Here is a 1126306-nt window from a genome sequence, read left to right on the forward strand (position 1 = left end):
ACACAGCAATATCCTATTTTCGTGTTGCAATGTGCCGTTTCGAGGGAGGTTTTCACACACAGGTCGCTGAACAAACCAAGAATAAACAGCTTGCTCTGACATTTGGCGTTGGGCTTGTCTGAGCTTGCACTGCAGGTTTGAACACTGAAGAAAGTGGAACATCTAGCTGATAAAGAACACAACTTTTTGGGCATTAATTGGTGGAAACTAAACCAGAACTAAAAGAAGAGCGAGTGATGAATCTCATCTCATACAGACCTTAGGCCCCAAAATACTTGGTTAGGTGCAAGAAAAGACCAATTTAGAAAAAGTTAAAGTTGTGAAACTGTCACAGATTAGTTAGGTTAGTTTAGTTTAGTTAACTTGGTTAGTTTTAGGATAAGATCATTGACTTTTGCTTTCACCTTTTGCCTTCTTGTGGGACAGGAACCCTGGTCTATTCAGTGGATTAGGCTACTGACTGCCACACGGGAGGGCGGGGTTCGAATCCCGCTTAGGACAGCATATCCAGGTGGGTCCTTAAGCAAGACCCTTTGCAGTTAGATGCCTACACCTTGGATGAGAGCAACAATAACAGATAAAGCCATAAGCTACTACACCAGCAGCCCCAGTGAGAGAGGGTATATGAAGAGGATGTGGGACCTATGGATGCTTCAAAACCCCACATCCATGAAGACTGCAAAGCAACTTGTAACTCAGTGCTCTAATATCCATAAGAACAACCTACTGTCGCAGTTAGAGATTGATGATGTGCAATGTGCCTCATCCACGGTACAAAGATGCTACGGCAAGGGGTAGCCAGGAGGACAGGTCAGTGCAGGGATGACATCTGCATCCCCGCATAATGAGATTGGGTACCAAGCCCCAAGAAGCACAGACACCCTGACCTGAGAGAACAGATAACAGAATCCTGGGGGAACACAACTACCTACCTGCCAAGGCTAAGAGATAAAGTACCAGATGAACCTCTACTGGAAGACGTGAACGTGGCACTGATGGCTATATCCACCGAAACCATCACTGAGACCAATCAGCTGATGTATGCAGCCGCAACAGTCATCCTGAGCATGCTAGGCTGCAAGATGAAGAACAGTAGACCCTAAACGAGGGAGGAAGGACTTAAGATGCTCTGAAAGGTTGCTGAAACTCAAGAAAACAAGAACTTATGTATGATATCTTGATTATGTATGCCTTCAGCAGTATGACCCATTAGTGTAGTCTTTGATAAACAGGCTCAGCAGTGAAAGTATCACTGCGATCTGCACGATGGTGCTCTTGACCTGCTGACTCTGTTGTTTTCTATATCAGGATCACCACTGTCCTTATTCATCATGCATACAAAGTGTCACATGGCATTTATTCCTCTGACACCAAATAACATACAGCAGGAATCCTGGTCAGCGAGTAGGATGTCAGTCTGAATCGTAGAAATAGACGAACAGACATTGAAATCTGCTGATCAATCCAGTTAGCAAAGCTGTCTTAACCCTGCAGAGGGAAGAGGAGTAGCACTATATATATTTATTTTTTTTATCAGTGTAGGCAGCTGTGTCCCTGCTGTGAAATGCTGCCAAACCAGGGAGCAGCAGCTGGCAGGGGAAAAGTCTTCAGCCAGCGATTTCACTGATAAGCACACCTTTAATCACTGAGGGACAACGAATCAGTGAAATCACCTGTGTGGTGATTGGTTTGTATGCGACCCCGCGGACTCTCAGCTCTCCACGGGCTTTACAAGAAGAGATTGCTTTCACAGAAGAAAAGCTCTTTGATCAGCTTTTTTCACATCAAAATTGATACACACCAAACAGAATGACATTTACAAGCCGATGGTCAGCAACTGTCAGGCATTCATTTGCTGTCTGATAAGAGTTACTGTGGCACTTCTTTTGGTTTTCATTCAATATGAAGTGAAACACTCACACGTAGGTTAAAGTGCAAATGCTAAACTTCATGTACAATCATTACCAACATTTATTTTCATTAACGTTCTGGTCTCCTGCTTCTCCTGCCCTGGTTCTCCACTTTACTATTTTATAAATACATACATATAGAATCCATTTTACACACCGCTCTCTGCTATTGACAGACTAAATGTCATGAGATTTTTGCTGCTTTCATGTGTTTCATTTTCTGCAACACTCTCAAATCTGGGCTCCTAAATCCCAGGAAGAACTGGAGTTTCCACAAAGCTGACGTGTATTTTTTTATCATGTTCAAAGTTCAGTGTGCCCCCTCACCCATTACTGTCACATAAAACAAAAACTGGAACCAGAACATGGCTTTATCAAAACTTCTGTATGGTAAGGGATTGGCTTTGTGCAACTTTTGTGTTACTGTTAATTAAATGTTGATTCCAGTCACTTTATGACTGATAAGACTAATTTTGCGGCCACTGCTGAAAAGCACCTTTGCAGGATTTGGATTTTAAACTTGTGTCTGTTTTACATCATAATTTAGTCACTGAGTGTGTGTGTGTGTGTGTGTGTGTGTGTGTGTGTGTGTGTGTGTGTGTGTGTGTGTGTGTGTGTGTGTGTGTGTGTGTGGGGATAGATTTGCATCAAATTAAAATTCTCCATCCCTTATTTTATTTTTTTTTCAATTAACCAAGGTCAATTGATCAAAGTTTAATAATTAAAAAAAAGTTCCCTGTACACCCGGGGAAAACGGTTGTAACTGGTTTCCAGTTTTGGAAACACAGCAAATAGATGCTGAGAGTGGAACTAGTTCCAATTCCCCATCCACTCAATCATAGCTTGTGAAACGAGGCAGGTTGATTGAACGGCTGAAATACAACGACAGGCTGCCTCCCGCATTAGAACGGAAGCAGCATCTCATCGTGTCCTCAATTAAATTTCACCTCAGGGGGAAATATCTGTGTTATTTGTGGGCAACGTTCAACTTCAAACTTGGTTATAAGCCCAGAGGGCATTTGTTTCACAGGCCAAGAGCAACACAGCAGCAGACGGCAGGAAGGACCGTACAAACTGGGCTGTAGTCTGTGGTAAAGTGCGTTACAATAAAGCATTACTACAGCAAAGCCTGAGTGTTTAACAAGCTAATAGCTGTTGGAACAAATGACTTCTTGTGTCTATTTGTTTTAATCTGCGGTACCTTAAAACAGTACCTGAGGGGAGAATCTGTGGAATCGAGTGTGGTGGGTGATCACCATCAACAAAGACAGCACGGGCCTCCTGCAGGGCTTGGTTCTTGAATAATTTGTGCAAACCAGCCTGTCTGATTCCTATAATCTTGTTGCAGTGCTTCACGATCTGGCTAAAAGCATTTTGTAAGAATCTAACTCAATCCTTTCTTTTATTATTTTTATTATTAAATTAGGCAAAACCAGAAACTGTCATTGCAAATTTTCTAATTATATGATTTGTGGGTCAAAGGGCCACATTTGGTGTCAGATACGAAATTTCCTGGATCCTAGAAATGACTTTTCTATCTTATCGCAGTTCTATGGAGAAATGTAATGTCTGCAAAATGTTTTGTGTGACGTATTGAACAGATCTGCAAATCAAAACTAGTTGGACAGGTTAACATTTTTTAACACAAAGAATAATGTGAAATGCTAGAATCATGCAACAGTTTCACACATTGTGGTTTAAAGGGAAGTGAAACCCTGACTTAATTTTTCCTAAAATAATGTAAACAAATGTAATTGATAACTTGTACATTTTCACAGGTTGTGGTTTAAAAAGTAGATACATCCAAACTGACAAGATCATTATTATTGAGATCAGGTCGTGCCTTTACCTTTAGGATTTTTAAGTGGTCCTAAATCACATATGCCCTCTGAGTTTGATTTCCTTGAGTGTGTAGTCTAGGAGGTGTCAGGCTGTCATTTTGTCACACATACCTGTACAAACTCCGTTATTGTGCACGGCAGAAGGACACCACCTGCCCTCCCCTGCTGCTCTGTGACCTTACGTCAGGACTCTCCCAGTTGTCCAGCTCTAATGGAGTCAGCACGGCGGCCATCTGTCAGACAGCCTGTGAGCTGTGATGTTGTGTGGGTGCAGAGCTGGGTTGGTGTAATGAGCCAGAAAAGCAGTGACAGAGGAGAAGCCATGTGGAGGAATCTTGCATCCATCTCTGTCTGCAACAGGTCACCTGGTGACCTTCACGGGCCAAAGCCTGAAATTTCATGCCTTAACAGACTTTTCAAAACGGCAAACTCAGGATTAGTTTATGTCTTCATATTTACCTGTAAACAAGACAGACAAGGTGCTGCCTGGAATAGATCAAATTCAGTGTTTCCAAGTGTCCTTCAGTCCTGCAGTGACAGAACAGTGACCGTGTTACATGTGTAACAGATGACGTGTGGGATGCACTCGTCATTCTCCACTATATGAGACATCTGTTAGAGCTGATAGAAAAGTGAGACATGGCATGTTTTGTACTAGTTAACTGCAAATGTGTACCGTTCCAGCACATGCTATGAAATAGAAAATTAGCAGGTATAAGACAAGTCAAACAAAATGACTTAAAAAGTTGATTCTTGACCTTGGAAACAATAATGTGACAAAATAGCTTTAACTCCACATAATAGCTTTTCCTGCAGCTTTCAAGTGTCTTAATCAGCACATGGAGTTTGTTTAATTATGATGTGACCTGAGTAGGAGCTTTTTTATCACATAATAACACGACTTTATTGCAGGAAACCTTGTCTCTATTAAGAGATTTTATTTATTTGACCTTTATGTAACCAGGAAGTCTCTCCAGATAAATGATCGATTTTAAAAACAGCAGCATACGAAAAGGACAATAATCTCAGACCAGAGAGGTACAAAGGAGGGAGTGTGAACATTTGAAAGAGTCCTGCTCTTTATAAAACATGTAAAAGAGGTGCTGGTCCACCGTGACACACGTCCTCCTTCTGCGATCAAGTTAGCCAGAACAAATATTCAACATCTGGTTAGACTTTCAAAATAAAGCTTGCTGAGAAACATTTCAGGTGATGGTTTAGGCTTCAACCACAACCTCCACCCCTCAGTGTACTTCGTCATTTATGCTACGTTTGGCCTTCGATCTGGTCATTATTGCCTCCCGATGGTGCTGCGCCTTCATACATGCGTGCACTTTTCATGCCTTGGCGAGGCAAAAACGTGACACTGGAACATTGTCTTCCAGTGGTGACTATGTGTTTGTTTTTCCTGTGTTCATATTGTATGTACATATGGTACTCAGTCATACCATGACCTCAAAGAATACTTGATGCCAATTGCTTGCAGGGTGTTCATACAATTATTATAGTGCTCAATATTTGATGTGTGCACTTACATGAAATACACGTTACCCCTGCGAGCTCCCACTCACGCTCACGTGACTCCTGTGACCTATCTGACCTCTTTTTGCATGGCCTTGCCTGAAGGCAGACACACACACACGCAAACACAGCACATCCATATTACTACAGTCTGCTGTATTCAGTGCAGAGTGGGGTAGTTACTTTCTCCCTTTGCCCTCTTCTTTTCTGGGGAAACCTTTGGCCAAGCTGTGTATTTAAATCTAATTAAATATGATATAGATATGGACAGGCAGACAATTAATAGACCTTGCTGTTGGTATGGGAGTGATTTAAGTGCTCTTTTATACCCTTTCACGCGTACTCTGCTGCATTTCCAAGCCACAAACAGAGCCACCTTTTAAGTCTGCAGGGGGTGTTTGATCCTCAGCTTTTGGCTTTTGGGTGGAGTAGATCATTAAAAATGCATTTTCTCTAAAACGTGGGCCAACTGAGAAAACCTTGACTTAGATCTTTAACGACAAAGTTGATATTTTGCTCTTTCAAAAGTAGTTAGAAATAGTTATTTATCCATTTATATAGAGGGCTGTTTTCAGGAACCGTGAGCCTGATTGACAGGTGTCTCAGCCTATCGCAGTGAGCCAAAGTGTTTGCTCGTCCTGCTTTTTTGACCTTAATTTGTGTTTTTTCTGCCTCCAGTAACTGATAATAATATAAACTCTTGACTTGAAAATGTCCCTTTAATAACCTGTGGATGAAACACTATTTCTGTGTCTTTCTGTAATCCTGATTCTGTGCAGGTTAAAAATAAGTATTATTTAAGGTTTTCAAAGAAGTGAGTCCCGACTTCGCTGGGACTTGATGGTATTTAATAACAAAGGATGACTGACAGCAACGTTTGACTCTTAAATGTCACTGATGTGCAGCTGCCCTCTTGTCCTTCTCTAAACTGTGATTAAGATAAAGTCAAGGACATTTCATTTCAAGAGGGGATTGAAGGTGAAAAGTTTGTTGCACGGAAGGAAAAAAGCCCCTTCAACATGTGATATTTTCTTCCATGAGGTCCGCCTGTGTGATTCTGTACTGCATGTCCTCCCCAGATATAATATCATATTTCTGGGTCCAGATTCACTGGAATGTGAAGCATCCATAAAACTCGAGCAGAAAAACAAGAAGCTTTTCCTCATTCATTATTTAGTGACTTTCTCCTCGCTCGCAGCTTCCTTTCAAGTTTAGCTAAACTGGCAGGCTGTGTTTACGTTCAGCTCCAGTCTATTATTTATGCAAGATAATCTGTGTGAGCGAGTGTGAGCGAGTGGGTGGGCGCTCTCGCCATCATATTGTATGCAGGTACAGTATTTAAGTGTTTAAGAGACTGAATGTGTACGTTTCTGTTTGGGTGAGATCTCAACATCTGTTTTACACGGCTGTGTAGTTTGGGCGTATGTGTGTGTGTTTATGACACATGATGCAGGGACATAAATCTCTAACTGTAGGGTGAAGACAAAATAGTTCATGACACTAGAACTTCCCACTGTACTTGAATTCTTCATTTTACTGTCACTGCTGGTCAAGGTGGAGTGAGCTTATATACTGTGGTCCCCTCCAAAGGGTCACTAGATCATTGATGGATGAAAAGAAGAAAAACCAAAGCTCTGATACATAAATTAAAAAATCAGTGCATTCATATGTTTTGGGTTTATTATGAAAATATGTGGATAACTAGACCTCTCTGGTTCTGGAGCAGTTATTTAATCCTGGGTTTTTTGACCCATCCATCCACCCCATCCTCCTCCATGTGCAGACTTTCTTGCTCTTTATACTACACCTGACTTTCTCCTTTGCTCCCGTCATCATGGAAGCAAAGTCCACTAATGTTTGGAGCCCAATCAATAAAAGTAAATATGGATTCTAATAACCTATTTGCACAGATGGCCTTATTGGCTGTGTTTTTTCTGGTGAATGCAGGTTTTTTGCTCTTAATGATGTTTAGAAAATGATTTGGAAAAATCACCAAGAGAGAAAAACTGGCAGCCAGCCCCATTTCCCCTTATTTCAGAGCAGGATGTGGATTTATTCTCACGATATGATGTTTTTATAGACTGAGTAAGAAACGACACTTTCACAACAGAGAAGCCCCTCTACTGAAACCACCACGTCACTTTTAAGGTATTCTTTTTTAAAGCAGATTGAAACTCAGGAGATGTCTCCTCCTTCTGTGAAGCTTGACAGAACAGAGAAAGTCGACAGACAGCTTGATATAACACTGATTCTTGTCAGCAGAGAGGAGAGAGAACAGTACCTTTGAGGTGTAAAATCAGTGTCTGTGTCGGGATGACTGCAGCTCTCCTCCTGAAACCGAACAAGCATCATCTGAATGAACATCAGCCCTAATAAACCCAAAACTTAGATATTTGGTCCTACTTTTAGCCACTCTGTGAACTTTGGGCCCAGAGACAGTTTACTGCTGGTTAGACTAAGTAACCCCATGTGGGTTCAGGCATGCTTTGCACCCTTGAGGTTCTCAGCTCATTGGAAACAGACCTGACTGTCATGCATTGCCGACAATATGTGCTCCCTCTGTGATGCTCTCTTTTGGTTTTGATTGAATTACCTTTGCATTTCCACATCTATATTCTTTTCCTACACCTGTATGTAATTCACTGTCATGAGTGCTTTAATTACGGGGCTAAAATGTTTCATCAAATTCTTTACAATCTGTCTAAAGACAGAAAAGTGCCTCTAATTGCTTCTAATTTGTAAAGTGTTTTGTTTTCTGTTTTGTTTTCTTAATCTCAATCAATGTGCAATTAAGCCTACATGCACAAGCCTGATTTTCAGTCCCAAAATTACCCATAAGTGGATGTAGAGATGCACTTAATCAACTCTTTATATATAAGTATGCCTTTCGGTTCTACCAGTCTTTAGACATACTATACATGTACAGCAGCTAATGAATGCATTGCCTTTGACATTGTGTGGTATTGGTTTCAGTTCATAGATGAGACATCAAATGCACAGTAAAACTTTTTTTTCTTTCTTATAATAAACAGGTGCATATTCAAGTATGCAAATACAGTTTTCCACCAGTACAGGTGGCTTAGAGGACCATGGTGCCTCTCCAGGGATACAGAAGAGCCTGCTTCCAGTGTTCAGTCTGCTCCATCCTCCACCCCCAGTGGTCATCCACCAACGCATGTCCTCATAGCTGCAGCGCGGGAGTGAGAGGGATATTAATTAATGCAACTGAGTAAACTTTGACGTTACCGAAAGAGTTGCAAATAGTTTTGTGCGAGTTTAAAAGAATCGATGAAATAAGGACTTGGAACCTTTGTTTTCTGCAGATCAATACATCACCCCAAGATAGAATTTATTAGCTGGTGTGAAAACCCATTTTTCTGTTCAAGGGTGCAGAGCAGAGAAGACACCATACATCAGCACAGGTTGATAGAATAATCTACCTCCACATTATTCCCAGCCCAGCCCTTTCCCTTAAAAAGCCTGGTGCAGTGCTCCAGAACTCGACTGTGCGAATACAAATATTACTGCACGGTGGTGCCGTGGTCTGCAGATTCATAAAGGCAGTCAACGGTAATGAATAAGCTTATGTGTAATTAAGCTACTTAAAAATGATGCCACACCTATTTCACCATGAAGCCATTCATCAGGGATAGCTCCAGTTTGTAGTTCGCTGCTTTCACTCATGAGTTATGAGTTATGAGCTCGGCCATTTAGGAACTAAATTCATTTTGTCAACACCATTTAGACGTTCACCAAATGAAGATGTTTCTGGTTACTGGCCCTTACTGCAGCATGTGTGCAACCAGTTGTTCCAATCAGGTTTAATGACCAAATATCACTGTAAACTGGTGTCTGATGTAGCTCATATTTAGATTAGTAATTCCTTCCAGTAAGACACATTTGAGTGTAGCATAAGAAATCCCATCTTCTTCATCAAGTTCACTATTTGGTTGATGTTGTCTGGCACTCTGAAAGTTCAACCTCTAGCTCCAGGAGAACACATGCTGTTGGCCACAAGAAACACACCGTTATGGTGTATTTGTTCACATCTAACGGCTCCTGTAATCTGAGCTCTCCCTGACAAGAGTTAAACATGACAGAAATGTGGTGAAATCCATGATTGCCAGTTTTAAACTTAACTCCTTCCCTAACTTAGCTCCTTCCCCGGAGTCTCTGTGCTTTGTCGTCTTGCAGGTTCCCATGGACAGTGGCTGAATCTGGATTGTGGATTGCAGCTGCATCTCCTGCCTTGGCCCTGCCTGACATCCACTGCAACTGCTACTGCTGTTATTACATCCACAGTCACTGTTACTGTGACTGCATGTCTCTCTGTATCTCTCTCTCTCTCTCTCTCTCTGACTGCATTTCTGTCTGTCTGTCTGTCTGTCTGTCTGTCTGTCTGTCTGTCTGTCTGTCTGTCTGTCTCACTCTCCCTCTCTTGCTCTTCCTCTCTCACCCAACCGGTCGAGGCAGATGGCCGCCCACCCAGAGTCTGGTTCTGCTCGAGGTTTCTGCCTGTTAAAAGGAAGTTTTTCCTCGCCACTGTCGCCAAGTGCTTGCTCATGGGGGAATTGTTGGTTTCTTTGTAGATAAAAGAGCTTGGTCTGTACCAGCTCTATATGGAATGTGTCCTGAGACAACTTCTGTTGTGATTTGGCGCTATACCAATAAAATTGAATTGAATTGAATTGAATTGAATTAAACAGTGGTCCTAGATCACACTGTGAAACACGTCCACTGCAATCAATATACAATCAAGATCAACATGGTCGACATATATATTTGAATATAACTTGTGTGAGAGTGCACTTTGCATTTTATTTTCCTTCTACACTTGCTGAGCATGGTCTTTAATTTTAATTTACGACTGAATGTCATCAAGCAAATGTCATCTATGAGTCATTCTTTCTCTGAAGACAACATGCTCTCGCTGACAGAGAGACTGTGCGCTGGACACTTCATAATTAACTTTACTAGCCCAGAGGTTTGAGAGTGCAGGTAAGAAACACCCTGGCACTTGCATTTCTACAGTGACAATGAATGATTTTACGGGGTTAGTGGCTTGCTCAAGCACACTTGAACGGGACACACACAGACTGAATCTGGATACAGTAATGATCTCTCAGTGGGCCGCTGAGTCCCTTCCTCACTAAACATGCCGACAGCTTTTGGAGAAGGAACACTGATGTGAGAATCCATCTTAAATTCATGAGGACTAGTGCTAATATTTAATATTTCAGAGCATAAAAAATAAGACAGCTTGTGCTGCGAGCTGTTTGTATATTTGTAAACACTTACAATTTATGGAAAGAAAATCCTCGATGTGACAGATTATCAAAAAGCTGTCAGACTGTTATGAGATACATCTACTTGCACCTATTTGAGCGTCTACTCTTCATCCCTGAGAGGATCACCAAACACTCCAAAACACATTGTTTTTTCTACAGCAATACATCTGATGCATCCTGATACAGGTTCACGTGTTGTTGTGGTTACTCCAGGGAAATTTAACTTTCATCAGTCACAGTTTCTCTCCTTTCTGAAATAGATTTCAGGCCATTACTGGAGCAGCTGGAACAGAGGAAATTGCACCAAGTTTTCGCAGAAACTCATTTGGTGTAAACGCATTTATTGAATTCACAGGACCCCCATGAGTATTGTCAAGTGGAGCGACCCCGTTGTCCTTCAGAACCCTCCTTCAGCCAAATTGAACTGATGTCAGTGAGTGGAGACAAATGGTCAGATTCCATTTCTAGCTGTGGTTATGTCGCGCTAATGAACAGAACCAATTTCCACCAAATTAAAATTCATTTGCATGAGGCTTAAGTGCATCTGGTGGGTACATTTCCATAATCCAGACAGGGCTTAGGGGCAGCACTCGAGGCGTTACTGTGCTTGTAATAACTGAATTAAAATTTTATTAGAAGCAGCTAATTTCAAGTGAAGAAAATTACTCTGACAATTCAGATGGTTTTTGGGACACTGAATGGAGGCGAGGCAGGCACATTAGAGAGGCTCTTCACTCTTCACGCTTCTTTATGTGACAGATTCCTGCTGCCGAACATGGAGCAAGCCTCTGAAGGTTACTGTGTGTGTGTGTGTGTGTGTGTGTGTGTGTGTGTGTGTGTGTGTGTGTGTGTGTGTGTGTGTGTGTGTGTGGCTTTTAGTTTTTGATTTAATGTCTGCAATGAAAATTGCTCCATGAAGGATTAATGAAATTTATGGGCTGGGTGAAACTGAACTAAGTAGGTCATGTTTACAATATTAAGTCTGAAGATTAACACTCAGCCAACATTTCCAGCGGAGCTCCTCATGCACTGGTGACGGGAAAGAATTTGTCTCAATTTGCGAAATGTAAACCTGCACAATCAGTATTTTTAATACTAACACCATCATCGAATCAGATGTTTTATACGAAAAGCTTTTGGGCTGAAATTATAGAGAAAATTATGAATCACTTCTCCCAGATTATTGAACTTTTTACCCTTATTTGACTTATAGTTTTATGGTTTGGTTCAGTTTTCATCAACCTCATTTCAGCACCAAATGGCAACAACTCATGGAGACCAAAACAGAGCTAAAAAGAGAGTTTGACTTCAATTCATGACTTAAGCTACATAGATCAAGCCTATTTAAGTAAATTTCATGAGAGAACATGGCTGGCTACAGGATTTGGAGAAACCACCAATTTAGCATTGCACTCCTATAATACTGACTCATCCTGGACAGTCTGAAAAAGAAAAGACATCAAAATCCATTCAACAGAGCCAAATATCTCGTCTTTTTTATTCCAAGCATTCTTCCTCTTTGTCGAAACCTACAACATACAGTGCTCACAATGCAACTCAATCACCGGCAGCTCAGTTGGGGATCTGAGTGTGTTATGCTAGTAATTGCTAATGTAGCCTTGAGTCGCTGGCCTCATGTGGAGATGAAGAGCGGGCTACAGAGGTCTGGTAAGCTCACTAACTATCTCTAAATCCTAAGTTTTTTTTTTTTTTTTTTCAAACTTGTAGTCTTACTATACTTATATCAGTATCCTTTTTCCCTTCAGTGACAAAGATCAGACATCGCTTCATCATCCTTTGTGTGATGTGGTTGGTCTCGTCACATCCCTGTGGGGTGCTCAGAGTGAATGGTGTGTGTTGGAGGGAAGCTTTCCTTCACAGACGCTGTTTTCTCTTGTGAAGATTTCTCTTGGATCCGAGCCCAGGGGATGAGTTTTCTGAAAACGCTCTGCTCAGCATCTACTGTGAATTGGTTTCTGAATAAACCAGTGTAGTAAATATGTTTGTTTTTTTCCACCAACTGCATTTAACTTAAGGAGAAAACACCATAACAAAGCCATTATAGCAGATGAAACAGTCAGTTCATCCTTGCCAACATCCATTTGAAATTGCAGGTTGTGATTGTTTTTCCCAGTCGCTCTTGTTCAGCAGTAACTGGTCCTATGAGACGTTCATACTGTACATTACATCTGCCATCCACTCTGCACAAGGATAATGTCTTTTGTGTGTGCTTGGCTGGTTTTGCTACGCCATCAAACTGTACCTGTGTGTTTTTGTTGTCTTCAGAGGGTGAATCTGAATGATTTTGGTCATCCCTTGACCTTTCATCTAGTGCCACTGTCAGACCAAAATCCCCCATTGACCCAAACTTTGGTCCATGCAGCAGTAACCTCGCAATTTTCTTTGGATAATCATAGCCACCAGCAGAGGAATGTCAACTTCTTTGACCTTTTCAGCAAGTGTACAAAAGAATCATAAAATTTTAATGGAAAGACCTGCCACACATTAACCGACTGCTTTAATGCTTCCCAGGCAATGAAGTCTCTCTACGTTGGACCCTCCTCCACTCAGGTCCACCTCCTTCCTCTTCCAGCCTTCATATCTTTGCACTGTCTTCCTACTGTTGGTTTTAAAAGCACTGAATGATCCAGGGTAAAATAAAAGAAATCCACCCCTGATTTGCTGTTACATTATGAACAGTCCAGACCGAGCTTGCTGTCCACACACTGTCACGTTGGGTTTCTAAGTGCTGCGTATCTGCAATAGACTGCTTCGACTCTCAGATCCTTTTAATTTAGGCTTAAAACTTTTCTGTTTACCACTGCCTTTTATTTGATTAAAATTTGGGCTATTCTGCCTGATAGTAAGATTTGCAATTAAATTTACTGAGCAAATTAATGTTCCAAGAAAATGAACTCATTTGATTTTGATGGTTGTAATAATGTATCTATACTGCTGGTATGGCTCCACAAATGGCTTAATTTGTTTGCTCTGTTCGATTTAAACAGTATATTGAACTTTGCAGTATATAGCTGGACTTCAGTTTTCTTTTCACAACTAGAACTTCTTTTCCAGATGGCTTGTGTTTAATGTTAATTACATAGCTCTGATTGCCTAAACATTGAGTTTCCAGTGCCCTGCCCAGTGTTAAAACTCGAGGTACTTCATAATATTGGCAAACTTTCTGTCGTGTTTCAGTAAAACTTATTCATCATGAACCAAAAGTGACAGAAAATAAGCACAATATGCCTTTCCTTTCCTTTCTTTTTTTTTTTTTTTGCTCTGTGGTCTGTAATGGATTTTTCAAAGCCGTTCATTATAGATTGTCTTTGATCGCTTTTTTTGAAAGAATGAATCACCATATATTACTATATTCTGTCTTTTTTGCCACCTTTGATTGATTCCATTGTTGGGGAAATGAAGCACCTCTGTGCTTTCAAGACCTGATATGAAATGAGTGGTTTATAGAGAGGCAGAAAGGAGCTTGAGAGCAACTGTAGTTTGAGAAAAGCAACATGTGGATTGAGAGAATGAATGTGGGCATCGCTCAACATCTGCTTGAGGTTGACATAAAAATGTCACCCAGGAGACTCAACAGATCTATAAACTATATCAGTTATCTAGGGAGCGTAAGGAGGGATGAGTCCTTCTTTCTAGAGCTGCCATTTTGTCCCAGTGTCCAACCGTCATTATAAACCCATTGCAGAAAAAGCACAGAGAGCATTTTTTTTGCCATGTGCTGATAGACGTCTATAAATAGCTCCTTCCCACTCCCAATTCATCAAATGACGTAGTATAAAGAGGAAGAAATGGAGGAGGGTTGGGGTAGATAGATGGGCCAAGCACAGCACCTTCATCCAGGACAGCAGTGTTTGTGTCCCACATGAAACCTGGATGATAAATGTTTATGATACAGTTATTTTAACTTGACACTGGAACCTTTCACATTGCAAAAACGATGCTGAAGGAACACTAAGAGGCCCTGACCCAGCGTCCATAAGTGATGAGCTGGGATGTGTTTAACCAGAAGTCTCTACCCCTCATCCATTTATTTCTGTGGCTGCATGTGTTGCTGAAAGCATTATCATACCAACTGTATGGAGACTGCAGAAAAGCACTCTGGGAAGTAGGGGAAATTACCAACTGAGGTAGCGGACGAATCAGGTTTGAATGTAAATGGATACACTGAGACTAAATTACACTACTTGATCACAAAGCGTTGAAATATACCAAGGTGAGATGGTGGATATTTCGTCAGTTGTGAAGAGAAACCCTTGGAGCATTCAGATAAACGCTTCAAATTCAGGATTGAGGACACCACATGCCATGAGATGTGGCTTTAAACAAGATGAAGTGGAATTAAAATGATAGGCCATCTCAGGGGAGCAGAAAGAAATGTTTCCTTTTCAGCTTTCTGGCTTTCAAGTGAGCACTTCTGTGTGATCTTAGAAACCCAGGCTTCATATCCATCTCAGCTCCACCCTCCCCGTACAAATGTGACAGTTAGGTAAGGAACGGTGCTGCTTTCATCTGCGGATTGGCCGATTTTGCAGATGTCACTTCACAATGTACTGAGAGGATTCAGAGCTCCCAATCAAAACTGACAGTCTTAATCTTTCATAATTTATACTTTTTTAAAGGTTTTACATCTCCTGCACTCTATCCAAAGGAACAACACAATGTTAAACAAACTAAAATAATACTGTTTGTAAGTATAGCAAAACCAGACTAAACATCTAAAATCTCATCAGCAGCCCAAAGAGGCTGAAAGAACCACATACTGACAACTGTGGAGGTAAACCAGACAATCATGTCCTGAGGGTGGTGCTTTAGAAAAGGCTATTTGGTCTTAAAATCAAGATACCTTTGAGTATCATGATTTTCTCAGAAATTCTCAGTAGACAGCTAATGGATTGGACATAGAGGTACAGACGGGTCAATGGACATTTCTATCCTGAACACACAGATTTTTTTCTCCAGTTTTATGATTGTGAAGATGTTCACTCACGTCTGCTTCCATGACTGTTTGCTCACACAGCTGGAACGCCATCCTTTTTCCCGTTTGCTCAGTTCTCCTCATTCAATTTGTGCTGCTCTGCAGAGGAACTGGGAATGGGAACAGACTTTGATTCTCCGGGATCTGGCAGATGCTTTACCGCTGGATCTTTTCTCCAACGTCTCTGATTCTTCATGGCGGAGCAGTCGTGGGAGCTGCTGACTCTTTTCTCTATGGCTACATGACTCTTTGTGGTGCAAGCGATGTCAAACCGGTGACGCTACCCACAACAGAGCACAGCAGGAAAAGCTTCCTGCTGCCAAAGATGTTAGGCCTCTGTCTGCTTTCATCACTCATGTGACCTTTGTCATCTTTGTCCCGGGAAAATCAGAGATGCAGCCTAGAAATCTGGGTGCAGAGCTCACCTCCTGATGGTGTTATATACTATACATGGGACCTGAGAGAGGCAACTGTACAATGCACTGAAGCAGAAAAGAAGATCACAGCTGCCTATATCTGGGGATAAGACCAATAGTGACAGCTCTTCCAGGACTATGCATATACTCATAAAGCTAGAATATGAAACGAATGATCTCTGTGAATAAAACAACAGCGACATCAGCTTGAGAGACGGATGCGCTCATATAGAAATACATCAGCAGCATCCGTTGTGGTTCAAACCTTCCCATCCTGTAATCTGCTGTGAGGAACAACAAACAGAATGTAACACATTCAGCCTTCATAAACACAAACACACCCCACACACAGTGAGGCAAACGCCTGTTCTGCAGCTCTCTGTTGTGTGTGTGCACCTAGACTCACTGTTAAAGGTTCACTTCACTTTTTCAGGAAAAAATAAAATGTAAAACTAAATTGTCATTTTTTGTCTTTTTTTCAGATTTAGCCATCTTGGTGTGGACATGGTGGGAAAGTCAGCCTGATCAGCAGGTAATAAATAACTTTAATGATATACTCAAGCAAGTTTCATGTCTTTGTGAGTTGATTTTCACATCGTATTAAAATAAAGGGAAAACAAAGGAAGTCTGGAGGCTGGAAAAAACACTCAAAAATAAATTATGACAGTTTGTTGTAGTAAATAAACTGAAAATGCAAAAAAAAGACCTTGTTATGTTATGTAAACTGTAATTTCCGGCTGACGTTCTTTATGGCTTTCTGTCAGCTGAGGAGTCGGTGAGGAGCAGTTTGGCTCCTGTGTGCGAGCTGCTTTTGGATGTGTGCCTGGTGAAGGCAGCCTGAACAGAATATATAGCATGCTGTATAAATCTGTTCAAAGACGGAGGTGACAGCAGCATGTGTGTGTCGCCAACAACCAGCGAGTAACTGACTGCAGCACAATGAGCTGCAGTTTCTGCTTGTTGCTGTCAAAACGCTGTTGTTATTCTGCAGCTCCAGCCTGCGACTTACTCGTCCAGGCTGAATGGGTTTATGTAAATATAACAACAGGTATTTAATGAAGTCACTGAGCCTCAGACAGACTGCAGAGTGGAAAAAATAATTCGCTTCACAGCCAGAAGGATGATGATAAAAAAAATATGCAGAGTGAGGGACAAGCTGTTATATTGAAGGAGAGAAAACAACAGGAAGAATGAGGTGAAAACTAGGCTTAGAAAACATATGATTTTGGTATCACATCAAACTCCAAGAAGGTAGGAGAGATCAGTATGACTCAAAAAATGTAACTTGGAAGGCTATCTCTCGCAACTCGCATAACATACGTACTCTGATCATTTACCAAGTGCACCAATGAGATGTGTAACTGTGCACATGCTACCGAACTCACAACAGAACAGAACAAAAACATATCCACTCATGAGCATGTGTGAACATGCATTTATGAAGCCACAGCATAACATGAATCAGGAAGAGAACAAGTGAAAGTTTTAGAAATAAATCACAGATAATGTTCAGTTCAGGGTCAGCGCTAATAAATAATTATTATTGTGAAACTTTGAAAAGTTCAACAAAGGTCATCCCTTTTTAGAGGCCAAAATCTGTATCATTGGTTTTTTGAAATTTCTATATTAATATTAATAATATATGTTCATTTGTAAGTCATTCGAGAAAGCCTTCAAGCCAGTGCGTGGGTGGGCTGGCATCCGTTTGCAGTGAGTGAGAGGCAATGCGAAGACACTTTGAAGGACAGACCGTGTTTTGTAAGCAGTGGTGTAAATGAATACAGGTCACACCATTTAGCATCCAAGCTGACCGTTCATGACATCTGCAGACACATGTTTGGCTGAGCAGCTAATTAGCTAAACTGATGATAGCAGTGCACGTTTGCCCTGATGAATGTTCATCAGGTGCTCGCTCAGCAAGCAAAGATGCGTGTGTCCATGTGTGTCCTAAAACAGATGAAGGATCCATTAGCTAAGAAGCTAACATACGCGGCGTTTCAGTGTCTGATGCTTTTTTGTGTTGTGTCTCTGGCTGCTGGTTGGCTGTCACCTGTTTTACGCAAAATGGTAATTTATTTGTTCTCTGTCAGTGTGGGCAGTAAAACAATGGTGCAATCTCATTAAAGACAAAAAGAAAATAATAGTAATAATAATGGTCGCCAGCGGATGTGTTACATCACCTAAAAACACCCTTGTAAAACAGCTCCAATCTGCCTTTTTAAACGCAGAGAGATGTAAAAGGATTTGACCCGAAAAAGTCCACCCAGGTCCCCGGTGACCCGATCCTGCTGCTGCGACACTGCCACGGCAGCAATTTTCCATTAACATGTGACAGCGTGGCCTTTAATAGCAGCGAGGGCCTGTGGAGAAGCAGGTTAGCTGTAATTATTCAGCTGATGAGGTTATGAGCAGAACAGGCCTGTCAGACCTCTCCTGGCTCCATGAACTGAAGGAATCACAAGCCAGGAGGAGCGTTATTAGTCAGACTGGCAGCCAGAGTCTCCCTGGGGAGAGAAACTGCATTTTCACCAAGAGTCATTTCACGTTTCGTTTGAGGACTCCTTCACTCTTATCTCTAACATGCAACTAATGCTTCTATTAGCCCAGTTAACACACATGCTAATCAGCTGCTTTTCATCCTGACCTATTTCAGGAAAAACACATTTTCCAGATATTAAAGATAAAAGTTGATGCTGAAGAGGGCAAATGGTTTTATTTTTCAGTCAGGGCAGGATTTAATTAGCATTTTCTGTTGCAGTTTTTGTCTCCAGCTCGCATCTTTTCCATTTGATGCCGCCTAATGTTCATATCGCACATCATGAAAAGGAGTGGGTGCAATTTGCTGGGTCATAATATTATGGAGGTCAGCGTGGAGCTGGATGTGTTAGAAATGGAATTTAAATGACAGTGGGCCTCTCTCCCTTTGTGAAACTGACTCAACACATTACATTTCACATGCAGCTCCAGGCTCTCAGTAATTGTGAAGATTAGCTTCCATTCACTTCTGATTGTCTCTGCATCTGTTTAGAGCCTGAGATGTCAAAGTTTCAATCACACATCTTTTTAAAACGGCACTCACAATTAAGAGCAGACAGTGAATGGAAATATCCTTTTTACTCGAAACGTGTGCTTGCCTGTGACTTCAGGCTACTTTCATTTAATTCCATGTCTTGGTGCTTGAACTGATTGCGAGAAAGCACACTGTTGTAGATTTCAGTGATCATCAAAACACATGCAGCCAGTCGGATTTATAAAGCAAGAAAAAGAACAAGGACAAACCTTTCCTTGATGTTATCTTAATTTTTTTTCATAAAACTCAATCTCAGATATTCCTTTTGCTTTTATAGCTACAAATGATGAAAGCAGAGGAGAATGTGATGCCAGACCAGGCAGAAAGGACTTTAATTAAAGGAGCAATGAAACTTCAACATCTTTAATGGATCTGCGCAACATCCAGATCCATTCCAGATCTTCAGGCATCGCTCTTCACCCCTTTACCAGCTCCACCAGTCTCTAGACTCTCTCAGGGGGATATTCCTGCATAGCTCATGGCATCACTGCCCCCTTTAGATAATGAGTTCAACTTTCCAATTGTCGTCCAAGAGTTAATGCAAAAAAGTTTTTTGCAGACGGTGGTGAAATTACAGCTCCAGGAAGATTTTTAACAATAAAGGAATGAGTGTGTCAATACCTGCTAAAACAAGATACTATGAAAATAAGACCCCAGAAACAATTGATCATATAGGTTATTGAAGATCTGATTCTGTCTGTGGTGAAACTGGCATTTGGGAAAACATTCTTTCATCAGATTTACTGTCATTGTGTCTGACAGCTGTGTCCTCCATGAGTTTTCCAGTCACCAAGACATGAGTTCAATATAATTAGAGAATAAGTAGCTTTCCAAATATAAAATATTAAAATAAAGAAGAAAGTCACTGAAAAAGGAGGAAATACTGCAGATATATAATTCAATATCAAATAGCTAAATACTGTATTAAATGTAATCGAAAATAGATTCGATGGATCAATAGAGTATTGTCTGGGTGACAGTTAGCATTAGTGCTTTGTAAAGTAAGCACATTTGTCCAAAGTATGGAAGTCTGAAGCTGCTCATACGAGTATTCATGACTGGATGTATCAAAGCAAAAAGCTCTCTTTTCTCCATGTCAAGATATTTGGTGAAATAAAACTTTATATTTCCAGAGGACTATTATGGAAAGTATGTTATTTGACTGCAAAGACATCAAGGTTGGAACAATTTCTGCAGTGGCTTCCACTGTTTGTGTGACCTTGGGTCGGGGTATTGGATTTGCCACTCAGGTTGATGAGTCACTCTATCAATAAAAAAAGTGAAAGTGGTGAATGATCTTTGAGCCTCAGCAGCTGCTGTGCTTTATGGGGAAGTGTTAGCTTGCTGTGCAGGTTTCATCCCCAGACTGAGCAGAGATGATGAGTTTGTTTGACCTCGCTTTTATCAGATTTCCAATAAGATGTCTGTGCTCATATACCGGTGCTGAGTCAAGGACCTCAGTGGCCAATTATACAGTACTGAAGTGGACACACTGTGGGTGCAGCATGTATGATGACTCCGAAAATAGAATAAATCTTTGTTTCATTACTATGTAAATGTTTCAGCTGTGGATGACATTTACCTTCAGCTCTGACAACCGCAGTTCACTTTCAGTTTTGACTGGATTCTTCATGGATTTGCTCCATATTCGCTTTAACTGTTAGCCAACTTTTTCATGTGACAGACATGAACATGTTCTTTAGTAACGGCACAGCCTGTGTTGTGTACATGAAATGTACTAAATGGATGTGTGTGGATGTGATGTGCAAAGGATTGAAGACTTTTTGCAACTCATTCACCGTACATTCAGCTTCAACTCAGACCTGACTTCAGCCTCCAGCAGTGTCCCCAGCATGGTCACTCCAATAAAATCACGTTGTGTTGTCTTGCAGTCAGAGGGGTGGCGAGTACTTTGGGCTGGTGGAGACAACCGTTCAGTGGGAATGGGATGGGGCAAAGAAGAACCTACTCGCTTGGTTTTCGAGTAAAACTCTTGACAAATGAAAACAAGCACACAAGTACATCCTGATGGGGATGCATCAACTTCACAGGAATTTGGTCGAAAATGCAGAAATGAGAAGAAACCTGTCATTTTGCAGCTTTATTGCTCAGTAGAAATATATATGTATATATGAACTTCAAAGACAGTTATGTACAAGATTAGATCCTTCCATAAAAGGCATATCCTTGCAATGCATCTGCACATTGTGCAGGAATAATTGTTTCAAAGAGGTTTGGATTTTTTCCAGGTTTCAGAGTTATAGTTTGCAAAAAAAAGTCCCACATAAGTCACCATATGCTGTTTTGGTACCTTGGATGAAAGCACGTGGAGCAGGTATTCCCCTTTGTTGGAACTGTTAAGGCAACAATTGAAGACAAGGTGAAAAGAGGCAAAAGATCAGACAATCCATTGAATCCAGCAGAGTTTGTCTTTGACAGATTTAAACTGGCAATGAAAGACAGGAGCAGCTTTGCAAATTTTCCACTCTTGGAAATTCTTGAGGTCCAAGCTTCAGTCTGTAAGAACTCCACAGGACAATCCGGTTTCACCGGGGTTCTCCCATCTGAGGAAGAACTGAATACAGACAGTTTGAATCAGTATTTGAACTTCAGCTGACAGTAGACTGACTGACTGTTGGTGGCACTGGTGCTCAGGCAAGCGTGTCTTTCGTTTACCTCCTTCCTCATCACAAGCTCACGGTGTATGATTGTATTCTGGATGTTGTTGTGTGTGGTTCGACCAACCCTTCAGCTCTCAGCCAGCACGCCGGATCACTGCGGTACCACGGGGAATGTTTCTGAAGCAGCACCATATTCACTTGTAGCTTCTTATCTGGTCAGCAGTGAAGCAGAGGCAAAATTAACATCTTACTGCAGCTCAGACAGTCAGACAGGTTTGAGAATGAGGCTGCTGTAGTTTTGTTTTTCTTGTTGTCAACAAATCCCGGAAAAGAATGAAAAAAACATGTCATTTCATTTCTTTATCATTTCCAACCTTCCTACCTTGCCTGTGGCACTCAGCCCCAAGCCCATCAGACTGAAAGACTGAAATCTTTAAAGGTCACAAATAAAGTCTGAAAGTCTCAGTAATAAAATGTGGCACCATAGTTTTAAGCAAATGTTACTCAGGGAGGGAACAGCGCGTTTGTCGGATGGATTAATACACATGGTGTTTGTGACAGTTTTGGCAGCAGAACGGCGTGTGTGGGATTTAGTAAACATAAAGTACACTGTTTGTGTTCATGGTAATAAAGGACCCAGTGCAACAGGGGGGCTGATTGATGCGTTTAGTATCTGGACATGGAACTCTAGAATAAGACGATCAATCCCTTTTGGTTTTTGTCTTTTCATGGACTTTGTTGACAATAAGGAAAAATTACTCTCCTAGACTTGAATATATTAGCATCCATTAATTGCACTACATGAGGTCAAAATTCAGCATGTATTCAAACTACATGAAGAGATCCTTAAAGGACTTCCAGACGTTTGACTGAAATTACTTCAGTGTGAATTGAGGTATCATTTTGTTCCTGGCAAAACAATCTAAAGCAAAAGTTATTATTGTATTTTTCACCTGATCAAAGGTGATCATTGCGCATTGATCTTTTTCTTTGGAAGACGCCCCATCTCACCGCCCAGAGGCCTCAGTTGGTGCCCTGGTTGAAGTGCTCCAGCACGGTGGCGTTGGTCCTCTCAAAGAGCCACTGCTGGCTAAGAGAGGAGGGGTCACACGTGTTCATGAAGACCCGCCGCTCACTCGGGCTGCTGTCGATACAGCTGTTACTGACGGGGTGATACAGACTCTTGTCCTGGAGGAAGTGTAAAGAGGACAGACCTATTCAAATATATGGTAAACTTATTTTGTGCAAAGGGTGTGCATTACATTCTTGCAAGTAAATACAGTCCATATAGACAGACATTATATACCACTCATCTATCATATTTCTAAAACTGTCTATCTGAATGACAAAAATCTAAAGGAGCAGTGTTCTGAGGTCAAGATTTAGCTTGAATTTTAAATTAAATGCCTAAAATCCATGTAAAAACTTCACTCCCGATTTAGCTTTTTTACTTCAAAGCTTAATTGTTCACTTTTTGTCTGTGTGCCTTTTTACTGCCCTTTGTCCACACAGTCAACTCGGGACCAAAAATCCATTTGTCGGACAGCAGGAAACCCGTTTCTAATGTTTTTCATTGAAACTAAAAAGTAAAATGAAAAAAGAAATTACATCAATATGGTTTTCATGAGTCACAGTACTTGCAGCGCACAAAAAGAAACTTTCCTCTAAGTGATACAGCACAGACGGACATATTTTTTCATTTAAGTGCTGTTTGTCATCTTGCAAAGGCCTTCATGTTTAGCTTTGAAAAATAATAATCTCACAATAAACAGATGAAGTCCAAATTTAATGTTAATGGGCTCTTTGCTGTCAAATAAAGAAAGACCATCTGTGGCCTTAAGCTCTGTCTTTGGACCCAGATGTGGTGAGGGATGTGATGTCCTTGCATTAACAAACTGGATGTTTGCTTGTTTTCTTCAATTCAACAAAATGATAAAGCACTGGCCGCATCAAACTATTATGAGCAAAGGTTTGATGTTTTTCAACCACGACCTTATTAAAATGTTTTTTCGGCATGATTTATAATGGTGCATGGTGCAACCTTGCTGATAGCAATAAGTCTCACCGCTCTGCTGCAGCTCTGCATTTACAAGCCGCACAATGATGGACAGACAGTGAGGCCTCACGGCAGAGTCAAGCAGATGTCTTCAGATATTTTACTGTGGACAACGCACAATTCTGTTTTACAAACCATTCTTGTTACATGCACTGAGGTTGACATATTGTCATTTGATCCATTTCTAATTGAGAAACATTAACTAGAGCAGGTTTAAAGCCACTGGATGTTAAAAATTTCAGATTTTAGCTCCCCCAGTGGTAGAATCAGAAAATACACTGTTGCGGTGTATTTCTGTCCAACTGCCCATACAGTGCACTTTTTTTTTTCATTAAACAAGATTGTCGCATTTTTGTACAAGGAACAGGTGCCATGAGAACAACTTCAAAGATGCTAGGATCTCATTAAAATTCTTCACATATATTGGCTTTAAAGAAATAGGAACGTCTGCTGTTTATGCATCCTTCCATTTTCGTTCACATTCATTTAATTAGATGTTTAACAGATGGTCATCATTAAGTTGAAATGATTCACGAATTAGCTTAAATGATGCTTAACTGACCAAAGAAATCACAACAGCAGCATAGTTGGAAGGTTGACAAGAGGATGCCGCAGTGAATATCACCGTTTTCGTGAGCTGAAACGAAGTAATGAACTAACTCCCAGTCTCCTCTCTCATACCTTTCTGTAGCGCCACAGCTGGTTCCCTTTCATGCCATGACAGTCGTACAAGGTAACTGGGCTGTTATGGGAGACGGCGTCGAAGCAGACCTTCCGAGTGTGCATGGGGTCACCCACCCGAATATCCTCCCTCCAACCAAATGTTAACACCTGCAGGAAACACATCTGAACTGTAACACATATTGGAGTGTTGGTTTCTATCATTTTTGCCTGTTTAAGTGTTTCTTTTTTTTTCTTCCTTTTTTAAATTGAGGATATGAGGATACTGTGTCACATATTGTGCAAACTAGAAAGCCCCTGAAGAAAACTTGTAATTTTGGGATGAACTATTTTGACTTTTTTGTGCACTACAGCATTTTTCTAGGGAGCATTGCTGTTGGTAAGCACGTCTTCCTGCACGTCATCACCTGCATTTCCAAATGACAGTTAGCATCTCTAATTTAGCATATTACCATGCAAATGTTAGCATGTGAACATTAATGTTTAGTTGCCCGAGTACTGTTTAGTATAGTAGCTTGTTAGCATATTTGCATATTAACATTGGAAGGTGCGTTGCATAACATTAATTTTGTATATCTGAATCATCAAACAATCAATCAGGATTCATCTGCCAGACCCTGAACGTACAATATTTAATGGCAAGCCATTTGGTCATGAGTTTTCATTTTAAATATTTGAAATATATCCAAATAAATTAGCAAAGACACTCAGATTTGTGTCCCCACTGCACTTGTGAAACTGTGCTGCTCCTCCACTGCACAACAGTGCAATAACTGGCGAATGAGGAAGCCATTAACCGCTGTTTGAGTGTGTCATGGTCCTGTCAGATGCTACATATGCTGCACTGTAGTGTGCTCCACCCTTACAGCATGACTGGAGTGTTGAAAAAAAAAAAAAAAAAAACCCTCCCAGGTCAGGAAATGTGGAACCTCATAAGCCGTTTTACTGGCAGAACTGACCCTCACCTGTCCATGACTCCAGCCCACCTCGCCCCGCCCTTTCACACAGCTCTCCAGGCGGATGGGGCTCCCTGACACAAAGTGTTTGCTCTCCATGCACATCCCGCTACCCACGTTCCTAATCTGCAAATCACACACAAACAAAACACAAGGACATGGAGTGCTTGCTCTTTAGCTATGGACCAGAAACACTGGTTTATTGCAGATCATGCGTGTTGTGACCCTGCATGGTGAACATTTCACAGTGTGTTTCATTGCACATTATTACAGTCTACAGTATAAAATGACATGGGTAATGTTGACTTTGGATGTGCCCAAAATAATCCTATTTCAGTTTCCACTCTTACTACTGCCCATGTTGATTTGACTACACTCAGGTTTGCTGTCAGTGCCCACAGCAGTCCGCTGTTTTTGGTTTGGCCCCTGGGTGTGTACCCAGGATGCCGAGATGGTAGTCGCAGCATGCAGGAGAAGGCAAAAACCCTGTGTTATTGCAAACATGTTTCATCACTGCTTCTTGTCTGTTGTTACCACTGGGAATCGCCATCTCCAGCTCGATGCACACCCCTCTGCTTTCAACTTGGAAAGCCCCCACCAGTATTTCATTTTTAATAAGCCAAAAATCTTGTGTTGAGTTAAACATGATATTTGCCTTGCCAATGGTCAACTTTGTGTCTAGTGCATGTTAGGGCATCATGCAGTGTTTGTCCTACATACAGCCCAGTTCAACCTATGTACACAGCAGTGAAACTCTGCTACAGTATCACCTGTAGAGAAACTGTTTTCCTGCCTGTGTCCAGCTTTAGGGGGACAAGCAGATCTGCACAACTCTTGCATTAACAACATAATACTTTTAACAATTTATATGCATGAGGTGCATTTCTGTATAAATCAACAACGTTAGACTAATGTAAAGGTAACTGTACTCGTGTGGGTATTTTCTGGATGGATGGATGGATGGATTTTACTCATGATTCTGTAATTGCATAACCCATACATGCACAAATTTTGGCATAAAGAATGAAGAGGTCCATAGATTTGTAAATACTGTACTTTCATGACTTGATTCTGAATATTAATGATAAGATCAAAAAGTACAGTCACGCTATGCTATTTTCAATCGCAGCTGGTGAAGGAGCCTGTAGGCATAAAGAAAAGTTTTCCAGAGAATTTAAGGGGAAGTCAAAACTGCTGACATTTTTAGACAAATTAATGTTGGGTAAAAACACTGTTTAAACTTTGGTTTTAACTAAGGAGCAGACTTTTTTCATGCTCATGCTGAAATGCTACACTAAACCAGTGCTTGCCTCTCCCCAGGCTGCAGCAGGAGGCTCCACCGGCGGGTAGTGTTTGGGCAGATCCCAGGCCACCTCGCTCATGAACCACTTGAAGTTCTTGCAATTGAGGCGGTTCCTAAGTTCCTTCTGGGCCGTCATGTCCCCTGCTGACAGGTGGCGGTACTCGGGCCGACGCTGGTAGACGTACTCGGCGTATTCGTCCATCCACACCTCCGCCACACGCTTGAGATTCTGAATTCAAGTCAAAAAGAGTCAAGCACATAGATTCATTCACTGAACAGCCTACTTTTGTTAGCAGGCATCTCATGTCTCCCAGAATGTCTCTGAGCCTCCACAAACAAACAAAAAATCCCACAGCCGCTGGCAGTGAGGGTGATCTGGAACCACATTGGACTGTTTTGTGAACATAAATGTTTACATTGTCTGCTGTTAGTACCATAGATTGGTCTCAGAGAGTCTGCTCCAGCATCCATTTCCTGACTCTGCCTCCGAATAACCCAACATAAGCAACATTTTGCTACTGTGAAACATTTCACCACGAAATCCATTTAGAGCCTTTATGATTCAAGCTGACCACATCTGTTGGTCTTCATCAATGCAGTTATAGTTGGAGTACTGTAGCAATTCAATATGTATATTTATTTATAAAACAAGTATGTTTACGTAAATGCCCTTCATCTGCACAGTCAGGTCGATTCAGGACTATCAGCATTCCACTGAGGTCCGGTTTAAAGACTGCTGGTCAGAATAAAAAAATCAAAACAAAGGCCGGTGCCTTTCAGTTGCACACTGATCCAAACCGAGCCAAGTTCCAGGCTGCGGCAGAGGCATACATAATGAATGGTGTTCGGCTACACCCCAGATGATTTAGCGCTTTTAGACAATTTCTTATTCCGTGTAGGTACTTTGAAGAGTACAAGGACCAAAGAAACTTAAGCTCATTCTTCACAGTAACGCCTGCAAAGGCTTTAAGTCGTAGATAGTGGATAGACTACATACTGCTGCCTCTCGTCTCGGTGGTCTTTTGTTAGTGGATGCTGAGCCGACTGTAAAGTGCTCTTGTGCATACAGGAGAAAGAGGAGAGTGCTTAGCAAAGGACGTAGGAAACAAAATCGCTGCTATTTGTTATACAGCACCACTTGAACAGTACCTCAAATGATGCTTGAACGTATGTGTGTGTGCAGTATATGTTTTTGCATGTGTGTTGTGTGTGTATGTTTGTTAATGTTAATGTTAATGTACATGAACTTGATTATACAAAAGGTCATTCACTCCTCGTGAGCTGAGGTGTTCAGTTACATGTACGTTTAGTTGGGTGCAGTTCAAGGACACAGAGGCTGTTTTTACAGGGTCTCTCTCTCTCTCTGTCTCTCTCTCTCTCTCTCTCTCTCTCTCTCTCGCTCTCTCTCTCCCTCTCTCTCTCTCTCTGTTTTTTAAACTGTAATTTAAATGCTGAGAGACCCCTCTGTCATTATTGCAGAATACTTATAAAGTTAAATCGGTTTTGCTGATAAGGTGTCATTTTTTTTTTAATTTCGCCACAGCATAATTGGATTTTGCTCCATTTATTTGTTTAATCGAGAAACCTTACTGATAAGAGCTTTTTAAAGAGAACAGAGAAAACAAAGAGAAAACAGATGCAATAAAAAGAAACTACTAATACACCAAATGGACTATTATAAACATGGGAGATGTATTGTTGCATGGATGAGCTTTGCAGTCTGTTCCATTTAATAGCTACACAATACCTAACAATGGACTCATAACATTCAAACCTGATGAATGGAACATTAAAATGAGCAGTCCCTCAGCTTAAAAAGAACGTTATTCTGCATACATATAAAGGAAGGACAAACTATCATCCTACAAGGACTGGACACTGCACTGAGCACACTTATCTTAAAATAAATGCTGTGCATTGTATAATGTCTTATCAAACAGGCACCATCCAACAAAAAAGACAATACTGAGTTGCATTATCTGAAGTGTAAGATCCATTGTTGTTGGAGATTGATCAATACAAAATCAAGGATATCTTGACCTCAGTGGCATCAAATTAGACATTTGCCATTTTTAGCCCTGCAACGTTATGAAAGTGCTATATAAAAGCAGTGGGATACAGCTAATCAAGACACAGAATATATAAATATATATAGCCTACATTTGCATCCTTTATTGGTTTCCTGTTACATTTTGCACAGTGTCACATTGTGCCAGTGTGTGGACCTTTGAAAAGGCAGGTTTGGCCTCTGTGATGGTGAGAAAATGTTGCTAAAAAAAGAAGCAAGGTGACTATTTGTTTGTCTTATTAACCCAGTTTGACACTGCTATTGTAGCTTGCGGGCTATCTTTTATTCAGACTATTGGCGGCTGTTCACGTATTCGTTCTGATCTGTGGTTCACTCAATTCCACCCTGTTCATTACAAATACTGTCAGTTCCGCTGATTCGATGGAGATCAAAGGCGTGGCGGACAGCAGGTGTACCCTTTGTTTTATGCCCCCTGAGCTCACATGATTTTAAAACATATGATCTGAATGCATCGGACTTCCATTATGCCTTGACTGGCCCTGCTGTCAATCTAACAGATTAGTTTTGCTCACAACATAATGCAATCAGTGTTGTGTTGTAACAGAGGTTGTGTGACACTGAACCCTTGTACCTGTTAGAGCATATAAATCTGTGAGTGATCTACTGTATTGTATTTTGTCCTGAACCGTGGAGGCACGCAGTGTGAGGAATTACCTTTGCCAGGCTGATCCCACCAGGGACTTTGTAAGGGACGTACTTCCTATAGATGTGTCCTACCCTGGAGCAAGGGATGTCCTCCATCCTCCCGCCGCACATCCACACCTATGGACACACACAGACAGAGAGACAGCTCTTTCATCACATGAATCTACAGTATTAAGCAGCTTTGTCCGCCTCAACGTTCAAAGGCAGAAAGTTGTGGGTAGGTGAAGTAAGGAGATGATCAAGGAGATGAGCTGGAGACTGATGGCAAAAAAGAAAAGGCATGAAGTACAGTGGTTCTAACAGGCTTATCAATCCCAGGAGACTAAGAGGAGAGAGGAGTGACTTCAGAGAGAGGCAATAAAGATGAAATGGCAGGATAGTGGAGGAAGAAGAGAAGACACCAAAGCCATATACTAATATGATGGTGACCTGACTTCACCTGAGCAGCATGGTCAGATTAGAGGGAGACTGAGCTGCTGGGTTAAGTCCTTGGTACAGTATATAATGACAGTGTTTAAACTCCAAAAGCCTTTCAGGAAAACAAGGTGTCTCTTTGAAATATTGCAATTATGCCCTAATGCACTTGTCTTAAATAAACACAAACCTTCCCTTATAGCAATTTCATCTTTTCCTTCCCCTTGTCTATCTCACATAATGGAGACATCCAGCAGAAGCTCCTCAGTTTAATCCCCCAACTATAATGAAGACAACAGTGATGATTCTCTTTCTTGGCTTGCCATGTAGAAAATAAACCTTGAGAAAGAAAGGGAGGCTCTGAAGAGGATGTGGAAGAAAGGAAGACTTAGAGACAGCAGGCGAGACGGTGAAAAAGAGGGTTTGTTTTGAAGACAATGGCAAAATTAAAAGTGGGAAAATGAAAAGCTGGATTTAAACGTGGAGACAAACAAGTATGGGAAGAAAGAGGTGTCGGGCTTCCAAACTGTTTCACTCTACTTTATTGTAGAGTAAAGTCCTTTAATATGTAAATAAGATGTTTGCTGGTTGAAGGTTAGAGGCTGGATAAAGCGGCTGGAAGATGGAAGAACATGGACATGAAAAATGGAACATGAAGTCTACGCATTTTACTTCAAGGTGTAAACACGTACAACACAGAGCTCAGGAAGTGGTGAAAAGGGAGTCCAACCTTCTGTCTGCCAGCCATGACCTGACTTTAAGCTGACAGTATGAACAGATGGTCCTTCCAATACATATAAACTTGATTATAATCAAGGGTCCATCTATGAAATGCAGACAAGAACAAAGCTGATATGAAAATGTGGAATTTCACAATGGATGCTTGAGGAGACGATCTGGCATCTTCTGGTCTCACAGAGGAGCCACCTTAAAACTTCACAGAAAATCCAAAAGCGAAGGACATCTCAAAGCAGAGGTGAATGCAATGGCTGAGTCATGTCTGGACTCATCCAGAAAACCTGGAAGACCAGAAATGACCTGCTGCACAACTGTTCAAGCTGTCCAAGATGAACTGAACTTGGGATGTGGACCAAGAGCGATAGAGGGAGCTGATGGAGACTTCATGTCAGGGGAGGTGAGGGATTGGGTGAGTAATTCTTCATGTTCCTCATAAGATGATCCCAAAAGTTTTGGTGACAGTCTAACCTAATTTACATCTTGAGAAGGAACCAACTGGGCTGAGCAATCACAGGCTGGATAGGGAAGTGAGGTAATATTAAGAGACAGAAACACAGCCTCTATGTTGAAAATGTACAAACCCGAGAGAGCTGCATCATTTCATTGTGCAGATTAGCCAAAATTAAAATCTTTTTAAGCAAATCATGGTTGCTACCAACAGCCAATCCAGTCTGCACTTGGATCAATTGCACCCGCTGACATTAGACTACGCATTAAAGCACCCAGGCATAACCAGCAAGTCCTCACGACCCTGTGCTGACACCAGTGTCGCTGCAGCATAACCACAGTCTCTCTGCTCTGTTGTTCCACCATCAGCGAACCAACCCAGATCACATGAGCCTACACAGCTCATCTGATGGAGAGCAACTATAAGAACAACAGAATTCACTCCAACTGCATGAATAAAACATTGCTGCAAGATAAAATCCAGCAATGACTAAAATTTCGACTAAAACTCGAGTTGTCTCCATTGGTGCCTTTGGATAAATAAAACATTAATGCATACGGCTCGGTATAAACTGTATTTCAGTGGCTCCGGTCATGTGTTTGCTTCCGCTGCATGAATAATAATGATCCAAACAAAGCCTGGCAGCAGTAAATGTAACGCCCGGATAAAGGAGGAATTTAATGCTTCAAGGTTAGAACATCAATCTGAATGGACTGACCCTGTTTTTCAGAGAGGAGATACAGAAGATTTACATGTTCACGTTTGTGTGCAGGCTGGTTTGACACCTGGATCAGAGGTGAAAGCTTGTACACAAAGCTTGCTGTGAGCGGGATGCCAAAAATTGCCTGTCATTAACCACAAGGTCCAGTTTCTTTGGCCAGCCTTGTCTGTTTGATGGTGTAGTCATGGAAACACATCCAGTGCATCATCACGTTAGCAATTCTGCAGTCATGAATAAAAAAAAAAAATCATGCAATTTATTTTTTAATGTATGCTTTCTGAAGAGTTTTGCTCTGCCAACTGTTTGCCAGTTAGCTAACTTTTACTCTGAATAACGACTTTTTTTGGCTTCATCCACGGAGGTTTAATTATTTCTTCCTCCAGAGCTGCTCTGTCTGAGAAATGTTTGCTTAACTCAAACCCCAATCTGCGCTAAAAAAAAAAAAAAAAAATCTGCTATCCTCTCGCTCGGCATGTGAGGTCATATTGCCTCTGTGCTGTGTGCGCCTGCATGTACTGACATTATTTCACTGTGTGAGCTGGAAAAACCTGATGTTCCCAGACCAGTATGACCAGGATGGAGCTCCAGATTAACTGTGCCAGTGCATGGTGATTGTGTTTCACATGCAAGCGGGGTCTGGCCGTCTGTGGGAGCAGCAGTTTGGTTGTAGGGATTAGTATGAGAGCCTGTTAATCTTCTCACCTCAGGAGACTGGCTGTCTGAGCTGTATCAGCTAATGGGGATCTTAATAAAAAGGAAACCAAATTGAATATCTGAGGTTATGAAGTAGACTTAAGAGGCACAGCTAGGCATGCGCTGATAGCAAAATTTAATAGTATGGTAATCTTGGCCAAAATAATAACCTTGGAATGGGATATTATCTCAGTAATTACTTAAATAAGATGAAAAGCTTCAAAACAGTATTAAAACATAAGAGGGTTTCGCACCAGGCAGCCCTGGGTTACTGCCAAGGTCACACGCCTATTTCACACTCACAGATTTAAATGTAAGAGATCCCCACCTGTTGCTCAAGCACAGGGTTATAATTCACTTTGGGGTTAAGGTGGAATTACATGTCTGCATCACACTGTACGGTGGTCCGGCCATGTTGTCGCTGCCTTCCTAAACGACCTGCACGAAAATTGTCTGATCTAGTTTGTTTCGGCAGGATGCCACAGCACTGCTGATCAGTGTCTGCGAACAAGTATTACAGACTACGCTTAAAATATAATTCAGATTGTGTATGTGTGCAATTGTATATGTTTATGATTGTATGGTCACATGGGTGTAAGTGAGCATGTGCAAACGTATGTTTAGGTGCGTGTATTTTTTGTTTGTTTTCTTTCTTTTATGATGTTTCTTTGTATCAATAGGGACACTTCTTGGTTAGGATTTGTATCCTTTTGTCTCCTCATAACGACTTGTTATATATATATATATATATATATATATACACACACACACACACACACACACACACACACACATATACATATACATATATAATTCAGATGAATGTCTTGTGGTCTTGCACGCTGGTCTGAGACCATTACTCAGTTGATGTCCCAAATGACTGAGATGGATTTACTATCAGTGCAGTAGAGAGTGAGGGGTTCAAAGAGGAAGTGCAGGGATTACATTGCAGCACTCTTATTATTGGAGTAATCAAAGAAATGTCTCAACTGGTCACTTAGACACAACAACATGGGACAGACAATGTTTGACCTGAATTTGTCTGGAACACTGAAATCTTTCAGGACACGAGTAACTGGTAGATGTAGTCCAGTATGCTCCTCAGTTAAATATGAACTGGTCAGTTAGCGATTGATGGTTGTCGGTCTCTTGAAAGTAAAATGAACCAAAACCGACCCTGGTTAAATAAAACAATACTGACTGGAAACAGGAAGTGAAACAGGAATCATGCATCTTGACATTTGATCATTTTTACCTTGAAGGAGATCTCGTACTGTTCTCCTCCCCAAATCTCCAGACCGACATCGTATCCTCCCAGCTCCCAGAACCACTTCCTGTCTACGGCAAAAAGCCCGCCTGCCATCACCGGCGACCTGCAGGACACGCAAAATACAACACATAAACATCCTCACTCCTTGCAGTCCATTTTGTCCAACAGCTGTACACAAAGCTTTTCAATTTACATGCAGAGCCACGGCACCACTTTCCACTTCTCACCTGGCAGAGAAAGCATCTAAATAAATGAAAGACTGACTCACATATTCTCTATTCACAAACAAACAATGGCAACAGCTAACAAGATCTTTCAGCTCATCACTTCTTCAGAGTCAAAGAAATAAAGATGGAGAGACAGAAACCAAGGAGACAATCAGGATTTGTCACCTCTAACAACTGAAATGTCGAAATGTCTACAGCAGCAATTTATGGTTCATCAGGAAAGAAATTGGAGGAGACTGAAGCAGATGACAGACATATTGATTTGTGGAACAGAAACAGAATATGCTAGAGGAGGGGCTCTTTCACAACGTTAAATATGACAAATATGCAAATGAGGTTTGGAATAAACCAAAGCTGCATACCTATTGTGACATTACAAAGAATTATTGTACTGGAAATCAAAAAGAAGAGGGTCTATTTGTGCTCAGTCATTGTTATTCACATTGAAACAAGTGGGGATGCTGCTTTGGAAGAAGAAAGTTAAATGTGTCAGTGTAATTTCAAGGTGAGGGGAAATGATGGTTTTGTTTTTTACAGTCCTGTGTACTGGAAAGCTTTTTGTCCTCTTCTGTTTAAATATAAAAGGAATGAGAGGTATGAATGTCTCCCAATGTAAGAAGTCTTATCCAATACCTTTATATCATTGCACAGGTGTCACCACCACATAAAAAAAAGATCCCAACCTCATGTCCTGTATTTACACTGCTGCCTCTTGATAACTCCACTGGATTTAACATATTTAGCAATATTTTGCAAAAGTGAGGACTGTTTGAAACAACCTGAGCATACCATATGGGTGGAAGGCGGAGGAGTGGATTAAGCTGTTTTTATGCATTATGTTCTTTACCATGACTCTGGGTCACTGACTACAGCTGCTGTCCAACATGAGGTAGCAACCAACTTTTCCGAGCCACCTTTTTAAGCCTACAGGGTTTAAAACTGAAATGTCAGAAAACAAGTGAGGAAAGCGAGGAAACCGCACACAGAGACTCAGACAGTTCATGCAATATGGCGGCACTATTTCTCACCAGATAATGAAGACGCTCTGAACAATGTACAACCAATTAACCCACAGTGGAACACTGTGGCTTCTGTCTGCTCAGCGCAGGGCTGTTAGTTGTTGTATCGCTGCTGTGCTTGATTGTAACTGCAGCACACCTGAGGCCAACAAATTGGGGCAGCAGGTGCAGACACACACACGTTTCTATTTGATTTCTTGCAAGTTTCTCCACCGCATGCCTCACTTAAACCCAATTAATGCAACGCTGATGTCAGCCATCAATCAAAACTCAATTGGATTTTTCTCATCTTTTTATCACCCAGTAGAAATGCGGCGTGGTACAGTGAAGAAATACCACATCACGCACTTGTGGGTTGTCATAGTTACGAGCTTTTCATTAGGCAGGCAGCCAGCAGGTAGTCTGTTCTTGCCAAAGTCGTCCCTGAGGAGGATCAATTAAAGGCAAACAGGGCAGCTAGTGTACAGTCAGCAGTGAGGAACACTCTGGGGCTTCCCACGCCTCGTGAGCAGTGAGCACAGATATGAGTCCCGTGGAGAGAGCAGCCAGGTTTCTGCAGTTTTCCTTCTCCAAGGGTGAAAGGGATGAAATGAAAGCAGCGGTGATTACAAAACCCTTTGTGCTTCTCTCCAACACTTTTCCTTTTGAACTTGAACGCTCACAGAGCTTGTTTAGCGCATGATCTTTTATTATAATTGAAGTAAAAACAATGTGAAGTGATGAAAAGTAATCTGATCGGTTTCTAAATTACCACGACAGCTGTACAATGTGCATGCGTGATAAATGAATGGCTTTGTTTGCCGTGTGATGGATTTACATAATCCAAATTACTTTCTCAGTGACACTAATGTTCTATATTCAACATCTGCTAATAACAGAAAAATGTACACATATGCATATATCTGAACATTGCACTCGTGAATGTTTACTCCAAAGCCATGAGAGTTCATCTGCTGCTGTAACAGCCTCCACTCCCCCGGAAAGATTTTGGAGCTTTGCTTCAGGAGTTTGCTCACATTAAGAACATTAATGAGTTTGTTGAGCGATAAGGCCTGGCCCACAGTCAGTATCCCAAACACCTAAAAGGTGTTGAGCTATTCCACGCCAAACCATGAAAACAGTTCTCTGTGGATGCAGCTCTGTGCACAGGGACATTGTAGGTGTAGAAACAGGAGAGGGCATTCAACAAATTGCTAAATAAAAGTGGGAAACACACTAGTATTTGAAATATTTACTGCTGACCACACTGTCCTCATACTTTTGGCCATATGGTAGACAAGCATATATTTACAGCAGCTTTTATCAAGCAGCGTTCCAGACAAAGTCAAACAGACTTCCCTCCAGAGATGTTTCCACGTTTCTTGCTTTGCTTTTGCTGCTCTTTGCATAACAACAGCAGTCGTCTGTCAGTGTTTACCAGGGATCTTCGGCCACAGTGCTGCTGTACACTCAGAAGAGTTTTGAAAGAGCTCAGAGCCAAGTACGTGATTAATGCTACGCATGTGCATTGGAAGAAGATAGACTCAAAATATGCTTTGTGCCACAGCGACGTGAGAGAAACATGGGTAGGTGTTCAACAGGTGTAGACAAGTGTCTTAATTAAAACTGAAGGGCAAGTGGGCATGATAGACATGTGGACTGGGTGCTTCACTCCCTCTGGCTTTTTCTCTGTGAAGCAGCTGCAGTCAAGTGTTAGAAAAATGTATAACTTTGGCTGGAATAATTATAATAACAACCGATTGCACCAGGAATTGGTTTAAAATCTATATTAGTATAAATTTGAGCACAAGGTTCAGTTTGAAACAATGCAGGGGAATGGAAGTCAATTACCACTGAGACAAAGAGAAGCAAAGAAGTAGATGAATTTTCAGCTTTTGTGCTTTTATGATGCATTAATTAAGAACAAAAAAACACATTGTGGAGCCCTAGTTACCTACCTAGTTATAGTTCATTGTGCACAGAGAAAATAGAATTTCACACTTTAAGTGGTAATATTTTGTATTCCAGACTGATATACATCTTCCTTCCTCCCTTCCCATACTGCCACAGGAGGCAATGAGGGACAGCTGAAGGACATTATGGTCATTTAATTTGCTGTCTGCGACATAAAAATGGTCTTCCATTGTGGAGAAAGTGACATGAGCCTACATTGTGCAAATTATACACACTGATAGAGGAAAAACAAAATCACAAATGGGCATTTGGCACCTGTTTCTAAGTGTTACAGTGTGGCTGTAAGTAGGGGAACCGCTGAGCACAATGTTTAATTCATGTGTTGACACAGTCTCTACATTAGAAGAGCACTGCAGTGCACCAGTGAATTGGCTGCTCAGGGGAGGTTTGACTTGCACTGCGCTGCCTGGTGTACGAGCACACGGATTTCACCCTGCAGGGTTCTCGGTAGAAAAGTTAAAAGGTCATGAAAATGGGAATGCCATGAACTGTGCTACATTGTGTCCAAATGATGAAACTTAATGACTTCAGTGATGCAATTACTTTTGCTCTAGAGCAACCAGCCGGTCAAAGATTTCACTTATTTGGTGAAAATGTGATCTACGAAAGTTTGTGTAGACATTCATGGTTTTCAGACAATGAATCCCAGTGAAGCTTAGCAGAAGGTCAATCAGAAAGATTACACAGCTGCATTCTTACTCTAATGTGCACAAATATATGAATTCATTCACTCTTTAAGCCTCTTTTTCAATTAAGTCCCTCCTGATTGAGATGAGGGACTTTGGTAGTCCACTGACTTTTCCTCTAGCATCACCACGAGGTTGGTATTTGTGGTTTTGCAGTAGAAGGTTTGGGTGAATATTATCTCTGCTAAACATCGCTAGCATGGCTCTTCTTAGTCTAAAGCTCGTCTTATTTTGTGTTTAATTTCTCATATTTTACAGTGTGATCACGGACACCTCTGATATGTTTAAAGGGCATCAGAGTAGGCTGATGCACACTCTGGCTCTGGTTGCATTTCTCTTTTAATAGGTCAACTTTTCAGCCTTTCCAGCCATTTTCAAGATCAACAATCAGCTTCAAGGACAACACCACATCTGCAGATATTACGTGTCAGAACACCTGTGCCCATTCTGCTGATGTGAGCCCACATGCTGACATGCATCAACATGTCGAAGTACATCCGTGTCCTATTTTTCTGCCTCAACTCCCAGGGAAAGCAGCAGTTTTATCATAATCGCTCCCCTGATGGCAGGTATTGCACCTGGACTTCTTCAGCACTGTTTCAGATATCAGTTGCATCAAATGATGCAACACTATACGTTTGTAGCCGTTTGTGTTGCACCAACTAGCACAACCTCGTCCAAAAGTCAAGCCAGTACAGCTATTGTGACTTTGGTTAATGGAGCATTTAAACAAGGAAAGCAATTACATGAACATCAAGACAAAGTATGATATGTTGACTTTGTGAGACAGAAGCTTTTAGAGCATCAGTGGGGCTGAAGGGGAGATGATGCTAAATTAAAGCCTGCTGGAGGAGTCTGAAAGTAAAGATACCGCCATTAAACTCAGCTGGGCTTCAGGAACTGTCATTCTGCTGCATTCACAACAAAAATGCTGCTATTATGACGATGAGAAACACCTATCACAGTTTAAGAAAAACCTCTTAGACTTTTAGAAAGCTGATATTGGAAAGAAACAAGATGACTGGTAATCTTCTCTTCATGGCAAAATGGCTGTAAGCTCTCCAAAGTGTAGACTCCATCTTTGTTTCAGTTTGATGCAACAGTACACTGACGGCATTGTGATTCAATCTGAGTAAAGAACTTTGTCACTTACTCAAAGGGTTCACTGGGGTCATCCCTCTGCAGCTCTGGAGGGATGGGGATCCGTTTGTAGTACATTTCCCAGTCAAACGCCCCTCGCATGGCGTCCCCCGCCTGAGTGTCATAACCGAAGTTGTCGTGGTCGATCACGTCAATCATCGGGCACACGATGATCTTCCTGTTCTGGGCGATTCGGTCTGGGAGACACAGAGGGAGGCAGATGGTTGGTTAAAAAGAAAGAATAAATGATCCCACTGTTTTTCAGTGAACCGGGGGGAAACACGAACACCGTTTGTGTTGCTGTGTGTGAGAGTGTGTCCCTGAGCCGCAGCGGTAAAGGAGGAAGTGAGTGGGTGTCCAGGAAGAAGTGTTTGTGCACTCTTCCCCATCACTGAAGAAGGCTTGCCAGTGTGTTGACACAGATAACTCAGAAAAAAAAGGTTTGACGAGCAGCTGATGTAACCTCTCTGCTCCACAGCTCAAACCATTTCCCCTGCAGTTTGCCAGCAGGGCTTGGAAATTGTTTTTGTGTGACCTGGAGTTGCGTAATACGATTTTTAATAAATTGCTGGAGTCAAGATGTTTTGGCCACATAGCCGTCCCTCATTTTGGCTCTTAGAGCTTTTTCTGATCCCGCATCCCCACTCTGAATAAATTCTTTGAAAAGTACTGCTTTATGTCCGTTTGAATCATTTCTTACAGCAAGGCAAGCCCGCTTCCCGAGCTAATCTGTAACACAAAGTGTAAAAAGTTTCAAGGAAATTTATGAGTGAGGGTTCAGTTTCTTACAGGCCCATGTAGTTATGTCCTTCATACCATCCTGTGTGCCACATGTGATGCATACCTGTGAGTCAAATGTAATCTCACTCCTCATTTTGTTTCAGTCTCCACGACACAACTGCCTGTTTATGTTTTGCACTGGCAGACACTCGTTCCCTTTCCAAGTACTGCACGAACAGCTTGACGCGGAGGTAACACGGGTCATAATGTTTGCCGGGAAATACTTCAGTGTGGGATGGCACCATGCTGGCAGCCAGAGCTGAACATGGGCCCTTAATGGGAAAAGGGTAATTGAGAGAGTGAGACTGTTTGTGAGAAAGTCCATCAGCCAGAAGATGAGGTGCTCAGTCTCACAGTAGGGGCGCTATGTGTGTGTGTGTGTGTGTGTGTGTGTGTGTGTGTGTGTGTGTGTGTGTTCTGTTACTCCAGTCTTTGAGGAGACCTTGAGAGTGAGGACATTTTTTCAAGACTGGAAATTTGAACTTTTTGGAAAAATAAGAAGATCTTGAGAAGGACCATGAAGATTTTGGACAAGGGTCAGCTTTCAAAGCAGGAGAAAATACTGGAGTTTGCCACTGACGGTGAATAAATGCTGGATGTCGTATGAAAAGTATTTAGGAAAATGTGGTGTGTGGAGAGAGAGAGAGAGAGAGAGAGAGAGAGAGGCGCGTGTCGCGGCCATTGGAGAGGAGTCAGCGGACGTTCTGTACGAGCAGCATTTGGTCAGAAAGTAAAAGCTGCAGTTCTTCAACAGCAGCTGAGCATCATGGCGACTTGAACACCTTTGACCTGGACCTGTAAAGTCTCCCCATTGGACCACAGACTGGAGGTTGAAGCAGGTGGTTTGAGATGGGAGGACATTTTTGGAAAGTGAAGGATTTAAAAAAAAAAAAAAAAAAAAAAAAAAAATGGAAAACATTTTTTAAAATGAGGACGTTTTGTAAAGTGTGGACAATCATAGCCTCGTCAAAGTGTGATTTGATGGTGTGTGTGTGTGTGTGTGTTTACGTTTGTGTGTGTTCCTCACCCAGCAGCGGAGGCAGCCAGTTGACGTTGGCCTCACAGTGGGAGTCCAGGAAGGTGATGACTTCTCCTTTAGCGGCGGCGGCTCCCAGCAGGCGCGTCCTGATCAGCCCCTCCCTCTTCTTGGTCCTCAGGATGCGAACCTTCGGCGTCCGCGTCATGTACTCCTCCAGCGCCACCTTTAGGTGCTCTGCAGAGATGGGGAGGGAGAGGAGGGAGGGTGAGATCATCTGCAAACATATTCAGTGTTAAGACTTACTTTGTGAAGTGAATTTAGCACCACAGGATAGTCGTGACTAGATTCAGGCTGCATATTTTTTGGCATTTTATTGTCATAAAATCACTAAGCTTTGTAGTTTTAAGGAATTGTGTGCTGCACAGTATGAACACTCTACTGCAAATCCTTTCTCTTCTACAGTACTACTTTTCATGGTAGCAGTGCGCACATTTATCATCACGAATGACAAATAAGAAACAACAGTGCTGATGCGGCATTTGAGGGACATATCTGATATGTTGGAACTCAGGACTGACTTTTCCTTTAAAGTGTGTCTATTTGTATTTACAGCATAGAGGGCGCAGTGCAGTGGTCACTGCAGTACCACGTGATCGACTGGCATGCATCCAGGGTGTACTTCTTGCCCAGTGCATGCTGGCACCTGGGATAGGCTCCGACCCCCTGCAACGCTGCGCAAGATAAATGGTTTATGAAATGGATGGATGGCTCCTGCAGTGGCAGTGAAGAGTAGAGTGTACAACTTCACTGATTTTTGTAAATATTGGGTTATTCTGAATTTGATGCAGCAACATGATTCAAACAAGTTGGGACAGGAGCAACAAAAGGCTGTGGAGTGCTCCAAAAACACCTGTTTGAAGTCATTAACTGTAAATCACTACCTTTATAACAAGATAAAGGAGCACATAGCTTTAGTTTACTGTCTCCAGGATTTTCATATCATCTGACACTACAGACAGAGCAGTAACATTACATTACAGAACATCAAACCATAGGAGGCATGAATCAGTCTGACAAACTGCACAAAAGTGTCGCTGTATCGATGCATGAGAAATGTCATCAGATGAGAGCATGAATGTCAGTTATCTTGCATCAGTAAATACTCTGAACAGCTCCCAACTCTGTTACTGAGGTGGACATGTATTGATTTAATGACCAAGAGCAGACAATTTGCCTTGTGCACAATAGAGGCAGAAACAAATCAAACAAACCTGAATCTCCTCTTTGAGGCCTAATAACAATATGATTATTCTCTATCTTTCTACATACCTTCATGACCTGTTTTCCTGAATGGCATTTGCTCGTTTTTGCAACTAACATGTGCTCCTGCAGAGTAATTCTCTTAACAGTCTAAAATTATCACACTGAACCTGTCATCCCCCACAAATGCTGCAGGCCTCCTTCTAGCCAAACCACAACAAGTAAACAAAAGCTCCAGCACATGATAACCCAAAGGTTTGTCAAAATTATCACTGTCAGTCAGATGGACATTTAATTTTGTGGCCACTGCAACCACTTCACATCCATCACTGCATAAAGATCTGTATGTGCAAAGTTCAGCTATCATTAGTCACAGACAGGTTGGTTTCATGGTCTCACTCAGGAGGAGAAGCCCTCTTTTGTTTTTTGATGTGAAGCACTGTTTGCACATTGCAATACATTTGGTACGATTATCTAAAAGGCCCATGTAGGGTTTGATGCCACCTCGATACTCTTGTGAAAATGGTGCAAACCTATTGTGTCTCCATTAAGGAGGATGTTGCAGCCGCCCCTCCTGATTTTCAGAGGGCATCTGAAAATTGGGTTTTTTAAATCTCATTCTTTCGGATAAGAGCTCGAGTCCTGAGTGCTCTCACTGGCTTGAATAGAAGTCATTTCTGAAGCAGTCAAAACATAAAATAAAACTGACAGCTTCTTCACAGAAAGCCTGTTGACTGCAGCAGGGAAAGAGAGAGGGGCTGTGAGACGTTGAAAAGTTGACCTTTTAACGTCATCTGTTGGAAACTATTTACTTTCAGTGGCAGATCTAACTGAGATGAATTTGACAGTGACAAAGAGAAAGTGCTCTGAAAGGCGAGCCTTTGAATGCACATGTTGACGACCTGCAGCAAAGGAAAACATATCTGCTAATTGTTTTGTGATTTATTAGACTGTGAGCAACCCTGTCTCCTAGAAATTCTGTTTCTATACAAATAATTTGTACTTGTAATTATGTTGTGTTGTCAAAAGTAATCACTGCCTGAATATATATGATCATATTCAGCTTTGCACTGGAAACATGGTTGGAAACGGTGTTGTCAGTGCTTAAAAAACCATAAAATAAAATAAAATAAAATAATGCTGTAGTCGCCACAAGGGGATAGTGCTTTGCAAGATCGCCTATTTTGGTGGAAAACAAATGAAATATGTAGCCAGTAAACATACATTCAGTATCAACAGACTTGCATCTTCACAGCTGCATTACTTTTCCCTCAAAACATATTTCTGTTGCTAATTTGTTATATTTAAATGTCATTTTTAGGAGGGAGAGCTGATTGTGAGGGCCGGGGAGAAAGAACAGGAGAGACGGCGATGAAAAGGGTAAACCTGATACCCTCCCTCCCTCCGCTCTGCTCTGTCTGTTTCTTCTATTTCGACCCATAATGAGTGTTTTTTTTGCCACAGAGAAACGTCACGCATCTACAAGAGCGACAGGGAGGAAGTGACAGGAATCATTCATTCTGACCTCGATTTTCTTCTCGCTAATGACTGCTTATGATATGTAAGGATTTTATGGACTCATTTGTTAGACATCTGTTTTCTCTCTCTCTCTCCTTTGGTTGGACTGTGCCTCAACATTTGGGCATTGACAAGTAGCACTGGTTTGAACATCTATTTTTCCTTTCCAACCAATCTGCATATGTACGTCCTTATTATATCCACACATTATGTGCAGGGCCTCAGGGAGTTGGAGCCCCCCATCACAGGGCTGACGCATATACATAAACAGACAGCCCTTCACACTCATATTCACACCTATGGCTAATTTGGAGATCCAGTTAACCTAACCTCCATGTCTGTGGATGGTAGGAGTAAACTGAAGCTGGAGGAAACCAGCCTGTCGCCGCAACCGTCCCGACCAATGAGTCCGATTCCACGACCAGGAAATGCCGCCATTGCTAATGAAAACAATTTGAAACGTAAATTCTATGAGGATAGAGCTCCTGTGCTAATCAACACAGCAACTTCTAGTTTCACACTTTGGCAGAATTGCACCATGAACAGTCGTGCTGCAATGTAACCATTGACACACATGCAGTTATCAGCTGGATTACCTTTGATGCTAAAGAAAAAAGCCAAAGTGACGTCTAACCAGATTTATCCTCGCCAGACATCAAAGATACACTGATCAAAGCTTTATTTGTATAACATGTCGGCGCTCTGGTTAGACTGTTAGGACCGTGGAGGAGAGGTGACTGGTTTTGAAGCAAAATACATGATTCTGGTGCTTTCAGCTAATGCATGATTCTTTGTGGAGGTGGCTGCTGTGTTTCTCTCTCAGCCGGTTTAGATGGGACACAGCTGCTCTTTGTAGTCCCAGCGTCCACTGTGCTGCATGAGGATGCAGGTTTAGTGCTGGACGCTGAAACGAGGATCAGCGATCAGTTCTGCAAATAACCAACTCTCACGTCATCTACTGTAATCCCTTAAATCTGAGTGTCTGTGACGCTGTTTAAAGCCATCCTCTTTTTTAATGTCTTACTGTCTCCCTCTATATCACCCCATCAAAAACATCCCAAATCTCATCCTTCCATCTGTGATTTCAGACTTATGCACCGTTTTTGTCCAGATTCTCTCACACTCCGGTGAAGGTCAGCCATCTTTATTTTCTGTTGCCATGTTTATTGTGTGGCACGGCAGCTGATCTACATGCTGTAAAGTGTGACATTGCAACAAGGGCGGAGAGGCTCCGTGAGGTCAGCGTCAGACTGCGAGGGAAAGGCGAGCCGTCCTCCCTGTGAGCTCCTTCAATTAATCAACGCATTAAAAACTGACCACTGCGGCCCTGACTCAGGCCCTGTAAAAACGCTCACCCCACAAAATGTGACGCTTGCATCATTCCACTAATGAAAGGAAGCAAGGCAAAATTAATCAACGAACATTCGCCCTGTGTGTGAGGAGAGCTCGTATGGCGAGAGGTGGGGGAGAAAGATCAGAGCATTTAATTATGATTGGTTCATTTTCGCTGAATAAATTGGAATACAGCTCAAAGTGTTTACCGAAAGCAAGGAGGCAATTAATCATGCTAATGAGAGCGAGCTGATGTCGGCAAACACATTAGTCTTTATTAGAATGTGAAGCGGAGGAGATTTGAGGTCTGAAGCATCCTGGACATCGGGGGTCATTTCACAGAGTGAAGCAGAGCGGTGAATCGCTCATCACACACCAGTGTGGTGAAAAGTCCAGAACATTTATTCAGCACGAGTTCACTCAACCTGAACTCGTCCACTATACCATCCGACCGTTTCTGTTTTTCCACCTCCCTGCAGTCCGTCACTCACTCCTTTCTGCTGTGGACGGAGTTTGAGCTGCCCGGCCAGCTTTCATCTGCTCACATGGGGCCGTATTCAAACATGAATTAGCGGTTAGCAGATGAAAGGCATGGCAGTCATGGCCACAGGCTCTTGTCAAAGTCTTATTTCATGTACATGCGTTTCAAGTATTAAGATTCTCAATGAACATGTCATTCAAAGGCATTTGAACTTATGTCGATGTAACCAACAGCAACGTCCCCGCTTCTTCCGGTCACGCGCCTGCAGCGCCATTAGTAGCACATAAATGTGGTGGCGCGCCAGCCGATGTCTCTCTTTCTGCTTCCCTGTAGTGCAGGTACGCTTCGAGAAAAAAGACTGCGACGACACTGCCCGTGTTCGTGTTCACTACGGCGAGTCAACTTGAGCGCTGATCGGAAGTTGTACAGCCAAGGTAATCTTGCTGTCGTGTAGTGGTGTTTCAGTGACTGCCACTGCTGCTTTGTTGTTTGTGGAACTCACTCAGTTTTTAATTTTCTTTTCATTGGGTTTGAGTGCTAGTGATTTTAGTGTATTAATACGTTTTTTTTTTATCATTCATAATTTCTGTGTATATTCTTGATTTGTTTTACTTTTTACTAAAGCTTGTAACTTTTAGACTAAAGCTTGTAACTTGTTTCAGTATTGTGGGGCTGGGTTTTTTGTGTAACTACATTTTAAGATTTGTTGATTCATACAGAGTGGTGGTGGCTGTGTGAATTTACTTATTTCTTCCTTTGTGTCTTCTTTTATGACCTACAGTAGTGTGAACTGGTTGCAGTGTTTCATTTTAATGCCCACATAAAAGCATGACACCTTTGTATGTTTCCCTTTTTTTTAGTCAAGCCCTCCACCTCCCTATTTTATATATGTTTTTAGGTGCTTCTTGGCATGCTTTTAATTGTTCTAAAATCACTGAGGCCTAGGCGCTGAATAATCTTCCTTCAGTTTTTTATGTTCTTTTATGTCATATATAGTTTTTATTCAAAACCACGTCTCTGTTGAATTCTTGTGAAGCTTACCTGTGTGGTCAAACTAAAATGATGTATTCCCTGGGTGAAATTCCCCAGGTGGCGTTATCGAGTTTAGCCAAGGCCTCATTGGGTTACATCTAGAATTGACTGACTTACACTGCCACAACACAGCCCCTCAACGTCATACTTACAATTACTCATACCGGTGGTTTCTATGGTATGGGCATACCGGTCAACTTTTGGATTTGATAATAAGGTAAATTTTCAGGTGCACCTCTCTGGGCCATCCCATCACCCTTACCACTGTCCACATACCCCTTACATTTAGTCATGGGTACGTGCAGTGAATCCTAAAATCACCACGAGGCAAACGCTTTAAAATATCAGAGCAACAGGGATTGGGTTATCTAGTCCCTATGTTCAGTAAGTGACGACGGTTAGGTGGTCAGAATCAGACACCTGGCTGAAAGTGAGATGCTGTGAACATCCATTGAAGTGTATGCACACTTACACACTACACTTCGGCTGTGATTTTTAGAGGCTACAGCAAAGTGAGACTAGTGGTAAGAGAGGGTGATTTTGAAAATGGATGGCAGAGATAGTACAAAGGCAGTCATCGGTGGAGCATGTTCCTGAGCCTCTTGGGAGCTTTTATGCTTGGTAGATTTGTCGCTTTTTCCTCTGTGTGATGCACTAAAATCCCTGTGGCGTATACCCACGTTGCTCCTCAGCGCAGGTAAGCTTCCTCCCAGATACTTGTGAAAATTTTCGACTGGCAGGTTCTCCATCAACCTTCATGCTTCTTCTTTAACTGTCAGGTGCTGCTCGATTGAACGACTGCTCATCACTACGTGTTACCGCTAATGGTTGGCATACTGCCACCTGCTGTACCGGAGGGTAATGCAGCAAACACGTCAAATTCATTTCAGAGGTTATACGTCCCATCAGTGTCACGTGGACCTCACGTTGAGCTGGTTTTGCAGTGTTAGCATGTTAAGCCCTTCCTTTAGTTCTTAAGAAAGTCATTATACATATGAGTCATAAAGTACTTATATAAATACATTTCAAATTTATGGCCAAAAATTCCGAACTGGGTCTTTAAATTCAATAAGAGCTTTAAACCATATTAATTAATGTCAAATGTGACATGAGCCGTTTGGCATTACAAGTTGGCATGCACTCACACAGAATCATGTGCACACACTCATACACACACACTCAGACAGATACACAGACACACCACAAACACCACTGGCAGCATGCTCCCTAATGCATTAAAAAAAAAAAAATTCAATTAGCGTTAAAACACGGGGGATCCAACATGGCATGCTGAACTCTGTTTCCAGGGTGGTGGATTAATCCCAAAATGCTCTGGCACACCACCAAAAGACAGGAGCTGCTTGTTTATTCCCTCAGCAAAATATTCCAGTGCCCTTGTGAACTCCATCACATGCTATCAATTTCCTTCCAGCCCCAATTAGAATTTTAGCTGCTATCATTAAAAAAAGGTTCTCGGGGGAGCGTCTGAGCATGTTGCTGGTCTGTGTTTGCTGCTTGTTGGCTTATTGTTATGAACAGGAAACACAGAAAAGGCTGTGGATGTCAGGCAGCGATGCCTTCACATAGTTTTAACATCGTTTATTCGTTCCCTATGACTTATCCCTGATATATTTAAACTTAAAGACCCCCATCAGCCTATATCACAATGAAAGGAAAGACCCTGTATATAAAGGGACTGTAGTTAATTCCTTAACATCACATACATTTCCATCTTTACACCCAAAACCCCCAGCGTGTGCTGGAGGTTACAGGTTCATAAATGGTAAATGGAGTGTATTTATATCGCACTTTTCTTGAATTAACGATCACTCAGAGCGCTTTTACAACATGAGACGGCAGTTACCCATTCACACACACATTCATATACTGATGGCGAGGCGCATGCACATGCATATGCACATGCACACACACAACACCAAAGACACAGCATTGCGAGCAATTTGGGGGTCACGATCTTGCCCAAGGATGCTCAACATGTAGACTGCAGGGGCCAAAGATTGAACCACAATAAGTGGACGACCGCTCCACCACCTCTCCGCCTGATGATGTATGTTTATGTATGAAGCCACTTCATAACCAAAAGCAGCCACTCGATCCTGAGACAACCGAATCTGACGTCCTTTTCTCCTCGGTCGCTATTACAGATTCTGTCCATGAAAATCACACACAGAATTATGACAAGGACCAGCCACAGCAAAGTGCACTGAGTCAAACCGAAATGTTAAAAAAAATAAATAAAAAATACTATTTCTATTTAGACCAGCTGTCACCAGAATCACAAGGGAGCTTGGAAAGCAATCTGTTTTATATAAAAGAAACTGAAGAATACTTTCCTTCAAGAACTCAGCGAATCTTTTTCAGCCTTTTGTGAGACAAGGTCTTTGACCAAGTGTTCCCCATCTACAGGAGAAGGTTTACAGCATGTAGCCGAGTAACACCACCACAGCTGGGCACAACACAGGAACAACAGGACAAATGACTCAATCTACTGTATATTAGTCTTTAGAAATGTGGAGACGTTCATATGTGGTACCTCACAGAAGAACTGCAGTAGTTCTAAACAAAACAGGGAAAACCAACAAAGACGCCTGGAAACAGGAGACGAGACGCTCTCAAGGGCAGGGCCTCAGATATGAATTTGATATGATGGTGTGCAATGAGACTAGAAGACCTTTCAGTCATGTTCTGTGCTCATTGTGACTTGTCCTACTGGAGAAATATAGTTTTGATACAGTGGAGGACAGAGGCAGAAGATATGTCTTCAACTCTAAATAAACATGCGAAGGTCTAAACTCAGCAGTTGGTGGGGAAGATGGGAATAGAAAAAGTAGAATATAACATCTTATCCTTTATGAGTGGATGGTTTTATTTTGGAAGCTTCAGCTGTTTGACTCCTACATATTATTTATATCTATGTATGTATTATATCACCCTTGCATGCGTTAAGCTCTGCTAAGCTCCAGACCCAGATGACCTGTGGGGGCAGAAAGTCAGATTGTGTTCTCCACCTTCTCCACTGAGCTCCTCTGATGTTTGCTGTTGTGCCACCTACCTGGAACGAGTCAAATATCGCACACTAAACACCAAGAGATGACATATTCCAAAAGTTCAGCTTTATCACAGAGTTTTGCGGAGAGATTTTTCAGGTTTGAGTGCACATCATACGGAGTTCAGTGGAGATAATTAAATCCCTATTGTTTGCTGATTTTCTAAATATAAGCTCTTGCTGAAATTGAGTATCAAATAAATATGCATGAGCAAAAAAAATTTGACAGCAAAAACAAACAATGAAGTGTGGAGAAAGAAATACTTTTTATCTAATAAAAACACCTGATAAAAACACCTTTATGACTTGTCCACTGGGAGCTGTATGTGTGCTGTGTTTGGACCCAGGGGCTGGCTTTCTATCTGAAAAACCTTCCTGAATCCAAGTTGCTCAGCATTATGTTTCACCTTTTCATAGCGTCATAGCCTAAATTTTCTAATGACTCATCAGCCATTGTCATCTCACATGACCTCCACACGCATTTTGTTTAGCTTCTGAACCTGAAGTCAAAAGTGGTTAAAACTCAACTTGACCCTGCATATAACAGCAGCACTGACGTCAGTGCCTGTAGTCTGTCTGTTACAAATATTTAAGATAGTCATTATTTAGAATGCAAATGCTGATTTGTACTTTTTATTCAGGATTGTTCCAAACCAGCAAGATGGAAAGTTAGCAAAAAGTAAAGTTTAACAGCTAGTTTATCACCCTCCCTGCACAGGAGAGAACGGTGGAGACGCCACATAAATTCAAATTCAAGTCAAATAGTTATTAAAATGTTTTGCAACATTTTTGCAAAGATTAAACGAAGCTCCAATTTTTTTCAGTTCATAACTTAAAGCAGAAGCCAATAAATACACCGCCGACAGGACAGTAGACGATCTTTACTTTGTCCTCACACAGTATATGTGACTCATCTGGTCCTCTCCTCTTCAGAAAGATGTTTGGATCGATCGGCTCCCGCTGACGACTCAACATCTCTAAATGGCAACACTTAATTAGCTCCTTTTGTCCTCTGTCATCTGGCTCCCTCTCAACCTCCCTCTTCATATCGCTCTCTCCCTCGTCTCTCCGTCACACTTCACTGAGCACCATTACCTCATTATCTCCCTACACCCTCAGTCACATACACAAACAGATACACGCACGCTGACATGAATGAATAAACATGCTGAACCGTGTTCAGTTTTCTGCATTGCCGCCTCTCCCTCCCATCCTTCTTGTCCTCGCCGCTGTCTGTCCAACAAATCGTCTCCCATCTCCTCATCGCTTTCTCTCCCAATCTCTCCATCATGCAGATGGTCGGGCTGCTGGTGTTGATAACACCGTTCAAAGCAGCTCCATGCTGCTGACAGCAGCGCTGTCGTGCAGCCAAAGCAACTAAATCATTAATAAACCTGTCCTGAAATTAAATCAGTCCATTAAGCACTGATTAGAAACTTGCCGGGTTTATAGAATGTATGTTTATTTTTGCAGGTTAATGGGCACGGCCAGAGGATACTGATGTCAGTTGGTCATAGGTCTGTCAGTCTGTCCGTCCATCAATCACAAACACTCTGCTCCAGAGCAAGACTCTCTCTCTTTACAACTACTGGCCAGATGTCTATGAAATTTGCCATGAATGTTCATGGTCCGGTTCTGTTCATTTTTATGGACAGAATTTCTAGGCACAGCCAGGGGCTGGAGGGGGTTCGGTTCGATTTCGTCTCTGCTTTTTGCAGATGATGTTGTCTTTTTGGCTCCCTCGAGCCAGGACCTTCAGCATGCACTGGGGCGGTTCGCAGCCGAGTGTGAAGCAGCTGGGATGATAGTCAGCACCTCCAAGTCCGAGGCCATGGTTCTCGACCGGAAAAAGGTGGCTTGCTCCCTTCAGGTTGGGGGAGAGTTCCTGCCTCAAGTGGAAGAGTTTAAGTATCTTGGGATCCTGTTCACGAGTGAGGGAAGAATGGAGCATGAGATTGACAGGCGGGTCGGTGCAGAGGCTGCAGTAATGCGGTCGCTGTATCGGTCTGTCGTGGTGAAGAAGGAGCTGAGCCGAAAGGCGAAGCTCTCGATTTACCGGTCAATCTACGTTCCTACCCTCACCTATGGTCATGAACTTTGGGTCATGACCGAAAGAACGAGGTCCCGGATACAAGCGGCTGAAATGAGTTTCCTCCGCAGGGCGGCGGGGCGCAGGTGTTCCAAGCATGTCCCACCGGGAGGAGACCCCGGGGAAGACCCAGGACACGCTGGGGTGACTATGTCACTCGGCTGGCCTGGGAACGCCTCGGGATCCCCCCGGAGGAGCTGGGGGAAGTGTCTGGGGAGAGGGAAGTCTGGGCGTCCCTGCTCAGACTGCTCCCCCCGCGACCCGGCCCCGGATAAGCGGGAGAAAATGGATGGATGGATGGATGGATGGATGGATGGATGGATGGATGGATGGATGGATGGATGTTCATGGTTCACAGAGGATGACTCCTGAAGGGAAACAAAATGTCCATGACAAAATCCTGAAAAATGCACATGAAACTTGGATATTCTTGGTCTCTAGAGGATGCATCCTGATCCTGGTTTTGTCCTTTCATTAGCTTTCCTCAATGGAGGTGGTTCTCAAAATGTAGGTCCATCTGCTGGGGGTATATGAAACACCACCCTTACAGAAAACTAATGAAAAGACCAAAACCAACGGGAATCAGATTCAAGGATGAACTCATGGATTTCAATGAGCTTTGGGCCTTTCTCATAGTGCCACCCTCAGAAATATGATAATTCTAGCCAGATTAGAGTTCAATTAAATAATCACTATGTTGTTGGTTGTTGATTTCACTCTTGTTACTTGGGGGATGATCGTCTCTGCTCTCAAGATGAACTGTCTGGAATTTACAAATTAAAGAACAAAGAGCAAATAAGAGCTGGTGCAAAAATGTCTGTGCCTTCAGTCCACAAGTAGCTGTCATTGGCAGCTCTGTGCTTCAGCACTGGCAGAGGGTACAATCATTTCCCTTTTGAATATAATGACATATTTCTGCACAATTAGCAGTAGACCTTTTGTGGTAAGCTCTGTGATGGCTCCAGGTTGGAGGCTGCGCTGAGGCCTGCTGGGAGCCGGGCTGTCTGACCGCCAAACTGCCTCTATATCTGACTGGGAATACATCAAAAGTCACTCTGCATAAGAGCAGCGTACAGGCCACTCCTTATTTGAAATGAAGTATTGCAGCCATTTGTTCAACTGATCCCATCGGGGAGCTGAAAGTTGGAAAGTAATTGGACGATCAATCTGCCAATGGCAGGTTTCCATCACAGAGTAGCTGATAGTGCAGTGTGCCACTGTGGTCCCACTGAGTAAATACAGGCTCTGCTACAGGCTGTGATTACACGACACAAGTCTTTCTCATTCTGAATAAAAATCAATGATATTGACAGATACGACAAAAGTATTACACGAGTGCTAAACAAAATAATGGAGAGTTTTTACTACCACCGCCAACAACTAAGAACTAAGAAACCAAAACAGCTGCCAATGTTAGATGAACAAGATCAGAAGAGATCAGAAGTTTGTTTTCATTTGGTAGTTGATAGGAATCTGTTTTCAGGGCAGATTGGGTCTCATGGAAGCTTAGTGATTTTAGAGAATTTATGGCTTTTACCAATTTTCTTCTGTTTGCATTTTTCACTTAAACACCAATAAAATGTATGAGGGGTCTTGACCTGCTCTCTGGGTCATGTACAGAACGTCTGCATCGCTCCACAGTGGCAGAAACACTTAAAAATGGTAATGCCTTAATGTTGCATTTTGGCGCAGCAACTTATAATATAGCATTACCATGGAACTACAGATCAATACCAACTGTCAGCTGTAATCACAGCATAGCCTGTGGCAGACTTCCCAAATCAAGTGCTGTAGTAAATGGGATAAAAAATGCAAAAGACACCAGGATGATCTCTTAATATTGTCTATAAAATATGCAAAAGTAAAGACGAGGAAACAGTGAATCAGTGTTATGTTTTCCAGTACTTGGCAGCACTGGTGTGAGGAAAGTTAACACAGAGACTTTTTCAATAGGCTTAAGCTCTAAATTGAGAAATGCAATGTGTCTTTCAGACAATGAATGCTGCCCCCTAATGTTCAGAGAATATTCATGACTGGATTAAACACAAAAATAAACCAGCTACTTGGCAGCTCAGTTCACCTCTTCGAAACCCCACTGTGACACGGCCAAGAGAAATGAATGAATAACGCCTTCCCTGTGTCGTTAGCTCCTGTCAGGCTCCAGAACAAAGCCCAAAACTGCTGCACACTCACTCAGGCGCTGACCGCGCTGGCCAGCTCCCAGGTGTCTAGGTGTGAATGTGTGCAACACTCCCCTGCAGCTATGGCTGTAAACAATGTTTTTGGTCAACTTGCTTTCATTAATAAGTCCCAAAGCGAGTGTTCATGTGGTGTCAAAATCACAGACGTGATAATGTGATGGTGATGCGTCTGAGAAAGCAACAATTGAATATGCCATCATGCAACCGTGTCTTATCTTATCTTAAACAGTCCAGCAATTTTCTCATTGCATCGTGTTTCAGTGCCACCTGCTGGACATTTTCATGGGCAGAGCTACAGCCAGCTGCGATCAGTTAGGACTAATTGGTCAGTCCGGTTGTGCTGCAGTGTTCCTGTCTGTTCCTGCCTTATCTTTGTTATTCAAAGTCTTTCTGTATGCAACAAAGTATAAATAATAAGCATTTTGTTTGTTTTATTTAAGAAATTATTGGCTTTGTATCGTGAACTCTGATGTTCAGTTCATGCATATGGCTCTTGTTTTTTGTAACTGCAGTATATTTAGAATGAGCAGTTGAAAGCAGTCATAGCAGTTAAAAGCGAAATATGGAAGCTGTGTATTTGGCCCCATCGCTAAAAGGCTATATGGTATTTAGCCATATAGCTGTGTTTTGCTGTGTCAGAAGCAACGTTTTACTCCATTGATAGGTGATGAGCAAAAGTTACCACACATACAAAAGGAGTTTGACGAGTTTCCTTTTTATGTTTTGGTACTGCTTTTCCTTGAAAATTGGCCCCAGTTGAAATCCAGTGTAACTAAATCCAAGCTGACTGCAGCTGCTGTCCACCATGCTACAGGAGTGAGAGCAGAGATGAGGTTTGATAATGTGAGTACTGAGTCCCTGCAGTGGCTGAACTGATTCTGTGGGATCTGTGAGAGTCAGATTTAGGAGTTTTGTTGATCAGATCCCAGGAAAAGCTGATATGAGGCTACTGAAACTCACACTCTTCCATACAGCATTCCCTCTCCTCGCCTCCCATGCACCATTTCCCTTCCCTGATGTGTTGGGGGAGGCGGCTTTCTGTTCTTTTCTGTTTACGTACAAGTTAGAGCTACTTTCTCTGCCTCGTCTGGCCATAAATCCGTGAAATGACTTGGGCTCCACCAGCAGAATTCATTGCTCATGCTCATTCACCACTGGTAAGCTGCCAGACGCATGCAACCATTTTCCCAGTGTGACCATCTTTACACAGCAGAGGGGAAGCACTCTATTGTTACAATCACATTAGCAGAGTTAGGCAACATTTACAGAAGAAATTTAACCTAATTATGATGATATAAGGGTTAAGGTTGTGGTTAAGGTTAAGCCCTTTTATGCTGTAAAGAGCTAACTCACATGATATTTAACAAGGGAAAAATTATCAAAATAAGACGACATGGAGGGAGAGCACTGATCTTCTACAGTATATGACCAAATATTTGCAAATCCAATACAACTAAGAATTCTTCATTCCTTTCTTGTCTGACAGTTTATGGCAGCCAGACAAATCCAGCAAATAACTGCAGACAGTTTAAATATGAAGCCAGTCTCTCACTTTAAATTAGCCAATTTGCATGTGAGGTCAGGTCTTTTTTCCCAGTTTGCAAAGTGGATGAAAGCCAAGTTATTTTAATTTTCTGGTACCTGATACTATACTGACATCAAACTCAAGTCAGCCCCACCTTTCATCCGATATTATTAAACCACGTTCAGATAGCTCGATGTTTCAGCAGAAGAATGTTTCAAAGAGAAGTGAAATAAATGGAGGCAGCGAAAATTCAGAGTGAGAAAGGTCCCATTTGTTTGGCAGCACAATGGGGTCTGAGATGGCTTTTTCAGGAAAATATTTGGCATGTGTGGGTTTGAATGTAGATATTCACAACTTCTGAATTCTCATGCTGTCTATAGTGGAGAGGCCGAGAAACGAGGGAAGAAAAGAGTTGAAATGAGCAGATATAAAGAGCCGTTGTCAGGTTTGATAGCAACACTTGCTCGCTGTGTGCAGCTCAGTGTCACGCTTGAGCTGCTGGCGGTAAATCGGAGCTGCCTGCTGGTCAGATGTGGTAACAGAGTGAGCGTGAGAGAAGCAGAACGAGCGATAAACAGAGAGGCCGAGACCGAATGATGGGGGTCGCTCTCCCTGCCATCGTGAATGTAATTAAAGAGAATATGAAACGTCTTGCTTTTAAAAGCCTCTCCGTGCTCAGTTCTTTGGTTTGGAGTTTCACTCGTGTTCCTGTTTGTACTTTCGGCTTTATTGTGCTGTTTACTGATTGCTTTCAGCCCTATTGGAGCTGCAAATTACTTGTAGCAGAGTGAGGGTGAGAAGGGCAGAGTGAGGAATGAACAGAGAGACTGAGACTGAATGGCGGGGGGTCACTGTCCTCTGACATGATGAAATGACCTCAGCTGAAACCTGTAATTAAAGAAATATGAGGAAAAAAGGAAGGACTGAGCCGGTTTTATTATTTACTCTATAACACGAGTGAAGGACCATGACGTGTAGGAGGGCAAAGGACAGCCTCAGTGCACAATCTGCAACCTGCCACAGGCTAAAAATGAAGAGAATAAGAAGAAAATGAAGATGCTGCCTCCTGATTTTCCACTCTTATTTGACAGCAGTGGCTAATTTCATGTAAAACTTCTTTTTAGTAGAAAGCACTTTTGGTGATTTGCAAGAGAAGCACCTTTCTAATTCAGATAGGGCCAAATAAGCGTAATGAGACAATCTCCAGTCCTCATCTAACTAAAAAAATAAAATGGTTGAAGAATCTAATTATGAGCAAGCACAGGAAATGGCACTGAAATGCAAAATGTAAGAGAATAAAAGATAAATATGGAACTTGACTGCTCGCACTGGTTGATTAGTTGAGGGGGAAATAGACTAAGCTTAATGTATTCTTTATACACTCTGAACTAAATGGAACCGGCACGTGTGAAAAATGCAAACAGCTTGTCCATCATGCTTACCGAAGGTTGGAGTCTAAAATCAGGTCTGAAGCTCACAAGTTTGTGTTTTAAGAGGCACTCTATTGTATTTAAAGTATGATACTGGAATAGCTGTATAATCCACACAAACAAGGAGACAAAAAACAAAACAAAACAGCTCATGCCATGACGACATGAAAAAGCCATCAAAAAGAGTTTTAAAATTGGGTTTCTCTCACTCATTCATGAGCCGGCTCATTCATTTAGAAAAGGAAATAAACTGGGCTATGACATTTGGAACAAAAACTGTGAGGACACCTGCTGGACTGCCACAACTCACAATTAACTGAAGTGTGAGCACTTCACTTCACTTCGCTTCATGAATCATAATACGAAGCTTTGGGTGAGCTTGTGTGTAGCGTTTTCCAATCCTTCTGTTCTGTGGGTCAAAAGCAGTCTTCAGTTTCTCTTTAAAAGGTCTTTAATTTACACCAACATGGCAACACAGGCGCCATATTCCACTGCTGCACCTGCTAATTCTGTTACACTCATAACTGTCCCTCCTAAACATGGCATGTAGGAACTAACATTAACTCTTAGCAAGAGGAAATGAATAAAATAGAATATAAATAAAAAACAGTTAAAGTGCTATAAATAATAATGAAATGATTATTGTTTTAGTTAATAATTCCTACTAAAATATATGTAATTTACCACAGTGTAATGTACAGCCCAATAAGCAACATAAATTTGTTAACTAAGTGACTAAATCAACCGAGAAATGTAATGTGCACAGGAACTAAGATTACACCACTATAATAAGACAGCAAAAGCTCTTACTTTCTTATTTTATCAGCGAGGTGAAGCTGGTAATTAAATTGATGCAGCAATGAGATAAGGAAAAATGGATCTGATTCAGTCCAGCAGAGAAGTGATTGATCGATCGCATCGTGCATTCACAGCAGCATCACCTCCACTAAACAGGTGCCTGAGGGAAACTGGTGCACAAACAAAGCTAACAACCAACAGCTGGACTCTAATCTCAACCCAACTGTGTTCAACTCTCAGTGCTTTTTTGGCTTCTACCTGCATCTCTGCGGTTTGGAGTTTAGTTTCACTCATGTGTTCGTGTTTGCACTTTCACATATCTGCCTTATTTTTCTGTTTACTGATCGCCTCCAGCCTTGCTGTATCTGTTCTAAGTTGCTGCAAATGCAAACCTTTCTTGCTGTTGCTGCTTCCCCTTAAAAGCTTTTCACCGCTGAACTGGAGGGATGCTTTCATGGTGAAGAAGTTAGAGGAAATGCAATATGCCTGTCACCAAGTTAGCAGCGCGTCATTAGAGGTGCTCAATAGAAACAGGTCCAATCAATCACACATGGAGATATTCTGCACTGTTTGGTCAGCAAATAAAAAAAAGAGCCCCAGGTGTGAAACGATAGAAGGGTGGTTCAATGAATGGAAGGACAAGAGGTTACTCCCACGGCCACTTTTCCCACAATGCAGCACCTCCAGGGCTCTTGTTGCTGTGACACCTCTCCAACATCACTGCCACCTGACAAATAGCATTTGTCAACTGCAGCTTGCCGTGAAACAGACGGCAGCTAAACCTGAAGTCAGCGACTGAGGAGATTTTCTTTTCTTGGCAGGAATTTGGTAAACAACAGTTTTTAGTGACCTACATCTTCTTAGATTTAATGTGTGAATTACAAATAAAAGGATTAAAGGATTTGCCTGGTGATGGTAGACTTAAAAAAAAAAGGTCTTGTTACCATTAGCTGGATCGTTGAACAGAAATGGCGGAAAAGAGGCCTGATCCCGACCATGAGGGTCGATGTAGGGGAGGATGACATGATTCACGCCTCTCTACAACCTGACAAAGCGATCCTCAGATGATCAAAAAACAACAGTCTGCTGGAAACTAACTGAGCCATGCAAGGAGGGTTGCCAAGCCTCAAAACTGCAGCTTCTAGTGCAAGACTGCAAAGATAACGGATGGCAAGCTCAGCGGTTCCCCACTGAGGTCGACTGCAGCATCAATATGGCGACTGCTGACACCTCTGAGCAGCGCGGAAAGGCGAAGAAGATGTAACTCACAGGATGAGGCATAGAGAGCCTCAACTGGAGGATGTTATGGGGGAAGACAGCAGCATCTGCCCTAGTGTTGACTCTACAATCAATGTATGCTATAATTGACTCTCTTTAAAACCCACATACAAGTAGTTTAACCTGGATTTTACCTTTTACTATTTTGAATCTACCCCTTCTTCAGAACTGTAAGGAGTCTTTTTGTCCTGAGAAGTTCAAAGTAGGGCTGCAATAGCATTACATTTCGTCCATGAACAACATAACGACTGAAGTTTAGATCTAAGCTAACAGGGATGTGAATGAATGAGGAGTGACACAAATGGGACTGAGGAGAACAGCTGTTTCATCTCAGCTAACTATGTATAAACGGCCTCAAACACCGGCAGCAGGTTGATAAGGGAGAGAGAGAGATGCTGATATGGAAAATGACGCTGGCTTTCATCAGCACTGGAGGGATCCTTTAACGACCACATTAATAAAACTGGAGGTCATTTCTAGAAAAACATGTGTAATCTTACTCACCTTGAAGGCAAACTTCACAATGTTCCAAAAACCTGCCTCATCATGAGTAACTTTGCCTCAGGATAACACTTAGAAGCAGCTCAGATGCATAATGAAGTGGTATAAATATAACGGGGCATTAGTATAACTGCGGGATCTGTAGATGTTGAGTCGAGTGAGGTAACTCAGCGTCATCATCAGAGCCGACTGGGAGGGTTTCTCATCGTCTGTGTGTGTTATGAAAGGAGACGTGCCTTTGTGGGCTAATGGCTCACACATTGATTATGTAGTATGAATAAGAATTAGATCCCAAGCTGTTTAAGAATCATCATCTTTTATTTCAACTCTCAGCAAAGACGATGTCTCCAGTCAGCACGGCTGGTACGACAGGACCGGAGGGCTGTGTTAAATATGATTACATGCCTTCATGTGATGCTTGTGGTTACGTTTTATAGTTTGTTAAATTAGCTAGCTGTATTAGGCTAGCTAACCTGGAGAAATCTGGACATCCTTTCATTTTAACACATTGTTTTTGTTTGCACATAATTGAACTGTATTTACTCCTCTGCTTCGACTCTCCAACGCCGGTGCAGCAGAAGCTCAGCCATGTTGGGAACTGCCTTTGCTCCCATTCGATAAATTGCATAAAAAAGCAAAAGTGCTCATTCTGTAACTTCAGAATCTGTGCTGCCCTGTGGTTCAGTGGCTCCTCCTTTAGAGGATTAATTAGGCAGTTTGCCAGGTAAAGCGCACTGACCCTGGCAATGACTTCCTGAGGATTTATTGCAACATTTAAGGCAGGTTCAGTTTACAGGAGTTTAAAACATCACGCACATGTGGAGAAGTTTCACCGTTGTTCTCTCTGATCTGAGATTATCAGGGCAGAGGGAGCAATGCACTGCCTCACGTCAGCTGCTTGTAGACCCGTCTCTCTCATTGGCTACTGTGGCCCCGCTGGGAAAGTACTGACAGTTTGCTAACACTATTTTTCTTTTGTTTTTAACCGAGTGATTTGTGTTTTGGAGTTCTTTGTTAAGCATATTGCTTCAGATGTATTTTGATTATCTTCATGGGCTGTGTTCCCGCCTTGAAGCCGACTCTCCTTTATCTCTGGAATAAAAAATCTTTAAGGACTGAGTGCTAATCTTTGTTGATTGTTTTCAAAAGCAGGGAGAAAGTGAGAAAGCCACAGCTAGAGCGAGACACACAATGCAAATACACAGGCAGGATTTAGTCACACCCGCATACTGCCAGCTCATTTTCCTCCTTTTTACAGGAAATTGTCTCTCAGTTTGGTAAATTAATGTGTGAACCAGAAATGAAAAACAGCACTGTAAGTTTGAAACACACTTTATAATAAATCTCTTCTTCTGTCCTCCTCTTTAATGCACTTGCTCCTTAATTTATTATACAAGGGTTCAGTGCTCTGCATTGATTTGTCGTATTCTGCACAGAAACTGTTGTGGATTATTCTGGGTGACATTGTAACTCCAGCTACTCAACCAGAGACCAGAACTGACTGAAGTTCACTTCGTCCTCATGTCTCTTAAGCCTTAATTACAGCCTGACTCATTTCTTATCAAAGGACAGGCAGTGAGAGGGAGTGTTAGAGCAGGCGGCCCACAGAGGTTAAATCCCTTCCCTGCAGCTGGGTAATGTTCTCCCATTCATCCTGACGACAGAGGGCTCAGACCCATCCCGGGATCCAGACTAATTTCACACAACTCAGTTGTTCTTTACTTCCCACCCATTGGGACTGTGACATGTGAGGTAGAGGGGAAGCGATAATGTAGGAAAAGAAGGTTTCCTAATTTCTTTGTCTGAATCCTAATGTAAAAGTTTACTTTATTCATTTTGAGATATAACAGATAATCCTTTATTTATCCCACAGAGGGGAAATTTCCAATGTTCCTCATTTCTTTCCAGTTGGGATTTGCCTAATGAGAACCTGTATTTGGTCAAAACTTGATTATATACAGTATAATACATGATAATATGCTAACATGCGTCTTCAGACTTTAGTAAATTTAGTACATTTTCTGTATTTACTCTACTGTAAGTTCCTATATGATTCCAGAGTCATGTCATTTCGTGTGCACTTAGTAACTAATATCAAAATTAATTTGGTTATTTGTTGACCTGAATGTGGAGAAATGCAGTTTTCTGGCTTCAGCTGCTATCGCCACTGTTGCCGCTATTAAAACCACAAACATGTCTATTGCATTATTCAACGACATGTTGACTGTGTCTGGTGATAAAGAGCCTTTCTGCTAGGCTTATCTGAAGACTCATGGTGATTTTTAACAGTTTTGTGATGTCTTGTGTAACACCAAAAGCTTTACGTGCACATAACGTGTAAACACACGTAACGTGTATTAAGTGTCCTGTAGTGAGATTATAGCTCTGCTTTCACCACATTTTGTTTCCACTCCACTCAGCAGCAGCAGGGGGAGGGTTTGGTCTATGAGCTCTGATGGGTGTTAACCTCTAAATGAGTCTGAGGCAGCGGAACGTCTCATTACCGTGGAGACGAGAGGTAAACACATCCTTCAACGAGGGACCGTGACAGAGAGCACTAATTAACAGGGAATTAAACACTTTCTTAAGAGGGCCGGTGAAGAGAGTGTGAGAGAGAAAATAGCACAGACAGGTGCGCACACACACACACACACACACACACACACACACACACACACACACACACACACACACACACACACACACCCATGAAGCTATGCAACAATGGAAATGAGATGTTTGTTGCAAAGAGCTGTAGAGGAGTCACAGATACACAAACAAAACCAAACCCACACATGCTGAACAGAGCGAACCAGAGCAGCACACACCAGCAGAGAAGCCTTTTGTTTCCTTAGATATGATTATAGCTTCATCATCCCTCTCCAAACCGAGAGGCCATTATGAAATGACCAGTTACTGCAGGCTCAGCACCAAGAGCACCTGTGTCTGCAGACACTGAGCACACCTGATGTGCGTCTTACTTCCATGTCCAGCTTGAGCCTTGAGACACAACTGCCACAACAGTAGCAGGAATGCATACGTGCCACACATGGAGTCTTCTGGATGGTTCAGGTCAGTGATTTGCTTGCACGTCTCTGGAGGTGCACTGTCTATGCAAGTGTGTGTTTTGATCAATGATGTGCGTGTGTGTGTGTGCGCGTCCTCGGTACCTTTGTCGCTGAAGTCGTCGACCAGGATGACCTCTGCTATGAGCTGTGGAGGAGAGCGGTTGAGCACGCTGTGAACAGTCCTCAGCAGCGACGACCAGCCCTCGTTATGGAACGGGATGATGATGCTGGTGTTGGGCAGCTTCTCTGCATACAGCTTCTGCTTACAGCTACACACAAGCAAAAAGGCACACGGCACTTAATGGTTTTGTGGTCGCCATTACAACAAGTCCTTGTTTTTCTCCATCCACCTTATTGAGGGAAGGAAGGAAGCATCTCATACACATCCCCTGCGCAGCAACCCTCCTTGTGGTTCAACCCGTTATCATTCCAAAGCACGTCACCCACCCGCCGCTCCACCGTCCTCCTCAGCAGATCTTGGGCCACTGAGGTGACATATGGATTCAATACTCAGATGGATGCATTAGAGGACACAAAGGTTCTACTGAAATACACATGCAATCTTGTCTGAAACGACTACTCAGCCCATTTTCTATCATTTCCTTTTAAAGTGAAAATTGTATTTGCTCACCTCTCAGAGAGAGAGAGAGAGAGAGAAACAATTTCAAAGACCCCATTGCATTTCATATGCTGTATATAAACATCAATTCTAGGTTCAGATTGTCTCCTGGTGTACACAAACTAATACAGATAAAAGAAAAGCACGATTATCATATTCTTTAAAAAAAAAATGCTGAGAGTCTTATGAGGTTTAGTTTAGGCACACTATGACCTGGTTTGTGCTCCTGCTATAGTTTAAATAACTGTGGTCATTGTTGCACTGTGTATCCAACCCAGCCTCTTCCCTACGTGGACTTTGAGGTTCTATAACAACATCATGCTACTTCTACTGTCCGGTGTCAGACATGATCTATAATAATAATAATAATAATAATAATAATTTAACATATAATAGCTTTCAAGCAAGGAGCACAACATGACTTCCGCTGCAAGGAGACATCATATAAAAGCAATCACGGATAAAAAAGAAAAAAAACAAAAGCAAAATACAATCAAGCATCTAAAAAAACAGCATATTAGACAGTTTTATCAAATCATCCATGACATAAAAACACCCATAACATCAGGCAGTAACACATCACAGCTGTTATTTTTAAACAAATAACTCTAGTTGTCGGACAAGAAGCTGAGTCGATTTCTCATGGCCGCTGGAGGAATTTGTTCGTTTTTAGGCTTTGAACAACTGAAGCTGACATTTTTACTTTTCCTCTTCGTGGTTCAAAACAAAAATTCTACAGATTTTATAGGGCCAGAAGTGCAGTGGTGCCACTGACGTGTTCCTCCTGCATCACAGGCAGCTGTTATCTGCCGCTAGCATGTGCTCCGATGACGGGTTACAGCGATCACCTTGTACATTATGATCACAGCAAGCAGCGGAAGCCGTGCAGAGGCGCTAATCGAGGCGAGGGTTATGTTCCCTCCCTGATGGAGGGAAGAAAGGGAGAAAGAGTGCAGTGAGCTGTGTCAGTTGATCAATGTCTGTGTTGAACATCAGTCTGCGTGTTATTCATTCAAATATGGGAGACAGGCAGGCAGCGTGATGGACAGGCAGTCATCTGCTGACTATTAACAAATCCTGTCCAATTCCAAAGGGGATGGAGTGTGTGAGTGTTTGTGTAACTTGATTATGAGGTAAGCTGACCAGAGATGGTTGTCTTTGTTGTTGTGGTCATGGTGCACAGCAGTTCTAGAGAGAAAACTGTACAAGCCTAAACTAGGCCAGACTATGCTACGCACTGTTAAAAGCTGCAACTAGCTCCTCAAACCAGAAGCAAAGGTAGCATCAAAATAACTACTTCAGTAGAATTACTGTATGGAAATATCTACAGAAGAACCCTGATAACCACACTTGAAAGGTGTTAGACAAGCTTTTTTTCTTTTGATTGGTAGTACAACAAGAATTAAGCAACAAGAATTAAGCTAAGCCTTCACTGGCTGAGGACTTCTTTCCATCAATGGTCCACATGCATAGCACAGCCTTAGCAGGAGGAGGACTTGGAGGCAGTGGAACCTCCTGAAGTTGGGTTGCTTTGTCTCAGTGTCCTCATCAAGAGAAGGAAACGTAAAGTTTTTTTTTAAGTCCAGGTACTTTTCCTCAGTGTCCACCATGTGAAGAAAAGCCTCAGTGGGAGGAGGGCTTGGAGGGAGTAGAACATCAAAAGCCATCACACTGACACGCTGGGAGTTCAGGCAGGACAAGTCTTCATCCGGAGCCTTGTGAAGAACGGCCTCAGCATGTGGAGGGCTTGGAGGTAGCTGAATATCAGCCAGCTTGCCATGGATCATTAAATTGGGCACTGCATTGTCAAGAGAATGAAACCATGTCCAAGACAAACCCGGGTGCTCCTTCTCATGGACGTCTCTCACGGGACCTGCAGTATCAGCAGCTGGTGGGCTTGGAGGAAGCGGAACATCACAAGCCAGCTCTATGCTGAGAGGGTGGGATGTAAAATAGGCCACTTCATCATCCAGAGAAGGAAACCCTGTGTCTTTCAAATCTCTGTACTTGTTCACAGCCTCAGCAGGAAGAGGGTTTGGAGGCAGTGGAACCTCACAAGCCATCACGCTGACAGGCTGGAAGATCAAGCAGACCTCTTCTGCTTCCATAGAAGGAAACCCATTAAAATGTGGATGCTTTTTCTCATGAGTATCTCCAATTTGAAGCAGAGCTTCAGCAGGAGGAGGGCCTGGAGGCAGTCTCAACCTCTCACCAAGAAAGAGTACAGAGCGAGAAGAGAGAGAACTGCCTTTTGAAATCGGCACACTCTGCAAAAATAGTGACAACACTTGATTTTGGCATTAAACAAATAAAGGATTATTAGACAGACGAGTTCTTCTTTTTTAATGTATTGACAGAAAACAACATAATGTTCAGTGCTGAGTCACAATAATGCTTCCATGTATAGTATAAAAAACATTAATATTGTCATTTAGATTTAAAATTAGGCGAGGAAGTCTTTGCACATAAAACAACGACTAGACCTGGAGCACAGAAGAATTAAACCATCCTATGAGAGACAGCACTTTAAATGTCTTACTCTGCTGAAGACATACTTTATGTCATAGCATTCAACAACTCCAGTCCCGTTACCCTCTCGTTGGCTTCCTGCCGCTGGTCTTTGGTCCTGAGACACCTCACTGGCTTTTAGAACGGACCAGCTCCAGCCCGACTTCCACAAGGGATTCACCTTCGCCGCCGGGCTCCAGGTTTCCTGGTTTGCTTGGTTTTATTGTTTCCTGTTTTATGTTGAAGGTTTATCTTATGTGTCTCATGTTTCCACCTGTGCCTCATTAGTTCTCCCTCCCCGGTGTAAGTCCATGTGTTCCCCTCTTGGTCAGTCTTTGTCAGTTCATTCCTTGTACATGTGTGTGTCAAGTTTCCAGTCTGTTGGTGGATGTTTCTCTGGATATCACGTGTGTTTGGACTTTTGCTTTGTTTTTTCCCAGGGATTAGCTTGTTTTTTTGGATATTTGAACTCTCCTCCCTTTATTCCATTGGATTTTATTTGAGTATTGACTTTTTACTTTGGCTTTGACCCTCACCAGCCTCACCCTCCCATAAGTCTTTGTTTGGTTGCCTTTTTGTTAACAAATTTATTGTGCAGCTCCACCTCTGTTAGTCTGCATTGGGTTTGATACCATTTCAACATCTATTCTATATTGTAGCTCAAGAAGGTCAGATAAAGTTTATACTGTCAAAACTATACAGTGTTTTAAAAAATACATGTTATTAAAATGCTTAAGGCCCAGATCCAGTAAAGGAGCAGGCCTACACAAAATATGTATTTAGTCTAATAGCAGTTATATTAAATTAGAATGGCAATTATATGAAGAATTAGATTTTTTCAAAACAGACAGAGAGGCAAGACTTTAGCCTCTGTAGCAACTTTAATAATGGTTGAAATTGCCTTTGATTAATAATATGAAGAAGGCCTTCATTTCTCCTCATCAGCCATACTAATGAGTCATGCTCATCTGATCCCCAGCATACTTTTATTTTCCTGTTCCTGTAAATTAATCTAATGTCCCTTAGAAAGAGAAGAAGCAAAATAATAAAAAAAAAAGCAGCGTGGCTCAAAAACAATCAAAACCTTCATTTTATTGTAGATAAAAACTGCAAAGAGTGCAGAGAGAGAGAGACAGCAGCAGAAGATGGAAAGGTGAACAGTGCTCACGCTACACTGCATGAACTGCATCTGAAAGGTATGTGCGTGCATGTGCGTGTGTGTGTGTGTGTGTGTGTGTGTGTGTGTGTGTGTGTGTGTGTGTGTGTGTGTGTGTGTGCTTCAATTAAATCTTGTCAGCGTGCAGAAATCGAATGTGTCAGTCGCCGCTCTGGAGCGGGTTGCCTCTGAGGCACAGACAACATGCCAATCACAAAGAGGCAGGCGCTGCATACTGGACAGACAGGGTGAAGGAAGTCAGTGTGGGTGGGTGGGTGGGGGGTGTAGCCACAGGTCGGCGGGGAGAGTTGGTGTGTCCATCTGATTGGTTACAGGAGGGTGACACGTGTCTGGCAGCAGCGGGGGCTACATCAGTCTGCAACATCACTCATTCATTTTGCCTGTTGACATGCTAATAATTTCATTACAAGCACACTGAAGCTTGACTGTGATTATAACAGCTGTCATGTAAACACTTCCTGTTTGCATGACAGCTGCCTCTCTGCTGTCCTAAACCTAACCGCTCTTAAATGTAGCAGCAGCAGATAAGAAAGCAGTCATATTCATTCACTTTGTACGCCTCATATGCATTTTGGAAGAAGCTAACAAAAGGTGATGTCCAGCCAATGGGCACCAGCTCAAAACATGCTCATTGACTCATTTGGAAGGCAATGAAAAGGAATATATCTGTGATCTATCTGCTCAAAACTCGACACAAAGGGACTTTAAAATGTGCTAATTATCTGTCATCAGCTCGACCTACACCTGAGTTGGACTTGGTTGCAGCACAGTGGTGCAGCATTCAGCATGGCCGAATCCACTGATCTGTTGAGGCCTTTACAACTACCTTGCCTAGGAATTACATTTTCTGTTTACACGTCTAATTTGCATGACCAAATAAGATGTGCTGATGCTGATGATGTGATAATGATGATGTTACACTGTAGTTGCTCATAGCAGGTTGGAGAAAGAAAGATCCGGGACATTAAATTTATCCCAGTTTAGGTGTTTGGGACACTCATTTGGCATTTGGGCAAATGCCAAATGAGTTTGGACAGGCCTTATATTGTCGCACACCTTGCATATTTGCTCATTAAGCCTTGAACAGATGCTGTGCCGTTGTAATGGGCAGCACTGACTGTGGAGACCTGAAGCACTTGACTTGAAATCACATGAAAGTTCTTGGACTTGCCCTGAAGGTCTTGAGACAGCTCTGACATCTGCATGTACGAGTGTTCAAAATGAATATTTATGAGAAGCGGACACACCACCATTCCCACCATCACTGCACTACAACCGGGATGCACATTTTCACATGCATCTACATCATGTACCTTTCAAACTAAATTGCAGGCTTGTACAAAAAAAAAAAACTTGTGATCTATGGTAAAATATTTTGAGACATTTCATAGAGAACCTGTCAGCACAGACAAGTCATGGCAAGACTTGTGTAAGGTCAAGGAAGGCCTGCTTTTATAAACACTGATAAAAAGAATCAGTCCTCCTGGGGAAACTGGCAGAGAGGAAGCGTTCAAAGCTGCTTTCCACATGAAAGAGAAGGGAAGGTCAAGTGTCAGAGAAATGTTCTTGTCAGGCAAAAGAAAAACTGTGATTAAAGGCCTTCCACAATACCATTCTGAAATTGGAAGGGAGCGCACGGTTCACAGGAGTCTGGACAGGTTCTGCTTTCCTACAGAGAAATCCTAAAACTTTAAAAAGATTTTGAAGTTGTTTTTTTTTTTTCCGATACGGCGCAGTAATCCTTGACAAATGCAGTACCAAACATTCTCTCCATGACCTGCAGTTCTCACAGGTTTTTAGAGACTTAATAACTTCAGCTTTTCACTGAATGAAGTCCCAGTATTTACTTGTGCCCTTTCTCCTGCATACGTCCTGCAATCTAAACATCTATATCAGTAGAATTTTATTAATTATTACAGAATTAATTGCAGGGATTAAAGGGATTCCAAAAATGTTTCTATGTCTGGACATAGAAATTACAAGAATGCCTTCATACCTGGAGGTACAAACACACACACATACAGGACTCACTTTGGATGGCGGATGTCAGGGAGGGAGCGGTTGAGCGAAATCCGGTCGCTGACGTAAATGTTGAAGCCGTTCTCCCTGTAGGCCTGGTCCACCCGATCGGTTTCTGTCAGAGGGAACGGCTTCCCCTGTTCGCCATTCCCTGCATCCAAAACACACACAGGTCAGTGAAGTTTTTCTAATTTATCTCTTCATCAATACACAAAGCTATGCCCACCTCACAGCAACCTCAGCTTTCTATGTATGAGGCTGAAATTTGTCATGGAGGTCGTGTGGTTAGTGTTAAAAAAGTGTGTTTTTAAGGCTGTAATGAACCATCATTCTCATAATTGATTCACTTGCTCATTAGTTTCCTGATTAATCAGTTAATTACCTGACCTGTAAGATGTCACACATAGCAAAAAACATCCAGAACAGTCTCCCACATCCACTCAGTTATAGAACTGGTTGCTTGATATGGGAGAGAGTTGGCTGACTCTCATTTGTTAAGAAAAGTCTGCAAAGTACAAAGAGCGATGGACCGGGGATATATGGAGCACTGTGGTGCCGCAGTCTGGAAGAGGGAAAGTGGATTTGTTCAGTGTGCTTTTTGTCTGATATAGAAAATGAGTTCATTTTATTTCCTATTGCCCTTTTTACTGGGAGCTGTGCAGTACTTTGTTTAGTGAGATAAAAACGGATATTGATTTTGTAAATATGAATGATGCACAAAGTTTATAGTTTGTAATGGGGGGGGGGGGGGGGGGGCAGTACCATCAGAGCGCAGGCAAGCAAAGCTTGGCAGAGACAGCTAAGCAACAATGAAGTTCAACTCCAGTCTCTCAATGGGATACAGACACTCTAGAAATGTTTGATGAACCAAACATCAGATAGTCACAGGCAGGCAAAGATCCAGGAAGTGCATAACATCAAATGTCAGAGTCTCTTTAAGTGTTTGGTGAAGCACACGCCAAACAGTCACGGGCAAACAAAGATCCGGGAAATGTAAGGTAAGACTCCTGGTCAGAAACAAAAGGCGGAGAGGAGAACAACAAGCAGCTTCTGCGACGAGAGATCAGGCCAGTAGGAATTGCTGATAAGTCTTGCATGGAAACAAAGAACAGTCTGGCACTGAGTGAGTGTGGGGAGAGCAGCTTAAATACTAGACTGATTGGGAATTAATCTCAGGTGTGTGATCAGGTGAGTGGGCAGGTGGGCGTGGCTGGTAAGGGGTGAGAGTGGAAAAGTACTGACTGAGCGTGTGAACAGATGAAGGAAAATGGCAACAGGTAAGAGACTCAAAATACTGTGACAATTGTTAGCTGCTGACACAGGAAACATTTAAATAAGCCATGCACTGCTCTGGAAAATATGGCACTTAGCTTACATGACTTGTGACATGTAGCCAGACGCTCTCTATTAACCCTTTTCCACATACAAAAACTGAGCGTGCATCAAATACACCGTGCTGCGTGTTTCATTAGCCGCTCATCAACACGCTCCACACAAACACACAAAGCCACATGCACGAGGCTGATCCACAGTCGGAGGAGAGCATCAAATTAAAGTGAGCTGCCTTGTTCCATTAGGTAGAAATGATCCATCCTGAAGGTAATAACTGTGGAGAATAACTACTCACTTTAATGGCTCATTTCAAAGATAAACTCTTCTACCTCATGTTGTACGTTTCCCTGCACAATAAATGTGTTATGCATATCACTTAAATTATGTTTTCGAGGCCCCCTCATGCAAATCTGACCCCCACTCTTTTTGACTGACTTTCTCTGACATCTGTAATCCCTCACAGAAAACACACATTTTCTTAACCGCTGGAGTCCTCTTAGGCCTGAATGATGCTCTAAAGCAGCGGGGGTTACATGCACCGGCTCGGCTCTCTCTTTCTGTGCTTCTCCCTCTCTGTATGCAGCTAAGCCTTTCAAACTCTGAAGCATACAAGCTGTTTCCCGAATTTATACTACACATTTCTCAGCAGGTTCTGAGTATGAAGTGTGTGTTTTCTGACTGATGTCCAGCTGTACACGTGTTGTATGATTTCCTGTTCGGGTAGAATGAAACACAGCAGGAGGCTCTGCTTTACACTTTACAGCCGCTGTAAAGCAGGAGGTGCAGCAGGTTCCTGATGTCTTTCCCCTGCTCGGAATTCCATTTCATTTTTTTGTTTTAATGGCGTTATCAATGTTTCTCAGCATAGAAACACACGAGTCTCCGTGGTTTATTTTATGGCCACCCTCATTTCATACTACAGCATTCACGAGCCTGAGCCACTGATGCTATGGAGAATCAGACATCTAAATGAGAACTGTAGTGAATTCAAAGCACATCTTTATTGCAGTTGGGAACAGAATTTGGCACCATTGTTGGAGATCTGACCCAGAACTAAAAGCTATTTAATTTAATTATTTAAACTCCCAGTTGTGTTATCAGTTTTCTCAACAGCGTAATCTTCATGTGATAGAAGTTTAAGATCTGATGTTGGATGTTAGGCCTCGCCAAAGGCACCTTGGGAGCTGACGTTAACTTCTGGCTTTACATTTTTATGTGCACAGGCTTGTATTTTCTGCTCTTTCTCAAAGGCAGTTGATTCCAGTGGTACGGGTGTTCATCTGTGGAAGTGCTTGAACTGTGAGTCACCCGTCATTGTCTATAGAGAATGGGATTTTACTTATGGAACCAGGGGAACCTGAAATAGCTCCACTCACTTCACAACTCTATAGTCTCTGTGAGCATCCCTCCACGGTGCTTAAAACAAACCCCACACTATTCTGTGCACAAAGTTTACCGCATGATATTTTAGAGCCCCAACCCCCTTCCTAGTCTCTCACAAATCCATCTCATTTGCCACTTTAGTCCCACCTAATTCCAAATAAAAGCCAGTTAAATTTGTTAGATTTGTTATGAAAGGGCAAAAGTATGTTTTCCATTCAGGGCCTGGGGCTCAATCAATGCGTATTGTGGAAGATTAACTGTGTTTAATTATGAACTCAGAACTGTACTTGCAGAATTGATTCACGCTGCTTCTGAGGAAGAGAAATCCACTTGGAAGGAATTAACAGACAAAAGAGTTTAACTAGAATACCGCAGTGTGTGTGCGCGTGTGTGTGGCCTTGTGCTAAAACAGAGCAGATGCGCCCAAACAAAACAGCAGCATCAGCAGCATCAGAGTTTGGACGTACCCGAGCGGGCAGCATCTCTCCTCATTGCCTCGTAGTCGTGCCAGTCTGTCCGCCGCACGCCATCCAGTCCCACCTGGGCGACCTTCCTCATCTGGTTCAACCCCTGCAGGAGCACACAGATAAAAACACAGACCATTAAGACGTCCATCATGTCTTTTCAGCTGCTCAGCCAGTCAGTTTGCCAGTCACAAGGTTTCCATCTCGATATCTGGAGATTAAGAGTTTAGAGCATGAGTACTGTTTCTGAAAACTGGATTAATCATTGTCAAGACAATAAAGAAGATTTTGCTTTTATATCAAAGTTATGAGTTATCTTGAAATGTGTCCTTGAAGAGAAGCATTGTATTTGACATTAAACAGAAGCAGATACAGGAAGAGACCTGGATAATAGAAACTGGATAATATAAACTCCTTCCATAAATATAATCTATGTAAAAATTAATTGGTGCAGTAAAATTTTTTCAACAAACTCACGTAGAAGAAAAAACAGACTTTATATCTACTTGATCCTCCTCCTGGCTGTCAGTCAAAATCTGCACCAGTTTTACTTTTCTTCCTAAAGTGTGCTGCTGTCAGCTGGGGGTTTGCACATAGGAAGAAAAAGTCTGTTTTTTGTTGGTGTGACATCTAGAACATGGCATTCATTTTCACTGCCGTTATGCACATACACAGACATACACATGCTCCACACCCTCATCACCATAAGCTATTATTCTCGACTCACCGTTACAATGCAAAAGCAGCCGTTTATGAAATTTTCTCTGCTTTTGGAATTACTTTCAGCGACTCAAGATATTACAGGATCACAGCACAACGGTAAATTAATTAGCTCCATGGGAGGATGCAATTAGTGAAATGTTGTTAATACAAACAACACATCTGACTGCATGGAATGCTATTAACCAGGCCGTTAGCTGATACCACAGTACAGTCGAACAAACCACCATGGCGAGCATTGGGAGTGTGTTCATGGGAGTGTTAAGAGCCTGCAGCATCTGCTTCTACTTCCTCTCAGAGACAACCAAGCCAATGAGTCAAAGTGGTAGATCCGATATAAAAGGAGAATAAAACACTGCGTCAATATTCTATATCACATCCTAGTTGTATACAGTATACAATATACTTTACATTCCTGTAAAATTTGCATAAAACGCTTATTTCAAGCAGACCAAAAGTAATTGAAAGCTGTTCTTGAAAAGTACCCTGTTTATCCTCAGCAGCCAGAATCACTATAAGTGCTACTGGCACTGAGTAAAGCTGTTTGAATACACTGAAGTACAAGGTTTTGTACTATATATGCTGTATATACTAAGCTGGAAAACACAATGGGACTCCAGCATGAAGTCTTATTCTTATCCAAGTCCAATAAAAAAAAAAAAAAATACCACAAGTTCATACAATACCACAGAATAAAGAGTTTACATGCGTTTTTCCAAATGGTAAGTTTATGTTTGAGCTGTTGCATTGAATTGCATTAGATGAACAGGTGTACCTAATAAAGAGGCCATGGAGTGTATACTTAACTATTAGCTATGTACATAAGTCAAATTAATATGTAAGCCGACTCAGTAATAAGAGTAAAAATACAACCACAGCATGCAACCAAATAAAAACAATTCATTCCTATATGTGCAAGTGTGATGAAAAGTAAAAGTTCCATGCAAAAAAAAGGAAGTTCATGAAAATGTCTGTAGCAACAGTTGAGCTTGACAGCTTTGACTGAACTTGATGCACCGAAGCAGGTAATAACACAGCCACTTCCCTTTAATTAACTGTGGAAAATCAGCATCCCGATTGTTCTGCGCTGCCTCTTTCAAAAAGAATCAGTGGCTAATTATTAAGATTGCTGGTGTTAGCGATGTGGTCAATTACGAACGATTTGCATGAGGAGGTCATTGAACCGGAGCAGCCGCCACCACCTTCCTGCGAGCTGAAATGAACGATGGAGCGTATCGCAAAGACTTTCTCAGCATTGATCTGGATTTGCAAGAAAAATAGCTTCCTTCACGTGATTCAAGCTAAAAATGTGAGTATCAGGGTGTCATGATTTTCTGTTTCTAAGTCTTTTTAGCTTTTCTTTCACTGAGTAAAATACCACTGCACTTGTCTCACAACCTTCTCTTTTGCTTCATGTTTCCTCTCGTCTCACACCGGACCTGACAGGAATCTAGAGTCCATGTATGTTCTCAACTAAAAGAAAGCGACTGTGCCAGCAGATGTAGAGGACCTTGCAGAGAACAAACAGCCAAGGGATTTTAACTCCCAGAAAAGCTGTCGTAATCACTCAACACTAATACGCATGAAATGAGAGTGGACACCGCATTAACCCAGCATTCTAGTGGAACATCCATTTCCTCCCCGCCATAGAAGCACATTCATTTTCATTCAATTCATTTCACTTCAATTGAATTCAGTTCAGTTCAGTTTGAATTTACTGTCATTCTGCATCACGCTGGCGCACAACCACAGGGAGCACCTTTTCACTTGAGGTTACAGTGGAAGGCAAACCAGAGCTGAGGAGTAACAGGAAAATACAGCGGAACAAATCCATACAAATAACTGCAAAATAAGAAATAGCGTAGTGCAGTTTGAACATACCAGAGCACGGCCGAAGTGGTGTTTCATATTTGTCAAAATTAAGTTTTGGGTGGAAAGAATTTTTTTATTTTTTTCCTCCAGAGCTGACGTCATCATCAATCCTGTTTCCAGTAGCAACAGCAGCTGTTTTCAGCAAACAAGTTCTGGTAAACCCAGTCTATGACCTCACTCTCTGCTATGAGCAGGCCTGCAACTATGCAATGAAGAGTGCGAACATTGTGCAGCTGAGGAGCCAAATATGTTACTCAGGATTACTGCAGACCAAACCAGACCTGAAAGGAAAGTAGATATTTGATGTACATATGTAGTCATCTAGTAATGTGCTGGATGTGTAAATCCTGAAAGTGTTTGCCAACATTTGACTTGTATGTTATCTTGTTTTGATGTTTTTCTGCCCCCTAGTGGTTGATCAGTTAGTGCAGCTCTAAACATTACTTGCATACAAAAAAACAAAACAAAACTGCCTTCAGTATTAGAAACACCTCTTCACAAAGCTGTGCAGCATGTGGCTTCCCTTTAACCCAGGCTGGGAGGAAAGTTGCAAAACCAAGTCTGATTAATTGCCAATGTCACTATTTTTGTCTCAACGGGGTGTTAATTACCATATAGCACCTGGAATTTCATCCCAAACATACAGACATCAATCATTCCACAGTCAGTCAATCTACTGTCGCAGTGACGCAAGCGAAGCTAGCCAGTTTTCTTCCATCTCATGATGCCTCACCTGCAGCTACCTCACTAAACAGAAACCCAGGGGTAGCCTGACCCTTTCTCATCCACTCAACACTTGAAACAGATACAGTTCACCTGGTAAGACGAGCAGAGCAGGATTTCAAACACAGCACTGAATCTACGCTGCTGCAGGCCTGTGTTGTGTGGCACATCACCAGTACCCACCTCATAAAAGCTGGTGTACAAAAATGAAAAAAAAAACTAAACACAGCATCTTTAGTCCACTCTTTGTGCCTCCCCGCTGTGCGCTCTGCTGCTTCCTTCCTAATGGCCTCATCACAGGGACAAAGCTTCACGCTGCCACAAACAAATTTCTGCTCTGGGCACTTTTCTACTCGATCAATATTCAAGGTGCAGCATAAACTAGCTAATAGGGCATGACAGGAGCACACCATGAGTCACACAGCCCATGTTTTATCTCCACCAACTGTTCAATCATTAATTACAAAGCACGAGTCAGATAAGTGACAGGACTCAATGGAAATTCATACTTTATCGAGAAAAACATTCCGCTTACAGCAGAGAGACAAAGGGACAGAGAGACGGAGGGAAACGGCCAATTTCACCTGCATGAGTGATCACTAATTAACTTTCATGTAGCCTTTTAATGGCCTATTCATCTATTCATTGAATGTTTGCTGCTTACAAAGTATCTGTCCCTCGATGGGGATAAACATTATGAGTTCCACTTTCAAGTTTTTTTATGCGTGTGTGTGTGTGTGTGTGTGTGTGAATGCAAACATGTGTGGGTGTGACTCTTTCAGCACCATGGACAGTGACAGGGCTTCATTTTTATGGTAGAAAAAGTTGTTTTAATTGATGTACTATGTATCAGTTTTTTGCTTGTAACTTGTGATATGATGTTCAGTTGTAGCCGTTAGTTTGTGTTCATGTAGAGTGACCTGAATTAGTGATACATGTCTTCTATGTACATAGATCATCAGCTCGTGGCTGGAACATGCAGCTTTAGCTTCATGTCTCAGCCTCGTATCATGTATGCAGTCTTCAAATTCATATTTAATCCCCTGAAGGGTTTTCATTTTAAAACGAGTGAGCCTAAAACATTAAAACGCCAGCTGGGGAAGTCATTTTCAACCAATTTTATGAAGATAGCTTAATTAGCTAGCTTGCTACACCTGATAAAATTGGCCACTGACAGTTGCCAGTTCAGCGGACAGAATTGGCAGCTGTTACCTCGAAATGAGAAGCCTGTTTTAGTGTACATCAGTGAACAATGAATGACCTGTTCTGTCAACACGTTCAAAAATCTTAATGTTAAGTCTGCCAGCATAAACTAAATATGTGACATTTAAGAAAAGAAAGCTGAACAGTAGCTAAGAGGGGTGGGGCTAAGCAAACATTCAGATGCACTGTGGGAATATGAAAGATGTAGCCTGCTGCATGTTTTCCAGCTCTTCTCCACACTTCTTATTCTTAGCATGTCTGCAGACCATTTTGTGCCATCTCCCACTGGTTTCTGAAAATGTCTTACACGTCGCACCTGACCAGGCCTGAAAAGGTCTTCAGCAGCTCAAAAACGAATGAAAGTCACAATAAATGGAAATGCCATGCTAACCTCTGAGGCATCACCTTTTCTGAAAAGAGTTACCTCATCGTGCTTTGTGGCAGTGGCTTTATTCTTCAGTGGATGTATTATGGCACAAAGGGGAAACTTTTCTGGGGAGAAATAAGTGACGGCAGAATCAGAACAAAATGCCACTGACCTCTGAGGTTTCACTTGTACCTTTTAAGTTCTCTGCTGAAGCACATTGAGAAATTGCCTTGTATTCCAGGCTGTCATCACTGCAGTGAGAAGAGCACAACCTAACTGCCGCATCAACACGCACAGTAAATATTTCAGCTAATGACGAGAGTGTTTTTTAGCAGAAATGAGCATTAAATCACAACATTGCACAAAAGTGTGTTGACCAGAAGCTTGGTTTATAGTACAAGCTACTGCTGGCTCTATCTCCAGGGAATTGTCTCTAAAATGCAAGCTTTGCTTTCCTGTCAGCTACTTAACTTTACACAAAGTTTACTCGTGTAGGTCAAGCATGGCATTAGTAATGCCTGAGACTGGCTCAATGCCCAGCGGGACAGCATGCAAAAATATATGTACCCACTGTGAAATTATGATAATGAATAATCTAATAATTGATTGATTTGAAATAGCATTTTACCATTTCACATGAAGATATCTGAATGTCTTTCAATACACTGTGTATTGTAGGATCATCTTGTATCTAGATACTGACTTCCCCAAAATCTCATGTGTTTTCCCGTGTGTTAAAAAATAAGAAAGACTGCCGTGCAACACGTAGATGTGTTTACTGATCTGTCGCCCCTATTGGCAGGAGGCCATCATTTGTTTGTGCCTTCCAATGTCGTTTTGTTCACGATGCGACAACCATAAAGTTTAGGCACCAACCACATGACAAACCTTTTTGTCATCATCTATTGCTGACATTTAGTTGAGTTGGTTATTGCCTGTTTCAAGTCGTTCATTGCTGCTTTTCCTTCAGCGTGCACCAACGAACAACAAGAAGTAAGAAGTAGGTTATAAGACTGAACGTTGCCGAGCTTTATGACACCTTTCGATAGCAGCTGATGGCTCGAAATCAATTGCAGCTTCAAAGGCTGTTGCAGCGTTGCAAGGCATGTTACTTTCTTAATTCCAGCACCCGCTTTGAACAGACTTGGCTTAGCTTGTTTTCAGCTGCCTTCAGATCTGTTGTGCTGAACAAAGACGAAGGGTGTACAAGGAGAGATAGAGGACTACTATTGGACAGCCTTTGTTTGGTGTAGAGGAGAAGCTGGTATTACCAGCAGTGCGGTAAGTCTGATAAGAACAGCGCTACCCATTCATTCTCTGAGGAGGATGAATCAGACCACCTTGGGTCAATACTTCCCTTTTCTGTTTCCTCTCCTCCTGGGGAGTGAGAAAAGGAAGCTTTTCTGTTCTTTTCTCTTCCCCTTCCTGTTCTGTCAGATCGCAGACAGATCCACCTCGAACCCCAGAGACACAATTACCTGTCTTCTCTCTTCCACCTCATCCCTCTGCTCCTCCTCCTCCACCTTCAGCCACTTCACAGACAAGTCAATCTGTGCTGGAGGCTCACAAATTCCCTGTTACCTCCTCTAGGAACAAGAGACTTCAGCATGCACTAACTGACCTACTCCTGCATCAGTTCAGTGAGAGGACAGGCTGGAGACAGATGAAGAAGTTTCAGGGATGTTAAAGCTGCATTCATGGTTTTTTTTGGGCAACATGTTAGGAAAAGATTCTCGACTAATTCTTCCAGTAGGCAGGGCATAATTATCATCCAATATGAGTCACAAAAGGAACATCAAAAAACAGATTGTGTCTTCTTTCCCCACACCTTCAGAGAAGCAGCACATAGAACCCTCTTTCAGGCACAGCAGCCCTGTTGTGATGTATATGCATATGCCTCTGGGCATCCATTCTGTGTGAGCTAGACATGAGCTTGAGGCAGAGGACCTCCAGGCGGAGGCTCCTGTGGCGAGGCACTCCAAACTCCCCTCACAGAGGAGCTCAGTGAGGCCACTGCACAGTCCATTATCTCCCAAAAGGAGTCATTATCCACAGTCGTGCTGAGAGAGAGAGAGCAGGCAGAGAGGCCAGGACTCGTGGAATCCTCCGCCTCCTGAGGTCTCAGGCTTTCTGCTCAGATATTGATGGATTGTGCTGTGAACACGGGTCTTAAAAAATGTTTGGGCCACATGCTGTTTCCCTGAAATGGCCAGAGATGAATCCAGATGACAGCTCTTGCTCCCTTTTGAGTTTAACCGTCAAATCAGAGTAAAGATCAAGGATGAAGATGGGGACACGAAGACATTGTGGGATTCATGCTACACACAAAGTCTTTTTTGTTGTTGTTGTTGTTGTTGTTTTTCCATAACTGCACTGCGAGCGATGGAAAGCAGCCACGAGGCAAAGTGCAGCTGCAATTTTAAAAGGCCCTGCAGCCGGTGGCTTTTTTTGGCAGAGGATAGCAGTTCTCGTGATACATTTAACTTTCCAGAAAACGTCACATCGAGCACCTCCCAGCCCGTCAATCCTAAGAGTGGTTTCATTTCGTTGTACAAACAAGCACAAATTGAAACAAAGTGATCATTGCAAAAATGTGAATCTTGATATGTTTATCTACAGTTGGATGATAACCACATCAAGATCAATATCAATGTCATTTTAGCGCCATGGCCTTACTTACAAACATGACAGTCTGCTTGATATTATTATTAGCATGTGCTACATGCTACATCATATAATGACATTTTGGACGAGAATGAACTTCCAATTTTGTAACAAGAGTTTGCTGGAGGCCCCTTTCTGTTTCAACATTACAGCAGAATGGCTTCCTCAGTCTGCTGGGGAAGAACTTGATTGGCCTGCACAGAATCCTGATCCCGCCCTCACTCAACACTTTGGGATGAACTAGAATACTGACTGCAAGCCAGGCCTTATCGCCCAGCATCAGCGTTGGACCTTTCTGATGCTGTTGTGGCTAAACGGGAGCAAAATCCCTGCAGCCAGGTTCATAAATCTGGTGGACAGACTCCAGAACAGCGACTGCTGGCTTCTGAATGAGGTGTTCAGCAGTCACATATGGGTATAATCATCTGCGTACTTTCGACTGTGCAGTGCACTTTCGCCCTCTCTCTGTGCAGCACACTTTGTATCTGCACAGATGTACGTGTACCTACACACATAGTAAACAAACATACAACAACAAAAGAAACCCATCAAGAAAGCACACACCAAGAGGGCAGACACACAGATGTATATTTGCATGAACAAAAAGTGAGGACCTCACAAACACACAGTAAGAAGGACAAACTGCACAACTGTGCACAAACACCAGCTAAAAGCAGTCCTGCTATCACCTGCCAGCAGACGACCGCAGAGAGCCCACAAACGGCTTAAAGGTTATTAATACAACTTGTTGTCGGATAAAGCTAGGAAACATGCAGATTTCTGAATTTAAACTCAAAACACAGCTGCTGAACACTTTGATATATATGCACACGCTGTTGCTAACAGACGCCTTGTTTGGTTTTTAAAAGCCTGTTCGGTACAGACCGTAAGGCTGACCTGACTGCTTCAAAGCTTCACAGCTTCCTTCCTTGACCTTGCAATAGTATTAAACTCAGTGCTGGAGGAGGTTGTTTTTTGTTTACAGGATTCTCATACAGGTACTCAGCAAACTGCAGCCTCCTTTAATATGAGGAGGAGCTGAGATGAAGTCCAGAACTGTGCAGAGTTCAATCTGACTGAACCATGTGAGGCTCTCAGCAGTGGTGACAAACTGCTGAAAATTATTTCAGCTATAATTTTCAACTGGTGGAAAGTGGTTGCTAGGTGGCTTCACCACGTCCACATCATTTGAGATGTTGCTTGTAGTGTGTGAGAAACTGAACAATTTTCACTGGGGCTATTTCCACTGAAGAAATAGCCCCTATATGAAAACCGCATAGAGTGAGATCTGTGCATTATTCAGAATAAATATACATTTAATGTTCCAATTTTTCAAACAGAAAATTCAAGAAAAAAAGAGGTTTTATGCACCTCTGTGCAGGATTCTGCCTTGCCAACAAAGGAACACACAAAGACACATCATGAGCTTTGAGCATGTTGTGATGGACCTGCTGGGGGACTTCAGTGGTCATTTACAGCTGTGTTGGCACTGCTGGGATCACAGCCTCCACTGGCTCCCATCCAAACCCATCTGAGCTGTTCAAATAAGCTCCTTATTATCATGTCTGGGGGAGACCAAGTCAGAGGAATAACAGCTCAGAAATACTGTATGGTGGCCATTAAGTGCTGAGCTGTGCTGCCAACTCAAACGACGCTTCCTGTCCCATCCCAGCTGGAGGCGAAGCTGACAGACAGGCGTCGCTAACAGCCCCCGACGTGCCGCTAGGCGCAGGCTGCACAGAGCAGCTGCAAACTGCAGTAATCCACCAAGCTTTCAGATGATTAATTTTAACTCCATGTGCAGAAAATGTGTATTTCTACCCCCTCATGTAAAAACTGCAGTGCCAGTGCAATGACTCAATACAACACAGACATTACAGACTTAACAAAAAAATACTTGAGCCCCTGAACCTGAATAACCGGAGTTCTCGTCTTGTCTCTTGATTCGATGTCTGCCTAACCATGATTACTTATTGTTAGTGCCCAAACCTAAACCATAATCATGGTACATCAGAAAAAACACGACTCCTCCTAAGACAAGCAACAGCAAATTATGTACAGAAATTATGCTTTGTCATTGACAAGCAGTAGTTTCAGCACTACATGAAGACTTGGTGCTTGGCCTCAGTTTTTATTTTGTATGAAAGTGGAAATAAATGATTGGCGTGGCTACACAACAGAACCTGCATCCCATTGTCAATGTCATGTCAGATGAGTGACTTGTCTGCTTGTTGCGTCTGAGCTTGGCTCAATTCAATACGGTGCTACTATGAGACAGATGTGGCCTACGCCGACTCACCTGAAGCTCCATCCCTCCATACATTTCTCCATCTAAACCAGAGTTAAGCTGCTCTGCTGGCCCTGAGCTGTGCTGTGTTGTACTGAGCCCATCAGCCATAGACAGGCTGCTCACTACCACAGCGACCAATGCTCAGTATGGTTACGAGGAGCAAATAAATTGGTTTAACACAGAGAGCTGTCAGGGTGCTGCTGAAAGGCATTTAGCCACACCAGAGTGTGCAATGCGGGGCGAGATACCCCGAGGCCATTTTCTTTAAATAAGCGTGAGCAAAACCAGCTTTTTGCGTCTTTACTTTTCACCTACTTCAAAAAATCGAACATATGCAAACTAATAATGGAATCAACTCAAAGTCACCTCACATACACCTGTAAAGCACCGCTGCTCAGCTCTGTTTGAGATGAAACTTTGAACATTTTCACACATCTTTCACAGTTGATCAGTGGATGGTTTCATTGTGGGGTGTGGCCAACTCAACAATGATCATTCAGCTCATTATTCTTCCTCCAAGTCCTCGCTCCTCCGTTATCCAGGCTGACAAATCAATTGAGGTCCAATTCCTTGAATGCATCCTGCAGGAGACGAGGGATGAGGAGAGAGGAGGCTTCAGAGGAGCTTGGCAGAAGAAGGGGTTTTTTTGCCAGAGGGCCACACCCATTCAAAGTGAATCTGTTGAGGGATTGGTCTGATCTGACAGGGCATTAAAAGGACCACTGCTGACTGTTCAAAAACAGTGAGGGGATCTACAATCAGTAATGCAACAGCAGCCACCATATGAAATGCTTTTTAGACATTAAAGGACAGTAGAGATGCTGTGCCTCATGATTAATTGCAGCCTCCTCTAAATGACACCGGAGTGAGCGAGCATGTCTCGCTCTGTAAATACATTTTCTGCATCCTTGCATCTCCTCTTTGCATCTCTCACTGAATCCCCATTTGGAGGAGCTGAAATCAGAGGCAGGGATGCAAATGAGGGCGTAAGATGCCATGTTAGCCAGCGCCCATTTTCAACAGACTGAGAAAAATTGCTACACGAATACAGTTTAGGTATTAAGTCTTGAAAAATGGCATCTAAAACCACATGCTCCTTCCTCTGGATAATCAACAGAACACATTCTGGTTGCCAGCAGCTCCAATGAAGCAACAGCATTTTCAATCTCCTCAGAACAGCTTCATGTCAGGCAGTCATGCGCGCTCCAACCTCAACTGCTGCTGCTGCTGTTTCCCCAAAGGGAATACTCCAGCAAGAAAATAAATAAATAAAAAATGTGTTTTCAATATAAAATCTGAACCCAAGTGTGAAACGAGTGAAGCCTGGTCCTGTGCAAACGACAGCAGCTCTAGATAAACTTCTAAATGCTCTACTTTTGGCTGAGCTTCAGAGCTATGAGGAGATGATTTATGTAATAATGGTGGATTAAGAAGTGGATTAAGCTGCGTTTTGAGAAGTTTCAGTGGATGTTTGGATACTTTATGACACTTGTTTGGCACGACTGGGAGTTGCACCTCCTGCGAATCCCAGCTGACTCCTGCTGTAGTTCTCCATGAAGGAGCAAGAGAGAATCAAACATCAAATTCCTGGAGCGAAAATGCTCCAGGGCGAACAGCAGAAAACTGGTTGTGGAAAAAGGGCAACCAAATGAAAGCCTCCACCCGCCTTCTCTGGGTAAATAAATGTTTAATAAACAATATGTATGAACGCTGTTCATTTATATTCTATTTTATCTAATACATCAGTGGGAGAGATTGTGTATGAATGAGACCGCAGCTCATTCTGTTTGCTTTTAATCCGCTCTGATCTCATTCTGATCGTTTAAGCACTGTGTCGTCTACAAGTGAAGCAGACAGAAACCAACAAGGGGAACAAAATATCCACTACAAATGTCTCTAACAAGACTTATGTGGGAAAAGGCTGAATGGGATAGGGGTATTGATTTTTATCTACTTCAGTGAAGCCATAACAGCCCACAGGGAGCACTCAAACACAGAGCACAAACACACATATTGTTTCTTTCTTTTTCCTCATTTGTCCTTTGTTACGTTTGTCTTTTGCTATTAAAAGTTCACAAAGAAATTGAACATGGATGCTTGCAGCCAGTTTCCAGCCATGTAAAAGAGGTTCTGTGCTATACTGAAGCTAAAATAAGATAGAGATGTTAGCCAGCCAGCGCTAACAATTGCTTCTTAAACCATTTTCTTACTAGCCAACAACATCTAAGTCCTACAACTCAGATTTTTCCAAGTCCAGCATATAAAACTTTACATTGGTACTAAAAAATACAGAAGTGCATGAAAAGGCAAAAAAATACTGATGCCTCACATCAGCCAAACCTCCCATCATAATTAGCTCTGCCAGGCGTAACCGTGGAGGGAACCATGCATTTGGTCTTGTGTGTGTGTGCGTGTGCATGTGTGTATCTCACATACCACTGGACCAGCCTAACATATTTGTGCATGTCTATGAATATGATCAAGGACCTCTCTATAGTGATTCACAATTGCTGAAAACCCTTTTTTTATTGGCTGTTCTGTTTTATAACCCCATTTCAGCAGTATTCGCCGTTTTATGACGTGTTTCATGACACAGCAAAAGGCACGTTGGCAATCAGCTTGGCTGAAACGAGGCTTACCGAACCTGTTGGCTCAAAAACTGACACGCGTAGAAAAGTTTGGCTTCATGTTCAATCGAAGCATCTGCAGATTAATCTCTGATATGTTATGAGACACTAAAGTGAGGCACAATACGAGATGAATAAAGCTCCTTTTTTGTGCTTTCTTCACCAGCATTTTGACTGTTAGGGAGACGGGACGGACAGCTGAGTGAAACTCAGCTCTTCGCCTTTAGTGCAGCCATCGTACAGGACAGACATCGTAAGACTTTAGAAAGGAGGCAAGACAAACTTCAGCAATGATTTGAAACGTCTCGTGTAACCAGCTATTAAACAAGTCCTCCAAAGTAAATGACAGACCATGTTTTTTGTAATTACCCTCCAGAGTGATGCTCTTTTTGGCAGGATGACATTATTTGTCAGTGCTTTCCAAAGCCATCACAAATCACTGCACACCAATCTGTCGTGCACCTTCCAGGACGCCGCACAGCACCCCGATGCAAAGACTAGCATGTCAGATTTTTTTCGGTCTTGACACGCCTAGTGTGACATCTCCTACAACACGTTCCTGAGCCTTGACCAAACAGGTTTTCTCTCCATAGCACAGCCAGGAGAAGTATGGTGAAGAGGAGGAAGAGGAAGAAAGATGTTGAGGTTACGGCTGTCAGGCGGGAAAAGTTCGTAGAGCTGTGGCAACTATACTCCTGCCTGTTTGAAGTTTCCTTGAGGGATGAAGACCGAGTCAAAAAGACAAATATTGGCAAGAAATAGCGGAAGCGCTTCATCAGCCCGGCGAGTAGCTAGTGGCTATGTGGTCACGACATCATCCCCGGTCCTAACTGCAGATGCTTATCATTACTAATTCCAGCCTGCTCCTTGCAGAATAAATAACTGGAAATAAAATGACTGCATGTGAGACTCGTTGTACCTGTCGAAACTGTTATCTGGATGCTACCCAGCATCCTCTGGGAGTCTAGAACCACCGCTGGAACAGAATAAATGTAAATGTGATCTGAGCGTCTCAATATTCAACATGAAAGCCCTCATGTTGAAGATCATACCGAATGAAATTCGTTCCACATCACAGAGACGTAAGACTTAGTTAAACATCAGCAATACATTAACGATATATAGCTAATATGAATAAAAATCAACTGAAAGGCTTAAAGGAATCCACAGCATCACTCAGGGGATGGTGAGGAACAGTGGCTTCTTCAAAATATGTTATCTGCTTTTCTTTGAAAAAAGGGACCTTGTTACATCAACTGAGCCATAAGTTCTGATGCCGCGATACAGAGAATGAAAAGACCTACATCTCACCTTTCAGTAAATGAACATTTCATCAGTCTCTCTCATCTGACTGTTATATCACACGAAACGACCTGCCTTTACTAATAGTAGTTTGATCGTATGCTGTTGAATCTGCACTCCGTCCCTCACGCAAATTGAAATCACACAGCTCTTTATCATTTTCAGCTCATTTACAGTGGAAAAGTGGCTTTCACACTTTGACTGTGAATCAGATTCGGAGCCACGGGTGGCATGTCTTCTCATGCATACAGCATGAATAAACACCTGGCTGAGAATATCAGTGATCTTCAAGATGTGAAAAGTGTGTAAGAATTAATGGTTTAATAAGAGCATTTTCTCCTGTAGGGACACATCCAGTGTCCAGCACCTGTCAATGATATTGCACTACTATTACTAAACAATCAGTAAATCCTGTCTGGACATCAATTAGATCGAGAAGCAAAGAACCAACAGCTGAGATTAAGTGGAGATGAACGCCTAACCTCTACATCTGCTTGCTTTAGCATCATTTTCTATCTTTTAAGTCTGTTATGACTTCATGCTTAATTAACTCTCATTTGTGTATCTGCTTAGCGTGTGGCTGTTTAATATCTTAAGTTGTCTGTAGTTCAGGTCACCAGTGAGACACAATGTGCTTCTAATGAGGATCCTTAACTAAGCATTAGCTTAAAGGGCGGCTGGAATCAGCATTACTGCTTTGATTATTGCACTATAAGATTAAAAAATAATGTTAAACTGTGTGGAGTGACTGGACGTTTCCATGTTCTGTCACTGAGAAACCAAGACGCCTCTCTGCCTGCTCTCCTGTAGTCTTTGCGCTCTCCATGGTGCTGAACCCGAGCCGCGCTGGAAGTACCGGACGCTCTCCATGGTGCTGAACCCGAGCCGCGCTGGAAGTACCGGACGCTTTCCATGGTGCTGAACCCGAGCCGCGCTGGAAGTACCGGACGCTCTCCATGGTGCTGGACCCGCACCGTCGGAGGGGAGATCCGACCTGACACACACTCTCTACCGGTCTGCACTGATTTCTACTGTCATTACTGACACTTCTGAAGTCGCCTACATGAGTGTCTTCTTTGTCTCAGATTTTGGAGCCCTGATCAGAGTTGGCCGTACTGAGAAGAAAACGAGGAGAACAACTAAGAAAAATATGTCGCATTTATGACTTTTTTTTTTTTTTTTTTCCCGGACCCAAGTCTCTAAAGATCCCAGCACGCGGGTTTGGAAAAGAGTACAAAAGGAGTGTTATAACCGAGCTTTTCTACCTGTATCGGGAGGATGCCGCCCGGTCCGTCCGCCGTGCTGGGCGAGTTGTCGAACACTCGGTCCCGGTACAAAGACCACAACCCGACGTTGGGGAGGAAAAGGAGAGCCGCGATGAGCAGCCCGGCGAACTGCAGCAGCCGCTTCTCTTTCCGCCTCATCTCCCCGTGAGAAAACGTGTGAAGCAGCGGCGGTGGCAACCAGCGAGTCCAGACTCCTGCTTCACCGAGCGAAGACAACTTTCACTGTCACTGCGCGGACGGACTGCTTTCAAGGTAGTTGAAGTACTCTCAGAGACGCCACGTCCGGTCGTGACTTTCAGAATAAAATCCCTTACACTCATAAGGTACTTTGAATTTTCAACTAAAAAAAAATAGATAAAGAAAAATAAAGGACGAGTAAACAATAAATATAATTCGTGTTCCCTGTGAAAAGAGCGCAGTAAAATTGCTGCATTCAGTCAAGTAATCTGTAAAATAGCAGGGAAATATGACACTTTTGAGGATGTATTCTAGTTTCAGAATTAGAGACATTTGCCTCAACAACTCACAACATTCTCATGAAATTAAATGTGCACATAAACCAGTTAGGTTTTTTTTTTCTTTCTTTGAATTCACAATGGCACATTAGATTCAATTCCACAGTTTGAAATCAAATTAATCTAAGTAACTCAGTACTAACTTTTTAATCAAAAGCTATGAACAAAGCAAAGGACTGTGGTGTTTTTTCGGTCCACCAGCATTCATTGGGGTGAAGACAGGCTTTTGATGTGTGACTTAGATATGTGAAAATACAAACTAAAAAGAGTAAACTGTATCACATAAGCATTTTTTTTCCCCAAGGAAACAGACAAGGTTGACAGCAGAAGTATGAAAAATATGTAAAGTGATTAAAGAGCAGCATAAACAATAAATAAAAATAACCTGACTAGAACTAAAATGTCCCTAAATCAGATCAATTTTAGATCAATAAGGCGAAAATAAACATCCTCCCAGCATTATATGCATACTGACAGTATGCACAGCCGTGCTTTGTTCACAGACCTAGTCATATATTGTTTTCCCACAATACAATACACACAATACAGCAGGCAGCTTGAGGGTCTACTGTCTCTAAAATGTCTGTTTAAACCCAGCTGTATGGCATTTGTGCCTAAATGCTGTGAAACGGGAGCTTAGCTGGTGTCAAAACAATCCACCAAATTAACGCGCGCACACTCTGTGTACCCTGTGTGTAATTGGGCTGTGGGAAGTCACAAATGTCTGCCTTACAATTTCAAAGGAGTCATGCTGTTAGTTATGGTTCTGCACAGCAGCCATTCTGTAGCAGTTTCTCACATTTTGGCACCGTGGGACTGACACTGAATACATTCCTGCCTGTATGATTAATTCAGTCAATATATATATATATATATATATATATATATATATATTACAGGTTTTACACATTTTGTATTGGCACAACTTTAGTATTTAACCATTGCAGTGTCAATATTATTATTTTTTATTACTTTCAAGTATTTATTTTCATGTTGTTCTGCACGCCATGTTCCTGTTCCTCCTCTCGAGCAAATGACATAATTGATGCTTTTGTTTTGAAGGGTAAATTGCCTGACGTCATGTGGTTTTCTGATTCTCTTCATCAAGTTTGATGCTTTTATCATTTTGAAACAAGACATGGAGGAACAAACTTTGTGCTCTGAATTCAGTGTTTGTTAAAACTAAAAAAGTGTCCTGATGTGTTAACAGACAAACATGTCGAGATACCAGCTGGGTGAAGGTACGCAACAAACAGGAAATGAAGCAGGTAAGATCATATTCAGGCTCTGGACTGTTGTTAACTGTGCAAAACATTTCTGATCAACACAATTTGGCAACAAAGAATCTATGAATCCATTAATAGTTGATGCAGCAGCTCTAAACACATTGAGACTGAAAAATGGAGAAATGATCTTGAATCTTTTGGTGGATGAGATCATCTCAGCAGCACAGACGTGGATTCACTCTCTCTTTCAGTCAGTAATACCTTATTGCAGCTGCTTTTTTTTTTTTCCAAAGCATGGTGTCATCATCCAGCTAGCCAGTGATTTCCATTCATTTCTGAAGAAAGGTATTCGTATGAGTGATGCAATCCCCCTTTGTGAACATCGTGTTTACTTTGCTGTTGTGTTGTGTTGTGATGCAGTGCAGACATTTCAAATCAGTCTGCACTGACAATACAGCCCCAAATCACACAATGATGGTCTCCATGATGGTTAACTAAGCACAAAGTTTTCTAATGAATCTAAACTCTAAATCAAAAAGAACTGTCAAAAACACAAAGTGTTTATATGTATTTATATGAACTCTGCAGTAATGACATCACTGCCAGTTGTGACCACACCCAACAGAAGTGACACAAACTGGAAACGTTCGACCAGGGAGGGCAGTAAAAGACTGTGCTCCAGCCTGGAGTTAAGTTAGCCCTTAAAGGAAACGAGAACAGACCGGTTGTGACAGCTCTTCTGTGTCATTTTGTTGCTGCTGCCTTCCAGCGTGTGTGACTGTCCTAATCCCAGAGTCTCTTTGTATTCACTCCTTCCTTTGGTGCCTTAATAGAAAGCTGAAACACTTTCTCAGATATCTGTTCGTGCCTCCATGTGGAGCGTTTTGTTAAATGTCTCTCAAACCCTCCTCCGCTGCCTCCCTTCCACTTCTCTTAAGCAATCTCTCACACTTGTAGACACGGACAGTGATAATTACTGCGTTATAAAGTGCATTGTGACTGCGATCCTCACTTCTTACTTAAAACCACCAACGCCTGACTCCCGTCTCTGAATGAGGGATTTTGCCAATTTAATTTATGGGGTCTTTAATGCAATTAAGAGGCACTTGAGTCAAGACAAACCTTGGTGTTTTCTGTAGTCCTGTTTATGTTAAGTACAGTCTGCACTTATTACTTACGAGCACTTTTTTTTTCTCTTACACCATAGGAATAATTAGGCTGTTGTTTTAGTGATTATGATAATATTTCACACATTAAGTCAATTGTATCCTGCACCAAAGACCATTGCATTATCATATTTGGATCTTTTGTGTTTGATTTGGTAATTTACACTGTGCAAAAAATGAATTGTTGCACAAAGTTTTCATTGTTAAGTCTTCGCTAGTCACTTGGTGACACAAAATTTATGGAAATCATGTGTGGTGTCTGTGAGCATTCTCAGTCATCCACGTCATGGTTGGAGGATTGAATGCAGGGCGATTGGACTTGGTTGTAGTAGCCAGCCGGCCGGTCGTACAAAAGACAAAAGTTTCCACAACCCAGTCCATCTGCCCTACATTCAGCGCTCCTGGGATATCCTGTGTGAGGATTTAAATATGGAGTCTGCTCTTTTGGTGCATTTTTACAGACATTGAATACAAATGTTGTCACATATGATGTACTGACTGTGTAAAATATTCTTCTTTGGTCGACCGGCTTACAAGAGGATCACTGCCATCTACATTGTGCTGCAGCAGATTGGCACAAAAAAGGAAACAGAGAGCTTAATTCTCTTTGCTAAAACTTTCTTTGAGTAGTTAATTATGTTATGTATGTATAGTATTTCCCATGATGCTTTCCCAAATTGATTTCCTAATGTAACGCTATGCTTTGCTTTCTTTAATGCTGATACTAGTTTGTTTTGTTCCAAATGAGTTTTTCTTCTTCTAATTGTTTCGTGAGTTATTACTTTATATATTTCTACATGTATTGATATGATTCATTATTATTAGGGTTAAAGAACCCAATTGTTTGTTATTATTATTATTATTTGCTATGAGATTGAATGAGCAGCAGATATGAAACTAACTGAAAATGATGTGTAAGTGCTTCCCAAGAAATATGAGCCCAATCGGCCAGATGGTTGCACTATAATTAAGGCTCAAAAATGCTATTTCCATCCCTCTTACACTGTAAGCCCGATTGACTTGACATTGGACACACAGTCCATCTCAACATACTGTACAAAAAAAGTCTCTTGGACCATGAAAATCAACCATGATGCAAGTTTCAGCACCGAAACAGCTGCACATCATTGGAGGATCGACGTTTCTATTTTAAATGGAAAAAATATCTTGAGTGCACAGTCAGTGAAGTGCTGCAGGCTTTGTATGACGACACAAGTGCGCGACTACTGTCACTCCTTGTTTGAACAGAACTAAACTTAGCTGAAGTGGCTTTACTCAGCTTTGAGTAGCCTTAAACCCACTTGTTGCTGCTCACAGCTTCAATTATACCTGCTTCCTTCTGTTGAAGCTTACGGCTATATTGGTTAAAGTGCACCATTTGGGAGTTCCATTAAAAAGCAGTCTTAGACTCCTTTATGGTCAAACTCTCTTACACCTGCAGCATTATATAAGCTCCTTTAAAAGCTTGTTCTTGTATGCATTTCTTTGTATGCCTGTGTTTCTCTAAAGAGTCTTGATGGAAACTATCCATTTATTTGACCTGTAGGAACAGATTTTACAGCTCAGTTCATTGGGAGAGAATGACGCTTCAGTAATTGCTTATCAGGGAAGTCATGGCCTGGCTCTCGCTGAATGAGCTCTGCTAATGGCTTTCAGCACAGAGGAGTGAATCAGTGGTCTGCCATCAGAAGATATTAATACTGGCATTTCCTCTGCTTTGATGCTCTGCGAATTACCTTGATTCTTTTTTTCTCCCGACCTCTTTCAAATCCACGCTGAGCCTGTGACACGAGCAGGAGGAGTTATCAAGCTTAAATCCCTACCACATTCAGAGGTTGCAGGGTTCATCCATAATTCATGCAGGATGACGGTGAACAGATTGAATTGTCACAACTCAGGCTGGCACAGATGGAGAGAATGAGAGAGGAGAGAGCTGCTCTCCCTCCATGAGCGTCCGGAGCAGGAATAGAAAGAGCAGGATTAGCAGAGGGAGAGACTCCAACGCATCCTCGGTTCAAGTCCACTCTTAAACAATGCGGCTAATCTTCAGTTAACCCACACTCATTCTTACTCTGTATATGCATGTCTGTCAAATGCAAGGGTTAGAAGAGATTAGGGAGATGCTTGACTGCTTTAGAAATGAGGATTTGTTCATCGTGTGTCAGAGGTTGCAGCGAAGAGGCAAATCGGCTGCCACTTGAAACAATAATGAGTCAAGGGGCAGCTTGAGGTCAAAGGGGTCAGTTTTTTTTTTTTCCTTTGCTATGTGTGATAGTCAGACTATGCCAATGATTTCATACAAACTGAATGTATGAACTCCCATGTGGGAAGTTTCCACCAGTCTGCTGGCTGAGAGTCTTTGGCACCTGGAGGACAATCACATGTTAATACAAAACTAAACACACAGGGCAAACAGAGTGGTGTATATGCTGATATTACAGGAATTATCCTCAGTGCAAATATCTGTGCATTCCTGACACAAGCTCTCATGGTGTGCTCACACACATAGAGACAAAGTATGAGCCTGATTGTGCTAAACTTGGGCCAGCAATTTGACGGCTCCTTTTGTCAGAGGGTCTATTAAAGCCGTTCAGTGCAGTAGAAAACAACTTGTCCAACTGCCTCTAAAATTAAAAACTAGAAATATGTTTTTACTGTCTTTGTCCTGCTCAGTATCCATTTTTGTAATACATATATGTATATAATATACTGTTTACATCATCAGAGCAGGCTCATTAACACTTTGTCTATAATAGCCGTGTGTGTGAGATCATTGTTGCACCTAATGAGCAGTTCAGTGTCAAGTTATGAATATCGTCCATTAAACCTGCGACATGCACACACAGTTTCTGTTCCTGCTTAACGTGACAATGCTGGTTTTTAATTGAGCTGAACTGCGATTAGCTGAGCATTACTGCTGGCATCGTTTTCCCGGAGACAAAACAGATAAATGTGTGCAATTATTTTTGCTCCAGCGGCTTTAGTCAAACCACCATCTCACCTCGCTGCAAATGAGAAACTCAGATTCTCCCTGTGGAGAATTAAGGATGATTCTGTCTGCCTTGCAGCATAAAACGACCATAACATACACTGTCTGCGGTGATTTGATAAGGTGTGGATCGATACCAGTGACTCAAAAATTGCTCCAGGTGATGAGTCATCTGCTCTCCAACCTCAGTGCTCAGCCTGCAAACCCTGTCCTATTGTCAGCTGTTCAGAATGAATATACGAGATGGGCTGCATCAAAATGATTATTTACTATCAATTAATGTCTTAATTATTTTTTAGCAACTGTCCAGTTTATAAAATGTTGACCAAATGATAAAAAATGCACATTATACTTCCCTAAAGCCCAAAGCTTTTTTTCCTGCTTTTTTTTTTTTTTTGTCTTACCAAGTTCCCCCTCATGCCATCAAAACAGCTCTGACCTGTCGAGGCATGGACTCCACAAGACCTCTGAAGGTATCTTGTGTCTAGCTCGACACAAGCACTTCAAGCACTGACTGCTCACTTGCTGCCTCATATCCCACCCTTTGACAGGTGGTTTTAATGTTGTGGCTGATCAGTGTACAATGTAGAATAGTATAAAATAGAGAAAAGTCTCACATTTGAGAAGTTGGAACCTAGAAATGTTTCTGCTTTTGCTTGATAAAGTGTTTGATACCAGAAAATAAATCATTTAAACCAGTGGAACCTGAACTTTTTTGCTTGCGAACCATAAAACAAAGTGATGCTATGACCTGTTTTCTAGGGAATGTGCACCAGTTCAGCCAGAGAGCCAACGGACACTGAGCAACTTTGGGTGATGAGAAAAGAGTAAGGACCCGAAAAACTCAACCTCCTTTCTGCCATTAAGAGAGGATACAGATGACGAGATACAGACAAGAGGCAGAGCTCAAAGACACCGTTCACACTGAGGGCTGGACAGACAGGAGGGTGAAGCTCCACATCCAGGAACATTCAGCATTTCTGGCCAATTAAATCCATTTTCAAGAGATAAGATATAAAAAAGATAGAACTTTATTGATCCCACACCAGGGAACTTAAGATGTTACAGCAATAACAGAAAGAATAAGAGCAAGAATAAAAAGGAGGTGTAGAAAAAGAACAAATAGACAATAAAAAGGAATACAAAATAAAAATTAACTATATATATTTACTTCGTGTACAGGAAGAGTATAAAAACAATACTGCCTTGAATATTTGAAGTGCTCATTAGATTAGATTAGATTAGATTAGATTAGATTAGATTAGATTAGATTCAACTTTATTGTCATCATCTGAGTGCAACACAGAGACAATGAAATGCAGTTTTTTAGATTAGATGTGGAAGATATGGATAATAAAATACAGCGTTTTGTACTATTGCACAGTAGAAATAATAGGAAAAGAATATAAAGCAAAGTAAAAATATGCAATATGTCACAATATATTTGCACAGACATATTGCACATTTGCAAATGTTAAACATAAATAACAGAGTAATAAGCAGCAACACCCCCTGAGTCAGCTGCTTGAGGTACTGGTTAATATTTACCTGAAGCCTGGGCTTTATGTATGTGTTTCAGCACACACTGTTACATTTTAATGAATGTCAGTGATGGCTGTTCGAATGCCGTATTGCTGTTGGTGGTAAGAAGGCAGAAAAACGTTGCATTTAATCACTGAGCCGTTGAGGCTGGAAAAGAAGCCTCCCATAATGGAACTCCCATGCCGCCTTTGCTTTCTTTCTGTTGGTGATAAAGCAGCTAGAGAAACACTCTATACACAATTTATGTGTGAAAGTGCCCTTTCTTAATGCCATGAAAGGTCAAGAAGTGGTAATTCACCAGAAAAATTACGGTTGCACATGGCAATACAGAGTGAAATAATATCAGGCATGACCAGTATGCTGAGTGGGAGAGTGGAACTGAAGCAGAGTTGTTTTATGGTTCCACTTTGCTGGTCTCATCTGATGCTTTCTATGTAATTGCTCAGCTTTTCTGGCTAAATCTGTAACAGGGCAGTCTATCATGTGTTTAGGAAGGAGGCTCATGCCAAAGAGGAAACCATAAAACCTCTACATGCTCTAAACAGACTACTCGCTGTGAAACTGGCTGTCGTACCTATTCAGGACTAGCTAACGCTGACAGACGGCCAGAAACAATGCTTTCAAGCTTAATCTCCAGCATTATGGCGCCATTGTATCTGGCATCGACTGAACGAGGAAACAAACTCATCTACAGGCTTTCAATATGGACGTAAGGACTGTCGCTATTATTCAAATTTATTTTAATTAAAGACTTCCTGGAGCACAGTATTGACAGTGAATGGATCACATATTGAATTGAATCACTCTAATTAGAGTGCTTTTTAATCAGTCGTCAGAGACTTCACACGTCATTGGAGTGACAGGGAAACGACTTATATATAACCATTTATAAGTCTCCTATGAAGCATCCGTAAAGGGTGTATAAACAGTTACTGGATGATTGACAGCACTGTATAAAATAGCTGAAATCATATTTAAGTGTTTTATGAGACACTGATTTACTGCTAATGATTAAAACTTTTTTTCAAAAGTCAGGAAATCATGCTGCGTTTTAGGGTCAAGATTTTGGATTCACTGACATTTTTTTAACATTTCATCCGGGACGTTCAGTCACATCTAAAGGCCTATGTGAGCAGATATATTGGGGCTCTGAATAAAGCATTCACAACTCTTCAGGGTGGGCTGGCGGTCGGCATTGTGGGACCAGAAGGACCTCACTACACAAGGCAGGCTGAGTGAAAGTAAAACCATGTCAATCACACACTGTATCATGTAATAACTCCTGCAACGCACTGAACGTCACAGATTAAAATCACATTTGTCACTTGAATGCATTCATTTATTCACGTTATGAACTAAAAGTCTTCCAGCTTGACTTTATTATAAAAACACATCACTCTGTTTTGTGGTGCATGCCAGCCAAATCAAACATTTTCCACGCAAGGATCCTTCTGTGTTGACAATAATGGAGTCTGCTCTCTTTGTGTATAAATTAATTATAGACCATCAGTATTCCCTCAGACTCGTGGTATAACTGGCAGAGTAAGAGAGATTAAGCTGTTACACTCCCAGGGCTGTTCCTGGACCAGTGCCCTCCATGAATCTGTCTCCTCTAGTCCCACAGCATCCCTTACATTAACTCTTTCAGTCTTTGTTTATTTGCCCTGACAGCCTTGGCTGTATGCTTTTGCTACTTTGCTTGGAAACATCACAGGCACTGCCAGGCGGTCGTACAGTATATCCATATTTCTCAAAGTCACTCCTTTGTTGCCTAAAAGATTGTCTTTTGGGGAAAAAAAGAAAGACCCCATCATCTGAGTTTACTGTTGGCTGTGCCCATGTTAAGACTTCTGATGCCTGTTGTTGCTTTTCGCTGCTCTCCAATGTGTCAATTCTGGCCCTCCAGCAGTTCATTATGTGCTTCTCTCTCTTGCAGTGATGTGAAATTGCCGACCTCAGGTTTTTTTTTTGGCAGGCTTGTTGTTTGTTTGCTTGAGTGTGTGTTTCAGAAGTAATCATTGTCTCTATTCTGTCTCTCTTTTTGGTGCACCAAATGCTCAGCCTATCTCTCTGATGCATGTTCTATTGCACAATATTGCCAAAAATCACATTCTTCAGAGTTTTGATATACAAGTTAGATGTCATATTTCCTTGTTTTTGTTTGTTTTTCATGACTTTCTTAATGTTTACACTGACTGTCTGCTTGCAAGACAGAGTTGCTGTCTTACATAAATGTCTGTGCAGCTTCCTGTTTATTTCTGAAGCTCAGAAATTGTATTGAAAAGCAGAAAAAGCAAGAGGCTTCTGCATCCTGTGGAAAATTACTCTCTTTTATACACAAGGTGTAAAACATGGGACAAATCTGAACAGGAGCTCTTTCCCTCTCAGCATGCATTTACATACTTTTGTATGAGGGCTTTCACTCCTCATCCTGAGAGTTCATGGGGATTGTGAAGAAAGCGATGAAAGACAGACAGAAATAAAATGTGGAAACAACCTTAAATAATAAATAAGGTTTTGGTTACACTCAATGTTAGAAAGCAGTTTTCACACCACTGACCACTATAGTCAACCACCAGACCATAACCAGAAACACTGAATTCTCTGCAAACTTTACAATATGTCTGCAAGGACGGGAACTTAGTCATTCATATGAATTATGTATAGGAAAGGTGATAGGACACAGCCCGGTGGCAACCCAGTGGAAGAATGCTGCAAATCAGACATGGTGCCATTCACCCTGACGTGCTGGGATGTGTTTACCAGAAAATCTCAAATGCGTTGAGCAACTGGGCTCCGAACAAAATTAGAAAATTTCACAACAAAAACGTGGCTGGTTTGTGTTTAAGAGGCCATATTGTGCTCGTTTTCAGGATCATACTTTTATCTCAGGTGTCTACTAGAGTAGATTTACATGCTTTAATGTTCAAAAAACACCTTAGTTTTCTCATACCGTCCATTGGTGCAACACCACTTTTCTCTCTGTTCTCGTTTTAGTTCCAGTCCTCCTTAAGGTCGCCTCCTGAAAGCCCAGTCTGCTCTGATTAGTCAACTCACACAGGCTAGAGCGACCACCACTCACCATGTTTCCTGTCAGCTCTGTTGGTGTTTTCAGCCTCCAGCTAGCCGCACTTCTACCATAAATATCACCACAAACATAAACTTCACCACTGCACATTTGATCAGCAGTCTGAGCTGTATTAGCCTCGAGCTAGTTGGAACTCAGCGGGACACGAACAACTTTGTAATGGTCTTTGTATGATCTGAGCAAGCTAGCCGCTGGGTGCTAATCAAAGTCGCACAATGAGCAAATTAATTCCTGCAGGTTGTCCATTTCTTTTTCACACGTAGCCACATCATTACCTCCAGGGTTTATGTCTACTAAATGCATTTACATACAGCAACACATGCACAAAGACAGCCAAGGTTCCCTGAACAGAACGGACTTTGCATAACGTGCACGCTAGATGAGCTAGCACTGCAGTATTAACACGGAAAAAGCAACATGAAAAGCAATAAAAGCATTACAGTAAGAACCAGTGGCTGATTTGTGACAGTTTAACAAAGGGAATGATTGCCTGTGCAGGCAATTGAGACTAAACTTCATCCCAAATTATGGAACTGCAGCAGCTGACCGTGGTGTTAAGGCCAGTGAATTTCCTCTCTTTACCTGCTCAGGTTACACCAACCATCTACAATAAAACTGACACCTGTTGTCAGATCTCAGGTAGGCCTGCTCCATACCTCACAGTAACGGGAGACAAGACTATTAAAGTACCAAACATCTGAAGCAAGAGCATCGCTTGCAGTGGTGTCGTTGAGCTTTTCACTAAAACAGCGATGCGTTTAAGTGTTCTCAGTAACAGTGAGAGCTTTTCCTCCTCTTAACTCAGTAATAAACTATGCAAGCAGTGTTTTCATTATGAGTGTCACCTTTGACAATAGTTAGCCTTGAGTTTGATGTGATCATTTGCCTCCATTAGGAGCAAAAATGGATTTGCATCCAACAACATGGTTTTTCAGTCACTTTGCATCTCTGCTTTTCTCTGCTGCTGATGATGCTGATCCAGTCATCCATCTCCATTTTAAAAAGTGTAGTCGATCTGTCTCTGTCTCTCTCTCTTTCTCTCTGCCATTGTTTGTCCATCTCTGTTTCCGCGGTTTGTCTCTTCGTGCTGCTTCATCAGCCACTCTGAGCGGTGATCATACCCTGGCAGCCAAATCATTTCTCTGCAACCCAAATACCTTCATAAAGCCTCCCCCTTTTCCATAAACGCGGCCATCCCATCCATTTTCCTCTCATTTTCTATCTTATTTTGTCCCAACTGCTCCCTTTATAACTTCATCAGCTTCTCAACAAACGGCGGCCTCAATGAGCTCGGCAGATGGTGTCGAATTTCCCCATAATGGAGAGATGAAAGAAGGAATTAGACTAGTTTCAACCAAGTTCACCTCCAAAGATAAAGATTATGAACAGTATATCTAAAGGATCACACACGTGATTATTTCACATTTCACCCAATTAACTAGAGATGATGCCAACCATTTTAATTGCCTTTATTTAATTGCCTACATTTGTAAATTAATTATGCATTAGCTACAGTGTAGCTACAGTTTGATTAGGAAACACGTAAAATTGGTATAACACAACGTGTTTGACTGCTGAGCTTACACATTTGGATTTCCTGTATGTTTTTATTGTTAATTTCAAACCGTACTTTTCACTTTCTAGTAAAAGGGAAGAATCCTGTAGGATGAGGACTGTCTCATGTCTTTGGCAGACATAACAATATGCTGTAGCTGTGGTTGCTGAAGTGTTTAAATCCCTTCCCATCCCTGTTCAATTACTCTAAAATGTTTATCCAAGGCTTACATAAGGTAACTTGAAAGTGGAGTACATGCATGGTTTTGTCCTCAGCAGTCAGGATCACTGTATGTGTTACTGGTGCTGCTGATCGAAGTTTGAACACACTGAAGCAGGTATTTATTTTTGCCTGAGTATGTTTTTTGCAAATAAGATGCCTGCAGATGATTATAGACTCTGGACCTTATTAGCTGGAAAACTCAGTGGCACCAAAGCATGAAGCCTTACCCTTGTCCAAGTTAAAAAAGAGAGAGTCAGAGAGATTATAATGATTTACAGTCTCACGTTTGCGCTGTGTGCAGGTGCTCTGTTTGTTTTTGCCCTGACATTTTATCTATTATTTTCTGACACTTGCTTGATGAGCAGGAACAGCTAAATGTAGCAGTTTAAAAAATATTTTATTTACCATTTTATATGCATTATAGCAATGATGCACCTGGAATAAAATGCATAAAGAGCGACATGTGATGGGCATCGTACATGTGAATTGCACTAAACATTGACTCGGCGCCCAAATACCATGATAGAACCGAATGAGGAGATAAGTGAGAGATGTGGTTCCAGCCCTATTCCCATTCCTTTCGCTCTGGTGTGTGACAGGCCTGCAATCTAATTGTGATTTTTAAGCGGTGATTGGACGATCACTGTTCGGGTGAGTGGTTTAGCAAACAGATTCTTATCATTCAGGATGTCAGTGAAACTGAGGTTGAACTTTAAATTATTATTGTTATCGTGCATCCACAAGTCGCCTAATAACAAACATGTCAGCATAATGCAAAAATCATTTTAAGCTCTGTTATTTCCCTGTGACAACCTGAGGCATAACCATGTGTTCCCACCATCAGAATATATAAACACCATTCCGGGGGCTTTGTATGCCTAGCCAAGAGGCAGAGGGAGGAAACAAGAGTGCTCTGTGTGAGTTACAAAGTCTGAATGTGAGACAGAGCAGACTGAGGGAATAAAAAGATGAGAAATAAGATCATACTGTACAGCCACACTTCACTGCCTTCTTGCTCCAGCCCTGCTAGTGCCTGTCTTTGTAACAGAAGAGACATACCATATATTTCAAGTCAAAGAGAATGGAGTGTGTTCAGCTTGAGCCTCTATCTATTATTCATTAAAGTCAAATAATGCAGGACCTCATCCAACACTCAAGATGCCCGTGGGGCCAAATGCTGGAACGGCGGCTCTGCTTTCATTCAAATGGCTAAACTAAAACAACTTCAGAAACGTTAAGCATAAAACAAAAGTGACTGTTAATTAAACGTGTTTCTGTGAGCTTATCTGAATCGAATTGACTGGTTTCTGTAGTACGAAGGCTTTGAGAGGAAAAACAGAGGGAAGGCTGTCTCCTCTGTGCAGAGACGCGGTTTGATATTTGAGAACGTTTGGTGGTTTTTCACAGAAAAACATCTCAGAATGTCGTTCGCTGTAAACCGTTTGTCAGGCTGATCAGGCTGAGATTAAGTCATTTATTGGGCTGTTGTTTATCTTTCCTTCTGAGACTGATTACACATTTTGATTCAGAATAAACATTTTGTTGTCTCAAGGACAAATCACAAACAGTCAATATGTAATATTTGACTTCATTTTGTCTTCATGCTTCAAAACAGGCTCTTCTCCCTCAAACAGTGCATTTATATATAACATATGCTACACCAAAACTGCAACTGCAAATGCATAACATTTATTATGCTTTATATATTGTTTATGTTACATTTTTTTCGTCATAATGAAGTAAAATTGTCAAAGCTGAGGCTGAGAAGTCCTTGCTTTTAGTCCCCAGTGTGAGTCCAGCTCTGAAACCACTCGTTCCTACATCTGCCATCAGGTCACATGATAATTTCTTGTCTGGTAAACTTCTTTCAAACCCTGTGCTCCTGTTTTTTAACGTCGGCTGTTTGTGATTCATTTCAAGTCTCAGATTTTAAAAAGCTTTTCATGTGGGTCAGTGCAATCTTAATTCATTAGTTATTAGTAATTCTTCACTCAGAGTAATCTTTTCATTTATGATTAACACCTTGTTGCAGTAAGAACATTTGCTTTAGTGACAAATCATGATAGTGCAAAGCTGGAAGCCACTGCGGTTTAAAAGAAAATGGTCTCGTTTTCCCACAGCGAGTCTGGAATATCTAATGTTTTGTGCATAATAGGTTGGTGCTCCTGCTTCCACTGCTCAGGCACTTTTTCACATTGTCACACTTTTCCAACTTTCCAGCTTCTTTTTAAAACCCAAGGTGCTTTTTGATTTGCATTGCTAGTGTTTGGTGTGTGGCTGTGTTTGTTCTCCAGCTGTCAACATTTTTTGACAAAACAACTGGGACATTGGGCGACAGAGCCTTTAAATGACAGGTGGCTGTGCGCGTGATGTGAACCCTCGCCGGGCGGATGAGGCTGACAGCTCACAGCTCAAGCTCACGGGCTCGGGGAGAAAACATATTAGATGACATTTTTAGAAAGTGGAATAAAGAGAAGATTCATGTGTGATTTCTGCAGCTACAGTCAGTGTGTTTGAATCAATGCAGCCATGTCTTACATATTAAAGCCAAACAGAAACACCCTTCAGTGCTCCTTCAGAAGCTGATCCCAAATTCATGGATGTGCACTTCCAACTTAACTACACTAAAACCACCTTTTTCACTAGCTATGTTGTTTTGTTTTGTTTTGTTTTGTTTTGTTTTTTGTTTTTTTTACTCCTTTTGTATAGAATGTAAATGCATAGTTAATTTTTGTTTATTTTTTATTCTTTCTCTCCTTTCCTGCTGCTATTGCTTGCTGTCTGTAACACCCCACTTTCTCCAGCGGGGGATTAATAAATCTCTTATCTTACCTCGATAGCTAGTTAGCCTCAACAAGCAGCTTCACTCAGGTGAACATGTGTAATTCCAAGGGAAAGAATGTGAGGTTTGTAAAATATTTTTATACCAAGGTAATATCTCAGATGTTATCTGTGCTTCCTAACGATCATGGTGTAGCTCCGTTTCTTCATCGGGGAGGATGTGGCTGAGGGAGAGTAGCCTGCAGAAGCAGAGGAAGAGGCAGAGGTCAGAGTGCATCTGTTTCCCTTATTGGTTGGAGTAGTGAGGGGGCTTCCCGTGTACAGGGGGAGCAGAGTGTACGACCGGACAGCTAGCGGACCATTAGGAGACATTTGCTGAATTTGAAGTGTATTGATTAGAACTGCTGACTGCACCTTTAAGAGTGGAGCACTTGAGTCAAATTAATGTGTTTGTTATTCAGCAAATGCTTTTCCATCACTACTTTTATGTCCAGTTTACAAATTGATTTTTTTCAGTAATTTAAAATCTCATACATTAATACTAGCGGCAGCACTAAAGGACGGTGGTTGTCGTTGGTTGACCGCTCAATTCCTCAACATTTCTTGTTGTTTTCGTTCTTGCCGCCTGCACAGATATCTCCAGGTCCTGTTTCTCTTTCTGATTGAGGCTGCGGGTGACTCATGGTATCTACTGTTGTGCAGCTTCTTTTACATTTAACAGCTCCAGCTGCCTCGTCTGCATGAAACCACATTAAGCAGAGATATGAACTTCTCAGGCGCAGGGAGATACGGTCAAAATGAATTCATGAATTCAGTTTTTCCCCCTCTTCCATCTTTTCTTTTAGCCTTTATTTCCCTTGTGATTTTTCCTCATGAAAGCTGAGCAAAGCGATCGTTTCCATATTGATTGGCAGTGAAAGACATACAGATCGCTGCTTTAACTGCTTATTGAAGTAGCTTTCATGCTGCCACTGCTGGATAGGCTGAAATGAAGGAATATGAATTTCATTTTGCAGACACAAAGATCCTTACAGCTTCAAGAGATTTCGTCATTGAAAGCACTTTCACAAAGCCTTCAGTATCTGTAATCTTCTGTATTTACCTCGGACACATATGCAAATGAATATGTGTGGATAATGGAAAAAGATGTACATATGTGTCCTTGTGCATACATTTATGCGTGCATATCAAAGTGATTTACTTGCTGTGCAGTGATGTTTGAGGGAAACTAGAGCTCTGAACAAAGAAAATCTCTCTTCTAAAGTTCCAATTTTGTGTTGCAGAGTTTAAAGAAAGAAATGAGAAACATCTACATAATCAATATTTTCTCTTGCTCAGTCATCAGTCTTAACTGATGAAACTGATGAAAACATTACTGTTTCTGGAACAAACGCGATTAATCCAAATGGTTTGATTGTCTCAAACAGAGTTACATGTTAACAGAAAGAAGTTAGTTTTCTATTCCATCCATCCATCCATTATCTTCCGCTTATCCGGGGCCGGGTTGCGGGGGGAGCAGTCTGAGCAGGGACGCCCAGACTTCCCTCTCCCCGGACACTTCCTCCAACTCTTCCGGGGGGATCCCGAGGCGTTCCCAGGCCAGCCGAGTGACGTAGTCACTCCAGCGTGTCCTGGGTCTTCCCCGGGGCCTCCTCCCGGTGGGACATGCCTGGAACACCTCCCTAGGGAGGCGTCCAGGGGGCATCCGATAGAGATGCCCGAGCCACCTCAGCTGACTCCTCTCGATGCGGAGGAGCAGCGACTCTACTCTGAGCTCCTCCCGGGTGACAGAGCTCCTCACCCTATCTCTAAGGGAGCGCTCCGCCACCCTGCGGAGGAAACTCATTTCAGCCGCTTGTATCCGGGACCTCGTTCTTTCGGTCATGACCCAAAGTTCATGACCATAGGTGAGGGTAGGAACGTAGATTGACCGGTAAATCGAGAGCTTCGCCTTTCGGCTCAGCTCCTTCTTCACCACGACAGACCGATACAGCGACCGCATTACTGCAGCCGCTGCACCGATCCGCCTGTCAATCTCACGTTCCATCCTTCCCTCACTCGTGAACAGGATCCCAAGATACTTAAACTCCTCCACTTGAGGCAGGAACTCTCCTCCAACCTGAAGGGAGCAAGCCACCTTTTTCCGGTCGAGAACCATGGCCTCGGACTTGGAGGTGCTAACTCTCATCCCAGCTGCTTCACACTCGGCTGCGAACCGCCCCAGCGCATGCTGAAGGTCCTGGCTCGAGGAAGCCAACAAGACAACATCATCCGCGAAAAGCAGAGACGAAATCTGCCGGCCCCCGAACCGAACCCCCTCCGGCCCCTGGCTGCGCCTAGAAATCCTGTCCATAAAAATGATGAACAGAACCGGTGACATAGGGCAGCCCTGCCGGAGTCCAACATGCACTGGGAACAGGTCCGACTTACTGCCGGCAATGCGGACCAAGCTCCTGCTCCGGTTGTACAGGGACTGTACAGCCCTCAACAGAGGGCCTCCAACCCCATACTCCTGGAGCACCTCCCACAGAATGACGCGAGGGACACGGTCGAATGCCTTCTCCAAGTCCACGAAGCACATGTGGACTGTTTGGGCAAACTCCCATGAACCCTCAAGCACCCTGTGGAGGGTATAGAGCTGGTCCAGTGTTCCACGGCCAGGACGAAAACCGCATTGTTCCTCTTGAATCCGGGGTTCGACTATCGGCCGGATTCTCCTCTCCAGTACCCTGGAATAGACTTTACCAGGGAGGCTGAGGAGTGTGATCCCCCGATAGTTGGAACACACCCTCCGGTCCCCCTTTTTAAAAAGAGGGACCACCACCCCAGTCTGCCAGTCCAGAGGCACTGTCCCCGTCTGCCACGCGATGCTGCAGAGGCGTGTCAACCAAGACAGTCCTACAACATCCAGAGACTTGAGGTACTCAGGGCGGATCTCATCCACCCCCGGCGCTTTGCCACCGAGGAGCTTGCGAACTGCCTCAGTGACTTCAGCCCCGGTGATGAATGAATCGACCTCCAAGTCCCCAGTCTCTGCTTCCTCTACGGAAGACATGACAGAGGGATTGAGGAGATCCTCGAAGTATTCCTTCCACCGCCCGACAATATCCCCAGTCGAGGTCAACAGCTCCCCACCTCCACTGTAAACAGTGTTGACAGAAAGCTGCTTCCCCCTCCTGAGGCGCCGAACGGTTTGCCAGAATTTCCTCGAGGCCAACCGGTAGTCCTCCTCCATGGCCTCCCCGAACTCCTCCCAGACCCGAGTTTTTGCTTCTACAACCGCCCGAGCTGCCGCACGCTTGGTCTGCCGGTACCCATCAGCTGCCTCAGGAGTCCTATGAGCCAACCAGGCCCGATAGGACTCCTTCTTCAGCTTGACGGCATCCCTTACTTCCGGTGTCCACCACCGGGTTCGGGGGTTGCCGCCACGACAGGCACCGCCGACTTTACGGCCACAGCTATGGACGGCTGCATCAACAATGGAAGTGGAGAACATGGTCCATTCGGACTCAATGTCTCCAACCTCCCTCGGGATCTGGTTGAAGCTCTCCCGGAGGTGGGAGTTGAAAACTTCCCTGACAGCGGGTTCCGCCAGACGTTCCCAACAGACCCTCACGGTACGTTTGGGTCTGCCAAGTCTGTCCCGCTTCTTCCCCTGCCAGCGAATCCAACTCACCACCAGGTGGTGATCAGTTGACAGCTCAGCCCCTCTCTTTACCCGAGTGTCCAAGACATACCGCCGAAGGTCAGATGATACGACTACAAAGTCGATCATTGACCTCCGGCCTAGGGTGTCCTGGTGCCACGTGCACTGATGGACACCCTTATGCTCGAACATGGTGTTCGTTATGGACAAACTGTGACTAGCACAGAAATCCAATAACAGAACACCACTCGGGTTCAGATCGGGGAGGCCGTTCCTCCCAATCACTCCCCTCCAGGTGTCACTGTCGCTGCCCACGTGAGCATTGAAGTCTCCCAGCAGAACAATGGAGTCCCCGGTTGGAGCACTTTCCAGTACCCCTCCCAGGGACTCCAAGAAGGCCGGGTACTCTACGCTACTGTTCGGCCCGTAGGCCGAAACAATAGTGAGAGACCTATCCCCAACCCGAAGGCGCAGGGAAGCGACCCTCTCGCTCAGCGGGGAGAACTCCAACACATGGCGGCTGAGCTGGGGGGCTATAAGCAAGCCCACACCAGCTCGCCGCCTCTCACCGCGGGCAACTCCAGAGTAGAAGAGAGTCCAGCCTCTCTCAAGGAGTTGGGTTCCCGAGCCCAGACTGTGTGTGGAGGTGAGCCCGACTATCTCTAGCCGGTACCGCTCAACCTCCCGCACCAGCTCAGGCTCTTTCCCCCACAGTGAGGTGACATTCCATGTCCCCATAGCCAGAGTCGTTGTCCAGGATTTGGGTCGTCGGGGCCCCCGCCCACGACTGCTACCCATTCCACATAGCACCGGCCCCTTCTGATCCTTCCTGCGGGTGGTGGGCCTACGGGAAGGCGGGCCCACGTCGCTCCTTCGGGCTGTGCCCGGCCGGGTCCCGTGGGCAAAGACCCGGCCACCAGGCGCTCGCCTGCGAGCCCCAACCCCAGGCCTGGCTCCAGGGCGGGGCCCCGGTGACGCCAATCCGGGCGACGTACGCTTCCTTGCTTTAATTTCTTTCATAAGGGGCTTCTTGAACTGCTCTTAGTCTGACCCGTCACCTAGAACCTGTTTGCCTTGGGAGACCCTACCAGGGGCATTAAGCCCCGGACAACATAGCCTCTAGGATCATTCGGGTACTCAAACTCCTCCACCACGATAAGGTGGCAGTTCAAGGAGGAGATTAGTTTTCTACTTCTGGAAATTATTTTGTCCTACACCAATGAACATTTTCATAACTGCAGTGATCAGTGTTGGTGGTAATACATTAAAAAAGTATTATGGGTAGATTACATTAATATATTAAGATTAGTTATAATTGCCCTTTCAAGTTAAATGTTACCACTAACAACTAGACATTCAGCAGCTATCAGTGATGTCACTCCTTTAATGATATTAAACAAAAGAAACCAAACTTCAGAAAGACAGTCTTTAACTACTGGTGCCATAAAGAAATGCAACAACAGATTAAAACTATAAACCAGCATGAAATTTGCATTTTGGGATATAAAACAGAAAACTCCACCTAGGTGGCGAAAAAGTTTATTCTCTGCCTTTTTAGTGTGCATCAACCTTGTGTTTATATGCAGATTGTCACAAAAAAAAAAAGACTCCAGATATAAAGGAAGGCTTTGTTGCAGTGATGTCGTGAGATATTGCTAAGGTACGATCCTGCAGCAGACAGACAGCTGCTCAGATTAACACGGGAGTTTATCTGTTGTGTGAGACGTGCAAGTAAGAAAAACACATTTTAACAAGCTGATAAGTGGATAATAATATTGAAAAGTAACCTATTACTTTCAGACAAAAGTAACTTGAATACATTGGGCTCTATTTTCGACTCCGCTGCCGGCGCGGCGCAGGCGTGGCGCAAAGTCAGGTCCTCTTCGCCGATGGGGTGTGGCGGCGCAGACTTGGGTATTTTCGTGAGCTGCTAACCCTAACCCGGCGCATCTCCTCCTCCTTCTCATCTCAGTCCCACCCAGCGGCGCAGCTCTGAAGGAGGGAGGGTGGCGAGGCGCATAGCAAGCTTTGAGGATGACTGAGCCCGCGCAGGAAAGTGTCCAATGCCCAAACTTCTCCCAGGAGGAGACTGACGTCACTCATGACGCAATGATGTACTCCATCTTTGTAGATAACGTTAAGCATTACAATGATAACATTTGTATTTGGAATAAAATGACGTGGGTAATAGCGGACAACGATCATCACTTACGTTTTTTCCATGTGTCTGTCTCTCTCTGTCTCTCGAGTGCTCTGAGATAGATGCAGTATATATACTCTGTAGGGTGCCATGGCTGTTTCTGGTTGGCACAGCGACGTTAACCGATTTGTTCGCATCCCTGTTTCACCTGTGTACATTCAGTCAGGGTGAGTGATCATTACGCGTGCCAAACGCGCTTGCAATGTCGGCAGATGAGATGCTGATCAAAATATAGGTCTGACTGTATGTGCTGACTCAGATAGCTGCATTGAATCGTGGCTGTTGCTAATAATTGATTGCAGTGTGCGTTCGATGACTGACCCAGCATTGCTGAAAACACCGTTAAAACCACGCTGCCGTCTTGTTGACGGTGTGATATATGGCGTCATCAACCACGTTTTCAGTGGATAGCCGTTATCACATAACAGCCACCCATCCAGAGAGGTGTCCCCCTGAAAGACTGTGGGGATGCTAGAATTCGCCACGATGAACGAGTCATGTGCCGACCTGGGGAAAGTGGCATATACGTTTGTCACCAGGCAATTTGAGTCACAGATCACCAGACATCCCTGTGTAACCTGTGTACATTCGGTGTCAGTGAACGCAGCATGCATGGCCGTCTATTGTATGTTATTTTCTTAGAGAGAGAGAGAGAGAGAGAGAGAGAGAGAGAGAGAGAGAGAGAGAGATCAAATGTTCAGAATGTTCAGTTTTTTTTAATTCGGTTTCAGCATTCTGTGATTACATCACTGATGACATCACTGATGTGTGCATTGATGCCTTTGATGCCTTTGATGTGTGATGAATTAATCTCTGTATATGAAGACATACAGAAGACTCTGTATATGAGACACATTCACACTTAACCCACTTTGTCTTTGATTGCATAGTAGTTTGTAGTAGTAGTAGTAGTAGTAGTCGTGAACAATTGCACATATTTCCCGATGGAGTGTTTGTTTGGAGAAAATAATTGCAACATCTTCTTAGGACTCAGTGCTGTGGGCACTTTAATCACTGAAGGTGCCAGAAAGTTCATTGAGTCCTGCTTCGTCAAACATGAGGAACCGTCAGATGACGCCAACACAGGACCTCCTGTTCCCATCCTCATCCAAGCAGAGGCTGCTGGAGATACAGACACCAACACAGGACCTCCTGTTCCCATCTTCATCCAAGCAGAGGCTGCTGGAGATGTAGACACCAACACAGGACCTCCTGTTCCCATCCTCATCCACGCAGAGGCTGCTGGAGATATAGACACCAACACAGGACCTCCTGTTCCCATCTTCATCCACGCAGAGGCTGCTGGAGATGTAGACACCAACACAGGACCTCCTGTTCCCATCCTCATCCACGCAGAGGCTGCTGGAGATGTAGACACCAACACAGGACCTCCTGTTCCCATCCTCATCCACGCAGAGGCTGCTGGAGATGTAGACACCAACACAGGACCTCCTGTTCCCATCCTCATCCAAGCAGAGGCTGCTGGAGATGTAGACACCAACACAGGACCTCCTGTTCCCATCCTCATCCAAGCAGAGGCTGCTGGAGATGTAGACACCAACACAGGACCTCCTGTTCCCATCCTCATCCAAGCAGAGGCTGCTGGAGATGTAGACACCAACACAGGACCTCCTGTTCCCATCCTCATCCAAGCAGAGGCTGCTGGAGATACAGACACCAACACAGGACCTCCTGTTCCCATCCTCATCCAAGCAGAGGCTGCTGGAGATACAGACACCAACACAGGACCTCCTGTTCCCATCCTCATCCACGCAGAGGCTGCTGGAGATACAGACACCAACACAGGACCTCCTGTTCCCATCCTCATCCACGCAGAGGCTGCTGGAGATACAGACACCAACACAGGGCATCCTGTTCCCATCCTCATCCAAGCAGAGGCTGCTGGAGATACAGACACCAACACAGGACCTCCTATTCCCATCCTCATCCACGCAGAGGCTGCTGGAGATACAGACACCAACACAGGACCTCCTATTCCCATCCTCATCCACGCAGAGGCTGCTGGAGATACATACACCAACACAGGACCTCCTGTTCCCATCCTCATCCACGCAGAGGCTGCTGGAGATACATACACCAACACAGGACCTCCTGTTCCCATCCTCATCCACGCAGAGGCTGCTGGAGATACAGACACCAACACAGGACCTCCTGTTCCCATCCTCATCCACGCAGAGGCTGCTGGAGATGTAGACACCAACACAGGACCTCCTGTTCCCATCCTCATCCAAGCAGAGGCTGCTGGAGATGTAGACACCAACACAGGACCTCCTGTTCCCATCCTCATCCAAGCAGAGGCTGCTGGAGATGTAGACACCAACACAGGACCTCCTGTTCCCATCCTCATCCAAGCAGAGGCTGCTGGAGATGTAGACACCAACACAGGACCTCCTGTTCCCATCTTCATCCAAGCAGAGGCTGCTGGAGATACAGACACCAACACAGGACCTCCTGTTCCCATCCTCATCCAAGCAGAGGCTGCTGGAGATACAGACACCAACACAGGGCCTCCTGTTCCCATCCTCATCCAAGCAGAGGCTGCTGGAGATACAGACACCAACACAGGACCTCCTGTTCCCATCCTCATCCAAGCAGAGGCTGCTGGAGATGTAGACACCAACACAGGGCCTCCTGTTCCCATCCTCATCCAAGCAGAGGCTGCTGGAGATACAGACACCAACACAGGGCCTCCTGTTCCCATCCTCATCCACGCAGAGGCTGCTGGAGATACAGACACCAACACAGGGCCTCCTGTTCCCATCCTCATCCACGCAGAGGCTGCTGGAGATACAGACACCAACACAGGGCCTCCTGTTCCCATCCTCATCCAAGCAGAGGCTGCTGGAGATACAGACACCAACACAGGACCTCCTGTTCCCATCCTCATCCACGCAGAGGCTGCTGGAGATACAGACACCAACACAGGACCTCCTGTTCCCATCCTCATCCACGCAGAGGCTGCTGGAGATACAGACACCAACACAGGGCATCCTGTTCCCATCCTCATCCAAGCAGAGGCTGCTGGAGATACAGACACCAACACAGGACCTCCTATTCCCATCCTCATCCACGCAGAGGCTGCTGGAGATACAGACACCAACACAGGACCTCCTATTCCCATCCTCATCCACGCAGAGGCTGCTGGAGATACAGACACCAACACAGGACCTCCTATTCCCATCCTCATCCACGCAGAGGCTGCTGGAGATACAGACACCAACACAGGACCTCCTATTCCCATCCTCATCCACGCAGAGGCTGCTGGAGATACAGACACCAACACAGGACCTCCTATTCCCATCCTCATCCACACAGAGGCTGCTGGAGATACAGACACCAACACAGGACCTCCTATTCCCATCCTCATCCAAGCAGAGGCTGCTGGAGATACAGACACCAACACAGGGCATCCTGTTCCCATCCTCATCCAAGCAGAGGCTGCTGGAGATTCAGACACCAACACAGGAGCTCCTGTTACATCTCCCAATACATCAGATCTGCATGCTTCACCGTGCACCACAGCACAAAAGGTCAACAACAAGCGCTGCAAGAACATTTGCAGATTTCCTAATCGCTTCAAAAATTGTTGGATGAATGCAACGGTACAATCTGTTGCACATCTGCCAATTGTGAAACAAAAATTGAAGCACCGATCCTCAGAGGCTTTGGTAGAATTATCACCAGCACCAGCATTTGCAAGGCTTTTTCTAACAGCCCTCAGAAGCCCAGGGACGACTTTCGGTCGCAAGCAAATCTTTAAGGCGTTGAACCACTTAATTTCAGCCTTACCAGAATTGACCCCTTGGGCATTTAATGATTCTGCTGATTTATTAGAGCATGTATTGCTCTGGTTAGACGAATGCGGGGTGCAAACGATGGTGACGACAACAGAAACCAGCAGGTGTGAACAATGTAAAGTCACCACATCTAATGCCTCAGTCGTGGGCACAACTTATTTTTTACAAGGACAAGGAGAAGACATTAATTCTCTCCTCAAGGCTGTTTTCAGTCCAAGCTTTGGAAAATGTAAGACATGTGGATCCACTGTAAAGACACGCCAGGTCTGGAATAGCCCAGACATTTTAAGCCTTTATTTGCCTCGCCTTCATGGACGGAAAGATAGAGTACAAGTGGCTCCTTCTGACTATGTTGAGGTTCCTGTGGACAAAGACGTAACGCAGCTCTACAAACTGTCCTCTGTCATTTCTCACGGCGGTCTGCACATTTGGTCATATTTGTTTTTTGATGATATTACCATCAAAGCAGACGATTCAAAGATATCTGTCGAACCAGAGCGCTACCCAGATGACATATATGACACAGGGATAATCTATCTCTATGAAAAGGTGGACATGTACACCTAAATGCCATCTGAATGTTCACAAAGACCAAAACAAAACATGGACAGAAGTTCACGCCAGCAGCTATATAATCCACAGATCCTGCAGCTTTGGTAGCTTTCAGCTGCATCTTTCCTGCTCTTAGTTTGGGTTTTCTCTGGGTGCTCCAGTTTCATCCCAAAATAAATATTACAAATTATTATTAATTTGTAATATTTATTTAAAAAAAAAAGAAAGAAAAAATCTCAAAAGAGATTTTTCTGTAGAAATGAATGTATTTAATGTATGTTTGCTACAATAAAATAAGAACAGAAGCAACTGAAAAACACTGAATGTCATATTTCCAACATAAATCAGACAGACTTGATAAAAACCTTTGAAAAACACAAGCAGAATCAATTGTTTTAGCCAATATTGAGAGTTTAAATTTTCCTTACCTGTTTTCTCTGATGAACGTCCAGCAGCAGAACGTCTTGGCTTTTTGTCTCCACCAGTTCGGTTTTCTTTTCTTTCCATTTCATTCATTTTCATATTATTTCTCATTTGAGAGGCCAGGTCACAAGCTGTGTGACAAACCATCTGGAGAATCAGGTTGTATTATTATTTATTATTAATATTATTTTCCTGATTTCTATATTTACAGATCACAAATATATTCGATTGTTGTTCATTTCAAATGACATCAAGCTCGTCCGTGCCTTGTAGCTCTGGCCTCAGGAACAATCGGTAGGTTTGAGTCAGATGATCTCAGCGACGTCGCAGGCACATGTGTCTTAACCATGTCGGACATATAAGACGGGGCGACGCCGTTCAGTAGTTGCCTAAAGTTTAAAAGCAGTTGTTTGTTGTAGCCGTTTGCATCAGCTGAATCACAGGAATCTCAGCTTTCCAGCGATGTGTGCACGAGTGCAAACGCAGTGTTTGCGTCAGAACATTTAAGAGGGTTTTAAAACATTTTACATATCTGATTGTACTAACATGAATGAGACAGAACTGTTGGTGAGTGCTGCTGCTGCCTCCAGCGCTTCCAGCGTAAATATGATGTTAATTATGCATTAATAATTTTAAATGAAAGAGAAGATGAGCTGCAAAGTGTCATCTCTTCAGTGTGCCATCGTCCTGACCAGCACCTCATCTTTGGTGTGTATTCACCAGACTGTTCTGGCTGGATAAACAATCACCAAATTAAAGAGGAGGGAGACCATGAGGAAGAGGACCCGATATGAAAAAGCACTTTAATCTATGAATGAAAGTTTGACATACCACAGAAACAATCTCAGTAGTATTTGAATACAGCAGAGTTGCTTTGACACTGTTGTTTTACCTGCTGGCTCATTACCACGGCTCGATGGTGCGTCGCTGGCGCACAGAGTTGACCAGGTCTGGGGTGGCGAGCTTTCAGAGCACTTTTGCGCAGTCAGCGCAGACCGAAATGGAACCAAAATCCAAATGCGCCGGCTGATTATGCCGACACCTCCCCCTACTGAGCCGTAACGCCCATCCTGGCGCACCTATGTAGGCCTCGGTTTACCAAAATATCAAGTGTGCCGTGCGCGTGCCTGCGCTGCGCAGCCTGCGCCGAGCCGGCGGCGGAGTCGAAGATAGAGCCCCTGGTCTCGCTGGCTGCAGAAGCCTCCCATGCTCCTGCCAACAGCACGACGCTTCCCCGGCTTGATCCCACTGTAACTGATTTGTGGATTCCTCTGACTCAAACCTCTTGATTGTTCCGTTTGTTAATTACACCCCAAAACTCTGAAACAGCCTCCCTGAAGGTCTGAGGGGTTCTAAATCTGTTCATGCTTTTAAACAACATCTGAAGACACGTCTTTTTTACATCACTTTCTCCTGAAGTGGCTGTTTGTTTTTGTCTTTTTTGTGATCTTAATGGGACTTAGCTGAAAACATAAAGGTTTTATTATGAAAAAATGCATCAGTAATCAATCATCTGACTGTCTTAGAGCATCTGTCCTTGCAACTGGTTCAGTTTAGCTTTTTTCCAGCTGTGAGGATGCTCGAGATTGGCCTTTTTACATCCCATAAAGTAGACACACTGGCCTGACCAAAAAAATGATAAATTATCTATTTGTCTTGTAAAACGTGACTTTTCCCGTCAGTCACCATGAAGCATGTCAGTGAACGCAGCATGCATGGCCGTCTATTGTATGTTATTTTCTCAGAGAGAGAGAGAGAGAGAGAGAGAGAGAGAGAGAGAGAGAGAGAGAGAGAGAGAGAGAGAGAGAGAGAGAGAGATCAAATGTTCAGAATGTTCAGGTTTTTTTTAATTCGGTTTCAGCATTCTGTGATTACATCACTGATGACATCACTGATGTGTGCTTTGATGCCTTTGATGCCTTTGATGTGTGATGAATTAATCTCTGTATATGAATATGACACACATTCACACTTAACCCACTTTGTCTTTGATTGCATAGTAGTTTGTAGTAGTAGTAGTAGTAGTAGTAGTCGTGAACAATTGCACATATTTCCCGATGGAGTGTTTGTTTGGAGAAAATAATTGCAACATCTTCTTAGGACTCAGTGCTGTGGGCACTTTAATCACTGAAGGTGCCAGAAAGTTCATTGAGTCCTGCTTCATCAAAAATGAGGAACCTTCAGGTGACGCCAACACAGAACCTCCTGTTCCCATCTTCATCCAAGCAGAGGCTGCTGGAGATATAGACACCAACACAGGACCTCCTGTTCCCATCCTCATCCAAGCAGAGGCTGCTGGAGATACAGACACCAACACAGGACCTCCTGTTCCCATCCTCATCCACGCAGAGGCTGCTGGAGATGTAGACACCAACACAGGACCTCCTGTTCCCATCCTCATCCAAGCAGAGGCTGCTGGAGATACAGACACCAACACAGGACCTCCTGTTCCCATCCTCATCCACGCAGAGGCTGCTGGAGATGTAGACACCAACACAGGGCCTCCTGTTCCCATCCTCATCCAAGCAGAGGCTGCTGGAGATACAGACACCAACACAGGACCTCCTGTTCCCATCCTCATCCAAGTAGAGGCTGCTGGAGATATAGACACCAACACACGACCTCCTGTTCCCATCCTCATCCAATCAGAGGGTGCTGGAGATACATACACCAACACAGGACCTCCTATTCCCATCCTCATCCAAGCAGAGGCTGCTGGAGATACATACACCAACACAGGACCTCCTATTCCCATCCTCATCCAAGCAGAGGCTGCTGGAGATATAGACACCAACACAGGACCTCCTGTCCCCATCCTCATCCACGCAGAGGCTGCTGGAGATACAGACACCAACACAGGACCTCCTATTCCCATCCTCATCCAAGCAGAGGCTGCTGGAGATATAGACACCAACACAGGACCTCCTGTCCCCATCCTCATCCACGCAGAGGCTGCTGGAGATATCGACACCAACACAGGGCATCCTGTCACCATCCTCATCCAAGCAGAGGCTGCTGGAGATATCGACACCAACACAGGAGCTCCTGTTCCCATCACATCGGATCTGCATGCTTCACCGTGCACCACAGCACAAGAGATCAACATTAATCGCTGCAAGAACATTTGCAGATTTCCGAATCGCTTCAATAATTGCTGGATGAATGCAACGATACAATCTGTTGCACATCTGCCACTTGTGAAACAAAAATTGAAGCACCGATCCTCAGAGGCTTTGGTAGAATTATCACCAGCACCAGCATTTGCAAGGCTCTTTCTAAAAACCCTCAGAAGCCCAGGGATGAATTTCGGTCGCAAGCCAATCTTTAAGGCGTTGAACCACTTAATTTCAGCCTTACCAGAATTGACCCCTTGGGCATTTAATGATTCCGCTGATTTATTAGAACATTTATTGCTCTGGTTAGATGAATGCGGGGTGCAAACGATGGTGACGACAACAGAAACCAGCAGGTGTGAAAAATGTAAAGTCACCACATCTAATGCCTCAGTCGTGGGCACAACTTATTTTTTACAAGGACAAGGAGAAGACATTAATTCTCTCCTCAAGGCTGTTTTCAGTCCAAGCTTTGGAAAATGTAAGACATGTGGATCCACCGTAGAGACACGCCAGGTCTGGAATAGCCCAGACATTTTAAGCCTTTATTTGCCTCGCCTTCATGGACGGAAAGATAGAGTACAAGTGGCTCCCTCTGACTATGTTGAGGTTCCTGTGGACAAAGACGTAACGCAGCTCTACAAACTGTCCTCTGTCATTTCTCACGGCGGTCTGCACATTTGGTCATATTTGTTTTTTGATGATATTACCATCAAAGCAGACGATTGGAAGATATCTGTCGAACCAGAGCGCTACCCAGATGACATATATGACACAGGGATAATCTATCTCTATGAAAAGGTGGACATGTACACCTAAGTGCCATCTGAATGTTCACAAAGACCAAAACAAAACATGGACAGAAGTTCACGCCAGCAGCTATATAATCCACAGATCCTGCAGCTTTGGTAGCTTTCAGCTGCATCTTTCCTGCTCTTAGTTTGGGTTTTCTCTGGGTGCTCCAGTTTCATCCCAAAATAAATATTACAAATTATTATTAATTTGTAATATTTATTTTAAAAAAAAAGAAAGAAAAAATCTCAAAAGAGATTTTTCTGTAGAAATGAATGTATTTAATGTATGTTTGCTACAATAAAATAAGAACAGAAGCAACTGAAAAACACTGAATGTCATATTTCCAACATAAATCAGACAGACTTGATAAAAACCTTTGAAAAACACAAGCAGAATCAATTGTTTTAGCCAATATTGAGAGTTTAAATTTTCCTTACCTGTTTTCTCTGATGAACGTCCAGCAGCAGAACGTCTTGGCTTTTTGTCTCCACCAGTTCGGTTTTCTTTTCTTTCCATTTCATTCATTTTCATATTATTTCTCATTTGAGAGGCCAGGTCACAAGCTGTGTGACAAACCATCTGGAGAATCAGGTTGTATTATTATTTATTATTAATATTATTTTCCTGATTTCTATATTTACAGATCACAAATATATTCGATTGTTGTTCATTTCAAATGACATCAAGCTCGTCCGTGCCTTGTAGCTCTGGCCTCAGGAACAATCGGTAGGTTTGAGTCAGATGATCTCAGCGACGTCGCAGGCACATGTGTCTTAACCATGTCGGACATATAAGACGGGGCGACGCCGTTCAGTAGTTGCCTAAAGTTTAAAAGGATAAATGGATAAACAATCACCAAATTAAAGAGGAGGGAGACCATGAGGAAGAGGACCCGATATGAAAAAGCACTTTAATCTATGAATGAAAGTTTGACATACCACAGAAACAATCTCAGTAGTATTTTAAATACAGCATATAGTATGCATACAGTATATAGTAAATACAGCAGAGTTGCTTTGACACTGTTGTTTTACCTGCTGGCTCATTACCACGGCTCGACGGTGCGTCGCCGGCGCACAGAGTTGACCAGGTCTGGGGTGGCGAGCTTTCAGAGCACTTCTGCGCTGCCGGCGCAGACCGAAATGGAACGAAAATCCAAATGCGCCGGCTGATTACAGCCTGATACACCTCCCCCTACTGCGCCGCAACGCCCATCCTGGCGCATCTCTCTGCACCTCGGTTCACCAAAATATCAAGTGCGCCGTGCGCCTGCCTGCGCTGCTGGAAAATACCACTCCGCCGGACGCGCAGCCTGCGCCCAGCCAGCGGCGGAGTCAAAAATAGAGCCCCCTGCGTTTTGAATGTAACGCTGAAAACAATGGATCATGTGACTCTGTGTAATGTGAGAGCAGTGACAAACGCCTCCCTCACCAACTCTCATCAACCTCAGATGTTGATGAAGAACAAACCTAAATTAAAGGTGAGGGAATGTTAGGCTTACATTTCTGGCACATTCACTCAAACGATTTTATAAGGCCCCCAAGTGGCCAAAAAAAGGCAATTAATGCTGCTTTAAACGAGCTCACGCCTCTTTTTTATGTTAAGGTTTTTCCAAATAATACAGGCCTGCAGCAGGGAATGGTCTTATGATGTCTTCAAGCATAAATCCAGAGCAGTGTAACAAATGAGCCTCTAATGGACTACGCTATAGTGTACCTCCCTCACACGCACACGCACACACACACACACACACACACACACACACACACACACACACACACACACACACACACACACACACACACACACACACACACACATTCTGCTCATTCATTACACATTAGAGAAGAATCTCACTGCTTATCAATTGATTTGGCTCAGGCCAGTTATCAATCAACTTATTGATGATACAGTAGATTATTGCTCTTGATTAATGAGCTGCCCTCATACAGTGTGTTCTTTGTGCTAACTCCACACACACATTACATAGATTAGTGATGCCAGTTTGGCCTCTAGCTGAGCTCTATTGGCAGTCTGGACAATGGAGCTTTCACTATCAGCCCACACTGTATCAATGTATCTGACTGAGAGCCGGCAGGAATCAAGTAATTGATAATACGTTAGACTGCTGGGAGATTCAGCTTCTGTCCCATCCATTAAACAGAGCAGTCAGTGTGACAAGATTGAACCAGGCTAGATTCATGAGCAGATTGATTGTAAATACCAGCCGACACCTTGGAGGAAATATTCACGTCAGCCTGCTGGTATTTACAAAGAGGACGTAAAGACAGCGCTTCAGCGTGTCTCACAGAGCCAGACTCAAAATGTATAATACCATGAAACTCACAATGATGAAAGATCTCCAGATAGTGACTTCTTTTGCACAGTAACCCATCACTTAGCTGTTGCTTTCGACTTATTGAGAGTGCATTTTTCATAAAAACTTGACTGGATTTTAGTTTTGGAGTGCAGCATGAAATTCTTTGCCTGATCTGAAAATGTAAAAATCACCCACAGTGAAGGTACAAGGTTTGCTCTGGATGAAAATTAAATGCTCCGTTTGAGATAAATAAATAAAACTCTCTTAACTACCTTCATGCATCCCAGAAAGCATTTATTAACTGTTCATAAACACCTTTAAAAAAAACAAAAAACAGACGAAAACAGGTCTCCTTTTCTTTAGTGTGAGAAGAGATGCTGGGATTTCATCATATTAAAACTGCATATTTTGGTATTTTTGGGAAAATATGTTGATTTGCTTTTTCTCCTAGATGTAGATGGAGAGATTAATACCACTTTGTCAGCAGCTGGTTAGTTATCTTAGCACAAAGACTGGAAAAAGGTGGAAACAGCTAGTTTGTCTTTGACCAAAGTTGACAATTTCCTTTTTAGAGTCTCTGCTGTTTGCCTGGCAACTGCTCACAGCCAAGAAACAGTGCAGCACATAATCCCAAACGGCACCTTAAAGCTATTACACCTCAGTTTCTGTACAGATTAAACAACATGTGAACAGAGAATTTGAGAGCTTTAGAGGTGCTTCTCAAGCCTTGTTTGCACGGGACTAGTATTACCAAGGGACCTCGTGTGATTTAGAAATTCCTCTGTTTTTGGCGAAATAAATAATTTGCAGTGGAATTTTTACCTTACAAATTATGGAAAAGGCAGATTTGCATGGGATTAAAATCACAGACGACCTCCGTAATTATTGCAAATTACTAGAGATCCCCAGGTAATACTAGTCCCGTGCGAGTAGGGCTGATTTTATTACCTTCAGATGGATTCTGAGAGAGGAGGCTCATTATTTGCAAAACAACAATAACAACATAACAACCAACAGAGGATGCATTCTTCCAGTGAAGAAGTCTCGACACGATATCATGACCAAAATATGTGTCCCCTGTAGGATTTCTAACAAACTGTGCAGGACTGACAAAGGAAGCGATTCCTAACTGAGACGTGAAGAGCAGTGCATCGCTTTGAATGAACAATGCAGAGCTGCTCGAGATGACAGAGAGGGCGACCACAGACGGCACTCGACTTCCAGCAGCTGTACCCCCTTCAATAAAATGCAAAAATAAACCTTTGATGGAGGGGGAGGGCGCAGAGCTGCAGAAGAATGTGAAGGCAGATTCTGAAAGGATTGTGTTTGAAAGGATTGTGTGGTCAAAATACACATTTCTGCGCCTTTGTTGACTTACATCTTGACAACAGTTGACTTTCACAGTGCTCCTTTCACTAATTTTTGTGTAATGATAAATAAGGCAAAATCCGTCACCAATCTGTGTTTACTCCAATCGAACATATTGTTGTCTGAGACCTTTCTGTTTGTGCGTGTGCTGTAATGCTCGTGTTTGCTCTGAACAACCTGTGTTTTTGTTCCAGTGCATGTCAGTTTCCATGTACATTTCATACTGCATGCGTGTATGTTTGTCACGCAGTGTGTAATCTGGCGAGGGCCTGCAGGACTGCAGGTGCTGCTGCAGTCTGCACTGTCTCTGTTTGCATGTGTGTGTTTCCCTGGTGTGTGTCGGTGTGTAACCTGGCCGGTTTCTGTGCTGTGATAAAGGCCAGCTGCCACCTCAGCTCTCTGCCACATGGAGCCAGACCAAGGCTGCTCCTGGACGGAGAGATTAGAGAATAAATGACTGATAACTGGGAGCCAGAGGGGCTCGGAGAGCAGAGAGACGAATCACGACCTACAGCCACCAAAGACAGAAATAAGTAAAAGTGAAGAGGTAATTTACAGACGGCGATTGGGTCGGCGTTGCATCAGCAAACTGCATTGTGAGTATATAATTATGCATTGATATGGAGGCTGCAAATAACAAGCTTCTCGTCAGAGTCCTGGATTTATGCAAATGTTTATTTGACACATTTGAAATTGTAACATGTAGAACAGTCAAAGCCACGTCGTCTAATTCAGTTTGATAGCATAATGCACCGGCAGTAAAAATATATAATACATTAAAAAATTAAACCATATCACAGAGAAAAAGGGTTCGCTCTGTGAGTTCAAGGCTCTGAATGCACGCTGTGCAGGATGAACGTCCAGCATTGTCTCGCTCTACATGAACAGTTTGAATCTGTTTAAAATGACTCAGGTAAAATATTTGGAAAAACAAATGCTGCAGTAACTCTACAAATCTTCAATGAAGCATTAAAATAAAACTTTGACTTTAGAAAGAGCAACTGTTGCGACAGCTAATGTTCACTGGCTAAGCTAACTTTAAACTGGAATGGTCGCAACTAGCTGCCTGGTGGGATGTAAAGAAATCCAGGCTATAGAAAACATTAAGGTTAAAAAAAAAATGCAATTAACTCAAGTTAAAGGCAATAATTTTGATCGACCACTTGAAGAACACTGCATCCCTCTGTGGCAGTGCTTTAGCCAGCAGCTGCTGCAGAAAAAGAAGTGGCTGATGTTTGTTGATTAACTAATTAGAGATCTTTACTATAATATCGTCTATATGCAGCACATTCTTCAGTTGGAGGAGCTCCTGTATGGATCTTATAGCCCTGAAACAAGTCATTCTACATCTCACAGCTCTGCATGGCAGAAGGAACCCCAACTCATTTATATCTGACTCTTTTTCTTTTCAGCTCTTGCTTTCTAAAGTCTATTCTATCATATTTGTAACTGCAGCAGCCTTTCCTCTTTCTTGCTTTCTTGCTTTCATGCTGCATTTTCCCAGGGGATGAACGGATATAGATTGGTCATTAGTTCCCTGTTGATGGGAACACGGTTGTTGCTATGGATACTGTTCACTGCTATAGCTACATATTTCTTTCTTTCTATTTCTTTACATTGGCTGTCCCTACTGTACATGCTGTACACTGAGGCAGGAGTGCAGAAGAAGTCACAGAGAGGTCGCCGTGAGTTGATTTCTTCCCATTTTGCTGTTGATTTCGAAGGAGGGAGTCGCTGTGAGCTGTCGTTTTTGTTAGTGATTTATGTTGGGTTACTATTTTAGGTCACATTTTCATTTAAAGCTACAGCTCATTTGTATGACTTTTAACATCTGAAATGGGTCCAGGCTTATTTTCTGTTTAGAAGAAGTAGAATTAGAAACAGAGGTCTTGGACATGATGACGCTCGAGGAGACTGAGTGATGTTAAAATAGACTGAGCGGAGTTCTTAAACTTATTTTTGGTTTGTCATTTTTTCCAGCATTGTGCTGTATACAGAAAAATCTGCATCATTACTTTGGTGATACATTATTTATCTGCAAGGACACTGAAGTTTGATGGTCCATCTGTTTGTTTGTCTCCCACTGTCTTCCAGTGAACACCTGTATGACAACGCTTCACCTCAACACCTCGCTTATAATCTGAGACTTAAGTGCTTGCTAGTATTGACAGGAAATAAAAGGGGACCCAAGCTGTGTCTTTGCAACAGACTTTCAATAATTAAAAACAAAGTTTACACAGTGTAATTTAACAAGTATACTGTACAAGAAAACTAATGTTTCCCATCTCAGCGGTTGCCAAATCAACTTTATTGCATCTGAAAGAAGGCCAGTCTTGACTTTCCCAATTTCTTCTGAGGGTTAAGTGAAAGTTCAGCTCTAGTTTTGCAGGCTTGCAGTAAAAATGTGGGAGCAAAGGCTACATCTGTCCAAGAATTTATTATTCATTACATTTTTTTTTGAGCCAGGGTACTGGCCTGTAAATGTTACGAGCCGGTGGGTTCTGTTTCTCAAGTTTTATGTCTATGCTGGCCTTCAAGCTACAGATTCACTGGCAGTCAACAAGTACTTGGCTGAGCTGCAGCGGTTTAGAGCCAAGCAAAAGATTTGTTTGTCTGAGACAAAAAGCATTATTTTTGTTTTATTGTTTCATTTTGCAGTACAGCAAGGGCTGCACATTACGGCAGAAGCATTACTTTAATTGGCCCATCATACAGAGATGTATGAGTGGGTGTGTGTGTCTGTTGGTCATTGCTGTAATGGAATGGACACATCTTTTCAGAGTCACAGATTGCAGGATTTAAGTGGCTGCTATTTTCTCGCCGATGTTAGCTGCCATGTAAAAAGGGTCATTTAACTGATGCTGAGCATTCAGTTTTCTCATTTCCTCCCGTGCTTCGCCTGTGATTGGTGGATCCGCAATAACCTGCCAGTATGAGCCTGTTTCAGTGTGTTTATCACAACCAAAACATTTTTGCACTTTGCACTCTGCTGTGATAATGTGGCGACTCCATGGAGGGTCCTCTGGTTTTTGCAAGATAATTCAAATGTGCTTTGCATGATTCATACATTATGTATGTCTAAAACATAAAAAGCATTTTTTTTCCCACCAGCTAAAAGAGCAACATATACTGTGGACCATACTAAATGAAAGCATCCAGCTGAAAACCAGAATGTAAGCATATAAGAAGGATGCACATAAGAATAAGAGTGGATATCGACACATATTTGCAGTGGAGACTTTAAAGGTTTGTTTTCGACAATCTTTGTCCTTTTGACGGAGACAAAGACAAAGACAGGCAATGTGGGAAGAGATAGAGAGAAATGACATGCAACAAAGGCCTCCTGGTATCAAACCAAGGACGTGGCAGTTATGTGGCATGCACCCCAGCTATTAGGAGGTGTCCTACAATGGATGCTTTAAAAGTAACCTAAGTGGAAAGCCATCTGGCATCTGCACGATCATTTGTATGCTTTTAAGGAGGAGAAGAGCCCTTTTGTTTTTTATTTCATCAAAGCCTCTTTGAATGCCTGTGCAGAATGTTAATGTTATTGTGGCTTTATTCTGCTGGCAAAAAACAATGCCAGCACAAATTGGTGTAGACTGTAGAAAGTTCAAATTCTACACACTTTAATGCATGTTTAAACACTCCACCTTTACGCTTTAGAGAAAAATAGGCTGGCCTAAAGGATAAGCTCAGATTTTTCCAAGTTTGTCTTTATTGAAAATCATGATCGGTCTAATTCAGCGTGAAGAGAGGGAGTGATTACAGCTATCAGTAACTTAACTTCAGTACATTTACGGCATATAAGCATTGTTTTAAGGTGCTTACGTCAGCCAAAACATTAGAAATGTGGGATGTTCAAAATCAAGTTCTGGATCTCGTTCGTAGAACAAACTGTTGATGAACAAACATTGAAAAAACAAGCAGGATTGAGGTTTAACCTGAAATAATAACCTAACAATCAGTTTGTGTCTGAGTCGTAGTGGGTTCAAACTTTTCCAGCCCTCCCTGAAGTGTTCACTGGTCATTTTAATGGTCTTCAATTTTCAAATAATCCAAAATGCACGGAAGAAAACAGTGAAACAAAAAGGTGCGTCATTGTTGCATTATTATATGAATTATGTGCTATAATGACTTTGATAAGAGTCATCACAATCAGGCATGGACACAAACTACAAGCAGAGGTTATTCATCTGAGGGTCACAAGATAAATCTGTGGTGTGATGACATTGTTAATAAGATAGAAACAAAAAGAAAAAAATACTTGTTTCACACAAACGATGACTTTTCTGACATTTCTCTTCTCTTCCCTTTTTCATTGTAACATGCTGGATAGTTTGATCTTTTCAGGCCTCTCAAACCTTTTCAAATGAAACAGTCTGAGATGTGAACGTCGCTCTCTGGTACAGCTGCTCATCATTAGTGAGTAGACATTGCTTTCCAAGCTGGGAAATTTGCAATTTGCAACACGCAAACTGTGATCAGAGCATGACATCATTTTGCTGTGATAAAATATTTCACGCCACACGTGCAGCCTATGCATGAGCGTACAAAAACCAGGAGGGAAATGAGATGTTGCCAACGTTTGCAATCTGGTTGTAAAAAATGTTTCCATTTTGTGCTGTGAAACAAGCCCAGTGCTGCAAATGATCCCCATGATTCTCACAGTCCTGAGTTTTATCAGAGCTGTGATTCAAAATTGATGCTAAAAACAGCTTCGGTATGAGTTTCCTTCCTGTCAGCTGTTGGCTTTAGCAAATATATTTGGATTCATTTTCGATTTCAAACAAACAATGGATTCAGTTCAAATGAATTTAGGTCCTGGGGAAAAGCACTCAATGTATTTTAACATTACAGCGTATTATTAAGGACCCACGGGGTGACCTTAATTTCACAGTCATTGCAATTCACAGATAAAACTCCATACAGAATGACCATCATTACTCAGCAAAACCTTGTTAGAAACCACAAAATAACCCTCCCTCTACTTTTAAAAACCCATCTGAGCTCAGCTGATAGAAGTCAATTCTTCTAAAACAGTGCGAGGCTCAGTCCTGGATCGACAGAACGACTTTCAATTCGCATTCGAACCCTGCAGAGAGAAATCTGCTAGTTTAGAAAGAGAACAACGAACCAGTCCAAACGAAACAGAGTGAAAGTCATTCCCTCGTGGGGTGTAACCTCTCTCCAAAATGTCGTGCATGCATCTTTCATGCCGTGTTACACCCAACAGTATGTGGCAGAGATTAGGTCCGCTGCTTCTATACAAGGACTGCAGGTGGTGAATATGCATGAGTGTATGCCAGAGTGAGCATGTACTGTGTGTGCATCTGTGTATGTCTGTCAGAGTGAGGAATTAACTTTTTAAGAGGGCGCTTTTGCCTCCTTGTTCTGACTTTCAGGAGTATTTATCGACTCGTTTAACGGAAGTTTTCATTCAGCATGAAAAGGAGCAGTAAGATTTGATTTAAAGACTTCTTTCATACAGTTTTTGCTGATGAGGTGGTTCATTTCAGATTGTTTTTTCTTCTGCTGGTGCCAACGTTTTCTCCTGTTTGAGGGTTTATAGCAGCCTGTTTTCTAAACGCTTTTGGCAGGTATTACATGCTGTCTCTTTTTTTAATTAGAAGGCAATTTACAAGATGTTGGCAATTTAGAGGACTTTGCACAAGCATGCCTGTAAATGCTTTTTAAGATATTTTATTTTTACCTAATTTTAAGTTCAGCATATTACTTTTAAGTCTATGAATGAATCAAGTAGTTCAGGGAACCAATTGGTGATCATTTCACAGAAGCCATGTGTGAGAGAGGCCTCATACAGACACGTGACAAAACATCATGACCTGGGAATGACAAGAGTTTGCTATCATGACAACAGTTCAGTGTAACTGTTGTGGAGCCAAAGTCACTACAGCTACACTACAGCTCTCTGTGAGGCTGCAAACTGCAAACTTTCAAGTTTGTAACAGGTGAGTGTTTGATACTCAAAAAGCTAGAATTTGGGAGGAGTATTGCTTCGGGAGTATTGCAAAAATGAATAGTATAAAGGGGAATCAAACTGATAAAATCCTTGGGTTGGAGGATAAGATAACAGATAGATACAAGTTTTCTATTTTGTGTAGTGAACTTAGTGAGAGATACTTGATTCTCAGTCCTGGTGTTAAAACAAGCACAAAATGTGAAATTTAATGTTTAGCATTCAATAAAACATAAAGAACTGTTTCTATTTATTAATTTCTTTTCCTTCTGGTTTTATTGCTCAGTTATCTGCACTCAAGATGACAGAACAAGATACACAAAAAACACCCAGCTATTGGTCATAGTAATAAATGTAGTTTTTATCATTATTAATTTATTTTACTGTTTTCTCCTTCATCTAACTTGAAGGAATAACCATACTAGTTGTGGTTGACAGTTTATCCATTCATCACTTCAGTCAGTACTTTATATATTTTTTCCTATGCTATTAATCTTAGTGCCTTTGATATGACGGTAGAAAAAGTTTCCTGATGCACCATGAAGTAACCACAAAATATTAAATGTTCCAGTTAGTAAAAGTCATTTAATTCTAAGGTTTAAAAAAAAAAAAAAAAAAAAAAAAAAACGATAAAAGGAGATTTACGTCTTTTCCAAGGAGATATTCTTGGCTCAGTTCCGATGGGAAGGTGAAGAAGGGGCCCTTTTAGTAGGCCAGGTCTATTTTGGGTTATGGGAAATGGTGAGAACAATGTTTCTCCAATTTTTCATCTGACTAACAGATGGAGAGGGGGGACGTGGGGGCAGACAAAGGGAGCGAGGAAGAGGAGGATTGGGGGTGGAAAGAAGAGAAATAGAGGGCACTGGAGCTCATCCACCATGCATCATGCTCAACAGCAAAGGGTTGGTTACAGAGTGGGAGGAAAGCGGGCCTTGGGTTGACCGATGCTCAGCTCGGCGTGGATGTACGTTCACTGACAGGAAAATACAATCAGCAGAGTCGACAGGCGAAAAGAGCTGGCTTCTGGAACATCCTCAACGTGTCCCATCCTCTTCTCAAATAAGTATATACGACTCTTTTAATGGTAGAATAAGGTTGAGAAGATGAGAAGCAAGAGAGGCAAGTCATCACTGCTGTGGAAATACAGTGTGACCTTCACAGTCACCTTCAAGTCTGCATACATATAGAAATAATTGAGTTGTTGTCAAGGGGAAAAGGCTTCAGCATGACGGAGAGTCTCAATGAGAAAAGCTTTCTTAGAAGTCCTCATCATCATGCATGGAAGCAGCTCCCTTCAGAGTTTTGACTGTTGACTGTTTCTGTTCAAACTGTTGTCAAAGACAAAAATTTAGGGAAAAGTCAGAAGAGACTGACAATGTTAATTTTAAGAATCGAGATATGTGGTGGAGTCAGCACAGAAAAGAAGGCATACTAACAGGCCGATGACTGCATGGGACAAAAAGTGGGAGCTCATAGTGGTGAAGAAATACAGAGTAACCCCACTTCCTGCAGCTCGATACTCTTTTAGCCTGTTTTCGTTCATTGTTTTGGTTTTACAGCACATCTAGCAGCAGCAAACAGCTTGGATGAGCCGATATAGTTGATACTATATACATATATATAGTATACATTAATATGTTTGATAGAAATGGAAACTAATGGATACTGTAGTCATTACGATAAATATTAATATAGAAATTTAAAAAATCCTGATTAAAAACATGTAATAAAACAGCAATTTATGCAAAATAAAAAAAGACTGAAGCACAGAATGCCATCTTATTTGTAGAAATACTGTTTAAAAGTAGAAAAGGATTAATTTACATTGAGATCATGGGTGAGGAAGAGAGATGGGAAGAAGATGAGGAGGAGATGGAAAGGATGAAGATGAGAGAAAGGAGGAGGGTGGAAGAGACGAAGAAGAAGTTCGAAGAAGAAGAAGAACTGAGAGGAAGGGAAGATTTCTGAAAGTAAAAAGGGAGAAACATCTGTTCAGCTGCAGCAGAGAACGTTTCAATTTGAACTCGACGTTCGTGTTTACTTCGTCGTGAAGCCCACATCTTGTCTTCACATGCACATGTGCGTCAGTCATGTTCCATTTTTAGCTCTTTTTGATTAATTCAACTCTTGTCTTTTCACGACTCAAAAGAAGATCAGATGATAATGAAATGCTTTCCTGGGCTGTGTTTGCAGGCAGCGTTTTTCTGATGGATGTCAGATATTGTTTCGGATGCAATATGTCAGTTATTTGTGTACGGTTACGCGGCAGAAACTTCAACATGTTTGATACCAATTTTCTAAACAGTAGTGCCTTCTACTACCTGCAATGCTAAGATTCAATGCTGATGAAGGCCTCAAGCTGGCCAATTCATCTGCTTATTTTCATTTATCTTTAAGTCATGGTTACTCATGAACTGTAAATAACAAATGAATAAATATAAAATCTTTGCCAGTGATCACAATCCAAACAGCAGTTACATTTCCCATCAAAGCGTAAGTGGCAAAACAAATTACCAGTGTAGAAACCTAATGTGTAGGAGAGAGGAATGAAACTCAGCTAATGTCAGGCGGTTGTGTTCTGAGGACTAAGCTGTGACTTAATGTTTCTCACATTGTACATTAGAGCAGAACTGTGTGTCTTAAATGCCTCAGATCCTCAGTGACCTGGGACTGTAACGCACCCTGTCTAATTCACCCATTTCATTCAATGAAGGACTCCACGGTGTCCAAATCCAAAAATAATAAAACGCACCATTTTTCTAATGTTTTTCTCTAAAAAGTTCATAGGGCTAAGTGACTAAAGGCGTGTAGGTGTGATTATTACATTTTCTATCCAGAGTGTGCTTCATGATGGCAATTTGTCTCACTGTTACTATGAATAAATACAGTGATGAAAGAGTTGGTTTATCTCAGCTCTGTCACGGTAACTTGACAGTGCAGCAGGGTGTCAGGTAAAGTGCAGGGCAGCCTTGTCTTTGAGGGTTTTGATGATGATGGCAGCTCTGGAAATAAAGACGTGAACAAGGCCAGTGATGATGAGGAATTAGTTTTTGTGCTATTTATGAATCAGATAAAAAAAAAAAAAAAAAAAAAAGCAGAACAGGAGCATGACAATGAACAAGATGCTGTCCAACTAGTGGTCCCATGAGAAGTTAAGGCCCATTGAGCAAACCTCATGTATTACTGCCTCAATCTTACTGCTATAAACATTTAATGTTCAGCAGCTACCTGGTGAACCCAAGTGCACACACAGACGCACAGAGACAGGTGAGAGATTTAATGTAAGTCACTGCAGGGCAAATGGCATGGGAATATGAGCCGAGCCGAGCCGAGCAAGGGGAGCTGGACAGACAGGGTGAAGAGGTGGGAGCCAGAGGAAGAGCAGACCCAACTGCAGGAAGAGGAGAAATAGGATTATCCTGGAGGACAGACAATAACTGAATGCAGAATAGCAAAAGTGATAAATAACTGTCTCGAAGCATAGCAGTACTTTGCACAATCTCCAATCTGGCAAGATGGAAGCGGCAGAGCTGAGTCTTTGTCGGCGGCTTGATTACAGGATGGGATGCAGCTGGTGATGCTCCGCTCGTTCTTCAGCACACCTGTCTCCACTCAGACAATCACACAGGGAGAAAGCGACAGACAGAAAGACTGGGACAAGGCATTGAAGTAGTTTTCCAAATTTCTATGAATTCCAAAAGCTGGTGGATGCTCAAAAGGTCTTTGGTTTTTCCAGAAACAGAACCTCTTCAGCTGAGGAACTCCTGCAGATACACACAGCACCTCCGGCCATCTTTCTTCCTCTTCTTCTTCTTCTCTATACTTGACATCAGTAGCTGCGTTTCCATTACCCATAGAAATGCGCAAAACCTAAATATCGCAATAAAATACTGGTAATGGAAACACCTATATTTCGAAAATCCTCTCAAATATCGCAAAAACATTTTTACGCTCTCATGAGGTGGTTTTTCAGACGTGTCGATATAAAAGTGTATCGCAAAAGTGTAATGGAAACACTTTTTTCGCATTTACATGTCACCGAGGTCAACGGACCTGGGGTATTTTATGTGCCTCATAATTACGTTGCGCAATCTCTAGAGCCTCATCCACGTCCGGCAAATGAATTTTTCTTTTCATGAGCTTGCTGCATATAGCTTGGCAAACCCCATACACACACCTGTGTACGGTGGTTTTGCTGACACCAAACGTTTCCCCTATTACCCTGTACTCAGAGCAGGTTGCCAGTTTATAAAGGGCAATAGCCACTCGCTTCCAAGTAGGAACAGCCTCCCGGGGGCATGACACATCTGGTGCCACAAGAGGTTCAAGAACATCGCAAAGCTCGTTGAACGTGGCCCGGGTCATCTGAAAATGTTGTATCCACAGTTCGTCTGTGAATTCCTCATTTACAATCTTCTCCCAGAAATCCCTTATTCGTGGCCGCTGCCACACATAAGGGCTTCGCCTTTGAACAGTTAAACGTTGCCTCCGCCTTCTGTTCATAATAAGTACAGCAACAGCCGTAGCGGCTCCTGAGATCAGTGTACCGAGACGCATAACGCTTTCGGCCATCTTCCTCAAAGTGAAGTCTCGCGGGACGGCCGAGAATTTACGAGAATTTCGGTTAGTTCGCAAAACACCGTTCAGTGGAAACACCTGCAAGTAGCACTTGAACTTTGTCGAAATTTCAGAAATATCGCTTTTATTTTGCGAACAACTGTAATGGAAATGCAGCTAGTGATTACTGCTCTGACCAATTTGTATTCAGGATGTCCCAGTGATGTGCCAAAAAAAATGAAACCTGAGAAACCAGAGGTATATAAGAACGTTTGACAAAAGCACTTCAAAACATTTAAAGCTGAGAATTCATCATAATTAGTTTGGCAATTTGCATCGAGAGTTTTGAAGATTGAAATAAGCACATACATTTCTTGACATTTAGAGGCTGAAACAATGAACGCCAACAATTGTAAGAGAAAATTCAATTTCAAACCACTTATTCCAATGAGGACCATTTATTGGTGGTTTATGAAGAAGACAGCACAATTACATCCACTTGTTCTTACCGGATAATTACAGAGCAGCGAAACAATGTCAAGTTTGCTTTTGCAAAACGTTTCTTTTGTGAAATCTTTTGGATGTCTCAGCTTCAGAAAGCAGGGTCACTGTAGACTAAAGTAACAAGCAGGATGCCATCAGGGAGTAGGCTGTCTGACAACACTGAAACCTTGATTAATAAATTCAGTTTGGTGACATTAAATAGAAATGCATTGACAGTAATTCTGCAAAATCCTTGGGGTGGATACTGAGTTTTTTGACTGAAATAAGGACTTTGAATTATTTTTCAGTCTGATGAACAAACCTGTAATTTTTTCAAGCAATTACATCTGACCAAGTCAGCAGCTGCGGCTCAGCCACTTCACCTGCCTTGCTTTGTACTTTTTCAGGAAATTATTCTCATCATGTAGAAGCAATCAGCTGAAAAAAGAAGGACCTTTAGTTTGCACTGCAGGTACATTTTAACAATGTAATTTGAAACAATTGAGCCGAATTCTTCAGAGGCTGCTGTGTTCAGACATGGAAACAAGGTGAAAATCATCTTGCAAGACATGAAACTTGCCGAAGTCTCCTTGATGGTGCTTTCAAGGACACTACAACATCTAATATTTAGGAGTTAGCTTCCAAAAAGCATTGCACTCACACATCATATTGTCAGAAAGTCAACCTTGAAGTCAAGCAAGTAAACATGGACACTGTCAAAAAAAAATAATATGTTTTGGTCATGCATTAAAAATGTTTCTGTTTGGAAGCTGAGTCTCAAATCTCCTGTGCAAGCGGTGCCACTGATAGCGAAGGGAACAAAACTGGTAAATAAAAGCTTAAAAAATGAAGGGAAACTGGATTTTTGCATTCCAGAGGAACATTTGGAAAAAAGTCAGAAGGAAAATGTTTATTGATTGCCTATTTAAAAGAAAGTATTTGACATATTAACTATCTATGTTGAGAACATGGGTTCAAATAAATTTCCAGTGTAGTTGCAGCCATCATTGTTGAGTTCTGTAGTGTTACTAGAATTATGTGTGCATGTCTGGGACAACAATTACAACTTTTGGAAGAAACAATATTCCACCAAATTTCATGCAAGCTGTTTAGGCTCTTGGTATTGACTGACAGATGAAGTTTCTCTCCTCCTGAAATGCTATGAAGTGTTTTGGAATTTTTCCTTAAGGAAGTTTTCTTGAATTGAGCTAAAGCAAGTTTCATGAAAAGAACAAGATCTTTTTGCATAATGAAAACCCTGAGACGACCCGAGACTCTCTGGGGTTTAAGTGTGCCACAGAGATGCTAATTGGTCCCTGTCTATCTCTTTCTCCCTGCCTCCATTAGTGTGTGTGGGATGATAAAGTGCTCCATCGCCACGGATTTGGAGGAAGCAAGAACTTGTGATGAAGCTGCTTTCAGGGAGACAGACAGACAGAAAGACAGACAGACAGTTCATGCGGGGGAGGAAAGTAAAAAGAGCAAAGGAGAAAATTGGCAGAAATGTGTGCAGTCATTGTAGTGGAGTGTGAGTGCGACCATCTGAGAGCAGGTGCTAAAAATGAGACTCCATATGTAATTTTTGTTGGTGAGTAAAAGGTTTTCTAAAACGGCAAAGACAGTGTGGGTTTGCCAGGATTCCCGTTTCAAGTAGTCCACCAGTGTCCCTGTCACCAAAAAGGACCAAAGCCCTCTGCGTGAGCGACTGCCACCGGAGAGTTGGACAAAATTTTTCAGGTATCATCCAAAATTAAAAAAGTCACCAGTTAATGATCCTAACACCAGACAGACCACACTTCCATCAAAACTGGTGCTCTCAAAATTTGCAGATTTTCCCATACTGATGATGTGGACCTGAACACGGTCAGCAATGCCTCAGCTGATCAGCTAGTCGGCCGTTCCCATCAGAGGGAGCGCTGTGAAACCCTCATAAGCAAAAAAAACCTCCTGATACACGTGAATGTAGTTATTCCCACACTCAAAATTCATTCTCTGGGATTGATTATCTGCTTTTCTCACAGTCCTTGCTTGGTAATGTAATTGATTGCAGTCCTCTTCACTTGTACTGTAATTAACAATGAAACCGAACAATGAAGAATTACTAATTCTCCATTGAAAGACAAAGATTTGTATCTGTGGTAGAAGAAAAAACACATCAACCTTCATCTTAAATCAATCCAGTCAGCGCAGACTGTGGGAAGCCGTTTGATCTGATTACTGAGCTTAAGAGTCTTGAACAAAGGCATGTTGGACCCCAATAAATTCAACATGTCATGTCAAAAAAGAAAAATACAAACAATCCAACATGAGCAAAATGCCTTTGCTCTCTTTTCAGTTATGCAGAAGATATTTTGATCTGGTAAAATGCTTACCCAAAGCCTGAAACAACAACAACTGCACCAGTCAATTTGCAGGATAAATGATGAAGATAGGTCATCAATATTAATTCAACAACAATATTATAACAATAGCTCATTGGACAAATCTGAATGCATGAGTGAAAACAAAATGGGAGACCTTTTCGAGATACATTTCTTCTAATCCTCAGTGAAGAAGAAAGCGAACTGTTGAAGCGCCTGTTGTAAAAAACAATGTCACAACCCCTCCTCCATGACACCTGCCTGAGTATATTTGTTATTTTCAGCCTTTTTAGTGAGTGAAGGCTGCTTGGTGTGTTTTGTTTCTCTCTCTTCGTACCTCTACCTGCTTACCCTCTGCCTCTCGGCACACCTGCCTATAATCTGGAATCAGCACACGGGCCTGTCATCAAGCGGTCATCATCTCACCATGAGAACGCCGCACCAATGGTCATTCCCCACCAGATCATCGATGTTCCAGTCACGGTTCATCGATGTGCCGTGCTTCTAGCTCTAAACACCAGTTTACCTGCCTGTCTGCTTAGCTTTATTGTTGGTCAGTTTGCCCGCCTGCCAGTTTTTGTCTAACACCTGTTCTCCCTGTCTCCAGGATTGCCTGCCTACCTGCCAGCCTCGCCAGTCTGTTACACCCGCCAGCCAGCTCACGTCGCTGGGATTCCCTCTGCTATGCTTACCTCTGGATTTCCTTCTCCCCCAGCTCAAACATTAGCCAGCCACCATGTCCCCATCTCTGCCAGCATAAAAGACTCTTGCTTTCACCATACCTGCTTACTGTGTCTGCATTTGGACTCAGACTTGTGGTGTGGTGTTTCAGTCAGAAATTTGCGGAAATGGGAGAAAGGTTGACTTTCAGAAGCTTAAATGGATTCTGTACAATTGAATCTCTGTTGTTCGATTCTGCAGACAGGCATCACCACATGCTTCAGCCTGACCTTCAGAGCTGTGTGCACAACTCTCTCCTAGAGGAGTCAGAGCCCTGACATCTCACAGGCAGGACAACAGGCTCCATCTCAACATCAGCAAAACAAAGGAGCTGATTGTGTCCACAGAGAGGACATGGCCCCATCACCATCAGTGTGACTATACGGGGGAGAGAATCAGCAGCTTCAGTGAGGACCTGACCTGGACTCACCACACCGACAGCAAGACAGCTCTCCTTCCTCTGCATGCTGAGGAAGCTCAACAAGGACTCCAGGATACTTCTGCAGACGCAATGACGAGAGTATCTCAACTGGCTGCATCACCACCCGGTATGGCTGCCATCCATTTAGCACCTCTACACCCAGCGGCGCAGGAAGAAGGATAGCAGGACCATCAGAGCAGCGTATTGTTTAACATGTTCATGCATGCACACCTCACTGTACACATATATATTCACCTCACTACAGTTTACAATCTTTATGTCTTTGATTCTGTTTTTCTTATTTCTCATTTGCTTGTATTTTTCTTTTTGGTGCATTTTTGTATGAGCACTGTCTGAGGGAGCCTGAGAACAAGATTTTCATTGCTAACGACTGCTTCATTGAAATTATTGTGCACGTGACAAAGACCTTACAACTTTCTGTAATTCAGTCTAAGAAGTTCTGTTGTTTGACTGTAGCCTGGTTCGAGTCATAGCTGTATTTCACCAGATTAAAGCATATCTGAAAGTTTATCACTGATTGATGTTGGAAAGCGCAGCGTGTCCCAAGGCAACTTAGCTTTGTTTCAGCATCCCGCTGCAAGGCAGCACCAATCAATTTCCATGCGTCTGTGAACAAAGGACTGCAAAAGAGTTGCTTTCTATTCCACACATCACATGACCATGTTGATTTAACTTTCTTTCATCTTTTACATATTGCAAAGTGGTAACATTGAGCCTAATGAAATGCAGATGGCAAACTTAGTTGATAATATAGATGAAAAAGCAACAAAATTAGCTTCTGTCTCGCATGTTATTGATTCTGCTGCATTTAAAGCAGGGGCCATTTGTCATTGGAAAGGGCTTAAATCTCAGCAGATTCTGCACATGTGAGAAATTATGGTGTTGATTTAGGCTGCATATTTGCTGTGAGTTATTACATTGGCCACGCATAGGCAAATTGTGTAAACAGCCTCCTCAGCCGTGCAGACTTGGAAGGTCCATTTGTTTTCTAGATGAAGCTCTAAAGCAAACCTTCGTCTTTGCCATAATGACATTTCCACTGCGTCCTCCTCCTCCTTTCTTATTCCCTCTTCCCTCTATTATCTCCTTTGCGGTTGTCTTGCTCACCATGTGTTTACCTCTGCTGCTTGTTATTGTTCTGGATGACTGTACACCGCAGATGCTCCAGTCTGTTCTCGTCAACACTTTGATTTAAAATTCAGCCTTCCTGTCTCCTTTAACCACAGCGCATCTAAAGGCCATGGTTTGTAACACCGCTGTCACATGAAAACCACATGAAAATATTTTTTGGGAAGGTGATACTTTTACTTAAACTAATGTCAGGCATGATCAGTGTGCCTTTAAACATTTTTGTGAAGTGATCATAAAACGTTCCCTTACCCTCAGTGGCAGCCATGGGACTTGAATGCTCCTACTGGTTAAAAACAGCTGTTATCAGATGAAATCATTGCACTGTATATCCATAGCATTAAATCAGCGCTTTGAGTTCATTGTTTCATTTCATATCCAGCCCGCTAGAGTGTCAAAAAAAAACAAAAAAACATCCACATACTGGAAACAATTTGGGAGGGGTTTGAAATCTTCACTGCAGAGATTACAACACATAGAAAACAGTAGGGACAAATTTAGTATAGGCACTATTATTGAGCCAAACATGGGCTGTTATTCTTATTTCCTGAAAAGTTGACAATCTGGAGATAAAACGACTTCACCAGTCAGCTGTAACATCGATTTACAGTGGTTCCACGACCCCGCACTTCTGCATTTTTCAGTAATTATATAAACAGGGAAGCATGCATTATACATGTTGTCACATATGTACGCTCATTTTCAAGACCATACATATATTACAAGACATAGATGCACATGTTCACACACACACACACACACACACACACACACACACACACACGTACAGCCACAGTACATCTATACATGCAGTGTTCTATATAGGTCTGCTGTTGTGCTCACTGAAAGCTGAATCCACAGCTGGAAAATATTCTGAGCTTTCTAGGCAGGATTAAGCATGTGAGCATCGCAGTCCTGTGCCAGAACCAGAAATGTAATGGAGACATAAAAATGGGCACAAAAAGCACAGGCATTTGTGTGTAATGATAACAATCCCTCTCAAACATAAAGTGACCACAATGTCAGACTTAAAAATGAAGTGAAAGCTAAAATTCTGTCTGATTATCATGCAGGTATCAATTGGATGCTTCATTATTTTTGGTGTTACCGACCGTTACAATGATCACCTGACCAGCTCTCAGAACTATAATGGCTGTAATAACAACATATTAATGAATAAACAAGACATTTCAGCTTGAAGGGAACTGCAGCGCTGCTATTCTTCCTCCACTTTCCCGAGATGTGAGTAACCATCAGAGTGCTGTCAATCAGTTGGAGGATGTTGTCTTGTTGTTGAGTATTTCCTTTGGTTTGAGCATGTCATGTAAAAATTCAGGAAACAAGCAGTATCACAGCTCTTCAAATCAATGTAAATACATAAAAGCAGAAGGATGCATTATAATCAAAGTCTATTTTTGTGTATCAGCTTTGATTTGCAGAGGGTGAGTTGTTATACTGCAGATAGCCATCCTTGGGAAGTGAATGCAGTCCTGAAAGGGCCTTCCAAAGAGGAGGACAATGAGGCCTGATGACCTGAGATATGCCCGCAGATATACCACACCACCTGCTGCAGAACTTGTCAGGAAAAAGCTCCCCAGAGAAGAATTATGACTATGCTATAATAATGACTATTTTTTGTTTTTTTCCAGAGTATATAGAGATAAATTACATCATAACAAGCAGGCTTTCATCATTATCATTATCAGTAATTTATCTTATGTAATACACAAGGCTGTGGGATAATTAACAACTTGCCAAACTTGCATTTGCATTTTACAATCTAAGACATGAGCTTATTTCCCCACAGAACTTGGCCCAAACTATTCGTGGAGATGCCAAACTGCTGCCATCCCTTGGAGGACAGCATGCACCTTCCAGGTATAGATGAGAATGTATCTTCTTGCCTTTATAAGGACTTTTTCTGAAGCACTGGACCTTCATTGTGTTTCAGTGATTTGTTCAGGAGTCAAAATTTAAAGTTCACAACAACCATATTTTTAGTGATGTAGTTTAGTCATCGCAGTAGTTCAAACTGCAAAAAGACTCACACGAAAAAATCCTTGTCCGTGCACCCAAGTATTCCAGAGGTGGTGTTACTGAGTGCTTTGCATACTGCTAATGAATGGGTTTGGCACGTATCTTGTTGGTCCTGCATTGCTTGCCTGGTTCTTTCATCAGAACATGCAGATAAATCAAAGATCATCGCGTTCATGCTGTTTGTAATCTTCTCAAGTAGCAAACCACAATCAGTATTTCCCACATGTTCTTGGGTCGTTTGAGGTATGCAAGGCCAAAGCACATCCGCCTTTTATTCGGTTGGGAAACACATTTGTGGAAGGCCATCACACAATCATATGTCTTATTGTGAAACAATGGCATGTTTCCATCGTGTAACTCATCAGAGTGCATCTCATAATAATTTGTTTGGTGGTCTGGGAGGTCTTATTGCTTTATGATAAATGTGGAACTACCACATTTGCATGGGCAAATCTGATGGCACACTACTTACACTGAAATTCAAAATCCGCTTTAATGTACCGAGGTACAAGAAATCTTCAAATTGAAGTTCAATGTGACAAATGAGACTTTCAGAGGAAATAGGGGTTAATTTGTTGGGTGAGGTCAATGATAATGTTGCATCCTCCTTGCCACTTTTTCCCTCTTTATTAACTTATTCAAATTGTAGTTTAATGACGTCTCTCATGACTTCTGAATATATTGAGATGCAGGTGCTAATCAGTGTTGATAATAAATTATAATGTCAACCACTTAATATGTTGATATATTCCCCGAAAGCCCTGGGATAATAGATTGAGCCCTTGTGTGTTCTTGGCAAAGACCGCTTGAAAAGTCGCATTAATTACCAGCAATAAATTTGGCTCATAACTTTGATAATGACCTTGCTCTCTGTCTTTTTCTCGCAAGGATCAGTGATCTCAGTCTGTTTTCTGATAATATTGCACCAGCTCAGGTACTACAGTATCAGCATAATGCTAATCGTTTTATTAATGCCAAGGTAATATGGTTAGGAATACCTGATTCATCAAGTCAAAAAGAGGTGACAGCAGATGTTAAAGCAAAACATGTATCATGAAGGCGAGCTAGCAGGGTATTTGTTGAGTGAGCAGCTCATGCCGCAATGGGTTGACAGTTTGGCCTGAGGGTGGCGCTACAGGCAGGTTCATCGACTTTCATCCTGTGGGAAGCATAAACGTGCTCAGTAAATATGTGGCAGAAAAACATTTTCAATTGCCAAAAATTAAGTAAAAGGAACTGGAACAGGCCATGAGTTTGTTTGTTTTGTTTTGTTTTGTTTTTTTAGCTTTCTGCTATCCTTTATTCTACTTTTCCTTCATCGAGCCATCTTTTTCACTTCAGCCAAATATAAAAGCTATGATGCAGGATTTGAAATTGCTTGTCTCCAGTTGTCTTATGCATAAATTCAAAATATAGGTAAAAACAAGTGCATGGAAATCTGCTTAACACCCTGTAAAGGACATACCCCAACAGAATGAGTCCAACAGCCATATAATGTGTTTTTTGGGTTCTATTTTAATTGACTCATTATAAATCTGCAGCATCAGTCGCCACTAGTCTGGTCACGTAGAGAGAAGCACTCAGTGCTATCAAATATAATTAACAAATTCGTTCACACAGTTTTTTTTCTCTTGATTACACCTGCTCTGTACAATCGCCTCCGATTGAGATTTTTTGCTTTTTTCTAAGCAGACCCTGGTAGCTGAGCCAGAAAAAGTTCCTTTTCAACACCGTGTTAAGCTCTCAGAGGTTTTTATCCGTCTGCCTGTGCTGGAGATTTGATAGAAATGATAATGTTGACAGTCCATGCGACATAATGTCCTCCATGTGACGGCATGCAGCACACTTTTATCAAAGGTGATTGTAGAAATCTTCTTCAAGCATGCAGCCATTGAACCCACAAATACCTTACACGAGAAGGAATTCATTAAAGACATTTCATGTTGCATGACATGCTTTATGTGGCCATAATAATGCATCTTACACCGTAACTGAGAGTACTTAGGAAGCACATCTCAACAACAAGACCAGCCTGATACCAAAAAAATGATGTAGTAATTCATGTACAGACAGTATTTTAAACAGCGCAGTACTATTTCCACTGTGAAATCATATTTATTGTGACATTCACTGTTCTTTTCCCTGATGAAAAGACCACTAGAATACAGGTGTTGTGTTGTGTACAAAATTAGCTGATTGCCAAGTGCCTCCACAAGAGAACATTAAATCACAGCGCTATTCATCACTAATGCATAACTGAGCTGGTTGAGATACCCAGAATCAATCATCTAAATGGGACCATGAAAGCATAGAGCATGCTATTAAATGAGTTGTATCGGCAGCTAGGCTCACTGCTCACCTCACAGTGTAATCAGCGTCACTGCTGGAAGGGAGAAAAACACTTTAACATCCAGCATCTGTTTAATCACTGAACTTTAAACTAGTTTTCAAAGTGCGAGCTGTAGTGATCCGTCTTGCTTTTTCAACCACGCTTATAATGGCTTGTAGTGAATATACATTATTTATTATTATTATTATTAAACCTTTTATTCCATTAAAGTTACATCCAGATGAAACAGCACTTCCATATTGTGATGTACGCCTGAGTGAAACAGGGAAGGCGGGCTCCTAGAAATGATGTTAATATACAACTAATTAGCAACAGCAAATATGAAGTAAAAAATAAGGCACACCAAACTCTGTTTTTATCAACATAATGAGGAAAGGTTGATCATTAATGGACAAGTTGCAAAAGTGTGGACACTGAACATATGTTTACAGATGACGTATTTCATTTGTTTTCCACCAAAATAGGCAAAGTTGCCATGTGCAATCCAGTCACAGTGATGACAGCATTACTCAGCCTTCTCCATGACAGCAACAGCTGAGGCTTGTGGGTAGTGTAGTGTTTTGATCCCTGATACCAAACAGGTGAAAAAAACCATCATTTCTCAGAAACCAAGATGAATCAGGATACTCCATGTGTTTCTATGTTGAGGAACATTAAGGACTCCATTAAAAGAAACCTTTGAAATGGGAATTTAGATTTTACTTTGCAGCTCTGCAGTTTGAGGTTCTCTCGTCATCAATCTAAGTTTTCTTCTTCTTCTTCTTCTTCACATTTTCTGACTCTTTTCCTCTGTTCTGTAGTGACAGACACGGGTGGTGGGAGGTGTCTCTGAGTCTCTCACTGCATTCATGGGGGTGAGTGAGCATTCAAGAGAGCGAAGAGTAGTTGGCGTGCGTGCGTGCGTGCGTGCGTGCGTGCGTGCGTGCGTGCGTGTGTGTGGTGGGAGATCAATCACGAGCAGTCAAGTAAAACAAAGTGTCCCCTGTTGCAGTGGAGCTGAGATGATTGCATCTGACATGCTTTATTATAAGTCACAGCACTTTGCTCTGTACTTCACCACCAATTAGGAATGCAGTCTTGACCTCTGCAGGAAAAATCCTTCTTGGCCCACACTGACGAGATCTGAATCTGACCTGAACCCCCATACTGGACCCTCGGGTCTGACGCATCAGATTTCTGATATCGGGTTGTTAGTCCGCCTTGCCCCTGGGCTCCAGTTTGTTGGCTTTACTCCACCCGACTTCCACTTCTTCCAGCAGCCTAACTGTTTACTGTAAAGAAACTGTAGCCAGCCAGGATCCCAGTTCAGTTAAAATCCTTACTGTCTCAGTGGATAAAAACAGGTTCGCAAGCAAAACAGCAGATCTGAAAAATTTAATCCCTTAAACAATCCAACTGTCAAAGAGCTGTTCACTGACTCCATGGAAATTTCTGAGACCATTTTTAGAGCACTGAACTGAATAACTTCAGAGATCAGCAAGAAATGAGTGTCTGAGGAAACTTTTTGTAAATCGACTAATTAGTGTGTTAAATATGATGTTTCCTCAAGTAAACTGTACCCTTGATTAATGATGGAGGGTGGCCTTAGTACTCATAGTGATTGGTGAATTAACAAAATAGTAACAATAAAATTTTAAATGATTATCTTAATAATAAAAACAGGACACTCTGAGGCCTGGTCAGACACAACCTGCCCTCTTGCCTCCACGTGTTATATTTTGTCTCGCTTCCCCAGTAGTGATAATAATAATAATAATAATAATAATAATAATAATAATAACTCTAGCTTGTTCACTAAATGCCCCAAAATTACATGTTTCAGGCCCAGGTGGGAGAAATGTTCAGCAGGAAAAACATGCTCACTGTGAAGAAACTTCTCTCTTCCTTTGGGCCTCTCATTTTCCAGACCCTGCTCTTCCTCATTTGTCAACCAGTCACCCTTGAGTTTCCAGCGCCTTCCAATCACCTGACACAATTACACACTTGTCCCTTCTTCCTTCATTTAGCCGGTATATAAATGACAGTCACCACCCTGCTTCCACTTGCAGTTGAATTTGAAACTGAAATTGAAATTGATTTGAAATTGAAATTTGAAGTTAAGTAACTTCTTCTGTCTGCGTTTGGCTTTTCATGTCCAATTGTACCTGAAATATGAAACAGTATATAACATATATGTCCTGTGCTGTCAGTCAGTCCTGACTTTTGTCCATTTTTAACCAAGTATTTTGCTGATAGACAGGAAAATAACCCACAGTTTTGATAGCTCTTTAAGTCTTTATGAAGCAAAACTGCCAGATATTTACTGAAGCTGTCAGCTTTGTTTGTGGGAACTCGTAATGGGCAGCTTTTCCTATTTATGGACAAAATATTGAATAATCGTTCAGAGTAATCATTAGTTGGAGTCTACGGAAAAGCTTCTAGCTGGACTTAACATAGCTGTCAGGTTTGTGCAGTAGTTATCTCTGCTTCACTACCTTCACTGCCTTCAGAGTGTGATACAGCTCGGTCCAACTTAACAAGCTCATCAGGTCCAGGTCAAACCCATCTGGCTCCTCATATTAAGATCAGTTCCAAGGATAAGTCGACAGAAGTCATCCACAATTACTTTTACCCGTTGCCATTGTCTGCGCTCCTTTGGGGTTGAAATCCTCACCTTGTTAAGAGAAATTCACAAAGGGATCTTGTTGCCAAAGAGTATCTCTGTATTTCTTCACTGATTTCCATCAACCAGTCAGCAAAGATGACAACAGAGATGAGCAAAGGGAAGTAGCCATGCCTCAGATTGTACATATAATCCGGGTAAAGATATTATATGTTCAATGTATGTTGCGTTATTAGTGAAAATAAAGTGTTAGAAGTGTTGTGTTATATAGAGGTACTTTCAGACTTTGGCCAGTGCAAGCTAGATTCAGCACAAATGTAATTACAATGGGCTTTATTGAGGTATTTTCTTCTCGGGGCAGCTCAGTAGATCACCTGATAAAGTGTGCATGTGCCAAGGTTGTGTACTTAGAGCAGTGGTCTGGATTAGATTCCAACCCTGAGCCCAGTGCTGTCTAATATCCCCTCTCTCCCCTGTTTGCTGTCTCTCTCTGGCTGCACTATCCCCCCACCCCCAACTCTGTGTGTTTTATATTGTAGGATAAAAGCAATGTATAGCGGCCATGGTAAAATACAAAAACCCACGGAAATCTAGAGCATCGCATTCCTTTTAGCCGTCATCAAAATCTACCGCTGAAAGTTAAGAGCAGTTTTGTTTGTGGTTTTGCTGGCTAAGCGATTCATTAGTATTCCCCAGCAATTATATTAAAAAGGTTTCAAGGTTTAGTAAAGCAGGACATAATCATTACTTTTACAATCCCAGAGCAGCTCTGGGCACATCTCTCTCTTATTCCTCTCAGTTCCTTTATTCTGTTTTCATTCAAGCTTCCCAGAGACTAAACAAAACAGACATTAATGCATTGAGTAGATTTTCTTTTTCCCAACGCTGCAGCACGGGGCCACGATGAAACCAGCAGTGTCCACACAATACATGTAAAAACACTCCATGTCTGGTCACACAAGAATCATGTTAATGGGTCGCACTGTTTTGTTTTCTTTTTAGTCTTAAGGTGCAAGAAAGATTTTTTTTTAACAAAACGACAGTCTCTGAGGAGAAGCCTTCTGTGGCTGATATTCATTTCTAGCTCATTTTGCAAGCAAAGAAAGCGATAAATATTCTAAACAGGCAGATAAATCTAATGGTTTTTGGGTGATAAATTGGCACAAACACACAAATAAATGCATCCACTCGTAAATGCGATCACATGCATCAACTCACACGCTTAAGGACATTTGAAAAAGCAAAAGGAGGTCAGTTATGTTTTCATCATCAACACCCAAATCAACAGGGGAGGAAAACAAAGCCAGATGAGCACATGGTGCTACGAGCAGTGATGGATGGCAGCGAGGGATAGAGAGGCTGCAGAGATCAAGATGACAAGGCTGCATGCTTCCCCTGTGACTTTTTTCTCACCTGACAAACCTGTTGACCGTATAATTATTGGACAAGATCCCTGGTTCCTCAGCTCTGCAGGGAATAAATGGATTAGTGTGCTGCTTCTTCTTGTGCCTCTAAATCCTGAATTTCATCTGAAAATGTTCGCAGAAATCAGATTGATCTGTGAATGCTTTTAAAGCTGCACCTGGTTCACTTTCACCTTCCTTGACTGACATGATGGCAGGGTGGCACATCGCAAGCCCTGACATCTGTCATGGGAAACTTCCAAGACTTCCTGTCGTTCGGGAGCCGAGGTGGTTAATGTTTAATCGATGACGAAAAAGGCATCTCTGTAAAACGCAGGGGTTGTCTGTCACACAGCATCTAGAGGAAAAAAAAAAAAAAGAGTGAGGGAAAAGCCTGCAGCCTTGTCATCTTGATCTCTGGAGCCTCTTTGCCTCTATCCCCCGCTCCACTCGCTGCCATCCATCACTGCTCTTAGCACCATGTGCTCATCTGGCTTTGTTTTCCCCTCCTGTTGATTTGGGTGTTGATGATGAAAACATAACCGTCCTCCTTTCGCTTTTTCAAATGTCACAAAACGTGTGAGCTGATGCATGTGATTGTGCTTAGGAGTGGATGTGTTTATTTCTGTTTGTGCATAAAGAAAGGATGACAGTATGCATCCACACACAAGTGTGTGTGTGTGTAAATATGAACGCTTAGAGCTGCGTGCACTTCACAGCACATATGGCGCTGAAGTAAACAAAAGCTAGCAGGCCATATGTCTTCCTGCAGGTGCTGCTCAGCACTGAAGTGCCTGAAATCCTCCAGATGTCATTTCAGTTCTGCTGATAGTGATTCTCGACTTTGCATGTCTCTCTTTGATTCTTTTCAAATTGAACTCTGGGGGATAAAGAGACAGCGTCTAGGATGGGATTTAAGGAAAACACATACCTGTACTTTGAAGAGTCAGTGAGCAGTTTTGGCCTTAATGCTGCTCTCTGTTTTTGCAAGTCTAGACTTGTGGCGAAAGACCAAATCCTCCTGTCCACTTTATCCTATTTAAGTGTCTCTGGTATAGCTTTGAGTCCTACTTCACAGGACAATTGTCCAAAGTGGCAGAGCAAGGAGTAGTGCTTGAGCATCACTGCCTTTCTAGTGGGAAACCTCAGAGATCGGTGCTTGGACCCCTTCTCTTCTCAATATACACTACCTCCACTGCTACACCAAAGATACCCAGCTCTATCTGTCCTTCCCATCAGACAACCTTACGACCTTGCCACAGATCTCAGTCTCAGCTCCTTTTGTTCCCTCCAACAAGGCCTCCAAGAAGTCTGGGCATCATAAATAATGACCAACAAACTCTGACATAGCACGTTGCATCTGTCAACCTCAGAAAGGTCTTTTCCACTCAAATCCTTGTACAGGCACTTGTCTTCTCTCACATGGGCTACTGTAATACTGATCTGAAACAGACAAACTCCATGTGTGTGATACTTTTTTTGTTTCTCCATGAGAGCAATAATCCCCATTGGAATCCATCCTGTGGATAATGTGACTACAGCTGCCGTCCTCCACAAAAGGAGCAAACTTTTTCTTTTTTAGCTACTTTTCAGGCCAACAGGGGATATCTGATACATCGGATGTTTTCCGGTCAGCTGAGTGATTACAAAGTTATTAGTTTTTGGCTACCTTGAGAACACCTGTCTTATATTTTAAAGAAGAGGGAGACTTGTCAAAAAGCCTGAAGGGGATTTTTCACGTGCAAATGTTTGCCACGTCCCTAACTGTGAAAAAAGCAATTTCTAACATCAAAAGATTTTGTCCTCATTCAGAGTGTGGCTCTGTCCAATTGCTGTTTAAATTAACACATCTGTTATGGATCTAAAAAGAAAAGCCACATGCTCTGATCAAAGGAGAATTGTCACCCTTTGATTAAGTCGGACCCAAACAATAAGAAAGACCTGGAGTCCTTTCATCAAAGGATCAGTGACAGCTTTTTGAAAGACAAGCTGTAGGTCACAGCACTTCATTACTGCCATTTTTAATAGTGTTGACATCTACACAACGCTGTAAAATGGCTCCTTGAGGAATCATTTACTTCCAACATAACAGTGAATCAGGAGGCAGGCGATACAGGATAGAACTGAAAGTGATCTAAAAAATAACAAAATCAATTTCCGCAGTCCTCCACATTACAATTCATGAACTTGGGTTTTGAACACCACAACTTGGAGGCACCAAGAGCAAAGATTTATCTTGGATACATGAAGGTGAGGAAGATTTTAATGATTTGCATGAAGATAATGTGAAATGTCCATGGTTACATATACAAAGGGCAAAGGTGTAAATGCTGAAGCGTACATCATTAACATCCTAAAACCATATAAAATGTCCTGTCAGCATTTTGCATGAATAATTGTGTAACTTGGCGAGCTAAATGGAACAGCTTCAGGCCTCAATGTAAGTTTTGTGACAAAATAGTGCTGTGCAAAAAGGCTGCTAAGGTTTAGGTCTCAGATGTTCAGATCCTTTGGTGACACATGAAGGTTCACCATTTCACCTTTTGCAACTTTGCAAACAGAAACAGAAAACGTTTTGAAAAGAGTGAAACGTGACTTGCTTGACTTGATATCTTCTGCTTTACTGTTGCCATCGTTGTTGACTTGCCACCTCACATGCTGATGGGTTCCTTACATATGAAACCCTGACTGTCTGAATGCATGTTTGTGACACTGTCATTGGTAAACTATGGTGGAAATGCTGAGTCATGGCAGGCTGCTTATTTCACTCATAATATGTCTTGTAGCATAAAACATACTTCTACTTCATAGCACCTCTGCTGCTTCAACACTACAAATTACCCCAAAGGATTACCTTATCTTGGGACAGTTACCTAGATGATATTTTGACCATTGTCCCATTCAGAGCTCACGCCATTTAAGATAACCTCGTCATCCTCCTGCTCCAGTTCTGCCTTCAAAATGATCTGATTCATAAACACAAAAATCCATCTTGTCATAATCCGCACTCTGCTGCTCTGCACTTTGCCTGACACCCGGGCGCTGCTTCAACATGTTACTATGACAGTAAGCTAATATAAACAAACTTTTTCATCATTGTGTCTTAATTTATTCATAGCAACAATGAGACAACAGTGAACACAACATTACCTGCTATCACTTGTATGGAGCTTACTGTGAATATAAAAATGCTAGTGTCTCAAGTGATCCTATAGACTTTTTAGAGAAAAACAATGTTTCTGACAGTGTCATAACAGAAAATCTGTTACGTTTCGACAGTCTTTGGACTCAATAGCAGACAAACAGACATGGAGCAACGGTAAAATAGGAATTTATTGAATAGATAATGAAAGGAGACTCCAGGTATGCAGGAATCTAGTAGCTGGGGAATCCTGGGAATAGCTGGTGAGGCACGAGGTACTGAGGTGGAGAGCAGTTCAGGGACACGCTGGAGCACACAGAGCTCAGGTGCTGTGAGCGCTTGCATTGAGGGCACATGGTGGTGGAGGCACAGGTGGAACTAGGTTGCGATGGTTCTGGTCTGGAGGCTCGAGGCAGGTGGTGGCACAGACACTGGAGCGGGAGCTCGGTGCAGGAGAGCTCACTGAGCAAAAAGGAAAAAGACACAGGAGATCAGGCACTGATAACTGACACTAGAGAAACAAAACTAAATATACACTTATAGTGGCAGGTAGCACCAGTAAACAGCCAACTATACCACTAAGCAGCAGAAACTATCTGGCAGCGAGTCCTCTGCAGTCCACAGTCTTTATGCTGTGCTTGATTGTGATGAGTCCCAGCTGTGCTGAAGCCAGCTCCCAGCCACCTGCAGAACCACGCCCAGCCTCTGCCAAAAAAGGAAACACAGGAAACAAAGCCCCACACCTCTCCTTCCAAACCACCACAAAATTTTCACAATTAAAGAGTTTGAGGAGTTGAGCGCTATGAAATAAATGAATTATACTTAGTACTTGGTTGCTAAAGACCTGCAGCATTTAAGGGTTATTTTTGGTGTTACATTAAGCATTATTACATCCACTCGTACTGTTTGCACTTGATCCCTCATCAGCACGAAAAACTAAAACTAAAAGCTGCCAACAGCTCTTAGGTAGAATGAGAATAACAGTGAGTTAGAGTTTGTTGAAGGTCAGATCAGAAATCAGCAAAAGAGCAACCAAATTCAGCTCAACACCTCACAGAGTCATTTTACCAAAAACTTCATCCCTCTTTCACTGGCTTCAAACAGACAGACAGACAGGGATGTTTCTCTACCTGTTGGGATTCTCGCCATGTTTTGACATATGTTCTGCTCCTGAGGTTGTTTTTAGGGAAACGTGTGGACTTGTTTAGCTTGCAACTTGCTGACGATTCTTGGTACATGGCAATTCAATTTCAGGATGGTGCAAATGACATTTTAATCCAGCACCATCACTGCTGTTGCTAAAAAAGCAGAGGGGGAAAAAGGTGATAAAAATGTGACGTCTGAACATCACATCAGCATTCAGCGTGCGAGCCCCCCTCAGGCCGCGCTCATAAATATGTTATGAGCAGGGTCTGCCGTTACTATACAGTCCGACAGTAATGGATATTCAGGGTGAAGGGATTCTTGTGAGAGCAGCATGTAAAGGATGACTGGGCTGGAGTTAGTAACGCACCATTAACTGACTCCTCAGGATGCTCACAGACTGGGAAGAGAAGGAAACCCAGCCGGTCAGGAAATCAATATAAAGCACATCAGTATGTGAGTCGGTGAGAGAGGGAGAGGAGGGTGTTAGCAGAATCAGGATCACTTTAAACACAGAGCGCAATAAACACACTGGAATCTTGTAGATGCTTGTACTAAACAAGTTTGACTTTGCATGCTGACACAAGTTTCAAAAGACAACAGGGCTTCCATACTGCAGGTGAACAGACAGGCTGTATAAGTGATGCCTGCATCAGCACAGTACGTACATTTTTATCTATTTTTTTCTATTATTTAGAGACTCTGCATTTCGAATCTTGAAGTTAATGTTTATTAAGTAATGTTAAAGGCTAAAATCCAGAGTCCAGTAATTAATATTTGGTTCAATATGTATCTTCCCACAGTCCAGGGCCCATGTTTCACAAAGTGGTGAACCTCGCTCCATCCTCGCTTGTGAAGAGCCTTTCCAGGATGCCCCTTTCATACCCAGTCATGATCCTCTCACCTGTTACCAGTGAGCCTGTTTACCTGTGGAACAATCCAAACAGGTGTTTTGGAGCGTTCCACATCTTCCCCAATTTTTAGTTGCTCCAGCAGCTTGTTTGAAACATGTTGCTGCATCAAATTCAGAATAAGTTGCAAAAATCAATGAAGCTGAAGAGGTAAATGATTAAATATATTGGTTTTGTACCAGTTGAAAAGTGCTATTATGTGTTAATCTTCCTTTAATAAAAATCTGAATCTTGTCATCCTGGCAGCTCCTTGAACAACATCTGTGCTCCCTCATAGCATCCACAGGAACTACCAAATCTACTAAAAATTAAAATATAATCTCAATATCTCTGTGCTCAAGGCAGACTTATGTAAAATCCTTCAAAAATCACAATGTGGATAGGTGCTCCTGAGCTCCTCCATCGCCAGTTGGCGCAGCTTCGAGCCGCCTCGTCTCGTCTCTCCATTAAATAAGCATGTTCAGGCTCCTAATTGGTTTTACTATCTCAGCGGCTCAGTAGTCTGTTAATGACATCCAAACCTGTGGTGTGACGACATCAGAGAGCTCCTGGCATGTGAGTGTTTTTCATGAAGAAAAGTGCTGTTCTTGTGATGCGCTGTAGGTGGTGCAGGGCAGAGGAAATGTGTTCAGAGTGTGTGTGTCTGTGTGTGTGAATGAGGAATGAGCGCGAGGCTGTCTGCTGTTTACGGGTGGATGGTTTTGCTTAAGATTTTGTTTACACAAGCTGTTGCTCCCATGTGGCATTTCTCCTTGTATAAAAGCTTCCCGAAAATCTCAACGTGTTAAAAGTGCTGCCAAATGAGCAGACACACACTGACAGCGTTTGTCTGCAGTGCCATTCAGCTGCAGGACTCAAAACGATAAAACAAAGCCGTTACAGCAGATGAGATGCATTCTCGCCAAGATCCATTTGAGTTTTGAGGGTGTGATTTTTCTCATTCGGGGAGTCACTGGAGCTCTGAGGTGGATGAAAACCTTGAGTAAAAATAATGTCCTAAAGGGTAGAAATCCAACATCCAATCTGGAAGAAAAATGGACTGATGTGTCTCTGCACAAGCGAATGGTTTTGGTCTTTTCAACGAGATTCCCGTGATTCAGTTCGGCCTATTGCCACGTAAATTAATTGACACTAACAGAGAGAGGCCTCCCACGTTTTCAGTACAGTTTGACATGAAATAAGACGTTATATAAATTGTCAATGTCATACAAGAGCAGCCACACAAGGGAGCTTAATGAGAACATCAGAGAAATGAACCCAAGGCTGTAGACGGTGGAGAAATGAAGCATTAAAATGGTAGGACGTCTCCTGTGTGCGGAGAGGAAAAGACAGCTTTCTCTCAGCTCTCAGAGTGAGACAAGGGCACTCGCCTTTAATCTTAAAACCCGAGCTTGATATTCTTCTCATCTGCAGCCATCTTCCCTGCATGAGTCCGCGCAAATAGCCCTGCCATGTTGGAGAGAGCGGACAGCTCAATTTAAAAAGTTTTAGAATTTTCTTCCCATCAAACTTCAGTGGGATTTGAGGGAATGTTGTCACAATACGAGAATTTTAAAGTTTGAGTATAAAATCAAGCCTCGGTAATTAACAACGTGCACACAGTGCTGGCACAGAGATAATCACTCCAACATATTTGTCATAATATTAATAGTAATGGATATTATTAGTATTCTTAAATGTGTTCCTTTGCCCTGTGGGCCTACGCATTCTTCATGTCGTTCTTATTTGTTTTAACATCGTTTTCTTATCATATCACCTTCTTCTTTTGTCTGATGTTCCTCAGCTTGTTAGCAGGTGTTCTGACATTCACTGCAGAGTCGTGCTGCCTGCTTGTGCCTCTGCCTCCGGTCACCTGGTGGGTTTGTTGATGGATCGAGAATGCCATAACAACCACAGGCTGAGGACAAGTTGATTTTCTTCCTCGTTGTTTCATCTGTGCAGCCAGGTCTTGCTGCAGCTTCCTTGCCACTGCTCCATCAGACCTGTACCATCCTCACTTCCTGTTTGTTTAAGGGTGTTTTTGCTTTTCTGCTCTAATGGCCTACAAATGAGGGACCAATGTGGATGTGAATTACTTCAAATTAAAGCTGAGAGACAGGCGGCGTATTCATTCTGTAGCCATTGTTTCATTTTAAATCCAATATTCTGCAATACAGAAACAAAAGAATAAAAATTTATCACAATCCCAAAACTAACACACATGTTCAGACATAGTAAACTTATTAAGGTGTGTCATGTATGTCAGGATTGAGCGCAGACAGCATAATTGATTTGCCATGACCTACATATAACAAAATGTTATCGCCCTGCAGCTTGTATGTATGTTGGCAAGCCCTAAACTAATGCTATGTAGCCTGGGACTGCCTCTGACAGCTTGTCTTAGACTGATTTATGTAAATAGGTTATAACCATAGCTAAAATCCTCCGTTTGAATAACGTCTTGAATAGTAACTTGCAGTCAGTATACAGTAATGCCATCCAGTAACCTCCAGTCTTATTTCACAGAGCAGCACATCCCACCCGTCCGGGAAAAGATGGAGGAAGTAGCTGGTCAATAAATATTTCATGAGTTTCATTATTGCATATTTATAGTGTGTCTGCCACTCAGTAAATCTGTCTGAGTTCGTGCCATGAAACAAGTTTTCTTTAACCCAACAGCCACAAAGTCGAGCCGTGCAGCACAGATGAGGCCGAGTCATCTAATTTAACTGTCCTGCCAAGCGAAGCCCACAGAGCCGCTACCGCCAGCAAAATGACAACAAGGGCAGAATCTTGTTAGCTGATCTACTGCGGTGTGAAGTTTGTCTTTGAGGGCATCGGGACGCAAGATGTGCGACACAAGTAAAGCCACAGCAAATGAGGGGAATGAACTCGGTAAACTGCGATGAGTTTGGGTTTTTTGTCTGTGTTGCTTCTTTATGCAGCGCATGTCTAATTGCTCAGCAGGAGAGCGAGAGAGAAATGATATGGGAATATAAAAGAGTAAATTGAATGTTAGAGGAGAGGGCTCTTTGTAAGGGCTTGAATGGCTGAGCAAATCTGTTTTAGGGGAGAAAAAAGAAATACTCCCCCTGAATACAACACACATTAATAATCATCATGAGAGCTGTCCGAGCCAAAGGATTATGCTAAATGAACACCAAGATGAAAATCAGCTTTAAAAAACAATGGTGGTGTAGTTGAAATGCAATGATATGGGGCAGATGGCTCAGATGGTAGCTTAGCTTGTCTGTTAATTGTAGGGTTGGTAGTTTGATTTCCAGTTCCTGTTGTCCACAGTGAACCCTGAAATTGCTCTGGGAAAAGCTGCTTTGGACGAAAGTGTCTGCTGAATCGATGTAATGTATGAAAAGCTGAATAAGCGCACACAGCCATGACTTTAACTGGAGGACATTAGCTAGTGTTTTTGTAAGAGCTTCATCAAGGCCTAATAATCCCATCATTACATCTTTAGACTGGTCACAGAGTTCGGCCTGTAATCACTGGGTTTCTGTCTCCAAATTAAAGTCAAAATGTCCAATGAAAGGCATTTAATACTCGAACAGCTCTACACAGAAAACATCTTGACCTGATTGTTAGACTGTATTGTTCACATTTTCCTGGCAAGCAGCACCTTGTATTTGTGCAAAAGATGACTGCGGTCTCTGAAGAAAGTACCATGACACGATTAGCAATGTGAAAACAATGGAGGGGCTGACAGTTAAAAGTGCTAACTTTATGCATGTAAGGGCAAAATTTGTTTGTTTTTACCTTCTGTGGAGGAAAAGATCATTATTGTAGCTTCTTGGATCCTTGTTTTGTAGTGATGGTTGGCACAGAGTCATGGCAGTTGCTGCAGAGCTTTGTAGGAGGCTTATTTACACAGCGTTTGCTAACAATCAAGCTAGTTACTTTCAAATGTTGGCACGTCCACAGCGAGCAGGGAGAAGTGGGGCGATGAGGTGAGATTTGTTCACACCCAGTGGGTCTTCGCTGTGACGGTTCGTGGTGTGTTCAGGAAACCTTAACCACAAAATTTGACAATTCGGCACTCATTATTCATATTCATGCAGTCACAAGTGTAATTTTGAGCGATGACAACGACCTATTTTGCAAAAGATTCAGTCGTCCAAATCACACACAGATGCTGTCATTCGGATAGTTTTGGCATCATTTGCTTCAAGAGGAGTTTTGCCGCTCAAAGTGCTTTTTAAAAGTTTGATGTGTCTTTGTAGAGCCCTATCTCCTAGAAATTATTTTTATATAGTATATGAACTAATTTGCAGCAGTGTTCTGGTTTCTTTTGTCAGATTCAAGCGTAAAAGCGCACGGATGGAAAATGAAACAGCTGCTCCAATGTGGATGAAATCTGAATAACAGACCTGCCTGTGATGACGGGAGGCTGAAGGAGCAGGATGTGAAGCCTGTGGGATAAAACAACACCTTTTCATAACCAGAGCTGTATCACTGGAAATGGAACACAATAAAAGTTATGTGTGCTCAGCTGAACTTCGGCGGATGAATGATAAATGCGAAAATAGCCATGTGGCATGTAGAGTACAGTAACTCAGCTGAAACCTTTGAAATTGCAGACTGGGGCGAAGGACAAGCGTCACAGAATTCCTCATGATTGCTTTCGCTGGCTTGAAGAATGATGAAGGATATGAGGGGACCTCTGCGGCAATTTCTCCAGAACCCAGAGCTTTAATTCACAGCACTTAACGATGGTCTGACAAAGACACGTGTAATGCAGCAAATTATAACCTGCAGCAGGCTGCGTTTGCTCCGTCGACACTCAAATTGCTCTCGGTGTAAAGAAGTGAGGTCCTGAGTGGAGGCAATTTCCTGCTGCAGCTTTCTGGAGGTGAAGAAAGGCTCATTAACGATACCTAAAAGTTTTGACTACAGCTTGAACCAGACTTCTTCAGGCTTAATGACCATTTTATCGGCATCTTTTAGCGAAGTTCACCTCAATGTACTTCTATGATCCAAAGTGTTCCAGAATTGACCTGAACGTTTTTTTTTTTTTAGCAGCAGCCACAATAAGAACTTCTGCTTTTCTAACACCAACAACCAATAAAAAACAGGATCCTCCCTCACGAAAGGAAAGCAAACAACACCCTCAAAATGCCACCAAATTCCAATAGATCCACAATGTGAGTGTTCCCAACCAGCAGACTGTGTGTGAAATTGGTTTGATAATTCAGATGCACTATTTTTGGTTTTTGGTTTAATATTTAATATTTCTCGTAGAAGTAAAACTCTGATTACTAATATTATAATATATGTGTATATTACTGCCATGCAGCTGATGCAAGACTGATGTTTGTGATTGATATATTAAGTGATTTTACCTTTTGATTCGATGAATTCACCATGATGCTATAAAGGTTTTCACAGCCTTGACTAACACTTCCACATATCCTACATGGTTATATTTTTTAACTCATTCATTCTCTTTATTTCATGGGTCCACAAGCAAGCAGTTTCCCAGGAAGAAGTATATTATGTAGCGTTCATATGTGAAATTCACACACTACATTTATTAGAAATGCATTTTGAAGTGCAGTTAGACACAGATCCGTGACTGTTATGCTGCATTTTTTATAAATCTTGTGCTGAGACTGGGAATTCAGTACCTTCGTCAACATGATTTCATTTTGTTATGCATTTATTATAGAGAAAATAGAGTGTTTAATACACCCCTGCAGTTGATTAATTCCAATTAATGGTAACCATGAGTCTTAGAAAATGCTAAATTCAGCAAACACACAATTCAGCATATATAGAAAATAAAGTTCCCAATAATAAATGAACAATGAATGTTTAATTACTTTGGTTTTAATGAAGCTTTTATGTCATGACATTTTCCTACTTGTCCACATTGCGTAAGCCTTTAAACAAAATTATTTGGACATTAGAGACCCATAAAATGAAGCATTAAAGATTTCTCCTTCACATCTGTCCTTGTTTTACATCAGTGAGGTTAGACTGGCTGGGAAATAACTTCTCACACTTACCCAGAATCAACCTCACTGACTTCCTCCTTGTCACAACCTTTCTGTACGACCTCACAACTTTCACACTTTGCCTCCAGATGTTTTCTCTCTGTGCAGCATGTATCTGTCTGAGGATGCAAGGAGCCGTCAGAAGATGTGACCCCAATACCTTCACCCCAGTCCCCAGCTAGCCCAGCACGCTGCTGTGATGCTGCTGCAGCCATTATTTCCCATTAGTGCCTGACAGCGGGGCCGTTTGTAACAGTGAGACCCTGCAGAGAATCAGGTCAGCCACAGTGCCCCCGTCCCGTTGCTAGCTCTCGTGCTGTTCGACCTCACCTGGACCACCGCCGGGTGCAAGTTTTTGTTGGAGGTTATCTGAAAATAAATATATATAAGTGTGAAACCTAGATTTTCTGCCAAAGGGTTGCTTTGCCTGAATGCAAATACTAAAGAATATAGTTGAAACGATCTTAATGTAAAACCAAAACAACAAATAAGCATTTAAACTTTATCATATAGCATTTTTAAAAAACGCATTACAAATAAGTTTTCATTTAAGAAAAGAGAGACGAAAGAAGAGATGGAAATGACGATGAAGAGCAAGAGTCTATACATGCCAGCAACACTCATGGACAGCTGAGGCTGATGGGAATGTCGTTAGTTGTGCAGGTGTTTGGTCACAAACCAAAGTATCGGACAGATTAGCCTTCACCTGATGATGGTAGACGAACAGTCAGGGGTCACCAAAGTCAGTCGAACTCATCATGAATGTCAATGTGCCAAAATTTGTGTCAGTCCATCTCGCAGATGTTGACATAGTTCACTGGAAAAGAGAAAATTCTGACATGCTGGTGGTTCTACAAAGAATCATGTGATCACCAAATTCAGTCGGTTTAGTCTATTACCATGTGGCCATGTGTGCTTTTGGGATGTCCTTGATGCTGCAAATGTTAAAAAAAAAAAAATCCCTGTTTAGTGTGCACTGGCCTTGCGAGAGCCCCAACCTCAACCCCATCCAACAGCTTTGGGTGTTCTATCCACGCCTTCGGGTGTTGGATGGAGGTGCCAGCCAGGACAGCTGTGAAAAAAGAGGCCATATTTCAAGATAAACAACATCTTTGATATAGCAGGAGCTACTGTTAGACAACAGCTAACGTCAGCATTCAACCGCTTCCTACCATTTGACAGTGTTACAAGATATCACAGGCAATGCATCATCACTCCTGAAATATCAAAGCAGATGGTGGAATCAGTTATTTGAGCCTGTCCCTGTCCCTCCAGATTTTCTCTTTCCATTGTCTTTTCAGATGCTGATCAATCGGGAGGCGGTGAAATGATAACGATTTGTCAGATTCCCTGCGTTTAACCGATTTGCAACCTGGAATACGACGGTAGGATGTTCTCGTCCTGATGACAACATCTGCGTTGTCCACCCCGAGCAGGACATCAGAGGGATTGTGAATGTGGTTTTCTCTTTGCAGGGAAAAAAAAGTTTGGAGTGTTTGTCCTTCAGTGTGCAATCCAGCTCAAAGCTAATAGAACAACACTGCGTTTGGGATCATGCCAGTATATCAGGAACACACACACATATACACACACACACAGTCAGAACAGGCAGAGCTAATCACGGGTGCAGCATCTGCACCGAGTCCTCTCATCTAATGAACAGATATGATGAGCACTTCTCTCTTCTCTCATCTTAGTCATCATCTACTGTCCTTGGCTTTTTTTTTTTTTTCTTGTCTTGTTCCTTCAGGCTGATTGGAAATAAAATGCAATTAGCAACAGTTTTCTTCTGACAGGATTTTATGAGCAATTTAAATTCAAGACGCCTACATTTAGTGCATGCCCAGGCTTCATTAATTTATGGAACAGCATGAAGGGGCAACAACTTATATTTCATTGTGCAACCATGTGTCGTGAAATGGCTAATAAATTACCTTGATTCCCTGATAATCAGACTCATGCGCTCCAGTCTGTGGAATACTGCGTCTTGCTTGGAAACACACTCAACATACACACTGCTCAGTGTGAATGTATCCTTTAAGCTGATTAACCACTCTCACATACATATATTCTACATATTTCTTTGCCTCACATGCACACATGCGATATTTGTCCTTTTAAACCCAATCAATTCGTTCAGTTTACCTCGATGACACTGAGGGCTGGCTGAAAATATCCTATCTGTAAAATCTTCCTTCCCTCTCCCCTTAAACGTCTGCTTTGGCTCAGCATGATGAATGATCACTCGCACCAATCAATTCTATTTAGATAAGCTCGCCTCCAGAGAGGACAGGAAGGGGAAGAGGGATGGATTTTTTGACTTGTTCAACACAGAGGCCCAAGGTTATTGTTATTTGGGCTGCTCTCCAACCTGATATTTCTCAGGTAGGCCAGGCTGGAGCACTTCGGGAGCTGTATTCCAGGAGATTAACCTTTGGGAAAGTACTGTGAGTACAAAGCAGCAGTGTGCACGATGAGCTTAATGCAGCCCGAGTGCATCATTCGCTCTCAAAGGTTAAAAATGCAATGTTTGTTGTGTGTTATTGCAGATAAATCGCAGCCAAAGCTAAAATATTCACTGCAGTTATTTTTAATATATGATTTGAGGCTTGCCTCTAAATATGTATGTGCATACACATTATTTCTTCTCTTGATGCTCATGGGTAGATCTCTCTTAAATACACTTGTTTTTTTAATTTATTTCAGGTTAAATTGTATGTAAATGACTGATTTTAGCTGATGAGTAGTGAAGCATTTTAAAGTAATGCTTTAATGTCTCAGTTTTGGTGACAGTCATCAACTCTGCTGGACGGTCCAGCATCACAGATACTTTAGTGTAAATTATCGAAGTTCAGCCTGCATGATGTTTTTAACTTTTGTTTGTTTGGCTGGACTTTGGATCGACTGCACAGTTTAGCTTTATCCACATGTAATGACATTTATCTGATGTGAGAAGAAGCACAAAGAAGCACTACTGCACATTTTCAAACTGTATTCAACCAAGCAAGACGCCAAGAAACCGTGCTCACACATCAGATCTCTGCAGGTAATCTCCGTCACTGATAGAAAGTTTTCATCGACAGCTGTTCATGTGCAAAACGACCCTTCAGGAGTGCTCTAGAACGCACTGATGCTGTGCTCATATAAAGAGGTGATGTTTTGTCCAACAGCTCCACTCAGAGGCTCAACAGCTGTGTTACCTGACAGGGCAGAAATAAACAACAGGCAAACATTTGCACGTTTTTGATTGTATTTATTTTACTTCATTTTTTTATTTTCAACTGTGGTCCAAAGAAAAAAGGACCACTTTGAAATATTTCAACACACAACAACTGCAGCTACACAGACAAAAGATTCAGTTAAGTGCATAAAAGTATTACAATTAGTCAAAATGACATTGTTCAACTATAGTTTTCAAGTTCCAAAATTCACAGTTTACGCACCTTACATGACACAATCTTCTCACACATCCTTCTGAGACACAGAAAAGAAGGGAATGGACAGTATGTGTATTCATACTTGCACCAAACGAGTCAGTATTGACCTTCCATACATCATTCATTTACTTATTAAGCGTGTCTCAACAAATACAACTCACAAATATCACTACAAGCACAGAGGGAAACTGCACCACCTTCATGATAAAAAAATGAAAGTCCCTTACTTTTCCAGGCATTCACACAGCAAAATATGATAGATTACGCCTGCATATTTATGAGCACAATTTCACATATTTTCCACCACTGCAGACATGCTTTGGAGCTGTAATGTAGAAATAATCACATTTATATTTCAGCTCCTCTGCTGCCTCTGAGAGGAAAACGTAGCTGGAAGCTTGGTGTTTACTGTACAACTTTTTTAATCAAACATTTTGTGTATTTGCTTTTTTTAATCTTATGTTGTTGAAACTGTCACTCTGAAGCTAACCTGTAATGACTGGAAACGTCATGAACTGGCATCGGATGTGCACGGCTCAGAACAGGTGGGCTCTGCAGTGGGTGATTAAAAGCACCAAAACATTATTGGTACCCCTCTGCCAATCGGTGATATCGATGATGTGATCACACAGTGATCACTCGCCCCAGCCGCAGCCTGTTCACCCCGCTGCTGTATCACCACACTACAAACCAGTGTCTTTCCTCAGGCTGAGACTCTTCAACTGATCCTCTGCACTCCATCACAGATAAAAGTTCATCTATGGTGAACTTATTATTTATTAAACCATTTATGTAACTTTTGTTTTGTGAGTAGCATGAAGGGACTTCAGCTAGCATTTCGTTGTACAGCCCTGCATTGTAAAGAGGTAAATAAATGAGCCTTGTGCTTTGTACCAACTGCTGTCCTGACTGACAAAGACCCAAATAAAGGGACATGAAGATGGCAATCAGGTCTGAAGTGACAAGTTTCTGAGGCATTACTTCAGTCTTCTACTTCTTACAGAGTGGAAGGCGACTGACAGGAAGCGAAGACATGAAAACAATCGACACAATGAAATAAGGATATTTCATTACAATATTTTGTTCTGCGCAAGCTAACTGACTGTCAAAACGAACAATCGTGATCGGAAGGAAGGAGGAAAATGATCTGCTGCTGCACTTCCTGTGTGCAGATAAACCCAAAAGATAAACCCTACAAACATGAAAACTAAAAATAAAATGTGTTTAAGAAAACAGGAAATACAATTCTGAGCTCAGCTGATGCAGTTCAGCTGTGGTCAAACTTACGAGCACCATTAGTCGATCATTATTCGAAATAACAGGATGAAAAATGAACAGCAGATGTTCGCGGGGAGGCAGAGATGAATATCACATAACTGCAAAGTCACAAATTCAAATTTGGCTCGGAAAGTTGAGTCAGTTGAATCCAATTTGCTCATGCCAAGTGAGATTACATCTTTATTTTACCTTTAGCCAGGAAGGATCACATGGTACTCTGGATTGTTTATCACCTTAAAATGAAGCTGCTGTTCTTCTTCCTCAAACAATGGGACAAAATTTGAAGCCGGGATTCAATAAGCAGAACCAGAACTGCTAATATCGAAAAGGTTTTGATCTCTCTAAAACACGTGCGACTGGACACATTACACTTCTGATAATGTGTTTCTTCTGATGGGATTTGGGGTGACAGAGGTTATACGTTGCTCTCATAGGTCACGCTGGTTCGTGAGCCTGGTACGAGCACATGGAGGCACATCTCAGCCTCTTCATCCTCAACGACGACCTCCTCAGAAGCCGTGTGCTCTGACACTTTGGGGTCAACGGCGCCTCCATCGCTCCCTTGTCTTTCACTGGCCAGCAGTGCCTGACACACTTCCTCCTCCTCCTCCTCATATTTGTCGGAGGAGGGCGGGCCTATGGCTTGTCTGTTCCCACACATCGACGTCCCGACCTGCTCTGGGTCTACCGTTTCGGCGACCTCCTCCCCGAACGTGCGGCAGTTCAAGATGAACGGCGGCAGAGGAACGCTCCGCGCCAGCTCCTCCATGTGACGGGCGAACTCCATGGTCTTGAACTGCGTGACCTTGGCGAGCTCCAGCGTCTTGGCCGACGTGATGATGGGAATCCTCTTGGCGACCTCGAAGGCCTTCTGCAGCTTCTCTGCGCCCTCGGTGCGGAAGAACTCGTTGATGGCTCTCTCGGTCTTCTTGAGGTGGCTGCTGACCATGCAGAGCCGAGCCACGTTAAGGATCATGGTGATGACGAAGGATACCAGGCAGACGATGACGAAGTACAGGCCCAGGCCGCTGTCGGTGTGGGCCACACGCAAAGTGATGGTGTAGTTTCTGGTGCTGCCGGCAGCGGTGGAGGCGACGCAGGTGTAGCGTCCGCGATCCTTGAAGGAGACCACAGTGATGTTCAGGACCCCATTCTCCTGAATCTGCCACTTCCCACCTGGAGTCAAAGCACATAAGACAACAAGACTGTTTTAGTTTCACCAAAAACTTTACTTAACGTCATTTCAATCCAACACAAAACAGTACGTAATAACATAAAAGCAGCCTTATATATCAGATTTGATTGAGAAAACAATATCATTGTGTTCTAAACACATAACTTTTGGACCGTTTAACCAAATTTTGTGTAGTTTCAACCTGGAAACCTCGATGTGTTTTACTTGAAATTCACCAAACCGATGTTTACTGGGTGTTTACAGGTGTGTTGACACACTAGGATGTTTGAATTTGTCCCAGTGATAAAAGAAAAATGCACCTTTGCAGATGGTATGTCATCTGACACTTACACTATGATGAAAGCTTTCTGATGACATGCTGTCTTGGGAAGATCCTGAGACATATACATGATACTGAGACTACAACTCTTTACTCTTGACAGTTTCTGCCTTGGCAGACACGTACAGTTGCTTCTTTCAGAGTGCAGCAAGACTCAAAGACTCAGCGCTGCATTTTCTGCTCTTACCCGAGTTCTCGCTGAGCAGAGGTCCTTTAGAGTTGTACCACTTGATGTCATCACGGCCACCTGTCACGTTACACTCAATCAGCGTGCTGGATCCCTCCTTAACCACGATGTGGGTGCTGGGGGAGACGCTGGTCAGCCGCACGGAGGACGCCGCCTCTGGCTCTGACCCGTTCTGAGCTCCATCTGCTGTCCAGCCGCCGAGCAGCAGGACTGCGAGGAGCAGGTGTGACAGGTGGCGTTTCTGAGCTGAGGACATTGTCGAGGGAGTTACAGTCGCGGCTCACATCTAGACGAGACAAACCTGCCAAACAGGAAGCGTTACGGTTATGGCTCATGCATTCACTGCAGTCTTCAGTATTTTGAAGTACACAAATGGATCCTCAGGACCTTCTACTTACATGGATTTCTTCTTAATTAATATAGAAATCATTTGTAGCTGTGAAATTTAAACCACATTCACGATCTGGAAGTTAAAGGCCAAAACTTTACATTGTTCAAAAGTATTTTTGTCCTTTTTTTCATCACTAATTTTGAGCTTCACTTTTCCCCTCCCATATTTTAAACTCCAGTATCTTATGTGTTGTGTTTTCATCTCCTTCAATTCTCTTATTGCATCGTTTTTGGCTGAAATGATGTTAATTGACTGGTTTCTTTGACTTCAGTGCAGCTGTCCCCTAAAAATAAGCTGAAAATGATCATGTCCAGGTAGCACAGAGGAGAGGTAGAACTGACCCGCTACAAGAAATAAGAATAAAATGATGTAATCTTTTAATTTATTCACAAAATTTTAATCTGGTAAACCAATACTGTAAGTAAAGAATAGTTTCTAATATTTTTAATTAATTCTATAATGCAGTCGTTAAACACTGACTGCTCCTCTGGAATAAGACTGGGCGCATTTACCACATTTACAAACACCAAATTCACCAAAACCACGAACAGACTGAGTCACTGATTCCCACCTGCTGCTCGGACAGCGACCAAACCGTCGAATCCTCCACCGAGTTACACGTCAAACAAATGCTGTATTTTCAGAGACTGTCCTCAGGTGTTGAAGCGAAGCTAACACGGTCCGTCCTGTCAGATTACTTCCTGCTTCAGGTGCGACGGAGTGGGCGTGGCTTGGTTTCAATTCTCACATAGAAAGAATGGCATACGTCTTAAACAGTAATTCATTTCAGATGCAGTTAGCTTGTGTAATATTTAAACATGGTAATAACAGTAACCAGTAACAGTCCCAATATTTTCATCCAATAGGCCTGTTACTATTTATTAATTTTTTTTCTAATTATTAATTATTTGACATATAAATTATAGGCCACGTAATTATTTTATTTTGTTTTTTGCTGTGCTTTACCGAGTTGATTATTGTAATTGTCATTCGTGTTTGTACTTTCTAGACTAAATCAATCAATCGCTTTAAAAACAGAGTAGCACGACAAACGACATGTCTTTTATTTTTTCTAGATCCAAAGGGGCTTTTTAAAATAATTTTATTTTGACGGTTTCGGAAGTCTTGCTTTGTTCTCATTTGCGTTACTTGACACAGGTAATTATTGCGTCAAGCTGCCTAACGAGCGCTAGACGGAGACTGGCAATATGGTGGACTTCTATTCAAAATAAAATCGTTACGCCTGCGACCCTCGGAAAAGTCAGTAGATTTTTTAAAATATGCACAAAAATCCACAAATGTAAAATCGTTCAAAAACAATTCCACAGAGGACGTTCAAGATTTTTGGTGATATATATTGCCACTTAAAGGCATTTTTTTTTCATTTCACAGAAACTTTGTTGAAAGCCCCATGTTCTCAACATACTTTTATTTTGAAATTGCCAGCCGGAACTTGTGTTTCTCAGTGTAGCTAACGGATGGACCTGATCGATGAAAACAAACTGTGACGTGGCTAATCTTGGTGGACAAAAAGAGCGAGAAAACCTAAATCCTTAAACTGTTTGCTGAAAACTAAAAGGCGTTTAACGTGTAGAAACAAAAGTGCAAGACGAAATAAAGAAGCTAACCCTTACTTGTGTTTGATTTTGGGAAGGAAACCAGCAGCAGACTCGGGTAACGTTAACTGCTAGCATCAGACTTTGACAGGAAAAGAGGTGAGTTTGTCGCAAAAGTACAACAGCGTGCCTTGTTTCATTTGGAATAACGTTAAGTCATGCTTAGATAAATATTTAAACAACTTATCCTGTTAAAATATTAAGATAAGCTAACAGTCCTCCCAGCCATATTGTTAAAAACATGAACGAGTCTTTGGCTTACCAAAACTCCTAGCTAAACACAGTACAGCATGAATACTAATGCAACTAACGCTAATTTAATACTACAGTAATGCCAATTGCTAACAGATTATGTGACTCACAGATCTGAGTGTAAGATGTATGTCTTGTATTTCTCGATATAAATCCCTGTTCCGGATGTATTTGTGAGGTGTTTCCTTCTGGACTTTATACTTCCATGCACAGATATGCAGTATGTGAACATGCAGCCACATTATAAACCTTTAACTCTGGTATTTGTGTGATTTGGACCCCTTTTGTCACAGTCTGGATTTCAGAAAACTTAGACTGGACTCTAAATTTACACTTTCTCCAGCTGCACCGACAGACAGCTTAATAATAGTTGACTGCTCTCGCTGTGGGTTGTCGAAAAGCACCCTGGGAAATGTAGGATACCACTGGTTTCACCAAAACAGTGAATTACAGCATTTGTTACAAAGTGATCCTTTGAGTGAATGTGTTACATATTACAGTGTTTGGAGCAGAAGAAGAATAATTTTCCTAAAACATCTCAACTGAGCACTAGCAGTGTCCCTGTGTTTACTTTGTCATGTGTTACAAAACTCTTGTCATTTCAATTTTTTTATGATCTATTGTCACATTGAAGGCATGAACTAAGACTTCAAGATGTCAGACAGTGAAGCTACAGCAGCGGAGGGTCCAGAGGTGGCACCAGAGACTCAGGATGCGTCTACCGTCGAAACGCCCGACCTCTCCTCGTCGACCATACCTGACACCTCGACTGACGTGGCGCCGACGAGGAAAGCCAGGAGGAGACCAGATGCCGTACCAGCAGCCAAAGTCCAGGGGGTGGCGAAGGCAGAGGAGCAGCCAGCACAGGCACTGATCAGATACATGATGTTTATACTACACAAAGTACAAATAATGGGAAAAAGAGTACTTGTGCTGTACTACATAAACATAACCAAAAGTTATGTTCATGTAGCTTTTGGTCCCTGGGTGGCGCTACAGGCCTCTGTCCATCAAAACAACCTGCTTCAACGATGTTTCTGTGCTACTGCATGAAGCATTTGTGCTTGCGTAACTGTTCAGGTCTTAACTGTCGGCTTTAAGCAAGCTGCTGTTGTTCTAACACTGCTGATAAGCCTTGTCTTGTATCAGCTGAACTCTCCAGGTGTCAGACTGAAGGTCACTTCTTTTGTGTACAAAAGTCATTGATTTAGTCTTTTTATTTTTCTTACTCATTCAACCTCTCTTTCTGCTTGCCATGTCTTTTCTGTCCTTCCTCCGTCCTCATCCTCTGTACTCATGTCCTCTCTCTCAGACATCCAGTGAGTCCACTGTGTCTCAGGGTGGTTGGGGATACTGGGGCAGCTGGGGCAAATCCATCCTATCTACAGCAACAGCTACTGTGGCCACTGTGGGTGAGTACAGAGACCTCACCCAGCCTCTCTGTATTACATCCAATGTTTCTGGAGGTCTTTTAGTTATTTACATGGAGAGCTGTCTTAAAATGCTACAACCAGTCGTCATCTAATCGCTGACTGTCTCTCCTGTCCGTCCAGGCCAAGGGCTCACTCAGGTCATAGAGAAGGCAGAGACGTCACTGGGAATCCCCAGTCCAACCGAACTCTCGGCACAAGTTGAGGAAGAGCAGAAAAATGAGGGTGAGGCATGACTGTATGATGTGTCTTCTATAAATAAGGCACGACACTGGATTAGCTGGTAAAATCATCACAGATCTACACTTCTTGCACACAGAGAAAAATAAAAATGGGACAATTTACCACACATTTTGTTAAGCTTGTATAACAGTAAGTATTGTGTTTGTTTCTCTTCCTGCAGGTGAAGCCGGCATTGAGACAGACAACGCAGCAGCAGATGGGTCGGCGATGGTGGGAAGTGCGATGGGAATGCTAACGTCGCTCACCAGCGTCGTCCAGAGCACCGTAAGCACAAACATTCTCAGTTTTCTTTCTGTCATGATTGAGTAGAAAGAAGGTGAACTCTTCATGTTTTCTTTTCCTCACAGGGGAAGACGGTGATCACGGGCGGCCTGGATGCTCTGGAGTTCATCGGGAAGAAGACGATGGATGTGATAGCCGAAGGTGATCCCGGCTTTAAGAAGACCAAAGGACTGATGATCAGGAACTCCACTCTGTCTCAGGTTGGCAGACCAGGGTCAGATATGTAAATGAGGAGCTCAAGGCAGGATGGAGGTGGATTAGATATGTTTAACCAGAAATACAGCTGAACAAAGGTTTAAGTAGCCAGTTTGATTGATGCTGAGCGACATTTGGAGCAAACAGCTTCGAGGAGCCTTCCTACAACTTATGCTGAAGCCATGCGATAGGGCAGTTCTCGCTTGACAGGATGAGACTGAAGAGGGTTTTCTCCTTGACTTTATTAGCGAACAGTTAAGCCACACTTAAACAGACACAAAGTTCAGCTGGTTTTACTCCTGATTTACTGACATTTTGTCCCGTCTCTTTCTTTCAACTTTTCCTCTGTGTGGCAGGTGTTGAGGGAGGCGAAGGAGCGAGAGGAGCTGCAGACTGCAGAGAAAGACTCTGATTCAGAGAAGAAGGTGGTCGCTCACTATGGGATGCTGTTTGATGAATTTCAGGGTCTGTCACATCTGGAGGCTCTGGAGATTCTGTCTCGGGAGAGCGAGTCAAAGGTACGACGGGAGCTTCATTCAAAAACATGACACCAGCTGGGGCTAAAGAAACACACTGAGAGATTGTTTTAACGTCTCGCAGGTGAAGTCGGTGCTGACCACTATATCGGGAGACGAGCTGGTTCAGCTCAGGGACGAGCTGGAGCTCATCAAGGACTCCTTCTCCCTGGTGGAGTTTGATGATGAGGAAGTGGATGAGAAGAAAGGTAACACCTGATAATGGTTATAAAAATACTGCACTGCAAGAGGAGGACAGCATCATATGCACCAGAACTGATGCAGCGCCTGAAATGATTCATTGTACGTTTCTAATTCCAGATGAGGACGGCTCAGAGTTTGAGAGGGAGTTAATGGAGGCCTTGGAGGGTCTCAGTGTCACTGCCACAGCCGATAAACTCAGCAAGGTACACACATGGGATTCAGGTTCAGTTATTTGTGAGGATACAGTTTGTAGCAGAAATATGCAGCAGCACAATCCAGTCAAATACAACACTACAAATTTCAGCCTCAAAATGTCCATAGAGTTGAATCAAAACCTCTCTGACAGAGCATAGATGGAAATAAAATCCCATTTTAAGCGTCACTGAGGTAGTATTTATTGTAGTATGTATATTATTTATCTACCAGTGCTTCACAAACCAAAGCAATGCATCACAAACTGGGTGGCAGTTATGTTAAGAGCGTGCTCTCTAACCTCCAACAGGCCTGTAAGAGCACCTGCAGCCAAATCGCTGCCATGACCAAACCAGAGGAGGAGGAGGAGGAGGAGGAGAGTGAGGAGGCCGTGAAGAAAACACTCCCAGTCGAGGTATGCTGATATTACTCATCATCAGTATTTAACATCACAGAGGAGGAGGTCATTTGAGGTTGGAAGTAGACTGACTTGTTTACTTCAAACAGGTTCAACTTGGAGCGTTATTACAAATCAAAGGTGACGTCTTCAGATCGCTTGTTTTGCCCGACAGAGAGTCCAAAATCCAAAGATTTACAATGAGATGAAAAGCAGAAAATCCTGAAACCTTCAGTGAAACAGGTGGAACTGACACATTTTCTTTTAAGAAATCCATCCATCCATTTTCTATACCGCTTATCCCTTTCGGGGTTGCAGGGGGTGCTGGAGCCTATCCCAGCCGTCAACGGGCGAGAGGCGGGGTACACCCTGGACCGGTCGCCAGTCGATCGCAGGGCCTTTTAAGAAATCTAAACATTTTAACTTATTATTTTGTAGAATCGCTCATGTCTCAGTCCCTGTGGTCTCCTGCACTTCCTGCTCTATTCAGCTGAGTGGTGTGTATGTGTGTGCTGAATTTTGTCAGGAGGTTCATGCCGCAGCCATCCGGAGCCTCGCTGAGCTGACGGCTCGATCCATCGAGCTTTTCCACAAACTGGCTGAAATGATCCTCTTCTCCAAAGGCAGCGCTGAGGCCGGCGTCCTGTCACAGTAAGACCACACTGCTTTTCAGTTTGAGACGTGTGGAGACGCTGCAGCAGCGGCTCACAGTCGAATCTCAGGCTAAGCGTCTTCATTGTCCTCGCTGTCTGTCCTCAGGTTGACTGTTGTCCTGTGTAAAGAAATCTCACTGCTTTCCAAGAAGTTCACCTCCTGTTTAACAACAGCAGGGGTAAGTGTGATGGTCGTGACTGAGCTCTGTGTGCCAGCTCAACAGTTTTCATGTCAAAGTCGTTTTCATACCAGCAAATGTTTGACAAGTGTTCGACATCAGTGGTTTGTTTGAACGGAAGAACTGAGAGCTGATTGTAATTTAATGTAAACATTCTTTTTTACAGTCAAATGAGAAGGGAGATGTCCTCAACCCGCTGATAACAGGAGTCTTTTTAGAGGTTTGTCATAGTGCTATGGCACTCTCTGTGAAATTCCACTGGAGTTCTAACATAAGAGCAGTTATCGTAGTGATGCAGATGATGCACAATTCTATATTTCACTGTCCGATTACAGACTTTTAGAACTGGGTGCAGAGGAAGTAAATCTGAGCATATTTGGAGTCTAAAATTGGAAACCTGTTGAAGTCAGTGATGCTGACTTTATTCACACATCAGCTTCGTCAGTCTTTCATCATCTCAGGAGTATTTCTGTATCTTTCCTCTCAGGCATCCAACAGTGCGTCCTACATCCAGGATGCTTTCCAGCTGCTGATGCCCATACTGGAGATCTCCCACATCCAGAGGAGAGCTGAGTCCACGGAGCAGTGACCGGCCGACGTCGCCTCTGCCCTCCATCGCTGCCGCGATGCTGCCGGGATCCTGTCACAGCAGAGAACTGCCGCGTCTATCAAACTTTTTGGAAACATCGTCTGCGACAGCGCTTTCTCTGTCTTCAGCTCAGGACAAAATCTGTGTCACGCCCGGGAGGAGAAGTGTGTTTTTGTCAAACAGTGTTAACTTTTTCAGCATTGCCAGTTTAATCATGAAGCCCGTTAGATGGACTCATTGAGGTAACGTGTTGGGAAGCTCTGTATCTACCAAACGCATCTGTGTTAAACAGGGAGCAACGTATTGTTCTAACATGCACACTTCTTTTTTTTTTTTTTTTTTTTACACTTTTTTTCTGACAGCACTTGCTCATAACTGACAAATCTAAATTCTGCCTCAAAGAACACTTTAAAGAAAAGACATCCAGGATGGAAACACCAGTGCTGATGTGTTTAAAAAGGTGCATCTCACAATAAATATTAAGATGTATTGATAATGTATTTTTCTCTTTCTATACAATAGTTGGAAATTGGATTTTCTATGCATATCTGTCTGAAACATTGCCGTGCGACACGTGGCTGGCCGTGGAGCAGTTCAGTGTCTTTGCTCAAGGATGCTGGCAGGTATTGAACAAGTACAAAGGTTCGAACTTAAGCATGTGATTGGTCAGTGTCTGTACCCACCAGGCCACCATTTATCTGACAAACTGGGTTCCAGCTGTCGAAAGAACCTTGATTTACATCTTTACATCTCATGCTGCACAGATTATTGTTCTTTTAGTTTCTGGCCACTTCTGTGCCAGACTGGCTGTAATCAGTCTACAGTAGTGTAGATCTACTGACAGCTGTTTGCAGGGAATGAAGTTTTATTGCTATACTTGGAATCTGACTTTGGTGCTTTCTTTATCATCACTGGCTTTGTACCACACGGCTTGTGTATTTAATAATTAGGCATTTTGAAAAAACACTATTGACAGCTTTGAATGTTCAGATGACATTTTTCTTTCTGAGTCTTGAAAGACCCGAAACAGTTTGTTTATGAAGACTTGCAACTTGACCTGAACCTGTCCTAAAACAAGAGCTCAGACAGACCCAGAACCTGTATTCCCCTTCCTATCTGCTTCTTTCATTACCCTCTATACCCTGAAAGAGCGGCTGCCTCCAGAGAAATCCACATCCACATCTCTATATACATATACATCTCTAATATACAAACATACAGACTGTAGATTTCAGTCCTTTTAAGACCATCCTGTCATCTAACTCACCCTAATCCAACATGCTGTGCTGTATATTTGAGATGGTTTTCAAATAAATGTGCTTTCGTCGAGGCCCAATCTGTTATTTGTGTGCGTGTGAGTGGGAATGACACATTTGGTTGACTGTGTTTAAAGACACGTCAGGTGTCTTTTTGGGAGCGATTAAAGGTTAAAACCCTGACCGGGACTCGTGCCTTTATGTACCTTTGGTCTTGTGTTATCTAATGTTGAAGTGAAAGCATAAAGTGCTGTTTTAGTGTGTAATTTCAACTTAGTGGCAACAGTCCCTTTTCTGTTTCAACATGACAACAGACTCCTGACCTCAACCCCATCCGACACCTTTTGGATGAACTGGAATGCCAACTGCAAGCCAAGTCTTATCAGCCCACATCAGTGTCTGACCTCACTCATGCTGATAATGCTATTGTTCCTGAATAAGAGCAAATCCCTGCAGCCAGCTTCCAAAATCTGGTGGAAAGCCTGAAACCAGATGTGTGGAGGCTGTAACAGCAGCTGATTAATGTCTGTGGTTTCGGAATGACACGTTCTGCAATCATATGAAATGTAAAACGCTTCATTACAATTAAAAGTGCTGCATTAAAACTTTACTTCAGTAAAAGTAGCAAGTATTATCAGTATTGAAAGTACATTGTTACCGCTCCAATGCAGCAGGAGGCGGTGTGCCCGTTTACCGTCTATTGCGATTCAACAATATAAACAAAGAAGAAGAAGGAGGAGCAGGAGAAAACGAAGAAGAGAACAGGCGCTAGTTACTAGCTTGACAGGCTACGTCGAGGAAATTCTGCGGTAAACCTACTATTTCATACTTTCACACTTTCCACAGTTATACGCCGCCACCCATAAAACTGCTGTGACATATTGAGGAGTAAAAAAGCAGATTGGCTTCATTCAGTCTTCGCTCCGGTAACGTTAGCTTTCTGGAAAACGCGAGGATTAGCCTGCAAACGTTAGCCGTCCGTGCTAAACACCGAGCTAGCTAAACGTTTGTGCTTTAGTCCCTCGCTACAACGTCGTTAGTTACTTTAAACAGTAACTCAAAGTTTGCAGTTACTGAAGCCTCCCAAGTTGTTAAACACAATGAATGTTTTTTAAAAGACTTTCATTTAAGAGGAAATTCTGTCATATGTGGTGATTTTTACTTTTAGTTTGATATTGTAGGGTTAACGTTAGTTAGCCCAGTGTTATAAACAACCGCCAGAGGTATAAAGTTAATTCATGTTGATGTCATGGTAACAGAGTCAGTTAGTTCATAATGGAATCACTTTTCATAACGGTCGAGATTTCCATCAAAGTCTTTTAAGTCTATACTGCTAATGAAGAAACAAAACGCTAGTTTTAAGGGTAGAGGCTAAGTACCACTCTGTATAACTTATTCCAACTCTGCAGTGGCAGGCGCAGTCTAATTTACAGCCTCCAGCATCACCGTACAACTGAATTAACGCCTCTTCAACAAACACTGAGCATTATAACCTCCATGAAGGCAGGTTTGATTCCCCTTCACAGTGTGTTTTTACGGCTGTTAACTTCAAAGTGGGCAACATGATGGACGAGCCTTGATGAAACTAACAAAGCTTCATTCAGTCTGCGTTAATAAAAATAACAAAGTTTTAATTGATGAGTAGTCAGTTAATATTAATTAATTTATATGTAGCAAATTTGAGAATGAAAATGTATTTTTCAGTTTTTCTCACAATCCTGCTCTTCTATGTGTGTTCACTTTGTGTATTTTGTGATTAACTATTCAATGTTTTTATGTTTTATCTTGCATTCTGTGCAGTAGTGCATATTATTGTCAGTGATAACAGCTGTATTGATCTTCATTCTTGTATTCACAGTATTATCCTTCCATCAGTGTTGTGTGGAGATGGAAATGCATCCACTAACTCCTCCTTTTCTTTTCATTTTCAGAGTTGTCTTTCTTCATCACGCCGTCTCTGCTTCGTCCCCCTCGCGAGCGCTGCAGGATTGTTGGGGTTTTAACTCTCTTCCTGACCTGCCAACATGCCAGCCGCACTTACAGATTCCAGTCAGATAATCTGTGAAGTCTGGGCGAGCAATGTGGAGGAGGAAATGAGGAAAATCCGGCAGATTATTCAAAGCTACAATTATGTTGCTATGGTAAGTAATGGGCCATTTTGAGCAGAGTTGGACAGTGATGGTGGAAAAGGAATTATATCTTTAATCAAGTTAAACATAGATCAGGCAGTTTGAGGCAAAGTGGGAACAAAAAGAGTTCAATTCTAAAACTTAAATGCACTCAAGTGGTTGAGTGATGACCAGCACATACTGATAAGAAATAACAGCATATTGAAGGGTTGAGCTTTCAGTTCATACGTTTATTTTTCATCAGGACACAGAATTCCCTGGAGTGGTTGTCCGGCCAATCGGTGAGTTTCGCAGTACGGTGGACTACCAGTACCAGCTGCTGAGGTGCAACGTGGACCTCCTGAAGATCATCCAGCTCGGCCTCACGTTCATGAACGAGGATGGAGACTATCCTCCTGGCACGACGACATGGCAGTTTAACTTCAAGTTCAACCTCACGTAGGCCGACTGTTGTCTTCTAAAATTCATTCACATACATATTGATGGATGATACCTAACTATTTTCTGTTTTTTTTTTTGCTCTTCACAGAGAAGACATGTACTCACAAGACTCCATAGACCTGCTACAGAACTCCGGCCTCCAGTTTAAAAAACATGAAGAGGAGGGAATCGATACGCTGTACTTCGCCGAGCTCCTCATGACGTCTGGTCTGGTGCTGTGTGAAAACGTCAAGTGGCTCTCCTTCCACAGGTTGCTTGTTTGTTCTCATTCAGTTTTTTGTGTCGTTAGTTCCAGTTCAGAGACCGTGGATCCAATGACAGTATCTGTGTTCCCTTTCTAGTAAGAAATGTAGTTAGGCTGGGTGATAAAAAAAACAAATGATCCCATCATAATGATTGATGGACCATCCCTGAAGGGCCCCTTTTTTTGTTACTCCAAAGACCACATTTATGAAAACAAATTAACAGAGAACGTTTTGCTGTTACTTTGTTCTGTATGCGTCTGTGCTGGTGACAGCTGATTCCTGTCAATGTGATATAGAACAAGGATGATTTTGGTGGTCACTGGTCACTGTGACCACACAAGATGAAGATGTGTGGGTTTACTAGTAACTGCACTGAGTAGAGGTACTGTACTTTAACATTTAGTCTGAGCCGTGGTGACTTACCAGTTGGAAGCCAGTAACATCTGTATAATCCAGTCCATCCTGACCCGAGTTGTCCTGTTCTGTGTTTCTCAGTGGCTACGACTTCGGCTACCTGGTCAAGCTCCTGACAGACGCACGGCTCCCTGAGGAGGAACATGACTTCTTCCAGATCCTCAACCTGTTCTTCCCCGCCATCTACGATGTCAAGTACTTGATGAAGAGCTGCAAGAACCTAAAGGTGTTGTGGGCTGGATTCAGACTCACTGGGGAGGGCAGAGTGTAACTACCGAAGGCGTTGATTCAGCTCAGCAGTTTGAGACATGTACATAGGAGACAAAATCCATCAAATCATGTAAAAACAAGACATCTGACTTTGTGTGTGTTTGTGCAGGGAGGGCTACAGGAGGTAGCAGACCAGCTGGAGTTGAAGAGGATCGGGCGGCAGCATCAGGCTGGATCAGACTCGCTGCTCACCGGCATGGCTTTCTTCAGGATGAAAGAGGTACAGTCACACAAACACCCAGTGTTTTTTTTATAATTATTTTAATTGTGGGACTGAAGATGATCTGCAGCGTAATTAGATTCTATGGATTTTCAATTCTTTCCTGCCCTCACTACTACTGTTGTTACTATTCACGCCTCATAGAGAACGAATGGGAGCTCTGCCTTCTGTGTGTTTCACCCTCACTGTTAAATTCCCCACAACAGCATGTGTGTTTCAGGAACGCAGCAGTCGCCTCAATGACATCTTTTATTTTGTTCAGCTTTTCTTCGAAGACAACATCGATGACGCGAAGTACTGCGGCAGATTGTACGGCCTGGGCTCGGGCTCCAGCCAACCCCAGAACGGCATCTCCAGCTCGGGTCAGGAGGAGACGAACAACAAGCACTGACTGAGCGCTCGAGTCGCCGAGTGGAGCGCGCACTTGTTTTAAAACCCGACCAGCAGATTTTCCCCTCTGATCTCCCTCAACGCCCGATCCCTGAAGAAGACGAAACTAAACACATTTCTTTCAGTTTTGCTCCTGAGTGACTGTAAAATGGACTCACGGTGACAGTGGATCCTTCACTGCCTCACTCGTTTCTTTTTAGTCGCTTTTACTGAGTTTATGGCCATATACTCAGAACATTTTTTTTTTAATCTGTTGGATTTTTTTTTTTTTTACAGCGTTATTGTGACACCCTTCTTTAACAGCATGGGACCAGCTCCTGTATCATACTGTGATTCCAGACCAAACCTTGACAAAAACAGTCCAATCTTCAGTTCAGACTATCCTTCAGCCGTGGGACTCGTCTCTTGTTGCAGGGATTTCATTTTTTAAGTTCATGTTGGAAGGGCCTGTAAATTAAAATGTATAATTTTGATGAAAATAAAAAAAATGTTTTAGCTCTTTTCCACTTTCAAAGCTTTTAACAGTGGGCGTCAAAGTGTATAACTGTGCTTGGTTATGCATGTGTTTCAATGGGCAAACTACTGTCGATGTGTACATTCACCCACCAAACCAAACTGTCCACCGTCAGGTTTACAGATGTTGTGGTTACTGTTGTTTTTACATTTGACATTGTTTTAAACAGTTGTATATTAAATTGTTTTGTATTTTCAATGTAAACGTTAAGCATTTGATCTTCTTTACCAGCTGTACACTGACACACAGCTCGTCCAACATGTTTGAAAAGGTTCATTTCAGAAAGGATGCAACTGGAGCTCAACGATCAGCCAAATGAAAGAAAACTAATTATCAATCGAATGTTTCAGGTGTTCTGTTTCCAGCTTCTGAAATGTGAGGATTTTCTGTTTGTTTGTTTTTTTTTTAATCCTGATTTGAATGTATTTGTTCTGAAATGTTTGACTCAGGCCCTGGTGAATTTAAATTGAATTGTTTTGTCAGTAAAACATCACAACGCCTGAAAGTCATGTCTTAACGTGAGGTTTGAAATCTTGGTCTGACAAACCAAACATACTTAAATTCAAATGTTCTAGAAAAGCAGCAGATGTTCATGTGAGAAGCTGGAAGCAGAATATTTTACGTGTTTCCTGATCAGTTGTGAAGCTCGGCTCTTGGTGCACAGCATTAACTGTTCCCCTGACAGTTTTCATTACAGCATAATCAGATATTTAAGTATTACATCTACAGCCCAGTGATCCTTTTTTTGGTTATTTCATTGGAAATCTGACTTTGTTGTGGGTGCAGACAGGCACTGTGGGTGATAATATCATCATCAAGCATAAAGTTGCTCAACAGGCTGGAATCTAAAGGCACATCACTCAGCTGTTTCCTGGATTTTCTCTCATGTAAGAGCGTGAATCTCTCCCACCTTCCGGGCCTGCAGCTCAGAGGGACGCTTTGAGCCTCCTTCAGGCTTTTCTGGACTCAGACACATGCAGGAGGTTTGCCAGTCATTTTGTAATGAAAGTTTTTTTTAATTTCAACAAAAAGCTGTACAGTGGAAGTGCTTTTCAGTCTGCTGACGAGGGATTCAGGTGAGGAACCTCTGCGAGGCTCTGAGGGTGGAGGGGCTCGTGGCGTATTTGCGGAGCAGACCTTTGGCCTCGTCCTGGAGGGACTCGCAGACGGACGGTGAAGCCTCGCTTAGGTGCAGGAGAACCAGGCAGCATTCAATAATGTCTGGGTGAGGATACATCTGAGAGAAGACACGGACAAAGAGGTAACTGTTGATTGGCGCTGACGATTAGGTAAAATCTGGTAGCAGATTAGCTTTGGCACCATGAGGTTAGCACTTCTTTAACAAAGTCTGACCACTTCAAACTGCCAGAAACTGAAATCCTTAACGAGTTTATGGCAAGTTCCAGGACCTCAACTCTGAATAGCAGAAATAAAGAACTTCATACTGACGGTAAAAATGGAATTAATGTGGATCATCATGTCAGGATCCACTGAATAAGGTCAGCATCGGCCCAGGTACCAGTCAGGTGGACTGGATCAGTGCATGTCTACTCTGCTCGAAGTCAGTTTTCTGTCCTATTCGTGCTCTTTGGCTGTGTCTTTTTTAAAAATTATTTCCATAAGTCAGTCTCATGGCTGGACTTCTGGCAGTGGTGGACTAAGTACTCAGTTTTGATACTTAGGTACAAGTATCACACTCTGAAAGTACTCTACTACAAGTGGAGTAGACGTATAAAGCTGCTTAAAATGGAAATACGAATGTTGGCATGTTCCACCGCTACCCTCCTTCAGTCACAGCCGGCTTTTCCAGACAAGGCTGCGCCCCGGGAGGCTGAAGCCATGAGCAGCTGCCTCGCTCTCCTTCCATAATCTCACACTGTGTGTGTTGTGAAGGGAGCTGTACCTTGATTGTGTCAGGCACATCAGCCAGCTGTTTCTGGTGTTCAGACATCTTGGCAGACAAAGAGAGCAGAGTCTCCTGATCCTCAGTCCTGAGGGGAGGGAAACAGATGGACATCACATGGTTCAGGATGAGACACGACGGCAGGAAACTGTCTGTTACAAACATATCAATCAGGCAGCTGAAACATCCCAAAAAGTTCGACGTTTGACAGGTTTCACATTTCAGATAAGTTACCTGCTGAGTTCAGTCACCAAAGTCCATTAACAAACAGTCAAAAGGGAGCTTTTAACACTGCTGGAATGTAAGTACATTTGCTCAAATACTGTTCCTCAATACAGCTTTGAGGTACCTGTACTTTACATAAGCATTATATTCTCTATTTTACTACATTTCAGAGGAACAATTGTACTTTTTACTCTGACAGCTTGCAACAGATTCAGATTTTACATTCAAAACGTGACCAGCTCACAAAAATGATGCCATGTTACGGATCAAACTACCCAGTAAAGTAGTAAGATTTAGCTCCAGTAATATCATGCAGTACAACACTCAGAAGGGCATTATCCTGCAGAGAGTACCTCTGACTTTGATACTTGCTAATAACTTGATGATCGTGTGAATATTTTATTTTATACTTTATTATTGGATAATTAATCCTCAATGTGAAAGGAGCATTTGACTGATGGAGGTGGTAGTTTCATCCATAACAACGCTTCATATCTTACAGAACGACAATATTTCGTATGTGAAACTGTGAGATAAGTCTAGTATAAAGTACAATATTTCCCTCCTAACTGCAGTGGAACAGATATATTAAGTACACTATTTGATTAAATACACTTAGTGCACCGCTGAGTCAGTCTCACATCACAAACTCAAAAAAGAGCAGCTAAAGAGTCAAACATCAATAAGTCCTCACCGCTGCCCGGCACCAGCGGACCCCTGGCTGCCCAACGACTCAGCGGTGGTGGAGATCTGCGTAGGAGCGTCCGCCTCTTTCTCCCCAGAGTCGAGCTGCCCTCCCTGGGCTCTGCTGTGCTGCAGCACCATGGCTGCCAGCCGCTCCTGGATCTCTCTCACTGACCTCTGAACGGCCTGACAGGCAGCGTGACGCTCGGACAGGAGCAGAGACGCATCAAAGTCCAGTTTGTCAGACCTCCTGGTCGCCGGGCAGACGCTCTCTTCTGACTCTGATGCACCTCCGTTCACCATTTTGTCCTTCACCTCGTCTGTAGGATTGGAGTCAGCGGCTCTGTTCTGGATCTGGGTGGAGAGGCTCCACCAGTGTTCATACAGACGCTGGTAATGGATGAAAGTCTGCAGACTGCTGGCAGCAGCTTTGGCTTCTTCGTCTGTGGGATTGAGTGTTTTGGAATGTTTCCTGGAGCAAACACTGACGTCACCTGATGAAAGAGAGAGAAAGAGGAGTGAAAAGTGCTGTGATGGCTCCAGATACAGCTCAGAATATAACATAATACAACAACGCAGGTAATATTGACTGATGAAAATCATGATGTGATCAGTCACCACTAGGTGTCGCCACATCAGCCAAAGCAGAAATCTTTAAACATTTGAAGCTTGATGACTTCGTCTTACACTGAAATAGCATGCTTGACACCGTGAGCCAATATGTGTGTCTGATTAATGCCAAAAGGTGTCTTCAAGACTGAAAAGGTGAAAGAATTGTGCTACACCACTCCAGAAACGACTGCTCGATTAACAGACAGACAGATGTACCGTCAGGGAAGAGCAGCCTGCAGAGCTCTGCAGAGACACAGAGGTGTCCGGCGTCTCTGAAACAGGCCACCGCCCTCCACAGCTCCTTCATCAGCTGCCCATCATCGTCTGATAACCAGCTCAACACAGCCCGGGTCAGATGGAGGGATGAATACAGCTGAACCTGAGGACGACAGAGCAACAGGCAGGAGAACAGGCTTGAGGGAAGGGTCGGAATCATGAAGAGGACAGTTCATCAGACTTACTTCACCTCTGCGAGGCCATTTTTTGACCAGCATATATCTGAAAACACACTGTCTGAAAAGCAGAAAGCAGTCTGAGGCCTGCGCACCTGTCTGAGGGGAACGCTGGCGGTGGGTGACGGACTCTCCACAGACTTCAGCTGCTGCAGCAGAGCTCCGGCGCTGCAGTGTCCTCCTGACTTTTGTGAAACCCCAAAGTGCCGCTCCCACACGTCCCTCACTTTGTCCTGGATGCAGATGTGATGCTCGCCCGGCGACGCCCACGAGTGACCGGAGACGGCGGACTGCGATACAACCTGAGAGTCTGCCAGCGTCGCAGCCAGCAGCTCAGCGACACAGAGATGCAGCCTGTGGACCTGCAGAGGATTCAAACTATTCTTTCTCTGATTTCACAAAAGGTACAAATCAGACTTTGAATCCAAAAAGGTCAAACTTGCTTAGAGAGGTCTCTTTGTGATGCATGTGGGCAACAGAGTTTGTTATTTTCAATATAAAGAACGTCACAATGCAAAACATGATGCTCCTAAATGTGTAAAGACTTGAAATGCAGATGACATCAGACTTTGGACCGGCCTCACACAGTATATTCTAACATTGGAGAACCCAGATAGTGATGTCAGGCTTTAATAGTCCTGTTTTGTAGGTCAGTGAAGCATCCACTTTGCACCAAATCAACATTATTTGTGATGCAGAAATGCTTTTGCCACTGACCAGCAGGCTCTCCTGTGAGCTCAGGACCTCCTGGGCCCCGACCCAGTCCAGAGCAGCAGCCAGGTCTTTAGCGCAGCGCAGCGCCAGCGACTGACCCAGAGCCACCTCTCCCGAGATTCTCGCCACGCTGGCCGCCGTCGTCAGCGAGGGGACGTCATTCTTCCTGGCGATGACTTTAGCAGCATCGAAGCTGGCACCAGTGGCCAGGTGGCTGGAAGATGGGGTCAAACAAACAGGAGAGGGCTAGTTTAAATAATGTGTTTGCGTCAGTGATTTAACGAATCCATGAATCCTTCCAGCTCTCACCATTTGGCAGCTGCAGAGAAATGTCCGTCCCTCTCCAGCACGGCGGCCCAGCAGGTGTACAGCTCCTTCAGGACAGGCTCGTCTGCTGGCAGCCTGGCTTTGACCAGAGCTATGGCCTCCCTGACATCAAACACACACACACACACACACACATAGCTTTCAACACTGGGATTTAAAAATACAGGGAATTTTCTGGCGCCCCACCCTGGACCATCCTGCTACCCTGACCGCTGTCCAACACTTTCATTCAGTAATGAAATTTCTGGAAAAAATGGCACCTGTAGAGTTTGTGAGAGCGCAGCAGGTCCACGGCCTCGTACAGCTTGTTGATCGACAGCAGGTGGGACGCTGCCTTCAGGTACAGCTCCTGCAGACACAGCTGCTTGACGAAGGCCTCCACCGTCCGGCGCCACACCTCGAACCCAGCTGGAGGAGGAAACAAACAAGTGTTACTGTTTCATTTCAGGTTTACTCTGCCGAGTTTTCACAACAGGATGTAAAAGCTCTGTGAGCGATGCCGAAAGTCTCATCATTTTGACTGAATTCTGACTGTTAGATTTGAGCTAAAGTCAATCTGTATCAGAGGTTCAGGTGTCAGTACCCATCGGAGCGATGGAGAGCAGGTGGTCGTTCAGCTCTCCTCGCTCTGTGGCGAGCTGCAGCGCCCCCTGCAGGTCTCCACTCCACAGCCGCAGGTACACGACGGAGTCGAAGTGCCCCGCCTCCACATGACCCTCCTCTGAAGAAGAGACAGCGAGAGGATGACTTCACTGACACAACATGTGAAAACCTCACTCCATTCAAGGCTTGTTCCAAGAGCTGGAACAAGGTGGACATTAGAATTCCTGACATGAGCACTGGTTTAGTGATTTCCATCAGGAGCACATGAAGCGTTTCAATCTGTTTCAGTCTGTGTGCATCACGCTCAGGGTGTCTTAAAGGTGCCTGCTGTAATTATGAGCTCACTTTAATTAAACTTTGGGAACTGGAAATGGGCAGATTAACATAGTAAACAACAGAAAATGAATCCCCGAAGGACGTGAACATGTTTTATTAATTATTCTGTGCTGAGCAGACAGCGAACATACAACACGAGGAAAGCCAGGCTGAGGAAAGACAACGTACCTTCAGCCTCAAACATGCGGTACAGAGCCTGTCTGTCAGAGAACAGGCCCAGGTGGATGTGCTCTCCCTGGCCTGGGACACAGCCTGCAGGGGGCGCTGGAAACCACACACACAGTTTAGTAAGGAGCTAGCCACATTCACACACTTTCTCACAGCATCAGGAGCCATGGGGTGTTCAGTATCGAGCCTCCAGCCTTCTGATTGGTGGACAGGCCGCTCGTGGTTATCTTTTCCTGTTCCGTGGCATCAGGCAGGCACAGCTGCAGAGTTTCAAAAGGTTAAACGTTCACTGATCTAAAACTAACCTGCTGTGATTACATCGACCTAAACCCCTGGTCCCACGCCAGAGGCTAAACTGCTGTTAGCATCTTCCGACCAGATGGACACACAGTTTGTCCTCCAAAGGTAATCAGTTATTCCAAATCATCATAAACTGTCTTTCTCGGTATTATAATCACCAAACTCGTCCATAGCAGACTCATTCTCACCGTTGCTGTGTTTGATAGAGGCCAGACTGATGCAGTCTTGCAGCAGATCCTCTTTGGGTCGGTGGTCCATGGACGTACTGACGGGCATCATGGAGCGAGGCTTCTTCTTCTTCAGTAAGTTTGAGTCTGGACAACAAAGCCATACTGTTACCAACAAAACCATACAAACACCCACCAAAACCACCAAAAACACACTGAGCTGAAGCTGCTCTGTCAAATCAAAGGACGTACCTGCTTTGTCTTTGCTCTTTGAGACAGTCGAGGATTTTCTTTGCGTCTCAAAAGTGGCTGAAGCAAAATTTCAGAAGAAAATTAGCTTTTCACTGAAAAGGTCACCACAATCTCACTGCTTCCAAATCTGTAACAACTGATGTTTTCTACCCTGTTACCTGGAGGCACAGGGCTGTTTGTTGAGCTGACTTCATCTTCCTCATCTTCCCCAGACAGCTCCTGTTCCGTCGCCGCCTTCTGTCCCCCTATGCCTGGCTTTCCGTTCACCTCTAGCGGTGCAGCTCCTCCAGGCCCTGAAGCCTTCTTGTTCTTCCTCTTCTGCTTGGGATTAGCCTTCATCTTCTCCTTTAGGTCGACCATCTTTTTCCCTGAGAGGACAAGCATGTGAACGTTACAGTCTGCTGGTTACACCAACAGGCAGACACCCGATCTCGAGTGATGGAAGACGTGGTTCTCGCTGTTTCAACACTGCTGCAAAGACAGATGCTCACCTTTAGGTGGCTTTGTAAACTCTTGTTTGGAGACCCTCCACTCCTGCAGGGTGAAGTCCTTCCCTCCCGTCCAGATCACATCCGGATCAACAGGGGACCAATCCACGGACAGCACATAACCAATGTGACCGCGGTAGTTAGAGACAGCCGCCGCCTGCAGCACGTCCCACACCTGAACACAAGAATGCAATAAGGTGGCACCAAACTATACTTACAAACTGATTCCAAAAAGGTTTGGACAGTAAGTCAAACATAATTATAGATAATATGATAACTTGCCTTTTGACATAAACGCAAGTGAAAACAGTAGAAAGACAATATGTTTAACGTTTTTCCTCATCAGCTTCATTGATTTTTGTTAATATCTGCTTATTCTGAATTTGATGCAGCAACATATTTCAAACAAGAACACAACAAGGAATACGATCATGGTTTTCTACCCATGATGCTGGCCTGGTACTGACCTGGGCTGTCCCATCGTATGAGACGGTGACCAGCCGGGCGTCGTGGTGTGGACTCCAGGCCATGCCGGTGATTTTAGCAGTGTGACCACACAGGCTGCGATACGGCTCTGTCAACACCACGGGGCTTTCTGGAGGATTCTCTGTTCCAAGGGAAAAACGCACATGTCAACACCTACCGAGTTTTTAAGATGTAATGTTCCCCCCAAAGTAACTACTGGAAGTCACTTGTACTTGGTGTGTCCCACCTATGACAGAGCGGAGATCGTGCACGTAGACGGTGGCATTGCTGGAGCCCGAGGCGAGGAGGTAGTGCAGCTCTGACAGAGAGCTGTGCTCGTGATGCCACCGTAACGTGTTGATGATTTTGTGGTGCTGCTGGATGCTGCACAGCAGCTTCAGACTGGGAGCCTGATACACATCGATACACCTGCAGCAGAGAGCATGTGGTCAGACACGTGGAAAAAGGAACAGAATCAGGAATCAGTGTGTTTTACTGTGACTGGTTTCGATGAAGTGATCAGTTTTATCCTCCCTGATATGGAGGAATTTGGAGAAAGAGTCTATGGAGGCTGTAAAAAGCCTTTTAAAAACTTTGGAAAGCTTTGATTAAAGAAATCTTTCCTGGTTCCTGGTCCCATGCTAAAGCTAGCTGACTAGCTAGTTACTGCTAGTTTTTTGACCAGAATTAGCTTTTTGCTCTTCATTGACTGTTTTTCCATTTATATCATACATTTGTGCTTGTGTCACTTACTGGAAATTTACATAAAAATACCATTTTGATGCTCATTAAACCTGCATTAACTTAATTTCTGCCGCTTGCAGCAGAATGCTGAAAGGTTGTGAAACTTGCTAGTAAAGAGTTGCCTGTGCAGCAATCCAGCAGATGTGGATACGTCAGCATTTATTTGGAATTCTGTTTCAGACGACCTGATGAATGTTTAGTCCAATCTTCACCCTCCCTCTAGCTCTGGTTTTGCTCTCCAACTCCTGAGGGAAAAATCTGGCTCATTTTCTGCTAAATGTTCTGCCGTGTTCGCCGGCTGTTTGCTAACTTCGCCTGTCGTTTGGTGGAGCACAGTGGATTTGTTAAGGGCTTTTTCCTTGGAAACAGCTGCCAGCTACATCTGGAAACTGTGCTGATGAGAGCGTTGAGACTGACCCAAACAGGAAACTTGCCAGCAGTAAACCAAAACAATGACCTGAGAGAAGCTGACAGGCAGACACGGGTGATAATTCTCCGTGTGGTGGGAAATACACTTTTTAAAATGTGAATCCAGCAACCACTTCGACATTTTACCAGCATTTGGCTGGTGCTAACTTCCCACAAACAGTGTCACAAACGTGCAGAGATTTCATCCATTGTTAATATAAAAACACTGATAACATTTTTAATATTGACTTCATCTTTGTATGATGTCATTGCTCTTAAAAGTGAATCAAATCAGTGATGCTACAAACAGAACTGAAGCTCAGACTTCACAGACTAATGGTATTATTGCCCCTCAACAGTCAGCCGAGCCTGTGAATCTATGAATCTGTCGATTTTTTAGGATGTTTAAGTGTTGAGGTGAGTCAGTGGGACACAATCAGAAACTCAGAATGTGACCTAGTTAGCAGAGTTTAACAGTTCACACAGAAGCAAATCCATTATTCTTTAGCCTAAAGACTGCACGCTGTCAGTGGACAGTTGGTCCCTCGCAGGACTCCACAGGCTGATGGTCTATAATGAGACGGGTCAGGCCCGGCCGTTCACTCACCCGTCCTCGTTGCCGATGGCAACCACTTTCCCATCTGGCTTCCAGCTGAGGTCGGTGTGCGGAGACAGCTTGTGCTGTTGAGAAGCAGAGCTCACCTTCGTAACCTATTCAAATCACCGCCATTTACATTCAACAGCAAGCGTGGAGCAACCTGGAGCGGCAGCCGTAATGTCTGCATGATTAAAGCTTTGACACTGTCCGTGAACGTCTCCTGAATTTCCCTGGGTTTGTTCTCCACCTGGAGGCGTGTTTGTCAGGTTTTACTGCGGCTGACTGGTGCTTCTAGTTCACTAAAGGCTTTCGAAAAAGTCTGCGGAGGTCTGTGCGTGGATGTAAGCCGACAGTGAGAGCAGACACACTGACACCAATTCATTTCTCTGTGTGTATAATGACTGTTTCACTGCTCATCCTGGAGTCAGCAGCATCAACAAGCTTTATTTGCTTCTGGGTTGTAAGAGCTCAGTGGTGGGAGTCAGATTAGGTAACTGCTGCCGTCTTGCTTCTCCTTAAGCCTGAAGGAAAATGTGATTTTATGACTATTTCTGACCCCTGTTGTAATAAAACAGTCTACAATATGAAAACTACTTAAATCCATTTGAAAACAGACAGTTCATGAGTGGTCCTTTGTGTTCAGATGCCGTCCACTGCTACAGGGACGATGTAGACGCCAAATGGATGCATGCAGGGAAAACCTCCTTTATTTACTTTGTTCTGCGACACTGTCGGACGAGAGCATCGAATCACATGCTGCGTGCCTCAGTGAGCAGATCATGGCACTAACCCACACTGAAGAAGCGTGTATCTAAAACTTAACCAACTAAGAGAATGACATCATCATCGCACCTTGATGTCGTTGGTGTCTCTGATCAGCTTGTCGATGTCGGACGCCTCTCCGCTCAGCTTGGCCGGATCGTGCTGCAGGATGACGCCCTCTCCGGCGCAGCTGTACAGGCTGTAGGACGGCTTTCCTCCTGCTGCACCTGAACGTCACACACACACACACATAAACACAAAGCTACAGGTGGCTTCAAGGTGGCGGGTTGTCTACTGACTCTGAACTTTTAACTCTTAAGGACATTCTCTCATTCGACTTAAACCTGAAATGTTCCCACACCGGAGCTGTGGAGTGCGGCTTTGAAACTTTTACTTCTTCTAAACTTTCTGGCTGAAATTACGCAGTCGTCGGGACAACCACCGACTCGCCTCAAGTGACATACTGCCGTCACCTGGTTCGCCGTCGCTGCGTGAGCTGCCTGAGCTGCCTGAGCTGCCTGAGCTGCCTGAGCCTTGCCCACGGTGGAAGTCATGGACACAGTGTGACCAGAAATGACAGCAGAGCGTGTCTCTGCAGAGTGTTCTTCTGTTCATTCGGCTCAGGCGCTGCACCCAAATGTAATACTAGGGAAAATTTATTTGCTTGGCTAAATATTTGGTGATATTCTTTTATCAACAAACACACAGGAGCTAATATCCAGTGATCGAGGTCATGTCCATGTATCGTCTAATTGAGCTCCTTAATTGCTGAAACGGATGTTTCAGGTGTTTTTATAAAGGGACTGGAGTCATCAGCTGGAGGAACAGGTGGTTTTAAATGCTTGCTTTGGTTGCATTTGTGTGCACTCACCATGTATAGTTGAGAAACAGGGAGGAAGCAGCTGGTCCTAATCTCCTCTGCACGCCTATTGTGAGACATCCCGCCGATCTGAGCCAATGAGATCACTGTACCTCACCAGAAACGTGAACTGAGCTGAAGCTTCTAAGATGAGTGACTGAGACGCTAATCAAAACGTCATCTGCCGACAGCTGCCAAAAAAAAACTTCCTACGTCTTGATTTCCCCACGAGCGGCTGAAGGGGGGGGAGCTCATTCAATTACAAAGTCGATTACAAAACGGGCGTGCAGAGATTTTTGGGCTTTTTAGCTGACACCGCCTGTGTTTCTGCTGGGTCAGAGCGTTCAGAGCAAACAGCAGCAGTTGCTAAGAGTTCATTAGGAACTTACCAAATGACATCGGGGGGACTGGGGGTCCCCAGGCCAATGTGTACACTGTTTTGCGGTGATAGGAGCTCGATATCTGAGGGGGCCTGGGAAGAGATGAAGCAGAACAAATGCCCAGTCAGGAGTAGCTGACGTAGATAGCTGCAGGAAAATGGGACTCAGGGGCCGTGAGGGATTATGAGAGGAGTCCACGGGGCCCCCAGCATTAAAAACAAAAACAAAAAACAAGCTGCTCAGAAAAGTGTCCAAACTCAGTCCAGTTGAAACCATTTCTTTTCACAGAGCATGGAGTCATTTCTAAAAGGTGCCCTGTGGAGTTTTGTTGGAAAAAAACACGTTATGTGGACATTGTTTCGATCGTTGGCGTCCAGCAAACGTGTGGAATGCATTTCTTTTCTTTTCTGAAACTTCTGCATGATGATTTTTTGGAATATCTTAAGTGTAGTGTAAAAACATTTCTCCAGAGCGCAACTAGTGGTCAAAAACCCCCATGCGATACCTTTAAATTGGTCCATATCTCTACTGTTACTGAAAAAAAGGGGTGAAGAAAGCCTTTTTGCTTTGTGCATGTGTGCTTGCTTGTGGATAAGAAGGAGACATTAGATAGAAAGCTGTTTAGCTTCTGTCTCAGGTCATCAGCTAATATGGATTTCAAGTCTGAGGCTCTTGTCTGGCTGCTCATGAGTGTCACTGTCAGCTAATCATTAGGTCTAAAAATAAATTGATTTTAGCGGCAGAATGCACAGACAGCGCCCTGCTATGAAACTAGATAATCAACTTACTACTTTTGGGTGGATTCCTTCTTAAAACTGAGCAAAGGTCATGTCACTTGTACAGAAGATCTGTATATTGTAGCAGATATGAAACTAAAGTGAAGTGATAAAATACAGGAAACTACTAGATAACATCACTTAATCATTCATAATTCAAACCATAAAAAAAAAAAAAAAACTTTAAATAATGACTCTTACTTGTTCGAGAAGACATCGTAGACGCCAACTTTCCCGTCGTCTGTTCCGAAAGACAAGGATCCTTCTTTTTTCGGGTGCCACGCCAGCTGCAGTGAACGAAAAAAAGTTTCTTGATGCACTCAATCTTATCTCAAGTGCCACTTTTGTGACATCTAAGAGTTTCTAAATGAGTAACGGCCGTTGATAATGGAGGACGCTTCATAACGATCAGACTAATCCTCTCCACAGGATGGAGGCTTCGGCGCAGATGTGTCGGGTTGATACTGGCTCTTCATTAGATGCCTGATATCATTCAGCCATTGTCGCCGCGCTCAGAGACAGAGCGGGTCTGAGGATTCCAGTGAAAAATTAAAGGATGCTCGAGCTGATAAATCACAGCTGAATTATAGCAAGTTTACAAATGTCGCTCTTGAGTTGTGCGGCTGCGAGCGGCTGATAGGAGTGTGTGTGGTCTTATCAACAGCTCAGTGGAGGATTTTATTAAAAAGCAGCCATTTAGACAGGAGACAAATGTCACAGTCTTCTTTGTTTCTTTGTCTCGCTGCTCTGAGACTTTCTAACACAATTCAGAAAAATTCAAGCCATACAGACACGTACTCTGTAAATTCCACACATCTTACCGCTGTGACTTTGGACTTGATGCCCTGCCAGAAGGTCCTGGTGTCGTACTGGTTCTGGGTGGTCAGAGTGTTCCACACCCGGATCATGTTGTCGCCGACGCCCAGCGCCAGACACCCTGCACCCACAGGGGAGAAGGTGAGGGCGTAGACGAAGCCGCCCAGCGTGGGCAGAGTCCAGCAGCAGTCCAGAGAGGCCATGTCCCAGCATTTAATCTGGACGGTTAAAAGTCAAGAAAGCTGCATGTTAAATATTTCAAGTGCGTTTTGTTCTGCAGAGTTCACAACAGACCGAACATCTCATTCCTCCTGGCAGCTGCAACAGATATTCAAACTTAATGAAGCTTCCACAGGGTGAAGTTCAGCCTCCAGCAATTAAAAGTTCTTATTTAACGTAGGTTATTCTTTACCGAAATTCAGCTGATTCAGGCTTTTCGCCCTTTTATTAGAAACTGTCGAGTTTCTGTCTTGAAAAAAGCTCAAATGCATCCTGTTCCATGCAGGTGTGGACGTGCAAAAACAGCAGAGCGAGCAGGGCTGAAACTGCTGAGAGCGTCAAGCGAGGCCCGACTCCAGCCCCAAAGCGCCAGGCAGGATGAAACATTAGCAGAGAAAACCTGCTCGATAAACAAGCTGCTGCGGCTGATTCCGCGTCAGCGTGATTAGAAATGAAGCGAACTTTTCCAGAACGTGTCCGCCCAAAGAACGGCGACCCACCTCTCTGTCCATGGAGGTGCTGATGAGCAGCTCTCTGTCGTCCTGCAGGTGGACAGAGCTCACGTTGAAGACGATCCTGCTGTGGTTCTGGCCCTCTGAAGACGTCCCAAACAGAGTCCATTTCTGCTTCCCTGTCCTGGTTAAGTCCCACATGACCAACTCACCACTGGGGACACACGCACAGACACATATAAGTCAAGCATGTTCATGCAGTAAGCTAAGCATTTGAAGGTCAGTAGTGATGTCCCCAGATTTTGGTACATAAGATATATACATGTAAATTCCAGTTCACAGCAAGTGAACAAGCCAAACATACAGACAGACAACATACATATAAACATACAGTGAAAACGGTCTAAAAAGGGAATTTACTGGCGAATTGACTCGTGTGTACCTGAAGCAGCTGGACACCAGTTGTGTCGGTCGTCCCTTCGGCCAGTGGACGTGAAGCCAGAGCCTCTCTTTGACCCCGGGGTCGACTGCAGAGCCTCTTTTCTTCACATACGGCAGCTTCAGAGTCATCACGCCTGCAGGGGGCAGGAGAGGAAACAGTTCCAGCGTACCTGAAGGCATCAGCCGAGAGTCTCCGTGGAGCCGTGTGGTCTCTCATGTTTATACTACATAATTCTGATTATGTGCTGAACCTTTTAACTGATTGTTAACTTTTCTTCAAGATGTTATTATTGTGCAATAACATACACAGATTTAGGCCTAAAATACATTTTGAATTTGTATATTTTGCATCGTTTCCCCTGGAGCCCAACCCTTATTCCTGACTAATACACAGTTATGAAAACCAATTTAGATTTCTTTTATTATTAATGAATGTTTTGTGGCTTCTTAACTGTCTACAGATACTTTATAAAGGCATCTTAAGACAAATAAATGAAAGTCGAAAAGCATAAAATCCTTAATCCTTAAAATTTGCAGCCTTGATCCAAAAATCCCCCTGACGACACTGATGCTGGTCAAACTGCAGCTGAACCTCTGACCTTTTCCCCTTGCTGAGCTCCAGATCCTCACTGTCTGGTCCTTGCTTCCAGATGCGAGATAGCAGCCCTTCTCGTCTCCCGCAGACACTCCACTGGTGGCTGTGATGGAAAAAAGTCCACACACCACAGAAATTTTCCATCACCACTTTAGTTTCTGTAACTGACTTCTTGTCAAATTGCAAAAAACATTCACAGTGAAAAAAGAAAAGACCAGCTGCGTTGACCAAGTGTAGAAGAGCTGTTTTTCTGAAGTGACTGCACTCCGCTACCTTCACTGTCCTCAGGTCTGCTGTACAGGGTGTCCTCCCCGGCCAGCGGCGACCACGCCAGAGAGTGGATCTCATCATCGTGTCCACGGAGACGGTGCATCACCTCGCCTTTCTTGCTCACATCAATCAGCACGATCATCCCATCTTTGTACCTGAGACAGAATAATGTCACCACTGATTAAGATTCTGCTTTGGTATACAGCTTAAGGTTGAGTTTCACTACTACGACCATGGGAACAGGCCATCTTCAGATGGCAGACTTGAATCAAATGGAAAGTAATCTATGTTTTATGGATTCCAGGATTTATTTTTACTTTTTGTTTTAGCCTGGGCTCCAGGGAAGCGTTTGGATTTATTTCAACAGTTGAGCATAAAGGAAGTGTAGAGGTAAGATGCAGCATACAAGCATGAAAATCAGCCCAGAGGGAAGCATTGCTTTGGCTTTGGGTTGTGTCAGCTTACCCCACGGCCACGGTGCTCCAGGTGTGAGGGGAGCAGGTGAGGCAGAAGATGGTCCTGGGCTCGGGGAAGAAGCTGGCGGTGTCTCCTGTGTGGTGCCAATGACAGACCACGATGCCCTTCTCATCCCCCGACACCACCAGATTTCTATCTGCCGGGGACCAGTGCACCGCCGTGACGGGGGTCTGTGCGTGGGGAAAAGACAACTGTGGTGACATCCTGTTGATTCTCTATTTCAAATGTATTTTACTAGTCAGGCTCCAGTGGAGGGTTTTTCTTATGACGGTGTTGATGATGCTGCGTCCAGAGCTTCTCTGCCTTCACAGGAAATCAAGTGGAAATACCTGATGTGAGTGTCTTAGCCTGAAAACATTCACTTGTGCTGTTCCCATTTGGAGCCTGAATCTGTTCTCAAAGATGAAAGCCCAACTGCCCAGTCAGTCGCTGGCTTTTTTTCAGATCAACCTACAGAACAATTATCCCCGGAAGGCATCATTTAAAGCAAATAATGGAAAGTAAATAAGCAATGCCCTCGCTAACCTTGACAACTGTTTTAAAAATGCCCTCAGGGGAGTCACTGAATTGCTGCAGAGGAGCTGTTTGGAAGCCGGCAGCAGGAATCTGTGCTGTTCGTCCCCCTGCAGAGTGTCCTCCACATCCTGTCGAGTTCAGATGGTTAACAGTCTCTCGACAGACCGGGTCAGCAGCCCACTCTCGCCGTGACACAACAGGTGAAAGGAAAATGTGTGACAGTGAAGCTGACAGGCTAAACTATCTGCATCATCACTTCAAGCAGACGAGACGAGAAAGAAAGCTTCACAACTGAGGAAGCCGCCTCCGTCTTACCTCTGCTGCTGGTGCAAAGCTGACTGCAACCCACGGGGGGCGCCAGCATGTCACAAAATGCACGTTCCTATTTTAATGGCACCTCGAAACATCAAAGCCAACACTCACCTGATGAGCTGCGTGCTCCTTTATAAGAGCCTTGCTGTCCGAGTCCCAGAAGCGAACGCTCCCGTCGTTGGAGGAGCTGACGCAGATGTGACTCTGCCCTGCATGCTGACAGAACGAAAAGCCGGACACCACGTCTTTATGGCCCACGAGCTCGCCTGAAAAACACGGAGAGAGCTGGAGATCAGCAAATAAAATAAGCAATTTGAACACATGAATAAGACCATGGGAAATCTAACTGGCACTTTTCACTACTTTCTGACTGGGGATGTGACGTTGGGAGGGTCTAATGAAAGATGCTATTGAGTTGCATTGTGGGAATTGTAGGATCCAGTGCATTTGGAGATACATTCATTCTAAAGGTCGAAATATTTGGAACTCTACTGCCTTTATCTAAACCTTAAAAATTATTTAAATCTCTTGCAGACACCCAAATTTAAAGAAAGTGCAATAATAAATTACTGGAATAGCCTTTTAATTGACCCCTTTAATTGATTAATCATTGTCTGAAAACAGTGATGAATGTCCATCATAACTTCCCAGTTCAGTGTGATGTCTTCAAATTACTTGTTTTATTGACCAACAATGTAAAACCTAAAGATAAAGAGAAGAGCAGGAAATCTAGGATTATTCAGTTTAAGTGCTCAACGAATCAATTGGATTACCAATCCAGCCATCTGATGAGACTTGATATTTTCTTTTAGCACACGAGTCCTGGAGCTGTAATCATCACACCTGAGATGATCTGATCACCATGATTTGGACAAAAACACGGTTTGTGCCTGACTGTAAAGTAACTTTTAGGTTTAAAGAGGCTGGAGGATGAGTGCCAGAGTGAGTGACCCTGTATAAAATGCCCTCCACTGACAGCAGACTTACCTACGACCCTGCAGGAGGATGCGGACACGTCAATCAAATAGATGATGTTTCTGGCTCCGACGCCCAATAAACCGCTGCTGTTGACGTCACTGCAGCGCGAGCAGTACCAGTTGGGAGAGGCGGGAAGCGACCTTTCGTGCATGATGCCTCGGACACTTTAAAGTTTATCTATTCTTTAATTAAGCCTGATAAATCAAAACCAAACTTCTCACATGTTACCTGCACTGTCGTAGTGACTACACTACCGGCCGTACGGCCAGCGTGGTGTCGTAAATGCTGCCGGTGCCGACTACGGAATCCGAATAAGGTCCAACATGTCAGATTTTCTGTTTCAAATCACAGTTTTATCCCTTCTGCCAAATACAGTTGAATCATTGTAAAAGTGAACTTTATATGAACTATAATAAAATTTATTACGACAAATGCGTAGTGAAGAAGGCAAATAAAGGTTTCAATTTGTACATTGTCGCTGTAAACATTACTGCCGTAAAACGATCCCAGTAGTGTCGTAAAAAATGCAACATGGCGACTGCAATGACAGGACGTGGTAAGAGAATGCAGTCTAATTGTAATTTTGCTATTATATGGTATAAATTCTGTCTATGACAAAGTTTTGACGGATTAATATTTGTTTTCAGGTGTCGCTTTTATTAGGAATATATCTGGGGTGTTGCACTCAAGGTAAGAACATCGATGTGAGCGTCTCAGCTAATGCTATCACTGCCTCTGTAGAAGGACAAATGTATGTGGACTGGTTTCACGTTAGCTCATCGATCATCATATCAGCGTGCAAACGACTTCATTGTAAATAAGTTCAAAAACGATATTTTTGGAATGTAACATTATGAAGTAACGATACAAAGCTAACGTTACACTGTGACGTTTGCTGTGGATGCTGTCATTTTCTAATGTATACGTATGTGTTTGCTCTTTCTTCTGGTTCTATCAAAATGTAAAACGTGCATTCATCAGTCCTTCATATTATAACATAGCACTTAGAGTGGATAGTGAGTACATTGAGATGGGTCATATATGATTGTACCTGCTGTACAGCGATTCAAGGCAGGAGCCCATTACATTGGATGATCTGTTGATAATGCATATGTGAGTGTCTGAGCTGGTGGTGCACACATGCAATTAACTGAGTTTTTTCCTCTTCCCTAAACGTCTGTCCAGGTTACAAGCTCTGGGTGGTGGTTCTCTGCAGCTCTCATGTTTCCACACCAGCGCTTCACTGGAATCAAAAAAGTGGGAGAGGAGGAACCGGATGATGTATCCACCTCAGCTACCAGATGAGCCCCGCAGACCAGCGGTGAGTCTTTCTGCTTGTTTATTTAATGAAGTGCAGAGTGACAGGATGTCCTGGTCAGGTATCCCCTGCAGGAAACTGAGTTGTGTTTCTTTGACTTGCAAACACAAAGTTATGCATTTGTGTGCACATATATTTGAGTCAGATGAGCGATCATTTCCACATCATTTAAACAGCGCAGAAGTTGACTGTTGTTACTACAAACATGTGAACACCCTGGTGTTTCTTTTCTTTAGGAGGTCCACCACAGCAGGAGGCAGATTAAGTACAGCAAAGACAAGATGTGGTACCTGGCCAAACTGGTGAGACCTACAGCACAATTTTCCTCCTCAATATCATAACTTCAAGCTGCTGAATCACATCAAGCAGTCAATCATATCTGTCCTCTTTCGTGAGTTACTTTTGCATCACTCATCTATTAAATGCTAAAAAAAAAAAGAATTTAATGTAACTTTTTCCATTAATTCCATTAAAAAATCCTCGAGTCCTTGTTAGTTTTAGTATACGGCATGCAGCATTTACATTTTTTTGTTCAGTGTTGCCTGGTGCTGCAGTTGAAAAGCCGTTTCATCTCACCGTTCTCCTTCACAGATCAGAGGGATGAGCATCGATGAAGCTATTGCACAGCTAGAGTTCAACAACAAGAAAGGAGCGAAAGTCATGAAAGAGGTTTGATGCTGCACATTCACCCCTGGCTTTCCATTTTCACATCACCCCTCCACACACACTTACATATGTACAGATGTTATAGCTCTGCGTTTGTTTTCCTCTTCAGGTTCTTCTGGAAGCTCAGGAAATGGCCGTCAGAAATCACAACGTAGAGTATAAATCCAACCTGTATGTCGGTAAGTGTCTGCAGCACTTCCAGGTTTCACTGTGGAAATAATTGCACAGTATTAACACAACATAACCTCCTGCAGCTGGATGAGTCTGCTCTGTAAGTGTCAGTTTTGTGATAGTGAGTCATGCTTTGTGCAAAATGTGTTGAGTATTATTTATTATTTTTTATTATTGATTTATTTATTGAGTAGTCTCTGTGAAGTTCTGTCAACTTTCAAGCAAAAATAGAAAGACAAGCCTGAAAACATAACCTTGTTGGTGGAGGTAATAAAAATGATGTTTTTGAAAGATTTAGACTTGCAAATGAAAAACTTCTGCTTGCCAAAACTCCTCTGAAATATCATCTTAGTCATCACATGTCATCAGCTATTGTGCCAAAAGCAAGACAATAAATTTCAGAGTCGGGAAATGACCTTCAGTAGGAGGGGAAGCAGATGATGAATATTTTTTTTTTAGTTCAGATGCTCTGCAGAGTGACTAATTTATGTGCACTTGCAGACGTTATTACAGATAAGCCTACTCGGCCCAATCTTTGTTATTTTGACCAGTTTTCATTCAAAGGCACCCCTACAAATGAAATGAGTTATTCTGTACCTTATCTCTCTCTGGGTTTATCTCATCCCCTCTTTATTCGCACACCGTCTCCTCCCGTCTCCCCTCCTGCAGCTGAGTCTTACTCCGGCAAAGGGCAGTACCTGAAGCGGATCCGTTACCACGGCCGCGGGATGTTTGGCATCATGGACAAAGTTTACTGTCACTACTTCGTCAAGCTGGTGGAGGGCCAGCCACCAAAAGTAGAGGAGAAGACGAGCTTTGACCAGGCCAAAGAGTACGTCCAGAGCCTGAAGAACCGAACCATCATCCACAGCCTGTAGACCACATTTCACATTTATCTTCTACTGCATGTCTGTGTGTCTGTGGACATTTGTAAATAAACAAAAGAGTGAATTGATAATGAGACCACATTGCGTTGCTTGTTTTTGAAATTTATTATAATAATTACTTTATAATATTGACTGCAACCGGCGCTGTAGCTTTAAACATAGTTATGACAAATGTCTGAGAACGGGCAGTTACTTATATCATGTTCTAGAGCAATCAGCATAATCAAATGTTATCTCACATAGATATGACACAGAATTAAGTTTTAAAAAGGTGTGTAAACTTGATGTCTCACACACACTTACACAGTTTGCTTCAACCTCATCTCCATTGGATGTTTGGTGCAGTAGTTGGAAGATCATAGAATTTAGTAAGAAGCTTGCACAGCGTCAACTCTTGGAAACTCTTGGACCCATAAGCCCGAGGATGCATTTCACAGAATCTTGTCCAATCAGGCTAAGAGGTCTTTTCTGCTTTGGTCACCATTAGTTAACGTTGCAGGTCTGTCTGTGCTGATCCCCAGAAATTGAGAGGGTACTGAAAGGAGGTAGTTAAATATTAAAGAATGCAAAGAAATACGACCTAAAGGAAGGATAGGTATAAATTAGAGAATGCAGCAGGAACACATGCTGTACATTTTACTTATATGAATAATGTGATTCTGTAACAGCGCCCTTCCACCAATTAGAGTGATTAAAAAAGCACAGAAAACAGAGTGCGCTGTTGACTAGGGCCCATATTCATAAAACTATAATAACACTTAAGAATGTCCCAAAGAGCCAGCTTGAGTTAAAAATGTTCTCTGAGTGAGCAACAAGACACTTTTATCAAGTGATTCATACAGCACAGCATGATTGATCATATACAGTTTATGGTCAAGGCAGCAGTAGCCAATCAGACACAAGGATTCACCTCGCATTGTTCATTCTCTCTCTTCACTCAGTTTATTTTTAGAAAAGTATTCTGCGTGTGTATACTAATTAACTCCTAATTAACTCCAGCAGCAATAATAATAATAAAAAAAATCTGCTAACCATTTCGTACATTTCTAATTCAGAAATATAGAAATAGAGAGGAAAGTTGAATGAAACAGAAACAAAAAGCAAACCAGGCTGGAGCAGAGGAAAGTGAGCTGCTGGTAGAGGAGGCACAGTACATCATAGAAAACATCAATATAAACAATCAATACCAGCTTTATTCTTTTGTTTGCAGCGCTGCCAATGTGCATTTGGAGATAACGGTTTACAAGAAAACAGCAGCTGCAAATAGAGGCCTAAAACTACCCAGTTCTGAATCCTATGTATTACTTCAGGAAACGTTCTGTTTATAATGACCAAAGTTGTATTGTGAAGTCATTCCAAGACATATCTCAGAGGGTGCGTGCTCACCTCTGCGTCTGTACTGCAGCATATCAAGGACCCCGACGGGCTACATAACCGATTGAAGACAACTCTGGAGCTCTCTTTAAAGTTTGTGAGTGGGAGTAGAAGTGATCGAAGGAGTTTACTTTTATCTTTCATTCAATTCCAAAATGTCAGTTTTATCAGTTTGATGAATAGTGGCTGGTGCAAACCACTAGAAACACCTGGCATCAAAATTGTACTTTGCAACTGGTCTGGGGGTGGCACTTTCTGTACTGCAGTGGTGGGAAATGAGTTGGTCTGTATTTTTAATACAAGGGTGGAGTACCAATGCTTTAAATCTGAGTTCCATAATAAGACAGTTTGAATCTTAACCAGGACTTTGTAAATGCATCATGACCTTCTCCATGCTGATGTCCCACCTCATGCAGCAGGTCCCCCCTTTCTTTGGCCCCTGGCCCCCAGACAGCCCGCGTCTGCCCCTGCTCTAGTGCACCCCTCCTCCCACTGCAGCACACAGCAAGTCACCGAAACACCTAACAGGCATGGGCAAGGAAAAACATCCCACTGCAGCTCAGGAAAATATCAGTGTTTTTCTGATGCATGGCCACATGAAAACAGAGCCTTAAGTGTGTGTGTCTGTCAGGCTGTGACGGCTTCACCGTGATGGGTCTGCGAGTCGTGTTGAGGTGACAGCAACCACCGCAACTCCTCCCCTGTGTGCAGACCTGTCAGCTTCACTGTTCTTCATCCCCTCACTTCGACCACAGCTCTGTGAGGAACTGGCCTGCAGACATCCTCAGAGCCGCCTCAGCGCCTTTATGAAACACAGGAAACGATAAGCTGGAAGTGATTGGCTTCGCCAGGAGGCTTCAGCCTGGCGGAAAGAGGAAGAACTTATGTTTTTAAAATGAGATTTCATATGTAACAGCGGCCTCCTTTAAAATACCTTTTTTTTTCTGGATGTAAAATCAGATTTAACAGTAATTTTGTTAACGTTCGTCTATACATCACAGTATCATTTGAATATTGGAGGACAGACATGCAAATTGGTATTCATTAAATTTGTTACTTCCTCATGCTTTGTGTTGTCCTTGCTTCCTTATCTAAAAAACTCCCGCAGAATGTAATTATGTCCGCTGAACACGGCGTCTTTCATGCCTCCATCTGTTTGGTATTTGCATTCTCTTTTGGATTTCTCAGTCTTTTAGTCATCATTATTATCTGTTATTCTGCTAATAAATTGAATTTAGAGGGAAAGAAAACATCCTTAGAAGAACAAACTGAGGAGGAGACATGAAGAGACGCGTCCTCTTTGGGAATTTGTATTTTCTAAAGGTCACAGTGTCTCCGTGTTGTCGAGGCCCACAGCTTTGGTCTCCTCTGTTCCTAATTGGCCTTTAGTTTCCTGTTCCTGATGCGAGTGATCCAGCTCGTGTATCTGCCTGTCACCACATCCCTCCAAAGCCCTTGTCAGCTCTGAGCAGCTTTGAGTGCGTTTTCAAATAAAATGCCATCTGCTGGCCCCAATTTCAGCAGACAAGTGCCCTCAATCTCAGGTTGGAGGCCGGCGCGGTCCCACAGCACAAAGCAGCACCGACTTCTGAAAAGAGCAAAAGGCTTCATCTTCCGCCTTTTTTCTTCTTCCTCTCTCTTCCTGAAACTTTCACTACCTGACTGTCTCTTTTTATACCTAATCTGCCTCCACCTGTATGAGCACAAAGAGAAAACATTCAGTGGACTGTTCATTATCGGCCAAAAGAGCCGTAGATGCAGACTTCTTGCCCCTCAAAAAAAAAACAAACCTTAATTAAGGTACACATATTCACTATTAGGTAGTTGCTCATTAGCATTCGAATTAGTGGCATACTGGCTATTTGTTAGTCATCATAAAGCACTTATTGATGCCTCATTCCTCATGACAATATTCTACAACTCCTAGGCCATGAGTTAAGACTTTTTCCGACATCCCCAGAATAAGCCATAAATAAGTGCTATATAATGACTAATAAAGGGTCAGTATGCTGCTCATATGCATGTTATATGCATGTTTGTTTGTGTTCCTTTAAATACCCTGAGACTAATTGGATGATTGAATGGATCCATGAGTTCAGTAAAATGAGCAATGATGCATTCAATGGCATTGAGAAAAGCGCCCCCATCCACAGAAAACAACAAAATACTGCACTGACTTTTATTTTCCACAAACCGCCTTCCTTCTCGCCAACTGTATGCAAAGACGGGCAACAAACGTGCGCGCACAGATGCGACTTCTGTAATGTCTTCACCAATTAGTCTGCACTGTACAGATGACTGCCTCCGCCCGGCAGCTACGAGCACACAGACACACACTGAGACCGAAGTGGAAAATGTCTGGCAAAGCTTCGGCCAGCAAACCTGAGAGACTCGTGGTCCATCTGGGCTTTCTGTCAGATAAGAGCATGTTTCTGTGAGTCATGTTAGTGAAGCGGCAATACTGCTGATTAATGGATGTGTAAATGAAAAGGGTGTCTGTGCACGAGAGAGAGCAAACAACCCCTTCAGAGACTGTGTAGTTTATCACTTAGATCTTGTCCTGTACATTATTGATGACCTTTCATGAAACTACAATGAAGTAAAATCAGTTGTCAAGTCAATCTGCACTTTTAAGTGTGGCACCACACCATCAAAATGCAGAGCCTAAAAGATTTTCATTACTTGACACTAACCCGAGGTCCACTTATTATGTTTTTAACAGGCTTTCAGCTGTGTCATACAGTGAGTATACTCTGAGTAATGATTACTTTGTCAAAATACCATTTCCAACATCAAGAATCAACTTTTAAGCCAATTCAGAACTGTTAATTAGAAAAGTTTACATGACAGCAGACCCATCTCCATGAAAACAAAGTAAATTTCAACAAGTAAACAAAGTAAATTTCTGTACTACTGCAAAATTTCCCCATGAGGAGAGGCGTTTTAATGAGACGTAAGTGTAATATACGGCAAAAAATATCGCAATCAAAAAAATCCTCATTTGATCTCCACACAGACCATTTCTAGAGTCCAAATGTCGTTTGCCAACAGTCACTGGTGCAGTGAAACATTTATTTTCCTCCATTGTGGTTTTCATAAGAAGTCACATAAATAGATAATCAAAAATGAGAAACTGAGCTGCTATTCAGCTCTGCTGCCCCCCACCTTCCCTCTGCAGGGACACCACGGTGGAGTTCAGTGCTTACATGAAATTAATTATGTATTGTTTCATTCCAAGCATGAGCTCATCAGGCAGCAAGACAAGAAAACGTGCCACCAGCACAGAGAGGAAAGATTCACATAGTCTGGACTTTATTATTCATGACGGGTGAAATTGTGCATTGAAAATATTCTGTACACAAGTGTATGCCGGCGCACACACATACACACACCTGGCTGAAAGAATGGGATGTCACGATGCTTCCTTTCATTTGTTTTTAATGTCGGTTGTCGGTCAACGTGCCGGGCGGCCAAGCGGAGGCTCAGATTGAGAAACAAATAGAAATCAGAAGCCAGTTGAGTGGGGAGTGCCTCAGGGTGTATTCATTTCCTTTTAACTTTTCCATTTCTCTCTCTCTCCCTGTCTCTCTGTGGCAGCGGTGTGCAGAGAACGACATCCGCAAAATGGTGTTAGCTCCCAAATGAAATCTTCGGCACAAACACCTCAGAGCAGGCTGCCTGCTGGCTCACGCTGGATGCTTTGCCCTTGAGAAACAAATCCAGACATGAAACACTTTGTTAGCTCTCTGGACAGCCTCCAATAAAGCCACACTCACCTCTTTTTCCCCAAAAAAGCTCACAGTCTTTATCTCTCTGACAGGGACACATCTGTTTTTTAAAAGAAAAGAGAGGAAGGAAGTAGCAGAAACAAAAGTACTTGTCTGTTCTTGTTGCAGTTCAATATTTTAGTTGATTTGTTGTTGGGAAATAAGAGTTTCCAATAACAGCAGTTCTGACTACACACATTCTCCAACACAAGTGTTGCTCCACCTAAACTTTTGTGACCTTTCAGATATTTTGAGTATCAAACATGCTGCGTAGGCTTGAGAGGTGGCTGTAAAAGGTGAACAGTTTCCCACTTGATAATAGTGACTTTTGCAACCTCAAATTCAGGTCAGCTCCTGCCTCTTATCTGGGCTGCAGCAGCAGTAGGCTAAAGGCTTCCATATGAAAGACCACACTGGAAGACGGACAAAAAGCTTGTTGTCATAGAAAGAAGTGAGAAGTTATGAATCACAGAAATTTTGATAACCACACACACTTTAGGACAGTCTCTTCTCGAAGGCTTGTTTGACACAGACCCCCAATTCTACTGTTGTTTCAGACGCCGTTAGATGATCCAACAAGTGTGTTGTTATACCGAGCCTTCAAGCAAGGCGTCTTTGTGCCCAGCCACACCCTCCAGCTCCTCCTGTGAAGATGTCATCTGGGCTTCCTGTCAGAGAAGAGGGAAATGGCCATGGGAACGGTGCTGAATACATCTCCAGTGTGTTCTGGGTCTTCATCGTAGTCTCCTCCAAGCTGGATTCATCCAAAGTTCCTCCTGAGGGTACCTAAACCACCTCAACAGGCCGACTGAGCTTCTTCTGCATGTCCAAGCTTCTCACCTTGTCAATGGACTCAATATTCAGTCCTGGTTTGCAGATTAAACTCAAGAAAAAAGTATAATTCCTGAAGGAAAACAACACTGAAATGCTTCATGTTTCATGTATCTTTATTTGAACACAGACAATGCACAAAGAACATTAACCTTATATAAACAAGGAGAGATGTAATGCACAGAGATTTGGCACATTGCTCTTTTCTGCTCACATTCCTCGGGCAGGTCGAAAGAATAGTTGAGCTGGAGAGGCTGAACAGCAGACCAAGGTTTAAAACCTCAAACCTTTGTCTAAGAACATGCACGGATGGAGCCAGGTGCTTAGCGGCGCTCAGGGTGACAGTTGTGACCGTGAAGAGATGGAGGTGATAAAAATTCCGCTTTTTGTTTGTAATGTAAAACCCATTCATATCCTTCTGGATCCACACTGTCAGGGTTGACAGACATACACGAATGATACGTGATATTCAAAGTGGAAAACACTGATATAACTGACAATGAATCATTTTTGTGTTATCTATGATTTCCATCAAGGCGTTGATGTAAATGCATCGTGATACGAGTATCCCTGCGTTTCAGCTGCACTGGGTGTCACTGTTGCATCACGTCTGAATGCTCCCGCTCCACACTGCATTTCAGAGGCTTCAGCAGCAGCAGCAGTCGCAGCTCAGAGCCAGAGCATCACGATTCACAGGACACACAGGACGGCTTCCCTTAACATGTCTGCAGTCTCCTCCAACACATCCCATTTGCAACCTGAGACCAAGAGACTCAGAAACCAATCTGACACAGTCCTGCTGGGTGTGTGCACTGCATGTCTTTCAAATCATCAAGACGAATTTCAATATTTCAATTTGTCACGCATGCTGCAGCTGTCAGCACAGAGTCGTGCAGTGCAGGGACGATGTGCAGCAGGCTGAGAAAAAGACTGCTATAAAAGACTGCTTCAGTAAAATTGACTTTCTGTAATTCTGATATTGTGTGTGCATTCCAATATTTCATTACAGCTGTACAATAGTTAATCAAATGTCCAGGCACACAGCCCTGAATGACAAGCACCACTGCATTTGCATTGATGCCAAAACCCCACAGTGAGTCCTCTCCACACAAATCCACTGAAAGCTGAGTCAAAGCAAAGCGCATTTTGCAGTGACAAAGGCACAAAGTCTAACATATAAGACAGACAAACAAGTCTGAAGCAGCTGTCCCACCCAGCCTCCACCAGCACTCCTTCCCATTGGTGAGTTTTCTGGTGTATATTGTGCATAAACATGGTGCAACTGAAGAGTGGTGTGCTCAAAATGCACATTTGTGGTTGTAGTTAATCTCTGGTGCTCTTGAAGAAAAACAATCTTAAAATGCTTACAAAAGGCCTGAACTGAAAACTAATAAAACTTTTTCTTCTTTTTCCTGTATCATCACCACTGCTCCTGGTTCTACATGTGTGACTGCCTGTTTACTTCTTTGTGTGTTTGAAGCTAAAGTTATGTTTGATGATTACTGGCACCCTGACTGTCGGTGGAACTTAGTATCAATAAATGTTTGCAAACTATTTGCAATTCACTCAATCACTACTCACTGTGTAGAGAGTTCTACGTAAAGGAATAGTGTGACAGATGAAAAATTGCTTGCACACTACTTATTTTTATTGTTTATTGACCTTTTTCTTCTGTCTGTGCATGCATGCTGGCTCTTGTTTGGTGACCATCAGTTGTACTTTTTACGTTACACCTTGAGTTACTATATCAGTGTCATAAGAGTACATCGTCAGCATAATCCACAATTAGGTGATTGGGATCATTTGAGGCTGCACATCCACTCTGCATACAGTAACAACAGCATTTTCTCAGGTTATTTTCAAGCAATTTTTGTCTTTAATTGATTGCTGGTAGTAGAGAACAACAGACAGAGAAAGGCACCAAACTGAGAGATCAAAGCAGGGATGCTGTTATTGCAAGATATGTCAGACTTGTCCAGCAGGACAGGGCAGTATTTACTTAAGGTCTTCAGAGCAAAGGTTTTGGACAATCATCCTGATGAATAAAAATGTGACTCTGCACAGATCAAGATGAACCATGAGTAATAATATATTAACTACTTCTGCCACCCTCACCTCGCCTCAGAAAGTCTTACCACAGTAAGCAGTGATCCATTGATACTGGCTTCACAAACACAAATACTAAATTCAATAGAGATGTTATTTCTGCAACACTATTTTCTAAAGTGCTGTCAGTAAATAAAACTCACCAAAATCCACTTTAATAACATGGTTTAAAGCTACAGTAGGCCATGAATTTTAGACGCATTTTTGGTTTTATTTATTTATTGTTGAATTTCTCTTCACATTCCAACAGCGATCAATAAATCAGATGCCCTGAAGAAAATCTGGTATCTGAGGCTGGAAAAGGCCTGTAATGAACCCATCCAGTCATTCCATTTGACCTGAATGACATGATTGGATGGCCTAGCTGCCTGTCTACCTGCCTGTCTACCTGCGTACCTGCTTACCTGTGCAAACTTGATCTACACCAACAGCAGCTTGCACTAAACAAAGCATGAAAAGAAAGACTATGACCAAAAAGAGATTTGATAAAACGAAAGGTCAAACCAGAACCGACGATGGCGAGATGTGAGGAGGTGAAAGGGCCTGAAAAGTCACATCACGGTTGTTGAATTTCTGATGGGATTTTGCCACAATGCCAGGTGTTTCCCCACACCTGAATGAGACAAGAGGTAGTCGGATATGATGAGCAAAGACATTCATGTGCCATGCTACCCCCCAGCAGGAGTCAAGCAGTGTGCATTCATGTGTTTTGGAGGGAGGCACTGAAGGGAGCGGATTGGATTTTCCGGTTTCTTGCAGGTATTTAAAGACGGAATATCTGATCCAATTGTAAACAAGCTGAACAAGAGAAAGAGAGAAACAAGTTACTTTCTTCCTGTTTTGAATCTAAGATTTGAACATGAAGCCGTCACAGCTGTGTTATATTAATATCACGCCCCAAATTCCAGCCAATCAGATATGAATAATGAATATTACCAGTCGTCTTAAATCAGTCCAGTTCTACATGACTTCAAGTCAGCTCTTTAAACGTGATCTATACGATCTCTCTCCAGGTTAATTCTGTCCAGAACCGCGCTCCGTATTTACAGCATTGTTAGCATGGTGGCTGCACCTTCTCTGTCACTTGAATTAGGGCCAATGTCAGAGGAGCTCCTGTTTGTTTCCCTCTGTTGCCGCGGGGAAAGTCACCTGATGCCTGGCGACGCTGGAGATCAGAGGCGCTCTGGTCATAAAACGGCCCATAAACACAGAAACAATCAAGGGAGGACCAGGCCTGTGTGTGTGTGTGCTGTGTGCAAAGTGTATGTGGGCCAGGTGGAACATAATTGCCCACCTCCCTGCCTGAAATTCACTAAAGCTAAACGTTAACTCTGCACTGAGCCAAACCTTCTTTATTAACAAGGAACATTGCACCTCTATCCAGTTAATGAAATATTGATTTGGAAATTGTATTGTAAGACGACGGAAGGCTTTTAAAGCGCTTAGTGCGTTTGCTCAGAGCCAACTTCATCAATTATTATTTTTTAATGGTATTCTTTGAAAATGCTCCTAAAACAGAGAGCAGTTTTCCACGGGCTTGGCGTGCGCTGTGTCCATGATTAGCATCATATTTCCGTACCGGGGGAACTCAGGGCCCCAAATGGCGGCATGTTTTTTTAATGAAAGATGTTGGCATCAAACCGAGTTTCATAATGATGACGACAGTGGAACATTGCTGATTTAATGATGTGTTTGTTCCTTTTCCAGTCGAGCTGTTAAAAGAGAAATAAAAAAGAAGAGAATTAGTCACATTTCCAAATGTAGTTCACAATCAACGACTCAGTATAATGGGATTGTGTGTCTCTGGTGTCCGAGCCGGGCCAATTTCGAGAACCTCATGAATCAAAAGTGACAAAAAAAATTCCAATGTGTCTGCACTGTAGTATCCATCTGTACAGTACAGATAAGAAATTAATCCAAACCAAATGGAAACCACTTGCTGCCTGAATTTGGTTATTTTGGTATCAGTGTTGAACAGCAGACTTTGGTGAACATCACGACTCAAACTGTGAGATAACTGTGCGGTGACTTAAAAGCAGAAAATCTACCACAAAACAGACACACACTGTTTCAATACTGTGCTAAAAACTACGACTCTGTTCACCTCTATTGTATTCTGTGTGTATTCTGTTGTCACATATAAACTATGTATGGCTAGACACAATTTAGATGAACTGAGCCTTGAAGCTTCTTTACTTCCTGTAAAGTTTACCTACAATATTTTACAATGAAAAAATCATCATGTAAACCTTTAAGTAAATGATGTTGTATTAAAAACAGTCAAATATCCACCTTGATGAGCACCTGCAAGCATGAATTCAGCATTTGTGTTTTATGATTTCGGATCATTGCGCTTCTTCCACACAATGACAAATCAGTTTTTGAAAGAGGCCCAGACTCATTTAGTTGTGAATTAAGTTTTGTTTTCTATTTTCACTTTGTATCAGAGGTACAGATGGTCTAATGAAGTGTCCTTCCGCTGCTGAATTTGGTGGTTTACTTGCCCAAAGCAGGCACTGACTGGCGACCGGGCAGCCCTCCATTCATCGGCTGTGCTTTGGTGACTCTGGGCTGCAGTGTGTGGATTAACAGGAGGTCATCATGGTTTATTACACACAGTCCATCAGAGCCATTTCCATTCAGCCAACCTGTAACGCACGTCCAGACTAATCAGGACCACGGACAGCACCTCTCACACTTCACTCAGCTCGACCACCACTTCACACAATTGAAATTCACAACGCCATTCACACTCCAGTACACGAAGCCCAGCCTTTGTTTTCACTCCACGCATGAGCAGCCCTCCACCACTTATTTACCATTGCAATACAAGCTTTAATCAGGTTTTGTGCAAACAGAGAAATTCATTTTTTTGCAGTGAAACCCGACATACTAAAGACAGGGTGAACAGCCGCTAGCAACATATTTGGCATGGACAGTTGCATGGATGTTGACATGACAGTCTGCAGCAATGCTGGAACCCTGCTGGTCAGGGGGTGCACAACATGTTGTTTAGGTAAAATCAGGCCCTGAATGTCTTTCATGCATGAGTTCAAAGCATGGAAAGCATTTTTTGTGTAATTCTTTCTCATTTTTTAAATCCTCTAATCATTTGTGCACATGTTGAGCTTTCCACATGATCAAATATGAACTGTCAGGTGACATTTCAGGCCCCAGGTACAGTATAAAGCACCGCTGCAGGATTAGCTTCTGCTGCAGTTGTTTTTTATAAAAAAAAAAGTTACCATGGCACTTAGACTGTGCTTCTGTGGCTCAGAATTATGGGATATGTTGGACTAATGGCTAGCTTGAATGTAAGGAACATAATGTGATTAGTCTGATGGAGGAGCTATTATCAAAGTCTGTCATAAAGTATACTTAGAGGGGCGATACAACTTCTTCCTTGCTGTCCAAAGCATTAGCGTCTCGTTAAGTGAAGATACCACATTTAATGTGTTTGAGGCCAACTTCTAGAAAATGAACCTTAATCAACGACGTCACAGTCTGTACTGACTGTTAACAGTATAGAAACTCCTTTAATTTCAGAATAATTGATCAGTCCAGTTGATCTTACCTGACGGCATCAGCTCCTCAATCACATACAGTAATGACTTAGCCCTCCATGTGTTTTGCAGCTGTCATAGATTGATTGATTTCTGTCCTCCACTCATTTTGGTTTAAAAATCAGCTTGCAGAGACCTGAAACTGGCTCGAAAGGGCTCCATCACTTTACTTTTTTGGGCATATTTAGAACTGTTCAGACTCATGGTTTCAAGGATGCCACAACAGCTGAAAGACGACGGAAACCTTTGCAATACATGAAATGACCAAATTCACATGATCATTAATAAATGCACAATATCAGTGTTTGTCTTCTGGATTTGATTTTCCATCACCGTAACTGATGAATGCAGTGCTCCTCTGCAGCTGTTTGTCTCTCTGAAATCCAGTATGAGAAGTAAAGAATTGGGGTACTCTTTCCACATCTGCTGTCATCCTGGGCGGTGAGGGAATTAATGAAACAGTTGCAAATTTTCCCCCAAATCGTCTAATTTCCACAACTTCCTCTGCAGGCTGTGTGTGCTCACCAACAGGACCACCACCGATTCCACTGGATGTACGACGCAGGGCCAGATGTTGTTGTTGTGTTACTGCTGCAGAGTCACTCACATTTTCATTAATCATTATCCCAACACCTCTCCTCTTAAACAATTGAGCATATGGGCTGCCTTGTCTGCCACTGTGCCCGCAGCAAATGCGGCGCCCGGCCCGCGGTTCATCAAGGTCCCACATGATGAAACAGCCCGAGCCGCTGATCTCCCTCTAATTTAATGATAACTATCACCTGTTCTCCGAGAGCGGCGCCACACTCTAGATGGTTTGTTAGTAATTGGCCTGTGCCTTTTGCTTGATTAATTTGATTGCTACATTTTTCACTGTCCCCTCTCTGGTGATTGCTCCGGCACTACAGGTGCTGGGTTTCATTAATTATGTCCTTAATTGGTTTGGAAATGTTGCACGCAAATTTGTTTTGGGGGAAGGTTGAGGTTTGTTGCGAGCCACAAAATCATCGCAGTGTGTTTCTCCCACTTAAAAAGATAAATGAACCTCATCTTTCAAGCAGATTGTGGCGAAGATGCGGGACGCATCCAAACTGAAGGAGCTGCTGGAACTGTTGGGCGTAAGATGGAGAGGTCTGGAAACTAATACACAGTCCTGCCCTCCATGATGTGTTTGATGTGTTATCTTAAGACTGATAAATGACTCTAAAATAACTGAAAGTCAAGATGTTAAGACCACAGGAGTTAACCTGCCGACGGAGGAGGCCTTTGATGGGGATTGATTGTGAGTGCAACTCTTGATGACACATCGTGTCAAATCACCTCTTCAGCAGCTTTTTTAGAGGCAACGGAAATAAAATACACATCAAGCAGAGATGTTGTGTTCACTTCCCACATTCAAACTGGTGACCAGCTGCATCCCTGCAGTGGATCCTGTCGTGCTGGTGCTGAACTTGGCATTTTTAATTTTACTTTGTTGTGGTTCATCGGTTGGTCAGTGGGAAATAGTTTTTATCACATTGCTGCTACTTTTAATGGTTAATTTTACATTTGGATAATTCTACTCATACAATTGTTCAAATTAAAGAATCTGATTTAGGCAAATTTCTCTGTGGTTTAACATTTTCAAGTCATTATAATGATGTGTTGTAAATGGTTGTGAGTAGACCTTGCTTCTCTTTAAGGGGTCAGATCCAATGAAAGTTGGAATAATGCTTTATCCCGTTGTTTCTGAACAGCAGAGGATTTAACTGAGCAGGTATTTTCTCTCATCTGTAATTAAAGCACAACTGTTTTGAAGGATAAAAATCCTGTTTTTTGTAGAATTAAAGCCTAATATTGGCATGTTTTCCTAATGTTTCACATGTGAAATACAATAAAAGATATTTGACATGAGAAAACACAAGCACAAGCTCTCTCTCTGTTCCAGCTCTGTGCTGGCTTGTGTTTGGGATTGTCTGATGATCTATTGTCTCCTCTCTTTCTGTAAAGCTGCTTTAGAAATATAGAAATCCTTCACAATACAAATTGTTTACCTATCACACTTACCTACTGTACATAAAAGTCTCCCCTCCAGCCTCCATATGAGGAGGAGGCGATTGTGGCAAAACAAAACTACGATGCTTGAATACTGTATTCACACCAGATTGGTATTTTATGCGCATGGTAGATTCTAAAGCCGCATTTGGATTAAATTCTCTTTCCATCTCTTCTCAGCTTTCACAGGGACTGTTTCTTCCCAATATCATCCAAAATACAAGCCAGTGAAATGCTGACAATGAGGTCTGTTGATCATCCAAAGCACACTATGAGTTAAACCCAGTGATGCACATGGGCCATGTTGCAGACCCTTGCAGATGATTGTGAAATTCACCAATGCGTGTGACTTGAGGAGGCTCAGATTGATTGATTTTCCTGACCCTCTGACGGTGATCAACGTGTAAGACATACGACACCGACAGGGTCATAAACACAGACCTATGGTTATATTGGGTATATGGGGGACAGTTTACCCTGGAGGTGTTTTTTAATGTCAAAGCTTGAGAGTGATAAAGGTTTATTTGTGGTTTGATTGCCAAGCAGTATTTTGCTCAGTCATTATTAAAGCAGATATGTGGAGCATCTCAACAAGGAAGTTTAGCTCAACCAAATCTGAACAGGTACCCGCCTCTCCTTCACCTCCTAAGTCTGTCCTTGTCATTCTCTCCCCTCTCTGAGGTTTCCCTAAATCTCTTCCTCTCTGTCCAGTCAGTCAACCATCTTTCATTCCCTCTGTCTCCAATATGTTTCTGTCATGTCTTTGTCTCATGCACCCACTGTGACAAGCAACAAGTGTCTAAGCGAAGTCTAGACTTGGTGAAAGTGATTTTCCTGCTGGTTATGTAGGGGTACTGCAGTTTGGGACACGCACATCAAAGCCTATTGTGAACTTTGCATGAGCCTTCTGAACAATGTCATAATAAACCTACAATCATTATTTTTAGATATACCCTATCAATTGATCCTTTCATATTAAATTCAACTTTTTTTTTGTTTGTTTGTTTGTTTCTAATATCAGCCACACTTTGTGCAACACCTCGTTCACTGCAGTGGCAACACACAACACGCGTTGTCAACCCATTATTTAGTCAACCAAATGATTTGTGTTGCCTGGCTTCAGTCTCCTGCACCATGACTCTCTTCTGGTTCATGGCTGTTCCTGAGTAAACTCATTTGTGCTGGCGTTATATGAGGGGAAATTACAAAGCAGCTGCCATCAGTTTAAGCTGATTTTGTAACAAATTGATATAACTGACTGAACTCCAAATGCAGAGCACAAACAAACAAGAGTATTGGAGGGCTAAATGGGGATTTATTGTCACAAAAGTTTGGATAATGTTCACAGAGAGATCATCCAAGGTGATCCAGACGAGGAGTGAGCATGATGCAGCATTTCGCTCAGGTGGTGGACTGGAGCTGGACAGTAGCAGCAGACCTGAGATACAAGGAGGTGATCCGGAGTCACGAAGAGAATCGTATTAGTCATACAGACAAGGAAAACTCAAAACCAGCAAAAGTACAGAGGCTAGCAACATGACCGAGACCAGTGAGAACAATCTGGCAAAGACTGCTGAGGAGATCCGGGTCTTTATCCTGTGGTTGATGAGCGTGGATTGGCTGCAGCTGTAGTTGCTGATTGGTGCTGGGAGCATCTGTAGGTGGGCCGAGATTGCAGTCCAGACACACACACACACACACGCACAAGGACAAATACAGGGACAAACTGACATGACAGAGGGGTAGAGGAAACACAGAGGACACAGGGAAAGAGAGGAGGAAGGACACTTCCTGACAGATTTGAGATTTATGGATCACAAGTTGTAAATGAAGCACAGTTTTTTTTAATGCTCAGCATCTTTTATGAATTAAATGTAAGCCCACTGTCGGAAATGATTTCCAGAATAAATTCAAGTATAAATCCAAAAACATTTTTTTTTTAGAAATGAGGCCTTTTTTATGCTGATTTTGATTTATTTGAGTTTAATATGTACGCAACCTGCAGAGATACATATTCCCTCCAATGAATCAAAATTTACACTAGGTGACAACAACCAGGAAAAGTTTCCAGCACCGTCTGCGGATTAACACTCATTTTTTCACAAAGACACTTTTTGGTGTTTTAAGCAACGCAAAAAAAAAAATTCATTGACGTTCATTGGTATGTGTACTTTGATGGTAACACAAATCTCAATTATGGATATCTCAGAACTGTAGCAAATAAAACCAAAACCTCTCTGCATGGTCGGGTAGCATAAAATTGCTGGCACTACACACGCTCCTGTTCTGCCAATGTAGCCACTGTACAGATGCAGTTAGCTAGCCAACATATGTGTGTCTGTGAGTGTGTGTGTGAGAGAAAACTCTGACTCTGATCAGTGATCATAAAACTTATAAGAAACTACAACTTCTTTGTGGTACTCTCCTCCACTATCTCTCCCTTTTCCTCTTCTCACTGTATATTCATACAATTCATACCGATCAGTCACACAGCCATGAGAAAAATATCAACTTTTTGCTGAACTTGAAAGATTTTCCTGCACAGATGAATCTTTACACTTTATCAGTCTGTGCCACAGAGTAAACCTCTCTCTCATTGTGTCCACTTGTGTCTTTCCATCGACTTAGCCCATCAATCAACCTCCAAAATTCCCTTCATGTTTAGTCTGAACACACATGTATTGGGTCAGTTACAGTCTTCCTTGGAGAGAACCTGTTCAGAGATGAATCTAACTTGACTTTGCACGCATCAGGTGATGAAAACAATGAAAAAGAAGGACTTGGAAGATTTCAGGTGTGTTGCAAGATGTAAAATATGCTGCAGAGCAGTTGCAACTTGTGTGCAGGGAGGTTTTTTTTTCTTTTTTTGGAAGGCTATTGCCATGTGTAGAAAACCCCTGGATCGATGTACCCTTCCCCACACTCTAAATTGGATGGCCACGGATTTATTCATCTGAAAGCTCAACGAAACGCTGTGCTGCTGAAGAAACCTGTACTCCACACACACACTGGCACACACACTCCACCTGTGCAGCATCTTAACTCCTCTTAATCATGTAATGTGCTCTGTGTCTAGACACCTGGATCCTCTGCAGGCTGATCTCAATAATGGATCTGTGGTTCTCCAGCACTTGACCCTGAGTGTAAGTGTGTGTGTATGTCTAAATGGTCATTTGTCTGGCCTGGCCTGAAGTGTCACCTCAGCCATTCTCCGGAGGGGGGAGGGCAAGCAATTTGCTCTCTCACACACAGTCACTGTACAGATGCAGCCATTGTTAAAGTCCCACAATTAAGTGATTTAGCTGTGCTGTTACTGCACCAGAGCAAGCTTGTTTTCATTCATTCATTCAAAATTGTGTATTTCAGACACAGAGAGGTCATGAGTTAATTTGAAAGCAAATTGCATTGTATTACAGCGTATTATGCACTTTTCTAATTAATCACATCAGATGTGCATTCAACAGACATGTTTGGAAACATCAGTGTATGGGTTGGTTATGGTAGAGTTAATTGAGACATAATGTATGAATGTTCTCATCTGCAGAAATTACAATTTTCTGCATTATACTAATTTAAATATGGACAAGTGTTTTAACCAGATAGCCTACTGAATTGGAATGGTAAATATGAAATCACATAAAACAGAATCATGTCAAGGCTCATGCTGTTATTCAACTTATGTCTGCATAAATTAGTTTGACAATCAGGGGTAGTGCTAGTGGTCCAACACACTGTATACAATGATATAACAGAGAGAAAAGTTAGATGACCGTGCTCCATTTGTCTTGTTGCAGTGCAGATTATTCTGTTTTCTTCTGATGTGGCTGAGAAGTTAAAATGCTGCACAGTTTCTTTTGAAAATCAATAGGAGCAGTTAGTGTCCTTGAAGCCAAAAGAGCTGAAATAAATGTCAAAAAGGAGAGGCTTGGTAATCTCTTGTTGTTAACAGCTATTAATAATGTTTTCTCCCTGATTCTGTGAAAATGTCTCATATTTTTGCCTTTGGATATCTTCAGCAGCCATTACCTGTTTTCAGCTGTGAGGGACTTTGTGTTGTACGGAGCAAAGTCATTATGCTCCCTGCCTGATCTGTGCTTACTGTGGCGTGCAGCCGTTAAGGCGGCTGTTTGTGGGTCTGCCATTCAAAAACACAGATAGTCCCCTGGGGTTGAAAAGGACGTTCTAGGGAGTCAGTTTTTGTACATACCTGCTTCTCTCTTTCAAATCCACCAGTTAACAACAATCAGCCAGCCTTCAGCCTGCAACTAACCAGCACAACAGCAGCAGCCAACCAGAACTGCAATGCTGCTGCTGCTGCTGCTGCTGCCGCCGCTGCTGCCGAGCATCCATTGATTTCTGTGGGTTTTGTCTGTCCCTCTGCAAAGCTGCTGCTGTCACACACAGTCTAAGCTGTGATGGCACCCCCAGTCTCCGCCTTGCTGCAGCAGGAGCCCGCCGGACTCCGGCCTGTCACAAACTGTTTAGGAGGCGGCGGACGGCGCCAGCCTTTAATCAGCTTCAGGGTCTCCATCGTGCGGCTCTCGGCCGCCGACACGCTGATACAGACAATCCAATAACCCACGATGCCCATCAAAAGAGAGGATCTGGTGTGGCTGCTGACTTTTCTGGTTGCTCTCTTTCAGACGCTCCAGGGGATAAAGCCGTGGAGTCATTCATAGAGTCAGTGTGAATTAAAAGCAAAGGAAACTGATTGTTTTTTACAGGGGTGCATCTATCTAATTATATATCTATCTGTCTTGGACTATTGTGTCAGGCATTCTCCAAGTCTAATCCTTTTTTTTTTTTTTAGTACAATAGGTCAGCTACAATTGTACAAGTGCTTCCCGTTATTTATTCAGACGTGTCTTTCTTAAAAACAATTTAAATTATTAATGAGGTGTTGTCTTCTATTTGTCCATCTAATCGAAAGTGAAGTTAAACTTAAAATCCCCCCCCCCCAAAAAAAATGACAAAAGACAATAGACAATAGTAAAGAGTAGGAAAAACTTTCGATGAAGAGAATCAGCATGTGATTGAGGGCTGCACAGGGAAACCCATGAACCTGTTTGCAGATCTGCTTATCTATCACTTTATTTTTTTGCTGAGGTCCTGTGAAGTAAGAGCTGATCTATTTTTCATGCAACCTCTTTTTCTCCTCAATCATTCAGCTCTTTTTCCATGATGGCTTTTCATTCCCACATTAACGGTCCAGTGTGAAAGATTTAGGGGGATATCATATTCATAAGTATGTTTCATTAAGGTAGAATCAGCTGAGAAAAACAATAACTGTCTTTTTGTCACATCTGAATCACCTCTTTATACCTACAGAGTCCGCCATGTTGCACGGCTGTGTTTCTACAGTAGCCCTAAAGAGACAAACCAAAAACTGGCTCCAAAGAGCCCCTTTCACATTTTTACAAGTTTCACAGCCACCATAGTTTATTCTACATACTTGGAAAAAGAAAGTGAGGTGAGGAAGATTGGGTCAATCTGCAACCTCACCAAACAACCTCACCATTAGATTACACTAAAGCCGACACACTGGACCTTTGAACTGCTGAGTAGTTTGCTGAAATTGCTAACTTCAGCTGACACCACTAGCAGCCAAATCGTGTATTTTCTTATGCTGCACTTCAATTTTCTTAATTTGATAATAATAATAATAAAAAGTCTGCCTGCAGTAATCTCAATTTTTAGACATTTTAAGGAGACCCGTTATAAAATAATAAAAGCATGTATCAACATTTCAGAATCATTCTGAATTAAAACTTGTCTAATTTCTTGGCGATGTGCCTCAAATGAAAAAATGGTGTTTTGCAACCTTCTTAAAATGACTTAAAAAAACTCTAAAACCACTCTCAGATCTGTAACGTGTTGTTGCATGTGTCTGATGAAAAAGAGATATATAGTTGTGTATCATCAGCATAACAGTGACGCTGATGTTATGACGTGACGAGTTTTCTAGAATGAGGTCTAAAATTCTAAAAACATTTAAATCAAACCAAAAGATAAAATTCAGCACTGACTTACAAAGAAGTTGAAAGAGATTAATACCCATACTAATATTTAACTATCATAACATAAACATTTGCTGTAGTTTTGGATTTTAGATTTTGCACAATCAGTCAAATTGAGATTGTTGCCCTGGAGATATTTAAAGTCTGAGACTCTTGACTGTAAATCAATTTGAAATTACCCCGAAGGTAGATGAATAGATGAATGGTGTACAGAAAACATTCTTTTGGCTGCGGATCTAAAGGCCTGTTTGATCAGGCTATGAGCCAGCCGTCTAGAAAATTGGTTCAAACTCTGCTTTTTATATTAATTTTCCATCTCGATTATACAGGTGGTGCAGAGTTCAGCAGCCAACAGACAAAACTCCAATCAGCAAAACAGCTGCTGTAAATGATCAAAACCAAGCAGACATTAGCAAAGGTCTGACAAATTCAACAGTTAAAGCTGTCAAGAAATGAAGCTCCATGAAGCTCAACAAACAGGCTTTAACTGTGCAAAGGTTACAGATAATCCCACTGGGGCATGAAGGAAAAGAAAACACAAAGTACAAAGAAGAACAAGAGCCTGCTGCCTTCCCCTTCCTTCTAATCCCACTTGATGAAGTCCAGATTGTGAACACCTGGTAGAACCATGAAGTGTTCATGAGCCCCAACTGTGAAGTGGACCTCGCAGAACACTATTAATAGAAATCAAAGCAGCGCTCTGTCATCTGCTCCCATTAAACTTTTATGTTGAGTAACTCGTGTTCAAAGTTCTGATTAAGCTTCTTTTTGTCAAGGAAGGACAAACCTAAAAGACTGACCTCCTTTTTAAGTTGTGTTCCTTCACTTCTTCTTTGGTCTACTTTGGAATCTGTTGCCTTAGCCTTGAATAACATTTCCAACATTCAGGTTGTGCAGTTACCTTTGTTTTAAATAGCCTTGGAGGAAAATCAGATGCAGAACAAAGCATTTAATGGTGCTTCAGAGATGGTGCGAGTGGCTAAATCTCAAACGCACCGAAGCCAGAGATCTGTGCAGAGTTTCAATTAAGGAAAATATATACAAACCAGACTCTTGTCTCTGAGGAACATCAGTTATGTACGGACTCTGTGACAACTTTCATTGTCGGAAACTTCTGTCTTGTAGGATTACAAACTGCTTTAAAGTGATTTGGTGTCTGATAAGCGTACAATCTCAGAAACATTTTAGTCAAATTAATGCAGGAGCATATCATTTCATTGTCTCAGAAGTACTTGAAAGAACACCAATGCAGCCTTGAGCAGTCTTTCAACACAATGCTGTTTTGGATATGATGCAGCTGTCCACTGATTCGCTCAGCAGACACAGCTGGCTGAGTTTCATGCTGCTTATTGATTTTCAGCGTTATTTCATGTTTTGATCTAATAATTTTAGTAATCTTTCCTTTCTTCGTGATTCCAGAGGTCCGCTTTTAGCGAGCAGCTCTTGGTCTTAAGGTTACGGTGGCGTTTTGGCCTGTTGTTTCATAAATCAGGAGATAATGTGATTGGCTGAGATCGAGTCAGGGAGCAGATTAATTCTCCCGACTCCTCCAGCAGCACTTAAGGTGGCATTACTAACACTCCAAATGTATTATTTCAATCAGAGGACTCTCTCTGCTTGTGAAAACTGGATGAAATAATGAGAGGAAGTGACAGAGAGCTACTTGTTTCTTCCTCCTCCTCCTCCTCCTCCTCCTCCTCCTCCTCCTCCTCCTCCTCCTCCTCCTCCCCCTCATCATTCTTTCTTTATCTGGTTCCTTCAGGGTCTCTGATGAAACTCTATGTCTTTTTCTTAAATTTGCTCTTTACTTCTGTCTCATTCAGTCTTTTCTCTTAATCCTGCACATTTCCCCACTGTGGGATTAATAAAGGATTATTTTATCTTTATTGCCTTATCCTCACGCACTCAGCAAACGCTTCAAATGGCCTCTCTGTGGCTTGCAAAGTGCCATACTGTACTCCATTTTAATGTTTGATGTTTATGCATGTTTAATGTTTATACACTTTGTTATGAATAAGAGAACTGAACCACTTCAGACCACCATTACCAATTTTCCGCTTCTATGTGACTCCTCAGAAATAAGTCCATGCGGTAAAAGGTTGTTTGCACACATGCTTGACAAGTTTGGGGATAAAGTCTGTAATCCAAGACGAACTAGTCATCCTTTCAGACATTTTTTTTTTTCACTGAAGCTCATGCTTTATTTAACATGTGCAGTGACATTTTTTCGTAGGCCATTTGCACAGTTTGGCAGAAAAGAATTCATACACTCAAGGCCCCCCCGCCCCTAGACATAATGCATCTGAGGATATAAAATGTGTGTTCAGACTGCTTGTACTTCAGCATCAGCATCAAACATTGCATGCAAAGTCAATGAAAGGATGTGAATGAATGTGAAGAAACACAAATCCATTCGGGTGGCTCAAATTGAGACACAGTCAAGCAAATTGTGAGATCATTCATTCTCATCGTTAGTGTAGCATACAGCAGCGGCTGTTGTTAAACTCCACGCACAAGGGTACGTCCCTAAACATTTCAGTTGTAGCCTGTCTTGTTGTTAAATCTGTGTGAACGAAGCCAATTCAAGATCAGTCTAATCTCAGTTTAAAACCATTCTCAAATTTGGTTGCTTCAGTCCCAGATCAACCACAAAGCGACGGTCTGGAATTCACTTTCACTGCGGTCCAGTGTGATCCAGCCACACCAGATGTGAAAGCCAACCTCTCCACATGCTGGTAGCTGAGGAAATACATAATCTAAACAACATTACTCCATCTCATAAACATCATGAAACAAAAGAAATAAGTGTGAAAGCAGGAAAAAAAGCAGTTCAAAGTCACCTGACATCAAATCTGAAAAAGACTGATTTTTTTTCTAGCGCTTTCAGAAGTCACTCGACATACATGTGGGATATATTCACTGGCACATCAGCTCACAATTAAATCAACATAATATCCAGATTTAATTAATTGCACAGCCTGATGTAAACATAGTTAGCGGTAGTTAGGATAAAACAAATAAAATCCTCATAATCTCTCTCTGCTCACTCTCTTTCCTTCTTTCACTTATTTGCCCTCTTGCTTCTCTCTCTCTCTCTCTGCAAATTGTGGTTCCCCATGGCTCTCCGTTTGAATTAAGCAATTTAACTGATTGCAATTACACACTGTCAAGGGCTCTTATATCGCTTTGATTGAATAACAATTTTAATTCAATGCCACCCCTTAACAAATTTCCTTCCATTTTATGCAATATGGCGGGAGTCAGTTGCAATTTTCCTTACCCAACTTTCATGTTAGTTAATTTCCCTCCTTTAAACTATGCTGTTTTTTTTTCTTCCTGCAGAAAAATTGAGCTCACTCGCTTCCTCTCAGTTTAGCCACGGCCAATCATAATAAAGCTTCCCATGATCCATCATGAAAGGGCAGTGTCCCCTGCGGGATACAGTATTATCTGAGTGACATTTGCACCCTCATGCTCCCAGTTTGCTTCCAGTTTCCAGCTCTCACTTGCAATTATCTTTATCATCATCTATTCAAACAGAATCTCCAGGGAAAGGAAATTAAATTTAGCCCCCGCTGTGTGCTTTCTGCTCCTCACAGTGGGAACCAACACATCTTGACAGTCAGAGGCCCCTTTCAGACCCTTATTATGTAAATGTGATGGCAATTTTATATGTTGGTCTTGTGTTTGGACAAGCAACTGAGGCATTTTTCCATAAATGTCACAAAGGCAATCATAGACAGCACAGATCAGACCTTTGAACATTTCCGTAATATATACAGAACAGTTAAGGCTCAATTTAAACTCATTTCTTATATTGTGTGCAGAATGGAGGCCGTCCTCGCTGGAAAAACAACCGCTTAAGTCAACATTGCAGGTAGGCCCGAGTTATTACAAAACGTAGTTACATTTCTTGTGCGGCTACAACCTCTAGTGGCCGTTGTAATTGAGAAAGAGGCAAATGAGGAAATCAGCTATGAAGTCTGATGTGGTATAAAGAGCAAGAAAGTCCATGGATGGATGGGTCAAACAAACACAGGACGTTCACCCAGGAGACTGCTGTTGGTGTCCTCCCACTTTAAGTTGCAGAATGCTAATATGCTACAGTAACATCTAAATCTAAACCCAAGCAAGCTGTGACTGTTTCACAATGTCACTGGCAATCGACCTATTGAGTCGTCCAAGGACGTGTTGGCAGAAAGAAAGAAAATCAGCTTAAGAAACCACAAATTACTGCTGAGAAGAAGAAAATTCTTCTCATGTCAGATCATTTTATCTCCACAGTCTCTGTCCCAAAATATGAAGCTGAATTCAGTTTAGCTGCTTCAGTTTCAGGGTCCTGGTCTTGTGCATGGTGGCTCACTGTCACTCGTGTCTTACTGGGACTCATTCCTAATATTATTGCCATGACAAATTAAAAAGTCTGCTGTGAAAAAGATGAATTGATTAATTTTGGCTTCAATCGCAAAATCCATTTTAATTGATGTACATAATTGAGTAAAAACCTCTTTCTTGATAACATTACTGTGTAAATCACAGCTGATGGTTACTGCATCCATCATGGAACATTTGCCTGTGTCTAAAAGCGTGAAGGCCACTCCTTTTAGAGGCAGATAAAACCAGCAAATATGTCTGCATAGGGCTGTGTTCACAGTGACTTTCAGCAGCCCTCTTGTTCGTTTGACTGTGTCCACCCTGTCGACGCAGCGGAGGAGCTGGATTGATAACTTTTCTCAGAATATTCTGAACCTTTACACAACCTTCGTCCAATCCAGCAATGTGTCGACGTCTTACAAGCCTCAAACTCATGGATCAATTACTCAAACAGGCCTTCTTGAATCACTTTTCATGTGTCACTGGTACCTGAACGCCCTCACTTCTTTTTTAATGATCTGATCAATCCTTCTGTTCAGGAGGAGGGAGGAGTCTGGGTGGGGCTTCTGAGCTCAAAGCACAAACTCTCCCCTCCTCTGTCACTGACAAAAGATGCAGGAACCGAAGATGTCCAGTCCAGGTTTGATGACGCTGACCTTTTCCCTGGCCATCCCCTGAAGTCAAACCTGAATTTGAGATGAGCTCATATTTATTCAGAAGAGCCTCATCACCCTCCTGGTGCTTTGGAGATCATTGACTCATCCAGAGCAGCTCCCCCCTTCTCCTCTCCTCCTCCCATCAGCACCAGACTGACCACTGAAATAACAAGTGTGAAAGTTTAATCCCTGCTGGTGTCCTTTACGGACCACAGTGTTATTCAGACCACACTACAACAGCTTTGGATGGACCGAGCGATGTATAATTCTGCTGTTTTAGTAGAATCTTTGTTTGGGATTATTAAAAGTCTTCTATCTTCTGGTGATTATGAACATGCACACCAGATTTCAGAGCAAAGTGTCTTTAGGATGCTGACAAAAGCTGTTTTCTGAATTGCCTTTTTGGCCTCACAATGGTGCAGAATGAGGGAATTGAAAGGGTTCATCCTCTGGGGGAAAATGCACTCGTTCGCTCAGTAGAGTTAATGTCTATCAAGGACCATGAATGTCTGCTGTGATTCTCATAGTGATTTGGCCAGCAAATAGGGACAGACAGAACAGGCAGATTATCAACTGACCTCACCTTCATTACGCTCTGCTGCTAGAATACAATCATTATAATTAATAATAATTTAGATAACCCTTAACTTTGCAATCCTCTTATTCCCAATTGAGACCAACAAAGTGACATGGAGCAAAGCCTCCTCTGTTGCCTGCATGGATATTTTATTCCCACACATAATTACTGTTGCACTATAACATTTCTTCAATAAAAAAGCCATCTCTACATATCTCTGTTTTTGTTGCTCTCTGTGGCTGGACGGGGGGAAGACTGGGAATACACAAACGTCCACAAGGATATCATCTAAAAATCAATGACTTGTTTCTTTGAAGAGGGGAGGAGATGGTGTGTTCTCGGCGGATGCTGTCAGCGAGAGGCAGCGTGACCTCTGAGCCTCTGGGAGTCCACTCTCTTCATTAACAGTCAGGCAAATATGTTATTATGGCCCAAGGCAGCCACTCACTTCCACCTGAGCAAGGAGCCTGGGCTGCCTGGGGCAACAATGAGGCCAGCATGTGAAATGGGATCCAGTCAATGAAAATACTGTTATTGTAGTATTAAACTTGTTTTTGTCGGTTTGCAGTCATGAAGATTTTGATTGCCTCTCTCTTCCGAAGTTTCGTCCCCTCTGTATTGTCTCACTTCGTCTAACTTTTCACCTCTGCTCTTCATGCCTGGTGCTTTCTCGTCCGTCCTCCCTCTGCCCTGTCTGCTCACTCAGGATCTCAGAAATGACTCTGGTGATGACAACGTTTTAATAGCTGATTGAACTGAAAATGTAGTTGTGCATTGTTTTGGAAGACAATGCTTCTACGCTTTAAATGTGACATGATTAAAGGACACAATCAAATAAAACACGATTCAAGGGAAAATAGACAGAACAACTGTAAAAGTCAAAGTTACAGCCATTAAAAATACGTCCTCCAGCGCAATGTGTTCCTCTCACTGAAGCCCGTTGCTCCAGCAACGACCTCACATAATTGGCTCGCCCTTCCTGACTGTCACACGACGATCAACGACCTTAATGCCACTTGATGACATATTAATCCGGATGACAGCGCTAAGCCGCTATATAGGCATCATCTGCTCGCTCTGAAGCCACTGGACATTTTCAGTTTTCCAGCAAGAAGGCAAAGTCCTGAATTTGATTCAGTGCTGAGCTGTGACCTCTGCTCTCCTGCCTGTGAGTCACACATGAGGGGAGACTAATGGGGAGACAGAGGAGAGAGAGGATTCAGCAGTTCCTGCTGTGGAGCACAATGCTGTGTGTGTGTGTGTGTGTGTGTGTGTGTGTGTGTGTGTGTGTGTGTGTGTGTGTGTGTGTGTGTGTGTGTGTGCTGTGTTTTAATGTGTGTGCATGTGTGTGGGGAAGTGTTGATCTCTATTGTGCATGTTTTTCCAGGTTTTAACAGTGAATGATCGGGCTCACTAATCAATGAAATGATTGTAAATATACTTCATATTTACCAGCCATGTACATTTGCAGCATTTCCATATATTAAAATCATGCTGCTTGCAAATTTCCTAACAGTAACTAACACACAAAGATGAATTTGTAATTATTGGCATTTGTACAATCCTTTAAAGATGTCAGAATTGATTTTCTTTGAAATTCATTATTATATTTCAGCCTTTTACGTTTCAGGTTTGCACTGCGCTGTCTAAGCATCGGCTCAAATCACAGGTTCATGCTTTGCACACACTACTGATTTGAATGAAGAGATGCCATGACAGCTGAAGGTCAAGCTTTTCCCGTGTGCTGACTGTTGTCCCATTTAGAGCTCATGTAGTCTCGGCTAGCATGGAGTCCACAGTTCAATGCCTGACAAATGTATTTTCTTGAGATTAAACATTTTAGAGTGGTCTTTAAATGTGTGCACCCAAGGAACACCTGTGCAATCGTCAGGCTGTTTAATCAGCGTCTTGATGTGCCACACCTCTCGGGTGGAGGCATGGTGTTGGGGTTTACTAACATGGATTTCATGTGCACAGAAAAAAGTCTTTTTACTTTAACTTGTGAAAAATGTGATTATATATATATATATTTCTCATTTCTAATTTATTTTGTATTTCATTTCCTCTGTTAAAATATCATCTTTGCAACCTGAATGCTTTAAGTTTTAATATAACCTCTTACCAAAGGGTTGAGGGTAGTCAAAACAAAGCATCACTGTATTTTGGTTTTGATTGTGTCTCAGTACTCGATGATTCCAGTACTGCATCCAGCCTTATATCTACATTGTGTCCGCTTAGATTAAACTACTCTGGAGTGTAGTGTCTATTGTCTGAGTTCCAGTTACCCCAACAAACATTTCTCTATTGTACTGCAGTAAGAAGGTGTTTGAATATATAAGGAAAAGATCAGGTATATATAAGCATATGAAGACATTCAGTATGCACATCTGTTACTGTTGTGGCAGGTGTGTCTTTCTGGCTACAAGGTGTGAGGATTCAATCAAAATGGAGGTAAGACGCATATCAAACGTGCTCAGTCAGATATTTTCCAATAAATAAAGAAAGGTTCAGGGGGATACATCTGTTGTTACTTGGAAGAAGACAAGGTGTGTGCAGACGGAGATGCTCTTGGTGCTGAGGCCTGCAGTATCTGTTCGTTTAAGGATGGCTGCTCAATTTGGACAAGAATGATGAAAGTGTCACATCTTACCAAACCGAGAGACTTCTCTGCTGTAGTGTGTGCTGCTCTGGTTCACTCTGTGCAGCATGTGTGGGTTTGGCTCTTGTTTGTGCATCTGCGACTCGTCTGCAGCAAACATCTCATTTCCATTGTTGCATAGCTGTGTGTGTGTGTGTGTGTGTGTGTGTGTGTGTGTGTGTGTGTGTGTGTGTGTGTGTGTGTGTGTGTTTGCATGGTGTTCAGCTGTACCGGCTGTAAGCAGGTGCTCTAGTGTCCTTGGCTTGAACTTGACACTCGCCTCATGAATCAATCTCCACTCTAGGGTTATCTGGCAGTAGTGTAGGCAACAGTGTGTGTGTGTGTGTTTGTGTGTGTGTGTGAGAGAGAGAGAGAGAGTGTGTATAAGAGGCAGGTTAAGACTGGCCAGGAAGGTATTAACTTCTGATTGATTCATTTGGCTCTAATCCACCTGCCAGTGAAAGGTGCAGCTAGACTCCCTCCTTTTCGAAACATTATTTACTCGATATTCTCACACAGCAGCGCTGGACGTCGAGGTGCTCAAAAATCCGTCTGCAGTCATAGTTGGTCTTGACTTGATTCATTTTCCAGTATGAGTCATTCATTATAATCCCTCCAGCTCCTACAGTCACTGTTCCTGCAACCTGCAATTTTGATTTAAAAAAATCAATCATGAACCATTTTTGTTTTGGTGCCATAACACAGGTAGCCCACCTGGAAGAGTGAGCGCCTCATGGACTGGGGGCCACGTCCTTACCGCAGCACCCGTCCCCACTCTGCCCTTTTCCATGCTGTCACTTTCCTCTGTCAGTACAGACAAGAGGCAGTTATAAAAGAAACATAATGCCAGTCACACACCAGCAGATGCTGGTCAATAAATAGCGAGCTAAGTAGCGATGGTAACCATTCACATAACCACAATGCCTTGATTTTATCGTTCCATTTCTGCTAACCCTGTCGATGTTCACATGCAGTCCTGATCTGATGAAGAGGCTTGCACGTGAACATAATGGTCAATCTCAAAATATCAATAGCCCTGGTCTTTATAAACGAAACGAGTCATCGCGCCTGATTGTCATCCCTCCTTCTGTGTTCTCAAATCGATCTGAACATCAGACATTGGTTGTGCACCATTCAGCTTAAAGGGGGAAGAGGCTGTAAAGACATCGCTCTGTTGTTTATTGGTTATCATGCTTTTGTAAATAATTCACATTATAGGAGATGACCCTTGACCTCTACAGTATGAAGTCAGTAAGGTTAGTGACATGGTTTGGTTTGAATTAAACTTGAGTTAAAGTCACTTTTGTTTTAGACCTGACCTTTTTTACTAAATTTTCTTCATCTTCATCCTCCATTTTTTTTTCTTTCTTCTTCTTTTTATTGTTATCATTATGAGGCAACTGTGAGCCCATGGTTCCTGAAAGTTTCACTAATTAGTAGAATTATTGTTCTATAATGAGCTGCAACTACACTGTTTCGGTAAATTATATGTGTATGTATAATTAATCATAAATCATAATGAACCTTTCCCCATCAAATGCTGTAAAAACATTGTCAAACAGATTCCTGATGCAGTGAGTCCGACAAACTGAATGGATGCAGTGGAAAATGCAGGTTATTCTTTCCACATCTTGCTTTGCTCTCGCAGAAGCGTGAGAGGTGGAGAGAAAAGGATAACCTTGTGTATTTTTTATTTCTGCCTCTTGATTTTAGCTGATTGTCTGCTTTTAATATTAACTGCTCTGTCTCTTATTTGCTTTTTGTTTTTCCTCTTTTCCTTCCCTAAGAACTTAGTGATATCTGTTCTTAGAAGGTGCCAACTTGTTTTTACAGTGCTCTATAAAATGACTTATTATTATCATGATTAATTATCTGCTGCTCATATGTGCACGCAGGAGTGTTTGTGTGTGAGCGTGTGTGTCGCATATTCATTAGATTTTAATTGATGAAGCAGCCTTCATCACAGGCGCTCTTTTGTCGTGTGTTGTGAAGTCATGGACATGCTTCTGCAGGAATGTGTAAAAGCAGCTGGCTGACATACTTTTTTTAATCACACAAGTAATTTGCAACATAATTTTCAGACTTTTTCAGGTCTTAAGTGAAAAAACATCTCCCACATACCAATCTATGTATGTGCAAATGCAAATTATGACACAAGGACATGATTTTCGCCTTTAAAGTGCCGTCTTCACATTGCCTGTTTTGTCCAATCTGCAGTCCAAAACAAACAGATTTAACTGGGATGCAAAGACCTCACATTCTGGACAATCAAGCTATAGGGAACATTTGACTCTTTTGGCATCAGCCATGAATGTCGGTTAGATAGATCAGTCTTTCATCATCTCTTGCATAAATCAGAGAAACTAGAAGCAATCAGAAACCAAATCTGTTGATTTGACAGACAACCAACACAGGAAATAGCAACAGGAAAAAATTTGAGTTTTTTGCCAACAACCAATCGATTTATCAACATTTTGTGACAGCGGTAGTTAATTTGATCCAGCTTGTCCTCACCAGAAAAACGGCTGTATCGGTTGTTCGTGCAAGCAGGTTATCACGACCTAACAGTCGTGTTTTTAACCCAAACTATGATCTTTTTCTCAACCTAACCAAATACTTTCGATGCCTAAACCTAACCAACCATTTTTGTTGCTACACCTAAACAAACTGCAACCGTTTTACAATGTTAACCACGTGACTACTGCATCCGCGAGCATGTGATGCCCCCTGGATGTCCACTGTGTGTGTGCATGTGTGTGTGCATGTGTGTGTGGTCAGGTGATTTTGCATGTGCAGCTTAGCTTAGCTAAGAGAAAAATTGATAAAGACAATCAGGCGAGGTGGAGCGGAGGATGGAAGCTGGAGAAGAGGAGGAAATGTAGAGTTTCTCACTGAAGACTTCATATCTGTGGACGAAGAGGGAGGATTTAGAGAGGAGGTGAGAGGGATTTATGCTAATGAACAGAGTGAACAAGAAAGTCTGGCAGTGGGCATGGCATGAGTCTTTCGACTGACAGGTATGGTGTGCATGTACGTGTGTGGTCCAGAGGAAGGTTGTGACACTGACGCCTCCTTTAGATTCAAACGAGGTTTCCCTCTCAGAATACTGATAGGAAGCCACAACACAGAGGGTGAGAGAAAGTGGAACAGAGACAGAGCAGAACATGACCCCACAGGACCTCACCAGAGATGGACCCTCCAGGTTTGATCGGGATGAGATGCTGAATAAATGAAAAAAAGAGAAACTCCACATGCAAACAGCTGAAGCGAGTTTCCTTCTCAGGGTGGTTGGTGTCACTCTGAGAGGAGGTTTAGCATCCGATCAGGATGCCTCCTGGACGCCTTCCTGTGGACGTATTCCAGGTGTGACTGCAAGGCAGGTGCTGTACCAATAAGACAGCAATGAAAACATGAAACAAAGGTCTGCAATTTAATGGAATATCCATCAGTGACATTTCAAATTAGCTTTCAATGTAGTCTGAAGAGGAACCATTGCATTGAATTGCATGCACTGAATGCATCCGTTCATTGACACTGGACGTCTACATGAGTCAACTGCCTTCACAAAGTGTTTCTATTGTAATAACTGTACCTATCTTACCCCCGACAAAGCCTTCCAATATTACAATAATAGTAAAATAAAACTAAAACAAATACTTAAACTAATAATTTCTAAACAAAACAAACTAAACTCAAACACAAACCCACTCTGGAAACTTGCTGAAACTAAACTGAATTGAAAACAAAAATTAAAAACAAAATGAAAATAAAAACTAATAAAAAAGACAAAAGTGTAATAACTGTGTTTCCATTTGCATTTACCATAAATCTGCTCACTTAATGTTCATTCCATAAATTTTCTCCTGAATACCCATAATTTGAATGAAATGGGATCTTTTCTCATTTTGTCAGACAAAAGTTAGTAATTATTCATTAACCTCCTGATAAGTGTTCCTCAATGCGCATCATTAACATTTTCCCTGTTATTTTCCTGCAGCTTGACTGGCAGTATATAAAACATACCCCATTTGCTGCTCTCCAGGATGCGAGGCAATTAAAGAACAGTATTTCTCCCTCTTATGAAGTAGGTCGCGGCTAATTGCATTTGACGATGAAGAGCGGGAACATACTGCGGCAGAAATTACATGCAAGGCTTGTCACAACAGCTGTATTAATAAACATGAAGACAAAATGCCCGCGGAGTTTGTCTTTGCATGGCTTTCGACAGACTGCATTTGGCTTCTAACAAATTAAAAACGCAGATCACACTTTCTTGAATGTGTAACTTTGTGTATTATAGAAAATAAACTGCAGTAAAGCTGATTTATTTAGGGAAGTTAATACAGCATTCTCCCCGTATTGGATTAACAACAACAAGGCTCAGTTGCTGTCATTTTAATTTCCTGTTAAGAAAGCACGGTGCAGTATGGAGTGATTAAAACGTTAATAACGTGCTGTGGTAATTCTTTAAATGAGCTATGACATAATAAGATATCTTCTTTCATGAATGTCCGCTTGCTAAGCACGCATCAGCTCTGTGTTCTCAGATTACGGGTGATTGTTTTTTTCCTTCTTAATGGACCCTGGCAGGGTTTTAGCTCGCAGGCAGTGAAGATTTAAATGTTATTATGGTCAAATGTATGAAACTCTGTAATTAGGTTAGAAAAATTAGTTTTGTCTGAAGCTAAACAGACCGTCTTTGTTTATAATTAATCACCTGATAAGACTGGCTCCCATAATTTCCTTTATTTAAGAAGGTAAGTTTCACTGAGACACAAATCTCTTTTTCTCGAGAGAGATCTGACCAAGAAGGCAGCATTAAATCAATGTTACATACAAACAGTGTAACCTGTGTTCCAAAGAGCATGAAAACAAACACGCAAGAAGCACAAACAGCGATTTTCTAAATTAACCATATGAAGTAAAAGTCATCAATTATGAGCCAAAGAGTTCTAACCTCTGACAATTTCAAGTCCTTCTGTGCGCTCTTAAGTGTTGTTCCCTGCACACATGTGGTGAGGAACCAGGCCAAGGACAAATCCATACCGCATATAAGAGCCACATGCGGTGAAGGCCATCCAACAATATACTGAATGAAGCACTGCGCTGTCAAAGACAATACAACAAAGAGCACGCTGGATCGCCGACACCACACAAAGGGATTACAAGACACATCCGAGCAGTGGCGTTGCTAGGGTCTCTTAGCAAGAAATCCATGGGGCCCCCACCACACCTGTGCATGCCACAAAAATTTTGTTTTTGCGAATATAAATGCACAATTTCTGGGATGTCTGAGATGAACACTGAAATAATTGATCAGAGTGAGGTCCAGGGACCAACAGAGGTCCCTGAAAGCACAGGCCTATCAATACTGGTTGTTGTAAATAAGTGGCCGGGCCCCCTCTAATCGCCGGGAGCTGCAAGCAACTGCCTGACTTGCCTGTCCGCAAGCCCTGCCCCTGCATCCGAGGGGCTGAAGGTGATTAACAAAATAGAAAATAAGAAAGGATCATTTCTGCCACACAAAAGTTCTCTCAGCTTTGCTTTTTATGTGTGAAATTCTGCCTAGTTTTCCCTCGGCGGTATTCAAAAAACTTGACCTGCTCACAGCTCAGACACATGCAGCCTGTGAGTTGGTGCGTTATCCAACATTTTCAGGCACTGGGCAGGTGCCTTCATGAAGAGTAAACCACCAGAATCTGGAAAAAGTAAGCTGCCAACACGAGGTGCTGGCACCTGGAGACGGCTGATCACATCTAATTCTCGTCAGTTGCTGCCCTGATTGGCGATATGTTGTGCAGATAATAGCTTTGTTGTTCTGTGTCACGTTGATGTTTGTCTGTCTGTCTGTCACACGTCTACCTCTCAACTCATTTACAGACACTTTTAAGATAAATGGCTCCTGTGCCACTCCGCTGTCTGTCCTCTGAACTGTTATCGTCCACCATGAGTTATGACAATGGCGGGAAAATGTTGGCGAGCGGCAGGTGGCTACATGGCTCCATTATTTAGTCTTTGACCCGGAGAACAAAATAATGGCACAAACACAGTTGGTTTCCAGGCAGCCGTCACAGCGCAGGACTCTCAGAGAGACAGACAGTGAAAGACATCAAAGACAGAATGTACAAAGAGGCATTGTCAAGGTCCATGATTTGCTTGCTCACCTCTGATGTCTCATGACTCATTCCACTGTTGGGCTGAGGAAAAGCACACAAACATCCATAGTTGCACAGCCGGGGTTCAGGGAAACGGTTTCATTGACTGTTAAAACCTCAACAGGAAGCAGACAGTTTTGGTGTCATTCCGTCGGAATTGAAGGGCAGCAAAGGGCTCCTTTTGTGGAGCATTCATTTTAAAGTGACGCTCAACTGTCATACAGGGAAAAATTCATAGTGGAAAACACAAAGAAACTCCTGCAACCACATTTACAGAAAACAGCCAGAAGGACATGGCAAGTTTTGTTTGCTTCCTAAAGACACATCAAAATCAAACAAGACTGATAAGAAGAGCACTTCATAGACGACACGTCTTTAATGAGCTTTAACAGTTTGCTCAGACGCAGACTGCTCTTCACATTGTTTAGTTTGCTGCTTCCAGAACATAAATGTGCATTTTCATGTCAAAATGCACTACATTTTGCCACTTAATTACACTAAAAATCTAAAATCGTACTAGTGCCCCCTTGAGGCTATCCTGATCACTAAAACCCAGAATATGAACAGCGTAGTGAGAGATAAACCAACACCGTCTGTGCAAGCACTGGATTGTTTTCATGCCACTTTCTACTTCTACTCACTTCAGCTCGAAACCCTGCACTTTTCACTTTACCTCAACTATCTGACAGCTTTTGTTACCATTTACAAATGCATCTGAAATGACTTGCCGATTAATTGATTAGTCAATTGACTTGAATTAAATTGTCGTCTTATTCTTGCTATTTTTGCCCTGTTATGCAGTTTACAACTGAATGGATGAGGTCAACATGACAGCTCACAGAGAGAAAGAGTTCAGACAAACAGAGTTGTGTTGATGGTAAACAGAATGAGGAAGAATTTGCCATTTCAGTGAGACCGATGCAAAATGAGTGACAGCGGAAAGCATCTGGAAACAAGCTTTGTTAATCACACTGAAATGCAGATAGTCTGCTAATTAATGCAGGAAACTTCAATTTTTGATCTTCAAAAGGTCAATATTGATACTTCTGAATCAATGCCACCACATTTCATGAGTGTTCAACATATTTTTTTCATTTACTGTATATAAATCATGTATTTTCAAGCATTCAGTTTTAGATCCTGAGAAGGATACGAAAGGATATTGATATCACGGGACACTATGCAGTAAGTCCTCTGATACAATAAATTGCAGCTAGTAAGCTAACATGGCTTTTGTTAAAGCAGTGTTCACATTTAAGGATTTTGGATATCGTCAGCAGCTCTGGTGTGAAAATATCAGAGATGGCCTTCTGAATTAAAAATATCACATTAAAAAATGAGTCTGCTGCAATGAATAATCTCCTGTTTATGATCACAGCTGCCTCCGTCTGCTCTGCATCCGTGTACTAGTGAATGTGCTGACTAATTGGCCATTAAACACATCAATATGCTGCTTTATTAATTGCAAGCAAACCGTGAGACATTCAGCAGAGTTCAGTACTTGTGTGTTGAACAATCAGCATATTGATCAATGTGCTTTAATAGAGAACAGCTTGGTTGAGCAGCTTTGAATTTCAGGATGAGTAATCAATCTGCTTCTTGTGAAGAAATAAGAGTCCTCAACAGGAAATTATTCTGGTTCTTTAACTCCACCCATTAAGGCCCCACTCAACCAATGAGATTAGTTTTTATATCAGCAACTTCTCCTCTGAGAAACAGGTGTATCAAACCTAAAAATGCAGCTTGTGGGGTAATTTTTCTGACACTGTGTGAACAGGTGAGCTGCACATACACAGAGTTAGCAGCTAATGTGTGTGGTGTGTGTGTGTTTGCGGCTTTGGGTGGGTCATCATGGTGGTCTTCACCTTTTCTTTTATAACGGTGAGTGTTCCTTCAGCCGAGTGCAGGACTCACACAGTGTTGCTCTGATGGCCCCCTGCTGCTCCTCGGTTCTCTCAAATGACCCTAAACATAGAAAACATCAACACCTGCAGCAGCTCTTTCGACGGTGTGAAGCCTATAAACATTATGAATTATAGATAAGATAACGCTGAACTGTATTTATCCCGAGGGAAGCTGTTGTGCAGCAGATGCATATTGCAATATAAAGAGTGCAAATACATCTGTAAAGGTGCAAGTATAAAAATATCAATAGAAAGGTATCCAAAAGCCCAAATCTACACAAAGACAAGAAATAAACCAGTAGAGATAATAAGTTGCTTAAATCTCAAAATGCTTCTCAGTGAGAAGATTTGTATGAGAAGTGGAATATGGCTGCAGTATGAATGGACAATATGAAATCTGAAGCTCAAAGGTTGGTGACACCAGTCTCTCAGTCCAACATCGTGACCTCTCCTCTGGCGCTACCCTCAGGATAAACTTTAACCTTGTTGCCACTCTGGTGGTAAATACGAATAGCAAAATTGCTTTCGTTTATCCAATAGCTGCGGTTTCTGGTGAGTAGTGAGCGCTACAGCTTCACAGGGCTGCCAGCAAGGTTACAATGTGTTTAACATATTGTCCAATGGAATAAAAACAACAACAATAAAAGAAACAAAAAAAGACGGCTAAAGCCCAAATGCACATGAGAGCAGCAGGCAACTCTTAGGCTGCTGTAAGTGTAAAAAAGACAAAGAATCAAACAAAACTAAACAAATAAAAGCACGCACACGCACACAAATGCTTTGCACACCATGCTTTCTGTAGTTCCCTCCTCATCCCACTCTGCACTCACAGCTCCTGCTCCCAGTGTTCCTGGCTGCTCTTCTCCTTGCTGTCTGAAGTGCAGAGCAGATGAAGGTGGATCAGGGCAGCAGAGAGCAGAGCAGAGGCCAGCACAGGGGCTTCTCATGGACCGATCCCTCATTCGTCTTGACAAGTCCAACAGTCTGAGCGAACAGCCTGTTCACACGCCTCATATGCTGCGCCCATCAGTAGCACTGCACACACATTCAAACAGACAGACGCGCATCGCACAGTGTCAAGGGTACACGTATGTTTTGAACTTTTATTTATCCAGGGAACATCAGCTCCTTTCAGCAACACCTTCTTCACATCCACCCGTGTGCGCTCGTTCAGGCCAGTCAAACTCCAGCCGGCAACTGGGAACAGCAGAGCAGCTTCACTTGAAGAGCTGGAAGTTAAATGCCTTGCCCTTAGGCTCTTTAACAGTAGTGGAGAGTATTACTTATTCATTTTATTTACCACATTTCCCAAACACAACAGGAATTCAGAATGATAGGCGATTTCTGAACCAGAAGTTCGGAGCTCAGGAACTCCCCAGAGGTCCATGAACTGAACGCAAACACAACTGTAGTAAATTCCACATTGGAAGTTTTCCTCTTCCTTTTTATGCACCTCTGAGGCAGTTGGGATTTCTGATCTAACTGAATCTAACCCTATTTTACTTCATTCACTCTCTGCACTCCATGAGCCACATCTCGTGAGACTTCCAGGCTTTTTCTTCCAACTTGCACACATAAGGATATTGATTGAGCGTTGGGCTGCAAGGTCCACTGGTTCAGCTCGGATCTTTGGTCTTTATTGACTTGGGCCACTTGTGTGTGCTTGACCAGTTACCTTTTTGCAACAGAACTGTGCTGGTCACCAAATTTTCAAAGTGTAAAAAGGCTTGAGCAGCATTAGTCGTTTATGGAAAGGAAATACATAATTCATTAAAATAGTTAGGGTTTGTGGATACACAGTGTGTTTTAGTGAGAAATGTGTGATGCAAACAAAACATTTTTACCTCTAATGAGAGCTCCACCGTGCATTGTTCATTGTAATTTATTAATTAAGCTACACGCCTTATGCAAATAGAGACTGTTAATGAAACACTCAAACTATTCCTGAGTGCTGGAGGTATTTACTCAACTGAAAGGAACAGGCCTTGTACAGCCTAGAAAGAATCGTGGATGACACGACTAGTAAGGAGTAATCATCAGGGTTTAGATTTATGTCCTGCTTGATTTGGTGACACCTGGTGGTAACAGCAAACTCAACGTAACGCCACAGGTTACAGGATTCCGGGGGCGCTGTAATATCCCACAAGGTACCCTTGAACATCTGTATGAGACGCACCAGGATTTAAACTAACTCCCATCCATGGCAATGTTTGAGGCTCAGGGCACTGTGATGTAGTCCAAAGAGCAAGAGTAAATGGAGGAAAGAGGAATGGATGGATGGGTCAAACAAACTCACAGTTTTTACCCAGGAGACCAGGATTCATGTCCCGTGAGAAACCATGTGATCAATCTTTTCCTTTACCTTACCAAGTACTATTCCTAGTGCCTACACCTAACCAGACTGTGACAAAGCAGCAGTATTTGACCCTCTGGGAATGAGAACTGGTCCTAATTACGTAGAGCTGCTGGCATGGCTGTAGACTCCTAGTCTTAACCTTAACCAGGTGGTTTTAGTTGCCAAATTTTTCACAAGTTAACCATGGGTGGAAGATCACAAGTATGGCCATACTTGTTGGAAATTGGTTGCCTTTTCTCATTTCACAAATCTGTTGAAACATCAGTAAATATCAGCATGTAATGTTATCGTCGCTGCCTTGCATAAAGCACTTTAAAAAAGGGGGTCAGCTATGTAATGTGAGTCTAGCTGATGTGAAAAATGTTTGTCAGTGAATGCACTCAGCTGCCTGGTTTCATCTCTGTGTTAAACATAAATGTGGTCATGTGACTCCACAGGGTGCTTTGGATAACAAGGTTCAGTGAAGGTCAGCGCAGATCAGAGCTATGACAGCAGACGGAGGCTTCATATACATCCTCATGACTGTACGCCTATACGACCGAAAGGCCTGGGAAGAAAGTTTTCAGTGAAACACACACACACACACACACACACACACACACACACACACACACACACACACACGCACGCACGCACGCACGCACGCACGCACACCTGTCGGTTGGCTCCTCTGCCCAGGTCATCTGTGCTCATGCTGGAGGAGCTACCAACAGAGCTGCTGTTCACTCTTTGAATTGAATAATACAGTGACCTTGTGCAGCGGCATTGTGGGACATAAAGATGTCACCGCTGCCACAGGAACATCCAGTACCTCCAAAGTAAGGAACAGTCCATGGTCATGTTATTCATCTTCTTCACATGTGAATCAGGACTTACACAGGAACTGGAACCCGGCAGTCGGGCACATCTGTCTGGTGATTCTGGGCTCAAACCTTCGGTGTTTCAATGGTGGCTCTCAAACCACAAGGTCATCCTGTCACTCCTCTTTCAGTCCACCTCATTTTGTGAAATGACAGAGCAGCTTTAAGCTCCTTTGACACATACAAAGTGTGAATTGAAAAGAGAGCAAAGAAAAAATGAAAATACCGTCAACTGCATGTGACGCAGGTGATGATGATGATGCACTGTTTCGGATAAGCATTTAAAATCATGTTAACCCAGTCCTTGTACAGTATAAAGAACAGATGAGCTCTTTGGATTCACCTGTGCTCTGTCATTTGCATCACCAGACAATGATGAATAATGCATTTCATCACTGCTTTTGTACAATTCACAATAACTGATTGATCCTGCAGGCTGTTGCATGATCTGCAGTCAAATTCTTAGTGCAGATATGAGTCACAGAGAGCACAACATTCAGTTATAGCTCAGCTCAGACATGCCTGGTTCTATTCAATGCAAGTTCTGAGAAGGAAAAACTTAAGCCATGTCCAGGTGCTTTGAGCTAACATCAGAATATTAACATGCTAAACATGGTGATATTTAACAGGTATAATATTTACAATATTCAGCATTGTAGATTGTTATTATTTTTCACTAACCTCATATCCACACACCAGTGGTTCATGGGATTTTGGCCCCTCCACCTCCACGATTTCAGTGCCTTGCAGTCAATTATCAGAAAGACATCAGTCGTGGAGTCTCAAGGCTTTCGCTTACCAAGGTAAACATGAATTCTTGATGACTTGATGTTGCGTAATGAGTCTGACTCAGTCTTTCTCCCACAGGATTCTTGCAATGAGACCGGATGACCTCAGATAAACATAAACTAATTTATAAGTAAAAGTGAAAATTCAGCAGCATTTGGCTTCTGGCTGTTCTTAGTTTTTCAACCTGGCTAAGAAAGTGATTTAGTATTTATATCTTCAAAAGTTGGCATATCACTTCAATCACAAGAGAGTTTGATGGCAGTCAGATGCCAGTTCAGCCATGCCAGTTTTCTGCCTGATGTCGCTTTGCATAGATGATGTATCCAAGTCCTAAAATCAAAATATACTGAAAAGCCTTGAACTTTTTTAGCACTTTTAATTTGACCAGTTATAAGTTTTCATTTTGTACTTTTGATGGAAAATGAGAACAATCTTGTCTTTACATCTTACAGAGTCAAGCACTGAAGACCAACAGTCTTAAAACAAAAGCAAAGTCAATAACTCTTAACTGTTTACATCATAGTTGTTAGAGAAATCTTACACAAACCCCACAAGAGCCGCAGCGGTTTAATATATGTGCCTGTTCAAGCATTTAACAAAATCTATGCGGTTTCAGATTTCTGACACAAAGAATAACTCATTCAATTTCATCTCTGAAATGAAAAACATGTGACAGAGAAAACTAAATTATCAACCCTTGATGGAAAACCATTAATATTTATTTTGACACATTAAGACTCACAGTTGACATTTTGCGTTACAGAAATAAAGAAAGAAGAGAGAATGAACCAGGAGCTTAGCGCTCGAAGATGAACCTGCACACGGACCAGAGAGACTTTAATCTTTCGGAAACTCTTCATATGCTTTTCATGGACTGATGAACAGGTGGGAAGACCAAACCCAAGCAACTGCGTCTGCTAAATTTGTTTGTACACTACTAAATGGTTTTTCTGAATATGTTTTGGAGGACATTATTGTTGTATGGATTATGTTATGCATGAAGTTGCACAGAAATGGTTGGGTTGGATAATTGGCAAACAACGCACAAGACTTGAGATGCTGTTCATGTCCTGTGGTCAGGTTGAGGACACACACACACACACACACACGCACACACACACAAGACACGTTTAAGGTCATAGGAAATTCTTGATCGTTTGGAGCTGCGTTTTTGTGCACTTGACAGATACAACAAATCCAATATTCATTGTTCTTTTTGCCCTGTTTGAGTCTCCACTGATTCCTGAGACAACAGCTAGCTGCTCTCAGGGTTTGTCTGTGGGCTGTTTGTTGTCACACAGGTAGTATTCAGTGGGTCTTTAGATCTTTTTCAGAGGAAACAATGTTGAGGAGTAGTCATTTGATTCATTGTTAATATACAGATATTGATTACAGAAGCTTTGACCAAGTGAAACAGATGAATTTATTTAAGAGTAGAGAGGCTCTACATGAATTGTCTTGGTGCAACGAAACTGTGCAGGTCACCAAATTTCTAAGTGTAAAAGAGGCAGGGGGTGTGAATGCCTTGTCAGCTGTTCAAGTCAGCTGTTCTGCAGAGCTTTATCACCTCATGAGCGAGGCAGTATGTCAGCTTGACCACATGTATTTAAGCAATTCTTCTCTTTGACTGCACAGTATAAGTTCCCATTTTGCCACGACTTAAAGCTACTGAACTCATCACTTTAAAAGTGACGTTACTATTATGATGACAAGAGCCAGATTTGATTTTTATGGCCCTCCACCTTGCTTAAGTAAATTAGTTTGAACTATGAGTCTTGGAGGTGTTTGACACTTCCCCCTCTGCATATGTCTCTCATTTAAGGCCCGCAGTCAAACTGCCTACTCGACAGACTCGCCCATGAACTTTAAAGTCACCTCAATATCGTGCCTCAAAAAAAGAAATCTATTTCAACCAGGAGAGAGAGAGAGAGAGAAAAGAAGACAGAGTGTAGAGGAGAGAGAGAGACAGCGCGAAAGAGTCTCAGCGTGTCAAACCCAAATACTATTATACTTGTTATAATTCATTATTATTCCAATGACAGGGGTCTTGGTCTGAAGGTGACTTCATTACATTACAGGTTATTGCCTCATATATCAAACTTGGGTGGCCCCAATTTTTAGGCAGCAGAAGTGTCTGGCTGACTGTGAAATTGACTGCTCTCCATCACAGAGTAATTAGATTAGCCTGCTGGTTATGTATAAAACAAGAGCAAACAGAGCTAGCTGCTCTCCTGAGGCTGCTGGCAGGGAGGAGGACGGCGATATGGTGATGAGGGCACACTGTACTGTGGTATTCTGTACAGGAAGACACGCTGTGTGTGACTGTGTGTGTGTGTGTGTGTGTGTGTGTGTGTGTGTGTGTGTGTGTGTGTGTGTGTGTGTGTGTGTGTGCAGGACGGTGGGGGGAGGCTGTCTTTGCTAAACGACATTTGGGGACCAATTTCAGACTTTAAACCTGTAAGTTGTTTAAATTTTTAATTACTTCATTATTCTGTTAATTATTTCAGTTAAAAGACATTGGGGACGTGTGACGGGGGACAAATTTTGGTCCCCTGTTCGTTTTCAACCAAGAGCTAAGTTAAAAACAAGCCCCTGCCCACTGTGAGCCCATTTATTGGGACCCCATGCAAGGTCACATGACAGGTCCTGGTGCAAAGGTGCATCCAAGCTGACGTTAAGCTAAACATGGGACGTCAAGAGAGGAAACTTCGCCTCTCAAAAGCATTCATGGTGTTACACGCACAGAAGTGATGAAAGTGGTTGTGTGAGGACTGAAAAAAGTGTGACGCCACTGTCGGACGCCCTCCCCACAATTCAGCTGTGAGAAAGGTGCGGGCGGCGGGGAGTGGTTTCCGTTTGACAGACAAAAAGGCACTTTGTCTCCGGCTTCTGTGCTGGCTTTAACATTCAGTGGTTGTTGCCACGTGACAATTAATGGCTGATGGCTTGTTTACTGATGTCCTCTGAATTCAAATAGATACCACTCAATTCCACAGTCAGTATGTAAACAGTGCAGCTTTAATTACCTGGACTTTAACTGATTGTGATTGTTGGCTAAAAAAAAAAAAAAGAAGAAGAAATTTCACTTTTTCATCCTTTTTATTTTCGGTTATCTCTTATTGCTTAAACCCTTTCATGTCTTAATTAGGCCTCCTTTGTGAGCCCGACTAATCAGCGCTATTTTGCATTATTTGACGTTGCGTTTGCAGATAGGATCATTTTGTACGCACAAAGTTTAAATTACTTTTGCACAGAAACTTTACTCAACCATATTTCCCCAGAGGAACGCCACGCTGCAGGTTCTCCAGCGCTGTGTGTTACCTGCGTGTCAATGAGAGAGTGAGCATCAGTGTAAATGTGCTATGTGTTGTTGCATGTACTCATCGGCCTTGTTTTCACAGGCAACTCGCATTAAGAGCAACACCAGCTATAACTAGCTCATGCATTTTGCTGAAATTGCTGCATAATTCAGGCTTGCTGCCTTTGTTCAGTACCACCCATTAAAAACAAGATCGTTAACCGGCTATGTTTCCGCTCTCTGCTGATAGAGACATCTTATTTGTAGTGTTTACATGATGTAGATGTCTGTGTTTAGTCATTAATTTTTCAACGCAGTGTCTAAGCTCTCTGGTACAGCCTTGATCCTCCATGCTTCATCGAACTGCCTGTCTTCAAGCCAGAGGGTAGCGGAGTCATCAGGCGCTGTGCAATACTGGAACAGCATCTTTAAAGATGAGAGGTGAATGCGTAGTTATGTGCATATTGTATTTCATGCTTGTGTATGTTTGTGGGAATAAATCCATAAATGTAACAGATTGCATTTATACTGTATGACTGTGCATGTGGGTGTAAAATCTGATGAAAAATCATTAATCCCTGCAGGAAAACTGTGTCACTGCTGAGGCCAGAGAGAAAATCATTAATTTATGGAGAATTTAACATTCACTCAGAACGCCTCACACCCATAACCTCCTCTCTTATTTTGCATGTTTGGCAACTGCAACAATGATCATTTATATTCATTTTTATTTATTTTGTCTGTGGGGCATTGCAGCTTTAAACATATCGTGTCGGAAAATACAAAGTAAAACATGACAAAGGTAAATGAGTTCTAGACATTTGGACATATTTGCAGAATGTTTACTGCCATATTTTGAACAAATGCTAATAATTGTGTTCATATTGAACATATCTACTAACTATTTCATTAGTTTTCCCTTTCCTAAAGTATCTGCAACTATTGGCAGCTAAAGCATGATTAAGCTGTTTACATTTAAGGTGAAACACTCGCACTTTTTGGGTCTCTGTAATTAATGCTGCCCTATATGAAAGTGCTATAATATATATAATTATTACTTTAAAAAGTAACAGCGACAGTAAAACTGCGTTTCACACTGTGATGGTTAAATTTTACAGTTAATCAACTACATGCCACCTCTCTGTGCACGTGTATCTGCGTTGGTGTGTTCCTGGTCGTCTGTTCTTCCTTTAGAGGTCAACAGGCTGTTTGTAGTAATGGTGCTTTTTCTGGATGAAAAGACAGGAGTGTTGTGAGGAAACGTATTGATGAGGAAGCCAACGGAACGATTCGTCTTTCCTGAGTCATTGGCCCATACATCAAAATTGGGAAGCCTCAGCGCTGATGGGGTCACACTGCCCTTTTTATGATTTTGGACCCCTCATTCGACAATGCACACACACACACATGCACACAAAAGTTAAAAGCACTTAAAAATTCAATTATGAAACTCTCCAGCTGCTTTTACTTCACATCAAAGTCCATTTCTGAACATCAGATTCTCTCTTTTTTTGGTGATTTATGGCGTGTTTTGTTGCTACCTGCTGAAGTGAACCAACAACTTCGTCTTTGGCTAAGGTTTGGTTAAGTTTGGGCAACTAGGTCAGATGAAGCCCACGGTTTAAAAAAACTTTTGTCAGGAGCAAATGCAACAAGAGTCTTTGGGGTCGAGGTGACACCTTTTGTACACCCACTGACCCAGACTTTGTAATATCCACACAAGGTCCTGCTGCATCCACCGCTGGCACTGAGATGAGATATTTGCAGGACCTTGAGAGCTGGCTTCACAGGACATTTTTCTAGTGACCTTCCACAGTTATAAACCTGTGGGGCATCTTGACAACCATTCAAACGTCCCTTTTACAAAGCAAACCTGAAGCTCCAAGAGTTCTTAAGTGACTTGGATTTTGTGCAGAGTTCAGGAGAGTGAGTCTGGAGCTGTGCGACTTTGAAAAATAAATGGTTTATGGTTTTCTTATTGAAGTGGGATCACGCCTGGGCGCTGAATAAAATGGCAGAATACTTTTACACATTTCTAAACATATGTTGTATAATAATAGTTAAGTTGCTGCCTGAGCAACTCGCTGCACAGTGCGCGTTTGTTCCTGGAGAAGAAGAAATTGGCTGCTCATTGTTTGCTCAGTGACCTTTCCTTTCCTTGTTTGGTCTTGCTCTCCCTTCCCTTCTTTCACTCCTCTGCCGTTCCCGTCCACTCCTCCCACTTTGCTTCTAATTTTTCAGTTTCATTATTCCCATCTTTCACTGCTTTTCCTTTCAATCCCTTGCCTCTCTCCCTTTGTTACCTTTCCCCTTTTCATGTCCCGACCCCTCACGCTTTCCCTTACCTGCCCTGTCGCATTCGCAAAGAAAGCGTTTGAAGGAAGAAGGGATGGAGGGAGGGATATGTACGTTAAAGCACTGAGAATGAACTGGTCTGCATTAGGAGGAAGAGGGAAGAAGTCACGGCACCGCAGAGCCAGAAGAACATGATGGGAAGATTCCCTCCTACACAGGAATGCTTTCACCTTTGTCCATCTGTCTCACTCATGCATTCAAGAAAGAAAGAAAGGGATGACGAGGATCACCGTGAAGAAAAGCTTTCCACCACACTTTGACTTTCAGTTTGTATGATTGTGATTATTAGAGGTATTTATAATGACATGATGCAGGAAAACGCTCTGCAAGTCTGACATTTTATCCAATCCACTTTACTGACTGTGATGTGAATAAAAAAAACTGAGACAAAGAAAGAACTAGAAAAACCAGGAAGAAAAGACACAGAGGATAAGAAGAGGTGAATGTGAATGAAATATTACACTGCTGTCTAGTTTTTTTTCTTGACATTTATACTCCCAGCTGTCCCTTTTCTTGTGTGTGTCATCAGATAGTCGATGTGATATATTTTAAAGGTCTCTGGTCAGTTCACTCCACTTACTCTCTGTCTCAGCAACAAAATTAGTGAGACAGCGAAGGCTTCAGCATGATTTAACTGGAGGCCAGCGAGGGCTCATGTGGGTTCTACATCCGTCGTAACTTAACGATCTATAAAACCAATTGATGAACTTTTGAAGTGGTGAACAGAGAATTCACAGCTGAATAGTCCAGAGGCATTAAGTAACTACAATGACATTTTCTAATGTATTCAACTGTATAAATCTAAGGCAAGCATTTCAAATTCACTTATGCTGTCACTTAATAATCCATGATAGTTTCAAATAAATCACATTATTTAGGTAAAATCTCTTTTAATGACTGATGCAGCATAATTATGATCCCATCTTTTACCAACACGTCAAATCATTTGATGTTTTAGTAGCCCTTGGTGCACACAGGACAGGAGCATGGTAGTTTACATGACATGTCCAACAGAGCTGTGGCTTCATCTCCACAAGCAATCCATGCAAGTGTCATGTGATCCACTGTTAAAGGTAGGAGTTTCCAATGTAGAGACTCATACAAAAGTAATTCCTCACAATCATCAGTTATGACTGACTAGATGTGCGTGGAGGTGTATTTGCCTGTATTTTCTTATTTCAGTCTAATATTGTTTGAGTCAGGACGTTTCTGGGCTGAAACCTCTCGCCAGCATTCAGGTGAGTCTGGGACCTCAAGAGGAGGAAGCAACCAGACTGGCTCTGTAATCTGTGCTGTCCATGTTTGAAGCTCAGGAAGTTAAATTCTCCTGTCTGGACAAAAACTATTAGCTCATGTTGCTGTTGGCTCGCTGACTGCTGTCTGTAACTTGGCAGATTACGAGGAATTGTGATGATTATCATGACACGCAATTGTTTTCTACAACAATGCCTACTAACTGGACTGAAGATCGCTGGATACTTAGAGCCAGTAGTCCAATAATTAGCATATCTATTCATTTATTTGCACAAACAATTCCATTACCTCACAATTAACACATTATTCGATAAGATAAGTTGCCTCATTGCTCATTTTCTCGCAGGTATTCAGGTACACCTCTTGTGTTCGCCGGATGAGGAGAGCTGACCTTCCTCCCTCTGCCCTCACCACTTTTTACAGGGGTGCCATTGAGAGCATCCTAACCAGCAGTCTCTCAGTCTGGTATGGCTGCTGCTCTGCTGCAGACAAGAAGGCCCTTCAGAGAGTAGTGAGGACAGCGGAGAAGATCACCAGATCACCCAAATCCAGGACTTAAACCCATCCCGCTGTTACAAGAGAGCAACCAATATCATTGTCTCATAAGACCTCACCCACCCAGCACACGAACTGTTCACCCTCCGCCCATCTGGAAAGCGTTACCGCAGCAAAACTACCGGACTCAAAAACAGCTTTTTCCCCTCAGGCCATCAGCCTACTCAACTCAGTCAATAAAATCCCATGATCATTACACAAACAAAGACCAACTGACTGTCAGAATAACTTAAAATAACTCAATGTTTGCACTATGCTCTTTATATGCACAATATCATACATGTTTACAGTTGCATCCCCATGCTGCTTCTGCACTTGCACTTTCTATACTGCATCTTTTATTATTGCAATAACATACCTCAAAATCTGACTACACTCTGGCACACTGTGAGTATTTTATATAAATCATATGTCCATTGTCTGTCTGTAGTGCTGTTGTCTGTTTGCACTATGTTGTGTGTTATATATTACTTTGGTTGACAGTAAAGTTCACTTTGACTTTGAGTTGCTGCCCTTTGCAGGTGTGATGCAGCAGGTGGTACACTAAGAGGGGCCATGTTTGAATGTGGTGTTTACAGACCTGCATAGCATACCTTTAATATGAAAATATTGATTGAAGCAGCTTTAAAGAATCATTTTACATTGAAATGTAACAATTTCAAGATTATTTTTTGAAAACTAATAAAATAACACAGTCAAGTCACAGCCTTTGTCATGGAAGGCAAATTAATTACGGCTGAATGCCATTTCGCTGCCTTAGTTTCAGGGTCCTGGTATTGTGAACGCTGGCTCACTGTCACACTGTCATGGCTTACTGGAACACTTAAATAGAATGGATGAGCCATTGCTAATGCTATTAGTAACACCAGCGCTTTTCCTTCTATGACAAGCCAAAATGTCAGCAGTGAAAAAGGTCTAGTGTGGCATCAAACATGCTAAACAATTAGCTCTTTAGCACTGGTGCTAGCTTGGCTACCAACATGACCTTCATATTGCATGACATAATGATCCCTCTGAAGTCTCCAGAGACAAAAGCAAAGCAAAGGAGTTACACATTTTATGCAGGAGGGAAGTGGTCAGAGTAACATTGTGAAACCAGTGAAAAACCAGCGTCACCTGCCATCAATCTGCTTCCGGTGGGATTTCCACCTGCTTGCACCCTCTTTTAATGTTATTCTTCAGCAATGATGATGAATAACAACAATTATCCAAAGCCCCACAAAACCATGTGTTATTGATGGCGGATGCTTAGAGGAGCAAAACAAAGCAAAAAGAAAAAAAAAGAAGAGCTTTTCTCCTGTATTCATGAGTGTTGCTTTATCTGAAGGAAACACACAGATAAAGGCCTAACATTAAAGCCCGGTGAAAGAAAAATTGTTTCTATATATACGCATATCCCCACCAGAGCGCAAAATAACAAAATAAGCAAAAAACTATATCTGGAGAAACTCTAAAATAGGACCTTGTGTGCAGTTTTAGAGGTGAGAGGGAGGCGGTACAACACAGCTTTTAGTCAGTCATCAAAAGGTCACACGTTCAATGACATCCAATGTTTCCATCACCTTTTAGTTCGACACCCTTTTTCAATTTCTTGATGGAATTTGGTTGGCAAAGCTTCCCGTAAATTTTTCCCATCCCCTTTCGCACACTAAAATAATGCCAATGTGTGTTGTTATTGGTGTTAAAGAGCGAGAACCACTCCAGCATCTATCCACTGTGACATTTGCAGTTCAATTTCCCCGACGTGGGATTAATAACGTTTCATTTTATCTTATCTTTGACAAATACAATGATTTTACCTCTACACTGATAGTCCTGTAGCTTCTCCAAACTGGGCGCATGCCAACTGCCATCTACTGTTAGTAAAACACTGACTACTGATAAGTACCTCTTACAACCCCACTTCAAATAATCCAAATTATCCCTTTAAAGTGATGTCAGCTTTACAGGCCCTTTATACTTCTGGAGGACTACATTTAAAAGGGCATCAGGTTCTGCATAGATCAGAGCTGTGCAAAAGAGGATTTCCTGATTCCAGAGATTCCGATAGGAGTTTAGTATCTTCAAAGACATTTTTCCGTAGTTGATAAAGACTAAACGTACACACACCAATATGTCACTTTCTTAGATTTTGGGGGAAATCAATGCTATACTTTTCAGCCTTCAGCAAAGTTCAGACTTATGTGCATAACGCTGAATTGTTTTAACTTTCAGCCCCTCTCCATTTTCTCACATTTTAGTCCCGCTATCCCACAATGCCTTGAGAAGCAGTTCTCTCCAAACAGGACGAAATATTCAGCTCATCTCTCCTGGAAGATGGTTATCTGAAATCCACTTTGTGAGCACTGTCCCTGCAGCCGCCTTCCTTCTTCTCCACGTCTGCTTCCCCACATCAAGCTCCATACTGAGGGAAAATACAGTTATGTATAATAACTTTATATATATCTATATTTTATATAGAACCGGGGAAAAGGTGACCCACATGCCTTCAGCCTTCTTTTCTTATGTCTCATTTTCTCTCCTTCTCTTGTTTCCTCTGCCCTTTCATGGAGAGAGCACACCCACCATTAAGTGATAAAAGCGGAGAGGGGGGTGGATGAAGGAGGAGAGAAAAAGAGGGAACACCAAAATGATGTAGACATGAAGGGTGGAAGAATGCGAAGCAGGCAGATATCAGGGGTATGAGGAGGATGTAAAGAGAGATAAAAATCCATTTGAGCTGAAGTGGGGTTGGGAGGAAGCTAACAATTTTCTGCATGAATCGGCTTGGCTCATCATAGCTGTCGGGGGAAATGTGTCGGTAACATTGTGCGTGTGCATGTGTGTGTGATATGATAAACATTTGCTGCTGTTTCCAGCGTTTCTCCAGCAGCACCCTCCCCCCGAACCCTCTCCAAACCTCAGGCTTCCGGTAGATTCTCATTCAAATTTCACAAAGTGGGCTCACACACAGGTGCACACACCACGTATAAGTGATTACATCAGGTTTCTCCCCCAGCGCTGGACTTCTCCTGAATGGAGGAGGAGATTTGATTAATTTGGCAGCTTCTTTTGAGGACATCATCCAGGTTTGGCTGGCATAGGAAAAGCCTGTGGGAGTGTGTTTATTCTATTTGGTTTATTGACCACAGAAATGAAAGCAGGCATAGGAATCTGGATTGCTGGCTTTTCATGGAGACCTATGATGACGTTTCTTTGACCTAAATAGATAAGGCCACTGTGGAAAAAGAACAATTGGATCACAGATATTGTATGGCTCCTCAAAAGCATTAAATCTGGACTTTGCGTCAGGTTGTAAGAGATGTTTTACAGCTGAAATTTGGCTACACAGCCATAGAGATAGCATCAAGCTGACAAGAACTGTAATTAGCAAACAGCATGTCTGATCATAGTTAGTGCAGAAATCAAACTAGGCGACAGATGTGGAGCCGTTGGGAACACAGATTTGCATGCAAAGACTTGTTTTAGTCCAGTTAGTGTATGGAAGTGGAAGATGTGGATTTCTTGGCCCCATCACTCGCCTGATTTGACAGTTTCTACGATGTGTTCTGTTGCACTGACCTACAGGAACACAGCACGCTCTTCCATAGCCAAATGTAAACATGGCGAACAAAATGTCTCAAATGTCTGCCGCCTGGCAGTCTCGCTGTCACAACACCATCATCCCCTCCACCTCCTGTAGAGAAAACCTCTGCTCACATACATGTACCAGATAACTGGTACATGTATATGAGCAGAACTGCATCACTTTTCTACGTTTGTAGAAACGTTGATATGACACATATGAAAGATACAAATTTAACCTTTCTGTGGTTTGCAGACTGTGCTGAAATCAGTGTATAAATTGGAGAAGCACCTCAATACCATAACATTTTCTTTCATCAACCTTTTTCTGAAACAGCACAATGCCTTCATCGGGGGCAAACAGATGTAATGGCTTGAAACCACTTTACTACTTTTACTCAACATAAAAAGGTATTCCATATGATGCTCATATCATTCAGTAATCAATCCGAGTCACCTGATTTCTAACCTCTGCTTCAGAAAAGACTTTACACTGTGTCTGCACAGGAGATGCAGTGTGAGCAGCACGTTAGCAGCAGCAGCTTCAGTTCTCACACAGGATGCATTCAGGCACAGTACTGAGTGTAGGTCAGTGCTGAGCGCACTCTGAGAGTGCTCAGAGAGTTATAGCTGAGAAGCTATAAGAAAATAGGAGCCTGTCCTCAGCAGAAAAAACAGCCGTTTAGGTCAACTAACAAGTGATGAATAGCATGATGAATATTTTAGTTTAATGTTGGGTGGCGCCTTCTGAAGGCCAGAGTAATTACGACAGCGGCAAAGGAGGAAGTCAGGTGATACAGTATAAAGGGCAAGAAAGTCTGCACATGGTGGAGTGGATGAATGGGTCAAACAAAGCTGTATGTCCTTAAGTTACCTTACATACCGAACAGTAACATCCTTATTTTCACCCATGATCTTCTTTCAAGTAGCCAATCAAGTAGCTACAAGGAAGAAGAGACCGTTTGTTTCATGATGTTAATGATGTGAGGTGGAAGGTTTGCCTTCATGGTCCCGGCTCGTCGCTGCTACTCTCCAACAGTCATTGGCAATCTATGCAGTGGTTGAGGTATGAGGATGTGTTGTATCTGCTTGTATGAAATGTGAGACATTACACAACCTGTATGGAGTGCTTGGATTAAATGATTAATGATTAATTTATGATTGAATTATTAAAATAGAAGCACCCGTTTGCAGTACATGCCTCTTGAGTGGCCTTTTTACATTTCCTGTACCATTTTTTTTTACACTGTTTTTATGCAGTTTATATATATGAGCAAAGAAAGAGAAAAAAGTGTAGGTGACAAAGGCTCTGTAGCCATCTACTTTAACACTAATCTATAATTAAAAAAGCCATTTCCAGTGGAGACAACCTCACAAAGCGACACAAAGAACTTAAACACAATTGCTTTGAATGTATAATCGATGCGGGGCATGGCACGCATATGAATAATGCATCAAATGGCTACCAAGGTGGGACTGAAACAGAGAAAGCATAAATCCAGTTTAACATACTTCTTTATCATATGCTTGTTGAACGAATGCTGGAATTTGGAGTCTGTGGCCTCACAGGAATTGCTTTGAAAGTTTCTGAAGTCTCAAGAAACAGATTTAATTCACTAATAGGTTGACATTTGTGCTGAAAAATGACTGTGGTTGCCTCAGTTTATATCGTTTAAGAAATTAACAGGCATGCAAAAAGCTGTGTAAACTCATTTAAATTAAAAAATACAAGGCAGTCTCAAAACATCGCCTCCATAACATTTGCCCCTAGATACTCGCTTTCCTTCCTTGAGCGTTCAGAAACAGTTTTCTACCATTTGAGCCCACATTTCCTGCCTGCCTCCCTTAAATAGGTCAACGGAGGTGAGACAAATCCTTTGAGTTTAAGAGCTCTTCATATACAGTTTTCTACTTTCAGAATTTATACGGATTGGGGCCCAGACCAACAGCGCTGAAATTGGATGTATATGAGAATAAATAACCATTTGCAGATTTGTTTTCAATCAGGTAAACACATTTTGTCAGCAGAATGTCTAACCTCACCATGGCCCCCGAGTGCGCAGCAAAGCTATTTAACTTACACAAGAACCACATCAGTCGAGGCATTCACATACACAATCGTACCCTCTCACACACCGACTGTAAAAACTCTGACATGCGCTGTCTTGACAGAATGAAAACCGCCATGGGGGCTTTAGCCCACAAAACTCCAGACTCCCAAACATAAACACTCTCATTTAAGCTCAGGCATTAAGTCCAGGCAGTGCTAAAGCTACCAGACAACAGATAAACAAAAGCAAATTAAAAGCAAGAGCCCCTGGCTGATACTAAATACTCCATAAACCTCCCTGAGCAACCTCTAACGTCTTCAATGATTATATGGCAGTCAGACTTAAAACAAGAGGGGGTGGAGGCCGAGCGAACGGAGCAGAAGAGATTGGGGAAACAAAATTAGGGATTTCTTTGGGAGAGGGAATAGAGGAAGCGGAGCAAGAAAAACAGAGATGAAATGAAAATAAAGTAATGAGAAGAGATCAGAACTAGTAGTGACAACCAAAGAGCATCAGCCCAACAAAAGCTAGCCAGGCCATCTGCCAGTGACACTGCCAGTGGAGACACATGTTCATGTTCTCAGATATTCTTACCAGCTCTTCTTCTGCTCCACACTGCTGGGTTCTTTGGATGTGATGCATCACTCTGGCAGTGAATCTTGGGAGCTTCCAATCGAGTCTCAACCAAGTCCAAACCAGAATAATCTGTGGACGAGTTTGTTGCAGAGCTTCACTCTGACCGGTCCTTCTTATGTGAATCACATGGAAGACACAAGACCAAACCTCTGAGCAGTGCACAAAGCCAGACCGAGGCTTAAAGGTGAGTTCAGACTAAACAGGAAGTGGATTTAAGAGCATGCACGTGCCTGCAAATAGATGTGGGTTCGTTCCAAATGGCAAAAATATCTGTTTGTGATTAATAAACACATATCACCAAAAACACTGCAGTGTGAAATACACAAATGCAGACTGTGATTTTACCCTCTAAACACACCCAAGCTTAAATTGTCTTATACAGCCAAAAAGCTGGCCCAGCTGTAGCTGTAGCCAACAATTATTGCCATTTGAGTGTACCAAATCTGAAATAGTAGCTTTAAGCATTGGACCTCATGGCTCTGTCAGCTTAGTCATGATTATAAACAGGGTACTAAGCAGAGGGTTGTGCCACTTGTGTATTCACATTATCATCTTTTTCTCGAGACAAAAGCCCGCTGAAGAACACTACATGACACTTACAGCTGATTTACAAGGTATTTCCAGAATCCTCCAGGATGTGATGTTTCCCATGTTGATCCAATGATGCTGTTGAAAATGGAAGCTGGAGCTGGAATTGACGTGTCCAGGCTTCAATTTCATCGTTGGGTATAATTATCGACGTTAATGTTATTTTCAATTATTTCACATTTTCATAGACATATTGTGCATTTATACTTTTCTTGCACAAAACAAGCAAGGGGATGTGTCATTTGCAGATCTTTAGATTAGGAGGTTGAAAATGGTGCAGCAGGTGGAGCCTTTTTTTTTTTTTTTTTTCATCATGACTCTAGAAATACCAGACCAGCGCTCAGGGTAGTTAAACGACCATCTGGTATTTTAAAGATCACCGGGGATTTAAGTCTCATAAAAAATGCACAAGTGTAATTGAAACTTCGGGCAGAGAGCAGCATGATGACACCCTGTACAGTCTCAACCCAGCACCTCATGTGCCCCCAACCAGCAGCAGCACCACCTCTCCCTGCAGAGCTGTTTCCTGGTGGATCGATCATAACGAAGGTGGGGCTGTAATGGAACACAGGCCTTGAGTACGGCATGCTGGCCTCAAGACGCTGCCTGTCAAACCAGAGATAAAGGATCAGGGATGGAGGTCTGGTCTGATTCATCACCCCCTCCCACCTCCACCTCCACCTCCACCTCATCTCACCCCTCCACCCGAGCTGCTCATTAACATCCCGGTTGGATTACTGATGGCTGCGCTCGGCCAGGGCCACACACAGAGCAGCCTGCTCTCTAATTCTTCTTCTGTCTTGTTCCCACTCCTCTTTGCTATCATTGCTTCTCTGGTTTTCCTTTTATTTGCGCTTTCTACCTTCCTTCCTCTACCTCCCATCCATCTCATTTCATCTTCTTCACTCATGTAACTGTATTCCTCCACCTCGCTTGCTCGACCTCCCCTGTCGTTTTTTTTATTCTCTATTCCCTCTCATCTGTCTCTTTCTCAGCCTCTGCCCTCTCTCCGCTTGAGTCAGCTTGTTAACAGTCTCATCCCTTCGTCGCTCCTTTTTTCTTCGACTTCAGTCACCCCCCTCACCTCTCAGCATTTGTCTAACCCCATCATTGCCTCGTTCTCCATCCATCTAATTTTCCCGGCTTCCACCATGTCACCCATCTCCTGCTGCTGTTGTTAACCATTTCTCTGCTCTGCCATCTCCATTGCATCTATGTTATGTGTCTTCCAACTGGTGTAACACAGTTTCTGGCATATTTTATTAAGGATGAGCCTGGCGTCATCGCATCTTTAACAGAATTTATCAACATTTTCCCTTGATGATGCTTAAACAACAATGAATTTATTCTGCTAACAAGTGTATTATCTTTGTAGCCACAGCATGAATTAAACGATTCCTCCATGGCATAACACAACAGTGCCCAAAAAGTATTTAAAAACACATAAAGGAGCCATATTGTTGCACTGGGAGACATACTGTATTCCTTCATTAAAATGAATAGTATGGCAGCATATTGTGAAACAACTCAGCGACTGCATTTTTGATTTCTACGCCAATGAGCACACCCCAGGGACGCAGTTAACATGTTTGGTTTAGTTTTACGAGCTGAGACGCTCCGCTTTGTTTATTTATGGCTTTTTTATGTTTATATGTTCAAAGACATGCCAGGCAGAGCAAAACTGAAGAGATTTTCCTTCACGGATTTCACAACAGCGGCACTTTAAAGGTGTAATAGCCACAATATACTTCTGGACTTGAGGAAAAGTGTAATTACGGAGGGAAATTAGGGACTGTGGACTTTTGGTGGTTCTCTGTTCTCACTGGCTTGCAGGACCATATGGTCAAATAAGATCTAGTGTAATATCTTGACAGTGTGTGTTTTTAGCAGCTGGTGCAGCTAAAGAACATTTGGTTACAATAAAAAAAAGGATCAGGATTTGTATGGTCGGAATAAAACCAGTAGCAGTCGATTGGAAAATGTGCTGATTTGCAAATTGTTTCTGGGCATCTTGCATCAACAACTTCCAGCCCGTAGCCACCTCTGAATACAAAACCTCCACCTCCTAGCTTTAATTTAATCAATCAAACCGTACTCACTCACTCGTCTCAAGCCCAATACACAAACTTACACTGAAATTTAAATATCAAAATAAAACCTGGCGACTAAACCGTTTAATTGCAAAGCTCCCTGAACATATTGACAAATGACATGTTTTCAATATGTTAATTGTCAATATGCTTATGAAGCAGCACAACAGAGAATACATAATGTTTACATTGACTGTATTTGGTAAATACAGCAAAAACTTGGCTGTTGGGAAAGTCACGGCAGACCCGCCGTCATAAGATAAGCAGGACGACTGCCATTTATTTCAGCTCATCTGTTCTCACCTCCTCACGCCACACTTCTTGTTCTCTCCTCTCATCTTATCTACTCCTCTCTAATTTCCTCTCCTCTCATCGTCTCACATCACCTGTCCTCATCTCAGCAACACCTCTCCTTTGCTTGCTTTTCATTTCCTCCCCTCTCCTCGCCGCTACCATCCTGCTCCTGTCATCAACTCCTCGTTTAGCCTCCTCTCCTCCTCTTTCATATGTCTCTCTTACCACTGTCCTCCTCTGCTGTGCCTTCTCTTCATGTTTTCAAAGTGGCACCCACTCATCATCATCTGCATGATGAAATGAACAAGGTGAACTTCTACCTGTGATACATTGTAGAATATAGCTTGCATCTAGCTCGTACCATACAGAAGAGTTTCCCTCTTTTGCCACAATAGCATCATTATACATAGAGTATCGAGTTAGTGCTACATTAGTTGCTGCAGAGGATTGTTGATCCTGGATCTGCTTGGCTGCAGATCTGCTAAATATTGTGCTACTGTAATTTGCTGTTTACTGTTGCATATCGTGCAGACTGTTACTCTCAATTAATGCAGAACACCTGGGTCAGATCCTGAATTGGCCTTGGCGTTGGTTGATCTCACATCTTTAATAGAAAAAAAAAAGGGTGCTCCATCAGTTACATGTTGTTTTGACTTTCAATCAAAAAGTCTAAACTCCAGATCGTCAGGACTTAAACTTAACAAACCTTCTGTGCTTTTGTGAGGATTATGATTAAACTGATAACAGGCAGCAGCCTTTTTTTTCTTGTTCTTTTCTATTTTTGTCTCTTGTCATATCTGAATGGATGTTTGAAAGGAGACAGGCAGAGGTATAGAGTGTGTTTTCTGCTTATTTCTCTACTTGAGTGTGAAACTGCGATGAAACAATCCGCAAGTTAAGTGACGTTCCCAAGTTTATATTGCTCCAGCCATGCCAGGCCTGACCACTGGGAGCGTTTAGCATCTTTCCCAATGATACTTTAATCCATGAACAGGTGGAGCTGGGGATTAAACCACCAACCCTGCAATCAGAGAAGAATCTCCTCTACTGTATCTCCCGAGCCATAGCCGCCTGACTCTCTGTTAGCTCCATTAGCTTCTGCAACTCAACATTTTTTGCCTTTGCAATAGCAAACAGCAAAGGCAAAACAATTATTTTGGTAGCATTTAACATCTAAATTTCAGAGCTGCAGAGACTGACAGCGATTCTGAGGGCATGCCACCAACTCATGGCAGGATCACACCACATGATGTCAGCCTGTATATGACCCAGTCCAGTGGACATAGTGCCTCAGGCATCTAAAGTGTGTTATGGAGGAATTCACTCTGTATCTAGAGGAGCAGATGAGGCCTCAACACAAAGGCTGTCATTTAAGAATTTTTCTGCCCAGTTTGGCAATGTCTGCTGCATTTTCTGTGCCACTGTTGACATGTTTGTCTCAATGTCTGCACGTCGAGCAGGCTGTGAAAGGCCAGTGTTCAGGGGCCACCTGCAAATATAGAAATGTGCAATCTGATCTTGGACTCGTGGAATTTGTTGTTGAAATCTCGTAGACGGAAAGAGCAAAAAAAGTGACTGAATTTCTGCTCTCTGTAACGATGATGTCTTTGTTGAGACAGACAAATTGGAATGTCACTTTGGTTTCATGGTGGCTACTCTGCAGGAAAACAAACTGTGGTTGATGTCTGGCTCATTGATCTCTCTCTGCTCCTGTGTTTGCTGGCTTTAAATTACACTTTCTAAAAGGTAAAATGAAACAGAATATTGATGCTAAAATGTCGGCTCCAGTTGACTGACTTTCTGCGTCTGCTCTGCTGTTCTCTCCCCTGCTTTGCTCACCTGTCTCACTTTTCATACGACTGTTTCCTACAAGGACTTTATAGCTGTCGGCATATGATAAACACTCTCTGCTCTCTACTTGGATATGAAACTTGAAAAACGATCAGAGAAGAGAGGAGTTTCAAACAGAAAAGAGGAACAAAACTTTAAGAAAGAGACAAACGTACACAGGCACGCAGCTCTGCATACAGCTATTACCACATCATTTCTTCTTACATCAAGCAGTGCTGTGCCTAAATTATTTTGAGTCCATATTTGCCTGGAAACTGCAAGAGAGGAATTAAAAAAAAAAAAAAAAAAAGAGGATATGAAGGAAACGAAACCCCTCCAGGAGTTTCTCTGTTTCACTGAGGATAAATCATATGAAGTTAAAAAAAAAAAAAGACTAATCTCAGACTTCAGACACAATACATGACTGCGCCTTGGAACCCAGTCACCAGGCAGCTTAAAGTTTACTTTTAGGGGTGCAATGTGCATAACATTATGTCAGCACTATTTATTCCCACAGCCAGGAGTCTGCAGAGTGTGTCCTCAGAAACAGTGCCTCAGCAGCTAATGTATAAATTAGAGCGAACAGGAGCCAGTGGATGAGCCAAGATAGGCACCCTGCTTGGGGTTATTTTTCATTCTATTTCAAATTTTGTTTTTTCTCCGTCACTCTGAAGAAAGTATACCAAAGTCGCCTTTTGCCATTTCCTTTTTTTTTCTCCTGCTGCGCCTATCTCTTTCAATTCGCCATTGCGAGGTGATTTACATTTCTCCTCAATGATGCAATGCAGCAGCGTTTTCAGCAAGACGTGGAGACATGCTATATATGCTTTATGTTGTCATTCCGCGTGGAGAGGGTAAACATAAACACAAGACCCGAACATTTATCGAAAGTGATCAAGCTCATCTTGATCTTCGCTCTGCTGGTTCAAATTTATTTTGGTTGCTGGCTGGAAACCATCTCTCATGAAACAATTCAGCAAAACTTGAAAGTGAAACACAACCTGTTACCTGAACAGTCATTCGTTTTGGTTTTATTTTGTCTCTCCCGTTTGAGTAACATTCCTACACATTCCTAATTCTAACAGCAATGTTTGTCCTGTTTCCACCCGGCGCACGACAAAAGATGTTTCAATAAAATGGAATCTAAAACATGGTTGGTCTCCGTAGGGAAATTTTGTCTTGTTATTTCCTGTATTGGAGGTCCCCAGCACTGGGAAATAAACATACAGTGTAATCAGGGCTGTAGTGGTAAAAAAAAGAAGAAGGTGCTCTTGTACAAGGCAAGGGCCACTGAAAGGATATCTTAAACTGAGGGATGTCCATGCCAGTGGGTGTGCGTGCATGCCGCTGTGCTTTAGTGTTCTGCAAGCACTGAGGCCACACTGTCTGCTTAGGAAAGGATGAGAGGGGAGAGGAGGGTCAACATGCTAGCCGGTGCTATGGAGGAGGGGGCCAGGTGAGGTGAGGTCATCTCATGCACAGTCATAGTCTGCACAGGATGAATCCTAAAGTTTTTGGTGGTTGAGACCTTTCTTCTATTGATTGAGGCCAAAATGTTTCACTTGTTCACTGGAAAATTTAATGGCCAGGCTGCCATGACATTCAGTGAGTATATTCATGCTCTCCTGAGGACAAACCAATTCCAAAATGTCAACTTAGCCTTCAGTATGAGAATATTAATGATGTCAAGGGAGTGAACTCTTCATTTTAATGACCACATGACCTTTCCTGTTGTGCCAACTGCAGTAAAAGAAGCCTCGCGGGGCTGCTCGCAGTGCTTTTCAAGTTTCAGTCTAATGTCCAGTTTTCTCTTTGTGAAGAAACAACTTATGGCCTATGAGACTTTTTTTATCATAACAGACCCCAAAGGAGTCTGAAGAAACCTAAAAAGGGGCGTTGGAGCCTTCTCTGGAGTTGGATCTGATGTCATGCACTCGATTGTGAGACTCATCATCTTCAGTCTCTTACCCGAGGTGTTCTGGTACCCTCATGAGTCGCGCTATGCTCGAACATGTTTGTGAGAGGCAATTCATGACAAGCACAGAAGTCCAACAGCAAAACACTGCTCAGGTTCAATCGAGCAGGTCGATCACGTCACTCCGGGTTTCTCCACGGCTGCACACGTGAGCTTTGAAATCCCAAAGGGGCGATACCCAGAAACTCCAAGAAACCTGGATACTCCTCACTGCTGTTCAACACACAGGCGCAAACAACAGTCAGAGCCTTCCTCTCTGCGACGTAGAGGTGACCTTCTCAATCTCTGCACTCAGCCAGGGGCTCGTCAGTGTCAAAGCAGATGCCCAGCGCCCCTCACCCCGATCAAGAATCCAACCAGTCTCCAGGAATTTCTTTCCGCACCCAGCGCCGAGGTGAGCCCAAAGTGATTTTAAGGGAGATACATTTGTAAAGGAACATTAGTGTATATAAAAAAATCTAACTAACTTTGTCATTTATATGGCTTTATGATGATAATGGTCCATTTGAGCTCTTACACAGGGGTGAATGCTGTAAAATCTCATTATGGGATGCATGATTATCCTACAGTTCCGAATTTATTTGCTCATAAAAAAAAAAAAACAAAAAAATTAATAATCAAACATTCAGAAGCATCTGCTTTCAATCATTTCACTGTGCAAATCCTAATGAGTCCCAGTCACTCATAAACAGGAGTCACATTCACACGACCTTAATTATCATGAATCTGAACAACAGCTTCGGAGGCACAATGCTAGGCAGAGCGGCGCCTGTTAATAATCTTGCAGATAAAAATTACAATAAAAAGCGAGAAAGAGAAATGTTGGTAACCTAAACTGTGTTCATTTAAATCCTCCTCCCTTGTTGCAGCCCAATACTCAGCTGAAACGCTTCATGGAGGAGGTCACCATCAGCTACAAAGGAATATAGTCAACTACATTATCAAGCATATTTTCCCCCTGAAATATCTACATAATATGTGATTTACATTATTCACTCCTTACATTTCTGTTACTAACCTTGCTCTGACACCTTTCCTGAGTTACTGAGGGAGTTGGGTGTACAGTGTCCTCCTTAAAAGGAAAACAAGGAATAAAAGTTTGGCCGCAAAAATCCAAAGAAACACAGGATCTGCACCTAAACCTGACTTTATTTCTGTAGAGCGAGTTAGTTCGAATATTTGATGTTGTGGTCAGTGATTTCAATCCCGGCCTGGAGAGCATATGTCTGCTATTTGTTCACTCTCTACTCAAATAATTACAGCCTGAATAATCTACTGTTTCTCAATGTATGTGCTGGTGTTTCTGTAATTTACAGAAAGTGCTGTTGGGAGCAAAACGATGCAGTTTGAAAGGGTGTCTTGATGTATACTGTTGCATTAAATTATGATCAAGGCATTGTAAACTGCTGAAATCTACAAAGATTTGAAGGTGATTTCTATTTTGAACAATATTTTATGAATGTATTTTCATATAGTTAAATATGTTTTGTGTAGAGTTTATAAACTTTTCCATAAATGCACTTCAGCTAATCTCTTTTCTCTGGGAAGGTGCACATTTTCTTGATTTGCTTATTGAGGTATTTATGCTACTGTACATAAGTGACATTAAGGAACTGCAAAGAGAGTACATTGGTATTTCTACATTTCAGAGTCAAAGTTTTATTTCATTCTCAAATTTACTAATTCGAAGATAAGTCCTGTCTGCAGTCTGCATCGGGCTCTCTTTTTGTTTGTTGAAAGCTGAGTTTATTGTTACTGACTTTTATCAGCTCAGAGCAGATTGAGTTTTATGTAACAGCTTTAGAGGTAGAAAATGATTTTGACAAGCTGATAGATGCCGATCGCATCCTGTTGCACCTCCGACGTTTGAGTCCATATGTGTGAACAGGGGGTTACCGCAGCAGTCTCCCAGTGGTGATGTCTTCCATGAGCACCCTGCACAGACAAAACTGCTGAAGGAGTGATACTGCCAACCTCCGACTGCCTGTAAATCAAATAAACCTCCCCAAACATCTGGAGTGGCATGCAAATAATATGATCAATATTCTGCACAGCATGCCGTGTGTGCCTGAACAACACCTTGCAGGATAATCAATACCCCCTGCACCCACCCAAAACTCCTAAAAAATTCTCTGAGTACACGCTCCCCACCGAATAAAAACTTGAAGAATAAAAACTTTGCGAGAAGCCGGAGCGATGTTTCTTTCTACGATGACAGATGGGAAGCCCAGCACAGATACCCTGTATAGCTTTGGTTAATTACAGTGGCATACAGTATATCGTACATATAAAACTCTCCAACAGAGGGGTCTGCTCTTCTAGGCAGCACAAGGAAATAGCTGACGGGTGCATATGGTCTGATCACAGGGGAGTTATTCTCTGACTCCTTTTTTCTCTCACTGTCATGATGTATGCAGGGCTGATCTTTCTTTCTGTGCAGCCAGCCAGGGAGTTCTCCACTGAAGTGATAGGAAATCTGGCAAAGCTGAAAAATCAGCAGTGTAAATGCACTTAGACTGAATAGAAGAGCCTTTTCTTTTCCGAATGTGACACAATATGTCCTCAGCAGTCAGCTGATTAACATCAAATATTACAGTAAAATCTTATAACTTAGTGAAGTAAAGTGATAATTGGAGCTGTAAACTTAAAATTAAGCCTTTGACTTGACTGCTGTGAGACTTGGGTCAGCTGTCATTTTAATGGTCGCTGATCAGGATTAGTGGGCTGCTGGGTATCAAATCTCAACTGAAGTGAGTGAGTAGTGTCTGAATGTCCAATCAATCAAATATCAAAAGGTCACAATTCCACCTCTTCCTGTAAATTTAAGCCAGCCAATGCTACAAGTCATAGCTGTCACAGTTCTTACCTGCTGCCATTGTTTCCTCATCTGCTCACCAGTGCCCTCAGTACTCTTCCACTCCCAGCCACACCCACCTGCCTGCTCACCTGATCACACACACCTGAGACTCATTGCAATCAGTGCATTATATAAGCTGCTCTGCTACACATACTGGTTGAGGATCGTCATGCTCCTCATGCAAGACTCTCCAGCTGAATCTTGGACTGATCTCCTGTTGCTGACCCTGCCTGTCTCTGACCACACCTGTTCTCCTGTTCCCTGGTAACTGCCTTAGCCTTTTGTCCTGGACCACGAGTCTTGCCTTTTGTTTACTGGACATTGTTTGCTGTAGTGTTTGACGCTGCGATTGTGGCTGTGAATCCTGCCTATTCAAGATTAAGAAGTGGATAAAAGCTTTACCCATGTTGTTGTGGTTCTGCACTTGGGCCCTTGCACGAGCAAGTCTTCCCTCATGTCTACGGCGTTGCTTCCCTTGAGCTAGGACTCGCCATGCTGACAAGTTCTCCAGCTGCACTTAACTCATTTTCACATTAAGATCTGGCAACAGTGCAGGCAGAATGGAGATAACGTGAAGGCTTATTAATACCAGGTGGAAATGCAAAGGTTGGGTGGATCAGAAGCCATTATGGAGATAATGTATCCAGATGCAGATCACATACCAGGTGTGAATGGGGTCAAAAAGTGCATCCAAAGTTAGCAGCAGATACTTGGTGAGATTCTTTGTCCTATTATTTGATGATGATATATTTGGAAGTTTGTTAAATAAAAAAACAGGGTTTGAAAGGGTGAAAGGGTTCGGGTTAAGGGTTCATTCCTCTGAGAAAAATTCTGTTTTTATGAATTAATCCACATAGTTGTCCCACTCTGATCTTCCATCCAGGAGCTTTCTTTCACTTTCTTAGCCTCTCTTGTCCTACTGTATTCCAATTGTTCACTTTTGCATTAGCATGCACAAAGTGACTTTCATTCCTCTTTAGTGCATGCAGATCAGTTTCCAGGAACACACACACATGCGTCAGTGCTTGCAGTGTGAACACATCTTGAAAGAAACACTTCTGGAGTCTTGTTTCTGTGGCTTTGTTCCTTTCGCATATGATAACATTGTACTCATGTTAATTGTTAGGCTCTGGGAAGAGCAGACAGAAACAACAAAGCATTAACTACTTTACGGCACTCTAGTTTCTATTACCTCAACAACTCTTGAGACTACAACCACTAATAATAAATGTATGATCATCCTATAGTCACTACAAATAGGTCATAAACACTGCAAGCATTTTCCCACACTGCACTGTAGCAGCTGTGGCCCTTTTAAAATGGCTTTACTCTCGCCTCCTCTGCTCCAGCCACAACCAGTGTGTCATAAAGCCTTCACTGTGCATTTACAGCCCGCAACGCTGGGAAGCAGCAGCACAGATGCCTGCCAGAGGCACCTGTGTGTGTATCTATGCACCTCCCTGTAGGTGTGCGTGTGTGTTTTGGGCTTCACGGCGGCGACACCCTGTGCTGGAGTCAGATGTGAACAGATAAGGTGAGTTGCTGATGGTGAAAAGAAAGATAGTTCCTTCCTAATAAAATAATGAGTGAGTGTGTGTCACAGTATGGCCACAATCATTTTCTTCCTGACACACACACACACACACACACACACACACACACACACACACACACACACACACACACACACACACACACACACACACACACACACACACACACACACACACACACACACACACACACACACACACACACACACACACACACAGAGGCAGCAGCAGCATCAGTGTGGTGGTGAAATCAACACATCACAGGTAGTGACAAGGTAAAAGGTGAGCGCAGGGTGACATCGGCGTCGGCTGACAGGACGAGCTGAAGAGCTGCTGTCACGTGGGAGGTTTGAAAGAGCAAGGTGACAAATACACTGAAAGAGAGAGAACCGCAGTGACAAAAGGTACGACGACTGTGTCCTCTGTTGTCTGACAATGAACTGTCACTGCAACGGAGAGAAGACAAAAATAGAATAGGACAAAAGGAGAGGATGAAGAGATGGAATGATGGTGAAAGGTAGAGAAAGAGAGGAGAGGGATGGAGGAGTGGTGGTGAGAAGGAGGAATAAAGGTATGACCATCGAGGGATAGATCAAAGATGGAAGGATGAATTGATGGATGGAGGATCACAGGCATGGACAGATGGAGAGGGATGGAGACATAGAATGATGCATGGGTGGAGAGATGTACTGTAAGGATACAGAGGGCAGAGATGAAGGATTGGTGGGCGAGAAAGATGGAATGACAGAGTTGAAGGATGGTGGGATGTAAGGGTGGAAAGATGGAGGGAGAAAGGATGACGAGACAGTGATGGATCAAAAACACAAGGTTGAATTTGATACAGGAAGAGATGGACAGCTGGAGAGTGATGAGAAGAGAATGATGAGACATAGAGAAGGATTCAGGAATGAGTGATGACAGGTAAAGTGATGTAGGAGAGATGAAGAGCTACTGTACAAAAATGAATAAATACAGTGAAGAAAAGACGGGGTGATGGAGAGATAGAAGGCTGGGATAATGTACAGGGACAAGATGGAAGAATGCATGGATGAAGAGATGGATTTGATGGAGGGACAAACAGAAAGAAGGTAGAGATAGAGCAATGCCTGGATGGAGAGACTGAATGACTGGTGGAAGAATGGTGAGATACTGGGTTGTGGAAGAATGGAAATATGGAGGGATGGAATGATGAACGAGGAAATTAATGGAGAGATAGACGAGCGTGAGAGGAGTGCAGAGCTGAAAAGATGTAATGATGGTGGCCTGCAGGGTTGGACAGATGGGTTGAGGGAAGGATAGAGAGATGGAGGAATAAAGAGAGTGAAAGGTAAAGGGACAGAGTATCGTAGGGATAGAAAGATGAAATCATGGACAGAAGTGTAGGAACATGTAAAGATGCAAAGGCACCAGGACAGGAGAACACAGGAATGATGATGGAGGGACTGATGGATGGAAGATTGACAGAATGGAAGGATGGATTGATGGAGAGAAGGACGGAGAACTGCAAGGACAGACCTCTATATCAGTAATTACCGTCTCTCCGGTCATAATGTTGAAAAGAAAAAAAAGATATTTTCCCATCGAAATCAGTAAGTTAAGGGTTTATTTCCAGCAAACCAGAGCCGGTGGTGATTGTTGGAAAAGTGGAAAGATGAACCAAAACAGTTTTGGTGAGTCTTTTTTTCTTCTTCTGTTTGTTGAATGAAGTGTTTTACAATGATAAAACGACAGTTTCTGAGTCTGGTGGCCTGACACAAGAGGCTGTTCCTGGTCAAACAACAAGGATCTTTAAAAAGGTCTGCCTCTGTATTGGCCCTTTTCATAATGTCGGAGGCAAAAACAAACCCCTTTAGTGGAGCTACATTGGAGGTGTGCAAACACCCTGAGGGATTACATTGCTCCCCGTTTTGCAGCTGCCAGCTGCAGCGCTCTTGCTCAATACCGGAGCAATGTCAAGAACTGCTGCCTTATTGGTCACTTAGACACAAAAACAGGGAAATAGGGTCCAGAGCATATTTGAATGGAATTTCTCCCATTTGACTGGCACACTGAAATCTTCCTGGACTTGCAAGATGGAAAGATGTAATGATAAAGAGATAGAGGGACTTGAGAATGCAGAGATGAAGAGGCGACCTGATAGAGATGAAGAGGCGACCTGATAGAGATGAAGAGGTGACCTGATAGAGATGAAGAGGTGACCTGATAGAGATGAAGAGGTGACCTGATAGAGTTGAATGAGAGAACTGGAGAAGAATGAACTGATGGATGGATGGAGGACCGTAGAGATGGAAAGCTCGATAGTCATGAGGAGATCCTTTCATCTCTTCATCGCTTCGTTCCTCCATGTCCCTCTCCGTTCCTTCATCTATCTTTTACAAGCTCCTCTCGCACTGGACTTAACATCTGTCTGCTCGCTGAGTGAGACACCAGCTTCACAAAAATCCTCCCCTCTGTGATATACGTCCAAATTGATCGCCGAATACAAACCAGTCAGACGTGGCATCATCTGTATTCACACGACAACCCTCCGCCACCCCCGCTGTGGCTATCCGCCGGGCGGTGAACGGGATCGTAGTGGGCGCGGCACAGATTTGTCACTTCAGTCGGGCCCTGAAGCCTAATGTTCCGGCTAAACTGTTACAGAATAGATGTTGACACAAAAGTGGCAGGTTCAGAAAACTGACATGACCGCGGGGATTTGGCGAGAGGATGCCGGAGGACTGCTGTAAGTAAATGTGACGTGGCGTCGTACATCAGAGGCTCTGTGACACAAAAGAGGGACTGTCGAGGGACAGAAAGAGGGAAGAGTGACACCGTTCTCTCTCCTTTTGTTTTCCCTGCTTCTGCCTTCTCTCCACTCTCATTCACACTTTCATTCTCCCACTTCCCCCCGTTCACACATACACAGTCCCGTCGTATTCTTTTTTCTCGCACATCCACGATCATCTTTCTCCTTTTGACTCTTTCTCTTTCATTTAATCAACAAGCTCATTTTTGCCCTTGTATCAACAGAAGTACAATATTCACTGAAGTACTATTTCTAGCATTACTGTAAGAAGTGGTAGTAGTAGACTGCTGGTAGGAGTCATAGTGGATGAAGCATTAGCGTTAGCAACACACATCATGCTTGATTGATGCTGATGTTAAAGCTGAGCTAATCAACATTTTTTAATAGAGGGACATTTTGCATTAATATTAACAATGACAGAACCAATCCTGTAATCCTGGATGAGTTAATGGGCAACTGGCTCCCAACATGTTTGCTGCATCACCTGCGTGAGGTGATAATGGCACAGTGGCACGGTGATAACACTGTCGCCTCACAGCTAGAAGGTCCCGGGTTAGATTCCCGCTGTGGGCACTGGGGGCGTGTCCTCCACCATGCCTTCGGTGCCTGCTGCTCGAGGAAAGGGGGCCTTTCTGTGTGGAGTTTGCATCTCCCCGTTTCACCTGGGGTATCCTCCTAAAAAAACCCCACTAAAAACATGCAAGAAGATCACCACCTGACCAATGGTGACAAAAAGGAACTGGGTCCCCGGGCGATGCTGTCGGCTGGCAGCCCACCGCCCCGGTCTGCCGCAGAGGAAGGACTTGCTGCGATGGGATAAAAGCGGAGAAAAGAATTTCACATAAGCGTGCCGTGTGCAGTTCCCCCCAGCTTTAAGGTTGGACATGTTAACCTTTTGTCCGTCTCACTGTGTTACCAACAGCTTGGTGACATGTCATTTCCAGAAACCTTCGGAGTGGCATTGTCGACTGAAAGTGCTCGAGAGTGTATAAACGTGCAGAGCCTTGCATGAAAGTTTGAGAAGGATGACAAAGACATTTCTGGAACGCTTCAAAACCCTGATGATGGTTTTTACAAACTCTGTGACATCTGCACTATCATAAGAGTTTTTATGGTGAAACAGTCCCATAAAAACAATGCTGTGTTTAACGGCCCTACGCATGTCTGCATAGTTCAATCCAAGACCAAAACAAATCTTAAAACCCAACCAAACATAAAGATAAAGATATTTGTTGTAATCCATTCTTCTGACATACAAAGACAAACTGTCTGTAACAGAATTTGTGTGGTTGCAGTCACATGATTTGACTGAAAGTTGGCAGTTTCTGGCAGTGGCAAGAAATCTTGCGCCTGGTCGGATAAAGTGGAGTTACATTGGCTTGTTTTTCAAATTTATGTTGAGGATACTTTAAAATAATAAAATAAAAATCATAATGGAGTGCCAGAGGCTGAAGGAGCCTGCTTTAAATCATCCATGATAAGTCTAAAGAGCACAGGTGAATGGGAGAGGGAAGTTAATTAAAAGCATCATATTTATTGGAGGCGTGTGTGTGTGTGTGTGTGTGTGTGTGTGTGTGTGTGTGTGTGTGTGTGTGTGTGTGCAGGACGCGTACAATAGTCTTCTTCTGCAATAAGGCCAAGCCGTAATTGGGTCCTAATGACTCTCAAGAAAATTTAATAAGAGCAAGCAAAAGATTATATAAAAAAAAAAAAAAAAAAACTATTTATGCATAGGAAGGAGGAAGATGAATGAAGATGAATGGAGGAAGAGGAAGACAGCTACATCTTGAGGGAGGAAGATAAAGGAAGAGGTATATATCTACAGGGTGAGAGAGGGAGGGTGGAAATAAAATAGATGTAACGAGAGAGATAGTACATGTGTGATTATGTGTGTGTTTCTGTGTTGATAGCATTGTCGGGTCTTATTATTCCAGTTAATCTCCATCTTGCCGGGGCCCCTCCCTGACTGCCCTCCTCTGTTGTTTACATGCTACATTTCCAGACATTTTCCATCTAGTTGCTTTTTTTCCCTTTTCTTTCTTGTGACAGAAAAGTCTCTCGCCCTCTCTTATTTTTTGCATTTTGAGCTGTCCTTGACTTGTCAGCTAATTAGTTTTGGAGTAATTATCTGCTTCAGCGCTTTGTAATAGTCTCTCTTATTGTTAAAAAAAAACCCCACACAGTACAGGTACAGTGGGAGAAACGACTCTCACATTTTGATTGAGTTGTTGTTTATTAACTTGCAGGCAGGCAGAATGTCAAAATTGTCATGCACTTTCACACTTCGATGTGAAAGGGCGAAGAAATGGAAACAGCTAAAGCCTTCCTTACTCAGATAGCTGTTGTACAGTGAAGGGAAAGCAAGTTCCTGGATATTAGATGAAAAAGCACTGACACCGCCTGGAAGTTATAGAGCTTGGTTTTAAATGCACTTTCCACCAAACTTTCAACACACTGCATCATCTGTCACTGCCTTCCAAAGTCCATATGTGTATTTTTTTTGATTTGGCGCTCTGTTTGCAGGATGAAATCATTTGTCAGTGTCTTCGAAACTGTGAATGGCTGCTACAGAAAACATTTATATGATCGTTTTATGACCTGCCATTTCTATAGCTGAAGTTGAAGACAATTCTTGGTGAAGGTTAGAGGAAAGGGGAAGAAAACAGTGGTTTCACGTGATTTGTCGACCCATCCATCCACTATGATTGCATTTTTGTAGTACAGATTTTTGTGGTAGACAAACAAGACTGAATACTCACTAAGGGTCAAAATACTGCTCTCAATATCATTAATGAACTTTCACACTGATATAAATCATATTTGTATAAATTAGCATAGGTTACTGGACTACCAACATGCTGGAGCAAATCATTTATTTTATTTAAGGGGTACATGAGGCAAAATTTTGCTTCCCAGACAACAGATATGGTAATTATTTTGGTCCTTGGCTGTTCTGTGCCTTCCTAACTACTTCTACAACACTCCTCACGTGTTCCTATCTGACAATCTGTATTGATGTATTAAAATAAACAGCTGAAATAACTGGTCCAAAGTTGTTTGTTTTCCAAAAATGACCTGTTCAAATGTGTTTTAGCGCCCACTTAGCTGCCTCAAAGCAGACAATAACTGAACTGAACGCACATGTGGGTAGTACATTTATGAACACTGAAGTCAGACAGCGAGGAAGTGAGTCAAATATATATATTTTTTTTAAAGATGAACATACACAAAAACACATTTCCCTGTCTCCATTTCCTTTGCGTCTCTGTCTCCCCCTGACTCACAGCTTTTGTATTTTCCTCTCAGCAGTGCAGTCGCACTGAAACAGATGACATGCATTGTGTGTGTCTGACTGCCATTTGAACAAACACTGCTGGCACCAGTGTGTGTGTGTGTGTGTGTGTGTGTGTGTGTGTGTGTGTGTTTGTTTGCATGCACTCATAAATTGGCACTCAGGGTGTCAGCACTCTGGCACTGAAATGGACTCTTCATGAATTCACAGGATTACTAGCTGCTGTTCATTTATTCAGGGCATCATACTGAGTGCTGGAAGAGGAGGAAAGGAGCATGTTGGAGCAGAGTAACCTGCAAGAAACTGCTGTATGCTGTGTATGCAAGCAAGCATGACTGGAAGGCAAGAGAGAATGAATATTGTTTAAAGCTCCAAACAACCTCACGCCCCAAACAAAAGAGTCTGCATTCAAAAGCCAAGCACGGCAGAGGTAAACCCACACAGGTGATTTTAATTATTTTGGCTGATTAGATGTCTTCTCAGAACTGTGTGGGCGTGAACAGACTATGCTTGATTGATTGACATCTCCCCGACTCTGCTCTCCTCTGCCCACCTTCAACATGAGCACAGGCATAATTAGAGAGAGAAACAGAAAACACCTGTGAGTGTGTGCAGGGCCTCTAAATGTGGACCATGGCGAGCTGTTATGCTTCACAGACATTTGCAGCAGAAATGCATTTGAAGCTGCAAGTCAAAGCCTCAAGCATCACTGACATTCAATGAAGTGTGTACATTTACATGTATCATAATACACACAGAGGTCTGTGGTGTGTTTAGCATGGTGGCAGCAAGAGGGGAGCTCTCTAAGAAGTAAAGGAATCGGATCCAGCAGCTCCAGCATTGTCATATTTACATGCAGTCTACTGAGCAGCGTGCAGACTCAAACTGAAAAGGATTTGTTTGTGTGACTGTACAAAAGTTTACAATGACTTCATAATGACTTTATCCCAGTTTAATGGATTTAATCCCATACTGCTTCACTGTATCTTTGCATAACTGTTCTCAAGTACACCAGTTTTCATAAAATACTTGTTTCTTCGTCTTATTATAGCCTGTATTCAACCAGGAAGTGTTATAAAGATGAGGACATTTTAATAAGATTTCTTTTCCAAGAGAGACTTGAATATAGCAGAAAGAGTCGTTCATTCGTGTGTCTATGAGCATCTAATTCTGTTAGCTGGTAAGTTAATGTCTCAGTGTCATATTTCCTGTTCCTGCAGGTCCCCACATTAGTGTAAATAACACAACTTTTACAGTGGTTGGAATGCACCTTTGATGGAGCTACGCTTCCCCCCTGTTTTTTTGTGCTAAGATAGCCTAAATACCTCACAAAACTAACTTTTTTTTTTCTTTGTCAGTAAAAACAAATATGCTAATAATGTTTTTTTCACAGCTGAGTTGAATAAGCCCACTCACTGCCTCCTTCAGTGACCTACAGGCAACATGAAGACTGGAACATAACGAGCACACAGTTCAACAGGAGCATCACGCTGCTGGACATTTGCTGTAACACTGTGTCTCCATTGCAATTCAGTGTCAGCCTCTGTGAATCAACTGGCTATAGCAGCGAGCCTCCCGAAAAGGAGCAAGCTGCAAACATTTTAGACGTTTTAAGCCTACAGAGGTGCGTATTGTAACATATATTTTTAGGGGACTATTCCTTTAGAAATGACGCTCTGTGGGTGTGGCTTTGCCTTGCAGAGCTGGAAGGAGTTTCAGTTAAAACCCAGGCAGACATTGTTCACTTTGTGTTTGGTGAGGGATCATTGTGTCCTTATTTCAGGAACAGACTCCCACCGTTTTCTCCTGGCTCCTCTCTTTCCTCCTTGTTATCTTTGCTTCTTTGCCTCGTCTCCTTCTCCTCCTCATTACAGTAAAGAAAGAGGTCACCATCTGTGGCAGCAGTAAGGCCAAGTCAGACACCTCATCTATTAATCAGAGCTACATTTACTCGCATACTTAATACAGCCTGCCAACTGCACGCAGGAGCATAATGTGAGTAAATATTTAAAAAGCTCAGCGTATGTCAGTGTGTGCCAGTCTCTCCTCCATTGAACTGCGGATGCGAACAACTTGTAGGTGTCGTGGAAAATCAAATAAGCAAACAGGTGAGAGGATAAAAAGCTGTTCTATCCTGTGTGGACAGAGGAGCAGACGAGCACCTGTTGATAGGTAACGGTGAACACAATATCCACGGTGCAGTGACTTATGTGTGTAAGATTTAGGGCATCTGTTGGATACTGGATGCAGGATATGACAGAAAGTGAATATAAACAACAATCATATGAACAATCATAGTATGTATCAACATATTCAGGAACATTTTCAGCACATTTCCTTGCACTAGAGTTTCTTAACCTTGCTGTCTTGACCTCCACGGGTTAAAACATTCAACACTTAGCAGTTCAAGAGCTCAAGAGACATTTATTGTCGTAAGCTCACAGCAGCACTGTGTAAAAATCCATGGCTGTATCCATGGTGCTGAACCTGCAGCAACCTCTGGAGCAGACTGACACTCCCTTAAGAATATGCCGTGTTCTTGTTAGAGCATATTCCCACCAGTGGGTGACCAGTACAACCAATTACCAGACTCAAGTTATCAGCATCAAGCACAGACTGCTTAGGAGGAGCGTAAAGATAAACTCTATAAAAGGATACAACTGTTGACTGTTGCATGATTAGAATTTGAAATGAGATTAAAAAATTTGAAGACACAGCAGAGGATCCTGAACCATGAATGGTGAGCAGACGTTGTCATATATCCACTCGTATTGTCCGCGGGAACCTAATAGTTATGTCAACAAGTGAAGGAAAGTGACATTATTAAAAAAACAATATATACAATTACATGTATGGATGAAATGGATTAGAGGAGGGTTGTGGAGTTTCTCTCACCTTTCACAGGTCACACAGGTCGTGTAGTTGTCAAACAGCCATTTCGATCACGTGTTAAGATTCACTGCCATCATTCCTGCTTTCCTCCGCTGGGAAAATGCCGCTGTAATTCCCTCCACATGTTAAATATCTCATAAAATACTGGCCTTTTTAAGAGTGCCTGATTGCTTGACATTTGCAGTGACAAGCAAACTTGTGTCAGCGCGCTGTTACAGGACAGGATGCAAAGGAAAATCAATGTCACACGTACAAGGGCAGAAGGCAACAACCGTGTGGCTCGGCAGTAAAAAGCAGATCCGCTCTCACATTCTGGGCATGAGTCAAATATGAAGAGAAAAATAAGAGGAAATGATAGCAGCGGTCGTTTCACACAAGCGTTTTTTATGTGTGCGCCAAGATGGACATCAATACTGGTTGTGTAAAAAAAAAAAAAAAAAAAAGAAATTAAACATATTATATGAAAAGATTACTTTTATATTGAGACCTCAGGGGAAAAGGTTAGACCAACCAAATCAGACTTGATCGTATGTGGTCTGGCAGCAGATGCGGTTGTCCGTGCATTTAATGGCTCTGTTAGGATGGGTGTCGCCCAAAACTGAGACTTTAAAGTGACTATAATCAATATTATTATTACTTTTTTATACGGATGTTTTAAACGACAATGTGATCAATCGTATCAATCGTGACTTTTCCTGTTGTAATTAAATCTACTTAATGGTTAAAAGAATCCAATGCTAACTGTTGGTCAAAGACAAGATGGCGATTGTGTTTTGTTGTTGCAAACTGTTTACAGACAACCATCTACCCCCACCCGAGAGGCTGTGTGGCTGTATATCACGCTTCTATTTTGCCTCTTAAACAAAGATTTTATAAGCTCTTGGACAAACAACCAATGCCAATGCTGCAGTGAAATCTCTACAATAAACTGGTGACAGCATTTCTCTGCAGTCAGTACATGCCCTCTTCTGAAGCCCAAATGTTCACAATGCTGGAGTGTCTTGTGGTAGGTCCTCTCTTAAAAAGCTGAATATATCAAGCTCATAACTGCTGCTGTATGTTACTATGGGCTATCAGCTACATCAAAGTGGCTCAAAGGGGATAGCAGGTAAAAAAGAGACCCCAAAGAATCCTTTGATCTTAAAGAAATGATAAAAAGCGAATGAGAAGTGTCTCCTCCACCCCAAGGCATTGATTTTGACTAGCACGGGGCTATGGTGGATTTAAGAGGCCACTGGTGGCCTGTATGTCCCTGAAAAGAGTAAATGGACTGCCTGCAAACAATTGTTTCTGGAAGGCGTGGACCTATCCAGTTGCCTCACCATTTATGCAAATTTATACTCTTTACGTAGAGTACACTTTGAACTGTTTGTGAGTAATATCTGCCATTGACAACATATGACTATGAGTCATTCATCAGGAGAGGGAAATGGTCAACTGACCACTTTGTCACCTCTCCTCCTGCTTTGATTACAACCACCTATAACACAACCACAAATAAGACCATCTCCGCCTCCATCTCTGCATCCATCTCAACACTGGAAGAGACACTGAGATAATGTGGATATTAAACGGCGGCCTCATGGGTCTCTTCTGCAAAGCATCCTCCACACCTGAACAAGAAAGGGAGCTATGTGAGGTTATTGTTCATCGACTACAGCTCAGAATTTAACACCATAATTCCCTCCATGCTCATCACAAAGTTCAGGGACCTGAAATGAAACACCTCATTGTGCATGTGGATCTTTGACTTATAACTAGACAGGTTTAGTCCAGTGTGTGTGTGTGTATGTGTGTGTGTGTGTGTGTGTGTGTGTGTGTGTGTGTGTGTGTGTGTGTGTGTGTGTGTGTGTGTGTGTGTATGCAGGCTGCTTCTGAAAAGGACCGTGTTTGTCTCTTTCCTCCCTGGAGGAATTCAAAAATACCCCTAAAATCCACTCTGTCATGAGATTTCTGAACACACACATGGAGCAGCTCCTGCCTGGCGGGAGGCTTGTGTCCCCCAGGGTGAGGAAGAAAAGGTTTGCCTCCTGTCGGCGCATCGCAACAGCTGTTGTGGTTGACCTTCGGGCCTTGATCAAAGAGGCCTGCTTTGTCTGGTGTTAATATCAAATGATGAACATTCAGCTCCCGCGCTGCCCTTTATTTTTGCTGCCAAACAGACAGCAGGAACACATCAGCCGGCCCTGATCGGTATGCAGAGACGCTTGTATAAATGATTACGAGGCTGCTAGATGCTGCTGGACAGTAAAGAGACGAATGGCTTCTCTCAGTACTTCCAAAGGACCATATCAATGTTTTTGAATTTTTTCACCCTTTAACAAGTCATACTCAATGCTCTGAACATTTATTCATTTTCAAATGATTTCTAGAACGTGCTTTTCCTTCTTTCCAGAAAGGAACTTGTTTCCTTTTTTGGCTACAGTATAAAAATCAACTTGTAGCAACTTGAAAGTCTCTTGATGTTGGTGTGTGGACACAATGTTTGTTTGTGAAGGAATTTAAGATGTCAGATCTGTGTGTTTTCAGTGGGTGCAGCCACACCGTGCCCCATCACCTCCTAAAAGTGTAAGTAAGTGCAAACGATTTCTAGATTTTTACAGTATTATAGGAAAGGTGATTATTATGAGATATGTGAAAGCAAAAGCTATCAGACATCACAGAGATGGATTCAACTGGAAAATGCTTCTCCTGCAAAAGGATTTCAGAAACAGGACAAACAATCAATGAATGAGGCATAATTCAGACAAAGCGTGCATGTTCGCACACACACAGACACACTGCTGTTTACCTTTCAGCCAGATTAAAATCTAGGCAACCACGGTTTTGCACTTTCCAGCCAATCAATACCTCCACCTGATCAATCACGTGAGAGGAAAACAAAAGCAGTGGTGGCTGTATTAAATTTTCTTTTTTACACTTGCTGCTGCTGCTATGTGTTACATACGGGGAAATGATTTGCCTCTTGGGGATGTTTTCAGAAGGAATAAATCGCAGTGAATTATCAGACACAACTGTTCGCCTTTTCTCTGAAGTCACAGCACATCTGTCACCTACTGGTAGCTGAGTGTTTGGTTTCCAGATCAATCAAACGTGTATTCCCCACAGAGAACAGAAGGTGGGATTTAAACTTACTTTATACCAGAAAAATACTCAAAGACTGAATGAATAACCTCATGAATGTCTGCAGTGGGTGAACCAAACCTTTGATGGTGCTCTAAGGTCTTTACAGCCATGGTTCAAAGTGTTGGATCACTTGTGCTGTAGATGATTTTAGAAATAGTTAAATGTCTGCTGTGGGACAATGGTCCTTAACATACAGAGAAGACAAACAAGCAGCAGCTGTAGTCTGGACTGTCACATCATCAGCAGTGTCTGCTGATGCCTGTCGGGGTCAGAGACTTCAGACTGGATGTGACTCCAGCTGTAATATCAAATATTCGGAGTGACTGCTGAATTGAAATTTTAACTCATCCAGTATATTTAGGTTCTGTATATTCATTCATCTGATGCGCCTCAACCTGGGAGTTATATAAATGTCAAATGACAGGAAAGTTTTTGAAATAGCTTAATTTCTAGCCTGAAATGTGGAGAAGTCCACAGTGTCAGTGGTTACCTGAACTACAAAGAGGCTCTCTTCCCTTAGTTTTCCTCTCATTCGCTGGCAGCCATGTCATCATTATGTCACTCCTTTTAATTATCACTCTCGGTGAACACTCTCTGTGTGCGGTTGCCCTTTGTGCTATACCTCACCACCCCAGGAAAGATGTTGCAGTTTCTGTTTAAAGCGACCCGGGTGTTGCCTGCACTGCACTGAAGTCAAGTTAGGTTCTTTGCATGAACCTTTGATACCTTGCGACTGAGTCTCCCTGTTTCCATGAATAAACCAATTAACAGAATTTTCATGTTCACAAGCAGAGCAGTGTGCCAGAAAATAGGATGAAACATACCAGGATCCTGACTCGCCCTCCCTCCTGCTGAGCACGGTGTTACTCCGAGTACCAGTGCAAGAAATTAGGATCCCAGTTTTAATAACAAGTTCTGCATAGCTCCATGTTTGGTTGTGTTTTTGTAGCAGACATCAAAATCAACCTTTAATGCCTTAGGAGTCTTTGCACAGGCAGCAAAAGAGATGTTTCCAAGCCGCAGGAACACGTTTAATCTGACAACATGTGAACCTGGTTTCTCATTATCAGAGTATAAATGTAGCTCACGTACTGTTAGAGGCACATTAGACATTAGAGGCACATTTGAACACACAGGTTTTTGCATGATCCAGTGAGAGTCTGAAGTAAGCAGAGGCTGTATCCAACATTTCCTCTGAAAAAAAAAAATCTAAATTACACTAATAATCATTAGTTATAATAATTACGCTAATTCACAATTATCATATTGGGATTAGCAGATATGAGGGGCAGTTATTGATACCAATAACTGCATTAATATCAATAAAATGAATGTTGGTTCTTATATCCTTGATGACGTCATGTCCATGTCGCTGGGATTCCCCTCAGATTCAAACCATAATATTCATGTTCTGTTCATCTTTGTCTTTTAACACTAAAAATTTGGTAAATCTGAGTATTTGTGAACAACCTGTCCGATCCTCTGACGCTTTGTGCTTCTGATTTAGTTTTGGTTTGCACAGTGTTATACTAACTAATGGAAATTTGTCCCAAACTATTAAAATAAGTCATGTCTATAAGTCTTAACTGGGATTTCCTCTTAAAGTCGCAACAAAACAGCAGAAAATGGGAACAAAATGTGAAAATAACAAATCAACAATCAATCAAAATGTGTTCCTACTCGTACGATCATTATTGCACAAACGCAAATTCCTACTTTCTGCAGCCGTGAGGGGACACGTGACAGGTGACAAGTTTGCCTTCACAGCCTCTCAATGCTGATTGTTCCACATCCTCACTTCATCTTCAAAGTGACTTACTGTTCACTCGAGAGGGATCTGAAAGCTGGTGCTTTACTCTATTTACTGGTTGATTTATTACAACATAACAGCTGAATTTCAGGCCCTAAAAGATCCCTATGAATAAGACCATAACCAGCACAGACCCAGTGGCAGGGTGACTCCATGCATGTTAATGCAGCCGATGTCAGAGTGAGTCATGTACCTCTTATTTGAGTTATTTCCCTCAGTGCAGAGGTCTTCATCACAGCAGCTGATGATCATCTCCAGATGAGATTTGATGTCACTTTTTCTGCGTTTAACATTAATTTAAATTTCCTCTTACAGAGCTCTTCCTTATCATCTCTGCTTCGGTATTAAAAATCCACTTAACAAGTTCAGCTTCCCTCTTTTCATTACAAGATAGCACACTTTCCGTCCTGCTTTCATCACTTCAGAGTCCCATTAGTGTGTGGGCCTCGTCCGGGTCTTCATCTACACGTCATCAGCAGACATGATGTCCAATATCCCTGGCTGTGGGCACCTAACACATATCCACAGTCCATACGTCTAACATGTATTTATGTGCGCTTGCAGATCTCTTTGTTGTGAGCAGCTGCCTCAGATCCATCACAGCCTATCTGCAGATTAGAAAACCAAGTCATTACTGCAGCCGAATTTCTTTCATGTCAGTCACCATTATGAGGAAACGTGTTGACTGTAAGTAATTCGACAGCCCAGAATGAAACTCTGAATTGTGTTATATATTACAGCTAAAGCGGAGAGAGAGCTGCCATGGCGTGCATGAAGATTTATATTTTGCACCACGCTTTGCATCCATTCTGGACCAACTCATTACCCAAACTTCATCATTCAACATCCTAACAGGTGTTTCAGGTTGTGGAAGGTTTATCTTTATATGCAGTGATGATTCAGCTTACTGAAGCTGAGGACAATTTTATTTAAAACTTTCTTTGTAAAACATTTGGCTCAGAAACAGTTCATTTTCATTGCTAACTGTATCCATTTTAGGGGAAAAAATGCATTAGTTTTACTTCAGTCAGTGTTTCCCTATGTCAAAGCAGCATCAATTAGTCAAAATAGATGGCTTCTAAGAGCACTCGCTTCAGTTTTGTGCCCTCAGTCGATGTGAAACCGTCACAGTTTTTTCAAATATTCATGAAACATCTCAATTTTTAGAGCACAGTCCTTTGAGAGTGGCAGTGCTGAATCATCATGTAAAAAAACATCTGATTGTCGCAGGTTTGCTGAATTATTATGACTTTTCTGGAATGAAACCGGCGATGCATGATCTCTCTGGCAGGCAAAACACATCCCATGCACGCACGCTCATAAGCTCATTCACACAAACTGTTATGCTGTGCTTTTCTTTCTCTGTAAAATAGACACTCTGGCCTGACTGTACAGCATCCTGCTTCCTCTCTGCATGGATAGCAAAATGTTTTATCATGTCAGATCATAGGATGGCTGGTAGCTACACAAATTACATATGAACTCGCCCTTAAAAGGTCCCTCCAAGTTTTGTCTGTCGCTGCTTGAGTAAAACTGTCAAGGCTCAGACTTTTCTGTCTTTTCATAATTTTTTTGTTACATATCAGAAGTCAATAAGGACTAACTGATTTAATCTGGACTCACCAAAACAACCTAAAAAAACAGGTCAGCCTGAGAGTACTATCATTTCTCAGAGGAGGAGGAGGAGGAGGAGCAGCTCAATGGCCAAGTTTAACCTGTAAAACTTCAACTGGAGAGAGACCTCAAGGATGTTCCACTCGCTCAAATATTTAGGAAAAAAAAAAAGGTAGGGGGCAAAAACGTTGAGACTGAAACCCTTTGAGATAAAATCCACAGTTTGAAGTGTGAGGTCGAAATATTTTAAAACCACCAAAAAGTTATTTCAATCAAGAGAGACTTATAAGATCAAGAAAGGAGAATGAGAATATTTGAAGTAAGATTAAATTCATTGAGACAGAAGGAAAAGACTTTGGCAGGAAGTAGAGCACCATGGGAAGCAGTCCTGTGAATTAGGTGCTCCTCCTGGTGGTAGTGATGACTAATGGAGCTCAATATTTGGATGATATCATGAAAGGGAAGCTCCTGGAGGCTTTGACTGGAAAAGGCCAGGCATCTAAAGTTCAGGTGGTGAACGGGTGGGGGTGGGGGGGGGTGTCATAAAATCTCCATGGAACAGCGAAAAGAGAAAACACGTTCAGGTTTAACAGCTCGCAGGTGAGCATGTCCGGTTTTGATTGTATGAAGGTAAGAACGTGCTGATGGAGCTCAGAGACTGCAGAAACCAGTGCTGTGACTTTGAGGCCATGCACAAGGAGAAAGTCTTCCTGACTGAACTTCCACTGAGCTCTGTCTCTTTCTGTGCAGGGAGTCTGGCAGCTCAGCCACAGAAAGCCAGCGTGAGCACTTGCTTTTAAAGCCTCCATACAGCATTACTCCACTGTCACGTGTTCTCACTTATGTTGCCTGATTTGATGTCTTCCCACTAACATTAAGTTTCTGACATGTGCGTCAGGAGAGGAGCTGGCACTGGAATAAACAGCCTGCTGTTTGGATTCCTCGTCCGCTGATTGATATACACTGATTGATATACACTGATTGATATATGAATGCTGCTCTCAGATGGAACACAGCGAGTGTTCTGGGGAAGTTATCACAAGACAACTCAAGATGAAATTGGATGCTGTAAAATTCCTCCTTGTTCCATCTTCAGAACTGGTATACTCTAAAATAAAACAACTGAACTCAAGTGTTCAAGGACATATAGCTGAGGCTAACAACACTACAATAAATCCTACCTTCATGAAGTCTTTTTTTTATAGAAGTGTTTATGGCGAGCTGCTCTACAGAGAGATGTCTCTAATATTTTGTCTACTCTCATTGACAAAAAGTTATCTAACCAATCTATCCAGTCTCTTAGTTTTATGAATATCGCAGTCCTGACTGAATGAAAAATGGCATTATTGTCATTTCTAATTTTAGCATGTCAGTTAGCCAATAGCCAGTTTTCAGTTAACAAGTATTATGCAACCAATAAGATGATTTCTTCCTAGAGAGCAGCTCTACCTGCAAGAAGTTGGACTCACTCAAAGTCAAATTATGTGTCTGTGGGTTCCTGTCAGTGAGAGCGTTCAACCTGGTGGGCGTCATGTCCAGGAAGTCTCCTCATTTGACAAAACGACATGTCAGGAAAGAGTAACACAAGGCCGGAGTGACTCCTAACATAAAGTGTGGCTAAAGGAAACGATGAAAAGTGGCTGCAGGATGATTAATATGACAGCGCTCTTCTCCTTCTTCCCCTTTTGCTCACTCTTTGCTCAGCTCAGAGCAGTGATAATATATGAAATGGGTCTCTTTTAATGTCTGCTGGACTAAAATAGAGAGTGTAGAAATACACTGAAACAAACAGAAAGCAATAGAGTTTGTTCTGTAGGGTTAAGGTTAAAGTGTCTGTAATAATCCATGAAAGGGAAGTTATTGAGAAAAGGATGAAGAGGGATGAAAATACCTGCAGTAATTTTTCCAAGGACATGCAGATTTCAAGCTCAGTCTCTCGGGCGTCCTTTTCACCAAATTGGATTCCACATCGTCCCCCCCGACAGGACTGATGCTGTCTTCACAATGATTTCAAAACTACACTTTCAAGTGTCAGGAATCAAACGGCGGGCCGTGGTGGGCTCTGCGTCTGGATTTTCATATTGAATTAACCGCTCCGGTGGAACGCCGACCTTCGCTCTGTGTGTGAATCGAAGTTTCTCTTGATTCGTCTCTCCTGCCGGGAGCCCTGAGGGCCCTCGGCTGGTTAAACATAGCTGGGTTCATGCAGGAATAAAGGCTAAGGTTAGCTTTGATGGCACATCTCATTTCTCCGTGCAGCAGTCAGCACTTTGAGAGCTGGAGGGAAAATGAATTGTGGCACGTGTTGCTCACCCTGCTTGAGTTGAAACGACAGCTCTGTCATTTATCACAAGAGCCTCAGCGGGAAGTGTTAAGCTCTCCAAGGGAACATGAATAAACTGTACAGAGATAACCCTGTTTTGTCTTTGCTTTCTCAGTATAGAAAGAGCACAAATTAATCCAGCACATTAGCTCCATACACAGGAAACGTCTTCTGTAGGAGGATGCTGCCCAGGGGCATGTATAGACTTTCAGCTGAGACCTAAAGAGGAGAAGTGATCCATGTGCACCTTATGTGGATTTAATGAGTTAATCATCACATGATATCATGAACTCTCTCACATAAAACCCAGTGTATAGGCCTAAAACGTAGCACTTCATGAGAAATGACTAATGGAAAATTATATGTAATATTTTGTACATTGCACATGAATAAACGCCATTTAGTTAAAAAGCTATGCTGGGTTTTATTTTATTTGGCCTTTTGTGTGTGTGTCTAATTTCTGTGTTCTTTAAAAGTATCCATTGTTCTCTTCCAAGTTTTAATGTGAACTTAATAAGCCAAAAACATTATGTTTGATCAGCCACCTTCCCTGTCCGCAAGTCTGCTGTGACTCTGTTCTCCATTGTCCTCCTCCTGCGTTGTCACCTCCCTGTTCTCCTCCTGTGTTGTCGCAGGAAAGTTTCAGAGTGATAGAGGCAACTGACTCTCGGTCCTCCCTATGGGGGGGGGGGGGGGGGGGGGGGGGGGGCGCTGTGCTGCTGCTGCCTGAGATTACTCTGAGCAGCATGCAGAGAATAAATTTCAGTAAAATAGATTTGTGTACATTTCTCACTTTTTCCCTGAATGTCTGAATAACTCTCTAGATTTGTCGCTTTTTGGTTTGGTTTGAAATAAAGTTTGCTAAAAGAGTCTGAACATTTGGCCAGTTGGCAACAATGTGTGTATGTGTGTGTGTGTGTGTGTGTGCATCGGGTGCCCAGGTGTGAGTGAGGGGGATGGGATAGTTGCGTTTACCAAGAAAGAGCAGTGGTTTTATGACCTCATAATTCAGATTCATGTTACATATTTAATCAGTCAAAATATGTGCTTATAGCAAAATAACCAGGCCCTCGTGCAAATTTAAGTTAAGTTCATCCCGAAGCACCAAGAGGTCAGTCAGAAAGGAGATTAAATAATACTTTACTCCCCTCTAAATGATAAAGGAAACTGAAGAGAATTAGAAATCCTCCAGGACCAAGCTAATCCTATTGTTTCTTTTTCAGTTGTTGAGTATTGTAACTGGTAAGAGATCATTTCTTGAGAGAAGAAACTGACTCATTTATCAAACTCTGACTAATCTGTCTGCCAAAAAGCATCCCTACTGATATGACTAGTCAACCTCAAGTGAAAAGGAACAATCAAACGATGGAGCCGCCAAAACCAAAGAGGCTCACAAACCCTACATCTCCCTACAAGGTCCAAAAATCAGAATACCATGCAACAGCTTCCACTTTTGGGACACACTTTATCCTTCCTCAACCCTCACCACCGGTACAGTACGCCACTGTCGGGTAGCTGTTTTGTCTGCAGACATGCTCAACATGAGAGTCGTCTGAACGGAAACCAGAAGCAGAACCCTCAAAGCTGCAGACAATAAAAAATAGTAAGACCAGCAGTTAAACTCTGTGGTCAAACTGAATGTTAACTCATGTTTGCTGCCACATTCTTTCCAAACAACAGCTTTATGATTTATGGACATGCCCTTCCCTGATACTCCCCAGGCAAGGAGGAAAACAGTCTAAAGTCACAAGAATTGGCCATGTCCTGTAAATACAATGAGCGGGGCCCTCTGGGTGCATGCAAAGGTTAGCAGACAGCAGCCTGCTCATGATGTCGCTCCTGAAAAAATGGGAAAAATGTTGAAAGTAAAAGTCCCCATAATGCCAATCATTACATTTTAAGGTGAGGTGAAGACTTGTGTGAGAATCAGGCTTAGACTGAGGTTAGGGCTAGGATTAGTGTTGGGCAAGCATGGTTAAGGTTATGGTTAAGCTAAGTCTTCACCAGGAAACTTCAGATGTGTTATGCAGAAGTATTTATTGCAAGCTTGATGCATCAAGGAGAAGCTGATGAGCAACACAATGTCCACAAGTGAACCAAAGTAGTGCCACACCAAATTCTGAAGATGTCTCCTCTAATGGGGTGTATTAATACCCCCAATGTCACATGCTCTCCTTTCTACTCCTTGAACTATTCCCTATTATGGATATTGTATACCCACCTTCTACATCTGTGGTACTCCATTGGATAGTCAAAACCAAACAATAGCTCAAACCATACCTACGTATGCCCTGACATCCAACCCTCTAACTGAAGACACTTTTGACCTAATTCCTTTAAAATGTGACCTTGAGCATTCCTCCTTGAATTGGTCTGGTATCAGTCTGTACAGCTTATCTATAAGACCTTAGAATTCCTATCTGCTGTCTGCTGGAATGGCCTCCAAATATTACGTTAATGTGTCTCCGTCTGAGGCCTCTGTGTTGTCCAACACTGAGACCTTTGGGCGCCTAACTGTACAGAAGGCCTGTGATAGAAAATTCCCTCACATGTTCCCCGAGGATCACCAATTTGTGTGTGCGTGTGTGTGTGTGTGTGTGTGTTGAAAGGGCAGCTTGAGGTTGTGCTCGTTCACCCTGAAGCACGTTGGCGCAAGTTGGCGCATGCAGCGGCTGTATGTGATGAATGGGGTTTACCAGGTCAGAAGACAGGGGCTGCAGCCAGTGACACAAGATGCGGAACATGGATTTATCTACAGCAACAGAAAAATCAATTAAACCTCAGTAGCGTGTGTGTGCTTCTGCCTGTGTGCGTTTGTGTGTTTCTGGTGTGAAGCAGACACAGACAGAGAGTAAAAAGTGCCATTAAAGTCATCCTAAAAGTCATCTCGACCCCAACTTTTCATCCAGCGCCAAATCCCTGAGACTCTGATCATAAGAACCAGACCAACGGGAGCCAAACGTACCTTTAAGTATTTGAATCTGTATTGAGCTACTTAGAGCGCCAGATGGGTGGGATGCACACCGTACAGAACCACACGTAGAGATGTTATCAGTGCCATTCTCCTCGTAGGGTGAGGTGAACAGGCAAGCTCCCAAAAACACTGGTTCAATCTGCTTAAAGCTGGGAAGCCACTGAGCGTTATGGAGCTCCTTTAGTTCACTGTGAGGTCACTGTTCTCTGCACATGGCAGATAAAGTCACTATTAGGCTGAACTGAACCAAATGAGTAAGTGTGTATTCACACATCTGCTGTAGCTTGTTTGCTTTGTGCCGATTCAGGTGCTAAAATCACTTCTTTGCTGCATTTCAGCTCCGGATTCTGTTCACACTGAATCTTAATAAACCAACCAAGAGGATATGTTATGGCACAACCAAATGTTTTGCATGAATACATACAGAAATACAAATTCATTACAAGATTGCTTCCTTAACAGATTTCAGGATCAGAAGATGAATTTGTCGGCAGCCTACGATCGCTTATATAATCACACTTCACACAGTTTTGGTGGTTGGTCCGTTTGTTTTCACAAAACAAACAAACTGATGCAGAGTTCATCTGAAAAGAGACCATATAATATCAGCTCACTTGGAGTGATTTTAACTGTTCTTATCTGAATACAACAAAGCCAAATTTTACTTAATTTAATCAACATTAGTCAGCTTTCCGGCTGACTAATAATACTCAGGTACCACCTGAGAGAGAGTAGATGACACGCAGCAAAAAATGACAGCATGAACCCGACGCGTGCCGTAAGGACACAGCCTTGGTGCAGTGGATGCATTCAGATTCAGGTTCCACAACAAACAAAACCTTGAGTCTAAACTCAAAGTGCAGAGACCCAATTATCTCATGAATATCCTGCTCAAATAAAAATCTTCAGCAATACGGGCACAAAGATGGCCTTTTTTACAAATCTTACAAACATACATTGTACAACCTTAACCGCAGTAATGATGGTTCGCTCTTTTTTTAACAGTGGATCTGTTGTTTTAGAATAAAATTAATCTCCTGTAACAGCTGGTAGTAGCTGCTGAGGATGTTATTTTTTAGTGTTTCTTCTTGGGATCCTGGCGGCGTAGTATTATGAGCAATTATATGCAGTAATTAGGTCAGGGGGAGGCAGTGGCGTGCTGAGGGGGAATCACAGCCCTCAGCGACCCCGCTGGGGAAACTTCACCTCGTGACTCATTATTGGCAGCGCTGCAAAAAAGTGTCAAGGAACGAAAACACAGCTCGTCATGTGTCAGGAATTTGTCTTGTAAACGTTGTTTAAACCAAATAAATGTTGGCTGCGGCTGGTAAATGTGTCACTCCTCCTGGCTTCTTCGCCAGTTGGCTCTCCATTTTAAAACAGCATTGACGACACAAAGCTGCAGGAGCCTGGTGGGTAAGACTTTCAATTAAGAAAATCCTATTTACTGCTTATTACTTGACATATATTAGTAAGGTATGAGTCATTAACTATGGCTTTTCTCTCAGTAGTCTCCTATTTAGCGTTTATTAGCACCAGGTTACTAATTAGCTGCATAGAGCAGGTCTGTAAAGTGCCTCTAAGGTTTGAGTATCACAACAATTCTTCACAGCTTTGTAAATTGAATGTATATGAATAATGAAGCAAAAGCGTGAGGTGTTATTAAAGCCCAAATTGCCACAAATTATGCCTGAAAATTTTAGATTGCTTTGCTTTCTGCTCATAGTTCACTTCACTGCACTTCCCTTCACCATCCCATCAAGGAAATCTTAATAAAATGTTATATATTTGTTGTGTTGTGTTATATATTGTATTTTTTTTTAATATACCATGGATATTAATGGTCCGTGGAGGATGAATGCTATTATTTTTGGTGATTGATTAAGCCTTTTTCTATCATTAGTAATTCAAAACTTCTACTGTTGTACTTGTGCACAAAGAAATATCAAAATGTAATGTACAGATGTTTTTGAAATTTACTATTTCATGATGAACCCTCAAGCTTTCCTTTGCTTCCACTCTCTGGGACAAATGTCAAATTTGCACATAAACTAATGGACAGTTTGCAGAGAATAATGAAAAAGCTCTCTGATCAACCAATAAATGTAGCCACAGTCCTCTTGAGTAAGACACTAAATTTCTGACAGAAAAGTTCAAATCAGAATATATTTCTCTGCAAAAAGCTTGACCACCTACTCCACTGCAAAGCACGTCCTCGACTACACAATCGGTAATAGAAAAGTTAAATATCTCAAATATTTGTTCTCAGAGGAACAGATTGTGACCTTGGGATGTGCACAAACACACCACTGTCTAAACTTTGCTCTTTCTTGGAAAGTACAAGCACCTTTAAAGGTAAACAAAATCAATGCCTCGCTGCAGCGTTCACCCACGCCGCAGGCAGGAAGCATGTCACCTCACCAAGACGGACTACACAACATGCTGAATATCATATTTTAAAGCAGGTATTTAATACTGCTTGGATTCCAAGAAGCGGGGTTAAACATGTTTGGGATGTGGTCATGCCCTTCTGTGCTTGGCCAAGGCAAATCACACACTTCTGCTCTTGATGAGTCCTGCTCGACCACATACGGAAACCCGGCTAACAATGCAGCTGAGCTCTTTAGCTTTCACTTGCTGCTACTTCAAATGTAGCCGTTTATGTACGCTGTAACTGACTGCTGAGGTGAGATAACTTTAGCTTCGTTTTGCCCAGCGAGCACTGCCAGAAGCGCTTGCTTGAGGTAAAGACTGTCTGAATGCAGTCCTGTGGATAACTAAATATTCACTCATTCTTTCAAGCAGCCCATATTCATCTTCTAATGGTCAGTTTGTCCTCTCAGGCGTGCAGCTGTCAGCATATGGTGTACGCGAAAACACTCGCAGTGTCTTCATGTGTGTTTCCTCAAGAAGCAGCAATTAAACCACATTGACTCAGGGAAGTTGAGAACTAATGAACATCCAATGACACCAGCACAGCAGAGAGAAATGGTTAATCAGAGACGACAAGCACAACAATGCACTGAACATGATGTGGTTGAACTGAACGTTTTAAGCAGCATTTTGACCTTTTGTACGATATCCACAGCGGCCTTAATTTGAAAACAACTGAATATTATGTGTATTTCCATATATAATCATCTCTGTGCAAGGATTTATTCAGCTTTTTCATTCAGCATTTCAGTATCACTTATCTCCTTCAGTGAATGCTGCGATCAGCAGATTAGGAATGGAGAAAAGCGTGGTAAACAGTGTGGAGGTAGACAGCCACAGCTTGACCTGTTTTATTTAAAGCATCGTCTCATGAAGCTCAGCGTAAGCTCAGTCGGGAAGAGTCTTTATGTTACTCCTTCATTCACATTTCTCTCTCTCTCCCTCCTCTTCCTCTTCCACCTGCTTTCTTCACAATCAGCTGACTCTGGCCATTCAGCTGAGGCGAACAGATTTTCAGCCAATCTCATCAGCCAATCACATTGTTGCTGTCAAACGTTAAATATGTTGTCCTCTCTGTTGTTGTCAGCTGTCATTCCAGTCTGGTGTGTTGCAGCCCTCCCCCATCCAGTGCTGAGCTCACCAGAGGCCCGCTCCTCTTCACATCCACCCCCCTGTAAGCCGTTCTCCTCATTCCATCGCCACCCCCACTCCATCAGGGGGTTGCCTTATACCACGCATGACTTCACCACCCCCTTAAGACTTTTCACATTTGTCATCTTTATTGTGCACATGCCAATAAATGTGTTGTGTTCAGTCATAATAGTCTCTCCTTATTGAAGTCAAGCTCTTCTCATAATCGAATGGAGTAAAATTGGGTCATGTCATTACCAAAATGTGCATTACTTGAATAAAATTATGTAATATTCCATTTCTATGTAGGTGTTGACTTCACTAATTGATCTATTTCACCCGCGGTCTTAGTTTATGTGTATATATATATATTCATGAGTTCATGAGTCATTTCTGTTCTTCTAAATTACAGTGCAGGAATGTGCAAATCCTCCGTTTCTTATTCAACCGGCAGCTCCAACACCAGCCTAAATTCCCCTCAGCCTCAGCTTTGTGGGTGGCTTGAATTGAAATCCCCTTCGTGCCCCCTTTGTTTGCCCCTGCTGGGCTTCCATCTACAAATAGAAACATGGCTTCAGGGCACCAGGCAGCTCTGGTGGCTCAATAATTCATGACTTGTCATTGTGAATCATGGCACACTACCCCACTGCAATCACTGAGATCATTTGCTCAGCAAACCCTGCTAAATGCCTCTGTTATTTGTCACAACAATAATTAAACGTTTCACATTGATCCGGCCACCTGTGGTTGATATATCTGACCTGAAACAAAGCAGAAAACACACAGGTGGCACCGGCTGACATGTTGTGTGGAGTAAACAGGATGCTCTGCTCAGATAGTTTTAGTATTTTAGGACAGCTAAACCACCACGCTGCATATCTTTTATTGGATAAACCGACTCCACAAAGTCACAAATAGAGTGTTTATAAGGAAGTACAGAGAAAATGTTGAGTACACAGCTAACCTGGAGGACCTGTTTTGTTTTGAATCTGTTCATTTTGTATTAATCTGAACATAAGAGAAGTACAGAGGAGCAGAAGTTAAAGTTTTTTATTTTTTATTTTTTATCCTTGTCCAACAAGCCCCTGTACATTGTGACATTTAAGACAGATGACAATTATGACAGAAGTGCAGAAGTATTTGTCAGTCCAAAACGCTGGTCCTAGATCAGAGTGAGACATGTTCACCAACCAATTAGGAGCTTTGGAGACCAAAATCAACCTGCTTCAAAATGTCAGGAAGTCCCACAGTGTGACCGCTGCTACAGCAAGTCACCCATGGACATGTACTGTACACATAGACACCACATCAGCATATTACAGCATACATATTACATACTGCCTGTAAGCTGCATTTTAGAATAAAATTTTAAAATACACCGCCAGCAATATGTCCAAACATACTGATGTGCATACTGATGACAAGGTGATGACATGTCTTACATATTTTATGTTTTCATGATGCAGCAGTATGTCTCACGTCATACAATTTATAATGCACAGTCAACAAAAATTGCGATTTGGTATTAATTTGAGCCATCTCACACAGTGTGGCGCGTAGTGAACCTGCTGTTATTACACTGTGCAGCAGCCTTCCATCGATCATTGTCAACATCAGTCAGCATCTAACTGTTGGTCTGGACCAAAGGGGGGCAAAAAAGGTTAGCTCTCATCTTATTCTCTTCTACTGGCTTATTACATATGAACCCCATTTGACCAGACACTGTTATCTGATTGAAATGGTCATTGCTGGTAGATTCCATGTAATAATCCAGCATTTCTTATCAGTGTTGTGGAGCTGGTGATATAGAGGTTTGTGGTAATTCAGAAGCTTTAGGGAATTAATGTGGGTCTTATTCAGTGACCAGTATTTGTTTTTCCTCTATAACCCAGACCAGGTATCTTCACTGAATGTATCTGTATAGCCCAACATTACAGTAATGTCTCACTGAGCTAAACCTGGATAATGAAAAACCACAAAATACTCCTGAAAAGAGAGTTCTTAGTCCTCTGAAAACCAAACTCTGCTGAGGTTTGTTAGGAGTAAGAACGTAATGAGGGAGCAATGCCAAAACACAGCAATTTATGACAACAGGAGTTGCTGACATATGATTGCCAACAGCTCCTAATTTAAGAAACTGAACTGAGGTGGACTGCACCGACACACACATCCACATCATTTCTCATGTGTTTCTCAACTGATACAGACTGGACAGAGAAGGCCAATTACAGCAAAGAGCACAGACAATAAATAATAAGTTTTCCACTGGTGTCCAAAAACCAGCTAACTCTGTCACAGACGCCATGCTGCCTGACCAGTTTCTTTGGCTGCGAGCGGTTGATGCTGAAACATTGTGCTAAAAAAATAGCTGCGTATCATCGCCATCAGAACGATGGTAAGATAACTAGAGGAATAAATTTAACACATTTGGACATGGAGACAGCAAACAGCGTAAGTAATGACAAGAGAAGCAACAAGGACTCCAATTGAAGTCATTAAACGTGAATTAAAGCAATCGCCGATCCTCCTGTATTAGACAAAATGCAAATAAATTCATCGTAAACAAGGTTTCAGGCAGACCTTCATCAGGCGGAGTTCATAATATGAGGTCTGAGGATCAAAACGTCTTAAGTGATCAACAGTGTGCAGGATTGGTCGGCCTCTTCACAGTCAGCCCTGCCCCTGATCCTGCTCATGTGCAAGAATATTTTTCATTATTTGGCTCCAGGGATGGTGATGTCAGTTTGTCCAGCAGTTTGGTTCAGACTTAAATTTCTCAAAACTGATTGGATAGACTGCCATGAAGATTGGTGCCAAGACGATGAATTCTTCTGACTTCGGTGATCCCCTGACTTTTCTTGTTGTGCCACCAGCCGGTTGACAGAAATATTCAGAAAAATATTTGCATCTCCAAGTGTTGGATGCATTACCAAGTATTTTTTCAGGCATTTATGGTCTTTGTGAACTTATCTGAATTTGTTTTAAGTTAAGGAATCCCTGCCTCTCTTATTTGCATAGTGAGATATGATCTCAGTGGAGGCGGTAACAAGATAACGAGAATGCTTATCAGGTGTGAGTGTGAAGGCCTGTGGTCAGATGTTATATAACTTATGCAGATACGATGTTAATACCCAGTGGAAATGCAGTTTTAGTCCAGCTGTATGTACATACATCGACACATTAAGCCTTTTTTAAAGATGTATGAGTGCACAGCGATTGTCAGTGTGGGAGTGTTCGCCCAGCGGGTGGAAACACTGATCTCTTCTTCACTGCAACAACACTTTGCTATTTGCAAAAACCCGACTGTGCCATGACAGCACTCACAGATTGAATGTTTCCGCTAACAGAGATTAAAGTGCAAAAACAATCTGCTGGCCTCAGATCAGAAAGACATTACATATCTTTTTTTAAGCGTATACGTTCGAGATACATAAATCTGCTGAAAATGTTAGCTTTTCAGAAATATAGCGCTTCATCTCACTCTTTTCTGTCTTTTATTTCTCAAGCTCAATAAGACTCTCTCTCCAACCTTTTTTTTTTTTTCCTTTTTCAAACTTCACTCCCCTGTTATTTTTGAATCCAATTCTTGGCTCTTGACATCGGAGGAAGCCGAGCGCTCAGTCGGTGCATATGAGGAGAAGCTGCCAGTGCTCTATTAATTATGGGGCAGGGTGTGAGTTGGCTGTGAAAAAAGATCAACAAATTCTGTTAAAAGAAAACTGACACGTACACACACATGCAAACACACACACACGCGCACACACACACAATAGCGTGTTCACAGCGCATAAAACAGAAACACAGCTTGCTTGCTCTGCTCTTTCGAGACTGTCAGCTGTCGAAGCAGCTCGGGTGGTTTCAGAGCTAATTTGCAACCCAAAACAACACAGTTTCACCCACTTCCTTCACTTGTGGATAACAAAACTTGAGTTTTTTCATTGCAGACATCCTTTTTCAGCCCATCTCTGTTTTCCAGTGAAATACAAGCGCTCACACCTTGGAGAGCAGATCAAACTTTAGTGGGCAGTTTGAGGAACCTCCCTGATTGTTGCTAAGGGAAGGAAAAGTGTTACTGATTCATTTTCCTGGTCAGGATTTTCCAGGTTGGCGCAGCAGCCTTTGGGCCACCATCACTGTCCAAGCTGGGGACGTCTTAAAAAGCTTAGCTCCATTTATTCTGGTCATGGAGTTTCTGGCTGAGGTCTTACCTGCAGGCCTTATCACACAGGATTTCACAGTAAAAGCTCAACATATGGCAGGCGATATCACACGAGACTCATTCATAATCAAAGAGAGAAAAAAGTTTTCACTTTGAGTCACGTTTTTCATTTCTTGCTGCTGCTTTTGAATCAGCTTAAGTTTGACTTAACTGAATACAAATAAGTAAGTGCAGACTTTTAAAGTTAAAGTGTCAAAATTCGTGCTGTGAGCAACATTGATGGAGGTTCATCAACTTGATGTTTGCGAGTGTTATAGTATGGAGAGCTGCTGATTGGTGAAACATCAGCTTACTGGTTACTGTTGTAACTTTACCTTTTCCTTTACAAGCACATGTTAAAGTACACTTGTTTGCTTCCGCATATGTTGGTCTTCTGCACAGGAAGTGATGCTGAATCAAGGGTCAACAAATGCCTCAAAGAGTTCGTTTCAGTCTGATCTATGGGTTGCTTGTTAGAACATATGCACCTGCTGCTACTTACACTGAAGGCCTGACCAGGTTAATCAGTTTTGCACTTATAGGTGATGCAGGTCATAAAGCTTCATATTGCCACTTATATGTCAAATTGTATTGATCTTAAATAGCCTAGGTGTTGTGGCAACACTTTCAGTTCATCCCACTATGAAAATCAACTTCCAACAAATTACCCACTGAATCATCATTAGAGTCACTCATTCTCCATATTTAGTCTGTGGTTTTACAGCCTCGCTTGTTATTTCAAAGACACGCTACTAACACCTTTAATTTCATCTGCCCCTCAGGCGTGTAATTATGTTGTTATTGCCAGCGATGTAGATGCACACCATATATGACAGCGGATGTCAATGGTCATTACCATTAGATGTTCTGAATAAATGCTTATGGAGCTGTCAACCTTTGCCACTTTGTGATATAACAGTAAATGGCATCAGTGTGAGGTGGCTGACGCGCTGACCAACTGATGATGAACTCGCTCACGTAAACACAGAACCGCCGACTGGCACTGAACTCTGTAGTTTTGTATAAAATCTGTCACCGCAGCGATGAAGCAATTGTAGCGCTGTGGGCCAATTTAGCTGGTGTTTTAACTCATCTGCCTCACTCATCCCCCCATGAAGCTTGGTTATTAAATGTCAGCGAGGGAAGTTTTTCTTTAAAACAGCACTTCTCCCCGGGCTTAGCTTTGAGGGGGTACTTCAGTCTGTAAAAACCACAGATTACATGAAAGCCTCTGCTGATGCACATGCTATGTTTAGCTATTGCATATCTGTGAAGATGCAGCACTACACCGTTGGATTGATTAAAAAAGAAACTGCCCAAAATTAAGGGCAGAACACAGCTGCGGCATATGACACACATCAGCATATTGTTATGTATGTAAGGCCACACAGCTGCAGCACCTTCAGTCTTTATGATGCATCAGGTGCGTGCGACAGGTGCCAACTGACATGATGCTAATGTGGTTGGTGCGTGCTGCGCTTTTCTAAATATGAACAAATTGCGCTCCGCCATTTTCTGTCATTTCAGTAAAGAATCACAGCAGACATGTTTCCTCACACCAGATGATATTCCTGACCCCAAAGCTCACTTCATTTTAGGTAGTAATACGTTTAGTACAAGTGCTCCGTTGGTGCCAACGCAGAGCATATTTTTACAGCATTCATCGTCGTATTTGTTTCGCAATGGTTTGTGTGACACCAGAGTTTTCTACTCCCTCACACTCTGTCAAACAGTTGAGATTTGCCTTCCAGAGCACCCTGCAAAGAGTTCCTCTCTTGGCTTTCCACTGATTTTATACACATTAACTCTGCCTCCGATTTTTACTTTGCTTTCAGCCTGAATGAAGCCTCAGTAAATCAGGCCGTAACGTGAGCCTTTAGCATCATTCATTAACCCATCTGTTCTGGATTTATACCCCTCCTTGGTGACTGAAGTAGGTTTCATCAAATAAATCTGTAATTCATGATTTTCAGAAAACAAATTAATGAAGCTAAAAAGGAGTAATGGCTTTGGTGCAGACACCCTGTTAGACCTACAGATTTCTGTGCCGTGAGTGAGAACACAATAATATGTAATTAGTGTCCTTATGTTCCGCAGAGACAATTTATTAGCAGTCGTATGTGGAAGGGCAGACAGATAAGTTTAGATTCAGGCCTGGAGGCAGCTTAAAGGCTGCTTTGTCCCATGGCATGCCACTTTATGATGAGTATAATCATACTCCCACTTTATAATAGTACAACATGCTGTGTGTGTGTGTGTGTGTGTGTGTGTGTGTGTGTGTGTGTGTGTGTGTGTGTGTGTGTGTGTGTGTGTGTGAACTGTGTATTCACCTTGTTGAGGTGTGATTTTAGATTTTACAGTGTATTCTTGATTTAAGGTTTAACATGAGGCGATAAACACTGAACAAACCAATACTGCCTGATATTGTTGGTGTTTGAGCTTATTTATTTTTTCCTGTTTTACCTTGAAAGAGTTTCTCCTCATGTATCGTGTTTTTTTTTCAGTTCCTGCCTTTGTCTCTTTCCCGCCCTTGTGATTGTGGATTACTTTCCGTGTCCCTCATTAGTCTTGCCTCTCTTGTGCATTTAGCCATTTCTCAGGTCATCTGTGTTTGTTCGCTTGCATAAAGCTCACTTTTTGCTCTTCAACCTGCCGGAGTGTCCTGCAATTTTAGAATTGCCAACGTTCCACCAGAAACCCCACATTCACCATCACAAATATAGTTTTAAAGTGGTTCACAGCCTGTCTGATTGTCTGACTGCTTGTGCTGGATTTTGTAGTGATGACTCCACAACATCAGCAACGAAGTAACATTTTATAAAAACTATATAGGACTCACAGGAAAAACTATGTAAATGAAACCTTGGTTGTAAACATTTGTTTTAATAAGGAGAGCTGGCTCATGTTCATAGCTCTGGTCCGTCGTTCTGTCAGTTATGATCCTCACTAAAGCAATTACTCGAAATGCAGCATCAATTTTACATAAAGATCAGATTTAGCAGTCAGATAATCAGACAAGTTGTAAACAAGTCGACAGTTTACCCAGATTAGCTACCACTTTATTTGGAGATCAAACTGCAAGCGAGTGCACCCATAATGTCACTCGCTGCACGTGAAGACTGTGTGTATGTAACTATGGTGTGTGTGTGTGTGTGTGTGTGTGTGTGTGTGTGTGTGTGTGTGTGTGTGTAAGCTATTGCTTAAATTGTGATGGTTTTTCACAACAGAATAACACAACAGTAATCTTAACTGGGGTTTGTTTACAACCTGTTCGATGGTCCGACTGCTTGTGTTTCTGTTCTTATCGGACCTGTTTTGTGGTGATGGTGGCTGCAGTGTGATCAGAACTAACACAACTCAAGGCCAGAGCTATGAAAAAAAAGCATGCTGTAATTAAGCTTGGTTTTCTGTTAAACCCTCGTGTGAATGCAGATTACCTCTGCAGACTGTACTTACATATAAACATGCATGCTAAACATGAATAAAATGGGTCTATTGTTATGCATATTTTGCATTCATGCACAGTGACAACATACAGTACGCATAGCAAGGCAGCATGGTCCAAATGCCCTGCAGCACAGTACTGTTTATATCACACACTTAACATGATGCCACGCTGCCAGGAATTGCCCTGACTTCTCTGCCTTTGCATGCAGTCCTGCTGCTGTTACTTTATGCTGCGTCCTTTCTTAACTGTGCTATTTGCACAAGTTCCCGATTTGGCTGTGTACTGCTGTCGTTTCCTGTGAGTCTGTCTTTTCTAGTTTTAATTCTACTTTTTAAATTCACGTTCAGCCGCATCTTATATCAACAGGACTCGTTTTGCACATGAATCTGCCGGCTGTGACCCCCAGTGATTTCAGCCTCCTCCTCCTGAGCTAATATTATATTCGTCCTACAACTGGGGCCTTCTGGCTGAAAAACCTGCCGCTGAAGTCAGAAAGATAACATTGTCCATGTTAATTAATTAAAGATATAACTTTACTCCCTGGCGTTCTTCCTGTTCTCCTCCTGCCAGGAGCAGCTTCCCACTCTCCCTGTCAGAAATTATAAATAATTTTGGCAATAAGGCCGGAGTAAAGGGAGGGGCGGGGGGAATAAATGAATTAATGGTGAAGAAGTCTTTCCAAAACTTGGAGATGTTATGAAAGTATCACAAAAAGAGCCTTAAAAGTTGACCTTCATCTATCTTAGAAAGAAAATCGAGTCCCTTGGAAAAACAAGAGACATTTTTTTTCATCACTGAGTTTCTTTGTAGATTGTCACTAAAAGTTTAAAGTAGCAAGAAATTAAAGAGAAGTAATCAATACTTAATAAACCAGAATTGCTGAAATTATAGCCAGCTTCCTTTTAAGCAAAACAGATGGGAGTTACTGCTGTTACTCAGGGCAAACACAAACTCAACATTTCTCTTTAACGTCTTTGTAAATTGTTGCAAACTGCATGAAAACATGTTTGGCAGCATCTTGACAAACTCCAATTACCTCAGAGAATTTCATCCCCTGATCTCAGGGTATCAGCCTGACACAACATCCTGCTTTTAATTTACCCAAAATGCTGAGCCAATCCAAACAGCACTGCCTTTAACTAATGACTGGACTATAAGTTAATGAGCCGGAAAGGAAATTGAATTAGAGGCGGCGTCTGGAAGCTCTTTGTTGCTAAATTGAGAAGCCTGTGTGATATCTTCACCGCCATAAAAACAGGAGTTAAAGCAGGTTTTTAGAGCAATGCCTTGTTCTCAACTTATTTGTGGGGCGTTGGCCAGCTGACGTTTAGTGCCTCTTGTTTAGGATGTTGTCTGTACTTGGGAGTGCAGTCAGAGGTAAATCTGAGTAAGTAGAACAAACTGACCTGACCTTTTTTTTTTACCCCTGACTGTAAAAAACACTTACCTTTATGCCATCTCAGGTATAAGATCATGGATACTTTTAACTATGGCTCCTAACTTAAAGTTAAAATGACTCATGGCATTTCTGTAGTGATGTAACTTTGGCCTGGTTCCAGGTTTTGCCAAATGCTTTCCCAGCTGAACAGCCAAACAGGTCAGAGCCTCTGGCCTCTGAATGAAGAATGAGGACCTCAACTTCCTGTGCCAGAGCCACAAAACTGATGGCAGTCAAATGATAACAAGTGTGGATGAGACTGACGCAGCTGTGCAGGTTGCTGCAAGTCAGTGTACACAAACACATAGCACGGAGTACAGCTTTATTTCAGTTGATGTGAGAAAGGTTAAGTGCTCCTAGCAGCCAGTGTCATACTGATGAAGGCAAGATAGCGAAATTGCTGTTTGCCATATTGCCTTTATTGATATTACTACATGGGGTTGCACTAAAATACAATTTTCTAAATCCTACACATTCTGGATTCTGACCATTTCTACAGGAAACTCACCCATATTATGACCCATTGACCCATTAGTCACTGAAGTCCTCCCAAAGAGGTTTAACAGTAGAATAAAAACGACATGCTGCTTCTGCGTTTGCCTTAGAGGAGTCTCACAGTCATAATTTGCACAACCACATAAGGTGCTTCAGGTAAACTTTTGCACAAATGACCAAGGCTGTTGATGGCTGTTGATGACACTCTTACAATCTTATATCATTCTCAAATGGAGGCCTTTTATTACAAACTGGCTTAAGAAGGTGAAGATTTGTGAAACTGACCTGAATCTTCAGTTATGATGAGGCGAGAAAGTGCAGATATTACTTTAAATAGTTATATTTACAGGATCATATGGAGAGATTCTGGCTGTTTGGGATAATGTTGGTGCTTTTCCACTGCCATTTCAGTCATTTCCTCATTTTCAAATGCATGCTGTCATGTTTTGTAGTAAATGGGCTGAAAAAGGCAAAACCACTGGTGTGGTCCTAAGTATCTCCCCCCAAATGACCACTGCAGTAACAACAGCAATGTGGTGAACACAGAAACAAGAGAGCATGTACACAAACTCAGAATCCACATGCCCGCTAACAGCTTTTCATACATTTAGCTTGTGCTGTCGAAGGGATGGTTTACAACTAAGTATAAGTTGCAGTGATATGATTGCTTTTTCTTGCTACGTCTCTGTGTAGCAGCGTCTCAAAGGAGGCATGTTTATTAAGCACGGAAGTGTTCTTCTGCTCTCAGAGACAGATAAGCAGATGCAAAAGCGTTCAGCAGCACAAGGTGGATTTAGTGTCCTGTGTGGAAGCCCGTCATTCACAGACAGCTGCAATTAGAATGATAGTGCCTGGCCATATGCTATTTTACATCCTATCCATTCCTCTGTGGGGCTCTGCTCGTCCGCAGGGATTGGTAACGCCTTTGGAGTGAGCTGAAGTGCTAACACTACTCCCCGTCTCACTGCCCGACGCCTCTCAAGGATGTTTCCCTCTCCGCTCTCTGAAAATATGGCCAGGAGCCACAAGTGATGTCTGGAAATGAATAATAAAGCGTGTAAGGACTCCACAGAGGTTGAGCGCGGACACGTTCTTGAGCTGAATCTGGATTTCTTGACAGGCTGCGACTCGGGCATTTGCATAACCCCCTGCAGGTTCTTTTCTCAGCTGACACAAGCTGCTCAGAGGTCTTCTTGCTTATATATTTTCTTTCTACTTTCCTCTTCTTCATCAGTCTGCCATCTGCTTCATTAATTTGCATCTTTCTCTTTCTTGCTCATTGTGTTCACCGCTACAGGCAGCATAGCGCTGGTAAAGTGGGTTACTTCAATTTGCTCAAGTAAGCAAATGCTTGACTTCACCGGCAGTGACAAACATCTCTTTTAATTCCAACCAATTCACCAGGGCTCTAATGGCACTGGCATTAACTCTATCAGGCACAAGGAGCCCACAAGATTGAAGAAAATGTTGGTAGCAGTTCTCAGTTTTATAACTTCATTTAAAGGTTGGCAATACAATTATCTGCAGTACTTTGTTAAATTGAAACCTATCCTATCGCTGAAATTTGCAAATACTTAATTACGTTATGAGCATGGAACAACATTAGTGATGGTTTAAAGCCATTCAGATTCTAAAATGTAGAGATGTGTGGGCTATTGCTGCAGATAAAAAGGTTTAACTGTGACCTAACAGCTGTAACTGGATGGTTTTATACCCACACAGCTAAAGCTGTGTTTACCACAGGATATAGATGACATGTAAACTTTACTTTCATTGTTTGGTCAACTTTTTTAATTCCTGCAAATGCTCAAATGAAAAGGCAATATTCAAATGACAACAGGGGTAACTACAAGCAAATAGACTGGAGAGCAAGAGAAGAAAACAAGTAAATCACATGCAGCATGCCAAATATTGTAAACTGGCACTATGAGAATTTCCACTGCTGTATTCACATCAGCACAGCCACAAAGTCTTCTCAAACTCTTGTTAACATAGCTCACAGTCTTTCCCTTTTTTGAGATGTCGTTAATGAAATTCAACACTTCCTGTAGATGTTTCACAATAAAAGCCTCATAGTGCTGGGGCAACATTGACTCTGAACCCCGAAAGCAAACCATGTGGTGGAAGAGTTGAATTATCATCAAGGATCGAGAGGCTGAGAAAACAGGGAGGCATCTAAATAAAAAAGCTTAAAATATATTTAAACAGAGAAGAGTAGAAGTAAAGGCTCACATCAAGGATGCTACAGTATTTGGCTAAATGTGGGCAACACAGCAACATATCTTATTTTTGAAAATGGAGTGTGAGAGCATTTGTTTTTCAGCCTCGTGAAAGAGATGTGTAATCCTTTCTGCTTCGTGTATCAAAGATCTCGGCTGACTCGCCGTTAAACACAGATGTTTAATGATCACAGAGTAAATAAGTAAGAATAGAGCCCACATCAGAAGCAAGATCACACCTGCTCTCTGAATGTTGTTGGAAGGCACTTTGGGAAATGTTGGGAATCATTAAATGAAGCAGAGGAGGCAGCTTGAATAAAGCAGTGAGAAACCACAGCGCTAAAAAAATGATTCCTCTCCGGTGAGCTTTGCAGCTTGCTCTTGTTAGTGTTAGTGTTGTTAGTTAGTTTGATTTACAGACGTGTATGTGCATGTGCTTTTTCCAGTAACTAAGTACATTTACTTGAATCCAATACTTGATATGCTTACTTATATCTGCAGGGTCCATTCCTCTGCATTGAGTTATTTGACTTTTGATACTTAAAGTACATTTTCTGTCCTGTTTCTGTGGCAGGTGAGGCAAAAAGCAGTTACTAATTATTTTACAGGCTTATTTATTCTTTTTGTAAAGTGAAAAGTGGAGGTTCTGTAAATACAATTTCACAATTTAATAACATTAAACAAGTAGATAAAAGCCAGAGGCTATGCAGAACAGGTGTGGTGGAAAGAAAGCCACCATTTAACTTCCAGCTCAGACTTCAGAATGACCAGCAGGGCATTGTCTGAGCAGTAACATTATTATTTTTTGAGACCATGTCCCAGGATGAGCGACTTCATTTCACCTCTGGTTTCAAAACCCTGAAACCCAGGAGCCAACCTGCAGTCTCGAGAGCTTTGAAGAAATATTTCATTACCCCTGGATTTAGCTCCAGCTTTTAGCCTTTAGCTACTATTAAATCAGTGCATGGGGACAGAAGTAGTGGGCTAAGGCTGTGATCACACAGACAGGTGACAAATTAAAGGGAAAACCAACTTAAAGTGTCTGTTCTTTTATATGTGCTGCAATGGAGCAAAATGGTTAATTGCACTTTTTCAAATTCTTACTCTTAAGAGCCTTGGTTCAATAACTTGACTCCCTCAGATGAAACACAGAACATCATAGCAAGCAAACACATGTTCTCATCTTTGAAGACCACTATTGAAAATAAGACAGCGAGGAATAATGCAGGAGCAGCAGTGCTGGAAGAAGCAATTTGACACAAAGAGGCACTTGATGCACAACATACTGTATGTGGGAGTATGCTTCTACTTTATGAGATTTGCAGGGCTTTTCTTTGGTTGCAGGTGTTGGTCCCACCTTGGGTTTTCTCCCCAAGTCAAAATAATTAGTGTTTTTGACAGCAGACGTTTTGACATCTCATAGCAGGAAAAAAAACATGTGATTGTTAATGTAAAAAGCAACTCCATTTCATCTAGGTGAGCTAGCTCCTGGTCCTGTGCATGCTGGCTCACTATCATGGCTTACTGGGATACCACCATTCACCTGTGCATTTCCTCCAATGAGAAGTCAAAACGCCCGACGTGACAAAGGTCTATTCCAGTTCCTCTGACTACAGTAATTATAGCTGACGATACTGGTAGTGCAGCATGAAAATAATGTCCACTCACTGTTTGCATGTGATGCAACAGTGCTGCAGTTTTTGTGGTAAGATTGGGCACAAACCTTCATGTAAAGGGCTGTCTGACAGCAACTTGTAAGGCTGAAAATTTTCAGAATATAGTGTCCACTTAAAATGATATTGATTATTTTTAGGTAGAATAAATCTGCTTTGTTGCCGTCCCTGTCCACAGCAGTACATTTCTTGGCCTCCATGCCAGCACTACTCTCTGCTTCTCCAAACTGGCATTTCCACCACATCTACTACAGGTAATACAATACATCGCTTTTAAGAGAAACAGGATACTGTGCAACACTGATTCCAACAAAGTTGGGACTCATCTGCACCACATGGTTATGTCTGTCTAGTAACATTTCAATGTGTCTGTCAGTCCAGCAGAGCCCGGCCATGTGTTTCAGGTGTTAACTGTTGTGAAAAAAGCATTCGGCTCAATGAAACGCAGTACAACAAAAGGGTCCCTCCTGGGGTGGCTCCTGTTGACAATTTAGTCATTTCTGAATCATAGTAATCTATAATATTTCTTAAAAACCCTTAAAACCCTCACAGGTGTCTTCAGTTATTCTGGCTGAGCAGACGTCTGCTCATGTTGAATTTGGCAGAGCTCTATTTTGGGGATTAAATGCCATCGACCAACTCCAATTTTGAATCACGGAGATAAATAAAAATATCCCATTCCAAAATATTCCATTATATGTGCAAACGCCTGTGAGGGTGAACCATGGCTGTACGTACCGTAGATTGTTCAAACAGTTTTGATCATATAAGTATGGATGCCATTGTGGTTCATTATTTTCTTGCTGTTTGAACACTTGAGTGCAACTGTCATTAGATTGTAGATCTGAGGACCAACCAATCAATCAATCGACTGCATTCAAAGCACACAGTGAAGGTTTTCAGTCATCACTTAAATATGTGAGATTTTTGGCCACACTTGTACACAGATGTAATAAACGAAGACATCTGCCATTGGCAAGATGCATCATAAACACACCACAAATAAATTGGGCACCAAGGGGCACCAGGAGGACAGTAAGCCCAAACTGAGGGGCATCAACAGTCATAAATAGACGCTGCAATAATGGTCAACCATATTTCCGTGTTAGAGCTTTTCTTTGTAAAACGCCTTTTTGCAGATGACACGGCTCTGTTCTTTTTCTAGACCTTTACCCTCCAGAGCGCACTCAGATGCTTTGCAGCTCACTGAGGCGAACAGTGGGTTGGTCAAGTTGGAAGTGAGTTACTCAAGTACCTCTGCATCTTGTACATATTTAATGGTAAGACATGATGAGAGACTGATGGGCAGATTGATGTTGTATTGGTTGTGTTGTGCTGAACTGTTGCTCAGTCTGAGGGCGAAGCTCTTCATTTATCAGTCAGTCTACGTCTCAACCCTCTCAACCCAACAGCTGCTGAAATGAAGTAGCACTGCTGCTCCTTTGCATCAAAAGTCAGGTGAGATCGTTTTCTTGCCACCTGCAGCTGGGAGGAGCCCCCAAGGTAGACCTAGAATTTAGTGGAAGTATTATATATCCCATCTGGGCTGGAAATGTCCTTAGATCCCCCAGGAGGAGCAGGAGAATGTGGCTGGTGAGATGTGCATCTGGGCTACTTTGCTTATCCTGCTACCCCTGCTATATGGACCCAGATGAGTCACAGAAAATTGATGGATGGACACGAAGCTTCATACTAGATACAAAAATTTTCAGTGCAACTCAAACACTTCCTATAATCGACCTCAAGATATTAGTTGTGTAAGTGGAGCGGGTTAGGTCTACAGCCAATCAATATTTATCACAGACGCTGGGTTCTAAAACATATTTACAGAACGCTGTCCTTTTTGATTTGTGGAACAGACGTATAGTTGTTTTTCCACATCTAATGAGCAAACGTTTGCCACTTTTACGTTTCACTGTGTTCTCATCCATCAACGGCAGCCAGGTGTTGTTACATGTTGTATTCTCTGAAATGTGTTTTTGTTGTTTTCTGTAATAATGTGATTTGTTTCAAGGCTTTTTTTGCTTCTCCACTTTGTGTGTGTGTCCTGCTGTTTCTCCTTCCTTTCTTCACCTTCTCTCTCCTTTGCACGATGATGGATGTAGCTTTGCTAATCATGAGCTCTCCCCTGTCCCTCATCCACCAGGAGACCCTCTCTCAGCTCCATCTGCTTTGTTCCCTGACGTCCTCCCGTCATTTTCTCCTTCCTCCTGCTGTCTCGGTTTTATTTCCTCTTTCTGTCTCTCCTTCACCATCTCCTTTTGCCTCTGTTTGATGATGGATGTCGCCTCATCAGCTTCTGCTACCTGAGGGGCTTTCGGGCTCGTGATGCCAGAGGACCCAGAGGACAGTGGGCCAAGCCAAACCTTCCCAATGAGGTGCTCATTAAACTCATCATGGGAAACTAATGAGGATGAATTCGGAGGCTGGATGTGCTTTTGTACCAAGGGAGTGCTGGGCTCCTCTCAAAGTGTCTGTTCATCTGTTACGTTCAGACAACTGAAGCTGTATTTTTTTTTTTTTTTTGTCTCTTTTGGGCTCTTTGATTCTAGTCCTGTTCTCTTTCAATTTCTCATTTAAACAAATATGAAACAAATATGTGTATATGTCAGACTTCAAGAATATGTGTAGTGGGTCAAGGTGCATATATTACAGCCATGTTTCAATGCAGTATTCCAGGTTGAAATGCTCTTCTCAGACTCTATGAATTGCAAAAGCAAGAACTTGGTATTTGAAAGTGGGAGACATCACAAAGGTTACATTCCTCTCACGATGGGAACTGAGGCACGATAAAACACATCATTGACAATTTAATCAAAGAAACATATCAAACATTTCACAAGGTACATCAAAAGAGGCTTTCAGAGGGCTGCTTATTCATTTTCAGATGGAAGACTATCAGAATGTTTGAATCAAGCGTTATGTGTCTAATGTACCTCAACCAGAAGGCCAGCAGAGGATATCTTAGCTATCTGATTTCCGAAATGATAAATGAAGCAGATCTTTTCATTTTTAGAACAATTTTAGAAGTGAAGCCACAAAAAAGTACATTTGTCCAGTAAGCACAAAGAGTGGTGACGAACATCTGAAAGCAGATCGTTTTGAGTTTGACTCCTCTCCTTGTTGTTGGAATGAATATCATGAAGAGGACACTTTGATTGGTGTAAATAACATTTAATTTAGGTATCTTGGTATTGGTGCATGCTGGCTTGCTACACCTGAACTGAACAGAGCCTTCAAAGGTCTTTAGGTGCACCTGCTATGACAGGACAAAATGACTGAGAAAAAAAGAAATTCAACCCACAGCTTGGACACACAAAAAAATTCTCTGTTATATAAGAGTCATTGTGGAGGTCTTGCTGCTGAGCTTCATTGCCGTCTGCAAGCAGAAAAAGGAAGGTTTGCTGGCAGTTGACTATGTCAAGTTGCAACATACAACAAAGGAAAATATCAGAAAAAAATCAAAAGTTAATGTAACCTCTCAGTTTTACTTCATGTTCAGTCTGAGCACATCTCGCCACATTCATGGCCTCCTCTACCTTCACAATAGCTAAGCTTCTGTGTGCACAGGGCCTTGAGAGTGAGTCTGTATATATTATACGCATGACTGATACATGCAATATTCAGTCTGGAAGACTTTCTTTGTTGCACCGACATATAATCTTTTCTATTAAAAAAAAAAAAAGGGTACATCAAAGCAAGTTGTAATTAAAATAAAAATAACTGGGGCAGGCTGTTGCTTGTCTATTTTCTTTAGATAAATTTACACCTACAACGTCATCAATGTACAACACAACATGCAAAACGCAGCAGAAGCAGAAAGATGATTTCAAAGCCTCTCTGGCTTTTTCCCTCCAGTTTAAAAGTGCTTTTCTTCATTACTTTGTGTAATTTGGATTCACAATGGTCCAGGGACTATCAACCCGTCTGTGTCATTTAATTATGGCTGTATGAAATGAGAGTTTTTCCTCCCGTACTCCTTTAATGTTTCCTGGAATTGATAAGAGAGAGGAAGCTCATCACATTACATTGCAGAGCTGTGATCCTCCTTTGTTGCAGCTCACTCGCGCTAATGGGCCTCATCAGCGTCGCAGGCAGATACTCGACTATTAGCCAAGAAGAGACAGAAGTCGTAATGGGAAACACGGAGAAGGAGGGTGAGGGAAGAGCGAGAGGAACGTGGGAGGTAGTGGCAGGAAGAGGGAGAAGGGAAAACCAAAAAAAAGAGAAACAGAAAGGAAAAGAGGGAAAAGTGAATAATAGAAAGAAATTAATATTGGAGGTTATGATAATTCAGATAACCCATGACTGGTTCAAATAAACTGATATTTTCCAGTTGGAGCAGCAGAGTAATGACTGAATTTACACTTGGTTCATCAAAAATTTTACATTTGCTTCTGTAAATACCAGCTGGTCTTCCCAAAATGCTGTATTGTCATGCACAAAAGGAAGTGATGTGCAGTCCCAACAACGCCTCCCAGGGAGCCAACATGACAATGTCCACACCTAAACCTATCATGTCTGGCTTGCCATTTGCCTGCCAGAATTGGTGAGACGAATGCTGTTCGCAGATTGTGACAAATAACATATTGTATGCTCACGTTCAAGTATTGAAGACCTCTTGTATTATAGAGCCACAAAGTCTGTAGCTGCTCTATAGAAGTCAGGACAGACTCAGCAAACTGCTGCTAGTTCCACAGTCAACATGGGTTTAACCATGAACGTTCAGTTACCTCAACAAAGTTAAGGTATGTTGAAATTCCGACCGAGTCAGTTTCTTGCCTAATAACCAACCTTTAATGCTGATCTATGACAATTTCAGCTGACACTGACAAACAGCTTCATCCTGCTGCCAAAGGCATCCGACCAAAAAAGACTTACAGGGGCTTTTATTATGAATAATTGATGTGTGTATCACCAAGGTAGCAGAGCTATGTTAGCAGCTAGTCTTCAATGAAAACATGTCTACTTATACTGCAGGGAGGACGATTACAAGAAGAAACAGCCCCAGTGAGATGCTGAGGAGACTCTTGCTGCAGAGTTGGCTTCTGACTGAAGTTGATTCTGGACCCAAATAGTAAGTCTGCACCCCTTAAACCAAATGACAAACCTTGGGCAGATATGTCCGGCACTTAGGTTACATTTGGTCCTCCAGTAGCCATAATTCTCCCCAGTAGCCCTGACTACCTGGTTTATTTGGAATAAATGGAAGAAAATAACTAGAGGGAAGCTCAAGGAATCCATCTTAAAACTACTACTATAAATAAAATCAATCATCAAACTGTAATTCATAATCACAACAAGGACACTGAATCAGCAAGGACTGACATTTTTGTCAGGTGTGTAGTTAGATGATGGTATACTGACATCAGCACTGTCACATTTACCTCATTAATTGATTGTTTTCAGAGAAACATGAAATCAGGAAACACATCAAAATGAAGTTTGATTAATGGGAAAAATTTAAATTCAAGTATCAGCTTTGTTCAAAAGTGTCAAACAGATCATTGGCTCACAGACACACAGCAGCTCATGAGCCAGTCCAGGTAAAACCACACAAACCCAGACGTCGCACGGCATGTCAAAGTCACTTCTTCAAAACACACGATGAATAATCCATCGAGTTCAGAGGTGACAGACTGCAATCAGGACCAATTTTCCCTCCTTCGAAAAATCAACACAGGTGAGCGTTCCTTCCAATCGTGACACAAACTGACTCAAACACTTGTGATTCCCACATCGTCGAGGTGAGGCGAGGCGAGGCGAGGCAGCCACCGCAGCGCTGAGTGAGCTGTATAGAGAAAAATACACAACAGGAACACCATACAGATACCTGCAACTCGATGAAAACACTCCCTTTTTTCTAATCACCCAAATTCCATTCAGGACATTTTCTCAAATCAGCATCGACATGCTTTTGAATATTGTTCTTCTTGAGTGTGAGAGCAAAATACAAAGCAGTGAATCTGTATTTTCTGTGTAATCATGTAAACATAACATTTTACAGCCATATTGTAATGCAAAGACATGGTCTTACTGTCAGAAAATCACATGAAAACTGTTAAAACTGCATCATTGTGGCCTCCCTTCATTCTTGTACTGCTTTGTTTCCTAACACTTTGTCAACAAGTCTGTCTTATCTTAAATCAGATTTCAGTGTTTTCAGAGCAAAATTTCATTAGACTCCATATCTGATTGCTCAGCCATGTCGGATTGCTCTTTCTGCAACTATTTACTGTTTTTATTAACACATTTTTTCATTACTGGCTCTGTGAGCAACTGGCATGCAGTCTCAAGATTCCTGGAGGATATAAACTGCATCCAATCCAGTCTTCTGAGAATAACGGTTCAACTTGGTAGATCCGGCAGCAGCAGCAGCAGCACACCAAAAAGGTCAGGAGGGCAGTCAAATAGCCAAAAACCAGAGTTTTTCTGCGCTATGTTCTCAGGTATTGGCCGGTCCTCGTCCCTACAATTGTAGATGAAACCACAGCAGTTTCTAGTTGATTTTGTCAGTCACATGTTTGATGAGCGTGTCAACAGCTTCTGCCTCGCTGCACCTGCACACCTGCGCTGTTGATGCACACCCCCTAAAGGCTACCTAAAGGCTTTTCCTCAAGAGCAGGGGCCTATTGATGGTGACATGGTGGCATCCATAATGCATTTCTCCCTTAAGGAGGCCTGTCTGGCAGAGTACGGATTTGAAGTTTGTGCATTCATACACAAACACACACACACACACACACACACACACACACACACACACACACACACACACACACACACACACACACACACAGAGTCTCAGAAATCTCTGTGATTCAGATCCATTATGTATTTCAGGACCAGTCTCTGAACACAGTGTGGCTCTGATTTATCTACATGAGATGCTACAATAACAGGAGGGCAAACTCTGCTGTAGACTTTCAAGTAGGCACACTGAACAGTCATGCACATGCACACACACACTCTGCACTCACATCTACGAGCTGACAAACAGGCTTTGGAGATGATAATCATGCAGCAACACATGCACAAACATTTGCACTCAGGTGGTGTTTTCTGCTGTGAGGTGGCCTTTCTTGTTTGGCACTCACCTACATCAGTAAGGTCAGAAGGTGAGGGCAGTGCACCCGATGAAAAAAACAAAGACAACGCTCCAAAATCTCAAGTAGCTGATTTCAACAAATACTCAGCATGAAGCTTTGAAACGGACTTTGCATTCTTGGCTGCTTTGTAGTTCTTTTTCCCAAATTATCGACCAACTAATATTTGGATAAACCAGAGGAAAGAAACAGTTCATGCAGTTCCACATAAAGGATATTCCTACATGGGCTCAGGAGCACCTCATAAAACTGTGTCAGTGAACATAGTTTGTTTGCTAATGACTGCATTCTGTTTCTGAACAATTCCACTCCTGACTAGTTAAGACAAAGTCCATCTGCCTGACACAGATGTCTGCAGTCCCAGAGAAAGTTGAATAATAAAGTGCACTGAGTGGAGGGAACACGCAGTTGAACGACAATCTGCTGAATCTCTCAATCACCTCAATATTCGAGGAGCTGAATGCGTTCAGTATGTCAGTTAAGACTCCTCTCCGCAGTTCTGAGTGTCCAACCATTGTTTCACAGGGTCACTGGTCCTTGCAGTATGTTCACAGTTTGGTGTGCAGCCAGAACATGTGAGATTCTGTCTGTTATGTCACAGCCCATATCCTTGGGAAAGGAGTATATTACAAAGCACAGGGTTTGTTGGGGCACTCTGCCTGGATGATCGCACAGGCCAACCAGTAGCGTCACAAATCTCAGGGCTCTGGCTATCACTCAGGAAATGATATATCCTTCGGCTCTGCACCATGAGATTTCCAGAGAGGACTCTTGCCTGGCAGCAGCCCTCCTGTTTCTTAGTAGTCTTGTTAGAAATGTGTTTGCATTCTCTTGTTATCCACTGGTTTGGATGCACAGTCCATTCACTTCCACATTCACTTTGAGCCATGGATTTTGGTTTCAGACAAAATCATCATCTGTGGGGGGAGGACTTGCTGTGACTTGCTGTGGTTTCTATTTACAAGCAACTCAGGCGGCCTGTGCTGTTGGTAGGCCGTGTTAGCTTATCACTGAAGAGGTAATAAAAGTTGAAAAAAAAAAAAAAAGGTTTTAGTTCACTGTCTTTCATTAATTAAATTCTAGCATGTGAACTGTATGCAAACTTGTTCTAGTTTACATACCTTTTTGCTGCTGTTTGGTGATTAACATAAATATTTCATTTACTTTTCATTAGTGCTAGACTCAAGAAAAAGCATGATTGTAACTTTAAAGTTATTTTCTGCTGCTAAGATGGCCCCAGGGGGCACTGAAAACACAGAGGACAGACGAAACGGTTTAACGTCTGGAGGCGTGCAGGCGATAGAACTACCATATGTTCTCATGAGCTGCAAGCGGAGCGGGGAAAAAAAAAGAAAGCCGCTGTAAAACTAAGTGGGAGCAAATTAGCACAAATTAACAACAGGACATTGATTTTTAGCTCTTAAAGGTTAATGTGGTTTGTGACTCTTCTGTCGGAGAGACTGTCCTGGGAGAGTAAGAGGCAGAGAGAGCGTGAGGCAGAGGCGAAGACTGAAATAAAGAGAAAGCAAGAGAAAGGAGAGAGAAAGCAATAATCTTCCTTATTCTCTGAGAGAAGAACATGGATGAAAAGGTGCTTCGAAGATGGACAGACAGATGTCAATTGACATTAATTGATGCAAATAAAAGAATTTAAGGAAAGTGATGACAAATCAATGAACATTCAAACAGTGTTTGAATGTTGTGTGCTCATATTGGCTGTTAAGAGACTCTGTCAACGTTCAGGGGACAGGCAGTGGTTTATGTTACTTTATGAAACAGACCAGACCTAGCTTGCTTCCCATTTAAAAGCGTGCCCACAGCCTCAAATGCTGGTCTTTCCAATAGCTTCTCTAACCACAACACCCAGTGGTCGCACAGTGAAACTTTCCAGAGGTTACGCTGCAATGCGGTTAGCCTACACCGTCATACAACATACATTCACTTGAAAGACAATGCATGTGCCAGGCTGCAGCTTGTACCTCCTCAAGTGCACATGGATGGCCACAGCTTTGTGTTCGTTAGGAACACATTATAAGAAATCGTTATGCGTAAATAAACAGATAAATTGATAAGCACTTTACTATTAGCCTATTATCTATTTCTGGGACACTTCAATATACAGAAAACCATACATTTACAGAGAAATAACATACTGATTGCTGGTCATCGTCTCAATTGAAGCTTTCTGAGGAGCTCATGTCTCTCTCAGCAGAACCAAGCTCCCCATAGATCACCTGTAATTTGAAACCTGATTTTAACTTCCTATAAACTTTGCACACAACTACTGATTTTGTCCCCCATCACCAACATTGTAATTGCATTAGAAAGGAAGAAAATTGTGAACCTATCCTTTAACAAACTCGGTTTGAACGTAACAGCTCAGATTGAGATGAGTTCATGGGTGAGTCATGTGGCTCATTGCTGAGAGCAGAACAGCACAGGTATTTTTAGATCACAGCTAAGAAGTATGAGTGTTGGTGTACATCATGGATAAGGGGGAAACCAACAATGATGCAGTGCAACAGTTGGTCACTGGGCCAAATTGGCAGGCTCGCTCTGTAACAGCGTATCCAGGTGCATGTGTGATAAATCTCTTAAAATATGGGGTTATTACATTCTGAAGATCAATAGCGAGTGTACTGTAGATGTGAGTGGGACTGAAGTGAAGGGAGTCAGGGGGCAGAAGAAAGACAGACGGAAAAGAAAACAGCCAAACAGTGTTGATGTGGTCATAAACGTCTGGCTCAGTCATCTCCTCACCTTTTATTTGAAATAATGGTGGGGCAACTGAGGGGGCCCCATAGCCTACACACACACACACACACACACACACACACACCTATGACCAATGGCGGCTCCGGACAGTCCTTATCAGCAGCCATGCACATGGTTTATACACACACACGTGAACTCACACAGATGCAGGCGCACACATCTGGCAGCGTCACAAGCACACAATTTCACACAGGTGTACCGTAAAAAAGCCCCACTTGGACACACACACACACACACACACACACACACACACACACACACACACACACACTGCTGCATGAATATCCCTTCATACAGTAAATACATATTCACATGTATGCGCAAATAGACATGGCTGCATCAGTGGCTGGTGTGGCAGCTGTTAGGCATTAGAGAGGATGGTGAAAACTGCTCAGCACAGGACGCTGCCAGGCCTACATAGTTACATGCTGTTCAGCCATCACACACTGCTCTTGTCTGTCCATTACCACCTCTCAGCATGCATATACTGTACATATCACTGCACAACCCGACATGATGGATTATTCATTTTGTCATTACTGTTCACCTATAACTCAGTATTATATTTATTTTATATATTTTACTCCCGTACTTTAACTTTGGCACTATTTTTTGTCTTACTTGCGTGATTTTCTTTTCATACATTTTGTATGAGCACAGTTGGAGGGAGTCTGAGCTCTAAGAATTTTACTGCCAGTGAGTATTCGGCTGTAATTGTTGTGCGTGTGGCGGCAAAGCAACTTGAAACTCACAATTCGGCCACAGTAAAGGTTCAGTTTTAAGGCCAAGTTCTTTATTCTCAAATGCACAACAACTACAGTGAAGCGGTTGTTGAAATTCTTAGACCTCACACACATACACACACACACACACACACACACACACACACACACACACACACGCACACGCACACGCATTATATATATATAGTAGAATGAAAAATCATAAAAGTGTAACAAAATCGAAATAGAATGTAAGACATGAAATTATGCAGCAGCTAAAATATATGAATAATATACAACATCATATACTGTGGGGGCCAGGTGAGTAATAGTGAAATGTATATGCATAGCAGCAGGCAGAGCAGTTTGAGGCTGGGGTGACGAGGTCTCTGATGACCCCGCTGACTTTCTTCCTGCACCGCTTGGTGTAGAGGTCGTTCGTGGACGGCAGCTTTGTCCTGGTGATGTGCTGAGCAGCTTTCACCACCCTCTGCAAGGCCTTGTGGTCGAGGGCGGTGCAGCTGGCCTCTGACCTCCTCTCTGTTGGCCGCACAGGCACACCCACGCACCCATGCACGTACGCACACACAGAATAACAAGACTGTTGTAAGAGAAAGTTGCTGACACTTGTGTGTGTACAAGTGTTAAATTGTAGCTTGTATTTTTAGACACGTGTCTACTTTTGGCTTTATGCATGCGTGCTTTGTGATGTCGTTCTTGTGGGTGAATGTGTGTGCATTTCTACATGCGTATAACTGTACATTTACACATGTGCACGCAAACGGACATCAATGTTTGAATGTGTGTGCTGTTCACGCCTGGATTCAAAGTAAAATACCATCATTTATATTCATACCCTCCGCCCGAGGACAAAGAGAGAAGCACACTATTCGACACTAATGCACATAAGACACGGACCCATTTTATAAATAATGATTTATCCTTCAGGCTTTTGGTTTCCTTCCTGCTCTTCTATAGTTTTCCCATGAGTTTCATATCGCAATGTAAGTTTTTCCATATTATTAAAATTCAAGCATACCTTCCATTTTGCACATTTGCCATTATTTGCTCAGTTTACTTCTTAAAACATTCCTCCAAAGAAAAAAGGACCGAGTTTTCACTTGCATTCACAATCATGCTTAACCTGCTGCCACAAAGAAGAATATGATCATAGGAAATTTACATGAAGATGAATTTAAAGCTTTTCGTTAGATTTACTGCTGTGCAGAATAAATACACCTCATTCATAACAACACTGTGTGCTAAAGCCTAGCAGATGCACCAAAACCAATGGAGTGGGACACATTATAAACTGCAGTGCCGTGGCCCCGAGGAGGCTGTGAGACACTTCACTTATTGTCTTGTTTGCAGTACTTCTGTTTAAGAATTAATGGGAAAGTGCAGCAGTGTAGGAAGTGCTCAGATCCTTTACTTAAAAGTTCCAATTAACCAAGTAGACGTTAAGTGATTTTATACCATGTCTCCTTTCTTTAATGTGGTTTTTTTTTTTTTTTTGGAACCACATAGAGAAAATCTTGAATAAAATTATTTTATTTTCAGTATTAAATATTGATTAAAAAAAAAAAAAAATCAACCTGTTAGACTTATTTTGTTTACGATTGGGCTCTCCTTGGTTAGATAACGTAGTGAAAGTCGCCTGTTGGATAGATAATATAAATTTTATTTGTCTGGTGAGCTCAGGACAACAGAGAGGAAAAGTGACAGAGGCGATTCAGGGTCCAGTGTGCGAAGGGTTAATTCCTCTTTTTGCAAAAGCTTGGTGAGAGAATATTCAGCTAAGCTAAACTAGCATTTTTAACTACTATAGTCAGCGTCGTGCTCCAGTCTTTTGGCATTTTTTGTGAAAATTTGCGAATTTTTTTGTGAAATGTGCGAGATCCACCTGTGAAATTTGCTGATGTGACACTTTAAGGGTCTTAACGCTGAAGTGAAAAACCACATTTCTGCATCACTTACATGAATGAAATTAATGAGACAACTAAATGTAAATTGTAAGTCATTTATTTTTATTTGTGCTGCTAATTGAGTAGTGTACTATTGCAGAATAGTGTTGACTAGATGCACTACAGCCTACAGCATATCCTGTTTCTGTACTGCCTGTGGTTTTTTTAAGCCTGCAGAGAGAATATATATAAGTATATATGCGCCTAAATGTTAAAACCCTTAAAAAAAATGTTAAGTGTGTAAAAACATAATGCTGTGTTTGTTTAGGGGCTAAGCTGGTGAACCCAGGTGCAGACACACAGTCGGGTAAGAGGTTTAAGGTAATTTATTGCAGGGCAGAAGGAATGGGATATGAGCCAAGCAGAAAGACTGAGGACAGCCCAGCAGAGCCGAGCAGGTCCAGGGTGGAATATGGAGAGTGGGCTGGGGTGAGCAGAGGCTAGAACAGGGCAGATGAGACGGAGGGCCAGGAGAGAGGGTCCGCAGCAGAGCAGACAGAACTGCAGGAAGGCAAGAAATGGGGTTAGTGGCAGGTAGAAGACAACAACCAAATGTTAATTTGAAAAAAGGATGGAAACGCAGACTGACTGAGCAGGAGCTATGGTCTGGCAGGGTGGATGTGGCAGAGCTGTATTCAAAATGCGCACTATGCTAGCAGTACATAGTGATTTGGCCAAAAAGGAGTATGTGGTAAGTGGGCAGAATTCCAAAAATACTCGGTTGTTGTTTTGATCTGGCAAATATCTCCAGCATGCATGGGACCAGTCCATCTCCATGCAATGCACTGGAACGGCCACCAAACCTAAAATACCATCAATCAGCAAGTTTTATGAAAAGGCACCCAGTTTGATTGAAGCAAGGATGACAAGGATCACGCTTCGAAAGCAGAGGTGGTAGGCGGTTCCAAACACAGCCTTAGCCTTTAGAGAGGTCTTGATTACAGCATAGGATGCAGCTGCAGAGGCTCTGCTCAGGCACACCTGTCTACAGATAGAGAGAGAGAGAGAGAGGCTCCGAGGAAGACGGGGTTACTGCAGATCGTATGATATTCTCGGGGCAGAAATAACAAGTCCTCTATACATTAATTTATGGTTTTAACCAGTTTAAAGCAGTATTGAGAATTTTGATGATGCCGTTAGCATCTAAAGCTTTAGCATACACACAAAGTATAACACAAAACTTAATAAATGCACACTTTCCACCACTGGGAGCATCAATATAGTTAAAGTGAATTTCCCAGTAAAACCAGTCCAGTGGCAGACACAGTAAATACGGTCTATTTTCTGATGTTTTTTCGACAGTGCTCAGTATTTCAGATTTATCAGAGACTGCATTTTCTTATGCTTGCATGGCAGCCTATATGTGGCACCTTTGAAAAGATGAAGTCTGTCAGAAGAGAGCTGCTCCACCTCCTCACACTGAGTGAGATGTACAGGAGGAGGTCAGGACTCAGCAGTGTGGGGACAGACTTACTGATGTGATCTGTGTGGCAGCTCCATGATGAAGAGATCAGCCAGAGAGGGCTGTGATCCTCCTGAGCAGGTGACCTTTTCAACAGACAGACAGAGGGAAACGGGGAGAGGCAGAAAGACGCGAGGATGCTCGAGCTCTAAGCGACGCTGACATTTGTACGCCGCAGTACGTCGACCTGCTGGGATGTGACCATGCACCTAAATATTAGTTGAGTGGCTCCTCAGCAGCAGTGACACTCGATGCTGCCACCCTCATGTTTGCTGCAGAATTGCAGGTGTATCCAGAGAGTCTGTGTCCACTCACAATCCCCATTGTCAGCCTTCTCCTCAAGCTTTATTTTCAGTGTTTTCAAGCTTAGCATGTTCCACTCATGCATGTTACGCCTGCGATAAGTATCTACACAGCACTGCTTTGAGCTGCATGCATGCTCACAATGGTGATGTAAGTATGCTGATTTGTAGCATATGCTTAACATGGTCATCATCTTAGTTTTACATGCGTCCATGCTAACAGTTACTAACAGTCAAATCTGCTATTCAATTCAATTTTACTATTTGACACTGAAAAGGAAACAGCGTGAATGGATTATGTCAGTGTCTGCTAATGCAGAGGCATGTATTAATGCATCTGTCCTGTGTCTTGAAAGCATCATTACCACAGAGGAACCAAATGAACACCCCCAAACAAAGCTCTCTCTCTCTCTCTCTCTCAGAAGTTAATATGCAACTAGTTGTTTGATTATTCTGCTTTATGTTCTACAGAACATCTGAGAAACAGAATAACTTGAGTTGAGACATAAAATAATTCTCTTGAAATTGTTAGAAACTCTGAGCAGCACTTTCTGAAGTTTTGCAGCATAAACTGCTGAAGCAGAGTTAATTTATTATTTCCAGCAGGTACATTTAAAGCGGTTTTATTTACTCTAAAATGATCATGAATATTTTCTGCTTTGTCATGTTTTGGAGATGAATATTTGTAATGGGCTACATCCTGACATGGCATCAAAGATGGTAATTTTTCCCTCTTATTTTTGCACGCTGGGGAAACAGCAACACTTCATTAATATTAAACTGAACTGTGTCTGGGAATAGGAACAACTTCACTGATGAAATCCAACTCTGTTTCCTCTTTAATGATCCAAAGAGGAAATAACAGCTGCACCAAAACTTCGTAGATCTCATCTGATAACAAGCTGTCCATAAAGTGCAGATAAAGAGCGTTTCAGTGTTGTATGGCTGAACCACACAGATAACACAGTGCTAGGATGTCGTAACCAAACCATCTCTGTACCTCTGGAAAGCTGAAAATACAACTAAACACTCCGGATACAAAATCAAAAATGAGCAGCAGACACTAATCAAAGCATCCCGTAATGACAATGACATTTATTTTTCATTCCATTATGCAAAGTCTGGAAATTGTCTTCATTTAGAATGAATGAAAGCCTCAGCGAATGAGGAAGTTTCATATTTTCTGTTGGAAGTTGACACTTTCTACAATAAAGCTAATTCTTGCCGGAATTGCAGTTGGAAAATATATTCATATCATAACCACAACTTTGCAATTCACAAATGAACAAATGATTCAGTTAAATAATAAACACACTCACACACATCTTTGGGCAAGTTCTCTCAACTCTCGGGGACTTTGACTTTCAAGGAGCGCTGGAAATCTGAGGAAAGTTATCCACTGGATGTTTAAATATGCAAAAGTTGATATTTGAAAATACTGTCAAACTCTGCCAGTGGTAGATAACTACCTAATCAACATGCAACTCATTTTTGCACTGTTTTCTTTTTTTTTTTTTATTCAAAACATAGCCTTTCCACCTCAGTGCATCTGGACTGAAACTTCACTTGCTGAGCCTGCAGGTTGACATTAAAGATTATGGCAGAAGTGCTGCAATTTTTTTAATTTTATACTCACTATTTTTGACCCATCGTCTAAAGATGAACGTGCCCGAGTGTATTGACAGGCTGACCTTTGGTTCTGCAGGTAATGAGAGTGAAAACCAAGTAAACAGCTTTTCGCTTTTCTCTTCTCCCAGAGGGACTCTCCTCTGTTTGGGCAGAGGGAGGAGGAGGAAGGACAGCGATGCTGATAATGTCTCTGCACCATTCTTCTCATTACCGAGGAAGCAGGGAGGAAGAGAGAAAGATTTAGGAAAAGAGAGACGTGCACAGAGACAGTACAAGACTGGAGGGGCGGGAGAAATGAAAGACTGGCATGTTTCTCCTCCACCACTGCCACCTCATCTTCCTCCCTTCCCTCCATTCCTCCTCCCACTTAGCAGAGAGTTAAAAAGATGAGATCTTTCAAAGTGGAGGAATTATATTAAGCTTTCCTCTGGGGTTATGTTGAGCTGCTGTGGCTTTTCTCAGAGCAAACGCAGCGAGGTGAGCCGGCAGGACAGAGCTCGCCTGGGGAGATTAAAATCTGTGACTAAGGGCCCGTCTTGCCGAGAGCTGTCATATCTGTTTACTGGTTAGCACCGTGGCGAGCGGCCTTGGACGCCGGTTCAGGCGCGACGCCACAGAGGATCTTTCTCGCTTGTGTGTTCCTCCCCAAATACTTATCAACATGTCGGGAGACTGGCAGAGGAGAGTTTAGTTAATACGACTGTGCAAATGTTGTCTTTCTTAATCTAAAACAAACCTTCTACATGCCACCGACCTCCTCCAGCCACCCGACTTGGCTCTCATTCTTGTATCCAATTATCTTTACAGAAATTGCACTGTGGGTTGTGAGATATTAAAGGCGCTGCAAGTTATTTTAACATCCATAAAACAGAGAAACAGAACCTCTATTAAACTGCAGTCATGTTCATTTGAAGAAATGTGTCCCATAATATGATACACACCATCTAAAAAGAAGAAAATCAATGCCAACTGTCGCTTATGAAGTGCTTGCGCATTACCAACATGTTTTTGGGAGAATTGAGACACATTTGTTTGTGAAATATTGACTAATTATAGAGAAGTCAATTTCAGGCTTGGGTTCAGTTGTCCATGGTCCTCCTGTCATCATATAAAGCCATCACGTTTTTATGGTTAATTTGATGTTTATTCAGATTTTTCTTTGTTCCTTTTTTTGCTACAGCCGTTGTCTCTGTCATCTAACAAAAGGAGCCACATTGACTTAAAAGAAAAGAAAAATAAATAAGAAACAAAGTCTATTATCAAGATCATAAACTATATTTTTCTTTTCACTCCCTCTGATTAGTTTCTATTGTGAAAATGACAAATGCAGGTTCAACAATGCCCAGGCTGCAACTGTTTCTACACACAAAAACGAGACTCTTTTTCTGCAGAAGTATGCTCCACATTCTGTATTTCAGTTTAATATCAGCTGCTTTTCATCTCTTGTACTTGTTGTATTGTTTTGTTGTCTCAGTCTTGACACATTGATCACACATTGGTGTCATCAGAGCACTTTGGCTTGTCATAGCAGGACAGAAAAGCTAAAGTCGAAGGTTTATTCAACTTTTGTTGAGCCGTTGTCCTTTTATATGTATAAATTTGCATGTGCATGTTCAAAATCCAAATATCCAACATCAAATTATTGCACATATCCTAAGCAAAATGTCCAAAAAATAAATGCAGATAAATGTGTTTCTGTCATTTTTTTATGTGAATATTCTGAAAATGTAAATGCTAATAGATGCTAATAGGGCCAATAGAGCATTTGTAAAACTCATCATCATCACCATCATCATCAGTTTGATTCCCCTGTTGGTCACATGTACTGTGTGATGTTTTTGTCTGTATTACTGGAACCACATTTCAAAACTTATTGTTATGAAGAGATTCTCTTGAAGAAGCTGTTTCCACTTAAACATCACGCATTTCTGTCCAGTTTTTCTTTGTATAAATTGAAAATGTGCTCATTTTAAATCAGAATCAAAGTTCATATGTTTGCCCCTGTTTCCTGGCCTTTTGCCCAGTGCATTCTTGGATATGCTCCAGCCCCCTGAGAAGCAATAAGCACACTGAGAAAACTAACAGATGGATGTGGTTGTTTCAGAATTTTAATTCTGCATATTTTTTTTTTTCCTTCAACCAGCTTAGAGGTGACTGACAGCAGCAATTACACTTACACAACCTAAATGCTGTTTGCTGAAATTAAACTGAGATGGTACATAATACTGTACGTCCTGTTTAGCTTCCACTGCCTCTGGGGAGAGAAAAAATATGATTTTTCGCTGGTGCTCCTTAAATGATAAAGCATGCAATCTCCGCAGGAAGTGGAAGGAGTGTCCTCGCCTCACATCAGATTAAATTGTCCATCTAATTGGGGCAACATGGCTCCTCTTTAAAGGGAGAGGAATCTGCACTTCAGGATACAAGCACGTGATGACAGTCTGAGGGAGAAGGAAGCTTAAAGGCAGACCAGGAAAGAGATGAGAAAACATAAAGCGAGATGGAGATGCAAAGATATGGGAGGAAGAGGGAGAGAGCTGTGTGCTGCTGAGAAATTGGAAAGCATGCTGACCGTAAAATCACTCTTCTTGGAGCATAATCAACTGCTACACCTCTACACAGTCAGCCTTTCCTGCATCATTACATATTGGCGTGTGCTGAAACCCAGTCGTATTAATTAACCTCTTTAATTCAGCTCCAGTTGTTAGTGTAAGCCTGTCAATGCAGCTAATCAATGCATGCATAATTATATCAAAATAGATACAGCACAGAAACAGCCCACCTTCATCAGATCTCAGCTCAACTCATGCTCAAGATTAAAATTTATAATTGCCAGTGTTTTTCCCGCTGGACTGTGTTTTGTTAGAAGGTCGATAAACAGTGAATGAGAGGTGACGGGGTTAATTGCTCAAACAAAAGGTCAAATCAATTATTGATAAACACAGTCTGTGGAGGGCGAAGAGCTGAGGTCACCATGCTGAAGAGGAAGTAACTCACTGGCTCAAGATGGACGTGTAATCAGCTTGTTATTTTAAGCCTTTGTTCTTTTTTCGGGCGAAACTCGTAAAGTACTGTTTGCAGCGCAGATGTGTAGAAGTCAATATTACTGGATTTTTCCTAATTGCTTGTGATTATTTAATGTTGGTCACTTGATGACATATGGCACCTGCAATTTTGTCGGCAGTTTGATAAAAGAACCTGAATGAGTGTTTGATATGTTTTTGTTTTGTCATGAAGATGCTTCACCTCAGCGTAGAGGCTTCACTGGTGTGTGTTCCCATCCATCAGTAGAAATGAGTAACCCTGTTGGGTGAGTGGTAACGGGAGTCTCTTCACTCAGAGAACAATGGTATCATTTGAAACCTTCATTTTCAGGATTTCCGCCTGTGCATTCCAACCCGATTGTGACTGATTAGCACATTTGCCCCTGATTCAACATTGTAATATTACTACAAAGTGAACATACAATGAGACTGATTGTTAAATTACACTGTTTTCCCCGGAGGTTCATGTTTGATTTCATCATATCTTTTGTGATGTTAGCAGAGAGCTCATGTTAAATGAGGCAGCTGCTGTAAAGCTGGGAATCCCTGCACGTTCTTGATCAAATCTGAAGTAAAGGTACAGAGGACTTCCATCCATAATCCAAGCCAGTTAATCACACTTGATCATGCAGATTCGGATTTCCTTTGTTATATTTTAGACGCATTTTGGGAGCATTTAACAAAAATTTCCCTCTACAGTGATTTGATTCACTGGTACCTTTTGAGGACATAAGGAAGCCTTTGATGAGTCAGTGATGGACAGGTGTCCTGGATTGTACCTGCTGGGAAATGAAAACTAATGCAGGCACTTAGGAAGCAACATCAAAGAAAAGTCCAGCACTTAAAATGTTAAAGGTGTGTGAAGTTAGTCCTCGTTTAATTTTCACATTACATTTCATTTGACTTTTACATTTAGTGTGACTCACAATGACTGCAGCATACAGTCAGATGGACTTTCTTGATCCACTGTGGTCCAAGTTTAAGGTCTTAGATCAGAGCTTTGACAGAATTTTTGTAATCCTTTAATGTGTTTTTGTCCAAAGAAAGTAGCTACAGCTGCTGTTTGCAGATGACACCATACAATATTTTACAAATTCTGTTTACTTTTTTACTGTCTCTCAGGTAACTGTTGCTTTAATACACAGAGATACGGTCATCACACCCATGCAAGAAATTGATGTGTCTACATCACACCTACATATCATGAAATGGCCTTTCTTGGTGTACAAACCACAACTTTTGTCTTGGATAAAAATAAACACTGATGTTAACAGGTAACATTTGCATTTCAGAATATAAAACAACTTAACAAACTACTCAGTCCAGCATGGCATATTAGTGACAGTCACAAACCATAATATAGCCATTATATATATAAAACACTAGTTGTACTTCTGCAGTTGTTTTGGTGAGAGTAATGCAAAAGTAGAAATCAGTAACACATTACTCCACGCAGACATTAATATTAGAAAGTAATATATTCTTTTTAATTGAAAGTAACTATATGTAATATAATGTCTTAATTATTTACATCCACCCAAATCACAGGGATTAGAAGAGAGACAACGTGAAAAATGCAAAGGCAGAGTGAAAGCAGAAAGACGACAAGGAAGGGAGAGGTCAGCGAAAGGCTATGTGGCCCATAATTCAAGATGTTCCACTAGTCAATCTCAAAAGCAGCGCTGTTTAATTTGTCTGCAGAGTCATTTGACAAATGGGCTGGTCATTCTCTGCTTATCATGGCAACATTACCGTGAAATGGTCTCGGCTAATTGAAAGTCCGGGAAGATGGTTGTCAAGCTGCATGTCAGTGGTGAAGACACAGAATGGCAAACGATAACCAGGAACTTTCATCTGAAATGATCTTCCTGCGTTTCTGACTGAAATAACTTCTGGATCGTTAAGTGTGAAGATTCAGGAGATATCCTACTTTGGAGGGATGCCATGGCTGCAAGAAACACCCTTCCATTCCTAGTAAATCGTTTTTTTATAATCTTGACTCTCGCAAGTCCAAACACAAATTCCTTAGAGAGCAAAAGAGGCGGAACACATTGATTGAAATGCAATCTTGCAACCAATCATCATCATTTCATAGCTCATGGATTCTGGGATTGATTTGTCATTAACTTCAATGTAGTCTGCATGACTAATGAATGCGTTCCCAGTTTTGATGTAAGCTCTGGTAGACTCACAGGTCTACGTCCACCTGTGTTCTTCAATGTGCAAATTTGCTCCATAAGCAAATAGAAACATGATGCATCTTGTGTTTGACATTGGAAGGGTTAGCAGTAAGCCAGCACTGCTTTTTGTATATTACACTATTAGATTAGACTATATTTCTTTATCACCATGTAGGACATGTGGTATCACATCCTATTTCAGTGCTGTCCAGATTGGATATTAATGGTCCAAGGATGAATCCTAATGCATTTGGTGAATGCATGACCTTCCCTTAAGTGCCGCCATCAGATCAGAATTTCCACTTATTTTCAAGGAATATTAAAAACTTCAGCAATAAAATTGCTATGAACTTTCACATTCATGCTCTGTAGAGGAGGAAACCTTCACACAGGGGACAGAAATCAACAGTAAGTATGTTATCCATGGACACTTGAATTGGAAGTGAATTAATAAGGTTTCGCTAAAGATTTGCTGTCATGTTAACAGAGCACACATTTAACAAACATAGTTAGCTGCATATGCAGCATCTGGTTCATCAGCTCAAATGTAATCACTGTGCTCGCGGGACATATTGAAGTCTTCAGTTCTTCTGCATGAGTCATTAATTGCACTAATGACACAGATGCACACTCAAACAACAAATAAACATACGCAGAGATATACATGCTATCTCTCCCGGACACACACACTTACATTCTGCATCCCAGCATATGGTGACTCATGTATGTAGCTATCCATCTGCGCAGACTGAGAGGCTCCAAGCAGCTGGTGGTGGTGACGTTTGCTTGAGGACTTCCCTAACTGGATTCTCTAAATGGCTCTGCTACAGAGGACAGATCACACAATCCATGAGCATCATCCCACTCCTGTATCAGTGCATCCCTCCATCGCCTCCCTCATCGTGGATTCCCAGAGTCAAAAGTTTCTTGATGATGGACTGAACTGAGGTTTTGAGTCCCATTGCAGGGACAACAATTTGTTCATGCATATAGCTCCATACTGGTTTCAATCTGGTCCTCACAAGGTAAACCGCTCATTTTAGGGTTCAGACTTGGTGTTGGTGTTAAGCTAGGTGCCACTTGTACAGGTTAGGACAAAAAATTAAAAAAGCGCAGGTGTAGCGAAGCTGCTACATGCACCCAAGCAGCCAATGAAGCCAATGCAGAAATGTCAAAAACTGCAGTACCTCAGATGTCCACTTGAGGCTGGCTCTAAAAGCGAGTCAATCCCCATAAATAACCAGATTAAAATGCCCAAATTTACAGTAGAAATAAACACGTTGGTGAAGTCAAGGTCCATTTTAATACACTTTATGCATGCACTTTAACTTCACATGGTTTGCAATCAACAGCTCACTGTGTCTTTCCTATTTTCCTCCTGACTGAGCCTACAGTAGGTAGAACAGATATTCCAAGTTGCAACAGCACATCATTTATTGTAACCTACAGCATTCAGTGTCTTCAAGCAGCAGGAAACAGCAGCAGTTGGAGTCAAGGTTACATAAAATCGGGTAACAAATCTTCAAACCTATTTGCTCTTCTTAAATTTGAATATTTCTGAGTGAAAATTGGTAGAGACCCCCAGAATAATACATTTAATCCTAAAGTAAAGAGTCGTGTAAGCCTTCAGGGAGTCACTGTAAGTCAATAGAATGGGCACCCAAGTGTACGCGTGTGTGTGTGTGTGTGTGTGTGTGTGTGTGTGTGTGTGTGTGTGTGTGTGTGTGTGTGTGTGTGTGTGTGCTTTGCTTCACACTGCCCTAAGAGTCCACAGAGTTCTAACCTTAATAACCTCAACCTCTAGAGACAAACAACACACAAACTTGCACAAACAACTCGACCTCTGGAGCATGTGTGTCATCTACACACACACACACGCATACACACACAAAAACACTCATTTATCCCAAGGTCAGCAGTGGGTGAAGGTGCCAGGATGGAAGGATGGATGAGGAATGGCTGAATGTGTGAGTGTTTGTGTGTGCATGTGTGTGCTTGTGTGTGGATGGACAGATAAATGGACAGTAGGTGTCCACAGATGGATGAATGGACAGACTGATCTTTTCCTCTCTAGCTGCCAGGTGTCATTGATCAGTCTGCTCCTCCTCGCTGCATTTTTAATTACTTGGTGAGAAAACAAATTAGACGAGGCTGCAGGGCACTTCCAGCTCAGAGGTGAAGCCAGGCTGCGATCACTCAGGGTCCTCATCAAAGACCATCGATAGCAGCTGGGGACGCTGCGATCAGGAGCTGAAGAAAAGAGGAAAAAATGCTGCCCTGTCATAATGTGTCTGAAGTCATTTACAGTCATTTTACCAGCACAGACCTGCAAGAAAAAACAAATCAACTGCAATTATGACTTTCAACTAATGGCTACTAACGTTTAATATTTGTCATTCGGATGACATATAAATGTTTATCTGGTTTATTTATTTATTGTTCGTTTTTATTAGTTGGTGTTTTAGTTTAAAGCATACCAATATGTGCTTATTTGTTGGTTGTCCCACTAATTTCATCCAGACTGATCCATTCAGATCTCAGCATCTATAAGATGGATTGCCGTGAAATTTTGGGGCAAGAAAATCCATGAATCCCAATGACTTTTCATCTATCACCACCAGCAGGTCAGAGTGCACTACTCAATCCTGAAGCTTGTGAGCAGGCAAATATGGAGCCTCATGGTGCACAACTTTTTTATATTGTTGCTGGCTGCTTTGACTGGGAGCTCCAGAGTAGCTCCAACAGTGACGTGATCATGTACCAGATTATGCAAGAAAATCATCAGCCAAGTCAACTAGTTGTAAATAAGCCAAAACGTCATGCAGATTATTTAAGTCACCTCATTTGGAGGCTAAAGTAAACATAAATTAGTCTGTGTTGTTGGTAATAATCCCGTATTTCCCTGGAAAAGTACAGAACGTCAAAGTCAAAGTCAGTCCATAAACTGTGATGGAAGTTTTCTAATTACTGTTCCCTTTCGTCTTGTCATTAAAGTGAATTTGGCTAACCTGGCTGCCTGCTGCCAACCTGCCTGATTGGTCGAAGACCCACGTTGTAATAAAACCACACAGACATCAACAAATACCCAGAAGAAGACGGGACAGCTTCTTTTCTTCCTCTGTGACACATTTTATTTCATTTGTGATGTGTGCATCGATCACTGATGAACACGCTCTCGCTGGTGCATGTTTACCTCAAGAAAGCCCAAAGTAAAACATTTCCTTTGAGTCTTATAACAAACTTGTTGTTATTTGTATGTTGACTGATGGGTAATGTTAAAATAGCAGCATGTGAGCCACTGAGCAATAAAGGCTGTGTCACTCTATATATTCATATTAATTCAAAGGCTGAATGAGCCGGTGACAAATTTCCTCAGGGAGTGTAAAATCTATCTTATCTGTCATCTTACCTTACCTAGTTATTGAAAATAAGAATTACACATTCCCAGGTGTGTTTTTTGTCACAGGTGAAATAATATATAGTGAGTGAAGGTGTAATCCATTCTGCTGGGCTTTTCGTTTTGCTCTGTCTTCTTATTTTATCTATTTCATTCATTCCCACCTGTCCTGAGGTGTTTTATTGGCATGCAGCAATGACAAGGCTATTCTAAGTATAATAACCAAGGAGTAAAACAGCAGATATTTGCTTCGTATGATCAGGTTATCAACTGCGAGCCTAAGCATCATCCTGAGATATCACCCCACTCCACGCCCTCTCCAGAGGGCACTGCTCCGCAACATGGCCTGCACTCTACTCTGCAGGTACCTGCAACAGAGCAACTTCATCATTCATTTGCAGTCGTCTCTCAGCGTGGGGAATGTAAGTCCAATATTCACTCTGTTTTATCGTCCCTATCAACTCCCCATGGAAATATGTGAGTCTTTAGTTGCTGAATCCTCTGCTACATTCACCAGCTTGTCACTCACTGTGTCTGTTTGGTGCTGAGCAGGTAGTGTACGGTGGGTTTTTAGAGCTTTTTTCACTGAAAACATTTGCCTGCTCCAGCCAAAAGCGACACAAAGAGTCAGCCTAAACAGTCAAGTCACACAGCTAAATGATGCCCTGAAGGGAGCTGCTGATTCAGGTGATTTTTCCCTGTCAGTTCATCAACAAGCAACCCCGTGTGTTTCACATTGTCTTGGGAGACAATGTATGGTTACATGAAGGAAACGTCCACTTCGATTTACTAATCTGACGTCCTGTTAGCTGCTTTTTGTGTGGATTACGTTGTGTTGTGTTGCCCTAACCTGTGAGTAGGGAATGATCATCCCAGCTGACGTTGTTGTAAGTCAACACTAAAGCTTCAGTTGCATTTGCAAGGAGCAGTTGATTTAATGTGAAAAAACATCAACAAAAAAACTCTGACCTCCCTGTGGACATTTTTCAAAATGCATTATCCTGGCTAGGAAAGAGTTACCAATGAGAAGTGTTTTGTCTAATGCAAGCTTGTTAGTTGTACTGCCACAACGTGTTAACGTTGGATGTGAATATACAACATCAACAATAAAGTTAATTCATGACAATCTCCTTATGGTAATTACAAGCGAGTGGGATTTAAGTGGGCTTTTGGGAATTAAAAATAGGATTTGTTCCTAAACAGGGAAACATGCCTTGAAAGTTTCAAGGCAAACTATCTGGTGAGTTAATGGTTGAGGCAATTATTGATCAAAAGCAACAGACAAAGGACAAAGAATATTGGAGTTTGGTTGTTTTTGTGTGTAGTGCCTCCAGCCAGTATCTGTAAATATGTGACAACTAATTTCTCAGTCTTAATTATTCACCTGCGAGGTAGAAAAGCACAGCTAATTAGGTTCCTCATTAGTTGTTTTTCTTTAGTGTTTGAGGCAAACAAACAATTCAGTCCTTCAGACAGCTCTTCAAATTCAACTAACCAGTTTATGATTTTGACAAATTAGCATGAGTAAGATAAGAATGTAATTTAATAATATGAAAGCTCATACACTGTGTACCTTGGCAGTAGTGGATAAATGTGGTACCATGTAACATAATATTAATCACATTAAATATCAGTATTACTTGCATCAATATAATAATAAACAATGTTTAAACGAGGTGGGATGTGCGAACAGTTAGGGTCCTGTTTGAGGAATGTATGCAGCAGCTCGGCTCATAGAGCATCTATGATGGAGGTAGGAGCAAGGCCACATAAGGTTTTTAAAGTGATTAGTAAAAGTTTAAAGTTAATTCTTCACCTAGCCAGTTGCCAGTGTAGTGTTGAAAGGATCAGAGTGATGTGAGCTTGTCTCTCAGAATCTGCTAAAAGTCTGCCAGCCAAGCTTTAAATAAGCAGGAGATAGGAGATGGCCTCGTGGCTGAACTTCTGCAGTGTTCCTGAATTGGAGAAAGATGGAGAAATTATTGTGCTACTCTGGTCATTTGTATGTTGAAAGAAAGCTCAGAATCAAAGACTGCACCCACATTGCAGGCAGAATGCTTAATGGTGAACGACGGGTCTCCAAGATCCTTTTTTTAAGTCACAGGACAGGAGATGTTGACCCACTGATATCACGAACATGGATTAAAACATTTCTCGAGCTTGCTACCAGTCAGAACATAAAAAAGTGGCGTCTGCATAACAGTGGAAATTGATGTTATGTTTACATATAAGGAAGCTTAGAAATAATAATAATAATAATAATAATAATAATAATAATAATAATAAGACCAAGAATTGACCCCTGGGGAACACACCATGAGAGGGGGGCTGGAGATCAGGAGAATTCTCCAACCATAACAGAGGAAGGTCGATCAGAGAGGTATGTGAACCCAGGCAAGAGAGGAGATTGTGGTCGACTGTATCAAATGAACTCAAATCGAGGATTAAAAGTGAACAAGCTCCAGAATCATCATAGGTGACCTTGATAAGCACGAAACAGCTCTGAACAACACCGCCCTCCTCAAAACAGCCTCAACAGCGAGATGATCCAGCAATGTTTGCTTTGTCTTCGATTAGGAGTCTCTGTCACACCTGTTTTCACTTCAGTCATCAGTCACAGTCATTTTCATTATAAGTGGTGCAGTCCACTGTCCCTGCACTCGATTTAATTTGCATGCACGTACATGTATGTAATCCAACATTACTGTTTGAACAGTTAACAGTGATGTTATCAGTGAAGTGAAACTACACTCTCCCTCTGTGTTAACTTCCTGCTAATGCAGACCAATCACTTCCCACTGCTGCTGATTCACATTACAAGCATTCAACTAGCAAAACACACGCTGGACTTTATTTTGAAGCAGTCGCCGCAAACACGATGTATTTGTCACCGCAATTAGAGATAACCATCGTTCAAAACTGCATCTAGAACACAAGACAGCTATCGGCATTTGTTTGTCGGCGGATCATTTTCAATTTTGGCAGGGGAGGACTGGAAGAGTCAGGCGCAGCCACAGTGAGTTCAACAAGGTGACTCTGTGCACCTGCAACTTCCCAGCAGGGCTGCCAGTTTTAGCTGTTGTTCCCTGCAATGTATGTTTTGGAAAACGGCTCATGTTGTACACAGCATGAACCCAGATTGTGGTTGCAATCATGATTGATGGACTTCTTGACTGATTTCTTTCTGATGCATTCGCAGCTCAAGGAGTGTTCACTGCCCCCAGAATTCTTGTACGTGTGGCATTAAACTGCACTTCCCATTAAAAAATGTGCTTTCAGCCCAATTTAGCCCAGTTTTAACAGATGTCTACACATAATCTGACCTGCAAATGGTGACTCATAATTCAAATCAATGCTGACTGGGCCATTGTAAGGAAATGCTACATCACTACTTCCTCTAAGATCCCCTCCGTAGGCCATAGTGATGCTGGCTGGACCCAAAACGGAAGCATCTGCCTCATACATAACCTGTTATCTGGAGGAGCAAAGGCACGCACCATCACTCCTCAGCCACTGAATATTTATTTAGGAATGCAGGTTTGCTATCAAGGTCAAACAGCGACTCTACCCTCACAGCAGAGTCATTTACCTCCCTGAGGTGGTGGGGGAGGAGTGATAGCGAGGAGAAAGAGACAGGAAGAGAAAGAGAGGGGGATGCAAAGACACTGCAACTTTTTATGTTTTTATCTGCTTGCATTTTTCCTCTCGCCCAGGGCAGAGACGTCCGGCGAAGGCGGAGGAGACGTTCGTTCAACGGTGGAACTTTTTTTCTGCCTCAGACCTCAGTGATCATGGAAAACTCTCAGCGGTAGCCCTGTTTTGTTTTTTTTTACATGCGTCTGCTCAAAATTCACATTACGTTGAGCTTTTTTTTTTTCCTCACTTCTCTCCATAACTCCCCACATGCAGATAGCATCCAGTCTAAATGACTGCGGTGTCTGATGGCGCAGACGCTGTGTGGAAATCAGTACGAGGATTTATCTCTCCACCTGTGTAATGACTTGCTGTATTGTTATGTTTATCTACAAAAGAACATAGAGGGAAATGATGAATGCCTGTGATATGTGCTGACACCTCTCAGACTGTGATTTAAAAGCCTTTTGATGCTGTCGCAGAGGACGTTAGCTCATCTTCCTCACCTTTGCCACCTGGCTCTCCTCTTCTCGCTGCAATGGGAGAATTTGGAAGAGGACGAGGAATCATGGGTGCAGCTTTAATGACTGAATTGGCTCTTCGTCTTCTTTTTTGTTGCCTTCTCTTCTCCTCTTCGTCCTCTAGTTTGACTTCTGCCTTTGACTGGTTCGTCTTCATCCTCCTTGACTGTCCGTCTTTATGATTTGATTAATTAACTGGTGTCCTCCATAACTACTCCTCCACCTCCTGCTCCTCCCCAGCTGCCTTTCGTTTCTCCTCTCTTTGCCGTCCTCTCTTTCTCTGACCGGCTTAGCCTCCTCTTTGCTTTTGTTTTCTCCTCTGTGTTTAGAGGGAATGGGGAGAAAAGGATTTCAGTGATGAGAGTGAGCTGTCTCATTTTGCTTCTTTTGTGAAGTGGACCCAACTTCTTATGTCTCCTTCTCTCCTTAACCTCCCCCTCCTGGCAGACAGCTCAAGGGGAACTGAATATTCCTGAGAAAAATACAAGGGGAAGAAGGAGAAAGATGAGAGGATAAAATTGAGAGGAAAGCGAGGGCCTGATTCTCAACACGTCAGATACATGAATGGAGCCTGACTGCCGAGGCCTTGTTCGGACGGCCGGGTTGACAAGAGCGTACCTGATATGGCCACCCGGTCGTATCTCTTCATCTGTCAGTCTCCATCAGTTCTTTCTCTCTTCCATCTGATTTTTTTCTTTCTTTTTCTTTCCCTCTACCTGCAGCCAGCTGGCTCTCAGCTGACAATGCAGGAATAACAGCAGTATTAGATGTTAGAGACGGTTTCTTTCCAGATTGTTGAAGTCTGTTTGGCTGCTGCAATCCAACCCAGTCCGAGTCAGAGAAAGAGGGAGTTGGCAAATCATCACCTGTTCAATAAATATATCTAAATACATTACTTTCTGTTTCAGTCCTCACGACCATGTCAAGTATACAATCGTGCAGCAAACACAGATGAAATTTCAATCAGCCACACTCAGTTTTGTTTATAGGAAGTGCAAGGTCAGACTACTCAATGAATGAGCCAGTATGAAGTGGTTCTCACCAATGGAAGAGCAGGAGGTGGGCACTGGGTAGCCTGCTCTGAAGCTTGGCATTGTTCGTGCATAAGGGATGACCAAACAACAGTGATTTAGGCATATTATTTGCTAAGAACGGGCGTTTGGAAGGTACTGCGTATGGAGAGAGATAGAGAGATTTGTTTTTTTCAATACGAAAGGTTGTCACAACTGAATGTGAATTCACGATGAATGAAACTACAAAGGCCGGCAGAGGTAGAGTAAAGCTGATTTGAGCAGTGCTGTCGATCAGGTGTAGCATTATATACGCTGTTTTGACTCTTGAAATACTGCAATCACTTAGATGTAATTTTTGCTGTTATTACAAAGTTCACAGCGAGGTGACAAGAAAACAGGAGGGAGAGAAATTTTGACACTCAACATACAATTATTCTGTCTTCTCTTCCCGTTTTTCATGTTAACCATCTTTTCTGTCACCTTCACCCCATTGTGCTGCTCTGTGTTTAAGATGGTGGGAATTTAGAAATGCCAGTTTTAAAATTTTAATCCTACAGCAGTCCCTCTACAGTGTTTTGCTTGTCAGAGCATGGTTTTGCTGTTTTGCACCTGTAGCATTCAGTCCTGGTATACTCTGGACTTTACATTACTGACTATTTGCCAAACTCTGCCATCATTGTCATATTTTTCAGACTTTTGAATGCATTTCAGTATGAACATCTGTTTTGGAAAGACTTGAAAATTGCTAAGGGTAGATAACATCATGGTGAACATTACAGCTGCTTGTTGCCAAAGTTGTCTTAGTCAAATGGCTGGAGGTCAAGTGTGATTTCTGATATAATGTATAACAACTGAAAAATTACTTAAAACTAACTTAAAATGGCTTAAACACCTTTCCTTTACCTGACAAGGACAAGGATTATTCTGTCTCTCACACGCAAAAATGAAAGTAGCCTGATGCTGTTGTGGCAGTCCAAAAACCTCTTGAGGCATGTTCATTTCAGAGTAGAGACTCGTGAACTGAGGCAAAGACAGTGCTAAGCAAAAAGAAAAGGTGTGTCTATATCAAGGACAGACACACTTAACACACACAATGTCGGTGTAAAGGTAACAAGTAAAGTATAGAAAAGAAGTTTTGTTGGGTACCTATGCCAGATTCCAGGTACTGGTGTCAATGTCAGTTCAAATGTGAACAATACCCAACTCTACTAGATATACTTAGCAAATTGGAGGAATTAGAAATAAAGGTCTGTCTCTAATATAAGCCTGCAACAAATCTGCTTCAATAAGCGTGCTTCAAAGGCCTGGATTGAGTCTGCATCTGTAGTTGAAGTAATTACAGGCCTCAGCCACTCTTTGAAAATCTACGGTGGACTAAATTTTGGTGGATAAACATGGATTACCAGTTCATGCAAGTCATGGCAAAATTGACTGCTGAGTAAACAAAGCTTTTCTCATGACTTTGACATGGAAAAACCACATTCCTTTTTCTCTTGTCTGAATGGTGCAGGTACAGCTTAGAGTGGCCAGCTGGTCTGTGACAGGGCCCATACAGAGCTGCAGCAGATCCCTGCTGGGGCCCCGCTGGGCTGTAATGAGACCTCCCTCAAAGAGGTATTGAACGCAGCCCTGACTCATAACACCCAAAAGCATCACGTGTGGAGTAATCGTTGATTACTGTACGTCATCTGTGCATAGGCCACATATCTGGAACATGTTTGCAGTCTCTTACAATAATGTTCAGACGGGATTTTGCACAAAAATCAGTTGTTCTGTTTGTTGTCAGATGATTACTTCAACTAAGTAGTTTTTCTTTAACATGCACACGCTGACTTTCTCTAACCTCAGTCGTCATTCGCTGTCTGCCTGATTCCATCAGCCTTTCTCCTTGTTCCCTCCCACTTCCTGCCACTCCTTCCTATCCTGGAGTCACCTGACATCCCCGCCCACCTACACACCTGCTCCCACTTTTCTCATCAGCCCTGCAGCACATACACCAGCCCTCATTTCCCCCAAATCAGTGTCAGACTTTTCAGTTTTGTAGTTTCTTTGTTGCAATGTATTTGCCAGCCAACCTTTACCTGCTACATGTCTCCTTCCCTGCTGCCTCACATTCACCACCTTGACAAGCCTGAAACAGTTTTGAGCCGAAACCAACCAAATCTTAAACACAGCGGTGGCAGATCAGAAAACAGTCATGCCATGAATCTGTTTGTAATTCAACTTCATCATCACGACACGCTCATGGGTGGTTGTGAAAGTTAAAAGCAGTGACCTATTTTAGAATTTCGTTTCAAGACTTGTTGAAATGACTTCGTGATTGAAGAAAGAAAAAGTGTAAAAATGGGCATTTTACACTATAATGATTGCTCCCCAGAGTTGTAAATTAAACACAAAGTCATATATCTCTCTGTTAAATCCCTGCACACGCTTTCTTTACACTGCAATAGTTCAAAGCCAACATCAGTGTCTCCTCCATGTAATCCTCTCCTGCTGGGAAACGGACTCACCTCATTTTTTATGCACAGGGCATGTTATGTTATGACATTGTGGTCTTTTCATGAAATGTCAGGAGACGTGCGTGAGCTGCTGTGAAACTCTGACCGTCACTGTGTCAGCACCGGTGTCGCCACCGCTAATCCTCTTCATTCCCTGTACACGCAAATTAAAAGGGTAAAAAAACACATTTCAAGCACAAGTCTGCAAACACACAGACCTGCTCGCACCCGATTCATGGATGTACAGTATGAACACACACAGCACAATGACACAATCCTGAACACAGTGGATTCATGACTTCACACTAACTCTCCCTCTCTCTCTCTCTTTCTCTCTCTCTCACACACACACACACACACACACACACACACACACACAGATCATGTCACTGTTTCATTATTCTGGCCTGCGCATCATGTCTGCATTGTGTCAAGCTAACAGTCCCACAGCTAACAGACACCACAGTCCCTGCATGCTAATGTCAAGACTGATGATCATGAAGGAGGTAAGGAAGGGGCAGCGGGGGAGGAAAGAAAGGAAGCAGAGGAAGAGCATGAAGAGAAAGAAATAGGAAGATTACAGCGGCATGCAGCAGCTACAGTAACCTGCATTCTGAAGTCTGCGACTTAGTTTTATACGGGAAAAGGTGATTTTACAGTAATAAAAAATAGCTTATGGAATAAAATTCAACTTCACGTTAAAGTTGTAAATAAAGGTTTCAAAACACACTGCTGATGCAACGCCATTTTAAGGACTGTTGCTTACAATATAGTGTGCATCACCTTACTGTATAAGAGACTGGACTGGACTGAGCCAAATATCTAGATGTCTGAGTTCTCATCTAGAATTAAACAAACATTTGCCTGTTTGTCACGTTTGTTTGTTTGTTTGTTTGTTTGTTTGTTTGTTTTGTTTTGTTTTGTGTTCCTGGCGCTGCTGTTGATTAATTTTTGAACCGAAAAATGCTTTTAATATGAACTATGCTTCAGAAGAGAACTGTAAACATTTGCCTGTTTACACATCCGGCAGACACAAAGCAACATCATCACTTATTTGGAATCATGCTTTTATACAATATCAAGTTCGATATTCAGTCTCATTTTTGGTTTGATCTTCAGCAACTCATGTGAAAATACTTTGTTCTTAAGATGCAATGTGTCACTATGCTCACCAGCTAGCCGCTAATCTATCTGCCTGTCGTTTGAACAGAGCTTTTTTTGTGGCTACCTGCCGCGACTAAAATCAAGGTTGATGAGAGCAGTGAATTAAACCAAAGCAGAACAGCTGTGGGCTGTAAAACCTGAACAATGACCTAAAAGACAGCACTGTGGGGAGCAGAGTTGGGTGATAAATCTCTGTGGGTTTGTCATGAAGACCAGCACCTTCACATGTAGGATTATTTCCACTGATGATATATATATAAAATATTTATGAGTGCAGCTTTAAGGGCAATGCTTGTCATGTTTTTGTGTGTTCCAGGTGCTGCTGTTGATTAATTTTTGGACCAAAAAATGCTTTTAATATGAAGTGACTTTAGAAGAGTTTAAAATTTTAATAGGTTTAACATTTTCTGATAAAATCTGAGTGATGGATTCAATAATTTCACAAGCTTTCAATGTATCAAAGATTCTCCTCACATGAAACTCTCAATTTACAGCACAGGAGGTTGATTTTTGGTTAACTTTCAGATATCGCACTCTATGTTTTGAGCGGGCTGTAGTTGGTACAAAGCCATGCAGTGACCTTCACCTAAACATTACGCAGGATGAAGGGTGAGGAGAGGAGAGAAGAGGAGGTTTGGTCAGGAAAGAGATAATGAAGGGAGTGAAGGAAGAGGAGAGGCAGACAGATGAGACAGATGGATGGATAGAGAGAAAAAATCTTCTGAGGAATAAAGTTTGCTGCAATCCTGCTGCAATACTTTGACAATTTCCTCACTCCTTTGTTGTTGATGTGTTTTGGTATGAATTTTTCAGATGAGCAGGGGAGCAGCTCTGATACGAGGGTTACGGCAGACAAGATGACAATTTTTCTGATCGACGGCAGATCAAAGAAGGCTTAACGCTGCAGTCAATCAAATGCTGAGGGTGACAGGACGGATGGAGGCGCAGACTTTATTACACAGTCTGCTTAGCTGCTTTTTGAAGAGTTTGAATGTAGCGTGTGTATGCTTCAAGACGTAAAATCACAACGGAAATTATCTTCATGTTTCCGAACAGATTCAGAAGAAAGAGTCTTTTTAAATCACAATTCACAGCTCAGGCAGGTCTGTGGATACCCAGATAGCTTTTAAACAGCTTTTAAACATCATCTTTATTCTGTGTCTAATCATCTAACACTTTATTGGAGCTATGTTAGGCTCTCACTAATGGGAATATCCTCATCAAACTTTTTCGCCTGCGTAAAAGTTAATATTGTTGAAGTCTTGTGCATTATGTTGTAATCTAATATCCTCATAATTCAGCCTGACAGATTGTGTATCTCAGAAACAACTGGGTTGCATTCTGAATGTGTGCTCAGACAGACCGCGAAGCAAGTTTTTGGCTTTTATTATTTACATGGATTTTACCACAGGACTGTTTATTTCTGCAGTATGTATTCAGCCCAGATGTGTGGTGACTCTCCAGCATGTCGTCTCAGACCAGCGTTTATCAGGCGTGTGTCTGTGTGTGTTTTTGAGTGAGACTCAGACTCTGAATGACATCAAAAGTCAATATATTTTTAGCGATAATGAAGTAATATAACTCATTACCAATAGGATTTCAGTGATGTTATTATTACATTTAGATTATACACTAATGTGTAACCACCCAAAATTAGGTGTTCTGTAATTCTCAGCTTAGTTCACCCTTAAAATAATTTTAATAAAAGACAGAAGAAGAGAGCTTGAATGATCCCAAATACAGCTGGGGTCAATAAATGAAACATGTATTTGAAACAGGAAAATTACTGGTGCTGGCCAAAAAAAGCGGGAAATGTAGCAGGAAAAGAAAATGTAAAATCCCGTGCAAGTGTTTCAGAAGACGATACTGACTTGGCTTATCTAATCAAAGCAATATTCATATCAGCTGTTAGGAAAGTGGCATCCAAACAGAGAAAAGAGGCACAATAATAAACGAGGCTTGGGAGTGTTGTAGCACAGACCAGCTTCAGCTGAGCAGCCTGCTCAGATCGATGCCAGCTCTCAAACAGCAGCTGGCCTGTCAGTCTTCTTTCCAGTTGGTGGCCTTTTGCTAACCTCCACCTTGAAATAGCCTGCTGCCATCATGCCCCTGTGTAGCAGAGCAGATGAAGTCCCAGTCGGCTAGTCTGTCTGCACACTCAAGCATGGTGACAGAACTCCCGACAGATGGCTGGCTTTGCTTCCTTCTCACGGCGCGCTGCCTCTCGCCCCCGCCGCCATCGCCACTGCTGTAATGACTGCGGACCTTTAAACCTCACGATGAGGGAGGCCTGCAAACTCAGTGGAAAAAGAGCCCCAGCTAAAAATAGAATGCTGGGATTGGAGCCGCAAAGCCCAATCCAGCTTTACCTGAGCGAAAGGTTTGAACACGTGTGTGTGTGTGTGTGTGTGTGTGTGTGTGTGTGTGTGTGTGTGTGTGTGTGTGTGTGTGTGTGTGTGTGTGTGTGTGGTGGCGGTTAGGAGGGGAGATAGAAATCAAAAAACAGAACGAAAACATCAACTGACAGTAGGAATTGGCAGCCATTTTCTCCACATCCTTGGGGTGACTGCGAGAGCTCCATTGCTGTGTTGAGTCTGAAGGTGATTGGCATCGGGCGAAGCCTTCACTGTTTGTTCTCTAATCATTTCTTGGCAAGAAAAAAACAAAACGGCAAACGAACAACAAAAGGCTCAGGGTACAGCTGTTTTCTCTGACTGACTTACTGTTTGGACTGCTGACAGATCAAATCACTGTCACCCTAAAGGAATATTTTATTCAGCATCAAACCACTGAACCATGTTTGTCTCTCCCTCCCTGACTGTCTGTTGGACCTGGTAGGTGTCAAAGCTAAAGGCTTGAAGACTGAACTCAAGCCAGGTTTAAGTCACTAAAATGAGGCTTTGAGACTTGACTGCTGCAGGATTTGACTGACTTGACTGAACTAAAAGGCTCTTGGCTTGTTAATTTGCTTTTGAATCTCAAGGCTCCTTAAAAACACATACATTTAAAACTTGACGAGACTTGAGACTTGACTTTAACATGTCTCAATCAACTTGAGACTTGTCTTGAATTTGTCTTAACGGATCACTTGTCTCTAATGAGAGGAGGCCCACTTTGGTTGACTTAAGAAGTTTCTTGGACTTGTCATCTTGACTGACTTGCCACTTGATGTCCATTTGACTCGACTGACTCAAGACTTGAAACATCTCAGCTGACTTGAGACTCAGCCTTGTCACGATCAACTTTAGACTTGACTTGGGCTTGTCTGGAGTGAACTAAATTGAAACAGGTCGATGTCAATCCGGCCTGCCTTTGCTGATTTCAGACTTAATTTGTCCCGATTGACTTGGACCTGCCCCCAATGACAAGAGAGAACAGCTCTGCTCGTTGTGCTGGACATCTGACATGTAATCAAACCCAAATAATGTCTGCAGTACAAAAACACTGAGGGAGTATTCATTGCAAAGCCTAGAGAAGGGAGTATTATTGATGCAGACACAAAATGAAACAAAACGAAGCACGATGTCGAGCAGGACAAAAACTTTTTTTATGCATGAGCACTGAGAAAAGGAAAACAAGGTAAAACACTTTTTCTAACTTTGTAAGTCGTAAATGTTTGAAATGGGCTGTTTTTGTAAGCCAGCAGTCTTTAGCAACTATTTTCTGCCATGATAATTACAATTATTGACCAGATGATTTGTGCATGTTTGTGAAAATGAGTCTCTCTCTGCATTGGTCAGACTCCTGTTTCTCCTTCTCGTCAGTGATGTTGTGGTTGTTCATGTGTCCAATGTTTCTTATCTGTGTGAAGCTGCTTGCTGTTACCTGCTGTCATTTTTTCTTTCACTAGCAGAGGCTGCGTTCGCTCATTTGTCTCGCAAATATCTGCATTTTGGCAGTCAAACCCACTGGTGACCTGTCATTTCTGCTTGATGTTCTATTATCAGTGAAGGCAGGCAGTGGACAAGGCTTGATAAATGTAATGCTTTAGAGTTTCAAAAGTTTCTCTTTTTTTTTTGGCAGAAAAGGTTACATAACTAAAAACTTGTTACACTAATGTCTAAAATCAAATACATTTCCTCCAATCAGCCACTTTAAGTGGAGCCTCAACCTTCTGGTCTGCGGCAGAGGGAGGATGTGACAGGATGCGTTAAATGCGGAGAAACAAATTTCACAAATGCATGTGCAGTTTCCCCCGTCTGTAACTGTGTGTGTGTGACTAATAAAGGCATGTCTGTATTTACAGTCCAGATTGGTGGGACTATGGATTTAACTATGAAGCACATGAAGTAGCTAGAAATGACTTCATGCATTAATTATAATCCAACACACATTTTGCATCATGAGTACTTCAGATAATTACTTAAAAGATCTGAATTCTCCTTCCATCACCGATCATTAACTTCTCTGAAAGGCAACCATTTTTTCTGAGGCTTAAGTGGTTTCGTGTTTGTTGAGAGTTTCCTTTACATGGATTTTAACTTTGCATGTACACATGTTACGTCTCAGACTGTTTGCTTGCATTCTCTTCACTTTGCTGCATTCATTATCATGCATACAAGCTAACGTTTACTGACCTTTTCAGCAGTATGTCTTGTTGCTTTGTAGGATTAGTTTTTTCTTTTTGTTTTGATAAAACAGCCTGCCAGACCCACCAGCCATCACAGGATGGTGTGTCAGAGTGACGGTTTGCTGTGTGCATTGTACTTGGATGCACTTTACATAGAAGGCGACATACAATACACACACAATGCAAAGAGAGTGAGAAGACTGGTGGTCAATAAACCCGCTGGCTCATTTCTGTGTCCAGCCTGCCTGGTGGGTTATCACAGCCATACTAAAATATCTTTAAATCCCGCCTGCAGCTGCTGCAGGGACATTTCATTCTCAGGATGTACAGCTTTGTAAGAGGAATCCAGAAAAATCTGGCTGCATCTGGGAAAGTAAGAGCTGAGGTATTGCTCTCGATCAAATGTATCAACCCCCTACAGACATCATCATTTTATTCTGTAGGGTTGTAAAAACCTTAACTGTTCCATTAATTTATCACAGCCAACATTTTGGAGGCTAGCTTGGGGTGACATGTGGAATTACAAACATTGTAAACAACAAAACGATAAACTCTGAGGATTCATAGCTATTTTTCAGTTTTTCTCCCTCATCCTCCGCTCTGTTTTACATTCTTCAGGTCTTTTCTGTTTTCTCCTTCGCATCAGCTCTCATCTCTCAGCTCCTCTATCAGTTCTTACTTCATCCATTCTTCTCGTTTGTTTTCTCTCTCCAGTCATTCAGCCTTCCTCCCATTCTCATTTTCATTCCTTCCTCCCTTAAGTTTATCTGCTCACATTTGTCTCCACTTCCCCTCTTTTCTTTCTCGCTGCCTCGTTCTGTTTATCTTTCTACCTCTATCTCTATCATTTGTCTTTCGTGACTTGCCATCCCTCGCTGTTTTTAAGTGTGATGATTTTTTTTTTTTTTTGCCATTTCAGTGTCTAACATTACTTTTTTTTCCTGTTTTATCTGGTAAAGCGGATGATTAAAGGTTCCTCGAGCTGAAATGAGCCTCTGTTGCTCCAACTCGACCTGCCTTTGCAGATCATCAGGTGAGAGATTTGAGGGAAAAAATGAAAATCTGTGCAGAGACACATAGTGGTATGACATGTGAGGTTGTTTGCAAAGGCATGTTATATGTTAGTTTGACTATTAGTAAAGGTGAGGAAGAGGAGAAATAAGGGACGAGAAAGAGAAAATATAGAATAGAAATCAATAGCATGCATACATTAGTCATGACTGACGGCGCTAGCATCATGTGGAACATGCATGTTTTGCCAAATTTGGCATACATTGGGAAAAACATGTGTAAACAACATGTTGAGCATACAGGCTGACAGAGAGGTGGATAATGCCCCAGGAGGGATGCTTTTATGGACTGTAGGTTTCCACTGGAATCCATTGTGACTGCTGTGCATCCAATCTGACTACAGCCATTGTCCTCCATGAAAGACATAACTGCAAACATTTCAGAGCAACCTCTCAAGGCTGCATCTTTGACAGCGAAATGCTGGTTTGTGGTAGAGCACATCTTTAATTTCCTATAGTGGAAAAGAGATACTTGTGCCCCTCTCCTGTCTTTTTGGGTCTCCTTCTCTCTGGCAGTGCTATTGTCTGGGGTTTCAGTCCGGTGCCCTCTGGTAGCACTCAGTGAACCAGAAAGAAATCTGTAGGTGAATTCACCCGGATGATGATTCAGACCAAGACTCTGCTCTCACGCTTTAAAACTTAAGTGCTATACACAACGTGTGTGTTGTGTGTGTGTAATAACAGAGGGCTAAGAGGATAGGAGCATGAGGCAGGGCTCAAACAAGACAGGAAAAGTGTCATTTTGATATCTTTCTCAAGTAGATATGAGCAGAGGTCACTCAGGGGAGTGTGTCATTTCAAATTTAGGACTAGCTGAGGAAAAAGTGGCTACAACGCGAGTGCAAGTCACTGTCACTGTCACTAGGTTTAGAGAAGTCATCTTCAAAGGTGAAAGCAGAGCAAAAAGGGGGAAAATATAGCCGAGCTGTGTGTGATTGTGTACCAAAATGCAACATATGGTCATTCAGTAGGTTGGAGTTTGGAGGTTGGAGACTGTATAAGGAAAGGATTTTGTGCAGGCGAATGCTGAAAGCTGTAAAGCTCTTTTTTTTTCTGCGTGAAACGTTGAAACCAGTTGAGGGTGGATACAAGCTTTTGACCTTTTCCTTCTTTAAATCTGAATGTTTGTAATTTGGCTCAGTTTCTGGGAGGAATGTTGGTGCTTCGTTCATGGATGAAAAGGTCGAGTGACTGTCTGCAGTAATATTTCAGGGCAGATGTGAGATGATAGCACGCAGACAGATGATTGTATTTTGTGATTGCAGTGTTTAAGAACAGGAGGAAAGCAAAGGAAGTCAGACTGCATATGATCCTCTGTCACTCTCCTCTAATCACTCTGCACGGACGTCCTTTCTCTTGAAATTGTCGTGCTGGAATAATCTCCTTTTCTCAGTCTTGTTTTTCAGTGCATGCTGGTAACTCATCATCTCCACCTCCACCTCGCACCGTCACACCAGAGTTTTGTCTGTTGCATTTACCCCAACAGAAATAAACTAGAGTAACACCGCATAATGCTGTGTTTGGATTTGTGGTTATTGCTGCTGTGCTGTGAGACCGCTGAGTAGAGGTCTAAGAGCAGATTCAACCCCCTGGAAACTCCAAGAGCCCATCTGACCTAAGCCTGCTATGTTTTCTTGTCCACATCCACCTTAAATTGCTCAGAGTGAAAGGTCTGTATAAAATTTTGATAATAGGACCTGAGAAAGAGTTTGATCATAGAATTCTTCAGTGCAAGTGTTTGCCATCTGCAGCATGAAGTGTATGCGACTAAAGCACTTGATTCCCAGCTGCAGTCCAATCCGAACATAACTTGCGGAGAGACAGAGCTGCACCACATGCTGATTCTTCAGTCGGGTTATTAAAACTAAGCAAATTACTGACTTGAATGTGGCTTTATCATATTAAATATTGTGCTCATTATTTTGAGAGTGTTCCATTTGCCTGATTTTGGTAATGCTTACATGAAGGGGCTTTTGTCTTTTTATGATATTACAAAGACAAAGACTGCCAAAGACAGATGGACAGCTTTAATTAAATGACATCATCATGGGTGCGCAGAGGATTCTGTTTGTAACCGGTTAAAAAGTTGCAAACAGAAGTACCTCGAACCAGAGACTGTATAAAACATGTACATAGTCTCTACAACGTCACCTTTAGGTTCCTGGAGAATCATTGCAAAGCTCATTGACAGTGGCTCCAGCTGTCACCATCTTGGTGGTGCCTGACTCCACCAAACTCTCTAATAAAAAAGCTAATCCAAAAAGGCTGAAGGCCGAATGGAGCCTGGTTGAGCCTTGGCTATAGAGACCAAAACCATTTTCTGTACCAGACTATAAAAATGTTGCTTTTGCTGTAAAGATGTGCATTTCAATATGGCGATCGATGGGATTGACCAGCTTTTGGAGCCAGCTTCAAGAGCCATTCAAGGAACTTTTCCTTGGGGGGCGGCTGTGGCTCAAGAGGTGGAGCGGTCGTCCGCATTTCAGAAGGTCGGTGGTTCGATCCCTCGTATCCTTGGGCAAGATGCTGAACCCCAGAACTGCCACTGATCCTGTGCCATCGTTGTGTCTATGTACATCACTTACATCACTCTTGTAAATCTGTAAATAGGGATCACATTACGGTTAACATACACTACACCGCATCAATACTTAATGTACTTCAGTATTCTTTGCAACTTCTGAGTGCTGGAGCAAAAACAAATGGGAGCAGCAGCATAACCAACATGCAGTAAGACCTGGATCTTTATGGTGCGTGTATCTGCACTGAGCATATCTGTATCATTGATGCTATTTTTAACTTGCTCCACTGCCACATGATCTTTATTCACCGTTTCCTCAGTGACTTCCCTGCTCGAGCGAGGCCTCGGTGAGTCCGTGTGGCACTCGAGCCGGAGGTTAGAAGCTGTGCTGCCGGTGCCAGCGTGCAACAGTCCTCTGCTCTCAATCCTCAGCTGGTTAGGTTGTTAGAAATGCCCTCCAGCTGCTCCCAGGGGGGTGGAGCAAAGCGTCAGCTCTCCACACGGAGGTGAGAGGAGGAGAGAGAGAGAGAGAGAGAGAGTGGAGGGATTTGAATCTCTTTTTTCCTCCGGTTCCATCTTTCACTCGCTCACTCTTTCCACGGTTCCCATTGTTTCCATATCTCTCTCACCCACTCTCGTTCGTCCTCTGTGGATTATGCCCGTATGGTATGTGTGCAGGATAGATTTTGGATTTACATGATTTGTCATTTGCATCTGCTTCTGCACAGTGCACGCACACACATGCAAGCACACACACACACACACACACACACACACACACACACACACACACACACACACACACACACACACACACTCGCATCATCTGCAAATGTAAAGCGAACAACCTTCTAAATTCCAGCTTTAGGTAAAGGTTTCATTATCAGGATGTTGTTAGTGCATCTTGACAAACAAACAACTCCTTCAATCTAAATGACAATTTGTTGTTCTGAAACAATCCATGTTTTCTGATCTGCCATCTGAAACCAGTACTGTTTCAATAATATGACTTAATTTGACTTTTTCTGGACTACCACTCCAGTCGTGCTCAGGTTTAGGCTGCTAAACTTGCTTGGTTAAGTTCGGAAAGATGATTATGGTTAACAGGAACAAACGTTGGAGCGCCACGGTGGTCCAATTTCCAATCGTTTCCCTCTTTTTCTGTCATTTCTTAACATGCAGCTGTCAAAGATAGGCATACGAAAGCCCATAAATAGTAACAGAAAGACACAAACAAGATCAAGTTCAACTTTATTGTCATGTATATTAGAAATACAATGAAATTATTGTGCTTGGGTCTCTCTGCTTTACCAGAAACGACAGACACTAGACACCTACAGACACTATGTACACAATGGGTTCATACGGTATGTAGAGTACAACATTAATACAATAATACAACATTGTGAGGTGCATATTCGATGCATCATTTGTTCAGCAACTTGACTGTCTGTGCAAAGAAACTGTCACTGAGATGGGTGAGAAAGCAGAACGTGAGCAGGGTGGCTGGTGTCTTTAATGATGTTTTTTGCTTTCCCTTTGCAGAGTATAGTGTAAATGTTATTACCTTGTGGTGATTTTTGCTGCTGTCTTTACAGTCCTTTGAAGCAGCCTGCAATCCTGAGCAGACTGTCAGGTCAGGCAGCCAAACCACACTGTGATACAGCCTGTCAAGACACTCTCGGTACGCTGAACTGTGAAAGTTCACCAAGAGTTTTGGTACTCATGCCAAAACTCTTGAGACACATCAGAAAATTCTGTCTCTGCTGTGTCTCCTTGAGGATGCAATTTGTGTTGAGAGACCATGTGAGAGAGTCTGTGATGTGTAAACCAAGAAATCTGAAACTACCCACAATTCCAACGGATGACCAGTTGATGGAAACAGTAAAATGATTTCCTCTGATTTTCCTGAAGTTAACAATGATTTTTGCCTTACTGACATTTAAAGGGAGGTTGTCGCTGTGGGACCACATGGTGAGATCTCCCACGTCATTGCTATAGGCCTTCTCGTCACTTATTATTCACCCATCCTTCATGACCTCCTTTGTTAGAGGTTTCGGGGCTCCATAATTAGCCATCAGAGATCACTGTCATTATAGTTTGTTTGAAGCATTTGAACAAATGACCAATGCTGTATTTATTCTGCTGAGGTTAGTTTAAAAAGCTAATCTGTCATCTTCTTATGCACAAAAGAGAAGTAGCAAAAGCTGTGAGATGCTGATTTAAAGAGATACTGTATATAAAGTACACCAAGACCACACTGACAGAAGTCATCTTGGATGTCATCACACGGCTCCAGGGATTCATAGCTGCCTTTGAACATTGTCAAAATCTGTCCAGTACTTACCTTTCACTCTGCACAGTGCACCAACTAGAGCAGAAAGTATATTACAAAAAACTTTGAACAGTTGTCATATAGTTGTTGAACGCCAGAGGAAGCCTGAGAGAAAGCCTCTGGTGGCTGTGCTCGCTCAGCCAGGCCATGTTGTGGTGGAGCATGTCATAGCCATGATGAGCACGTTGTACCCATCCAACGCTGAGCAAGTCCAGCTGATTCTGATTTTATATCACGATGGCGAGAGGATAAGATCCAAGCGACTTTGAAAGAGGTTTCATTCTCGGGGCACAGATGGCAGGACCCTCAGTCACAAAGACTGTTTAACTCACTGGTGTTTCAATAGGAACAGTGTTATCCGCATTTATATCCATGGGAAAGACATCAGTAAATATGGGGTGAGAATTTGTGGTCCACAGCGCACATTTGATGACCATGATGCTCGTGCATTAATGCGATGTGTAAGGAAAAACAGAGGAGCAACTTTTCCCCGGGTGACTGAGAATGTCAGTGCAGGACGTGATCAGACTGTCAGCAAGGACGGTCCGTCGCCAATTATGTAGAGAGGGATATTATAGTAGGGTTGCAGTGCATAAACCCTCATTTCAAAGATGAATGCACATTTGAGAGTTCAGTGGTGCACAAAACACAGGCATTGGTCCACAGAGATATGGATAAAAAGTGATCTGGCCAGGTTAGTCACCCTTCACCATATTCTCGACAAGTGGGTGAACGCATATGTGACGTACATGAAGAGAAGAGTGCAGGCCTGAATGCTTGAGCCCTACAGTGAGGGGATCCAGTGGCTCTGTTCTGCTGTGGGAACATTTTCTTTGCATGGTTTGTCTCCACTTGTAGAGGGAGGGGTCACTGCAAGCCAATACAAGGTTGTTCAAAGTAATCACCTTTATCCTGTGATGATTTCTATCTTGATGGGAGTGATGTCTTCCAGGATGGCAATGCTTCATTCACAGGGCACATGGGCTCACTGAACGGTTTGAAGAGTAAGAAACATGTGTCATGTGCTTTGATCTATTGGACCGATGTGTCCGATAGCACTCTCCACCACGATCACCAAAACACCAAATGAGGAAATATTTTTCTATCCCTCTGGTTGAATCAATCAACACTCAAGCTGTTCCTAAAACCTAAAACACTTCATGTTGATTTTTGTCTAATGTAATGTATATACTACCGGACAGTATACATCACAGAGATCAATACAATCTCTCCACAGTTACTGTGCACCAGGAGCACCAGACCTCCAACATGGCTGCTGGAAGGTGTGTTATTACCTGAAAGCCCTCTGCTCTCAGGTTTAAGGTGGTTGGGTTGTGCTGGTGTTGCTCAGATAGTAGTGAATGGTTACTCTGAGATGTAGCATGCAGCTATAGCTTGAGGAGATGTGTATGTGTTCTCATGTGTGTGTTTGTGCCAAGTCCAGTGATCCCTGAGCTTGGCACTGTCTGGGCTGGAGGCTTGAGTTGGACAGAAAGACGGGGGGTTGTTGTTGTTGTCAAAGTAGATCCCTGGGGTAAGAAAAGCCGGGTGCATCTGACCTCTAACCTCCCACCACCGCCTTGGGCTGTGACACACTTAAATACACGTGTATATACTCACACAGGCACCCATAACCCGCACATCGACCTGGTATGCACAGACACACACGGAAAATCTGGAGCACTACACTCATACCTGCATGGGCAGATATGCACAAATGCACACGAGTTATTGAAGGCACAATTGCAGGGTTTTAGTAGAGAAACAAAAAAGCAAAAAACAATGTCTTTTAAAAGTTGCCGCCCCCCCAAAAAAACAAAAAATAATAAAAAACAGAAAGAAAAGAGATCTCAGAGATGGAGAGAGAAAAAAATACAAGGACAGAGTGCAAAGATGATTGGAATTCCCACAGAGAGAAGTAGAAAATGTTTGAAAGACTGTGAGTGGGCGAGTACATGCCTGCATGTCTCCTCCGAAATTCATGTTCAGAGGTAATCATGGTGACATTGTTCACAGCCATGTATATTATGAGAATATATGTGCATGTACAAAAGGCAGAAAAGCCGTGGGGCCCCCAGCTGCATCTGTATGTGATTATGTGCAATGTGTATACTGTTTGATGTGAAATTGAAAGACACTCCTACATTATTTTGCTATCCTTCCACCTCTCTGTCTCACTTTCTGACTCAGTTCAGCATGCTCTGATAGCATGGGAGTTTAAGCAGTTAGTCTTTATTTAGCTGGTATATTTTCTATATGCAAAAAGAGCCCGAGAGAATAGACAGTAGATGTAAACAGTCATACATCACCGAGACACAAAACAAACCATAAAACTCAATCACTGCTAAATTGTTTAGAAAACCAATACAATGAAAATGTGTGATAAAATGAGGTAAAATATATATTCACAGCCACATCACAGAATATAAATTCTGTTCTAAAAATACTTATTTTATTTTAATTTCTATATATCACATTCAAATTTCTGCAGATTTGAGTTTCTGCCAAAGGATTCTTTCCCCTTTTATTTAGTCAGCACCAGTACTGAATCTGTCCAGCCAGTCAGCCAACCAGTCATACCTGCAGTAAGGCACCCAGTTGATAAACAGACAGAGAGACAGACAGAGACAGGCAGAGCGACTGGATTGAGCTGATTCAGCAACATGGAGAGAGACCATGTGGAGAGAGACTAGTTTTATTTCTTCAGCACCATGGAGAGAGACCATGTGGAGAGAGACTAGTTTTATTTCTTCAGCACCATGGAGAGAGACCCAATGAGAGACTGGATCTAAGGTTTCAGCACCATGGAGAGAGACCCAATGAGAGACTGGGGCCATTTCTCAATACCAAGTACGCCAAGTTCGGACTTACGAACTTGGCAGTTCGGACTTAGCAAGTTCGACTTGGGAGTACAGTCTCTCCAGGACGGGAGGACGCAGGACCGTCATTCTACAATTGGGACAGCAGCGTACTTGATGACATTAGCAGGACGACACATCTCCGAAAACTTTGGAGCAAATTTTAAACTACGCGCTATCGTGATGAATCGACCACAGATTTTAAGTTTTAACATCCACTTTCTCACATAAAATAATCTTAAAACCACATTCCGTACTACTAAAACAGCAGTATTTTCAAACTTGTAACTTATAGTCGTGAGTCCTCTCCTCCGGCATGGTTGCTACGAAATGCATTCTGGGATACATGGTTGCCCCAAGTCCGCACAAGTCACCATCCGATGCATCCTCGATAAAGTGGGAGGGGCAAGAACACATCCGGGTATTTGAGTGTACTTGTCGAGATGCGGACTTGAGAATTGGAACAGTACTCAAGTACACAAGAACACAAGTACAGAGAAGAACGCATATTGAGAAATGGCCTGGATCTAAGGTTTCAGCACCATGGAGAGAGACCCAATGAGAGACTGGGGCCATTTCTCAATACCAAGTACGCCAAGTTCGGACTTACGAACTTGGCAGTTCGGACTTAGCAAGTTCGACTTGGGAGTACAGTCTCTCCAGGACGGGAGGACGCAGGACCGTCATTCTACAATTGGGACAGCAGCGTACTTGATGACGTTAGCAGGACGACACATCTCCGATAACTTTGGAGCAAATTTTAAGCTACGCGCTATCGTGATGAATCGACCACAGATTTTAAGTTTTAACATCCACTTTCTCACATAAAATAATCTTAAAACCACATTCCGTACTACTAAAACAGCAGTATTTCGAAACTTGTAACTTATAGTCGTGAGTCCTCTCCTCCGGCATCGTTGCTACGAAATGCATTCTGGGATACATGGTTGCCCTAAGTCCGCACAAGTCACCATCCGATGAATCCTCGATAAAGTGGGAGGGGCAAGAACACATCCGGGTATTTGAGTGTACTTGTCGAGATGCGGACTTTTGAATTGTACAGTACTCAAGTACACAAGAACACAAGTACAGAGAAGAACGCATATTGAGAAACGGCCTGGGTCTAAGGTTTCAGCACCATGGAGAGAGACCACGAAGAGAGAAACCAGGTTTTATCGTTTCAGCACCATTGAACACCACGTGGTGTTCAAACATATCAAGCTGAACTTGGAGATCCACACTCCTGACCAAGTATCCCCCAGTGGTAATTGGGGCATTTACAGCATTCTTGCAGACATCAGGGTCTCAGTCAGGCTCTGGTTTTACACTTCACCATTGTAAATAATATCAAGACGTGGTCAAAGATAAACTTATTCCCTTCCCTGTAATGTATGTTAGCAAGATGCAAAAATTTGTAACACACTTTTGTAATATACACTCCGGGCTCACGGTAGACCATGACAGAGCCCATCCTGGCTCAGACCACCCAGTCGAGTGAGCGATGCTGTGAGGGAACAAGTGAAACATTTCTAAAAGTGAATCCAATGCTACTTGTGTTTTATATGTATTGATATATATTTTATTAAAATAGGCACATAAAAAGCCAAAAGTACACAGAAAGGTTAAAAGGAATAAAAGGTTGAACCTTACCTTTATCATCACATGAACCTAACAGGCATTAACAAATATTAGATTTGGATTTGAGACCTACGTTCATCTTAAGTTATGGTAACACCTCACATTACGCTCCACATATTCACCATTAACTAGTTGCTTTTTAGCATGTATATTAGTAGCATTTCCCCTCCATGATCTCCTAATCACTGCTTATTGACAAAAAGTAAAGTTGTTGAATATGAATTACAATGTTAACAACTCAATAAGTGCAAAGACAAAGAGCAAAGAAACAGTCATCCATGCTCTTCTAATGTGGCAGCTTGAACAAATGTAGGGCGGCTGTGCACACTTTCGAGTTCCCACCTCCAACCATAAACTAATGTGGCATGAGTCATCCAGTGAGTCAGAACTCATTCAATAAATCAGCCACTCAGTCTGTCAGTCTTTTGATTCCCACTGGCTATAATATCATCTATCAGCAGCATAGTTACTGGACACTTTTCCAGCTCTATTTCCTCCTACACGTTTCTTTTTCTTTCTATTTTATCTTCTCTGTTCTCTCACCCCACATCTCTCAATTCTTCCCAATTATTAGCAAGTACACTTTATTAAAGACCCTTCCTGATATAATTACAATACATGTCCCTGTTATGTTATGAATGGAGGATGGTGGGAAAACACCATCCTCCATTCCTCCTCCTCTCTGTCTCACTGCCTCTCTCATTCAGATTATCTTGTCTTTCTCTCCCTCTTGCACTTTCTGGCTCACAAATCTTGAAAATTGAGATCTGAAGGATGGTGATGCTGGAAGCCTTGATACAAGGCTACCACTCTCAGTCAAATGAAGACACTCTATTGGCAAGCAGAGGCGGGAGAACAACCGATCCACATTCCTCTCTTTGAGAGAGAGCAAGTGGGTCCTCCACTTGCTTTCCTTGTCTTCGTGTATTTTATGTAGACAGTAACACTGATGATACCGGTGGTGTGGTAATATCTTAGGCTTTTAACTGTATGCTTTATCGCAGAGTGTAAACTGGAGTACTGTTCTGCAGTTTTAGAAAAATGCTTCCTGTCAGGAAACTCCCCACAATAATAATAATAATAATAATAATAAAATCTAAATATGGACTGGACTTGCATTTACATTTTGATTCCTTTTGATTTTCCACAGTTTGGTCAGCTCCCCACATGGCTCAGGATAATTTCATGCATCCTCATCCAGCTGAGCGCCACCGTCTCACAGCACGGTGCTCACATGCGCTGCTGTGGTCCTACCGAACACCTTCAGCTGCAGCCAGCTGCACGATGGACAATGTAGGAGTATTTTCAGCCATGTTTTGTAAGTTGCTGGGAGAGAATGTAATGAGAACAAATAGCTTGAAATAACCCAAAAACTTTACGGATTACTATGTGTGTGTTTAGAGACTGATGTCAACATTTGACATCCGACAGAAAGCTGAGAATAAATCTGCCACATATAATCAAATGTGAAATATTGCCTGTTTACTTACTCCGGGATTCCACTGGGCATGATGCTACGGCTGCAATGCGGTTTTGTCACGCAGCTTCAAACTCCACTGGGAGCGTTTCAGAAGCGGAGCATTTGGCTGCCTGATTTTGTTGACTTGCTCAGATTTTACTGATTCTGTCATTTTTCTGTGATATTTGTGCTTCTGCCGTGGAGAAGTAGGCTTTGTAGTTCAATGGTTTCTTTTTTTATCTGTTTTAATAGTGTTTATTGTTGCTATTCGATCAGGAGTCTGCACAGGGTGTTTTATTTTGTAAAATTTATGGATTTCTATGCCGTAGTGAGAATAAAAGTACTTTTGTAGCCACGGGCTTCTCCCACCTACCACGTCCATGAAAAAAAAAAAAAAAAAAAGTCCATCATGCCATGCAAAGTTTATAGAGATGAGCATCTGATTTGTTTCATCCTAATGATTTTTGCTTATATACGCTGTATGTCGTTTGTCAGTTTTCCCCTTTCATCAGTAAACTCTTAATCTGAAAGAAACAGCCTGTTTCAGTAAAGGTTACATTACAACACTCTTCCGCTGAGGGGAGGTTATCTGACCGTGTGTTTTTGTTCCTGTAGTGTGGTGCGATGGTGCATGGCAAATGACTGAGCAGAGAATACCATTGATTCCTCTGTTCATTTAGGTGTGACTTCCTTTGTTAAGAGAAATTAAAGTGGGAGGCTACAGTTGGCTGAGGCTGTCACATTCATTGAAAGTAAATAAGTAGTTTCATTTCATTTGATGAGATACACTTACACAGTTATTTATTATCATTTTATATTCTATATGTTATTTATAGGTATTTACTGTATATCAGACAAATGCTGACAGACGCTTCTGCTACTGCAGTATGTGGCACACTGTGGTGTAGTTTATCATGACATGCAGCCTCCTTGCCATCATCTACTTTTGCTCTGTAGTCCACTTTTATTTGCTAATTAGTCAGACGTCACAAGGCTCAGGAAAAAAAAAAAAAAAAAATCAGCTAAATCTTGCTGACAGACTGACAAGAAGACAAATGACTGTTTTGGATGTTCAGAGTTGTGAAATGGTCTTTACATGTTTGTTTGTTTCATTTAATTTGGACGGAAAAACAAATCTGATTTGTTAGGAATCAAATTCATGAATAATTCAATAAAAATAGGGCAGGCTTGCATGAGGGAGACTGCATTATTGTTTGTTTGTTTGTTTGTTTGTTTGTTTGTTTGTTTGTTTGTTTGTTTGTTTGTTTGTTTGCTTGTTTTTAGCTTTGAATGGTTATCTTTTTTACAATTAGCCGCTGGATGTGGGCCAACCCAACTGTGTCTTCTATGGAATATGTTTACAGTATGTTCTGCCAAATAGCTTTGCATTGTGTTTATCAGGAAGACATGACGTGCTGTCTGAATTATGTTAACTGCACTGTTTTTTCCAATCCAGCAAAGTCAGCATTGATATATGAAATACATTGACAGTTGGCACGTTTCAGATATGTTCAACAGAATAGAAAAGAACAGCTGTGAAGACATTTCACTGTGAAACATAAATGTTAACCTGCTGGTGACTTTAGTGGAAAAATTGGGAGATCACCCAAGTTTTTACAGTTCATCCTCTTGAAACCATGATCATCTATACCAAGTTTCATGAAAATCCATGTGAAGATCTAGCAGAAGTTCAGTCAGGAAGTCTGTTTTTTATGCTTCCACATGCTTAGGTTTAATTTATTTCTCATACCATCTTGCATCCTCACTCATAATTTCCTTGCTGTCATTGTCTGGGGCCGTCAACTGAGATATCATCACCTCTCATCAGCTGGTCACGTGTAGCCAATAGCACAACAACGCACCGACATCGTGAGCCTATCTGTCTTTTTAAACATGATTCTCTTTCTCAGCCTTATTACGTTCACGCTGCTGTCATGTACATCCTTCCACCTCCCCATCACGGCCCAGTCTTTGGAGACTCATCACCTTCATCATTTCATCAGCATTACTCTGCTGATAGCCTGTCAGTCTCAGCAGAGTCATCAGCCACCGCCAGTGTCTGGACTCCATGCAGGGATTTATCTGGCTGCTGCTCAGTGCAGACGCCCCTTACAAACCTCCCTGTAGAGTCTAAGTGCCAAAGACCTTCTTAATTATTGCATATCATCTGTTATAATTAACAATTAGAGTATCTTTACATTCACTTGTCTCACCAGATTGAACAAATAGACATTTCAGTAAAAAAGAAAAACATTGTATGTGGTTTGGACACCATACCATGAGGTTGATTTGTCAGTGGTATTCATCCTCTGGGATGAATACCAGCACTCGAGCACATTGAGACTTCGTGTCTGAGTATAAGTAAAAGCAGGGTTTTTTTAGTTTTGTCTAGACTTTCTATCACTGTGCTGAGTGTAGTATTATCCCCCCCCCTCTGAGAGTGAATCTCAGCTCTCTGTTTGAAAAATGTTGTATTTGAATGAATATCATTCAAGGAGTAGCAAGGAAAATATAATGGATATGTTAGGCAGTTTTTCTCACATTCGCCTGCACTGTGCTGTTTAACATCTAGACAGTATTTTTTTTCCGCTCTTATAAGAAAACATGAGAACTTTTCTAACAGTTGGAGAAGATCTTGATGGCTTTGCATATTTAGCAAGCAGAATAGCAATGCTGGTGGCATCAGCCTGAGCACAGAGTGTGTGTGTGTGTGTGTGTGTGTGTGTGTGTGTGTGTGTGTGTGTGTGTGTGTGTGTGTGTGTGTGTGTGTGTGTGCATGTTCAGGCGCACAGCACATACAGCATGTGTGTTTGCGGTCTCATCGTCTCCTCTGAGCTCTTTGTCTTGTCATTTCAGCTCAGGCATGCAGCGCTTCACCCTCCTCAGCCGAAGCAGCGGCTGCATAATTCAGCCTGAGCGGGGGGGGGGGGGGGGGGGGGGGACGACTCCCACAATGATTGAACATAATGACGTGTGAACCCATTAAGTAGCTAATCAGAAACAGCAATGAAGCCGATGATGATGAAGGTGATGCCAGTGAGAGCTTCATCACAATCATCAACCCCCTCTCAAAAAAACCTCAACCTCATTCTGCTTTCTAAGGAGAGAAGCTGAATTTGAAAAGAGAGGGAAGGGTTCCCGCTGCAGTGTGTTACTGCATGTGGTCACTGCTTACGTGCAGATATGAGATCAGGAAAGTGTTTTTTATTCACTCCTGAAACTAAAACTTCTGCCTGTTCAGCTTCATCAGGAACTTGAAGCAGTCCACGCAGAGGTTCACACGACCACACCACTCTCTTGTTGCTCAGTTTTTGGTCTCTACCAACTCTTGAGGGAAAAACTTGGCTCTTTAGCTGCTAAATGCTCCACTCTCACATTTGTAATTCAAAAGGCGCACTCAAAATTAAATATTGTTTCTTAATATCTGTCCAACTACATTTTAAACCTAAATACAGATTATCCCACTACCTTGAATATAGTTTGGTGCTTTAAGCAATTCAACAAAATATATTAAAAACTTTACAACTTCCATCCATGCATTTTCTATGCCACTTATCCCTTTCGGGGTCGCGGGGGGGCCGGAGCCTATCTCAGCTGTCAACGGGCGGGAGGCGGGGTACACCCTGGACCGGTCGCCAGCCGATCGCAGGGCACAAACACACAACCATTCACACTCACACTCACACCTAGGGGAAATTTAGAGTCATCAATCAACCTAATGAGCATGTTTTTGGTCTGTGGGAGGAAGCCGGAGTACCTGGGGAGAAACCACACATGCACGGGAAGAACATGCAAACTTCACACAGAAACAGGAATTGAACCGGCGACCTTCTTGCTGTGAGGCACTACCTGCTGCTCCACCGTACAGCCCAACTTTACAACTTTAATACTCTAATGCAAATGTTGTTTCAGATGAACATGTTTAATCAGAACAAAATAAATACTTAAAATATTACTGATATTGAGCAGCCTCTGTTTTCCTAACTACCATTATGTTCTAAACACACACACACACACACACACACACACACACACACACACACACACACACACACACACACACACACGCTCTCTAGTGATGGGGTCGGCATGGAAAGTGACAGCAGATGAGATCCCCAGACGTCTCTCTCTTGGGAACATGGCTGCCAACAGCTGATCTGTCCCATTCCTCATCATCTCCCTGGCTGGCACATTGCACACTCTGCCCACAACAAATTTGCTTCTTCTTCATCTGTCTGTCTTTGTGTTTCCATTATTTCTCGCTCACCTCTCCCTCACTGTCTCCTCTTCTCTCCCCCTGCCAGATTTCCAGTCTGTCTTAGTCAGTTTGATTCAGTCTGTGGTCCTGTGAAGCTCATTGATGCTCGCTCCAAGAAAAAACAAAAAAATCTATAACTTTGTTAAAGCATGCTCTGGAGTCATGTTAGTGGTGATATTTGTCTTATTCTGTCTGTCAACAAGTAGTTTTGTATTGGAAACACGTTGAAATAACATGAACGCACCAGTATTTTTACTTGTTTTAAGAAAATAAAACTATATGTGGTCATTAAAACACACAAATCACTATTTTGCCAAAATTTCTTTGAGGTTTATCATTAATAACGTACAGTTCTCATTCCCAGGGCGTTAAGTGCTGAAGTTTTGCCAGACACACAAGGTTTCCTTTAGCATCTGTGTCAGATGCACCAGGCTTTAAAACAGCTAACCAACTCCACTGTAAACCTTTCTGTGGCAATTTTAGACTCTCAGAGCCCGGTGAAAAAAGTCCATGTATGGGCTTGACAAAAACAGAAGTATTGAGGACGGTATTTGGGGACGGTTGCCCCCACTGATGGGCAATTAGAATTACAAATTAACATAACATACAAGTATGTGTAATGCACTTGGACAAGTCACGGGGTTCCTTTCATCATCTGGCAGAGACACCTCTGGCCCATCAGAGGGAACTGTTCCTAAACCAAAGTCATGAAGAGAATAATTACGCAGTTTTTACTGAGAAAAGTAGGAAATCTCATTTACTGGCATAACATGGCAAGAATGTAAAAAAGACACAAAGGGGGGGTTTAAAAAGTTTTCTCTCAAGTAATGTATGTGTTTACAAAAATCATTTTGACCAGTCGCTGCCTCCTGATCAACACTCACAAGAACTTTGGTAGAAATCCAGCATGTATCCATTTCTGCAGTAGGTGTTTATGAAACCCTGTTCACAGACAATGGCGTGAAATTATAAAGCAGGTGTCACACGGCAGGCAGAGGTGGTTTGAAAAGCTATTTCACTCACTTCATCAGAGGCATAGCAAGCATGTCTCATGACCAACTGGATAGTAAAAAAAATATGAAGCATAAAACTAATCTGAAACTACAGTGGATACGATTGAGGGTTTGAGACAATTTGAGAGAAGGAAACGCAGTATTTTTCAATTTGGGTCTTATTTTCTTTCTTTTATCCCTTGAGTCAAAAGAACCTTTTACATATTCTTTACCACTTTAGAAAATAATTAAGGCAAGGAGCTCAAGCCTCCCACAGCTTTCAAAAAGTCTTCAGCTGAACAGAAATCATCTAATACACTTGCAGGTTTCTTAGTCTAATAAAAAACAAAAAAAACAAAACCATGGGGCGTAAAATAAAATATCGCTTTAATTGGCCTTTTTTTTCCCTTTTTAAAAAAAAAAAAAAAATGTATTATATTTCTTTTGAAATGAAATGTGTTTTAAGCCATTGTAGGCCAAATCCCATCACAGCAACAACGCCAGTCCAGAGCTGATGAACTGATCAGTTCACCTATTTTATTTTTTTTTTCTTGTGGCAAACATTTAGTTTTTCAATCATTTCTAAAAGCATGTCTCTGATGAATAATGCGCCCATAAAGAGGCCTTTTACAGCCCAATCTACTGTGTGAGATTAGTCATATCTTTTTATATGGAAATCACTTTCATGTATAATTTCCTTTGGTGCAGTTTCTGCTTTCTGTGACACACAAACAGAACATATACATTCACCCTATAGCGTCTGCATGTTTGCCACTTGCAAGACAGCATTAAAGCAACGAGTTTCTGTGCCAGCAAAAACATTACATGCATGCATAATTTAGACGAGTGTTAGCTTTGTTTCCACACTGAAGCTGCATAGTTTCCACTTGGTACAAAGCAGTGTTTATCCATCTCTTTTTCACCATCAGCAGTCACAGCCCACTTTCACTTGCCAAGTACATTCTGACAGGAAAGAGGAATTAGCAAGTGCTGTTTCACAGTTATTGTAACAGGCAGCAAGGACAAACAAGAGGGAGACAGACGCCATCTGAACAAAGAAGACCTCTCCTGCAAATCTTTTTTTTTTTTTTTTTTTTCTTTATTGAAGGTAAAACAAATCTGCAGTTTGTTTCAGAATTCATTTGCAAAAATCCTGACAAAAGAAAAAGGGGGGAAAACAAAATGGTCATGGAGGTGTCGTTAGTTTTGGAGATATTTGGTCATGAACCAAGGTACAAATTTTGGTTAAAAAAAAAAAAAAATCAGGCGATCACTTGGGATCAATGAGTGTCTGTACAAATTAGATGGCAATACATCCGATAGGCCAAAGTTATTGATTAGCATCTTATCCCAAGAGTGACAGCTCAAGTGAATTAGTTAATATTATTTTATATTACAACCAAGATGCATGGAGAACATTAAATGCAGTCCTGTTGAAATAAAAATTAATATTAATAAAAATTAAAATTAAAAAATCACAGTTTCAAAGCTCCTCTCACTGTAAACTCCTCAGAGTCGGGACTCCTCAGAGCCTGGACCTCGGCCCACATCCAGACTGAATGCAGGTCACATTCCCATCCCGCCTGCACAGGAAATACAGGGATCTAATGTAACTGTCCAGTGAAGAGGCCCAGTCCGTCCAGAGAGTGGCTGGTCGAAGGGCTGGATACAATAAGCTTGTTTACTCGATGCAACAGGCGTCATTTGGGTTTGTTTTACGTTGGCCGACTGTTGTATTGAGTCTCAAACTGAACATTTTTGTTTGCTACGTGGGATCCTGAAGAGTTTCTGTTGAGATAAGGACACATTCATTAGTGGTTGAATGTCAGTTTTGTGTGCAAGATGCGTATGAAAAATTACGTAATTCATAATTCACCTGTTCTACAGAAACAGATTCGTAGAGAATCACAATAATGTCATTTTTCTTCTTAAAAGTAGTTTGTGACGTTGAATATTCAGTAACGGCTGGAGACATTGCTGTGCAGAGTTCACACATTAACGTTACACCGGAGATCAGCTCCCAAATCACAAATAATGAACGTGTTTCCTGTTCTCTCGCAACGTCAACGACTCGTGTAAATGCAGTTGTTTGAGTCAGACACAAATATGGACTAACTCTCTGAGCCTTGCCTGATGTGATGTTAATTCACTGATTTAATATTATTCTGTTACGTTTCCATAAAAATCAGATTTGTGTAATAAGTTTGAGAACCCCTGACTGAGAATGACAAACTTCAGTCAGTCTCGCTAATTTAATTTAAGAAATCAGGCCAGACAAGAGCCATTCCAAACTCATTTGGCTTTGTACACATGAATTATGATCCACCGCCTGATTTTGAGCCATTAGATTATTTCATTAAGTCAGTGAAACATAAAATTCCAATTAATATGAAGTCTGTGTGTCACTGCCAAATGTAAAAATGTAAAACTGGGCTAATTAGCTTACTAATTTACACTTCCACTGCTTTGCATTGATGTGTGTTGGATGTGGCCAGAGCGGCATCACTTCCTTCAGTCTCATATATAAATATATTTATCTTTTTATCCAGAGAGTATAAGCCATTTTACTTCGACCTGTCTGACTGTCCCACTGCTTCCTTCTGTTTCTACTTCTTCTTGTGTGTGTGTGTGTGTGTGTGTGTGTGTGTCTCCCCCCCCCCCCCCCCCTTAGTCCTGCAGGGTAGAAGTGGAAGATTGGCTGCCACCTGTGAGCTCCAGAAGAGGGCTGGATTGGCTCACACTCCAGCCAAGTAGCCAATCAGAGACAGACGACACCATTTAAAAGCCCCTTTCTTGCTTTGCTCTTGTCTCTGACTTGGTTTGCTGCCTAGAAAGTTTTGTGGTGGGGAGGTAGGACTGAGGTAAAGCTGGGGTACCCCATACACCCACACACATAGGAGGAAGCTGTTATTTCACAGAGGTTATGGGTTGTTGCCACTGTTGTAATTTTGTTATGTTCGGACACTTTTGGAGATGAGATGGTCAGGCCTTTTGTTTTTTTTTTTGTTGTTTTTTTTCTTTCCATACAGTTATTATTGAGCTAGGCCCTATTTTTTGTAATTTGTTTATTTTGTTTGGCACAACCCCTACAGTTCCTCCTTCCCCCCACACTTTTTTTCACTTTGGTTGTTTACTTTTTCATGTAAATATTGTAAATAAATCTTTTTCTTGACTGCTTCACGTCCACCCTGAGTTCTTTCTTTGCTGGTTATCAGCGTTGGAAAAGGGAAACGTAACAATTGGGGGCTCGTCCGGGATAAACCTGTTTTTTCCTTCTGACGATCAATGGGAAATTACTCACAGTGTTTGTTTGGCATATGATTGAAAATGAGTTTCAACTTGCAAGACTTTATTGACAACCCTTTGTTTGGAAAGGTTGATTTGTGTTGCAAGGATGATTTATTGTGTGTTGCAGCACACTTTGACATTCCTGTTCACAAGTATGGACTTAAGAACGAAATCCAAAAAAAAAACAAAAAAAAACTGGTTGATTTAAATGTCCTTAGTCCTGCCCAGCCTGTGGCTGTGGTTTCAGCTAATGATGATGATGATGATGATGATGATGATGAAGATGACCTTTACTTTCGCATGTGAGAAATTAAATGCAGTTTTAACTCTTTTGCGAGTTCAGATGTAAAATACTCTACAGCTGATTCCCACACTTTTCAGTATCAGTCACTACTGTGTTACAGCCAGCCCTGTTCTCGCTCAGCTCTCAGGCTGTTGTGGCCATAATGCAAAGGAAAAAAGAGCATCTCACACGCTGTGACAAAACAGTTTATTGTGTAGTTACTGCTAAAGGTCACCAGCCATGATCCCCTTTGTACGACCATGGACTGTGTCCTGTCAAGTCTTCAGTGGCGGATCCATAATGGATAATGAGCAGCCGACAGAGTCTCCCACTGTTAATATTGACGGCTGCTTAAGGAACCATGTCTTTATAATTGCATGTGCTGCCCAGACATGCGGTTTGCTGCACTAAACCAAAAATGAAAAAAAAAAGGGTATTGATAAATGTGTGTCAACAAAGAAAAGTTTCCCGTCCAAAGCAGACTTATGAGCTAATCGTTTTCTTCACTCTGTCACTTTAAAACAGCAGACCAATGTTATTTTCATAACAAGTATTGATTAGGTCTGTGCTACAGCTCTCTCAGCAAATTAGGCAGTTTGTGTGTAGGTATGCTGTGTGTGTGTGTGTGTGTGTGTGTGTGTGTGTGTGTGTGTGTGTGTGTGTGTGTGTGTGTGTGTGTGTGTGTGCGTGTATGTGAGATGGAAATTTTTGCTATTAATCATCTGTGCATGTCTGCATGTGTAGCAGATATTAGTATGCGTATGCATTTATTTATTTCCAACACAGATATATTGATATTGCCATATTTTTTTTGGTCGATGATGAGCAAGAAATTACATTACAGAAAACCCCAAAATATGTTTCAGGAAATTACATTTTGGTTCAAAAATGTTGGTGAAACAGACTATCAGACTAAAGAAGCAGTTCAGAAGGCTAGACAAGGCAACTTTATCTTAAGTAAAACACATATACAGCAACAACTAAGTTGCATGGGAAAATATAAAATACTTATAAAGCATTTTATAAGCACATAAAAAAGTACTCTAAAGACATGATGAGAGCACAGAGAATAAAATGTACTAAAAAGAAGTAGTTACTTCAGTCTGTGCAAAGAAGTCCATGTTACAATGATCCAAGCATAAGATAAAAGAAATGACTTCAAGCATATAAAGTAAAATTCCAAAGTGCTTCATATAAACAGAGGGCATGTGGACTAAAATAAGGCAAAAAACAATGTGAAATATTCAGCGAGATGAAAAGGAAACAAATGTAATAAAACGATCAAAAGATAAAAGAAGTATTCTGAGAACATATGAATGTTAGTCTATAAAGAAAGTTTATGTACTGTGTGTGTGTGTGTGTGTGTGTGTGTGCATATACGTACCTGTAGTCCGTCTGAGTGTGTGCCAAGGCCTTTAAGCATCCATGTGTTTTCTTACGGTGCACGAGCGCGTGCGTCTTTAAATATTCTAATCGATGTTTACGACCCCTGGCAAGAGGAGGGCTGTCAGTGAGCCAGCACCGCTGCAGCTGGGGACTCTACTGCCCCCCAACACACACACACACACACACACACACACACACACACACACACGTTCCACTCTCTCTCTCCACTAATTCTCTTCTCTCTCTCTCTCTCTCTCTCTCTCTCTCTCTCCCTCAGCTGCCATCACTCCTCACAGGTTTCTTTAACCTCCAAATATCCTGATTCTTTCCTCCATCTTTCATCCTTTCTTATTCCGCTCATCACTTTCTTTTCCTCTTTTCCTCTGCATCTCTCTCTCTCTCTCTCTTTCTCATAATTATGTGTGTGTGTGTGTGTGTGTGTGTGTGTGTGTGTGTGTGTATCTTTTGAGTTTCAAATGATGATCCCCCCCCGCTTCTGCGAGGAAAACTCCACCTACTCAGCGCTGTTAATGTAGTCACTGAGTGCGAGCTGCTCTCTCTCTCTCTCTCTCTCTCTCTCTCTCTCTCTCTCTCTCTCTCCTTTTCTCTGTGCCTCTCTCTCTCTCTACTGGGCATCTCCCCCAAACCTTCCTCCTCCTCCTCCTCCTCCTCCTCCTCTCCGAGCATCCTCCTCTCCTCTCACATCGCTCTCCAGCTCCACTTGCGCTCGCAGCCTCCTGCCCATTCGCTGCTCTCCACTCTCCTCTCTCCGCCTATATTCCTCTATTGCACGCACACACACATTTACACACACACACACATGCATGCATGCATACACTCTCCCTCCTCTCTCGCTGTCTCCCCTCTCTCGCTCTCAGTCACACTCAGTCCTGTGCAGACTTGAGGAGCCCCGGAGAGGAGATGATGCTGGTGGTGAATCTGTTGGAGCTTTAGTGGTGATTTTTCTTTTTCCTCTTAAAAAAGAAAACTAGACTAAGAGCAATGTTGATGCAACAGCACCTCATCCCTCTGCGCTGTGTCGATCTGCCTGCCTCCTGCCTAGAATCAGCCCATTTTGGGGGGATTTAAACGACAGAGAGTGTGCTGCGCTGTGCTGTGCGCTCTGCGGTTCTGGTGCGCTGGATCTTCTTCTTCTTGTCTTCTTTATCTCACTGAAGGATGCTCAGTTCTTTCCACGATCAGGAATATTACTACTACAACTACCGACACTCTTGCTGCTGCTGTCCACTTCTCTGCCCCAGCCAGATTGCAGTCTGAGGCACCCCGGTCCCCTAAAGGGAAGAAGAAGCATGTCAGAGGCACCCGTGTTGCACATGGAAATGAGCCGTCTCCTTCTGGTTCTGCTGGACTCCAGCCTCTAAACCAGACTTGCGATTATCCAAAAATCACAGAAAGGCTCTGAAGAAATTGGGGAGTTCCTTTCTGACAAGCCCAAAAATTCCTGTATCATTGTATATCAAGGAGCACCAGCTGCTCAACCACCTCTATGGTTTTCTGACTTGTCCAAGACAGAGATTTTGGCATCTGACTAAGAGGTAAGACTGCTTTTACTTCGACTTTGCGGTGTTGCTTCTTTGTGCCGTTTTATCTCCGTTCTGCTCTTCCTGAGCAACATTGATTCTGTACTTTAGAGAGGAGAGGCTCAGTGTCAGTGATGTGGCAGATTTTGCTTCTCTGGATCACTCTCTTGGTGTGGTGGAAGCTAATTTTTTTAAGAAATTGTGTCTACTACGGAGCTGCTACCGCATCCCCCTGCTTTGTCTGATTAGTCAGGACTGGCACTGCTCTGTCCTGTTTACTATGCATCATCTCGTGTCTGTACCAATGTCCCTCACTGTGTCTCTGCTCAGCAGCCAGTCAGAAATGAATGGCACTGCAGCCGAGAAGCAGAGGTGTTAGTGTTAAGTGGATTTGTAGAAGCACGGAGCATCCAGAGTCTGTTTGCACTGAGTTGGTCTGCTGGTATGTGTGCACAGGAGTCTGCACTCAGAGATGAACTGCAGCTATTCTGAGTTCATTGTATCCACTTTTGGATAGGAGGGTTCATTGTCTTCTGCCTCTAAAATCCTTACGACTCATTCTGTTTAAGTTGGTACATACAGAAGGTTTCCATTTCATCACATGGTGACAAAAAAAGTGTCTCATTTGTTATTTCTGATAGAACAAAATGTGTGTTTACTGTCTGTTAATGGTTCCCCTCATCACGCTGCCCATCCACATAAACTGGTATGAATGCTTGGCATTGGATATGGATGATCCACCAAAATGTGGAGATGTGCTTCATGCATTTGACTGTGCATTGTATTTGTAAGTCTGCTGTAAATGAATGGTTGCGTGGGTTATTCCCTGTGTGATGGAATAACTGCATGGTGTCTCTTTATGGAGATCAAGATGTGGGCTGCTTGCATCCACGGGTTCCCTGTGCATGTGTGTTCAGTGTCAGAGTCTGTGCCAACGGGCGGCTTCTTCTGAATCAAGCAGCACAAATGACAGAGAAAGGATATCACACACTGCGCCTGAGCTCATGTTTAACACTGAGATGCTCGCTCATCTGTTGGTGTCTGGATCATGTCTGTGAAAGGAAATTCAAACTTAATGGTGGCTGCATTTCAAGGTGTGCTGTTGTTTCTACGTTATTGCTCCTCAGCATGTGTCGAACAGTTTACTCAGTCAGTGGGGATGGACACCGGATGGAGTTATTTTCCATAAGAATAGAAAGATATCCCGATTGGATCAGCTGTTCTGAAATTATTCACACATTTATAATCCGTTTAGCCAGCTTTAGTGCCACAAGCAATGAACGTATCAAGGACCTGGAGCTAGAGGTCTGTTTATCAATAAATCAATAAATCATTAAAACAGCTAATGAAATATAATAATGTGTAAACACCTAGGCTCCCCACTGTAAAAAAAAAAAAAAAAAAAAAATCTGTCTATCAAAAAATGACTCAATCATCAGCAATCATTTTGCAGTATACTGGGTAGGTCCGTCTTGAACAGTATATAACAGTTAATTTCTTACAGTACATGGATTATCCTCCTCAGTCAGTTGATAAGATGACTTTCTCCAGTCAGTTTTCTGTACGGTGGATGTGCAGTGTTTCTAAAAGCACACTGTGATGCAGAGTGAAGAAGCACAGAGAAACTCTCCACCACCACCATCAAAATGAGGGAATATCTTTTGGCACAATGGTGCTCATCCATCCAGGAGCCTTCCAGAGAATCTGTGCCAAAGAGCGCTGGTGGCCTGACAAGTTACCAAAACACTTGTAAGTTGTACAGCAGTAAAGCAGGATACTGCATAATGGTGTGTGTGTGGACTAAATAATGCAAAAGAAAAAGAAAAACTTAAATCTGGAGGGACATTTTGGGATTTGGGGTTGCTACCGGATGTAATGACAAAGACAGGGAATGTATTTTAAACTTTGAGCTAACTACAGATAAGCCATAGTTGATCTGCTTCAGAAAGCAATTTTTGTCATCCTGATTTAGTTAAAGAGGCCATTTTATGCTTTTTTGGGGCGGGGGGTGGGGTTCCCTTTCCATGCCGGAGAGAACTTCTCTCTCGCAGACAAAACACTGCTCCTGAACACAATGTAACGCGGCATCACCTACAGCTACACCTTCAAGTCACTCCATCACGTAGGCAAAAACCTCCCGGTAAACATGTATGCATTTTAACGTCACTCTGCTGGACTGCTTTGTCAACGAAAGCTGGTAACAGTCTAAGCTCAAGGATGGATCAATATTAGCCTGTTTAACTTGGCGCATGTATGTTGGCGGCTAATGTGGCTACACGATGAGACTAGTAGGCTTGTATCCGTTTTCATGCTGCTTTTCTGTGTTTATACTGTAGCGTTAGCTCAGCTAGTGTTAGCTTTGTTGTTACGCAAAGAACGTTCTGCTCCTGGATCATCATCAGGACGTGTTTGTTGTTGCTGTGTGTTAATTTACTTGAAAAACAGGACCTGAAGGTAATGATATAGCTAAATGTGAAAAGAAATGTTGAGACCACAGGAACATATCTGCTTAGTAACACTGTGTAACTTTGATTGGCACTCAGCAGCTAGCCTGCTAAGACCACACAAACGTCGTTACAAAGCTGTATTGTTAGTGGCCCACTGGGAAGTGAGGCTAAGGCTAAAGCAGATCAAATTCATGCTTGAACATTTGCAGTGATGAAGTTTTAATCCAGAAGCAGTTATTTTGATGATATTCATGGTAGAAGCTAGCTGGAAGCAAATAAATAAATAAATAAATAAAACACTGGCAGACAGGAAACACAGTGCCTGCGTAGGCCTGTGTGAACTGACCAATCAGAGCAGGCTGGGCTCTTTGAAGCTGAAATGGGGCGTTTCAGACGGTGAGATGGAGTTTGCATGTTTGGCAGATGATCATGCAACAGTTTTTTGACAGATGTTCATGCAGTTTCTTGGCAACAGATGAGTTCTGTGAGGTTCTTTTGCTGCTTTGGAAGTCAACATATCAAAACTCCAGATCTGGTTTATCGCTGATAAATGCTGATGCTTAAATTAAACTCAGTATGGCCCATCTTTGAGGCCATTATTGTAAATGTGATTAAAATACTCATGGGACTTTTTCTATGAGGTGTTTGCATTCTTCTTGTGTTGCCTGGGCATGAAAACAACACCCTCTCAATCCGTGGTCACGTTAGCAATAATAAATATGCAAAGTCTGGTTACAGTTTCACAATAAAGCTTGAGAAGAGAGAAAGTGAGTGAAGAAGGACTAGAAGGAGGAATGAAGATGTAGTGACAGAGAGGTATAGAGTGAAGAGAAAGAGGAGGACAAGGAGGTGAGAGATGACGAGGCAGGACAATATGGACGGAGAATGGAATGATAAAGGGAGCCAGAGATGGGAACAGTGGGAGACTGCAGGTGTTGATCGAGTGTCGACGAGAACAAAGTCCCCGTCGGAAACCGGTCCATGCGATGACTTGGACAAGACAGCCGGTGAAAAAACATGAATAATGAATTTTAGGAAAGGTGCAGTAATGAATACTGCAGCAGGGAGCAGCAGAAGCTCTGAGGTGTTTCTCTCCACAACTCACCCTATACCTCAGCAAGCACTCATGAATTACTTAGCCTAAAAACTATCCCGTACACACTTCAATTACACACACACACACATTCATGCAATGCATAACTACATTAGAGCGCTGAGGGCGTCACCTAAAAGTCAGTAAAGTTGATTTGGAGCCAGAGGACAAGCTGCTGCGTCCTTCAGCATTGCAGCACCTTAAACAAATCAACTCATTTTAAGTGCTCTGATGACAGCCTTCACTGTCCTTCTTTAACCTTGGGATACACTCTTTAATATGTGCGTGTGTCTAGACAGATGGATAGATTACATATTTTTATGTGTGTGCTTGTGTACAGCCAGCATCGACCAACAATGTCGGTTATATTTGAGTGCTGGATGAGTACATTTCTTTCTTTCTTTGATTAAAGATCTAGCATTTTAATGTGTTGGTGTGGAAATAAGAATGGAGCAGTGAACAAGTGAAATCATGGTGCTTCACTCAGAAAACCCTGTGGACGAGCTTCTCCCTGCAGGCTGGAGGGTGGAGGCAGGTCATCAGGTAAATTCAGCACTGCTGGTCTCACCGCCTGCTGTCAGCCAGTCTCCGTGACTGCAACCCTATCCTCCATGAGAAGAACATTTTGTTCTTTGCTTGTTTTCTCTTCAAGTTAAATAAAGATAAAGCTTTTTAAGTCACTGCTCGAGTGCGGTTTCCCGTCTTTGTCCTTGGTGAGAGGGGTTATGACACCAAACAAATGCAGGAGACTCTCTCATCCCTCACTTCATCTCAGAGGTAAATACTGTACGCTGGAACTTACTTGTTGCTTTATTTCTTTCCTTTCTTTTCTCATCTGTTCTTCTTTCCGTGCTCTTTATTATCATTGCTGCCAATTCACTCCCATTCTTTTCTTCCATATTTCTTACCGTCTTCCCATCCCTCGTACTGCTTTGCTTGTTTCCACCCTTTTCTCTTTCTTTCTTGTGGCATTCTTTCCTCCTTTCTTCTGTTTTTCCTACCTTTTCCTTCTGTCATGTTGCTTTTATCAATTTCCTTCTGCCCATCCTGTTTTCCTTCATTACTTCCCTTCCACCGCAGTGGATGGAGCATGTACAGTATTTTATATGTATATATGTGTATTTATGTATCTAGTCGTGTCTTGTCTCCATGTCCACTGTCCTGTCCAATTAGCCACATGAGCAACGTTGCATCTCTTCACAAACAGTACAAAGAAAACAACAGCTTCTGTGAATCCACTGTGAATATTTCCTCTCATTGTTTGTCTGTAGCGCGCTGCTCATTGAATCTGTGTGTTCTTGTATGCTCGCTTATGCATGTGTGTTCTTTCGCTAAGTGGGATTGGGCACATGTGTGTTTGAGTGGGGATGCTCTCTGGGTGGCAGGGGAAATTGAAGGCTTACTTCCTTTCCACTAATTACCCAGCAACAGTCCCCACTAATTGTCAGGCCTTCACATGCATTTGATGTCTTTAAATATCCAGCAGCATGGAGCCACATAATCGAAGCAGGGAAATGGCGAGAAGGAGGAAAGGGCAGAACAAAGCAGGTCAGTGGATCCGCTTTGAAGTTGTGCACAATCCATAACCTGCAGAATAGCTGCTGTTGGACGTGGCTCCATCTCCTCAGAGCATCTGTCTGTTTATTAGGAGGGAGGAGGCACTCGAGGTCCCCATTAACATCAACATAAACCCTACTATGTTGAACTTTTTGACGTTTTTTGATGAGGAAATATACTGCAGCATCCACATGAAACCTGAGATGACTGTTGTCCATGGCTACCTGCTCCCTGCAATATTTATTTGAAACTGGCACCTAAAAAGAACCAACATAATAATGGGAACACATGTGCAGTCTAATGCAATCCAATGCAATGATCCTGCAACCACCACTGCTTTTATGAGAAGAAATATTTAGACATGTATTGATTCAGGCTGCAGTTTGTGATGTCAAGTGGGAGCTGTCAGGGCCTACTAAGCCCTCAGAGAGAGAGAAGGGGCCTATGATGAATGAAAATGTAACAATGTGAAGTATAGTTCTCCCTCCAGTGTTTGTTCATGTTCTCAAAATCATTCACCATGAAATTTAAATGCTCCTTCTTCGGCAATTTGTCTATTTTGGAATAATCTTGCACAGAAAACAAATCCTTCCCGATCAGAAGTTGGTTACAAAAAAGAAAAAAACCTCTAAATTCTTGAGTGACATTAAAAATAGCAGAGCATCATCCTATTTTAGCTTTGAGAAGAAGGGTCATTTTATCAGCATGATAAGCAGCAGCTTCACGTCAAAGGTAGAAATAGATATTGTTGCCAGCCAGTTGCTGGAGAAGACTTGAAGAGGTTCTGGGCGGCTGGTGAAGTTTGGCCTTTCTGCTACTTGGGGATCTCGCCCGGAGGATATGTTTTATGGAGTTTGTGAACTTTTTGCCATCTGTCCCTCACACATTAAAGCAAACTGGTGAGTCAGTTTTCTTTTATTAAGCTGCATGCTCATTGATTGTGGTGATTGTTGTAGACTGTGTGTTGAATGGCAGAGACTTAAGAGAAGTCTGTGTGCGTGCTTTTGGCCATTTCCATCCATTATCTATACCGCCTATCCCTTTCGGGGTTGCGGGGGGCTGGAGCCTATCCCAGCTACAATGGGCGAGAGGCGGGGTACACCCTGAACCGGTCGCCAGCCGATTGCAGGGCCACATGCAAGGACAAACAAACATTCACACTCACACTCACACCTATGGACAATTTAGAGTCATCAATTAACTTAATGAGCATGTTTTTGGTCTGTGGGAGGAAGCCGGAGTACCCGGAGAGAACCCACGCATGCACGGGAAGAACATGCAAACTTCACACAGAAAGGCCCCGCCTGACCCGGGGATCGAACTGGCAACCTTCTTGCTGTGAGTCACGCGCACTACCTGCTGCGCCACCGTGCAGCCCCTTTTGGCCATTTCATGCAATTAATTTAATATTGAAAGTAAGTACTATGTATGGATCAGGGCTAGTTACAGTGCTGTGATGGGTCGGACGATATTGAAGCCAAATCCATTTTTAGACTAACTGGTCAGCTGTAATATTTATGTGGTGTCTGAGCTTTCAATCCACCAAAGGACAAAATATGTGGACCTTTTAACCTGGAGAATAAGAATGAGTACGTCCTCCTTTATTTCCAAGAACAAAATGTCTGCAGTGGGGATGGAGGCAGTGTCAAAGGAGGGTGTGTACAATGGCTGGTGCTGTTGACACCACTAATGCAGGACAGACACAAGAAAGTGGACTTTGATTTTGCCTACAGCAGCGCTTTAAACTGGACGCTCGAACCTCAACATTAGAAAGCAGTGAAATCCAGTTTGACATGAATATTTAATGTGAGAAAAAGAAAATTAATTGCAAGTATAAATGGGATTGATTTTATGTTGGCTGCTGACAGATCGATTGTATTTATCTTGAGGTCTTTATGCGTGCATGTCCTCGAATCTGTTTCTAAATAAAATGGTGGTCTCAGGACCTCAGAGAGGGACAGGCGGAGAGAGAAAAGCGAGTCTCTCCCATCTCCTGTCTTCTCCATAAATAGCTTTATCTCCTCCCGCCACTGAGCGATACTGACAGCCTGCATTAGCAACCTGGAACTGATTTCACTTAAGAGTTTGAGTCCTTTGAGGAATTGATTTGTCTTGTAGGGAAGAACAAAAGCCAACACAAAGGTCCATCTGAAGGTTAGAAATCTGGCGGAAATGTGAACAGACAGACAGCTGTGCAGAGAGACAGACAGCCAAGGGCTCATGAGCTGATGGGCTTTTGATTACTTAACAAATAGATTCAATAATGAGCCACATAAATACTCACTGAGAGTGGTGGGAGCCAAGGGGGATCTGTGCAGCCCCATGGCTCATACATACAGTATATTCCTCGAGGCCCACATGGTAAACACGTGCGATTGGATCGGTCATGTGTAGCCTTAATGTCTAAAAATCTTCCCTGGGTTGACCTTGAACACTTGAACACAGCTTCTTTCCTAAATAATTCATATTACTTAAAGTGTGAGTATGATGAAGCCTAAAGCATCCTGGGCACATTGACAGAGTTTGTGCAATTACTCTCACTGCCAGAAGGGGGAGACACATGTTCCACAGTGCAGGTTTAAGCATCAGTAGCTAACCAAGACAAAGCAATAACCATCCATTCCATCTCACATAAGAATTAAACCTAAGAGTCGTGTGGAGTGATGAGAAATCTACGTGTGCGCAATTCCACCTTTACGCGGCCTCAATTAATACTAATTATGTGATAAGTGCTAACACTACAGGAAGCATGACTGTGTGAACGGATCCATCTACACTTGTTTTACATCAGCACACGTCGACATCTGTCTGTATAATTCATAAGTCAAACCCTGTCGTGCCACTTGGCAGCTGCTGATGAGGTAAATTTGACTTCATCAACATTTCATGACGATCCCAGCTGAAAGAAAAAATGTTTTAATGCTGTATGATACCATTTCCAAAGGAAATGAAGGCTTTATAAAAGCGCACAAGAGCATGATGTGGATTTGTTGAAAGATATATGTCTTGAAAACAATTACAGAAACATCTTTGGGAGTCAACCGATGCTCTGAAGCAGAGTGATTCACTGTTACATTAAACCAATTTAAATGATGAAAAAATCTACTTGAAAGCATTCAAAAGGAAAGAGTTCAGCAGTCAACTCTGCTATCTGATGTCCTTGACAATACAGATGCCTGAAGGTAATCGCCGTTGTAGTCGAGATACGCTCATGAAAGTCTATGACTCACACTTTGACAATATATTCCTTTTAGCAGGGTGAGAATTGGCCAAAAGCACAAGTTTAATGGTGTTGATGCTACACACGCTGTTTCCATTGGATCTCGAACATTATCTATGCAAGGCTAGTTCAAAAAATGGCTCCCAGCTAAAACATTTGCTTAAAAGTGTTGGTTTGTCACACTGGGATTGTGTGTGGGTGACGAGTGTATCGGAGTGTAGGAGCTGTACGTCTTCTCGTGATTTATTCAGGAATAAGTCGAAATGGAACACAGAAAATAGGCAATTTTCTCATGAATGAAAGATGCAGCTTCATTTCTTCAGTTCTCTTGGTGCACCTCCACTGACTGTTAAGAGATGAACCTTCAGGGTTTCTTTGTTTTTTAAACAGTATTTTCCCCTTGTTAGTAGTGCACTCCATTAGTGATGGCCCAGTGACTTTCATGTATGATGAAGCACAGACAAATGGCATGAGGGGATACCACCGCTGTCAATTTTTAGATTTTTGTATCTTACCTTTATCAGATCAGGACAGTTTCTACAGATCAGATTATTTTTTTCTTTATTACTGGACAAAATGGAAGCACAGGAAAATAAAAATGAGGCAATAGAAATAGTGTGGACTAACCCTGCAGACAATAAAAACACAAGAATATGAAAAGGAGCACGACAACGCGAAAGGATTGTTGTCGGTTCATGTAACCTAATGCAGAAGTTCCCCCTGCTGAGGGAAGGTGTCATTCCTGTGGTTCTGGTGCGGTGACGTGAAACCTGTTGGTGTTTCCCGCTCCTTCACATAAAGCCATGAGCTAAATGTGAGTCCAGGGAGCTGTCCTCTGTAACATGTGCCCATTTTTGACCTTTGAATTACAGCGAGCTCATACGGACCGCTCCGATGTTGGTCCGGGGCTGAAGAACATGCATTGATTTGTTTGTCAAAGGGGGTGAATAATTCTGATGAGGTATTGATTGCTGTAAATCAAGACATAAGTCACCTTGGTTAAGGGCAGTAGAGGGTCCTGCTGATAGATTGTATGATGTATATATGATTATTGAACCTTGAAACAAGGCATTGAAAAATGACCACTTTGCTGACTGGCTGTTAAAGCTCATCATTCACTGAAGGATTTTATTGACACGCTCGTGGGTGCTGACAAAAGAGGCAGAAAGTTAGTTTCACACTCTGACATTATGCATTGCATTGGCGGTTTTATGACGCTACAGCAAATCAGACTTTGTTTTCAGATGGGGGGGGGGTATTGCCTAATCAGCATACCATGAGCAGCCGACTGCGCGAACGCCAGCGGCTTGTGAAGCATGGTTATTGTTTCAGAAAGCGACAGAGTGAAACACGAGGAGAGTGTGAGAGAGCAAGAGGAGAGCGAAGGAGGAGTTCAAAAGGCAGAAAATAAAAGCGACGGAAACTTGACAGCCACGATGAAACAGAGCATCGAAGATTTAAAGGACGAGAGAAAACAAAGGAGAGGACAAGACAAAACTGCAGAGAATGAGAGGAAAGTGAGAAGATTACGGAGGATGGCGGAGTCGAAGCGAGATGGAGGAAGTTAGAGAATGAGAGGCAGATAATGAAGAAGACTGAGAGCGAAAGTGAAGAGAAAGAGGAAGAATCCGATCCAATCCAATTATATCTGCCTTCAAGAAGCCAACGGTCTCATCGCATGTGTCGGTCTTGTTCTGGAGCTTTGGTAATACAATGCTCAGGCTCACCCCATCTGCACTTTCCTCAAGTTTATGCCATTAATTTGTTGGGGGCCATATGCAGCAAAGAGATGAACCAGATTTTACTTTTCTTTCACTACTCAGACATCACCTGTCGATCAGTCATGCCTGCTGCTTTCTGCTCCTTGTTTCCTGTTGCAGTATCATCAGCAGTATGAGATACACCTGGGCCAGGTGTTCACATGTGCATAAGGACAGCGTGAGCTTTCACTTAAGTTGAGCTCTCCTCTTCACACGCTCTCCTGTGGCTTCTGTAAGACCGAGCTTTATTTCTTGCCAAGAAAGCACGTCCTCCATCATCTATTATTTCTTTTGTTTGCTGAGTTGCCTCGGTGTTGCCTCATCGGGTCCCCTGATGGGTCAGGAGTCCATGAACTGGAAAGTTCCTGGTTCATGCCCAGCTGGGAACCTTTGTTGCATGTCAATCTCCCACTCCCCCAATTTCCTGTCATCTCTTTGGAGTCAGCTGTGACAGAAAAAAGCACCTTATTATTCCATGCCGCTGTATCTCAAGTGTTTTCCCCTGTCATAGAACTGAGCTGTGACAAAGAAAACAGGCAGGACTGTGACGTCTTCTTCAGATTCTCTTTTGATGCAGTTTGTGTTTCCTCAGATGGATCTTTTTCTTTTCTTTCTTTGCCTACTACACTATGTTGGCTATCACTGTCCACGCTGCCCCACTGAGTGATGTTTTATCTCAAACAAACCGTTGTTGCTGCTGCTAGAAGCGGCGAGCTTTATGCCGTGTAAAACAATACTATGAGGTAGAAAAGTGGAGAGATTGTATGAAATTCTTGTTTTTTTTGCTTAAGATATCAGTAGAGAAACACAGATATGTTGTGTATGATCTCAGTCTTTATGTACACATCATCATAATCTAGCAATCAGGCCCTTACAGGACATATCATGCCGTCAAATTAACAATAAAAATGTGCTATAAAGTACTTTTCAAACGTTCTTTTTAGTTTGGAACTACGTGGCTGTGCAGCATGATTGAATTTCACATTGTGCGAAAACAATCATTGCAGCTTCCATGAGTACTTTCATGTATGCAATGCATTTGTTTGCTCTTAATTCCCTGGACTAATACTACATGCAGAGAGCGAACTCGTCCAAATCGATTGTCCGAGCAGATACGCGACTTTAAAGTCCATTATTTGTGTGTGAATATGAATGTGCATTTGCACTCTGTGTGTGTGTTTATGGATGTTTTGCGTGCTAACACTATCACGTTCTGTGGCGTTTACATGAAAGGGGAAATCACTACCGGCTTCCAGACAAGAATTCTCCCTGAGCCGCAGAGAAAATTAAATGAGTCAGGATGTAAAATTTATTCATTATTTGATTTCCATCTCCTGACGCCGGCCACTGAATCCCCGCTTTAACCGGCTCAGCACAAGTGCCTGTGGCGCATGGCTATAAGTGCACAATAAGACCGGCATATCATTTTAATGCAGATGTTCCCAGCAGAGGCCGTTTCAGTGTCGGTCAGAAGCTGAACATAATGTCAGTCAGAATTGACGCTCTTGTTTAATGCATTATAGTCACATAAGCTGTGTTTACTGACTGGAACACTAGCAGAGTATGAATGTGCTTTTGTAATGGTTCGGTGGTAATGCTTCTGTGTGGAGTATACATGTTTATTTCCATGAGCGTGTATGTGAGTGTGTCAATGCACAGTTTGCTCCTGCTTGTCTTTATGTGTTTGTGCGTGTTTTATTGTTTACTGGAGGGTAGAATTAGCCGCAGGGATACACAGACTGAATTACAGAGGCCAGCAGTATGTGAGCTAATATTGACTGTATGAGTGATGGTCATATTTACCTGTTGAATGGATGGCTGCTTTGACTAATGACTGCCTGATTTTTCATTTTCTTAACTCCCGATTTTGCAAGGATGGTTGGCGTAAATTAAAAGATACCGAGGTGGAGGGAGGAGGCAAGCAGAGATGAAAAATGAGTAATTATTGAAAACATCCACAAATCCCCGGCGGGCATATTTCAAGAGCGAGGAGAGTGTTGTCACTGCAAATAGTTGTGTTTTCTGTAGTGAAAGTAAAAATCCCCCTCTCGCTCTCCACGCCCACCCTGTTTCGCAGTATCAGTCTCTTGTCATTCCTCAATAACACAACACTGTCTGCACGAGCTGAGGTGTCGCTTGAATGCTATTCAAAGTGCATTTCATCCCTTTTATCCATCGTGAGCAAAGTCAGGAATGTCTTCATGCCTGCTGTCACTTCCTGGGTAGTATTTCTAGTTTTTATCAGCAGACAAATGCTGCATGAGAAAAGATCTAATTAATTTAGTCAGCTGAACACCAAGAGTCTGATGGGATGGGTGAAAACCGTGTGACTTCATTGTCACAGAAGGGTTGGCTTGGATCAGGTTGAGGGAATTGAAAAAGAATGAACTCAGCAGTGATTATATCATATTCAGGAGTTGATGTTTTTGCTAATGTCCCACTTCAGCGCTGCAGACACTTGGGAAACTACCCAAGAGAGCAAATCAGCCTCACCGTGGTGTGCCAAGATGAAAATGATATTTACAGTATCGTTTCCCACAATGATGAACCAGAGAATGCATTTAAAATGAATAAAACAAAACCCAGAGGTCTCTTCATTCACAGTTTAGGTGATACGTCGTCACCCACCAAACTCGAGCTTTCCCCGAATTTAAAGTTAGCCGTTACTGGCTTGACTTGGACTCAGTGGAGTCAGTCGACGTGGTTGTGACATCGTCAGCTGGTTATTCTGAATTTACATACATCTCATCGCTTCCGCCGTTGATTCGTAGGCATTTTCATCACTTCTGCTGCTTTCAATTAGTTTTTGTCGCTCGCACCCTCGAGGCTGCTTTCCCTGCATGATAAATGGCAGTTTTGTGTTGTGAAAAATGAATGATGAGTGTAAGACCGGGGAATATGATGAAACATGGCTCTGTCCTCATCACATCACGACTATTTGAATCAAATCGGCTTTAAATTAATTAAATCACTTAATAATTTATGGCTCCATTTTTCATACCACTTTTCATTTTCTTTATTTTATTATCATTGAATTTCCTCAGCATGGGATAAATAAAGTCCTATCTTATCTTATATTACCTTTTCTTTTTTACCCACTATTTTTTTATTTTTTTATGTTCACCACCTCCATTTTTAGCTAGTTTCAGTTAATAATTGTTACTTCCACCCCTCATTTATCCATCCTAAAAACTGACATTAATTAGGCAGCATTGACCTACAGGACATGAACTCCAGTCTCCAGAGTGAAAGTAACATCAGTCTTTGTAATGGAGTGGATGTCACAGTGGAGACGTCTGATTCTATTTCACAACCAAACCGACCAATGTTTGCGAGGTATTTACACTTATTTTTATTTCCTCCTGGGGAGTATTACCACTGAATGGTTTCTACGCATGGCTACACTGCCATGTTGCCCCTCTGCTATAATCCTCATGTCCCCCTTGGATATTTGTTCTGGCGCCTACACTGTGTGCACAGAATAGACAGACATAAAACTACAGTGCGGATAATCAGGACGAGAAACGTATAGATAGATTGTAAACACGTGAAGAGTGTGGATCGCTCCTCATGACCTCTCTTCCATGGAGACCTGGAAGAGGACAAAGAGGCAAAACTCGTGCACGCCGTTCACACAGGAGAGAGAAAGCAAACACCCAGAGCTACCTTCACTTCCTGCATCTGCTGCAGTTTGCATTCAAATATTCAAATCTGAAGATATTTTAAGATTAGAAATGAAGCACACATAAAGTGTGGCAGAAAATCTGCTTTTTTGTGTTTGTGTAATTGTGTTGAACTGCCTTCACTCCTCTGGCCACAGCTGGTCTTGTGTAATGAGCGTCGACCCTGGATTTTTCTGATTTGTTTCCCAAAACATTCCCTCACCTCTCTTTCAATCTGGCTTGACCTGTTTTTCTCTGTTTCCTCTCAATCAATCCAGAGTTGTGTGGACATGCATTTAATAGATAAATATTGTATAAATTTGCCAATTTATGCCACTCAAGAAAGTGGAGTGACCAAGCCATTGTAAGTGCTCAGTCAAATGTGACAACCCAAGGTCTGATAAATGCCAGCGTCTTGAAAACCAATGCATTTATGTGTGATATGCTGCAGTGAAGTATTTCCTGTGAAGCAGACAGCACAGACATACCTCAGAAAGGTTTAACAAGGTTTTTAATCCCTGCTGTGCAGGCGTGCAGCATGTAAACACACAACAGCAACAACACTATATTTTAGCCTTCCTTCCCACTGTTTTATATTACCTTTAAAGTATTCAACAGGGAAGGTGCTTGTACATTATCAGCATCCCCAACGGTGGGCTTTGTTTGTCCCAGCATCATTTATACCAGCACTGCAGGAGGGTTTTATGTACAGTAGCTAGCCCTCTTTATCCTAGCTTTTATGCAGCCCAACTGATGTTTCTTTGGTGCAATAATCATACATACAAACATGACATTCCCACCAAATACACAACATAAATCCACATACGAAGGTTATTAAGAGCCTGGCTGACTGGAGCGCCACTCAAACAGTCCTGTAAAAATCTAAATATGTCCCCAAACGATTCAAAGCAGCCCACAGACGGCCTTCAGTGACTCTGAAATGGATAAAATGAAATGGATTGAGAAAATGAGAGAAAAAGACAAGGATAAAATATTTTTCTTGACAGTTGATTCTACTTGCAACAAGTGCTTATTTTTGTCTCAAATCTCGAAATCAAATTCTGGCTCTCACCTCACAGATATGAAGTCCCGAATCCAAACTCAGACTCAGTTTGAGTCTCCTAAATGTGATGCAAAGAACTGAGAGGAAGTGGAAACAGTTGCCTCCTCGGAAAAGGAAATCATATGGTGAAGAAGATGCTGCTGTCACTGATATCACACAGCGGTCCCAGTTAGTGGTGATACGTTGTGTCAGGCTCTTGTCCAGTGAACTGGAAAGTCTTTGCAGCAGTGTGGCAGCTTCCTGTCACATGCCATCAGACACACTGGGGTCTGGGTGACCATTCACTTTGTCCTCACTACCGAAACAAGCAGGGTTTCTCCATCCCTGTGAGTCAGCGAGCCTTCAGCTCTGCAGCAGAGGATTGGCCACAATCCTCCTGTTTTATCTTTTCGTTTCTTTTTTTAAAAACTACAAATCTGTTGTGGGCTGAAGAGCCGCTTTTGTTCCTGCTAAACAGAAGACAAGCACGATTTAAAATCATTTCATATTGAAATGGGTTGCATTTTGTTTGTGTGTGTGTGTGTGTGTGTGTGTGTGTGTGTGTGTGTGTGTGTGTGTGTGTGTGTGTGTGTGTGTGTGTGTGTGTGTGTGGGTGAGTGGGTGGGTGTTTTCTGACAGGAACAAAGCTTGTAAAAATCCCCCTTAATGTATCTGTCCCATATTAACACTACAGGCAATTTGCTCTTGAATGTTAAAATTAGCATTTAGCTTATGTACTCAACACATTACCTTGTAAGTTCTCATGAATAAAAAAGAGGAAACCTCGATTTATCCAAACACGTCTCTGTGAGTGTGTGTTTGTGTAAATATTCATCTGTGATCTCTGGGTAAAATTAAATCCTTACAGGGACATTGAACAGCGATACAAATATTAGAAAGCAGGTTATGCAAAGATAGAACAGCAGCAAGCCTCCTCATGCATGTCTGCAGTGCTGTCTGGATAAAAAAGCACAAATAATGAAAGTGCAGATAAGAGCCAAAAGAGCAAAACAGCAAATATTACAAAACTCAATAACTGTTTGAATTGACTGGACGTTTCAAACAATCGTTGAAAGTGTCAAAGTGTATGAGGATCCCTGTGAGCGTCACCTTCTCCACAGAGGAAACGCTCCTCTGGGTGGGCTGATCCATTCCACCTTTCCACTACAGGCCTCTGAATATAGCAGCGCTCCAGAGAGAGCCCTTATTTAACACTCCAGCACTCATTTCCTCCTCTCATGGCCACAACACCAGCGCCTGTACGCTGCCTCTTCTGACCTGCACAGGTGCTCTGGTTGAGCTCTCTTGCCAAAAAAAGCTAATTTTGACTCGAGGCTCTTGCTTTGAATTTTACGACGTGGAATTAAAAGACTGAGGGAGGGAAATAAAGTCTTGGATTCTAATTAAGGGAGTTTTGTGCGTCCCAGAGAGAGATGATTATGGAGAATAAAAGCTTTTAACAAGCATGGCATAAGGTAATCCACTGCTCTCACCCATCACATCCCCCATCTGCAAGACAATGCAGGCAGTAAATGATGCCCTGGGCATGTCAGATTGATTGGCTGGAATTCAATAACAGCACAGTCAGACTGAGAGGGAGGACTGAAAGCCACCACACAGGATCTAGTAAAGACTAGTAATACGCTGGAAATAGTGGTGTGTGTAAGATATCTATCATATATTCTTGCCCATTTGAAACATACCACATTGCTTTTAATGTAACCTAATGTTTCAGGACATGTCGGGCTCAGCCCTGACAGACTTCTCATCTTTAACTAGTGGCCAGCTATGTCAGTCTCAGCTGTACTTTGAAGTGAAACACAAAGGTGGTAACGTTGACGGTCAACAATCCAGCTCTGCAAAACTATGACTCAGATCACCTTCAAGTCAAAATCAGCATGCTTTTGCTGGCGTTAAAAATCGTTGCATGGTTGCTCGTCTACAATAAAGGCAGGAATATGACGTGCCAGTAAAGTGGTCTCTTCCAAATCATTACTGAATTTCAGAATTTACTTTGGGATTTGGGAGATGATGTGGATTGACCCAAGCGTGGAGTGTCATCAACAAATGTCTGTATAGCTTTTAAGCATTTAGCACATGTGCTGCACGATGACTGTTTTTATTAATCCTTTATTTAACAAGGTAAAAGTCTTGCTGTGATTCAAATCACTTATTTAATAGGGTCCTGGCTAAGAGGCTACCATAAAAACAGCATTATAGCAATAAAGACAACATAAACGGGGCAATAACGCAGTCACACAAGGTATTAAAGAGCATAGGACTCATGTATTTTTAAGAAAATAATCACTATGTTTCTCAAGTGTCCCTTCAAAACCATTAGGACCACAAAAACATCGCACTTAAATGCTAATATCCAGTTACAGCTGACTTGAGCATCCATTGTGGAGTTGCTTTGATAGCTTTTTGATGTTTTATTTCATTCTCGCTGCAGGTTTCCATGCTAGCAGCAGGTGTGTGGATTGTCGTGCAATTTCCAATTCAACCAGAGGAAAAAGGTTATGAATCATCAATTACACCTCATTAGATGGTTATGCAATGCTATCTTCATCCTGAAGGCCCTTTTTTTCCAGACCAAAATATCCACGTAGGATTTTATTTAAATGCTGTTAGGATCCTGTCTCTCCCTGTGTGTCTCCTCTCCTTTTTCCCTGTGTTTGTGTCTGTCTGTCTACCCCTGGATCTCAAATGCATTGGTGTCAAAGAGGAGGACTCGCTGCTGGTGACTTAATAACCTCCTTTAGTTGTGTTTGATACCTGTTTTCTCTCAGTCATTTATCTTGTGAATCAGTGAATTACCCATTTCAGATCAGTACTCTGCGTCATTGTTCCAATAAACTGATCTTTGTTAAGTCGTGGCCTTTTTTTTTTTTTTACAGTGAAATTACAGTATATATTTTTCACTACAGCCTTTTAAAGCAACTGCATCCAGCCAAATAACCTGCGTGCCAGCTAGTGTTAACGACATGCTTTTTCCACACACCCTGCGCAGCTGTGATAGTAGTTTTGCACAATACTATGCCGCTACATCACATTTGGGCAGAGTACAACTGACCACACCTAGAGGTTTGACTGACTGAGGGTCAGGGCAAAAGAAGATGTCATGTGTAGTTCCCTCTTAAACTGTGCAGAGTTTGAGCATCAAACTCCTGGAGCAGCTTATACACAACATCACAAAATATACATATTGTTATGTTTAAATGAATATTGCATGAAGTAATTATGTGGGTGTCCTCTGCAGCTCAAAATGACCCATTGTGCTTGTAAGGTGGGAGGTCAGGGTGGGTGGTTTGGTGTACAAAATGCAGTGTCAGCGAGTGCATAGTTTCTCAGCTTCTGTCGCTCGTGAAGGGGATAAGTTGTTAGTTGTTGATGCCTAAAGTTAATAATTTAACCCTGCGGAAAACACTCATTTCATTTTTGGACCACAGACAAAAATCCTCTCCTGCTGTTTTGTTATGAAGACTTGTTGAAATGAGTATATTAATTGGGGTTCCCACAGTCGCTGTTGATGTGTACGCACACACACAGTTTTTGATGCAGTTAAGGACAGTAGAGCCACTGCTCTGGCTGCTGTAATCCTATGGAGTACTGAGACTTTTATGTGCCACTGTAGATAACAGCATCAGAGGGCTCACTTCATAAAACGTGCGCAATGAAAAAGGGACTCACCAGACAGAATTGTAATGCAGAGGATCCAACCTGCCCGACGTCGCTGTGTTCGAGTGGTTTTATTCCTTAAAAAATGTTGTGTTCTGCGATAGAAGAACGGAAGCGAGCATCAATGATGGCGGCCCTCTGTTCAACGGATGTTGGAAAATAAACGAGTTAGGAGCTGAATGGCTCCTGACTTTCATTTGTCCTTCGGCTGGAGCTGATTCGTAAATGAAGCTGTCGGCGGTCCATGCCTGATGCATGAGGTTGTACGCGTGTTAAAACCACAGCCTGTTTCTGTGCTTAACAAATGACCTCGCAAGCAAAGAAAATCCACCAAATTAGATGGTGTATCTTGTATCTCTGGACCAGTTCGGTGGTTTATTAGTAGTGTTTTTTCCTTATTTCTATGGATACCTGGGGAAGTGTAAAAAATTAAAACACCGAGAGAAATATCTTTAGTTCAAAGCAGATCCTCCACGGAAAATTGATCATGGTGTATTTTTGCCTGAGCACATATTGTCTTTGAGAAAAGTGCAATAACTTCAGTTATTTTTCTCAAATTGAAAAAAAATCTTCCACCGTTTTGTCCTCTACGGCTGCTTAGAAGGTACAAATGTGCAAGAATGCAGCTAGTTCATCAAAATATGTACATGACAAACAAGCTAGAGTAAAGACACGTCCAAAGCTTCGGCCCACAGTTCTGTATCATACACTAACAGGAAGTTTCAAACACGGCCACGCAACTGTTTGGTGTGAAAGTTAAAACATGTCGTGTGAACTACAAGGCGAGCGTGAGGCCTGTATCCAAGAGTCAGGCATGTAGTGGAGAGTGTTAAGAGGCTGAATTAATGGTGTGAACGAAGGCCCTGAAGTGTGAAAAACAAATGTGTGTGTGTGTGTGTCCTCTGCAGATCAAGTCATATTTGTGTGTTACCTGAAACTTTCATTTCTGTTGAGGAAGTGAAAAAGATTTTAAGAGTCATTTTTATTGACTTTAGCAATCTGCCTCGTTCTGTGGACGAATTATTGCTACAGTCGTCACAGTTTATCATGTGAGGTGAGGTGTCCTTCCTTTTGTACCATTTTACTGAAAATGCCGCAGGTGAGGCTGGTTTCAGACCTTTGACATCTTGTGGTGTAGTTTGAAAAACAGCTGAGCCACTCAGATCTTTCTATGCAAGCTTAAAAATGTAGTCAACGTGTTTTCTGTGCCAGAAAAACACATGAAAACTCATGAAAACTCCTTAAATCAACATATTTTTCTAATTGAGTTTGGTGTTTTAGAGTGAAAAAAATGTAAAGCAACACTTTTGCAGGTCTCTGTCATCCTCCCAGAGGGCTGAACAGAGCTTTTCCTCCCCCAGTTATGTTGTCACACACTTCTTCACGTCTCTCTCTGTCTTTCCTTTCACTTTCTCTTCTCCGCCTGTCTGCTGTATTTCCTCCTCAGGCCAAAAGTCCATTGAACTCCTTTTCATCTCATCACGTCTCTCTGTCTTCTTGTCCCCATTATTGGCTTTTCCTTCAAACTTGTCAAGTGTTAAATCATCTGCAGGACATTAAAAGTTACAATATGCACATTTTCTCCTCGAGACAGGAAGGATAGCACAGGTCCCGCCCTCTTCTGCTTCATTCTGTAAAGTTTTCGACCTGTCACTCATCGTGCCGCTCACCTTGATGAGCTGTCTGCCTTCAAAGCGCGTCGCCTGCAGCTGAGCTAACAAGCATCAGTGAGGCCTCCACAGGAGCTGAAGAAGCAGCCAGTCTGCAAGAAACAACAAAGCGGATGTTTAATGTTGTTGACTGTGTCTCGTCTGCAGCACGCTTAGCTCATCTCGCAGCTGCTTAAAATGTTTTTTGTTGGCAGCTCTGATGGGCTTGATGTCTATATTTGGGATGCGCTTGATGTCTGTATCACAGCTATTCTCACATAAATGGTATAAACATCAACATGGCGACATAGCGGAAAAATCTTCTCGGTGTCAAAAGAAAAACATTAATGAATCATTCGGTCCAGTTTCTTCAAATGTGAATCATTGCCTAGAAATTTGGCAACATTTTGAGAAAATGTGTTAAAACTTTGTGAATAATGGCTGCCATGAGCCTGAATTCGATGGAGACACAGTTTTCTCAAAAACGCTCCTGCAGCTTCACCCACTGTTCTGTTCGTAGGATGATGTCATCAGACGTAGCAGGACATTCTTATACATCCACACAACCTGAGGTTTATGAATAAGTCAACAAAGTCTGACAATGGCATCACATCGCAGTATACAGAATGTTTGAAAGACAAGCTATGTTGTCCCGCTGATAGAGGAGTCAGATTAGAGGACACTCGTGTTGTTGTGGAAGACAGTGACAAATAGTTTGGAGGACTCGCCGGTTAACCCTGTTATGGACGGACGAGCTGTCCAGGAACCCTGCCTCTCCCCCAGTGCAGACTGGGATAAGCTCCAGTCTAAAGACGGCTTGTCTTAATGTGTGTCCATGATTAATTTGGGGTAAGCTGCTTCAGTTTTCAAACTGTGTCTGTGTTCAATTAGACCTCTTTTTTCCCAATTTCGTTTTAATTAATCAGTCCTCAACTAAATTAAAGAAGGCAGTAAAGAGGTCTTAAATGTGCCTGTCAGATACTGTAACATCCTCCAGCTTTGTCCAATCAACTCTGTCTTTTCCTAACTGTTGGCAAAAACTGCCCACTGCGCCCGGATAAAGGTTAAATGACACTGTGAAGTTTTCCTGACTTAGTTATGTTTTATTAAACCCTTCTTACTCTTGACTTTGGATTCCTCAAAGGCAAAATGTCATTCATTACAGCCTTTATGAGCACTGAGTTTTTATTATTTTCTTTTAGTGAGCTTCTTGTCACTCTTGAGAGGCATAAACAAGGCCATGACTTGATCTGTGTGTTTGTGTGTGGGCATGCAAATGTGTACATTTCCAGCTTAAGGGCGCAGTTACCCTGTACCTAAATGTGTTTGCACACTCTTTACAGAGCTGCCATGACCTTCAGCAAACTATTCGACCGTGTGAAAAATCGTTCTGGGTCCTGTTTGACTGAGCGCGCTCACAACTGAAATCAGCTGGCAAAGGTGCTGAGCCTGATATGCGTTCCCCCGTCTCACTTTTCTGTATGGATGGAGGCGAATTGGTCAATCAAAAGTTCACATAACTCAATTTTTCTCATTTCTCCCAAACCCTGCCGATGTCACATCTGTGTTAAGCACGCAGTGAAGAAAACAGCCTTCAGAACGATGCTGTTTTGTCCCAGGCTGGTTCCAGACCCCTGAAGTGACACCCAGAATGACACCTGTGTCAAAGCTTTAATGAACGTCTGTGAAATGACCGAGCCAACCGAGCTGCATCGTACAGACAAAGCCATTTTCATTTTATTTTCAACATGCAACCATAGAATAAAACAAATTCAACATTTTCATGAACTCAGACTTGAAACAAAGAGCAAACACTCAGTAGTTTCACAGCAGACCAACAAAAAGTCACAAAATTTGCAAATTAGTTAGTTAGTGTTGCAGTGATAAAATGACGGTTTTTGTAAATGGAGTTTGGTGGCTTTGGCGAAAGCCACACAGGAGCTGTTTCTGGTTAAACATAAAGCATCTCACTCTTCAACTCAAAGGTCCATCTCTGCAGGAAGCATTTCACTTATGTTGTCAGACACTTAGAATACCAATCTGAGCCTGTCAGCGACAAAACCAAACACTTTTAATGGACGTACACTGACGTGCGCAAACACCTGTGGGGATTTCTTTACAGCTTGTTTCATGGCTGCAGCGCTCTCGTTCAACCCTGAATCGATTTCAAAAATCATTGTCCCCACTGGACATTTGGACACAAAAACATGGGAGAATAAGGTCCATAAATATTTTACCAGAATTTCTCAGTTTGTCTTGGACTTTGAAATCTTCCAGCACATGTGGAAAAGTGAAACAAGCCAATAATTCAACAACACGTTATAGGACAGTGTTTTATTTGTTTATTTTGTAATGTGTAGGTATGTAGATTAATATCAAAGACAGGTTTATGTTTCAATAAATATACGTGTCTCGTGTTGTTTTGTCCTCTTGTGGGAACAGTGGGCAAAAATAGGTATTCAAAGCAGTTGGGGTTTTTTTTTAGAAGGAATAATCAAACGTCATTTTTGGCCAGTTTTGACAGGCCTACAGCAGACTGGTTGGACCTGAGCCACATGACTGCCTCTCATCTATGGAGACCTGACCAGACCACACAAACACTGTACAGCATTTACACAGAGAGGAGGGTCAAACAAACACACAAAGGGAGAAAAAGACGTGATGGCATGCAACGAGGTAGAGACAAGATGGCATGCAATGAGGTGGAGATATGATGGCATGCAATGAGGTAGAGACAAGATGGCATGCAATGAGGTGGAGACATGATGGCACGCAATGAGGTAGTGAGAGCCATGAGAGAATCCTGAGTGAAAAGAGAGGAGAGGGAAAAGACAGCTGGAGGCACACAGCTTGACAAAGTATACAAACCATACATGTTTACACACTTATGGGAAAAACAGCAGGTCAAAATTCAACATGGATGGTTTGACTGCGCTGACAGTGTCAGTTTAGAGATATATGTTCAAGGGTTTTCTCAAACTGATTGCTTATGTTGAAGTCCCAGTTGCAAATAGGATTAAGTGTACGAACCAGCAGGCTAAAACCTGCCATAAACCTCATTCAGAAATATGAAGCTGAATGTTGTTGTGATGGTTTTTTTTCTTATGGTTTATGTTTTGATTCTGTTTGTTTGCGGTGAATAGAGCCTATTTGTTGCTTCAGCTTAAGGTTGTTGGATCATGAATGTAGGATAGCTTCACGCTCTCATCATGTGTCATTATCCAGGCCAATTCAAGAGCATGACTGTGTGCTGAGTTTAGATGTGAAGCAGGTCAGGATGAAACAACGGCATTATGCACTTTCAGCAAAACCTTTTCCTGGAATACTTAACAACCAAGCAGTAAAGACTACACTTGCTAGCTAAAAAGATATAAAGATGGAGCCTATAGCACTAAGGCCAGACTAAGAATATATGATAATGGAGGCAATGCAAATGAATTACTCCTTTCCTATTCATCAGTGGACACAGGCCTCCCAGTGAGGACAGGAGCCATTACAATGACGGATATGAAGCAGGGCGGTGCACTCATCGCACCCCGTTGCATGCTGGGAGCCAAGCAGGCGAGGCGGCGGGTAAAACCCGGGCCGGGGGACCTCCTGGGGAAAACAAATTATCACTGATGGAAAAAAGCGGAGACTTTCTGCCTCTCCCCACACCACATTTTTACGATCACATTATATCATCTCCACTGTGGGTTACCGCCATGATGGAGAAGAAGCTTTTTTTTCGGCAGATTTAGTGGTCGGAACGGTGAGGAGATGTATATTCACTTTATGGTCATTAGCCAGCGAGAAAAGTGCACCTTCGCTGCTGGTGCTTTGGCGCCTGTCCCAATTGGTTTGAAAACGATAGCATGGCCCTCGTGGTATCATTTGAAACCCTGTAAATGTTCTCCGCTATTAGCTTAGCCTCTATGGAGACATATGAGCTTTACTGATTATACAACACATGATATCAATATTAATAATCGCTCCACAGCTGCAGCCTGGACAGTCTGTGTTGATACAGCTGTGAAAATCATTCACTATGGATTACTGTGGTGTTTTTGTGATGGATGGTTGCATGATTTATTTTCATTTTTGGGAATAAATAAATAAATTTGTAGCATGTAGCCTTTAGATATTAAGCTTTTTTATTTTATTTTATTTTATTTTATTTTTTGCAGATTTTTTTAGTTTTAATTCTATATATGTGTATTTGTGTATCTTTTTTTCCCCCAAACAATCGACTTACACCTTTATTTCTCAAGTCTTTCTAAAGTTGCTGTTTAAATGAGTATTTTCAGCATCTATTTACATCAATATGCACTGTCTGCTTGTTATCATTGCTGGATCCAGCTTAATTACTGTGCTCAGTTCACCAGGGCAATGCTCCTCTGCACAATGATGAGGAATGGCTGATGACTAGACCTGAGACCAAACACATGCAAGTTAAGCATGCATTCATCAAACCCCCCACAGTCACGCCCATACATATTTACTTACATGCATGCACAAACACACACATCAGTGATGCTGCAAACTTTGTAATTTAAACTCAGTTGTCTTTCTGACTCTGTCAGACTCACCTTTTGCAGCCTTGTGAGCTATGTGCCTCTTTGTCAGAGACACACAGAAGGAAAAGAGCAGTAAGGTAACTAGGGGCTGAGTTATGTGATGCATAAGGAAGGATAAGGAAAAATGACTGACGAGGAAGAAAGGTAAGGAAAGGAGGAAAGAATGAAAAAAAAAGGAACAGAATCACCTTGTGAAACATTTCACTGTCAAAAGCTGCTCAGATTTATCAACCCAGTTTTCTGTCTGCCTCTCTTCAGATAATTGGAAGGTAGTGTCTGTGTGCACAGAGCCACAGGGAGACAAAAAACATATTTTGGCAGGGCTTGACAGGTTAGACAATGGTGGAAAAAAAAGAACAAATGCTGTCAGGAGACAATAGCAAGGGGACTAGAGGAGGGCTGCAGCGCATACGTGTTTATGTGCACGGATCCACAACCCTGGGTAAAAGTATGCACATTTGCATACTTATGGTGGAAGTGTGTGTTTGTGTGTGTGTGCACCTTTCATGTAGTATCCCTGCCACACTGAGACCAACAGACTTTCTGCTGTTAAAGGTCACAGTTTAATTATGGATATTTAGTCGAGCACTGCTGTTGGCTTTTGTCAAGATGGACTAAAGACGTGTGTCCACTTCAAAGAACAAGTGCTGGAAAAAAAAAATCTCAGCTTGCTCTGTGGCATTCAATACAGCAATGGTAGTTAAAGGTCGGAAAAGTTTCTAATTGGAAAGTTATCAGTTCAAATTCTGGATTGCGAGATAAATCTGTGTAGGGAAAGTGAAAAAGTCATACTTGCCCCTCCCTCATTTCCCCTGAAGTGATGCCCATAAGGCCCATGACCCCATCAGCTACAGTGGAGCTCAGTGGTCAGCTGGTCGGACTGTGGTTGCACTGGATGTGAAGTTTAGAATCGGTTTTGTGTTATTTGTGATTTTTAACTTTAAAATGAACCTTTCTTCCCCAAAATAAGAATGAGGCAATAGACACAATTAGCCTGTGGGTTATGAATTTACAATGATGATGAGCCAGTTATGGCAGCCATGCAGTTATCCAAAAATAATGTACACCCTCAGGCCAATTAGATTCAAATATTCACCATGGTTATAATACAACAAGTCTATGGGCCCTATTTTTGTGGCGGTGCACCAAGCATTGCATGTAAAACAGTTTGGTATTTTCCTGAACTTGAAACTGCCCTCTGTGTCATGTTTTGGAGTCCAGAGCGGAGTGCACAATCCACTGGCGGACAGAGAGGCACATACAGGTGGAGGGGTCACTCAAATGAAGTAATGCAAAGCAAGTTGTTGGTATTTCGGTGGAAATTATGTATTAGACCACCTCTGTTTCTAGCACAAGGAATTACTTGCAAAAATGATTTTTTTTCCTCTTTTTTTTTCTTGATTTGAGGTGTCCAGGGCTCTAAATAATCCACTGAAATTGTATTTTGGCATGTTCAGAATTTCACTGGCTATTCAGTGTGTCAATCTTTTGCAAAATCGTCTGTGATTGGCTTGATCTTCACACAGAAGAAGAGAAGGAAGCCCTTCTGTTCATCTCAGACTGTTATTGGCTCCTCTGGTTGGTAGCCTTCATTTGGCAGATTGTGATTGGTCATTTCAAACCTGAGCTTTCTGAACAGGAAGTGCCTGAAAATGGAACAGGGCAAACACAGAAGACAAGCAGACAAGCATTTGAAAGATGAAAGTATCTTTCTGTGGATTATTATCATGTTTTGGATCAAATATTTTTACTGCCCTGGATCATCTGGACCTTTGTCGATGTTACCGGCCCGTTGTTGTCGAAGCTTTATTGGATCTGTGGATCACCGAGCAACATAATCGGTGAGTTGCCTCAGTGTTACCTCAATTTTAGAAATGGCTGTTTGTCTGCTGTTGGCGTTTATTGTGCCTCCTGTTGTGATTGTATCTTGAAGTGGTTATATAGTGGTGAATAATGTGAGTAGAAATGTAGTCATAGCGTTTGTGTCAATAAATGGGAAGAAAAATAAACAGCAACAAATGCTCCTACAGCCCGCAGCAGGGCCGTCGAAATGGTACTGTATGGGTACATTTTGCTTGTAATACTTAAGATTTACTTAAGGATTTGAATGCAAGACAAGAGTGCAATGAATGAAAAGGGTGGCCTTGTTTTATTAGCTGGCATTAGTACTACAGTGAACAGGCCTCAGGCCTCTGCTCTCATGCTGGACAGGCCTCACTCCCCTGTCACAGATTGACACTTTCACAATGGCCCAGTGGATTACCTCTTACAAATAATAGATAAACTCAGCATGTAGTTTCAGAGTTGCTGCAATATTTTCACTTTTGAGTCATATTAATTGCTCAGCAGTGGTCTCGTATGGATGAAATACTGTACTGCTTCGTTTATCAATGTAGAATTAACACATTTTGATAATCAATAAATCGTTCAGCTCATTTTTGAATTGGAAATGCCAAATGTTTGCTTGTTTGAGCCTCTGAGGATTTGCTGTTTCTTTCCCGTTTCCATCATTTGAAATTGATTTCCTTTGGATTTTGAGCTGGACTGTGAACAATGAACCATTTTGACAACATTAATTTAGGCTGTGGAGACTTGTCACTAGTTGCAAAAGAAATAATGGATAGATTCGTGGATAATGCTCATTAATTGCAGCCATTGATAGAAGGATAGAGATGCAGTGCACCATCAGCAGTGGATGGTCAGTAGGACTGCACACTGGCTCATCAGTGAGTGCTGTTGACTCTGTGCTACTGATATTATTTGACATTGAATTTGGCTCTGGCCTGATCAGCTCCAACTTGCCCCCACAGTGGAAACCAGCTGATGTTTTATTCATCTTGTCTGAAATAACCCGACCCGACATAAACCACATCCAGCTGTTGGGGGGGTCCTCACCTACAATAGCCGGCAACAGGCCGTCTATGCCCCCTAATAACGGCGCCCTCTGGCTATCTGCATTAATTTTCAGCTCCCCCACTGGCTCTCTTCGCCGAGTCCGAGCGTCCGGCCTCATGAACGCTCCGGGAGGTCATCATTTTGGCATGCTTGCGGGCCCAGATAAAATGAGAATTACGACCTCGTTTAATGGTGTCGTTTAAAATCCTGCTGAGGCCTGAGATAGCGTGGTGCCTCCCATCCACTCTGTCTTCTCCTGGTTTTTTCTCTGATCTCCAGTAACATGTTGATGAGCTTGGTGAAACCAAGGGGCCAGACACATGCACACAACTGCTAGAGGGCCATAGATGTTGGTTTTTAAGATTCATTTAATGGATTTTTGCCTCTTTTTAGATAGTGGAATACGGCAGAAAATAAATGAGCAGGAGGAAAAGGTCATTCTGACTGGCCAAAAGGATGAGGGCATCTGAACATCACAGCTATAAATGATTGTTGAACAGTCCTTCCTGAACCATGACTATTGATGTGCTGCTATAACAGCTTCCGTGATGGTTTTCCACTTGGATTTGCTCCCATTTGGCCACAAAGCCTTCGGGAGTTCAGCCGCGGATGTTGGGTGATAAAGTCTGGCTCGTAGTTAGCATCCCAGTTCATCTCAAATGTGTTAAGTCTAGTTCTTCCACACCAAACTGCAACCATTCATTTGTAGACCTGGTTTTGTGTGCTGGGGAAAGGGCCTTCCCCAAACATTGAAAGCACGGTCTTGTTCAAACCATTAGAATCAGACCCCAACCAGGTACAGCTGAATTAAAGCAGATCAATGCGATGAGATCAATAAATATGAATATAGATTATAAAAACATTCTATAAAGTTGAGCGGCCTATACTTTAGACACTAAAAAGCAGATTTGTGTTTCATTAACTCCTTAATTAATTTGTAATTTTGTTTTGAGAACCTTTATCTCAAACTCGGAGGTTTCACTGCTTATCAAGTCCTGTTTCCAGTGGTTCAGGTCGAATAGTAGACGGGCAATCCATCATAACATAATGCATTTTATTAAATGACGTGTTTATTCATCAATTTCTGTTTAGCTGTGACCAGTTTGTATTTTAGATGAGCAGCAGTAAATTCGGCCACCCTCCTCACTTAACCCACATCTATTGGCATCATTAGCATCACCTCCTACTTCTCAATTCAGCTCAGCTCCTTCCCTGATTAAAAAAATAAAGAAAACACAGTTTGATTTATACACTGCCACAGGCCAGCTGAGCAATCGTCCACCCCAGCCCTGGCTATCAAGGGCATCTCTGATCTGACTATAAATAATCAATTATTTCGGCTAATGACCCTACAAGATCCCCTTTGGATGAGGTCGAGCTTCCACTTGGCAGGCGCCCCTCCGCCCCCGCAGAGTCGACAAGCTATCCGACATTAGCGGGCGCTGACACATCCTCCCAGTCTCCCTGATGGACTGAAGGAGCAGCTCTCCTCTGCTGTGACAGGAAACGCTCGGTCCAAACACTCAGCTGTCTTGTCAGCCCGTTTGTCTTCCCAAACAGCCGATCTGCAGTGTTTTCATACCAAGGGTGCTGGGCTTAATTAGACGCTGGCAGGAAAGATCTGTGTGAGCGATGTTGACACGCCGCAGGTCAGGAGATGATTGTCAAACTGACATGAATATGATCAGCATATTAGCCTGCTGGGTCCTTAAGGTGGCAAGGAGACCTGTCCGGCCTGGTCTTAATTCCTCTTTTATCCAATTTTTCAACTCTGTTTGATGTCTTTACTGTGACTATTTGACTGGCATCATTAGGATTGCACACTGAACACAGGTGTTTTGCTGCTATTGCCTTGCTTGGTCTGGTATGACCACTAGCTTGTGGTGGCTAATGTTAGCTTATGTTAAACTTTAAATATTGCTGTTTAACTTTCTGACTTATCTCGACTTGGCAGCAGCCATAATGGTCACTGATCATCAAAACAAAGTTATATTGTCACGCTTGAAAATGACACTGACGTCAAGATTTCACGTTTTATTGGCTTTTAACAATAAATCATGACCTTTATTTTTAAAGTCTAGTAAGCTACACAAATTCAAGGTGATTTTCCCCTCCCATAAACAAACTCTTATTTCATCCTCTGTAGAGGTTTTTATTTTAGTTTTTAGTAGTGTTGTGTTTTTCTTACATATCTTCAGCTTCATTTGCTGTTATGTGTTTTGTTACTGAATAATTATTAAAATATACGATATAACAGACTGTGGGTAGACTGATCACAAGATCCTATTGGATGGAAATTTCATTTTTGACTGAATGTTGCAACATTCTGCTGATCGCAGCTCTTTTTTTTGGGGGGGGGGGGGGGGGGGGGGTTTCAGCGAATGCCATAATCCTCTGCTATTACATGGACCACATTATTTTAATGTGGTCCATTTAATTGGCTCGCCTCAGTGCCATTTTGTGTCTGGCACACAGAGCTGCGCAAGTCAGAATTTCTGGATTTCCTCATTATGTTGGATTTGTATTTGCAAATCTTCAGCATGGCCTGCTGGGACACGAAGCAACATTTCCTTTTCAAACAAAAAAACGTGGTTTAGCCGCCGTCTGGTCTGGTTGTGTGATTTTGTGTTTGTGTGGTCGTGTTTATTCATCACTGTTTCAGAAAAAAAACAAAACAAAAGAAAACAAAATGGGGAAAAAAACAAAACAAAACACAGAATTCCAACAGGGAAATAAATTTCAGATTCAACACTGCAGAGCATTGCTGCGCCCAGCTCAGTCTCCAAGGTTCAAGGGAGGGTTGGTTTCCAATCGCTTTATTTTGCTGTTGGCCGTTGGGAATGATAAATATGCTTGTTTTACAAAATGATGTAGTTTGAATACATAATAATGTGCTGCGCTCCACAGTCAGCTTCAGTTTCTGCTGTCTGCCTGGGAGGAGTTGGATTGTAGCTACGCTTTTTACATTTACAATTACCTAAACTTTATCGTCCACAATGTGAAAATTTGCCCTCAGTTTAAGATGTGCCATTAAAAACATTCATTAAAACATGCATTCGCCATGAGACATGCTATAAAAACATACATACAGCAGATGCAAAATGCAATAAAGCAACTCAACAATACATATTAATAAAATTAAATTCCCAATACAAGCCTGTATTATACACAAGTGTACAGGAAATGAATTGACTGTGCAAAAACAAGGAGCACCACTGTGACATAGTTTAGAGCGTGGATCCTAATTTCATTTATCAACTTAGCAGCAGATATTTCTATCAGCCACTGGTCACCTGAAACATCTCCATGAGGGCAAAAGTTCAAAGAGTCATTAATAATTCAGTTTGCTTTATTTCTAAGGAGCTAATCTAATTTACCTGCCTTTGTGGCCTCCCTATGAAAATTGAAAAGACTGCTGACTAAGCACAGCTGGACTTGATAAGCTAAGATCACACCAATCTACAATTTCTTTATCCAGTTGCGCATGTTCTTGTCATAATCTTTATATTATCTGCAAAGGACGGTCTATGGTGGGTAGCATCACAATGAAAGCAAACAACATGCAGCGGCGCTTATTGAATTTATGTCCACAACTTTCCCAACAGTCTCACGCTGCTTATGGCTGAAACATTAATTTGCTCTGCTATTATCCACGTCTCTGAGAGAGGCATCAATTTTACATGGGAATGTCACACAACAGGCATGTGTCTTAATTTGTTTGTCAAGTAAGTCTTAGCCAATTAATTCAAAATGTGAGCTGCAGGGATGGGTTGGCAGAACTCCTGCTCACATCACTCGTGCCTGTCTTCTGTCACTCATGGTAGCAATTTGTTTTGAGGTTAAACAAAATGCACAAAGCTTGTTTCTTTCTCTTCTCTCTCTCTCTCTTTTTTTTTTAAGTACTAGGAACAAGAGGTAAATCATAAAAAATGTCATGCACACTCACAGCAGTGCAACGTCTCTATCAGAAGACCTGTCATATCCTCTGGCTGACAAGGAATTCACGCAGGGGGGCGGACATGTTCGTCTTGTTTGAATGCAGAAGGGGAAACAATGCGAGGCAGCTTCCTTTCCTCTTGTGTTTTCCCCTCCATCTATTTCCCACAATGAGTCATCTGCTAAAGCCTCCTGCATCGTTGATGAACGGTGTCCTTAGCTCTTTGTTTACAGGCGCTTCTCAGCGTTATGCGCAGACTCGGTCGCACTTTAATTTCTGCTGAAGTTCCATTAAAATGAGAATTCATCTTTAGCAGGAAAAACACCACCTCTGTCAGTGCCATGCCATTGTTCCCACAGCCCATTACTGTGTGAACCTGTGCTTCACAACGACCCGCCATTAGTTTGCCTCTGATTGGCTGTGACCCTGACATTTCTTCCTTTGGACTGTAGGGGCTTTGGATCACTGGGCAGTCCCCCCTCTGCCACCATCATACTTGACCTCTTCCCTAAATTTCAGCTTCCGACCACTTTGACTCACTGTGTAGATTTGCAGACATGTCAACAACAAAATTAAAAGTCATATCAGCGTCCAGCAAGGCTTGGCTTGACACAACCTTGAATTAGGAACTGCGGCAGCTGGATGAATCATTCATGAGTGAGAAATTGTTATATTATGAAGCTTATTCTGGCAAATTTGAGGAAAGAATACAACACACAAATATCAGCGCGTGTTGAGTGACTGTTTTGAGTGTTTTCAGTGCTGAAATTTGGTTTATTGTACATGTTTTAATACCTCGCAGGCATTTCACTGTTTAAAGGTTTTAATATTTAGTACATAAACATGTAAATCTTAATGACCTTTACCTGGTAAAGTAAAGGGAACGAAAGCGAGAACCAGAACAAAAAAAGGAAAGGAAACTCATAGTGGACCATTAGTGGAGTGAATTTGATTACAGTAAAAGCTCTTTTCATAAGAACTGGCTGATATGTTCATCCGGGGAGATGACATGTACGTGCATTCACCTTCAGGGAAATGCACTGGCTGGATTGTGAGTAAAAAGGTTAAAGGGAAATAAACTGGTTGTGCTAAAGGCTGTAGAAACAGATTAGTCATGCAGTACGTAAGAAGTGCCAGGTTGAAGTTTTGACATCGTGTCATTATCGGTGTGGGGGCAGCTTCACTGTACCTTTGAGTCAGAGTTCATGGCGTTGATCTCGAACTTCATGAACTGAAAATTAGAACAGGACGTGTTTTCAGTAAATATAACACAGTAAGCAGTATTACCACCCATATGATTCATGTAAGTGGGTTAAATAATTCCCCATCTCTGACGCAAGTGATGCACCAAGCAGATGATGAGGATGGCCAATGGAGTTTCTAATGGTTTGGAAAAAGCACTGCTAATAGTAAGTGCACCATTGGCTTCACTGTCATTTCAAAAACAGTTGTGATTATCTTTTCAAAGGCCAGCAGATGAAGATGTACAATTACAGGTTACCATGACATCCTGGTGGGTCATGGCCCAAAATGTGACATTTGGGATTTGATGTCAGGCCTTGAATTTTATACTGGGTGGGCGATATGATTTCCAAAAAAAAAAAGTTGGGACACTGTGTAAAATGCAAATAGAAACAAAATTGGATGATTTGCTAAACACTGAAACCCCATATTTAATTGAAAATAACACAAAAGACAGCATATCAAATGCTTAAACAAAAGTGTTGCTGGCATCAAATTCTAAATGAATTTTCAAAAACAATTTCTCAGTTTTTATTTGCATTTTGCACAGTGTCCCAGTTTATTTGGAAATGGGGCTGTATGTCATTTTATATCACAGCAGTGGTAAATATCATGGTATAATAATTTCTTTTTCTGTTGATATCAATACTGAATACTACAGAAAAGAGTACGAAGAAGCTACATGTGGAATATCAGCGCCACTTGTTCGCTGTGTAACAGGGTAGCAGTGCATGCACAGTGAATGATGGTGTGTAGGTCCCGTGGTGGAAATGGCCAGCCCAAATTTACTGGGTTGAGCCCAGAGGGCTTTGGCTTGGGCTTCAGAGGGCGGCTCATGTGAGGCACTGAACCCCTGACGGCTTGGAGGGCCTGACAATGTGGCAGCCCTTTCTCTCTGAGTAACAAAACTGAATTTCCCCAAGAAGGATTAATAAAGTACTTCCTTAAAGGTAAATCTGTTGTTGCTTTAGCTTTTATTATTAACAAGAATTCCCCTGAACAAGCTAAAACTAAAACAACCATGGATTTATCCTGCTGACTGTGTAGCCACAGCTGTGGCAGCTTAAATGCCTGTGTGCCGTAGAGCTTTGTTGTTGCTGAGAAAAAGACATGAGAGACATAACGTTGCACTGTGTTGTAATCCTTCATGGCAGTCAGCATGGTACATGTAGTGTGTTGCAGTTGTGGAGTTCAAAATAAACCAAGTTTGCTGTGATGTAACTGCCCATCATGTCATTTACTTCAGGTCAAATATTTTCACTCAGCACAAAATCTATAAACCAACCCACACACAAAGCTTTTCACTGGAAATACAACATCCCTCTTTCAAAGTAAAAAGTGAGGTCAAAGGAATTTGTTTTTTGGCTAAACCAGTTCTCAATCTCATACAAGGGCCTCATACAAGACTGCTATATGTAGACAGTGTCAGGAAACATATCTACGACTGATAGATTTGTATTTATTTGATGCATTTCTCAGAATTAATTATCAATTAAACAGGTGGAAAGTTGTTTTTCTTGGTCGGTATAGTGTTCATTGAAATTCTTGGTGCCATTCTCGTTCTCCACCTTTTAACCTGCACAAAGCTGAAGTCACTTCATCCCGTCATTGTTCTGTCTCCGCAGCAAGAGATGTGACACTCGACATGACAAAGTTAATTTCAGTCCAGCGATGACACAAAACAGACCTGACAGACAGACAGACGGCTGATAAGATAACCCACGGCCGGTCACTGGCACAAAGAGCCGGGGTTGTCGCCACAGCAATGGACGCTCTCTGTATATCAAGTAACAAAGACAGTCGCAAGGAAATGAGATGGATGACAGCAGAGGTGGAGGTTCGAGTCAGAGAGAGAAGAGCTGGGAGTTGTCTGAGTGTGTGTTGAAGTGCGCCGTCCTTCATTGGTGGGCACTATTAAAGGATTCATTCAGAACAGTGGAACATTTGACATCTATTATTTTCTGTTGTGTTGACTGATGAAGTATATGTCCATTATAATATCATCTTGAAAAGATGTGGAACACACTGCATGTACTGCTGTTATACTGTAGGTTTTCCACACAGCTTATCTTGAAAATCCTCGATGACATACTAGTTATTTGTCACACACCTGTGCCGGCCCTGTCTGTGGCAGCTGGCTGCTTCGTGTATCGTAGCATCTTGATGGATTGACTGGCTAACTTGATGTGCAGGAACATATGTCGTCACTCCATAATTACGTAGCCTTTGATACGTCTAACTTACACCGCTACAACTAATAATCCCTGCAGGACAAATGAATGGCAAATTAACTTCCAGGCACCAACTTTCGGCCCCGTTGCTCCTGTTTGTCAGCGGTGTCGGGAGGTGACCTGGAAGAACTCCGGCGACCCCTCAGCAGCTCTGACTCTGTCACCGAGCGCTAGGCGAATCTCAGCTGCAGCAGCAGTGAGCGGCGTCAGCCTTGGCATCCATTGCAGCCTTCTGCCACCTGTCCCACTCTGTCAGTGTCAGAGCACATTTCATGAGCAGGCCAAAAGCCATCGGCTAGATATAGCTACTGGCTCACAGAAGGGTTCCTTCATGGGTCATTACGTAGCAGAATAGCGGGCTGTTTACGAAGCCATTACTGCAGGCGCTCGGGGTGTTCTGTGGTTTTTGGGGGTCTGTTTGATACCAGCGGCTGAGTGTTGGGTATATTTAATTATATCTTATCATCTGGGATCATGTAAGAGCAGAATGTCCAGTTGGATGGGGTGAGGGCAGACTTGGCGGGGAGTCAGAGGCTTCCTGTCGGACCCACCATCATTAAACGTGGACTTTTAAAAATGTCCTTCATTCTCCAACAGGGCTGCAGTTGAGGTCATGGAAAAATTGCTTTTCAAGAAAATCTCTTTTCAAATTCTAATACAACAGAACGCAACAATACAGCAACTTTTATTACATTTTTAACGAACAAAAGAGGCACAGGAATGAAATCACTGGCTGTCATCTGTCAAGAAAAAGGACATTTTCACTCAACTTGTTTGCGTTCTTACTTCCTGAGGAATACCTGTGTTCTTGGATAAATGGTGTCGAAACATTGACAAAGACAATATCTTTGAAAATCACTTCCTGCATAATTTCTCCAGGCTTTACTGTAGACAGGTGTTTTATAAACCTGGGCTCACCACAAGGCCACAGAATATATTTAAGAGGTCAGATGTTTAATGGGACAGTGAAGCAAAATTTCACCTTTTTTGTGACAGTTTTAATCTTTGATTTTCTTCAAGTCTCTAAATTTAATAAAAATACAAGACTTTGAGTAGGAACCATCCCTTTGTGGTTGACATGCTCGCAGCCCATTGGCATTGTACATGAACACAAAATGTGAAAACCACAGATCCACAACACGATGAGTTGCAGCACATTGTTCATTCTTGCGAGAGCTACATGTGATGAAAAGATGTTTACTTTGCTCTCAGGGATAAAAGGAAGGAAAACCTCTCATTGGCGTCATCTGATCAATTCAGTCGTATGATCACTGCTCTCAAAAACAAGACAAACGGTGAGTCAGTGAGTAAAAAAACGTAAAAGCCTCCTGGATTGATTGCCTTTTCGTCTGAGAACCATTGATGTGGCTGATTAAGACTGTTTCTCAGTATCAAAAGCTATCCTCCTCGTCCTAGCATCTCTTTTGTAACTTCAAATACAGGCCCTCTTAGACAGGGTCACTCCAACAACCCTTAACTCTGTCTGAATGAAGACATTCATCTTTTTGCTAATGCATCGATAAAATTGCTCGTATAAGTGGACACTCCAGTAAATTTTGATTAAAGACCTCTAACACTTCGGCACCTGATGGTCGTCTGGAAGGAAAGCCCCATGTCATAAACCCGTTATACAACCCTCAGGATGAAATATAAAGCACCGTCCATTATCCTTGCTTATGTCTGTCCCCAAACTGAGCAGCAGCGTGTTAAATAATAAGTTCTAAAAAGTTAGATAAAAGCTTGGGTTCAGTAATTTATCTAAAATGCTAATATTTTCTCAAGGCAAAAAAAGGCTGAATAATTTAATACAGTTCAACTCCGTTACATCCTGGTCGGGTGATAAGCGGGAGTTATCTGCTGGTGCCGTCCTTTTGAATGCTAAGTAGTGTCATTTTTTAGTGGAGTGAATTATCTTCGGCTGTTCCATTTGAGGCCCTGCATAAACACAGAGGTGATAAGGACTTTTTGGACTCGTGTCACTCCAAATTCCAGTTTTTAACAAGCACTAATCTGCCTCAAGTGAAAACTTTGAGCATTTCTGCATATTCCAAACAAATGAAGAGTGTAAAGTATATTTATTTATTTATTTTGTATATGTTTAATGAGCTTCCATGTACAGTGTCAGTGTACAGTCTTAGTTTTGTACATTCAGTAAAGCAGAATTACATGTTTACTGACTGAAGTCACACTTGAATAGACTCACCAAGTCAGCTTTATTTAAATACATTTAAAATGTGTCTTGCTTGAACCACAAGTTCGTCTTGAGTCAGGCATGTCCAAACTCATTCCACAAAGGGCCGAGTGGCTGAAGGTTTTCTTTCCAACCAAGCAGCAGCGCACCAGACTTGACTCATTTCATCAGCTGATCTCAGTCTTCAGACAGCTGACTGGTCAGACTGCATCGTCTTGACTGGTTGGAGAAAAACCTGCAGCCACACGGCCCTTTGGGGAATAGTTTGGACATGCCTGTAGAAATACATTAGATTTTTTTTTTTTAATTTAGTGTCATTTTAACGTTTTAATACCTCTCTGCAGCTGTACAGCATTTATTAGATATAAGACATTAGATTTGTGTATATGCTTTCATGTGTAAAATCAGCTAATGACTGATTTTGTTTTTTTTAATTATGAGCCCAAACAAACATCAGACCCGATCTGAAGGTCCAGCCTCGAGCGAAGCAAAAGATCCAAACTCATTAAAACTAATTTAAAAAGAGCAAAAGTGCAGCTGTAGGTAGGAGGATTCAGTAACATCTGGGACTTGTACAGTGGCTGCGTTTGCATATTCCTCGAGCCGAGCTCAGGCTTTATTGTGGAAGTTAAGCAACTTTTGTTGAAGCTTCATTTCTCGTATTTCTCTGGGGCTCAACGCTGCACTTTGCTATGGTGCAACTACTTCTTGACTGAGACTTGACTGTTACATTTTGTCTTGTATTTTGCTGTCAGATCTGCACTGTTTGAGTTTTGTTCATTATAAAAAACAGCAATTTATGTGTGATATCTAAAAAGTTTCTAAAACGTTAAAGACAGATGCCATAACAGTATAAATCAAATGAAGGCAGGCTTCCTTCTCAAAAGACATTTTCCTCCTCACAGAATAACCCTTGTTGATGTTCTTTGTCGGTTCTTTTATTGTCAGCGGGGAGCGAAAGCTTCTTCCTCATCAGAAACTTGTCTTTTGGATTAGTCGCTTTTTGCCATGAGTTCTCTGGAAAATGAAAATTTCTATGCAGGCGATCAGTCTTTGTTGACACTGTTTAATCTTGCCTTTTCCCTCAGTGCATCTGGACTCTTCAATCATTATAAAGTCAGTGGGAGAAACCTGTAAAAAGCTTAACTCAGGTTAGATGGAGCGTCTCTGTTCTTTGTTTTGGTTATTGTTGTTTGCCACTCGCTGTTGTTGTTAGTTTTCACCGTCCCTTCATCACATCATCGTGACTGTCGGTGCTCTTTGTCTTCCTGAGCAGAAGCCTTCTTTGAATGAAACAATGAACGCTGGCTTTGAAAAGTCAGATACTGACGCACAGCACAATTTGTGGGGTGAGTTTATTATGATAATGCAGCTGGTCAATGGATGTGCAGCCTTAAAAGCAATCAGAAATTCCCATTTTTCAACAAAAACCCATTTGAAAAAAGTATTTTCACCTGTGGGTTTTTTGTTTGTGATCAATAAACAGGCATCTGGCAGTGATGATCAAAGATCAAACAGTTACAGCTGCACACGTCTCACACTGACAGAGACTGATTACAGCTTGGTTGAAGTTGATGCTGCAGAGGCTGAAGTGTCCCAACTTTTAGTGGATCAAGCTTCAAATGTGCTGCATCCTACATTTCCCACAGTGCAACGAGAGGTGTATTTTATTATACCGCATTCATGCCATGCTGGGGTGCTTTAAGAGAAGACAAACCTCATGTTATTGTGATTTGGGAGCTTTTTATTCATTATTCCATCGTAATCAGCCTGTCCTGATGACATATTAGCCGTTACAATTGGTTCGTTAACAAGACCAGATAGCTCATTTTTAATTGGCTAAATTGACTGGATTAGAATTATCAGGGGCCATTTTGCCACCAGTTTATGGACATGCTATCAGAAATTCTCTGACTCAGAATCACGACTACAGTTTAACACTTCACGTCTCCTCATAATTACAGTCTGGATTTTATGACGTTAATGTGTCATTAGACCTCCTGCCTGGTTAATGACCACATCGTTCGAACTCAGCAACCCCAGTTTGTAACGCAGGCTTTCTGTTAATTTGTTGTCTCCAAGCTGACACTGATGACATCATAGTGACGTCATCAGGGTTATTTTCTCAGATGAGGAAAGAGCTCCTCCACAGCGAAAGCTTTCACTGGCTGTGTACGCCTCATGACTTGTAAAGGAGCAGTGTGCAGATTGCAACCAACTGAATACCCTTCACCTCAACCCTCTCTTTCCGAGCTTGTAGGAGAACTGACGGTGGCTGTAAAACTAGCAAAACATGCGAAAGGCCCTCTCTAGAGCCACTGTTTGGTTTGTCCGTTCTGGGCTACTGTAGAAGCAAAGCAACACGGCGGACCCAGTGAAAGAAGAGCTGCTCCCTCTAAATATAAAGAGCCCATTCTAAGGTAATGAAAACAATGATTTTTACTTTCAGGCGATCACGCTAATGAAAATATACCTTTGAAAATTCCATCTCTGCCATATTCTGCTAATCTAACGCACTGGTCCTCCAAGCAGCCTCTGGAAAAACACACCTCTGACACTTCGGAATAAGAAATGTAAACGTCATCACACTCGAATGAATGCTCAACCGAGATCAGGACCTAATATGCGATGCTTAAATTTCCAATCTCAAAGCTCCCGTGGAAAGCCTGTTTTGTTTCCTTTCGCCTCAGGCTGGAGTGAGAAAGAGAGGGAGGGGGGAGAGGAAAATTTTAGCTTCATGTCATTTTCAAAGTGGAAGAGTCAGAGCATTTGCTATGGAAAAGGAGACATGGCTGCTTAAAACCTAATCTTGCAAGTAAATGAGTGTCTCCTCTTGAAATGTGAATTTATGCCCCCCCCCCCCCCCCAAAAAAAAAAAAAAAAGTGATGCACATGATTAGCCCAGTTTAAGATGCTGGTTTGTAGATAAGACCGCATTATACCCTGATGAGCCGATAGCATCGTTCACACATAACTTCAGAAAGAAAACCAGCCTCTCTTGCTGTGACAGAAAGGCTCACATTTTCACCACTGCTGCACTGTTGCTCGACTCCCAGGAGCTGATCAAATCTTTTTGTGCTCTTTCAATTGCCGGAAGGCACTGAGGCAATGAACCGGCAACCAGTGGTTTGAAAGGCTTGAGTTTTGTGTAACAATATGTCTGTTGAGGTCTATTTTGCAGCATTATGGGAAGTAATAGGTTTCAGCGGCTGCTGCTCCTGTGCTAATGGGACACACAATGTGTGCCGGAGAGACTCTGGGAAATCTGGGTGGTTCTCAGGGGTCCCTGCAGCTTTGGATTGCACAATATTACAAACATTCAAATGTAATTCACATATTTGTGAAGCATTCGAGATGTCCAACTGCTGGTGCCATAGAACAACTATTTATTCAAAGAACACGCTCTTTGCATTTGCTGAAGTACATCTACAGCGAAGTTATCATTGGTCTCCAACCCCAGTTAGCTCAAAATATGTTTACATACCACTAATTTATTTTGCCCTTTTTATGATCAAATCCATGTTACTGACTGGATTACGTCCACTGGCAACAGGTTTTTCAATCCATGATATTCCTGTGTCACAGGGTACAAACCACAGGACGTTGACACCAGGGTTTTCACCTTGTGCCCGTCATGTTCTTACATTTTAAAACCACTGGGTAAGATGTTGGTTTTGGTAAAAGTCAGCGTGTCCCATCGCCTGCATTGACTTCTTCAGTATTTAACCGTGATCATAAGACCATGATTTCCCTGAACTAACTGTTTTTAGGTACCTGAGCAGTGAATGTGTTGCAGTCTGATGAAGAACAAATAAACCTTTTGGATTAGTTGTTACACAGCTTCACATGTTTGTGTAAACCACTAATAAGAGACCGAAACACTTTAAAGATTTATAACAACATGAAATTTATTCTAAATTAAATTGTATGATGATGATGTTTAAAAATCATAATAATGTTTTGTATAGCAAGACCTGTAATTTACCATCATGGGCAAATAAAGAAAATGTTTGTCAGAAAACATTTATTATCTCATGAATGTCCTTCGCCCTGTTTAAGTGAGGAAGTGATGACGTTTTATATTCGTGCTACAGTTGTGTGGGCTGTGCTACAAAAGTTTCCATAAATCCCTGGACTGAGCCTGGCTGCGACCTCTCTAAGTTGCTTTTTGATGCCTTGGACGCTCACATGACAGTGATTATAGTCAGAGCTAAGATGGCACATACTGCTAATTGGTATTTAACTTGATACAACTCAGTTATAAAGTTGAGTTATGAACACTCCAAAATCAAAGGCATATAAAAACAATGTTCTCTTATTAATGCATGTTGCTTATCAGCTCTTAATTAAATTAGGACTTGCATAATATTGAAGTACAGTTCAAATTAAGACCTCTATTAACCTACATGTCTCCTCACAGTGTGATGCCAACATACAGAGCAGCCAGCTGAGCTTTCCCAAAGTGTGTGGATGTGATTATCCGCGTGCTGAGAAACAACATGTCCTACCTAAACAGCTGAACAGGCTGAATGCCACCGACATACAAAATGACATATTTGGCCGTTGGGGTGTACTGGACCTTCATCGTCACATGGTTAACTTTGTGAGAGTTGCCTGGGGTTTAGGTGCCAAAACTACATGGTTATGTTCAGGAAAAGACAGGGAAGCGTTTTGTCGCAGATGTTACGTAACTTCAGTAAGTTATTTAAGTAATTAAAAAAAAAAGTCATTGACTTTTGGCTTCACATGGGACACAGCTGTCTCCTGGGAGAGTCCTGTGTTTGACCATCCGCCCCACCTTCACCATAATAACTGCGGCCACTAGAAACAGCAGCGTAACAATGAACACAAATGTGGGTAACAATACGTATCACCTGTTTGCTCAGATGACCTACACGCCTGTTCTTCCACTGAGGACGGGCTATGTTATAATGGGAATCAGTCTCATATGACATGAACACATGATCAACATATCAAGTAACACTCTTTAAATTAAGAGGTTGTGATTGATTTCAGCTGAATTTGAATTCATTTACATAAATGCATTTCAAAACAAAATGTGTGAATAAACAATGAGTCCCTTCACTGCTGCCTGCTCCAATGAAACTCTTAATCTATGTGGGCTGCAACTTTTTTTTATTTTGTTTCCTTGATGTTGGTCGGCTCACATGACTGCCTGTTGTAGGTGGTTTCCTTTAATCCTCAGTGTGGGCTTGTATTTTTGTTTTTTATCTTTGTGGAAGTGCTTTGAACCAAGTGAGACACACTTGTAAAAGCTGCAGGTTTTGTTTTGTTCTCTATTCTTGAGGACCGCATCGTGTGCAAAAAATAGTGGGGGTCACCTCTCAGGAAATGTGAGGATTAAAAAAAAACAAAAAAAAAAACAAGAAAAAGTGCTTCAGTGGATTCCTCTATATATCCCTGTTAGATCATGGCATCACTTCACACATTTATTGATGTTTTTTTTCTTGATTTGAGAATCCAGTCATCACCAAAACACACACACACACAGACACCTGCATGGCATCACATCTGATCCCACAACAACACCACCCTCCTGTTATCTGCTGCTGTTCTGATCCGACTTCTAATATAATGATGCCACAGGATCCACGCTGCCCGGCTGCTGGCAGCAGACAGGCAGGTCATGATGCACAATTAATGACTCTGTGGTGCGGCGAGCGCTTTCTCCTGGGACGCTTTATTTTCTAACACGGAGCTCTGTGCAACACTGTGGATTCACATCTCCCTGCGGTCGTTTGTCTCCAAACCTCAGCTACACTTGGACTCGGTTACTGTACCCCTCCGGATTCATATACTGTAGTTTACAAAAGACCAAAGCACAGCATTTTACTGGTTACGGACTGACATTTATTCATAACACACTGCAGATTGAATATTCTGTACTTTTAGCTTCTAAAATAGCCTACGGCAGAACAAGGTTGTTCCAGGAACTATTCGTCTTCATCAGCTCTTGTACTCGAGTACTCGTACTGGTGGCACGGTGGAACAGGGGCAACACTTTCGCCTCACAGCTAGAAGGTTCGATTCCCACCTGGGGCGCTGTGGGCGCTGAGGGTGTGTCCTCCACCAAGCCTTCGGTGCCTGCTGCCCTTATCTCGAAGAAAAGGGGCCTTTCTGTGTGGAGTTTGCATGTTCTCCCCGTGCTCGCCCGGGGGATCCTCCATAAAATGAAACCCCCCTCTAAAAAAACATGCATGAAGATCACCACCTGACCAATGGTGACGATAAAGAAACGCCTGGTCTGCAGTGGAGGGAGGACTGACCAAGGATGGGTCAAAAGCGGAGAAGAACTTCACCAAGCATGGCGAGTGTGTATGCATGTACTGTGTGGCGTGACAAATAAAGGATGTTTATTTGTTGATTGTTGTTTTTACTGTTAGGAATATAGAGTTTGCAATCAAGGTACAGCTGTTGGTTTGACATGAATCATTTTATTTGATCGCTCAAAAGCAGAGGCAGATTGTGAGCACGGACTCTCAGACACAGCGAGCGAGGACTGCTGTCCTCCACCCACAACTCCCTCACCCACGCTGTTCGATCTGGAGGCGGAACATGAGAAAGAGGAGTGTGGTTTGGCATCAGCCACGCTCTTTTGGAAATGTATACAAAGTTTTTGCCTGCTCACATCCAAACATAGACCTCTAACCTATCATATCAACAGATCCACAAGCTGCTGCCGCCCACATGCTAACATAGTCAAATGCAGTTTAATGTGATGGCAGCTTAAAGTCTGTAAAGTGTTTTCTGTGGTCGTTCAATTCTAATACTCGCAGCATTTCCATGTAAATTCATCATCGTCGTCATCATCACTGGCACCAAAGCCTCATACTGATTATTGGGAAATGTCAAGCAAAGCCTTGTCTGAAAACACAATGAGCTGCTTGACTTGGCCCAAATCACATTAACTTAATGGGAAAACTTTGATTATGAAGCCATTAAATTAAATTTTAATGGAGTAAATGGAATTATTTAGCTTGACATGGATTTCTGAGCGTCCGGGCTATTCTTAGCACACACCTGAGCCTGCACTGTGGCTGAAACTGCACCTGGAAAATATAAGAATATAGCAAAAAATGCAAACGAACAGTTCATCAAGTGTCTCTTGGGGGTTCAGCATGCTTAAACATGCCATGACAATGCTGTCAGATTTGGGTAAATTGGACTGATTTTATTCAGCAGAGCCCACAAACACGTCAGGTGCTGCATCTTGATTTGACGAAACAATGCTTGGCCTTCCCAGCATCCCTCAGCATCAGTGCACAGATCGACGAGCGGTCCTCCCATTCAGCGACAGCGCCCTGAGTTTTACTGATGCTAAGCTAACAGCTACATGCTGCTGACCCGTTCTCTTATCAACCTCAGTCTCTGATGTCCTGAGCTCGTTTCAGCTCAACTTTGCTACTGATGCTCACAATCATGACACTGACTCTCCCTCTGCCTGAGCAGCTGCAGGCCTTATAGATTTATCTGTGCTTCTCAGTGGGAGACAGAAGGTTGTGAATAACCCACAGCAGCTGGAGGGGCTTATACTGTATTTTTTGTTGTTTTGAAGTCGTGGCACATGGTCTGTGTGAGCAGATGCTCTTATCCCGAAGGCCTCCTCACTTTTTGGCATGTTATTGACTGTTTTATTTAATTATTTATTCATGTGCAGGCTTCCTCAAATTCAAAGAAATGCAAACAGTTACCAAGAGAACAGAAAGTTACTCTGCACGTGCGGACAGCTGTCATATGGCTGATTAGTTTTTTTCTAAGTATTCTGCCACAGATAATCAGTTGAACGGGTGTATAGTTGATGTATTCACTTTAGCTAACTCTGTCAACTCCTTGTAGTATCATTTAAAAATGCATGCACTGTACTCTGGTTGATGTTAATGTGTTTTAGTTGACGGACAGAAAGCAAAGATTCCAAGCATTTGATGGTTTCATGTCTTTCTTTTGCATTATGGTAAAGTGAATAGCTTTGGCTGGGATGATTAGTGGTAAACAGATGGTATGGCACTTCAAAAACACAGCACTTGCCTCTGTCTCACTGAGTCCATGCTCACTGGAAGTTTGCTTTCCATCTCTCTTATCAAACTTTAAGTGAAGTGCGAAAGCATTTCTAAAGCAAAGTCTTTGAACGCTTTCATGCGGCTGTTGATCTCTGACAGCAATGAAAATTTAACATCTACATGTGGGCTTTAACCCCAGACGTGCGCAGTAGCCCATGGCTACGCTCTGTTGTTCAGAAACATCAGAGATCTCCAGATGAATCCAGGGCTGCACTCCACCTGCCCGATTCTGCTGCTTTTTAGGTGTCCTTGTGCTGTAAACTTTGAAACTCTTGACATCAGACTTACATTTCTGAGGTTTCTTCAAGTACTAAAATGTACATTTCAAATATCACCCGGTTGTTTTGAGCTACACAATCCCCAAAATTCAGTTTAGGAGGTTAAGATGGATTTCATTTCATGCATTTAAGCTTCATGCAGGTTCCAGTCTGAACTGAGCATAGATGCGCTGAATGTCATGTTTTTTTTCTACAACTTGATTTGACTGCACCAGCACCTGTGACCAACTGAAGCGATCGGTCATGATTAAGAAAGGCAGCCACCTGCCGATATCAGGTCCCACAGATCACAGCACATTAGAGGAAAAGAAATGAGCAGTGGAAAGAGAGGAAATAAGACTAAAGCCCTGAACTCCTTATAGTTTAGTGCACATCTAAGAAGAGGGCCCAAACTTTTTCTAGAAACGTGGCTTTTCAATCAGACCTTCAGAGCTCCTCTGCTGAAATGGCAGCACTCTTCCAGAAGGACCACCACCACCAGCACCATCTCTGCAGCGCTCTGTCAGCACACTGGCCGGGAAGAAACCGTTACTGGTGACAAATGAGCACATTTTGTAAATTGCTCTGAAATGACTCTGAAGCTCCATGATCTAATGGAACAAAATGTTGACTTCTTGACCTGAATGGCTGGTGGAAACAAGGCAGTGTCTGCTAATACTGTAAACTATGGCCTCGGCAGCCACATGCTTTCCACGGTGGCCATGACGAGGGATTGATGATAAAATTGAGGAAACTGCAGAAAAAAATCCTGCATTCAGCCTCCGAATGGTGAAAGGATTAACATTTTGTTGTGACAAAATAAGTGGAAGGATGCAGTCGAGACAATGCTGAAATGCCTTTGGGACGTGTCTCAGTGTGTCCTTGAGGGGACAAACCAAAACCTGGACTTCAGTCTCATTGAGAATCTGCACAGAGGGCGATCGCTGCACGGATCCAATCTAAATTCAAGAAAGAAAGTGGAGGAAAAACAGCCCAAATTCAGGTGTGTGCTGGTGGCTTGGGTGGTGTGTTAGCTTCAGCTAACATTATTGCTTGTCTAGAATAGATGGTGAAGATGTCAGTGTTTTAATAAAAGGTTCTCGATAAGGATATGTGTACCATTGTTTACATCTTCATACATTTCCTCCTATTTCTTAAAGCATGTCTTTGCCTTGTCTCTGGGGGCTTTTCAGTGAAGGTTGATAATGGAGTTGCATTGGTGCTGATGGCAGTATAGTGCAACCAATACTCATCATGGCATGTAATTTGAGGTCTGTCGACAGAAAAACTCTTGTGAGAGGCCACAAAACAGATTTATCTTTCCGCAGAAGTTCCCACAGATCCTTCGACTGTAACCCGTCTGAGCTCATTCCTTGAGCTTTTTAAAGCAGAGCCTCTTTTGCATCTGAAGCGATGAGACTCGTGGTGATAATGTTTCAGGTCTGCGGTATGAATAACGATTATTGTCGCCACACTCGATTCCATGGCTTGCTAACGATAATGAGATGGATGATAAATTTAAAAAAGCACTCATGAGTACTCAAAGTTCTAGGAATTTGGAGCAGTTCTATTATATCGCACATCATGCAGTGATGTGAAGTTATCTGTTCTTTCTGAAGATATTTAACCTCAAAGTTTCTGACTTTTGCTTTAATTGTTTATCTCTGAATCGTCCTTACAAATGAATCATTTGTCTTAGACAGCCTTTATGGTCTAATCTGTCAGATTTATGAATTGCTGCTACAATAGATTGTCGTTGTGATTGTTGTTTGTCTTTGAGTGAGCCACAGGGCTCAATACTCCACGTTTTAAAATAGGTGGATGTTATTCATCGTTCCAATCCCTTTGTTGCAGAACGAAGTGGTTGTTAAGGTGAAGAGAAAGCACTGCTTCATAATCAGCTGACCCTTTAGTGAGCCGCGGATCGATGTTTGCAGGGTTTGAAGCTGTGTTTGCTTTGTCAGTGCTCGTGTTTGTTGTTGTTCACACAGAACCTGGGGACTGGAAGGAGGCTGAAAACGCTGTACTCGTTCCATTACCTCTTATTCTCTTAATCTTTATTCCCTATCAGATTGATGACAAATGGCTTAGGTTAGAGCAAGTAGATAGTACCTTTACCCTTTGCTTGATGCAGAACTGGTGTTTTTCAAAGCAGGTTGATAGCAAAAACATTTGTTTTTCTTGTATCTAGACCAAAAATGAAATATTTTACTGTTTAGTCGCTGTTTGTGTCTTCCTCATGCTTTCTCGCTCTCAGATACAGAAGACAAAACAGAGGGCAGAGGTCATGCGTTGGCCAAAAAATTATTCCACTCTTTCTTGAAAGGCTATCTTAAGTCCCTCCGAGAGCACAGATCATGTAGCGATTAAATTTTCTCCGGTCAGAGGGGAGGTATGACCACAAACTAACAGCGTTAGTTGGGTCAAATCCCAATTCAAAACCCATCTGTCATGATAAATCTGAAGCCCTGCTGCTTATGTGTAGTCGTTTATTTTTTATGTTTTCGGCAGCACTTTGGCCTTTTAATCTGTTATATAGAATTCCACTTAACTTGGAAATGATAGCTAAAGAGAGCTCGCTCTCGCCAGAGAAGCAGCAGTCAACATTGATCATTTGCTCATGCACTTAAAATTTAGCCCCTTCCTGGCAAGTGACACTCTCCCGGTCATCAGAGTAACGACTGTCCTCGATAATGGACAGACGATTGTTGAACTGATTATAAATATGATCTGTGACGACAAACTGGACCAAGTTGGACCCGATCAGTTCCCGCCTGGGAGGCTTGGTGCTGACAGTTGTGAGATTATAAAATCCTGAAGCGTGATGTTGGGAGCTTCTTATAGTTTGTCTCCATTTTAGCTGCTTTCATTATGATCATCTCAACCGTGGGTGTCCATTTCTGTATTGGTTCAGGAGCTCAGAGTGATGCAGCTGTGATTGTAGTCTAGCGGTCATGCAGTGTGTTGTCTCTGTTGTCTCTAAAATGTTCAGTCTGTGCTCTTTTGTGTCTGCATAGATAAGAAACTCAGTGCATGTTGGCTGAAAAAATAAGTTGAATATCTGCTCCTGTATGTTTTAATGATCTTCTGTTCCCATGTGAGACAGCAGAGGCACCGGAGAGAGCAGCAATCGATGGTTTGCAGCTGATGTCCTGTCGTGTACCAGCAGTCAGCATGCTGTAATTTTCTTTTAACCCCGGGGGGCTGTAGACTTAAAACATGCTATAGCTGAACCAGTAGGACCTGTTGTATGTGTATCCAAAGATGAGGCTAATTCCCCTGTTGGTCCCATCATTCACACTTTGCCAGTTGTTACTTTGTTAGCAGCGTTCAATAATTCACATAGATTTGTTCCTTACCTCTTTATAGCCCCGAGGCATTAATGTTGATACTCTGAGACATCTCATGACTTTCTGTTACATCATTAAATTCAGTGCTGGCCGACATACAAACAGCTACGGTGGAGATGCTGGGGGGGTGGGGGGGTGGAAAGGGAAAAAGATGGCATAGTGTGGTTTGAGTTTCATCAGCCATTCGCAAAACAGTGTTTGTTAAGCTGAGAAAGAAATAATCAATGAATATGCAGAGACAGTTTTTCTACTTTTCCACCCTATACTTTAGGTTTCTATTCTTTTTTTTTTTTCTTTTTTTTTCTCCCTGTAGCCAAGCATTTCTCTTGCGGTCTGCAAATAGGCATAATGAATAATTTAATCCCCATAGGTCTGTATCATGGGGAGGAAAATATATTTAGCATCTGATTGATATTGATGTTAATGGTGCTAAGCTATTTGAATCCAATGCAGTTGGTGACAATGCAATCTCCCACAAATTTATTACACACGCGCACCACACAAATATGTGCAGTTGTTTTTTTTTCTTTCCTGCTTGAAATCAGCAGCGTGCTCATTCAGTAATCCTCAGCATATTGGTTTGTGACAAATGGCTCACTCGGAGTCAAACGGGGAATGGAAAACATTTGTAAACAGCCAGTAGCATTCTTCAGCATTTATTACCGCCACATTAATCTTGATCCACGGTAGCAGAGACATTATAATCGTTACGTGACCCTTAAGATTTTGTTTAAGTTGTAATACGACAGCCATGAATCTGAGTGATTTTGGACCCCGTGTGTTAGCTTAGCTGTAGCATCTGGTCAGCTGTCCATCTTCTTAAAACCATCAGGTGTGAAATGCTCAGCTGGTTTTCAGCTTCATCAGAGAATAACAAAAAAAGGAATCTCCTTAATCGATTAGTAGACTTTAAATATTACCTGTGGTTCATTATTTCAGAAGTTAATTAATAGAAAATGTAAGAAGTTTAAAGACATCAACATACACAGCGGGCTGAAGTGCTTCATTAGTTCATTCAGAGAGAAACACTGTAATCAAACACATTAACCTCACACAGCTTCATCATCCTCTAATATGCAGTTGGTAAAAGAATTATCTCTCCTTTGATATGATGTATTATGTGTTGAAACTAATTTTAGGAGCACAACATAACCTGCTGACAAATTATTCTGTAGTGAAATGACTGTAATGTCAGTTTCAAACAGAAAGGCTGTGATGTTTTTGTTGATGAGACGTCATTTTCATGCCCGTTGGTGCGGGCAGGCGACTTTTAAAGAAAGCATTTTTTACCTCTTACACTTTTCAGAGTCACAGTGACTGTGCACAGGAATTCTCTGTATAAATATCTGCTCTCCTCTTCCTTTACAGCTGAGTGAAATGGATAGTTGAAATAACTTTGTGAAATTCTAATCCTGATCTAATCCCCTCATGCTGCCTTGGCTGGAACTGATATTCATTACTCAACAACGGGAACAGATAGTCCGTACGAGCGTTAGCATGTCCAGTCTTCCAACGCAGACTGTTCCTGTGACCACGCTGCCGCATGGGGAACGAATGTTCTGTTATCCAGCGGCTTCAGTGTTACAATATGCTGATTTAATGCTGAGTAATTTTGCAGACATCTGCAGAAAGCGTGTCATTTTCTGTTGGGATTGAAAATGGAAGCGCGAGAGGCTTTGCCTTGGTGACACGTTGTAAAGGGGCTTTTATATGCTTTATCACAATGGGCTCACATTGAAAGTGGATTATTGCACCTGGCTGCTTGTAATGGCGTGCTGTCCTGCAGGACCACCGGTACACTGGAATCCTATAAGACTAGCAGCTAAGACCCGGTTGGGACCCTGACAAATCCGCAGGCTTACACTGCTGCCTTTGAAGGGATAGAAATCACTACATCAGTACTGGAACAAGGTTAGGCAGTGGGAGTCATTGTACAGGCCCTTGCTAATGCATTCATCCTGCTGCTCTCCTGGATTACTGCTGCATGCTGTATTTTTTCATTTTTTTTCTCTTAAAAGTTACACAGTGGTTTCAAGTTTTCATACTGTGAGACATAACTCTCATATCAAGCAGGAGCTCAGAGCCATCTGGAGAAATTCAAACATACCGTCCGGACAGAAAAGGGCAGACACATGGTGACGTTCTGTTCCGCTTCCAGCCAGTTATTTTACAATATGGAGACCTTGTTAGATCACAAACAAACCAATCAGTAATGGTTACTCACAGGGACTTAAATACCTGCCTTTTTTCCCCCAAATCTGCTTGATGAGATGGAAATCTGACTGTGCAAAATTAGAGGAGGATAAGACTCGGCCCTCAGATTTGTTCTGCATCTTCATAAGCATCATAGACAATTCTTACATTTCTCTCCCTGTGCATTGGATTTTCTCAGAGACACCAGTATGAATTAATCAACTGGATTTTAGAGGGAAGTTTTACTTAAATGATGAACCATATGCATTAAGTTACCTTTCCATTCCTCATCTGTTCACCTTATACACAAACAGGGTACCACAAAAGTACTCTTTTTGTGTAGACAGTACCACTATCCCTGTTTAAGCCTTTCATATAAAGTCGGCCAGCTCAACCAGAGAATAAGTTTCAAATGTGCTCATTAGAGCCCAAAAACATGAAATCCTGAAGAGCCTTTTCATAATATCTAAACATGACCAACTTTGAAATGAATGAATGAAGCGTCTTCGTTTCAAGCTCTCTCAATGCATCCATGTGAGTTCAAGGATGATAACTGGCAGCCAGACACATTCGACTGAACGCTCAAAGCAGTGTAGACGAAGCTGACAGTGACCAGATTTCATTACTGCACGTTGCATTTAAATTTGAGCAGGTGGTGAATGTGATATTTGAGCCATTGACTGGCAATGAAGAGTTCTGCCTTTGTGAGCTTCTCCTTTGCAGCACTATAGGCAGAATCTTCTGACTTCGGGTATTTGCAGACATGACAGTGTGACTTTTGTCTGGAGGGGGCATCTCATTTGCTGCATGGTGTTCATCACCTGAGAGAGAGAGAGAAAATGCTTTCTGTTTCCTCTCTTCCTCCCTTTTCCCCTTCATTCCTTCTCATTCTCTACGACCGTCTTCTTCTTGCTCTCTTTTTATTCACCGCCTCTTCTTCCTTCTCACTCATCACGCTCTCTTGCATCCACTCAATCATTTTCTCCTTATACTCCATCTTCTGTTTCTCTGAACTCTCTCCTCTTCACTCTGTACATCCCTGTTCTTCTTTTCTGTTTTTCACCCTCCTCCATTTGATCTGCAGATATCCTCTTTCTTTTTCATTTGCACCTCTTCTTTTCCTCCACTTTCTCTCTCTCCCACCTTCTGTTTCTGCTGCTGGGCTGTGTCACTTCAGTATGCGTGAACAGACTCTTGGAAGGCGACGGCTGAGAGAGGTAACTTCACGGCGGGCCGGACCGACTCTCAAAGAGTTTCAATTTCCCTGAGCCGACTGCAGTATGAATTATTCCCTCACTATATTCAGCACTGTGGTGCCACACAGCCGGTATTAACTTGTATCTTCGTTTTTGACTTTAAATCTTAATGCAAAATAGAGCTGATAGAGTTGTAGAGTGCGACTGATGGGAGGCGCTTTCAATGCAACTGCAGGAAAATCCAAAGGGAGAAGGATTTTTTTCGTACAGTATATCCAGTCATTTGCAGGTAGAACCACTCTCTTTCCTTCTTTCATTCCCTCCCCAATTGACCAGAATGTCTCTTTACTTCCCCCCACAACTGCTTAATCTACTTCTCCCTCCATCAGCAGAGCTCTCTGTCCTCTTTCTCACTAATTTCTATCAGGAATTCCAGTTAAAGCTGCTTATCAATTCAGCCCGTGCCACCCCCCCCCCGGTGGAAATGAGCAAGTGAGTCGGCAAACGGGGAAACAAACAGTGAAATAAATAAAAGTGAAATTATATAACAAGATGTAATTCATCAAAGCACAATCAAGAGCTGGGGGGGGGGTTGGGGGGGGAGTGAGCAAAGTCAAACGCAAAGTCAATCTGCAGAAACTGTAAGACAGCAAAAGCCAGAGCAAAAGGAAAGAATTCAACAAAAGGACATTCCCCAGGCGCATTTGCATGAATTATGGGCCTAAAATTGAGCAAGCGATGATTGTTAGTCTCTATTAGATGGTCTGTCTCTTTCTCTCATCAGTGTGGAGCAACCCGCTGAATAATCATTTGCTTCAAGGACAACAGCGCGTCTTTCGCGAGCTCGCAGCAGCAGCAGGCCTGGCAACACTGCGAGAGCATCACCCACTATGGACCTGCTCACCCGTGGGTGCTAGCATTAATCTCGGTCACTTCTCACAGCACAAAGACCTTCCCACTGCAACCTGAGCCCTCTGGTTTACTGCCCGTACCAGCAACCCCTGCCAGCCGGCCATCCCGGGGGTTCTGTGCCCTTCCTCCCCAACCCAGAGCCTCTTCACCCGCCTGCAGTGCTGTGGACGCCTGGGTGAGGTCGGTCGGTCGGTCGGTCGGTTGGTGGGCGGTGGTGGTGGTGGTGAGGCGTTTAATGCTGTTATCACGGCCTCTTAACTTCCCTCTAAGCCCCAAACTCTGTCTCTCTCTCACTGGGTGTGACTTTCAGACAACTTTGAACCACTGTGCAGGAAAGGATGTCCTTGATGACGGTGGTGGGGTGTTGATGGAGCAGAGTGAGGATGCTTCTGCAGAGGGTTTGGCGTCGCTGGCCGCTGCCTTGTGTTTTATTAGGCGGCGGTCACACAAGGCCTGCGGTCAGACGAGGCGTGAGGACAGACAGGTGGTGATATTACATTAGAGCTTACTCTACAACCTTCTCCTGCATCTTTAGGACGGTCTGTCTGTCCGTCTGTCCTTCAGGACACTCAGGGCTGATGTTCTGTCTGGACGTTGATGCGGCAGTCTCTGTTTGGCAGTTTAATGTTTTTTATTGTGCTTAGTTTCAGTGGAACTAAATCATCCCGTTGAGCGCTCGCAACAGAACACACTTTTTGAAGCAAAAACAGAGGGTGACCTTCAAACTGAAGTTTGAAACCTCCTCTTGAGGAATAATCTAGTTTGAGACATTTGAAACAGTTGTTTTTTATGCCCATTTTTCTGTCTGGATGTTACAGCCTCTCTGCATTCAATACTAATATTTTGACTTTGATTCTTCATCGTTCCTTTTGAAATGTTTTGAACGGTAATTTGACCTTTCAGGATGAAACATCAGGTCAGGTGGTTGTCACTGTGTAACAGTTGCAGTGTTCTTTAGTTGGGTTTCGGAAAAGATCATGATTTTGGTTCAAATAGGCACATTACTATTGCGTACATGACATAACTCAAGCGCGTTCTGTAAAGTTAAAATGCTTTGCTTTCTCACTGGACATGAATGGCTTTCTTCTGTGTGAAACTCCTGTTTTAGTTGAAGCCATCCAGCCACCCCTCCTCCTCCATATGCAGACTTTCTTGCTCTTTACACTAAGTCACCTGACTTCCTCCTTTGCTCCTGTCATAATAAGTATGGCCACTAGAGGTAGCTGCCTAACAATTAATGAAAAGACTTCTGTGTCCTCTAATCCTATTAACTGTTAACAAACAATACATAAACAGACTGTGTTATCATCAGTTAGCTGGCCAGTAATAGTGATAAGTGCTGTAAGAATCTAGTAGATAAAAGATGAGTAATGCACATATACAGGCGAACGCAGTTTGAAAGAGAACAGTAAGACAGAAAATGCAAAGCTTGTAAATGGGATCAGAAATGAAAGGAAAGAGGAACTACAGGGCAAAGAGAAAAGATCAAGCAAAAACTGCCTCACCACCGACAGGAGCACCAGCAGCAATCCCGCTCACCATCTGTGTGTGTAATTATTAAAGCACAGCCAGACAGCTACCAGCATGGCTGAACGCGATGGGAAGCCTCTGTTACAGCGAGCAAACATGGCGGAGAGGAGGCAGCCGGTCCAGGTGTGGTAGCTGGGGACCACTTAACCAATCAATTGGCTCCATGTCTGCTTGGAATTCAAAGGTCGCTAGCTGCAGGGGGGGCGGGTGTAGGAATGTGTCTCAGTGTGTGCGGACACATTTTTGATCTAATGCAGTTGTTTTCTTCAAATGCAAATAGTTTTCTTTGAGCATAAAGAGATAACATTTATGTAAAACAAACACAAAGCAGATATTTCCTCATTTTGTAAATGGGATCGCATTAGTGTTGTAGTAAGTGCTGCCCTTGTGAAGGTTATCTAATTCATTTTTAATTTCTGATGTCAGAGCAGCGTTAATTCAACTAATTTTCTTAAGATTCATTGTTCCAGTGTTTTGCTGAGTTGCTCTAATGGTGCTATCGTGCGAAGCAGCTAGCAGTCACTGTGCTAGCATCACTCAGTACAGTCATTTCGCCATGCAGCCACTGCAGGTTCCTCAAGAACCAGTGTAACCACGAAATCATCCATTTTAAAGCTGAATTAAATTTGTATGTGTTGTTTAATATGTTTGGCATTTTTAATTGGACAATAAAAGGGAACGAATGAGAATCTAGAAGAAGTGTATGTGCACAATTTGTTTTGCCTGATTTGAAGGAACACCTTTAGTGCTTACTTGTTTTTGAAAGAGGAAGGGGAAGATGAAGAGAGGGAAGCACCAAAACATGTCAGATGTGATGTTGTTGACTATGTTGGAACAATTACAGAGCCGCTGTCGACCTCATTATTGCACAAATCTGTGCATCCATCAAGCCTGAGCTTAGTCTAATCACATTAATAGACTTCGCTAATGGCGAACATTTTGACTTTTCAACCACAGGTGTAACTAATGACATCAGTGATTAGTGATCCATGTTTCAGCTCACATGCCCACTGGGGCAATACAATGGACAACACGCTCTCATCCTAAGTCATCAAAATACCCTGCAGCATCCATGTACAACACGCAAGTCCTTCCTGCCTTCCTGCCTTTCTAACACGTGGTTAATACTGTAAAATGGTTGCAGCTGTGAAACGCTTGCTGTTCAATCAGATTTAGGCACCAAAACTACTTGCTTAGGTTTAGGAAACTGCCTTTGACTTTTGGTTTCACCTTTTGGTTCACAAGAGACACGAACCGGCGCTCTTGCTACTACGTCAGGCGGAGCAGATGCTGTGGGTGGCTAATGTTGCCGCAGATGGGTTTACACTGGAATTAGTTGAAAGGTGCATCTCATACAGACAATAAAGAGCACTTTGTGCGCCTGTCTGAGACCCAGAGGGGCGTGAAAAACATTGCTATTTGTCACCCTGGGAATGAGACGGGGCTCAAACGGAACAGAACCACCATTAACATTTAGTTTTACCAGTGTGCTTCCTGTTGAGATATGCTAAAAATGTCACAGCAGCAGCTTGCTTCGTGTCATTCCCCATTTCCAGCAGCAACAGGCGGCCAGAAACTCACTGTACCCTGCCTGCCCGTCGCCAAGAAACAGACGCTCCATTAACAAGAAGCTCATGAACAGAGTGGAGCTGATTAAGAGCCGGAGCTGGTGGAGATGAAACCAGAGCTGAAAGCAGAGTGGATACTGGACTTAGATGTCAGGTTGCCAGAAATGAAAGCTAATGTCACCTTTGATAAAATAGCAAACTTTTGCCTTTATGTGCTGTTCAGCTGCCCCCTGCCCCCAGCTTCAAGGTGTGTGTTAGGTACATTCCTGATGGCCCTGGGCTCTAATTAGTCACCATTTTAAATAGACTTGCATCATAGCATTAAAAAACGACTCAAACATAGTGTTATAAAGTTCATACCGTTCCAAATCAACGCACACAGTATGTTAAATAGCAAGAATCCATAGCAACAGTACTTCTGCTTCACACTGCGTTACTAATTAACTCACGCTGATGGAACAGACACTTTTCATCCTATTAGCCCTGCTCCACTTTCAAACATTCCCGTCATTTCCACATATAAATTAACCCTCTGCTGTGTATTACTGCGTTCTAAAATGGACAACAACCGTATAATGAAAGGATGGAGCATAGATTTCGTAGACTCTGGTCGAATGCAGGATCAAAGTTCACACAGCGTGGCAAAGATAAAGTGTTAAAAACATTCATTTCTTCCCTGGAGATCAGCGGCATGACATGGAAAAAACCTCCTGGACGCTCAGATGCTCGGAGTCCTGTCGGCCGCGAGCGTTTAGAGTCGGCGGGGAGACAGAGGCTCCAGTGTGACGAGAGAGAGGCCTTTCTGTGCTGTGACTCAGATGAACACAGCAGTTGTTGGGGAAAAGGTCAGTGGATTTTGTTGGTATTCTGCAGCCGTGCACTTTTTGGCAGGACACTTGACGGCGCAGCGGGCACTCGAGCTTGAAATGATGTTGCTTCCTCCGGCCAGGAGGCGATGGCTCCCATGCCACACAGCATACGCAGGACGCCATAAATCCTACAGTGTAAATAAAGACCCGCCTCGCTCCACCACGTCTCACTCCTTCTGTGTCCTTATTTTTTTGCAAACCCTGTCTTGTCTCTTTCCATTTTCGCTCTCCTTCCCTCTCATTTTTCTTTCTTGTGTTTACCCCTCACTATCTCTTTCTGGTTATTTCCTTTCCCTTTTTTCTTTTTCTCCAGTGATGTAGTGGTAAACAAAAAAGTGGCTGATCTATGACTCCCAGCGTGTGATCTTTTTAAAGCTTTGCATCTACCGGCGTCAACTGAGATTTCAGGGAAACAGATATATATTTTTGTTTTCATTATAATTCACATGTCCGTCTTTGTGTCTCCTCACTTTCTTCTACTTGTCTGTGAAGTCTTCCCTTTCTTAGTCATTACATACAGCATTATCCTTGCTTTCATCTGACTTTGCAGCACTAATATGCAGTTGGTGGCAGATTGTTATGGAAAAGAAAAGGAAGGTAAATCTCATTTAGTCACAGTTTGACTTTATTAACTGCACAGTAGGCAATGACAGAGGTTTATCCTCTGACAGATGTTGTGAATGCTGCTTGCGGTGTTGGACTGCTAACCCCCCGTCTTCTCTCTCGATCTCACTCTTTCTCTCCCTCACTCTCTCTCTCACACACGCACACACACACACACACACACACACACACACACACACACACACACACACACACACACACACGCACACACACGCACACACACACACACACACACACACACACACACAAATATGCATTCTCTAATTACTGCCTTACAACTCCCCGCCGAGTCTATACAGCATTCCGGCCCGGCGGGAATTTCACTGGTATTTTCAACCAACTTTACTGCAGACAGAACTTTGATGTATCTCACACAACGACAAAATGCTAAAAATCACGTGCTTCAGGAGGTGGTAAAGCGTGGTTTCTGCAAGAAAGGTTTTTGTCATACTGCATCACTAATTTACTGATGGTGGCAGCGTCTAGTGACGATGGAGGAAGCAGTGGCTCCATTTACATGCACACTAATTTTCCAATATTCTGAATTTGACAAAGGTCATGTAAACTGCACATTCTGCTTGGTTTTCCAAATTAGGCCTTCATCCAAATGGAGCATATTCCAATTATGAGTGTTAGCCAAGAGTTTGCAAGGCTGGGGTTGGGATGGATGCACAAATGAAAAGCCCACATTTCTGGCTGGAAGGAGAAACAGACCTGCTTTTCAGCAGTGGAAGTTGTAAATATGACAATCTTGACTAGGACAACAGAGATTATAGCTAACATGTTGGAAAGCTAGACATAAATAAATGGCATACTTCTGTAGCAGATGCGGAGGAAAAAACAGATACCAGCTGTGTATGAGGCAGCAGAGAAGTCAGAGGAGAGACCAGTGTGGGTATTGTCATTACTGGCTTCCTGTGGAGGATGCAGCCAGCTAAAGAAAGCTAAGGCATTCAAACATGGCTCCACTATTGGATAACGGCTGTATTCAGTGTGTCATTAGCTGTTCAGAAGGGTTAACTTCATCTGACCAGCTACCTTTGGATGAAGTGGCGTTATTCAGGTTAGTTAACCTTTTAGCTTTATCCAACCACAGAGAATATTACACAAAATCAGCACTTACAGCACAAAACAATAGTCTGTCTTTAAGTCTTTCAGCAGTGAATGTATTTTGTTTGGCTTTCAGTGATTAGCCATCTTTGTTTGAGTGAAAGCCAATCTTAGCATCAAGATTTCTGAAGTAAGATGGACACAAATTTCATGAGTTGGGAGAATCCAAGTACATCACGCCGCTCGTTTACAGTGAGCAGTCAGAGTTAAGTGCGTACTGTAATTGGCTGGTTTTCTGTGCTGCGCTTCACTCTGAAAGTAACCTCCACCGGCTCAAACCGTATGCTTGAGGATGAGTTATGCAGATTCCTGAGACTCTGTTTGTCTGCCCTTGGCCTGTTTGCAGTTTGGTGGGGGAGTGGCCGAGGCGAGCAGTTGGTCTGTTTCCAGAGGGAGGGAATTTGCATGTTAGGCAAAGATTATTTATCAAGTCTTTTGTTCCAAGTTCCCGTCTCTTAATATCATTTCCATATCTTAACATTTAGGTAACCTTGAGACTGGCTTTGACAGAAAATTGGGACTTTGTGTTGTTCAGGTCATTAAGGAGGCTCATTACCTGAAGCTGGTCTTTGAATAGCTCTGATATGCATCATTTAGCATCTCAAGCATCTATTTCTTGTTCAGAAATATCGTGAACAACAATGTTTATGAAAAGGTGTTTTAATTTTATGCTGTCACCTTTTCAAACAGTTCTGTCTTTTAGAATTGACTCTGAATGTCATTCAAGAGTTTGTTCGCTCCGCTGAAATGCACGATCCTCTTGGGAATGCCATGTTCAGGAACTATAAAGACAGAATATATCACTGGGGGAAAGCGTTTCAACTCACAACTACACAAGAGTGCATTTCAGTATGCGCGGGTACTAAGGAAGTTAAAAGTCTAATCTAGATTTGTGGCCAGATTAAACCAGTCAGGACGTCCACTGCAGGTCAAGGCGGACTGAAGGTGAAGCTCATTCATAATAACATCAGAGCGAAGCTATCATGCACATAATATTTTCTTCTTTCTTGAGCTTTGCACTTCAGAATGCAGAAGAGCACCAACAAGAAGAGCGATAAATTACAAAAACAAATTACATTCAACAGGCAGGGAAGGAAAAACTGTGTTAAGAATCAGTCTGCTGGTATCCGCTTCCCAAAGTGTTCCTGAGCCCATGTCGTAATCTCCTTTCTGTGTTTTTGGAGAATTCCACAACTTTCCCAGCCTTCTGTTGCTCCTGTCCCAACGTGTTGCAGCATAAAATTCAGAATAAGCAGATATTTACAAAAATCAGTGAAGCTGATCAGGTCAAACGTTAAATATATTGTCTTTGTACTGTTTTGAGTTGAGTATGTGTCTAAAGGGATTCGCAAATGACCACATTCTGTTCAGTTTACTTTAAAGCAGTGAAACGGGGTTCAAGCCTCCGTTGAGCATTCGACGTCCTCTGCACAAAACAAACAACTCTCCCCTGATCATTCAGCTCGTGGACCACGAAACACCGAGTCCATTGTCATCCTCAAAGTAAGGAATGAAACACATTTAATCAGCTCATTTACAGTATCCATCTTGTTTTTAGTGGCTTAACAAATTCCATTACAGTGTGCTTCATAAGCAATAATTACGTCTTTGGTAGATCATTATGTTTCTGCGTTATTAAGGCAGCAGGAGATGTGTTCTGTTATACAACAGGACTGCATTAAAAATGTGATTTTACTCATCAGTGACTCGTAACTTCAATAGCTGACTTTCCATTATTTGGATCACAGCCATTCATTAACGCTTCTTGTGGAAGTGCTGTTGAGAGCAGCTGTTAATGGCAACCTAAAGTCAGACCTAAGTCTGTGCACCGGTCATGACTGCGTTGTGTGGTTACTCCTGCTCCAACTGCAGGAATTTAATTTTAAAAAAGAGCCATGCTCATATCTGGTTCAGTTTACACAAATTACAAAAAGACAATATTTGTCATTTACCCCTGGTGCTTGGAGACTATCCTCCCGAGAAAATAAGAGCATCACTTATTTCAGTGAATGCCCAAAAACAACAGGCAGTGAAACCAAAGCCACCGGTAATTATGACTCTCGTCTGTCAAGAGCAAAGAGGAAGTGGTGTGAGGTTGTTTGTAGAGCCACAGAATCCACAGGGATGGAGGTGGATGGATAAACAAACAAAGAACAAATCGCTGAGCTTAAACACGGGAGAATGTTTACTTCCTGTTCCCTGCCGACAGGCTAGTGGTCGTCCAATTTGGGTTTTTCAATTTCCGATGCTGATATTTATAGAGCGGGGGGCAAATAATGCCAATATGTTGTTCAGCTAAGATAAAATAAAAATAACAGTAACAACACAGACACAATTGCTGAACTTAAATGAATTAATTCACCTCATGTTAATGTTCTTGTCTGTCTTTCTTTGGTTCACTTATTTCAAATGAAACAATAGATCAAGAAAATGTCAACAAGTTATCCAAAAACAAACAAAAAAAAGTATCACCCAGCAGCGTCTTTGTTTATGTCCAAATTAACACTCATTTAACAGTAATACTCACCGCAGTGAAATGATCACTTATTGTAACCATGGTGATGAAGGCCCCCCAACCTTAAGCCAAAGCCTAACTTACCCGAGTAGTTATCTTAACTGAATCATAATGTTCTCCAAACCCCAGCAACATGAAGTCCTCTTCAATCAGATTCAGCCTCTCTTTAGTTCATGCGGCTGCTTTTTAAATGTACAAAATACGGAACTGTCCTTCGGTGAAGTTTGTTTTCTGACATCTCGTCTCCTTCATCAGACAAAGAACAAACTTTCATCGATTGTTTGGACCTGAAACCATCAATCAACTTACAGTGGGTGAAAAAGTCTTCGTAACTCACAGGCTTCCATATAGTGTATGGAGTTGGCATTTGTTTTTGTGTGTTTGTGTGTGTGTGCGCTTGTGTTTGTGTGTTTTCCATCTTGTAGCACCTTGCAGCTTCAATTTAATTCTGGCACAAGTGTCAGACGTCCTTCAAAGTGAGCCTGTAACTTTATTTTGCCTTTTGTTCTGAGAAACCTCTTCTTCTCTGAGTGTTTCCGATAGTTTGTGTCAGCGCAGGGGGAGGGTGGCGGAGTGAATACCTGCTGTCATTTGTTTGAAAGCACAAGGTAGAAGCATATTCCCTTCAGAGTAAACAGACACTTAACTTTGAAAAGCTAAGTTTATATTGATTTGAGACGCAGTATATCATATCTTCACTTGAAAGATTCTTTGAGTCGGAGGTGAGGAGCCAGTGTGTCTCTTTCCTCTTTAACTTGCAAATTTGCACTGTCATTGTAGAGGCAATTACCAACATTAAGACTATGACAAGAACAGCAAAATGTGAAAAGCGGTGAATTGAATGTGACAAGACTGAATAAATTGCACCACTTAGCAGCCTTTTTTACTTTCCGATGTGCGTAAGTTACTGATGATTAGATGGCTCTGCAATACATTACGGCAGCCAAGCTATTATGTTCAAGTTTGACATCCCATTTTACATTTCGCCATCTTCCATTCCAGCGACTTTGTACAACATTTGGACAAAGAAGTGGAGAGTTTATGGCAGCGGTGGCTGGTTGGATGAACCTGTGTTCATTTCTATCATTTACCAGACAGCCATTTTTTTTTTAAATTGAAGAGTGAGCTTGAGTTTCTTTCCAAGGTGAAGTTCTGCTAGTTAATTAATCATTTCAGTGCCAGCTCGCTCTCTCGTTCCCAAGGTGCCCACACATGTGGGGTAAAACCACTCTAACCTAGCTGTACCATTGTTTTCCTACGGGAATAAGGTGGCACCCAGCTAGCCGGAGGTGCTAGCCTTGGCGTGGCGCGCTGCTCAGAATTGCTACTGAGTGCTCAAAGTTGAAACTGCTTAAAAATTTGACCTTGGTTGCTGCTGACTTTTCAAAGCGCAACCAGTGACACGGCCAGAAGTGACATATGCAAGCATGGGAGGAGGTGGAGAGTGATGGGCGAAAAGCTCATAAAAACGCGGTGAACTGCTTCCTTGCACATTGTGATGACATATACCTGTGGCATGCTTTGCCTCTGCGAGTGTCTGCGCTATGCTCTGTGCTCTGCCTCGCAGTGAGGACCAGTTACATTTCAGTCCATCAGAAGGCAACTTAAGTCTCTGTCTTACACTTCTGCTTTCCTCTCAGTGGTAATATCCTGATGGTTTTACACATAATTACCCTACTAAGCCATATTCACATGGGAATAGTATTAGTAGGGGACCTCATGTCATTTATAAGTCCGGCCCCCCACCTCTGTTTTATGCAGTGCATTTGTTAGGGATAAGCCTACATTTTACTCAGATATACTGACATTACTATGCGATGTCAAGTCTCTGCGTAACATCAATGTTTCAGAAGCTGAACGTCTGTTCTTCAGCAGCCACATGAATAATATAGCTAAGAGTTGTTTTGCCCACTTTCTGCATGTGTTACAAGCATAAACACACACTTGAGGCTCATTTAAATCAACAGAAGCTTTGTTGGCTGTACTTGTTCATGCCACAGTATTGTTGCTCCTAACCTCGTGCTTCATCGCTCGTTTTAAACATTCGACTGCTTCGTCATATTAAGAACCGCGATCAGATTTCACACCTCTTCATTTGTCTGTCAGCAGATAAACAGACGTTAACTCTGTGTTTAGTGAGATATGGAAGGGAATTATTAACTTTACTAAATACATTTGCATGGGAATAAGATCACAGACGACCTCTGCTCTAATTATCATGGCACCAACGCAGGAATAATCTGTGCCCTTGACATTATTACTGTACGACCAAACTATAATGTAATACGCAGTAAGTAAGTTAAACATACTGAAGAACAGTAACATACTGTACATTTATAATGGTTAGCACTCTGCAGTAGCTCTGAGCCTGTCACTGACGTATCTGCCCTTTAAATTAAGTTATTTTTAAATTTAGGAAACTCAAATTATCTTTTCAAATTTTCAGATTATGAATCCTCTTTCCACAACAGTCCAATAAGTTTAGAAAGATTTTCATTTATCCAAGCGATGGGGCATTCCCATTGTCCCCTAGAAACATGATTTGGATCTGTTGAAGTTCATTGTCTTTCTGCATTAGCCTAAAATTGGCCGCTATGTATGCACTACACTGTTTACCTGTGACATGTTTACCAATAATTGTTCTTTTTTCCAAATACTATATGATGGAGTACAGAGTAGAAACAATGAAAAGCTGTGCAAATTTCTTGTGACTGCATCCAGGCGAGTTGTTCAGCTAAACACGAAGATATTTTTTGACCTTGTCATTCTACCTAAACCAACAAAAACTGTTCATGGGATTAATCTCATCTTCATCACCGGAGCGATAAAACAGAACTGTCTGATCAAAGCCTCATTTAGAGGGAGAGTTCTGAGATGTGTGAACACCTGAGGACGCACGTTGTGGTGAATTTGATGGTGACATCAATGTGCTTTATTGGAGGCTCAAAGGAAATTCAAAAACTCACAGTCGGTCAGAAACAACAGACAAAATAGATCTGAGACTTGATCATCACATCCCGAACAAGTCGGCCTCCAACACATGACGATAACAGCTCCTTTCATTGACACTACGTTTCTCAGAATGAGCTTCTGTCTCTTTAAACACCCTCAGCTTTACTCGCCTCAAAGATACAGTAAATCAGAATAACTGCTGCCTCAGTCCACAGTTTGCCTCCACAAAACGTGACAAGGTGGAGGCAGAGAGGTGGCTGTGTGCGTTAGTGGGCCGATGAATAGAAATCTTTTTTTTTTTTGCCATATGTGTGGAGAGGCTGATAATGTCCCTATAATGAAAGTCTGTTCCGGCCGCTAACGGGATTAGAGCTGAGAAATGGGCACGCAGCATTTTCCTACAAGGTACTGAGGGTTCCGTCTTAAGAGCCCTGTGTCTCATAATTCTTTGTCTCATCACTTTTTCACAGATTGTCTGTGTTTTGCTTTTTTTTTCGTTCGCTGGAGCCAAAATGTTTTGTGCATTTACAGTCGTCTGTCCTACCTGAATGGAGCCAAAGCCTCTGCACAAAATCTCCTTTCATACATTCATCCCTCCTCGGCAGACACACTGAAAAAACTAAATTAGCAAATAATTATACAGAGTTCCAATTTCTGACGTCAATCCAGTTTTGTTCAAATAAGCCCTCCAGGACACAAATATCAACCACACATTTTCTGATTATTAAGTGATCTGTTTTAAATGAGTTCCAGTATACCAAAATTACTCCTCTGTGTTTTCATAGTTGTCATATAAGAACTCATAATTATAATTCATGCTAATTTTAAAGGATGCATAATGCATCTTTTTCTTTTCTGTGCGCATCACTCTTCAAACTTAAGGTAGCATGATGCAGAGCTGACAGCCCTTTATGACTAAATCATTAAACTGCTCGCAAAAATGTCCTTAACTGACAGTGATAGAGAACTGCTAACCAACCCAGTGCATCAGAGCAGTGCAGCCCAACCAATTTTCACAGAAATCTAAATTATAAGGAAGAAAACATTCAATACTCCAGTCATAGTGACTGTAAGAGGGCGGCTAACCTCGCTCTGTCCACCTGCTATGTGATGTAAAAATGAGATTTTTTTTCATTTAATGGGGTAGTACGGTCGTCTAAACGTACAGTCTCCTGACTCCAGCTTCAGACTTCATCAAACTCTCGGTGAGAAACCAAACAAGCGCATTTCTGAAAATATCTGCAGACCGCCCCTTTAACCCTCGAGGCGGCAGTCCAGAAAACAGTTGTATGAATAATCTGCAGCAGTTTTGGAAGGCACTGACAAATGAGATATGTTGTTTAGTTTGGAGGACTGGTTGTGACACAAACACTACATCAGTACGTTTGCTGTGATGAAAACTCTCTTCTTTAACCACTGGAGTGAGAAAATGTTGCTTTAGGCACAATGAAGACGTCTCCTGCATCGAGGCGGTGGCTTTTCACAGAGTCTTTATGTTTTTTGAGACTGTGGTGTGTGAAAGAAACAAAGTTGGAACGCATTACTGTGGATTTCCTGTTTGGGAAGTTGTCTGGAAAAGAAGTTTTGGTCAATGATTGACTACAGTGCTCATCAGGATGCCTCAACACGTCCTGCATGACCTCCACTGGAAGAATTTGAATACAACACTAATTTGGACATCATAGATACTGATGGAAATAAGACTTTTTTTGTGTTATTATGTTTATGCAAAAACTGTAGAAATCCTTTTCTAAAGCCCCTGTATCATTTGTTTTAGTCAATATTTGCTATCTACACCATAAGTACACAACATGCTCAGTCTTTTCAGTAAATCAGCTGCAAACACCTGAATCATCTTTACACCTCACTTTTTTGTGAATGCTCTATTTTTAGCTTTCTTTGATTTGCATCCCCTGTTTGCTGCTGCATCCTAATTTCCCCCGGGAATCATTATTTATCGTGTCTTCTGAGCTTTTTCGGTCATGCTTCAGGCAGTGACATGGTCAGGTCTGAAGTTGCATGGATTTGTTATTTTGCATTGGACTTTATGATACTAAACCAGGATAAATGTGACATGAATGTATGACAGAGTAGCAGTACCTTTATTTATCCATTTCAATCACTGTATATGTTCTGTATCTACAGTCCGCACACACATCAGCACTGTCATGAGTGTTTTAGCTGCTGTCGTCTTTGCCTCCTGGTTACACAATAGGTGGATATTTCTCAAGTCTATTTGCATGCTCGCATGCCTAATGTACATTGAGAGAGTTACTGTATGTGTCGCAGTAATGATGAACAAGAATTGTGGATTTTTTTCCCCTATTTTTTACAGTGTAGTCACAGCACAAGGCGATCTCTTTCAGACCTTTAAAGGGGCACGCCACCTATTTTACACGCAAAGCTCCATTTATTTGTATTCAGCCTGTAATGTAGGACATCTTTGGAGGTTGACCCACACGTGGGATTAAAAATCTGCCTCTTGTGAATCTTCACGACAAGGTGCTCGTACAACGCTTTTAACATATGTTGCAGAGGCAAAGAACTACACAACATGAAACGGAGGATGGTTGCCTCTACGCAGTGCGTCAACTAAACTGAACATTCAATATATTTTTATGACGGATTAAGAGCTCTCAGCACGTTCATTTAGTTTTTCTGAATATTTTGGAGAATGAAAACTTAATGAAGCACAACGCCGCCGTTCATTAGCCGAGGCCTACTGGGCTTGTTACTGCTTTCTGTGGGTTCATGGATAGGTTAGGAAATATGCGGGCAGCTAATGAATTTACTGTATAGAGAGCGATTAAGAGTTGAGGTGTGAGTGCGTTATTATAAATCAGGGATAATCCTCTTCAAGTTGGACTCGATTATCCTGCTTATACAACAGACACTTGACAGTGCTGTTTGTTTAGAGACTGAAGGAGAAACATGTTAGTCGCAATTGCAGTTTGTATTTTTCAAAATTAAATTTACTTCAACAAGTACAAGAAGCTTTAGCCTCGAAACACTGATAATGACGTATTATGACAGTAGTTATTTAGCAGCTATAATGAGGCTGCTAATTCAGAGCAGTGCAGTTACCAGAAGCTAATGCACGCCGTCTGCCCAATTAGAAATGACTAAATCCAAATGCCTCTCTCAAAATCAAATGGCCACAGAGGAGTTTTATAAGGGCTACGGACTGAAAACTCCTTTTGACTGGAGTCAGATCACCTGCTTTTTGCTCATTTTAGCTAAAAACAACAACTTTTGTGCACTTGTCCAGGCGTGAAATAAGATCACACTTCCTCTCTGAGTCCGTTTGTTTCTGTCTCTCACTCAGCCTCCCTCGTTTTTTTCCCCCCTCCAACTCACTAATTACCTTTGGTTTTAAGTAGCTTCATTAATTCTGCAGTAACGATGTTGCACTGACCACAATACCTGACAGTAATTCATAATTAACACATAACACTTCCACAGTTAACGGGCAACTGCCTCCAAGTTAATTATGCAGGAGCGTGGAAGCGTGTATGAGCTCACAGTGACATTGTTTGAATAAAATGTTGCTCTCTGCTTCTTGGAATTGTAATCTGAGGCAGCAAACCCACCTTCTGCCGAAGCAGTGAAATTAGCAGAGATTTGCTGTTTTAACACAGCAAATATGACTCAGTGAATTCACGCTTTGACTTCAGCTCACCTGAATAAAAAACATTCTTTTTAAAGTCACATACAGTCCAGTTTTCCCTTTTCTTCCACTTTATCCTCCTTTTTCTTCTACCTCCGTCAGTTTTAAGAAGTTCCTTCTATTCTCTGCTGTAGAAAAATGCAGATACATTTTAATGCAAGAACAAAATGTCTTGATGCTTTTGCATACACGCATTTTGTTTTAAAGAATAAGAGAGTTTTCGACGAGCTGCTTTTCTTGATGTTTATTTATAACCTCTGAGTTATCTCAGCTAATTACTCTGTCAAAATTGAGCCACCTCAAAGCATGAAAGCACACACACATGCGCACATGCAACTGTAATCCAAATGATCACTGGTCTGAGTTATGGAGCCTTTTCTTTCTGAACAGTGAACTCTTTGGAAAGAGTCCTGACGGAGATGGAGCGCAGGAATAATTGTTTCATTGCTCCGTTTGAAGCAGGCCCATCCATCAGGCTGCCGCATGTACAATGTGTGGATGGGGATGGGATACGGCGATAATGGGGATCGGAGAAAATAAGTCACTGTGCCTGTGGGCTGCTCGGAGCTCCACGTTGAGTTACGTGAATGTTTTTCTTCCTGTGTATGAAGACGATAGAGAGAAATGCAAAATAAGCTTTTTCTGAGTTTCCCTTTAGACTGTATGGATCATAATTGTCTAATTTGCAAGTGTGCTTACAAATAATAGATATTTGAACTAAACACTGGATTAATGAAGCAGGGCTTATGTTTGATTTCATTGTATCCCAGAGTGTGTGATGATTAATCCAGAGCATTTGTAAAATGGATTCACAGGACCTAAATTACCATGAATCCATCGAGTGGCACTTCGTCAGATTTATGAGGCAAAGAATAATTATCTTAAAAACATCTAGACCAACAACAGAAGCAGTGCCTTTACGGCCTCGTAAGGATTATGATGGATAAAAACCAACTCCATCGTCAAAACATTAGCTGAGTCAAACATTAGAAATTTAAAACGTTATAGTTAACATCGTCCAGGCTACAGGATGGTGCCAGACCGGTGCCAACATTCGAGGTGTGTTGGATTCACACTGTCGTTACAGCCACACTGAAGGCATTCAAGGTAACAGACCTCACCAGACTGTAGGTTGACCCACTTCTCACTTTAAATAAATCAAACACACCCCTCAAAAGAGACAAGCGTCCCATCTCTGCTAATTAAAATGCCTCAGAGTCGCCCTGTTTACTGAAATAAGGTTTTGGTGGGAGAAGGAGTGTGCATCAAATGTTAAGAGCAAAACAGAAGTGAAAGAGCTAGACTCGCAAACGTCAGATCTTTTCTCCTCTCTTGTTTTTCCTAACATCACAGACGAGCCACGTCGGCTCTAATGAGGGTGGCGTGCGCTGCTGACTGGAGGATTTTGGAGTTTGAGGTTCATAAAGTGAGTACGGCTTGTAGTTTGAACTTCTGAATGTCAGAAATCAGGTTATTCGCGACAGGAATTAGGATACAGACAGAGCCACTTGGTAGGGTAAAAGACAGAGGTCAAATAAACAGCACACAGCTGGCAGTGTCCGGACAAAAGACTGGCAAAGGATGGGTGGAGATACAGCTCAGACAGACAGGCGAGATAATGCTCATTTGATTCAATATAGATCTGTTCAGACTCAGGCAAAACTTAGCAAATCTTTGACATATTACACTCTAGTTCATTTCAGGTAATATCTCGGCCTTTACTCCGGCCCCACCCTCAGGCAAAACGTAGCTTTGCCGCAGATTGCCGTGAAATTCATCATGTGTTCGAGTGGATAAAACAGTTTGCATCTCTCGAGTCTCTGCTGTTGTCGATAACAGGGTAATTATTATTCTTTGTCTAAAGACAACACAAAGCCGCCGCCGCCACCATCATCATTCCAACCAGGTAGTGAATTAAATCCGTCCACATTTCGTTATTCACTCGCTTGGTTCATTCTAATTCACTCCGGTCCTCCTCCTGGTAGTGCTAGGGGTTTGTTGACGAGCTGAGCAGGACACCAAAGGTCGGCACTGGTCTTTCTGCCTCTTAGTATGAGAAGCTCTCCCTCCCTGAACTAGATTACACCATAAATCAGCAGCTTGCACTATAAGCCAGCCAGTAATCCCGCCAGGAGGGAGGCTGCTGTGTTTGCCTGGTTGTTGTGAGTGTGTACTACGTTTGTTCCTCTGATCGTGACTGCATGCCAGCATACAGTATTTTTTCAAGTATTTCAGCGTACAGTAGATGGGTGTGGGGCTGATTTGTGTGTCGTGCCATAAATTCCACTCTCACTCAAAGAGATCCAGCATTAACCCCCACCGTGAGTGATCAAAAGCTGTTGTGCAGCTCTAGTACTGCTATAAAGTTCAGCTGATGCTGTTCTGCAACAGAGAAGATGGAAACTGTTGTGCCCATTTTCTAAAATCTGTTCCAGATTAAATATAAAGTGGGGTCACAGGCGCAAAACGTTTGGAGGGATGATGGCCTCCATCAACCAGTGCACGAAGGAAATGCTTTCATCCAGGGAGTGCTACGGGCTGAGGTGGTAATGCTCCCATATAGATTGATTGGTTCGTTATAAATAACTGTTTATGGCATCATCTAAACCAAACAACCGCAACAATCCCAACAGAGAAACTGTGTTTCGGTCTGCTTGCAAGGTCCAAACTTTTGGATCCACTCATACATATTGAGACATAGACAAGAAAGATCTGGATCCAACTCTGCCCGCCACGATTAGGCAGAATACAATTTTGACTTGGTGCCAGGTTTGAGTTTTGGATACTAATAATGTGAAGACGTCTGCTGTGGTTATATTTAATAAGAGAACAAGCAGCCTCGGGATTGTGCAATATGGGCTTGTGACACTTACAGCTAATGTACACAGGATCCGGCTGTGTGGCCTTCCAGCTCTGTTATGGCTGTGGGAGACAATCTGCTGCCGTTTATGCACCGTGTCTCTGTTTGTCAGAGCCGTTTGTGTCTCTGAAGTGTACAATTTCCTTGTGAATATATATAAAGTCTTGTACTTATTGGCAGTTGACTTAAAATGAATTTGTTATGATGCATTTCATTTGTTTCGCATTCGCCTGCAGACGTAGTAAAACTAAGGGAGACGGTCTGTTTAAGTCCCTTCTTCCTCTCTGTGATCACTGTCATTGTGTTTCAATGCAGATGAATTCATGATATATTTGTTCTCGTTTACCTTTTTTTTTGCTTCCTGAATGTGTATGACATTTGATCCCAGCTCATAAATGCTGACCAGCAGTAATTACCGAGCTGCTGACTGCAGACTCATTATTTCATGATTAAGACATTTAGATAAAATTAACAAAAACATCAGTTAATGACGGCAGCTGTACTGCGAGATCAGCTATTATATTAACATTAAAAATGAGTGATGACAAAGGAAGTTAGAAGGAGCGAGTACAGTCAAAAATCATGTGTTAGCAGTCTAAATGAGCTGCTATATTTATGCTTGTTAAAGATGAAAAATGTCAACAAAGCGACTCCGAACTACATTATAAATGTGGCTGCTGAAGGAGAGACACTCCATATCTGAAATGTTTCCAGGGTGGAGAGCAGCGACGCAGCATGACGCTGTGTACGTTTCCTGTTCATGAATTTAAAAGACTTCAAATTTGCCAAATTGAGCACAACGCACACTGGCAGCGCATGACACGTGTCAAAACAACCACACCCAGTGTCGCCAATGTAAGCAAACACATCAGTGGCATGTTGATGCACATCAGCTCTTAGCAGCAGTTTTATTGCATTCGCTCCACAGGCCGGCGCATCAGGCAGCGGCGTCTGACTACCTGCTCTGACTGTACGACATGTCTGGCGTGTGATGAAAGGGGGAGGGGGGTGTTTGCCACACTTTAGTCTGCTGATCATGACAGCAGGGGGCCACACCTGTCAACCTTCCCGTTTTTCCCTCCCGTGTTTTAACCTTTTCTCCCGCAGTCCTCCCATTTCAATGTTTTCCCATAAATCTCCCATATTATGAGTCTCTCTAAACAGAAACAACAAAACAAAACAAAGGAAAGGTTGGCTGTAACGTTGAAGGGAAGCGTTTGATGTGCTATGCATTGCCCTGTGCAGGTGAGGTTTTAGCGTCATGCAGAGGGAAAGGTATTGTGCAGAGCGCGGTGTTTTTGGTGGCTTGATAATGTTTAGAATAGTCACTAAAACACAACACTGGTACGATCCTGATGAATGGCCACATCCAGCTGTCTTTATGAGCTTTGTAGGCTCAATCGTACCACCAGAGAAAATGTACATCAAGGCCTGTTTGTGTTGAATTACACCAAAATAAACTTCTTCATTTTGCACCACAGCTTCATGCAGCTATGAAGTAACCATAACTGTGAACACGTGATCTGTCAGAGACTTCCACTTTCAGCCATAAACAGAATATAAATACTATGAATCATTTTTTACCAGGAGGCCTGAACAGCCAGTGACAGGCAGATTATCAGAAATAAAGATAAAAGAAACCCACTCATGGACTTCCTGTCCTCCTAATGAACCATCAGGACTAAAACAGGTTGGGGGAAAAAAGAAGAGCTGAAAACAAATCGTTGAAATGAGGATTTTTAAAGCAGCGAATGATATCAAATATTCACCTCATGTTCGACGCAGCCATAAAAGTAATACCTTTAATCCAGTGTGGCATTACACCTCGGAATGATGACTGCCTCGGTCTGTACAGTCCGACTGTCAATCGTGATTTTGCGACCAGCAGAAAGACATCACAGTAAATTAAAAATCTGCTGTGCCACACTTTTTTGTGGTTATAAAGTAATTACAATAAAATACTGCTTGATGTATTCCCATGACAGAATTTTAATAGAGCAATTACAACTCGATCTCTGCAGATGAAATGGCCGGCGTCCCTAACAAGTTAGATTAATAACAGTCAAACTTATTAACTATCTCACTGCATAGATTTGATATTGCTGAAGAGATAAAGGCAGCTCTCAGTCTTTACACCAGAGAGAAAAAAGATGAAAAACGGTCATAGTGAAGGAGCATGATTAATTTATGATACAAATAAGGTAATATTTGATATTTAACAGAAACGGATACCTTTGCAGCTTAATGAGAAGATGAAAGCGAGAAGCCAGTGTCACTTCGTTCAGCTCGTGTCCTCATAGGAAATGAATATTCATGAAGATATAATCACAGAATGTGAAGATACAGAAAATTCCTGCTAAACTCATAACATCCAAATGATCGTTGCAGTGAAACGAAGGAGCTGCTGCACCAAGTGATCAGCTTCAACCTCACACCTGGAGGTGCTCGAGATACTGTCACTGCAAAGTCAAGCAGCTCTCGTTGCTCAACACTCGTGTGGTGTCTGTGATGTAAAGTCTAGATGGAAGATAACACACTCAGGCCTGGCTCAGATCACAGCACATCTCGAATCCTAACCAGATTACAAATCAAGCTGCGTCACACAGAGACGAGGGTTGCACATCATACTTTCAAATCATGTGAGGAAGTGTGGAGGAAGTGACCCTTTCCACTGCAAGAAGCAGCGACGAGACAAAACGGGGAAAGACGAAAAGAAAAGCGATCAGGCTGCAGATATATGGAGGAGGGTTAAGAGGCTCAGGAAAAAGGAACAGAAAGTTTGAATCCTTCAGAAACCTTGTGAATGAGTCAGGAAGAGTGGAAGGAAAAAAAAGAAATGTAGGTGCAACACAGCGACAGTAGAAGGTAAAAGTTCTGCTTCCAAATCTTGTGAAGGGATCCAGAGTGAGCTTCCTCAAGCCTGGAGTAAAGATCAGAGTGTGGAGGGACGAAATGGAAAGCAGCTGCACAACACTATCAACACACTATCTCACAAAAAAGGAAAGAAATGGAGCCGCATCACGTAAAGGTTCCTACGTCCGAACGTTAAGAGAGCCGGGGGGAGTTGTTTTCCACAAACGTGGCAGAGTGGAAAACAAAGATAAAATAAGAAGAGATCCAGACTGCTGCAGCATCCCATGACAGTAAAAAGAAGCAGAGTTCAGTGGGCTAGAAAATCAATCCAGGGGTCAAATGTACACACATAACGAAAGGTGGACAGTCTGCTTCATGTTCAGTTTACCTGCACCTAAACAAAGATCCGAGCCGCAGGACAGGACAGAGCTGAAAACAACACGTGAACAGAGGAGCGAGCCTCCTCGTGCCTGAAATGACGCCGACTCTCCGTCCCGTCTCATCCCTTCAGCACCGGCTTTGTAGCTTATTTAGTTTATATTTCCCTGAGCATTTTTAAGGCAATCAAACCTGCTTTAATTGAAACCTCTTCACTCATGGAAGCTCTCATTACGGGCCGCGACACTTCAGAGGGACTCTGCACAGCTTAGCGTCTGTCAGCAGCTGCAGGCTCGTTCCAGTTTGTCCCGGCCGAGAGAGGATGCTGCCTGCTACTCTGCTTCATTAGGAGGCGACAATATTTTTCATTTTCTCTCACAATCTTCTGTCACTTTTTTCTCCATCTCTGTCTCCCTTCATGTCAACTCCATCTTTCTCTCCCTCAGCTGCTCACAAATTAAAAAGCAAAAAAAAAAAAAAAAAACCCGTAGAACAATTAATTGAAGTTCGTCTGCTCCTCGTCATTCCCGCTCATCACAGCAGAGCGCCGATACCTAATCATGACCTCCAAATGGTTCATCCGGGTGTCGCTTTGTTTGCCTCCACCTGCCAACGCAAACTTTCTTTGAAAGTTATCAAAGACTTTCTACGTAATGTCGGAGGCGCTGAGGAGCGGGGACCGTCTTCACCCCGATCATTTTTTAACATAACTTCAATGACCTTTCTGTTTTATCAGGCAGCTCGCAGGAGGAATTGTCAAGAGACACATGGGCGACAGAATGACATTCAACAACAGTCCAGGTGTTGGTGTCTCTTTATTGACTCACACAAAATGAAGATACAGACCGTGTACAGGCACAGAAAAAAGAGCAGAAATACCATCGTCAGCTCAAGCTAAATGCCACTTTGTTGAAGCTAATGTTGCTGGGTTTTTGTTGAGCTCCTCAGAGACATTGATACGAATCATCAGCCGGTTTTGAGGAAAAATCCAATGATGCATCTTTCAGTCAGTGTTGAAGGGGTTGTTGTGATTATTGTCAAATGAAAGCAATATCTTCCTGATTACACCTAAACAATAGCTTCACAGACTAACACGAAGCTACTTCACAGACTCAAATACTGAAAGTTTACATTGCTTTCAAGTCATATTACATCAGTTACATTTTAAATTCAGTTTTATTTATATCACTCCAAATCACAAAAGTTACACAAAGTTAGTTTTGGGGGGATTATTGTGCACAAATCTTTGAGCTATGGTTCTCATAATTTAGAGGTTTTAACAAACGTAAATAAGAAATGTAATGTTTCCACGGGCTATAATGTTCTATGTTAGATGCGGTGAAATGGCAGCACATTGAATGTGGCCGGCCGGCTCAGCCTGTCAAATCAGCGGTCGCCAGCTAAAGCTGTCACTCCTTAAAACAGTTTTGCAAACAGTTGAAGCTTTCCTTAAAATCACTGCTGCAGTTTAAAAATTACACTTTCGAAATGTTAATTTGTTTACCTCCAACTCAAACTTTGGTATTGTCTATTTCTCGTCCATATGCACATACCGTTTGCAGGGTCTAGAGCCTCAGAGCTTTCACGTCTTTATTTAGGCACAACCTGCATTTATCAACATCATTGTCAATGTGCCATTATATTCTCAAGTTTGTGTTAATCATAAATCAAGTCTTCTTGTGCTTCTCTTTCTTGTATGCTCTTAAACAGACACAGTACTGGTATCTTTTTTTTTTTGGTTATATAAAAGTGAAAATCCTCTTGGCCTTACTGTTCGGTATAGCTATGAGTGCTGTTGTGGACCATTATCATAACCATATTCAAAGTGGTTCAATTCAGCAAAGCAGCCAAAGCAGGAAGAAAGCTTGAGGTGCATTCAGCGTGGGCGTACTGTGCAGCATTCAGTTTATTTTAACACTGCTGTTATCAACTTTGATAACAGTGGCAGACTAAAAAAAGACTCTCGAGGGTGAGAGATGTGAATCTGTAAGCACATATGTGCCGGTTCAGTTCAACAATCTAGCATGCGAAGGGAAGAAGTGCCATTTGCTCCTCTCACTTCTAAAATTTACATCAAGCACCCTTGAGCAAGGTGCTCCACCTCCAGCTGCTGCAGCGTAGCCGCTGGACAAACCCAGGTGTGTGACTGCGTCAGAGTGAAGCAGCACAGTGCTAAGAAAAGACATTAAAAGCTTACAAAAAGCATTCCTGAGCACGAGATGAATGAAGCTAGAGAGAAAAAAAAACATGAAACTGAAGTGTTTTTCACTTGGATAATGTGGTAGCCATGCTCTGGATATGCATCAGTGGTTTTCATCTTCAAAGGACTGGAGGTGTTTTTCTCCTTGCCTCCGTGCTTCTTTTTGTCCCTCCTTCCCATCTGCTGCAGAGAATTGCCTCATATTATACATCTTTTACCAAATGACCGCAGTTGGCATGTAATTAACAACTGAAGCCATCTAACGCCATTTAAATAATTGCTAAAGAATTCAGCGTCTCTGCATGTGTTGAATTTTCAGCCCGGCGCACATTCAGTGTCGCCATGCACATAAACGGGTAGAAAATAAACTTGAAGTTTAAAGATATGCTCTGGGTAGCGGTTACAGACACACAGGCTGAGTGAAATGTGAGCCATTACACGGCCTGTGTGAGTCAGATGAAACTCGGCTGAACCACCACCACGTGTAGACGAGCCTTAAGCCATTCTCTTGTTGCCTTTCAGTCCTGATACTCTGTAAATCGCTGCAGACGTCAGTGACCACAGTGTGCTGTATTATATCTTCCACACATGCGCACTCGAACTCACAGCAGCTCCATTTCACTCTCCTGCCTTATGAGCTTCGAAGCACGTAAAGTGTGTACAGCCATCATGAATTGGGCAGCATCCCCTCGTTCGCACTGACATCTAGACATGAGCAGCTGATGTATTTTACATCACCCTCACAGCTATGTAGATGCTGACAGTTTGAATTTATTATCGTCTCACTCTTTGCTGTGCAGATCCTGGTGTATGCTTGCAGGGAGTACAAGGTCACTTGAGGCCAAATAGCAGCTCTGCACATGCAGTACCCTGCATTATCATGATAATCCTTTGCACTGGCTGACTGTAACACTGTGTAACCTTATGTTTGCTAGCCAAACATGATCTCTTTACATCACCATTGTTTGTTTTTATGAGCACCTTATGACACCTTATCATTATTATCCCAGAGCATATTTAGTCAACCTCCATCATGATAGCCTTTCTTAACCTCTTTAATGATCTACATTTACTAAACTCGAGAATTTCCACCAGCTTCATATTGATTGGGATGATCCAGCGACACTGGAGCAGGTTTCCAGAGGACAGCCCTCAGAGTGTTTTAGTGCCGCTTGTCACCGTCTGACTTACCGTCACCCTGCTTTAGGGTCGCTGTACTTCATTTTGTCCTTTTCTGTTTTGGTGTGAAAGCACTGGTGTACACAGTCAAATGGGAGGGTGTCGTCTCAGGTCACGCGCTCACGCTCAGACACGCACGCACACACACACACAGACAGACGTATAAATTAAGTAGACACAACCTCATGGGAGTGCACATATGCCTTTATACACACTCAGACACACACTGATGGCTTTCTTGGAGATTCATTGTGGCTGTAAAAGGATCTTGTAAAAGGGTGGTGGGGGCCTGGCGCACACACACACACACGCACGCACACACACACACACACACACACACACACACGGAGAATGCAAACAGACATAAAGTGACCCCTGCAAGGAATTCATTCATTTTTATGCCCCCTCTCACCTCATGGCTGTTTATTTGTTTTCCGACCCATTAGGTTAGCAGCTTTTCAGGACTCTATCCTTTTCTTTTCTTTTTTTTTTTTTAAAGGTCTCTCTCAGCTTTAACACACTGTCGCTCTGACTGGGTCCCATGATGAGGACATGGCCCACCAGAAACAGCTTTAAAAATAAGACAGTGACGCAATGCCTGAAGACAGTTTTTGCAGTTACTTATGAATGTGGCCATAAGTAATGTAACACAGCTGTCCACTCCAACAGTAGTTTTAAATTAATTAAAATGACATCCAGAAGAGAAGTTCTCTAGCTCTCAAACCATCTGGCTGTGACCAAACAAGCTCTTGCCAGGGATTTTTAGCCTCTCCAGTGGTGAGATCCAAATATATGCTTTGACGCTGAGATGCTAAATGCACCATGCTGTGCCTTTTTGCTGTCTGTGGTGAACAGTGCATTTGTTATCATCCCCAATTTCAGGCTTTTTTAAAACATTTGACAAATTTGACCAGAGCTAAAGATGAAGTAAGCTACTGTGTAACGTCCCGCTCATGCATGTGCTTTGCATATTATATTTTCTGTTTTATTTTGAAAGTAACATCTGTCATTTCAGTTCCTGCCCTTGTGTCTTTCCTGCCTCCTTGATTATCCACACATGCTCCCAATTAACTACCCGCCTCTGGTCTTGCCATCAGCCAACCATACATATACCCCCCTGATTTCCCAGTTCCTCCTCAGACTCTTTGCTCGTCGTCGTTGTGTATTCATTGCATTCTGGTATTCTTCCCAGTGTTTGCTCCTGTGTGATCTGACTTAGCTTTCTTTATTGCTTGCTGATATTTTTGCCTGCTGCCTGCCTGGACTTGTTTGGATTTGTTCAGATTGACCTCCTGTGTATGACCGCCTGTTTCTTCAGTGAAGGCTTTGGCATTTTTAAGTTTATCTTGCATCAGGTGTGTTTCTCTGCATTTGAGTGTCTGTGCTGCCCAGAACCATCCACAGCTGAATCGTAGAGATGCAGCCTGCTATGTCTCTCTAGACCAGGTCAGCAAAGCAAGTTAGGGATGCATTTTTCTGAAGATTTATTGACCCCAAACAGGTGCCGGAAACACTGTTTAAAATTCTGACCCTGCATCCTTAGTGTGAGAAATCATTAGCATTCTTTGCGTCATTCACTGTATTCTGGGATTTGATTGCACGGTGCTGTAATTTATCTTTGCACTGTCTCTAATTGAAGTGTATCTATAGGTCAACACTATAACTCCCATTGCAACAACAGCTTGGACTATATGGATGCTTTTCATTGTATTTTTAAAGGCAGCACAGGAGAAATTGACCATGTTTCCTGACTGAACCTAATGCGCCCTCAACAACTTCACATGACTGGGTTTGTTGTGTGGAGCTGCAACTGGACAGCACATGTACAGCACAAATTAGAGTTCATGAGGTATGTAATTTCTGCCTCAGTGCTGTTCAGCCGTGTGATCAACAGGCATCTCAAATAATCTCACTAACCACTAACTACTCTCTCCATTCCTGCCACCACATTCTTCTTGCTACTACTTCTACCTCCCATCCCTGCTCGCACATTCATCTTTTTTTCTTTTATTGTGCAACATCAAAGAGGGCGACATGCAAAACAGCGATTTGTATCATTTTAATGACACTTCATTGCAGTCTGATGTGCATTAAGAGCAAGAAGAAAGAGAATAACACAGGAATAAGAAGGGACAGGAGCGAATGTGCTCTTTAAAGCTCCACTGTGCTGAATGTTTATGTGATTACAGCATTGTTGAAATTGTTGTGGTGGCAAAGAAGCTTGAAAATACTCACGAGAGACTGATAACAGAGCGTGAATGCATCTAAGGTTTGATTCTCAATGTGTTCCTTTTTGAAAAAAGAGCAGATGTGAGAGTGTACCAGAGGACAAAGTCAGTGTAAGATGTTGCTGCTGTGCATGTACAACAAATTGACAAGATTGTTATGTTCATGTGCCACATTTACTCAAATAAGCATTTACGCTAATATTACCTGCAGTCTTTGGATATTTAAATATATATGTGTACAGCACAAATGCATACAAATACCAACTGCTGTACACCCAACCACCAGATTTTTTGCCAGCCTGATTTTATTGAATTGCTCAGATTTTGATGATTTGGTCGTTACTCAAAAAAAAAGAAAAAAAAAAAAGTTACTAATCACAGTTAGTGTTATCTTGTCACAAAAAGTAACTCACTGATTACTTTTCCGCCAAAAAGTAATCCTTCGAATCCTTTGAAATGCTGACATTGGTAATGTGCCTATAGCTTTCATTTCAGCCTTCAGGTCGTGGATGTGCTCTAGTCCCTTGGAGCTTCTCCTTATGAAATTTTCCATTTTTGCATATTTGCTGTCCAAGTAGCTGGAGTAAGTTGTCTTCGCCATTTGTCAGACATCTGCTCAGGGTATCTTGCTTACCAGCTGCCTAAAAGTGGTTGACTCAACAAAAAGAGAGAGGCAGCATATTTTCTCTCACACTGCTGTTAGGTTGTCCCTGGGTCACAGGAGCCGATCGATCCAAATCCAGCCTTTGTTGTTTGGGTGGAGCGGCTTGACTTCAGACGTATCCGGTCTTTAGCAGCTAGCTTTGTGCAGGCATCCTTTTTGTCCAGGTGCTTTGAAAAGTTGGAATTACTGATATTTTGCAGTGGATAAAGCACACGTTCCATTTTCCAAAAATCATTCTTCTCTTTCTGCTCAGAAAAGGAGAAGTGGTGAGAATGTCTCCACTTGATGAAATTTGATCTGTCTGCCACTATCACGCCTGTCCAAATACTGTAGATCGCTGAGATCAGCTCAATTTATGAGCATAAACAGGAAGTGTAGACAACGCATCTCTGCAGCTAGCTGGAATGAGACAACGTAACAAGCCTTCACTAATGGTAACTTGCTGCCTAAAGTCAGTAATAAGGTCTATCATCTTGTCTACACTGAGGGACAAGCTGCTGTCCCTGCACCACGAGGACGCTTCCAACCTTTTTCCTTTTCATTGTTGTTGTTATGAATTAGGCCGATTCCAGCTGTGGCATGTGAGGGGAGGCTAGCTCGTAGCATGTTACCATGGGACAACAGCATATTCCTCCCTTTCTTTACGATGACGCAGTCAACTCTCAGAACATTATCTGCATGAGATTTTTCTTGGTTGTCCCAGCAGGTGTTGTATCTTCTGTCGACCTTGTTCCTCTGGGTTTAGCCTCCTCCTGTATAATCATGTCAGCATATTCATAGCTCACAGTGAACCATCTGTGACCTCGACCAGCGCCTGGACAACTTTCTGCCCCAGTGATACGAGCTTGACCCACACTGCGTCATTTTGCAAATACATGTGCATGTGTGGAGGGTGGCAACCGTGTGTGAAGAGACAGATAACAGATGAAAGGAATCAACTCTCTCTGTGTCTAACTGAAAAAATGAAAAGCTCATATAAAGTAACAAAGAGCACATGTGATTAGTCAGCCATCGCCAGATGAATAAAGGTTAAAAAAAGTCTCTGCAGAGATGATCAAGCAATGGCCAGTGAACAATGAAGGGATTCAAGAAAGGGGGATTCAGCAATTTGTTTCCATCACAGAGAAATAAAAGCAAAGCAGAACTGACAGTCAAGCTGTGACAGCTTTGAGAAATATGATGGAGAGGGAGAGAGAGCGAGGACTCGTGGGTGCTGTGGTAGTTAAACCCACTTACACTCAATTTATCCAGCGTTTCCAGCTGACCCTGGTCATTAAAATGGAAGAAAGCGTTTGTTTTCTTCATCTGAGCAAGTTTAAGGTTGGTCGTCTCACGGCGGAGCTACATGGTTCTGTCTGCACGAGCGTGAGGCTGATCAGGGGCTCAAACGCTTTGCATCATCTTTTCCGTTTTCCTACAGAGAGAGCGATGACAGCAACCTCTTGCAGCAGGGCTACCTTCAGGGTAGGGCGCAGATTGGATTTCATGCCACCCCACTGCACTTGACGCAACCCTGTTTGCTGCTGACCTTTCAGAGCGCCAACAGATATTTGCTGACTGAGACTGGCTGCGCTTAAATATGGAGAAAGCACAGGAGGCATCTACGCATTTCTGTGCAGTATTTATACTGATTTTCAACAAGCTACCACAGATTTATTCTCAAACTTCCTCTTCTCTGTCTTTCTCCGTGGGACCTCCTCATGTCGTTGATGTGAGCCTCATCTCTCCCCCAGGGGCACTGATTAAGGTCGAGGCTTCAGGAGATACTGTATCCTCAGATAAACGTGGGGCAGGAAGAAGTGCATGTAGGGAAAAACAGATGGTGCAGAACATGTTCACAGTTTCACATTTTCACATTTAATACACAACAACTTTTGTGGCGTTTGCCAAGTTTGCTGCCAAACAGGGTTTGTTTCAGCAAAAGCTATGGCAGTGTGACAGGACCGACTGTGCTATCAAACTATTTTAGCAGACATATAGCTCTCTCACATTCACAATACCAAATGTTTATATGTAATTAGATGAATCAGTGTCAATTTGGCACTTATTCAGAACCATGGACAGTGGAGAAAAATGCATTAAATTATATGTTAATTTATATATAACCAAGGGGTGTTCAGAGCACAGCAAACAAAAGGCAAAAGTACAGACCCGACCGCATGGCCTGATTTCAGTTTTCATAACATGTTTGCATAAATTTGTGTCAAAAGTGGTGTTTTCATCAGCATGCAGCTCGAGAAATACTGTAAAATCCCCGGCTTAATGTAAAAAAGTCTTTGTAAGCCCTCATTCTGCAGAGCTACAGAACGACAGTGGAGAGCAGAGCAGTTTCTCTTAAATGCAGACACGCTGAGCTGCTGCAGTCTGAGGCTAAAAACAACGGCCTTGAAAATAAGTTTAAATACTGTTAAGTTTTCATCATTTGAATTATTGATGACTGGATCAGTTTGGCTGTTTTTCGATTTTACATTGGAAATAGGGTTATATTTGATCCAGAAATGGCAAAAAAAAATCCACTTTAAGTAAATCAAATCGAACTAAATGGCGGGCTGAATATGAGATTTGTTTGTTGTTCATTTATTTGTTAGGCTGCTTAAAACAAGGAAGGACAAAAGTAAGGCGAGGACGAGGAAGAGAAGGAAGAGGAGTAAGAAAACAGAAGAGATCAATTGTTTGGTTTATAATGGCTCTTATGGCCTTCTGCCCAGTTCAGAGCAGGAGGAGAAGAAGAAGAGGTGACGATAAGCCAAATGATGTTGCTTTCTTTTCAGTGGGTGCAGACAGGGGGAAGAAGAGGTGAGGTGAGGTGAGAAAGCGGAAGAAAGGAAAAGCGATGGAGATGTTTGCTGAGGTTAAAAAGGATGGAGGCAAAGCTAGAGCGAAGAGAAGAGAGGCAGAGCAGAAAGACGACGGGCTTCCCCAGACCACCGCCGCGGCCTTCTGTCCCACAATCCATCAGGGCATCTGAGGCTGCATGGCCACACGCCACAGTGACAAATCTGCCTGTCAGCCAAACACAGTCCAGCACGACAACTTGGCATTTGAACAGCTCAGATTAACTTAGACGCTCAGAGGAAGATGTGAAATTCACTGATTCCCTCACTCCAGGAGAACTCACAGCGTGTTCACAGGCGGCCGGTGGGTAGATTTGTCTTATATGATTATAACAGGTTCAGGTTCAGGGTTAGGGTTAGCTAGCAACATGTTAATCTACCAAAATCAGTCTTTTGAGCATCAGACTCCACATCAACTTGAGAGGAGGTGAAAATGTTGTTTTGCTTCCTCACAACAAATGACAGCTGTGATCATGTTGAATTAAGCACTCTGCAAACTCCAATGTGCTTATACTAAAATAAAAAGTTTTTATTATGAAATGCGAGCAAACCCAAACATGTGAGCAGCTTGAGATGAAGGCAGGATGTTAAATATCATTGTTGGGAAGTGGAGAAGTTGATTTTACTGTATGATAAAGAGGTAAAAACTTGTCATGCGTGTCCTTAAAACCACACCCTCACTGAACACTCTGTAGGACACAGTTCCTCCTGCACTGGCACTGAACATTGGCAATGGACAGAATTGTCCAATATGAAAGCATCTCCTACAGATATTGGACTGCGTGACTGAAGCAATGTTTTTTTTTAACTGCTGTTGGGTGGCGTTGTGAGCACATTCCTATACTGTATATTCATTGAATCTTCAGAAATCTGACTATTATGGTGTGCACGCAGGTGTGGCAGCATGAGTCAGGGTGGGAAAAGCTTTGACTCAGCTAGCGGGCTCATCACATGACGTCGTCAGCCTGTTGCAGAGTAGGTTTTGAAGAGTAAATGAGATGATGCAAAACTCCTCACAGGATCAGCTGACCAGCTTGAGAGGACACACGGAATTGGACATATTTGTCCGCCTGACTGTCAGTCGACAAAATGCGGTTCAAATCTTGTTTGGTAGATACGGCGGTGAGGCGTTTGCCATAAGCAGTTGCTTTATTAAAGGAGGGGAGGCAGGATTCATTCATTCATGTAACCTTTACACTCTGATAGAAACTATTGAGCAACAAGTCTTTTATGCGTGTTGAATGGAACCATAGAAGCATGCAGGGTGGAAGAAGCAATCGAATGGGCATAAAGAGACATTCATTTTAGCTTTGGGCTGATATGGAGGGCTTTTAGTAATATCAGATACGGGTGGAGGTCACGTCCCTCCCTCCCTCCCTCCCTCCCTCCCTCCCTCCCTCTCTGTTTTCTCTCTCTACTTCAAAATAACTTGTTGCTTGGAGACAGGTTGACGTGTTGTGACTCGGGAGGAGTATGCTTTAAAGATAGTTTAGGTAATTAGTGAGATTGTGATTCAAAAGCACACAACAAAACCCACTCGAAATGTTTTGACATCTGTATCTCAGCACAAATATTAAAATGAGGAGTCAATTGACAGCGCAAGGGGAAAAAAATCCATTTCATCGTGACGTCGGTGTTGCTGTGGTATTGTTGTCTCTTCAAAGGAATGTCATTCGACTCATGCGAGTGTTATCACAGTGTAATGATGCTGTGAGGACAAAGCCTTTCTTTTCACTGTTTTTGCTTTATTTTTGTTTTTGCGGCTGCTTTGTCTATTGTTCTGGTTTCTCTGCACCGCTTCCATTTCTTCCTCCTCCTCCTCCTCTTCTTCCCCTCCCCACCCACTGCATCTCACTTCTCCCTCCTCCTTCTGACAGCTACTCTGACTTTATGTCGGCTGACAGTTTCTAAAAATGCAAACCTTTAACAAAAAATGCAGTAATTCAAATAAAAGCCATCCTTTTTCATACCTCACCCGCTTTGCTAGACGACATAAATAGAACTTTAGATTTAGTCCCAGTCACTTTGCTTTAGCTGCTAACCTCATAAGTGTTTCAGCAAATTGGATGTTTGTGAACACTCATTTGTATCATGACTCAAACTTAGTCATGATCACGTGATGTCCACTAATTACTACATGTTCTGAATTCACATTAGGTGAATGCAGATAACAAATATGACGCATGCCACAATCATGATTACATTCACAGAACTGTGTAAATGACACTGATAATTCTCCATCGTCTCAAGTTTGATTTTCAGCTCTTGAGTAGCATGTAGTGATTGAATTCATTACTCAAACTGAAGGTTATGCTATTCTTATCTCTGTTCTTGATCAGATTTCTTACAATGGAGCAAAAGTCATTATTTTATGAAATATCACTCTTCTTGAGCATTTCATTTCAAATAAAATATCCTGTCAGATCCAGCTGCATTTTAAAAGGGTTTGCTCGCTGCTTTACCCTGATTTACTCTGATACACTCAGCGTGTGCCTTTTATTTGGGATTTCATTTAAAACACACACACACTCACATACCTGCACATACAAACAGTTGTATTAATGCCAAAAAACATGATGAAAACTGACATGTTCATGAGAGTTAATCTAAGCTGTCAATAAAGGAAAGAAACAAAGCCATTCATATTCATTTCCTGGTGATTACAAGAAAGCTCTCAGAGGGCGCAGACCTCTGACAAGGAGCGCAATCCTCTTAAATGTTCTACTTAAATAATAGAAAATGTGGTTTTCTTTGGAAAAATAGCCAAATCCTCACATGATTAGTGGATCAGAATCATGAAGCTCAAATGGTTGAAGCACCATGACGTAAACTCAAGAATGTCCGTATGCCAAGTTTTAAAGGACTGTTTTATTTTGATTTGTGTTTCTGTCATCTGAGTTGGGTTGCAATTGCCCAAGGTGTGTAAAAGTTATGACAGTACGTCTCATCGCTCACACCCAAGAAATGGCAATGGTGGGAAGACGGTATGAAATATCAAAAAAACATGAATGAAGCATTTTTCCTGCAGGGAGCCTTTGGCGTTCATTTATTTCTCTACAGTGTCTTGCAAAGATTTAAAACCTGCTTGAGATACATAATCTGCCTCAGTAAACAGCATGTGTTCCTATTTTTTATGTGGTAATGCAGTTGAGTTCTGGACAACACAAAAATCCTCCTTGACGCTGCATTAAAAATGTGCAGGTGCACAGAGCAGTCGCTCAGCCTCCCCAAACTGCAGAGTCAGGCTTAATCCGATATGGGACCAGTCAGCACAGGTGCAAACATGGCAGAGAATCCTTCAGTGTCTGTTTATCAAATAAAAGCTCTGCATGGCATGAATAATATCAGCCAAATGCAGCTCATATTCCTCCTTAAAACAAGTTGAAATGTTTAGCTAATTAAAAACCCGGGCATATTGTTTCTCTGTGACACCGTCTGTGGCAGCGGTGCCGTGCTGTACCCTCTTCACACCAGCCCCTCACCGCTAACCGTCTCACTGCAGACACATGTTGGGGGCTCAGCAGCCCGGCTTGTTATTCTTGTTTTTCATTAGTCATGCAGGTTGTGGTGTGATGCAGGGCAGTTTAGGTCACGCTGCTCCCAAGAGAGTCCCATCCTGCTCCGATGACCTCAAACACCGCATTAGCATTGTGATGACGGCTGTGAACCAACCTGCTGCATCTGTTCGACTCGCCGCTCATGCATCATGAAGCCATGCTTAGTGTATCCAGAAAAACTGTCTATGTCTTTGTTCAGGGACAAGAATAAGAAAGTTTTCAATGACTAAAACTAGACTAAAATAGTTGTGTTTGCATTTCTCTAAGGCTAAAGCGCCCAGACTTTAAGTCACCTAAAAACTGGCTTTGAAAAAGGTGGAAATTACCTAAATATGATAAAAGCTAACAGAGACATTTGACACTAACTGCTGGGACTAAGAGTAGATAATTGTAAAGTTAAAAAAAGCTGACAGCGCTATTTCACTCTGCATTTTAGCTCCAGGCATCTTGCACTCATGTGTCCAGTGTGCTTTGTGTTATTTGGAGAATTCAGAAATGCAAAAGAAAGCTGAAAAATTCATTATCGCTGGAACAGAAAAATACAATGAAACATTAATTCACATCAAACACAACTGAACAATAGCTTTCATTACTTACAAGGCAGTGCACTTATTTGGAATAATTATTATTTAATACTGTCTCTCTCAATAAATATCATCCCTCCACATCCTGAACACTGAGATCTGTTTGGAATCTGCTTCCAGAGGACGTTTGCCATTTGCAGCCATCACTATCCCACAGTCCACTGTGTGCCTGTCATTTCTGTGCGTTCTGGAGCATTGAGGTGATCATGAACAGCGACACTGATGAAAAAGCCAGCGCTCAATGTAAAGACCTTACATTTGTCCTTGTTAGCAGCCTGGGCATGTCCTTAATCACTGGGCATCAGAAGGAAATAGAAGGTAATCACATATGCTGTTTGCCAGTTGCCTCAGGACATGGGTGTCCACCTGAATAATAAACTGGACTGGACTGACAATGCAAATGCACTTCATAAGAAAGGCCAGAGCAGATTGTATCTGCTGAGGAGACTCAGGTCATTCCTTCAGGCTGCTTCACCCGCGGTGTGGAGGAGAGATACTGCAGGTCCTTCTTTCCTGCTGCTGTTTTACAATCAACGCTGCTCCCACTAGACCACACAGACAAACACACACCAAAACTGACAAATTCACTCATGTGCAATATCAACGCATATTAAATTGGGCAAAATCAACATTTCCTTTGTGCAATAATGTGAATTCAAGCACTGCCTGTTTCACTTATTGTATTGTTTACGTATCATTACATTTTCACTGATGCTTCTTACTGTCGCACTCGGCCCTTTGCTGCTGGAACACTGGAAGTTTCCTGCTGTGGGATTAATAATGGATTACTTATGTTTTCACATGCTTAAACAAAATATCATGACTCATGCTGGGGCCTGCCAGTTTACTGCCGGTATTTATGATTTGTTGGCCACTTAGGAACAACTATCTGGTGAAAAATGTGAATGCGCCTGAACACAGTATCAGTTCAGGGGCGAGGGGCCTTGATGAGTGCTGTCCTTTATCTGTGTCCAGGTTTAAGAGCTGGATCCTCATCTATCTATAAGGGATTCGTGCTTCATGCTAATGTCTGGGCTTGTCACTTGCTTCAGGATGACTGTTGACTGTTTTTCCATCTAAGTGCTTGCAGTGCAGTAGGTTACAGGTTGGAAAATTCAAAAGCTCTAAGAGAAAAGCTCTCGACCTCTCAAGGCATCTCGGCTCCTTTCCGCTTCCTCTGAACACCCTTTATGTTTTCTCCCTCCGTCCCCTGGCTCATTGTTGGCAGTAAGAGAGAAGTAATGAGAGGAGGAAAATGACCTGCTTTCACTGATCTGTGCATGAAGGTCAAATAGTGAAGAGAATCAAAGCTGCGTAATAAAAACAGAAGAAGAAAATGGAGCTTAAGTGTCTGCTGCTGCGATTGCGTGTGTGTATACCTACATACATACATACATACATACTATATATATAATATAAGTTTGAAGTTTCTAAGTGCTACTGTTTATTGCAATTCATAAAAGCATGTCCCCACCGCCTTTCTGTTTTTATTACGCCTGCATGCACCGTGTGTATATAAAAAGCCATTTAAAAACAGTCTTCACCCTAAATATACACCAGTGTAATGTTCAACACTCATAAGGAGATAACCAGCAGAGATCTTTGTCCATCAGACACTTAGTATTGGTCATGTTTCCCCAACATGCTGCGTCATCGCATCAAAACAATGTACCTTTTGAGAAAACGCGATGGCAGCTGTTACTTCTTTACTTTACATCTTCAGCTTTTTTTTTTTTTTTTTTTTTCTTTTTAAAGCTTGTGTGTGTGTTTGCGCGTCGTTCGGCATGTCCCCTGTCAGGAGGGGAGAGTGTTTAACAAATGACTGCCAGCTCGGGGACACAGGGGCCAGGGACCTCTGCTAGGGAGTCGGCCAACAATAAATCTCGAAAATCAATATGACAGGGCCCGGGGTAATCAGTATCAATGATTTTAAACTGGAATAAGTCCCTCGGGGAGAAGAATGATAAAATCCTCTGAGCTCGGAGTCTGAAAAACATCCCGAGGATGAAGGATGGAGAAGAGAAAGGAAAAAGAGAAAGGGGGGGAAAGAAAGGGAGAGATTATTGATGTTTTTTACCCAGAAGCCCCTCCAGCAGGGTTAGGATCTCTGTTGTGCTTTCTCTGGCTGTCACTTGTTCTCTTTCCCTCTTTCTTCTTCTTCCCGTCCATCACTCATTCTTCTGCTGTCTCTCATTCCCCCATGTTTACACTCGTTTTCTAGTCTCAACTTGCTTCTTTTTACCGTTCATGCTTCTTCAGTAATGCTCTTTGCCACTCTTTTCACTTATTCTGTCATAACTGATCCCTGTGACTCTTGGACTATTTTTACCCTGTTTTGTTTATCCCTCGTCGCTCCTGATTTATTTTTGATACCGTCCTCTCCCTCTTCCTCTAGCCTCTATTTTTGGGATTTAATCTGTCCATCAAATCAAATTCCTCTAACAAATTAGAATGCACTCATGTGTCGCACCTCATCTCAATCTCTGTTTTGCCCCTTCAGTTTTATGCATTGACAGTCACTGTCTGAGCAGGTTGCCTTCAGTGGTTATCGTGCTCTGGTTTTTGGCTGTCCTGGATTCACCTCTCATGCTTCCACCAAGCGACCTTAACCCTCTGATTGGTGGATTGGTGTTGGGGCCATGCAGACTGAGACAAAGATCAGCAGATATGAACTAAAAAAAAAATACTTGTCTCTTCTTCTCTCTTCGTTTTCTGCTAAGAACACTGTGTAATAATACTGTCCTCCTGAAATTAAGCTAGGACAAAATATCAAGCATATTAAATATGCTTGATATTAAGGCTGAGGACAGCGCTGAACTGAATTTTTGTTGACGAGGGAAATAAAAAAATGTAAATTGTGGTCAGGTTGCAGATCTCTGATTTGCTGGCCACGTGTCAGTTTTGCTTGCTTTGTGATGCAGACACGTCCGGTGTTGTGCTCGCTGACAGCTGTTTCCTCGGCTGGAAAACAGCCGTGCAAATCACAGCTTCATCGGCAGGATTACGAATGATGAAGTCATCTTCTTGTGCCAGGGCCAGAAAAATGATCAAAATCACGATAAGTGTGGGTGAGATGCAGCTGCAGAGGTTGGTCGACCTGAAGAAGGACCAGCTCAAAAATCGTGACTTTTATTGATGCTTCCACTGACAAAGAAGTAGATAGGGAGAGCAACATATCTACCAACCACAAAAGGCGAATGTGAAGACAATGTCAGACATTTTTCTTCTTCTCATTCTTCTACTTCTGACTTCAAACTTGTGCCCTTGGTTGGACGGTTTCTGTAATGTTTACTGTTCTTTTCTTCTGTATGTCCTGGTCTGCATGTGATCCCCATTGTTGGCGGGAAGAGTCGACTGATTTGGGTTTCATGAGCAGTACGGGCAGGTCTCTGGAAGAGTGGCCTGTGCCCTTTGCTGAAGATAGTATTTAATCACTCCCCCCCCCTTGGCACTAGTCAGAAATATGGTGAACGCTACCCCGTCATGCTTGAAACATCTGGGGCCCTCTGTGGGTAAATGTCAACAAATAACATTCTGTCAGCGTTTTAAACATTTTTCTGCCCCGGAGTTTCTCTTTGCAGAGTCTCCTCCTCCCCCTCCTGCTCAGCTGCAGCTGCCCTGGGTTCCCCCCTGGATGTATTTTAAACCCAGATAACACCCTAATACCCTTACACTCGCTGCAGCCAGAGCTCCATGGGCATTCATTTCAAATATTTTTGCCTCTTTTTTTTCCCAGCAGATAAATGTTGGCATCCGTAATAACTTGCATTCAAAGGAATGCAAACCCCTGAAAGCAGAGCAGGCAGGCCTCATTTCGGCTTCAGTGATACCAGAAGACAAAGTGAGCCTGGCAAGCCAGAGAGTACCAGCTACACAGCGTATTTCACCATCGCTGTGTAGACTTTGTTGGTAAAACATTACGAACACTGTGTCTCTGTTTCAAGACTGAGAATGCTTCTCTAGCCTGTTTTTTTGTTCCTTCACTGAAATCTTTGCTCTTCAGTTGATTTATGCTCAATAAGGGATCGGAGCGCTGATTCCTGGGTAAAAACATAAATAAAAACAGAATGAAATCAGTTGCTTAGTCAGTGAATAGACTGTAAGTTCTCAGTTTTCTTCCACATCGTAGAAAATGAACCTTACACCTCAATATTAGAATATGTAGGACTTCCTTCTGATTGTGGAGTCAAATCCAGCTCACGACCTTTCCTGAATGTCCCCCCCTTCCCTGACATTATTAGCTATTTCTGAATATTCAATCTGATAAGTCAAAAGATAAATAAAAAAAAAAAAAAGTACTCAAAACTTCATTTTATAGTCCGAGACGCAAAAGTTATCCCTGAAACTTAATTTCAGAAGTCGTGATATTTAGCATTGATACTGGCAAATAAAGTAGAATTTTCCATAATGGCCCAGTGCAAAGCAGTCCGAAAGCTCTTTGATGGGGCGTGAACCCACAGATCACAGATCAGAAGATGTGTGCTCTTGAAGATGAAACAGTCGAGCAGTTGACCTCAAAGAAAGTCAGGCACTGTTGAAGCTCTCTGAGCGTGCCATCATCAGGAATGAAATGAAAGGAACTAAAAGGCGAGACCCCATAAAAAGATACAGGGCCAGAGGAGACCCGCGATCATCCTTTTTCATTGGGCCTTTGAGCCTTGGACTGTGTATGAGTCACTTGGTCAGGGAGTTCCACAGCTGAGGGAACCAGAGAGCAAAACTGATTTTTACAGTATGACCTTGAAGTGTTCTCCGGATATAAAACAGTAGATATGACGTGATAATGACCAGCTATGCTGGGATGAAACCGTATGGCAGCCGTCTGACTTGGGTCCACCTTTAAACTTGCTGTGAGTGGGACCTTTGGCGCCTTGTGTTATCTTTAACGCGATACTGTTTTTTATTCAAGAATGAGCATAAGGCAACTGCCTATGTAGGAAAAAAATGGTTGTACTTTAATTATTACAGAGAAGAAAAAAAACAACTTGTGTTGTCAATCACGAAGATGTAAGAACTGTCTTTGGTACTCTGAATAAACAATGTCATACATTAGGTGATATCTCTTATGTAGAAATCCTAAATAGATTCAGTATTATGGCTGATACAGTCATTTAAAACCAGAAACAACATTACAGAAGCACAGCTACTGATATACATTAATGTGATTATAATAAATCAAAAATGTAGTCCCTACATATGCAAAGATCTCATATTCTCTCTCTGTCTCTCTCCCTCTTTTTGGTCCTTTTAGTTAAGCAATTAGTTGCTTCACAACTGACAACCATAGTTTCTGGCCATAGGCGGTGATTGTAAACCATACCCATGAGACGGTGGACTGTTATCCCATGAGTTGTTCCAGGAAAAGCAGTTAGAAGCATCAATAATTGGTGGCAGCAACAGTATTTAATGGCAGCAGTCGCTGTTAGCGGTAGCAGTAGCATTTCGCAGCAGCAGCAGCAGCAACAGTAATGAATGGCAGTGGAAGCAGATAGCGGTACTGATGGCGCTAACAGAGTTCCAGCAAAATGCAGTGAGAAGCATCAACACAGTGGTAGCACAGGTAGTTAGCAGCGGCGGTCACTGCTACTGGTGGGAAGCCTCAGTGACCAGCAGTTATATGGGTTAATATGGTGTCTACTGGCATGCTGAAGGCTAACTTTCCCACAATGCTATGCAGGGACTGGGACAGGATTGCGACTGGTGCTGCTTTTTTGTGTTAATCTCCTCAGCGGAAGACACAGAGAAGCTTCTCCATTTCTTTTTTGTTCTGCTCACTTCACTCGTGTCTCTTTCCACCCTCATTTCATTTTCCAGCCTCCCCTCATTATCTTTCTAGCCCTCAACTCATCATTTCGCCATGTCCTCCGTCATATCTGGGTTTTAACATTCCTTCCCTTCTCCCGCTCTGTGTATCTCTGTCTGTCACTGTCTATTCAGAGCAGATTACAAGCTATCAAACTGCCAGCCGACGCTGACTCATGAGCCTGTGAGTCTGTGTTTGTGTGTGAGAAGCTTGAAGAGCTTCGAGGTTAATCTTTTGTCAGATCTTTGTGTTTAACCTTTGCTGTTAGCACACATGACTCATTTTTTTTTTTTTTGCCTTCAGTCACTTTGTTTCTGTTGATAACACACACTCGCCTTATATGTGCGCACATGCACAAACACACGTACACACACGATCAATGCCAATGCCGATCGAGGTTAAACTGACAAGTAACAATGATGAATTACCCACCTCTCTGCTAAGTTTAACCTCCTCGCCGTCGCAGCCAAACAGCATATTGTTACACACCTTGTGTGCTTTTTGCTTCAGCAACTTGCTGCAGTTCTCGAAGCAATGCGGTTCCTTTCGATTTCACACGGTTCAGCATATCCACACTTTGGAAATATCATTAACCTGAAATTAACTGCAATCATTACTGCCTGTCTACTGAACTGTTGCTGCTTTTGCTCCATTTCCAAGAACACGGTAGTGAGTTTGATTTAGAAAGTGGCTGGGATAAGAATTAGGAGAGGGTCCCTATGAAAGATATGCGTCTTATATTGTGTCAAAAATTTAGTTAGTTAGGTTTCTTTTAAAATTCAACAAGCTACAATGGTTTGGAGACTAGTAGCGGACTCGTCAAAGCACATGAGAGCTTTGTCATGAGACATCCAGAAGAGCAAACTGGGATGAATTTGGTTGAAGAGTTTAAGTTCTTAAGATGCTTTGCGTACACATTCTCCAAAGCATTTCATGGACTTTGATTTTCCTTTCTATAGTTCAGGCATGCTTCACATGCCGTCCTTTAAATGCTGTAGAAACAACTGTTTGATGTAACCTTGACTTAAAAGAATTAGCACATTTTATCCTTTAAAGACAATTCTGCAAAAAATACTGTTTCCTTTCAATGTTGTAACAGGTGAGAGCTCTATGAAATCTAATGGTTGATGGATGCAAAGTGAACCACAGCTGTGTTTTAGTTACAGTGACTGTTGGAGTTGTAGTCTGTCCTTCATAGAAAGCCGGTGTGAGGAACATTCTTCATTTGAATGGCACAGTGCCGTCTCGTGTTTTAGTTTCGTTGTGCCCGTTGCTGTTAAAGATAAAGACTCTTTGCGAGTAGTGACCGTAAACCACCACCTGAAGTCAAACACAGCAAATCTACAGCATGTCAATTAGTAGTCAGAGGAAGTTTCGCTGTTGCAGCATGACCTTTTGATTTGTGATGAGGTGGATTTCTGATGCACAGTGGGGCCAGGGGATCGCAGCGTTGCTTGGTCAGTCTGTCCAACGCTTTAGTCCGCAGAAACGTATCTTGATTGAGATTGCTGTGTATTTTCTGTTTCGTAGCTCCGCTCTGAATAATCTAGTGATCTTCTGACCTTCACTCTAGCGTCACCTTAAGGCCAAATCTTCCAGTCATCCACAGGTAATACTGAAATCTATTGGGAAAATTGCCATGACATTTGCTGAACACACACCAGATCCGTTTTGGATGCTCATTAACTTTCATCCAGCACTCAATGGACAACCTATCAACTTTGTATGCAAGACATTTTATAATCTAATAGACAGATTGCCACCATATTTGCTATGTGCAGTCATGTTTACATGTAGATAAACCCTTCATTTTGTTGTTCTTATTCATTCTTTTCAGGACTGTTTGCATAAAGAGAACTAATCTTGTGAACCTACCAGGGAAAATTCTATATTGCAGTATTACTGTTCAGTGGAGACAACACTTGTATGCTTCTCTTGCAAATACAACTACAGAATAGACACAAGAGCTTTTGCAGGGCAAATAAGTCAGACGGACTCTCGATCTGCCATCCATGCACATACACACAAACGCACGTGCAACCAAACAACACACAATCACTGAAATGTTGACATGTTCTCTTTTTTAATGGGTATTTTCATTTGCAGCTAAAGGTCAAGCAAAACCTGAAGTCATGACTTTCTCTTGCATGTCCACCGTGCAGCTTGACTACATGGTGTGTGTGTGTGCACGTGTGTGTGTGTGTGTGTGTGTGTGTGGGCGAGGAGTAACAATGATGACGTAGAGTAATGTGATTAAAAGCCAGGAAGAGGAGCGGCGGAGGATGGAGAGAGATGGATGAACTTATTTTCATGTGAATTCTGTATTTCCCTTGTCTCTCTTCAAACACACAGGCATGTTCAGAGGATTGCACACAAGCACAGTCACTCTAGAAACTCTCTCTCTCACACACACACACACACACACACACACACACACACACACACACACAGTGTGGCCATAAACCCAGTCAAGCCTTCTCTCTGCGGAGCTGTAGTGCAGTGTTCAGCTTTGATACAGCTGGTAATAAGTCATCAGAGCTGTGAGAGCTGAAGGACCCAGGAAGGTTTATTATTCCTGTCTTCACACGCAGGAGCCTCACTGATGGCTCAGGATTTACAAGATCACACACATGTACTGTATGCTCCTGTGGTGACTGTGCACGGCCGCCGTCAGGGTGTAAGGTTCACTTCAATATTTTTCTGTCCCACTGGGGAGAGATCACGTGCAGACAGAAGACGTTTTGTGTCTTGCACATATTGAATGTCCTTATGGCAGCACACGCCTTGGTGTTCAGAAGAAGAACGACGCTTTCTGTGCATAATAAGCATCAAAAGAGCTAAAAATGTTAAAATGATTACAGCAACGAACGCTAGCATCAGCAGCAAAGTCGACTGTCAGTAGATGAAACCTCTTGAAAAGAGTGAGTCTTACATTCAAATAGGATTGTGGGTAATGAGAGCACTAACAGTTTGGTCAGAGATTCAGGTGTGTTGTGTGTGTGTGTGTGTGTGTGTGTGTGTGTGTGTGTGTGTGTGTGTGTGTGTGTGTGTGTGTGTGTGTGTGTGTGTGTGTGTGTGTGTGTCTTCAGCCCCAACCTATGTTGACTCACTATGTGACATCACTTGAGGCAGTTTCAGATTTCGCACAGCGGCCTCTGGAAGCACAAACGGCTTCAAACAACTCTGTTCACACGTGGTCGCACTCCTCAAGACCTGTGAAAATCTGTGAGGTTCCCCCTTTAATCATATATTAATAAGTGGAAATGAGATTTGCAATAATTTAGCAAATGAGAAGAAAAAGAAAGCACATTGTCGGGACCAGAAGTGCCACATGAAAGTCTAATCCAACTCTGTTTAAAAAATGTCTAAATGTCTGCACTTTGGATGAGAAATTCATTTCTGTGTTGAAAGGAATATTCAGCTGAATCTGACTTCAAGGCTTCATGTCATGCTTGAATTGATGATAATATAAAAAAGCAAAGAAACCTGACATCCCTGCCTCTGCGAATACACTTCTGTTGCCCTAAATAAAACATTTCACCTCCTGAGCTCTTATTTAACACCATGTCTCTATTTAACGTTCCATTTAATTTTCATTCATTTGTCATTTCATGGACACTGACGTTTTAGAAATGTTGTCGAGTCTAAACTTATTCATCCTTTTAGTTAAATTCAGTCTGATTTGCTCAGGTTTGAGACTGGCTCAGTTTTAAAAAGATGTTTTCAGTTTAATGTTTTAACAGGTTGTCTTTACACCCTCCACACCTGGAGCAGGATTTTGAGGACAATTGTCTTTTCAGCTCTATAATTCACAGTCGTATGTTCCCATATATGATACAGTAACAGCAGCGCTGCAACATAAAGCCAAACGCTGAATCTGGGTAAAACAATTATATAACAGATGATAAACATCAAAAGTAATGAAAACGATGCCGGCATATCTGTCAAATCTTCTGCTCAGTAATAGGCTGTAAGTGTGGGAGGGAGCCGGCTGTTAATAACTCACCCACTGTTCCTACACGTTCTGTGGACTAATTAGAAAATACTAGTGGATGCCTGCTGGATTTGGAGGCTGTGGTGCACGTGTGTGTGTGTGTGTGTGTGTGTGTGTGTGTGTGTGTGTGTGTGTGTGTGTGTGTGTGTGTGTGTGTGTGTGTGTGTGTGTGTGTGTGTGTTTTCCTGTATTCCTATTCTGGTGAGGACCTAAACTTCAGACTATCAGTGTGAGGACATTTTTGCAGAGTCATTTCAGTCAATCTTTACTTTGAGGGTAAATTACAGGCTCAGGATCTGCAATCTCCCGTACATGAGGTGGAGTGGCAGGCAGTCGCACAGACCAAATGAACAGCAGCGAAGACGGAGGAGTGAAGAGCGAAGGCAAAATTCTGAAGCTTTTCTCAATTTGCAGCGATTGATTCGAGTGTCTCGGAGGATGCAGATGTTAGCCTTCTGCCATTTAGTGGCTGGACTTCTGATGTTTTCTTCCCTAACCTCTGACTAGGTTTCTGTTGGTAGTCGGTGTCCACTTTGGATCATCACAATTTCTGCTTCCAACACGTCAGCAAAGGACAAGACTGCTAACATGCTTGTTGCATATGCTAAATGTTAGCATGCCATTATGCAAGCATGCTAAACTTTACATTACTACACTACTTAAACAGTCAGCGTTCATCCTGAAGCACAGCTGAGCTTAAGTAGCCTCCAGCTGAAGCTGACAACGTTCTCCTTAGACTGGTGAAAGTTTAGCCAAGTGGGAGCTGAGCTTGGCAGCTGGGTCTGAAGTGTAGTATGAAGAACTGATTCAGCCGTTTGGTTTTCTGATGTGCAATGAACATTACAGCCTCATCATGCGTCCACAGTATGTAAGTGATGCTCTTCGGAAATACATTAGTTACCAGACATTGAGTGTTCACAGCAGCAACATAACAGCTGCAGGATGATAGGCTGAGCACCATTTGTTGTTATTACAATTAGATAAGCAGCAAAGCTCAAGCTTTATCTGGAAATATGTTACTGTATAGGGTAAGGTAGGATTAGGAACGTAGTCAATGCAAGGTCCTCACAAGGATCGAATGCACAAGGGTGTGTGTACGTGTGTGTGTGAGCAGTTAGTGCCAGGTTCATTGCCAGAGGTTCGCCTCTCGACTAATTAAGCAGGTAGGCGGCGCAGACAGGGAACTGCCTGCACAGGATGAGCTGATGGCCATTAACGCGACTTCTGCCTCCACTTTAATCTTTCCTAGCTGGAGAGAGATGGATGGAGCGAGAGAGAAAGATAGAGAGGGAGAGAGAGTAAAGCCGAAACAGAGAGGGGGAGATAGTGACCTAGAAAATGAGAGATGGTAGAGAAAGAAATAAAGGTTTGGATCTGAGCAAAGGGACGAGGAGGAGGGTGAAAGGAGCAAAATCAGGTGCCAGGAGAGTGTTGGATGAAGAAAGAGATGGGAAAGACGAAGTGAAAACATAGTCTGAGGACAACCTGAAACACAGGTTGAAAGGAAATAAGGGCAGACATGAAAACAAAGAAAGTGTCGTAGAAAATGACACACACACTTTTTTGCATGCATCAGTTAAGACAGCTGCAGAAAATAGGTTTTCATTTCCTCTCTATGCCTTCACTTTTACCTACCATCCCTTTCTATTTCATTCTATCAGATCCCTCTTTCTTTTTTTGCATTTCCTTTCCTGTTTTTCTTTCCTCTGTTCTCTATCTTTCCTCCCCTTCTGTTCCTTTCCCACCTACTCCTTATTTAAGGTACATCATTTGGCTGCCACAAACATCTGGAACAGTATGGCAGGAAACCAAGCATATCTTCACCCACTAGTGATTAGTTCAGTGTACCCTTCATGCCTCTTTAAGTAATTGATAAAATCAGTCAACGTGAAAATGAAGGAAAAAAAAAAAAGGATCTCATCTTCCGGTGCTGAGGTTGAGGTTTGTGAACCATCCTACAGTATCAATCCCCCTCAGTACGGTGAATTTCATTTCTTCTCTGCCAGAGAGAATAGAAACTGCAAAGTTAACATATATCACAAAAAAAAAAAAAAAAAAAAAGGCGACCAGCTCTTTGCTCTTTGCCTTTCCCATCTCTGATATCAGGTGTCCTTTCATGTGTGTGCTGCAGACACGATCGCCTCCGCTCGACTCTTGAAAAGCTCCGAGCGTGTTGGTTCAGTGCAGCTTGATTGGTTTGCAGGAGCTCATTTCTCAGCCGAGCTCTCGCAGGATGTTTGCAGAGTTTCTGAGGCCGTTTGAGCCTCGTGCGCCGTCAGCCTCCTCTTCTGCAGGCAGCCCAGGAAATTGAAGCCTTCATTTTCCCCAAAGAGTCGGATTTCTGCTTTTTTTTTTTTTTTTTTTTTGTTAAACAATCTGTCAGTTAGAATCACATCCTCCCCTGCAGACACGGAGTCTCTCGCTTAATAAAACATTTTCTCTGTTAGTTAAGTTTGCAGGTTTGTTTCTGTTTTGCAGCTGTTTGTCTGTCGGAGCATCTGAGGTTGTTTTCTGCTTTGGCTACCTGACCCATGTTTCAAACAAAGACATGCAACTTTTTTTCTCAATTTTTTTTTTTCCATTGACATTTTTAATCACTAGACGTCCCAATAAGAAGGCCTTAATTAATCCTCCAGCTGTGTGCAAATTGGACCATTTTACAAGTTTTCTCTCTCGAGAACATTGTTTTTTTAATCTGATTGGTCCATGATGTTTTCAAATTAACAGCTGAGACTACAATTGGTGTTTAAAAGTGAGTTCAGGCGCGTACCAATTCATCAGATGGACACGCCTCCTCTCCAAAACCCCCACATTTATGTTTGCTTGAGCACCCACACCTCACTCCCCCCAACCCCACAGGAACCACACCTGTTGGCAATTCTCACGACGAATCACAACATTCAGTAGTTAGTGGAAAATAAGTGGAACATGAAGAGATGACTTTTGGCTTAACGTGTTCAGACAGTAATTTTGTAATATGGTCACATTAGATGCTAAAGAGGGCTGCACGGTGGTGCAGCAGGTAGTGCGCGTGCCTCACAGCAAGAAGGTTGCCGGTTCGATCCCCGGGCCAGGCGGGGCCCTTCTGTGTGAAGCTTGCATGTTCTTCCCGTGCATGCGTGGGTTCTCTCCGGGTACTCCGGCTTCCTCCCACAGACCAAAAACATGCTCATTAGGTTAATTGATGACTCTAAATTGTCCGTAGGTGTGAGTGTGAGTGTGAATGTTTGTTTGTCCTTGAATGTGGCCCTGCAATCGGCTGGCGACCGGTTCAGGGTGTACCCCGCCTCTCGCCCATTGTAGCTGGGATAGGCTCCAGCCCCCCGCAACCCCGAAAGGGATAGGCGGTATAGATAATGGATGGATAGATGCTAAAGAGCTCTGTAGAGAGGAGGGGGGCTGCGGGGTTGGGTGATATATACCTGTGGGCTCTTCACTGCAAACAGCACATCTCACATCACACATCTTTTTGTCCATAATAAATAATAAAAAAAAAAAAAAATGTTGATTAGAGCAACTTAAGTTTGCGTTCTGAAATCAGTGATGCTGAATTTAACTCAGTGGACGGTTGAGACAGTTACATTCCTCTAAACTTGTAACTCTGAACATTGAGAGTACTTACTGCTCAGATTGGATTCACACTTTATTAACTCCACACGTTGTAGAACGTAGTAGACATAAAACAGAACAGCATTGTAATGCTAAACGACGAGAATAGATCTTAAGCACAAACAAAGTCGTTTAAGGAGAAGCAGATCGTTACTCAAAGATGCACCTAGTTAACATTCTGTCCTTGGTTTATTTGTCTGAATAATAATAGTCTAGACATGGACTCGTGGTTTGCAGTGTATTTTGGTCCTTCTTTCTATTCTCCATCACTTCTTCCCAGGCCTTTGTATCGTCCTCTTATATCAGGAATCCTGCTATGAGAAATTACAAGCAGCCCCATCATACCTCCTGTTTTCACAAAGGAGCTTCATCGTAGACTGTCGTACAGCCACAGTCCAAGTCGAGTGTCGTGAATTGGCACAAAGAGAACAGGTAGACGTCTCGCAGAGGAAGGCTTTCACTTCAAAATGAAACACCTGCTTCATCCCTCTTAATGTAAAACAGGTCATCTCAGGTTTTGCATCCATGTGCTCGCACTGGAAAATTCTATTGGCAGTTGTTTTTTCTTGCTCTCTTTTCCAGTTATTGCAGTGTATTTTCAGCATAAATGATCTCAAGAGGATGATTTTTACCCCCCTAAACTGATTTACAAGCATTAGACTGCTTGTAAAACCCATAAAAGTCTCAAATAAACGCATTCATTACTAATAATTCTCAACATCATTTGCTCATTTTTGCCTCTTCTCCTCTTCTTGCTGTAAGTGTTTCATTTTCTTTCCATGAAACAGTGAAAATTAAGTTGTGTTTAGGAGGTGAAGGCCCCGCAGGCTGACAGCGGCCTGTGAAATATGACACGTTACTGGCTGCCCTCATAGCAGCCGCTCAGCACTGAACAGAGTGATGGCACAAAAGCATGAAAATAGAGAGTCAGAGAGAGCAGCTGCCTCGGTGAAACTTTACTCGGACAGACGATACAGTTTTTAATTTCAGCCCTCAGCAAATTGGCGCCACCCTTCATTAGCCTGCCCTGACCTGCTCATTAATTTACATTCCCGCTCTAATTGGGTGGCGGTGTGTGTAATGGGTCCTGTATTCTTTCGCTCTCCATCTTGAATAGAAAAGATATGATTAACAAAAGTGACATCGGTAGGAGTGTCACGCTTTCGCAGCTCAGTCTCTGTCACCAGGACCGCCAGGAGTCACGTATGAGGAACCAATGCTGCTGTCTGAAAGCATGAAAGTTTAATTCAGTGAGGAGGAGGAGGGGGTCTGTGCGCTCACTGCATCACGAGTATGAAGAGCAACGATGTGCTCACATGGCGTTTCAAGTGGCTCGAGCCACTTTGCCTTCTTTGACCAATGTTCCAAATGCAGCTGATCACATGTTGTGGTCCTATGATTACTGTGAATGAGGCAGCTGCTGCAGTTCCTCTCATAAGTGTGCAAAAGTTCCCCTTCAACAACCAACGAGTATCTGTGTTTATTCACTTCAGAGGCTAAGAGAAGGAACTTTTCTCCTCCGCACCATCTCGAGTTGTTTTTGGCCTGTGAGTCGCTCTGCTGTTATTGTGTATTTGCCTGACACAAAGGTTAAATTAATGCTTTGTTCTTAATTGGATCTGAATTCATTAGCGTAGAGCCCACACTGAGGCTGTTTGTGTTTGTTTAGAACTGGCGGTGTGTTGTGGTAGCCTTGAACAACTGTAACTTACAAATCGCTGTGCGTATTCAAAGTGATACTAGGGAAACTGCTTTTTGATGTCTTGGCCCACATACTGTATTTGTTTCATCGCGGTAAAGACATTTTTTCGGTTAGCAAAGGTTAGCTGTGCATCAGATGGTGGAAAAGTCCATTAGTCAAAAATTCTGAAAGGGTTGAAACAGCAATTTTTGTGCTGCCTGCAGGGATGATCCTTACTTTCATTTGTTTTTAAAACGTATAGAAAAGACCCCTTTCATTGACCTTCCTGCAGTGAAGTGCATTGATATGAGCATAATCTGTGATCTGATTCTCTGACCTGGCTCACATACAGCATAAACTATATAGCTAAAAGTATGCGGACAACCCCTGACTTATGGATGTGCGTTACATATGCAGATACGCACAGAGACTGCTGCAAACATTGTCCCCTTTTCACACTCGGTGAGTCTTAGATTTGAAGCGCTTTCATGAGTTGCTGCTGAGCAAAAGCTGCTGATTCGTTCACATTTTTAAACCTCCATATGCTGCATGGCTCCGCTCTGCTGAGCCGCTAATTCCTCTAACAGTCGTTTTATTCCCCAACCTAAAAGGGAGTCATTAAAAACTCGGTCCAGGTGTGTCACCAGCGTCAATAAGAGCTCTGCACGCTGACACTGGATCTGCTGCTGGAAAACATTTTTGCACTACAAGTTTACTATTGCCGTTCTGTAATACTGCTGTTGATACTCTTCAAAGGCTTGACTCGTCTCTCACCTGCGACAAACTGCACTCTGTGCTGCATTTATGAGCATGCATTGCATAGCTGAATTCATGACTGGCTAAACATAATGTGTATATGGGTTTGGGTCATCTACTAGGAAAAACAGAACAAAATGAACTGGTTTCTGCTAATGTGAGATCACATCTTTAGGTTATAGGAGGTTAAGATTAGGTGGTTGGGACCCGAGTCTGGGAGGGCGTAGGAGCCACCAGGCACAACTCAGGACAGTAAAGTCCAGTATACTGGCTGCTGCTCAGACAAGCTGTTTGTAAATGCATACTGCAGTTTGTTTCCTTCCCTCTGCACACACTGATGAAGCTGCTGTGCATCATCTACTGGCCGTCGCGTGGTGTCTGTCTCATACACTGGTCTATGGCAGGAGTATAACTTTTATATTTGTACTTATTTTATGAATCTGTTTTTAATTGGGACTGACAAAGTTCCTGGTGAAGTTTCAGAAGTCCTGACTTAAGCCATTAATATGGCTCATTTATTGTCTAATGACACAATAAGGTGTTGACTCTGAGCATTACGGCTGGGACTGTTTTCAGACCAGTGCATCAACATTCTCATAGTGTTTTTGTTTTGTCTAATCTTAAAGTGCTTTATTGATTGTGTGCTGGCAGCAGTTTTCATCTGATTTACACTGAGGTCAGTGTTCGGTTGGTGTCACTATATCAAATGTCAGAATGACTCCCAACACGGCGATCCATCATGAACAGACAACATGTCGTCCAAGTTTGGGGGAAAATCAGCCAGCTGTGAGCTTTATGTTTTAGTTTATACCACTGACGCTGCTCTTTCCTCTCTGAAGCATGATAACGTGACACCATGTGAACAGATGTTTCACGTATTGTAAGTGTACAAGCATGCTTTAGCTCCTCACTTTTTCAGCTATTGGTGAAACATCCCAACTATTAGAACCAATGAAACGCCCAACAGTGAAAACTCTACAGTTAAAGCCTTTAATAAAACAGTGATGGCACATAGGTTAATGGTTTTTCAGTAAATAAACACAACAGTGATGCAACCACAGGTGACGAATTGCTGTTTCAGTTTTTTAATATGCAGTCGCTGGCTGCAACGTTGCTAAACAACTAAACCACAGTGATTCGACATAGAAACAAAGCAAAAGTCCACACAGCACAACGAACTGAAACGAGGGCTCAGAGAGTTGAAACGGCCTCCGGAGCTCCGTGAAGCTTTCTTTGTGAAGGATTTTTGAGGAATTCTGCTGATCCGGTCCCTCGGTTCTTCCCGGATCTTCCTTTTCCCTCTGCAGTGAATGTGATGACTGTGGGAGATCTGTGCGCTGATCCCACATCAGCACTCCCTGATTGGAGAAACTTGGGAAATAATAATTTGGGCCTGGGAGGAGATGATCAGCTTAGAGGCGGCCCATCCTTCACATGCTGACCCTATCTTTCTACCTCCTCATCTCAGGTGATTAGAGAAATTCTCCGGACCCTGTCAGAAACTCCGAATCAGCACACTCATACACTGAGGTGAGTGTGTGTGTTTGTCTGTCATCTGTGCATGGATGTAGTTTGATGTGAGCGTTTGTTCCTTTACTGCATGTCTGCTTGGTGTAACTGCACAGTGCTGTACCCGTATTAAGATCTTTCACTTTACAAAAAGCAGCAATACAGCAGTTTAAACATTAAGAGGATCTGCATTAAACTCTAACTTGAAGGAAAATTCCTGTATTTGTCCCTCACCGCCTCAACTGCAGATACTTGGGAAACAAAAACAGAGCCCACAGAGATCTGAGCTGGAACTGTAGCTTTTAGTTAACGTTGCTCACTCAGGAGGAACTTGTGCGTTTGTTGGGGACTATTTCCAGCTGCGGATAAATACATACTTGTTGTACTAGTGGGTATTTAGGACAGCTGGATGGTGTATGTGGGAGTTCAGATTGAGTTCAGATTGATTCGGTGCGGCTCACTGATGTGTTTTTCATTTAGTTTTTGGACAGTGGCTCTCATTGCACAGGGGAATAGGATATATGAGGCTTTGGATACACTCAATACTTTATAGTAGCATCAATTCATTGCTGATTTTGGTAGTTAAGGGGATCTGGGTTGGCAGTAAGAAAAAATCGACCCAGCCTTGTCTTTTAACAGAAAACATCAAAAGACTTTGAGTCTAAATTAAAGTAAATACAGAAAATATTCCCTGGAAAATCCTCAAAGCTGCTGTTGTGAACTGCAGCTTCATTTGACGCGTTTGAGCCAACCTGGTGCTACATGTATGACAGTCTGCTCAATGTAATTCTTCATTATTATCATTATTAGTAAAATAAAGAAGCTTTATTGTCTTCACACTCTTTATTGTTTTTTCTGATGAAAAAGTGCTGTAGTGTGTTCATAATCTCTTGACACGAGCCATTTTCTCACATTGATGGTTGCTACTTCACAATGGACACAAAGCAAACCACGGCTTCACACTGACTTCTGTACACCAGTGTGAATACCCAGTTGATGAACAGACTTTCAGAAAAGTAGCTGTGAGATAAATGTAGTGGAGGAGGTAGAGTGTGACATGAAATGTAGATACTCAAAGAATATCAAAACTGTACTAGAGTACAGTTGAGGTGGTGTTTTAATGAAGTGAAGCGGAGCAGAAAAGCACAGGTGCCTCCCCTGAATTCAGGCCTACGCAGCATCTGCTTCGGGGTGCGATGGGAGCCGGTCGTCTCTTTCTGTTGGCTCTGTTTTACTGGTGCGAATAAATACAAAGGCACAGAGCAGTCAGCTATACTCTGGCACATAATGTCATGTTGCCAGAGCAGTTAAACTGATTTCACAGGTGTTTCCTAAGGCAAGAAAACAGAAAATGGCTTTATAAAATCAAATAGAGGCGATACTAGAAACCATCACAATTGCTGTCGTGTAACTAGACTTGTAGCTTAATTTACTGCCAAGGGACTGAAAGAAAGAAGTGTTTGGTGGCAGGCATGTCAGCTGTAGTGTGCATGTACTCAACATTTGTAGCAGCATCTCAGTGTGCCGCAGCTTTGTTTGGTCGCTTATCTTCACTCCAGCTGGAGCAACTGAGGGAGCAGGAGGCTGGTTAGATTATTTCAGTCCGAGGACAAAACCACAGGTCGGGTTTGGGTCAGCTGAGACCGCAGTTCATCTCAGGATTAGCCTCCGCCGTGACGAGTCTGTGAATGCAGAATTCAGAGGTCTCCTCTGCATTCCAGTATCATCCACAAACACAGAGGCCAGTAAACATCCCAGGAGTTCACTGCATCATGCATCAGACGGTAACTCGGTCTGAAGCCGTGGATGTGAAGCTGAGATTTCTTGCTTAAAGCAATTTGTTTGCAGCCAGTGGCAAAGCAGATTAAAGTTAAGATACTGGTGTATAGCATCATACCAGGGGAGGTGCTGGATCTGTGATCTGGGTTAGGGCTCAGAATACACAGTGACCACGTGCAGCCATGCTATGCATATGCAAAGTGTCAGCCAGGTGTTCCCATTTGCATTTATATGTAGATTATGTTTTGGGCTGAATGGTTTATCTTAATGCATTTACGATGAGCTGCAGACATGCAGCTACTGTAACAAACACAACAATGTGTTCACATTTCTGTAGAAGTTTACTTTCAACTCGGAGACGTGATTCTCCCCCGGGACTTAAACATCTACAAGTCACTCTGAGATTAATATTCACCTCGCACGTCTGTGTTTTATGTTTGTGCATGAGTGTGCACATGCCCTGCAGCATCCATGTTTCTGAGATTTTTTTTTTTCTTTAGCTTTATTCTTCAAGGAAGTTGACTGAACACTCTTTATGTTTTCCATCAAGGACCTGCTTCATATTTCACCAGTTTCCACACTTTCTAAAAGCATTCTGACAGTGAATATGTATTTTTTAAAACTTGGAGATTAAATGCTTGGCTCCGAGGCACCTTGAAATAATTTGTAGAGGGATGGAAAACTATTACTCGTGCGACTGTCTGGTGTTAGCATGCTAATGATTGTGAAGAAAGGTAGTTATGGAAGACGGGGCCTGGACAAAGAGAAATACATGAAATAAGAAGAGAGACGTGTGGGGAAAGGTGAAAGAGACAGGAAGCGGAGAGACACAGTTGGCAGGGAATCTGGCAAAAAGAAAATAACATACCTTTAAAGGCACAGACTGACAGATTGGGTTTTTGGCTGAGGTCGCTAATTACCAGACGTTGCGTCATATGTTGTTCCTAATTTCACAAAATAATGCAGGTAGTTGACATGAATGGCATCAGAATTTCTCGCTTTTCGATTTGATGCTGTATTATATGATCCTGTATTACAACATGCTATGCAAAGACCTGCAGATGATGTTCTGGGTCATAGAGCTGTGACAGTATGTCTTAGTTTGTCAGTTTATTTTCAGCAGTGTGTGCCGCAGGTTGCATATCCAACATAAACCTTTTCTGCACAACGTGCAGTGTCTCCTTTTCCTTAAGATTACAGAATTTGTTCGTAAAGGTAAAGTAAAACCAAAAGAAATTAACAGTTTAGCGATTTTATCAAAACAGATGCAGACTTTGTGTCCCTTTACTCAGACAGATATCATAGCACTGCTGCAATCTGATGAGTAAAAACATCGCAGTAATGTCTTGAATGATCAGTGTATCACTTCTGAAGTTTGTTAAATAAAGTTGTTTTGAACACAGCAAGTGGGAAAAGTTATACCAGAAACCGTACCTGGGGTTTCCCCTCTCACAATGTGTGATGCTATGATTTACGCCTTCATGCCAGAACATATTGATTGTGTCTGAGACATGCTGGGAATTAAAAGCAGTAGAGGTCTTCACAGCTCCAAAAGTTTGGACCTGATCCAAAACCTACCTGAAGCAGATGTGCATAAATATATATATAATACCTGAAAGGCACCCAAGGACAGAGAGACCCCGTCTGAAATATCTGAAGATAGACCCGATACGAATGGTGGCTGACCCAAATAGAGAGAGCAGCTAGTAGAGAGCTATTATAGATTAGCTTTATGAAATCCCAATTTTGTTTTTGATAGCATTAGGCTGAAGAAAGATTGAACAGTGATTTTACTGCACAATAAATTCTGGAGGAAAAGAGCAACAGATGTGAAAAGATGTGAGTCAGGGGGGTTACAAGCGAAGAGATGCAGAAGAGTGAGGAGGGGAGATAAGTAAAGAAGGAGGCTGAGAGAGGGAGAACGGGAGGATGGATGAATGGCGGCGTGGAGAAAAAAAAAGAGATTAAAATGTGTAGAGGAGGAGAAGCAGAGGTGGGCAGGCGGAGGAGGATAAAGTGGAGAGGGGCATATGACGGCCTGGCAGGTCTCCAAAGGCTCCCGGCAGCGATCCAGCTGCTTCTGAAGGCCACTTCGAAAAGCCCGTTAGCACTGCCAACAATACAGGAAGGAAAGCAGAAGCCCAGAGAGCGAGAGGAAGAACAGGTGAGAGTGAAAGATGGAAATGAACGAGAGAGCGAGAAATGAAATATGGAACGAGAGTGCAGAAGAGATGCTCATGGGGAGGCAGGGATTGTTCCCAAGAAAGGGGAAGAAAAACAAAGATATGAACTCAGAATCCTGCTGCCACCAGTGACAAACACAGAAACGACTAAATACTTAAAATCAGGCAAACAAATGGTTCGTTCTGGTGGCTCAGCTGGGAAAAGCTCGACTTGCAGGGATGATCATTTTGTGCAGACTGAATTCTGGATACAGCTGTACGAAGTCCAGACATTCCAGTTTATAGTCACTCACTGATTGAGCCAAGTGTTGCTGGAACTTTGCAATTTGCAAAAAAAGTTGAGTATCCATGAAGACTGTGCCTGAAAGAAACTGATTTCCCACAGCGTGAGCATCACCAGAGGGTTGTCATCTGTAAGTATGGCAAGACACGTGTGCTGGAATTTTGACTTCACAGCTGGCGAACTCACAGGGGACTGAGAGAAACAATCACCTCCCCAGGTAACCATTATTCCTGTGAGACTTAAGGTACCAGTGCTTTCCGCATTCAAGGAACACAATCTCTCAAAACAGCAAAGACCAAAAGTCATATATAGAGAATGTCAGTGTCTCTGTCCGTGGTGCTGAAAAGGTTGACAAATTGATTTTGAAGTAACTTGGCAAATGGAACTGTCTGCAGTCCTGTTGCATGACTAAAATACAGCGCACACATTACATACTAAACATGTAACCTGATATACGGTCGACAAGAAGAGCCTCCAGCTCGCTGTGTTTTAAATACTGTATGTAAGTACAAGTTCACCTTGTGTACAAACTGGTGAACTTAAACCTAATTTAGGAATAAGCCAAAAAATGAGCACTGATAGTTGTTATATCTGAATAGAAGCAAGTAATGAAAGCATCATATCAAACAAATCTGACAAATGGTGTCAGACCTCTGTCCGAAATGGAAACTCTTGATCAAAGAAGAGCAATAACTAAAATCTAGCCTGCAGGCATGAGGAGGAACTGTGGCCTTTGTGACTCTAGAGATGAGGGGAAACACATCAGGGTGAGCAGTACGAGCCTCCTACAGCTCTCCAGATAAACATGATGTCTGAGTGAAACCGAAGTAAACAGACAAAGCAGCCCCTTGGAGTGGCCCTCATGGCTGACTGCACAGGGGTATACTTTAAAAACTTTAAAGTTACTCTTTAAAGACTTTGCTCATGCTGCATCAAACATCAGAGGGCATTTTTACATCTCCTGAAACAGCATATCAAAAGTACATCAAATACTAAATAATGAATAGGAAGCTCTCATATTTGCCTCCTAAATCGGATCAGCATCAAAAAGCGCCATCGTCAAGTGTCCATTCCTGCATCAGACGTCTGTCCCAAAACAACATTTTCTGTTAAAAAAGACAAAACCTACAATAAAGCCTCCAAATATGAGAAGGAACATAAATGTCTAAAATCTGAAAATAGAAAAATCAATGAAAGGTCAGATTTACAATGCAGGCAATGAAAACCTTGCTTAAAGTTACGATGCTGAAGACTTCAGTCCTGGTAGATCACAGCTCTGTTCAAAATGACACATTTGGACCACCGGGGGCAGCAAACGCACCTTGAGGGGCAACTGTGCTTGAACTGAAACACAAGACAGCAACTAGTGTGTCTGTTTGCAGCACAGCTGAACAGATTAATGTTGGATTCAGACATATTATCCAATGTTGTCTTTCACAGTTTGCTCAGTACATCTATACATCATTTCCTCTTAATGCAAATACTTGGAAATATTGTAACTGTCTGTAGATACTATTTAAAATGGGGCTCAGTATCATGAAAATTAGAAGTGGAAACAGATTATCATTCATCGACTCCTGCGGGTGATGCAGGTGTCTGTGATCTTTTTCAAGCTACCGTCGTTTAGTAGGATTTTCCGAAACACGCTGCAAATGTCACGTTAAAGCATTGGATGGCTTCAAGATCCTCTTTGCTCAAGATGCTTATGAGAAGAGGGGACTCGTCCTCCCATCTTCTGCTTTACATCCTCCCTTTTCTCTCTGTGCTGTATCTGACGGCGGAAATGTTGTTAAAAATAACCAACAAACCCTATCTGCTCGTCTCTGGTGTGACTACAGGACCAACAAAGGAGTGAAAGAAGAGCCTGTTGGCATTTTAAAACGTTCCCTGTCACTTCACACGGAATAATGGCTGCAGGAAATATCCTCCCATGAGGCCTTATGAGAATAGGCCCATATGTGCCGGCCACGGTGATGGTAATTAATTGCTACACAAAACTTGTGAGGTCGCTCTGCGGAGTACAGTGACCTCCAGACATGAGTGCAATGACACAGTGGGATTTTTTCAGAGCTGAGAGCAGCATCAGGGGACGTCTGGGACAGAGAGGGGGGGCAGATTAGTTAACAATTTGACCTTTCCCATAAGGCACCAGCTCATCGCCTCATTCCTTTTGTCATGAGATTAGAGAATTTAAATGCAGTGGGAGGTCAGCGGGGGATTTACGGCACAGCGCCGTCGACCAGGCTCTGTCACCGTCTCTAACTCATCTCTGCGGTCATGTCACCAAAGAGGGGGGAGAAGGTGAAATAGGTGAGTGAGGAGACGGGAAGAGGAGGGAGGCGAAGGATGGGAAGAAACAAGGACAGAGAGTGAGAGACAGACAAAGGCAACAAAAGACAGAGCTGAGGAGAGAGGGAGGGGGCGAAGGACAAAGAGGCAAAGCAAAGGCTGAACGGGAGCGAAAACAACAGAGGACATCAGAAGAAACTGGGATGGGAAAGATGAGGGGAGAGAGGAGACGAGAGAACAGGGATATGAGGGAGAAGAAGAGAAGGGGAAGAGAAGATGAAAAAAGGGAGAGTTTTGATGGTGGCGAATGAAAGCGAGGGAGCGAAGAGAGCACAATGAGGAGCCAGTGGGGACGTCGTGAGACAAAGAAACTGAACCGAAATGAACCGGCACCAGTTCTAAAAGATAAATGAAAAGACAAGTGATCACATGGGGGGCTTTGGAGTCCCGGATCTCCACATCCCCAGTTTCAGCATACTTGATCCCGAAGCATCATGCAGTAAGCGGCTCCGCGGAAAACTGGAGCAGCATCTGGATCATCACTTCAGTTCTCTTTGGGTGCCTTCAATAGAAATGAGAAGAAAATCTGAAGTAGAAACAGCTACCACTGGTGTCTTTGAGCAAACGTCCTCCTCTTCACCACCAGACAAGAACGCTAAAATATGAAAATGGTCACATTTTCCAGAAAATGAAAAGTGGTCCAATCAGGAACTTTTCATGTTGGAATGTGACTTTTGGACTTTTGTCATTTGCTTTGCCGTGAAAAGTAAAAGTCCAACAAGAAGATCTGATTTTGCTTACACAGAAAAAACTACAAAGCAAAAGATGCACCAGCCTCCATCCTTTTGACAACTGCTGTGAAGATCACTGAATATGACTCTTTAACCTCAACAGCAGCAGCTTGAACTGGGACGCTCAGATATGCAACTGTGTCTCGGACTGTAAGTGCGATGCTGTAAAACAGAGAGGTGCTCAGTCGTGGAAAACAGCTGCAGTGCCGCTGGATGCCAATACTGTTGTCATGGCAACTCGATTGTCTTTGACCGTGTCCGAATCCCCAGAGAGAGAGCAAAGAGTGGAGATCCCAGAGGACTTTGATGCAGAGTGAGTCAAAAACATCTAAAAAAAAAGGAAAAAAAAAAAAAAAACTTGGCCCCGGGTCCCACTGGAGCGCTTTTTACAAAATCCCTTTTATGTGAACTCTGGAGGGTGTAACTGAAAAGATTATAGACTTTCAGTGCGTAATCATGAGCAATTAGCTAAAAACCACCAAAAAAAGAAAGAAAGAAAATGATTAAAGGGCCTCCTCATCTATTTTACACATGATGAGCAGTTTACTTGTCACAGGACAACAAAACCTGTGAAAACTGTCACGTCCTCTGTCATCAAGGTTATCACGACTTTGTTTGTTTGAGGCTTCAGATTTTTAACAGAAAGCCTTCAGGACAAAATATGGGCTCAGAAAACCGTCCTCACTCATCAGAGAGCGAGGGACAATGGAAAGATACTACTGAGTTCATCATTCCATCGCTACTGTCAACCTACGCAGAGGAAGCATGAGCGGACTTCACAGGTCTCGCTTTTGACTCAATTAGAAACTAATTTTCTAAGACAAAAAAAAAAAAAAGAGAGAGAGACTTGAAAGTAACATGACCCAATTGAAAATTTGGTCGACCCAAAGAGATGCAAATAGTCAGCGAGCACCGGCAGCGGCTACAGAAAGATGCTCTACCTATTAATAGCGACCATGGTCATACAGTACATCAGACAGACAGAACAGAATGAAATGTGCACGCAGAAACTGGTCAAGTGCTTCCATATGCAGAATCTCATATATTAACTCTTGACTGTGTATAAAACTTGCCACAAGAGTCTTAATTAACAGTTACCAGGAGGGTCTGGCTCTGTGAGCTTCAGCCTTGAAGGATTTTGCTTTGAGTTTTTCTCGAGGACGCTGTGCACGAATCTGTGATACAAAAAATATAGATAGATACTGTATTGCTGGGAAATTCTTTATATACATGTAATAGTAGCTGTGAACCATGTTTGGACGATGAGTTTGACAATTCATGCAAATAATTTGGTTTAGAACTTGGAAAACTTGAAACTCGACATGTCGGCAGTTTTACCTCAGCAGGTTTTGTTTCATCCCAGGAAAACAACACTGATGCCACATGGCAGGCTGCAAATTTCTGTGTCGCTAAAAAAAACAAACTGTAAGATGATCACAGATTGCCACAGCGAGCTTTGCAAGCTGCACCGGCGAGACAGCAAAACTGTAGAGTGCAGCAGGGAGCGGCATGACTGTGGAGCTGTTGAACTCAACCAGCTCTCCTGCTGCTGGTGAGAGGAGGCCTCCTCAACACGAGCTGCGACACGCTCAGGCTCTACGAGAGGCCATCAGCATTGCTTCCTTCAAGATGCTGCACAGGAGAATCTCTGCTGCTGCTGCTGCTGCTCTGTAGGCATCATCTGCTCTGAAATATGTCAAGAATGTGCTAGTGCTTAATTAATTGCTATTAATAAAAAGGAGTCAGCTGAAACAATGATGACGTGACGGTTCCAGCTACACTGAAAGTGTTGTAAAGACAATACTTTCTGCAGCTGATTATTACAAACTAATAGAAATGAGACGTACAGGTGTTGTTTTTCTCGATACGTCTGTTGAGCGAACTGAAACCAGTGTTAAGACATGTAATTTTATATTAACAGCAGCAATTTGTGCCACATGAGGCTTAGTGTTTTTGCCATTTTCAGCCTGTTTACTGCACCGTCTTGCGGTGCCTGAGCGTGGCAGCTTACCAGCCTGGTTTTTCTGCTGATAAGTATAAGCATTTATAGCAGCATATTTCAGACTGCCATTAAGTCATTGCAGTGGATTTGTCACAATAAGTGGATTCACTTGCAGAGGAGACATAAAATCACACTGAGATTTTGCCTACAGTTCAACTTTGGTAAACTTTAACGCATGAATTTGTTCTATTGACCAATTGCAACAATCGTGCAATCGACCTTTGAGGGAACTGCAAACAGCAAAGCAGGGGAAGCAATTAAATTAGCCATTCAGCACCATCTCACCTTCTCTGCTGGAGCAGAAACTGCTCCACAAAGTAAGTTTGCAACAGTGACATAGTCAGTTGTACAAGTACATACATTTATTGTCAAGTTAGCAACAGCTTGCTTGGCAGGCTGGCTCGTGCTAGCGTATTTGTTTACATGTCTCCAAGATTTCCTGGAGCATTACTGAAGTAATGTGCCTCTAGTCCATGTGTACATGAAACTTTTTTAACAGGAAAAACTACAAAAAGACTACAAAAATGAAAAACAATACCCCATTCTGCCCATTGTTAGTTCCCCATGCTTAATTCTCTGCCATCCTGCAGTGCTGTTTGGCAGCCCTCACTCTAATTTTCACCATGAACCGTCCAACTGCACATGAATGCACCACTTGACTTAGTACAGCTTAAGTAGAGATTTGTAAGCATTAGTAGAAGGCAGTAAGCTTTCTTAAACTTTCTTGCTGTGAAAACGAGATTTCATTGAAAGATTTCATCGTATATTTTGAGGAGGTCCAGAGGATGTTGCCGAGCGGTGAGGAGGTTTGGTACGAGCGAGGTTCAGTCGATGTTGCTGCAGTTCCTATTGGTCGCTGACAGAAGTTGTTACATAATATGACATCAACATAACATAATATCACATTCAACACCATGCAACTTTCAATACATGCGGACATACATGGCGCTTTGACTAAACACGTGCACTCAGTGATTTGTGCAGATAAACAGAGAGACGTCCTGATTTCCAGTGAAACCTACTGGCTGGAGTGCAGATGGTAAAATTAATTGCCTTTGGCAGGCTCTAGTAGCTCTTCATCTTTTTCTTTCTCACTCTCTCATTTCGTCTTTTTCCTCTCCTCCTCTCTCCTTCGCTCCCCTCTGCTCCTCTTCCTCATTCCTTCCCTCCATGTACAGAAACACAATGTGCTGAACATTTGGAGATGCACCAGCCAACTGTTCACTGACACTCTTGTTGTGCTGTTCATGTTAATTTGTACAGCTGACCAGCCTGCAGCAGCTACACTCAAAGCATCTTTATGTTTTAATGAACAGTGAAGATGTTATCACGTGTTTGAAGCAGTTGTCTGCAAATTCCACCAGTTAACATCAGTGCGGATGGCTTTGAAAACCACACCACAGCTTTTCTGCTTTCATCCGAGCTAGTTTCACTTCGTTTCAGTAGAATATGCACAGCAGAGACTTCAGGCTTGCTTTGTGTAGTCAGTCCATCACAGGGAGCATTAAGTCCGCTTTGTGTTTCGTCAAAGATATTATTTATGTGATGTAGCACAGTGCGAGGCCCACATTGTTTTGAAAATGCTTCTGCGTGGCTGTATTGAGGTGCTGGTGGGAAGCTCTGACAACAGTGACTTAAAAGTAAGCCGCTCCTGAATTATCCCCATTGCCATTGTTTATTGCTTGTTCAGTGGGTTTGATTTTTGACAGCAGAGGTTTATAATGTCCCCATTTACCATAACATGTATTAACAATATGTTTTTGTGATCTGCTAACCAAAACATTGTTTTTACTTACAATATATCAGTGAATTGCTGCAGAACATTTTAGTGTCTTTTATTAATTTCCATAGTTTTATGGTACATTTACTTAATGGTCCAGTCTCTGAGCTCTCATCAGCCTTATTTCCAGCAGCAGCAGGCAGCTATTTTCAGCAAACAAGCTCTGATAAACCCACTGTAGACTGTATCTGCCCGGCACCAAACAGACAGACATAAAGTAAAGCCAGATATATTTTTTTCAGCAGTTGGATCAAAACTAAGCTCAAAGTTAAGGAGAGTGAATGCTGGACTTAAAATCATAAAGTGGATACAAGCACGTCTCCAGCTGGATGATAGTGTTGTTAAATGTCTGTTTCATAATTAGGAGAATGCCTGCTAACAGGTTAGCCGTAGCAACTTTATCAGGCGACATGTCAGGTTTGTGTGCCCGTCAGGTGTTTCTCTCGCCTCTCGTGACCAAAAACTGTGATGAAACTTAACATTGTGTTAGTACATTTCATTTCATTAGGCAGTGTCTGCAAAACCTTACTTTCATTGCCAGAGACTGAAGTAATTTCAATCAAAAAAATGCTGTATAACCAAGGGAGTTTCCACCAGCAGTGGATTTAGTCCAGTGGCGATTCCTCATATATTCACCAGTTTGCCCAGCGCTATTACTCACACACTCAGGAGTTGTGTTCCCTGTTCAGTATTAACACCATCCTCCAGACTTGCCTTCGGCAGCTGCAGTCTGAGCATAGGGAGAAGCGGCGGCTGAATTATTGAACAAATCAAGGTCCCAGGCTATGTATTTATATGATATTGGTAATGAGGCCGCTGGAGATCGTGCCATCAGCTGGAAGGAGAAATAAGATCTTTATAAGCTCTGTAGTGCGTATGTTAGATCCATACTACACTGAACCTGTGCACAGATGATGACTTTTTACTGACCACATTATGCTCCACTTTCTTCCCCCAGGATCTGCTGCTTGTTCACTACATTTATTGTCTGTAATATCTCTAAATGCTCAAGTGGAGCACCTCTTAAACTAAATTATCTAAACCTAAATGCAGGTCATGCAGAACTCCAGAGGAAATTCAGTGTGATTTTATCAGTTGTTCAATCCACGTACGAGGATGTTGTCTGGTTATTCTCTAAATATACCATCTAGTCTAAGTCAGCATGTTGTTTGAGAGACTTGCTTTTACCAGCTTTACTGTACCTGAAAACATTAGTGCTAAAACAACTGCCACTTTAAAAGCCTATTTTAACCATCAGAAACCAACCGGGAAAAAAACAACTTCCAGCCATTATTGGGATATTTGGGGGAGTTCAGTCAGGTGGCTACATGATGGCATGAACCTTGGGGACCAGTTTGAGGTGTCAGGCAGGCACTTTGTAGATTATAAGTAAAGACAGAGACCACTGAAGAGATCAAAACCGACAGCTGAAAGAACGAAAAAGCATCCTATGTAAGCAAGCAATTCAGCAGCGGCACTAAAGAAAACAATAAAGGGCCATGTCTGCTGTCCGTATGGTCTGTCCTGACGTGACCATGGACACGGTTGTTTTTGTGTGTCTTTAGTAGCCTGTCCTCCGACTGCAACATCACACATAAAAGAAAGCACATAAAAGAAGAATAAAGCTGACCTTGCAATTCATTTTTGTTAATTAGTCCTATCACCTGTCATTTCAACAGTGTGCCCTCAAGGGCTTTCATTTACTGGTTATTTCAAAACAGAGTCTCATGGAGGTCAGGGTCTTGTTTTTCACCCACCAGCTGAAAAATATTACAAAAATATATATAATTGCTAACAGTAGAAAACGGCCCTGTGAATGTAATTTTTCCTAGCTTCTGAAATCCTCCACTTCAAGCAGTTATTACCTGTCTTGTCTATCTCTAAAGCTCATATTTCTGTCCTCCACTACTCTCTCTGTGATCTATTAAAGCACTTCCTCTTGCTGTGGATCACAAACTCAAACACAGCCGCAGAGAGAAACGAGCCACTGCAGAGCTTTAGGTTCGGTCTTTCCCTCACTCTCCTCTGCAAGACGCAACCACCGGTTCGGAGGGAAACTGCGTGATTATTGGTCCACACACATTCCCCCTCTGACACACACTCCTCTCACCACAGTCGAGTGGTTGGATGTGACGTGACTTCCCTCTGCACTCCACCGTCTCGCCCGATCGTCCATAAAAGGCCTGTTTTTTGCTGAGAGTTTCATCCCTGATCATTTTCTGCTGACTGGCAGCGGCTCACTTATCAGATCCCACCTCTCCCTAACCCCCGGCCCTCGTCCCTCCATCCCTGTTACATTATATAAACTGTGGTTTAAATGTTAAATAACGGAGACTCTGCTGAGGGAGAACTGCAGTGTAGAGGTCTTCGACGGGCCCCGACACAGTGTCGACTTCGGCCGCGCTTGGGCCATTTTTTATTTATTTTTTCATAATAGTCTGGGCTCGGGTCGGACTCATTTAACTTCTCTCTTTCATTCTGCCCATATCTGAGTGGAGCACGCACACGCCACTCCATGAAATATTGCTATTAGTTGTATTATAAATAAAAATATTATACAGACTAATTTTGTTCACTTGCATTTCACGTGGCTGTTCTCGTGAGCATGCAGAGCATCGGGGAGAAGCTGCATCGCGTAGCTTGGCTGTACTCTCTACTGCATTATGCTTCTCTGTAATGGACAGTCGGTATTCATATTTGGGGGCATGATCGTCAGTAGCACTGGTCATTATGTTTGAGGCCTGTAATTAAGTTACTTCTTATTGTGTGCGTGTTTGCATGTATCAGTGAGAGTGCACATTAGACAGAGCTGAAACTGATACTGGTGTCGCTCTGTCCAGGGTTGGACAAGCTGAAATACTGTAGACTTTCCTGTGCCAGGGCTGAACTAAGGATGGAGTTTTTAGCCCATGCAGCACTCTACTGCAGAGTACTTCAGGAACTGTTTGTGTTACACTGTAGTTGAGGAATGCTATAACAGTGTTGATGTGTAGGAATGGAGTGGCGAGGCTCAGGAAGGTGAAGCGTTGGACTTTCACATGCTCATAAGGCCTAATGAAGGTTTTTATTCAAACATTAGGATGCACAAACTGGAACCAACAGATGTACGTTTATATATGTTTAATCACTCACCAGTCATAAATCACCCTTGAGGCAAAACCATATCATGACTATGAGTCCTTAATCTGGATGCAATTTCTCTGTTCTGGGGTCTTTAGAGAGTGCATGGAGCATCAGATGTGCAGTATCCTCTCAGTCAAGCTCTGCTAGAGCAAGAGATGATATGTTTATATCACCAAAACCGAGTCTCTTGATCTGACACAATGAGTGTTCATCACGGAGTCCCACATGGTTCAATTGTGGGTCAACTCAATTTGTTACTTTTATGCTAAACCCACAGGTCATCATCCATGAGCTACTGCTATGCAGATGACACCTAATTTTATATGGCCATTGATACTAATGACCTTACTGGCTTCAAAAATGCATCTCTAATATTAGTGCATGATTCACCCGTCTTCTATTCAACTGAGCAAGTGAAACTCAACGTTCAACACGTATTGGTCCAAGACAAGACAAGAGAAATTGTACTCAAAATTAATTATATCTGCACATTACTCCATTTCTGTGAGAGTTATCAACTACTTTGGTCTATCTTTCCGGTTGCACATGAGGAACATAATCAAAACAGCAGCCTAGAAGTCACAAAGGAGATAAAACTCTGCAATGTTGTGTATGAGCTGTAATTGATTTAAATGAATGAAATATTAGCGCTCACACCTGTCCTTGTTCTGCCTTGCAGCTAGTCTTAGGATAGATTTTACGATCCCAGTCCATCCATATTTTTGTGGACTTGTCCCTGGCTCTCGTTGATATACTTTCAAGGTCACTCTTCTAAGTCACTGGTAGATTCTTCAGGTGCAAAGACTTTTTCTGTTCAGCGTCAGAAACAATTCAAAGACCTGTGGTGAACTGCTTTCTGCAATTGTGAACCCAAATTCTGGAATATAGTCCTTTTTAACACAAAGACAGAAACATCAATGGAGGCTTTTAACTGCCTTGCAGAAAATATCTTAGCCATGGCTTGCTTTGTTGATGCATTTACACTGAGTTTTTGAACAAATAATTGATCAAATTCAATAAATAAAGTTTCCTTCTTTCTCTTTTTTAACCTTCAAGTAGTTCAAGAGTTCAATTCTAAACATCTACGTCAGCGATATGCCTTCTCCTCAAAGTCACTTTTGAGTTGTTTTACCATAATTAGGAGCACTTCATACAGAAGAATTTCTTTTTCTTTCTCTTAAAGGAATACATCGGCAGTCCATGATCTATAGTTAAGCAATTAACTTGCTAGCTCCTCGTCACCACCTGCAAGTTAACAGGTCATGTCTTTGTTTCACATCAGCAGCTTTTCTGCTAATGAGATGCTGCCCTGATTGGCGGCTGTACTGAGAGTGGAGCGAGGAGAGACGAGTCTGGCTGTCATAGAGTACATTTCTTAATTAGTGCAGATTCTTAACTGAGCCTCTGTAATGGTTTCTGATGGGGTTGCTAGGAGATTTCATTAAGATGAAAGGAAGACTATACTTAAAGTTGTAAACACAACACACACCGTCTCCTCTTCACTGTTTAAGAACATTGACAATATTCAAAGACAAGGTGCCACGCAAATGATATAGGACGACTTCAAGGCCAAAAGCATGTGGACACAGCTGTTCTGATAGTTTTGTGTTCATTCAGTCTGGGGCTTCGTTCCAGTGAAGTGAAGTCTTGTCTTTCTACATGACAATGGCCACAAGTAAAAAGCAGTGAAATGATTCCTAAAATGTCTCAATGTGAGTATTTGCTGACTTTTTTTCTTTGTTTATTGCATTTTAAATTAAATATCTATCTGAATGTAGTTACTTTAAGGCTAGTTGGCCTGTCGCTGCGGTCAGAAAGAGCAGTTTCCATCGCAGTCGTATGGGAGCCACAGTCCTCGACCTTGATGCGAACCGCTTTTCAGGTTGCTTGAATAGAGTGAAGCTTGGATTTTGACTGAAATCGCTGCTCCGCTCTACTCCAGTTCAGCATTCAGGTCAGACATGCTCAGAAAAGAGGTGGCGTACAGGTACAGCCGTGGCGACCATTGTCAGCTTGGCTGCAGGAAGTGTGGCTGGGTCCGTGGTCAAAGTTTTCCCTTTTACTATCTTATTTCTGCCAGAAATGATCCAAAGTTGGCCTGTTCCTACTGCTGTTAGTGCATTTGAGGTTTACAAGCATTGGGAATAATAAGAATTTAAGAGGTCGTCCAGGAGCTGCTGCTTCAATCAGTCACCATACCAGAAGAAGAGTTGTCTTCTGCTCTGTTCTAAACACCTTTTACCCTATTGTACTTTAAGAGCTCCAAGTTTGATAGCATTTACATTGCAATTGAGCATGAAAACCTTTCATTCACGCTCACACAAATGCACAGCCTTCATTCTCTGTGTTGGATGCTCTCACATACAGACTCAAGGCTCAGCTACTCGACTGCCAGCACTGACACGTTGCTCAGTCTGCATCTGTCAAACGGTGCGTCACATGGAAGTGTCTGACATTCAGTAGCAACAATCCCAACAACGCTAATCAAACAGCAGATACAAGGCGTACACACACACACAAGCACACACGCACAGCGCTCCGCTTATCAGCAGCTGGCAGCACAGGTCTGTACTCTCTCTATGTTAAGTTCATTTCAATAGACGGCAAATTCAATGGCACTCCAGTTCGCTCCAGTCCAAGTAAGTTCAGCTTGATTCCATTCAGCTCAGTTCACTTCAGCTCAATGCAATTTAACGCATTCAATGCAGTTCTCAGCTTATAAGAAATGAGTCGCGACATGCATTTTTGTGATTGTGGTCAGCACAGCAGTGTTTGATAAAAGCAGCAGATTTAAAGAGCAGATACGTTTTTATCTGCGCTGTAGTCCCTTTACATAATATGTGGTCATAAAGCTGATATGGAGGTTACTGGCGTGTAATGGAAGTCTGAGATGTTATGGCAGCAACTCTCAAAATCAGTCCACATTTGCATATAAATGGACATCAATTTTGTCCCTTCCCTTAGATAAAATGCAAACGTGATTCAACCCCATGACACTTAATAACAGATTTAACTCATTTTAGGTCTTATCAATAAAAAAATGTGCTCTCTCTAGCCTTACAAAACAGCTACACTACACCAATGCCAATAATCAGAAATAATGCCGGAAGCAGTGAGCCCTTCCTCTCGTGAGGCAGAAAGTGGGGAGTGGGTGGGCGTGTAGCACATCTGACTTTCATGAAGGAGACAAGATTTTGCTTCCCATCACAAATTAACTATAATCTTTACTGATCCCTTGCAGGGAAATTGGAACATTTGCCCTTTCACTAACCAAAACCACAATTCTTCCATAACCTGGACCCAGGATTGTAGCTGCCTTCAGCGCTCGGCCATCAGGACACTCCCACAACAGCCACAAACTGCTGTTGCTGAAACAGTTGACAAAGTGAAGGAAGAAGTCACCGTTAAAACTACAAAGGACCAAACCTCGACCTGACTATCGCAACTTGAAGGGAGAGGATGCTCGAATACGCTCTGTGATTGTGGCAGATAACATCAGAATCACCCCTGAAAGGTGAGAAATTAGAGCATCACAGGATCGTCGGGGGCTTCAGTAATAGATGAAATTCTTTTCAGCTTTCAGCAGGAAACCGATGAGGAGCAACAGCTTCTTCTCTGAGCCGTTCAATAAGCCGTTTGTAGAACAAGGATTTCCATTTGCATTTGGAAGCAAAAAAGAGAAGATCCTGAGATTGTGGATTACTCCCCTGGCTTTGCTTTTGAAGGGAAGAATTAAGAAGAGGAGTTTTGGGAGCTTTGCGGGGCAAATGGAATTCAAAGTAGTGTGTGTGTGTTTGAGTGTGTGCGTGCAGGCTTTGTGTGTCTCGGTCTATTTGTCCCACTCGGCGTGTGTTACCGTGCTTTGGAAATGTGCGTGCATGTGAGTGTGTGTGTGTGTGCACAGGTGAGAACTTTTCCAGTCTCTCCACAGCGCCTCTGACTGAGTTTGCAACAGGGAATCTGTGTAAATGAAATCAAGAGTAACAGATTAGAAGCTTTCATTTCTTGAAATGCAATCATATCGACAGCAGTTTGTTGATTGGATTTTCCAAGTTGCGCAGAAGCTGTATGTGAAGTTTGAAGGTGGATTGTTTTTAGAGCTGCCTCTGTGTACACAGGAGGCTGACTCAGCCATCTTTGTCCGCCTTTCACATCCATTTGTCAATATTTTACTTCAGTGAACCTCTCATACACGAGAACTTTAGCAGGTGCTTCTTTTTTGGGTGCTGAAAATTAAAAATATGCTTCTTCGTTGTCGTCATCTCTTTTAAGGAGTTCAGCAAACACAGTGCAGAGCTCTAAAATCTGTACTGAAGAAGATGATCTGTGCTTCCACGCCACAAATAAAATGTCCAGCAGGTCAGTGGAAGTGAGCTCCTGTGGAAAAAACAATCATTTGGTTGATTTGTTGATGCTTTCTGATCTTGTCAGCTGTCAGCCTCTAAATAAAAGAAGTTACGGCCTCGGGTTAGAAAGGTTAATGACTGAGCGAACAAAAGCAGCACAAACTGTTTGCAGAGGCGAGCATAACTCTAAATTAATTATCTTTTTGTTCAGCAAGGCACTAAAATTTCTGATTATGGATGACTAATTAGCACATCCTAATCTGCCCTTAGTTTATCTTTTTTTCCTGGAACTCAAACTCTGCATCTTAAACAGGTGGGTGAAGTGAGCCAGCAACTCAGTCGACATAACAGTCCTTGATTGTTTTGTTGACTACATTTATTTATGTCTGGGTGTAGAACAGCATGTCTTGCCCTCCACAACTATATAGTATGAATAAAGAAGTTTCTCTTGTGTTTTCTGACTTTGAAAAGCAACAAACAGCCACAGGCTGTCTACACTTTCAGCCATGTTTTTCAGCTTTTTTCTCTCAATTTAAATACAGCTGTTCACACTGGGGGCGGCACGGTGGAGCAGCACGTAGTGCGTGTGCCTCACAGCAAGAAGGTCACCGGTTCAATCTCCGGGTCGGGCGGGGGCCTTTTCTGTGAAGTTTGCATGTTCTTGCTGTGCATGCGTGGGTTCTCTCCAGGCACTCCAGCTTCCTCCCACAGACCAAAAATATGCTCATTAGGTTAATTGGTGACTCTTAATTGTCCTTAGGTGAGAGTGTGAGTGTGAATGGTTGTCTATCTTTATATGTTGCCCTGCAACCGACTGGCAACCTGTTCAGGGTGTACCCTGCCTTCCGCCCAATGACAGCTGGGATAGGCTCCAGTCCCCCCGCAACCCCGAAAGGGATGGTCGGGTATGGACGATGGATGGATGGATGTTCACACTGGACTGCACAGCTGTAATTTCTTTGTGTAAAATGTGGCATGTTGCATTATGGGATTGTTAACAGGAAGTAGTGTACATGCCATGGCCATTACTTTTTTCCTTTCACTGAGGCCAATATATAGAGGATATAGAATAGAGTTTATCCATCATAGCCAGTATATCATGCCTGTCTATCTATAGACCTGTCTACAGATACTTACTTGCCTTACAGTATGTAGCAACATGGAACGGCTGTTATGACAAAAGGGAACTTTATTGCTGTTAGCAGACAAAGAACAGAGTAAGTCTGGTTCATGTCTCAACACAGTTAGACAGGCATGTGTCAACATCTGTTTACTGCATGTGCATTATGGGGACTTGGCAGTAGGCTCCTGCGGGTCTGCATAATTTAACAAAGGCTGATATTTATAACAGTGACCACACTGGTGTTTAACCCAGATGCAAAGATGCAGCTTTCTGCTATGTGTCTGTGCATGTTAAAACTCTGACTATAGAGTCCATAAAGCATAGGTTCTCAAATCTATTACTCAAAGGTCTGCATCTGGTTTTTATTCAAGGTCAGGGGTCAAGAATGATTGGCGAATAACGTTTATCAGTTAATCATCACATCTTTTGTGATTAGTCCAGCGTGAACAGCACAGGTAGACAAGACTCATTTATTTCTCACTCAAACATATTCTTATAACTATGTTCACACTAGTTGTTTATTTATGAATTATGAATTATGTCCTTGAGAAAATGAGACACGTTCTATATCTGTGATTTAGGAGCCGATGGCAAATTTTCTGGTGTAATGTTAATGTGTGTACTCGGTAGCAAGTCTGTTGTTTAATATTTAGTATATTGAGCTGTATTGTTTGTTATTAATATTTAATAAAGACTTAATACAACAGTTGACCAATGAAACAAATGTGACGCCTCTTGCAGCTAATAGGCAAGGTGAGTTATTCTCCATGAGTATCCATTTCCATAGAACGGGTAAACTATAGATTATGACTTTTTGGCTCATGCCAGCATTTAGAAAGCTGAATTTGACCTTTTCCACTGCTGATTAATGTTAAATGTGTGCATTTTCTGAATTTAAGAATATTCTGTGGCCTGCATGGCAAGCTTTGGCAGGCCAGGTGTGACCGGTGGGCCACCAGTTGACAACGCGGGCTGGATCCGGACTGACTTCAGATGTAGACCCAGGTTCGGGCTTTGAGAAGCTGTAGAGTTTTGTGCACCTTGCAACAAAGGCTGCTCAATGTTTACATAATTCATTAGCCTTCAAGGCGGCATCTTCAACATTGACTTTGCGGCTCTGCTTTGAACACTCATCATGTAACTGTAACACCTCGTGTTCAAGGCCTGCTTGTTAAACACGTCACGCCGGTCCTCTTCTCCCTCTGACCTTTTTCAATACCCACACCTGCACTGGGTGTTAAAGAATAAATGCAGCTGAGAGAAATTAGACCAATAAATGTTCCTCATGCTGTTTAACAACCATTCACTGTTGGCACTAGCCTGGCCCTGCACTGCTGTGTTGTGGAACAGTGTGTTTTGTAACGAAGAAAAGGGTGGAAAATCTAGCCAAAGGCAAAATGCTCAGAAAGAGAGGCAACACATTCAAGGAAGCTCATGGCAGCTTTTTCATGCTCCTGTTTATATGTTTTTGTCCTTGTCGTCGCAGCACACACTGTCTAATTCGGTGTCTTGTTCCATTTGCTCCAAAGAAACACTGAAACATTACCTTGAAGGCTTTTCATCTGCATCCTCTCACAGCATTCTGCTCATGCCTCCTTTGAGCGTGTCTAGACACCAGAAAGACCAGTGGATTTCAGTGGCATGCTCTAATTTCATGCTTTTTCTTCATTTCTCCCCCTCCTTCCATGTCCTTCCCCTCTTTTGTATGACTTAGACAAACTGTGACAATTGTCAGTGTCACTTTGCTTCATCTGAAGGTTCTTCCGAGCCACAGATACATTCAAAGCAAGACCTTGTAATATTCTGGTTGATGCAGATGACTGTTGTTTGTTTAGTCTGCCAGGAGCTTTTAGATTGAGAAGTTCCTCCATTCTCTTTGAAAGTGCTCTCATTCATGGTTGCCCTTGATGGAACGCACTTGATATGCGATGCGCTGCGGATCCATAAAAGCTTCTTCTCCGGCTTTTGCTCTTAAGTTAAGCTTTGCTAAAGGATTGTACCCTTTTTTACACAGCCAAGATGAAAAGGAGCAGAGGAAGGCTTTATCACACTCACATACAGGTCTTACAGCTGCCAGATTAGAGTTAATATATATTTTCCACTAATTGGCCTTATGTATGAAATGGCCAAGAGTACCCTCAATCTGTAGATTTTGATCAACTGATATTAAGCAGCTATTAGCACAGAGGTGCTGGACGATTTCCTATGATGCTGCACTGATCATGTGAGAGCTGGGAGGAAAATTACTGGAGGAAATGTGTGATAGCGAGGAGATTAACCACTTCACCAGCTTGTCTCACTGCAGGGCAAACTCAACATGTTTTATAAAGCCTGTGCAGGATTCCTACTTTTTATTGCTTTATTACTTTGCCTTTAGCTTGAAGAGGAAATGTTCAGGAAAAAAAACTCTAGTAATCAATATTTCTTTGTATATTATATATGGAGTTTGAAAGTGGTTTATTGCCAACTCGGCAGCTCTGTGAGCTTTATAGCCTCTTCATCGTTTTGGTTTTATGTCACATTTACTGTATGTTCAGTCTGAGGTCTTGTTTTCCAGTCAAATACAGAAATGACAGGCCGATTGCCAGTGACTCCCAAAATGTTTTATATTACCTTTGGATAGTACCAGCAACAGTCCTACGACGAAGGCTGACCTTCCTGAACGGACCTTCGTCACACAGACGTTTGTCCTCACATAATTTTTAAATTAAGGAAATGGTGCACAATTACTGTCAAACAGACTGAGGTAAATTTCTGGAGCTCTTTCACAACAGCTGCTTGTGTGAGTCGCAAAATCAAATTTCGTTGATTTGAAAGTATTGTCCAGCTCAGCTGACATATCCCCTCTGATGACCAGACAATGAGATGAGGGACTTAACAGCAATCAGGTAATGTCCCAGGCTGAGGAAGCGAGCGCTGTTTGGCGCCATGTGGAAGCCAGTTTATTGACTTCTTAAGACCGGGTTGTCAGCTTGTTCCCTGAAGTGCCAAGCAGTGATGTTTCATGCCAAAAATGCCATTTGCTTACAGATCAATAAGGCTTTTCACACACAATATGCTCAGGGATGTGAGGGTGAAATTGTGTGAATTTATTGCTTCAGGATGACATTTTTTTGCGCACAGTTTTTGTTGTGCTGCTGAATATTTCACTGTAAACTGGCAGTTTATGTCACCGCGTTTTGTCTGTTTTCACAGTTTGGGAGACTTTTATTTCATAACCATTATCTCATCCTGTGCGCTTGCCTCCGAGGACCCAGAATGCAATCTGTCATCCAGCAGTGACAGTCACACCCCACAAAGACGGCCCCTTCGTTTCTGACTCAATGAACCCACGGCAGCGGTGCCAAGCAACGCTAAACGCTGCACCATTTTTCATGCCTTTTCTTGTCCCATTCTCCTCCAGCTGAGTGTTAGCTCATCAGAGCTGGCCTGTCTGCCGCCTGCCAAAGCCATCATCTACATCGCCGCGCTCCAACGGAAACACAATCACTGCTTTCTATGGAAAACCAAATGCCAGTCTATAATAGGAGCAATATGTTTCTCTTCTGTCTCTGTTCAAATAACGTGGATGGAATGGCCAGAGAAGGATAGTGTGTGAGGAAGAGAAAGTTAGTGAAGGAGACAGAACGAAACAGACGGATGGTGGAAATAACACTGGAAATTCAGCATCTGCTCCCGCGGAGGAGTTTAAGATCTCCTTTAGAATACAACAGAATCACATCTTCATGGAAATTTAACATCATTAGTTTGAAGAATTTCCCAGTGACTCAGTACAATAAATACATGCCATTAAGTTGCACTTAAGGGAGCTAGTGTGTGGACCTTTCTCCCATGTTTTCATTGCCCTTCATTGTCTTTTATTGGTCCAGCATCTGCCTCTTACTCTATTTGGATGTGCACAATTACTATGCAAAGTGAGTCGTTAATGTAACTTTTTAAGTGCACAAAGTCTGAACAGAAAAGACAACAAAGAAGTTTGACAAAATAACCTTCACTCAAGGTCGAAGTATACAACACTGACACTTAATAAGCTCAAACATTTCATGAACCGTGTGTTAGCAAACCACACTGAAACTGAAGCTTCCAATTGTTCATGTCTATCTGACAAATGTACGTCAATTATTGTTTTTATTATTATTATTATTATTATTATTATTATTATTATTATTATTATTATTATTATTATTATTATTATTTTAGCTCTGGTTTGGTCTCCACCAACTCCTGAGAAAAAAAAAATTTGGCTCTTTAGCTGCTAAATGCTTCACTTCCTTCACAAGCTAGTCGCTAACTTTGTCTGTCATATACATATAATGTATGTAGATGGTGCAGAGTGAGAGCAAACAATGCCTTTCTTTACCTTTGGCATTTTCCTTTATTGCAAAGGTGTAATTGTGGATGTTGGAGGCAATCATATGTTCAGGGTCTGAACATACATGCACTGGTATGAAGTCGGTTTTGTCACTTTTTCTCTTCTTCATACATCGTGACAGAAGATGTAGCAGATAACAGGAGGTGAACATGAAGCACACAGTGTCCAAGTTGCATGTCCTTACAGCAAACAGAGGCATCACACCAGCTGTCAGATATTAAATTCTTGTCATCTTCTTTCATGACATTCTGTGACTTTCCAAATTTTAACTCAGTGTTTCTGACTCGGTAATTCCATCACACTTCATGGAGTCTTGGTAACCATAAGGCCGCACTGTAAAGACCTGCTGTCCGTCACGCTGGCAGGCTCTGCTTGCAGAGAGGCAGAGATGCCACCGTCCTTGTTAGCATCACTGTCACCTGTAGCTCATATCTTAATTATCTGGAAGCAAGCGCTGCACTGTACCTCACACCCACACTGACATTTTATCAGCATCTACCAGTACCTCTTGGCCATCCTGCCACCACATACCTCCTGCCTCCTCTGTAGCTTTGTGTTGAGCAGGAACAGCTTCCATTACAAGCTATCCAGATGGCTGGAGCCTGGCAGTGGCACAGTGATCATTAACCTGCTGGGCTTGTCTCTATGTGCACCTTGTCTCCTTTAATTCGAATCTCCCCTCTTGACTCCCAAATGTCAAAACTTCCCCAGACTCTCAAACTTTGCGGCTATGGAGTCCAGGAGAGGTGTGAGCTGTTTTACAGGCCAGTCATTTCATGAGGCCGTCTGCTCGAGTGCATTAGGTGAACTTCCTGTATGGACCAATCAAATAAGCAGTGAGCATAATTTCTGCTGTTTCCTGGGTCACAATGATGGATGGACCTTTGGTGCCATAACTATTAGAAACTTGTCTGTAGAGTTTTAAGTTTTAAGTCATTAATTGCATTAATCTGATACTCCAACTGGACTGACTTCAGTATGACTTGATCCCACCTCTCAGGTCCTATAGCTTAAGGGACAATCAATTAATGGCAACAGCACAGAGGTTGAGAGCCACAGTAACATGAACAACTGCACGGTTATAGCAGAGATGCTGCCAGACGGCTGCAGCGAAAACAACAAAACAAAAGACTTTGGGCCATCTGGGCAAAAATCTTAATCCTGGCTTAACATTTGCAGCAGAATAGTTCATTGTCATTTGGCAACACAGTGCCTTGGCCAGTAATATGTGTGCAAGCATTTGTATTATATGTCTGCCTGGTAGGTTGCAGCATTGTGCTTAGTTTACTGTTTATCTCACAGGAATCAGGACAGAGCTGGAAATTAATGCGATAATTGACAAATATAAGTCAATGTTTTGTTTGTTTGACAGCAACAAAGGCAAAAAATAAAAATCCCAGGGCCAGTATTCACCAGTAAGATCTCACAGTCGTGCCTTTGTTCCAGGCAATGACACCATGACAGCCTCTCCCTCAGCTCAGACTCGTGTGGATGGTTGCTTTCTTTCTCCATCATAAAGCTCAAAGATACAACTTGAACAGCTCTGATTCTGCAGCAGTGAAATGTCTCTACGCTAATCGTAGCTCTGCTGCTAATGACAATTTAATGTGAAACAGTCCCTATTTGAGTTAAATGCACATTTGGTACAGCTGAGTGTGGCCCAAACTCTGCTTTTAAAATGAGTCCCCTGCTTATTCTATGTCTAGAAAGTCACCACATACACAGAAAAAAAACATTGTTGTATATTTAACGATAAAAGTTGACCCTGTGCTTTTCTTGTCAGTGTGTTTTTTTAAGGCTACGAATGCTCCCTGATTACTTCCTGGGCATTTCTGCTTAAATATTCACACCCCGCAGAAGAAAGGCCATTGTTGCTTATTAAAAATGCATGTGGAGAAACTTTACTGATACAATCCTGGAAAGTGCAGCACTGTGGGGCGCTTTGTCGCACACAGCAGCGTTTTGCGAGAACGGATAAGAGCGGTTTCTGTCGAGCTGTGATACAGCAAAAATCCCCTCTAAGCCATATAAATGACTGCAGCTGTAACTTATTCTGAAAAAGTCACAGCGTTGGAGAAAGTTGAGGGCGAATGACAGGACAGGAATATGACTGGAGTACAAGCTTTGCGTCGGCTGGTGGTAACTGACAGTCTCATTGATTGTTAGTGATTTCAGATCGCTCTCAGTGATTTCAGGGAGTTCACTTCCTCTGATGGAAGAAGACATGCCTCCTGGCAAAGAGGAAGGCAAGAAAGGGGGGGTAAATGGAGAACAGAGCACACCACCATGAAACCTAAGAAGAGGGGACTCTTATTAAAAGACTCTTAATAATACAGTGAGAAACATACATTAATAAATATTGAGAATATTGAGTTTTTGCATCAGAAAATAACTAAGAAAAGGCTCGTGCAGCCTCTGCTTCAGTCCATACTATCTGCGATGTCTCACTTGGACTCTTATATGCACTTGAATTTACTTTATTTCCTCTTTTCTTTTGTTGTTTCTTACCTTGTTATGTTCCAGGTTGTATTGCTTCCGGGCAATTGCTCAGTTTCCCAACACTTGTTTTACTAGTCACCTGTTCTCTATTATCCAATCAGTTCTTCAAGTACTGATACTCCCATCTGTTCACTACCTGTTTACCAGATTGTCTAAGCTCTCCTCACTGACCAGCCTTCCAGACATTATTGTTAGTTGTGAGTTGTGTGTGACCTCTGCCTGCTTTTTGGTTTTGATTCAAGCCGAACCCTCTTTGAGTTCCACTCTCACTGTACTTTTGACTTTTGGACCATTTTTGTTCTCAGCCTTTTTGCCATCTACTCGTCTGCTGTGTTTGCACTGCTGACTGCCTGTTTTGTGTATTACCTTAAAGTAAACTTTGGAAGTTTTTGGACTTCAGTTCAGTGTTTTTGTGTGAGCCTTGTATTTCTGAGTCTTTCTGAGTTCTGGCCATCACCAGTGCAAAGGGATCAATCCCACCACATTAAGTAAGAAAGCTTTAGAAACGCTATTCACAGAAAGAGAGAAAATATGATTAACACCTTTTCTTCACCTTCCACTGCCTCCACCTCCAGGTGAGCTGCAGACACTTGTGACAGTCGAGACTTTGTTTTCCGGCGAGGTGACTTTCAAAATGACTAATTAACGAGGAAATGATCTTGAGGCGCTGAGGAGAAAATCAAGTAGCTGAACTGACCGGCTCCTTCGAGTGCTGACGTTGAGGAGCTGCTGTGTCAGCAACACTGAGGAAGTTGGGAAATTTGTTCAATGACAGAAAAGGTATGCAAAGTCCTGACCACTACAATCACCCGGCTGCTGTCCTTTGAGTCAGTTAGAGCATTTGTTGCATGTTTTATGGGACAGGACAGTGAGGAGTTGCATCTTAAACTGTTGGCTTTGGTAAGAAAAATCTTGTCTCGTAGTATTTCAAACTTGTGTGATGTTTTGGTGTCTGATGAGCCTTCAGACTCGTGGATTGATCGCTCAAACATCATTCAAATAGCTGAACGGCCTCGCCCACACTCTGCTGCTGTTCACATAGCACTTCATGAGCTCCATCTGTACCCAGCACCCACCTGTAGGCTACCAGTCTTATGTTATCATTACCTCTCCCTGTTCTCCGCTGTGCTGAGCTTGGTGTATTTGGTGGAGAGCGAAAAGGTCAAAGTCAATACGGCTATCAGCTCTGCACAACTCTGCATTCACAAAATAATCCCACAAGTTGGTGCACACAATGTTCACGGATGGAGGAGTGTTTTATTGCTTTATTTATACAAATAATCTGTTAAGAATCACGAAATATATGGAGCGAAGGTTACGAGGTAATTCATTCCAAATGGAAATATGGATTTTTGGGATAAACAACCTCTTTGGCATCATACTGAAATGATTGAACATTAAAAATAAAGGCCTCACTCGAGTTGTTTGGGATGTTTAGTCAATTTCCACATAACGTTCGCATTTGATTATGATAATCAGCTCTTCTTCAGCCTCGCTGGGTTTTTTTCTTTTTCGATGTCGCTCTGTGATCTGGCAGCATCTGATCCTTTCGATACCGCGATGAGCGCTGTGGAGAAAATGAGGCAAACATGCTCCTTTTTGATGAATTTGGTTTCAGTATTTTATCACAACAATGTCTGAACTGCTTATGCCTGATTTAAAGAAGAATCAGACTCTCACCTGGAGGAGGAAGAGAGAGTAAACAAGAGAGTACGATTTGATTCGAGCTGGAGTTGCAAATAAATAGCCATATTTATTCATGATGACATCTGTGACACAATCCATATTCAACCAAGGTTGCCTGCACTAAAACCCCGTTGCTGGGCCAGCATGGGTACGTAATTGGCTGTTTTCATACACAGAGTGAAGGAGGCAGGGAATGATCCAGACACTCAGGCTGAGAGGGGCAGGTCAGGGATTTTTCTGCCTTAGGTGTGTTTCACACAAGAGCACAATAAAAACAACAACATTCATTATGTATCACTATGGGAGGGACGCACAGAGACATACCTGGAGGGACACGCAGACAGATGGGAGCGCTAAAACTGACAGGATGACAGCCTGAATGATGGACAAACAAAACAGAGAGTGGCAAGTAATGTCCGACATCGCCTCCCGTCAGAGCTCACGCGTACACAACAGCAAACAGCGAGAGCTTGTTCTTTCATCCGTGCAGCAGATGTGGATTTTCACGCAGACAGATTGGTTTATTTGCTATTCCAACATTTCTCAGAGGCAGAAATAATCTAATTGGATGAATTAAAAATCAAAAAGGCGGAGCCTAAGAAGCACAGGGTTTGTCTCAGTGACCTCAGAGTGAACCGCGCTAAAAGACGCGGGGGCTGTTGCCGAGGCTGCCAACCCAACATTGATGGATGTAAAGAGAAGGCTGATAGAAACCCGGGAGCTGCCTGTGCTACTGTGTTATGTTCCATGTGCTGCCCTGAGTGCCACAGCAAGAGACTGCTTGAGACACTCCCTGGTTAAATAAGGAAAGGGCATCTTGTGATTGAACTGGAATTAAAAGACACACTTTTGTTCTATGGCCTCACAAGTTGCTCTGAATACTGTAAATGTTTGCAAATTTACATTTTGACCTGATTGTGACTCCGAATTAAAAGTCAGGGCATCATAAAAGTCATTAGGATACATCCTCTGGGGACCATGAATGCTTGCATCAGTTGGACTAATTAGTGAACGGACAGTTGTGCACCACAGCCACTCCAGGGCTGATAAAGAGAAAGGAAAAACTTCTCACAGGCTGCAGTGATCCAGTGGAAATGTACAATGAGGAGTGTAGAGGTTAAAATTTTACAGAAGGTGGACATTTTTCTGGTTGGCTTAACATGACTGCCTTGTCAGCCATATTTTCAGTGTGAAAAGGATTTTATTTTACTTCTAAGATAGTCAGGAATTACAAAACTTTGTAGAAGTGGAAAAGCCAGTTTCCAACTTTTGTGACTTAAATCAAAACTCCACTCACTGACATTTAAAGGTGTGCTATGCAGGACTTTACTAAAAATCAAGGTTCAGACTCATAGAGAAGTAATCCCTCTCAGTCATCACTTATGATCCACTAGAAGTGTAGGGCGGGGTATTTATCTGCAGAGACCCTGCCTCCACCGGTATTTCTTATTTTGCTGTGGTCAGGATGTTTGTCTTTGGGCAGTGGGTGTGCAGCCCCCGGCCAATGACAGCATGCAGGTGTGGCCAGGTGTGAGGCCGTAAGCGGCTTGCATCCAAGAGGAAGTGCCCAAAATGGTGGGCACAGCGTGGAAAAAATGCCAATGAGACTAAGCTCGTTCCAAAATGAGAGTGAATCCGGGCTTGGCATTCACCTGCTGGCAAGCCCTGAAGAAGAGGATGGGGATGAAGAGCAACACAGAGTTGGCTTGTTTTCTGTTGGAAAGATAGGTGCTGGCGGTTAGCTTAGTTAGCTTGCTGACAACAGTAGCACTTCTGGTGGCGTTGAGCCAATGGGGAGGGGTCAGGTTTGAACTTTTCCTGCTTGGCTTACCTTTAACAATGAGTCAAGTCGTCTGCCTTCACATCAGCTGTGCTTATCTGCAGAGTGTAACTCCATCTCCTCCATCTTCTTTGAAACCCTTGTTTAAAAATCTGTCTGTGTATGAGATCTTCCGCCTCGCCTCCCTCGTGTATTCGCCTACACTACGTCTTCATTATGAGACCGAGCTTCGCTGTGTTCCTCCTCTCTCCACCAGAAGCCTATTAGGGATTTTCCCTTTTATTTATTGATTAATACATCATCAAGTGGAGCTCCAGCCGCAGCCAAGGGAACAACAGCGAGGTTCCCCTGGTGTCTGCAGCCTTCGTCCCGGCTGCCCACTTAAGATTCAGGACTCGCCTCGCTTGTTAGACAATGATTGCCATTATTCTTTTTTTTTTTTTTTTTTTTTTTCTTTTCTGCAAGGCAGTGACGCAAGTGAGAGAGCTGCTGTATGTATTTTCATTGCAGCAAGGGAAAAACAAAAAACGTCTGAATCAGAATTGTTGAAATTACCAGACTTAAGAAATGTTGGTGAATTTGGGGCGCGGACATATCTGCAGCTTAACCCCTTTTTATGGGCATATAAAGGGATTTTTAACCTCCTTTAATAATAAAGCACCTTGCTTTTTCTTATCAAAGGCGCAGCACTGTGAAACTGCTGGATGTAACATCAAAGCATGAAGTATTCCCCCAACCTACAAAATCAGTCTCACCACAAACAAGTAGGCAGAGAGAATGGGATCAGTGTGGCTGTGAGGAGAGGGAGGAAGAGGAGAGAGGAGAGGAGGCAAGAGGGGAGAGGAGAGAAAAGAAAGTGGAGCTTTGTAGGAGAAGCTTTGTGAGGCTTTTTCCTCCCTCGCTGTCAGGCCACAGAACATTAAAGTGGAGGAGAGGAATTTGCATTCTCTAAATCGCTCCCTCTCTTTTGCTGGCTCCTGAACTCACATGCTGACTGTCATGCAGCCTGCGCTCACACATGCACGACCTCTCGCAGTTCACTGAAGCTTTGCTGCCACATTTCCATCAAAACACTTCGCTAAAGCAAACAGAGCACATCAATAAATACCTGTGAGGCACAGCTAGATGTTAGGAATATTCGAAACACTTCTTTGTAGGTCAGCACCACAAACTCCAGCCTCCAAAATGATCAGAAGGTTGAATTAACACCTCTTTAAAACAGTTCCAACAAAAACTAAACACTATAACCTTCATGACGATAGGATTACATATAATCCTGAGCTGTTGTACTTAATAAACTGGCAACCTGAGTGCATTTTGGAAGGATAATGAAGCATTAATTGCTTTAATTCCACTCGATGCCCACGCGGCTCTCAGCCTTGTGGCCTAAAAGGTGTGCAACCCCTCACAGTATTTAGAGGTCCAGATGCAAAATGTACCAAAGCGACACGAGTCCAACTTCTCAGCACAGCATTAAAAAGAGTCATTTGTGTTTTAATCACCAATTGCTTGAAAACCTGTAACATTTGCTCAGCTGTATTGAGATGCAAGTAAAAGCATTAAAATGTGCAGTAGACTTGAGCTTGAGTTGGACTCAATTCAGGGAAAGGGGAATTTGAGAGTTGAGACATAAAGATTGAACTTAATAAGAAGGAATAGACTTTCTGCAGTCTGCAGTGAGACAGTGGAAATGCAGGCCACAAGGAGGAGTGTAGCTGCTAAATCATCCAGAAGGTCCACGCTTTCTGCCGGAGTGGACGAGTTTGATTAGCTTAAAGCAGTGTATTTAGCCATGTTAGCAACTAAACAGTAGGGTGGTTGTCCAAAATGACCAATAAGACAAGGTTCTCAAAAAGGAAAACGTGATTTGCAAAAGGATCAAATGAATCTGGGCAGATTTCCTGGATTAATTGTGAAAAAAAAGTCTTCAATTCATATTTTAACTTATATTAAAACATGATAATAAGCACAAAGTAAATATATAACAATTAGTGGAAGAACACAGTCGTGATGAATGACAGCATACCTTAAAAAAAAATCATCTTTTCAACAAAAATAGAAAATATACTCATTGTCTGCGGTCACTAAACCTCCTCCAATAACCCCACGTCCCACCCATGGGACATGAAAGATAAATTACAGGATGAAATATAATTAAAACACAATGCATAATCTGTCATTCACATTGATGGTGTAATTAGAAAGGAAAGTGGTTGCTGAACAGGAAGTCTGTCACAGCCATTATTCCATCCAGTCATCAATAGTGTTGGGAGTGCAGCCCAGCAGATGATGCACACATCACGCACGGCTCTGGCTGTTTGACTATGTAATATATTTGGCTTCAAACAATACACACATGGGAAAACAATATCCACACACACCCCCGTGTACTTGCTCGTGAAACAGTGGAGGGGCAGGACGGCTGGACAACACAATACTCTCAGGCAAGTCCCGCCTCTTTAAGCTTCAAACCAGAAGCCCACATGTGCCTCTGCTTCTAAATCTGGCAGGAAGGCAGGGCTGCAACTCAGAGAGGCAGAGAAACGAGACTCTCCACAGCAGAGCAGCAACTTTCAAGAAAAAAGAAGAAGGGAAAAAAGAAAGAAAGAAAGAAAGAAAGGGGAAGACAGTCAGGTCACAGGAGTCCACCAAGCGTCCAGGAAACAGCTCACAGCTCAGGGACTCGGCCAAAAGAGGCGGGGAGCAGTTTGTTATTGGAAAAGCTGACAAGAGAGCGAGGCAGCGGGGAGGGGAGAGCAGGAGAGAGGTGGCTGTCTGACTTTGACTTGGTCAGTGAAGGCCTCATGCAGCTTCTGACCAGCAACTTTTCATCTTGCTGACACCTCGACTTTGAACAGAGCTCACCGGGAGCCCAGAGCAGAGGGGAAGCAAAGAGAGGGACAAAGAGGAAACAGGAAGGAAAAGAGAGACAGAGGGGAAACCATGGTAAGTCTGGACTCACTGCCTTGTTTGGACTGCCCATTCAGTGTGGCTGTTGGTGTGGCTGTGGTGGTGGGCGTGGAGGTGGGCTGAGCTTTGAGCGCTGCTGCTTTATTCCTCCAGAAAGTGGACCAAATTAAAGCTGGAGTTCTTCCTTTTTCAGTTTTCCTGTAGACATATTTCTCTTTTTTTATTTTCTTACTTTGTGCTCGCCAGAAAAAAAACCCCCAAAAAAAACCATTAGAACAACTTTACAAACGCAGCGCCCTCGAGACTGAAGCAGTTAATTTATTTGTTGGCAAACCAGAAGCAAAGAAATAAAGCTCGGGAACATTCTTTTCAGTCAGAAATGAAATGACAAGAAAAGTGATTTCCAACCCCGTTTGCTCCAAATTTCAAGCCCTTCCTGCATTCTTGGTGTACAGAGAGACAGACTGGGTGGGTGACCTCCCCACTTCCCCATATCAGCCCCCGCAACACATTTGGTTTCAATTACTTTGTCCCTCTGGGGAACAAGCTGCTATAAATAAGTAACAAGAAGCTGAGTGTGGATAGACTGCAGCCTACTGTCGGGGTCCGACTGAGGGGGAGGAGGAGGAGGAAGCACATGCCTTAACACTGACTTTGGCACTGCTCCTTGTGGGTGGGGGTGAGCGGCTGGCTCAGTTGTGGTGAAGGGCCGTGTGTGTTGGGGAGAAGAGGTCTCGGTTAGCTCTGGTCTCTGTGGAGCTCAGTGGGTTGGAGTAATTTCTGTTAGTAAGAGCAAGTCCTTCCAGTTCAGAGACCAAATCATTACACACCCAAACCGCGTGCCTGCCTGCTGCTGTCTCATTTCTCTTTTTACTCCTGTGGGATTTTCTCACATCAAAACTCAGGACTCCAAAACTGAGACATGAAAGCACAAACATCTCAAGTCAGGTCAAGATTTAGTCTCACAGTGGTCATGTTCAAGCAAAGTCTCAAGTCCTGATTTTTGGGGATTTACATCAGGTTTGAGTCTCAGGTTTGTAGCTGGTTAAATTAATTAGCTGTTATCAACGTTTTCAGTGTCAAAGATTGTAGGTTTGCACACTCCAGCTCCTTCTCATAATCCACTCTCCGTCCATTTGATCCAAACATTTTTCTCTTTGACAAAGCACACTGCTTTAGAGCACCTCAGAGAACCCGGCTGCCTCTTGCTCTAACAGTTTAAAAAACATGATCTAGGGCTTTTTTAAATTACATTACGGCTCGTTTAAATCCAGACAGAAGAGTAATGAGCGGCGCCTTTTCCAGAAGACTTTTCAAACTTAATATTGCTGCCTCAGGTTTAGCAAAGGTCTCATTATCGCACTTTATTTTGACAAGATTTTCTGCAGACTCCTGTGAGCGTGACGAGAGAAAAGTCTGGCTACACTTCATTACACTTATTGAGACGCAACAGATTTGCCCTTTTTGGTCACCGGCATCAAAGTTACAAATCAGAACTATCTCAACCAGCAGGACTGAGCATTTCTGGTCTCCTTTGGGTGAAACACAGAACTGTAGGTGAGTGTCTGTGCGAAGGTTGTTCACAGGATTTCTCGTAATTAAATTAATAGACTGTAAAAAAGTTAGTTCTTCCATTTGGAGGTCATATAAAAGCAACGCAATGGACTATTGCATCATCATTTCCCTGCAACAAAACAATTAAACAGTTTTTTTGACAAATTGATGTGACTACTAGCAAAGATTTGGGACACTTAGAGCAGTCGCAGGCTAATCATCTTTTCTTTTTTTTTTTTTCAGTGAAAAATATTGCAGATATTACAATTCCATTTAAAACTGTGACTCATATCGCACAATACCTTCCAATATAATTGTAATATTAGGAACTACTGTACATTTTCTTAACAGCCAGACCGTATCCAGTCGTAGACGAACATAAAGTATCACATCAATTTTTCCTGTTGTGGCATCAAATGTAGGGCCACTTTATGGATTATTCAAATGTTGCACTTTAATATATATCTTTAAAGCTTTTTAGTCTTTCCATCTTAGTCCTTTTAAAATGTCACATTTGCATTGAAAATGAGGATGCAGCAGTGAGTATCAGCTTCATGCTTTCACAACATCCCTCAAAGCAAAGTCCACTCAGGGATCAGACGAGTTTTCTTTTTGCTTCTTTCATTGGAAGCAAAGAACGACGGGAAAAGATGAGGGAAATCAGCAGGAACTGTCCCACTGACAGCCAGCAGCAGTTTTGAGTCTTTGCACTTGTTCATACGTCGACACATTTGGTTGAAGTAGCCTCTGCCACCAGGAAACTCCTGAGTCCTTCCCCTCCCACTGTGGCTCGGACATGTAACACAGCCCACCTGCTTCAGGACACGCAGCAGCTGTCGCTCTACACACAGTTATATTAGGAACCGAGTCAGGGCTCCAAATATCCCCCGACCTTCCAGCCCCCGACCCCGTCTCTCTGTCTCTGTCTCTGTCTCTCTCTCTGTCTCTGTCTCTTCACAAGCCTTTTACTGTCGTCCTGCATGTAGCTTCCAACTGTCTACTGTCACCTCATTCCAAAGACAGAGCTTTAAACTGACACTGAGGTGCTGCACATGCAACTGTTGTTTTTGGCTGCAAATTGATGCTGATTACCACTTCAAAATGTGGATAAACTTCAGATAAGTTGCTGATTGTCGATGGAATAATCAAACTGGACAAAATACCCTCATATATTCTTAAAATCTAGGGAATGCAATGTCTGTTGCTTGGTCGACTGCTTTGGTCCAGACTGAAATATCTCAACAACTGGTGGATGATTAGTCAATTTTGTGCAAACATGCACGGTCCCCAGAGGATGAACCATGCTGACTTTGGTGATCCCTGGTCTTTTCCTGTAGTGGCACTATGAGGTTGACATTTTTAGTGAAATGTTTGTATAACATTGGATTATTTCCCATTTAGATTTCTGATAACTAGTCTTGTGATGGCGCTAGCATCAGCACGGGCAGCACTCCCATTTGGTATTTTCTTGAGCTTCAGATTTGCGTGGCTGTATTTTGTGTGGTATGTTGGTGGTCAGCCCAGAGCACATGATGCACAGGCGAGAGGAGGGCCGCAGATAGGTTCATTCAAGTGAGGCAGCACACGGGAAGTTGCAGTATTTTGGTTGAAAATGTGTTTCTGCGCGTTAATCCGCTGCCAACCAGATGATTTTTGGTGTTCTGTTTATGAGGGAGACATCAGATTACCAGAGCTCATTAATCCTGTGTGTTACAGCCCATTTCTCCCAACTAATGTTTAATTCTTGAAATATCTTACGGGCTAAAGCTGCTTGAGATATGATGCAACTGTTTACAATGAAAAATACAGTACGATTCGGAGAATGTGTGTCTGTCGTCATCATGACTATGATAATCAGAACGAAACTAACACGTACGTGTGTGGGTCTGCAGCTTGTTGAGCTGTTATCATCATGCATCACTGTGGCTCTGCTGTTTCAGAGCGACGAGAACAGGGATGTGACTGGCTGAGAGTGTACTTATTAATTACTACATCCTCTGATCTATATTCACATTCATGCAGCCCTTTTGCACATTGTGTTGCTGCACATACATGAACCAAAATAGCAGGTGTGTATGGAGACAGTCTGTGCAACCAACACCGAGCATGTTGCACTCATGCAATTAAAATAGTGCCAGCAGTCTTGTTAATATTAAAAATAGATGGATGAATTATTGGTTTTATTTATATTTTGAATAAACCCTGAAATAATAAGCTGTAAGCATGTTGTTTATGTTGTGTTAAGGTCCTTGATTTTACAAATACACAAAGGCAGCATTTGCGACAACTCCAGGCATCATTTGAACTTTCATTTGTTGCTGCTTTCATGCAAGCTTTGTGACACCGGTTGATGTCAGAACGTCGTCTGAGACTCTGGCACTGTTTCCACCCACTGAGCCACATTCCAGCACAAGTGCTGCAAAAGTCAACAGAGTCTCTCCCAGCCTGCTGTGTGCTGAGAGTGTCTGGAGGTTTTATCCTTTCCAACAGAAATTTGCAGCAGCAGTTTGGCACATTAGAGCCACGCTTCAGAAGATCTGCCTTTTTTCTCATCTGATCAACATTTAGCATCTCACCAGCCGCTCTGCGATGAGGTCTTCTCTGCTCCGCTGAACAGGAGGGAGACAGAAATTGGTCGGCCATGGTTATTAGCATTCCTAAAATTTTCTTCAAAATCATTATCGTTACTCTGAAACTGCTCACTGTTGCAACTTGTTAAATGCTATGAAAAAATATGTGGTGCGAGCAGGAAAGTGTGAAGAAGTGACCACGAAGGACAGAGAAAAAAGAGTTAGAAGTTAAAGTTAAAGAAAGCCAGATCACACTGACACAGAGAAAGGCAGCGCAGGAAAACCAGCAGTGAATTAGGGAGTTCATCTGTGTCCTCTTAGCATCCACAGCAGAACAACAAAATAACCAGAGCAACATGAAATTAAGACTTTCATAAAGGGGATTTCAGCTGCTTGTTTTTCCACCTTAGAATGATGTAAAACACAGCAGCTGTGTTGCGCAGCGTGGATGAACCACAGAGACCGGAGGCGCAATGAAGGCACGAATACAGCAGCCCTTTGAGCAAATGTGATGAAACTGCTGCTTTTTCAAGAGATAATACAGTGCTGGATCTTTGACGCACGTCTTGCGTGGGCTTACTCCAAAATCAATGTGTGACGTTAGTGCTTGCTGCTGACTTTTGCTCTTAGTTTTCCACCCCTCGCAGTCACAGTGAAGGCCACGTATAGCTGCCGGTAACCCATCATTTGCTTTCACCGCCAGTCCACATGTTCAGATGTGGTGACAAATCTTTTCCATTAGTTGCAGCTTTCCTACATGTGCAGTGCTTGAATTAGACCTGTGCTTACCAGTTCAGAACCAGAGCGTTAGATTTCTGTCCAAATGAGAGCTGTTTTAACTCAGTACTGCAACTTTATAATGAATGTTGGTACACATGTAGCTGTCATAGATGTCAGGTCAAAGGGGCTCAAACTCTTATGAGTGGAGGCTGTCTGAGCTACAATTTTTGGTTTTTGTACAGTTGGAAACATGCTGGATAAGAGCCTAGATTTTTCATTCTTGTCCATGAATGGTCTGTGTGGAGTCTGGCAGGTATTAGAGGTAAATTTTTTATCCAGTCTAGCATACAATTTGTACCCTTAATTGCTTAATGTGTTCTTGGGCAGGCTGCTGATTGAGCATACTGGGCCTTTTTTAAACTGGAATTAAATGTAACACGCGTACTGTTTCATTGGATTCTCTTGTGGTGACATTTAACTTCTGCTCGCGACTATTAGTGATCCTATTGTAACCACACAATTGTCCATTAAGTTTAGCCATTTTTGTTAAGTACAAGGCTTCAGTTTCCCGTTTGCCCTGAGTTTCGTGTTGCAGGCACAAGGTGTTGGAGTGGATTTGAAATAACTACAGCAACTTTATTTGCACTTTGTTTTTACAAAGCCAAACCAAAGCACAACTGTCCCCAGAGGTGTACACACAATACATCTGAGCGTCAAACAGACCCCATGTGACTCTGATCAAGGACACCTTCAGCTTTTAACCAGTATGGCTGCCCATTTACAGCACTATACTTAACAGCTGCCAGCGTTCCTTGTGGACTCATACTTCAGCTTTCTATAACCATAAAACCAACCACAGTCTGGAAAATTGGGAGGAATGAGTCATCAGACCTTTCATTTTGGTGCTACTGAGTATCGCAGTAGAATACCAAGTGAAGCATCGCTGCTTGTTGATATGGAACAAAAACAGTTTGTGAATGCAGTGTGAAACAGTCTTGAGGTGTTGATTCAACTTTGTGATACTTCTGTGGTGTTTAGCAACAGAACCACCACAAAACTGTGGCAGCAAGTAACCGTAACAAGTGGTGTTAGAAAGTGGTGGTGTTAACCTTAAAGGCACCCTTTCAGTTTCAGTTTAGTTTCATGCTTAATGCTCTACTAATCAATGTTTTATAATACCAGTGGATTAAATAAATGCAATGTGATGGAAGCCCTTGTAGTGAAAAAACCTGCAGAGAATTATCACTGAGCTTTTTAGCTCGTGGTTCAGTGTCAGGCTGCTCAACAACCCTCCTTCAGTCAGGACCTGTTTTCTGCAGACTGGTGGAACATCTAGCAGCTAAATAGACCAGTATTTTTTTTATCACATGTCCATGGAGACCAAAACTGAGCTAAAAGGAGAGTGAATATTGCATCTGGTCTGTGTGTAATTTGGGCAAACTGATTGCTAATGTGTTAGCCTTTATCGTAAGGATGTTTTGCAGGTTTACACCTCAGTGGAACCACAAAAATCCGTCAATGCTGGGAAAAGTTTTGATATTTTGAAAAGTGCTTTCATGTACTTTCTTGCCAAGAGTGAGATGAGGAGGTTGATCTCACTGTCTGCATGGTAAACAGGAAGCTACATTGCACAGCTGGTTAACTCAGCTCAATAATTAACATGGTATCGATCTTCTCATCAAGAAAGAGAGTTTCAATCAGGAGAGACAAATGACAGAAGTAAGGATAATTGTTTATTATAACAAATGATATGTGATAATTAAGTCTTGTAGAAAGTCTTTGGAGCTTAAGCTCTACGGGGAGATTTGTAATTGAGGGGCGTCTACCCTGAGCCAGCAGCAAGATAAATCCCCCCATGGAGTCCAGACACTGCTGGTGGTAGTGGTGGTGGTGGTTGCTGATGACTCTGCTAGGACTGAAAGGATGATGAGGCTGGCGATGTGATGAATCTGATGAAGTCTGGCCGGTGATGGGGAGGTGGAGAGGTGTGCATAACAGGTAGCATGAACAAACTACAGAATCATATTCACACAGCAGCAAGATGTTGGCTCACGATGAAGATGTGCCGCTCTGTCTTCAAGGCATTCTCCCACCTCAGAAAACACTTGCAGAGCTTTTGTTTTAGTTGTTTTAAATCCTGAATTTTTGCATTTGTCTGCTGTATGTTCCAGTATTTTTCCACATTATTGGCGTAATGCTACATTTTATAGCATATTACCACCACAGCTGTGACATCACCCCCCTGCTGATGGTGACATGTTCATCCTCATCCATGCACATGAACACATGATGCAAACATAGAAATCAGCTCTGAAAACATTGCTTGCTTTCAAAAGTCCACTGGGGAACTTTTAGCGCCCCCTGCAGTCAGCCTTGTAACTGCAACTCTTCGCTATCTCAGTTTGGCCTTTTTGCTTGTTTGTCATCGTTCCAGATTATTTCTATTATTTCACCTCATTTTTTGTCTGTTTTAAAAACGTCATTAGAGGTAAATTTGAGCCACAATGGGATTCACTGAAACTGCAGTATTACTGTTATTTTCTACCCCCATCTGCAGACAGATAGACAGATCGAGCAGTGAGGGGAGGGCTGAAAGGCAAAATGAGAGGCAGACGAGTCTGAGAAGAGGAGGTGAAAAGAGAAGAGTGAGTCAGGAGAGGAGAGAGGGATTTGCTGAGTGAGTGATAATTTGAGGATTAGACTTTGGAGCAGGAATCGAGCCGCGTCGAGCCAGCCTCTTCCCACATCTGCTTGGCATGGCGCTGCAAAGTCATTTCCATGGAAATTATGACCCCACCCCCGTTGTTTGGGGCCATTTTGCTGAGGGCTAAATAGCGCCTAAACCCTCGAAAGCAGGGTGATTTTAAAAAAAGAACAACAGACACAGATATGTTGAAATGATATCTGTTGTATAGCTGTGTGTCTGCTCTGTTCCCTCTGTGGTTTTTAACTCACCGTTTAATGAGCAACATCTGTAAAACAAACTTGACACCCGAGGCTTCATGCATTACAGTCCTCTTAGTATTTATTTTCTTTGAAAGTGCAAAAAAAAAGAGACTAGGACAGCACTTCGATTTGGGTTTTTACACTGTGTTATGATCTGGATTGCATTTCTCTTTTGGATGTTTGCGTGAAAAAAGAGGGAACCTCTCTGCAAACTGAAATACATGAAAAAGAAACTGAGAGAAACACATCTGCAAGTCAGAAGCTCCCGGTTTGTGAAGTGTTTAGCATTCGACACATCTGTAATCCAGATGAATCTTTTGCGTCACAAGTCAAAGACCTTTGTGATAATTGTTAGATGAGGGGGTATGTGGATGAGTAGCACTCGATAAGGTAGGACGACTTCAGCCGTATTTACTCAAACTTGGCTCTAGAGACACCTGTTCTCAGGCATTTGTATCCACCTGTGATCCTTTATCTAAGTAAGTCAAACAAGTCGTGAGAATGCAGTTGTGTGTACTGAAATGTGAACCTCAAATTACAAGTTTGAAACTCCACCTGGATATTTTTAGAAGAGGTCCTCCAAATTGATTACCCAGTCAGATTTGCCAAAGAGACCCACTCATTTACCGTCTCAGAGCCCTAATTTTCTTTGTCATAATTGTATATGCTGCTGTTCTGTGATTAAGGGTTATCAATCCACCCATCTGAATTCTGGTGTTGACACCAAGGTTAAGGGCAGAGCCACATGTAACGTTTGATTAATTAGTATAATGGTGGGTAAACAAAACGAGTGTTAAAAACCTCCGTCTGTGAGCAGAAGTGCTCTATTCACAGCGGTGACGATAAATCATTGGTGGCTTGGCACTTTAATAGTCATAACCACAGCTTGAGCGAACATACGTTGCATGGACATTGAGACAGTTCGGACGTCACAGAGAGGTGCTATAATAAAAAACAGACTTCTATTTTTTACATTTGCATACTGAAGAAGGGCGTCAATGTGGTAATATTAAACAGTCAAATTTTCTTTTCATTACAACCCTGATTCTAAAAGAAAGTTGGGACTCAGCATAAATAAAACACTGTGATCATTTGCTAATCGTTTTTAAGATATACTCGATATAAAACAATATAAAGAGAATACATTTAATGTTTAATCTCATCCGCTTCACTGATTTTTGTAAATATCTGCTTATTCTGAATTTGATGCAGCAACAAGCTTCAAACAAAATGGGACAGGAGCAACAAAAGGCTGGGAAAGATGTGGAACGCTCCAAAAACACCTGTTTGGAACAGGTAAACAGGTTCATTGGTAACAGGTGATAGTGTCATGACTGGGTATGAAAGGGGCATCCTGGAAGGCTCAGCCATTCACAAGCGAGGATGGAGCGACGTCACTACTTTGTGAACACATGATTATATAACGGATACTACATGGACTCAGGAAAACTATTGTCAGTAAACTGTTTGCAGACGATTGTGTTCTGTCCCATCTGTTTTTATGAAAAAGGTTTATTTCAGCTGCATTAAGAATCGAGCCCCCAGCGTTGGAAGTGTAATCGCAGCCGAGCGTGTTGTGTGTCCTCTTATTTTTCTTAACTTCTAAAGTGTGATCCAGCCATCAGGCGGGTCAATTGAAAGGGGAAATTCTTATTTACTGTGACGGCCTCGCAGAGCCTGCTGTCTTTCCACATCATTACAGCTTCCTCAGACCTCGGTCAAACTGGGACAGATGTAATTAGACTTTAGCATTTCTGCTTCTAAACGTCCAGCATGGCTTAAAAAATAATACAAACAGGGATGAATCGATACTGAAAGTTTTAGTTCTTCTTACTTCGGTTGATACTTTAAAGCAGGCATTCAGATGTGTTTATACTGGATCTCCTTTATTTTTTTGAGAAATAGTTTTCTTATCACCTTGCTGATTGTGCACAGTGTGAGCTCTGTGATTTAACGACAAATCTGAATCACTAAAAACACATTTTTAACAAAACAATGCCCTTAAAATCTCTTTGAAAGTTGCCCCATCAGCCTCTCCAGTCCACATAATTGAGGGCTACAGTATGTTGAAACTGCAAATGTCTGCCAACAACTTCCTGTCTGCTTTTCCACCCTCCTGACAGAACTGTTATTCATGACAAATAACACAAGATCTGATTGGTTGTTGACACTCAGATGAATGTATGTTTGATGGAAATTGGCTTGTTCTCTGCTTTCAATCTGCTAATTGATGGTGTTGCTCACAGTGCGAACATGAAGTCGTGGTTTTGGCCCAAGTTTGTGCTTGATTTATAAATCAGCCGGTTTTCAGAATTCAACAATTGGGAATTTTGCTCTAAAAAACATTTCCTCTTTGCTCTCTGTCATAGAAATATTGAGAATGAGAGATTTAATGAGGTTTAATGTGCTAAATTTAGCTGGGAAGTTCCTGTAGTTCCTGTCTCTCACTATATTGATTAATTAGCGATCTGTACTGCGTCCTTAAGAACTGGAAGTTAAACAGGAAACAATATCAACAACAGGAAAACACTCAAGAGTCTGCTTGTAAAAGCTTTAAATAAGCATCAAGGTAAACCTTATTAGGCATTTAAAGCAATCACTTTGAACTATTTATTCGATTTTTGTACTCACTCAAACACAATCCAATCAAGATTTCAGCTGTCAGAACTGCCATAAGATGTCTTCAGAGACATCTTAATGAGATTTGAGGAAAAGCTTTAACAGCAGCTGAAATTTAATTGGATATATTTCTGGCCTCATTTTGTTTGTTGGTGCTGTGAATAAAATGATTTCATGTTGAGATATCCCACCCTGAACACTGACAACAAAGTCTGAGGGCAGAAGAAGTTTTTTAATGGGATGCGATGGGATTAAAAAAAAAAAAAAAAAATGCTTTCAGCTTCAGATGCCACCGATGGAAACTTAAGAAAGAAAGAAAGAAAGAAAGAAAGAAAGAAAGAAAGAAAGAAAGAAAGAAAGAAATCATCAACATTTTACAGCAAAGATTTTTCCTCATGCTCATAAACATGTACGCAGCATTATGTGTCTCTGTCAGACGTACTTCAGCATACATAGAGCATGTGGACATTGTATTCAAATCAAAACTGTCCTTTAAATGTCTTTCATTTTCAGCTTCAGCTTCAAGGTTACGGTCTCTTTGTCTCTCCACACAGATATCTGTCTCTGCTCTCTGTCCCTCTTTGTCTCCTTCATTTTGTCCCTTGGATTCTTCTCCATGCTCACTCGTTCTCCAAGAGTTTGTGATGTATTTCAGCCTCTTTCTCTCACTCAGTTTATCTCTCTGTCTCTTTCACTTTTGCCTCTCATTTCTCTGTTTCTCTCTCTGTATACTTATCTGATGTTTTTCTTTTTCTTTTTTTTTTTTTTTTTTTATAACTCCATCACGTCCCGGGGAGAGTACAGCATGACCGATTGGCACTTACCATAAAAATTGTTGTTCTAAATACTCCCCGACTCCCAAACAACGCGATGCCATGCATATCAATGACTGCTCAGTGTGCATCAGAGGAGATGGACAACTGCAGCCGAGCGCCTATTATGATGATGTTTGGATGAGTGCGGTGTGCAGCAAATACCACAGATGTTTATCGGAAACCGTGTTTGAAGTGCAGAGAAGCTGAAACCGGCGTTAGTCAACTTGTGACTTCACGGTCAAAAAAATCAATACAAAGATGTTTTGTCCACAATTAAATTACCGGTTGGATGAAAAATCCTGACAGGGAATATTAGACATTATGGATGCTGACCTTTTGTGAGCTACAAATAAATACGTAGTTACATGAGCTGCATCTTATCATTAGTCAGTCTGTGAACTTGACAATATGCAAAATGAGCGACCTTGCTCTTGCTGACATGCTGATGACATGGCCTTTTGTTGTACGTGTGTGACACAGCAGCCCTGCAGTAAAGGGCTTCTCTGCAGTACATAGGTTACATACTGATTGATAGTTTAATATACAGCGTTGCGTCATATTGTATTTGATCACCGTAGTGTTGCCGTCCTTTGGGAAACATGTGCGTCTGAAAAGTCAGCTCAGAAAAACAGCCTGTTTCAGCTTTGTGATGCATTTTCCAGCTAATCCAAGAGGCTTTTTAAAAAGTTTATTTAGCTTAAGAAGTAGGAAAAAGTTTTCAACCCGTAAAGGAATTTTGGTTTGCTGTTCTGAAGGAAGGGCATGAAAAACTGTTATCTAAAAAGTAACTAGTAACGAAAGCGGGCGGACAATTGTAGTGGAGTAAAAAGTAAAATATTCAAGTTAAAATGAAGACTTTATTGACGTTGGAGGACCTCTGTTTGCGCCTCTTTGAGGTGGGAATAACCAAAAAAATGGCTATCAGTAGGAAACAGGACGAGAGGAGCTGTACCCCATGTCAAAACTGATGTTTTGATGACCTTTTCATCCTCCCAGATTTCCTCCTTCTGCAAACATTGTGGCGTGATTGCACCGTCACACCACTTCCCCCTTTCATGATTCCTGCAGTCACTCTTTGTCACTCAAACACAAACATATATCCTTGTGGAGCATGTGCTTACATGACTGATGCTGTCAGTCAAATCTCCTTCTCTGCCTGGTTTAAAGGAAAGCTCCATCACAGGAACATGAGAGCTGTATTTCCAGATTTCTGACCATCATTCCTGTGAATCAAAGGGTGTCAGCCGTCGAATGGCAGCAAAAGCATGAGTTGTCAGACAATTACACAGCTTGTTAGCTAGAAATCAGGTTTACTAAACTTATTTGGGAGAGAAAATCTGAAGAAAAGGTTAATATATTACCCACACTGCTTGCTGTACTTAAATATCTATTTGATTTTGTGACGGATGTTTGAAAAGAACTTCATTTTGTGTTCCAAGCTGGAGCCCATTTTCATGTCAGTCATCCACTGTTCTTTGTGTTTGGGCCTTGAGCACACAAGCCTGAGGGTTATTGTGAATCGGCTGATTCATTGCACAAAAATAATTTACTCTTGAATACCTAATGGATCTAATTGTGATTATGCAAAGAGTTATTTTGGAATGTGTGTCATGCACAGTGTCGTTATAAAGCAGTTACATACAGTCATGCATGGGGAGAAAGGCTGGACCAAAGTGTGTGAGCCAGCTTCCCCAAAGCACAGCATTTAACTTGCTAAATAATGTACTGAAATGCATAACTGAATAATGGCTAAACCTTTAGTTAAACTCAATACAAACGCCTTAATTCACAAGCATGTTTCAATGTAAAGATTTAAACAGCTCCCAGCCCTCTGTGTGATATTACAGGACAGGAAGAAGGTAACTCATTTCCTGTCTCTGGGTGTTGAGATTGGCTTAATCCTCTTCCGCTCAACCTTTGTGGATGTTTTTAAAGCACATTTCCACTCCAGAGCTTCAAAGTAAGCAGACAAATCCTCACACTTCCCCATCCCACGTCAAAAGTGGCACAACCTTCGACCGGGTTTCATCTACCAGCTAAAAATAAAGTGAACTTTCAGACAGCAGCCACGCAGGGAGGTGAAAACAATCATCCAGACAGTATCTGAACAGCATCTTAAGATATTTTCAGATCCTGAAGGACCCCTCTTACCCCTCCCCTCTCTGAGACCCTTCAAGTCCAAGACTCAATATATGTACTTCCTTTACGCTTGGTTATTATGTTTATCCTTTTATTTCCTGGGTACTTATTTTTATTATTTTACTTGCATTGTTTTTCATTGTGTGTCATACATTACCTTTCTTTATTTATTTTTTTTTCTTATGGCTGAATTCCCCCTCCTTTTGGTTCTGTGCAGCACTTCAGGGTCAGCTGGTTCTCTATTTGTGCCCACTTGTGCTAAAAACCAAAGGACTCGTGTGACTCAGAAGCACTTTGGATAAGAGTGCTCTTCAAAGAGAGCACCCTTGAAAAATAAATGAACTGTGCTTTCACGCAGCAGTCACAGGGAATGTTGATATCGGTCGATACTTTGCTTTAATTTCCACCACAGACTCTTTCTTCAGTGTACGAACTGAAGACTGTCAGACTGTCAGACTGTAATTACACAAGTCTGACTTTGTTACCAGGGTGAGTAATTGCAGACAGCTGGAAAAGAAAGCATTTTAAACTCCATTAGTGCACAATGCTACACAGTCCTCTCTGGGCTCTCCACTGGACACGAGTTCGGCTGGTTCTGAAGTCTTTTGAATATTTATTGTTTACTATGTAGAGGACATTATAGAGTGTCAAACGCAAAGATCATAAAACTATTTCGGACTCTTCTCGGGTCAGCTCTTTCAGGTCAGGCTAGGATCTGCCACCGCCATGAACAGGCAGGGCTATTCGCCTCAGCTGGCAACAGCTGAACTTTGCAGAAGTTATTATTTATTGCTACCTGAGTTCCCTAAATTCACCAGAGGGAACAAATGTATCAATGTAAAAATAAACTGTGGAGTCTAATAATTATGTCACATTGTAGACCTTCTATTTTAGGCTGCAACCAGCTCTTTGGGGCTGTGTGATGAGATTAGAGCAGGTGGGTGGCAGCAACCTGCAGTGTTTGCTACAGGTTGAAGCCAGTAAAAGTGCGCCCTGCTGCCACCCACTAATTCAAAAAGTAGAAATCCAGCATGGTTTGGCAGGAGCAGCTCAAAGTACCTTCAGGCTGGATTTACAGGAAGATGAAAACGTGGAAACGAGTCAGCGATTCCGGGCAGAGATGACTGTTATATTGATTGCCTGATCAAACTTCTCGTTGGGAGGTGGGTCTGAAACAGAAAAGAAAAATCTGTTTGTGTTCATACAAGTGTAAAAGAAATATCCTCGCATGTTTCAGAAGAGAAGCATGTTTAAGCCTGCAAATTAACCCGACAAATTGACTTTCTCTGGTTTTCTTTACACTGTGTTCACATGGTGCATGTTTCTAAATAAACTGTGCACACACTAGCTGATAATGCAGAGCCTGCTTGAGGAGTTGATATTTAGGGACATAAATTCCCCATTGAATTCAGATTTCCTGGGAAAACCTGGGATTTTTAGGGCCCCAATACATGAAGTAAAGTAAATTTCCCTACTGCACACAGTTATTAGGGAAGCCATAGACAGCAGTTCAGTTATAACTGGACAGGCATCTATTGTCTTTTTAATGGGTGCAGCCAGCATGCTTTTGAATAATGATTATAATAATAATAATGGTTAGATGAAATGGGGCTGCACGGTGGCGCAGCAGGTAGTGCCTCACAGCAACAAGGTTGCCGGTTCAATTCCCGGCTCGGGCCTTTCATGTTTGCATGTTCTTCCTGTGCATGCGTGGGTTCTCTCCGGGTACTCCGGCTTCCTCCCACAGACCAAAAACAACAACACAACATTAACATGGGTTAATTGCCCCTAGGTGTGAGTGTGTGTGAATGGTTGTGTGTTTGTGCCCTGTGATTGGCTGGCGACCGGTCCAGGGTGTACCCTGCCTCTCGCCCGTTGACGGCTGGGAACCCTGCAACCCCGAAAGGGATACGCGGTGTAGAAAAGGGATGGACGGATGGTTAGACAAGAAAGTGTAGTTAAGCTCTTTCTTCATTTCAGTCATAAAAACACTTAAAATAGTGATAAAATAGCCTTGTTTGCAAATACGCTCTTCACTGAGGGATTGTGGGTATACAGAATGCTGTTTTAAAGCCAGAGAGATTGTTTTTGGTTGGTTGAGACCCCTGCTGAGCTCAAAAGAAATGCAGAAGCCCACAGCAACTGCCACAGCCGTGCTTCCAAAGATCTGCTTCCAGGAAGCTGCTTTTGGCTGTGAGATTAATATTTATTTACTGTGGTTTTGGAAAGAGAAGTTGTGTGCCATCTGGTTGAGCCACAGAAAATCCACAAGCTTCCTCTGAAAAATCCCCCACAGACCTGTCCAATAGGCAGAGAGATCCTTCTAACGGACGGGCAGCTGAGCCAGTAGAAGGTGTCTGATATTTTCTGGATCAGCGACAATCCCTGTGTAATACCAAGGAAACACTGAGAAACAACTGAGACAGAGGCACTGAACCAACCACTTCTCAACTGGAGAGGATTCTTCTTCTTTGTGCCAACAGTACTTTAATCTACCAGCACAGAGCAGAACTTTTCCTCGCCCTCCGACTGCATCAGGATGCAGTTTTTATCATGTTACAGTACCTCACTGGAGCTTTTGCATGTCTAAACCACTCAAATAAATGAGAGGGATAACTCTGAAACACCAGCTGACTTATTGGAAGAGACACAGAAAAGAAGCAGCCTGTATCTATACAGCATAAAGTGGATGAATTATATAATATTCATTATCCCTTGAGGACTAGACTCAAATATGGCCGCCCTCTAAAGGATGCCACACATCAAACACAGACATTTCAACCTTAAATTACCCCCATGCAGTCACTAAACGCATCACCGAAATAAGGCCTTTTAAGTCTTTTTGTGGAGTTTTTCCTTATTTGAACGAGAAGTCTGAGGATAGACGGTATTCTGTACAGATTTTTATATTTTATTTTGGCATAAAATTGACTTGATGTTGCGGTGCTGCAGCGGCGTAAGAACAACCAAACGTAATGTACAACGAAAGTTTCATCAATTAGCCACCACAGTGGTCGACAGTAAAACACAAAGAGTCATTCCTCTTTTCCCTTGCACTGGAAAAGCAGATAAATAGCCAACCACAGCAGTAGAGTCAACCTCGTGTGTTGGGTTGTTGGACTGTCGCATCTGTTATAATTTCTACAGTCTGGAAAGTGAATGAAACTACTTTAGATTATGGCTTTCTTTCAGTTTCTCATGGGGATGGATTAAAAGTGCAGCATTAGTGCAGCAGGCACGTCTTGGACTCCATCTGTCTGCTGCTTCTCTATGACTCACGCTTTTTCTCTCCTGAGATCTTCTGGAGTAACTGCAATGTGCTACATCACTTTTTCTGTTTTCACAAACATACTTCTGACACTAATTCTCTGGACTACTGAAACCAGTTGTACATTTTGTACCTTGGAGTAACGCATGAAGTGATCGCCATCTGGTAGCCCGCGGGCCACATCCGGCCCTCCAAAGCTTCCCAGCCGGCCTGCAGAATATTAATGAATTCAGAAAATGTACATATTTAGCGTTACTCTCCAGTGGAACAGGCCCAGTCCATGAGAGTGAAACTGAGATCAAATTGGTCTTTTACAAGAATATTTTAACTAAAAATCTGTACAAAATTTGTATGTCTTACTCCTCTTTGTATGTAAACATAAATAAACTGTGAAAAGTTCGTACAGAAGTGCTCTGCAAATAAAGTTATTGTTATTATTCAGCACCATTACTTCCCCTCGAGGCTGCCTTCACAGCCAAGCGTATGAGTGTTTATGGCTCATGACACAATTATGATTAAGATGTTAGCCTCTCACAGGGAGGGAGGGAGGGAGGGAGGGAGGGAGATAAAGTGAGAGAGAAATAAAAAGGAAGAGGGAATGGGGGAGAGAAGAGAGAGAGAGGGAGCGAGGAGAAGAGACAGGCAATTTAGCATCACTGTCTCTCTCGTGGGATAAAGGCAAGCAGCACAGCACTGACCTGTCACTGTGCTGGGTCTGATCGAAGAAGACTCTTCACATCTTCCTCACACAAAACCAAATATAAGGTCTTTTTTTCCTTTTTCTTTAACCTACCCACTTTAAAGCCCCCATCCCTCTCCTGCAAGCCTCACTTCAACAGAAATACCCAGTTTTCTGATATTTAATATTTATTGTCAGTGTAATTATCTTCTGGGATAATTTCATCGTTTCTTGAGTCATGACAAACAATTTGTGCGTAATTCAACAGCGCAAAGCAGCTGGCTGTCGGCAGCTTTGGCACAGATGCTACAGCAAAATGTTAAACAACCAAATATCAGATTGTGGGGTACAGTTGCATAAATGCAGAAAGAAAGCCTGGACCTCCTGGGTGAAACCGGACGTGTGTGTCTGGAGGAGGCTTTAGACAGACGTGTGGCTTGTCATCGCTTTCAGATTCATCCATTCATTTTGTTTTAAAGAGTGATGATGGGAAAGTTGGCCTCGTCTCGCCACCGAATGGGAGACATTTACCATGCAGTCATTAAAAGCCAAACTAATCGCGTTTACGTTTTAATTCAGTGTGATTGACAGTTAGCAGCAGAATTCGGTGATAATGGCTTTGCTAGAAGTGTCTTTCTGAAAAGCTGCAGGTTTGTGATCTTCAGCTTGCTTGATGCCCCCCTCCCCTCTTTTGTTTTCAGACATAGAATAAATCCCCAAAAGCACAATAAAATAACCCTCTAACTATGCAGCAAATGGATTTCTCCATAAAGCGATTTAATTTCAAAAATATCTCTAAATAATATATGGTACTACTGGAGGAAGGTCAGATACTGTAGATTTTGTGATGTGTATTTATATTTCATGAATCAAAAGTGCACTCAAACCTCTGAAATGTCTCAAAATGTGAGTAAAAATATATTAATAAACACAAACTCAAGCAGGATTTAATCCTGATAACTGATGATGAAAACACAGAACGTAAAAAGTAATTTCACAGTTTGATTAATAATCTAGAGCTGATTTATGCAAAATATGTGTTTAAATTTCCATTCCGCTAATAAACTTTTCCTGTTTAATGTGAGCAGAAACAACAAGGAAAGGAACTCTTGGCGCATAAACACACCGGCATGTTTTACAGAAAGTTCTCTCCTTTAATTGTTTTCATCAGAAAAGGAATTTCCTCCTTCAGCGATGCGTTTATTCGTGCTCTGCTCGCTCACTGCCAGCAGAGACGTGCGGTAACTTCCAGGGGAAAACGGTATGATTTTAGGGCCCTGTGTGATTCTTTTAAAATATGAGCGAGCACGTTCTTGGCAGGGAAAGCGAGGGAATTCGATCCCAGGAGCCTCTTTAAGCGGCAAAGAGGAAGCGCTTCCCCATCTTTACCTCCTGATTTACTGCCTCTGTGTCTAAAATCTGCCATCCTCCAAACACTTCCTGTTTCCTCTCCTCCCTAAACCCCCCACCTACCCTCCATCTCCCTAAACTCTTTTTCTTCTCCCCATCTCTCTGCCTGTCTGAGGAAGCTATGGAGGGTTTTCTGCTGTGCCTGGTTGAAGTCCAGCACATCTTAATCACTGCGGGGTGCCGATCCAGACTCTGAACTTGGCAGTGGCTCTCCCACTTCTCTCCGACTTTTTCCTCAACAGACAATTTCCTCTCTCTAACGTTGAGGAAACGGTGTCATCAGGTGTCTTTTTTTCTGCTTTGCTGTGATGACGTCCTCTCTGGTTCTGTGCGCTTTGAATCCAGTGTATGATTAAACCTTTTAATATATAATGAAGTCATGCTAACAGAGAGCCTTTTAGCTTTGGTGACATTAAAGATTAGAAGTTAATTATACTTGTGAAGTATCGCCTCTGGGCTCGCAGGCTTAAAAGGTAGATCTGTGATGAGAATCTGGTCTGAGTGGCTTGAATGAAACATGTGAGGACACATTTTCGGCTGAAGTCAGTAGAAACTGTTGGACGGACAGCTAAGTGTGACCTTTAAGACCCCATGGTATGAAATTCCTGTTAAACCCCTAAAGGATCATAGACAGCAGGACTCATATGTGTTTCTGTACATCATGCATACATGGACATTTACCCACATGTGCATAGAGGTCGAGCCCTTCGTCAACAGAAAGAAAAGCCATATAGGTCATCTGTGCAAGTAGGTTTTTATGATTCATATTTCTGTTTAAATTCTGAGGTGACGTCCAGTGGTTGTAGTAATTATGACAAGAGCAAAGGAGGAAGTCAGGTGACGTAGTGCGTGTAGCAAGGATGTTCGCATATGGAGGAGGTGGGGTGGGTGGATGAGTCTAACAGACACAAACTTAAGCAACCATGTCACATCATTAACAATGTGATGATGAAGATCCGGTTCGACGAAGGTCTGCCACGCCCGTCCCGGTATTCCCCAGCGGTGGTATGTGCTGTGTGGGGAGTCATTGGTAGCTGACCTGTTCAGGTGTTTAGCCGTGAGGATGTGTTGACAGTTCAAAATTTTGGGTCTGCACGGGCATCATATGGGAAACTTGGGACCCTTAAAACTACATGATAACTGATTTGGGTTCACAATTGGAGCTCATGACGGGAGCATAAAGAGCAATTCATGTAAGTCACAATTAAAAACATATTTTCCTTTTTACCCCTTGTGGGTAAAGAGTGAATGTAGAAGCTGATGCTCAGATGGTTGCCTCCACCTCAGTACAATGGGGAATATTTTAAAGTAAGTGTTCAGTTGCTGGGGATAATCCACAGACCAAACTGTGAAGTGCATACTGTATTGTTTGCTTTTGGTAGAATGGAGCTCCAAATGAAAACTGCTCACAGTAAGGATGCAGATTATCCACAGTAACGGGCACGTTTTGAGAAAGACAAATTGTGTTTTACAAATATCATTATTCAGTGCTGTAAGCACCAGGAACCAAAATCCATTCACCTCTAATGCATGTAAATGGAAAAGTTTAAGGTGACTTGTTTTCTTTTCCCTCTAAAATGCTCCTTTGTAACTGTGTTTCATTAACATTTTGATTATTTCACCATGCTTTTAAATTACTTGTTCAGGGAAATTAAGTGAAACAAAGTCAATTCAGACAGAGATGCACTTTTTTCTCTGCTCTCCTGTCCGTCAGCATCCAGTAATAACAGTGTGAGATGTTTCAATAGTCCCTCTTGGTCCTGCAAAAGAAACAAAGGCATATAATTCCACCTAAGATAGAACTGAAATGACCCAGAGGCCGAGAAATTGCAGATGTGATGCCCTATTGAAAAATATAAAGTAATCAGAGCTTGGATCCACTCAAATATTAATTATATTTGAGATATACAGACCTTGATCTTGTGGGAACAGGATGTTAGACATAGCCAAGACTATTAGGTGAATATAGGTGGAACCTGGCCTGATTCTGGTCCCTGGTCAGTTCAGTTGCTTTGACCCAAGTGGAGCTGCGATGACCAGAGTTGCTGAGGATCTGAGCAGATTATTCACTCCTCCTCCCTCCACTCCCTCTGTGATAAAACAGGGATTCAAAGTGACAGGAAAGGAAAGTGAGCATTATAAAGCGTGCATTTAAACAGCGTGTATCTTAACAGATGTGGCTCTTCTCTCCTCATTGTACAGTAAATCTACAGTTCAGTATCGTATCTCCCGCGCAGGCTTTGCCAAATTATCCTAATCATGTGCTCAACAATGCTGTTGACAAGCATGCTAAAGCCACTTACAAAACAGAGGAGAAGAAGGAAAAAAACCTTTTCTATATTTGTACTCGATTAAAAAGAAGAAGAAAGAGCCCAAAGTTATTCAGCTGTTTAAGTATTCATTACGCCCTCCAGTCAAGCTTGGCCTCAGGCCTGACTTCACGCCTGTACGGTGGAATTAACCAGCAAAATTGGTTGTTTTCTTATCCTCGTCTCTTTTTTGTTTAATCACTGAAAAGCAGCTTTGTCAGATACTGAACAGGTTGGACCTCTCATTAAATTGTTTACTGTTATTCTGTGACCTTTTCAGTATCTGTAAGTATTATCCACACTTGTCTCATCTGTAATGGGCCAGTAAGCAGCTGCAGCACACGACAATGGAGCGCTGAGCTGAGCATGTGGCCTCGGTGTTAATGAGGGGCAACAAAGTGGGACAAAAGGCAGAGCTGCTGGTGAACTCAGAATAAGGGTCACCAAACCCTTTATTTATCAAGTACGATAAATACAGGAGCGTTTATCTCAGTGGCTCTGGCACACAAACTTGTTTATTCCAACTTCAGTCTCATTGTTGTAGTTTGGGCGATTATTCTTGCTGGTAATGTTCTTAAAAACGAATTGCAAAGATCTGGGACCAAGGTGACTTAGCTGCTACGAAGTGAACTGAGAAGGAATCGAGACGATCAGAGGGATTATCTGAACCACTTTATTTCGAGATAAAAGCGAAAGTGAGCACATCAGATATTGCTGAGGACTACGAGCCTCCTTCAGCACCTCCATCACCCCTGTTACCTGAGCAGGTAGATGTACCCTTTGAACTGCAGGAGGTGGAGGGTTAGTAACTGCTAGATGGGATATCGGTAACCATCAGGGAGAGAGAGATGAAGCTCATTGTATGCCCCAAGTAGCTCTTGAAGCAGTCATCTGTAAAATGCCTTGCGAGTAAGCTGATGCGACTTTCCTAAAAGTTTGAGGTGGACAACACCCAAAGACACACCGACGCACCATGCTGTTGCCTGCTATCAAGGGGATGTGATCCATTTCATCATGACTTTAGGGCCTGGCAAATGTTGGGCATAACTAACCAAACCGAACATGGTTCTATCCATCCATCCATCCATCCATCCATCCATCCATCCATCCATCCATCCATCCATCCATCCATCCATCCATCCATCCATCCATCCACTGGCTATGCTTGCTTATTCTTTCGTGGGGGGCAGGAGTTGAAGTCACCTGATGTTGGCTGGGGACACCCCGGACAAGGCGCCAGTTCACCAGAAGGCTGACAGACAACCATTCATGCTCACACTCACACCTACGGGTAATTCAGACTCGCCAGTTAAACTAACCTGCATGTTTTTGCACTGTGGGCAGAAACTCTGAGAAAACCCAGACAGAGATCTTCAGTTTACTTCAGTTTAGTAAAAAAAGACAAGAACAAAGAAAGACATAATTGAATCTATGTCTTCATCAATGGGCTTGTCTCAGCTCTGTCCTGCCTCCAAACCCCCAAAGCTTTGCATCAAGCCTCGGTCTCACACAGGGGTGGCAGTGGGGAGCAGGTCGAGCAGATTGGTAACCAATCACAGGGTTGGTGGTTAGATCTCCTGCTCCTTCTGTCCACAGGTCAAAGTGTCCATGAACCAGGCATTTAATTGTCCTCCATGGTTAGGCCTGTGCCTCGCATGCCTCGCCCCAAATGAGTGAATGAGAGGAAATTGCAGTGTTTTGGATAAATGTTCTGCATATATCCAGTGCAAATCTCTGAACGCAGCAATTTCCTCACTCTAGCAAAATAAATAGGCAGCTCCTCATGCCTTTCAAAATAAAACGTGCAGGCAGGACATTTGTCGTTATGTGGGGAGGACACCACAATATCAGTGAGAATCATTTGGTGGGGCTTTTAATGAGCTTGTGAGGTTTATACCACTTGTATTATTGTATTTTATTCTTCTAAACTTCGTATTCATCATACATTTGCTTTGTGAGTATTTAACTCGTCATCCATTTGTTTGTGTGTCTGTGGCACACAGTGCTGTATGAATAAATATTATCATCTTTATTTGTAGTCGTAGTAGTTGTAATGTTGGTCGGAGGAGTAGTAGTAGTAGCAGAATAAAAACATCAGTTGAACATTTTGCATATTTTGTAAATGTTTTCAGCTAAATTTCTATGCATATATCTTTAGATAAACAACATGCAGTTTGCTTGGTGAGGAGGCCTTTTTCATCAGGGTTTCATCAGATTTCTTCTGCTCTTTGCCTCCACTGCTTCAGCACTGCTCTCTGTTGTTGTTGTTGTTCTTGTTGAAGGTTATAAAAGGAAAACTAAAACTCGTGGTGAGGTTCTGGTGCTTCAACCATGCAATAAAAGGGAATTGCTCTAGGGGCTCTCTAGACGAAGGAACAGGACAGTTAATAGCGATGGGGGAGTGGTGGGGAGCGTTTCGGGACAGTAGCTGCTCCATCTCCTCAGTCCTGGTTAATAGCCAAGGCGGCAAAACCGACTCATGTAAGAAAAATAAACAGAAAAACTTTCCATCAAACATGATGAAGAAAGGCAGACACAGGAGGCAGTTATGTCTGTTAGTGCAGAACATCCAAATAAACCCTAAAACTACTTAGAAAAGATGAAAAATGAACAGTTGTTAGCTTTTAGCATGCAGCAGCTCCTGCCTCTGTCTTCAGCTGCTGGAGATCAGTCAGTGAAATGTTTAGCAACTTCACAGTCAGCCAATCACATTTCTCCACTCGCCCATTTACCCACACATTGCAAAGGCCAATAAACTGCCTCTGGCTGTCGGCCATTTTGTATATTCATACATTTGGAGGCGTGCGAGCCGCAGTAATGGAGTATCCATTGGCAGTAGCCCTCGGGTCCTGGTACCGATCCACATGTTGTCTATATAAGTCCTAATGGGGAGCTGCCTGGCTATTTGGCAGCAGGAATAACCAATAACATTTTGTAAAACCTCATTTCTCTCTCTAATCAGAGGCAGACTTTGTTTTTGGACCATTGGGTTTTCTTCAGGCTCTCTGAATGAATAGTTGGCTGAACGAGAGGCACTGTTGGACAGCAGCAGTGGAGGGAAAAAGACTCAAAGGCCGATGATTTGATTTGCCTCCAATTTGCCACTTATTTTCTTCCTCCCTGGCTCTTCAACTCTGCTTTCTTAACACACACATACACACACCTCCACTCTTATGAGAGTGGCCATTATTTAGCTTGTAACCAAGCACCATTTTCTTTTCTCCGTCAGCCTGTAGCCTAAGAGCTTATTGGAAAGCTATCAGTACTCTTTGTGCATGAAGGGAGAGTCTGTAGAAAGCACAGAGGGGAGAGGAGTTATATTTCATTACTGCAGTGCATTTATTTAATTTATGATACGCTTTGTGAGGTATATCCACAATGAAATACAGTGTGCGTGTGTGTGCGTGCGTGGAAACAAGAGACCAATCAAACAATAAGGACATTCAGAAAACTTTGACAACTATTTTAGATCTGTTGTTTTGGACTAGATGCACCCTTATGTGATTTAATCCAAATATCCGTTTTATAGAAACACTTCCTGGTTTGTGACACTGCACATGTGGGACGATAAAATAAGATAATCCTGAGGAAAAGTATTAGCAAATGCTGTATTGCTGAACTGTTTCCACTGCAAAGTTACACAATGTGCAGATCTTGACTTACCTGAGAAGTCACACATTTCCACGTGACTGCGTGAGCACACACACTTCTCCATCATACATGTGAGGCGGCGACACTGATGTCGGTGTCACTGCGAGTGCTGCTTTCCTGCCAAGCTGCCGAGGCTGTCCTCTCCGCAACACCTGGAGACGCTTGGCAGCTTCTGCAGGTGTTCTGTCTTTCAGTTTCTTTTTTTTTTCCAGCTTTGTTCTTTTTCCTGCCATCAAGGGCATTTTTCAATCCGCTTGATTTAATTTTTGCAAAACAGATTTTTGAGGGCTGCACAAAAGCACTTTCAGTCTGTTTAAATAAATGAGGTTTTGATTGATTGAATAGCCTTATTTCTGAATCATCTGTCCTCCTATTAGAATAGCAGCATTGTCACCATAAAATGTGCAACTGGAGGTGTTGTAAATGTATAGTTTAAGGTTTTCTAGTAAGCAGACAAAAGAGGCAGATCTTGATTATTCAGCTGTTCCAAGGCATCAGTGTTACCCCGTTTCAGTGTATTCACAAGGCCGAGGATTTGATGGAGAGTGTGAGGTTGTGTCGAGCATATCGCCTCACTCTTCTGTTTGCATTATGGGGATTTTCAGTTCTCCAAAACACTCAAAACTTTAATGTTGCATGAAGTTTTCTCACTGCCACCAAATTTAACTGACATGATCTGTTTCATTTTGAAGTTTTGGCTTCATATCGGTTTCAGGGTCAGTTATCTGAGCCTGTCACACCACACCAGAAAAATCAACAACACAAATCTGGAGGGAGGAAATGGAAAAGCTGTCCATCAGACTTTGCATCTTGTGCGCGGGTTTTTCATAATCAAACTTCTCGGTGTAAACAAATGTCAGAGTAGCCCCGTCAGCTGAACTGGATCCTGTTCAAACGGCTGATTGGACAGGACAGCGGTTTGTTCCAGGGTGAACGCGGCCTGCCTGCCTGCCATGACTCACAGCCACATTTGGAAGGTCTGCGCTGTGGCAGGTGCTCGCAGATGGAAACAGAAAAGAAAGTGCGATGCAGGATCAGACGTGCTATTAATCCCCACTCACAGGCTGCAGGCTATGAGGATTTTGCCAGAGAGCTGATCAAACAGGCTGGGTTACTTTGGCTCATGCAGCTGTTTGTCATTGCATTTATGTTTGTGTTTGGATAAGTTTGAACTGAACACAAAGCCTGAGCGATCAGGTCTTGATGCTTAACAGATATCAGTCAAAGACGCTTCTGGAGGACCGCTGATAATTAAACACTTTATGATCTTTCTCCAGACTTTATTTAGTAGGGAATTTATCTGATGGGGGGAAAATTATTGATTTTGTCGATCTTAACCAACCAACGACCTCTTCCTCCTCCTCATTCTTTCTTTCAGAGATTAAAAAAGGTCTGATTTTGTGAACAGTAATGGCGGCTTCCCTGGTTGAAATATCAACTGGGACAGAATCTCGTCATAGCCAGAAAAATGAACATTTTAAGCACTAAAACTGAAAATACTGGTTGCTTTGGTCTAAGATTTCCACCCTGAACAGTGTAATTAACACTGCAGCCTCTAGGGGACCCTAATGAGCTTTAGGTGTTCTCTGTCTAATTTAAAGTTATCCCGGGAGAAAGCTCTGCTAAGGTTGAGGTTGGTGAGAACAGTCAGATTTGCTCCTTTCCTTGTTTTTTTCAGCTTTGTTTACTCTCACAGCTCCCTCCTATCAGTCCAGACATCACAAAGACATTCCTCTTCATCCCTCTGCATCTCCCATCAAACAAAAATGAAAATCAGACCGTACACAATGAGATTTCCCTGTTTTTGCTGACTGGTGCTTTGGAGTCTCCTCCGTGGCTTTCAGCACTTTCTCACTGGGGCCCTGTCTTGTGCCATTTGTTTCAGTTAGCGGGAAATGTGTGTGGTTGTCAAAAACGATTGGCTCTGGTGGTCTGAGGCACGCACTCCAAAGCACGGCCGACAGTAAATTGTATTTTTCCACAGAGTTATTAGGCCATTATTATGGCGCTTGAAGTGAACAATGCCTCCTCATCTTCACAGGCAGACAATTAGAATCATCATTAATCGGCACTATCAGCACATCAGTGGGGCAGAGAGGCTATAATGGAGTTATAGACCACTTATTGGCCAATCAATCAATGCGGTTGCTAACGAAACTGTCTTTCATCGTGCCTGAACTGAGTGGCTGGTCAGTATTGGAGTGGAGCATGTGAAAGGACTGTTTACGGCATGTTATTTGTACTAATGTTCAGATGTACCCCATATCTTATCTTAAGGTCATTTCCCACAGAGACTCTGCAGCTGCATCATAAATCTCGAAGCAATCATGGGCGCCTCCACCATGGAGGCCCAATAGGTTCCAATAATGGCTGAATGAATAACAGCCAGACAAGAGAGACTGCAACTGTTGTTGTTAATGCTACTCACAAGCGCAGTCCAGCACCAAAGAGCAGACAGATAAAGTGAGAAACTAGCTGGTGAACGTGGTGGAACATTTAGCAGCTAAATAGCCAGCTAAAAGAGAAATCACCACTACTCTAAAAGAAGGATAATCTGTGTCTACTGGAAGTGTAAAACAGGCGATTTTGCTGCCATGTACGGCTTTATGAGATGACAGTATCTGTCAATGTGTTCGCTGCGTGTGCTCCTGCAAACAAGTGGGAAAAACATGAAGGCGAGTAATGTGGCTTTACCTTTACGCTTTATTTAACTTTAAATGCCCTGTAGCACTATAAGCATCATCTTAGATGAAACAGAAGCCCCTATGGTGATTCCCACACAAACACACAGCAGTTCACCCTGTAAGTAAAGAAAATAGTCGGTGCAAAGCACGCTGCAAACATGCCAGAAAGAGGGACAAGTTGCATCTGTCTGAGCCTTTCTATCAGCAGGTAACACATAGATGTTGCCCTCGGCCATAATTTTCTTTTTTCTTCTTTGTGTCTCCTCTCAGATGACCCAAGAACAGTGCACTCATAGGAACAATGTCCAGAGTTCAGAGAAACCACAAGTGTACAAAGTGGGAATATACGGCTGGAGGAAACGCTGCCTTTACTTCTTCGTCCTGCTGCTGATGATCCTGATCCTGATCAACTTGGCACTAACTATCTGGATCCTCAAGGTCATGAACTTCACTATAGTAAGTCTCCTTTTTCCCTTCTGATTTGCCAGCGGCTCCCAGTGTGTGCGTGTAAGACAAAAGGACTGTAGCTGCATGAAGTGGTAGTCATATTCCTGTCAAGTCCCATTTTCAAGGGAGGGATTAGTTCAGCCAGTAAGACACAGAGACCCGAACGCTTCTACAATGAAAATTTGTTGTTTTGATAAAGTTTCCTGGATAAATGTTCAACAGTGACTCTTTGATAACAAAGTATATCTCAGTGTTTAATGTTTCCAGCACCAGATTACAGCAGTAACAGCTCATACTGACATGTATGTTACGGTTTGATCATGTGCAGACGTTCATTTTGGTTTTACGGGTGGTCACATGTTTTACACACTTTCTGCTTACACTTTGTTGGCAGTGAGGTCAAGTGCTTGCAGGCTGGTTTCTGTAGTTTTGTGGTACTGTTGTCTTTGACTGGATTGTCAACTTGGGATGCAAGTTATTCCCCAAAAAGTCATCATTAGTAGTCTATAAATTTCATGGTCCTTTTAGCCAGAATACTGCAGGTAATTATGTGTGTAGTTTCCTGTGGATTTTATGTATGTGCAGCTGTGATTGGCAGTCTAAAATCTCTCCTCTGGAGGTAATGAAATTCAAACTGGGATAATTCAAAGAGCCATTTTTGAAAATATGTGAAGCTCAGGATATTTCAGAGCAATTATTTTGCAAGTAATTTGGGAAAAATAGCATTTCTGGGCCTAAATATATGATGTGACGTGTGGGGTTTTTATATTGACAGGGCAAATTATGTGTGACGTGTAATCACACACACACACACACACACACACACACACACACACACACCTGAACCTCAGTGTAGTGCAGCAAAGTAAAGGAACTGTCTTGATCCTCTGCTCATCACCTCATCGATCGACCCTTAACTCACTTAAACTCTGCAGTGTTTCCTTCATCCTGTGCTCCTCGTTTGCTGCTCATCTCTGTCATGTAAAAAAAGCTAAACAAACACCTTTGTTCTCCTCATGCGGGGTGCATTTAGTCTGACTGAACCAGAACTGAAGGATGAAAAGTGTCACCCTCCTCCTCTCCTGAGTTACACTGTGATAAGATATGAACCACTTTAACTGAGGATGACATAACAGATTCATTTATGTATTTATCGGCATATTTCGTCTCCATTTCTGAAGCACGGTGAACGCTGCAGGGTTGGTTTAACACTGCCTACCCACAGATCACATTAGGTTCTTGTTCTTTTCATTTTATGCTGATGATCTTTTAGTTTCTGTTGTCTTCTTGTTTGCCTCCTCAGATTTTTACCCCAACAAGCTGAAATATAAGCGTAAATAACTAAAATTTCCTGCTTGTCATTGAAAACATACTGACACCAGGAGCCAGATACAAGGAACTTTGTGGAGGTTCATCACCAAATCCCTCTGCGTTCACAAAGAAAGGCGTGCTCTGACATTTGTTTTCCATAAAAAAGATAATGCAGAGTGTAATTCATCGTGCTAATGTTTGCAAAGCACATCACGATAAGGGACAAAATAAAAATAACAAACAGAGGAATAAAAAAAGCTGCTTCCAATGTAAACAAAAAGAGAATACAAGTTATTCACCAAAACTGTATTTGATCCTCATTTCTGCAAACTGCATATCATCATAGACAGTGAGTGAAACTGGCTAACAGTCTAAACGAATAAAATCACCCTCAGTGCTCTCAGGAAACCAGGCGTGTGCTCGTTAGAAGTGTGAATGCACATTCTTACCCCACCGTGTTTTTAAGAATATCACTTCCAGGGATGGAAAAGGCATCAGCACGTTTATTCTTCATCTTTTATCCATCTGGCCCCAGGTGTTCGAGGATTTATGAACTGGGAATACAGTCAGTTTAATCAGTGAATTAATGAGCAATAAAAAAGCAAAATAGACATTTACTTCTATAAAAGTAACACGGACTGTTAGGTTAAAGTATGCGAACAGTAACAAAGATGTTGCATTCATGATTGAATGAGTCCACTCTCCATCTATCATCTGCAGCACTGCTGTCTTTCCAGACCCCGAGAGATGAGCACTTATTCAATCTGTCCCTCTCTCTGCTTTCCCTCCGCCTGTTTCACTTTTGCTGTTTCTTGCTGTCCCCGTCCCTCTGTCTTAACCTGTCTGCTCCACACTCCGTCTCTTTCTCGCTGTTTATTAATCCACGTGGCTGTGATGAGTATCACGCACATTTACATGGACTATAGCACTTACAGACAAACACACACACACACTCTGCAGCTGCTGTGAATAATACATGAGGTCTGCTTCACGGCCGAACTTTAATATGAGATCTACATAAATCAGAGAGCAGTTTCATGGGTGCTGAGCTGTATGTTCTGACAGAGCGCTGCACCCAGAGTGTTGTAATGTTTTTAATGTGTCTGCCTGCAGATTAGAGTATAGGAAAAAAAATGTTGAAGATAAGTTTGAAAGGGGGGAAATCAAAGTTTTAACCAAGAAGTGACACATGCAGAAAGCTGGCTGAATGGATCTGGCACTTGTGTTCAAAGGTGGTAGCCAAAACATTATTTAAGTCCACGGTTATGGGATGGGTTGTTATTGCCTGAATTCACTGTAAAGTTGTGGGACATGAAGGATAAATCCAGAAAGCAGGCCACTGACACAACAATATTCTCACTGAGCCGGTAGAAATCCATAATATCCCTTTATTCAAAGCAGCTAAACTTGAGTTTGAGCTAGCAGGAGGTGGAGGAGGGAGGGTGGAGGCTGGTCGAGTTTAGAGGTATGCAGAAATTAAATATTTACACCGACTGCAATTATAGAGACGAGTGTGAATAATGAATGTGGACAAGCAGTGGACATTAAGGAGAGCGGTGTTTGTTTTTCGGGGAGGATGGGAGTCCTCCTGTACGCGTGTTTAAAAATGTACGTGTCATAATAAAAGAGCACTTGAACTAAGTTTCACCTGCATAGATTTAAATCTTACAGCGATCTGTGTGTTTATACGTGTGCGTGTGAAAAGCATATAAATGTGCAGTATATGTGCATCCACTTGGATTTCCAGAGTTTTTCAAATATTAATGGGTGTTTCACATCCATCCAAGTGTCTTTCAGCAAAACGTTAAATCCCTCTGACCTCCTCAGCCGAGCAGAAAGAGAGTCTTGGCTGTACATAGAATATCACCGCCGTGTTTTTATCCTTTTTTCCTTTCACTGCTTTTATCACATCTCAGTCAGACCGCTGCGGGCTTCTGTTCAGGCCTCAGTCAGAAACCAATCTCTAATCTACACCATGTTTAAATAGCCTTGCAGTTTGGTTTTAGGACTGCCACCTTAATATTTAGCAGCCTGCTCGCCCCCTCTACCATAACTGAACCTCCTCTGAAGGTCTACCAGGTCCTAAATAACCACAAACAGGATGTCAGCAGGGTGTCAGATGATCAGATCCTCTTTATGCAGCTGCAGGCTATTAGACCAGAAACAGAATCTTCACACATTCTCCTGCGTGGCATTTTCTCCATCCGGGCCGCGCTCTCCAATTGCATTTCAAGCTATTATGAAAATGTGTGTCAAGTCCAACTTGAGAGCTCCCCGCTCTACAAATGGCTCTTTGAAAACCCTTCCATAGCATGGGTCAACAGCTTATCACTCGGTGCAGTGCGTGACTCACTGGAAGCGCGGCACACAAACAAACACTCGTGCAAATACACTGATGCATCCAGACACGGGCTTGTGGATTTTTGTCTCTTTGTGTATGCACAGACTCAAACACTGTGAGGCTAATATGTGTACAAATGCACTGATGTACACGTAAAGGCGGGATTACTGCTGGGACATATACATGAGCGTATATACATATGCACCTGGCTTGTACTTTTTTCTCAAACACACATACGTACACATGTTTACGGTGTGTACTGTATGTGCTAAATGTTTCTAAATGTTTGGGCATTTGCTTCTTTCTCCAAAAACACACTTGCATGTACACACACATGTGAGTCCCTGAGCCTTACACAGATGGACACATATCAGCACACCTTTGTCTGAATGAATCTGATCGTTTACGCTCTCTTTACTGTGGACGTGTACACTGTGGCTGACCAAAGGCTTTCAAAAGCACAAAAGGATCCTGAGTGCCATTCTGTCTGCAAGTGAACGTCTGAGTCTGAGAATTAGATGTGTGTGTGTGTGAGTGTGCGTGAGTGAAGACGGGATCCTCACTGTAACAGATGGTGTGATCATGTAACAGGATGTATGTACATTTGAGGAAGAAACAGGGATTCTCTCGCTCGAAAATCAAATTTTTTGGCTGCCTTGAGCTGAAACACCTGGAAGTGAGAGTCATCCGGCCTTTCAGAATAAAGGCTGAGACAGTGGCACTTCATGTCCACTGAATGTGTACAAAGAGCAGTATGGTCTTTTTAGTTTGCTGTTTTAATCCTTGTACAGACTTTTAACCATGACCCAAATTTCCTGACGTGTTTGCGTCCCGTTGCAGCTCTTTTAAAAACGTATGGCGAACATTTTTTTTGGGATCTCACATGATCAGAACCTGCCAGAACAACAGGAAACAAGCATGCACACGATGAGGATGGCAAAGCTAATTCTGCTCTCGACTGTTGGCTGCGCTAAACTTTTTGTGCTCTCTCAGTTCTTTTGTGGCTTATATGCTTCCATACTTCACATGTCTGAGTAGAGAAGCTGTAGAAAGCCAGTTTGGCTTCTTGGGTAATACTATTCATGTTTCTGGGTCCATTCTCAAAAATGCACTTATGTTAATTATTTAACACCTTAAGCCATGCATAGTATAAAGGTGATTACCTGTGTTTTTACTTCAGTTTTTTTGTGGATTAGAGACAAATACATACTGTGCATACAGTATGTAAGTGTACTTATTAATTTTCTTGCAAATGCTGTTTGCTAATGCTAAGAACATTTTTCATTAAGGCTGTCGGTGCACTGATGATACAGGTTAAGACCTTACTTTGAATTTTTTTTCTTTAATGAAAACCTCTGTGAAACGCTTAATTATTGTGCATTTCTGCTGTAGGAAACTAATAGTTGACTTTCCCTGACTCTGGTGGCCCACATAGAGCAGCTGCAACAGATTGCACGCTGAGTGTGATGCTAAACATTTACATTGTAAATTAAGTGCAGATCTCAAGGCTGAAGGAACAGCAGTAAGATGGAGAGCCCGCAGCTGGGCATCATAGTCAGGGTCAGCAACTGAGAGAGCTCAGGCCAGAAAAGTCATTAAAAGTTAATAGAATTCCCATTAATTTAAAATGAAGGGTTAAAATGCTCCCAATTAGGATTTTGCTTAATTAGGAGCAGCCACCCTGTCTGCGGTTTTTTATTAGGCTGTCAAACACCACAGTGTCAATGCAGCTTGTGTCCACTGGTCTTAAAAGACCGGTTCTTTCTAAAGTTGTGTGAATTACTTCAGTTTTTTTTTTCTTTTACAACATGCAACCTCCAAGCAAACCAGTGCAACAGCCATATATACACAATAAATAATATGATTTACAACTGAAAAATTCTCCATCGTCTTCTGAAATTCAATTCAATTCAATTCAATTCAATTCAATTCAATATACCTTTATTTGTCCCACAAGGGGAAATTCCAATTTACAGCAGCACCAGTAAAAGATAGAATTAGGTAAAACAGCAAGTATATACAAAAGATTGTAATAAAAATAAGCATTATCTTAAATTCTAAATTGTATTTGCGGACTGTTATGTACTTATGTATGAAAGGTCTGCAGGTCTGTAGTAGTGGGGAAGAAGTGAAGGGTCTGTGGGCTATAATTTGTCTGTGAGATCTGCCGCTTCAGTCATAATCGATCCGGTTTTGATCTGTGTGTTTGCAGCCGTAATGTTAGCGTGCCGGTGCAGGTGTGTATGAGTGTGTATTCCACCCTTGAGATTGTGTGTGTGGGTGTGTTACTCCCTGCCTCTGTCTCCAGAGATCTACACCTCATCCGGCTGCTTTTTCAGCCTCCCATCATGTTAAATAGGCTCGCTGTGGCAGCAGAGACAGCCGAGGGCTCTCAGATTGAGACAGATTAAAGTGGCTGCACCTCATGTACATGGCAGTCCAGAGTCTGTGTGGTAATGAGTAAAAAAAAGAAGGGTTGGGGGGGTTGATGTATCGGCTGCCCTTTCTTCCAGGTCCTTCCACTCCAGTGAACCGGGCCTGTTCACCAGCCAGAAAAGCGGCCTGGAGGGAGGAGGGGGGGACCGATGTTATAGTGAGACTTCAGTGCTGTTAACATTTGAGTGTTGGCGTTCCACGTTATTAGCTGAACCTACGTGCCCTCGATTCAGAGCAGCATTACAAAGTACAAAGGGTCGGGACTGGTCAGATGATGGTTTGGGTTGGGTTGAAAGTACACTGCTGTTATGTACATTACGTAACTTAAGTACATTATGATCAAAGAGGTCACAGTCTAACAATAATCATAAATATAGCTCATAATAACCGCTTGCACAACCTTTCTACCCATTTTTCTTTTGAGAATAGGCTGGGAGTTATGTAGAAAAAGAAGCTACAAAAAAGCAGATGACATGTTCAATAGATTTCTGTTCTTTTATTTAAAGTTGCAGGTAAAACCATTAGTATGGTTAGTAAGCACAGACATAGAGTGCAAACAACAGACCGACTGTCTTCATTTCATCAAAGAGGCAGGAAGGATTACTGCTGCTCGGACCCCCGAAACATTTGGCCTGAAGCAGAACTGGTGTCAAAACACAAATATGCAAAGAAAGCACGATACTTGGGCATCATACAGAATTCTTCAGATGCTTTCAGACATGTTGGTCAATCACAAAGACTCAAGAGTGCCAACAAATGCTGCAAACGTTGATTCTAAATCTTTTAGCGTAGTTTTGAACTGGAAATCTGTAAGAAAAATAAGCAAATGTTGACCAAGCAGAGGGCAGCTGCAGTTACATAATACCATTCAAAATATGTGACAGACTTTCCATCATACTGTACAAACAAAAGCTCTTCATAACAGTTGGTTGACTTACATCAACGCCATTATTGTGACAGATAGGAGTTAACTTTGTTAGTACAGGACACAAAACCAGGGACAGTCTGCCTGGTTTCTCCTGCCAGCGAGAGATTAATGAAGGCGAGGGTGGGATAAAAAACACAAAACTCTTTCCATCTCCTGTACCTGCTATACCCACTGGAGCCTGTACTTAAAGTGAAGTGAGCTGAACTGTTGTGACTGTGTGATGTGGCTCGCTGCTCCAGGGAGACGGCGCTGAAGCCTGCAGGAGGAGGTCTGCGGCAGCTCCTCGCTGGGCCATTGAACCGAGAGCCTCTGCCTCGCCGAGTCCCAAGAGGGGCCAAAGTGGGGCCGGCAGCGCCAACAGCTCTGCTTCCCCGGGCCCGGCAGGGGGGAGCTTGACCTTCCCATCTGCGGCAAAGCCACCAGCGCTCACCCACTCCCCAAAAAGCTCACTGTCAGATGTTGTTTATTCACGTCTGCTGGTTTACTGAATACAGATTTTAGCAGGAAATTTGGCAAGGTCACAGTGATGTCTCTGAATTTGAAGTGGAAGCTGCTGTCATTTTTGGACTTGGCCAGTAAAATGCAGTGCGCTGTGTTTTCGACCTGGGAATTCTCAATATGCTTGGCATTCAACTGATTCAAGGGTCGGCTCACCCAAAAATAAACGTTTTTACTCACTTCTAGTGGGATCTCTCTGTCCAGATAGTTTTATGTGTCCAGGTTTTGATCTGTCTTTGAGATTTCTGCCTCCAGCCAAATGGAGAAAATCAGGACCTATTATGTATCCCATCAGGCAAACACAGGAAGACGCTTAAACATATTCTGAGAGCAACAGACAGAATAAGAGGTGAGTCATTGGTCGCAGACTGCGATAAGGCCTTGATGACGGGCGCACATTTTAACCAACACTTCCTTTGTTGTATCCTGCTGATATTGAAATACTCGCCCTGAGTCTTCACTCAGCAGGGATGAGCTCAATAGCAAGAGCTCTTGGAGGGCAAACCCTGCATGAAACAGGACTTGAACCGGTTCCTCTCCTTTATGTGATGACCCCATACTCCGATATAACAACAGAGGCTTTGAAATGGTTCGTAATATAAGTGGTCAGGACAGGAGGTGACCTCAGAGCTGGTGAGATGTTTACCTCCTCCTGTAATCTGAGAGAGGAGTGCCACCGGTATTTATGGCTCAGAGACAAACACACACAGAAAAACACACATGCAATTCTGTCAGTGTCGGCTTCTCTCATAGGCCAACACACCAAACACACACACACACACGCTGTGCTGTGCTGGTTTATTGGGGTGATTTAGGCCGGTGCAGTGGTAGGTAGAGAGTCTTCAGTCAGCCTGAAAATGGTGTCATTTTCTAATAAATCTGGCTGTTTAAGGTGTGCTGGAAGCAAATTATCAGTATTGTTTTTTGCCTCCCTTCCATAGTTGAAATCTCTCCCTCCTTCACCAATATTACCTGCCAAATGAATGCCCAGTAAGTTATAGTGAGTAGTAAAGTGTGTTTTCAATCATTTTCTATCAAATGCAACACACTGTTAGCCAAAGGCTGCGCACACATCATGGCCCCCGTGTTTTCATTTCATTGTGGGGATTTTTGAGGACACCGAATGCTGTAGAGCCAACATTTCACACTCAGATTGATTTTGGATGCATCCAACATGTCTCCCACCTTCTCCTCAATACCTTCAGGGCTTATTGGAGTTTTAGCTGCTTGTTTCTGAAATGTGCTGCCGACAGACAGCAATGTTACCTCAGCAGGGCGGAGCTCGGAGGTCCGACAGCAACGATGTGAGATAAAAACTGACTTTAAATAAAGCTCAAGAAATTCCTCATTTAAAATAACTGAGAGGTGCCAATCCACAATGAGATATCAGTCACGAAACTGCTGCCATCTGTCATCTGAAGTCAATGTGAGGACAGGATCATGTGTGTTTTTTCAGTATTGACTGATGAGGTAAAGGAAGCTGCATTTTGCCTGCGAACGTGGGGCCTTTGAATTCTTCGGCTTTTTCAGTCAAGCCCCCTTTCTCATGACAATCTATGCAATTATTTCTATTTTTGTGTGGGAGGAGGAAAAAAGAACAGGCTACAATTTGAGACCATTTTCCCTTTGCAGATAGCAGTTGAGCGAGAACGCGTTTAAAGACTCTCAGGAGATGAACATCCCTGGGCCTGCTGTGGATTGTTGGTGATAGTGACAAGAGAAAAAGCAGTAATTTTCCCTCTGATTGCAGCCTGCCTTCCCCTGAGCAACATTGATAAGCTTGTGCACGGTTTCACTCATGGAGAAAAGGGGGTGGGCAAAGACAAGTCCAACAAAGAGAAGATGAGAGGGAAGAGGAGGAGAGGCAGCTGATGATGATGATTATGATGACTGCTTTGACTCTAAGTAAAGCACTGTATCCCCATTTTAGCATTTCTTCAGGTCAGTCATGTCATATTACTGTGATATCGCTGACCTGTCATATTTATGACACTGCTGGCTTTGAATGGCCCCAGTTATCTGTGTGGTCCCCAGGCATGATCCCTCCAACTGACTTCTGATATGACGGGCCGTCAGTCATTGTATCATCTGTCAAAGCATTTCTTCAGCTTACCGTCCACAGAACTTCTTAGTAATGCTTATATCTTATTGATTTCATGATTTTTGCTTTGTTTGCTTTTATACAAGCCGAGAATTTTATGGTTATGGCTGTTATGCAATTGTGCAAAATGACTGTTCTTTTTTCATGATTAGTTTTTTGGAATTTGGGGTTTTTGTAGGTATTTTGTAGAATTGCCGGTCTACACTTTGGACTAGACTCAGGACTTTCTATCTAGACTTGAGATTTACGTGTGACTTGCAATTACGTTGTCCCATCTATGCCAGCGTCTGTGTAGAGAAAATACAATGCATTAAAACATAAGCCTTCAGGCCTTCAGTGAGTCACCAGTTTATCCCAAAATTGCAGTTATGTATTTCTATTGTTCTATGTAAAATCTTCTGGTTCATCTTCTGGTTTTCATTTCAATGGCTGACTGAAATCAATGGAACAAAACAACAACAGAAAAAGTGGAATTTTGGCTGTGAGAACCAAAACCAAATAAAAAAAAACAGTCTACCAGCTAGGGTCAAGCCTCCAACAGTTTTCCTCATTCAGGTCCAGCTTCTTCCCCCATGAATTAGTCCCAAGTTGGATCCAAACAGCCCACTCTCGCCACCAGCCGACAGAATGCAGAATTAGCTGCTGGGAGCCTTAAATCTCACGCTGTTGATGAGATCGGAGTTACTGGCTCTCATTGGGGACAATTAAATCTCAGTACCTCCAGCAGCCTTTACTGAAAGGTCAACAGAGAGAGAGATGGAAGAAAGAGTCACAAGGGAGACAGAGTGAGGGGAAAAAGTTTACCCGAGACCGTTGGCAGGCTGTTTTCACAGTTCACATACAATTCATTTTGGCAAAATAAAGGGAATAACGAGAGCGGGACAACAGGCATGCAGTGCATTTCGGAAGTGTGAAATGGAGTTACAGTCGAAGACGCTAATTACATTTGAGGCAGAGTCTGCTAACTTCATGAATTTGGTGCTCAGGGGATGACTAATAAAGCTCAACTTCAAGATTTTATAGTCTCTAATGGGAAAATTAGCTTGCTCCAAGGCGTCCAAGAAAATACATAATTACAAAACATGAAGAGATAAAACACAAAAACATATGGGAGTGGCAAAGAATGGTCTGGCAAATTGCTGGCAAAAAGAGATTTGAATGTTTGTGTGAAAATATTTAACTTTGGTCCTGCTGCTTAAACCCCAAGAAGGAATAGTCAGGGGGTTTCAGTGAAAGACTTATTTTAATGAAATAAACTAATAAAGATTTGTATTTTCTACTGATGTGTTTCGTGGTAATTAGGGTGATGGCTGACTGTACTCTAATTGCCTGCAAAAGTTCAGGTGAAAAAAGTGTTTCCAAGATGTGAAAATGAAGTTGCAGCAATACCTAATTTCCGAAGTATAATTACAGTCATTAAGTCATAATGCAGACCACCTACAAACAGTAAAAACATGGAGAAGCAATCTGGGGACACCGTTATTACCAGAATTAAATTGTTACAGGCACATACACTAGAAAATTTAACAGAAATCATTTCCGAAGATTTGTCTCATGGCAGGACATTAAGAGCAGTACATACCCATTAACAGTGAAATGTGCTGAAACCAATGAGGCGAATGAGTGAAGTGCTATCTGAGCAGTGCTGTTGTCTCCATGTAACCATGCTTTTACACAAAGGTGAGTTTGGCCTTATGAGTCTGACCGATGACTGAGCGGAGTGCCGTTGTGTTAGACTGCATTACTTGCAGTCAGTGTCTAACCAAACAGCATGAATGAGCATGAGTGAGGTAACAATGAAATGAAGTGGTGGGAATTCTGCCACACTGAACGAAGCTTCTGACATGTTGGACAAATGAAAGAAAAACTGTTAAATATCTAAGTTCTAATAGTTAATGCATCATGATTTGTGTTTCAGTAGTTTCTATGCTGTTTGCCTTCCCTTACCTCGTTTAATGACTTCATTAGATCAAACAGAAGTTAATTTGTTTGCTGTGAAAGTTTCCATTTCGATTTGTCTTTTGAAAGACAAATGTCCCATTTGTATGCCAGGGCTACGACTCATATTGGACAACGGGTGTTCATCATTTTCAGATTTCAGTGCAGCACTAATGAAGCATCCTCAACTTCTGACTACTGGTGCAGTTTGCTGGAAGAACTTTTTGTGCCTTCCCCAGTTTGATTTCATCAGTGCAGCTCATCAGGGGGCAAGAACTAATGTGCTGTTGGATGCCATCAACAGAAATCAATCAGGACCTGTGTCCTGAGAAGGTGACCTGTATGGACTGATGGCTCCGTAAGGACTGAGAGTTTGCATGATTTCACTCCAACAAATGTCCCATCACTGATTGGCACATCTTCAATCAGATGGGAAGAACTCGTCAGTGAAACCACCTGCTGATGTGATTGGTTGAGTGAAGACCTGCAGTTTGCCCCTCGGTGCATGCTAACTAAAATAAAGATTAAAAAGTACAAGGAGAGGAGTCGAGCCTTCTGGAATTCTAATGACTGCGCCACCCTAAAAACATGCCATGTCAGATAAGACCTGAACTACTGGGAAGCAAGTCAGGGAGGCTCAAACCGTCTGACAACAGCATGAGTTGATTTTTAGTTTATTCTAAAGCCTTGACCACAGGTATAAAGAAATTTTACAAAATGAATACAACAGAGGGGAAAAATCTCCATATATAAGCCGTCTCGGCCTCATTAAAGTTTTGGATTAATGAACCCCGAGCGGCGGCAATGAGTGATGAGTGCACAGATATCTTGCATACCAGTACCAGTACTGGCCCAATTCAAGCTCTTGATTCATTAGTCTCCAAAATTAGTTTTAATAAGTGATTGATTGTTTTAAGTAGTTATATATATATACAGGTCCCAGCTTTTCTAATCTGAGCATTTACAGCTTTTTCTTCCTCATGTTATATAGACTTAATCCATTTGAGCTCCTGAATCTGAGATGGGCATGTTTGATGGAGATAATCATGATTTGCTTAAGAAATGCTGTATTCAAGTCAAGCAGAACCAGACCAACAAGTGAACTGGCTTCAGTATTGACTCAGAAGTGTCTGCAGCTGCAGCAGCTGCCATCTCAGAGGTCCATTCTGAAGGTCCTCAAAGTTTCCATTCTTTTCTCAAACTTTCTTCACTTTGAATTCAGCAGCTTTCTCTCTTCTTTCTGCTTTCTCGTTTTCCAAAAGTGGGAGTCATAACTTGTGGCGCCATTGTTCATGACGGATGAGTCCATAATGCTTTGTTTGAGTGGGAGTCTGTCTAAGTAGGTTTGGTCTACCTTCTGGTCAGAGTCGAGCGGCTGCCTGCATACATTTTTAAAAACAAAGTTATATTGGGTTCAAGACAAGTTCAAGAATGCATCAAACTTTTTGAGGTGTTTTGAACTTAACTACCGTAATGATCCATCCACCACACGGTCTGCTGTGGCTTGAACAATATCGAGTCTGATATTGACAGCGTTGTGATGAAAGAAACAGACCCACTGCAAGTTCTGCCTCACAAGTGAGCAGCCAGATGTCCTTGTTGTACTTAAGTCTTTATGAGGTGATGTTGGTGTTTGGTGACTCACAAAACGCTCATGTACAAACACAAACGCTCTGCTAATGAGGCATCAGGTGGCTAATGCTAGAGAGGAAATGATTGTGGCTTGAAAGTCATTAGTTTGAGCCAGACAGACTGAAACACCAGCGTTCCCTTTCCATAATTACTGCTGCTGACATACCCTTAAGCAAGGTCCTTCGTACCCGCTCATGACATAATGACCTGTGACCAAAAAAACCAAACAGATAGGAGTCACTTCCTGCGCTCTTAATTGGATATAAACCACAGTCTTATTTTTGTGGCATTTTTGCAGACTTGCTCTAACTGCACGCTTACAATGAAATATCTGAGATTAGTTTGCTTATTTGTTCAGCTCAATAATGCAAAATGTTGAAAATCTGGTTTTCAAAATGACATTCACAGCACAAACATAAGAGGTTGGTTTCATTAATTACCTCATATTCAACAGCAAATCTGCACTTCCACCCCATTTTATCTTTACTTCATAATCTCAGGCATATTTTCTGAGCTGTCCTCACAAGAGGACCTCGTTAACGCTAACCTGTGGTTAGCAGAACCTTCCTGCTGCAGCAAATCAGCATGACACTTTCTTCTTTGTGGGAAGCTGAATGTAAATCGTAGAAAACCCTTGTTTTGTAATGAGAACCACAAGACGTCATGAATAAAACCACTGAATATGAAGCAACAGTAATGAGAAAATTAGTTACCACTTAAATCCTGTAATTGGATCACTGTTCACCAGACAGGAAGTGGTCAGAGCTGCCTCTGTGTCGACTGACTACGATACCGTCGGTGAAGATCGAGGTCACAGTTATTCAAGGAGCACTGAATCTAGGACAGGGCTTGGTTAGTAAAATACCTGGGACTCTCCACATGTCAGTTAGACCTCAAGAAGCCCCTCAGATGAGAGGTGAAACCTTTTGAAGTATCTACCACCAAGTCCAGCTGCCCTGCAGTCAACATGAAAATGATCCATAATTCATGTTCTGCTAATCATTCAGGGCAAAAGTCTCACATGAATGTGATGTATTCATTGCTCAGGTAATAATGGGCTCTGTGTACCCTGTTCAATTGTAAAATAATGATCTAGACACACAAGTCCACCAAGTGGAAGAGCATCCATTTTCTGAGATGCATCAAAGTCATCAACCCAACCTCCAGAGAGCAGACTCCTCTCCGGCACTCTCTGACTTTGTCTCCCCTCTGTTATTACACTTCAAAAGCTGCTTCGCTTTCACAGGGTTGCACTCTTCCTGTTTGCTGTTATGCTTCTCAGGTAATGGTTGGGGTTACATCAGCCTTCCTTTTTTGAAGGCTGTATTTCAAGAAATAAGCTTTACGCAGCACATTTTTAGTTCGCTGATGAGCTCAAAAGTCTTACTCAACAGCACTTCAAGAGGATTTGATGATACAGGACCCATGAGCCTCCTGCTGCAGGACAGCCTCTCTGAGGACTTGGCTGATGGTCTTGTTGGAAAAAATATATCCAGCACCTTATTGATTAACATCCTGTTTTTTTTTCCATGAAGATGTAAGATGAAAGTGCAGAAGAAGAAGAAGTAAAAAGGGTAATTAAGACATAGAGGGCAAAAAAGAAGGAAGGGAAAGGACAAAGCTAAGAGGAGGGAGCTTAAATAAGAAGAAAAGAGGAAAGGAGTGGGGTAGTAACAAAAAGCAGGAGATTATACAATAGGAGTCTAAAGATACTTAAAGGGGTATAAAGAACAAGAGAAGAAGAGTGCATGAAGAGGGAAGGTCAGAGTTTCTTTGAAGCGGTGTTGGGCTCCCAGAGGACTACAAAGCTCTGTAGTTTTACTCTTAATGGGAGGATTGTTCCACTGCAGAGTTTCATTTAGTTTGGTTGTAAAACAATTTTTAAACCATCTGAAAAATGTGCAAAGAACTTGGAATAAACAAGGATCAAACGAAGCAAAACTGTTCCATCTTTAGGAAAAAAGGGAACCAGACGAAACGGTTGTTGACAAAATAACAATTTAAATGAGATTTACAATTCATAGTCACCGTAAAACATTCTCAGCGGCAGTAAAATCAGGCGTTCTGTCAAATCTGCTGACTGTGTGGACAGTGTTGAAGCTGCATTAATCAGTGTTTCCTAAGACTGAATCCAAAGTCTCTGCAGAGTGAAGGGCTGACAGTGATGAACCCACCAACTCTGCAGCTCTACAGAAGCTTTTAGCCTCTTTTGGCTCGTAGTTTTGGTCTAAAGACACATTTAGAATCTGGTCTAATCCAGCTCGTTTCTGCAAACAGGCCCTGGTTGATGTTAAAAAGGTTTGGTTCAGCTTTAGTCTTTCGTAGCTTTTGAACATTGTATCGGTGGTAAAAGTAGAAAAATGTGGACATTGAGGAACTGATCCATTGTATAGTTAGCTGTGAGGAACTCTTGAAGGGGAACCTCGTCTCTGCCTAATGTGCTCCTGTCAGTATTGCAATCTTGTTCCATGCAGATAAACACCGTCTGTCTTTTGATCTGCTGCGACGATCAATATGAGCATCGACTGATCGAGCTGCTGTTATGTCCATCCTGGCGGGGAGGACTGCACTGTCTTTGTGCTTCACTCACCAGGTGGTCCCGTCAGAAAGAACTCAAGCCTCTGAGTCAATGACAAAACGTCCGAGCGCTCAGGTTGAGGCGAATACATATTTTAGATGAAAGCAGGTCCGTCTATTCCTGCCTCTGCACAAACTGCCCGTCATGCTGTGAAACTGTCTGGGTCTCTTTATATCTCATTCTCTCCTCTGCGGTTCGTCTTGACTGTATCCTCTATTTAAAGTGCGATTTTGAACGAGAGACAAAACGTTTGACAGAGACATGCAGTCTCTCTGTCACCCCCAATACATGACCCCGACTCGCTCCCAGCCGCTCTTATCGACCCTCCAAACGCACCTGAAACCTCACACCTGAGCCTAAACACAGGGCTCAATCATTTTCATTAAAAAAGTCAGTTCATCTTCATTCTTAAAGAATAAAAAAAACTGATTTCTTCCATTTTTGTCTTCTCTTAATCACAAGACGACCACATTTACTGCAACCTAAAGTAATCAGTGTCTCCTTGCAGCAGGGAGCATTTGTACATGTGCATGGTGACATAAGATCTGGGTGAAAATCAGTTTTCACTGTTTTCACAGAACATTAAAAATCTAAAACCGGCCAAGTCGCCTGAATAATGTTGCCATTGTACATTTCAGAATACAGAAAAGTACAATGCCAGTAATTATGTGCTGATTTGGTAAAAACATAACCACAATTTTATTTGTATTGCAAAACCAAACCCAATCACATCTCCACAACCTGACTAAAATCCAGCAACAAGCAGCAAGAGGCTCTTCTCTCCATGTTTAGTCAAAATGGGAGCACCCATGGTCCATATCTGTAAGCTGAAGTGAAGCTGACATGATAAGTAATTTCATTGATTAGCTGTTTTGTTAATAAGGTACTTGTTGTCATTCATCAAGAAAAAAATGCCAAACATTTGTTAATCCCCTCCTTCAACCTAACAACAGATCCTCGTTCTCTCTCTCACTCTTTTCTTTCTCCTTTATTTGTATATACTTCTTTGCTTAAACACTAGAAAAGCAGTGACGAGTGAGGATGATTTTGTGTTTGTGCTGTCATTTCATCCATCTTGATTGAGCTAATGCAGTTCACAGTTCATATATATCACAGCAAGACATTCATGACTTATTTACAGACCTGGGTGGATGGATGGATGGATGGATGGATGGATGGATGGATGGATGGATGGATGGATGGATGGATTTCCAATTATGTGTTTTAATCATTTTGCTTCGCTCACATTTTTGACTTTCTCATGTGAACTGCCGTGTGTGTGTGTGTGTGTGTGTGTGTGTGTGTGTGTGTGTGTGTGTGTGTGTGTGTGTGTGTGTGTGTGTGTGTGTGTGTGTGAGTGAGAGAGAGAGAGAGAGAGCGCATCTCTCTGTGCTTGCTGTGTTTATGCATGACTTCCCTTCATTCAGTAAAGCCTCATACGGTAGAGATCAAAAGGTAGGGGTGGCAGATAAAGCTGACAACTTCCAGCCGTACTCGCCGACTCTTTTCAGATGGGGGATTGGAGGGAGATAACATTGGGGGAGCGAACATACAATTCACCACACAGCAAAAAAAAAATGAAGGGAAAGTGGCTGGCAGGAATATTTCTCATGCATAGCCTGCACATTTCAGACATATGAGAAAAAAACATATTGAAGAAAAAAATCATAAAGGAAGGAAAAAGGGGGCAAAATTGACTTAACTGCTTGGCACTTGGCCCGTCTGTATATTTTCCATTTAAAAATAAATTCATTACTGCACCGCCACATGGCAACTGCCATCCATAGGGACGACAGATATAAATATATGAATACCTAAACAGGTGGAGGGATTGGATTTTTCTCCACTTTCTTCTCTGCTGGCTTCCTCAGATGTGAATAATAGCTGAAGAAAGCGGCCGTCTCAAAATCCCCGCAGGAGCCTGAATAAAGACGATGACAGGCCTGGATAAAGAATCACCAAATCCCTCTTATCCACTTTTTCTTTCTCCTATTAACCTTTATTCATCCAGAGAGGCTTTAACTAGCGAGCTCCGCTCTCCAGGCCATGTTTAGCACTGTGGGCACTGAGCTGCTGCTTTTGCCTCATGTCCCTCGTGGAATTTAAACTGACAAACAAAAACTTTTCTTCTTCAGCCGCTCTTCACGCTCACGTCTCAAGCAGTGACAAGTGCTCCTTGTTCTTTTAAAATACAAAATATGTTGGCCTCATGTAGTTCAGAACACACTGAATCAGTACATCACTCCACCCAGCTTTTGAAAGGACAAAATTAATTCAGATACTTGAGTTCATGTTCAAAAAGAGCCTGACGTCTTTGCTGCTGATAAATTATGCTCTTGTTTATTGTTTTTTTTTTACTTTTTTGCCATTTTCACTTGAAACACAGCAGCATTTAAGGTTCAGAGGACAAAGTTCAACTTAATTTGTCCCAGAGTGGGTAATTATTTTGGCTACAAAGGCACATACGCAGACTGTGTTAGGGAAATAACAGTGCATCCTCCAAACAGAAGCACCTGGTGTTTAAAGCATGCCAGCATAATGCCAGGACCTCCTGATTTCACTCAGCAGAAAAAGGGGAAAGAGAGTGAAAATTGTTTTGTGCTGGATTCCTGTGCTCGAGCTGCAAGCAGTATTGCAGACTTTTCAAGGTTTTTTCCCAAATTTTCAAGGTTATTTCTGACTTTCAAGGTTAATTTGACATTACATATTCATTCCAGGTTTTTCACATGATTCTGAACTTTTCAGAGTCATCCCAAACTTACTTCTGTACGTACTTCTTGTACTTTCCTCTCCAAACCTCCACAGTCATTCCACCTCTCATCTGCCCGTTTCTCCGACCAGAGTCCTTGCTAAACCTCCATATCTGCAGCCAACCTCAGCCAGTCCAGATTAAGCGGCGATTAGAGGAAATGGATCAATTAACGAGGTTATCAGCTGTCAGGATGGCAAAGTGTTTGGAAGAATATGTGCTGGTCTTTGGGTCCTTTGTGGTAAAACATTCTCGGTATGTTTCGATGGATGCATCACAGATCTTAAACGCTGACTTCATTCATAATGTCTATAAACACTAATTCTTAGTTACTACAATTTTGTTTACTGCACTGTGCTGTAGCTTTTTTTAATCATTTAGCATTTAATAAAATAAACAAAAACATTCTTTTTTAATCATTAATAAAATACCTGCAAGAAAATAAGCTCCCGTGTGTGATTAGATACAAGTAAACTAAGCAGTAATAATCTGTGTGCACAGATCTCCGGATCAATAATTTACTTTTTATACAACGTGACCATTTTGGGGCCTTTGAGTGCAGCTCTGGAGTCAGTCCTGCTCTGCAAAAAATATGATAATCGTTTAATCAGCAACGATGGGGATGAGCGTCCTGTTGCTGAGTGATGATAAAAGTTTGATTGTAGAGCTGAATGAAAAGCGGTTCACTGTGTTCCAACAGTTTAGATCAATCTGTGCCAGCAGTGTTTTATTTCCTTTGAATAGTCTCAATCCTATTCAAGAGATGCACACGTTTCACTGATACATTTATTTATTAAAATTTCTCTCCAAGCGTTGGACAAGAAAGCTGTTTGAGTAAGCAATTAAGACTCCATAAAAAGTCAGTAAAAACTAAAATGCCAATCAGCTCGTCTTGTCTCTGCCGTTGTCTTTCTGTCCCTGTCCGTCCCACCATCTGTCTGAGTGTACCAAGACCTTCCAGGCATCTCGGCCCCTTTGATGGGGCTCGTGCCTTGAAGACAAGGCCAATCTGGTCAATCTGAGCAACCCTGAGATTCAATGACAGTTCGTGCATCGTAAATTTCTACATGGTGCAGAGGAGGGCAGGATTTTTATTGAAAACCTCTTCGATGGCATCTGGAGCTGCGGGTGGAGCACAAAGACCTCATTTAAACCGTCTTTTCCAAAGAAGGAGAAGGGAGAAGGAGTGGGGGGCAGACGTAGATCAAAGGGAGAGCTGAATTGACTCTGCAGTGGCACTTTGCTCTTCAGCTGAGGGGACTCACACGGAGGTTGGATTTTATGTTTCCGTGATTAACAGATTCATCCAAAGTGTATGTTTCAGGTCACTTCTGTGAAGAATATTTCAATGATCTGTGTGCTTGTGGGGCCGATGTTGAACTTTATTATCTTCTGCAAAATCAAACTGCTGAAATCTTTCTGTTTATACAATCTGTGTGAGCTTGCATTCCCACCGGTTTAGTGCTCAATGCTTTGCGTGACACTACAGGGGCAAATGAACTCAAATTCAGTGACTTTCCAGCTGCTGAGCAAAGTGCACTTTGTCAATACTTTCTGTTATACTGCGCTTACGTGTGACCTCACACCTTTACTTACTGTTTTTGAGGAAATCGTTCTGATGTTTACCCTGCTCCGTTTACCTGACAGCTGGAGTTCTCTGATACTTTGTGTACTGGTAAAAGCTGAAAATGTGGCAGATTGATGTACTTCAAACATTGAACCACTGAAACAGCTTTACATGATGTGTTAATGCATTAATAGAAACATCTAAAAGGGATCATTCTTTACTTTGAGACCTTTAGCTTTTGACTTTCAGTGCAGGGCACCACTTTTACTTCCCATTAAGTATTTGTCTATTGGGGTGTTGCTTCTACTTAAGCAAAGGATCTGAATACTTTCCCGCACTGACCCACAGCTTCTCTTGCAGTCATTGAAGCGGGTTAGTGGTACTGCAGCAGCACATGACTTCATCCTCACACACAGCAAACTAAATGGATGAACGTGTGGATGAACGTGGCTGTGACAGTGACCGAACCTCATTTCTGCCTCTGATGAAACTTCATCACAAAGCTGCTCCAAGAACCATAAAAACAATAACCGCTTCCAATTAGCCCACAGTAATTACTTAATAATCAGGAGATAATTGCACCACTTTGACTACTGTCACAATTTATTCATAACAGTAGGAGTGTGTGTATGTGTGCGTGTGTGCGTGTGTTTATGTGTATGCACACACACTGTACGTCTCTTTCTTTGGGGACTAAATGTCTCTGCAGTGTTTGAAGGTGAAAAGTGTAAGAAAGTGAGCACACTGCACTGCTTCTCACTCGGAGTTTAGATTTAGGACTTAGAACCAAGCTTAAATTATCCAAGCTTAAACTAAAACTCAAGCTCGTTTGATAGAGACATGGTGTTTTCTTTCTTTATTACCTGACGCGGGTTGAAATCGCTTGATAGGACTGGTTGGCCCAGACTGATCAGATCGACGAGTGTCCCCCCGTCTTTGCAGAGTGCCTCCTCTTGTAGCCTCCTCTCAGACCACCAACATTTAAAAACTGTACAGTACAGCCAACCTTGGGTGTGTGTGTTTGGGAATCCAGTGGAGCTTGTGTACTATGCTCACTCCTCGCTGTGTCTCTTCTCCAGCACACTGAGCCTGCAGGCATGCGTTTTCACACGTCAGTCACCGTCGGTGCGAAGACCTTGATGCTGCGCCGCCATCGGCGTCCCAAGGCCACGCCGTCCATCCCAGATGAAGATGAAGTTAATGGGAAATCTATCGGCCTGTGACACTGACATGTGGCTGCCGCGGGCACAGGGAGCAGAGATGGAGTCTCTGAAAAGGCTCACAACACTGTAACCTTCTCCTGTTACTGGTTATTATTAATTAATAAGAGCATATAACATGTTTAGAGGTATAGCTGGCTCTTTATCAGGCACTGAGGGACACAGAAAGACAGAGGCCCCAGTTAAGAGTTGGGTGTTGACCATGTCTTAGTTTAGCATGTTAGCATGCTAACACTTTTTAATTAGTACAAAACCGTTAAAGCAGATGGGAAAGCCGTTGGTTTTGAGGTTATTTAGTACATACATAATGTAACTCCTGGACTGTGTCATTGGCTGCATATGTTAAATATTTTAAAACGTGATATTTCACAGTGACGGCGGGGGGCGACAGACCGTTGGCTTCCTAGAGCTGCAGCCAAACAAATGTACTTTGTGTTTGTGAAAACTCTGTAGACGATCTCACCAAAGTGGTTTTAAAGAGCTCGGTCCTCGCCGTCCACACTGCGACACGAAGCCAGCCTTTTCAAAATTACACCTTAGAGAGCTTTTCCAAACAGCTCCGGTTTGGAGAGCAGTGGCTTAAAGTGGATGTAATACCCAAACAGAAAGAAAAAGATGGCTTTTCAAATTCATCCACATTAGTGTGGACAGGAGCTCCCTCTCTTACTACTTGTCCCCATTTTCTTTCTCAGCCTCCCACCTCCTAATGTTTTCATCCTCTCCTCCTCTGTCCTTTCTCTCTCTCTTCTTCCCTCCTCTTTACTCCACATGCAGTCTTCATCTTTTTCCTCATTTACACTCCAACACACCATCAGGCTCATTTTCTCTTTGCCCTTATCTTGCTCTCTGCGCTTATCTATCTATTTTACCCAGTCTTATCTCTCCCTGACTTTATCAATACCCCCTCCTGCTCTTCTTTCTTTCATCTTTCATTCTCTGGTTCTCCCTCTCGTCCAAACCCCCCTCCCCCATCTGCATTCCCATCCCCTTGATGGATGATGTGGTGCTGTGTCGAGGGCCTCAGTCAGAGGAGCGGGGGTTCGCTGTGGAGAGCAATCTCAAAGCCAATTCCGCTGATAGGCATCGCGGGGTGTTGCAACATGACATCGCAGCTATCACCTGTGGAAGCAGAGAAAGAGAGCAGCCTCTCAGAGTGCTGCAGGTGCAGCTTCGCTCGGACTGTGGGACAGAAGGGAAAACTTTCTCTGTTGTAATCAAACAGATCAATTGAAAAATGTATTAGTTTGGAATGCGGCCATGTTGGCTGCTGGCTGCCACACGGGGCCAGCGGAGGCTGATTGAAAGAGCACTCAGTGTTGCAGGATTGGAGAGGGAATGGATTGCAGGAGACGCATTGTTGCCGCTCGACAGTGCTTCATTTTACCCTCCGAGTGCTTTTTGGCAAAGGGCTCGCAGGTGGCCAGAGCGCCCTTTCGTGTATTCATTTGCATTTGAAACACTGACGCAGGTTTTGCTTGTAAATGAGAGAATAAACGAGAGAGCAGCTTTCCCTCGGTTGTGCTGTGTTTACCTGTGGCAAACACATCCCCTCCTTTACCCCTGAGCCACTCGTCATTATTTGCTGACATGTGCTGGAGGAGAAGTGTTTAAGCTGCCTGCAGGGTAAGATTAGCACAGGCTGTAATTTCAAATCTGGTAATCCGCAATGCTACATTATTTACAATTCCTATTTTCTGATTGTAATGTTGTCATGGTGTCTGACTTCAAATTGAATCCCCCAACAAAGAAGTTTGAAGGATGCGGCACACAGCGGCCTGCGAGGACGGGTCCCGGCATCTCGTGGCGCAGAGTGAAAATCCTCAACAACCTCACTAACTTCACCCAGAGTGAAACAAATTCATGAAAGCCTTTGTTTTGTCTCTTGCTGTGTCCCAGTTCAGGGGCTAGATTGTCTGAAGTCCCATTTCAAAGGCCCCTTCAAATGCAGCCAAGAAATGCAGCCTGATTTGCCCTGGATTGGTAGGACTCAACTGGTGTGTCTGCAGTGTTCAGTGTCCCAAAATCAATTCTGGGTCAGTCGATGCGTCGAAGCCACTCTGTGTAGAAACTTATTTGAAATATGGTATCTTTGTTTGTAGGATGAAGAGACAATGCTGCTTGAAATCTGGTGCAGTTGGATGATTCTGCAAATTCCTGGAATACGTTCAATGATGGTGATGAATGTCAAGTGTATGGTTAAGGTTAAGGAAACACTGTGTTTATGGTAAAGGTCAGGCACCTTAAACACTTGGTTGCATTTGTGGTTAATAAGAGCATCAAATCTTATGCTGCAGATCTTTGAGGGCATGCAGACTCTGGCCTCCTGCACGAAAGCGTGACACACTGATTCACCACTCCTTCCTCTACACCCTGCACACTCTGTATCACTCGGATGTAATGTGATTTCTGGGGATACTGTGCAGCCTCTGTTGCTTTCAGCCCATTGATCTGTGTGTTCCCAGGTCAGATCAATGCGTCCACTGGGGGGAGTCAAAGTCAGAAATGATTCTGTCCACATGTATCAGAGGATAAGCTGGAAACTTTGTGTGATTGATCAATTTTGGTTGAACCCCATAAAAAATATTCATGTCAGGGTTGGAATGGAATAAATATAGACGTTGAAACACAAGTCAGAGAGACATTAGAGACATAATCTGCACATCATAAAGACCTTTACTGTTGGTACATCACATAAAGAAATGTTCCAGTGACAATGCATTGGCCAAAAGAAAAACAAGACATTCAGGTCGGTCAGTCAGGATTCAATTATTGTCGATCTGTTGGCCTTCTGCAGGAAACTGCTGGTTGGTAAACATGGCTGCTCCATTAGCTTTGCTCTGTGTAAGTTCAAACAATCTCCTCTGGGAAGGAGAGGCAGCTTCAGACCAGATTTTAGTCCCTGTGAAGGACACATCACAGATTTTAAACTAGACGGAATTATCACTGCTGTCTTTTTCTCTATTTCTGTTTTTAATTAATGAAATGCTCGTAGTATGACCACATAATTTCTGTAGAAAAGCACACAGTCCCTCCAAAAAAGATAGCAGTCGTTTGACAGAAAAAGTCCACCCACTTTAACAGTTTTAAAACAGCCTTTGGTAATATACCTTCTATCACGGACACATTTCTCAGTTTGGGTTACTTTTCTTGTTCTTGCAGGTAACTGTCAAACGCCCCCAACACCTGATCCCAGAATAACTCGCTCTGTGTAGGAGTAACCTTTAAACATGCAGAAGTGTGATTAGGTGTATGCAAAAGTCTGAATGTCTGTAATATTTTTTTTTTCTGAGAGCTTAAGATGTCTATATTTGCTTTAGCCTCGGGTGGCGGCTTAATGCATATTGATGCAGACGTTCAATAATAGGCCCGAGACCTATATTATTGACAGCAGCGACTCCCAGCTCTTTGAGGATGTTGACTTCAGAAAAGGAGATGGAGGGAGAGGACAGGCAGAGAGAGAGAGGTGGTCTAGGTAAAGAAACAGGGATGGATACAGATCCAGTGTTACATACATCAGCCCTTATATTTGCTGCTGCTCCTCGCCGCTCCTCTTCCTCCTCCTCGCTGCTGACCCCCCTCTGTCTAGGCTATAGCACACACAGCTGGGCCGAATGAATCCAGAGAATAACAGAGGGAACCGAAGGCGCAAATGTTATTTACAAGACGGACGTTTTCTCCTGCACTCGTACACCCACAGACGGCCAGGTGAGCAGAGCAGCTAGAGATCCTCGTAGCTGGTAAACACACGTTCACACAGGCTGCATACACATTCACAAAGACACACACACACACAAACACAATAAATTCTCAATAACTATCAAGCTAACAGAGTGGTGACAGTGGAGGCAATCCTGGTTTGAGTGTAGATCAATTCAGCCCTTGTTGCTGCAAATGCTGGACAGAGAGAGAGAGAGGCTGAGAGAGGAAGACAGGGATTAAGGTGGGGGGAGAGAGGGCCGAGGAGGAACTCGGTATGTGTGCAATGAATTATGTCCAAATCTCTCACAGCTTCAGACGAGCAAGGAGAGAAAAGGATTCAAAGATTCAGGTCCAGCTAGCACCCCCTATAGGCAGCAGTGGTGATCGCAGCCAACAATTCACACAACTCAAAATGCCAAATGAAAGGTTTCCACTCAAAAATGTGTAAGTTTCACAGGCATGAGAACAATGGCAACAAAGGGCAAGGAAAGGGAGAAAGGATTTAAAACATTTTTAAAAACCTCAGAATACTTGACAAATCATGAAAAAATAAATCGAGTTAAAATTAAACGGTGGCTGACAAGCTGTGCCTTAAAAAACCGTCCTGTGCTTGTCTTCTTCTTTGATTCGGTACAAATACTGCAAAGGAGGACTCGCACACATAGAAGAGATTCAGACTAAAATCTGGATGCAAGTAGTGCAAAAATGCCCATGTTGGACTTTCCACAGTCCAGAATCAAGCATGCATGATGAGTGCCCCAATATGTGGGATGGCTTCATGTGCACCCAGTCAGTCCTTCAGTCTGAATCTATTTTTTGCTCTGTCTGCAAGTCCTTCCTTGTTGCACTTAAAATGAAACTGCATTAGCTGGTTGTTCAAGTGCACGAATGTGTAAACACGACACCACACCGCATTAATACAGATGAAAGGCAGCGCGCAGTCTATCAGGGTCAGCGTCGGAAAGAGAATGGATTCTGAACAGAATAGGCAGTTGAGAAAATGGATGGATGTAATTGCTCAGAAAATTGCAGTCTACTGATTAGATTATGGCACACGCCCAGTTGCCAGTTTATTAGGTACATCTAGTTGAAATATGCATTGCAACGCAGCAGTCCTGCAGTGATTTCTATCTTCATGACGGTTAATGTGCTATATGTCGAGCTGTGTGAGTTCAAATGTATGGCCAGTTTTCATGCTGCAGTTTGTGCTGTTATTGAAATGTATTGTGTTGTTAGCTCAGTTTATTTCTCTGATAACTTAAGATCCAGACGCCTAATGACTAAAATCCTTCATCTGGTTAAAAGGTGTCGTTATAAATGACAAAGATCTAAAAAAAAGTGATGTTGATGTGACTTGAAACAGTAAGAAAGAAGATGGCTGGACATGTTTTAATGTCCAGTCATCTGGCCGACAGCCGGCACTGATGGAAAACTGGCTAATGAGTTTACATGTTTTGTGCAAAGACTTCACTTTGTCCTGAGGGTGGTGGGAGAGAAAAGTCTACGGTCACAGGTTCATCCTCTGACGAGCATCAATGTGCTGCTTATGTTCAGAATTAAAAAGTGTGTGTTTAAGAGAACAAAACGTGCATCTTGCAATACATTTTGCATTTGGAGATGTTTTAAGTGCTGCAGGGACATAAATCTGCTCCACTTCTGACCTTCTCCTTGATGTAATGTTACAGCTCAGTGATAGCTCTATCATGAATATCCACAGCGTACACTGGCTGCCTGAAGGCAGGTGACCTGATGGTGGGTGGCGAAAAGATCAGAGTGTCAAAAAAATACTTGAGAATCTTCCTCAAAAGGCCATAAATACTGTGTTTGTGTCAAATTTAATGGGAATCTGCTTCAACGGTCGCAGACATACATCAGCTCATTCGACTAAAGGGCAAACATCAGTGGATTCTGCCATCCTGGGTAAAAATATGCACGTTGCATTTGTCTTTGTGACTGAGTAGTATTATTAAGTTGTTTTCACGATTATTGTCACGCTGATGACTGCCTTCTGAATCATGTCACAATCTGTTATTTGTCATTTTCCTCCGACAGCAACTTATTTTGAATTTCATTCCATTTGAATTGAAACACCTTCCAGCTGCACTGAACTGACGGAGGAACGGGTGGAAGGAGGTGAAGAGACGGATCGAAAGCAAAACAGGTGGCAGGAGAGAGAGAGAGAGAAGCAGGGGAAGAAATGGGGGAGGGGGGGTGAGAGAAGACAGACAAGGATGGAAAAAAGGGAAGAGATTGGGCAAGAGGAGTCTCAAACTGACAAATAGGATGATCAGCAAGGGGACTGAACAAGGCTGTGGATTTTAAGAAGATGAAAGGCAGCGGGTGAAGAGGAGGAAAGGAGGGAGAGGAGTAGAGGACAGGAGAGGGCAGAAGAGAGGTAAGGAGGCACACCTGAGTGTTCAGAGGCCTCTGTCCTGGTAAGAGCGGTCCTGAATTATTCATAGGCGCTCGCCTCGCCTCACTGTGCCGGCTGCAGCGCGCTGCTCGCTGCAGAGAATAAAAAGAAAGAAAAAAGCATTTTGAGAAGAAAAGAAAGTGCAAACATTGCAGCTGTGCTCAGTGTTTTGAGTCAAGTCTAATTGCGGGTTTTCAGTAAGATGAAGATCGTGATTTGACTGACGGATGCAGCTGGATTCAGATAAACAAAACGAACGGTGCGCTCGCACCTATTGCCGCTATCCTACGTCCTTAGTTGTGTTCTCCTTCCCACTTTTACTAAACGTAGGATTTCTCCTTAGCGTTCACTGAAAAGAATCCCAAAAACATGAAGACATAACGAGTCACATTCTTTGCTGTGCTTAGAGGTGTCATTTCTCCTGTCATTACTGCATGTGGCGGCTGGGGGGGCTGAGGCAAACAATCTGCTCCACTCGGCTCTGGCTCTGGTGCTGACTCATTCAAAGCCAGGCTGTGAGCAAAATTACCCCCTCATTCACTCATTCAATGCGCCCTATATATTAGACACACAATAGTTTACTCTATGGCGAGCAGTAAATTGAGATGTCGGGTCGAGCCGACCGCTGCCAGCCTGTGATGGTCTGCTCTCCTTAGCTGTGTCCTCGGTGGCTAAACTCCAGTGTGTCCGCTCTGGAGACAGAGGGAAAGCTCTGTCTTAATCTGTCTGCGCTCTGCTTCTCTAGTTTCTGCCTGAATCTTTGTGGTTTTGTAGTTAGTTTCATCAGCAGGATGCTTTTATTGTGAAGAAGTTACAGGAAATGCAATGTGTTTGGCAGAGAGGTTCATTAGCGAGCTGGAGCTGGAGAGACTACTTCTTCTGTGGTTTGTCACTGTTCATGGCACGACTCCCTCACTGTGGAAACTCGGCTCGACTCGGCTGTACGTGTCTCTCTCCATGGTGCTGAAACAGGCCAAGTCAAGTCCCTTTGTGTCTCTCTCCAAGTCTTGAGACTGTGTCCACCATCACTCCCCGGTTCCTTATTCAACCAACACTCAGTAGTTTACAGTGAGCAGTGAACTGAGCATTTGGCCACTTGTCGCGTATAATATGGGAGTATCGGATGCTGCAGTTGTGGTCAACTAGCCTCTTTTTTTTTTTTTTGGCTAGGAAGGCTCCTAACTGAGTAAAATGACCCAGAAGGATCTAAGTGGCAGCCATGATGAGAGCTGTTTGAATTGTTGAGGAAAGGTGCTTCAGCATGCTCTCCTTCATCCGAGAATACACTGGGCCATCCTTGATGAAAGGAAAGGAGATAATGCCACCCCATAATTCCTCGCGGCAGCAACAGTTAAAGCGACCACTGAGTCATTAATGTGCGGCTGCACAATTATAGCAGAGTGTGAGTGCAGCTGAATTGTCTGAGCATCATCCTCATGGATTGTCCTTCACATCTTTCCTTTACCTCATGACACTTTCCATCGAGGTCATGGAAAATTTCTCTCTCCATGGTGCTGAAACAGTCAAACTAAGTCTTCTTTCTGTCTTTGTGTGCAGAAATACGTCACCACACATCAAATGCTGCATTTTAAACTCATCAGCTAAGTCCTGTATCTCTCACGAATGCCCTTTATGGCTGCTCGTACCGTTCCAGCACGATTCTCACCGCCTCTGACTCTACTTTGTGAAATTCAGATTGTCAGCATCTCACCAAACATGAGTGTGTTTCAGTCACAGGGATAGATGGACAGACCGAGACAGAGTTTCTAATGCAGCTGAGTGTGGGGAAATGGTTCCAAATGCACCTTCATTTCACACACATAATAATGTTTTATGAACAGTTTTATCCTGAATTGATTTTCATTTCTATGTGTGACACTCATCACAACAATTTTTGTTTTCCTTTTCCTATCGTGCATTAAGTCATTTACTGGCCCTGTTCGGAAATTGCTCTTAAAAGTGAAAAAAGCGTAAATGTCTCCCCTGATACAGTCATATTATTCTATTACAAAACTAGTACTGCTGTCATTTCTTTCTTTCCAGTAGAACCAATTTAGGAGAGTATTTTGAGTGTCCGCATGAGTTGAATTTCAGAAATTCAGTTCTTTGTAAGTGTGCATTACGACTTATCTCCACAGAGAAAAAGGTGTGTGAAATGGAGAGGCAGAGATACAGACTGGAGCACAACATCACTTTTCAGCTATTATCATCCTCTGCGATTATCCAGACCAAGATATGAAGTAGCCAGTGGGAGGAATCACTGACTGAACGCTGCACATTTCACTGAAGAGGGACCGCATGGCTCTGTGGATACTGACTTCGCTATAGTATCTGTGAGGGCCTGTATTTAAGAACATCCTGTTGAGGAAGTAGAGAAAATGTATGTCCTTTCTTACAGTTGATTTTCGTCATCAAAGTGTTGGAAATTGAGTTTAAATAACGTCTCCCGGCCTGGTCTGACAGGCCTGCTGATTTCCACCTGGGGATAATTCACAATCACAACACGTCCAGGACTCAGCCCCCCGTTGCCACAACAGTGGCGGAATTTTAATATGTTTTACACAGAGGGGGGGAGGATTACATGGAGGAGGCTTGAAAACAGTCCTCAGTTGCTTTGGGATTTCGAGAGGTCTTGATCTCCATTTGCTCGTCGGAACCCGAGGGATCAAAAAAACGGCGGGAAAGCACGGAAAACGTCTTTGCGGGAGGAGATCACATGAGCAGATGGCTGGCTTTTTTTCTGCCGGTCTCACTTTTCTATCACACTGACGTGTCTTATCTTTGAAGCGATACAGTGATTTCATATAATATATATAATGGCTGGGTGGAAAGTGAAGGGTCAGCCTTGCTAGTCGTGTCTGAATCAAAGCACCCCTGAGCCAGTCTCCCCTCACCGAATCTGCTCTTCTCATCACTGGTTAATATCCTTCGGCCTGAGACAATGGACAACTCTGCTGCAATGACTGACTGACTGTGTTCTCTTGTTTTTCATAAGGAAGGGCAGAAAAGAGCAATGCAAAGCAATACATAAAAGACAAAGCCTTACTTTTTGGTAGCGTGACTCTATTTGATGAGGTAAAAGGAAGCACGTCTGTTTTGAATTTCATTCAGTGACCAGCTTGTCAGAAATCCACTTTCCTAGCCTCTGGGTTGTTGCTATGCTAATTTATTTACCCAATTTTCTGAAAAAATATTCTATGCCTGCTGTCACCTTAAAATACTTCACTTAATTTACAAATACAGCATGCATAAACATTTGGTGTTTCGCCGTGTTTAAATAAGCTTGGCTTCCAGAGACAGAAACTAAATTTATCCCTTGGGTCCCCGTCTGAAAAACTTAACAAGACTAAGAACAAAATACGGAAGGATTTATTTATTTATTTAATTCTTGTTGGAGTTATAATTAAACTGGTTTTGGCGTAAAGTGTCCAAAACAGAGATTCAGAGCAGAACTTCTCCATTACTGGATGATATTAAGCTTATATTAAGATTGACATTAAATGATTACGTGCACATCACATCCTCGTAGATCTCTGAGATCATCTAATTGTTAGAGTTAATTTGTCTCCACTGAGACGATTAACCTTTCAGTATTTTAATCCTCTTCTTATATGTGAATATTGTTCACATAGTGAGAGTAATCGGATGCTTCTGAGCCATCAGTTTGCACTGAGGGTTGTGATACACTGAATATACAATATTTACAGTCTGCAACATAATAACATGAGTTGAAGTTCTATTCAAGTATGCAATGTGTACACCATGTTTGCCAATAGATCCCTTTGTAACACTGACGCTGTAGTCAAGTATCACCCACTATCACTGCATTAAAAAAGATTAAAAGAGATTAGGGCAGCTGATCATCCAGGGAGGCAGCTAAATGAGTCAAATATGGTGTGTGTACAGTGCTCAGAGTTTGTACCTGGTAATCCCAGTGTGTAACAAAATCATCTCTCCTCACAGCGTCAGGCGTGTGCGATGTGGAGTTTAATTTTTCCCACACAGCCATCGTGCTACGTGGATAAATAACAGGTGTTTGTGATCAAACTGCAGGTGTTAGAAATATGGCAGGTGTTGAATTCAGCCAGCAATTCACGTCCGTGGCTCTGTAGCATATTGGCAGGAAATACATGAAGAGAATACTATGATGAGTCATGGTTTGCCCACACCTGCTGTGCTGACTCATCCTCGATGTTGACGATTTTCAGTTACCATCTTATATCTGCCAGTGACTGCTTTAACTGTCAGGTATTCATGATGGTCTTGTTTCGGCACAGTGCATAAAGACCATCCGTGCAGCAGCAATCTGACAGACGCATCAGTGGTTTTGTTCACAAAATATGGTTGGATGTGTGCTGAATTCATGACCCGCTGATGTGTATTTGCTCTGAAAGCACAAGAGGAGAACGTGAACTAATTGTGACTGTGTCTTTGTTCCTCGCAGGACGGCATGGGCAACCTCAGAATAACAGAGAAGGGCCTGAAACTGGAAGGGGACTCTGAGTTCCTCAAACCCCTCTATGCCAAAGAAATCCAATCCAAACCAGTAAGTCACTCGCACAAAGACACACTGCCGTTTTCATTTTGGACAGACGCACATTTATATTGTGTAATTTACTGTGATGGTGGGTTTTCTGTCTCCATTAGTATTTCTGTATCCATTAATGCTTGTTTGGGTTTGAGTTTGGTGTCTGTGCACTACGTTAGCCATGCTAACAATGCTAAGCTCATAACACTGTTCAAACTAGCTACCAGTCCTGGAATAATCAGCATCGGCATCATTACATTAGCGGTGTGTTAGTGTCATGTGGCAATTCCCAAACTGATGCAAAACTGCCTTTTTAAGTGTAAATTACTTGGTAGGGAAAAGACTGAAAAGTGTAACACTGCATGAATGACAACGCTCGACGTGAGGTGAGAGGGAGCAGTGGTGTGAAGTGCCTAATGACTGTGAGTGAGACGGTGTGAATTTGAGTTCTTACACTGTGGAAGAATGTGAGACAATCCTGCTGGGACTCACACTGGAAGTATCAAACTACAAATGCTTCCTGCTTTCACAACCTGTATTGATTGTATGGAGTGTCATCGTGTTGTTTTTATTGAGTGTTGCCGAGGCTCTCTAAACTCCCCTAATACAGATTCTGTGGAAGGAAACACACAATGTGTAGCTGAAAACCAATCCGTCCACTTTCTGCTGCACATTTGGGTCACGCTGCAGTGCCAGCAGACTAAGCCGAGTAGTCCGAATGTACTGTCCTCCACCCACTCCTCCTGGGGGATCCTGAAGCGTCACCAGGTCAGAAAGGATATGTAGTCTGTCTTGTGTGCTGTGGGTCTAGCACTGTGTCTCCTCTCAGAAAACTGATTCATTGGAGCTGAAGGAGCACTAGTTGTAGTCCAGGCTTGTCCTTGATGCCAAGGTAGAGGCCAATAAAAGTCCCTTTAGCCACTTGTGCCTGATTCCACTTTGACATGTGGTCATTTCCCAGATCATGAGACTGGAATGTAATGAGAGCTCAAACTCAGAGAGTTTTTGACAACCACAGAGACGTTTACCTGCAAACTGCCTTGAACTATTCTGGTAACTTCACAGGCAAGAGCAGATGTGGTGTAATTTAGCCAATCCACTGCAAGAAATGTCATATCTTAGCCAGACCAAAGCATATTTTATCACATCATAACAAGACGTTTCATGTTGAGGCGCATCAGCAGAAGAAAACAATAAAAGAAACGTTGTTTTGACAAGACAAGACATGTGGTTTTCTGCCATGTCACATCAACTGTCACAACAAATCAAGAAAGACAAGGCGAGATGTGTTTGTTGTGTAACAAATGAGAGGAGGCGACTCCAGTCCTGTCCTGCCATAACAAGATGTTTTGCGTCATTTCGTGTCGTAACAAGAGACGAGGTGTGTTTTGTACTTTCATTTCCTGTCCTGTCAAGACGAGAAGATGTGACACGACATCATGACAAGCACCATATGGCGCCATCATTGCACCTGTTTCAGACCAGGTGGTCTTGCTGGCGGTGGTTGCTTTCTCGTGCTGCTCTGCTCCGAGCCACAACTACAGCGTCAGTTTTATTTCAGGAAATATTTGGTGTTTACCAATTCAAATGCAAAGCCCGTCTGAGGTCCCCCGGTATGTTCTGTTTGTGAAATTAACATTCTGATGTGCTTCCCGCTGTCCTTATAACAACCAAGGTAGGAGTATCCAAGCCTAGAGATGCCAGAGAAATGGAGAGATGGGCACGATAAAATGATAGGCACTCTCTCCCTCTGTCTCGTCTACTCTAGCAGTAATAATAGCTGTGTGCAGGTAGTGGACGGATGGCTTGATAATGCAAGAGAACAGCGCGCTTTATCTCTGCTGTCTAGGACCCTACGCAAGCTGAGAGGGAGGATGAGCAATGGAGATGGAGCTGGGAGAGCAGAGAGGAGCATAAGAGAGTGAGGTTGCAGGAGAGAGCAGAGTCAGGATGGACATGGATATGAAGAATGACAGAGAAGAAGAAGCAGTAATAGAAGCGGGAACGGCGAGACAGATGGAGGAGGACCGAATTAAAACGAGGGAGACGGGAAGCCAGCGAACGTGATTTGACAGGCGGCACACGCAGGAGGCGGCCAAGTTCAACACCGACTCAAAACAAGCACAACATGCTCGCAGTGTGATCCTACAGCACGGTGAAATATTCACATCGAAGAATGGCGTCCCGATCTCACCAAGCGGCGGCAGAGGCAGCTCTGAGCGACTGCAGATTTCATGTGCGTTTCTTTGGCAGGGCAAGCATGAACAGCTATCACGAACATATTCTAAAAGATAAACACAGACTGATATCATCAAGATGTTGAGGACACTGAAGAAGGCTGGAGGCTGTTGTATTCATCTCTGCTTATAAAATAAAAACACATGGTGGTGCCAGGTCAGCGCTGAAAAAGAAAGGATTTCTTCTAATATTGCAAAATCTCAGCCCAAATTGCCAGAATAGATGCTGGCATTGTTCGCTCCTGCACGCCAAGGATGTGATGCAACATTTCTGTGTTTTCAATTTGATATTGTGAAAATGCTGTGCTCAAGATCTGGTTAGGTTAAGACACAAAAACCACTTAGGGGTCAGCTTTAACCATAACGTCTCATCAACAAGGCTTGAACAGTGTTCCACTGCCGTCACGCCACCACCTCCTCCACCTGACACACAGCAACATCACTTTGACACATACTGTAGAACCATTGATGTGATACGTACTGTTATGACTGGACTGAATTTAAATATTTGCCTGAAAATACTGAAAGAAGGGGGTGGACAGTGTAGGATGGAGATGAACATGAGACTCAGAATAGAAGAATGAAAAGGCAAATAGGAAGTAAGAGTGGAGGCAAGATACAAAAGACCAGAGCAGAGGGATAAATAAACAGAAGAGAGGGCAGAGAGAGGGATAGATGGCAGGTAGCTTTAGCAGGGGCGGTGAGAGGAATAGTAATACCATGAGGAGGTGCTGGGAAAAGACAATTGGTCAGTCCGGGAGAGGATAGACAGACAGATAAAAAAATAATAAACCAAGGAAGACCCCTGCTGTGCGGTGCAGTTACTCTTCTGTTCGTATTATTGCAGTCTGCTCTCCATGTACCACCCAGTACTTCCTGCATTCATCTCTTTCCTGTTTAGTCTTCTCTCCATGTCTCCTCTGTCTCTTGTTTTTTTAACTCTCAATCTTTCTCTGAGTTTGGCTTTGTTCACTTCAAGTGAATTGAGACATTGTTACCAGAAGAGTATAGAAAAGCGCCTCGTAAGCATCCTCAGATCGGTTTCAGAAAGCGACCATCTGGCATCAGATTAGCAGAGAGATCAATCACGTGCTTTAAGGTTGCTCTTATCAATATTTCTATATGAACCAGCAACCAGTCAGTGAACAGAGTGAAGCATTTAGCTGCAAAAGAACCAGATGTTTCCCCCAATAGGAGAGCAAAACAGAGCGAAAAGGCGGGGTGAATGCTGGACTTGCATGTGTCAGGTTCAATGTTGTGCCATGTCTGCTTAATAAAATAACACAAATGTGCTGTATCAACTTAAACGGTGACGGATGTGTTTCTGCTGCCCGCAAGTGGTCAAAAAATGCAGGTTTGGAAAATACCTGAATCAGTGACCTCACACTTTTGGCTAGCTTAATGATAGCACATTTATTCCTTATGAACTTGATGCGAGTCATGATTGTGTGATGTCTTAAAACTGTGTCTGAAAGAACACACAGTCGACAAATATCCTCACATATGACCATCCGGGAGCTGCAAAAGTTCTGTGTTTTACTTGATGAATGAACTTACTTTTTAAATAAGTGAGCAATCCGTTCACTCAGTTATCATCTAACCATCTGCCACTACTCACAACCCAAATCCTGACATCCATCCTGCTATAATACCTGCACGCTTCAGCAAAAAGTGAGCCCGGGTACTAAACTGCAGATTTATTTTGATAAGACCAGGCTGAATAGCTGAAAGAGCCAGTGTGTTGCTCCCTAAAATTGGTCCTTTGGCTCAACTTACTGAGGTTTAATTCAACCAGTGAGTATTTCATCGCCTTTGGAGCAGCTCTGAATCCAAGAAATATTTCTATAACCAACTCCAATGCACACGTCTTTCTCCCAGTCCTTTGCCTAACCCCTCTCTTTTTCCACTCCCTGCTTATTTCTCTCTGTGTGAGAGGCACCCTGCTGGGAGTAATATGGTCTGTTGCATTAGTAACGAAGAAAAGAGGGAGACGGAGTGGATCAGAGGCACCACACAACAACAGCCTTAACACATGTACTGTACACAAACAGCCCCGGAGGACTGCTGCAGTAGCCTCTCTGAGGCATTTTCAGAGACTGTGGAGGGGAAGAAAGTGTGCAGAGAGATGGAACGATAAGCTGGCTGCTATGAGACACAGCTCGCTGTACGCCGTGGGTGTGGTGGTGGTGGTGGTGGTGGAGAAAAACATTTTGCATATTGCCTGATCTCATTAGCATATTATAAACTCACCGTTTTCACTGTATTTGTCTTCAGGTGGACGTTTGAAGTGCAGAACTTCAATAGTGAAGAGGTTAGGGAAAGATGGCTTCGGTTAAATTTCGATAAAGAAGCTTCAACTCAACTGCAGGAATACACATTAGACAGCATATAAAAGTGATTTTTAAAGTTTCCTGCCAGAGCTCACCCTCACATGCAGGAGGAGAGGGGGGTCTGAGTGGAATCACCGCTAGTTGTCATTGAAAGGCCCCAGATGAGGCGAATAATTGGATGAATGGGCTGACTGATATTGGTCCTGGTGAAGCTGCCATTTCTGCTCCCTGCGCGCTGCACTGTTGACAGATTAGATGCATTTTTCATGTTCTGCATCTTTCGCCTGTTATTGACGTCAGCACAGCTGCAGGTCATGAGAGCTAATGAGCGAGCGGCGACTCCTCAGCGCGCTGTCTTCAGCTAAAGGCCTCTATAAACTGCACCATTTTTGGCTGTTGCAGGCAAAGGTTGAGGTTACAATCGCACTGTGAGACAATGCGTCAGCTAAAGTATGAGTAGAAACCACTTCCAACTTCCAAAAACTGCCCCCAGCCTGTGGGAAAAGCTTGTTATTATTTCCTTATTAAGACTGTACTGCAACAATGTAAACTTCATACAAATCTCATAATCTGACAGCCTCAAAATTGATATCATGCCATCTGTCACAGATTTTACTAGACTGATCTCATGCAGTTGGGCCCATGTGATAAACCTGTAAGAACACATGTAGAAGTGTGTTTCTTGGTCGGTGGCAGTGTGTTAATGTGCTGTGTTTGCTGCCTTTAGAGCCTCCGTCTGAGCATGCTCAGCTCTTCTGTTTCATTCTCCTGTTGTGCGTTCAGGCAGCTTGTCAATCTCAGCACAGTCGCACTGCTTTGTTTCATTTCTGGCCCTTCTGTGCAGCTTGTCAGAAAGCTGTTTTAAGGAAGTTTTAGTTGGATCCCAGTTGGGTGTCTTTTAGAGACTGTGTTAGTGTTAGACAGCACGTGCTTGGACGGGATATACGTAGATAAAACCCAGAGAACAATCACAAGATTAGACCAAAACTAACATTGAATATTTGGGAACAATGATTGAGAATCACTTTAAATTTAACCTTTTAGAGCCTCGCAGGGGTTGTTTCCCCTCAGATAAATGACAACGGCGACAGTACTTTGGACGTGGTGTATAAGTAACTGGTTTATTTGTTTTAGATGTTTAATTGTAGAAGGAAAACAGTCACACCTCAGCCCGACTGCCTCGACAGACAGATTGCACTTGTCAAACCTGAGAAGCTCAAATAACTCCACAGTAAATATTAATATAATTATGAGCACAGCACCGCCTTCTGTGTATTGACTGTTTCAAACTTCTTGTTAGTTTTACAGTCACTTCACACCGCATTGTTATTGTAATAACTTCTTGCTTGCATATCATGCATTTGGTGTATTTACTGTGAGAACTTCAATAAGTTTGGCAAGAGCCATAATGTTATCAGTAATATACACACAAGGCATATCCCCTCCGCGGCTGCGAGCGCAGCACAATGGTCAGGCCGTTATCTCTAATTAAGAAGTTGACTGAGGCATGAAGATTAGTCGGGCACAGAAAGAGCAGAGTGTCCGACGTGATCAGCATTACAGAGGTGCAGAGCACTCTGGGAAATAGAAGTTTTCAAACGGAGCGGGAGGCTGAAGTCTGTGCTCGGACACTTCTGGTGTGTGTGTGTGTGTGTGTGTGTGTGTGTGTGTGTGTGTGTGTGTGTGTGTGTGTGTGTGTGTGTGTGTGTGTTGGAGTGTGAAGCTCTACATTTATATGCAGGTTTCTGTGTGGGGATGTGCATTTGTACTTTTTTAGTGTTACAGCTGGCTCAGCTTATATAAGGCGAGCCTCCGAGTCAGCACAGGTGCAGACCAGCCAGGTGATCCGTCTGCAGGAAACACATGATGTAACAGACTGTGGACATAGGTGCTCTCAGCTAAATGCTAACTCCGGCATGCTAACATGATCACAATGACAATGCTAACAAAGCTGATGTTATGCTAAATAAATGAAACTGACCTGACTTGTCTTCAGCAGGTGATTTTTCTTCTGTCCTTAGACAAACACAAACAATAAATAATCTCGCCCGTCTCTCCTCAGGGCCGCCCGCTGTTCCTGCAGTCGTCCAGAAACGTGTCGGTCAATATCGTCAACAGCAACAACCAGCTGCTCACACAGCTTGTAACAGGTGAGACGCAGCAGGAGAAACACGAACGCTTTCATGTGCTCTGTTGATGTTTTCTTTTGATATGATACATGTTCATTTTTCAAAAAAACCATCAAACCTGACAACGCTGACGACATCGGCTGCAACTCACACACACGACATGAGTTTTTATGCGTCCCACTTGTCGGTGAGGAGAGTCCTCCTTGGGCAAATTTCACATTTTACAGATTTTATCAGATGTCTTATTGCTAGTTGGGGACGTATATATGTTTTAAAGTAAGACTGATTGATCATTTGAGGCCTGACTATCCACTATTTCACATTAGACAAAGATTGGAGAAAAATCAGACTTTTTTTGGAGGATATATGTTATTTCCCATAATCGTGGGAGCCTCTGGGGGGTCCAGGCTTTGAATCCCAGCTCTACATGTCAGAAGTCATTGTCTCATTTCTAGGATTAAACATCAGCACATCATAAATTCTTCCTCTCTTCCCCTTAATGGCGCCAGCAGAGGCCTCAGCCGCTCCACCATATCTCAGTGATCGCGCCTTCTTCTTCTTCACATTCACCCATTGTCTGCCTGTCACACTCTAATAGAGTTGGCAGGGCTCTGTGAATGGAAATCGCTTTGTGTAAACATGCGCGGGAAGTGTCTCTCACGTTAAAAAGTGCGCTGACATTTGCCTTCTGGGTCTGAAGAGGAGGAAGACGAAGTCTGCTCGGATGTTTCTCTTGGATGACTGAGCGGAGTTCGTGCACGAGGAGGAACCTCACATCCCAGATGGAGAGTGACAGAATCAATTGCACGCGTGTCAATCAGTCACCCCCCCCCCCACGCCCCCCGACGCCGAGTGTTTTCTGCCACCGCCTGAGACAAAGCAATTTGAGTTGGAGGGAGTTGTCCACATTTTCTACTTGTTGTTTGTCATGACACAATTCACACTTTTGGCAGCTGGAGTCTGAGCGTTTCCTTAACTTTCCTGCACACTTTCAGTGAGACGCGTTCTGTACGCTAACTGTATGTTACCGTGGAAACCTCTTTCACCAGCAGGTCACATCTAGATGATGTCCTTTCTGAACGTTTCATCACAAACTGGTTCAAGTCTGTTCTGCTCCTGTCATTGTTTCTGATGCTAATGCTGCTTTACATAATGAACAAGTTGCACAAATAGTCTCATTTGTAGATTCTTTTCATAAAGACGTTTTGGGTTCCTTTCCACCCTGTGGTGCTTTGGTTAAGGTTAGGGAAAGATTGTGATTGCTGCTGACTTTTTCTGTATTAAAGCAGACCATGAACTTTCCCGAAGATTAAAATCCAAGGGCTGCCAGTGCCTAAACACAACCTTGAAAAAGTTGAATAATGCTGCAGTCAGTATGAATGGATTCTACATTACAAGATTACCTGTTTTGGCAATGAATGAATAAAATACAGAGAACATTTTACTGTGATTTGCCAGGTATGCGAATTAGCAACATTTCCTCATTATGTTAATAGAAAATATAATTCAATTTGCACGATGTTTCCCTCAAAGTGTATTTGCTGCTTGCTTAAATGTCAGGACAAATACACAGTCTGTTGTATTCCTGACCAAATATGAGTACAACAGGGCATCTCACCTGCTGTCCTGCCTGTGTGTATTATGATCTTCTTCAGGTGTGATGAGACTTTAACGACAACATGTGGTTGTTTAATATTCAGCCGTCTCGCGAATGAGAACAGAATTCATAAACAGCGTGAAAGGTTTGGCTTCAACGTAATGATCAAGTGTTCTTTTGCTCAAGTCAGCAAGTCCTGCAGGACACCTCGAACGTCTTCCACTTGGTTGCATTTCAGATGTTCAAATACTGAAGTAATTCAGTAGGAAATCAGCTCCAGTCGCTCCTCTTTGATGTCTTCTCTCTTCGTGTGTGTGTGTGCGGTTTAGGATCCAGTGGATTTAAAGCACGAGGCAAGATGTTTGAAGTCAAATCCACCTCTGGGAAGCTCCTCTTCTCCGCCGACGAGCAGGAAGTGGTGGTGGGCGCCGAGAGGCTCCGAGTGATGGGTGAGTGACCGGCTGACGTGGACCAAAACTGACCGGCTGTCAGGAATCTGAGTGTGAAACCAGAGCAGCTACTGAGTGCTGATGCTGGAGCTGCTCTTACAGAGGACCTTTGTTTCTCCACATATGTGTTGATATGACTTTAGGTCTTGTTTTGTCGTAGTGGTGGAAGCTGCTTCCTGCGTTTGGAAAAGCTTGCCGAATATGAAAGCTGCACCTTAATCTTTTTTGCAGTGAAAATACAATTTGACTATGACTCAGATTTGCTCGTTAAAGCAACTGGAAACTGTCGCTTCACCCTCAGATTTCCAAGTGGAAGCATACATACGCACACACACACGCACACACTGCACTGTGTGCGCTATGTGTCAAACTGACACACAATAAATGCAAAGTAGAATAATGTAACGCTTATATGCTTAATATTAGCATCATAAGCAGTCAGTGGAGAGGAGAGCAGGGCTGGGATCAGTGCTGTTAGCACTCGTGTATGAGAGGAGTAAGATGACAACTAGCAAGAGAGGATGAGGAAGATTTTTTTAAGCTTTTTTTGTAGATATCAAAGGCTCGGTGAAGAGACTGATGGTGGAGAGCTCGTATTTGTCAACAGGCCTCGGGGAGGGGGGGGGAGGTGTCATGTCGCCCTTACACAAATGAGTTTTGTGCTCATGACAGGAGATAAGAAGTGACAGAGCTGTTCTCACGGCAGCGGCCAGTCGGCCTCTTGGTGGCTCCACCGCGACAGATGATTTCCTGTGAGAGCAGAGGGGCGTAGCTGAGGATAGCGAAGGCAAAATTAGCTCCCAAGACATGAATGCAAGCATGAACAAAGCATCTGCATACAATGAAAGCAGCAATGGAGAAGATCATCCGGTAGATTCACTGCAAAGTCTGATGGGAAATACGGTGCGCCCGCAGGAAGTGACAGACTTAAGCTTAGTGTTGACTTCCCTTTTCTTTCATAGTGGCCTGAATACAGATGCAAACTCTCTCTGAGGTAATATCTCCGACTTGAGAAGCCGAGCCCTGACATGCTTGGCATCCAAGAGGCTTATATCGTGAGGACACTGTTGCTGGGTGATAACAAAAAGACCCGAGGGAGACGAGTGACCACTTTGTGGAAGCTAATGGGGATCCATTAAGGAATAAAGGACTGCGCCTTGGTTCCCTCTTTGAAGAATGGATGAACATAATTGTCTATGATGTGATGTTTGTTAAGTGAAGACAGTAGTTTTACTCCAAAGTATTTCCAGGCTCTGAGCTCCAAACACTTTATTGTATAACATTTATTTATCATGTAAATATTTAATGGATTTCTGACAGCAGATGAGTAAAAGTAAATACGGTTGCAGTGAGAGACCTCGTCAGAAAGTTAAACTGGAAAGAATGAATTTGTATTTCTATTCTGCACTTAATGCAGAGAGATGAGCGTCCAAACGTGACAAATACCATGAAATCACTTATTTACAGACTCTGTGTTAATTAGGTTTAAAGAAATCAGCTGGCCATGCTGCACAAGGACAGATTTAATCTGGGTTTATTTCTTGTATTTTGTTCACTCACTCGTACAGTCGGATAATTAGGATAAACTAAAATAACTTGCAGTCAGCATCATTAACATTAAAGAGTTCAGAATCCGCATGACAGACACACACATTCTCTGAAGTTGTGATGTCTTTGGCTTTTTAGTTTTTCTTACATCCTCTCCCTTCATTTCTTCCTTTCCTCCCTCCTGCTTAAAAACATCTTTTCTCTCTCCCGTTCCTGCTTCCTCTCTAACATCATCCGCCATTATGCTTCCATCCGCCATCATTCACCATCACTCATCCATCCGCCCACCCGTTCATCGGTTCATCCATTCAGTCTCATTAATAGATAAACAGATATTAGAAGTTTTCCCCTCTTGGCTGGGCCGCACTTAAGAGCTCCCATGGGTGTGCTCCCTCTCTCTGACTTTCCCTCTCTCTGACACACACCTTTCAGAGCCCTCTGTGTGAGCAATTACTCTTCATCCTCATCTACATTCATTTACATCCTTTCCAGCCTCACCGAGTCAGAGTTCATTACTGTCATCCACCTCAGCAAAGTGCTCCTCTTAACAAAGGGAGACACAGATGGAGGGTGGAGATGGAGGGCGGGGAGGCACAAGGAAGGACAGGTAGCATTGTGAGCTGTTTAATAGAGGGGGGTTGTTTTTTGACGCCGCGTTTATTTCAAGTCAAAACTACGAGAACATTCACCTGTCACTGCCTATTTAAACGCCCCAAACTTTAATATCCTGACATCAGTAAACACAACAGGCTTATGTTTGCCGAGCCCACTGCTGTGATCGCTGTTGCCTGACGTTCACACGTGCAGCGTGGCGTCTCTTTGATTCCCAGCTTGAAACTGGAAAAGATCTGCCACGGCACGAGCGTTCAGAAGATTCTTTGGATGTCTGAGCAGAAAAGGAGAAGCAGAGGGGAACTTTAAACACAGGACCAAACAAGTGTTGCTACACAGACGAGCAATTATATATTTGAACTGACTGTTAAGAAGAAGAAATCCTTTATTAGTCACAGTTAACACAACATGTGGAGTTGGGGGTGGGGGGGGGAACTGCACACGCAATGCATATGTGAAATTCTTTCTCCGGTTTTAACCCATCCTTGGTCAGTCCTTCCTCCGCGGGAGACCAGGAGCGGTGGGCTGCCAGCCAACCGGCGCCTGGGGACCAGCTCCTTTGTCGTCACCATCGGTCAGGTGGTGAAGACAAAGTGTGTTTTTAGTGGGGGTATTTTTATGGAGGATACCCTTTTTCCTCGAGCAGCAGGCACCGAAGGCATGGTGCCCCAGCGCCCACAGCGGGAATCGAACCGGGACCTTCTAGCTCTGAGGTTGCCACCGTTCCTCCGTGCCACCACTACCTATTGTTGGAGCTTTACCATTAAAGGCGTTAAAGCTGTGAGGTTTGTCCTAAAGGAAGGTCTTTACATTTAATAGGGTTTTTTCCACAGAGCCTTGAATGTGTAAGCAAATTTCATGGCCTTGTGACTATAACACATTAAAGCTGTAACGTTATCTGAGGGGACACTGGAGCAAAGCTCAAAATGTCCCATGGGGAGCATTTATCCAATAAATCTTGAGTCATAAGATATATAGCAAACCTCATAAGTGATGGAGTTAAAGCTGTAAAGTTTATCCTGACTGGGGTGTAACAGAAAAGTCCAAAATCATAGTGATTACGAGACAGGAAGGAAACACATTCAGAAGGATGCTGCACTTGTTTAGAGACAGAAAGTGTACCTGTCAGGTTTTGTCTCTGTCGAACTGGGACTCACACACTGTACAATAACAGACTTTGTGATGTTTGAGCCACTGAATTTCACACTGGCTGCAGGTTTGTCTGTTCTAACGCTTCATGCAACCCAAGAGCCAATCGCACAAATGATGCACACAGGTTGTGCCCTCTGGAGACAGACAAGGGAAAAATCTGCATTGAGTTCAGTCTTTTACGGCACTTCAGTCAGCTGTGGTGACAACAGTAGAAAAAAGCCACTGGGAGAAGGTGCAGGGAGAGAGTCAGAGCAGAAACACAGAGGGAGGGGACGCCAATGATTTGCCAGTTACTCCATTTATCGCCACAGCCGTTTGATGAGGCCGCTCAGGGCTACGAGGCTAATCAAACACCTTGGCAACCGCTGCCTCAGCAGGCAGAGATGGCCCCTCAAGTTCCCAAAAGGCTTCTGTTCCACTAAAAGTTTCTATGAGTGGCTCCTGAGTGTGTATTCATGATTGTTTTATTAAAGTGTTTCCGCATGTGTCTTCGTCTTTGAGCCTCCTTCTCTTAGTAGCTGCTGCAGGTCTTTGTTTGAAGATTTCCAATACAGCGATTTACAATAGGATGCGTGAACCTCAGCACCGTCCTCAAACTTATCAGTTTAATTTGTCTTAATAAAACACAAGAATTTAGCCGTGTGTTCTTGTGTGTTTTAATAACACTATCATGCACATTTCTGAATATTTGTAAAATTCGCTGTGAATGCAGCTGAATGCTGTCTGCATCACATTTTCCAGACAGGCGATCCCTTGCGGCTGTGTGTGAATAATGACTGTTGTCTCTCTGAGGCAACGCGGCAAATAGCTTGTTGTTGTAGCCCCATAAAACCTCTTAGAGGGGAGGTCAAGACGGCGCTTTTGACATTGGAGACGCCACGTTGAATCCTGGCAGTCAAAGTTAATATCGATTCATCATGACTACCAGCTTTCTCATTTTAAACTTAAACACACCTCATGAACTGGGAGTGTGATGGGTCATTCTGGACGACGCTGACGCAGCCTTAGTTTGCCGTGTCGGTGCAGGTGTGGCTCTTAAAGTACACAACAGATTTTGCTGTCAGGCACCAAAGATTTGAGTATAATTTGTGTTAACTGCATGCTCTGTGCATGTGATCCTGTCTGTCCAACACACCCGAGTGCAGATCAGACCTGCTGTCTGTCGTCTCATCCCTTTGACGTAAGAAGGGACTGTAGAGGCTTATAAAGCTGCCACATGTCATTACAAAGCCCATCCTTCCTTCTCTTCCAATAAAATATGTAATTAGACCCTGCATATGATTTTAATTGGCCCAACAGAGGTCATTGGAAATCCATGATACTGCCATCATTGGCTTCATTACAGCTATTTACAGTCCGGTCAGACACACTGACTGGCTCCCAGCGCAGGCAGTAAATGAGAACACAAACACGGGAATATGATGATGGGCTGGGTCAAGTCATACTGTAGTTAAAATACTTTTTATGGTTGGTTTCAGCCCACTTTGGCAGCAGACTGTTTGTTATACAGCCGAGCTGGAACACAGATCGTCATAGAACTGCCACATTCAATTCAGTCTCATTTTTAAACAACATTGTTCATGGAAATTAGCAAATTTTTGGCAGATAATAGTCAAATTTTAATATCAGAATAAGCCTGAAATAAAATTAATAATGGTATGTTTTGCATGCTGAAACTAAATGAATACAAATTGCATGTATTTGACATCAGGTCCAATTTCATGACTCCATATTCAGAGATGTGCCATTAATTTGCTTGTTAGTTACTGCATCATAATTGCCATCAGAGTTAAATAATTCTCATGAAGTAATGCAATAATAAAAATGTGTTTTTTTATGTTAGTCTGTAATCACAACTGCATTTCTAGGCAACCATAATTTTAGCTGCACAACAAGTAAATCTAAAAACTTGTGTGCTCAAGAGAACAGCTGGAAGTTATAAGAAGCCAAAATATGAAAAAATACTAGTAAATACTTTTTGAACCCATCCATCCTCAGGCAGTCTCATTTAAAAACTAAAATCTTTTATGAAGAATCACTTTGTGCATCTGTCTGTTCCATGGATGTGCGTTAAATAGAAACCTGAAGGGCAGCAGCCTGGCACTGTAGCTGAGGTTTGTAAGTCACTGGGTCGAGCTTTAGCCGCTCGGGCCGCCTCGAATCAAACTCCAGTTCCAAAATAGGCACTGCTCGCTCATGCGATGTGTTCATGCCGTTTCCCCCTCAGAGCCCAGGAGGAAACTGCGGGGAAGCCAACTGTACTGATAAATACAGTGTACAGCTTATTGCAAAGAGTGGACGAGGCCAGAGGTATTTAAACTTACCGGCAGAGAGCCCAGAGGAAGAAATACAGGAGTCACCTTGGAGCTCAGGATTAGAGTCATGTTAACATCTCTGCTTTGGAGAGATCCGGCAGGAGGAAGGAAGGTGGCGACGTACACATCACTGCATTATTTTTAGGAATATAATGAAACTGATGTGGTTACATAATGGCTGCGTGTTAATGAGTTTGTTTCCTCTCTCTTTCATATTCTACCCTCAAATATTTATGATTATTTTGATGGTTTACCAAAAACAATTTTCAGTAGGGCTGTCAAGTGATTAAAATAAGATCTAATGTGTGATTAATTAATCTAAACTAACTACATATATAATCTGTCACAGGCAGACTTACTCACCTGTGCAGGTGTGACTTGAAAAGACTGGTGGCTCATGGTAGCATCAGGGGCTGAGCTGGGTCTGAGCTCGCTGCCAAGCTTGCTCTGTGTTGAGGTGATCTTTCAAGCTTGAAGTACTCCAATGAAATATTCATGCAATTGCTCCATTCACTGGGCCATCATTTGTCACTTGCTTTGTTTATAAAGCTGCTGTGGACGGTTGTGTGTCCACTAATGTCCGGTGTCCAGCGGCGTCATAGCGCTCGACCAACCTGTGTTCATTCTTTTGGCGTGTTGTTTTTCCTGATTAATTAACCTGAACTGACACGTTATTTTGACAACGCGAGCTTTGGAACGTGTAAAAATCTGTAAATGCCTGTCTCACACTGCCGTGTCAACAACACAGAAAAACACCTGCTCAGACAAAGCTCAGTGCTGTGCAGCGGCAGTCTTTCAGCTTTTCTGTCCTGACTGTGACGGCTCGTTTTGAATGTTTGCACCACCAGTCACGCAGCACTGGTGATGCTGCCACGAACCTGCAGTTAAGTTTCTGCCGTCAGACAGACACAGAATCTATACCGATTTGACAAAAAGCTGTTTGTCTTGCTAGCATTTCTGCAATATCTGCACAGAGCAACTACAACACTTGTTTGAGGTAAAGAAACAATTGTGATTGTGGCTAATAAAAACAAATTTTCATAGCTGGTCTACAGCTGGATGCAAACACTGTTGACCTTTTTTAACTTACATACTTAAGTTACGTTACATAACACCGGTGTACTCATGCTAACCCATCATGCTTTCCCAAACCAAGAAGTTTTGATGCTTAAAGCGAAGCAAACCGTGACGTTAACCATGTGAGGACAAAGGTCTGGCACGCTTGTCGTTGATACTCTGCAGCTGTCATATTTGTCGTTTTGTGAGTCATCTGCAGTCTGCATATGAAGTCTTTTAACTATGAGGATGTTTTTGAGAATAAGTGCTTCAGTTGTCGAATAATACAATCAGCGTATTCAACTGAAAGAAAAAAAGCAATAAATGATCACGGAGAGTGAAGACTGCTAAACTTAATGATTAACAACAATATAGACTGAAAGAAATCCAGCTGCATCAGTGACCTGATCCTGCTGGATGCTCTCATCGTCTGCATGCTCACTCACAGCGATGGACCGCAGTCTAATCACAGTCAATCTTTCCTGAACAGGAGCCTGTGCTTCTGAATGACTGACTGTAAATGTCAGTCCTTCAGAAGTTACCAGAAATGTTCATTATAAACATTATGTCTCCTCCAAAACATATTACTCAGGGCAAATGAGTTGTAGATGAATGTAATCCAAAGGCACGGTTGATTCACCCCATTGAATTATAAACCCTCAGGTAAGAAACTAATTGGCCTGAGTTGGGAATTAAAGCAGAGTTGTCAAAGTTGGAGGCGAATGTGTTCACGGAGCAAAAGCTGAAACACTTTTGTGGATGTGGGCTCATGAAATGCTTCTCTGTTTGGAAAGCACATCATTTCCCACCTCGTATTGTTTTGTGTGTTTCATCCTCGCGTTTCATTTTTCTTTCCTTCCCCACATGGAAGCACCAACACTTCGCCTTGCCTCAGCATAATGAGGACTTCTATTCTCAAAAACAAGCCACCCAGAGTTTCCAAAGCCCCCCAAAAATAATGACATTACCTGATGGTGTTTTTTTTTTTTGTTTTTTTTTTCTTTCCTTGTTGTAATTATAATTAAACTCCTTTCATTACCTTCAATTACGTCCCAATGAGTCTCTGTCGGGGCTCATTCAAAGTCAATTCAGCCCCTGATAATAGTGCACGACAGACTGTAGGGGGAGGAAGTGAGCAGGAGGAGGAAGAGGAAAAGAAAGGTGAGGAGAGGGAAAGGTAATTGGAAGAGAGCGTTCACCCCCTCCTTCCTCCGAAGGAGACGTGTTATCAGCAGCCGGTCTGCTTTGATGCACTCACTAAGTAATTACCACTCCACATTATGGTACTCGGCCTCTTTCATATTCTGCGGAGGCAAATCAAGAATGGCTGAATGATTACAGGAAAGCATTGTGAAAGAAGAAGATTTCCATTTTTCTTTCTTGTCTACTTTCAAATATGCAGACTTTTACTGCAAAGACTTCATCATCTCTGGTAGACTGAGATCAGAGTCAGGCAGCAAATCATGATCAGCGATAAATCCACCTTTGGATTTGGCCACATTTACAAGCTCAAAACACATTTAGCGACAGGATGTTTGCACAGCAAGGGATCAGAATAATTCAGAGAAAAGTCATTAAAGAAGACTTCAAAGCTTCATGTTTCATTCCAGATGAGACTTTAAATGTTTTGTAAAGTTTAAAGGACAGTTGTTTCCTCTGAAGCTAGTTGTCCATCAGTTGTCAGGAGATGAACATCAATAAGCAATCATCCCTGTTATTTTTATACTTTGAATCATTTTATTTCATCCTGCTCGTCTAGACATGTAATCCCAACAGGCAGCCGTTCAAAGCACGCAATCTCTGTCTGCTGCAGCTCCTCTGTCCGGGTTTACAGAGCTCAGAAAATAACGATTACATAAACTAAAACCCCAGATTTACACAAAAAACACATTTTTAAAGATCCCTTCCACTAACAGCTACATTATGCCATCAAATACATTCGGAAAAATAAAAGACAGTTGCTAAATTTTGGTTGCATCAATAAACTGTAGTGTGCACGTATGCCTGCACAGTGTGAGCCCAGCCGAAGCAGATATACATGAGATATACATGAAAGGACAAGATGCCACTGCAGCACCTGAACGCATATTAGCGCCATACTTAAAAGCTCTCAGCTCAGTTTTTTTTTTATTTTTTTTTTTAGGTTAATTCAATCATTTATTTGCATGCAGGTTATATTAATGTTGTGCTAGATTTATATTGGACCGAAGCTTCTCATGCATATGTGACTGAGGGTAGTAACAGGCTAATTTTACTAAGTTAGCTAACCTGTGTTAATACCTTAGCTAAGCTAAGAACCTGTTGGCTAACAATCCAGAGAAATTCGACAGCCTAGATGTGGATTTTATAACAGCAGAGATCGCTTCATTCATAATTCAATGCATTATTTTCTGATGATCAAGTTCCTTGTTGAAGGTCTTTCTAACTAAGGGTTTGTTTTTAGATTTATAGCACAGTTAATAATCAGATGAGATCTGTAAACGTTTCGTTTGAATACCAACATTAGCTAGCATTAGCATTGTCCATCATCATAAACAGATCGAAATCAAAGACAGAGAGAAGCATAGAAGAACACAGGCTTATTATTCTGAGCAGAATATCTCCAAGGCCCACTTGGATGCTGAGCATTTTAATTTGTCTCGCTATGAGCCCTGTAAAGTAAACTTATAATCAATGGATGAAATAGTAATGGACAATAATAGATGCCATTTGGAGACCAACAGCAAATAAAAGAACGGCACGTTTGAAGAATCCGTCAGCGTTCAATGAAGCGTGTCCTACTCACTGTAGGATCCAGCGGTTTTGGACCCGTAAAAGGGGCGAAAGGTCAGAATAACTCCTCATGAAAGTAATGATGTTTAATTGTAGCACAACCAAATTTTGTATCTTATAAAGCACACATCTGATTTTAATGTTTCAATATTGAAAATATATTTTTACCCAAACACTCTTTAAACTTCTAGACTGAAGCAAAATTCAATCAAATCCTGCCTGTAGTCCAGGACATCCCTCCAAATCACAGCAGCAGCTCAGCTAGCATGCAGTGAGACGTAGGTCTGACGTAGATCTGCATCTCCCACTCTGGTCCTCCAGAGACCGGTCTGTGGATGATCTGCTGCATGTGGGATCAGAGTCAGCGTTTCAGATGGCAGATGGACGAGACTATGCCAAACTCGTAACTCTTTAACAGCCCCTTCGTATAATGTAACACTCCAAACTGAAAAAGAGAATAAAGAAAAAACATTAAATATTAATTCAAGGACTCCAGAGCGAATGAGAGAATGAAAGAGAGAAATGTGTTACTCTAAAATCTTAAAATCCCTCTGTGCTTCAAAAAAAGGTTGTGTTTGTGTAGGTCAATTCATCATCGCTGCAGAAACTGTTGTTCGTTTCATCGAAGGTCACAAACTCAAACGTTCGATTTAACATGAGATTACAGGAGCAAGTTCTTACTCTGTAAGATCCTCAGGAGCTCCGTTGAAGGACAGTTTAGTTTTTTCTTTTTAGCACCTCTGTCTTTCTTTTTGTAGTTTTAGCTATCACTCCTCACAGTTCAAGATGTAGAAGACGCACAGCGTCAATATTTGGCTCCGACTTCTTTACTCTGAAGAATGCACTGAGATCAGCACAGCGGGGAGAGATGATGATAACTTGTCCCCTTGGGGAGCACAGAGTTGGATGCTGGGGGGTGGTGGAGCTTTTGAAATGCCATATGAACAGCAGATGGACGGCTTTAAGTTCACCAGCACACCCAAACGGGTGCTTTGAATATTATGTGCTGCAGTGGCAGGAGTGTGCCATGTGAGTGTAGCAGCACGATCGAGCGTGAGTGCACACAATAACTCTAAAGTCTGACCAATTCAATATAAGACTCCTTAGACCCCGTTTACACTTGGTTTCAAAACCCCACATTTTTACACATGGAGTGAAAGAGGCAGGACATATCAAAGTAAACTGAATGTCTGCGAGGGATGATTTATTTATGCATTAATCATCTCACAGGTGACCTATGCTCTGAGCCAAAACGTTCCAATAACAGCTGCTAAATCAGCTCGTTAATACACTGTTTCAATTCAACTGTTTATCTGTCGGACACCCTGCACCCCCTTCACTATAATTTCTCACAATGGAAAACGTAATTTCAAATTCCAGGTTTTCACCTTCATGGCACCTTGTTCATTCTGTACTCTGCACCTTCATCTTAAAGTGGTGAGAGAAATTAATAAGCTCTGGGGTTAAATTTGTGAACTCTGAGGGCAAATCATTTTTTTTTTTTTTAGCTCACCTCATTAATGTGTGGGGTTTGCCCGCTCTGAACGTCACTGATGGAGTCAAGAACCTAAGTTTTTTCTGATTATTGGGGTCATGACCTGCAAAAACTAAATCAAACTTCTTGAAAAAAATAAAAAAAAGAAAGAAAGAAAACAATCATGGAAACATCCATCCTAAAGGGAAACAGACAGGGAACCTTCAGAAACTGGAAAGTTTTAAAAAACATCACCAACAACGTCTCGCACTGTTTCTCTGCATCCGAGCGCTGGGATTATTTTAACTGCACCTTTGACCTCAGCTTTCTTTCCTTCACGCTCTGATTTATACTCAGTTCTTACCGAAGCAGCTCCGACCTTCCGCTGCTTCCAGCAGACAGACGGCTGATCACAGGGTCACGGCCAAACAGGGCTCAGAGATCAGCTGCCCTCTGCACGCTCGCTGCGGGAGGTCTGACCCGCTCTTCCTCGGCTGTTTTGTAATGAGGGAAGTCTCTTTATGTTTTGATGTTTTCCTCCCAGCTGCTCAAAGGGAGCTGGTATTATGCTGCGTTTGTCTTGGCCCTGTGGACCCTCAGTAGCCTGGAGCTAACCTTGCATCAGACTTTTGGCTCCAGGGTCGCCTTGGATGATAGGAAGCCTCTGTTGAAATGTTTGCCCTTGGGAGGGTGCCTTTTCTCAGAACTGCCTGTGAGGACTTCTAATGCATTTCCCTTTTTTATGTGCTGGACCATTTTTCACTGAAGACAGGCAGGAAAAATGGGACAAAAACAGAGAATGACAACCTGCTGCAAAGATCGTAGGATCACTATGAACCCAGGACTTTAAGTTTAGCCAATTGAGCCCTCTGAGAAAATGCCTTTTTTGCCCTCAATTGAGCTTCCCAGGAGCAATCCTCTCAGGCTGTATGCTGCTCCTAACTGGGGTTTGGGAATTTATTTGTTACTAGTGCCAATATACTACTCGAGTTAGTTACTGATACGGGAATAATGCTTTATAAATATCTTTAGAAATATATTTTTGCCTACGACATTAAGTTTTTGTCAATTACAGTAAAATAAAGTCTGAAATTGGCAAAATTGTCCTTTAAATCACAAACTGTACCATTAAAGATAAAGCAGAAGGCAAGTCGGAGCAGGCGTTTGATTCCAGGTTTTGGTCTGTGCCTAAGAAACATTCAGTTTCTACACCCTGTCCTACTCCTAACAAGCTCTACCATATTGTAGTTTACTGCTGGCACAGGTCAGGATGGTGGTCACAGTCCAGATTAGGACCTGGAAGGAAGCATCACTGGCTGCCTGAGGGGAACATCTACCTGGGAGCCTCAGCACAGGGTATTACATTCCCTCACCACTGTGACTCGTGGGATTCAGTTAATTTGATAGCAAATGTCACTTCCTGAGCTGGATTTCATGTACTGAGGGTTACAAGAACGACTTCTGCCTTCATTACTGGCTTTAAGAAAGACAGTGGTGACACAGCAAAATGTAATCGGTGCACTAAAATAACGTCCTGCTGGGAGGACACCAATGAGGTTTCTGCTTCAGCTAATGCAGGGACGTCAAACACATTTTGGAACGAGCATGAAACATTAAACTCTCTTTAAAAACCTTTTAAACCAATCGCAACATTCCTCATGAGAAACTTCTGTTTACAGCAGGCTTAATCTGCAGAAATCAGCTTTTTTTTCAACATGGTTTCTCACCAGCTAACCAATCCCGGTGACTTCTTATCAAACAGTGCAGCATCAGTGGCGAAGTTTATAGTCTGCTGTGACTCTGAACAACAATAATTGAACTATAGAAGATTCAAGAAAATTGTATCTTATTCTTCATTTATTTCTTGCCTTTTAGTGTCCATTATATAAAACAGAAACCCGATTAAATACAAATATTACTATAAAATTGGCTTGTAATTATTGGGATGGCTTGTGATTTGTAGTCCTTCTCACTATGAGCTGTTTAAAAAATGATTACAGCTCTAGGAAGCCCTGTAAAACATCTCTCTAATATTTGATATTCAGTGCTAAGAAAGGTTTCTTATGACTTGGGGATCCATAACAAGTTTTGAGTGGCAGCTCTGGGGCTGCAAGTTTCAAACTTCAGTCACTGCAGAGACATATTTTTAGAACTTTATGCAATAAAACCCTCTTCTGTGCCTAGACTGATCAAAGTTTTTTTTATGATTTACCTTTGCACTAGTCCTATTTTTAGCGCTGCTGACTGGCATTATTATATGGAGTCTATGGCAACAGTCTGTTATCGGGTTCATATCACAGAAAGCAGTAACAAGGCGTCTTAACTGTTTTAGCGCAACGCAAAATGAAACATATTGGTCTGTGGTAAACCTTGACTAACAGTTCAGCACATGAAAGTACCTGGGTGATCTTCATCTTTATGTTCCATCAACCCTCTCGCGGGCTCGGTCATATATCCAACCCGACAGTTTCAGTCTCAGACTTTTATTTCCAGCTCTCCTTCCTTCAGAGTGGACACCGTTAAGCCGTAATAAGACTATAAAAGAAGCCTCGGAGTTACTGCGTTGGGGGACGTCACAGCGGAGAATTTATTCAAGGCGAGACACAGGCAGCCTACATTTCATGGTTTTATCTGGAGTGAATGGGAATTGTCCCGGTGTGCGGGCGACCATTGGATTCCTGTCAGCTGACCACGTTAAGGAGATGATGAAGAATCCATTAAACCCCAGTGACTGCAGCGACTACTGACCTGTGTGTTCGTGTGTGTTTGTTTGCGGTGATGCCGCTGCTCATCTCATTAGGTTTAAAGCAGACCAATAAAATGAGTGGCAAACTAAGGGGACACTCGTAAAATACAGTCTCAATGTATGGTGAAGGGTGTTTAGTCTGAATGTCAGGCAACATTTAAAAAATAAGCTGCAAGAATAAAACCAACTGCTCTTGGTGTTCTTCAGTGTGCTATGACTGCCTCTTGTTTGGTTCATTCTTGACCTTGGTGGTATACAGCATGTTGAAAAACATGCACCTGTCTTTAGACACCTAGAAGAAAAGTCCCTCCTTCATGTATGTTTGTCGCAGGTTTTGTGCAGGTAGGTGTGTTTGTGCCACCTGGCTGGCTTCAGGGTTCGAGGACGTCTTCCGTAGCCTTGTTTCATGGCTGACATAAATCCGTGCGCCAGCGGTCACAAAGCCAGATTAGATTGTAAGCGTGGTGGAGGGAAGGGGCTCTTCTCCCCTCTGCTCCGGGCGCCTGCAGCTGGCACCGTCCGTGACAAACAAGGCGCAGTCGAGAGCCTTGGCAAAGCCGTTTGCGAAGATGGCGGCTGGCATTGTTTGTTTTCCAAAGGCAGTTATATGTCAGTGACAGGCAGTCTGCGTCCTATAGGCAGCGGAGGAGTGTAATGTGTTCTCTGTTTTTATCCCCCAACACGTAATGGGCCATCTGTGTGAGAGAGAAGGCGAGTGCAGTTAGTGCTAATGTAGTCATAACATCTAGCATGGAAGCATAACCGACAGCCATGATGCCATTCTTTCACCACTGATGGCTGAATATACTCTAAGGTGACTTTCACACTCAGCTTAGATCTGTTCATGCAGTAAGGAGGAACAGGAAGGTGGGAAATAACAGGGTTCTTGTTAAATCAACTCTGTTATAAGTTCTGTGGTGTTGTTGAATAGCACAGTGTTGCTTTGCTTTATGCAGACAGCTGACAGACGAAAGGAAGAACCTTTCACAAGGTTCTTGCCTGGTTATGAGGTTTTGGGTCTGAAAGGAAATAACTAGAGATCGTTCAGACTTGAAGCTATTACACAACACAGCTGTTGCACAGCTAACACCTGCACAGTTGGCACATTGTGATGAATAAACAGCCTGAACCAACAGTCCAGAGATCGAATTTGCATGAAAAAGACGAAGAAAAGAGGCGAAAATTTGCTTTGCGTTCAGTCTGAGCACACCTTTAGCCTCCACCTCCACCTGCACTGCGCAGTGCCATGCGACACACACTAGTACATACCATACACACACAATTATAGAAAATGGGTGTGAAAACAATATATTATAATATATATAATATAATCTATGAATATATTTTTGGAGTGAGTACCTCAAAATATCTCTACGTATGATCAGAATTTTATATAAAATGTAGAAAGTCAAGAAAAGCAATGTCATTAAATTATCATTATATCATTATTCTGTCATTCATGTGTGTGTTCAGGTGAGGCAGCAGGAAGTCATGAATGTGCGTGTTTTCCACCAGCTTGACCAGAGGAGGACTCAAATGTGTTATGGGTCCAAAACCGTAGAAGCTGCAGAAGCCGCAAAGACTTTTTCAGGATATGAGACCAGTGAGAAACTTCCATGTGTGTATATCATTTTTTTATGAATACAACTCATTTTCCTCCTGCACGGTACGTTGCACATAACAGCATAATTGGGTAGTACTCCTTTCCTTCATTAGTTGGTTTGTTAAAGTTTAGGTATGAGGAGTGAGATTGGGGTTAGGGAAAGAATATTTCATTGCATCTTCTTACCGAAGGTGGAATTTGTGTTTTTCAGACTTTCTTCTCTGAAACACCTGTGACCAGTTTACCTACATCCCTGACACCCTTTGTCCTTTATACTCCATGTTTTTGGCTTCTCTGGTTAAGCAGAGGATTTTGTCATCTTAGATCTCAAATCCTATCAATCGTGACCTCGACGTTGAGAAACTGTGACTGAGACCTTCACATTTCCTTCCTTCACCTCCTCTTGTTTCACTTTGACTTAAAGGCGACAGAGACGCTAATTAATGCGAATGCAGGAAAGCAAACACGACGAACACGAGTCGTCCCACCCTGTCCTAATTGTCAGGACAGATCTTTTTCTGTTGCCGTGTAAATACTCTGCAGCTTGTCATTTGCCCGAGCGCTGCCCTCATTTGTGTTTGTGTCTGCCATATGGCTCCCTCATTATCATCATAACAGGCTCTGATTGAATGGGAGGAATGAACGGTGAGGATTTTACCATCCACAAAAAAAATCAGGCCAGACGCAAGTTTTGAGAGACGCTGGGTTTTGTCTGTTTGTGTCTTTTTATTTGTCTCAGCATCCAATAAGCCACATCAAGATATTGTATACTGCATTGTATTTACTCATTCATTCCCATGACTACTAAGTCATAGTTTTAGAAAATTAAGGATTTCATGGACCCGTTAAGCCTTGAGTCCTGCATTCATAATTTACTCTGCGTGCAGAGGTTTCAGGCTGAAATCAAACCCCCCCAGGAACAGCACTGGGCTGTGATACAATTTCATAATAGACACACAGAATTGCAGGTCATGTAAGGCCTCACGCTTGCTCAAAAATACTTTTATCCCCCGACACACAGTCACTGCAAAAAGAACGGCTGTATAATGACGAATACATTTAACTGTGCATCACGAACAGCCCGAAGTGACTCTTGGTACTATTAGATTTTGACTCACTGGGTCTTAAAGAGCTATATCATAAAAGCAGCCAATCAATGTCCACAAACATTGGGAATGGAGTCCCCACAAAGTGAAAGCACATCTCTTCATTAGTGGATTATGTTAAGAAGCCTTTATATTTATGGCTGCATGATTAAAAATGAGACCGAGGTCAAAGAATAGCACACGCACACAAGCTAATTAACTACAAGTTTCAATCACACATACGAGAATAATCACGGCTCCCTCATAAAGCCTGCCAGGAAACACATATGTCTGTGTATATGTATACACTATATAAAGCAATACTAGTGAATGAACTTCCAGGAAAAATATAAGATGAATAAAAAAAGACACACTGCATCTTGAAGACAAAGAAAACAAAGAAAAGAATGAATTTATGAAAATTTAAAGTAGACAATAAAATCGCAAAAGTGGATGGAGGAGGTCAAATCAACACCTTACTGACACATTTAAGCTTGCAACTTTTTTGATTAACGCTTAACTGGTTCAACATTTAATCCATTGATTGAGAAAATAAATAAATTGATAACAAAACTACCGATTAGCCTCCAGCCCCTGATTCTAACCAGTACATCAGTGACACATGAACGTCCCCGGTGTCCATCGGCGTCCGGCTCAGAAAGCATCAGGTTGGTCTGTTGATCTGCTTGTCCTCAGCCTTCTGCTGCAGTGACAGACGCTCTGGAGGCCGAGGACGATGTTATCTCACATCGTGACACTAAACACACAAACAAACACGCTCTCACGCTCCAGCTTCTCGTCCCTGTCTGTCTCCGTTCATCCCCTCTTCCAGAGGGTAAAGCTAATGAAATGGAATGAATGGAACAAACAATATACTGATCGTATGATGTGATTTTTATAGGTGGCAGATTGCAATGAGATATCTCATCAGTGAACTTCACGGCAGTCTGGCCAGTATATTTTTTATAATGTGTCTCTGATGATTATATTGATTGTTTTTATATAGGAGTTCATTGAGTAAAGCAGCAGTGAATGTAAGCTGCTAACAAATACTGTGTACATATCCAGTGCCTTTACCACTCTGATAACCGGCTGATAGCAGCTTACTGCACATAGTTTGTCCATCGGAGAGCACTGACAGGTTAGTCACTGTGTTTCTTGGTCACAATTTAAAAAATAAATCTAAAGGTGCGTGTATTAATTTGTGCTTAGAAGACAGATCTTCTTACCGGGCAGTTTTTATCTGATTTCACTTTTTTCAAGCGTCTTTTTTTTCTTAATTATCTTAGAAGATATTAGACCATCTTACCACTGACATGCACAAAACTGCTATGTGCAAGTCAGAAGTTGTGTATCCAGACAAATATGCTTTTCCTGCATATTTTAAGTAATATTTCCCCTATTTTTTTTTTTTTTTTTTTTTTTTTGCTGTGTTGTTTGCTATAAATGACTTTCAGCTGATCTATATTGTTCTCAAATCTTTTTAACTTTATGAAACTTTATATGATCATTCAAAACAGATCTCACCTTTTCAAACTCCTCATTAAGGAAAAAAACGTTTTGACTGAAGTTGGGCTCTCTTTTGAGGCAGGATTTTAATCGTCTGTTAGCCCTGCAGGCTCCTCGTCGCCCCCTCTTGTTAAATGTGTCTGGTGGCTCGTTTTGCTCTGTTCTGCCCAGATACTCCTCCAGCTCTCTTTGACCTGCTGTAATGAGATGGAGGAGAGCTAAATATATTTCATGATAATGTGCAATCTCACTGTCCTGTTGCGAGACCGAAGCCTGAGGCCCCCATGCGCCGTCCAGCCCCTGACCCTCATCAGCTGTACATCAAGTCCAACATGCACCTTCATCCTCCTCCTGTCTTTCCTCCTCGCTGGGTTTAATCACCAGAGTTATTAAAAAGAAATTACTACACAGACAAAAAGAAAAAAAGAGGAGGCAATGTGAGGTGGAAACACATGGAGAAAGGAAGGTAAAAGGAGGTAGAGAAGGAGGAAGAGACTGATGTGTGATGACTGTGAGGGTCTGAAAAGAGAAATGAAAGATGAATTTGAGATTCAGGAGCTTTGGAGTGGAAGAAGAGAAGGAGGACAGAAGGAAGAAGATGGTGGAGAAGTAGAGGAAAGGAGGGAAAGATCAGAGATGAAGTGGCAGAAAGAGTCGAAAGTCGAGGGCGTGAAGTGAGGGTGGAATTGCCAGAGGAGCGAAAGATCGAAAACGGGACCTGAAGCGACTTACTTTCCGTTGCTCTTGTGATTTCCTGGAATACAAATTTATGTAATTTTGTTGGTAAATGGATGGAGAGGCACCGCTGCCAGACGGATGGCGCCAATTTCCCTGCCCTGGGCCACCTGCAGCACTTTCAGCAGCGGCTTGCAGGAGGTTTGTTATATCAGAGGACGAGGTGAAATTTTTGCTCTTAAATCTGGCTTGCAGCTAATAGCAGTCATTGCATTTAATGAAGGGTGGCAAACAATGGAAATAAGTGCTTCAAATATTCCTCAATTACCACAATTGCTCTTATTCTCCTGTTGTGTCACAAAGTGTCTGCTGAAAACAGATATCATTAATGAAAGGAGAAGAAGTTCCATTAGTTAAGTATCACACTGAAGTTCCTCCTTTGACTTTTTGTACATTTTGCACAACACACTAGCATTCAATACATGCTCTGCTTCCCTTATTTAATTCATGAAAAAGGGCAGCAACTAACAGTCATTGTCATTGTTAGTTTAAGATGAGTCAGTTTGAGTACACAGCCTTGGCTTGACGCTAACAAAGTGCCTAGGAACGCTCTGGTGCTGTTGCCCTGTTGGTCAATATCATATCAATAGCTTCATTGGCTGGTCACGTGGCTGCTGCCTCTGGCTGGCAGATTACACTCCATTTAAACAGTTTTCTTGGCCCTCACTATTACATGTGAAGCGGTGCACCGGCAAACTGCAATGGAGCAGACCTCATTGCTTTGTGGAGAAGGAAAGGTAATAAAAATGTAATAGTAATCCATTTTATTTGTATAGCACCTTTCATAGAGGAATTGCAGCTTAACAAGAAATAAATCACGTGCACCAAGTGAGTACTTCGCATAGAGAAGACAGGATGGACGTAGGAACAGATTAAAAATGAATCTGGAATGAGATGGAGAATAAAACCCACCTGATAATAAGGATGAGAATAAAAATAAAGACAATGCATAAAACCACTGAATAAAATAATAGGATATAGGTAAAAATACATTCCACAGAATGCATAAAATCAAGTAGCAGTGCATAAGCACGAGGCAAAGCATGAAAGATTCAGACCTGTATCAGGAAGTTATCGCTGGTTTAAGGCTAAAGTGAAGAGATAACTTTTTATCTATCTGTAGGTAGTGTGTTCCAGAGCTTTGAGGTGTAATAGACAAAGGCTGCATCCCCAGTTTTCTGTCGACTGTTGCTGGAAACCTCCATTAGACCATATTATTTTGAAGGAAATAATAAACGATGGAGTTAGTGATGTAGCTCGGTCCTCGTCCATTAAGGCCTTTGTATACGAGGAGGAAAGGAGTGACTCTCCCCACCGTTCGTCTGCTATTGTTTTGTCCATAAAAGTCAGGAAATGTAAAAATAGACCTCTTTAAATGTTTTTTACAGTCAACAAATCCCAAAATATTCAGTTTACACTTTGCACATAGTTTATACTACATTTTCACATTTGAGAAGCTGGAACTAAAGATTTTTTTACATTTATGCTCGTATCATTTAAATAAAACAGTTAGTCCACTAACAGCGAGTCATTTGATCAGAAAATATTACAAATCCACATGGATGCTTTATTTTTGGATCATAATTCAATGCACCATATAATGTATCAGCTGCAGCTTGTGTTTTTGTGATTACTGAGTTATAAACTGGCTCAGTGCAATTTACCATTTAGCCAACAATCCTGTTAATTATAGACATGCAGCCTGACATTTTGCAGTTTGCATGCAGTCTTTCATCTTGTTAGACAATTACCTTTGAATGGCGTTTGAACTGCTCTGAGATGTGCAGACGCAGTCTCATTTCCACTGGCGTGTTTTAATCCGGCTTTCAAGAGAAGTGACACATCATGATGTATGGCACAAAGTCTCCATTAATCAGACAGGTTTTTGAGAATAGCACCAGTGAGTCTCAATGAGCGTTTGAGTGACGTTTTCTTTCACATACATTTGATTTTGCTAAGCAGTCTACAGGAAGAGCTGTTACATGAAATGTCTGCTGAGGTTGAATTTTACTGCATCGTATGATGGTCTGACAGTCGCTGGGAGTTACAGTAACAGCAGCGAGATCACATTCAGAGGGGAGTTTGTAAAGCAAAGTTCTGCCTGTGGGCAGATATGTGTGTATACACTGCGTGTGTGTGTTGGGAGGGAGGGCTGACAGCTCTTGTGAAGAGGCTTTTAAGGTGGCGGTTAGTTGTGGTCTTAATGGCCCAGTATGGTCTCCCAGAGGAAAGTTTTTGGAACAGATGGTTGGTTGGGTTATAGACCTAATAGAAAAATACATCAGAGGCTCCACGGCGGTTTAAACTGCCGCCGTCGCCTCCTCCAGCAGCTCGGCAGCCACATCACCTGACCGGCTGAGAGAGACTCCGGCTGTCTGTGCTGAAACAACCAGCAGTCAGCTGCACGACATCAGCATGAGCACAGAGTGTGAATATTTCAGATTACCATGTGTGTAACATCTTAAATCACAGAAAAATGCGCATACCGTTCAATGAATGCTTTTCACACAATAGTCCAACAATTTAATGTAGAAGAAGAGGACAGAACAAGAGTATCCAAATCGATTTTCAGCATGTTTAATAGCAAACACAAAAGGCAAAGAGTTGCATTAGTTCTGCTGATGCGGCACAAATGTCATATTCTTCGTTTTTTTTTAGATTGTAGTGCCAAGATTTCCCCTCTGCTTCAGGCTGCGTACTCAGTAGTTCTCTGATCAAACGACGCTCCACGTTTCTCATTTTTCACAGACAACCATGAACTACCTACGGTGGCCTACGGGGGACAGTCGTTACACTGATCAGTGAAGAATCTAAACCTGGCGACATGCAAACGTTACCATAAACATCTTTCCCCTCCTTCGTTTTTAGTTTTACAGGGATTTTACAAACTTCCACAGCCATGTATGCCCCAAGACCTTGTTAGCAATGAACTACTCGATCTCAGGGTCTAATCTGTACAGCAGTAGTACACAGCAGTATTTCAGTCTTTATAGTAGTACGTCACTGTGGTATTTCACCATGGCAGTATCTCACTGTACAGTAAGTACACCGTGGGGCGCTGTGGGCTCCCCCACGGCTCTGTAATATCTCTGCAAGGCTTTCTAATACCCCATTTTCTCCATAATACCCATAATTCCCTGCCACCAATAGCACTGGTCTAGATAAACAAAATAACTTCTCTGTGGCAGATGGCCTGAAATTTAAGTATGAATTCCACCGTATGGGGTTTATAAAGACTGTTAATCTTTCTTCTCCAATTTTCCTGTGTTTTATTTACTCTCCTCACTCGGGGCGTTTTTCTTTATCCACCACATTTCTCCCCCCGCCCACGTTTTCCTCTCCTCCTCTTCCTCACCCCAGTTTTCTCTCTCTCTGATACTGATGTTCCTTATCAGTACCACTCGTCTGCTGACATGAAATACCATTAAGTGAATCTCCATGAGGCCTCCGAACACCGCTGATTTATCCCGCCGCATGCTTCATAAGTTCCTGATTGATCTCAGCCACGGATGGCAAGAAAAACTGAGGGGGGACAAGAGAATGCAGAGGGAGGGGACGAATCTGAGAGGGAAAAATGAGGCAGAGGACCAGAGGACGGGAAGGGAGAGAGGGAGGAAGGCTGGACCATGAGGGAGGGCAGAAGCAAGAACCAGAGGAAAGGAATGAGAGAATATACGGAGGGAGGTGGAGCACGAGAGAAGCAAAGCTGAGGGAAGGAAAGAGGGAACGAAAAGAGGAAGGAGTGAAATAAGAAAAGAGGGAAGAAAAAGCAATTGAGGGAAAGGAAAGGTGCATCTAAAGACGAAGGGAGGAAGGAGAGGAGTACAAGGAATAAGTAAGAAAAACGAATGGGTAAGTAAAAAGGGTAAGGGTTAGATGAGGGTAAGGGTAAGAGATGGGAAAAAAGTAGAAAAGGAATTAGGGAAGAAAGAGAGGAAGAAGAAAGAGAGAAGGTACGAGGTCCACTGAGGTCACATTTTGAAACCTTCTGATGAAATAATTTCAAAGGAGGAGGCGTAATATTTTGGCTGGAGGAAGTCGAAATAAAACCTCAGGATGGGTTTTATCGATCCCTCGTGAAGTGTTTGTACATGTTTACGAGGCAAATAAAGAGAGAGAGAGGGGAAGCTGATGAGAGGAAGGATGGAGAACAGAGTGAACGGAGCGAGCGTGGAGGCGGCCAGCGGTGTGTAAATGCAGGTGGGCCGTATCGATCCGAGTCTGCAGGCTCCTCATCGACTGAGCAGCAGATGAGGACTGATTACATCGCAGTTAAGAAGCACATGAAAGGAAACGCGAGTAACGGTCAGACAGGTTCCTTCCTCCCCCTCTGTGACCAGTAATGGCTTTGAAAATAACCTCATGAATGCAGCCGTCGAACCTGCTTGTGACCCGCGAGGCCGTCGAATCGAACAGGTGCGCGAAGTCACGGATGAGAAAGTTCAAAATCACTTTGACTCTGATGAATGCACATTAGCGAGGAAGCTGGTGTGTTCGCACAGTTAAAGGCTGCGAATCAATGGGTGTGCTCCAGTCTCTTTTGTCCTCTGGAAGTTTGCTGTCCTCGAGCTGAAAGCGCCTGATTCAGTGAACCAGAACCCTGTTCCACCTGGATGAAGATCACTTGATATAGTTACCCTTGCCATTTCAGGTGTTTGAATAAACCCGCAGCATCGATTTTCTACATACATTTAACCAACATGTCTGAATCTTTGTGAGAAAGATGGGAAATCCATCTTGGTTTTCCCATCCAGATGCAAACCCGTAGTGGGGAATGCTGTAGATGGTGTAGATGGTGTAGCTGGTGTAGATGACCCTATGGGCCACAAAACATGAAGTCATTGTTGGATCTAGCAGTGTCTCAAACTGCCTTTCTTTTGGTGGAACTGCTGTGACCTTTACAGCCGTTCTTCTGGTGAGGACAGGCTGATGGTGGCATAAGCCACATATTATGTGAACCTCTACAATAATGCTGTACTTCCCACCAGTCAGTCAGGACTCAGGAAACCTTTCAGAAGAATCATTACCCAGGTGATGGGACGTGGAATAGTACTGAGAATTTTCACACTTTTCCAGGTAGCTTCTGGCATTTGTTTCATTTCAAAGTGAAACATAAACTAAAAAGTTGAGCTGATTTCCATCTTTTAGTGAAATGAATGGAAATCAGTGGCTTCCTACAAGGCAGGGAATTCATCTAATGTTCAGTTTGCTTTGGGAAATGGTCAGCAGTGATGTAAAGTATACGCCGGTAATATTTAATGGGCTATATCATTAAAGTATCATACCTCATTAAAACATGAGGTGGAAACTATACCTCTGAGATCTGCGCATACCTTTCATTGCACTATTTCAATGTGAAACTACAGCCTCCCTTCATTTTTTTTTTTTTTTTTCTGAGCACAGGATTCCAACGTACAGTGTTATTCAATTGGATGAACTCACTGATCCATGAACAGTGATGTAGAAGTTCAACTCTGCACAAACATGCCTGCAAAGTCTTGTTTTTTTTCCATTTATCATAACCTCATTTGAATGTGCCCTGCTTGGGTCTATTTTTGAAATATTAGTCATTATGAAATGCTTTGCACATGCGTGAGCCTGATGTCCACGTTCAGCCTTAAACAGATGTTGATGCATGCTGCTGTTTGGACATCAGTGCCAGATCAGGAAATTCCTCAGCCTTGTCTTGATTTAACAGAAGCAAATCAGACACTGTATCTGAACACATAGGCATTACTTACTACTCTGAGCCATAATTCATGTTTGACTGATCATATGAATACTTAATGCGCACGAGCTGACGCGTCTTAATTGCTGTACGGTGTATGATTTGGCCGACTGCATGCAAAACTCTTGAGGAGAATAAAAATAATTAGACGCGTAGAAAATGAGGTGTTGAGTGAATTTTAATGGAAACAGATATAGACAATAGTCTTCATACCCAATGAAGATACACCATATGCTCAATAGTATGTGGATAGACCACAAAACATGTCCACAAAATGTGATAGTTGAGCATATAATCTCAAATCCATGGGAATTAATCCAGCCAACAGTCTCTATCCATTAGATTTCTGAACCTGGCTGCAGGGATTTGCTCCCATTCAGCCACAAGAGCATTAGTGAAGACTGATGTTCGGTGATGAAGGTCTGGCTCACAGTCTGTTCTAGTCCATCCCAAAGGTGTTGGCTGGGGTCGAGGTCAGGGCTCTGTGCAGACCCGTCAAGTCCATCCACTCCTGATCAGAAAAAACATCTCCCTGCAGACCTGACCCTGTTCATGGGAGCCTTGTCATGTCGAAATAGGATGAAGGCACACTATTGTATTATATCTCATTCTAATCTGTAACAATAAAACCATGAAACACAGCCTCCAAACACAAATGAACGAGGTGTCCACATACTTTCAGCCATATAGTGTATGGCCTCTTAATTCGTTCAGGTAATACGTTATAACACCCTGATTCTGCTTCTGTCTATTGTAGTGAAGCAGGACAGATGAAACAGACTCATCAAATGTGTTTGCTGCGAGCATTCACAAACACAAAATGTGTGTGTTATTTTCAATATGCACAATGTGCAAATGAATGAACTCAAATGAGCTTAAAACACTCACAGAGGCACACACACTCACACACACACACACACACACACACACCCTGCCATGCTAATCAGCTTGACCCAACACTCTTCAAGTCGACGTCCCCAGCAGGCCTATTTGCAGAGGAATATCAAACGTCCTGCTCACTATCATTCTTTCCAATTAGAGGCTCAGGACTTCATTACTTCTGCCCCGCCGGCTGCAAGCTTCAAACACTTACAGACAGACAGACACAGACAGACAGCCAGGCAGGCAGGCAGGCAGGCAGGCAGGCAGGCAGGCAGGCAGGCAGGCGGGCGGCCATCAAGGTTCAGGCTCTTAACTTATCTTTTACAATCTTTGTTGAAGACTGAAGGACATTAACCACTTTGTGCTCAGCAGTGTCCAGCTGTCTGTCTGCGTGTCGTCTTCGCACACCATGCCGTCATGTTACTTTTTAAATAGCTGTGCATCAGTTGTCTCTTTTTGTTCATTTGTCATGTGAGACTAGGCATGATTTTTGTTACCCTGTCTGCAATATCACGGACATTACTGCCACAATGACCTGAGAGTGACGGTAAAATGACACGTGTGCAGAGGATCACAGCCAGTAAAAAAAGACTCACAGTTTACTCCACAGCCACGTTAGCAGCTCTGTGAGGCTGCGCTTAAGCCCAAAGGTACTTTGAGTTAAGTATTAACATCAGCGACAACACTCTCAGGATCAATGTTAACATGCTGATTTCTAACAGGTACAACACTATTGTGTTCCCCATCTTTGTGTTAGCATGCTAACATTTGCTAATTAGTACTAAATCCACATTAGCACCGAGGCTGATGTCGTTAGTTTTTCAGGTATTGAACAAATTGCAGTTTTGACCTAACGATGCGGCGAAATGAAAAGTTATTTCAAGTCCTCCTCCGGGCACCATGAATTTGATTGCAATCCATCCCCCAGCTGAGATATTTCTGTCTGGACTGAAGTAATGATCCGATCGACCGACACGCTGACACTGCCACCCCTAAAGCCATGCCACTGACATGTTCATATGAATGGTGTTCGGTTACTGACTGACTTATCGTAGATTTGCACTGGAGTGTACGAGGCCTCAGTGTCTGACATCCACACACTGGAAATTAAAATAGTAATTCACTTTTTCCCTTTTGAATCGAGGCTTATTTGAAAAGGTGTTGGGTCTGTGACACATGGGAGCAAAATCTAGATCAGGACATATTTTGCCACAGTGTGATGAAGATTATTGGAGCTCGTACATCCGTCTGTTCCTCCCTTTCCCGTCATTCTCTCCAGCGTTCATGATGATGGGGGGGCGACAGTGAGAGATGCTCAGACGATCTCCTCATGCAGTCACTTTAATCATCTTTGTCCCTGGGTGCTGACTGATTACCACTGCTCAGCTCATATTTCTGAACTGCGGTGATGATGATGATGATGACGGCGTGTGTGCATGTGAGCGAGAGACAGAGATCATAACTGGAATGAAATAATGAAACATTTTGGCTGACTTGGTAAGCCACCTAGCTCTACCTCCTAAGAACACATCGAAGGTTATTCATTGACACGCATTTTGAATGTCGTACATTACTGCATCAATTTTTAAGGCTGTTTTGTTTCAATCTACAAGAAACACGAGCAAAGTCAGAATGCCTGCAAGACAGAAGACAGCAAGAGAGACTTAATGTGTGGCACTGAGAGAGAGGAGTCCTGCACAGATCTGGGGTCACCTAGAATCGGATAATTCGGCCCTTTCGGCGCAGCGTCACACGGCGGCCTGTGGCGCACACGGCTAATGATGGCCCGCGTTCCACTGCAAGCTGTCTGCTATCAAAATGAGCTTTACCTCACATCTCCACCAAATTTACGATTTGAACTCTTAATCAAAACCAGAAACGGCCCTCTGATCTTCTAAACCGCTGGCGGTGCCTCTGAAAATGCACACACACTGTTGTTTTTGTCTTATTCTATACGGGATGACAGCTCGTCACCCGGTGCAGGCTGGGATGGATGTTGCAGCTGTCACCGTAGATGGCTGCTCTGTATCTGCTGTCGCCGTTGCCGCCCCGGCATTGTTAAAATGTCTCTCGCCTTCTCGCCGATCACTGTCGGGCTCGCCTGTCACTCCGATGCCAGTGTCTCTCTGCTCTGTCAGCATATTTGCAGGAAAAAAAGAAAAAGCAGAAGTTGGGGAGTGATATGACCCCAGGTAAATGATTCATATTCACCTGCAGTGTGGGAGAAATTGACGGTGGGGTTGTCACGTCCTTCCTAGCGGGCTGTAGTCCGCCGGCTGCATATTGTATGTGACGAGTGGAACTTGAGTAGAGCAAGAGAGATGCATCCGTCGCCAGGCTGCCATAGTTAGCTTCCCCTTCTCCTCCCTTTCTTTTTTTTCCTGGCCTGCTCTCTCACATTTTCTCGCTTTTTTTTTCTCCCATTCCTCCGTCTCCTTCTCAGTTTTGCTCCTTCTTTCTTCTATTTACTTTGATCTCTATTCTCTTTCTATACTTTCTCTAATCCTGCATATGTTATTTGACAGCCTAAACTTACTGTCGAGGTGGAGAATCGCCCCCCCCAATAAAAGCTGCTGATTTCCTTTCCATTCAGAGGAGAAAGGGCAAAGCTTCTCAGCAGGGAGCGCTGGCTATTTATTAGAAAGGGCTGCTGGCTACACCTCCAGTCTGACTGAAATATTAAAGGGGAGGAATATTATATACTTTCCAGCAGAGAAAATGAGACTGCGCAAATGAAGGAATGGGAGAGACACATAACAGAGGGCAGAGAGAGAGAAATATTAAATGGGTGAATATTGAACTGGCTGGTCCTGCTCAGTTCTGGGTGGCAGGTCTCTCTGACTTCAGGATGTTATATACTGGCCTCCAGGAGTTTCTGCAAGAGAACTCCATGTTCCTTTGTTCAAACGATAATGATAACATATCAGTTTGATTTAAGCCACGCTAGCAGCTTATGGGACAGCTTATGGGAGGTCAGTTTGTCAGCTTCTTTGCTCTTCTGTCTGGACTGAGAGAGCTCGACAAATATCGCTTGAATGCCATGAAATGATTTTGATGATCCCCAGATGTTTCATGTAGCGTAGCCAGCAGGTGAAAACTTGTCCATGTATGCTTGCTCAGTTAGCGCGCTAACAGGAAAGTTAGCTAAATTTAAAATTTTGCAAGCTAACGTGTTAAATGCTAAACGTCTAAAATCCAATGCAATAAGAAATGTACAGAAGCTAAAATTCTTTAAATTAAGGCAACAATGTGGTATTTCCTCTTGTCAGATAATACTTAACAGCTGTGTCTTCAATTTTTACACATCAGTTTTTTGTCTGTTTGTCTGAACTTTACAGTCTAACAAGACCGCTAGTGTGGCTACAGACTTTCACCTAACATGAACCGGCTGTCCCCTCATCCTCATGTGCCCTCATTTACTTTTTGCTTAAAGGCTGGAGGACCAATTTCCAGTCAAAATACAATCCAGACAATATGTAATTTGTCAAGATAGGATGCGATACGACTTCATCCCAGAGGGGGATTCACTGAACACTTCAGACTTTTCATTTTTCATGCAAAAATCAACCAAGCGTTCTTAATATTGTTTGAAAATACAAGCTTGTCATTTTGTGGCTGTGTTTCTATTTCTGTGGATTCCCTGTCACATTCATGATGTGACCTCATGTAAAGCATCACTGCAGCACACTTCCATAGTAGATTTTTCATCTATTTTACACAATTAGGGATAAAATTTGGTGTCAAACAAGAGCGTTTCTCAATGGACTTCATTCAGGATCCAATACCAAAGGTGGAGATGTACCAACCAAGAAAATACTGTTTTATTGCTAAGGTAATAACTGAGCAGAGTAAACCTGCCTCGATTTTTGTATACACGAATACCGACAACAATCTCGTTCTCTCAGTGAACTTCAAGTCAGTGTGGGAAATGTAGGCAATCACCAGTTACCGTAGAGGTGGTTGAGGCTGATTGAGGGAAAGTGGGTACACCATGATAGTAAATCACACTTCATCACAAAATGACTATGGAACACACTGAACAACATGGAGCGGTTTTATCTAACAGCCTGAGAGTGGAGATTTTCTCTGACAGGATGAGAGCAGGTTTCATGCAGTTAGACGTCCAGACAGCGGCCGTAATTTCACGGTTAGACATCGGAACAGCATCCCTGATTCGTCGAGCTTCAGCCTGCAGTATTTTCACCCAGCTGTCCGCTGTGACTGAAGAGTTACAGGTCCCGTGTGGTCGTGATCATGCCGAACCGTCATCGTTTACATCTGTGGATTAAATTAGAATTTAAAGATGCACGAGTCACTGGTGGTCAATTACGTCCAACAGGACTGTCCATTAGTGCCTGCTGTTTTTGTCATGGCTGTGCATTCATACAATAAGCATACAGTAAATTAGTTAACGGTGGTTAGTTACAGTGAGCTGCGTGACTCCGCATGCTAATCCAGCTCACGTGCCACACATGAATATTCATATTTGATCTAACCATGTGTGTCCGTGTATGGCTGTGTGCGTTTAATGCAGCGCAGCACCGTATGGTTAGGTATAACAGGCAATGAGTATTAGCATGAAGTCGAAGCAGACTGAAGCCAAACTGTGCTTGTAGATTTAATTTGCTTTTATCATCATCAGCTCATTGCCAGATGTAAACTTTAATTATAGCAAGACATGCAACAGGCTTCATGTGAACGGGACGTAGGACAGACTTCTTTCTTTTAGTTAGTAGATGGTTGTTTGAGCTGAGCAGTGACAGACTACGTGGTCTAACTAGAAAACAGGTCATGCAGGCCAACTCCACTGATAAAAACTGTAATTATAATATGTAAATTATAGTTCAGTCAGTCACACATCAAGGAATTGACATTTTCAAACAGTGTTAATTTTGCTAGAAAAGGCTCAGTACATTGACGGACCTCTATAACTAATTCCCCCTTAACGAGCACATACATGAACTGTTACCAAAGCTTCAAGCTTCACATATTGAGGAGCAGTTCACAGTGCATAATGTCAGGTTATAATGTCAGTAACAGTTTACAAAGGCTGCCACGCTCAATGGTATGAATATGATTGGACATTATTAGTCAGCTGGTAGCCAAACTAATGATCTGTGCAGCAGTATCTCAGCACTTTGACCTCTACCAACCACGCTGCCGTTGTTTTAGACAGAAATGATGTGGGGTTTGAAAGGTTGTATAGATGCAACCACTGTTCATTTCTAGAAACAGTGCAGTGTAGTGACTCAGTAATGTAGTACTCATAGTTGGTAATAGTTGTGTTGTTGTAGTGATAGTTGCAGTTGCCTCCTTTGCTGTAAAACAAAATACAAAATCTGACTGGTTGTAAAAATGTGTTAAAACTTCATTCAGTATCTTTCAGCATGTAATACAATAAGCCAAAGTTCATTTATGTAAAAAAGACAAGGAAATATTAAAAATGACAGCAAAATGATGCAGCGTTCTGCACCGAAATGCATCAAGATTAATGCAGGATTTTGGTTTGGGGTTATTGCTGCTCATGTATAGTCCACAACCATCACCAATCATTGAAATTATTCCTGGAGGGAGTTTCCTCTGTGCCTCGTGTGTCCCTGTATTTCATCACCTCCGAGATACTTCAGGCCACAACTGATTATATCTGCCCCTGGTCTGACTACTGCCTCATAAACACAAACACACACGCTGACACGCACACATTCACATATACACAGATACACATGGACACACAGCTGCTCACGCAGACACATTAATCTTTAATGGCATCATTTATTTTCTCACCCGAACCCCCCCACCGGTCCATGAACGTGTCAGCGCCGTGACATATTGCTGCTCTACGCTCAGTATTTGTGTGGAACCAGTGATCAGAAAATCAGATAGATCAAGTTTTATTATTCAGAGAAGTGCACATGAATGGAGCCATCACACTCTGCTGAGTACAAATAAAGACAGCAGGGCAAAAATATAAACATCTGCCATGTCACAATGTCAATAATCTGTGGCATTTAATGTGAGTAAATGTCTTGTCTTCAAACTCTTCATCATTGTCCAACACACAACTGGAGCCTCGCCCATGCTGGATTGTTTTGGCTGATGCGAATGGAAGCAATGTGTTTAACATGTTCAAAACAAAGGCGGGATTATATCAGATGTTCAGCTTTGGTTCTAGGAGTAAATATCAAATTAACGTTGTTCACAGAAAGATGACGAGCTAAGTATTTACAGCACATGGATGGACACAAATGTACTAAATACCCAATCCCTGATCTGAAAACACTGCTTAAGATTTCCGTCTTGGTTGATTTGGCAATACTTGATCATTTCAGCAACCACATTTTCATTTGCTGAGCTGGTTAGCTTGATGAGAAGTTGGAAGGGCGCAGCCTGTGTCCTTCAGCTCTTCATCTTAAGCCTCATTTCCACTGCGAGGAACAGCTTGGCTCGACTCGACTCACTGTTGGTACCAGGTTAGATAGTCCTCCATAGGAACAATGGAGGACGATGAGCGTCTTGAATCCTGGATTGTGGCAGTTTATCACGATCCACAAGACAAACAGGAAAGTTTGCAAAGACCTACTTCAGAGCGCAGACGACGAGGCAGCGGTCGTTCCGTCCTGGGCGAGAGATTCTGTCTGAGCAGCAGGGGTCTGCAGTGTTTTTACTTTAAAAAAACATTAAAAAGTATCTCTTATGTTCAACTTTTGCCTGTGGAAAACCCAAAATAAGACAGATTCCAGGTGAGCCGAGCTGAGTCATACCATGCAGTGGAAATGAGGCGTAACAGCTCGCTGTCACTGAAAATTTTTGCCTCCCATACAAAAATGAAAAGTGATCCAGTGATGAAAATCATTGTGTTTCTGCTTTACAGCGAATGCCAGCCAGACATTTCAGAGTAGTTAATTAATACAGCTGTGAAACATCTGTGGGAGAGCCATCAGTTAACCGCAGGGCTTATATCTGTGAGATAAAAATTACAATCAGTAACGCTGGAGAACATGCCTGCATTGCTTCTTGTGAGCTGTGCATCGGTGGTATAAAGAGGGTGTAAAGTGTCAGTGCATTCAGTGGGTACTGTGTAGTAGTTGCACTGTATAGTTTCAAAAACTGTATTGATTTCATGAAAGCCTTCAGGACACAATAATATGCTGAAGTCAGAGGTTAAGCTTTGTTAAACTAATTTCAACAAACTGAATAACTTTTCTTATGGATCTTGGATCAATTTTGGATTAAGTCAGCAACATATTGTGTTTTGTTCTCGATTGTAATCACAAAGCACATTTAATATGTCAGACTTTCGTCCTTTTTGCAGCTCTGAGTGGCATCTTCTGCCTGCAAATGGCTGCTGAGATTCATGAGTACTAAACTACACATAAAAATATATTGCTCAGAAAGAAGGCTGAATCATTTATCACTGATGTTCCTAAAATAACCGTTTACACTTCAAAATGATCCAGGAGGCTTTGGGGGTTTTGTACTGAGGAATATTTAATTCATACTTAAAGATAAACATTCAAAGTCTCCAATGCAAATAAAATGAAAAACCTCCTGAAGCATCAGCCCATTCCATTCGAAATTACAAAGCATGAGCTGACCTCCCTGGAATAACAGCTGTATGGATCTAATCGAGTATAAAGAGCCGGAGAGTCCACATCTGGAGGAGGCGGGGCGGACGGCTGGGTCGAACAAACAGGACTTTCACCCCGATGACTGCTCTTTGTGTCCCATGTGAGACTGAAAGTCGGCACTGACTTATTTTAAGTTACTTAAGCTACATCATGTACAGTAACATACTTATTTTAACCCATGATGAGCTTTCTAGGTAAACCAATGACAAACCGGTGCGGCGCCTTCATCGTACCTTCTTATCGCCGGTGCTCTCCAACGGTTAGCTGTGAGGTGTTGTGCTGGAAAAGCACAAATGAGAAAAATAATTTTTCCACACTGCTGACTGGTGAGTCAATCACTGTGTCTGAACTTTCTATATGGGTGATAAAAAATGGTGGCATGAATAAAATAAAATGACACCGGTTTTATCCCTTAAACTCGCGGGCTAAGACAGAGTGACAGCCAGAAGCAAAGTAAAGAGCTTTTTGTTCTTTTTATTCCCACTGAGAGCTGGGATTTCTAATGTGAGGCTTCTGTTTTATCTTCACTCACTTTACTGCGGGAAAGAGGCAGTGACATGCACCGAGGCTTCCACTTCACTTTACATCCTCCTCTCTGTACTCTGGCTCTAACTGACTCAACAGTAGGTATTTAAATGTCACCGGCGCTTTCATGAGCTACTGGAAACAGAGATTTTTTTTTTCTTTTGTAAGCCCTCGGGCTGTTTTTTGTTTTTTCACCTCTCACAAAACCATAGAAATTCATCTTTAAAAATATATTTCAGAAAAATATAGCCCTTGTTGCCATTTATTTCCTAACAGCGACTATTAATTGCAACACCTTGTGCAACCCCGTGCTCGACTGGTGAAATGGCTCAGTAATTACCGAATATTCAGTGCCATAGCTTATATTTTACTTGGTAAATGATGCTGTGTGTTTTTAAGGATGAACCAGAATGTACAAAAGTTTCAGTACTGAATTTCATCTTGTCACTGCGAGCAAAATTTCAACCTTTGGGTAAAAAAGAGAGAGAAAAGCGGGGAACAGAAGTGGCTCCACCTGTAGCAGTCATTAAGAGGAGAGTTATCTATCCCACATGGGCGAGTCGAAGCTCCACTTTGCATAAAGATATTTTACCTCCGTGACTTTTCGACAGGTTGAGCTGCGTTATGAAGAGCTCCCTGGAGGAACGAGTGTGTTGTAAATATCTCCAGACATCAGGGAAAGTCAACCATTAAACGCCTGTTTAACTGAAAAATACTCAAACTTGTCAAACTTGCCCTGCCGCGTCTAAATCTGTGCAGGTGGCTTCAAAAAATAAACGACTTCAGGAGCAGAAAGTTGCTCATTTAGACGTGGCCGTGCAATCAACATGACTGAAATATCTAAAAATATGTGTTTTATATAATTTATTGCCTGTTCACAGTCTCATTACTAGCAGTCCTCCTAAAAGGTACTAAAAGGTCCTCAGAGCTTCCTCTTAAGAGCTTTTCACAAAGCAGATGAGAGGCACTCCTGAGCTAAGAGAAGGGACCAAGAGGTGTTAGTGAAATCAAATATGAATGGATACGCAGGGACAGGAGACACAAATTAAATTAGACAGGCAGAAATTGGATGGATGGATGGATGGATGGACGGACGGACGGACGGACGGACGGACGGACGGACGGACGGACGGACGGACGGACGGACGGACGGACGGACGGATGGATTTCCTCAAAAGATATTATATCTGATTTTTTTCTGTCCAAGTCCTGCAGAGCTGCAAACTCTTACCTCTGACAATCCATCCTTATAAAGCCAATATCAAAATTTGTGCTCAGAAGACTATTATATAGCAAAGCTTTGATTGGCTCATTTGGTTTTGCAACAAATAAACACGAGACTTATTCGAATCACTGAAGTAATGTGGGCGGATGTCGGGAACCTGGCTGATGTATTTGGACACTGATCTGCATTTTCATGCACTCTTACATGTCAGTGTAAACTCTGGGGTTGCCTCTCATCATGCTTTTGGCTTGATGAAGTTTCATTAATTGTTTTGTACATAATGCAGACCATTTGTTTCCTTGTTGTTGCTTTCAAAATAAATTAGAAGTCTGTCAAAAACGACAGTGTGTAAATGATGATGAAAGCATAATGTTTTTTCCACTGTTATATCTTAAGTAAACAGTATGCTGTCCACAGGTCAGGTCAGTCGAACCCAATGAAACACATTTAAAGCTGGAACCTGTGAAATGTAAAGGCGTTAATGCTGTATGGTACTGTTGATTTTTAAGTTTTCCGAACAACATGGACGGCTCAACAATCAAAGTCCACTGTCCCTGTTGTAAGCAGGGAGGTTTGACAGTCCCGTATGGGAGATGTTAAATGTTTGACGTGTTGACTGAGACGGGTCCCTCACCTGCACACGCACCTCATCGCTCAGGAATGGGGCTAAATGCCAATTGCATTCGACGAGATTGGATCTTTTTCTTCTCCGTCTAACTTACTGGTGAAATCTTAAAGGTGTGTCACGGAGTGAGCGGTGTTTGGTTTCCCAGCGGTGCCTCAAAACGCTCTGAAACACATTTAGTCATGGCCATTGATCTGCACCTGATGCTTTGTTGATTTGATGTACCTGAATGCTTCGGTTTACTCGAGCTGAGATGCTGTATTGGCACAACAGTCAATCAGAGCCTAAATGCCTATAGCCACACTGGTGGCCCTGCGCTGCTTATTACACACCATGAAATAAAATTGCTTGTAGAGCTTCTGTTATCCTTCACAACTTTACTATCCTATGATATTTAGCGCTGGTGGGCAAGAGCAATTGTGATAAAATTGCTGCTTTTATGGAGTGTTGGCAGGACAGTGGAGTATCTGCAGATACTGCTGGTGTGCGTTTGTTGTCCTTAATGGTGCATTGTGACTCTGCTACAGCTTTGTAGTTCTTTGTTGAGTACTGGGTCTCTTCTTATATATTCTGAGTACTTTGTAGCACGGCTACTTTGCAGTTCTTGGCTTCTGCACATGGTAAGTCCACTGCTGGATGTCTACACATGCACCATATATTGCATGTCTGTCCATCCATGTCATATGATGTATATTGCAAAGCCCGATGAGAGACACGCATCATTCTGAGTCACAGACTGGGTCACATACACACACTCTATCCTATCGCACAACATTGTCCTGCTGCTTCTTATTGTGAACCCTTATTGAGAGTCACCTCACTGCCTACAGGAGGTCATGAATAAAAGTGTGAGATTAAAATCCAGCCTCCCGAATAGCAAAAGTCTGGCTGGCACAGTAAACAGAGCATGTTTTTCACTGAGTTTCTCTCCGCTCTCAGTGCTGCTCTGAGCTGCCGTAGCAGAGGCTTTAAATATGCTCTTATTTCCCGTAATGATGAAATAACGTTTTTATTTTAAAAATACCGTCGCAATGTTCCACCAGAGTATTCTCCCTTATCAAATATGAGTGAGTCCATGTTATATTGGCGAGGCGAGGCGAGGCGAGCCGTGCACGCTGGCTGGAGCCGTATAGATCGGCCGAGTCTCAGAGATTATGTCCATTGATTGGACAGGAGGGTTTTGTGGTTTCAATTGACGGCGGCCTCCTGTCTGATGTTGTGTTCTTTGATTTCAGGGGCCGAAGGAGCCGTGTTCAGCAAATCAGTGGAGACGCCGCATGTCAGGGCCGAGCCGTTTAAAGAGCTAAGGTGAGTCTGTTTTCATCCAAGCACATATGTACTAAATGTTAAGCACGTGCACCAGCATTCACATGCATGCAAAAATGTCTATTTATGTATAAACTGAGTACAACTGAAAGGGATGGTCTGTGGACAGAAAATGTTAAAACAAATTGAAACTCACCACAGCCTTCTTGGTTTGTCTTTGCACTGTTCCAACAAATACCACCAACTCTGATTTGGTCAACATAAACCCTTAATTCATAGAGTTAGATGTGATAATATGTGGAGAGGAGTGAGATGGAGGGAAGAGTCCTCTGAAGACCTTTGAATCCACCCCCAATAATGGGCCTAATTATCCTACTATTGTTCAATATTTAGATTTTCTTACAAACATCATGTTATTTTTAAGGGCTTATATCAGAATTCATAGATATTCTGAGGCTGGATTGAAAGATTTTGCCTAATGTGACTCGTAGTTGACGATATGGGCCGGCATCAGACTTGTATCCAGACCGAGGTCCAGATTTTGACAAACCCTGGTCTTGAAGATAGCAGACTAATGTAGCCTGTTCCCCAAATATTCCAGTTTATTACGTAACGTTGCCCAACCATCATCCTGATTGTGATGTTTCTGATATAAACTGAAGAAACTTGGGTTCATCAAATACAATTATTTATCGTGTAGATCTCCCACCTACTGCCAAACTAAGACAAGAGGAGCTTACAGGTAGGAACAGTAGTCACTGCTGCCCTCTGGTGGCCGGAAATCTAATATTATGATAGTTAATAACGTCTATCACTACAATGCAATTGATACAATGAATTATATTAATATTATAAAATTCATGATGAAATTTGAAATTTAAAAGATGTTTTGTAAAATGTCCACTCAGCACAGCAACACACATCAGCAACACAACAGCCTCCTCCGCTTCCTTCGGCCACCTCTTCCTCAGTAAATGTTTGTCCTGTCGAGCGTGATGTCATTCAGCCACCTTATTAAATATCTATATAAGCTGGCCTGTTCAATTTTATTTGTTCACGACAATAACCCAGTCAAGTATTCACACACGCTCAAACTTGTCAAATGCTAGTATTTGACTTAGTGATGCATGGCTAATTGATGACTCGTCGCTTTACTAATGGCTTTAAATCCAGCCTGATTCATCATATTCCCAAAGAAAAGTCTATGCTGTGTCCAGAAACTTGGCATTAAAGGATTTAGGATCAACAATATGAGCTCAGTTCAACACTCACTTGTGTGTGCATCAATTTCGGCCCCCAAGGTCACAACACTTCCTCAACTTACTCAAGCGTACAAGATCTTGCCACCTTTCAGTTAATCGAAGTGGAGAAAGGTGAGAACCGGGTAAAGAGGCAGGATTTAAATGTAGAAGTCTATGAAGAGGTGGAAAAAGCACTTTCCATGGGCTATTAGTGCTTCTGTCCACTAATGTCTGTCTGTAGGAGCCAGAATCAGTGCCGTGTTAAGTAATCTCAGACATCAATAGGTCCATCTTTGGCAACACATGCTTCATCCCTCCCCATCTTCCTTTTCCTCTTTATCAGTCACTCTCCATTTCCAAATCTACACTCGGCCGTTCATCGAAATCAATAAACATCAGAGCAACATATCCTGTATCAGAGGCAAATGAAGGAGAGAGACAAGATGAGAGAGACAACCAAAGAGAAGCAGAGAGAAGACTGGGCTAAAAAGAGAGGAAATCTATACATAGATATTCTGAGACAGACACCAGAAGAAGTGAAGGAGAGGGGAAGCGGTGGAAAGAAAGCTCTCTACTCGGCCATATTTTGGTGAAACAATGAGCACTTGCTGAACATGCTGATCAAACGCATGGACAGCCGAGAAGTGGATTATACTGCAGGGGTGGTTTAACACATTTCTAAGGGTGTTTGATAAGTTTTGTTTATTTCAACAAGTCCTCCAGAGTACAGGATTACCCTCCACGACACGAGCGTTCTCTCATCTGATCACTGTAAGTTTTAGTTAGCTTTTAAGGCCTTAAAATGAGTTGGTTAGGCTTGAGGAAAGACAGCCTCGTTTAGGTTAGGGGCAGATAACGGTTGGCTGTGGGATGGTCTCTTCTGGTCTTTGTTAATGTTGACTTGTTCAGTTGCTTGTGGTGTTAGAGGAATGTCTTCTAGAGTCCAGCTGCCTTTGGAAAGCACTTACAAGCACCTCTTTGGCACGTCACGTATTTAGGTTTTACATAGTGCCCCCATGTTTCTTTGAATCTGGGTTGTGGTCAGAAACTGTTCCCTCATCCATCAGTTACACCTGACCCAATTTACAACCCTCAAAGATGTCAAAGATGCATTATTCTATGTGTTTATAACAACAGTGAATCCAATTAATGTGTTTAAGGGTTACCATCAATTCTGCAGTTTACTGTACGGTTCACTCTCTGGACTCTGTCAGCCTTGTTTCCTGCAGCAGCTGTCGAGCTCTGACAAACCCACTGCACGTTATCTGCTCAGCACCAACCTTCACACTGGGAAATCCAGCTGCTTAATAGACTACTTTTCTTTGTTGGCTTTTTTACACCTCTAGAAGAGATGTGTGAAAAAGCAATAAGTGTTCGGTAGCATGTCAAGGTGGTAATGTCCCAGGCCTGTTTGTCTGTCAGCCAAATGTTCAGTTCTCCTGGCCTTAAGTGGCCAAAAAATCCATGCAGTCCACACTCTCCATTTGCCATGAGGGAACTAATTACCGCCGCCTTTCAAGCCTGGTAGTTTGATAATCACCAGACTTTGGTTGGACCGTCACTTTAAGGTGGACAGGTGTCCCAAGTTATCAGCTGCCTGACAGGAGTCAGTCAAATTAAACTGTGACTGTGCTGTGTGTGTGTGTGTGTGTGTGTGTGTGTGTGTGTGTGTGTGTGTGTGTGTGTGTGTGTGTGTGTGTGTGTGTGTGTGTGTGTGTGTGTGTGTGTGTGTGTGTGGACAGCCGAAGATGTCTCCTTGGTGTAAATGTCTTGTTTATCATCTTTCTCCCGCCTGTGCTGTCAGATGTGATGACAGTCAATCGAGCAGAGAGAGAGACCCACTGTGACAGTAGAGAGAGAGAGAGAGAGAGAGAGAGCGAGAGAGAGAGAGAGAGAGCGAGAGAGAGAGAGAGAGAGAGAGAGATGTTTATTTCAGGGCAGAAAATGAGAGAAAGAAGAAGAAGAAAAGGACAGGGAGAGAGATACAGCGTGACAGAGTGAGACGAGAAAGAAGAAAAAGGCTGAAAGAAGACAAACTGAAACAAAATAAATCTGCATCCGTCATCCTATTTATGAGGCCATGACATAAACGTTGAACCCCATGACTCTTTCTACTCAGTAATTCGAATCCTTAACCATGCACGTGTGTTTTGACTTACTTTAGCTCTTCCCAGGACTGAGTGGGCTTGATTGGCATCTCCATCACTCTCCTGTTGCACCTGCTGCGTTTAGTGACCTTGTGCAATTCCCAGCACGGATCCACCCACCTTCAACCTCACAGAAATCAAATCAGCCGAAATAAATGGAAACACCCGTGAGGGTTCAATGCTCGAAAGAAAAACAGTGAGTGACGACCAGATGTTTGTACAGTGAAGGGAGCGAGTCTGGCCTGTTTGTCCTCTGTGGTCCACAGTGAAGAACATTTGATCAAGCCAAAAGTTCCACTTCCAGTACCCAGTGTTTACATGTGCACTAATATCTCAGTGTTACTGTCAATATGTCAATATTTTGAATAATAGGTCATGTGAACAACATATTGCATTTGGACTTATTCCCGATGGAGCATTTTCCTATTGAGACGTGAGATATGCCGATTATTCAGGCTTTAGGAGCATTCTTTGGACATATATGCAGCACGTTCAGAATATGTGTCTTAATTGAGGTTTTTAAAGCAGTTTGCAGCCTTCTGTCTGTTGACAGTCAGCTCTGCGTGTTGCCTAGCCAACAGTTTGCAAGTGTGGGGTAGAGATGCATACACAAAAGAAAAGCCAGCATCGGTTGGAGTGGGTTGGACACCTACATCTAAACACTTTCAAAGAGTTGGATATCAACAATGTCAGAGCTTGTACATCTGTTTCAGCCCTATCCAAGCACCGAAACACCAGCAGTCAAAAGGATTTGTCCTAAAAACCAGCGTTGCTTCAGCTAAAGTCGAATTTCAAGAAGAAACCAGACCTCAATGTTCATTACAAACTGTTCCAATGTTGAAGTGACTGTTCTGCGGCTGCCCTTGACATTTTTTGTGACATTCTTTGATCGGAAGTGAAAAAAAAAGGAGAGAAGGAAAGACTGTGAAATCTAGAAGGATGGAAAAAAGAGGTGACAAAAGTACAAAGTGTGAAGATTAAAGAGGACATGATGGGGAATAAGACACGTGAGCGAGAGTGAAAGAATAGAACAGAGGAGCACATGGAGGAAAGGCTGAAAATAAGAGAGGAAGGAGGAGGTAGAAGAGTAAAAGCAAATGAGAGACAAGACGAATAGACAGATGATACAAAGAAAGAAGAAGAAGAGCTTTGTGTGACAGAGAAGAAATGCTGCAAAGACCAGCGCGACGGGAAGTACGAGTCGGACAGAGAAGGACTTTGATGACAAATATCTAATAACAGTATTTCAGTGGTGTGTGCGCCGAGATGAACTGCGATTCATCAATCACTGCTGCTTTCCTTTCAAAATCATCCTTTCAAATAATAAAAAAAGTCCCGTCAGTGGCCCACAGATCATTTCTGAGCGGCGCTCCGAAGCCCCTCATCATGTGATTGTCTGTATAATTTGACAGTCCGAGTCTACAGCGATGTGTATTTTGCCTCCCTCTTCCCCCAGGTTTATACATCTTTGGTGACAAGCAGCCAATTGAGAATGAAATATGGCTCAAACTATGCAATTATGTCAGAAAAGGGGAGTGAGCTCGCTGGAGCATGGCTAAAATCTAATCTTACTCTAATCTCTCCCAACCCCTTGGCAGGTAGCAATCGAGGATTTAAATCCTATTTTGGGATATCACATTAACCCGAAACACACACACACACACACACAGAGAAACCCACATCCCACGAGCTGTCAGGTTTTTTTTATCTTAACTGTAACCATCATATCCATCTGCGCAGTAATGCCTTGTCAACAGGATGTGTCCTTGCATCAGACGAACGCCTTTGTGAAAGTAAAATGACAGCGTGGGTGAATTTGATAGTGCGCCTTGATTTATGTCCTGACCAACTCGGAGCACAGATAACAAGAATAAATATGAAGCAATAAGAGGGGAAGTGAATGTGGGAGGAGAAGAAGCCGTGGAAAACGCCGCAAGAAGAATTGTGGGGTTTATTTTTTTTTCTTAAGGTGAAATAAGATGTGAAGTGGCTCACTTCCTGCAGGAGATGAGAGGCTGGAAGTTTTCACATCATGAAAACTTTGATAGACTCACATTAGACTCACCGAAACTCAATCTGGTCAAGTTTGTCCCACGGCTCTTCCTGTATGGACGGTTTTTAGTGCTCTGCAGTCCTCACATGTGAACGTCATGCTGCTGAGGTTGAAAGTGCGTAGTTTGGTCGCATCGGAGACAAAACGCTCACAACGTGATTTTAAATGGAAATGTTTGCAAATTAGTGCATTTAATTAGATAATTAATCATGTGTTTCATGCTGATATATTGAGTTGATGATTCCACTGTAACCACCGTCACTAAAAACAATCAACTTCAGGCTTGCTGGTACATGTACAGTAATGTTTATCAATGTGAAAGTTAAGTAAATCAGTAAATAAACAGAAAAGTGGTGCAAAACAACTAAACTGAGCTCCTCAGCTGTGGACTAATGTTGGAATCATTTTCCGTTGTTTATCTGTAAATTACTGCTTTGAATGACAGAATATGTCTCCACCTGTGACACAAACTTTTACTTTTTGATTTAAAATAATAAGCATGTAAAAATTTCATAATATGTGAAATGCCAACTCAGAGGCAGGAAAAAGTCACATGACCACAAAATGTGTCAAGGAGGAAAAAAAAACAGATTTTGAAAAACTTAAGACAGCTTGACAGTTCATTCCTCTTGGAAACAGCAGTGGAAGTGTATTCGCTAAGGTCTATTTACTCACTTGTTTTGGAGATTTCTAGCATATCACACAAGCTTCATCAACCAATGTTCGGCTGTCACGGAACCGCTGAAGCAAACTTTATTTTCCATGTGATGTGGTCAAAGGTTCAGGCACAAATAAGGCAGTCAATAGTCCTCGAGTAAAGATTGTTTGGAGAAGTCAGGACAGTTTTGTGATGCTGTGTTGCAGATTTTTCAGCCACGCTAACGGTCTGTCTGGTGGGACAACAAAGTCTGTCAGTTGGTTCTTGACAACTCTTGGATGGACGCCATGAAATTTGGCACAAGCTTCCAGATTTAGCTCGTACAGCCTCGCAGAGCGGCAAACACTGCTGTGGACTCCAGGCTAACTATCGAGGCTTGATATCAACACATTGAAATTAAACGGCTTCTAAAAGCGTCTGTGTCCTTTGCATTTAATGACAGAAAGAAAAAACTCGGCCTTGGTTTGTGTTTAGTCTGGAAACAGTGTGTCAGCAGCAGCGCCTGTTCAGCGCCTCAGCATCAGAGGACAGCGCTGCTTGTAATCATGAGAGAAGAGGCCATGATGCTGCAAACCAACCTGACCACCGTGGTCTGCGTGGACATCAGAGATTCAGTGAACGTCACCAGAAGCTTCATCCTCTCCTGTCCCTCTCCTTGTCCTCCTCTCCTCCCCGTCTCACCTCGTTTCAACTCTTGCTGTCTCCAACCTCCTTACTCTCACCTTACTCGCTCTTGCTCGCCTCTCATCTTCCCTCTTCATCCTCAACCCGCCTTCCCTTCCATCCCCTTGATTTATTCCTGTCCCAACTTCACGCCTCCATACCAAGCCGACTTCTGATTGTCTTTCTTCTCTTATTCCCTGGAACCTCTAGCTCTTTTATTTTCTGTTGTCTCTTTCTTGTTAGAAATGAAGAAAAGCAAATTAAGACACTGTCTCGATGCCCCTTCTTTTCACCTTCTTACTTTCCCCTTCCCCTTTCTGCCTGCTCTAATGTCACAGCTCCTTTCCTTTCCCTCCTCTCTACCCTCGTCATCCTCCACACCTTCAGCTCACACTGACCTCAGTAATTGTGAGGATGGTCTGCTCCCAGCAAAGTGTTTGGGTCATCCACTTGCTGTTCGCAAAGCCCCGCGAAGCAATCAGCTCCGCTCATATTGGCCAAGATTGCCATTTAACCTGTGATTTGCTGCGTGGCACGACGGCAGCCCGTTTCAACTCGCCATAGCTTTTATATTTATAACACCAAACTGCTCTGACCGCTGCGTTCGCACGAAACAGTGGCAGATCATTTAAAGAAGGCGCCGACGCCAAGGACAAAGGAGTCACGTGCAGAACAAACGGAGAGTAGGAAAGCTGCCCACAGGTTTCAGACCGTGCTAGTTTACGCTTTCTGTCATGTCTGAAAACCTCCAGTCATTTCCGTTGTTATCTTAAGGCAGGCGATATGACGAGGAAGTGTGAAACGTTATTAACCTTTGATCCCAGTTGCAGATATGAGACGCTGCCAAGAGAAGAAAGAGAGAGAAGGGATAAGAGGGTGTACAAAAGTGGAACAGAAAACAAGAAAGAGAACAAAATGAGACTTTATTGATTGCCGTGCAGAAATGAGGTCGAGGCAGCCATGAAAGTAATCAACAACAGGTAAATGAAGATAAAAATAGAAAGCAAAGACAGAAAAAGACAGTAGAATGAGTAACATAACAGGTAGACAGAGCGGAAGTAGGTAAATACATGACATATCAGTAGATTAGATTCAACTTAACTGTTATTTGCTTTGACATGTATGGTTATTTATGCTACCTTACTGGACATATGAACATTTTCCTTAGTTAAATGTAGTTTTTGTCAGATACGAGAAGCTGTTAGGATCAGAGAGAGACGAATAAAACTGAAGAAAATGGAAAAAGAACACGAGACAAAGTTTCAATTTGCAGGAATGGTGAAGAGGAAATGAATAAGAATATAACCTGCGGAGGCAAATATTTCATTGCATGACTCCCTGTGGAGCAACCTGGGACACACAGGGAGGGTGAGAGGAGGGAGGTCTTTGGAAGGAGTTATTTCTTTTTTACTCCATTTAGCTCAGCTAAGCATTTAGCTTCCTCCATGTTGTACTGTCCGGCTCTCCATCTCCATGAAGTTCTGTACTATCGAGATGCTTTGCTATTGATCCCGAGTCAAGCTGACGGGTGAAATTGTCGCCCCTGAGGCAAACTCCACTAACTGATTCCATTGACATTCATTGATTTTGCAATGAAATTTCGACATATCGAAGCTGCTGGGACCAGACCGTAAAACATTCTTGAGCACCCGGATCAGTCCTTCTTAAATACATCCAAAGATGTGCTGTGAGGCTTTCATAATCGGGGCAGTGTCCACAAAATTGGCATCTTGGATGTTTGAAGACACCCACCACCACACTCCACCATCCACTTCCACTCAGAGCCACACTGTGAGACGTTCCCATCCCTCAGATTCAGAGCTTCCCTAAGGTCTGACGCCTCTCAGTATGCTCACCACAACCTCCATGGGATCAATTTTTACTCTTGTTTGGCAAAGCTTAAAATTAAAGTCTCGTCCATGTTCACTTCATGTCCAGATACAGGTTTTAAATTGTGTTGCCTCTAATCTGTTTTTATTTGCCCTCTGGAAGCATTGGTGAGTTTGAATACTGATAGATCGTGTCAGCACTGTTGATGCAGGCGAAAAACAGAGAAACAAAGAGAAGCCGGCTGATGGAGTGAAAGATTGGCCTGATATGTCTGGAGCAGAAAAGACAAGATGCTTGAAAAATGGAGTGCAAGTGAATCCGATGAAAGCTTGTTTTAAATTGTCTTGTCATGAAAACTGAACACAATCCAACAAGTGCAACGACGAGGCATTAGATGATGTGTATTTAATTAATTACACACACTGTAGTTAATATGTGTTCAGGCTTAAGCCTCCGTGGGCAGAGAGCAGGGGGTAATGCAAAGGAGATTAATTTGGAAACTTGCTCACTCACCTAATCAGTGGATGTTTTTATCGTTGTCGTGTTCATCAGCTTTCGGCTGCCATCTCCTCCTCATCCTGTATTAATGCTCAAGCAGCACATCCATAAGAATAACCCACAAATGGGTATAACTGGATATTGTTCTTAAGTGCGATATTACCTCATTAAAGTCAACCTAGGTTCGAAAACTTATGTCAGTCCAACTCTCAGAGGGTCCTTTGAAAGAAAAGCTGTGGGGAGGCAAAGCAGACCAGCCAGTGAGACCAGTGAGACCATCACCATAATCATTATTAACTGCTGTTCTGAACCTACTGGAGAGATTTCTATTACTGCAGCACGTCATACTCCTTATTGCTGTTACATTGAAAAATCTCATCCACAGAGACAAATACCACCACTTAGTCGCGCCCCTCGGCTTCTCAAGCAGATCCACAAGCTGCTCCGGCCGTCATCCCAGCAACGTACAAAGCCTTCCAGCCAGAAACAGTTTTGTTTGGTTTAGCCGCCAAAACTACTTTGTTAGGTCTCAGACAAGATGTTTCATAATGAATAATAAAGGTTTCACTTACAAACTCTGGTCTCCTGGGTGAAAGCCAAGTGTTTGATAGGCCGATCCATCCACTACACCTTCCTCCGTTTGTGGACTCACCTTTGGAGTTAGTGGGTGCATCTCATACAGATGCTGAACGGTACCTTGTGTATGATGCTGAGCAGCGGGACAAAGCAGTGCTATCTGACGATCTGAGAATGAGACCAGGCTCACAGTGAGGGTCTAAAACTCAGATTACCTGCTTCTCAGGGCTTCATTTTTATTTTAGCTTTGTGGACTCCAGTGCAACTCGTCTTTCCCTCTGCTGTCACTTGAGATTGCATTTCTGGAGCTTTCAGACAGGAAGAAGTCCCATTAATTCCCTGAAAAAAATTGTCCACCTCTCTTGAAACTGTCTCTACATCAACACTGTACTGTATTTCTTGTGTGGCTTGTATTGTGCAGCTTGATAGAGGACAACATACTTGTACTTTATCATAACTGTACAGTCATTAGACAAAGACGACGATATAGCTTTTGACTTGAGAACAGTGAGGAAATCGCCTGAAGGAGGACGTCTAGAATCTCCTCTTTCCCTCATTTCCTCTCATATGTGTCACATGCCAGTTGCTTGATGCTGTCATCCAAATAGCTTCATGGTGCATTTGGCGTGAAAAACATTTCATCCTCCATCCTGGCATGTTTAACCTCAGATTGAACTGAACAAAGATCCTGGCCAATAATGTCATTGCATTTTGTTTTTTTCCCCCTTTCTTTCACCATTTACTACTGTAACATGCAAACAGCAGTACTGCACTGCAGCCCCTCTCACCTCTCTTCATCTTCTGGGGAATTCAGGTCACCACCCGGTGACTTTGTTCACTAAACCTGCCAGGAGCAAATTCAGAGAATGACACCAGCCAACTGCAGGGGATTACTTTAGCAGCAAGACAGTTGGGTCCCTCTACTGTTCTTCTTCTTCTTGCTTTTAATATTTTGTATCTTACCTTCACTTATGCAGTACATAATACTGTGCTTGTTTTACTTCCTTTTCCCATTTTTCCTTTTTTATGACTAGAAGATCTGTGTTTCTATGCTGATGGAAAATGAGGATATCATCAAAATAATTTGTTGTTTTATTGTGGAATATTTATGGTTCTTTTTTTGTGTGTGTGTGTGTTTAATATATTTTGCTATCTTTGCCAGGTCTCTCTAGCTTGTAAAAGACATTTTGAATCTCAATGGCACTTCCTGGTTAAATAAAGGTAATAATAATAACTGGGAATGTACATTAGAGAAAAGAACCTGCAGCTTCTCCTCATGCTAATCCCATTTCGCTGCTCCATATGAAAAGACAAACTTTGACTTTCCAAGAACATAATTGTTCTTGGAAAGTCAAAGTTGACATGTAGTCATGTAGAGGCTCTGACATGGGTTTGTTGTTGCTGTTTGTTAATCCATGGCACCAGCAAACCATAACTTTCAACTTGTGATGATGATAATATACTGTGTCTGTGCATACAAACAGAACCTTTGATAGCTGCTCTTCGCTCAGAACAAAAGCCCACAATCATCCAGCTGAATACAGTTTGTGATATCAATGAAAACCCTCCCTGTGGAGAAAATATCACGGATTTTATCCACAACCACTGCGGTGACAGGAAGACAGGAAGTCTGCAGAGACCTCCTCTGCAGGTCTGAATCTACTGAAGCGTTTTGACACCTTTGCTGCTTCCTGTAAAAATCGGCTCATGGCTCTGAGTGGTTTTGTCAAGATGTGAAGAGGAGTGGGCTGGTTTTTAATCCTCATACAGAAATTTGTAAGCAGACGCAGCATGCAGGTGGGCTGTTGTGTTCAAGTGTCAGATTCCCTCAATTTACACCCCATTCATGGTGGTCCTTGAAGTGTGTGTGTCTGTGTTCTTATATATCTATCTTTGGGAGGACCAATTAGAATTTTCGACTGGGGCCATTTTTGGATGCTGCGACCCCGTCTCGGGGTGTAGACACGCAACATAAAAGTTTCCCTCAAAGCAGTCTGAATACTGAATTGTAATTAAAGTTAAATAATTTATCACTACAGACGGTGAAATTGTGAGAATAAACTGAAGTAATATAATTCAGGTTGAACCAAGGACAAAACATCAAACGAAAGTGCAACAACAGAAAAAGACATCTCACTAAACCTCAGCCCTTTTAAGGGATGTTTAAGAGTTACGACCTTTTTTAGGGTGACGGTTAGAAACGTTTGGCTCCGGGTTAGGTCGGGGGCTATGGATTGGATTATGTTAATGAGGGTCCTCACAGGTACAGTATAAGTACAAGTCCTCACAAGGTTTAGTAGTTCATGTGTGCGTGTGCAATTATGTGTTTAGTATATTCCCATTTCAGAGAATTTCGGACTGCAGTCCTTTTATGCCAAAATTTGCAGACAGCTTTTCTGTTCTTACTTTCTTTAGTTTTGCCCTAACCCATCAGTAGTAGTTAGTAGAAATATGCTGATATAACAGCTTTTGATTCACATCAGCCTGTACAGCTGCATCAGCCTCATCCACGTGCGCCCTGTGCCCATTTTAATGGACATAGTCGGCTAGCTCGGCATGTTTCATTTCTTAATCTCGCCTACAGCTCTGAATGGTCAATTTCTTCCCAACCATCCAAAATAGCTGGTGAAATGAGCACAACACAAAGCTGAGATGGTGTCAGAGACTGGGAACCTGCATATCGCAGCTCTCAGTGTCCCACAATTCAAGGTTCATTGTAATTGCTTCAATTGAGTGTCATTTACTGACAGAAGTGGACAATATGTTTGTCATATATTCCTGCTGAGGCGATCGTTGATGTTCCAGAACCTGATCATAATTATGTACCTGAAACTTTATGTCACTGTCGATTCATAACCATAAACACAACCATTGCACCGCTGGTGACAAACAGCCTTGGAGGGTCTCATTACCTGAAGAGTGTTTATATTGTTCTTGGTGAAGCTGATAAAAATCTCTGTCAGGATGACAGATTGCTAAACCAAACAGTCTAATAAACAGGCTGCTTCAGAATCGTGACTTTTGTTTACAAGACCTTGTTAGATTTTAATGAGACTGTTTGACTGAAATTAAAAAAAGGATCATAGAGGATCATAATGAAGAAAACAAACCGTGGTCACAGCTTAAAACTTCCCTCTTCTCTTGTTTCCTTTCTTGCTTTCCGACTCACTCAGACTTTAATTAGAAACATTTAGCGCTAACAGGGCTGTTCTGCCTTTGTCGCTTCCCAGGCTGGAGTCTCCCACCCGTTCCCTACTGATGGAGGCTCCTAAAGGGATCCAGATCCTGGCTGAGGCCGGAGACATCCAGGCCATCTGCAGGAACGAGCTGCGCCTGGAGTCCAAAGACGGAGAGGTGTGTCAACCAACATCGCCCGCATCAAATCCAGAAAACAAAGGCCAATTCCGATCTTATTTTCAGTTTTTGGGAATGAAAACACTTTACTTACTTATCTGCCCAGATCTCAGTAATAACTCTGATGAGCCCTGATTGTCCTAACTGTGTGGAAATAACATTAAATTCTACAAAAATAATACTCAAGTTGTAATAAATTAGTCTGAAAGAGCTGGTTTAAAAGCTAAAATCGCTGCTCTTTCATCAGAGAATCTCTGGTTATCCGTTATCAGTTACAGCTTACCATCTTATCAATCACTCTGTCAAAATAAATGTTTTTTCTAATCACGCTGATCTTAAATTGGCATCTTAAAGTTCCACACTCATCCTTTACTCATCACTAATGGGATTTTTGCAGGTCAGAGCCATAAAAGCACAGGTGTAAAATAATAAAATTAATGATGGCTGAATGCTGCTTAGCTGCTTCACTTTCAGGGTCCTGCTATTGTGTTTGCTGGCTCACCAGCTGTTTCCATCAACATATTTTAATGCATTTTTTGAAGTATCGCATTAGAAAAGATTGATGAAAATGAAAACGTTTCACAAAAAAGTTTTTATGCTTGCTTGAGGCGGTTTTTGCCTGTATTGAAAAAGAGTTAATGCACTTTAATATGAGATGAAACCACCTTTCCAAAGAAGTTCTGATGAAGTGAACATTTAACTCATATCGGACCAGCTGCTTGGAAAGAAGGAGTTTTTTCCGCTGTCAAAAAAACATGATGATCTCCATTTTCTCTTGTGGAAGACCAAGACGAGTGGGTTACTGTCACAGTGACTTCCTCTTTCATCTTCATCTGTCTTTACTTACAGAGCAGGAACGTTTTTAAGGATAAAATCACATTTTCAGACGATGAATTATCAAGATCACTGGGTTTGAAATTCAGCCTTTGGTTTTAGAACAAGCCTTTCATTTGGTTGCGTATTTGATGGCAAAGCGATGAAGCACACTGAGCTAAAACACATTGATTTGTCCAGAAAATGAGCTAATTATCTTCGCTGAAAGCAGCCCTGTCACTTCCTCATACTTCCCACTCTGTACTGGCAAGTTAAGAAATTAACTTTTCTTGTCTGCTGGCCATCCTGGCTGATGGGGCTCCATCTCCGTTCAATATTTCTCCTGTCCAAACTTATTTTTAGCAAACAATCCAAACAATAGTCAGCTCCCTCAGCCAACATGGACCAGCATTTAGCGTATTGGCTGGTGGCAATTTCCCACATACTGGCGGTTCACCAGAATCTGTTAGAGCCTCACAGAAAAGCAGGAAAATAGAGGACAGAAGTTGACTGTCTTTTTTCCTCCCATCCTCCCTTTATTACTAAGTCATTTCTCGTTGACTGCTTACTTTAACAACTTTCTCTTTTCCATACATCTTTTCCACCTTTCCAGTTTCCTGTCCTTTCAATTCCTCTTCCTCCTCCTCCCTCTGTCCTCTTTCTGTCTTTAACTTTGCTTATTTAACGTCTTTTTTTCCCCTATTCGCTCATCCAGTCCTCATCCCCATGCTGCCTCTTTCCTCCTTTCATCCTTTCTCCTCCCTGCTCCTAAATTCCTCCAACCATCCCCTGATTCGCTACACACATCAGTCCTCGCATTCATCACGGTCGGCTGCGCTGATAAAAGGATTTCCCACCTTAGGTTGCACCAGTCGTGTCATGTCAGATCTGTTAAAATCAGCGGAGGGGGATTAAGGAGAAGAAAGTGTTTAAAAGTTTCCCACAAAAACAGTTTCATACATTAAGACAGGCTGCTGATGTGAGATGGACGAGGAGAGGGAGGCTGTTTCAGGAAGGTGCCCTTGGATTCAGTTTGGGCCAATTAAAAGTAACTGCGGTATCGGTGTGAAGCCACGCCTGCATCATGTCCTCCTGCAGGGTGTGTGGTCAAAAATGAGGCCGTTGAGCTCGTGATGGTCAATTTATATAATTAAAATCACGTTCTCACACACCATTAGTGTTGCAAATGTCCATTTGTCAAACCTCACGCACGCACGCACGCACACACACACACACACACACACACACACACACACACCTTGGCACCGCCAGAGCAATTAGAGTGGTTTTGTTCATTAGACACCCAGAAACCACAGAGGCAGATACAGAAATAGACTCTCACACGCTTGTAAAGACAGTGAAACACTGTGGATTCCTTAAGCCGCTCACAGTCATATAACTGACACTCAATTCCACTTTCTCTTAAAGAGCAACTTCATCTAATTTGTCTAATAATCCATCCTGCTTTCTCCACACCGTCTGCACCAGCGATTTAATGTGGCACTACGGTACCACAACAAGCATCCCAGCTGAAAAAATACTATTCTTAAATTAGACTTCTTAAGGAACGAACTGAAGTCCACTTCAGTATTCTTGAAGTGTAAATAGTAGCTAAATTGGCTAAATTGAGGATATTGAGGATTCATGTGCATTCAAAACACCCTTACAGTACGATTTTATTATATGACCAGTGTGCTGGAAATATACTTAAATATCCTGAAAATGAAGTGAATTAAAGTGCACTTTAATGAAGCTTTCTAATTACTATTAAAAATATTTGTAATTTAGAACATCCATCCATTATCTATACCGCCTATCCCTTTCGGGGTTGCGGGGGGCTGGAGCCTATCCCAGCTACAATGGGCGAGAGGCGGGGTACACCCTGAACCGGTCGCCAGCCGATTGCAGGGCCACATGCAAAGACAGACAAACATTCACATTCACACTCACACTCACACCTACGGACAATTTAGAGTCATCAATTAACCTAATGAGCATGTTTTTGGTCTGTGGGAGGAAGCCGGAGTACCTGTAGAGAACCCACGCATGCACGGGAAGAACATGCAAACTTCACACAGAAAGGCCCCGCCTGACCCGGGGATCGAACCGGCAACCTTCTTGCTGTGAGGCACGCGCACTACCTGCTGCGCCACCGTGCAGCCCGTAATTTAGAACACTCTTTAAAATTATTTTTAAAAGTTTCATTTAATTTAATTCATTTTTAATTAATCTGTTTATTTTTAATTGATAGATAAATATTATAAATAATATTAAATATTAATAAATTGATGATTTCTGTTTTTTTTTTATCTAAAATGGTTTATTTTTGTTGTCAGGGTCTTTTTTACCATTTTTAGTTTAACACTCTACTTCATTTTGTGGCAGCAGCAGCAAATAAAACAACCTCATGATGCGTTTAGACATAAAACAAAATGAAAAAAATGTGAAAATCAAAAATCTATTTGCACTATCGAGGGAACTATCTGCAAATCAGTGAGTCTTACCTTAACTTGCTGAGTCCATATGTGTTTTTGTCCATCACTGGCACACAGTCTCAGCTTTACACACACATGAAGATCATCCACACACAAACTGTCTCCCAGTGTTTCGCACTCTGCCCCTCGCGGTGAAAGATTTGTTCAGCAGCAGCTGTCTGAGGAAGTCAACTGAGACTCTGCTTTAAAAGTGTTCCAGGTCATTTGATTGCGATGCCTCCCTGAGGCGCCTGGTAATGGCTCCTTTACCTTTTTATGGCTTGAGAGCTCCTCCTCTCCTCGGCCAGTGAAACACCAGCCCTGTAGGAGCCCCAGGAGGGAGGAGGGGAGGAGAGGGCAGATAGATGGGATTCATGCAGCAGTGATTCGTGTCTGTGCAGAGGGAGAAAGACAGTTTGTTCCAATCAATGTGGGGCTGAAGTGAGTAAAATGAGTGGTTGAGTGTGTGTGTGTGTGTGTGTGTGTGTGTGTGTGTGTGTGTGTGTGTGTGTGTGTGTGTGTGTGTGTGTGTGTGTGTGTGGTGGCAGAAGACATTTTCTGGAGTTTTGTTCTCTATTTATTCCTCAGGAGGCAAGAGGAATGACCTGGGAATCAGCAGAGAGTAAACTCTTTGCGCTTTGCTGCTGTGCTCGGTTTTCAGCTGGACAGGGTTTCAGATTTACTCCACCATGTCTCTTCATCAGCAGGTGTCGTGTCAGTAAATAACCCTGTATTTAGATGCATGGCTGCTCACAGAAAGGTGTTATCATTTCTCACTGCCCAGAAGTAACACCGTCTGAATTTATGCGACCTGTTAATGAAGACGTGAATCTTTCATGATCGTATTATCTGAACTGAGATGTGGGGCAAAACATTCAAGCAAGGCTGTTTGTTTGAGATGTGACTTCAAGTAGACTGAACAGTAGATGATTGTCAGTTCTCTCCTCCAATCAGGCATCAACATGAAACACACCTGATAGGCCTGGTCCCTCACTGCTCTTCGCATCTGATCTTCAAACAGGAAAAGCGCAGCAGATGTTCTTGAAACATCACATTTCCTCAGAATTATCAAACAAAAGTATAAACTAGGTCTTAAATAAGAGTTAGCAGTAACAGTTAGCCCAGCAGTAAGTAAGTTTTAATGTATTAGACACACATGAGCTCCAGATACAAAAAGCACCTACAGGTAAAGCTCCAACGATGGTGTTTGAGGAGTAGATAAAGATGCTTGTAAATATTTGTTTAGTCACAGATCTGACAAAATAATGGCTCTAACAACAGCAGTTAAGCATCAACGGCTACATGCTAAGTTTAAGAGCCGTAGTTTGCTGATTGGTCTGAAACGTTTCTGAGCTGGTTTCTAGAGTGTGAATGTTTATGTCTCGCTTCTGGCTTTTACTTTTACCCTCCACCTATGTCTCGTCTCCTGCTTCAGGGATTCAAACTGAACACCTTTAGGCGACAATCCTGCTTTACTATCCTGTCAGCTACAAAGGTCAGTGTGGGTGGATTCCACTCTGCCATGCGTTAGTGTTCACACCATGAGCCTCAGGTCTGACACACGACCTTTATCAGTCCCACATTCACATGTCTCAATATGCGATAAATGCACTGTGCAAGTATTAACTGACAGAGCGCTAAGGTGTTGAGAGCCACAGATGCTTTTTGTGCCGGTCCAATCCTGCGAGGTCCTGGGAAGAAAAATAAAAGCTAAGGAGAGCGGGTGAAGAGATTTGCTTTGAAAGCAATTAGAATGAAGAGACGAGAAGAGGCAGCGAGGGTTAGTTAAGGTAAAGATGAAAGGGGAAAAGATGAGTTTTTAGCCTGTAAAGAAAGAAAACGAGGGGCTCTTCTGGTCTGAATGTGGAGCGAGGATCATGATTGTTCAGCCTGTGAGGTTGGGATGTGAAGATTTAAAGGCAGGACAAGCCGATGCAATCGCCGAGGAGGGATTTTAATGAGATTGAGGAGTTAAGCTATAGTTGGTTTTCCTCCAGATGTTACGCATCCTCTACTTCATTTAGACTTGTCCTTTAAACAACAAGTGGGAACATGTCCAAAGTCACAGTAATTAACTCAAAATCCAAACTTTCAATGTTGTATATCCATAGACTGTGTAGGAGCTTTAGGGTCCGACAAGGGAATCCAGAGCAGAAGTGCCTTAAACGTGCACTCCTAGCCAGCAGGGGGCGACTGTACTGGTGGCAACATTAGCCGGATTGTGTAAGATTAGGAGACGATTAGCCCACTTCTCGCTCGATTTATTACCTTATTACAGTTTCCGATCACATTTTTGGTTTAGTCGATACTTTCAAGTCTTCTTTGACACAGCATGATGTTCGTTTTGTAAATTATGGTCCCAGTAAAATATAAAATGTTAGATCAAGTTAGGCTGAGCAGTGTTGTACGTAAGACATAAAAAGGCATTACTTTTTCAATTCTCAGCACCTGAAGAGAATCCGCTTTCATTTATTTTTTATTTATTCACTTTGTTAGCGGTTGCTTTGTGTTAACTCTGAACACACTGAGCAAACAAACACGTTCTCCCTCCTCTTTCTGTTTGTACCACCTCCGCTCTTTTTGTCCCAGTTTTCCAGTCTCACCAGTTTTCTCTCCCTCTACTCCAGATCTCTCTGGATGCCCGAAGGATTCGGCTGATGCGGCTGCCGGAGGGGAAGGCCTCCACCAGCTCCTCGTCCTCTGGGACCAGGCAGACTGTCTACGAGGTTTGCGTTTGCCCCAATGGGAGGCTTTTCCTGTCCCAGGCCGGCACCGGATCCACCTGCCAGATCAGCCAAAATATCTGCCTCTAGGACTGATACATACAAATATAAATAAATACACAGATACCCTGAACAAAAGACGGGCAAAAACAGACAGATGTACACATATCGCCTGCCTCTAGAACTGATTCACAGCAAACACTACACACAAAGACTGCCAGAGCTGACGGAAATCTAAACAATCATAGATACTGTACTTATACAGACACGCCAATGTATACACTTTACAATCACACACACTCCGACTGACATGTAGGCTCAGACGATATGTTTTAACAGGCCAATACCCAAAATTTTGGATCAAAGCTGCTGACAGCTGATATTTTTGCCAGTATTTCAATGCTGAAGAAATATTTTCTCCCTTAATTTTCTATGTTTCAGAGCGTAAAAGCCTTTGAAAACAGCATCCAGAGCATCATGGGACACTAAAACTCTCCACGGTCATTCACATCTCTCTAAGCTCTTTATACTCAGTACAGCTGGAGTTATTAGGCTTTTAAACTAAATTACACGAATAAAGGAAAAATGAAAAATGTGTTGCATTGCAGGTTTTAACAGCTTTTTAATACAAACTGAGGTCAGAAAGGAACCTTCATCTCCATCGTATTGGGACGCAGACTGGCTGATATCCAGTAACATTATTGGTAATATATCAGTCTGACCCTAACAGTCACACATGCTATTTATTAATAGCATACACACACACAGATGCACACACAAGCTTACAGATATGTATCCACACAGTATACATATTTGAACATGGTGTACACACACACACACACACACACACACACACACACACACACACACACACACACACACACACACACTCTGGTAGAAACTGAGAGGAAAATCTCCAGAGATTTACTAGAAGAGACACTGATCTGTTCCCTCTCTCCCTCAAGAGCATTTCAGTACCAGAATCACTAGGGTGATCACCCATCACAACAGACCCCCCCTCCCAATTCTTCTTCCCCTTTTTCCTCATCTTCTCTTTTTCCTTCTCTGATTGTTCCCACAGCTGACATGATGAAGGGATTTCCTCTTCGTTTTAAAGCCCCATAGGCATGCTATAAGCACTTAATCTCAGTTATTCCTAATCTGAGTTGTGTCAGGATATAAAACATGAGGACCCGGCATGGATGCATTAGAAGAACTGGATACCGGACTCCTAAATAGCACCCGCTCACCTGAATGAATGAAAATTGCTCGGTCGAGCCAAAAATGTTTTCGAGCTTTCGGGTCTGCTCAGCTCATAGGCTTTCCTCTTGGACGATGTCACTCACATTTAAAATGTTTTTTAGCATTTAAAATTCACAACAGAAAGTGATAACCTGTTTGCAGTTTGAGGTGTCCTGTTAAAAAGTTTCGCACACCTGAAAATACTGCTCTGGGCCTCAGTTTTCAGTTGCAGTACCGCGAGTGGCCACTGGGACAAACTGGCAGTTTGAACGAGTGTATCCAGCTCTGTTAATACGTCCATGGGACTCGGATGGTTTCTTATGCAGACATATTCTAAACAGCCATTTCAGTCAAAACACAGAACAGATGTGTTTGTGTTGTATACGGTATGTGTACAAGCATTAAGTGCTGTTAGCATGCCTATGAGACAGAGCATCAACCACATTCTGGTTTTTGGGAAAATTAGAAATAAAATTTGACATTTAAGGGCGACAGTAGGAAATTTTCAACTCACCTTTTCAAAAACTGGGCCAAAGTAGATTTTCACTCAGAAGGTTTTTTGTTGTTGTTGTTGTTGTTGTTGTTGTTGTGGAGGCCCTAAATCGACATAGCAGTGAAGTTATATATCAGTAAATTACAAAATAATCAGCCTGTTTGATCTTTGCTACAGTCCAGAGTGTATCATGACGAACTATGATTGATGCCATGTTTCTGCGCTAACCTGGGAAAAATCATTTAAATTGGCTCTCCAGTGCTAGCAGCTAACTCTGACATTTGAACCCACTTACACTTCCTGTGACATGATGTGAATGTGGCTGCAAAAGTGCTGCAACACAAACCTCAACCTCTCAACCGCTGGTCTGTCCCATGGTTTTTCTTTCGTTAATGACATTGTTTTTAATGTAATCTTTAGATTTTTAACTGAATGGAAAGCTGTTTTTAATTTCATACACTGAGTGTTGTGTTCCCGTCCATGTCTCTCCCTGTAAAGACAACTCGCCGTGCAGTTATGACCCTCAACATAAATGTCCAGTTTAAGCTGCTCGAACCTCGGCGGTGGTCACCCTACTTGTTTCTTGCACTGGGACATTTCTAAAAAAAGGACATGAAAACAAACTAATGCGAGCCACTCTGTTGAAAGAGGGGAACTGTGCCTGTGCCTTATGTCGATGCACTTGTGGCAAGAAGAAGCACATCACACAGACTTTCTTTGGCATCAACGAGTAACATGATCTCTGATTTCAGTTCAGTTTCATCTCATTTCTCCCTCTGTGTGAATGCAAAGACCTTCAGCCACATCTGACCGTAGCGCCGTCAACACCTGACTCTGCAAAAGGACGAGGCCCTTTCCTCTTGACCGCTTTAGCTTCCCCAGTGTGGGACGACGCTTTTGCTTCTTTGCTTTTAATGATCAAATATTCTGTGTGAAAACATGTATGTGTGTTTCTGTTGATGTGATCCTGTGGAGTTTAACTGGCAGATTACGCCACTGATGGGTCTGATTTCCACTACGTGTCACAAACCGCTGAGCCAAAAGCATCTAGTTTCTACAACACTTTACCACACAACTTCATTATGTCTTTACACACCTGTTTCTTTTGTCACCTGGATTAAATCTGGCGATTTAAGATGTTAAAAGCATGTTCCTGTGACCGCTTCTTTCAACATCATATCCCCGCTTCACTCTATTGAACCTTATTATTAACATTAATATCAATATAACAATACTGTAGATATTCCAGAAAGCGACTACTTAACAAACACTGGAAGTAGACATACTGTAAAGAAAGTGATTGTCATTAAGTGTTTTGCAGGATCATCTAATAGCAATATTCTCATCTGGCGATACGGTTGAATTTGCAGCGTTTCTAATAGACACACCTGCAAAGTTAATGTGTTAATACTGAAAATCAGTGACACAGTCAGTGACAACATTGTTTTTCAGCTTGCAGCTGCTCAAAATGATGCATTTTTAGTTTTTTTTTAGGCTGCTGTGCCAGTCAGTGACCTGGAAGTATCAGTCAGCACGGTGTGATCACAGTACACAGTTTTTTCATCTTAAAGCACCAGATTTTTACCTTTTAAGACGCCATAACATGCTGTGTGAAGATGTAAGACCTTGTCTGGTAGCATCGACAAGAAACTTGACGTTTTAACCGAGTGGCTTGTGATGGCTCCTGAACGTGCTCGTCGCAGCGTATTAATATCTTATGTTGTTGAAAGTGTCGCATCCTTCTCCAGAGTCAGGCGCACCAACCTTCTCGCTGTCTCTCAGCTTCTCTGTCTATATTAGAGGACTTTCAGAAATATTTCACAACAAAACGGAACCTATCTGAGGTATTTGTTTTTTCAATATGTGTACACAAGAGAAATAGAAATTTTTATACGGTTGTATATGTAAATAATGTATACATAACCGCGTCGGTGAGCATCAGACGATACACGTCGACGGAAGAGGAACACTGCTCTTTTGCAAAAAGGAAAACCTTTTTATAATGTACATCAGTATGTGTTTTTATACTAAAATGGCAAAAAAAATAATGTTGAAGGATGTTCGTTGAGTTAGCATGTACAGCGATGTATACAATGTTCGCCTGTGGAGAACAAGCAGGTTTTGTTTTTATGCCTTCTCCCTCCTGTACTCGTCTCCGCTGCTGAGCTCAGATGTTCCACACAAACACAAACCTGCTTTCTTCTTGTTTTTGCTGTTGTTGTTCTGTTGGGCCCGAGGTCTTTGCATTCTCTCCCAGTGTGCTGTGTGTAAATTTGTGCTACTGCGAGTGAGCTTTTGTTTCGTTCATCTGCTCCACAGAACGTGTTGAGTGATTCTCAGAGAAGCAAACACAGAAACCAAAAGTAAGAAGAAGGAAAAAAAAAAAAAGGCAGAGGAGGAAACGATACACAGGGCGACACATGAGCTGCAGTGATCGGGTAATACGGAGACACGCAACAAGAATCCAATCCAATCAATAATCAGATCGCAGGCACTATTATCAATCAGACTCAAAGTAAATGGTCACTTTTACATTGGAAAAAAGAATATTTTCATCGATTTCACAGGTAAAAACAACATAACACTATTATGCAAACTCCAGTTAAAATGATTAATTTCCTGAAGTGCATGATGCACGATTGTTGCTGATTGGTCGAAAACATCAACCGGATCACATGATGCAGCTGTGGGCTCACGCTGAGCGCCCTGTACTTCCTGTTCTGGCTGCGCCCTGGGGTTAACATCCATCCTGAATATTTACATTTTCCTTCATTCTTCAGTCTGAAACTGCCGTTCATGGAGTAGTTTTCAAAGATGCCAAAATAAAAGGCGTTTGCTCAAATTGATTGCAGTAGTCATTGGATCCTCCCTGACCGCAAAACGCTAGAAGTTCTGCAGAATGAACTTTTTCACCGGAGACTTCTTCACGAGATCTGTCTTTTCTGAGGGTTGAGCTTCCTTCCACAGAGACGTGAAGTCCTGGCCTCTCTCCCGGCTAGCCGAGATTTCTGCTGAATCAAAACGACATAAATTAAATAGGATCACTTTAACGTTTCAGCACTATAATGAAGTGATCATTTTGTTCAAACCGGCATCGTGGCAATTCGTAAAATAGTCACAAAATTGAATCTATAGATTCATGTACATGGACGCAGATTTTCGTGACAGTGTGACTTGACAACTCTGGATTCTGGTGTCACGTTCCTGCACTTCCCATACGACTCCAGTGTTGTTCATAAATGTAGAGTTTCAGTCACTCAAAGAAATGTGGTGCAGGCAGGAAATTCAAATAATTCAGTTTTTAAGTCATGAGTGTCACGATAAAAATAGAAAATTTGTGTTCATCTACATGAATCAACAACATTTTGTGATTTCACAAACTACATTCAACTGCAACTTCTGTAAACCAATGTAGATGCAGATGTAACGCAAATTTTAACCAAATTTTGAGAAAATCTACAGAAGAAAATGCAAAATATATGTATTTTTCCATCTACTTCTGTTTTGTTAACAATCAGAGTTGGCTCTGCTTTCAATGCACCAGCTTTTCCACCGGAGCCAAGTGGGAAACTTTCAGTTTTTCGGCTTTCAGATTTTCAGAAAAACTGATGAAAAAGTCCTGAAAGAAAAACATAACAAGCTCCAGAAGCTGCTGGAACGGAGGCTGGCTCGGAGACGGGGTGCAGGCTTCAGCTCTCTAAACGTCAGGGCCATCTGGAAGAGTAACGATGTGTGGGACAAGCCGGTGCTTCAACAGGATGGCGGTCATGTTTGTTCCATTTCCCTTCTCTGGTGTCTGTTTTTATCTGTTGTGCTGCGATCTCAGATGCAAGCGTATCGCAAGCAACACAATGTCATACAGCAGAGAGTCAGTAATCAGAAAAGTTTGGAGAGGTTCAGAAGCTGGTTTCAGGCAATCTGAGAAAAATATGACTTTGATCTGAATTTGACAGCGTCGGGTTATTTATTTATTTTATTTTATTTTTTTACATTTCATCCTAAAAGAAACAGGAAGTCATCTTCTCCCTCAGGCCGAGCATCACTGGACTAAATTCCTTTTCATCTGCAGTACAAACATTTCTGCTACTTACAGCACACAGGGGTGAATGGAGGACGGGAGATTACGAATTATGAAGAAAGTGATTCTCAACATAACAGTGTAGTTTGTGGCTGTTTTACTTCTTATCCGTACGACACAAGGCCGTAGCTCCAGTGCAATGATGACATTGAGGTCATGTCCTCCAGATTTGCAGGTTCAGGCATCATATTTTACATGTAAATCTACCACTTTCATCGGGCTGATTCCAGCATGTTCGAGGCTCTATAAATCAAAGTTTTTAAGATAATTATATTCCTGGCAATGTGGCTGTGAGATGCATCTGGATCTTCATGTTGGTAAATGCTTCTTCTATACATGTGTGATCATCTCACTGAGAAACTGGAACTCTGAATAGTCCCACTGGATTTAAATCTGCCCAAAATGTCATGAGACAGCAGTCCACTGTGTTTGACCTCACGCTGCGCCCTGATTCACCACATTTCGCTGAGGTCATCATCATCATCATCATCATCATCATGGCGCCAGTTCATCGTTCTGATGGCACATGAGTAATCATATGTGTGAAATTGGTTTCCGGAGAGTTTTGATGCCTTTCTTTGTTTTGAAAGCGGCCAATGAGCAAATAAAAAAAGAAAAAAAAAACCACTGAAGGAAAAGCCTGGAGCTTTTTGTCAGGCCTTAATGAAGCTTTTTGTTCTGGAGACAACAGTCCAAACTGTCTGTGTGTCTTCTTTAAGAGTGAAAAATGCAGACAGCTATTTTGCATCCAGTCAAAGCCGCTATCGTCACCAAGATGCCAAGAGCAGCAACAGCTGTTCCAGAAACCGTCCTGTTACTAAAAGTCAAATATTGGAATCCTTAAAACAGACAAATGAGTCTGTTTATAGCTGCTGTAGAGCAGCGGTGGCCACATTCACTCAGCATAAACTTCAATTTCCCTCAGCATATTTTAATTTGATGGTTCAGCCGACCCTCATGCTGAGCTCTGGCAGAGTTCAGCCCGGGTCACGCCTCCTCTCTTGTTTGCCGTGTTATCAGTCGAGTGAACCAGTGCCACCCCAGATTAAGCCGCGCTCCTCGCTTTCTTCAGCTTATGATGGTGAGGCCGGGCTGCAGAGAGAGAGTGTTTGATCTGTGTTTCTGAGCTGCTGGAGGCCTGGAAAATGGGCTTCAGCTGCTCTGCTCATTAGCCAATCTTCACTGAGCGTCAGCTCACCCCAAGCTACAGATACACTGCAAAAAATATTCATATTAATGTGTCATTAAAGCTTTTGTCCTGTGTCAAACTTGCAGATCTTTTTGAACAGCTGATATTATCTGCATCAGCGGGAGCAACAATTCAGATATAATTCTCTTTGGAAAAACGCCTTTGTCATCCCGCTAACACTGATCACTCAGGATGTTTCAAGGTCGAGCGTCTTGTTCTCAGAAAGGCGGAGCAAGATTTCATGCAACTTTGTGCCATTTCACTTGGCAGCAGGCCTTTAAAGAAAAGAGCTGCTTCTTCTTCTCCTTCTTCATTCAAAGAGCCACTCTCTTACAGATGACTTTTCTCTTGGATTATTGGAATGAGAAGCCCACACGACGAGAGCGAGTTATTCACTGGGCTTCCCTCAGTGCCATGCCTCAGTTGAAAGGAGAGTAAGAAAAGGTTTAATTTATTTCTTTATTATTTTTTTTAGAAAGAAAGAATGTTACCTAAGGGGCTGCATGGAGAGGAATGAAGACCGCGTCATGCAAACAGCTGTACTGGAGCTATGAATGTGGAAGACGCTGGTTGAACACGTTTATAGAGATGAGTGGATCAATGAGGTTTCTGCCCAGTTTGAGAAGAGAGATTTTACCTGAGATTAAAATGAATGAATGAATATCACCTGTGTTTGAAGCTGGTTTAAATACTTCTCTCCTCTCTAACACGTCAGCTGCTCTGTGGCGCGCTCTTCATGCCAAGCACAAACAAGCTTTCCTTAGTTTTCTGGTTTTCGTGCAGACAAGCAGAGAAATGCAGATCAGTTTTGAGTTCAGGTGATACACAACTTGTCATTTGCAGGAAAGCAGCTGCTGTCCTGGAGTCTGGCTCTCTTAAAGTCTGGTTTGATCGGTACAATAACACAAGTGACGTGAATTTCAACTCATCGTCTGGTGGATGGAGACGTTGCTCTTCCCTGGTTGTCATCTGAGTTTTATTTACCGGCCTTCTTTGCTTTCGCCTGTGCTGCTTGTGCTGTATCGCAGGACGTTGATTGCCGTGTATTTGTAAGATTTTTTTTTCCGTTTCATCTGCAATGAGCGTGAAACCCTTAAAGACATATATTTTGTGTTTGAGCTGCAGCGTGTGTGCGTGTTTTTGCTCACTTTTGCCTACTGAGAACTGGATTTATAGATACTTCTGAATGTGTTTTTACCTGTCAGGTGTACCAGGTGACCTGCTCTTTAATGTGCATGCAGAGCTGTAAAGGCGGCTGAAGCAAATTCTAACCAGTGTATTTGCAGTGTTGTTTGATCCAGGTGTGGATTTTTTTTTTTTCCTTTTGTTGGCTTCACAGAAATGTGTCATGTGACCTTTAGAAGATGAATGGTGCCATTTCAGTGCAGCACAAAAACTGTGAAACAGCTGTCACTCCTGATGTCATTCTGTCATATTTTCCACATGAGTGTAAATACCAGCGAGCTGTTTCAAAGCAGGACACGTTTTTGTACTCTGTGGCTTAATAAACATAAAGGTACCAGTTGTGGATCCTTGACACCGTCACTGGTTCCGCATTTTAAAAGTTTGGAAAAACTTGCTTGAGAATTTGTGAGACTGAGAATTTTATTTGTCAGTCTTAAAGGATTTTATAGTTTTGTTTTGTTTTGTTTTCTGTTTGTACCATGATGTACGTAAAGGGGATCCTCACACTTTCTATGCAAACAAATGGATATAGCTCGCATTGTGATAATGCAATGAATTCTGTCAGTAAACTCTTAAATTTATTTTCCTTTCTGTATAACGTTTGTATTTATGAACTGAGTTGCAATCTAAACTGTATCAATAAACTTATTTTAAAACGATTACTTCCACCTTACACAGTGACAAAGTGTTTGCACGTCATAGTTCTTCCTGTCTTTCACTGAAAGCACACACACAGCTAATTTTAATTATCGTATATTTACTGCGCCCAGAGAGAAATGTAGCTACATATATTCACAGCTGACAGCTTACTGGTGCAGTTTTGACCCATTTCAGTGCTGAAAGCCATGAATTTCAGCGCACAGGTAAACAATTAGTTTGAGTGACTGGTGCTAATCTGAAGAGCCAGGTGTGATTTTGTCATTTTATCAGGAAAAAAACAACAAAAAAAAACACCTATGGTGACGGTGCCTTTGTGGTCCTTAAATCAGTTTCTTCAAAGCAAACAACCCACAGACTTTTTATTCCACTTCTTTTGCATTTTCTAGCTTGAAACATGCATTCATTAAGAGCGCTGGCCACGGTTCACAGAGTCAGCCTTTCTGCTAATTTGTTCCAGTCTGTGATACTGAAACAAGCCCTGCAGCCCAAAAAGCATTTTCCCCATAGACCCTTATACTATAAAAGACATGCCGGGAAAAACACCTCCAAATGCAAACAAGGTAAATTATTACTCTTTGCATTTGAAGAATTCAAGAAATGTCGAATCAATTCTGAAATTCAGAATTTGGTTCATTTCATTGTTCCCACATTGGCGCCAAACATCTGGCCCTTCACCCATCAGACCCCACCCACTCAGATAGTGCCACCAGCCATGACAGCACAAGTAAACAACCTTTTTAAACTAAAATACTGAGTTGGTGATTGCTGTGATAACTGCAGTAATATTTTTCACACAACACAAACATGTAAATGAAGCAGGACTAAAAGCCTGGCGCCTCAGCAGCGGCCGTTTGATCCTGTAACACTCGTTACGCAGCACACATCAAACCTGCGAACTTTGCTGTTGTTAGAGCACATAAACAGCAAACGTGGCGAGCTAGGCGGAGCTGCCAGTCTCCATTGGTTTACTGTGGGACTCTGTGGCAGGGATGTGATGACCAGCGGCAAGAGACAGGCAGGTAGAGCAGAGGTTGAGGGTCAGATGAATAAACTGTGACCTGGAGGAGGAGAAGTCCCAACACCTGAGATCTGTCATTTTTGTAAATATTTGCAATTTTTCCTCTACTGTCACTTACGTGATCTGTGCATTTGCTGGTCTCATGCATTGTTAAACATGCTACTTATCACTGTGGTCCACACACCTGTTTGCTTCGCCTCAGCAACTGGCTGCACCTGAGAGAGGAGTGGCTGTGAGTGTAAAAGCTTCTCCCTCTCTTACTGGCAGCTTTCACTTCTGTTATGTGTCAGTTCCACCTGCTTTTAGTTTTTGGGTCTTTGTTTTTAAAGTGTTACTCTCTCCTCCAGCAATAAAGCTATTTTTTGACGATGCACTGAATAAGTTATGTTGGTGTCTCAGCACTGCACATACTGCCATCTGTTTTGGCTGACTAGCCCACTGCTCAGGGTTGTGTGGGAGTATACGACCTGTCCTCCCTCACCTGTATCTCTGCTCTCTGTCTGTACTCTTTGGCCAGGTGAAATCCACTCACACGCCGTGTTGGAAAGTCAGTTGGTTAGGACTGTAGCGATGAGCAGCAAGAGGTAGCAAGGTTAGCATGCTAAAATGGGCCCGCTAGCCGTGCTAGTGATGCCAATGCCTCTGCAAAGCTTTTATTGCCATCACCTTATCATTATCACTGTTGATCATTATCAGTGTTCCTCGTCTCTGCTGCTGCTCTTATTTCACCGTGCACTTGCATAACTGAGGATGTAACCGATTAATACTGCACATCTCACTCTCCATCGCTGCTAAAACTGGCAGCAGGCCTCACAGAAGAGCCAAGTTTTACGTTTTTGAACCATTGTGGTCAGTCATTTTAGTTTGTGCTGACACTTTGCTTTGTCTGATGTTGGTAGATTTTCTTCCTCTACGGGCTCCGAGGTGCCAACACGTTCTTTCTTCTGCTTCAGGCTGTGTACTCGCAGGCTCTGATCAAAAGCTGTTTTTTTTCTCTCTCTCTCTTAATGCCGTGAATAACCTACAGTAGCTACACAGTAGCTGCATTCTCACAAAGGAACAATAGCCACATTCATGCATGACTAAATAACAACTAAACGACGTGAAGAGGGGGAACGTCTATGAAAAAGGGCATTGTTGCCGCTAATGTTTCATTCGCAGTCACTTTATGAACTGTAAAGGACATCTTTGTCCTGAATTTGTGATTATGGTGCTTGTGTGCATACATTCTGTTAGAAAGGTCAAAGTCGACTGATCCTGGAGCACGTTGTTCTCGGGTACTTTGGAAAGGACGATCAAAATCTGAAGCAAAGTGAGACCAACTCTGCAGCTCTTCAGAGGGTTTTGGCCTCTTTTAGCTTCTAGCTTTGGTTATATTAAACATGTATCAAACTCTTGACACCTGTATGAAGTCAATTTTATTTTTTTTAACGTTACACCTTTGAAGTTGGAGGCACTACCTGAGCATGTTCTTGACTCTTTAAACTTTGACATGATGAAGAGATTATAATGAAAAGAGGTGTGCAGTTCAAGCTGAGGACTAATAAGCTGTTCAGTGATTGAAAGCTGCTGTTCAGGAGCGATTCTTCCTGTTGAAACGTACATCTCCTCTATTACAAGACAGAAAGCTGCTGTATTGGAATCACACTGTAGTTGTTTGGCAAACAAAATAACGGCCTCTGCTGCACAAGCTGTTGAAACTATTTCAATGGCCATTTTATGCCATTGAAACAGTCGGACTGGTATTTTAAAGAGAAGATCAATAGGACCATGCAGTGCTAATTAGCGACGTGCTTGGCTGTATAAACTTAAAGAAAGCTGAGGTTCACATGAGGCTGAGAAGAAAATGACGGAAATTTGTTTGTGATTGTTCTTGTTGATCATCGCCAAATTGGATCCTATAAATGGATTCACTAAAACCTGGGATATTTTTTAATAGATGCAGTATAAAATGTCAAATATGTGACTGGATAATGTTGTTTTATACACTTAGTTTTGAAATGTAATGAAAAGAGCAAAAGGAACTGCAGCCTTGTCTCCGTGAATGGATTTTTCTGTCCTCTTTGAAGTATCGCATTAGAAAAGGGTGACTGAAAATGCCAAAATTCAAAGAACTTCTTCAATTTCATAAATGTTTTTATGTTCACTTGAGGTAGTTTTTGCCTAGTAGAAGAGTAGAGGGATAGGACAATGGGGCTACGCACATACTCACATAACTACTGTTTCTTTCTTGCTGCTGGTCTGTTCAGCTCAGACGCTGTGCATCAAACCCTGACCTGAAAACATGTTCACGCTCTCTGGCTGAGGTAACGTCGAGTGCGACAAATTCCTGTTTTGGGTCTCCAGCTGAAAATGTTTGGGAGCCCCTGGCTTAAGAAACTTCTCCCTGGAGAATTGGCGCCACCTACTGCTTAGCGTGTGAACCAACTCCAGTAATCACATAATAGTGGCGGCATAGTTTTGCCGATTTTCCATTTGGACAACAACGGAGCTCTTTGAAACAGAGGAATAAGACAAATCTGGCTTTGATACGCGCATAATACTTCTTTAAAAAATATGGTTTGAGTCTTTTCAGATTTGTTGACAATAAGTAAAAGGTTTAGCATTTTCATTTTCCTTCAATACTCCTCAGGTGAGACCAAGATATGAGATGTTTTGCAGTTTTTTTGGTTTTGTTTTGAAGTTATCTTTGCATTGTGTTAAACCAAAGCAAACTGAAAGCTGAATGTAAAAGTCAACTTGGGTAAAGTTGTCTGATTCGCTCCTCTTCCCCTTAAATGCAGCAACCTCTCTGCTTTCTCTTTTCTTTAAAAATAACATTATTAATGATACTGCATGTTGGAGGTCCCTTATACAATGACAAGTATCCAACCATTAAATTTAATGCAACACAAAAAATTAAACGAGTAAATATCTACGTGACCATAAACCTAATTATCCTTTTGAAATGTATCCATGACCACTCTTCAGAGGGAAGAATCCAGACTGAATGAGGACTGTAAACTTTTTAATTATAGGAAGATATTCAGGACGCTTTGCCGCTCTGTTGGGCTGTAAAGGGGGGGGGGGGACATAAAGCGAGAGAAAGGAGTGGGTGAGAGAGCGAGGGTGAGAGTGAGACCGCCGGGAGCCATGAGACTGATGATATCCACCGAGGCTTCCTGCCTTGTTGGGGTGTAAACAGAGAGAGACAAAGGAGCCTTTTAATATCAGCTGACATTAACATGCATCTCATATCAACACTGTACAGATATGATTTAGAGGGCATGCATTATGTCTGGCATTAAAATATGTCTCTAGGAAATAGAATGAAATCTGATTTCTCATTCCCTCATAAATTGCTCATCTCTTTGCCTCATAACACATTCATCCATGAAAAGTGACAGTAAACACATTGAAATTAGGCTTAATGACCAAATATAATGATTCCGAATGCGTGCTTGCTGTTGGAAAACGTTATTTGGGATAATGAGCGGTTGTACAGTATGTTAGCTTAAAAGTTAGTTTTTGAAAAGAGGATTTCTAGTCAGGACTGCAGACGACTTCGTTTGCTGTGAGTGATTTGTTCGAGTAATTTGCTCGACGCGCCATGATATTGGTACATTTCCGTCAGCTTGATTGTTTGTCATGACTCACGTAGCTTCATAAGAAATCACTGTGGTGTAGCTTGCTAACCAGCAGCTCGCTAAATTATCTTTTGTTTAAGCTTTTTCTGGAGCTTGTTGCAACCAGTGCTGGCTGTGGGAGACCTCATTTCACTCTGTTGTTCCCAGAATAAACGGCTGGTTGGGGCCAAAAGTGCCAGTTTATGCCTCATTCGCCACACAACACAATAGAGAATGCACAACTGCTGCTTCAGTCGTTGCTCTGGCTTTTAAAAGCGCTTTAAGAACGTCGTACTCCTCGCTGCTTCGATTTTTTTTTGGTGCAGGAAAAGGTCTCTGGTCAATGTCACACCAGGATGTTTCCGGCACCAGTGAGGGACAAAGAGAAAGACAAAGTAAAGCTTTTAGATAACATTCATCGGCAGTGTGCTCAAGCTTTGCCAGCCCGAGCTGCATCAGCCCTGAGAGCTGTGGAGGAACATTTAATGTGCATTTAAAAACCCTCATTCACTGTTCTATTAGACTGTCAGCCAATAAAGCGTCAGGAAAGAGAAACATTCATCACCAGTTTTCCACAAGGTCGAAACAAAGCTGTCAAACTATCTGCGAGCGCTCAGCTCTGCAGCGATATAAATGGATCACTTTTATTCACTCCATGCAGACTTCATTACGCCGCCAGCTCACACTGAGGAGAGCGTTCAGACGACAGCGTTTTCTGTCAAAATGTCTGCGCTCTAATGTTGTTTACTGGTGTATATAAATATATATTGGTATGTTGTTGTTGTCGTGCTGAAATGTCTTAAAAACAAAAACACACGGAACTTTCTGAAAATGATTAATGAAGACAAACAGCCGCGCTCAAAATGTCCGATTCTCTTTCAGTCACTGTGCACTGTGCCTGAACACCTCAGAGGTCCAATGTAAACCAGTGGAAAGTACATTTGCTCAAGAATTGTACTTAAGTACAAATTCAAGGTACTTGTACTTTATGTTTTCATTTTTGTGGAGAACCTAAATATTGTGCTTTTTACTCCACTTCACTCGTCTCACAGCTTTAGTTACTAATGACTGATTTTAGTTACTAACACAGCACAGAAACAGTGCCAGTGGGGGTCAGAGAACAGGGGACATAAAGTCAGTCTGATGGAGCGCTTTCTTTCTGTTAGGCATCACTGACGAGGACTTTTTTCTCAGCTGAATGGCAGTCATTTCTTCCGAGAGGAGCTGACAGAGCTTTCAACGTGACGTCTCCTTTTTGGATTATAATGTGCCACTGCGTCAGTATTCAGAGGAGAGGATCTTTGTAGACGTTTCTTCACCTTAAAGCATAACGTCTCGTCACGCTGGAGAAGAAAAGGCATCTGAGTCACTTTCATTTGTTCAGCTGACTTCTGCTTTATGACGTTTAAATCAAAACACACTGACAAACTAAGTGTGTCGTGCTCCACTGACAGGAATATGATGCTTGTCGGTTTTTATGGGTTTTCAGCTGCATTTATTCAATGGCTTCGTCTTTACAGACTAAAGATAGCGTGCAGTTTACATCTCACTGCAAGAATCAAAGTGAAAAACTGTTTTACTGTCTCCGCTCGGCTACGTCACCAGCCGTCATCTGAAGGGAGGGGGTCAGTGTAACATCAGCGATACCGACTGAGACTCTCCGTCAGTATTCGCTCCACCAACCTGCTGCCTTTTACAAAGACAAGAGAAAACACGTCAGTACAAATGTTATTGCTCATATGAGCAGTCATGATGTCTCCACCTGAGATTTTACATTACTGACACACAAACCGGTGTCATCACGCACAGAAAGAAGTCCAATCAAGAAATGGTGTGTAGCTGAAATCTCAGTTATCGGTGCCTGTGAGACTGAATCTGAAACTGAGCAGCATGAGGACTTGTTGCTTTCTGAGGTACCTGCAGCCTGTGGCACCACTCGCATGAAAGTCTGTTCATCTGGAGGGCTTAGTATTAGTATATTACATAAAAACTGTTTGAAAGACAGCTCCCTGTTAGCTGTTTTACATCTGCCCGCATGAGACAAATTACACTTTAATCATTAGCACATGGCGGCGGTGACCTTTCTGAGGGTTGCTCTACCTTCAACCTGAGCAGAGGTCTAATTAACCAGAACACCTGGTGGGTGTGAGGCCTTTAGTCTCGAGCATTATGAATCCTTTGCTGCTTTTAGTTTCTATTTCAGATGTTAAGAATGGACTGATTTTGCTTTTCACACTTGCAGTCTTTGAGCCGTCTTCGTCCCCTGCGTGTATGTGTGAATTTATGAGTGTGCATTCATCTGTCTGCGTGTTTGTGTGTGTGAATGCCCGAGTGTGTTGTCAGCGCCTCAGACTGACAGCTGAACTATCCACCCAGCATTAATTGAGTTCACGCACACATTCGCTCGCTCTGGGGAGACAACAAAAAACACAACGGAAAAAGAACGAAAACACCCTTCACACCATAATTTGTTTCCCGTGTCGCCTCCTGACACCGCGGAGATTGAGGCGGAATATTAGCGAGAGATTATGTCGAATTTGGAAAAGTTGTTTTGCCGGCGCCGAGCGCTCGGACTGACAGACGAGGACGAGCCGTTTGAGTGTTTATCAGCTGCCGTCGCGAGGCTCCGGAGGTGCTCTGGTGCAGACGGCCATGTTTGTGTTGGAGGGAAGAATGTTCTGCAACACGGTGGACAGGGACCGAGGGGGGAGGGAAAGGGACAATCTGCTGCTGAAAGTCACACACATGTAGGATGGATGGATGGATGGATGGATGGATGGGTGAATAAATGAATGAGATGAGCAGGGATGAGAATATTAGTGAGCGATCCAGGTGCAGAGAGGAAGAAAAGAAGGGGGGTATGGGGTGATGGGGGAGGAGAGGGATGGCATGTGTGTGAGTGGGGGGGACTCACGATTAGAATTACATTAACTGAAGTGTCTGAGTTTGTCAAAAAAAAAAAACAAACCTTAAATATCATTTTATTCCATCTCTCCAGGTGATCCCACTCCAGCCTCCGTGGACTTCACGTCTTCTCCTCTTACACTTTCCCTGCTGCTCACAATAATTACAAATGGACACATAACATCATTTTCTCCCAGCAGCCAATGCTCCTCAGTAAAGCAGGACGCGCAAGGGACCGCGCTATTATTTTTTCTCATTTAACATTTGTATTTTGTTCTGGTCTTTGTCTGCGAAGAGAACATCTGCAGCAGCTTCCTTATCAGCTACAGCTACATCTTTCTGTATGATTGTACCCCATGTGTTGTTGTTGTTGTTTCTCTCTGTTGATATGGCATTTTAAATCCAGGCCTAGCAGGAAAGGCAATAACAAGCCCCAGTTTACAGCGCACAGGCTTGAAAATGACAATCAATAAATCCGAATTAGTGTGAGTGATCCAGAACCAAATTTACGGCGCCACAAATAAAGCAATTATGTTTCTTCTTTGAAATGCACATATGTACCTGTGGCTGTGCCTGGGCAGCTTAGAAACACAATAGACAGAAGACTACACATCCTGTTCCAAATGTGGTGATGATGGCACCAACGCGGATCATTTTGCTTTGTTTTGTTATTGTTTTCTTGGTTTTTATCCTGGAGGACATGCGGAGAGCCCAAAAGGACACTCTTTAATAATAATAGGGGGCATCAGAGCTGAAATATACTCAGTATTCAGTAAAAATCAATAATGCCTGTCTGTAAAATGTAAGACTTTGCTCGTAGCCTGTTGGCTTTGTGATGTCATTGATCTGTCAGTCATCCTCAGCAAAGCCAGCTGTGTACAGGAGGAGAATTTTGGTCGTCTGTGTCGAGTTCTTGCTAACATTGAGGCTGCTGATTAGTTTAATTGAATGGTCAGATTGTTCCACGTGTTTGTGGGACTAAAACCACGGGAGCATTTTGTTGGAGTTCCATCGCTGGAGTTTGTTGGTTCGGTGTCAAGTCTAAAGCGGTTGCACCAGTATCTCTCCACAGATGAAGCAAAAGGTGACAAATTTCTGTGCTGTTTTGAATGCACTCCTGCTATATAATAAGTAAGTGGTGTCGCTGTTATATTTCAATCTTAAAATGGTTTACAGCAATCACATTGTGAGGCTTTGTACTTTCAGGTAATGTATTGTTTGGTGGCTGAGGCTGTATGGAGTGAGCACGTTCCACCAGGCAGCCCTAGAGAGCATCGTTAGAATTACAGCTTGGTTTAGCAGCCTAATAGCGCAACTGAAAAACAGGCTTGTTTTCCAGCATGCATAAAGCAGCTATGAAGGTAATAGGGAAGGAGAAGTATGAGCCCTTACAGAGCCTGTATGAGCATGAAATCATTGCAGACTCTCAACATCCCTTCGTCTCTAAATATGAACCTCTGCCACCAGGAAGAAAACTGCGCGTGCCAAAGTGCAAATCAAACTGCTTGAAGCGTTCGTTTGTTCCAGCCTCTATCAAGCTGCTGGAGTCGAACAATGTGTAATAAATAGACGAGCACTTTAGACCTTTTTTTGTACTTCAACTCTTTCTCTAAGCGGCCACGCTGTCGGTTTCAAATGTGCAGTCAAATGCGTTTTATGATTTAAGATGTTTTCACGTTGATCTCTCGGCAGACTGGAGCTGACACTGCCGAGAATTCAAGTCATAGATTACATAGAGTATCCTGTCCTGACCTCATTGGTACAGCATCAGCATCACCTGAGCCTTTAAAGCGCATGCAGCGTGAGAGCTGCTGCAGCCGACAGCAGAGCTGCCCAGAGAGCAGTTAGAAATGTGTAATCAAGACAGAGTTTGGCTTAACAGCTCAATTAGCAGCCGTAATTAAAACACTCGCTCAAAGACAGATAGCATGGATCTCTGTCTTTCCCTTTCTCTCTCTCTCACACCCACACACAGTAAGAAAAATTAGAGCATTGCACAGAGGGGCTCGTACAGAACAGCACATTTAATGTACAGACATTATTTCTGCACACACACCGAGAAAATGAAGCTGTTCCATGTATCCAGTAATGACAGTAACCAGGGAAAAGCTACTCATGCATGTAATTATTAATCAGCACCACCAACAAACCTCGTTGAGCTTATACTGTATACTGCTGCTAATGCGTGAGAGTATCCCTGTTTCAGCGACGATGCTCAGAGACCTGAAACACACGTTTTGGAGCAGTGTGAAGGAGAGGGAGGGAGGCAGTTTGGTTCTCAGTCTGCTTGTTTAGCGAGTAGAGAGAGTAACAGTGAGTTTAACCACTGAGAGGTCATTAAAGTACCCTGAGCTCATTGTTGTGGTCGGAGCGGAGCAATCAAGTGCTAGTGTGAAGCTCCCGAAACTGTGCTGTCGAGAAAGACAAGTAAAAATAAATGAATGAATAGAAACAATGCCATCGTCTTGGTGAATTTCTGACATTGCTCAGCCTGGAAAAGACTCCTGCTGTGTAGAGCCGTGAAGTTCCAGTGTTTCGTTAAACCTCCTTTCGTTAAATATATCAAACTGCAGTTTTTCAAGGTTTTGGAGTATTAGGCAGTGTGTATCTTTCAGGCCACAGGAGTACAGAGCTGAGGATGAGTGGAAGTGAAGTAATTTATGCTTCATTATCCATCCAAAATAGGAAGTTGTAGGCTGTATGAGGGTTCATTTGCAAAAACAGACATGTCCATTTTATTTTATTTAATCGGGTTTTTATTCTGTGCACTCCAGAGAATATCAGTGAAGCTAGTGTTGATTTATTCATTTTAAAAATGGTGTTTGTGTCATTTGTTTTCTTCCCGTAATGACTGCGTTGATTAAACTCCAATATTATATTCACATAAACAAAAATCTACTCACTCACATGCACGCATCATGGCAGCAGCAGAAATATGAAAGGAATGAATGAGTGTCAGTTCTTTGCTGCTCTATTATACATAGATAGAACCTGTAACATGCCTTCAATGCCTTCGGTGCATTTGTCTTATAATTCACTCCAGTGGCCTGAAAAGAAGACCTGTCGAGGAGCCCAGCAGAGACTCTCCTCTCTGCAGCCCTCCAGCTCCTCTTCGCTGCACTGCAGCAGTTTGTGATGAAAGCTTTCTCATGTTCACCTCAGCAGCAGGTGTTTGGATGGAGGAACATAACAGGTTCAAGCTTCCTCTCGCAGGCTCCAAGCTGCTCTGCGATTTGAAAACAGCAACGACCTCGGAGTCACCAGGCGGATCACGCAACCTGCCGACTACCACTCGTCTCCCGACCTGCCTCCTACGCAGAGGGCTGGGAGGAAAGGGATGCGGTGAATGTGAAGGTTCAGAGTGATTTGAACAAAGTTTGCTCAGAGAGATTTTTACAGAGTTCATGAATATCTGCTGAGTTATTTATTGTGCACGCAAGTTAGCAATTATAAGCAGTGTATAAACGTTATAAAAATATAGTAATGTAGCTGCATGCAGATTCAAGTGTTTATTAATGTTGTTGCTAACAACTATAACTCTTCCTGTGGGCACCCATAAGGAGGCTGATGTATGAGCAACAGTATGGTAAAACACTTTATGTAAGTTAAAATAAGTCAACATTGATGTTTGCTTTCATATGGGACGCAGACAAAAATTCACCACATCAAAAGGACACTGTGGCTCCCTGCGATCACCTTCCTGTAAACAATCCATTCAGTGTACAGTAATCGTGACATTTTAATGAGAACTTAAGGCTGATCACCTCCTTACATGGATCAGAGGGGCTGAATCCAGTCTCTGCAAAGTCTTTGCATAACAAAACCTTCCTCTACAGGGGGGTCAGCAGTCAAGTGGATGAATTCACTCAAGCACGCTCCGGCAGGACTCCCTCACAGACACTCGTGCTTTTAGAGGATTTCATTAGTGAAATGCATATGAATTGAATAGAGTCTGGCAGGCGTGCAGTACTGCAGGTCCAGCAGAGTATTGATACCTCCTCAGAGCTCATAATGCTGACTGACTGAGTTTTGTTATCCACACTGTTAACTGCTACATCGTTAATGAGATAGGCCTTGCTGTAATTTGTGAACACGTCTTGAGCTGCCAATTAGCGGGAACCATTGCTCCACCACCACCTCCACCCCGCTCCCCCCCGTCTGTGGAGCTGCCTGCAGGACTGACTTCCTCTCTGTTACATGAGCGACTGTCAGCTTCTCCAATATCCTCCACTCGGTTGATTTATGGCGCCGCTTTTTTAGTGACACGCAGCACCGAGATTTCACTTCCTCTCTCTCAGCTCGGGATGTTCAGCCCCTCGAGCTCATTTAAACTGAAAGCTCATTATTTTAGCTTTTGTTTTTCAGAGTGATTTTCATTGGTGTTTAATTTGAATACTTGAAATGTAAGAATAAGATTTGAAATTTGATGAAAAAAGTACTATTTAAAGACATTTTGCAGTTTGAAATATATTGAAAAATACTTCTACTCATGTTTCTCCACTTTCTACCATGAATATATCATCACAGAACCTGATAACTGATAACTGCATCTGTGATACTTGGCACTCAGTGAAATGAAGAAAGTTTAATTTTGTTGAGTTGATTGCCTTAAAATATTTATGAGCGTGGCGATAAGACAAAGAAGTAAGACGTTATTATTAATGATTTATTTAAGCGTGGAGACTCTTGGCAAAAACAAAGGAAATCACAGCATCCTTTAGCAGGATGCTAAAAGAAAAAAGAGAGAAAAGAAAAAACTAAAGAAAGAAATAAAACAGAAGAAGCCTCATCAACAAATCTGGATGATAAAAACTCTACTGAGTTGGACAATGGAACATAAATATGATGGGAAAAACCATAAAGCAACAAGAAGATACAGTAAAAAGTGACAAAAGAAATAAAACTGTTTTTCTCACTCGCTGTTTGTGCCGCTTTTCCCGCAGCGCTGAACACTCTTGTTGATCAGATTTATTGTCGTTAGGAGCCGATGACAGCGGTGTGGGACGGGACGAGCTGTAAAGGATTATTACGCTGTAATGAAATCACATCACAGGTTCTGGTGACTTATCCGCCCACCTCTGACTGCAGGAAACCACAGAGGATCACTGCGGAGGATCAAAGGAGCCCGAGGAAAAACACATTTGCTAAATGTTCTGTTACTTCTGGTTCTGCCTGGAATTAATAAAACCAAGAATTGGATGAGAAAGCTATTTCAATATCACAGGTGAAATTAAGAGAGCAGCTCCTTCTGGTGTGATCTTTGGACAGTATGAAAGGTGGTTCAGGCTGCAAAAGCATCATCTACCATGCGGGACAATGCATCTGTGGACCAGGATAGTAATCAGTGGATATTATGATGTTGTGACTTATGACTGTGTCAAAGGACAGGCAGAGGTTTTCCCACCAGTTTTGGGGGTAATTTGTAAATGCCAGTGACGGTGGCTCTGCAGCCTGTAGTTTGTTGACACTTCTGTGCTGGCAGATGTCGTCGCTGCTGGAAATTCCTGACTGGGAATTACAACTATGACGTTAATATGAGCGTTTTTTTCTGACTTGGCTGCTCGTAATTGACGTGAAAGCGGCCGGTTTGGCCTTTAACTAGATCTCTGACCTCACAGCCAAACCTGAAAATGAAATATTTAAGGTGTGATCCTTTGTGGTGCTTATATGCTGAAATAATATCATTAATCATAATATCACACACACACACACACACACACACACACACACACACACACACACACACACACACTAAACAAGGCTGCAGGGTCACTTTCAAGTGAGTGATTACACTACTGCTTTGGTTTTTAATCTGCGGCCTCGAGCACAGTAACCACCAAAGCCTGTTTCATCTTCTCTCTAGAATACAGGATGCTCCTAAAGAACATTGAGAACACCACTGAGGCTTATAACACATTATAATGGAGCTGTAAGCAGATATAAGGACACTGTAACCTTAAGTTACGTAACTTAAGTAACAGCACCATTTTCAGCCCAAACCATGACCTTTTCCTGAACCTAACCAAGGCGTTTTGGTGCCAAAACCTAAAGAAACTGCAACCATTTTACAACTTAAACCATGTAACAACGACGTGCACGGTCACTGGTAGTTGTTTTGGGAATCATTGGAAACCGACCTCATGCACAGTTTTATATATCTAACAAAGAATGCGTATTTCTGGCCCCGTGCATGCACACTGTTTCAGTCCTAGTCTACAGCATGAGGCTGAAGTTTACCAGCTAGCTGTGTATGCTAACTGCCAGTGCCAAAATATACCATGTTTTGTTTATATAATATATTTAATATGATTGTTTCCTTTGTTGTCCGACTGCTTTTGACTCAGGAAATTGAACAATGGTTAATGTCATGCCGTGCAGACAGTTTTGGTTTTAATTAAATATTGGAGAAATTAAAGCAGGAGGACAGAGCAGTGGACAGGATTAACAAACAAGAGCGTTGGAAAGATAAAGAGCAGAGCGACGGAGTAGAGGTGAGGAGAGGAGAGAAGTGGTGAAACGTGTTCTGATGAGCCGCCGCTGACTCACATCAGGCTGCTGGATTAATAATCAGCTCTGGATGGCCTAATTGAGAAATCTCATTGTCTTAAATAAGCGAGGAACAGCCAGCGGCCAAGGACACAAGAGGAAGAGCAATTTCCGATTTCCTGCCGCAGCGTTTTCATCTGTTGTTAAGCCGCATTGATCTTTTCCCTTCAGTGTACTGTATGAGAGTTTGGAACAAACAAATAAAGTGTGAGGAAGCAGCCGTTGAAAGCCCACAGCGGTGACTTTGTGAGGGAAAGGCTCTGTGCCTCCACACATTGCTCATCCACTGCAGATGGTGTAACGTGATGTCCAGAAATGTTCGGCTTTCACAGCCTCAGAAGTGTTTCAGTGAACTAAAATATCAACAGTTTGATTTCAATGCCAAAAACCCCCAAAACTAGGTCCTCTAGAGGCCCCGTGCAACCATGTGTGATAACATGTCTGGGTGATGAAAAAACTGCGCAGCGGCATGTTTGAGTTAATTCATCCCTCAGTTCTGATGATTGATCTCCAGCTCACCGTTAGAAGACCAGTGTGTTCGCTGTTTGTTTAATTCAGCCTGAACTGAAATGGAGAAGTTTACTTTGTGGGAGTTTTGCACAAACACACAGAGCACCAGGACACGTAAACAAAAGTTAATTCACAGGCAGTTTGTTTATTGGACTTTTAAGAATCCTGATCTTTAATGGATTTGCGCTGTCGTTCCAAGTGCTGGTGATCAGACGTAAACATCCACCTCCTTTCTGCCCATAAACTCTCGTGTGTTCTGTGTTCATTTCCCTGCTGTTAGTTGTCTTGTGAGAAACAGCTCTGCGTTTCATTTGGAGGAGGACTGACACCCAAATCTTCAGAGCCTCCGTCATTTGGAGCCTGTTGAGCTGGAACGACACGGTGCCCACTTTCCACAACAGACTCAAGTAGTAAACACTCAACAGCTTGAATACGCTCCAAACACGCGAACACTCCCTCAGCTAAACGCTCCTGGTCTGTGTAGGATGCCATGAGTCATTTGTTTGAAGAAAAAGTAGTTTTCTTTGTAAAATGAGTGTTGAGAAAGTTTTCTTTTCTCTGTCAATGCCTCAACGGAAGAGGCCACCGTGCCTGTCCTCTGAGACGAGCTTGTGTTTCAGTGTTCATTTCTAATGTTCCAGTGAGAAACCCGCCTGTTTTCTGATCTGCTCCCGTTTGTTGTGGCTTGTTTGCTCTTCAGCTCGACTCTCTCCATCTATTTCACATTAAAATAGATTTTTATTGTGAAATATCTGCGGGAAGGTGTTGATTCCCTCTCAGCTGCTTAACATGAAGAAAGCGCAGCGATGGACCGACCCGGTCGGTATTGAGTTGGTGATTTGTGGGTCGAAAGATGTCTAGACATCCACGTTATGTGCAAGGTTGTGCACTACCAGAGAAAAACACAGCCGCCTCATTCATTTCAACGAGACCAATTAGTCTGCTGTGTTGGCCCAGCAGAGATCTTGGTTCACATTGCAAACACAGGATCATCCAGCAAAAAACAAGTTTGACCTGGTTCAACTATTGTCCAAAACAAAAGTGGACACTGCAGGTACAGTAGAACAGACGACTGTAGTTTGCCTCTCATTTACCCACTGATGCTGCTGCTGATCAGGACCAATTTGGGGTTCAGTGCTTTGCCCAAGGACACTTCAACAAGTGGACAGAAGCAGTGGCGTTGCTAAGGTCTCTTGGGGCTCCAAGCAAGAAATCCCTGGGGCCCCCACCTCACCCGTGCACACTGCAAGCATTTGGTTTTTGCACACAAAAATGCACATTTTCTGGAACATTTGAGATGAACACTGAAAAAATAGATTTGTGGTTCCCAAAGTGAGGTCCCTGAAAGCCCAGACCTATCAATAATCGTTGTAATTAGGTGGCCGGGGGCCCCCTAGTGGCTGGGGCTCCAAGCAACTGCCTGGCTTGTATGTCCACAAGTCCCACCCCTGGACAGGAGCAGGTGGGGATCAAACATCAGCCCTGTTTACTTCATAGCTGTCGAGATGAAAGAATGTAATGACGGCTGGTGTTCTTAATAAAGTCACTGCTGTCACCTCCTGGTCCATTTATTAATGTGGAGTGGACTCAATGCTGCCCCTTGTGGCTGATGTGGGTAAACACTGACTGACTGCACTTAACAAGCATTTACTCTCCTCTGACAGTCATTCTTCTCCAGCACAAAACTCATCTCCAGACAAGCATCACAAAGTTGAGCTTTTCCAGTGTTTTCTGACACCGTGTTTCAGTTTATCTACAGACGAGGCTTCAAGTCTGAGGACAAACTGGTTGGTTGTCTCAGTTTCTATACCACATGCCATTTTCATTTTCTTCTGCTGCCTTTTGTTAGCGTTGTTTAAAACTGAAAACCTCCTTCCCACCTGTTTTACATTCAAAGGTTTTTATTTGTTTTAACTGACCTCCGTCAACAGCAGCAAGAAGACATGTAGATGAGGTTATGATCAGCATTCATGTATCAGTGAGTGAGATTAGTGTTTATAGAAGAACTAATGATTCAAACGATGTGACTTTGTTGGAGCACTGATGGAACTAATGCTGTTTAATTGTGTTTTTTCCTTCCATTTTTTATTTGAATACCAGGTTTTATTTGCAACTTTATGATACTTCTGGGGACAGCTTATTCCTTGAAAGGTCTGGTTCTGGTTTTAAGGTGTCACCCTTAAATATGTGTTTCACACTAACCTTAAATGATCTCACTGGAGGGAAATTAGCGCCGGCTGTGTACAGTTCAGTGTTTATTCGCTGCACTTCTGGGTCTGATTGAACTAAAGGCTTTGTTTCAAATTCAGCAGCTATATTTATTCAACCTAATAATGTTTAAACTGCAGCCTTTAGGGCACACCGAGAACCACAGGGTCGAGCTTTAGTTATTATTCATTGATTCAGTTCTGTTGTGACGATGCGTGCGCTCCATCCATCACTGCTGTAAAAACACAACCTATCTGTTCAGGATGCTCCTTCCTCGACCACCCACCGTTTGTTACAGGCAGCTGATGAAATACGCGACTCTCCGCACACTGTTTGAACTTTTTGTGCATGTCTGTCTGTGGTTTGTTTTTGTATTTGCCAGGTTGCAATTAGCGCACGCTGTTTGTCAAACAGGCAGCCATCAGCACAGCGGGTCTCCAAAGAGAATGCTAAACAAAGCGTGTCAGCCATAAAACGCCTCTGCTCATATTGCGTCCATATGCAAAGCCACAAAAACTTTACAAACAAGCCCTGCCATTAATGACTAACACTGTAGCATGCCAGTGCACATACACATGCATATAAATACACATATACAGTACACTGAGCCATAGGCAGCACGCACACACAACATCCACCAAAACTAAACTCTGTATGATATACAATAAAACTTAATAACTACAAGTTTACGAAGTTTAATGCACAGTGATTAAAGAAGTAACAAATAAGCAAGGCATTCACAGCATACTGAGTTTATAATTGGCTGGTCTCGTGTTGAATGTGTGTTTAACTTGTAGCAGCCCTGCGTCATTTGCTTTAATCAAGGCAAATATGGCCGACCATGCGTAATGACACAATGTGCTCGCTTCTCGAATCAGAAGCTGCAGAATTATCAACATACATCCTGCTGCTTTCTGATGGCTGCAGAGATTTAATGAACTGAAGTTTGATTTACATGCAGGATTTTCCAAAAAAAGCAATGTAGACGCATACAAACGCAATCCCTGTCAATCATTATCATGATCAAACCTTATGACCCACTGGAAGTGTGTGGTGGTGTATTTATCTGCAGAGATCCTCCCCTCTGCCTGTATTTTCTTATTTTCTTTTTTTGCTGTGGGACTTTTTGGACTTTCTGGGCTGCAACCTTTGAGTACTGGGTGCAGCCCCAAGCCAATAAGAGGGCACAGGTGAGGTCGGGACTTTAGAAACAGGTAGCCACAGGTGTCAGGCTGTGAGCATTAAAGGGGAAGCTACAAAAATGGCTGACACAGCATTGAAAACTATTTGTTTCCAAGCCGTAACCAACAATTCCTGCGCAATACACCTTTAAGAAACTGATTCACAGCTCCTTCTATAATCACATTAAAATAACTGCAATTGTGTTTATGTACATAGTTAAGCTTTACTCCACTTCAATCATTTAGTTCGCCGTTGTTGGTGAAATCACCAAATGAAGTCTGCAGAGCGACTTGTGCCAGAGACAGTGGTGTCTCTTAGACGTCTATTCTCAGCACACAATCTGACCCAGTTTCCACCACAATACATTCAGCTCGCTTTGCACTGCTTCATTCATACAGTATAAATGAGACTCCCACCTGTTTACACCTCACCTCCCTCCTCTGGGCCATGCATGCATTGCCAGGCACTCAATACCGAACTAATGTAGCGCTGTCACACAAATTGAGCCCTTAATGCCTTTTAAAAGTTCACAGAATGCCAGTGAGAGTAAATTGACGGGGAGAAAATGTCCTGTAGTCAGGTGTATTGCACCTCTAAGTGTGTTACCTTATATAATAAGTTATAATTTTCCTTTTGTTCAACTAATGTCCCACTTAGGCCACCATAGTTATGAGAAGTTCTTTGTGGGCAGCTACAGTGGAGAAGAAAACAACTCAATTACACAGTATGACCGATTGGAAAAGGATCTTTACGCCATGAACGAACTTCAAAGCGGCTTTATTTAAAAATGGATTTTGGTACAATATTCGCGTGGTGCTCATGTGGATGCCAATAGAGATATCAATGAAACAGCTGATTAAAAATGTAAAAACTTCACAAATAACAAAATGGCATGACATATTTAAGGACTTATTCCTTTGTTTCTCAGTCTGTCGGCTTTGTTTTCTTCAGCTTGTTTCCATTGTGTGTGTTTTTTATCCCTGTGAGGAAATCGCTCCATTCTAGGGCCGCTGCATCAATCACCGCCACACCCTAACTCCAGTTTAGTCTGTTAAGCATACCTGAATTTGTCACAAGTGTGAACACACTACATAAACAAAACATGGTTAGAATTAGTACAGCAGAACACAACTGGGCCACAGCGCGGGCGTTTTCCCTCCGGATTCCCACAAAATGAGCTCCACCGCCGCTGCGTCGTCCTGACATTTCCTCCTAAATTCCCCGAGGACGGTTTTCCTTTCACAGAGTCTTCTCAGTTTTATGATAAACACGCAACATACACCAATCCCAGCCTTCACCTATCTGCCACCACCCCTGGTGATAAATAACGGAGAGAAAACCGCTGCGTTTTCATTCTCAATTTCCACTTCAGACTTCCACAATTGTTGCATTATTAAACTAACACACAGCCCTGTCTTAAGCTGTTAGCTACAGTTAACATATGAGCGCACACTTGCCCATTCGCACGTCCAGCAGACAGAGAGTAACATTAACATCCCTTTACGGTCGTGTTTGTATCCACCTGTTGAATGTAAGTGCAGCACTCACTCTCATTGGCCACGTTTGCATCTATTGCCAATCAAAATAAACTGGTCTGGAGCGTTGGTCAGAAGATGGCGGTGTAAGCTATGAAGAAGAAGAGGAAAGTTAAAAGCCAGAAACAACACGAGTTACTTTAGCTACCTGAGAGAAAAATCGAGGCAAGTCTGCAGGAATTTGTTTTATTTGGGCAAGTTGTGGTCGTTTCATGTCAGCAAGTATTGGCCACGTTTCCACGTACCTGTTGTTGGTACTAGCAGCCATGTTTTTACCTGTTATGGGAATATCCAGGGAAACAACGACAGCATAAACAGCTTCCTCTTCTTTTTCTGCTTCTTTGGGTTTTGTGGCAGAAACAGGTCATCAGTCATGTGAGTTATTCAGAAGTTATTTGGCAAAGGTGTTTCCATCCTCCATTTAGCTCATAAACACTTCAAAAGAGGAATTTTGCCGTTTCCATCAAGCTTTTTGAATGCAGTATTTCAAAATGTACATAAAAACACCTCGATGGAAACTCGAGTACGGTGAGCAGCAAGTTTGCTTCATTATTATAATACAAATTATTGATTGAATTTCATTAGTCACTTTAGATTATGTAACTGACGGCAGCCTCCGGCATGCTAGGTCACTGAAATGTGTCGTATGCAGTGAAACAATCGTTCCTTTATGGAAAAACATTTCTTTTTGCACTGAATCTGTTGAAATACTGCGTAAAGACATTCAGCACTTTAAATCTGACCGCCATAAAATATTCCTGAAATCTGCAAACACCCAAAACAATTTTTCAAATCAAAACAATATTTGTGTACCCCGGCAGGAAAGCCCAGACTAAAAGTGAGTGATTACAGGCATAACATAAAGTGGCCCCAAAATTGCCTCTAACACCAGCAGGCTGCAGACTTTTTTTGTGTTGTGGGTTGAAAATGAGAAAGGTCTCCTGGTTTGCTGCCACCTCTGAAAGTGAAAACTCTAACAAAGTAGCTGTGACATTAAGTGATCTCTTACAGGGAGGTATAATACAATCAAAACCCATCTTTTGGTGCTTGTTATGAGGCTCCGCCAGCGACGGTGCTTTTTGTCACATGGACTAGATTGCAAGTGACTTTCCTTTTAATCAGCTTGGTTCCTTTGTTTTTCAGTGTCTTTCTTCAGTTTTACAGCTAAAAATAATTTGCGCAGGTGAACAGATGATGTTAGCGTTCCGTTTCCTGTCCTGTTTGAGAGTCACTGGATGAATCTTAAACATCCTGAACAGCCACATAAAGCCAGGCTGTACGACTACACTCTCCGCTATACCTACTGACATGATGTAATCATCATGTAACTCAATGGTAGGTTTAAATTAACAGTTTTTTTTAATGAAGACTGAGGCTGAAACATGATGTTTTATCTCATATCGCTGTGTTGGTGTTGTTCCCACAAAACTATGATTAATATGCTCCAGAACCATCATCGCTATTGACCAAAAAGGTGGATGAATGGCTCAAGTACAGGGCTTTCACACGGGAGTCCCACATGGGGCTTGTTGCTTTATTGTCAACTAATTATTTTAAGACTGTTCATTTACTATTTCCACTTTCTTTTTGTTTAATTTTGATGTTCCAGTGAAAGTTTGGTTTGGTTCAAGCTTATCAGATGGTGTGACACAAGAGTGCTAAATTATTGAGCTAAGCCTCTTATATGATCCAAATTGAACATGGGTGCAAACAGCGGCCATCGTTGAATCTACATTGGATACCTGAATAGCAGTTGTATCCTCACCTGCAGCCACTCAGCCATGCAGTTTGGACTGCATGTCAACATTTGCAAAAGACAAAATTTATGTCTCCCAGACATATCTGAGTTTTAATAGCAACTTAAATGTCCATTAGGCCACGTTTGAGGAGGCGTCAGAGAGTTCATCTTAACTGAACTATCAAATCCAAGCGGACATACCAGCTTAGTTTGAAGATGTGCATTGTGTGAACGGAGAACTAAGACGAGAAGACAGAGCCATCATGTACGAAACCTTCTCAAAGCAAGTCGCCTAACATCCACAGTTCAGATGTGGTGGAAACAGGGAAACAAAGTGATGCACAATTGCTATTACATTATCCCCTTTGCTGCTACAAATTCCCCAGCTGTGCCTTTAATAAAGGATTATTTTATCTTACAAAGTGCCACTTTAGTTCTTGATCCTCGTTGGTTGAGAGGGACTATGAGTGTCCTGCATGAACCAGGAGCCCCGTCTCCCAGTTTGATCGAAGGTTGTGGAGCTGTGTATTCAGACAAGCATATGAATAGGGTCACATTGAGCGTTTGCTCAGAGTGTCTCTCTGTGTGCTCTCAGCAAATGGCACCTATCTCCTTAATGTATGTATAATGCATATCAGTCCTCACAGCCATGTTGTAACGGGGGATGACGGGAGGCAGCGGTGGATGTCAAACACAGGAAGGCCTATTAAGCATGCATTAAAACTGCTGATGGCCTGTGTGTACCAATGCAATTCATTTCTGCTCGATGGAATAATATCTGTGCCAGGAGAGACTGAGAAGGTCATCAGCAAACAGAGCAACAACAACAATGCTCATTACTATTCATTGAAACTGGCATGTCAATAGAAAAAAAAGTGGAGTGTGTGAGGCTCGGGCTGCCTCAGTGCTGCCAAGAGCTAATGAAGAACCTGAAAGTGGAGGTGCTGAGAAAACAGACAATGCTGGGATGATGTTTATTGGTTGCTGTGTTCCTACGGCGCTGCAGTGCTGACATTAACCTCTGGCATCAATTGTTTCCATCAGATGTCCTGGAGACGTGGGTGTGTAGCATGAAGGGCAACAATTACACCTCCACGTTCTGCTGCCATGCTCAAATATACCGACGAGTAGTTTCTGAGGACATTTTGCCTGCAGTGCTCTGCAGCTGTAACGGCCATGTGCACTGCTGGCGCTCAGTCGCATCAACATTTATGGCGGCATTCACTGGATTAGGTGCATTCAGAGGATTCACTCAGAGAGGAAGAAAGGTCTGGTGAACGAATGTGCACCGTGGACCATTTCCAAACTATCTTGACTGTGATGACCTTCAAAATAGAAGGTATCGTCATGGCTAATATAACAGGTGTGCAACATCATCGCATTTTCTGTGACCTAGCTTTCCCAAATAAGACAAAACGCCAACAGAGCTTTTCTCTTCATCCTCTTTCTTCTTCCATTCTGTCACAAATTGAACTTGTAAGAATCTGTAGCTATAGACACCTCACCTCCAGCAACTAGTCCATACATCACCGAGCCTCCAGCACCATGCACTTGGTGAGGACGTGCATAAAAATGGGCTGTAAATGCTGTGAGCCAACCACAGATACTGCTGTCCTGAAAGAGTCCACTAAGTTTATAAATGCAGTGTTCAGATCTACAGCGTTCACCTCATGTTTACCCTCAGTTTGGGAGCAGTATAAGTAAAGATTTATGATCACAAAAACTTTTACCATAACCGGAGAAGGATTCATGTTCAGGACTACTATTCCAACTATGCAATATGCAAAATCTCCTCTATCTCTGTTCTACTTATTGCTTTCCAACCACAGACGACAATGGAAATCAGGAAATCATTGGCCAGAGTGGAAGTAGATGACACAGTAGTGGCAAAAAATTCAGCACTTTTTTCAGAGAAGTTTAAGTGAACATCAAGTTCAGAGTATTTAGAGCTGGATTATATAAATACATTTACCAGCTGTACTCAGCTCCAAAATGCCGCATGTAGAACCTCCACTTCTCTTCGCTTCAGGGCAGCGAAGCTCCAAAAAGCAAATCTTTCCTGACAACGAGCAGCACCGAACTTACAGTTAAACATTTGTAAAGCGTGCCATAGTTTTAATTTGAGGAGACAACCTGCGCCGCATCAGCGTTGTAATGCATGTGCCCAAGTACACCGAAGTACTTGACTGAAATCGAGGCTCAGTGAACTGCTCGTAATGATGAATGTTTGTACGCGCAGCAGTGTGTTCTGCCAAGAGCTAGTTCATAATTCAGAGTCTGACCCAGAATTTTATTCTTTATTCTGGAAAAACCTCTGAAGCAGCATTTATAGCATCGGGGGACACCACCGAGGCCCAAAGTGACGTGCTCCTCAGCAGCGGAGGAGAGCCAAGATTCTGGATTTCAGACCTCTAAATGAAGAAAAGTATTTATTAAAACAGCTCATATGCATGCATGTTGAATATATAAATAACATTTTGTTTCTCCTGCACACGGCCGCATTTTTTTGTGATATTTTAGATTCTGTCTGAATCTCAACTGTAGATCTTTTTGCTAATGATGCTAAACTCAGTCAGATCCGGCAGGCTGGCGTCTCTCATGTACCTGTTGTATTAAAACACCTGTCAGAGGTGTTTTCCAGTCGTGTGTCTTCTCACGCAGAACCAGTGTTGTTCTCTCCAACAGGAAACCCGGCCTGACTGGTCAGGATGCGAAGAGGCTGGCGTCAGTGGACCCAGGAGAGTCCGCTGACAGAGAAGCCTTCTCTTTTACACTTTGAAAAGTTACCAGGTGTGGGTTTTGTCTGCTCTTGAATAATTTAAGACTCTCTCATCCCTGTTGTGGTGTGTGTGAGCTGTCTTAACGCTGCCACTGTCTGTCTGACCTTGTGGCTCAGAAAACATTCAGATACTCAGCATGCCTTAAGGCAACGGGAGCACAAGTGCACACGGCAATGACGAGCGCACTGAAAATAGCACTGTGGACTGTGAGCGAATGAGACATCGTCTTTTTGTTTTCTTTCTTTGTATTCCCATTACAAGACATCCCATATTCAGGAGCAGCGATCAAGGACATCTCGTTAGCAGTCACTTCTCGTCTTGATTTGAAGGGTTTTGTGCGACGTTTTTTGCACGTCTGGGTTTAAAATTATTGAACTTTGGCACAAAAATAATAAAAAGCCTTTATCTGCTTAGACTTCTTTGATTTGGCAGATCTTAATTTTGTTCTTAAAGTTTAATATTCACGTGTATTTCTTAGCCTAGACCTGTTGTTTCTTGTTATCACACGTAAAACATAAGACGCATTACCACCAGCTGCTGTCAATCAGTGCCCTAGCATTACACTGGATCACGTTGCCCCTGTGCAGGTATGACTCAAGACAACAGGGGACCCCCTTACTTTGCCTTGGCCTTATGAATATGAAATAGAAATGTAAGCTATAAATCTATAGTTTAACTTTATATAGAACTATATGACACCAATGGTAGACCAAGGCAAATTTGACATACAGAACACCCCCAAAAAAACACTGCACATTTTCCTGGATTGTTCTGAAACAGCACGTTAGTCACCAAACCACAACAATATGCTTCTCAGGCCACCAAGACCACAGCAAGCCAGAGCATGAAACAGCTGCTGAGGCCAAAATGCAACCAAGTCAGTGCAAATCCAGCCCAACCCTGTTATTAGAAATGAATTCAAACTCACCGCTGATGTTTTCAGAAGTTGTTATACTGCATGCCCGGCACCACACAACTTCCCAACTCACTTAACTAACTACAAATTTGGGTCTGCAAAAAATAACAGCATCAGTTAGCTGCTAGCATTCTCGTGTGAGTGACAGTGATGTGACAGAGTTAGCCACTGGCACAGGGGCCGTTGAGGCTGAGAGATGTTGATTGGCTTGATCTATCCATTGTGGATGGGGGCCCTTACTAGAATCTGTACCCAACAAGATTTGCAGGGCCCCATTCAATTGAATATTCAGCGTACAGGGCGGGCTGATGCCACCAACGCATGCAGTTTTCCAGAGTAATTTAACCACTTCATCTGGTCAGCCAAGGTCATTTTCAGTCACCCTGATAGCCCCTGACACACAGCTATATGCGATGTAGTTGTTGTGCCAGCACAGGTGCTCTGCCATCTTTGTTGTAACTCGAACACCATTTCAAATCTCTCTCCCACAACCAGGCTAAGGTTATATAATACATCTTTAGATGCTGGCTTTGTTCCACTGTGTTCTGTGTTTGAAACACATTAACAAACCACAGCTGCCATTTCCCACAACTACAGAACATTTTAAAGTCTTCATAGGGTAACTTTCTGATACTCGAAAAAGAGAGATTTTTGGTGGAGTATCACCTTCAGTCTCTTATTTTCCGTCTACCCTGGTCTCCTCTCATTGTTTTTCACTCTTTCTCCCCTCCTGACTCATTCTCTCTTCCAGGCCCCTCTATGTGTAATGGCTTCCATACCGAGGAGCTATTTTTTTTACGACCAGAGTGTGGGATTAATGTTTGCCAGTGGAGGCAAATGGCCGTCCAGGGAGTTACCTGTCAGGACCCTGCAGTGCGCTGGCCTCTCCACAGGACGATGGATGTTACACAACAGCGGGAGACGTCACCTCGGAGGAATGTGGGTAATGAGGGGGGGGGATCAGAGGATGAGGGAGGAGAGGGGCTGGAGCAGAGTGCTTCAGTGACTGTTGTGGTACCCAGACATGAGTCACAGACAGATAAAATGGGTCAGTGGATACCAACCTGAAGAAATCGTGATCCAGTTACACAATGCTGTAGTGTGCAGGCTGTTCTCTACCATATACAATTTAATTCTCTCTAAAGTGCTTTACAGTTTTGTACACTAAATTATACACAAAGCAGTCATTACACACTATACACTAATCATATCTTTCTAAATGGTGTACGTTCGGCTGCTGGAATTCGGATCAACACAGAGTGATCGTCCTCAGATATTGTGTTTGCATTCCTGCAGCCTGTGCCCAACGTCAAACACATTACATACATTTGCATGAAAACTTGTAAAGAAAGTGGCTTTGGGCTGATGAACGTGCAAAGAGTTTCATGATTATCCAGCTTTGCCACAGACTAAGTGCCTTCTCATGCATACCCGGTAGAAAGACATTAAAGGCCGTCTAAAGGCTTTTGAGCCGTCTACCATCAGAACAGCAGACGTTATTGATCAGCGGTTCGATGTGCTGTCTAGTGTATATAATCAGTTGTAAACTTTATAGCTCTTCTTGACTGTCAGAGGCTAAAAAATCTGTGCAAGCTGGTGCAAACGATCTCTTTGTGGGGTTTGAGCCGTCTGTTTCTTCAGGTTTCTGTTGCAGTAGTTTAAACTCTGTTCATTGTTCTTTTTCTAAATGGAAAATTGGGGCTTTAATTCTCCCAAATGGCTGACATTTTAAAAATAATGGACCAACACGAGATCCCCAGGGAATCACAAGCCATGCTGGGAACGTGCTTACCAAATGCTGCTTTATGGACACGACTGACTGAAGCATCTGTTTCGCTGAACTGCACTTGAACGAGACACAACTCTCCAGCATTAAGCACAGTAACTCTGTCTTCACTCTTGGTTTTAGGAGATGAAATAATAGTGAAATTAAACCATTCTGCCATTAGCTAAGCTCTCGTGGAAACCCCTTACAGACCCTTGGATGTCCCTGAACTCCCTTTTGTGAGCTGGTAATTAGCTCCTGAAACTTTTGCATTTTGGATCCATTCTCACAGGAGAGCAGGGATTTCAGCCCATGGTGGGTCCCTTGGATCGGGGCTCATTACAAAAATGGCCTTTGTTTTATGGCGACTCATTGGTGTCCGCACTGAGAGCCATTCGGGGTCCTGACCCCTCAGCTGAGGAATCACTACAGTAGACTCTGAGGCTGGAGTCGGTCTCCGGCTCCCCTCACACTAATGCACTCACACCGTCTCTTGTCCTGAGGTCATCCAGTAAACACCGAAGTGATGGTGTAAGCAGATAAAAAGAAGCTGGACTCTCTAAACAAGGAGTTTGCTTGTACGTTTAAGACATTAACTCTAACCTGCGCTGGCATGGTTGTGGGAGCAGAGGAAGTGCCCAGAGGCGGGATTTTTTGGGGCCAAAATTCATTCCAATAATGGGGGGAAATGGGGTCAGAAACTCACTGGGCTGCATTTCAACCAAAAACACTGATGAACTGGAAGCAGCGCAGACTATCCTGCTACACAGAGATGATTTGAAAACTATTTTGATCTGCAGAGACATGGAAAGAGCAGCTAGGTTTTTGGACGACTAAAAGGTAGTCAGGAACGCCTTTGGCAGCACATCCTGTAATGTAGCCATTATGCTATTAAAGCTGCATTTATTCATTTGTTTGGCCTCTCCTTTCAGCAGAACTTGCTGAAAACACATTATGCTGTCTGTTTACCCACAGGCACAAATCAAGTCCAATATTAACGCTGGTTTTAGCTCCAGTTTGGTCTCCATGTGTTCACTAGCTAGTCGTTAACTTTGTGTGTAGTTTGATGCAGGGCAGGTAGCATTTTTTCCTCTGAAAACACAGATAACAGCTGCTATCAGCCCACAGCTAAAACGACTGAGGCTGAACGATGCTAACAGTCACAGGGAAGAGCTGGGTGATAAGTCTTCATTAACTCATTGCAACAAGCAAAACTTGTCACATTACAATTAATTTCAGCATTTGCTGATATAAAAATATTTATTAATGCAGTTGTAAGTTGTTCAGTTCTGTATATCTGCCAGTGAAGCTCTTACAGAGCAGTTTTGTACTTTGGCCCATCATTAAAGTCATTAAGCTGAACACAGAAATGTCATTTTTCTCTCATCTTCCCATGTTCATGAGGTGCAGTCATGCAGCTTTTGGATTAAGTTGAAACATTTTCAGCTCACGCTCGTGTTTCCTTCAGAAAGGAAATCTACGACGTGCATTCAATCAAACCACCTCTAAGATGTCAGTGTTTCATAATTTCACATTTTATGCATCTGTACAGTATTTAACCAAACTGATGGGAGCAGATTCGGTGCTGCTGTCTACCTTGAAATCTTTACTTATTTGCATATTTTATGTTGTGCCACTCACTTCACTTCACTTTTCTGCAAATTTTTTCAGTCAAAAATTTTTCAGTCAAAGCATTCAAACCGACCGTGACCTTGCTGTTTGTAGCTATTCATACAAGAGCCTTTTCAAAGGTACGCTAACACATAAAGAAAATGATTTCCTTTATCAAAGCTGGTTTTATACAACTTGCTAATTATCAGTCACCTGGTTACCAACATGCTGCCATAACATCGAGGCTTTAAGTGTTTTACAAGAATTATTAGCTTTGACTGAACGTATATTGAACTACAAAAAACAGGAGCAGTAAAGCTGTGAAGTAATACAAAACGCTTTCTTTTCTTTTCTTTTTTTAATGAGGTGACGTTAGGTCAACACTGCTCCAAAGACGCTTGGATAAAGAGAGCTGTTGTTTCATAATGAAAGAGAGAGAATGAAACACCAGCAAAGTCAACGTGACTCTCATTAGCAGGCAACGTTCCTGCTTTAACCAGGTCACAATCGACTCTGTGCTGAGATTGATGTCATCTGTCTGTACAGTTAAGCCTGTCAGACTGTCTTAACTTTTCCGGACTGCCTGTGACGTCCTGTATGTGCTGTGTTTATCAGCTTGTAATATGTGACTCGAGTTGTCATCCATCAGGAGCAAAGCAAGCGCTGCAAAATGTTAATGCATTTATAAAAGACCTGCTTTAATGTGTCTGTGAGTGCATCACAAGCAGGTAACAGGTAAAACTGAACTGCCATGTATTTTGCTGTGCACGATTTTTCACAAAGGTTGTTCATCAAGAAGCCGCATGCAGGAAATATGAAGACTGTGAAGTTTTCAAAGCAGCTCCCTGATTGCCACAAAATTTGTCACTGCAACAATTTCCATTTTTAATTGAGGCTGCGCTGCGCTTCATGGGAATCACGCAGTTGGGAATCTCTTTGTCGAGCTGAAGCGACATCAGCATCAAAGCTGCACCCAGCGACGCGCAGATTGTCAGCCTAAAATACAAGCAAGGGCCAAAAAAATCCCATAAAATCTGATACACATCATGCGCCACATTTGTCAGCATTGTTGGACTGAAACTGTGGAAACCTGAACGGCCTCACAAACACTTCCTTCAGAGCAAGCTGGATTGACTATTGGAGCTTTTCACTCTCTGTCCTCTCTCTTTTTGGTTTCATTGAACTTTAGATTTGCTGGTTTTTAAAGATCAATGAGCTGTGTACAGTTTACTAATATGCCCAAAAAGATGTTCTGAGTTTCAATCCTTTAATTTTCAAGCAATTACCTCTGGCTCTGTTCAGCTTCCCATTTTGGCGCTCATAAGCCAAAATCATACAAAAAGCTCTTCTCTGGCATTCAGCAGCCCCTGCTGTGTGCTTTGCTACATGCAATTGAGCTGTTTTCCACCCTGTAACTACTGTCCCTACAGACCCAGCAGACGGGCAGCCCGCTGGTGCACCACAGGGAACTGCAAAGTGTCTGCAAAGTGGTTTCAGCCCGAGCATGTGGCCATGACTAACCTCCTCAGGATCCTTCTCACCAGGCCAGACCTTTCACAGGTAGAGATGGCTGAAGAGGAAGAGACTGCCAGAACGAATGAGATACAAACACATGCCTGGCAGAGAGATGGTAAAAAAGGACAACAGTCCTGTGGGGAAAGGCTCGTTCAAGCAGGGTGCACCCAACACACTGAGGGTGTCTCAGGAGGGAAGGAAAGAAATCATGAAACAGTCATTGTGAAAAAGCAGCGGGGGGTGCAGACTAAATCACCAGACCCCTCGTCACTAACTGGCTGCGCCTTGCAGTGTGGATCAAATGTGAGGTCTTTCAACAGGAGACATCCTCGCCCGAGCTGGTGCGCCCCGCTTGATCCACAGCCGTCTTGGTGCCTTCTCTGCTGCCTCTGTCATGCTCTTGATGACCCATTAAGCCTCTGCAGACGACTTCAATGGGCAAACAGTGTCTGCTTTACTTGGCTTTGGCACTTGCTTACAAGGAATGCGTATTGATCTTCCTCTCAGTGGCCTCCTCCATCAGGATCAATTCAAGCACAATGATTTGCCTTGATGTTTCAGAAAAAAAAGGAGCCCTTTTTGGGACTGTCTCAACCACTGTAAGGACAGTCCAACATGCTCCCCATAGAAAAGCTTAAGGAGGCGACTATGCGCTGCTCTTCACCTCTGATATCAGGCATTTGCCAAACCAACTGGTTAGTCTGGTTGTACCATACTGTTTCAAATATCATTCGATAAAATGTAAGTCTCATCTTACTGCAGCTTGTCAAGTACATTTCCGAGTGTCTTCTTCATCTCATCCTGGTCCGCCAAGCCTTAATGTGCTAATTAGTGCCTTGTGAGGCTATGGCTGCAGCCTTATAATCGCACTGAATTGCCATTACATTTAATTTCATTCATTCTGAATGAGAACATTATGATATACAATTGAAATGTTTAACATTTCGATGTGTGATTCTGAAATCTGGAACCAGGCAGCCACAAGGGGCAGCAATGTGCCAGTTCCAGACCCAAAAACAAATGCAAGCCTCGAGAATGAGGTCGAAATGATTGGTTCGGCAAATGTGAGTAACTTCCTAAACTTTTTAAAGGCAGATGGATCAGACAGTCCTCAGACCTCTGAGTGGTATAAAAACAGGTGTGATGTTGTTATATCATGACAAAACCTTCCGGTGAGGAGGTCAACTTTAACTAAGTCATTTCAATTAACTAAATTAATCGAAGTTTCATTCAATATCTCTTATTTATTAAAGTGGCCATAAGAATAATTTTCAAAAGCGGCAATTTATTTTGGCTGTGGATAAAAGAGGAGAAGAAGAAAAAGAAGAAAAGCATGAGTTGCCTCTTGTGTCACATGATCTCTGCATGTTGGATGTTTAAGCACACGTCTGCAGGCTGTGATCAATCCATGCTGGATCCCAAAGCTGCACGGCTCAATTTTTCCTGAACCAAGGAAAGAAGTGGCGGTTTGTGTGTGTTTCCGTGTGTGTGTTGAGTTGACGGAAAAGAACATGCCCCCCCATTGTCAGACATAATCTCAGCGGTTATAGGGGAGAGATGGAGAGCTTATTTGTGTTGAAGTCTGCCTGACGTGGATCCCAGTTTCCACAGGTATTAAGGTAGACATGATGACATCATTCCCACACCAAAGCACCAGCACACCCCCACGCAGCCTTCAACCCACACTAACCATCCCCTGGGTGGGCTCAGAGGAACAGACATGATGGATTTCAAAGTAAAGTTGTGTTGAGTCTCAGGATAGCCAAAGCCAGACGCTGTCAGGATCGCTGCTGCTGCAACCACGACTTTATCTGTAGATCGTCCCTGAAAGGTGTGTGGTGGATGTGGAAAGAGTGGAAAAGTCTAATGGAAGAACAAAAGTTACTGGGAGAGAAATTAAAGAGAAAACAGGATGAGCAAGACTGAGAGAATCAGAGATGAAATGAGAGGAAAATGGGTCAGTTTGTATCCAGCGCAAGTAAACGTACAAGCAAAAGCTGTTAAAAATGTGCAACCACGAGCAAAACTGAAAGCATCTCTGAGATATTTTTAAAATGCTGAGCTGAAATTAGCACCGCTCTTTGCTTTCCATCCAGTCAAAGTGATTGTGAGAAGCACGTTTAACAAACCTGTGCTGACAGCTGCAGATCAGAAGCTACGCTCTCAGTTTTGTTAGCAGTAGTACAGTCGAAAGAGGACCACGACGTTTAGCATCCAAACTGACATTTTCAGCCGTTCAGCGATGACAGCAGTGCAGTTCGATCGCTCGAGCTGAGGCTCTTCTTCATCTTGCAGGCTGTTGTCTGACTGATGGCGCAGAGAAAAGTCCTCGATGGTTCCCATAAACGAGGTGGAGAAGATAACAAGACAAACAGAAGACGCTGCACTAAACGCAGGTGAGATTCCTGCTTTATTAGAAATGTTTTCTAATCATTTGACCTCTGAGAACGAGCGGCACACAGACGTTTCCCTGAGCTTTTCTGTGGCAAAGCTTCCAGGAATGGCTCCAACACAGTCGATGAGATTGAGAAAACAAGAAATATAGAACATAAATTTCTCCCTTTCGGGTACTATTCATGTATTTCTTCTGACAGAAGAAAATCAATACAATGACGCACGCAAACATTATGGACACCTTAAGGCAAAAACGTCTCTTATATAGAAAGTTTATTCATCAATGCTTTTTCTTTTGGCTCCTTCCTGCAAGTTTTCAGAGTCCAGGGTTAATGTGTATGCAGTCACTTTTGCCCTCTCCGTTCCCCTTTTTAACATAGTACACTTAAACAATGCAAACACTGCTGTACCTTCGTGAAAGTCTTCTGTTCAAAGGTTTCCTCTCAGTAAACTATGATGAAGTTAACTGAAGTCATCGCAGTAAATTGTCAGTCACTGAATGGAGCACGGCCCTGTCAAGTAATCCTGTGTTTTCTTTGGTTTAAACGTTAATGAATGACAGTTAATTAGCATGAAGTGCTGCAACTGTGGTGATGTATAAAGTATAAAGCTTCATGTCTCTTTTCATGGAGCACTAATTCTGCCTTGTCTGACAGCAGTGTTACTGTGTGTATGTTTTTCATACACATGCGGACTTTATAACATCACTGAAGAGATGTTATTGATGGGTTTGTGGAAAAGTCAAACTTTGTAGCTTAATTAGCTTAATTGTATTATAATTGTTATTATAATTATAATATAATTGTTATATTAATTGTATTATATCACCACTGTGTTGGAAATATAGTTAAATATGCTTCAAATGAAGTCAAATAAAAGAGCACATTAATTAGCATGCCAACAGAGTGTTACATGGGAATTGAAAATAAGTTTACTTTTCATGAGTGCACTTTACACAGTGCAATTTATAATACACTTATAATAAAGCACACTTTATATAAGTACTTTGAAATACCACTTTAAGTATTTTAGAATCAGCATATTCATTTTTAATGCATATGTGAGGAGTCGGGAGTGAAAATGTGCTGAAATATAAGACGCCTTTGTTGAAAATGAATTAGGACAGACAGTGTAGAACTGGTCTGTGGATAAAGGATAAAAAAAAGTTGCTCGTCCTTCCTGTTCAGCACTTCAAGTATTCCTGATGTGATTTAAGAGGCCAAAATGTGTTTAGTATTGATCCTCGGAGCATTAGTCTGCCCACGCTGCCCGAGGTGGAGAGTGTCAGAACAGTCAGTTAACAAGTCAGACCAAAGTCAGTTGATCCAGAGTGTCGCATAGACATCAGGAGGAAGTCAAACGCCTCAGATACTCTGATTCATACATAATTAATGAGGAAACTGAATAAACAAACTCAGCAGAGAGGAGGCCATGTTCTTATTGTCTCATCAGAGGGCAAAAGAAGAACTGACAGAATCTTTGTCGTACAAATGAAACGAACTCTTAAGCAATAAATGTACTTTTCAATTCAATTAAATTTAAGTAGTTTTGCTGTGACAGCCTTCCTATCTAACTTTAGCTAGATAGTGCTTTATAGCTGACATTACTTGTCAAAATGCTTCAGTTCAAACTGTTTCCTTTTTACTTTCTTGTCCACTTTCTGTATTCACATGAACCAAACAAAGGACAAAATGCGCCATCTTTCAGCTGCTCTTCACTGATATATTTTAACATGTGTATTAAAATGTTCAGTAGTCATTATCAAAGACTCCCTAATGTACCTGTTCTCCATCTGACCTGCTTTACACCAACAAACTGGTCCTCGTGGATTGTAATTCAGATGAACCGTTTGTCTTTTATTGTTAAATAACTCTTGATCGCACTGTGAAAATAAATGCATTTTGTACTAAGTTTGTGTTCGCTTATAATTTACTGGTTATCGTGCTGAAGTGTTCAGTGTGCCTTTGTCCTGTTGATCTGCAGTGATGGGAGGACGTATTTAGCATCGATCCACAGAACACTTCCTGTCTGTCCCCGGTGTGCAGATGTGCCAGGACTGCCAATCAGCCCATCGGCCAATCTCTTCAGAGGAGACAAGAGGTGAGTAAGTGGCTTGCTGGGAGTTAAGTTTGACAGCTTACCTTGGCTCTGTACAACATGTCGGTCTGTTTTGCTGAGAGAATCTACTTGCAGCTCTCTGCTCAAGAACACTGATCATCATGGCGCCACAGCTGCTTTTCTCTTTCAACAAAGTTTGAACTTAGCACTGCTGTTTTGAAGCGGCATTCATTTTACATGCCAGTCCTCCAGATATTTTGTCAAACACCTTGAATGTGAAGTTGTTATGATCACCAGAGGAATTATTGAAAGAAAAGCAAATTTAGTGGACAAAACCATATTTAATAGCAGCTCTACAAAGCCGGATTGGACTGAAGTTCTTTGAATCCATGTAAGGAAAAAAGCTTTTTTGGCTTCAAATGCGCAGTATAGACAAACACACATCTACATCCAGACACAAATACTCACCATTATTTTACCTTTTTACATCAATTCATTAATGACATTCACCAAAAAAAAAAGAGAGTGAAAAGAAAGGAAAGCCAAGCATACAGCTACACAGGAAACAGGTAGAAAAGAATATTTCTAACACATTAAAACATACAATTTCTAATAATTGCATCAGAATGTCTAAAGCACTCAGCTCTAACAAGAAGCCTCATAGCAGCTTTTATACATAAAGGGTCACATGCTTTCCCGCTGGACAGATGCATGACCATATGCTAATATAACTAGTTAATGCCAGCATCTGTTAATTCTGAACTCATTTGGGAAACATGTTTCACTAAGCAGCCCAATAGATTTTACAAGCTAAGATCAATAATGTCACCATCTTGCAATTTACAGCACACGCCTGAGTAAACACATTAAAATCTCAGTGCCACACGCACGTGCACTGTACTTACATTTGTTGCATTTTTAGGCAAACAGCCACGTTCAGATGTTGGCATCAGCTGGTTAATCGCCCTGACATATTCAGAGGGTGTCTGGCTGTAGATTCTGCGGTTTGCCCGTTGGCTGTCATCGGCTCTGATCAACGGTCGTTTGGCTGATTCAGCTTGTTGAATTGGTGGTGGGTGTAGTGAATGACTGGCCATTCAGCCTGACTGATTTCGCTAATTAACGACATTTTCTCCTTATTTTTTCAGTTTATTTCTCTATGTTGCATCTACTTTTTCAGGTATTTTCTTTCTTTCTTCCTCCACAAGCCAAAGCCCACAGGCTCACTACTTGCAGGATATATTTCATTGTAGTAGCCGTGTACTCTCTCCCTGTGTTGTGATGAATCAGGTACAACCAGCAGTTTATTCACTGGGACAAGATACAGCAGACTGGTAACAGTATGTTACATATAAACTAAATGAAATGCATGCATCTAAACAACTGACAAAACTCAGCGATATTTTAATGCAATCTGATGCTGATTTGACAGAGATCTGAGCTTAATGAGCATGAGAATGCATTAAAAATACAGATCCCATTTTAATACCTGCTGTAAATGGGATGATTTCGCCACTTAGTCTAAAAACGGAGCATTTTTAATCTCATTTCCCTTTATTTCACTCCTGAAAGTGTCACTCAATGAACTGATGTAGTAAAAGCACAAAAGGTGTTTGCTGTGGCAGAAAATCCTGATCGGATCAATTCAACCTTCAGGCTTTGATCACAGCTGAGCATTCACGGCTGACAGTGTTGTCTATTTCTCACATGTTGAAAAGTGTGTGAAGTGTTCTGTCGAGCAGAGCGGCACACACCATGACGGCAGATCACTGGAGGCTGTTTGAGGTTGTCGTAGTTTTGTCGATATTTTCCATGTTTAAACTCACACGAAAGATTCTACAGGTGCTCGATCGCTCACATTCAGCTCAACTGCACAGGCTCGGATATCTGATCAATGGAGGCGATGATTGGTTGTTACACTCAGCTGCAAGCACCTTTGATCCTCGCAGACCTCTGCACCAACATAAATCTCTTTCATCACATGACCTCAAAGCCACAGAGGAAACGCTGAGCCGAGCCAAGCTGAGGCGCGGCCTCCCATGAGTCACCTTTAACTCCAGCCAGTATCTTAAGGGCCAGTGGGCTCAATTTACAGATGCTACAGGTGTTCCCCTTCAGACATGTTTCTTTACAGGATGACGAAGCCCACATAATAACCGTCAGACCATGTGACCATTTGCATCCTCCCAAAAGAGCTGCTGGTCACGGTTTGAGCCAGTATGTTCTGATCTCTCTGCTCATCGTCCAGCAACTTTTGCTAAACCAGCATATTTCAGCATCAGCGGGACTCTCAGGTCCTCTACAGAGATATCTAAGATCGACTGACATTTGAGGTTAATAACACAGTATTATAAAATATGTTTTAATATACTATTAAACAAAACTATTGAATTCACTCAGGTGAGGAATAATCTCATTAAATCTCAAATGGATGATCACATGAAAAATGCTGCTGATAAAATGAGCAGCGAGGTCAGTGAAGGCCACACAGAGAATCATCACATTCATCAGTCGCAGTTTGAGCAAAGTTTCTCCAAACAAAATAACAGTGAAAGCAGAGCATCTAGCAGCTTGACAGTCACATCATGCAGACATGTTGTTCTGAGGAGTTGGTGGAGACCAAACCAGAGCTGAAAGTGGAGACATGCAATGAGCTTTCAACCTAACAGTGATTCATTATTACCTATAAGCAGTATTAGCCTGTTTACACAGCAATCATATGTGGAGCAACATTAGCACCTGATGAATCTAAGTCCAACTCTCTTTCGCTGCTCTGCCATGCAGTGCTGGACAGGTAGTGTACGGTGGATTTATCAGAGGATGCTGAGAGCACTGAGACTGAACCAGTCCAGGAAGCTTAAAAGCAAAATAACGATCAAAAAGAGCGAAAACGATCTGTAGAGTTGAGAGAAACTGCAGACACGGAGATCATTCTCTGAGGGTTCGTCACTGCAGACAGCCTCTTTCATTTCAAATGCAGTCATTTAATCCATTGTTAATTTAAAAATATCGATTAGTGCATCTTAAAGCAAATGATTCTCTTTACAGGGAAAACATGCTGCAGAGCCATTGTCATTTTTCATTTGTTTGTTCGCCAAAGCTGGTAGTGCTGTGTGTGCCGTGCAGACATCCTGTGACACAAACCGGCTGAACATGGCTGAAAAGTGAACAATTTCTGACATTTAGGTTACAAACGATTGTTTCAACTGTACCTAAATGGATATATTTCAACATACATTTAAGACCTGCTTGCACTGTGTGGATTGTGACATAGTTTTGATTAATCTTGAAATCAGGTTCCCAGACCAGTCGTTGTTTCACATGCACTTTAGTCAACGATCTGGCTGTCAGATGATCAGTTGGATCGATCAGTCTGGCATGACAGAAAGCAGCTCCACTGTCCAAGTCCCCCACATGGCGGCTGTCAAAGGATCCGTTATAAACTCAGCTTGTTTAAAATATTACTGGAGTTGTGTTTTACAGGTTTTGACTATAACTGCACTCTTGAGACTGCTGCTGTGATATAAAACTGATGATACCGTCTGCATCTTCCAGGCATCTGTGGCTCCACATCGTCCTTTTTTTTTCTTCTTACTTTCTGTTCATATGGAAGCTATATATGGAACTAATCCTGCCTTTCTGGCTCAGAGTGAGCAGCCATGTCGTGGCCAGTAGCACGGAAAGACTCATTAAAGTATGAAATAACACAATGCACAAGATTAAATAACACTCACAGTGCAAAGCTCTAGATTGACTTATAAACGTCTAAGAACAATCACTTTTGGTGAAGTTTTAAGCTGAATTTCAGGACATCTTTTTACCTGCAAATGGCTAAAACCCTGCACACTGCATGCGTACCACTCACACCGCCTTAAAAATATACCATGATCAGTTTGTGCTAATGTGACATTTCCTCGCTTAAAGTATGGTGTGGCAGAGGAGCCTTCATGTGAATGTCTGTATTTATTTGGCCAGCAGTCTGTTTTATGACATCAACGAGCAAATAAACTGTCCATTTGTCACCAAGTGTCTTCAGATCTGCTCATTATCAGACTTGATGAGCCTGCTTGGAAGCTCTGTTTCCTTCTGCTTGCTAACAAACAAGCTGACATTATCTAAATATAAAAGCAGTCTAATTTAGGAACAAGCAAAAATCCACCACATTAAAGCACTCAGCAGACTCCAGATGTCCACAAAGGCCAGCTAATCTTCCCAGTTCACTTTTCCCCTGATTTGATGAACGGTTTGTGAAGCCGGTCAGTGTTTGTTCAGATAATTGGCCCTCGAAGAAGAAACACAGGAAAATCAGAGACCAGGAGTGTGGCCTGATGCTAATGTGAGGGAAGGGAAGTGAATTTAAGAGGTAGAGTGATTTCATACAGTTAATGAGAAGATTCATTCTAAATGGCAAGAAGTAGCGTGCACACAGGCTGGAGACGTTTCAGCAGTTGTGCTTATCCTGAAGCTGTTTGATTCCACTTCACGAGACCAGATTGAAAATTAGAGAAATTGGAGGAAAATAAAAGGAATATTTGGACTTCCTGGGAAGATCTGAAATCCATCTGAGTCCAGGCTTCGGCAAGAACGCACCCAGAGGCGATATGTGTTATTAGCTAGCCACAGCTCACATCTGTACTCTAATAGACATGGACTGCAAAAACATGCAATGGCCATAAGTTGAGTGAATAAAATGGGACAAAACATCGGTCTGAACATGCTTTTCAGGCCTTAAAATGGTGGTGTCACATATGAGGCGTTGCAGCTAACACCTGTAGCACACACTGGACACGCCATGCAGACAGATTTCGTAAATGTACTCCAGCCCATCCGGGTAGAGGACGTCTGGGGGTCAGCTCCAGCTCCAGTGTGTCTGATCTGAACCAAAATTACATTCATCAGATATTGTATCATTTCATATAACTATATTAATGTGAAGCAGGCCCTTGCAGGAAGAAGAGCACAGCAAATCTCTCGATAATAGAAAACAACCGCTGAGGGTGTTTTGCATTATGCAGCGTCAGGCCTCAGTTTGCCTGCAGAGGCTGAGCGAGCAGCTCGATCTCCCTGCGTCACGAGTTTAAGGTCAAATTCATAGCATGCCGTCATTATTTTCCTTCTTCCAAGTCTTCATTTTTTACAGTTTATTTCTGATGCTCTTTCTTGTTCGATTTTCCTCTCGCTGACACAGCTTTCCACTGGTGCCTTACGCATCTTTCAGAAAAGAAACAGAGCTTTCAGCGCTGATGACGCCAAAGCTTTTAATATAGTGTGGCTGACGCCTCTCGTTTGGGTGTTAAAAGTAAAAATGCAACTCACCCCCTTACAGATGGCTCTAAGGATTTTCATCTTTAATGAAGAACATGATCATGATCCGTTTTAATGGAATCAAAGCAAAGCATAGAAACATTCTTAGAGCGTGCTCTTCCATCTGTCCATCTGTGTGTTCAGTATGACTTCCACCAATATTATTTCACCAAAATCTGCCAGAAAAACACCATAAGTGTGAATGTGCATTAAAACATGCTAATAGCTTCTTAGATTTAGTGCTTTGAATAAAAGAAGCTAAAAAGCTAAGTGGTAATTGAAACTTCTCAACTTCTGCACCGCAGTCCACTTCTCTGCCTTCAGCTTCTGTCTCAACCTAATTGGCGATATTCATGTATCTGAAGAGCAACGCGGCAGTCGTCTTCAGTGTAAGAGCCAGAGGTCACACTGTGGATGTGAGTGTTTTTCCTGATACAAATGAAAGCTTCAGTGTAAAGCTGTTATCATGTAGTAGCTCCATAACCTGTTGATGCTTAAAACAGATGACTTCTAATCATTCCTCTCAGAGTAAGAACGCTTGAATGAAGAGAGCTGGAAGGTGTTGTAAAAATAAAGCCAAACCCTTCTAGTGTGATCCACACGGCAGAGGATTCCTGGTCTGCAGGGCCAAACTAGTCCAAACTGGGAAAACATACTGGTCTCCTCACTCCACTGCTGCCATAAACAGCGCTCAGGTGTTTATTCTTAGCTGCAGTCACACTTAATCAGCACAGTGTTTATGTAGCTTCAAAAGTGAGCGTGGAGCTCGTGGAGTGTCCCCAGAGGGTCCTGAGGGCCAAATGAAGAAACCACCTGCTCAGCAGCAAACAGCAGACAGACAGTCAGACAGTAGCTGGTGAACACTGAGCAGCATTTAGCAGCTAAAAAACCAGGAGTTATTCTCAGTTGGTTGAGACCAAAATATAACAAAAAGCACAAAGAACATGCTAGTTACTGTAGAATGTATGGGAAAATAATAGAGGGGTATTTTTCTATTTAACTTTTCATTTTTACTCATTGAATTATCTTAAAACATTTGTTTGAACTTGCAGAAATGTTTGCAGTTCCTCACTGCAACTGCTTCATAAAAACTGAAACACAAAAAATGGTCAGCTTTTGGATATTTTATACAATTTATGTATTTGAAGTATTTTTTTGCCTTTATCTTGTAGTGGTCTGTAGAGAAGTGGCAGGAAATGAAGGGGAGAAAGTTTGACCCCTAGTCCGCCAAGAGACCCTGTAATTATTTATCTTTCACATTACACATTATTTCTACAGCAGATATTCTTCCAGCTTCAACTAAACCATTCTTAACAACCATCGAATCAAAGCTAAAAGTATTTTTTTAAAGATAAATCTGGTCAACTGCATGTCATGTGAAACCGTCATGAGCCTCCTGGCCAACAGGGGCAGCACTGAGCCAGGTTACGGCTATCAAGGTGAGGTCACAGGGCAACAACAATGGCAGGCAGCACAAAGAGGAGGGAAACAGCAAAGCTAAACATGTAACTGACAAGAAAAGTTGAAAAGGCAGCTGGAGAAAGGTGCTGAAGGATTCTGCCCGCTTCTGCAGCACCTGAGGAGAGTTTACTGATGCTGTTTGCTGCAGCCAGAGGCCTGAAGCTCCTGCAAGGTAGACAGCTCATCAAGATGAGTGACAAGCTTCTGGGCAGGAACAACAGCAGCAGAGGAGAAGAGGACCAGACTAACAATAGAGTCTGTGCCTGGAGGCGAAAACTGGAAGAGAGGTAAGTGGAGGAGACTGGCTAAAGAAAGCTTTTAGTCCTCTTGACAATCAAAGATATTGTGGGTTGTGAGCAGTGGGGAGCAGCTCGGCGGGAGGAGGGACTTCATGATATTTTGGACACTTGAGTGTGTATTTCTGGAAGTGTGTTTTACCACCTGTGTACAGTTCAGGGAGGTTTTGATGTACTGGAGACATGCATGCTGACTAAAAACAGGCCTTTTAAAGCCAGAACTAGAAGATTGGAGGACTTTACTTTGGCTGAGTTAAGACTTAGTCAGCTTATAAATCACTTTATTGGTCCATTTGACTCAAAAGCTGGTGTCAGCCTTGATCAGTGCATGACTTCTGACAACAAGCATGTTCAGCCTTCTTTTCTTCAGCTAAGAAATGCAGGAAAAATCAGATGAATGTTGTCTTCTGCAGATCTTCTCCTGCCTGGTTTATTGTAATTTTTCTTTTACTCGTGTCTCAGTCAAGCTTCAGTAAACCGTCTGCAGTTGCTTCACAATGCAGCTTCCAGGCTATTAACTAGAACTAGCTGACGGCCGCAGCATTAAATTTAGGATCCTGTTCATTTGAAGGCTCTGCATGACCTCGCCTCCAGTCACATTTCTGATCTCCTCGTCCCATATTCCTCTTCTCAACCGCTCCGATCCTCTAATCTCAGCCTTTCGTCCATCATCGTGTTGGCATTGTCCATGAACATGATGGCACGCTAGCATTAGCATTCAGCTCAAACCTGTCCCCAAGATTTGTTGTAATACAGTCAGAATCCTGTACGAAACATAAAAAGCTTTGATCCCTTACCTCAGAAATAAAGGCAGGTAATTTTCCCTTGATATTTGCATCAGCCTGATTCCAATGATTTTGATTATTCATAAAAAAAATAACAAAAAGATACCCTTTGAAGCACGAGCGTGGTGGTCCATAATCAGAGCTTCATTTGCATTCTTTTTACTACTGAGCTGCTCTTAAGAGGGTCTTCAGTGTCTTTTTGATACAGGGAATCCAACAATGTCTTAGAGATACAACATCTTCCTTCAGGACATTTTACATCCTGTGTGCAGTGTTGGGAAAGTTCGCTTTCTACATGAACTAGTTCAAAGTTCAGTTCACAAATTTTAAAACAAACTAGTTCAGTTCATAGTTCATAATTCAAAATTTTGAATTAAAAGTTCATCGTTCTAAAAATGAACTAGTTCATAGTTCTTTTTTTCCATTCGTTGCTGCGAGCTGTTATTTTTCAAAATTATTGCCACAGCCCATAAAGAACCACAGACAGCGATTGTTTTATCAGTTTTAACACCGTAACTATGCGTCAGATTTCATCTTCATATCCAGTTTTGAATCCTTATCCAACCAGGGTTTACATTAGCATTGAGGGGACAGCATTTCCCCATTGCTGCTTTAACACTTTGTTACTGTCCATTCAGCCATGTGACTGAAGTGCGGATTTTCTTTTTGAAGGCCGTCGGGCAAAGTTTGCACAGAAATGTAAGATTTTTCCCATCCTCACCGATCTTGTCATAAAACTCGTTAAAATGATCACACGACGCCTCCTTGCTGCTTTTTGTTGTGATGACGCATGCGGCGATGTGACACCGTGGCTGGTGTTGCCAGATTGGGTGTTTTTTCCGCTACATATTAAGGCCTGTTGACAGTGTGTTTTATCTGGGTTTTCGCCTGGAAGGCTCTTTAGAAATCTGGCACCCTATTGAACGAAGTTAAACTGAGAGAGCGTGCCGTGCACGGACACCAGAGTGAACGAGTTCTCAGTAACGTTCATCAGGCAGTAATACAGTACGTTCAGTTCAGGTACGCTCAAAATATCTCTGCTCTTTTTCTCTTAATGGCAGTATTACGTGTCATAAATGTGCCATTGTTTCTTGATTTTAGCAGAGGCCATCGACATGGGTGAAAACTGCTTCAAAGGACAGGGTCACGGTCAGAATAGTGCATTTTTGAGGACAAATCTTGGCAGCTGTGAGGCTGCTTTCTTTAGCGTCAGAGGGAAAACTGAAACATATTAAATTCGCAGTCAGTGAGTGACTTTAAAAAATGTGAAGACTAATATCTGCTTAAACGCTTCAAACCTGTGCCTTTCGTGTCATTTTCCTTGTATCACTCTGAGTGACACGTCATCTGGGAAACCAAAGGCCAAACAGTTGAGTCCTGCTGTTTCCCGCCTGTCACAGCGTCACCGAGCGAGAAGCTGAGCTCCCGCCTGCCTGCTCAGAGCGGTGAGTCACTGCGGATGTGTGAATTAGTCAGATGCATGCAAATGCACGGGGATGTGCTGTATCACCAGTAAGACTCAGCCTCTTTTTGTTGGCTGCTTGGCATTTTCCTGCAATCCACAGTGAGGGGAGTTCAGGTTGCAGTGGCGCGGCGAGCAGCTGAGTGCTATTTAATTACCTGCTTTTGGAAAACTGCTGGGAATGCAACTAATTTAGGTCTTGTTTGAAGGGTAAACAAATGCGCCAGAAGATGTCTCCCATCACCCTCCCTGTAGAGGAAGAGGAGGGAGAGGGAGGCAGAAGCTGCTTCCTATCGCAAACATTATAATAGCCGTCTGAGAAGCTCTTGGAGGGGATTGAAGGCATGCAGTAATAGTGACATTGAAGGGTTTTAACTTTGCATAACGCCACAGTGAATTGATCGAGCTTTGGGTTGTGCTGATATTCAAATAGCGAGCTTTGTTCGGAAACACTTGAGTGTAAAGGCTTTGGAAACAAAAGCAGGAGGATAAAACTGCGAAGAACTTCGCTTTGATTCTCGAGCACCGTGTTTCAGACCTGCAGGTGTAGCAGCGAGCTGAAATGTTGACTTTCATGCCGACAGATACGCAGAGTGGCTTTGAGACTTCTGGTGGTGGATGTCTAATTTTGGAGTTTGAGGAAGTCCTTGTTGTTCTAATGTGGAAATTCAGCACCGGTGTTACAGCGGGTAAGTTAGATGTCAACAAAACATCAGGAAAAAAAAGCAGAAAGTCTTCATTATTGTCGAGTTCAAGCCAAGTTCGTTTGAAAGCTGCTGACAGACATGGTCTCTGTACCATCTGCTGTGTCTGTCGTTCTTTTGTATGAAGCAAGTTTAACGTCAGCTTTCCAGGACTTGTTTATTCCATACACTGTACATGTCTGTGTTGACACATTGGCAGCTTTTTTCTACCAGATTCCAGCAGAAATTGCTGATTTCAGCAATGCAGAGGTCACAGATGGAATGGGGGAATTCAATAAGAAAAATGAAATCAACTCAAGCGTTTTATAGCTCAGGGCTTTTGGCGCACAGTCCCTCGAGCTGAAGAAGTTAAACTCTCAGTAAGCAATGATTTATGTCACCATGGCTTTACCTGTCCACAGTGGAGCAGCAGTTCTACATGAGCTTGACTGACCGGGCTACGGCGACTAGCATGCTACAGCTAACGGACGACAGCTGGTGCACTGCCGAATCATTCTTAAACCCTAAAATCTGCGTCACATGCCGAACTGAACGTCCTGTACCAAAAGGTTCAGGACACACACCTCCAAAGCCAAACCTCTAATTTAGTTACTTTTTCCAATGTCATGATGGAATATTTTCTGCTGAATCAGCACTATTCATGGAAGCGTCGCCCCTCCTGTTGAATTTACTCATTTAAGTAATTTGAATGTACTAATGGAAATGACTTCGCTGATCGTTTACTGAATGCCTTCAGTGACCACACAAACAGTTCCTTTGCTGATGTTAGACTGAAAGCCGATAACTCAAAGTAACGTCCCGTAAAGGCGGCGGAAGTGAAGGCAACAGGAAGTTTGTTGTTGATGCAAACTAAATTGGCCAAAATGAGCTCTCAGGTGGGGAAGGCTCCACATGTCTTAAAACTGCACTGTTTCTGTACGTACGTGTGGATGAAACCCACTGATAGCAGCTGTTGTATCATTAAACTCAATGAAGGTTAATGAAGGTTGAAGTTAAATGATGCGGAGAGTCCGATGGGTGGAGTGGAGGGCCGAAGCCGGGTGGTGTAACTGTAAATCCTTAAAACAGTCAAAACTCAGAGCATTTGCATTTTCAGTCTCCTGCGCAGCAGAAAATGAAATCCTTATTTCACCACTCAGCTAAAGGACAGCGCTCCCTGTCGAGCGTCCTGTCTTTTGCATATGTTGACACTTTGGTTTGACAGCTGCTGGTTTTGACCTGTTGACTGTGTGTGGACAGAGCTGTCCGCTAACCTCATTCACTCCGCGGACTCTGCTGGGTTCGTCATTGCAAAGACGACAGTCCTGACGGAGAACATGATCATTGACATTTCCAACTTTTCCTCCTGCACGAAGTAGAGCTCTTATTGTAAAAGTGCTGCAGTTCAATCCCAAAGAAGGACTGAACCACTTTGGGAGGGACCACTCATCCTTTGGACCAACTACAGGAATGTCCCCCATTGAGTCTCTGCCCCCCCCCCCTCTTCTCCCCCTCTCCATTCATTATTTCTCTCAGACTCTATCCTCCTCTTCCTCCTTCCCAGCAGTCCTGACCTGCACTGTTTATTTATCCCCTTTCCCAAGAGAGGAAGTGTGTTTAGACAGATTTTAGCATTGATGATGATGATGATGATGATGATAGTGTGTGTGTGTGTGTGTGTGTGTGTGTGTGTGTGTGTGTGTGTGTGTGTGTGTGTGTGTGTGTGAAGTCACGAGTCATTCCAGACAAGTCCAAGTCTTAAGTCTGTCACAGGGGCAGCCGTCCACCTGCTCTCATGCTATTACATACATTCTTCATTTTATCCGCATTTTATCTTTTCCCTCCGTGTTTATTATTGTATTCTTTCATTTTAATTGTGTTTTACACTTTATTTCTCACGTTTGCGTTCTGCTTTTCACTTCTGAACTTTGAAACAAATACATTTGTTCAAAAACAAAGTGTCACGTCCACAGCGGTGTGTGAAAATACACTTCTCACTCTCGCTCTGCTTCACATTCATCGTCCTGAAAACACACGGATACACACTCACAACTGCATAACAGTTTGTTCATCCACGTGAAAAGTTCTTCACACACACACACACACACACACACACACACACACACACACACACACACACACACACACACGCACACACTTTCTGAGCTCTCTGAGGAGGGAGGCGTAGGGAGGGAGAGGACAGGGGTGTTTCACAAATTACATACAGACTTTTTGCATCAAGTGTCAGCCCCCCTGCCTCCTCTTCCTCCTCCTCCCTCCTCAATTGACTCTTAAGTCAAACACACCCTCTGCATGAGCCATGACGGAGCAAAGGCTGCCCACATGGGCAAGAAGCTCTGCACGAACGCAGGTTTTTTCAGCGGGAATATGTAAGTGTTGAGCGTGTGGAATATGGCTCAGACCCCGGCGGTAAAAACTCCACTGCGGAGATCCTTCAGCGAGCACGTGAAAGACTCCACCAACAAGGCTTGGGATGTCTTCTGGAGGGGCGTGAGGGAGAGGCGGCTGTGGGGTGAGTTGGAGTATGATGTGAATGTAGATTATTCAGCTGGTTGGCGGGTTGGGAAGGGGGGCTTACGCAGGCTGCATCTTGGTTGCAGGAAAGGCTTTTTCTGGAACTCAGTGTGATTCAAGAATTCGATTTGAGATGAGGTTAAAATCTTCTGTTACGGCTTCTGTTGAAATCAGTGTATGTTGTGATTTTCTGGTGTTTCCTGCGCAAACGCTGAAGCTGGGACGCAGTCAGGAGTCATATTCAGCTGCATCAACTTGTCAAATCAGGTCACAAAATTCTCATATATGTTTATTTTTCTCCATCATCTGAAAATCTTGATGGGCGTTTCTTTCTTTTTCCCCTCATCAGCGGTGACGTCACTGCTTGAGAGATGCACTTTTCACAAACTGATGCTTGAGACTCGCTTCAGCATCTGTGGTCCAGTTCATCACGAACAGTCGCTGCGCTGTGACGCACGCACGCCGCCGTGCTTCACGCTGCCACTGGGAAACATTTTGAAAAGCTCACATCTCTCCTGAACCAAAGTTCGTTCATTAAAACAGAATTCAGCTCTTCGGAGGCGTTTGGTGAAGACGCAGAAGGTCAAGGCTGTTTTCAAACATCCTGTGGAAGACTTGGTGGAACCAGCGATGTCTGCTTCATGTTCATGTCTGAAATGTAGTTGTTTTTGAATTGTTGATTGCAGTGAAGGAATCTGTCACCCAGTGGAGGAGTATGGCTCTTAAACATACTGAACTTCTGTGGCACAACGACATGAGATGCGTCAGGCTTTAGAAATACTCGCGAGGAGGATAAAACCGTCGTTGATCACCAGCCTCATTGCGCAACATTTCTCAAACGGCTTTCTAAAGTTGTCATAATATCCTGGTCAGCTCCTGCTTGTTTATGTCCGTCATTCATTTACAAGGCAGCTCCACGAAACCACCCGCATGCGGGCTGTAGCTGTGACTGATTGTGGTTTCACGTCTCATTGCAGCAGAGTGTCTTCCAGTGTTTGCTTTACGCCGTGAGGGTGACTCATATGTTGATACTCGGGGTGCGAAGCGAGTCCTCAGCTCCAGACTTCCAGGAACCTCAGCGTGATCTCCACGCTGAGAGCCGTTAAGTCTGTCTGCATCTGACAGATCCCGCAGAAGCTCTTCGTGGCGCTGAAGCTCCTCTGCATGCATCCGGCGGCGTTTCCTCGCTGTTAAAACAGCGAGTTTTAAACGATCAGTGAGCCTGAGAGCCAGGGCTGCTCTGTGCTGTGTGTGGTTGAACTGACGCTGCTCAGCGTGTGTGTGCGCGTGTGCGTGTGTGTGTGTGTGTGTGTGTGTGTGTGTGTGTGTGTGTGTGTGTGTGTGTGTGTGTGTGTGTGTGTGTGTGTGTGTGTGTGTGTGTGTGTGTGTGTGTGTGTGTGTGTGGCCTTGTTAGATGCAGGTTAATTCACTGAACTGGCTGAGAAAATGTTAAGGTGACCCTGAAGGCGACACTTCTCTTCCACCTGCTGCTGCTTTGTGCTGAGCAAGTCTCTGCCGTAAATATGAGGGATCTAATAACTGGAAAAATAGGGAGCTGTGAAATATGTTTGATGTCTCAGTCAGTTTTTTCTTATTATTTATTACTCTGAGGCCCTCCATCCCTCCCTATTTCCACTCTTGTTATTATTTTGAATTATTTTTGACTTTATTTAATGAAACATATCTCAGCTGTGGACTGTCAGAGGTGTGTTTCCTGTGAAATGCAGTGAACAGAGTCTTGTTGCAGCTCTACCTTTCGATGTGATGTGTGTGATGTAGCTGACGATCAGTTAAAACTCATGAGTCTAGTCGGGCGTTGAGTATTTATTATTGCTAACCTGACCTCTCAATGAGGACATGTTCTTTGGTGGGCCAGCGGGTTTATTACAAGCTGAACTCTGATGATCCTGACAAACTGAAATCATGTTTGTGACTGCAAAAATCCCCCAAAATCACAGTTTGCCATAAACACACACCCACACAGAGTATGATATGTCACTGATCAGCAGGCTGCAGGACCGGTGAGGTTTAAGCTGAGAAGCTTTTAGTCACGACGCTGCGAAATTCAAACCGGCTACCTTCAGGGCTTTAAATGAACTTCTGTCACAGAGTGAGGAGTTCAGAGTTGAATAATCCGTCTGCTGCATGTTAACGTCCAGACTCTCACTGAGCACTTCTTAAAGCTCCAGGAACACCTCCGATTCTCCGGCTGCTGGTGTGTATTTGTGTGCGCAGGGCTTCCAGTGTATGAACGAGTGTGTACGTGTGGGAACAGGGTTTTTTTTTTTCGGTGTGTGTTTAATTCAGACAGCTGGTTCTGCTTTTTCTGTGAGAGCTGATACCTGGCTCCAGCTGTGTGTACGCTCACATCTGTGTGTGTGTGTTCGGATTAAATCAACATATGACGTCAGAGCAGTGGTGCTCTCTGATTGGCTGAGGTGGATTATGTAATGCTGTGCTTCGTAATCCTGGAGGACACACACACATACACACACACACACATTTATGCACAGCAGAGAAAAACAGAGAGGGAAGGAGTTTTTATTTTTTTTATTTTTTTTATTTTTTTTGATGAATCATGCCAATTGTTTTACATGAAACTGTGTACTTTACATGCTGTAAATACTTTCCAAAAAAACAGTGTTTCCAGTTATTTAAATATGTGACAAGGCTCAAAATTCACTTGTTTAAATTTCTTTTAATAGGATTTCATATTTATCTGAAAAGTTACCTGTAAGGTGTCTCATATTAAGCCTAATGACATGAAAAATTAGACAAATATAAACGTTTGGCTCCACAGTTTTGCTTGTTCAGGTTGTGATGAACTGACACCATCAGCATTATTTAGCTTTAAGCATTTTGGTCCCCAGCAGACAGTTTGACGTCCACATCAGATGCAGTTTTTCACATTAAATTCACTGTTTGTGTACTTTGACCGTCATTGTGAAGCTGTTGCAGTTCGTCCTCCATCTTTCTTTCATCGCTCACTGTCTCCGAGTCTCGCCTCCGCAGGAGCATCTCCTGCCCGTCCTCCTTCATCAGCCCATCCTAATATTTACTCCACTGCTAATAAGTTGTCATAACTCACAGCCCAAATATGGTCTTCCATTCAGACCTTGAGGACGAGGCTCTTCCAAACACGCTCTTCGCCAGGCGCGCTCTGTAAACTTTGCTCTGACTTTTTCCTCCCGCCTGGACGGACTCATCGCCAATATGACAGAAAGTCAAACGCAAATTTAAATCCACAGAGGACTTAATAAAACATAAAGGTTAGAATTTAGACTTTTGTTGAATTGTTAGTTTCCTCAGAGAGCGAGACGACGTCACACAAAAACATTCAGATTAAATCCAGATTTAAAGACGTTCCTGAAGCCGCCATGTTTCTGCTCTTCAGCAGGAAAAAGACTTCAGGAGCTTTTATAAGGCCACTGTGCTGCATGTCCTCACACCGCCTGAGCTTCTATAGAACGAACATTGTTTTAAGACTTTTTCCTGTAGAATTTCAAATAAAAACCACAAAGGTGTGATTAACCTTCACACTTGGCGAGCGGAGCCGAGAAGCGAGCCAGGAAGTTTGATCTGAGGTTGTCTGAGAGCAGCATGAACTCACAGTCTTTACAGGTTTGAGGGCAGAAATAGAAAAAAAAAAAAAAGAACTTTTATTTCAATTGATTAACAAAATTAACACAAATGTTTTGTCATTTAGTTTTAATGTTGTCTGGCTTTTGATTTGCATCACATTTGGGTGTATTCACACCACAGGGTTTGCTACTGGAGGAAGAATAAATCATTTCAAATATGAACAAATCCTGCCAGGATGGAAGCTGGGATGGCGCAGACTTTTCAAGATGGAAATACAAAACGCATCAGACCGTTTGTCTTTCGGAGGGACGCCCAGAAGCTCCCACCGTTTATTTACACAAACAGACAACTAATTATAGAATGATTTTACAGTTTAACAGCCTTACATAATGAAGTGGTTCTTGAGGATAAAGATGATTAAAACTGAAAATGAGAAAGCAGAGAGACGCCGAGGCTCTGAGCCAAATGTGATAGAAGGAATCAATGTGAACGCTGGTGTTTGTTCTGCTGCGATCAGAGACGGGCCAAACTAAACAGCCAAGTGGGGAAACTGAGGTGGGAACCTGGGAAACACACACACCAAACACACGGTTCCTCGTTGTGTCTCTGCAGCTCTGACAGAGGGAGAACACACACATAGTCGCGCACACTCAGACTCTTTATCATCAGCTTTCAAACAACACACACAGATTTGTGTTTGGTCTTGCAACTTGTGTGGTAAATGATGTTGTTTTGAGGCAGAAGGAGCAGAATGAATGGAGAGGAGGAAGAGTAAGCGTGTGTGTGTGTGTGTGTGTGTGTGTTATCGTCTGTCCTAGCTCCAACAGGACGTGATGGAGAGCTCGTGTGACTCAGGGTTTAAACAGTGGAAACAAAAAGGGAAACAAAGCAGTGTTTTGTTTTAGTAAATCCGCGATGACCTTTTCACGTTTTGGGGGTTTGGGGATTTCCTTGCTGATGAATAACTTTATTTTACCAAATCCTTCTGGTTTTATATTGTTTCCACTTCACCTTGTTAGCAGGGTCATAACATCAAGTTTTAACCATTGTGCACCTTTCAAAGTGCCCAGTCCACAGGCTAACAAGCAGAGAGTGTGCTCGCACTGATGCAGAACAAGCTTGGAGAACTGGGAAGTGTCAAGGGCAGCGAGTATGTGAGGCAGCTGGTGTCACCAGAAGCCAAGCTGAGCTTAGCAGCAGGGTTGGAGGAACTCTGTCGAGCGATCTCTGCAACGAGTGCAGGTCTGGGGGGGAGAACATGCCAGCCAGCCGTCGCCCACACTGCGTTAAGTACACTAAACTTTGTCACGGCGCTGAGTGGCTTCCTAACACTGTTTAAGATTGCCGTGCTTTCATAGACAGAGGAAGGTGAGTGTCAGAGTGCAACGCTGCACGTCCTGGAAACAGTGCAGAACCAGTACATACTAACTCAGAAAGCATGCATAGATATGTTGAGTTTTCAGCTTTCAGTTTCAAACCACTTTCTGGCACGTCAGGTGGCCGATGTAGCACTGCATCACATTTTCTCTGATGGAAGAGCACCTTAGAGGACCCATGTATTTTCTCCATAAGAGGAGTACTCCAGAAGACATGTAGCAGCTTTTTTCCATTGAAAAAGGACACATTTTCTCCACTGGAAGGGCACCCCAGAGGAGTCTTCATCTCATTTCTTAGCACATGGGGCCACTGCAGAGGACATTTTATCATGTTTGATCTGCTGAAGGGGCATCCAAGAGGGCGCCTCTGCTGTGATCGCCGCCACTTAGTCCTCCAGCGTGTAGCAGTCGCAGCTCAATGGTCTTTTAACAGAGCCTGAGTCCTCCATGTTTTTCTTTGGCATTCGGTATCCATTTTAATCAGGACATTTTCTGAGCTGTTTCTTGGTTTGGGTAAGTTTTTCCTCACAGAGAGAGAAATACACGTATGTGCTAATTCAATTCGTCACATCATTTCCTCTTTCCTCTTTCTTCTCCTCTCCTTCCCTTTGTCCCTCTGTCTCTCTTTCCCTTTCTTCATTTACTTACTGTGCGTCTCTTGTCAGAGCTGCCTGGATTTCATCAGCAGTATTACCTCATCCTGAGCACCAGGACCACATGCCTCCCCTCCTTCCCTCTCCTCCTTTCCCCTCCCTCGGCTTTGTTCTTCTTCTATGTTCGCCTCCTCTGTCCTTCTCTTCTTCCCTCTCTGTTTGCTGTCACTGACTGTGTTCATATGACAGGCTCAGGGGAGTGCTGAGTGTGTGTGAGGGCTTTTTACTATTCTGATCGAGGATACATTACAGTTAAAAAGAAAAAAAAAACTTTCCAGATGGGAAGTGAAAAAAAAAATCCACAGCTGAAGAAAAGAAAAAAATCCAGCTGGAATAAAAAAAATAAAGGATTCAGATTTCAGGTTCCTCGACTCGAACATCAGTTAAGAGAATATTTGAACATTGCCCTTTTTACTTATAGGTTCCCCGTCTGCATGTATTCTTTCAGAATTCATGAATATTTCCCGTATGGGGCCCTCCAAATCATTTTTATCAAAAATTGTTTGATTTCTGAGGATGCAATCTGTGAATGAGACGAGAATAAGGAAGCAGGTCTTCCTGCGCAGAATAGGAATGACTGCCTCCTGCTTGAGTCTGAAGAGAAAATGCGTCTCTAAAGCAGGAGCAGATAAGTCAGAATGTGGCTCGGTCTGCTAAACCTGTTAACGCCGGCATCGAACGCACCTTCCTCTGCGAGTGAGTGGAATCGTTTCAGGGCTGATCGCAGAGAGCTTTGTGTTTTTTAGCCTTCACGAACGTCCACAGAATGTGTGATGAGCAGGTGGAGGCAACAAGCAGCTGGCAGTTTACCGTCAGTTTCTGGTCCACACGAAAAGATCATCTATTTATCCGTCCACTATCCTCCACTCGTCCATCTGTCCACATCAGTTATGATGAAGACTGGCTAAACAATGCAGTGCAGACATCCCTGTCCAAGGCCACGACCTCCAAGTCTCTCTGGAGGGTCGAGGCTGCCCAAAAATCTCTGCCCAGTTTTCTCCCAACGTCAACAAGAGCTGATGCTCAAGGAAGGAGTCAGTTTTCTCACACAAGTCCTCCAAAAGAAACAACAAAATAAGCTTCTTCGATATAAACCATTGTTTTCGGAGCTTGTCGGGGTCACAATCACTGAACGCCGCACATCCTGTTCACACAGACCACGTGACCCCTTGGCTGAACCGCAGTTAAATTTAGCGTTTGGTGTAACGGGTCGGTGGCTGTGACTGCCTTTGTCAAAGCGCAGCGCTGACCCCAGGACTCCTAACGGACAGGGCTGAGTGTAAATCCTGTGGCCTAATGAGCTGTTTGCTTTGTGCACAGCTCTGACCAGGCAGCGCAGTGAGGAGGAAAAAAATGCATTGACTCTACTTGACTGATAGATGTAACAGCAAGGCAGTCGCAATGATGAGGCAAAACATTTTTTATATGGCGGGCAAACTTTGATCGTCTTCCTTTCATTTGTAAAGGCCGCCGTCACATTTTAAGGTTGAACCTGCGTGGTTTTTAAAGTGGCGCCAATGTTCAGGCTGCCGGCATAAATGATATTGTTAGCATTTCCCTGCCAACACTGGTGACCGTGTAGAAATCTGCCATGGAGCCGAGTGTGCGTTTTATTGGCATTTTCTGTCTCCTATAGAATAACGAATAAGTCCATTCATAATAATGGACGACTCCTCAGTAGTGGACGTGTGCTTGAAGGACCAGGACTGTTGCTTGCATTTGCTGTGTTGCATTCAAATGCACGAACAAAAATCTGAATGTAAAAAGTCACATATTGTTTAAACAAAAAAAGAAAGAATCATACGTAAAGATATTCTGGCAGAGGCAAAAAGCCAAAAGACTTGCTGCTTTGAGGCAAATGTAGCTGTTCACAGGAGGGGGACAGGGAGGTGGACATCACAGGAGGGGGACAGGGAGGTGGACGTCACAGGAGGAGAAAAATGAGGTGGACCTCACAGGAGGAGTACAGGGAGACAACATGGACAGAGAGCAGGGAGCTAGACATCACAGGATGAACAGCTTTTTTTTTTTTTTAGTTAAATGTTTATTTATGTGTAATGTATCCAGTAGTACTTTTTCACATTAGTCACTACATCAGCAGGGTTTGATTTAACCCAGGTATAATACATCATAATGCCACGGCTTATTCATTAAAAATGAAAATATCTCCTGTGGATCACTCAGCTCTAGCTGTTTCAAATGTCAACACACATCCCCGTTAACAAAGCTCTTAGCAAACCTTTTTATCTCTCGTTATTCTTTGTACTGGCGTCATTAAATTAGCTGTAGCTAAGTGACGTTAATTCTGTAACAGCTAAAATGAAACTTGCTCTCTGAGATGAGGTAAATTTAGACTCTGTCATGATCATGATTAAAAGTATAAGCTTTAATTTACTGAAAACTTTTAATAGCATCAGAAAAGAAATGATATTTTTTCATAGTTGAAAAATGAAATTTTCCACCTGTTGTCATGGTGTCATGGTATTCTAGATGTCTTCTACGACATTTTCTACACATTTCATCCAAATTCAGCCAACATATTTGCCTTCTCGACAGCCGGAGTTTGATATTGTAAAGTTATGAACGTTTGAGGGAAGGTTGTCCACACAGCATCGGTTTGTAAGAGCCGACCGACCAGCAGGTCGGTGGGGTTGACGAGGTTAAAAAACAGCTGCCTGTGTCCCCACAGCGAAGTACAATGAAAAGCACCCGAGGTTGTATTAAAGCCGCCGAGGCACAGGACTTTGAAAAGGAAGCAGAGTGAAAAGAGGAAAAATATGCTGTCGGCAGAAGCCAGAGTCTCATATTCCACAGTATTTATTGTGTTGGTTTTATTATCTTGGAGGAAATGTGCTTTAGCAGCTTCCAAAGAGAGCCGAGAGGGGAGGAGGAGGAGGAGGAGGAGGAGGAGGCCACCTGAGAGCCACAGAAAGACCCAAAAAGGCTGCTTTTCTCATCACCTCGCTGTAGGTTTTCACAGAGGAAGGGTGTGGCTGTAAACCAGGGCACAGCGGAGGAAAAGCGCTTATCTGAAATGATTGTGCTCTCCTGGAGCAGCAGGGCGTCCTATGGCTTAGAGTCTGTTTGTCAAAGCTGCATCAGACAGCTTTTCATCTGGAGGCAGCAACAGTTTGGCCGAGTGTCGATGCGGTTTAACTCACTTCATTCATGGACTCCTCCTCGTTCGATTAGGACAGACTGTGTTCAAGGAGGCGCAGCATAAAACTAACTCCTGCTTTGCTGCTGAATGGAAACACAGGTTGTTATAAGGTGTCTGAACAGCTGTTTAACTCCATATCTGCTCCACCTCCATCTACTCTTACCGCTGTGCACAATATCTCTTACATTTAGACAAAGGTGAACACAGTAAATCCTAAAATCACAGCTCAGCATCTTGGTTTAAAACATCATAATAATAGAAAGTTCAAAGTCATTATCAGAGTGAGAAAAGGAGGTTTCAGATGCTGTTTCTACACATCCGGTAAGCACTTTGTTTGAAGTGTACCAACCACTGAAAGGCTCAGTTTACCTGGTCCAAATGGCCACAGGTGAAGGCGGAGAAAAACACCTGCCGTCAGAGAGAAGGGCGAGACGTGATCGTGCAGGTGAGGCTAAACCACCTTGAGGCCATTCATGGTATTTCACTTTGTTGTAACTTCTCTCTCAAGCTCCACTCTCCAAAAAAACCTGAACATTTTATTTATATCAAATAATGTTTTGTATGTTGCCGACTGATGCTTTGTCTCACCACGTCTCTGGATCGTATTTAAGAAGTTGTAGGATCGTCCTTTTTTTCTGTCTTGTAGTAAAAACTTCTCTCAAGTCGTTCACAAACGATCCCGTCACCTCTCCACTTCTGCCATTGTGACGGAGGTTCCAGGCGCTCTCAGACGATCTGACAAGCACTTTATTTGAACCTTAACGAGGCCTTTGTAGCATCGGGTTTCTGTCAAGATCGCATCGAAGAGGTTGACGATTTAATTTATTTCTGACACCATGATTTGTGGCGTTGCACTGAGCTGCATGATAATGTCATGTTTACTAGGACAGTGCGTTATCTGCTAAACTCAGAGCTGAGCAGACTCTTGTTGGACTCAACAAAAGCTAAACGTGATGAATTTCAGAAATAGTTTTTCCGAGGCTGACGGGTTGCGTTCGATCGTCCAGGTGTCCTGACAGTTTTTCACTTGTTTCTCTGACCTGAGAGCCTTTGAGAGCTGAGAGTGAGGCAGCATCAGCTTCATCCTCTGAGAGTGATGTTCGACAGCAGTCACATCCAGACGCTCTTCAGCTCGTCTCCGTTTCAGCTGCTGGGAAACGAGCATTTGCTAACTTTTACCGTCTTGTGCCATTTGGTGCTCATAAGCTGATTAGCTCGTCTTGTTTTAATTAATCCCTCGAGTGCTTCCTGTGTCATTGTACTTCCTGCTGCCGGCCCATTTTAAGCTAAAGCCCTGGCGTGGCTTGTGTTGCCGTTGTCGTGTCCACAGGCTGTTTGTGCAGTGGGCTTTTGTTCATATTCTGTGTGAAAGAGACAAATACTGAAAGCCAGCTCTGCACCTTCCTCTTCAGTTGATGCAGTGTTTGACTGCAGCTGTTGTTTCACAATGAGAGCTCCCTCCAGCGTGCGCGCCTACCTGAATGGAGGTTATGTACATTTTCATATTTATGAAAACTCCCTGGATTCAGTCATTATTTATGTTTCTGTGGCTGAATAACTTTCCATACCGCCAGCCAGGAACAAAAGCAGAGGCTGTTTATTTCTTTCTGCTACTTTTCCAATCTTGTGGGAGGACACATGATAACGGCGCAGGCGACAAATTGGTCGGGACAATGCAGGACAGGGGCATTGTGTTGGTGAGGCGGATGGCAGCAAGTCATCTCGCACCACGCTGCCCCCGAACAGACCTCATTTTCCCTTCTGTTCGAGTTAGCATGGACACACTGTGACGCCGCGTGAGGAGTTTCAACCTGTGGGGGGAAAACTGCCTTTTCCCATTTTATTTCACATTAAATGGCTTTTTTTAAATTAGTAGGTGGATGGATGAGCTCTCTCTCCATCAGACACACTGTGGTTATAACTGTAGGCTCTTATAGGATAAAACATTAAATGCATGCAAGTTGTCTAAGAACATATTTCCATAATTTTGTTTTACATTTTTCCCGGTCTGGATGATCTAGCATTCAAATTGGTGCAAATCTAACTTGTGATTGCTGCTTCATCCAGAAACCGTTTTATATAAAATAACCTCATCTGGTCATTTGTGCCTTATGGAAGAATTTCATTTGAAAAAGTGAAAATTTCAAACTGGGATTTTTTGACCTTCTTCTCTTTCCATTTCTCTGACAGTTGATTCTGGCCAAAATCTCATCAACTGTTTCGCGGTACAGATCCTCACATCTTTCTTATCCGAGAGCACAGCTCCTCAAAACATCATCACATCCCAACAGGCAACACAAAAATGTCAGTTTCAACACTCTCTGCTCAGCCTTTAATGAAACGGGCTGGTTAAAAATAGTTTCTCCAGATGCTCAAAAAGTTCAGCACTTCATAGAGAAGTACTTGAACTTTGGAAATACTGAATCACAACAGCAGCAGTGGATCACGTTTAACAAGTCCACCAAATTCTGTTATTGTTTGGTTTGTTTCAGTTTGTGATAAAAATATTGTATGTTTTATTCAGTTTTTCCTTGTTTCCTTATTGGGTTTAGTTTAGTTTCACCTTTAAACCCGTATGGCAGATGGAAAAACAACGCCTCCAAATTAAGCTCTGTTTAGTTATGATGACAGTGAGAGAAGCAGCTGCGTGAACACAACGATGGCCGCTCCTCAAGAGGTTAGCACACATGCTGCCATAGCATCAGTTATATCAGAACAGTTTCCATGGACGACTTTCTGTGTAACAAACCATCTCACGAGTCAGTTTAGAGCAACAGCAACAGCAAACAGTTCCCTGTTCACACTCCCAGCAGACACAAAGCAACATCAGCGTTCATTTCGAGTCATTTTTCTGGCCACCCAGTGAACGCATGTCCAATATTTAGCTCTGCTTTGGTGTTCATCGCCAAAGCCAAAACATCTGGCTCTTCAGCTGCTAATTGTTCAACGACTCGCTGCTAACTTTGTCTTTCTGCCGTACGGTGGATTTAACAGAGCTTTTTTTTTTTATTTGCTGGAAACTGCTGCCTGCTGCCACTGGAAACCAGGCTGTAAGGGGTGAGAGCGAACCAGGCAGCAAGCTGCCGAGACGATGAGCTGAAAGTTGCTAAAACTGCTGTCATAACATCATATAATTCTCTGTGGGTTTATCTTTACTGTCACAAACCTTTGCATTGCATTGCCAGACCTCTTTTCTAGCTCGTGCTGCTCAACATAACGTGACCCTCCACCGTACTGTCTGTAATTCTGATGACGTAATGCATTTTAGGGCCAAGCTTAACCACATTTTGCTGCAAAATGTTTCCCTGAGTGGTTTTGGAGAGAAGCACAAGCATCACACCTAAAACATTAAAATGTTAATATTGTTTTTCTCAGTATGCTTCTGCTCAGGCTTAAAGGGGTTTGGGTTGTCATGGGATGATTCCTGCTCGCTGTGTGCATCAGTAAATCAGTCTCCGTGTGAGAAGACTGCCTTTTCGAATCATCAAACGTCTATTCTCAAATGATTGAGAATGCAACAGGAGAGCTGCGCTTCATACATGAATTCATGTGCTATAAATGTGTGGTGAGGGTGTTTAACTCTGGTTCCTCCTGCCCACTGATGCACATCTCGCTGCTGCTGCTGCTGCTGCTGCTGCTGCTGCTGCTGCTGCTGCTGCTGCTGCTGCTGCTGCTGCTGCTGCAGGATTTACATGTTTACTGTCTGTCATGGTGCTTCTCAAACAGGCGTGCTATTGTCTGATCAGACTGTCACTTACATAGAGGCACACGCACAGTCAGAGCATCGAAAATTTATCATGTTCCACATCAATAATGTAGAATATTTAGGCAAATAAAGATGATTAACGTCAGAGTTGTGCTCCAGTCATTGTTGTCCATGCAATACCTTCCATCTCTGATCTTTTTCAGGAGTTATTTTGAGTCCGTTGTCTGTAATTTTCCTTGTAGCAATGAGGCAGGAAAAGTATGAAAACATAGTTTGGGATTTCCTACATTTCCCAGAATACCTTGTGACTTTAGATAACCCCTGAGAACTAATGTAAGCAAATCAAACATGAGCATTTGGGTCTTGCTAGGGGCTCTTTGAAGCTCTGCTTAGGCAGGGTTTTGTGATAAATGCTAACATCAGCGTGCTAACATGCTCGTCACTTTACCATGTTCACCATGTTAGCTTAACGTTTCCTAATGAAAAACGGTGCACTACAGCGGAGAATGATGGGAATGTCAGTTTTCCAGGTATCTCTGCAGTCGTGCTCCAAACATGATAATGATTCCCATGAGGCAGTGCTGTTGTAAAGCCTTTTGGTAACCGGCGCTCCGATCAACCATTCCCCTCTTTCTTTAGTTTTTGTCTCTCATGCATGCAGACTCATCTGGGCAGACTGTTCACGTGCACATTTAGATGTTTTCTAAAAGCTGACGTCCCCTTGAGGAATATCGTGATGGGTGCTTCGGAGGCTTTGTGTCTTCTACCTGGCTGAGTCACTGTCATTCACATCATAACAGGACAGAATACTTTCTCTGGTTTTATGGCTTCAGTCTGAACTCGCTAACTGATGAGCAGATGCTAAATGGTTCACAGAAACACTGAGCAAGCGTCTATATTCATTCTGCATCTGATCGTGTGTGTGTGTGTGCGTGTGTGTATGTGTCTGAATGACTGGCTGGCTGGTTGTTAAGGAACTTCTGTGGTCAACTACAGACTCCCACGTCAAAGCGCCAGAAGCCTTATGGCCCTAAAAGGAGCTGGCCTGTCGGGCGAAGACGAACGTCTGTGGTCAGGTTTGTGTCTGGATGAAAGAACCTGCCGCCTTCAAAACAAAAGCTTTGTCCGCTGTTGTTTCTCAGCTGGACGGTGGCTGGGTCCGCATGCAGCCGTTCTTTAGTTTGGCGGGACTTGCCGCTCTTGTGACCTTTGAAACTAATAAGAGCTCATCAAGGGCTGCACAGTGGCGCAGCAGGTAGTGCGCAAGAAGGTCGCAGGTTCGATTCCCGGGTCGGGCCTTTCTGTGTGAAGTTTGCATGTTCTTCCCGTGCATGCGTGGGTTCTCTCTTCCCACAGACCAAAAACATGCTCATTAGGTTGATTGGTGACTCTAAATTGCCCCTAGGTGTGAGTGTGAGTGTGAATGGTGTGTGTATGTGCCCTGCGATCGGCTGGCGACCGGTCCAGGATGTACCCCGCCTCTCGCCCGATGACAGCCGAGATAGGCTCCGGCCCCCCCGTGACCCCGAAAGGGATAAGCAGCATAGCAAATGGATGGATGGAAGAGCTCATCAAAACACAATAGCTTAGTGGTGTTTAAGAACATACAGTTCTGATGAAAATCTGTTAAAACAATTAAACCAAAGATTAAAGGGTCTGGTATCTGTGATCAGGTGCACTGTTGTAAGACCACTTGCATAAACAATGCATTCATTTATTTTTTAACGTTCAGTAAATTCCTCAAACAGCTTCTCACTGCAGTTGTTATTAAATGTTACTCAAACAGGAGGAAATGGTGCATTTGTTGGGGACTATTTGCAGCTGTGGATTAATCCTTTTTTGGTGCTCTGATGAATATTTGGGGCAGCAGGACAGTGTGTGATGGATCGAGTCAAAACAAAGTAAACTGTGTGTGTGTTCATGATAATGAAGGAACGTGTCACCCAGTGCAACACTGTGGCTCATTGATGGGTTTATAATGGTTTTTGAACAGCAATGGAGCTCTATGGCGCAGAGGAAGAAGATATATCAGGCTGTTATACACAACACACAAACACAGGATACATTCGGTGTTGGTTTTGGTCTTTTCATGGGATTTTTTAACAATGACAGAAGCATATTAACATATACTTTGGCCACTTTGAGTGACCACCACTGTCACATCGCTTGCTGCTGGTTGGTTTGGGCAAAATAAAAAAAAAAACAACTCCCCTCCAAAAACAGAAATCGGCTCATGAAAGTGAAAATAAAATAGCGATTCAGCCAGGTCATTAGGTTAGGAAACATGAGCGTTGGCTGCTCACTATTTTTCTTCTTAATTATCTTTTTCTGTGGGAAGAAAATGCAATAAAACAAATGCGATCCTTTTGACTGCTATCAATTCTGGTGTGTCAAGGTGTCCTTGAATGCACCTTAATTGATTAAATATGGCTCCAGCTCACAACTGCAGTGCTGCAAAATTGACAACAGTAGCAACAGAAACTCACAGTGATGGATGACCTAGAGTGCCCTGGTCCTGAGCCCCCCTGCAACACGCTACAGCCCCCAGGAGGGGTCGAACCCAGCCTGAGAACCAGCAACCTGCAGCATCCCAACTGAGTTTCACTTCGTTTCGTTGCAAAGTCTAAATAATGACAATGACTGAGTATCTGACAGGAAGGAAATCCATCTAAAAACTAACCTTAAACTGGTTTGCAGTGATATAAAGTACACAGTTCACAGTATAAAGTTTGCCAAGAAGTGTTTTAAAAAGCAGTGTTTTAAAAAGTATTATCCAGACTTCATTAGAAATCCCACTAGCAGCTCTGCAGCCGTCCCATGCTGGACTGATTAGACTTTGTTTCACTGCCCATGTTCATTTCTTAATGTTACAGAAGACAGATGATCATTTTCTCCATTACTTTACATTAAGCTTTTAATCCCAAACCTGCTGTTTCAAGACTCTGGGTCATCCAGCTCATCACTCTTCAATAATGAGTTTGTTTTGATGCCGGCGGTCGATTTGTCAGAGTTGCTGTGCGAGGTTATAAGGTCCTCATTTACCTGGAGGAATCTGTCTGCCTGTCTGAGCCCAGCTGCGCCAGACGGATTCCTCGAGACGGCGAACAACAGCTCACAGTTTCAGCTGAAGACCTCGGCCGTGGCCCCGAGGGTTTCGCATAAAGTGGCGCAGTAATTCAGCTGTGTAACATCGCATTGTTACTCATTCAGAAATCTCCACCTCCAGAAGCTTCTCTGCACACTGGGAACAATTTCACAACTCCCTCTTCACGCTCCAGCACTGTCATGCATTATTCTCAGCAAACAGCTCTTCCCTGATTGTTGTTTAAATCGCTGTAATTCAGAATTGTGTTTGTGCCCCTCAAACAACCAGCTACCGGATCTTTCCTTGTAAGTTCTGACGAATGAGAAGGAAGCAAGGTATTGGCTGTGTACATCTCGTCTCCCTTGAGACGGGGACAGGATTACAGCAGCCCGAGAAAAGAGTGGAGATTCTTTAATGGCTGTGTCTATAAACTGGGCAGTGTGGCTCCCACATTAATCCCGATCCAGTTGCTCTTTTTGGAGTCCTGTGATACTAGAGGCTGAGGATTACTCGCCCCCTGCTGCGTCGTTGGCTCCCGCTTCTCATTGGGGTGCACGCGAACCCCTCCGCCGATTCATCTTCGTGCAGCGTGAATGTGGTCGCTGCTGATAAAGCGGAGATGCAGCGTGGCGTTGTCCCCCTCGGCGGGAGAGGGGGAGGTTTAGACGGAAAGGAGATGGGAGGAGGGAGTCAGATCGAGGTCCAGTGATGCTGCAGAGTCCCAGGCGCCATCTCGCTTTCATCGCCCTCCGTGGTTTTAGCACCCCGTCGTCTCTCAGTCCCTCCTTTTGTTTTCTCTCACCTGTCCTTCTTCCACTGCTCCACCTGTGAGTTTTCTCTCCTTGCCTGCTCCACCTGTTTGGCCTTCTCCCTCCTCTTGTTTTTTGTCTCCCCTCCTCTTTATTGCCTCTTCTATTTTCCCGCTCGTCATCATTGGTATCACCTTCCTTTCTTTTCCTCACCTGCTGACTCATCCCCACATAAACACAGCACACATGCTGCAGGTAAATGATTTTGCTGCTTATTTAGTTTTGTACAACTCTGCACTGTTTTATGGCAACATTGAACCCTTTCTGCAATATTTTTTATGAGCTTTTATCTCACTTTTCACCGTTAGCTTAGAAGCTATTTGCCAGAACGCAGCACTTGCTGCACGTGCTCACGTTTAGGAGGCCAAACAGAGTTTCGCACGTGTTTAATATGCAGGATCTGGAAGTTTTTTTGAGGTTAGTGCTTCTAAATCATGTGCTTGATCTGTATTTTCTGAAGTCAGATGACACAAAACGTCTTCCAGCGATGGAACAAAGGCTATCAGTGTATAACTATGTTTTGGAGTCTTTTCAAGGCTTGAAGCTCAGGGAGCGCAGCAGAAGAAAAACTGACAACCCCCCCCCAACTTGTTCCTCATTTTGATGTGGGCACCCTGGGGAGGGGGGGGGGGGGCTTGAGGACCCCTGTGGGTCCCTTGATCTCTAATTTGCCATCTTCTCTCAGTCTGCTGACAGTGGAGTGTGAGCTAACTTCATGACAGCTTTATTAAAAACAAAACAAGATGTTCAGCAGAGACGTGTGTGTGTGTGTGTGTGTGTGTGTGTGTGTGTGTGTGTGTGTGTGTGTGTGATTGCGTGTTCAGCAATGATCTGATATTGTTTTATGGGTTTGTTTTGCTGTGCGTGTGGTTGTGGCGAGCAACAACAGGCCTGCAGGGATTGAGATGTGAGGAGAAAAAACGAGAGAAAAGCCAGCCAAGAGGCTCCATATCTGCCAGGCAGGAGATGGTAACACAAAACACACAGCAGCCAAACACACTCACACACACGCACACGCACGCACACACACAGTGTTGCAGTGCTTTTTTGCAGACTCACCTCTGCTTAACCCATGAGAAAAAAGAAGAATCAGGATCTGTGACTTTTGTCTTATTGAAAATCTGAAGGCTCACACACACACACACACACATGAACACACACACACACACACACACACACCTCCTCTGAAGATTATCCTCAATTCGTGAACTCTAAAAAAAAGATGCTGCCCCAGCAACTTTTTTGGGGGGGGGGAGTCAACCTGCTACTCTTACCGTCTCTCACACCAGACCCCTCTGTTAGGCGACATTCAATTTGCAGTTAGCCCGTTTTCCATTTGCAGTTAGTTGGCTAAATGTGAGACTCCAGGGATCTGAGGAGCAGAGTGAAGTTGAGCTATTGTTGGTGGCGTTTCATTACTTAACTTTTCCCTCGTGGAGCCAGAATTTGGTAGGAGTTTTGAGAGTGGTGAAATTTGCGGTTGAAAGTTTGATTTGTCTGATGAAATTATCGAGCGTGACCTCGTGTTTCTTCTCTGCAGGTGTGATTACATGGCTGTTGCTGCAAAGGTCTCATTACCTGCTAATATCACTTTAATATCCAGTGAGGGAGTTTCCGCGCTGTCGATAAACTGGTTTGCGGAATATGTCTTCTGAAATTTTCTCCCAGCAACGAGAAACTTTGTCCCTCTTTAGCTGAGCCACCATAGACTGACACCAAAATAAGACGGGATCCTTTTATTTATTTACTTTCATTTCTATTAATCTTGGTTTTTTAAACACACATCGACCCAAAATCCATTCTCTAATTCTCATCTTACAATTCGTCTCAAGAAAGCAGTTTAATAAATTATAACCCACAACAGAGTCGTTACGTGTCTGTGTGTGTAAATGTTTCACATAATGTATGAAATGATGAACAAAGCTTATCCAGACGAGACGCGCAAGAAACAGTTTACATAAAGTGGGTTTGCTCTGATTTTGGATTATAAAATTCTAACTAAAAGCGTCACAATGGATCTTAAAGTTTCATTTTCATACAACAGATGCAGGTGACAGATGCTGATGCAGAAGCATTAAAAGCAAAATCTCCATCTTTTCTCAGTTCAAAGAATAACTGATAGGCATCGAAGCCATAGACAGCTCACACAGCAGACACTCTCACGCTGATGGAGGGTGTCATAACTTGGTTTATAATAAAAAAAAGCCTCGGAGAAAAATTGGGGATTTGGCCAATGTGAATAAAATCAGCGTGTCTGTACCTGACACATCTGGAAGTGACAGATCTTGCTTCATTTTCAGACGCTAAGCTGACGCTGGGATCTGAAAAGCAGGGGCACAGAGTGCACGTCTGCTGAAGATAGTAAAAAGGACTTTGAACAAGTGAGACGTCTTCTCTCTGCGCTGCTGCCTTTTAATGAACAAACTCGCTTCAGGCTAATGATGCTGTTAGAGCAGCTGAACATAGTTAAAAGGTCCATCCAACAAATCCATCGTGTCATTACCGCATTAATTTTCAGTTAGTAATATAATTACCGTGAAGGCAATCATCAGGAGGACTGGAGGCTCATACCTGCCTCGGCGCTGCGCTTCCCGGCCGTGTTTCAGGGTCAGACGAGGTGAGGGTCAGGCTTCATGGAACAAAGTGTGAGCGCTTTTGCTTTATAAGAATTGATTGATAAACCTGATTATTTGTTGAACTGAGTAGATAAAATGGTTATTTTGAAAAATGAGTTGATTTTATTTACGTTTTGCACAGCGTGAGGTTGTAGTGAGGAGTTAAAAAGACGCAGGCCTGATGGAAACATTGTGGTGTGTTCAGTTAAAACTGCACTTCTCAGATTCTGGATGTCTGTTTGTGCTTTTGGCTGGTGTTTCCGCCTCTGATTCAGAGCTGGCAGCTTTTGAAAGCTTCACACAAACCCCACCCAGCTGCTCCATCACCACCTGGCCAGGAGTCCTCCAACTCCCAAACACGCGTGTGTGTGTGTGTGTGTGTGTGTGTGTGTGTGTGTGTGTGTGTGTGTGTGTGTGTGTGTGTGTGTGTGTGTGTTTGTATCTCTTTTTCCTCTGTGCTCTGAACAATCATTCTTGGATGTGTGCGTTAATGTTCGTATTCAGATGTGAGCCTCGTTATTTATTTTTATGGATAACTTTGTTCCTCGTGTGAGGGCAGAGCTAAAAGCTTGTCTTGGATAGTTTTCAGTGACTCATCAGCTTGCTTTTGGGAAAATTGCTTTCTAATTTTTTTCCAATTAAGATGTCCACAATTGCGAAAATGTGACAGCTCTTTTGACAAATTGATTGCTGGCATGAAAGTCAGCGATTAAAATCTCCAGCTTTAGATGTTTGTGTGACGATGCGCATTTCTTTTGAAAGGATGTGACCATTTTCATAATCGCCATGATAATCTTCAGCCTCATCATTGTCATCATTGTCTCAAATGTGTGCAGCCTCTCCTGTAATGGATGGAGAAACTCAATAAAAAAATTACCCATAATGTAGCCCACCATCTGTTACAGCCAAATCCTGATTGTCATCACCATCATCATCATCATCTTCAGTGAATAATGGAAAACTACCAAACAGAGTTGGCCGCTGCCCAGCAGTAGTCAGACTTTTAAAAAGAAGTCCATGTTCATGCAGTTCCTCTGCACTCCAGCCTGTGGTAATACATCAGAAAGCACCTTTATTGAACCATAAACAGGTGCAACATGAGCAAAAACTGGATTAAGAGAAATAACTAAGACCAGAAAATTCCAAACAAATCTTCCCGGGGATGAAAAATTTTATATGAAAGCAGAGCTCCGGAGGTGACTGATTACTATCATCCCTTTAAGTTTACTCACAGGAAGTACAGAAGTGCAGTTTCAAAGTTGTAGAGTGTGAAATAAATGATGGGCCCTCTTAAAACCAGATGATCCAAAAAGCAAACAAGTCGGTCTTAACTAAAGGCTCAATAGGCTGGCAGTAGGTGTGGGTTTTTTTTTTTTGTTTGTTTGTTTTGTAAAATATTCATTTCCTATAGTATTATCAGTTTCTTTGCATTATTTGCTCCTGTGTAAAACCACCTAGGAGAGCTTCCTTTGGCTGACTAGATGTTGACTGTTCTTTGTCACCATGGCTAGTGCTGCTAACACGCTACATTGACAGTAAACACACCAAGTACGCCAAAAAATAGCGGACTGGGGACTTTTCCATATAGGTGAACATCCATTGCATTCAGGCCCTTCCAAAACAAGTTCACACAATGCTGATTAAGCATATGACTGCTAGCTAAATCTCTGTATTTCATAGCATACTGAGGTTTTTCCATCAACCAGCAATGATTGGTTTGCCAGAGCAAAGTGGCATGGCAGGGTCTGTGCAATGGAGTCATATACCAGTTTACAGTCTTAGTGTAATTGCTCTCACTGCCAGAAGGGGGCTCCACGGGAAAGTTCCACACTGCCAGTTTAAGGAAATTTTGAGTTTTTTCTTCCCATTTCTCCGTAGTTTTGTCCAAAACAACCAAGCTTCCTTCCTCCTCCATACCCTGTTCAAACATGCAGACCAGAAAAAAACCCAAAACAATAAATGAATTGCCCAATTAGACGCCTCTCTCCTCGGCCGCATCGATTAGCAGACCGAGATGTTCCGGGTTGAAGCGGCAGTGTTGTTCTTACTTGGGTTCTCTGAGCTGTTACGGCTCCAGTCGATGACTCAGCCGGGCAACATCACCGTCAATGCCACATACATTGCTGTAGAACTTTCCTATGTAAATTATTTGCTCCGGTTGCTTCAGTTCAGTCATTTGGCCTGAAGAAGGCTTCAGGCTGTTACTGTAGATTAGTCCCAGTGATGCACCGGAATCACTTCCTCATTACTCTAAAATGTATGGCCTGCTTTACATTCCTCATACATCGTTTTTATATAAGATTTTTATTTGATTCAAGATTTGAAGACGTATTTATAACTTCCAGGAAGTCAGGATGCTATAAAATTCTATTTGCTGAAACTTGATTTCTCAGTAATCAATTACTTATGAACATTCAGTTGCATTTTATTCTTTATTTTAGAAGACTTTAGAAGATTTAAATCTCTGACGCTATCAAACTGCTGACGCAGACGTTGGTCTTTGGTTGGACCCGTGTGACTGAGTGGGAGCAATAAAGGTCCAAACCCTTGTGGGAAGACTTCCTAGAAGAGTTAAGGCTATTCCCCCCATCAGCCTCCATCACCCTATGTGACTCCCTAGTTGACGTTGTGGAGATCCTTCCCATTCCTAGACACCACCATCATCCAGGACCTGAAATGGGAACATTTGCACCATCACCAGTAAGGCACAGCAGAGGATGTGCGTCCGACAGCCGCTGAAGAACCTACCAACAACAGTGATGGTACACTGGAACCACTGAGTCTATCCTGACCTCCTCCATTAGCATGTGGTGTGCTGCTGCCACTGCCAAGGACGAGCGAACACTGCAGTGTATCATTTGCTCCGCTGAGAAGGTGATTGGCTGAAATCTGCTTTCCTCCAGGACCCGTACGCCTCCATGACCCCGAGGTGGGCAGGAAAGATTACGGCCCACCCCTCCCACTTCAGACGGGGTCTTCCAGCAGGAGGCTGCGGCCCATCAAGACCAAAACCACCCACCGTAGAAACAATTTCTTCCTGACTGCAGCCGGCCTCATCAAAAAGGCTCCGGACCCCCACTGACTCTCATGTCTTCTCAAAGAGACTAAAAGTTACATTACCTCCATGTTTAAACTGATGTGATACATCAATGCAAATCTTTATTGCACATATTTTTAATACTGCGAGCATCTGGACAATCCTTAGTATTTTGATTAAACGTCCTCTTCATTTTAAACACTGTGCATATTTAAAACAGGATATGTTTAACATATTTTTGATTGTACATTTAAGACTCTTAATTTGTAGTACTACTCATTTTTTTGTTGTATTCTGCACTAACATACACAAAGCAAATGTATGTGTTGCATCAGACATATACAGCTATCACATTGGCTGTTACTTTGTTTTAGTGATCATGCACCTTGTGCAGAAAACACCACTCTGCTTCACACTGTGGCTCTTCATCTTCACCTTGTCATATATTTTTGTACATCGGGACAGCTGGCTGTGTATTATCTCTTATATAACAACCTTTGTTATGGAGGACAAACAAGCACTCTCAAACATTCTGCCCTTCATTATGACTCTATTCTCCTGGTGTTGGTAATGGCCTCAGGTGACACTGAGTGCAGCAGTGGCACTGACTTAGCCGGGGTCAACTCAGTTCCACTTCCAAAGTGAATGCACTCACGGTACCGAAACAGCACTTTTAAGTCATTCAGCAAATGGCTCGTCACGCCATGCTAAATGCTGGACAGAAAGAGTTCCTCCTCCTCTGCCGCTACTTAAGCATGCCCCTCTGTGAAAGTTGCTTCCAGATTGTTTTATCTGCTGCATTGCTTTAAATGCATCAGCCAAATGTGATGCGTGATGTCAGCCTCTGTGGGGTGGACGCAGACTTTTTCCACTCAGGGTTCTGACTTGGAGAGAACACTTACTTGACTCCTGGACCTGGTGAATAACATACAGAAATTCATACACTGAGTGGTGTTTTTTTTGAGTGAAGCAGATGGGTATCATCGAGGTGAGCGCAGGTTCATGGTTGTCCATCGCCATCCTGGTTCTCATTACATTGCGATGTTGCCCCCTTAAAACCTCATTCGTCGCTGCAGGGATGGACAAGATGAGCAGGGTACAGCTGAGATGAGGCAGGAGGCTGAAAAACAATCTGTTTGTGTCTGAGTTGCTGCTCGGAGGGACATCACTGTCTGAGGATCAGATTTAGAGTCATGCTGGTCTGTAAAGGAAAACATATGTATGAGGATTTTCCTCGCCATTCATGTTAGAAACTGATGGACACTTTTTTTTTAACTCATCCAGGAAATACTGGAATACCATTATTGAGAAACACTCAATATAAAAACACACATAGATTGCAACTTCCCAATACAACATCAGATGGTTTGTCAGACAGAACCATCCAGGAAATCGTCCATGGATGCTGTTTGGCAGGCACTTTAAAAAAGTACTTGGCAGATGATTGGATGAACTGACTATCACCATCTGTTGCAGGCTAACTTCAACCAATGAGATCAACAAACCATACCCACTAAGACTGACACTCTTGTTAAAGCCAGCAAGAGAAGATTGAATACATCCTTTCTGCTATGAGAAAGCCCTCTTCTTTACTCTCCTTTCAATGAAGAAATGCTCTCCAGTTGTGATGTAACCGATCGCACCACCTACGCTAACCTCTTTAGGGGCCGCCATTGTTGTTTTTGGAGTTTGCCAAGATGGATTCTCAGTTCACATGATCTTGTGTGACCTGGCATGTCCAGCTGCCTGGCATGGTAAGAGCACTGTCAGCGATCATTAGGAGTGTTGTGTCTCTGTCACGAGGCCTTTTTATTTTTCAGTGTCTTTCCTACCGTACCCTTTTCTTTCAAAGGATCCAAAAGCATGAAAATCTCAGAAATACAAGCAGGAAGTTTTCACTTTGCAGCACAAAACTCCACTCTGTTCAAACGAGTGTCCTCCATTGTGCTCTTATTGAACATTTTTCAAGTGGGATGTTTTTCCTTTTACTAAGAGCGAAGCCTAAAAGCAAAACAGTGAGTTAAAGATCCTAAAAAGCTGCACAGAGCTGCAGAGTCTGTAATAATTTCTCAGTGGGTTCATCACTACAAGCAACCCTTCACATTACACAGTCATCTGATTCATTGTTAATATGAAAGGTTTTGATAAATGGAGCTATAAAACGTAATTGATCCAACACTCTGTGAGAAAGTTGTATTGAATAAATCACATTCACGAAGCAAGTTATGACTGTTGGATTGACTGCTGCTACATCCCCCGAACCCAAAGCAGCTTGTGTGGCTCATTCAGGAATCCCGGAGGATGAAAGTTAAAATACGCTTTAATTCGATTTAGTCCTGGGGTAACGCAACAACTCTCTCACATTTCTGGTGGTCCCTGGCTGAAAACTTGAACGTCTGCTTTCCTGGACAAAGCAATGCTTTTTGTGTTTTTCTGAGGGTCCCAAGCTGAAAAAGTTGAGTCAAAGTGCGCCGCAGGAGTTTATTTGTCAGTTAGACAAAATTAAGAGCTCTGCAGATCTGACAGCGCATGCCTCCCAGCTTTGAATGAATCAGCTGGGTTTTCTTTTTGTTTTTGTTTTCTTCAGAGGAAGGAGAACTGTTTAGCCACTCTCTGAACTAAAAAACTCAACATGATTTATGATAAAGGCCTGAGAAAACACCTCTTATCTTGAGCGATTGCTACAACAACAGCGTTGAAAAACAAGGGCTGCTATCCAAAAAACACAGAGGTGCAACTCAAGGGAAGATTAATGATTTATACAAAATGAGCTGTTAAATGTATTAATAGAATTTTTAGCTTCTTCATTAATGGTCAGTTGTTGTTGTTGTGTTTTTTAATCAAAACAGAAATTAAATATTTATTTTTGCTCTGATGATACACTCTGATTTGAAATAAGACTCTCACTAAGTTTTAGTCAGCTTTGATTCTTTCCAGATGTCCATCACATCTAACCTTGTTGTAACCTCAAACCACTTGAAGTTCCATCCAAACCTTGTAATAGGATGAGGTCATACATTATCAGCTGAAGAAACAGAGAGAAAAAATCTGTCTAAAATAAAAAACATTTGTCTTTGTGAAAGCGTTTGTTCATCGGGTTACAATCAGAAGCAAGCCTAACATTTCTTCAGCTTTGAAGCAACAGCGGCCACTGTGGCCACAAGCAGTAATTACATGATGATGGTAAATGCTTAAAAGTAACAGTGGTACAATTAGACAAGACTTGTGCTCTTGTGTCAATGTTGTAAGTACTTTCTGTTTCTAACTATAGTGTGTGATTGCTGCTGTTGTTGTTGTTGTTGTTGTTGTTGTTGTTGTTGTTGTTGTTGTTGTTGTTGTTGTTGTTGTTGTTGTTGTATTGTCACTTTGTCTTCGCTGCCCTCTTGGCCAGGTCACTCTTGAAAAAGAGATTTTAATCTCAATGAGCCTTTTACCTGCTTAAATAAAGGATGTTGATTGATTGATTGATTGATTGATTGATTGATTGATTGATTGATTGATTGATTGATTGATTGATTGATTGATTGAAGACTTAACATGTGCAAAGTAATCCAATTATATCAGCCACGTATCTACCAAAAGTTTGCTAACATTAGCAACCATAAGCCGTCGGTCATACCAGACCAAGTAAGGCTGCAGCACAAAAACAACAATGCATTAAAGTAAGCAAGGATGTGTTTTATTATTAATTATTATGGGTTCACAATGGGTTATTATGGGTTCAAAAGTTACACCGTCTCACTGTCAGTAGATTAAAGATTAAACTTCCAGGCCTGAAGTGATAATCCACTGAATGTAAATATAGCTTTGTTTACACAGAAAACCCCCCACAGGCTCCCTTTAAGTTGCAGCTGTTCTGTGATGTGTTTGCACTGGAATTTACAGCTCTTTTAGTTTCACATTCGCCCAAACGTTTCATGTTTGTAGGATTTGTATTTCTTGACATTTCAGGCATGCAATTGCCATGTTCACAACTTTTTGCATTGTGGAAAACAGAGGCTTAAATCACCTGCTTTGACACCATAAACCTTTAAATCTGCGGCTCTATATCTTTCTTATTTTTCTATTCAAATTCTGGGGTGATGTAATTCTACAGTCTGTGGTCTTAACTGGTTTAGACACAGAGTAAAATGTTTTGTAGACTTTTGGCTTATTGGTTAATTCTGCTGCCAGACTGAAGGTTATCCCAGGAGGTGAATCATTTGTTTTCTCCGTCCTAATAAATTCAAGAGTCCACTTTATGCCACCTGTGCAGCGTCAGTGGTTTTTGGCAGCAGTTCATAGCGTCTGGAATTCTTTTGGAGCCCTAAAAAAATCCACCACCTAACAGTGAAACACATTATTTCAGATGTGAGCAGACACTTCACTGCCTGCAGTTGTTTGTCTGTGTGATTGTGATGAAAACAGGAACAGAGAGCAGAAAAGAAGAGAGAGGAGAGGAGGTATCAGTGGGTGGATTCTGTGATCCGCAGCCAGCAGACTGATGTGTGGGGGGCATCCTTCAATGCGATGCTAAAACAAATATATTCACAGGGTTAGGGGAAAAGGTTAGGCATCTAGTTGACGCTCTCATAGAGACACCAGCCTCATTAGTTTGTTTTTTAATTTTTAAAACAAACTCTTGGGATGTATCTGTGTCCATCTTGAGTATGAAAGAAGTAAGAAAGTGAAAATGGAAAAAACAAATAATAAATGCAGTCAAAAATCATAATTTTGTAACTTGGTGAGGAGATCCGGGGCATAATTAGCAGCACACTTTTTGCTTTTTCTCCCTTATTTTTAGGAGTGCACCATTTGATAAAGCTTCATTATTTTTTGGCAAATATCACTAAAAACAAACTGAGTGATTAAGCCTTACACCTGTGAATGCACCCAGGATGCACTGAGATCCAGTCAGTCAGACCACATTCAGAGGTGGTCCGGACTGAGCATGGCTACATTGTTTTAGCACATGCAAAACAACAAAAGGAGGCCACAACAACACAAAATGAATTCTTCTGGACACACGAAACACATCTGATTTCCGACCGATTGCCTGAGCACCAAGATCTTTGCGAACAGCTTCTTCTTCTTTTAATTCGTGGCAGACTCGGCACGGACGTGAATGGCTGCCTCCCATCAAACAACATGTTTGGTCTTTGCATACAGAGCAGCGAGGTCTGATCACGAGTGGTCAATCAAGACGCTTGCGGAGACTCATTGCACTGCCGGGTGTGAACTGACGCACTTAAAGCTGCCCACCGACTACCCAAAGGGCCAAATACACACAAGCTGTCTGTTTGGTTGATGCTAAAGCCCGACCAGAGGTGGATTTTCAATGCTGATGCACGTCCCCCAGTTCCCACACTGGACAGGTGTGGGGGAGGGTTTTTGAATTTGTTCTTCTGATAAATATACAGGAGCCATGAGAGACCTCAGACTTTGCATTTTTGCACTGAATTTTTTTTATTTTTTTTAAATGCTGGCTGTTATTTATCAGCCAGCATGCTTATACATATATGTGCAGTAATCATTTGACTTATTGGTGAAGCTGTAGTTAATAGTAGTCCTGCTGGAGCAAACTGCCCGAATCAAACCAGTGTTCAGATGTCATAAACAATTTACACATTCCAACGTCAAAGCCGCCAAAACATAGTCATCATAGACAGAAATAAAGGGAAAAATCCAAACAATGGGAATGAAAAAGCAGTTATTCTGCAGATAACGTGTGGCGGCTCAGACATGCAGTGACTTTACCGTAAGCTTGTAAATAATGGGAGTGAAAGCAAAGCAGAATCAGCCCGATGAGGTGAAGTTTTTTCTCTCTGACCTCCAGTTTCTGGCGTCCTCTGTGTCTCTCCTGCAGTTTACCTGACATTTTATCGATTTCATGCACCTCTCCACGCTTGCTAACCCCGCTGTAAACCTGTAAGTCATGACATGTCTGTTGCTTCTTATGGATCTGATTCTTTCTCCTTCATAACTATGTGCAGGGAAACTCTGCGAGGTGCCAACCTCTCTGCACCACTGCCTCCGAGGCATATTCCTGCACATTTATCATACTTGTCGGATAAAGTGACTCTGATTTAGATCTCCCCCACTTTCCTCTTTCTTCCTCTGAGCTTTTCTCATGGAAATGGCTTATTCTCCTCTGCCCCACCCCGTCTCCCTCGCAAAAAAAAAGGGATGCATTTATCTCTGGGTGGCCAAGCTTTTGCTCCCCTTATTGCTTCTTGTCAGCTGTTTTCTCTGCGCACACGCCAACTCCGTCTGACCTGCTTATCCAGCACTATCCAGAGCCGCTGTAGCCTGGGAGCAAACTGTTCCTGGCCCGACTGAAATCCATCATGCCACCTGGGCTCCTTATCACGTGGAGAGAAGGATCGAAAAGAAACACGGGTGGTCCGAACACAGGGAGAGAATGGAAGAGAGAAAGATCATAGAGAAGGCAGAAGGTGGAGAGGAGGAGATAAGAGGGAAAGAGGGGAGAGGAGATATGAAATAGTCAGACACTAAAAAGCAGGGGAGGGTTTAGGGGAAGATGGAGAGGGAGTCGGGGAGAGCAGGAGGGAGAGATGGAGTCTGAGAAGCAGCTTAGGAGCTGTGACGGGTCGGATAAGGCAGAGATGCGACAGTCTGGGAAGACGTGACGCTGATGAGATGGACGATAAGCCGCGAGTAGCACCGGGTGAATAAACAGCAGCCGGCCGGGCTGAAAGAGAGGCGTGAGAGCCGGACGGAGGAGAAGAGGGAGGAAGAAGTCCTGCAAACACCGCCCCCCCTTAGCAGGAAGGAGGGAGGCACGCTTTGTTTTGTTGGCCCACAAGATCAGAAATAAACTCTTTTTTAAAATTTCGGATTTCCGCCAACTTTCTGCTCATATTCTGCTGAGATTTCCTGCAGTTTTGTTTTCTTGTGCGTTACGATTTCTCTTTTTTCCGAGGAGTTCTTCCATGCCTTTTTATAGCGTGTTCATACTGAGATGCAGCACTCAGGGGAAATGCCTTTCAACTTCACATGTTTCAATGAAAGTATGCGTTTTAGCTGCGCTCCGGCTGGTTGGGGGAGAATGGCAACGCTTCAAATCAGGCAGTGAGTGACAGGAGATCCAGGAAAACCATCAGTACTCCCGTCTGGATTTTCCTGACCGACATGTCCTCCAGATTAAACCATTTTATGGTGCAGCAATGCGACAGTTAAGGTTTGATTAGGTTGACCCATCCATCCACCCTGACCTCCTCCCTCTGCAGACTCTGTCGCTCTTTAATAACGTAACCAGACTTCCTCCTTTGATCCCGTCATAATTACAGCAGCCACTAGAGGGCTCAGAGGGTTTACTTGACCGCAAACATAATTTTGGGCCACTTTTGCCCCATTGATGTTGGGTTTAAGAGTTTAGAGTGCTGCTTCTGCTTTGCTTATACAGTCATAGCAAATGTGCAAAATCTCACTCCAGCCTAAAACACAAACTAATATTAAGCCAATACTAATGGCTGTGTATAGTAATACTCACATATATACTGTATGTTTGTTTATTTAAAGGAAAGAAAGAACTGAAAGTTATCTCTGGACACATCTGGCATTTTGAAGGACAACTTGTCAACATGTGTGAAACATAACAAACAACACTGTCTACATCTGAGGAAACTTCAGACTCTCTGTTCTCGTCCTTTTTCTACTTGTAGTATGATAAGACCATTTCCCCTCTCTCTTTTTCCTGAGTCTTTTAGAAACAATGATCGTTTCCACAATAACTTATGTCCAAGTGAAGTCCCGGGGTTTTGTGAGTCAAGTCTGAAGCCTGCGAGATCGACTGGAGCGTCAACCAAAATAACTGTGATTTGAAAGGGAGACTGAGCCGACTTCACTGACATGAAATGAAAGAGTGATTGGATCTGAATGCCGTTGCCAGCAGGAGGGGCTTTGTGCTTGTTGGCGGGCTCTCTATGCTATATTCAACTGTCATTAGCTTGGAGAGGTTTTTAGCCTCTTCACTTGCTCTTTATTGAATGAAAGGGTGAGCAATCTAGGGACCTAAAGGCCAGAGAGGAGAAACGAGAAGGAGACTGAACAACTATACTGTGCATGTCCCAGCTGGCTAGCATGTTAGCTGTTAGCTCGCCAGCTCCGGAGAGCTAACAGCTAGCCTCAAATTTAATATGAGTAAATAGCAGACGTGTGTTCACACTTCTACAGCTTTTTTTTTCTTTTTGTTGTTCAAAAACATCCACCTGAGAGTTTCATTGTTGGTGTAGAAGAGAAAAAGAGAGAGAGAGGCAGCAGGTGGAGAAACTAAATGAGCTTCAGCCCCCCACACCTGCTCGCTCTCTCTCTCCTGTCAGGCACCTTGTTAGTGCAGAGGCATCACTGCAACTACAGGCCACAGTGACAACACACACACACACACACGCACACAGTAAAGGTGCGAACACACAGGTGTCAAAATAGAAAAGGTGTGTGTGGTTATACCTGCGCTGCGAGCACACAGACACTTTATGTTCCTTCTTTAATGTAAACACAGTTACCATCACATATTGTGTCAGACACACAAGCTGTAGCATTCAAATGATAAAGGTCTGATGTACTGTATGGCTGCATATCTAGATTCAGAGCGCGTGTGTGTGTGTGTGTGTGTGTGTGTGTGTGTGTGTGTGTGTGTGTGTGTGCATCTCTTTGCACAACACATCTCATAAATCACACACAGCACAACACGCTACACACACACACACACACACACACACACACACACACACACACACACACACACACACATCCATAGCTTATTGCCATAATACATTACCTAACCTTCAGAATCAAACTATTTGGGCCCTATTTTAATCACACGATGACAAATGCACAGCGGTTCGACTGTGTGGGCGTCCCCAAACTTGGTTCATGTTAGGCAAGAGAAGAAGAGAAGAGAGGCATACTTTATTGATTACTCCACACAACCACATGCATTACCGTGCTTCTGTGAAATTAATTCCTCCACGTTTGACCCATCCTGGTAGTCCTTCCTCTGCGGCAGACCAGGAGCGGTGGGCTGCCAGCCAACAGCGGCGCTGGGGACCCTGTCACCATTGGTCTTGCACGTTTTTAGTGGGGTTTTTATATGGAGGATACCCCAGGTGAACACAGGGAGAAGATGCAAACTCCCCACAGAAAGGCCCCTTTTCTCGAGCAGCAGGCTCGAGGACACGCCCCCGGCGCCCACAGCGCCCCAGGTGGGAATTGAACCCGGGACCTTCTATCTGTGAGGCGACTGTGTTACCACTGTTCCACCGTGCACCAGTGCAAAGTGCAATGGCTGAAGAACTGTTTGCCGCTTCTGCACCAGTCAGCGTTGATTCTCATCGTGTCACATCTCTCATCGTGTCATACTTAACACACTGGTTTCAGCACTTATGCTTGTCTGTTCGCTGGCGTTCGGTGTATTTGCAGCCTGTGTGTTCACAAGTTGACGATGCGTTCTTGATTTGCTTGTTTTGTCTGTTTGCTTGCGTTTTCTTAAGATGATGTGCATTGAGCTCTCTCAGCCACCGTACCACAGCTGTCTGTGCCGGCTCACATCTCAGCTGCGTCTCGCGGTCTCTCTCCTGGCAGGAACATGTGAACACCGCATGAGCTTTGCTAACCTTAGCTAACTGGGCTAAACAGACTGGCGTGCTACAGCTGATGGACATCAACTGGTGCACTGCCAGAATCTCTAGAATTTCTGTTCCGCACGTGCAGGAAGTAAAACAAGAATACAGGTCGCATACCAGACAGACGTCCTGTACTGAACGCTTCAAGACCAATACACGTACAAAGAAATGCACTGTGTGGGTGACTACAATCCTTTCTGTCCCTCTGTCTCACTCATTTTTCTGATGCACACACACTTTGATGCTCACACACACACAGATTCCTGCCTCTCCTCTCTCAGTCATTTCAGGTCCCAGCAGCCCTGATCAGATTTCAGAGTCAGCCGAGTGTGATGATACAGACGAGCTGCAGAACAGCAAAACACTGAGCTCACACCGCTTTCTGTGCGTGTGTGTGTGCGCGTGTGTGTAGTTCAGAAATAAGCCTGCAAAAGCGCTTTCCACCTGGGATGTGAGGCATTAGCTGTTTAACAGAGCATCAGGGTCAAAGCTCTGCGTCGCTCTCGGACTTTCACCAACTGCTCAGCTTGAGTTCAGGAATGTTTTTTATGAACGATGTCACAACAGAAAATATGTGACAGCAGATGCAATAACATTTCCACAATATCACAATAAGAATGTTCAACGCTTGAGCCCGAAACAGAAATACCCATGAGTCATTTGATGTCACTGGTCCAGTGATTCGTTCCAGGACACTTTTTTCTTAAAGTTTGGAAAGTCTGCCGCTCTTGATGCTCCACCGTCTCTCCTTTCACCTGTTGAACGTTTATCTTTCATCACTGATTATACTTTTGCTGACACAAAAGTGTCACACAACTGCCAGTTTTAGCTTGAAATACGTAGAAGTAATGCTTTTTTTTTTTTCTAATACCTCGGTTCAAGCTGAACTTCAGCATTTACAGTTGTGCTAATGTTGCGTTTTTTGTAATGCAGCTTCGTTTCAGGACAGTCTTCCTCAGCACGAGTTACTGAAAAGCTCAAAGATTCAGCCCCCGTCTCGTCTTTGTCTTTTATGCTAAAGCTGCAAACGTTAAATCTGTGTTCCATTTCACAATGGCAATTTGCAAACACTGCTTACACAATGACAGCATGATGTTTCACAAATGATTGTCGTTAGCAGATTGCAGCTGAATGTGCGAACCTGCAGGCTCTCACATGGGTCGCAAATGTTTTGATTAGACAAAATGAGCGAGAGGAAATGATCTCATGTTGTAAATTTGGTGAAATGTGTTTCTGGTTGGTTTTAGGCGCTTGTCAGTTATGCAACCATGTCCTCACAGTTGTACCTCACTTTAAGCCTTGACATCTTCTGGATGAATAAAAAATAATGCTTTGAGGGCAGAGACGTGTTGGAAAATGTGAAATTAATTATTAAGAGCCAGCCGTCTTGTGGAAAATATCTTTCTATCTATTTTTCACTTGAGAACCTGAAGATTTTCTCCGTCACTTCAAGGCAGTCAGAGCTTTCCTCGAGCCATCTAGTGGCCAATGGGGGAATTGCAGCTTCAAGCACGCATTAATACGCACATAAACAAGCTAAATGAAATGGATTTTCTCATCACAATTTATTTTATATTTGTAAGTTAAACCTTTTTGGACCCTGGGGGAAACAGAATGTCTGTGTCTCAATTACATTTTGTGACAGTAACTGGAATGGAAAGAGCCTTTTGATGGCTCCTGTACGTGTTTCTGATATCGAGGTCTTGCATAGGGACCCTGTGTCAAAAAAGTTCTAATACATTCAATATTTCCACTTCTGTGCTTACACCCAGTGCACATTTAATTCAGTCATGCTGTATAACAATACAATCAGATATTAATTATAAGGAAAAGAGTCATTTTATTAAGAGGAAAGTTCCATTTCAACCCAAGTTAACATTCATTCATCCTGAATTTACAGAAATATTGGGAGCTTTATTCTCTATATGTTTAATGAATCACTGCATGTGCTTCCCTGTAGAAAGAAATCCATGTGTTTGCCTGACCGCCCTGCACACTTCTGACTTTTAATGAAATAACGTAGTTCTTCACAGGAAACATTCCAAGGAAATTGTTCAGAAATGATGGAGCCATAAAATAAAGCATGACTAATTAATTTAATGAAAATTTGCTGCTTCGCTCTCATATTTGAATATGTCAGAAGTCATAAATCCACATCAGAATACTTTGATGGACGCTCTGTATCCGTCTTAATTTCATTCTCTCCCCTATTTCATCTTTTAGACACTTCCATTTTCTGTCATTTTGTCACTCCCCATCGCTGCAGACCTCTTCTGTCCATTACGCAGCTCTGAAAGTGTTCCACAGGGAGAAAAGGACCCGTGTCAATCATCCTGTTGTCTGAGACTTTTAGAGAAAAAGCCTCTATTTTTTCCTTCCTTTTGGGGAAAATGTCTGCTGTCAAATGTCACTATTATTCTCCCACAGCGTTCGACTTGAGTTGACCTATTTGATTCGAATGGATGCTCATTGGGCACAACTGAAGGTTTCGGGGATGAAAACAAAAACAGCTGAATCAACGGTGAAACTAGTGTTCCAGCGCCGACTTTCAGCTGAATTGACGGATGACTTCAGTTCTCTTCTGGAACGTATAGATCCAGCTGAGGGTGTGCAGTACACATCCTGAGCAGTGTTCATCTGAGCAGATGCTCTAAAAACACACAGTATGTACACATTTCATTGAGTTAAATTCAACCAAATGCACAGTTAAATGAAAGAAAAGTTCATTTGCAGCCTGCAGTGATTACAGTTGATTGATGTTAATTAACTGGTCACTATTTGTTTCTGTTGCAGTAATCAGATATTATGCTTATTAAAAATTGCCTAATTGCTCAATTTCTCTTTCTAATAGTTGTTTTTCAGTCATATTTAGACCTATATCCAATTCAAATTTATTACCCTTACTAAAACCTTCAGTGTGGCTCTTGTAAGTCTTGCTGAAACACAGATGAGGCTGATGGAAATCAGGTATTTCCAAAAACCAAAGTATGGGACAAGTTTAAAGTTTGACTCGATGATGGTGCTTGATGAAAAGTCACCAAAGGCGTGTTGAGTTTTTGTTCATTTTAAACACCAAACTTGTCTTATGGTCACATTACTTTCTGGTCTATGGAGTCTCATCTGGCTTTTTCTTTGATGGATTTCTTCCTCTGTGATTACTGAAGATTTCTGTTCTTCATACAGAATCCTTCTGGACTGACACAAAACCTGATTTTCACTCTTGTAACTTCTGTAATTATTTAAATTGCTGTAACTTTTCATCTTTGGGAACTCCGCTGTAGCTACAGGAAATATCACGATGGCATGTTTTATGTTTAACCAGGAGGAAACTGTCACCTCGCTGCCCCGCAGAGACGTTTCACCTTTCACTCTCAGCATAACGATGAGGCTCGTTGTTTTCAGTTTCCCAATTTCAGCAGGAAAAATATTCAGATGGATTTCTAAAGGAGCTGATTAAAACCTGGATTTTTATGTCCCAAAAGTGTTTCCAGCTGAAAGAAGATGCCAGTCACTGTAGTCTACAGTGTAATAAGGTCCTCAGCTCAAAAACACTTCAGAGTGAAGACAAACATGAGGAAACGATGCAAACAGATTGCTGATGTTGTCCCAGATGGAAAAAGAAAAACCTTCAAGAACTGTTTGTGCAGAAAATTATATTTTTTAAAATATGTTTTACCTCTCTGTCCTCTCCCTGCACACTGGTAACAACTGCCAGCGGACTGAAAGACACAATCTCAGATCAACTCCCACCAGAAACCTACTGTGCTCTGAAGCCATTAGTGCAGAATACACACACATGAATCCATGACATACTCAATACCCCACACTTTGAGTCAGTGTCACATTGTAATGGCAGTCCCCTGCCACCAGGTGTCGCATTAGAGTCAAACAGTGAGACAATCAAAGAAGGGAAGAGAAAGAAACATCAGAGGAGTTGAGTGACACAGATACACAGATACAGGCATAAACTACTGTGGGTTTTACATACAGTGCACACGCCATGGTCACATGTCAGTTTACAGGTAATAATGATACAGTTTATTCATCTGGAATAATTCATAGTTTCCACAAAAGAAACAATAATCAATGCAAGTTCTGCCGTAAGTGACAACCTGAATGATATATAAAGACAGATGATGTAGAATTTACATTTAGGGAGAGACTGAAAATCCTGTCAGTGTGGAAAAAACAGGAAACTTCTTACATAGCCGAAGCTGAACACTTACATTTGCACAGTAATGGCACTTCTGTAAATACTGCAAGGAAAGAACCAGCATGGCTGCTTCTATAAACTCCCCATAATTATCCAGCCAGACTGCATGTTGTACTGAAGTACAGGGTTTTGGCACCTTTCAGCTGATTATTGTAGTTTATCTAGCAACTTTATTTTGGTTCACTCTCACGGCTCTTATCAGCATCGCTTGCAGTAGGCAGTTGTTTTTCAGGGAAAAGCTTTTATAAACCTGCTGTGCACTACCTGCACCAAACAGCGGAGACAGTTAGCGACTAGCTGGTGAAGAAAATAGAACATTTAGCAGCTAAACAGCCGGATGGAGGAGACCAAACCTGAAGTACTTCACACTACATCCACACAGAATGTTGGCATGGATGTACATTGCAAGGTGTGAAAAATGCTGTGAAAATGGTGCTATGAGGACAGCGTGAGTGAACCAGGACAGTTAAGTTGTGGCCGGACAGTTAAACAATGAGCTTGAAGTCATTATAAAGCTCCTGAAAGCCGAGGGGAGCTGCAGCTGATATTTCTCTGTAGATTCATCACCACCAAAGACACCTTTCACATTATCACAGTGTCATTTGATGCATTATTTAGAAAATATCAATTATAGCCGCTTTGCTCTCATTCAGTGGCAGTTTGATGCTTTTCAGGTGTAGCTGTGACAGATGATGAAAGGCTATTGACTCCATCTACCTCAATGTGATTAGTTTTACTTCCACCACAGCAGCAGCTCTTACAGAGGAGGAGGGTGGTGCCCCCCCCCCCCCCCCCCCCCATCCTTCAGCATTTCATACAGTTGAGTTTTGTTTTTCACAATATTGATTCCTTAATGTGTAGTTGATGGAGTGCTTTGTGTTGGTCAGCATTTTCACCAACTGCTGACGGTGTGCTGCCAGTTATTTCCACCTGCAAACTCGGGTGTTTTCTGCAACATTTTTCTCTGCCAAGACTTCACCAAATCAGAAAGTTCAACGAATCGGTTACAGGAGCCAGAGGGGTTCAGTAGCTGCACTCACACATGAAGAGTTGACAATGGATAACGTGTAGTGTTCATATGAGCTGGGTGGTTTTTTTTAGCCTTGAGATTATTGACATTTTAGTCAATCTCGTCTATTTTAATAGTGAAACTTATTTCACATAAGATGCAACTGCTGTGCTGGAAAACAAATGTTTTGTCTCCTCTTTTGTGTCAAAAAAATAATGTTTTTTGTAAAGTTTTTATTTCTTAAAATGCCTTTTAGTATCGTAATTTACTTCAGCAATGTTGCATGTCGACTGTCACAATTAGTTTCTAATGATGTCTCGCCATCATCTCGTCTTAGTGGTGGAGAAAAGTTGTGGAGGAACATGTTTAGTCAGTTTTTGTAAATTAACACTAATGTGAAGGGTGAAATGGAGTTCTTGCATGCGGGTGTGAAAAGTTCCAGACTTTGCATGAATTTATTTTCTTGTCCTTAACAGACTCCAAATCTGCATTTTATAGCACAAATCAAAGCACTTTTTGTTCTGAAAGCCCACAGACTGAACACTTCCCCCATTTTTTTTTTTTTTTCAGACAAATGATGAAGAGAATATACATCTGTGTTTGCCCCCTAACAAGCTCTCAGAGATATACCAGTGGATGCTAACTGTAATTAGGCTCAGAAATGTTTACAGTAATTATACGCCACCGTGATCCTATATGCTCTCAGAAAGCATAATTAGCTGCTGCTGACACGTTTGTGCAATCATCAAAACGCTGCCTGAGAACGACTTTCATAGAGTAGACGAGATAAAAGGCAAAGTTCAAAGTTCATGATGAAGACATGTCGTATTTATGTTTACCTCTCATTAATGAGTATTTAAATGATCTTAAAGGATGCCAATCTTTAAACAAATATACACCACAGGAACAGTTGTAATGACATGTGTGACATCATCTGTACCTCTTTATTGCTGATGGGCTGTTGTCTTTATTCCGTAATAGAGGATAGGAAGAAAGCTCACTGTACAATATTTGCGATTATGCTGCTTTCATCAAACCTGCTTCCTACATGGCTAATCTAAGTGGTTGGATAAACAATTTTTAGGAGAATTATTCACTGAACTAGATGTACATGTCCTAGAACTTCTAAAAAGGCAATGCTAACATACAGATGCTAAAGCAATTTACCATGTTTGCTATCATCGTTAGCATGTTTGCATACTCACATTTGCTTATTAGAGAAAGAAATGATCTGTCAATGTCAAACAAAAAACTGGTTGGCTATGGTCAGGAACAATGTGGACGTGATTAAAAGATGCTAACAACCAGTGCAGTCATTTTAATGGAGCCTCTTAGATTATCATACTTGACTGGAGACGGCACGCTGTTCAGTCATGGCAGGAACGAGGCAGCTCTTCACTCTTTTAATTCACTCTTCACTCGTTTAATCGGTGGACAGAAATATTCTATTAGCTGGTTTATTGATGGAAACGGGGAGAGTCAGTTTGCAGGAAAATCAAAGGTTCATGTAAACAGCTTAACACTCAAGACCTTAACCACAGTATGTTGAATGAGCGGGTGACTCCATGCATGCAGATGCAGCGAGAGTTTACCTTGTTAACAGCTGGCATTGATTTTACACACTTTGAACTGCCTCTGAGAGCATTTGCTGTTCTAGGCCCAGGAGAGCAAGATTTGCAGGGTGAGGGGTTAATTTTCCTTTCTGTGAAGTTACAGAACAACATGATCTCACAGGATAAGGCGTCGGGTAGAAGTCTGCTGTGGTTGAATATAATACAATATAAAGCAGTAGTAACAAATGTCGAGAATAAAAACACAAAAATGTCTGACTAATTTGCTTTGTGGCCCTCCAGCATACAAGAAACGCAAACAATAACACAATGTGAACACATATGAGGAGTGGCCGACCTGATATTTATTCAAATGCCTTAAAGGACTCATGTTTGCACCTCTGTTGATGCAGCAGGATGCTAATTCAGCGAGAGCCAGCAGAAAAGTTCAACCAAACTCAACTTTGGCTGGAGCATAACATGACTGTAGACTGTCTTTACTGTCATTTCAAGCATGTACAGCTAGTACACATAAAAGGAACAATGTTCCTCCAGAACCATGGTGAAACATAGAACAAGGAGCTTCCAGACTGCACAGAACCAGCGAAGACAATTAAAGTAAAACTGCAGTACTTGATGAAGTGAACGCAGACATTATGACTTTCCACAGGAGTAAAATCCTTCCTCCTGTTTTGGCATCTAAAAAGTTTTCAAACTCAGTCAACAAAATTTCTTTTAATCATGACTGTTACTTTTCCTCATGAAGGCCTTTTCACGTCAGGAGGTCGAACACAAGATTAATCTGTGTGTCGTCATGAAATCTAGAAAGCGGCATCGGGTCTGCTAACGGGGCCAGTAGGTCAAATACTGTAATGATGAGCTAACTGCTAACATGCTAGCCAGCAGGGCACATGCTAGCGGGTTTCCCGCAATCATTTCGATGAAGAGTTTTATTTAAGAGAGAAAAAAGCTCTAAAGATAACGAGCAGCATGGAAATTTGGATACACTGCACAGGGTTTTCATTGAACAGCTATAAAGTAGAATAATAAATGAAGATAATATAATTATATGATAAGTAAATAACAGTGGGACTTTGCGATGCGTTGTATCCAATCAAATGCAACCATCTGATGGCTGAGCATCCAGTTGAACTCGTACCATAAAAATAAGCTACAATGTGATGTTCAGTGACCCACTTCCACTTTTTCTGTGGAGAAATAATCTGTTGGTGGATATACTTCTTTTATTTGGCATGTGCATCCATAGGAGCGTATATACGACACTGACACACAGATACTGTACGGAAACTACACACAAAAAACTAGGTCTAAGACCACATCTGAGAGCCTTTATCTGGTTTGTGCTGAAAGCAACCCACTTTTACAGACACACACACACACACACACACACACACACACACACACACACACACACACACACACACACACACACACACACACACACACACACACAGTAAAGCAGATCTAGGAGCAAGGCTTCTTCACTCGTTGCTCTGCAGGGTTTGTCTGCTGCTCTAATCATTTGGTTCCACGGAGTTTCTGTTCGCGCAGCGTTAGCCTACATACAGTATGTCTAATTCTTCAGCCTTTAGCACATTGGCCTCATTTCACTGTGGTTTGACAATTGATTTCATGGCAAAATGTCGCTCAACAGTTTGTGCTTTCAAACCTGTTTTTTAACACGTGAAGTAGGCCAGTAAACACTGCAATAAAAACAGATGCTGCAGTTGTTGTGGAGGCACAACTTTTTAGTGCTGTGATCACAAAGCTCGAGGTAAAGTCCAACCCAAAAACACTCACTTCCACTAGCTTTGCGTGGCTCTGATGCATCATACCAGTGCATTCACTGGACAGTAAAACAGAATGTGAGCATTTTTTGACTTGTGTTCTCCTAAAGGGAGATCTTTACATCTTCTGGTTTCACGATGATGCATCCGATCTTTGCATTCATTTGTCAGACCACAGTTGTGAGAGCGGTTGTCCACTTATCAGAAGGTCTGTGCTTTGATCCCCTGCGGTATACTTGGACAAGACACTGAACCCCAAATTAGCACATTTTGCCATCAGTGTGTGCGTGTGTGTGGTTACTGCTTGGGATGAGCAGGTGGCGCCTTGACACCGGTGTATGAATGTGCGTGTGAAGGCTGGCTCTTGCTACTAAATGCTTTCAATAAGATAGAAAACCACTATATAATTACAGTCCATTTACCATTTACCATATCTGCATAAAGCAGTAATGTTATTGCCTGCTACACGGACTGTATTAAGCATAGACGTGGTCTCTGCAGCGTCACCCACAGGTTTCTGAAGAGCCATGTGAAGCCGAGAGAAAGTGGCTCCAGCCGTCACCATCTTGGCCACGCCTGACTGAAGCCTGGTTGCTGCCACTCAGAGCGGCCGTGCCCATGATTATGGGTAACTTTCAGCCTCAGTATAATTTCAGCAAGTGAGTTTTACAAAACACTCCCTGTATATGGGGGTCTATGGGCATTGATTTGCTTTTGGAGCCAGCCTCAAGTGGCCATTTAAGGAACTGCACTTCATTGCACTGAGGCATGGCCTCTTGTACACTACAGCAGCCACATTAACTTTCCTTTGAAAGTTTCCTGCTCCTCCTGAATGTAGGAATTTTACTTGTAATTGAGTATATTTATGTTGTTTTAACTGGAGTAAAAGATCTGAATTCTTCTTCCAACACTGATTGTAATATTCTGTCTGCTCTTAATGTCAACCCTCTGCCCTTCTGAGTTTCTCATTGTCCTCTTTTTCTCAGGCACTCTCTCTCACTCTTGTTTTTTCTATTCCCATCTGTCCATCTTTGCCACCGTGGCCTCATCTGTTCTTCCTCGCTGCTGCTCTCTTATGGCCTCTCTGCTCATACCTTTAATGTCATGATCTTTAGCAGCCAATGATTTTCAATAGCGAAAGGTGGCCTGACCTTTTCGTCAAAGCCTTCTTTCCGAGCCCTCCTAATACAAGGCGGCAGTTTGTTGTGAGAATCGGTCTTCTGGCTTTGGTCTCCAGTGATGGCAGAATGTGAACTGTGTACAAAATCCCCAAATATTTTGGGGAAATGGTTCATATTTTGGAGTAGACTGTGTGAAGGGGAAAGCCAGGTGATGGTACAGACCCCTAATCGAGTTTTTTAATCTTGTGGGTCCAGAAGCAGAGATGGAAATTTTGAATTTTCCAGCTTGTTCTTCATTCATTCTGCCCCCCAGAGGATAAAAAATTAATTTAAGCAGCTTTAAAACCATTTTTTTTGCAGAATTCCCCAAATCTTGCACTGTTTTCACAAACATGGCTCCTCTGCTGATTTATTTGATGTTCGAGGTGTACGTGATGTCCTCTGCCAGGGCCTGCCGCCTCCGGTTGGTGGATGGTGTCTTCAACACGTCAAAGTTTGTGCAGCAGCTCTTGACAGAAGTATGAAGAGCTGAAAAGCCCACGTACAGTGCAGTGTTACACATGGGTTTACAAGTGAGATGCCAGTGTAATGGCAGCTTGTTTACTTCAGCCTACAACCCGAATTCGTCTTGAGATAGTAGGTTACGTTACAAAAAGGAAAAAGCTTTTCCAGACTAACACCATACTTCATGAGACTTCTCTATTGACAGTAAATGGCAGAGTTTGGCTTCGTGGTATTTCAAAGCCAAATTACACAGTAGTAGCGACAGCTAAAAGCAACAAAATTGCTAATGTCCTTCAAAAATATTTGCTGCTGCTTCAGCTATCAACAAGGTTGGACTGTCAGTCTGCAGCGAGTGAACCTTTCCTCTGTGTGGTAATGAATTGATGAGCACATCCCTGAATTGGTTTTATCTCGTGTTGTACCAGCACACACACACATTACAGGGTTTATATGGTGCACGTTTCTGCTGAGTGCAGTAAGAGATAGAAATGCAGCACTGAAGGTGCAAAGAAAAGAGAAGACGAGTAATGAGCTGGTGAGCAACACAGGTTTCAAAAAAAATCTCAGGTTCTTATAAAATAGGAAAAAACATGTTTGTTTGGATGTACAGATGCACTCAAGGGGCCTCATTCAAGGTCCAAAGGACCAATCACACGAGCAGATTCACTGACGTTCACTGGTATTAATTTTCCTCTATTAAGCGTAGAAGACTTTCTTCAAGGTGGCTTCATTTCAATTTTAAGTTTAAACATGGAACTCAAATTAATTTTAAAAAAATGTGGATAAATGAAACAAAATACCTGATTTCTAACTGTAGTACAAACAGTGGATGTTAAGATGCTGCAGAGAGCCTTTCTGCAGCAACAACAGGCAACACCATCTGACATTTCTATGATTGTGCAAACTTGAAGTCCGAAGTGTGCTCGCCAGCTTGTAGCAGTGCAATCACATGTCTGTGTCAAGAAGATGGGATTTTAAATCAAATGATATTCCACCATTAAATAATGTTGATTTTTCCAGGTATTATCATGTCACTTCAAGAGTTTTGAACTTTTTAAAGGTCTGATATTTGCAAACTGTATTGATCCATTAGCAGTGTGCTCGGTGCCATATTATTAAGTCTGGCATTAAAGCCAAATGTCAGAGGGATTACGGCCCCAAAGCTCAGGTACTGACTCACCGTGGCAATTAAGATAAAAATGAATGTATTTTTACTGTTCCTCGGAGCTGCAGCCTGGTTTGCCCGGTCTCATCAGTCTCACTGCGCCTCATTATGTTCACAGTGATTCACAGAGATCGACTGCAGCACAAAAGGGGCTTCACAGTACAGTATGCGGTGTGTGTGTGTGTGTGTGAGAGAGAGAGAGAGAGAGAGAGAGAGAGAGAGAGAGAGAGTGAGGGAAAGTTGGATTATAAAAGCATTGCACTGCATGTCCTACAGTCCCCATAACAACAATCTGCGTGAAAAGCAGACTGAACTCAGAACACCCGACAGAAAACTTTAATATCAAACACTCACCATTGGAAAGCTTCAAAGGTGTCTCTGAAAAGGTCTGGGCTGCACAGACAACAGCAGCATTTCTCAGCACGCTCAGTAGCTTCAGTGGACTCTGACAGCAGCCCAGTTTCCCCACAATAAAATCAAAAAAGTTAGCAAAATGTGTCCTCAAACCATTCGTGCAGCTTCCACACTTTGCTCAGCAGGCAGCTAAGTTAGCCTAGCACCAAGACTGGAAACAGGGGGAAGCAGCTAGCGTAGCTTTGTCCAAGACAAGGCACGTCTAAGACTCACAGATTGACGCGCTGCATCTCATTTTTTTTTATCTGTACAATGGCTAGACATGCTGCCCTGCAACCAGTGGACACTCCAGGAAGTAAGCTTATCTCTTTAACTAAACCATTACCATAAACACAGAAATAACCCTTTCCCTTGCCGTGCCATAGTAGACAATATTGTAGAAAGTGAGAGGTGTCAAACATCCTCATTACATGTTTAAAGAGAAGCATAATTCAATGTCATCCAAGGTTTTTCTGAATCGCACAATATGCATCTTTTCTGGTGATCAATTTGCAGACTCTTAATAACATGATCTAGTTTGTGGAGACAGTTTCTCTTCTCTTCTACAGAACAGCAACCAGTCCTACTGACACTGTATTGATACTTACAACTGTGCTGGTAATACTTGACCAGTTTACAGTTTTTTTATGATCCTCATCATTAACCAGTTTATATTTTAGTCATTGCATTTATTTGACACATCTTTCGCTTGGTGCTGGTGTCATCAGCCATAGTTGCAAGCAGTAACCATATTTTTGGGGGTGTAATTTGGTGTGTTTTGAACATGTTGAGCACAGGGACAGACAGAGGAGAGGTGGACTATGCTCTGGAAGCCATTGTAACACCGAGCTGACCACAGCCGCCGGCCACCACAAAGGAAGGAATCTGTGAGAGCCCCCTTTCTAGTCTGCTGTTTGATATTCAATGGTAGGATTTTGGCGGAGTATTCCTTTAACAGTCCAGTGAACAACAGAAAGGGTGAAAGAGATGAAAACAGAGGTGCAGAGAGAGAGAAACTGAAAAGGAGATCGAGGAATCAGATGCAGACAGATAGTGATTCTGAGTAAAGGAGAAAGATTGAAAAACAGAGAAAAATAAAACCCGAGGAGGGACTAACAGAGAGAGATGAAAAGAGAGATTGAGAATGAAAGAGTTATCCACAAGCTGTATATCCAGGTCACTTCAAAGCGCAAAGAAAAGCCAAAAGCAAAGACTCGTCCTGGGCAGACGGCCAAGTCTGACCTGCCCCTCCACTCCTTCCATTAACACCCCTCCCCGAACCCAAAAAACTGCTGGAGATTTAGTGCAGCCGCAGAAAGTGTATATTAAACATTGGCAGCTTAAACACGGCTCCCCATTAACACCTCAGAAGTGGATTATGAATCACCAATAACGAAGCGGCCTAATTTTTTCTTGTTCCCGAGTTATCAGTCATTGTTCCCATCAAAGGTTTATAGGCCCCAGGAGGGCACGGCGGCGGAGAAGTCGGCCCCGCCAGAGTAATTGGAAGTTGGGAGTTGAATGTGAAGTGAAATAAAGTTTTAGAAACACAGCGAGTGAGACAGTGAGAAAAGAAAGAAAGAAACAAAGGAAGGAGGCACCGTTCCAGAGATACTGGTCTGCCCCTGAGACTTTGATGATGGCGTTTCAATCACAAGAGCAGGAAGACATTGTGGGAAATCTTCACATTTAATTTGTTGGATCATTCATATTTAATGTGTGAAGCAAAAAAATCTTTGTATCTTTGTTATTAAATTATTACAATCAGCTTCTGCTTGAAAGACCTGAAGGAGCAAACGAAGTTTAACTGATGGATTTTAATTGCTTAAATAAAAGTTAAATTCATTTAAATTATTTATGTCTATTGGTAAAAATACCTGCAGCACTGTTTTTTATCCACACCAGAACACCAATAGCATCTCGATTAGAGCATCCCACCTACTGTAAGGTGACATATAAACATTAAATCCAGGTTTCTGATCACTCTCTGCCATGTTTTTAGGTGCATTATCAACTCAAATGACCAAAAACAGTCGCAAATGCAGAAGAGTTCAGACAGCCAGAATCCAACCTGTGTCCATCCTCATGAGGTAACAGTCAGCAGAGAAACAAAGCTGCAAACTGGAGAATTGCGAATTGTACCATTAATGATTATTACTTCTTATTCTATTCTATTCGTTAACGTATTAAACTTTATTTGTACAGCCCCTTTCATTCAAGAATTGCAGCTCAGAAAGTGCTTAACAACAAGTAAACCCATTCGATCGTGAATAAAAGATAAAGATGCACAAAAAAGGGATAGAATGCCATAATTAACATAAACATTTTTCAAGTGATTTCCTTGTTTATTCCATTCCACTGAATCTTTTTAATTAAGTCTGAAAAATGTAAATCTCAATGCAACGAGCTGAATTCGTTTCCAGGCCTTCCCCACGCTCGCCTGAAAGTAGTCAGTTGTTATACAGCATTATTCTCCATCACCAAGTTAACACCACCCTTTGAAGACTCCTTAGCACCAGAGTCCACAGCTTTCATAACGTTAGAAAGGTATTCAGTACTTCAGTTTGTAGACAGGGAGTGAGTTTTGGCAGCCAGAAATCTCAGCAGTTGAAGAAGTAGTTGTTTAGTCTCCGGTATTGATCTGCAAACCCTATCAAGCCTCTGCAGGCGGGGACTCTGTGACACAGGGCAGTAAAAATCTTACTTATTGCTCCTTTAAAGCAAAGCAGAATGAGGCTGAATTCATCAAGTTAACAGGCAGCAAGCCTGCGAGACGGACAGACAGGTAATCCGATGTATGGCGCAGATCGGACAGACGGTCGCAGCACTGCACAGACCGACAGTCAGACGGCGTAATGGGCAGACAAGCAGGCAATCACGCAGCCGTTCGGGAAGGGTCAGTTAATCACGGAGGGATTTCCTGTGCAGGCGAGCAGGACGGAGCGGTGAGAACGGCGTGTCTCTAACAGGCTGTCGTCTTGTTGACTGCAGCGTGCAGGGCGGGGACTTCCTGCAGTCACGCCGCCATGACAAAGAATCAGAGATGTGGATGCTGGTGTTGTCACACGAGACCTCGAAGAATGTGGGCTAAAAAAAACATGCAGCTTTAACCTCACACAGGGTTTTAGTGCCACTCTGATGTGCAGAATTTAGGCATTTGAATGTATTGATGCAAACGCACAGTGTGGAATTACAAGGCCTGTCATTGTGACAGGGAGAGTGCAGGAAAAGGTGAAATCTATGGGAGGGCAGCAGCACATTAATGCACCTTTTTAAAACCCGAAACGATGATAAGACAGAAAAAACACCTTTAATAAAAAGTGGGGCTGAGTCACAGTGTAGAAAAACAAATCAAAACTCAAAGCTGCACGACTGCGCAGTGAATTATTACTCAACTCTGCAGTTCCTCGCAGCACACAGAGCAGTTTAGCCTCTTTTAGTCATTTTTTGGGGTTTTACAGCTCATTCAGTGTTCAGCTCGCTTTCACAGCTCTCCTCTGCCTCACTTCCAGCTTGAAATGGCTGACTGGCAAAGTTCACGACCAGCTAGTGAACACAGTTTAGGAGCTAAAGAAGCAGATTTTTCTCAGGAGAGGAAATAATGGCTTCATGTTAGTGGCTAAAAACAGCTGCAGCTAATTAGCGTATGTGTTTCTTTAAGGTTACTCCAGCGATTTATTGCTGCTCTTCCATCAAGTCAAACTCGATCCTGCATTTCCCAGAATGCAAGCTGCTTTCATTCGCCTCTCCCTGCCTGGTGAACTGCCATGTTTTGACATCCGCAGCTTGCAGCGTGTGACTTATATAATAATTTTCTATTCTCTTGTGTCACTTTGTCAGACTTGACTCCCTCAAGAGCCACTGGAGAATATTATGCAACCAGCAGCTCACTGATCTTCATGTGCGAAATCAGTGGAGTGAAATATTTATATATTTCAGACAGCATGATATCAGTTTTCCTTTTCACTTTTCCCACTGAATATTGTGCATAACCTGGTAGTCGCTGCTCAGAGTGCCAACATGCATATTTTTCAAACCTCTATTTAAACATGATTTCAGCTTCTTAAGGCCTCAGTCTCTGCAGGCTCTGGCATGTGGTCCGGTGTTGATTCTGTGCCTCCGTGTTTACTCACTCTGTTTATCAAGATCTGTTTGCATTTGATGTTATTCTGTCATCACATTTCAAAGGAAACATCCTGCTGCCATAAATGGAAATGAGACATCCAGACAGGCTTCTACTGTCAATTTGACGGTAATTTTCTTTTCCGATAATGAATTCCAGAGAAATGTGCGGCGGGGTGACACACACCTGCACAAAGACGCAACACACATAAACACAGGATCAGACTCACGCAGTCACATGCACATCTGTGAAATCAGTACAGCACACATCGCTGCGCTCAGAAATGGATCAGACACAGAGCGAGGAAATCCCAGAGGTCGGCCATCTTGGCTCTGCTCGTGTAATGATGGTGGGGTTTTCCTTTCTGTGGAAACACCAGAAATAACTGCAGTAAGCAGCTAAATGCCAGTAAGTGTGACTATAGACTTTCCACACCTTCAAAGTTTGGATGAACTCTACGCTAACTGTGGTGCAATATAGCAAATTCTAACATTTATGTTAAACACTGTTCATGGTCTCCTCTGATAAAATAGCATAAAAGTGACTAAACTATAATATTAGTGTGTTGGACAGTATATAAAGCAGCTCTGCAGTGAGAAAGTGAGAAAATACACCTCAGGTTGAAAGTTTTCCTTCGATCCTTCGATCTCCACCCACAATGATATTTCTTCTTACTCGACTTTCTTTGGCTAAATAAAGGTTAAATAAATAATGAAAATCTGTTTACCTTTTGAAATTCTTCTGTGTCTCTGTAAGCAAGTTATGCGTGTGTTTGTGTGTGTGTGCGTGCATGTGTGTATGTGTGTGTGTGTGTGTGTCTACACCTCCCCTGTCTGCCATGACTACTGTTTGACCACAATGCAGCACTAAACGTGCTCAACCAGAGAGGACCGAGGACAGGTGAAGCCTCATTAAGAAGGCAATGATGGTTGACACACACACACACACACACACACACACACACACACACACACACACACACACACACACACACACACACACACACACACACACACACACACACAGAGCAACTGACTGAATGTTGCCGCCTTGTGTTTTTTGCTGTTTGTAGTTGTGGTTGACTGTGTGTGTGTGTGTGTGTGTGTGTGTGTGTGTGTGTGTGTGTGGGTGCTGCCTGTGAATGTGTGTGTTTTGGCTCGACTTTAAACAGACTCTTGCGTCATCTGAAGAAATTCTAGTTAATTTTAACATTTTCAGGCATCACTTGGACCTTTTCGGTATCTCTTTTGCGGCGTATGTTTGCAAAGCGACGCTCGTTTCTGCTTAAACGTCCCACATTTCTTCCCTCCCGCTGGAGGCTGGCAGCAGCCACTTGCAGAAGATGATGGCACCATTTCCTCCATTTTGTTTCCTGCCAGTTCAGTGTCTTAACCTCGACTCTTGAATTTTTCATAGCTTTGTTTTTTCTGACGCTGCTCGGGGCGTCCTGGTGGCTTACAGCAGAACAGGCTGCACTTCTGTCATTTCAGTGTGACCCTGGACTTTTGTTCCACTGAACTCGCTGCGTCTCTCCGTCCTGCTGTCGCTCAGTATGTGTTAAAATAAGACATGAATCCCTTATGCTGGCTCATGGTGCCACCCTGAATGAGCGGCAGAAGTACGCCATGCAGTTGCCAAATGTTGATCATTTCTTTTTGAGTAGGTGACACCATATCTGTGGCTTTCAGCCTCAGTGTAGCGGCATCAAGAAATACAGAGTGCAGTGTGTTCAGAGGTGTAGCTGCAGCGCTGCAGATGAAAACAGAGCCCAGTGTGTCGGCTGCCTGCGGTGTGAACCCTGTTCCACGGCCATGTCAGGCGGTGGCACTGAGGGTTAGGTTTGTTGTTGGACATAGTGTTCCAGGCGAAGCATTGATGGATTCTGGGCAGCGAAGGTGGTGAAGCTGGTGTAGGAGTAGGATTTCCTCGCGGGAACAGTCAAATCTCTGACAGTGACCCAGTGTGACCTTAGGCAGCGGACACAAGTTTCCATTCATGGCTGTGAAGTGCACAACAAACTGCAGTTTATTTATAGTGCACCGATGCACTCTGAAGTTAACTGACTGTCTTTAGTGTTAACTAACAGCACATCCACACAGTACAGAGAGTTCTGTCTGCGGGCCCTCTCACACAAACATACAGTGCTCAGAAAATGGAGAACAGTGTTTAGAAAGCTCCCTCCAGAGCCTCAGGAGGCATTATGCAACTGTTTCCATGAGCTGAGCTGAGCTGAGCTGAGCTGAGCTGCTGATGAAGAGCGGCTGAAAACAGTAATGTAGCACACATGTAACTAATGATACTGATGATATCCCAATAAAAATGTTGGAGGCAAAGGTATGGCCAGAAGCATTGATGCTACCAGCTACTACTAGCTAATGACACTGATGATAGCATTTTGGTGGCACGGTGGAACAAGTGGTAACACTGTCGCCTCACAGCTAGAAGGTCCCGGGTTCGATTCTTGCCTGGGGCACGCTCTCCACCATGCCCTCTGTGCCTGCTGCTTGAGGAAAAGGGGCCTTTCTGTGTAGAGTTTGCATGTTCTCCCCGTGCTCACCTGGGGTATCCTCCATAAAATATACCCCCACTAAAAACATGCAAGAAGATCACCACCTGACCAATGGTGGCGAAGAGAGTTGGGTCCCCGGGCGCCAGTCGGCTGGCAGCCCACCGCTCCTGGTCTGCCGCAGAGGAAGACCAAGGATGAGTTAAATGCGGAGGAAGAATTTCACTTGCATGGCGTGTGCAGTCCTGTAACTCTCTGTGTGCTGTGACAAATAAAGGTGATTTGTTCTTCTAGCACTCCTTTAGCTAACATCACTGTTGATGGTACAGGTGTCATTGATGGAAACACAGAACTGATGACATTTATGGAAGCACAGGTGAAACCAATGACATTGTTCATGGCACAGAAGTAACTCTTAATCACCTCCTGATGATTGTACAGGTGTGACTTATAGATGTCTAATAGCTCAGGCATGGCTAATAGATTTATGATAGCACTGATGATAGCACAGGTTTTAATATTAAGAGGAAGTGGAGCACTTTAATGGAATGCAAACATTAGTGATTATTAGTTAAATCTACCAAAGGTAAATACACTTTCCAAAAAAGAAATCTGAGCAATAGCTTTATTTCTGATGGAACATATGGATGTTTAAGATGTTTAATCACAAAAAAGACGGAACGTACAACCACAATTATCTCTTTTTAAAGTTCTAAATTCTTTTCTCATCAATTCTGGATACAAACATTTCCAAATGGAATGACCTTGTAATGAACTGCACACACAGTTTTGGACATTCGTAGACCTTTTGTGCTCGTGGAGTGGCTCCAGGTTTAGCTTCTTTCCCTCACCAGTGTCCCCTCTTGGACTTTTGTCAGAGGAGGATGTCAGACATTGCACAAATACAGCCCAACTGTCACACTTGGTGTTTAGAGGAATTTTGGAACAATAATCATGCTGAAAGGCTGGTAATAACATCTCTGAACATGGTGCCAGGGGCTGTGCTGACCCTTGGCAATGTCCCCGCATTTCCATCCACTGCCCAGAACAAAACAACAGAGAACACTTTATTTATAGTGTGTGTCGACCGGCACAGTTGGGAGGGTCAGCCGGGGGGCGTCCCAGTGACTCAGCGGGACGAAGGCACCGGTCGAGCTGTGCGTGAGACGCTGCAGGGCCGTGGAGAAATCTGCTATTTGCTCATATTTCATCTGCTTCAGTTTGTCTTTGTTTATTCTATCCATGTCACACATTCCGTTTTGTTTATATTCAATATGTCCCATCATCAACAAGAGATAAATAATAACTTCAAAAATAGACATATTTAATATAAAATTGATCATTTGAACATTTATTTTGTTGTCATTCTTTGATAAATTCCTTTGTAGCTCAGAGTACCAGTCTTTATATTTATTTCATAATGACCACAGACACAATGGCCAAAACTATGTGGACACCAGAATATTACCCCCATATTTGGGCTCACGGGATAAATCAGCATGCAGTAATTTTGAAGTCACTATTGCTGTAATGTTAATTTGAACTTCAACACATTAAAGATTTGTACTGAGTGATGTCCTTTTCCTTAATCTTTTCCTTAATCTGAACATATCTCAGTAAACGTCTCGAGCACGCGGGACATTTTCGGTCCCAGTTTCATTCAGGAACAGATGCAGACGTTCGCATCTGTCCAGTCCAAACACACTCCTGCAACTGGCTATTCATCAAAAAGAAAACCATGGCTGACAGTATGGTAATGTTTGGGTTTTAGCATGGAAATAAGGATGAACTCGAGAAAAAGATAACAAGATGGCAAGAAGAAAGCAATCCATCAAGTAAATCCCCAAGCAGCCATTTCTGCTTGTTATATTAACAACACTGGAGCTGAATGGGCATTTTGTAACAAACAGCTTTCATCTAAGTGAACAAGTTGGTGCTTCAAACTTTTTGTCTTCGGGGGATTTTTACCATTTTTTTCCTCACAGTTTGGAATGCCTAATTTGGTATGTACCACAGTAATTGTCTCTGCTGCCTATAGTGTTGCAGAGACACGGAGCTACCTCCACGATGCCATGTGAAGTTCATACACTCCCCCCCTGTTCCCCCAACCTGCTCTGTGTCAACATGACCATCCAGTAGGAGGTAGTTCAGCAGTAAGGTGAGATCCCTCACCGGCTTCCCATCAGCTGGAGGTGCTGCTCCTGGGAGTAAAAGCTCTGGTCTCTCAGTGCTGATCAAGAGTTTTGTCCTTGTGCAACATGTGAACCCGAGTTCACACTTTTTGATGGCTGAAAAAAGGGAGCAAAACATTTCAAAGCGGTTCATCTCAGCGTGTGACAATGAAGGATGGCCTCTTCCAGACTAACATATCAGCCAATTTATCACACTTCTATGGTAGTTTTCCCTGATAATCAGACTTAATTGGCATTTTGTCTCACTTCATTCATTCAACCTGCTGTCGTGTTCATACTAGCCAGTATCTGTTTGGGATTAGCTGAGTAGTTGAAGAAGAAGAAGAAGAAGAAGAAGAAGAAGTCAACTTTATTTATCACAGCACACAGAGTTACAGGGAGGGAACTGCACACGCCATGCAAGTGAAATTATTTTCTCCGCATTTATCCCATCCTGGAATGTTGTTCCTCCACGGCAGGAGCGGTGGGCTGCCAGCCGACAGGAGCGCCCGGGGACCCAGTTCTCCTTCGTCAGCATTGGTCAGGTGGTGATCTTCTTGCATGTTTTAGTGGGGGTATATTTTATGGAGGATACCCCAGGTGAACACGGGGAGAACATGCAAACTCATAATGGAGGACACGCCACCAGCGCCCACAGTGGGAATCGAACTGGTACCTTCTACCCGTGAGGCGACACTTACCTTTTGTGCCACCGTGAGACCAAGTTAGCTCGGTATGTAAGGAGATGATATTCTTGATCGTGCCTATGAGCCTCTGATTGGCCTGACTGCACAAACTGACCTCCCCCGGAACGTTCCACAGGTAAACAGGTTCATTGTAACAGGTGATAGTATCATGGTTGGGAAGGCTCAGTTGCTCACGTGCGAGGATGGAGTGAGGTTCACATGATTGTGTAAAGGATATCATTCTGTTTTAAGTCCAGTACATTCCGGCACCTGCGTTACACCCGGAGGAAATCGCCTCCCTTTTACGTGACTTTCCTCAGCAGCTTGTTTCTTTGATGGAAGTGGATGAAAGCCGCACAGAGCTCCACACTGCTGCTCAGCCGACAACCTTTTCACAATGCAGGGAGTCATTTGATTGAGAGGAGATATCAAAAATGTCACTCAGTGGAGCTTTGAGATGAGGTGCATCATAGGTCTTTCTAAAAAAAAAAAATGTTTTCTATTCACAGAAAGAAAATAAAGATGAAATGATGTCAGCGGTGTTTCGGTGAAAGTGGCACCTTTGCTCACAGGTCTTATCAAGAAACAGGGACGAGCAGCTGTAACAGCTGGACGGTCAATAAAAAGGTGAATCAGCTACAGATCAGCTGAGTGCATAACCTTTCCATTTGGCTCTTTTTTTATACTTTATACCACCTTTTTAAAGAAAAAAAACAAAATCAATTCACTTGCATGGCCTCATCCTGGAGTCCATTGTGAAGTTTTCTGACACCAGCGAGCAAATTTCTTAGCTCTGTTTTGCTTTTATCAGGGGTCATCAGCTACATTTGTCCAAGGGCCTGAATTCCTCAAAGCAGACTCTGTGAGGGCCAGACATTCAAATAACAGAAATAAACTTATTTAGGCCCAATTAGCCAATCATTTTTCACTTTCTTACAAACTTAATGTTCATTTTATTAGTCAGTTTTGTACGTTTTCTGTGTTTCTTTACTATCTTGTTTCACAGCTGTAGAGAGATGAAGGCAGTTTATTCTTCGCCTTTTTGGGCAATTGTGAATTTAAAATAAACAGCACAGTGGGATCTGTATCACAGGAGGACATGCCGCTGTTTTGTAATACTTTCTTAAAGATCTCTCGAAGATATCAGAAGCCCTTTTCTTGCAGTGACAAACAACTAAAATAAAACTGCATGGACAAAAAATGAGACATAAATCTTCAAATCCACTCTCTCTGACTCTTCTGAATCCAGATAATGATCACACAACCAGATGATTTGAATATGACAGAAGCATACTGGCAAGGAAATGAGGGTCCAAACAGTCTGCTGTGTTCGCTGCCAGAGTGTCCAACCGCTGGTTTGAGGAGGTGTACTCCTCATAAAGACACTTTCCAAATGAACTGTGTGTAGACGGCCCATTACTTCACACTCTCAGATCATTCCTCAGTGCTAATAAAGAGCAGCTCTAGTCAGATTCCCAATTAATTGATTGTGACCATGGGAGGCTGCTCGGTCAGGATCTGCCTCTGCGAAGCCAAACAGCAGCAGCGGCGCTGAAGGTTTGCTTCCACAAAGAAGATACCAGGATTTAAGCATTTAATCAAGACGTTCATTCTCATGCAGACGCTGTGGTTGTTGTGTTTTTTAGCACGGATGACAGGTGCAACATTCATGCTGCTACTTGAATTACACAGAGAGACGCAAGAGGATTTGCTATGATGTGTAAATCAAGCCATATATGTTTGTCTGTGGGAAGAAAATGCCATCATTCTGATTCAAAACTATAGTGCAGATGTGTGTCACGCAGGCAGCCGCCGAATTTATGACTCACAGCGTGGAGATTTATATATTTACCCCAGCCTGCTTTCCTCTAAGAGCCAGCTCAAGACACAAAAACACTTAGCGTTTTTTTTTACCAATTCTTCTTAAAGAAATCTGCCGCTGACTGTCTTGTTATAATAACAATGCACCTCGGTGGGTTTAATAAAAAATGGCACAGTTTGCACTGATATCCCTCTTGTTTTCAATCTGCACCCGCTGCGTATCCCCTGTGCATGTACTCCGAACAACAAATAAACCGTGTCAGTGCCTTCCCAAACAACCTTGACAACAGCTCCAGGAATGATTATTATGACCCCCCTCTGATCCGCCATGCTGCTGTAAAGCTTTGGTTGAGTTAAGTCAACAAATGCTGCAGTTCTTGTAATGGAAAGGCTGTGGTGTTGGTAAAAAGAAACATCATACACCCAACCACTCACGCTGACCTCCTCCCGGAGAGGTTTTGCTATGACATCGCTCTTCTTCCTGCTTTGCTTCTGAAACAGCCGTTAATGTTACAACCACAACCAAGAAAGTCTGACACTGAACAAGCGTTTATTACATGATGTGACGATCACCCATCAGGAAATCAAATCTTCACACCAGCACAGCGGAGAACAGACAGAAGCTTACTATACTGGCACTGAACAGTCTAAATACTGATTAAACCATCGATCTCGCCTTCTCTTGAGACAAAGTTGGCAAACTCTATGAGTCATTTCATAGAACATTTACTCTCTTAAATTATCATAATTTCGAGAATACAAAAGAAAACAGTGAGTCTGTGAATCTACAGTGCTGGTTAGCATGTGCTAAAAGTTACAGTGAATTAACTGCTTGCTGTCATGATGCACAGTAAGCTGAGTGTAGGAATGTGACGGCCACCAGTGATCATTTTCCTTATCGTTTAACTCATCACTGGTTATTTTTTTAAGTCATCAATCCTTGTTTAGTCTGTACAGCTTCTCAGAGCCCAAGGTGATGTCTTCATTGTTTTGTCTAACCAACAGTCCAACAGCTAAAGATATTTAGTGTCCAATTATACAGAAAATCCTCACATTTGTGAAGCTGGAGCCAGAGAGCGTTTGTTGTTTTGCTTGGTAAACTTGACTTAAACGATGAATTGATTGATCATCAAAATGATTGTCGATCAACGAATTGTAATGTTGATTTTGGGCTGAGATTTCAGGCTGATGCTGTACTGTATGTAGAGTAAATATGCACAGAAAGGCCTATTTATCCCGTCTTTCTCTGTCATAGACACACACACACACACACAGATGAAGTGACAGGCCTTACAGAGTGTGTGCTGCAGTGTTCAGAGGGAGGGACGCAGTTCAAGAGAGCAAGGCGCTTCCTGTCCTGCTGCATCGGAAATACCAGCCCCGAAGCCTCTGAGGCTGGATTCAGATTAGACTACAAACACACACACACACACACATTCACAAGCACACAAAGTAAACTCCAACACGCACACACCCCAGAGCACACACGCAAGCAGCAGTGAATATGCAGCGAGGCTACGCTTGTGAGAGTAAACACAACACATCTCATCCTCATGTACTGTGGCTGGCTCCCTCAAACTCCAAAACACACACACACACGTACATGCTCATACACATCTCACACATAAACACTGCACACACACACACACACACACACACACACACACACACACACACACACACACACACACACACACATACACACACACAGAAACTCCCATCCGCTGGGAGTATTGTTGGACTCTTCCTCCTCTGACGCCCGTGAGGCTCTTGCTTGGGAAAAGGAAACACAGTCTTGTGTAACCTTTATACACAGCAGAGAGAGAGACACACACATACTGTACAGAGAGAGAGAGTCTCTTTGTTCGCAGAGCCGGAGGTCAAACCCTGAGCTCTGCTTTAATCCCGACTTCAGCAGCCAACATGTCAGCTCCGGAGACTGGAGGCCTTTCTCCTGTGTGACTTTGGGATGAGGGTTTAACTTAGAGCAAAATAAAGTGAAGTGCAATGAAATCAGATGGAGAACAAATGAGTTATTGAATGTCTGGAAAGACTTTTCTCAAAAGGTCTGGTCTGTGACTTCAGAGAGGACGTGGGATTTTACATTAACATGGACACACACTCACACACTATTTGCAGCTCTGTGCTTTGCTAACTTATTTCTAGCATCTTTTTGAGGCAAATTAACTGAAAATAAAACCACTGCTGAGGTCATTTTTTAACCAAAACAGTCCAAAACTGAGTGCTGGACTCAGGCTGTGTGTTATTCCATTTGGACAGAGCTAGCTGTTTCCCTCAGTTTCCAGTGTTTGTGCTAAGCTAAGCTAACTCGTCTCGGCTTCATATTTAACAGACAGGTATGAGAGTTAGTTCTCATCCAACTGTACGGCAGAAAGCAAATAAATGGATTCCACAACATGTCAAACTTTTGCTTTAAACACTTGCTCTGCAAACTTCACTGCAGTATATCAACACCATGCTACGTCCTGCTTTGCTGCTGAACGTTAACACGGTTAGCGCATAACTAACTAAATAACTAATGCTGCCATGTTTCTAAAAGGCCTCAAAGATCTGTGAAGTTTCTCGATCTTTAACTCTCAGCGCCTGTTCACTTTCCTCCGTCAGACCTTCAGGGAGGGATCTGCTCGGCGGGTCTGCTTCTCAAATGTCCCAAACACTTCTGTAAATCACAGATGTTGTAAAATATCAGAGTGAATATAAAGCAGGCCATAGACGTGATTGAGGGGGAACCTGCTGCTCGGTCTGCTCAGAACAGCTGCTGCAGCTGTTGGGATGAAGTTATGTTGTTCACACATACATGCACAGACAGATGTTGTAATTAATCACGTAGAATTAGAGCCATGTGATCGGTGACCCTGATCAAAATGGCACCTCGACATTGTTGTTTTAACAGCAGCAGAATGTGAGAAAGAGTTGACTCTTGCTGTATTTTTCTCACCACCAAAAGTTTTCAGAGCTTTTTTAACCAAAAAACGAACTTATCAGACCTCCGAAATCTCCTCAGAAATGCTGCAGAGGAGGAGAAACCAGGTTTCGACCTTCTTCCTCGCTCTCTCTACTCTTTCTCCTCATGCTCTGTGACTCTCGACAGACTGTGGAAAAAGTCCATTAGTTGTTTACATACTCCCACGTTCTCCTCCTCCACTTGTGAATTAATGTAGCGAATCACGGCGACCGCTCTCCGCTCCTCTCAGGGAGTTATTCACATTTAAAATCCCATAATCAAACACCACGCTTTAAATGGAAGGCCATTAGCGCTAATGGTATACCTTGGACTGAGCCAAGATGAAACCTTGAAGAACTACAGACCATAGGGCACGGCAAGGACTTTATCCCCCTCGCATTGAGTCATTCGCCCAGTCGGATATCTGTCTTTCTTTTCGTCTCAAGTGGCTCTCTTTCAAAGCCCCCCACCGCCAAACACAGCTATGAGAAGTTCAGAGATCGGAGCTGGTGGAAAGTATTCAATCTGAGAAAAGGGGGGAAATCTTCTTAATTTCCTCGCTCTCTTTGTAATTTCATCATCTGAGGGCTGCGATGCAGGCCCCAAGCGGAGGAGAATATTGATTTGTGTCATGAGTTTCGCTGCAGACCTCATCTGAGACAAAGTGACTTCTGACTCCCTGAACGGCCTTTTTTAAATGATAGTATTTTAAGGGGAAAACATAAAAACTGCCGGTCTCAAAGCCAACTCCTGCCCTGTGGAAATCTGCGGTCACTCCTGCACCGAGTGGGCAGCCGGCTCACTCTGGGATCCATCATTTCCTTCCAGGGAGAGTCAACATTGTTCAACTTTTACTGATTGTATCTCCTAAATTTGACCGGCCTGTCCATGACTTCGTCCACGTCTCATCTAGTGGCAGAGATTCAAAGTAATTTCAGTCTCATCAGGCCGGCCCTCGTGTGTCTCAAGTGTTTTCCCTTGGGTTATTTTTAGGATGCCACCCCCTTCCCCCTGGTGTTCAGATGGTCCGGTCCGGGCCAGAGGAAGGGGAGTGGCAGGGGAAAGGGGAAATCTTCAACAATGACTTCATTAACATGATGCCCAACATGACCAGTACGACTGGACTTTACTGCTCCGTTACAGCTCTGGATATATGTGACTTTTACCTTTGGATTTAAATAAAAGTCATCGGTTCTCATCATTTAACATGGAAGTCTGCTAACGTTTCCTCCATCCAAGACTTGAAAAGCATGTTGATTACAAGTGAGTATGTGTTCAGTTACAGCTCTTATGTCACGTTATGTGACAGACAGGGAGATGACGAGAGCCTCAGAGTTCTGCTTGTTTTCATTTTGATGACAATTGATAATTGGTGCTTGATGACATTCATTAAGGGATGTGACTGGCTAATTAGCTTAACGAGCGGTATGTAATGAACACCTGATTGAACCTTGATTAGAATATGGCTCCTGGGCTTCTTAGAAAAGTCTCTTCTTATAGTTGTTGAATTAACTGAAGAAAGACTTCACATTATAACACGCTGGGATGACAGTCTCAACAGATTTTTGTGTAAATATCAGTCGCTTTAATCACAGTGTAATAGGGCTGTTCTTGATGTATGCAGCAGTAAAGGAATTTAAGGCACTCCAGTGTCCACTGAGAGTCCTTTGTTGTTTGAAGGTCGTGGGCCTGAACACATCACGAGCGCAGTTTTGAACTCATTGCTGGAATAAAAGCTTTCTCTCTGGCGGGACGAGCGTAGGAATCACTCTGAATGTGTGTGGGTTACTTTTAAAATGTGACTTGTTGGAGTGAACCAATCGCTTGTGGAAGAAAACTGTGCAAATATTCAAATTTTGTGATGTGAATTCGGGTGCAAACACTTAAAAATATGCATCTGCCTGAGTTGTAATGCGCTGCTGTATGAAAATCATATGTAAATTATTCAGAAAGGCTTGCTTTATTCTGAAATCTGTGACCTGATAACTGCCGTTTCGCTTTTATTTTTGTCTTTTCGCTTTAGACATTAACATGTCTTAACATCTGACATTGGCACTCCTGCTCTAATTATGTTTTAATTGTGCCACAGTTCAGATTTATCAGTAAGTGACTAAACAGGTTGAGTTAACCTTTATTCCTCACCACACTGCATGCTCTATACCCCACAATGCACTGACGCAGGGCCTTACCATGAAACATTAAATATCATCTAAGCAGCATTATGTTTCCCCTCCTGTCCCAGTTTGTGCAAGCAGGTGTTTCTTTGACAAATATCTGGAGAAACTAGAGAAACCTTTGCTCTTTGATGCTCTCACTGTGATGCCTTTGACAGGTGAAAAAGGTGCTGGAAACATCTCAGTGTGATGCATTTAACCAGATATGAGTTTGTACAGCAAATGCTATAAATACATAATCGATCGACAACTTTTCTTCAAAGTTCGAAACCTGATGTGTTTCAAAACTATGCTGTCAGACCCCAGACTCACTGAGCGCCATGCAGGCGTTTGTTTCACGCCAACAGTTAATGAACTTCATCTGTTGTCGGACAGTTCGTCTCTCTAAACACAAGCGGCTCATTAACTATTAAAACGTCAAACGCCCACAGGTGGAGGGGAGAACGTTTGCAATCCAAACACTGTTTTTTTGCAGATGGATGAACACCTGATTAATAACGTCTCTGTGGAATAAGCAAGCCCTCCTGGTTTATTTTGAGCGTGGTTACTGGCAGAGCTGTGACGTTTGAAATGGACCCAGTCACGAATGCAGAAGAAAAATCTCATTAAATGTCTGCATTCATGTACCGGGAGATTTGGGTTGCTAAAGCTGGTTCCATGACCATTATCACTGACCGAATGGGTGTGTTTTAGCAGTGGAGCACTGCTGTCAGTTCATCCATGATGCACAGTGTGTTTCTTTGTCAGGTTTACTGAAATGTCTCAGTAAAAGCACAGAAACCATAATGCAATAACACTGTCGCAAGTAGCCGGCTCCTAAAAACAGTTTTGCACTCATCATGGCTTATGAGGCAGGAACTGACATTACAACAGTATGAACAGTGAAATGTCATCTTTATTATTGTCAACGATTAGAATAAGGTGTTGTTTTTGTAGAGAGAGACCTTATTCGGCAAATTCAAGTCCCATTTGATCCCTCAGATTAATTCATCTGACATTTGACATTCTCAGATTTCTTCCAGCGTGGCTGCCATAGCTGGATGCAAAGTGCCCATTCAGGATTAGGAAAGTTTTGGTGTCACAGCAATTTTATAACTTCTCAGTCATCTGCTGCACCGCCTGGATAACATGACGGTAAAAGGCTGACCCAGTTGCCTGCGGAGGAGTTTTGACCATTTCCCACTGACAACACCTAAATTCAAGCAACTGAGCCTTCCCAGACCGCAGTCAGTGAAGCAGAGTTTGTGTGCTGCCTCTGTTGGGCTACATAATCCTGCCCTCTCACTTTTTCTACGCAGGCCACATACTGAGTTTGTTTTTTAAGACAAAAAATGTAGGTGGCCAGAGTGATTGAGTGCACAAAGCAGAACTGATTACAGGGAGGGAAAAGTTCGTCTAATCTAATATGGCAGGTAAAACCAACCTGTTTGGCAGGCTAAGTGCTTGGTAGCCATTGGCAGGTGAACTGAAAAGTTCATTTTGGACGGAGAACACAACAGGTGGAGAGATCCAAGATTAAAGAAAATAAAAAATGAAAGAAAAAACCCTCCTCTCCACGCGGTTTAGGTTGGCTTGCAGACAGCTGGTTTTCTGCCCAGTGGCACGCTGCTGGGCTGTGTTGTCATATCTGTTTCTACAAAATACCCCTGCAGTTTGTCCAATTTGCTTCACGGTAACCTGAGAGTGTTTATCCGACCTTAGTAAAGCCATCTTTCCACTGGCAGGAAGGCTCAGGCCAGGCAGTGTTGTTAGCAACGGACGGCAACAGCATGCAGGAATGATTATACTGAACCTACGTATGAGCTAATGCAGCTATACCCATCAGCTGAGCCAAGTCATCTGAGTGTGTGTGTTTGTGTGTGTGTGTGTGTGCGCGCATGCAGCCTGGTCCCATGAAATTTCCAGAAAAGTGTGAAGTCATACTACAGTGCATTAGACGACCAATAGCAAAATAAAATTGAAAAGTAATACTTAAACATGCAGCCCAAAGGCTTCCAGTTAAATGAGATGACCAAACCAAACTACAACATGAATAAAGAAAAAACAATTCATGAACACAAAAGCCAGAAACCAGCCTTGCCTCTTTTCGAGTGTGGGGGAGAAAAAAAAAAAAAGAAATTTTGAGTTTCTTGTTTAACTGGCATGCTCGAGGTCAAAGGCGACCGTGGCCCTCAGGATATTTTGAAGTATTTAGAAATCTGTGGAGGACCAGATTTATATAGATGAAACCTATTTGTGAAAGAAAAATTTAATATAACTATTATGCATGTATGGGTGTTTTGCAAAGTTGCCAATTGAATGAATTGTTGCTGCTGATTCAGCGTGGAAAAAACTCTTGTTGTGTGGGCAAAATACAAGCTAGCTTTCATCACCATCTCTTAAAGGGAGGCTGGTCGTTAGTGTCGTTTGGTCGCTTCGTTTGTTGTAAAGCACATCGTGTTTACTTGTTATGAAGGGTGCTTGCTACTGTGCACACAGAGTCAGGCTGCAGTGAATGACAGCAAACACTCGTCCCTCGACATCCTCTGCTGTGGACGACTTTCCGGTGAACTGACACACTTCAGATCGTCATCGTTCTGCTTTCCTAACCTGCACAGTCGTGACGATCTCTGGCAACAGGTGAAGGTGGTGCTTCCAGTCCATACTGTTATTACTTAATCTCCTGGAGCTGCAGGAGTGTAACCTGACTCTGACGTTTCACGGCAGCTGGAGCTCTCTGACTTCATCGCCTGTGTTAAGCGAATTATTTGTCTTCCCTTTTACTGTGACAATAGGCAGGCGTCAGGATCGCCATCATCGTGGCTGTTCCCAGTTTAACTGTGGAATTTCTTCTCTGAATGACGCCTCCTGGTTTATCCTGGTCGGTCAGGGTCAGTTCAGGTCATCTGTGAGGTTGTCTGTGTCTTGTCAGGTAGTCTGTGAGGACATTTTCAGGCTCATTTGTGGGATCTGATGCTCAGATATCAGTTTTTTTAGACCGCTTTTGGCCACGAACTAAATTCTAAAGTGCTTTTCTTATGGTTGGATTAATTGAATGTCTGTTTGCATTGTTTTTCCCAAGTTGACTCCAGGCTTTCAGCAAGTCTGGCCGCTTCTGTGTTTGTCTTTAAAGATGAAGTGGAAGCATTAGCTGGTGGCATTTCATTGTTTACAGAGAGAAGTTAATACTCAAGCCTTCAGATCTTCAGAAAAGTAAAACTTCAAGGAAACTGGTTCAAAATGTGCTGCTGAAAAGGTCTAAAACCTCATCTGGGTGTAAATGGAAGCATACATGCATGTTCAGTCTTCAATGCCATGTTTACACACATCTGAAAATGATGCACAGTTGAAGCCTTTAAAATAAGTCCTATCAGTTGGAGCTGAAGTGCTTTATTATTGCAACAAGAATAAAGTAAGAAGTGGCTACATGAGCGTTTTCCTGAGATCTATTCCTGGAAATGAGTATGAATCATGACCATTTGTGGGGGTAAATTGTCTCTAATAGTGCAGTAGTTAATTGGCAATCAACGTCAAGGGCTTGAACCTCTTCACCCTCACGGCTCCATCATTGTCCATCATCGTGAATATGTCATGACAAGCATCACATCTGCAATCTGCTCTATTATAGTTCTGGAAACATGCTTACAAGATGTATTTGAAACCTTATAATTTCATTTATGAATTATTTAAGCACAACTAAAGATCATTATTCCTTCCTGCTTTTAAAGGACTTCAGCTTCATTTCTCCTGCTGCCTCTGCTTATCGATGCAGTTTTGCTTTATCAATTAAATCCATATGCCTCCGCTGTAATCAGTGCAGGTTGCTGTGATGGGAGGGTCAGCTAAATGCCTGAAATTAATGCAGCCTATTTTAATGGGCAAGAAGAAATTAGCCAGGAGGTTAATACATTTTTGTTCCCTTTTGACAAGTGTGAGGCGTTTTCTCTTCGCTGCTTTGCACTTGTTGTAATTCCTAACGTGATTGCTTCTCATCTTGGGTAATTAATGAGGGCTTGTGCTCCTTGGTGCGCATGCTGGCTAAGTTCAATAAGAGGTCACATCTGAATCTGCCCAACAAATCCTCCTGGCTCGTCGGGTATACAGCTCTCATAATGCACTCATGTCTCTGAAGTAGTACGAGAACGCCCATTCATTTCAATCAAATGTGCTCATCCTGCAAGTTTTACATGTTATATCTTATTATTCATAAATTAATAACAGAAATGGGTAATAAGTGACCTTGTTTGCAGTTGAGGGTCTCCTTTTCTGTTGGACAGACAAGCAGCAAGTGTGAAAACATAATTTTCAATGGTGAACTGATCAGAATTTGCAGGTCAAAGGTCAAGTTCACTGCGATCTCATGTCTGTGGATCTGTCACCTCAGGAACACATCGAGGGAATTTCTTCCAATTTGGCAATTTGGTGGTCAAAGGTCAAAGGTCAAGGTCACCATAGTGCTGTGCGATATGGACAAAAATTTATATCCCGATATAGGTAATTTTATATCCCGATAACAATATATAACCCGATATAGTATTTTTACTTAGTTAGTTACTAGTTATATATATATATATATATATATATATATATATATATATATATACACATGAAATGAATGCCAATAACCTCTGATCTTTTCTCCTTTTATTAACACAATTTTTATATAAAAAAGGGACAAGACACTTAAAAAACAATAAAAAGTCTTTTTAGTGCCAGAGTCCCTCTTTTTGTTACCACTTTCTGTTTTGTTACTAGACAGTTAAAAAACAATTAAAAATAAGATAAATAAAACACAAATATCAAATGGACAAATACCATTCAAAAAATATCTGTTCAATATCAGTTTCATCACTTCGTGGTTTAACTTTAGTAGTTTGTTGCATTTTAACGCTGTCCCTGTGCTGTTGTTCTCGCCATGTCTTTAAGCGATAGAAAAGATTAGACGTGTTCGAGTCGCTAGTAACGACTTGTTGGCGGCATGTTTTGCAGATTACCGTTTTTTGGTCGGTGTCTGCCTTTTTAAATCCAAACCAGTGCCAAACAATGGAGTTCCTGTTCCCTTTTTTTGCCACCAATTCCTCTTTGGGTTCTGTTGGTTCAGCGTCCACTGTGCTCTCCATCTCTGCTACGTTGTTTACATCCATGCTCCTGCTGGCTCTCGCACGCATGGTTGAAAACATTAGCAGTGCGGTGAAGGAGTTCTTGCAGGTGACGTAAACTGCTACCGCAAAGCAGTAGCGTTGCTGCAGTTACATTAGCCAAGCTAACCATGGCCCACACGTTAAAATTACAATATAAACAATAGAGGATTATATCATACGGTACACATTTTTCTGTCGCACTACGACATAAATTGTAATATCGCACAGCACTAGGTCACCGTAACCTCAACATGTCTCGACTGGTTGGCAGAGACAAACTGGGTTATTTAAGGTTTAATGCTGTCTCCTCTGGATAAACAAAACTTCCAGTAGAAGTATTTTGATATTTAACACAAGTTATTAACTGGAAGCTTAAGTCCTGGTTCATCAGAAAAGTCTTTATCTAATGTTTATTTAACATACCAATGCTTGGTCGACACACACACACACACACACACACACACACACACACACACACACACACACACGCACACAGTGAATCACAGAGTAGAGTTTTAGTATTCGCCCCTCTGGCCCTTCGTGACCACAGACGTCTTAAACTTCCCCTCCCTGAGCTGACTGGACTGACAGGGGAATACCATCAGAGACACAGTGAATAGAAAGAGGGAAACATCGTTCACGGTTTTGACAGCTGACATACCTCTGATCTCCAACCACACTTCTCAAGCCCTGTGAGATGCTCTCAAGCATCTCCTGAACGGCGAGCGGAGCAGTGGCTGCACTTTATCCCCCGCCAGCTACGCAGGTGTTTAGTGAGGCGTAAAAGTGGTGTGGTGTGGTGTGGTGTGGTGTGGTGTGGTGTGGTGTGGTGTGGTGTGGTGTGGTGTGAAGTCCTCAAACTGATGTTTGAGGAAAGAGGCTGCTCAGAAATATGAGTGTGTGAGACAAGAGGAGGAAGCTGAGCTTGTTTGGCTTTGCTCTTTTGCAGATTTGATTAGACACAGACGGTCAGATCCAGACATGGAGCTGAATGAAGGGAAGGACTGCATCACAGTGTGTGACCAGTTTCCTTCCCTCTCATTCACTTCCACTTTAATGAACATTTTTACATTTTGGGAAGTACACTTATTCTCTTTACCAAGAGTCACTCTAATGTGTGTCCAAAGCATGTGAAGCCACACAACCACCTGAGAAATCACGATAACATAAAATACATTTAGCTGCCTTTTTCTGGTGAAGTCATGTGGTGTGACTGTAATTGTGTTACTCCAGGTCAAAGCTTTGGTGTCCAGACAAACACAAACTCCCAAACACAAACGGTCCACCGAACACGTAACCCCTCCCTCCACAGTTCCTCTCAGCATCCACACACACGCTGCCCAGCTTCCTGGCGCTAGCAGGGCGGAGCCACCCCGATCGCACATCCAAATCTCTTATCGGAGCCCAGAGGGGCCAAATCACAACTTCCTCAGAGACAGAATCATTTGGAAAGGGAAGAGGCTATTGCCCGCTGCGGTCACACCGGAACAGGAGCCCAGCAGATACGATCGCTTACGTAAACGAGTCGAGGGGGGCCCCTGAATGTGCCACTCGAAGTGGTGACAAAACACAGACGCAGAGTATGAAGTTTACTGTTTTGTTAAGTGTGTGACCCACTTTCTTTCTCCTACCTTTTTTGTTCTCTGAGAACCGAACGCCTTCATTGCACCTTTGTTTGTCCGCGTCTCACTGACGTGACTTACAGTATGGTGTGTATCAGCGTTTCTGTATAGTTGGTCCATTTTCTGTGTGTGGAGGGGTTTGATTTTCTGCTCAATCACTAGTGCAGCATTCAGATGTCATCTGCTGATGACAGAGGCTGCGTTAGCCAGCGCAGTTAGCATAAATTAAGTAAGTACTGCATGCAGAGAACAGCAGACAATATTTAAAATGCAGTCATAGGCAATAAATTTAATGGACAAATACACTATCATGTAAAATGAGGTGTCCTGATTTCAGGGACTCAAAATGTGTAACTGAGTTCCCCTGTATCATGACAACAAGAGCGCTATCAAAGTTACATCAAGCTCAATGACCCAGAGAAACAAAAGGGAAGCTGTGTTTACATAACTAAAGACAAACAATCTCAGAAACCATTCAGACTTATTGACCTCCTGTTTGTTGTCCTTTTAGCAGAGAGATGCTAACTGGCTAGGCAAAGTGGCTAATGTTTGCCATCTATTCTGTAAGACTGTTAGCTATGTTAGCCACATTCTGACTGCATTTTCTGAGAAGAGCGGGATGTTAACTGTAGCTAACATGTTAGCTGACATTGCTCTCCAGCAAATGTTGGGTTTACAGAATGCTTCTTTTCGTACTCTTTTCCTGTATCTAAACATGCCACTGAAATGCTTGAAGCTACAGTTCCCAGTTGTTTCGTGGACTGATTTAGCGTGTTTAAAAAAAATGAGTCAGAAATGACTCACATGAGGCAGGTGAATCAAATCTGTTTGGTATGAAAGTTGATCTTTGGGCGATTGCAGGGAGAACAGTTGCTGAACTGAAACTGTGTCCAGGTTGTCGGAGCGCTGTTCACCTCCAAGCTGCACAGATGCCGAGTGCAGCTTTAGCGTTCAGACACCTCGTAGCATGTAAGGAATCAAAGAAAACAAACTTTTGTGTGAGGGATTTCTGATCCGGGTTCAGCTGACTCTTTCTGACTTCAACACATTCATATCTTAACTTCTACCTGCTGTGCAGCTCCAATCCATTTCTATCCACAACTGCCCTGGAGTGATTTGGGTTTGAATGCTTTACTCAAGGACTCCGAGATAATTCAAATAATAATCATTCACTTTCCACACTAAGATTTTCCCCGCAGGCTTCAGGACTGTAACCTCAAACATTTTCAACAGCTCTCACTCCTCTAAGCTCTGAGCCACGGCTGCCTTACAGCACAATATTAGACCTATTTAAAGTGGAAAACTGGTTTAAATGACTAGAGCTTTTAACTTGTGACCCTCAAGGTTTGCAAGATGACAGGCTGTATTTTTCAGTGTTGGTGAAGGATCGCAGTGATTTCAGTGGTGAAGAGACGGTGTGGGTGCCTCGCTAAGTTCAGGGCTCTAACTCTGGTAGGTTCACATATCCGCTGGCTTTACAGATCCTCTCACGGCATGTGAGACCGCCGCTCGGCAAGCACACTTGATCCCTTTTCTATCTCAAATGTCACATCTCCATCGTGACACCGGAAAATGGGCAGCCGGCAGGATACTTGAAGGGTCAGGATAAACACACTTATGGTAATTCCTCAGTATTTTACCATTCAGTCTTTAATTTATCCTCTTTTTAACTCACTCAATCTATTCTTTTGCAGTAAGGACATCAAAGATTCTGCAAAGAATTTTGCAGTTTAAGTCTAAGATAAGATCAGCTTTTAAATAATTGGTTATTCGCTGTGTTGTAGCATTGTCTCGTCAGCACAGAAACAAAAATGTGGATGTAATGGCTGAGTGGGATGCTGATTCCCCCGTTTCTGAACCATGAACCACACAACACTCCCAGAACATGTGTTATAACATAACATTGTTATCAGCAATCACCACTTATAGAAATTACCAATTATTATATTTACTTCTATAAACTGACATGACTTGTTTATATGTGATACTCTGCAAGCTTTATGAACTGTCCTCTGCACATTCCTTGAGTACGACAGGACGGGATTTAGATTCTTGTTCTCGTTCTTGGGACAGTGTGGTGCAGCCGTTCTCCCATCAATACCCAGTCCAAATCCAGATCAGCTCTATCCCGATGATTAGCTAATTTAGTTGTCTGAAAAGCCAGATTACACACCCTGACATCTGGTAAACCAAACCCTCCTTCGTCCCTGTCCATACAAATCCTCCTCATTTTGATTCTTGGCTTCTTCTTAAGTCAGTTGTCATCTTGATGATTGCCATATCTGCTGAATTTCCCACCAGTGTTTCCATATCTGGGCCATCTGCTTTGTGTCGCGCTGTTCTTCTGACCCTCAGGGCGTCTGGGGATGCAGTGAGACCACATCATAAGCCAAGTTTCCGTCCTACTGTCAAGTGAATTCTAGGCAAACTTTTGAAAAGTCACAAAAAATAAGATGTGAATGGGGTGTCTTTCCTTCGTCTCGGCCCGAGTGAATAAGCAGGCAGTAAAAAAGCACAACCAGACAAGAAGTGTTTGAAGAACCGATCAGTCATGGGTAAACTGCTGTTGTTGTTCTTTAGTGGAGACTAATGTCGGCCATATTTCATGCTGTCTGAATATGAAAACAAGAAATGCCCTTGGCAGTATTCTAACCGCGACAGGCCTCTTATGCATAAAGGGAGTGCAGGTTTAACATTTCAGGGAGGCTTGTGGTGGACAAATATTTTGAGACCTCTCAGAAAAGCCAAATCCTCTTCTGAACTGTGCAGCCAGACTGAGAAAATGATTTGTGTGGCTCCTCATTGTAAACATTGCGGATCAAGAAAACATTTTTATGCTTCAAGTGAGAATTTTTTATTGTAGTTTTCTTTCCCACTCAGCCTTCTCTAATACTTTGAATCTCCACAAAAGTACTTGGCTGCAGAGGAGGTTTATTGGTTGCGTGTGTCAGTATATGCGCAGGTATCCCGTTGCACATGTTCTTAATAACATTAAGAAGCGAGGAGGTTTTGATGAAGGAATGTTGTGTGCCTGTTTGTGTGTCTTGTCCAAGTGTGTGTTGAGCTGGAGCATTATTATGAGATGTGTGCGCTCCTCTTAATGGGTTTGATAACATGGCTGTCAGGATAACAAGAAGGAGTCCAGAGGAGCATTCATTTAATCTTCCCACATTGTCCCTGACTCCATAAAGCTTCCTTTTTTTACAATGTGATGCCAGGTAAAACCACAGCAGGTGTCACTGATGCACTTTTAAATAACGAGGATTCAGAGGACCTGAGTTGAGGAGATATTTTAAGTTTATGGGATGGTTGAGATTACAGTCCATAACAATGGTAATGAAATGTTAAAATCGTGCTGAAATTTGAATTTTAGACACTTTCTGTGCCAGGAAATCAACTAACTGGATCATTTCTGCCTTTCTGAACTGCATCCATCAGTGAATCTTGAGTTTATGCCTTATGCCTTTATGCCCAACCTGTCTTTGGTTGGATGTCTGTACTTTTCATCAGCACCGATGTAGCGGATAGCCTTTAAAATATCACAGTCAAAGTGAGAAAAAGCCACATTTTGCTGCAAATCTGTTGAAACTTTGGTGACTGGGGCCATATGGTGGCTATTCTCTTCGCTGGCACACTGGCGTCTCGGTTCCTCACACTATGATGAGATCAAAAAAAATCCCAAAGCTTCATTTCATGTCCGTGAGTAAGCTCGCAGCCACGTTCACACACACCTTTTAAAATCCTTTTTCATGAGTGTCACCAGCAAATGAGCGGCATATGAGAACAGCAACCTCCGAGGGTGAAGTCAGGCAGACGGGTAGAAGATGAAGAGGAGGGAAACATGAAAAAAAAATCTGTTTTCCTTCTCTCTCATCCAGACACTCAGCCATTTAGCAGTAATTAAAATGGCCTCTTCCAAGAGTCACAGATAATTAATAGCCTGTATGTGTTTCCAGTTTTCTCCCTCCAATGTTTTTTTTTTTCTCCACATGCAAATGTAATTAAACTTCATAAACAGGCGACTGATTAAGTGCAAATATTTGCCCTCTTAAAGCGGGCGGAGCATGAAATGTTTATAATTGAATCAAATGCTGTTTTGCTTCTCGCTGTTTGCAGAGATTGAAGCCAAGGAGGCCTGCGATTGGCTGCGAGCGGCCGGCTTCCCTCAGTACGTGCAGTTATTCAAAGGTAAATACGAGGCTGTCGGTGTAATCCTGCGCCGCACAACCTGCAGAGTCAACTCCAAGATGATGCAAATTATGATTCTCATTGTTCCGTTCATGTGTCAGACTGCAGGTTCCCCATTGACATCGAGTGGGCGAAGGGCGATCACCACTTCCTGGATAAGGATGCCCTTGATTCACTTGGCAGGTAACAGGCTCGTGCAGATAAATATGTGTTCAGTTTCGCTCCTATTTCAAAACGCTACACATGAGTTCTGGACACAATACTTCAGTGCAGTTTTACTGTTTTATATTACAGAGTTGGTCTTATTTTGACCCCTTCAGCTCCCCTCACACTTTATGTATTTCAACAATTCAGGGGATACGGTGTATTTGAGAGATTGAGGACTATTATCAGTTTAAGCAGCAGCAGTATGTTGTCATCAGTGCAGATGAAACTCTGAGCAGTTCGACGCCCTCTGAGCAATACTGAAGATTTCAAGGCAGTCTGACCTAAGGGGGCTTGTATTTTCTCTCCTCTAATGGTTCCCATCCTCCTTCACCGATGCAGAAGTGTATTCAGGGTGTGACATCATCGTGTGGTTAAAGGTGCAGCAGAGCTCTTTTGACCCCCCCGACAGTGGAAGATGCTTTTCTGCTGAGTGCTACTTTAACATGAATCAAACCGGTAGTTTTTCTTGGCAGGGACGCTCTTTCATGCTCCATGATCACTTACTGATCTGTGGCCAATGTGATGCTCCATGGGAGCAGCCCTTGCTCAAGGGCACCACAGTGGTGGTAATAAAGGACGGGCATGAGCCACAGTTTCTTCAGATGTGTCCAGCTGGTCGAGGGATTGAACTGGCTGCCTTCTGGTTAAAAGTTTGCGTCTTTACAGGCCGCTGCCATTGCTGCAGCACATACAGTAACCACCATATGTGACTTTTTCTCGTTTCTTTGTAAAGACATAGTCGCAATAGCATTTTGAAACATCACTCCTCATTCAGATGTTTTCATCTGTGAGAGAAATTCTCGGCAAAGTGTAACACGCTGCATTTTGACGATACTGTAAGTGATGAATATTATGTAAATGTTATTAATGAATGACACTTCCAGTGTAACCACCATCCGCTTTCCTCTCGTCTTCCTCTTTCAGGAGATTAAGCACTTTAAACAAATGCGTGGAAATGAGGCTGGAGCCACGGAGATCAAAACGCAGAGTGAGTGTTGAGAGCTAACACCGAGAAACTCAAACGCAGCAGGACGCTCGTACAGAAGCAGCCGGAGCCGTGGGGGGAGTCCCACCATGAAATCTCCACTTTAAGCATCACATGATTTGACAGATACTGATCAGTCCTCCTCCTCCTCCTCAACAGTTCCTCTTTCTAGGAGAAAGTGAAGTGTTCAGAAAAGACAGAGAGGAGGAAACAGAGCCTGAAGTTATGAAGACTTAATGCAGTTTTTGTTTTGGGCGCCTGAATCTTAAACGCTTCACTTTGACACATTTATATTAATGTTATGTGATATGATTTCAACACACAGGCTGCATCAAACAGCCACGGAAAGGACCCAAAATCTTACACTTCCCATAATGCAGCTTTTTATTTAGGCCGTCCCTGCCTGGTAAACACATTTATGGGTTTTGCTGAACCCACAATGAATAATTCTTTTCTATCCAAAACAGTCCAACTTCATTTTAAATTCTAAATATAAAGTTACCCCACATGCTGCAGATACTGTGAGTGTAGCTTTTGCAGCGTGTGATGTTTGTATGATTTTGTCTGTGTGAATATATAATGATGTTCATGCTTGTATGAATTATTGAGAACAGCTTTGCGTTTGTGTGTATTTCAGGCCTCTGTGTTTGTTTGAAGGCTTGTTTTCTGTTTGCAGATCGTTGCTCGTGCCTACACGTCCCTCCTGTGCATACATTAGTGTCAGTGCGCATTCTGTTTGAATATTTGTGCCAGATTCAGATTTCTGCGTTCTTGTCTGTGTGTCTGCGCCGTCCTTCTTCTTCCAGGGAGACGACGGTGATGAAGAAGACTTCTGCGCCACCAGCCCCAACTGGACCTACGACAGGCAGACACGACGATGGCGTCGCCTCGACTCCACGGTGGACATCCTTCGCCTGTCTGACAGCCCCACCGGAGCCCAGGATGTGTCTCTGGGTGATGTGAGCGACCGCCATGATGTCTGCTCCATCCAGAGCTCCAGCAGCACAGAGAGCGAAGGCCACGACGGCCAACACAAGAGCCACAGAGATGCTGCTACCAGCACCACCACCTCCACAGCTGCTACTGCCAGCACCACAGACGACCAGGAGACCAGCAGGAGCTCCTCCCGCTGCTCCTCCACGAACAAGACGCCGTCCCTGGACACCTCGTTCAGTGGACCCCCCTCCCCCGGTGGAAGTGGTGGAGGATCTTCCATTATGATTATGGAGGCTGAAGGCTGCTTTCCAGACAAACCGCCCAGGAAGAAGGGCACCAGTTTGCTGAAGAAGATGGAGAAACTGAGGCTCAGGGGCACGACCGGCCTCCTCCCTTCTGCTCACAGTGGCGGCAGTAACGGCAGGAACAGGGCCCGGACCATTATCAGCGGACCAGTTCTGGTCCAGGAGGAGGAGCGAATGGACAGGCTGCACTGCCCGTCAAGGTGAGGACTGTGGATTTACAATCTTTCAAAAACCCAGAAGATCATTTAACCGCCTCCTGTCCGAAATGACCTACCTGAAATAAATCGAGTAGATCTTCACAACTACAAGGGCTGTATGGATAATCTTGGTCTCGAAAGAAAGCTAAGACCTGTGAGATTACTACAAAAGTGTCAGAATCAAGATATGTGTTACTGTGTCAGAGTAAATTCACCTTGAACACAGCAGTCAGTAGCCCCCCCCACACACACCAATTTGGTCATTGGAGGGCCAGGACCCAAGTTCACCAGAGAAACACCAATGACGATCGAGAAGGAAGTAAGCCCACAGATAGTGTATTTCATGTGAGCGCTCCCCCCACTTTAGAAACCCCCTCCTCTTTATGTAAATAACCAGGACCATCGCAGTCGATCTCAAACTAATGCAGAGTCATAGGAGGAGACATTAGCAGCGTTTTTTCGAGCTGGAATATAACTTTTGACCATAAAACAGCAAAGGTAAGACTTTTTATGATTTAGCGAAACATTTTTCTGCTACTCTTTGGCTGCTGGCTCGCCGAGGTATCGTCGCACAGTGAGGAGGCAGACATCTTTGTGACCGTCAGACTCTCTGCTTTCATATGATACCAGGCTTGTGTGGCTTGTGTGAAGTGGTGAAGTGAGAAGTGAGGTGTTTTCATTACATGCCCATATAATTTATTTCTGTATGAATTATGTTTCATTTGGGTGCCAATGCTTGGTAGAGGCTTTTAGCTGAGTTGCTCCCCGTCATTCTGGTATGATACATGTTAGGATTGGTGCTTCCTAGTGTGACCATTGATCATCTGAACTGCGTGCATCTCACCCAGCCCCCTGTACAGGGGGCGCTCGTATTGAAAACGGTTTTATGTGCAATACATTTTGAACCAGATCCCCAAGTTGCAGTTTAGTCCAAAAAAAACTGCTTCCTTCATTTAGACTGAGCTTAGAAACATGTCACAGATGTTTTTCTTGTGTCATGGACGGGCTGCAGCTGTAATTGTTCAGTTATACCTCCCTGAATGTCTCCAGCCTGCAGGTTCGACCCAACAGCCGTGCATCTTCCTCGCCCTCGTCTCCTCACACCATCAGCAGCAGCAGCAGTAACAGCCACTCGGAGAGCAGCAGCACCGTCAGCACGCCCAGCCCGGTCACCCGGGTCAGGAGTAACTGCAAGCGCTCCAACAGCAGTGTCGGGGTCGGCGGTGGAATGAACCGGAACAACCAGAACCACACAGGAACAGAGGTCAGTTACGTTCAAGGATATGAACATGGCCTTACTATTTTACTTTTTCCTTTTGCTCTTCATTAAACCTTCACTCATCCGTCTGTTCACCCTCTCAGGCCTACAGGAACCAGATCAACAACAACAACAACAGCATCCACGAGAGTTTGGTCTTCCAAATCCCCCACAGTCACAAACCGGGGACCTTCCCAACCTCCCTCGCACACAAACAGACCATCCTGTCCCCCATCATCGACAACACCTCCGTCAACTGGAGGACCGGGAGCTTCCACGGTTACCGGGGGCGGCACAGTTGTCGCCGTGGCACGCCATCGCTGGCCACTGCTGACCAGGCCCCCTCGTCTTCTTCCTCCTGCGATGTTCCGAGCCCGCTGGCTGCGCTGGATCACCGGCTGAGTATCTACGACAACGTGCCCGACGAGCAGCATCTGTCTGGAAGTGAAGGGGGCAGTGGTGGAAGTGTCAGTGATGCAGAACGGATGGGTGAGGAGTCACAGGTGAGTCAAAAGACTGTTACTGCACTGACACTCGCATTTCATATTTAGATTTGTATTTTTTCAGGGGAGACTGAGCTCACCTGGCAAACATTCTCTGATATTTTGCAAAGAGCTTGACTACTTTAGGCCTCAGTGTTTGCAGCATGCTAGCCAAACATCTTCAAGGATGGACAGTGTGCCATTAACCCCATTTGAATGATTTATTGCATCAATAACACAAAGATGAAACAGAAGTCTTTTAGGCCTGCAGTTAAGGTAATAGCATGGATGTCTTGTGACATCAAGTAGGTCCATCCTCAAAAAATCAGCATAGAAAAGGATGATGAGTCCTCCCAGTGTCCTTCTTATATGAAATTTCATATTAGAGGGCAACAAACTGACTGCTGGGAACAAAGCTCCATCAGAGTGGAGCTGCTCAGGTGCTGAACAGGTGAACTGTTTTGAAGGGCATCAGTCCTTCGTGCTGAACCTCTGACTGTCACTGTGTTGGATGAGAGGGTTCAAGGGCTCAGAAATGCTGCGGTTATATCTGCTGTTCGACCTGGCTGTGACTAACTGGTTCTGTGGATGAAGAATGAATCGCCATCAAGGAACAACGTGTACAATATATTATGGTTATTTTGTGTAACAGGGCTGTAAAATTCTGCTTCTGCTTCACCAACCAAATACAGATTTATACATACCAAAAATCAAACAGAAGCAGCTGTTCTGCCAATTTTGTGTTAAAAAGCATAAAGTCGTTCGTTGTCTCTCTGGGAGTTTATTCTTACGCCTGCAGACGGAAGATAGCCCAGAACAGGGGAAGCTGTCAGGTTATGTACAGCACATAATCTTGTAAATAGGATGACATTGGGCACGTCATAATGTGTTGTTCAGTCAGGACAATGATCAATCAGCAGCTTTGATCATGCAGGATGTTCTCTCAATCAGTATCCGTGGTGTCATGGTCAGCAGATTAACACATGAAAACATAGTTAATCATTTGGCTTTAAGCGGTGAAAGCTTACGACTGAGCAAAGAGAAGATGAAATCATTTGGTTCACGATTGAGGAACGGAGAAGCTGAATAATAAGAAATCTCATTACAGAGCAGACTGGGCCTCTCCTCCTGCCTCTCTACGAAAATCCTCAAAAAAAAATCTCAAATGAAAGCCTATAGAAACACAGGTAATTCAATCAAGGATATCGATTCTGCTAAGCGAAGAATATGGAGTTTTCCCATAAAGCCAGAAATCATTTTGCGAGGACTCATATCAAATTCCATTTTCGATTGAAGCCATACAATAATCTCTGACTGCTTATATGAATCATCTCGCTTCAGACGTGTTTCTGTCCAAAGGAGAAGAGGAGCCATTTGGAATAAAGTTGGAACCCTCTTTGACAAAAAGATGGCAGCCGTGGAGGCGAAACTCGACATAAAATATCGTAGAAGTCATTGACGGCTTTTAAGGAACCAGTTATTTTTTACTTCAGATCCTCTGAGACACTGAGTAATACCTCTCCTCCAAATGTGATGTATGGCCATTAAATCCTTGATTTGCAAACTCCTAAAATCTGCTGAATCAGTCAACTGAAGGGAAAGTTAAAAGAAGTACAGTACTGTTAAAAAAAAAAAAAACTTTTCTATGACAATTTAAGTTTTTATTTTTCTTGATTTTGAAAAGTAACTAAAACTTCAGAAAAAAATTGAAAAGTTGTTGAATTTTCTGAAAGCAAGAGACAAAAAACTGTCTCAAAAGTCTATTTTTTTAAGTCTAAGTTTTTTTTTTTTTTCTTACGATCTTTCGTCTCTCAGGTGAGTCGGCTGTTGGCAGGGGAAGACGTTCTCTCGGCTCTGGACAGCGTTTTGGAGAGGATCAGCGACCTCCAGCAGCTGGTCTCCACCTGGTCTGAAAGTCTGTCCGAGGACGACTGTCAGAGAGGTTCCTCCTCTTCTACTTCCTCTTCCTCCTCCTCTTCTTCATCCTCCCAGGACTCACCTGCCCACGGCTCCTCAGCCGCTTCCCCCTGCCCGTCCTCCCCCAGCCACATCCACCTGGAGGTGCAGCAACCGGAGGAGGAAGAGGAGGCAGAGAGCGGTGAGAAGGCACCGGTGAACGGAGAGGAGCCAAAGATGAGATTGCCACAGCCCAGAAGCAGGTGAGAACGGTTGGAGTGTAATGCAAGAAAACTGTTAAAGCCGTTAAATTAGTTTTTATTTCTAGAGCATGTCATATTTCACAAGCAATATAACTCAAAAGTGTCTCACAAGTGTTGGTGAAAACAGATCAGGGTCATTAAAAAGACAAAGAACTCAGGAACAGGAGAAGTGACATGAGTTCCTCAGTTTAAAGCAATTTATTTTGGCAAATATTAGCATAGAAATTCAGGTCCGGGAAGCACAAAGAAATTACCGGACGCTTTAAGTTTCCACATGTGAGCCTTTGTGTCCAGCGGAGCACTAATAATGACAGAACGAGGATTTATTCCCTCAGGCGTCAACTAAAGTGAAGGTGGAGTTACTGTGAGGCTGAAGATAAAAGCAGTAACCACATGGTGAACAGCTTTGATCGCCCTCTTTATATTACTGCTTTTATGTCTCTTAGTTGTTGCATTCGTTCTCAGATATAGAGCAATAAAGAGTTATGAAGCCTCTCCTGTGATGTAAAGTCAGCCACATCGTCACTGAGCGCTGATGGACGCTGCTCCTCTCTCCTTCCTCTGTGAGGAGCGTTGGCCTCTTTTATGCATATGAATCTGTTTTATTGGGGTATCTAAATAGATTATATAGAAACCATTGTTTTCATTTAGCTGCTTTATATTTAAGTTTAACCGCCACTGTGTGTGTGTTTGCTGTGTGACCAGCAGAGTGAGCCAGCAGCTGCACTGGTCCAGCGAGCAGAGCCTGCCCTCCCTGCCCACCAGACCCGGAGTGGAGAACCAGTCTGTCTCCCAGTTCCTCCTGCTACAGAAACTCTCCCTGCTCAAACTCACGGCTCTGATGGACAAATACTCCCCGTCCAGCAAGCAGGGCTGGAACTGGTAAGAAGTGTGGAAGGAGTGCGGTGATTTCATGGTTTAAAATAAATGTTAGTGTTCAGCAGAGGTGGAGGGCAGAGGTGGAGGGCAGAGGTGAGGGAAGGTGAGAAGTAAACTCTGTAAAAACAACAGCGTTCCTGGATTGTTTGCTCCTGCACAGCTGCGTGGAGAAACTTCTTCAAGGAAACAACTGTGGAAAGCAGGGCAGGTGGGTAGGCGGAGGGTAAATATTTCAGGCAGCCTATTTAGAAAATTCATTCATTATTCATGGCTCAGGTGCAACCTTTCCTCGGCGTAAAAACATCATGCTTCAAGAGAAATAAACCCCTTTCCAAAAAAAAAAAAAACCCAGAGAGGACTGCGGGTGCCTCACCTTGGATCTATATTCCTGGAAAATCAGAGGGAAGTTCCTTTCTGCCCGCTGGTTAACTGCTGAGGCATTGTGGGTTATTTTGGGCTACTTTCTCTTTCTTCAGAGGGTCACACCGTGTCTCTGTCCTTTCTCAATCTCTGTACTCACACTTCTTTCTCGCCCGCTTATAGCAAGCATCTCCAGGGTCTGACATTAACCATGGCCTCATGGCCGGTGGCCACCAAGTTTTAGCAGGTCTCTTGAGAAAGAGACGTTCTGGCCTTTTTGGTCCTGGCTAGCTAACAACATGTCAGGACTACTGAAATATGAGTTTACTAAGTCTACTCAAACTGCTACTACTCAAACACGATCCTTACAGAACAACCAGAAACTCAAGTATGTATTGTAGGTTTTCTAGTGGCAGGGAGCAAGTGAGGCAGAGGCACGGTGATGAAACCCAGCATTAAACCGTCCTCAGGGATAAATTATTAAAGACCTCAGTGCTCATAAGCTCCAACATTACTGGTGCTTTTGAACATTTTGCTGTAATGTATCATCGTGCTGCAGCATCTCTTCTGCTCTCGGTGTCGGGGCTGAGCTCCTCCATCAACACTCGTGACTGTGAAGGCAATAAAACAAGTGTAAATACTTAAACAATACGCATGCTCACCAAACACAAACAAGTAAACATGTAGAAAAGTGATATTTGATCCACCGCTATGTTTTACACAACCACAGCGTGCTAACACTGTGCAAACAAGCTAAAACAAAAGCTGGCTGTGTGTAATTGTTCAGCGCAGTTTGCCTGATTTCTGAAAGTTTCATAAATTCGTGTAAAGTTGCTGCTGGCTGAGCTGAAACAGCCTCTGTGCCAGCAGTGCCTGCAGGCAGCGATTCACAGACGACTGATCGATACTGGCTGATGTCTGTGTTCTTCATTCTTCAACAAAAGGGGTTTTAAGAGACTGTGAGTGAATATATGTACCGTATCTTACAAAGAACTTGAGTTTTCACTTTGAATAATTAACTACATACTGTATGTTCACTGCAGATGTCTATGATCTATTGCAGTTGCACAGTTCAGGAAGGCCATGTTAAGCTGCATTAAATTTGTTTAAAATTGTTTAAGAATAGGCAGTTTTGTGCTTCATTTGACCTCTTTTTACTGATTCTTTACAGCAGAGATGTCAGTGTAAGGTTAGCACAACCCATGGAGCCACAGTAGCCACATTTATGGGAAATAAGGCGTGTTGAAACAAGGCAGGATCATCGTTTAATGTTAACTGGGTTGCCAACAGTTTAGGTCCCTGTCAGTGTTTGTAACGTCCCTGTAAGAGCTCAACACATATTTGGGATTTTGGATGCAGATAGTGTCTTTTAACAAAGAGTTTGCAGAATGTTGAGCTCAAACTGCAGCTTGTTTAAAACGTTGGATGCTTTCACTGCACTTTGTGACACACATGGATTTAATGAGATCAGCGTTTTGCCTCCTACACTGTTTTTGGAATAAGCCTTCATGCAAAATTGAGACAAATTCATTTTAAAGAATAATAAAACACTCAGATATTCAGCTTGTTTACTCTGCTTAACATTTGTATTTTCTAATGTGTTCTGAGTAAACACATGACCTGCTTGTTTTATGCTTTGGTAGAAAACCAATTAGATTTTTGCCGAGGTTGTTATGCTCAATGAGATAAGGCTGAATGTGGGAACTGAGCATTGCGCAGAAAACCCTGCTGAAATTACTCCTCACAGATATTCGTCTTTAATTTTGAGGATCAAACGTGTGTTTGGGAGGTGGGGGGTTCGGGAAAAACAGCCGCTCTGTGGCAGCAGCTTGAAAAGCATCAGCGAGGCTTCCTGTAGTTCAGGTGTGCTGTGTTTTAGCACATCAAACTGCACCATTTTACAGAGTTTAAACTTTAATAAATGGCATGAAAAGGAGGGAAAATGAGCAGAAATCATGTCAGACCTGACCTCTAAGGGAAAAAGAAAGAAAACAGCAAGTTAACGTTTGCAGAGAGTTTCAAATGAGCACAAACTCTGAAGTGCAAATTTCTTCCTGTGAACATCATGTTCTTTCACCTCAACTGGATTATGTGACAATAATACGTCTCAGACACATTGTCCTGTTTTATTCATCCCACAAAATCTGGTTAGTTTGGGCAGGTCACATCACTCTTTATGGGTTTTGCAGAGGGCTCGATCCAAATCGAACAAAAACTGGAAGTGATACGACCCGACCGTCAGACACATGCATGCGCTGTGAGTAAAAACTGTGTCGCTCCAGCAACGTTACGCCAAAAGCTCCAGCAAAAACAGGAAAAAAAAAATCTCTTCGGGCTTCAACAATTAGCTGAAGTCTTGTCATTTCAATGATTTAATCACTGATGCCAAAACGAGAGCTAGATGATCAAAATACAGCAATTAACTGCTGATTGAGACGGCTGATACTCGGAGGCACTTTCCTCAAAATAGCCGGTTTGTTTCCGAGAGCCGCTGTTAGATATGGAGGGAAAAAAAAGGGAAGTGAGCTGAAAAGCGTTTAGAGTGCATGGCTGATACCATTTTCTCTTTGTGACTGTGCACTTTGTTGAAAGCCGAGGGGTTGGCGTGTGTTTTTAGGATGATGAGCCGAGCAGAGAAGAGGTTTCATTACTGATCGTCGGAGTGCTTCGTGTGTCTTTTCTCTCCTTTTAAACGTGACCATTAAAAGGCTGCACTCTGCCCTGCAGCTTTCAGAGTTAAAAGCTAAAAAGCATTACAGCTTTCTATGCAGTCTTCCAAACAGGTGACTTTTCAGGTCCCCTGCATGTGGAACAACACAGGTGTCCAATCGAAAAGACAACAAAAAAATCTGTCAATAGCATTTATGGTTAAAAGGTTTCTGATATCAGCTCAGAAACATGAACAAACTGGAAAGTCTTTCCAAAAGTGCAGGCTCTTTGATCCACATCCGTGGTTTCTCCATGCATGTGTTTCCTACAGAGCTGATTTGAATGGCACACACATTTCAGCGATCACTGGAGACTTATGCAATCAAAAAATGTTTATTTGGCTGTTCCTTCAAAAGGAAACGCGCCCAACAGCGGCCAAGTTTTTTACACTTGACTAGTTGAGATTACGAATTCCCCTGACATTTGCAAAACAATTCTTGAGCGTACTTTAATTTCCATAACTTTTCCCTCAGCACCAGCCCATGCTGTCTGATTGCTTCGTAACAGTCGCAGGACTGCAGGATTTGATGGACGTCCCTGTCATTTGCAGGACTGTTCCTAAACCGCTGAGGAAGACCAAAGTGATGGAGATGAAAGGTCGGCGGGTGTTTGGGGTTCCTCTGCTCCTCATCGCCCAGCAGACAGGAGAGCCACTTCCTCCCAGCATCCTCCGAGCACTGGTCTACCTGAGGAACGAGTGTTTGGACCAGGTAACGGAGCAAAAGTGGCCTTTTTTACGACAATAATTGAAAAGAATGTCATCATTTTCAATGTCATGTTTTTGTGATATAGAGTAAAAAAAAAAAAATGAAGGAAAGAAATACCACAAAATATCAACTTCTTTATTTTGTATTGTATTGTCTCTCAGGTCGGTCTTTTTCGGAAGTCGGGGGTCAAGTCTCGTATCCAGTACCTCCGTGAGCTGGTGGAGTCTGACCCAGACGGCGTTTCGTATGACAGTCAGTCCGCTTTTGACGTGGCCGACATGGTGAAGCAGTACTTCAGAGACCTGCCTGAGCCCATCTTCACCAGCAAACTCTGCGAGTCCTTCCTCCACATTTACCAGTGTGAGCACTCGCTACTGTTATCATGTGACTCCCATTTCTACCTGTGTGAATCTTCATTTCTCACTTTGTAAAATATCCGCTGAAGTTTGGTTAAAACATCTCGAACACAACACAAACTAATATGAACCAACTGTTGAGGTTTTTGCATCACTAGCTAGCTGTGTGACTCCAGGATCAACCTGCTAGCATGCTAAGATTTAGCTTCTATTTGCTAAACGCTAACACGCAATAACTAGTGTGTTTGTCTGTCAACTTTTTAGTATGTTTACAGGTTAGCATGCTTTGCTAACAAAGCAAACGTGCTACCAACTAACTTGCCAAATGTTTCTGTACAAACATTAGCATATTAGCATTTTAAGGTGTATTCTGAATGTGAGAAATGGCCCCAATGTGTCAACGACTGTGTGGGTTTTACCTGTAATCTTAGCCTGTTAGCATACATATCAACCTCAAAAATGACCAAATTCTACCTTTCTTTGGTCCATCTTCTTTTTTCTGTTCTTTATGTGCAATTCTTTGCATTCAGTCTGAACACAGAGTTACAGTCCACAACATACTAAAGCAAGTTAAAAAGCTAACCATGTAGTTATGCAGATGTTTAACAACAGCATGCATTAGCATGTAATCACTAGCACACATATTATCCGTGACACGCTGAGATGCTAACGTTAGCACACTCGATTCATTTCATGCCCGGATTAACTGCAACTATATATTAAAAACTTTCTGCTTACAGATTTTCCCAAGGATCGGCAGCTGGTTGCGGCTCAGGCGGCCATCTTGCTGCTTCCTGACGAGAACAGGGAGGCGCTGCGAACGCTGCTGTTCTTCCTGCGGGACGTGGTCGCCTGCGTGGACGAGAACCAAATGACGCCAACCAACATTGCGGTTTGTCTGGCGCCGTCGCTTTTCCACCTCAACACCCTGAAGAGGGACGCCAACGCACCCAGGTGAGCTGAGGCCACAGACGCCGTCAAATTTAATCTGAGGTCAGGAAAAAATGGAGACGGGTGGAGGGAGTGTGGTGTGGTGTCTGACCCACACTGTCACAGTTACATAAGTCTGAACAGCAGTTACATAAGACCTCTGCTGTTCGGTGTGCAGTCCGCTCTGTGTGTCTTGCTTTAATTTGGACTAATATAAAGAACATGGAGATTTCTCTGAGACCCATTATGTCTCTATGATTTTTCATCTGGAGTTCATTTTCTGACAATGTAGCTCATCAGTGCTGTGCTTTTCATCACTTCCTGGATATTAGAGTGTCCTGGAACACATCACTGAGGACAGTTTTAAGAATTTATTCATTTATTTGAGATATATTTATATCGTGATTAATTTATCAGGGACGGTGCATGTTAACAGACGTTCGCCAAGAGGCTATTTTTCATCTGCAGTCGCTGGACAGATGTTACAAAGTCACCTTAAATTGTCCCCTGTGAACAAATAAACCTGATCCAGCTCAGATTAATGATCATGAGCAAGTTTCAGATCTCTAGTTGGTTTTTATAGTGTACAGAAATGAACACTGCCTGGAAGGTGGAGTCCCAATCTTTGAAAAATAGCCCTATAATTTAAAGATTACAGACTTCATAGAGATGAAGCTAAAATGTGCAAAACCACTCAAATGAGCCCTTGAAGGAAAACTCAGTTTTTAACAGCATGGGTCTAATTTTTATAGTTTTGTACTTTGTACAACGGGACTGTAAACCAGTGGTTCAGATGATTGCACAGGATGTGACTGAATTATGTAAGAATCCTTTGCAAAGAGAGATAAAAAAAAAAACGAAATATGTCTCATTTTCTTATAACTACAGCATACTGACTTCAAGCTCTGACTCCATCGTGGTTCTCCTTTAAGTCCCGGCCCCTGATTCAGCTTCAGATGCTGACTTCCCCCTCGGTTAATGCGTGCATGTGTGACTGCATGTGTGTTAGCTGTCACCCACAGCAGGTTGACATTTTGTTGCTTCGTTAGACGTCATGTTTCCAAACTTCTCCGTTCTCATGGATGACATCACCTCTGGATCAGGTCCACACACACACACACACACACACACACACACACACACACACACACACACACACACACACACTTTCTCCTCTGTGATGAAAAGCTGTCAGCACAGTTTATACAGAGAGAATGTTACGTAACCTCCACCAATTTCCATCTGGCCTCAACTTCACTCCCTGATATGAAAGATATTTTCTATCTGCTGTTCAGCTGAGAGCCCTGCTGGACAGGAAGTTAAAAACGGGAGAGAAAAGATAGAGAGATGACAAAGAGAGAGAGGAATGATAAAGAGAGGGGACAGAGTGAGACTGTCGAGGACGATAATGACTGTGCAGTTGGTGATTTGTGTTATGAGGATATGAACTTAATTATTGGGAGACGCTGGGTCCCATCAGCGTCTGCAGACCATTTATCTGAGCTCTGAGTTTGTGCTGCAGAACTGTGTCTCCAGTGATTCGGCTCGTTCTTGAAGGGCCGCCACGACAAAATCTTTGCAGCCACGGCAAACAAAAGAGGACAGAATATTGCACGACGACTTGTCTGATCCACCTGTTGAAGCCCGACTCCATTAGTAACATGATTGCATTTAAGTCCAGTTTTCGGTTTTGTCTGTCTTCTACAGCAGCAAACACAATACATGTTAAAGATGTTTAATACTTTAAAATCAATGGAAGGAAACATACAAACATACTGTGTGTGTGTTTGCTCACACACACACATGCTTGCCCAAGTGAAGGAGACAGTAATGAGCTCAAAGGACAGAGCTGCTGTTATTTTTCATGCATTTTCTTATTGTCGAGACATCACAAGAAACCACTAAAGAAGTTGGTTTGTCTCTAAATGCTGCCTGTGGCTCTGGGCCCGACTGAAGATGTAAATCTTTAAAAGCACCTCATGAATAAAAGGCTTGATTTTTAAAAGAAAATGAGAGGACATGAAAAAGAGAGAACATGAGATGAAATAACAGAATCAAACATGATGAGAGATGACAGAAAAGGATGTCTTAAATTACCATTCAGGACCAGGAAGGATCCAAGAATCCAAGAGAAGACATGACAGGACAGTTCGTTACATAAAGGAGACGACAACTGCTGATTAATTAATGATGGTCAACTTTGACCAACTTTAATTACCCAGTGTTTAAAGCATAGTGCTGGCTTTAATTTTACCGTCGTCAACAAATCCCATGAGGACAAGAACCAACAAAATTTCATTTTCTTCTTTTTCTCTGTAGTTTACACCAAAAATTACTCAAATAGGAGAATTCCACAGGTAAACAGGCTGATTGGTAACAGGTGATAGTGGCATGATTGGGTGTGAAAGGGGCACGAGCGAGGATGGAGCGAGGTTCACCGCTTTGTGAGCACGTGATTGGATAAAAGATGTGACTACATGAGCTCAGGAAAACCGTTGCCAGCAAACACAGCGTCCCAAACTAATGAATCCAGGTTGTTTGTGCAGCGGCAGATTAATCTACATTTGCTGCTTTCGTGAGTGTTTGTGGCAGCAGGACGGTGCGTGCGTGCGTGCGTGCGTGAGTGCGTGCGTGCGTGCGTGCGTGCGTGAGTGAGTGCGTGCGTGCGTGCGTGCATGCGTGCGTGCGTGCGTGCGTGCGTGCGTGTTCACGGTAATGAAGGAATGTGTCAGCCAGTGCGACAGTGTGGCTCAATGATGTGTTTTTAATAGTTTTTGGACAACAGTGGAGCTCTGTGGCGCAGAGGCAGAAGATAAATCAGGCTTTGATACACTCACAGTGCTGTTAGCAGAAACATTCGTTGTTGTTTCAAACTTTCTTCCTCCTTTTTCTTCATCATCTCTTACGCCATCACCCTCCTCCACCTCCAGACTCCGTCGTCTCTTTCTCTCTGTACATACTTTGTCATCCATCTTGTTTCCTTCCACTGTTGTCTCTCTCTTTTTCGCCACCCTCACATCATCCCTCTCTCATCCACATTATGCTTTTGTTCCGCTCATCTTCCTCCTGCTCGTGTTCTCTTTTTCTCTTCTCTTATAATCCCCTTCTTTTCAGCTTTCCTTTCACTAACTTCTCATCCTCCCATACTTTCCTCCCTTCCTTTCATCTCCACCTCTTCCTTTTTCCACTTTGGCTCTTTTCCTCCCTTCAGGCTGGCGGGACAGTAGATGGAAATGACATAACGACACAATCAGCATTTTGGGCCTCCCTGCTCCTGGAGGCCCGAGTCCCGGCCTGTCAGAAATCATGTCACACTTTGTGGTGGGAACAATAAGTCGGAAAATTGACTGCTGCTCGCGGCTTTTCTCGCACAGATCTATGAAATCTCATCTCTGCGTCTTTTGGCTCGTGTTTCTGCTTTGACAGAACTCACCATCCTACTGAGACATATGCTTTTTAATGGCCTTCTGGCCGGCACGGCTTGTTTTAAGTGTTGGCGTCTAATTTCCCAGTTTCGTAGCGCTGGAAAGAGTTTGCGCTGTTTGATGTGACAAAACACTCATCCTTCCAACTTTTTCTCAGGCGTCGGAAACTAAAACAACTTAAAAGGTAAAACTCCATCTCAACTGAAATCAAGTAAAACAGCTTCCTGTGAACGCGTCAGATTCCGGTAAACGACAGCGATGCGAAATGAAAGCTTTCCGGAACAACCCGAATCTGTCAGTTCCCGTAATTGTGACGCGGTGCTGATGATTCCATGCTTCACACCTCTTCCTGTAAAACGTTGGAAATAAAAGCATAGAGAAGCAGCTGTGTCTGCTCGTCATCCGTCCAGCAGTAGGTGGCGTTTTGTGTCACGGGTGGTGTTTTAAGGCCCGATGAGGTTTCGCCTTCTGTTGCTCTCGGACGTCTTTTGTTAAATCAGTGTGTCGTTGTGTCGTGTCATGCTTCAGACGTCTCTGAGTTCTCCAAACAGACATTTCACCTCGAAACTTCTCACGTGTTTTCATCTCAATAACATTTGCATTTTCTTCTTTCATCTCCCATTAATTGGAGGGGCCAGACCCCTTTGGTTTGGGAACACTGGACCAGCTAACAAACCAGCCAACTGTATATAAGCAGCTCCACCTGAAGCAGCTACAACAGTAAAATGCTGCTCCGGAGATATTTGAACTACATGAAGCTGAAAATACTTCTGTACTTAATCCTTCAGGATCTGAGCACTTCTTCCATCACTGGATTTCAGAATGGGTGTTTCCTTTAATTGAGGACAATATAAAGGATTTTGACCGTGTTCCTGTGTTGCTGCTGCAGGTCGAGTCACAGGAAGTACAGCCTGGGCCGCCCAGACCAGCGGGACCTGAGTGAGAACCTGGCCGCCACCCAGGGCCTGGCCAACATGATCACCGAGGCCCAGAGACTCTTCCAGGTACAAAACCCGACAACCTGAAGCTATACAGCAAAGTTTTTGTTAAAGCTAATTAGACAGAGTGAACAAAATAATGCTGACAAATAACTAAATTCTTCCTGTAGCTTCCAGAGTTTTGGCCGGGTCAGTGTTTAAGTGCTGCGGGCCCACCTGAAGACTCCCCCTGTGAGGACGGAGGAGGTCTGCTGTCCCACAGTCAGAGCGGAGGTGAGGAGGAGCAGGAAGAGAGAAGGAGCAAACTGCGGCTGAGCACCCAGCACCTCCTGAAGGAGGCCAGAGAGAAGAGCCGAGGCTGGGGGAGCCACCCGGCTCCGGAGCCCGTGGAGCTCGCCTTCAAGAAGGTAAAAGACTGTCAGATCTACAGAGAGCATCTTCAGTCCTACAGACTGATCAATAAACAAAAAAAAGTTTAGTTTGAGCTCGTTTACTAACTGCAGTAGAATAAAATATGAAGATTTTAGATTCGATTTAGTAAATATAGTATTAATATATGATGATCTGGAGGAAAGGGTGAACGATGAATGAATGTGGAAGGAAGGGTGAATTAATTATGGAAACAAATAATGAAGGCAGCAAAGAGGGAAGAATGGATGAAATACAGCAAGAAGGAAGGGACAAAAAGAGAAACGATAGATTGTTGGAAAAAAACTACCTACAAATACAATCTGATAAATACTGTACAATATTAAGACTAAAATATTCTACAAAAAAAATAATGTACAAACTATGGCTGATTATGCAGAAATAATTATAAAAAAAATGAACTAAGAAAACGAAGGAGCTGAGAAGTGATCAGGAGGAAGGAAATTAAAAAGAACATAAAAAAGAATTAGAGGAATGTTCTCATTTTTATTAATCATTTTAATAATTTCTTCAGGCATTTTCTGCCTTTATTAGATGGCGACAGTAGAGATGAAACGAGAAATAAGAGGTTTTGTATTAGTATTGCATCAGTCTGTGTGTATTGATGTACAGCACATACTGGTTTGTATTAATACTGGTTCACAAACATGAGATGCAACAAAAGTCCCCAGTTGGACCTGAACCAGGGACGCTGCAGTCCACGTTTGGTGCTTCAACCCCTTTCAAGCCCATCTTTATACCCACATGTTGAATGTGTCCTCGTCTCCACGCCCCTGAATGATCCTTTCCTCCACCTCCATGTAAAAATGTAATGAGCTGACATAAGGCTTCAGTAGTCTGAGTCCAGTGGGCGTCTTCACCCGGGGGGCTGACTCGACTCCTCAGACGGTTTGGTGCCGTTAGGTTTTCTCCATTTGACATTAGTGAAAGAATACCAGCCTGATTCACTGTGAGGGCATCAGACGGGTCAGACAGTGCAGTGATGGCTCCACTGAACCGTAATTCTCCACTCGTCTGCAGATGGATGACGGCTGCCCGCTGTGGATGTGGCGCGGCTCCGTAGAGGTGGAGGCCCCCCAGAAGGAGCTGCTCCACCGGCTGCTGAGGGAGCAGGAGCTGTGGGAGGGAAGCCTGCGTCAGGCCGCCGTCATCCAGACCTTGTCCAAGGACACCGAGGTCTACCGCTACCTCCTCCAGGGCCAGGGCCACTGCCCGGGCTCCCGGCCCCCACAGGAACACCTGCTGCTCAGGTAATGAGGCAAGGCGAGCCCCAAGCTTCACGGGCCTCTGGGTCTTAACCCGCTGAGCTCTACAGAGCGGCGAGGACGGACAAGTCACAGCCAAAAGTACTCTGAAAATGTCGGTTTGGTTTAAAGTGGGAGACAGCAGAGTGTTTCGTGTGCGAGAGGTTTGAATGCAGTTGATGAAACTTTAATCCAACCCTGAAGTCAGATGAGAGATGACAGTATCTGTGTCTGCAGCTGGATCACATCACACCGCGTAGCTCTGTCTTATCTCGTCTCTTTATGACAGCCAACATGAACTTTGAGTTACCCCTGAGTAAAACATTAGGAACAACGCTTCTGCATTCAGACAAGCGAATCACACACAAATGTTATTGTCATCAAATCCCAGAAAATTACCCAAAACAACAATGCGTTAGTCCGTCTCTAAATACTTCCTGTCTGCGGCTCTCAGCTCCAAGACCATTGGTTCCCACCACACCCTTTAAAAAACACTTTGCGATGTCCTAAAACAGCTGCTCACTGAAGTCTTAATCAGAGGGAAATGGGACATTTATTGGGGACTACTTTCAGCGGCGGAGTAATCCACATTTGGTGCTCCAGTGAGTTTTTAGGTCAGCAGCACGGGTGTGTGTGTGGGATGTGTTTCAATAGGTTTTGACAACAATGGAGCTCCGTGGCAGAGAGGAAAGAGAAGCTTTGCATGCACAGACAGCGTTTTGGTTTTCATCTGATCTTTATTCATCCGTTAAAACAGCCTTGGAGGTGTCCTCACGCTCTAAGGTGTGTGTGATTTAACTGCAAGGGCCCAAACTCAGCTCATCCGCGGGGTCTTAGCTGCGTGTCATCTCCTTCCTGTAGAAAAACAATCTCTGGAAACAATTTGATAGGATGTCAGTGGGAAACTTATGACTGATTTGTACAAACCACAGCAGCGAGCAGTTATTTTCTGTCTTTCTGATGTGTGTATCAGCATCAATCAAATGTCTGCAGGGCATTTCATTCTTATTTCAATGTCAGCTGAGTAAGTTAGACCTGCAGACAGTAAACGGCTAATATGCAGTGTGGCTGGTCATTTTTCTGTGACTCTCATCCTGATAATCTCTTGCTCTTTCTCAGGACCTGGCAGGCAGACCCGTCCTCCGGCCCTTTGTACCTGTCCTCTGTATCCACGGAGCACCCTGACGTGCTGCTGGAGGGGGTCAGGGCCCACGTCCACTCCTGCCTCTATGTTTTGGAGCCCACCGGCGCCAGGAAAACCCGACTGACGCACCTCTGTCGAACAGATACCAGGTAAGGACGGACGCAGGGGAAGGAAGGCAAAAGGAAAGAGTGAATTTTTTGCTCATTTTATAAATCTAAATATATAATATATAGAAATATTAATTCATAAATGTGAGCCTTTGATGGCTAAAGGTGAGTTAGCGAGGAAAAAAGGAGAAGGTAAAAGAGTAACACACTCATATTGAATAACTGCCAGGATGCAGGGAGTTATTTAATTATCAGGGGAGGAAAGAGGAGGAGGAGCAGCGGCAGCAGGATGAAGCTGCCCTACATGTCGCAGTGTGTGTGAGGGATAGATTCAGTTAGCAAACAGTCGACAGCAAAGACCGACGGTGGACAATGTATTAGTCCATGCTGGGAGACGCCTGAAAGTCCTCTGGAGGTGAATGGAGTCTTGTTTGTGCTCTGAAAGCAGGGAAACATTAAATATGAACACTGAACATCGTGCAGGTCGTAGAAACTTCTTGATCTAAATGAATCTGGAGTATAAACATGTTACTAAAATCACCTAAAATGTGCTGCATGTCTGCGCTCACCATCACAGCCAGAGAGGTCCGAGAGGTCCTTAAGACTTTTCTGGCAACTCCTACAGTTCAGGATAAGTCTCTCCTCTTAACACCCGACACATTCGTAGACTATCGTCCATCTCTGTGACTGCTGACCGCACCTTGTCCCTCGTCTTCAGCCCAGTCCTGGATTACTTTACTTTAATAAGATGTTTTTTTTAGCACTAACTGACATGTTGCTGGCAGCTGCACTAGTAATACTTTCAAACTGAAACATGAGTTACTTACTTTTACTCTTTTAAGACATTTATGTGCATGAAACTTGAAATGAAACAGAGTGACACAGGCTTATTAAGCAGCTTAGGGGCGTCGATTTTGCTAATAATCAAGTCTGTGCAGCTCAAGGTCCAGTGTGTAGGATTTCGGGGGACATATGGGCAGAAATGGAATATAACATTCAGAATTTTGTTTGCATCTCATGTTAAACCACCATGTTTCTACAGGAGCCCAGAGGGGACAAACCAAACACTTTCGCAAGTTTCACTACATTACTAGGGATAAACTTGATCAAATCAAATCAAAGTTGAAAGGAATCCCTCTCTAAATCGCTCACCATATCATGCTGCTCGTACAAACTAAATTTGCATGAAAATCTCAAATGTTTGCTGTATATAAAGAGTTAAGTAAGTAAGATTAAGGAAGAGTTTTCCAATTAAATGCTAAACGCCGAATCAAAACGGCATATTTCCGTCACTGCCTGATAATTGTGTTTAATCTGTCCACATTAAAATGGCAGAATGGTCCTTTAATGAATAAAGACAGACGTAAAACCAAGGGCAAAGTGAGCTGCAGGAGCCACAGAGAGGCTGAGAGGATTTAAGGCCGTGAGAAGCCTATTAAAAGAAATATCTGGAGAGAGCTCTTAGTCCATCTCATCCGTCTTAATTGAGCCTGTTCTGTGTTTTTGACCTCTGCCAGCATCCATCTGCAGCACAATCACAACCTCCCTGAAGGTGAGCGCATGAGCGAGAGGAAGTCGAGGAGGAGGAGCAGCAGCCCTCCTTCTCATGATTCATGCCCTTTGAAACTAAGTTGCTGCAGATTTTCTGCTGCTTACATGATCAATTTGACTCTCGGCAGAGCCCTGCAGCTCTATTTGTCTCAGCTGATTAAATGAAATGAACCTCAGTGCGACAGAAAACAGGTGGCGGCGGCGGCGCTCTCTCGCAGAGGGCCGGGCTCATAGCATCTCATTTAACTGCACTGTAGTTCGTTTTTTCCAGCAGGCCAGGCTGCGAGAAAGCAACTGCAGATTTGGTCAATTCGGTTATGAGCACGCACAGTTTCCTCTGCACAGATTCAATATAAGGGAGAGCGCAGGGAGGCAGAGGGGTGGAAAACAGAGATGAAAGGCTGATAACAGGCGACTGTGGAGGCTCATCCTTTCCAGAAGAATGCACATCTTCTGTCACTAAACCGCGCTTTGGTGTCGCTAAATACGCCGAGTACATGTGATTCAATGCGTGCACAACGATGTGATCATACACACGTGTCATTAAGATGTTATGGTGTGCTTTTTTTTAAACTCACAGTCAGTCAAAAGTCTGAGTTAATCCAAATTTGGATTTGTTAAATCAAAATTATGAGATACAAGAGTCTGCAGCCATGCTAGCATCTCTATGAGGTTTCAGCACAGCGGTGCTTTGAGCTACATGCTAACGTCAGCATGCTAACAAGGTGATTCAGCAGGTGTAATGTTTGCTACGTTCACCATCTTAGTTCAGTGTGTAAGCGTGCTAACATCTGCTAACTAGCATAAAACACAGAGTGCAGCTGAGGCTGATGGGAATGTGACGGCGGATATTTAGACATAAGCAGATAAGAGTGGACAACCTGAAATCCATCCAATATTTGTTGAGATGTTTCACTCAAAACTTTAAATGTGGACCTCATGGTGGCGCTAGAGAAAAGTTCAGGGGATCGTTTGTCATTAGGATTCATCCTCTGTGGAACATGAATGTGATCCATAGAGCCGTGATGCTAGCGTGGCTAAAAATGATGACACATGCGCATTAAAATAAGAAATGTTTCAACAATAATTTTCTTGTTGCTTTTAATTACTTACAGATACAAAGGAAAAATGTCGTATTGCTACCTCAAAATTAGGAAACTCGATCTCTGTGATTTTTCTTAACTGTGTCCTAATTCATATTGAAACCTTTGATTTAATCCAAATTTTGACTCTTTTGACTAACTATTTTCGACCAAATCCGTGGTCTTAACTTTGATTTAGGGGGCTTATTTTGGTGGACCGAGCTGCAATCGAAGCATTTAGTGTTGGAAGCTTCACCTCCATCGAGTGAAATCCTGCAGGCTGTGACTTTTCCACTGGTGTAACTGGGACACTGGGCATGCTTGTCATAGAAATAGACCATAAGATTCTGATGTTTATTGCAGCTCTGGCAGTCTCTGCTGCCTTCCCTTTGACACCGAGCTGAAAGCCGAGCTGCTTCTGTTAAAGTGTACGCACCATCACATTTTAGGCATTTAGCCGAAACTGTTATCCAGAGCAACAAAGACTCTGTGCTAAAGTGAAAGCTTCAACGCCAAGATCTTTCACAAGCAAGCAGCCGGCGTCTGAGCCGCATCGGCCCGTCAATGCTCCTCTTATGCAAGTGATCATGTAAGAAAGGAGTGAAAACAGCCAGAGGGCTGAATGCCTTCACTCTTTCCTTTGTCTGTCACTTCCTCTCGCCTTTAATTTCCTCTCATGACAGAGCTCAAGCTAACGTCCGCGGCGCACCGTCTCCCACTTATTTGCTGTGACATTAATTTTAAGTGCTTGTTAGCTTTGAAGGCGAGACAACAGATCCACAGCATCAAGGTCAACAGGGCTTTTTACAGTACAGGCCTGTGAAACAGATCCTATCACCTCCAGAGGAAATTAAACACGTTACGGCCTCAGCGAGTGAGAAACATGGAGGATGTTTTGTTTGGACTGCCTGCAGCCGCCGCGATGACAGAAGTTCAGAGATGCATAAAAGATGCAAACAAACACAACTTCGACTATGTTTTACAAGTGATTGGTTTGAGCGAATGTGCTGCTATTAGCGGTAAATATTTGGATGCGATACCTAAAATCTGGAACTGGGACAGAGCGAGTAAAGCAGCTGCAGAGGCCAGAAGTTTAACGCCTGTTTCACTGCAGACATGTTGTACTATGAAGCTACTCACCGACAGCACGGACGTAACAAACATTAAGAGCGCAGGAAGAACTACAAACATCACAGATAACACGAGTGGAGCTAATAACGCTAATGATGAAGCTCTGTTCCATCACTCAGTCAACCATTCCTGTGAACCAGCATGCGACCGATCCTGGAGCTGGCGGAGTGTCATTTCTGTTATTAGTCACACTTCTGCTTCTCCTGCTACGACAACTCAAAACGCCTCTTGTGAGGAAGATGAGGATGCTCCTCTGTAAGAGGAATTATTGACTAAACGAGCATGTTCCTGTTCGAAAAACCAGCATAGACCAGCATCATTTCCATGCTGGTTTATGCTGGATTGATGCTGGTTTAGCTGGTCACCAGCATCAAAACACAACATATGCTGGTTTTGCTGGTTTTTCTAACAGGGGTATGACTGGCCTCATGCTGACAGCTGCAGAGCAGAAAAATGTGACACCTGTGTTGCACTAAACACAAGCTTGTACTTCTTTTTTCAAAAGATATACATGGCGAATGTTTATTTATGACTGGATATGACGATGCATTTAGGTTTATCCCAAAAAGGGAGATGTAATATTTAACCTTAAAGACAGGAGGCATGTGGATACAAAACACATGCTGTTCCAGTGACTGAAAAACACTCATCAGCACACCGCGGGTGTTTTCTGCATCAGCCCTTTTCAGAACATTCCCACGTGTCTGTAAACAGAAAATCTGCTTCTCGCTCGTCACAGCAGTCAAAAATAAAGCTGAAAGTTTGCTTTCAAACTTCCATTTGTCTGTAAACTGTTTGCTGACTTTCACTGACCTTTTCTCTGCGTGTTTTATCTTCCAGAGGCCGGTCGCAGGAGTGGCACAGCAAAGTGAGCGGACACCTTCTGGCCTCTGGTCTCGTGGCCATCCGGGACTCCTTCAGAGCAGACCACAAGGAGACCAAGATATGAGTCAGTGCCGAGGTGGAGGCTGAGGACGAGGGATGATTCACAGACGTACTCACCCCGACTTCTGAACCGGTTTAACGGCCTCCCGTCCCATCTCATGGTGGAAAGCTGGAAAAAACAGCATCATTTTCAGAGGACTTTCTCCGAGTTTTAAAAGTGAAACTGGCGGCCCAGAGCACAGCAAGCAGGGAAGGTGACCTCGGACGGCTTCCCGAAACCATTTGTGTCGCTTTGGCTTTGACTCTTTTCGAGCTGCTGCATGTGCTCACTTTTTGGCAGTGACCTTGCAGATTGCCAGCAGCACCTCTGCGCTCCCTGCTGCGCCTGTTACGCTTCACACTCAAGTTCACAAAAAAAAAGGCAAACCATGGTGAGCTTTGACAAAGAGCGTTTTGATGGGAGGATGAAAAGCGGAGGCCTCATTTGACTCCTAACTGAGGAAAAAGGTCCGGATGGAACAAGTGGACAGTGGAGTGAAATTGGGATCAGGAGCCGACTTCGTTATTTGCCCAAATTTTGCCTGAAATATGTCAAGAAAAAGAGAGCCACAAATTTTAGGTCACCGCCTGGACGACCACAGGAAATGGACAGAAAAACATCAGGAAACAGACTTTTAGCCCGCAGATACAGCCGCCCTGAAAACCTGCGAAAGCTCTGATTTCTGGGCAGAAAGAGCTCAGAGACAAAAACCACATTCAAGTTTGCTCACCTAAAAAAGAAAGAGACGTTTTTCTGTGATTCATTCAAAGACAATTATCCTCGTACCAAAGCCACATGAACAGAGCTGTTAAGATGAAATGAAATCCCACAGAGGCGTTTTCTCGTCACATTTCCCTTTCGGCGTAGCACGGAGCAGCTGGATCCAGCCGCAGACTGCCGCCGCCGCCGCCAGGCGAGCGTCCCTCTGTTATTCGTCCCTGTGACTCGGACCCGTTCTGTAACAGACGCAGGTGTGTGACAGTTCAAAGACGAGCGATATCTACCTCTCCACAGGACGACACCGCAGTGCGGGACTTTGAAGCACGGGCCGAGGCCTCGCCACGCTGCTGGGGGGGGGGGGGGCGGGACTTTTGTGTGCTTTCTGGCACTGTGACGGATATTCAAGCAGACAACTTTCCCTCAGCTTCCTGAATTTTTTAACATTTGTATTTATTCGTGCCTGTGTCTTATTTCATGTGGCACTTTAGTGTTACTTCACTTTCAAAGTAGGCTCGTCCTACATGTTTCAAAGTGTCACTGTTGGCAGGGGGGTGCATGTAAATGTCTACAGAGTCCATTTCATTCAACGCCGTATTTCAGATGATTTAACTTAATGCATATCAAAATACAAATGCCTTCTATCTGAATACAAACTGTATTTAATTTCGAGCTTTCGGAAAACAGTTTCTTGTTTGTGTGCGTGTGAAATCTAGATTTATCAGTGCCAAACACCTAATTAAAATGTTTATTTCTCTCCGAATCTGTTTCCTGTTGTTTCTCTCCCTCCTCTGTGACTCGTCTAAGTGCCAAACAGATTACTGACTGTAATTTCAGAGGAAGGTGGTGGAACCAGCAGGCAGTGTGAGGATGAGGTCCCACACTGCGCCACTGAAGCACAAGAGATTAATAAGCTAGACGCTGCGTTCGCGCTGCAGACTTCCAAAAACTCCAGACTCTCGCCTCTGTCTTTCTCATGCTCACGACACCCACTTGTATCAATTTGCATAAAGCTTATTTACATATCTTATTGATTCATCTCAGATCAGATAGTTGAATCGCTGATAAACACTCAGAGCGAGGGACAGATGCTGAGCAACAAAACGCCATGTAAAAATCCTTCTTGTGGTGAGGACGTCCTGCCCCGGTCTAAACACAATTTTAAGGAAGGAATAATTTATGCAAATTACAAATAACAGAAGCACAGAAGTGCCTGCAGGCACCTTTCATTTCTGTACAAGTCTGTTCCTTCCATATGGTACTAATATACCATGGCGTGAACTTTGGATGAACTCGAGGTCAAAGGTCAAAGGAAAACAACAGTCTGTAACAGATCTCAGGTTTGATCACATTCAGAACATTTTTGTGATATTAACCTTGAATCAAAGGACTGTGGCGTGAAAGGCGCCGCCTGCAGTGCTGAAGTGATCGTCACCACCAGCCCTCCAGAGCTGTTCGCTCCTTTTACCTCATTAACAGCACGCTTCAGCGTCGAGCCTCTCGTTTCCAGCAGCAGCTGTTTCCTCTGATTAACCCGCTGTGCTCCGCCTGCCCAGCACCAAACAGCAGGCACACGGCGTGAGAGACGAGCCGCTGAACACAGTGGAGCATTTAATAGCTAAAGCACCAGATGTTCTTCTCTGGAGTCGGTGGAGACCAAAGCAGAGCTAAAAGGAGAGAAAATACTGGACTTACATTGATCAGGTGGACTCCAGCTGGATGATCACGTTACTCTGCACCTGCTGGACAAGGAAGCAGGGAAACGTTTGTTAACACATTAGCTGTAATAGCTGAGACAATGTGGTAGCTGTTAGCAGTCCAGTGGAGAAAACAGAAAATATTCACAGTTAAGAAGCTGGAATCTATAAAAAACTGCTAAAATCAATTAATCAATTAGCAAAATAGTTAACTGCTGACAACTAATTGATCAATCATTTAATCGTTGTAGCTGTAGACTGCACACAGCAGGAGAAAACATCAATATTTACCTTCCTCTCCTGGTCTGCACCACCAGGATGCCACTTGAATGTTAATCCAGAGGCGTCTTCCTCAGCAGGGAGGACGCTGCTCCTTCAGTCCCCACAGGCGGCTTCTCCAAACTACTCAGGCCTTCAAACAGGCGACATCCCCGTCGCCATCCCGCCTCTTTAATCCACCCCGAGGCACACGAGAGAGGGAGCGAATATGAGCCGAGGCCACCGGGTGACGAGATCCGTCCGTCCCGTTGAGGCAGGAAACGTTATTGCTTCTGCAGGTGTTATTGAAGCTGCGAGGCGGGCTTTCTCCTCCTGGAGCCACTGTCATAACACCTTTAACACCGTCCTTCAAACGGCAGCTCGGCGGCCACCCACCCCCAAAAAAAAGAAGAAAAAAAAAGGCCCCGACTCTGAAAGCTTAATGAATCTTTCATGAGGATGCTGTGGGAATTATTGCCTGAGAAGGTCGTGAGATGAGCCAGAAAGTCCTGGGATGTATGTGATGACGGGAGACTGCGAGAGCAAAGGAGTGTGGATATTTCACAAGTTTCAAAGACGGTCACAAGCACGTGTCTTCCCCTCACGGCTTAAAAACTCCTCCAATAACTATTGTATGTGACGATTCCTGGAGTCATACAACTTTTATATCTGTGGGAGCACAACTGTCTGCGGGGTGAAGGCAGACTGCACATTACAAGCTTCCAGGCCGCCTCGGAGTCTGTGTGATGTATAATTAAGTTCATCAAGTGGGTTTGTTTGCTTTGCACTTCGAGCGCCTGCAAACAAAGCCCATTTACTCACACAGGCCATGGAGGGAAAAGGCTGTGATTGCTGGTATATAAGAAGCAGCTCAAGCCAAATGCGACCTGAGCAAAGGGGGCTGCTACGAAGAGCAATTAGAGCAGAAATGCTTGCAAAGCTACTTTCTCTGATTGAGCTCAAATTTGTGGATTTGTTACTTGATCAAAGCTTGCAGACTTATTCTGAAGGCTGAAGCCGTTTGTAGAAAATGAGACAACGCCGCTGAACTCTGGAGCTGGATGTGTTTCCTTCATTCTTTCTCAGACCGTGTGGAGACCAACGATGGCACTGCGTCAACAACAACAACAACAACAAAACAACATGCAGCTTCCTTATTCGTGTCAATAAAACCAATTTGTTGGCACAGCGGGGGTCCTGATGCAGAAGCAAAGAAACGAGAGGTGTTGAACCTGATTTGAAATGGAGCCATGGAAACCAACCAGAAGCCAACATGCAGAAATCAATGCTAAAAAAAAAAAATCTTTAAAGGACCCATCTGTCTATGCTACGTTTAAGGCCCCACTAATGTCGGACGTCATTGGAACACACAATCGCAACAGCAGCTACAATCAACACCAACGACAAACAAACATCAGAAAATTGAGGTAACTCACCCGCGAAGTCTCAAATAATCCACTGATCGATGGTACTCCAACATGCATGGTCTGGTTACAGTCGCAGGGCCAGATGATCCAATCCGGTGGACACGTGGGCAACGTGCTGCTTTCAAAATGGCCGCTACAATCTGACCTTTTGACTGACACCTCACTCGACCACCGACGACAGCCAATGAGGGCCCGCGTGGATTAGAGGTGCCTCATTCTTTTGTGTAAAGATCGAGCCAATTGAAACCAGTTGTGCAGATGATTGGCGCTTCCTACAGCCAATGAAATTCCAAAAATGAGGATATGCTGCTTCAGTGAGTGATTTACAGCCAAACCAAGGAAATCAGTGAAAAAAGAGATATTACTAAAATGTACATAGATGGTCTGACTATAGATTGCCTGAATACGAGTACAGATGTTTATATTGATAAGTAGAATAAACGTCTCTCTTGGAGGAAGCATTGACATACTGTTATAAAAACATATTCAAAATATTCACTTTCTGTGGTATTTTAATCATATTTTTATTGAATTTGGACTCGGGCAAAGCTTCATGGTGTGGTTCCATTGTGTTTCCCAGCTAATAAGGCCCAGATATAGTCATCTGCAGGCATCTATTTATGTATTCAGGCCGAAATAAAAACCTTCTACTTCAGTGTACTCACACTTCGACGACTCCATGCCAGCAGCACTCACAGTGATTCTGACTGCTGGAGATAAACCTTCAGAGGGTTACATTTCAAAAGAAAAGCATGCATGCACTTGCTTTGGATAGGCATTTTACAGGAAATTTACAGTAATGCTAAGTAGCTTCTCATTGGTCAAGTTAGGAGAGTTTTTGTTCTGACACATCAATGTTTTACGTATAATACTACTGAAAAAGTTTAATTAAATGTCTTTCTCTGAAACAGATCGATCACCTGTCAACCAATCACTGCTGACAGAGCGTCAGGAGCTCTTTCAGACTCCCCCTGAAGTCCCATTCATTTTTCCTATAGACCACGTCTGATGACTCACAGCTGGAGCATTTCCAAGACTTGGATCGGCATGAAACTCTCAGTATAAAAGATTAATAACTGCATTAATGATCTGCTTCTTTGATGAAAGAAACGCTGAAGAAACAAGGCTCCTGTGGAAAGTTCGGGGTAGAAGTCAACTACGTCTCCCGAAGTGCATTTCAACAAGAAAAATTCAATCACTGAGCTGAGAATCACCGCTAACAGCGGGTAGATGCTAAAGATTAAGGTGTTAGAAAACAAAATTAAAAAACACGACCCGCAGCTGCACTCCTGAAACGACGGTGCTGCGTTCACTTCACAAAGTCAACAAAGCTGTTTGAATGTGCTGAACCTCTGATTGGATTCTTCTTCCAGACAGCAGCCGAGGCTCATGGGTAAGGGTAGGGTGTGTACGGGGTCTTCATGTGAGGGGGCCCACAAGGATATAAAGAGCAATGCAGGTTGTTCTACGTCCCTGTCCGCCTCTGTTACCAAAGAGAACAACTAAACATGAGAGACGGCTCTGAAATAATTACAGTTGGTGGCCAGAAGACAAACCTCGAGTTTCTCACCAGCGACGAGTTCAGCCCTGCTCCTCGATAAAAGTTGCTCTCAGCAGCTTCGTTAGAAGGTCATCTCTGTAAGTGCCATTTAGGAGGACCCCTAGTGGTGAGACGAGATACAACCTCAGACCTGAGAAGCCCTGAGGACACTGGGTCCTACGGAGAGACACTAGACACCAGCAGAAGGAAAAGTTGGTTGAAAAGATCAGCATCTCTCCGTCTGCCTCAAGACAAATATTTTCCTCCTGTGACGACGAGGCGACGGACCCCTGACAAACTCAGGACCCTTCTACAGCGCTCTTCACTGGAGTGCGAACACCATATTTAATTCTTAGCCCATAACCACTGAGGACTGTGTCGCTCCTGAGAGGAAAGACAGCCTGTTGACAGTAAGCCTGGGCTGCAGCCATTAACGAGTGACAGACAGCAGCCTGAGAGCCGGCGTGTAAACGCATCTTACTCAACCATGAGGTCAGCGAGAGTTATTTAGTCCAACTCAGGAGGAAGTGACTCAGACAGATTCTATTTCAGGTTGTTATTCCTGATTTAATCTGTCAGCTGAGGCTTTTCTCATTCAACAGTAAGAAATCTGGCTTCGAACTGAGCTTGACGGTGTGAAAATGACTGACAGCAGACTGGTGATGTTTCGGTGTCACACTGGTTCTTTAATAAAAAAGAAACTTCACATGAGATGTTGTAATTAATGGAGTTAAGAGAACTTCTTCCTCCCAGGTTGGATATCATAACTATGGAAATGACTTCTTAAAGTCCGGAGAGTTTTGGCTTCATCAGACTCATCGCTTCTCCTCCCGTCCTGTTCTGGATTCTGCTGAACCTGGATGGGCGAAGACGGACGATTGGTGGATGGCTGTGACATCACATCCTATCGACGGGGTTGATGCCCAGGATGTCAAAGCATTTGGCCATGATGGCCGCCGTGGCCTCACAGAGCAGCATCCTCCACATGTTGACCTTCACCACCTCACCTGGAGAGAGAACAGGTGTTTAACTCCTTCAGTCCATGTAAGCAGGATTCGAGGAGCCGGTTACTTCCCAGATTCAGGTCCAGGTTGGTGAAATAGAAGTATTTTAACAAGTAAACATCAGGTCCTTCATACAAAACTGGGATACCAGTGGGACTGTACACGCACTCAGATGAAGAAGAAAAGGCAAGAAGCAGCAGATAAGAAGGAAAAGAAAGAGCAGGGAGAGATGAGGTCAAGAGAAAGGAAGGGAGACAAATAAAGAGAGGGCAGATCGGAGATGTGAGACAGTCAGAGGTGAAGCTCAGAACGACACCAACAAACAACAAGAGGTCAGAGGGCACATTTAATGATGCTGCCGTCACACAGCGGCAGTCGACCACCGCAGCGGTCCCAGAGAATCAGTGGCCTGAGCGTCTGTGCATGCACGCACGCACGCACGCACGCACGCACGCACGCACGCACGCACGCATGCACGCACCATCAGCAAAATGACGTCAAATAACGACCTCCAGCTGGGGTTACTGCCTCAGCGCTAACTGAGAATTAGCATAATTAAACAGCTCTAAGCCTGAAGTGCTAGCACTTCAGCGCACTGCAGGGATGAAATGCTAACAGGGACAAGTGGAGGGCTAACAGCATTCAGGCGGCTTTAAGTGAAAACCCTCTTAAACTAACTTCCTGTTAATTAGATAAATCCAGACGAGAGCAGAACATTAAGGAATTTCTGATGGTTTGTTTTCTTTTTGCACGTATGACGTCATTCAAAAATGAGATGTGTGGATTATTCTGCATCATCGTGTGACGAGGTCGAACCACATGACTGATGCACAGAGCCTGAGGCTAGTTTCCTGCAGCCATGTTTGCTTATCGACTTGTAAGCTACTGTAGAAGAGCTGACATCTGACCCCTGACCCCCCTGTGAGGAAAACATCCCCCCTCAGAAGTATTCCCAAACATATGTCCTCCTCCTCCCAGCGTACCTGTCTGTCGGTCCTTCTCCACGCAGTAGCAGCTGTCGTAGAACTCGGTGAAGGTGGTGGCGAGCTCGTACAGGTAGTCGCAGAGCGTGTGGAGCAGCAGGTCGTCCAGGATCTTCTGCAGGATCTCTGGGAAACGGAGGATGCACTTCCCCAGCTTCCACTCCTTCTCGTGGTCCAGCAGGACCTCCGTGGTCTCTGCCGCTTTCCTCAGAGTGGCCTCGTCAATGTTGGCCAGACGAGCTATGGACCTGCAGGAAGTCAGCGACAGCATTCGTGAAGACGTCGCGTATTACGTCAGATAGTCAGCAACAACGGAAATACATGTTGATTATTGAGTTTCAGATGTGTTGGCAGATGTATTTTATGAAACTTTGGACAGAGCCACGCTAGCTGTTTCCCTCTGCTTCTGGTCTTTATGCTAAGCTAATCATTAACTGGCTCCAGATCCAGACCAGCACGCAACAGCAGCATTGATCGTCTCATCTAACTATCAGCAAGAGAGCAGATAAGCGGCTTCTCCAAAATGTAGAACTATTATTCAAAATGTGTTATGTGCTTTAACGTGGACGTGATTACGGTATTAAGAGATTAGCAAATGCTTCAGGTTTGGAGAACGACCTGTTACTGATACAAAAGTATTTAGAAATGACCAATGAGTGAAGAAAACAGAGGTCATTTTCACTAAAGATCATAAAAAACAAACCTCAGCGGTAAGAAGGTAATGATGTGTGTTACTGTGCTGATTACAGAGTTAAGTCCATGAATACTGTGGAAAAATGACCTTGATATTACCTAATTATCATGAACACATCACCCTGTTATTACTTTGCTATAAAGAGCGGTAATTTAAGGATCGAGCTACAAGCAAGTTGACTTTTCTTGCCCAAGTCATCAGACGGCGTTGGCGTAGCAGCAGATCGAGGTACAGTCAGTGCGTCCGTCTCCAGCGTTTACCACCAGACTGCTCCTTTTGTTCCAGACAAAAAGGGACTCAGACTGTGACACAGCTGCCTTTCATGTCACCGTCTCTGTGATAGCAAAGAGGTTTGCCTGCGTTCTAAACTCGAGGTTCATCTGCCGCAGATCAAACCAACAACAACAACAACATGCATTCAAGCCTCGAAAGCGGCTCAGTGCACAACATATTAAAGAGGAGGCACGCAGAGCGAACGCCTGAGGTTAAACTGATTTAAACTGAATTTAAACACATCGTCGCTGCTTAAATACGATGATTGGCTGCTTTTCTCTGTTTTATGTGATTCTAAATGACGAGTTTTGAACCGTTGGTCACACAGAGGTTATCAGTGGACGTCACACTGGGGAAATTTTATTATAACACGACCAATACTAAATTTCTCATGTTTTTTTAACACAAGCAAATAAGGAAAACAAACCTTTTTCATAGCTTAAATTATTACTATTGCTTCTAAACTACCTCAAACACACAGTTTATTTGCTATTTTCAACTGAAATTTCTTGTTGCTTATTTGCCAAAATACATCGATATCAATATTTTCTTTCCCCGTGTTATCTCTGATATCAAACACAGGGTTTTCCTGGTTCGAGAGGTGGTGCCTGATTGTGCTTATCTCTGCTTTGCTCCACTTGAATACTGCGACAAGCTGCTCTGATGAACTTCTGCAAAGTGGACGTACAATGTCATCGATCATTCAATCACCTGAGCCGAATCAGACACATCCTCAAGCACCTTAAATGTTAAATACGAGGCCTTGCTGTTAAATGTGGCTCCTCTACTCATTTCCCTCAAGCTTTATAAGCCCAACATTGTGTTTCATAGCAAAGTAGGTATTTATTTCAGGGGAGGTCGGCAGCCTCCACTTCAAAAAAGAAGAAATTTGTCTCTTTTTCTCCTAATTTCTTTGGAGGTTTCCTGGAAAGAACCATGAAATCTGGCACTAATTCCAGGTCAAACAGAGTCAGTGTTCAACCAGTAAACTGCCAGTTAATTAATCCTGACCTTGAGTCTTTCACTCGGCGTACAGGTCATCTGAGCACAAAAACACGGTCAATATGTCTAAATGAGGGCATTCTGTACCAGTCAACGAACACGAAACATGACGTTTCTGATGATAAATGAAGAATGAATAAATATTCATGTGATTTAAATGAAGGAAACTCCTGTGGACGTCAGAAACTGCTCTTAAAAGACAAACTTTCAGAGCATTTTCTCTCTAATTAGGACAAAATGATGTAAATTTCCTACATAGTTTTCACTTTTTTCCCCAAACATTTCACTGGGAAAATACTCATCAGCTCATCCAGAACTGAAATTACCGCTCGCAGCTCGCAGCTCGCAGCTCGCAGCTCGCAGCTACAAGTGGCTGCTGTTCTGCCATTTTTCTATTACGAGCTGTCCATCTGTGTGTCTGTCCTCGGCTCTTCTCTGACACTTGAACATCCACAGCGGGGGGGCGGCCGCCACCAGTGAGCGCTCTATTGACTCAATGCAGGGACATCGAATCCTCTCAGGCGAGACTGCTCAAACCCCCCTCGCTGGGAAAAAAAAGAGAAGATCAATCTTTGCCCGGCACTGCGCCACCCCGAGTCTAACACCTCCAGGGAAGCCGGAGGGGAAGGAGATCAGCGCAGCACTCCGCAGCCGGGGGACGGTCACTCGATACGGGGGATAAGGGGTGAGGAGAAATTGGGTCTCGCTGACTGGAAATACCCAGAAGACTAATCCCTCGCCACAAGCTCCCACAAGGGCCAGTGAGGCTGATCTGATACGGGTAATGAAAGTATACTGGTACTGGTGAGAGGTTCTTTAACAGGACAGAGTGGAGAGGAGGACACAGATGAGGGACAAGTGTGTCCGAGCAACTCAATTTAACTTTGAAGGTACTTTCAGCGTCCCAAAGAGACGAGCCGGGGGGGGTCGTATCGCTGCTCGGTGTCTCGTGTTCCTTGATTAATAGATGACGGCTTTCTTCCGCATCACCATTAACTAATCGATGGCTGTTTGACACTCGACACTGAGGCTTTGATTGGATGCAGTTTCAGCTTCAGTAACATCCCGACACAGTCTGCGGACACACTTTTGTCCCCACGAGAGACAACTTTTCTCTTCTTAAATCTTTATCATTGCCGGGTTTATGCTCTCTAAGGAGTCTACTACATTGCTTACTATGTTATGCTACTGTTAACATTTTAGCCTCTTAGCTTGTCCATGTGCACAGTTAGCATATCGACAGTTAGCATGGAACACTTAGCATCTTCATATGCATACAGTTACTGCTGTAACATGCTTACCTTTAGCATGTTACATGCTAAATGCTTTAAGTATGTTAGCATCAATGTTGAAACACGGCATTAGTGTCAGAGGTGGATGAAAAGTTCATTTTATTCCTGCTCAAAACGCTCGACCTGTAAGGGGCTGACACGCTTTGCTAGCTGGCGTGGCTAAAAGCAGGAGGTGCAGGTTTGAGCTTTGTCTGCTTCTTTGTCAAACAGCCAGTCAGTTCAGTTGATTCATTCATTCATTCATAAATCAAAGCTGAACCTCGGCTGGTGGTTCAGCATATTTGGTGGAATGTTTGAGAAGTTCAGTACTGAACTTTCGCAGCAGTGCAGAAGCAGAAACCCCCTTCAGTCATGACATGAAGACGACAGCGGACCCTCACCTGATGCGGGTGAAGGCGTAGAGGAGGTATGCCGCCGTGTTGCCCCGGTCATCCAGCATCTTGTCGAACGAGAAGACGTAGTCGTTGATGCGGTTGTGGGAGAGGTCGGCGTACTTGATGCAGCCAAAAGCGACGGACCTCTGGGCCTTGGTCAGCTCCTCTGGGGTCAGGACCTGCAGAAAGACGGCTTCAGTTTCATTTCATAAAGCAGATGTATTAACGACAGATATGGAGCTGTCTATCTTTTCCAATCACCATTCCCCCTTTCCAACGCTCTTTAGGCATTAAATATTCTGATAACTCTGTAGCTTTTATCAGCTTGTAATTACTGCAGGCAGCACTTCACCTTATGCTTCTCATAGTAAAACCAGTGAGTTGAATTTAATCCAAATAATGAATCTAATTCGCTAACTTCAGGCGAAGATTAAATTGACTTATTAAGTCGTGGCCTTCCCTCGAATCTGACTGTGACGTGTCTGACACCACAGGGAGCGAACGGAGTGAGGAGGAAGATTATGCAGAACATTTTATGATCTCACTCGATTGGAAAACTAAAATTTCCAGCCAAGCAGAGCGTGACGGACCGAGGGAGCGACATAACAAAGAATGACAGGCCAAAGAATGACAGAACAGAACCGACACGACAGGAAACAAAGGCACGGACGATAACATGATGCATTATTATATAAGAGAATGATAACAGAAAAGAGCACGTGACAGGACAATGCATCACATAGTGGAGTCTGGTACTGCTGATAGATTGATTAGGATCTACTGTTTTTACTGTTGTGACGTCCTAAATGAACGTCTTTGGCTTCTGGACAGCTGGTTGGACAAACAAGCTTTATGAAGACGTCACTGTGGACTCTGGGAACCGGTGACGGGCATTTCCTGTTATTATACAGACTGAATGATTAAACGAAAATCAATCTACAGACTAATCAAACGGACTCCAAACTGGGAGCGTATAGGCGCCGCAGCGAGGAGCAGAAAAGCTGATTTCATTTACAAACTAATAAGACAGCTCCAGCGCGAGCGGAGCGATCAATATTCAGGTTAGCGAGATTTATTCACACGCCGACACACGTGAAGTCAGTCGGACAGATTTTTGACAGGGAAGGAAGTAAAAAGCTGAAGCTCATTAATCAATCAGTCAAATCCAAACTATGAGGAACACGTCCTGCTCTTCAGCTCGCTGTCAAACAGCCGGAGGGTCCCGAGTCCTCAGCGAGTAAAGACACCGAGACTAAAGAGCGTCCACGCAAACAGACACCGAGCTCATGTCCTTCATGATGTTAAATTAAATTCAACTCTTTTGTTCCCAGTTTACACAGAACTGCTGCTAAAAATTCAATCAATTCATGCATCAGAGGGAGATGTGGAGGAAATTTGTTGGCTGAAAGACGCTCAAGAAGCACTCAGTTAATCAATACTGAAAATAACTATTAGTCAAAGCGAGAGCTGCAACGAACAATTATTTTCATTATCGATCATTCGTCCGGACTCATTGTTCAGACAATTACAGTCAGAACAAAAAAGATGAGGCCTTCACAATTAAAAATTAAAAAATAAATTTTGTTCAATGGTATTTGATTTATTCTTTTATTTTATTATTATTATTTTTATTCTTTTTTTTATTGTTTTGATATTTCAAATTTATCTCCTGTGTTTCCTCAGTATGCACTTCATCATGATGTAACTTGTGTGAGTTTGTGATCTTATGTGTGGGTGTGTGTGTATTTTATTTATCTTCGATTGTAAAGCACGTTGTGCTACATTTTCTTATGTTTGAAAAGTGCTATACAAATAAAATTATTATTAGCATGATTATTATTATTAAAGTATTCAGTTTCGTATCACATACAAAGCAGCAAATCCTGTCATGAGAAGCTGCAACCACGTGTCCATTTACCTTGATAAATAACTGAATAAAAAAAATTATTTGGGAACATTTTGACTGTTTGACAGTCCTGTCCATAAGAAGGACTGAGGACAGAACAGGACACAGAAGTATGAGACACATAAATCAAACAAAGAGGACAGAAGTAAATAATTGAAGACGCAAGAACAGAAGCGAGTAACGGGAGGCGACTGGAGAAAAGAAACATTAGCAGCAGCAGCGTTGCAGACGGAGGTTCAAGGAGGCCAGGGTTGGGGTTTGTTTTAATGAGGCAGGGTTAGCAGATGGCAGACGTGGGCACCGACCCAGACTGAGAGCAGAGCGCCAGGCGAGAAGGGCCTGCAGGGAAACGGCGCTGGCACCAGTTTCCCACAACCCCCTCAGCATTAAAATCACTGCAGTTCAACTGGAAGTTACTGACTGTTTACACTGCAGCAACACTCCAGATAATACTTAACCAGGTCAGGTTCTGTTGTTTCTTCCCCATTTTTACCCCCCTGCAAGTTTAATTTCAGATACAAACCCCTCAACAGCACAAGTTGCTCAAATTAGCAGAAAAGTCAGCGTCTGCCATGAGAGGCAAAGGGGAAACAAGAGCTAACAATAGGAAAAGGCTCGTCAGCAGATGTTTTCTGGCTTCAATCTGGAGGCGAGGTGGAACAACCTGAGGTCAGGAGGTGAAAAATAACATTTCCTACAAGCCAGCGCACGTTTCTTTTAACGAGGCGAGCCAGTGATGAAGAGCGCTGCAGCAGCACACGCTCATCAAGCTCTGCCTGGATGAGGATCAGCTGCAGAGGAAGTGACTGCGCTGAAACCCGAGAGAGGTTTGTGATGAAGATTTCACGAGCTGAAGGTCAGGCTGAGACGCCTCGGCCACGCAGAGCTCAGCTCGAGGAAGGAAGAAATCTGACTGTATGACGTCTTCAAAACATCTTCAGCCCGGCGTCTGACTTACAGTCCGATAATGAGTTCAAGCAAGAAGCACCCAAGAACGGATGAGAAGAAGACACTGGACTGCTCTGAGTCCTGGTCTGAGTCCCCCTGAAGGTCTGAGACGGCACCCATCGAACCTGAGAGAGCTGGACCAGTTTGCTCAAGAAGACTGAGCCAAGCCACCGGTGGAGGAGTGTAGAAAGCACATTCAGGCTTTGACCTGGCTGCTTTTCACTGTTTCCCATCACTGTAAATGAAATGTCTTTGGGTTTTGGATGAAGACAGTTTGAGGATATCTGAGGATGTCTTTGGAAACTTGATAGTGGAAGCGCCATTTCCAGGCATTTCCACTAGATTGACCAAAAAGACACATTCTGATCTGGTTTCTTTGTCTTTAAATCAGCTGATTGTCCAGAAAATGTCCAACCAGCGTACTTCCCGCGGCCATGACAGGAGCAGCCTGAACTACACATTCAAGGTATTTGTATTTTATGCAGCTTTAAATCTGCACTTTGTCTGACAGCTTTACTTCCTGATTACAAGCTCCCTGTCCTTCTTGTCCTGCAGAAACCACTTATCTCCAAACGTGTTGATTTTGACTGTTTGTGATAAACTGAAGGATGATGTGTTCTGCTACTTCAAAAGCCAAATAAACTCTTTAAAAAGCTTCTTGCATCAGCTGGAAAAAGCACCATCACAAAGCTGAAGCAGGCTGTTTTTCTGAGCTCATGACTTGACTTTTTGGAGATACGTGGTTCTCACAGGACATCAGCACACAAACATATGAAGATCTTATACAATATGATGCATTGCTGTGGAATAAACTAGCCAACAGTGTAGAAGCAGCTAAAATTAGCTACAGCAATTCAAAATAATACTATTTTTACACTCCTAATGTACATATATTTAGTTGATCTCCTTGTGATTCTTGCTATTATTGCTGTCTGTAACATCTTAATTCCCCCTGAGTACTTTTACTTTTGATACTTAAAGTACATTTTGTGGACAATACTTACATAAGTTCACTTAAACAAGGTTTTGAATGCTTTTACTTGAGAAAAGGATCTGAAGACTTCTTCCACTGCTGATGAAGCCAATATATTGTATGTTATGATTCAGTGCTGTTAATCATTTGCCTGATCCATTTCCAAACAGTTCAGTCTGAGTTTTTCTCTTTTCTTTCTCCAATCTGAGGGAGACCGACGTGTGTCCAGCAACGAAAAACAAAAACAAAAACAGACAGAGGAGGCATCGGCGTGGCTGCAGACACGAGGAGGTTCCAGCTCACAAAGGATGACCATGATGAAAAGATGGAGGGGATGAAGAGAAGAGTGTATGATCAAGAGACCGCACACGCTTGGGTCCTCCTCAGAGCTCAGCAGCCAATAGAAACGCCGCCGGTGGCGTCGTTCCACATTTCAGCCGCGGCCGTCTCCAGACGTGATCAGAAAGATCCGGCGAGACACATTAATGGCTACTGTCGAGTGAGGCAGTCATTACTGTAAAATAAGCCTCGTCATTCAGGGTGAACAGAAAGCCGGCGCAAAGCGGAAATAATGAGCTGCTCGCTGGACCGGCTCCTTCCCGCTAAATGGCTGCTTATCAAAGATTCAACATTTGACACAAAATATTGATAGGAGATGATTTTAATACAAGCTCAAATAATGTGAAAGACTCGACCAGAAACGATTCCCGCGGAGTCTAATGAGGGAGGGTTTCACAGAGCTTTACCAGCTATTCTGAGGAGAAATTAGAGAAGCAAAGCAGGCTTCCTACAGAAGATTAAATATGAAGCAGCAGGTCGGAAATAAAACACGTCGGGAAGCTTTCAGGAAGTTCAGCATTCACCTCAGACACGTGAAAGCATTAAAACACAACTCCTGCGGTGCTGCGGCCGTTTGTCTTTTCCGAAGTTTAAACCTCGTCGGTGTCAACGTGCCGTTCACAGGCCAAAATAAAGAACATCTCACTCTTTATTCACAACCGTCGCACTCAAAGTCAGCACGATTCGTCCTCCTGGGAACATGAATATGAGTAATGACACTAATATATTTAACCAGAATGCTGAGCTTGTTCTGTGTTCCACATGGGCTACTACTGATTTTCCTGATTGGTTTTCATTTTTAAAGGGACTCTTGAACCTCTGATCGCACCCAACAGAACATCCGTGATGTGCGTCACATCCACAGACTGAAACATGGACGTCGTCTCCATGACGTCAGCCACAGGTTTCTGAGGAGCCACCGTGAAGCTCAGTGACGGCGGCTCCGGCCGTCGCCATCGCGGCAGTGCCTGACTCCACCAAACGACCAGCTAATCCGACAATGGGCAAAGAGGTGGAGTGTGGGTGGAGCTGAGATGGGCCAAATGAAGCCTGGTTGCTGAACATGGCCACAATTATGCAGAACTTTAAGCCTCATTGTGTATTACATAAGATTCACCTCAGTATAATATTATCACGAATGGGGAAAATAACTGTAGAGACCAAAAAACGTTTTCTGCTCCAAGCTGTAAACATGTTTATTTCTTATATGGGGGGTCTACGGGGAATGACTCGCGAGGCCCTCAGTAAGACTTGATGTGGGCATCATTTATAAAACATCCTCGGATTTAAATGTTAAGATCTCTATAGAGTGTGTGCGTATAATGTGTGCTGTTTAACTCTCACGTTGTCAACCTGAAGCTACTTTCTTTAAGACTTTCTTTAATGTGGATTATAAAATTGTACTCATGTATTTCCACCTTAAAGCTAGAGCTCCCACACCATAATACTGCACCACCTTTACTCTCTGACTTCACCTTCTGTCCGTGTCTGCCTCCTGCTAAAGGGTCGATAAAGGGTCTAACCAGCCGCCGTGCAGACAGATTTGGTTCAATTATGTTCTGATCATTATTTTCATCATTGTAATTCCTTTTCTTATTAGTGTTGTTGTCTTTCCCTGTTTGGAAAAAGCTTGTAAGTAAAGACTAATCTGCCCAATCTTTTAAGTGCACCTCACAGCCTTCATCAACAAACGCTCCCTCTGCCGCGGATAGTTGACAAAACACGGCGTCACTTCTCACGGGGGCCGTTTCCTCATTAGAAAGTGGTTCTAACCTCTATTATCCAGATGCTAATATCTTAAAATGTGGACAAATAAAACCAAAACCGCCTGCGTGGGTCGAGAAAATGAACCGACACGTAAACAGTGATTTCTCCCATGCGTGGTCTCAACTTTGCTTTGAACCCACTTAAATGCACTCATTCACCGGGTGTCCAATTTAGGAGACAGCAAACGTGTCCTGAGCAGAGGACAACTGTTTTATGATGGAAAAGTAAAAGCTCCTGTGGAGGGTACGTGAGGGACAAGGTCAGCGGGGGGACGGCCTCACCTTGTCTCTCTCCTTCTCTTTCAGCTTGTCCATGGACCTCTTCAGTCCCTCGTCCAGCAGGTCCATCAGCCTCACCGTGTCTCCAGACCGGGTCTTAAACTTCTTCCTGGGCGACAAGCACAAACTTCAGTGAGAGGAGGCGGCGACTGATGAACTCTTTCAGTACAGAAACAAACAAACTGGGAAACAAAGGAAATAATTATGAGCCTGTATCGAGTCAGACGCCTCAACATCCCCGAACAGAACTTTGCAGCAGGTAGCGAGGTTAGACGTTCTGTCGACAGTAATTAACATGACAACAAACTATTAGATTACTTCAGCTCGCCGAGGCCTCGGGGCGATGCATTTTGCACAATCAAGCAAATCAGATGAGCATTACAAGCAGAACAAGAGCCAAAAATTTAATAACCCCCCTTTCTTCTCTGTTTACTTGCAGCTATAAGACCCCCCTCCTGTGGCTGCGTTAAGCCCTTATTGTCTGGATGAGCGATTATGAAAACAGCATGATAAATTTCTAATGGAGGCTGGAGTCACGCAGACACTGTGGGGCCAATTTACACCCCCTCAGGTTACTGTGGGGCGTTCGCCGGCACGTTCGTTAGGGCGTCGGCGAGGCGTAACCTCAACCTCCCGCTTGGTCTCGGCTCTTCTTCTCTGGACGACTGATCGGGACAAAACAACTCGTGACATCACAGAGCCTGCTCACCTGTCGGCCACACACCAATCACTGCTTTCTATTACAGGAAATAAACAATACACAAGGAAGATGTGGTCTGGTATACACACTGGAAGCACAAATAAATGAACTGCCATGACTGTGACGTGAAGAACGAGAGAAGAAGAAAGATGGGAATGAGGAGGAGGAGAAGGAGAAGGAAGAGGAGGGAGGCTGAGAAGAAGAACAAGTAAAATAGGACTGAAAACGGAAGAAAAAGTGGAATGAGAAGAGGAGGAGAAGAAGATGAGGAAGGAAAGGGGAGGTGAAGATAAGGAGAGGAAGGAGGAGGTGGTGAGGGAAACATGGACGTGGAATATGCAGAAGAAGGAGAGGAAGGAGAAAGAGGGAAGGAGAAAGAGGAAAGGAGGAATCAGAAGCAGAAAACAAGGAAGACGAGGAGAGAAGGAAAGGATCAGAAAGAGAAAGTGGACGAAGAAGAGGAGGAAGCTGAAAACGAAGAACACAAAGAAAAGAGTACAAAGAATATGAACAAGAAGAAGAAGATGAAGAATACAACAAAGAAGAAGAAAACAAAGAAGAACATGAAGAAGAAGGTGAAGAAGAAGACAAAGGAGAACCACCACCACGGCCAAAGAGTCCACAGAATGAAACATCAGACGCTCCTTCACAAATCCAACTCGAATCTAACTTCAGTCCTCGTCCGGCCTCAAATCTCAATGTCAAGCCGTCTTTCAACCGCAGCTTCAGCGGTGAGTCCGGCACCGTCGCCTCTAACTGGCTCTCATTAGCGGCCGTTTGGCCAGTCGAGCATGCTGAGTGGAGGAATTCAGTCCGTTCAGCCGAGCTAATCAGTCATTTCAACCATTTCTTCCTCGTTTTTAATCCCTGAAAAGCTCTGCAAAATGCTAATCAATCTGTCTGTTCTCGATTTGAATTTCAAACATCTGATTAGCGGAGGTCTGCTGTGGAGAGCCTGTAACTCTGACGCATTCGTGTTCAGCTTCGACAGAATGTTTGACGCAGAGGAGTACGACGTAGAGGAAATTGATCTTGTTTATTCTGCTTTCAAGCATCTCTAAAATCCAATATTCATCTGCAACTTTTAATTACCGTTGTCCACCCACTGCAAAACTTTTCTTCTCCCTCCTCTTCCTCGCATGCTGAGTAATAACGGCTCTGCATCCTTGTTTAACTGTAGTTCAAATACTGACTGTCTGGCCGTATATTGTCCTTTTTATTGTCAATGTAGTAAAGCTGTGTTTGGATATGTGATAATAAATACGATAAAGACATGAAGCGGTGCTGGTAAAGATACAGCGAAGGACATCCAGATGATTAGAGTGAGGAGCTGCTCGTCTCTGCTGCTGCTCTGATGACGGTGATTTGGAGTCGTGTTAAACTGTTAGTCTGCAGACGGATAAAACACTCACTCCTTTAATGCTCTGAGTCGACTGTCAGGGTCAGCGCCTCCATATTTAACCATTTAACATCCACCAGCCTTTACTGACTGGGTTGTGGATGCAGGAACAAATGGAGATTATAAGAAGCCAGGAGACAGTTAGCTTAGCTTAGCATAATGACTGGGAGCAGGGGGAAACGGTTAGCCGTCCGGGGCTCTCTGCCATCTGCACCGTCAAACGATCCATCTCCACTCACTTGTCTTCGCCCAGCACCACTCCAAAGCCTGCGTGCTCCACCCGGATCACCTGGGGGTTGTACCAGCCAATCATCTGAGCCGCAGCAAACACCACCTGGAAGTGTGTGCCCTAAAAGAGAAAACACAAACACGTTCAGTGACACACAGCACAGTGTATTTCACTGTGTAATGACAATAAACCAGAACCTTGAACACTGAACATCAAGTGCAGCTCAGTCTGATGGGAAAATCCTTGGTTTTGCAGATATTTGGTCATTAAGTTAGGCGCAAATTTAAACTTTGACTGATGGTGTAATTTCACACAAGACCTCAAATGTGAACCTCATGGTGGCGCTAGAGGACAAGTCTGAGAATCACCAAAGTCTTTAGGATTCATGTGTGTCAAAACTTGGACAACCTGAACATCATTCGTCCCTTTCAGCAGCACATCACTGCTCCTGGTAAATGAACCTTCCTCAGCTTTAGCTTCAGTCAGACTGCAGACTCTGAGCCCCTCCCTCTCTTCCCTCCCTCCCTCCCTCCCTCCCTCCTGCCGCTTGTGTCTGCTGAGGATGATGATGATGATGATGTCTTCATAACCACCATCCTAAAGCCAGCCTGCTGTCGGAGACATCTTATAGTTTTCAGCCTCCAACAGGTGCACGAAGCGCCAAATGATGACTTCTGGAGATGATGTGATTGAGCTCAGTTAAGTTTTAAATCTTGATGTGACAGATATTGTCTGCGGAGGCGAATCTCTGTCTGCAGGAGACCAGCCGACACTTCGACTACTCTTCATAACGCAGCTCGTGTCTGAAACACTGAAGTGTTAAACTTTGTTAAAACTTCTCCTCAATGCCACCACAGTCAAAAACTGCTGAAATTAAAGGATATTTTCTGTTGCAGAGTACTGAAACAGAGGGTCCCTCTGCTCCCTATTAGATTTATTTTTTGTCCAGCTCCTCTTTCTGTGCACTCCGTCAGCCATGTTTGCCAGCCTTCTCCTCCCTCCACCCACCTGTCCGCTGTCAGTGATGTAGATGATGATGTCGCCTTTCTCCTCAAAGAGTCTCTGGTGCAGGGCTGCGAGGTCCGACGTGTCGTAGGTGTAGCCGCCGTCAGACTTGACGATGGTGAGGGGGATGGACTGACCGGGGGCGAAGACGATCTTACGACCCTCGTCCAGCTGCACAAAGCCTGAGGAATGACAAAGAAGGAAGGGAAAGATGGATGGATGAGTGAGGATGGTACACAGGGGAGGGAGGGAAGAGTGGGATGGATGAGAGAAATTGTAAAAAAATATATAGTTTTCAGAGAGAAATGAGAGTGATTGGAGGAGGAAAAGGAGAAAGAGGAGGTAATGAGTGAAATGGAGAATGAAGAAAGTGCCGGAAAAAAGAGAGTTGAGGGTAAAAGGGAGGAAATTAGACCAAAAAGGAAACACTAGAACAAGAAAGACTGAAGGACATTCATGGGACAACACTGCCCTCTGGTGGTCAGAACAGGAAACAACAGACTGCAATTTCAAAGGATGCCAAAATATTGAACGTTGAGGATTATGAGAGTGTATTAGTGGATCAAAAATTAATCAAAATGGCAAATAAAAGGATCTGTTCCCGTCTCCGCTGCGCACTGACCTTTCTCCTCAAACTCCTTCACCACCTCCGTCATCTTGTCCTGATAGTAGGACTCCCCTCTCTCGATGATCGTGACGTCCAGGCAGTCGTAAACCTTCTGAAACTCTGAAACACAAACAGTCGGCATCTAAGTTCTCCGTTTTTAAGACCCTTCCCGTCAGGAAGTTGTTTAATTCCTGTTGACAGAGCCGCACATGCAGAGTATCAGCAGCTTTGTGTGTGTTAATGAGGATCTTTCCTTTAATATTACAGACTCATAAACTTTTCTACCTTTCCGGGAAACATCACAGATGAGGTTCCAGGCTTTCATGAAGTCGGGCTCTTTGCTCTGCAGCTTGACAACACACTGATAGGCTCGCTTCTTGAAGTCTTCGTCCTCGTCAAAACGCTTCTTCGACTCCTGGTTGAGGGAAGAGGAAGAGCAGGAGGAGGAGGAGGAGGAGGGGGGAAGAGAGAGAGAGAACAGAAGACAAAAAAAAGTAGATGTGAAAAGTAAATGAGGTGTGGAGAGAAATGGGGGAAGATGATAGAAGAGAGAACAGACGATGTCGTCGTTTATTCGTCTTCAGCGTTCACACAATGTACGCACACCACACTGCAGGCACACAATACCTGTGCATCAACTGACAGTGAATTTCATTAGATTGACTTTCTGTAATTGATATTAACTGTCTTTCATTGTTTATTTACGTCATTTATCAAACCATTTCCCCTCTGCACACACTTCAGGTCAATTTGCATTTAATGGTTTCATCTAAAATTGATTGTTTTAGTTCCCCAAACCTACTGAGTGACTGCACCTGCAGCTGTGAGTTACAGTGAGCCGCAGTAGAAAACAGAGAAACAGAAACTGACTTTGTAGAAGGCCTGCAGGTCACCGATGGGCGGGGAGATGGTCAGGTAGTTTGGGAACTTATCCTGCAGGTGGGCGATCAGCATACCAAACTGGGTCCCCCAGTCTCCCACGTGGTTCAACCTGAGAATGACACAGATTGTTACTGTGGGTAGTCCTGATCTCCAGTGTTAGCACATTAGCATGATGGATGTGTCAATGCTACATGCTGCTTGTTACAAGCTAACCGTTAACATGCATACAGTTAGCGTTGCAACACACTAACATGTTAACTGTCATGTCAGTTAACGTCCAATGTATTCTATATCTTAATGCTAACTGCAGGTATATCAGCATGCTAACACTGATGGTGCTTTAGGTTGACAGGTGGAGCGCTAATATGCTAAAATGATTACTGCTACATGCTAAAGCAGTTAACGACTAACAGCTGTTACCATGCATACTGATGCAAGCTGTAGGGGTGTGCTTTAGATTATTATTATCATTATATTAATGTAACATTAGCTGTGCTAGCATGCTGATATGCTAACATAAACCTTTAACTCAAGCTGAGTCTTAATTGCTGTAAGGCTATAATGTTCATTATAGCAGCATTAATTTGACTTTAACTCTTGTTCCTTCAGTTAAGACAAACTGAACATTTTGTCTGCATTACATTTCCTTCAACACTTATTTGTTGCTGTAAATCAGTCGCGTATAAACGTGGTGCCCAGCAGACGTGGCTGGTTTCAGACGCAGCAGGCTTCGTGAACGGCGACTGCTCTGACCTGAGAACGTCGTAGCCCAGAAACTCGAAGAGCCGACACGTGCTCTCCCCGATGATGGTGGAGCGCAGGTGGCCCACGTGCATCTCTTTGGCAATGTTGGGAGAGGAGAAGTCCACCACCACCTGGGCAACACACACACACACACACACACACACACACACACACACACACACACACACACACACACACACACACACACACACACACACACACACACACACACACACACACACACACACACACACACACACACACACACACACACACACACACAAGTCCATAAAAGTTGGGACGCTGTGCTCAAGCATTTAAGCAATCAAGGAAGTGGACGAGGCTTAACATCAAATATATCGTCTCTGCACTGAGCATATGTCAAAAACGATTAGCAGGCTATCACACTGTGTTTCAGGGTTGTATATCTGTATGTGGCTACATGCTACATGCGACGAACCCTCTTCCTGGAGGCCAGCGGGGGGGGCTTCACTCCGTTTATTAGCAGGTTGCTCAACAGTCTGGACACATACGCCCTCTTCAGGTGGATGTTGATGAACCCTGAAGATATAAATTACAAATACTGTCATGTTTACATGGTTTTTCCTTGTGAAACTCTATAATACGTATACAGGAAGGAGGAAGCAGCGAGGAAATCTCTCCCCGACGCTGCATCCAGCAGTTGAATCAGATGTTTTGTACCTGGTCCAGCGATTTCAGTCCTCTGGATGAGTTCGTTGTCGGGAAGGTTCTGGATGATCCTCTCTGCGATTTCCCTCGGGTTGATTTTCATTCCCTTCGCCTTCAGCATCTGCAGCAGCGCAAAGTCAGAGACGGCTCAGCTTCAAATGATTAAACTGATACAAGAAGCACCAATTTGCTCGCTTTCTATCCCAGAGAGAAGCTTCTCCTGAGCTGCCAGACAGCTGACAGGCACATCCCTGCTGATCTCCGAACAGCTAAACGGTGTGTGTGAAGAACAAAAAGCTTCTAAACATACTCACATCACAACAACCTTGTTAAAAATGGGATATTAAGTCAAAGTGATCTCTGAAGACAAGCCTGTTTATTACTGAAAAGAAAAGGTGTAGAAGGAAAATCAAGGCTAGAAATGTAACCAAAGTCAAGACGTCTGAACAGTTCCAGGATCTGCAGACTCACTGAAAGATTCATTGAACCCGAGTTAAAGAGTCCCTTTCTGTGATCCACAGACAGACTTGGCAGTCTCACCTGGGCCATGGCCATGGCACTGTTGCACTGGTAGTCTCCAAACTTGGCCTGCTGATTGGGCGTGACGGCCAGCGGGGGGTTGTCCAGCTCGGGGCAGGAAGCCCGGATGGCCTCGCCGAAAACCTCCTGGAGCCGCTGGTTGATGTTCGTCATGGACTGAGCGCAGTGAGTCCTCTCCTCCTGCAGGCCCTGAGGACACACAGCAGACCAGCTTCACCAACACAAACATGAGGAGGAAGAGGAGGAAACCACAGGGAAGCTTTGATGAAGAGCTGAATGTATTTAGCCACATTTTGGAGAGATAGTGACTGAACAAACAGGTGCAGGTGGACAGTTGACAAGTTAATTCATGTTGCAGGAGTGATCTGAAAAGTTTGTTTTACAACGTTGTTCTGAGAAAAAAAAAATCTGTATCATTAAGTAATACTTCACACAGTAAGTTTATCAGAGCATTACAACAGTGCACATGACTGATCATGTTTATCAATAAACGAACAGGAGCTGTGTGTGTTCTGAGAAATGAGATTTAGTGTTTTGCAATGTTGTGTTTGCGTGCAGCGTTTTGTGTTTACAGGTAAGAATTTAAAGGGCCAGTGTGTAGAGTTTAGTGGCATCTAGTGGTGAGGCTGCAGACTGCAATCAGCTGAACACCCCTCGCCTCACATTTCACTTCCAAGCATGTACAAGGACCTACGGAGGCTGTGAATCTCGTGAAAAACACAAAAGACAGGGAAGGCACTCTGTCGAGTCAGAGTTTGGTTTGTCCGTTCTGGGCTACTGTAGAAATATGGCTGTGCAACATGGCAGACTATGTGGGAGAGGAGCCACTCCCTCCAGATACAATGAGCTAAAAACCACAACAATTCTTATTTTCAGGTGATTATGCATTAATGAAAACACGATTATGAATATTACGTTCCATTTCTGCCACATTCTGCAGACAGAGCCCCTAAAATCTTACACGCTGGTTCTTTAAAGGTCAGTGTGACTCTTTTCATTGCCAGCGTTTGAATTAAGATGCCGTATCTGCAGTCAGCAGCAGCTGGAGCACAGCAGGACGCACAGCTGTGTCCACCTTCGGACCAGAGAGCGCCCCCTGCTGCACTCCTGCGGCATTACTCACTCACCCTCTTTAGGATGTTGAGGCGGTACTTCAGCTTGGTGTTTTCATCCCGCAGCTCGTCCAGACGTGCAGACGAATTCAGGTTCTGGGGGTTTTTTAGACTCTCGATCTCTGCAGAGAGACTCTGAATCTCCCGCTCCTGCAAGAAAAGAAGAAGACAGGATCTCTAATATTTTCAGATTCAGTATGACTGTAAGATAAACTAGGCAATAAAGAGTTTTATTACACCTCCAGATCAGTAATCAAATCAAAAGCTGCCTCACTGTCAGCGCAGGATGCAAAATACAAAGTGACCTCAAAGTTCAGGACCACTAGAGGGCTCCAAACAGCATTTTAATAAGCTGGCACAACAGTTAATTATGAACTCGTTACTTGTGCCTGTGACATGTACCTTTCAGTTTTATTTGACTAATCAATGAGATTTTTACAGTTTTAAAACGTTAACGTTGGTACAAACTTTTCTCCATGGAACTGAAATTAATTTAGTTGCTCAATGATTCGTTTAGCTATTATTTTCTTGGTCTTCAATAGAGTCCGTAAGGTCTTGGCGGCTCACTTCACGGCGCCTTCGTATCAATGAAAACACCCTTTAACAGCCTCGTCACGCTACTCGCTGATGTGCCGTCACTGTTCACTGAGATGATCGACGACCTGACGTATGACAGCAAAATCAAATTATAATTTTTAGGGTAATAAGTGGGGTTTGATGCAAGGGTTGTTAGCCGAAATTGAGATTAAAAGCCACGTATTTGGCAGACATTCGTCATTTTGTCCGCCGTGTAGTTGTTTTTACTTATAAGCAGGGAGAAACGAGAAAGTGACAGATTGTTTAATGAAGTCTGGCGCTGCGTCTGCTACTACAGACCGGCGTAGCTCTGATTGACGCCGGTAGTCTCTCTCTCTCTCTCATACACACACACACACACACACACACAGTTAGCCTCCTAGCTAACGTTAGCTACATTCCCCACAAACAGGGCGCCTACCTGCTGCTGCAGTCGGGCCGTGTACTCGGTTACAGGGTCTCCCATCTTCCCGGGACACTGGAGTGAAACTCTTCTGACGGCTAGATGTGAAGTCTCGTGGCTGATGAAACAAACTGGGAGAAGGAAGAACTCCACAACTTTCAGCTCTACTTCCGGAACTGCAACGTCCTCTTCTTCTTCTTCTTCTTCTTCTTTGGTTTACTGCCAGATCTCAACCAAAGATGCATACCGCCCCCTCCTGGACGCATGTAGAAACGTGGTTTTAAATCATAGAGCTGATGGTTAAAACCAGTGGATAAAAGTAAAGATATTTATTCCAGTGTTGCACTGAAATACACACTTAAGGTTCTTGTACTTGTACTACTATTTATTAGTACTTTTACATACTTAAATAAAGGATTTAGGTACTTCTTCCATCAGACAAGAGACAATGTTCCATTAGTAATAACTAATAAGATCTACACGTTTCTCAAAATCCAAACAATACAATTTATGAATATATATAATGCACTAAAAATCTTGACTACATCTATTTTTTTCGAATGTTTGTTTTTGTCAAACAGTCCTAGTCACCAAATGTGCAACATGTCCACATTTAAAATAAATAAAAGCAGTACAAAATACAATTTCAAGACCAGAAACAAAAACCCAACAACACACATCAAAATAGAAGAGAAGAACTTTTTTTATTTGTTGTGAAACTACAAAACATATTGTTTGTTTGGTTTTTTGTGCTGGTGAAATATTTACAACTCTGGTCGACAGTACAGTGTCTGAGAATAAAATTCACAGCTTTTCGGGACTCTCGCGATAAAAAGAAAAACAGGAAAAGCACACCCAAATCACAAAGTGCAATAAATACATGCTGTATGTTTCTCATAGCCGCCTCCTTACACATTACCAGGTTCATCACCAGTCGTAATACAAACAGATTCATTAGAAAAAAAACAAAAACAGAACAATACCAATGATCAAATGAGGAAGAAAAAAATGCACTTGAACTTGAGAAAACAAACAATTATATCACAACCTACATGATGAAAAAAAAAAAAAAGATTTGTGACTAACAGCACTTGTTTTTTCTCTGAATGATCGTGATTTCTACATTCCTTCATCCAGATGTTATTTATACATAAATGAGCTGATTTCAGGTTAAACAACAATCGATCATGGACTTTAAAACACAGTACTGATGCTCACACTACAGTCCTACTCTTAAGAACTACTCGCTCTGGAGGACACAGACACGGTTCACATTAGAAGAATCAATGCGAACGCCTCCACGTTTCCAGCGTCTCTCAGATCGGACGATGGCAGCCGGGTTTGGACATTTAAGACAACAAAAAGAAAGAGAAAGGTTTACGTGTTGCTCTCCAAAGGCACACTCTCATTGAACTCGAAAGGCTTTCATTCATTTCACAGCGTTCCTGCTACGGTAAAACCCTCAGCCCTGCCAGAGCACGCCGCCGCGTTCACGCTGCAGGACGCCACGCGTGACCGCGTCCGTCACACGACTCCAACATGCGTTTAGCTTTTACTCTTTTTCAGCAGGAAATAAACAGAACAGTGACAGCTGCTGCTGTGGTCCTCAGTCTGAACAGTCGGATTTTTATGCTGCTCCAGTTTTCATCTGCCGTGTTTGGCCAGATATTAAAAAGGGCATGTTAAATACACACTCAGTGGCCACTTTATTAGGTACAATCTGTTGCAAATCAATGCCAGGAATTCTACCTCTACAAATCCAGAGTGTTTTTGAAGGTGTTAATCCAATTTCAATATGTTTATTATAGAGGTCATAGATATTTTTTTGCACTCCCCATTAAGAAACATGAGGGGCCAGAATATTAGAGACACCACCACTAACTACGACCTCAATGATAACAAATATTATTGAATTAACACGTCAGAAAAAAGTAGACTCAACCCAAAACCCACCAACATCTGGCTCTGGTCTCTGTGGGAAAGGTTACAAAAAGCATTGGGGGGTTAACTGGCTCCGGAGCAGTCACGGGTGTCACACATGTGAAAATGACGGGATACTCGTGGCCACGCCGACAGGTGAAGCATCGTCTGGATCACCTGTTTGTGCTTCAGGTGCTGAATCTTTGGTACTGATCTTTTGTTTTCTGGCAGACTGTTCAGATGGACGTCGGCCACAATCAAACACGCACTTCCTGCAGAGTGAACGCAGCCTCAGTGTGAGCGTCCTCATCAAGTTTCACCTTTTTTTCCTCTTTATCTTCAGGGTGAAGAGCTGTAGTGTTGTTTGATTAATATGCATTCGTGGGATATTTATTATTCTTATAGACACTTGTGCAAAAATATTCCTACTTCTACCTGAACGTGCTGCGACTAGCTTTCCTCTTTTGCGGATTTACAGTATTTGATTAAGAGAAAACAAGGCTGGTTTTAATTTTTGGGACTTTTTGAAGGTGACAGGGAAAACAGGAACAGGAAGTGGGGACAGATCAGACGGGAAAAGAGGTCAAAGTCAACTTCTGTTGGTCTTAAACGCACAGACACCAAAGACAACTCATGAAAAGAAGGTTGCAGGTGGACTCTGCTTGATCTGAGCTCTCGTGAGCTGCTGTGAAGCAGTAAAACATCTGGAATGACAGCAGCAGTGGATGCAAACACATGAAGGGTTTGTGCCATGACAGACCCACAACACGCGGTTAGCACGGTGACCCAGCAGGAAGCGAACCGCCGGCGCAGACGCCTCGGAGACAACCGCATCATGACCTCGCCAACAGTCTGCGATCCAGCTTCTTTTTTTCCAGTGAAGCAGCGTTTATTCATCAGTGCGAGAACGAGCTGTGCGGCACTTCCTGTGAAACATGACTCGACTGAATGACAACAAACGGCGCCAGTGACTTTTCACCGCACGTTTTGTCTCGCAGAGGAACTGTTCATCTCATTTTCTGCATTTTCCTGCTCTTCACTGACCTTTCTTTTACCCTTTCCCTGTTTTTTTGTCCAGTTTTTACTTGTTTAGCCTCGTCTCTGAACGTTTCTGCTTGTGATGGCAACAGCTCCCATGATCCAATGCTACGTAACGACACCATTGGGCTACATCTTCTCTGTTCATTGTTTGATTGAGAGACTCCAGCAGCAGAAATTACACACTGTCACAGCGTAATGTGCTGTTCAGTATTACTGTGTTGTGCTGCTCACGAAGGCCTCGCTGCAGATCAATGCTTTATTGTACTGAAGTCACGACACTTGATATGAAGAAATATATAAAAGAAACTGGTAAAAATAAATGAGGTAGTAGGTAAAGTAATGAGAAAGCTTTTCCAGCTCTGACTGAAAACTAAACCTCTCTTGTTGTTGTTGTTGTTGTTGTTGTTGTTGTTGTTGTTGTTGTTGTTGCAATGCATTCTGGTCTATTTTCTGCTGTGAGTGTTTAAACTGACCTCTGTGTGTTGATTTTGAATGATTGGTGAGTCTGACACTGAAACCTAAAGCTCGTTCTTGGCACTGAATGTGCTTAAAACGCGTCCGGTCGCTCAGGTGTGCACGAGTCCAGTCATCAGCAGGATCACTTAAAACTTCACATCCACAAACATGAGGTATATCAACTAAACAGAGAGGAGTTTCAGGGAGAAGTTTAGCTCTAACACCAGTGAAATGCTGAGAGAGGAAAAAAAAAAAGCACCAAGGACAACTTCTCCAGCAGCTTCTCAACAACCAGGTACAAATACAAAGAATCCGTAAACAAAAGATGTGCCGGAGTCGAGGTCTGCTGAAGATTTATGAGTCCGGCTGCCTTGGAAACAGAGTCAGACGTCAGAAAGTCTTCACCGAGCAGAATATAAATCACACCGCAAGAGACTCAAGCTCTGCACGTACAGACGAGGAACAACTTTTACAGCCGGGAACGAAACGAGAAAGACACGCCGCTGCCTTCTGACGTCGCAGCCAGGCGACGGTGCACAAGCTGATGTGAGATCCACAAACTGACGGCGTCTCAGGAAGAACTGATCAGCCATTATCTGAAGACACTTATGAGCTACAGTGTTTGACTCCACAGTATTTATTCATTCACGCTGCCTGGAATGACTTCTGGAGTTCAGAGTTTCCTGAAGGGAAAACTGCCTCCTAACAAATCAATTGATCTCTCCTCACATCGAGTCTCTAAATCCACTCATTTCAGAACATTTCTCTCACCTTCTCGCACCCACAGGACGCCAGCACAATGTGAGCACTTTAAAAGTCACGTGAAGTTTTTATACATATCGATAGATTAGACTCACCTGTGCTGAATTTAAAGCAGAACACAGGTTGCAACGCGCAGAGTGAGCTTGAAAATAACACACCTCTCAAACCTCAACGCAGTCTGACGGAGCAGCGATTTTAAGAAATCCCTAAAGACTTAACATGCACATTCACGGGACCGGTCTAAGAATCAAAAACAGCACGTTTGTCCTTCGATTTAGCCAGAACCACCTGCGAAGGACGCAAGATTGTTCTGTGACATACAACCAAAAACTTTAACATTAACGTATTATCAATTAATGGGGAATTTTTAGAGTCGCGTTTTTTGTCTATCTGAGGAATGTGTCCAATATTCAGTGTCTTTTAGCTGTTTTTGGTCTCTAACAACTCCTTTAGCTGCTAAAGCTAGTGTCCAACAGGTAGTGTACGGTGGCTTTTTGCTGCAAACACTCAGCCTGCGGCGGCTTCGAACCGAAGCAGCAACGATGCTCGCTGTGAAAACCAAAACAAGGAGCTGAAAGATGCTAAAAGGTGATCAGAGGGTTCGTCGCTGCGAGCGGCTTCTTTCACATTACACACAGTCGTTTAACCACTGATGATTCGGAAATATTGAGTAGTGCAGCTTTAAGGATCCACTCAGAACAAACGAGGCCGACGTGTTGAGCTTTGCTGGGGCACCGTGCTAACGTCCAGTTCTCAGAGACTCCAAACGTAAGACATCCAGTTACAGAGCGGAAACACCAGGGGGGAGAGGTCTGACACCAAAACTGTCAGAACGGGGCAAACACAGTGTTCATCAGGGCAGAAAATATTTAAACCAGCCAATCAGAGTGAAGATCAGCAGCCTGGAGAAGCAGAGAGGGACTGCTCTCTTCCTATTGGCTGGCAGCTGATGGGGGGGGTTAGTCACTTCCTTGTTGTCATACAATCAGTACGAAGTTCACAGTCATCAGAAACACATTTGATCTTCACTTCCTGTGTGTCTCAACGATCAACAATCATTCCAGCGTGAGGCGAGCGTTTTTGGATTCTTTTCTTTTTTTCATTTCCAAAAACCTACATCAAGTTAATTTTTTTCATTTTTTTTTTTTTAACTTTTACCTCAAGTTTATTAAAGTGCAGACTATCCAATCAACTACCTGAGTGTTAGTGAGAGTTAGTGCTCTTTCTAGGCTTGGATGATTGTGTGTGTGTGTGTGTGTGTGTGTGTGTGTGTGTGTGTGTGTGTGTGTGTGTGTGTGTGTGTGTGTGTGTGTGTGTGTGTGTGTGTGTGCGTGAGGCTGGCGGGAGACGATCGGGACGACTTCCTGCTTCAGACCTAAAAACCAGGAGAATCTCGCCTCCTGCTCGCTGATTGAAACTCCCTCTTGAATAATCAGATCCAGTTCTTTTGGAAATGTTCACAAAGCAAAGACGGGCTCCAGTTTTCCTCTCGTGTCGGGTTGTGAAAGACGCCACAGCTGAACGGAAGTTATGCTGATGATGCTTAACGTGTGTGAAACCACCTGTGACGAGCCTCAGGCGAACTCATGTTTGTCTGCGCGTAGAGTTTTCTAAAAAAAACACACGACTTGAAGGTCAGTATTAAATATCTCTTAAATTTCGACGCTCATTCTTCAGGATAAGTGTTTTCCTTTCGTACCTTCTGTATTGTTTGTGCTATCAATACGCACATAGATTTTCTGCCTGAAAGCGCCACTTTAGTAAAAAACTCTTTGTATGCTCATGTGCTGCTGTGTGACTTTGTGCTGGAATAACTTTAAACACCTAAGAGCCTATAAACAGCCTGTTAGTAACAGAAACACGATGCCATAAACAGAGTGGACGAGAGTGAAATCATAAAAAAGAAGCTCTAGCAGTGCTATCACTAATTTACAAACAAAGACTATCCACATTAGAAATGCTGAGCTCTTTAAAAATGTGTTTCTTCACGGTTTTGAGTGTTTTCTACTAAACATGTCATTATTGTTTAAAATTCTTCATAACACCGCCAAACGTTTGCTTCATTTGCGTCAGGAACAGCAGGTTAAGACTCAGGAGGGGGAAATACTTTGAAATGCTTCTCTACACGTCGTCGGCCGGCAGGTCGGGGATGCTGCTCTTCGCTCGTGTGAAGAAGGCCATCTTCTCTCTGAAAGCACACAGGAAGCAGATCAGTGAGCGCTGAGCGTCATATTTCGGATGAAGCCTGGTCTGTTGTTGCTCCCACCTGAAGGTCTGGACCTCGGGGACCTCTTTGCGGCTCTGGCCCCTGATCTTGTGGACGTCCTTGGCTGCCGCCCTCATCATCTTCTCCACCCGCTTCTCCTGCAGCTGCTCCTCGTGAGTCTGAACGGGACCAAGACCACAGAGGTGCTCAGACACTGAACTCTGCTCCCCCTCATTCACAAATACCCCCTCGTGGGCAAACAGACCCGAACGCCTCACCTGCTTCTCGGCCTGCTTGAGGAGGAGCCGGAAGCGCTCGTCTTCTTGGACCCAGGCCGGCAGCTCTCTCTGGCCCTGCTGCCTCGCCTTCTCCAGCTGCGTCTTCAGCTCGCGCAGCACCCGCAGCTCCTGCGCCAGCCGGGCCTGCCGCGTCCGGGACACCTGCAGGTCCAGCTCCAGGTCCAGGGACGTCCGCAGGAGGCCATCCAGACCTTTGACCTGCACGGGAGGCTGAGGGGAGGACAGGGAGGGACACAGTTAGGTGCTGCAGATGCAAACAGGCACGGGCGGCAACAAAAAATGATTTTCATCATCAGTTAATCTGCATTAACATAATTATATTATTATATTTGTTTTGACTAACAGGCCACAACTACAAATCTACTGCAAGACTATAACTGCAAAATGAGAAGAGAACAGAAAACTCTCCTTTCTTCGAGTCATTTATATAAAACTCAACCAGCAGTGACAGAAGACAAACGTCCTGTGTGAGCGCTGCAGCTCTACCCATAACAGCCCTGTTATACCCGAACACGTTTCTGTTAACAGAGACCTACGGCTGAAAGCCCAGAGCTGTTACTTTAACCGACAGATGAAGCCAGCGACGTATTTTCATGTGAGCGAAGGGCCTAAAAGTCACCTGAGTGTACAGTCACGCCTTGAATTATTTGCCACTACACTGTCAGCAACATGCGATATGTGTGTGTGTTTGTGTGAATTTGCCAGTGCTGTCGAGGCCCTGGAGGGACACTGGGGCAGATTTTGCTGCCTGCCTCTAAATTAATACAAGCCGGCAAATGTCAGAGCTGCATTAAACATTCAGACGGTTGTTAAATATTAAGAGTCACTTCAGGAGGAGTGGTCGGGTGGTTTTAAGGCTTAAAAAGAAATGCAAATGAGCTCTCTGTCTCTTTCTCCGGAGAGCAGGGAGGACAGTTAATGTGGTCGGTAAAACCCGCAGGTTTGACTTCACTATTAAAGTGTCAAGAAGCAGCAAGATGACGTTAGATTTACGGCACAGAACAGAGGGAGAGGCGTCAAATCACTGAGGCTGGAGAGTCACGCTGCTGGAGTGAAGCACGCAGGAGTCAGGCCTCCTCTTCGTCCTTCACTCCACCCAGCAGCAACTCATTTTCTGTTTGTCGCTTCAACTAAAAAACTGCAGACAAAAAAATAAAAGCATACAAATAAAAAGCTGTGATAAGAGACGTGGAGAAGTGCTCATGACTTCCTTTCTCAGCACCTGTGCGTGTCTCACAAGTCCTTAAACACATCAGGCTACGTTAACTCGTCACATCAGGCAAGAAGTCATGACGCTATCATCGAGTTTCTACCTTCTTCACGCGCATGCTGCGTCTCTCCGAGGCGTTTCTCACAAACGGAGACTTCTTGGAGAGCGTGGAGCTGTCGCTGTCGCTGCGGTTTATCTGCAAAGACAAAAAACAGCAAAGAGTGAAACATCAGCTCTCAGTATCTTTGGCAGTGATGCTCTCGTGTTTTTTCTGCTTTCACTCACCCTGCAGATGTACTGGCTCTGGGGTCCAGGGGAGAAGGTCTTGGAGCGGATGATGGTGTTCCCCCTCATGAAGGGGTTCTGCTGGGGGACGTCCGGCCGGCGCTCCTTCGGTCGAACCACGGAGCAGTGATGGGACGGCAACAAGCTGTCCATGCTCGTCTCTTTGTTGACCTGGATAAAGAGTGCAAGGCGATGATGACTTTGACCCTTCATCTGAAAATGGAAGTTATCTCAACCTGCAGCTTTGTTTTCATGTGTGCAACTCAACCAAAGAGCAGTACTGCCTCAGTTTTTAGACTTTTTCAGCATCACAAAAGTTACCTTTTCAGTGATGGCTGCTGCTGCTGCTGCTGCTGCTGGAGGTTTGGCCACCTTCTCCTCCTCCTCCTCCTCCTCTTCTGCTTCCCATTGGCTGCTTTCGGGATAAAACTCTTCCTCTTCCTCCAGAGGCCCCACCCCCTCCATGCCATTTCCCTCCTCATCCTCGAACACGTCGGTCTCCAGAGGGTCGCCGTGCCTGACAGAGAGGAGGGTAAACATCTCATCTCAACTACGTTCATACTTTTTCTGTTTGTACTGAAGGCTGTGAAGTGCTGGAAGTTGGCTTTATATGATAAATATGATGAATCCAAACAGCAGATGATGGAAAGGAGACACACTCACCACTCATTGTCCTCTGGAGCTCCGACTCTGGAAACACTGGAAATCACCGGAGCCTGAAACGCAGAACACACACATGAGGACCAAACACAGATTCATGTAAGATGTGAGTGTGTTTCTCAAACATTCAGGTGATTAAGCATCTGTTTTAGTGTCACTATTTTTCTTTTCCACCCAACTAAAACCATCTGCAAATTCTTAAGGCAACTTTTACATGTTAGTTTGGTTTAATAAATGAGGAAAATGGCCTCATTTACAAAGCAAGAACAAGCCACAGCAGGCTTACTGTGTACTTAAAACTACTGTAAAATCACGTCTGAGCTGTGTCTGTACCCTGTCGGAGCCGCCGGCTGCTCTGCTCTCCTCGTCCTTATTGTTGATCTCGGGCATGTAGACGCGGCTCAGCAGGTTGTACCACTTGGTGCATCTCTCCTCCGAACAGCTGACATCAGCCAGGCTGATCTGAGCTCCCGCCTAGGGGGGAGGAGGAGGAGGAGGGGGAGAGAGGTAAGATGGTGGGATGTTAGAAGAAGCAACACTGCAGGTCATACTTGAACTCCTGTTTTAAGTGTAATGTTACCTCCAAAGTGATGAACTGTAACAGGATAAAAAGAGGAAAAAGTAGGGAAAAACATCAAAATGAGCACTTCTTGCTCGCTGCACCCTAAAACCAGAGATGTCTACTAACCAGACACTCTTCATGGCCCGACTTGCTGGTGCTGCAGACGTCGACCCTCAGTGTCTTCTGCCGCAGTGCACTGTGGGATATCTGCATGCCGAACACCTCGTTGACCTCCACGACGTCCTGCGGCAGCGAGCCACGTGTTCGGAAGAGACAGCGGGTGGCCTCCACGCAGGGCAGCACCGCCGAACGCACATACCTGCACAGGCGAGAGTTACTGTGAGGCTGTGTCACATTTGAGTATAGAGCTTCCCTCAGACGCACATCTGCATACGCAAACAGTGCCAAGAGGCATTAAATATGCAAAAGTACATGCAGCGCATGAGACCTACCTGAGGAAAAAGCAAACACTGTAAACTCTTTGTGTCTGTCTGAGTCTGAGCACGCATGCACACAGCAGTCACCAGTTTCTCTACAGTCAAATATTTATTGCAGCTGTGCTTTGTCTTAAATAAACAGCTTGTTGATATAACTTTCCTGTTTCTTCTTCAAACCTGCAGTTTCCCTTCTGTTTCTCTTGTTTTTCAGCACACAAATCCTTTTTTTTTTAAATTAGTCACTTAAAAAGTGTCGTCTAAAAACCAAAAGAAAAAAGGACGCACATTTTCTGGTCAGCCGGCAGACAGAGGGCGCTGCAGTTGGACAGCTGCATGATGAAGATAGTGAAGCGTTGGTCTCTGGACTCGTAGCGGAAACCGAGCTGCACCTGAGAGCAGCCCAGCACCAAACGCTCCTCGTAGGAGCCCAGGAGGAGGTCTGCAGGGAGGCCCGGCCTGTAGGAAACGCAAACACCCAGACTTAATCAAATCTGAGCGAAACACACATAAACTGAGATTTCGCCAGGTAAAAATGTTTCGTACCTGCGTTCTGAAGGCTCATACACACCACTATCGCCAGCCACCGACTCGTCCGACACCGCTGAGGTCACGCCCATCTTCTTTGGCCCCGCCCCCGTCCCTCGCAGCTGGGGAGCTGAATCTGTAGACAAGAGGAGGAATGAGAGGTGGAGATATGGCTTCATCCACATATAGAGATCCAGTAACTACTGAAAACACATCAATGAGCCACACTCTTCATCACACTGGTCCTTACCATGAATACACTCATGTAGTGTATAATTGAGTGAGCAGTGACAGATTTGTACTGAACCAGTCAACCACAGCTCCTCAGCACTGAATCATTGATCCTGATCAAACCCTCTGTCAACGCTCCACAGATACCATATATTTGCTTTGTGCTGTGAGATGTAATTAGGTTATCGTGGCTTTGTTGAAGAGTACGGTGTAAACACAACACTGTGGTCATTGAAGAAGGGGCAGAGCGTGGTGGAGAACAGCCGCTGCATTAGGGCTTAAAAAACAGGAGCAGCATTTTGGGTTTCTACAGGTGAAGGTGATGAAATATGAACCAGGAAGTCCAGTTTAAAGGCTGATTCAGAGACACTCAGCTGCAGTTAATACTCCTGTGTTCCCACGCAGGAAGGAGGAGTGTTAACGCTGATCTGAACACAGCCCTGCTGGACTGCACGGAGGCCTGACCGTGCAGAGTCACAGCCTGGTAACACGTTGAACAGCCGGGATGGAGAGTGAACAGGAAACCAGACACCGCGTACACCTTTCACCCGAGGCTGCAACAAGAGCCCGAGTCACGTTCAGCTGCAGCGCGCCCGGTCCAAACTGACCATTACCGCAATTCAGCTTTAAATCCTTTTAGGGCCACAACAAGTAATTATTATAATTTTAAGAAAATTAGTTATTGTACTTTGGCCGCTTATCAACACACAGCTCATGGATCCTTATGCTAATATGACTTCCTCCCTGAGTCTAACACAGTCAGATGTGAACACACAGACAGGGTACACACACTTATAGGAAAATCCCCCCTCTAACTGCAGAACTTACCTGAGAATCATCACGTTTTTAAGTTTATGTCAGTATAAAAGTGATCCAGTTACAGCTGTCTGCACTTCCATGGGTACACTGCAACCAGGAGCTGCTAATAGCTAATTCAGCATAGTCTTAATGCGTTGCTTTGTCCAACCAACAGCCAAAAGACACAAAGACATTCGACTTGTTTGCTATAGTGTGAAGAAAACCGAGGAAATCACACTCCAGATGATAAATGACTGAAATGATTGTTATAAAAACTCAAATCAATGTTCTGTGGAGCTTTCATTCATTTTAAACATCAAATCAGTTCATTTATACTCATTAATTCTCATACAGTTTCACTTAAACAGATCAAACTACAGTGAAACACAGGCAGTAAATAAAAATGTAAAATCAAGCAGCACACACAAACGCACGCACACACACACAGGTGAGCCGGCGGCTGTAATCCAACACCCTCCTAAACTTCACCTCCCCTCTCTTCAGGTCTCCCACCGGCAATCAGGTTTCACACACAGTATTAAATGTCTCAGCGCACACACACAGCGAGGAGGACGACTGCTGCTATCCTGCTTTCCAATAAAGTCGGAGTGTTTTCTATGATGCCTGGTGTGTCAGATCAAGGTTACGTCACCAGCGTCTCTTCTGCAGCCTCCTCCCTCTCATATTGCTGCTCATTTAAAACTGCAGATAATTCATCACTATTATCGTTTTCATGTTATTAACTGGGGCTGTCGTTCGAGTCGCAGGCCTCCCGAGTTATTATTCAAACCTTGTTTTCATTGCCGGTGAGATGTAACATGATTGCTTTGAGGATATGAGACTCTGAGTCGCTCACAGGTTTAATGAAAAGTCAGATGATGTATTATTTTCCTCATCCCTGAGCATCATTAATCTTCTGACTGTGACTAAAAGATGGTGGACGCGTGCTTGGTTCTGTGTTTTACCGTGTATCTACATCCTCTAAAGTCACTTATCTAGATTGTGCATCTGCTGTCATTCTTCACTTCACTTTGCTGCTGTGAAACGTTCACTTCCCTGCATGGGATCAATGCTGTGGGCTGCAACTCTTCAGACACTGAAATAACTTTCTATAGGACAACTCTGTGTCAACAGTTTGTGTTTGTCTCTTCGCTGTTTCAACACGACAATGATCCCATGTAGCTCCATAAATGAGTGATTTCCTCAGTTTTGTCTGGAAAAAGCCTGAAACCCTGACCTCAGACCCGTCCAACACCTTTGAGGTGAACTGGAACGTCGACCGCGAGCCAGACCTGATCACTCGGTATCAGTGCTGGACCTCACTAACGCACTTAAGGCTGAATGATGCCAAATCCCTGCAGCCAGGTTTCCACTGCCTGGCAGAAAGGCGGAAACCTGCAGCTGTGGATTCATACCCATGCAGCATGTTTGATTCTTGACTGGGAAGCTTTGCTCCAGGTCACACCTCTTCCCACTTTTCCTGTCTCTCTTGACTCTTATTCTTCTCACTGAACTGGCGTTCCGACTGTGACGATGACGACTGAACCTTTTGGATGAAGAAGACACACAGCTTACCTTTGACCTCCTCGCCCAGCCTGTTGTTGTGGTTCCGCTTGTCCTCCAGCCCCCTCGAACCCCTGTGCTCCTCCCGCAGTTGCTCTTGAGAGTCCAGGCTGAGTTCCAGTTCTGCTAGCCTGCTGTGGAGCTCCAGGTCCAGGCTCAAGCCGCCGGGTCCCGTCTGGCCTGCGAATGTCTCTCCAGACAGGAAACTAGTGTCCGTGACCAGCGGCGAGCACGGCGGAGACAGCGAGGAAAGAGACGAGCGCGGAGACAAAGAGCTCATGGAGTGAGGGGTTTCTGACAGTCTGAGTGCTTGGATCCTGGATGACCCCAACTCCACTCCGACACCACCACCTCCTCCCGCGCCTCCTCCAGCAGAACACCCCGCCTCTCCTCCCGCCCCGCCTGCTCTGCCCTCAGGCTTCCCAGCGTCCCTCTCTCCACAGCCCGTCACCACCTCGTGCTCGTGTATTGTGGTGATGGAGCTGGAGGGGCGGTAGCCTCCTTGGCCGCCCTCCTGCAGGAGGCTGTCCAGCTTGTTCTGGAAGTCGGGGTCCGCCAGCTCGGGCTGCTCCAGGTAGAGGTCAGTGAAGCTGAGGGAGGAGGTGGAGCCCAGGCTGGAGGTGGTAGCCAGTGAGCCGCGGCTGGACGTTAGTGAGCCTCGACTGCTGCCGGACGAACAGGACAGAGTGCTGGCCGACAGGCTGGAGAGGAGACGGAGACAAAAAGAGAGAGACTTATGACCTAAGATGACCCATCAGCAGTTATAGATCAATTGTTGCTATCAAGTAATGTTACAAGGTGCTATTCAAGTCAGTCAGACAGTGGAACATAAAGCAGAACATCCAGAACAATCCCAACTAAATGACATCAGAAGTTAAAAATAACAATAAGAATTCGTCCCACGATGTAGACGTCTCACGCAGGGTTTCTGCAGCATTTGCCAGGTTAAATCTAAAACTTTTAAGATCTTTTTAATGCAATAAACAACGCAATTAAAAAAGTTTGGTCCTGTTTGAAAATCAGACTTAGCTGCAGTGGTGGCAGTGTTTGCTGCAGCCTCCTGCAGCACAACCCACAGTCACAACAATCCCACAGTCAGTTTATAGGTCTATAATGTCTCTTGACAGCCTGTAATTGGCTATCAGATCAGAATTGTAAAACCATCCAGTACTTTTGTTTAGGACCAAATAAGCTCATCAGATTCAGCTGTGCTTTGTCTTTTGTGCTAATTAGCAGATGTTGCCAACATGCTGCTAAGTGTCAGCATGTTAGCGCCGTCACTGTGAGCACGTTAGCATGCTGCCGTTAGCCTCACAGAGCTGCTATCGTGGCTGTAGACAAAGCATTTACTGAGTTCTACTGAAATCCTCTCTGCAACGTCTCAGAGTGCAGCTGAAAATCATCTTAATAAACTATCCAATAAAATATTTCTTATGTAATACGACACATTCAACGGCCTTCATCTTTAAAATGCTCTATGTAAAGAAGTTTTGGCAGTACTTCCATAATCTTTAGAAGATCTTTTGGTAATTGAGAGGTTTTATTTTTTCACATCTCTCAGCTCAGCAGGCGAGATATTCATCACCATTTAAAAGCTTCAAACCAAACTGAAGATGTAAAATACACATTAAATATTGGGCTTAAGGGGCTCCTTCAGGAGGAAAGTAGAGTCGTTTCCTGTCTCCCCTCTGTCCGTCCTCGCCTCGCAGCCCTCCTGTAGCTCCCTCCTCACACACTCCTGAATCTGAGCAGCTCTAATTAAAGCAGGAGGGCTCGTTAGCACCGACAGAAAGGAGTTCCTGTCCGCCAGGGACACTTTCATGTCCATCAGACGCGGAGGACAGACAGGATGAACAAGCCGTGAGACAAGAAACAGGGAGAGAAACTCGCCTTCGCTTTCAACCTTTCAGATTAGCGCCATCGAACTTAAAAACCGGGGCTGTTAAATATTACACGACTCTGAAACGTGTACGGCTCTTACAGCGGCCTTGCATCATCTCATAAAAATGTAATTCTGGGATGTTCTGGGTTGGGCTGGAAAATTAGATTTGTGGCGAGATCATGACTGAAATGAAAAAGACGAGGACGAGCAAAATGGCTTTCATCTTAAGCAAATGTTTGGTCATTAAAGGCTAAATACTTCAAAGCTCCCTCCCTCTCTCTGCTCTCAATCTAATAACTAAAAGATGCCTTCCAGTGAATCATCTGACGGTCATCGACCTTGTCGGGAATCTGAATGGACTAAATGATAAATGACATAAACGACTGCGTAAAAAATAAATCAAATGCATGAGTGCATTTAATTAAAGTGACGTTAAACAGATCGTTTGGTGCTTTGACTGCTCGTGTTTCTTCACTTCTTTTTATTGATGTCACTGCCTTCTCAGATCTCAGCAATTAACTTGGTGAGTCCTGTCTTATTATTTCTGGTAGCAATGATAGAAAACTCTTCAAAAATAACGCCCACGCTGCAATAAAAGGAGAAGAGACGAGCGAACCTTTTGAGTTGAGAGTGCAGGGACGTGGCCAGTCGAACCATCTCCTCCAGCTCTCTCACCAGCTTGTTCCTCTTGCAGTGAAGTCGCAGCCTGAAATGATAAAGACATATGCTAAACAAATACACCAAAGTTATATAATTTCTTTTTTCAGTCAGCCGAAGGTCTTAATCTAATTCAATCTGCTTCCAGGCTGAACATGAGTCAGCGCTCCGCTAACGCTGGAGGTGTGAACAAATATGACACGACGGCGGCGATTTGTCGGGCGATGGTGAGCAGCTGCTTTGTGTTCAGGTGACAGCGGTGTCATCTGTTTGTATGAGCCTTGCTGGGAGGAAACCAGTCCATTAACAGCTGCTACTGTGATCTACGGTTTGAATGAAAGAGGAAGCCTTTGATCGGGTTACAGAGAGCTGCTGGTGTCGGTGTTCGTTCAGGTTAAACTGACTTTGTGACCGTTTCCTGTCTCGTTCTTCTGCACTGTACATATGTGTGTCTGAGGAAGAAAGAAAGGTGTGTGTGCAGTGAATGAGGGCTCAATAGAGAAAGCTGGAATCAAATGTCCGCTCGGTCATAATCTTATTTATTCTCTGATGTGATCGCGATATCTCGGCATGGATGAAGGAGCGACACCTTCAGCTTAACCTGTCAAAGACTGAGCTCCATCCCAGCCGGTCCCTCCATACAACAACAGATCAGCATCCAACTCGAATCAGTCCTTGACGCTTGCCTACAAAATTGCCACCAAAACCGCTCCGACCTACCTGAAATGCTCACTACACTCTGCCCAGGAATGGCGCCTGGTGCTGCCACCTCCAAAAACCCCAAAGTCTCTAGCTAGACTCTTTTCTTCTGTGGTTCCCAGGTGGTGGAAGGAGTTACCAAACTCCATTCGTTCTGCAGAGTCCCTTGCGATCTTAAGAAAAAGACTACAGACCAGTTCTTTACTGAACACCTTGTTCTTTAATATCGACTTCGTAGCATTGTCTTGTAGCACCTATGTCCAGTGGGACCAGAAAGTTGCATTAGGGCACTTATTCTTGTTTTTCTCTCCCGTCTAGAACCTCGCTTGTGTTGTATGAAAATCTCATATGTACGTCGCTTTGGATAAAAGCATCTATCAAATGACAAATTGTAATTGTAACTGATCGTTCCTGATGAATCAAACTTTACCAATTTCAGACTTTTTGTATTTTATTTAGGCAAAGTTTTGGCAATGTTTACTTAAAGATTTTTGGCTGAGAACTGACCCAGGACCTGAGATGAACCAGCTCCAAAACCAGCCTCAGTCTAACTGGGTCGGGTCACACTGTATTGACACAGGTCTCAGGTCAGATTCAGATTTAACTGAACATCTTATAGCAGAGTGTGTGCATACTTCTTGTGTCCGTGTGTGTGGTGACAACTTTGAGTTATTAGTGTGTGAGTAGTTTATGTGTGTGTGTGATTATAAGGGTGCGTAGGTGGACTACAAGAGGTTCCTTTTGTGAGCAGGCTCTGCAGCATCTCAGGTTTCAGGAACTGGAGACGAGACACAAAGACCGACTGAGCTCAGGTGGAGTCTGACCTGAACACCGAACAACAAGAGTCCTGTTAGAGGGAGAGAGAGGGAGGGAGAGCAGAGGACAGGACGGGATCTTGGTGGTTCTCGTTCGCTGCCCGGCGCTCTTTAAGGCAAAGTGGTAAAAACTAGAGACGAAAAAGGTGAAAGAAAGATTTAGGGGAGAAAGAGCAGAGATAACAAGGAGGTACAAAAGACTGGAAATAAAGAGGAGGGAATACCGGAGAGGAGGACTGTCATCTCTAAGTTTTAATAATCATCAGGGCGGTCTGATGTCTCTAAAGGCCAAAGGAGTCCGACAGAAGCAGAAGGTCAGCGGTGTCATCAGCAGATGAGACGAGAAGGACAAAGTTAGACTCATTGCACTGCTGTCACCACCTGCTCTGACCTTCTCCATGACACCAGCCTTCAGTCCACCTTCACACATGAAGTAAGAACACAAGGCAAACAGAGAGGTCCTGGTCCAGCTGCTGCTGGTGTTCAGCGTCAGCTACTGTCAACCAAGACAGGAACCTTTTTTCTGTCTCCCCCTTATTATTATTATTAAATAAAGACAGGGTCAACACAAGGACGACTCAAGCTGACTTATGGCTCTGAACATTCAGGAGTAGGGTTTGCTTTCAATAGCTGCGGCCATTGTGGATCTGGTTCTTACTTGCAAACGTTAAACAAAACATATATTTGAAAAGTAGAATGAGATCAATTCAGACTGGAGTCATGAACTTTGCTGTGTTGAAATAAGGAGCTCTGAGATTTGGATTCTGAACTGTTAAATCATCTCCAGTACTTGACTGAACCGATGTTCCCACCTCTCGGTCAGAGCCTTGCTCTGGTTGTCTCTGGCGGCCTGCAGGTCTCTCTCCAGACGCTTCTTCTCCGACTCCAGCTTCTCGGCGTCGTTGGGCTCCAGGCGCTGGCGGGGGCTGACGTACTGCAGCTCCTTCAGCAGCTCCTCCTTCTCGTTGATGAGGATGAGGCGGTCTCGCTCGGGGTCCAGCAGCCCCGGCCACGCCTCGCTGTCCAGTTTGGCGATCTGAACCTCGATGGTGGCGATCCTGAGAGAGCGTGGTGTGAGGAGGAGGAGGAGGAGGAGGAGGAGGAGGGGGAGAGTGAAGAGGGGAAAGGTGGACTCGTTTAATGAGCAGCTGACTAGAACTGTACTCTGTCTCTGAGCATGGTGGAGATTCCACAGTAACATGAGTCCGTTAGTTGTTCTGCTCAGTGTGTATCAGCACTTCAGAGGCACATCAGTCAGCTGGTGTCTACCTTCTCTTTGCCTCCTCGTACTTCAGACTCAGACGAACCTTCTCTGCCAGTTTGTTGGTGCTGGTCATGAACTGAACACAAACAGAATATTCACACAATGACGTGTTGGACGTGTTCAGAGACATCAAGCAGAAGTACAAACACAACAATGTACAAAATACTCCATGAGAAGTTAAAGTCATCCTGCATTCAGATGCACAGAAACATTATCAGCATAATGTACTTGCTGCTGCCATTTTTTATCTGTTTGACTATACTGATTTTAGTGCTGGCTGAGGAAATCTGTCGAGACCAGGTCTAAATCTCTGCATGAACCAGAGACCCTGCTGGGACTCACCTCGGCGGGGATGTCGGTCTGGGAGCCGGCGTCGGAGTAGAGCCGAGGGATGGACAGCTCCGAGTTGGCGAGCGAGGGGCTGCTGCCCCACAGCTCCTGCTGGGACCCAGAGTCCAGCTGGAATCCGTCCTTCAACACGGCCAGTTTCTGGATGAATGGAGGGGACAAACAGGGCTGCTGGAGATTATGTGAATCAAAACATGATCTGCAGTGAGAAACTGGGCCACTGCAGCAGGAAAGTACACGGAATAAAAATAGGATGTGATTAAGGACAGAGGAAAAAAATATTAGACAAAGCAGCAATGAAATACTGTTTTAAGTGAATGCAATTAAGGCGAGCATCAGCCCATATTAATAACTTCTTAAATGGCTTTTTGGTTCTGAATCAAACATTTGGTCCTCTCTTGTTCAGGACCTGAAGCTTCTAGAAATCAGCAATGACGTGAAGTTTGTGTGACTCGCTGTCAGAGGGCATCAAAGAGCATCTGTGAAGAGCCAAAGCTGTAAAGACAACATCCTTGGTGTGTTGCTGCCTGTTCCTATGAGCTGTGCAGCGATGCAGCGCAGTGATCTTTTCATCTTCACAGTCATGAAGTAACATCTTATATGACTGCAGATCTTTCAAAGCCTGCGGTGGAATGCGCCTCATGTCTGCCTTTCAGAAAAACAACACACCGGCTCCATGTTGGCAGCAGCGTTCATGTGTTTTGAACATGCAGCATCTCAACTGACTCTCAGTTTCAGAGTCTCTTCCTGAGCCTGGATTGAGCAACATTTCAGCTTGAAGCTACACATGGCTGAACAGCAGGTAGAGGGAGGTGCTTAAATTCAGATTTGAAAGACGTCAAAGCTCAGAAATCTCCCATCATCGCATGCTGAGCGCTCATCACGCCTACATTTGCTCTTGGGGCTCTGGTAAAAAAAAAAAAAAAGCATGGACACAACATGATCAGCTGAGCTTGTTTCTGCACTTCACAATCAATTCGAGAGGTGATAAAAAGCCGAGAAGATTCCCCTCCAGTCAACACACACAATTCAATCTGAGCAGACAAAGTGAAATCACGCTCACGTTACATGTTCTCTATATTTGATCACGGCTTTGCCTCTGATCCAGGACCTGTTGTATCACCTCCCTCTCTCTCTCTGACTCTTTACCCTCTCTGTCTAATCTTTGAGCCTTTAAGTTAAGTTAAGTTACATTTTACAGATCTGTGTTCTTGTAATAATTTCATTATTTCCTTGGAAGTTATCTGGAAAGAACTGTGTAGACAGAACTAATTATAGGAAAAAATAGTCATTTTTAAAAAAGAACTGTGGCATTTAAACCCAAATGGGTATGAACTCTGGAAACTTTCATATTTTTGGATACTCAGCTCAGCCGCCCTGCTGCGCACTGACTTAAAGACTTAAAGTTATGCTGGAAATGTACTGAAATTAGTGAAGCTGTAGTGCGATAACTGCACACTGCCTCTAGTTTTTCCCTATAATTAGGGCCAAAGAACACCACACTTCTTTCCAGGAAACGCCTGAGAAAACAAAGCAAATTACCTTTTGAAAAGGTAAAACATTGGCTCAAAAACCCAAAACTAGGACCGCAGGGAAATGTGAAAATGCTCATCAAAACTCCTCAAAGCCTTCGGATGTCTTCTTTAGTCTAACCGACGCTCAAAAAGCCCAAAAGATATTCAGATTGTGATCATACAATCAATAGGAGCTGGAACAATTAGCAGACAATTAATCAAATTAACTGCTCAGTTAATTGACTGTTTCAGCTCTAAACTACAGGTCTGCACGAACACACTGCACCTCTCTCTACTCTGACTTTACAGGCAGACACACAGCAGCATCTACACCCTCACAGCCATATAAACATGATGCAGAGCACACGGGGACACACACACTGAGCTGTCAGCTGCAGATGGTAAGGGGGAGGGAAGGGGAGAAACGGGAGAGAGGAGTCCACAGAGTAGATTATGTATTATTGAACACACTCTCCTCTCTGTGCCTCTAAACCAATCTGCAGCCAGACTCCCCTGATAAGACCTGATATTTTAAATCTATATGTCAGTCTGGGGGTGTGTGTTGGATTATTGTCAACATGGAGGCGTTTTTATTGAGAGCTGGAGTCTAAAATGCTCCAGATGCATTTTAGAGATTTATATGCTTTAGTTATTCCACATTTTCTGCTGTTTAATATTCTGTGGCAGACCTGTTGATGTGCAGGCCTCGAGCATCAAAGAACATCTGCGCTGTTCAGATGCATGAAAATGTGTCAGAAATTGAGCCCAGAGGGATTCTCGTGGTGGTTTACGGTACATTAGCAAACTAGAAACAATAAATGACTGTTTGTCAGTTTCTGCACCAGAGCGAGAGGCTTCATGTTCCCCTCCGCTCCCCTCATCCCTGCAGAGCGGCATACTGTACACCTGCAGCCTGTGAAGTCCCACCATGCAACTTTAATACACACTGCTGCCACGCTGGAAATATGGATGAGCTAATACCATGATGCTGTCACACACAATAAAGGATGGTGGGAAAGCAGAGGAGGGCTGGGAGACAAGAAACTGGGCGGAAAGATGTTTCGTATGTGGCAGAGGAGCAGAGGGAGATTACCGTTCATGCAAACGATGCATATAGGAGCTTGAACTCGAGGGAGAAAGAGAGGAAAACATGCGACATGAAAGACACACGAGCACTTTAACACGTCATACCCAGGAAAAGATGCAGCCACTTAACATCCCTTCATATACAGTTAAATCATTAAGGTGCCTACAGCAGGTCGTCCTCAAGCAAGAAGGAAGGAGGTTTTAAGCAAGAAACCTGATGCAGTCTTCAAGAAACCTGCCAAAAAGTTGTCATGTTGGCCAACTAGACATGTAAAGATGTCATCTTGAGCTCTAGGATCGGCTGTATGTCATCATTTTATAGACAACCAAGAACCAATAAAAAAAAAAAAAACAACACTCAGAAATGCGATCATGAAAATAATACTTATCTGTAGCCCAACATTCAAAGTCAAACTAGTGCAGTCTGAGATGGAGTTTCAACGGAAACATCAACACTGACAGAAATAAACACTGACAGCCCACAGACGCTCCCAGCAAACCCACTCAGAGGAGCCCAGAGTTTACACCAATGAGCTACAAAGGAAATAAAACCCCCATAGCAGAAAAATGCTGCTGCCCTCAGCGAAATAGTTTCCACTTTCCAGAAAACTCCTCTCAAAGGGATCCTCACAAACACAGCCCTCCTCTTCTCCTGACGGAGCCCAGCAGGCCGTCATCACACCACCTACCTCCCTGCGGCCTCAGCTCCTCAGAGTCCCTGAATCTCTTTCAGTGCGTCTGGCCTCTTTCTCACAACTATATAATATTAAGTGTTTTAACACGCGTTCAGACTCTCCTGAGAGTCTTCTGATGCCCTTATCTCCTCCACTCACAGCCCGCCTTCTTCTCCTCTCCTCGTTCCCTCGCTCATACTCCTACTTCGTCTCTTTGTACTGCACATTTTCTGCCCTCGCTCTTCATCGCAAATCACGTCCTGTCACTGCTTTAAGTGAAGTTTAAACTGTGCCTGAAAAGTCCATCTTGGGGTAAATAAGCCAGAGCGTTTCAGTTCTGGTTCATGGCACATTTCATTTGATCTACAGTATCTAGAGACCGTTTTACAGTTGAAGGTAGTTAAATACCTCTTAGAGGGAAAAATAGAAGCATCACATTTGCCCAGTCAATTGGTATGCTGACGGACCCTCCATCCCCACTCATTTACCCCCACAACCCAAACTGAGCTCTCAAAACAGAGCAGCAGGCAAGAGGAAGCCGATCATGACGAAGCACCGGCTGCCTGAAGACTCAAAATTCAAAATAACAACGTCATCTTTGCCTTGATTTCAAAATAAAACTCACCACAATTCAACTTGTCCCAACTTCAGACGTATTAAATTCGTTCATGTGATTTCTGACATGATGCACGTGGCTCTTGGTATAAGATGTCACCTTCTGGATTATCTGTCTCCTCTTTCCTTCCTCTTTTGTCTGTCAGAGAGTTCATACTGGAGCCCATCGAGTCAACAGCAGCCTTTAAACAACGCTAAGCTTCTATATGCTTATCAGATTTGTACCTAACTTCACTCCTATTGTGTTTGACTCAGAAATATTTGTCAAATTACAGAAACAGAATGAACGTACATGTTCAATAACAGTTTGACGCACTGGATTTGAGTCTGATGCCTTACTGGAAACATCTGATTGGTGGCACATTTTACTGACCTTAACTCTGTTGCTTAAGGGTCTAAATTAAACAAAAAAATGACATTTTAACCAAGAACATGCTCAGTATTTTGGAAAAAATGTGAACCAAAGTGATAAACATCAAACTTGTGATGCCGGCTGTTGCCAGGCTGATTAGTCTCAGCTCATTTCCCACCGATGCTCTATGAAAAACACGTTGTGCCAGTGCCTTGGCTTTAAGTGTTTGTTACCTCCATCATAAACGCCCTTTTTACCTGCATGAGCTCCTGTTTCTCCTTCTCCCCAGAGCTGATGGCGTCTCGGATGGAGCGGACCTCGCTGAGGATGGCCTGCGCCTCCTGCACCTTGTAGCCATACGGGCTGTTGGACACCTTCTGGTCAATCCTGGAGGGCAAGAGGAGGGGGAGGAGACAGCAGACGAAGGTCAGTTTGGATGAAGATTGAGAGAAATGTAAAAAGCAGGAGGGTTTAAACAATCCTTCTGTCAAAATGTCCACAAATCACATCTTTCACGGTGAGCTGCTCTGGACAGTCCCGGAAAAGGTCACAGGTTTCAAAGATCTAATGCCTTTAATCCTAACTTTTTAATGTTTACACAGGGAACTGGGTCAGGTGAGCGTACACACATTACAGCAGCACTGACTCACTCTCATACAGTCATGCTAAGTGTCATTGTCCCACAGCCTTCTCACTAGCAGTCGCTCAGCAGGCTTCACTGCCATCACAGGAGAGTATAACAGCAAACAGCAGACGGTGGAGCAGCATTACTCATTCACTCTCCTTACACATATTAACTGTGACAGGACTGAGTGTTTAAGCTCACTGCTGACTGTTCACCCCAGGTGTGACCAAACTGTGGCACTCTGCTTTGCTCTTTTAGGGAATACTGTCAGATTTGTCTAAATGATGATGTTGTTAAGCTGTGACTGCAGCTGACTCACAATGCCTCCATGACCAAAGACGGGAAACCTGCAGCTTCAAAACACCTCGTTTAGAACATCAATCTTTTTCCCACCGTTTTGCCTTTCTATGCACACTAAACCCTTAAACCCTTTTTGAGTTCTTCAACACCAGCGTCGCACCGTGAGCCTGCCCAGACACGGTTAGCCAGTGTAAACACTGTGCCACCTCTAACTGCCTCTGCGATCGCTCACTCAGTCACTCCAAACAATCACTGCAGCCACTGACCTGCATTCATTTCGTTCAGGGTTCCTGCAGATTTAGCGAAATTTAAGACACTTTAATGTCACATAGAAAGCAACTCAACACCTGATGGAAAACCAGCAGACAAATATGTCCTATTAATTTAATGTGACTACTTGGATAAGGCCTAGGGCAGAAAATGAATGGATGGATTCACCATTTAAGCTCCTATGTTCTACCAATTATAAGACGAAGCTAGCAGTCCTGAATGACCTTTTAAAACCTTCTATGATTACCTTCTTCTTTTGAAGCTGAATTCAATGCTTTTTGAGTTTCACAAGTATAAAGTTGTGACTCAGTATCTCAGTGGCAGGGCTTACTGTTCGATGGGTTAACAGACAGGAAATTAGAAATAAATGGCTGCTTTACACTTGTTCATGTGTCTCACAAAAGGACAAAAGGAAAAATATGTTCTGCTGTATTAAATGGGTACAGGTGTCCGTGCAAAGCAGGAGGTGTCAACATGAGATAATGACTATTATGAGCTTTTTTTTTTGCAGAATAAGAGGGGAGGAGGTTTAGACATTTTACTGTTTGCATGAGCATGTCAGCATGGACGAACACAACCTGAGAATTCCCAGTAGGTGCAGATCTTTTCACAGGTGAAACACGTTTTCACAGAGTCGGCTTGGTGTGGACGCCCTGATCAGTCTGAGCACAAGATCAAATGTTTGCTCAGCTTCTAACCCTCATATAAGACACACGGGATCCTGTTTTCTAGCTGTGGGCAGACTGGGGAGACCTTGGTGTTGCAGAGACACTGCAGGAAACAGCCATCAGAGGCAGCAGCAGCTATGCAAACCCTGTCATCAGCAAGTCATGCATGCATCTGAATAACAGGTCCTTCCACATTCTTCAGAGAGGGAAGAGGGGGAGGGAGGTTCGGACAGAGAGAGAGAGAGAGAGAGAGAGAGAGAGAGAGAGAGAGGGAGAAAACAAGGTGCAGAGAGAATGAGGAAGTGAGGGAGGGAGAGAGGCACTTGTCTGTAACAGGCAGAGAGAAGTAATCCTCCTTAAGTCCGTCTCAAACATGCACTTGTGCTCAGTGAATATGATGTTATGAACCTTTTTATAATTAAAATCACAATGACCGCTTTACAACAACACAGAGAGACATTTTACTCACTGAGCACAAACACTGAACCACCGTCACACCACTTTAAGTCTCCACAGTAAATTCTTCAGAATATTTCACGTTAAATGAACAAAATAGGGTCTTTGTGGGACCATCAGCTTCGGTCGTGGTCTCATGGTTGGGGGAGTTTTCCTTTACCATGACAACCAGAGCTTCTGCTCCTGTTTTGGTAAACATCTCGCTTGTCTTTATCCAAAATACTGAAACCCTCCTTGCTTTGCCGCTGGATGCCCTGCGACCTCAAAGGGTGACTGACCTCTAAAATGCACACCAAGCAGAACCATGTCAAGTATATGCACACGAAAGATCTACTGATAATGGATAATGGATTGACACCAGTACCAATACTGGAAACTGAACAAAAATATGTTATAAAATGTTATATGACATTTGTTTGAATGGCAGTAAAGCCTTAACTCGTTCAGTCCAGACTTTTGGACCTTTCAGTTTGGCTCGAATCAAAATTACAGGTGTGAAACTTCTCCCGAGGCACGGTCCAGACCAAACAGCCCAAAGTTGGTTTGTAGCGTGAAAACATTTTGGATGCTTCAGACTTTTGGACCAATAACATGAAAGTCTGGCTGTTGGCAGATCCAGAAAAAGGAAGAGGAAAGCAACAAACCGAACTGAGCCATGGCAGCACAGGGAGAGAGCGGGAGAGTGGATGTTTAATTGACAGACCAATCAATTTCAAGTACAGGGAGGTGCAGCTCCCGCAGGTGACGCCGACAGGACGTAGATATAGTTCATTAGCACACCTGCATGATGTTAAACTAACTAGATCAAACACACACAAACCTTGGTTCAAACGTTCAGGCGTTAACAGACGCTGAGTCTCTGGTGTGGGTGAAGCTCCAAAAACAAAGGATCCTACACTTCCCACAATGCAGTTCAGCGGTGTCTTCTCTTACGCCCTCCCCGCCTGGTAAAAACCCACAACTTTCAAAATCTTGTAAAGCAGGTTGTCTGCTGGAAAGTTCCAGTCCAGTCTGATATATAACCGCGATGACACCACCAGCTTTACTTTGTGAAGCTCCTCCAGAGCCAAAGAAGACATTACACAACTGTTTGTACAGTTTGAGTACTACTACTGATATTACTATCAGTGAAGTAGCAGCAGCAGCAGTATTTTCTATTTTCTCCCATTAGTGAGGTCTAATACTTGTGTGGTAAAGTCTGGCTCAGTCAGTGTTTCAGTTCATCTCAAAGGTGCTGGATGAGGCTGAGGGCTTCCTACACCGTTAATCATCTTGTGACCCCCCCCCCCCCCCGGCTGGGAACTGCTCATCTAAATTATGACTGTGAGCAGGAGCATTAATAGTTAGCTTCACTGTAACAACAGGGCACGGGGCCTCATTCTTTTGGCCTTGCAGTATTATACTGCCACTTTTCTGTTCAACACATCAGAAAACACAAAAAAAACGTCACATGCGCCAGCGTTTTGTGAAATCTTATCAGGAGCTGAGTGTTGGGCTGCATTCCAGTCTAAGCCTGTTCGTATTTCTGCAAACAGCGATTGGTTGTTGAACACCGTCCGATGACTGTAACAGGAGAGGAAAGTCACGGAGGAATGCCGCCTGACCGCTCTGCCTCAGCTACTCTTTAATCCTCCTGACACTCTCACTGTGCCGCGTGAGGCAAGACAAACAGACCGGACATTCCTGTTCGATTCAGCATCGGCCGGCGGGGGATCGGTATGTCTGCTTTCTAACGCGGAGAATTTCAAAAACAGAATCACGGACGGCCTCGGTCTCTCAGATGGAGAAAACTGGAAGAGACTCTTTGGAATCAACATTCCCGGCTGAACGATACACCCGCGCTTTCTAAACACCTCGCTTCATATTCAGAGGTGTACAAGTGGGTCAGATAGACGGGGTGTTTCCTTTCACTCCACATTCTTCAACTGCTGTTTTACTGGTGTGTTTATAGAGGTGTTAGTGTTTAATGATGGGATGGAATGTGCGATATCGCTGAGGCAATAACTGAGGTGATAAGCAAGCGCGCTGCGCCAAAGCCTCTGACCGACGCTCATCAGTTCCAGCAGCATATTGACATTTAACGTTTACATGCTGCTTAGAAGGGCAAATTCCAACAAGTGCAAGATTTCAAGAAGGCTCGATTCCTTCATCTTGACTGTGCGACGAAATTCCTGTGAAGCGATCGTGTCACTCGGATATATATGGACGAGAGAAATGAAAGATAAGAGCCTGGTGGAGGCGGAACGCGATTAGGACAACGTCCACAGCGTGACGGTTAATTCTGAAAATGTTTTTATGTGCGCAACAAACAAACAAACAGCTGATAAGAGTCAACGTGTGCTGAGCAGCAGGACAGAAGGTCTGGATCCTCTGCTGAGTCCCGGCTGATTAAACCCCCCTTCAGTCCACCTCCACCACTCTACGATCATCAGTGCTGTGTTTCAAAACAGCTAGACTCACTATTAAGCGGCTCTCAATGACATTATTGTTAGTGCTGTCAGGCAACCGAAGGAGCGTAAAACAGTGGTTTGATCGTAGCTCACAGGTGCTACAGATGTCTGACAATAAACAGGAATACAGGTTAATGATGTCAGCTGAGTGAGACAGAAAGGTTTCATCTTAATCTCATTTTAGGGCAGAGGTGGAGCACCAATCAAGACCTCCAATCAAGAGTCTGAGCTGGCGTGTTATTTGGTCAAAAGCCTATTTTTCTCGTCCACGCAAAAAACACGATGCAAACTCCAGAGAGCCTTTCCTCATAGGTTTCATATCACTGTAAACTGAATATCTTTAGATTTAAGCATCTGAAGATGTCAACTGTTGAAGTCATTTTTCCCCTTAAAAAAGCTTTTTTCCAGAAAAAGAAATACAACATTAGGATTGCCTTGGGTGCTGATTGGTTGCAGCCATCTGACATCTGTCCACGGGGTTTCAGGGTAACAGTGAGTCAAAGGTGTTCTGCAGGCAGAAGCTGAAACTGTAAAGACTGAGGGAAGGTCACACGTACACTTGCTATTCAAGTCAGATTCCCACTGTCTGGCTTTGCTCGTCAAATTAAATTAGGAGGGGTGGTGGTGGCACAAAGCGTGAGGATCAAATCCCAGCATCGGCTGTCAACAAATATACCTGTCCACGCGGACTTCAGCGAGGATTCAAGGTGGAGGAGGACGGACTGGAAAGCTTCCAGAAGTGAATACGAGAGCACACATGAACCATAAACACCCCCAGGACAAAAAAAGGCAAAAACTGCACCAGTTTGATGAGGTGAGGAGGAAACACTTACTCTTTGAGGGTCTCAAAGCCTTGTTCTTTGTACTGCAGCTCCTGCTTCATGCAGGCCAGGTCCCGTTTCAGCTTGTTCACCTGAGATGCAGAGAGGGGCAAAACTTTGATGAATTTAGATTTTTGTTACTGCAAACAAAAACCACAAAAAGCCAAAAGCCACCAGTGTGCTTTAAAACTGGGTCACCGACATTTAAGTTTCATTTTTTAAAACAGGTTCAATTATTTAGAGGATGAATCCACATTTGGTGCTCTGGTGAGCATTTGGGGCAGCAGGACGCTGTGTGTGTGTGTGTGTGTGTGTGTGTGTGTGTGTGTGTGTGTGTGTGTGTGTGTGGGATTGAGTCAAAGTAAACTTCAGTGTGTGTGTTCATAGTAATGGCAAACCAAGTGCCAACAGTGTGGCTGATGGATGAGTTTTTAATAGTTTTTGGAGCACAATGGAGCTCTGTGGCACAGAGGAAGGAGATATACGCACAAAGTGCTTCAGTAGGTACAGTCAGGGCTGGCTTTGGTCTTTTCGTGAGATCACCAGACTGATGCCAGACCAAGAAAAGCATCTAAAACAAAGGCCGATGTGGACTCTCCACAGCCTCTTGTGGTAAGTGTGAGTTCAGTACGCGCTCATGTGTCTTTCAGCCAATCAAACTGGTGAAACTGGGCGGTGTGCTGACCGGTGTTGGGTGCAGGTGACTCCTCCACATATTTGATCCACAGCCAGGAGGAGTAAATATATGGGATGGCATCCTGTTTGTTCACATTCGTGTTCACGGTCAATGTCATTCCAACACAACATCTGCCTTTTGTTTTGTTCAAGGCGAACGACGAGAGCACAGAAGAAGACGATGAAAGGGCTGACGCTGATACTGTGTGAGAAGATCAAATCATATCCACATCTGAGAAGCAGGACCAGAGAATTAATGGTATTTTGCTTAAAAATGACTTAATTAACCGATTATGTAAGCTGTAGACATAACAGCGATGACACTGACACTAAGAGGACTTACAGTTTTATATGAAATAGTGCTGAAATAATTGGAAAAAAATCAGTAACAAGGTGGATAAATGGTTAACGGTCAAACATTATCTGTTCCAGCTTCTCCGATGTGAAGATTTTCTCTGCTTTCTGTTCTGTTTCATCTCTGGGTTTTGGACAGTTGGTCGGAAAAAAACTGAAAAACCAAGCAATGCAAGATGTGCTCCGGCAAATCCTTTCTGACATTTTATGGACTAAACAAGTAATTGATTAATGGACAAAATTAAGAGACGAATCAGTGATGAAAAGAATGGTTTAGCAGTACTAAGTGTCTCGGTTTAGTTGGTCAGGGAACATCCAGATGTGGCTGAAACAGGAAGGAGAGGCTCTTACCCGACTTTTGGCTGTGGCTATTTCTGCTTTTAGGATGTCTGGGTCGTACTTGCTGGACGAGGACGATCTGGAATTCACTGCAGGAAAGGTCAGATATGAAGAGACAAAAGAGGTGTTACAGAGCAGCGTCATATCCTTCACTCCTTTGGTTTTTGTGCAACATCAGGGAGAGCGAACCGCCGAGAGGAGGTCTGTTCAACCAAAGGAATCTTTAGAAAAATCAACGTGTTTTTTCTGTCGAGATTCAAAAAGAAAGAGAAAAATCAGCCTCTCTGATGTCAAGGTCTTTCTCTACCCTCCTCTGCACGTTTTAGAAAACCAACATCTAAATAAACTGCGATCTTTGGATGTATCTGGAAAAAAAAAATCCTCCATCCTCATCTGTCTTTCTCTCTGTTCCCTCTTAGGTCAGCAGCACCATCAAGGCTCAGTCAACAGCATAAAACTGCATCAAATTTCACCAAACTTAGATTTACGTCCCCGTGTGAATCCACGGACGCTGATTTAACTGCTGTGACCGATCATCTAACGGTCTTCAGGGGATCTTCTCTCTCTATTGTGCACAGTATTTGGCAGTATTCCTGCCCTCGCCTCCAGTACAATACTTCCAGGATGCTCCTTCAATGTTAATCAAATCGAGCTCCATCACGGTTTCTTCCCTGTACTCACAGCTGGTCTGCGACGTGGACTTGTCCCTCCATGCGTCATTGAGCTGCCGGTACTCCTGCTGCGCCAGGCGGAGCCGCTGCTCCTTCACCTGGTAGATCTCCTTCTGGGCGCTGAGCGCATCGCGGGCCACGGCCAGGTAGTCCCGCAACATGGACTCCTGCTCCCGCTGCCACTGGGCCCGCGGGTCCTCCAGCTGGGTGCTCTCTGCAGGAAAAGAAGGTGAAGAGGAAGCCGTCAGTCAGTCATCCTCACAGTATAATATACATTATATATAGTAATACATGTAGGTGAAGATAAAAAGGGAGTTAACCAGGAACAAGCAGCAGGAATGAGATGGGTCGAACTGAGAGAGTAACGATACCAGGCAGCGAACTCACTGGTGTTGTGGTCGACATAGTACGCTCCGACGACGGGGTCGTACGCCTCCTCCCAGCCGACCGGCAGCTCATCCCCGATACAGTCAGCGAACGTCAGAGGCTTCGTCTGCCTGAAGAAAACAGAGCGAGCAGACAGATTCAGAGGCGGAATCGTCTCCACTGTGATCGATAAACAGCACGTCCGTGGCAGCACGCAGGTGAGCGTGGATGCACGTGTACAATACCACACGCACAGCGTTCAATAGTCACTTTATAACAGAGCCACAGTCATTATTCAGTATAATTAACATCAGGTTAATCCAAATAACTCGAGTTTTTGCATAAAAGAATAAGACTTATCTGTAATATTTCCACCAGACAGATTAAAATGTGCCCAAACTGGAGCATCTATCCGTGACGCCGTCCGTGTGTCGTAAGTACGTAATGTGTAAAGGCACACGTGATGATGATCGAACATGCTGAAACAGCTTTTTACACTTCATACAAGGCAGCTGTCACACGTTCATCTCTCACTGTCTCACTGTTCACTAAAACTCTGCTCTGCAGCACTCAAACAGCCAATCAGGAGCAAGATGATCAATTAAAACATACCGAGCATGAACTGCTGCTTCTGTGCGTCTGACGCTCAGCTGTGGGAGGACCCGCACGTGTCACCGCTTTCACACCTTTTACCAAAATTTCTGTAAAACCTGTGGCTCAATAAACCTGATCAGTGGACAGTTTACACTGACATTACACATGATACCTTTTCTGAAACTGTTCTAGAGTTAATTTATGCAAAAGCGACAAAAAAAAAAAAAAAACACTGGTTCCAACTTGAATGTGAAAATGTCAGCTTGTGCTTTAGGGAACTGCGGTGACATGTTTGGTTCAAATTTCATTTTCTGGTCTTACTGATGTTGTGTGGAAGCTAATGGGGATCCAAATGAAGATTAAAGAGTATGTAATATGTTCTGCAGTGAAGCTAAAATGATGCTAGTTATTGCAGAAGCCTTCGATAACAAAGCCATACAGCGTCAGACCCACATGGTTCGTGTTGTTCCGGCTCGCTGTTTGTCTGAAAGCAGTTTCAGGAGGAGGAGGAGGGGGTGGGATGAGTGTGAGCGGAGGGGGGGTGGGTAGTCTGGTGTTTCACTGAGTCCTCTATTCACCTCTGAGGGGCGGGGGGGTGTCCCTCTAGCTGGTCACAATAGGAGGAAGCCGGCCCGTGGCATTCCACAAGCAGCGCTGACACATCGCCTGGAGGTTTCTGGGGCAACCCTCAGCCTCACAGCGGCCTCACAGCGGCCTTACACGACTTCACTGCAGCCGCGACGCTCAAGTCCACCACGTTCATATTTCACTCTGACAGAACTGAGCGTCTGAATCCCACAAAAATCTCAATCTTACCTGTGCTGTTCATTACGATGTGTTTTGTTCTCGCTGCAGTGGAAATCACAGTGTAATGAAGGGAACGTGTGCACTGCAGTACTCCTAACCGTCTTACCTGAAAACTTTGAAAACCAACCAATTTACTGGAGTTCACATTTAGTGAAAATAGCTACTTTCATTCTTCCAGTTATGATATTCAGAAGCAGAATTGTGTTTTCTAGTTTTCCACTCAGAGTAATAATGACAAACTGCTGGTAAATCAATCTTCTGCTTAAAGCTGAAGGTATCAGATATCGTCTGTATTGACCCTGTTGCAGCTTCCAGTCTGCACTTTAGCTGCTAACGCTATGTTCGCTAACACAACAGCAGTGCTAACAGCTCTGATCCTGCTTTGGTTTAACAGGGGAGGCTGCTGTGATGGACCATTTTATGTTTTAAGGTTTGTTTTTGCAGCAGCAGCACCCTGAAAGTGAAAAGCATTGTTTTGGTAGAGGTATTAAAACTTTAAATATCATACTGACACTGGTCTCTAAAAGATGAAAAAAGCCTGGCCTCACTGCCCATCAATACCAATCAACAAACAAGAGCAACCAGACACATAATTCCCTTAAGAAATGTCCAAATCCCCCCAAAAAACACTATCTGAATTATCACACAGGACGAGCAAACAAGGAACAGCACCTCTGACTGGTTCATGGCGAGCGACATCGTCCAGCAGAGGAAGGAGCGAGACTCTTGTGTTTGGCTTTTCTCCTCTGCTGCCTCTTGTGTTTCATGACTGCCGATAAACACAAACACAGAGCTCGCTGCTGAGGGGAGAAACTGAACTGGGTCCTTTTTCAGCTGATGAATAATGAAAGGGGCCCGGAGAGGACCCCCTCAGCTCCACTCTAAATTTAGCTCAGGAAGACAGGGAGGCTTCTGCCAACGGCTGATCCCAGAAAAAGCCGGCCGGTTGGCTGGCTGGGAACCCGCATCCCATTATTTGATTCCTCTCTCCTCTCACCCGCTAAATCCTATCCTCTAATCGCCGGGCCGGGGGGGGAGCCGCTGACCTAAACTGGTCGCTCGCCGTCACAGTTTCCCTCGGAGCGAAGGACCAGCTGGCAGCGGCGGCCCAGCCTCCATTTCACTGTCAGTCATTCAATAGCCACTTGTGGTGCTTCTCACATGCTTCACTGCTTCAGTGCTCAAGCGGCCTGCGATGGCGAATGTGGTAACATGAGCAAAAACTGCTATCATGGTAATAATAATCATACACCTTAATATCACCTCAGCTCAGCTGACATACTGTTTGTTAAGATATTTAGCCTATGAAACAGAAAAGCAGTGAATCCTCACATCGGACAGAGCAGAGCCACAGAGTGTTTGCCTGATAAATGACAAACTGTGAATTGATTATTAACCTGCGGAGGTGTGTGTGTGTGTGTGTGTGTGTGTGTGTGTGTGTGCGTGCGTGCGTGTGTGTGAACCAAATAAAACTACTGAGAAATTTCTTAACTTGTACAAAAAAATGCTGCAAAGAATTATTTCCAAAGCACGCCACAACATCGAAAATCAGAGCGCCGCCCGCAGATCGCACAACATCCCACTTTGAGCTCCTCATTCGACAACACAGACGTTCAGCATGTGAGGTGTTGGCCTGGCCTGGCCTGGCCCGGCCCGGCCTGGCCTGGATCGATGAGTGGAAGACCTGCTCTGCCTCCTGAGTCACAGTGAGATCCAAGCTGGATCCAAACAAACAAACGACTTGTTTTATGACAACCGATCTTTTAGGCTTAATATTCATACACAGCTTAATCCTTCTTTTTGTAACTGCAGTGTGTGACACACCAGCTCCTGCTGACACACATCAGGCCGTCCATGGAAAAGCCTTTGGGGGTGATTTGTGATCCTGGCCTATTTAAGCAAACTCACTTGACTTGACACTTTGTTTATGCCCCTGGTGAGTCGAGGCGCTGCTGAGATTAATTTCACAGAGACATCAGCGGCTGTTTTTCCTCAGCTGATGTTTCTATCTGCATGTTCTGGTCATTAAATCTCAGCGTAACAATCTAAACTCCAAAAAAAATGCTCAAAATCAAAAATCTGGGACGGCTTGTTGTTCAGCTCAAGCGCTGCAACATCGCTCACACAAGATTTCATGGTTTTATACTCATGTGTTACTGATGTTCCTGGTGAAAATGTTCACATGCACAGTGCGCGCGCGCACACACACACACACACACACACACACACACACACACACACACACACACACACACACACACACAGGTTAAACAAGAATAAAAACACTTGCAGTTAAGTTTTATTTTCTGTCACAAATTAGCCAAAATTACTGACTTTAAATGGACGTAAAGTTGAACTTTGAGTAACTCTGTCTTATAAACTGCCTCACAATTAATAAGTGTGGGTTTCAGTGGAGAGTGTCACATGACGGCTTGTATGTTTTTTAAGAAGCTTATCTTAAACTCTGGGAGGTGAAACACTGCGTTCTTGTGCTGTTTTTGGTATCAAAGCAGTCAAAAATTAATTTGCAGCTGATATCAGTACCTGTTCTCTGCCTTTAAAACCCCATATCAGCCGAGCGCACACACACACACCCCCAGGTTTCACATACCAAGGTAAACAGCCAGGCCGGGCCGCGGTGCCCTAATGCAAACTGACAAAGCGTGCGGCGGAGTGCAAACACGCAGGGCGGCGTGCTGCATATCTGAGCGGTGAGTCAGGCGACGACGCGGAGAAATGCTCATTCAGAGCGCGCATAAATTCCTCAAGTGGAGTTACGAGGCTTCCAGCTGCATTTCATAGCTGCTCAAGGTCCAACAACAAAACAATCGCACACGCACGCGCACACACACATCTCCGCTCACCCTCACAGAAGAATCCATTATGCTTTACTAACAACCAAACAAAACGAGGCTCATAAAGACGAGAAATTACAGCAGAGATCTGCTTCAGTGTCTGCACGCCACCCTCTTCACACCAGTGACGCTGTGTTATCTTGCAGAAAGCATTCCTTTAACCTGACGACACGCATTCAGTGCGTCACTGCAAGGGTGGATAGGTGATATCGCACTTTATGAGGGCTGCAAATGCAGTTTGGTTCAGATTTTATTTCCCTCCTTTCGTTCTTAATTTCAGTCGTCGTGAAGGTCTGCAGAAACATCAGCATGCTGCGTATGTTTTAGGCGCCAATGGCCACTTTTTAAATGCACCTGTTCATCTCACAAACAGAAAGTCCTGTTAAAAGCATGGTTCTATTCTTTTTTACTTGTACTTTAGCAAGGATTTGTTCAGAAGACAAGCGTCAAAACGACTTGCCTTTAACAGATAATTTCACATGAAATCAGCACTACAGTCTGGGAGAAGTCCAGAAGAGCTGCAGGTACTTTACAGAGAACATTGGATATCTGCGAGTCCTCCTCTGGGGGTCTCGGACAGAACGAGATTAAAAGAAACACACATAAAACAACAAACGCAGAGCTGTTGGGTCAAAACGGGACATGTCATCTTTCCTCATTCCTAAACAGTTGACTATAATGGGAACTTCTCCACATGACTGCAGCACGAAACTCAAAGCTGACTGGTCTTCACTCAAAGCTGTGTGCTCCCCCCCCTCCCATCAATGACCATTTAAGACTTAACAGTATATCATCAGAGAATAATGGCTCCGAGCCTCCTGGCAGCTGGTTGCTTGCAGCCCTTCTGATGCAGGAAATCAAAGTTGATCTCATTTACTGCAGCAATGCAACGTTTCTCTGGGTAATAACATCATGTAAATATTTAAAAATCTAAACAAACAGGCAGAAAAGGGTTTGCTGACACTTTAATGCAGAGCAAACAGCAAACGCCAACAGTCATCAATCACAGGAAGGGAACTGTCGGCGATGGCGTTTGTGTTGTGCTGTAGTTTAGAGCGACTGTGATCATGTGATCAAGAGCAGGGCTGCCGTGAATGAAAGAATAGATTAAAGTCAATAAAGCCACAGTGTGAAAATGTGTTGTTGTTGTGCTAATAATGTCTGCTACATGACTCCAAACGTCAGTGTCTTAGTTTGGGGAAATCACTGTAACACGGTTGGTTATGTATTAAAAACCATACAGCGCAGCGGTGTGCAAACCAGCCTCTGCTCACATCCCAGTCAACAGTTTGCGGGGCCTCAGGCTGCACTTTGACCCCGTGCACCTTGGCAGGCAGTGAAAGGGATTTCAGATGAATCAGGCCTTTGGCTGGCGAGTCTGCGCGCTGCTCGCTCCTTCACATCGTGTGTTTCAGGAATGTTTTGGAAGGACTTTGCTCGGGAAGGTGTCTCTTCCTTCTCGCTGCTTCTAAGTAGCTCGATGTAAAACAACCGGAGGAGTTTCACTCAAAGGAGAAAGTCTTCATTCCACCGCCTCCTTTCGCACGGCAGCCGCGTCGGCTAATTTCAATCTGTTCGCTTGTTGTTTTCCTGTCACATATTCACGCTTAACCTCCACGCGACAGTCCTCTGTGTGCCGCTAATGATGATTTGTGGTGCGATGACTGAGGGCTTACACAGCCTCAAATGTAAACTAGCAGCTGCCATCCAAAGCCTAAAGCTCTGCACCGTTAGCAGGCAGCACAGGTGAGCGATCACCTGATCGTATCAGTGTCCGGACTGAAGGATAACAATGGGACAATTATCGCAGCAGCAGCACGACAGCGTGACTAAACACCAGATCAACAGAATCAGATCTAACTCATCAGACAGGATCCAACACGCAGACTAAGGATCATGATACAGAACATTTCTGGACATTAAAAAAATGACCTCATTTTAGCTCAGCCAGGAAAACAAATACCTGACAAATCAATCTATTTCATCTCAGTGACATAAGCATATAAACGACTTTGTATTTGTCGACTACACAATTAACGGATTAATTACAAAAATAATAACAGACTAACCCAGATTTGTTATTTAAAAAACTACAAATTGACAGTGAAGTCAGTGAAGAATTGGGCAGATCTCTCTTAACGGGACGTCACATGAAAGTTCGTAATCTATGTGTAAAACTAGAGTCAACAGCCCCGAGAAGACTGAACACGACGGCACAGCCAGAGGAGCACTGTGTGGGGATAACGGCTGGGACCCTCCCCATCAGCCGGCCGTTTGCTTGCAGTGTTGATGCACAGTTTGTTTGTTAACAGCATCAGTTACACAAATAAAATGTGAGTCAGCAAAAAGCAACGAGAGAAGAATTTGTGTTCGTCACACAGAAAAGAAAAAAACAAGTGTTAAGCCTCCAGGATTCCAGACATAAGCCATTAAAGGGATTTGGTGTCAAAGTCCGAGGGGTCTTAAGTAACTGGTAAAGATGAAAAACGAGCCCCCGTGAAAATCTGCCCCCCCCTTCTACACTGTGTTTTTGTACAAGCTGGACTGTGTCATGTAGTGCTGCATGCTTGGCACTCTAAGCCTATTACACTGATGGATTTCTATAAGGGGGGGGGGGGGGGGTAACTCACACCTCCAGACCTGATTTCCAGTTACAGGAATGTAAATGAGCAGGATGCACCCTGGGAGAAACAGAGCGAAGGAGAAAAGCTCCTTTTTGAAACAAAACTGGTGTCAAACTGAAAGGAAAAAACAATGCTAACATGAAATGTCTTTTATGTAATACACAATGCAGCGTCCAACCAACCATCCTGGGACTTTTTCTAATGAACAAAAGGACTTTGTGGTGAGATTGTCATACCCATCTCCATATTCTGAGAGAAAGGATGACAGAAAGTCGAAAAATAAAGCTGTAAATGAATGTACTGATGGTTCAGCACAGACAAACTGACTCCTCCATTCATTTTACTATCAGGTTTGATTTTCCAGGCAGCTCTCGGCTTCCATTCATTTCATGGCGTTCAGGTTTGTGAGCAAACACTGGTTTCCGCTCCTTTCATGTCCAGAAACATTTGCTGTGAGTGAACATTTAGCCGGTTTTATTTCTGCCTAATTGCGTCGCAGCATTGGCGTGTTCAGAAACCAAACTACGTATCCCAGCATTAACGTTTGCTGCTTGCCGTTTGTTTCCTGGTTCTGTTTCCTTGTTATTGATAACACCACTCAGAAATGGAGCATCCCATTTCAAGTTTGACGTCTCTGTGAAGTTATTCTTTTATCACACTGCGGTAAAATGAGCGGAAGCCAACGGCCAGCTGGAAGGCGGGAAACCAAACCGCAAAAAGAAAAGGAAAAATGTGAGTTAGGCTTATTTCCATCCACTGGTTTGGACAAATAAACTGAACTACCCAAAGTGTAGTTTTGTCAGACGATGCGCTATAGGCTACATTATGCACGGCTATCATAAACATGGTGGAAGTCGAGGCTGCAAACCAGACAAAAAGGAAATAAAATGCTTGCCAGCTTCATTAAGCGAGCTACTGTAAATGTTCGCTTCATCGGAGCTTCTTTAGAAAAGGTGTTTCCATTTCCCAGGAAGCACATTAACCTTTTCAAATGTGATATTTCCAAATGCACATGAATATACGCTGATAGAAACACAGCTAACGATGCTATGCTGTGCTGATTTAAACATGATTTGTGGCCAATTAGAAGGGATGTTGGTATATATGACACTAACGTATTAATTTATGTCTCTATTAAGATGTGTTGCTCCAAAACTTGCAAAATATAGAAAACAGCCACACTGAAAATAACTCCCCAACATCAGTACCACTTCTTCAACGTGGTGCATATCCTGAGATATTTCTTAACCACTGAGACTTGTTCCTGTGAATTCTAATGTGTTTTTTCTCTAATGGTTTGACCAGGAGTGAAGAAGTCCTGCCCTCTGCTCGTTCGCTGTCTCTACTTTGAGCGCTAATGAGACACCACTTAAGAACAGAGCACAGCGTGAGGAGGAACACCTTATTTATCGTCCACGAGATCATCTCAATGTGTTCAGTTAACACTAAAGGCTGTCAGGCGTCCGCACAGGGAGGAAGAACTCCCTGCTTCAAGGACAAATTTCTGATTCAAGTAAGAGGAGGCTGCAGGTCCTGAAACTGACATCAACCTCTCACTCAGATTTCTTCTTCTGATCATTCTGCTGTTCATGCTGGTCTCACATTCATCCAAATTATACCTGAAACAACACTGTATCCTGTGCACATGTTTCTCATGTTGTAAAGATTAATCGAGCAGTCAAACAGAAAATGAATCAACATCTATTCTGATGAATGCCAAACATTTGCTGGTTTCAGCTCCTCAGATGTGAGGATTTGATCCATGATGGCAAACTGAATATGAAGCCATACGTCTGTGGACATCGCCTCCAGATGTGGGAAATTATAACGCGCATTTTCTGCTGCTTTCTGACATTTTGCAGACAAAAAAAAAAAAAATCTGTGGATCAATCGGTCAGTAAAACTGCTGGTTGCAGTTCTAGTCACAGTCTCCATCACAGTGTCCTTGTGAAAATGTTGTCGCCTGTCCAGTGATCCATGCACACGAGCTCAGGGTCAATCCTGCATGTTCGAGTGATTAACCAGCTGACAGGGTGTACTGCCTGTCACCGAGAGGAGCCTCAATATTTATGCTCCAGTCTCTCAGTACTGATTGACACCTTCAAATGTCTTGGGGGAACATACTACAGAAACAGGCTGAGGTAAGAAGACATAAATAACTAGAGGTCTGAGGATACAAGTTTTTCAATGGCCGAGGTTCATATTTATAGAGGAGGGAGGCTGATGGCTGATACATGAAGCCATCATCATGCTGTCGCTGTTGTTTTTGCATCTCATAAAACACAACGATTCTCCGTTTGCGTAAGCAGATCTGCACTCTCTCTGCAGTATCAACTAAAAAAATGTCCACAGGTAATCAAAAAATGTAACTTTCATCAAAAAAAAGCTTATGGATAAGGAATAAATCACGTTTTAGTGCACTGACAACAACACTTCTCAGCAGGTAGCAGCATCTCCTTGTTTCTGAGAGTGAAAACTTAAATAAACATAAATAAATAAAGAATAAATAATGTTAGTGCACAGAGGAGCACCTGTGGTGTGAAACAGGTACGATTCATCTTCACCTGCTGTGTCACTTGATGTTCTTCCTTATCTGCACCAACGGTCTGAGGATGGAGGATGCTATTGGGGCCTGTGGTCATCTGTTGATCCCTCCAGTCACTTTTCAAGCAAACACTGAATGTGTGAATATTGGCCATAATGTAACGAACCACTCCGAGAATGTGTAAGAACATTTAAGTTTGCAGGAAAGTACAGTTTCCTGGTAAAAACCACACTGATGGAGATGGAGGCTGAAAAGATCTGTCTGCTGCTGCCAACACTTTTAGTATTATAGTCAGGTATGAAGCAGAATAAGGCCCAATCGCTGCCTTTTAGAAATATTTTCTGCCTCATTTCAGCATTTTGGACAGTAGGCAGGTTTGAATCCTCCACTCTCATGCTGACAAGCTGCTGATTGCATCGAGCGACTGACCACAGGTGTAACAGTTACCTGAAGAGGAAAAGACCCTTCATCTTCAGTTAGTTAAAATAATGTACATTCAGTGTACACGGACACAAAGCATGCCGAGTCAATGAATTTATCCAGATAAGAGCACACACAATTACTCTTTGAGATTATGATTGATCAAGTCAAAGGTAGTATCTGTGTCTTTTCATTCATCTGCTAATCTGTGATGTATTCTGCATAATCTGACAGGAATATTCTTTGTAATTGCAGAACGACGTGCACAGATGGTCAGAAATGTGACTTATCTATTCACATTATCATCATTTTGAAAGGATAAGTGCTTATTTTTGATCATATGCATGAGGTCAAAGGTCATCCATCTTCTTCATAAGCGCCACAGCATCTCTGTCACACACACACACACAAACACACTCCTACCTGTCTCTGGGGTCGATCCAGCTCGTGCACTGGTTAATGTGGTCAATGTAATAGACTTTGCCATCAAAGTCTCTGGCTTCCTCCCAACCCTCAGGTAGTGGCAACTCCTTCCTTGGCATGTCAGGCGAGTCTCCATGTAATTAACTCCTCTCTACTCAAAATCATAACGAAGGGAAACCATCGCTTCTCTCTGTCATCATCATCACCATCATCAGCAACAGTACGGGCGGTTATTCCCAAAATTCCCGGTCTGGTGCGGTTGGGATTAGGCCATAATAATAATCCATAATAATCCACAGATTAACAGTGAATCAAACCTCAAAGGGGGGCTGGTGGAAGAAACTACCTCAGAGGATAAAACTGCTCCAGTTAGCTGCACTTGTGCACCGGTTCATCTCTGAGTGTCTGGACATCCGTAACACAGACCCGACGGTCATAAAACCAAACCGTCTCGCTATTTGACGCGTTTTTCCACGCGGGAGCGCATGTTTCTCAACTTTTCCCAGCCGGGTGGAAAACTTTGCGGCGGCCTGGAGACAACTTTTCAAGTAAAGTACGTTTATCCACAAGACACGGACGGTGCTGCCTGCTGCTGGAGCTCCAACGTAAACAGAAAGGCAGCCCCACGTCGAAGTCCACAAACGGGCAAATTAAACCCAAAAGGAGGGCAGTAGCGTGTCCAGAGCAGCGGGGTTCCACTGGAAAAGCCGTCCGAGTGGCTTTAAAAACCCTCTAAAATCCCCAAACTGAGCTCGCTCCTTCTTCTTGCCTACAGGCCACCATGTTTAGCAGCGGTAACCGATGCTAGCCGCCAGCCGCGGGGTAACGAACAGTCTGAACACCGCTGAGAGAAGGAAGTAGCGACCGAACCCACGGCCGTTAAGATCCTGTAAATCCGTGAGAAAATTGGGTGTTATTTTATTAGATTATCCTTTTAAAACCGGACGGGAGGGGAGCAGCAGCGGCGGCGGTAAAGTCTTTCCTCAGTCTCGTTGACTTCGGCCGGTCGACCGCTGTCAAGGCACACACATGCACTGTGGCTTCCGGTCTTGATTACGAAATAAAACCTCTGTTGACAATTTCGGCCAACAAAATAAGACTTCCGGTGACTACTTTAATTCATGATCTTTTCATGATTCAGGATTCTTTGTAATTGCAGAACGACGTGCACAGATGGTCAGAAATGTGACTTATCTATTCACATTTTTAGCATTTTGAAAGGATAAGTGCTTATTTTTTTATCATCTGCATGAGGTCAAATATCATCCATCATCTTCATCTCTCTCGTCTTGTTTGTACAGTGACGAACAAGTTTATCAGAGTTTTATGCTTGTTTTGTCAATTTTTCATTTAAATGTGTTTATTTATTTATTTATTTATTTAGTGTGGTTGTTTTAGTTCGACTCATTTTATTTCTATCTGATTGATCATGTATATATACTTATTAATTGTCATGTAGGTTAAATACTGTGTTTTAGTCAGCGGCCTACTTTCCGTCACGTTTCTGTGACAAACTTTCAAGCTCACGGCGCCCTCTTGAGGAGAAAATGCTGAACTGCTACATGCTGAGACATGACTGACTTCAGGCCAGTTTTACAGGCTGCATCTCTGGTCTGATTGTGATGAACCATGGAGGGCTGACTCCTGACAACTCTCTGTCTAGATGCTTAAAAAAAACATGTTTGCTCAGAGTCATTTACAGACACCCTTGATCTGATTTGAACAAAGTAAGATGAAGCACTTCAATCCTCCACTAAGCTGCTGCTGATTACGCTTTAGATGTTACTGATTAGCAATGGGGCCCTGCACTCTGCTTGTTATCAGATCACACTTTGCATGATTATAACTCCACCGTTCACTCATGTAAGTTAATAATGTCACCAGACTCGTTTTCATTTGATGGGAGTCTGTTCCCAGGCGGCACTCAGGAATCGTTTCTGGTCAAACTTTAAAAGTCAAGCAGTTGGAGACAAGATTGAGGCGTCAGTCAAACACATAAATGAGTGCAGATTAAATCGCATAGTTTTGAATGCATTTACTCTGTATGCAGTTGTATTTTATGTGTCTTGTTTTTTATGCAGGACAGTGTTCTCACTGTACTTAAGCAAAAGCATCAAAATATACTTAAAAATGTCAAAGTTCTCAGATGCAGAATGGCCCATTTCAGAATTAAATATATTACATAATTGCATTATAATGATCAATGCTTTAATGTGTTCACTGTGATGTAGCTTAATCAATAATCATATATCATAATTTATTATCAGATTTATGTTTGTTTTATTAATCTAAATCTGCAAAATAACTGTGGTGTTCCTGTTTTAATTCAATCTGTTTTAATCTGATCAGAATAATCCATAGCTGTCCACTTCAGACATAGAGAATGAGAAGGTTTATTGTTATTTATTGTTTATTTATTATTATTATTACGTCACTCAGCAGCCTATAAGGTGAAGTTTAGCCTTTAAAAGTTTCCTCTCTGTGCAGTTTGACTGGTCAGAAACCACAGACGATGTTTGAGGAGCCAATTAAAGAAAAGAAATAAATAAAGCTGAGACTTGACTGTAGATGGAGCACTTGGCCTCGGTCTCTCCTCCTGGATGAAGAGCGGCTCAATATACCATCATCACTGTGATTCGACAGCTCAGCGCGGCTCAGCGCGGCTCAGCACGGTCCGTCTGCAGCTTCTTTCTCCTTTTTTTCTGACGAACAAACACGTACAGTTCATGTGTTTCACGTATTCACACATCCAATGTCAGCTGTTGTGTCTTTGACTTCCTGCACTCACCTGCAGACCGGCTGCGGGCGGGGTGCTACTGATGCATTCACGTCCCATCGGAAATATCAAAGATTAATCCTTTGGCGCGCATAAGACCACAAAGTTTTGAACCATATCTTCTGTCAAATGACATTGTTGTAAATTATTTGTAGCCATATAGATGAGCATATTTACACGATGGGTGTCTAATACAAAGTAATTTTTCAGCTACAAGTAAAGGAACCTGAAGCTGAACATGATTTTGTACTTATCCAAACAGCATGCTTAAAATATAACACGGCTTTATTATTGCTCTTCATCAGGCGAAAGTTCACTTGAAAAAAATAAATAAATAAACTTTTTTAATATAGTGACAAAGCTGCTGACAATTGCTGAATCATTCGTAACAACTATTGGTAGTGTTGAAAAGCTGTTACGTTGCATCATGGCCAACCTCCACAGCTGGTTCCTGAAAATGGGACATGCATTTGTCTCCAAAGCCATCTGAATATGAGTTAAAATGGCAGATTTAATGACCAAAAATTGTCTGGTTCCATCCCAAGGAACAGAAAGCACTGTCTTCGTTACCACTGCTGTGGAGCCCTTGAGCAAGACACTTACCCTCCATCTGCTCCAGTGGCCAACAGATCAGACTGTGGGTGATGAGCTCAGAGAAACTTGAGCAGCCGAATGTGAAAGTAAATAATTCTGCAAAGTGGCGCTGGAGGATCACAGTGAAGGAACAAGAAGAGATTTTTGATTCGAGGAGGGTTTTAAAGAAAATGTTCAGAAACAACTAAAGATAAAAATCAAATTTAAGGTGTTTTAATGACATAAAGAGGAGTTTACACTCTACTGTTGCATAAATTTAAAGGTGGTGTTAATGTTATTCTAAACTAAATATCTTAAAATGTGATGATTTACAAACAACAGTTGAAATAAACTTTTCCAACAAAATCACAATGCCTACACTGCAGCATAGGGAGGACTTTGAAGCAACATTTAGACCATAATTTGGGGATTTTTAAAGGAATAGTTTCAACAGCAAAGTTTAGTTGGTGCTTAGTCCATAATTTATCAGTTGGGTGGGTGGGCTTCTGCCGGGGAAATTTGGACAGATGACCTCAGTTTATCTAGAATACTGATTGCAGCCCTGATCACAAGTCCAGCATGGTGGAGCATTGACCAAAAGAGAAAGAAACAACAGTCAGCGCAGATTTACCTTAAAAACAAGTCATTAAAATTGAGTTTTCAGTGTAAATATCTGTACATTTTCTGTTGTGAGTGGTGCAATGTAACTAAGCACATGTACTTGAGTACTGTACTTAGGTATACTTGCACTTTACTTTTATTTCCATTTTATGCAATGTCATACTCATAGAAAGTTGACTTCTCGGAGAAACATGGCTCTCACAGGACAGTGACACAACAAACATATGAGGATCTTAAGGAATATGATACATTGCTGTAGATTAAAGTACATATACTGTATATAAAGTAGTTAAGAATAAGTTACAATCATAAAATGCTACATACACATTGATGCAGCAGTAATATTAATGCAAAAACATAATTTATAATAGTATGGATTTTACTGCGCAATGAGTACTTTTCATACTTTTAAATGCAGTGTTTTTATTTGTAGTGGAGTATTTTCACAGCTCCATAAGTACTTTTACTTCATCTACCGCTGTCTGTTGCAATGTGCTAGAAGCCGCATCTCCAGAGAAGAACCGATTTTTCAAGCAGCTCTTGAACGCAGCATTTTTTTTTTCTTTTTTTTTTTTTCCTCTTTCGCGTCTCGAAACAAAAACAAGCGGAGACAGCTCGATCACATGTAGAGCGACCAGCGGCAGCAGGGCGACAAGAAGAGGAAGAAGAAGAAGGAGGAGGAAGCGGCAGTGACTCGCAGCGCTGGCCAGGAAACAGCGGTCCCTCTCCGGCTCCAGTCGCCCATCGGTGCGCTCCACATATGGTTCTCCTCCGGCACATCTCCATCGCCCTGACCGCCGCCGTGGCTGCCCTGGGTTCCGCTCTCTTCATCGCCTTGAACTTCTTCTACAAGAGGCGAATATGGTCACCGCAAGCGGAATACTGCACGATCAAAGAGGTGAGGCAGAAGGTTAATGATCCTCTCTGATAATTAAACACGTTTGTTTCAGATTGTCAGTCAACTGTTTAACTTGAAGAAGGTGGAGATGCCTCAGATCACTGTGATCACATCTGACAGACTGACTGAGGGAGGGATTCACTGCAGAGTCCTGATGATGATGAAGATTTAAGCATGCTTAGTGAATGCATGACAGTGGTGTGGTGATGATGAAGATGATGTTAATGATTTGTTTTTTTGCATATTTAATAACAGTAAGATGTGAACTGTGATGATGTGTGATGATGAAGAGGAGGAGGATGCTGCTTAATGAATAGCTGATGTGTTAATGATGAGGATGAGGTGAGAGCTTTGGGCATGTGGTGATGATGATGATGATGATGATGATGGTAATGCTGGTCTAAATGATGTAAGTAATGAGAACGATGATGATGAATGAATGATTGTGACGGTGGTGATGCTGAAGATGTTTTGATGTCACTGGTGAAGATGATGAAGGTGATGATCCAAAAGAAGAAGATTTAAAGCCATGGTGGATATGATCCTGATGAAGATGATGGATTTGCTGATGACGAAGAAGAGGTCGATGGTAATGAGTAAGCAGAAGCTGATGAAGATAAAGGCGAGAGTGGAATCTAATTTTAATGATGATGAGGATGGTGATGTCACAAGAAAAGTAATGTTAACAGTGAAGATGACAGTGATGAAGGTGAGTGTAAAGATGACGATCCTGAAAAGATGGTGTGGTGGAGGCTGTGGTGATGATGAGGAGGATGGAGATGACGAGGAAAAGAAGAATAGAAGAAGAATATGATGATGAAGGTATTGATGGTGCTGATGAAGATGATGGTTTTGATGATATCACTGATGATGATGATGGTGACATTGGTGATGATGAAGAGGCCTTAATGATGACGATGAGAATGTCATCATCGATGATTTCACAATTGATAGTGACGATGAAGATGGCAAAGAAAACGTGGTAAGCTGAAGACGGCGGTGGTGATGATGTCACTGACGATGAGGACGGCATGTGATGAAGAGGAAAACGTTAATAGTGAAGTTGAAAGTGACAAATGTGGCTGTGAAGATGATGACTGTGATGATGAAGAATAAGAAAACCATGAAAGGACTGTGTGTAGATGATGTCATCACTGATGATGATGATGGTGGTGACAATGTGACAAGGACAATGACAGCGGTGTTGATGATGCCAATGATGATGTCACTGATGATGAGGATGGTATGTGATGAACAAAAAGATGATGCAGCAGCCGCCTTGGATGATGACTGACGATGATGAGGGTGGCAAAACAAACTGTAACGAGCAGTTTGATGACGTGGGAGAAGAGGAATGTGAGGATGATGAAGATGCAGCGCTGTGTATGAACAGACGTGCATTTCTGTGGTCTCAGAAACGAAGCAGCCGACCGACTGAGGGTTCAATGAGGACTCCAGCTGCGGCCTGAATCTCTTAATAAAATCTATTTGCATGTCTCTAATCTTGTTTCCTCGATTCAATCAGCAGCAGCAGCCTGTAACAGGCTCAGCCCGCTTTATGTGGCTCAGCCCGTCTTCAGAGGATAACGCCGTCAGCGCCTGCCAGAGGGGACGTGAGTGTTTTCATCCCGGGAGCCCAAGTCTAGCAGGACGTATTGTAATCACGTCTGCGGCCTCAGAAAGCAGGGGAGTTGACTAACAGCGTGTGTTTGACCTCGGGGAGTTTGGGCAGGTGGGAGGGCTGCAAACGCTCATTTACACAGCGACAAGCAATCACCGAAACAGCAGAAAAACATCCAGCTGGTGGATAAACGGAGCGAGCAGCCACAGGCCAGAGAAAAACTGTCAGGATGCGCCTTCGGTGTGTGGATCTGTTCATATTGTTGGTGTCATTTCGTTATTTCTGCACAGACGTGGATGAATTGGCATCTTTTGAGACCAAAAGCCGTCACAGTGTAAACATAATCTTTGTTTCAGTCCACATTTTTGGCGTCTTTCAGCAGCCGTTCAGCATCTTCACGGTCAGAGTTTTCTAGCAGCTGAAACAAAGACCCCCTCCACTAACTTCATAAAAGATTAATACACTTTCATGAAATAAAACATTAATATTCATGGAGAGAGAGCTGAGGTGATACTCTCCGCACACAGAAGCCAGAGGTTTAATGAGTGGCTGTTGTTTGGCCGTCGTCCAATAACTGAACCGATCTGATGGAGTGAAGCCCTGATGGTTAACGGCTGAAAGACAGATTTTAATAACCTGGTGCTGGTTAAGCTCCTACATTTCCCATAATGCAACATTTCCTTCTCTCATCAGACCCTTTCTGCCTGTTAATCACGTCTTTTAATCTTTGCACCAGTTTGTAACTCAGGCTGTCGCTTCTAAATTTCAAGTCCAAGCCGAGACAACCCCAATGACATCCCTATGACATCACCAGGGTTGGTTTCTTGGACTGAAGAAAATGTCCTCAAGAGCTACAAATACATCATGCAGCTTGTCCCCTACTTAGCTCTTGTTTGAGGATTTTTAGGGTTTTATTTCCCGTTGAACTGCACCACAGCCAGAGATGCTGCCCAGAAGCGCTCGGCGGAGGGATACGCTGCTTTTCAGCAGGACATAGTGGAAATAACTCCCTAAAACTCCAAGTTTTACATTTCTGTTATGTTTTAATTGGGGAGCTTTAGAGGTGTTTGTAGGTATGTTTTTGAACTGGACAGAGCCAGGCTAGCTGTTTCCCCCTGCCTCCAGTCTTTATGCTAAGCTAAGCTAAGCTAAGCTAACCACGTCCTGACTCCAGGTCTATTCTCAACACAAAAACTGATGTTTGTTTCATCTCACTCCTTGAAAGACAGAAAACAAACATATTGACCTGTTTGACCACTCAGTCGACATCAAAAGACTCGACCACGCTTGCTGCTTGAAGACTCTGCTGGATGCAGCAAATTCAAGCTGGTTATCTGGGACTGGTTGAAAGGGATCCAGGTTAATGAGGCAATTCATTAACTGGGGTAGAAACAGAAAAAAAATCACACCATTTAATTACAGAGGAACTCCCGGCCTGATGACATGTGACAGCGTTAGAGGATCTTCCATCACTTCTCTCCTCTGTGTTTGCTGTTCAGTGCTGCAGGCGAACTGGCTTTACTGTTTCCTTGTTAGAAAGCCGCTGTGTTGCCAACCACCTGCTCTGCTGGGGTGTCCTTGAGCAAGACATTAAGTCCCTGTCAGATCCAGCTGGTCTTCAGTCGAGCTTGGCTTTTTCCCTGATTCCCCATGGAAAGGATAAACAATAGAAATCAATAGAGTATCGCAGCCTTTTTATGAGAAATGTCCAGACAGGCAGAGGAGAGGTTAGACTCCAAAAGAAGAAAAGAAGAAGTCACTGAAGTACTTGAACTGACAAAAGGAGCTGGAGGTAAATGGCCGAGGGCTGGCTTGATTTGAAGAATGTCAGATCAGTTTAATTACCGAAGAAATGCCTTAAATTTAATATAATAATGTGGGATGTTTGGTTGGTCAGAAGCTTTAGACAAATGTCTCCTGTCTAATCTGGAAGATCCAATCAGATGACTGAAAGACAGGACGTATGCAAGCATTGATCACGTTGCACGAAGTTCGGGCTGACATGCAGCAAAGAGAAGGAAAGCTATGCAAGCTCTGCAGCCTCAGCAGCTTCAGAGCTGCTCGACGCTGTCGAGGTTTGAGGTTTATCTCCCAGTGGGCTGCATAAGCTAGAAGTACAGGAGGCAAGCTGCAGATCTGTCAAAGCAAGCGTGTTTATCTGATGCTACGTTTACTCAGCATCACCAGTCTGAGATTACAGCCAGAGGAACGTCAGACAAAACCGAGTTCATCACCAAAATATCTTAAATTCTTCATCCGGCTTCTTTCTGGTACCACTAAAAGGTAGTTGGTGCCTTTTTATGTGTCAGGGAGTCTAATTAGACCTGATTCTGAGTATACTTTTGAAAATGGTATAAACTCCTCTGAAGGCCTCAATCATCCATCAACAAAGAGATTTTAAGTGTAATATTTCTAATACGATAGCTGATGCCAATGCGTCTCGGCTCTAAAAGGGCTGATATGAATTGCTAATTAACCTCCACAGAAGCGCAGCCGCGCATCAGCACACGGCATGAATAAAGACTAACCTTGTGTGACTTTTAAACGGAGATGACTGACGTGTGCAGGATCTCAGAGGGACTGTGGCGTCTCAGGTGCAAAGAGAGCGTGGAGGTTTGAATCTGGCTGCTGACCTTTACCGACTGTCTTTCTACAGATACAGGCGGCTCAGTCGGAGACAAGTACTCTCCGTCTCTCAAATCTGACCTAAATATGCAGTAAGAGGCTGTTACTGCGTTACCATGATACTGCTCTGTCTTTTCTGAAAGTAGAAGTTTGACCTCAGAGGTTTGCAGAAGCTGGTTCATTTTCCTGAACGTTATGAAGTGTCTTTTGCACACCGAGGGTCTAATGCATTCAGTTTGATACATAATGAGGATCCAGACATGAAGCTGATGGACAACTGGTGCTCACTAATCTGTGAAAAGTACCAGCATTTGGTTTTATACAGCCAGGGCTGCAAACAATGACCGTTATCCATAAAATGTTGGAAAATAGCAGAGCTCGCCCATCGCCATGCCTCAGAGGCCACAGTTACGGTCTCATAACTCTCTGTTTATTCCAACAAACAGGCCAAAAAAACAAATATATTCCACCTCTGAATGAATGAATGGCTGTCCTGAAATATGTTATTGTGTTCTGAATACGCCAACAAATCGTCTCGTGGACACGATGAGGTTGGCATGGAAATGAGCAGATTAAGGGGAAAGCAGGAAATGCTCTACAGCCATGCTGCGAGCAAGGTTGTATTTAAACACAGCGGTGCTTCAAGCTGAATGCTAACACCGGCACGCTAACATGCTCACAGTGACAATGCTAGCATGCTGATGTTTAGCTGGTATAATGTTTATCATGTTCACCATATTAGCTTAGTGTGTTAGCATGCTGATATGCCAAGTGCCAAAATGAATGGCCACTTGAGGCCGCATCCAAAGTCAGTTCCCATAGACCCCCATATGAAAATGCCCAACTTTACAGCAGAAATAAACAGACTTATAGCCACAGCTAGCTGCTAGGTTTCAGGAACCAGGCTTCATTTGGCCTGCCTCAGCTCCATCCATGCTCCACCTGTTTGCCCATTTTGGGATTAGCCGGGGGTTTGGTGGAATCACTGAGCTTCACAGTGGCTTTTCAGAAACCTAGGCAAAAGGCCCAAAGCCATCGATTGATTTCAGACAGCCTGCGCTGTTTGTGCTGCTGTGTTCAGATTCAGCTGTAATCTGCACCAAAACACTGATACATTATTAATCATATTGATAAACCTAAGACATTCTTCCATACCTCCAGTCGTCTCAAAACTAAGCAAACAACCTCATTCAGCGTTGAATAAATTATGTGTTTAGTTTTGCCTCCAGTCAACATTTCTGAACATTTATGGACTGCGATCGTCTCTGGTCTCTGCCCGCAGGAGGAAGAGGAGCGTGGGAAGCGCCAGGTCCTGGTCCTCGGTCTGGACGGGGCCGGGAAGAGCAGCATGTTGCAGGGTTTGACACCCGGGGAGGCAGCGGCTAAGCGAGGCCGCTGCCGGCCCACCCGCGGCTTCAACTTCATGAGCCTCAACGCCCCCGCCTGTCAGCTCGACTTCCTGGAGAGTAAGACTCTTTTTGTTCTTCCAAATCAAACAAAGCAGGCTCTGCGTGTGCAGTGTAGAAGGCATTTACGCTTTACCAAGAAGCATGAAGTGGAGAATTGGAAAGAACTTTCATCCCTCTGTTCAGTACAGTTGCCCATTTGCTTCATTTAACTTGCAATGCACAGAGCAACTCCAGAGATACCTGAAAAACTAATGATAACCATGATATGAACATGCTGATGATTACAGCGTAGAGTAGCAGACGTGCTAATGTTAGCATTACAACCCACTCGCAGTTATGATAACGTGCTAACATTTGGAATGCATGTAGCATGTTAGCATTTTAGTTTGTTAGCATTTAACATGTAACATTTAGCAACTTAGAATTTTTATGTGCACAGCAGCGTAACGCTATTCAGCTGATAATGGTCTGGAGGCTCAGAGACACCCAGCACACGTCACGCTGTTTTCAAGCTCATTTGGCGCGTTATTGACGAGATATCGATTAGAGCAGCTTTGAAGTGTTGGTGCTCGCACGTTGGTATGTTTTTGCTCGAGACCGGCTGTTCAGAACTTGATCCAGATTTCAGTTGTTTTCCTCCAGTCTTCTCCCAAAAAGCTGGCTGCATCCATCACTGCCAACGCAGAAGCAATCTCTGGCACTTTCTATATTGTTCTGATTCGTTCAGTGACCGTGGGAAACTTTGCCGTGTCTGTTGAGGTTAAGACTTAGAAAACTGTTACTGACAACCTGAGAAATTGTGACATTTCACTCGAATGAATGTCAGCTCATACAGGCCCAGAAAGGAGAGGCGGATGTTTCCAGCTCGATTGTATTTACAGACAAATAAATAAATCCTGCTAATTAGCATTCCACTGAAAGCCGCACTAAAAATAACCTGAACGACTTCGCTCTTCATTCAGACCAGTCTGGGTGTGAGACGCTCAGCTTCTGTGGATGTATTCGAGTGTGTCACACTCAACGGCTGATTTATTCATGATCTGAACACAGGGATCGGCGAGCGCCTAGAATCCTTTTCTCATCTCTGAAAGTAAGAGGAACACATGTCACCGCCCACTCAGTCAGAATATTTCAATGGCCCAGTGCAGTGAACGCTGGAGTCTTTGTCCCGGTGACATTGATGCAGAGGCATGTTGACAGCTCAGCGCGCACTTGTGCACATCGGGCGCAGTACAGTGCGCAGGGACTGACGAGTTGGCTTTATGAGGTCCGCTGGGGAAATCAAGCTAAAAGCCTTTAAACTCTAAATGAAAAGATGCAGATCAGATGAGTGAGAGAAGCAGTTTTAGGCTTTGAGCGCCTGAGATTTGGGTTTGTGCTAACGGGAAGTGAAAAACAGCATCAGGAAGAAGTTCCTGCTACGTTATGCAAACTGTGTATGTGGTTGGAAGTCCATGTTCTCAGCTTTCCTCTTTCATAAATGCTCGAGTCTCAGTACAGCGTGTACTAGTTTGCATTCATGTCTAATGAAGGCACGCCCTTAACTAAAGCTCGCAAACTGACATCGAGCATGGGCGCCATTAAACAGGCTCGTGTGTGACTCTATTTCACTACACTACAGCACACACTAAAGCTGCCAGCTACACTAAATACTGCAGTTTTCGTTATAAGGAGCAGATCAGTTTCAGTTTCACAGTTTTTCCAGCAACAGCACTACAAACACAGCTGTTCTCTGAAGGCTTCCTCTGCGCACAGTCTGTAAAAATACAGGATTTAAATGTTGGTTTTCCCCCGGGGGGGATAGTTAACACCTGAAAGATCACAAAAATACCTTTGACAATGCAAATTGCTCCCACAAGACAGGTACAAAAGTACTGTTTGTATTTCCTCACTCAGATTTGTGCTGAGAAGTGGAAAATGTACGGAGCGTCAAGGTTACAAATGGGGCTAAAGGAAACAGATCAGTGGGGAAACAGAGTCAATGACTTTGGATCCATGTCTTGGGATTCAGCATATTCAAGGGTTAAAGATAACGTTGGCTGTAAAAACAGTCCGATGTGTGGTGCTGCAGCTCGTGTTGCTGCTCACAGAGTGCAGCTGTGATCTCCGTTGAAAATATTACAAAGATCGTTTTGCCCTCAGGATTATAACTACAGCTTAGCTCAGTATATACACGCATCCACACCATTCACACCCATGTGACTCATGTGTGCACATGTGGGTGTGTGTCTAATAAGGTGCCCAGCAGAGCCGCAGGACGAACGTCCCGCTGGGCTCCCTCTGACTATAAAACACAAGCTGCCCGCAGCGCTGAGCGTCAGGTCCGCCGTCTGTACCACATCAGGTAAACACATATTTAATGCTGCCACATCACATCACATCAGCTAAAGCTACATCACTACCCAGTTTCCTAGCAACATTTTCCATTAAGTCCAGCACTAATGAATTCTTGCTGTGCTGTGCTGAATTCGGAGGTGGTGACGACCTGAAGTCATACCTGCCGGTGTGCGAGCAGTGATTCATTTGGCCGCTGAGTGCCGTTTGGTCATTATAGCTGCAGGTCAGCTCACAGCAGGACTGTGGGAAGTTAAAGCCTTCAGTTACTATGAAACTTTTCCAATCATTGAAGCTGGTGGAGAGTGTGTCCTGTGTCCTGTGCTTGTTTCTGGGTTAGACTGGACTTAATGACGCCGTTTTCTCATATAACAATGAAAAAGTCAGTCACATGTCTCAACCGCGAGTCCACAGAGCAGGACAGATAATAATCTGAGTAAACAAGCGACACGGTCCTCCAACACCCAGCAGCTCTCAGATCGGACCCCTCCATTTTTAAAACATGACGGCACAGATGCTGCATGTGACACTCGGTTATTCCCCCTCAAGCCTCAAATGAGATATGTTTGCAATTAGTAAGAGGTAAATCAAACACACCTGGAATATTAAAACAATCCCTCCAAAAAACAAGAATTCCTTTGAGTGCAAGAGAGGAACCAATAAAGAAGGGAAAATAAGACGAGGAAAAAAGTGAAAAGAATGCATGAAAAACAGAAATAAACAGAAATCTAAACCCTTTCAAAGAAAAAAGCTGCACCGCTGCTGACATATGTCTGAAGGCAACAGACGGAAAGAAATGAATCAGAACAATGTCTCCTGCAGGGAAACATGGGAGAGTGCCGTCTTCGCCCATTTCATCCCTCAGTGAAAACTAGATTAGTGATTTCATTCGATCCAATACACATACTGATATCTGTGGCCAGTTTGTTAAATTAAACCTCGGTTGGCAGACCCCAAAAAACTCTTTTCCAGAGCCTGAAAGTTTGATTGTTTGTGCGCCCTCTGTTGCAGTTGGAGGAGGGGAGGACCTGCGGAGGTACTGGTCAGACTACCTGAGAAGGACTCACGTTCTGGTGTATGTGGTGGACTCCTCTGACAAGAGCCGCTTCCCATTGGCCAAGGCTGAGCTGCACCGCCTGCTGAGCGTGGAGCCTCAGCTGCCCGTGGTCGTCCTGGGCAACAAGCAGGTAAAAGCAGGTGTCCTGTCCGTCTCTTCTTAAAGGACCATACCAGTGTTTTTTTGCATGTTTTAGCATTTAATACAATATTATGATCGTATCATAATGCAGTTTAATAACTCAAGCAAATTTCTAGTGGCTGCCTGGAAAAGTAGAAAAAGTACACCCAAAAATCTAAAATGGTTCAGCATGCATTAAAAATACAGCAGAAGTGTACAGTATACACACAGTACTTTCTTGTTAAGACATAAAAATACTGGTGTGGTTCCTTATGCTCTTCCTGTAAGTGTATTAACAGGCAATATTGGTGAAAACACAAAAGGAAACAGAAACAGGAATAAACCTTAATATTAACTTGTCCTCTAAATTTAGTACTCACCGAGAAGCCATCACCCTCTGGTGGACCGGCGTTCTATTAAAAACCCTCCAGTCATAATAACACTGAAGGAATTTGCCGGTAAAAGTGCCTAAAAAGAGCTGCTGAATGGGCACGAGTGGGTTGTTGCCTCTTCATTTATCCAGCAGCGATGATACGTCAGACTCCTGAAATAAACATTTCTACATTTCCTCCTCGGCTCATATTTCTTCGCCCTACGCGGCATTTGTGGAATTATACATGACCCTCTGAGGGGAGCAGGAATATTTGTCACGTCTACTGTCAGCACTGCAGCTTTCATCCTCTCAGCACTCTGCGCCACTATTAACTATTAGCAAGAGACAATTCTGTGATAAAAGGCATTGTTAAGCGACGGCGGTTCAGCTAAATGCCAGAATGTTCTGTACGGAGCAGGTGCAGCAGGTCCAGTTAGCTTATGCAGTGCATCATGGTCAAAACATGCAGAAGAGGAGGCATTTTAAACCCCTCTTCACCACTTTCATCTTCAAAATGAATGAGGAAAGTTCAAACATCAAACAGAATACCTACTACACAAATGAAAGCCAGACTTGTGCCTTTTTAAACTTTATGACTATTGATGTGAAAGTGGCTACGGAAATCCAGATTCTCTTTCAGCTTACACAGGTAAGAGTGGATGTTATATAGTAAAAAGTATATCTATGGTGATTGGCAAGTCAGACGACATGTAGGCGTCCGGGTTAAAAGAGGGCTGAATTTGGATGAATAATGAATCTTAATTAGACGTCTACATTAAATACAGTGTCACTATTGTTTTGACAGCAATTAAATGAGTGTTTTAACATTTCACTTCAACCAAATTTAGCCCATTTTTTGATCCTTTTTTACCAAAATGTAATTTTTTAATGCTCAAAATATGTGCAAATACACAGCTTGTATTTGTTATAGCATGGCCGGCTGTTTGTGTAAACTAAGCTAACGTAGCTGCATGTGATGAAGATGTAACAGCTATCCCCACCAGCCACAAATGGAAGCTGAGTATTCAGAATCAGAATCAGAATCAGAAATCCTTTATTAATCCCCGAGGGGAAATTGTTTCATCAATACACAAGTATTGAGGACATGCTGATCATACAGCCGCACAGAGGAGGAAGTATTTTCCTGCAGCATGTAATAGCGATAATCAGTGCAGATGGGTGCTGATTTCACACAAGCAAAAATAGAAAATCACAAGGAAAGGACAGCACTGATTCTGGCATCTGCTCGAAACATCTGTGCGTGAATAAATCATCTAATAGTCCGTCTCATGATTTTTGTTTCCCAAAGCATGCCAAGGTTATTGTATTGATGAAGTATTTTTACTTCTCACAACCACTTGAATGCGGGTACTTTTCAAAGCAGCTCCTCGTGCCGTGCTGTAAGTACTATACAGTGTAACAGTAGTGTAACTTGGCCATAACTGTAATAAATGATCTCAGACGAGGTTGAATTCTATTAATCTATTCTATACTGAAATGAATGGAAGTCAATGATGGGAAAACACATTCATCCAGCTTAAAAACTATGGATGCTTTGGAAAATAGCTGCAATGGACTGTCTCTGATATCATCAAAGTGCCTCCAAATGTTTGACTTTTCTGAGCCTAAACTTGTGTCACGTTGAGCACATGATGCAGGTGAAGTTAAAGAAATAACGGACTCAGAAGGAGGAGCTCTTTTTGACAGCGATACCGGCTCTCACCCACCATTGCTTTGTTCTCTGCCTCGGCACTCGCTGTGTTGAAACAGTACAAAGGATGTTTCCAGCAGAACCTGCGCGTTGGAAACGACGTGGCGGTGCAAAGAAACGAGGCGGACATCTATAGACTGTAGCCTGGGCTGAATGGTTTGTGTAGGAGGGTGGCGTTAAATTCACTGTCTTCAAGACTGAGCCGGCCAACATTTGAAAGTCTGACATGTACTTATTTGTATTATGGAAGATAATGGTGATTTTATTCTTTCTTGGGAAATCAAGTCAGGTTTTATTGATTTATTATTTATACTGTACAGATTATTATTTAGTATTTCCACCAAAACATAGCTAAAAGTACATTTTTTGTTACTGCAGATAAATGTATCCGTTGCAAAAAGGTATGTAGCTAGCGAACCGCACGAGCAACAAATTAGTTTATTTAACCATATTTTGGCCAAAATATGACAAACGCTCAGCTTTTGTTAGTTGATAGCACTATTAGCTTTTCACGTTCATCCCATAGCTAAGTTTACTCACAATAGCTTTGAATGGCTAATGCACACAAACTATGCTAACCAAAAGCTGTCAGCAAAAACTTGTTTCTAGCTCAGTTAGCTGTTTGCCATGTGAGGCTAACAGCGATAAACAAGTATTGTACTATATGTGGCCATTTTAACCAAAATGAGCCAAAACACACTGCTCATATTTCATATAACAGTATCAGTTGTTTGTGTTGATGCTAGCAATCAAACTAAGCTAGCGTAGCCATGTCCAAAATGTAACACCTAACTACAGTCGCTAAAATTAAAAGTGTATATATTGCTGAAAATATTAGTATTGGGAATATTCTCAGAGTTTAAACATATATTTATGTATAGTTTTGCACTTTTCTATGAAAATCTGTGAGTTTTTCTGTGATTTCTACCAACAAACTCGTATCTGTCATCTGGATATGGACATTGTTTATTGGCTGATATCTATTTCTTAATAAAAACCATATTTCATCACAGGAAAAGTCATTACATGACAAGTGACATGAGATTCTAATAAAAACAAGACCAGCACCAACATCTTCGGTCAATGCTGGTGAAGTTTCCGTACAGTCGTAGTTGTCCTTGAAACAAGGAGGCAGTTGTTTCTTGTCAAACTAAGTTTCGCTGGTTTTTTGCTTCTCACAGGATAAACCCAATGCTGTGAGTGTGTCGGAGCTGCATGAGGCCCTGTCTCTGGGCTCCGTGACCGAGGACAGGAAGTTGTTTCTCTTGGCTGCCCAGCTGGGTTCTGACGAAGCCCTGAGGAACTCCTGCCGGGGCCTGGACACCTTCCAGGACCTCCTGCTCCAGCTCGTCTGATCTCGCCTCGCCCCGCAGAGCAGAAGAGTAGGAGAAGGGACGACAACAAAAGGATGGCTCGAAGCAATCTTCCTCCTCCTCTTCCTCCTCCTTGTTTAAGCTCTGGCGTATTTGAGGCAGAGGAGGAGGAGGAGATGACGAAGACAGCACGAACTGAGGCAGAGAAATGACTGAATCAGAGGAGAAGATGCCAAGATGGAGCACAGAGCCTCGCAGTGCCTCCTCGTCCTCCTCCTCACCCTTCAGCTCATCGTTACACTTTTCTTCTCATCTTACTCAGCAGAGAAGAGGAGGTGCAGAGGGAGGAGGACGAGGACAGAAGGTGGGACAGAAGGACGAAGGCTTGTTCGTGGAGTCTGTGACTCAGAACCACAGCGTTCACCTCCTGCCAGTGATTCAGACTGTGGACTCGTCTTGATGTCGACCTTCGACAGGGTTATTTAAGCATGTAGATTACACTGTATAGAAACTGAAGTGTGTCAGATTTGTAGATTCATATAGAGATTTCATCATGTCGCTGTTTTCTGAAAGTCTTCTGTGTTCAGCAGAGCAGAAAAGGTAATATTCAGGGCTGCCAGGTTGGAGCCCCCCGGGGGACTAAAGCTGCACCAGCTGGATGAATTCACAGACTGGGTGTTGACTCCAACATGGAGGCTTTACTGAGATCTAGGGATTTTTTCTGGAAGTCATTTAAAGGATCCCTGGACTTTTTGAAAAGCAGTGAAAAGCATTTCCATGAATTTCTTCACAAACAGCTTGAGAGCATTTTAAGCTTCTTCATTTGAAACCAGGCCCTTTTTCATCGATGCGTTTTGTCCCCAGAAGGCGACACAAATTACGGCTATGACTACCACGCATCGCTCAACTTTGCCTTTTCCCAGAATCAGCCAAATCCAGTTAATATGTTAGAATGGCCTCATCAGATGATGCCGGCACTTTGAACAGAGCTACTGAGCGTTCAGACACAATCCGTCACACGAGGTCAGATTGTTCAGCAAGAAGGGAGACATGTTTTGTGAAGATAAGATCTGCTTTCAGTCACACCCATCAGTCTCAGTCTGTTAGGATTTGAGCTGCTTTCAGTCCTTTAAAGCTCGTACACTCCCGATCCTGTTTGCTCCACAGTCAGATCGCCGTGGAGAAGTCGCTCAGACAGACTAGTATCCACTGAATCACACATCCTTCAGTGTATAAATACAGATGTGTAGTACTTGACTTTAATGCTCCTTGTACAGATGAACTTGAATTGGCTCGATTCTGATTTTTAATGCTGTATGTGTGCAGCAGTGTTTACTTATGACACTTTTTTAAATGAAATGTGAGCTTTTATTCCTTTGGGTGTGGGCTAATTCTGCAGAAATGTTGTTTTCACAGTCACTGAGAGTTTTGTGGATCGTCGTGTGTGCTCTGTTTTTATAACCAGTGACTGCATGTCATTCTTGTCTTAATGTGAGATGTAAATGGAACCGTTAGATGTGAACTCATGCATGTCTTTATGGTTTGTTGTTCTCTGTTAAAACGATGTTAACGTGTTCAGCTGCACTTTCCTAAACAGCAAGTGTCCATTGGGTTATTTGATCTTAAAGGGGAGCACCACTGATTTCGCACATATTTAAGGGGAAATTATCGTAGATGAGTCATGACCACAAGAACAAATAGACAAAATGCGTTAATTTAATTTTTGACACGCCTACGAATCTACCCGAGTCATTTTTTTAAAGCAAGTTTATTTTGCCATGAAGTGTAAGTAAACAGTCTGACAATTTTTGTAAAAGCTTACCATTAATTTACAAAATTAAATTACAAGACAGCGAGAAAGCTTAAATAAATAACTGCACGTTCATCATCGCAGCCGACACTGAGCGTGTTTGACAGGAAGGAGGTCACATGAGAAGAAATGCGTAAACGCAGTCGTAAAATCCAGATTTTGCTGTTCTGCTCATGTCAGGAAGTGAATTAAAATGAGAAAGCGTAGACTGAGATATCTTTTTTATTTTTGAAATGCTAAAAAAGTGGAGTTCCCTTTTCATGTGCAACAGAAAACAGAAACTGCGATGAGAGAAAATCTTTTGTTGAAAACTTATTTATTTCCTAGCTGCATTACTGTAATGAATTAGTCCATTTAAAAAGGAGCAGCCACTGATTAAAAAAAGATATTTAAAAAAAATCACTGTATTTTTAACATAATAATCTCATTGATATTAAGATCTCTGCTGCATGAGAGACAATGGGACAACTGGAAACATGTAGAAAGAGGACAGTAACACAGGTATATACTCAGCAGGCGGATTATCTCACCTCACTAAAAACAGTGTGGATGGATCTATAGTATCAGATGTCAAAGGTGACTAATGACCTGTTAACAAGCACAGACTTTAGGGGTCGAGTGCTTGTCTCTGCTGACTGAGCACGTCAGCACAAACACAAACTCAGATAATCTACGGGCTTCCGCCTGACCGTGTTTTTGTCAGACAAGTTTCACAACTGGTCTGACGGGCAGCAGATTTCGCTGAGACGTCACTCTGAGCTCAGGTGTTTTCACTGCACGCTGTCAGTCCTGCAGGTTGCTGCAGTGGCGAGGCAGCGTGACTCAGACTGCGCCGCTTGTCATCTCGTAAAGCTGTGAGACGTCCAATCAGAATCAAAGCTGAATAAATGATTCATGTCGTGAAGCACCTGACGCAAAGTGAAACCTATTAAACTGGAGTTTGACATTTGAAAGGTTACATAATACTAACATCGCTCCTCAGGCCTGAATTCAGTTTGGATGCAAGTCTTCGTGTCACAGTATCACGAAAGTCTTAAACTGTTTTCGAGGTCGTACGTGAGACGCTCGAGGGTACCTGCAGCCTTAATCTCCAGTATGTGCTCAGACTGAAGATATGAGAAGCATTTCATTGATGGAAAACCTGCTGCCAACTCGCTTCATAGTTTCAAAGACCCACCCACTGAATATTCCAGAAAACACACAGCTGGAGTGAAACAGAGCAGTCATACCTCACATTCCTCCAGTCTGCCGCTCCTTTCAGATACTTGATTAAGCTTCGTCCCTCCTGAGCGTGCCGGGATGTTTTCTCGATGGTCAAACACGTGACGCCGGACGACCTTTGGGCTGTTCAGTGGAACGAGGCGGTGAATGATTGACGAGAGCAGCAAAGGTCAACACAGCACATGTAGGTCAAGCCGTTGTTTTGCCGTTAATTTTGCAGCAGATTATCTGAAACAACAACAGAGGACAATAAAGATAATGTGCTGTGGGTTCACATGACTCAGGGAAAGGTGTGTGTGTTGGTTTTGCCTGGAGGTTTTTTCTACAGGACAATATCTTGAAGGTCAGGTAAGCCAGAAACCTCGTTTCTGTAATCAGGGTGGGGGATTAGAGCAACCTGATTTCCGCAGGTGCTGTAAGACCCCCCAAAAACCCCCAAAAGTCAGCGTCCCCTATCACTAACAGCTCACTCAAAGCAGCAAGTACAAAATTGTTAGCGTGAAATATACTTAAAATAAAAGTACTCATTATGCATAATTTCATAATTAGTGATATATTAAAGGTGTAATAAGACTTGGCTACGAGGTAAATGCCTCTCTGAACAAATAGGGGGCAGCATATCAGTAACCGCTAACTGTTAATCACTGTACTGCTGTAGCTACCAGCTACTAGCTAGTTAGCTCAGTTAGCCGTGCAGCCAGTGGCCATATTAGCTGACAGTGTCGGCCTCAAACGGGAGCTTGGAGCACCGCAGGCAATCTTTGAGTGAACATGGCCGGATCTGGGCAGTACAAAGTGGTATGACAAGGCAAGGCTGGGGCTAGCTGGTTAGCATGCTAACTTCAGTAGATAACTCTGCGACACAATACATTGACGTTGTTCGACATAGCTTCAGAACGTTACTTTTTCACATTCTGTTGAGAATTTTAGTTCATTTCTGAATGTTTTAAACTAAATTTCTTCCAGTTACACATTGCACCTTCAAAGGTGGAGCGTTACATGAGGCATGCATTGCATTTGGTAGACATTAGGGAAACACACGATACGTTTTGGTGAGTATCACTGAATATAAACAGAACTTTTGTTCGTTTGCAAGAAAACACAGGGCAGCTTTAAATGCATGCATAAACACTGATTCACATTCCAGTCCTAATTTTCACTTTTTTCCTAATAATTTGGTTTGTGGCCAAACACACATCATTAAATGACTGATGTTCCCATCAATCCCAGCTGTATGCAGTGTTTAGTGCTTTTAGGAAATGTGATGAGCTAAATTACTAAACTAATGGAGTTAAAGTGGTAGAATTATCCCTGAGCATAGCTTGGCTGTAGACTTTAATTAAGGAACTAATCAAAATGATCCACAAAACACAGAAAGTAAGAGTCAGTTTCTGTGCTTGGCTGTTACTGATCACACAGTTTAGGTCCCAGCTGTGCTTCTACGCTTCAGCGCTTAATGTCACTTAAACTGGATCCTCTATCAAAGGAAAATGTTCTGTTAGAGTTGAGCATCCTTGAGGAAAACATGTCACTTTTACGGCGACAGAGTTGCTGCAGGTGCTGAAAGAATAAAGAGGGAAAGTTTCTGAAAGTTTTTGTCTGGAAAATGCTCTCTTCAGTTACGCATACGTCCCATCATCTGCTCTGTTCTTCTGTCATGAACAGATTTAACAGGGTATTAAAGTAGTTTGCATGAGTCACAGGCATCAGTGAATCCAGATGTGGATGTCAGGTGACGCAGTGCTCACACATGTTCTGCAGACGGCCGAGAGTTGGATGTTTAAACTGTACAGATGAATGACTGTCGCTGAGAAACTCTGTGCTTTCCTGTCACTTAAGATTCTTCTACCAGCTTTATTCTTATCTACCTGTCAAACAAGCCTCCGCTGTTATTTTCACACTCTTCTCGCCATCAGTGCAACCACGGTTTTCCACATAATGATGCACTTGTGCTGTCGCAAATGTCACATTCATTTCTAGGAATCCAAGGCTCGTAAGTAAAACTCTGGACTTTTTAATCACTCCCTGTGAAGCTCTGACAGTGTGTTGTTGCCTTCAGGGTCATGGGATTTGTTGTAGTTTGATGAGGGCTGACAACTCGAGATCCATGAATATTTCATCGAGAAAAAGCTTGTGGATGATTTTGGTTTTGGTGCTTTTAAGGGAAAAAGGCAGGTTAAAACTGTACAAAACCTATTTGACAGGCTGAAGTGTTTTAGACCTTTTTTAGTGGCAGCTTCCACTGAGTCTCAAACTCATATATCTCGACAGAGCAGCTCATATGTGAAATACTTTGCATACGCTCCACAGCTGATGGTGAGATGCCACCACAGAAACAACTGAAGCTGAGGACTAAAGGATTAGATGAGCCATTGCACATTATGTCCTGCAAATAAATGACTAACTTTAAAACATATTTGCTGTAAAACAACATGCAGGTTTCAATAGATTTCACATTCAGCATTTTTGTAGCTCGTGTTTTGACAAACTTCGCCTGAGAGTTGGGGCAATAGGAGCTGTGTATACAAAGCCTGATAGATCTCACTCCTCTGGGCCACAGAGCTCCATTGTTGTCTAAAAATCAGTAAAAACACATCAATGAGCGACGAGTAGGACACAGAAAACCAATCTGAGGGGTTGAAAGATAAAACTTTCAAAGGCTTTTTCATTATTTCCCTTTAATCTTTGCTTTCCTTTTTGGAATTACTCGATAATTTCACCTCTTCAGGTCCATAAAAAGGACACTAATAAAACAAAACAACCAAAAAATATTGCGCTTTGGTTGAATTGACTGAGATGCGCAGACAGTTCTGAGGGGTCAGAAACTCAACATCTACAAAAACTGCACTGAAGCGCCAAATGTGGGTTAATTCACTGCTGAAAAGTCCCCAATAAACGCACCACTTCCTCCTGTTTGTATCACGTTGGATTAAAACTAGGACCAGGTGTTTGAAGAATTCAACCTTGTTTTTAATAAATGAAACTATATATCTGTGTGGTTTTTCAGGGTTTATGGATGTCGTATGGATGAACGGCGAGAGCCACAAACAGGACGTCAGAGCTTTGCTCCTTTCATGAGACACCATGACAACAGACTGATGCTCCATGTCCTTTCCTGGAGGCTCAGTCCGTCTCCACATCCTCTTCAGAGAATCTCACACCAACATTTCTTGTGGTAAATTCTTTTCTCAAAGGCTCAGCTGTCGACTCAAAGCTTCTTTAGTGTTCGTGACATGTTCAGGGTCAACTTCCTCTCCTCGGCGTCATCCCGTTGACCTTCACGTCTGTCTGCGCTTACTGAACACTGAACCGACCATTCAGACTCTTTCACATCCTGCAAGAGACTCTGAAGCGGTTTCGTACTTGAAAAGTTCAATTAATGCTATTGTTCCGAACCTATTTTTACACGTTATTATGACTCAACTCCTTTACTCTGAGCTGAAGATACTTACCAGAAACACATTGTGAGAACTATTTTTCACATTTTTCCACAAAGGAAAATTCATTTGTAATTAGTCTAAATTGTTTCTGCTTCAGTTTAGATTCAAGAAAAAACTGCTTAAATCAGGTTTTAGCTATTGCCGAAAGCATTTTTTGTTCTGCTGGTTCAACATCCTGCAGTACTTCTTTTATTTTGTGGGTCAAGTGGTTAAACTGTGGAATTTTCTCTGCATTTAGTGCAGCTGAGCACATTTCCACTGCAGTTCAAAGCATGACGCCGCAGTCAGATTCCTCCCGGACACAAACATCATCATCAACATTTGACGCTTTAACTGAAGATCTAAAACACGGCCTGTGTGACTGAATGATGGTCAGGACAACGTGGAAAAGATGGGAAACATCAGAGAAGCCTCGTGTTTATGAAGGGACACTTTTCACCCCGGGGAAAGAAAAACACGTCGGCTAAATGAGCCTCAGGGTGTTTCAATGAAACATATATTTAAAAACAGATCTCGGGCAAATACACACACAGTTAATCACACAGTTGAGATCAGGACAATATTTCTGCAAGAAAATGGAAAACATAAAAACAAGAAGTCTTGACAGGGAGGACAGTGGCAGGAGAAATGTCCAAAAACACCTGAAAGACGCAGAGACAGCGCTTGTCCCTCACTCCTCTGGGACATCTCCACCTCCTGTCACTGTTTGTCATCCTGATTATGGGCCCGCTGTCCTCACGCTGTCACAGGCTGAATGTCCTGACAGTCTCCAGAATGAGGTCCATCTCATCCGGATACAGAGAAAGACATAAAGTCCAGAACAGGGCTGTCCTTGCCTCTACTGGACCGTCTGCTGTGGAGCGTCTAGCGAGCTGATGAAGGCGTCGTAGTGCTCCGGGTGGCAGCGCTTGTACTCGTTGATTTTCCTCTTGATCTGTTTGGGTGTGTCCTGGTAATAGTTCTTCTCATCTCTGGCCATCGCCTGCAGGGACAGCAGAGGACAGGACAGTCGGTCGGTCAAAGCTGCAGAATATTCCTTTGTTTTGGACGCCCCAGAGAGGCTGCTAAGCTCATTACAGACCAGAACACTAAAACGTTGCCTGGATGAAAATATTAACACACCTTCACCACCGAGGAGACGTTTACTAACTCAAAGGGTTTATGATCCGTATGCTGGCTGGCGTAACACTGACTGTCAGGCTCAGCTCGACATCAGCAGATTCACTTTCTCATCGTTTGGAGCAACTCAGCATGTTTTAGCTTGAACATATTCACATATTCAAATTCCAATGCTTCAGAGTTGATCAATACATTTAAACTAGCAGCATAACGGTCACAAGTGGATCAATTCTTATGTTGTAGCGTCAAATCATGTTAGTTATGTATGTAACTACAGTTCTGTGAGTTCTGGACAACGAGTGCAAGAATCACAGAATCTTTGCTTTTTGTCTGAACTAATGTTGTGATTTAACACGACAGACCAGGACCTGAATCAACCGACAGTGACTCTGCATATAATTTATATAGACTAACTCAAAAAAGAAGATTAGCATGTTAGCACACTGAAATGTACACATGTCAACGCAGCTGGGTGATGACATTAAGCATATAACATGTAGTGTTTTACCATGTCACAGCATTTTTAGCATGTTTTTGGTTAGCATGACAGTGGAGTTAGCCTGTATGCTCAGCGCCTTAGCTTTAGAACATGCTACAATGTTAAAATGCATCTATTATGCGACACTGACAGTCTAACATGTACAGTTAGCATGCCTACAGTTCGTGAGGCTGTAGACATGCTAACTGGGAGCACAGGTCCATTTTAGGGCCTGAACTCCAATAAAAACCTTGAATCTTTCAGTTTTAGAACACAGATGAAGATAAAACACACAAAAATACATTTTATCAAGGCGGTTATAAAATAAACTGTCACATTCAGCTGACTTTTGAGCTTTAAAAGTGAGCTTTTCAGATTTAAAAGTTAAGGATAGAATATTTCTTAATGAAATATATTTTATTTCAGAAACACACACACACACACACACACACACACACACACACACACACACACACACACACACACACACACACACACACACACACACACACACACACACACACACACACACACACACACACACACACACACACACACACACACACACACACACTGTTATTGACTGGTTCTGACTTGGCAGTGCTCCCCGTGATGACTCAGTCCCATTTAAAGCAGCTGTTGAAAATCCATTTGAATGAAGCACTTCACTGATAAAAGCTCAAGTAATTTAAACTTCTGCCACTCGCCGCTCTGGGCAATAAAAACTAAAAACAAACTAAGCTCTCAGCTCTGTCCGCCATGTGCAACGGCTAGTCCCTTCCACCTAGAGTCACGAGAAAAACAGAACTCAGCAGCTGTGAAAAAGAAACCTCATTTGTCCTTCAGCTGAGCAGCTTCCTTCAAAACTTTTCAGGAGCAAACAGAGGAAGGATGCTGCTATCGTTGTTCACACCAGAGAGAAATATTTAACTGACAAATTAAGTTTCCTCTGCAGCAACTGAGCACGTCCAGGATGGTACAGAGAAAGTGTCTTCGGCCGTGGCGACAGCCGGCCCTCATGCCTCAGATGTCAGAGCGTCCTTGAACGCATCGGGGAAACTTTTCCAAGCAGTTCTCAGACATATGGCTCAGGCCCAGACTGTGAATATGAAACCTTGAAGTCTCGTGTAAAATGTGCCTCCTGCAGGTCAGACTGACCTTTGAGCTAACTTCTTCCTGCTGAAGACTGCGGCACATCTTCATCGTCACTGATCCTGTTTGTCGTCGTAAAGAGACGGTTTTCACGGATCATCTGTAAGCTTGACTCTGTCACTCGCTCTTATCCTGAGCTTAGACTTAAAGGAGGAGTTCAACATTTTATATTTTATACTGTCTTGCTTTTGTAAAAAGATTCATAAGATAAACATGAAGCTAACACCAGCAGCCAGTTAGCTTAGCACAAAAACAGCAAGGAGTGGGAAAGCTAGCGAGCAATTTTTCTCCGGTTTCCAGTCTTTGCACCAAGATAAGCTAACTATTCTTTTAGGGCCTCAGTATGCTTCAGAAGACGTGCCTTTTGGATAATTTAACAGCATGTACAGAAAGAAAAGAAAAGACATCCCTTTATTAGTCTCTCACACACACACACACACACACACACACACACACACACACACACACACACACACACACACACACACACACACACACACACACACACACACACACACACACACACACACACACACACACACACACACACACACACAGAGTTACAGAGGGGGAAACCATCCAACCATCCCGTCTCCACGGCAGACCAGGAGCGGTGGGCTGCCAGCCGACAGCGGCGCCCGGGGACCCAGTTCTCTTTCGTCACCATTGGTCAGGTGGTGATCTTCTTGCATGTTTTTAATGGGGTTTTTATATGGAGGATGCCCCAGGTGAACACGGGGAGAACATGAAAACTCCACACAGAAAGGCCCCTTTTTCCTTGAGCAGCAGGCACTGAAGGTATGGTGGAGGACACGCCACCAGCAACCACAGCGGGATTTAAACCGGGACCTTCTAGCTGTGAGGCGACAGTGTTAGTACCTGTGCCACCGATGTACAGATGCTTTCTGTCAGCAGAATATGACGGTCTGAGTCCCACAGCTCCTGTTCAGGTGTGTGGAGGTGAGAAACGTTGGCAGGGTTTCAGTTTCTTTTCAGTCTCCACGCGACTGTGAATGTCCTTCAGGAGAGACGGCATCAATGTGAGCATCTACAGTCTATAGCTGCCTGCCGTCAAACATCCTTGAATCCACCATTCACTCTGCTAATGGTTCCTTTCCTCATGATGCATTTGCAAAGAAACATCACAAAGCCAGCCGGCTCAGCTTGGTGCCTGTGCTGCAGCTTTTTCCTCAGAAAGGATGTTTCCAACGCAGGTTTCATTTTCAGATCTACTTGGGTTCAGTGGCCTGCACTGCGTAAAAGCCAAGCTAATTCCAACCTACTACATCGCTAGATGTTTGCTTGTCTGCCACGCAAGATTCTCAACATGATGCCACAAAGTCAGTCTGACATGTGACTGTGTGGTTGGTTATGCTAATGTACAGCATGTAAACTTGCCACCATAACAGGTCACAAATTAGCCGTCATACTTGCACTGCAGTTCATTTGAAGCACACTGGGGCCTTGACAGTTCTGGACCGCTTCTCATCATCTGTGATAAATTTAGCTCCAAGATGACGCTGAAACAACAGCTTCATTCACTGCATTTTAACAGCCAGCGTTACGCTTTCACAGCGTATCTGCTCGCGTTTATGACCGTGACAAAAACAAGAACAGCACATACATTTCAATGTATTTGACCTCATTTAGAAACTGTCTTCATAACCTATTTTGTTCACCACAAGCTCTGAGAAGTTCATTTTCACACTGTAAAGCGTCACGCGCAGTATGCATCTTGGTCACAAGGCAGACTGTTTTCATCTTCCAGTCTTTGTAGGTTCAGTGTCAGAACATATTGAAAACGATGGTGCACAGGAGGTATGAGGTCAATCTTTGCATTAGGAAAGGTCTGACACTGAATTCACTCAGTATAAAAACTGGGATAAATGGTGTGAAAGCACCAGTGTGGTCATTTAATCTCTCTGCTCTGTACCATCATGCAGGACCCCCTCAGGCTCCCGTTCTGCTCTCACCTTGTAGTTGTCGCCGTGTTCTCGGATCATGTGCTGGACGTACTCGATCATGTCGGAGGATAACGTCTTGGAGCTTTTCTCCGGGAGGCTGGCCTCCTCCTCCAGCTCTGTGCAAAACCACACGAGAACGAGAGAGGATGTGAAACACGTTCGAGGCTTCCGAGAGGCAGAAAGATTCATTTTATTTTCCCCGTGAGTGAGAATACAAGGACACAGAAATAAAGGGAAAGGCTGAAAAATATGAGAACCATCTCAGTCACTCTTTGTAACATCAGCTATTCAGCACAGCGTTCAAACTCCCGCTGCTGTTACTGGAGGGATAAGTCATTTAATGCTGAAGGCCGCTCTGCTTTCATTCAGTCTGGTCTGATTAGGCTGTAATCACATTTACTGCGCATAAGAATGGAATGAAAAGATCCTTGGACGAGGTCTGAAACAGCCTTCGCGAGAGAGCGACGAACCAGAGTTGTGACACTGAGTGAAAGCGAAAGAAAACACGTCAGTAACAACCTGAAAATAATCAGGAGATTCACTGACAGAGGCAAGACAAGGCCGGCCAGACACACACACACACACACACACACACACACACACACACACACACAGTTCAACTTTGATGAAATTGCACTGTTAAAAGTGGAGGAAACTGTTGCAGTAGCTCTGCTGGACCGTCCAAACTCAAACGTTAAACTCTGTCTGTTGACAGACGCAGAGGTCGGTACAGAAACACAGAATTAATGAATTGTGTTATCACGAACACACACTCTGTAGATTACTTGGACTCGAGGACATGCATGAGGTCGGGCATAAGTTGACCGGGCGTTTCCCTTGATTGGCTGAGCTCCCTTATATTTCTTGTTGTGGCCCATAACTGCTGAAGTCGGACCAAATTAAATCGCCATATCATCCAAACTTTATTACCTTCGGATAGGCATGCCTCCGTGGGACACAGAGTGTCCCAAATCGATGCCTTTTGACCCCTGTCACACATTACACTGCTCTCCAAGATGAGTTTTTAAAAAGAAATGACTTACGGTCGAGGACGTAGGGCTTGGTCACGATGGCGGCGGAAGCTTTCGTCTCCCTCTGTTCACCGAGGAGCTACAAAGCGTGAAGAAAAACACATGATGAAGAACAACGGAGGCCATGAGCGAGCGTGTGATTCTGGGACGGAGGACGGATAAACACGTCTCTTCTCCACAGATCATCCGCTGTCTTCTCTGAGGTGGCATGACAGGTGTGAAATGTGGAGTGTTTTGTGAGCAATGTAATTTCAAGATTTAAGTGTTTGTGCTGCTGAGCCAAAAATGAATCATCTATAGGTTTCTTGCTGTCAGAAGTTAACAATATTCAACTGCTTCAGGCTGATGGAAAACAAGCTGCGGCCCAGAGGACAAGACTAACTTTTACTGACCTCGGGGTGAAACTGTCACAGCAGCAGAGAGTTTCAGTAACGACCGAAAAACAACAAAAACATTAAAAAACACCCAAAAAAATGTTCTAGAAACAGAAACACTTTGTATCCATGTTTCAAATCACTTTTACACATTTAATGACTCCTCAACAGAAGTTTGTTTCTTCTTGATTTGCATGCATTTAACCATCATAATCAACACTCTGCTGCCCCCTTCTGGCAGAAACAAAAACTACAGGACAGGAACATAAATGATTTCCACCCTGACCTGCTGGAAACATTTATCATTTTTCATTTAAATAATCCGAGCCTTGTTTTATCGGTGTCTTGATGAGTCAGATCTGGTCACACCCGGCACAGAAATACATGTTCAAAAACACATCTTGGATGATCCAAATGCACATGAACAACTTGATGTGAGCAACTTCCCATTAGCTGTTTACCTTGATGTTGATTTTGGATGTCTGTTCTTACATGTACACCTGTTCATATCTTATCTTTGCACATTTGTTGTACATCAATTTCCATCTAATTTAGCACGCAGCATCTCTAATGCATATATTTCATTTGGCCACTGAATGTGATAACGATGCTTGTATCTGCTGCAGAGAGAGATCAAACAGACTGGCTGCTCCTCTGATCTGGTGTATTCATGTACAATCATCTTTGAAAAACTGACTTCTCTACAAAGAATTTAATATATGAATGAAATCAGATTTGCGGACTCAGACCTCAGAGTGTGTAAAACTGGGACATCTATAAAACAAAAAGGCGTGACGGCACACAGTTAATATTAGATGGGTTCAGACTGTGGCTGAGCGAGTCATTCAAAATTTACAGAAACTACCGTTATGACTCTCTAGCTGACCTATTTTCAGCCATGTCAGTATGTCTGTTGAACGCGTTAACGAGTCAGCATTGCTCCACAGAGCAGCTTGAAAGGACCAGCCACACCTGAGATTGAGGGGAAAAGGTGTTGTATCTTTACAACAGCACCACAGCAGTTCAGTTACTCACTCTGTGCTTCTTTATTGGCAGAGTGTGGTTTGGATCATATGCGAGACCCATGTCCTGCAGGTTCCTGGCCATGGACTTCCTGTTGTCCCACGCATTTCGAATCTGTGAGCTGAGAAAGACAAGAAAGACACATGATGACACCAACGGACAAGAGCGCGTCTGCAGGAGGACAAATCTGAAGTTCCACTGAAACAGAAATGCTTCTAGTGTGTTTGTTAAGTACACCATCAAAAAGAGACCGTTCTGTAGTTTTATATCTAAATCCACCACTGAAATATTTTTCTGTGATTGATCAGAGCAAAGAAGAAGCTTTCATCTTCTCTTTTTCAAAACTACTGTAAAAACCTGTGTAATTCCAGATATACTTAAGGAACAACTCGCACAAAGTGCAAGCCTGTGAGTACATGTTATGAAATGAAGCAGATTTATTGAATTTGTGCAGTGACAGTTTTATAAGGTGGTAACTGAGCAAAAACCAAACCCAAACACTTAAAAAAAACGCCTCAAAAAGCCTTTATCAGGCTAAATTCTCCACACAAACCCTTCCATCAGTTACCCATTCAAACTGTAATGCAAAAACGATCATGACCACTTATCGAGAATCATACCGCAAAGGTAATACACGTCATATAATCGCAACCTAATTCTTTTTTTTTTTTTTTAATTTTTGACCACATGGTGCAGCCCTCGTTGTCTGCTCCAGAATGACTGAACGATGTGACGTTCAATGTGTGACGCACAGAATCTATAACGGAACTGGACCTTTCTGGAAGATACAGTTTAAAGACATGACAACAGGAACCCTTTACAAAACACCAGCACAGCGCTACACACCAACGCTTAAGCAGCTTTAAGATTTTGAAGCAGGGCTTTTACTTGTAATTGCCTACATTTACTATTTTATTTTTATACGTTTACGTAAAGGATCTGGGCACCTTTCCACTGCAGTGTTAAAGATAAACCTGAATCAAACAGCGCTCAGGCGAACCCTTCTCACATGGTTCGTCTGAGTATGTCAAGTGTTAGCTAACATTAGCTTACATGCTAACGTACCGCTCCGTTCCACACTTACTTTTCTATCCTCGGGTTGTATTTCTTCAACAGCTTCTTCTTCATCTTCTTCCGGTCCTGGTTGTAATCGAACTTCTTTCTCTTCCCTGACTTCTTGGCTTTCGGCATATTTGTGATTTTTCTGTTTTCACAGCACAGCAGAGAATTGTTTGTAGTGAGGAAAAGACAACGTGCAGCGACGGAAAGGACCCGTATGTTTTGTTCCGGTCACGTGTCTACAGACCACGCCTTCCTTTCGCCTTTAACCTTTGAGTGTGAAGTTTTTTTTAAACTAGTTTTAAATTTAAGTGCAAATTTAACCTGATAACTCTACCCGTGGCACAAATATGATCGATTCAAAATGTGTTTTGTTTTTCTACTTTCATATTGACTTTATTTGTTCATATTTTAAGTGAATAGTTTACATGAAAACAAACAAATGTAGGGCCAATGTAGAGCATGTAGAAATGAAACCTGTAGTCTACAATAACACTGACAAAATAAAAATAATGACAGAAATTTACAACAAGTAAGCCATAAAATATGAAAAAAGGGTTTTCCATGTGTTTGAACACACCTCTTTTGTGACCTGGCGCAGGTCTACTGACTGTGCTCCAGGTCAAAACTACACATGGACAAACATGTGCAGTGCTTATTTAGGTCTCACAGTGTGCAAAGCACTTTAAATTGCTGTGCTGTTGAAAGATGCTATACAAATAAACTTGCCTTGCCTTGAATGGTTTGTGGTCGGTGTAATTGGTGGCTGCAGAAGTTCTGACAGCCCAGCAGCCATGTAAAGGAGTCAAGTATGCGGATGTTGTGCCAAAGATGTTTTTCAAACTGCTGAGTCCCAGGTCAGTAATGAACCTTCAAGTTCAACTGCATGTAGTACATTTTTAAAAAGAACAGCTTTGAGTCTGATGCTGAAGAACAGTGAGTCCATGATGAATTAATAACAAGGTGCTATAGAAGTAATGAAAAACTCATTATCATTATGACTCATGTAATGAGTATGTAATGTTATAAAGGGAATCATATTACTAAAGCCTTACGAAGGACATTAGACTGTCAGCTTCTCCCTGTGGTTCAGATGAGGAGGTGCAGTCAAGGGTTGGAAACACCTGCAGCTGCTGCTTTCCTCCTCTAGATGTCAGTGTGGATCAAAATGAATCTCAAGGGCCACAGACCCAAAATTCAAACCTTCCTATTTCCTTTTAATTAATCCCTGCTTGTCACCTATGTTTACTAATACATTAGGTTGTCATTAATTTCATATGTTAATTGGTAATAGTCAAGACAAAATGTCCCTTTGAAAAAGTGTTCGCTCTTAGATTTTCCTGGCTGATTCAGCTCACAGAATCTTCTAATGGTGATACTGTCACTCTGTGTTATCATGGTAACATGCAATCAGTCATTCCCCCCATAGAAAAACTAGAAATCATCAACAATCATCATAGAAGACAGTCACTAATCTCTATATTGAATACCTTAAATTTAGACCTCACAAAATGGATAATTTATTACAGGTCTGAGTATCAAAAGGACTACAAATATATTCACAAATGCGAACCAAATAAAACATATATGTTATCAATTCTTCAGAAGCTATATCAGCCAAATCTGACTTAATGCAGTACAGTCAGTTAGTTCTTCACCTCCTTTTGATTCAGAGTCTCCATATTTAAACAAATGATTTTCTGATTTTCTCCAATAAGCTTTTAAGTTGCATAGTAATTTGGTAGTAAAAATAATGTATGTATTTTATTTTTATTTATCTGTTTTGTTTTGTTTTGTTTTTTTTTACAAATGTAGAATTCAAAATTACCCACTCTTATTCAACACTACTTGTGTACATGTCTTATCCCTACTTGATAACGCTGCTCACTTGTTTTCTTTTGTCCTGGTTTGGGTAAGAGGCCTTTTAGCCATTGTAGGTCTGAACTGTCCAGGTCACACTGTCCTCCTCATCAATGAGCAGCTGAACACTCCGAGGGAGGATGACGATTATGTCCAAGTGGAAGTTTGGTCCAGAGAGTGAGTTTCCAGGAGAAGCAATCACTGAGTGACAGATGCCGATCAATAATTCTGCCAACCCTCCGCCTGATATGAGCTGCTGTCGTCATTCTGCACAGCAAAACAGTGAACGTCTTTCTTAATGGACCTTTAATGCACCGTGGTGCTTTCATTGATCTGTGCAGGGAAATCCACTTTCTGCCGAATGAAAGATGAGCCACAGAGAGCAGCAGCTCTGGAGTCATTAACGTATTGATTTCTGGATTTGTAACAGTGCATCAATTCTGATTGATACATCCAGGGATATCAAAGCATGTTTGGCTCTGGAGAGGACCTGGATGTCATTCCTATAGTATCGATTCAAATATTGTGACCTATGTCACTGTGAAATACAAATAAATTGTTGGAAATATTTTTATTGGCTAGATAATTAGCACTTGATCTATCAGGTACAGAGAAGTAGTAAATCAATCAAACATGAAGTTCACAGTGGATTCAAACCTGCTAGATGTTTCCTGCCAACCTCAAATCTCTGGAACATCTTGAAATTCCTCAGTCATCAAGGAAGTATATGAAATAATTATAACAAAATAAATAAATAAATAAATTGCTATGTGGACTTATAAGTCACATTCGCAACAGGAATCATAATGTATCATTATGCTAATGCATTTAGGCTTTTTTTTTTTTTTTTTTTTAGAAACAAGTGATTTTGTCTTTACAATGTCAAAAGTAATAATACAGCAACAAAAAAGGCAGATACTGTATATTAAGTTGAAATGAAACAGCATAAAGCTAGCAGAGTTTTGGCCATTTTAAAGCTCTATGCCTATCCGCAATGGCAGCCAGTTGTTAGCCATGTTGGTGGCTAGCGCTATAAAAGGCTACCATTAGCTTTTTTAGCATTCTGCTCAAAGCACAACTGAGCATGAAGAACTGAGCCTCATAAGGTAATTCATACTGATGGAGTAAGCGAGTCTAACAGTGGCACTGAGCCTGATATGTCCCAAAATCTCAACTGTACTGAGGATAAACCCCAGATAGAAAAGCTTTGTGAAGAAAACACTTTTAATATGGAAGAAGAAAGAAACCTTAAGTTGAGATTATTTTGTAAAACTACTATTTCCAAGAAAAACTTTCACAGTCAACAACAGTGGATGTTTCTGTTCATATGCTAAGCTAAATTGTTATCAGAAGCAACAGCTAGCCATAGCCTCCCTTCAGCCAAAACTCAATGACAGCAGTGATTTTTGAAAGTTAACAATTACTGAATCTTGGTTTAAATTCTTCAATTAACATAATTAGGCTGCTGTCTAGCACTGTATACTACAAGATACTGATTTAACTGAAAATATCCAGAAAACCTTACATGCACTATGCTTTAGCTTTTAGCAAAATACCCTGTGAAGGTAGCTAGCTTAAAAACGACGAATGAGCAAAATGAGTGGTCTGTTTGTGGTGTCATGTTCATGTCGTGTGTTTTATTCAACGGCAAAAACGGCAACAGAGTGACAAGTCTGTGTTTCTTCCTCCTCTCTGACAGCAGCTTCAGGGCGGAGGGACAGAGGGAGTGGGAGGAGGAGGAGGAGGAGAAAGAGGAGAGGAGGAGTGCGGACTGCTACCGGACAGGACGGTGCGAAAGCAGAAACGGAGAGTTGAATTTTTCCGCCTTGGCTGGGCGGTGGGAGGTGGTGGTGGACGGTGTTTAGTGAGGATAAACGGCGATTGAAGCCGCCGGGGGGGACCTGGAGCTCCGTCTGCTGCTGCTGCTGCTGCTGTAACCCCAGACAGCATCAATATGGAGCTGGAGAACATCGTAGCCAACACGGTGCTGCTGAAAGCACGGGAAGGTAAGGATGGAGATGGTGGTTTGACAGCTCCTCTCTCCCGGTACCTTACCGACACAGTAACGGTCCAACGGCTGGAGGGATGCCCCGTACGTGGGTGATATCAACCGTTACTGCACTTCCTCTTGGCCGTCCATCAACTCTTTTGATGATGCTGTTCAATACGAACAGGATATAACCTTAAATACGCAACGTTCTCTCGAGTGGACTGAACCACGTACCGAACTCCATTTTCAACTTTAGCAATTTAAAGTTTTCCGGCTTATTCGTGGTCACGCATGCGTGCGTTAACCTGTCTAGAAACTGTGGCCAACCATTAAACAAACAATGACCAATTCGGCGTGGAAATTGTTTGAGTAAATCGCTGTATTCCGTTAAAATGTTTGCCTTCCTTGTTGATGGCGCTCACTGTAAACCGCCAATTACTGTTACACAGTAACAACCATCACAGTGATGCCCGGTGAAACAAGACAGTGGGGGCCAGATGTAGGTTAATATTTACTGAAGCACCATTAGTGTGTGCCGAATTGCAGAGTGGATCCCAGACACATGCAAAACGTTAGTAGTATCGTTTTATTCGTCGTTGAAAGCGAGCGGACACAGTTGTCATAAAAGGGCGCCTGAAATTGCCATATTCTAAACAGAAGTTTGGCTATGCTCAGATTATGTACATGGAACGCGAAACACCACAGGTCCGGAAGGGGTTGCAACTGTAAAATGTGTCTGCAGCGACACATCGGGTTTCCCTTGCTGATGTTGCAGCATCGTCCTGACGTTTGCGAAACAGGATGTTGAAGCACAGCAGCTGTGCTGTACTGGGGTTTGTACTTTGTGCATAGACTTGCAATTCATGGTTTTTAGCGTGTTCGTCTTCTTTTCAGAATGGCTTTTATTTGCTGTGAAGCCTAGATTTTGGATTCTGAGGTTTTGATACCTGTGGGCTCCTAAAATTGTTAAGCCACTCCAGGAAAATACAACAGCTAAATGTGTAATGCACCAGAACCAATGTAACATCTATCAAACACTGGCACAGTCTGGCTCCTGCGCATGTTAACACTCTTGAGTAATTACAGTGTAAATTGTAAACAGACATCTCATTGTGAACAATGGAAACATCATCTGTAATTGTCACTCTAAACAGGAGACAAAGTTTTTGCAGCTCATTGCCAACATAATCCTGATGCCATCTGCAGAGGGACATGAGAAGATGAGTGTCATGTTCCCTAACTGTGAGCTTATCTGCTCGATTCAGCTTATCTGTCGCGCTTGTCGAGGACCCGGAGTCCAGCCTCTGTGCTGGAACACGTCTGTCCAGCTAAGGTGCCCTCGAGCAAGGCACCATCCCTCCCAGAACCGGGCAGGCCTTGACCTCTGACCTTTACAGAGACTAGACAGGATGTTCTTATATCATCATCATTATTGCCTAAGCCTGTGGCCCAGACTGACTAGACTTTGTGCAAAGATGAATATAAGTTTGAAGGACAAAGATATTTATGCAGCCAGATGATGCCAGCAAATAATCATGGAAGTTTACTGCTCATTAGAGGTAAACACACCCACCAGAAGTCTTCAGCGAACCACATTCAATTTCAGGTTCCCATCTGTCTGAATTATCACAATCAACAACAATTAGCTTTACTTCATCACAAGTCAAAGGTCTCTCTGTCCCGTCTCCTTTTGGATCTAAGGCCTGACATCAAAGATTTACATTTACCCTCCAGTTTAGTTATTCGTGGAAAGAAGAAAATGAGGTCAGCAAAATGAGAGACGGGCCTAGAATTGAACGAAGTCCTTTTAGATGGTGTTAAAGTGTTCGGGTGGAGTTTTCCTTTACAGCATGCAACATTAGGCAACTTCCCACGTTGATGGCTGCAAATGGCAGGGAGAGAGGAAACAGTTTGAGCTTGAGAAAATCACTCAAGTATTGCAGGTTGATGTGAAGGAAAGCAAAGGGACGAGGGAGGCGACAGGTGTCATTCCGGGGGATCCGTCTTTCTTTAAGGAAGAAGTCAAACTGAAACTGTAAAGGTGGTTATATTTTGGTTTCTTCATTAAAGGCTACTGGGGCTACTATCCCAGCCTTTGATTGGTTGTACCTGCAGTCTGAAAGGTAGACATGTAGATATATGTTAACAAAGGAAACAGCATTCACAATTTTTCAAGGTTATTTTCTTTCCCTGATATCAGGGCACTTCATGTGCCCCCCCCCCCCCCCCCCAACCTCTGAAACCAAACCTAATGTCACTAGCTGTCAGGTACATTTAAGGGAATGTCTCTGACGTCATGACAGGCAGAAAACATACCAACCGGTAAATCTATTAGTGTGGAATTTTCTTGTGACGTATTTCTTTTTTCTGCTCGTTTTAGTCATGTGGCACACCCCAGGTTAGCCGTCCAATGAAAGTTGAACCCAGGTAACCTGCACCTTCATCTTTTCGTCGTGACTAATTCTGTTTTGAGTAACGGCTGACTTGGCTCGGATTAAAGCAGTTTGCAGAGTCTTTGTAAGCTGATAAGAGACAAGCAGTTCTTTTATCAGATCTTTTATGAGCTGAGGTACTGTTCTATCTCTCTGATAGGCCTGGGTATTATTTATCATGTTTCCGTACTGTCACTTACTGCGCAACCCTGAGTGTATTCAGCCAAATTCCCACAAATTAAAGCTGTAGTTTCATTCCTCGATACAGTAGACACGTTTCTTTCAGTTCTAAAAATGATTGATGTTTGATACCTCTGAGCTAGCTTCTGCTCCACTCACCTCTCTAACTCAATATATTTCATTTTTTTTCACACTGAAAAGCTAAATTGTGTTCTAAGCTGTACACATAAAGGGGTAAAACAATCGCTATTTACCACAGCTCACATGAGGCATTTCAGCGTCACTGGCCAACAGCTTATTCATGTCATGTGACTGTAATTTCCAGTTCCCTATGGGTGAATATATACAGAATAAACAAAGCTCAGGGTAATTACATGCAAATTGAATGTCTGTAGTGTTACACTGTCACTGCACACTGCTCAGATGGCGTGAACTCACAATGTTTCCCATCAGTGCCTTCAATCCCACCTGACCTGAACGCAGCACAATATGCAACACAACCTGCTCACTGCCTGACAAATACACAGATTAATCAGTCAGTCGATCACAAAAATGCAAAACTCCACTGCATGCTTCGAGAAGTGTTGAGATGCCACATTAGATATAGATGATTTAACTTCCTGGTATCAGGTCACAGTGGTTTCCTCGTACTGTACGCTGAATATTTTGTCGTTGTGAGATGCAGTGCTGAAGTTTTTCGTCATGAACTGATCAGCTGATAAACAGAAAATTAAATATTATTTAATTTTTTAATGGCCTCTGATCCCGGCTTCTCACAGGCGAGGTCTTGCTGCTTTTATAAACTGAATATTTGTTTTTGTTTTTTTTTATGACTTTTGGGCCGGCAAAAGATATCACCTTGGGCTGTGGGAACGTGTTATTTAGCAATTTCACGTCAATTGTAAAAAAACCCCCAAGGTACTGCTTGATAATGTGTCATGTCTGACATAAAAAAATCAGCTGGTGTGTCTTATTATGCCTCTGAAAGAAAAATCCTTTTCATAGAACATTTCATTGTTCTGCCTCTGTGCACTGAAGAGGCCAAAGTAGAGCCAGAGAAGGACATGTGATAGATCTCAGACTGGGTCTGAACTGCAGATTTCACATTTAACATGGTGCAAGCTCAGACCGCTGACCACCCAGAACCACTTCCAGTATTATTGTGACTGCAGGAAAGAAGAAAGTTCATAGCCAGCTGTCTTGATAATTGATCGTCTGAGTCATTTTTCAAGGTTTTTCCCAAGCAGTTCGTGTTTCTGGCTTCTAAATGTGAAGAATTGCCACTTTCGCCAGTCTCACATTATAGTAATGCAGCACTGTGTTTGGGTTTGGGACTGATGGTCAAACAAAGGCAGAGAAATTATAATGTTGATTTTTTTTTTCACAGATTTGTTTATTGAATTTTAAGACACGATAAGTAAACAGGTACAGTGCCAGCACCAGCATTAAGTTACAAGATAAAACAAGTAAAAATCTGGGCCTGTACAAGAAAATCCAAGAGCAAATAATTGAACAGTGTCGTAACACACAAACGCCAAAAGAAAATAGCAGAACATCGCGTTGGTCATCCAGTGTTACTTAAAGTCAGACATATACTCACCTAGTAAAAGAGACCTTGTGCAAAGAATGGTCCCCAAGTTTTATCAAATTTAGCGAGCGAACCATTTATTGCACACCGTATTTTCTCCACTTTGACAAAATTGAGTATATCTTTGATCCAAGAAGAGTGGGGGGATGATTTCCACCTCTTTAATATTAGATGCCGGGCCAATAGAGTAACAAATGCCACAAAATCTGCTTTGTATTTTGGAATAGATCGATTAGGGGGCAAAACCCCAAACAGTGCAGATAGTACTGTTGGTTCAAATGGAGTTATGATACATATTGAAATGGAATTAAAATCTTCCAACCAATAAATGTGTAATGAGGGGCACGACCACAACATGTGGATATAGGTAGCAGGTGCTACGAGGACATCTGTCACACATTCAATTCAGTTTCAATTCAGTTTTATTTGTATAGCGCCAAATCACAACAAAAGTTGTCTCAGGACACTTTCCATATAGAGCTGGTACAGGCCGAGCTCTTTTATCTACAGAGACCCAACAATTCCCTCATGAGCAAGCACATGGCGACAGCAGCGAGGAAAAACTTCCAACATGGGATCCATGGGATCAACATCATCACAAATCTTAGACAGCCTGACTTTGGTGAAGTGTACGCGATGCAGAATTTTACATTGGGTTGGACCATGTCTCGCACAGATAGATGAGGTATGAACCCAACGGAAAGTCAGACCCCACTGCTCCTCAGAAATCTCCCCCATGCCGTCTTCCTGCTGAGTTTTTAGCTAGCGTTGAAAAACTTGGCGCAATCAATGTTGATTTTTCATTATTTATGTTTTACAGAACAAACAGTTATCTGATTTGTGGAGAAAATAATTGCCAGATTAGTCAATAATGTAAGTAATTGTTAGTTTTGGGCCGACATTGACCACGTCGGTGTGGCTTTTAGGATGCACACCGTGTGTTTGAACCCCACAGGGCAGGTTCAAGTGTATGAGACACACTGTTCAGATAAACAGACGTGTTGTCGTGTCAGTACTGTGACATGGTTTATTAAGGCAGCATGTTTATCTCATGTCAGGCTGAACCTCACTGTTGTATATGTTATCATGCCACACTCTGCTGGTTAAACAGCCATCCTCCAGTTCAGGACAGAAGCTGAGAATTCACCTTCGACCTCATCTTCTTCTTTGCTTCCTTCCATGATCGATGTGGGATGGTTTCATCCTCTCATACGTTAATCGTTCTCGGTGTTTCAGCGCCTTCCTGCCTCACTGACAGCTTCATTCTCATGCTGTTCATCTTCATTTATTTCTGTTTCCACTAATGCACAGAACGGACATCAGAGATCTCGTTTTCTCTGTTATCAATCAGCTTATTGGTAATTCCGTGGCTGATATTATCATCTGTTTCCCGGACAGAAACAAAACATATTGTTTGCATTGTGTCTATGACAACAATCCATTTTTACTGAGTAGCAGCTGCCGTGCAGTATTTGAACAGCAAGTCGCGGAGCGTGGCACTGACTCTGCAGCGAGTCGGCTGCTGTACAGCTCCACTCTGTTATTAGCACGTCCATCAGCAGCTCCTGCGCTGCCCCTCGGACACATTGTTCGATCCTGGAGCGTTACTAATCAATCAGTTCTGTTTAATCTGTGAAAGTGATATCGTCTCGGAGACCTGAAGGATGCCCGGTGACATGTTTTCCGGGAGCAAGAGAGACTTTTCCAGACTAATCCAGCTGCTGAAATCCAGATGAGAGGCGATCTTTCTGTTAGCTGCATTTCAAGCATTCAAGCAAACATTTGACTGCAGTTTCTTAAGTTTAAGGATTTGCTGCTCTTCTTTGTTTGCAAATCAAGAGTCTGTGCGTTTTGGGCTGTTGGTTTTTGACTTTTTACCGACTGAACCATTAATCAATTAATCATTAATAATTGTTAATTGCAGCTCAAGCTGCATGATGAATTAAACTTCTATTACTTTCATTTTCACTGACTCTGTCAATTATTTTTTTCTTTAATATATCCATTGCTTAGTCCTTAAAATGGCCAAAGATGTCCCACAAGTTGAAGCTGACGTCTTCAGATGTCTGGTTTTAGCAGACTAACAGTTCAGAATTCACAGATATTCAGTTGACGATGACACAAAACAAGAGAAAAGCAGCAGATCCTCACATTTGACAAGCTGAATGTTGATGCCTTTAAAAACAGTGATTGCTGGATTATGTTCCACTGTTCGGGCAGCTAATGGTTTCTGTTCATTTCACAAGCAGCAAATCAACCTGCAGGGACTTGAAGCTTGCATGAGGTTTTGGTGTAACACAGCGGGCATCGTGTCGGCTCTTGTCCTTGTTGTTGCAGCGCGGTGAATGAACTGCATGGTTGTGCCGTGTCTCACCGGCTGCACGAGCGCTGAACAGCAGCCAGAGTGCCAACGCAGAGTGCAGGAACTTCCTCTTTGTGCTTTGCTGTGATTGTTTGAGTGCTGTTCGCTCGTTGTCTTCACTGCGTAGTTTCTGAAGAAACTGCCATGGCAGCCCCCAAAACACACCGACTTGCTCTGCTGTACTTGTGAGGGCATTTATTGATTCCCTGGAGGCGCACCAAGCTTTAAACTAGTTGTAATTCCAAACCTAATATCTAATCTTTGCCCTGAAGTCCTCACAATGTGACTGTGTGAACAGCTTGTTGACCCCACCAGTGTTGGAAAGTACATTTACTCAAGCAGTGTACTCAAGTACAAATTCAAAGTACTTGTACTTTACTTCAGTATTTCCATTTCATGCTGCATGTACGACCAAACATCTTTAACATCCCTCTCGGATTGGAGTTTTAAACCCAGACTGTTTGTTTCACAGGAGGCGGCGGGAACAGAAAAGGAAAAAGTAAGAAATGGAAGCAGCTGCTGCAGTTCCCCCACATCAGTCTGTGTGAAGAGCTGCGACAGACCACAGGTAAGATAACGGTATCTTCCCCCCCTCTGACAGGAGCAGGCTTTCATCTCGCTTTGGCACGAACATGTTTGTGGTCTTTTATGTGTTGAGTGACTCTGAGGCTTTTGAAACACATTCAGACCTTTTGTATCCACAGCTCAACAGTTTTTACTCAGCTTTAGCGCCCCTTCAGCTATGTTTGTCATGTGCAGCCATCACCAGCACCCCATATCATCAGATCTTAGTTAAAATGAGACAGTGGGGCCCCCCTCAGCAGTCCTCTTTTGAGTGTAAGTTTAGAAATGCACCTCTGCACATGGCATGTGTAAAGTCTGCAGTCGAGTGGCTCCTGAACATGGAAATAAGACAGACCATAACAAGTATTTCCATAATAGACTCATAATCTCCTTTCAGTCTGGACTCTGATAGAGTGACTGATAGTCACTGTGTGTGCTTGTCACACATCATGGATTAGCCAATTTATCAATGCATCACTCAGCTGAGTGGATCTGCTTGTTAATTTATTGAATTAACAGCAAATGTTGACTTGAACTCTTGGATCTTTTGGGCTGTGTGCGCCTCAGCCAGTGTGTTGCATAGATTTAATGTAAATGAGCAAAGACCATGAACGTGGACATCATCAGTCCAGTGTACCAGTGTAGGTCCACTTCACAGAGACCAGCATTGCGTTCACTAATGACAGCTGACCTGTGTGGTGTTATAGGAGTGACAGGAATTATATTCTAAGGTTTTCCCTTCAAGAGGCAGCCGCTGACTCTTCTTCTCTGTGGAGGGAAACTCCCAACACCCTGACTGGGATATTAATGTATGTTTTCCATCAGAGGGCAGCTCTGCATATAGCTCCCATTTAAAGAGCAAATCAGCAGCAAACGTCTTGAATTCAGCTGCAGAGGCTGAGATTCAAACACTTTGAGGACAAAGTTAGTGCTCATGTACACAACACACTGTGTACTTAAGCACTTAAGTCAGATTAGTCGGCTATTTTTGGACACACGGATACACTGAAATGTGATCTAATGATGATGCAGTATTTCAGTATTTATTGATGTATTATGTTTCACTTAGTTTATTTGATCAATGTTGATTTTTCATTTCCTCTGTGGACCAGTGGTTGCTTAATAATGCTGCACCAAAATAGACATCCATTCATCCACAGGCTGCATGCGCTCAGGTTCAAAAGGAGGAAGTCGTGATAATAAGAGTGACTTTATGTCAGAGACCAACACTAAAACCTAAAACCTGCGTTCACCGGCCGAACCTGACAGTCTGTGCGTTAGCCTTGAACATTAGCGCCTGGATAAAGTTACTGATAATAGTTCCAACAGATAGCTCCTTCTAAAACAACAAATTGCATTTTTTTTTGTGTTTCTGTTTGTGTACATGACGTGTTTGACTGCTGCTTAGCGTTGGTAGGCGTATTTTTCCCTTTGGACAGAGCTAGGCTAGCTGCTTCCAGCCTTTATGCTAAGCTAACGGCTGCTCGCTCCATGTTCGGCATACAGACACTAGAGCGGGATCAATCTTCTCATTGAACTCGCGGAGAAAGTGAATGACTGAATGAGCTGCGAGCCTCTGCTTTTCACAACTTTTACAAACTCACTTATTTGCTTTTTGCTCGTCTGATTAATTACCACAAAGCAAACATGATCAGTAGAAATCACAACAAAAAAGGGCTCAAGAGAAAAAAGTTCAGTGATATATCGAATGATTTTAATACATCCAGATTTTGTTTATGAATAAGTGAGCTCTTCAGTAGTGACACACAGCTCTGGACTCAGCAATCCCAAAACTAGTGATTGTACTGACTGTACACAAGTTTTAACAGGCATCAGTTAACTTTATGATTTATTGGTCGTTTTAAAGCTGGTTGGTGGCATTTTTGATTTCAGGGGCAGGATTTCGTAATATTGTGTAATATTCTTTTGTCATCAACTGATGGAGGCGGATGATCTTTTGTAATCACTTGCACTGCTTCCCATCCAACACATGTGCAGTGCTCTGACTTTTCTTTTTCCTTTCCACATTTTCTTTGAATCTCTGTTTCAACCCAGAGATGTTCTCAGGACTCTCAGCTGCTTTGTCACGTCGCTCACATTTTCATGCAACATTCAGCAGCTAAAATGTGTCCTAACTTGACTCCTTTCATACGGAGAAGATCATTCATTCAGTTCAGAAAAGTCCAGCGCTGAACGCTTGCAGGCTTTTTAGAACAAATCTTGCTCAAGTGCTACCACAGAGGAAACTGTGGCCAGTGCAGAAAGAGGAAGCATGCTGCTGTTTCTGCTGTTTCAACCAGCAGTATGAGCGCTTTCATTTTAACAGGTGACGGCTCAGAGTTAATGACAGCAGAGCGGGTAGAAGAACCCAGACGTACAGTCAGGAGGATGTCAGTGAAAGTGCAAGACCAAAGAAGAAGTTGCTTTCCTTGATTTCTTTGCCTTTGCTTCGATATTTCCGCAAGTGGAGTGCAGTGGAGCTCTTCACAGCACTGGATGGAACAGTTCATGGTTTAATTCCCAAGATTAGTCAAATGGTTCAACAATGTCAAGTATTGATGTGATCATGAGCAGCGAAGGCTCCTGATAATGACACGCTTTGGTCAGAGCTGAAAGGATTAGTCCAGTAATTGGCTTCTATCTCACTCTCTGGGAAGTTACTGCCAGAATAAACATTAATTACCAGTTAGTTTTATTTCAGAGTAATACGTTACATTGCAGTATTGCTGTCTGTGTAGAGTGATGTCTACCTGGCTGCACTACTTTTGCGTTGCTTTCTCCCAAATGACTGCAGAAGTATGACTAGCGGTGCAGCGTTTGGAATAATAATGCTTTCCTATATGAACTATAGCCTCAGCATAACCTGCTCTTATAGCATCGTTAGCTTACCCTGTGATTTTTTTGGATTTTGTTGACTTTGTCAGACCCTTTTTTTCACATGACAGATTTTAATCGGTGCAGCCATCTGCACCACCTCTGTGCAGGTTCCTGTTTCAGCTGCGTCTCACAGGCGTAGCCGCGACCTAAGGCTTTTATTTATGCGTCAGGTCTATTTTTTTTAACAATATACACGTAAATTCAAGGTTGATTTCCAAGAATAAGGCACTGAATAAACACATTTATCTACTTTTTGTGTAATGATTCTTTGAACGTTGTGCTGGGAAAGAAACTCAGCCTTGGGCTTGAACTTTCCTGCCCTGTACAGAATACAGCTTATATTTTAAAGATAAGTCTTTTTCTCTCTTTCTTGATTCAGTATTATTACCACGAACTGCAGCCGGACGCTCTGCTGAAGGCGTTTCACTTTCTTTATTGTCTGAGATTCACATACAAAATCTCCCTTTTCTGGCTTGAAGCGCTGAAGACAGTCATGGTGTTGACCCGTTGAAATACACACAGCAACTCTCTTGTTGCGTACATTTTTCTCACAGCCTATATTCAAAAGGAGGCAGTTAGCTGACATTGTGAGATACTCCAATAATGAAGAGACCAAAACAACAACGTGTTTGTTCGCCTCTCAGCACTTCCTGACTTCCACACTCTGTCTGTGGCCCTCAGGTCCAAGTCCTTTGGTTCCTACTGACGACACAAATCTTTAAACTTTGGGAACTATTTTCAGCGGCGGATTAATCCGCATTTAGGCCAGCAGGACGGTACAAGTGTGATCGGGTCCAGATAGTAGTTTGTGGGTTCTTTGTGATGAAGGAGCTCATCACCTACTGCGTGGCTCACTGTTGTGTTTTTTAATAGTTTTTGGACAGTCATGGAGCTCTGTGGCACAGAGGAAGACGATACATCAGGATTTCATACGCACGCAATCCTTGTTGATACATTTATTGTTATTGTTAGCCCAAGCAGCTAAAGTGCACATCTGTCTATATTATTAGGGCTCCTCAGTCAGATATTAAGGATTTTTGACTGATAGATTGAAGAAAGAACATTTGGGCAACCTCCAAAACAACTGAGTGCTTCCTTTTGTTTGACTCAAAACGCTAACTCTTTCAGCCCCGTGTGTGTGTCTTTGTGTTTTGTCCTAAACCAGTCTTGTGGTTTGAGCTGCCTCAAAGTTTAACTGCAGTATAGCAAGACGAGATGTCAGCGTGATGTGAAATGTTACCACATTATGATGTTTACATCGGCGTTCCCATCCATGAGAGGTCTGTTTGTGTATGGAGGCACTGACCGTCACTGCACACGGCCACTTCATGCTATACATCCATACATGGCACCCAGGCCTTGCAGAGTAAACACACAGGCCACATTGTTAGGAAGACATCCATTAAAGAGGAAGCATGAAGGCCCAGCTGATGACGACCCGCGATAAACCTTATACTGCCTTGAGATGCCGTGTGGCGACAGACAGGCTGGGTAGGATCCAAAGCACGAGGAGGGTTTGAGAAACAAGGATGAGTTTATGCACAGTTTGAGTTTTTTTGGAGCTTTAACAAAAAGTCAAATTGAGAAAAGAAAATGCTGTAATTTGCAGTAAATTCATATTAGATTCTAAACATTTGGGCGGCCTTATGAGGATGCCTTGCAGGCTGGATCTGGCCCCTGACCTTTGGTCCCCCTGAGCTTCCAGACTGCTACCACATGTGTACAGCGTCATTGAGACTGCAAGGGCTGGCTGTCACTGGAATCACTTTACGGACCGGTGATGAGGAGGAACTTGTGACCTTATTAGTAAAGCTATGCAACCAACTTACAAAATAGTCTAAAAAAAGAGAAAATTAGAACAAGCACGAGGAACTTTATTAGATAAAACTGTTAAAATGTGATATGTATCAAAGCAAAATACCCTGAGACCATACTTCTACTCTGCAGACAGGTGTCATGGAGTTTCCGCCTCCGCACGTCTCATTTCCAACATGTGTCACAGCTTTTCAGATGTGGTGAAAATGCAAATAAAAGCATGTAAAAGTGACTTTTACATCCTGATTCGGTTCCTGATTAAACTTCTTGGATTCTGGTCAAACATGACAGCAAGAGGTCCTGCTGATGCTAAAATATTCTGTTTGTTAAACGAAGGTTGGTGGAGGTGGTGGGTGCGTTCGAGATCAACGGCAGATGTTTTTTTCTTCAGGAAACCTTCACAACAGAGCTGCTTCTTTCCTGAAAGGTGCTATGCAAATAAGCATGGATTTGAATGAGTTCACTCACACATGCTGTCCCACAGACGACGTGACGTGCAGGCAGGAAGTTCAAGGTGTAGCTGCACAAAACCACATGTGTTTTGAAAAGCTGATGTCCTGGCGAGGGGAGAAGTTATGCTGATAAATGTGTAGAAAAGGAAAGTAAAGATGTGTTGAGACTAGGAAGAGTGAGAAATGGAAATAAGACAAGTAATAAGATGTGGAAAGAGAAGAGCTCAGTAATGATTCACGTCTGAAAGTCTTGGTGAGTCTGACTGTTGACAGTTTTTATGAAACCAGAAGAAAGAGGTGAGTGGGAGGGAGTCTTGAGAAAGACGTTCAGGAAACTGTCAACTTCCTTGTTTGTCAGATGCAGGTTGTTCTCTTCTTTTTTCTGTTTCTTTTTCTCTTCTCTCCGTCATGCTCCTCTTCTCTCCTTACATTTACAACACATACAGTCTCATACCATGCAGGCAGTGTGCAGCTTTTCTCTCTTGCACAACACTGTCTAATGTGATGTTGCACCTTTCCTCCTTTGTTCAGATGCATTTCTGCCAATTTTGTTCATTCTAAAATTTTAGATGCAGTGATCAAATCTTCGAATGCATTTAAATGTCATTTAAAGGTTTCGGTTGCCTTTGCTCTTTAAATCACTTTAACATAAAAAACATGGCTTGGAAAGCGTTGTGCAAACGCTGATTTCCTGTGAGTCTCCTGCTCACAATATTGAAGAGAAGCCTGTTTCTGCTGTGTTGACTCATCCTTGGAGAAAATGCAGAGGTACAATGTTCAGTATTGAAGTCACATGAAGAAGGAGACAGCAGATGAGTCAGCTGGTGTTTTCCACTTTAAACTGAAGCAAATAGAGAAAGCAGATGTGATGGAGGGGTGTGTGAATCAAACATGGGGAAGTCTTTGGAGACACCAGTTGTCCAGCTCTTCCTCAGTGAAAGTTTGGCCTCCAGTGACATTACTGCAGCAATGCCAGGGTTAGAGATGTCACACAAACTGCTTTATCTAAATCGCTCGATGAGAAAGAGTGCAAACCATCATTTAAACAGGCTGCATGCCTGGAAATTATGTTATTCATTTAGTAAAAGTTTGATGGGCTGGTTCGCTGCACAGGTTGCAAAAACACATCAAGGCAATTAAGAAAAAAATGTAAATTGTTCTCACCTTTCTCCCCCAGTGACTTGCTGCTGGTGTCCATGTCCTTTCTGAGAGACACGTGCAGGAAACTCACTGCACGTGCTTGTCCTCTTTACAAAATGAAAGTATCAAGAGTCTTGATAGATGCTGGCTCCTCTCCTCCTCCTCAATGCTCAGTGCCCTCATCTACAGGCCATTAAGGGAAGTCGATCTTACGGTAAACCAGGTCCATACTGACTTTAAAGTTCAGCTGCTGTGGCTGCAGAAACCTTTTCTGTCAGCAGCTCATGTCCTCACAGAAATATGTTCCAACATTCATCCCTATCGGGCATTAAAGCCACTGGGGATCTGATTGCTGTAAGATATATTCTGTAAACTGCAGCCTGTAGTGACATTCAACTGATCGTTAAAGCACAGATGTTATAATCAATTGCTTTTAAAAGCAAAAAATGGCCAACCCTCCATCGGCTTCGCAACCAGAAACAGAACATGTCTCTGGCATTCTTTTGAAAATAGTGAAACTCACATTGCAAGATACAGATGTGCAGCGACACCAGGCTTCTCCGCTGATGCCTCTCATTTCTTCGGAGCCCTAATCTGCAAGTTGACAGGGTTGGTTTCTGCCTGTCTGAATCCATTTTTGTGAGACTGTCATTGGTCCACTGCGGTTCCCATTCAGGAATGTTCAGGCCTGACATTGAATGCTTATGAAGCACCTGCCTTGTAACATATAAGAAAATACCATATGGACATGTTCATAAGGTTTAAAAACTGGATATTCATTAGAGGGGATCTTTAACAATTGGTTAACAAGACTACAGCCATGCTGGCAGCTCAGTGAGGCTGTACTTAAATCGTGGTGCTTTGAGCTAAGTACTAAAGTCGGCACGCTAACATGCTCACATTGACAATGCTAATGATGTTGAAAAGGTATGTTTGCTGCGTTTACCATCTGACGGCAGATGAAAATGTTCCTAGTTTTGCAGACATTAGCTAGCTAACCAAACTATTGAACAATTTTAGGCATTCAAACTATTACAATTCATCCTGAGGGGAACATGAACATCTTTAGCAAATTTCAGTGCAGTCAATTCAGCATTGGAGAAGCACACTCAAAACCACAAATGTGAGCCTCATGGTGATGTTAGAGGAAAGGTCATGGGATCATTTAAGTCAGATTCATCCTCAGTACAAAATTGCATGGCCACCTGTCCAATAGCTGTTGAGATATTTCAGTTTGGACCACTGGGACTGACCGACAACCCACACTGGCATCCGTAGAGCATCAGTGCTATCATGACTAGCACAAAGAAAACCTTTGCATACAGTGTTCCTGCACAGAGCTAAAAGCGAGAATCCACCCGATAACCTCAGCTTGTTTACTTCTCCTGATTTCCCCTGATTATTCTGTAAAGAGAGAGGCAGTCAGAAGAGCAAGGGCCTTGATCTGTTTTCAAACCCGTGGCATAATAATTTTACTGTGGGGACCTTGAGGCCTGCAGAGCCAGCGGGAGGCTGGACAGAGGCCTCTTTGTGTAAATTCTCTATATGATGATGTACAGCATGTTCTGTACTGCCCCAGAGCTCCTTTCATGTACATCACACCTCCAGTGATGTATTGAGAAAGTCCACTGATGCACAAACACATAATGAAATTTGTGTTTCCCAGAACTGTGGGATGTTATATTTCACGCATGAGTAGCCAGTGTGGGATCGGACAAGTAGCTCCATCAACTGTAATGAAGCTAATCTTTGTTTTTCAGAGGACAATAATGGGTTTGGATTGAATGTAAACACACATTATAAGATGTCAATTAGCAGTGTTAATTAGTGTCACAAGAGCCTGGAACAACCTGATGATTTTCTTGTTGTTGCCTTCCAGATATCCCACTCTGGCTCTCTCCAGATATCACTTCACTTTGTCCTGCTCTGTTCACTTTGCTGCAGGACATAGGAAGGACTTTGGAGCAGAGTAGAGAGAAAAGAGATCATTAGAGTAGAACAGAGTAGAACAAAGAGGATGCAGCAGCATGGCAGAGCAGGAGAGAGACAAATAGAGCAGAAAAACTCCTAAAGTGGGATAAAAACAGCAGAACCTGACAGAACGAGGCTTGCTGTCAGTCACTGTCATCAACAGGAAACAACTCAGCACTGATCTTCAGACAGTTGAAGAGGGGTTCCACCCAAGTCGTGCTCATTTACTTCACCAGGCAGGGAGTGTCTGATGAAAAGATGCCACTGGTTGCATTATGGGAAATGTAGGATAGAAAGTATTGTAAGTTTGTCCCATGTTAGGGATTTAGGCAGAGTTTACACGTACACGGCTATTTTTTTCCTACATTTTACATCTCTACACTTCTTGGACGAGACCCGGTCGGACGTCTAGTTGTAGGGAACCTACCGGTAAAAATTTTTATTCAGCGTCTGATTGGCCAGCATGGCTTTTGGGTTCGGGTTATATTGCTGCCTCCTGGTTTGACATGGTCTTTAGAGGGCTTCTGTTGTATTTTTGCGTTTTCATTTTGGACAGAGATTTTTAGAAATGGTGCTTGTGTGGATGGGATTTTTTTTTTCATTTATTCTTTGAGAACGAAGGAGGAAAAACCCTGTTTTCAAACATACCACTTAAATTTGGGATATCTCCATCTGCTCTTTCAATCTCATCCATTCAGTCATTTTAGTAATTTATCAGGAAAATAAAGAAAACATTTACTGTTTAGAACTAGACACCTTCATAAATCAAGTGCTTGGTACTGTACAAGTACAGAAGAAGGCTACTGTCCAATAAACTGTCGTAAACAATGCAAATTCCAAAATATTCAAAATGCAAATGTGAATGTTGCAAATTTTTTTCTGGGGAATGGAGAGAGCACGACACACTTGTTAGGCCTGAAGAATACGTGCAGTGTATTTGAAACAGGACTTTGTTTAGAAGTAAATTCATATGACAGCACATGATTTTTAAAGGAATGGGCCTCACTGCGCAGACCGAACCAAGACAGTTTTTCCTCCCATTAGCATGTATTTTAGCTCAGGTGCTGTAAGATGTCCTGCTTAGAGATTGAGACACAGAGAACAAGGATTTGTTATTTTATGATCCCATTGTTGAGTTTGGACTTGTGTTGTACAGATGAGAATTGTTTGACTGATCGGTGAGTCAGAGTGGTCTGATTGAAAGGTTCTAAAGATCGTTTTCCTCTGTCCTTTCGATTACTCTGACCTCTCTGCTCCTTCCTGAATCACATTTGCTTGTTCCTGAGTTGCTTTGCATCCACACAGATGCAAATTTACAACTCCTTGGTGTTGTTTTTGATCCTGAAGCACAGCTGGACAGAAGAACTCAGGGGTTTGGATGTCAAGGCTGCAAGCATTATAACAATTGTTTCAATAGCATCAAAATAATATCAGATCATATGTTAAGGAAGTGCAGTGTGGTTAAAATCTGTTCAAAGCCTGTTCTTTGCCGTCAAATACTTCAACTCCAGATTTCTGCGTACCATGACAAATATTTTCGGACTCCCATTAAAGATTATTTTTGATTAAAAACCTTCTCTAGACCCAGGCCAGTTAGAGAATTACAGACCAATCTCCAAGCTAAAATCCCTGAAAAATTCTTTCCATTGTACATGCCTCTGGGTGGTTTATCTATCCGCTTTTATGACATGTCACATCACCTATGCCGATGATACACTCTTTTCTTTAGCTACGAAACATTACAAAAATCAGGATCTCATCTTCTACAGATCTTGAATTACTGATCCACTCTTTCATTTTCTCCTTCCTTTGCTTATTGTAATTCCCTTTAAACATGTCTTAGTCAAGCTTCCCTAAACCTTTTACAGTTCAGAATGTAGCTGCCAGGCTATGAACTACAACTCCCCAACAGTCCCTCATGACCCTCCGTTGGCTTCCCGTAAAATGTGAATAAACTACAGGATCCTGTGGATTTCTCATATGGATCTTCATGACCTTGCCCCAAGTCACATTTCTTATCTGCTTGTCCCATATTCCACTTCTTGACTACCCCGATCCTCTAATTTCGGCCTTTTATCGATCCCTCGCTCAACTGCAGAACTAAAGACGGTCCTTCCTTTGCTGTTTTAGTCCCAACCCTCTGGATTTATCTTCCCATCTTTAGAAACAATGTTACCTTGAATGAGACTCCGGACCCATGCAAATATGATCATAAAGTGTGTGTGAACACCAACAGTCGTGTGTGCGTCTGCATCATTCACTGTTGTTTTCTATTATGCTCTTTTCAGTCAGTCAAGTTCCTGCTGCATCATATTGTTTATGACTCTGTTTGTTATAGATTTTTAGTGAAGAAGTTTGGCTGTACAGTAACAGAACAGCAGACATTCTCAGTGACCTTTTGTGGATAATTAGAGCTTAAAAACATGTGAAAGGCACATAATGATTCGTGTCTAATGGCACATTTCCAGTACAGGAAATTTGCTCAGCATAACGTGACCCAACATGGAGCCATTGTCACAACTTCTGCCTTTATTTGTTTCCTGGCCACATTAGAGACAAATATCAGGAGGTCAAACTGAGTCCAAGTTCCAGGTGCTGCTGCTGATCCTGATCACTCACAAAAATTAGTTGCAGCAGGGATGACTACAAGAAACACAAAACAATAACCACTGATTCACCGTCCACTTGACTCATGTTGTACTTAAACTAACACTGCAGGACTGTCTCAGACAAAGTGGCAGTTTGTTTGATAACCTCAGCAGCAGTATACCGTCTATCAATTCCCATTGAATCGTGAGACACCTTTCAGCTGACAGCTAACTTCAGTGTCTCTTCCTGTCTGTAGAGAAGGACTACAGCAGCCTGTGTGAGCGGCAGCCTATTGGACGCTTACTCTTCAGACAGTTCTGTGAGACTCGACCCGAACTGAGGCGCTGCGTCAAGTTCCTGGATGCTGTGGTAAGAGCAGTGTGTGTGTGTGTGTGTGTGTGTGTGTGTGTGTGTGTGTGTGTGCAGCATTGTTTATGTTATATTTGTGGTGAGCCCACTCACTGTGTGGGGTCCGGCAACTTTGTTGGGATCAAAACGCTGAATCCTGAAATTTTAGGATGCAGACCTGGGCTTTGGGTTAGGATAAGTGTCCAGGAGATGCATGTAAGTCTATGCAATGTGCACAAGTGTGTGTGTGTGTGTGTGTGTGTGTGTGTGTGTGCGTGTGTATTTCAATGTTTGTCTTGTTCTCGGAAGTGTGAGAGTTTAGGTTGGAGAGTTTTGCCCCAAATGGCCTTTTCCATGACTACTAGTGTGGAAAGACAAAAGGAATGAATTGTATGTGTGTGTGTGTGTGTGTGTGTGTGTGTGTGTGTGTGTGTGTGTGTGTGTGTGTGTGTGTGTGTGTGTGTGTGGGAACGGGGGGGGGGGGGGGGGGGGGGGGTCTCAAGGACTTTTTTTTCTGTCTTCCTTGTAATGCTCCTCAGTTCCTGTTATAGAGGGGAGGGAGGGAAGGAGGGAGGATGTGTGTGTGTGTGTGTGTGTGTGTGTGTGTGTGTGTGTGTGTGTGTGTGTGTGTGTGTGTGTGTGTGTGTGTGTGTAAGTGGTGAGAAGGAGGGAGGCAGGTGTCAAATAAAAAAAGGTTTGATGAAGAAGAGGGTGAGGATGGACCAAAAGGTTTCGAGGGAGGAGTTCCTGACATGCAGATATTTTTAGTGTTGGAGGCCAACGTTACATGCATTTACACATTTAAAATGGAAATATATGTCACCTGGAAACCGCTGACAGAGGCGACTAAAGCCCTTTGTTCAAACACCTGTGGGCAGGAAGCAAGGTGTGAACCCAGCATTGAAATATCATCACTGTTTAAGTTGATGTGGGGAACTTTCCACATCCAGCAGCTGCAGAGCAACACCATCGGTCATATGGAGTCGTGTCTGTCACCTGATGATTGTCAGTTCAATATTAAATGTTTGTTAGCTCTGTTTTGGTCTCTAACAACTTGTCAGGGAAACATCTGGTGGTCGTGTTCACAAACATTTCTAAGAGTCCTCTTAGAGAGCGCACAACTTAGCCTGAACATTTCTAGTCTGGAGTCCTAGCTTAGGAGTGATTTAGGAAAACTTTGGATGGTACACCAACAACAGCAGAGGCCGATATGTCCATGCATGCATTTTTCCAGTTGCCAAATATCTGTGTTATGATCACCTTCATTTCTGCCGTTACAGCATTGGTCGTTTTCAGACATTATTTGACCATTTTCTCCTCTGCGTAAGAAACTCTTCAGCCTCTTCAAAGTTCTCCTCCCTGCTCCTAACAGTTGCTCACCTTAGGAGCTCTCATCAGGTCGGAGACACTTTGTGAATAACTTTTATCTTATCCAGGACCAAGTGGAAATTCTTTGAAAACGTCACGATTCTCAGAATTTTCTGAGAATTTCGGCAGAAAGAGCAGCTCTTGAGCTACGGGAACCTTCCTGAAAGCGACTCCTGGCTCTTTAGCTGCTAAATGCTCCACTGGGTTTGCAGCTGAGCAGGCAGTGCACAGTGAGAGTGAACCAGAACAGTGAAGCTGTGACTGGACAAATAATCAATATTCCTTTATTAGTCCCACGAGGGGAAATTCCAAATTCCAAAATAAACCATGAACTGAAACTCACTGCAAAGCTCTGTAAAGCCGAGGGGAGCTGCGGATTCAGCTGTTAATACTTACGAAGTGAAGTAAATAAAGTGACAAACTGTTGTTATGAGTGACAAGGATGCTTTTTCTGGAAGCTTTTTAGTCAAGTAATGAAATTCCAAATGAAATGAAATTCCAATTAAATTCCAATTATTTTCACTGTACATAAATCTAAAACCTGCACACACACACACACACACACACACACACACACACACACACACACACACACACACACACACACAGAAAACTATCTGTATGGGTAGATGCCACCAGTCTACGTGGGAAAAGCTGTTTTTTTTTTAGGGGATTTGGGTGAACTGACCCTTTATAAACTGTGTTTTACAGGCAGCTGGTGGAAGTAAATGGGTGAGCTAGTTCTCATGTCAGGCCTTTGATGCAGGAAGTTTAATTATCCTGAAATGCGTCCAACACTTGAATTTTGGAGTGAGGAGGAGGAGGGGGAGGAGGGGGAGGAGGAGGAGGAGGAGGAGGAGGAAGTAGAGTTTAATATCTGTTTAATGAAATACAGGAACTCTTGACTTCTGGGAGCAAAGGAGAGAAAAGTGCGTCAGTGTGTTGCCCTCCTCTTCCTCCGATGTTGTATCCATGACACACACACACACACGCACACACACACACACACACACACACACACACACACACACACACACACACACGCACACACACACACACACACACACACACACACACACACACACACACACACACACACACATTTTCTGTTGATGGCTTAACGGCTCGCTGCTCGCTCTGCTCACTTGAGGAATGTTTCAGTCAGTCACTTGTTTTATTCCCACCAGAGTGTGTGTGTGTGTGTGTGTGTGTGTGTGTGTGTGTGTGTGTGTGTGTACACTTTAGCTTTCCTCATCATGACATCCAGTGACACCGCTGATTCTCGGCTGCTCTGCAGATGTTTCTGCTGATATTCCGCAAAGTTTTCAGTCGTCAGGAAATTGGCGAAATTCCTGCATGGCAGGAAAATCTGTTACATGAGCTGCATGAAACTCCCGAAACGAGGCCGCCTTCTAACCTTTAAGGCTGATTATGTTAGGAAAAAACACTGTAAACATGTAAAGAAATCTTGCTAGCTTAGCAACAGTAAGGCTATTGATGCAATGTAGGAGCTGGTTGGTTCTCTACTTAAAAATAATCTGCTGCTGTGAACAAATAGATGTCTAGTTCTCAAACACATCACCTATTTTAGAAGTAATATCCAGGAAACAATATCATCTTATATTTTGGTATTTCAGTCTAGAACAAAGCCAGTAGCGACGTCCTGAGTGCTAGCTCAGCTGAAGTTTATAGACAAATATAACATCTGATTGTTTGAGTATTCGAGCAGTTCAGTCAGACAGTATCACATGTTGGACTCTGCTTTCCTGTTTCTGATGCGACAAGTTATGTGACTGCCGATCAATCAGTCAATGGATTGGTGATTGTTTGCCATCAGGTGTGACGGATGGAGGCGGAGAGGCTGACGAAGACCTCCATCTGTCTGCGTGAAGGCGGCGAGGCTCCAGTCTGACTGAGCAGCTCAGCCAAACTGCTTTACAGCTTTCAGCCGTCCGGCGGATGCAACTTCACATGCAAAGCAATTAGGCTCTCTTTTACCCCACAACCGCTTCCCGTCTCTTCCCCGAGAACTCTGCGAGAGGACGAGATAGAGAAGGAAAATGAGATTTGACCCGTCTCCGCTGTCACTTAGCATTAGTTTACAGGCTCTCGCCGCGAGAGGGGAGAGGAAGCACTTTGGAGTTTTCCAGTCAGGCTTAGTTTACTGCGAGCCATTCAGAGGGATGTTAATGTGAGGGGGAGTAGATACAATCAGTCCGTGTACTGCAGGGTGTGGAACAGGCCTCCCCGAACTCGTCAATTAAATCTTAAATTGGGTTTTTTCTGAAGCTGAGGCCTTGAGAGGTTTCAGCGGACACATAGGGAGCCGGCGTTGCAGCAGAGCAGTCATTCATTATTATTGTTTATTGACCTTCGGCACAGCCATTATATCATCGTGATGATATGATCAGATTGTGTCACAGCTGAAGAAATGAAAGCTAATTAAAAACGAATTAAACAAGTCAACAAAGTTTTCTTTTGCGCACGACTCTTTACTGCTTTTACCAGTTCATGAACATCCTAGAAATTTCTCTTAATGGTTTTGCCTGAATAAAGAAAAAGCAGTTACAAGCAGTGTGTGTGTGTGTGTGGGTATGTGTGTGTGTGTGTGTGTGTGTGTGTGTGTGTGTGTGTGTGTGTGTGTGTGTGTGTGTGTGTGTGTGTGTGTGTGTGTGTGTGTGTGTGCGCTTTGCTCCAGCGTGTGTGGAGATCGCTGGAGTTTGGAACAGCAAAGAAAAACGATGACAAATCTGATTGGCTTGTTGAAGCACGTACTTCCTGAAGGAGCAAGAGAAAAAAGGAGGGGGGGGGGGTCTTTTCTCAGACATTTGTTGGCCTGTAAAAAGAGAAAAACATGACCTTAAAATACAGCTGCTGAAAGTCTTGTTTAGTTAAACTACTTCCTCACCACTTCTAGGGGGTTTGATTGATTGAACATTCGTTGATGACTTTAACACTAACCTTTAATCTGCTTCACATTAATGCTCAGTCTCATCAAACCAGTTTAATTTTTAATATTGACTTACATGTGCCATGTTGTCCAGACCCAAAGTATTTGGTAAATAAATGTAATGAATAAAAGATAAAAAGATATGTAACCATGAAACTGTAAAATCAAACATTAATATTTAAAACTCATTTTCATGAAACTTAATTTTTATATATTCCTGTAGATTTCAGTTGTTTTCCTGCTTTCGTTCTGGCTGTCTTTATTTCAGGTGGCCTTGGTCCAAACTCTTTTTTTTATCTCACAGCGCCATGTTTAATTTGATAATATGTGTCCTTGAGTATTCATAGTTCCTGTGCCTGGGAAGTGGCATATGGATGCTTTTAGTGTGCATGCGTCATTTGTGCATTTGGACCCCAGCAAACTGCATCCAGGAGAGGTTCTGCGGCTCATTTTGTCTCCATGTGTTTCTCTGCAGGCGGAGTACGAGGTGACTCCAGACGAGAAGAGGAAGGAGTGCGGTCAGGAACTCATCGACAAATACTTCAACCCAAAGGTAGCTGCTGCTTTCAGGGACCCTAAAAATTCCAAAGTAATGAAATAATACATAGATTCTCCACTTTACAGAGCTTTCATGAATGCACCACGAGGAGAGAAAATAGTCTGGGCTCATTACAGCCTGGCAGGATTATCTGAAGTTAGAAATCTGATCTGAAACCAGTGAAACCACCATCCTTTAAAGAAGAACCTTTACAGCAGCAGCACAGAGACAGTGTGCACTGATGAGTATTACGAAACTGCAGCTTCCATGTCTGCAGTGCGAGGCAGGATGAGGTTTCCTTCCTGATAACTCTCTGCGCTCCAGTCTCACCTGCGTCTGTCTGCATCTGTGTGCACTCAAGTCTGAACATGCAGAAGTCTGCAGAGCGCTGAGGACAGTCATCTTCCAGCAGCTTCTTAAACCCAGTTCATCTGGCTTTGCTCTGAGTTGACTGTTGGGGTTGAGTCACCTTGTTTACCTGGACTTCTTGTTTTTTTGCGGTGCAGTCAGAGGACCACGTGCCTGAGGTGGAGGAGGCCATGATGGCTCAGTGTGCAGAGAGGCTGCAGCAGGAGGCCTGCAAAGAGCTCTTCAAAGACTGTACCAAGTAAGCTCACAGGCGTCCCATCTGTGCTTCTTATTTTTGTCCATTTTTTGTTATTTTTTCAGACCAGGAATTGGACGCGTCGCTTCATCAGAGCCATCATGTTCTTTGTCTTATTTTGGGAAATTTTATGGTTTAATGACTGGAAAAGAATTTACATACTATGATTACACATGTTGTTTTTTTAAGGATGATTTCTAATAGTTTTTTTATACTAAAATAATTTAGTTTTTTGGCAAAAAAAATGTTCCCCACCAGAATTACACACCTGGCAGTGTAGAGACATAACTGACTGTAACGTAAAGGTGAAATTTAGAGAAAATTTAACTGAGCTGTTAAACAAATCCATAAAATGTGACCTCTGCTGATTTTCTTGTAGCGCTGATGATGCAGGGTGATATAACTGAAATCATGACATATCATGTGTTTTAGATTACCCTGACAAGAATATAAGGCGAGATTGTGCGACACGATGCAAACTTGACAAGCTGCACGTTGTTCAGATTTTTGTCTGCAGAACATCTCATTATTTATACCATTCAACATTTATCACTTTGACTGCTTCAGAAGTCTCACCCGGAGCACTCGCACAATGACAACAATACCAAGTTTGTGCACTACAGTGTCACATGACCTGGGGGGCATGACATTGTTTCCTTTCTCCGTTCTCCCGTTTTTCTGCCCTCCATAGAGGCAGCTCAGCCAAAGAGGGCAAATGGGCTCTTGCTATTGGCCGTGTGCGTGTATGCTGTCGGCTCTGTCAGTGTTAGCTATGGACCTAACTTCCTGCCAAAATGTCACAAACAAAACATGTTTTACAAGTGGCCTACGATCCACAAACAAACACAGTATGCTTTGCAAATGCAAACCACCCTTAACAAACTAATGCATTTTGTTTTGCAAATTCAAAACGTACCAATCAGACAAATACATGTTTCTAATACGTCATGTTTCAGAAGCAAATACAGCAACAAGTACAAAAAATATGCTCACATATATGACCCTATAACCCTGTGTCCTCTTGGGCCGATTCCCTGCGTCTTCTGTCTATAAACCGTCCAAACCCTAATCTTTCTCTCTGTGAGCTTTCTGTTCTCTGGACACTTCAGAAGAAATCCTGTGGTGACGCTACAATCATGCTCTGAAAACCACATTAAAAAGAGAGCCCCACAGAAAGCTGGCAGTGCAAACACTGACCTGAATGTCAGCTCTGTCTCCGCTTCAGGTTTTGGCTGAATCTCAAGTCTTTTAAGTCACAGGGCTCAAGTCCAAGTGAAGTCACAAGTTACTGTGACTTTATTGCTGAGTCGACGGTATTATAGTCAACCCAGTCACAAGCCTGAAGTCTGCAAAGTTACGACTCGGGTCTCCAAGATTCTGTCTTAGATTCTGATTGGCCTGGACATGTTTAAATCAACAGGTCCTCATACCTAAACGGCTCAGTAGGTCTGAAAGCAGCGTTTTGGAGAGGACCAGCACAGGCGTGCGGCGCCTTCGTCGTCACGTGGCTAACATTGTGAAACGGTTGCAGTTTGCTTCGGCTTAGGCGCAACAGCTGCTTGGTTAGGTTTAGGAAAAGATTATGGTTTGGGGAAAAAATGTCAACGTTGAGTTTCCGTTCACTCGGGACACGACCAGCAGTGTCCTGGGTGAAAGTCCACCTCACATCCACCTCCTCCATACGCGGACTTTCTTGTTCTTTATACTACGTCACCTGACTTCCTTCTTTGCTCCTGTCTTAATTTCTATGACCATTAGAGGTCGCTGCCTCTACAGTAAACTTATGAGTCTCAATAACCTACTTGCACGCTGCACCTACACCTCATTTTCCTGGCTTATTTAAAGAGCAACTTAACAACTCAGATGTTTTACAGTCTGAATTCATGTCTGTTCTCGTCCATTGTCCCATTTCAAAGCCTGCATTCAGCAAAGAGCAAATGCCTGGAAATGTCCTGGTTCTGTAGATTTTTATGATGATTCAATAGGAGCTGACCTGTGTGGACTAGACAAGCATCCCAGCATGCATTTTTAAAGCTGATGACCGTTCAGCCTCAGGCCTGTAACATCAGCCTTTGTAACACTGGATTTGTTCTCCAGTATTTCCCAGATGAGGAAGTTCATTTTATGGTGTTTGAGAGCACTCTGCGGTGTCTGCCCGGGCCAGCTGTTTGTGTTGGTTGAGATCATATCTGTCATGCAGAACAAAACCTAATTCAATTCAGGAAGAAACTTAGAGTGAAAAATATTCTAATAAAATTTCACTTTGTGATGAAGAAGACTTCATTGTTTATTTCATGAACAACAGTCACACATTGAGTAACTTCCTGTAATGACTGTTCATGCTTGTTGCGTGGGTGTGAGGCAGCACAGAGGCCAGTTTGTTTTTCAAGCCACATCAAGAAGAAGACATGAGTAATTTACTAAACTGCTGCACACAGCATGAACGCTGCAAGCCCTGATGTTTGTTCATCTTTATCTGTGTGGTCAGAAAGTCAAAGATAAGGTCACAAACTCTGAGCTCTTACAGCGAGGGTTTCATTTCAATTCAAACCAAGAATAATTACCCTTTTTTCTTCGTCAAGCCAGTGCATGAAACAATAACATGATTCAAACCAGAGATGTTTGATTTGATTTCAGTTTTTGGTTCCAATTCATTTTGATTTAATAGTACTGCAACCATGATGCCGAATTATGACTATGAATATCTCAGTCAGACAGTGACCTTGATCCAGACATTTCATATGTCAGTAGACTGAAAACGGGAGTAAATCCCTCCTGTATTAGCTCACTGCAGCAGGCCCTGAAGGCAGCGTATTGCCTGAGTTAAGCCCCCTTTTTTCACAAGATTACATCTGAAAAGAAACCACAACGTAGTAGAAACCATTTTAGTTGACAAAAAATGATTTACTTTGTGAATTATTCAGTATAAAAGCAGAAGAATGTCCTGTCCAAAATAAACCCCCAACCCTCAAAGCTAATGAACCGAGGTTTTAAGTTAAGCCTAAATTACAAAGCAGTGAAACGAAACAGCACTTAAAGGGTGAAAATGTAACTTACGAATGAAGAAATAACACTTTGGTCTTCTTACAAATGAGTCCATGAGAAAAACAACACAACACAAAACAAAACAAAAACAAACATATTCTTGCTTCCTTTCAGGGGCCAACGCAGTCTTACTTGGTCTGGTATGACCAGTAGCTGATGGTGGCTAATTTTAGCTGTTGTTAGTGAACTTTAAAGTCATTTTACAGACTATGTTTCATCACGTCAGGGACACTTGAAGTGAGGAAACTTCTAGGATTTTCTAACAACGACAAAGACTTGTCCTTTGCCACACTATCGATTAGGGATCAGATTTATTATTAATGGAGAAAATAGTTTGATTCAGTCATTTTCAAATTCCAAATATATTTAACTTTAACTTTCTTTTCAGAATTGATGCGATGTTTTGGGATTTCAGTTTGAAAAATGGCTCAAATGATGAATCGATTATCAGAATGGTTTGTGATTAATTTCCCGTCACTTTTGGCCATGTTTGCTGCTTGTTCAGCTAAAGTTAAGCCGAATGACATTAAGTCGCTGCAGCGTGTTTACACTGAAAATGACCTGCAGATGCTCTTTGTTGTGCTTTTTTCAGATTGATCCACGACTACCTGAGCGTGGCGCCCTTCGCAGACTACCTCGACAGCATGTACTACAACAGGTTCCTGCAGTGGAAGTGGCTGGAGAGGTAAAGTTCAATATGAGCGAGCTGAGCCTCCCTGTCTCCTCTCTTTCTTTGTTTCTGCTCCGTTCTTTCTTTCTGCTGCCGTCTCTCTATGTGCACCAGCGTAATGTCTTTGCACACATACACAAACACACACTGCTTAAAAGCTCACTCAGGCTCATTTAGAGGCTACATTAGCCTTAAACTCCACCACAGTACCAGTAACAACATGCTCAGCGAGTTGCCTCATTCCTTCCTCTCCCCAGTGTCCTCATCTCCTCGGGGTTACGGGGGTGAAAACAACGCAATCCATGAACTTCACAGTGATATCACGTCACACATTTCAAGAGAGGAGCTTGCACAACTGTCAAGTTTCACAGTTGAATTTCAGCAGTGAGGCGACTTTCGAAACAGGCCGCGTCGTTGTAGCCTGAAAGGTCAGACACGAGTGATTCTGCTGCGTGACAGATTATACCTGAGAAGGTTCTGTTTGTTGTAATTACGAGCATGTATTATGAGATGCGGGAAGCGCGGCAGGTGATTCTGGTGTCTCATCAGGTGTCATAACGACAGCGAAGAGCATTCAGTAAGGTAGAAACTTACTGGCCAAATTGTTTCCTCTAAACCTGTTTATTTAGCTTGAGTTCTGGTCAAGATAGACAGCAGGAACAGTGAGTTACAGACCCATAACTTGTAGTTATTTGCACCTTAAAAACAACTCAAAAGTCCCCAAAAGAATAGATTCAATAGAAATTATTTAAATCCACAGAGAGTCCAAGTTCTGCTCTTGCAGTAGCAGAGGGAGCAGCACATGTAGACCTGGTTTACCTGCTTTAGACCTGGTTTACCTGCTTTAGTGCAGACTTTGCTAACTCTCAATGAAAATGAGACCCGGGAACAAAGTGCAAAGCACATTACATTTACATACATAGAAATTAGATTACTGGTGTAATAATAGATAGTCATGGGTGGAACACACTGACATCATGCTTAGGAAAATAAGAAACGGCATCTCTACGGCAAGAAAATCCCTTCTTCGTGTTCCAGCACACACTCTGGAGCTAAAGATTTATTTTCATGCCACCTGGTCTATTGCTCACCTGTGTCGTCATCTGCATCAAAAGGTGTGCTGAGGAAATTCCAAACTGTCCAGAACAGAGCAGATTAGACTAGTCTGACGATGCCTCATAAGAGGGAGCGCAGACAGCACGCATCATAAAGTTCAAATTATTAAATGTAGAAACTTACACACCAGAACATCAGGTGATGACCAAAGTCATGTAACTTTGCCCAGAGTCATCCATCGCACCATGGAACACAATTAGAAGTGTGCATGTGATGAAAGTATATGATGAAAGTGATGTTCCCGACTTCAGGAAGACTGGCTGGTGCCATGGGCTCGAGCTAATGGGATCCTTTTGAATAAATAAACAGTCGAAAGCATTACTCACTATTAAAGATCAAACAGAAGATCATCTCCACCTTCTGCACACAGCGATCGGCGCGCTGTGGATGAATTCATTACAGTCAGAGTTAAACAACAGTGAACTCTGACCTTTGCCGAAACAGGAAGCACGCTTGAATTGGTCTGTGGTCCTTGTGAACGGCAGACAGAAGGAAGTGTCATGTGACCTTACAGTCGATTACAAAGACACAGAAATGAAGTAGTTTCTTGGGAAAAAGGACTCCACTGGACTGAAGGACGCAGACTGGGATGAGAATTTCCAGGAAAAAGCAGCGTCTCAGTTCTTGGCATTCAGCTGTTCCACACAGCTGTCTGACATAGCTCAGTCCACAATCACACAAGTGTTCATTTGCTGGTGGAGAAATTAATGTGTCCTGAGAATAATGGTTGTTATGAGTTTGATCAGGTTTGTTTACTGACAAAGAAAGTTGATCTGGGTCTGTGTCCCATCAGGGACGTCTGACAGTTCCCAGACTCCACTTTGAAAACCTGGGCCGTGCTGTAAGCATGCGGTCTATCCTGCCGAGGACTGGAGTGTTTAGGTTTGATGGTTAAACTGGTGTTCTTCAAGGATCAGCTGAAACAACCCACATGAGATAATAATAATCCATCCACAGGGATCCTTGTTTGAAGATCAGGCCCGAATCCAAAAGGTGACGACAGAGAAACGTAAGCCGGAGACAAAAGGACGAGAGAAGGTGGAGGCAGATGGTGCGTCTGTGTGCCCACCAGGAACCTTTTACAGCGTTGGCTTCTTTCCTCATTATTTACAGCAGAATGAGGCCCTTTTCCCTCCAGCCCCTCAAGCAGCTTGTCAGATAAAAACCTCGTACATCTGGCTTGCTTGCTGGCTTTCCAGGAACTGTTTAAGGTTGATGACCTTGAATTTTTCTGTTCATCCAGTGGGGTTTCGAGACGTTTTCACAAACCGCAGGGTCACTGAATTCCCTTCACGGGGGACAATTTCTAATCCTTCAACTGCAGTGAAAACACAAAAACCACCACCATAATTGGAGTTAAAATGCTTTCCTGCAGTAGCAACGTCAGGCTAAGAGATGTTGCAAGACGTGTCAGGAAACAGAGGAAATGACCACAAAGTACAGCAGGGAACTACAGTCATTATTAAAATAAATAAACCAACAAAGAAATAAGTTATATTGTCTTTTTTTTTTCTTTGGACAGAAGCTGCTAATCCTTCAACTGTCCAGAAAGATGACAAACAAACAAACAAACAAACAAACAAATAGAAAATAAAGCTGCATGCTTCTTTTTTACCCGTAGCTGATGGATCGTTGATCAATACATTCCCTGTAAAAACCCATTAAAGGGACAGTTTGGCATGTTGGGAATCATGCTTATTTGTTTTGTTGAATTAAATAAGAAGATCATCTCTTTGCATGGTGGGACCGAAATACACATTTCTATTAGAAATGAGAGAAAAAATGGCCGCCATTAATCCAAAAACTTTGGAGAATGGCCATAACTGATCAAAGATTTGTCCAATCATCACAGATCTTCCTTATCTTCAGGCCATGATTGCAAACTGAAGTGAGTGTGAGTACTCTGGAAGCAAATATGAACCAAAATCTGAAGCGCCTTATCGATTGATGCACGTGGGTGTTGCACGTCACATACTTGCTCATAACTCAAGCTGCTGTTGAGTAATCCTGATTAAAATCACTGGAGACATCCTGCTCTGCCTCCTGAACGTTTCCGCAGAAGCAGGAAATGACTGAGGTACAAATGATGGAGCTTTTTGTGTGCGGTTATTGAAACGCTGCCGCCCTCTGATGATGAAATCAGCCGCTGAAGTCACTTCGTTCACCTTTATGAAGCCTGAAACTCGCTCGCTGCGACTCGCAGCTTTAATTTTGGCCTGCTGAGCTTCAGGTGCTTCACACCACAATCTGACCCTGATTCGCATGTAAACCCAAGACGAACCGCAATCAGACTTGTGATCTGACCAGCAGAGATGATATTTGTGGCGAAGGGTAAACAAAAGTGTAGTATTTGACCTGGATACACAACAGCACAAAAAATAAACACCCAAGACAAGACATCTGTCCTGTCTTGCCCCTGATCTCAGGCCAGCTGGTGGTTTACAGAGAAGCAGGAGATTCTACCTAATGAGCGTGTGCACCTTTGGACACGCCACACCTGCAAGCTGTTCATGACAAACACCTGTGTTTTCCAAACTACCAGGTCATTACTTTGAATACAGTTATGAGTAAAACACCGCTGCATTTTGGGTTGTTAGATATCGTGAAGTCGAGAGACTGAGGAGTTCGCTGACATACTCGTGTCCTTTCATCGTTTATGACGACATGAATAAATAAATAGGTTTGGAGTGATGTGAGTAGAGAATGAAGACCTGTGCAAAGAGCAGACAGGAATTAAAAAAAAAACAAAACAGCAAAAACACTCAACGGATGATCACAAACGCTCGACTGGCAGCAGTGCCTCCACACTGGAGCATCGACTGGCCAGCTGGGTGGACTTTTATATCCTCAGACTGATTGGCTGATTGAACAGGGCTGGGTAATGGCTGATGAAAGGCAGAGTTCGGGACCTCTGGAGGCCAGGACAGGGAGACACGGGGTCTAAAAGACAACACCTCAGGGTTACAGCAGTACTTTGAGGTGTTGGACGACTCATCCGACATTTTTTGCTCTGTTAGCGTCCTCTCCAATGTCAGTGCTTTCCTCATCTTATGGAGTGTGTCCTACAGGGATAGACAAGGCCCTGTTATGTGATCTCAGCCATTGCAGTGCATTAAACCCAGGAGCTATCACAGACTTAATGCAGTGCTGAAGTGGATGTCCTGCTCTGGATACTCGGCCATTGAACTCTCTGTGCTGTCGGTAGATTCATATGTGCTCCGCAATGACAGCAGTGTACTGCAGATAACATCCCATCTGACTTTAAAGAAGAATAGCAGTAAACTCTCTGTGACTGCAGACTATGGCCAGCTTTGAACTCTTGAGCTATTGAAGCCTGATGAAACATTTTAACAAGTTCAACTAATGAAGCTGGATTAGCAGCAGCTAATTATAGCACACATGTAACTAATGTTAAGGACCTGAACCCAAACCTCTACAGCTGCCAGCTCTGCACCTTCAGCCTGCTGTGGCTGTTTTAAACCAGTGAACTTCATCAACAGTAGTTTAGGATCGAGCCTGACGGGTTGCAGAGAGGATGTTAATGTCAGTGACACACCTACAACTCAGCTAGTTACACTCTTCAGCGTAAACATGAATGCATTAAATCTGTGAGTCTACTGAGGATGTCAGTCGGTCAATGTGGGACTAAATGTACGAATAAACAAACAATACCAATTACGGAGCAATGCCATGTTAAAAACAAGCAGGAGAAGCACCACCACGGGGCTAATTAAGCAGTAAATGACTCATCCTCTGTTAATGAGTCCATGCTCCAGGGTTCATTCAATTTACAAGCTGAAATGACCGAAGTGTCCAGAGGGAGAAGAAACAGGAGTGTTGATTCCAGGAGGGACCGGTTCATCAGTGCTGGTGGTTAGACCAGCTCCTCACAGATCTATCAGCTGCTGACTGACTGTGGACAGAAAAACAGTTTTCGTGGCAGCTGTCATACAGGCCTGCTTTTCGGTGGCTGCTCCCTGACTGGCTGTGTGACTCCACCAGCATTCACATTTCCCTGAAAGCATCATTTCTGATGAGTTTCCACATTTCTACCTGATAAACCTAATCTGACATTAAGGCAAAGGTGTCTGAATACTATTTTCCTGACTATCCTGTATGTCAGCATCCAGGATGGAAAGATAGTGAATTAATTATGACTGCTTTGCATTAAATGAGTTTCTCTTTGTGTCCAACAGGCAGCCGGTGACGAAAAACACATTCCGACAGTACAGAGTTTTAGGGAAAGGAGGCTTTGGAGAGGTGAGTACGTTCAGCTTTATGGTTGCATCAGCTGAGCACACAGCAGAACAACTCTCAAACACAGAGGACGGGATCTTACTGACAAGTACAAATGAACACTTTCACCTGAGAAGTGCTGTTATGAGTCATGAGAGGGTAGAGTCTCTCAGTTCAAGCTGAACCAATTGTCATTCTGGTAGGAAAAAAAAACACTTTGGCTTGTTTGTATTTCTTTAAAATAATCGCATTCAGCGCTGATGCAGTGACAGCGGCCTTGCAAAACAGTGTCGTGGGGAAACTTGTTTTGGTTTGCCTTAAAATGGCTAAATCCCTGCTGAACAACCAATCAGGCCTGTCTGATCTTGCCATTCTCAGCATATAGGCTGTAACTCAGAGGCTGTTGTTGTTTCACGTAGCGATGGGAGCTTCGAACGGTTCCATGCAGGTAGCTGAAGGGGAGGTGAATGCCGACTGAAAGGGCCAGCCAATGGCAGGCTTGTGCAGACAGCCCACTTCCTGTGAGTCACACTGCTGTCGATCCCCTCTCGTTTACATGTACAGCTACGCTTTATGCCTGAATGCAGCCCAAATCGAGCAGAAAGCAAATCCCCCACAGTCAGATCGCACAGCAGCGTCACCCTGAGCCTCCTCTCTCATGTCCTGAGCCGCCGTCCTGTGTTACCTCACAATTAGATCATTTACAGTGACCGTCTTATTTGGAGCCCTGCTGCTCTCACAGAGGGGAAGTCACAAGACATAAACATGAAGACACAAATAGAGAGCGGATTGTGTCTCTCATCCTTCTTTCTTTGCCCTGCAGGTGTGTGCGTGTCAGGTACGGGCCACAGGGAAGATGTACGCCTGTAAGAAACTGGAGAAGAAGAGGATAAAGAAGAGGAAAGGAGAGTCCATGGCGCTCAATGAGAAACAGATCCTGGAGAAAGTCAACAGCAGATTTGTAGTAAGCGTCACGTCTCATCTCCAGTTCACCGTTCACTCGTTTTTAACCTGCAGATGTTGAATTTGCATGTTGAAAAAACCTAAAGGGAAACAGACCACCGTCCTCTCTGACTTCCTGTCACAAACATGTGGTTTCATTTCTAAAAAAAAGCTTCAGTCATTTTCCCAAAACAGCTGAAAGTTACTCAAACAAAAGTAAATGGTGCATTTGCTGGGGACTGTTTTCAGCAGCGGATGAATCCACGTTTGGTGCTTTGGTGAGTTTGCTCTGCGTGCATCAACCAGCCGCGATGTCTGCAGCAGTAACGACTGCAGTAATTAAAAGACAACATGGAGGTTTTTTCCGTCTGGTTTGGTTTGATTCTCTGCCAGACGACCTTCTCACAGCTTATTTGATTTGGACTCCAGTCGGTCGTCTTGTCCGGGGCTCCCAGGCCTGAGGCGTCCCTCAGGGTTCAGCGTGACTTCAGTGTCAAAATACCGTCACGTAACTTTATTTAACATGTTGATGAGATATTCACAAAACAAAGAGAAGCAAATTCTCACATTTGAACCAGAGAACATTTTTTTATTCCTCCTCGATTCATCAGGTTTGTTCCTGTCGTGATGTCATTAATTAAGCTGCTAATCATTAGTTAGTTATGATGCATCACTGGAATTCGAGCTCTCAGCTGCTGGTATGACGCAGGAACACCTGATCAGACCTGAAGCATCGCCTCGCAGCCTTCTCATCATTAACACTCCTCTGTCTCCAGGTGAGTTTAGCCTACGCCTACGAGACGAAGGACGCTCTGTGCCTCGTGTTGACCCTCATGAACGGCGGAGACCTGAAGTTTCACATCTACCACATGGGCGAGGCGGGTTTTGACGAGAAGAGGGCCGTCTTCTATTCTGCAGAGATCTGCTGCGGCCTCGAGGACCTGCACCGAGAGCGCATCGTCTACAGGTCAGCGTCCTCTAACACGAAGACATGTCTCACTGTCTTTCCCCTCTGCTGTCGTCTCATTGGCTCTCGTCTCTGTTCTCTTTCTCACACAGGGACCTAAAACCAGAGAACATCCTGCTGGATGACCACGGTGAGTCTAAACTAAATTAATTAAAGAACTTTAAAACGCTTAGTGCTGCAGTTTCAGTGTTGCCTTGCCCTTTCTCTAAGGAGATTCTTTTCTCTCTCTTGTGTCCACTGTGAATAAACAACCACAAATCTGCTTCAGAAATCACCAGAACTTGCCAGAATTGTGACTTTTTTCTGTTTACTACAGAGCTATAAGCCCGAGCCAGCTGTTTGTATGACAGCAATGAGATGATTTCCTGCTGTGAGCCAGCAGAGGGCGCTCTGAGTCCAGCAGAGCGGCCTGATCAGAGACCAGTTCAATCACACAAGACCATTTTGATCTGATTAAAAAGCTGAACTGCAACAAAACATGGGCATGCTCGGTTATAATGAACAGAACAATAATACATGTGGCTCCAACAGTGAGGGAGTCGAGACAAACGTCTGTGACTAGAAGGCATAAAGACGCAGGAAATGGAAACAAACAGAACGTCAACTCAACACATGATGCTTCTCATAAATCACAAGATACAACATAAATCCTCCGTAGCTTCACACGGATCAGCGTGAACAGTCTTTAATGCACGTCAAGCCAGAACATAAAGGAGATATTCATTTCTGTTTTGAATTAAATGTTGTAAATGTAAAAGAGCTTTTAAAATTAATGGTCCACTTTGGCTTTATGATGAACATTTACAGCACATTCGTCTGTCTTTTTGTGTGTGTGTCTTCAGGCCACATCAGGATATCAGACCTGGGTTTAGCGGTTCATGTTCCAGAGGGACAGACCATCAAGGGACGGGTGGGAACAGTCGGGTACATGGGTAAGTAACCTCTGACCTCTGACCGGTGGGAACTGAGACACAAGAGTAACCCTCATGCTCCATGTAGATCAGCCGGAGAAACATCCACTTTGTGGTGTAAAGGTTTTAGATCCCGTGTCCATGAACCACCCTCAGCTCACTCTCCCGCCTCCCATCTGTCCTCCAGCTCCAGAGGTGGTGAAAAACGAGCGTTACACCTTCAGCCCAGACTGGTGGGCGCTGGGCTGCCTGCTGTACGAGATGATCGAGGGCCAGTCTCCCTTCCAGCAGAGGAAGAAGAAGATCAAGAGGGAGGAAGTGGAGCGGCTGGTGAGGGAGGTGGAGGAGGAATATTCCAGCAAGTTCTCTGAGGACGCCAAGTCCCTCTGTAAAATGGTGGGTGGATGTTCGAGTGGCCTATAGCTCCAGTCTGCACAACTGACACGTCTCTCTCTGCTCGGCTGCACCGCGCTTTGTGTGAAGTGTCCTTCTGCTGGTTAGGGTTATTAAGGGTTCAGGTTCGGTTATTAAGTTTGTAATTCATGTGCAGCTTCCTTAAATACTATCAGTAAGCTGTAATTAGGAGGTTATTGAGGGCTGCTGACAGCTCGTTCATCAGACCATGGCATGGGGGTGGGGGGGGGTCCCAACACAAAGCTTCCTGGATGTTAAATGTTGTCTAACAGTTTTATCAACCACTTCAAACTCACAGATCTGTCACTCAAACCAGACTTCTGAGGTCACACCTTGAGTGTTTCTGTCACTTCCTGATGCTTTTAACAGTTTTTCCTTCCCTCCAGCTTCTGGCCAAAGATCCTTCAGAGAGGCTGGGCTGCCTGGGAGGCGGAGCCTCTGAGGTCAAAGCCCATCCCATCTTCCGCTCCATTAATTTCAAACGCCTTGAGGCCGGCATGCTGCAGCCGCCCTTCGTTCCTGATGTAAGTCCACAGTTTGTAACATGAAATTCACAGAAGTTCAGGAAGGTCTCAGGAATTTACGAATGAAGTGCAGAAAGAAAGATGCTAAAAGCATTTATGTCATCAGCCCTCATGTGCGTCCAGAGCAGAGACAGGTCCATGAAGTGCAGTACAGGTGTAATGAGTAGCAGAGATGATAGCAAAGTCTTAATCAGTAACATCAATGGTAGCACAGGTGTAACAAATCACGTTAGCAATAGCCCATATGCAACTAATGACATTAACAACACAGGTGTAACTGATAACATGATTAGCACAGGTATAACAAACAGCATTAATATCACAGGTGTGAGTAGTCACAATAATTATAACACAGGTATCACTAAGGATATCAATGATAATACAAGCGTAACTAATGACATTAATCATAGTGTGACTTCCAGTGAGAAAGCGAACAGTCATGTGTCTTGTAAAGCGTCCTCTACAGTCTCTCCGTCCTCCTGACTGTTAGCTACGCAGCTGAAATGTAAATGTGTTGAAGTGGTGGTGTGTGTGTGCGCGTTGCAGCCGCAGGCCATCTACTGTAAAGACGTGCTGGACATCGAGCAGTTCTCCACGGTGAAGGGAGTGGAGCTGGAGCCCAATGACGAGTTTTTCTACAGCAAAGTGTCCACAGGCAGCGTCTCCATTCCCTGGCAGAATGAGGTGAGAGACACGCAGTCAGAGACATGTCCTTTGTGTGTCTGCGCACGTGATGCAGAGAATGAGCTCTGGGCTTTCGTCCTGCAGATGATCGAGACGGAGTGTTTCACCGAGCTGAATGTTTTCCACCAAGACGGGACGGTTCCTCCTGACCTGGACTGGAGAGGACAGCCGTCTCCTCCGCCCAAACAGGGACTCCTGCAGCGGCTGTTTGGCCGACAGGTGGGTGGACTTAGATTATTTATTGCTCATTCTTTGTTTTTTGTCTTTTTAGTCGTCATTTAGCTGTCCGTCTTTTTTTTTTCTATGATAGTACATTGAGTGAAATGTTTAAACCGGAGTCAAACTCCTCTCTGCCTCCCTCTGCAGGACTGCTGTGGTAACTGCAGTGACAGCGACGAGGAGCCCACCAGGCTGTGACGCACACACACACACACACACACACACACACACACACACACACACACACACACACACACACACACACAGGATCTCATTTGTTTACAGGTTTTGCACATTTGTATTTTTAAGATAGTCCTATCTCTGTCAGAATGTATATTTTCAGCATAGCCATAATGTTTAATGTTATTTAAAATGTGTGAATTATCGGCTGTCGAGGTGTTCTGAACGAGATGAACGGATGTTTGTTTGTTTGTTTGTTTGTTGCTTTTGTTTGTCTCAGTTTGTTTATTTGTTGTCCAGGAAAGTCTTTGCTTTCACATTCATCCACTCACTCATGTCCACATTACTGATCTGGGAGCTGCTGCTGGCCGCTGAGCAGCTCCACTGGAACAATGCCTGCTGTAAAAGTGCCTTGCTGGAGGGCACTGTGGCAGTGGTTACTAAGGGAGGACTGAACATTCCTTGATCTCTTTACTTTCCCCCACCCTGTCCAGGGAATCGAACCAGTGACTTTGAACTGTGACCACTCTTCTTCTTCCGCCCTCCATCCTGCTGTGACCAACCTCACACAAAAACTCTATTTTTCCTTTAATTCTGTCAAAAGTGTGATTTTTATTTTTGCTCGGATGTTATGGTTTTGAAGTGGCGATGCCAGAGCCATGAAGTTGTCTACATCTACAGATATTTTTCTATCCATAGTATTATTATTTTTTAATTTGTCGATTATGGATTCCTGAAACAGTCGACTTGCCGCGTCGGTGCGGCTGCAGTTATTCTCGTCAGCTCGGTGCCACTTTCGGGATGTGACTGTTTGATTGTGCTGGTGTAGATGAAACTGTTGTGCGGTCAAATTTGACAGAAACTCTGAGAGTTGGCACATGCTTGTGCCTTTTTGTTCTTCACGGGGAATTTTTTTGGAGCGGTCCCGCAGTGAACAACTCAAGCATTATGTTAATGTCACTTTAGAATTAAAAAAACAAAAAAAGCACACGCTCATTTGGCTAAACCCAAGGAAACATCCCGTCATTACTTCTTCTTGGTGGGAAACTTCCAGTATGTTAAATTGGATGTTTGTCAGTGAAACTGTTTCTCTGCATGTTCAGATTTCTAACAGTGTCAAAGCAAAACCAAAATGATCACAGTCTGAGAGACAGTTTACAGTACAGAGAGGGAGCAAACAAGGAATAATCCTCCCTTTACCAACGTATAGGTGAACATTACATTCAGTTTGATAACACCAAAAATGCATCAGGAGGAGGCTGAGATGTGGGATGGAGCTGCAGCAGAAACATTTCTGACAACAAGTCATCAGCAGAGAAGTCGTGAGAAGTGAATGAGTGGCTGATGTGAGCGTTTCAGCTGATGCCAGTCAGCTCATACGCTCTGTTCATTTTAGAGACAAATTACTGACTTCAGATAGAAAGTTCAGCGGTGAACAGTATTTATGGAGATGTGAGCAGCAATCTAAGCTCTTATCCAGCAAACTTTCCTCCTCGTGCTGATTGGTTGAGCAGGAAACGCTAACGCTAACTACGCTGAGTTCATACATTCATTAGAACATGGCAGAGCTGAGTAATAAGAGATGAGTGATGTGCCAGTACTCTGTTCTGATGTGTACTGGTGAGTACTGGCCCAACTCAAGTACTCTGTCCATTCCAAAAACAAGTTCTAAGTTATGCTAAAAATGACTTTAAAAACAAAACTGTTTTGATGTGATTCTGGTTTTCAAATCTGCAAAATAAAAGAAAAACTTTCCAGTTTCACAGAAGTCATACACATCAGGTTCAGTGTGCTGCTCAAGGACTGAGGGGGGTTTAACTACCAACCCTGTCACATTATTGGCTATCTGATGAGAAATAAGTAAACAAGACCAAATATCTGAGTTTTGTTGTCTGTTAGTCTGTAAGTGAGTCACAGGTTTGTTTTTCCACTCATCTCTCAGGGTTTCTGTAGAATTTACTCCTTCCCACAGTTCAACTCCTGACTAGTTTTGTCCATCCGGATGTGTCTCAGGCTGCGTCCTGATCAGGTGACTGAAGTCACACTGAAGCGGTAAAAAGAGTAACTGAACTTTTGGGTCCAGTCGTGGCTGAAGCTGGTGTGTTCATCGCCGCGGTGAACCGCCTCAGCTGGTGTGTCGCTTCCTCAAAGAATATTGCCTCTGACTTTAAGCTATTAAAGTGAAATACCTCTGAATGTACAAACAGCTCTCATGTTGTTTCTGCAGACTGATATTTGACAAGACAACATAAACCAAGTTAACTGAAACACCCCTGATCTGACAATTCAGAAATACGTGGAATTCACCTTTAACTGTCCAACAGGGTTCAAATCCCTCTGTCAGGTTTGAAGCTGAAGGTCGTGTTGTGTGTCGTATATGACACATTTTAAAGGGTCAGTTCACCCAGTTTACGCAGCATGTTGTCTCATTCGCCCCTCGTGGTATCGAGCCCTGCAGGTTCTCTTTTATTCGCTGAAGTGGGACAATTGTTCCTGCTCTGTGAATTTATCCTGGAAGATTTGGGAGCTGGCTAATTGTGTGGTGGGCAAGTATCCCAGCATGCATTTTTATCCACCAAAATGGCTCAAACCAAAAAAAATCAAAGCGATCTGCAGGGCTAGATACGTCAGCAGACAGGTGAGGGAATGGTGTTGTAGTTTTACAACACCATTCCCTAGTCTTTAATACAGACTACTTTCATTATCGATCAATCTGTTGATGGTTTCTCAGCTCAGCAGTTCGTTGTTACCAACAGTTCAAACCCCAAAATATTAGTTCACTGCCATGTATGACAAAGAAAAGTGTCAAATCTTATATTTGGAAAGAAAGAAAAGTTTGTTTAAAGAATTACTAAAACAGTTTTTTTATGAACTCTGGTGACAGAAAGGGCCTTTTGGTGAGCGTGTGCCGGGATGGAGTCACTGTTCTTTGTGTAAACCAGTGGACGTCTTGTGTCAAAGGTTGCTTCGTGCTATCTGTGTTTTGTTTAGCAACAGAGCTCTTGACCACTTAAACCAAACCAGTTATCCACAGAAGATCAAAGATGACTAAGTCCTTCCCATCCAAGGTGCCTTTCTGTGTTTGAAGGTATTCCTCCAGCCTGTAGTCGCCTCTTTTTATACACACTGTATGCGTCTGTACATGCGCCTGCTGCTGCATCGGCTTCAGCTCACTTCCTGTCTGCGGTACCTTGTGTGTTCGTCGTCAAAATGAGGACAATGAGACTGAAAGGATCCCCGCACTTAAAGACTGCTGTCGACTCTCCCTGACCTCTGAACTCTGGAGTCTGTGCAGCGATTTTATAAAGACTGAGAGGTCGAAGGGGAACTCGGCGAGTCGGAGGAACTTGCTAACATCCTCCATGGACGTTTAAATCAGGACTGAACTGCTGTGCTGTCTCTGCTGTCGGATAGCTTCTGTCTCTTTCTGTGTTCTTTGTGTTAAAGGTGCACCGACGCTGTATTCAGCCTTGAAGGATCGTTCCAGTTTATTATAACTTGGCTCTCATTTCTGTGGTTCTGTTCATCGTTCTTATCTGTAACGTTAACATTACATTCACTAAGTTAAAGGCTAACATCTGGAAACATGGCAACATCAGCATGACCGGGTCCTGTGTAGGTACTGTGGGAGAAGAAGTCCAACATAGATACAACATGAATGGTTGTAATATCCAGAATTTATGGCCCATTTTCCCTCCACAGGTTCATTATTAATGTTCTGATTTTATCAAAGAGCTGAATTTATTGTAAGGATTATGAAGAATAATGTATTCATTGTCCATCCTGTTTAAATCAAGATGAGGGAGGCTGTGGCTGCCTCTAATGGAGGAGTTAGTGATAAAAAAATGTCAAATATGCTTCAGATGTGTTCGCATAAATACTCCCACAGTTCATCTACAGTCTTTTTATGAATGTTAGCGTGTTCCCAGAGCAGCTGTTTAATCTGGTGAGTGCAGAGTGTTTTACTACCGATAGAAATGACAGATCAGAATTATCCTCCAAGGTGAAAACTGCTAAAATTGGTAGAAGTTAGAATAGAAACAAATGCACTAAAATCTTGATTTGCATGTGTTCGTGTGTGGCAGTTGTTTTTCTGTGTCTCTGCAGATGTTTTGTTGTCTTTTTTTTACCCAAACCGATCGTCCAGCTCTGCGTCTGCGTCACCCGATGACTTGAACATCAGTGAAACCAAGAGAAAAGCTTGAGTTGGTGCATCTTCAGTGTGTTTGGTTACTTCCCTTTGTGATGTAAACAAGTCCTGTTTATTTCATTGATTCTCTTTCTCCTTTTTTTTTGGTTTAACAATAATGTTTTATAGATTTCAAATGAATTTCAACTGCTGAGAGCTTGGAGTGTGTGTGTGTGCGTGCGTGCGTGCGTGCGTGCGTGCGTGTGTGTTCGCATCATGTCTCTCTGAGCCTGGCTTGTAAACGCTGTGAGAACAGAGAGCCCTCCCTCTGTTTTGTACCATAAACCATCTTCTTTACTCTGTGTGGTTTTGTGCTTCTGTCTTTGTGAGGATTCGAGTTTTCGAGGACGTATTTGGACAGTTTGTCCCCGTCTCGCTCATTCAAAGGGCTGCTTGAAGGTTAACAGTTGGCTTTGGGGTTATGAACAAACTAAAGGGGCATAAAGTATGTCAACCATGGTACTCTCATATTGTATATTGTATCATATTGTCATATTGCACCAACCTGCACAGCTGCATGGATCTCATCCAAGCTTGCAGGCTTCTTAGTGGCTAAGGAACTAGCTAACTCTGAAGGAAGAGGATGTCCCCACTCTTTATCCCTCCAACTGATTGGTTGTTTCTCTTTTTGGCTAAACTTGACGTCAACGGGCATAACAGCAGGGAAATGACACTGATGCGCATGAGGCTCCTACAGCATCTCACAAAACTCAACAGAAATCACCTCAAATGCTTTTCTTTGAGTTTGACCTAAGATAAACACACAAAGTGGTTTCCTAAATTTCCTAAATTCCTAAAGCTGTCGTAGTGGACAATGCAGCTCTGAACCCGGCCCATAGCTGCACCTTTAAGACTCAGCAGACCCACCTGCTGCCGTGTGCTCCCTGTATGATAACCGCTCCTCAGTGAGCCGTAAACTGAGAGGTTGAATCATCATCATTTTGCGTCATTACTGGCTGGTGCAGTGGAAGGCGTCAGCGGTGATGCTTTCATTGTACAAGCATGCACCTCAGGGGGTACATGGAAAGACTGCAGAGAATATCTCAGCAAAATTATTGTTTGGAATAATGTGAAAAGAAAAAGCAATAAGAAAAATAATGCATCCATAAATGTGCGTGAGGTTGATCTTTAGTATGTTTACTGTCACAATAACCAATGAAATCAAAGCTACGATTAGTCGGCACCACAAGAGACGTCTCCAGTCAGCCTGAGACAGTTTCATAACAGCAAGCTGGAAAGTTACAACTCAATTATAAACTTAAATGACAGGAGGTGATTTTCACAGGGAACAAATGCATCATAAGACAAAAGGTGATCATATGTTTTGAATGAAAAATCTTAATTAGTAAAGTAACTCTTAAGTAAATACTCAGCTAAAGAACCAGCCCTTGAAAAGTGTGTTTAAACAGGCAATAAACAAGTTTATGCTTGATGTAAATGCTGATTGCACAATGTAACGGCTAAAGAATAATCCCACTGTCAGCGTTTACACTGGTTCCCAATTAGCCTCAATTTCCCAAAACACAATACAAACAGTGTCAGTTGGTTCTGGTATGTCCATCACTGACGAGCAGAATGACTCTGAATCAAAGGGCTGAAATGATCTAAATGGTTGAGAACATTCGCAGTGTCCCTGTTGTGTTTGGTTTTTCATGGCGTCTTGTATTTGCTCATGATGTGGTTCAAGGATTCAGGAAGTTCAGCTCTGAATGCGTCCACGTTTGTTTAACTTTGTTTTCACTCTCTGTCAATGGATCGTTAATTAATTAGTCCTGAGAGCCTCACACGGAAGAAACAGCCTCCATTAATAAACAGACTGCTTTCATTCTCTTTCAGCCCAGCTTCATTCAAAGTGCGAGTGGCTTCTGCCATTTTCAAGACACTCACAGATTTCAGATTTTCTCTCAGATTGGTTATGAAAGCTGCTTTCAAGGAGACAGCCAGCCAGATACCCTGCAATGCTTTGTAACAAGGACATGTAGATCGCATTCATGTCAGTCAGGGATATTCATACTGCAGCTCAACACACACACACACACACACACACATTTAAAAAAAAGACCATGCTAGCAGCACAGCAGTGCATTGAGCTACGTGCTAACGCTAGCATGCTGACACTCACCATAACAATACTAAAACACTGATGTTTAGCAGGTATCATGTTCATTATCTGTGTTTGGTGTGCTGGCATTTACAAGGTCATTAAAGGTTGTAATGATGTAGAACACCAACATTTTTCCTTGAAAGAAATACCACCATCACTTTTGTGGATTTCCCATGAACATATAAGCGTTCTCACTGATGCTCTGGGTGGTGATTTTTATGTGTTTGCCATCTATGAGTCCCACAAATTTGCAGCCTTCTCCATAACTTCAAGCCAAACGGTGGGAAAATGAATGAATCTGCACATTATCTGAGGTGCTGCAAGAGCGATAACAGGTCACATTCAGGTTGGACGGGTCAACAAAATGTCAGACGTTAACGTAGGAGACTGCAGTTTGATTCCTCTTTCCCACAACTATGAACTTTCCATCACCAGGCGGTTTTTTTAATTAGTGTCAGATTGGGAAATGCTGTTTTGCTCTCCAGATGTCCTCTCAATAACATATTTCGCCACTGATCCTGGATGACTAGTTGCAGAGCCTTCCTAAATATCAGCAGAGTCATTTCCTAAGTTAAAAGAAAGATAAAATGCTTTTAGTCTTAAAAGTAGGATCAGAAATGTGTCACTCTAAGACTTTTCTGCCAGATAGGGCTGATTTCCACCTCTGAGGTGCTTTAGAAATACAGCTATCAGAAATCAACAGCAGGGCACGGCGGCATCAATTAGCAGCCACCTAAACTCATGATTCATGCATGTTATTTAACCTCTGTGACGTCCACACTGCATGACAAAACACACTGATACACACCAAACAGCACAACTAGTTCAAGGATGAACATCTTGTCCTTTGGAAATAATGGACGGGGATCATTTTGGGGTTGCAAGGAGTCCTGCCTGGTGTCTGATCAGGGACGGTTACACCAGGTGAATGAAATGAACTGTGATTAGCTGATGGGAACGAGAAGAACGTGGGTCGCTCCACATTGAGCCACTGTGTGCGAAAGTGTGAATTAAAATTTCAAAACGGGAGTCATTTTCATTTCAGAGCGATTTCAGTCGGACTGAAGTGAAGCACTCATCTGTGCCTTAGTGTCAGTCCAAGATCCTTTTGTTTTCATGGACGGCTGTTTATTGCTTATCTCATGCCTTTGTTCTGCTGTTATCTGTTATTAGCCCATTTTTTATTTTCTCTGCCTCCTGCAGACTCTCCTTCATGTCCCCATCGAACAAAGTCTGTTGTTTTCTGTCTGAACTAGGCCAACTCATCTTTCTTCTTCTTCACACCTTTTTTCATCCTTTCCAAACAACAAAAATGTCACAGTTAATGTCACTGCGACAGCCTGCGCCAACACTGAAAAGCTGTGTAAATTTAGGTCTAAAATTATTACAGGCTTTTAACACAACGACAGCGCATCCAGAATTTTATGATTTCACTTCAAAACGATCCTAATTCTGCTTTGGTCTCGATGCACATTTATTTTCTCTGACCGTGGCCCTTTTGGCTCAACACAAAACAAAAGAAAAGACCCCCTCAGACCCCCACTCACTTACTGTTGTTAAGCTTTGGATCTTTGCACTGCACATAAGTATTTTACAATCATAACTGGCAGATTTATCCTTCAAGATTCACAGTCATTTTCGGACAATAGGGCCTTTATTTCAGAAGGCACTGCAGAGGAAAGCAGCTTTTCAGTTTGAGGTTTGAAAGGTCAACGGTTGCCGGCAGATTTATCATCTGTAGCTAACTAGATAATTTCATTATCAATGTGTTTGCAAGGGAAACGAACTAAAGCCCTACAAAAAAGCTTTTTTTCAAGCTGCTGTCATGCCATCAATATTTAAATGTACCTGTAATTAATGAACATTTGTATGTCAGCTGTGTAGATAAATATCCCTCTCATGATCTCTGTGCATTTTCTGTAACTTTGGTGATGAATTTAATGAGAAAACCAGCAACACTGACCTGAACGACATACACGATATGCTAAAGCACTACAGAGGCTAAAGCTCAGCGGTGCCAGGCGAAGTAATTGTGTTATCACCATGTAAATTATCCATGAAGAAGAACAGAAATGATTGGCCTGGTTAAGATCAGACAGGAAACATTAACGGCTGAAAAAAAATAAATAAAGAAGGTTAATCAGTGCAGAAACGAGCAGGTGCCCAGGTATGTAAACATCTCTCCATCCTTCCTCCATCTTCCCCTGTGTTACCATGGCAACTCAAAATCAGGAAGGATTTAAATGAAATGAAGACACACGCCCACACACACACACACACACACACACACGTTGGCGCTCACCCACACAAACAGACAAAAGTACATTCAGGCCTTGCGTGCGGCGCTGCTCATTGATTTTGTGATGCATCCTCGCTGTGCTGTTGTGTTCAGAGGACGAATCACCAGCGTGAAACAGGTGCGGCTGCAGGTGATTGCTCGCTGATTTCATGATTACAGCCACTTCTCTCGTGAAGCACAGATACAGATGAAGAGAGGGAGACGGGCTGAAGTGGCGTCTCCGCAATCAGAACGTGAGCCGTGTGAAGAGCACTGAAACACAGCTGATGTTATCACCCAGCAGCCATGACATTAGAGGGAGTCAGCAAGTGTGGGTCATGTTTTGTGTGTGTGAGCCAGACATGTTTATGTCTGTCGTAACTTAAGCAAATAAAATAAACTTATGCTCCTTCCTCATTGTCGATTTTATTTGGATATTTTGCTATTTGAACGTGAGCCCATTTTAGGCTGCACCCTTATCTTTAACTGGTCTACCTTGGACCCACCTGAGGGGTCTGGGGGAGCCTGATGTAAGCCCAAAAATTCTGAAGATTAAAGGGTCCTGATTGAATTTTAAAGCTTCATGATTTTCACAATTCATTACTTTGGTAGCATCCAAAGAACATTCACAAAATTTAGTAAAATTACAGCCATGAGAGAAACGTCCCCCGAAACTGCCGATTTCTAACGGTCTCATTTCATTGCTCACCACAGAGTCTCTGTTATTTAGTGAACAAACGAGTGGTTTTGTACATCATACACTGCGTTCCATGGTTTGTTTTTATGGTTTGTTTTCATTAATATAGTTTGTATACTTTATACAGTGAACATGAACATCACTGATATGTGTTTTTTCTTACTCTCGATCATTTTCACATTGTAAAACTTAATAAAGCTCATTTGAATTTTAGAATAACAAAACGCTGTTGAGTGGACGTCCCTGAACAAAGACCTCCACTGTGTACAGTGTGTGTGTGTGTGTGTGTGTGTGTGTGTGTGTGTGTGTGTGTGTGTGTGTGCGTGTGTGTGTGTGTACAGTAAGTGTGTGTGTGGTGCTGTGTCACTTTTGGATCAGACGTCATGCAGTCACACTTTCGTTCACCCACACTCACACATTTGTCACTGTTGTGTGTCACTTGATAAGAAATGAAATACACACACACACACACACACACACACACACACACGCTCACACACACTCTCGTGGATGCTGACCTGGAGTTGTGACGTCACCCTGAACCCACTCAGACTGTTGTATTCTCTTTTCCTTTCATTGTCTCCTCTCTTCTGTTACGCCATCTCTTCCTCTCTGGGTCAAATCCTACGCTCGGCTCCTGCTCTGCCTGGTCGCTGTTGTTCAGTTACTTTCTTCATGTTACTCTGAGTCACTCACATCTGACTGGACGCCTCGACCTGCTCATATGCTGGCTACTCACCTCAGAGCCTATTTTAGCTTCATGTGTTTGCAATGAACGACTGTCTTCTAATTAAATCCCTTCTTCTTTAGCCATGCTAGCAACATGTCAAAGATTCCACTTGTCCTGTGAAATACCTGCAGATGTACTTGAAAGATTGGAGCAGGATTCATGGTTCCCAGAGGATGAATCCTACTGACTTTAGTTTTTCCTGCAGCTCCACCATGAAGCTGGCATCTGTGGGTTTTCAGTGAAAAATCAAAATATTCGCTATTTGATGGGTTGCCATGAATTTTGGTTCACAGTTTCATGTCCCTCTCAGGATTCCCAAGGCCTTAGCTGTACTTTTGTGCTAATTAGCAAACAACTGCTACTAACAACTATTGTGAACATGGTAGCATTAGCCAATTAGCATGGTCCCTGTGAGCATGTTAATATGCTGACATTAGCATCCAAAGCTCAAAGCACAGCCTCACAGCACAGCTAAGACTGTAGATCAATCCTCTGTGCACCATGATCATCCAAACAGCGACAATCCATCGAGGAGCTGTCAAGAGATTTTTGTGACAGCTTGGCAGAGAAACAGGTTTGAACCCAGATGAGTCAGAGACAGGCAGGTAGGTAAAGAGTTCATGTATGTTCACAGTCAAAGATCAGGCAGGCAGAAGAAACAAGAGGATTCATCTGAAGGAGTCGGGCAGATGAGCCAGAGGGTCATACTGTGCAAGTCAGACAGGCAGAACAGAAGGCTGGAGATACACCAGACAGTCTGGCAAGGGTTAAATGGGAATGGTCTGGTGTACATGCTGAAGGACTGATGGGGATGGTGGGAACAATCTGGATCTGAAATGACAGGATAGTCAGCATGTGGCAGACATGAACATATGTTACAAGGACCAGATCCAAACTACATTTGGAGGAGGTTTGAAATGAGATCCCAATCAGATGCATGTATCTCAGTCCAAATGCTGGGGTGTTTTTTTGCATCACAAGCAATGCGACATGCAACGAAGACACAACAAAGAAGTCGGCTGTGCAGTGTCCACAATGTGTACCATCCTCCTCCATCGCTAAGTTTGTCTGGAGTGACAAAGCAGTTCTGCACTGCAGCTTGACAAGCGAGCTTATTTGGAGGGCGCGGTGACGGATCGCCATATTTCATGCATCCGCGTTGGAAAGCAGAGTCACCAGCAGTTGATGACACCTACGTAGTTACTTTAGCAACTGATCTGATCACTCGCAAGTAACAGTGCAGACAGTCTGCCTGAAAGATCAGATCTGAGGAAAAATCTGATTTGCTTGCAGTGCGAACAAAGCCTCAGAGTTCGATGGGGCTGTGACAGATTTCTCTAAGAGCCAAAAACCTAAACCTCATGGTGATGCTCGAGGAAACGTCAGATGATCATCAATGTCAGTGGGATTCATCCTCTGGGGACTGTGACTGTATCCGTAGAGAGTTCAATGGTGATCCGTCCAATCATTGTTGAGATAGTCTGGACCAAAGTGCTAAAAACAAACTAATCATAACAAATCTTTTCTAAGAACGATGTGAAGCTCCTCTGGCCGGGCAGAGACAAACCTGTACATCACACACTCTGTCACACACACAAACACACATACACACTCAGCGCGGGTGGACGACGTCAGCTGTAAACCACTTTAGAGGAGTTTCCACTCAGAGCATCTCTCCACCTGCTGGGATCCACAAACAGCTCCGTAACGACTCCATTTTTAGATCCTCCGTCAGTCTAAAAATGAACTGTTACTATACCATTTCTCATCTCAGTCGGAGGGGAAGCAGCTATCACGTGTTTGTTGAGGGATAGAAATCGAGAGCCCAAACACTTGTGTTGTCTGGATGCCAAAACTCTGACTGCCAATAATAATCATCCGCAGATTCTAGCAGTGCTTGGAAAACGATGGCAGGAAATGAAGCATGCTGATGTTAGCATGTAACTCAAAGCATCACTCTGCCACATAGAGCAGCTAGCATGGCTGTAAACGGCTAGCGTTAGTCATCAGGTTAGGCAGATCAGGGACAGAAATACTGGAGGTGGGGAGGGAGGATCCTTAATGTTGGAGATCCATCTCAGGCGTCATGAGCCTATTTCAAGCCCTACATGGTACAAAGATGAAGGTAAATGGATAAAGTGGAGGACTGAGGGGCCAAACAATAAAAAGGACTCCAGCTGCAGGCGGCGGGGCACCTTTTCTAGCATGTGACAAGACAATCTAGGCAGTAATTTGTCATTTTTCCCTCCATCCCAGCTTCTGAACATTGAAAATAAAGAGGGACTGCATGTTTTTATACACTTTTTATATTGTTGTCTCTTTTGTTTTTAGATTTAAGAGGCAATAAAAAGACATTCAGTTCAATAAACACGATGATAAAGAATGATAATGTTCATCAGAATAACTTTAGGTGGTGACGTGTCAGTGTTGTGTTCAAGCGGCCATAAAAACAACAAAACTTGTTTTTTAAAGATAATAAAAAGAGTGCATTTAATGTTTTGTGAAATCTAAACAGAATGACGCACGCTGAGCTTGGAACCATCTATAAAATAAACACTGCCTTCATATCAGGCACTCCAACACCTCATCGTTTATTCATGTTGAAAAAGCTGCCGGCTGTTCAGTCACTTCTCCCAGCACACATTAAAACTAAAGCACCAAATATAAAAATGCTGGTGATGAGTGTGTTTTGTTTTTTTTTAAAGGTATTGGTTGAATACATACGCCGCCCTGGTACCAGCACTAACGACCCACTGCGTCTAGCAAAGCCTCGTGGGAGCTGAGAAAAAGTTATGATCAGCCATTAGAAAAACGTGACTCATTATTTTGACAGGCTGTTAAAAATTACATTTCAACACACTTCAATGCACTTTAAAACTTTGCTAATTGACATTCACGGTTAATATTTCAGATATATGCATTGGCAATAAAGGTAATTATACAAGGACTGAGCTTTAATAGTAGGATGAGCCCTTCAGTCCTTCACCTTCATGCTGGCAGGTTAATTGGGTGCAGCTCTTACCTCGTTTTCTGTGGCGCATTAAACCTTATCATCAACACTAAAAGTCTGTCCCACAGTCCCACATATCCGTCAGTAACAGCGGCAGCCCTGGCTAAACTTTGATATGCCCACTCATCCTTTTGTCAAAAGCTGTGAAGACAGAGAAGAATCAAGTTTTTGTGTGACAGTTTAAAGGAGAAGTTGAAGGAAACTCGCGCCCCTGATTTTCTTCTTTTTCCCCAGCGTGCTGCATGCCAGCCACTTAATGCCTCAATAGCGAGCAGGCAGGTTTCCCTGCTGAGGGCAGGAAACAGGAAAGAGACTGAAAAAACAAGCAATCAGCTTCTCATCAGCATACCAACAGGCCTGTTTTATCTCTAAAATGTCAACTTTCGAGGAATAAAGAGTCTATTTACAGGCGATTTACGCACTTTGAGGCCAGTTCAGTTGCAAGGTGTGTACATGTCTTATATCTTGAGGTACTAGATGGACATGACTGACAGGCTACATCACCAATATGGACGAGGTGTTGTCTCCAGCAGCCCTCGCTTCAGGTTGTTGTAGCACAGCAGAGCTTCCTCTTCGGTGAGAGTGCTTATTACCCTTCAGCTGCTGCTGCTGCTGGTGGTCCTGCACCCCCAGCACCTCTGATGATGCTGGTGTGCAGGAGCAAAGTTACTTTTTAGAGCCAAAAAACAGTGGCTTAACTGGAGTTCGTGCAACATCGATTGGCTGATGTGTTAATGGAAACAGGTTTACACAGAGCCTTCAGTTTCAAACATTAACGCCATTATTCAAGTGGCAGCTTGCTTCGCCACACGCACACATTCACAGGGTATTGTCAGTTAATAGCACTGCAGAAAGGCTTTTAATTTGCGGCTATTAAACTGTTCTCTGCATAAAACAACAAAACAAAAAACAAGTTCACGGCTCTCTTTGTGTGATAGCTTTTGTTAGTGCCTCGCTCCCACAGAGAGCTGTTGTCACAGCGCTGCGATCGGCTTTCCGCCGTCGTGTTGCAGGGCGATGCCAGTTAGAACTCGTCTTACTCTTGTCAAACTTCTGAGCTCCCGCTGAGGCCTGCGGAGCTGGAGACGAAAGTGAGACGGGACGAAAACAAAACAAAAACACACCCAAACTCTCAGCTCCTTCGCCAGATCCATTCCCACTCAGGATAACCACACGTGTCCATAAAAACACTGTCCTGCAGATGCACGCTTCAGAATAAACAAGCAGATGAAGGTTTCATTTTGTCTTTTCTGCCTTGATTTCTGTCCATGCTCCACATCCACACGCCTCCATCTGATGCTGATGCTGTTTCGTATGTTAGCTTTCCTCCTGCTATCACATTTCTGCTCATTCACAGCAGAGTTTGCAATGCAGCCAGACAAACTGTGACACACCCTAACACTGCTGTAACACTGCAGTCCACCAGAACACGAACCTCTGGGCCCCCGTTGCATTTCAGCATCTGATCACTTTAAAGAGAATATCTCACATGCTGACAGTGAGGGGTAGTTCATTTTAAATGCACCCTGAAATCCAGTTTGTTACGCTAATGGCGTGTCAGTGGGCCCTTCATGACTCACAGGAGTTAAAATGATCTGTTAGTGGCACAGTTTGCATGGCCTTGATGCACAGTGTGAATCTTCAGACGTATTGCTGATCCAATGTTTAGTGCATGTGCTTTCTTTCCCACAACTCTGAAAATAAGAAGGAACCGGCACAAATCCAGAATGAACTCATTGTCAATTAATGAGTTTACAGCTGGGAATTAAACATCAATTCGCCAGCCACCAGTCACTGCTATTGAAAAATGTCACACCACCCGGCCATGCTTGCAGCAGTTTTACTTATATGTTGGAACTATTTTTTGACAAACAACAACAAAACTTTGTCAGATCACTGCGCCTAGCTTTCCCCAGTTTGAGGTTTTTATGCTAAGCTAAGCTAATCATATATTTATTGTACAGACATAAGTTTAACATCCTCCAAGTTCAAGGCCAATTAGTTATGACTCTTGTTCAATAATTTAATCCAAATTTCTTGTGAAAACCAAACAATGTACGATGCATTTATCCAAAGTTGCATCTTAGCCCGGTCTGTTACAGACATGCTGTTTATTACTGCTCATACAGCACAATTACCTGTTGTCACACAGCCAAAGCCTTGTTTTGATGAAGTTTTGCAGACTTCTCTGCATCTTATAATCAAAACGTTGTCCTAAACTGTTTTCTCCTCGAGTGTGCCAAAAACCGCATTACCGAAAATATCAGAAATAACAAATATACCTGTATTCTAGCACTTATGACAGAATAATAGCAAAAATAACCTGAGCATATTTCACTTAAATACACAATTCAAATATTCATAAACTCTTGTATGGAACTTATATAACATGTGACAACAACATTAACATTTTACCAAATACAGATACTTGTGCTTAAGTGGCTCTTACAATAAGAGTCATGTTAATCTTTTCACTTCAGATAATTTCAAGTGTATTTTCAACAAAATTGAACTCAGTAGAACTTTTACTAAAGACCAGGAATCCCCCGGTCCTGGAAAAAATCAGCCGATTTCTGCTAATTTTCTAAAAGCCGGAAAGTCTTCCACAATTGGGCAGCTGTGTGACACCAGTAATGGGACAAAAGGTCAAGATGTTTTATGCGTGAGTGTGTGTGTGTGTGTGTGTGTGTGTGTGTGTGTGTGTGTGTGTGTGTGTGTGTGTGTGTGTGTGTGCGTGTGTGTGAGTGTGTTAGCCGAACAGACTGATCTTTATGAAGGAGGTGCTGCTGAAGACAACAGAGGCAGTGTTCATCTCAACAGGCCCTGGAAACGAGCGGCTGGAGGACAGTCACTGATCTGAGCCGCCTGGACTCAAACCGAACCAGTCCGTCAGTCACGAGATGCTTCATCACCGCCATCATCATCCCTGCAGGTTTAATCACAACTTCTGCTCTGATTGGAGGAGAATGACGTCTGTGCTGATTGGCTGCTTTCACACGAGCACGCTTTTCTGCAGACGCTGGACCAAAATCTGACAAAGTGTTTGTGACTCACGGTGAACATTAATCAGATCCTCTTGTTCTGTGCTTTATTCTCAAATGCTTGATGCGAATGGAACCTGGTTTTGTGTTTTTCAACAAAGCAACAGGCTTGAATTGCATTTTTAATGAACAATTGACAACTCGACAGGAGCCATACGAAGCACTGACGTACTTTCTTTTGACTACGTGTTCACATCATGTGCTCCCTGCTTATCCTATGGCTCTTTGCAGTACTGGTTGTCTTCTCAAACATTCATGCTTCACTTTTATGTTGTATGTTTATGTGCAAATTCACAAATTCTCAAGACAGAGATCCTCCAAGACACACTGCTAGTGAATAAACTTCGTAGGTAAGTGTGGGAAAGATCAATATTGCAGCAAGTAGGTCACAAGCCAGAGTGGAGATACATTACTTATATAACTTTTTAAAAAATATGGCCAGCTGCTAAGTATATCCAACAGTGGTGTGGAATAGTACAGATATTCACCACAGCCAGCCGCAGTAAGAAAAGAGTAGAAAATATACATTTTTCTCTGGTAAAACTTATAATGATGTACAGTTGGCACAGTTTGGAAGTCCTTTCCTCTTCTTCTTTAACATTTTAACGGCACCAACAGGAGAATTAGCTCCACCAGCTGTTTGATGTGCCTCATTCATCTGTATTTTCCTTTGTATTAAATTTTGTGTTACATTTTGGATGGAAACTTTCTGCTTCCTCCTGTCAGAGTGTTGGAAGCGGTTGGATTAATTTTCTCCGGCTGTTAGCACTTTTTAGACTCCTCATTGTGACGTTCAGTGGCATCGGTTATTCATGGCTGCTGAACAGAAGATTTAGTCCTCAGTCTGTTTTTGCTGCTGAAGACTTAAACTCCTTGAGCTTCTTAAAATGTTTTAGGGCTGACTTTCACATTGAGTTTACTTTTAAAGAGAAATGTAATACATTTAAGAGCCAATAACAGTTGTTGTATTAATGCAAAACTTCAGTGAAAACAGAGCACGATGCAGTAATGTGACCACCGTAGTTCACTGTGCACACAGCCGATGCTGCTCAGAGACTTTCAGTGTGTTTCTAGGCGCCAGGCTGCTCCAGTGATTTGAATTGAGTCGGTTTGACAGTCAAATCAGCTGCAGGTAGACTGAGCTCAGGTCCTGAACTCTGACGGTGTTTAGGAAACCAGCAGCTCTCTCACGACTGAGTCACGGTACGTTTATTCACAGCTGGAACGCAAACATTTTCTTCAAGAACCTATGATGATAACCTGGAATCAGATCTTCTATATGACATGAGTCTTCATCTCTGGACAGAAAGACGGCTCTTGAGGACCCCTGCCTCACATGTATGTGAAGTTTAACATATTAAGGGTTCAACGTCTATTTTAAGAGATAGTTGCTCTGATCTCAAAGGTGTGTGTGTGTGTGTGTGTGTGTGTGTGTGTGTGTGTGTGTGTGTGTGTGTGTGTGTGTGTTGTCATTGCTGTAGGAGGATATGAATATTTAATGTGCATGAGGTGCAGGTGTTGTAAAATGATGGTCATCTGATATCAGCTCACCTGTTTGTAACTTGATGTCACTGATTAAAAGAGACAACTGACTTTTAATTATTCACTACTGTGATTCATTTAAAGGGCCAGTCTGGGTTTTTCCAGTAGTATTACACCTCATTAAGGCTGGGCGACATTCAAAAAGGACACCTTTTAAAAAAGAAGGTAAAAATCAAATCAGCAGAGATCAAGAAATCCTGACTTTTAGTGTCTGTTATGATCGTAGCTCCAAAAGCACTGGATCCTACATTTCCCATAATGCAGCTTCTTGCCAGACCCTCCCTGTCTGGTAAATGCCCAGTTTATAACACAGGCCTTTCCACAACTTGCAGTCCCTCAAATTTCAAAACATATTTTTGGTTTATGGAAACGCTGATTGAACGTTTTTACACGTCGAACCTCTCTCGACGTTAACTTTCTGATGTGAAAACCGAGGTTATTGTTTTCTTCCCTGAACGTTCTGTGAAGGTTTCCCATTAATATCCTATAAATGTTAGATGAATCCAGTCAAAGTATCATGACTTGATCACATTATGTGATTCTGCTCGTATAGCTGATGGTCTCATATTAGTACAAATTACATGTTCTATACTTTGCTGACTGTTCTATTGAACAAGTACTGCAGTATTCGCTTAGTATTAGTACAACACTGGCTGTGGGTGCTGTGTGCATGAGTATAACGGCTCTCATAGTTGCTATTATTCACTTTCCCCTGGGGACCAATAAAGGATTATCTTATCTTGGCCTGACAAGGACACTGAGCTGCTTGTGTGGCCGTGTAGACGCTTCTTCTGGTGGTTGATAAAGCTGACTGACCGTCTGGAACAATGAGACAATAGACCATCAAGACCATCACTGGGGTTCAAACACAACCTCTCCAATCATAAATAATGGATAAAAAAATCATCTGAAGGCTCTTCTTCCTGTGCAGTACTGGAACAGAACAGTAAAATGTCATCGTGTTCAATCTAAGTAGTTTGCATACATGTGTAATATCACCTGGAACTCTCTCTTTGCGCTCTGCACAGCGTTTGTCTCCCTTTGCCAAATCGTGCGTCCTTGGAAACCCCCCCTCCCCTCCACTGCCCTCCCCGCCGGCGGCTTGATTTGTATTCTCATCACCCAGACAGACACACAGACAGACGGACAGGCTGGGTGTCACGAAACGCTCCTTCTGCCGCTCCAGAGATGAGACAGGAGGGGAGGGACTGAATGGAGGAGAGGAGAGAGAGGGAAGGAGGAGCCAGTCTGTCAAGGTGAACCGATAAAACCTCCTTTTATTACCCCTGACGTCCGGGAGAGGACGCGCAGCCCGCGGCAGGAGCGCGCAGGAAGGAGAGCGGAGGAGCTCACCCCCTCAAGCGGGCGGTGAACTGAGCGGAGCCGGTGGACAGAGCACACACTCCGGCAGCAAAGAGAAGCTGGAAGTGTTTTTCCCACCAGTCCTCCTGCGTTTTGCTGTATCCTACAATTTTGGACATAAAGTTGCATGGCACGGAGCGAGCCGAGTGCGTCATCTCGTCGGAGGAATTCATTTCCAGAGGAATTAAAGGTGAGTTTTGAGCAACATATGACATTCAAACAGGGACCTGTTAGTGTGTGCGGAGCTGAGCTGAGAGCTCACAGCCTCACTGCTGTTCAAGGTGTTTTATTACGCGCTGTCACCTTATCTCATCATCTCCATGTAGACATGATGTCTCACTCTTCACTCATTTATTGCTTTATTATTGCTGCTTTTCTAAGAATGTGTCCTGCCAGTCTGAGGATGAAAAACCCTCCTGCTGTTTCTGTCACGGAGGAAATTAAAGAAGGCATTTTTTAAGGAGCAGCAGTGCGTCCGAGCCGTTGCGTAATGTGGGAACCGATCAGTATGTTTTGGATGATTTGACACCGACCTGATACAGTTTCGTTCAGAGATGCGGAGGCTTTTTGGGGTTTGTTGGCAGCTGCGGACAGTTTCATTCAGTGTAGCGACATCCAGAAATACAGAGGACATGCAGGGGCCCCAGACAACCAGGGGTCCCCGAAGAAGTCCCCGTGTAGATAACAAGAGCTGCAGTGGGACAAATGTAACTAAGTACATGTACTCAAGGACTTTTTGCCATAGCCTACTTATACTTCACTGGAGTATTTCCAATTTCTGCAACTTCTGCTCTATTACATCTTATGATGCACCACTATACTAATAATCTGCCCAGCAGTACTTTAAGTATCTGTAATGGCTCATCATGACAAACTGCAACATTAAAATGTTCTTACATGTATTCATTCCTCTATATTTTAATTCAAGCAACTCTTTGAATCTGGACTTTTGAGTATTTTTAGGCTATATTTCTACATTACGAAAGGATCTAAGTACTTCTTACACCATATGAATGAATGAATGAATGAATGAATGATGATTGTAAGACACCAGAAACACTATGAAAGCTGACATCAGAAACCAAAAAGAAATAACTGTTGGATATTCCATATTTTTAGTCAACACAAATTTAAGATTAAGCATTCAGTATTTTGCCCAAGAACTCGGCAGGTTTGGACTCAGTTTTCATTCATTCTTTTATTAAAATATTAACGTTTTCTTCTATTAATATGTTTTTTACTGATGTTGAGCTGACCAGGTGGCGCTTCGGGCCTCAAACCTGTGCTAGCCTTGTTAGCCTAGCCTGCAGCTTACGCATACACGTCATAATGAAACAAAAACAAAACTGGGACTGATTCAATCTGAAATGAAATAATGAGGGTGAGGGTGTTGACATTCACAAACCTGAATAATATTCTGTTATAGTGCCCTTAAAACCACTTCCTGACTGAAATGTCTCAGCAAGCTTTTGCTGCTTTGCTGCACAGACCTTCATGGTTCCCAGAAGAGGATGAATCCCAACAGCTTTGGTCAATCTGTGACTTAACATTTAACGCAATCATGACATCAAACTTTTAATGTGAGCATTCATTTGGCACTTGCAAAACTAATCACAGCATCAGCTGTACTTTGTGTTCACTGCAAATTAGCAAATGTTAGCATGCTAACACACACTGAAATAAGATGTGAACATGGTAGAGGAGCATGCTGTTGTCATTGTTAACGTGTTTGCTGATGTTAGCAGTCAAGCGGCGCTGTGGCTGCGTGCAGCCTCACAGACATTTGCCTGCTGACTTTTAAGCCTCGTTTTTTGAATAAATGGGACAGAAAACTAACAAAAATCAAACAAAACAGAAGGAGATTCTGATCAAATTTGTGTCACAACCAGCCACACACTGGAGGTGCTTCTCAGAAACTGCCAAACAACACAGAAAAACTAAAGCGACCAGAAAGAAAACATGACTGGATTCATCTCAGAACTAAATCTCTGCAACAAGAAACCACAGACAGCTGAGTCACATCAGTCTGCTGAGACTTTCCTGCCCCCCTTTTATCTAGATTTGCACAATTTGACCAGATTAGAAACACCTGAAGGAGGCAATGAGAAGAAATGCTGCAGTAGACCAGCAGGGGGCGCAAATAAAGGGACAGAAAGAAACTGGAAAACATGAAGTTAAAGTCATCATGTTTCATATTAATGTCAGATCATCTGTAGTCAGAGATTGTGTGAAGTTCTGAATTCTGAGACACACTGTCAGACCTGGACTGCAGACAGCAGGACGTCCTTCTCTTAACTTTTCAAAGTAAAGTTAGAAAGTTCTTTACATGGTTGATTTAAACGTGTGTCAGGCAGAAATCCAGATAAGATAATGAAGATCAAACCTGCACATATAAACAACACGAGTGAACATCCTGTTAAATACTGTTGCTGAGAAGTCTCTTTAACTTCACTCTTCTTCTCCTTTATTGTGTGAAAGCTCAACGATCTTTATGAAACAAGTGAGAGTGCAAGGACACAAGCAGAAAGAACGCACTTCCAGAAACAAAAAGTTTGCGTTTTTCAGATTTTTATCCGACACGAACGTCTCGCAGGTCCAGTGATCCGGTGGGTTTTTCGCTCTGAGTGAAATGTGATGACAGACGTGCTGCTTTCTGAAACCTCAGAGGAGGTGAAGTGGCCTGCTGCGGCCTGGAGAACGTCCCTGAAGCCAAACACCGAATCCGCACATGATCGAAGGCTGGATAAAGAGATCAGCCTGAAACTGGACGGGTTTTCTGCCCCCGTCGAGGTGTGTTTGAGGAGCAAATGTTCCTTTTTCTCAGGATGTTTTGTTCTGTAGGTCACATGATTAATCGATCAATCGAGAAAATAAGATGAAAATGAATAAATAATGAAAATCATCATTAGCTGCAGCCGTATTGATGTTAGAGTATAAAAATCTGACTCGCGCAGTCTTAAAAATCTGCCTTTTGAAATCTTTGTTTTTGCTGATGCATTCAAGAGCACTCGACTGCTGAGCGTCAACCTTTTAAGTACAAGGAAAAAACACTTTCGCAAAATCCTTTTCACAACATTTGTGCTGGCTGACTGTTTTGTCAGGGTCTGATTTTATAACAACGCAGCTTGTGAACGCAGCATCTAAATCTCCTGGATGTCGGATCTTCGGTCTTTGAACACACCAGGAGACAAGTTTCAGAACGGGAACTTCAAAACTGTCAGTCACCACGTGAAGCAGATAAATAAACATCATACAGACGCTTCTTTAACACGTCACCATCAGTGGATGGATTTGATAGAAGCTCATCTTTTGAATACTTGATAAAATCACATATTTATGATTCCCCCTAGAGCGCCCCCCTCCCAGGTGGTCTCTGTTTGGGCCAAACCAGAGTTTAACTGACAGTTGTCACACCAGCCAGAATGAGCTGAAGTGAACACATAAATGCACCAGAGTCAGTTTGAAGCAACATTGATTGCCTAAAAAGCAGGTCCTTGTTTTGTTTTTCACATCCAGCTGTTGGTTTCATGCCTTTCTGCTGGTTGTCAGTTGGTCAGATTAATGTGCAAACAAACGTCAGTGTACCTACAAAGCCAGCGAAGAAGAAGACTGCGAGCTTGTAAACATGCAAACAATGCAGACAACGCTGAGGTGGAAAAGTTGGTTTATCCATAACAGAAAGATGCGACAATGTGCGCTGGAAACAGACTTACTGAATAAACGATGACGTCGTCAGTGAAGAGCTGGAAACATCAGATCTGTGTGCGCTGATGAGGAGGCTGCAACCTTCCTCGCATTAGTACATGAAACCTCCAGAAATGTCTGATTTCCATCATGTCTTCCACATCGATTCATCTTGACTAACCAGCTCCTAAAATTGTTGTAACAGCAGAGAAAGTTGAGAGAAATGCATTAATTTACACCTTTTGATGATTTTCTCAAAATTCCTTTCAGATTTTCTGTCTTTGGGCTGAAAGCTGTCTTCTCTCTGACGTCCCATTGTCTTTTTTCCAGCTGTTTTACGTAACAAACGTTTATCGCTGCTCATCAGCACCTTCTGTTAAAGCAGCTTGAGTTTAAACTCTACAGACAAACACAACTGAAACGACTCGTTTGCTCTTTGACGCTGTAGCGATCATCTCCATGACGAAAATGTGACCTGTATCATGCTGCGACACCCTTTCACATTTTTAATCATGTAACGTCCTCCATGATTAAACTGCTTATATTTTTGGCCTATTCACATTTTATTGTTGCCATTCGGTTCTAAAAGCTGGTATTCAGATCTGTTTTATTGGGGTTTATTTCAGATCTTATGAGAGGAAGATAAAAGACAAAGCAGGGATATAAATAGTGTGAGTGTGTACTGTACATGCGTTGTTGTACAAGCGGTGCGTGGGTGTGGAGGTTGAGGTCTGAGTATCGCTGAACGCTCCTCTGTGGTGACTGGATCGGACAGGCAGGAGGCGTAGGGAGTAAACAAAGGCCCTGTTCCGCATCAGCGCTCAAAGATTGAAATATCAGCGGCTGTGCGACCCCATGAAGGCCCTCTGACGATGAGTCACCTCAGCTGAACAATTTCAAATTACAATAGACGCAGGGGTGCGATTCCCGAAGGGTGATGTGGAGGTGGAAGATGAAAACATGAACACCGAGGCTCCGCTCTGGCTATAAATATGACTAATTCTGCACAAGTGTCCAATTAAAAAGAAAACATAGTCCTCATAACTCATCAATCTGTTCCAGCTTTAGGCGTCACCCCCCTCAGATATTTCAGAATGGCTCTACACGTCGTGTTTCCAGGTCAGCTTGAGCGGTGACAGCGTGAGATGTCGCCGCCGATGGGATGAGTCACGACTGCTGCGAGTCTTTCAAAGTGACAGTGATTTCCTCAGGAGCCGCTCAGACACGAGAGGAAGAAATATTTCAATCATAATCTCATCAGCGTTTCCCAAAAACATCATTCCTTCCCTTTTGGTGTCTTTTTGCCTCTCTGACGCCTGGAGAGGAACAAGACTAATGGTCAAACTCTCAGTGAGGGTGGCTCCCAGAGGTGATGAGCAGAGGATCTTTAAATTCTAAAATAAAGAGGCAACTTTAATTTTATGACTCTCATATTGAAAAGGAAAGTCTGTTATGCACATTTCAGCCTCACTAGAGCATCTGGAGGGTCGTTGTGTGACAGCAGGTGATGAATCGCCTCCCAATGCAGATGATAAACAACAGGAAGTGAAATATCTCCACATCTGTTGGATGGATTGCTGTAATGAATCCTGCTGACTTGGCTGTCCTCTGACTTTTTGTCATATGCCACCATAAGGTGGACATCTTTGGGGGTTTTAATGAAGCGTCTGACGCTTTTATCCAAAGCGTTTTCAGTATAAAATCATCTGTCAGCAGAAATGTTTGACAGAGTTTCTGGGTGTCAGATGGAGGTTTGTTCAACAGACCAAATGTGCTGTTGTTTTTAACAGGGGGTTAGCTTGTACGAGCTAATACGCTGGGACAAACAGACACAATAATTTTTAAGGAAAGAAAGAAATGATGTAGAACATTTGACGAATTTACAGGAAGGACCAAATAATTAAGAATTTGTCATAGAGTGTGTTTCACAAAGTTTATAAGGTTTCTACTAATTTGACGACTCACAAAATTGTGCGATTTCTTAAGGGAGTTTTGTGAATTTCTCCACTGGCGACAAAGAAGTAACCTGCGTTGGTTGGCGTTTACTGTATTTGTAAAATTTGTTGAGTGTCTTCAAACAGCTGCTAAATGCTTGTAGGTGAGATGCACTTCAAACACAGAGTAGCACACGAGCCTGTGCAGCGATGTCGTGGCAAACAGGCGCCTTTTTTACAAGGGAGGAAACAACTTCATGTACTTTATTTAATGCAGAATTTACAACAAAGCATGAATGATTAAGAATCTGCTGCAGCTGTTCTGCAACATCGGTAAAGTTTCTCTTCACTCTCAAAATTGCGTGATTTTTCAAAGGAGTCTGGGGTCACTGGGACAGTAGTTCAGCGCTGAAATCAGTTCGAAACAGACTGCGTGTTCACAAACATCTGCTGCTTATCTTGGCAGGCAAGAGAGCCCAAACACGTAATTTCCATTACAGTGCACCAAATGGAAATCAGACAGCGTGTGTCGTGGCCATATGCATCCCGCTGTCGTTGAGATTGACATGTTTACTGGCTCTTGTCACTGCAGTGACGAATAAACACAATCATTCTGCAAACTCAGTTTTGAACAGCTAAAATTTTGCACACATCAGCTGCTAATCAAGATGCAGAAACCCTGCACAGCAAATTAGGAGAAAAGCTGTTTGTGTGTGATTATTCTGCTGCAGTTTTCATCAGAAAGTTATTCATGCTTCTGTTTTCCAGCATTTATTGGCCACAGACAGTTTCCCTTCTGCCAGTTAATGCTTTTTAAGAAAACACATGTTCATCAGAAGTAGTAGAAGCAAACAGCATCAGTCTGTCAGAGGACGTTATTGAATGTGTCACTGTTGAAGAACCACAGAAAAATGCACCGGTGCACCACCAATCACACATCTAAGCCTCCCAAAAACAATATTTCCTCCTCTTCTTTGTCCCTCTTTTGCTTCCTTTTCTCTGTCTTCTCTGCTTCTTCCTCATCCATTGAATCCACCATCCTCCCTTCAGACTTGAGGTGGATACTGGATATTATTTCGGGTTTGGACAACCCTCGAAACATCAGGTTCAGACTGTCCGCTGAAAAAGACAAATGCTGTCTTTTACCCAATAAGTACATTATGCTTACATTCAAGGTACAAAGCAAGGGAGGAAATCAGCTGGTGTAGAGCTTGTTATGGGCAGAGCAGCATGTAAGGAAGTATAAGTGAATTAATGTATGAGTTTTAATAAAGATAAGGAATAATGTGTCCTGTTTTTTAGACTCTCAGACATTTTCAGTCTCGCTCATTACATCACTGTGAACATTTTCTCTGCGAGCTGCTCTCTGAAGTGTGAAACTGATACTCACCCCCTGAGGTCGGCGTCATAATCCTGCCTGAACAGCTGAGATTCATAAGCACGCGGCCTCTGCGCTGTTTTTACTGCTCTCACTTCTCACTGTGTTGAAAATATTGTCTGAATTTTGTCCTCTGGTGATCGCTGACGATGGTCTCGTCTCCTCTCCGTGTGTCTTTGTAGAGCAGCGTGAGGCCGAAGAGTCCCGCCGGGATCTAAGAGGGAAGAATTCAGCGTCCCGGCGGTGTGGACATCCCCCCCGACTCTGGTCCCCTGCAGCCCTGAAGGGACAGCTTGACTTCACTTGGACGAAACCCGTCACACAGGGATTCACGCATCACCTCCGGGGCTTTTTGACGCTTCTGATTGGACGTCGCCTCGCTTTGTCCGACCCACAGGCCTTTCGCTTCTCCAGTTTTTTCCTCTCTTTTTCTCTCTTGGACTTGAGGTTCTGCTTCAAAAGTCTGGTGACAGCAGCGTTTGTTTTCCATCAGAAAAGATGGACAAGTTTTCAGCCAAGACAGCCTTTCAAGAAAACTGAGAGGGCGGATTATTGAGTGTGGTGGAGCCTTTTGGAGAATTGAAATTTTTCTGCTGCTGAAACACCTGCGAAGGTGCAGAGATCATCTGTAGTCTTGTGGAATAACAGTGTGTGTCTGACAGAGTGTGAATGTGTGTGTTTATCCTGAGCTCCAGGCACATTTCCATGTAAATGAGGAGTGCTGCAGAGGACTGATGCAGAATATCTGCAGAAAGATGAGATTTCCTGCAGGTTAGCTTGAGTTTTATGGTCCAATTACTGGATTTTTGACCATTCAGTAACTTTGAAACATCTCTGATTGTTTTTAAGTTGAAATGCATTAACTTTTATAAGTAAGTACAAAATTTCCTTTGATTTTTTAGTGAATTTGGGGCTCTGGCACTTTAAGATTCACATTTCCAGGCACATAATTCGGACAAAAGTGTTTTTCCTTTATGCTGAGTTTCTGCTGATCTAAAAATGTAATTGTAATTCAAATTCATTTATCTCCAAACCAAGCGGACAGAATTGTTGTGGTGAGATCACCGAGCCGCCGCTGCTGTTTCTAAGGTCATTAACCTCATCATTAAGTTCCTGCATTCAGCTTGTTTGTGCACCTTCTTCCAGGAAAAACATTTTAATGAGATTTATTTAACAAGAATGCTCATCTAAGTGACCCCAAGTTTTACTGAGGATGAACACAACCAAGACTGTCGCTGCAGAACGTTTAGTATTCAGACATGTGACCATTCTGACTTTTACTGGATTTTCTCAACAGCTATCTCAGTTTTTAATTGAAATTATAATCATTTTTAACTTGTTCAGGCAAATTTAAGGCTCTTGGATACATTTTTCTTTCGATTTCAACAAAAAAGCAGAAGTCTTTTAAACATCTGAGCTGCTGTTTTGATGATTTTTGGATGTTGTAACTTTAATTGACTTAAATTTCTAAGTCAAGTATTCGAGTCAAGTGGCTGAACTGTTTCCTTTTATCACTTGCTTTTTTTTGGCTCCCATCTTGGATTACAGCCTGCAGGGCAGCGTTGTCAGAACTACAAATGTGACAAATGTGCCAGAATTTGCCTCACTGACCCCGAAGAGACGAGTCACAAGCTTCACAGTGTCCAGAGGACAACAGGACCCCCTGTACGTCCCCTGAAATCTTCCCGCCTCAGGGGGAACTCTCAGCCCGTCCCGTCACCGCCATGGTGATGTCTCAGGGCACCTACACCTTCCTGGCCTGTTTCGCCGGCTTCTGGTTGGTCTGGGCCGTCATCGTCATGCTCTGCTGCTTCTGCAGCTTCCTGCAGCGCAGGCTGAAGCGCCGCCACGAAGAGAGGCTGAGGGAGCAATGTCTGCGCAGCGTGGAGATGGAGCCGCTCAGCTGTCACCCTGCAGGATACCCTTCTCTTCCTCCTCCGCCTCCTCCTCCTCCACCACCGCCTCCACAGTTGCCCAGGGAGCCGCCGCAGTTCTGTCCTCCTCAAACCCTGTCGCCGCCTCTTCCTCTGCAGGTTCCTCATCCCATGCCGGAAGCAAACTGGGTCACCATGCCAGGTAACGTGACAGGATTTTTATTGTTTGTTTGTTTGTTTCTTGTTCCGTGCATCACTGCTGATTTTCCTTTTTTTAGTTTTTAGAAGGTGTCTGTGGATTCAGCCTTGTGAATCTCTTCAATCTTTAACGTCAATTTCAATCCTAGTTTGGCCTCTGGCTCAAATACCGTATCTGACCTCTGCGTATGTCTTATTTTTGAGTTGTGGGGATTTTCAAATATCTGCCATTGTGCACCTTTCAGCTCATGAAAATACAGAGCTGCTAACAGGTTGCGTGGGTGTTGAGTGGAAGTAATTTATGCTTCATTACCCTTCCAAAATGCTAAGCTGTGGCTACATAAAGATGAGGATTCATGAAACCATTGAGTGTTCAGCTTCACCTCCTGGGATAAGCATGTTGATTGTGCCTGCTGTTTCCAGTAACTAAACAAAAATCTCACAGCATGTATGTTGTGTTGTAATAGCATCTGAAATTATGAATTTTCTGAAGATTTAAGTATTGAAGTCAAAATGTTATTAATAAGTAAACTACTATGAAACTGCAGCTTTCCAAACTCTGCAGGCTGCAGGCTGCAGGAATAGTGTCTGCTCTGAGTGCACTTTGACTCTGGTACAAGAACAAATGTGGTGAGCCCTGAATCCACCATCAGTCTCTTTGGTGGTCTTTGGGATGCCAGCTGAAGTTTGGCATGAGGAGTATCGAGGGCAATGAGTTTGCACGGGAGCACGTGCAGTTTCACCACTGCGTGACTATTTTTGTACTGTACGCACTGGTGCAGATCCACTACATAACAAATCCAAAAGAGTCTCAGGAGAAAAGATTTGTTTCTTAGTATTTTCGTCACGGACACAGGACTCAATCAGGTGCCAGAAAATAGATGATTGTGGGTGTTAAAAGTGGAAATTCTCTGTCTTTGCAGATTCAAATCACTTTAAGTTGAGTTAAAATACAGCTGTCTTTGACTTTAAGGTATCCAAACGAGTGTTTTCCGATCTTCATCTCTCTCCTTAAACTCTCAACACCAAACTTCAGAAAATAAATCATGTCTCTACTGCTGACTGTAAAATTACTGACAAACACCAAACCCGTCACATCTTATTTGCTCTGCACTTGCAGGCCAAATGCGTATTTTATTCATAAGACTCATCATTTCAACTCCAGCTGTTAAATCAACAAAAACAGAGAGAAAATCAATGAATTCACATCATTCACATGAGCGGTTCAGATGCAGACAGAAAGGCAGAGGACAGGAGGAGGATTACATTATGCACTGTGTCAGATTTTTTTAGACTCTTCGGATCCCAGCTTCCACCTCCCTGCCTGCCGGGCAGCGTTCCCCCGCGGGGCGTCACGGTGACAGCTGCCGCTGAGGCGTGGGCGGCGGCTGTGGAGGCCGAGCGGTGACGAAGCGAGCAGCTACATGTCCAGGCTAAGCTAAAAAAGAAGCAGAAGGGGGGGAGATGAAAGAGACAATCGGAGGGAGAGTGCAGAGTCAGCAGGAGCACAGCTGGGTCCTAAAGAGCAGGTTTACATTTTTCTACGTGTTCACAGAGTTATTGATCACTGTAATCATTCCTCATTGGAGCATTCCCATCCGAATGTAATTATCTTGTAAGAAATCAAGAAAAAAAGTCCAGTCTGAGTTAGCTGAATCAAGCTGATGTCTTCGTCCTCGTCATTTGAGCGGACAGAAGCGGTGTTAGCGGTGGCAGTTAGCTTTACCAAAATCCGGATTCATCCTCTCAGGACATTCAGGCAAACAATCAAATAGTTTTTGAGATATTTAATCTTAACTGACATTTGTACATACATGACGCTGATGTGGCCAAAGAAAAGTTAAAAATTTAAGTTAAAGTTAAAAAATGAGAAAAGAACAGAAAATTGTTGATTCTGACTGACGACAGATGACGTTCCCGCATGCAGACAATGATCGGTTCAGTTATTGATCCAGCTGGCGAATCAGACATTCAGAAGAAGAACACCACAGACATCTGCAACCAGTTTCTGTGGGTTTAAAAGCTCTTTCCAATCAGCATCCTGCCCCACTTATACATCACAACCGGCAGCTGCCACCTACAACCACAGACTGACTCTGCAGGTCACTGAGCTCAAGGGCTTTCCTGTCCAACATTACACAATTTTGCAGTCCTCAGCCTTCCCTTTTCTCACCCAAAACTTGCCAATCATTCCTCAGCCCAAGGTCATTGTGGACAACAATTTTTATGGAAATTCATTCATGCGTTTTGGGCACATTCTGCTTCACTCTGCTGGCAGAAGTAAGCACAAGGCAACTTTTCCTTTTCAGGAATTTAAGCTTCAACCTAGAAAACTCGAAAAGTGCTTTCACAAGCCACTTGAATTTTAAAGACATCTGAAATGAAAACCCTGCAACTGCAGGGAAAAGTATTGTCAGCAGTGAGCAGCATTAGCATTAATTAGGCGTGCAGACATCTGATGTGTGGCAGCAAAGCACCCGGTGAAAATCCTGCAAATTCTGAGTGACTTGTAAGTCTTAACGTGCACAGCAGATTTGCTATGTGCAACAACGTTTTAACTTTACAAACCTTAAAATGTGATAGCATGAGAATTTGCTCATGTCTGTGCTGTTTTAACAAAATAAATATTAAATTATCCACAGAGAAAAAACAATGAATTGAAAAGAGAAGAATTAAAAGGCGACGGAGGAGGAACAGGACAAAAATCTGTGGAGTGCTAGAAAAGAAGAGCATGAGGGAAAGACGGATTTTTGGAGAGTAAAAGGAGAGCCGGAGTAAAAGAGCATCAGCTGCTGTCAGAGATGCTTAATGAGCGCAGACAGACAGTAAAGGATAAAACAAAAGATTGCTGGAGTCTCGGTCACAAAGCAGACTGATGAAGAGGTTTAGTATCCAGGCAGCAGCAGAGCTAAAAGAGAAGCAGGTGCTGAGCGCAGCAGAGGACCGAGAGAAGCCAGGACCTGGTTCAGTCGTATAATCCAGCCGGGAGGGAGAGACGGGGAGATGTTGACTGTTGATTTATACCCAACTTACACATCATGTGTGTTAGGCAGATCGGACGGCAACGCAGGATCACACAAGCCAACCAAGAAGCATCAGAGACTGAAATCTGACCACTCAAACCACCAGAGCTCCCTAATTAACATGCTGTGTCTTCTTTGTTAACACGTGTGCATACACTGAAATGACAGAGTATTGATATGGATATTGATAATGTTCAGTTTTAAAACTGTATTAGACAGAGAGGTATTTAGCCGGCCCTCATGGATGTAAATGGAGTGCACAAAACAATGGAAACACCTGTCAGTATACGTGAATACAGTCCCAGAGCACCACAAACTACATCCTCCAAAAATGATCACACGGTGGAATCAACACTCTAAAACAGTTTCAACGAAGGCTGAACATCAGTGCAATGCATTAGTTTAAGCTAGGTGTGCCTCATAAACTGAGTGCAACTGTTGAAATGAGAACCTGACGTAGATTTCTGCAGGTCTAAGGACCTTTTTAGCCTCTTTCAGCTCACAGTTTTGATTTTATGGCATGTTTACTGAATGGTTTGGTCACAGTGCTCCTATCAACCCTGTTTCCAGCTGCAGGCAGATGTTTTCTGCAAAAAAAACCCTCTGTACCTCTGTACACTACCTGCTCAGTGCTAAAGGACAGACACAGTGAGAGACTAGCTGCTGGTGAAAGTGGAATATGTAGCAGGCTAACAGCCAGATATTTTTGGCAGGAGCTGGTAGAGAAGACTACTATAAAAAGTGAATATTGGATGTAAATTCATGTGTCGTCTGCTGGGCAAATGCAACTGAGGGCAAAAAGCCCAGAAACAAGCAAAAAATGTGGCAGTAAAGTCCTGCATCAGCAGCAAAGACCCAACATGTAACAGACACATGCAAATGATTTAAAGGTCCAGTGTGCAGGATTTAGGGTGCATCTATGGGCAGAAATGAAATATAGTCTTCACAATTGTGTTTTCTTCAGTGTATTATCACCCAAAAGTAGGAACCATGTTTTTGTTGGATTACAATGAGCTTTTTATATCTACAGAGTGTTCGAGTCCACCATGTTTGTTTCCACAGAAGCCCAGAACAGACAAACACTGGCAGCTAGAGGGCGCCTCTCGTGTTTTTAGTGTCTTTAGTGGTCACACCGCTAGATGCCACTGCATCCTACACACTGATGCTTCAACAGCAAATGTTAAATAGGGATGACTCCACTCAACAATGTGAACTTGTCCACCTAAAATTGGGAAATGAAGTACAAAAAGAACAGGAGGCTACAGACATGCTACTGCGTCTGAGGGTGTACTCATGCTTTGAGCTAAATGCTAAAATCAGCATGCTAATATGCTCATAATGACAATGATAAGAAGCTAATGTTTAGCAGGTGTAACGTTTATGACCACCGTATTACTTTAAGGGGCTAGCATGCTAACATTTAGCATGCTTTAGCACAATCAAAGCACAGCGGAGGCAGATGTAATGCTGTTTAACAAACAGTGAAATTTGATCTAGAGATTACCAAAGTTATTATCCTGTAGTGAACATGAATGGACTCAATTTAAAGGAAATCCAAGATGTGAAGATATTTCAGTCTGATCCAATGTGTTGGTCCAACTGACATCAACATCCTGCAGCTCGGCTGCCAGTGAGGCTCAGAGTGGCTTCAGTCCGACATTGTTGATGTGGATGTTAACAGCTTCACAGCTGAAAGTCAGGTTCATCCTAACTGTCACTGCATTTGTCGTTTTCATACCCAGGTTGATTAATTAGTCAGCAGCACAAGACGGTCTTGAAAAAAACTTGTTGGTGTGTCTGAAACCAGTGATTCACTCCGCTATTGCTTGCATTAGTGTTGGATGCTCACAGCAAAGAAAATATGCTTTCAAACATTTGAAACTGTGACAGGAGATGTTAAACACGACGAACGAGTTTGGCTCCAGTAACACAGATTTCATGCATCACTCAGTTGTCATCCCACACAGCCGGCACGTCTCGTTCTTCTTCTTGTTCTGACAGGCTTTTGTACCCGAGTCCTGACCCACACAGGATGTTCACACTGGGAGCAGCTCTGATAAGTCACTCAGTTCAGACCAGTGGTGGGTGATGATCCCTCCTCTGCAGCCACCTGCAGCTACAGTGTTGAATCAGAAAGTCATACTTGTTTCTGATCTCGGTTTTGCCTTTGATGGCATTGTAATGTAGCATTCAGCAGTTATAGACTAGCGTCATTAATAGAAAATGACACATGTATGAGAGATGGGGGAGACATTAGATGAAATGAGATGAGAAATTAGAAAAAAGACGTCTGCCTGATGAGAAAACAGGAGATGAGAGGAGAGAGATGAGAAACACGAGGAGATTAAAGAGGAAAGGAATGAGAGATGAAGGAGAAAAGATGAAGAGAAGGATGGGATGAGATAACGTCTGAAAGTCAATGCAAGGCGAGATAACGTAAGAAGAGCAACATAAGGAAACAAAGAGGAGAGATCTAATGAGGATATGCAGAGATGAGACATGAAATTAAATTGGAGAGGAGACGGATGGGATGAGATTAGATAAAAAAAGAAGAAAGGGAGGACAGGAGACGAGGATGTTAGAGAGAAGATGCAATGGGGAGATGTTATTATAACAAACTTCATTATAGCCAACACTAGCAAACTGTTATATAGTATAATTCGCTCCTCTTCATCCTCCGAGTTATCCCACCTTTCAAAACGATGCTCCATGCCAGCTGCTATTTTACAAAGGGATTTACACCTTCTTAGGGCCAGGTGTAAGATTTACGTTGCAACTTATGCTTTTGTTGGAACTATTTCAGCTGGTACAACCCTTAAAATGTTAGTAGCACATAAACTAAAAGAGGCTACGTCATGCATGCAACCTGCTGCAGATGAGGAACGAGGGATGATAGGAGGAGAGAAAAGAGACAAATCCTGATCGGCTTCATTGTATGTGAAGCACACATGTACTCCATGACCATAGCTGATACATTGAAATGAAGCTGGTGTGCCTTGTTAGCACCTAAATGAATAAAAGGATCTATTGTACATTTAGCCACACATACTGTTTCCCTTTAACCTCACCGTGACTAATATGATCACCGTGTGCACAGTAGCTGCCACAGATTACAGTTCCCATCGTATTTGTGCTGGAATCACTGTAACACACGTACGTTATCCTCAGAGAAGTGACAGCTGCTTCGAGCGAAACCCCTCTGATCCCCCCAGTGGAAACATCAGTCCCGTGTGTTTCTGCTGATGTTGTTTCTGTGGGGCTGATGTTTATTTAAAGCTGTCCTGGCAGCTGGTAGGTTTGTTTACAGCTCAGAGATCAACAGGGGAGTTCACCCAGATCTGAGAAACAATGAAAGTCTGATCCCGTAGGTATCTGTGAGGCATGTCGGGGGAGGGATGGATTTTGGCCAGGTGTACACACACACACATAAAAAAATCTGCATCTATAAATACATCCAGCTCCATGGCAACAGTTCAACAAACAGCTGTTGATTTATGCCACTGTGATGTTTGCTGTTGTAAACAGGCTCAGGCTAACGAATGAAATGTGGGTTGTCGGTGTAATTGTCAGCGATGCGCCAACAGACAGCGAACGTGGACACCAGGTCCATTCAGATTCAGAAGTCCATGCACTGATAAACCTGAGAGTTACACAGAGTGAAGTTAGGCAGCCCAGCGAACCACGCCGTTAGCATTTCAGATTACAAACTTTTATTTGCAGAAATAAACAGCAGGTTGAGGTTTTTGTTCAAATCCAACTGGGCGTGTTATTGGGATTTTATAAATTTATTGTGCACAAGTATAATTTTGGTAATCCCACAACCTCAGCGCAGATAAAATTGTACACACCCCCTGTGATCTCTGGTGCCCCCAGTGGGGCGTGCAAACCCCAGGTTGGGAACCACTGCATTAGAGAATCACTTCAGGAGTTGTGATTAACGAGCCATCATGGACTCATGGACGTCCAACACAACCACCTCCATATAGAAACTTTGTCAGTTTTTATATGACAGTCGTCCTTTACTCCTGTCATTATCGCCCCCTGCTGGTACTGCACTTTCATACATGCATGTACTGTCAGACGCAGATAAGGTGTCACACTGACACGCTGTCCTCCAGTGGATCAGCAGGGTTATTACACGCTGTAGTTGAGCTAACATGCCTCTGCATGTGTTCGCTTCTTTCCATTGACTTTGTGCCATTGAGCCATTGACAGACAGATTCTTCTACATAAATTATTAATACATGTTCAAACACACAGTGATTGAATAATAAGCAGTTTAAAGAAGTGATTACATCAGGTCATACTAATTATTTTCTTTCTCTCAGGAATGATTGTGTTTAGAGTTTTCTTTGTAATGATCTGCGATTTTTCTCAAACTCTGGTCCTCTGTACGACAATTTAATTTTATTTCTCATGATGAGAAAGTGTAAGAGACCCTGCAGTCCCATTTCACCAGCACCCGGAGTTGCTGGAACGTCATAAAAACTTTTGTTGTTTTGCAGAGAAGCTGTTAATACTGCAGCTTTGGGAAATTAATTCAGATGTTTGTCATTTTGAGAAATAAACTTATGACGCTTGCATAGATATAAAAGTTGTATTTTATGGTGCACACTTTCTCTTTTCCAAAAGAGCCTGTGCACGAAGCTGTCAGGACGAGTTACTGTGAACATTTCAGGTGCAGTGAAAGCAGGAGGAGAGTTTGTGCAACAGTTCGACAGATATTGATCAGAATCTGGGCAGATCCTTCAGCCTGGAAATAGGAACTGTCTTCAGCTGTTCCTTAAAAACTGCTTTAAGACTGATGTTTGTTGCCCATGACTGTTTTATCAGGTCAGAAATCTTTTTCTTTATACTCACGACACATTGAAATATAGACTCCAACATCTTACATTACGCCCACAGGCAGAGCGCCCTGTCAGGTCAGACGTATTTTAGAAATGTTGCAGGAGTGAACTCACACTGTTTTTCCAAATTCGTATATTTGTGCTTTGTTTCTCTACTTGAAAACTAACAAATTCAGTTGTTTTTTTCACTTTAATGTCATCCAGAAGAAAATGTCAAACCAATTTGTATCAATTCTCTCACCAAAGTTCACCTGAATTTTAACAATTTATTGCCTCTGCCTTCTGTTCATCCACAGTAATGGGAAATTGTATCTTTGAGATTAAAAGAAAACATACCTGTACTTCAGCTGTGGCAGCTGAAATCCCCTCAGTATAACAGAGGGAGTCTGTTGACTATGATTCATGTCTCAGCATTCACTAAAAACATCAAAACAGCTGAATATCTTGTGCAGGTGTTTCTGCTGAATACGCTGAACCAAATTTTCTGCATCAGTGTGAAAATTTCACTGCTGAGCTTTTTAATTGGTTGCAAAAATACACAGGATTTAGTTCTGCTGGCCCGTGTAATTAGCAACAGGTGTGAATGGTCCAATTAGTGGGGAAGCAAGGAACATCTAACTGTCTTGTTGAGGCTTTTATTTGACTGCTGCACTCACAAAGTGCAGATATCAGGTTGTGTTTTCTGTTTTTCTGTCAATTGAAATTGCTTTTTTTGCCTTACACATCGCAAATACCTGCTGTGTAAATCACTTGTCCTGTGTTGTCCTGAAACCAAACAGGAGAAATTTGTATTTTATAATGTGAATATTTAATATGAATTCATGATGGCACCACCTAGTTGCGCATTAATTCAACAGACTACTGTTCTCGCATCAGACTCTGAACACCAACCAACGTTAGCTTTCCTGCTGAAGTCTCTTTGTGATCTAACTTCCAGACGTCTCGTCCTGCACCTTACCTTGTTGAACGAGCCTCCAAACAAACATTCGCCAGGGAAAATCGCACTGCTGACTTGTCAGTTTAGAGGCTAGAAAGCTAATTAGCTGCTCAGCTGCAGCCCATTAAACAGTATGTAAATGAACCCGCAGATGTCTCCTTGGTCCAGTTAGATGCTGGTGTGGTTCTTACTCTTCAGTACCGCTAATCACACACTGTCTGCCCATCACATGTAGGCCACAGTGCAGGTTTGTGTCTCGGTCGTTGTGGTACAACTTTATCAACTGCTGTCAATCAAACACAGACAGGGACACACCCCTTCAGTCTGCTAACAGGAAAAGGATCATTTCTGATATTTTCTTAAACACCCTTTTCTAGGGATTGTCAGACATTTTTCTGCTGACATATAAGCCTGTCTTAATAACAGTCGGCGGTGTGTTTCAGATAATTTTTGTTCCAAGAGACTGACTGGGAAGACAAAACATGATCACATGCATTCTTCCCAGGAGCCAGAAAAAAATATTTTCCTGAGAAACCGCAGCCAACCAGACCACAATCCACTGAAATCACTTCATTCACTCCGCCCTACATAATAGACACTCAGTAGATTATTCTGTTGTGAGAATTGGTGGAGAATTCAGATACCCATGAATCATCATCATTTTGTGTCATCGCTGGAACATGTAGTGTCACAGGACTGTAATTTTCACACATATATAAAATGCATTTGATGAGGGGTTTGTTACCAAAAAGCAGTTAACATGCTTTGGACACTATTTATCCTGGTTTAACTGCATGACACATGCACTTCACAGGAGCATTGAAAAGCATTCAGACTCGTCTAAATGAGGTGTTTTGCACCGTTTACTGTCTGATCTGAACAAACAGGAATGAATGAGTGCATGATGAAAAAGGATTTTTATGGGTTTGTGGATCTTGTTGCACAACGTGCTGCATTGCAGCTCCTGCACTAGAATGAAGTCGTCAGATGCAGAGAGATGGAAAACAAGTGTGCCTGAAATAGGAGTGAGTGATGGAGAACATAAAATGTGTGTTTGAGGGAGATACTTAGTAAGAGTCCACACACACTCTCACACTTTATGACGGCTGGATCATGTCGGTATTTTGAGAAGACTACAAGATAGGCGTAGATAGAAGTTGTTCATCCAGCCCATATGACAGTATTTTGTAGTTGTCTCTCGTTCTAGTTTGCTTCGGCATCATGCAGCCCTCTGCACACACTCATCAGCATCTCTTTCCCTGCTCATGTCCCATAGACTTTACATTGGGGTGACGGCATAATTTTTGCAGGAAACCTTCATGGTTTAAAAAGCCTTGAAGTTGTGTGTCCTGTCAACAGTTTTCCAGCTGTCTCTTTATAATGTATTTTAGGCCTCTGTGTTGTGATTAATCCCAGTCTTCTCTTTTTTTTCAGACACGGATATATTTGGGAAGCCACCCTGCTATGAAGAGGCAGTTCTGATGGAGGATCCTCCCCCACCCTACAGTGAGGTCTTGGCTGACCCGCGGGGGGGCACCTATTTGAAGCCTGCCCCTCTCCGAGCCGTGCCGCCACCACCTACTCCCAGGGAATACCAGGATGCTGCTCCAGTCTTAACATCTGAGACTAACAAGCCGCCTGTGACGGCTGTATTCCCCGAGCGAGGTTACTCCTCCCTGATACGCCTGCCTTCGTCCCAGCGCTGGGACTCCCTGGGTCATCTCCTGTCTAACATGGACCTGAACCACAACAACCTCACCCCACCAGGGGCCTGCTCTATCCAGGCTGCCACCGCAATGGCCACCATGCCCCGCCGAGAGCCAAGGACTCACCATGATGGGGTTGGGCTCCGAGGTGGAATACAAGGACTCCAAGGAAGCATACAAGGACTCCAAGGAAGCATACAAGGACTTCGAGGAGGGATTCAAGGACTCCAAGGGGGGATGCAGGGATTCCAAGGAGGGTTACAGGGGCTTCAGGGGGTCCATGGACTGAGGGGACTGGAGCCCAGCTGTGGCCTGCCAACAGCCTTCCCCCTGCTGGGTCGAAGCACTGCTGTGTAGACCTGGATGCTTACTAGAGGAGTCTAACCAACCAATAAGTCGGTCCATCTTCGAAGAGCCTTCTGAACAGACTTCCTGTCTGTATGCCTCTTGTGCTGCTCAGTGTTCACGGCACTAACACTGCTAGAAGTAGAGATTTAATACCTTAAGGAGCCAAAAGAGGGTTAAAGTGCCACAAAGGCGTCAGGAGTTAAATTCCCTGCTCAGCTCTGTGGGCAAAGGGTGCAACCACTGGGATCCTGGCTTCCAGCTCTGTGTGTGGATAAAGGAAGAAATTACACCCCGTTTCAAACCAGTGTTGTTGAGTCTCTGAGGAACCCTGGTATCATATCGAAGCTAACTGAGTCAAGGTTCTTTTTAAGAGCAAAGGAGGAGAGAGACGATCCAGTAATGAGGTAAAAGGACGAGCAACAAGCACAGCTGTTTCTCTATATTTCCTCCAGACTCCCCCCGCCTTTATTTTCATCTCTGCCTCCCCTTTTTGTGTCGCCCTCTCATTCTGTTCATCCCTCCTCTTCTCTCCTCTCTCTGTGGCTGAGCAACCTATTGTACCAGTCTGCTGTTGCCATGGCTCCCTGGAACTGTCTGTTGCCCACAACGACCTCTCCTCTTTTATCTGCTCTGATTTTCCAAGACTGTGTTCACAGCTTGTCTCCTCTCAAGGACTGCAAGTATTAACACTTACAGAAGAACACGTGGTGACATTTGATGTCACCTTGTTTGTGACATGAGAGCCCAAAGGCCAGTTTTCCCTGTGAAAACCAAAACAAAGGTAGAGAACAACAAGCTAGCCGGAGAACCAAGTGTACATGGATTGCATTTTGTAACATGCTGCTTTGTTGTTTTCAGTGTCGTCTTTACTACAAACTGTTGCGTCAGTTGGGTCATTTATGTGAAAAAACTTCTTTTTAATGTACAAATTTATTATCATACTTTTAAGCATTGTGACAAATGCCTTTTTTTTCTTGTGAAATAAAGCATCTTCAACTGCTGGACTTCTTCAATAATTTATGGTGTTGAAAAAACATGTGACTACAGTGTTTTTATGCTCTTTTGAATATTGGATCTCTAAAATCACTACATGTCTTCAGGATTCAATTGCAAAGACATTTACTCTGCATTGCGAAATTAGATTAATTCTTTCTTCATCCTTTTATTGGAGGTTTTGTATTTACTTTTCTTCAATTGGCATGTGTTATACTTGTTTGTTTCTTCTTGTCTGCCTGATGGTTTTGGTTATACTTTGCACTGAAGTAGGGATGACAATGGGCAGCAGAGGTCTTCATGGGTTCATTCTAAGAACTGAGACTTGACCCTGGACTCTAGTCAGACTGTAATACACTGCAAAAATTGAGCTCTCAACACCAACAAAAAAGCAGTAAAATTGGGGAAATTTCACTTAAAATAAGCAAAATTATCTGTCAACAGAATAGAAAAATATTTTAAAACAATCAAAAATATCGAGTCTCAAAAAAGGCACAGTTACATTAAAAGTAGTTTGTCTGGAAACAAGCAATCTCTAACATATATCTTGTAGGATAAAAACAAACTACTGCATTGAGTGAGGATATTTTATCTTAGATTTAGCTTTCTGCAGTGAATACCCATGAGAGTGAAGTGCTGGAAAATGACAGGCACTGCTTCTCTTTATGATCATGGCTGCTCGTTTTAAGGTACCCTGCAGAGTTTTTGAACAGTTGTAGTGTCATGGAGTGATGTTCCTCACAGTGTTTTATTTTTGGTATCAAGCAAGCGTACAAGAAGATACACAGTCCCACCAATAGTTTCACACTATTCTGCTGACAGTTGGTTGTGTTAATGTGCCAGGAAATGTAGCAAAGCACCAGCAAAGGCAGGGAAGAGGAAGAAGATGAATGAGCCAACATAGATGTGTGCAATGCTTGTCTGAAGTTTTTTGAAAAATTGGCTCTGCTCTGTTTTTAATTATTCAGATTCACACCATTTTGGATCAGGTATAGAGTAATAACCTTCAGGCCTAACCCGAAACCAATTCGGAATCAGTTAATTAGTGACTATCCATGGGTCCGTTTTGGAATGGTTCTCTGTTTAGTCTGTTTAGGATCAAGTCCAGGTTTGCACCCATGAAAACTTTTGTTGGGGAGGACTGTATGCCTACAGTACAGGGACCAAGTTCAGAAACGTTCTTGAACATCATAAACATTACTTGATGACGGTCCCGATGACTGAGTATAAGTGATGGGCTGTTTGCAGGATTTTTGGTTTTCTTTCCAAGCCAAAGGGGAGTGTAAGGCCTCTTGGCTTCCTCACTCCCCTGCACATATAAGATGTAAGATGACACTTCTTCATCTCCAGGAGGAAATTTGGTGTTCATTTTACCATTGTTCTTAATTGTGCAATCAAAGAAAAATGAAAGACTGCTTTCAGGTATGGAAGCTGGTGAAATTCAGCAGGTTGCAACTTACATCATTTACGATAACTGCGTCTTCATCTGAACCCTTCCTCTTCATGCTGTAACCCTCTTTAATTGATTAAAATGCAGTTGTCAGTCAGCATCAACCTAACAAACATGAGTTTGTTGGTTGGTTGATTATTTCTGGGTTTCTTTAGGACCTGTATGATGCAGCACTGCTACTTTTCTAATTAGGACAAAGAAGATGTTCGCCAGCCGTCTGTTCCTGTGAACTCACTCTTCTGACCTCTGCATTAACCTCTGAAGTTTCCACATAAATTATTCATCAGATCGTCCTTTTTGCTCTGCTTCTCTCAGCTATAAATTGATTCTGAACATCTATATCTGCCAATCAGGGAAACCTTTAATGTAAATTGTGGATTGTGTCTCTGACTCTCTCACTTAGCCTCTAAGTCACTTTTACCCTCCACTTAGTTCCCCCTCCCTTGATTCTCTCTGCATCCTCACTTTCCCTTTGGACTGCAGCTCTGCTGTGCTTGTTTCTTTTTAATTCTCTCATCTGTCTACGACTGTTCTCTGTGGTATGTCCCTTTGTCACTGTCTCCTTCTATCTGCCCTGACATCCTTGCCTAGAACATGCTGTTACTCTCATGCTGCTGCTTCACTGCTGTAAGAAGCAGCATTGAGTGACGAGGAAATGGAATCTGCCACTTTGGCAAAGCCACCATTGCTGCCATCCCGCCATCATCTCTGGCAAAAGTTTTCATGGTTTAAAATCATTTCTGTGCCTCAAAACGAGTCACTTATTTCCCTTCATCTCAGCCTGTCACTCTGTAGTGGAGAAAACAGACTTCTCAGAAACACTCACAGTGATACAATCAAGCTCAGATGTTTTTAAGCGCTCACATTCTGCAAGAATGTGTCGGTGCCAATGAACATTAGTATTAAGCACTAAAACAAACTGCTACATAACAAAGACAAATATAGCTCAAAAGTCTGCTTATTCTCAAAAGACTGCAATATCTGAAACAAATGAAAATTTCTGTCCCACTAACACAACTAGTATTTGATAAAATTTCATAGAAGTGATTCACGATGGGGGATTGTTGCAGCCTTGACGTGTCCTTGCGGTTTGTAGGCTTACCATTAATTTGACTTTTGTATAGCTGTCTTAGAATAAAATGTAAAATGACAGCACATACACAAAAAACAAAAAAAAATGCAAATGTCATTATTAAACTGTCAGTTTATGCACTTCACTAATTTGTTTTAACAAGTCAGCTCAGTTGGGGAAATTTAAGTTGGGTTCTACAGTTCCATGTCTGAAGAGTTCTTTAGCTGCAGAATTGTGGGTCTGAGTCTCTCGAACTCTATGGCTGAGGCTGTGGAGCTCTGGAACTATAGAGTTCATTCTCATGTGTCAGTGTTCTAGCGATGGAAAACTGTGTCTGCGGCTCTAATCTTGCAGTCTTCTAAAGTTCTGTGTCTTGAGTTCAGGAAGTCTCTGTTTGAGGTTGTTGACTTCTAGAATTGTAGAGGTGATTGTCTGAGGATCTAGAATCCTCTAAGGCCATGTCCAAAATCACTCTCTTGTCCACCCATTCACTTGTTCACCTCTATAAAGGAGTCTCATTGGTTTACTCAACAGTGACGACCAAGACGCATTGCGATCTGATCACTCAAACCTCTTGCCGAGGTGATCCGGGATGCATGTAACTACATATCTTTTGTAGCGTAAACGTTAATGCATCCGGGTGCGTCCCTGACAAGGACGTAACAGGAACACACCTCATCAATGCAGGATGTGGTGTTTTGGTTATGGCACACCGAAGTTTAAAGGTTCCGTGTTCCCTGAACTTCAAGATCCTTGTATATAAGGTTCTACATGAGGTTCTTTAGTTTTGCATTGATCACTGTGGGGCTGTTAGGTTAGGTAGGTGTTTTTTTCTGTGTTTTTTTTAGACTCACGGTCTTAATCTGTGATTCAGCAGTTGTAGAGTATTGAGTTCTAGAGTGATCAAATCTGTGGACACTGGTTGTTGCCCTCTGGCCTTCATGTACCTCTAACATCTTACTGAGACCATGCATAAGGATAAAGGTGTTTGAGTTTGTTCAAAGAACAACCAGGGGTGTTGCATCAGCTGTGAAAAGATAATAACCTGCTTCATGGTGTGTTTCCTGGGGTGAAACTGTTCATCTCTATAAAGAAAACATAGCAGCAGTTTTCTGCCTACAGTGGGTGAATCAGTGTTGATTCACCTTTTAAACAAATCGCCAATACAATCATCAAATTTTAAGCTTCAAAGCCACGTTTGACTTCACAGCCTCTGCCAGAGAGCGGCAACTGCAGCAATTTGTTTAAAATGTCACATCCTCTCAGCCCTTCTCATTCTCTGCTGCCACAAAATGATGGTGATAATGGTTTTAAATGACTGCAATCGTTTCCAGCTCTGGCTTTCATCAAGGTGGAGAGCCTCAAAAATAGTGTTCCAGCCAATTATTATCATAAAATCAAAGGGAGGAGGGTTGGATTGGCAGTTGGTTAAAAGCATAATATACTGTTGCTCAGAAAATGACATTGGAGTTCCTTCTGTCTTCTAGTTTATGTAGCACTTGGTAGCATAATGAGTTCAGCTCAGCTTCAGTTTAAGAATAAAGGGCTTCGGGTTTGATTCGGGTGCATTTCTTAAACGGAATTCATTTTCAAAGATGATGTTCAAAGTGAGACTGAAAGGCCCTCATAGAAAATCTCCCAGTGCGAAAGCGGAATGGGTGATGGAACACTTTATTCACAACCTTGACTTCCTCAGTGAGGGTTATGCCTGGTTTAATCTTGTCAATCATTGACCTGGCACTAAAACTGATTCCTGGCCAATGAAATCGACATGTGACACAGGCCCCACAGGTATTTATGTTTTTAATAAGGAAAAGTATGAAGTTAGGAACGTATAATGAAATTCCCTGAAGCTGGTTGACTTGGGAAAAACACCATAATTGAGCAGCTTGTGCAAACGTGAACCAAAACAAACTCCAATCCTCCAGAAAATAACATTGATATTGGATGAGTCTGCAAATCTATTTTTCCTGCTATTCTTGAAGTAAAGCATCGGTAAGGCTCTGAACATTATCTGGAAGATGTTCTGTGCCTCAGATGTTGCCCAAACATGTTTGATTGGGAGGATCAGGAGACCTGAGTGGCCAGTCCATCAAAGAGATACCTTCGTCTTGTAATAACATGAAGTCTTCACCAACAGCACATACAAATGTCCGTCATGTTGGTCAATCTTTTATTTTGTCTATGATTATTACAGCAGTGGCTTCAGGGTGATTCACTGATGATCAAACATGACACGTTCACACCTTCAAAGAAATATTTCTTGGCCTCGACAAACCTGAGATACAGATTGCGCAACTGAAAATGAGCACAGTTTCAAGATGTGCATTTCACCACGCAGGCTAACACCTTGATGATGATTCAGTGCGAGGTTATATAAAGCGAGAGAGAGATGCCATTCAGTACTGTTTCCACAACAACAAATGTGATCTTGAGTAATGAAGTAACCACAGTGAGATGTTTTCATGTGCTGTCATTGTGTTTTGTTGTATTTTACATTTTTGTACCAAAGACGAAAACACGCCTGGATTCCTGCAAAATCATGACTCGTTATTCATTCCACTAGTCAAGCATGTTGTCACGTTTGAAAAGGGCATCATCACATAAGTCTAATATGATGCAAGTTCCATTTTAATAATGTTAAAAGAACTTTTTTTGAATGACTACATAATGTCAAATAAAAAGACTTAAGCCTGAGTCTGTTGCTACTGCAGGACATGAATTTAGGCTGAATGAAACACAGTGATCCTGTACAAGTCTCAAGTCAAAACTCCAAAGAAAACAGATGTCACATGTTCCGTATTTAACGCATGCACAAAAATAAATGGAGTCAGTAACAGCAATGCTAACTTGCAGCGAGCTAGCTTAACAAAAGTAAGAGTATACGGTAAAATATTCCCGTTGACGTGTTACTGCCCAATGTGTTAGCATACAGCTAATGTTTTGTGGAGGTTGTTCATCTGTCTAAATGACAAAAATATTTGGTTCACAGCCACAGTGAAAAAACATGCTAACATTTGCTGTGTTTGTATTCTTTTGTAACACGCTGTGTATTTTACTTTAAATCTGTCATGACTGTCAGAAGAGTTTGTCCTGATGGCAGTAGGAGAGGACCGACTGCTGCTTTGAAGCAAAGGTCTCGCAGGTGTGCCTCACATGAATAAACTTATATCCATGGAGTGTTATGTCTCTCCTTGAATATTTCTACTCACATCTCAGCGAGGAAAAGACTGAGGTGTGAAGTCTTGTAGCCAACGGGGGGTATTTATTAATTCAAAGGTTGTGACATTGATGACAAAGTTATGAAGTCTCCTTGGCAACAATCCGACAGTTTGACACCCAGCGTGACGCCTTCTGCTGGCACCAGAGGACATTTTTCCACCCAAACACCAACAGAAAACAACCACGACGCACCGCTGAGACTTTCTCCCCCGTCAAACCTGACCCGACTCTTTAATATCGAGCCTGGGATGGCATCTGTGAGGGTATGTGTTGCCCGGTAACCTGCTCAGCCTTGTTTACATGTAGTAAAGAGAGAACATCAGCCCACCCATCTCACGCTCTGTCACCTCGCCACGGCCCCCCGCTGTTGTCCTCTGATTAGAGGTGACCCCGCCCACTGTTACATCATGGCGTCACAGCTGGAGGTGAGCTGCGAGCGGGAGGCGTCGGTGTCGTCACAAATCTTCCCCAAAGTCACGACTGCTGCAGGGACACAGGTTTACTGGATATAAAAACGTGACTCTCAATCAAATCTCCTGCACTTTTTCATTCGGCCACAGATCCTCTTTTCTCCAGAGCGAAGAATAATGTTTGTCTTGTTTGAGGTTTTGTTCGCTGTTCTTATATTAAATAGATATTAAGGCTTAAAGAGAGGCTTTCTGTCTGTTTGACTTGTGGGACAGGAGCAACTAAAGACTGGGAAAGATGTGGAACACTCCAAAAACACCTGTTTGGCACAAAAAAGGTAAACAGGCTCATTGAGAGTATCTTGACTGGGTATGAAAGGGGCTTCCTAGAAAGGTTCAGCTGTGAGGATGGACTAAGGTTCACCACTTTGTGAACACAGGATTGGATGAGGGATGTTACTACATGAGCTCAGGAACACTTTTTGAAACTAAACGGAGCTTGAATGCAAATGAATGCATTCTGTTTTTATTTACGTTTTTCTGGAATCAGGGTTTGTATATTAACCCATCGAGCTCTTTCCTAACTCTGATCAACAACTGTCATAGTCAAACTATGAATCATGGGTCACTTCCATTAATATTTCAGTCTCTCAGTGACTCATTTTTGGAAAATACAAACCCAGCAGGTGGTGGGTTCTTCGTAAAGACTTTTCAGGTTCATCCTCCAGGTGCAAAGCAACAATTTTGAAGACAGAGAAAGGTCTGTTTCATACAAACCATTTAAAATCAAAGCTGGCGCATGATTTCTTCTTTGCACCCATTTGACATCCTTTTTCCACCCTTTAAGTTACTACAAATGCTGCTGAGTTTAAATTTTCCACATTCTTCCTGAAGCAACTTCTATAAGCTGCTGATCGAGTGAGATGTCCCAGAAGACGACCTCCAGAGTCATTTCTCTTTTCTATTTCTTCTTTTTTTCCCCTAATGTTCATCTTTCTCCATCTCCATCTCACAGGCAGTTTTTCTTAATAAGCATTAAGATCATATATGACATGCAGAAATGCTCATGTATGTTACTAAAAGACTTACAAACCAACCCTCCGAACCTGCTCGTGTGTTCTCTGTGTTTTCACATTTGTTGGATTTGAGACGTTCTGAATTTGGACCTAACAAGCTGAATGATTAATTTCTATAATTTGTACAGGGGGGTGAGGTTTATTATCTTCCTGCTGAGTGTTTTTCCTTCTCAGAAGGTCAATTTTAATCATGTCTGAATTTAAGGACTGAAGGATTCAAGTGTTTGGGGGTAAAAGTTAAAATGGAATCAGAAGTTTCAAACTTTTGCAAAAAGATTTGCACTAGTTCATTGTTTTATTAGCATCCAAAGATAGTTTTAAAAAGCTTGGGATCTGTTTCAAGGCATCAACGCTGCTTTTTCAACTTTACTGCTGAAATTTCTGCAAAACTGAACATTTTCTGAACTGATATTCCCTCGTTTGGCAGCTGGATGGCATCACTGACCAGTCAGAGTGGATCATTATGAACTATCTGCTCTTCTTACAGGAAATCCTCTACAAATATTAAACCTCTAACAAATATTCTGACATCTTATGAATAAGCCCACTACAAAAATGCTTTTAGTTGTCATGAGTTTGGACACAGCAGAACATTTTTGAAACCTGGTATGATGTGATGGTGATTAGCATTTAAATGACACTGAAGCAAGAAAATCAGGAGGAAACAGCAGCAGCAGCTGTTTCCTCCTCACGGCTCCCACTGAACTGCTTTAAAACACACTGATAAGCTGCTCGACTCAGTGGAAAACACAGGGATGGAAATGAGTTTTCTGCTGTGAGAGTGCAAAACAAGGTGTGCAGAAATGACCAGAGGGAGAAAAACAAATATAAAAATAACATCCAGTCTGAAAAGTGGAAAAATGTTGGAGCAGACCGTCTGCGGCTCTGAGTGAATGTTTGAGGAGCGAAGGAGGCTGTTCATTAATTAACTGTGGACGAGACCTCAGGTGTGATTCTCAGCTGCTGTGTGAACGACTGCCAGCTCACCACCAGAGGAATGAAACGTGTGTGTGTGTGTGTGTGTGTGTGTGTGCGTGTGTGTGTGCGTCTGAAGTTGGGACTAAAATGTAAAAAAAAAAAAAGAAAAAAAACGAATTCAATCATTTTCAAAGTGTGCTCACTGGCAAATTTTCCAAAGTGTTTCTGAGCTCATGTAGTAACAGCCTTTATCCAATCATGTGCTCACAAAGTGGGATGCCCCTTTCATACCCAATCACGACACTCTCACCTGTTACCAGTCAACCTGTGAATGATCCAAACAGGTGTTTCCCAGTCTTTTGTTGCTCCTGTTCCTGTTAAGGGGCTGTATAGCCTATGTAATAGGACCCAGAGATGCAGACCCGAATACAGAGGTTGTGTGAAAACAAAACAAATTTATTAATAAAAAGGGAAACAGAAAACACGCTCAACGAGCGGATAATACCAAACAAAAGACGCACTCAAAAGGAGTGGAAAACAAAAGGAGCACCGACGAAGCGGGTATGACACGAGGCACGCGTGGAAGCGGCAGGCAGGCACTGAAACAAAGAAAAACACAGCTCACTTAGAGACTGGAGAAAATGTGGACAACAAACAAACGGAATTCTGATCTAGAGAGAGAGACTAAAGACATGTACTTACGAACCATACTACCAACAAAGACGAGGAGCTCAATGGAATAATCCGGCGACGAGGAGCTGGAAGTCCACGTCTTTAATACTCTCCCTGATGAGGGAGAGTGACTGCAGGTGAGTAGCAGTGGGAGGAGCTGGCAGCAGGTGAGGGGCTGCCCAGCCATGGATCCAGGGGTAGACAGACAGACACACACACAGGGATAAGGGAGAGGAGACACACAGGGAGAGACAAGAAGCCAGGATCGTAACAGTTCCAACTTATTTGAAACATGTTGCTGGCATCAAATTCATCCATCCATCCATTTTCTATGCCGCTTATCCCTTTTGGGGTCGCGGGGGGGGCTGGAGCCTATCTCGGCTGTCAACGGGCGAGAGGCAGGGTGCACCCTGGACCGGTCCCCAGCCGATCGCAGGGCACATACACCATTCACACTCACACTCACACCTAGGGGCAATTTAGAGTCACCAATCAACCTAATGAGCATGTTTTTGGTCTGTGGGAGGAAGCTGGAGTGCCCAGAGAGAACCCACGCATGCATGGGAAGAACATGCAAACTTCACACAGAAAGGCCCGACCCGGGAATCGAACCTGCGACCTTCTTGCTGTGAGGCACGCGCACTACCTGCTGCGCCACCGTGCAGCGCATCAAATTCAAACTAAGCAAATAATTACAAAAATCAAAGAGGTAAAACATAAAATATATCATCTTTGTACTGTTTTCAATGTCAAGAAGAATTAGCAAAAGATCACATTGTGTTTTATTTATGTTTTACACAGCAACAAAATGCTGATAACACGCAGAGAATAAAAAAGCTGAAGCTTACAGTTTGGGCTCGTTGCATTAGTGTAACTACAGTGTTCAGCCTGTGAGCGGTCACCTTGCCCTTTCATTCACTTGGCTTTGCAGCCACCTTTCATGCAGGCATTCTGAGCTTCTCCCTTCGTCTTCTGGATGTTATCTTCCCTCAGATTAAATGTTTAACGTGGAAACACAGGCACACATCCGTGCTTCTCCACAGTCACGTTTTACCTGTCGGACCCAGCTCAGCTCGTTTCTCTGAAGACATACTGAGTGAAATGAGGTGGAAGAAAACCAGAAGCCTCTCAGGCGTCCATTCAGAATCACTGTCACAGAGTTTAATCAGAGCTCATTTCCACTGATTAATGAGTGATTACAGGAGGCTGCTCATCTAATGCCCAAACCAATTGATTGGACAACCTTTGGAGTATTCCCGTCTGTCAGCCTAATTACCGTTAACCCAGCCGCCTCCTGCCTCAACCGCCACATCCCTGCAACAAACAGCTCAGGGGAAACACTTTTTCTCTCCAAAATCAGCCGTCAGGGTCAAAGGCACAAAGACATGAATTGTACAGCAATAACAGCAACAGGGGTGAGATTTAATTCAGTACGAGGATTAATAAAATGAGCCAAAGCTGTTTTAAATGAAACTACTGTGACGATGTATCACCTTTACTGCTCCTGGGTTTTTACTCAAAGCAGAGATGTGACGAGATCTGCTCAAATCAGTGGAAAAAACTGAGTCATAAAAAGCATCAGAGCTCAGGCCGACCTGAAATCTTTAAGGTGCTGTATAACAGGAACTCGCTCGAGACAACAGGGGGCCCTGCGCAGGATTTTCTTTTGGGGCTCTCATTACTTTGCCTGGAGTGAAAAAATTATAAAAAAAATATTGACTAGATACTTTCACTATAAAGTATACTGAACTATATCAGCAGGAGGCTTCTTCAGGTTTTCTTCTGCTGCTGTTCTCTTTCATGCTGTGCTCTGCTGCAGGGGCAGCATCATAAAAACAGGATCAATAAGATGATCAAAGGCAGGCTCAGCCACTGACTTAACCTAACTCTCTGGAGGCCCCTGCAGAACAAGGGCCGAACCAAAAAACAGTCCTGTACTTTGAAGGCTGTGCATTACAAAATATTTTTGATGGACATTCAGTGAGCGACTCGTGACTCAGATTTTTTATGAACACTTTCAGACGTGGTGTAGTTCCATGTCATGATAATCATGGTGTTATTTATTTATTTGTGTACTGTGGATTTTTTGCATGTATTTGTTGTCTGTGAGTCAATTTAGTGGCAAGTGAGGTTCCCCGCATTAATTAAGCTGTGCCGTCTAATCTAATAAAACTGTTAATGTTGTTTGACAACATTCCGACTCTTTGATATTGTACCACAATGTAGCAAAACTATTCCTGCAGTCTGTTAAATGGGTATAATCCTGACATGACATTAATACACAAAACACACGTTTGCAGTAAACATTCAGTTGATGTTCATCACACAGGCTCACAAACTGAAAATAACAATTAAACATGTCGGGACGTTGTTGGTATGTGTGAGAGAGAAACTCTATATTGTGTTACTGGCTGTAACAGGAACACTAAAGAAGAAGTAGGAGCTCACTCTAAAGAGTACAGTAATGCAATATACTTTTATGTCAGCTAGGGAGAAAGTACCAGACTCCATTAAAAATCACCTAATTTTGTGGGTTGTTGAGTTATTGGACTTTGTAAACTTTGTCAAACGCAGTGTATGTCAAATTCTTAATTATTTGTCCTATCTTGTAAATTCAGCAAAGTAACACATTAAGTTTTTCATTTGTTTGTATTAATTCTCTTATTATTGGTGTCTCTAATATTGTTTGCTCTGACATGTTGTAAAAGTATGAAGGCTCAGTGTGTGCTTGAACACACCGTTTCAACTAATTCCACAACCTAGGTTCCTTGAAAATTTTAGTGATTTTAAAATTTGTAAATTTTACCAAAACAGCAACTGCAATTGGTGCCTGTAGCGAAAATCCCCAGAGTCCCTTAACAAATCGCGAAAATGTTGATTTAGGGGAACACTTATCAACTTTTTTAAAAACTGCCTGACAAATTCTTAATTATTTGTCCCCTCTTGTGAATTCGGCACATACCTGAATCCCCACTTCGGCTCTTTGTCTTCATTTTATTCAGTTTTCCTCCGGCAGTGCTGGAGGGATACTTGCGTTTGGAGGCGCCATCGTGTACGTTTGTACAGCAGCTTTGGATTTTCCTTCCCTGCCACTGCAGCGTCAGTAAAATCGAGTCAAAACCATAAAAACAGGCTCAAGCTCTCACTTGACCATAAAAATGTTGTTTTTTCCCACCTTGTAAGTTATGTACTTTCAAGGTTTTTATTCTCTAGCCGCGTACAGCACACAGACAAGAGGAAGAACTCCACTCTGTTATTCCAACATCATCATCACAGTGATGATCCAGTATTCTTGAGGGTCTCTTTACCTTTGAATGAGAGAAGCTGTCAAGGGTCAAGGTGTTTGCATGTAAAATCCTTAAGTCTTTAAACTTTTAAAATAAAGAATATCTCAGTCTGATAAATGTGGCAGGTTTAAAACACATCATCATGAACTCTGAGTCATGTGGGACCTTGAAGCTGAAATGAAGAGCTGCAGCTGTGAATCACGCTGCTCTGAACCTGTCAATCATGCTGTAATGATGAGTAACAAATTAAAAACGATCAGATTTAACAGACCTCAAGGTCATTTTCATGGCACCTTGGTGGAAAAACAGATGAATGGAGGGTTAAACTCCAGTCTGAAACAAGCTTTTTAGAGGCTGGCAGACATTAACGCTGTAGCTACATGGAAGTATTCTGCTTAAAGGTTTGCTCCTCTCTGCCTGACTAGACTTTCTGGCAGGTAAGAAAATGACAATCTGGGGTCATGATTGGGAGAATTGCAGGAAGAAATCTACTCTGAACATCAGCAGAAGGAAAAGTGCTGCAGAGGTTACAGATGTTCTGTGACTTTTACTGTCAGAGGAAACAAACATCCTCTCAGAGTCCAGCAGGGAAAAGCAAATACAGTGGCGTCATCTAGTGGTGGAGATGTGAACCACAAGAAAAATTAAGCTCTTATAATGTTTTTTCGTAAAATGGACAAGCGCCTCTGTGCAGGTCACAGTGGTTTGAGCTTTTCCTCTGATCCAATACGTCTGTGAAGAGTCTCATTCATCCAGGTCACAGTACTTCTATATGCTTCCAAAGGCAGCTGGACTCGCTTGCTTTGTTTGAAATCGAAATGTGCTTGATATTTCTGAATAGGTAGTTTTCATGTCAGAGCATTTCACCTGTTTCTGAAGCTTTTTTGTCCTTAATTGTCTTAATAAGACATTAGAACTTGTTCCTGAGAGCTGGTTCTGAGGAACTTAATGTTTGATCAACAGAGAAGTGCTAAACTGCTTTCTTGAAGTCTTCATATCCAAACAAATATTCTTTTTATATTATTCTTCTGGTGCCACTACGTTTAAGGTGCCTGTGGTTTCTTTGAAAATAGATCATTTTACTTGGAGAGTGAACTTTTTCTGTTCTCTTGATTTACTTTAAGCATTACTTCCTCAATTTCATTCCTTTTTTTTGTTTGTTTTGGAGGGCTGTTTTTGCAGTGCTTCGATAGATCGCAATGGAGCTTTTTGTCCATCAGACTAAATGACGTCAGAAAAATCCTGGACGAAAAGCAAAATGAAAGAAAAAAGAAATCTAGATGCTTTTCAGCCACATTTAGTCCAGATTAACCTACACCAAGATTAACCTGAAAATCACCAGGTGAATCCTCACTGGGCGACACAGTTATGAATGATGAGACAAAATGGGAAAATAAAATGAAGAAGTTGCATATTTATTTACTAATGGAGCCTCATTTTACAGGATTTAATATTAGTGAGTGAATGCTGGATGTGAGCACGTCCTCTTCGAGTCCCCTGATCATGATCATGCAGAGGTATAAATCAAACCGGGTCCCACACCAGGATCAGCTGGTGTGTGAACGAACGAGCCAAATAATCCGCAGACGCGTGTGAGACGCTGTCAGGTGAACACACACAGTATCCAGGTGCTCTACACACACACAGGTGTTATTATTGCCTAGGAGTTTTTATTTTCTACAGGAATTTACAGCAAAAAAAGACTAACACTGTCGTTGCTAATATTCAAAAAGGTCCTGAAAATCAATTCTAGCACACTTTTTGACAGGTATTAAAAACACACACACGCACACACTTCCCGTCTCAGCCCGCCCCGCCTCTCTCTACAGTTTCCAGGGCAACTAAACATCACATCAATAAAAAATAAAAAATGAAACGCATTTGGCGCTTTTTGCATTGGCACAGAACAAAAGCAGGCAGCAGGCGAGGGTCAGAGAGTTTTAAGAACTGCTTTTAGAGTTTCGAGCTGCGCGGAGAACCAGGAAAGTTTCCTCAAAGAAAGCTGGAAAAGTTCTGCTGTTCGTGGGCTCGTCCATCCGCCTGCACCTGCACAGATGTTTGCAACTGCATTTAAAAAAACTGAGCACGTTTCAGTTTCTGCTCAGCATCTCTTGGTTTCAGCCTCACAGACCTTCACGCTGCAGCGTCTGCTAACTTTTGGTCCCAGGTTGTAACAGAGGAAGGATTCAGGCGCTTACATGCCCACACGCTGCTCAGAGGTTACTGATTGCTGTAATTGCTGGATTATGAACAGATTCCTTCCTTTTCTGTGTCAACTTGCTTGCAGAGTTTCCTCTTTGTGCCTCCAGCATTTGCACGGCTGAGGAATATTAACACAGAGGAAACACAGTACTAAAGATTTTATCTGCCGAGGCCTCATTTTAGATTCGGTTGATCTTGTGAGAATAGTTTTAAGACGCACTTAAAAACCTATATTTATAACAACAAAACCACATTTCAAAAATACTCCAGTTAATTTATTTAGAAGTACTGAAGTCATCATATCATATCTGTGTTTTCAATGTAAAATCTGAATCTATAAGTAACGACAGCTGTCTGATAAATGGAGTGGAGTAAAAGTATAAAAAGCACTCAAGTTAAGTACAAGTACCTCAGATTTGTACTGAAGTACAGTGCTTGAGTCAGTCAGTCCCTCATATGAGCGCTAAAAACAGTAGATCCTACAATTCCCATAATGCAACTCAATGGTGTCTTTTGTTAGATGTTTCTTGCCTGGTAAATAAAACCCTTTGCTATGATTTTCTAACAGTGAATGTATTGTTGTTTGCTTGCATTCGTTATGAGCTTTGTATGTTTCCTTCCTCGCAGGTTTCTACAGTTTCTGTTTCCGCAGCTCAGTGTCTATTATTAATATTAACACTACGATTTGACACAATCAGATCAGCAGTGGGGTGACAAATCTGGTTCTCCGCGCAGATTAAAACAACAACGACAAAAAAGATTTGCAAGCATCGTGTGACCCATGTTTGTTCCCAGTGGTTTCATCCCAGCTTCCCTCTGTCATCCGGGATCTAACATCTGCAGCAGCTGCAGGAAATAAAGATTAAAATTCATTTTTTTAAACCTCCCTGGCTCTGAAGAGGAACTGTGCCGGCTGCTGTCCAAAAATGAAGGACCTGGGGGGAACTTTTTCTCATTTTTAGCCTTTAGAGAAATTTCAGAGGACTAAGAACCGTACAAAGGATTCGTTGTGTTCTTTTATACTGTGCAGCTGAAGGAGGCTTCATGTTCATCACCACGAAGCCGAACTCTCCTAAAAAACTGTTAACACTTGGAAAAATATCTACAGTATATTCATCTAGATTAGATGCAAAAAAATCTTTTTTCTGCTCGTGTAAATATATAAGTGGGGTAAAAATGATGCACTTCATGGAAGCAGAGGGGAGGGCTGATTGAGAAGCTGCAGTTCATCCACGAGGAAGAAATAAAAGTGCACTGAAAAAAGCGACCAGATTTACAAGCCATTTAATCTTGAATTCAGTCTTAAAATCATACAAAAGGAGTGAAAAAGGTCAAAAAGGAGCCAAAATTTGACTTGTGTCAGGAATTTCATGTTGAGAATAGGTTTGATTTCCACAGAGTCCCTTCAGCTGTTTGCGAAAGACGTTCAAATACACCAGAATAAATAGAATATGTCACCTTTTTTCCCAATAAAGTGAGGGCTAAAGACAAGATTAACTGACTTGCAGAGGTGAATATTTTGGGAGGAAGGCAGAAGGAAGGAGGGAGGTGAGAGAGAGGTAAGAAAAGAAACAGTGAGGATATACATGGCAGCTGTAATGATTAGTTTATAGGGTGTTATTAAAGCACTACAGACTAGATGTGTCGGCTGCCTGCCACACACTGGGCTTCATTGTCTCTAATATGCAGCAGTGCGCTACGTTAATGTGTAATAAATGATTTACACAAACAAAGTCCACCGCTCCCAGCTATTACATGTGCATAGCAAAAAAAAAAAAAAAAAAAGAAAAAATAAATAAAATAACAAACACACTGAAAAAACCCATAACTGAGCCTTCAAACCAGTTTAACGATAACTCAAACCCTTTTATCGGTGGCTACTGTTTTCTTTCCCTCTAAAAGATAATACAGAAGTAGTTTCGATGCAAGATTTGTTATTATTATTACTTTTTTTTTGTTTGTTTGCGTTTTGTTTTTTAGAAAAAAAATCTGTTTCTTCATGAAGCGCACTTCCTACTTCCTCTTGGTCCGATGGTGGGGTCTGATTGGCCGCTTAGTCATCGTCATCGTCGACCACGGGGTCCGTGTCCCAGCACGTGATGTCAATCTCTGCACACACACATGAACACACACACACACACGTTTGATTCCTGGTATGATAATGTGTTTGACTGTTTCTGTTATTTTGTCTACTCACATTCATAAAAAAGGGGTGGACACAATAATAGACACACCTGCCAGTATAACACAATACAATCCAACAGCACCACAAACTACAGCCTCAATATATGTGAGACATTTTGAGTCAAACTGAACCAAGGCTGAAATTTGAGGCCTTAATTAAATTCTAAATGCAAATAGCGGCTGAGATGAACATAACAGCGATTGCCTGCATGAAAAATTAAAGCCCAGTCACTAAAAAAGACCATAAACCACTGACAGATGTTCACATTGGTAAAAATTAAAATAGAGTTTTCATTCATTTATTATTTCCAATCCACCAATCCAGATGTCATCAACACAACAAGACACTTCTTGCAAATTTTGCACAATAAAAGCCTACCAGGAAAGGGAGCGACTTTGCATATTGAGCTGCTAGAACTTTTAATTTGAAACATTTGTGCGCTGAATTTATCAAGACTGCAGGCAAACATGGAGGAAGTGTTGAGTTTGCATTAACAAGATGAGAAGGAGTGAATAATAAATAAATATGTTCAAAGTAAATAGGCCTGATGTTGAAGTAAACTACGACAGAAGTTACAGCAATTTTCTCCCCAGATAAATTTCTCACCTGGTGGCTTGTTATAAAAGACCGGTGCAGGTTTAGCTGAAGACTCCTCTGATTGGCCAAACTCTTCCTCCTGTGATTGGCTGAAATAGCCCTCGCTCGCCTGTTCAGAGAGAAAACAACTATTAACAGACAAAAAGAGAGAAAGCTGAATCCACAGCAGCTGCATTAACCTGTCTGACCTGAGTCCCTTCTTTCAGCAGCATCTCCCCATTGGTCATCAGCAGCTGTCCATCATCCAGCTCCTGCCTCTCCCCGGATGCATGCTGCAGTGCATGCTGGTAGCTGAGGGTCATCTGGTCCGAGGCCATCACGTCCACCAGACTGGTGGGGTCGTCCTCGGCGCCCGTGCCCGAGCAGAGAGTCCCGTCCATCATCTCATCGAAGCTGAGGAGGGGCTGAGGCTTGCCGCTCGCGGTTGCGCTGCTGGGGGGGACGTCGTCGCCGGGGACGTCACCCATCAGGTCCACCAGATTGGAGGACTGGGTGGGAGGAGGAGCGCCGGAGCTGCTGTCCCACAGGTCGACTAGGCTGTCTGTCCCGGACTCCCACACGGAGAAGTTAGCGTTGCGGGCCTGCGGGGCGACGCTCTGCACAGGCTTGGTGGGTGTCGACTCCTGGACCGGCGGTTTCTGCTCCTGCTTTGGCACCGAATCTGAAGGAGAAAACAGGCAAAATGGTAATTTAATAATAGTTTATGTTTCATCTAAACTCAGTCTGTCACCGTGTTATGTAATGAAATGCAGCTCAAAACATCTACGTTAACCGGGCTAGGTTTGGGTGCCTGTTACCTTTGCCTGAGGACACTGATTTCACTTTCACTCTTACCCCACTCGTCTCTGCATTCCTCGTCGTCGTCTCTGAAGTCCTCTTTAATGGGCGTGGTGACTATTTTAGGAATGGGCGACACGGCGGCCACGTTACGCTCTATGCTCGCTTCATCGTCAACATCGTCGTCCCCTACAGGAACAGAATGGAGCAACAACATCGAAAAGGTACAGAGAAAACGTCTTCACCAAAATCCCCCAGAACAACAGAATAACACTTATTAACCAGATGTGTTGAACTAACACAGAAGCTTGCTGCTTGACTATGAATGATGAATGTATCCTGACTCAAATGATGCTAATAGGAAGCTTCAAATCTGTAAAGCTGTCTGATTTTCTAACCTCCTCGGTCACTTCCTGTGTTACTTCAACATGACAGTGCATGAGATCACAGCCATCACATCACTTCTGCTGTCAGACGACCAACAGACAGACACAGAACAGACCTCTGAACCTCTGCTCGCATCTCAAATACTGTTCAGCAATTCAAAGGTCCTGTGTTGGTGACATCACCCGGCTGTGTCAGACTCCATCACATTAAAGGTTTTATTTTGATGGACATTTAGAGTGTGGTAGGTAAGAAAGTGTAGAAGCTGTTGCAGCTTTATTTTTAGCCACGCTAGCAGCTGGCTTAAGGTATGTCAGTCTGCAAAGTTCACCACTTTGATCCAGAATGACATATTTCAACAAGCATCTGATGGATTACCATGAAATTTGGTTGAGACATTCTTGGTCCCCAGTGGATGAATCCTAGTGACTCTGGTGACCCACTGACTTTTCATCTAGCTAGCTTCTTTGGTTTATGATCAAATACCTGCAGAACGAATGACATTTCCATCAGCCTCAGCTGTAATTTGTGTTTAGTGCTAATTTGTATGCCGACATTTTACTTGAGCATGTTAGCATTTAGCACAAGGTATCACTGTGTTTGTACAGCCTCACAGAGCCGCTAGCGTGGCTGTAAACTCTTGGCTTTGTCTCTTTATCTTATCTGGTTTGACTGACATTTGTTTGGATATCACTAGACAATGCCTGGAAGCAAACATCACATGCCAAACATGTGAGACTTTGCAACCCTGTCTCTGAATTGCAGTGCAGGACGCTGAATTGTCATGTGACACCATAGCACACATGGTGAATAGTAGAGTGGTTTAGTCCAACAAGGATCCCATGCAAGTTGTCACCAAAACTAGGACACAATCACTATAATCCAGCCACTCATTGAACAATCATCAGATATTGCATGAACATTCATCACTAAGCCATCAATGCGATCACATTGTGGGTGAGTCACAGTCACAATGCCAACACCACATCCAGGAATACTAGTCATTATGACAAACATCAACACAGCGTCGGTCACGATCAAGAGAATCACTTCCACCACGAAAACGTCACTGTTTCTCAGATGCTGGATGATTTCATGCTTGTTAACGCCAGACGTCCTGTTCTGAGACTTCCCACAGGACACGAACACAATAAAGCACAGATGAAGAACGACAGAGTCGCGCTGACTGGAAACAAACGGCTGACTGAGATGTTGAAATGACAAATCACATCCAGCTCAGTGGGGTCTTGCATGGGTGGGTTCTCCAATTCACCTGGGGGTCAAAAACTGACGATGGAAATCAGTTTAGAAAATTGTCAATACGCTTTTATATTAAAGAACAGATTGAATTTAGAAAGGACTGTCTTTGTTGTCAGCTGTCACTCAAGAAAGGGATGAACTGGTTCTTTGCCCACCCAGCATAATATCTGCTATTACTGCAGCTGCAGACATGCAATAACACACACTGCAGACCATGAAGGTGGTCTGAATGCCCACTAACTACATTCTTGATGACCATTTTCCAAGTCTTGATTCTCACAAAACAACATATTAATAATTAAAATTAACAACATAGTTTTGAGATTTCTGCCTCCCACCTCTGTTACAGTGGAGATAAATGGATTTTTGTTTGAGGTGCTCCCAGCATTGACTGATCTTACACGAAACTGACCCAGTCCACAGCAAAGGGATCCGTCATTTCTAAAGGTTGTGAAAAATCCATAATTCACCTCCATAGCATTAGTGTGCAGGCAGAAAGATATCTCAAAACCTTGACAGATAAACCAAAGCTATCTATTTGTGAACTCACCATTCAAGTGAATAAGCATTTAATTGTTTAGTTGCCTAGATGTTTTGCTAAAGTTCATAGTTGTCGTTGGTTCTGCAGTTGTGAGAACTGTTTGGAAAAACCCGTCTTGGTTGAAGCACTTGGCTGCAAAACTTTGTACAACTTCCTTGTTTTTTTAACTGTCTGTCAGGTGATTTGTAAAGTCTTGGACATCAAAGGTTTCTTAAAAGAATGAAAGTCTATCTAAAAAACATGATGTGCTCTAGAAGTTGGTCTGCAGTGATGTCAGGTGTTTGATACTTGTTTTTAATGGGTTCAAACCATAGACTGTATAAGTGGACATAGCCATTGCGATGCCACCCAGTGGTTTGTGGACTAGCGTTTTGAGGCCTCGAGTCTGGCATTTTGGCCATCACCATCTTGGTTTTTTGGAGCCAGAAGGGACCATATTTGGACAAGAAGGTCAAGCTGGAGAGGACTGCTTCAACTTTACATTGATGCAAATTAACATTATCTTTTATCGCAGAAGGCTTGAAAGTACAGTTTGAGATCATAAACTCAACAGGCATCCACTGGAGTCACCCCCTGCTGGCCATTAGAAATAATGCAGGTTTAGGGCACTTCTGCATTGGCGTCACTTTTCAGATCTGGAAGCTCTGTCCACTTATTATACAGTCTATGTGTAAAACATTTAAAATCACTGTTATGGTCTTTAAACAGAATGACAACTAGATCAACTCCACTGAGGTCAAAGAGCAAAGATCCACATTCAGTCAAAGCCCGACAGACAGCGGTGGCGGCCGGCGGGCGGCTCGACAACGTCACAAACACACATTCACACACAGACACTCACAGGTTGGTCAGTCGGTCAGGATTAAAGCAGCAGCAGGAGTGTGTATTTGAGTGTTTGTGTGCAGGGAGGTGATGCCGTCCAAGATCAGACGCGAGAGGTCGAGGATGAGAAGAAGAAGGAGGTGAAAGAAAACCAGTGAGATTCTGCAGTTAAAGTAACAGCCTCTTTATCCCTGAGAGAAGTTAGCTTGATGCTAATTCAAACCATAAAACATCAGGAAAAAACACAAAGATTCACAAAAATAATGTCACATCAGCAGCTGACTGGACGACATCTAAAGGATGGAGACCAAGGGGACGACAGACTCAACATCTATCACACAAACCGACAAACAGCTTTATGGTTTACAACCATAAAAGGTTATTCTTTTGTCTATTCAGCAGTTAGCGAAATGTTGGTGTTAGCTCATTAGCTTAATGGGAAGGTAGCAAGTGCACAAGCCCAAAAGACGGTGAGCTATGAGACGGGTTTGATATCAACAATCTTGGTAAACAACAACAAAAAGATCTGATGGTGGGACACAGTACAGACAGCTAGCATCGATGCTAAAACTAGTAGCAAGGCCAGCGTTTGTTGTCATTTCTGACTTGATATTTTAGGATTCTTGCTCTTCTTTAGAGTTTGAAGGAGATGAAATTGTTCTTATCGCCAATAGATCCCATGAAAGGACCAAAACCAGCAACACGTTAGTCCGTCTCTCAGTGCTGTCTGACTTCCTGTCTGTGGCTGTCAGCTCTGAGCCCATTGGTTCCTCCTGAAGATGTAAATTATAAAAAACAACTCACAAATCGTGTCTCTTTTTAAGGTTTTGGTATTTTTATGGGATGCTGACGAGAAGAAAAATCTAAAATATCGGACTTTCAGAATTTTAAAATGAGAATCAGGCACTTGTAAAGTAAAGAAGTCGGTGGGAGACGAAAGTTGTCGGGAACGGAGGGCAGGGTCTGGCAGGAGAGGTGATTTTGAGGGATGGTGCGCAGATGTGTGGCTTGTGAAAGTGTGTTTGTGCTAAGAGGAGGGGATTATGAAAATAAAATCTTAAAACTGACATGATGAAAATGCATGTGAGCTAATGTTGGCCTGAGAGGCATCATTTAATTGCTGCTGTACTTAAATAGGTTTTTTTTTTGTTAGTTGAGAAACATTTTATGCTGGAAACAAAATCTAAATGATGAAGTGTGATCTGATCCAAGCTAACAGCTAGCCTCAAATGTCACATGTGCTTCTGTTTGTTAAGTGTTAGCGGCTGAAGTGTGGAGGAAGCCTTGCTGCCTTCTCAGCATGATAATCACCTCTGCTACAGGTGGAAATGCACCTCACACTGATTCCTCATTAATGGAAATGCTGTGTAATTGTAACTCTCTCATCCTCAATTCAAAGTGGAAATTTTTCAGACTCTCTGTGGAGGTTTGTCTGGACTCTAGGATCCTGATGTGATCAGGTTTTAGAGTTTTCTGGTTGTGTTTGTGAGTGTAACTATTACAGTACGTCCTGGTTTTGTAAACTTGGATGAGACCTTATTCTGGTTTTGAGGCCTCATGGAAGAACATTTTTTTACCTTTTTTCTCAGAGGTTTGATCGTACAAATGTTCTAAGTCGATTCATCAAACTCTTCTAACTGTGAGTCTTGCTATGTGTAGGATGATTTTATGAGATACAAGAAGAAGAATAACAAGATTACTTGTGTTTTATGTCAACATGGAGTCTAGAACATGATCAAAACCAGAATAAGACTAAAGAATGGGATGTTAGTGCGTATGTAAATGTTCTTTTTGTCTTAGTTGCTTACATTTTGAATTCACATGCAGCTTCACCCTCCATTACTACATCATGTTACTTCAGCCTCTGTATTTGTGGAGGAGAGATGTTCGACCAAGCTGCTGGTGTCCATCGGTCTTCTTCTTCTGCTGTTTATCGGTTATGTGCTGTACCTACCGGCTGCAGCGGCGGGCTGCGTCCGTGCGTGTGGCGGGGTGCGGAGGGGCGACGCGCCCCGCGGTGGGGGGGTTGGACTGGGGCTGCTGGGACTGTGCTGCTGCCTCAAGAACGGGCTGTCCAAACGGCCTGGCGGTCGGGGGGGCGACACACAGCCACACGCAGCCGAACACGGAGATTCAAACACACAAAGACAAACAAAAGACACGAGGCGACGCAGCAGGACAGAGAGATGTGGACGAGACAGGAAGACAAGACAGACAAAAAGCAAGAAAGGGGGGAGAGTGGAGGGAAGGAAGGAGAGGTCAGAGTCAAGACACAAGAAGTTCAGGCCCAGAGGAGAAAGAAGCAAAGAGGATTGTGGGAAAGGCACAGACTCCGGTGGAAACCCATGAAGAAGAACAAGACACACACGGAGGAGGAGGAAAATGGAGAAATCAGAGATGACAGAGAGCAGAGGATTGGGTGAATAAATAAACGGAGAAGTGAGTGAAATAAGAAGGAGAGAGGATGGTGAACACAAACGAGAGCAGAAGAAACCCGGCGAGGAGCGAAAGAAAGACAGGAAGAAAGAAAAAAAAGAGGAGAGAAGGAAAGAAAAGTGGTTAGTGTGGCTTTAAACACACTGACTGACAGCATGCAGTTAGGCAGAAATGAAATGTTGACGGAGTTCGTTGGTTTTTATCCTCACGCGTCTAATTTGACATTCCTGTTTCTGAATAATGAATCCCCGAAAAAGGAAACATCATTTTCAGACAAATTAAATAAATGTCAAGTGTTTGCATGACATGAATCTCCTGAGTCTGATGAAATTATGGGATAAAATAATGGCCGCCCTGCAAAAAATGGTTAATGGACTTAGAATATTTAAAATCATGTTTAATTTGACAGGGACCTGATAATGATAGATAAATGTGTATTTGCATCTCTACTATAAAGAGCAATGGACTTTAACTGTCTCATGTTCAATTCATGCATTCGTGCAGAGTAGAGATTTGATTTCTGGCACAGCTTCGTCTACGTCAAAGCTGCACAGAGACAAGAAAAAGTCCAATGAGGTCAAAACTTCAGCAAGTATATACAGCTATGTAGCCTGAGAGGCAAAACCCAGGGCACCAAATGGTGTACAGCTCTTTGTACTGCTCGCAAAGCTCATTGAGTAAACAACTGGATTTTGACTGCTGGGCAGTCTGAGGATATTTTAGGGAGAAAATCACCATGACACAGGGACACATAAATGAGGGGGACGTGTTCCAGCAGTCCCGAGTGAAAATTACACCCTCGTCACTGAGATTATGACGAACACTAATGCTGCAGACGAACAACAAAATTAAAATCAAATTCACATTGAAAAGCGAGGCTCAAACAGTCGCCGTCCAACAGCGAGAGAAGCGTCTGTCTGGTGGTTTTACAGCGTGGACTCCTCGAGAAGACGTGGACTCTTTCCTGTCGGTCATTAAATCTTTTTCAAACACCTTTTCACGATCAAGACAAATCTCTGAAAACGAAGCATTTCACATCTGGTTCTAAGGACGCAGCAGCTGAGCAGATGTTGAGCGTGATTAATGTTGTGTTGGTAGGTAATGATTCATGAAGCCTCACCCCCACCCCCACCGACCTCAGCCACCCATCCACCCACCCACTCCCTTCATCCTCCACCCCTGGAGCCTCCATCATCTGTCCATCACACTCAACCAGGACAGGAAACTGAAACTTTCTGCACCTTCAGCTGGACATCGGTGGCCACAGGTGGAGAGTAATGTACATTTAGTCAAGCACTTTCATTTTCAGGTCCTTCAGCTGATCATCTCCACATCTGTCAAAGCCACTTTATGCTTCTACTCTCCTACGATTTAAACACATCAAACCAGTGGATGCTAAACTGTTAAGTCCTGCTCTACTGGACATCGCCTGAAAAATCAGTAATAATAAGGCATGAATGGGTGAACCTGGGATATTCATTTAAAAATACACATGTTTTCTGAGTAGAATATGTTGTTAAACCCCATATTTGATGGCTGCTCAGCTGCCTGTAGCATTAAAATGTTTCCTGTCCTGTTTTCAAAGCTTTAAGACGGCGGATGGAAAGATGAACCCAGCGTTCCTGCTCTGGGTCTTTTTGCTTAGTCGATAGTCCCACAAATATTTTAGCATAAAGCTCTGAATAGATAACAGCCTCAGACTTCACAGCTCGCGCAAAACTGAGTCTTCTCTGCTGTCTGGTCTTTAAAAAGTTTTGGAGTGTTTACCGGTCCTGTGGACGGAGACGGGCGAGGTGTCGACACTGATGGTCATGGCTCTCTCCTTCTGCTTGAAAAACTCTCTGGGGTTTCCTGCCCGCTGAGCGATGATGGCCTTCGCCTCCTGGAAAGACACACGCACACACACACACACACACACACACACACACACACACACACACACACACACACACACACACACACACACACACACACACACACAGATACACAGATACAGTCTGAAGGACAGTTCATTATCTTCACCAGCTGAGTTTAATCCAAATGCATCGCAAGTTTGAATCAAATTTTAGCGAGTTATTAGGAGTTGGTTCATTGCGATAAGCAGTAGGTGGCGCCAGGTCTCCAGTCAGAAAATCATTATATCATTGCAGAAGAAGAGAGTGCAACAAGAAGATCTAATTACAAGCACCAGCCGGACCTCAAACAATAAGAAAAATGGAGAAAATGGTGGAAGATGAAGGTTCTCGGGAATGGAGGGCAGGGTTTGGGGGTGAACTTGGCAGGAGGAGGTGGTTTGGAGGGTTGGTGCACAGATGTTTGGTTTGTGAAAGTGTGTGTGAAGTGGATTGGATTATGAAAATGAAATGCTAAAACTGACATGATGACGGAAACATCAGCAGTTTGGTACCAGCCAGTACCAGCAAATGAACAGAGATCAAACTGATAATGTCTTCTTGAGTAGAAGCAAAAGCTTGAGACTGGAGTAACTTTGCTCTCGTACACACTGAATATCAGCGGACCTCCTGCTTTTATCCTTCAGCTGTCCACACAAAGCCATCATCCATCTGTTGCTGCTTAAACCAGTGCAGCAGCAGGTACGTTCCTGTCTGTAGGGTGAGTCTTTGTTTAGAGCTGATTTGATCATCAGTCCCTCTTTATTTCTAATAATGACCAGACTGATCTAATAAAACAGTTTTGCCTCACAGAGATAAAACTGGATTATTCCAGTTCGTCAAACTTCCCCTCAGCACTCCTGAACTTTCCAAAACTGATCTGTGTCATCCATTCACCAACTCCTAAAACCCCTTTTTATACATATGTTTGTGTGTTGTGATCACCTTCTCTTCAGTTATTTCAACTCGTGTCTATTCCCTTTCATTTCTCTAACCTTTACATGAACGAGAAGTTGTCTTTTCTTTAGTCTTGAAGTCTCTCTTGATGCTGTTTGTCTGAGACTCACCTCGACCTCAGATTCCTTCTTGTCCAAGTTGAGGTCCTCGATGCTCGGCACTGCTGCCTGCAGAGAAGAAGAAAACTTGTTGCTGAACAGGACTTTTAGGATTTCAGTGTAAAGCAGGGAAAAAGATGTCTCAGGTGATCTAACCAGTGTAAGCTGCATTTGGTGGAACAGCCTTTCTGACAACATATTATTAGTTTTAATACCAAAGAGAAATAAGTTTAATACCCGTTTCATGATCGTAGCGGCCCAAGCATGAAAAATGAAAACTATTATTAAATCACATTCTTCCAATACTTCCCAGCAGTGTTTAACAGTGATTTCTAATGTTATAATTAATTAAAATGACCTGAATTAGAGGCAGAAATGAAGGGGTGGATTAGTCATTTGAGAGTGAATCATTCATTGAATTTCATTGAAGTTTTTGCTAAAAATCTCCACGCGTTACGAGACGATGAGCTTCCTGCCGCTGCAGCTGCAGTAGTGACATTTACAGTTTCAGTCTAACTGATGATTAAAAAGCCTCCTGCAGCACAATCCACCCAACCCACCGTTTAGTTTAGTGTGTAACATCTCCCACCCGCATTTTTTAACTCATATTACTGCCAACAGAAGACCAGAAAAATAGACTTTTGTGAATCAAATTAAGATTTTAGAACAGGTTCTAACATTTAATGCCTTTAAGACGAGAGCTGCAGATACCGTGTGAAAAGAATCTTTGATCTCTTATTAACAAGTTTGGTATCTTGCCAATTTAATCTGGTGCGGCAGGTTCAAGTTTCAAACATTTTGGTTTTACAATCTTTATTCTTCGTATTGCAGTTTTCCTTTTTTTCCTTTTGTGGGACAAAAAGATCTGAAATAAAACATTCATTTTTGTCAACTTGTTGATAAAATGTCCTCAGAGCAGCTTAATTTGCTCATGTAAGCTCAAGTAAAACAGTTGCATTTGCAGTTCTTTGGACAAACAGTTCCATGTTTCAGACAAAGGTGTTTAAAGGTGTATGATATCAGTCAGAGACTCAGCTCTCTGCATGGTTGCAGGATCGTGGTTCCTCTGGATGTTATCATGTGGAGAAGCAGCCCCGTCGTTTCTTCCCCCTTCCATCATTAAGAAACTGCCGTGCATGAACTCACCACCAGGACAGAGCGTAAGACGTTCAGCAGATTATCTGAAATATCACAGCTGTGCTACGACGCAGCAGGGAGCTGATTAAAGGATGTTCTAATAGTTTTATGTGCGCTTGTCAAAATAAATCACACACACACACACATACACAGAATAAACTGTCCCTGCCAGACTTTAAACTTCTGTGAGGCACACACACGGCGCATAATCACTCTCTTCAAAAACAAACCCCACTGTCTCGCAAATTGATTTCATTTCTGTGTCGCAGCGTGACTCCGGCACAAAAACTGTAGGCGTGCAAACGACGCCTTCGTGGACATTTGGGAAGGGAAGTGATGGTTTTGATGGGCAGAGGGAGCAGAAAAGACACCTGAACAACACGTCTTCACTTCGTCTGCAATCACTCAAACAGTCCATCGAGGGACGATCTGTAAATAAGCTATGAATGCAGATACGATGAACAGGATGAACACTGATGTCTCAGTCCCTCACCTGACTCTCTTTAGTACCTGTTGTATGTATTGAGATGACAAACAGAAACTTACAATGATGGTCTGGTTCCGCAACCTCTCTCTGGCCTCTTCCTCCTCCAGCAGCTTCTTCCTGCTCTCACACACATAAACACACACATCAGATGACACTTTACACTCCTGAGAGCTGGAAAAATATTTTCCACGCCAAAGTTATCAGGTTTCACGTGATCAGAGAGGGAAAAGGGTGTGACGTGAATGTGTGATGTGTGATGTGTCAAACCCAAACCAGGCTCCCATTTTGAGCTGAAGTAACTGTAAAAGTGTTTTCTTACATTTCTACATGTTTCCCAAAGCCGTGATTAAGAGCTTCTGAACGTCAACAGCTCGCTGCTGTGAAGTAAATGCTCATCTCTAAATCCTATAAGCCGTGTTGTATGTTATAAAGGACATGTTTTCTACTTGGCTTTGTTCATAATGAATTACATATTTATTATCATGATTCATGAAATACATTTCTTAATTTATCAATCTGACGTCGAGTGTTTGTGTATCTGCTCCTCACCTGTGCTCCTCGATCTGCTGCTCCCTCTCGCGGTACCTCCTCTCTCGGTTCTCCTGCTCTTTCCTCTCCAGCTCCATTCGCTCCTCCTCGTAGCGCTGCCGCTCCTCTGCCGCCTTCTTCTTCTCTTCCTCCTTCCTGAGCTCCTCCTCACGCTGGAGGGCGCAGAGAAACGAGACATAAATCAGCGGAAATGAAATAGTTGCTTAAAACAGAAAAGCAGCTAATTCGTGACGTTGGACCCAGAGAATAAACGCCATCTTTGCTTGATAAATGTTTATTCTCGATGAATTATCTGTCTGATGAAGTTTGAAATCTACAGTATCTCTGAAGCTGTGAAGGGCAGATCCAGTGAACACCCTGCAGCTCCACGAAGAACGCTGTCATTTCGCATTTTGTTTGAAAGCGCCGAAGGCAACACAGCTGCGGGATGCAGACGTTTGACTTTGTTCCTCACTTTCACTCGACTCCAAACACAACTGGGATTCACATGAACTGCATTCACTGATCAGTTTCAGCGGAAAAGTTTGACATTTTGGGAAAGACGCTTTTTTGGTTCAGATTGAGGCCTGTGTGGTTACAGCCAGCCACAGGTTAGCTTAGCTTAGCTTAGCTTAGCACAAAGACTGGAAACAGAGGGAAACAGTTAGCCCCCATCACACGGCAATGTGCTGTTTTTACACCTTTTTGTATGGATTAAACACACAAGACGTTGGTCAGTGAGCTTTAGTTGTTGCTGGGTGTACCTTAACTTTGGACAGGCTACCTGCTTCCCCCTGTTTACACTCTTTGTGCTAAGCTAAGCTAACCAGATGCTGGCTGTAGCTTTAATAAACATAATCAGAGTGGTGTCGCTCTTCTCATCTAAGTTTGGGAAGAAAGCAAACAAGTATATTTCCCAAAATTAGCTATTATTTACATATTTCTTCAGAAAACCTAAATGATAGCTTCAGGGATTATTCCCATTTAGGACAATTTGGGTCTAATTTGTACACTTTTGGTTCATTTATGTTGGTAAAAACAACAAATTAATGCAACGCCGTCACTGAAAGCAGAAATATTATGACCCAAACTGTCTGATGTAAAAATCTGTCATAAATCAGAATTATCCCTTAATTTAGCGTTTTTCACCAATGGTCGAGGATTGGACAGTTTTCCTTCCTTCATCCATCTTAATTTTCCTCCGCTCACTCGCTCCCTCTCTCCGGCTCCACACCTACCTTGGCCTGCTCCCAAAACTCCTCTCTATTGATTTTCTTCATCTCCACCTCTGCGTTGGTCTTCTCGTACACTGTGCCCTGCAGCAGGGGAGGAAGAGGGGAGAGAGACATAAAGAGAGACAAAGAGAGAGAGAAAGAACGGTTGAGTTTCAGTGTCTGTCAATGACAATATGTGTCCACGCATAAAAAACTGAATCAATGGTTGGGATGAAACTAAAATACTGAATGTTTGTACAATCTCAAACATATTTCTACATATTCTCTCATTTTCTCCGTCTTCGTACCACATCTCCATGTTCTTCATCTCGGGTTCTCAGGCGGCTCAGGACCGGACTCGCCACCGCCACCGTCCCATTGGTCAGCCGCTGGCCGATGGCTGACGGTTCAATGTCGTCCAGACTGCTGGCGTTGACGATAACCTCCACCCCCTGGAGAGAGAGAGAGAGAGAGAGGAGAGAGGATCAAATATGTAGATATATTGATAAATATACATATATATTTATGGTGAGTAACTAAAGCTGTCAGATAGATGTGGTACAGTAAAAAGTACAGTATTTCTCTCTGAGGTCTAGCGGAGTACAAGTACCTCAACTTTGTGCTTAAGTACAGTACTGAGTAAATGTACTCAGTTACTTTCCATCGGTGGTTTTTGAAGTTTAATCTTTGTTGTTCTATATTTCCAAATTCAGTGTGACCTCATGTCTGGTAGAGCACTGCAGCAGAATTTATTATTTGATGATCATGGGTCATAATTCAGAGTGTTTATGTCAGTAAAGGCTTTTTGTACTGTGTGTGTGTGTGTGTGTGTGTGTGTGTGTGTGTGTGTGTGTGTGTGTGCTGTGTGTGTCCTATCCCAAACAGGGTCATTGAAAGCACCGTCAGTGTGATGAAGTCGAGGCTGTGTGGGAGAGATGGGAGAGAGAGCTGCCACTTAGAATAATGACACTTCAACACACACGCGCAGACACGCACACGCACACGCGCGCGCGCACACACACACACACTGCAGCAGCCATGAACACACACACACACACACACACAAACATACACATATAAAAATAAATCTTCACTTATGCTTTAATCTTGATCTTTTTATCTACTCTACCAATCCAAAAATACACGCTCCGTCTGGTGAGTAGGTGTGAATACAGTGCTGTGTATGACACACACACACACACACACACACACACACACACACACACACACTCGGTAGGTGAGAGGATTGTCATTCAACTCAGAGAGATTACTTTAAAAAGAGATGGTATTAGTCATGCACTGTCTCACACACGCACGCACGCACACACACACACACACACACACACACACACACACACACACACACACACACACACACACACACACACACACACACACTCTTGTTCCTCCTCTTTGATCCTCCTACAGGTTTACTGTGCCGTAGCTTCTTGCTCCACAGAGAGTTGGTTGAAAAACATTCAAACGTTCTGCATGTGACACCAAACTAAAGCAGATTATGAAACAGACGCTTCCTGAGTTTCCAGCCTTCGCAGTCTCAGATGTAATTACACGAGTCTGATACTCACGACAGCGCCGCCTTCATTATGTCACACAAGATGAAAGATTTGAAGATTTTGAAGCTCTTTGTTTCGTGCTGCAGGTTCAAAGCTCAGATGTGATGACATCCAGTGGTGGTGACACGGCGGCTGGATTCAGACTGAGTACTTTTACTCAACTACTGCATTTAAGCACAAGTATAACGTTCTACTTGTACTCCACATTTCAGAAATACTGTAGTTTTCACTCACTATGTTCAGATAACTACTAAGATTTTGCACACAAAACACATGAAACAGTTTATAAAATATGTTTTCTTATAAATAAAACTGTTTTAACACTTTATACAAGCACAGCTGAAATGATAATCAATTAGTCAATTAGTCCACCACTGACTGCAAGTGCAGTTTAAACAGCAGCTATACATATTTTTTATATTTCCAGAGGCAAGTTATGAACGTCAGTGTGGCCATCAGAAGCTACAGCTGATCGCTACAGCAGTAAAACAACATAAATCCTCATAAAAGATGATTTGTGTGCTTGTTGTTTCAGTATTTATTTGGGAAGACGTAGAAATAACGTGGCGGTTCTGACCTGGAAGAAGTCAGCGATGGTGGCGACGTGGCTGGCACAGGCACACTTCCTGGCATCCGGCACGTCTTCCCCAACCTGAGAGAGACAAAACCGAACCAAAGTTAGCTGAGGCGTTCAAGCCCAACTCCCGAGGACAGTTCCCCCCTCGGTCCTGGTCTCATCAGGGCTCTCGTTCAGCTGTGGTCACGTTCAGTCGTTGAACAGTCGTGTCATGCGATCCAGCAATCACAGCTCATTCAAACCGACACAATGCAAACGCAGTAAGCAGCAATTAGAGAGACGGAGACGGATCCGTCTCATCTGAGTTCATGGCAAATTATCTCTCAATGCCAAAACGGAAGCACTTTATCCATCAGACAGGCCGGAGAAGAGAAAGGACGAGAGAGCTGGGGTGTTTCTGAAGTGTGTTTTACTCTTTCTCATGCAGTTTGGCACAGTTTGGTGTATTATGTGTGTAACATTTTTGGCCACTTTGTCCATTTTGGCCTGGTTTGCTCCGGTCTGGTGCTCTTTTGGCTGTCACTGTTGCTGTGTTACGTCATCATGGACTCCTCTGGCTCTGCTCCCGGTCTCATTTAAACAGCAAATGTCTCGTTCTTTCTCCCTCTCAGTCTCCATTCAGTGCAATTACCGGAGCTTTCTATTGCTTTCTGCTACTTTGCAACAGCGAGCACGTTTTTAAAGAACATATCTGATGAGTTCAAAATGTTCACATCTGGAACATGTTCACAGATATATGTAATTAGCATAGCCGTATAGCATGATACGCAATAGCATGATCACAGTTTTTATGTTGAGGCAACACACAGCACTTAAAGCCGGGGAAAGATCACAGTCCTGGTTTAATCTTTGCAGAAACAAATTCTAAAATCACTGACCACGGAAGGTAACGCTAAAATCATCCCACACGGGGCAACAAAGCCAGCCTGACAGGAGCTTTGGAGATGTCTCTTTTTATGTTTCCTTCAGCTCATATTAGCAAATACAGCAAATACAGAAAGGGAAATCGAATCAATACATGTTTGTTGTTTGTCCAACAAGAGACATGGTACCAGGCAGATTTCATATTCGATCATCTCACTTGTAAGATAACTGCAGCAGATAACGAGATAAATGTGGGTTCTTAAAAATTTTCTGTTTGCAGATGTTTTTGCTTGTTTTAAATAATATTTCCTCCCATTTTATTGCTTTGCTTTTCTTGTTTTTGGGAGAGTTTTTGCAGTGTGTGTGATTTCTAGGATGCAGTGTTGGTGGTGTGTTGCTTTAAAAAAAACATAATCCTGACTGCCAAAACAAATTAGCAGCATATAAGCCTCATTTCTCAGAGAGCAGGTTGTTTCGCTCCACCTCTCTCTTTCTCTTTTCACCTGTCTCTGCACTCCCTTGTTAGACACGCTCGCCGCTGATGTCGAGCTCAGAAAGTAAAACATCCATCTTATCTCGGGTGCACTCGGGCTGTGCTTAAATGCTCTTTACACACTCTGTGCGACTCTGGCCGCGATTAAATGAGCTCCAACATCACAAATTATTCATTTCTTCCTGTTACATCCCCTTTTCATCGTGAAGTCAGCGCTGGACTAATTTTTCTGGCTCTGTTGCATGTGATGTGGTGACTTCTCTCTGGTAAGATGGAGGTCACAAGTTCAACCTCTGCGACAGCTCATAACAGCATCAGGCTGCATCTCTGATCAAACAGCACACAGCGTATAACACTACAGAGACGGTATCACAGAGCATCTCCCTGTTCATTCACTCTGTTTGTCTTGTTGTTGATGCTGTTTGTTTGTGTCTGATGGGGCGGCTCTCTTCTTCTTGACATAAAAATATCTTCATCAGATTTGCTCAAACGGCTAATATTCCTCCATCTCTTTCTACACGTACACTCGTTGTAAAATGATGGGTGTGACCCGTGCTTTTATTAAAAACTGCTAGTCTTGAATGGTGCGCTGTGAACTCAACTCAAGACTCAAAAATAAAAGCATCTGAATTTAATGTGGGACCAGCTGGTTGTGTGTTCTCAATTCTGTCGGTTTATAAAATGCAAATTAGTCACAAGAAAGTTTTAAAGTTGGTAAAACTGAATTAATTTCCAGTTGTTTTGTTCTCACAGGTTTCAGGCTTGATCCTGTAATGCTTCACAGCGTCTCATCACTGCAGCTTGTTTTTGTGCTGCCGACAGCGACGTGCAACAGATCAGTGGGTCGTAGTTTATAATCTGTGGGTAAAATGTGTTCCAAAGAGAGGGAGGGGCTGACGTGGACACTTCACTGGATGAATTGTTTTAATTTGGATCAGAGAGAGGACCACATGACTCATCGGAGAGTTTGTTTTTCATCCATCAGAAGATTTTTTTTCTTTTTGGGTATGAAGAATGTTTCCAGCAGAGCTCTGAGATAATAAAAGGCCACACGATGGATGAAAAGTTCAGTTTTAACCTCAGTTTGTTAATTAAATGTTCTCATATCAGTGATTTGTTCTGTCATATGTCCTGTCAATCACCTCACACCCATAAAAAGAAAAAATGAAAGAAACAAAACCTCAGGGAATAAAGCTTCAGACAACTTTACACTTTTCACTCTACAAAAATGATCAGATCAGATCAGATCAGAAAAAAACTCCATGCAATAAGATAAGATAAGATAAGATAAGATAAGATAAGATAAGATAAGATAAGATAAGATAAGATAAGAAGTTTTTCATGTAAAACATAAAAACAGCAGCTGTTGTAACCCTCATTGTCTGCAGGTGGAGCCAAAATTGGAGGAGCAATAATCTTCTTTGCCTGTAGGTGGCAACAAAAGCATCTACACTGTGGCCACTTTATTAGGAACACCTGCGCAATCAACAGTAATGCAATTCAATGCAACAGCTGTGCTATTAGGTCTCTCTTTAGGAACGTTATAATGTTCAGTTTTCAGTTCAGTTATATATTTATCCCCGAGGTCATAGTTAAAGGTCGTGTTGCAATGTACGATGTTACATGAAGGTGCTTGTAAGTGTCTCCTGAGTGAACACCTCACTGATAACACAAAAACGGATGATGGAAATAGATTTAATAGCAGTTGCATTGGATTGCATTAGATTGTACAGGCGTACCTAATAAATTGGACACAGGCTGTACTTCTGCAGCTCTGAACTGCTGCTGCTGTTAGTTTTCTTGCTGAGCCTGCAGCTCTGTGATTGGACCTGGTTCCAGGTCCTGCACGTCGGTGACACGGCGTGTCCTTGTTAAACAAACAGCTAAATTAAAACTGTGCGGTGACCCTTAATGACTCTGATATTCTCCTGTAATACCTTTGGAGGACATTTCAGTGTGTGTGTGTGTGTGTGTGTGTGTGTGTGTGTGTGTGCGTGCTGCCCGGGGTGTTTGGCATCCTGCGCCACCCTCCCCTCCCGTCTCGCCCCTCACCCGACGACTCACCCAGTTGATGAGGATGTATCGTGGCAGAGCGGAGGTGGGCTCCTTCAGGCTGCAGAAGCCGTACATCACCCTGCCGTTGTCAAAGGTCAGCGTGATCTCTGCCAGGCCGCCTCCTGCACCACAGAAGAAGAGACCTCAGTACTAATACAGCACAGTCGTGTCTGCATTTAAGGTTTCAGAGATCCTTTCTACTCCGCCATGACTGGACAAACATTTATTATCATTATAGTGTTGTATTTCTACTTTTCCTTAAGTAAATGATTAGAACACGTCTTCCACCACTGTCTGTGTTTTTCTTTCACGCTGACGAGCAGCGACGCGTTCCCGGCTTCTCCTTTTAAGCTTTGGATTATGATCCTGTTCTTCATTATGTCATATGTCAGAAATGTTTACGCACTCATTTGTACAAACACACAAACATGACTGTGGTCTACTGGTCTCTGATCTGAGGAGGCAAACAGATTCCTCTGAGATTTACAGTGCAGATGAAGAAACTGTGTTTCCTCTCTGTCGCTGCTGAAATATTCACGGCTCTCTCAGGAAAAACTGACGACATGAAGGAAAGTAAGAGCGCCGCTGACAGAAGTGGCTCTTTATCATGCATCTCTCCAGCATTAGTGATGCAGACACTTCACGGCAGCAGCTCCACTTTATTCCTCTCATGTGATCTGTGTTTTTATATTCAGGACTTCTGCACTGATGATTGCATTAGACTCACAGAATAAGTTCTCATCAAATCAACTGAAATAACCAGACGTGTCCAATTCCTTATCTAAATCTATCACGCTTATGAAGACATGTTTGAGGCTGCCGTTACTCTAGATTTTTAATATTGACAAAAAATCCCATGAAAAGACCAAAACCAACAATGTGTTGGTCCATCTCTCAATACTGTCTGACTTCCTGTCTGAGAATCTCTGCTGAAAGCCCATTGGTTCCTGCTGGAGACATACATCTTCAAAAACAGCCATGTTCATTTGAGCAGATTCACTGACTGGGTGGTTATAAATGTGCTTATATCTGTCTTCAGCAACTCAACATTCACAGAAATTGGCAAGAAGGATACGCTAAAAGCTAGCTAACCTAAAATGCTTAAGGCAGCTGTAGCTTAGTGAGTGATGTACTGTGGGTTGTAAAGAGGAGGAGGTTTTTTGGTGCTCAGGGGCCTGAAGTTAGAAAATCAGCAGAAGTACATTTGAATTAATGCACATTTTCATTCACTACTGTTATGAGAATATGGAAAATATGACGGAAATCAAACATTTCTGTTAGTTTCATGTATTTATGTGAGGAATGTCCTCATTGCTCTGCACAAATCTGATGTTTTCAGTGACGTTTAAGCCACGTGTTTCATGTACATCATCATTTATTCACTGAGTCTGTTTCCATTTGCTTTCCAGACACAGTGCATTAGTACAAAAGATGAACAAAAAATGTCAGAAAACATCTTGCTTTTACATAAAAAATCAACAGTATAAGTGTGTGGACATAAACATCCAAATCAGAGATCATGGAGCTTCAGATTCTGTTATGTGTCTTTAAGATTTTAAAACCTGATAAAACAGTTTGAATCAGTTCACTTTCAGATTCTGGGTCAAGTTTGAATCAGTTCACTTTCAGTTATGGTGACATGTTTAGTTTTTAGCTCCAACAACTGGATTTGTGCCTCTGGCTTCTTCTTCCACAGCAACAGCAGCTAAGGATAACGTGTTGTTGTATTTAGAGCCAGAAACAAAGCTGGAATAATTCAAAAATGATGGTGGTAACATAAACCAGGACGCTCCAGGAGACATTAAAATAAAACTACTACATCTATTACATTCAAGAGTTTTCATCCTCTCAGTATAACTATAGTATACAGTATATTCAAATTATATTGGAACATGTTATTTATTACCTATGAACTTACAGTTTTTCCTGTATAGATCATAAACTTTACTGTGAATATATTTAATTACACAATTACAACAATTGTTTTCTGTCCTTAGAAATACCTTACTTACAATTTTATACTCCAGCTGCTTAATTTAATTTAATCTCAAATGTATTTCCTATATTTATTCATTTGAAATAGATGATGCATTTTATTTCTACATCCCTTCAAGTGTATAAGGATTATGTGCATTAGCTAATACACTCTGTGTGTGTGTGTGTGTGTGTGTGTGTGTGTGTGTGTGTGTGTGTGTGTGTGTGTGTGTGTGTGTGTGTGTGTGTGTATTAATTCACACATGCCACAATGGAGTGATATTATTACAGTCTGGAGGACCGTCTGCATGTGTGTGTATCAAACGTAGGAGTCTCATTAAACTGTAATGATCATGCAGCGCGTCATTAACTGCAGTAATAATGAATTCAGCTCTCGGATGGCTCAGTAACAATCAGGAGACAAAGGAGATGATAATTTTCACCCCAAAGCAACAACAGAACCTGCAGAGCTCATCAGAATAACAATAGATCTGCAGCGGCAAATTACAACACACATGATGCTAACATGTTAACAGGCAGCCATCATTAAAACCTAACAAAAGAGTAACAGCAAGACATCCCATTTGCAGGAGATTAAATTCTTGTGCTGAATTGAAGAGCGTAAACTCACCTCCTGATGATGCCAATGTCAAATCATTGCTCTCATCCTCATATGTGTACAAGGCCCTGTAGGAAAGAGACAGAGTGTGTCAGTCAGACAGAAAAAACAAGTTTCATCTTTATGAGCATTTAATGTGGCTTGTGTTTGCAGAGGTCTGGACTTAAGTCACAAATACTTCAGATTTAACTTTAATATTTTCCAGATTAGCATTTTAAACAATGACTCAAACGTTCATCTGCAGATGTTCTAAAAATCAATTAATAACTTGAGCAATGTTGCAAGCAACAAGGCTAACACCAGCATGCTAAATGGAAAATGACAATGCTAACATGCTGATGTTTAGTAGATGTAGTGTTTACAATGTTCACAATTTCATTTGTGTGCTAAGATGCTAACATTTATTAGCACTAAGTACAAAGTACAGCAGGGGCTGATGGGAATTATGGGTTTTGTGCTAATTAGCAAATGTTAGTATGTTAACATTGTAAACTTAGATGGCAAACATGAATGTTGTGCATTATCATTGTGCTAATGTTAGCGTGCTGATATTAGCATTTAGCTTATAGCACTGCTAGCATCAGCATGTTAGCATAGTCATTGTGATAATGTTAGCATGTTCCCATATATAGCATGTTGATAATAGCATCTAGTGCAGCCGCACAGGGATGCTAGCATGACTTAAGTCTTGTATTCACAATACATTACATATGTTAAACATACTCTTGTGCCCAAATCAACTCACAGTGAGTGCATTTAACCACTACTACATGGACAACAGTGGTAGTGCATGAACGTTAAGAGGCAGAAGTTAAAAAAATTTTAAGTGGATCCCTCTCAAACAAGTGTTCAGCGTGACAGAACAAGTGCTTTCCCATATTAAAAACCCCATCTGTCCTACATCAACACCTCACACGTCAGCAGTATTTTACATTAATCTTCATCAGTGTGTTGTCTGTAAACACTGCAGCTACCAAAAAACACAGCCATGCTGCTTTGGACCATGTGACTCTGCTGAAAACACACATTAACTGATTAACCTCAGATAACAAATCAGATTCTTTCCGCGAGAGGGAGAAATGGCAGAAGTCGACTCCCCTCGTCACCGGAAACAAAGCCACACGAACCTCTTTAGGATGACTGATAGAGCTGCTTTATCTGCTCAAGTGTGTGTCTGTAAAGCAGATTACTTGGTTTGATTAATGACTGAGGGAACTCAGACAAAACTTTCATTGACATCGACAAAAAGTGTTCACTTTCTGGTTTAAAGCTTTGGTCTTTCACTTTAATATGTGTGCAGACCAAACACATACACTCCTCCGACCACCTCTGTTGCCCTCTCCATTGCCTTTGTTCCAGCACAACAGACGCAATTACACTCACACTCACAGTACATACAGCATATCCTCACTGTGTTATGTAAAATCAACACATCCACACGTATTGACGCACGCACACACCTCTGAACTTTTAGGCTCAGGTCAAATGAAGGTGACAGAGATTAGAGTTTAGCTGACAGATTGAAACTGTTTGACCTTCTGTTGTGACCCTGCTGTAAAATCCATTAACCTGCAGGCCAGAATGAACTCACTGCAACAAGCCCACAAAGCCCATAGCCACATCATCGGATCGTGGAGCTCTCAATGGATCCGTAAAACCTTTAACACAAGTGGGTGGAAAAGGTTGAGTTTGTCCTGAGGGTTGTAACTGAAATTGAAAGGGTTTATCCTCTGTACGCTGGTCTTTTTAGGACATCTCAGACTCAGCAGGTTCAAGCTGGTTCAACTTTCAAGCTTGACTTTTTCAGCTTCAGCTGTATTTAGACCAAGCTAAACATCATGCTATTTTCTTTTTATCTATTCCGTCTCTTAGAAACTCTCCCAAACAAAAAATGACTTATCAACCCTAATCCAGGATGTTTGTGTACTTTTTTATAGACAAAACTGACAGGAAGTATCCAAGGAATATTTAGGTGATTTACATTAAGTAGAAGTAGCACCATAAAAACACTCCAAGTAAAGGTACAGAAGTACTGGAAACAAAATGTACTTTAAGCATCAAACGCCTCATTAACTCATTATATTGAATGGCCCGTTAGTGATGTATTATTATATTACTGGATCATACGTGTAAGCATGAACTGGCAGCTGTCAGATTAATGCAGTGGAGTAAAAAGTACAATATATTTATATCTTCCCTTTTACTCGTCTATTTTTGCAGTAATGACGGAGAAAAAGCCAGAACAAGAGGCAGCTTGCAGTGAAAGTCCCTGGACACACTTTTTAAAACAAAATCTAAAAAAAAGACAACAGGTACATGATAGAGTGCTTGCGGTGCCTCCCCAAAAACACTGAGGTGTCCATTTTTAAAGCGCCTCTTCTCACCTCCACCAGCACAGCGCAACACTAGCTAACGTTGGCTGTGTTAATTTTTCGTGCAGAACTTTAATCTTTGATGGTATGATAATGACACTGGCTTGCAGCTTGTGGTCTGCTGGACTTTTAAACTGATGTTCAGTGTGATGCCAACATCAGTGTTAACGTTGCTGCTATAAATTTCATACGTTTCATCCATACGTTTTTTTCATTATTTTGACCTGCACTAATAAAACTATTGAAATGGAAGGTAACTTGTATGTTGAGGCATTAGTCGGGTCCTTCTGGCTTTTACTTGAGTTGGTTTCTCGAATGGTAATTTTCACTTTTAATTGAGTGTAGATTTTCAGGAGCCTGCTCCACCCACCACTGATGGCAATACTCAAGCAGAGTACAAGTACCTCTGTAGTGACGTACAGAAGCTGCAGATGTATTCAGCTACTTCTCATACTGCTTCTGCAGCATGTGCTCAAATGATGGACCATCGAACGGTTCAGGTGGAGTTCAAGAGGATCAGTGCTTCCAGCTATTAAATACTATTTGTACTCTTTCAAAGTCGACGTGCTGTGGGATCATTTTTTCTGTAACAGGACCTGCATGAGTGTGAAGCAGGGAACTAAAACTCCTCCTGGATGAATAAAAGATATTTGTGTTGCTCACTCTGATGACGAGTCCCTCTCCATCAAATCAGGAGAAGCCACAAAAACTGAAAACCAGGAAGAGACGGTGATCAAAATGGATTTTTCTACATATTAAATGCCTTCTGGGATTGAGGTTAGAGAAATTACCCTTTAATCTATCAGGGTTTAAACAGGAGATTATAAACTGGAGAGCAGTGCACTGTAGATTATAGAAGATTATTATTACTATAAAACTCTTCACCAGACTCTCAATCAGCACAAAAGCTCTGAGCTCCTGCCTGCGATCACACGCATGTTTCGGTGCAGTTTCTGCATGAGTCATTTAAGTGTGAACGTACTTTATGTTTCTAGATATTCATCAGATAAACTACAGCTTTGGGCATTTGTTTAAACAGCTTAAAATAACCTCTGCTGAGGAGGTCGGGGAGGAATCCTGTCAGTGCTGGGACTGTTCTCGATTACACTGAAAAAAGCCAGATTTTATTATTTAGGTGCAAAGATTTGTTGGTTTCTGGACGGGAACTGAGATGCTAGAATTTGACAAGATTTCTCCACAACAGGACCTGTTTCACAAACTACCATATCCACTGAGACAAAGCCAACTTCTCCCAACTTTAATGTACAATTATATTATAAATACCTTTTTCTTGACTGGAAAATGTCTGAACTTTCCAGTCCGCAGCTGTTTCTGCATGCTAAAATGTCACCATTTAAAAGAAGAAATGACAGTAAAGTTGAGTGCAACATCTCCATAAACTAGAGATAAAAGATCAAATGTGGATGCGGTTCAACAAGTGGCTGCATCCGCCTCCATCCCCACAGTAGACGGGCTTAAATGGCTCTGTGGATCATATGAAGTCATCATCTCTGCTGTAGAGATTCTGGGAAAAAGGACAACAAGGACAGCCAGGATGTAGCTCGCTATGCAGTTAGCCATAATGGCCAACCCAGGAGATGACTTTCTGTGTTTACTTTCAGCTGGACTGTGAGTCTGAGACGAGCATTTGAAGTGATTCATGTTTATTTGGAAAGCTGTAGGAGGCTGACGCAGCTCGTCCTGATATACCTTGTTTTGCACGAGCTCCTGCTTCCTCTGAATCTCTACAAAAGAGGCGGTGAGTGCTAAGTCAGCAAGACACACGGAGCCCCAATGGCCACATCCATGGGAAATAAGGCAGGTTAAAAAAACCTGAATGAGCCACCTTTAGCAGATCAGCACTATTATTTAAAAAAAAAACAAAAAACTATACAATCTATAGAGAATAATAATAATGGGATCTTAAAATGGTTTAAAGTGACAGAATTGTGAAATTTTCTGCTTTTTATTAAATGTGCACTTTGCAAACATTGCAAACTCGATGCTGCATGTTAAAGAAGTGATGCATCCCTGGAGAACAGCTGCCCGTCCTGCTGTGGACGTCCATGCGTCTCTGTGCAGTGTTCGCGTGTGTGTGGCGGGTATTACCAGTCGGGCTCAGTCCAGATGACCTCATGCTGTTTCAGCCTGAAGCTTTAGTCCGTCTGACTTTCTGCTGACCTCACCTCCCCTCCCGCCATCCTGTCTGTTTCTGCCGAGTCACCCTCTGCTTCCAAAACCTTTTTCCTTCCCCCTCTCTCTGCCAGACTGCTGATTTCTCTGCTCTTAACATCACCGAAAATCTCCTCTTCTCCCATCAGCTCCATTTATCCACCCTCCTTCTTTTACTGTCACTCTGACTTTCCTCAAAGAAACAGATTAGACTTCCTTCTACACACAAAATTTCACTATCATGCTGGGATAAAATCATACAAGAGGTGGCTGGCTACCCACCGGAGCAGCAAATAGACCAGAATGCATTGCAGCAATAACACACAACAGGCAGCAACATTAAGCTGTTCTCCATTCAGTGTGATAACTTCAAACTAATGCTCATGAGAGTTTAGACTTGTTACAAGTTGAACTCAAGAATTCAGCATTAATTTTACATGGAACTGTGACAAGATCTGTGTATATGAAGCACAACATTAAAGCTGCTCCCATTTCCATTTTGTGATTAAAATTGGGTCAAATTACTGTATGTGATGTGAAACTTGGAGTTAAAACCCACAGAAAATTAGCATCCAACTGCAGTTTATCTCCGCTCTGCAGAGTTTCCAACAGCGCTTTGTTGTGTCATTTTACAACCTCCAGCTGTACAAAGAACATGCTGTACACCTCCAGCTCAACATAGCAGAGCATTTAGCTGCTGAACAGACAGATGTGTTTCTCAGGAGTTGGTGGAGACTTAACTAGAGCTAAAAGAGAGTGACTATTGGACACAAACATCACATGAATGTTAACACTGTTAATACACATTATCAGCTTTACAAGGTGATAATGTCACTGTCACGTCTACATTTCCCCCAAGTGAATGCAGGTTTGACTTTCACCAAACTGACAGCAACAAATCAGAGTCATCAGTGCGAAGGGCTGCTGACATACTGTAAGTTTGTTCTTCACGGATGCTGACGTAAAGTCCTGTAGGAGTTATTTCAATGAATTTACCTCATATTCGAAATCTAAGAACAAAAGTACAGACAAGAGCACAGATGTAGACTTCATGTTATTAAATCCTGCAAAATGAATGTAAGTCTATTTCACCAGGTAACTGGATTGTGAACATCACATGACGAAAATGATCATGACAGTGTACTACTACTACTACTACTACTACTACTACTACTACTACTACTACCATGACTAGTTATAGCAGCATCACAGCAACCCAGCAGAAATCCTGAAGGCAGAGGAAGAAAGGCTGAGGAGGGGATTATAGATGACAAGAACAAAGAGAGCAAAAGTCAGGGATTAAAAAGATGACAGATAATAAAGACAACAGGGTGTAAAAAGGATGGAAGAAAAGGGGATGAGAAAGAAAGCGGAAGCGTTTAAGATTGAGTGATAGAGAGAGAGAGAGAGAGAGAGAGAGAGAGAGAGAGAGAGAGAGAGCATGTGTGGGTCTCACTCGCTCACTCAAAGCTCTATAAATAATTCCCTTTAAAGTAGACAGCTGTTTATTATTCATATAAAGTCATCATGACCTAGAAACAGCTCAGTGTGTGAGTGTGTGTGTGTGTGTGTGTGTGTGTGTGTGTGTGTGTGTGTGTGTGCGTGCGTGTGTGTGTGTGTGTGTGTGTGTGTGTCTGCGTGCACAGCTGGGCACGAAAGATGAGGTAGAGAGGAAGAAAGATGAGAGGAGAAGACAAAAAAGACGGGAAGAATAAAAGAGGAAAAATAAAGCATGCAAAATATAATCAACAAATAAATGATAAGGTATTATTAGTTTAGATTAGATTCAACTTTAGGTGGTAAATGAACCACTTAGATTATAATGTGGTTGATCCTGTGGTGAAATTCACAAGCTACATATAGTAAGTATTAACATAAGAGTTAAAAGACAAAAGATAGAAAACCACAAAAACAGAATAAACATTATTCTGAAAAGGGCCATTCTGCATAATTAAACTACCTCTTCCACTTAAAGCATATTTTGATGCTAATACTTCTGTACTTTTACAGAAATAAAATGTGCGTGCAGTGTTTTGAAATTGTTTAATCACTACTTCTTCTAAATTAAAACATCTGAATTAATGAATGAGTTCAAAGAAAGGGCAGAAAAAGATGATCTGAGAAAGAGAGAGTGAAGTGGTGGTACGATGGGAGAGGGATGGAGAGGAAGGGAGAGGAGGAGGAGGACAGAAGAAAGAGGCAGGGATGTTACAAGGAGAGAGGATGAGTAGGAGGAGGAAGAAGAGGAGGAGGAGGGAGGACAAACAGCCAGCAGGATAAAAGATTAGAGGAATAATGAGGGATTGAAGAGGACTCAATTAATCAACTAATCACAAGTGGAGGTCATAATCAAACGAGCACTCTCTGCATCACCCCGACCTCTGCCGAGTCTCATTCACACAAGTTTGGGTCGTGGTGATTTTTGTTTCATCTTTTCATGCACAGAAGTGCGAGAGAACAGCCTGTCTTTCACATTTTATTGCGTTTTCAAGAAGACAATACATCTTTCTTCATCACTTTGAAAAACCAGTAATTTGAACACAGCCCACGTCGTCATTAATAACTGCCCGCCTCATTTGAGTGACAAGCTAATGATACTGTGAGTTTCATTTTAGAAGAAAAACGACAGGTCATGCGATAAAACATTATGTTTACGTTCTGGTGTCACACCCTCTAGTGGCCGTTATGAGTAATGACTCTAATCCATCAGGAGCCATCAGATGACGGTAACACAGAGCAACAAATTTGGAGTACGAAGCAGTGGTGGTGGAAGTCTTCAGATCCTTTACTGAAGTAAAAGTACTAATATCACACTGTAAAAATACCCAGCTGCAAAATCCTGCAGTGAAAATGTTCAGTGTACTTAAGTAAAAGCATGAAGTATCATCATTGTGACCACCTCAACTAACAGGAGCTACAGTTTGGCCTTCACTGTCACCGCATCTCGACCCAACTGAGCACCTATGGGAAATATACTATATATAGTCTATATGAGCTCAGTCGTGTGTGTATTTGTGTGTGTGTGTGTGTGTGTGTGTGTGTGTCTGTGCCCACGCTACCTTTGATGTGCAGAAGAATCACTGTACTGCTTTCAACTGGAGGCGGTACAACAGCTTTGCTCTCTAATCTGCTCTTATAGGAGGGTGTGTGTGTGTGTGTGTGTGTGTGTGTGTGTGCGTGTGTGATTTTCATGAAACTGATCTTTTCATCTTTCTTCAGGTTTCTGTGTGGCTGTGTCATCTTCTGGTGCTACAGAGATGTTAGCATGATGTTGTTAGCATTGATTTTTCATTGACAGCAATTAGCAGAGCTCTGCTAACATGACTCACTTAAACCAATGGACTCTTTATTCTATTTTCTTCCTCTTCCTCCTTCTCTCATTTCCTTTCCTCAGTCTCTCTCCCTTCTCTGTAGACAAGATCCCTGCCCCTCCATTACAACCACAGGGGTCTCAACAGGAGGACACTTCAGAGTTATTTGAAGCTGAAGCGTGATTTGCACCCAAAATCACAAATTCTCTGGACCAGGAGGTGACTAACGGAGAAGAATTTAAAAGAAAAATACATATTTCAGAAGATTAAACAACAGAATCAGGGAGGAGGGACAATGGCGACATGTTGATTATATGACTGAATAAACACCTGAGAGACAGTCTCAACAAACACGAGACAATGTAAACTTAAAATCTGTCTCTTATATAACAGAACTTCCCATCAGAAATGTCTCGTTTAAGAGGCGAAAATATGAGCAACCTGGAGAACAAAACTAGAAAAGTATTCTGAATTGATGAGACGACTGAACAGGTGAGACGAGACTTTAAACCACAGGGACATGTGAGACAAGCTGCAGAGACGCCTTCAGCTGCTCTGAAGGAAGACGTTTCATCCCAAAAGCTGCTTCGGATGTGTCTCGTTTCTGCTGTTTCTGTTATTCTGTCCACTCAAAAACAGAGGTTGCCAAGATGAACCGCCCCGCACACCCTGCGGGGAGCGTCACCATGGCAACCGGGCAGCATCGCCCCCCCCTCCTCTCCACCGTTATCTCGGCAACAGCAGTTTGTGACCTGAGGGGAGCAACGATGTGAAGATAGTGAGGGTAGGAGAGGAGGGGGTGTAGGAGACGTGAAGGGCAGAGCACACACACACGCACACACCAGGTGAACACAGCACGCAGGGTGTGTGTGTTGGGATGATCCAGCTGGACTCTCTTCACAACTTCAAAAGGATCTGCAGACCCGATGCTCTGATCTCTGTCTGCAGACTCCCCGTCACACAGCAAGCAGCAGGAGTGTAAAGACACACGGTGGTGTCGGATTTCACAATACAAAAACACAAAAACACGCACTGCTGTGCTGAAAAGCTGTTTGCACAAACAAATCTTACCAAACGTTGGTTACAGCGTCACAAAATCTGCAATAAATTAAAAATCTAGCTCAAACACCGAACTAAAAAGACAGGATGCACCGTCGCCTTTCATTGCTCAGCCTCCACCACTCAGGTGCACAGCTACACACAGACTGCAGGTGGCGCTGCTGAGTTTACCTGCTTCAGATGCAGCCGGGCAGGTCTTATCTTTGGGCTGAGAGGGCTCACAGATTTCCTAACTCAAGAGTAGGTGGCTGTGGCTATTTCCTGGAAGCAGTACGTGCCAAAGGCTCTCAGCTTCCTTCCTACTCCAAAACGAAAGCATTAAAGCCTCCAACAGTGTAACACACTCATCAGTGCTGTGTGACAAAGGTTAGCTTGTTTTAAGCAGCGCGAGTGGTGACTGATTATCACATTTTCTCTCATTGTTCAGAGAATTCTTCAGATTCTTCAACACTTCCTGTATACGCACAAGAAGATAAAGAGAGCGGCTGGAGGCTTCAGGGCTTCATGCGGAGACAGAGACAGAGACAGTTGTGTAGCCTTCATCTTAATCTAAAGCCCTGCTGCTTGTGCACCACGCCTCATACTCCAAACACTCAAACTTCTTGGTAGTGATGATGTGACCACATGTGACCACATCCAGCTGTGACCAGAGGTTCAAAAGACTTGAGCTGTGTACACTTCAGATGTAGTGAAGGGTTACTCTGTCTGATCCAAGCTTAAGACATTCATATTATTTCATACCAGCATTATTTAATCTGTGCAGCAAACACATCGTATTCAGTGCCAAAAAACTTCTAAAGACTGATGCCCGGCCTTATCTGTGCTAGCATGCTACAAGCTAACAGACCTTTTCCAAAAGCCGACTGGGTTTTGAAAATTATTATTTCAAAGTTTTGCATGTTCACAAAGTGGACCAAAGTGTCAAAATTGGCATTTTACGCAGTTGCTTCTGGTTTATCAATTCATCAGCAACAGGGGAGATCGACCTCTCCACTATTTTCAGACCAAGGTCACAGTTACTGAAATAATGATGGATCACTTTGCCAGCGAGCAGCTGTTTGGAGGACTGCGTCCAACTTTGAGGTTGATAACAGAAACTCAATGAGAGTTTAAGAACATGGCCCAATCAGTGATTGCAGATTTCATCATTTTAACAACATCGAATCTCTCTAAAGGACTCAGTAATTTGGATGTTTATTAAATCAGTTTTGCTCCTGAAGCTCCAAGCGTGTAAGAACTGCACCAGTTGCCATGACAACTCGATGGAAATTGGCCTAATTTGCCAATTTGTAGAGGTTAGAGAAACGTTGAAGGTACCACAGTGCAAGTACACAACGAGGCAACAAAGCTGCCAGAGTTTTAGGTTCAAATCTTTCCGGCCTCTCGGCCTCACGTCACCAGACGACTGATTTTACGAACAGTGTCACAAAGCCGCTGTCAGGCTGTCGGTCCCTTCCAGCCAGCGAAGACAAAACACGAGACAGGAGTCGACTGCCGAGGCTTGTTTAGGAAGAAACGGCAGATAAAGTCGAGTCAGCGGTGAATCACGAGACATCAGCAGAGCGAGTTAAAGAGAGACGTGAGCACGTTGTCATGAGGTCACTGCTGGTCATCTCATCGTCCGTCTAACAAGCTGTAATGTTCCTACACCAAAACACATCAGGTTTGCAACTCGATCATGCGAGTAAATCCTACCATGCTGTAAAAATGTTGCATAAGATTCCCTGTAACTGCTCACACAGAGGTAACAGTGGCCATGGAATTAACCTTGTGCAATAAAAGCAAACAGACTGCGGTAAACTGCATGAAAACAGACTGTGATCAGATCAGGACAGAACTGTAGCGTGTGCAGCCTTTCTCTCTGTTATTTGTCCGAATTCAAAAGCGAAGCACGCTTTGTTCCCCAACACAAATCCAATATTTATCCCCGGGTTTGAGAGTTATGGATTCCTCCTGGGTTTTTAATGGCCGGAGGGAGAAGAAAAATATGTGCGGTTAGAGAGATACTCAGAACAGAGACTGTAGATACAGACAAAGAGCTGCGAGGACAGAAGCAGGCAGACAGCGAGCGCTGTGAGACGGGAGAGAGGGAACTATGGGGGATGATTAAGCATGCTGGCAATCACTCCTATTCCTGTGGTCGGATAACGTAGCGTGATTTATTGAGCAAGAAACCTACATGGTGACTTAATGCGAAAGAAATGAGGCAGACAGACATGAGGACGGAGAATTATGGGTAATGTTTCGGGGGGGTGAAGGAGGGCATTAGGGAACAGCCGTGACTCCTGTTCCTGTCGGTCTGGGAATGCAGAAATCTGCACGCCGATCCGATGAGTGTGAGCGGTGTGATGGGAAAACAAGATGAGTAATCTGCAGCCAAGACAGCGCCACCACAAGGCTGCAATGCTCATTACAGACCACAAAACTGCTGGAAGCAGAAAAACAGAGGAGAAAACTTGTTGTTTGTTTAGAAATGTTTGGACAAAAATGCAAAGTTTGACCTGCAGGTGGCGCCAGAGGAAAGGCTGTGTTATCTGAAACAAAAGCGTTTGTCATCTGTTCTGTGGCCATTTTAGGACTCAGCTTGTCAGGCTCAGCTCCACACTGTCAGAGCTGCTCTCATCAGCATCAGCTGACTCTTAGCACTGAAGCTCAGCTGAGCTCGGAAGAAAGCTAACTCCACAATGCTAATGAAACAGAGCTCGTACAGTAGGACGAGGTGTTACCATGCACACACCGTATCTTTTATTGACCCAAATATGAGATGATTTACACCTGCTCCTATAAAGAGTGTTGCATTATGGGTTGTTTAGTCTTAATCAGGCTTTTCTAAAGTCCATTTAAAGTGTGTATGCTAGAGTACAGGAGTTTCTGACAACTTGCACCACATGTTTTGGTGGAAATAGTTTTTTTAGTGACAAGAAGTTGAAATCTGACGTCTTTACTGCAGAACCAGATCAAATCATCTGTCAAGCTGCCAAAAATGATCACTGAAAAGGAGGTCTGAAAAATGCTAAAGGGGAAATGCACCGCTTAATGGACAAAGCCCTTTACAGTGTTGCTTCTCATTGACTCATCTATACACTGAAGGAGCCCACTGGCCACTGGGGCGACTTGCTCAGGGACACTTTGACGGGTTAGTTATTCTGCATCCATCCAATAGATGTTGAGCATTTTGCACTGACAGACTGGCAATGCCGGAGTTAGAATCACAGAGGAAACGTATGAGGTAACACTATGACACCAACAGTGGAAGGACAACGAACAGAGAAAACAAAAGAGGGTGGAAGAAAGAGAGCAGCGTTCCTCTTCAGCAAGTCAAGAGCAGAAAAGAAGGAGAAGGAGAAGGGCAAAAGGATGGCTTGGACATGAGTCTGCATGTGTCTGGGCCTGCATTAAATTATAATGAGGGGAAGAAGAAGTAGTCTCTCGTAATGGCTTCCCTTGAGTATATCATCATTGCACTCGTCTGTGGTGCAGAGAGAGGTGGAGGGTGAAAATTAATGTGATATTACAGTTATTTGCAGTTTGAGGTACGGAAGAGGATGAATTTTTAAATCCAAGAAAAAAAAAAATCATCCATAAAAATATCAAATAATCCAAACCACTTCCAGCTAAAATAACATCAAATAGCACAGTAAATGGAGCCGGCCATTTTCATCTATTTGAGCTTTAAAAAAGCCGTTTTAGTCACACTCCTGGACAGGGTTCGTGTTCTGCATTCTGTCCATAACTTCATAATCGCTGTGGTGCGACACATGACAACACAAACATGGGAAAATAGTGTATTTAACAGAGAATTCTTGAAATGTGTTCCAGGTAGTTTCAAAGTTTTCAATAACAAAAATATCCTTACTCTGATCAATTAATAATGAAGACAAACTTCTAAAATATTAAATATCCTCTGAATGCAAGCAGCTGCAGAAGAACTACATCCAATGAAATCTAGTCTAAAACTGGGATCAGTGATCAGGCACACTTCTGCCAGCACTACAACAACATTCAAGGTCTATATCCATCCCTAGCTTCAGGTTGCTTTTCTGAAATATATCTCAGAGAAATCTGTTGAAATACACTGTAGGTAAAACACATATACTTAAAAAAAATCCTTTGTTTCCATACAAGCAAACACACTGACAGATCATTTCTGCTCTCTGAGAGGTTATCCAGCGGTCACATCTCAAGCTGAATCCACGTTAGCAGTCTGACACACATGCTTTTACCCAGCAACAGAGACCGAGGGTGGTGTTTCAAAGGACGCTCAGTCGAATCTACTTCCTACTCTGAAAACAGATGTGGCCCAAACAAGCTTCCAAAATGAGTCTATTATCCAGGAGAAATCATTTGCAGAAGTCGCTGTTGTCCTTGTGTGTGTTCCATTATTCCTCCTCTGAATATAAATAATATATATTTATCCTCTAAATCAAAACTCCAGTGTCTGTAAACCAGCCTGGAGACTGAGCCTGAAACTTTATGTGTTTGATGTCAGGGAAGAGGGGAAAAAACGGCTTTTCCAAACAAAGGCCCTCAGTGCAGGAGTCAAAGTGCAGCAGAAAGATGAAATATGAGCATGAGTGTAATCTTCATCTGGATCTGACAGAGTTCATGTCCTTTATCCAGAGTCTGCCGACATCTACGGCGTCTCCCATCTCACATCTCTGCCGTCCTACATGCTCATGGCTAATAAGGGCTTCACCAGATGGAAAGTGGTTATCTTGCCAAACCAGTAGCTGTCGAGGCAGAAAAATGACTGGGGAAACATTTTCCATCAATACTCAAGAATTTGGTAAGCCAACCAGCGGGCTTACCGCTCGTCTAACTGTCTGTCTCCATGTTTGGCAGTGGGTTCTTTGTAGTGTTGAGATTGGGAAAAGGCTGACTTGCAATTGATTTTTAAAAGGGATACTGCCTAGATCAGCAGATGTGTTGTTTGAAAGAGAACAGGAACAATAGCAGCGATATCCCAAAAGCCTGAGAGACGGCACATTAACGTGGGTTCTTCATTCGCTGAAAGAATTATCATTTCTGGACGTGCTAATCTGAACCCCAAATTTGTTGAATGCAATTACAGCCGCGCTTTCCACTTGGCAACGGTGATGAAAATGGAAAGAATGGAAAGATAAAACAAAAGCTTGAGGTCACCTTGTTATGACATTTGGGTAAATACAATAAAAAGGTTGAGTTTCCTGAAAAGGAAGTTGAAACTGACAAGAAACAGTTCGGTGTCTGAGTTGCGTAGCGATGCTTCTCATGACTAAACCTTCAGTGAAAATGTTTACAGGCCTCTTTAAACTGAAATGAAACCAGCACAAACAAAACAGAGAAGTTAGAGGGAAATTTGTTTTGGTCCTGAAACGGCAGGTTTCATTTCTCCTTTGGGCCGCAGGCTGAAAACATTTAAGGCATCCTTGATGTGATCCTGCTTTAAGTAACAGTAGAGAAACACATTAACAAGGGGGATGTGGACCATTACATGAGTGCACCGGTAGAGAGGCAAGAACCACAATGTGGGACCTTAGATTCCCTTAATTTCTGCAGGTCAACCCTGGGAATAAACAGTCTAGAGTGAACAGTCTAAGGCTGTATTTGAAACCACCTACTACATCAGCAGTACATACTGATTCGTCCAAAATGTTGCATGCAGTATGCAAAGAAAAGCCAAATTATCAATTGATGTATTTTATTAAACTTAAGCAGCTATTGCCAAGAGGGAAATTTTCACGATATGACCAAACCAGCACGGACATGAACACAAACAAAAACACGATCAGTCAGCGAGCTCTGGGAAAAGGTTTCGCTTTATTGGAGTAGTAATGCGACAAAATGCCAGATACAGTAATGTCCCATCTCTCAGGTAAACGTTCTGGAAAATGATGAAAATCGGCATCTATGATTTCTTTTATTTTAGAACTTCAGGGGCTGGTACACAGTAGTAGTTCTGCAGTTTTTCATTATCTTGGAGGACGTTCGATTGTCTTTGTCTACGTAGGTTCTAGGCTGTTTTTCACGCCCTGTATTGTGGACTGTTCATCTATCAAAGAAGTGCAGAATGCTTATCCAGTTGTCAGTTCGGCAAACACAGTTCTGTTTAGATTATTCACTTCACAGAGTTCTGGCATCTTTCTTCACAGGCTTCTGTAATATCCTGGCATCTCTGGAGATTTGTAGAATAATGTTTTACGATATAATTGCACGTCCTGATGGAAGAGTGAGAAAACCGGCCCGGAAATTCACTTCTGGAAGACAAGCCTGGAGGACAATCAATCACCATACAGCATACAACAGTGCTGACGTTCCACAGTTCCAGAAGGTTTCAGAGGGGTTGTTTATTAGATGAGACATTTCTAGAACCTCAATGAGCTACAAGGAGTTTCCAGGTTTCTTTAAGATCTGCCAGAGAGGTGGAGAAGATTTACTGATCAGGGTTGGGGTTTGGGTCATACAGATCTAGAACGTTTGTCAGCTAGTAATTTTGATACCTTACATTCTTGTCACTAGTTGACTGCACTGTTCATTTGATGAAAAGGAATGCTTCTAAGTCAAAATGGTTTTTAGAGAGAGGTCTTAAACGTTGATCTACCAAAGATGTCTCCAGAAATGATGGCTGCTAAAGAGGATGGGTAATTTGTCAGTCAGAGAGGTCTAGAATGTGTATTTGCCATGGAAAATGTATTTTAGGTTTAGGATGCCTGACAGAGAGACCGACATTGTTGGTCTAGATGTTGGTCAGCCATAGAGGTCTGCAGTCTGTATCTGGCATTGAAGTCTAGAATGAGTCAAAGCATCTATACATTCAGCAACCAAAGTCTAGAATATTTACTGTTTGTGCCCAAGACATCTCCAAGATCTGTCTACCAGCAAGGTCCAAAGTGTTTACTAGAAGTCAACCATGTTTATTCACTAAAAGAGGTCTTGAAGGAAAGGTCCAAACTACAATGTTTCTCTGCCATTTCAGACAGAAGTACGTTTGTTTGTCCTACAAGTCCTCAAACGCTGCCTTTGTGGAGAGAGACAAAGTGTTGCAGAGGGACAGGACAGTCAAAACAGCCTCAGCTGTGGCCCAAAGTCTGTCACAGCGACTTAGTCAGCACAATGGAGTTTTTTCTTGTTCTGGGCCCTTAGGACACACACACGTACGCACGCACGCACGCACACACACACAGCCAGACAGACAGACATATCACCATCCCTTCCCGGGTCCGTGCACACTCGCCCTAATCAGCTCTCCAGGGACGAGAATGAGGGTTTAGGATTGTGTGTGTGAGTCCCAGGACTCAGAGGTCTGGTTGAACACTGACTCAGCAAGAGAGGCAGCGGTGACAGACTTATAAAACTATGCATAACACACACACACACACACACACACACACACACACACACACACACACACACACACACACACACACACACACACACACAACGCACACTCTCCGACGATGTGACAGAGGCGTTGTATTGTTTCCAGGGTTTCATTGAGTATTCAGTATTCATCCTTCCTCAGTCTACTCATTCTCTACTCTGAAAAATGCAAAAGTGCCTCAAGGAGAAGCGAGGATACCAGTCATTATTCCAGAAATAGCCAAAACACCCTGACAGAGGAGTTCAAATTCCCTGCTTAAGATTCCACTAGATGCTGAGCGGCACAAGTCTGTCCCTCTAAATACAGAAGAGAAGCTAATTCAATATGTGCAATCGGTGCAGCAGTTGGGATACAGGTAGCAACGCCAAAAACATGCTTGAGGCAAAGATGTAGCTGCTGATGCTGCAGAGTAAGTAATGAAAAACAAGGAAAAGTTTAGGCTGTGCTGGGAACATACTGTATAACAACGCCTCACTTGGACTAAACAGAAGCCTGCATTATGAAGACAGGATGTGGGTGAAATTAAAGTGAGAGATTTTGCATTATTAGCGTATTTTGTGCATTAGCAGTGTATTTTGTGTACGAGGAAAGGAAAACACAAGAGAAATCGAGGAATCAGGCTCCAAGCGTTTCAACATGATGTGTTTGCCAAAAGCCTGACGAGTGGAGACCAACACCTGCTCTTCTACTGGACTGGTAATTGGCTGATTAGCTGCAGGTGTGCAGGACGACTTCTTGACACAAAGAAAGCGACCTTACTCTCATTAGTGCATTTTACTGCACACAGTAGCACAATCTGTTGCAGTGTGTACAAAAACATAATGTTGAACTTTGTTGGGCTTGTTTTTAGAAATAAAATAGTAGTTTTGCATATAACTTTTCTTTTTCTGACGGGCTTCTGTCTATCTGTCCACCAGGTTCTTCCACACCGAAGTACTTCAACAACTCTAAGATAAATTTCCATTAAAATGGGTGAAAATAGTCATGTTGGCTGAATCCTAATGACTTTTCTAGTGTCGGCAGCAGGTCAAAATCTCAGCTGGTCCAAAACGATCATATACCTTCAGCAAGAGCTGTACTGTAGTGCTACTTAACATCGATGACAACATCCACAATATCCAAAAAATCTACATAAACAACCACCCAGAACACATGAAGACTGTTACTTACATCTCTCAAGCTCATTTCATATCAGCCAACACCACATGTTTTACCATAAAATCTCACAAATGACTTCATGTTGTTCATGCTGATCAGTGCTTGCACCATCTTCACACAAATGAACGTGTAATACTGCCACAGACACACACACACACACACACACACACACACACACACACACACACACACACACACACACACACACACACACACACACACACACACATCTTAATGCTACTACTACTTTTATTTTTACTAAACCTTAATCTGTCTGACTGTTTATTAATCATGTTTTTAAATAAGCATCCCCATCCTAAAGGCTACTATTCCATGTGCCACTATGAAAACATGTAATGAGTTATACTAAAAATGGATTTGTTCAAGCCTCAAGGTGTTTTAGTAGAGCCCTTCAAACACTGCACAGCAGAACCACACTTTAAAAGGTCTAAATGTCCTTTGGGACGTGTGTTCAGAACCAGGTTTTCACACATTATTTTTGTTATTTTGATGTTATATACCGCTGCCAGGTCGCTCCTGCCCGGACTTTGCATGGGGGCCACAGCGGCTTTCACAGCGCTGCTTTGTGTGCCCGACGGGTTACAATGGACTTCCTGTGGCTGTGGAGCCGCCGTCTCCTCTGCACCAATCAGAGCTCAGCACTGACCGACACAGCGTCCAGCACAATATTGGGCCGTTGCCATGTGAGCAGTGGACGAGTGTAAACAGGAGGGCAAACAGAGAATGTTTGGACGGACGATGGGACGTTTGACTGGGACCTGATGGTCTGCAGAGATAGACCAGGCCTCTGAAAACAAACTACAGGCTGCTTCTCCTCTAAGACATGTTCTCTGAACTGATGAAGGAGCCTGAAACAACGTCATACCATTTGTTTGTGGTAAACATGGCAAACATATACTACACGTAGCACCTTTGCGCATTTCTTTTTTTAACATGTCACGCCCTCGACGAGGTGCCAAGCCACTCAGGGCCGATGACCTCCTCTCCAAACACCGCTTCTGTTACCTGCCTTGAAAGCTCAAAGTGAAACAACAGCGACTGTGGATCCCTGCCGTGCTCATGCAGCAGACCGACCGCTCGTGACCTGCACTGCAGCAGCAAATGTCGAATATCATTCCTGACATTCCTGCTGAGTTTTCCTGGTCAGTGAAAGTCTTTCAGACCTCCTTCTCTGTTTCAGTGTCGTCATACATCGCCCTCACTATCTAAGCTCTCCTGTTTACTCAGATAACCTCGGCCATTAGCTTCCATATGACACTGTCCACATGGCGAGATACAGCTAAAGGAGAGAAACACGGGCTTGGATAGACATCAGAGGATCTGGAACCTTTCAAAGACAACTGCCTGGGAGATGAGTGTCAGTGTAATGAATTACAGGGAAAATAGCTTTTGGAGGAATGTTCTGTCTGTGTTTTAGTTATTCATGTTGCACTTCATTCCCTCTGGGTGTCACTGTGTCAAAAGAAAGATGCCAAAGTGCAACAGCGTCGAGGGTCGAAGTGATTGTGTTTCATCTCTAGACTAATTAAGAAACATCATTATTGTCATTACTGTAATTAATTGTACAGTTGGTTCTGCTTTTGTTCTTCTAATAATTATTGGAGAACTCTTGCTAATTCCCCTCCAGTGAATCATGATCTCAACAGTCTGGGTTCCTTTCACTCAGTGACTGGAAACGTCCTTCATACTTCTACATCTTCATCCCTTCATGCATTGTAAATGAATGAAAAGCTGCGTATTCAGTCTCATTCAGATTTACTCAGCAGTTATTGTTAGCATACCTGTCTGAAACTTATATTATCATCTTTTGATGAAAATCCTCTTGATATGCTATATTCTTGCCAATAAATCAGATAAAAAGACCAAAACCAACAATGTGTTAGCCCGTCGTACGTAGTTGGAACCTATACTCTCTTTGGCTCTCAGCTCCAAACCCATTCGTTCCCACTGCAGAGACAAACCTTTAAAATCACCTCACAAATCTATAGTTTTATTTTTAGAAGTTTAATAGCTCAGTTTTTTCCTACAACAGCTGCTCACTGTAGTTTTTATCAAACGTCACTCCAACAAGAGAAAATTGTGCATTTGTTAGGGACTATTTTCAGTGGCGGATGAATGCACATGTGGCGCTCCAGTGCAGTGGTTTGCAATCCCACAGACTCGTTTTGTGACCCCACATTTGGTGCTCTGGATATGTCAGGCTTTGAAACACACACAATACTCACTAGCAGATATATTTGACTTTTAATCTTATATCTTTTTTAAACCGGGTCTTTGTTCGTGTAGATGCTGCATCATCTGGCTGTGGGTAGTTGCCCCAAACAGAGACGTCTGTGTAGTAGACACACACACGCACACAAACCCCCTTGTGAGTTGTGATCGAACAGTCTCTGGTGGTTGGTCGTTGTGGGCTGTCGGCCAGCGAAGCCTTTCATCCTGCCTCCCTCTCTCTCTCTAATACATTCCCTATGTCTCTCTGCCTCCTTTTCATGCTCTCTCTCTCTATTTAAAACACACACACTCCATTTTCCTGCCTCTCTACATCTCCATCACCCGCCTGCTCCACCTCCTCTCGTCCTCTCTCTTTCTCTCTCCATCTAATTTCCGGTGTGAATGCGAGGACGGACGGCGAGGCGCCAAAATGACCCACACATCACAAGATCACACGCACAAACACACATAAATAACCACACACACAGAGTACACTGATGCTGAATGTGAAGTAGGTCAGATGACATGTGGCCGGACACATTCACACACTGCAGCAGGAGGGGCTAATTAAAATACATTTGAATAAACATATTTAACATACTGTAGATGTTACATAGCTTTAACTGGAGCGAGAGGCTAGAAAATGACATGTAGGACATCTGAATCCCCAGAGTCTCTCCCCTAAAATGGATTTCTTGGTCAAATGGATAAACTGCTGAAAAACATCATTATGTAATGTGACGCAAATGCTCCACTGAGGACCACAGTATTTATAGAAAAGCAGCACCAGAGCAGATTTGCATTTGAAAGGTTGCTTTTCTTTTGTTTTCTTGAATGAATTTTTAGCCACACCACCAGCTTTCCTGCAGGGAGGTAATGTTAATGTGCAGGTCGATCTACCACTTTGGTCAGCACTGATATATGATGATATTTTGTACAGATATTCATGGATTTCATTTGGTGAATCCCACTGATTTTGGTGATCCTCTGACTTTTCATCTGGTGCCATCATCAGGCCAAAATTATATATATTCCCATCATCCTCGGCAGTACCTCCACCAACGATGTGTGTAAAAGGGTGTACGAGAGCCAACACTGTAAAGTGCTTTGTCCATTAAGGAAGACATGTCCTACATAAATGCAGTCCATAAACACAGTCCATTAGTGTTTACTGGTAATTCGCTAATGTTAGCATGCTAAGGTACTGAACTATGATGGTGAACACTGCATTGTCACAGTGGCTGGGTTTCCATCCAAATGTACCACACATTTCAACCAAACATTCAGAAAACTGTCAAGAGAAAATGACAAAAAATGTAGAAAACACAGCGGAAATATGACTTGATTTGTTGGCTTCAAGTTTAATTTTTAATGTGAAACTTCAAAATGACTTGAGCATGTTAGCATGCAGATGCCATTTGACTCAAGTTCAGCCTTGCAGAATCACTAGACTCTTAGGTTTGCTCTTCAGCACAGAAATACAGGAGTCTCCTGGATAATTTATTATGTTATTGCAATTGGCTATAAATTTTTTAACTTTTGTTCCTGACAAATCACATTTTTCATGCACGTTAGTTGCACTGAGAGACACTAAATACTGCAGTACCAACAAGCCTAGTTGGCCCCTGGACACACAAAAAAATGCCATTTTTTAAACACACTATAGTTTCTGAATTTATCTAAAATGTAAATGCGAAATGAGTGAAGTCAATAAATTCATCTAACAGGGCTCAACCTCTAACGTCACCACATGCCCATAAATGTACAGTCAGTAAACAAAAGTCCAATCAGTCCAAACCAGTATTTTAAGACAGCTTCTTCGAGCTACATGACTAATGCTAACTGCTAAACAATCACTACCTCAGACAATGTGCTGACTGGTGATTTCTTCCAGACAGTTTGCTTTGTCATTAGTAATTTCAATTTGGAAACAAATCTGTTTCCTTTGACTAAATCTGTTAATACACAGACACACAACTTTAAGTTCAATCAGGTCTGTCCCTTGTGCTTTTTCTGCATTAGTCCCTCACAGTGGATCCAGCTGTGGCTGACATGATCTTTCTACATTAATGAGGGTTTGATGTCTCCTCCCTCCTTCTTTAAAACCACCCAGCGAAATGATGTCATGCTCCAGGGAACAATTGAACACACATATAATAGGGATTTGGTGCACACACACATTATCTACTGCAAGCCTGATCTCATCCCCAAACACAAAAGACTGACATCTACCAAAAATCCACTTTCTAAAGATGAATTTTGTGGCTTTTTGTTCACTGGGTGTGAGCGAAGGGAGACTCCATTTTCTAAAATGTGATTCTCTTCAGCTTGAAGTTCTGAAGGACTGTTGCTTTTGTAATCTGCAGACTGAAAGCCAGCATCTTCTCCATACTCAGCTTTGTCGTCATTGTTACTTATTGTTTGATCAGACAGATTCTCATTAAAATCAAAGCATGGCCAATTCTGCCAGACGTTCAATTATGTAAAATTAAAAAAAAAAAAAAAAATGTAATTAGACAACAGTTATCATTTGAGAACTGTGGCTTCTTTTATTAAATGAAGAAAGGGTTTGTAAAAAAAAAAAAAAAAAAAAAAAAAAAAAAATATATATATATATATATATATATATATATAAACTCAGGCATTTGAATTCATTGACTCTAGTATTGATTACTTTTTGTGGTACACAGGTTGCAAATTTTGTATCTGCATCTCCTAAAACAACCACAAACAATACAGTTACCGGCAAAGGACATTCATGTCATGGTCGGGAAACCATCCAAACAAATCTAAATCTGAACTGTTTTCTAACATCTTCATCATGGTAAACTGCAGAGATGTCACAGTTCTTGCTATGCAAAACATTCATGCATTATGCTTCCAATGAGCAGTACAAACTCAGCTCGGCTTCCCTGTACCAATATGGCCGCCGTTCCCCAGGAAGCATAGGAACTGGTGTTGGATGTATGGACTCTATTCACCTCACACGCAAACAAGCACACAAACCCTGACTTCACATAAATAAGCAGCTCTGGCTTCCTCTGCGTTTTCAATTTAAATGGCATTTTAAAAGGATCTCCCTCCAGGTGGGCGTTTTAACGTCTATCCTTGTCACGTTTTATTGAACACAGGTCAAATCGTTAAATCCAATCATCGCTGAACTGATTTAATTGAAAGAAATCTGTGCAATAGGTTGAAACATGATATTCTCTGCACAGGTAAAAACAGTGATGGAGAAGACGTTTGAAGATTTTATACTAACTAAAGATGGAAACATATTTCTATAACTTATCTCAACCAAGACCCGAATGAAAGACCAGTCCATTAAGAGACTCAGAGCTGGCACTCCAATATGTTACTGATATGATTTTGCTTGAAAGAGCTGCAGATAAATCAGAGTTTTTCTAAATATAAACCACCAGCAGCTGGACCAAAACGGTGCTGTTCTTGTGTAAGTGGCTCAGAGATGAGAAGCAGCATCTGTCCAAACCTACACGTGTGTCTGGAGGACGAATACAGCTGCTCTGCATGAGCGCACGGATGATGAATGTGCGTGAACGAGTGCGTGTGTGTGCGTGTGTGGGAGGTAGCTGCATATGGAAAACGAAGAGGTGGAATGAATGAGGGAGTTTTTGTTACATGGCTGACATTTGGTGTTGTGTCGTAACACCTTTTTCTTTCATTCTTGATGCTGTCATTGTCTCTTTGTGGGGATAGATGTACTAACATCAACATTATCTCTATCATCAACAAATGTACACGTAGATGTGGATATAACTGAAGAAATGTGGTGGTGTTAGTGTGGGCCAGTTTGGTGGTTTATGTTTTGTCTTCAAATGTTTGAATCTTCATTCCTCTCTGCTGACTTAGCCACAGGGCCTAATAGTTCCCCTTAAATCCACACATTTCCTCGCAGTTCACTGTTTGGAAACTCGACACAGTTCCCAGTTGAGTGAAACAACAACTCCTGGAGGAGATTTCAGGGCTTGGGGACTATTGGGCAGGTTAAATAAACCAGGGAAAAGGCTCAAGAATCCCCTAAAACAGATGGGCACTGTAGTTTCAACAAGCGTTACTCAAACTTAAGGAAACTGTGTTTATTAGGGACTATTTTCAACAGGAAAGGAGGAGCAGGAAGGAGGAAGAAGAGGCTTTGATGCACATTCAGTGTTGTTTACGGTGGTAGCTAAGTAGCCTGCAAGGTAATATCACAAAGAAAGTATTAACATGCAGCTGTGGCTACTCGTAGTGCTCAGGTTTGTTTCTGGCAACCCAAGCAGCAACCACAGGGACAGGTGTGTTTCCATCACACCTGTTTTTATGCACATTTGCATAAATGGGCTGGGGTGGAAAAGGTGGTTTACCAATAAAAGCAAGAAGCGACAAAATGCAATGGAAACACAGTTTCACAATAAATCATGACGTATATGAAGCATGCGACTCCTCGTGATGGTGTAACAGCGGTGGATGGAAACGCACATTCATCTGCCCATTTTCTTGAAACTTGGTTTAAGTTTGCGCCACATTTGGATGGAAACATGTCTATTGCGAAGAGCCTAGAGATGCAGTTCCACCAGCGGCCAATAGATGGTGATAGAAGATGAATTTAGCCACCACTTGTCCAGCTATCAGCAGCTAATTTGATCTTTAGGGCCTTGGCGGTGATTTTGAAAACGACTATTCTCAGGTTATTAATCTGTTAAAATGGCTGAACTTAAATCCCGACTTCAAAACGTGTTTTTCTTCAGTCTACTATTCCTCGCAGATATGTTAGCAAGGCTGCAAAGCCGTGTGAGATTCCAACAACACGGTGACGGCTATGAAAACAGAAATCCAATCTCTTTCTCTGCCTCCGACAGCAGGGAGAGACGGAGCGAGCTGCGGCCGCATCGTCATCTTGCTGAGTTGTTGTCCTGAAGTGACGCAGACGGTGAAGTGCTGTAATTAACGGCCGGAGAACAGAGGCAGTGTGACATTCTGCCCACTGGAGGGGCTGTCTCACACACACACACACACACACATACACACACACACACACACACACACACACACACACACACACACACACACACACACACACACACACACACACACACACAGGCTGTCAAAGAGATGGGCAGTGCCACCTGCTTCACCCACTCTCCAATTACTGATCTCGGCTGGGGGTCACCTCGCCTTAAGGTGTGAGTCTGCATGTCTGTCCTGTTAATATTTTACATAAAGCACATTTTGTATTCTGGGAGATGTGCAACAATCACGGACAGACTTTATATTTTCACGGCTCAGGAGATGTTAGTCATCGATGAGGAAATGCCTTAAAAGAGTCAGACCTGGATTAGTGACTGGTGTTACTGGGATTTTGCCAGTGCTGCGTCTGTCCCAGAGGAACCATCTGTGGTCGAGCGATTTTAACTGGTTTCCTGGAAATTCTGAATCATGACTGGTGCTGTGAAGGACCCACCTTCTCCTGTTAAATAACTGCAGGAGGATTAATCATATGCTCATCAAACTGTGGCTCCGGTAGGCGACTCAGCAGTAGACCAGAACTGGTGCCACTGGTGTAGTGCTGGATCTGGTTTTCTGTGAATGTCATTCGCTCTATTCCTCTTCACTCATGGTAGAACACTTTAGCGGGACACCTTTTCTACAGTTTTTCTTTGTGTTCATGTAAATATTTCTGTGGTTGGGGCCAATCTGTGGGGTCAGGACGGGGATCAGAGACGATGCAGACGTATTTCGATGGATTGTGTAAGTTTAAAAAAGCCAAATCCACCTTTTCTAAACATTTTTCTTCTGGCTTGTTTGGGTGTTTATGGGACAAGCAAGAACGATGTTTTCATTGTAGGTAGGGGAGTGCAGAGCAGATTTGAGGGATTGTGATCACTGCAGATCCACCTTCATTCCACCTTTTTTCTTCTTGCTTATGTAAATATTTAGTTGTTTGTAAACCAGCTGTGAAACATGTTACTGGTCACACAGCGAGCAGCAGCCAGAAGTTCAAATTAGAGCTGGAAAGATCCTGAATGTTTGAGGCCGATAGGATATTGGATTGTTTTTGAACAATCCAATAATGACATATTCGCAGATAACATAAATCCATGACTTCAAAATTTTCTAAGAATAGCTTTAATGCACTCATGCATGATGGTGTACCTGAGGAAGCTTTGCCTGGATGTGAAGCAGAGTGCTGCTGAAAACAGCTAGCATGGCCAAAACACTGTATACGCTAAAAAAAAAAAAGCAAACAAAAAACCAGCGGCAGCGGGATCATCCTCTTTTTCAGGATGATCCGAGCTTGAAATAGATACATCATTCTGCTGCTGACACCATCCTGGCAGCCCGGCGATGATGAGGGACGGAGAGCCTGTTTCAATATTTAGCCTGACATGAAAGTCATGGCTCACGAGAGGGGGAGAAGGAACACGCGGGAGTCTAAAAACGGAGAATCTCAAAAGACACGCTTGACGTTATGTAATCACATCAGAATATTTCATTGAAGCTTTTCCTGCTGCATCATATTCTACAAAGCACTTCCAGGTTTGGCTCCACAGTGAGTCTCAGACATGCTGTCAGTTCACGAGCCCAGCACATCTTCTGTCACAGGGTGGAAATCTGCTCCATGTGTCACAGCACCGCCAGAGTCTGCTGAGACGGCGTTCAGCGTTTAGAGGATGGAACAGTCCGCCTGCTGATCGTCGACTAAACTAAGGACCTTCCTTTTCAGTCGAGCCTTTTCTTCAACAAACGCACCATATTTGGGCATTGCGTATGATTGTTTGTACCTTTATGTACATTGATATGTATGTATACACAGATGTCTTTGCTTTTTCCTGTTTGGTTTCGATGTGAAGCACTTTGAAATGCTTTGGACAATATGTAGTTTGGTACGTGTGAGTATGCTTGTGTGTATTTTCACGTTTGTGTAGATGGATTTTCTCTTTCTAATGGTTTCATTTTGCTTTTCTTTTTTTTTTTAACGTAAAGCTCTTTGATTTGGTTTTGAATTTAGTTTCTCCCTGACAGATACAGAAGCAGTTACAGCTTATTGCTGATTGTAAACTTCCATGAGAACAATGACAGAGGTGACAGGAAAGGAAGTGAAAAACCCTCTGAAGGTTTTCAGGCAAACACGAGACCACCTGCTGTTTTTGTCAAACATGGCAGAAGCTTATTCTACATGGCAGTATTTGGTGGAAATCCCCGTGAAGTGAACGCACTTCACCCTCAGTCCTTTGATGTTGACTGTCTTGCATTCATTCAAAATAGGCTTTTAAACACTAATTATTCAGATTTCACTAATCTAACGTTCAAGTAGCTGGTTTGGTTGCTATTACGCAGTCACTTTCCTCCAAAATTCAACTGAATATCAGAACAGAAAACAGAGAGTTCAGGAGAAAGTAGTTATAAAATCACTACTTTATAAAGATACTAGAAAACAAATATGTCTTAAATATTGGTTGATGGCCATGAACCTCTGTACAGACATTACTCCAGAGGATCCTCTGACTTTTCATCCAGCAGGTCAAAGTCAGCATTTCTCCAACACTTAGCTTCATGGCTGAAGTGTGTCATGGCATCCGTCTGCTGTGCTCATTTCTGTCCAGTTTGCCTTCCAGTCACTAACCCCGATGTCACCCTGGATCCTGCTGTTACCAGCAGCGGCTTTTAGTAAATGTACCACAGCCATAGCGATGCAGCCTCTTGCTTGTTTTCTGCCTGCCCTCTCATGATCTTTGCTTTCCTTCTGGGACTTTACCTCATCACACCAGATAACTTTGTTTTTACGTACTGCTAGCATGTTAGCCACCCCCGTTAGCATTTTGCTCAAAGCTCAGTGAAGATTTTTGAGTCAACAGCCAAGTTTCCATCCAAACATCACGAAAATGAATGAAATTGGCAGAAGAAAATGCGTGTTTCCATCCACTTCTGTTGTGTGATTCTTTAGAGCTGGTTCGGTGGAGCTAATTTTCCACACAAGAAGAGGACACAAGATTAAACAAACACATCAAACTGAAACCTTTAAAAAATATTATACAAATACGGCATTTCTGAGTATTAGGGCTACAGTCGAGTCTAATTACTGCTGAGGTGGACGCGATACCTTTGACTGTCGTGTGCAACATATCTTTCAGGTTCGTTTTTGTGTCCCAATTGTGGTAAAGAATTAACAAAGTCGTCTTTCGGCCTTTAATCCAATAGTTGTGTTTCCTGTTAACCAGCAGAGGTGTGAAAACATTCAGCCTGAACTTTGTGGCTCCATGTGAACCCTTTCTCTCTCTGTCAGCCTCAGCTGCAGTCCAGTTTCTGTGACGCAGGCTGAGGGATGAATGAAAAGAGGCTGCCGGTGCTTTTGTGCAGTTATTCTGGCTGAAACCTGCCGCTGGAGTCCATTTCCTCTGTTCAGCAGCGCGGAGGACAGGACCAGACACTGAGACAGGCGAGACCCCCGGCCGGAGTTAAAAGCTTTGGTACAGGTGGAGAGCTTTCATGTCCACACGCTGGCCTCTTGCCTCTTCACTCGCTCTTTCATCATTGTACCTGTCTTCATCCTGTTGCTTTAACTTTTCTTTCCTTCCTTCTTTTTCACTTCCTCTTCCTTTTCCTTTCTTTCATATTTCTTAAGCCATCACTGCTTCTTCCTGTGTGATCCCTGCATTTAATCTCATGTAATTTAAGCCTGAACACATGATAGAAAAGGACACACACCATAGCCTGTGAGCAGGTGTAATCCACATAGACTTATCTTCCTAAACAGCCATTCAGATCAGAAGGGCACTTTGAAAGGCTACTTCAATGATTTGGTGCCGCAATTCCATAAAATTGAGGTCCACAAATCCCCTGAAAAGACCCAAACTAACAACGTGTTTATCCATCTCTGAATACTTTCTCTCAGCTTCAAGCCTGCTGGTCCCTACTGAAGATGCAAGTCTTTAAGAATTGGTCATAAATATCTCGCTCACTGTAGTTTTTATCAAACATCACTCGAGCAGACGGAAAATGTGCACTTGCTGGGGACTATTTTCAGCGGCGGATTAATGAAGTGTGTTTATGAAGGAACTCCACTGCAACAGTGTGACTGACTGATGTGTTTGTAATAGTTTTTGGACAATGGGCTTGTTGGTGGGATATATTCAAGCAGCTCAAACATGATATTCAAATGTTCACAGGGTCCTACGTCCTCAGATTTATATGGCACGTAATGGGAACAATGACGAATGTTCCCGTGCTCTTCTTTGAACAGTTGAAATCCACTCATATTGAAGCTGCAATGATCTCCTCATGCTCGCTCCCTCTCCCTGTGGCTGAGTGCAGGTTATTGATTGGCTCTGTCAATACAAGCCTGGCTCTTAACTGGTTTAACTTTGTTTATGGCTCGATTTAAACGGCTGGTACTGCTGCTGCTGCTGCTGCTCGGAGGAGAAAAATAACACACATCTGCGTCTCCTCCTTGGTTTGAACTGGAAACCTGAGCTGTAAAACACATTTAAGTTCTATCATGAGATAAACCTCAATTTGAAAAATGCTGTCTGACTGATGACAAGGTAACAGTTTTACACATATAAAGAATATCAAAAGGAAAACATCAATCATTTTATTCTCCTCTCTTCTATTTAACAGTTTCCAGGCCTCATTGGGCTGAATTTAAGACTTTTATCTACTATAATTTCTGATATTAAATTTTACTCCTTTTAAATCCAATTTATATGACTTTTAATATGACTTGTGTTTGTTTAATATCTTGTCTTTTTATGTATTTTACGTGTGCTACAGTATATACAGATGAATTGCTGATGTGTAACTTGAGAATTTCTTGCTTTATACTGAATTCTAGTTAAACCTCAAATCTTAGGTGCATTTGTCTGCTAAAAAGATTGTTTGGAAACTAAATGATTAACTGAACAAATGATCTCCAGACGGTGATGATGGTGAAAATAATTCGTTTCAGCTCAGTTTGAAAAGTATTTGCTCCTCCTGTGTTTGAACTGCTTGTTGGGTCTGTTCACCTCCTCCTCCACATCAGCCAGACGCCTCCGGCTGTACTTCGCCGTGACATTCAGCCTTTCGTCGTCTCCGTCCGATCCATTTTATAAAATGTGTCTCCCAGTGTTCCCAGCAGGGCCGCGGACTGGGCCTTTAAGTACCGGCTCCTCACAGAGATAATAGACACTCCTGCTGTTCCTAAAGCCACAGAAATGAGAACGGCTGGAAACATGTCTTCTGGTCGATACGGTGAACAGGCTGGAGTTTAATAAGCAGCACTGCAGGAGAGACAGACCCTTAAAAACAGTCCCGGATGGACACAAAGTGCAAACAGGTAAATATCACAGAGCAGAAAGCAGCACGAACACCGAGACCAGAGAAAGATTTCCAAAACCCGTGCAGCCTCCATGCAGCTAACGGGTGAAAGAAACGGTCCAATGGGAAATGGAGGAGATGGAAAGTGTAAATTAAATCTGATATCTGACCCCAGACAGAATCAGTTTAAACTACAAACATGTTTGTGACAAAATATTTTCTTCAGATTAACAGAAAACCACTTTTCTCTCCGATCATCACACGTTCCTCTTCAGAGATGAGCTGATCTCATTTGATTGTTTTGGACAAATTCTGTAACCAGGACAGTTAATCTGGATTTACCGCTTCGGGTTAGCGTGTGTATCATACGTGATCAGGCTTTAATTATTACACTCACTTTCCAGTTAATAAGGTGCAGCTCTTTGAAACTAATATTAAAATATAAAACACAACTAATCATTATACAAAGTGGCCAGTTTCATTAAAAAAACATATTATATCATTGTATTACATACTTATATGCTTTATCGGCTGTGTAGCTTGTGAATATCATGATTAATTTGATTATGTTTTGTATTATTGATCTTAATCTCCAAAGTCACAACAGTTAGCAAATAAATGCTGTGTGAAGTAAAAAGTATAAGACTTCCTTCTGAATTGTAGTAAAGTAAAAGTATGAAGTAGCATTAAATGGAAACACCAAAGTAAAATACAAGTATTTCAAAAATGTACTGAAGTAAAATAATAAATCTAATTACTTTCCACCACTGACAACTTCATCCTCTGCACACAGTTAAATCAACTCGTCTCAAAACTGCTCATGAAGCACCAACTCGTAAACACCAGCACCCCAAGCCGACCAATCACAGTCCTCGTTGCCCCCACATGATCTTCTCTCCTCTCCCATACAACTGGCTTCAGACTCTGCTGTCAAATCCTTCATCATGTCGAACCTCAACATTTTTAAGTAACAAATGTTATAAATAACTTGAGATCTGTACTCTGCATTTGTTTGACAGAACGAAACAACAAGTCTGAGTGACAGCCTAATTAATGTTCACAACCTGTAGTTATAACCTGAAATGAGATCAGAGCAGCAGAAGAACATCAGGGTTAACCGCTGCAGGCCCAGGTCTTTCTCATTAGCTTCAAATATGGATGTATGGCACGATTTCTTATTCTTTCTATCTCTATTACAAACACAGGGTGAAATCTCAGCGTGTGTGTTTGCCTCAATATATTTCAGTTGGATTCTTGATCATACTGCAGAAGCACGAGTGAAACCTGATTAAGACCTGCTGAAATTATCATCCAAGCATCCCCAAACAACTCCACACCCTCAGCTTTCTCTGGAATCCAGCGAACTTCAGAGACCCTCAGATGTAATCTTCAGTTGTTAGTGCGATAAGCCCAGCTTGACTCCACCCAAACACATACGGGACGGTCAGCTTCTCACATCTGCACTTCCTGTGGACGTTTCTGTGTGTGTTTGTACAGATTAATATAATTTCTTACCTGATAGGATCAGACAGCATCACGGGGGGAGATTCAAACATGGAAGAGAAGAGAGAGAAGGAGGATTAGTCAGTTTAGACGCAGTGTTGAGCCAAACATATACTTCATAATGAAGAGTTTACTACACAGCAAACATTCAGTGGAGAAGTCGCCAAACTTGTTTGTTTAAACTGATTCAAGGAATTTAGCTTTCACTCGACTTGAAACAAGCACGAGATGGCAATGAGGCAATTGTGAATGAGCTGTGAATGAGCTGCCCCTTTTGTCTTAAATCCCCCAAATTATAAATGGAGTCTGGTCTGAAGCACCAGACTGTGGAAAACAGTTAGATCATTGTTGTTATGATCCTCTCTTCAGCGTGTAGGTGAAGGAGCTGTCATGGTACTGACGTTATGTGTTTGTAGGTCGCTGTGGTGGCGAGCCGGTTAAGAGGGAATAGAGTTTTAGCTAAATGCTAACAGCTGAGGTACAGGATGACGTGCTGTTAAGTGTTATAAATAACATGAGAGTTTTCTCATAATAAAAAGATAAGCTAAGTCAACTACTACTAATATCAGAAAACATTAATTACATCCATGAAAGCAGTGTGCTTCCATTTGGCCAAATTCCAGTGTAAAGATAAAGATCGCATTTAATTAAAAACCAAATGACCAGAAATCCACCATCGAAACCACCAGGATAATTAAAGCCCATGACAAAGACTTTGTAATCCTGCTTGATAAGTATAATGAATCTAATGAAGCAGTGATGGTTGGTTCCTCCTCTCATTAACAGAAAACGATTGTTCTCCAGGGCAGAGGCTCAATATGCAGGAGTCAGCGTTAAACGTGCGTCCGGTCCAGTTGGCTTCTTTGACAGAGAGCCAGCAGTTTTTAGAGAAACTGAGGATGCCGCAGTCTTTCCTTTCTCACCTTCTTTATGCCGCAAAACAACCATTCAAAGAGGCTGGCCAATGTCCCTTGTCCTTTCTAACAAATTGACCAATCATTTTACAGGGGGCAGGCGTGGAAAGATGGCCGATGAGTGAGGAACACTGCACTGCATAGTGGCTGTTTTGAGTGGTTTATGTGACTGCATGATGCTCTACTGGCTGGCTAACGTTAGCACGTGTTACCCAGCTAATGCTCCCGTGTCCTCTTATTCTGGGGAGACGCCATGTGGACACAGTCCTGGCTCTGGCTCATCATACAACCTACAAAAGTTCAGCCCTGTCACCAAAAACTATATTTACTTATCATATTTATTCATTTAAACTATATTTGCATTTCAGGAGATAGGCTTGCACACTTCTGATGGCTATCAGAGGAAAGCAAGGAGGAAAATCTTCACCATCTTAGATTTAATGAATTGTGCTGAATTTACTTCAAAATCACCCACTTTCCACCTACAGAGCAGGCTCAAACATTCCTTTAATAACAATTTTATAAATGCCTAAATTAATTAATTGTTAGGGTTGCCTCCATATCACAGTCCAAGATGTAGACAGTCACTTCAGTGTAATTACTGAAAACCTACATAGGTAACAACAGACACACAGAAAACTGAACTGAGCAGCATCAATCAGCTTGATTAGAGGACAGTGACATAAGAGAAAAATGACAAGATGTAAGAAGGGAAGATGCCCTGAATGAACTGCTGCTCTTGTGCTATGCTGAGAAGAACACAGTCATCATCACAGCAACTCTGATTTCATTCTGACTTTCCTTTGTCCAACAGCCAAGAAGCATTATTGTGCACTTCAGAAATAAAGCAACAGCACTGGCATCGTCCTAAAGGAAATCTGGAAATAAGCTGTACTGACTCCGAGAGTAAATGTAGGAGGATCATTTAGCAAGAGAGCGTCCTGCTGAGTGGGAGGAACTGCTCAAAGATTACAATATCTGTCTTAAATCAGCCTTTGTTCTGCTTATTCATCCACACTGAGACTTACTGGAAGCTTACATTAACCTGCTTCATCTCAAAAAATTAACTTATTACTTTGTGGAAACATAAAAGATTCAAAACCACATTATAAAGTCACACAGTTAAGTGAGGAAAAACCACAGAAACATGTTTTTTAGCTTAGCTTAGCTCAATCAGTAGACGTCTATGGGATCCAGTAGCAATCATAATTAGCTGATTAGCACTAAATGCAAAGTGCCACCAGTTCAGTAAATGTAGCTGACATGTATTTTAAAAATCTGATAATGCATTGATTGATCTAAATACTTCCTGTACTCTTAAATACTGTGTTTACAAAGTCCATAAAGTACTCCTGCATGCATGAACACCAGAGCTCAAACCTCCAGTAGTAACCTGCAGTTATGAGTCCTTTGACCAGACTGTTTGTGATAACCGCTGTGTTTTCTACCTCATCCTGTCCAAGACGATCAACATGGTCGATTTCATCAACATGCTGCTCCGCATTCACAGCCACATCCATTCACACGTCTGAGCTGCCATATGTAGACCAAATGTGCCAATATGGACAGACTCAGGGCCAGCTGCCTTCATACAACCAGTCGGATCATTGTTACAGAGATATTTCAGTGCATCGCCTCAGTTTCTGTCAAAAAACATTTGTTACGAGGACAAAACTGTACTACTCCCACTTGGTAACAGATCACATCAACCATTAGCATCTTTGAGATGTTCGGTCTTCTAGCTTCAGTTGTGCTGTTAGCAGAGTAGAGAGAGCTGAAGAAATAATTCATCTCTGCCGAGGGAAGGAAAGCCCTGGTTATTCCCCCGGCAGGGCAGAGTACAGTAGATTAGAGCGGAGAGAGTCGGTGACCAGAAAAGGAGAATGTGTGTCGAGATGTTTTTAGCTGGAGCACAAAGACTGAGTCAGACAAACCTCGGCCTGCTGGGATATCACGTCTGCAGACACAGATACAAGGAAAGAGGGATGGCAGGAGGGGACGGGGAGGATTATTTTCATTTTCAGTGCATAGAGGGTTGCAGCTTGGATTTAAGTGTTTCCTCTCATTGTTAACCCCAACAGAACCAATTAAACTCTTTTATTCCAGCCCCTCAGCATTACCATCTAATGGAAAAATAAGTATTTTGGTCTTATTGTAGATAGTGACTGTCATCAGACAGTGTGGCTGTGCTCCGTGCCAGGACGCCACATGGGGTCCCAACATGCTGTTTTCCCTGCAGACAGATGGCCACTCTCTGTTCCTTACCGAGGACAGAGGGCCGTATCCTGTTTGTTTTCTTTCTTTACGTCTGCAGTTGTTGACAGTGGTGAAGAAGAAGAAGAGCAGCTGCTGGACAGAGTCCAACATGTGGGATCCTGCCTCATCTGCCTCAGTGCATTACAGCAGTGAGCAGGACACGCTGCTGCACCAGAGCATCAACATGTTCCTCCTATTCACGTTTCCTCCTCTGTCCTACTTATTCCTCTCAGGCAGCACACACGGTTGCAGGAACAGACAGGAACAGTCTTTATTAGCACGCTGCAAGTCAACAAGTTGACTGCTGATCATTAAAACGACAGCATTTCAACATCTTCCTTTCAAAGCCATTCAGTGAATTTTACAATATCTGAGTGTTCATCCTGTCAGTGCAGAGGCATAACAATTAAATATTCAAGCTGCGTGGCTCTGCATAGCCTGCCTGTCTGTGTTATTAATTTTTAATTGTAAGAGGTCAAGGCTGCAGTGTTTTTGCCTTTAAAGAGTAAGTACACCCTCTAATTCTGCTATCCTTGCTTCCAGCATGTTTCATAAATGCAACAAAAGACTGGATGTGTGGCTTTGTGACGACGCAGAGTGTGACCATTGCACTGTGCAGCATGGACAGCAATGTGCATTCGCTTGGCGCTGGAAGCCAGAATTTAGTAGCCAAGAGCAACACAACCTCATATGTAAACAACTAAATAGGTCAATTGCCAACGATGCCCAAAACAACATATAAGACTTGCAGAGCAGCAGCGACAGGTGTACTGGACCTTCGTGTTTGTTTCATCCATCCATCCACCCCACCTTCTCCGTGTGCAGACTTTCTCGCTATTCATACTCCGTCACATGACTTCCTCCTTTTTCAGTTTTTTTTTTGCAGCACAGTTTCCAGTCGCAACAAGGAAGTCGAGTTCAAGTCTTAATTCTTCTTTTCTGTAACTTCTGTTGGACTTAACTGCAAGTCTCAGCTCTGGTAAAAGCAGTACTGGTGGTAATGAGTAGCAACAGCAGCAGTAGGAGTACTAGTACTATAGTATTAGCAACTATGGCAACACAAGTGGTAGTAGTCATGATGACCAGCTCTTATGGTGTAATTAGTGTGCAATTAGTTGTACTGTTGTACCAGAAGAAAGCTTAAGAGGCAGAAGCAGCAAAGTAGCAGTGATGGCAGCAGCAGCTGGACTGTGATAGTAGTATCAGTAGTAGTGTTGCAGTAGAGTAAAAGCTTAAGTTAACTGTTAAACAGACTGTGCATCACTGCGACGTGATCAAATGAGTCGGAATATTTTGGTTGCTCACCGTAATGTATGTGACTGATCACTTTCTGCCATCACCATAGTTTACTACGACACCGTGTACCTGATGAGAAACTTTCCATCAACTCTAATGTGTCTTAATGTGAGACAATCTCAATCTCAAACCATAAAAAACAGAACCACAAAACCACTCTAACTGTAATCATCGAGCCACGTTTACGTCACATAAAAGCATCACTTAAAAGATAGAGTGCATCCAGAGCTGCAGTGTTTAAAAGTATTATGCCAAGGTCACACTGTGTGAGGGACATTTAAAATGATGTCTGGCTTAAGTGAACAAGTAATAACATCAAGTCTGCAAGTCTGGCTTTGTGAAAGAGAACAACACGTCTATAAAACAAGCTCCTGAAGCCGCAGTAATACAAGTTGTCTGAAAGATCTTGTTTCCTCCAGAGGGGATTAACCGACCTTTCAGACCACATTACGCTTACAGCTGTTTTCTATTAATTTACACAAAGTGTCTGTTGTAGCTCCACAGAAACCGGGACATGACAGCGAGGAGGGTGTAGGCGAGGTTAACGAGAAGAAATTGCATTTCAGTTTACAATACAGTTGTTATTCAGGTTTAATCGAGGAAGGAGAGTGATGACTTTGGATGGAAAAAACATCACTTTGTCATGATTTGTCAGGAAAGGATTTAAATCACAAACACATGTTAGGCTACGAATGGACTCAGTATGCAGAGTCGCCTTTCATGTTTTCTTATATCCTGTACTGACGGTTACAGGCATCAAGCATTTTTTAACATCTGATCTGCTGCATTTTAATGACAAGATGCAGGTTTCATACACTATATGCAAATAGGAATAAATTCAGTGGAGTTTAAAACAAGCTTTAAATTATTTAAAGAGATCACGAGTTAATCAAAAGCAGACTTTAATCTGGAGAAGGTCTGTTCTGCAATGGAGTCTTTGACAAATAATATGGTATCGTCAGCATAAAAATGAACTTTGCACTGTTCATTTGGAAAAATGTATGGCGTGAATAGCAGGGGGTCTAGTATAGATCCTTGTGGGGCACCTATATCATCTGGTAACTTGATTAATTCTGTCTTTAGGAGAACAAGTATAAGAATCTAATTTGAAGATTTTGTTTTTGAGCGAGGTGTTCAATCTGAGTTTTGTAGAAAATTCTGGTTTCTAACCAAATTCTTAAGTACTGATAATGCTTCACTATAAGACTTCTATTACGAGTATGGATGCAGGTACAACAAAGTTCTGTGCCTTTGTGAAGCACAAACATTTTGACATGTTATTAAATGTTGGTGTTAAGTGTATTTTGGGACTAAAAACAAAACTTGTCCAACGTTGTTTTACAGCCGACATTTTCAACCATCTACAAATATCTGGCCTCGCAATATCTACCTTTCAATATCTATCCACTAAAATCCAAATGATACACGAACAAACAATAAAGCAGCAGATCAATATATGGTTTTAGGGTGGATTTTTCCTTTAATACATACTTAAACTATCTTCTGCCAGTGCTATTAATAGCTGTCTGTGAACATTGCTGGGATTTCAGCTCAGTGAAACTCAACTGATTTGTGAGGGCAATTTTAAAAACTGCATATTTCCTCTGTTTGTGTCTGGAGGCTGAAAATAGTTTCTCTCTTCCTCTCTCTCACACACTCTTTTCTTTTTCTTCTCTTGTATGGTTCTTAGGATATCTTGAATTTCCCAGATGTGTATCCAGCTGTACAGATGTGATTTCATTGGTCTGGTATGTTACTGTAGGAGCGATAACAATCTTTTCCGACAGTGGGAATCAAAGTATTGTTGATGATATCTACTCACTGACGGATTTATTGAACAGTGTGTTGCAATGTGTGATATTTAACAAATCTTATGAATTTTATGAATTAAATTCTCTCTTAAAGCTTTCCAGGACCATGAAAGCTGGTACGATGTACTGGACCAGGACTTGTTGCCCATAGTGCCTACACAGACTATGAAAACTTGAAATATATTAATCGATAAATTATACTGTAGTCTTTTAAATCACTGTCATTTTCAGACAAAACACCTTGAAAACAGTTAAAGTACAATGCAGGGCATGGAGTACACCTAAAACCTTAAAATATAGCTAAAATGCTGCATCTGTTTTATTTTACGTAGACTTATGTTGACAGACGAGTGTGCAGCATTTTTGGTTTTATTTGATTGTTTTGGTAAATGCTACTTAAAAACCTACTTTATTTGTACAACCCCTTTTAGAAAGTACCTTTAAAATGCTGCATATTTACTATAAAAGGTGCTATATAAAAAAGGTGTATTATTATTATTGTACAAAGAACATGAGAGACAGCAAAAGTGACAGAGCAAAAAGCAACTCCAGATAAATTTGATTAAAGAATAAATAAAATAAAGAGTTCAGGAGATATAGTGAGTTAAAAGACAGTTTTAAAAGGTGTGTGATGTTTGAGATAAAGAAGCAATTGTCAATGGTGGTTCATGTCTTGGTTGAGGCGCTATCAGAGTAAATTAATGGCCACCTCTAGTGCAAATCTAAACTTTTCCTGTCAACCTCAGTGAGCGTCCTTGTACATATCAGATTAGTAGGTCAGAAATATACCTTCGAGCCAATCTATTTAATGCCTTATAAGAGATTAATAGAATTTTGAACTTCATCCTGGAAGCAACGGGGAGCCGATGAAGGGAGACTAAAATTGGGGTAATGTGTTCTCTTCTTGTAGATCCACCTAAAAGCCTCACAGCTCCGTTTTGGAGCAACTGAAGTCGATTTAGTGCTGAATTTGAGCGCTGAGTATAGAGACGATAATCAAGACGGGATGCAAGGAAGTCCAAACTTTCAGCACCAGACAGAAATGATTAGACGGTTCAGACACTTCACAAATGATGACAACAGCTCTGGTGGTGGGTTGTCAAAGTTCAGATTTAGTCAAAAACTACTCCACATTTGTGGGGGTCTGAAGTTAACCTTTAACCTTTCACCTAAAATGATGATGTTAACTTTTAGTCAGCTGTAATCAGCACTGTGGGAGATCAGAGCTGTTTCTCGTTCAAACATACAGAACAACATGTGCTGTGTGTCCATGGGGGGAGGGGGTAATTTGTGGTTTGTGTGTGTTGCACGTCACGCATGAAAAGCCTTTCGATTGAGTCAGTGTGACACATTTATGAATAAAAGGCTGGAAATCGGACTGACTGGGTCGAACGGGAGAGGGCAAAATCCATCCATCCATCTCCTCCTCTGTGTGCTAAGCAAACCTATTAAACCGTCAACAGTAATTCAAGCTACCGTCACGCTTTATACAAAACAAAACAGACAGCGGCTACAGTATGTTGTATATTTCACATAGCTGAGCAGGCTGACTGTTTGGCTACAACAAACAGAGGAGAGGGAAAGAAAACAGCAGAAAAGACCAAGAAAACAAATCAAAAACAGCCCAAACCAAACTCTCCGGCAGCAGCCGAGCGTGACCACTCCGAGCTCTCCCGCCGCCTTATCGCTCTGCTCCAGCCCGCTGAGATCTCCCAGATCTGAAGGCGTCTTTGATGCTCGGTGCTGCACAAACACCAACATGTGCTCATCGTCTTCTCAGTGTGGCTGCGAGGTGGAGCCGGGGTCAGAGAAGTAGGCCGGGAGAAACCCTGCAGCCTGAGAGGGACGGTTTCTGGAGACCATACCAACTACTGCGATTTTACACCTTACAGATCCCAGATCAGTAAATTTCACCACATAGATTATGTAAATCTGATAGATTTGTTTCCAAATCTGGCAGGAGATTTGGAGAGGATAAGTCTTTTGATATCCTATTTTTCTCTTCTTGTCAACAAATCCCAAACCAACAGTGAACATATCTCCTGACAAGTATTATGTGTGCATCACAGCCTGATAATTCATGGTGATGGTGAAGTATCGCACACACATCCTGCATACACCAAAAATGCATTTCCTTTTTTCAACAAAACCCTAATTTCACCAAGTGAAACTTTCCAGATATTTTGACAAATTTTAGCATTTTAAAAACTATCAATAATGAAACAGTTCAGTCCGACACTGGGATGAAAGTCGGATGTTCTCAAACTGTCCAGTCGACCCTTAAGAGGTTGTTTTCAACAGAAAACCTCCCCATGTTTTCTCTTTAATAAACGCTTCAGTGTTCAGTTTGTCTTAACACAAAGCAGCTGTATGAGAGCTCTGCCTCAATAAAACAATTAACAGAAATTTGATTTAAATAAAGTGAGATTGAAGACTGAAGCATGTTGAGTCGGGCATGTTCACTGCTGCTGAAACCATGTGTGTTACATCTGCAGTAAAGTGGAACATTTAACCTCTGCAGTCTGTAGCTCTCTCTCTCTCTCTCTCTCTCTCTCTCTCTCTCTCTCTCTCTCTCTCTCTCTCTCTTTCTCTTTGTCCACCCCTCTCTACCTCCAGTCCTCTCAGATCCAATCGATAACTTTCACTGAATAGTTTGAGCGATATTTATCCCTGAGGGGAAAATGGAGCCATTACAGAATCAAATCAAAGGATGGAAATAAAACTACATCACAGGGCGACACACTGTTTGTCCTTGAAAGAGTTTCAGCTGTAGTGCCTCTGAGCAAGGCAGCAGTGAACTGCTGCCGCCTTCGCCCTGCTGTGCGTATCAATACTGCTGACGTTATCTGCCTCATAAAACACGGGGATTACTTTTGCTGACTGGAAGCAAAATGTCAATTTATAAAAGTAATGAGCCGACAGACGAGTGAGATTAGCAGACATCTTCAAATCAGCTGCTTTAGCAGAGAGCTCCTGTCTGCTAATCCCTCCAATCTGTGATTCCACTCTGATAATTAGATTAATGGGCCGACGCGCTGCGTCTTCAGGCTGCTCGCAACAAAACCACTTCCAACACAACCACAGCCCCATTTCCACTGGAGGAAGGACAGATAAGTGCTGCACTGACACTTAAACTGGCATTACTCTGACAATCCGATATAAAACCCTTGCAGTACATTTGCTGCGACTACTGTACTTTCACTTCCTGAGTACGAGCTTCCACTTGCAGTGATGCAGTATTTTAGTAATACTATACTTTATACTGTCCCACCATCCCCTCCAGCTAAACATTACAGCTCTGTGTTTGCAGTAAAACACACAAAGCCACATATTTCTAGTAGATTAATTTGAAGTCAGCAGAGTGTATTTTATCTTCTCGCCTGTACCTGTAACAACAAACTCTCACCTGTGCAACATCATGTTCATAACACAATCCAAATGTGCTGAAAAGGCAAAGAATGATTCCTGTTTTTCTTTATTCAAACTACAGTCAGCTATCATCTCGTTCTTTCCATATATAACTTCTACGAGTTTTTACATTTTAAATGCATTTCTTTGATAGTTTTTAACATATTAACTATGTCCTGAATGTTAGATTTCAGCTGCTGTTACTGAAGACAAATGGGAAATAAGGCTCCCCACCTCTCTTCTCTGTCTCACACGGCAGACTGTTATAACCTGGCTTACCACCTTTGGCTTGCAGTGGGAGTCTGACAGAAATAGAGTCAAGTGTGGCAGCCTGATTCTCAGTTGACTGTCACAGAGTCAGACATGTATGTGTTGGTATGGATTTATTGGAGCTCTGTGCTGTTTACTGCCTCAGACGGCTTCATATGTCCAGGTGAGAACGACAGCAGTCCAACTGGTGAGGCACCAAATACAGACACTGTACTGCAGGTTCTGTAGGTGTGAGTATATAAACTGTACCAACTGCAGGAAATGACTTCTCAGCTCAGGGGTTTAAGGGTACAGAAAGACTGATGTCGACATCTGATACGCAGCAGATTGGATTTGTGGTTTTATTGAGCTACTTCTTCACGTTTAACAAACATGGACTTAACATCTGTCGTGTTCTGCAGGGACAAAAAAATGTTTTGATCCAGTGAGCATGCTTCCAAAAACACTCTCCTTACATCTTACAACAAATCTTAGATTAATAAAACCTCCAAATCTCAGATCACTTCAACACACCATCTATTTCTCTGCTGTTCACCTGTATTCCTGGTGTGTTTATACAGCTAAAAACCCTCACTCCTGACAGACAGAAGTCATAATTCATGATTGCTGAAGGTCATTCCTTCAGGTCTGCACGGAGATCTTACTAACTTTTTAATTTCTTCCAAATGAAATGTGAAAATCAACACCGTCAGAAGTAAATTTAGTGTGTTCCACTTCTTCTTCTTGAAGATTTTCCAAATTACTTCAATGCAGACTGAATTTTTTTGAGTCACCATCTAGAGGCCATCAGAGAAACGGCGTCTTTTTGGCTCCCAAACCAATTCAGGATTCAGACCAAAGAAAACGTTATGTATGATCACATCCTGCCTTCGACTGTGTGTCTGACACCTCCTCTACAGCTCTCTACAACCGTCTCCTTCTCTGTCTTTGTGTCTTTTCTCTGGACCTCTCACTCCCTGATAGGAGGTGAAACAGGAAAAGACAGAACACAAAAAGGGTCTGCTCTGTTCCACCACATCCATTTTCAATTACAGGTACCATCCTGCAGGGTTATTTTTAACCTGCACTGGATATCTATAGCTTCTGTTCTGAAGCATCTGTCACAGATGATGCTGCTGGTCCTTCATCTTTTCTATTATTTACATCTACATTGAAATTTGAGCTATATCACTGATGCTCTCGCCCAGAATATCTTACCACTGCAAATGTAAAATAAGCTTAAATTTTTCATGTAGATGGAAAGCAACCATTGAAATGGTTTGAACAGGGGCAGAGCTGCAGTAGCGCCCGTCAATTCCTGTGATATCTGAGCAGTTATGTGGGAGTGAAGAGGTGTCGGTGCAGAAATAAGAGAAACAAGAGTAATTACAGTTCAGGCACGAGGTTTCTCCCTTCAGCATAAGAGGTTATTAGAACAAGTAAATCAGGGAAAGTCACTGCGAAGAGGAGCGTTCAGAGATGATATGAAAAGGGTGAGAAAAGGTGAGAAAATGATGACTCTGTGTCTGAAAAATACCAATTTGGGTGTTTTTCCTGGTGTTGCATATGGTTCCATTTACTGGTTATTATGTTCTTCATCTGCACCGCATGGCTTCCAGTATCACCAGTGTTGGACCTCTCTAATGCTCGTGTTGCTGAATGGGAGCAAATCCCTGCAGCCAGGTTCCAAAATCTGGTAGAAAGCCAGCTGAATGAAAAGACAGTCGCAGCAGAAATGTTTCAGCGAGGCGAACCCTGAATGTGAATCAGTCTGAAAGAGCTGATATTCTGCACTGTCCTCCCAGTGGTAACAGAATCCGGTGCCAAGATTTGAGAGCACATCAGGGCAGATTTATGAGAATAAAACAAGCTCTTAAGGGCTAAAATTGTGATGCATTCAATAGTTGACTTTTAACCATATAACCGTCATTCCATGGGATTTAATCTGTTGATACAACAGCCTCCAGTCTTCTGGATTCAGGCTTTCCACCAGATTTTAGAACCTGGCTGCAGGGATTTGTTCCCATTCAGCCACAGGAGCATTAATGAGATCCAACACTAATAAGACCTGGCTCACAGCCGTCTCCAGTTCATCCCAAAGGTGCTGGATGGGGTTGTCAGGCCAGTCCAGTTCTTCAAACCAAACTGGGAAAAGCTTTTCTTTACGAAACTGGTCTATGTGCAGGGATGCCTTGACATGTTGAAAAAAACCCAAACTGTTCACACAAATCTGCAACTGTTTGGACCAAAGAGGGAAAAACAGACCAGTACACAAAGAATGTGGACATAGTGAGGACAATACTGCCAGTCTGAGTTGTATCATGTTCAGAACGACTGGCTTGCAAAACACTGCATCGAGGCTACTGAATCAATCCAATATTGATCCCAAAGTGGATCGATTCAGATATCTGAATTTATCCAACAAAGCTCAACCTCTAATTTCCCACCATTAGATACATGACAACAGAGTCTGAAGCTCCCCGATTGGATGTTTCTAACAGCGATGACCAACAGAAACCGATTTTTCTCCACAATCTTGCTATTTTCAGCCTAAAATAAGTCACTTTCACACTGCTCAGTAGGTCTTGGTATCAGATTTTAGAGTCAATACTTGGAGCCAATTTTAGTCTCCTGTCTTCCTGATATCCAACACCAGAATCTGCAGCTGTCCCTTCCAAAAAAAACCCTCAAGGATGTCCTTGTTTTGCAATGATTTGGCAGCTAAAGACTTCTCAAATGGAAAAAAGCTTAATTTGAAATGAATGATGAACTTCGTTTGACAAAACAATTCTTGACAATGTGAAACTCATGACATGATGTTATGTGTGTCTGAAGGTTATAACGAGGTTGTGAGTCATCAGATAACATCTTCGCTCCATAGATGTACAAAACGTTTGCAATGACCTTTAAAATGCTGCAGATATCTGTTCATGCAGTGTGTGTGTGTGTGTGTGTGTGTGTGTGTGTGTGTGTGTGTGTGTGTGTGTGTGTGTGTGTGTGTGTGTGTGTGTGTGGATGCTGGAAATCAGGCACGCACTGTACCAGAGTGCAGAGTAAGCTTCATATTTTACATAATAGCATTTTCCTGTGTTATGCTCCAGCTCCATGCTTTGCCAAAAAAGCATAATCCCTCTCTGTGCAGTGGGAGTTTGTGTGCCAACAAGCCGACGAGATGAAGCCACCTTAAACGACAGGGAGGCACAACAACTCTGTTTGATTTTTAAAAACACGATTCATTACAGGGTTTAGAAACGATTAAAAATGAACAGGGAGGAGTCTCCTGATGCCTGAAAAACTCAAACAGCTCTTTTATTCATGTCCTTACCTCCAGTTTTCTGTACTTTCTCGACTCTTCGCTACAGGAAGAGTTTCAGATCTCAGAGTTACTCATTTTCATCTTTCCTGCACTGTCAATTATTAAGGAGGTGTATTAAGTTAAAAACTAACAAAATGTGTTTTTGTATGAAGACCTTTAAATGTTATGTATAACAGGGGAAAGCAGTTTAATGCATTGAACATATAATCGACCATCCTGTCAACACAGGGACAGGGACATCTGCCTCTGTGACGTCACGTGATCTGCAGTAACCTGTCTCTCTCTCCCTGTGTGATTTCCTGAGTGGACACAGGTGTGCCGGCGCAGAGCCTCTCCAGCTGCATCCTCTCCTGTAATCAAGACCCCCACAAAGACTCTGCCGTATCCACCACATCCACATCCTCCTGCTCACTCAGATCCAGCCCTTTTTCTAGTTAACATTTGTCTGTGACTTTTCTTCTAATCCTGCAATAAATGACCTTAAATCTCTTACCTGACTCTGTGTCTGCACCTGGGTTCACTATCTTAATGTGATATACATTGATATTGTACTAATACAATGATTTCAAGCAGCTCAATCTCTAGAAACACGTCACTCAGCATAAATCACAATCATTTCACAATTACTTAAAGTAATTACTCATTCTAAGGCAACAAAAACACAACTTTTATTTTCATGCTACTGGAAGCACACTTATGAATATTCTATTAAATTTGTGCTGGTAGATCCTCCTCCATCCTACACACTGGACCTTTAAAGTGATATTTTTTAGTGTAGGAGAAGCAGCACAGGAAGGCTTAAATCAGGCCGGAGCATTCAGACTGATTGATAGCTGTGAGGTCTTAAAATGTCTCTACAGTAGTCCTCTCTCTGTCTCTCAGTGCCAACGCTGACGTTATCCCTCTCTGCTGTAGCCTTGTTCAGCTCTCAGTCCAGAGACACATTCAAACAGTGAAGCACAACAACGATTGGTTATATCTGATACGTAAAGCTCCATTAATGTAGTTTAGATTGGAGGAATTTTGCATTGAGGACAATCAGAGAACTGGATCTAGACGCTGAAGGTCACTGTCATTGATTCAGTTTTTGGCTTCCATTCCACTAAAAGGTGTCTCAGTGGACGGAAATGTCCTCTGAACAGGTTGAAAGACGGATCCAAAGCTCCTGAGTCAGAGCGTTCGCAGTCCTGGTCACACGTCCGCATGTTTTAAGACGTGAAAGCGAGACCTGTTGGACATTTGGTGCAGCCGTCATTCGTCACTCCTGCTGCGGTGGAGGAAGTGACACGCTGACAGCTGAGGGACACGCTGACCAGGAAAAAGGCAGATTCTGAGCAGCGGCTTTTAGTTGTCTCTGAAAACAGGAAGATGACTGAGGACTCTGAGTGAGACTTCACGACTGTGGCGTGAAGATTCTTACTTCATATTTTATTTGTCATTTAAATTTCATGACAACACAAGCTGTATTTCTCAGAAAAGACTCGATCCATGTAAAATGACTTCCTCTCGTGAGAATAAATACATGTTGGCAGCAGCGAGGATTGATTTAGAGAGAGACGCTGCTCATTTTACAAGCTGTCGCCCCGTAACTACAAATCACATCAACGTGAATGCTGACCATTTCTGAAGCAGACCAGAGCAGATCGGTGTTTTAACTTCATGCCAACGTTTGCTTCGTCAGCAGCAAAATCACCTTTTTTCATGTGAGAAAACGACCAGATTCACATCATCCTTTCCACAGTGTCCACGTCATTTTTTTTTTCATTTTTTGTCTTTTGGGTCTGATTTCCAGACAACACAATTCGAGAATCAACCCTGTCTCGTCGAAACTGTTTATGTTTCCTAATTTGCAACTTATTTTAACACAAAAAAGCTTTGTCATGAACTAAGCAGCGTTGTCGCCTGAAACTAACCAAGCAGTGGTCGTTTCACAGCCTTAAACACATGCTTATTATTAATTTTGTAAACCCTCATTATCATTCACAGAGCCATTCATAGCATGTTGCTTTCATGGCTAAAATGTTCCTACACTTCCCATAATGCAACAGTATAGCATCTTTCATTAGACTACATGTAATATAGATGTGTGTGCATTTTCTGTTCAGTATCTGAGCTCCTGCAAAGTGCTGTAAAACTGCACGTTTGTCTTGTATCAGTTAGCTTAAAGTTAGCTTAGCTTAAATCCTTTAGCTTCCATATAATATTAGTCTCTGACATTAGCATCCAGCAAAGTGTTCTGTAGATGTGTAATGTTGTCAGGCATAAGGAGGGAGAGGCAGCAGGGTTAGCTGTACCCCGCCAGCACCCAGATGGTCTGAGAAGGATGTGTGAGGTATGGAAGGAGGATGAGGGACATAGAGGAAGAACATTATCGGTCTCTCTAGCTGGTTCCCTTCAAAGTGCTGCTTCTGATTGCATGAAAGAGCCTGTGAACGCCCCCCAAATAATAAACTGTCGTGCTGTTCTGCTCACAAAAGGCAGCTAAATTAAGCAGAACTCAAATAAAAGATTAATCCTAATGAAATATTAAAACAAAGAGGACAGAAGTGAAGGGGGTGCGTACAGACAGAGCGCTGTAGATCTTTCTCCTCTGGCTCGGACTTCTGTAACAAAGCTATGTACACTGGGTCCCCGTCATGCTCAAATAGCTGTGAGGCATCGAGCATCAGGGGCTGATTTATTGCTAGTCGAGAGAAAAGAGAGAAAGAGAAATCAGACCACCGACTGTAAGGAGCTGCAGGCAGAAGATAACTTCCTCTGCACAGCATGCAGGAAGAAGAAACACGAGGCGGTTTCCATCCAGCTGTTTCTGTTTCTTGTTGAATTCTGTGATGCACATTAACTGAACTGCTGTAGCATAAACACTGTATTGAAATCAGATCAGTACCTTTCCACAAGAATGCCAAAACATGTTCACACTTTGCTGAAGCAGAAAACATTTTTCCTGTGAGAATGTTATGTAATAAATCACATGCACGCTCGACAGATTAATGCTCATGTAAAGTTTTAATATCTGTTAACGGTTCCTCCACCAGTGGACACTGACTCGATCAAACATCTTTGACTGGTTCATATAAAAACTGACATGTGGTCTCATGGCCTTCAGACTGAAGGGCCATCACATTACCACAGTCCACGCTGGGGTCCTGTCAGCCGCATTACATCAGCCGTCATTAGAATAGCAGTTCTGCACCTACAGCGCTCCATGCAACCTGAATCTGGGCTGCATTTCAGCAGGATTTAGCCAAACTGCATCTTCTGTGGGCTGCACTGAAAAATGTAAACCAACCACCAGACAGTCAACTGGATTTATAAACAGCGGTATCAACATTGGCACAGTCATACAAGCACACCACAGTGTTGTTAAGAGTATAGAAAGCGTCACGAAGCATGAGGAATGCATCATGTTCCAACACACTCCTCCATACAGCTGAAGTAACCGTATGGCTTGTTCAGACTGTCACATCAAATCACATTTCTGGTGTATCCTGATTGTATCCAGACTGATTTTAGAAAGTCTGACAGCAAAAGAACCACATGAAAAAGCCACATTTGGAAGTGGTTTTCGAAAGCAAGTCCAATCAGATTTCTACAGATGTTTCTTGTCCGGAAGCTCCAGACGTTCAAATCGGATTTCAAAGTTTCTTTTGCACAAGCTTGTGAGCAGATTGGAGTAACCAGGGATCGAACACAGGCCCTCTGATTGGTGGACGACCCGCTCTCCCTGCTGAGCTACCCCTCTGTCTGCTGTATCTTCATCTTTGCACTCTTTAAAAAGTCAAACAATATCGTCCAACATGGTAATACTGAACTTATGGTGCAACACTCTTATTTGCCTCAGGTGAAACGTCTTCCATATCGCATCCAACACATGCATCCATGGTTTCTCTTGAGGGACTTGTGCGTTGGTCTGCAACTGAATCCATTCAGGGACAAGCAGACTACACTTAACTATGAAAACTACCATATAGAATATAAATATGCTGAATGCTTAAGAATGCTGAAATAGCATCAAAAATTGGGTTTGGCATAATGAGAATTTTAAGGATTATAACTTCAAGAAGCATCACCGATGTCAGCTTATAAATGGCAGATGTAAATGAAATGTGACAAAGTCAGTGGATCGGTTTAAGAGGATTGCCAAAAAAAGAGCATGAACCACATTTTCTCTTCCAACATTTTGTTTATTTTCAGTTACACCTTGTGTCACGATTGGTCGCACCGCTGCACCTACCGCTAATAAACAGTGCTAGTCGGTGCATTAGACTTTTGCAAAAGTGCCTTCGTTTTCTGAAGAAACCATTAAATAAAGCCACCATGGTGGGCACTGAGGAACATTAACAGCTCCATAAACTTCATTTGCAGTTTGCACAGCTGGATGGAAATACATGGAAGGAGAGGAAAACGCAAAGAGAGGAAACAGGAGACAGAGGGAAGCGCTGCACTGCTTGTATCCAGGCAGAGGGAGAAAACCTGCGAGGGAACTACCCACAATGCCCCTGTGGACTCCTGTGCATAAGCTGCCACCCTCCCTCCACTGAAACACACACACACACACACACACACACACACACACACACACACACACACACACACACACACATGCACACGCACACTCCAATAAGGCAGAGTGCTTAACTCAGCAAACTGCAGGCCAAGCTGCTATCACTCATGTTTGTCTCTTGGCTCTTGGCCTCTTGTTTTTCAGTATTTTCTGTCTCTGGTTTGTGCTCTTCTCTTTGTTTGTGTAACCTTGTGCACAGTTTTACATCATAAACATTATGAGCATCAGGAGCATTCAATAATCCGATAATCATTATTATATCGACATGTCAGCGGAGGGCCTTTGGCGGAGTAAACTCTCGCAGTCATGTTTGTGGTTCTTTGGTCTTGGCATCAAAGACAAACAGAGATTTGTACAATTGGCCTAAATGTAGTCTAATAATAAAAAAAAATTCCTGATCATATTATTGAATTAAAGCCACAAAACCATATGTAGACTGAAGTGAGCACAGAAACAAAACTAACAACTGGAAGCCACAACACACCAGACTCATGTTTCTAATGCATTAACAAGCTTTTCCTGTAACTGACGATCATTTCTTATTTTTCACTTTTTAAGCATTCAGCTTGGATTATCTGAAAGATCAGAACTTGAGATTTAACTTGGCGGGCTAATTTGGCGAGTCAGACGTGACTTTGTTGACTTAGACGATAGCTTAGTGATTGCTCATGACTTTGAGATTCAGACATCACTTTAATGACCCAAACATTAGATTAGTGTCCTCAACATGACTTTGGTGACTCTGTAATGGCTTTGGTAGTCTGGCATAGCCAGACGTATCTCCGCATTACTGGAGAGAGGTCTGGCTGAACCAATTATAACTCTGCTATAGGAGAGGGGAAACACTTTGGCTTGTTTGTATTTCTTTAAACTGATCACTATCTTCTTGGGCGCTGCTAAGCCCAGGATGATCAATGGTACCCTTACTACAGGTTTTGGTGGGACATTTGCATGTGGAGAGGTGAGATTCCTGCAAGAGAAAAGGTAACAGCTGTTAGCTTGTTTGCGACCAGGTGAGGGTTTAGATAACTTGCTGTTTTCAGCGTAGATCAGCGTGTAGGTTGCTAGCTCGGATGTTGTTGTTTCCCATAACAAAAGAGATGCTAACATGCAGAAAGCTGAAGGCCTATACTCAAAGTCTGGTGACTCAGACACGACTTTGATGGCCGACGTTAATTTAGTGACTTGGATTCACTGGGAACTCGATTCAGACTCAACGTTCTCTGTCTCAACCGCAAAACCGACACGCTGTTTATTTACATAATCTACACGTATGACCAATGCAGTGCATCAAACCCTCAAAGTGGCAGCTAATGCCTAACACCTGTTGTGGTTTTGTTGTTTTCCTGGCAGGACTTTCTGTTTCTTCCACGACCATTTGTTGGTAGGATCCCTGTGGTATCGAGTCGGCTGGCACTGGCTCTGAAATCAAAGTTTTGGTCTGGAAGCAGCATTACCGCTAGGAGCAGCAGAGGAAAGGAGTTGATTCATCCTCGCTATCAGATAGACAAACTGTCCTTGCTCCACTCGACTGGAAAGCACACAGAAACAAAACCGATCCATAGGGAGCAGATCGGCTCACGGAGTAAAGAACAGTATGGACAGAAAGGCAGAGCGAGAGGGGTTTTCAGCATATACAGTACAAACTGCGAGGTGACGTCTGACTGTGCTGCTCAATCACGCTGAGATAAACAGCAGGAGGTGGTTAGGCCGTGCTGCAGGACTGCGGGACATTTCTTATTAAAAACAGATCTAGAGATATTGTGTCAGTGCTGAAGAAACAACAACACACAGTTGCAGGGTTATTGTATTTCTCATTTGAACTCAAGTTGTCAGGTGAATGATCCAAAAGCTAGTAAGAAAACAACAAAGACGTCCACGCAAGTGCGAGGTCCAGCTCTGACTGCACCGACACGGCAGGGAAGCACAAACTGTGAAGGGATGCCAATTCCCAGCTTGGTGTCATGAGACAACTTTTGTTGTGATTTGGAGCAATTTAAATAAACTTTCACTGCCCAAATGAACCCCCAACAAATGCTGTCTTCACTCAACACAGACAAGCTGGGGGATTTATAGCCAATTTTCAGCCTTTTTAAAGTGTATTGCTTTATGCATCCTGTGCATACTTGATGTCTGAAGGAGTTGCTCTCATCGTCTTTAAGCATTTTCTTTTTTTTTTTTTTTTTAATATATGGCCCCCACCGTCTTGATTGTGCAGCTCTATGACATTGTGTTTGCATTTTGTTTGGTCTTCCCTATGGCTTCATACCCCACCAGGAGCATTTCAGATAGCTTTGCCAGCCCAATTCGTTGACTTGCTCTGATTTTGTTAATTTCTGTAGATTTTTGAGCTTCTATCATGTGCGAGTAAGCAACATAAAGGTTAAATGTGTTTTTGTATGTGTGACATACAATTAGGAGTCTACTTAAATTTATCAGGTGGACACAAACACGACTCCAAATTAAAGCTAATGTCGCTCTATTTCTGCCAGACGTGTAAATAAGCAGCTTCCAACACATTCATCGCAAGAACTCACAGCTTGTTCTGTTGTGCTTTAGTGGGCAAAAATCCCCAAAAAACTAACTTCTTCCTAGAAAGAGAAGATTAAGACTTGAAGGATACGTTTGATTGACAGATACCTCTGCCAATCACATTAAGCCAAGATAAAACTGCCACTCTCCTGTCTCCATCTGCACACATATGCCAACATTTGGATTTTAAGGCTCCAGTAAATGACAAAGATGAAGTTCAGAATCCAAAACATCCTCAGAAACATAGCTCCAAAGGTTTTTTAAAACCAGTTATGGCCTGAGTGTAGCTTGTGTATATTGTCTGCCGTCTTGTCAGCTATGAGGAGAGACAGGAAATAGTAGTCTGTTAAATAAAGCTCCTCTCAGTCTCCTGTCCTCCAGGGCTCAGAGCTGAAGCTTTCACCCCCGCTGGGACCGGGCATGTTCAGCCAAATCTTGCACTGCAGACACACTCCTGCCATCCAAATCCCTGTTTAATACCAGGACATGACAGACTAATGGAGAGGGGGGTGGGGAGGGAGAGAGGAGGGAGGAGGGAGAGGCAGAAAGAGACAGATTCCCCCCAACACACACCAGCACAATGAGCCTTTGGCAGGACACCTGAACAATCGCCTTAACATCAAACGGAGCTGCGGACAAAGCTACGAGGATACAACTGCCTCACATCATTCCTCTGAGGACACTGTGTGAGGAACATCCTCATCAACAGACCGTATGATAGACATGCTTACAGTATTAAAGACATTTTTATTCTTTGAGACTCTCTGTTACAGATGGACAGTTGGTTATACCTTTTTGGACACAGCTGTCTCTAAACAGTGAGATCTGTCACTCTTAGGAGTGTTGGTAGGACTACGCTACGGAAAGGCATAATTTTGCTTGTTTTGTCTAACCCTTGAATACCATAGGATGCATAATGTCCACGGTCCATCCACAACACATCCGATGGAGCTGACTGCTGCCATTCCAGACAGTGAGTGCATTTCCACCAGACGCACAGACTCTCCATTTCAGAAATGTCCCAGAAGTGTATCCATGAGGAGAATACATGCAGATTATATTTTCAACTGCACTGAGCAGACTGAGCCAGACAGGAAGTCAGATGCAGGAACGGTGCAGTGAATCCAGTAAATTTTCAAAATAAAACACTCACGATCGCACATCAACAACAAAAAGACAAAAAGGGAAACCATTTAACTGTGAAGCCCGCTCACCCACACTGGAAGCACAAATTTCACAGAAAAACAACTAAATCAGCAAAAAAATTATACTGGTTAGGATTTTCATTTGATGAAGTTTTACTTTGCAGATGATGCCCTTTTCTTTCTCTGTTCAGCCAACAACATGTGCTCTTTTATTCCTTCTGTCACATTTAACTATATGAAAATAATGCTACAACACCACCACAGCACATGGATCCATACTAACTGATTTAAAATATACTGACAACAATGGGAACTGATCCTCTGGAGAACACAGGGTTCACAGCATTCAAATGCATTTTTAGAGCGAAGCCCTTATGATCTTCTGGTTGTGCATTAATGCAAGAAAAAATTTAAAATGCATTTGTGTTTGTGGTGAAACTCCAAATGTGTTGGTCTGAGACGACCTGCCTGCAGCTGAATCCACTGAGAGGGAGCTTTCAAAGGCTCAAAACAATAGAATCGACCATCAAACACCACCACAGCACAAAAACACACACGCTCAGCTGCACATGCATGCCCATGTGCAAGGATGCAGGTGCATTTGAACTCCTGTATGAGTGTGTATGTGACTCAAGCACACAGTAACACCATTTTATCCCTCCTCCTGTGGGTGCTTTTTTCGTCCACCTGAGGCATCAGGAAAACACTGAACAGTGATTCCCTGTTTCTCTGCACTCTTTAGTCTACAGGGAGAGAAAATTATCACCCTGCAGGCACAAAATAACAGGCGTGGAAACAAGATTTTTCTCTCATATCCAGGCTTTGTTTCATGGACTGTTAAAATATGTTCGGCATGAAATCAAACATCAGCATCTAAGGAATCCTTTTATGCTTAGATTCAAACGAAATGTCAAAATACTAAATATATGGACAATTTGCAAGTTTTGCCTTGTCAATCACAATCTGATCTGCAATGATTTCCCTTCAGCTCATCTTTATTTTCCAGCAGAGACAGACAGACATGAGGACGGGCAGACATGCAGGGGATCAGCTGTCTGGATGCACAAAGAGGCAAAAACAAATCAGGGCCTTGTTTCCTCTCCAAGGCACAGCATAAGCTAAATCATGCAGATTCAGGCTTGTCAACAAACTGCAGGGCAAACTGGCGCTTATGTGCCCCACATAGCAAACTGAACAACCTCCTGTCTCCAAGAAATTGCATGTGTACACTTCAAATTAGTTCTGACATTTGTGACTTTTGTGGAAAACATAATTACAGCCTGGATTGGCAGCTTTAATTTGGTGACTGAAGGAGATGCTACGTTTGTCTACTGCCTGTAAATTACACAGAAGGAGTTGGGATGGATGGTGGGCAACCAAAGCGAAGGACAGCGTCAACAGAGACGGTGGCTCACATCCTTTTACTGTGAAATGTAAAAGCATGAAGGAGGTTGCTCTGCGGTGTCACTTTGCTTCTGGTACAATGAGGTATTCATTTTAATCCTCGTTAAATAGATTGTAAGAACAATAGAGGTGAGCTGGGCAGCTTCAGTTGATTATACTGGACACAGTCTGCCGTGGGCGTTACCTCCTGTGTGTTATCAGGAGAGGGGTTCAAACCCACGAGGACTGTGTCCATTTGAACTTAAGTCCAACACCCTAACCACGTCCTTGACCTTTCCTTCCTTGACTGAACCCGGCTCTGTTTCGTTCACCTCAGCCTGCCGGTGCTGCAGCCCTGCTCTCCTGTACGACTCTACTGTGCAAACCCTTTTCTGCACATGCGAGTTAAAATTAGAGTGCGAAATGTGAAAAAGTACTTGGGCACACTTGTGCGGGTGACTCGTGAATTGGCACAATGCGCCATTCACTGAACTCAGATGCTAAGGAATGTAAAAATTCTCTCTTATTAGCAAAGAGCAACGTACAAAAGGTAGAAGCATCAAAGGTATAAACAGCCAATCTGACATTATCACATGGCTGATTTATCCCTAATTAGTGTTAGGAAAAACCCTAACACACATATCATGTCCTACTTGTTTTACCTAAGACACAGCCATTATGATTTTAACATATTTTATAAAATCTGAAAACAGAGAGATCATTTTAGGAACTGTGGGGTTTATTATATATTTATTATATAACCATTTATAACAACAAACATCAAACACTGTCTTCACTGCTCTATCATTAAATAAATCCTAATATACTATCTAATAATAACCATTAGCTAATTCAACATTAACTAACATTTCACAAACAAAGACAAAGTATTTGCCAATTCCACACTAGTTGTCAAATTTGACCCGGATCAGCTTCAATATACACAAATTTGTGGCACCTATGCAAAAGTATTTTAAAATATTTTGATTTTCGCAAATTTTGGGTCACATTTGGAAAATTTCAGGCTAAAAAATGACATTTAGGGTGTTTTTCCTGCTGCCAAATTTGACCTGAACAGTATGTGATGGCTACATTTAGCAAACTAGGAAAAATGTGGAAACGTTTGAGGCTGGAGATGATTTCTGTTTGGAGGCTGAGCTGAGGTCCTGTTGTCCTGGAACATGTACACAGAGATTGTTTCGACCTGCTTTTCTGCCAATAACACAAACATGGAGAGATGCAGTAGAGGCTCTGCAGGGTTTTTCCTGTGTGAAAATGAGGCAGATTGTCTACTCAGACTCATATTGTGTATTGATTCAGTGGAGTCAGACAGAAGATCAGCGCACTCACTGGACTGTTACACTGCCGAGTGCTGACTCTTTATGGACAGCACTCCAAGTTTGATAAGTCAAGCTGCGCTCAGCTGCATGTGTGCCAGCACGCCTGCCGGGGCTTATGGGATTGGATGGAGAGAGACAGACAGAGAGAGAGTTTATGACACCGACATTTACATTGACAGTGAACGCACTTGAAAAGCTGCTTCGCTCTGAGAGCAGTCAGACTACAGAGAGGCATCGCCGAAGCTACTACAGCTTGTTAAAGTGGCTCAAAAGCAGCTCAAGTTGCTCAATAAAAATCATCTGACACAACATATGATGCAACATCGGGTCAGGTCTAAAACACACACAACAATAATCCTCATAATTTCAATTCTATAAGAGAATATTTAGAAAAACAGTTCAGCATTTTGAGAAATATTCATATTTTATTCCAGAGTGAGATGAAAAGATCAACATCACTCTGATGTCTCATGTCATGGTGGTTAGCCTAGCTTAGCATAAAGACTGGAAACAGAGGGAAACAGCTAGCCTGGCTCGATCCAAAGTAAAAAAAAAAAAAAAAAGGCCTATCACCACCTCTGACACTCGCTAATTAACACACGGTAGAGCATCTACTATTTAATGTTGTAGCTGGTAATTTCATATAATTTCATATGTGTATAACATATATTACAGATGTCGTAGTAGTAAAAATAAGTAGCTGTAAAATAAATGTATTGGAGTAAAAATTAGGTTGCCAGATGAATCTGAGGTGTCACAAGTCGATTAAAGGGCAGGGAAAATAATGTTTCCATTACACAAAATGTGGCATATTTTTCTGACTTTTCTGTAACTTTTACTTTGGTTTTATGAAATACTACATACTCTCACCTCTTAAGGTCTCTAAAACTGCTTCAAGCAAAACAATCTGAGAAGGATAATCGCTCTTTTGTTGGTGACAACTTGTGTTTTTAGCAGGCCATAACAGCGATAAAGGCAGGCATTGCTGTGTTTGAATAATAAGCCAAAGAGAGAGGCAGCCAGCGGCACACACTATACCGAGTGATACTACTACACATTATAATAATCATTATTAGACAGCTGCATTACTGAATGAGCAAATCTCCCCAAAAAGCTCCACATTCCTCTATTTTGAGTATTTTGAGTTCACGGTACAGCGCTCGGTCTCTCTCCCCCGATCCAGGCTGGAGGAATTAATCATTGACAGACATTTTAATAGTATTACCACATGTGGAGAGAGAGGGGGATGGAGGAGAGTGAGAGATGAATATGTATGAGTCGAATGAGAAAGAGAGATGTTTGAGGCACAAAGAAAGGAGGGCAGATAGAACCACGGCGGAACTAAACGGCTGCACACTCTCCTTTCAACTCGCTGCCTCCGTCTTCTCACTGTAACCCACATAACAGAGCCAACCGCTGGGCCTCAGCCCCCCCACGCACCAACCGCCGGTGTATGATAAGAGAACTCACTGCCATATTTAGATGAGGAGATAGAACCTCCTGATTATTTTTAGTGCAAAAGAATCAAGTTTTGGTTTGTTTCCGTCCTCACGGTTGTCACTCTGTGCTGGGGCTTAAATTGGCATGTGGAGATTTCTGAATCATCACTGTACTACTGTAGTTTGTTAGCGAGAAACCACTGTGGAGATCATGACTTAAAAATGCTCTACAGACAGAATCCACGAGTCCTGGCTACTGGTGTGAAGGCCTAATAACTCACCAATTGACAGCATTGGTTCCAAAGCCGAAACAGCACCCCGTGCTTAGATTTACACGTCAAAGACCTTTCTGAGTGAATGATGACTGTTTGGTTGGTTTGTTTGGTCAACAAAGTGGGCGACACGTGAGACCAACAAGCCCTTCAAATTAAAAGACAAAATAGGTTGTATGGCATCCAGTGTTGTTTTGATCATCCGTAAACCTCGACCTCCTCCACACTCGCTCTATAATGTCACCTGACCGTCATTTTTCTCATGGCCACTAGAGGGCGGTGACTTCCCGTGTCCCGCTGACAGTCAGTGTCGGTTTGTTCCTCCTTTCTTTCACTTCAAAAAGTGGTTGTTGTACCCAAACTTAGCTTCACCACAGCAGCAGCTGCTCAGAAACAATCATATCTTTGTTTCTGTGGTTGTCATTTCTAACAAAGCCACAAACAAATGATGACATCCAGGAAACACATGAGAGAAAGAAGGACTTCACATGGATTGGTTTAACACGCAGATAGGCATCACTAGATGAGCTCATACATGGTTACAACAAAATATGGTTGTTTCCCTTCAGGGAACCCACTCACCAGCCTCATGCCGTGGTAGCTGTGCGTGTCAGACAGTACACTGAGCTGAATCACACTTTGGAAAAACAACCTACTGCCACATCTTCCCACTGAACCCGAATCAGAGCTGCACTGCTGCCTCTCCACCTCAACTGACCCAAAAAAGGGAACTTAAAATACTATGAAATGAACTTCTCTGTCTGTTTCCTCTCTGAAACCTCCTCAAAAATCAATCCAACACATCCTTCAGCTGCAGTCTCTCCTCCTACCAACTCTGCCTTCATTTCAGTTCTTCACAATAATTGTCTGCTAAACTCATTAGAAAGCAAGTAGGAGAAGACTGTATGAAACATCCTGCACGTCTGCAGAGCCGTGCATCGTTCCATAAATCACTTCCACAAATCCCTCAGCCTGAGCCGTCATCCAGCCAACATATGATACGAGGAGACAGAGGGAGGCCTGAGCAGAAGTGAACGTTTCAGGTGGGGGATGGCAGCATGAATACGGGTTTATTTCAGTGGATTATAGCACATTTTTCCACCTGGAGTTCATTTATAGACACGTCAAGTGGAGGGAGGCTTCCACTGCGAAAACATGATATTCTGGGAGAGAGAAAGAGTGAGGCGGAAATGGAGCAAACTGAATTTAATTATGGTGAAAATTAAGCCAGGCGAGAGGAAGATGACGAGGAAGAAACAGATGGATAATGATACGAGATGAAGGGAGGGACGTTGATGAAAATAAAGTGAGAGCTCAGCAGGGTCCGTAAACCTTCCAGGGCGTTTTCTGTGCGCCGTTCATCAACACAGCAGAGAAACAGGAAGCCCAGATCCCGGAGCTTCACTGAGCCTCCACTAAATCACACGGAGGCTGATCCTCATCTGACAGACCTGCGAGCAGAGGCTGAGATGGATGGAGGAGAGAGGGATGAGAGGGTGAACAGCGAGGGCGAGGACGGCGTGGAAACACTTCATCCATCAAGGTTTGGTTTTCAAATAAAACCCTGACACCTGTAACCCCGCTCCAGGCTTTATTCTTCATTATCGCCTTCATTTCTGTCGGTGTCATGTTGGTGTTCACAGCCACAGAGAGCCAACAGAACCAGTGTTAATGTAAAGGTGGATGTCTGAGTCACGGGGTGCGTTTCAGTCATCATTTGCCATGACCTTCTTCACTTCCATATTACATGACGCCATGTGAGTGGCCACTTTACCGACGAGGGCGCAGAAGGTAAAATATGGAACGCAGTCAATTGCAGTCTCCACAAATGCTGTTCAGTGATGAATCGTCAAGCAGCCGTCTGTTACTTCGGTTCATGTACCAGCTAACGTCTGCAAGGAAATGGCATTTATATTGCACTGCTGGAACGTGAAACCACACACCCGCACTGACATAACTCCTTCAAAGAGCATCGATTTAGCATCACACTCCTGTAACAATGCTGGATTCACAAATTCAAGACAATCGCTTGTGTGAACAGTTAGCAGCCAGTGTTGAGGAAGCTACACTTATGTTCAAAAGTTGTGTAGCTAGCTACACCATGAGCTACGAACATTAGAGCTATTTACCATCAAGAAACATCCAGTTTTAATCATCAAAAATAAACCCCAACCCCAACTGACGCTGACTCAAGTGACATCACTCGAGGAAATCTATCAGACTTCACACAGCTCCCTCCAGAGGCACAACTTTATACTACGAGTTTAAAAGTAGTAATGTTGGTTAAACTGTATGACATAGTTTGTCCTGATGGTGGCGCTAGAGGAAAAGTCAGGGAGTTGCCAAAAACAAAAGGATCCATCCTCAGCTGACTTCGAGCAAGTTTCATGGCAATAAAACCAGAGCAGCTGAAATATTTCGTTCTGGATCCAAACAATTGACCCGCGGATGAAACAACCAGTTAGCATCAACCCACAGAGGCTCCACTCTTGTGTACAACATCAATACAGTATGAAAAACACTCACCTTATACAGAAGGGATTGTGAGTGATAAACTTAAAACAATAAAGAACTGAACAGACACATGAGGCGTATTTTTAGATTCTCCTGAAGAAAGCTCGCTGAGTTCAGCGTGAAAACGTCAACTTCTTAAAAAAAACATGTCTGCTCTGGAGCTCTGGTTGAGCCACACAGCCTTCGCACCCATATCACTGGTGTTTCAGCTGTTTGAGTCAACCTGGAGGCTCATGAACACATCGCCGTGAGTGTTAAAACAGCCTGCATCATGCAATAGTATGTCAGTGTTCAAAACACTTTAAAATAGATCTGTGATTTCACAGCACTGGCAGGTTTTTTTAAGTCGGGCACCTCGTGGAGCTAATTAATATTTTGTATTTTTTAGCGGCTTTGCACCTGCACCGCCTCCAGGAAACAGCAGTTCAGAGCTGCAGGGGGAGACTGTCACCACCTGCAGGCAAAGGGAGTTACTGCAGCCATTTCAACACCTTCGCCACCTGGAGGCAATTCATGTCACACCTGCAGTGTATCACTTTTTCATAGCAAATCTTCACATAAAATATTTTTACATGAAAAATAACAAAATATTATCGAAGGAGTTCATTTTCTGTCAATCGACTAAACAATTAATAGAAAGTCCTCTAAAATTTGTACATAAATACAGTATTTGAGTGAATATACTTATTTATTTTTCACCTGTGGTAATACAGTGTTTTTGTGGACTACTTTTACTTGATAAAACATCTTCTCTCTCTGCTTTCACCAGCAGATCTTCAGCAGATGGAGGTTATCAGAGATGCAGAACCACGTCTGGTTCTCACCCATCGTCTCTCACTTTCAGTTCAGCCTCATGAAGCAGAGATGAAGATGACAGTACAGTTACAGACCCCGGCGACAACGGCAAGCCATCACGATGAACTGGACCACCTCGTCTGTCATTATCGCTGAAGCTAAACTGGGATCAGATGGAGAGACGGTTCCGGAAAGCAAACGGCTCTGTGGTAATTGTTAACACGGGGGACGGGCAGCCGGCCCGCTCAGTCAGCAGGCTGCAACCACTCTGCCCTTCCAGGAAGGAGACCGATCACACTGTGATACAGTAGATGGATGGAGTGTGTGCGTGTGCGTGTGCGTGTGTGTATGTGTGTGTGTGTGTGTGTGTGTGTGTGTGTGTGTGTGAGAGAGCCCGGGGGCATGAGCTTCCTGATCAAAACAACGCTGGTAAACTGCGCCCATGTAAGGCCATTTCTCTCCTCCTCTGATTAAACATACAGCAACAATTTGTGGTCAAAGCCTTAAACAAGAGCTGAGAGAGAGAGAAAACCTCATCATTAGAGAGAGAGAGAGAGAGAGAGAGAGAGAGAGAGAGAGAGAGACTCCAGACCAGACTGATGCTGCTAATCAAATCTTATTTAATTCACATATTTTTATAGTTTATGATTCTTGACTTTTCAGCTTGTTTTTTTTCTTTTCTGTCTTTATTGTGAATCGAAACCCCGATTTTATTTAATTTGCTGAAAAGTAGGTTCAGTGTCTTAGCTACATTTTCAATGTTTTAGCCATCTCTCCAATCTCCGATCCGATCTCCAATCCATTTTGGATTTAGTTCAGGTGCTTAAATACTTGCATTCATTAAATGTCTTCTTTTGTCTCTTTTCTCTTCATATTAACAAAGAGCAAAACATTGAAGGTGGGATATGTAAGACCTGTCGAGGGCAGCATAACTGTAGCTGTCATTAGCTAGTTAGCTCAGTTAGCCATGCAGCTAGTGGTCCTATTAGCTGACTCTTTCTGGACCACGTGAACATACAACATACAACAACTCTACAACAAACCCTCCTCTATAACCTTTGTGTCCCACATAAGAAAACCATTTCTCATTCACTGAATGACACATGCAGACAATAGCTGGAACATCACGATTAATAACTGATGTGCTGACACATGGTGGGTTTGGACGAGCACCATCATCATCATCTATACCCAAACTCCAACTCAAACAGCAAAGTAAACATACGAGAGGCTTATTTCAGCTGTTGACCGTCTCCCTCCTGCTGCATCCTTGGCTGTGGTTTTCATTCAGGTCCTCACAGGATGAGCAAAACCATTTGTCACCCAGAGACAAAAACCAAACACATGTGGAAGGAATAATGGCTGCAGGCTGGAGGGGCGAGGCCTGACAGCTGGGACTGTTCGTCCACTTCCACACGCTGATTTACAAATTTCAACAATTCACAGAGGCCACTTAGCAGCCAGCAGCTGGGATAGCTCCACAGTGAAGGTCAGGGCAGGTCGGACACACACACACACACACACACACACACACACACACACACACACACACAGAGTTTCCACAGCTGTACAATCTGATGTCTGCGACTGAAAGTACTAAAAAATGAAAGAACAGAAGAAATTGAGGTGTTTTCCTGGAACGAGCTGAAATATGAAAACATGATTACTTTTACTGCACAGATCAGAAGACGACCAGCTGCCTGCTGGGCAACACCTGAGCCAGACCTCCTGAAGTGAACGAGGCAGGTAAAAATACCTCGCGTTTTAAAAGCACATTTTAAACATAACACAAAATAACTTTAGAAATAGTGTTTGTGATGCAAACTTTGCCCACCAGAGAGAAATATGATTTCTATCTTGGTTCCAACTTAAAAAATGAATCCATTCAGGGATAAATGTCAAAATATCCTTTTTTAAAACTACCAAGCAATGACTGCCCTGTATCCAGCTCTGTTAATACGTCGATCATGTCACTGCAGTTTGAGCTTTTATTCCTTGCTTCTGGGTCTGGGATGCCTCATGACCACAAAATGTCAGATCTATTTTCCGTACTCTGACGACATGTCTGACTTGTGTGGTGACAGCTCAGACGCCATCGCTGCAGATCCTCCTGATCTCTGAATTTTGTCTGTACGTCATGCAGGTTCTCAGGGTTCAGCGTGTCCTCTGGACTACGAGGCCAGGACGGGAATTTTACTCCACAGCAGAGTGATTTTGGAGGATCGCTTTAAAACAGAACAGATATGTACAGTAGACTCTTCCCGGTTTTACTCATGCAGAAGGAGAAGAAGCTGCAGGTTAAATGAAGTCTCTCTGCTCCATGTTGGAAGTTAATCTTACAGCAGGCCTATCCTGTAAACCCTCAGACCTCACTGTGAACCCCGGCGGAGGTAATGCCGTTCAAATGACTCTAAACCGGTCCAGCTCCATGTGGCTGGACTGGGAGACAGAGACAGATAATATATCTCATACACAACAATAAATTCCTCACAACTGCTCCTCAGTTGCCAGAGCTGCAGCCTGAGCAGTTTTGTCTTCCAGTCAAAAGAAATCACAGAGTCTCTCGGGACGGTAAACTGAGCATCACCAAGATACAGTCCTTGAGCCAGACCAGAAAATCCTGGTCTAATCTTCACAGCCAGGGGCGAAAGGTTTTAGAGGACTCTCAGTTTGAGCCTGTCAGACACATTTGGCTGCTAAACCCCCCAGACCAAATCCACCAGCCCCCGAATTCCTCACCAAAGACTCGTGGGCTGCTCGACGTTCAGCTCACATTTTGAAAAGGGCATTATCGATATGCCAGATTTATCAGTTGGAAAGTATTCTGCAACATCGTTACAAAGCAAAAAACGGGCGATTTCAACAGCTGAGTTACTCCAGTATTTAAATTCTGTTGAAGTTTTCTTCTGACAGGCCGATGATGAAGAGTAGAGGTCATAAATTACTGCATCTGTAATGAACCACCACGGTCAGACTGTTCACACTGCAGGCTACAACTTCAACCCTGGACTTTTAAGCCTATAATTGTTTACATTTTGGCAAATTGATGGTATTATTCACCGTCACTGGATTACTTTAACACAGAAAAAGGCGTAAAAACATGATGATTTTCAGAAAAGTTCTGCAGTTATGAGGACTGTCTTTTTGTTTTTTGGTTTTTTTGGACGCTTATTCACAATCAGGGATAATGGTATCCTCCACCAGGCACACTGGAAGAGGGCGAGTTTTGGCACAAATTGTGGCAACTGATTACCAAGTGTACTAAAGGAGCTTAATCACCTCCGAGAGTCGTGTCACAGCCATCGCTCCTCCAACTGATGACCCCGTTGGTATTTGGGTGAAATCAGCACAAGCTTTTCCGAACTAACAGAATAAACTACCAGAGAAGCAGACAAAAGGCCAACTTATACCCTTTGGCATAAATGATCTTTAACTGTGAAAGTGGGAAAGTCCTTGTGCTCATTAGCTGTAAGAGGCCGGAGTTCACTTCATGCTCCTTTGCACTGTAAAATCTCATAATCAGTTATGTTTTTCTTTTTATTATCAACTCAGTAAAATTAGATACGTTTCAGGATGAATCGTTTCAAGTTACAAGATGGAGGTCGATGTGCGTCAGAGCAGTCAGCTGGTCTTCTCTAAAACAATAGAAAAACCAAAAAACTAAGAAAAGTGAAGGTAAGAGTTCATTTCAGCTGGAAAATTTGAATTTTGATTTCTCAACTTTTCTTTTTTTTTTTACAGTGAAATTTTTTCAACGTGTTGATGTTTGTTTGACTCGTTTAACACTTAAATGCCTTCAAAGGGTTAGTTTGCAGCTGAATTATCACGAGAGGACGACGCCACGAAACCATCCACACTGCAAAAAATGACGCATCAACTCGCTAAAACAATGAGTCAAAAAAACAAACTTTTAAATACAGATGATCCTAATAGGATCTAACACACACACAAACAAACATGCACACACGCGCACGCACGCACGCACGCACGCACACACACACACACACACACACACACACACTAAGTCCCATTTGGCCTGTTCTCAACAGTACTTCAGTATTTACACCCCCCCTCCATTGACCTCTTTAGCCACTAGTTTCAGTTTCTATCCCTTCCCAAATCCTCATCAGCTCCCTCTAAATCTCTCCTCCCCATCCCCCATCACAGCTAACTGCTGCTGTCTGCGATTCTGCTTATATTTCCTTCTCTCTTCTCTCCTCTCTTTCTTTTATTCATACATTTGAGAGTTGATTCACACTAAAATAAAGACATTTACAGCCTGTCAAAACAATGGTTATGTCATTGTAGACATCTAATGAAAATTCAACCAAATATAATCCTGATTTTACCAAAATGTTAAGGAAAAAAACATTGTGTTTTGCCTGCCTGGTGGTGTTTTTGTAGTACTGTAGTACTGCAGTATAATTAGGAGGCTGCATCTTCAATATAGAGGCACAGGGCAGAGGAACCGACGGACAAAGAAATGATCTGAGTGACTGAAAAAATATTTTAGTTTTCTGCAAACTGCCAGACTCATATTTAAGACGCATCACAACACGAGCAGATCCGACCCTCTGTATCTGTATTTGATGCAAATGCTGTTAAATGAAGAATATTTGTGTGCACTACAGGAAACAACGATTAACCTGGAGAAGAAATATTCACTTTTAAACAAATTTGACCCAGTTTTAACTAAAAGCTTGAGATGTTTTAACCAAATGAGTTTTAATCAAAAAGAGCACATTGAACTGTTGCACCTGTGGTCATCCATCCATCCATCCATCCATCCATCCATCCATCCATCCATCCATCCATCCATCCATCCATCCATCCATCCATCCATCCATCCATCCGGCTTCTGTCCCATCAGGTTGCTGTCTGTCTGTGATGTGATTGAGGACAGAAAAGTTCATTCTTCATTTCTTCTTCATTTGTGAGCCAAAGACAAAAAAGTGGCTGAAATTTTAGAAATTCAGTGTTATTTAAACTTCTACATTAAGTATTCAGTAGTGGTTAAACTGCACTATTAGGTACTCAGTGACCGCTGAGACTTAATTATAATTGCCTTTCTTTGATTTAATGGAGAAAAATCCAATAAATCGTCTCCTTTCAGTCAAGATTCCTCCGTTCACTAAAGGGAATCTACAAAGATAAGCTTTCAGCTGCAGTTAGTTTGTGGTTTATCCTGGAGGTGAAGGTCCAGACAGGACAACACACACACACACACACACACACACACACACACACACACACACACACACACACACACACACACACACACACACACACACAGTGACACTGCTGTCATTGCAGCCACTCATGAAATCTCACACAAAAAACAGAACAATTAAGCACAGAGATGAGAGTGACGTTGTTCCTCTCTCTCTCTCTCTCTCTCTCTCTCTCTCTCTCTCTCTCTCTCTCTCTCTCTCTCTCTGTGTCTATGTCTCTCGCCCTCTTGCAGTCCCAGGCAGTGTCGTGGTGACTCAGAGGTCCACAGAAGACAAACACTGGCCTCCGTCCCTCCATCCTTTGTTTACACAGAGAGGGACGAGCCGTCCGCAGGTTCCGTTTGAAAGCAACAGAGGAACATGATGAGTCTATTTTTGTTGTTGACGGATACAGAGAGAGGGAGTAAAGACAAAAGGTTTCCATAAATATAGATTTATCTTTCAGTCAGCTCTCTGAAAAGAAAAGGGGGGGTGTGTGCAAATGTAAAAAAGTACAGGAAAAAGAAGAAATTGAGAGGCAAACGTAGGGAGACCGGAGGAGGACAGGAAATAGGGAGTGATGAAGAGGAGGTGGAAGAACGTGGAGGAAAAGCAGGAAAAAGGCTGCAAATAATAGCTGCTCTGTTGAGATTGAGATGATCTCAACAACAAAGTATTCCCAGTAAATAGCTTCACACATTTAACAGACCTAATGTGGTGCAGGCTGGTTGATGAGTTGACCTTTGACGTCTACCTCACCAAACAGCAAATATCTCCCAGTCACAGTTAAAGTCCGCTTTGTGCAAACGTTACCTGCTTTAAAAATCATTACATTCAGTCCAGAGGTCAGACGAGGGGCCCGGTCAGGGACCGGAGACTCATCTCCATTGACTTCCAATCTGAATCCAGTCAGAGCTCAGACCGGCAGCAGCTTCGTCTGTCTGATGGCTTTTTATTCGATAACACAACAGACAAAGGGGACGAAGTTAGCATCACAGTCGTTCTGTCTGTCTCGCCTGTTTCTCATGAGGAAACACTACAAACATGAGGAAACAGGACTTTCATGTTAGTTATAGGCTTTGCTGGGTCACTTACAAACTACTATTGATCAAGCTAGCGGTCCTCAGTAGATCTTCTGGACTGGGTTTTCTTATCAATGTCTTCCTGCGATATCACTTACAGCAAAATGTCTTCACATCAAATGTGTCTTCTGAAGCTCGAAGCCATAGCAGCCTCAATGTTAATGAATACCGGACACATCCACGGCGACACACACCTGTCACATGGCGTTTAGGGATCCATGATCGAAAAAAAATTCTCAGAAATTAGCCATTTAATGATGTTGAATGTGATCAAATTGCAGCTTTTCTTGAGCGACACCAGGGAAAAGGACACTGCTGTCGCTGCCCTTTATGATTGTTAATCCTTCACCTGCAGAAAACTGCTCACAGGTGTGAAAAACATGGCAGCCGTTCAGTCTGAATATGAAAACAGTGAAGCTGTATGTGCATCGTAGTGAGGCTAAAACACTGTGAGAGCTCATTGAGTACAGTAGCATGATGAAATAATTGTGCTTTTATGGGCTCCGTCTTACTCTTATTACTGCCTTGATCCCATTTTGACTGCATTAATGGTGTGTGTGCGTGCATACAGTGGCCACAGTCAGACACAGCTGCACACATGTGGCAGCACAAAGACAACTTCTGTCTTCTATTGACCAAAGAGAACTGAAAAAGATCAGCGGCTGTGAATTCAAACACACTCGTTTTAGCCTTTTCCTGCTTGTTTCACCGACAGCCTTGAGAGAAGCTTGTGTTAGCACGAGTCTTACAATACACCTCAACAGGCTGACGCACACACACCGAGTCGTTTAAGATACCTTAAAAAACACTTGTAATCACAGCTTTCTTTCACCCCGCAAAGCCATCCTTCAATTTTCTCTTTTCTCACTGCGGACTGTCTGTCAGGATGAATCAGCCTGAGACTCATATCATCATTTCCAAAAGGCTCCACAATACATGATTGACAACTGGTGTTTGCTTCTGGAAAAGCACCGACGACTGGAGCGAACTGGAGCGAAGCTGCAGAATCACACCTGGCTTCACTACCCACAACACCTCTGTTTAATAAACGCTGACGCACGTTGAACAGGCAGAAGATCAGGTCGTCATCTAAACACTTGCAGGCTGGTCAGTTTGCGTCAGGTGTTCGGACTTAAATCTCACAGCTGCAGCTGAGCTTTAGCGGTTTAACTTAGCTGTAAAAGTAAGTCTGGAAGTGTATTCTGCATGTGTGCTGTGTGCGTGTACCGTTGTACCATTGGCAGCAGTCTTGATTAACTTCAACAGCCTGTTCATCTAAATCTGACTCGTGCTGTGATTTATTTTTTCACTTGACGCTCAAAAGCAAAAAAAGTGGCATTTCCAGCTCAGACCTGAAGGCAGGAGTCAGCATCAGTACAACAAGTACAGCATGTACAGATGCAGCAATCAAGCACATTTACTGCAGTACATTCTGAGGTACTTTTATGCTACTATATACTGCTACTCTACTTTACAGCATTTAGATACTTTACATATTCAGATTAACTGAACAAAACAAATAAAATATATTGCTATGGATTAAGCCACCTTTGCCAGCTGCAACATTAAAGTGATCCGAGCATTAACTGATCAATACTTAAAACAAAATAATACATACATATTTTTATATGTTGTAGTGTTTCTACATTGTGGTATTACTCCTTTTATTTTTATTAAAATCAATTTTGTATTTTTGGACTCATCACATATTTATGAGCATCAGTAGTGGTCATGTGATCACCAGCACAGACTGACTAGTAGCATTGCAATGATACTGATGTGGGTCTTTTCGCAGCCATGTTGTTCATGTGAAAGCGGTCTCGGTACTTGTCGTACTTGATTGGAGCAGTTCAAACACCGTCAGCCTTAATTGGAAGTTAAAACACGCTGGACACATTGGAGGTTTAATTTGAAGCTTCATTTAGTCCTGGAGTAACTCTTATTTTCCTTCCGGACTGAGGACAGGAAAACGGTTTGACTGACTCAGAGTTAAACTGTATCAGACAGTTGCTGTGCGCCCAGAGCTTTAAGGAGAATCAACATGACTCTGCAGAATGAACTACAGAATCACTTTTCCATGATTTCTGACTGCTTTCCTCCTCTTCTGTAACTCTAATTTAAATGTGTTCCACGACCGAATGTGTGAAAGCGAAGCTAAAAATAAGAGCTGACTGACTTCTCTTTTCTGGCCAATTTAATCTCTCTCCGCTTCTTCTCTCCCTCCTGCCATGAAGCTGCGAGGGCAGAGTGCAAATGATTCACGCAGAGAGGAAGAACCTCAGAGAAGCGTCGAGGTTACAAACTCCAGGCTCCCTCTTGTACCACAGCGCTCCCTCGCTGAACTCAAAACCTCTGACAGCAGCAGCAAAACGAGTGAGCCTGGCACTCGGTTTTATTCCACATCACTGACTCAACATTTTTAACAAAATGGTGGCTTTTCGGCTCAACAGGTTGTTGCGGATTTTTCTGGTTAAGAGACAAATCAGAGTTGGCTCAAGAGTATGCGTACAAATACAAGGAATCTGACTTTTTCATCAATGTAGAGAGTAAAGAACGGTCTGTAATGTACTGTGAGTTCTCGTTTTACATCTTTGTAAACTGAATATCTTTTGGTTTTGCACTGTTGGTTTGGCTAAACAAAGCTTAGCTTTAGATATATGGAATGGATATCAGACAGCTGGTGGCAGCAACATGGCAAGAAATAAAGCAATGAGCGGTAAGGTAAGGAAGACGTATACTGCTAGTCAGCAAAGACGGAAATAAACACCCTTCTGTTCATAACGCACAAGCGGAAATGTATTAATTATGACCAAAACCAACATCTTTTATCAATATTCACAGTTTGTTCTGGCCCAACAGTCCCTCCACTTAATGGTCACACTTCCTGTTTCAGTTGGAAGCTCCTACAAAATAAATGTATTTCACAGTAGGATGGGCAGAGCTTGCTAGCATCACCATTACAATGAGAATGCTGAAATGATGATGTGTGGTGTGTTAGCATGCTAACATTTGCTAATTAGCTCTGAACATAAAGTAGAGCTGAGGCTGAGCGTCAGTAGTTTTGCAGGTATTTATAGTCATGAAGCAAAGTACTGGATGAACTGAATGATGGTGGCGCTGGATGAAAGGTGAAGGGATCGTGAATGTCTGGACCAAACTTCATGGCAAACAGTCCAAAGGTTGCTGAGATATTTCACTCAAAAGCAAAATGTGAAACTCATTATATTTCCACGTTGCAGCTCTCGAGGTGTGAAAAAGAAAACCTAAATGTCAGTAATCCAAAGAGATTGGCGGTAAATTCACACATATCAAAAGAGGGTTTGGAGTCAGTGAGCAGAGCAGATCAGCAGGGAGCTGCCAGGAGAAGATACTGGCCTCCTCAGAGGAACAGCCCTTTGAAAACATCTAAATACATTCACCACTGGCATCAGAGCCAAGTTTCATCAGAGTGGAGACCCTCCCCAGTTATTCCACATGTCAAGCTGATATGTGTAGTTTAAAAACGTGAACAAGCTCTGAATGAATTTTGCATCCAGTCTCCTGCAGTGACATCACCCCCTGCTCCTGTATATCTGCACGGAGCTCGTACAATAAATTGAGGAAAGCTCATTATTTGTTGCCTCAGGGGGAGTTACCACCAGGTCCACCTGGGGCAAGTCACTCTGACACGGGTCATTGAATTCATCATCCCAGCTCGCATGTGTCTGGGGTCAAAAACAACCTCAGCACCGAAAACGTCAGCAGCGGGGACGCTTTGATGAATCTGCAGGTCTAGGGCGAGACCGAACACCCAAACCAGTTCGTTCTGCAGCCCAAATTAGCCACAGGCATGTTTGATCTGGGTCTCCATGAGGCGAGAGCAAGTTTAATGAATAAATAATGATCTTTAACAGTTACATTTAGCCTAGATTCCTGTCAAAGGATGAAAAGGGGGCCTGGACTTACCGAAACAGAACAAGCTTTGATAGTTTTTGTCATCTGTTTGCACAAAAGGGGTGGAGGATATCACACACAATGTCCATTTTAAGGCCTTTTAATTATCTTAGGATAATAATTATCAAAAATTTCAGCTGCATCTTCAGTCAACCTCTGAGATGAGATTAAAGGCTTCTGGTTAATCTCATACTGTATTCTGACTGAGCTAATTGTCAAGCTCGGTAGTAATTTTCCAATTAAAACTTACATGTTTAGTTCATCCAAATAACCAAAAATCCCAAATATCTGCCCCACCTGCTCCCACTTGCTATGCAGACATGCAGATAGTTTGGTTTTGAGGTGCCTGACATTTGTGCTCCTCAAAGCATTGAAAAACTGAATTTCCGGCTCAGTGTGGCCACAAGTTTCAGCGTGGAACAGCACCAACACCAGGAAATCAGGATTTTTTCAGTGCTTTTCACTGTCGGTACTGTAACGTCTCCCTCCACATGACAAGTGTCTGCTGTGGATTCCCTGTAAGGCGTGTCTGCTTTTGATTTGCTGGTTTTCTTCGTCTGGATACCGTCACCCTCCTCATCCCTCATCATGACGCTGACCTCGGCCTGACACACCGCCGTCCGGCCCGCAATCTCACATTTCTCTCAGACATTTACTGAAGGTCACAACCCCATTATGGAGCTGCAGTCAGTCACCCGCCATGGAGGAGGTGAAACATTTCAAGAGTTTTCAGTCTTTTCAAAGACATTCAGAGTAAAAAAAACAAACAAAACTGACCCTAGACCAGCACATTCCTCATTTAATGTATTTCAGCGCAAGGAAGTGAAGAAGCTATAAATATGCAGCGATGAAGGAGATTAATTGTCCAGGGAGATGATGTCCGACTGAGTTTCAAAAAGCAGACATGATGAAAGCAAAAGCCTGTTCTGCATGTGGCACCACTGACCCTGTTCTACATTAAGAGAGTGCAGAGAGCTGGCAGCGCTACGACTAATGACGATCGAGGCAGTTTGAAGCAGAATACCTGCAGTGGAAACAGAGCAGATAAAAGAAAAGAGAAGAAGAATGACGGCCGGTCGGGTCGAAGGTCAAACCTGGACTCGTCTGATTGGTCTGAGCGGACTTCCTGACCTGCTGCGACACTGATGGAGAATCTTTCATTAGGAACATGAATCTGAGATCTGTGTTTTCTGTCAGAGGATCATTGATAACGCGGTTTGTCGGCACCAACGAGTCTACAACAGACGAAATAATCAATGACGGGGGGCTGATACTTTGCTGTTTCACAGGCTTTCACTGCGAATCCATTTGGGAAGAACATGCTGTGCCAGCCAGAGTCAAAGACGATTTTATCCTGTGAAGTCGAAACCGAAGCAGCGGAGGCCGACATGTTGACTTTTGTTCCCTAGTATGGCTCAAGCTGCAAAAACACCAGATTTTGCTAATCATTTCAATCATTTTTCAAGCAAGAAACGTCAAACATTTGCTGGTTTTGGCTTCTTAAATGTATGAATTTGCTCCTTTTGGTTGTCATATATGAAGACTAAACGAAGAATGTTTGGGTCTTGGACTGAGGAAGCAAACTGAAGACGTCACGTCAGACTCTGGAAACTTATGATGAGCTTTTTCTGGTCTGCTACGGTCAGTTTCACAGATGGGCCACAAATGAAAGTAAAATGAACACAAAGAGCCTCCAGAGCAGCTGCAGAGCTCCTCGTTATAGATTCTCCAAGTCTCTCCTGGTGTTTTGATTATGGTGGAGAGGCGCACTGACTTCAATCATCTTTCCAAAATCTCCCACAGCTTTTCAGCAGAGATCTGAATGTGGAGGCTGCAGCTGATGATTCACTTTATTTTCATCCTCAGCTCTCTGCATTCCGTACATTTCTCCACTCCTTTATTCAGCCTTTTCCTTCTATTAATTGCCTCTTTGGATGCAGCGACGAGTAAAAAACTGAGCCCGGAACGCAAGAGCACACGACTGGCGGCTGTTTTCGAAGCCGTGTTTTGTTTTTCCTTTGACCTCGACCAGCTCTTCAGAGACCAACCTTGAATCCAGACCTCAGTGTGAACAGAAAGCATTCCCAGAGGTAAATCATGAAACTGCATAAAAAAAGACTAGCTGGGTAGAAAAATGTGAGCAAGGAGAAGCAGGTATGTTTGCAGTTCAGAAAATGAGCAGAGGCATCAGACCTGAGGCTTCTTTGTCTGAAGGCCTCAATTAATGAAACACGACTCAGAGTTCGCCGACCGCCCTGCTCGTCTCCGCTTACCACCGGTTTCTTCTTTTGTCAGCCTGGCAGAGGTGACTCGTCAGGTAATGGCCTCCTCATACAGCTGGAGGGGGTCAAAGGGTCATGTAACAGCAGCCTCGGGCCAATCAGAAGCCGCAGAGAGCTCAGCATTCCGGAACGTCTGCAGATTGTTTGATATTGGATAACCCTGATTCGGCCGCTGCCCTTTTCACAACGGCCACCACAGTCTGACATTTAGTGGTTGGAGAGACGACATTCTTTGCTTCTTCCTCCAGGCACCGGGTGAAATAATGATAAAAGGCTGTAAAGTCAAACCCCTCTTATTGCATCTCGTCTATCTGCAGCTGACATTCTGACACTGAAGCTGCAGGACTGGATGCTAATGCACCATCGATGTCGCCGACCATCCATCACTGCTCAAACAAGTCAGTCTTATCAGTTTAAAATCTGATTTGCAAAATAACCCCTGTGCCGTCACATTATGAATATAATATGAATATGCATGTGCACATAACTGTCTGTTAATGAAAGCTCAGCAGTCAGCTTTTTTTTTTAGCTAACTGGTTCGTGTAAAGTTTAATCTTCCTATGCAACCAAATGCTTCCTGCTGCATTAGCACACTGTTCACCACATGACATGAGGTCAGCAAGGCAAACAAGGTAAATTCCTCCAAAGTGACAGAATGCAAATAACAGAAGTACAGTACAGTTGGGCTTCAAAAAGTTTTCCCACTATTACAAAGTGACAGAAAAAAAAAGAAGAAAAAACTGGGGAAGAAATGCAAACGAGCTGCTGATTATTCCTCATCGTAATTAATACAAGAATGTGCAGCCAGGCTAGCAGCTCTGTGAGGCTCTACGTTCACACAGCTGTGGGAATGTCATTAGCTTTGCAGGTATTTGGTCATAAACCAAAGTAGTGGACATAGAAAAGTTTAGACCTGATGATGGCGCCACATGAAAATTTCAGGGATCATCAAAGTGATTCATCCTGAGGGGAACATGAACTGAGTTTCATGTCAATCCAAACCATAGTTGTTGAGATATTTCAGCTAGAACACAAAAATTAACCTCATGGTGGTGCTGGAGTGAAGGTACAGAACAATCCTCTGGGGATCATGAACGTCTGTTCAGAATTTCATGGGGATCCGTCCAGTGATTACTGAGATATTTCAAGTCTAGACCAAAGAGGTGCACCGACCAGCTGCTGACATAGTTAAAAACAATATTCATCAAAATAACCTTCTTCTATCAAATGATGCATAAAATTGAGCTCATTTGGTAGATTTTTCCTCATGACGTCCTTGTCAGGGTGATCCTCTGTGTTACCAGCGTAGACGGAGCTTCTCTGGCTGAATACAAGAGGACTTGACCGACTCATCCGTCATCTGGATCCCTTCTGCCTGTTATCACTTCAGCTTCAGCAGCCTGTTCTCGACCCCTCGCAGCTAATGGCGCATCGAGGGCCGAGCCGGTCAGACGCAACAGAGGGAAGCAGGCAGAGCTCAGAGTTTGAGGGACAAGCTGCACAGCACGGCGTGAATGAGCGCGGCAGAGATAAGGCCTGTTCACAGGGGACACGCAATACGAGAGGATGTCGTGTAATTAATGAATACACCTCGACAGCTTTGTGCCTCATGGATGAAAAAACCTTGCTGATTGATTTCACTGCTGCTACAAAGAGAGCACGAGGCAGAAATCAAACCCTACAAGATAAAGACGTAGTAGGAAATGATGATGAAGAGGAAAAGAGTTAATTACAAGCCACAAACAAATTACATGTGAAAGTGAAAGGCATTAGCGTTAGCATTAGCATGACTGCAAAAGAAGACTTTTCTTCCAAGAAGGAGGTTCAGTTTTTGACCCTGACCAGTAAAGATGGTCTGCCAGTTATTGTCTTTATTAATCAATTAGTTGTTTGGTCTGTAAACCGTAGTCCAACCCTCAAATGTTTGCTAAAATTACTTTAATGATTATTCAACTATCAAAATAGGAAATAAAAAGTAGGATTTCTTATTCATTATCATTGTGTGACATTTAATAGTTGTCTTATTTTCTAATTAACTGCCTCTTTAGCCCGACGACTGGATTGACATTTTGTTTAATGCTGCGACTGATGTTTACTTTCATTGTTGATTAATCCCCCTCTCCATTATTTACTTGCACTAATACTTATTCAGATTATTTGCTCTGTTAATACAAAAGACCTAAACCCCAAAATATTTCATTTAATCTCAAAGGAGACAAACAAAACCACCAAATATCCCATGTCTCTTCAGCCGTCATTTCAAGTAGTCATTTCAAGTCATTTCAAGCATCATTTCAAGCAGCATTAAGGTTTTTCATGCAGATCGTGTAAACTTGTCTTCTCACCCTTTTTGCAGCCCTTTGACCTTCATGGATGCATCTACATCACGATGCACAAAGATAATTCTTAACACGGCCTACAAAGCTGTGATTGGGTAACTGGTTTCCGACTGGGGTAAAGAAGCTGTTCATGTGCAAACACCAGACCAACTGTAAACCACAGATCATGAGGTCTGAGGCCAGACTACGCTGTACTTACGTGGCTTAAAGAAATCTGGTGAATGACCTCAGGACTGTCTGTCACTGAGGTGGATCTGGATGTGACGCAGATTAAAATTTTTTAAACCTTTTTTTTTATTATTAAATCAGCATAGACAGACAGATAGTCAGCCAGACATCTACACAGATAGATAAATGGATAGATGGAGTGTATCATTACTGGGACAGAGGGGGTTGTTTGTGGGGGTGTCCCGTGTTGTTTGGGGTCAGCAGTGTTTGGAGGTCTCTGCCTTTGTTCAAATCTCATCAAGTGTGAAAATCGGGGGCAGGCCTGGGTCCCTCTGCATCATCATCATCTCTCAGCTCCACCAGATCATCTGAACAAGGACGACTAACGTTTGAAGGAAACATTAACCTTTGGCTTGATTGTTGGCTGCTCTCGTGCTCACGAAGGATGCAGCTACTGATGCAAGCTGGGTTGTGATGCCGGATGTAATTCACACTTGTACAGTTTGGGGAGGCCCGGGGAGACTTGTGGATGGAAAAAGCATCATTTCCTGCACAGATCAACAACTTAACAAGCTGTTAAGTGACGTTTTCTTTCCCTGGAGAGCAAGGTGTCAGATGGATATGACACAAACAGTGATGGAAATTAGTCCAGGACTTTATATTCTACCTCTGGCAAACATCTGACATGTTTGAATGGTAGAAATTTATTAGACTGCTGTAAATTAACAACAGAACAACCCCAAAAACAAACAGTGTTAGAGAAATGGGCTGAGTACTGACCAAAATGTGTACATAGAATTAAGTCTTGTTTATGAGTCTTGTTTATTTTAAGTAATTACTACCTCATTTAAATCATACATGTAGTAAATGTCCCTATTTTGTGTAAAGGTTACGTTATTTTATGGTTGCTCTGTGACACAACAGATGTTTGGCTTCTCTTGTTACATACTAAGAGGTGTTTGTAGGGAAATTTTATTATATTTAATCAAAAAAAGTGTTTTATATCGTTAACCATTAGTGCTAGTATGAAAAAGCGTATGAGATCAGGCTGAGAGGAACATCCTCAGCACTGAAAGTCTCCACTACAGATCAAAACTGTCCAAAACCAGAAACAAAATGTGGAAGCAAAACTAAAATCCCCACAAACTGAAAGCAGAAGCAGCGCATGTGTTTCAAGACAATCTGACCTCATTTAGACTAATGACCGGCAACAGATGGCGCAGGTTCACATTTCATAGTTAAGATGGTGATTTAAGTGTTGAGCTCCAAACGACTCCAAACAGGATCTGTAATCTGAGCTAAAAACACTGCGCAACCTCCAGTGATTTGGAAATTAGAGGTCACTCATCAATCAGCTATTGTGTACAGACTGAATTTAATAACACCACTTAAAACAAACGCATCCATCTCTTTTAATTAAACAAGAGAGATGACACTGTGGAAACAACATGACGAGCTGAATCTGCAGCTCCCCCCGGCTTCACGGAGCTTCATAGTGAGCTTTGGCTCATTGTTTGTCTTACTGTTTTGGTTCACTCTCATGGCGTCGTTTTCAGAGAAAAGCTGTAAAAAAACAATGAACAGTACCTGTTCAACAACAAATAGGCACACAGTTAGAGACTAGCTGGTGAACACAGTGGAGCACGTAGCAGCTAAAAAGTCAAATATTTCTATCAGGAGTTGGTGGAGACCAAAAACAGCAAAAAGAGAGTGAATACTGGATTTACAACTGTTTGCTGACAAGGAACTTGTTTCTGCTGCCCTCAAGTGGCCAAAAAATCTATTATTGCAGGTTTAAAGTGGAAAAATGACTGGCATTACTAAACGTCTGTTTACACTGCTACAGTAGTGACTGCTAGCTTATCATTATCAAGGACAACAGGTTAACTTTAAACCTGCAGTCCTGCTCAAAGTCAAATACTGCCTCTTCTAATGGCTTTTACTTGGTTCACTAACTCTTAAAGGTGCAACAGAAAAAAATCCCTTTCACTTCCTGTCACACACAAACAGGAACACCAAAAACCCAGTGACATCTTATAAAATTCCTCCAGCTAAGTGCACCATCCTTCTTTCATTTGTCATGACATTAATTCACCCCTAACGTTCCCATTCTGGGTTCACCTGCTGCTGCTGGGACAGTCCCACATGCAGCACTTCCTGGTTGGCTGCTACACAGTGCTGCATTCATGTGCTGTTATGTCAGACAGTCAAACCGGGGACAGAAATTGTAAACCTGGTGGTCCAGAATTTATCGTAATTAATAACTACTTAGTCTGGTTTACTATAAACCAGTGGTGGAGGAAGTATTCAGATCTGATGCCATACTGTGAATCTAGTTACAAGTCCTCTATTAAAAATGTTACTTAAGTAAAAGTATGTAAATATAATCAGGAAAATGTACTTGAAGTATTAAAAGTACATGTACTCAAAGGAGAAAAGTGTTCCTTGTGACTGTCACTGCTACTACATATTATATCATTATTATTACTCATGCGTCACTCGTGCAAATGCTATGTTTAAATTTGTACTTGTACCATCATTGACATCTTTGGAAAGCTCATATTCTTTTGGTTTGATTGATGCAAGCAAGACACAACCACAACAGTAGCTACGATCAACACCAACAAGCAAACAACAGATTACAAAAGTGAGGCAGCACAAATGTCCAGATGATGCAATCCAGCAAAATATTTAGAAAAAATTTTTTGAATAATCCACAGAAAGCTATTCCATTATTTCAAATTATCTGGCAGACGTGCTAATGTTCCATCTTTTCTCTGGTATAACTCTGGTTAGCATGTATGCGTAGCTGATACGTTCATCTGAAAATGGCCACCGCACTCTGAGCTTTTTATTGACACCTCACTCGACCAATTAGGATCTTCCACTTCATCGATACAACTGACAATAGCCAATGAGTCCTTGACGAACAGGAAGTGCCTTGTTCTCTTCTTTCGTGTAAAAATCAAGCCAATTGCAACCGATAGAACATAGTAAATGGCCTAAATATGAAGATATAAATATACGTATAGATACCCTGAAGGAGACTTCTCAACATACTGATGATGGGTTTACATTGGAGGTAGTTGAAAGTCCATCTCATTCTGTACAGACAATAAATGGCACCTTGTGTATGAGACCCAAAGGGGTGTGGGAAAAAGTCGATATTCGGTGATCTGGGAACGAGACCAGGCTCAAATGCCGGATGTCGGCCCAAGACTAAAACTCCAAACCTGTGCAGTAACTGGTAACTACAGGGGTCAGGTAAATGTAAAGTAGTAAAAGGTAAGCTACAAACTGTCCCTGGAGATGTAGTAGAGTAGAAGTGGAAAGTGGCATGACAAGAAAAGGTAAAGTAGAAGTACTTCACATTTGTACAGTACTTGAGTAGATGTACTTAGTTACATTCCACCACTGGAATACACACAAAATAAAAGTGCATATTGTGTTTGCATAGCATGTATCACTGAAAATTCACAGATTTCCATATTTAGAGACGTTTTCTTCTGCAAATTTATGACCCAACTGTGGCTGAAAATAACAGAAAATCCCCACAAGTGCAAGCCAGTGCAGGGCTTTATTCACCGACTGGCCTTTTAACAGTCCTGGTTCATGAGGAAGTGATATTCTTACTCCAGCTGCTCTCAGCGCAGTATTTCACTTTCACATTCAGCATTTCAGCAGGATTTTTATTGCCACCTCTTGCGCTATTTCCAAGTGAGGAAAGGCCACAAAGGGTGATGATGGAAGCCCCCCTCCCCTTTTTCCCCTCCCACCCCCCCGGCCTCGCCCCTCTCCTCTCCGCCCTCGTTTGGGGATGCAGGGGCTCATCAGTATCTCTGGACCAGGCCCGTGTACCTCTGCTGAAGCCTCTCACGCGCGCGCGCACACACACACACTCACACACACACACACACACGCACGCACACACCGCTGCATCGCATTACATAAAAGCCTGAAATTGCTTCCAGCTGGCTGCGGGTAGACCTGGTCCCGGCTGAGCCCAGAGAGCAGAAACTGAGAGGAAACAAAGCGCTCCGCTCGTCCAGTGCGCACACAGTGCTGCACAGCAGCGCACAGTGCCCCGACTCTGCAGTGCAGTTGAGTTCAGACTGGAAAACCTGCTGCTCTGGCTTTCATTACCTATAAAACAAAACTCCCACTTTCACTGCTAGAAAGCGTCCTGAAGCTCGCGGCTGCTTAATGCGCTTAATTAAGAAAAGGCAAAGCTGCGCGGAGAATTTCAGCTGGACGTGAGCTCCTCATGAGGAGGTGTAGTGAAGCTGCTCACACTTTAAAGCCCGGCCTGCCTGTCTGCAAGTTTACACCAGCCCGGGTGTGAAGATGGTGATGGTGGTGATGATGAAGATGATGATGATGATGATGCACGGTGCGCTCCTGTCCTGCCCTGCGCATCCTCAGCGTGCACCGAGCCGGACAACAAAACCCCGAGGGACGCCAAGAGAGGAGCAGCGAGACAAGGAGAGAGAGAAAGGAGACGGAGAGGAGAGAAGGACTAAGCCGGACTCACCAGTCGGTGTCCGAGGTCTCGTCAATGACGTCCTGGTAGGCGGTCAGCAGGGCCAGTCTGTTCTTGCCGAGATTCACAGCCATGTTTCCGTCCCTGCAAGCATCCAGACCGCTGCTGATGGAGAGAGACGCGGAATGAGACTCCAGAGAGGACCGAGGGGAGGAGGAGGAGGAGGAGGAGGAGGAGGCTCTGACTGGTGGAGACAAAGAGACGATCAGTGGCCGCGGGGTCCTAGCGCCGGAAAGTTACCGGCTGAGTAGTCTGATGGGTCCTAGTGCCGAAGAGGCAACCTCCTCTACAAAACATCAGCTGATGTCAAGACTGATGGACAAACACTGGACAGAATGAGTGGTGGAAAGTAACTAAGTACATTTACTCAAGTACTTGTGTTCAAGGAAATGTTGTACTTGTTACTACATTTATTTGACAACCTTAGTCTAGAAAGTGATGTACATGAAAAATACACAAGTTGGATTCACATGTACGAGCTGCAACATTACAGTGACTAACACATTAATACATAAATGATTATGATCCTACTTTGTGGTGTGACTACTTTTATTTAAGTAAAAGATCTGAACTTCTCCCACCGCTGAAAGTAATAACTCAACAAATGCATAATATTTTATTCCCCTTAAGCAGCTGAGGCACAGGTCTTAATTCACCAGCTGCTTGTTTCTGTGACTGTCAGGTGTTTTCCATATTTGTAGTAACAAACAATTTAAAAAGAGTCGCCAAAAAACAGGCATTTAATTCAGTCTCAGATTAAGTGCAAACATCCATCAGGGTGACACAACTGTAATTCACCTTTATTAGTTCATGGTCAGGACTGAAATGTGCATGATTTAGAGAACATTGTTCATAACAATGTGAGCTTTGACAGATGACTGAATAATGTGAGTTTGCCTCTGACGCCCACACACTGTGGTGGGAGCAACACGGGAACTTTATCATGTTGAAAATCCTTTGATTTATTGCTGGATTTTGTGAGGAGGAACAAGCAGCAGCAGCTATAACAGAGCTGACTTTGTGTGCCTGACTCAGCATCTTACATGGCTCCGTTTGAGGAGAGAGATGTTGAGCAGGACAGCTAACGTCTCCTGTAAAGCTTTAAAAATCACACATGCAGCAGAGGCCTCACACACGTTTAACATTAGGATTAGCTCATGACTCATGAAGCATTAATGATGAAATAAAGTGATGATCTCAGAGGAGGCTGGATCCGATAAGATGAGGCGCGGTGACAGCGCCCCGCCTCACTCCCGAGATCCCAGAGCAATCAGCAAAATGAAAAAGAAATCTGATGCAACACCACCCATAAACCTCTCACTCCTTCATAAGTCAGTGAAATTTCATCCCATCTGTTTACGTCAGCTATAAAGACGCACCCTCTGGCCACTTTATTAGGTACACCTATACAATTAAAGCCAGCTAACATAACAGATCTGCCACTGTTTGTACATTTAGGGAGATTCTAATGTTGATTTTTCAGTGGAACAGTAATTCAACTACACCTTTATTACTGTGGTTGTTGTTTTGGAGGTGTTATTGACACGTTTTCCTCCTCATGTATGTAAATGTTGTGGGGAAAAAAACACTAGCAACATTTCTCAATATAATGCATCACCACTGTGACCTACGACCTCAGTAATGAGCATATATGAAGGGTTGGCTTTTTGGAGATACGTGGTTCTCACAGGACAGCGAGGCTGCAAACATATGCTGATCTTTTTGAATATGATGCATTGCTGTACATTAAACCAGCCAGTGGTATTTAAAGTGGGTCAAATGAGCTCAACCTGAAACATCTACAGCAGTAAGATGCAAGACACGCATTAATACAGCAGCATATTAATAATATTAATATTAATCCACAAACAAACACTGACAGGGAACATTTTACTGCACTGTGACTACTTTTACTTTTCATACTTTAAATACATTTTGCTGATAATATTTACTTTTACTTTCAGTAAATAAAGTTTGCAGTACTTTTACTTTCACTTGAGTATTTTCACATTGTGGTACTAGCTCTTTTACTTCATAAAGGATCTGAATACCTTTTCCACCACTGGTGATATCCATTAATTGAAACATCTTGATTTTACAACTGAGAAACATGATGAATCAGAAATGTTCCCATATCTGCTGCATTACATTCATTACATTCCACCTCAAGTCGCTCTGGTCCTGTAGCTGCTGGCTCTTCATCACAGCTTATCAGTACGCATAAATAACCTCCATCAGTGCTATTAAATCCGCCCGTGCCTTTGTTGTTATGACAAAATACCGACAGTGAAAAACATCAGAAATGTAGAAGCTCAGAGGAGCAGCAGGGTACAAACACAGTCGGTCACTTGATGGTGTGACAGTTAGTTAAAATACTTTATAGTGTCTTTAATGTGAGCTTCATAGCTTACTTCCTGTGCTCCTTCTGCCTTCATCCTCAGAGGGTAAAGTCACCTGTCGTCAGGGATTCTTCCGTAGAGTTGAGGGAAAAGGGAAAAGCATCTTTCAGCTTTTCTAACAGGAATGACTGCACATTCGCTGTGATTCATGCAGGAAATGTTTTGATGTGCTCACATGTTTGTTCAGCGTGCTTAACGTCCAAGCCGGATCACGCGCAGGTGGCAGCGATATGTGAGCTCTCAATTGATTTGTCAACGAGATGCATGCGGTGCAATTAACAACAGCAACAACAGCGTCTCAGTTCTGTGCTCAAAATTTCTCTTTTCCTGTTTAAATTCAGCTGAGGTGATGGGAAATCTTCATGTTTTTTTGATGTCATTGCCGCTGGAGGTTGATTTGTGCATTGACTTGCATTTATTTTTTATTTTATCTGCAAAAGCAAACCATGACTCATGCATATTGGTCAGCAGTGTGTATTTCAGCGTCTCTTTCCCTGTGAACTCTCATTAATATTCAAATTAATTCTTCCAGTTGTTAAATTCCATGGCAACATCCTGTTTCACATAAAGGTACATAAAACAAAGGAAAGACAACGATGACAGTCTCACACCAGCTTAGTGGATCTTGTTGTGCTTCTCGCTCGATGGTACAGAATCTATAGTCGCTCTGACATCCTGCTGTGGCTGCACGCAGACTCTGAACGCTGTGGGCGGGGAAGCATCCTGAAGGCAGACTGCACACTCTGGACTGCCACTCTCTCACATATTTTGTGAGTATTAACCAGCAGGACCTGAGAGCGGCAGACCAGTCCCTGACTCAGTGGTGGTGATGGAGAGCTGCTGGCAGATCTGCTCAGTTTGAGCTCTCATGTCTGGAGTGCCGTTTGTAGCTTTCAGGGGATGTTGGGTTATTCTTCAAAGGGTCATTTCATTGTGTTTAGTGGTCGAGGGAGTTTCAGTTTTATGTGCCAAAACTTTGACACATTTACCCCTGAAACAATTTCTTTGATGATCCACAGACTTCAATGTTAACACTTTTCATTGGAGCTTATTTATACCTCAGTAACTTGGCCATCATGCATTATTTGGGGAGGTCATATCCCCCCAATACTGAGAAAATAACAACCTGTCTCAGTAATGAATATGTTAAACATGACCTCCTTTTATGAATCCTGTGAACAAATCTGTTTTATTTCCTATTCATCTCCATTTGTTAAGGACAACATAAGTGTGTGTATTTGAACACTTGGTTGCGCCCAGACTGTGTATGACAGTGGGCACACATCACTTCTTTACCCAAAGAGTGAATCTGTGCATTCAAGCCATCTGCAGCAAACTGTTGGCCAGCTTATATGAGCACATCTGAGGCAAACACTCCATCACAGGTGAGATAATCATGTTACTGAGTCAATGACGTGAGCCGATTGTGCTTGAAGCACAGAAGGAATCAGAAAAGAGTCTTAGTGATGATGTCACTAAAGTTTTTACTGTGGAAAAATATGCCCCTGCCATTAAACACCTGCTTTTTGAATGGAGTTTGGTTTAAAGGCCTGGCCACTTGAAAGGAGTGGAGGGTATTTTAACGTTAATAATTCACATCGCATCACATCCGTCCAATGATGAACTTTGTAAACAGCATAAAATATAGTAGGAAACAGGGTTGAATCTGACCGGTCTGCTACTTCTCTCAAGCACAAACAAAATAGAGACAGCATTTCTGCTTCGCCATGACCATGTCATTAGTTTACATTAATGTCACTTTGGACAGATGACCAAGTTTTCTAATGACAGAACGGTGACAGATGTCAGAAATACATTACCTGGAGATTCAGTAAGCTAGGTGTTTATGTTAGGATATGACACGTCCAGCCGATGGGTGGACTTGTTTGTCCACTTAGATGGAGACAGACTGAAAGTCTACTTGTTAACAGCTACATTACAAACCACATAAGCATAATCACGATGTACTGAGATGAGATTAAACGGTCAGGTGACAGCAGACGTGGGGAAATTCCACTACATATAAAGTAAAGTGAGATGTATAAACTGAATTCTGGACCCACACGTGGACCCTCCCCAGAGCTCGGAGGTCAGCTGAGCTGCAGTACGATCCACATACAGCAAGAATGCCATGTTCAAGCACAAGCCATGCTCATACTGTTGGTACAGTACTTTGTTGTTTTATTGCATGATTTCTTCCCCTCTCTGTCACAGTGACTCTCCAGCAGGCAGACTCCCCTCCGGCTGCCTCTGGGAGCAGAAATGTGTCAGTGTGCCTCCTGTTGCATCCGTCTCCCTGCAGCAGCTCCAAGCTGAGCTGAGGGGGGAGGTTGTTCGCTGAGCTGGAGATCCCGGCAGCAGCTTGTTCCTGCAGGACAGACGGGCGGCTAATTAGGATGTAGCTCGTGGAGCAGCTACAGGCTGACTCTGCTGCTCTGACATCAGACCTTCAGGATGTCCAAGCGAGCTCTGAGTTACCAGAAAGCGTTTCACAGATGCAGGAGGTTCAATATCAGCAGTAATGAGCACAGAAATTCAAATATGTATGTGGAAGGTTTTGTATACGTGACACGAACACTGGAGGTCTGCAGCCATCTGTATTTCTCATCACAGCAGGAAACAACTGCTGGACAGATCAAAAATGGAGAGATGTTTGCTGTTCTGACCATTAATGTGGCTAAAAATGTGAACTTTGTCCTGAGGGTGGAGTCAGAGGACAAATCAAAAGAGTTTATTCTCCTCAGGGAGGCCTGGTTCAGGTTCTTTACGAAAGACGGAGAGGGAAAAGGATCGATCCTATGGTGGCCATTTTAGGACATTTCAGACTTTGCTCTTGTTGTGTCAGAGATGGATCAGATTTTATCAGTCTGATCTGGACTTTCTCAGACCCACATGCACTTGCGCAACACACTTGTGCAACACAAGTGCAAGTGAGTATGGGATGTTACTCAAGAACGTAATTCACAAGCGTGATTTGGTGAATATTTGTACATTTAAATTGAAGGTTTGTTAAAATGATGAAAGCTCTCAGTGAGCCGATTGGCCAAGAATTCCTCTTAAAGCTCTTCTGTAGGGTCTGAAAAAAAAAACCCTCATGAATGATAGACTGAAAATGAGCTTCTTTTCTCCTTTTTCCTGGAAAAGTTGACATTTAGAGGAGGTTTTCCCCGTCTGGCGGCGGTGCTTGGTTACCATGGTAACCCGCCTGGCTGTTTTTCTCTCAGGCTCGGCTGGCGTGGAGCCCACATACCTTCCCCCTGTGCTCTCAGAGTTCAGCGCTGAGGCCAGAGGATAATAGAGGAGGGGCAGTGACGCTGGTGGGCGCTTTAATTGGCACAAACAGTGATGCTGAACAAGGTGGACCTGCATAATTTAGCTGATGTATCCACTGCGTTGTGTTCATGCTCCTCTGCTTTTATCCAACTTTTATCTATTCCCACGTGAGGTCACTCCTGCCCCTTTATTTTCACAAAATGACCCGTCCTTTGAGGCTCGTCTTGGTAAATAAATGGGTTATCAGAGGAGGAATGCTGCTCAGGCTTCACACATATTCCACGTGAGTCATGTTTTTTTCTCATATAAATGAATAAAAAGCCTTCACACCACCAGGGCACTTTGTATATCGGCATCTATTTTTTCTGTTCTCATAGTTTAAGAGCATCATAGAATCATAAATAACTGAAACAATGTGCGTTTGGATTGTTTGGCAGTGCTCGTAACATATCATTTTGTCGCTTAAGTGGAGGATGAAGATCTAATCATTGCAGGTCACCATCACTATGAATGAAATACTAATACCTGAGAGTTTGTCCCCAGATTTGTGATTTTAAACTACATAAATATAAATGACTTGGCTGACTCACATCCATTTAAATTCGATTGAATCTGGCTGTGCAGGTACGTTTCTGTGATCTCAGACCTGACCAGTAACTGCAGCTCTCTGTTATTTTCCTCCTGGCCATTCTCCTTTTCTGTCATGTTGCTGTCGAAGAGGCTGCAGTCAAAGCTGGGCAAGCAGCTGCGGGCATGAGGGAGGATGAGACAATTAACTACATTTATCCCTTAAAGGAAGTCCTGATGTTGCACTCATTTGTTCATATGAAAAGTGAAAAATGGAGAATAAACAGGAGTAAGAGTGTGCAGCCATGCTCGTGTCTCAAATTCAGCACAGCAGGGCTAAATGCTAACATCATGCAAATGACAAAGCTAACATACTGATGTTTAGCAGGTATAAGATAAAACTTTATTGATCCCATGTCGGGGAAATTTACTTGTTACAGAATAAAAAAGAGAGGTAGAAAAATAATAACGTTTATCATGTTAGTTTAGCATGTCAACACGCTAGCATTTGCTATTTAGCCATAAACTAAAGGACAAATTTGAGCAATTAAGATTGTGACGATGGCGCGGGAGGAAAAGTCAGAGGACATCACGACAATCCATTCAACGATAAACATCAGCCCGGTGGAGACACTGGAGGTCGGCAGGATTCATCCTCTGAAAACCATGAATGTCTGCACAGAGTATCATAGCAATCACCCAGTTTCTGTCTGGACCAGCAGAGTTTGCCGTCTCGACAACAACCTGCTAGTGTTGCTAAAAATGCTAACGTGACATGTAAGTGGCATCTTATACTCCATCATGCTCCACACGCTCCCTCCCTCTTCCTGTTTGCTCCATGCTGTCTCATCAGATGACTCTCTAGCTTTGCCCTAACACCCACCCACCCACCCACACACACACACCCACACACACACACACACACACACACACACACACACACACACACACACACACACACACACACACACACACACACACACACATGCGGCCCCTCCCCCTCTTGTTAAGTGGGTTAGTCTTAATTAATTCTCTTCACCCTTCAGGTCGTTGTTTCCTGCAGACACTGTGTTTGTTTTGTTTATTATTGTGAATGTGTGTGTGTGTGTGTGTGTAGGTGTACAGTATGCTAATGTGTATGTGTGTGTGTGGGTGGGTGTACAGTTGCCTGCAGTTACCATAAATGTTCCCTGATTATTCTTGACGAAGACATGATTTAGAAATAATATCAAGAGCTGAGTGGACGCCTCCTGTCAGACTGAAGCGACAGCAGAGTCTGGATTCCTTCTCTGTTCTGTGAGGGGAAAAAATCAGCTGGCAGTGGATGAGACTGAGTCTAAAAGTGTAAATCTTCTCCTCTAAATGAAAGGCCGGCCTGCAGACTGAGCTGACACTAAACTGCCTTCTCTTAATGGAGCCTCTGACTGGGCAAATTGGCCTGTCAGAGCTGAACGCTGGAGATTACACCGAGTCTGCTTCCAGCTTGAGGAAGGAATAAATAACACTTAGAAAATCAGGGAGTTTTAATCCACCAAATGGCCACGAAGAGCAGCTATAAGTCCCTCAGAATCAGGTCAGGGCCTCTGCCAAGAAGGAAAAAGACTTTTAATTTCAGCCTTTTGAAAGAAACTTTTCTGCTGATGTGTGTGAAAAAAGAAACGTGACATTTAAGCAAAAAACTGTGGTGATTTATTTAATTTAAACTATATGGACCAAACTTTAAGATAGCTGAATGACTAAGTTCTGTGTTGCTCCTTTGTGAAGACCACTGGCTTCTTCGTGGAGGCTAACGTGGATCCAAATGAAGAATATTTTTTTTAATCAAAGCCTGGGGCCTACATTACCCACAATGCACAGTTGGGTCTAACATTTGGGTTTGTCATGCTAATGTAGCAGCTAATGCAGCAGAGATGAGGAGCTGGTGAGCTCACGTCTTTCTAAATCCAGATTTATTTCGCAAGATGACGGAGAGTAACTGAGAACATTTACTCAACTATGTGGAGGATTTGTTGTTGTTTGGAATAAAAATGTTAAAGTCCGATCTTTGTTTGATAAACTCATTCTGCTCCTTTGTGGCAGAAGAGTTATTGATTAATTTTATTGATCAGCTTCTATACAGCACGTCTGTGAAGGAGGAGGCAGCCAGGTGGACAGATGGGAAACAAAGAAAAGGAAAAGGATCATTTCCCATCTGTGCTCTTTGTGTGAGAGCGATGCTGCAAGACGACAAAGAAAAGCCTCTGTGTTAGCTTAGCATTCGCAGCAATAAATCAACATGCGACCGATCAAATGAAAGCTCAGATATTTAGATTCTCTCTAAGCTCACGTCCTCAGAGATGGACTCAGAGTTAAGCCTGGCTTAACAGTTTAATTCCTCGTCTTCCGCTTTGTCCGGCTCTCGTCCAAACACTGTCTGTCTGAGTGGAGATGAAGGGAAAGGAAACAATAACTGTAGGATGTTTGCTGAACTACAGAGTCCAAATGTGAAGATCTGAAGCTCTGAATGTTTCCAGACCCTCTCTGTTGGTGGGAGTCGCGGTGGATGTGGAGAGGAAGCAGATTAGAGAATAAAAACTCCGCAGGGTGAAAAAAGACAAGGATTAATTCTGAATTCTGAGAGAAATTTACTGCTCGACATCCACGGAGACTTCAATGAATCATGTAATCGAGCGGATCTGGTTTGGTCTCTGAAGGCCTCTGTGGTCTTTAAAGCTCAGGCGCTGCTGGACAGAGGGAACCGGCGGCTGTTTCATAGCCTCAATATTATAGAAAAATGATGAGAGTTTGTCGAAACACATTAAAAACCAACAATAAGCAAAGCAAATTTCCAGATTTCAGACATAAAAATGCTTTATGTCTTTATTAATTATTATTCTCTATTATTCTTTATTATTCTCTTTTAGACTTCTTTATTCTATTATGACTCTAAACAATGAACATAATTACAGAAGAAAACAGATTGAGTGGTATATTTGAGGAAAGCAATAAAATAAAGAAGAAAATGATTCCTTCTCCATCACTGAACTGTCAAATTATTACTCAGTTTAACAGCAAGACTTCACTGAAAGGTCTCAGTGTTTGTGACCTGGAGGCTTCAAGTTTCACTCTGCATCCTGATTGGCTGCGAAGTGGATATGATGTCACAAAATCCCTCAAGCATCACAGTCAAGCAACAAAGACATTAACCGCAGCGGAGTAAAATGGGTATCATGAAAAGAAATCAAGTAAAAATAAATAAATGAAAAGAAAAATAGACATTTACGCCTTTTTTTAAATTCCATTTTCACCCATTTAAGGACATAATTCCACATTAAAAAACAACAGAATCAGAATTAGAAGTGACATTAACAGTGTTTCCATCTATCGTCAAGCAAAAGAGACATTTTGAAATTTTGCAGGAAATAAAAAAGAAAATGCAAATTGTGTTTCCATAAACTGGTTTGGAGCAAATAAACTAGAGTCTGGATGAGCGACGGCTAGTCATGTCAGTGTTCACTACGTCAGGACTTATTCGGCAAAGCTGTTTCCATCTCCCATGTCGTGTTTTAACGATAAATAGAGCACGTTTTGTCAAATTTTGGCATTTCCATCAAGCTTTTCCAAATCAAATAATCCCAGTCTGTTTGTTACCACTGTTTGAATACTGGTTGTAATCGGGGTGCTTATATACGAGGTGAACAGGTGGGTCTTGATTGGTGATTATGTGCAGGTGTGTGCAGGAGGCTGGTCTCAACCTGCCGGCCACGCCCTGCAGCATCAGACACAGACGAGACAGACAGGAGACACCAGGAAGAGGACACGGGGGAGGAGGAGGGGAGACTGCAGACCTCGGTTACTTTAAACTCTTTTGTGCCTAAACGTACGCAAACCTTACCCGCAGCATTGTTTTACATCACTGAACAGTTATTTTTCTGCAGTTATGTGATGTCGTCCTGCTTTCAGCTGATATATTAGCAGTCTGTGTGTATATATGGATTTTTTTTTGTACAGTCTGAGCTGGTCAAATCTCAGACAAAAGAGAAGAGACTTCAAAAGAAAATATTTATGAGTCTCAAAGGGTTAAAAGTCTGTCAGGCTGTGCAGGAAAAATACAACTCACATACCAAAGCAGTGAGACGGAGCCCCGTGGTGAGTTCTGTAATCCAGAAAACAGAACCGGACCAGAGACACAGAGACTGGATGACACCAAGACCTGAACCCAGGAAAGTAAAGAAGACTGCAAGTCTGTAGACACGTCAGCGTCTCAGCGAGGGGAAAAAATGTAAAGTTTGACCACAGATAGCAGGTTTGTGTTTTTAAATGGAGCGTTATAACCGAGCACACCACTGACGTATTATCACCTTTTAATGCAGCAGGTATGACCCAACAGCACCAGTCGTTTGGAGTTTCCACCCGATGGATGCAGGTCCAGCATTCACTCTCTTTAATCTCTGTTTTTGGTCTCCACCAGCTCCACCAGCTTGAACTTTTGACACATGCTGAGCGTCATGAGTAGTTTGAACTTTTGACACATGCTGAGCGTCATGAGTAGTTGCTGTCTGAGTGAGCGAGGACGTCACTTATTTTAGTTTATCCTCAGTTTTACTTTGTTTCAGTTCCTGATCATGTGTGTGTTTTAATATTGCCCTATTTTTTTTGAATGTGTCAGTTATGTCGTTGAAAGGTGCTTTACTAAAGCATTTACCTCACTGCTCCTGTCCTGCTTGTACACACACACACACACACACACACACACACACACACGCTGTGTGTGAACTGACCTGCAGCAGACTGAGGAATGTGTTCATTTCCTCTTCAGTGTGAATGTTTACACTCTGCACGTTTCTGAAGCAAACTGAGAATAAAAGTCCTGGAGGGAAGGAATGCAAAGTGTGTGTGTGCGTGTGTGTGTGTGTGTGTGTGTGTGTGTGTGTGTGTGTGTGTGTGTGTGTGTATTACTCATATTGTGGGAACTCGCCTTCCTTTTGGGGACAAAACACAGTCCCCATAATGTAAATCGATAACTTTTAGGATGAAGACTTGGGTTAAGGTGACGATAAGGGTTAGTGTTCAGTGAATGATGAATCTAAGTCTACGCAATGAAAACATGACGGTTAGAGATCAAATGAAAGATTTCATGACAGTTTCATACGTTGTTCATGTAATCTAAGGACTAATGAGTAACTAAAGCTGTCAAGTAAAAAGTAGCAGGACATAAAAGTACCTCTAACTGACACTAAAGCAGTACTTTCTTTCCTCCACTGAATAACGGACTTTAAAAGAATCTCCTGGAAACGTTCACATGGCTTCATTCATCAGATCTCTGTCTCCATCTAGTGTTCAGTGAGAGGAATCACAGGACGTCCAGAAAGAGGCTTCAGACTGAAGATACTTCAGCTTTCATTTCTATACAAGAATCTCATCATTAATATCAACTGTCAATCCAAAATAAACCTCATATCAAATATAATATTAAATAATAAATATATGATTCTTTTTTTTTTTTTTTAAAGATTTTCTTGTGTTTTTGAGAACATATCAGGTAGAGTTTAGGCCACAAATCCCTGAAGTAAAAACAGACTAACAGACAGCTTTTAGCATGAAACTATGGATTTATTCTCATATAAGTTTTTTCTAAAAAAAACCTCAAAAATTATTTTCTTAATATTACAACTTTAAGTGCAAAATAACCTTATTCCCAATATTTTAAGATTTTAATTTTAATGTCTGACTTTTTTCTTCTTCAGTCTGACAAATCGACTTTATATCACAACTTTGTATTCCTCACAATTTTATTATAACTTTTGTAATAAAATCTTAATCTCTCAATAAAATGACTTATTTTTCATACAATTAAAAAAGAAAAATCAATATTCAGAAAATGTCATTAATTATGTAAAAGAGAAAATATGAGCCAAAGTTTTTTTTTTTTTTTTTTTTTCAGAAATGTGGAAACAAGACAAAAGCCACTCAGGTTTTATTAACAGATTACTTTTATTATAAATATACAGTGTTAAAATGGAATGGTACCTGACACTGCCAGCCGTTTACCGCTTTTATAGAGACGAGGAAAAAAAAAAATGGAGTCTGTGCTGCAGATCTGCAATCATCAAATCACACACATGCGACACGAAAAATTCCCATTCACGTCACCTCACACCTCGGCGGCCATTTCAGGTGCACGCAGGCAGGTGAGCGCGATCACACCAGGAAGCATCCGTTCTCTTCAAAGCTTCAGCACAGTTTGTGAAGAAAAGAACACTTTAAAGTTGACCTGGGATTTTGTGTTAAGTAAAAAAAAAAATGACAAAAAACACGAGTTAAATGGTGTCAAGTGATAAAAATGAGATCACAGTTAAGATGTGACTGAGACATTCATTGGTACTTAACATCCAACAGTTCTGAAAAGGCGCCACATGCAGCACTTTAACATGGACATCACTGCCATGATGGAGGAGTCTGGCTCTGCTGCTGCTGGTGTTTCTCCAGACTACATTTCCCATAAACCCTTCTGCTGCCTCAGAGAGGATTCTTTCATTTGTTTTTTTTTGTTTTTTTTAAGATTTTCAACCAGGAACTACAGACAAAAATTCCAAATTCACTGGTTGCAGCTTCTCAAATATGGAGTTTCTGTTGGATTTCTTCAAGTGTTTTGGTTGTAAAGTGAATATTTTGGGGTTTGGGGCTACTGGCTGGACAAAACAAGACATTTGAGGACATCAGTTTGGAAATATTACAGGCATGTGTCTCTTTTTGGACATGCAAAGACCAGAAATGTTCGACATGTTTCTGGAGCCACAGAAAACTAATCAGCAATAGTTTATAATGGTTATTTTATTAAGCAAAGGTGTGTAAATCTCTTCATTTGGTGATATTAAAGTTAAAATATTTAATCTGCAAATAGTTTTTATGATTAAACAATTAATCCTTTAACCTATAAAATGTCCATCTGCTAATGAAAATAAGTGTTTCTTGCAGTGCTGGAGGTCTCACAGCTCAGTGGACGAACAGCGCCCTCCTCCTGTTCTGTGCGATAACGACCCACAGGTCAGTCCTCTTCGCAGCGTTTTCTGCATGTTAACATGTCACATGTGGCACCTTTAATTTGATCATTTATCTTGGTGAATGTCGCTCACTGGATGAATCACATCACTGAGCGCTCTGACGGCCACTAGGTGTCCCTGTTGTCGAGTCCCGTAGGTCCAGTTTGCTCCGACAGACGATGGAGCCGAGCAGGAAGTCCGCCCTCGTGTAATCAAACAGAGGCTTTAAGCACAATAACACATGACTACAGGAGCCGCTGTTCAAGTCAATGGCATGAAGGCTAATGAGCAAATTTAACTTTCATTTGCTTACAAATATCAACTCCAATTTTCAGTTTTAACTATCAGGCACTTAATTTTAAGTACTTTACATTAATGAGCAGTGCCGTTCAAGACTGATGCTGAAGTAGTGTGCAAAACACTGGATATAACAAATCTGTTTGAACATGCATAACAAATGTAAACATTTAAATTTTAACTTTATCAAAGGAAAAAAAGATATTATATCTAAAGAAACCTTTACAAACTAAAGCTTAAATAAACAAAGAAGAAAAAAAAAACCTATTCAGCTCTCACACTGGTTTAACATGCTGCTCAACACTAAACTAGAAGAAGCCCCCTCCCCTCCCAATGACACAGCAGGCGTTCAGCCCTCAGTGGCATTTACATAAAATTAACATGCAAGAATAATAATAAAAAAAAAAAAACTAAGGCAAATTGTTCAGGAGAGTCAGGCTGAGATATAACTGGTCCAGTGGAGCTGTGGTTTGACTGGGAGGCTCCCAGTATGAGTGTGAGGGGGACGTTTGAAATGAACTTGTTGGTCTGCGGTCGCCTGAAGGTAAAAGTGTTTCTAAAAACGGCCAAACTGGAAACGCCTGCGGTCGTTCATGGCTGCACTCGGTTGGTCATACGTGACGTGACAGAAGTAATTATGTAGAGAATAAAAAGAGCTTCGTCCGATCTAGTTTCGGAAAGTTACATAAACAGTCGGAGGCAGCTCGGTGGCTCTACACGTAGAGCTGGACAATGCTGACAACTTGTCCCAGTGGCCATTTGAGGTACTGCAACGAACAAAGATCCACTGCAGCCCACAGAACCTGACCCCCGTGGACCCCCTTTATAAAAGAGACGTCTGTAAAACTGCTGACAGGACATCTACAGCCTGCAGACAGTTTTTTTTTGATTCCATAACGCGTTTATAAACTGGTGTCAGAGCCTAGAAAAGGTATTTCTATTTTCATGACACCATCTCAATGCTAGATGTGTAGGCCGAAGGCATCAGCGGGACAGACCACTGTGCAGTGGACTGCTCTATGAAGAAGTAAACCCGGAAGCATGAAAGCTTTTTGGCTTATGCACGTCGCTGCTCCATCCATACCGAAAACCTGATTTGTTTCACGCATGTGCAAAAATGCAGGCCGAGGTTAAGGTTAGGATAACCCATCGGTCAGGTGATAGGACCGACCGGGTTTCTGCCGCATAATGTAGTGTTATATTTCTGTGGTATTTCACGCAGGTTTTTTACGCGTGAGAAGATGTGGATAAAAACAGGTAGCAGTAGGTAGCGGTAGCGTAGCAGGATGGTGGCCAGACATCGGTCAATTAAACTGCAAAGTGCTTTAACGACACGTCAGCGTTCACCCGTTCACACACGGGGGGCAGAGGCCACCGTGGAAAAGTGCCACCTGCTCATCAGGAGCAACAACCGTTCAAGCACACATTGATGGCATGGCATCAGCAGCTATTTGGGGTTCTCACCCAAGGACACTTGGACATGTAGACGACAGGGACCAGGGATTGACCCGCCGACCCTCTGATTGGTGGACGGCCGCTCTGCCTCCCGAGCCACAGCTGCACAGCATGTTGTACAACAGCGTCTGCAACAGCAGATGAGCTGTGCCCGACATTTATTCTAACATTTCGAAATCCACAATCCAACAACCGAGCCCAATCTGTGCATTGATTGGTCTGTCACTTTTCTGACGTATAACCGGGCGCCGTCTTCCCCGTTTGAACGCTGATAACATCAAGACTACAAGGCCAACAAAACACGTACAGCTCTTGGAGATGTCGTGCGAAGGGAAACGAACACGCCATCATTCCTCTTTGCTGGATATCCACCATGGTTTTTAAATGGCCGTTCAGAACAAACACTTTTATCTTCATTCGCACAAACTTTCTGAAGCATCCTGAGGCCTTAACTGCTCGACGCAGGGCCCCACAGACTGAGCGCGCTCAGAAACACCCCACATTAATAAATAAAGGTTTACGGACATGATGAAGCAGAGTGAGACACAAAATGTGCATTTATCCTGTTGTGAGATAATATCTAATCTTACTGCATTGATGAAAATATGACTGTTTTCAAGAAATAACCAAAAAAGGGAGAAGTATTCACCATGATCTCCTTGTTACTGCTCGTTTTCTCCTCAGGTGAAGGAAAAACTGACATTACTGTGAGAGGTTACATTTCTCAAAGCAAACAGCCAGCGCAGGAAAAACATAGTAATATCCTGAAATACTAATAATAACTCTGACTTCAACATGATGATAAATGTTACAGAAAGGTCACGGTTAGAGTCTGGTGGCCTCTGGTGGAGTACGTGTGCTTTGGTGCATCTGCCCGCTGTGATCTACTGAGTATACAAACCTCTACTCATGCATTCATTCACAAACAATTCATATCTGTCACATACATCTGAGAAAAACTGCAAATATTTTCATAACAAGTCATAGTATCTCTTAATTTAGCTTGTTAACATATTTTCTTAAAACCCTCTGCCGTGAGAAAATTTCCACGAAGCTGTTTGAGGATGTAACGACTTGCTGAGATGAAAAGGATTTGCAGCTTCATCGGTTAAAAACAACAATATGGCAAAAGCTAATAACTAAGAATAAACAGCACCAGTTAATTTCGGTGTCGTAGTTGATTCCACTACTGTAAAATAACAAAACGTTGGCAAATATAAATATGAATAAACAAATGAAGCAAACAGGTACAGTAGGTGTGCAAATCTGAACCGAACACAGACGAGTGGAAGGAAAAGGCGGCGATTAAAGGGATACCTTGATATTTACGTTTTTTTAGCGACGCGATACGGAGTCACCGCTTTCTGTTGGCACTTCAGATGAGGAGAGGGAGAAGCTGGGAGGAGCAGTGGACTGTTTTCTTTCAGTGGAAACCGCCGACAAGCTCTTTGGTGAGTGAGGCGTTGACATCTGTATCTGGATCAAACTCATGTGAAAGCAACAGAACTCACAACAGTCAGAATATAATCAGATCTCAGCTGAACATCTGCAGTTTGGCCACGTTCTTAAAATCATAGTTTGACATTTTGGGAAAAAAATTGTTGACAAGATTGATACAACACTTGTGTCTGTAGAGTGAATATGAAGCTACTACCAAGACACGGTTAGCCTAGCTTAGCACAAAGACTGGAAACGGGGAAACCGCTAGCCTGGCTCAGTCAGAAAGTGACAAAAACTACAAACACCTCGAAAGCTCACTGTGTGAAATGTCAGAATCGCATATGTACAAAAAACTACTGTGTAAAATCGACAATTTGCAGTTGTAGCGGACCATGTCTCGGCTCAGGTCAGGTGTGCACAGCTAGCAGAGAGCCCAGAAGACCAACAAACCGTCCGATACATAAACAAAGAGAGACCACAAACTGACGTTTTTACATTTCTGTTACTGCACAAATTAAACAAACGTAACTAAGTGTTAAATAATGAGCTTTAGAGATGTTTTTTTTTAAGCTTTGGACAGATTGTTTCCCTGTTTCCAGTTGTTATGCTAAGCTAAGCTAATTGGCTGTTAGCTGTAGCTTCGTTTTTAGGGTTAGGGTTGTACAGACATGAGTGGTATCAATCTTCTTCTCCAACTTTGTGTGTATTTGCCCAAATGTGAAACTATTAAAGCAAGAAAATCCCGTGGAAAGATCAGCCGTCTGCACGTCTTCCTGCTCTCTCACGTCTAACAGCTACAGATGAGCCCTTCTTCAGCAAAGGACAAAAGAAATGTACGACATGGCAGCATAGCTTCCTTTCACCTGAGACTGATCCGCCATCTGTCTACCGACTTTGCACCCAATACGAGATGTGATCGCAGTGAGGTCTGAATGGAGATACCGAGAGCAAAGGAGACGCATCCAGATGGAGACCGAAGGTTAAACAATCATTCCAGTGATACTCTATATTTTCCTTTTTGTCAACAATCCCATGAAAAGACCAAAGCCACCAATGAATGTGTCCGACCAAGAACCACAGACAGGAAGTCATAAAGCATTGAGAGGCTTTATGATGCACTGCTGCTTTTGGTCTTTTCATGGGAAAAGAATAAGAAAAGTGTAGAACACCAGACTTTAACACCAGTCCAGGTCTGGTCCAGGTCGGTCTGAGTTGGGGCCATATTAATAAAACAGATCAATTTCAATCTGAAGTACATCTTAAGCAGAAAACCACATAAAAGTAGTTCTTCCTTTACTTATTTCACCCTCCTCCACCATCACTGTGATCTCATCTTCACAAACTTTGAGATTTAGAGATCACAGGCGTTACAAACGCGAGCACACTGCTGGAAATAATCTTAAATTCAAGTGTAAATCTAAGAACATTTTTATAAATGAGGCCCCAGCTACCAACCCTGCTGTCTACCCAAATGCATGCTGGGATAGGCTCCACCCGCCTGAAACAGACAGAGCAGGTGGAGAGATGAGAAAAAAAGAAAGAAAAAAAACCTGAGGTAGTCTGAATGTCTGGGCTACATGTTCATGTATGATCTCTACACGCGGTGCCGATGTGATTTCTTACTGGTCAAACAACCTGAACAGCGATAGTGATGAAGGCGACACGATGGCGCCAACGTGTGGCCACAGTGGTCTTTGCAAAGCAAACAGCAGGGCTGGGTATGGAACAAAATGCATCACTGGCATCGATGCGCGGTCAGATCTGTGCTCCACTCCTGTCTGAGCTCTTGATTTAAACCCACATTTGACCACTTTCAGCTACAAATAATCACATTTCAAATTTGAAAACTTTGGCTTCTTTCGTTTTGTGGGACGCGCCGCCCTACATGTCTCAAAGTGACAGAAACTCAGTCAGGCCGAGTCTCTTTGAAGCACGAGCGTGAATACGAAGCAAAACTGAACAGGTCCAACATCAAGGTATCTCTTTAAGTGAATGCATTTGAAGCCGGCGATGAAACAGATCGCAGGCCGTGTAAGGCACGTATGTGTAAGAACAGTTTATATAATTTCAGCTAACGAGCAGGACTATAGAAACGCTTCACTTAACGAGCTATAATGTGAAGACTGAGGAGCTTTTCACTCGGAGCTCCAGATAACATGTAGACACTTTATCAGAAAATAACTATCTCTCTACAGAAGTAGAGTACAATTTAAAAATGAAACTACCAAACTACAGTACACTCTAGATGCTAATTAATGAACTCTTGATGCATAGCATCACCCATAGATGTAATATTGACTTTTATTTTAAGTAATATGGATCTTATTCAATATTCCACCCTAACATTGAATAGTGGAGTTAATAGTGTTATGGAGGGTTATGGCAGTGTTTGTTAAAGAGTCACAGTCTCATCAGAGGAAGGAAGAGAAACTGATTTGTGATTGTCATGAGTCTTGGTGTCGTCATTCCTCTGCAAAGTTCAATCAACGACATGATGGAAAACCAGAAAAAATAAAACAAAACAGGAAATACCAACAGGAGACAAATAAAAGGGGGAAAGTTGTGAGTTCAAATGTTGTCAAAGATGAAGAAAACTAACATCCCTGCTCCAGGTGTTCAGGATTTGACCTGAGCCGGATCGACGGCCGTGCCCTCGTCACCCAAAGCCAACACCACGCACAACTTTCCAGATTCCAAAACCGACAAATCCTCGGCTCATCTGACAGTTTTCGGATGACAAAATGCTAAAATCAACAGCGGGAATGATGCTAAAAACAGTGTGTGTCAGTGTTTGAGGGCCCAGCTCTCTTCAGCTCTGCTGGCCCAGGACCAGAAATGAGGGTGGCCTCTTTCTCCTCCTGCTCAGACTTCTGTAGTTTGTTGCTCCTCTCAGTTTCACATCGCTCTATTTCAACCACCTCCTCCTCCTTCTTTACTGCTACTCCTCCTTCTCCTTTCTCTGTCTCAGTCCTCTGGGGTTCAACTTTAGATCCTGGAGGAAGAAATTTCCCAAACCTTGTCCCGTTCAGATCCTCCTCGAATTTCACCTGGAAGGGTGGCAGCCCGAGCAGGAAGGCCCTGATCCTGCTGGGGGAACTTAGGTCTGCGGGTTCTTCCTGGTTCTTCATCTCCACATCCTGCTCTTCTCTTCTGCCTCCTCCTCCACTTCCTCCAGAGCTGGGCCGGTCGCTCAGGTTGAAGTCCTCGGCCTGCTCCGTGCTGCTGGTTCTCGCTCTCTTGGATGGCGGCTGATCTGTGTTTCCGTTGATCGTCGCTGGACTCGACTCTGGTCCCTCTGTGCTGGGTCTCTTAGCCGTGAAGCGTTTGCTGAGGTTGAGAGGCAGTGCCTGCTCGGGGGGAGGGGTGATGGGAGAGCAGGGGGGCTTGGCGCTCAGGTCCTGGGACAGAGCCTCAGACAGTCGGCGGGTGAAGGTCTGGAACTGAGACGAGCCTAAACGAGTCCTCATCAGCTGGCACACCTGAACACTGCAGTCCAGGTTCAAAGGCAGGACCCGTAGAGGGGGCAGAGGAGGCCGGTTCCTAGCGTCCCGAATGCCTCCTCTCTGGGCTCCCTCATCCACGTTACACCCCGAGCAGCGGTTATGCTGCTGGTGGAGTGGGTGGGGCTGAGGCTGAATCTGGTCTCCACTGGGATGAGGCGTGTCCGGGCTTCCACTTTTGGACTGGATGGTGTATATGGTGGGATGGTGCTGGGTCGGGTCCTGAGGCGTCAGGGCCGGGCTCTCCAGGCCTCTCTGGAGGCTAATGCGGTTCCTGAAGACATCCAGAGGACACACGCCTTTGATGGGGCTGAAGCCACCCAGAGATCCTCCAACAAACTGGCGAGGCAGAGTGGAGAGGAGCACACCTGGAGCGGGAGCCACAGACTCCCCTCGGTCCGGATTCAGCTCCTTTGGTTTGGGCTGGAAGGGTAGGAAGGGGGTGGACATGGGGGAGAGATCGGGGGTGAGGGGCATGTTGACAGGGAGGATCGCTGGCTGGATGGGCTGCAGGGAGAAGAAAAAGGAGGTCATGAGAGGAAGAATTTCTGTTTGATCTACACAACTCAACCACACTTAGTGCCTGCTCCATCCCAGAAGCTCAGTACTGATACGCTCCACTGAAGACTCACAGAACACAAAAAGAAGTGCAAATCTTTACAAGCCATACGCTGCAGAGATAAAGCCTGGGTCTGCAAGAAACCGTGCTGTTCTCATGATAAGACAAATCAGAGGACTCCCTGTCAACTCTCTAAGTGTCCGGGTAAAACTGAGGAAGCTCTCATCCTCACCACAGCTGCTGATAACGTGAAAATGGCACGATGAAGCTTTAAATCATCATTCTGTCTCTGCTGAACTAGAATGAATGTTGATGCTACTGCAGGGCATTTCCCTACAGAGCCAGCAGGGGGAGCTTCCCTGCTCTGTCCTCTAACTTCATAACCTTCGTTTAGATTAGGTCTGGTATTGATCTGCTGGACTCAGCTGACTGATCACAGAGTTATTTTGACACAGAGTCACAGCTCTTGTAAAGTCTGTGGAAAGTAAAAATCCCGTGCAATACTCAAAAATAACTCAATACTATTATTTTAAGACCCTACAGATGGTGAGTATTTGATACAGATGACTTTAATATTAAAACATATCTGTAAATCTAATTTTCCCTGCAGTAAAATAGAGCTGGAGGCGTTACCCTGTGAGTGCTGCTGGGTGCTGGTCCACCTCCACCTCTGGCTGGAAGCGGAGGACTCTCCTGCTGGGAGTTGGCTGCTTTAGCTTTAGCTTTAGCCTGCTGCTGAGCCAGCAGCTTGGCCTGAGCGATCAGCGTGGCCTTGTTGCGAGTGCCCGGCGGCCGGCCTCGGCCTCTCTTCACCACCACAGTGCCGTTTGGGGTGACAATCTGCTTAGAGGGAAGAAGATCAGGGGTGACCTCTGCCATCTTTAAGCCTGTGATTGGTTTTATATCTTTTGGAGGATTTATGTTTTTTGTGATGTTTTTCTTTAGCTGCTGCTGCATGTTCTTGTGTTTTATTCATTGTGTTCTGCACGTTAATTATTGCTGTATGCCCGAGTCATAGGAGTGCAGGGCTGAGCAAACCATCATCTCCACTGTTACTGGATTATTTTCAGCCAATTACTAAGTCATCGTATCAAAATGTGCTTTTATGTTATTTATCATTAGTCCCATTTGTTTGAATAGATTCAGTCACTTACAGTGCGAGACGGAGCAGCAGGGGCTGTGATCTTCTTCTCCTTGGCTTTGGGTCCTGGTTTTCGACCTCTTGGAAGTGGTTTTCTTCCTCTTATCCCTCTGGGTTTTGGAGGCATGGGGGTTTCTGGGATTTTGAATTCTGCTCCTCCGGCCCTGAGATGTTCTTCATAAGGAAGCATCAGCCTGAGACCCACACAAACACAGAGTTACAGGATGCTTAGTGCATAGGATCTTTATTTTATGCCTGAATAATGTTATTTAAATAAATTAGTGTCTTGGGGGACAGTGTCTCTGCCTGACCTCTCGTAGTGTCTCCTGGTGCAGGTAGCAGCGCTGGTGCTCCCGGGGCATCCTCCCAGCTCATTATAAACCACTTTCCATAGACGGTCCAATGTCACCTGTGACACACACACAAACACAGAAACAGCTTTGAACTCCTGAAATCCGGCAGAAAAGAAACGTGTGTGCTGGTTTGGACTGTCGCTTGATGCTGCCGTTCGAAACTGGAAAATAGATATATTCTATGTGTAATATAGAGTAGTTCACAGGCTGTGGCATGAACTCCAGCAGGGGGGGCAGTCCTGAAATCCACTGTCAGCCTGTTTGCTGATTTTGAAGCATGAGGCTTCCTTACCTTCTGTTCACACATTCAAAAGCTGGCACATTGACCGGCTGCCATTGTGAACGGGATCTGGTGTTGGCTGAGCTCCAGAGATTTAAGACACCCACCGAAAGTTGAGAAAAGCTCAACTTAATGCAAAAGTCCTCTGCTGCAATGTGCTTGACAACCAGGTGACAGCCAATCACGCTTGTTTGTTTGGTATTTGGCTCCACAATGGGAGTCTTACCCACTCGGGTGTCGCTGTTCAACAACATGTAGCACCGGTGAAAATAAAGGTTATCAAAAAAAAAAAAAAGCTGTACTCAGGAAAAAATACACAAAACAAATACTAATAACAGCTACAATAGCAGAAATAGTGCCATTAGCAGCGGAGTATAAGTCACAGGTCTGTTGCTGAAGTGTGTGTGTGACAGGAGGAGGAGGAGGAGGAGGAGGAGGAGGAGGAGGAGGGGTTGTGAGAATGTGTGTGTGTGTCTGCAGAGCTCGGCAGGGGGAGTGAGGAGTCGACCGAGCAAAGAGAACCGAGAGAGAAAACAGTCGACTTCAAGCAGGGAGGAGAGGAAAGAAATGTGGGCAGGCACGTTGTGGCTAACGTGCTAACAGCACTCCACACTTTGAAAAAGATAAAGTTGTTTCATCGAGTATCTTTTGTTCTTTTGTCATCGCCCTTTAATCATGTCTTTGCTCTCTGCTGCTTGTATTATTTCACTGCACAGCTCTTTAGAGTGCGTGCGTTGTGTTCAAATGAATTCAAATGAAATATCTGTTAGCTATAGTGCTGAGTGGAGTGTGTGTGTGTGTGTGTGTGTGTGTGTGTGTGTGGATAATACAGCATTGTTCAGTGCAAGGCTCAGTTCAGTACAGCGGGCGAAATGAGGGGCTGAACAGGCCTTTTGTTGTGAACAGTGCAGCACTGAGCTGAACCTGAACACCCGTTTCTGTCCATTTTCTTTTATTGTAAAGCTGCTTTTGTTTTGTGTTTATTTACTGTAAACTGCTGACAAATGACTGATTGTTTCAGGCAGAACTCCACTGTACTTCATTCTGAAGAGACAAATATTAGTGTATACAGCTGAATGCCTCTTGATCAAAAATTCACAGTATCAGGTCGTCTGGTGTCACGAGCTTCATGAATCACCGTCATTGTTAACTTATAATTTCATCTTTGATTTGTCACGTGACTCCTCACAACTCTTATTCAAAACCACTGGGACGCTGTGTAAAACATAAATAAAAACAATCATTTACAAGCAAACTGTTTTCTGACAACAGTTTAACAAAATGCTCCTGAGCCCATGTGGTAACACCCTTAATCCAATCATGTGTTCACAACACCTCACTCCATCCTTGCAGAATCAGCATACATTTACAAAAATCTGCATATTTATATCTATTGATGTTTTACACAGTGTACCAACTTAGAGGAATAGTTAAAGGAAAAGGAAATATACTCTTACCGGTGAAAAGCCACATGTCTATGAGGCTACAGCCAACAGGAAGTTAGCCTAGCTTAGCATAAAGACTGGAAATAGGAGGAAACAGCTAGCTGGGGTTTGTCCAAACGTACCAAAATTGTCCTACCAGCACATCTAAAGCTCACTAAATAACCCGTTTTATGTAATTTGATCAGTCTGCACAAAAACACAAAATTAGGTTTTATGAGGGTGGGCTAGCTGTTTCCCCTGTTTCCAGTCTTTATGCTAAGCTAACTGGCTGCTTGTCGTATCTTGATCTTTAACATAAAGACATAAGAGTGATTTCAATCTTCTCATGCAGCTCTAAGCAAGAAAACAAACACGCAGATTTCTCCAAATGTCAAACTATTCCTCGGAAAAAAGGTTAAATGAGCTAAAGAAGTGAAGTAACATGAAGTAACTCACCTTTTTGTAGCCTCCGAGTCGTTTTACCACAGAGTACATGAGGAAGAGGTCAACTGAGGAAAGAGAGGACAGGCATGTTGAAACTCAGCGGCCCAGTCAGCATGACAAGCGGAAACAGACGAGACATGCAAATATGACAGAGCAGATGAACGTGCACATCTCTCAGTTTGACTAAACAAATACGTTCTGATAAACCAATCAGCAAAGGACTCTGAATGGTCATGGTGGGTTTATCCTGTCCTGCTGAATCCAGATGAAACAAGTTTTTATATTTTCAGCTCCGCAAAGTCGATTCGACTGCTGCTCTAATTATGATAAACAACATTTTAATGATCCCCTGAACCACAGCTCACATCACCATTTCAGCTGCAAAATATTCACATCTTTAACATTCGAGCAGCGACACGCTGAAAAACTGGCCTCCTCTAAACTTCACACAAAATACCAATATATAACCAACAATAACTGTTCATTTAATGTAAGTGGTGTATTTTTATGCATTATATACTTTTGTATTGTTATATAAGCATAAAAAATAGGCTTACAATTGTGAAAATATGTGACTGATTTGCCAATAAGTTCATAACATTAACCTAAAAGCTGATGATATGTCAGTGCTGAGCTCACACCTTGTTTCTGCTGCCCCCTAGTGGAACAAAAAACAATGACTGCATATTTAAGTTGATGAACTCATCAAGTGTGATCACGAAACCCGTCGATCAGGAGAGTTGAGCTGCGGCTGTCTGCATCCTGACAGAGAGCTGTTTTAAAAAGCTGTTATTTCTAGTAAGTGATCTTTTATATGATGAACTTGTTTCGGATTTTACCATTTAATTGTGTTAATTTCTTATTGTGTGATTTATATTTAGTGCTCTCTGTTTATCTCTCTCTGTCTATAACTGATGCCTCTTCAAATACATTTTTTTTAATCTCGGTTTTTCCTCGCCACTGTCGCCAAGTGCTTGCTCATGGGGGAATTGTTGGTTTCTTTGTAGATAAAAGAGCTTGGTCTGTACCAGCTCTATATGGAAAGTGTCCTGAGACAACTTCTGTTGTGATTTGGCGCTATACAAATAAAATTGAATTGAATTGAATTGAATTGAATTGGTGCAGTGTTCAGTCGGGTAAAATGTCTTCTGAAGGGTCAGGCGTCATTTAGCCAGAAGCAGAGTGCATGATGGGAAGGAATCGGACCTGTGACATTCTTTCATTTCTTAAATGTCAAAAGCGCTCACACTTTCACCTTCGAAAGAAAGAAATAAAAAACAGAAACACAAAGAGAATGACGACAACATCAAAGACAAAAATAAAGAAAAGAGAAAAATAAACAAACACAGAAAAGAAAGAGAGAATAAAGAAAGGGCTGCATGAAAAAAGAAAGTCATGAAGGAAATGACTAGAGACTCACTCTTCTTGAAGCCGAGGTTGGGCACTTTGTGGATGGGCGAGCCCTGACGGTCCATGAAGGCGAAGAGCTGATCCAGGAACAGCTGCTCTTCGGGGTGAGGGAGCCAGCTAGCCTCACAGCCGACCTCCACGCTGCCCATCACGTTCTCCTGAGACGGACACATCCAGCATTACACACAAAGGAGAAGATGCACATCGTTTGAAGCGAAGCAGCAACACCAACACGCGTATGATGGAACTGAAAGAATGAACCTCAAAACGTTTGTGTTTCTCAGAGGTTTTTATTCAAGTCGGTGGTCGTTTTGAGGGTGTAGCTGTCATTGTCAGTGAAGATATACTGACCGCTGACAGCTAACTACGCTAACGGCTACACTCTATACAAAAGTATAAGACGCCAATCAAAGTCGGAGTTCCTACTTGTAAACAAGCGAATCTATGTTTAGTTTAGCATGTTGCAGGCACTGGGTCATAAAATAAAGCATTGGATCCATTAAAATGTTGACCTAACGATGGCGCTGGAGGAAAAGTCAGAGGATCATCAAAGTTATTATCATCCTGATGGAACATGAATGTCTGAAACTCCTTTCTTCACAATCCATCCTACAGTTGTTGATATTTCAGGTTGGACCAAAGTCCCACTCTGACTACTACATTCATTTGGTTCACTTTCATTACATTTGGACAAACTTACTGCTGCACTGTGCACAAATGAAAAAAACTGTTTTATCTTATCTTTAAAAAGTTTCCATTAAATGTTGCTTGAATGCATTTCTTTGCCCCAGTCCATCTGTTTTTTAGTATTCAGTGTGTGTTGATTTTTTTTTTTTTTTTCATAAATTTTGAGACATAACTCATTGCACATGTGGCCCTGGCCAACTCTGACTCGCAGACATGTAATCAGTAGTTTTACGGCTGTTGTTATATCGAGAGCTTGTGCTCTGCCCTCCGAAAACTCGAGCAGAGGACGAGTCTGCTGTTGAACCAGTTCAAAGTGGAGCTCAAACTGGTCCTCGATGAGTCAGGTTGGGTTTAGTGTTCAACTGAGATCATCAGTTTTAAAGGTTACAGAGGGGTGAACTCTGCTGGACATCCAGGAAGAGATTCTACTCGTCACTTTCGACAGAGAGGCTTCAAAATAACGGCTTCAACATCAACACAGAAGAATTTGCCATTTTTACATTAACACACAAGCAAGCTGTCCACATGAAACAACCAGTGACTCAGATGTGAATATCATATATGAAGAACAAACCTTCATCTTCTCGATCCAGGACTCTGATTGGCTGGAGGTTGGGGAGTCTTTGCCATCGCGGCCTCTCCTCTTGCGTGGTCGCCCTCGAAGACTAAGAGACGGACATCCTGCAGAATACAATGTGAAACATGAGGGATTCAGCATCAGTGCAATCAGATGTTCACATGTGCTTCCTGATTTTCACATTAAACACAGCTATTCACATAATAACATATGTGGATAATATTATGAGCTGGGAAATACAAGAATTCTGTTGCATTGAAAGTAAAATATCTTATTTTGAAAGGGCCTGAAAACAATCAGTCTTTAGGTTTTCCTGTTCATTTTCATCCGTCATGTATAAATCTGATGCCAGTAAATTTCCAGTCCTGATTTTCATGTCAAAACATGTCTTAAAACTGGGCTTTCTATGGCTGAAAAGTCTTCTCAATAAGCGAATAGTAATTAATAATGAAATATATTAATTTCACGATTACAGATTGTTTTTTTTATTAATTATTTCTAAACAAAGTTCTGTTAAAATAAATAAGCACAAACTGACACACAGAAACATCTACTGAAACACTCACTGAACTGCCAGGAGAAGCTGGCGCTGGTCTCCAGCGTCAGGTGGTTGAAGGTGTCCCTGCAGTACATCAGCCGGGTGTTGGGCAGCGCCTTGATGCCCCCCAGGGCCAGAAGGTGGGGGTCCTGCAGCCCCGGCCCCCTGGCTCCGTCCTGGATGCGTCTCTGCATGGAGCGAAAGCGGCAGTACTGCGGGTAGCTGAGCACTTTGACGGCCTGACACTCCACTGGGTCGTCTGAGAGGGAGAGACATGAGACATGTGAACCAAACGTCCTCCTGCAGTAAATTCAATCATCCTTTGCTGAACTGTCCGTCCACTGACCTGAACAGAGGCTCAAACTGGAAGCACATGATCACATTTATGAGGAGGTCAGATAGATGACTAGCTATGACTTTCTGATGCAGGTCCGAAACTTTGCCTTGATTTTATGCATTCTATGTAATCTATTCTTTCCTATGTTTTATGATCTTATTCTGTGGTTTTATGCGTTGTCTTTATCTTCATCCTCATTATCGTTATTAAGTAGGATTTACTCTCCATCTTATTTTACATTATTACATTTTTATCTGTCTTTAATGTCCATTCTGTCTTTTCTATGTAAAGCACCTTTCTTGTAAAGCACTTTGTGCTGCTATTCCTGTATGAAAGGTGCTACACAAATATGTTTATTATTCTTATTATTATCATAACGAGCTGACTTTGTGCTGTAGCAGCAGCTTGATGATTCTGTGGTGTGAAAGTTTAAGAGCATTATTTGCATTCTTCACAAACGAGCTAGTTTCTATTCTGTTGGTCTGGAAGCTAATTTATACACACACCTTTTCAACACACTAAATTATAAACATTAATAATATAATATGGAGTAATGAGATCTTTACACAATAACAATCCATGTCATGATAAGATGATGTCGTTTCTATCAGATTTACTGAACCTCATGTGGACATTTGATGGTAGGAAAACTGATCTTGTATATGGGAAAGGGTGTTGCTTGGATCACAAAAACTGTCTGAAATCATTCTGGGTGTGATTGTTTGGTGAGAATGTTTCAGTGTTTCTTACTCTCAGCTTTGTCCTTCAGCGGCTCGCTGCTCTTGTTGGCCGTGTTGCTGCCGTTACCGTCGCTGCTCTGCAGAGGTTTGTGGATGCCGTTGGTCCCAAAGGACGAAGGCTTCAGGCTGCTGCTCCAACCAGGCGGCTGTGCACACGACCACCGCACCAGGTCCTCCACCCGCACCACCATCTTCCTGGACACCGCCAGGACCTCATCCTAAACACACAAAGAGGTTCGTTCCACAGTTAGACTTCCATTTATTCAGGGTGGATTTGTTAAAAAAAAAACAAAAAAAAAAAACTATACAGCCATCTAAATGAATAAATGCATTTCTAATTTACTCTGGTGACCCCTTTAGTTTTATTCTTTCAGGTTGATTTTTTATATTAAAATCTCTTAACGCTGTCACTTCACTGTCCAGCCTCCATGATACAGATGAGGGGAGAGGGACTGATAAAAACGCTGATACACTCATTTCTCACAGTGATAATTGGTGACTGTTTAACCACAGCAACAAAGTGGCTGCCCTGCACATTTTTCAGCTAAAATGAAAAAATAAGGCTGACTCTTATGCATTTTTATTTACAGTTAATATTCTCCTAAAAACATTTTAATCAAATATCAAGACGTGAGCGAGCAGTGAAGTCATCCACCCTGATGACGTGTTGAAGGTGAGGGCCTGTTTTCCTTTCCACTGCTCCTCCCTGCAGTATCTAAAACTGACCAAACAGCACAGAACACTCCCATATCTGGCTGATTAGACCTGTTTTCAGCAAAGTAGAGTGCTGCTAACTCCAATAACTTCTGCACAATGAAAGCATCCAGACAATTCGCCAGTGGAAAAAACTTTTCATGTTTGGTTTGCATCAGCAGTAACTGAACACAGATCCAATATGGCTGAACGTGATCAGTAAATAGAACCATAAGGCTGATGTGTGAAAGTGCAAACAGGAACACAGGAGTGAAACTGAACTCCAAACCACAGAGGTTTAAATCACACTGAGAGCTGAACACAGGCAGACGTTTAGAAACAGAACTTTCTCTCAGAGTTTATCTGCACACGACAGCTGAGGAGAGCAGACCGTCACGGGTGAACTTTATCTTCATAAAACATTTGAATACTTGTCAGCACGCTCTGTGCATGAAACAGACTGTTATTACAACTGTGACAAAGCACGAGGAAGGAAAGCAGGCCAGAAAACAGCGAGGAAAGAAGCGGAGAACTTCAGTCTTGGCTTGTAAAAAGACTGTCAGCACACGCGAGTTGACTCGATGTCGAAATCTGAAGTCAAATGTAACTTCAGATCAGATTTTAATGCTGTATTTATAGGATTCTTGTCTGAGGAAACACCCGTTCTGCAGCACCGCTCTGCTCCTCCCTCGCTCCACCTGTTCGACCGTGACCTGCTCGCTCATATTCAGATGAACACACCTGCACATGCTTGACACACATCTTGACACTTACATGAGAGCGTGAAAAGGACAGAATGTGACAGCCTGCTCAAACAAAGTTTTAACAGAACAGTAAACAGCTTCTGTGGGCTATCTGTGCAGCTGATAACAGGGAGTACTCTAATTCTTTCAAATATTTCCAAACATTTCAAAAACTGCTTTAATGCATGGATTTTATTCACTTGGGTTGATGCTCTGCCTTTCAAATAAATATAATTTTGACTCATTTTCTTTCTCACAAAACACAAATAATAATGAGTACCTAACTTGCAATATTTTGAGCACATTTTGTTGCCAATACTTCTATACTTAAGCACAGTTTTCAATGCAGGAATTTTACTTGTAATAGAGTATTTTTATTATGTTGTATTGCTGCTTTTACTTCAGTAAACTGTCTGGAAACTTCTTCCACCACTGCATGTGATGCAACATTTGAAAATGAAAGAGGAAGTTTATGAGAAATATCCTGAAAAGGAATCTGTGTATCACTGAAATAATTTCATGCATCTGCTTTAACTGCCTGAGTACACTCGTAGTACACAGGTTCTCTCTTCTGTTGGGTCCGCCTTAATACTGTTAGCCCAGTCTGAACTCATGTCAGTGTGGGATATTTACTAAAGGATCTGAGGATTTTTCCTTATTTACTGAAGAACCACAACAAGGTTTTGCTGCGATAAAACTCAGAACTGAAAACTGCATGTTTGGTGTCATGTAATGTTTATTTTAAGACATTCAATTTGAGCTAAAATGCTCCTCCAGCCTGCCTACGTTACTGACACGGTCTAAAAACCGTGACGATGAGCTAAATTAGTCCACTGACGTATGAAAACACAAGGGCCTTTTTTATATGTCATTTTTGCGCCTGACTGTTCAACGTCAAGGGCTGGATTCTGTCATCAGTCTGTCATCTGCTTTCTTCTGTAACCGCTAATGTGTCGGAGTACAATGAACAAATACTGCGGTGGAAACACTCCTATTTCCTCCAAAGGTTTCTATTCCGTTGGGAAAGTTATTGTGGTGGAAATGCAGATTAAGAGCAGAAATTCAACAGCCATCTTTCTGTTTAGCGGCTCATAGCAGCTCCAGTGAAGCAGCCAATTAAAAACTTCTTCGGCCTGTTACGTCATTTCATCTGTTTACAGCATCTGGTCTAAGGAGCTGAAATACTTTACCAGTGATTACAACCTTCATCTATTGAACTAATATTCCTTCATATGCAGCATTCCTTCCTCTTGGCTGAAGACCAGCTTTGAGATCCAAAAATGTCTTTACTTCAATTAAAATGTAAAGATTTTATTTACTGAGAGACCAGATGACCTGCAGCTCGTTTACGTCTGCAGTCTTATTAAATTGCTTAATTGAAAAATTGCGGCAACACAAACTTTTGTGTTCCTCACAGTAATTTGCACCAGGCTGAGTAAAAACCACCCAGTGACTCTTAAGAGTTGTAAGTGTTGCTCTATAAGTTTCCCTGAAAACAACAGTGTTTCATGGAGCTGAGGCCACTGCCGTCTCCTCCTATTCCTGTTTGTCAGCTGCAATCTTGCTCAGTCCTTGGGGCAAAGATGACAGAGCCCAACCCTCGAAAACCTCCACCCCCCCTGTACCACAGCCAGGTGGGATCAGCTCCTCACATTCCTGCTCCTCCAGCAGCCAGGTGCGAGTTCATTAACACTGCAAAGAGCCGGGAAATTTTCCTACAGAGTGGCTCTGCAGGCATCACCAATTAACACGTCTACAGCTCAAATCTTCTAAATTCATCGACTGTCTCCTTTCTTGTAAGTGTGATTTTGTTCATTAAAGCTTGTTGTTACATAAATACATAAATGTATGGTTTAACATGTATTAATTACACAGAATAAGTGACATTGCAGGCTTCATCTATCTATAAAGTGATGTCTTTTTGTCATGCAGAAGCGTCTTTCACGTTCACGTTCCACAACAGCACATTCACAGAAAAAGACAAAGCTTTCATGATATTTAGCCCCGAGTGCATGAAAGGGAGGTATCGAGTAATATAAGGAAAGAAAAGCATCCTCAGCTCTCCCTCAGGCTGCGTTAGTGATTCATTTTAAAACTTGCAGGCTCAATTAATTTATAACCACCCTGATCTTATCAAACTGAAACTCTATCAATTGATATTTATTATGATATATTTATGACGGCACTGTCAATGAGGCGAACAAGTGTGCAGTCGCCTTCACATTAATCAAACATGCTTCAGTTCAGACTTGAGTTGTGCTGAAGTGTTGCAGAAATTTCAGCCTTGACTATCCGGTGCTTATTCAGACATTAGACGGACATGTCGAACGAATAGTTTGACATTTTGGGAAATGTGTTTATTTGCTTGCTTAGCGAGGGCAAGACGAGGGGATTGATGGCACTCTCGTATCTGTCCGTTAAATATGAAGCTACAACTAGCAGCCAGTTAGCTTAGCTAAGCATAGCAACAGAAACAGAGGGGAACAGTTAGCCTGGCTAACACCAATCCACCAATCAGCACCTCCAACTCTCACTGATGAACACATGACATCTTGTTGTTTTATCCATACAAAGATCAAAGTGTATCTGAAATAGTGACTTTTCTGATACATGTTAAACTCCAGATCATAGGTTTTGTTGCTCTAAAACCTGGCTGTGGATAAATGTTATACATATGTTAAAACTCAACCATTCCACAGATCTTCAAAGGTAAAAGACATTGAGATAACACTTTAACTCTTCATATAAAAGAAAATGGGCAGTGGTTCCGGTGAAAAACAACTCTCTGACGGCTCATTTTCCAGCAGGAAAATTTAAACCTCTATACAGAGACTTCAACAGTGGAATATTACAGTCCTAAATGTGGAAAATTTGGTTTCAGACAAGTCATAGGATTTACATTTGGGTAATACATTAGTCTCATTCCCAAAAGGAGCTTTTCATGTGGAGGCTGGGCTGCAGCCTGCATGTGAACTGTGTTAATCAGAAACACTCAGCAGACGAAGCCTCATCTCTCACTGCTTTTCTTACTCTATTCATGTCAAATCACGGCTTATTTTTCTTACATTTACAACACTTCAACGATATCATTTAATCAAGCAGATCATTAAATAACAGTTTGTTCCTGAGCACTCATTAATGAGATATTTTAGCACGAGGAAAAAGACAAAAAGGTCAGGACAAGACGCTTTCTGACTCTGACTGAAGGGTTACCTGTTCAAGACTGAAACATGTTTGGATGAAAAAGGAGGCAGCGTTCCTGGGACGAGGTTAGTAATAGATGTTCTTCAAGCAGATCATATTAGGGAGACGTTGACTTCCATTAGGAGTCAATGGGATATACAGAAGGACATTACTGTTATTTCCATGCTTTATTTTCCACGGGTTGAAGGTCACTTATCTGTACTGATTGTCTGTTTTTGTGGTGAAGTAAGTACATTTACTCATGTACTATACTTAAGTACAACACTGCTGTACTTGTACTTGAACATTTTCACATGATGCTCTTTATACTTCCACTGCTCTACTTTTATTTGATGACTTTGCAGATTCAAGTTAATGATAGAAAACATAATCAACACATAAATTCAGATGTATTGTTATAGGTTACGATGAGATAATACTTTGCCCCCCCCAGGGGGACATTCACGGGCTAAACAAGAGAAGCGTTGCTGTTATTCAGCCGACCATCACCGATACAAACAAACTACACAAAAACAGAATAAAAAGAATGAAAAACTCAAACTGCAGCCTCCAAAATGATCCTCCAATCGGATCAACACGTCTCTGAAGCACAAACTGAACATTTTAACCTCGTTTGTTTGGATTAGACTGCATTAGCTTTGGTTTGGTGTATCTTGCAGCTGAGTGTGTGTGTGTGTCTGTGTGTACCTTTCAGTTTTGATGAGAATCAAGTATAATTATCAGAAACTGCTCTCATTCTGTCACATCCTACAATGATGTGTTCTTATATAAAAGCTTGTTTTTCTGTGTTTTCTCCTCTTTTTTTGTAGCTGATGGAAAAGGGTAACAGATGCCATATTTACTGAATTTAAACAAATTGCATTCAGAGTATATAACAACAAATAAACAGTGTACTACAGACATATTTCTAGAATAAATGGAGGAATAAACAAACGACTCAAATATCCTCCCACGTAGACATGAATGCCTCGTCAGAGAGGAGCTGCTCGCCCCGTGACCTTTGACCCACCTCTCCGTGCTCCCTGGTCCGGCCCTTCGGTGTGTCTTCAGGCAGGAAGTAGAGTCTGGTGCTGGCCAGCAGGTGGTGCCGTGTCTGGTCCTCCCACAGTAAGGTCAACTGCACATGAAGAAGAAGAGCTGCGTCACAAATAAGCTGAGAAGCATGTCTGCAGTCAGAGAGCGTCTTTCTGTGATTTTAACATCCACTGAAGTTTTCAAACCTTTGAAAAGTTTGTCTCTGATGAGCTAAATGCACCACAGTCGCGCTTTATATAAAAGAGTTTCCTACAACTACAGGAACATTTCTATAATCATCAAAACCGCATGCATCACTGTTAGAGCGGAACTTGAGATGAACATTTTCATCACAGAGGGAAAAGTGAGGATGCAGAACGAAGAATAGCAGAGAAGAAACAGGAAACAAGCTGAGGAAAACCGTCCTGATGGGACAGAAGGCGGACGGAGCCTGAGCAGGCTGATGGAGCTAAAAGACGGCATGACGTGAGTGTGAACTGAGCTGAAGTGGACCAGACTGAGCAGGTCTGGAGGTCAGACGTGGGTCTCAGCTGAATCACAAGGAGACATTTCAACATTGCTCTTTCTTTTTCTTTTTTTTTGTTTGGTTTTATTTATTCACCCCGCAGGAGTTTGACTGAGTACACAGGCTGAAACACCTGCCTCACATTCAGTCAGTCACACCTGGACACCTCTTAAAGCAGGCAAACCTGCTGGAGAACTGCTGTTTTTTTTTTTTTTTTTTAAACAATCCATTTTACAGTCGATATGAGTGAAATATTAAAATCTGCTCTTCTGAGGAGCAGAGAAATCTTCACTTTGAAGAATAGGGACAGATCTTCTTAACATTTTAACACACAAGGAGCTAATTTATTTACAGCATTGACAAAAACGAAAACAGGCCCTTTAGTGCTAAATATTGATGTTATCACTGAGCTAAATACATAATTTAATGTAAAAGGGAATGTTTTGCAAATACTGCTGCAATGAGTAATATTTTACAGGCTGTCTGCACAAAATTCAACAACTGATATTCACGTGTGTCACTGTGGGGTGATGATGTTTTACCACAAACCGCGATTAGTGGATTACCCAGCTGCCTTTGGGGTTAACTCCGCTTTTCTGGTAACACAAAGCTGAATCACTTTTAAGCAGTTAAATCACCATCGCAACTGGTGGCCAATCACATCAATGGAGACACTGAGTCACTATTCCTACAGGATCCTGACAGGGACAAAAGTGCTAACTTCACAATAATGTGATGAGTAATAAAAAGCAGCAGACATTTTTAGAGGTCAGGAGAGTCACTGTTGTTCCTGGTTTTCCATTTCCTCTCTGAGCTTCTCACAATCGGAGGGATAGTTTATGACACTACATGCATGTCGATTAGAGCTAAATTTTTAAGAAATGGTATTTGATAGGGAATAATACTTCCTCTTTTCTAACATTCAGCAGTTCAAAAGCGGTGAATGACAGGAAGTTAAGCTGGGACTGTCCTTTAATTCCTATTTGCTGACATGCAGTATGTAAAACATTCTGCTTGATATTCTTTTTTCTTCTAGTTGACGTGAATAAACACTGGAAATACAGCACAAAGAGGGACTATGCTAGTTTATTAAAGTGATTTTGTGTGAAAGAGATGATAATTGAGGCAATAAAACATCTTACTGTGATCTGAGAAGGCGTATCGCCCACACAGGCTGTGCTTTAATCTGTTCGCTTCACTCTCTGTTGTACTTTGTGCAGCTGCTGCAGTCTTTACACTCATCTGACAGCATTCAGTTCAGACGTGTGTCGCGTTGAAAGAGACACAGAAATGTTCCAGTTTTACATGAAAGTGATCAACATGTTCATTCAGATGTGAGACCAGCGTGTTTAATCTGTCAGATGCACGTGAGAAAGAATCCATGTTGTGTGTCACTGACCCAGGTGTCATTTCATTCCAGCTGACTTATTCTGGGAAAGGTAAACTTGTTATTTAGTTTAGTTTCTGTTACCTCGCTGTTTCTCTCCTCCAGGGGTTTATCATCTGAACAAATACATTAACCCAAAAACATTCACTTCACACCCTTCATCACAATCAATACGACATTATCAACCTAAATACAATGCAATCTCATTAACACTTTTTCAGCTCACGACCTAAATTGACTAAATATAGCCTTGCCATGGGATGTAGACTCAATAAAACATACTACTAGTCTTCTATAGTCTTCATGTGAGCAGAAGTGTGACCCATTTAGGGTTCGGTGTGCTGTGGTTGAGTCAAAGCAGCTACTATCCAACAGTAACAGTTACTAAAACAAAACATTTCAAGTATTATTACCTTATATATATATGATATGATTTATTTATTATAATATACTGAGTATTCATTTTCATACTACACTCACACACCATTGCGTTAGTAGGTATTCCATACATTATGCTGTACTATAATACTACATTTCCAGTTAGAATCACATTATACATGACTCTGCAGCTCAGTATCATTACTCTTACATGTTCAACACCTTGCTGCCACAAATCACACAGTTATGTGACTTTGTTTGAGACAGTACTGCAGCAGCGGCGCAACACTATAGAAGCAAATAAGGGTCACTGATATTTTGTGAAATGGTGCTCACAAATCCTCTCTCCGCAGGCAGCTGCATATCGCATTTTCTGTGCATGTGTGAAACCTTGTTGTGCACGCAGGTATCATTTCCATGGGTACGAAACGTTTTTGGAGCTGTAGAAACATTTTGTGGATGTGGAATTAAAATTTGTCCAGGAACATTCTGAACAGTGAGGTTATCTGTGTATGTGACCCTGGAATAGACAAGCTACAAGATATGAGGCACCGGCACAGATTTTGACCCTGTTTTTAGGCCTAAACTAAGACAAGCCAATTAGCACGGTGCCCACAGACCATCCAATCAGAGGCCAATAAGAAGACTCCAGAAGCAAAACATAACCAGAGGGAACGCGTTAGAACTTTTATTGTTCTTGTATAGCTTCTATCTTTATTTAGATTCTGATTCATTATGTATCTGTACTTATTTCTGTCCCGAAACACCTGAATTTACCCTCAATAATCAATAAAAGTTTATCTTCTTGTATTAGCAGCAGTTACCAGCTGATCAGAAGCTACGTGATTATTTGTAGTTGAGTTTATGTCAGCAGATGGATGTAAGTCCAATATTCCCTCTCTTTGTGTTCCATTTTTGGTCTCCACCAGCTCCTGAGGGAAATATCTGGCCCTTCAGCTGCTAAATACTCCACTATGTTTAGCAGACAGACATATTTAGGGACTGGCTGGTGAACAGTGTTTTTTTCTGCTGCTTGCTGCATCTGAAAACTACACTGTTGAGAGCGGTTTGCCAAAACAGTAAAGCTGTGGGTAAGAAAATTAAAGAGCTGAAGGAAGATATACTGTGCTGAGGGGATGATTCTTAGTGGGTTCATCAATCTTAGCGACAACTTTAACATTACACATATTCATGAGCCGTATTATAAATACTGATTATAGCAGGTTTAACCTCACAGAGCAGGTCTCTCACCTCTGCGATGCACACAGGCTCCTGCGGTCCACAGCGGATGAAGTAAAACTCCCCGAGCTTCCATACCTGGACGGGCCCGTCGGCTTGAGCTCTGCTGCTCACCGACTTATAGAAGGCATAGCTGCCTCGCTGGCAGGAGGGAGCACCCAACCACTGGCAGAAAGACAAGAGGAACAGTGATGAGGAACCATGACCCATGACATTTTCACTGCTACACTCTGGCATTTAATAAGCTCTGCACATCAACTGTGGACCAGAGTTTTACTCCCAACTTGTCTTTTGGAGATATAAATACCATCTACGGGTGAGTGAGATCAAAGATTCGACTGAAGGCCAGTGAATAACAGAAGTTAGAGATGAGGAAGCTCACATTCTTTAAACCTACAGCTGTGAAAGTAACAGAAAAATCCAGTCAAAGTGACTTTGATTAAATCGTTTTTTTCTGCGCTCAGTTTTCACCTGTTATTCATTATTTCCGAGGCCGTTCCTGTGGTTTGTGTTACTGTTCTGTGAAGAGCTCTCATATCTGACAAATGCATGAAAAAATGCTTTTTGTGACATTTTAGTATCTAACCAAAGGTGAAATACGGTCACAAGCTGTGGTGTTGAAATATGGCCAGAGAAGCGTATTTGCATAATATCATGATGTCACTGTGAAGCTGACCTTTGACCTTTTGGATATAAAATGTCATCACTTCATCATTTTACCCCATAAGTAATTTGTGTGAAATTTGCATATGAATTCTTAGAGTTATTAGTTATGTTTTGTGAGGTCACAGTGACCTTTGACCACCAAAATCTAAATCAGTTCATCCTTGAGTCCAAATGACTGTTTGCGCCCAATTTTAAGAAATTCTCTCAAGGCGGTCTCAATATATCATGTTCATGAAATGGGACTCAAAAACTTAACGCCTCTGGCCACAGCTGCTGTCAGCATGGAGGCATAAAAACACAGTTTTTGGCGTCGGACTGAAAGTACCAAGTACTGCGAACCTGATGAGAAATCTGGTCATTAAGCTGAGCTTGTTTTTAAATATTCAGATTTTTCTGCATTAAAAAGGGAAAATATCTCAGATGAAAACTATCCAATGAAAATTTAAACACCACAGTGTCCTCTCTGCATTTTCTGGGGTGTGCTGAAGCCATAAATTCTGCAGAATCCACTGCTGGCATCAACACCTCTTACAATAAAGTTGCACCATCTTGCAGCGAGTCAGTATTTTTACATGTATACACAGCACTCTGAGCAGCATATTGTAATATATTAAACTACTTGGGGAAGAAATGTTAAAAATTAACCTGTCCGACTGTTTGGCATGGCAGGGGCATATCTGCAGGGCCTGATAGTGACTAAAAATATGCTCAGATATCACTGGATCTGAAGAAAGTGATGCTGCTTTTTAATCCACATGTCGCAACGCTTGCTCTTACAAAAAACACTACCAGTCTTTCGATGATCAAAAACACGAAGACATGTAGAAGCCTGCAGGATCTTTATCATCTGTGTAACAACTCTTTTCCAGGTAACACACCTGTTTAATTCATGATCATCAAAAACAATAACAGCTGACTTTGCAAAACAGCAGCAAGCTTGCTGTTAGTCAACAGCAGAGTGGTCACACTTCCTGTTAGACTGAAGGTAGATGCCTGAGCGCCCTTTAAATGAACAAACATCAATAGTTAGAGGGTAAATTAATAGGATTGATTCTGCGGTTTAACTTTTACTTTCAGGCGGCTGCACGGGATGAAGGCCACATGACTCACTGAGAACCATCATAAAGCCATCAGCTGTGGTTAATCATTCACTGTCTGCAGTGGATTGTAGAGGATACAACATCTAAATTAGTTGTGTAATTCTGTTTTTTCCTGTTATTCTTTGACAACAGCTACTAATTATTTCAGACTTCCACCATGTGATGGAATCTCGGGGCTCATCTTTTATAGGTCTTAGTTTGATAAAAATCTGGAGTGGTTATGTGTGTCTACACAAAATTAATTGGCATGTATGCTGTAATCAAAGGTCAAATATTAAAGTGAAGTATGCTGAGTAATATGCACTCTATGGCAGAAAGTCATGTGACCTTTACTCTGACTCTAGGCATGTTGCTCATATGCAGATGTACAATAAATTTTCAATAATCAATACATTGTGGGTGACGATGAACAGGCAGTGTAGCTGGAGATCATTCACAGTGATCCTGCCCAGAGGATCAGAACGTGTCTCCACAATTCCTACAACTCGTGCGAATGTAATTGTGAGAATTTGTCCGAGTCAGAAACAAATACTGAGCCTTCCTATTAGTATTTAAACGCAGCGCTGTCTTTCAGATTTCTCCCATTGCCGATAAAGGTTAAATAATATGTGCTGTTGAATGACAGAAACTTATCATTTCCTAAAGGTACTTCAAAATAAAAGCAGTGAAGCCTCTTCTTTTATTGAAGGCTTTTACTGTGAAACATTTACAGGAAGTGTTGAGTTTGCATTAACAGGTATTAATGTCGCACTGAGCTCAGGTTGTTTACCCAAACCTGATAATAAAAACGCTTCAAGCTGTTAATGTGCATTTAGAAAAAAAAAAGGTTTTATCATCGAGTCCATCAAACATCAGAAAATATGTCCATCACAACTTCCAAAAGTTCAAGAGGATGTCTTCAAATGTCTTATTTTGTCCAATCAACAGTCAAAATGCAGTTATTCCATTTTTAAGCAGACAAAAAACAAACAACAATTCCTTACACTTAAGGAGCTGGAACCACTTCAACATCGAAATGACTGCAGGTTAATTTTCTGTCAGATGACTAATTGATTTATGGGTTCATTGTTTCAGCACTGGTTGGGTCACTTTCCAGAAGACTCCCTAAATATCTTCTTAATCTAATCTTAGAAATCTCTTTGTATCATATCACAGCTGTAGAACAGCACAGAAGTAACTGACAAGCATTAAAATAAACCACATTAAAACCTGTTCATGAAAACGTCTGCCTATAAAATGAAGAGTGAGGGGATTAAATAAGGAGATTTGTGACTTGGGGCATTTTCGTTTCCCACTCACATAACAGACTAACCTCAAAAAAATTTCTTCCACTTAAATGAGCACTGGAAGTATTTGACAGAAAATGTAAAAGCGTGTGACTTGCTTGTGTTCAGCTGTTGTGACTACATCCCCCTTTTTATTTTTCAGTTTATACGTCACGTGACTTGAAAGAGACGGATGTTTTGACACTGTGTCAGGGCAAATTGTGGGATTTCTTTACTTTCTCCTGCAGGTGGTTATTTAGTTGTCCAGGTATGATGAAGGAAGAAACAAGAGAGCAGATCAGAGCTGCATGTAGGCTCATAATGCATCTTTAAAAAGCACCAAATGAACAAAACTTAGAAAAAATTGAAGCTTCATTACAGCAGCAGCTAGATCTCATAATAAGTGATGAAACATTATTCATCTCAGTGTTGCTTTTAATTCTGTGCAAACAAAAGCAACTGAATGTTAGTGTTTGGACAAAAAGGTTTCAACTGCTTAACTACCATTTCAAGAATGAGCTGCGACAATGAGTCAAATCAGTTAACTGACAGAAACTGAAGCACTTGGACAATAAAATATCGGAAAATAGTGCCACTCAGACCACAGCATGTCTTTAAATGCAAATGTTTTGTTTGACCAAAAGTCCAGAATCCAAAGATATCCAGTTTACAGTGAACAAAGGAAAACAGCAAATCTTTCCAAGTGATAAGCTGCAGCTAGATTACGCTCAGCACATTTAATTAATTACTGATTAATTGACTGCTTGTTTCAGCTCAAATATCAAAGTTCAAAAACCCCAAACATTTGTTCCAGCTCCTTCTTCTGTCTTATAGTTTAAAGTTAAAATATCAGAGTCTTCGACTGTCAAACAAAACAAATTAAAGACGCATGAAATACTTCCAACCTCCCTGCCAGACACTGCTAAATCCTATACGCTGGCCCTTTAAGAAGAAAGAAAGAAAAAAAAAAAACAGATACAATTAGTCAAAAACAGACAATGACAGTTTTGATAATCAATTCACTGTTTAAAGTCATTTTGAAGAAAAAAAAAAAATCAAAATGTGATTGATTGATTGATTGATTGATTGATTAATTGACTGATTCCAGCTTCTCAAAGTCAAATATTTTGGGTTTTTTTTCATCTTCCACGACAGTAAACTGAGTATCTTTGGATTTTGATCTAGTGGAAGAACAAAACAAGCGATTTGTAGACGTCACCCTTCGTCACATTGGCACATAGACCATTTCGTCTTACAGGTCTTACTGGTCTCAATAGAAACACTGCTGTCAGAAAACCTGTTCAAGGTTCATGCAGTTTCCTGCTGCATACAAAGCTGCTATATCTTTCACTTTATTTGCCCATGCATTATGTATTGCAATGCAAACAACTGGCAGATTGATCGATAATGAAAATAATGGTTAGTTTCAGCCCTAAAATGCAGCTAATATTATAAGAATGCAATAATTCTGCAGGGTAAGAAACTTAAAAATCTACTTGTGCACTTTTAAATCTACTTTAACTATTTAAAAATGTTACAGCAGCTTAGAGTGTGTAAACAAACTGTTAAGAACTTTTTTACAGCAGTCAATTCTGTGAGAGCAGTTTCCCCTTTTTGTCCCCAAAATGGCAGATGTGCCATTTGGCCACAATGACTCTCTCGCTCTGTTTATCTTTATTTAATCTCCACCTCAGTTTACATTGAGCTTCCCGTGTGTTTACACTCTGGATGTGATGAGGAGCACTTGATCTGTCTGACCGAATGAGCAGCTAATGCTCGCTGTTTGTGGGTGTTTACATGGCTTGAACAATAAATTGAGCACACCTCAAGTGGGCTCATGCATCTGAAAGACAATACTGCCTCTGCTGCTGCTGATGGGTGAATAAACCTACAGATTTGATGTCAATGTTTTATTAAGAGGAAGTGTGAGCTCGTGGAAAAAAGTCACGCATAAAACCAAAGCCAGCAAAGATGAGGAGGCAGTTTGTCTTAAGTTTAAGGGTGATTTGATGTCATGAGAGGCCTGAACAGGTCAGCAAACTAGCAGACCCTCACAGCTCCACTTTAACAGAAAACACACTCTCTTTGTTGTATTCTTCAAGTATGTGATCCAAATGATAGCCTGTGTATCTGTCAGGAGGATGGTGAGCTGCCATTTTGGATCCTGAAACACAGCTTCAGTCAGCAGGCTGTGTGCTAATGTGCTCTGCTACAAACATTACTCACAGATAATAACCACAAAATCCACAAGCCAGAGTGACTCAGACCAGCTCTAGATCTAGCTCTCAAAACGAGCAACACAAACTTGGTTTCACCCAAATTGAATGTATTTTATTAAAAATGTCTTTGACTTCTTGGTAAATAATGAAATTAAAATGTAAAACAAGAGGAGAGATAAAATCAATCACCACCTTGTTCCAGCTGAGAATCATTTTTGACATTTTTGCTTGTAAGTATGCAGTAGATTGTGTTTCATTTACCCTCCCCTGCCCTCATTTACCCTCCAAACCTAACGACACATTAACTCCAGCTCACACATCTCTGACCAAAGTTTCACTTCAGTTTATTGGGCTTTAGTTCAAGTTCTTTTGGTTAAAGTTAGGCAGAGGTTTTGCTTTTGTTTTTCTATAAACAACCACAAATAAGTACATATTAATTTGCCAATCACTTTCTCAATTGATCGATGACTTGTCTGGTAATTTCTCAAACCCCAAGGTGACATCTTTAAATGTCTGGTTTTGTCCTGAACCTAAAGACATGAACAGTTTGCTATGACACATGTCACATGCTCACATTTGAGAAGCTACACAATCAAAACTGCTGACAATGATTTTCTGTCCGACTAACAACTCTAATTCATACATTTGTTTTATCAAACAAACAAACAAACAAACAAACAGGAGGAAATAGCACATTCTGGGGACTATTTTCAGCGGCGGATTAATCCACATTTGGTAGCAGCAGGATGGTGTGTGTGGGACTGAATCGATATTAACTACAGTGTGTGTGTGTGTGTGTGTGTGTGTGTGTGTGTGTGTGTGTGTGTGTGTGTGTGTGTGTGTGTGTGTGTGTGTGTTCATGATAATGAGGGGAACATGTCAGCCGGTGCAACAGTGTGGCTCATTGAGGAGTTGCTAATAGTTGTGGACAACAATGGAGTTCTATGGCACAGAGGAGGGAGATATATCAGGCTTTGAAACACACATAATACTTGTTAGTAGATACAGTCAGGTTCTTATTAAAATCTGCCTCCTTTCTTTAAGTGAATATTAAAACAGATTAAAGATGATAAAACGAAGAGGAAATGCGACTACATGCTGCTTTATGTACACCACAGCCGACATGATGCTCCAGTTTTTACAGCCCTGAAGAAAACACTGCTGCCATGAAACTGCTGCTGTTTTCTGATATTGAATCCATCACGCTGCCTCTGCTCCTCTGTGATCCCCTGTTAGGAGTTCCAGGCGAGAAAAGGCTGAATTACAGCAGCTTTACATGAAACATAATATGCAGCCCCACAGCTGCAACGTACAAGCTGCAAATGACCCTTATTATTAAACAAATATGTCTCTGTGACACAAATTCAAGCTGAAACGAGCCAGCTATTACTTTTGCTTTTCATCGTTTGTCTTATTTAAGGCTGCAGCTACGAAATACTTTCATTATCGAATAATCTGCCTCGTCTTCAAACGTCTTGTTTCATCAAACCAAGCAACGCAAAGCAGTTTGGAGCTGCAACGGTAAGTCGATTAATTCACTAGTAGAGCAAAACAAAATTAATTGTCAGCCACTTCACTAAATTATTCATTTCAAATCAGAATGCCAAACGCTCTCTGGTTCTGGTGAATATCTTAAGGGTGATCAGACCCGAAATCAGATCGCTGTCTGACGCTCTAGAGTCAAAACTACTAAATGACTAATCAAGAAAATAACTGGCAGATCAATTGCTTTAAAATGATCCTTTGATGCAGCCCTAAATCAATTCCAATTCAATTAAAAAAACAGCAAATCCTCACATTGGACAAACAGGAAGGTGAGATTGTGTGAAAAACAGCTGAAATCACAAACAGCTGCAAATCAATTTTCTTTCAAGCAACTAATAAATGAATCCATTAATTACTGCTGCTCGAATGTTAAATGAAGCCTAACAGTTTTGGTGATGTAAGAGATTTGTTTTTTAATATATTAAGGTCACATTCACCAAGCTTCTTATACACGTGAAATAAAAGGCCTAGTGTATAAACTGAGGGCGCGCCCGGCTGTGCAGCTGCTATCCATTTACCAATGATAGATGTGACATGAAGATTCACAAAATAAATGCGTATACTGTATTTCCTCCCTTTCTGTTCCAGAAATAGTTCTGAACTCGAGCCCTCCTCAAACACGCCGTTGCCCTGTAGCTGCAGCGCTGTTTGAACACAGCAGCTCTCCTGCCTGTCTGCTGCCGAAATGCAAAATATTCTCAAATTCTCACTCCTGTGTTGATCATCCACAACCCCCACCCCACCCAGCACACCCTCCCCCACCCAATACCCATAACCCACCACAGACAGCCCTCCCCCACTCTCCCCCACCCACCGCTGTAGCGCTGCAGACCAGCTGCAGCAGGCCCAGGATCAATTTTTAGAAAGATACCGAATAAATGCCACAGCAGCAAATATACATATGAGCTATACAGAGTCAAACGGCAACACTAATACCACTACAGTTAAAAGAAGCCGCTGCATAACACAATGCAGGGACGTGAGGTTTAATTACGTCACTGTGGAGTATCAAAGACATACTTTAACAGGCCCTGTCGGGAAACTGCAAGACACCATATAAACTCATTCATGAAAAACAAGATCAATCCCTCGGACGCTCTGGGTCCCTACAGGAGCCAGATATTTGTTTCAGAGGAGTATTATGGCGATACGAGTGAAGAGAGAAAAGCACTGAAACAAACAAGGTCATCAGTGAGTGTCAGAATAAAGCAGATTTAAGATCACAACAGGGTCATCAAACATACCGCAAGTCCCTACAGGAACATCCTGAACACACTGTAGGTTTAAACAATCATTAAATATTCACTGCAAACTCAGCACAGAGCCCCAGAGGTACAGTTCAAGTCCACACAGAGATATCACAGATATATTTTAGAGATGAATGAGTGATTAAGCAAAATGAAATAAGTGTAGAGTAACACAGACACATTAAAGTGATATAAAAATGTCTTATTGAGTCACAGCCACACAAATAGCTGCTAGAAATATATCCATATGTATAAAATTACACATTTTATACAACGCATTAAGAATAGTAAAACTTAAGAGCCTTAGAGGCAGATTTAGCTGCTATATTTAGGGAATATCACAGGAATATATAAAGATAAAGTCTCCACTGTTTGTTGTGAGCCCAAAGATAAATATCATACATGTTTTAAGGATTTTTACACAGGATCCAACACGAGTAAGAATGAAGAGAGCGCCGACTATAAACAAAGATAGACAGCTACAGGTTAACTACTGGAATATTACACAGTTATAAGTTTTTGAGTTGAATTCAGATAGAGAAACAATAAAACAGTCAGATAAAACCATTATTGAGCTTCGTCATATTAGTCACTATAAGAAGATTAAAGCTACATTTAAAGGTATTTTCTTGAGGAAAAGAACAGAATGAACACACATAAAGTCTTGACAACTTAAAATGGAATATTCTGGGTTTATTCAAGAATAATTATGATCGATACAAAGACGAACACAATGAAGTAAATACACAACACCAAGGAATACTATACAAGGTGTATGACCTTAAAAGATAATTATGGGATTATCTAACAGTTATCTAAGGGAATATGAGAAGGACAAAGAAGGAGACTGAATACAATCCAGTTAGATGAAATCATCATTGAGCTCGACAGACACATTACAGGTATATTACAGATTGATTTAAAGAATTCAGAGTAATACTTTGTCATGTTAAGTATTTACTAATTACTGTGGGACCCTCTAGGATCATTACAGACTCATTCAAGGATTATTATACTTGATTAGAAAGGGGCAAGGATAAGAGAAAGAAACATTAGGACACTATTGAGCTCTATGGACAAATTATTACCCAATTAGATGATATAAAAACATTAAACATATTGTATGAGAATTGTTAGCTGCACACACGCCAGCCCTTAAAGGTATATTATAGGTACTTTTAAGTAAAATCAGGGTGATTTAATAAGATTCAGAATACCATGAAGTCAGATTAAGTCCCCAGTTTCCTGTGAGCGCCCATAGGAAAGGTACAGGTTCACTGTTGGGCTCTACAGACATAATTATTAGCTACTATATGAATATTAGAGATATATTTAAGAAAAAATACCAAAAGGTCAGATAAAGTCCATACAGACTGCTGAAAGGGGCTATTGTATTAAGATCAATATGATTCATAAAGAATAGAGTTATTGACAATACTGAATGTATTTTAGTACTACAGGAATATTAAACAGTTACTTAAAGCAACCCAATATGCTTTAGTGACATCCGAGTGACATTTTAGATGTTTTCCAGCATTATTATGCTTGATACAACATGAGAGAGACTATAAAGTTAATAAGATGAAGGGGAGTACTGCAGATAAGAGTCATCAGAGGATTACTGAGTATAAAAACACCACTGAGCTCGACAGATACAATAACAGCCACTATAGTTAAATTATACATACTCATGAAAGTATTTTAAAAAAAAGAACAACGTTAACCATAAAAGGTCAGAAAAGTTGCTAAAGCCCAAGTTGACATATTTATATCAGCCTGTTTTGTCCGACCAACAGCCCAAAACACAAAAATATTCAATTTGTCATTACAGGAGACTGAGATAACAAGCAACGATTCCCATTAGAGAAGCTGAAGCCAGAGGATTTCTGACACTGCTGAAAAAATGTTTATTTTCCACCCATCAAATCACTGATCAACACTTCGAGCTCTGGTTATCTGAAAGTATTCGAGCAGGAAAAACATGCAAAGACTACAACAAAGCAAGACAAATTCACTATTTCGCTCACATCTGGAACTAGAAAATTTGGACAACTGGCTTTAAAAGTGTTATAAAACTATTGTAGACTTACTTTCTGTTCCTCGAGTAATCTATAAATCCTTTGAAGACTGGTTATAGTACAGTTAAAAGCAAGAAAAACATGAAATATAACACAACAAAGTGGGATCAAGTCACTATTTAGCTTTGCAGACACAGTTTTAGCCCCAGAATGAGTATTATACATATATTTAACTTAATTACAGTGACAACATATGACAAGTACTACCATCAAGTGAGTATAGCGTATCATAAACATACTATTATGTACTATAGAAGTGTTATATGAACATCATAGAGCTCCAGCCTTTTTTTTTTTTTTTTTTTTGGCTGTGGGGGAGGGCCAGCTGAAGCAGTGCTCCAGCCTAGCGGTGGAAACGAGGCAGGGCTGAGCAGGCAGGAAAATAAAAGCCACATAATATAATCTGAGCACTGAGAGGCAGCCCACTGTCTAAAATGTGAACACACACACACACACACACACACACACACACACACAGAAGAATTTAAGATGGAAACCCTTAATCTGCACCCTGCCTACGTCAGTTCTCGTGATATTTCTGGGAATAATGCAGTGATATATATATATATATATATAAAATTTTACACAGTTTTCAGGACGGGAAGGAAGAGAAAGAGAAGGGGGGGGGGGCTCCGACGAATATTAATAATAAAATGTCTCCTGTTTGGACAATAAATAAATAAATAAAATCCAAACACAGTCTACAGTATTGACCTTGGGTATATCCTGTTATTGAAAAAGCTCACAACTTCAACACTGGAGAGGAAAAAACGCCTTTGAATTCTGCAATAAATTAATATTTAAACAGATATTATAAAAATACACATCCACCACTGGAATATTAAATACACCCCACGCCACACATGAAGGATTTATGTCAAAATAAATGATTTTAGTCGTTTTGATTTCGACTAAAACCCAGTGCCCTCGCTGTGTGTCCTCTGTATGTTTCCTGGGGTTTTAGGCTGGACTAATCCTCGTTATTTCAAGTACAAAAACTCCACATTTCCCCCCTTCACACACACAATATTAACATTCCTCCTTAAACTGTGGCAATTACGCCGGAGACAAAATGTCGGGAGGGATTTGATAATAATATCAATATGCTTCCTATTATAACCAACACTACTGCTGCTCCACCTAGTCCCTGTCGAAAAATATTTCAATCTTTAATATCACGTCGGTGGAGAAATTAATTTGGGGAGTCTGCGTTCAGAAATGAAAAAAAAAAAAAAAAATGTCGATGCAACGACTCGCTGCTAGCTAGTTTTGGTTGAAAAGGCTGACTAGCTTAAAAGTTTCCTGATATTTTCAGGCAGGAAAACGGCCAGAAAATTTAATTTTATTTAGCTAATGTGTTGTTAGTGTGGGTGGGGGTTGGTAGCCAGAGGAGAAGCTGAGACTGTCGACACGACACACAAAGAAATTAATCATTAACACGGCGAAAATATCAGAAATATTAAACTGGAATTTAACGGCTGAAGCTCCGATATCAAACGAGGCGACAGCTCGGTGCCACCGCCGACAGTTCGCCCGTAAAAATACAAATATCAGCGGTTTATTTTCCGCCTGTGGTGGGAAAAAAAAGTTGAGCCTGGCTGAATAAAGTTGTAATTGCAGTCAGAGCAACTCTCGGTGCTTGGGTTTGGTTGATATGAGAAAACAATCAATACGACATGGTCAAACTAAATGAAATAAAACGCGGAATCGGGCTTCAATTCACAGCGACGCACGGTTAAAATATTCCCCTCGTCAACAGGTCAGAAAAGCCACCGGGTCTTGGTGACATAAATCGACATTTATTTGGAAATTATATCGGCTTTACCTGTATTGCATTGTGCTCCATTGCAGTCCTGCATTCCCTCTCTGAGGCCCCTCTCCGGTTACACCGCCGGGACTCGCCGACACACAAACAAACGCACCAGAAAGAAAAAAAAAGGGCTTTTTTTGTGGAAATGGGGCAGGATCTAGGTGTGGCCAAAGTTTGCCACAGAGTACAACTTAATGTTAAAGTCACAGTGAAACGGTTGAAGCATCTTTAGCTTCAGCGGTGTGACGTACTTCCGCTGACATGGAATAAGTGGGCGGGGTTTAGATACGGCAGGGTTTTAAATCAAATCCCCAAACTATCGTTAAATGACGAAAAAAGTGGTTGAGGTTTGGTGAAGAGAGCAGAAGAGACCTGTGGGGCTGTTCATTTACTCTGCTCCTTTATAGGATTTTTTTTTTTAATAACTTGTCTTCTTTTGGATGCATGTACTGTTTTGCATACTGGATGACAACACACATTTAAAGTCTCAACTATATATACCCTTTATTGCCTAAATTTGATTGCCATTAATACAGATTTACATGCAAAATCCTTTTTATACGAGGCTCAGTCTGCCTTTCAAAAATATTCAATTTAGACTGAGACTTTTTGCCAGTTTTGCTTATACACTGATTAACTGATTGTCAGACATGTTACTGATTTATTTTCTGTGCACCGATTAATCAAAGATTAGTTAAAGCTCTAGTTATTTATAGATATGTGAACAAAAAAAAAAAAAGTAAGATAAATTAACCTTTCATCTTACCTTTGGCAAGCTGGAAGTGGAGGATTTGAGGATTTGCTTGAAAACTGATTTACTCATCAAAACAGCTGAAGATTTGTTTTCTGTTCATCTATTGATTGATTAATCATTTGAGCTCTTGCAAAAGGCTGTAGAGGAGCAAATATAGCAGAGCTGTGGGGAGATAGGAGCTGTTCATTTGTTCTGGTCTTGCCCTTTTGTGAAAATTTGGAATAACTATTTGGGAGGCCAAACAGCGACTCTGCTTTCTCAACAGCTTGGGAGGGGTCTATCTGCAGTCTCGCAGACAAAACCAGGATCTTTTCCTGAACCAAACCAAGAGGTTTTGTTGCCTAACCTAACCAAATTTAGGAGGGTGTGTCATGTCATAGGCGTGTCCTGCAGTGACCCACAGTTAGACCTATTTGTAATTTTAGCTTACACCCGCCATTAACCGTGCTTGTCACAGAATTTCAAGCTCAGTGATGGAGGTTTCTTGCCAAAATGTGCCTTTGGGGTCGTAGCTAGTTAACTTTTTTTTTTTTTTTTATGTAGGCCTACACAAGCTTTCACCTTCTACTTTCAATCAAAGACCACAGTTGATTTCATGCCAGTCTGAGCTCCAGCTGTGAGTCATGTAGCACTAAGTGTGCTTCCCACCCACTTGTTTTTCTGCTAATTTTCTATTTATGCATCAAAAAAATACTGAGTGAAATATAAAAAAAATGGAAACATTTCAAAAAAGTTGTCACATTTGTTTGTCAATAGAAGTAAAATGGAACTCAATCCTGAGCATGTCGAGCATGTGACCCACAGCGTCAGACCTGTGTGCAGCAACAGGTAGCCTATAGATCTATCTGCAGACTCACAGCGGCTACAGGACACGCGTCAAACGGTCAGGTTTAGGCACCAAAACTGCTTGGTTAGGCTTTACAGAAACCTGGCTGCTGTCTATGGGAAAATGAATGGAAGAACAAAAGGAGAGAGACGTGGGATTGTTCACCTCCATCTCCCTCACCAGTGTTATTAGATCAGGAAGACAGTGAGATAAAGCTTAAATAAATAAATTAGACCTCAATCACTTCTTTGGGTAAGGTGAAAAATGGCAGATCACTATCTCCTGCAGAATCTATTATTATTACTACTATGCTTATTATTGTTATCTGAATGTTGACGAACAGGCTTGTGTTTCCAGTGGAAGCACATTTAGTCTGCAGGGCTTGGGTTAAAAATACTGGAGAGAGACACAGCAGCCTGTAATGATAGCATCCAAACACTAAGTCTAAATATATGCAGTGTCTTTTTCAGCTGCCGTTTTCACATATGGTCACCAAACACTAATAACTCACAGGTTACATACACACAAGGACATCCCTGGAACCAAGCTTTAAATTATTACATCCAAATAGGAGAAGACCCTGCGCAACATGAAGCTTGAATATTCACTGACATAAATAATCAGACCTGTAACCATGACAACAAAAGGCTTAATGCAGTTTGCAGTGTTGGAGGAAGAATTCAGACCCTTTACTCACATGTGCCATTTCATATACATATACTAGAAAATACTAATAAAAGCACTGAATACAAATATTACTAAAGTAAAAGTTAATATCAAAGAAATGTACTTTCACTATCAAAAGGAAAAATAACTCATTGCACAGAATGGCCCGCAGCAAGACCTGTATAATCATTTTAATTATATTTGTGGATTATTTTATCGATGTATTAATGTGTACAGTGTTGGAAAAAGTACTTAGATCCTGTGCTTAGGTAACAGTGCCAATACAACAATATGAAAGTAGAAGTCCTGCATTCAAAACCCTACTTAAGTACAAGTATGCATCAGTGTTAGAGCAGCATTTTGCTCTTGTAGCTGCTCCAGGTGGAGCTAGCTTGACCTACTTTATGTACAGTTAGCTGGTTTAGTCCAGTGGTTCCAAACTAGAGGTCTGGCCAAGATAAATCTGAGGGGGTCGTGAGATGATTAATGGGAGAAGAAAGAAAAAGAAACAAAGTTCTGATACATAATTTTGTTGTCAGTTTTTGGATGTTTCTTTAATCTTTGATGTTTTTGTTGAAATGTTAATAATTTGACCTCTTTGGGACTCAAATAGTAATTGGAATGAAACGATGTGCAAAGTTTGGACGTCAAATGTCTCTTTGAATGAACTGATAACAACTCAGAAACAACTGAAACATGAAAAGGAGACCAAATTGCTAAATGTTTATCAGTACTAGTGCAGTAACAGAAAGTGGAAATACTCAATTAAAGTGGAGCTGTCTCAGAAGGATTTATCACTTTAATGCAAATGCTAAAGCTTCACTGTTGACATTGTTACAACGATATGACAAAAGCTTACTGTAGTATAAATATAGTGCAGGCTATAATATGAAAAGCACTGAATAGTTCTACGGCTCTGGAATAAAGGTATTTCCATTCTGGGAGAATTTCCGGCTGGAATGTTTTACAGATTCAGAGTTTACATACAAAACATTAATGAAGTTCTCCTGAAGTCTCAAAACATAAAAAGAGTGTGTTGCTGCTGCAGCGCCACACTGTAAAGTGCAGCAGTCAGACCAGCTGGATCACCTCCATTAAAATACTGTGTATGCATCAACACATCAATAATTTACTGCTGCTGCAGAGCTTTTTTTTATTTGACTGCGTTTTCCTATGATTTTTTTTTTTTTATCATTTTTTTTTTTCTTTAAATGCAAGACTTTTATTTGAGGATTGAAGTTTTCATTGCAGGAATACAACCAACAGGATTTAGTCACACAGTGAAAATCAGATGGAACTTTAGAAGCACCATAAATGAAACGGCACATTACATTATTCTATCTTATTTGTACTATTATTATCAAGTGGATTCTATTCTCTGTCTTATTTTACATTATTTCTTTAAAAAATATCTGTTTATGCTCTATTTGTGTTTGAGCTGCACTTCTCATATGAAAGGTGCTTATTATTATTATTATTATTATTATATATGTAAGTCAGTGAATACTGAATACAATCCAGTTAGATGAAATCGGTGGGGGTCCCACTATGGGGTCTGCAGATGATAGCTTGGGTGTTAAGACACAAAATTCTACTAACCAAAATGATATTTAGTTTTTGGATTCCCCTCAGATCTTTGCTTATTTCTTGTTTAATGCATTAAAGTTTGAACTTCTAGGGCCTCTAAAAATGATGAAAGTGACTTAATGTGAGAATGGAAAATCCCTCTTCGTTTGAACCGCTCACATGTTCACGATTTATAGATATGAAACCTGTTCTGAGGAATCACAAGCAGACGTGGCTTTGTAACGAGGGGTCATAAGACAAAAAAGGCTTCTTTTTTTTGCAGCTGGAACTGTAACACGTAGATAAAAGCCTCAATGATAAGGCCAAACTCATGATTAAGGTCTACACAAAATGTGCAAAATAATGGAAATGCAGAAGAAAAAGTCAGACCCTTTCATGGGTTTAGCTGGAAGCTAAGGCAAAGAATTATCAATCAAACTGGGAATAATACACCATTTATTTGTCTGTAGCATCGTGTTAGCTAACAAGCTATTCACCAATCTATCAAAGACTTGACCTCGAGACACTTGAGACACTTGAGACATTGTTTTTGGTCAATAACATAGCTCCAGTAAGTAAATCACAATGTCCCTTTTTACATTTCTAACACGTTGTGCACAAAATGAGTAAATAATGTTGCTGTTATTGGAGGGCAACCATTTCTCTTCTGTGCTTTTATGCTAAGCTAGGCTAACCATGTCCTGGACGCGCTGATATCGGTATTTCACCTTTTAGGGAAAACAAACAAGAATATTTCCCAAAATGTCTTTAACGCCTAAGTTTCTTCTCTTTTGTCAACATTGAGGACAGACCTTAATACTACATCAGTTTATTGACTTCATATTATAATATAAATATATAAAATAACATGATTTTATATTTTTTGGCAGATAGGTCTCTTTCGGAGAGATACTGTATGTTATTATATCTATCATATTATTACTGATGCTTTAAGATGTAAGCAGTATTGCAATGTTACAGCTAGTGAATGTCAGACAAATGTAATGGAGTAAAACGTACAGCATTTCTCTCTAAAATGACGTGAAAAAGAAGTATAAAGTACCTCAAAATTGTACTTTAGTACAGTACATGAGGAAATGTAGTTTGTTACTTCCCACTGTTGTCATTTTCTAACATGTTCTCCTGTCCGTCTCCTTAAAGTCTGCCTGTTTTGAGACTTTAACACCATCAAGGGTTAAATTTTGAGGATTCTGCCCCCGTACCACGGGAGGAATTACAGAAATATAAAAATACATATTCATGATGAGCGTACACACAGGCAGACTGTCAAACCAAGACTTCACGATGTAAATATTGGATTTCAGAGGAAGCGTAAGCGCGGTCTCTCAGCTGAGGTGATTATCCGCTTGTGTTGGTGATTTTGTAGAGAAACGTGATCTCACACATGGACCCTGGTGGGAGAATATATAAGCAGCTGTTACCACTTGCCTCCAGCAGGGGGAGGAAGCACGTGTCTGTTATAACTTCCACAAAGCTGAAAGCTGAAGTGACCCCCCCCCCCCCCACCAGCCATGAGGCTCCTGCATGGCACTCATGTAGCAACAAGCCTCAGCTAAAACACTCACATCAGCCCTCTGCTAACAAAGCCGAGCATGAGTTATTCAGTCTCATGTATCGCTGCTCTGCTTTGTTTCACAGATCAAATCTCAAGGTCAAAATCAGCAGAGTGCTCAGATCCTTTGAAAGTAGAAATACCACCATCTGAAAACACTCGCCTTTACAAAAGCCCTAATTCAAAATATTATTTTGGTAAAAGCATGATACAGAAGTATTATCGGCAAAATGTAATGGAAATATCAAAAGGAAGAGTACTTTCTATGCAGAATGGCTCCCTTCATAGGTTATTGTATTAGAGTATATGGAATTACTCTGTTTTTATGTTTAATGAATACACACACAAACATTTTAATGTTGTAATTCATCAATGTGGAGCCAATGCTAGACATGCTATAAACTCCTAGGAGTGTCAGTAGTACAGTGCTGCATTGTGTCATGGAAGAATTTGTATTTATCTCCTCCACACTTCTTGCAACACACTTTCTTCTGCTATCAGCAGGCGAAACAGACTGCAGCTGACACA

The 1126306-nt window shown here is 42.6% G+C and overlaps 16 protein-coding genes and 1 long non-coding RNA gene across 25 annotated transcripts; 8 read left to right on the forward strand and 9 right to left on the reverse strand.

The window, feature by feature from the left end:
• Window positions 1-21117: 21117 nt before the first annotated feature.
• On the reverse strand, window positions 21118-86866 carry LOC139344551 (polypeptide N-acetylgalactosaminyltransferase 10-like). Its single transcript, XM_070982834.1, has 14 exons — window positions 86577-86866; window positions 71547-71649; window positions 68377-68515; window positions 62144-62310; window positions 40510-40695; window positions 38716-38899; window positions 33663-33780; window positions 29403-29510; window positions 26667-26888; window positions 25366-25482; window positions 24401-24550; window positions 22617-22851; window positions 21719-21875; window positions 21118-21617 (listed from the first exon to the last, which is right to left on the reverse strand). Exons 1-12 carry the CDS (start codon window positions 86733-86735, stop codon window positions 22687-22689), a joined length of 1818 nt encoding a protein of 605 aa, XP_070838935.1. The 5' UTR covers window positions 86736-86866; the 3' UTR covers window positions 21118-21617; window positions 21719-21875; window positions 22617-22686.
• A 73235-nt stretch (window positions 86867-160101) lies between these two features.
• Window positions 160102-162641, reverse strand: LOC139344934 (microfibrillar-associated protein 3-like). The gene is made up of 3 exons (XM_070983376.1): window positions 162540-162641; window positions 161578-161878; window positions 160102-161052 (listed from the first exon to the last, which is right to left on the reverse strand). Exons 2-3 carry the CDS (start codon window positions 161831-161833, stop codon window positions 160292-160294), a joined length of 1017 nt encoding a protein of 338 aa, XP_070839477.1. The 5' UTR covers window positions 161834-161878; window positions 162540-162641; the 3' UTR covers window positions 160102-160291.
• Window positions 162642-163432: 791 nt separating this feature from the next.
• Window positions 163433-170154, forward strand: fam114a2 (family with sequence similarity 114 member A2). Its single transcript, XM_070983798.1, has 14 exons — window positions 163433-163683; window positions 164471-164703; window positions 165149-165248; window positions 165390-165491; window positions 165670-165773; window positions 165857-165991; window positions 166343-166504; window positions 166587-166710; window positions 166823-166908; window positions 167208-167312; window positions 167821-167945; window positions 168054-168126; window positions 168293-168346; window positions 168614-170154. The coding sequence occupies exons 2-14, from the start codon at window positions 164491-164493 to the stop codon at window positions 168713-168715; spliced, it is 1485 nt and encodes a 494-aa protein (XP_070839899.1). The 5' UTR covers window positions 163433-163683; window positions 164471-164490; the 3' UTR covers window positions 168716-170154.
• Window positions 170155-170686: 532 nt separating this feature from the next.
• Window positions 170687-174798, forward strand: cnot8 (CCR4-NOT transcription complex, subunit 8). Its single transcript, XM_070983733.1, has 7 exons — window positions 170687-170780; window positions 171903-172112; window positions 172345-172538; window positions 172630-172791; window positions 173282-173426; window positions 173580-173690; window positions 173953-174798. The coding sequence occupies exons 2-7, from the start codon at window positions 171996-171998 to the stop codon at window positions 174079-174081; spliced, it is 858 nt and encodes a 285-aa protein (XP_070839834.1). The 5' UTR covers window positions 170687-170780; window positions 171903-171995; the 3' UTR covers window positions 174082-174798.
• A 788-nt stretch (window positions 174799-175586) lies between these two features.
• Window positions 175587-192173, reverse strand: gemin5 (gem (nuclear organelle) associated protein 5). The gene is made up of 28 exons (XM_070983642.1): window positions 191903-192173; window positions 191027-191181; window positions 190076-190257; window positions 189614-189765; window positions 189345-189443; window positions 188747-188879; window positions 188353-188518; window positions 187639-187851; window positions 187019-187104; window positions 186051-186133; window positions 184893-185029; window positions 184050-184123; window positions 182538-182719; window positions 182293-182432; window positions 181829-182000; window positions 181496-181705; window positions 181338-181394; window positions 181107-181232; window positions 180619-180714; window positions 180095-180232; window positions 179772-179919; window positions 179494-179613; window positions 179188-179398; window positions 178566-178832; window positions 178235-178397; window positions 177417-177900; window positions 176498-176585; window positions 175587-175831 (listed from the first exon to the last, which is right to left on the reverse strand). Exons 1-28 carry the CDS (start codon window positions 192042-192044, stop codon window positions 175667-175669), a joined length of 4389 nt encoding a protein of 1462 aa, XP_070839743.1. The 5' UTR covers window positions 192045-192173; the 3' UTR covers window positions 175587-175666.
• Window positions 192174-192407: 234 nt separating this feature from the next.
• Window positions 192408-195015, forward strand: mrpl22 (mitochondrial ribosomal protein L22). The gene is made up of 7 exons (XM_070983257.1): window positions 192408-192449; window positions 192541-192583; window positions 193079-193214; window positions 193448-193513; window positions 193803-193880; window positions 193987-194056; window positions 194718-195015. Exons 1-7 carry the CDS (start codon window positions 192425-192427, stop codon window positions 194924-194926), a joined length of 627 nt encoding a protein of 208 aa, XP_070839358.1. The 5' UTR covers window positions 192408-192424; the 3' UTR covers window positions 194927-195015.
• Window positions 195016-358459: 163444 nt separating this feature from the next.
• Window positions 358460-621504, forward strand: sgcd (sarcoglycan, delta (dystrophin-associated glycoprotein)). 3 transcript variants are annotated; one of them, XM_070982518.1, is made up of 9 exons: window positions 358460-359314; window positions 463929-463990; window positions 524550-524735; window positions 556582-556683; window positions 563295-563382; window positions 565288-565407; window positions 601863-601935; window positions 614790-614913; window positions 620828-621504. In XM_070982518.1, the coding sequence occupies exons 3-9, from the start codon at window positions 524550-524552 to the stop codon at window positions 621011-621013; spliced, it is 879 nt and encodes a 292-aa protein (XP_070838619.1). In that variant the 5' UTR covers window positions 358460-359314; window positions 463929-463990; the 3' UTR covers window positions 621014-621504. The 3 variants fall into 3 exon arrangements, with proteins under 3 accessions (XP_070838619.1, XP_070838620.1, XP_070838621.1); XM_070982519.1 differs by lacking the exon at window positions 463929-463990 and having other exon boundaries at window positions 620828-621496; XM_070982520.1 differs by lacking the exons at window positions 358460-359314; window positions 463929-463990 and adding an exon at window positions 496779-496951 and having other exon boundaries at window positions 620828-621496.
• Window positions 391166-840147, reverse strand: rars1 (arginyl-tRNA synthetase 1). 3 transcript variants are annotated; one of them, XM_070982511.1, is made up of 16 exons: window positions 798190-798363; window positions 797208-797342; window positions 796081-796269; window positions 795553-795661; window positions 795311-795411; window positions 794860-794981; window positions 794095-794215; window positions 793510-793639; window positions 793240-793344; window positions 792621-792799; window positions 791623-791732; window positions 789288-789393; window positions 783080-783252; window positions 779439-779686; window positions 778324-778458; window positions 391166-391176 (listed from the first exon to the last, which is right to left on the reverse strand). In XM_070982511.1, exons 1-15 carry the CDS (start codon window positions 798232-798234, stop codon window positions 778349-778351), a joined length of 1983 nt encoding a protein of 660 aa, XP_070838612.1. In that variant the 5' UTR covers window positions 798235-798363; the 3' UTR covers window positions 391166-391176; window positions 778324-778348. The 3 variants fall into 3 exon arrangements, with proteins under 3 accessions (XP_070838612.1, XP_070838611.1, XP_070838613.1); XM_070982510.1 differs by lacking the exon at window positions 391166-391176 and adding an exon at window positions 840138-840147 and having other exon boundaries at window positions 778113-778458; window positions 798190-798302; XM_070982512.1 differs by lacking the exon at window positions 391166-391176 and having other exon boundaries at window positions 778113-778458; window positions 798190-798319.
• Window positions 676404-772387, forward strand: LOC139345121 (rho GTPase-activating protein 7). Of its 3 annotated transcripts, none has more exons than XM_070983614.1 (17): window positions 676404-676579; window positions 747295-747366; window positions 747468-747549; window positions 748498-748561; window positions 749365-749999; window positions 751047-751260; window positions 751359-751757; window positions 753552-753895; window positions 754601-754777; window positions 758394-758553; window positions 758712-758910; window positions 759647-759860; window positions 764151-764265; window positions 764370-764606; window positions 765649-765878; window positions 766992-767165; window positions 771728-772387. In XM_070983614.1, exons 1-17 carry the CDS (start codon window positions 676459-676461, stop codon window positions 771834-771836), a joined length of 3546 nt encoding a protein of 1181 aa, XP_070839715.1. In that variant the 5' UTR covers window positions 676404-676458; the 3' UTR covers window positions 771837-772387. The 3 variants fall into 3 exon arrangements, with proteins under 3 accessions (XP_070839715.1, XP_070839716.1, XP_070839717.1); XM_070983615.1 differs by having other exon boundaries at window positions 754604-754777; XM_070983616.1 differs by lacking the exon at window positions 676404-676579 and adding an exon at window positions 735380-735525.
• Window positions 767488-774807, reverse strand: LOC139345122 (uncharacterized). Its single transcript, XR_011603188.1, has 5 exons — window positions 774518-774807; window positions 774225-774271; window positions 771890-771941; window positions 771701-771802; window positions 767488-767561 (listed from the first exon to the last, which is right to left on the reverse strand). It is a non-coding gene; the product is annotated as an uncharacterized lncRNA (long non-coding RNA).
• On the reverse strand, window positions 803456-839510 carry wwc1 (WW and C2 domain containing 1). The gene is made up of 22 exons (XM_070982508.1): window positions 839296-839510; window positions 829049-829158; window positions 828672-828875; window positions 828003-828079; window positions 826635-826714; window positions 821290-821419; window positions 816786-816932; window positions 816449-816519; window positions 815992-816237; window positions 813625-813714; window positions 811139-811827; window positions 808553-808670; window positions 808295-808465; window positions 807699-807891; window positions 807344-807484; window positions 807014-807066; window positions 806672-806867; window positions 806351-806521; window positions 806169-806261; window positions 804835-805065; window positions 804617-804735; window positions 803456-804538 (listed from the first exon to the last, which is right to left on the reverse strand). The coding sequence occupies exons 1-22, from the start codon at window positions 839412-839414 to the stop codon at window positions 804472-804474; spliced, it is 3516 nt and encodes a 1171-aa protein (XP_070838609.1). The 5' UTR covers window positions 839415-839510; the 3' UTR covers window positions 803456-804471.
• A 3710-nt stretch (window positions 840148-843857) lies between the features above and the next one.
• Window positions 843858-861345, forward strand: arl10 (ADP-ribosylation factor-like 10). Its single transcript, XM_070983393.1, has 4 exons — window positions 843858-844163; window positions 849692-849875; window positions 853164-853339; window positions 856595-861345. Exons 1-4 carry the CDS (start codon window positions 844026-844028, stop codon window positions 856766-856768), a joined length of 672 nt encoding a protein of 223 aa, XP_070839494.1. The 5' UTR covers window positions 843858-844025; the 3' UTR covers window positions 856769-861345.
• A 1985-nt stretch (window positions 861346-863330) lies between these two features.
• On the reverse strand, window positions 863331-871610 carry nop16 (NOP16 nucleolar protein homolog (yeast)). The gene is made up of 5 exons (XM_070983394.1): window positions 871423-871610; window positions 870351-870459; window positions 868954-869020; window positions 867920-868026; window positions 863331-864179 (listed from the first exon to the last, which is right to left on the reverse strand). Exons 1-5 carry the CDS (start codon window positions 871527-871529, stop codon window positions 864036-864038), a joined length of 534 nt encoding a protein of 177 aa, XP_070839495.1. The 5' UTR covers window positions 871530-871610; the 3' UTR covers window positions 863331-864035.
• A 3394-nt stretch (window positions 871611-875004) lies between these two features.
• On the forward strand, window positions 875005-915132 carry grk6 (G protein-coupled receptor kinase 6). The gene is made up of 16 exons (XM_070983179.1): window positions 875005-875263; window positions 882282-882377; window positions 893474-893586; window positions 898359-898436; window positions 898928-899028; window positions 902663-902755; window positions 908053-908116; window positions 908916-909056; window positions 909811-910001; window positions 910094-910131; window positions 910844-910933; window positions 911100-911308; window positions 911713-911850; window positions 912397-912534; window positions 912619-912753; window positions 912901-915132. The coding sequence occupies exons 1-16, from the start codon at window positions 875212-875214 to the stop codon at window positions 912949-912951; spliced, it is 1728 nt and encodes a 575-aa protein (XP_070839280.1). The 5' UTR covers window positions 875005-875211; the 3' UTR covers window positions 912952-915132.
• A 16674-nt stretch (window positions 915133-931806) lies between these two features.
• On the forward strand, window positions 931807-952818 carry LOC139344746 (proline-rich protein 7). The gene is made up of 3 exons (XM_070983111.1): window positions 931807-932076; window positions 939065-940958; window positions 951196-952818. Exons 2-3 carry the CDS (start codon window positions 940607-940609, stop codon window positions 951822-951824), a joined length of 981 nt encoding a protein of 326 aa, XP_070839212.1. The 5' UTR covers window positions 931807-932076; window positions 939065-940606; the 3' UTR covers window positions 951825-952818.
• Window positions 952819-966311: 13493 nt separating this feature from the next.
• On the reverse strand, window positions 966312-1070989 carry dbn1 (drebrin 1). Of its 3 annotated transcripts, XM_070982514.1 has the most exons (15): window positions 1070828-1070989; window positions 990598-990653; window positions 988002-988114; window positions 984581-984655; window positions 982738-982881; window positions 982454-982531; window positions 981237-981388; window positions 980747-980804; window positions 979076-979132; window positions 977884-977998; window positions 975635-975763; window positions 970731-970838; window positions 970085-970557; window positions 969906-970005; window positions 966312-969223 (listed from the first exon to the last, which is right to left on the reverse strand). In XM_070982514.1, the coding sequence occupies exons 1-15, from the start codon at window positions 1070908-1070910 to the stop codon at window positions 969168-969170; spliced, it is 1797 nt and encodes a 598-aa protein (XP_070838615.1). In that variant the 5' UTR covers window positions 1070911-1070989; the 3' UTR covers window positions 966312-969167. The 3 variants fall into 3 exon arrangements, with proteins under 3 accessions (XP_070838615.1, XP_070838617.1, XP_070838616.1); XM_070982516.1 differs by lacking the exon at window positions 975635-975763 and having other exon boundaries at window positions 1070828-1070982; XM_070982515.1 differs by lacking the exon at window positions 975635-975763 and having other exon boundaries at window positions 970731-970862; window positions 1070828-1070982.
• An 18960-nt stretch (window positions 1070990-1089949) lies between these two features.
• LOC139344699 (AT-rich interactive domain-containing protein 5B) lies at window positions 1089950-1120654 on the reverse strand. Its single transcript, XM_070983044.1, has 12 exons — window positions 1120409-1120654; window positions 1108476-1108628; window positions 1104929-1105036; window positions 1099290-1099497; window positions 1098231-1098461; window positions 1097662-1097768; window positions 1096411-1096558; window positions 1095003-1095055; window positions 1092801-1092898; window positions 1092503-1092683; window positions 1091982-1092188; window positions 1089950-1091296 (listed from the first exon to the last, which is right to left on the reverse strand). The coding sequence occupies exons 1-12, from the start codon at window positions 1120427-1120429 to the stop codon at window positions 1090058-1090060; spliced, it is 2754 nt and encodes a 917-aa protein (XP_070839145.1). The 5' UTR covers window positions 1120430-1120654; the 3' UTR covers window positions 1089950-1090057.
• Between the last annotated feature and the right edge of the window lie 5652 nt (window positions 1120655-1126306).

Source organism: Chaetodon trifascialis, chromosome 16 (assembly GCF_039877785.1).
Source record: "Chaetodon trifascialis isolate fChaTrf1 chromosome 16, fChaTrf1.hap1, whole genome shotgun sequence".
In the NCBI taxonomy this organism is placed as follows: Eukaryota; Metazoa; Chordata; class Actinopteri; order Chaetodontiformes; family Chaetodontidae; genus Chaetodon; species Chaetodon trifascialis.

What these genes read in the sequence shown, in the direction of transcription:
- LOC139344551 (XM_070982834.1), bottom strand. Translation starts at nt 86,735, where the DNA reads ATGAGGCGGAAAGAGAAGCGGCTGCTGCAGTTCGCCGGGCTGCTCATC. An exon ending in GCGGCATCCTCCCGATACAG is followed by an intron (nt 71,650 to 86,576) that starts GTAGAAAAGCTC and finishes GTGCTCCTGCAG; the next exon opens with GGGTTGAACCAGATGAGGAA. An exon ending in AGTACGAGATCTCCTTCAAG is followed by an intron (nt 29,511 to 33,662) that starts GTAAAAATGATC and finishes GTGTGTCCATAG; the next exon opens with GTGTGGATGTGCGGCGGGAG.
- LOC139344934 (XM_070983376.1), bottom strand. Translation starts at nt 161,833, where the DNA reads ATGTCCTCAGCTCAGAAACGCCACCTGTCACACCTGCTCCTCGCAGTC. An exon ending in TCTGCTCAGCGAGAACTCGG is followed by an intron (nt 161,053 to 161,577) that starts GTAAGAGCAGAA and finishes CTTTGACTCCAG; the next exon opens with GTGGGAAGTGGCAGATTCAG.
- fam114a2 (XM_070983798.1), top strand. Translation starts at nt 164,491, where the DNA reads ATGTCAGACAGTGAAGCTACAGCAGCGGAGGGTCCAGAGGTGGCACCA. An exon ending in AGCTACTGTGGCCACTGTGG is followed by an intron (nt 165,249 to 165,389) that starts GTGAGTACAGAG and finishes CTGTCCGTCCAG; the next exon opens with GCCAAGGGCTCACTCAGGTC. An exon ending in GGAAGTGGATGAGAAGAAAG is followed by an intron (nt 166,711 to 166,822) that starts GTAACACCTGAT and finishes TTCTAATTCCAG; the next exon opens with ATGAGGACGGCTCAGAGTTT.
- cnot8 (XM_070983733.1), top strand. Translation starts at nt 171,996, where the DNA reads ATGCCAGCCGCACTTACAGATTCCAGTCAGATAATCTGTGAAGTCTGG. An exon ending in AACTTCAAGTTCAACCTCAC is followed by an intron (nt 172,539 to 172,629) that starts GTAGGCCGACTG and finishes TGCTCTTCACAG; the next exon opens with AGAAGACATGTACTCACAAG. An exon ending in AAGTGGCTCTCCTTCCACAG is followed by an intron (nt 172,792 to 173,281) that starts GTTGCTTGTTTG and finishes TGTGTTTCTCAG; the next exon opens with TGGCTACGACTTCGGCTACC.
- gemin5 (XM_070983642.1), bottom strand. Translation starts at nt 192,044, where the DNA reads ATGCACGAAAGGTCGCTTCCCGCCTCTCCCAACTGGTACTGCTCGCGC. An exon ending in AAACAGCCCTGTGCCTCCAG is followed by an intron (nt 181,395 to 181,495) that starts GTAACAGGGTAG and finishes ATTTTGCTTCAG; the next exon opens with CCACTTTTGAGACGCAAAGA. An exon ending in CCGCATGTTTGAGGCTGAAG is followed by an intron (nt 180,233 to 180,618) that starts GTACGTTGTCTT and finishes TCTCTTCTTCAG; the next exon opens with AGGAGGGTCATGTGGAGGCG.
- mrpl22 (XM_070983257.1), top strand. Translation starts at nt 192,425, where the DNA reads ATGGCGACTGCAATGACAGGACGTG. An exon ending in GACTGCAATGACAGGACGTG is followed by an intron (nt 192,450 to 192,540) that starts GTAAGAGAATGC and finishes ATTTGTTTTCAG; the next exon opens with GTGTCGCTTTTATTAGGAAT. An exon ending in ATGAGCCCCGCAGACCAGCG is followed by an intron (nt 193,215 to 193,447) that starts GTGAGTCTTTCT and finishes TCTTTTCTTTAG; the next exon opens with GAGGTCCACCACAGCAGGAG.
- sgcd (XM_070982520.1), top strand. An exon ending in AAGAAATCCAATCCAAACCA is followed by an intron (nt 556,684 to 563,294) that starts GTAAGTCACTCG and finishes GTCTCTCCTCAG; the next exon opens with GGCCGCCCGCTGTTCCTGCA. An exon ending in TGGAGTCCAAAGACGGAGAG is followed by an intron (nt 614,914 to 620,827) that starts GTGTGTCAACCA and finishes CCTCTACTCCAG; the next exon opens with ATCTCTCTGGATGCCCGAAG.
- LOC139345121 (XM_070983614.1), top strand. Translation starts at nt 676,459, where the DNA reads ATGGCTCAGACCCCGGCGGTAAAAACTCCACTGCGGAGATCCTTCAGC. An exon ending in GGATGGGTGAGGAGTCACAG is followed by an intron (nt 751,758 to 753,551) that starts GTGAGTCAAAAG and finishes TTCGTCTCTCAG; the next exon opens with GTGAGTCGGCTGTTGGCAGG. An exon ending in CTTCCTCCACATTTACCAGT is followed by an intron (nt 758,911 to 759,646) that starts GTGAGCACTCGC and finishes TTCTGCTTACAG; the next exon opens with ATTTTCCCAAGGATCGGCAG.
- rars1 (XM_070982511.1), bottom strand. Translation starts at nt 798,234, where the DNA reads ATGGGAGACCCTGTAACCGAGTACACGGCCCGACTGCAGCAGCAG. An exon ending in GACTGAAATCGCTGGACCAG is followed by an intron (nt 795,412 to 795,552) that starts GTACAAAACATC and finishes TTATATCTTCAG; the next exon opens with GGTTCATCAACATCCACCTG. An exon ending in ACCTGCAGGCCTTCTACAAA is followed by an intron (nt 793,640 to 794,094) that starts GTCAGTTTCTGT and finishes TCCCTCAACCAG; the next exon opens with GAGTCGAAGAAGCGTTTTGA.
- wwc1 (XM_070982508.1), bottom strand. Translation starts at nt 839,414, where the DNA reads ATGCCAAGGAAGGAGTTGCCACTACCTGAGGGTTGGGAGGAAGCCAGA. An exon ending in GCAGCATGCGCGTGAAGAAG is followed by an intron (nt 805,066 to 806,168) that starts GTAGAAACTCGA and finishes TCCTCCCCTCAG; the next exon opens with CCTCCCGTGCAGGTCAAAGG. An exon ending in TCAAGCAGGCCGAGAAGCAG is followed by an intron (nt 804,736 to 804,834) that starts GTGAGGCGTTCG and finishes GGTCCCGTTCAG; the next exon opens with ACTCACGAGGAGCAGCTGCA.
- arl10 (XM_070983393.1), top strand. Translation starts at nt 844,026, where the DNA reads ATGGTTCTCCTCCGGCACATCTCCATCGCCCTGACCGCCGCCGTGGCT. An exon ending in AATACTGCACGATCAAAGAG is followed by an intron (nt 844,164 to 849,691) that starts GTGAGGCAGAAG and finishes CTCTGCCCGCAG; the next exon opens with GAGGAAGAGGAGCGTGGGAA. An exon ending in TCAGCTCGACTTCCTGGAGA is followed by an intron (nt 849,876 to 853,163) that starts GTAAGACTCTTT and finishes CCTCTGTTGCAG; the next exon opens with TTGGAGGAGGGGAGGACCTG.
- nop16 (XM_070983394.1), bottom strand. Translation starts at nt 871,529, where the DNA reads ATGCCGAAAGCCAAGAAGTCAGGGAAGAGAAAGAAGTTCGATTACAAC. An exon ending in TGCCAATAAAGAAGCACAGA is followed by an intron (nt 869,021 to 870,350) that starts GTGAGTAACTGA and finishes CACGCTTTGTAG; the next exon opens with CTCCTCGGTGAACAGAGGGA. An exon ending in AACACGGCGACAACTACAAG is followed by an intron (nt 864,180 to 867,919) that starts GTGAGAGCAGAA and finishes CTGTCCCTGCAG; the next exon opens with GCGATGGCCAGAGATGAGAA.
- grk6 (XM_070983179.1), top strand. Translation starts at nt 875,212, where the DNA reads ATGGAGCTGGAGAACATCGTAGCCAACACGGTGCTGCTGAAAGCACGG. An exon ending in ACAAATACTTCAACCCAAAG is followed by an intron (nt 898,437 to 898,927) that starts GTAGCTGCTGCT and finishes TTTGCGGTGCAG; the next exon opens with TCAGAGGACCACGTGCCTGA. An exon ending in CAGTGGAAGTGGCTGGAGAG is followed by an intron (nt 902,756 to 908,052) that starts GTAAAGTTCAAT and finishes TGTGTCCAACAG; the next exon opens with GCAGCCGGTGACGAAAAACA.
- LOC139344746 (XM_070983111.1), top strand. Translation starts at nt 940,607, where the DNA reads ATGGTGATGTCTCAGGGCACCTACACCTTCCTGGCCTGTTTCGCCGGC. An exon ending in AAACTGGGTCACCATGCCAG is followed by an intron (nt 940,959 to 951,195) that starts GTAACGTGACAG and finishes CTTTTTTTTCAG; the next exon opens with ACACGGATATATTTGGGAAG.
- dbn1 (XM_070982514.1), bottom strand. Translation starts at nt 1,070,910, where the DNA reads ATGGCTGTGAATCTCGGCAAGAACAGACTGGCCCTGCTGACCGCCTAC. An exon ending in CCATCGCTGACTTCTTCCAG is followed by an intron (nt 982,882 to 984,580) that starts GTCAGAACCGCC and finishes CTCTCTCTCCAG; the next exon opens with GGGGTGGAGGTTATCGTCAA. An exon ending in TGCTGAAAGAAGGGACTCAG is followed by an intron (nt 970,006 to 970,084) that starts GTCAGACAGGTT and finishes CTCTCTGAACAG; the next exon opens with GCGAGCGAGGGCTATTTCAG.
- LOC139344699 (XM_070983044.1), bottom strand. Translation starts at nt 1,120,429, where the DNA reads ATGGAGCACAATGCAATACAG. An exon ending in AGCCTGTGTGCATCGCAGAG is followed by an intron (nt 1,105,037 to 1,108,475) that starts GTGAGAGACCTG and finishes CTTCATGTGCAG; the next exon opens with TTGACCTTACTGTGGGAGGA. An exon ending in GCTGAAGGACAAAGCTGAGA is followed by an intron (nt 1,098,462 to 1,099,289) that starts GTAAGAAACACT and finishes TCTCCCTCTCAG; the next exon opens with ACGACCCAGTGGAGTGTCAG.